Source organism: Bos mutus, chromosome 14 (genome assembly GCF_027580195.1).
Source record: "Bos mutus isolate GX-2022 chromosome 14, NWIPB_WYAK_1.1, whole genome shotgun sequence".
NCBI lineage: Eukaryota > Metazoa > Chordata > Mammalia > Artiodactyla > Bovidae > Bos > Bos mutus.
Genome location: NC_091630.1, coordinates 3,711,330 through 4,697,613, shown reverse-complemented (window position 1 = coordinate 4,697,613; position 986,284 = coordinate 3,711,330). Strand labels below are relative to the sequence as shown.

Sequence of the window (986,284 nt, the reverse complement as noted above, 5' to 3'; positions counted from 1 at the left end):
TGTGCTGGTTGCGTGTTACATGTGTGGCATGCGCACAAATACACATAAGGAATAGTATATATATTAGGAATAGGACATCAAGTATTTTGCGCTGGTTGTGTGTTACATGTGCGGCATGCGTACAAATACACAGAAGGAATAGTATATGTATTAGGAATAGGACATCAAGTATTTTGTGCTGGTTGTGTGTTACATATGCGGCATGCGTACAAATACACATAAGGAATATGTATATGTATTAGGAATAATCTAGTTGAAAGAGAAAGTTGCTTTTAATGTCAATCATTTGCCAAATATGCATACTTTATTTATTCTTTTTTGGTCGCAGTTGCAGGTGGATTTTTCTGTACATTTCCTCCTGTTGAAATATATTCATTAATGTCATCAGTAGGTGAAACATTTAGTAGTAACTGTAAAAAGCAGGTTATCTTGTTGAAATATGTAGACCCCAAATTAAAATGCACAAAAGGCAAATAAAACAGAAGTCCACTGAGGATAAAAAGAATAACGTAGATATGGTACATCTGAGGAGCCTTGATGATGGGTGTCAAAACCAAGAACAAAGACATGGCCATGGTTCCAAACACAAACGGCAAACGTGCCTGAGAACAAACATAAGCTTGTATTAGAGTGGCCTTGGAGTGGGGTCGCAAAGGGTCGGACACGACTGAGCGACTGAGCTGAACTGGAAGTTATTACAAATAACAGCGTAAAATATTTTATATACAGACATTTGTTTAATATGGAGGAAGTTGGTTTCATTGATAAAAAAAATATTTACCTACCAGGTCTTCCTTAGTTTTATATAAGAGAAAACAGTCTGTTGGGAATCTCCTTAGAGTGTGAAACAGCAGAAGTGAAAGCCTTTTCCTAATAATGTCAACACTTTGCTCTCCCTTTGATCTTTTTCATAAGTCCATGCCACTTGTCCATTCAGCTCTCTTTATCTATTTTGGCTGTGTGGGTCTTCCTCGCTGCGTGCAGGATTTTTCTGGTTCTGGCGAATAGGGGCTGCTCTCTCGTTGCAGTGTGTGGGCTTCTTATTGTGGAGACTTCTCTGCTTGCAGGGCACTGGCTCTAAGACACACAGGTTTCAGGCAGTTTGGCACACAGGCTCAGTGGCACAGCTCGTGGGCTCCAGCACACAGGCTTAGTGGCCTTGTGATATATGGAATCTTCCTGGACCAGGTATCGAACCTGTGTCCTCTGCATTGGCAGACAGATTCTTAACTACTGGACCACCAGGGAAGACCCATTCAGGTCTCTTGAATAACGACCCTCGGAAACATTCCATACTACTACCATAAAGCATTTTTTTCAGTATAAATTTTTTTCTTTTTATTTTCAAGCAATATCAAAATTAATATTTTTTGTACCTCAATCTAATATTATTCATAATGATGTAATACACAACCTATATATAACCTAATATGACATACTTTATTTTTTGGGGCTCCAAAATCACTGCAGATGGTGAAATTAAAAGACGCTTGCTCCCTAGAAGGAAAGTTATGACCAACCTAGACAGCATATTAAAAAGTAGAGACATCACTTTGCCAACAAAGGTCCATCTAATCAAAGCTATGGTTTTTCTAGTAGTCATGTATGGATGTGAGAGTTGGACTATAAAGAAAGCTGAGTACCGAAGAACTGATGCTTTTGAACAGTGGTGTTGAAGAAGACTCTTGAGAGTCCCTTGGACTGCAAGGAGATCCAACCAGTCCATCCTAAAGGAAATCATCCTGAATATACATTGGAAGGACTGATGCTGAAGCTGAAACTCCAATACTTTGGCCACCTGATGGGAAGAACTGACTCACTGGCAAAGACCTTGATGCTGGGAAAGATCAGGAGAAGGAAAGGAGAAGGGGATGACAGAGGATAAGATGGTTGGAATGCATCACCAACTCAATGAGTTTGAGTAACTCATGACGTGAGTTTGAGTAAACTCTGGGAGTTGGTGATGGACAGGGAGACCTGGCGTTCTGCAGTCCATGGGGTCGCAAAGAGTTGGACAGGACTGAGTGACTGAACTGAACTGAACCTATATATAATTCCTTTGGGGAATGTTTTTATCATAAAAGGACCACAGGGTTGGATTCATTTTCTCTGATCTTCACTTTTCCCTTAATATGGATCTTAACAGTGTATATCTTTCAAATTTGTGTGTCTTAATTTGGATAATTAAAGAATACACATGCACGTTTATATATAATTAAATATATACATGCACATTTATATATAATTAAAGAGTAGTAATTGCAAAAGTAAAATGCTTGGTTAAATGCTGTTGATCCTTGCCTATAACTGTATTTTGTGTAACTCTTCTCTCTCCTATTAGACCGAGAAGTTATTGATGCATTATTAATGGGCAGTTTATCCATCTATCTTTTAAGTGTTTAGACTAGTGTTTTTTACATAGTAGTTCCTTAGTAGTTGCTTCAGTATTTATTGGATCATTAAGTGACTCAGATGCAAGATTATCATTATCTTTCCTTTTTTTCAATTTTGAAATGTGGATTTCTGGTCCTCATCCTAAGCATTAGAATTCTCAGGGGTGATGTCTAGGAAACTGAATTTATACAAGAAACTCGAAAGGTATACTTTTTTCACAGTAGACTTTAAAAATCTTAGTTATTAAACTCTGTTGGTTTTCCTTTTTCACCTTCTAGTCGACCCTGCACCTTTGTGTACTGCTGAGGTATTTCTGTGGGTATTCTGGTGCATCCTTTTACCTTATACAAGGTCCGTAATAAAAGAGGCCCCTTGATTTATTTAGAATATGATGCACTGATAAAACAGTGATCATTTGAAACATACCCCCATTAAAAATGACTTATAGGCCTAACAATAAAAGGTGATATAGTAAGACATGCATGCCGTAAGCCTTTTAACTGACTAAGTGACTAACCACTAACTTAGCTTCTAGCAGCCTACATGGAAAGGGAAGCACGATCTTACAGTCTAAGTACTGAAGCTGAGCAGGACCCTGTGGGACTCCTCGGTACAAAAGCCTTTCTGTGTCCCCCATTTCTTGTTTGTAGGAAACAGGCTTCATTCGGCCTCCATGACCTTTCCTGAGTTCCAAAGCACAGTTCAAACAGTCGATAGTCAGAGAGGAGCGGGGATGCAGAGAAAAGGGAGAAGCGGTCGGAACGTGGGAGTGGGGGCCCAGCTTCCCCTCAAGGGATATGCCTAGCAATATCTTTGAGCTCTTCTGCAGAACTAAGAGTTGGACACGATTGAGCGACTTCACTTTCACTTTTCACCTTCATGCATTGGAGAAGGAAATGGCAAACCACTCAGTGTTCTTGCCTGGAGAATCCCAGGGACGGGGGAGCCTGGTGGGCTGCCAGCTATGGGGTCGCACAGAGTCGGACAGGACTGAAGCGACTTAGCAGCAGCAGAACTAAAACCACAACCAGATGGAAGACTTTTAACTGCTTGATGAAGCATTCTTCACTCCAGAGAGAGGGTCTTAGAGAGAAAGTCATCACGAAACCCCCAGATGTCAGAGGATATTTGGATTGAAGGAAGGCAGGCCCTGCAGGCCCCCTGACCCTTATCAGCAACCCTGTCCCTCCACTATAAGACTCCTCACAGCTCTCCTGACGTCAGGTTGGGGCACAGTCTTGAGGGCATTAGCCCACTGTGGCCCCCGTTGCTTAGCAAAGCAATACAGCTGTTCTTTTCTACTTCATCCAAACTCTCTCCAAGATTCTGTTTGATACCAGTGTGTACAGGCTGATTTTTGGTAAAGAAAACTAAATAATCTGCCTAGAAACACAAGTATTTTTGATATAAATATTAGAAATAATTTTCTTTGGTGGGTCTAACACAGTAGCATAATGTAAAAATAAACCATTTAAACTCTTTGCAGTAAGTATAGGAATGAGTTGCTGGAGGTTGTTTGGTTAAACAGAATATTGGGTACATCCACAATATAGATGGATGGGTTATAGTAGACAATTAGAAGAAAAAAGTTTTCCATAAGCTTATATGAAACATTTCAGATGCAGTTAAGGTAGACAGAGGTTTCAGTGGTTGAGGAATCAACAGAGTACTTATCTCTCAGTCAATCTTTGATAGATACTTTTGACTCTGAGGTGAGATTTTATTCATGTTGATGTATGGCAAAACCAATACAATATTGTAAAGTAATTAGCCTCCAATTAAAATAAATTTAAATTAAAAAAAAAAGATGAATGAGTTTGCAACTATACTACATCACAAATACCTGAAGTGTAGCTCTTCCGTATTGACCATTAAAGCTAGAGACTTATACATTGATACACATTTACATTGATAAGCCTGAAAAGCCCTAGGCAAGCCTACAAGTTAATCTAAGGTAGTACCATTAACAGGACACTCAAATAATCATTGGCCCTGGACACTGGTCAGTCTCATACACTGAGACTGAGTACAGACCTTATGCATTCCACATATGGTTCTTCTTGACTCAAATTTCACTAGTTGTAATATAATAGAATATCCTAAATATAAAATCTATTCTCAAACGTTCCTAAAATGGGGTCACAGTGGGTTAAAAAGATTTTTTACATAGATATAAGAAAAAAGTATTAAAAGTACAAAATGCTCTTTAAAAAGATATAGGATTTTTTTTTTTTTTTCTTGGTTTGACTTACCTTGTAAGGTCTGGATAGGTTGGGCTCCTGGAATCTCAGTTTAAGCAAGCCCATCATCATTAGCCCAAGTTGAATCCAGTCTGTGAATCCCACATAATTTATTAAAAGGATTAAGTCCGAGGGAATAATTAAGATGGAGGCAAAGATGAGCATCTGAATCACAGCTGCAACTGGACAAGAGTGAATATTCAAAGTTGAGAGGATCAAAGGTAGCTGACCCTCCTGGCTTGCCATACACCACAACCTTGATGTTGAAAATACAGTACAGTTGAGGGAGCTAACTATTGCGGAAGAAACACCAAGGGAAATGGCCCACTGCAAGGAAGGGATTACTCTATCCATCCAAGAGACTGCAACAGCATCTGTAAAAGAGTAGAGAAGCCATTAATTACGCAACTGATGTAATATTTATACTGCATGGTATTTTTAATTAGCTTAGAAAGTATTAAATTATAATTGTAGCAAAGACAAAGGGCTGGTGTAAGTAGCAGGTTGAAACTGACAAAGTTTTCTAAAAATCACGAATGAGTCTTGGATTTTGTCAAACACATTTTACGACTCTTAATATAATCTGATTTTTGTCTGTTATCATTTTAATATAGTAAAATATTAATTGCTTTTGGGATGCTGAACCAACCAATGATAAAGCTCACTTGTTCATCATGTATGCTCCTTTTTATGTGTTGCTGGACTCAGTTGACCAGTGTTTTTGAGAACTGTGTTACACTGTAGTTCACGGAACAATACACGTTGTATGCAACATGTGTATGTAATTTCTTTCTTTGTGTAAAGAATTTTTCTGGCTTTGGTACCATAGAAATACTGGTTTCATAAAATAAGTTTGGATGTGTCCCCTCTTCCAATTTCTGGAAGAGTTTGTTTAGGAGTGGTATTATTTCTTTCTTAAATGTTTGATGCAATTCATCAGTGAAGCTACTAGGGCCTGGGATTTGACTTGTGGGAAGATTTTAGATTTTTAACTCATTTTTTAAAAAATATAGATCTATTCAGATATTTTTATGTCTTCTGGAGGCAGTTCTGTTAACTCAAGAGTAATAAAAAGTACTCCGTGGCACACAGCACTCTCTTTTCCATGGGCTCTCCCCTTCTCCTCAGCCTCTGGTTGAGGAGAAAGATGACTAGGGGTTGACTGAGGTCTCCCTACCCCGAAGGCTATACCCATCCAAGTAGGCTGGGGAGCTTCATGACGGTTCTTAGATATGGGTTCCCAAGTCATCAACAAGCCCGGGACTGTGGAATGAAAGGTCGATTCAGCTAAGGGGATCTGGGTTGAACTCACAGTGCAGAAGGGAAGCCCTCTACCCACAAAAGTTCCTTTGTGAATAAAGCCCTTTGGGTCCACTCAAAGTGTTATAGTTTCACGGCTTCCACTGTTGGCTATTTGTTGGTATTGATATTTTAGGTAGAGGTGTGTGTAGAGAGTATAATGGGACACGTGAGTTCCTTCGAAACCCCTTTCCTTTCTCCCTCCTTGTGCCGTTCAGAAAATAATGTTGAATCTCAGTGGGAGAAAGAGCACAGACCTGATGGAAAACTTTAAGGCAGCGATGGTGGTGGTAAAAGATGCAATATCTCAATCTAACTATGATGTGACCAGAGACAAAAGCCACTGGGAGCTGGAGGTTTACAGGGGATTGTTACTAAGTGACCATGTGTCCTCTAGCCCCAGCTGTGGTTGTTCCAGACACTGGGACTGTAATGGAGACACTGTATACATTGATGCCAGTTGATATCCTGTCTCAAACATTGCCAGCACCTCTTTTCTGTTCACTTGCCCCTGAAGACCAAGACTAATTCACATTCATGTGGCAAGGCCTTCAATAGGCTTTCACAGTACCCCACTAGGATTCCTAAACTCCCCTGCTCTTTGCCCCCAGCTGGACTTCAGGATTTTTCAAGAGTGTCTCTGCCATCCAAGATCCAAAATTTATACTATATTGTTCATGATCAGTTAGTTGACAAGTTTAAAGCCTCAGTCTAGAAACATCTGAATTTGTATTATTACACTTTACCAACAGGCTGATCAACCCCAATAAAATTTAGGGTACTGCTTGCCAAGTAAGTTTTCTTGGAAACATGTGGCTAAATTTGCAACACGTAGTCCCTCTGGTAGTAAAAAAAAAAAAAAACTGTCTACGGACCCCTACTACTAAAAGAAGACTCAGCACCGTATGAATTCTTCGTGTGTTATAGTTAGCATGTGTCTCACTTGGGATTCTACTTAGTCTTCCATATCAGCTAATTCACAGATCAATGTCCTTTAACTGGAGGATCAGATCAGTGGACTGTACTGAAAGCTGTCCAGTGAGCACACTTTCTACCAGTGGGGATCCACAATCATAATTACTGCTTTGACTTAGAAGTTTCTGTGACTGATGATGGTCTTCTGCATTGCAGGCAGATTCTTTACCGTCTGAGCCACGAGGGAAGCCCCTTTTCTATTGCATTTCCTGGCAAAGAGAGGTACCTTATAGCTGGAGGCGGCCTCCTTGATAACAACTATCATTTAAATTCCTCTTGAAAAAATAATACTAGCTTAGCAAGTAGCACTGGGATATTGTAAAACTGAACACCTGACTTATGGAGGCCTTATGACTTTCCAGCCTGATAGTCTCATTTTGGGATGAATCAAATTGAATTCAACTATTGAAAAGGTATAAAGAGCCCCCAAAATCTTATCAGGTGGAAATGGTGTATTCAAGAACACAGCTAGCCTGGCCCAGTGGCTTCTTGGTTTTGCATGAACAAGTGCAAATTACATCCCAGTTTGCTGACTGAAGCAGGGTTGCTGGTTCAGCAGGGCCCTCTGTTCACAAGGGTCCCTGTAAATATCTGGCCATGGGCCACTGACGGTTTAGCTAAGCTGAAGCCCTGTGGTGCCCGCCAGGCTGCTACAGCTGTGAGCCTCAGCACCAGCTATGCAGAATGGAAAATAGACAGGATATTCTACTCAGGAACTGGAGATCAAAATCAGATTATTCAGTCAGCAGCCTTGATTGCTTTCTATAGTTTATGGCCCCGGAGAGGGGTGTCTTTAGTCTGCCAGCCTGTGGTTTTCCAAGTGACAGACCAAACCCCCAGGCCATCAACAATAGTTCATGTCATTAGAAATACAAGCGTGGTTCATCAAGAGGGGAATTGGCCAGAGCTATGAGAATGGGCTTAAGTTCTGTCCATGGAGCCCATTCTCTGATGAGAATAATTAGAATAAAACTGCTGATCGATACTGAACTATTCAGATTGCCGTGACAATGTCCGAATCCATCATCTTTCTAGACATGGTAACACACTGACTATCATATACTGGACAGAAGAAAAAGGACTCCGTATTTTTGCTACAGAGGCTAACACGAAATGTTACACTGTGACTTCTGCCAAGATTTGACCATTCGTTCACAGTGAAGGAGGCCACTTGCACAAGATATTGTCCCTGCTCACTTCCGGCAAATTGACTACATTGACTTTTGACTCTCTCTTGGGACGACAGCTAATAGTTGTTGGAACTTTTCCAGGTTGCAGCATTGCTGTTCCAATTTGGTCAGCCCTCTGCGGCCACACCACTGTGGCCCTTGAAACTCATCTGTGTTATGTGTTTGGCCATTCACAATGTGACAGCTGTACATCACAAAAGCACATCAATGTGCTGAAGGCAAAGGTATTCAGTGTATCTTTCATATACACCATTTGAATGCGTCTGATTCTGTTTAATGTTGGATGGCTTCCTCAAAAATCAACCCAGAAATATTTCTGACTCTACCTCTCTCACATCCTTCTGGTCCACACACCTTGGTCAGGTAGTTTGGTCACTGAATAAACCCTAGGGAGTGATCTTCCCTGGTGGCTCAGACAGTAAAGAATCTACCTGCAATGCAAGAGACCCGGGTTCCATCCCTGAGTTGGGAAGATCCCTGGAGAAGGAAATGGCAACCCACTCCAGTATTCTTGCCTGGTGAATCCTGTGGACAGAGGAGCCTGGTGGGCTACAGTTTGTGGGGTTGCAAAGAGTCGGACATGACCAAGTGACTAACACTTTCGCTCTCAGAGAGTGATCACCTACTCTTGGCTGCTTCCTGAGTGATGGTGAGGGAGAATAGCATAGGTAGTTATATATTCCTATTTTGAAAACTCAGGAGGCTTTCCTGATTATTGCTGGATTTTATGCTTCTTATTTTCCTCACACAGCAACCCCAACCTACCTGGTTGGTTTAGCCTCTGGGCAGCAATATGACCATAAAGAAGCCAAGAGGATTCAAAATCCATTTGGTTCACACGCCTGGGTTCTCTTTTTTGACTGGTGTGGTCATAGATTATAAAGATAATAACCACTTGACTGAGTTCACTCTTTGCTAAGTGCTCTTACAGTGGTAATTGTGGCTTTCTAGAAGGGAATATTTAGACTGAAAAATATGGGGATGGAAGGACAACAGTGATCTTTTGTCTTTTAGAGCCATTCCTGGGACCTGTCTTCTGAAGGAAGACTTATAAAAGATTTGGATTCCCTAAGCTTGAGGATCTTCTGCTGTTATGTGGAGATATCACTTGGCCTTCCTTGCTTTGTCTTTTGGGAATCAGGGTTTGGGGAACAGCATAAATGACATTCTAGCTACTGCTATTATATGAAAAATAAATTGCCTTTGTCTCCATCGCCAGCATCCATGAAACTGTGCCCAACTACCTTACGAGGGGGTTAAATCTCAAGCTTTTCATAGTTGTTGAGAGTCTTGTGATTTCTTCCTTGACCCACTGGTTATTTAGAAGTCTGTTGTTTAATTTTCAAATATGTGAGGTTTCTCAAGTTACATTCTGTTGTTGCTTTCTATTGTGCATCTATTGCTGTTGAAGGAAGTGTTTTGTATGATAGAAATATTAAATTTTTTGAGACTTGTTTTATATCCTGAAATTATGTCTATCCTAGGGAAAGTCCCATAAGTGCTTGAATAAATATATATTCTGCTTCTGTTTGGTGGAGCATTCTATAAATGTCAATTAGATCAGTTTGATTGATAGTGGTGTGCAGATCTTCTATATCCTTATTGATTTTCTATCTAGTTATTGAGTGATATACTGACATCTGCAACTATAGTTGCTGAATTGTCTATTTCTCCTTTTAGTTACATTAGTATGGCTTCATGTATTCTGGGGCTGTGTTTTTAGAGGTGTATGCATTTATAATTGTTATATCTTCTTCATGCATTGATCATTTTATTAATATCATTACAAAATACCTTTCTTTGTCTCTAGTAATCTTTTAGTCTTTAAGTTATTTTGTCTTAATAATATTACTATTCTAGTTTTCTTACAGTTAATGTTTGCATGATAAACTTTTCCATTCTTTTACTTTGTACTTGATTGTGTTTTGAATCTAAAGTGTGTCTCATATAGACAGCATATAGTTGGGTTGATAATTTTATTCAGTATGACAACCTCTGCCTTTTATTGTTGTGTTTGTATATTCTCATTTAACATTACTGATATTGTCGTATTTACTATGTCACTTTGCTATTTGTTTTTTTATGTCTTATGTATTTTTGTTCTTTTGTTCTTCTATTTTATTGTTTATTTTTATTTTATTTATTGTTATATTTTATCATTTATTTCTTGTTTATTTTATCTATTTATTGTTAAGTAGATTTTTTTTTTCTATACCATATGGCCTTTGGGATCTTAGTCCCTTAACCAGGAATCTAACCTGGGTCCTGGCAGGAAAAGTGCCTAACCACTGGACTGCTAGGGAATTCCCTAAAGAGATATTCTTAATGTGCCATTTAATTCCTCTGTTGATTTGTTCAGTTATTTTCTTAGTAGTTGTTCTGGTAATTACAGAATCCACCTTTAATCCAAATCAATTTTCAGTTACTTTCAGTTAAAATATGACAACTTTGCTACTATGGCTCATTTCCTTCTCTTTTTTCTTTGTGCTATTACTGTCATATATTTATATTTATATGTTTAATAAACCCTACATTTAAGTTTCAGAGTTATTATCTAAAATAATCTAAGATATTTTTAAAGAATTCAAAAAATGTGTGTATACACCTATGGAGTCTTTTATATTTATCCATATATTTAATATTTCTGGTTCTTTTTCTTCCTTCCCTTTGATCCAAGTTACTTTCTTTCAGTCTGAAGAATTTCCTTCAGTAAGTCTTCTAGCAATGAATTCTTTCAGTTTTTGTTAGAGTACCTTCACATACATTTTCACATTCATTATTACTACTAATACGTGAAATGAATCAATAATATACATTCATTTTACTTTTTACATTTTTTAAAAATTGCAGTATTAGTTGACTCGGAATATTGTGTTACTTTTTTGATGTACAGCAAAGCAATTCAATTATATATATATATATTTTCCAGATTCTTTTCCATTATAGGTTATTATAAGATATTGAATATCGTTCCCTAAGCTATATAGTAAATCCTTGTTGTTTATCTATTTTATGTGTAGTGGTATTTGTTAACACCATACTCCTAATTTATTCCTTCCCCCTTTCCCCTTTGGTAACCATAATTTTGTTTTCTATGCCCATGAGTTTGTTATCTGTTTTGTAAAATAAATTCATTTGTGTGGTTTTTTAGATTCCACAAATAAGTGATATCATATAATATTTGTCTTTCTGTGTCTGACTAACTTTACTCAGTATGATAATCTCACATCCATTCATGTTACTGCAAATGGCAATATTTCATTCTACTTTATGGCTGTGAGTGTCTATCTGGGGCTTCTCAGGTGGCACAGTGGTAAAAAATCTGCCTGCCAGTGCAGGAGACACAGGAGACACGAGTTAGATCCCTGGGTTGAGAAGATCCCCTGGTGTAAGAAATGGCTGTATCCTTGCCTAGAAAATTCCATGGACAGAGGAACCTGGGGGGCTACAGTCCATGGATTCACAGAGTCAGACTTGACTGAGCACACACACACAGTATTTATCTATCTATTTACTGCATCTTCTCTATCCATTCATCTGTTGATGGACACCTAGGTTGCATGCATGATACTCTAAGTAGTGTCATTTTGGAGTTGAGATAACTGGGGAGCATCAAGCTTGGATGTAGGATAAACCTTATTTTTCTTTTCAATGAAAGCGTATTACTGATTTTCTTTTATTTTTCTGATAACTGAAAGTGTGAAGTTTAACAAATATTTATTTCATTAATATATTCATATAGATATTTAAGTTCAATTGAAAATTGAGCTTCTTTCAATTTGTCTATTTTTAGAGCAAAAATCAGTTTCTGCACTATAAGTAATTTTTTAAAATCTGAAAAAATCTGAATAGTTTTTATGATAAACTGAAATTCTGTCTCTTATATATATATATATATATATATATATATATATATATATATATGGAGAAGGCAGTGGCAACCCACTCCAGTACTCTTGCCTGGAAAATCCCATGGACAGAGGAGCCTGGTGGGCTGCCGTCTATGGGGTCGCACAGAGTCGGACACGACTGAAGCGACTTAGCAGCAGCATATATATATACATATATGGAAGGATTCATGTCCACTTCACTAATAGGAAAATTTAGGTACTCAAGCTCTGTATAGATTTGGGGGATATGTCTGAAGACAAAGTGTATGAGTTATATTTCCTGGAGGCAAATGCTGACCCAGAGCACCCACCTGCTCCTTATGAAGTATATCTCAAGAGGCTTTGATAAGTAGTCTCATATTTTCTATTCTACTCTGTCCATTGTGTTCTGCCTTTTTTTCCTTTTATATTTCTTAGTGTTTTCCATATTTTTGGCTGCTAGACCTTACCCTTTACTATATGCTCTAAAGAAATTGCTTGACCTTTTGAACGTCTACCTTTAAATAAATAGGTAAGTAAATAACCCAGACATGAACCAAATTAGCCTAATTCTCTTGAAATGTGCAAAAAGACCCACTGTATACTCAAAACTCCCTTTATTCAGGACAATGAAACAGAGTGTCTTCCTTCTGGCTCCGTGCAACCATACCTGAGGACATGATTTCCTTTGGGGTCAGGACGGATAGGTAGGAAACATTAACCAGTAAGTAGATCAGGGCCACGAGGGTAAGTGCAGTGACCACACATTTGGGGATGTTCTCACTAGGGCTTTTCAACTCTCCTGCAAAAAAAAAAAGTGCCACTCAGAAAAAATGACTAATCAGATCATCTTTGGAAGTAGCTTCATTATAACATACAACAACTAAAAGAAACAGACATGACTACACACAGCAAGAGTTGAATGCTTACTTACCAAGTTTAGACAAAGTATTAACTTTAGCAGCAATGGAATTTTGCTGAACTCTGGGTTTTACTCTTGTATCTTTGATGTGCCCAACATAAGCTTTTTGGATAAGAGGACAACTCAGAAAACCTGGATTCTAGGCCAGGAGGACTGGAGCAAATATTCCCTTACCATACGGCCAACACTATAGAAGTACACGTTTGTGTTAATGAAGTGTTGGAATAGCTCCTCTGTTAATCTGGTCACCACAGTCTAGGACATTAGGGTAGATTCTCCTGCTCTTTTCACTCCTTGGGTTAAGTTTCTAGACTAGCTAAATCTTAGATTAAACTTGACTGTATATTGCCAACACCAGTTTGACACAGATGTTTAACTACTTGGAAAATTTTTAACTTACAGTATGCAACTCCCTCAAAATAATTCACATGTATTAAAAAGAAAAATTTAAAGAACATAAAGATTTAGAGAAAAAAAGCTCAGGTACATATTTATCTAAACCTTGAGATGGAGAAAGACTTTTCAAGTATGGAGATAATGAAAAGTTAAAAGATAGTTTAATACTTGTAGGTATTAAACTTCTAGTGTTTAAGACTGAAATTTTTAAAACTTATGAACAAAATGAAAAAAAAAAAAAAGCCAAACAACAGGGACTTCACTGGTGGTCCAATGGTTAAGAACCCACCCGGAAATGCAGGAGACAGGGGTTTGATCCTTGCCAGGGAGCTAAGATCCCACATGCTGCAGGGCAACCAGTCCACACGCTTTAGCCACTGAGCCCGCATGCCCAGCTAGAGCGCCCATGCACCACAAAAGACCCTGCAGGCCGCAACTAACACTTGACAGACAGGTTAATGACAGCAAACTAAGAAAGCCATTTACCTGTCTTACAAGGAGGAAATTGGTCATTAACATTTGCAAAACTCTGCCCTCTCACTGGAGAAGGCAATCGCACCCCACTCCAGTACTCTTGCCTGGAAAATCCCACAGACAGAGGAGCCTGGTAGGCTGCAGTCCATGGGGTCGCTGGGAGTTGAACACGACTGAGCGACTTCACTTTCACTTTTCACTTTCATGCATTGGAGAAGGAAGTGGCACCCCACTCCAGTGTTCTTGCCTGGAGAATCCCAGGGATGGGGGAGCCTGGTGGGCTGCCAACTATGGGGTCCCACAGAGTCGCACACGATTGAAGCGACTTAGCAGCAGCAGCAGCCCTCTCACTAGACATTGAAGAAAAAATGAGTTCTGAAGTTTTATTTTCACAACTTTAAGTGACTAAAGAATGAAAAAGGTTTGATGACTTCAGGTGCCATCATTTTAATTCACACTAATAGACATTTGTAAAGCTTTTCTGGGCTGCAATTTGATAATATTTCTTAAGACATTTCTAAATATTTATGTGGTTCACTTAGTAATTTTACTAAGATTTTTCAAGACTTTTTTCCTAACAAAACAATGAGAGATCCACAAAGGTTTATATAAAAGGATGCTGATTGGAACAATAACTATACAATTTCAAAGTGAAAAACTAGAAAAAATTCTGGTATCCAACAATGGGAGATGCTTGAAAAATGGTCAAATTGCATATGATAAAATGTTGTGTATTCATTTAAAAGCATTTATATTTAATAATATTTATGAATTCTCACTATGTGCTTTAAGTAGAACAAATGATGAGTATATGTACAAGTGTGACCTGCATGTGTGTACATATGAGATAACTGGTAATCTTCATTTTAGTTTATATTTTCTAAATTTTAATTTTTCTCTGATGAGCTTCTGCTATTAAAATATTTGTTCAGTAAAAAAAGTTGTTGAGTCCTTAAGCTGTATTAGTTCTACACTTACTTGTTTTAATTTGTAAACACCCAGAAAATATTTTGCTTTCCAAAGCTAGAAAACCACATTTGTAGAGAGTTTAGTGCATTTCCACCCACCTGATAGAAGAGAGACACACATTATAGAGAAATAATGTGTTTCTTAGAATTAAGCTGATTAACCCTTGTATGTTTATAGCCTGGTGGAGCTCTTTATAATTTAAAAAAGTAATTTTACCTGCTATTCGGACAAGGACTCCCCAACCAGAATATGCAAACAATCCTTGTAAGAAGGCTTCTGCAATCTGTGAAGCATCCGGAACGTCAGCATCGAAAGCTTTCTCAAACCTGGCCAGGTTCTCTCTTCTTCCTCTCACCAACAGCACGATTCCAGTTACAGAGATGAAGCCGAGAACTGTCATTTTGACAGCCGTACTGACAGTCTGAAACCATGTCACCTCCTTCACTCCCCGAGCATTCAGGATTCCCAAGCACCACAAGATAGCCAATGCCAAACATTTCTTTGGCATCTCAGGAACAAAACACCCAGGATAGAAAGGCTGCGTAATGTAGCCCGCCAGCATCAAGCTGCGGGCAGCAATTCCTGCGGGAGTACTGAATAGATTGATCCAAAGGTAGAAGAAAGCAACAAAGGGCCCAAGAGACCTTTTGAGGAAATAATACTGTGCTCCGCTTCTAGGGAAGGTGGTCCCCAGCTCCGCGTGACTCAGGGCAGCCAGCATAGACACCACGGCACAAGCAGCCCAAATGCTTAGGGACACCCCCACGTTGAGTGAAGAGTATTTTAACACCCCTTTAGGAGCGATAAATATTCCCGCACCTATGATGATACTGAATAAAAAAATTGTCCCATGGAAATATCCTATTACCCGCCGTAGCTGAGTGCTTTCTCCCACCTTCATTTTCTCAAGTCTGACACTTAATGTCCAAAGCTAACATAAATTCACTGTTTCCTCTGTGACACTTGTGATCTTACAGTTAAATGCTTTGGTTCCCTCCTCTTCTCTTCCTCAAATAGACTTCCTCACAGCCCTTAGCATAATAGTAAAAAAAAAAAGTTAACTTGTAAAGTTAATTAAACTAAAGTTTATGAGATCTTAAAATTAGGGTTAAAATGTTTTACTGTTAAACATTTAAAAAGTTAAACACAATTAAACAAGTTAGACACAGCTAATTGGGAATAAGAGATAAAAACTTCCCAGTCAGGTTTTTTCTATGGATATGTAACCACATTCATTTTGATCCTTAAACAAGTAATTCTTTAAAACTTTGTACTGTAAGGAAGATTGCAAAGAATGACAAAAATACAAGGTCTGAATCATAAGTTTGCCCCTTGTTAGCAGATCTTGTTTGAATCACACACACACACCTGCCACTTACTAGAAAATCCACATCACTTGTTTTTTTTTGAAAAATGGGACTGATAATCCTTATCTTATTTTTTCTTTAATAGAATTAAATAAGGTAATTTACTGATGAAGCAAATTCTAGCACAGAGCTCCTAGTACTATACCTAACATAGTTTGCATGTGTGCGCACGTGCGTATGACCCTTGGACTGCTGCCCACAAGCTCCTCCATCCACGGGATTGTCCAGGAAAGAGTACTGGAGTGGGTTGCCATTTCCTCCTTCAGGGGATCTTCCTGACCCAGGGATCGAACCCACATCTTCTGCATCTCCTCCATGGGCAGGCTTATTTTTTTTACCACTGAGCCACCTGGGAAGCCCCACCTAACATAATTTAGGGATCCATAAAGTTAGTTTTATCATTTCGTTATTTTCAGTTCAGTTCAGTTCAGTTCAGTCCCTCAGTCATTTCCAACCAACTCTTTGTGACCCCATGGACAGCAGCACGCCAGGCGTCCCTGTCTATCACCAACTCCCAGAGTTTACCCAAACTCACATCTGTTGAGTCAGTGATGCCATCCAACCATCTCATCCTCTGTTGTCCCCTTCTCTTCCTGCCCTCAATCTTTCCCAGCATCAGGGTCTTTTCAAATGAGTCAGCTCTTTGCATCGGGTGGCCAAAGTATTGGAGTTTCAGCTTAAATATCCGTCCTTCCAAATAATATTCAAGACTGATTTTCCTTAGGATGGACTGGCTGGATCTCCTTGCAGTCCAAGGGACTCTCAAGAGTCTTCTCCAACACCACAGTTCAAAAGCATCCATTCTTCAATGCTCAGCTTTCTTTATAGACTCTCACATCCATACATAACCACTGGAATAACCATAGCCTTGACTAGACGGACCTTTGTTGGCAAAGTAATGCCTCTGCTTTTTAATATGCTATCTAGGTTGATCATGACTTTCCTTCCAAGGAGTAAAGCGACTTGTAATTTCATGGCGGCAGTCACCATCTGCAGTGATTTCGGAGCCCCCCAAAATAAAGTCTGTCACTGTTTCCACTGTCTCCCCATCTATTTGCCATGAAATGATGGGACCAGATGCCATGATCTTAGTTTTCTGAATGTTGAGCTTTAAGCCAAAATTTTTCACTCTCCTCCTTCACTTTCATCAAGAGGCTCTTTAGTTCTTCTTCAGTTTTTGCATAAGGGTGGTGTCATCTGCATATCTGAGGTTATTGATATTTCTCCCAGCAATCTTGATTCCAGCTTGTGTTTCATCTAGCCCAACTTTCTCATGATGTACTCTGTATATAAGTTAAATAAGCAGGGTGACAATATACAGCCTTGACAAACTCCTTTTCCTATTTGGAACCAGTCTGTTGTTCCATGTCCAGTTCTAACTGTTGCTTCCTGACCTGCATACAGATTTCTCAAGAGGCAGGTCAGGTGGTCTGGTATTCCCATCTCTCTAAGAATTTTCCAGAGTTTATTGTGATCCACACAGTCAAAGGTTTTGGCATAGTCAATAAAACAGAAATAGATGGTTTTCTGGAACTCTCCTGGTTTTTCAATGATCTAGCGGATGTTAGCAATTTGATCTCTGGTTCCTCTGCCTTTTCTAAAACTAGCTTGAGCATCAGGAAGTTCACGGTTCACGTATTGCTGAAGCCTGGCTTGGAGAATTTTGAGCATTCTTTTACTAGCCTGTGAGATGAGTGCAGTTGTGTGGTAGTTTGAGCATTTTTTGGCATTGCCTTTCTTTGGGATTGGAATGAAAACTGACCTTTTCCAGTCCTTTGACAACTGTTGTGTTTTCCAAATTTGCTGGCATATTGAGTGCAGCACTTTCACAGCATCATCTTTTAGGATTTGAAATAGCTCAGCTGGAATTCCATTACTTCCACTAGTTTTGTTCATAGTGAACAAGGTCCACTTGACTTCACATTCCACGATGTCTGGCTCTAGGTCAGTGATCACACCATCGTGATTATCTGGGTCATGAAGATCTTTTTTGTACAGTTCTTCTGTGTATTCTTGCCACCTCTTCTTAAGATCTTCTGCTTCTGTTAGGTCCATACCATTTCTGTCCTTTATCGACCCCATCTTTGCATGAAATGTTCCCTTGGTATTTCTAATTTTCTTGAAGAGATCTCTAGTCTTTCCCATTCTGTTGTTTTCCTCTATTTCTTTGCATTGATCACTGAGGAAGGCTTTCTTATCTCTCCTTGCTATTCTTTGGAACTCTGCATTCAGATGCTTATATCTTTCCTTTTCTCCTTTGCTTTTCACTTCTTTTCTTTTCGCAGCTATTTGTAAGGCCTCCCCAGACAGCCATTTTGCTTTTTTGCATTTCTTTTCCATGGGGATGGTCTTGATCCCTGTCTCCTGTACAATGTCATGAACCTCCGTCCATAGTTCATCAGGCACTCTATCAGATCTAGTCCCTTAAATCTGTTTCTCACTTCCATGTATAATCATAAGGGATTTGATTTAGGTCATAGCTGAAGGGACTAGTGGTTTTCCCCACTTTCTTCAAGGTAAGACTGAATTTGGCAATAAGGAGTTCATGATCTGAGCCACAGTCAGCTCCCACTCTTGCTTTTGCTGACTGTATAGAGTTTCTCCATCTTTAGCTGCAAAGAATAGGATCAATCTGATTTTGGTGTTGACCATCTAGGGATGTACATGTGTAGAGTCTTCTCTTGTGTTGTTGGAAGAGGGTGTTTGCTATAACCAGAGCACTCTCTTGGCAAAACTCTATTAGCCTTTGTCCTGCTTCATTCTGTACTCCAAGGTCAAATTTGCCTGTTACTCCAGGTGTTTCTTGACTTCCTACTTTTGCATTCCAGTCCCCTATGATGAAAAGGACATCTTTTTTGGGTGCTAGTTCTAAAAGGTCTTATAGGTCTTCATAGAACCCTTCAGCTTCAGCTTCTTCAGTTTTAGTAGTCAGGGCATACATAGACTTGGATTATGGTGATATTGAATGGTTTGCCTTGGAAATGAACAGAGATCATTCTGTCATTTTTGAGATTGCATCCAAGTACTGCATTTCAGATTCTTTCATTGACTATGATGGCTACTCCATTTCTTCTAAGGGATTCTTACCCACAGTAGTGGATATAATGGTCGTCTAAGTTAAATTCTCCCATTCCAGTCCACTTTAGTTCGCTGATTCCTAAAATGTCGACATTCACTCTTGCCATCTCTGGTTTGACCACTTCCAACTTGCCTTGATTCATGGACCTAACATTTCAGGTTCCTGTGCAATATTGCTCTTTGCAGCATCAGACTTTGTGTCCATCACCAGTCACATCCACAACTGGGTGTTGTTTTTACTTTGGCTACACCTCGTCATTCTTTCTGGAGTTATTTCTCCACTGATATCCAGAAGCATATTGGGCACCCACTGACCTGGGGAGTTCAGTTTTCAGTGTCCTATCTTTTTGCCTTTTCATATGGCATTCTCAAGGGAAGAATGCTGAAGTGGTTTGCCATTCCCTTCTCCAGTGGACCACGTTTTGTCAGAACTCTCCACCATGATCCGTCCGTCTTGGTGGCCCTACACAGCATGGCTCATAGTTTCATTGAGTTAGACAAGGCTGTGCTCCCTGTGAATGGAATGGTTAGTTTCCTGTAATGATGGTTTTCAGTCTATCTGCAAGAGTCTAATGGAGAAGAATAAGAGGATTATGGAAGCTTCCTGATGGGAGAGACTGAAGGGGAAACTGGGTCTTGTTCTGATGGGCGGGGCCATGCTCAGTAAATCTTTAATCCAATTTTCTGTTGATGGATGGGGCTGTGTTCCCTCCCTGCTATTTACCTGGGGCCAAACTATGGTGGAGGTAATGAAGATAATGGTGAGCTCCTTCAAAAGATCCCATGAATGTACTGCTATTCTCAGTGCCCCCAACCCTGCAGCAGGCCACCACCGACCCACGCCTCTGCTGGAGACCCCTGGACACTCACAGCAAGCCCGGGACAGTCTCCTGTGGGGTCACTACTTCTTTCTCCAGGTTCTGGCACACAAAGTTCTGTTGTGCCCTCCAAGAGTCTATTTCCCAGTCCTGTGTAAGTTCTGGCAGCCTCTATGGTGGGGTTAGTAGCGACCTCCTCCAAGAGGGCTTATGCCACACCCGGGTCTGCTGCACCCAGAGCCCCTGTCCCTGCAGCAGTCCACCGCCAACCCGCACCTCCTCAGGAGACACTCAGATACAGTTCTGGCTCAGTCTCTGTGGGGTCCATGGGTCCTGGTGAGCACAAGGTATGTTTGAGCCCTCTGAGTGTCTCTGGTGGGAATGGGGTTTGATTCTAAATGTGATCTTGCCCCTCCTACCATCTTGCCAAGGCTTCTCCTTTGCCCTTGGACGTGGGGTAGCTCCTCACAGCTGCTCCAGTGCCTACCATCTTACTGGGGTTTCTCTGACCTTGGATGTGGGGCATCTCTCATGGCTGCTCGCTGTTCCAGCACCATGTAGCCACCAAAATAATTGGTTATTTTAATTATCACTATCTGCATTATATACAGAGTTCTTCAGCTTCTTTAAGGTCTTTTATTTTTAATTTTACTTTTTATTATTTTTATGTAAGGTCTTAAAAAATTTTTTGTAGTTACTTGCAAATTAGACTTCACTTTTGACAAACAGCTCACTTTGTACACATATTTAGGGTTTTACATTTTCCTGGTCAACACTGTAGTGGGGGCATGATTACTCTTTTAGCATTATTAATTTTTCTATGTTTTCAGCTAGTCTGACTTAGGGCACACTCTACTGAGCATCTGCTTTTTGCCCGGTCCTGCATGAATCAGTGCATGTACAGGAGTGACTGAGACATGGTCTGGATCCTGTTCACCAGTTTACTCTGGCACCTGGCCCAGCTCAGGTTACACAGTATGTCTCAGTAAATCTCTTTTGACAATTCTTATCCTCCAGAAGCTACTGTTTAGAGAAGATGTGTATAAATTCAGTTCAGTTCAGTTCAGTTCAGTTGCTCAGTCGTGTCCGACTCTTTGCGACCCCATAAATTGCCCCTCCTACCATCTTACCAAGGCTTTTCCTTTGCCCTTGGATGTGGGGTAGCTCCTCAAAGCTGCTCCAGTGCCTACTATCTTACTGGGGTCGCTCTGACCTTGGATGTGGGGCACGCCAGGCCTCCCTGTCCATCACCAACTCCCGGAGTTCACTCAAACTCACGTCCATCGAGTCGGTGATGCAGACTTTTTAATACTGTTTATGAGCTTCAGTGTGATAATATTAATAGCTAACATTTGTCTGGCACCTGCTGTGTGTCCAGAACTTATATTAAAAACTTATATTAATTCTTTAAGTCAAATCGACAACCTGTGATATAGTACAGATAGATAAGGAAATTAAGGAATAATAAGTAATTTGCCAAGATTACCTAACTATTCACTTTAATTAATTAATTTAATGTACTTTACACGTTTTAAATATATATTTATGATTTTACTGAAAAAGAAATCCATAAAGCCACAAGGAACCAAGAAACAACTTGCAGTATCGAGTCAGACTCACAGCTCTGAGCACACTATCAGCCTCCCTCTCCTTCTCTCACAAGTGGCACAATTACAATGGCTTGTCAGCGTAGGTTATTGCAACTGGATAAATAGACTTTAATTCAAGTCTTGGCTGTAGAACAATATTCTGAAGCTCACTAGGCATATTATGACATCCTGTCCTATCACTTTATGGTAAATAGATGGGGAAAAAGTGGAAACAGTGACAGATTTTACTTTCTCAGGTTTTAAATTCACTGCAGATGGTGACTGCAGCCACAGAATTAAAAGATGCTTGCTCCTTGGAAGAAAAGCTATGACAAAACTTGCCAGCATATTAAAAAGCAGAGACATCACTTTGCCAACAAAGGTCCGTCTAGTACAAGCTATGGTTTTTCCAGTTGCTATGTATGGATATGAGAGGGTTGGACCATAAGAAGGCTGAGCATCGAAGAATTGATGCTTTTGAATTGTAGTGCTGGAGAAGATTCTTGAGACTCCCTTGGACAGCAAGGAGATCAAACCAGTCAATCCTAAAGAAAATCAACTCTGGATATTCATTGGAAGGACTAATACTGAAGCTGAAGTGCCAATACTCTGGCCCACTGATGTGAAGAGCTGACTCATGGGAAAAGATCTGATGCTGGAAAAGACTGAAGGCAGGAGGAGAAGGGGGCCACAAAGGATGAGATGGTTGGATGGAATCATCGACTCAATGGACGTGAGTTTAAGCAAACTCCAGGAGATAATGAAGGGCAGGGAAGCCTGGCGTGCTGCAGTCCACGAGGTTGCAAAGGGTTGGATGTGACTTGGTGACTGAACAGCAAAAGACATATTTCTACAGTTACAAGCAAAACTCATTGGGAATAGTCTATAATTTTTGTAGCTTAAGAACAGTCACAGACCAATGGAACAGAATAGAGAAATAAATGCATGCGTCTATAGTCAACTAGTATTTGACACAGAAGTCAAGAATACTCAGTGAGGTAGGGATAGTCTCTTCAATCAATGGTGTTGGAAAAATAGGATATTTACATGCAAAATTAGATACCTATCTTATACCGTGAGGCATGCATGCTCACAATAATTAAACTCAAAACGGGATCAAAGATCAAAACATAACAGTTTGTAGTGTAAAACTCCTGAAAGAAAAGAGAAAATAAGATGCTCAAATTGGTCTTATCAAAGATTTTTTTGGATATCACACCAAAAGTGTGAGCAACAAATGCAAAAATAAACAAGTAGGACTACATCAAACGAAAAAGATTCTGCACAGCAAGAGAAGCAGCAAGCAAAATGAAACAGCATGGGATATCTGCAAACCATTTATCTGATAAGGGTTCATATCTAATATATAAGGAACTCATTTATATAGCTCAATAGCAAAAAAAGAGTCTAATTAAAAGCTGGCAGAGGACTTAAAAGTAGCTAACAGGTACATGAAAAGATGCTGATTGCTTTTTTTGTAGCTGTTTACTTGTAACTCTCAGAGAAGGCGATGGCACCCCACTCCAGTACTCTTGCCTGGAAAATCCCATGGACGGAGGAGCCTGGTGGGCTGCAGTCCATAGGTCGCTAAGAGTCGGACACGACTGAGTGACTTCCCTTTCACTTTTCACTTTCCTGCATCAGAGAAGGAAATGGCAACCCACTCCAGCGTTCTTGCCTGGAGAATCCCAGGGATGGGGGAGCCTGGTGGGAGGCTGTCTATGGGGTCGCACAGAGTCAGACACGACTGAGGCGACTCGGCAGCAGCAGCAGCAGCACTTGTAACTCTGGGCTTCCCAGGCGGCACAGTGGTAATAAATCCACTTATCAATGCAGGTGATGCGGGAGATGTGAATTTGATCCCTGGATTAGGAAGATCTCCTGGAGGAGGAAATGGTAACCTGCTCCAGTATTTTTGCCTGAAAAGTCCCATGGGCAGAGGAGCCTGGTGGGTTGTGGTCCACGGGGTGTGCAAAGAGTTGGACACGACTGAGCACACACACACGCACTCGTAACTCTCCCCTTGTCTCTGTGCTTTTAATTCCTAAGATAGTTATTTGATTTTGGTGTTTATGTTTGACTGTGCTTGTGAATAACTTTTACAAACATCCTGATTGCACTAGCTTTTCCGTGTTAACAATAAACTAGGTTTTTGGAATATTTGTCATATTGAAAACACAGGATCTTTGTTCTGGCTGACTGTGTAACCTTAGAAATTTCCTTTGATTTCAATGGATTTGTTTCTGTCATTTATAAGTTAATGAAGCAGGACTTCATCTATAACTCTCAAACTGAAATACTCATTGCTCAAATAACTATGTGACAGAGAGTAGATGAAGCCATGGGACCAATGTCATTCAAATTCCACAAAGTACATTTTTTTCAGAAAATTTTTGAAGCATTTATTTAAGCATTCTAAATTTATTTTGCAACACTTACTTCAAGCATGCATATATTATGGTGCAGAAAGTGAAATTAACATGATTTTGAAGATAAAAATATCTTCAAAAGTATCATAGTCATCCCACTGAGATGGAATGGACCCCATACTCTGCCATCCAAAATTTGGTTCAGATATCAAAACCTACGATATTTCTTGTTTTTAATTGACATGTAATTGAAACATAACAGATGTTAGTTTTAGGTGTACAGCAGTATTGTGGTGAAATGATCACCACAGTCAGTTTGGTTCACATCCATCGCCACATATAGTTACAAATTTTTCTTGTGACAAGAACTTTTAGGACCTGTTCTCTTAGCAACGTTCAAACAGGCTGTCCCCATGGCTTACTTAGAGGTGGAAGCTTGTAATGCATTTTGACCACCTTCATCTATTTCACCCAGCTCCCGTCAGTCTGTTCTCTGGCAAACACCAATCTGTCCTCTATACTTAAGAGTCTTTCTATTTGTTTAAGTGACATCATACGGTATTTGTCTTTCTCTGTCTGATTTATTTCACTTAGCGTAATGTCCTCAAGATCCATCCATATCATGGCAACTGGCAAGATTTCTTGCTTTTTCACGGGTGAATGATGTCTTAATGTATAAATTTAATCTCCATATATGGTGAGTAGGACACGACTGAGAGACTTTCAAAAAAAAAAAATATGTGGGTTTACTTCTGAGCACTCGACTCTGTTCCATTGATCTGTCTGTTTTTATGCCAATACCTTATTGGCCATTATAGTAATAACTTTGTAATATAGTTTGAAATTAGGAACCATGATGCCTCCAGCTTTGTTCTTCTTTTTGTCAAGATTGCCTTGGCTCCTTGGGGTCTTCTGTGGTTCCATGCAAATTTTAGACTTGTTTGTAAATTGTATGGACATTTTAACAATATTGATTTTTCCAGGCCATGAGTATGGAATCTCTTTCCATCAATCTATTGTCTGGCAAACCCCTATCTGCCCTCTGCATTTATGAGTTCGTTTCTCTGCTTCTAGCTTTCCACTTAACTTAGGCCTTTTTCAGTTGTCTTCACCAGTGTCTTCAGGAGACTGTCGCTGAGAGTGCTCACGAGTCTTCTCCAGACTCCTTTCTTCCTGCACCTGAGCACATGAGCCCTTAAAGAAATGAAGTGGACACTGCTATTCCCATATACACTGAAATCACGTACTGAAGCTTCAGAAAATCAAAACTTCTCAGGACTGCAAAACCACCAAACAAAATCCTTTCTGAGGAGATCCACCGTGGAACAGAAGGGGTGGAAAGGCCAGGTTATACGCTCTTCCGGCTCTGACGTTCTGCAGGCACCTCATGCTGCTGAGACAGCATGCGGGTCGGAAGGTAGAGAGCAGAGCCCTGTGCTCCACTTCCAGAAGGCTGTCCTGTCTCCACAGGACTAAGAGCAGACGCGCCTGAACACACAGCCTGAACAGCTGCGACGATTCTCTCCCTGAGGGAGAAGTATTTCAGTGTCTCTGGGAGACAGAAAGGTTCCCACATCTGAAATCCTTGATTCCTGAAACAAAAAATCCATTCCCTTTAGAAGCTTGGTGGTTTCTATTTTGCACTTTTAACAGTTTTCAAAAAGTCATTGGTCATGATCATTTTTCCCCCTATTTGTCTCTCAAAAGATCTCACATAACTATTTGAAGAGAAATAAGCAAGCTTGTTTTTTTAACCATTTTGTCATAAAATTTTATTTTGGTTAATTATCATGCCTTTTAGATAATTTAACATATAAAAAAAACAGGCGATCTTGGCTCTGGAACTATTTTTTAAAAATTAATTATTGATGAGATCTTGTATAAATTACTTGTCTGTGTGGGGACTTGGTTTCCTCACCTGTAAAATGTGAGAATTAGACAACTGTAAATCTGTCTGGGCTTTAGCAACATTAATCTTACAAAACATGTACTTTTACTTAGGTTTTTCTGTTTTTCAGAAATACTGTGGTTAATGTGTTTTTAAAATTGTAGGTCATGTTAAATGGTGAACACAAGAAATACAACCGAGGTGAAAAGGACAGTGCTGGTGTTTAATGTTTAACATGAAACAAATATTGGATTTAAACTTTTACCAACATTATGCTTGGTAGACTTTAAGAACTTTTTATACTTAAAAAAATATTGTAAAATCAGATTTTAGGCTAAGTAATGCTAATTTTTTTTTCTTCCACGTTTCAGAGACGGACTGATTACAAGGATCCAGTCCTGTGTGAGAGATTTAAAAAATCTGTGCACAGAATATCAATTAGTAAAATTAGAAGAAATAATGAAGTTAAAAATCATTTTGCTGCAATCATCATAATAATTGATTCAAACAAGAATGCTCAATGGCTGTTAAAATTTGAGTGAAAACTTGATAAAAATCTTTAAACAGTTCCAAAGACTTTCCCCAGAAATTATTTACTAATATTAATGGAAAAACTAGTAGCTGCATTGGAGAAAATGGAGGAATTCTATCTTAGACAAGTTTTCAAAAGTAACTAACCTAAGCAGTAATGGAACAATGTACAGCCAGTGGTTATTCCTGCTAAAGTGCATAAACTGAATCTATCCACAGAGGAACTTCAGAGAAATCTAAATTAAGGAACACTAAAAAATGTTAATGTCATAAAATAATGTACAGCCAGTGGTTATTCCTGCTAAAAGGTATGAACTAAATCTATCCACAGAGAAACTTCAGAGAAATCTAAATTAAGGAACACTAAAAAAATGTTATTGTCATGAAATAGTAAAAATATTAGCAAACTGAATTCAACAATATATTAAAAAGGTCATACACCATGATCAAATGGGATGCAAAGATGTTTCAATATCTGCAAAGCAATCAATGTGACATATCATATTGACAAAACATAAGATAAAAATCACATGACCATTTCAACAGGTGCAAAAACCATCAACATTCATTCATGATTAAAATCTCATCAGAGTTGGTAGAGGGAACAGATTTTTTGCATCTATATGTGATACAAATATTGACCTATAATTTTCTTCTCTTTGTAGCATCTTTGTCTGGCTTTAGTATTAGAGTACTGTGGCCTTGTATAGTGAATTTGGGAGTTTCTCTCCTTTTCAACTTTTTTTTGGGAAAAGTTTGAGAAGGATAGCTATTCAGTCTTCCTTATATGTTGGGTAGAATTCCCCTGTGAAGCCTTCCAGTATTGGACTTTTGTTTACTGGGAGTTTTTTGATTACTAATTCAACTTCATAACTGGTGATTGGCCTGCTCAGATTGTCCATTTCTACTTGATTCAGTCTTGAAAGATCGTGTGTTTCTAGAAATTTATCCATTTCTTCTAGGTTGTCCAATTTGTTGGCATTTAGCTATAAATAGTGTTCTTGGAGAAGGCAATGGCAACCCACTCCAGTGTTCTTGCCTGGAGAATCCCAGGCAGGGGGGAGTCTGGTGGGCTGCCGTCTCTGGGGTCGCACAGAGTCGGACATGACTGAAGCGACTTAGCAGCAGCAGCAGCAGCAGCAGCGTTCTTTTGTGATTTTTAGTATCTCTGTGATAGCAGTTATAATTTCTCCTCTTCATTTCTTACTTTATTTTTGTCCTCTTTTATATTAATGAACCTGACTAAAGGCTTATCAGTTTTTAAAATTAAAAAATTTGTCCTTGTCATTGATCTTTTCTATTCTTTTTAAATCTTTATTTATTTCCTCTTTAGTCTTTATTATGTCCTTCTTTCTTTTGACTTCGGGCTTTGCTTGTATTTTTTCTAGTTCTATTAGATGGTATGTTAGGTTGTTTATTTGAAGGGTTTTTTTTTGTTTATTGTAAAAGGCTTATATCTCTATAATATTCCTTCCGGTAACTTCCTTTGCTGTGTTCCTGAAAGCTTTATCTGTCTCAAGTTATTTTCTGATTTCTTCTTTAATTTTTTTCATCAACCAACTGGTTTGTTAGCAGAATGTTTAGTCTCCACATGTTTTTTTTTCCTGTAAATAATTTCTAGTTTCACAGCACTGTGGTGGAGAAAGTGCCTGGTATAATCTCTAACCTCTTAAATTTGATGATACTTGTTCTGTGGACGACCACATGATCTGTGCTGGAGAATGTTACATGTGCACTGAAAAGAATGTGTACTGTACTGTTTTAAGTGGAATGTACTGCAATCACTTATCAACTTCAGTTGGTTTAATACATCACTTAAGAGTACTGTTTCCTTATTGAATTTCTGCCTGGATGATTTGTCGGTTGACAAGTGGGGTGTTAAGTTCTCGTACTATTATTGGATTATTGCCAATTTCTTTCCTTATGTTTGTTTATATTTGCTTCATATTTTTAGGTGCTCATATTTTAGGTGCTTTGATCACTGGGTTGGGACAATCCCTTGGAGAAGGAAATGGCAACCCACTCCAGTATTCTTGCCTGGAAAATCTCATGGACAGAGGGACCTGGTGGGCTACTGCCATGGGGTCACAAAGAGTTGGGCATGACTTAGTGACCAAACAACAATAGCAACAATTTTATGTGCATATATGTTAACAAATGTTATATCCTCTTCTTGTGTTGACTCTTTCATCATTATGCAGTGCCTTCCTTTGTTTTTTGTTGTAGTCTTTGTCTTCTATGATACCGCTACTTCAACTTTCTTTTAGTTTCCGTTTGTCTGGCATATGTCTTTCCATCTCCTCACTTTCAATCTGTGTGTGTCTAGTTCTGAAATGAGTCTTGTAGGCAACAAATAAATAGGTCTTATTTTTTAAATCTAATCTGTCACCCTGTGACTTTTGCTTGAAACATGCAGTCCATGGGCACTTCTGGTGATTATTGATAATTTGTACTTACTGTCATTTTGTTACTTGTTTTATGGCTGTGTTCATAGTTCTTCTTTGTTCTTTTCTTCTTTTAGCTTCTTCCCTTGTGATCTGGTGATTTGCCCTAGTGATATGCTTGTGTTCTCTCCTCCCTAGTTTATATAGCTGTCATAGGTTTTTGATGTGGTTACCATGAGGTGTATATACTTTATATGCTTATAGGTTGGCGGCTTTAAACTGGTAGTCATTAAATTTCAAACACATTCTAAAGATCTACCTTTTTACTTCTGTGTCCTCTCCACATTTTGTATTTTTGTTTTTATATTTTACATCTCCATGTCTATCCCTTAACTATTTATTGTGGTTATAGTTGATTTTACAACCCCAGTTTTAAGTCTTTGTGCCAGCTTATTTTAGTGGTTGCCCCATAGACTTTTCTATATATTTGCCTTACTAGTGGGATTTTTCCTTTCCTATAAATCTATCCTTTTGTAGCCTTATCTTTTACACTTAATGAGAAACTTCTAACACTTTTTGTAATTTTGGTGTAGTATCGATGAGCTCCTTTAGTTTTTGCTTGTCTGAGAAGCTCTCTTTATCTCTTTTCTAATTCTGAATGATAATCTTGTGGCTAGAGTGTCCTAGGTTTTAGGGTTTTTTTTCCTTTCAGCTCTTTAAATATATTATGCCGCTCCTTTCTGTCCTGCAAAATATCTGCAGAAAAATCAGCTGATAGCCTTACGGGGGCTCCTTTGTATGTAACCCTTTGTTCTCTTTTGAAGCCTTAAAAATTCTCTAACTTTTGCCATTTTAATTGTGGTATGTCTTCTTGTGGATATCTTTGAATTTATCTTGTTTGGGACTCTCTTTGATTTCCCTACTTGGAAATCTGTTTCCTTCTTCCACTTTGGGAAGTTTTCAGTCATAATTTCATCAAATATATTTTTGACCCTTTCCTCTTCTCCTTTTGGGACTCTTACCATGCAAATGTTAGTATACTTGATGTTGCACCATACGACTTTCAAACTATTCACAGTAAAAAATGTTTTTGCTGGTCTGACTGGGTGATTTTCATTATTCTGTATTCCAGATTGCTTTTGCCTTCTTGACCACCTAGTCTGTTTTTAATTTTTTATTTTAATTCAGTCATTGTCTTTTTAAGTTCTGGTTCTTTTTATGTTTTCTAGTTCCTTGTTAACATTATCACCGTGTTCATCTATTCTTTCCCAGCTGTTAGCTGTATTATCACTATAGCTTTGAACTGTTTATCTGGCAAATGATTTATGTTTCTTTAGAGTTATTTTAGGACTTCGCTGTAGCTCAAATGGTAAAGAATCTGCCTGCAATGCAGGAGACCAGGGTTCAATCCCTGGGTTGGGAAATTCCTCTGGAGAAGGGAATGGCTAACCACTCCAGTATTCTTGCCTAGAGAATTCCATGGACAGAGCAATTCTGTCCTAGTGGGCTACAGTCTGTGGGGTTGCAAAGAGTCAGACATGACTGAGCGACTCACACACATAACAGGGTTATTTTCTAGGATTCTCTTCTTTTTCTCTTCTGAAATTATTCTTCTGTCTTTTTATTTTGTTTATCTCTCGCTGTCTCTGTGCAATGAGATGAAATGGTTACCTCCCCCTGTCATGGGGGAGGTTGTGTCATTGTGTGGGAGCATCCCCAGGCAGTCTTTATGTGCCCAGTGGCTTTGACGGAATAGCTGGATCTAAAGTGGGAATGCATTTCTTCTTTCCCTGGGGTGTGCTGGCATCTACCGCCTTGCTGGGAGGTGGGCTAGGGATGGAGGGACTCGAGCCGGAGTCAGGTGTGAGTTGGGGCTTCTCTGCTGAGTGACCATCACTGCTCCATATTGGGAGTGGGGGTGGGCACGTGGTCCTGACCGTACACCCTGAGGGTAAGGTCCTGAGCTGGTTACTTTCCTTCTCATTTGCCCACTGTCCTCAGCACTGGCACTTCTGTCTGGTGGAAAACAGTGCTGGAGCAAGAGGGCTGGGCAGGCGCCATGCAGGCTGTGGGAGGTGCTCCAGGAGTCACGGAAGGTCTGGCCAGAGCCCCAGCTAGCCTTCAGTCTGCGTCCGCAGCGCTCTCCCTGGGGTAAACAAGTCCACACGTGTGTGCTCTCCACTGGAGGAGTCTTGCTTTCCTGCTGTTGCTCAGTCGCTCGGTCGTGTCTTTGCGACCCCATGAACCGCAGCACGCCAGGTTTCCCTCTCCTTCACCATCTCCTGGAGATTACCCGAACTCGTGTCAGTGACGCCATCCAGCCATCTCATCCTCTGTTGCCCACTTCTCCTCCCGCCCTCAATCTTTCCCAGCATTAGGGGCTTTTCTAATAGTTGAGCTATATTTTATATTCACAACAAGAACTAATTAATACAGGTTGCTATTGCTACGCTAGACATAAACCAATATTCATGTAAAACCGTAAACTGTATTCTTACTGGTGGTTCAATGCTTTCTTTTCCAATTGTGAGTTTTGGTGCTGGAAACAGGCAAAAGGGAGGTAAAAAATTATTTTTACAGACTCTTAGGACATTTTAAACACATTTTAAATTATATTAGCAATTGCTAATATAATTTTCTGAGATGTCTGACAATACTTTAAAATGTTAAATTTCCTTTATTAAGATTGGGGTTACTCCTATGCTGCTCCTGCTTAGATTTGAGTGTGATAATGTTTTCAGTTCACAAGTGTAGGGGTCAGGGAGGGGAAGAGAGAGACTGAGATTGATTTGGGGTGCTCTGTATTCTGTCCTGATGATTTTCAGGTCAGCTAAGGTAACTTCATTTTCCTGATGTCAGACCCCGATATGCAGCTTGACTCCTCACGTTGCAGAGAAGGTCCTCAAGCCCGTGATACCCCCTTCTTCTCTGTCCTCTGGGAGGGGCGTGGGTCCTGATTTTGCCTCCCTTCCCACCCGATTCTATTGAGATCTTTCTTCACAGCTTTGGCTGTGAAAGATTCTGCCGGTCTCCAGTTTGCCTTCAGTGAGAGTTGTTCCACGTGGATAGGTATTTCTGATGAGTTCCTAAGATGATGTGACCTTGATGCCCTCCTATTTGGCCATCTTAATCATCTAAAAGTTACTTCCTGAGCTCATCTCCATGTATCTAAATGATGTAATTGATTGTTATTTTTTTCAATTCAGATATTCAAATATTTAGCTAAAGAAATTTAGCTCTCTTCTATGCCCCCACCACACCCACTGTTTTCCCTCTTCCTATCTTCTCAATGCAGTTATATCACAATTGATTAAGTCAATATTTAGCTTTTACATTATTATTGCTTTTTATATATAATTGCCAGCTGGGCACTTATTATTTTAATATTTTTTCTTGTATTTAAAATTTTTTCTCTACCTATGACTAATTCATTCCCGAATATTCTGGAAGAACTATAATATTCTTTCTATATATTCAAACAGCAGATTTTACATATATATATATATACTTCTTGGAGTTCTGAGACTTCCCTTCCTGACCATCCTGGAAATTTGCTTTATTTCTTCCCTTTCTTGGATATTCTGCATGCTGGATACCATACTTTCACTTTTCTTTTTCTTTTTTTGGTTTATACTCTGCTGGAGTATACATCCTATAGGACTTTCTTGAGAAGGGTTTACTATATCTTTAATTTTTGAGATGTTCTTAGGTTTTTCTTCTTACTGGCCTCACCTACTATTTTCCATAGCTTTTGTTGTTGTTTGGTTGCTAAGTCAGGTCTGACCCTTTGCAATGCCATGAATAGCATGCCAGGGTTCCTTGTCCTTCACTGTCTCCCGGAGTTTGCTCAAACTCATGTCCATTGAGTTGGTGATGCCATCCAACCATCTCATCCTCTGTCGTCCCCTTCTCCTCCTGCCTTCAATCTTTCCCAGCATCAGGGTCTTTTCCAAAGAGTTGGCTCTTCACAATAGGTGGCCAAAATGTTGGAGTTTTAGCTTCAGCGCCAGTACTTCCAGTGAATATTCAGAGTTGATTTCTTTTAGGATTGACTGGTTTGGTCTCCTTGCAATCCAACGGACTCTCAAGAGTCTTCTCCAGCACCGCAACTTGAAAGCATCAGTTCTTCGGCACTCAGCCTTCTTTGTGGTCCAGCTCTCACATCCATACATGGCTACTGGAAGAACCACAGCTTCGATACAGATCTTTGTTGGCAAAGTGATGTCTCTGCTTTCTAATACACTGTCTAAGTTTGTCATAGCTTTTCTTCCAAGGAACAAGCATCTTTTAATTTCATAGTTGCAATTACCATCCACAGTGGTTTTGGAGCCCAAGAAAATAAAGTCTTTCACTGTTTCCACTTTTCCCCCATCTTTTTGCCATGAGCTGATGGGACTGGATGCCATGAGCTTAATTTTTTGAATGTTGAGTTTTAAGCCAGCTTTTTCACTCTTTCTTTTTCACCCTCATCAAGAGTCTCTTTAGTTCCTTTTCTCCTTCTGCCATTAGAGTGTATCATCTACATATCTGAGGTTGTTTATATTTCTCTGGGAAATCTTGATTTCAGCTTGTGATTCATCCAGGATGGCACTTTTGCGAATAAGTTGGCTTTCTCTAGTGGTGGTGTAAAATACCATCCATTCTTTTTTTCTAAGTTCCAAAATATTATTACATCTATCTGATGATTCCTAACTTCTTCTCTTTATCTATATAAATTATGCATATTTTATTCATTTCCTAATGTTTTAATTTTCAGGAAGGAGCAGATAATAGCATATTTGTTCTAATATATCACATTAGCCAAAGATCTTTCATCAAATTTTTAGTTACCAGAATTCTAGAATGACTGATACCGTGTCTATATTGAAGGGCAGAGGAAACTCAGGAGGAAAAAAAAAATTATTCAAGCGGCCAGTTGATGTCTTAAATTGCTATTGCCAAATGGATATTATGTATTCCTCACTACTAAGAATATATATATATATATATATTTTTGCCTTATTTTACTTTTAGCTTCACTAAACAAAATGGACACTAGATGGCCCTATAAAAGCACAAATATTCAGAGATTTCATTTAGTTCAAGAATTTGAAGACATCGTAAAATCTTTTATAACAAAAGAAAAATTAAAAAATAAAACAATTTTTTTTTTAGTTATAAGAAAGTGAGTTAAAAACCACTGTGAGCCATTAAGGAATGAATTCAGAAATTTGTGAATTTTCCAAGTGCACTTTGTTATCAATAAATTATTAAGTATCTACCAAATGCCAGTTACTATGAGAAATGCTGTGGCTGTGTGGATAAGCTAAATAGATGTGGTCTCTTCTACATGGAATTTCCTGGCAACAAGAATTCAGAAGCAAAATGAATAACTGAAAATGATATATTGAACAGTTTCAAATAAGTAAAGCTTTGTGAAAAGATATAAGGTGCTATTGGAATACATAGGGGATACCTAGTGTAGCCTGGGTCAAGGAAGTCTCTCTGAGGAAGAGAGGCCCAAGCTGAAGTCTGCAGGATGAGCAGACTGCTGTAGCAGCTGGCTGGAAAGACTCGGTCTCCAGGCTGAGCAATGGCATAACCAAGGCCTCAGTGACATGAGAGAGAATGTGGAACTGAGAGAAGGCCAAGCTGCCACCTCAGGAACAGAAGTTGGGGGGCAGGGTAGTGGGACGAGATGAGGCTGGTGAGTTCCACGGGGGTCAAGTCAGGGAGAGTCTTGGGTTTTAATCCTGAGGCAGGTAGCTATGCAGTGTTTGAAGCATAGCACTTCAGTTCAGTTCAGTGCAGTTCAGTAGCTCAGTCGTGCAGACTCTTTGAGACCTCATGGACTGCAGCACGCCAGGCCTCCCTGTCCATCACCAACTCCCGGCGTTTACTCAGACCCATGTCCATCGAGTCGGTGATGCCATCCAACCATCTCATCCTCTGTTGTTCCCTTCTCCTCCTGCCCTCAATCTTTCCCATTACCAGGGTCTTTTCAAATGAGTCAGCTCTTCGCATCAGGTGGCCAAAGTATTGGAGTTTCAGCTTCAGCATCCGTCCTTCCAATGAATATTCAGGGACTGATCTCCTTTAGGATGGACTGGTTGGATCTCCTTGCAGTCCAAGGGACTCTCAAGAGTCTTCCCCAACACCACAGTTCAAAAGCATCAGTTCTTTGATGCTCAGCTTTCTTTATAATCCAACTCTCACATCCATACATGACTATTTGGAAAACCATAGCCTCAACTAGACGGACCTATGTTGACAAAGGAATGTCTCTGCTTTGTAATATGTTGTCTAGGTTGGTCATAACTTTCCTTCCAAGGAGTAAAGCGTCTTTTAATTTCATGGCTGCAGTCACCATCTGCAGTGATTTTGGAGCCCCCCAAATAGTCTGCCACTGTTTCCACTGTTTCCCCATCTATTTGCCATGAAGTGATGGAACTGGATGCCATGAGCTTAGCTTTCTGAATGCTGAGCTTTAAGTCAACTTTTTCACTTTCCTCTTTCACTTTCATCAAGAGGCTCTTTAGTTCTTTGTTTTCTGCCGTAAGAGTGGTGTCATCTGCATATCTGAGGTAATTGATATTTCTCCTGGCTGTCTTAATTAGATTTTGTAGTTTTCAGCTTTTCTTGTTTTTCAAACCATTTAATAATTATCACCAAAGGATACTTGGAATTAGGGTATAGGAGCAGTGGCTTTGAGGGTCTAACTTAGAATCTGGCTAGAGACATAGAAGTTCCCAAAATGAAATAATCAAAGGAAACTTTGGAAGAGGAATATGTATAAATGTATGAATATATATAGTAGGTACAAATAACTATGAATGTATGAATACATAATGTATGGATACGTGTGATATATATATGTGTGTGTGTATATACATATATATATATATATCACCAAATCTAAATGCTCATAGTCAGTGTGACCTATATTATGATTATTTTATTTTTTCTGATAGTATTTTATCTTAAATTGACATTTGGTTTTGATTACATCATGAAATGTGAAGGGATTGAGAAAGAGTTAAAATGGCATCTCTTATATTATGGAAATTTATCTCTTATATTATGGAAATATATCTCTTATATTATGGAAATATATCTCTTATATTATGGAAATATATCTCTTATATTCTGGAAATACATCTCTTATATTCTGGAAATACATCTCATATCATGGAAATACATCTCTTATATCATGGAAATACATCTCTTATATTATGGAAATACATCTCTTATATCATGGAAATACATCTCTTATATTATGGAAAACAGGATAGTATTCTCTGCTGTGTGTCTGCACTCATGTAGCCATTACCTTTTGAGCCTTTATTTGGTCTAATTGAACAACCAAACCAGTAGGAACACATTATAGAATTTATAGAACATATTATAGAAGTTTTGGAGTTAGAAATGATCTTAGTGATCATATTTTCTTTTGTGGGTTTCACACTGTTTTATGGAATCTTGAATACTTCCTTTCAGTTATCTCAGAGTTCCCTGGGAAGCAGATGACGGTTCAAGCTGGCAATTCTCTGCTTCCTTTTCTTCCTTTTACCTGGAGAAACACTGCTTATCTGGTGAGCTTTGGTGAAATGTTGTCTCTGAAGAGAGTTTTCTGCTGTTGCAAAGATGGAAAAACACTGATTTTGTCCACATGTGAATTTTCATGGGTGGTCACTGAGAACAATGGTTGTTAAAGGCTTTTTCCAGGTCCTAGTGGAATAAATAGATGTCTTGCCCCCAGACATATAGTCTAAGCCACTCACTAATTCCATCCACTACACAGCTATGCTGGTTTCTAAATGAATTTATGTGAATTGTTTTAATGAGAAAGCCCAACCATTTCAATAAGAAACAGAATTCCCAGAGAAAACTGGAATTAAGAGTTACACAAAGGGTCCATGAGAGAAAAAGAAAATATTGTACTAGCCTGTGATAAAATAGTTTCTTGTTTAAATTGTACTGCTTTGTTCAGGTCCATGTTTAAATATAATGATGGTCACCACAGTCCCTTAGAAGTAAATAAATATCTAATGTTTTTTCTGACTCTTTTTAAAGAAGAATTTAGAAAGACACTACACGGAAAGTGGGAGAAAAGGCCTAGCAAAATATTTTTCAGTTAAGAAGTGGCAAAATAATTACTTACATTAATTATGACAGAAAATTTGATATTTAAATAGGGCCATAATTTTTCTTTGGAGTAGAATATTTAATCTTTTGTTACAAAAGTAGTACATAAACACCTTCTAGCTGTAAAAACGTCAAACATTGAAGCAAGGTCTTTAATAATTAATTGGAATTAATTTGAATAATGAATTTAATAATTAATTTGGTTGAAGACCAATCCATGAATAAGAGGTAGGCCCAGAGGTGGGAGGACATCCCAGGGAGTGGAAATACACATGTAAAACAGAGACGTAGATGGCATCGGGTACTTGGGAAACACGAGTTAGTCGTTGGATGCCCATGGTACACAGGATATTATGGGAAGCGATGGGGGATGAGATTGCAAAGAAGCTGACTCAAGGTTTGTCTGCTACGTTTAGAAGCTTAGCTTTCTCTCTCTTGGGCAGAGTAATAACTTGATTGGATTTGTACTAGAAAGATCATTTTGGGAATGGTCTTAAGTAGCAGGGGACTGAAGGCCAGGAATCTCAAGGGATTTTATCGGCATAGTCTATTTTAAGTCTCACAAATGTAAAGTCTTGTTATTTCCACTTTCTTAAAAACATTTTTTGGGGTAAAATTGGCTTAAAGCATTCAGATAAGCTCCATGTGCACAGCATCGTACTTTCTGTCCGTACTCCGCTGGGCTCACCACGTGTTTAATTTCCGTCTGTCACCATGTAATCACCCCTCTTTAGCCATTTATGTTCCCCTCTGGTAACTGCTTTTCTGTCCTCTGTATCTACGTGTTTCTTTTTTCTTTGGTTTCTTGTTTGTTTTTATATTCCACATATGAACAAAGTCATATGGCATTTGCCTTTCTCCATCTGACTGAATTCACTTAGCATAATACTGTCAAGCTTCATCCATGTTATTGCAAAGGACAAGGTTTCATCATTTTTTATAGCTGAGTAGTATATGTTTTGTTTGTTTGTTTGTTTTTATGCTGCAAAAGCTTTATTGTTTCCATTTGGTCCAAGGCTTGAGAGAGGGCTCCAGGGTGTTAAGAAGCTGCCTAGTGGCTGCAGAGAGGGGCTTCAGGCAGCCCTGATGTGAGGTGGGCTCTTCAACGGCCACTGGTCTCCAGTTTTTTACATATATGTGTGTGTATGTATCTATGTATAGATATGTAGATTTCTATCTATATATTTATATCTATCTATAGATATACAGATGGGCACTTCGGTTGTCTCCGTATTTGGCTATCGTAACTAATGGTTCAATGAACATCAGGTGCATATATATATATATATCTGAATTAGTGTTTTTCTATTTTTCAGATAAATACTCAAAAGTGGAATAGCTGGATCATATGGTAATTCTAGTTTTAATTTGTTGAAGAATCTTCATACTGCTTTCTGTAGTGGTTACATCAATTTGCCTTCCCACCAACAGTGCACAAGTATTCCCTTTCATCTCATCTTTTTTAACACTATTTCTTGACTTTTAGATAATAGTCGTTTTGAAGATTGTGAGGTGATCTCTCATTGTGGTTTTGCTTTTATTTTCCCTGATAATTAGTGATGTTGAACTTTAATTTTCATGTGCTTACTGTCCATCTGTATGTCTTTGGGAAAATGCCTATTCAGAATATCTGCCCATTTTTTAAATCAAATTGTTTGGGGTTTCTTGTTGTTGCTGTCGAGTTGTATGAGTTCTTTATATATTTTGGATATTAACCCTTTATTAGATATGACTTGCAAATATTTTCTACCATTTGGTAGGTTGTCTTTTTATTTTGTTCATGGTTTTCTTTGCTTTGCAGGAACTTTTTAGTTAGTTGAAGGGTCATATGTTTGTTTTTGCCTTTGTCTCCCTTACCTAAGGAGACAGATCCAGAAAGATATTACTAAGACTGATGTCAAAGCCTACTTCCTGAGTTTCCTTCTAGAGGTTTTATGATTTCAGGCCTTACAGTCAAGGCTTCAATTCATTTTTAGTTGATTTTTGTTTATGGTATAAGATAGGAGTTTAGTTTCTTTCTTTCTTTCATTTTTTTCTTCCTTCTTTTTTGCATGTGGTTATCCAGTTTTCCCAGCATCATTTATTGAAGAACTATCCTTTCTCCAATGTATGTTCTTCACTACTTTGTCATAAATTAATTGTCCATGTATGTGTGGATTTGTTTCAGTCTTGTTCCATTGATCTGTATGTCTGTTTATCTGTCCGTACACTGCTGTCTTGAATACCATAGCTTTGCAGTATAGTTTGAGATCAGGGACTATGATACTTCAGCTTTGTTCTTTTTCCTCAGAATTACTTTGGCTATTTGGGTTATTTTTTGGTTCCATACAAATTTTTTAAAAACACTTTTTTCTGCCTCTGTGAACACTGTCTTTGGGATTTTGAGAAAGATTACACTGAATCTGTAGGTTTCTTTAGGTAATAAGGACATTTTAACAATACTAGGTCTTCCAATACATGAACTCAGGATATTTCTCCATTTGTTTGCATCATCTTCAGTTTCTCTCAACAATGTCTTATAGTTTTCAGTGTACAGATCTTTTATCGCCTTGGTTAAATTTGTTCCTAGATATTTTTTTCTTGTTGCAATTGTAAATGAGATTATTTTTCTTAATTTCTCTTGCAGTTAGTTCGTTATTAGCACATAGAAAGGGAGCAGATTTTGTATACTGATTTTGTACCCTGAAACTTTACTGTATTCATTTATTATCTCTAATAATTTTTTTGTGGAGTCTTTAGGGTTATATACATGCATACATATATATGCATAGATAAAAAATCATGTCATCTGTGAATGACACTTACTCTGTTTCCAGTATGAATGCTTTTCTATTTCTTTCTATTGCTTAATTGCTCTGGCTAGGATTTTCAATATTGCATTGACTAAGAGTGGTAAAAGTGAGCACCCTTGTCTTTTCTTGCTCTTAGAGGGATAGCTTTCAGCACTTCACCATTGAGTGTGCTGTTAGCTCTGGGTTTGTTCTGTACGTCTTTTATTATGATAATGTAAGTTCCATCTCTATCATTTTATTGAGAGTTTTTATCATACATTTGTTTATCGTTTTTTTGTGTCAAATGCTATTTCTGCATCTATTGAGATGATCACATGATTTGTACTCTTTGTTTTGTTAATGTGGAGTATCACATTAATTGATTTATGGATACTGACCCATCCTTGTATCCCTGGAATAAATTCCACTTGATCATGGTGTGTCAACCTTTTAATGCACAGTTGTATTTGCTTTGCTAATATTTTGTTGAAGATTTTTGCATTTATGTTCATCAGATATGTTGTCATGTAATTTTCATTTTTTGTGTGTTGTCTTTGGTTTTGTTATTGGGTTTTGGTACTATTGGCCTCATGAAATGAGTTAGGAAGTGTTCTCACCTTGTCCATTGTTTTGGGAGAATTTGGGATGGATGGGTATTAAATCTTTGAAAGTTTGTTAGAATGCACCTGTGAAGCCATCTAGTAGTGGACTTTTGTGTTTTTGATAGCCTTTGCTGTCTTAATCTCCTTATGAACAACTGTTCTACTTAGATTTTCTATTTCTTCAGGTTTTAGTCTTGGAAGTTTGCGTGATTCTAAGAATTTATCTATTTTCTCCTAGGTTGTCCAATTTGTTGACATACAGCTTTTCATAGTAATTTCTTTTAATCCTTTGTGTTTCTGTGGTATTGGTAGTAATTTCTTCTCTTTCATGTTAGGTTTTACTTATCTGAGTCTTACCTCTTATTCTTAGGGAGTCTAGCTAAAGGTTTGCAATTTTGTATACCTATGCAAAGAATCAGCTCTTAGTTTCATTGATCTTTTGTATTGTTGTTCTAGTCTCTATTTCATTGATTTCTGCTCTGATCTTTATTATTTCCTTTTTCCTACTGACTTTGGGCTTCCTTTATTCATCTTTTTCTAGTTCCCTTAATAGCTCAACTGGTAAAGAATCTGCCTGCAGTGCAGGAGACTCTAGTTTGATTCCTGGGTTGGAAAGATCCCCTGGAGAAGGGATAGGCTACCCACTCCAGTATTCTTGGGCTTCCCTGGTGGCTCAGATGGTAAAGAATCCACCTGCAATGTGGGAGACCTGGTTTCAATTCCTGAGTTGGGGAGATCCCCTGGAGGAGGGCATGGCAACCCACTCCAGTGCTCTTGCCTGGAGAATCCCATGGACAGAGGAGGCTGGCAGGCTATGGTCCATGGGGTCACAAAGAATTGGACATGACTAAGAAGGCAATGGCACCCCACTCCAGTACTCTTGCCGGGAAAAATCCCACGGGCGGAGGAGCCTGGTAGGCTGCAGTCCATGGGGTTGCTGAGGGTCAGACATGACTGAGCAACTTCACTTTCCCTTTTCACTTTCATACATTGGAGAAGGAAATGGCAACCCACTCCAGTGTTCTTGCCTGGAGAACTGCAGGGACAGGGGAGCCTGGTGGGCTGCCGTCTATGGGGTCGCACAGAGTTGGACACGACTGAAGCGACTTAGCAGCAGCAGCAGCAAGCACAACACAGCACAGGTATAAGTTTAAATTATTTATTTGGGATTTTTCTTGTATTTCTTGTCTGCTTCCCTTTTAGTACTACTTTTGCTGCATGTCATAGGTTTTGGTATGTAATATTTTCATTTATACTGTGTTCAGATTTTTTTGTTGTTGTTTTCTTCTTTGATTTCTTCATGGAACCAATAGTTGTTCAATACCATGCTGTTTAGTTTTAGATGTCTGTGATATTTCCAGCTTTTTTTTTTTTTTTAGTTGATTTCTAAGTTAATACCCTCATGGTCAGAAAAGATGCTTATGTGATTTCAGTCTTCTTAAGCTTCTTGAGACCTTTTTTTTGGTGCCCAGCACACAGTGTGTTCTTGAGAATGTTTCACATGCCCTTGAAAAGAATGTGTGTTCTGCTGCATTTTGATGAGTTGTCCTGTATAAATTTATTAAGTGCATCTGATATAATGTTTCCTTTAAGGCTGAGGTTATTATGTTGTCATTCTGTCTGGATGATTTATTCACTGATGGAAGGCAGGTTGTTAAAGACTTCTACTACTACTATGTTGCTGTCAGTTTCTCCCTTTAGGTTTGCTAATAATTTCTTAATATATTTTGATTCTCCTATATTCATTTATATTAATAGTTGATGACCTGTCCCTTTATCATTAGTACTGTCCATATTTGTCTCTTGTTCCTTTTTGGCTTGTTGTCTATTTTGTCTGAAATAAGTATGGCTATACTAGCTTTCTTTGAGAGCCATTTGTTTGGAGTATTATTTTCCATCTCTTTGCTTTAAAGCTCACGTTTACCTTTAGGGCTGAGATGAATCTCCTGTAGGCAGCATGTAGTTGGGTTTTGTTTTTAAATCCATCTGGAAACTCTGTGTCTTTTGATTGGTAATTCAGTCCCTTTGCACTTACGGTGTGTGTGTGTGTGCTCAGTTGCTTCAGTCCTGTCTGACTCTTCGTGACCGCGTGGACTGTAGCCCCCCAGCCTCCATGTCCATGGGATTCTCCAGGCAAGAATACTGGAGAGGGTTGCCATGCCCTCCTCCAGGGGATCTTCCTGATTCAGGGATTGAACCCACATCCCCTGCCTCTCCTCCACTGCAGGTGGGCTCTTTACCCACTGAGCCACCTGGGAGCCCTTACACTTAGGTGATTATTGACAAGTGAGAGCTCACTATTGCCGTTTTATGTTTTGTTTTCTGGTTGCTCTATATCTCAGTTGTTTCTTTTTTCCTGTGTTTCTATTACTTAATTTGATGGTTTTCTATGAAGTTTTCTGTTTCCTTTAAAAAGAAGTTTGTGTCTTATCTATATTTATATTTTGTTGTTACCATGAAGTTTATATCAAACATCTCATAGATAAGATAGTAATTTTCTGCTGAAAGCATCTTACCTTCACTTGCCTCTCTCTTCCTCTTTTATGATTTTGTTGACTCAAATGACCCTTTTCTATATTGCTAACTGTTCCTTCAACCTTTATGCTATGGTTGTTTAACAACTATTCTGATGCAGAGTTGCAACTTGATGATTTTTGCCTGTTTGCTATCCTACTCAAAATTCTGTGTACTCTTGTCTTTTGTTTCAGGTAGAAAAGTTCCTTTTAACATTTCTTGTAAAGCAGATCTGGTGGTGATAAACTCCCTCAGCTTCTGTCTGGGAAAGCCTTTATTTGTCTTGCATACCTGAATGATAACTCTGCTGAGTACAACACTCTTGGCTGAGAGTTTTTCATCTATCAACACTTTGAGAATGTCACTCCACTCTCTCCCGGCCTGTAGAGTCTCTTCTGAGAATTCTGCTTCTAGCCTAATGGAGGTTCTTTTGTAGGTTACTGTTCTTTTTTTTCCTGCCTACTTTTCATTTTTTTGTTGTTGACTCTTTACAGTTTTAATATAACATGTCTTGGAGAAGATCTTTTTGTGTTGAGATAATTGTGTTCTCAGCTTCATGGAGTTGTATATCCAGTTCCTTCCCCGGGCTTGGGAAGTTCTCAGCTATTATTTCTTTAAAGAAACTCCCTGTTCCCTTCTCTCTCCTCTCTTTCTGGGATACCCATTGTCTTATGCTGCTCTTCCTAACTGAGTCAAATATTTCTAGTGGAATTTCTTTATTTTTTAAAGCTCTCAATTCTCTCACCTTTTCTACATGTATTATTTGTAGATTTCTATCTTACAACTTTCTAATTCTCTCTTGTATATTCTGCTCTATCTCCAGTGCTTTCTAATGCATTCTATATCTTGATTATCAAGTTCTTCAGCTCCAGAATTTCTGTTTGGTTCCTTTTTTGCATTCTAATCTCTCCGGTAGAATATTTATTTAACTCAGTAATTTTATTTCTGAGCTCATTGAACTGCCTTTCTGAGTGTTCTTATCACTCCTGAGTTTCTTCATGATAGTGTTTTGTATTCTTTATCAGTCATAGTCACAATATTCCGTGACTTTAAGTTTGGTTTCTAGAAAAACATTTTTTTTTTTCATGGTGCTTGATGAGTTCTTCCAATGCCAGTGCATCTGAAGTATTAACAGCAGATACCTCTCTTCTTTAGGTAAATTTTAAAAAATTTGATTCTAACAATTTTACAGGTTAGTAAGTAGAAGTCTTTCTTTGTTTTTCAGTAGATGGCGTCACACAGCAGAGGTTTTGTCTTACCTGAGCTGCTTCCGGCTGTATTTGGGGATTAACAGAGGGGCTGCTGGTGTCCTTGTTCCTGCGGTGCCTCCGGGGTCACTGTGCTCTCCTGCTGCTTGGCTGTGCCGGGTCTCACCCTCTGGGATACTGCGAGGGCAGGTGTTTCTGTTGCATTTAAAGCTGCCTGGGTCAAGCCCTCCACTGCCGTCTTGGGGGAAGGAGAGAGTAACACCAAAGCTGCAGTTGCCTCGGCGGCGTGTAGGGCCATGGGCTGTGTAGGTGTGTCCGCTGCAGCCGTGGGGACCGGGTCTGTGACTGTCTCTGTGGCTGGAGGGATAGGGTCATACTCTCCTTCTGCTGCCTGGCTCCCCTTGACTGTGGGACCTGCTGTGGCTGGAGACCAGAGCCGTGCGCACAGCCTCCTGGGCTGGGGCAGAACAGGGGTCGGACTCCAAACTGTTAAGCCCAGGGCTTTGCTCCAGCCTAACTGGCATCCCAGTGGGGAAACTGTTAGCCATTAGGGAAGAAACGTGGAAGGCGCTGAAGGCAGGGCAGTGAGCATAAAGCAACCAAGGATCAGTTAAGGACTCATAGTTACTGACTTACATGGAAGAGCAGTTCAGAGAGTTTGGGGACCAGAAATGAGAAGACTTGGTTCTCATTCCATCTCTGGTCTGAACTGGGTGGGGGACTGTGGGAGGTCGCTGGAGCATTCTGTCCTTTCATCTCTTTCGCCGCAGAGTGAAGAGGTTGGTCTAGCTAGTGTCTAAGGTCATTCCTGACCTTAGAAATCGTCATCCATACTACTGTGGGAAGGTATGTTTGGGGAGTGTCACGGAGCACATGAAGCTATTCATTATTTCCATTTCAATTTAAGATGTGATGAATGTCTTTTCTCTGTTTCTTTGGCATCAAATATGTGATTTTAATATAGGACATAACCATAATTGTAGTTGCTCACGGGGGTGATGTTGTAAGTGTTTAATAACCACTTTGGCATAGGCACTAGCATCGTATAAGCACCAGAAGTGTAAACAGGTAGAAAGGTCATCTGGTGCACGCCAGCCAAGTGCCAGTTCTGATTGCTTGCAGGTTTAACTCTCCTTTAGACTGTGAGTCAAGGTTAGGAACTGTGTCTCTCTAACTTTGGATCCCAAGTTCTGATGCTCACCTCAGAGTAGGTGCTCAACCTGTATTTGTTAGGTGAACAAATAGTTTTCAATGTCTCCTTAGTGTCTCACAGGTTCACGTGCTCAGTGAAGGTAGCCATGTTGCATGAGCTTGTAATGAAAGAAAAGGATGCCCCCAAAGTCCTGCTTTCAGAGGACAGCTGACAACCCTGGGGGCAAGAGTCTCAGAAATATTCAAGATACTGGGCACTCATTAATTTCCAAAGATATTTTATTTCTTCCTTATAGAGTCAATTATATCATAAAACTTGAACTACATACATTTCGTTTTTTTTTTTTTTTCAACAAAAAAGTATTTCAAGGGCAAAAAACTCATTACTTCTTCAAACTTACTTTATAAGCTGTGACATTTTTCAGTTACAAAAAAAAAAAAAGCCAATATAGGTTTAAGTCTTATCAGCATCTCAGGGCTGTCCTTTCTTAATCTCTTCCTGACAGTTTGTCCTTTCCCTTATTATCTAATCATGTTACCATGTGATTGTGAGCTTTCCATGGGACCAGGATGGCTGAGTCATCATTTTGAATTTATCTTGGAAGCAGCTACTGGAAGAAATAAAAACCTTGGCCAACAATTGTTGGTTAAAATTTTTCTTCCTGTATCATGAATTATACAATCTCCAGTCCCCTTGTCTCCAGACTACCATAACCACAGCAACAGTGCCTGGATCAGAACTGGTAGAACAATTATATTAAAAGCACGGAGCTCCAAAAAGATGTTTAGAAAATGTACATCTTCAAAGCTGTAATGACTTCACTTGTAATGACCTGCTTTTTCTCCTTTTCTTGTCTCTTTTTTTCTTTCCCATGGAATAGATCACTTCGTCCATTTCTCCTTTGTAGTACAATGTTTAGATTTCCTCTAATATAAACACTTGTTAATTTCCCCACAGGATTTGAATGTCCTCCAGTAGAACGTGTTAGGATCTGTTACAGATTTCTTTTCAAATAGATTTGGTTCTTCCATATTTTGAATTAATGCCATGTGTGTGAGTTAAAGCATGATGATGGATGTGAGACATGTGAAATGGAAGTATCCAGAGATGGCATGAAGACTATGGACTCTGCAACCGGAGTTCAAACTCTGGCTCTGCCCTGCTTTCCTCCTTTACGGGATGTACATGCTTGAGAAAGTTACTTTATCTGAGACTTGGTGTTCCGATATTTAAAGGGGGGGTAGTAATGATACCTAGCCTGAGTCCTTGGTAGCTCAGAGGTAAAGAATCTGCCTGCCAATGCCTGCCAAGGCAGAAGACGTGAGTTTGATCCTTGAGTCGGGAAGATCCTGGAGAAGGAGATGGCAACCCACTCCAGTATTCTTGCCTGGAAAATCCCAGGGACACGGCTACAGTCCAAGGGGTCACAATGAGTCAGCCACGACTTAGCTACTAAACAACAACAACAAGAACAGCAACAGCAACAATGATATCTAGGTTATAGAGGTCTTATAGCGCACTTAGCATCAGATCAGATCAGATCAGATCAGTTGCTCAGTCGTGTCCAACTCTTTGCGACCCCATGAATCGCAGCACACCAGGCCTCCCTGTCCATCACCAACTCCCGGAGTTCACTCAGACTCACGTCCATCGAGTCAGTGATGCCATCCAGCCATCTCATCTTCTGTCATCCCCTTCTCCTCTTGCCCCCAACCCCTCCCAGTATCAGAGTCTTTTCCAATGAGTCAACTCTTTGCAGGAGGTGGCCAAAGTATTGGCGTTTCAGCTTTAGCATCATTCCTTCCAAAGAAATCCCAGGGCTGATCTCCTTCAGAATGGACTGGTTGGATCTCCTTGCAGTCCAAGGGACTCTCAAGAGTCTTCTCCAACACCACAGTTAAAAAGCATCAATTCTTCAGCGCTCAGCCTTCTTCACAGTCCAACTCTCACATCCATACATGACCACAGGAAAAACCATAGCCTTGACTAGACAACTTTTGTTGGCAAAGTAATGTCTCTGCTTTTGAATATGCTATCTATGTTGGTCATAACTTTCCTTCCAAGGAGTAAGCGTCTTTTAATTTCATGGCTGCAGTCCCCATCTGCAGTGATTTTGGAGCCCAGAAAAATAAAGTCTGACACTGTTTCCACTGTTTCCCCATCTATTTCCCATGAAGTGATGGGACCGGATGCCATGATCTTTAGCATAGGGTTTGGAATACAGTAAGCTCAAATAAATGTTGCTTGAGAAGTAAACATATAATGGAACTATAAAGCTCATATAGATACATATTAGATATAATATTTTTCGCATGACTCAGCAAAAAATCATGGTTAGCTGGTTCAAAATTCATTTTTAAAATGAATTTTATTCCTTGACATCGATTGATTAATTCATTCTTGCCTTTTTAAAACTTATGCACAGTATATTGTGAATACTAATGTAACCCCAGTGGTCATATTTGGCTGTTACCTCCCTCTAGCCATTGGGCATTAGAGCTGACCTTCCTTTACTACTTAGATAGTCATGGTTTAAATCCTTCTTGCCATGATGAGCTACCCAGTATCTTTTCCAAGAAAACGTTTCTATATTCCTCTCTTGCTTCTACTTATACTTGTTCAGCTATCAGGTATATTCACATACTGTCCTCTATTTACAATGTTTTCTCTTTCCTCAGCAGCTCCCCTGGTGGCTCAGATGGTAAAGTGTCTGCCTGCAGTGTGGGAGACCTGGGTTCCATCCCTGGATCAGGAAGATCCCCTGGAGAAGGGAATGGCTACCCACTCCAGTATTTTTGCCTGTAGAATCCCCGGGACGGAGAAGCCTGGTGGGCTACAGTCCATGCGGTCGCAAGAGTAGGATACGACTGAGCGACTTCACTTTCTCTTCCCTCAAGTCAACCCCAAATGGTCAGGGTCCTCAAAACACTTGATTTCCTCAAGACAGCACTCACAGAAAGCACCTGTGTGAGTTAGACTGTTTGTTTCCTGAAGGGTTTCCTAATCCGGGGATCGTGTTTCAGATGATCCAAAACGGAATATTTCATATTTTCCTCCTAAGTGTCCCTCTTCCTCCCACCGCAGGGAGCTTCGTTCCTGAATCTTCTGTCCTCATGCCTTGGGCTGCCCTCCTCTCTCCAAAGGCTGCCTACCTAGGAACCTCCGTCTCCCGCATCCTCCAGAGCTCGCTGTTTCTCCAAGTCTATCATGTGGAACCATTCAGTCCTTGGTACCTTTGTCTGAGTTCACTGTGGCCTTTGTCCCCAGGGCTTTATTTTTCTAAACAAACTTTTTTCCCTCAAGAGGAAATCTGTTGCCAGCTTTAAAAATAATATTCCCTCGCCACCCTTACCTCAGAGATGAATAAGCTGGAACTCTTCTCGTTGCCAGAATTTATTCTCAACTGTGTGATACCTTAAAATCATGCATCAGTTCATGTCAGTCCTCTGCCCACAACTCTCCCTGGCTTCCCAGCTCACTTGGAGCAAGAGTTGAGGTCTCTGCAGGGAGACAGGTCTCTGCAGGGAGACAGGTCCCTGCCTGTCCCTATCTCTGCTTCCACTTCGCCCCACTCTCCTCTCATGTTTTCCCAACAGCAGTGGCTTCTTTGTTGTTCCTTGAACCCCAAATCGACAAGCCACGTATTCACCAAACGTGTGTCCTCCTTAGGGCCTTTCTACTTGCTGTTCCTTTCATCTGGAAAGCTGACCCCTAGAAAACTCTCTGAGAGAGAAGCAGTCATCTGTGTAAAGGCATAAAGGAGTAAGGTAATTTTAGAAACCATAGACTTTTAATAAGGCCCAACCATAAGTTCTGCATGTGCGTGTAAGGCAGCAATGCTCCAAGTATTGGCCACGAACCTGGTGCCCTCTTGCCGATTTGAGCATAAACTCATGGAGCTTCAGCATCCCTCAGTCACACGAGCGCCTTCCAAAGGCCTGGGGAGGCCTTATCAATGTGCTTAGAAGGTTGTATGTTTGCATAAAAGTTGCCAAAGTATTTTAGCTGCATTTGGTTAAAATGATGACCCCTTTTCATCCTGACTCCCCTTTGTTGGATCTCCCAGGTTGGGTGGTGGTGAAAGTTCACAGGGAATTTAGATCTGGCCCCAAGGAAGAGGAGTTGGGTGTGCCTTTTATGTGAGTAAAGTGAAATAAGCTTATGTGGTTCACAGTCATTTCTATTTACAGCTAAGTTTTTGTTCACTGTCTGAGTGACTTCCAGGAATGCTACAATCCACAGTAGTAGTTAACTGAATAGCAATGCATGAAACTCTAAGGCCAGGAGTCATGCTGTGCTATGAACCGGTCCTCTGGTGCTCAACATCAGAGGTAGAAAGGTAGAGAGGAAGAAAAAAATGAGAAATCATCAGAGCCAGAAATTAACTGGCAAAAATTATTCAAAATCTTTCAGCTCATACATAGAAGAAACTGACGTTTTCCCACATTTGAAAATAGTCATAAGAGTTTATGTGCATTACCTACAATAAGCTGAAACAAATCCCCTAAACTGCACTGCACTGCACTCCTGCATGTGCGTGTGTGTGCGTGTGTGTTAGTCGTTTAGTCGTGTCCGACTCTGCGACCCCATGGACGGCAGCCCGCCAGGCTCCTCCGTCACTGGAATTCTCCAAGCATGAATCCTGGAGTGGGTTGCCACGCCCTTCTCCACGCCCTTCTCCACGCCCTCTGCTTTCTCTTTTACTGTTCATGCTGTTTCACTGCCGAGCGCAAGCCTGTGCAGCTGAGCGCCTCTAATGAATGACATTACAGATTCCTGTCCTCTGATGTGACGTGAGACAGTTTATCCCTGCAGCTCAGGCTTCTATTCATCCATCTTCGATGAACTCCTATCAAGTTTCCCCATCAAATTATTCTGAAAATTTTCTCTTAATCTCAACAAAATACTAACCAGCACCCACCCGACATCAACAGCACTCAATTGACACACGGTTACGATTACCAACCATCCCCGCTTGCCTGGGTCTCCCACAAAGCAGAACGCCCAGCGCTAAAAAATCGGAAAAATTCTTGGAAAACTGTGACAACTTGATCATCCTGTGTACTTTTGTCTTCTTTATCAAGAATGAGAACCTAAGTGACAGCTTCTGGGACTTTATCTTTTCTCTGCCATAAAATTAACCTTTGTTTCTCCAGTCTACTGATAATGTATTCCTACTTGAGGCAAAAAATATTTCTCCTTCTTTACAAACATGGTCCCTACCCCTGTGTCCTGACGCTGGCCCTTTTTTTCCTAATGTTGTCAATCGGTGTCTCTTTTTCTGCCACTTAAATGCTTCCCTTTCCACTCTCTTCTCTCTTATAGACACACGACTTCCCTTGACATTTTCCCTCTTAAGCTATGCTTCCATTTCTTTCCCTCCTACGATAGAATTCTTGAAAGTAGGCCAAGAACTCTGACTGAAAGCTCTCATTGTGCCTTCTCTTGCTTTCGTTCTCAACATTTCACCAAAACTGTTCTTTTAAGATCAGTAACAACCACCAAGTGGTTCAACGAATAGTCTTTTATCCTTTCACTCCTTTGGAGTCTCCGATGCATTTTCCTTGTTGATTTTCCTCCTTGCAATGCTTTTCTGACTCGGTGTCTTTACACTGCCCACCCTGATGCTCCTTTCAGTTTTTTGACTATTTTTCTGTTTCTTCTACTGACTTATTTTTCTTTTCCCATCCCCTAAAAGTTAGTGTTCTTTGGTGTCTTGCCCATAATCTTCTCTTTCTATATTCCACTAGTTGGCCACTTAATCTATTTCTGTGAGTTTAACAACACTTCCCTGGTGGCTCAGACAGTAAAGCATCTGTCTACAATGCGGGAGATCCGGGTTCAATCCCTGGGTCAGGAAAATCTCCTGGAGAAGGAAATGGCAACCCATTCCAGTATTCTTGCCTGGAAAATCCCATGGATGGAGAAGCCTTGTGGGCTACAGTCCATGGGCTCGCAGAGTCGGACACGACAGAGCGACTTCACTTTCACTTTTCACTTTAACAATTATTTTAAAATTGGTTACAAGTCCTGCATCTTTATATCCAGACCTGGAGACTGAAACTTTTTGTCCTAGATATACCTTATGGATATCTTTAACCAGAAATCCTTCTGAACTCTAATCTTAGCATGAAATCAACCTAAGTTTAGCATATTTTCTTCCCCATCCTTGCTACCTCTCACAGAAGAGAAGTCCTCTTCCTGAGTTCTCTGCTGCTTTCAATATTAGTACACTTGTTTTTATGGTTATCTGTACTTAAAATTCAAAACTGCATTTCTCCAGCCAGCCTAAGGATTTAACCAATCATCAAACTTCATGTAGTCTCTTGTATCTGTGTTCCTTCTTTGTATTTTTATTTAAATTGAGGTGTCATTGATGTACAATATTAAGTAAGTTCTGGAGAAGGAAATGGCAACCTACTTGCCTGGAAAATCCCATGGACTGAGGAGCCTGGTAGGCTACAGTCCATGGGGTCAGATGCACAATATAGTGATTCACAAATTTATACTTCATTTATTATAGCTCATTTATATTATAGTTCTTATAATATACAGGCTATATGCCCCATTTTGTACAATATATCTTTGTAGCTTATTTTATCCCTAATAGTTTGTACCTCTTAAGCCCCCATAGGAAGCCCCAGTAACTCAAAAGGTAAAGAATCCACTTACAATGCAGGAGACACAGGAGACACAGGTTTGATCACTGGGTCAGGAAGACCTCCTGGTGAAGGAATTGGCAACCCACTCCAGTATTCTTGCCTGGAGAATCCCATGGACAGAGGAGCCTGGTGGGCTACAGTCCATAGAGTCACAAAGAGTCGGACATGACTGAAGTGACTTAGCATGCATCAAGCATAAATATATGTATACATACATAAAAAGTGGTATTAACAAAGACACAGAAGTCTTTACATGGAATAACTTTATTTCCATTACTAGATGATGTGAGTATTTGATATCTGAACCCACACTTTATCATTTAGAGAGTACTTATGCAGTTCTTACATTAGCTTATGTTGAATTTTGCAGCCCCAATAGGAAGATAGGCCCCATGTCTCATAAGGCTAATCTTGTATCTCCCATAACTCCTACTGTGTAGGCCTCAGCTCAGGAAACCTCCAGTGACTTTTCTTTGACAGCAGGTGAACAAGCTTGCCAAGAGGAGAGTAAAACCATCACCGTGGGGCCTGTGTGCCTGCCCGATCACATTCTTCACTGACATTTCTGGTTTCACTGTCTCGTTGACTCGTTATAAATATCTTTATCGTGCAGTTAGCATCTGCAGGTAGGTGGGATCACAGTTTCCTCTGCTTACAAAGCTATTTGTGATCCGATAAATGCAGATTTAGGTGACTCATTTATAAGTGTCCTTCTGGAGAAACTGTATCAAGGGTGCAGCTCATGATTTAATGAATTGACTCAAATCATCCTCTTCCTACACCTCACTGACTTTTATGACTCCTATGGCTAGCTGTCTTTATTTTTCTCATTTGAGTATATCTGATGGGAGCAGTCTATTTTCCCCCAAATTTCTATGTAATCCTGTTAAAAATGTTCTGTATTTGTTCAATTATACTGAACTTTTAAGAGAAGAAGCAATGCAAAAATTAACCAAGAATCAGAAGACTGAGACACTGGTTTCCGGTGTTGGCTCTTTAAATAGAAAGGGGTATCTAGACACATATCCTCACAGCTCAGCCTTCATCCCAAAATGACAGTTTTGAAGATTTAGACTCTATTACTTGGTAACTACTGAATTTTTAGTTGGAACCATTTCTGAAGAAATATTTTTTGCCAAACTCCCACAAAGAGTCATTGCTAAGATGCTGCTAAGAGAAAACAGCTGAAATGTGTCTAATTTATAATTTATTAATTATAACCAGCTGCAGGGAAGGGAAAGTAGCTACTAGATGGTAGGATGAAAGAATGAATTTTTAGAAAGTAAAAAAAGGGGAATATCCTCTAGATAGAGGGGTGACTGGGTAATTGACCCTGAGCTGGAAAAGAGAGTTTTAACAATAACATAAAGTGTTCTTGAAAAAGAAGATCAAAGTTCTCTTTGAGGACTTTTAGTCAACTAAACAATCAGGTGGAGCTGTAATAGTTTTTCTATCCAATCAAGAAACTAAACAATTTAGTGGCATTACATTTATTGGCTAACAGAAGGCAGATAGATCTAGAGGCAGTGTGGATCCCCAGGAATACGTCTCAGATCTTTAGATCAAAGGTCTCATCACTGCTTCAGATAAAGATAATGACTTCTCTTCCACCATCCCCCTATAAGGAGCCTTTGCTTCTTTTTTTTTTTTAAGGTGTTTGAAATATAACTGTATTCAGACTAAACAAAAAAAAAAAAAATGGGGGATGGCAGTAACAAAGAAGATTCCACTTCTCAGTATTGTCATGTTACTATTCATTGTTGTTCAGTTGCTCAGTTGTGTCCAACTCTCTGAGACCACATGGACTGCAGCATGCCAGACTTCCCTGTCCTTCACTGTCTCCCGGAGTTTGCTCAGACTTATGTCCATTGAGTTGGTGATGCCATCCAACCATCTCATCCTCTGTCATCCCCTTCTCCTCCTGCCTTCAATCTTTCCCAGCATCAGGGTCTTTTTCCCAGTGAGTCAGCTCTTTGCATCAGGTGGCCAAAGCATTGGAGTCTCAGCTTCAGCATCAATCCTTCCAATGTATATTCAGGACTGATTTCCTTTAGGATTGACTGGTTGGATCTCCTTCCAGTCCAAGGGACTGTCAAGAGTCTTCTCCAGTACCACAGTTTGAAAGCATGAATTCTTTGGCCCTCAGCCTTATTTATGGTACAACTGTCACATCTGTACATGACCACTGGAAAAACCATAGCTTTGACTAGGTGACCCTTTGTTGGCAAAGGAATGTCTCTACTTTTTAATATGCTGTCTGGGTTGGTCATAGCTTTTCTTCCAAGGAGTAAGCATCTTTTCATTTTATGGCTGCAGTCACCATCTGCAGTGATTTTGGAGCCCAAGAAAATAAAGTCTGTCACCATTCCCATTGTTTCCCATATTTCCCATGAAGTGATGGGACCAGATGCCATAAGCTATGTTTTTCTGAATTTTGAGTTTTAAGCCAGCTCTTTCACTCTCCTCTTTCACCTTCATTGAGAGGCTCCTTAGTTCCTCTTCACTTTCTGCCATTAGGAAGGTGCCACCTACATATCTGAGGTTACCGATATTTCTCTTGATTCTAGCTTGTGCTTCATCCAGCCCAGTGTTTCTCATGATGTATTCTGCATATAAGTTAAATAAGCAGAGTGACAATGTACAGCCTTGATGTACTTCTTTCTCAACTTTGAACCATTCTGTTGTTCCATCTCCAGTTCTAACTGTTGCTTCTTGACCTGCATACAGGCTTCTCTGGAGCCAGACAAGGTGGTCTGTTATTCCCATCTGTTTAAAAATTTTCCACAGTTTGTTGTGATCCACACAGTCAAAGGCTTTGGCATAGTCAGTAAAGCAGAAGTAGAGGCAATGGCACCCCACTCCAGTACTCTTGCCTGGAAAATCCCATGGATGGAGGAGCCTGGAAGGCTGCAGTCCATGGGGTCGCTGAGGGCCGGACACGACTGAGCGACTTCACTTTCACTTTTCACTTTCATGCATTGGAGAAGGAAATGGCAACCCACTCCAGTGTTCTTGCCTGGAGAATCCCAGGGATGGGGGAGCCTGGTGGGCTGCTGTCTATGGGGTCATACAGAGTCGGACACGACTGAAGTGACTTAGCAGCAGCAGATGCTTTTCTGAAATTCTCTTGCCTTTTCAATGATCCAGTGGTTATTGGCAATTTGATCTCTGGTTCCTCTGCCTTTTCTAAATCCAGCTTGTACATCTGGAAGTTCTCAGTTCATGTATTCTTGAGCCTAGATTGAAGGATTTTGAGCATTACCTTGCTAGTGTGAGATGAGTGCAATCGTGCGGTAGTTTGAGCATTCTTTGGCATTGCCTTTCTTTGGGATTAGAATGAAAACTGACCTTTTCCAGTCCTGTGGCCATTGCTGAGTTTTCCAGATTTTCTGGCGTGTTCTGTGCAGCACTTCCACAGCATCATCTTTCAGGATTTGAAATAGCTCAGCTGGAATTCTGTCACCTACACCACCTTTGTTGATAGTGGTGCTTCCTAAGGTCCCCTTGACTTCAACTTCACATTCCAGGCTGTCTGGCTCTAGGTGAGTGATCACACCATCGTGATTATCTGGGTCGTGAAGATCTGTTTTGTACAGTTCTTCTGTGTATTCTTGCCACCTCTTCTTAATATCTTCTGCTTCTGTTAGGTCCATACCATTTCTGTCCTTTATTGTGCCCATCTTTGCACAAAATATTCCTTTGGTATCTTCAACTTTCTTGAAGAGATCTCTAGGCTTTTCCATTCTTTTATTTTCCTCTATTTCTTTGCAGTGTTCACCTAAGATGGCTTTCTTAATCTCTCCTTGCTGTTCTTTGGAACTCTGCATTGCAATGCGTATCTTTCCTTTTCTCCTTTGCCTTTCACTTTTCTTCTTTTCTCAGCTATTTGTAAGCTCTCCTCTGACAACCATTTTGCCTTGTTGCATTGCTTTTTCTTGGGGATGGTCTTGATCCCTGCCTTCTGTACAATGTCACGAACCTCTGTCAATTGTTCTTCAGGCACTCTGTCTATCAGATTGAATCCCTTGAATCTATTTGTCACTTCCCCTGTATAATTGTAAGGGATTTGATTTAGGTCATACCTGAATGGATGAGTGGTTTTTCTTACTTTCTTCAATTTAACTATAGCAGTTTTATATTTGAAACTGAAGGAGGAAGCAATGATGTTCCAAAACACCTAAATATGCAGGTCCGAAAAGTGAAGGCATTTGTTTAACCTCCACATTCACTCTGAAGCCCACCTGCCTCCTTCAGCATCCAGAGATCAAACACACGTTCTGCTTCACTGTATAGAAAAGTCGGAAACACACTGCACTGCTGACATCACAGGACAGCTGCCTACAGAGCGAGACTTCTGACGCGGGGCCCCAGCCTCACTTTCTCACAGGGCGCCCTCTCCCTCTGGGAGAGGAGTGGTCTGGGCAGCCTCTAGGTCATGCTGCTACCGCGCTGCTCAGCCTGGGTCTGCGACCACCTCTGGCGGGGCAAGAGCAGGCTCGGCAGCAGACTCCAAGTCAGAGTCTCTGGTCAGCCCTCCAGCACGCCAGAGCAGGCTCTTCAGAGGTGTCGTTACTTTCGGCACAAATGCCACACTACTGAAGATTCTTCTTTTGGTGGAAGACAGTTGACTTGCCTTAACCTTTACGTCCTTAATATCCACTTTGTTCCCACACAACACAATAGGGATGGTCTCACACACGGGTCTTAGATCTCTGTGCTGGTTAGGCACGTTCCTGTAAGTCACTCTCGAGGTTACCTCAAACATTATAATGACACACTGAGCTTGGACATAACACCCAATTTCTCCTGACCAGCTGAATCCCATACATTGAACTTAATAGGCCCCCTGTTGGTGTGGAGCTCAAGGAGGATATTCCTCAATACCCAAAGGAGCTACACACATCTCAGATTCACCCATCAGATGACATTTCGTGAATGTCGTTTTCCCAGCACTATCATCATGAACCAGATTGGAACAGAACCTGGGGTTCTCCTTGGGCAGCCTTCATGGCGTTACTTCCAGTAGCATCTCCGTGCCTGTCCTACTGAGAGTTGGAAAGATAGAGGATGCACTATTTTTTTTCCTATTATTTTTTCTGAACTGGTGGCCATGAGACCTGAGAGCCTGATCCATTGCTTATTTCACGTCTTGCCTTTTGGTTTCAGTTCTCATTGGCAGGACCACCTACCCAGTGGGCATCTATAGGATCCTAACTGACCTGCAGTCTTGCGTGGACAGTCAGTTTCCTGACAGGCACAGTCCATACTATTAAAAATTCAGTCATGTCCATCTGCATCTGTTTGGAAGCAGAAAACTCCCTTTACCGGGTTACTGGGAAGACACCTGTCACAGTCTACAATCAATAAATTCCAAACCTTGTTCTAAGCAGCACATACATGGTGGCTCAGATGGTAAAGTGTCTGCCTTCAACGTGGGAGACCTGGGTTCAATCCCTCGGTCAGGAAGATCCCCTGGAGAAGGAAATGGCAACGCACTCCAGTACTCTTTCCTAGAAAATTCCATGGGTGGAGGAGCTTGGTGGGCTACAGTCCATGGGGTGGCAAGCAGTTGGACATGCCTGAGCAACTTCACTTTCTTTTCTTGTTGGAAATGTGGGACTTCTTTGTACATCTGATTATAGACAGCCTATAAAGTGCCAGTCTTTTTCACATGCATCTTGCATATTTCTCACAGTAACTTTGAAAGTAGATATTGCTATGCCCATTTGACAAAGAAGAAATTGAATTTCAAAGACCTTAAGGTGTCAGAGTTGAGAGGTAATGGAAGGTGCCAACCATATTCAAACCCAGCTTGATTAATTCTTTCCACTACACTGCTGAGCCGGCATGGCTCTGAATGGGTCAATTAGTTTTGTGTGGTTTTTCCATAATTATAATACAAATTGTAATATTTGCCTTATAGGATTGTTGTTCACTTAATGAAATGTATTTATTATGGGCTACAACTTATAAGGCTAAAGTTCCGATACAATCCAAAAGATAGAACTGAAAGGTCAAGTACTTGGCCTATAGAATGACTTTTTAATAACAACCACTTCGTGCCTCTGTGACATTTATGTATCAGGCATTTTGCAAACTTATAAACTGTCAACATGCCTGATGAACAAACCGCACTCTCACCCCCCGTCCACACCATCTACTGTGAAGGGAGCACGTCTATTTTATTCTCTAGTTTTCTGGAAGAATCACTTAATTTCTGATTCTGACAAACAGCGTGAAACTACTCAAATAACTGTCTCTAAAATGGTAATTTTTATATTCATGGCACTTTTTGAGTATTACTGACATATTCTTATGCGATGACTTGGATTGACAATGCAGAAAAACTATTTTTTCTCTTGATTTGCTCTTTGTGGTAGACTAGGTTCTAAATGAACATGTTTACTTGAGCGTTGAAAGGTACTGTTGAAATGATGTGAGAAAAATCCCATTTTAAGAACTATGTTACCAGATTACTCTAAATTTCTCCCAATGTGTTAATAAAATGCAGAGCCAGAGCTAGGCATTTTTGTGCTAGAGGCAGTTTTTCTCCAGGGGGTTTTCTTTTCCTCTGCTTTGCTTACAGACTGTCAAATCACGGAGTTTTCTTTGGAATCCTTTTGATGCAGCCATTGTTTGTTGCTTATCCATGAACAAGCAGGTAAACTGGCCATCTATTTTGCTTATGAGATCTTAATTTTTTAATCATATTAGCTAATAATTGATATAAGCAGGCACTCTGCTAGGCATTAGCATGTAACATCATAACCCCATGAGGCAGGTGCTATTGTTAACCTCACTTTATAGAAAAGGAATCTAAGAATCAGAGATGTTGAGGACTTGCCCAATTTCACACAGCTAGAAAGCAGTGGAGATTGAATTTGATCCAGGCTATTCCATGGTCCCAGGTCCAGTGTCTTAATCTCCCTTGTCTGCTGTTACCTCTAGGGCTGTGAAGCACCCCCTGTATTTCTCACAGAGCTATTGGACACACGTCTGTCTTCCTGAGACTTGCAAGGATAATTTTAAAAGAGTGTTTATAATACCTCTTACATTTATGCTTGAAAGTAATGACACTATTCACTTAGTTTCTCTGTCTGAACAATCTGAAAGAGGTTTTAGTATCAGAATTAATTAAGGTTTTTACAAATATTTTGTTTGAGCTTTTACCACTGTGTTTTTGGCCTGAGTGCTTTGTGTTTATGAATAATCTCTTGTAGGTTGGTCTATGACTCACTGAATAGAAAAACACAGTTATCAAATTGAAGACTAATACTAAGGGCATAAAACTTGAGTCATTTTAGATCTGTCTCTCTCTTTTTGGTTCCAATCAAAAGCTTAGAAATTTTTAGCTGTTTCTGTAAGAATATTTGTATTGCAAGAAGAGTGAATGAGCTGTTAAATAAAATGTGAAGGCAGAAGTCAGTAACCTTGAGTTGTCATCTGAATTTTCCTTTTGATCTACTAAGTGGTTTAGAATAACTTTTCTTTGCTGATTTTATTCACACTTAAACTTTTTTGATTATCTAGGTCATGAAAATATTTTTTGTACAGTTCTGTGTATTCTTGCAACCTCTTCTTATCAATATGTATGGTCCTATTATCATTTTCCTAATTACTTTGGATGTATTTTCCGTAAGACTTTTCCTTCTCTTGTGTTTTCTGCCTAGAGAAATTCCTTTAGCATTTGTTGTAAAGTTGGTTTAGCAGTGCTCTTAACTTTTATTTTTCTGTAAAACTTTCAATTTCTCCATCAAATCTGAATGAGGGTCTTGCTGGGTGGAGTAGTCTTGGTCATAGCTTCTTCCCTTTTATCACTTTAAGTATATTGTGCCATTTCCTTCTGGTTTGTAGAGTTTCTATTGAGAAATCAGCTGATAACCTTATGGGAGTCCTCTTGTATATTATTCGTTGTTTTCCCTTGTTGCTTTTAATATTTTATCATTGTCTTTAATTTTGATTACTGTGTGTCTTGTTGTATTCCGTCTTAGGTTTATCTTGCCTGGGACTATCTGCACTTCCTGGACTTGGTTGACTAATTTCTTTTCCATGTTAGGGAAGTCTTCAGCTATTTTCCCTTCAAATATTTTCTCAGGTCCTTTCTCCCTCTCTTCTCCTTCTTGTACCCTTATAATGGGAATGTTGGTGCTTTTAACTTTGTCCCAGAAGTCTCTTAGACTGTCTCCATTTCTTCTCATTCTTTTTCTATATCCTATTTGTGACAGTGATTCCACCATTCTGTTTTCTAGGTCACTTATTTGTTCTTCTGCATCAGTTATTCTGTTATTGATCCCCTTCTAGTGTATTGTTCATCTCTGTTCTTTAGTTCTTCTAGGTATTTGGTAAACATTTCTTTCATCTTCTTTCTTTTTCTGAGGTCCTGGATCATTTTCACTATCATTATTCTGACTTCTTTTTCTGGAAGGTTTCCTATCTCCACTTAATTTAGTTGTTTTTCTGGGGTTTTATTTTGCTCCTTCATCTGGGAAATAATCCTATGCCTTTTCATTTTGATCGGCTTTCTGTGACTGTGGTTTTCTTTCTGGACTTTAGTTCTGGACTTTCTTGTGGGACTGTAGTTCTTCTTGCTTCTTCTGTCTGCCCTCTGGTGGGTGAGGCTTAAGGGCTTGTGCAAGCTTCCTGATGGAAGGGACTGGAGGTGAGCAAAACTGAGTCTCTCTGGTGCATAGCGCTCAGAAAAATTTTAATCCGATTGTCTGCTGATAGATGGGGCTGCACTCCCTCCCTGTTAGTTGTTTAGCCTGGGGCAACCCAGCCGTGTGGTCTACACACTCTATGGTAAAACTAATGGTAACCTACAAGGGGGCTTATGCCAGGGGCAGCTCCCAGAACTGCTGCTGCCATTGCCTGCATTTCTGTGGTGAACCTCTGCTAACTCACGACTCCTTAGGAGACCCTCCAACACTCACAAATAAGTCTGGGTCAGTCTCCTATGGGGTCACTGCTCCTTTCTTCTGGTTCCTGGTGCTCACAAAGTATTGTTTGTGCCCTCTAGGAGTGGAGTGTCTGTTTCCTCCAGTTTCATGAAAGTCTTACAGTCCAGTCCCACTGGTCTTCAAAGTCAGATTCCCTGGGGATTCCTAGTCCCTTGCTGGATCCCAAGGCTGCTGTGGGGTTCAGACCTTCATAATAGTGGGAGAACTTCTTTGGTATTATTGTTCTGTAGTTTGTGGGTTGCCCACCCAGTGGATATGGGATTTGACTTTAACATACACCCCTCATACCATCTCAGTGAAGCTCTTCATTTGTCTTTGGACATGGAGCATCTTTCTTTGGTATGTTCCAGCATCTTCCTGCCGATGATTGTTCAACATCTAGTTGTGATTTTGGTGCTCTCACAGGAGAAGATGAGCAAAGACTCTCACAGGAGTCCTACTCTTTCATCTTGAACCGATGTGCTACAATTATCTGTCTTAGAGGAATGAAGAGTCTTCACATTAACACAGAATCTTATATTGGGCCTAAGAATTTTCCAGGTGGATAGAAAGGCCAATATAATACCACTTATTTTTTTTATAAAAAATGGAAAGCTTATGTTCTTTAGGACTATTTCACATGGACAGTATGTATACTGCATTATGGACCTAATACCCAATATAATCCAAATATTACTAATTGTAATGAATAAGTGATTTAATTCCAAATGAAATTAAATTTTAAACAGAGATGCTATTTTTTCTTAGCTTAGGCTATCACATTCTTCGTAATTTGTTAAAAATATTACAGATCTTGTCTTAGGGAAGATTCACCAAAAAATTGTGGCATTGTTTTTAGGGGCATGAATTTAAGAAATGTTAATTGGGAAACTCCTTGAGTGGTCCTAGAAAATCCACTTAGAACGTTTCTTTCAGAGTTTATTTTTGAGAATCAGGATGATATTTGTGTTTTAACCTACATTGCTGACATAGAAATCAAGATATGAACTATGTTTGAGTAGCTTTTCTCTTTGGACAGAAGACCATGGAAAAGACACACAGAATGCACACCCACCTGTCCACATTCTACCACTGTCACCTAACCACAGGGAGAGAGAGGGGGGAGAGACAGAGGGAGAGAGATTAATAACAGAAACCAAAAACAAAATCCTTGAAAGTGAAAACTCACATCTATAGGGTCTGGACTGGCATTCTGTTTAAGACTTTTCTTTTCTTAGTGCTCACGTTAAGATTTCTTTGATTGTGAGGAATAGACTTCTAAATGTATAACTTCATAGACTCTCCAAACTTACCTGAGTTGGAGAAAAATGATATTTTTATAATTCCAAAAAATAAAAGACTGCTGAAAGGATGAGCACTTGCTGTCATTACATTCATTTAAATGAGGTGCCACAGACTTTGAAAGTGATTCTGAAAGGGAAATAGAAGGAGCTTGAACAATGAAAGTGTTACAGGATTATGTATGGTGAGCTGACAACATCATTCACTTTTCATTGTGCATTTATATTTCACCTTATTTCCAAAAGGTTGAGAAAGGCTAACACTTACTTGGAAAAATACATGTTTGATATTTTAAAAAAGACAGTCATATAACCTTATTATACTATTACCACACTTACAGTAAAAGAATTTTTACCACTCTACATTAAGATAAATGCAAAACATTTTTCAACATGTCATTTCCCCCCCCTTTTTGGTGTGTGTATGGATTTATGAAAGAAGCGTTAACTGGTACTGTACATGATGCTGTTTTAAATACTTTTGGGGGTGGAGATAGAGGAAGCAATTTTTTTTAAATTTAATTGCTTTCATCTAATCCAAAGTGATACATACATAGAAACATCACATGTGAAAATCAGAGAATAGTCTCTTTGTTAATATACTGTTTACCATAGTTTTGCTAATAAAATTACTAGCAAGAAAACCCTTTAAAAGAATCATATTTGACTTTGGTTATGACTCAAAGATGTTCTGTCTGGAAATTCAGGGACTATGTGTTTTTGTGAAAGAAATTATGTAGCCCCTATTTAGCAGCACTGAGTTTCTTACTTTTCTGTAATCAGTGAATGGAAAGCAGTGATTAATGAGCTTCTTGGCTTGCTCTTTGTCTCACTTGTGACACATTTTGCCAAGTGCTTCAGCCTTCCTAAGCTCAATTACCAACTCAGTTATTAAGAGTTTAAATTTCTGTGAATCCTTCAAAGTAATTGTGGTAAATAGGAGTCGTAAATCTCTGTCATTTTCTTAATAAGAAATGTATATTCATTGACCAGCATTGATAAGACACTAGTCTTTATTTATTTATTATTACTTTTTTTGGGGGGGGCGTCAAATGGCTTCTCTCCTACTTTATTAGATGCTCAGCATCATTTTACAATTATCATTATTTTTCTTTTTACTTTACAATATTGTATTGGTTTTGCCTTACACCAACATGAATCCACCATGGGTGTACATATGTTCCCCATCCTGAATCCCCCTCCCACCTCCCTCCCCGTACCATCCCTCTGGGTCATCCCAGTGCACCAGCCCCAAGCATCCTGTATCCTGCATCAAACTTGGACTGGTGATTCATTTCTTATATGATATTATACATGTTTCAATGCCATTCTCCCAAATCATCCCACCCTCTCCATCTCCCACAGAGTCCAAAGTAGTCTCTATTTAGATACTCTTCAAATTTTTAAGAAATTTAGGTTCTTCAAAATCTTGGGTGTATATGTGGTCAGAAAACTCATTTTTAAGTTTTTATTATGCTTCCTAACTTACCTTTATGACCTTGGATCATGTTTCTCAAAATCTTTGTTGTGTCTCAGTTTCATTACTTTAAAAATGGAAAAGATAATAGTGGCAATGACCTCACAGGCTTGGGATTATAAAAATGCTTTGTAAATAAAAGTCACAGTGAGTTGTTACTTGTATTATTGTGGACTGATGAAAGGAACCGTGGTGTGCCACCATCTTCATCACAATGTCACCAGTAGGAAGACAGGAAATTCCACATGGTCCACCCTACTTTGTCTGTTTCTAAATGAACTGATCAGGTATTCCCACCACAAGAACTGCAAATATTGTAAACAACATAAAAGTGTGCAGAATACGAGAGGCCACTTGATGTGGTGCAGTGAATATAGAGCGTGGGTCCTGGCTCTGCCACTTGTACTGTGACCTCAGGAAAATCATGTGGCTGAGCCGAGCCTCTGCTCCCTCATCTGCAAATGAGATGAATAAATAGACATCCTATATGATTGATATGAAGACTGAAAACAGTCAACCGAGTCAAGTGCCTCGCACAGTGCACATGCTTCCCTAATGCTGAGTGTGTGCATGTGTGCTCAGCCGTGTCCAACTCTTTGCAACCCTATGGATTCTAGCCTGCCATGCTCCTCTGTCCACGGGGTTTTCCAGTCAAGAATACTGGAATGGATTCCTCTACTGCTCAGTTCAGTTCAGTCCAGTCACTCAGTCATGTCCAACTCTTTGCCACCCCATGAATTGCAGCACGCCAGGCCTCCCTGTCCATCACAAACTCCTGGAGTTCATTCAGACTCACGTCCATTGAGTCGGTGATGCCATCCAGCCATCTCATCCTCTGTTGTCCCCTTCTCCTCCTGCCCCCAATCCCTCCCAGCATCAGAGTCTTTTCTAGTGAGTCAACTCTTCACATGAGGTGGCCAAAGTACTAGAGTTTCAGCTTTAGCATCATTCCTTCCAAAGAAATCCCAGGGCTGATCTCCTTCAGAATGGACTGGTTGGATCTCCCTGCAGTCCAAGGGACTCTCAAGAGTCTTCTCCAACACCACAGTTCAAAAGCATCAATTCTTCAGTGCTCAGTCTTCTTCACAGTCCAACTCTCACATCCATACATGACCACTGGAAAAACCATAGCCTTGACTAGACAAACCTTTGTTGGCAAAGTAATGTCTCTGCTTTTGAATATGCTATCTAGGTTGGTCATAAGTTTCCTTCCAAGGAGTAAGTGTCTTTTAATTTCATGGCTGCAGTCACCATCTGTAGTGATTTTGGAGCCCCCCAAAATAAAGTCTGACACTGTTTCCACCGATTCCCCATCTATTTGCCATGAAATGATGGGACTGGATGCCATGATCTTTGTTTTCTGAATGTTGAGCTTTAAGCCAACTTTTTCACTCTCCTCTTTCACCTTCATCAAGAGGCTTTTTAGTTCCTCTTCACTTTCTGCGCTAAGGGTGGTGTCATCTGCATATCTGAGGTTATTGATATTTCTCCTGGCAATCTTGATTCCAGCTTGTGTTTCTTCCAGCCCAGCATTTCTCATGATGTACTACTCTGCATATAAGTTAAATAAGCAGGGTGACAATATACAGCCTTGACACACTCCTTTTCCTATTTGGAACCAGTCTGTTGTTCCATGTCCAGTTCTAACTGTTGCTTCCTGACCTGCATACAAATTTCTCAAGAGGCAGGTCAGGTGGTCTGGTATTCCTATCTCTTTCAGAATTTTCCACAGTTTATTGTGATTCACACAGTCAAAGGCTTTGGCATAGTCAATAAAACAGAAATAGATGCTTTTCTGGAACTCTCTTGCTTTTTCCATGATCCAGCGGATGTTGGCAATTTGGTCTCTGGTTCCTCTGCCTTTTCTAAAACCAGCTTGAACATCTGGAAGGTCATGCTTGATGTATTGCTGAAGCCTGGCTTGGAGAATTTTGAGCATTACTTTACTAGCGTGTGAGATGAGTGCAATTGTGTGGTAGTTTGAGCATTCTTTGGCATTGCCTTTCTTTGGGATTGGAATGAAAACGGACCTTTTCCAGTCCTGTGGCCACTGCTGAGGTTTCCAAATTTGCTGGCATATTGAGTGCAGCACTTTCACAGCATCATCTTTCAGGATTTGAAATAGCTCAACTGCAATTCCATCACCTCCACAAGCTTTGTTTGTAATGATGCTTTCTAAGGCCCACTTGACTTCACATTACAGGATATCTGGCTCTAGGTGAGTGATCACACCATCGTGATTATCTGGGTTGTGAAGATCTTTTTTGTACAGTTCTTCTGTGTATTCTTGCCACCTCTTCTTAATATCTTCTGCTTCTGTTAGGTCTATACCATTTCTGTCCTTTATCGAGCCCATCTTTCCATGAAATGTTCCCTTGGTATCTCTAATTTTCTTGAAGAGATCTCTACTCTTTCCCATTCTGTTGTTTTCCTCTATTTCTTTGCATTGATTGCTGAAGAAGGCTTTCTTATTTCTTCTTGCTATTCTTTGGAACTCTGCATTCAGATGTTTATATCTTTCCTTTTCTCCTTTGCTTTTCGCTTCTCTTCTTTTCACAGCTATTTGTAAGGCCTCCTCAGACAGCCATTTTGCTTTTTTGCATTTTTTTTCCATGGGGATGGTCTTGATCCCTGTCTCCTGTACAATGTCACTAACCTCAGTCCATAGTTCATCAGGCATTCTATCTATCAGATCTAGTCCCTGAAATCTATTTCTCACTTCCACTGTATAATGATAAGGGATTTGATTTAGGTCATACCTGAATGGTCTAGTGGTTTTCCCTACTTTCTTCAATTTCAGTCTGAATTTGGCAATAAGGAGTTCATGATCTGAGCCACAGTCAGCTCCTGGTCTTGTTTTTTGTTGACTGTATAGAACTTCTCCATCTTTGGCTGCAAAGAATATCATCAGTCTGATTTCGGTGTTGACCATCTGGTGATGTCCATGTGTAGAGTCTTCTCTTGTGTTGTTGGAAGAGGGTATTTGCTATGACCAATGCATTTTCTTGGCAAAACTCTACTGCTACCGGCTGCCAATTAGCTATTTCTCTTTCTTTTCCTTTCCTCTACCCTAGATCCTGGAGAAGGAAATGGCAATCCAGTCCAGTATTCTTGCCTGGAGAACTCCGTGGACAGAGGTGCCTGGCAGGCTACAGTCCATGGGGTTGCAAGTCAGATATGACTAATTGACTAAACCACGACCACCCTGACTTCTGTTCTCAAGCCATGTGATCAAGCACATGTCACTTAAATTGTTAGTCCCCATCTATAAAATGAGGGATTTGGATAATTGATTACAAAATCCCTTTACATTTCTTGCATCTGGTGGCTCCAGAAATGAGTGATGTCCTGCTGTGACAAGACTTGCCCAAATCTGCCCTTGAGATGCTGGTGATGACTGGGCCAGCTGTGGATGTGAACAGATGAAGCTGTGCTGGGGTTCCCAGGAATCTGGAGGCCAACCATAAAGAAAGCCAGAGAGTCCTGTTAAGGAAAAGCACAAACCGTTAGAGACACATTCCTTCTACTTTGTATTGGGATTTGGTCACCACTTCTTTGCAGAAGACACATAAATTATGGATATAACTGCCACAAGGTAGCCTACTAAATCAGGAAAGTCCTGTGGAATGCCCTTTCTGCCTCTGCCTGCAGTGTGAGGGGTCAGAGTTCTACCTGCCCAATTTGCCCAGGCTTTCCTAGGTAAGTTGCTGTCTTTTCAATTTATCATCTAGTATGACTCTCCAGATCAACAAATTCTCAGTCCTCTGAGTTCATTTGGATGCCTGGTGCTGAGTACTTGTTAGGAATGGACAACAATGGTTACTTCCTCCAATGTGATAGACTTTATCCAAAGTGAAACAGATTTGAACAAGCATAGTGTGTGCTTCTGAACAGCCACACAGACCTCCTGGAGGGCAGCTGCATGGTGATAGAAGCTCCATGTTCTTAACAGTGACAAACGACGTCATTAGAAAATGGTGGAGTCTGTGGGTGTCTCCAATGATTTTCCATCTCTTTCTCTTGGTTCAACATTCCTGATCTTTTAAATTTAAATTTACTTGCCTTGGACTTGCCCACTGGCCATTTGATTGATGGAGTATACAATGACATAAAAAATCCCACAAAACATCTAAGGACAGATATTACCCACAGATAATTCTTCTGGAAAATCAATAGACTATCCTAATCTGTAATACCATTCTTACACCCAAATGAGCTGGGCCTTTGCCCTGCTCTGGTTCTTCATTATTTGTGACATTCTCCACAGTCAGAGAGTCCACGGGTCCAAACTGGATATACCTACGCAGTTTTTGCAGCATCATCCTGTTTAGACCATGGGGTCCAACTGGACATACCTATCGGCTTCCCTGGTGGCTCAGTAGGTAAAGAATCTGCCTGCAGTGTGGGAGAGCTGTGTTCGATCCCTGGGGTGGGAAGATGTCCTGGAGAAGGAAATGGCAACCCACTCCAGGATTTTTGCCTGGAGAATTCCATGGAGAGAGGAGCCTGGTGGACTACAGTCCACGGGGTCACAGAGAGTCTGACACGACTGAGTGACTAATACTAACACTCTGCAGTTTTTGCAGCATCAATCCATTTAGACCATGTTCTGAATATGCAGGACACCAGAATTCCACTCCTCAAAAGCATTATACTTAGCAGAGTCTGAATGAGTCCCCTGATTTGACATCTGGCAAGACTAATGACAGACTAGTCCAAATGGAGAGGAGCATCAGTGGTTGACCCAAGGGGTGGCTAAAGAGTGGCTGCTTGTGCCGGAGGGATGCAGGTACAGCCTGAATGTGTAGGCTGGAATAGACGTTCCTATGGCATGAGAATCTTCACGCCAGGTACAGTGGATTTGGGGTGCGAGGAACAGGGGTCAAAGTGGGCACTGATGTGGAAATGGCTTGTCCTAGACTGCTACATTCCTGAGTGGCAGTCTGAGAAATCTAAGAGCTGCAAAGGGAGGAGGATATAACATTTTATTGAAGAGTTTTTTGGCTTGATTTATAACTTTAAATATTTAGACATGTTCCATGTGACTCCCCTGGTGGCTCAGCATGTAAAGAATCCGCCTGCCATGTGGGAGACCTGGGTTTGATCCCTGGGTTGGGAAGATCCCCTGGAGAAGGGAGAGGCTACCCACTCCAGTATTCTGGCCTGGAGAATTCCATGGACTGTATAGTCCAGGAGGCTGCAAAGAGTCGGACACGACTGAGCAACTTTCATTTCACTTCACTTCATGTGACTCTGTGTTACTCTTGTTCCAAGCTTCCCAAATATCAGGGGATTTTCTTGGTTCTATTTAGAAATTCGGAGAAGGCAATGGCACCCCACTCCAGTACTCTTGCCTGGAAAATCCCATGGATGGAGGAGCCTGGTGGGCTGCAGTCCATGGGGTTGCTAAGAGTCGGACACGAGTGAGCGACTTCACTTTCACTTTTCACTTTCATGCATTGGAGAAGGAAACGGCAACCCACTCCAGTGTTCTTGCCTGGAGAATCCCAGGGACGGGGGAGCCTGGTAGGCTACCGTCTATGGGGTCACACAGAGTCGGACACGACTGAAGTGACTTAGCATAGCATAGCATAGCATTTAGAAATTCATCCTTGAAGTCCAAATAGAAACATGATTCTCCCAACTTTCTTGGCCTTCTCAAACACTATTTCTGTTTCTTACTTGAAAAGATAAATGAAACCCTAAAGTTGATTTCACAAGTGTTCATTTGCCATTTTCTGATTATTACCCTTGACTTCAAAGGATTTATCTGATGGACCCTAGGAAGGAAATGCATAGTAACACAGGTTATCTATCAGGCTACTTAGAAAAATTGCAATTCTGACAGTTCTCAGTTCTTAGACTTGGGGTAATGTTGACAGTACCTCCTACCCTCAACTTTAGTATTAATGCTTGCAGAGCTGGTGAAACTGGCAGGGGTTTAGTTCACAGGCCTGAATTTTAAACATTCGGGGGTTTGACACAACAGTTTTCCTGATATTAGGCCCCACAAAAAAGGAAATAAAAAGAAAAAAAAAAACTGTGGTTAAATCACAAAGAAGGGGTACTACTGACTACTTTCAAAAAGTTGTTGCAATGTGATTAATTTTTATAAAATGTATTGGAAAAATTTGCTAGTTAATTGTATTGCTTTCCAGAGTGGGAACATCTCTTTCATAAGCTCATTATTCTGGAGTCTTGCACATCAATGCTCATGATCCCCTAGGTACAATAATAGCAAAGCTTATTTACATCTACCTCTCATTTGAAGTTATTAAAATGATAAATATTAATAGCTGCAACTTGGAATCTGTCTCTACTTTAATACCAAGGTGATAGTATAATTCAGAACTTCATGGCTCATCTAAACAGTCTTGTTTGCTATTTAAATGTTCTAAGCTTCATTTTCATGATGATGGTCATTAACAGGGAAGCTACATTCTTCACATTGGAGCTGCATTTGTAACTGAGTCCATTTTTATTAAGGAAATCAAGGAGAGACAAGAATTGTAGTTGCTTTTATGTTCTAGAAATTATTTAGGTTTTAGCAACTACAGAGGGACTACCACTACTCTGAATCTGGATGTTTTCTCTTTTCTTATTATACGTAGGATTGCTTATTTTTATAGTTTGTTGATCTTTCAATCTAGGAGGAAAAATTATCTCATTATTTTCCCTTCAGAAACAACAATAATTAGTAGATTTTAAGATGATCAATCAATAACCTTTCATAAATGATTATTAAAAATTCTGCTGCACTGAATTTTCTGTGTTCACCTAATATTACCTAGGGGATAATTTTGTGCCTATGTGTCCATTACTTTTTTTTTTTCTTTTTTAAAACATCATGGAATGAGTCATTTGTTAGACAAAAGACTGTGTTGTCTAAAAACTCTTGTGTGAGGAGAGATCAAAGTGATTGCTGTTATACTATACTGTTCCAAAGCCTCTCTACCCACCTGCAAGACAGGCTACCAACTCAAATCTTCAAATAGTTAAAAAAAGATAGTGAATGTTACCTAATGGTATGACAATAGTAAAAGCTGAGCAAAATGTTAATAATTATCACTGCAACTTCTTTACTGCTAAACAGAATAAGGAGCAACTACTACTACCTAATTTTTCTAAGATAAAAATGTGGAATAAAGCATAGTAAAATGAGAAATCGTGTTGACAATAGGCAGCAAAAAGGATGATCATTTTTTTCTAAATCTGACAGCTCACATATTCCTGGTGTGTGAGCTACTCATGCTTTGCCTGAGAATAGAATTTACAGAGTTAGAATAATATGGAAGGAGAATGAAAAATCCCTCAGAAGTCTAATTTCACATGGAAGATGCGGTGCATACTCCTGAGACTGTGGTTCCCCTGGGACAGCTTCCGTGATGCTCTCTAAGATGGACAGAGCTGAGTCGATAGCCTGTTCCAGAAAGACAAGGGGGGTCCCCAGATTTGGATCATGTTGCTCATTCTACCCCACTGCTTACTACAGGCAGCAAGAGCAGAAGGTCATCACTGCAGCTTCACCCGGGGTTGTCAGCTATCGTCAGCATTTATTTTCTTAGAGAAAAATGCTGTCCAATAATGTAAATACATTTAAGTGTACTGTTAAGACAGTCAACATTTAATAGTAAGAAATCTAATATAATATCATATATGAAACGAATCGCCAGTCCAGCTTCAATGCAGGATACAGGATGCTTGGGGCTGGTGCACTGGGATGACCCAGAGGGATGGTACGGGGAGAGGGGTGGAAGGGGGGTTCAGTATGGGGAGCACGTGTACACCCATGGCAGATTCATGTTGATGTATGGCAAAACCAATACAATATTGTAATTAGCCTCCAATTAAAATGAATACATTTGTTTTTAAAAATCTAATAAATCAAGGGCGTCTTCAAAATAATATGATTTAATATCAATTAATGGGGTTGAAATTATAATTTGTTCCCTATAATACTTACTATAGTTTGACCAAAAAAGAAAATGAAAACGACATACCTTGACGAATGTTTCCGGCATAAATCACGTCCCTGGTTTTCACTTACTATGTGGTCTACATCAGAGTGTTACTTTTGATGGACCTACAGGATACATTTCATAAAGGGTAAGGGACAAAGAAATAAGAATAATTTCACTGGCAGAGTGAGCTCCTCCTGCTGCCTTATTTTATTTTTTGAGACCCAGGAAACTTAACAGATTATCAGAAGTGGATTAGCATTTAGATACACAAGCAAACACAAAGCCTTTGGCTTTTCTCCAGTTTTTACCCCTTGGTGTCGTCTGGGAAACAGGTTGGCCTCACTTCTGACACAGGGAAATGGAGGCACGGAGGAAGTGTCAGTGACAGAAGGGAGATGTCTGATGCAATCACAAACACCAGAGTGACGCCAAACTTTCCAGCTTTCTGGGCTCAATATTATTTTAATAACCGATAAAATAATTGTCTGCTTATTTTGAATTTTATCACAGGAAACTTAGAATCCTCTTGTGATTGGTGGGACTTTCAAGGGTTTGATTTGGGTCATTGCATGTTCTGATTGTTGCCTGTAAGCCTGCTGTTTCAACTCTTCCTGCCAAGTCCCCTAGGCTTTTTCTGAACATTTAGGTATAATTTCTCCATACTACTCTAGCTCTTTCTTGTCTACTTCTACTCAAAATAGCAAAGAGATTCTTCTCATAATGCTTCAGGTCCAGGGACCTACCTTTCACTTACCAGGTGGAAAACTGAATCTTCATATAGTTTTTGCATAGACAGCAATTATGATATTGTGTTTCAACCTGGATGTTGTCTATCACAATCAAAAATCTTATAAATACATGTTTTTCTAAACACTTAACTGTTTGAGCTCAAGACCTCCTTATACTCTTGAAACACTGAGGGACCTAAAGAGTTTTCCTTTATGTGGGTTATATATGGTTTGTTAGTCACTCAGTCATGTCCAACTCTGTGCAACCCCATGGACTGTAGCCAGCCAGGCTCCTCTCTCCATGGAATTCTTCAGGCCAGAATACTGGAGTGGGTTGCCAGGCCCTTCTCCAGGAGATCTTCCTGACCCAGGGATGAAGTTGTGTCTTTTGCATTGCAGGCAGATTCTTTACCATCTTAGTCACCAGAGAAGCTTTATGTGGGTTGTATCTCCTGATATTTATCCTACCAGGAATTAAGAGAAATGTTAAAACTATTTATATATTAATAATTCACTAAAATAACAATATCATCTCACATGCTAGTAAAGTAATGCTGAAAATTCTCCAAGCCAGGCTTCAGCAATACATGAACCATGAACTTCCTGATGTTCAAGCTGGTTTTAGAAAAGGCAGAGGAACCAGAGATCAAATTGCCAACATCTGCTGGATCATGGGAAAAGCACAAGAGTTCCAGAAAAACATCTATTTCTGCTTTATTGACTATGCCAAAGCCTTTGACCGTGTGGATCACAATAAACTGTGGAAAATTCTGAAAGAGGTGGGAATACCAGACGACCTGACCTGCCTCTTGAGAAATCTGTATGCAGGTCAGGAAGCAACAGCTAGAACTGGACATGGAACAACAGACTGGTTCCAAATAGGAAAAGGAGTACGTCAAGGCTGTATATTGTCACCCTGCTTATTTAACTTCTATGCAGAGTATATCATGAGAAACGCTGGACTGGAAGAAACACAAACTGGAATCAAAATTGCTGGGAGAAATATCAATAACCTCAGATATGCAGATGACACCACCCTTATGGCAGAAAGTGAAGAGGAACTGAAGAGCCTGTTGATGAAAGTGAAAGAGGAGAGTGAAAAAGTTGGCTTAAAGCTCCACATTCAGAAAATGAAGATCATGGCATCCGGTCCCATCACTTCATGGCAAATAGATGGGGAAACAGTGGAAACAGTGTCAGACTTTATTTTTTTGGGCTCCAAAATCACGGCAGATGGTGACTGCAGCCATGAGATTAAAAGACGCTTATTCCTTGGAAGGAAAGTTATGACCAACCTAGACAGCATATTGAAAAGCAGAGACATTACATTGCCAACAAAGGTTTGTCTAGTCAAGGCTATGGTTTTTCTTGTGGTCATGTATGGATGTGAGAGTTGGACTGTGAAGAAGACTGAGCGATGAAGAATTGATGCTTTTGAACTGTGGTGTTGGAGAAGACTCTTGAGAGTCCCTTGGACTGCAAGGAGATCCAACCAGTCCATTCTGAAGGAGATCAGCCCTGGGATTTCTTTGGAAGGAATGATGCTAAAGCTGAAACTCCAGTACTTCGGCAACCTCATGTGAAGAGTTGACTCATTGGAAAAGACTCTGATGCTGGGAGAGATTGGGGGCAGGAGGAGAAGGGGATGACAGAGGATGAGATGGCTGGATGGCATCACCGACTCGATGGACGTGAGTGTGGGTGAAGTCCGGGAGTTGGTGATGGACAGGGAGGCCTGGCGTGCTGTGATTCATGGGGTTGCAAAGAGTCAGACATGACTGAGCGACTGAACTGAAAATAACAATAATATACTCATGCAGTTAACTTTTTATGAAACATAACCATGCTTTCCAAAACAAAAAATTCCTGAGAATGATAACCTGGTACATTTTCACAAGTGTTTTATCTATTTTTTATGGCTTGTACATTTTTATTTTATTTTTTAAACTTTTAAATTTGCATCGGCATATAGCTGACTAACAATGTTGTGACGGTTTCAGGTGAACAGTGAAGGGACTTAGCCATACGTGTGCATGCATCCATGCTTCCCCAGACTCCCCTCCCATCCAGGCTCCACATAACACTGAGCAGAGTTCCATGTGCTATACAGTAGGTCCCTCCAGGTTGTCTGTTTTAAATATACCAGTGTGACCACATCCATCCCAAACTCCCTAACTATCCCTACCCCTCATCCCTCCCCTGGGCAACCGTAAGTTTGTTCTCTAACTCTGTGACTTTCTGTTTTGTAAGTTCGTTTGTATCATTTCTTTTTAGATTCCACACATAAGGGATGTCATATGATATTTATACTTCTCAGTCTGACTTACTTCACTCAGTACCACACTCTCTAAGTCCATCCATATTGCTGAAAATGACATTCTTTCTTTCTTTTAATGACTGATATTTATGTACCACATCTCTTTATCCATCCCTCTGTCGATGGACATTTAGGTTGTTCCGTGTCTTGGCTACTGTAAACATCTGCAATGAACACTGGGGCGTATGTGTCCTTCTAGATCATGTTTTTCTCTAGATACATGCCCAGGACTGGGACTGCAGGGTCATATGGTAACTCTTTGGGCTTCCCTGATGGCACACGTGGTCAAGAACCCTCCTGCCAATGCAGGAGATGCAAGAGATGCAGGTGTGATCCCTGGTTAAGGAAGATCCCCTGGAGTAGGAAATGGAAACCCACTCCATTATTCTTGCTTGGAGGAAACCTTGGACAGAGCAGCCTGGTGGGCTACAGTCTAGGGGCTGCACAGAGTTGGACATGACTCAAGCAACTCAGTGCAGCACGCATGGTAGCTCTGTTTTTAGTTTATTAAGGAGCCTCCATACGGCTCTCCACAGCACGAGTGTACATTCCCACCAACAGTGTAGACAGGTACCTTTCTCACCACACCCTGTCCAGTATTTATTGTTTGTGGATTTTTGATGATAGTCATTTGACTGATGTGAAGTGATAGCTCATTGTAGTCTTGATTTGCATTTCTCTAATTAGTGGCATTGAATATCATTTCATGTGCCTCTTGGCCATCTGTATATCTTCTCTGGAGCAAAGTCTATTTAAAAGCCTTCTTCCCATGTTTTGTCTGGGTTGTTTGCTTTGATGGTGTTAGACTTTATGAGCTGTTTGTAATTTTGGAGACTAATCCTTTGTTGGTCACACGATTTGCAAATATTCTCCCCCAATCTGTGGGTTTTCTTTCATTGTGTTTATTATTTCCTAATAGAATGCAATGGATTCACATTTCTGCTTCTGCATGGAAGATGTTACGGTACAGTGTCTTGGTTGAGTATATGAAGTAAATCTGGATGAAGTTTATGGAGAACAGGTAATATTCAGAGAAGTATATGAAAAAATTCTTTGGAAGGCATACAGTCGGTTCTGCAATAATGACATGCATGCATTCCTAAAAAGCTCAGGAAAAAATTACCTGAAAAGGAGGTTGGGAATGGATATAGCACTTCAAAATTTCTTAGTGAGATACAAAGAACTAGATAGGAATTTAGTTTTAAAATGGATAGGAAAATTAAAAGTTAAAAAAAACAAAGAAAGAAACCCACACAACAGGAACAACAACAACAAAACCAGGCTGGCATCTAGTAAAATGGTAGTACAGTTTTACTCATTAAATATAACAAATGAGTAGATACTATAATATCCCACAGTACCTGGGGAAAGACCGATAGTTTGTCCAGGTCTGGCACCCTGGCCAGGCTGCCTACCTGCTCCCAGGTCTACCACGCTAAGAGCAAAAGGAAGAAAACAAGAGAGACAGAAAAATGAGAGAAGAGAGATCAAGTAAGAAAGGAGAACACAGGCGCAGGAAAAGCACAAGGTGGACAGAGAGGAAATGGGGAAGACTAACGAGGGGAGAGGGTGGGGCCCGTGTCCTTAGCAGCCGGAAGGGTTGCACCTCGTGGATTTCTGTGCAGCGGTGGTAGGAGGGCGGTGGGGAATCTAATGGAACACTGGGACATCGGACGTGCGTAGGTGCATCTCGATATTCTTGTGAGACACGTGCGTGGGTTTTATGCATTCCTACACGGCTCATTGCAGCTGGCTGCAGTTTTCTGCGTCCATCCAGTGATGATTGTAGGAATAAATTCCAATGTTCAAAACAAGTATTAAAGTAGAACTTTTTTTGTAACTTTTGCAGACAATTGTATTTTGATGTACCAAAATTCAACAAGTTGTAGGTTCTTAAAAGTAAATTGCAATGAGGAATCTAAAACAATATTAATGAGATTTTTTTCCTCTTACAAAGTCACATGATTTTAGAATATTTTTCGGTCATTTGGTGAATATTGGTTCACTTAATTATGCAGATCTTCCAAATGGTGATACATTTCATTGTGCAGTATTTTTAAAGTTACTTTGTTGATACCACATTACTTATTAAACTCATAAGAAAAGTTTCTGGAGAGCCACATTGTAGCAGATTGTTTCCCTAAATTCTCAGTATTTAAAAAACTAGTTATTTTCCTATTTCATCGAAGACATCTTAAGTGAAACTGGCTCTTTCCTTTTCTTTTTTGACTGAGGGTGTGTGGATGTGGAGGTGAAGAAAGCAAGGCGTGCTCGTATAGTTTGATGCTACTGCCTTGATTCAGACTAAGACAGCAGCGTTTTCACCCACTGGTTTTTGTACTTTCAGAGTGCAAATGTCAGTAAAATGAAAAAGATAAAAAATGTCTAAGTAGTTTTATGAAACAATTTAACCTTACAGATTCCCTGAAAATTTCTCAGTTTGCTGTTAATAGCTTGAGAGCTGTTCTGTACCGAAGTGTCTAGCGCATCCGACCTTTACCTTTTATCATATAGAATATTGGACTAAGCTCTGAAATTGCAGCATTTCTTAAATAGCCTTAAATAGCCATAAAATTCTTAGAGTGAGTTCTAGGTCAGCTCTTTTCAATGAACTGTCTTGAAAAGTGGAATGGAGGATAATAGAATACCTTTTCGTCCCATTAAAAAATATAGTTCTAGGATTTAAAAAGCCACATATGAAAAATGTTTCACATACATATTTTTTGTTTCATCTGAACATTGAATTTTAATGGCCTATATAAAGCATTTTATTACACTGAGGGATTTTATCTGTTAATGTTGACATTTTAGAATGTCAGTGGGCTCATGGTCTAAGAAAGAGGGTCCTGAATGGTGTTTTGAAAGATCACTTTCTCACCCTCACCCCAGGACCATTGGTAATAAGGACAATGGACTTCCCGGGAAATACCGTATTGAGGCTGGAAAAAGTAAGAGAAATAAGTCTAGGAATTCTTTCTCTTAGGAAGAAGAAAGACATACAAAAGGAAAACTTTTTAATAATTTTCATTCTCTGTTAATTGGTGCATAATTAGAAATTAGGAGACCCGATAACCCCAATCCCGTTTAATTCCAGCCAGCGTTTGATACTGGGAAGGGCGGATTGTCTCAGTTTGTCACAGAGGTTTCTGCACGTCTTTGTCGAGAACCTGGGGGAAAAAAACAAAAACACGTGACTTATGTTTGCAATCATGTAATCCGGAGATCAGCCCTGGGATTTCTTTGGAAGGAATGATGCTGAGGCTGAAACTCCAGTCCTTTGGCCACCTGATGCGAAGAGTTGACTCATTGGAAAAGACTCTGATGCTGGGAGGGATTGGGGGCAGGAGGAGAAGGGGATGACAGAGGATGAGATGGCTGGATGCATCACCGACTCCATGGATGTGAATTTGAGTGAACTCTGGGAGTTGGTGATGGACAGGGAGGCCTGGCGTGCTGCGATTCATGGGGTCGCAAAGAGTCGGACACGACTGAGCGACTGAACAGAAATGAACTGAACTGAACGAATCCATGTATTTTCCCCACTTATACATGATCCTGTTAGTGAAGTTTTCTCTACAGTCTTAGTTGATAAATTTCTGTTTCTTCTTTACACTGCCTACTAAAGAATTGGGAAAGAAATATATGTTTGAAGCATATAATGTTGCTTGAAACCACATAGAACTGTTTATATATGAATTATTAGCAAGAGAAATTTCCAGTTAGAAATTAAAAAAGCAGTAGATAGGGTTAGGTTTAGAAACACACACCCATGCACCAGAAAAAAAATCTCACAAATAGTAGTGGTATAAACAAGACAGCAATTTCCTTCTTTCATAAGCTAAGCCTGAACGTTGATAGTTCAGGAATGGTTCAGATTTTCCTCTGTGCGTCAGGCATCCTAGTTTCTATGTTTCTGCTCTGTATCTCAGTAGTCATTCCTCAGTTTCCTTGGGGGATTCATTCTGGGACCCCCTACAGATACCAAAATCTGTGGGTGCTCAAGTCTCTTACTTAAAATGGTGCAATATTTGCCTATAACCTACACATATCCTCTCATATACTTTAAACCACCTCTAGGTTACTTAGAATACTTAATATTTAATAAAATGTAAATGCTCTATAAATAGTTGCCAGCCTGTGCAACATTCAAGCTTTGTTTTTTAAAAATGTCTTAATTAAAAATACATATATTAAATCCCAAGTTGGTTGAATTTGTGACTGTAGAGCTCCTGGATACAGAAGGCTGCTGGGGCTCTAGATATCATGTCTACATTGCAGGCAAGCAATAAGAATAAGAGGTTCTTATTATCTTGAGGTTATCTCCTTACTTTTTGGAGACCCACATAACATTTTTGCTAACAACTCATTGGCCCACATTTAGTCACATGGTTTAGTCACAGAGCTGTGAGGGAAGTTGGAATAAGTTATTTTTTAGTTTGACAAATGGATATCTGGGATAAAATTAAAGAACTATGTCTCTGCCACAAAAACGCTCACTGATTTTTTCAAAGGTTTTGTTTTTCTTGCTTTCACTTAATTTTTATGTAAAATTTCTAACACTTGCAAAATAGTGTATAAACTCTCTTACACGTATTATTAAATCATGGCCAGTGTTTTTCATCTATATTAGCACTGTCTTCCTTTCTCCTGGTTTTTATTCTTTATTTTATAACTGAGGTGAAATTCACATAGCATAAATTAACCATTTTAAAGTGAACAGTTCAGTAGCATTTAGGGGGTATTTACAATGGTGTGCAATTACTTTGCTACCCACATAGTGATTATCCACTGAGCAGTAGCTTCCGTTTCCCCACTCCTCTCAGACCACAGCAACCACCAGCGTGTCTTCTGTCTCTTGGGTAGTTTTTTTGTCTCTGTTGTTCTTATTTTTTGTTTTTTCTCCAATTCTTTTATTTTTCCTATTTTTAAACTGAAGTATGGTTGTTATTCAATATTAGTTTCAGGTGTACAAGAGAGTGGTTCAATATTTTTACAGATTATAGTTGATTTAAAGTAATTATAACATATTGGTTATATTCTCTGTGCTGTACATTATATCCTTGTATCTTATTTATGTTATAGTTAGTAGCTTGTACTTTTTAATCCTCTACACCTATCTTGACCTTTCCCATATCTCTCTCCCCACATGTAACTAGTAGTTAGCTCTCTATATCTCTGAGTCTGTTATGGTTTTCTTATATTCACTTGTTTGTTTTATTTTTTAGACTCACATATAAGAGAAAATGGTATTTGCCTTTTTCTGTCTGACATTTTATTAAGCATAATACCTTCCACATCCATCCATGTAGTAAATGACAAAATTTCATTCTTTTTTATGCCTGAGTATTATTCTATTATGTATACACCGCATCTTCATCCTTCATTTCTTGATGGACACTTAGATTACTTGCATGTGTTGGCTATTGTAAATAATGCTCCTATGAACACGGGTGCATATGTTTTTTCTATTTAGTGTGTTTTTTTCCTTAGAAATATATCCAGCAGTGAAATTGCAGATTATGTGGCAGTTTTATATTTAAGAATAGGCGCTTCACTGTTTCTTATAGCATCTGTACCAACTTACATTCCACCAGCAGTGTCCTGGAGCTCCATTTTCTCTGCATCCTCAGTAACATTTGTTTTTTCCTGACTTCTTCACAGTAGCCATTCTGACAAGTGTGAGGCTGTACCTCACGGTAGTTCTGATTTACATTTCCCGGATGATTAATGATGTTGAGCATATTTTCATGTGCCCGTTGGCCGTCAGTATGTTTTCTTTGGAAAAGCGTCTATTTGGGTCTTCTGCCCGTTTTTACAACGGGTTGTTTGCCTTTTTCTGGTACTGAGCTGCATAAGCTGCTTATACTTTGGATGCGTGCATGAATGCTGTTGCTTCAGTTGTGTCCTACTTTTTGCTGTTCTGTGGACAGTAGCCTGCCAAGCTCCTCTGTCCATGGGATTCTCCAGGCAAGAATACTGGAGTGAGCTGTCATGCCTTCCTCCAGGGGATTTTCCCAACGCAAGGATCGAAACCGTGTCTCCTGTGTCTTCTGCATTGCAGACCGATTCTTTACTGCCAAGCCACTGGGGAAGCCCTATGTTTTGGATATTAAGACTTTATCAGACATCATTTGCAAATATTTCCTCCTGTTCACTAGGTTGTTCTTTCATTTTATTGACAGTTTAACTTGCAGTGCAAAGCTTTTAATTGTCTCCCATTTCTTTATTTTGCTTTTTTTTTCTCCCTTTCCTGGAGGCAGATGCAGAAAATTATTGCTAAGACTTATGTCAAAGAGTGTGCTGCCTGTGTTTCCTTCTGTGAGTTTTATGGTTTTTAGTCTTACCTTTTGAGTCTTAATCCATTTTGAGTTTATTTTTATATGTGGCGAGAGAAAATGGCCTAATATCATTCTTTCAGACTTAATCGCTGAGCTTTCCCAGCACCACTTATTAAAGAGCCTACTATTTTCCCATTGCATATTTTTATTGAAGATTAATTAACCACGGGCATGTGGGTTTATTTATTTATGGGCTCACTATTCTGTCCCATTGATTTATGTATCTGTTTTTGTGCCCTTCCATACTGTTTTGATTACTGTAACTTTGTAGCATAGTCTGAAGTCAGAGAGCATAGTACTCCGGTTTTGCTCTTTATTTTCCTCAGGATTGCTTTTGCTATTTGAGGTCTTTAGTGATTTCATGTAAATTTTGGGATTTATTTGTTCTAGTTCTGTGAAAAATGTCGTGAAGATTTTGACAGGAATTACATTAAATCTGTACACTTCTTTGGATAGTATGGACAGTTTAGCAATATTAATTACTCCAGTTGATGAACACGGTATATCTTTCCATTTAGATATATGTATTACCTTCAGTTTTCTTCATCAGAATTGTATCGCTTTCAGAGTATAGGTCTTTAACCTCCTTAATTAAGTTTATTCCTAGGCACTTTATTCTTTTTTTGTGTGATTTTAAGGAGAATTGTTTTCTTTCTTTCTCTTTTGATGGTCCATTGTTAGTATACCAAAGCAACAGATTTTAGGGTATTAATTGTATATGCTGCATATGTACTTAATTCACGTACAGTTCTAATATTTTTCTCGTGGAGATTTTAGAGTTTTGTATATTGCTTTCCTGATGGCTCAGTGGTAAAGAATTCATCTGCAATGGTAGAGACACAGGTTCGGTCCCTGAGTCAGGAAGATCCCCTGGAGAAGGAAATGACAACCCACTCCAGTACTCTTGCCTGGAGAATCCCATGGACAGAGGACCCTGGTGGGCTGCAGTCCATGGGGTCACAAGAGTTGGATCAGATCAGATCAGATCAGTCGCTCAGTCGTGTCCGACTCTTTGCGACCCCATGAATCGTAGCACGCCAGGCCTCCCTGTCCATCACCAACTCCCGGAGTTCACTCAGACTCACGTCCATCGAGTAAGTGATGCCATCCAGCTATCTCATCCTCTGTCGTCCCCTTCTCCTCCTGCCCCCAGTCCCTCCCAGCATCAGAGTCTTTTCCAATGAGTCAACTCTTTGCATGAGGTGGCCAAAGTACTGGACTTTCAGCTTTAGCATCATTCCTTCCAAAGAAATCCCAGGGCTGATCTCCTTCAGAATGGACTGGTTGGATCTCTTTGCAGTCCAAGGGACTCTCAAGAGTCTTCTCCAACACCACAGTTCAAAAGCATCAATTCTTTGGCGCTCAGCCTTCTTCACAGTCCAACTCTCACATCCATACATGACCACAGGAAAAACCATAGCCTTGACTAGATGAACCTTTGTTGGCAAAGTAATGTCTCTGCTTTTGAATATGCTATCTAGGTTGGTCATAACTTTCCTTTCAAGGAGCAAGCGTCTTTTAATTTCATGGCTGCAGTCACCATCTGCAGTGATTTTGGACCCCCAAAAATAAAGTCTGACACTGTTTCCACTGTTTCCCCATCTATTTCCCATGAAGTGATGGGACCGGATGCCATGATCTTCGTTTTCTGAATGTTGAGCTTTAAGCCAACTTTTTCACTCTCCTCTTTCGCTTTCATCAAGAGGCTTTTGAGTTCCTCTTCAGGTTCTGCCTATGACTTAGCAACTAAATCGCCATCATATTTAGTAACGTTTCATCTGCAAATAGTGACACTTTTGGATGCCTTTCCAGTTTGGATGCCTTTTATTCTTTCCCTTGTCTGATTGTTATGGCTAGGACTTTCAGTATTATCTTTTTTAAAAAATATGTTTATTTTTGGCCGTGCTGGGGCTTTGTTGCTCTGCACAGGCTTCTTCTAGCTGTGGCGAGCAGGGGTTGCTGCCCTGTTTGGTGCACGGGCTTCTCATCGCAGTGGGCTCCCTTGTAGAGCACAGGCTCTAGACACAGGGGCTTCAGTAGTTGCCACGTGTGGGCTCAGTCATTGTGGCGCCTAGGCTTAGTTGCTCCATGCCATGTGGAATCTTTCTGGAACAGGGATTGAAGCCCTGTTGCATGCATTGCAACCTGATTGCTATCCACTGTATCACCAGGGAAGTCCCCAATGCTATCTTAAACAGAAATGGCCAGAGTGGGCATCCTTATTTTATTCCTGACATTAGAAGAAAACCTTTCAGTTTTCACCATTGAGTATGATGTTAACTGTGCGTTTGTCATAAATAACCTTATTTATGTTGAGTTATATTCCCTCTATAACAACTTTGATGAAAGTTTTTATTGGAAATAAATGTTGAATTTTGTCAAATGATTTTTTTGTGTCTCTTGAGACAGTCATGTGATTTTTATTCTTCATTTTGTTTTGTTTCTTTTTTCCTATGTTTGTTTTTTAAACTGTTTTACTTTTATTTTTAATATTTTGAAGTAAAATTGATTTACAATATTACATTAGTCTCAGGTGTACAGTATAGTGATTCAGTATTTTTACAGATTATACTCCATTAAAAGTAGTTACAAGATAATTGTTGTATTTCCCTGTACTGTATATCCTTATTATTTATTCGTTTTTTGAGGAATCTCCATACTATTTTCTATAGTTGCTGCACCAATATACATTCCTATGAACAGTGTATAGAGTTCAGTTTTTTAACATTCTTTGCCAACATTTGTTATCTGTAGGCTTTTTGAGGATAAGCATTCTGATGGTTTTAATCTGTGGTTTTAATATGCATTTCTCTAATAATTAGTGATGTTGATCATCTTTTCATGTGCCTGCTAGCCATTTGTATGTCTGTGAAAAAATTTGTCTTTTATATTTCTTTGGAAAACCCATTTCTTTTAACTGGGTTGCTTGCTTCTTTGATATTGAGTTGTATGAGCTGTTTATGTATTTTGGATACTCGCCTTTTGTTGGACACATCATCTGCAAATGCGTCCTCCCGTTTTGCAGCTTATCCGAGTGCTGAGTGGGAGTAAACCACATGTGTGGATGCTCTGCTAGGTTGGAGTCTGGGCTTCTCACAGCCCTCAGCAGCTCCACTGGCTTTCAAACCAGCTGAGGGAACTCGCGTTTTTGGTTTTGGAGCCTAGGGCTGGGGTGCCAAACGTGGCTGGAATTCCTTCCCTACCCCGGGAGGGTCCCTGAGCCTGCCAGGAGTGAGGGTCCTGACCAAACTGATTTTCCTCCCTTCCTACCAGTGTCAGTGCTGATCTTTTTTTTTTTTCTTTCTTTTCTTTTTAAATAGCCTTTGTTGTAGAAGAGACTTTCTGCCAGTCTCCAGATTTTCTGTGAGAATTTTCACTATTTTCAGTGACAGTTCTCCATATGTAGTTGCATTTTTGATGTGTTCGTTCAGCATTCTCTTAGTTAGCTACCTTGATTGTATTTGGAATGGTCTTATTATCTTTCATTAACAATCTGGTGATTTTACTTCATGGCCATCAAGACACAGGGGAATATCATTAATCTTATTTTTTTTAATATTCCAATAGCTTTTTATATGTACTCAAAAATTAATTGAAAGCTAAGATACAAGCATTTCAATTTATTTGAGACAATTCCTTACTTTTAGGTTACTTTCTTTACTTTGTAATAAAAGCTTTATTTCAGACCTTCAAAAAATCTGGATGAAGGTAATATTTTCTTTGAATACCTCTGAAACTATAAAAGTAACTACCTTTGGGTATTCTCTCTTGATTACTTATGGAGATTACTTTTTTAAACTGTTTGTTTTATAATTATTAATCTGTGCTTGGAATATTTTATGTTCTTGGTAACTAGATTGATTTTCAATAAAGTAAGTAAAACATAGATTCCTAAGTAAAATCCAGGAGAAAGATTTTCACTTAATATCAATTACATATTATTGAGGATTTGATATAAGTTCTTTTGATATAATATCTCATTTCACTAATAATGGAAATAGTATATACTAATCTTGAAAATAATTACATTTAGCACTATAGATCATATTCAACTGCAAATACACTTGAAATTCAACTAACTTGATAAACAGTCATAGCTTAAACGTACACAGTTCCTTATCCATTACCATATTTTTTCCTCCTAACTACCTCAAGTAGTAGGCAAAATCATATTATCATAAAATCTAAGCTAAAAAATTTACACTTTATGGTAAGAAGCAGTTGGAAGGGTCTGGGGTTTCTTAGTGGGGTTGGACATGGGCAGTAGTGTTAAGAGTATTTGTGTGCACGTAAAGATGCAAACACAGGACACAGTTTCAGAAAAAACTTATTTTATTTTTCTTTTATTTATTCTTATTTATGTTTCTTTTTATTGCATAATGCCAGAGCCAGCCGGCAAAGTCGATCAGGTCCCGAGAACGTGCACGGCGGGGCTAAGAAAGAAACTAAAGCAAGAGACTACAAAGATGGGGTCGAGAGGTTCAGACACGTCACCACGAAGGGACGCAGTCTGACACCAACTTTATTCAACATCTCATATTTATACAGAAAAGCGTGAGAGAGACAAAACAGTTGACATTTTTTCTTGGTTAGCCTATACATCTTACAAACAGTCACAAGAAATCTTGAGAGCATGGGAATGGCTCCCTGTTATTATTTCTTACACCAGATAACATTTCTCTGTGCATGAGAAGTTTGCACAGAACTCCAGGTGCCTGCAGTAAATAAGCGCCTAATCTCTGGGGTGGCGGGACAGAGAGCTATGTTTGCAAGCAAACCCTCAAGGACTGAGGCAGCTCCCAGAGCTGTGTCCTTCGGACAAAGGACCCCGTTCTCACGGGCAGCTCCCCGCAGCATAACAAACTTATGTAAGATGTAACAATATTCATATACAAAGTGTGTGGGTGTTGACGGCTGTCCAACATGCTCAGTTTTTAATGTGTGGAAAGGGAGTTTGCCTGGCAGGACCATGAACTACAAGCACCTTCTTCTACCAGAGAATGCAGGAACAGGAACTGTTACCAAGTCCAAACTCTGAGTTCTTGCTGCCTGACAGGCCAATAAATCTAGAGACAAATTGTTAAGGCAAGGAATGGCAACTTTATTTGGAAATCCAGCAGCTGAGAAGATGGTGGACTAGTGTCCCTGAAAACCATCTTACCTGAGTTAGAATTCAAGCTTCTTTTATACTCAAAGGGGAGGGGATGTGGATGGATGGTTGTTACAGACTTCTGGGTGCAGCAATCCTTTGTTCTTGTAGCTATCCAGCAGGTTTGGTCACCATGTCCCTATTAACCTCTGACAAGACAATTGCTATGTTCTGTTCTACAACTTTTTATCTCTATATGAATGGAAGGGTGTTATACCTTTAAGGTAAGATTCCTGAGGATGGACTCTCATGTATACTTCAGGCTGTAGGCAACACTCTCACAGAGGTGCATAGGCAGCATGACTAAGCACAGGCAACAAAGCACAGAGGTTGGTGCTAAAGAAATAGATCCAGTATGGAGTCCGATCTGTTCTTTGTTACAGAAGGACTAGACTAGAGATGGCCAGAAGGAGCATGGACGTGTTATTGCTGGGAGTACATACAACAAGTATCTGCAGAGCTAGGTAAATATGCAATGGATTACTGTGTAGGTCTGGGATGGGGGTCCAGCGTGCTTGTTTGAAAAGCTGCAGAAATGAACTATGACGGAAATTAAAGCTCAGACTGGAGTAGTAGCATTTGTGGCATGTCTGGGAGCCATTGTCAGATTTGGGGAGCAAAAGCAGTTATCTAAAATCCAAGGCATGAAGGAGAACTTTTTTTTTTTTTTTTAAAGACAATGATTAATTTATTGGTTCTTTCTATCACAGTAATAAGTCTACCAGTTTGTAAGCACAGGACTGGTTAAGATACGAGGAAGAAGGTGAATTATTAGTCTGTGGGTTTTGCAAAAATGCAGTGGTTAGAAACGGACAGTGTATGAGTGGTGTGTCTCAAAAATGTAGACAAGATCTTTAGGAACATTTATCATGAGTGATCGGACCCCAGCCTCTCAAAGGATTCAGAATCTAATGCCTTAATTTTGGGAGGAAAGAAATGGGAAGAGTAAATAAGAAAATCTACAGTCAATATTTAACATGAGAAGGGGCAAAAGATATTAGCAGACAATTGACAGAAAAAAAAAAATCATGGCAAAAAAATCATAAGAAAAGATGTCCACACTTTGGATAATAGCAAAAATAACATTAGTAAGCAAGATAACTTTTAAAACTATTAAGTTGGCCAAAATTTTAAAGGTAATAAAGTTTACATTACCTTCCTATGGATACTGTACCAATTTATCACAAATTGGGTGACTTAAACCAACATAAATAAAGTCAAGGTGTCAGCTGAGCTGGTTCCTCCTGAAAGCTCAGAGGACAATTTGTTTCTAGCCCTTTCTGGCTTCTGGAGGCCATCTGCATTTCCTGGTCCATGACTGTTTCCTTGGATCACCACTGTGTCTTGTTTTCACCATGATATCAAATTCTTCTACACTAAATCACTCTTACAAAGACATTTGTGACTATATTGAGTGCACATCCAGGTAATCCAGAATAGTTTCCTTAAGATCCTTACTTTAATCACATCTGCAAAATCCATCTTGCCATATGTATGGATATTCTGAACCCCAAATCCTCTGTGTATGTGTGTGTGTGTGTGCGATTTCCCCACATCACCAACAAGGAACTATTGCATACCAGCTGCAGTATGCGCGGTACGTGCTGTCTCAGTCATGTCCGACTCTTTGCCACCCCGAGGACTGTAGCCCACCAGGCTCTTCTGTCCATGAAATTTCCCAGGCAAGAATACTGGAGTAGGGTGCCATTTCCTTCTCCAGGGGATCTTTCCTACCTATGGATTGAACCCATTTCTCTGGCATCTCTTGCATTGGCAGACAGATTCTTCACCACCAGCTCCACCCGGGAAAACCTTAGAATCTTGCTATGTGCTTGAGCAGATATATTTCCAACTTTTGAGTGAAGCTCTTCCATGTAAATGGCAGGAAATTGATTTTTTAAAATCTAAAGATCCAAACGTATATGCAGGTCAGGAAGCAATGGTTAGAACTGAACATGGAACAACAGACTGGTTCCAAATAGGAAAAGGAGTACATCAAGGCTGTATATTGTCACCCTGCTTATTTAACTTCTATGCAGAGTACATCATGAGAAATGCTGGGCTGGAAGAAGCACAGACTGGAATCATGATTGCCGGGAGAAATATCAATAACCTCAGATATGCAGATGACACCACCCTTATGGCAGAAAGTGAAGAGGAACTAAAAAGCCTGTTGATGAAGGTGAAAGAGGAGAGTGAAAAAGTTGGCTTAAAGCTCAACATTCAGAAAACGAAGATCACAGCATCTGGTTCCATCACTTCATGGCAGATAGGTGGCGAAACAGTGGAAATAGTGTCAGACTTTATTTTTTGGAGCTCCAAAATCACTGCAGATGGTGATTGCAGCCATGAAATTAAAAGACGTTTACTCCTCGGAAGGAAAGTTATGACCAACCTAGATAGCATATTGAAAAGCAGAGATATTACTTTGCCAGCAAAAGTCCGTCTAGTCAAGGCTATGTTCTTTCCAGTGGTTATATATGGATGCAAGAGTTGGACTGTGAAGAAAGCTGAGTGCTGAAGACTTGATACGTTTGAACTGTGGTGTTGGAGAAGACTCTTGAGAGTCCCTTGGACTGCAAGGAGATCCAACCAGTCCATCCTAAAGGAGATCAGTCCTGGGTGTTCATTGGAAGGACTGATGCTGGGGCTGAACCTCCAGTACTTTGGCCACCTGATGTGAATAGTTGACTCATTGAAAAAGACTCTGATGCTGGCAGGGATTGGGGGCAGGAGGAAAAGGGGACGACAGAGGATGAGATGGCTGGATGGCATCACCGACTCGATGGACATGAGTTTGAGTGAACTCCGGGAGTTGGTGAAGGACAGGGAGGCCTGGCATGCTGCAATCATGGGGTTGCAAAGAGTTGGACACGACTGAGTGACTGAACTAAACTGAAAGATCCAAACCACCCACCTTCTTTTCTGTGGGGAACACACTGTAGTGTATATAAGAGTTGAAACATAATATCGTACACATGAAAATTATATAACATTATAAACCAATGTTACCTCAAACTTTTTAAAAAAGAATATGGTTGAATTGTAGCAATATAATTTAAAAAAAACCCATTTCCCACCACTTATGTGGGGGAGCTTCATGCAAATGTTGGGAACACATCTGCTCAAGCGTAAGACAAGATTCTAAATGCACTGCCTTCCTCACTCTATAAACTCCACAATGTGGTGCAAATACAGGTAAATACTGTGAAGAATTTTTCTTTCTCTTGGATAACCCAGCTGGCCTAAAGCTGGGATATGGTCTTTGTGTGGGCAATTGCTTTCACTGCATCCTCATCCCAGGAGTGCAGCCCTTCCATAACATGAAGGCACCACAACCCAACTTCCCCTGACCCCCACTAGCCTCGAAGCTCTTAAGAACGCTGCTCAGGTATTCAATCACTTTTTCTGGAATTAGCTACTTCCTAGGTTGGGAAGATGCCCTGGAGAAAGAAATGGCAACCCACTCCAGTACTCTTGCCTGGAAAATCCCATGGATGGAGGAGCCTGGTAGGCTGCAGTCCGTGGGGTCACAAAGACTCGGACACGAGTGAGCAACGTCCCTTCACTTTAAGGGTAGAATATTCCAAACTCTCTTCTCTGAGTTTCTGTCCTGTCCTGGATCTTGACTCAGTGATTCTTCACTAATAACATATCTTAAACATTTATCATATCCTGATCACTTTTATATCATCACCAGGTGATCATTTGTAAGACTAGACTCCAAGAGTTTGACTTCAAAAGAGATGTACTATTGCATTTTTACGAGCTTGTTTTGTTAGAACATGGGGCTAGATCACACACTTGGGACTGGCAGAAGTGTGGTTTCTTCTGGGAATGATAGCCACTTTAGTTTTCAATCATTCTTGGAAGAAGTCAGGATAATGTACAGGAGATGGGTCTTAGGCTGAAGTGAAGAGTCACTTTGCTCTGATAAACAGAGTGTTGCTAGTCATGTTGGTGAAAAAAGTAAGCTGCTCCGAGTCACGAAAAGTAGGTCAACGTTGAGGAAGCTAGTCACCTGGTAAGGAAAATAGGATAGATCTGGGCTTCTGCGGAAGTTGTAAGCTGGTTCTTGTATTTGCTTCCTTTTTTATATCTTTAGCAACATATCATTAAATGCAACAATCTAACGTCAGTTGTCCCGTGGGTAATTTTGGATTCATCCATCATTGAAAGGACTGATGCTGAAGCTGAAGTTCCAATACTTTGGACACTTGATGAGAAGAGCTGACTCATTGGAAAAGACCCTGGTGCTGGGCAAGATTGAAGGCGGGAGGAGAAGGGGACAACAGAGGATGAGATGGTTGGATGGCATCACCCACTCAATGGACATGAGTTTGAGTAAACTCCAGGAGTTGGCGATGGACAGGGAGGCCTGGTGTGCTGCAGTCCATGGGGTCACAAAGAGTTGGACATGACTTAGTGACTGAAAAACAATAACATTACATTATGATAGAAAGAAAGGAAGGAAGGAAGGAAGAAATGTCTTGGTTACTGTAAATAATTCTGCTATGAATATTGGGGTGCATATATCTTTTTGTTTTCTTTGAGAAATGCAAGTGGAATTGCTAGATGATATAACAGCTCTATTTTTAGTTTTTTGAGATGCCTCCATAATGTATTTCATAGTGGCTGTATCAATTTAAATTCCCACCAACATTGCACAAGGATTCACTTTTCATCACACCCTCACCAACAATGGTTATTTCTTGTTTTTTTGATGATAACCATTCTGACAGGTGTGAAATGATATTTCATTTGATTTGCATTTCTCTGATGGTTAGTCATGCTGAGCATCTTTTTGTGTGCCTGCTGGCCATCTTTGAAAAATTGTCTATTTCAGACTTTTTACATTTTAAATTGATTGCTTGTGTCATTGATATTGAGTTGAATGGGCTCTTTATCTATTTTGGATATTAACCCCTTATTAGGTACGTCATTTGGAAATAGTGTCATTCAGTAGGTTACCTTTTCCTATAGTTGATGATATCCTTTGTTGTGCAAAAGCTTTTTTGTTTGATTAGGTCCTATTTGCTTTTTTTGTTTTGTTTTTACTTTTGATTCCCTTACCTGAGGAGATAGATCCAAAAACATATAACTCAAACCAATGTCAAAGAGTATACCATCCATGTTTTTTCCTAAGAGTTTTACTGTTTCACATGTGACAGCTGTCTTTAATCCATTTTGAATTTTGTTTTTGTATATAGTATGAGAAAATGGTCTAGTTTCATGCTGTTACGCGTAGCTGTTCAGTTTTCACAACGCTGCTTACTGAAGAGACTTTCCCATTGTATATTCTTGTCTCCTTTTTTTTGTAGCTTAATTAACCATAAGTGAGTGGGTTTACCTCTTGGCTCTTTATTCCATTTCATTCCTTTGGTTTGTGACAAGTCAGACATAGGAAAGGGGATGTGAACTCAAACACTGCCCATTTCCCCGCTGGCCACCTCACAGAAAAGTAAAGATTTAGGAGGGGTTGAGAGTGTTCATGATATGAGGCCACTGAACGGGTGTGGGGAGTCGAGGGGGCCTTGGGGTGCAGAGGAGGAGTGATAGGAAGGGGAGCAGGTTGGAGGGGAGCAGGTTGGAGGGGAGCAGGTTGGAGGGGAGCATGGGAGAGGCTGAAGGAGAGGTGGTGGAGGACCTCGGCGTCAGGTCTGGGGAAATTTGGAGAAGCACGTGTGATGAGTCTTGTGATTTTAAATGAGATTGTTTGTTTTAGGTGTACAGCATAGTGATTCAGTATTTTTGCAGATTATATTTCATTAAAATATAATGAATTTTGCAGATTATATTTCATTTGGACTGTGAAGAAGGCTGAGTGCCGAAGAATTGATGCTTTTGAACTGTGGTGTTGGAGAAGACTCTTGAGAGTCCCTTGGACTGCAAAGAGATCCAACCAGTCCATCCTAAAGGAAATCAGTCCTGGAATTTCTTTGGAAGGAATGATGCTAAAGCCACCTCATGCGACGAGTTGACTCATTGGAAAAGACTCTGATGCTGGGAGGGATTGTGGGCAGGAGGAGAAGGGGACGACAGAGGATGAGATGGCTGGATGGCATCACTGACTCGATGGACGTGAGTCTGAGTGAACTCCGGGAGTTGGTGATGGACAGGGAGGCCTGGCGTGCTGCTATTCATGGGGTCACAAAGAGTCGGACATGACTGAGCGATTGATCTGATCTGATTTCATTAAAGGTTATTACAAGATAGTAGATATATTTCCTTGTGAGTGAGTGTGTTAGTCACTCTGTGGTGTCTGACTCTTTGCCACCCCATGGACTGTAGCCTACCAGGCTCCTCTGTCCATGGGATTCTCCAGGCAGGAATGCCGCAGTGGGTAGCCTTTCCCTTCTGCACGGGCTCTTCTGAACCTGGGCCTCGTGCATTGCAGGCACATTTTTTACCATCCAAGCCACCAGGGAAGCCCATATTTCCCTGGCTGTACAGTGAATCCTTGTTGCTTATCTATTTTATATGTAATAGTTTGTTAATCGCATATCCCTAAGTTGTCCTTCCCCCTTCCAGCTCCCCTTTGGTAACGACAAGTTTATTTTCTATATCTGTGAGTCTGTTTTTGGTTTGTGTATACATTCCCTTATACTGTTTTTTAGATTCCGCACATGAGTGATATCACATGGTGTTTGCCTTTGTCTGTCTGACTTATTTCTCGAAGCACATTTTTAAGTCCATCCACACTGCTCTGAATGGCAGTATTTCTTTCTTTTTAGACTTTGTATTATTCCATTGTGTCTATGTCTGTTTTCTGTCTATTTATCTATCGATCTATCACCTCTTCTTAAAACAACTGTCTGTGGGCACTTGGGTTGCTTTTATGTCTTGACTATTGAAAGTAGTGCTTCTATGAACATTGACATGCATGTATGTTTCTCAAGTTACAGTTCTCATTTTCTCTGTGTATATACTTTGGAGTGAAATCGCTGGATCATATGGGAATTCCATTTTTAGTTTTAGAAGAAACCTCCATACTCTTTTCCATAGTGATTGCATCAATTTATATTCCCACCAAAACTGTACAAAGGTTCCCTTTTCTCCACATCCTCTCTAATATTTGTTATTTTTTTAGACTTTTTGAGGACGGCCATTCTGACAGGACTTAGTCAATACCTCATTATGGTTTTGATTTGTATTTCTTTAATAATTAGCAACTTTGAGCATCCTTTGATGTACTTATTAATTATCTGTATATCATCTTTGGAACCCTACATGGATCACAGCCCTGTCATGGGGCCTGGGTAACTCAGTGAAGCTGTGAGCCATGCCTTGCAGGGCCACCCAAGATGGACAGGTCATACTGGAGACTTCTTACAAAATGTGGTCTACTGGAGGAGGGGGTGGCTGGAAAAGGTCAGTTTTCATTCCAATCCCAAAGAAGGGCAATGTCAAAGAATGTTCAAACTACAGGACGATTATGCTCATTTCACATGCTACTAAGGTGATGCTCAAAATCTTTCAAGCTAGGCTTCAGCACTGTGTGAACTGAGAATTACCAGATGTACAAGCTGGGTTTAGAAAAGGCAGAGGAACTAGAGACAAAATTGCCAACATTCATTAGATTTTAGAGAAAGCAAAGAAATTCCAGAAAAACTTCTGCCTCATTGATTGTGCTAAAGCCTGTGGGTGGATCACAGCAAGCTGCGGAAAGTTCTTACAGAGATAAGAATACTAGACCACCTTATCTGCCTCCTGAGAAACCTGTATGCGAGCCAAGAAGCAAGAGTTAGAACCTGACAGGGAAAAACTGACTGGTTCAAAATTGGGAAAGGAGTATGACAAGACTGTATCTTGTCACCCTGCTTATTTAACTTATATGGAGGGTACATCATGTGATATGCTGGGCTGGATGAATCAAAGCTGGAATCAAGATTTCTGGGAGAAATATCAACCTCGGATATGCAGATGATATTACTCTAAGGGCAGAAAGTGAAGAGGAGCTAAAGAGCCTCTTGATGAGGGTGAAAGAGGAGAGTGAAAAAGCTGGCTTAAAACTCAAGGATCAAAAAGCAAAGATTATGGCATCTGGTCCCATCCATCACTTCTTGCCAAATAGAAGGGGAAAAAGTAGAAGCAGTGACAGATTTCATTTTCTTGGGCTCCAAAATCCTGTGGACGTTGACTGCAGTCATGAAATTAAATGACGCTTGCTCCTTGGAAAGAAAGCTATGACAAACCTAGACAGTGTATTAAAAAGCAAAGACATCACTTTGCTGACAGTATCTGTACAGTCAAAGCTATGGTTTTTCCAGTAGTCATGTATAGATGTGAGTGTCATATATATCAACATGTGTGTGTATTTTTTAAGCCATGAGTCATTTAAGTTTGAACACCTTCTAAAAGCTCTACAGTTTGTACTCCCTTGACGTGTTTCATATTTCTAATTAAATATTTTAGATATTTTCTTTTATTCTTTAACTGCTTAGAGTTAAAAAAGAAAGTTGATTATACTTGATTTTATGACCTTGGTCTTTTAACCTTCATACTAGCTTTTTAAGAGTTTGAGTCCCTGCGTTTACTATAGATGTACCTTTACAGTAAGTGTTAAAAATATATTTTCTTATTTCTTGTTATGAATTTTTCTTTTTGACTAAAATATTGCCCTTTAATATTTCTTGCAAGGCTAGTTTATTGCTAATAAACTCTTTTTAGTTTCTGCTTATCTGAGAAACTCTTGATCTATCCTTTTCCTGAATAACTTTGCAGTCTGAAGTATTCATGCTTGGAGGATTTTTGGCTCCCAACACTTTACATAGTATCATTTCATTTTATTCTGGCATGCAAAGGTTCTGCTAAAAATCAGGTACTAGCCTTATGGGAGTTCCCTTGTATATGGTTCTTGGCTTTTATTGTGCTTCCTTTAACAGTTTCTCTTTAACTTTCATCAATTTCATTATGATATATCTTGGAGCGGTCACTTTAGGTTCCTCCTGTTTGGGGCTCTCTTTGTGTCTTGGATTTGGATTCTGTTTCCTTCTCCAGGTTGGGGAAGTTTTCAGTCATTATTTTGTCAAATACATTTTCTGCTCTTTTCTCTCTTTCCCTTCTCTTTCTGGGACCCCTATAATATTAATGTTAATGCACTTGATGTTGCTTCAAGTGTCTCTTGAAGTCTCTTTGCTTTTTAAAATTCCTTCTCTTTTTGCTGGCTTGGCTTATTTTCACTGTTCTTCCTTTCAGGCCACTTACGCACGCGTCTCTGCCACCCAGTCTGCTGTTGGCTCCCCGTGGTGCACTTTTCATTTCAGTGTTGTGTTCTTCAGCTCTAGACTTTTTTATATCGTCTAATTCTTTGTTGAAGTTCTCACGGTTTTCATCTATTCTTTTCCTGAGTTTGGTGAGCATTTTTATGACCATTGCTTTGAGTTCTTTATCTGATAAATTACTTATCTTCATTTCATTAGAACTATTTTTCTGGGATTTTTATCTTGTTTTTTCATTTGGAACATATGCCTCTGTTTTTGTATTTTGTTTGCTTTTCTGTGTTGGTCTCTATGAATTAGTGAAATGGTTACCTGTCTCTGTCTTAAAGGTATCTTTATTTAAATTAATCTGTTTTTTTATTGAAGGATAATTGCTTTACAGAATTTTGCTGTTTTCTATCAAACCTCAACATGAATCAGCCAAAGGTATTCCCCTCCCTTTTGAAACATCAAAGCAACCTAGATGTCCATTGACAAATGAATGGATAAAGAAGCTGTGGTATATATACACAATGGAATATTATCCAGCCATAAAAAGGAACACATTTGAGTCAATTCTAATGAGGTGGATGAACCTAGAACCTATTATACAGAGTGAAGTGAGTCAGAAAGAGAAAGATAAATACCATATTCTAACACATATATATGGAATCTAGAAAAATGGTACTGAAGAATTTATTTGCAGGGCAGCAATGAGAAACAGACATAGAGAATAGACTTATGGACATGGGAGAGGCGAGGAGAGGGTGAGATGTATGGAGAGAGTAACATGGAAACTCACATTACCATATGTAAAACAGATAGGCCACGGGAATTTGCTGCATGACTCGGGGAACTCAAACAGGGGCTCTGCATCACCTAGAGGGGTGGGGTGGGGAGGGGGATGGGAAAGGCATGTCTTTATGTGGAGCACCCCCATGCAGACTGTGTCTCAAATGGATTTGGTGGGAAGCCAAAATAGTTCCACTTTGGAGCCAAATCTGTCATGAACCAAAGTTTTTCCTGGGGCATGCCAAGCCTGCCGCTTTGGTAGACATGTGTGGAGCCAGGGTCAGGAGCAAGCCGGGGCTTCTCCTGGGACATGACGAAGTTGCCTCTTTGGCAGGCAGAGGCTGGAGCAGAGCTTGATGTGGGCTGAGGGATGTGCTAGAGTGGTCTTGGAAGGATTGGTAGAGCACCAGGCTCTGCTCAGTGTGCTGCCTCTGTGCGGGACTCGAAGCAAATAAGTTTAAGAGTGGAGCCTCGGTTTCCTACAGCTCTGTGGGCCCTGTAAGGGGATTTGTCCAGCATGGGGCTCAGACTCCTCACTTCCTGTGGAAACGCTCTGAGTTTCTAATTTCCCCTTCGACTTTTGGGTTGCTCATCAGCGCTGCGGGTCCTGCCTTTCTGCTCCTTTTAAGCATCTTGATGCAATGTTCCCTTTATGCCCTTAATTGAGGAGAGCTCCTCTGCTTGCCTTTTGGCTGTTTTCAGAGAGCTCCTCTCTCTGTTGTTGCACTTCTGGTGGGTCTGTGTGAAGAGGTGAGCTCGCAGTTTTCCTACTCTTAGTCTCCTCTCTTCAAATATTTATACAGTCTTATTTCTTCTTCATCCCCATAAGAAATGTAAACAAACAAACAAACAAAAAAAACAACACTAATCCAGGGGACCTCAGTGGGTACAGCTGTTTCTATCCCAAGGGACGTTTGGAAATGTCTGAAGAATTCTCAGTTGTCACAGTTGCTGAGAGGGAGTGGGAAGATTGCCACTAGAATCTAGTGAGTAGAAGTCAAGGATGCTGTTAATATCTTAGAATGCACAGGGCAGCCCCATACAACCAAGAATAACCTGTTCCAAAATGTCAGTATTACTGCTGCTGAGAAACCCTAAACTATAATCCAAGAGAGATTTGAGTATCAGTTTCAGCTCCAGACTACTTAAGTAGTTCACTATGTTTATTGAAAAAAATCCTAAAATTTGAGAGAATAAGTGATTTCAGAAGCTAAAATTTAGAAAATCAGACTCAGAAGACATTTTCAGCATCTTGGTAAACCAGAGGCACTCAGAATTTTGAAGTGTCATTTTCTCTGTAATGCTTGGCTGACTTTGTTTCCAAGCTGGTTTACCAGGACTCCATTCATTTGCTCAATATGAAGCCAGCAGTTTATGTCAGCTGATTATTTTTCCAAAGCCAATTCTTTAGAGGAAGGGGATCCACTCATATCAATTGTCAGATAGCTGGAGCCATGTCTAACTTTTCAGCAGTGATAGCCCATCATCTTCTGAGTGATACTCAAGTATCAGACATGTTCTAGTGAGGTTGGATAATATATATATTTTAATCTTCCAGATGATTTCAGTGATAAAGTGTTAGAACAATGGTCGCTTTGGGAAACTGAGTCTCTTTCGGGTTGTGTTTCTCAGCGCGTGTGTTGGGGGAAGGTGTGCTGTGGGGTCACTGTCACACTTCCAGTCCACATGCATTTCACCAGCCTTTCTGTCACCACATACAGTCACCTTGAGAGCAGGGCTTATATTGTGAATGTCCAGTTTATGAACAAGAATGCAAAATAAGAACATTATTTTGCACAGGACAAGTTATATTTTATAGTATTATAAGAGTTTTTAAAACTTTTATGTTTTGGGAATGCAAATCAGCTACCATTTCCTTTTAACACAAGAAACTAACTCATTTAGCAAAGTTGGCCAATTTCCTTTGTATGGCTCAAGCAGAGTGTATTCTTCTCTTGGAAGGCTCTAATGACCTAATCTGATAAATTGCAGTGATAGCAAGATTCTCATCTAAGATACTTTATTTATGCTAATAAAGGATTTCTATTTTACATTTCATCTAAAATTTAAAGGCTTTTTTCCTCACTTGTGTTTTGATAGAACAATGTCATTTATTCCAGATTTCTTACTTATGAAAATAGCGATATTGTAGATTATTATTCTTGGAATTGGAAATACAGATAGGCAAGTCATAAAAATAGCAAAGCATTTATTTCAGAAAATATGCTGAATACAGTAATTGGCCACTAAAAAGATAAAGTTACAATTAAGGCTTTTTCCAAGAAATGAGAACCTGAGGATTTTATAATGAGATCATTTCTTTTAATATCTGGCAGGCTTCATTTTCACAAATTCTAATTTAATATACATATGGGTTATTTCATTCTAGGTTCTTTTATTTCTACTACCTAGGGGACTATAGTTTTCTTTCATCTATGAAAGAGACCGTATAATATCCTGATAAATTCAATATACTCTTTATATTATGGTGTTAGCCATGCAGAAAAAGACATAAATATCTTCTCTCTAAAAGGAGACATTGTATTATAATTAGATCATTAACTGTGGTGAGTTGGTCATATTTACAGGAGAAAAAAAAGTCTATTTTTTCTTTTTTTGTCATGCAGGCTTGGTTTATATCTAGACAAAAGAAACTGAACTTTGTAACATTTTTCTGACCATCTTGGTGAGAAATTTAGTTCTCCTCAGTTTTCTTGTTGTCTTGTACTCCTATTTAATTCCAGTCAATAAATATTAAATAGTTGTCTGTATGTCACTGTTATGGGAGGCCATGTACTTTATTCATGGTGCATTTTCCACCATGAATTACCTCATGTTTGAGAGCAGAGCTGATGTAGAAGGCATTCATGTACTGTTTTTTCCCTTAGCATTATTTTCTTCTTCTATAAAAGTACATTTTATAGTGATAAGATACAATTGGTAAAAGCAACTTGAAGGATAAAACCATGCTCTGGATCCTTAACAAAGTATTTATATTCAGGTTCAGCTTGCCTGGCATGCTGCAGTCCATGGGGTCGCAAAGAGTCGGACATGACTGAGAGACTGAACTGAACTGAACTCAGCTCATTCAGAACACCATGATTCTGGAGGGCAGAGCATCCTTACTGCCTTTTCCTCAATATGCTGTTATTTCTTCAAATGAAGGAAAGCCTGTCCTTTTAAGTTTGAAATGTCCTGGCTTCACTGTCAGCAGACTCTGCACTTGGCAGATGATACCTAACACGGCTTGGTTTACATGTTAATGAGAAACTAAGGCTTGTCAAGTGGTTTTTATCTCAACTGTAATGCACCTGTGTGCATTTATTTTGTAATAAAAATACGATTTAAAAGATTAGTTTTTTTTCTTTTTTTTCATATTGAGCTCCATGAGCTGTTTGTATACTTTGGAGATTAATTTTAGTCCATTGCTTCATTTGCAAATATTTTCTCCCGTGCTGAGGGTTGTCTTTTTGTCTTGTTTATGGTTTCTTTTGTTGTGCAAAAACTTTTACATTTTAATTGGTTCCCATTTGTTTATTATTATTTTTTTAACTTCTTATTTTGCATTGGAGTATAGCCAATTAATAATGCAATGGTTTCAGGTGAATAGTGAAGGGACTCAGCCCTGCATATACTTGTATCCACGCTCCCCCAAACCCCCTCCCATCCAGGCTGCCACATAACACTGAGCAGAGTTCCATGTGCTATATATACAGTAACTCCTTGTTGGTTATCCATTTTAAACATAGAGAAAGTATACACGCCATCCCAAACTCCCTAACTGTCCCTCCCGCCTGTCCTTCCACTTGGAAGCCATAAGTCTGTTCCCTAAGCCTGTGAGTCTGTTTCTGTTTTCTAAGTAATTTCATTTGTACCATTGCTCTCCAGCTTCCACACATAAGGGATAGGGAGTCATACCACGTTCCTGCTTCTCTGCCTGACTTCTCTCAGCATGACAATCTCTAGGTTCATCCATGTTGCTGAAAAAGACATTATTTCATTCTTTTTAATGGCTGAGTAATATTCCTTTGCATATATGTACTACATCTTCTTTATCCATCCCTCTGTTGATAGACATTTAGGGTGCTTCCTTGTCTTGGCTATTGTAAACAGAGTTGCAATGAACACTGGGGTGCATGCATCTTTTTGGATCATGTTTTTTTCAGGGTATATGCCCAGGAGTGGGATTGCAGGGTCATATGGTATTTCTATTTTTAATTTTTTAAGGAACACCCATACTATTTCCTGTAGTAGATGTACCAATTTTTACATCCCACCAACAGTGTAGAAGGGTTCCCTCTCTCCATAGAGTCAGTTCCTAGGCAGGTTGATAGGAGGTCAGGGGTCCCAGAGGGGGAGAAAGGGGTCTGGGGCTCTCAAGGAGGAGATGCAGGTCTGGAATTCTCAAGGAGGAGGAAAGGACAAATGGCTTTTTTCTACATTCCTTTGTAAGGATTATATAACAATGTAACCTGCTTGAGGACAGTTTCTCCTTCTTGAAAAACCTTCTGGCTAATCCTGTTATCTTAAAATGTATATTATGGGAGTGGGTCTGGTAAAATCTTGACAAAATTGAGACTTTTTTTGATTTATTGTAATAATTAATTTAAAAAAGTATACAGCTCCCTTGCTAAGACTAGTAAGTGGGTACTCTCTGCCCCCTTCTGATGTCTGTGTCAGAACCTTTCTCTGTCCCTCATTCACTTTAATAAAACTCTGCTACACAAAAGCTCTTGAGTGATCAAGCCTGGTCCCTGGTCCCAAAGCAAAATCTTCTTCTTTGGAGATCATGAATCCACCATCATTTGCCGTTAGCTATCAATATATCATTTATGTTTTTAAAAATACTTTTTCTATGTAACAAATGACCCTCAAAACTTACTTTAAAACCACAGATATTTTTATGTCATGGAGTTTCTGAGGGTCAGCAGTCCAAAGGTGGCTTTTCTGGGTGATTTAAACTTTTCTCCACACCCTCTCCAGCATTTATTGTTTGTAGACTTTTTGACGATGGCCATTCTGACTGGAGTGAAGTGGTATCTCGTAGTTTTGATTTGCATTTCTCTAATAATGAGTGATGCTGAGCATCTTTTCATGTGTTTGTTAGCCATCTGTATGTCTTCTTTGGAGGAATGTCTGTTTAGGTATTTTCCCCACTTTTTGATTGGGTTGTTTGTTTTTCTGATATTGAGCTGTATGAGCTGCTTGTATACTTTGGAAATTAATTCTTTGTCAGTTGTTTCCTTTGTCCTGAGGAAACCAAAACTGAGAAAGACACATGTACCTCAATGTTCATTGCAGCACAATTTACACTAGCTAGAACACGGAAGCAACCTAGATGTCTATTGACAGATGAATGGATAAAGAAGCTGTGGTACATATACATAATGGAATATTACTCAGTCACAAAAAGGAATGCATTTGAGTCAGTTCTAATGAGGTGGATGAACCTAGAGCCTGTTATACAGAGTGAAGTAAGTCAGAAAGAGAAAGATAAATATTGCATACCAGTGCATATATATGGAATCTAGAAAGATGGTACTGATGAATTTATTTTCAGGGCAGCAGTGGAGAAACAGACATAGAGAGCAGACCTAAGGACATGGGAGAGGGGAGGTGGAGAGGGTGAGATGTATGGAGAGTGTAACAGGGAAACTTACATACCATATGTAAGATAGATAGCCAAAGGGAATTTGCTGTATGGGAACTCAAACAGGGGCTCTGTGACAACCTAGAGGGATGGGAGGGGGAGGGAGATCAAAGGGAGGTTTGGGAGGGAGGAGACATGGGTGTACCTCTGGCTGATTTGTGATGTTTGACAGGAAACCACAAAATTCTGTAAAGCAAATACACTTTAATTAAAAAAAAATAAAGTGGCAAAAATAAAAAAAAAAGAATAAGCCAAATGGCAATTTTAATATTATGGTTAAGCCTTTGCTAGATCATGTAATTAATTAGGTACATTTTCTAATTTCTACATAAAGGCAAGTCAAAGTAACGCTCAACTTTCTGTCACTGCAGAACACGGACTTCCTTCCATTTCCAATCATGTCTTCCTCAAGTCCCTTCAACTTTCACCAGCAGCCTCTTCAAAGTATAGACTTCTACTCACAGCCTACTCAAAGCACTCTAGACTTTCACTAACCATCTCCTTTAAGTCTTTCCAGATTTTCCCTCTGCGAGGTTCCTGAGCCACACACATTTGTCTGCTATATGAGCTAGGAAAGCTATGGCAAGCCTAGACAGTGTACTGAAAAGCAAAGACATCCCTTTGGTGACAAAAGTCTGTACAGTCAAAGCTATGGTTTTTCCAGTAGTCATGTATGGATGTGAGAGTTGGACCATAATGAAAGTCAAAGTGAAAGTGAAGTCGCTCAATCGTGTCCAACTCTTTGTGACCCCGTGGACTGTAGCCCACCAGGCTCCTCTGTCCGTGGGATCCTCCAGGCAAGAATACTGGAGTGGGTTGCCATTTCCTTCTCCAGGGGATCTTCCCGACCCAGGGATCGAGCCCAGGTCTCCTGCATTGCAGGCAGACGCTTTAACCTCTGAGCCACCAGGGAAGCTGAGCACCAAAGAACTGTTGCTTTTGAATTGTGGTGCTGGAGAAGACTCTTGAGAGTTCCTTGCACTGCAAGGAGATCCAACCAGTCAATCCTAAAGGAAAACCAACCTTGAATATTTATTGAAAGACTGATGCTAAAGCTGAAGCTCCAATCCTTTGTCTACCTGATGCGAAGAGCCAACTTATAGGAAAAGTCCCTGGTGCTGGGAAAGATTGAAGGCTAAAGGAGAAGGGGGCAGCAGAGGATAAGATGGTTAGATAGTATCACTGACTCAATGGACATGAACTTGAGCAAACTCTGGGAGATGGTGATGGACAGGGAAGCCTGGCGTGCTGCAGTCCCTGGGGTCGCAGAGTCAGACACAACTGAGCTACTGAGCAACAACTTTGAGAGCACTCGACTTAATAGTTGTGGATACTTGTAATTGCTGTCTACTGCTATGTAACAAATTACCCAAAAGTTAGTAACTTCAAACAACAAAATTTTGTTATCCACGTAGCTTTTAAATCCATGAGTGAATTAACTCGATTCTGTGTTGAGTGCTATTTTGAGGTTACACTCAGCATGTTGGCTAGGGCTGAAGTCATCTGAAGGCTTGACCAGGTTGAAACTTCTGATTCAAAGATGGCTTACTTACAGGGCTGTTGGCAGGAAGCCTTAACGGCTGGCTGGCTTTTGACAGTAGGCTTATTTCCTTATCACATGGACCTTTCCACAGGGCTGTCTGAGTATCCTCATGACATGGCAGTGGTTTTCCAAGAGTGAGTGAGAAAAGAGAGAAAGAGAAAGGCATGGTTTTCTTTTTTTTTATGACCTACTCTCCGAAGTCACATATCATCACTTCTGCTTTTTGGGTTTTGTTTTCTTTTTCTAGGGATTCACTAAGTCCAGATCTCACCCAGTAGGAAGAGTCAGGCCTCTTAAAAAGAGGGATATCAAAGATTTTGTGGGTATTTTTTGAAAACACCAATCCCCAATTTTGTTTTAATGTTAGACCTCTAGTTAAATAAATCCACTGCTCACCATCAGCTATTTTAATGAAGTTTCTCCAGTTATTTATTGGTTGAGTGGAGATTTCTTGTAGGAAATTCTTCAAGAAGAACACATGGGTACAATATTCCTCTGTTCTGCATTTTCCAAATTATTTTGGTACTTAAGTTCATCTAGGCTAGATGAAAATGTAATGTGTACACTCATTGCTTTGAGTATCTAGTAGATATTGTGTGACTATTCCTGGAGTTCAATGTGCTTATGTGTGCAAGATAATTTTCTTTCTAAGTAGCTTTTTTTTTTTTCATCAGAGTTAACATTATTGTCATTTTACCACATCATTTACCATGTATCTGCTTGTAGTGTATATACACCATTTTTAATTCCTGAAAATTTCTTGAATTTTGAATTATGATTTTAGATGTGTATGTGTGTGCTCAGTTGTGTGTGACTCTTTTTTTTTCCCCAACACCTTTTATCAGTTTTATTTTTAAAAACAGGTGAATCCACTTTTTACATCATTGCACTTCAGCAATTACACAAAACACAAGTACATGCATCTACCAATTATGCACCGTGTGAGAACCCTGCTGGGTGTGAAAATCTACACTCAATCAATGAAAAACACAGTGTCAACCTCAAAGAAAAACTAGTTGCATAGAATACCATGCTTTAACATTTCAAGATCATTGAAAACAAAAGGTAAATTATAAAAGATTGCCTTAACTCAATGTACAATTAGGTTTTAACACATCAGTGCAAAAGGATTTAGGAATTTACATGATTTAACAAAAGAAAAAATAATAATTTTAAAAGCAATCATACATATATACTGTAATTCATTATATCCATTCAGTGAATTGTTCCAGCTTCTTATCAAAGTCATGTTAAGCCCTTAAAATTATAGATTTCAGTTTATATTACTCATCTTTATGTACCAGAACTGAACAGTTTCCTCATCTGACAACATACAATAAGGAATGAGTATCAGCAGCTTAAAAATGCTTACGTTGAGATCTTTAATTCATTTTGAGTTTATTTTTGTGTATGGTGTTAGAAAGTGTTCTAGTTTCATTCTTCTACAAGTGATTGACCAGTTTTCCCAGCACCACTTGTTAAAGAGATTGTCATTAATCCATTGTATATTCTTGCCTCCTTTGTCAAAGATAAGGTGTCCATATGTCCATGGATTTATCTCTGGGCTTTCTATTTTGTTCCATTGATCAATATTTCTGTCTTTGTGCCAGTACCATACTGTCTTGATAACTGTGGCTTTGTAATAGAGCCTGAAGTCAGGTAGGTTGATTCCTCCAGTTCCATTCTTCTTTCTCAAGATAGCTTTGGCTATTCGAGGTTTTTTGTATTTCCATACAAATTGTGAAATTATTTGTTCTAGCTTTGTGAAGAATACCGTTGGTAGCTTGATAGGGATTGCATTGAATCTATAAATTGCTTTGGGTAGTATACTCATTTTCACTATATTGATTCTTCCAATCCATGAACATGGTATATTTCTCCATCTATTAGTGTCCTCTTTGATTTCTTTCACCAGTGTTTTATAGTTTTCTATATATAGGTCTTTAGTTTCTTTAGGTAGATATATTCCTAAGTATTTTATTCTTTCCATTGCAATGGTCAATGGAATTGTTTCCTTAATTGTGTGTGACTCTTTGAGACCCCATGGGTAGCCTGGCAGACTCCTCCTCTGTCCATGGAATTTTCCAGGCAAGAATACTGGAATGGGTTGCCATTTCCTCCTCATGGTTTTAGATACTTGTATTTAATTGTTTTAGATTTCCTCTTCAGAGAAAAATACACATATACATATATATGATTTTGTAAGTTGAATTATACCCTCCCCACCAAGAAAGCTATGCTGAGGTCCAAACCCCGAGTACCATAGAATATGAACTTACAGGGAAATAAGGTCAGGGCAGATGTAATTATTTAAGATAAGGTCTTGCTAAAGTACAGTGGGTCCCTAATCAAATATGACTGATTTTTTTTTTATAAGAAGACAGCAGTGTGAAGACAGAGACACACTCAGAGAATGCCATTTCTTTCAAGTCAATTAAGATTGGGATTGGAGTTTAACACAGCTAAAAGCTGCTGCTGCTGCTAAGTCGCTTCAGTCGTGTCTGACTCTGTGCGACCCCATAGATGGCAGCCTACCGGGCTCCCCCATCCCTGGGATTCTCCAGGCAAGAACACTGGAGTGGGTTGCCATTTCCTTCTCCAGTGCACGAAAGTGAAAAGTGAAAGTGAAGTCGCTCAGTCGTGTCCAACTCCTAGAGACCCCATGGACTGCAGCCTTCCAGGCTCCTCCGTCCATGGGATTTTCCAGGCAAAAGTACTGGAATGGGTTGCCACTGCCTTCTCTGCAGCTAAAAGCTAAGGAAAAGCTAAGATTACATGCAAATTGCTAGGAGCTAGGAAGAAGCAAGGAAGGATTCCCCAAAAGATTTCAGAAGAAGTGCAGCCCTAATGACCCCCTGGTTTTGCACTTCTGGTTTCCAGAACTAAGAGACCGGAAGTTCTGTTGTTATGAGCCACGCAGTCTGTAGTTTTGGTCTCACCACCCGAGGAAGCTGATGCAACAATCTTCGTATGACTTTTATTTATATCATTTTTGTCTCTAATTCCTTTTATCTTTATTTCTGGTCATTTTTCTCCTTTCAAAGATTCTTTCCACTGCTGTGTCGAGAGCACTTTATTTAGTATAGAGTGCTTTTTTGCAGTCAGAATTGCTCTGATTTTTAAAATCTGTTTTAATGGGATCATACTCTCAACTGTTTCTATTCTTCTTTTTCATTTGCTAGCAGGTGATACCTCTAAACAGCACTGCATCAGCTTACCAAAGTGTGTCCCTGTCTCTTCCCAAGGTAGTCTTTCTGGAACCCTTCCTTCTAAGTCCCTTTAGCAGTGTTAACAAGCCTCAGACATACCTTCAGAAATTGTATTTTATCAGCATGGAGATCTCTTCCTTGGGGTATTCGCCCTGGTTGGTCCTACTTACCACTTCTGCAGAGACTTTCCCACACAACTTTGTACATTTCCTGCCAGGCTCCCCCAGCTGCTCTAAGCTGGTGGAACTCTTCCTCCTGGTAACACAGTGAGTAGTGGTTATGAGCATTTTTTCATTTGGAAGTCTATTTATATGATAGGCTGTAATTTGGGATCTAACTTAAAAGTTGAAGTGAAGCAACAACACTAGGCTTCCTGTCTTAAAGGGTCTGTATCCTTTCGTGTCCTGGCACAGAGAAAACGGCTTCCCTGGTTTCTTAAAAGCTGGGGTCACTGATGCTATGACAGTTCTTTAATTTTATGAAGTTGGAGTGGACTCCACTTCTGCTTTATCAATTCACAGATTTTTGAAAGTCATAGTGGAATTTATATTTTCTGCATACAATGTACATTCAGTTCAGATCAGTTCAGTTGCTCAGTCGTGTCCGACTCTTTGTCACCCCATGAATCGCAGCATGCCAGGCCTCCCTGTCCATCACCAACTCCCGGAGTTCACTCAGACTCACATCCATCGAGTCGGTGATGCCATCCAGCCATCTCATCCTCTCGTCCCCTTCTCCTCCTGCCCCCAGTCCCTCCCAGCATCAGAGTCTTTTCCAATGAGTCAACTCTTCGCATGAGGTGGCCAAAGTACTGGACTTTCAGCTTTAGCATCATTCCTTCCAAAGAAATCCCAGGGCTGATCGCCTTCAGAATGGACTGGCTGGATCTCCTTGCAGTCCAAGGGACTCTCAAGAGTCTTCTCCAACACCACAGTTCAAAAGCATCAATTCTTCGGTGCTCAGCCTTCTTCACAGTCCAACTCTCACATCCATACATGACCACAGGAAAAACCATAGCCTTGACTAGACGGACCTTTGTTGGCAAAGTAATGTCTTTGCTTTTCAATATGCTATCTAGGTTGGTCATAACTTTTCTTCCAAGGAGTAAGCATCTTTTAATTACATGGCTGCAGTCACCATCGATGTACATAGGTATGGATTAAAATAAGGGCTTCCCTGGTGGCTCAGATGGTAAAGAATCTGCCTGCAATGCGGGAGACCTGGGTTCAATCCCGGGGTTGGGAAGATCCCATGGAGGAGGGTATGGCAACTCACTCCAGTACTCTTGCCTGGAGAATCCCCATGGACAGAGGAGCCTGGCGGGCTGCAGGCAGTGGGGTCACAAAGAGTCGGACACAACTGAGCGGGTAACACACACGGCACAAGATGGGCAGCTTCTCCAGCCTCCGTTTTCCTTATTTACAAAATGCTTCCAATATTGGTAATTTTGCAATAGCTCTTAGTTCTATATTTGCTTATTTATGTGAGTACAATATTTTTAGCCTAGAGCCTAGTATATTTTAGGCATTCAAAATTGGTATGTGTTATTATTCAAAATAATATGAATATTACAGTCAGTGAGTCAATTCTGTACAAGCTAATTTGGCTTATTAGCCATTTTAGCATTATAAAACTGACTTCAATCACAAAGCTCTTCTGAAGTCCTGGAATACATCCTCCTAAAGGAAACAGAGGTGATTAAAAAACCCTGGTTAGAGAAAGATACTTGCAAATTCGTTTTCTCACCTAGCTTAGAGTGACACATGCTAATACATTTTAAACTCTTGACTCTTTTAAAGCCTTGGATTAAAATGAAAATAATTGGCTTGGGAACTGCATCGTCTGTCCATTTCAGGGGAGATTACAGCACATCCTGCTCTGGAGTCAAGTGCCTTTAAAACAAACATGTACCCGGGTACTTTGTTCATTTTCTGCTTGGAAAGTAATGTTATTTCCTTCACATCAAGTGTCTAAGGACTTCATTTAATTCTTTTATGGGAGTTCAAAGCTCATAAAGAGAACTGATGGTGTGGAAGACTGGACCTTTTTATTCTGTGGTAAACAGAGACACGCTGACTTGCTATCTGGGTTTTATGCGACTATTCCGGTGTTGTCACATTTGTTTAAACTGTAATGAGGCCGTGGTTCCCAAACCTGGCTGGCCATTAGCACCACCTGAGGATCTGTTTAGACAGACATATCCCTATCTCCTACATCTACGGAAACATCGTCTATCTATTAGAAAGTTCCTCCGAAGCTTGGTGAAAACTGAATTCGAGATGTTTCTGACTAGCCTGTATTTCGCCAGACTTAGGTAATAAGGCGGAACGTGGGTTATGCAGTTAGAACTCTTTGAAGAACAGCATCAGCCTCACCTGGGAGCTTGCTAGAAATGCAGAACCCAAACCTTTACTTAGACATGCTGTATAAAACATATATTTTAGCACAATCCCTAAGTGATTAGTATGCATACAAAAAAATTTTAAAAGCACCGACATTGACCTTTCTTTGATAATGGTTTCCCTGGTGGCTCAGTGCTAAAGAATCCACTTGCCAGTGCTGGAGACGTGGGGTCAATCGTTGGGTTGGAAGATCTCCCGGAGAAGGAAATGGCAACCCACTCCATATTCTTGCCTGGGATATTCCATGGACAGAGGAGTCTGCTGGGATACAGTCCGTCGGGTTGCAAGAGTCCGACACAGCTGACCAACTAAACAGCAACAGACTTTTCATAGAATAGATTTGGACCATTTTATCCAAAAATTGAACATAAAAATTTCATGTGCCAACCAAACAGAAAAGGGAAAATATTGTAGGTTACTATATGTACAACATCAAGTTTTTATTGTAATTATAACCAACCTAGTTCATTGTCTAGTCTGAAATTAGAAACGGGTTCATATACTGCCACTCATTATTTCTGTGCTGCTTATAAAGATATGTAGTTGGGAAGCTGGAGCCCTAAGTTTGAATTGTACATTATTCTTGCTTTACTGACATATGAAGTTTGTAATGGAAGCAGGTACAACTGCAGAAAAGCAAAACCTAGAAGTGAAAGGCTTGTCCTTCCCTTCTTGAGGAAAATCATTTTCCAGTGTATTACACTGTATTTGGTGAAAAGATTATTAATTTTTCCTGAGTGTGCTCAGTCGCTCCGTTGTGTCTGACTCTTTGCAACCCCATGGACTGTAGCCTGCCAAGCTCCTAGGTCTGGGATTCTCCAGGCAAGAATACTGGAGTGGGTTGTCATGCCTTCCTCCAGGGGATCTTCCTGACCCAGGGATTAAGCCTGCGTCTCTTGCATCTCCTGCATTGCCAAGAGCACCACCTGGAAAGTCTCCTTTGGAAGCCCAGAAGTGGGATTGCTGGATCATATCATAGTTCTATATTTACTACCTTAAGGAAATCAGCTGGTAAAGAATCCTCCTGCAATGAGTTAGGAAGATCCCCGTAGAAGGGAAAGGCTACCTACTCCGGTATTCTGGCCTGGAGAATTTCATGGACTGTATACTCCATGGGGTCACAAAGAGGCGGACATGACTGAGTGACTTTCACTTTTACTTTTTCCAGGAAACGCCATACTGTTCTCACTGTGGCTGTACCAGTTTACACTCCCTCTAATAGTGTGCTCTGCATCTTTGCCAGTATTTATCTCCTGCCCTTTTGATGACAGCCATTCTAACAGGTGTGAGGTGATACTTCATTGTGATTTTGACTTGTATTTCCTGATGATTAGTGATGTTGAGCACCTTCTCATATACCTGTTGGCCACTTGTATGTCTGATTCAGAAAAATGTCTATTCATGCCCTAACTGGTTTGTTTTTTGCTTTGTGTGGTAGGAGTTCCTTGCATTTTTTTATGTTAACCTCTTATTAGATATGCAGTTTGCAACTATTTTCTCTCATTCCATAATCTGCCTTTTCATTTTGTTGGTAGTCTCCTTCATGAGCAGAAACAATTTAGACTGATCTACTCTTATTTGTTTATATTGTACAGGAGGCAGTGATCAAGACCATTCCAAGAAAAATAAATGTAAAAAGGCAAAATGATTGTCTGATGAGGCCTCAGAAATAGCTGGGAAAAGAAGAGAGGTTAAAGGCAAAGGAGAAAAGGAAAGATACACCCATTTGAATGCAGAGTTCCAGAGAATAGCAAGGAGAGATACGAAAGCTTTCCTCAGTGATCAATATGAAGAAATAGAGACTTATATTTAGTCCTGCTATAATAAATGTTTGGAGGAATACTAACATTTTTGCAATAAATTGAAAATATTTTAACACGACTATTTTCAGTAGTAACACATACTTGGATGCACAGATTATGATGTGCTTGTTTAAAAAAATCCATTTCATTTTCACAGTGTAAGCACAACAAGTTTGTTACGGGACCTGAATTTGGAAAATAGCTACCATAGTTCAGACATTAATATCATTTGGGAGAATTCATTTTCTGTCATTAAATCAATGATCTGAACTCTTCAGTATCTCTGTGTTTAGGTTATAAACTTAATAATGTAGTGGATGGTTGCCCATTCTCAAAAAATAGTATTTTCAAAGGAATTTGATAACATCTTACTAATTCTAGTTTATGACTTTTTATAATATACTATTTAATAGAATGATTATGAAATGATTAATGATTCGTTAACTATTTCCTACACTTGCCTCATCAGAATAACTGGGAGATTTGAAGTTCTAAAAGCAAGTCTCTTAAACAAATTATTTGCTAGATTTAAGCAAAGGAAATACAAAAAAAAAGGCAGCATGTATTCTACCTGTCAGAAATATAAATAAATCTTATCAGCTTGGTTGGGATTATAAAACACATTTTCTCCTTCTCAGGCAGAAACACACATAAGAGAACGACTTGTACAGTTCACAATGATGGACGCTTGTCTTTTAATCTGGAAATGATTAGTACCGAATGACATCTCATAAATATAAATGAAAGAGCAAACAAATGAGTGAGTGAAGAAATAATGGGATAAAAAACTTTGCATATCTTCTAAGTGTTTAAATCATATTTATTCTGAATTTCTGAACATTATTTTTAATAAAGTATTGAAACACCATGGCACCTTGGCACAAACTCCTTTTTTAAAGTATGTGCTCACACTAAGCTGGACTCGGCCCTTGAAATGCCACGAACCCTGTGTTTACTCTAGCCTTCCCAAATTCCTTTTCCTCTCTATAAATACGTTCTTTTTCCCTTGCCATGCAGGAACTTGAACGTGATTCAGTTTTCTTAAAAAAATATATATATATATATATATATATCTGGTAGCCTGTTTATTCTGGTTAGTATTTTTGTAGCATTTGTAGGGAGCAAAGAAGATCTGCAGACTCTGGGACCAGTGAGCAAACAGGTGTGGGACCCACTGTTGCTCACTGTTTTTCTCATTGACCCTGGAGTTTGAAAGTGCGTCTTTCTCCTGGACCTGAGTTCATGCCTTCTTTGTGTTTGAAGCATTCCAGGTTTTTTTTTTTTTTTCTCCTTTAATTACTAAGGAAAATATATTGGTGAAGCTTTCCAGGTTTCATCTGAGATTGATTTTAAGTTTTCACTCTTCTGGCTGAAGGCTTGTTCTATACGCAAGCACTAACGTGGTACTTTAATCTGATTTTGAGATCTGACCGCTTCTACTACTACTAAGTCGCTTCAGTGGTGTCCGACTCTGTGCGACCCCACGTGACCCCACATACGGCAGCCCACCAGGCTCTGCTGTCCCTGGGATTCTCCAGGCAAGAACACTGGAGTGGGGTGCCATTTCTTTCTCCAGGGGATCTTCCTGACTTGGGGACTGAACCTGGGTCTCCTGCATTGCAGGCGGACTCTTCACTCTCTGACCCATGAGGGTGAAGCTATGTGAAAATACCTGCAGCCCGTATCTTTGGAAACTGGGCTTTTTCACTGAAAAAGCTCTGAAAAAGTGAAAAAGCCCAGTGCGGGTGTTTCAGCCTTTAGCCTATTCTGTGTTGGGTTTTCAGCCTTTAGCTTATTCTGTTGGAAGAGGCTATATTCTGGGAAATCAGCTAAGAAAGCCTTTGACCTGGCTCCTAGGGGACCAACTGTTTTTTAAAAATCAGCTAGTATTTAAGTTTGCAAGTGGTTTAAATTGAGCTGTATGAGCTGTCTAAAAATTGATTTTTTACTCTATAAAAAAACAAAAATCCTCTGAGAAATGGGGTCTCAGTTATCTAAGTATTTTGAAGGTGTCTCCCCTATGGGGTGTCCAGCTGATTTTATATTTAAGAATTGAAAGCCCTCCTTTTGGGTATTTCTAACTAAACTAAGTGACCTGACCAAAGACAGTTTAGAATGCTGATAATCATTGTGGGGAACTTTTGAAATCCCCAAGATTAATTTTCCAAAAACCCAAAATTGGACTATCAGTTCACTTCAGTTCAGTCACTCAGTTGTGTCCGACTCTTTGTGACCCCATGAATTGCAGCATGCCAGCCCTCCCTATCCATCACTAACTCCTGGAGGAGTTCACTCAGAAAAAAGTCCATCGAGTCAGTGATGCCATCCAGCCATCTCATCCTCTGTCCTCCCCTTCTCCTCCTGCCCCCAATCCCTCCCAGCATCAGAGTCTTTTCCAATGAGTCAACTCTTCACATGAGGTGGCCAAAGTACTGGAGTTTCAGCTTTAGCATCATTCCTTCCAAAGAAATCCCAGGGCTGATCTCCTTCAGAATGGACTGGTTGGATCTCCTTGCAGTCCAAGGGACTCTCAAGAGTCTTCTCCAACACCACAGTTCAAAAGCATCAATTCTTTGGCACTCAGCCTTCTTCACAGTCCAACTCTCACATCCATACATGACCACAGGAAAAACCATAGCCTTGACTAGACGGACCTTTGTTGGCAAAGTAATGTCTCTGCTTTTCAATATGCTATCTAGGTTGGTCATAACTTTCCTTCCAAGGAGTAAGCATCCTTTAATTTCATGGCTGCAGTCACCATCTGCAGTGATTTTGGAGCTACAAAAATAAAGTCTGACACTGTTTCCACTGTTTCCCCATCTATTTCCCAGAAGTGATGGGACCGGATGCCATGATCTTCGTTATCTGAATGTTGAGTTTTAAGTCAACAATTGGACTATAACTGCTCAAAAATGTCCAGAACTTGATGGAATGCTTATTTCGATTGGTATTTTGAGTCCTCTCGATGTCATCAGGAGTCTAAACTTGCTTCTCTGCAAAATAAAATTTTAAGTTTAACCAAGATAAAAGAGGAAGGAAAGAGGAAATGGCTCCCGAAACTTCCAGCTCTTCCCCCTTGGACCTGTGCGCACAGCAATCTTTCTCCTTTCTCTTACACTGCCTATACCTCCCCCAAGCTCTCAGCTTCCCCACACTGGTCTCTCATTCAAGTTGCCTTTTTTGGTTGAAATTCTCCCCACATCTTTTCCTACTGAACTTATCAGAACATATCTCTTAAAACGTAGCTTTCTGAGGACCTCGAAGCTAAGTCCTTACTTTCTTACACGCCCTGACTAATGCTTAACTGTGAGCCATAGGCAAAGGTTTTTTCAAAGTTATCAAATGTTCTCACAGATTTGCTGACGAGTCTAACATCGTCATTCAGATTTATCAGCCTGGTTTTTCTGACTTACATCAGCTAGCTTGTACACTTGTTGGTAAGACCAGGTGTAGCACTGGATGAAAATCACTGATTCGATTAAACCTTATAAGTTTTCTGGAATAAAAACTGGGAGATCATTCAGTTAACTTATATGATCAGGCTTCCGCAATCACTAGATTTTTGCTCAGGTCCTTTGAGAGACACACACCATATCCTCCTGAGATTTTCTGCCCACTCATTTATTAGGCCAAGGGACGTCTCAGAAAAGTACCATGCTGGAATTTCTTCCTCACAGGGAGGAACAACTCTAGTATTTGACAGTAGTCATGCAGGTCAGGAAGCAACAGTTAGAACTGAACATGGAACAACAGACTGGTTCCAACTATGAAAAGGAGTACGTCAAGGCTATATATTGTCACCCTGTTTATTTAACTTATATGCAGAGTACATCATGAGAAACGCTGGACTGGAAGAAACACAAGCTGGAATCAAGATTGCCAGGAGACATATCAATAAGCTCATATATGCAGATGACACCACCCTTATGGCAGAAAGTGAAGAGGAACTCAAAAGCCTCCTGATGAAAGTGAAAGTGGAGAGTGAAAAAGTTGGCTTAAAGCTCAACATTCAGAAAATGAAGATCATGGCATCCGGTCCCATCACTTCATGGGAAATAGATGTGGAAACAGTGGAAACAGTGACTTACTTTATTTTTCTGGGCTCCAAAATAACTACAGATGGTGACTGCAGCCATGAAATTAAAAGACGCTTACTCCTTGGAAGGAAAGTTATGACCAACCTAGATAGCATATTGAAAAGCAGAGACATTACTTTGCCAACAAAGGTTTGTCTAGTCAAGGCTATGGTTTTTCCTGTGGTCATGTATGGATGTGAGAGTTGGACTGTGAAGAAGGCTGAGTGCCAAAGAATTGATGCTTTTGAACTGTGGTGTTGGAGAAGACTCTTGAGAGTCCCTTGGACTGCAAGGAGATCCAACCAGTCCATTCTGAAGGAGATCAGCCCTGGGATTTCTTTGGAAGGAATGATGCTAAAGCTGAAACTCCAGTACTTTGGCCACCTCATGTGAAGAGTTGACTCATTGGAAAAGACTCTGATGCTGGGAGGGATTGGGGGCAGGAGGAGAAGGGGAGGACAGAGGATGAGATGGCTGGATGGCATCACTGACTTGATGGACGTGAGTCTGAGTGAACTCTGGGAGTTGGTGATGGATAGGGAGGCCTGGCATGCTGCAATTCATGGGGTCGAAAAGAGTCGGACATGACTGAGCGACTGAACTGAACTGATAGTTATTTTCTAATTAGCATCTTGTCTCTGAGTAAACATCTAGAATTGGTTTGCTAGATCTATTCATTTTTGAGGAAACTTCATAATGTTTTTCATTTACATTCTCACCAACAGTGCAAGAGAGTTCCCTTTTCTCTACATCCTTGCTCATAGCTCAGTTGGTAAAGAATGTACCTGCAATGCAGGAGACCTGGATTCGATTGGGAAAGACTGGGTTGGGAAGATCCCTTGGAGAAGGGAAAGGCTATCCACTCCAGTATTCTGGCCTGGAGAATTCCATGGACTATACAGGCCATGGGATCATAAAGAGTCTGACATGACTGAGCGACTTTCACTTGCCAATACTTGTTATTTTTGTCTTTTTGATAATAGTCACCATCATAAGTATGAGTGATTGCACACTGTAGTTTTTATGTGCATTTCCCTGATGAATTGTGATAGTTATTATGTTTTCATGTATCTGTTGGCCATCTGTATGTCTTCCTTGGTAAAGGTTCAGGTCCTCTGCCTATTTTTTAATAAACTTGTTTGTTTTTTCATATTGAATTTTGTGAGTTATTTATACTTTTATATATACATTTTAGATGCATGTATGCTTGCTAAGTTGCTTCAGTCTTGTCCAACTCTTTATGACCCTATGGACTGCAGCCCTCCAGGCTCCTCGGTCCATGGCATTCTCCAGGCCAGAATGCTGGAGCGGGTAGCCTTTCCCTTCTCCAGGGGATCTTCCCAACCCAGGGATTGAACCCAGGTCTCCTGCATTGCAGGTGGATTCTTTACCAGCTGAGCCACAAGGGAAGCCCCCACCGAGGGTTCAAACGCACATCTCTTACGTGTCTCCCTCATTGGCAGACAGGTTCTTTACCACTAGCACCACCTGGGAAACTTACATTTGTATATTAACCTCTTATTAGATATTTACTTGCAAACATCTTCTCCCATCCAGTTGTTTGCCTTTTCATATTGTTGATGATTTTCTTTCTTGTTCAGAAGTCTTTCAGTTTAATGCAGTTCCGTTTGTTTATTTTCACTTTTGATGCCCTTATGTGAGGTGATAGATACAAAAAGAAACTCGATGACTGATAGCAAAGAGCATATTCCCTGTGCTTTCTTCTGGGAGTTTTATGGGTTCAGGTCTGATGTTTATGTCTTTAATCCCCTTTGGATTTATCTTTATATGTGGTGTGAGAAAGTGGCCTAGTTTCATTCTTTTGAACATACCTGTCCATTTTTTCCAACATCATTTATGAATGAAGAGACTGTCTTCTCTCCACCGTATATTCTCTGCTCCTTTGGCATAAATGAATTGACCACATAGACTTGAGTTTATTTATGGGCTCTCTATTCTTTTACACTGATCTATTCTTTTCCATGGATCTATGTCTGTTTTTTTGCTGATACCATATAGTTTTGATTACTGTCGCTTTGTAGTATAGTTTGAAATCAGGGAGTATGGTATCTCCAGCTTTGTTTTTCTTCCCTAAGATTGTTTTTATTTCTTGTCATTTAAACTATAAGCTCAATTAATCTGTAAGCTCCAAACACTATTGTATTTCCAGATCCAAAATACGGCCTTACATTGCAGTGGATTTTTAATGACAATATTCATGAAAGCTGGTAGTTTTGTCCATCATCTTGCTCAGATATTATTTCTTCAGCTATTTTCATCTGGTTTTCATCGGCTGGCTACCATAGACCCTGAAACACTTGTGTTTCTTGTTCATCAACTCCTCTATGGAGGCCAACATTACCTCCCTGGACTTTACCACTTTTCACCACTGCCCTGAGCAAAACTGCAATTAATAGAAGATTGAAGCATCAAGCGATTTAACAATATGTCCCTCAGGGAATCACCAACTGTGGCTAAGACCTTGCCAGAGGTGGTACATAGAGGCAGGGAGGAGCAGATACAATGGTGACAGGGCAGTATGGTTGGTCAGATTCTGTGTTTGATTCCCACTTCAAATTTATGTCATTTTCATTTTATATTCAGCCAGTATACTTAGTTTTAATTGGGCAAAATAGAAGGTAAGCTACTAGGTATTAAAATACCCTAAGGAATTGTTAAGAGACAATTCTCGTGGGTCTCTTTTGCTTATAAATGTTTTGCAAACAGAGGCACTGGCAGCCTGTGTTCTAGACCATCTTTGCAAGAATGTTTTTAGAGTGAACAGCCTTGGAAGATAGATGTAGTGTCTCTTTCCAAAGAAAAGGTGAACTTTTATACTGTCCAGTATGAAAAAGATGGCTCCTCAGAGGACAAAAGTAGGTTTCCTTGCCGCTCTGATTAGAGATTTTAGTTGCCTAAACTTCGGATCCCTCAGCTGTGACAGAAGCCGAGTGTATAGACGGCATCCACCACGGCCTCAGCTGATCACCAGCACTTGGGACAAAGGGAACTGGCAAGCCTAGATATGGAGATCACATTGCATGTCGTGGCATAAGTGGAAGTGAAAGTCGTGTCCGACTCTTTATGACCACATGGACTGTAGCCTGCCAGGGTCCTCTGTCCATGGAATTCCCCAGGCCAGAATACTGGAGTGGGTGGTTCCCTTCTCCCGGAGAAGGCAATGGCACCCCACTCCAGTATGCTTGCCTGGAAAATCCCATAGATGGAGGAGCCTGGTGGGCTGCAGTCCATGGGGTTTTGAAGAGTCGGAGACTACTGAGCAACTTGACTTTCACTTTTCACTTTCATGCATTGGAGAAGGAAATGGCAATCCACTCCAATGTTCTTGCCTGGAGAATCCCAGGGAAGGTGGTGGGCTGCTGTCTATGGGGTTACACAGAGTTGGACACAACTGAAGCGACTTAGCAGCAGCAGCAGCAGCAGCAGTTCCTTCTCAAGGACATCTTCCCAACCCAAGGATTGAACCCAGGTCTCCTGCACTGCAGGTGGATTCCTTACTGTCTGAGCCACCAGGGAGGCCTGGTGGCATAAATAATATAGGCTTTTGTGTCTTGACCCAGAAGCCTTGTGTCTTTTTCAGCATCAATAAAGTAATAACAGGTCAACTTATTCATGTAAAACTTGAAACCTTTCACAGTTCTCACTTTGTCATTCCCTCCAAAAGCTTCTTAATAAATTCTGTTTTTATTACTATAATTATAATTTTTCACTTTCAAAGTGTGCTTTGAAGAGAGAATCTTTTAAAATGCAAAGTCTTTTGACCTCCTTACTGCTGAAATTAAGAAATAACATTAAATTTACTGTGAGTTATTAATATTAATAACCTGATGTACATTGATAACCACTTGAGCTAGTGAAGCAGGTATCAATGGCTTATTAATATTCAAAACCTCTAGGCTAATATAGTGATATAAATGATTCTATTTCTTCTGTTTCATTTTGCAATCATCCAAGATACAGTCGTGGCTTAGCTGGTAAAGAATCTGCCTGCAACGTGGGAGACCTGGGTTCCATCCCTGAGTTGGGAAGAGTCCCTGGAGAAGGGAATGGTTACCTATTCCAGTATTCTAGCCTGGAAAATTCCATGGACCATACAGTCCATGGGGTTGCAAAGAGTTGTACACGACTGAATGACTTTTACTGTTAGCTTCCCTGATAGCTCAGTTGGTATAGAATCTACCTGCAATGCAAGAGAGCCTGGTTTGATTTCTGGGTCTGGAAGATCCACTGGAGAAGGGATAGACTACCTACTCCAGTGTTCTTGGGCTTCCCTTGTGGCTCACTTGGTAAAGAATCTGCCTGCAATGTGGGAGACCTGGGTTCCACCCCTGAGTTGGGGAGACCCTCTGGAGAAGAGAACGACCCACTCCAATATTCTGGCCTAAATTCCATGGACCTTGTAGTACATGGTGCTGCAAAGTGTCGACATGACTAAACGACTTTCACTTTCAAGATACAGTAGATGATTCTGAGTCTAGTTAGTGATTTAAAAGGAGTGATTTATTTTATGTTTGTATGGCATTGTTCCCCCTATTGAATTGTTCAATTTTCTTTGTTTACTCATTCCAGAATATTTCTATAACTCTATTTCAGATACATTTGCTTTTATATTATTTAAGGTAAAAGCGGGCATTTAATTTATTGAGGCATGTATCAATTCTATGTAGGCCTGTCAACAGAAAGTAGTTTTTAAAAATTGATGTTTACAGGTAAGAAAATAGCTATGTGAGTAAAGGATTTTCAGATACAAGATAATTTATTCATTGTCATATACAGTCTTTATTTCCTTGTTTTGTTTTGGAATAAATATCTAACCCCAATCTTAAGTATGATATTAATTAGTAAAATTAATAATATAGGAATACACCAGTGAATCTGTGGATAGAAATGAAAGCAAATTAATGGCAAACATCATACAGTGTTTTCTATCTACCAGATTTGCTAAACACTGGAGGAAATTGAGCTATAGAAAGCTCAAACAACTCGCTTAATGTTACACAACTAGGTGAAGGCCAAAGGAGTTCTGATCCTGGGGTCTATATTTTTACCTACCTCACTATGTTGTCATTCTTAAATTTCATTCTATTTCCCTGGTGGCTCAGAAGGTAAAGAATCTGCCTGCAATGCAGGAGACCTGGGTTTGATACCTGGGTTGGGAAAATACCCTGGAGAAAAGAATGGCAACCCATTCCAGTATTCTTGCCTGGAGAATTAGATGGGCAGAGAAGCCCGGCAGCTACAGTCCATGGGATCACAGATTTGGACATGACTGAGCAACTAACACTTTTTCACACAAGAAACAAAATTCCAATCTGTTTATAGCCTTCTTTCATCCCACTGTAAATTATCATTTTTTTAATTGATCATAATCTACTTCCCCTTCCTCAAAAAAACTGTATTTTCCTTTAATTACACAGTGTTACATAGATAAACACAAAACTGCACAGGGTATAGTCATCTAAGACTTTAATAAAGAATATTGGCATAGCAGGAGAAAGACGACACATAAATACCAGAAAGGTGTGAAACATCTAGGCACAGCTCATAGGGCTCTTAGGTTCTTTATTTTTTCCACAAAATATGCTTCTTCTTCAGATTGCAAACTACCAAGAGAGTGCAAAATACCTTGGTCTTAAGGGAGTCAAATCACAATTTGATGGGGGTCTTTTAACAAGCTGCTGGTCACTTTGCTAAAAGCCACACCACATGACTGATGAAATCAGGTGCAAACTATTAATATATTTCTATAATATATGAAAATCTTTAATAGTTTCTATTGATATGTATTCAGATTCAGTAATCTTTTCTACCATGCTTAACCTGTTGTTAATTCCATTCAGTGTACTTTTTTTTTTAATCTCAGATAATGTATTTTTTCATTTTTAGAAGTTTGACTTGGGAGTTTAAAAATATCTTCCATGTCTCTACTTAGCACATGCAAATTTCTTCTAGCTTCTTGAACATAAGGAATGCTGTTATGATATCTTTGTTCATTATCTCTGTTATCTGTATCATTTTTGGTTTAGTTTCATTTGATTCATTTTTCTCCTCATTATGGGCCATGCCTTCCGTATTTTCCATGTCTGATGATTTTTGATTCAATGCCAGAAAGCATGTTGATCTTTGAGTCTTCGTTTAATTTTTAGCAGGTGGTACCAGAGCCACATTTAGCCTGGGGATAATTTTTCCCCACTCCTGAAGCAAGATCCCTTTGACTTCTATAATTTATATCCCGTTAATTATGAAGTTTCCCACTGTAACCGTTGGGTATTGACACTGTTTCAAGTGCTACGAGACCCCCGGGCACTATTCTTCTTTGGGGATGGTTATTCTTCAAACTCAGGTAGTTTCCACATATGCAAGTGCTCACTAGCACTCAACTCAGTCCTTAAGGAAGAATCTCGAATGGCTTCTGCAGCTGTCTCTCTGTGCAGCTCTTGCCTCTTCACACACGGCCCAGTACCACGTCTTCAATTCATGTACACTAACCTAGGGTTTTGCCTAAGCTGCTTTTCTCTGCCATCACCTAGAAACTTATCTCCAGACAGTAAACTGGGGAAATTTTAGGACTCACCTTATTTATTTCCTAAATCTCAGGACACCGTTTTTTATTTAACTATGTCAAAAGCTATTGTCTCATATATCTTGTTAGGTTTTTAGTTCCAGTCCCTGTGACTCCATTTTGACTGGGAGGGAGCAGAAGTCTATTCATTTTCAATAAACAGTGTAGACAAGCTAATAAAGAATGCCTCGGGGATTTGTAGATTTTAAATAGCACATTTTAATCACCAGCTATGACAATTTTTTTCTTTCTTGACCAAGGGTCAGTCCCATGGCTCCTGGCTTCCCCGGAAACAAGCATAGAAGTACCACAGAGACCAAATGCAAATTATCCTTATTCTTTCATAGGTCCCTGGAAATGCCACTGCTGCCGACCTCCATGTTTTCTGGATGCTTGCCGTGGTCTCCTTTTCTGCCTGGCGAGTGCTAGCTAACTGTCTCAAGCCAAACTGAACCTGCACTACCATAATACTTCATTCATTATTGTACTGTTACATTTATCACATGGTATTATAATTGTGTGTGTATATATCTATCTCCCTATGAGATCATAGGATCCCTGCAGGGAGAGATTATGTCTCTATAGCCTCAGTGTCTGATCTTCTTGGGGTTTCATAATAACACATTGACTGAATTAATGAATAAAATGAGTGAATATTTGAATATAAATTATTTTAACCAATAACAGCAAAGCATATTTGGAAATTAATAATAGAACTGTAACAAAGTATTTTAAAGTTGTTGCCTAAACTTGTTCTCAAAATAGCTGAATTGCATGGAAGAATAATTTTATTCCTTTTAATTATTCAATTTCTCACTGAATCATTTTATCGTTTCAAGAAACATAGCTTAAAATAACTCTTTAAGTACTTTATATCTCAGAGACTGGATTAGTTGAATCCTGTCATGACTTTACTTAAAATCTTGTATACTAACAGGACCAGTTAGATATTACTATCATAGCTTTTGTAGTTAAAAGACCATATGTGACTCAGATGGTAAAGAATCCACCTTCAATGCAGGAGACCTGGGTTTGATCCCTGGGTTGGGAAGATCCCCTGGAGGAGGGCATGGCAACCCACTCCCATATTCTTGGCTGGAGAATCCTCATGCACAGAGGAGCCTGGCGGGCTACAGTCCATGAACTTGCAAAGAGTCGGACAGGACTGAGTGACTCAGTTCAGTTCAGTTCAGTTCAGTCGCTCAGTCGTGTCCGACTCTCTGCGACCCCATGAATCGCAGCACGCCAGGCCTCCCTCTCCATCACCAACTCCTGGAGATCACTCAGAATCACGTCCATCGAGTCAGTGATGCCATCCAGCCATCTCATCCTCTGTCGTCCCCTTCTCCTCCTGCCCCCAATCTCTCCCAGCATCAGAGTCTTTTCCAATGAGTCAACTCTTCGCATGAGGTGGCCAAAGTACTGGAGGTTCAGCTTTAGCATCATTCCTTCCAAAGAAATCCCAGGGCTGATCTTCAGAATGGACTGGTTGGATCTCCTTGCAGTCCAAGGGACTCTCAAGAGTCTTCTGCAACACCACAGTTCAAAAGCATCGATTCTTTGGCACTCAGCCTTCTTCACAGTCCAACTCTCACATCCATACATGACCACAGGAAAAACCATAGCCTTGACTAGACAAACCTTTGTTGGCAAAGTAATGTCTCTGCTTTTGAATATGTTATCTAGATTGGTCATAACTTTCCTTCCAAGGAGTAAGTGTCTTTTAATTTCATGGCTGCAGTCAACATCTGCAGTGATTTTGGAGCCCCAAAAAATAAAGTCTGACACGGTTTCCACTGTTTGCTCATCTATTTCCCATGAAGTGATGGGACCTGATGCCATGATCTTTGTTTTCTGATTTTTGAGCTTTAAGCCAACTTTTTCACTCTCCACTTTCACTTTCATCAAGAGGCTTTTGAGTTCCTCTTCACTTTCTGCCATAAGGGTGGTGTCATCTGCATATCTGAGGTTATTGATATTTCTCCCAGCAGTCTTGATTCCAGCTTGTGTTTCTTCCAGTCCAGCGTTTCTCATGATGTACTCTGCATAGAAGTTAAATAAACAGGATGACAATATACAGTCTTCACGTACTCCTTTTCCTATTTGGAACCGGTCTGTTGTTCCATGTCCAGTTCTAACTGTTGCTTCCTGACCTGCATACAGATTTCTCAAGAGGCAGGTCAGGTGGTCTGGTATTCCCATCTCTTTCAGAATTTTCCACAGTTTATTGTGATCCACACAGTCGAAGGCTTTGACATAGTCAATAAAGCAGAAATAGATGTTTTTCTGGAACTCTCTTGCTTTTTCCATGATCCAGCCGATGTTGGCAATTTGATCTCTGGTTCCTCTGCCTTTCCTAAAACCAGCTTGAACATCAGGAAGTTCATGGTTCACATATTGCTGAAGCCTGGCTTGGAGAATTTTGAGCATTACTTTACTAGCATGTGAGATGAGTGCAATTGTGCGGTAGTTTGAGCATTCTTTGGCATTGCCTTTCTTTGGGATTGGAATGGAAACTGACCTTTTCCAGTCCTGTGGCCACTACTGAGATTTCCAAATTTGCTGGCATATTGAGTGCAGCACTTTCACAGCATCATCTTTCAGGATTTGAAATAGCTCAACTGGAATTCCATCACCTCCACTAGCTTTCTTCGTAGCGATGCTTTCTAAGGCCCATTTGACTTCATATTCCAGGATGTCTGGCTCTAGGTCAGTGATCACACCATCGTGATTATCTGGGTCATGAAGATCTTTTTTGTATAGTTCTTCTGTGTATTCTTGCCACCTCTTATTAATATCTTCTGCTTCTGTTAGGTCCATACCATCTCTGTCCTTTATCAAGCCCATTTTTGCATGAAATGTCCCCTTGGTATCTCTAATTTTCTTGAAGAGATCCCTAGTCTTTCCCATTCTGTTGTTTTCCTCTATTTCTTTGCATTGATCGCTGAAGAAGGCTTTCTTATCTCTTCTTGCTATTCTTTGGAACTCTGCATTCAGATGCTTATATCTTTCCTTTTCTCCTTTGCTTTTCACTTCTCTTCTTTTCACAGCTATTTGTAAGTCCTCCCCAGACAGCCGTTTTGCTTCTTTGCATTTCTTTTCCATGGGGATGGTCTTGATCCCTGTCTCCTGTACAATGTCACGAACCTCATCCGGGAGGAACAACCCCACGCTCGAGGCCAGGGGCAGCGGCTGGGAGGACCAACCCCACGACAAAGGAGCTGTGGCTGCCCAGGCACAGGAGGGCCTAGAGGAGCTATCCCATGTTGAAGGTCAGGAAGGGCTGCGGTGAGGAGATACCCCTCCTCCAAGGTAAGGAGCAGTGGCTGCGCTTTGCTGGAGCAGCCGTGAAGAGATACTCCATGTCCAAGGTAAGAGAAACCCAAGTAAGATGGTAGGTGTTGCAAGAGGGCATCAGAAGGCAGACACACTGAAACCATACTCATGGAAAACTAGTCAGTCTAATCACACTAGGACCACAGCCTTGTCTAACTCAATGAAACTAAGCCATGCCCGTGGGGCAACCCAAGATGGGCGGGTCATGGTGGAGAGATTTGACAGAATGTGGTCCTCTGGAGAAGGGAATGGCAAACCACTTCAGTATTCTTGCCTTGAGAACCCCATGAACAGTATGAAAAGGCAAAATGATAGGATACTGAAAGAGGAACTCCCCAGGTCGATAAGTGCCCAATATGCTACTGGAGATCAGTGGAAAAATAACTCCAGAAAGAATGAAGGGATGGAGCCAAAGCAAAAACAATACCCAGCTGTGGATGTGACTGGTGATAGAAGTAAGGTCCGATGCTGTAAAGAGCAATATTGCATAGGAACCTGGAATGTCAGGTCCATGAATCAAGGCAAATTGGAAGTGGTCAAACAAGAGATGGCAAGAGTGAATGTCAACATTCTAGGAATCAGCGAACTGAAATGGACTGGAATGGGTGAATTTAACTCAGATGACCATTATATCTACTACTGTGGGCAGGAATCCCTCAAAAGAAATGGAGTAGCCATTATGGTCAACAAAAGAGTCCAAAATGCAGTGCTTGGATGCAATCTCAAAAACGACAGAAAGATCTCTGTCAGAATGATTTCCAAAGCAAACCATTCAATATCACAGTAATCCAAGTCTATGCCCCAACGAGTAACTCTGAAGAAGCTGAAGTTGAAAGGTTCTGTGAAGACCTTCAAGACCTTTTAGAACTAACACCCCAAAAAGATGTCCTTTTCATTATAGGGACTGGAATGTGAAAGTAGGAAGTCAAGAAACACCTGGAGTAACAGGCAAATTTGGCCGTGGAATATGGAATGAAGCAGGGCAAAGACTAATAGAGTTTTGCCAAGGAAATGCACTGGTCATAACAAACACCCTCTTTCAACAACACAAGAGAAGACTCTATACATGGACAGCACCAGATGGTCAACACCAAAATCAGATTGATTATATTCTTTGCAGCCAAAGATGGAGAAGCTCTATACAGTCAGCAAAAACAAGACCAGGAGCTGACAGTGGCTCAGACCATGAACTCATTGCCAAATTCAGACTTAAATTGAAGAAAGTAGGGAAAACCACTAGACCATTCAGGTATGACCTAAATCAAACCCCTTATGATTATACAGTGGAAATGAGAAATAGATTTAAGAGCCTAGATCTGATAGAGTGCCTGAGGGACTAAGCACAACGTATATCTCAAAGATGAAAATGTAGGATTTTCTTTTATAACTGAACATGTTTTTGTTCACTTATTCCTGAGCTGCAGAAAATTAATTTTTTACTCTTACATGCTAAGTTTAACCCAGAAGTTCTTTGGCTATATTTGCTCATGCTGCTGCTGCCAAGTCATTTCAGTCGTGTCCGACTCTGTGCGACCCCATAGACAGCAGCCCACCAGGCTCCCCTGTCCCTGGGATTCTCCAGGCAAGAACACTGGAGTGGGTTGCCATTTCCTTCTCCAATGCATGAAAGTGAAAAGTGAAAGTGAAATCCCTCAGTCTTGTTGGCTATATTTAGATGTTACTATTTCAGTTGGTTGATTCTACACACATCAGCTGGGATTCCTCTGGCATTCTCTTCCTCTGAGTTGTTCACAAGCCAAGAAGAAGGTACACAGATAAGCTTCAGGTCAATTAGCGGCGTGCCCAGCCATTGGACTTCTTGCTGCTCGCTCTGTGTGAGTCCCAGGTCCGCAGTTCCCTATGTGAGGAAATCAGTAAGATGGCGCCGGTCGGGCTCTGTCACCCACGCGCTCACGCCCTCCTGCCCCATGTTCTGCAGACCGTGACTCTGCACGGTTATGCGCCAGTGGAGACCACACAGAGCACTGTGCATGTGTGTCACGAGGTGCGTGCTTGGCCGTGGTCTTCCTTTTGAGGCACACCTGTATGGGCTTCACCACCATAGCTCTGGCTCCGGCCTCACCGGCGTCACCTTGGAGCGACCCCATGGTTATGTTGTCTGAGGTAATATTATGGCTGCTGCTACGGCTGCTGCGTCAGCCAGGAGAGAATGAACGTGTCTGCAGGCCCTCCGGCTCCTCGTGTCTTCTTCCAGCCTCTTAGCTCACGCCTTGCCTACCCTGGGTTCAGCAAAAAGTGCGAATGCAAGACAGTTGGCGTCCTCAACGGGATCAGCAACACACCACGGTTTTAACATGGCCGTATTCGATGCGGGCTGTATCCGTGACCAGCTGTCTTCGGTGGCTTCTGGATCAGCATTTCCCCCCAAATATATGTTGACCCAATGTCTATAGCTTGTGCTGAGGCTGTTGTTATAAGGGAAAATAGAACATTTTGTGTGATGAGACTGTTATTAATCCACCGAAAATGAGCACTTCACATGTATTCTTTTGCTTCCCAGGTAGAGCCTACTCCTCACTCAGAGACTCACACGCTGCATGTATTTGATTCATCTGCCTAAACATGGAATCTTCAAAGGAGTTACAAGGCATTTTACCTCAGTGTTCTCTAACACTTGCTAAAACTATCCTTCAGGAATCCTGGGCGGTAACCAAAATGAATTGAACATTATTTAACTGAGACATTCTGAAGCTTCCCAGGGTGTGAGGTCTTCTGTAATAAATTTGAAGTTGTCAAGAGTGAGGATTCAGATTGCTTCATATCCTTTTTGGCTACTCTTTTGCTGTAAGTAGCAGCTAGATTTCTTTCCTGACAGATTTATTTCAGGTTATCAAACATTTATGTCCTTGGCTCTTCTACTCTTCAGGCATAGAAAGGGAAGCTTTTATTCTAGAAGTCAAATTGGAAAAAGTCATTCTTATTTATTTTATTTTTGCTTGAGGCTATAACTTGAATTCTGGTTTGAATTACTTTGTAGTATTCTTCTATTAGGTAGGGATCTACATTCAACAGGTGGTCAATAAATGCTCTATTTAAATTACATATAAAAAATAAAAATGACAATTCAATTGGCACATGAGAAAGAAAATTTAATATTTCACAGTCACCCTAACTTTTGTAAAGGGCCAGTTTTGTTGATTATATAGTGAAACGAAACTCTAATCTAGTTCATTGTATAGATGATAAATGAGCTTTACTGATGACATTAATAAGATAATAAAATCTAGAGTGTGGCGCAATTTAATGACAGAAACATTTTTCATAATTACAGTAGTGAAATTATTGATAGATTTTTGATAACCATGTTTTATTCATTAAGTATGAGTACGAGCGGTTTAAATCTGGTGTGAAAGGCAGTCTTCACAGCATCTAAAATGAAGCCATATGTATAGGTTGTGCTTAAACTAGATAAAAGGGAAGAGAATGAGAATGGAGTCCTAGTAAGAGGGTTGAAACAGCATTCTGGGACTTGCTGACTTGCTAGACATCAGTGAGTCCACCGTCAACCCAACCAGGATATAATAATTGATCCTTGGGAGCCAGCTCTGTGCAGTGTTCCCTTTGGTGATTCATGTCTGGCTGGAGTGGGTACCTCATCCTTCAGAGTAGCTCACCCTTGCCACTATTCAGTATAAGCACAAAAGGATCACTCAGTATTTACTCTTTAGTTCATGCTTCTGTCAACCTCCCTAGATTGTGAATTCTTAAAAAATGATTTTGTTTTACAATCCTTTGTGTCTGCAGGATGTTCTCTATAAACATTGAATGAGAGCAAATGAGTAAACAATTATAAATAGTGCCCACCTTCATTCCTAATAAATAGGGTGTATATAAATGTTTATGTACATGCAGAGATTTATTAAATATAAATGAGAAGGGGGAATAAGAGCATTAGCAGCTCCCAGAAAAGGCAGAGCTTTTCTAGCCAGAATAGTGTATAAATTACAATGGATATTATACAAATATTTAAAATGCAACTGGCCCTTGAACAGCACAGACTTGGAATATGGAAGTCCACTTATACCTGAATTTTTTTCAGTAGTAAATACTGCAGTCCTCCAGGACCTGTGGTCAGTTGGATCTGTGGAGGAACTGTATATTTGGATGACAGTAAGTGATATGACGGAGAAGGCAATGGCACCCCACTCCAGTACTCTTGCCTGGAAAATCCCATGGATGGAGGAGCCTCCTAGGCTCCAGTCCATGGGGTCGCTAAGAGTCGGGCACGACTGAGCGACTTCACTTTCACTTTTCACTTTCAGGCATTGGAGAAGGAAATGGCAACCCACTCCAGTGTTCTTGCCTGGAGAATCCCAGGGACAGAGGAGCCTAGTGGGCTGCCCTCATGGGGTCTCACAGAGTCGGACACGACTGAGGCGACTTTTTTGACTGCTTGAAGGGTTGGCAGCCCTAACACCAGACTTGCTCAAGAGTCAACTATGTTTGTTTAATTTTAATGAAATGAGAGACTGAAGTGTGTTTGTTTTTGCTAAAAACATTTTACTTCCCCAATGACTCAGTGGTAACCTCCCTGTAATGTGTCTCCTAAGACACAAGGGATGCAGATTTGATTTCTGGGTTGGGAAGATCCCCTGGAAGAGGAAATGGCAACCCACTCTAGTATTCTTACCTGAAAAATCCCATGCACAGAGGAGCTTGGTGGGCTATAGTCTAAAAGGTTGCAAAAGTTGAACATGACTGAACACACACACACATACAGGAAAGTAGGGACAGAGAAGCCCAGAAATGTAAATTGATTCTAAATAATTCTGGATGTCAAATGCTGGATTGAGTATTTTGGGGAATGCCAAGTCATTCATGTTTTAAAGAGTAATGTAATTTTGTTTTTTTAAACAAGGAAAGTAATGTGACCATATTTGTGCATTAGAGAGATTTAGAAAGTAAGACGGAGAAGGCAATGGCACCCCACTCCAGTACTCTTGCCTGGAAAATCCCACGGATGGAGGATCCTGGTGGGTGGCAGTCCATGGGGTCGCTAAGAGTCGGGCACGACTGAGCGACTTCACTTTCACTTTTCACTTTCATGCATTGGAGAAGGAAATGGCAACCCACTCCAGTGTTCTTGCCTGGAGAATCCCAGGGACAGGGGAGCCTGATTGGGCTGCCGTCTATGGGGTCGCACAGAGTCGGACACGACTGAAGTGACTTAGCAGCAGCAGCAGAAAGTAAGAATATATATTCTATTTAAAGATGAATGTTGAAGATTAATGAATTGAAAATATACTGAAATGATAAGTTTTTTTTTTTTTTTTTTTTTAAATGACAGACTAACTTTCACTGCATTGCCAGTTACAGCAAGGTGAAAGAGAAAGTATCAAAATGAAAAAAGGTCAGTAAAAATGCATTTGGTTTCTGAGAGTTTCTGATAGTAGTTTTGACACTTTTTAAAAGATAAAGCCTTTTATATTAACTACAATGAACTAATCTCATTTGACTTGCTTTGAAGCCTACAGTTGTCAGGAAGGAATTTAATGCATTAGAAAAATAATTCAGGAAGGCTAAAGAGAAGGCTAGTTTTCTACACAGACTTTTTTCTATTTATCTATAAAGAAAAGGTGCTTTCAGCCTTAAAGCCTAACAAACAAAATCATCAAAAAGTTAATAATACTTTCTCCCAAGCGTAAGGGTAAAACTAGAATTTTGAATATATCTAAAAATAACATAAACAGAACACAATGCATAAAGGCAAATTATGACTCCAGAGAGGATTTTTACATCAAAGTTTCTTTCACTGGAACAGAAAATTGACAGCAAAGCTGAACTTGGATGCTCTTTTTGTCTGTTTGTTTGGGGGTAAACAGAGAGAACTGAAGTTGAGAGATGAATAAGTAGCCCTGAATGGGGCTGTTCTTTCTAAACTTTAAAAATGGTTGGTTTTGCTGTTCAGTAGCTAAGTTTTGTCTGAGTTTTTGAGATCCCATGGACTGCAGCACACCAGGCTTCCCTATCCTCCACTATCTCCCAGTTTGCTCAGATTCGCGTCCATTGAGTTGGTAATACTGTCTAACCATCACGTCCTCCGCAGCCCCTTTCTTATTTTGCCTTCAGTCGTTACCAGCATCAGGGTCTTTTCTGGTTTGATCAATTCTTTGGTGCTTAGCCTTCTTAATGGTCCAACTCTCACATCTGTACATGATTACTAGAAAAATCATAGCTTTGACTATACAGATTTTTGTCAGCAAAGCGGTATCTCTGTTTTTTAATATACTGTCTAGGTTTGTCATAGCTTTCCTTCCAAGGAGCAAGCGTCTTTTAATTTCATGGCTGCAGTCACCATCTGCAGTGATTTTGGCTCAAAAATCACTGTATAGCATGTAATGCTATACCCCAAGAAGCCAGAAGACTGTGAAATTCATGGATGGCTTCACTCAAAAGGCTTTCAGTTTCAACTTGAAAAGGAGCTAACTAAACATTGATTATTGGGTCATGGGACAGGGTTGTGGACGGGATATATGTAGAAGACATATTTTGAAAAATTTCAGTTTAGCTGGCATTTCATTAATGTCCAAAACAGACAAGCAAAGAATATCTTTCACTGGGCTAGTTTTGCCTGCAGACTAGATGCTCCAGGAGGTGTATAACCTGTTAGATGCCTGTGTCAGGCTAATAACTTTGGGCATTTTCTAATAGATGATCATTAAAAATTTCTTTGACACAATTGCTTGTGTGTGTGTTGTGTACATGTGTTGATGTGAAGGTGAAAGGTAGAAGAATGGAGAAGGATATCTGGAGGTTGATCCCTCATTTAAATATCCCATGAACCAAAAAGATCGGAATTAGTAAGGTTCCATCTATTCCTTCTTTATTATTGGCCTTCTTTGAGCAAAGGGGAAGTCATAGTCATCCTTCTAAATGCTTATAGTTCTTTTTTCAAGAAATGTCTTGGTAAATAAAATTGTTTCCTTCTTCTATTTCTAATAACTCAATTTAGCGCATTTTATGGATTTTTGCCTTGACTTCTTTCACTCCTTAATTCCGCCCTGATTTCCAGCGAATAAGGTCTTTTTCTGCTCAGCTTTTACCCTGAGTGTTGAATGGTATCCGGAGGGAATTTAACAAGGAACTGAGGGCTGAGATTTGAGTTTCTAAGATAGATTATCCAAAAGTGGGTGTGAACTGACGGGTAAGTAGTTCACTGCTATCTATAAAATTGTTAGACACGGTTCACCCATGCCCCTAATTCTGAGGAGGGCTTCATTTACAGAATGTAGAAATATTTGTAACAACTTGTAACAAGCTGTTGAAATCTGCTGATTCTTTTTTCTGATAGATCTCTTTCCCCGGTTGCACTGATATTGTAAAATGACCATTTGTAGGTTCAGTACAAAGGTTTTTGGTTCAGGGAAATCAACATGTACTACGATTATATGTGGTAGTGATATTGTAGGTGCATTTCTCTATTTCAACAGTGACTGCATTAAGTCTGGAGATTGCTTTGGGTAGTATGGACATTTTGTAGAAAGCAATGGCACCCCACTCCAGTACTCTTGCCTGGAAAATCCCATGGATGGAGAATCCTAGAAGGCTGCAGTCCATGGGGTCGCTGAGGGTCGGACATGACTGAGCGACTTCACTCAGTGGAGTCAACCCACTCCAGTGTTCTTGCCTGGGGAATCCCAGGGACGGGGGAGCCTGGTGGGCTGCTGTCTATGGGGTTGCACAGAATCGGACACAACTGAAGTGACTCAGCAGCAGCAGTATGGACATTTTAACAATTAATTCTTCTAATCAAGAGTATGGGATATCTTTCCATTGTGAATCACCTTCGATTTCCTTATCAATATTTTATCATTTTCAGCATATAGGTCTTTCACCTCCTATATATTTTATATTTTTTGGGTTAAAAAATGTTTTGAAAGTTGATTTATAATACTGTATGCTTTCAGATATACAACATAGTTATTCAATATTTTTATGGATTATGCTCCATTTGAAACTGTTAAATATTGGCTGTATTCCCTGTGTTATGCGATATGTACTTGCAGCCTGTTTATTTTATATATAATACGTTGTGCCTCTTAATCCCCTAACTTATCTTGCCTCTTTCCTAACTCTCTGTCCACAGATGACCCCTCATTTATTCTCTGTATCTGTGAGACTATTTCTGTTTTATTATGTTCAGTTGAAATTTTTACTTTTCAGATTTCACATATAAGTGTTAATATACAATATTTGCCTTTTTCTGCCTGACTTATTTCATGGAGAAAAATACCTTCCAGCTTTATTCATGTTGTTGCAAATGGCACATTTTGTTCCTTTTCATGGCTGAGTTTTTTTTTTTTTAAATCCATTTGGCTGTTGATGAAGTATTAAGTGTCTTCCATGTCTTGGTTATTGTAAATAATGCTGCAATAAACATTGGTGTGCATATATAATTTTGAATTAGTAGTTCTGTTTTTTTTTTTTTTTTCCAGATATATACCCAAGACTGGAGTTGTTGATCTGATAGAGTGTCTGAAGAACTATGGACAGAGGTTTGTGACACGGTACAGGAGGCAGTGATCAAGTCCATCCCCAAGAAAAATAAATGCAAAAAGGCAAAATGGTTGTTTGAAGAGGCCTTACAAATAGCTGATAAAAGAAGAGAGCTAAAGGCAAAGGAGAAAAAGAAAGATATACCCATTTGAATACAGATTTCCAAAGAATAGCAAGGAGAGAAAAGAAAGCCTTCCTCAGTGATCAATGCAAAGAAGTAGAGCAAAACAACAGAATGGGAAAGACTGGAGATCTCTTCAAGAAAATTAGAGATACCAAAGGAACATTTCATGCAAAATGGGCACAATAAAGGACAGAAATGGTATGGATCTAAACAGAAGCAGAAGACATTAAGAAGAAAGTGGCAAGAATACACAGAAGAAGTGTACAAAAAAGATCTTCATGACCCAGATAATCACAATGGTGTGATCACTCACCTAGAGCCAGACATCCTGGAATGCGAAGTCAAGTGGGCCTTAGGAAGTCACTATGAACAAAGCTAGTGGAAGCGATGAAATTCCAGCTGAGCTATTTCAACTCCTAAAAGATGATGCTGCGAAAGTACTGCATTCAATATGCTAGCAAATTTGGAAAATGCAGCAGTGTTCGCCGGACTGGAAAAGGTCAGTTTTCATTCCATTCCCCAAAAAAGGCAATGCCAAAGAATGCTCAAAGTACCGCACAATGGCACTCATCTCACACTGTAGTAAAGTAATACTCAAAATTCTCCAAGTTAGGCTTCACCAGTACATGAGCTGAGAACTTGTAGATGTTTAAGCTGGATTGAGAAAAGGCAGAGGAACCAGAGATCAAATTGCCAACATCCATTGGATCATAGAAGAAGCAAGAGAATTCTAGAAAAACATCTACTTCTTCTTCATTGATTATGCTAAAGCCTTTGTCTGTGTGGATCACAATAAACTGTGGAAAATTCTTCAAGAGATGAGACTACCAGACCAACTTACCTGCCTCCTGAGAAACCCATATGCAGGTCAAGAAGCAGCAGTTAGAGCTGGACATGAAACAACAGATTGGTTCCAAACTGGGAAAGGAGTATGTCAAGGCTGTGTATTGTCACATTGCTTATTTAACTTATATGCTGAGTACATCATAAGAAATGCTGGGCTGGATGAAGCACAAGCTGGAATCAAGATTGCCGGGAGAAATATCAATAACCTCAGATATGCAGATGACACCCCCCTTATGGCAGAAAGTGAAGAAGAACTAAAGAGCCTCTTGATGAAAGTGAAAGAGGAGAGTGAAAAAGCTGGCTTAAAGCTCAACATTCAGAAAACTAAGATTATGGCATGACTTCATTTCAAATAGATGGGGAAACAATGGAAGCAGTGAGAGACTTTATTTTCTTGAACTTCAAAATCACTGCAGGTGGTGACTGCAGCCAGGAAAATAAAAGATGCTTACTCCTTGGAAGAAAAGCTATGACCATCTTAGACAGCATATTAAAAATCAGAGAGATTACTTTGCCAACAAAGGTCTGAACAGTCAAAGCTATGGTTTTTCCAGTAGTCATGTATGGATGTGAGAGTTGGACCATAAAGAAAGCTGAGTGCTGAAGAATTGATGTTTTTGAACTGTGATGCTGGAGAAGACTCTTGAGAGTCCCTTGAACTGCAAGGAGATCAAACCAGTCAATCCTAAATTAAATCAATCCTGAATATTCATTGGAAGGACTGATGCTTAGAAGAAATGGAGTAGCTGTCAGAGTCAACAAAAGAGTATGAAATGCAGTACTTGGATGAAGTCTCAAAAACGACAGAATGATCAAGGCAAACCATTCAATATCACGGTAACCCAAGTCTATGCCCAGACCAGTAATGCTGAAGAAGCTGAAGTTGAATGGTTCTATGAAGACCTACAATACCTTGTAGAACCCCCAAAAGATGTCTTTTCATTATAGGGGACTGGAATGCAAAAGTAGGAAGTCAAGAAACACCTGGAGTAACAGGCAAATTTGGCCTTGGAATACGGAATGAAGCAGGGCAAAGACTAATAGAGTTTTGCCAAGAAAATGCACTGGTCATAGCAAACACCCTCTTCCAACAACACAAGAGAAGACTCTACACATGGCCATCATGAGATGGTCAACACCAAAATCAGACTGATTATATTCTTTGCAGCCAAAGATGGAGAAGCTCTATACAGTCAGCAAAAACAAGACTGGGAGCTTCAGTTGTCGCAGAGCGCTTCTGCCAGTCCTCGGGTTGTTTTCAGTTCTATTTATTCCCTGTGATGACGCCCTCTTGATGTGTTTATGCAGGGAGATGAACTCGGGGCCATCCTCCCCTGCCGTCTTGATCCCCCTCCCTGTTTCTGCCTGTCTTTAATTCTAAACTTGTTACCATGTCATTAGAAATTCTACATAATCAGAATGGTTGCACAATTTGCCAATGTTCTTGAAACATATTGAGATATATTATCAAATCCCTTTCCAGAAAGTTTGCCAGTTAATACTCCCACTAGCATTTTATGGGCGTACTTACATATGTGAATTTTAGAGTTTGACCCCCACTGTTTCCTAATCAAAACTGAATATTATATATGTTTTAATATCTGCTATTTTTATAGCTGTTAAACAGTATATCAATGCTACTTTAATTTGCAATCTTATGTTTATTAGCTATTTAGTCATAGCAGAATTTCAATTGTGTTTGGATCAGTCAGAAGAAATGAAATACACATAATGCTATAAAGCCCCAGTCTGGATAAAGATGCAAAATTTATCAGAAAAGATATGGCTACACAGAGCAGAAGCAGATGAAATGTATATCCATGCAACTTTCTTATTGTTCTCACGCCCTGTGGGGCTGGCAACTTTTCCAAAGGTGAAAAAGAAGCAGAATTATCACTTCACCAGTTTCTGTTATATTCAGCAGCACATCACCAGTGCTAAAGAATAATCCTGACAACTCTCCTATAAGGTTATGTAGACAACTAAGTCATCCTAGCTCCCGAGCCAAGCATGTTAGTAGGAAGACCATGTCCAGTTCCGGGAGCCAGGGCTCAGGTGACCGCCCTGTCTCCAGCTAGCTGGGATTCAAGGCTGTCAGGTTTTGCAAATTGTTTGTGCCATTTGCCAAGATATCTGGTGATGTGCTTGAAGTCTCTCATGAGTTTAATCTTTTCCTAAAATTGGATATTCATCTTAAATGTTGAAAGCTTCTTACAGTTTATTTGTTTGATAATGTTGACTTACAAACATTCCATTTTTTTTTTTTTTTTGGTGATAAAATCTTTTCCCTACTGAGTTCTTACTGTTTTTATGCGTAGAAAGTTCTTCTGTATCCAGAGAAGGGATAGTGTTAGTTGAGAGCTTAAAGTGTTTTTAAAGTTCGATTAAAAATACTAACTTCAAATGTAAATGTTTAATTTATTATAATAAGCAGTGTAAGGATTGGCATTAAATTTAAATATATTTTAAGTACCTAATCAACTGCCCCAGATTTATGTATTAATTATTGTATCATTTTTATTTATATAATAAATACTTTTATCAAATATTAATGGGGTCTTTCCAGGGTGATCTAGTCTATTTAATAATCTGCTGCCATTTTTTAAGTTCTTACCTACTTTTTGTCTTTGATTTCTTAACATTCTGGTTTAATTGTTGTTGTAATGGGATACCAAGTTCTCCATCCTTGGAATTCTTTATTATTAATATTTTGTTATATATTTTATTTATAATGGTCAAAAGGTGGAATTTAAAATAAACAAGATTTCCATTAAAACCCAGATTTCACTGGTGCTGTCTCTGGTTTTACGCTATTGCAAGGCACTGAGCTAGATGCTGAATGTTGAGCAAACAGACCCACAAGAACCCATTCTTCTCAAGAGCTATAGTTTAGTCAGGAAGACAAGCAGTAAAAACATCAACAAGCATGTAAATTACAAATCATGAAATGCCACAAAACAAACCATCAAGATGCTTTGATAAAGAGTAATGGAGTCAGGGCAAAGGATGGGGCAGACTACCTCAGGATGGTGTCAACCCTTAGCTGGTAATGAAGAGGTGGAGGGTCAGCCATCTGGACACGAGACTAGCAAAGGTGAGAGGCTGAAGTATAAGAGACTCCGGTTTGTTGAAGAAAGAGAAGAGGCAGGGAAGGGCTTGGCTCTTTGGAGCCTCGCGGGGAATGGCAAGGGCTTTGGGTTTACTCTAATGGATTTAAGAAAATATTTAGGCTAATTGAAATAATGTTTAGGCTAATACTGAGGCTAATTGAGAAAATATTTAGGTTTTGAAATAGAGGTGTAACAATTTACACTGAAATTTTAAAAAGATGACTTTTAGACTGGATCTGTCAGTTCAGTTCAGTCGCTCAGTCGTGTCTGGCTCTTTGTCATGCCATGGACTACAGCGCTATAGGTGGTGTGGAAACAAGGAGCTAATTTGGGGAGTGATTTTTGGAATATTAGATGGAATTGAGAAAAGTAAAAGGACCCAGGGTATATTTGCGGATAGAAGCAACAAAATGCAGTGGGAGACTGGAGACAAGTAAGAGAGAAGAAATCTAGATGACTCCTCGATTTCCGATTTAATGGTGAGTAAATGGGCTACTCTGATGGCTTAGCAGTAAAGAATCCACCTGCAATGCAAAAGACATAGTTTTAATCCCTGAGTCAGGAAGATCCCCTGGAGGTGGAAATGGCAACTCAATCCAGTATTTTTGCCTGGAAAATCCCATGGGCAGAGGAGCCTGCTGGGCTACAGTCCATAGGGTCACAAAGAGTCAGACACCACTAAGCACGTTCACGGTGAGTAGATAGGGGTAACCATTAACAGAGATGGATTCTCTAGAGTAGGATCCATTTTGGGTGGAAGATCAAGAGCTGAGTTTGACATGTTTCTGGGACATCTAAGTGAAACTGTCCAATGAAAAGTTGGCTGTAGAAAATGAGAGGCCAGGATAATAAGTAAACTTCTGGGATTTATCAGCATATAAAATGGCATGAAAGCAAAGGAGTAGACAAGATCTTTGAGACTTAGGGAAAAGTTTATATTGAATTACTGTACAAGGGATTGATTTATTTAAAACTTACCAGCTGGTGGTACCTTTTATCTATTCATATATTTGTATCTTTTATTTTATGAATAAAATTTTGTGGTATGCACTACATAGCTCTGTGCATTTCTTATTGGGTTTATTCCTAAGTATTTTAAGTGGGTACTTTAACATTATAAAAACAATTATTATTCATTAGATTTTCCACAGTTGTTATTTGTATAATATAAAGCTATATTCACCTTTACTTTTTTAAATATTGAAAAAATTAACTCATAATTAAGCCTAATAGTGTTTTTTTCTTACTTTCCTGGGTCTTGAGGTTGACAATCACATCCTATGCAATCAAAAGATGCTCTCATCTTTCTAGTTGTCACTATTAATTTCTCTTTATTGCTTTACTGCACTAACTTGCTGGAGAAGGCAATGGCACCCCACTCCAGTACTCTTGCCTGGAAAACCCCATGGACGGAGGAGCCTGGTGGGCTGCAGTCCATGGGGTCACTGAGAGTCGGACACAACTGAGCGACTTCACTTTCACTTTTCACTTTCATGCATTGGAGAAGGAAATGGCAACTCACTCCAGTGTTCTTGCCTGGAGAATCCCAGGGACGGGGGAGCCTGGTGGGCTGCCGTCTATGGGGTCGCACAGAGTCGGACACGACTGAGGCAACTTAGCAGCAGCGGCAGCAGCAGCAGCAGCACTAACTTGCTCATCTAGAACAAGTTAGAAATATTAAGTAGAGGGTATTCTTGTATTAACGTAAGTTCAACTGTGACATCTGTTATGGGTATGAAGTGTAATGTTATTTTATGATTCTTGTAAGGGTGCATGTTTGCAATGGTTGTTGTTTAGTCACCAAGCATGTTCTGCTCTTTTGCAACCCCATGGACCTTCCAGGCTTCTCTGTCCATGGGATTTCCCAGGCAAGAATACTGGAATGGGTTACCATCTCCTTCTCCAGTAGATATTCCCAACTCAGGGGTCTAACCTGCATCTCCTGCATTGCAGGTAGATTCTTTCCCACTGAATCACCAGGGAAATGTTTGCATGGTTGCGCATGCACAAGTATGCACCTACGTATGAGGTACGTGGGAGTTTTTGTCATGAAGTCCTAGTTAATCACAGAGAATCTTTTACATCTTGTTGCATTTTTTGCTTATATTTTGCTTAATTTCAGTTATGTCTATATTAGAGAGCTATTTATATCTGACTTTGGGGTGTTACTTTTTGATCAAGATTTTATGTGATAGTCATACTGTCTTCATAAAATGAATTTGGTAGACTAAGTCGTTTTATGTATCTTAAAATGGATTTCATGGCAGGGAAATGAACTGTTCTTTGAATATTCAGGAAGAGCTGGTGATACTTGTGAAACCACTGAACTTACAGTTCTTTTGAAGATTTATTTCTTCATTTTTAACTTTTTAGTGTTATTTTTCTTATGACTCTTCTAAGCAACACATCGCAGATGTGGCTAGCCCAATATTGGTTGTTTTTACCACTCAGTAGGGTGACTAAGCAGAGGAACCAGAGATCAAATTGCCAACATCCGCTGGATCATCGAAAAAGAAAGAGAGTTCCAGAAAAACATCTATTTCTGCTTTATTGACTATGCCAAAGCCTTTGACTGTGTGGATCACAATAAACTGTGGAAAATTCTGAAAGAGATGGAAATACCAGACCACCTGATCTGCCTCTTGAGAAATTTGTATGCAGATCAGGAAGCAACAGTTAGAACTGGACATGGAACAACAGACTGGTTCCAAATAGGAAAAGGAGTACGTCAAGGCTGTATATCGTCACCCTGTTTATTTAACTTCTATGCAGAGTACATCATGAGAAATGCTGGACTGGAAGAAACACAAGCTGGAATCAAGATTGCCGGGAGAAATATCAATAACCTCAGATATGCAGATGATACCACCCCTATGGCAGAAAGTGAAGAGGAACTAAAAAGCCTCTTGATGAAGGTGAAAGTGGAGAGTGAAAAACTTGGCTTAAAGCTCAACATTCAGAAAACGAAGATCATGGCATCTGGTCCCATCACTTCATGGGAAATAGATGGGGAGACAGTGGAAACAGTGTCAGACTATTTTTTGGGGCTCCAAAATCACTGCAGATGGTGACTGCAGCCATGAAATTAAAAGACGCTTAGTCCTTGGAAGGAAAGTTATGACCAACCTAGACAGCATATTCAAAAGCAGAGACATTACTTTGCCAACAAAGGTTCGTCTAGTCAAGGCTATGGTTTTTCCTGTGGTCATGTATGGATGTGAGAGTTGGACTGTGAAGAAGGCTGAGTGCCAAAGAATTGATGCTTTTGAACTGTGGTGTTGGAGAAGACTCTTGAGAGACCCTTGGACTGCAAGGAGATCCAACCAGTCCGTTCTGAAGGAGATCAGCCCTGGGATTTCTTTGGAAGGAATGATGCTAGAGCTGAAACTCCAGTACTTTGGCCACCTCATGCGAAGAGTTGACTCATTGGAAAGGACTCTGATGCTGGGAGGGATTGGGGGCAAGAGAAGGGGATGACAGAGGATGAGATGGCTGGATGGCATCACTGACTCAATGGACGTGAGTCTGAGTGAACTCCAGGAGTTGGTGATGGACAGGGAGGCCTGGCGTGCTGTGATTCATGGGGTTGCAAAGAGTCGGACACGACTGAGCGACTGATCTGATCTGAGGGTGACTAAGTGGTTTCATTTATTATTCTAAATGGTGTTTTCTCATTCTGTATTTCAGCGTGAAAAATAAAGCTCTGCTTCAGGCTCAAGTGCCTGCCTGCCTCCCTCTGTCCCCTCCTTCCCTCCCACCGTCCTCTCCCACCTTCCTTTCTCTTCTGGGGTGCAGACTGTGTCATGCTCGATTTTGTCATTTTTGAGAATTTATACTCTGTTTCTCATTCTGTTAATGGTTGCTTTTATATAAAATATAGACTTGACAACTGCGATTTTAAATTTCACCAAGGTTGAGGGTTTCATCTCTTTTATTCACTGATGCATTCTAAGAACCTAGGAGAGAGTCTGACACTCTCAATGCACAGTCATTTGTTAAATGAATGGGTCTGAGGCATCAACATATTTCCTGCTCTTGTCCTCTCCTAATGAACTGCTCTAACTCAATCTGGAATTATTAACCGGGTTGTTGTTTAGCAGCGATTATATTTACATAAAATTATGTTTTTTATGTTTTTGTTCATTATTTTTATATTTCATTTTATAAATATCATAAGTTATGTATGTGCAATTCTCTATGATTTATTGAACTGAGTGATTATCATTAGGTATTCGTATTATAAATGTCTCTCACAATGTTGTTTTTAGTTTTTGAAATCATATAGTATAATACTTTCAGGTAAATTTTTCTGTAATTTTTTTAGGAACTTAATGTGAATGATATGTGTTCTGAGTCTATAGATATCTGAAATATTTCACTGGTGCCTTAACACATTAAGTGCAGGTTTGTTGGTAGCATTTTGAACATAAAAGGTTTCTTCTCAGAACTTCAATTTTCCGTGTTTTGGAATGACTGAGAACTTTCTAGGTTTTTTCTTTATGATGTTGAATTTTCTTTTAAAATTGACATTTCTGAGAATATGGAAAGCCTTTTCAGTCTTTCCAAATTTTCTTCAATGGTGTCTGATTTTCACAACTTTTGTTTTGATCTGTTTTCTTCTTGAGGATCACCTGTGATGTTTATGTTGGATCTTCTTTCTCTGCCCTCAGGGTTTTTTGATTTTTTAATTTATTTTCAATTGAAGGATTCCGTCAGCATTTAATGTCATCTTTTTATATGTTCACCTCTTCACTTTTACTCTGTACTCTTTGGAAGTCTCTTAAATTTTCCCTACAAAACAATTATTTGGTTTGATGAAGCAAGAAGTTTGCTGTTGTTTATTTTGTTCTGGGGATTCTTGTATTTTCATTAAAAATTACTGTGTTTATATCAGTTATTTTAAAAATGCATCTGTGGTCACATTTTATTACATTTTCATTATCTTATACCTTAAAAACAGAACAATTGTTTTAAAAACTTTCTCCTGTTTTATGAAAAAGGTACTTTTAGAAATTTGATCAATCTCTGCATTTTGGCTGAAACATCCCCTCTTCTTTACAATGCAGCTTGTTTTAGAAATATTTTGTGTTGATTCTCTTTGCTCACACGCCCATCTGTGAATGCAGGGTTGAGTCTCCTGTTTGTAGTCACAGGGCGGGTGGGGGATTTCTTGACTGGCTCTCACTGCTCGCATGAAGGTCACTTCCTTGCCCAAGATTCAGGCTTCGACGGCAGGTTACTTGCCATAGTCTCTGGCAATTTGCAATACACAGAAAGACTTTGACTAGTTTGGTTTGTTCTGAGATTAACAGATATTTTCTCCTATTTTAACTATTTTGCTCTCTGCCATAATAGAGCAAAAAAGGGAGCTCTTTATTGACATATATTATTTAAAAACAAAACCCTAAGAACTTTTTCCTCTAATATTCACTACTTCTAATTAACTTCTTTTTTTTTTTTTTAAACTAACTACAATAATTATTTGGGATTTTTGTCCAGCTGTATTTAACAGAAAACACAACTGTAAGTTATTTGAAATAAGAAACATATTTTTTAACTCACATAGTAAGTCTAGTGGCAGTGTGGATCCAGGTCTTTTCATTTAGTGGCTCAAAGACATTATAAAATCCCAGGTAGTTTCCTTTTTTTTTTCCTCTGCTATTTTTAATATGTTGGCTACTTTTTTCATCATTGAGAGGTGGCTGTAGGAATCCCAGACCTCACATTCTCACACAGCTTGGTTTGCAAGCAAGAACAAAGAACCCAACTCTGTCCTCTGTCTTCTGAGGAGCAGACATCCTTTCTGAAGGGAGATCCAGCAGGAAGCCCCTCATATCTTGTTAGAAAGAAGTGTGCTGTATGCTTCTTCCTAAATAATAACTTGTCAGGGAGATACATTTCTATAACTGGCTTATGCCAGTGGTTCGCAGCCCTTGTTCAGCTGCTAAGTCACGTCCGACTCTTTGCGACCATGGACTGCAGCACATCAGCCTTGCCTGTCCTTCACCATTTCAGGATCTTGATTCAAAGAAGGGGTGGCTGACAGGCTGTCATTTTTATGCTGTTCAGCTACTCCCGATTTTGTGTGCTGGGCAGTTAAGTGTCTCCACAGCTGTGGAAAAGAAGGAGCTAATGAGCATGCAGGCATGTTACCACTGTGACTGACTTGGAAGAGAGTTTCTTTGTATGTGGTAAATAGCTTCGTTTTCTTCAATATTTGAGGAATCAGGGTAGAAAGCTGTGGTGAATCTAAGCTTTGCGCTTTATACTTTGGAGCACCTATGCTTCTCTGTTTCAGCAGGTTGAACAAAGTTAAATTAAAAAACGCATGTCCATCCACTTCCATTGGAGCTGTAAGGAACAGGACTTGGGCAGAGAGTGCTCTTTTTAATTTGCAATGTTGTTTTAAACTCTTTTTTTTTAATTCTATCTTTATTCAGCTAGTTTCCAATATTATTCCAATTTAATTAGTTTTTGTTGTTTAATTATTCCAATTTAATTAGTTGTTGTTTGTTTAATTGCCCAAGTAATTTATGTACAGACAGGGTTGAGAACCACTGACCTAAGCCAGTTATATAAATCTCTCTCTCTCTCTCTCTCTTACAAGTTGTTATTTAGGAAGGAGCACATAACGCAAATCTTTCCATCAAGATATGAGGGGATACCTGCTTGATCTCCCTTCAGAAAGGTATGCCTGCTCCTCGAAAGACAGGGTTGAAGGTTGGAAGAATGTTGGTATTTTCTTATTCACTAGACTAGGTGCCCTGAGCAAAGAGATTCTGTGTCACCCCTGCATGCCCACCATCAAGTACACATATGGGAGACAGTAAGGGCTCAACACAGATTTGCTGAACAAGTGAACAGGCTTCTCTGCTCTGAGCAGACCAGTCTAATCACAGGCCAGACTCACAGATACCTGTTTATCAACATAGAGGGACCTGCGGGTTCTTTACTTCTCTAGAGTCTATTCTGGACTTGGTAGCCCAAGTGGTTCTTTTAAGTTGGATCCTGTAATTCCTGCGCTCAAAATCTCCCCGTCCAGTGCCGCTAATACATCCAGGGAGCTCGGAATCGCGTTTAAGGCTCTGCGACCCGAAACCACGGCTTTTGTGTGGCCTCATCTACTTTCCTGTCCCACGTTTCACTCTAAGCCAGCTGCACCGCCCTCCTTGCTTTTCCTGAACACACTGAGTACATCCATGCTTCAGGGGGTTTCCACCCCGCACCTCCTGCTCAGGACACTTTGCCGGAAATGGCCCACGGTCCGCCCCTTCTCGGACTCCGGGTCCTTGCCCAGCGCCACCGCAGGGAGCCTTCCCTGTGAGCCTATGTAGACCCCCATGGAGAACCTCTCCAGGTTTTCATTCCTTCCCAGCTTGTCTAGCCTGTTATCATGACTGCCCGCAGTACTGGACACTGGCTTGTTAATTGGCCTGTTGTGTGTCATTCCCCTTAAGAATGAAGCTTTTCAAGGACAGGACTCTTCAGTGTTCAGTGTTTATAGCCGGACCCTATTGTTAGGAATAGCGCTTAGCACAGAGTTGGTACCCAATTAAAAGCTGACCGATTAAATGATCTGCGTTCTTGACTTGGAAACTGGAGCTAACCAGAGCTCTCCTGCAGCTTTTCTGTGCATTCGTGATAAGGCATATAAAGGTATTAATATAGTTCTCAGAACATAGTAGCTGCTTAACAAATTATAGCTTTAGCTTTTTTTTTTTTTTTTACAGTAAGGTAGAAACTCAGAACATACCCTCTTTCATTTAATTCCATGGACATTTATGGAGAAATGACTAGTTAAGTAAAAGGCGTCATTTGTACAGGATACAAAGAGAAGACAGTCCTTATTATTAGAGATGCAACAGATAAATACGGGGCTATGCTACATGCTCGGGCACCCCAAACTCTTGCATGAACCATGTTTAGGCTCCTAGTGTGGTTCTAAATACCTCAAAGGCTGATGGGAAGTCTTTTCATTAACAAATGAGAAATACATTTATAAGTTCCTCTCTGCAAGAATGGCTTAGAACATTAGAGTAGCGCATAGCTCTTTCTTTAAGTTTTAGTCTTTAGAGTCTGAACGTCTCTAGAAAAGGCAGATCACAAGCTTACAGATTTCTGACTGATTCAAGGTTCCAAATTTCTACCTTTTATGTGCTGTTCATATCACCATATCTCTATATCGTCAGTATGTATATTTCTATGTACTTATATATAAATGTTTTGAAATAAATCCACACCTTTATCATTCCAAGGTATTTTAAGCCTGCAAAAGGATAGAGAAAGTGAAATGAACACCAATGTGTATGTGTGTTTTTACTCAGTCATGTCTGACTCTTTACAACTTCATAGGCTGTAGTGCGCCAGGCTCCTCTGTCCATGGGATTTTCCAGGCAAGAATGCTGGAGTGGGTTGCCATTTCTACCCCAGCAGATATTCCTGCATCTCTTGCATCTCCGGCTTTGGTGGGTGGATTCTTTATCACTGTGCCTGATCTATCTTTGATTCAAACATTTTTCCTAATACATTAAAAAATGTTACAGATGCTATTAAATACCCTTATTTTATTCTCCATTCTTATTCTTTTTTAAAAAAACGAATTTATTTAATTGGAGACTAATTACTTTACAAAGAGCACTACAATATTGTAAAGTAGTTAGCTTCCCTTCTTTTTCTTAACAGAGATAACCCTGAACTTGTTTTTCTCATTACTATAGGGTTTTTGAAATTTTTTTAAAATTTTTCAATTGGAAGATAATTGATTTAAAATGTTGTTGTGGTTTCTGCCGAACAACAATACAAATCAGTTACAATCACATGCACATGTTGCCTCCCCCTTGAGCCCCCCTCTCCCTTCCCACCCCTCCCCTCCAGGTCTTCACAGAGCAGTAGGCGGGGCTCCCTGTTATACAGAGCTGCCCACCAGTGATCTGTTTTACACATGATAGTGTGTATGTGCCAACTACTTTCTCAATCTGCCCTTCCCCCGTACTATAGAATTTTTTTGCTTTGTTTCGGAACTACTAAATCCTAGGTACAGTTTCATTCATATTCACTTTAAAGCAAAAGAAAATAGAAAATCTCATTTAAAACTCCGGATGTCTGCCTCCTCTGGAAACATCAGGAAAACGGGTGAATCCAGGTCTGCATTTCTGAATTAGACAGCCACTGGGTCTCCTCATCTTCATGGCTGCTTGAAGGTCTGCTGACTTACTTCAGGCCTGATTCCTGCGTTTGTATTTCCTATCAGGCCTCTGCAGGCATTTGCTCTTGTGATTCCTGTTTTCTGAACTTCAATCCATTTAAAGTAGTTTCTTCTCACCTTCTGTTTCACTTCTATCATTTTTATGTGTATTTCTGCTTGAAAACTATTCTTGTGTTGAAGCAGGTGGATGCAAACTTGGAATTTCCCCTTTCCGTTATCACCAGTGCCCAGTCTACCTAACTCCCGGGCAGTGGGGCTGTGGCCCCATATGTTTTCTTGACTGCATTGAGAAACGCCACTTTTCTTTTCCATGAGACTGACGTTATCTGAGTTAGGAGTCCACACTCCTCTCCTTATTAAAACCTTCCTTGTTAACTGAACCTTCAGGGATCATAATCCCTCATAATCTATATTTTGTTGATCTGGTGTATATTTTGTTCCATCCTTGTCATCAAAGGAAATTCCTAAGCCAGGAATGGGTAGTGAATAAAGAAGAAGACCCATGGTTTTATATTTCAAAGCCTGTGTGGAGAAAATCAATTCCAACAACAAAGAATTATTTCATACATTTGAATTATTCATTTTACTTTGGGAGCAGTTAATGAATATCTGAGAAAGTGTACCATCCTTAATTTATAATAATAAATTATATAGATGCTACACTGTTTATTGACTACTATGAGGACAGACAAATGGTAAATTTGGGAAAATATACACATGAGTATTTTCCTAGCAGACAGTACCTGCAACAGTCCCTTTCTGGAGCATCAGATTATGCCAGGCAAACACATCTGCTTGGCAGCAAACTATGAAATCACTTTGTTGATTTTATTCTCTTACAGAAGTGTGTTGTTCTTAGTCGCTCAGTCATGTCCAACTCTTTGTGACCCCATGGACTGTAGCCCACCAGGCTCCTCTCTCCATGGAATTCTCCAGGCAAGAATACTGGAGTGAGTAGCTATGCCCTCCTCCAGGGGACCTTCTCAACCCAGGGATTGAACCCAGGTCTCCTGTATTGCAGGCAGATTCTTTACTGTCTGAGCCACCAGGAAAGCCCATTACAGAAGCATACACAGGCTCTTTGCAGCTTCAGAATTAAAACACAACAATGATAAAATCTCCAATACTCCATTACGGTTAAAACCAGTATACTACATTGTGGCTTTCACATTTCCTTAAAAAGGAAACGTATTCCTGATCCAGCCTCTAGGTTGTAGTGGGCAAATTGTTAAACACTTTAAATAGGAAAATGCAATATATTTATTTTCTTTAATAACAGAGTTCCTTTTGTTCTTCAAAATTTGTTTTTTTTTTTAATATTCTTTGTTGGATGAAATTGTGTAAGATTGTATTAGTTTACAATTAAAAGACAGAGAAAGAGGATTACACACCTTAGTGAAATTAAAGTAGAAAAATAAAAGAAAACCCACAAAGATGATTTTAGATGCTCAACTTCTTTGAAAAAAGTGGCCTTAAGCCTATAAGTGAGGTTATAGGTTGCATGTTTTCTATCTGCTCTTTGATGATGAGCTGACAATCATTTAGTAGCAGAATTTTAGTTGGGCAGAACATAAATACCTATATTCAAGCAGTTTTTCCTTCTATCCTGAAATACTGTCTCAAAATTCTGTATTTGGATTAAAAATATGCTTTCTAGAAATATAAACCATACTGTTCCTTCAGTCATGGTTGAGGGCCCTCTGACTTTCTATTACATACCAAATTAATGTGCTCCAGAATATGTCATCCCATATAACATGTAGGCATATAGAACATGTAATCTGCATATTAATAAGGTTATGCTGCTTTCATTATTGCACTGATTTTGTGACATTACAAATGACTTAAAAATTCAAACTGAGTATTAAAACTAAATGCACCCCAAAAGAAAGATACACACCAACTTTGTTTTAAAAGAAGCAGTATTTATTAAGAAATTATACACTTAATTCTCCTAGTCTGTGAAGATGGTTTCTTCCATTTCCACAGGACAAGACACCAGCTAAGGGCATTTGGAAAACACTTGCAACGCCAGGGAATGGAGAATCCTTAGTAATAGGAGATGGAATGAAGTGATGTATGCACTAATTTGAACTTTTGGATCCAAAGGCAGAACAATCTTCCTTGCCAATCTAGTTCTCATCTGTATTGGCATTAAAATCCATCCATGGGATCTCCTACCCAGACTGAAATATTGGGTATTAATTGGATCATTTCAGTTCAGTTAAGCAGAGGATGCTCAATTTAATTACAGGTCAAACCAACAATCCTTTAACTATTGAATCACATCTGAAATATCTGCATTCTTTATTAATAAAAATGGTGCTTATTGAGGGCAGAAATACAATTTTTCAAGTATTTTATCATTATGATCTGAAGTCCTTTAAACTATAAGTTAAAAATAAATTATAAAAACTAGCATACAATGTATCTTTTCTTACATGACATTGTTGGAAATAAGTTTTAAGTTTATAATTGCAATATCACCTGACTTTTATATATGATCAACAGTAAAACATGCTAATCATAAAAATAGCTTTTACAAATATACATTTGTATACAGTGTCTCCCTTACCATTCATAAATGTCCTTCACATTTTAAGACTTTTAAGACTTAAAAAAAAAAAATAATTAGCAAAGGGAAGAACACATTTACAATCTAAACCATAAAAACCTGACAATTATACAGCTTAGAACATAGAAGAAATGGAATTTCTAAAATTGAACAATACTGTCCATTTTATTAATTTGGGTTTTTATAAACTGAACCGAAGATGCTGTTATCCTGTAGGAAACCTCCTTTCACATTTCTGGGGGTTTTCACAGTTTCTCTTTTCTGCTTTGATGGCGTCATTCATTACTTGAAATCACTTTATCTGTAGAAACTGAGAAAGAAAAATTATTTAAAATACAGAAATTTTTATTTCATTGCTGATAGCATGCAAAGATATATAAGTTAGATTTTAAGGCTTAATGAGGCAAAAGACAAAAGGAGTCTTAGATCTCTAGGATAAATACTTCTGAGAAGCTTTAAGTTCTCAGATCCTTTGTTGTACACAACACTAAAATTATTTATGTTTATAGCATGAAATGATTTTTTTTTTTAATCCAGTTGATTTACTGATTGAGACCAACAATTATTTTTCAATTATTTGTCACGGTCAGAAGAGAACCACAAGTAGATCTAGGCTAAGAGGTCTGAGCTGCTCAGGACCCCTTATTGCCCCTAAAGAGTGAACATGGAGTATTTTTCACCTGGAAAAGGCTTTTAAGAGCGCATTCCTAAGCCTCATATTCTTAGGATTGGAGAAAAAATCAATGCAGGGATCTGATCTGAGTTACGCAATGTTGGTTACAAAAGAAGGAATCTAGAGGCAGGAAGGACAGTGAAAGAGTCGGGGTGCAACCATGAGCTAGGAAACCATTTAAGAGTGAAAAATTCAATTGGCTGAAGAACTGAATTGAGAAATCGAATATGAATATGGAGATAAAATAATGCAAGACTATTTAGACTAGTGGAGAGGGCAATTATTTATTCTACAATCCTATCAAGTTTGAGGTCTTTCTGTTCAGGTAAAATATATAACTAAACCCACTATCCATCAACTTCAAAGATTTTTTTGGTGTTAGATGGGAAACCTATGTCTTAGAGTCAAAGACAAGCAAATCAATTAGGATGGGAGTTGCTGTTGAGAGGAACATCATACATCTGTTATCAATATACCTAGCAGCGCTCCTGGTTATCAATCCCAGGGGAGAACTCCAAACTTTTTGTCTTGGTATTGTGGTATCAAGGTTGTCAAGCAAAACCTGATGTGATCAAGCTTTGGATGGGATGACCCTTTACAGCTCTAACCGTGTGGTCCCTACAGTTAGCACGTCTCCCGGAGAGTGGATGGAGGGCAAATTATCTACGTGTATCCCCGCTGCTGCCTGAAAATGACCCGGAGCCCGCCCTCATGGAGTCTGAAGTGCTAGAAAATAGATGCGTGTCCGAGGACCACTGCTTTACACCTTTAAGCAGAACAAAGGAACACTTATTTAACTTAAAGCCAGAAAAGTATTGGGTTGGCCAAAAAGTTCATTCATTCATCCCCCGCTGTAAGCTGGCTCTAGTTGCCTTTCATTGCCTTTAACTTCATTGAAAACAATTTTGTTAGACTGTATTGTGACAGCTGGGATATCATTGTGCATTAAAAAAAAAACTGTATCAAAACTGGTGAATTTTTTGTGTAGCCATTTTAATATTGAAGATGAAAAAATAAAGCAGCATTTCTGGCATATTATCCTTTATTATTGCAAGAATGTTAAAAATGCAACTGAAATGCAAGAAAAAACTTGTGCAGTGTATAGAGACGGTTCTGTGACTGATCAAACCATGTCAAAAGTGGTTTGTGACATCTTGTGCTAGAGATTTCTTGCTGGACGATGCTCTAAGGTCAAGGAGACCAGTTGAAGCTGACAGCGATCAAATCGAGACATTCATTGAGAACTATCAAAGTTACACCACAGTGGAGATAGCCAGCATACTCAAAGTATCGCTGAAAAGCATTTGCATCAGCTTTGTATGTTAATCACTTTGATGTTTGGGTTTCACATAAGTTAAGCAAAAAAACCCTTTTTGACAGAATTTCCATATATGATTCTCTATTGAAACGTAACGAAAATGTTCCATTTTTGAAACTAATTGTGGCAAGTGATGAAAAGTGGATACTGTACAATAATGTGGAATGGAAGAGATCATGGGACAAGCCAAGTGAACCACCACCAACCACACCAAAGGCAGGTTTTCATCCAAAGAAGGTAATGTTGTGAATATGGTGGAATTGGAAAGGAGTCCTCTATTTTGAGCTCCTTCCAGAAAGCCAATTAATTCCAACAAGTACACTCCCAATTAGACCAACTGAGAACATCACTCCATGAAAAGCATCTGGAATTAGTCAACAGAAAATGCATACTCCTCCATCAGGATATCGCAAGACCACATGTTTCTTTGATGACCAGGGAAAAACCCTTACAGCTTGGCTTGGAAGTTCTGATTCATTTGCTGTATCAAGCAGACATGGCATCTTTGGATGTCCATTTATTTTGGTCTTTGCAAAATTCTCTTAAAGGAAAAACAATTTCAATTATCTGGAAGATGATTCTTTGCTCAAAAAGATAAGTTTGAGGAAGATTTTGGAATTATGAAGTCGGCTGAAAAATGGCAGAAGGTAATGGAACAAAACAAAGTTCTAGATGAAAATGAAAAATGTGTCTCTTATTTTTACTTAAAAAACCAAAGGAATTTTTTGGCCAGTCCAATATTTCCGTACAAAGCTGTGAGGCTCACAAAAGCTTTGTGGGCTCTTTACTTCTCAGTAAGAAAATGTTGCAGACCAAAGCCCTATCTCGTGAGGCTGAGTGAGGGCTGGCTGGGCACGCACACAGGCTGCTTTTCCGGTAGTTACTGACACCTACGAGTGGCCGGAGAACCCGGGAACTTGACCTTCTACTAAAGTTTTGAGGCCTGTGATACAGAGATTATGAAAAAGACTGAAAAAGCAGTTGAGGTGGTGAGAATGGCCCTGGACATCAGCAGCTTTATGTCACGTGTCCAGTCAAGCTCCCAGGCTGAAAGGAACTCAGGGAGCCTGGAAGGTATTTTCTCTTCTTTCGTGGGCATGTGCCTTTCACACTCAAGAGCAGATGTGCGTCTCAAAGACTTTAGTTAACTGGATGTCATCTTCCTTAGTGAGGACATTCCTTTTAGTTCTAAGAAGACTTAGAGTTGAATATGTTTACAGGAACAGAAATCATAGTATGTTATAATTTTTTTGTGTTATATTTTTGTGCTAAGAAAATGTGGTCTCCATATTATTTTGTGGTCTCCATTATATTATGTGGTCTCCATAATATTTTTGTGTTATGAAGTCTGTGAACATTTGGTACTGTAAACATGTGTTATTTAAAGTAATTTAGTCTATTAATGTGACAGCCATATGACTTTGTCTTAGAATTTGCAGTTAAAAATTGAGACTTAATATTTCAGTTTTGTGATCTGTCTTATATCCATATCTTATATTCAAGTGTGATACTGGACAGTCTAAGAAAAATTTAGGACATCATATATTTAACTTATTAGATTTTAAGAATTATTTAATTCTCAGAAAGATTTTATTTGTTAAACCAGACAATTAAAGTACTTAAAAACATGATAAACAATATGTTAAATTTACAAGTGTCATTTACAACATTTAATTAATCAGGGACAATCATTTTTCAAAGAATTCTTAGAAGTACTTTGTAAAATTTGCTCTACTTATAATCCTAATAATTAATGCCTAACCATTTTCATTTTAAAGCTTTCATAAATTAAACAACTAAAAATAACAAAATATATACCCTTAATAATCTTTTCTCCAGTCAAAGCATAGAAAAAACTTATATCACCAGGAAAGAAACTGCATGGGTTAGGCTTAAGTGCATTTTAATGTTTTGACATTCTCTCTCTCTCTGCTTCTTTCCCTTAGTCCCACTTTCTTTTTCTTCTTATCTTCTTCCTCACACAATATACATTATATCCTTACTGATAAAATATATATGTATTTTAAAAAATTAAGACATCATTCTACATGTTCTTTATGTAGTTCCAGGCTGTGTGCATTTACATGAAAAGAGACAATGAAATCTTGAACTTAAGGATCAAACTCAATGTGCTACTTTTTGTGTGGTGTAAAGACATTTTGTACATTTCTTATGTACATGTATCAAAAATTATCCCTTATAAATGTGGAATGAATACCTTAATAAATAAATTTAAACTTAGCCTATAGAAGGATAAAAGTGAAAAGTGAAAGCTGCTCAGTCCTCTCCGACTCTTTGAGACCACATGGATTATACAGTCCATGGAATTCTCCAGGCCAGAATAGGAGGGGGTAGCCTTTCCTTTCTCCAGGGGATCTTCCCTGACCCAGGGATGGAACCTAGGTCTCCTGCATTGCAGGCGGATTCTTTAGCAGCTGAGCCCCAAGGGAAGCCCCAGAATACTGGAGTGGGTAGCCTATCCCTTCTCCAGTGGATCTTCCTGACCCAGGAATCGAACTGGGGTTTCCTGCATTGCAGGCAGATTCTTTTACAACTGAGCTATGGCTGACTTGCAAGCTTAAGGCATTGTGGTTTGGGGGTTTTGACGGATGATTTCTGTGTGCATGAGGCTATATGCTTGCACTGCACTCTTTCCTCCAAGACCTCCATTGACCACTTCATTATTACAGATGGAAGTTGCTTAAAATCGCTGCAGTAGCTGTGTATGCAAAGTTTACTAATCGTGCTTCTTCAGGTTAAGTGATGGCAGATTACATGAAGTGGGTGTTATTAACCATATGGATACAAGGCATGAATATAATTCTCCTTATCTAAACCAACAGCAAAATATATTCACCCTGCTTCCCATAGAACTGTAGTCTGAGAAAAGACTAGTTGTTTGCTTCTAAAGACACGGGAGAAAGGGAGCAACTATGATATTCTTGCGGCCTTTTTCTCAAAAATGACTGTCACTTAAAGAGCTGATTTGTTTAGTATAATGTGAAACTAATTGTGCTTTCCTTCTGTTGAATAGTGGATAATTTATCTACTGGCTGTATAGGAGCTTGGATGCTTTTAAAATAAATTCTCCTGATGATGAATGCTTTTTCAACTCTTAGTGTCTCCTATTTCTGAAAAACAAGAAAAACAGCCACTCATGCGGGCTTAGTTTGTATTGAACCAAGCAATTTACTTCTATTCGACAAAGTTGAAAAGGAGAGTATTAATCTACAGGGAAAGCACATTTAATTTTGAACCTCATGAATTAATATATTTGAAATAAAATAAGTACAGCAATATATTGCATAAATACACCTTATTTAAAACTCTACCACAAAAACATACTTTAAAGAAATAGTCTTTCATTCATGTCAGAAATCTTTTTTGAATTGAGATTATAATAAATAAATATAGATAATCTGTATTTCTATAAAAGCAAAAAAGTTAAAAGAAAATGTGAGTAATGGAAGCTATGTAACATTTTATGGAAAAGCAGTTCTCATGAGCAGGAATAATCTATATTTTTGTCACCACTAATCGTGTTTACTGAGTAATTATTCAACTATCCACTTTTTATAAGCAATGTGAATACATCTGGCTTTTACAAATCCCTTATTACAACTGGGATCCAATTCAATCCAAATTTCTAAATAATATAAACAGAATCCCAGCAGTGATTGTTTATTATAAATCAAAAGTTACCTTTGATTGATAAACTCTGGGGCCAAAATTGCATTGTACTTCAAAGTGAAAGAACCACAGCAGAAGATCCACAATCATATGAAAACCAAGAGGGCAGTAACTCACTGCTGCGTCTACAAATGAACGCAGCTGCTCTACTATGTGAGTCTTAGAGGCTGACAGCCTCTAATCCTGGTGACCGGGGCTGAGTAGGATAATTAAATAGTAAACTCAGAAATCCCACTAGGGGATTAAAGGCAGAAAGGGAGTCTGAAGGGAGCTTGAGAGATGTTACAAGCTGGTACAGTTATTCTGGTGGGAGTTCTGCTTCAGTTGTCTAACTACCGGCAAGCATTTAAGTTGGGTGCAACAGATGACCGACCTATAGCTCACACTAACTCCAGTGATTCTCGGTAAGTCAGGACTCCGCTGGCCAACCGTCTTCTGGCTGCGCTACCTGGTCACTCTTACGGCTTCTTTCCTGTCTCCATCCCATTTCCTTCCTCCTTACTTGTTTTTACCTCCAATTCCTAACAGTTCAGCTTTATAATCCACACTCATTATTCTGTCCATATTCCCATATCTTTATCTTATGCTCCATCTGTCTTTCAACATTCATCAAATAAGTATGACCATGAGACAAAACCCTAGCTGTTTATATTACAGTGGTTCACAAATATCCAGATCCTTAGGCTTTATTTCATGCCAAATGGAAAGATGAAAAGAGTAGCAAAATCAATCATTTTCTATAAAATCATTGGATTTATTACAAAGGTAATGCTCAGATGTTTGATGTCCTCTCTTACAAAATGAAGAAAAATAGAAAGCAATATTATAAAACCATCAGAAAAGGAAAAAGAAAACAAGATTAATGTTAATTTAAATTTACCAAATCCAAATAACTTGTGTTCTTACAAATATTATAAAGTGACTGCCAAACTTATGACATTCATATTTTAGTTTATGACACTGATGGCATAGGTAAAATATAGTTTTTGATATTGAGCTGAAAATACTGTGCTAATGTAAAATGACAATTAAAAATGCCATTTTCTTTATGGATATTTGGTTTGGGACATGGCTTACTGTATGTGATTTCTAAAAAACTCTCTTCAGAGTTAAATGCATCATTTTGTATCTAATTGCTGCTGTCTCTAACAAATACATTAGCGCAGTAATGGTTTTTACATCTAGACACACAGATCATTTGTGTTTCTAGAGTCCACGTCATTTAATTGAAATCACAAATAATGTTCAAATAAGAGGCAGATATCATCTTCTTTTGGATTCATTAGTTCATTGTTTACCACAGTAAACAATTTGTTTAGTGTGATAGGATGCAACATTATCAGGAGCCATACAGTTCTTCTCGATGGTCACCCCAGAAGCATTAGTGAACCAGAGTAACGGAACGGTTAAGAAGTGACTCGTGAGTGGAGGAGGACCTGGCCTGACTCCCCAGCCAAGGCAGGAGGGCTTTCCCTGGTAGCCACTGCTGGCGGGCACAGAGCTCTTCACCTCACAGTGTCCTGCTCCATTTGCGGGTGAGAGTGGGGAGAAGAGAACTCGCCTCTTTGAGTCTCAATCTGCTAGTTGGCTGCGCTATCTACTGAGACAAAACCTAGAGAGTGTGGTAAGATCAGACAGCCAGACCGAATTTGAGAGGTAGAGAGGTACCAGGAGGATCCCATCCATGGGACAGAAATTCAAGGTCATTTCTCCAAAACAGTAAGAGAGAGGAAGGCAGAGACCAGCTCTGCGGGGAGTGGACTGGTATTAGACAAAACAATAGGGCAGGAATCTGTTTTGATTCACTTATTCATTTCTATGTGTGGACCCCATTTGTTCCCAGGAAGAAAGTATGATCCAGTTGTTAGAGTAAACTTGGAGCAATGAATACGCTTACAGTAAGAAAAACAAGAATGTCTTACAATCTGTGGCATCTGAATTACTTATCCAAGACTCCCTTAATTTGTCCCAAGCAAGTTGATTGTGTTTGGGCTATTCTTAGTATCTGGGACTGGGTTAAGATGGGCATGGACAACAATCAATATAATAAATTTTGTGTATATAGTGTGTAAAAGTTCATAGACCACTTTAAGTATGTTCCCGTTTGATTTTAATTACAAACCACTGGGCAAGAATCATCCTCATGTTAGTCACTTATCCTTGGATCCGACAGTGAGTGTCTTGACTAAATCAAACCCGCAGTGCTTTATTTGGGAGTGGTGCTTTCAGTAGCGTCCTATCCTGCCTAGCTGTGAGCAGGACAGTGGGAGTCAGGCGTGTGCATGCTCAGTCGTGTCTGACTCTCTGGGACCCCGTGGACTGCAGCCCGCCAAGCTCCTCTGTACGTGGGATCTTCCAGGCAAGAAAACTGGAGTGCCTTGCAGTTTCCTCGTCCAGGGATCTTCCCAACCCAGGGATCGAACCCAATCTGCATTGCAGGCAGATTCAGACTGGGCACGATATTAATTTTAGCAGAGGTGATCTCAACTGGGATATGAAAATACACTGGTGTTCTGATGGTGAGTCGGGTAAAAGAGACGGGATTACTGAGAAAGTACTAGGATTCGTATACAGCCTACCTTTCTCTGTTTGGATTTTTTTAAAGTTCTGCCTTGGATTAATTCAAATCATTTAAATTAAAATCTTACTTTAGGCATCTGTCTAAAGGAGACCTTTTATGTTGTAAAAATACATTTGATTAAAAAAAAAGAATGTTTAACTGCAGAGTAAAATTATCTAATGTGGATTACAAGTTTTATTTAAAATGTCTCTGTAAAAATTTAATTAAATACTGAAAAATAATTGCTGAATTATATGATTTACCAGAGCTTGAATGTTCTGTTACACAAAGTAACACATTAATATTTCTCTTAATTCTTTCAAAACTGTCCTCTGATACTTTCTGAAGATAATTATGATTGTGTTTTGGGCTCACTGACAATCATATTTGAGTAGCTGAATTGATAAATCATAGTAATCTTATTTGGCCCATAACTTGTATTTGATCATCCACTGATTTCTGATTTCTCATGCTAATTACATAGTGTCTAACAACCATTAGTTACTCCCAATGCTGGTAAAAGATAATGATAATTTTAGGATAATACTCCAAATTGCTTAATTCCAATGCTAGAAGCCAAAAGCTGATTAATGCTAAGATTATTATGAACTTTGAAATTTTACACATTTTATTGCTTTCTACGGTTCTTTGAGTAACTGCTTTTGGCACACAAGAAGAAATATTTTAAAAATTATTTTATATATAACTTAAATGTGATTTAGAATTGATTGGTTTAGAGGTTGAAATTTAAAAGCCCTTGACAATAACATAGTTAATTCACAACCATTCCGAATAGCTAGGGAAAGGTTTTCATGGTTACTTAACAATTTTCATTTAATTTAATTAAATTTACTGTATATACTTGTCAAATAATTAGAACATAATAAAATATCTTCAATTTTAAAATTGAGCAAAATTAATCTGAGAGAGCAAGTGAAATAGTAATGTAAAAGAAATAATTATACTATTATTTTATTAATAAAGTGTTTTTATCAATATTTGAGAAATTCAGTTAATTAAAAAATCTTAAGGTTTAAAGCTTTGGAACACTGTGAAAATACTCTTGGCACTCAAATTATGCTGGATCTAATACAAGCCTGAATAATTCAGAGAGATCTCAGAGTCCTTGCCTGAGGAGACTGGACTTTGTCTCATAGGACAAATTTATATCACACTGCCTACTCGTGCCTTTTTGAAATAGGTTTTGGATACCAGCTCACTTACCTCTGTTTTCTTTTTAATACTATCAGAGAATGTAGAATTTAGAAATAGTATCAATTATAGGATCATTCTGGTATGGGTCAAGATAAATAAGAGCTTGGAGCATTTTAATTCAATAAATTGATGAAATAAGATAAGCTGAGTTCTGGAAGAGTTCTGTAAACAAATGTGTCCCCAATTTTTATTGGAAATGATTTTTTCCTTTATAATTAGATTCCTCTAAGAAATCACACTTTATGGACCTGAACAGAAGGCAGTATCATCATCTGTTCATCGGCTTTGACTTTGGAAACCTAGGAAAGACTCATGACCACTAAACTGTGCTGTGTTAAAGAGGAAGGGCATTGCGTCTGCCTGGCTCTCTGTAATTATCACCTATACCTGGTGTTTATTGCTGAGTCATCCCTCTGTGCTATTACCTGGCACATGAATGCAATATCTCCTACAACTGCTATGTACATGTGAAACTATAAATGATTTCTATAGCATTTCACAAATGCACAAATCTTAATGGAGAGAAGTCTGAGGAAATAAGGAAAGAAAGTCACCTACCCGGGCTCTTACTGAAAGGGGTAAAATAAATCCAGTCCAGAATCGCACTGTGGCCCTTGTTTGAAGGCCAAACTGAAATAAATACGTGGTTTGGAATAAACATCAAAGAATAGGTGGCTCATGTCTGAGTGTAGGCAACAATGTGCTCTCCGCACAAAACATCCTCTAAAAATGCATGTTCTTGTGTCTACCTATGGCGGAGTCATGTTGATACTAATATTGTAAAGTTAAAAAATAAAATAAAAGAAATCTTAAAAAAAAGAAAAAAAAAAAAAAAGTGTGTTCTCAATGGAAGGTGCTGGGAAAACAATGGCTCAGATGAAGTTTCAGACAGAATGTCCCCAATGACTTGCTGGTTTCTTCAGGCCTCAGAAGCTGCCTTTTGTCTAGTGGGGTTTTGGTAGATGAGTACTCGGAAGCCAATAGAGAAGGCGTTTATGACACTATTCTGCAGATTCTCTATTTTTATGCTAACAATGTAGGCAAATAAAAGAATACAGGAAATTGGCTTCTGAGTCACAAAGAAGAATTACAAATATTTACTTATTTGTACATAACCTTAAAACATTTTAAATAAATAAACTTTATTTAAGAGGGTCATAGATAATGGTATTTTGTAATTGGACTTCTGTATCATTTTTTATTTTTATAGCACTATCAATGGCTACATAACTATAAGGTGATAAAGCTACCCATTATTAACTATTTTAGTATAATCATTTCATTGGCTAAACCCATTGAGTTGTGAAAAGAAGTAACTAATTTTATCTGAGGAAAATATTCCATAAGAAAATACTATATCTCATATAGGAAAGACATCAATTTTATGGTGAACATCTTCAACCTAATTTATTTTCCTGCTGGGCTGGATGAAGCTCAGGCTGGAATCAAGATTGCTGGGAGAAATATCAATAACCTCAGGTTCGCAGATGACACCACCCTTATGGCAGAAAGTGAAGAAGAACTAAAGAGCCTCTTCATGAAGGTGAAAGAGGAGAGTTGAAAAAGCTGGCCTAAAACTCAGCATTTAAATAACTAAGACCATGGCATTCAGTCTCATCATTTCACAGCAAATAGATGGAAAAAAACTGGAAACAGTGACAGACTTTATTTTATTGGGCTCCAAAACCACTGTGAATGGTGACTGCATTCACAAAACTAAAAGATGTTTACTCCTTGGAAGAAAAGCTATGACAAACTTAGTGTATTAAAAAGCAGAGATATCACTTTGCCGACAAAGGTCCTCATAGTCAAAGCTATGGTTTTTCCAGTAGTCATGTATGGATGCGAGCGTTGGACCATAAAGAAGGCTAGGCATTGAAGAACTGACGTGTTCAAACTGTGGTGCTGAGAAGACTCTTGAGAGTTCCTTGGACTGCGAGGAGATCAAACCATTCAATCCTAAAGGAAATCAACCCTAAATATTAATTGGAAGAACTGGTGCTGAAGCTAAAGCTCCAATACTTGGACCTGATGCGAAGAGTCAAATCATTGGAAAAGACTCTGATGCTGGGAAAGACTGAGGGCAGGAGAATGGGGCGACAGAGGATGAGATGGTTGGATGGCATCACTGACTCAATGGACATGAGTCTGAACAAGCTCCGGGAGATGGTGAAGGACGGGGAAGCCCGGCGTGCTGCAGTCCATGAAGTAGCAAAGAGTCCGACGTGACTGAGCACTGAAGAATTTACTTTCAGAAATAGTTACTTGATTTAGAGATAGTTCAAGGAAAAATGTCCTTGCTTAGCATTAGTATTTACAGAGCTCAAATGTGGCCTCAATGATTAGAAAATGAAATTAAGCTTAAATTTTAAGGCTATTTAAAATTCTGGATAAAATTTGAGATTGACTTCATAGTTATTACTTTTTATACAAATACCATGATAATTTAAGCTTTTTCAATTCATACTAACATTTTTCTTATAGTAAAAGTTAAGAAAAAAATTTTAAAAGAGATGACATTGAATGCTTTTTATAGGAACAAAAATTGCAAATTTTGAGCACACAGAAAATCCAGAGGAATGAGATGCATCAAGGTATTTAAATGAGAAGGTATGCATGTGATTAAAAAGTATCAAATTCTGTAAAATTTGGCATACTCTCCTACTGTGAGCTAACAAGTCAATTTGCATGTAAAATTTCTGCCAATTTCAAGGAGAAAACTACAAGGCAGATGACTGTAGGAGGGTGATGGCCAATCAGAGTGTCATTCAGTCATCCTCACATCAAGCATGGAGTGCAGGGCGGCACGGCTGAGCTCCCTGTTCTCAGAGCGGAAAGCAAAGGGCAGCAGGTGCCCAAGACGCTGTTAGGTGGGAAGGTGCATTCGAGACATTGACTCGCATCATGAGAAAATTGTCCCGCTCTGTGTTCTTACAGTTCTGATTGCATTAAAGAGAAAGTTTCTGCTCACGCTTATTCTGATATCTCTCTACTACTGTCTACATTTTTTTGTCTTTGTTTTCAGTGAGAGAGGGGAGGGGGTGAGAGAGAAAAACAGGAATGCAAGATTTTTCAACATATGAAAACAACAAACTAAATTTAAAAAGTCATGTCTTTTCATTGTATTTATTTAAAAGATATTCCTTACTTATGAAAAGGATTATATGGTTTTCCATTTACTGAGCTGAACTAAAGTTTAGTTTTAAAGATATGTTTATTTTACATTAAAAAGATAAGTCAATTTAATTTTAAAATTAAGTTAAATTGTCATCAAGGATCATAAAGGTACAGCACCGATTAAAATTAATAACATCTGTGAACACTAGTCTGTGAAAGTATCTACGGTCACTGGAATCTTACAGACGTTTATTGAATTTTGAGTCTGCCTTTATTATCAGGATGACCTTAGGGAAGTTACTCTCTAAAACCAGTTACTTATAAAATGCCTATTCCCCAACATTATTTTAGGCAATAAATGAAATGACATATATTGAAAAACTCATTATTATTCCTGGAAGGAAATGAAAATGGAAAAAGTAGTTTCCTTTTCCTCTTTTATTTTTTGACTTGGAATGAAATAAAAATCTCTCTCTGTGTGCATGTGTGTCTCTGAGTATGTATATATTGTACCACACATTTTCAGTTTTCTGCCTCAGTAAGATAAGCTATTTTTCCACATTTTTGAAATAATTAAGCCCCCAAAGATTCCACACCTTATCCAATTCACAGAGCTTTAAATGGCAGCAGCTATAGATGTTATTTCCAGTAGACCATGGGTTAGCAAAGTGTGCTTTTAGGAAATGTTACTGCACATTATTAATATGTATTCCTAAAAATGTGGCAAGGTATCCAGAATACTTATCAGGTTCTAGCTGATAAGCATTCTTATCAGTCCTCCGAAGGCCTGAACTTTCATTTCATCCCAGGCTACCCTGAAGCTTGTCATTTTTCCATATTCAGAGCAAGCCGAGAGACCGTGGAGTTTCGTGAGGGGAGACTCTGAGACAGAGCAGGGCTGATGGTGTGGACTGGTTTGCTCTTGCCAGGGTTTTAAGCACGGGGAACAGCGAGACACAGGCCCCTACTGCTTCGTAATAAAGGCACACGGTGTGGGGGTGAGGGGTTGGGTTGTGGAGGGGGAATGTGAAGTGAAGATGCCCTTTGCAATTCAAATGCTGCCTGGGTATAAACTTCATATCATCACAGGCAAATAGATTTAGGAATTCACTTCCAGAATATGGGGCAAGGAGTGTAAAAGGTCGGCACCATTTAGACAATTAATTTCTTTTCCACTGGGACCCTGTCAGTTGAGCTATGAATCAAATTGAAAAAAACCTTTTTTCCCCTTTCTTTCAATTTCTGATCTAATGAAAAGCTTTCACACCTTTTCTCATTTCTTCTGTCACAGATTATTAGATTCAGTGTAGCCTGAAAAGGTGTAACATTAGTTCCATCAGAAATACTGCTGCTAATGACTCTCTTAGCTTACTCAAGCACAAGTTTTTGGCTCTGATATTTATCAAATGATCAGTCATTTAACTACTTTTAAAATTTTTGTTCTGAAGTTTTTTAAGTTTATTACACTCAATATTTTGAAAACTAGCAATAAAAAGTCAGTAGAGTCCTATGTTTATAATACTTGGTAATAGATCAACTATATTTGGAACATTAAAATTCAAAACTTAAAAAAAAAAGCACTAGTCATTTTGTGGGTAAAATTCTTAGGCCAATAAATTCAACAACCTTTGTATAAGACAATGGGAGGTTATATCTACAATTAACTGTCTCTTTCTGGAAATGTTTATTAACCCATCCAATAGACAAGTGTTGGAACATCATCATGTGTAATTTGAATATACTTTAAAACTGTGGATGAATGAATTGCCTGATGTACCTAAGAAATAGTTTCTGATATTTCCAGATAGAATATTACTTGTGAATAACATTTTAGATTTAGAATAAAGAAAACATAACTGAAGTTTTCAGTGTTTTATAGATTTGATATTATAGAAAAAGAAATTATTACTAATATACACATCTAGAAGAATAAAATGATAATTAAAAAAATTTAGTATCAATAGCATTAGTGCCAGAAGAATGAAGGAATATATTAGTATTGTGCCAGGGATCCAACATTCATTATTTAACAGGATGAAATGAATTACTTCCATGGACATCTTTGAATATAAAATAGGTAGGAAAGGTTTAAGACATTAATTTTCACCTGGCTGTTAACCAAACGCAGTGAACACGTTCACATGCACTTCAGTGCCTGGAGTCTTTACTGACACACAATTGTCCATCTGAAAACAGTAAGCAGTGAAAAGGCACAGAGAATTTAATAGAATTTGCATTGATATGCCATGGTGCACACAGGATGCTTTAGATACCAGGACTATGTCTAGTTAAAATTTTATGACTCTAAAATGATATTTCCATGGTTACAGGGTATTTAAAAAAGGCCCCTTTACAAGATGCAATTTGTATTCTCTATGTTTCCCCTAAACTGAAAGTAATTCTAGTTAAAATGATCCTTTAAAAGTCAAATGAAGCAAATCTACACTTACTAGGCAATCGGTGAGTTATTTATTTCTCATGAGTGACTGACAGAAAAAATGGAAGCATTTTAACAAACATATAGTAAGCTTTGTTGAGCATACTCAGTAAGCACATGAGTTCACACATTTCAAAATTATGTTATTGAAATAAAAGCATCAATTTTAATAATCAATAAAATTATTAATAAAATAATAAAATTCATTCTTTTGATTCTCTTATGCTTTATATCATTTCCTCAAACTATTTTTATTTCTTAAAGATTAGTGAAAGTCATTCAGTCACATCTGGCTCTTTGTGACCCCATGGACTATACAGTCCATGGAATTTTCCAGGCCAGAATACTGGAGTGGGTAGCCTTTCCCTTCTCCAGGGGATCTTCCCAACCCAAGGGTTGAACCCAGGTCTCCTACATTGTAAGTGGTTTCTTTACCAGCTGAGCTACCAGGGAAGACCAAGAATACTGGAGTGGGTAACCTATCCCTTCTCCAGTGGATCTTCCTGACCCAGGAATCAAACTGGGGTTTTCTGCATTGCAAGCAGATTCTTTAGCAACTGAACTATCAGGGAAGCCCTTTATTTCTTAAAAATACTATATATTTGTTTCAACAGTATCTTATAATTTACAGAAAAAGATCTTTTGCCTCCTTAGGTAGGTTTAAGATGCTGATGAAAGAAACTGAAGATAACACAAACAGATGGAAAGATATAACAGGCTCTCGGATTGTTACATGAACAAGTATCAGTCATTTAAATATTGTTAAAATGACCATACTATTCAAGGCAATCTATAGATTAAATGTATTCTTATGAAAATACCAATGGCATTTTGCACAGAACTAGAACAAACAATTTTAAAATTCATATGAAAGTACAAAGGACTCCAAATAGACAAAGTAATACTGAGAAAGAAGAGCTGGAGAAGTCATGTTCCTTGACTTCAGACTATACTTTAAAGTTACAGCAATCAAAACAGTATGGCACTAGCACAAAAACAGATGCATAGATCAGTGGGACAGAAGACAGTCCAGAAACAAACCCACGCACTTATGGGCAATTAATCTATGGGAAAGCAGGCAAGAACACACAGTGGAGGAAAGACAACCTCTTCAATAAGCGGTGCTGAGAAAACTGGACAGTTACATGTAACAGAATGAAATTAGAATATTCTCTTACAACACATACAAAAATAAACTCAAAACGAATTAAAGACCTAAATATAAGACTCAATACTATAAAGCTCCTACAGGAAAACATAGGCAGAAGACTCTATGACATAAATCGCAGCAATATGTTTTTGGATCTGTCTCCTAAAATAAAGGAAATAAAAGCAAAAATAAACAAATGGAACCTAATTAAACATAAAACCTTTTGCACAGCAAAGAAATCCACTGACAGAACTAAAAGACAGCCTACTGAAGGGGAGAAAATATTTGCAAACGATATGATTAATAAGGGATTAATATTCAACCCATATAAACAGCCTGTTCAACTCAGCATCAAAACCAAATAATTCAATTAAAAAATGAGCAGAAGAACTAACATTTTTTCTAAAGAGGAAATGCAGAAGTGCCAACAGGCACACGAAAAGATACTCAACATCACTAATTATCAGAGAAAGGCAAATAAAGCCACAATGAGATGTCACCTCACACCTTTTAGAAAGGCTGTCATCAAAAAGAACATTAAGAAGTGTTGGTGCGGATGTGAAGCAAAGGAACTCGTGCACACTGCTGGTGGGAATGAAAATTGGTGCAGTCACTATGTAAGGCAGTATGAAGGTTCCTCAAAAAACTAAAAGCAGAACTAGCATATGACCTAGCAATTCTACTCCTGCTCATATATCTGAAAAACACCAAAGACACTAGATTGAAAAGAAGCATGCACCCCAGTGTTCACAGAAGCATTATTTATGATTGCCAAGATATGGAAGCAACCTCAGTGCCCATCAAAAGATCACGGATAAAGAAGATGCGACATATATGTATTTAAGAATGCTGCTCAGCCATGTCGCCATCTTTGGAGGGTATTCGTGCTGTGCGCCTGCTGAGGTACTCAATCGTGTCTGACTTTCTGCTACCCCATGGACTGTAGCCCGCCAGGCTTCTCTCTCCATGGAAGTGTCCAAGCAAGAATACTGGAGGTGGGTGGCCATTTCCTTCTCCAGGAAATCTTCCTGACCCAGATGTCTCTTGCATCTCCTGCATTGGCATGTCGATTCTTAACCACTGCGTGACCTGAGAAGGTGCTATGCTAAGTGAAATAAGTCAGATAGAGAAAGAAAAATACTGTGTGATATCACTCATATGTAGAATCTAAAAAATACAGCAAACTGTTACCAGTGAGGGGAAGGGTGATACAGGGGTAGTGGGGAGACACAAATTATTTGGCATATGATAAGATTAATGCAAAGTGAACAGACTTGAGGACACAACAGGGGAAGATAGGGTGGGGCAAACTGAGAGAGTAGCATTCAAACATGTACATTGCTGCTGCTGCTAAGTCACTTCAGTCGTCTCCGACTTGTGTGACCCCATAGACGGCAGCCCATCAGGCGCCCCTGTGCCTGGGATTCTCCAGGCAAGAACAGCTGGAGTGGGTTGCCATTTCCTTCTCCAGTGCATGAAAGTGGAAGTGAAGTCATTCAGTTGTGTCTGACTCTGAGCGACCCCATGGACTGTAGCCCACTAGCTCCTCCATCCATAGCATTTTCCAGGCAAGAGTACTGGAGTGGATTGCCATTGCCTTCTCTGAAACATATACATTACCACATGTAAAACAGAGAGCCAGTGGGAATTTGATATATGATGAAGGGAGGTCAACCTGGAGCTCTGTGACAACCTAGAGGGGTGAGATGGGGTGGGGGGTGGAAGGGAGGTTCAAGAGAGAGGGGACATATGTATGCCCATGGCTGATATGTTGATGTATAGCAGAAACCAACAGAGCATTGTAAAGAAATTATCCTCCAATTAGAAAAAAAAAGATAGGCTCAGTGATGTACTGTACATAAGGAATGCAGCCTATATGGTAGAATAACTGTAAAAGGAAAGCAGCACTTTAAAATTGTATAAAAATTTTAAAAAATTAAAAAAAATTACCAAATTTTAGTAGCTTTAAATATCACATATTTTTCAGTACTAGTTTCATTAAAGGTAAAATTTAGGTGATTACTGGTGGCTAACAGAATTCACTTTGTACTTATACTTCTATTCACCTTTCACAGGCCCTCTATCTAAAGTATCTATCATATTCATTTTCTTCAGAGAATTCCAAGTAGACCTTTTAATTTGGAAGTTAAAATTTAAATAATGAAGGAGTGCTTAACAATGAACACTCAAGTAACCACTAATTGAATACTCTAGTGATTGTATTAATTTTATGGAGTAGGTTCAGATTGAAGAATATGTTTTAGAATATGTCTCTAACTAGAATGTTAGCCTCATTCTATATAACATCAGGTATGCAGATGACACTGCCCTAATGGCAGAAAGCAAAGAGGAACTGAAGAGCCTCTTGATGAAGGTGAAAGCAGACAGTGAAAAAGCTGGCTTAAAACGAAACATTCAAAACGCCAAGATCATGGCATCCAGTCACTTCATGGCAAATGGATGGGGAAACAGTAACAGACTTTGTTTTCTTGGGCTCCAAAATCACTGCAGATGGTAACTGCAGCCAAGAAATTAAAAGACTCTTGCTCCTTGGAAGAAAAGACAACCTAGACAGTATATTAAACAGCAAAGACATTACTTTGCTAACAAAGGTCCATCTAGTCAAAGCTGTGGTTTTTCCAGTAGTCATGTATGGATGTGAGAGTTGAAGTATAAAGAAAGCTGAGCACCGAAGAATTGATGCTTTTGAACTGTGGTGTTGGAGAAGACTCTTGAGAGTCCCTTGGACTGCAAGGAGATCCAACCAGTCCATTCTGAAGGAGATCAGCCCTGGGATTTCTTTGGAGGGACTCAGGCTGAGGCTGAAGCCCCAGTACTTTGGCCACCTGATGCGAAGAACTGACTTATTAAGAAAAGACCCTGATGCTGGGAAAGATTGAAGGTGGGAGGAGAAGGGGACGACAGAGGATGAGACGGTTGTGTTAGGTAGTTAGAAGAGGAAAAAGGAGTCCAAAATAGCAGTGGCTAAAAGACAAAGGAAATAGAACAAAAAAATAGAACAAAGGAAGGTCCAAGGACTGGAGTGAGAACCTCACGTGAAAGAAACAGCCCTCCTACCTAGCTCAGTTTATAGAGGGTAGGCTCAGAGGGAGGAGAAAAACATATAAAAAGAGGAGCCAAGATTGAGCCTCTGTCTTCTCTGCTCGTTTTTTTTGGGTCAGCCCACCCTCATGCTTCGAGGATGTATTTTTCTTTGCTTGCCAGATAAAACTGAGCTGTAACCGAGCTGTAACACTGGTTTGCCACTTCAAATTTTAGCTGTGGCAAGACAGAACCAAAGAAATTACACACTCCCCCAACACCTGGATGGCATCACTGACTCAATGGACATGAGTTTGAGCATTTCTGGGAGATGGTCAAGGACAGGGAGGCCTGGCGTGCTGTGGTCCATGGGGTCGCAAAGAGTCAGACACGACTGAGTGACTGAGCAACTCCAGGACTCTTGCCTGGAAAATCCATGGACGGAAGAGCCTGGTGGGCTGTAGTCCATGGGGTCGCTAGGAGTCGGACACGACTGAGCGACTTCACTTTCACTTTTCACTTTCATGCATTGGAGAAGGAAATGGCAAACCACTCCAGTGTTCTTGCCTGGAGAATCCCAGGGATGGGGAGGCCTGGTGGGCTGCCGTCTGTGGGGTCGCACAGAGTTGGACATGACTGAAGTGACTTAGCAGCAGCAGCAGCAGTAGCAGCAGAATATAGGGCTTCCCCAGTGGCCCAGTGGTAAAGAATCTGCTTGCAATGCAGGAGACACAGGAGGCACAGGTTTGATTCCTGGGTCAGAAAGATCTCCTGGAGGAGGAAGTGGCAACCTACTTCAGTATTCTTGCCTGAGAAATCCCAAGGACAGAGGAGCCTGGTGAGAAATCCCATGGACAGAGGAGCTTGATGGGCTACAGTCCACAGGGTTGCAAAGAGTTGAATACAACTGAGTGACTGAGCTTGAGCAGCAATTAACCAGAATGTAAACTTCCACTCAGCTACCTCCCCAAAGAGGTTTTTTCCTTCTTATTCACTTTCTTTTACCAGTGCTTAAAGTAGTGCCTGTGTATAATAATCATCTAATAAGTATTTGCTAGCTTTCTGAATTAAGATGGCATGAATGGGAGAACATATATCTACGCTCAACTGTTTATGTTTCATAAAGTTCAGTGTCACTGAGGACCCTCTTTTCAATAGCTTTCGCCCTTTGGGATTTGGGAATAATTTATAGGAAGAGAAAGATAATTTTACCTCTTCAAATCTTATAAGAATTTATTGACTTAATGTTTGGCTAGACATCATGAGAACAACAGCATGGGTTTTATCCTTTTGACATAAAAACAGGCATTATGAGCAGACCACACAGAAGGGCTCCTTTAAGAATCCTATGTTACCAATATGAGTGTGTAGAATCTTACTCATCCTTAATGGAATAATGGTTGTCTCCCAGTTAGTCAGAATAGGATGCTTCTTTTCCATAGATAAAACTTCATTGTGTGTGTCTATTTGATTATTTGGACTGGAGTCTCTGCATTCAGATTGAAGACAGCTACTATAGCCCCTGTGCCTAGAGCCTGTGCTCGGCAACGAGAAACCACCACCACGATGAGAAGCCCTTGGGCCATGACTAGAGAGTCGTCCTCGTTCGCTGCAGCTAGAGAAAGGCCCACGCAGCAAAGACCCAGCACAGACAAAAATTAATAAATAAAACTTACGAATAAATAAAAAGGACGAAGGAACCAAATTCCCCTCACCACTTTTCTTAGAGTGTCTGTTTGGAGGTCAAGTGAATCTGGATCCTTCTTGCAACTTTTGACACAGGAATAAATCTCAACAGGAGTTAACCCTACTCTCGAATGTTTACAGCGTAGAGACATCTCCAAAATCATGGGCCAAATAACCTCTGAAAGTGAAACTGTTAGTCACTCAGTCGTGTCTGACTCTTTTGCTATCCCGTGGACTACAGTTCCCCAGGGTCCTATGTCCATGGGATTCTGCAGGCAAGAATCCTGGAGTGGGTTGCCATTTCCTTCTCCAGGGGATCTTCCCCATCCAGAGGTCAAACCCAGGTCTCCTGCACTGCAGGCAGATTCTTTACTGTCTGAGTAACCAGGGAAGCCTACATAATAATGTTGAATTTTACTTGAGCCCTGTGATCCTAAGAAACAGTGATGGTCAAGAATCCTGCCTCCCACCCCGACGCCCCCATGCCCCTGCCGGCCACTGTTTCACCCTCTGTGTTTTGGGAAATGTTTCCTGCAAAGAACCACTATGATTCTGGCAAGATCACTGATGTTTCCTTGTTTACCTATGACACAGCTAGACACAGAGGAATTCTTATTCTTGAACCCATAAATGACTAGCTAACCTGTTTTATCCTTGTTGATCAGTAATAACAAAATTCTCATTAACCAAACTTTGGATAAACTTCTCCCTTCCGGGACACTGAACTTTGGCCCAACATCAACCTGAGCCAATATACAGTCCCTCCGAAAGAATCCCTCCCGGAAAACCGGCTGCTCCCATTATTGCCATTCACCCCATTTCCTAACATTCAGTTCTTTCTAGTCTTGTTTACTCTCTCTATTAAAAGAAAAACCCGTTTGGCCTGACTGGAGATACTCACAGATCTTATGTTCAAGGCTATCAGAATAGTTCCATCTTTCCTTGCAATGATTCTTTCAAATAAATCATCTCCTAACCTTAACTCTTAACTTAGTACAGTCTATATACAGTGCAATTTTTCTTTGACATTAACTTTGTGGTCACTTTGGTGCTTGCATGCATGCAAATGTGTGAAAGTTTACTCAAGAAATTGCGCTTTCTCTTCTGTGTTGGTAGCCTAGGGTCTTTTTGTTGCCAGAATTGCTTTATTTCTCCAACAACTCTCATAACTAGCCTTTGGACATTTGTCAGCATTAGTACCTCAGATTGCTCCATTTCCCTCCAGCACATTACAGCGTTACTAGAAAAGCAGTGCTTTTCCCATCTTTTTGTACACTTAAGACTTATTTTTGGACTGCCTCTCATTTCTAAAGGACTTCAGTACCATTCACTTCATCTTTTGTTTCTCTCCTCACAGAAGCTCTGGGATTGTGAAAATATCTTATTTTGTTTGAGTCTATACTCTAGATTTATTATTCTGCCTCTTCACATTAGTAGAGAGACTAGATTTATTATTCTGCCTCTTAACATTCGTAGAGAGACCGTTTGGAAATTGTCTGCCTACCACAATACTTTTAACATCTCAAAATTCTTTAACTTTAGAGACCACATTGCCTTCCAGCTGAGGTTGGAATCATAACATCTAGTATACTTATCTGGGCATACTTTAGTTTTGAATTCTCTGAAATTTATTTTCTTATGAACTTGTAATTTTTTGTTTTTTTGTATACTTTGGGGACTTAAAAATTGCAGATGGGGGAACTTAGTTTCTCTTTGTTTTAAAGCTTGGTGTTCTAGCTTTCCTAACTAAGTTTCAAATTTAACCAAACGTCAAGGCTGTATATTGTCACCCTGCTCATTTAACTTATATGCAGAGTACATCATGAGAAACGCGGGGATGGAAGAAGCACGAGCCGGAATCAAGATTTCTGGGAGAAATATCAATAACCTCAGATATGCAGATGACACCACCCTTATGGCAGAAAGTGAAGAGGAACTGAAAAGCCTCTTGATGAAAGTGAAAGAGGAGAGTGAAAAAGTTGGCTTAAAGTTCAACATTCAGAAAACTAAGATCATGGCATCTGGTCCCATCACTTCATGGGAAATAGATGGGGAAACAGTGGAAACAGTGAAAGACTTTATTTTTGGGGGCTCCAAAATCACTGCAGATGGTGATTGCAGCCAGGAAATTAAAAGTCGCTTACTCCTTGGAAGGAAAGTTATGACCAACCTAGATAGCATATTCAAAACCAGAGACATTACTTTGCCAACAAAGGTCTGTCTAGTCAAGGCTATGGTTTTTCCAGTGGTCATGTATGGATGTGAGAGTTGGACTGTGAAGAAAGCAGAGCACCGAAGAATTGATGCTTTTGACCTGTGGTGTTGGAGAAGACTCTTGAGAGTCCCTTGGACTGCAAGGAGATCCAACCAGTCCATTCTAAAGGAGATCAGCCCTGGGTGTTCTTTGGAAGGAATGATGCTAAAGCTGAAACTCCAGTACTTTGGCCACCTCATGCGAAGAGTTGACTCATTGGAAAAGACTCTGATGCTGGGAGGGATTGTGGGCAGGAGGAGAAGGGGACGACAGAGGATGAGATGGCTGGATGGCATCACTGACTCAATGGAGGTGAGTCTGAGTGAACTCCAGGGGTTGGTGATGGACAGGGAGGCCTGGCGTGCTGTGATTCATGGGGTCGCAAAAAGAGTCGGACACGACTGAGAGACTGAACTTAACTGAACTGAACTAAATTTGGGTTACTTAAATTTGCATTTTTATCCCTCACGGGCGGTAATAGTACAAAATCACAGAAAACCAACACAACAGAGTGAACACTGCCGTGCTGACTGTGATGTGTGGTTTTAAGCCTCCTGCTGTCGTTCCTCCTCAGTGCCTCGACAGTGCAGGTTGCTGCCTGAACGACCTAGTGTGTAAGTTATAATGAAAACTATTTGTTCCTCTGCTTTGTATAATATTGCTCTAAATCACAGAGGGCACCACACACATGTTATTTAGAACACAAAACAATAAAATGTACTTAAAAATGATAAGAGCACTCCCAGTTTGAGGTAGTCTGAAGATATGTTTCTCTCTTTCTTTAAGAAATATTCATTAACATTAACACGTGCTAAGCACCACACTAAGGAACGACACCAAAGAAAACAGGCCCTGAGAAATTCACAAATCAGTAAGCCAGAAAGAAAGGAAATCGCTAATCACAATAAAGCAAGTAAAGTGTGAGAAAGCACATACAGTGGGGTCTAAGAAAGAAGCAAACCCAGTGGTGTCCAGAACAGGCTGGGCACCTTGTGCAGGGATGGAGTCACGACATGCAACACAGGTCTTAAAGAGACAGCATGTGTTGACCAGTCAGATGGAAAAAAGAGTGGGGAAGGATATTCAAGGAGGGAGGGACAGTGTATACCCAGAAGTGTGATATAATGCGTCAGATTTTGTCAAGTAATCCAGCATCCCTCTATTCCACCCACCTCACTCACCCCTATACCCTGCCAGATGATCAAGGCTGCGTTATGCATGAGAAATCCAAAACCAGAAGAAACCATCCAGCCTGCAAGGGGTGGAAATGGACATTTTAAAAAAGTAGTAGCAGCAATGAAGTGAGTGTCTGAATAAGGTTCTGCACAGGTTACGGAGGACTCAATTAACTCTGCGAGTATCAGGAAGGTTTCTAGAGGGTATGGCATTAGGAATTTATTTTTATTGAAATAAAAATGGATTTTCACCAGAACAAGGAAGAGAATGCCATTTCAGGAAAGTCAGTCTCCACTCCTAACTTACATTTCAGGCAACTTCTATTTACATGAAGGCAATCACACACTACTCTTTTGTACAAGGTCTCTTTCACTAAGCATAATGTTTCTAAAATGTGCCCACATTGTTTCACTTCTCAATAGTTTGCTCTCTTTTATTACTAAGTAGTGTCCATTGTGTGAATAGACCCCACTTTATATATCCATTGTCCTACTGATGAATTGTTTCTAGTTTTGGGATACTATGAGTAGAACTGCTAAAAGGTTCTTATTCAAGTACTTCCTAGACAAATAGTTTCATTTCTTTTGAATGCTTAGGAGTTGAACTGCTGCCTCAGTTATGTCTAGTTTTATAAGAAATTCCCAGACATTCTAATATTCTAGATACATTGCATCGAATCTGCCTAAGCACTTTGGACAGTTTCAGCACTCTGCATCTTTGCCAACATGCCAGCATTTGATCCTACCAGTCAATTTTGGCCACTCTGGGGGAGGGTGTTTCATGTTACTTTATTGTTGGCTTAATTTTTATTTTCACAAATACTAATGGTTTCGAGTGAATTCTTACATGTCTCTGTCTTCTTTGGTTAAGAGCCTTTTCATCTTTCTTCATGTACTGTGTGGTCTATCTCATGGGTCCTCAACCCTGGCTACACATTTAACCATCTCTGGACTTTTGCTTGGGCCCCACCCCCCAAGTTTAATCTGATTTAATTGTTACAGCCTGAGCCCCCTGTCACTGGGATTTATAAAAAGGTACTCTTGGTAATTCTATGTGCACCTGGATTTGTAAACTCTGTTGTAGTCCAGTGATTTTCAAACTATAAGTAACAGAGTCACCTAGAGGGCTTGTTAACACACAGACTGCTGGGCTTCACCCCAGAGTGTCTGATTCAGGGAGTCTGAGTTAGAGTCTGAGAATATGCTTTTCTGGGAATCTGCCTTTCTGAAATGTTTCCACATGATATGGTGCTGCGGGTCCTGGGATGACGCACTGAGAACCACATCCCAATAGACACTAACGTCAAGCCTTTCCTCTTGGCATTTTCTGTTGGTAATGCCACCTAAGCCTTTGTTTTCCTTGTATAAGCTTTTTCTTTAAGAACCAAACCCCAAATATGTCTCAACCTTGGCGAAGTCTGTCCAGATTCATTTGCTCTGTCATTTCACTTCCCACACACTACTGTCCTGATGCATGGGATAACTGCATTTGTCACACTGTTTTGTTAATATCTGTTTATTTTTTCTGGTTACAGAACGTTCCTCTCCTACCCAGTGAGCGCCCTATGGAATCAGAAGCCACTGTGCTGTGTTCTTTGACTCTTCAGCAGCTAACAATATCTGGTACATTACTGAGTTTCCATTATTTCATTGAAAAATTTCTTGGTTCTTTTAATGAATGAGTGGCTGGATGACCACAGAAAATGTGATATATAAGGCTTCTCACATGTTTGATTTCTTCAAAGCCACAACTGACCATCTTTTAAATTAAATTGGTGGCCAGATCACATTAGCCAGAGAACAAATCTATAACAACAAAAACTAAAATAAAAGCCATATGTCACTGTAGGCTACAGTTAGCATTATCTTTTTTTTTTTTAAGTCATTAAAGGACTTGAAAAGGAATTCTTTTGAATTGAATAAGCCAGCAAGTACAAAATCAAAGAAAAATTTTACAAGATGAAAACAAAGTATAATTCTCAGAATATTACATTTGTTTCCTGAAGGCTTTCTTATCAAATAAGAAGTGCTTTCAAACAAATTTGACTCTCTATAGACTTTAAAGACGCAAACTTCCATATGAAAGAGTATATTGCTAGAAATTCTGTAATATTTTATTGAAAGCTTCATTTGCAGAATGAGATGGCAACTATAATATTAATAATGATAATAGCTGCAACTCACATCTTAAATTACGTTGGAGACTTTGTTAAGTGCACTTCATGAATTAATCCTTCAGTTCTGTCCAGTTCAGTTCAGAACTTACTAGAGCTTTATGTTGTTCAGTTGCTAAGTCCAATGTGACTCTTTGAGACCCCATGGACTGCAGCACAACAGGCTTCCCTGTCCATCATCTCCCTGACTTTGCTCAAACTCATGTCCATAGAGTCGGTGATGTCATCCAACCATCTCATCCTCTATCATCCCCTTCTCCTCCCACCTTCAATCTTTCCCAGCATGAGGGTCTTTTCTAATGAGTCAGTTCTTTGCATCAAGTGGCCAAAGTATTGGAACTTCAGCTTCAGCATCAGTCCTTCCAATGGATATTCAGGGTTGAATTCCTTTAGGATGGACTGGTTTGCTCTCCTTGTCGTATTTTGTTCAGTCATGTCTGACTCTTAGCAACAGCATGGACTGCAACACACAAGGCTCCCCATTCTTCACCAACTCCCAGAGCTTGCTCAAACTCAAGTCCATTGAGCCGGTGATGCCATCCTACCATCCCATCGTCTGTCGCCCCCTTCTCCTCCTGCCCTTATGAGGGGGTGTTATTATTCAACTTTCATAGGTAACAGTGAAAAGAAGTTAAAAAAAAACTTAAATAATGTATTGAAGGCCTATTCAAGCCTATTTCCATGGAGAGTTGCCAGGTAAATTACAGGAAGCCCAGTTGAATTTGAATTTCAGATAAATCATACTTCTTTTGTTACAAGTATATCTCATGGAATATTGGGAACATGATAATATTAGAAAACTATTCATTGTTTATCTGAAATGAAAAATTAACTGGTATCCTATGTTTTTATTTGCTCAATCTGGACAGCCTACTTCTATCTCACTCCAGAAAAATTTCCATTAGACCGCTAGGTTACATGCACCTTAATTCTCTCTTGCTGCTGCTGCTGCTAAGTCGCTTCAGACCCCATAGAGGGCAGCGCACCAGGCTCCCATGTCCTTGGGATTCTCCAGGCAAGAACACTGGAGTGGGTTGCCATTTCCTTCTCCAAAGCATGAAAGTGAAAAGTGAAAGTGAAGTCGCTCAGTCGTGTCTGACTCTTAGCGACCCCATGGACTGCAGCCCACCAGGCTCCTCTGTCCATGGGATTTTCCAGGCAAGAGTACTGGAGTGGGGTGCCATTGCCTTCTCCTTACGTACAGGTAATTCTTGATTTACTTACATGAAATTGTGGCATAAACTTCAAACATTTAACACAGTCTCAAGAACCCTGTACAAGGTGGATTCCATTTTGCGGATCTCCAGGATCAGGGGCACCCCACATGCACTGTGGGGCAGGAGCTGGGCCAGGTGTGAGTCTGGGGTGAGTGTGCCTGCTTCAGGCTGAGTGGGGAGAGCTCAGAGCAGACCAGAGAGGGAATGGGGGCAGACGGTGCGGGGTGTGGGGATCTCTGTGGGGATCTCCGGTTCTCTTTTGAGGAGGTGGATGGCTAGCAGAGAGTTTAAACAGAATGACCCGGCTTAAGTTTCAACAGGACCAAACTGACTGAGAGGGACGAGGGTGGAAGGGGAGGAGCAGGGAGCCACAGCAATCATTCAGGCAGCAGCTCAAGAGGCTGCTCTCCACGAACTCTCGGCCCTCAAAGATTTTACAGGCTCAGGCTTCAAGCTCTGGGTGGTAACGTCTAACGTGGAGCGGGAGAGAGGGCTACCGATCTCCCAGTTTTAGTCTTGAGTCTGGTGCGGCTTCACGCGGAGGCCTGAGGGGATCCGGATCCAGGCGCGCCGTGCGGGTGTCGCATCGTTGGTGCGGACGAGGCAGCCCTACTGGCAGAGAGCGATAGATATTCTGTCACAAAGGCAGCAGCAGGGCTGCCGCAAGACTGTGCTCTCAGGGGCGGGCAGGTGAGGGGCGGGCGGCAGGGGACGCGCTCCCGCACAGGGCCGGGATCCTCCCGGGCTCCCGGAAACAACCGGAGAGGCTGGCGGGGGACGGCGAGGTCCTGCAGCCCTGCGAGGGTTCCTATGATGCTCTAGACTTCTATTGTTAACTTAACCGGGATCTAATTTACACCTAGATAGGCCTGGAAGCATTCAAGGTAACAAGATTAAATGGATGAAGTTAAACACACGTGCAAAATACAAATGCCCTACAACGAAACTTCAAGCACGTGGCAAACTTTTCACAGAGAGCTCTGGGCTACGAAAGACACAGATAACCAGCTTGTCCAAAGTCATGAAGATCTGAACTGCTTCTGTCAGCCTGAAGACAGAGTTCAGATTTAACAACCCAGCCATCTAGCCTTCGGGGGAAAATGAAAGTTTACCCTAATGGTCTAAGCAGAGTTCTTCAGCTAAAATAAAAATGATTGAAATCAAAGCAAAGTGAAGAAGTGAAGTGAAGTCACTCAGTCGTGTCTGACTCTTTGCCACCCCATAGACGGTAACCTACCAGGCTCCTGTGTCCATGGGATTCTCCAGGCAAGAACACTAGAGTGGGTTGCCATTACCTTCTCCTTGATTGAAATCAAGGGAGATGCCAAACAAACTAGTGTGAGATTGACTCTGAGGAACATTTATTACAGAAAGGGCAGAGGAAGAGGCTGGATTCCAAGGTGGGACGCCAGAGCAGAAATGTCAGCCTGCTGCTGCTGCTGCTAAGTCACTTCAGTCGTGTCTGACTCTGTGCGACCCCATAGACCGAAGCCTACCAGGCTCCCCCATCCCTGGGATTCTCCAGGCAAGAACACTGGAGTGGGTTGCCATTTCCTTCTCCAATGCATGAAAGTGAAAAGTGAAAGTGAAGTCGCTCAGTCGTGTCTGACTCTTAGCGACCCCATGGACTGCAGCCTACCAGGCTCCTCTGTCCATGGGATTTTCCAGGCGAGAGTACTGGAGTGGGGTGCCATTGCCTTCTCTGAAATGTCAGCCTAGCACACCCTTTTCTGCTGATCAAAGGCTTAGCCATAGCCTATTTCCCCTGAGCAGTGCTGGTCACGGAGCTGTCATGGCCCCGGCCCTTTGTACCTCAGAAGCAGGGCATGCATGCTGTACGCATGCACCAGGACTGGTCATCCCTGACTGCTTCCAAACTATGGGTGGAAACTTTCTTTCTGTCCTTATTATCTGTGGCAGGAGGATTGGGAAGACAGCCTACGATGGCATGCCAGAGGTCGAGATGAAGGTCTTGAATACAGACTCAAAGCAAAAGGCTGAGTAAACACTTTCTTGCTCCCTTGTGATACATACCACTAACTCACTCACTTAGCACCACCTTTGGGAACGTGCCTCCCAAATTCCTGTTTGTCCTCCAGCTAGTGTTTAGTCCAAATGACAATATTAAAAAGAGACTGCAGCATGAGGATATGGGGGAGCGTTCAGGTGACGGATTTAATTAGGAAAGAAACAGAAAGCTTCAAAAAGAAGGAAATGTTTTCAGTCCACTTCATAAAGACCAAGAATATTGATTAAATGCTTTATGCATTGCAGTTTTTCAATGGTATATCAGAATGCTTGCTTTGAGTTCTCTTCAATTACAGCACAGGATTTGCGGTCCACACCTTCCCAAGTGTGCACAGAAATTCAATAGCTTGTAAGCCCAGGTGACTCACTGCTTAGTTGAATATTTTGTTAAATGCTGAAAGATGTACTCTAATGTAGTACTCAACTTGCATACCTAAGTATGAGACTCGCCAGCTAGGTAATTCTACTGTGGATTCTTACTAGATTTGCCTGATTTGACTACATGTACTCAGCAGAAGTAATTACAAGTAGAATTCAAAAAAGCTCAAATTCTCTAATGCATTTAAATGTTTGCACTGTCTACAGTTTCCTTTGGGATTTGATGTCACTCTGTCATTTCAAACCTCAGATTGATAAAAAGACAGATTTCTGAACTCTTCCCCAGATAATCTATATTAGCATTTTAAGAAGCACCTTAGGCCTTTGGATATAAGTCGACCAAAAACTTTGCTTTGGAAAACACTCATCAGACTCTCAATGTCTCCTGAATGAAGTTGACAGTTTGTGATGTCCTTGGATGTGCACAGTCACCTTTCTCATTCATCTTTTCTCATGCATCTGGGGAGATTTCATTTGCCCTTTTAAATTAACAGCACAAATCAACTCTGAATATTCATTGGGAGGACTGATGCTGAAGCTGAAACTCCAATACTTTGGCTACCTGATGCGAAGAACTGACTAATTGGAAAAGACCCTGATGCTGGGAAAGACTGAAGGCGAGAGAAGGGGATGACAGAGGATGAGATGGTTGGATGGCATCACCGACTCAATGGACATGAGTTTGAGCAAGATCCAGGAGATAGTGAAGGACAGGGAAGCCTGGGGTGCTGCAGTCCATGGGGTGGCAAAGAGTTGGATACAACTTAGCGACTGAACAACAAAGCCCTCACTTCTCTATAGAATTTCCATTTCGCCACAGATTACTACTTTATGGATTATGTCATTTTATATGAACGGGGATATGGAAAAAGTAAAAGAGTTTGAAAGGCAAATATTTTATTTGTGAAGTTTTTAGTAGTTTTACAAAAAAATCTACTTTGCTATCTGTCTATCCATCCGTGCTCCCACCCCCCACATAATATGAAACACCTAATGTATTTTGGACATTAAATATACTTTCCGTAAAATGATCTGAAAACAATGAAGGGTGATTTGAATATTCTTGTGCATGTTAGCAGGTGCTCTTCCTTAACTTAGCATCCTTTGAGGTAAATTTCTAATATCTCTTCTGCCAGGAGCCTTCATTGACTTCCCAGGTATGTGTGATTCCCCAGTTGTAAATTGCATCTTTCATATGGGTCTTATCATGATATACTGCTTAGTATGTTTTTCTTATAGCCTTTATCCTCAGTTAATTCACTGCCTTCTTAAGGGGAAAAAATATGATTTCCATCACTATTCCCATAGCAAAAATCTCATTAGTGGTCAATCAATAAATATTTGCTAGTGGGTTTATTCAGAAATGAGTATGGTAGCAGTTTGATAATTGTATGTACAATGTGTAGATCTAGAGTTCAATTTAAAACATATTCAAACCTTAACTTACAGGCACTAATGAAATATATGGGCATAGATGATTGTAGGGTCACAGATTTTTAGCCTTGGCTGACTTCTCATAAATTACCAAGTCCAAGTCTACTACTTTTACATAAGGAAATAAGTCTTCTCTAGGCACTAAGCTACTGGAGTAGAACCATTGACTTAAATATTTCATTTTATAGAAAAGCAATAATTTTAGCTATCTGCACAGCTTTTATAGCACCTGGTTCACACACAACAGGCCCCTAAATGTAGACTGAATGGATTGCTTAGTGGAAATGGAACCCACTAACTGGATATTTAGATCTAGACTATGCATAGAGCTTAGTGTTCACGCCGTCAGCTTTTCACAAGCTCTGCAAGGGGTGCCACCACTTATGGCTACTCCTCTAACACATTTTGCTGGATCTCCCTTGTTTATTGTACAAGATACAAGTCTTATTTCCCATTCATTTTAGATTTTCTCTGAGCAGCTGCCTAAGCACATGGATACCAGCTCTTCTTTTTAGTTACAACTGTAGGCACTAAAAACCTAATTATTGATAGACTATATTCTTGCTGAATCTGTAATCATATCTGCCCTTCAAAAAGAGAAGATATATGTCTTTCCTTTCTAGGAACCAAGGATGACTCAGATCATGTGGTCAGGAAAAGAGAGAACAGTAGAACAAGGAATTTTCTCTTGGCCAGTTCCTAGGAGTGACTCTGCAGTCTCCATTTACACCACAGGGACTGAATTTACTCACGCTCACTCATTATTTTACAAGGCTTAGGAACAAAAGGAGATACTGGAGATAGTGTCCTTACCTCCCATTAGCTAAGTCCCCCAGTTATAAAGCAGAGGTTGAGGGAGAAAGAACCTGAGAACCTCCAGCAGCAAGAGTTCTAATCAGTTACTTCCTGTGCGTTTTAGAGCATAAACCGAACACCATGGTTTGCTTTGTTCCGCTGGCTTCATGCTAAACCCTTGACCTTCAGAAACAGTGTTCCTGGAACACAGATTCACTCAGAGGAAAGATCAAACAGAACTGATTTTAGAAATTTTCAATCTAACTTTGCTATTTGCAAATAAGAAAGTTGAGAGAGAAGTTACAATGAAGGTGAATCGACTGGATCAGACAGTGACAGGTCTGGGACTAGAATGGGCCTTGCTATCTTTTTCACGACAGCTGGCATTTTCTGTCTTCCTCTTACTCCTAGCTAATACTTGGAGTGATCTCATGCACATGTAGATGAGCCGTCTTGCATCCGAGCCCCTCGCTTTCCTGAATTCTTCCTGATTCAGGGACTTTTCCTCTGATCCCACTTCCATCAGCCCTGCCCATGGATTTTCTCATTATCTGTCAACACCTCTGAATTCTCTCACTCTCTGAGGACAGCCATCACTTTTCTCTTATTTATTTCCTCTTCTTTCCTCTTGTCCTTCCCACTATAGGGGCTTCTATTCACTCTATGCCTCTGTTTTCTTCTTCTTAGTCCCCTCTTCTGTTCCCTGACTTCCCTGCTCAGGTTCAATTCCATGATTTCCACTCTTTTTTGCTTACGTCCTCGACTCTATTTATTGGTTGTGTTTGATTTATTTGACAATCCAACTGATAAAATCTGATGGAGAGAACCTCACAGCTATGCTGGCTGATGCCTCCGTAACAGCGGTTCTCAAAGAGCTCCCCAGACTGTCAGCAGCAGCACGATGTGGGAACCTGTTAGAAATGTGAAGTCTCAGACACACTCTGCGGCGGCTGCGACCGGCGCACTAGGCGCGACGGCGGCTGCGACCGGCGCACTAGGCGCGGCCAAGAGGAGCTACCCCATGTCTGAGGTCAGGGGCAGAAGCCGGGAGGACCCCATGCCCGAAGAGCGGCGGCCAAGAGGAGTTACCCCACTTCCGAGGTCAGGGGCAGCGGCCGAGAGTGCCAGGCTGCAACGGAGCAGGAACAGCAGAGAAGAGCTACCCAAGTCTGAGGTAAGGGGCGGCGGCCAGGAGGAGCTACCCCACGCCCTCACACCTGAGGCCAGGGGCGGTGGCCAGGAGGACCAACCCCACGACAAAGGAGCGGTGGCTGCCCAGGCACAGGAGGGCCTAGAGGTGCTATCCCACGTTGAAGGTCAGGAAGGGCGGCGGTGAGGAGATACCCCTCGTCCAAGGTAAGGAGAAGTGGCTGCACTTTGCTGGTGCAGCTGTGAAGAGATACCCCATGTCCAAGGTAAGAAAAACCCAAGTAAGATGGTAGGTATTGCAAGAGGGCATCAGAGAGCAAACACACTGAAACCATACTCACAGAAAACTAGTCAATCTAATCACACTAGGACCACAGCCTTGTCTAACTCAATGAAACTAAGCCATGCCCGTGGGGCAACCCAAGACGGGCAGGTCATGGTGGAGAGATCTGACAGAATGTGGTCCACTGGAGAAGGGAATGGCAAACCACTTCAGTATTCTTGCCTTGAGAACCCCATAAACAGTATGAAAAGGCAAAATGATAGGATACTGAAAGAGGAACTCCCCAGGTCAGTAGGTGCCCAATATGCTCTGGAGATCAGTGGAGGAATAACTCCAGAAAGAATGAAGGGATGGAGCCAAAGCAAAAACAATACTCAGCTGTGGATGTGACTGGTGATAGAAGTAAGGTCCGATGCTGTAAAGAGCAATATTGCATAGGAACCTGGAATGTCAGGTCCATGAATCAAGGCAAATTGGAAGTGGTCAGACAAGAGATGGCAAGAGTGAATGTCAACATTCTAGGAATCATTGAACTGAAATGGACTGGAATGGGTGAATTTAACTCAGATGACCATTATATCTACTACTGCAGGCAGGAATCCCTCAGAAGAAATGGAGTAGCCATCATGGTCAACAAAAGAGTCCAAAATGCAGTACTTGGATGCAATCTCAAAAATGACAGAGTGATCTCTGTTCGTTTCCAAGGCAAACCATTCAATATCACAGTAATCCAAGTCTATGCCCCAACCAGTAACGCTGAAGAAGCTGAAGTTGAACGGTTCTATGAAGACCTACAAGACCTTTTAGAACTAACACCCCCAAAAGATGTCCTTTTCATTATAGGGGACTGGAATGCAAAAGTAGGAAGTCAAGAAACACCTGGAGTAACAGGCAAATTTGGCCTTGGAATATGGAATGAAGCAGGGCAAAGGCTAACAGAGTTTTGCCAAGGGAACACACTGGTCATAGCAAACACCCTCTTTCAACAACACAAGAGAAGACTCTACACATGGACATCACCAGATGGTCAACACCGAAATCAGATTGATTATGTTCTTTGCAGCCAAAGATGGAGAAGCTCTATACAGTCAACAAAAACAAGACTGGGAGCTGACTGTGGCTCAGATCATGAACTCCTTATTACCAAATTCAGACTTAAATTGAAGAAAGTAGGGAAAACCACTAGACCATTCAAGTATGACCTAAATCAAATCCCTTATGATTATACAGTGTAAGTGAGAAATAGATTTAAGGGCCTAGATCTGATAGATAGACTGCCTGATGAACTATGGAATGAGGTTCGTGACATTGTACAGGAGATAGGGATCAAGACCATCCTCATGGAAAAGAAATGCAAAAAAGCAAAATGGCTATCTGGGGAGGCCTTACAAATAGCTTTGAAAAGAAGAGAAGTGAAAAGCAAAGGAGAAAAGGAAAAATATAAGCATCTGAATGCAGAGTTCCAAACAATAGCAAGAAGAGATAAGAAAGCCTTCTTCAGCGATCAATGCAAAGAAATAGAGGAAAACAACAGAATGGGAAAGACTAGGGATCTCTTCAAGAAAATCAGAGATACCAAAGGAACATTTCATGCAAAGATGGGCTCGATAAAGGACAGAAATGGTATGGACCTAACAGAAGCAGAAGATATTAAGAAGAGATGGCAAGAATACACAGAAGAACTGTACAAAAAAGATCTTCACGACCCAGATAATCACGATGGTGTGATCACTGACCTAGAGCCAGACATCCTGGAATGTGAAGTCAAGTGGGCCTTAGAAGCATCACTAAGAACAAAGCTAGTGGAGGTGATGGAATTCCAGTGGACCTATTCCAAATCCTGAAAGATAATGCTGTGAAAGTGCTGCACTCAATATGCCAGCAAATTTGGAAACCTCAGCAGTGGCCACAGGGCTGGAAAAGGTCAGTTTTCATTCCAATCCCAAAGAAAGGCAATGTCAAAAATGCTCAAACTACTGCACAATTGCACTCATCTTACATGCTAGTAAAGTAATGCTCACAAATCTCCAAGCTAGGCTTCAGCAATACGTGAACCGTGAACTTCCTGATGTTCAAGCTGGTTTTAGGAAAGGCAGAGGAACCAGAGATCAAATTGCCAACATCCGCTGGATCATGGGAAAAGCAAGAGAGTTCCAGAAAAACATCTATTTCTGCTTTATTGACTATGCCAAAGCCTTTGACTGTGTGGATCACAATAAACTGTGGAAAATTCTGAAAGAGATGGGAATACCAGACCACCTGATCTGCCTCTTGAGAAATTTGTATGCAGGTCAGGAAGCAACAGTTAGAACTGGACATGGAACAACAGACTGGTTCCAAATAGGAAAAGGAGTACGTCAAGGCTGTATATTGTTACGCTGCTTATTTAACTTCTATGCAGAGTACATCATGAGAAACGCTGTACTGGAAGAAGCACAAGCTGGAATCAAGATTGCCGGGAGAAATATCAATCACCTCATATATGCAGATGACACCACCCTTATGGCAGAAAGTGAAGAGGAACTCAAAAGCCTCTTGATGAAAGTGAAAGTGGAGAGTGAAAAAGTTGGCTTAAAGCTCAACATTCAGAAAATGAAGATCATGGCTTCCGGTCCCATCACTTCATGGGAAATAGATGGGGAAACAGTGGAAACAGTGTCAGACTTTATTTTGGGGGGCTCCAAAATCACTGCAGATGGTGACTGCAGCCATGAAATTAAAAGACGCTTACTCCTTGGAAGGAAAGTTATGACCAACCTAGATAGCATATTCAAAAGCAGAGACATTACGTTGCCAACAAAGGTTCGTCTAGTCAAGGCTATGGTTTTTCCTGTGGTGTATGGATGTGAGAGTTGGACTGTGAAGAAGGCTGAGCGCCAAAGAATTGATGCTTTTGAACTGTGGTGTTGGAGAAGACTCTTGAGAGTCCCTTGGACTGCAAGGAGATCCAACCAGTCCATTCTGAAGGAGATCAGCCCTGGGATTTCTTTGGAAGGAATGATGCTAAAGCTGAAACTCCAGTCCTTTGGCCACCTCATGTGAAGAGTTGACTCATTGGAAAAGACTCTGATGCTGGGAGGGATTGGGGGCAGGAGGAGAAGGGGACGACAGAGGATGAGATGGCTGGATGGCATCACTGACTCTATGGACTTGGGTCTGGGTGAACTCCGGGAGTTGGTGATGGACAGGGAGGTCTGGCGTGCTGCGATTCATGGGGTCACAAAGAGTCAGACATGACTGAACGACTGAACTGAACTGAACTGAACAGAGACACTCAGCATACTCATCAGAGATGCTTGGAATGGGACACTGCAATCTGCATTTTTAACTATCTGGAATGGGAGTTAACAAGCTCCAGGTACTTCTGATCCACCTTAAAGTTTGCAGAATTAGAGGAGTACTCTAATTCTTGGTCTTTAACCTCAGCTAGCTATGAACATTAACCATCAATCTTTATATATTTTCAAATTAGTGGTCTTCTATGCTTTTCATATTAGCTTCTTCAAATCTTCTCAATTCTCCTCAAACCTGTGATAATGCCCATCTCTCCTCACTCCATGGAAACAGTGACAGGCCTTATTTTCTTGGTCTCCAAGATCACTGTGGATGGTGGCTGCAGCCACAAAATTCAAAGATGCTTGCTCCTTGAACGAAAAGCTATGGCCAACCTAGACAGCATATTAATAAGCAGAGACATCACTTTGCCAACAAAATTCCATATAGTCAAAGCTATGTTTTTTGCAGTAGTCATGTACGGATGTGAGAGTTGGACCATAAGGAAGCCTGAGCACCAAATAATTGATCCTTTTAAATTGTGTGCTAGAGAAGACTCTTGAGAGTCTCTTGGACAGCGAAGAGATCAAACCAGTCAATCCTAAAAGAACTGAACCCTGAATATTCATTAGAAGGACTGAAGCTGAAGCTGAAGCTCCAATACTTTGGCCACCTGATGTGAAGAGCCGACTCATTTGAAAAGACCCTGATGCTGGGAAAGATTGAGATCAGGAGGAGAAGGGGACAAAAGAGAATGAAGTGATTGAATGTCATCACTGACTCAATGGATATGAGTTTGAGCACAGTCAGGGAGATAGTGAAGGTCAGGGAAGCAGTCCATGGGATCACAGAGTTGGATACAATTTAGCGACTGAACAACTCACGCTTCAGAGATTATCACTTTCTGACTTCTAATTTGTGCTTGAACTCCTTTAAGGACCTGCCACCACATCCTCAGACTTAATACAGTTTGTTGCAATGAAACAGTGTTCCTCTTTATGTCGAAGGTTCCTAGACTTCTTTCCTATCAGCACCAGGGAGTTTCTCCATTTTTCTCACCATGTTCTCTGTCTCTCTTGGCCTCTTCCACCCGACTTCATCATAATTTAAATTCACACACTTGGGGATTTTGATTTGAAATATGATAAAAAGCATTATAAAAAGTAGATGTTTAAGCAAAGGAGCAGCATTGTCTGGGTTACAGTTTAAAATGACTTTTATCCTTCTTGTGCAGAGAATGGATTGCATGGGCTAAAGCAAAAAGATCAGTTTAGCTGTACTGGAGATGTAACTAGCTTTGGGCTACGATTTGGAGGTAGAATTAATGGGGATAGGTGGAACAAATCAAAAGTAATCTCAGTCTTTTTGGTTTTTAACAGCTGTGTGGATGATGATGCTATGTATGAGAATGAGGAATACTGGAAAGGAATAAGATGGCTGGAAAAATCAAGAATGTTTCTGGCATGTTAAGTTTCAACTGCTTATCGAACAGCTCTGAGGAGATAGGCATCTACTCGAGTCTAGAATTCCAGGAAGAGATAAGAAGTAGAAAGTTAGATTTAGAAATCTCTTGCCTATAAATAGTACTTAAAGCTCTGGTATTTGATGAAGTTACATTGGTAAAGTGTGTAGAGAGAGAAGGTGACCCACGACAAAGCCCAGGGCGACTTCAGTATTTAAAGTGGGGATGTGGAGGCAAAGTTTCTAGTACAGCTGGGTAAGAATGAGCATTTGGTATTCTGAGAAATTCTCCTAAACAGTTTCTAGCCAAATTCCACTGAGGGGTAAATTAAAATAAGAACAGAGAGGCAACCATTAGTAATGACATCATGGAAGCGTCCTGAGACCTCAACAAGAGCAGTCACGCTGAGACAGTGACAACAAAAGTCGGACTGGAATGGGCTGAGGAGCTTGTGTTGGTGGATTAAAGTCCTGCCTGAGGAGCAGCAGAGACACTCGTCAGCCTTTCATTCTAGTCCCTGCTCAATGGATTCCAGAAATCCAAACAGTCTAAAAACAGGTACTTAAACCCTTCAAACTGAGGCAGACTTTTGTAGAAATAAGAATAGTTGTTAAAGGCTCTTATCTCAAAAGCTTAAATAAAGGTACCATGCAGTTTAAACAGATTTGGAATGTTAAAAAATCAATACAGAATTCCACAGATGAAACAAGGACAGGGTAGTTACCATGCTAAAACAACAACCACAGCAAAATTACCTCAGTAACAGTGGGTATTCAAACAGATGGGAATCTGGTATTACCGAGGATTAAGTCAAGTTTAATATAAGCAGTCCATATATATTTGAGAGTTGGCAGCACACACACACACACACACACACACACACATACACATTTGCCTTCTCATCATTTGTATTAGTCAGTCCCCTTAAAGATAGCATATTTAATTTCATGGCTGATAAAATATGAGAAATAGCATCCTCATCAGCATATATTTACCAATATTACCAGCATGTATTTCCCTGGTGTGTTTATACAGGAAAGAACATCTGGAAATGAGCAGTACAGTTATACAACATTGGGGAAATAAAACATGTAAAGAATCAGGTCTTAAATCTACAGCTCATAAGAGCTGGTCGTCAAGCAGCACAGACACGGGATGATAAACTGGCCTCACGCTGAAGGGCAACCGTAGTGAGCAGAGTGCACAGGGCTGCTGACCATGTAACCAATACAGTCGTCATCAGTGAGTGACACTGCTAACTGGGAGGAGGGCCATGTGTCTTGCAGTAGATGACTTTTATTGCCAGGATCTCATACCCACGTGCAGCTCATGCGTAATGGCTCAAACGCAAGATTCCTGTTGTGATGAAGCACTTGAGAAGGAGAATTTTTCATCTGAGACTGCGAATATATAATTCTAACCTATAATGTTCTTGTTCATTCATTTGTTCCCTCATATTTTAAATTAGCAAAAGTATATTGAGCACTTATTATGTGCAGAGCACTGTCCATGTGTGCCTTAAGCATGCGCACAGGAGGAAGAAATAAGCCCCGGAGAATTCACCTCTGCTTTACAACGAACCGGTTGCGGACATGCCGGGACTGTTCCCTACCAGCTCGTGAGCCCCGTCCTCGTCGAAGTCCTCCTCCACGCCATCGGTCAGCTCCTCCCCGTCGGCGTCGGGCGCTCCCTCTACAGGCTCCTCCGCGGAGTGGTCCGCATTCTCTGACACACACTCATCCTGGATCAGCTCTAGACTCGCTTCCAGCTGCTTCTTCTGAGCTTCTGGAGGAGGGGGAGAAAGCAAACGACTGCTACCTTGGGGTGCTCACAAGCCACTGGATAAACCATGAAAAAGCAGACTAGGAATGGGCAAACACCGTACTATGAAGGGTGTGAGGAAGACAAAGTCATGCTAAGGTCAAATTAATTCAGTTGTGTAAATTATGTTCATATACAGGCATGTGTTTACAGGTAATCATGTGTTACAGAATTAGCGAAGTTTGGGGAATCCAGAGGGTCTGTGTATACAAAGAAACAAAGATTTACATAAACAGATTAATCTTTCTGGCTATATCAGAACGTTTCCTCTGAGGAGAAAATACAGCAAGAAAAAAAGGGGGAAATCAGATAAAAGTAGAACTTGTTCACTCAAGGAAGGAGGACGAGGAAAGCTCATTGATAAGTTCAAATCCAAGTGAAAAAGACAAAAATTCACTGAGGAAAAAAGTGCAAAAACAGGTATGTTGACTGTCAGACAGCACGTCCATGTGACCAATCCTTTGATATTTTATTCTAAATTTTGTTGGGAGATGTGATTAACTGCAATGGTTAAAATTCTGGGGTTGGAGGGCCAGGTTCAAGAGCTTCATCACTTACCAGCTTTGGGATTCTTAAATGATTAACCCTCCTTATGCCTCCATTTTCTCACCCACACAATGGGGATAGATACCACTTCAAGTAGTGAATCCAGGTGCTTAGTGATTTGCAAATAATAAGTGCTCAACAAATGAAGCTACATTCTACATGAATAGAACTCTTTCTAATACCAGGGTGTGCGCATTCCATTAACAGAAATTTGCCCAAGTTGGGAATTATGCAGACAACAAAATAATTATTTTCCCTAGTGGCTGGTTTTCATCTTTTGTGAAAATATCAAGAAGGATTGAGTATTGAATAAATGAGATCATTCTTAGGTACTTCCTTCTCTTATTCCCATGTGTACATAACTATCCCTAAAGCTGGGTGCTTTTCACTCATTTTGGCTATTATTATTTGATCATATGGTTACCCAAATATTTGGTTTGAGTTTTAAAAGATGTTACATTTTGAGTGGGCTTATATTTTATAGCAGTAAGGATAGTTTATAGGGCCAAAATATTTTGGGGGTATTCATTCCTGGACTCTTTCATAATATGGGTTAAAAAAGAAATAAACATTGTCATATACATTGTGACTCAGAACAAATCTTTGCAAATATGTAAATCAATAAATGGATAAACATTTTGTACAAATAAGCAGAGATCTTCTTCTATAAATAATTTAAAATTGCAATAATAGTTACTTATGAAATACAGGTGTAATGTCAAGGAGATACCGTGGGTTCAGTTCGACCATTGCAAAAAAGTAAATATCAAAATAATGCGAGTCACATGAACTGTTTGGTTCTCAGTACATATAAAAGCTATGTTTACACTATAGTCTATTAAGGTGACAACAGCAGTATGTCTAAAAACAATGTACATACCTTAATTAAAAAATACTTTGTGGCTGAAAAATCGTATTCATCATCTGAACCTTCAGTGAGTCATAATCATTTTGCTGGTGGAGGATTTAAATATTTCAAGAAACACCAAGATGAGACACAAAGACATGAAGTAAGCAAATGCTGTAGGAAAAATGGTGATGATGCCTCTAAATGAGTTCTTGCATTTTACATCTTCAAGTAATAAAGTTTATGTATTGAAAAGAAGACAGAAGCGTTGTGCCCTGGCCCTGCTGCCCAGGACAGACTACTAGTTCCAGCTTAGTTATTCACCAGTGAATTATACACAGAGGATTGAGTCTGTTTTAGCTACTTGGTCAGGCCATACAAACATATTAAGCTGACCTTTCCTCAAGTACAAAAAAGCTTTCAAAATAATATGTAGATTATGAGGATTAATGAAGTTTATTTTTGGGAAGTGTTTTGCAGACTATGGAAGATAACATAAATGTGTATTGTTACATATAAAAAGGTATACATCTCATTGCGAATGTGTTAAGACAACAATAACAAAACCAACAAGTCTGAAACAAGAAGGCTGATAAGACCAGAGAATAACAGTGAAAAAACCTGTGGGACTGAGGTTATTCAGAAGAAAAGAGCTGACTGATTAAACTAAGGCTAAAAATAATTAGTAGAGGCATTTTAAAATGACAACACTTAGGCACTTTCTCTTCACATTTACTTTACATGTATAGATGCGGACTATATATTATTCCTTGATAGATTTTTAAAATCAATTTGTTAGCTTCAGATTTTTCTGTGTAACAATATGATGATGTAAACTCTGCTTTGAAAGCTATACATTTTATCTTCATTTGCATATCTGAATGTTCTGATGGAAGCAAGAGGCATAAATTCTCCCCTTTTCTCTGACATCTAAATAAATTTTACATAGAAAGTCCTATGATCACTACAAAGTGGTTACTGTTAGAGCTAACCAAGGTTTTTTTTTAAAATCTAGAAAATTATTTATTTTATTTACAAATAGGGAAATAGGTTAAAGAAAAAAAAGTTTAATCTAGAGAAAATAACCTAAATATCTGGATTAAAAGAAAGGTAAATTAGGCAAGAGATACAACCAAAACCACAGTGAACTTAACTGTTACTGAAAATTGCGAGATTTTACTCATCTCATCTCTCTTCACATATCATTGCTTTCTGCAGTTCCAGACCTTTAACTGAGGCTGACCAAGCTACACACATGTGACTAGTACCCGCTGAGAAAAAACTGTGATGAAAAACAGAGTTACCGTATAATCCACTCCTGATTATACATATAATCCCACTCCTGAACATATAGCCAGAAAAGATGGAAACTCTAATTGGAAATGACACTTGCACCCCAATGCTCACAGCAGCATTACTTTCAATAACCAAGACATGAAAGCAACCTAAGTGTCCATCAACAAATGATGGATAAAGAAGATATGTCACACACACACACACACACACACAAAATGCAATACACTTGACCATAAAAAGAATGAAATAATGCCTCTTGCAGCACCATGGATGGACCTAGAGATTATCCGACTAAGTGCTGAAAGTTGATAAAGAAAGACAAATGTCATACGATGTCACTTATATTTGAAATCGAAGAACAGTACAGAGGAACTTATGTATTGGGTTAGACAAGAAGTTTGCTCAGGTTTTCCAGTAACATCTTATGGAAAAACCTGAACTTTTTGTCCAGCCCAATACAAATAGAGAAACAAACTCACAGAAAAATCTGTGGTCTCCAGAAGGGAGGGGAGGGGAGGAATAAATCAGGACTAGGGGATTAGCAGATATAAGTTGTCATATTTAAAACAGATAAACAACCAGGATTTACTGTATAGCACAGAGGACTATATTCAATATCTTGCAATAACCTATAATGGAAAAGAATAGAAAAAAAAGTATGAATCATTTTGCTATAGACTTGGAGATAACACAATATGAAAATAAACTATATTTTAAATTAAAAAAAAAGCTAGGATGGGCAGACTAGAGAGAGCACAGAAAAGCTGTGCTCCGGCATTAATCGTGTCATATGCTCTACTCTGCGGCGTCTACATCACGATCCCTTGGGGGGCACGTGGATTCGCTACTCTGGTCCGATCTTCTACTCTTTCTCCTGAGTTTGTACTTATCACTTGATGCCCTTCCTTCTAGCCACTGTGGGTCACTACGATGCTTGTTCAAATGCTCCGGCTCTCAAATCCTGGTGTTGGCATTTTAAGACCAAAAAAAAAAAAAGAAAGAAAATGAAGGTTTGGCATTGGATAACTAGTATTTTATTAAAAAATGTTCCCAACCTTACAACTTTTCCAAGTGCCAAACTTTCTTATTTTAAATCATTGTGTTTATTCTTTTGTTATCATACATAAATGGGCTTCTGGTTAAAATTCACATTCTATTGGAAATTCATTTAATCTGGCATCTCTCTTTCTTCTCTAATGATATCAGAAATACTTGTTCTTTAAAAATCGCCACTTTTTGATATTGAAAGTTTATATATATATATAGTTCCCCGCCGACTCTAGAAAATCTGTCACAGAATCTATGCAGGACCAGATCTAGGAGCTGTGTAATTCTCATTTGGCTTTACATAACAATATGATTCAGTTATCTTTGGAATCCAAGCTGACTTTCCTGATCTTCTTAGCTGAATACAATCCCTTCTCCTTTGATTAACCAAAGCTTGGATCGAATAGCTCCCCTGTCTTCCTCTCCTTTTCTCATTAGTGTTTAAGCTTCCTTGAAACTTGAGCTATTGCTTCAAAAGGTCATTGTCACACTCTAAGCGGATAATAAAGATATTGATCTTTTGTTAAGTGAAAAATGCAATACAAGTCAGTTATCAAGAAATATTTTGATGTGCTCTGTACCCCTCACTGAATGCCTCATACACAGAAGAGAGAAGGTATTAGAGAGAATATAGGATTTGAGATCCACACTTTTGCTCATTACTAGTTCTAGTAATTGTAATTTTCTTTTCTGAAAGATGAGCATAAAAATAACATCTTTCAGAGGGTTTCAGTGTACTCAACTGAGGAGAAAGAATTGAATATGTTTTTAAAGGCTACACAAACATGCTACCTTAGGAGGTTCCAAATAATTATTGAGTTGAATCTGTATGGATTGCTTAATGGCTATAGATAAATTTTCCATGGCAAAATAATTCATCACTACTGATCATTAAGAATTATATATTACAAAGACAATTTTGGCTTTGACATGGTCCCTTAATTTCTGTTTAGACAGACGTTTTAAGTTACTCTGTTTTGTGTATTAATATGGAATATATGTGTAACTCCTCTGATGACCTATTTCAAAGGCAATTGTGCATTAATATAGCATATTCCAAAAAACCCTATAACATCCTCATTCATCCACTCATTAATTTGAAAGCTAAATGAACAGGAGATATTATCTGAGTTGAGAAAAAAGGCTTACTTGATTCATAGGAGTTTAACAGACATATAATCAATATGTGTTTAGTAATGTGGTCATCACAGATTTTTGTCATTATCACTGGAAAATGTTATAATCACTAAATGGTGATAGGTTTCATGAAAAAACACACACACACACATGAAAGCTTATCTTGTTTATTAAACTGTTGGTTCACAATAAGCAGTTTTGATCCAGTTACTATATTGCTAAAATAGAAAGAAAGCAACTTGTTTTTTTTTTTTGGAATAATTATCTAATTTTACTTCTACTAGAAATGAGTAGCTTAGTAGTAGTTGTAGGTTTTTAGTTTATTCTTAATGTCATAGCAGTCTATTTATCTGCAATTCTTTTTCTACTTATTTTTACTTTTTATTGTGATCGTATGTGTGTGCGCACATGTGTGCATTTATAACTCTACTACTGAAGTTTCTTTGGGTCAGAAACATTTTTATAGACTTTTTAACTCAGAGCCATATGTGCAAATTAAATATTTGTTGAATATATTCCTGAATTTTTAAGGAGCTAAAAAATGAAAATAAATGTTTGGGCATCAAATTCTTTTCACAGAGTCAAAGCGATTTTTGAATTTGGCACCATGGTAGCAACAATATAAATTCAGCAAGAAACTAAAAGAAACCTCCTTGCCACATTCTACACAAGAGCCCCACACCGCTAAGGCAAAGTCAACTGCAGAGTGAGAGAGAGTCTCAGAGAAAAGTTGTTCACGGTTATTCTGACAGGTCTTGAGGAGAAAAATAATCTGTGAAGACTTCAGGTGTAGGTCGGAGGCAGGCTGCCTTTGAACACTGGTGTCCTCGCTGACTTTTCAAGTCAGAGTGAGTGTGACCACAACATTTCTTTTGGGAGAACAGTGAGTTAGTTTTAGATTTTTAAAAAGAATATGTCAGGAGCCAACAAGTTCATAGCTTGTGCCTAAAAAGTATCTCTAATATTATATAAACTATGAATTCCAACAGATAAATGTTCATTTTGGCTGCAAGTTAGTGGGCGCTTACAAAGTGCTGACTATGGGACATTCATTACCCTTAGGCACTGAAGCGTCCTGAAGGGCAGGCTTATTTCCCATTTTCCAGAGGGAGAAAGTGAGGCGTGTAGATGTTCGGGAGGGTGGCTACAATGAGCTGGAATTCCCATCACAGGTTGTCTGACTCCACAGCCTGGGTTGTTTCCTAACATAGCTCAAGAAAAAGGCCTAATTTAACACACCGGGTGAGTGCTGAATCAGAAGCCAGACAATTTTTTTTAGGCTTAAATTTTTTTAATTTTAAAATCTTTTATTGAAGTATAATTGGTTTGCAATACTGTTAATTACTGCTGTCCGGCAAAGTGATTCAGTTACACACATGTAACACAAATGTGTGTCTGTATACACTCACAGGCTTTTTAAAGAAGCATTCTTTTCTATTAGGGTTTATCATGGGCTATTGAATGTCGCTCCTGGGGCGGCAGGGACTACTGCAATGAAGCAGAAGCCTGTTTCTTGGTCCTGTATATAAAAACTGACATTTGCTGGCCCCACCCTCCCAGCTCACCCTCCCCCAGCCCCAGTTCCCTTGGCAAGCACAAGTCTGCTCTTTATGTCTCTGAGTCTGTTCCATAGACAGGTTCCTTTGGGTCATATTTTAGATTCCACATACAAGTGATACCATCTGTTGTTATCTTTCTTTTTCTGACTTACCTCACTCAATACGATAATCTCTAGTTGCATCCATGTTGCTGCAAATGACATTATTTGGTTGTTTTTGTGGCTGAGTAGTATTCCATTGTGGATATATATATATACACCACATCTTTTTTATCCCTTCATCTGTCCATGGACGTGCAAGTTGTTTCCATATATTGGCTATTGTGAATAGTGTGTCTATAAACATGTGGGTGCATATATCATTTGGATTATAGTTTTGTCCAGATATATGCCGAAGAGTGGGATTGCTGGCTCGTGTGTTAATTCCGTTTTTAGTTTTCTGAGGAACATCTATGCTGTTTTCCACAGTGGCCGAACCAACTTATGTTCCTACCAACAGAGTAGGAGGGAGGAACCAGGTAATTTTAAATTCAAGAATGAAGAAGTCTGCTTAGGGATACATGTTCAAACTAAGCAGTGGCTATCAAAGGAAAAGACGTGCAAGTGACAGGTAAATACTCTGCTTAAGGAAAAATGCCTCAGGCTCTAAGAAGCCTTCAAAGGAAAGAACTTGATACTAAATTTCAATCCTCATACTCAAATGCTTTTCCTGTACATCTCATTCTATTTCAACACATATATATGATCTAGAAAACAAGTTAGAATGGTTGGGATTTATGTTAGAAGCATTTTTATTAAATTCAGTTTGCTGTAGAGCTATTATCATTAATATAACTCTGAAAATTGGTTGAGTTGGCAATTAAGTTTTTTGAAATGCTGGCTTAATTGCTAGCTAATTGCTAGCTGAATTGTACTTAGCAGATGGTTGGAAAGGATGTTGACATAAAACAGTCACATTACTCATCAGAGTCAGCTAGTATCCTGAAACCATTGTTTTTGCATTGGAAATATAAACTATATTTTAAAAAAATTCTGCAACACCTGTATATAATATGAATTTAACTCAATTATTCCAGTAAATGTCAATTAGAAAGATGTACATTTTATGACTGGCATTACTAATAATGACATAAATGAGCATTAGGGAAGCTATTCAAGAAGAATGCTTTTAGATTAAAATATTAGTTACATCAGTACATTCTGGGACAAAATGACCTCAAAGTGTTCACAAGAAGCACCCTTGGTAGTAGAGGTAACCAAAAATTCAATAAAATCATTAAAAAATTACTGAGATACTGTGTTTGTTTAAATCCCACTAATTTTAAGGAACAGATATTATTTTACTCATTTTATACATTTTATAAAGACCTTTCCAAATTTTCTGCAGCTAGTAAGTCCTGGAAATAAGTTTTTTGTAGGATGTGAACCTAGCTCTGTTAATTTCAGAGACTGGGCCCTTGGATGTTTTAGCAGTATAAATCTATGTGTCCCATGGAAGATGAATTAGGGAGGAAACAAACTAGAATTGGAGAGAACAGGTAAAAGTTCTTAAAAAAATAAGAAAAGGGCAACAGAGCATATGAGTGGGCTTGGGTATTAGCAGTACCATTGGAAAAAAGGACAGAAACCGCATAGACTTAATAGAAGCAGAAGACATTAAGAAGAGGTGGTATAAATGCATGGAAGAACTATACGAAACAGACCTTCATACCCAGATAACCACGATGGTGTGATCACTCACCTAGAGCCAGACATTCTGGAGTGCAAAATCAAGGGGGCCTTAGGAAGCAACACTACGAACAAAGCTAGTGGAGGTGATGGAATTCCAGCTGAGCTATTTCTAATCCTAAAAGATGATGCTGTGAAAGTGCTACACTCAATATGCCAGCAAATTTGGAAAACTCAGCAGTGGCCACAGGACTGGAAAAGGTCAGTTTTCATTCTAATCCCAAAGAAAAGCAATGCCAAAGAATGTTCAAGCTACTGCACAATTGCACTCATCTCACACACTAACAAAGTAGTGCTCAAAATTCTCCAAGCCAGGCTTCAACAGTACGTGAACTGAGAACTTCCATATGTTCAAGCTGGATTTAGAAAAGGCAGAGGAACCAGAGGTTAAATTGTCAACATTCACTGGATCATAGAAAAAGCCAGAGAATTCCAGAAAAAGTTCCTGGGAAAGCAATAGAAACAGTTACAGACTTAATTTTCTTGGGCTCCAAAATCACTGCAGATGGTGACTGCAGCCATGAAATTAAAAGATGCTTGCTCCTTGGAAGAAAAGTTATGACCAACCTAGATAGCATATTAAAAAGCAGAGACATTACTTGGCTGACAAAGGTTTGTATAGTCAAAGCTATGGTTTTTCCAGTAGTCATGTATGGATGTGAGAGTTGGAACCTAAAGAAAGCTGGGCACTGAAGAATTGATGCTTCTGAACTGTGGTGTAGGATAAGACTCTTGAGAGTCCGTTGGACTGCAAGGAGATCCAACCAGTCCATCCTAAAGGAAATCATTACTGAATATTCACTGGAAGGACTGATGTTGAAGCTGAAACTCCAATACTTTGGCCACCTGATGTGAAGAGCCGACTCATTAGAAAAGACCCTGATGCTGGGAAGATTGAAGGCAGGAGGAGAAGGGGACGACAGAGGATGAGATGGTTGGATGGCATCAATGGCTCAATAGACAAGAGTTTAAGCCAGCTCCAGGAGATGGTGAAGGACAGGGAAGCCTGGCGTGCTCCAGTCCATGGGGTCACAGAGAGTCAGACACAACTCCCTGAACGAGTGAACAGCAATCAGAAAATAGAAGGTGTTGAGTAAAAGGATGCCAAAGGTCAGATTTTGCAACGCTAGTCATAGTAGGGTCAGAAGATGATGTTGAGGTCGGCAGTGTGGATGACAGGATTTGTTACGTGGTGATGTGACAGAAGTCGGACATGGAAAGAAGTGTGTATTTAGAGGAGAAAGAGGTCCGCTCTGAAAGGCTATGACTACGCTATTACAAAGAAAACCTTGCTGTTAGCCTCGGCATAACTGCTCTTTGACAGCCTTCATTCTATGGTCCTGACTTCCTTTTTCTTAGAGCGTTTACTTTAGAATCCTTGCAACTGCAGATTCTTTCTATGCTTCTTTGAAGTGTACATATTTTTACAAATCTGGCATGTCTTCTCAAGACCTGGAGGCCCTCCCTTTGAAATTTAATCATTAGAAAAAGATGGGACGACTCCTGTCTCCCGGTCTCCGTGGACCAACAGGAGCCTGACTTCCATAGGCACAGTCAGCAAACACAGGTGGCCTCATCTTATTGATCAACCTCCCTACTAATATCCTCCAATACATTTTCATCATCGCACTCTTGCATTTAAAAACCTTCCTGCCTTTTGTTTTAGTAGAGTTGAATTCAATTTCTATCCCCTATTGCAATAGTCTTTTTTTTTTTTTTTGAAATTGCAATATTTTGACCCTGACCACAGCAGTCTTGAGTGAAGTCTTCCTTGTCATTTTTAACACGTGTCCAGTGACACTTATCTGATGGATGTCACAGGATCTCTCCAAGAAGTAGTTGGGAAAGCTCTGATCCATTTGCTAAAGACAACTCAATCTCATTCCTGTCACCCTGTAAATTGGGCTTCTTGAAAACAACTTTTGTAGTTAAATATTTCCATAAGATTTGTTAAGAAAAATAGCAAGTCCCACTTGCTTCACCATTCCAAGCTCTTTAAGGGCTTTGCATTTGCGTAACTAATCTGTTAAAAACTTGGTTTTGTTTCCCAAACAGGATGTTTCTATCGCTACTTCTTGATTAGTTTTATTCATTGTCTACTGACATCACCCTTGGGAAACTGGAGACTCAGTTCTCTGTCTACAAGTTCCCACTTCCCATCTCCTTAGAGAGCTATATTGTAAATTAGATTAGATCAATTTTCAGTTTTTACATAAATTTAACTATGTAAATACTTTGGGAAGCTAAGCTGTTAGTATATAATGAGTACTTTTTTCTTTCTCAAACAGTATTTTACTTTCTTTGGAGGTAAAAGAAACACCCATTTCCTTTGGGTGTTTGTGTGTTGTTAACTTAATTCTCTACGTACTTCTATGCCTCTTTGATTTGTACAAATGCTTATGTAAACTTACTGCTCCTCAGCCACATGTGTAAGTCTCATCTCAATGAACTCACTTCCCCACCTATTAGCCACCGGACCCATTTCATCTTCTTGACAAAGTCTCTCCTGGAACTTCTGAACTGGTCTCTCTGGACTCAGTTATTTCCAGGTCTCTTTCTTAACTCGTATGCTAGAATCTTCCTCACCATCATCCTCAGGATTCCCTTTGCCTTTGGATTCCCTGCTTTGGGAAAGTCATGTGTTTCCCTTTTGGAGTCTAACTCCTTGCTTTGGGAATTAGGTATAGAACTACAGCCTGCAAATACTTCTCTCAGAATTTTTAGGGCCTGTTTTCATTGCCTTCTAGCTTTTAGTGTGGCTGCTGAAAACCCCATTGGCATTCTGACTCCTGTTTCTTTACATAAAACACTTTCTGTCTCTTGTCCTCGATGTCTCTCTGGGAGCTTATAGGATCTTATCTTTGGCCCGGTGTTCTAAAATGTCACCGTTTCCTGCTTTGATGTGCATCAGTTACAGGCACTCAGGGCATCCTTTCAATCTTGTTGACTATGTTCTTCAGTTTTGGTTAACTTTTTCCCTGAAAAACTTTTTTTGGATGATCCTTCTCCCCTTTCTTTCTGAAACCCTGTTTTTCAGATATTCATCTAGTAATTTCCATACCCTTCCCTTCCTATTTTCCATCTGTAGTTTCTTTTGTATTGTCTGGGAGAATTTCCTCAATTTTGTCTTTCAATTCTGCATTATTTATTTGTGCTATCATATGTTAATTTCTAAAACCACTTTTATCTGCCTTTTAAATACTGAGTTTTAATCTTGTGCTTTTATTTCGTGAACATAATATCTTCTCTTTCTCTCTGAGGGTATTAATCAACGGTTCACTGTTTTATTTTGAAGTTTTATTCTTCCTGCTCAATCTGCTTCCTCCAGTTTTTTCGTTCTTTTTCTCTTCTTTTTTGGTATTTGGTTTTAACGTTAAATGCTTTCTGCCATCTGGTGAACCCTGTCTGCTCATATTAACAGTATTAAAATATGGATGGGCAGTTTTGTAAGAATAACGGGATCTTGTTTCTAAAGGGTGATACTGTTTCCTTGGCTTGTACCCATGCCAATGTCTTTAAATATTTTTTCTTAAGTTGCTCATATTCCCAATTAAAACCTCTTCCAGTGGCCTACCAGTAGTCTGGCAGCCGAAGGGGAAAAGAATTCTTGGAATTTCTATGCTGCTGCTGCTAAGTCACTTCAATCGTGTCCACCTCTGTGCGACCCCACAGACGGCAGCCCACCAGGCTCCCCCGTCCCTGGGATTCTGCAGGCAAGAACACTGGAGTGGGTTGCCATTTCCTCCTCCAATGCATGAAAGTGAAAAGTGAAAGTGAAGTCGGTCAGTCATGTCTGACTCTAGCGACCCCATGTACTGCAGTCTACCAGGCTCCTCTGTCCATGGGATTTTCCAGGCAAGAGTACTGGAGTGGGGTGCCATTGCCTTCTTCTGGAATTTCTATAGTAACTGTAAATTTCTGCTTTTCTCCGTTAAAAACTGCCTTCAAATTTGTTAGTTGTCTATTACATCTGAAATGTGTTGTTTTCACTTTCCTAGAGGAAACTTCTTAGGGCTTCTAGTGGACCAGGAAGAGTTGGGAATGGTGACATAGAAATCTGTTTCCTAAGAGACTTTTAGCCATTTATACCCTCTTTTCCATAGGAATATGATAGCTTTGATTCTGAGCCTTTCGGGAGTTCTGTGGTTAAAACTGGACTCATTTCTAGAATGTGTTAAGTCAGGCAGAGTTCTCCTTCAGCTTTCCAGCTTCTAAAATTTTGTTCTCATTCTCTTTTATGTCTAAGAATTTTCTTTTTTAAAACCTAGACATTATTTTAATGCAGTATCAGGAGGGAGCAGAGTTTAATTCACGTGTGCAGTTCAACATCTGTAACCAGACACAATACCAATCTAATCCAAAGTCTAAGTGATAGCAGTTAGGTATTCAGAACAGAACTAGCAGTCACATTATAGGCTGCAGCAGCAGATTATATCTGGAGAACCATTTTCCATTCTGAGTACCACAGTCTGCAGTTAATAAACTACAGAATACCCAGAGAAGAGGGATGACAGTGGTTCAAGATCCAAAACTAATGTACAGGAGAAGTAGCTGAAAAAATTACTGATATTTATCCAGAGTCGACAAAGCTCCATCTAGTCAAAGCTATGGTTTTTCCAGTAGTCATGTATGGATGTGAGAGTTGGACCATAAAGAAAGCTGAGCACCAAAGAATTGATGCTTTTGAACTGTGGTGTTGGAGAAGACTCTTGAGAGTCCCTTGGATTGCAAGCAGATCCAACCAGTCCATCCTAAAGGATATCAGTCCTGAATATTCATTGGAAGGATTGATGCTGAAGCTGAAACTCCAGACTTTGGCCACCTGATGCAAAACGCTGACTAATTAGAAAAGACCCTGATGCTGGGAAAGACTGAAGGCAGGAGGAGAAGGGGACGACAGAAGATGAGATGGTTGATGGCATCGCCGACTTGATGTACATGAGTCTGAACAAGCTCCAGGGGTTGGTGATAGACAGGGAAGCCTGACATGCTACAGTCCATGGGGTCACAAAGAGTCGGACATGACTGAGCAATTGAACTAAACTGATCTAGAGAATAGAAGGCTTCAAAGATTCTTTGACCAAAATTTGAATGCAACTAAGTTGAGCGTCTATGGCCACTTATATTGACTTCTTATTCAGAAGTTTTGGAAGGGTTACAATACTATAATTCTTTTATGTATTTAATTGGCTATTACATTCTATTCTATTACAAGAAATTAGACATTCAGCTTAGTTTCAGAGGCCATAAAAGGATACATAAACCAAATGCAAACAAAGTCTATTTCAGCTCAGTATAAGGAGCACTGATGCATAAATATGTGGTATATGTTTGTAATATTCTAATTTTTGGACATTATTTTTTTTTAATCTCTATTTTTTACAAAATATATGCAGTTCAGTTGCTCAGTCATGTCTGACTCCTTGTGACCCCACGGACTGTAGCATGTCAGGCTTTCTTGTCCATCACCAATTTCCAGAGCTTGCTCAAACTCATATCCATTGAGTCAGTGATGCCATCCAACCATCTCATCCTCTGTTGTCCCCTTCTCTTCCTGCCTTCAATCTTTCCCATAATCAGGGTCTTTTCAAATGAGTCAGCTCTTCACATCAGGTGGCCAAAGTATTGGAGTTTCAGCTTCAACATCAGTCCTTCCAATGAACACCCAGAACTGATCTCCTTTAGGATGGACTGGTTAGATCTCCTTGCAGTCCAAGGGACTTTCAAGAGTCTTCTCCAACACCACAATTCAAAAGCATCAATTCTTCAGCACTCAGCTTTCTTTATAGACCAGCTCTCACACACATACATGACTACTAGAAAAACCATAGCTTTGACTAGATGGACTTTTTTTGGCAAAGCAATGTCTCTGCTTTGTAATATACTGTCTAGGTTGGTCATAGCTTTTCTTCCAAGGAGCAAGCATCTTTTAATTTCATGGCTGCAGTCACCAACTGCAGTGATTTTGGAGCCCAAGAAAATTAAGTCTGTCACTGTTTTCATTGTTTCTCCATCTGTTTGCCATGGAGTGATGGGACTGGATGCCATGATCTTAATTTTTTGAATGCTGAGCTTTAGGCCAGCTTTTTCACTCTCCTCTTTCACTTTCATCAAGAGGCTCTTTAGTTCGTCTTCACTTTGTGCCATAACGGTGGTGTTCAACTGTGTATCTGAGGTTATTGATATTTCTCCCAGCAATCTTGATTCCAGCTTGTGCTTCATCCAGCACAGCATTTCTCATGATGTATTCTGCATATAAGTTAAATGAGCAGGGTGACAATATACAGCCTTGACGTACTCCTTTCCCAATTTGGAACCAGTTTGTTGTTCTATGTCCAGGTCTAACTGTTGCTTCTTGACGTGCATACTGATGTCTTAGGAAGCAGGTAAAGCGGTCTGGTATTCCTATCTCTAAGAATTGTCCTCAGTTTATTGTGATCCACATAGTCAAATGCTTTAGAGCACTCAATGAAACAGAAATAGATGTTTTTCTGGAACTCTCCTGCTTTTTCTGTGATCCAACGGATGTTGGTAATTTGATCTCTGGTTCCTCTGCCTTTCCTAAATTCAGCTTGAACATCTGGAAGTTCACAGTTCACGTACTGTTTGTTGAAGCCTGGCTTGGAGAATTTTGAGCCATTACTTTACTGGCGTGTGAGATGAGTGCAATTGTGTGGTAGTTTGAGCATTCTTTGGCATTGCCTTTCTTTGGGATTGGAATGAAAACTGACCTTTTCCAGTCCTATGGCCACTGTTGAACTTTCCAGATTTGCTGGCATATTAAGTGTAGCACTTTCACAGCATCATCGTTTAGAATTGAAATAGTCTGGCTCTAGGTGAGTGATCACACCATCGTGATTATCTGGGTCATGAAGGTCTTTTTTGTACAGTTTTTCTGTGTATTCTTGCCACCTCTTCTTAATATCTTCTGCTTCTGTTAGGAACCTACAATTTCTGTCCTTTATCGAGCCCATCTTTGCATGAAACATCCCCTTGGTATCTCTAATTTTCTTGAAGAGATCTCTGGTCTTTCCCATTCTATTGTTTTCCTCTATCTCTCTGCACTGATCACCGAGGAAGGCTTTCTTATCTCTCCTTGCTATTCTTTGGAACTCTGTACTCAAATGGGTATATCTTTCATTTCTCCTTTGTCTTTAGCCTCTCCTTTTCTCAGCTATTTGTAAGGCCTCCTCAGACAGCCATTTTGCCTTTTTGTATATACCAAACATACTGGCAGGATGAATTTATCCTGTGGGACTGAAGTGTGACCTCTCTAATGGTCAGGTCTAATGGGTAGGATAGGTTAGCTATTTTCACTGGAATTGTCCAAGTGAGTCTGACAGGTCACACATGAGGCCTGCCACTGAGAATAAAGTTGAATTAAAGAATGCCTAATTGCCTTTTCATATCAGAGAGTCTTTGCAGGGAATTTGTTTTTTTAAAAAGAGTTCACTGTCCATTGTATGATATCGTCTTTAGTTTTATTTCTTTTTCCTTTTTACCTTTTATGGTCATTTTGCATCACTGTGTAAACCACACATAAATTGTGCTCTTCGTATGTGTCAATTTATGATTCTCTTTTAAAAGGATCATCTAAGAAGGACAATTGGAGGTAAACTGATATGTTATTTGTTGTTTATAATAATCCATAGTCACCATATTCCAAAGCAATGTTATTTGAATTATTCAAGTGGGAAAAAATAACACTTGCAGAGTGGATTCATATTAATCATGATTTTAAAGCTAGAACATATGTTTGAGGCCATAATCCCTTCCACTAGTTTTCATTTGAGGGGCCTGAGACCTAGAGAAGTTAAATGACTTGCTAAGTCATGCCTCGTGCACAGCACACAGTGTTTGAAGATTTAGAAAAATTAGTGAAAACATGACCTTGTTCTGAGGAAGTTCATATCTCAAAGGAAGAGACAAGATACTATGCAAACATCTATTAGCAGCAATTTAACACATAAAAAAATCCAAAATGATGTCATTATAACCTCATTACAATTACTCCTGATAGCTTAGGATTTCATACAAAAAAGAAAAAAATGATCCTATGACATTTGAACTCAGGACAAGTTCCACGCTGTGTGGCTTTATCCTGCTTGTAACCCTCCATCTCTTTGCTGTCACTATCCTATGCTGGACATTTTTGTCATCAGATGGACTAAGTTGGAAATGAGAGGTCTATAAAAGAGCAATAGTGAAGAGTGAATGTTAACTACTGAAAAACTGGCCTGCAACCAAATGAACAATAAAATGAGTATCCCCTTAAATTCAATAAGGAGGTATCGGGCACTTAAAAAGATTTAAAATATTTCTCTCCACTTTCTACCATGTAGTACAGACACCGTGCAACCCTGATTTCTTTTCATAAAGAAAATTTAGAAAGTGATCGTCTTAACTCCATAAATATGAATATTGTTCAGGAGACAATTACTGAGAGAATGAAATGACAAATTAAATAATTCCATTTTCTTCCTACATGTTCAAGTAGGAAAGACATAAATATCAAAGGCTTAAGCCCATCATTTTAAAGATAACTGCCTTGTGACTGGGAAAGTCGAAAAACATACAAAAATAAGGTGACAGCCTTTCATGAAAAGAAAATGCAAGCTTTGAATTTTAGTGGCATGTTTATAGATGATCTTCTAAGAAGATATGTGGAAGGCATTTTTCATTGCAGGAAACTGGAAGTTATAATATGATGGAATAAGGATCACATTTTTCTCTTTGAGGTGATTTATATTTAAATGAGTTCTCCATAATCCTTTAAACTGAAGTGCAAATTGGTTATCAAAGTCCTTTGCTGTAAGGGTTGTTTTACATAATAACTAATTTCACAGAAGTTCCTCAAAGGGAAACATTGATTCAGGCAACATCACAGGATATTTGAGTTCTGGCAACAGTTTAGATTAGTGCCATAGACAGCGCATAAAAAACTTTCTGAAATCTAAATTTCTCCATTAAGAAGTATAGGCAGCATATCTTTTCTCAATGGAAAATGTGACTGAAATTTGTAATAAAAATGATCTTATTTTGTCTATTATTTATCTATCATCTCTCCTCCACACCAACTCAGTAAAAGTTAATGAGAATCTAGGTATATGGCTTTTGATTTAAAAAGCTGGTGTCATGGAAGTCGTAGGAAGTATTTGTCTATATATGCTTACATTCCTATGGACACTAAATGGCTCCAATTGTGAAGCATTTATTCTGGGCTAGTAAGTAACTTACATTTGCCACTTGACTCACTTCTCACAAGGTCAGGTAGCCACTGCTGTTCTCATTTGGTAAACGAGAAAACGGAGGCTAGGTGGCGTGTGAGGATTTGAACCACAGGGCACGTCTCTCATCCACTGGGCTCGACACCCCCTCAACACCAGCTTCGTTTCTGAACCCCGTGTCACTCATCACCGGAAGGTCACTGCTGGTCCCCTGCCCAGTGACCCGGGCAACAGACAGGCTGGATCTCATCATCGGTTGCTACCCAGGGAGCCTCACTGCAGGCAGACCCTGAGCGGAACCTGAGGCTGATACCTCAGAGGAGGCACTGCTTTCCCTCGCCAGAGCTGGCTTTGAGACTCTAGGTCTGTCACGAACCATTCATGTGGTCATGGAAAAGTCAGTTTACTTCCTTGGGCCTTCCTTTTCTCATCTGCAAAATGAGAAAGCTGGATTTGACGAGCAGGTTTCAAAACTGTCTTGCTTAATTTTGAAAAGTGAAGCTCTTTCAGCCAGGGAAATCTTATGATGAATTTCAACATATAAAATAGACACAGGTGGAGCCACATTATTTGGAGAAAGGGCCGGGTTTGGAGGAGTCATGAGTTCCTCCATCTCCCAGGTCTCCTTTCAGCCCTCAGCTCATTTTCAAGGAGCTTCTGAGACATCAAAGACCCAGCAGAATGCAATTTGCAATTTACGCACTAGCTCTTCTCTAAGTTTATGCCAGTTCTGTTTAAAATGCATAATTTTACAACTCTCGGTTGCTGTAAAAAAGGGTATTAGACCAGGGAACTCAAATTGGCACTCTGTAACTAGCTAGAGGGGTGGGATGGGGTGGGAGGGAGGTTCCAGATGGAGGGGACACATGTGTACCTGTGGCTGATTCATGTTAATGTGTGGCAAAGCCAACACAATATTGTAAAGCAATTATCCTCCAATTACAAATAAATAAATAAATAAAGAGTATTAGCATGGAACTAGGGTCAGGGCCGATATTTCAAAGAGAGGACATTAAGCTAAAGAATTAAGTCAAATGAAATGGCCTTGGGTGGCCAGGCATATCATTGATACTGACATCCTGAAACTGAGTTCTGAAGTTTTGTGGAGTTGCAGCAGTTCAAGAGTGGGACTTTACAATCATGGCTTCTGAAATCTGTTCAATTTTGCTGCAGTTAATTTAATGAAATATGAATATAAGCTTAGCCCTGATAGAAACATTTATTGATATATTTTCTTAAAGGTCACTTGATATTGAGATATAAACCTTTAATATAATCCAACTGTTACTTATTAGCATCAAAATACTTTTCCTTTTCCTCTTTTAAAAAATATGAATTTTAGGCAGCTTGGCTCATCTTCTTTAAAAAGTAAAAAATCAGATTCCATCATCGCAGTTCTAAGTTTAAAGATGATGTTTGTGTATCTGTGCTAAACGCTGTTAGACTCAGCCAGTGTGCCCGAACCTGCTCTGTCTTGGTGACTGACAGGGTGTGAGTGGTTTGATTCCAACATGTCTGCGGCCACAGCTCTTTTTCACTTACCAGCCTCCGCCTTCTGCTGCTTCTCAATCTTCTCCAGGCGCCCTAGCAAGGAGTCAATTTTAGTTTTGATCTGGGTTAATTCTTTCTTGATTGTCTGTAACTCATCTGATTTCACTGGAAAGGGGAGAAGGGAAAGAATGCAATAGAATGTCAAATGCACCGTGACCCGATTAGAATGTAACCCACAGACACCCTACATTTCCTCAACACTCTGTCACATCCCACAGGATACCTTTCAGTCTTATCTGTTTCTCATTGCTTCCAGGGACCCTGGAATACTGGATGACTTTGACAACTACAAGCAGTGATTCTCAGCATTTGACACTGAATCTTTTCACCGAAGGTTATGCAGTGGGACAGAAGAACATAGAAATGTTTTTTGCAATAACTAAATGATACTGAATTCAGTTTTGGCAAATGGTAGGGTAAGTCTCTTCTATCAGATGGATTCAGATTGAGAAATGGTTAAATCATGACAGGTATGTTAATACTGCTTTGAGGAACTATGTTGCAATATGTTTCAGCGGTCAGTTTTAATCCAGTTCCCTGATGACGTATGAAATCAGGGCATAACATTTATCCTCTAGAGAAAAATCTTTAATGCTAGAGAACTCTCTCCAACTTGCTGGACTTTTGCTACCTTCTTTTATTAAAAATTGCAGCAGTGGGTTGAACATGCCTCTTTTTAAGCCCTGCGGCTGGAAGGAAAGGAAATTCACTGAAGTTCCCACTGATATTTTCTACAGTAGTGGTTCCTCTTCGAGGTTTTGTGTGTTTAGTGGGACTAACTAAAAAATGGGATTAACACAAGATTGACTATTTTTAATTTTGCCAAGTAAGGATGTTAAAAATAACAACAAACATTCTACTATCAATGATAATAACAATTATTTTATAAAGTGATAGACTTAAGAAAAGGTCAGTTTCCTATTTAAGGACACTTGTTTCAATGAAAAATGCTTATGTTTATGAAAAATTCACTGCCTTGTTCTTATTTTCTCATTTCTCTGAGAACTACTGGAAACTCTGTCATGAACCCTCAGTAATAAGATCAAAGATTTTTAAAACTATAACTCTAGAAGAGCTATACTTGTCTATGAGCTTTCATTAAGTGAGTTTTTGGGTACCCATGCCTCAAGTGGAGAGCTGTGCCTCAATATCTGGTGTGAGGATTTTGATGTCAGTCTACTATCCATCTCTTTCACTTTTCCTTTCAAGTTTATAATAATCTTGGTTGGATATTCCTGAAGAAATTGAGTGTTTGAGTCTTTAGTCTTCCTGAATTTTTGTAAGTAATAAAAAACTGAATGCAACATATGTTTGCTTGAAATAGAGCTATCTGTCAACTAAGGCATATCATATAAGCCGTATGATAAAGTAGGCATCAATATATGTTAATTGCTCACCAGACTTTCTCCAATATAAACATGAAAAAACATTTTCTATTATAAAATAAGAAAATTTCCATAACAAGCAAATTTTTATTTATGATATAAAGTAGTTTGCAAAATAAAAACTGCAAGAATAAGTGACCCCATAGAGAGTTTCTATTATGAAGAACCAGATTGAAAGGAGAACACAGTTTAAAATAGAGAATTACTCCTACATCAATTATTTCCAAGACATCAAAGTGCCATTGTTGAATCTCAACTAAATTTGAAAATCATCATCTGTCATAATTGCAAATTGACTCTGCTTTGAAGAATGATTTTAATTTCCTTTGATGGAAGCATGTCATGTAGTTTTACTTAAATCTATCAAACGTGATAGAAACTATTTTGTCTTAAAACATTAGATGTTGGGCTAAGAGAAATAGGACTGTGGCTGGAGATTAATAGAATATATATTTTCAGTAAGTGGGGTCACTCCTCAGCCCAGAAATGAGGTTGACTATCTCCTTAAAAAAGACATAAACAAATAAATCACTAATATCCTACTTAATAGAATGTCTTTTAAGATTGGAGTGATATTACTACAAAATTTGGGATTACTTAGTCAAGGCGATTCAAGCTTAGATAAAACTAACAATGTAACCTGTCTTCTCCTCCCTGTTCCTACCAGGGAATTCTGAATCAGCCTTCAGCCCTGTGCAAATGGCCCAGCTCCACTCTTGGGATGGTGAGCAGCAGATGCTCGTTACAGTCCTGCAAATTAGGGCCTAGACAATCTTGGCTGCTTCTTCAGCAATTGGGAAAGCTGTTGGCTTCGTGCCCTTCAGGGCTCTTCTCAGGAGAAGGCTGCCCAATCACCTAGCCTGCAGTCCTGGAGCTTCCTCTTTCAGTAGGGTTATCTGTAGGTGGGGTCTGGGTCTGGGCTGCTGTATCTGGTTTCCACATGATGCTCCTGAGACAAGCCATCTCTGTGTCCAATATGCCTTTGTCTGTAATCTTTTCTGCCTTGTTGTACTTTGGGAGGTGGGGCTCTTGTTAAGAATGTTTCTACTGAACCTGGGATTAAGCTCCTGCTTGTTTTTACTTACTCTGCCAAAATAGATGTATATTTTACCACTATAGATTCCCAAACCTAGAGTTTTAAAAATTTTGCAACTTAGATGTCGGACATTTTTTGAAAACTTAAAGTCAGTTCAGAATTGAGGACAGTCTTAGGTGTAAAGCATCCCTGTCCATTTTCCTTTCTTTTCTTTTTACACCTTTCTTTTCCTATCCATTTCCACTAAACTCTTAATTGGGTTTCTGCTTTTAGTTCACACCGCCTCTTAAATAGTGAATGCAAAGTCATATATATAAAAGCCATAAGTCCTCCTTATTGAAAACTTCCAGAATGTCCCGATTCCTATAGAAAAAAGACCAAAAGCACAAAGAAAGCTGAGCCCCAAGGAATTGATGCTTTTGAACTGTGGTGTTAGAGAAGACTCTTGAGAGTCCCTTGGACTGCAAGGAGATCCAACCAGTCCATTCTGAAGGACATCAGCCCTGGGGTTTCTTTGGAAGGACTGATGCTAAAGCTGAAACTCCAATACTTTGGCCATCTCATGCAAAGAGTTGACTCATTGGAAAAGACCCTGATGCTGAGAGGGATTGGGGGCAGGAGGAGAAGGGGACGACAGAGGATGAGATGGTTGGATGACATCACCAACTCAATGAACATGAGTCTGAGTAAACTCCACGAGTTGGCGATGGACAGGGAGGCCTGGCGTGCCATGGTTCACGGGGTTGCAAAGAGTCAGACATGACTGAGCAACTGAACTGAACTGAACACATGCACCATTCTTCAAACTGGTCTTCAGGGTCTGCTCTAAAGTATATTTCCAGGTATATAGTCCATTGTTTATCAAAGCAACGTCATTTGAACAGGATAACTTAATGCTTGACCTAATAGTGTGTGCAACCAGATAGACTGATTTGCATCTATGTTTATTGGAGAGTCACTTGTAATTACTAAGATTCAGGTTCCTTATCTTTAACTTCCACCCTTTACCCTAAAGACTTGTTATAAGAATTTAATGAAACAATGTACATAAAGCACTTAGCATCATGACCAGAATATCATCAAGCGAAATACATGACAGAAGCAGAAAATACCATTACTATTATTTACATACCTTTTCCAGCAAAGAGTTTTTCTTTTCTCTATTATGTCTATCTGCTTTTTGGAGCTTAGTTTTAATCTTACCTCCCCTATTAATTCTTCTTAGTTCAGCCCACTGGAAGGTGGATTTCTCATCTGCAATCTATTTAACAGCATTTCACATTTACTGCTAGACACCATATGCTTGTTGGGTTTTCCTTTATATATCTACTTTTCCTATTAAATTGTAAGCTTTTTGAGAATGAAGATCTAATTAGGCATTGAAGAATTTGAGGGGTCATGCTTTTCTGTGTTTAATAAGCTCCTTCTCTTCTTATGAAAAGTTCCTTGGACTTCCTTGGTAGCTCACATGGTAAAGAATCTGCCTGCAGTGTGGGAAGGTTGCATCCTGGGTTAGGAAGGTTCCCTGGAGGAGGGAATGGCAACTGACTCCAGTGTTCTTGCCTGGAGAATCCCATGGATAGAGGAGCCTGCTGGGCTATAGTCCATGGGGTCACAAAGAGTCAGACATGACTGAGTGACTAACACTTTCACTTTCTTTCTCCTCTTACTGACTAATGAGACTTCAGATGCTTACTATGAGGTCGTGTGCTTTAGTGTCTGTCCCCCTTAATTAAAAAATGACATCAACAGATTTAAGAAGGGATCCTGTATCAGACTGGTACCTAATGACAATTTTTGTTTTCTATTATATAACATCCATGGAAAAGTATTTAGATTTTGGTTTAAGTTATTCAGATCTTTCATGACACAACATTTCAAAGAGAAGAAATTTTGGAGTCTGAAGCAAGGCATATTAATGGATTTACCCTTCCTAGGTTCTCTACAGCCAAACTCTTTGAATGAAGAGAGAACATCCAATTCCTTCCTTCCACTTTCTTTCCTCTCTGTCCCTACCTCTAGTTCCTTCCTTCCTGCCTGCCTTCATCTTTTTGCATTCTTAATAGAACTTGACTGCTAACTGCTAAGTCGCTTCAGTTGTGTCTGACTCTGCATGACCCCATAGACGGCAGCCTACCAGGCTCCCCCGTCCCTGGGATTCTCCAGGCAAGAACACTGGAGTGGGTTGCCATTTCCTTCTCCAATGCATGAAAGTGAAAAGTGAAAGTGAAGTTGCTTAGTCGTGTCCGACTCTTAGTGACCCCACAGACTACAGCCCACCAGGCTCCTCCATCCATGGGATTTTCCAGGCAAGAGTACTGGAGTGGGGTGCCGTTGCCTTCTCTTTAATAGAACTTAGTTCAGTGTATTAAACACAGTTGTTGTTCAGTTTCCCAGTTGTTTGTGACCCCATGGACTGCAGCGTGCCAGGCCTCTCCGTCCCTCACCATCTCCCAAAGTTTGCCCAAGTTCACGTCCATTGTGTCAGTGATGCCATCTCATCCTCTGATATCTTCTTCTTCTGTCCTCAATCTTTCCCAGTATCAGAGACTTTTCCAATAAGTTGGCTGTTCACATCAGATGACCAAAATACTGGAGCTTCAGCTTCAGCATCAGTCCTTCCATTGAGTATTCAGAGTTGATTTCCGTTAGGATTGACTGGTTTGATCTCCTTGCTGTCCAGGGGACTTTCAGAAGCCTTCTCCAGCACCACAGTTTGAAGTCATCAGTTCTTTGGCATCCTGCCTGCCTTCTTTATGGTCCAGCTCTCACAACTGTACTCGACCAGTGGGAAGACCATAGACTTGACTATACGAATCTTTGTCGGGAGAGTAATGTCTCTGCTTTTCAACATACTGTCTAGGTTTGTTACAGCTTTCCTGCCAAGAAGCAATCATCTTCTGATTTCATGGCTGCAGTCACTGTCCACTGTGAGTTTAAAGCCCAAGAAGAGGAAATCTGTTACTGCTTCTACATTTTCCCCCTCTACTTGCCATGAAGTAATGGGGCTGGATGCCATAATTTTAGTTTTCTTAATATTTAGCTTTAAGCCAGCTCTTTCACTTTCTTCCTTCACCCTCATCCAGACGCTCTTTAGCTCCTCTTCACTTTCTGCCATTAGAGTGGTATCATCTGCATATGTGAGGTTGTTGTTGTTTCCCCCGCCTAGCTGGATTCCAGCTTGTAATTCCAGCCCGGCATTTCTCATGATGTGCTCAGCGTATGCGTTAAACACACAGGGTGGCAGTAGACAGCCCTGCCATACTCCTTTCTCAGTCTTGAACCAATCGGTTGTTCCATACAGGGTTCTAACTGTTGCTTCTTGACCCGCATACAGGTTTCTCAGAAGACAGGTAAGATGGTCTGGTATTTCCATCTCTTTTAGAGCTTTCCACAGTTTGTCATGATCCACACAGTCAAAGGCTTTACCGTAGTCAATGAAACAGAGTTGAATGCTTTTCTGGAATTCCCTAGCTATCTCTATGATCCAGTGAATGTTGGCAATTTGATCTCTGGTTCCTCTTTCTTTTCTAAACTGAGCCTGGACATCTGGATGTTCTCATCTGCACAATGCTGAAGCCTAGCATGCAAAATTTTAAGCATGACATTACTAGCCTGGGAGATGAGTGCAATTGTCTGATGGTTAGCACATTCATTAGTACTATCCTTCTTGTGAATTGGGATGAGGATTGATTTTTTCCAGACCTGTGGCCACTGTTGGGTCCTCCAGGTTTGCTGACATATTGAATGCAGCATCTTGATGGCATCATCCTTTAGGATTCTGAATAGCTCTACTGGAATTCCATTGCATCTACTGGGTTTATTAACAGCTGTGCTTCCTAAGGCCCACTTGATTTCACTTTCCAGAATGTCTGGCTCTGGGTGACTGATCACACCATTGTAGTAATCTAGTTCATTAGGATCTTTTTTTGTTTGTTTTTTACAATTCTTCTGTGTATTCTTTCCATCTCTTCTTGATCTCTTCAGCATCTATAGGTCTCTTTCTTGTGCCCATCTTTGGGTTAAATGTTCCTTCGATATCTATTTTCCTGAAGCCATCTCTAGTCTTTCCCCTTCTGCTGTTTTCCTCGAGTTTTATGCACCGTTCACTGAAGAAGGCCTTCTTGTCTCTCCTCACTGTTCTCTGGAATTCTGCATTTAGTTGGAAATACCTGTCCCTTTCTCCCTTGCTTTTTGCTTCTCTTTTTTCTTCATCTATTTGTAAAGCCTCCTCAGATAACCACTTTGACTTCTTGCTTTTCTTTTTCTTTAGAATGGTTTTGTTCACTGCCTTCTGTGCAATATTATGACCTCTATCCATAGTCCTCAGGCACACTGTTTGCTAGGCCTGAGCCCTTAAATCTATTCATGACCTTCACAGCATATTCAGAGGGGATTTTATTTAAGTCATACCTGGCTGGCCTCGTGATTTTCCCCATTTCCTTTACTTTAAGCCTGAATTTGGCTATGAGCAGCTGATGATCTGAGCTACAGTCAGAATTAGCAAATACCACAAAATCTGTAGGCATGCTTATGTATTACAGATATGGCCACTTCATGCCAACTTCAAATAGACCAACAAAGTTTATTAAAAGCTTTGTGTAAGTCCTGGCAATACTTTTGGATTGACTGTCTAATGGGGGATAGACAGGCAGACAGGCAGTGCAAAAAAAAAAAAAAACCAATCATGAAAATATGCCTTTTCTCCATCAGAAGCACTGTGATGAAGGAATATGATACTAACCCATGACTTGGGCAAGACTCTTTTCCCAGTCCCACCTCTGTACTCTGACTGCATAATCTTCATCGTTAAAGATGGGTTGTGGAGGATATAACACCACGAGTTATTTTTATAGAGAGTAGCAGATACCATGAGTCAGGAGTATTTCTTTTACTAAGAATAATATTTTAAATCAACTTGTTGTTATGCAATTGTTCCCTAATACAGACAAGCTGGAAGCTTGGGAAGGTTAGATCTGAGTCTCTGGAGAAGGAAGTGGAAAGCCACTTCCGTTTTCTCACCTGGGAAATCCCGTGGACAGAGGAGCCTGGCAGGCTATAGTCCACGGAATCGCAAAAGAGTCAGACGGGACTTGGAGACTAAACAACAATAACAACGGAGTAGAATTCTAAAGATGTAGGTCTTGGCCAACCACAGCGTGCACAGAAAAGGCAAAACACAAGAAGCCAAAAGAACACTGATGACACAGTCTATGAATATTTGAGAACGTGCTTTGTGCAAGGGTGACTTGAAGGGCAAATTTGTAATCTAAAATGGAATGACGTTCATGGAAACAGCTATGCAGTTAAGCAGAAGCCTTAAGTATCCTAATTAGGAAGACGAACAACCGGTTTGGCTTTAGAGGACAGATGCCTCCTTTGTGCCACAGGAGGGTCCAAACCTGTTTCACAAGAATGGCATTCCCCGGGTTGGATTTGAAAGACAGGTAATTCTGTGAATCACACTAATTTGTCTATAAGAGGTAGATAATGTGTTGGTAACACATTTCTTGTGATAAAGGAAAGGACTTCCACGTGGAGGTACATGAACCTAAGTCCAGAAACATTTACGTGTTCAATTAAGCCAGGAGAAGAGTAGCTGAGAACTGGGAATGGCAGAACCAGGAATGGGAGACCAGATTTGCCTGGAGAACTACAGTGAGGAGCTTGGATCCTCACCTGCTCAATGAGAGTAATTTTGACTTTTGAGTGAGGAAGTGACAAAGCATTTAGTTTAGAATAATCTTGCAGTTGGTCATGCAATTAATGAGATTGGGGAAGAATACAGAGTCAGGAAAATTAATCAGTAAGAGACTATTAGAGTAGTCAAGGATTTGCTTATGAGGCCCAGACCTAGGAAAAGAACAGAAGAGGAAGAAACAGAGGCTAGAAATGTTAAATTTTACTGACTAGACCTAATGCTCACAAACTTTTATAATCCCACTCTGGAACAATTTGCTCAGTCGTGTCCAACTCTTGTGACCCCATGGACTGTAAGCTACCAGGCTTCTCTGTCTATGGGATTTTCCAGGCAAGAGTACTGGAGTGGGTTGCCACTTCCTTCTCCAACTTTCTTTCTTATTCTTTCTGGAACAATTATGACTTTTGTGGTGCTGTTAGTGGAGCACGATGAAAACACATAAATTCTACAGTAGAGCCGTATGCCCTAACGACTACTGCCAAAGAAGCTGAAGTCGAATGGTTCTCAAAGACCTAACCACTAGTGCCAAAGAAGCTGAAGTCGAATGGTTCTCAAAGACCTAACCACTAGTGCCAAAGAAGCTGAAGTCGAATGGTTCTCAAAGACCTAACCACTAGTGCCAAAGAAGCTGAAGTCGAATGGTTCTCAAAGACCCAACCACTAGTGCCAAAGAAGCTGAAGTCGAATGGTTCTCAAAGACCTAACCGCTAGTGCCAAAGAAGCTGAAAGACCTCGAATGTGGTTCTCAAAGACCTAACCACTAGTGCCAAAGAAGCTGAAGTCGAATGGTTCTCAAAGACCTAACCACTAGTGCCAAAGAAGCTGAAGTCGAATGGTTCTCAAAGACCTAACCACTAGTGCCAAAGAAGCTGAAGTCGAATGGTTCTCAAAGACCTAACCACTAGTGCCAAAGAAGCTGAAGTCGAATGGTTCTCAAAGACCTAACCACTAGTGCCAAAGAAGCTGAAGTCGAATGGTTCTCAAAGACCTAACCACTAGTGCCAAAGAAGCTGAAGTCGAATGGTTCTCAAAGACCTAACCACTAGTGCCAAAGAAGCTGAAGTCGAATGGTTCTCAAAGACCTAACCACTAGTGCCAAAGAAGCTGAAGTCGAATGGTTCTCAAAGACCTAACCACTAGTGCCAAAGAAGCTGAAGTCGAATGGTTCTCAAAGACCTAACCACTAGTGCCAAAGAAGCTGAAGTCGAATGGTTCTCAAAGACCTAACCACTAGTGCCAAAGAAGCTGAAGTCGAATGGTTCTCAAAGACCTAACCACTAGTGCCAAAGAAGCTGAAGTCGAATGGTTCTCAAAGACCTAACCACTAGTGCCAAAGAAGCTGAAGTCGAATGGTTCTCAAAGACCTAACCACTAGTGCCAAAGAAGCTGAAGTCGAATGGTTCTCAAAGACCTAACCACTAGTGCCAAAGAAGCTGAAGTCGAATGGTTCTCAAAGACCTAACCACTAGTGCCAAAGAAGCTGAAGTCGAATGGTTCTCAAAGACCTAACCACTAGTGCCAAAGAAGCTGAAGTCGAATGGTTCTCAAAGACCTAACCACTAGTGCCAAAGAAGCTGAAGTCGAATGGTTCTCAAAGACCTAACCACTAGTGCCAAAGAAGCTGAAGTCGAATGGTTCTCAAAGACCTAACCACTAGTGCCAAAGAAGCTGAAGTCGAATGGTTCTCAAAGACCTAACCACTAGTGCCAAAGAAGCTGAAGTCGAATGGTTCTCAAAGACCTAACCACTAGTGCCAAAGAAGCTGAAGTCGAATGGTTCTCAAAGACCTAACCACTAGTGCCAAAGAAGCTGAAGTCGAATGGTTCTCAAAGACCTAACCACTAGTGCCAAAGAAGCTGAAGTCGAATGGTTCTCAAAGACCTAACCACTAGTGCCAAAGAAGCTGAAGTCGAATGGTTCTCAAAGACCTAACCACTAGTGCCAAAGAAGCTGAAGTCGAATGGTTCTCAAAGACCTAACCACTAGTGCCAAAGAAGCTGAAGTCGAATGGTTCTCAAAGACCTAACCACTAGTGCCAAAGAAGCTGAAGTCGAATGGTTCTCAAAGACCTAACCACTAGTGCCAAAGAAGCTGAAGTCGAATGGTTCTCAAAGACCTAACCACTAGTGCCAAAGAAGCTGAAGTCGAATGGTTCTCAAAGACCTAACCACTAGTGCCAAAGAAGCTGAAGTCGAATGGTTCTCAAAGACCTAACCACTAGTGCCAAAGAAGCTGAAGTCGAATGGTTCTCAAAGACCTAACCACTAGTGCCAAAGAAGCTGAAGTCGAATGGTTCTCAAAGACCTAACCACTAGTGCCAAAGAAGCTGAAGTCGAATGGTTCTCAAAGACCTAACCACTAGTGCCAAAGAAGCTGAAGTCGAATGGTTCTCAAAGACCTAACCACTAGTGCCAAAGAAGCTGAAGTCGAATGGTTCTCAAAGACCTAACCACTAGTGCCAAAGAAGCTGAAGTCGAATGGTTCTCAAAGACCTAACCACTAGTGCCAAAGAAGCTGAAGTCGAATGGTTCTCAAAGACCTAACCACTAGTGCCAAAGAAGCTGAAGTCGAATGGTTCTCAAAGACCTAACCACTAGTGCCAAAGAAGCTGAAGTCGAATGGTTCTCAAAGACCTAACCACTAGTGCCAAAGAAGCTGAAGTCGAATGGTTCTCAAAGACCTAACCACTAGTGCCAAAGAAGCTGAAGTCGAATGGTTCTCAAAGACCTAACCACTAGTGCCAAAGAAGCTGAAGTCGAATGGTTCTCAAAGACCTAACCACTAGTGCCAAAGAAGCTGAAGTCGAATGGTTCTCAAAGACCTAACCACTAGTGCCAAAGAAGCTGAAGTCGAATGGTTCTCAAAGACCTAACCACTAGTGCCAAAGAAGCTGAAGTCGAATGGTTCTCAAAGACCTAACCACTAGTGCCAAAGAAGCTGAAGTCGAATGGTTCTCAAAGACCTAACCACTAGTGCCAAAGAAGCTGAAGTCGAATGGTTCTCAAAGACCTAACCACTAGTGCCAAAGAAGCTGAAGTCGAATGGTTCTCAAAGACCTAACCACTAGTGCCAAAGAAGCTGAAGTCGAATGGTTCTCAAAGACCTAACCACTAGTGCCAAAGAAGCTGAAGTCGAATGGTTCTCAAAGACCTAACCACTAGTGCCAAAGAAGCTGAAGTCGAATGGTTCTCAAAGACCTAACCACTAGTGCCAAAGAAGCTGAAGTCGAATGGTTCTCAAAGACCTAACCACTAGTGCCAAAGAAGCTGAAGTCGAATGGTTCTCAAAGACCTAACCACTAGTGCCAAAGAAGCTGAAGTCGAATGGTTCTCAAAGACCTAACCACTAGTGCCAAAGAAGCTGAAGTCGAATGGTTCTCAAAGACCTAACCACTAGTGCCAAAGAAGCTGAAGTCGAATGGTTCTCAAAGACCTAACCACTAGTGCCAAAGAAGCTGAAGTCGAATGGTTCTCAAAGACCTAACCACTAGTGCCAAAGAAGCTGAAGTCGAATGGTTCTCAAAGACCTAACCACTAGTGCCAAAGAAGCTGAAGTCGAATGGTTCTCAAAGACCTAACCACTAGTGCCAAAGAAGCTGAAGTCGAATGGTTCTCAAAGACCTAACCACTAGTGCCAAAGAAGCTGAAGTCGAATGGTTCTCAAAGACCTAACCACTAGTGCCAAAGAAGCTGAAGTCGAATGGTTCTCAAAGACCTAACCACTAGTGCCAAAGAAGCTGAAGTCGAATGGTTCTCAAAGACCTAACCACTAGTGCCAAAGAAGCTGAAGTCGAATGGTTCTCAAAGACCTAACCACTAGTGCCAAAGAAGCTGAAGTCGAATGGTTCTCAAAGACCTAACCACTAGTGCCAAAGAAGCTGAAGTCGAATGGTTCTCAAAGACCTAACCACTAGTGCCAAAGAAGCTGAAGTCGAATGGTTCTCAAAGACCTAACCACTAGTGCCAAAGAAGCTGAAGTCGAATGGTTCTCAAAGACCTAACCACTAGTGCCAAAGAAGCTGAAGTCGAATGGTTCTCAAAGACCTAACCACTAGTGCCAAAGAAGCTGAAGTCGAATGGTTCTCAAAGACCTAACCACTAGTGCCAAAGAAGCTGAAGTCGAATGGTTCTCAAAGACCTAACCACTAGTGCCAAAGAAGCTGAAGTCGAATGGTTCTCAAAGACCTAACCACTAGTGCCAAAGAAGCTGAAGTCGAATGGTTCTCAAAGACCTAACCACTAGTGCCAAAGAAGCTGAAGTCGAATGGTTCTCAAAGACCTAACCACTAGTGCCAAAGAAGCTGAAGTCGAATGGTTCTCAAAGACCTAACCACTAGTGCCAAAGAAGCTGAAGTCGAATGGTTCTCAAAGACCTAACCACTAGTGCCAAAGAAGCTGAAGTCGAATGGTTCTCAAAGACCTAACCACTAGTGCCAAAGAAGCTGAAGTCGAATGGTTCTCAAAGACCTAACCACTAGTGCCAAAGAAGCTGAAGTCGAATGGTTCTCAAAGACCTAACCACTAGTGCCAAAGAAGCTGAAGTCGAATGGTTCTCAAAGACCTAACCACTAGTGCCAAAGAAGCTGAAGTCGAATGGTTCTCAAAGACCTAACCACTAGTGCCAAAGAAGCTGAAGTCGAATGGTTCTCAAAGACCTAACCACTAGTGCCAAAGAAGCTGAAGTCGAATGGTTCTCAAAGACCTAACCACTAGTGCCAAAGAAGCTGAAGTCGAATGGTTCTCAAAGACCTAACCACTAGTGCCAAAGAAGCTGAAGTCGAATGGTTCTCAAAGACCTAACCACTAGTGCCAAAGAAGCTGAAGTCGAATGGTTCTCAAAGACCTAACCACTAGTGCCAAAGAAGCTGAAGTCGAATGGTTCTCAAAGACCTAACCACTAGTGCCAAAGAAGCTGAAGTCGAATGGTTCTCAAAGACCTAACCACTAGTGCCAAAGAAGCTGAAGTCGAATGGTTCTCAAAGACCTAACCACTAGTGCCAAAGAAGCTGAAGTCGAATGGTTCTCAAAGACCTAACCACTAGTGCCAAAGAAGCTGAAGTCGAATGGTTCTCAAAGACCTAACCACTAGTGCCAAAGAAGCTGAAGTCGAATGGTTCTCAAAGACCTAACCACTAGTGCCAAAGAAGCTGAAGTCGAATGGTTCTCAAAGACCTAACCACTAGTGCCAAAGAAGCTGAAGTCGAATGGTTCTCAAAGACCTAACCACTAGTGCCAAAGAACGAATGGTTCTCAAAGACCCAACCACTAGTGCCAAAGAAGCTGAAGTCGAATGGTTCTCAAAGACCCAACCACTAGTGCCAAAGAAGCTGAAGTCGAATGGTTCTCAAAGACCTAACCACTAGTGCCAAAGAAGCTGAAGTCGAATGGTTCTCAAAGACCTAACCGCTAGTGCCAAAGAAGCTGAAGTCGAATGGTTCTCAAAGACCTGCAAGGCCTTCTAGAATTTACACCACCAAAGATGTCCTTTTCATCACAGGGGACCGGAATGCAAAAGTAGGAAGTCAAGAGATTCCTGGAGTAACAGGCAAGTTTGGCCTTGGATTTCAAAATGAAGCAGGGCAAAAGCTAACAGAGTTTTATCAAGAGAACGCACCAGTCATAGCAATGCCCTGTTCCAACAACACAAGAGACAACTCTCCACACGGACATCACCAGGTGGTCAACACTGAAATCAGACTGACTGTTTTCTTTGCAGCTGAAGATGGAGAAGCTCTATACAGGCAGCAAAAACAAGACTGGAAGCTGACTGTGGCTCAGAGTTTGAACTCCTTATTGAAAATTTATACTTAAATTGAAGAGAGTAGAGAAAACCACTGGACCATTTAGATATGACCCAAATCATATCCTTTACGATTATACAGTGGAAGTGACAAACAGATTCAAGGGACTAGATCTGATAGACAGAGTGCCCGAAGAACTATGGACGGAGGTTTGTGACTTTATACAGGTGGGGATGATCAAAACCATCTCCCAAAAAAGAAATGCAAAAAGGTGAAATGGCTGTCTGAGGAGGCCTTACAGACAGCTGAGAAAAGAGGAGAAGTGAAAGTAAAGGAGAAAAGGAAAGATATACCCATATGAACTCAGCATCCCAAAGAACAGTAAGGAGATAAGAAAGGCTTCCTAAGTGAACAAGTCAAACAAACAGAGGAAAACAATAGAATGGAAAGACTTGAGATCTCTTCAAGAAAATTAGAGATACCAAAGGAAAATTTCATTCAAAGATGGGCACAATAAAGGACAGAAATGGTATGGACCTAATAGAAGCAGAAGATATTAAGAAGAGGTGGCAAGAATACAAGAAGAACTATACAGAAAACATCTTCATGACCTGGATAACCATGATGGTGTGATCACTCACCTAGAGCCAGACAAAGCTAGTGGAGGTGATGGAATTCCAGTTGAGCTATTTCAAATCCTAAAAGATGATGCTGTGAAAGTGTTGCACTCAATATGCCAGCAAACTTGGAAAACTCAGCAGTGTCCACAGAATTGGAAAAGGTCAGTTTTCACTCCAATGCTAAAGAAGGGCAAAGCCAAAGAACTACCACATAATTAAATTCATTTCAGGTCAGCAAAGTAATGCTCAAAATTCTGCAAGCTGGGCTTCAACAGTACATGAACCAAGAATTTGCACATGTTCAAGCTGGTTTTAGGAAAGGCAGAGGAACCAAAAATCAAACTGCCAACATCCATTGGATCATAGAAAAAGCAAGAGAATTTCAGAAAAAAACATCTACTTCAGCTTCATTGAGTACGCTAAAGCCTTTAACTGTGGATGACAACAAACTGTGGAAAATTCTTAGAGATGGGAATACCAGACCACCTGACCTGCCTCCTGAGAAACCTGCATGCAGGTCAAGAAGCAACAGTTAGAACTGGACATGGAACAACACATTGGTTCCAAATTGGGAAAGGAGTACGTCAAGGCTGTATACTGTCACCCTGCTTATTTAACTTATATGCAGAGTACATCATGAGAAACGCTGGACTAGAAGAAGCACAAGCTGGAATCAAGATTGCTGGCAGAAATAGCAATAACCTCAGATATGCAGATGACACCACCTTAGAAAGTAAAGAAGCACTAAAGAGCCTCTTGATGAAAGTGAAAGAGAAAAGTAAAAAAGTTGGCTTAAAACTCAACTTTCAAATGAAGATCATGGCATCCGGTCTCATCACTTCATGGCAAATAGATGGGGAAACAATGGAAACACTGACAGACTTTATTTTCTTGGGCTCCAAAATCACTGCAGATTACTGCAGCCATGAACTTAAGACACTTGCTCCTTGGAAGAAAAACAATGACAAACCTAGACAGCGTATTAGAAATCAGAGACATTACTTTGCTTACAAAGGTCTGTATAGTCAGAGCTACGGTTTTTCCAGTAGTCATGTATGGATGCGAGAGTGGACCATAAAGAAGGCTGAACACCGAAGAATTGATGCTTTTGAACTGTGATGCTGGAGAAGACTCTTGACAGTCTCATGTACAGCAAGGAGATCAAACCAGTCCATCCTAAAGAAATCAATCCCGAGTTAGAAGAACTGATGCTGAAGCTCCAATACTTTGGCCACCTGAAGTAAAGAGCTGTCTCATTAGAAAAGACCCTGATGCTGAAAGATTGAAGGCAGGAGGAGAAGGGGACGACAGAGGATGAGATGGCTGGATGGCATCACTGCTGCAATGGACATGAGTTCGAGCAAGCTCCGGGAGTTGGTGATGGACAGGGAGGCCTGCGTGCTGCAGTCCATGGCGTCGCAAAGAGTCGGACACGACTGAGCGATGGAACGAGGACAACAACAGTAGAACTGAGAAAACCATTTCAAATGCTCAAAGCCTATGTTGATATAAAGATTTTATCTAACATTTTATTTTCTTTCTTTTCTGCCTGCATTTTAAAATCTGGTTATGTTAAATGAGCCACATTAAAGCCTAGCGGAAAAGCCAAGCACAGATGCTTACAAATGTATTTATTTATTTTAAGCACACAGTAACGGTTTTGGTTTGGCTGCTGTGTATCTAAATATCAGGTGGGGATTTTAGTAAGGACTTATTACTCTGTTTATATAAAGTGCTCATCAGTGTCCAGACTGTGAAGCCATGTGTGTCTGAGAAATTCAATGTGTTTACCAGGATGAGCCAAGTAAAAAATATCCAAGAAGCTGATTATCAAAAGGTAAAGAGCTGAAGTGTATGCTGAGATCTCTGAATTTAGCTTATGTTTTATACGCACATAACCCTGTGTTATGTGAGGAATTCTGCATCCACCTCAAATTCTATATATGACCGTTCTAGCCCCAGTGCCATCCGCAGTGTGAGTCTATTTAGACACGGGGCAGTTAAGGAGGTAATCGAGTTAAAAGGAGGTCACGGGACCAGGAGGCCCTAATCCCATATGACTAGAACCCTAGTAAGTACACATACAGAAGGCCGAAGACGTGGAGACTCAGGGAGAAGACGGCCACCAGCATGCCAAGGAGAGGCGGTACCCAGACGCTTCCCTCAGGCCCTTCGAAGGAACCAGCATGACCGACACCCGGGTCTCCACTCCCAGCCTCCTGAACGCTGAGGAAATGGCTTCCTGTTCTCTAAGCCGCCCAGTGTGCGGTGCTTTGTTACAGCAGCCTCGGCACGTGAACACAACCATCACATACGGTTCTTAAACTCCTAATATCATTTTGATCAGACAGCATCTTTCTGAGAGTCTTTCCCCTCAGCCCTGGATAAAATTTCAATCCTTCAACATTCTCCACAGTGTTTCACTCTCTTGTTAACCATTCTTTATCTTTTGTTTTGGTTAATCATAATAACTTATGATAATGGCTTCTTAACTGACACTGCTAGTGATACATCTTCGCTTTGGACGGTAATAACAACATTATTATTACTAAGGCTTATAATTAAGACTTCCTCATGGGGGACACTATTCTAAGAGCTCTGCACGGGTTAACTCATTTAATCCTCACACAAACTTTATGGAAGCGGTGAGGAGATTACCATTCCCAGGTTATAGGCGAGGAAACTAAGGCACAGCAAACCAAGAGCCTTCCCCCGAGGCACACAGCTCGCAAACGGCTGAGCCACGGCTGGGAGCCACGGCTGGATTCAAGTTACAGCAGTTTCGTGCCCCACCCTCTTCCCAGCTGCACTCTGCTGTGCCAGTACCACCAACAGAGACAGTAAACCCCCGATCACTCGCTGTTTAACGAGACCCGCCTGAGAACGTTATGTGCATCAGTCATTTAATTCCCACGACAAAGTGTTATATATAAAGTATTATTATTTCCATTTTACAGATAGAAAATAAATACAGGCACACACAGATTCAAGGATTTCCTCACAGCCACAGTATTAGTGTGTTGTGCAATGCGAATTCCATCCCAGACAATCTGAGAATAAAGCCTTTGCTCTTCTCAACTCAGGGAAATGGAAGTTTCTTGTACTTTCTTTCCAAACTCACCTATCCTTCTAGACTCAATTCAGTATTCTCAATACTATTGAGACTTCTCTAACCCTGCTGGCCAAATATTTGAAAGCGTAATAAATACCTTGGCCAAAATAATGGATGGAAAGGGATATTTAGTGATACTTTGCTGGATATTAACATTTGTTTCTCTGATTGATGCTTCAACTCTATACTAAAATCATATGGATTTGGGGGGAAAAACCAACGCAATACTAACCTAGTGTTGAGGATAAGTTCTCAACTACTACTTCTTAAATTTAATTGAACTGCCTTTAATTGCCCTTTAGGTGCTTCAAGGATCTTATGTAACTGAAAACTGCACCAACAGAACTCCAAAGGCATAAAAACTTATTGGGATTTCTCTTGCTAGACCCTAGGATTTAAATTAATTACTTAAAGAGATTTATTTAATATTATATTTTTTTCAGAAGGCTGATTTTTTTTCTACTAAGAACATCTGCCAAAGCTCATAGATGTTTATGTCTTCTCTTTTATAAAGTGTTTATTAGCAACATTACATCTTTATTTTATGATCCCATGATGTGGAACGGGACAAGCTGGTTATAGTTTTAGCTCAAGTTGATTTGAAAAAGGACAGAAATACCTAGTGGAGATATAATTTTTTAAAAGAGCAATCCATTTAAAAAGCTTATCAGTGTTCAACCTTGGCAAATTACAGCACTAATATATTTTCTTTATATAGTTTTTCTCCTCAGTAGAATTAAACATTATTACAAATTCTGAAATAAGAAATGACAAATTGCCTAAGCTATAACATTAATTTCTTCCTCTAAACTTACCAAGTCATTTAGTACTGGGAAATAGCTATTAATAAAAGAGCAAAATATATACCTCAGTAAATAGTCATTCACTTAAGCCAATATTAACATAGTGTATTTCACACTTCACTGAAGTTTTTCATGTGTGATTTGAATTTGAAAATTATTGTTCCCACAGACCAGGCTAATTGTAAAAGTACTATCAAATAATTAATATTTGTATTCACTCACTTCCATATATAATACAGTCTGCTAATATACTTTTAGAGAGAATATGCAATTGTGAGTCTAGTTAATCTTGCCAATTAATTATATACAAATCTCATTTAGATTCATGTTTCACTATAATAACACTAAACTACAGTTTTTGCGAATTGAGTCTTTAAATATATAGAACTGTATGAAACATGCACAGAATTGATCAGTCTGTTGCCTTTAAATATTAATAATTTTATTTAAATTATCATATTTGAGAATTAATACATCTATAATAAATTTCAAATAATTATTTTACTCAAAGGTCTTTACAGAAAGCTAGTTTGAATTATGTTCTCAAGTAGCTGACTTTGGCAATTTGTGTTTCTGCAAACGTCCTTTCATTGCTGATTTATTCCAATGCAAGAAAAAAGTCATTAGATTTTTCAATACTTGGGTATTTCTGAGAGATAGAAACACGCTATGCCTGGATGACTCTACCCCAAAAATATAATATTAAATTAAATAATAAAGTAAAATACACTGTGGCTGCCATGGAAATGGGAGGCACATCCACATGCACCTATAAGACCTCATATCCTTTGAAAAAAGGCATGAGATTGCAGCATGTGCACATGCAGGGGCAAGGAAAGACGCTAAGTTTATAGATGTTCAGGAAAGGGCTAACTTGCCTCTCCTGGGAGACTGGAAAGAATGTTAACGTTCCCTGAGCGTGTTGGGCAAGAAGAGAGGAGTCCATTATAAATTCTCTTAGAGTGATGAGGACTATGCCTAACACCTTGCAACGTACACTGGGAGAGTCTGAGAGTCCCATTGACACTAAAGGTATTCCCTGTGGGAAGAGGCACTGTTGAGTGCACAGTTAGCTCAGTGTATACTTGGAAGGAAAGTTATGACCAACTTAGATAGCATATTCAAAAGCAGAGACATTACTTTGCCAACAAAGGTCCGTCTAGTCAAGGCTATGGTTTTTCCATTGGTCATGTATGGATGTGAGAGTTGGACTGTGAAGAAAGCTGAATGCCGAAGAATTGATGCTTTTGAACTGGGGTGCTGGAGAAGATTCTTGCTAGTCCCTTGGACTGCAAAGAGATCCAACCAGTCCATCCTAAAGGAGATCAGTCCTGGGTGTTCATTAGAAGGACTGAAGCTAAAGCTGAAACTCCAATACTTTGGCCACCTCATGTGAAGAGTTGACTCATTGGAAAAGACTCTGATGCTGGGAGGGACTGGGGGTAGGAGGAGAAGGGGACAGCAGAGGATGAGATGGCTGGATGGCATCACTGACTTGATGCACATAAGTTTGGGTGAACTCTGGGAGTTGGTGATGGACAGGGAGGCCTGGCGTGCTGCCATTCATGGGGTCGCAAAGAGTGGGACACGACTGAGCGAATGAACTGAACTGAACTGATTCTGGTGAGCAAAGAAGTCTTCTCATATGTCATAAAAGAGGCCCAAGATAGCTACTAGTCAAGGTGACTAGAAATCACATTGACTTTTAGTTCCTCATTTTCTGAGGGACCAAAGTAGCTTGAGGTGCACAGTGTCAGGGAATTATACAAGAAAGCAAGTGACTCATGGAGCAGGTTTTTGCAAGAGAGTGAAAATCTCTCTGTCATGTCCAACTCTTTGTGACCCCATGGACTATACAGTTCATGGAATTCTTCAGCCCAGAATACTGGAGTGGGTGGCCTTTCCCTTCTGCAGGGGATCTTCCCAACCTAGGCATCGAACCCAGGTCTCCCATGTTGCAGGTGGATTCTTTACCAGCTGAGTCACAAGGAAAGCCCAAGAATACTGGAGTGGGTCGCCTATCCCTTCTCCAGTGGATCTTCCTGACCCAGGAATAGAACTGGGGTCTGTTGCATTGAAGGCGGATTCTTTACCAACTGAGCTATCAGGGAAGCCCTGTTTTGCAAGAGAGAGATGAGGCAAATAACTGGAGGAGATGGATACTGAAGAAGCAAAATCAGTGATAGAAAATGTTGATAAAAGTGCCATGGCCTCAGCTCTTAATCAGGCTTCTCAGGTGGAGTCATGGTAAAGAATCCACCTGCCACTGCAGGAGATGCAAGAGACACGGGTTTGATCCCTGGGTCAGGAAGGTCCCCTAGAGTAGAAAATGGCAACCTGCTCCAGTATTTGTCCAGTATCTTGCCTGAAAATTCCATGTCAGAGGAGCCTAGTGGGCTACAGTCAGACAGCAGGAGCAACTTTTAAACAGGAGCAAAGTAAAATAAGAATTTCTAGAACTAAAAACTTGATTTTTGAATAAAAAAGTGTTATTACTAAAACTGCTAAAAAGCAAATTTAGGAGAGCAAAGGTTGAAAGAAGCTATCACAAAATAAAGAGTAAAAATAGAAACAAGCAAACAAAAAAGAATGATAAGGACACAGGGGACTGAAGTTAGAGCCCATATATGCAAATATATATCAAAAGGAAAAGAGACAGGAAGAAATTTTCCATTGATGACACATGATAAAGACGAGATTGTTTGTGGAATAAAAATCATAACAAGCAATTCCAAAATTTGTATGGAACCACAAAATGGGACTTTATCACTAAAGCAATTTTAAGAAAGAAGAACAAGGCTGGAAAAAGCATAACGCTCCCTGATTTCAAACTATACTGCAAACGTATAAATAATCAAAACAGAATAGCATTGGCACAACAACAGACATGTGGGTCAGCAAACAAAATAGAGAGCCCAGAAAACCAGCAACCCATCCGTAAGTGGTCGATTAATTTATGACAAACGAGCAAAAAATGTACAACGGGGAAAGAATAGCCTCCTCAAAACATGGTGTTGGGAACTCTGGACAACTACACGTGAAAAATGAAACTGGGCCACTATTTTATACCACACCCCAAAATTAACTAAATGGATTAAAGACTTGCATGCCAAACTTAAAACCATAAGCCTCCCAGAAGAACATGTAGGCAGTGACCTCCACGACACAGGTCCAGGCAATGATATTTTGAATATGACACCAAAAGCAAAAGCAACAAAAGAAAAATAAGCAAATGATTATATCAAACATCAAAGCTTCTGTACAGCCAAAAACAAAAACCACCACCACCACCAAAATAAAAGGGCAACCTAATAAGTGGGAGAAAATAATTACAAATCATATCTGATAAGAGGCCAATATGCTAAATATGCAAAGAACTCATACAGCTCAATAGCCGAAAAAAAAAGTCTGATTAAAATATGGGCAGAGGGTTTGAACAGACATTTTCCCAAAGAAGACATACAGATGGCTGACAGGTACAGGAAAAGATGCTCAACATCACTAATCATCAGGAAAATGCAAATCAAAACCCCTGTGAAAAACCACAGCCTGCGAGGAACTGACACTGATGCTAACTTTATGTTCATTTCTTATGCTTGTCCCTCATGACAAAGATCTCTTTGGAAGAGGCCTGCTAGTTAAACCTAGTGCTTCCTTGGTGGCCCAGACGGTTAAGAATCCACCTGCAATGTGGGAGACCTGGGTTTGGTCTCTGGGCTGAGAAGATCCCCTGGAGGAGGGCGTGGCAACCCATTCCAGTATTCTTGCCTGGAGAATCCCCATGGATAGAGGTGCGTGGGGGGCTTCAGTCCATGGGGTCACAAAGAGTCGGACACGACTGAGAGACTAAGCACAGTTAAGCCTAATATTTAAACTTCTTTTCTTTGTTCTCTGTTTCTAATTTTTACACATTTCTGCTCTCTGTGTAATAGGTTAGTATATGTCATCTCCATTAAATTCATAGATTTTATTTATGTGCTTTGGGTAGTTTCATTTAATGTAAGAACTGCACTTTTATTTTTACCGTTTTTTCTTTACACTATAATTGTGAGGTGTAACATTATTACAGGGAGTTGTTTAATATATATATTTAGAATTTAACAAACATTACTAAAAGCAATGCCTCTGAATCTGCCACTGAAGGAGATACAAAGAATGCTGGCAGGTCTGGAGAAAGAAGAAGGGCACTGGAAGAATCAATGGTCCTGACTTCAGACTATACTACAAAGCTGTAGTCAGCAAGACAGTATGGTACTGGCACAAAAACCAGAAATACAGACCAATGGAGCAAGATAGAAAGCCCAGAGGCAGACACACACACCTGTAGGCACCTTATCTTTGATAAAGGAGGCAAGAGTATACAATGAGAAAAGGCAGTCTCTTCAATACTTGGTGCTGAGAAAACTGGACAGTTGTGTGTAAAAGAATACATTAGAACACTTCCTAACAAAAAATAAACTCAAAATGGATTAAAGAACTAATTGTAAGACCAGAAACTATAAAGCTCTTAGAGGAAAACATAGGCAGAACACTTTGACATAAATCACAGCAAGATCTCTATGACCCACCTCCTAGAGTAATGGAAATAAAAACAAAAATAAATGGTACCTAAATAAACATAAAAGCTTTTGCACAGCAAAGGAAACCATAAATAAGATGAAAAGACTACCCTCAGGATGGGAGAAAATAATTACAAATGAAGCAACTGGCAAAGGATTAATCTCCAAAATATACAAGCAGCACACGCAGCTCAATATCAGATAAAAAAAAACCAAAACAAACCCAATCAAAGAATGGGCAGAAGACCTAAACAGACATTTCCCCAAAGAAGACATACAGACGGCCAATAAGCACATAAAAAGTGCTCAACGTCACTCATTATCAGGAAATGCAAATCAAAACTATAATGAGGTGTCACCTCAAAGCAGTCAGAGTGGCCACCATCAAAAACATCTACAAACAACAGATGCTGGAGAGGGTGTGGAGAAAAGGGAACCCTCTTGCACTGTTGGTGGGAATGTAAATTGATACAGCCACTATGGAGAACAGTATAGAGATTCCTTAAAAAACTAGGAATAAAACTACCACATGACCCAGCAATCCCACTATTGAGCATATACCCTTTGCTATGTTTAGTCACGTCTGACTCTTTGGGATCCCATGGGCTATAGCCCACCAGGCTCCTCTGTCCCTGAGAATTCTCCAGGCAAGAATACTGAAGTGTGTTGTCAGGCCCTCCTCCAGGGGGTCTTCCCAACTCAGGGATTCAACTCAGGTCTCCCTCATTGCAGGTGGATTCTTTACCATCTAAGCCACCAGGAAAACCCAAGAATACTGGAGTGGGTAGCTTATCATGTCTCCAGGGGAACTTCCCAACCCAGGAATTGAACCAGAGAGTCCTGCACTGCAGGTAGATTCTTTACCAGCTGAGCTACCTAGGAAGCCCTGAATAGCCTGAGAAAACCATAATTCAAAAAGACAGATGTACCCTTATGCTCACTGCCGCACTACTCACAGTAGCTGGGACACAGAAGCAACCCGGATGTCTGTTGACGGATGAATGGATAAAGTTGTGGTACATACATACAATGGAATATTACTCAGCCATGAAAAGGAGTGCATTTGAGTCAGTTCTGGTGAGGTGGATGAGGGTAGTGCCTGTTGTTATACAGAGTGCAGTAAGTCAGAAAGAGAAAAACAAATATCAAACATTAATGCACATGCATGAAATCAAGAAAAATGGTACTGGGTACTGAGGATCCTATTTGCAGGGCAGGAATAGAGATGCAACATAAAGAACAGACTTGTGGACACAGTGGGGGCTGGAGAGGGTGGGAGGAACTGAGGGAGTGGCACTGAAAAATATACATGTGCCGTATGCAAAACATAGCTCGTGGGGAGTTGCTGTACAACACAGGGAGCTCAACCAGGTGCTCTGTGACACCCTAGAGGGGTGGGGCGTGGTGGGGGTTGGAGGAAGGTTCAAGAGGGAGGGACACAGGTGGTTTGGGAGCGATGAAGTACAAGCTTTCTAAAATTCATGTCTTTGATGCAAGTTAGAATAGGTATTATTTGATTTTAGGAGAGAAATAGATAAAATAGTTTTATCTATAAAAGTTTAATATATTATTATAGTCACTAATGAAAAAGAGGGATGTAGTAGAATATCCAAATTAAGACTGTAATGAAGGAAGAGACAGAATTAAAAGCAAATTCATTAAACAAGCATAAGGAAAGGAAGAAAAGAGGAAACGATAATTTAAATTGGAGTTAGGATGGACGAAATATAAACTAATCTAGCAGGCTAGTGAGTAAAACATACGTAAAATAATTAAATTTCCCTGTAAAAAACAAAGACTTCCATATTGCTTTCAAAAACAAGGTCCACATATATGTTATTTTAGGAAAAAATTTATGCAAAAACAAAGTGATAGTGGCGTTGATTAAAATGTTCTCTCAAAAGATAAGTCCTAATCCCAGTACCTGTAAATGTTACCTATTGGAAAATACATCTTTGTAGATGTAATTACAATGAGGTTATTGAGTGAGTCCTAGTCCAACATGACTAACGTCTTCATAAGAAAAGGAGAAGACACATAGACACAAAGACACAGGAGAAAAGCGCGTGTGATGATGGAGGCGGAGACTGGTCAGTAAACCCAGGCATGCCAAGGATTGCAGCATTCCAGAAGCTAGGAGAAAAGCATGGAACAGACTGTCCAGAAGACATGTGATGATGGAGGTGGAGACTGGTCAGTAAACCCAGGCATGCCAAGGATTGCAGCATTCCAGAAGCTAGGAGAAAGGCATGGAACAGACTGTCCAGAAGACAGTCTCAGACTGTCCGTGGAACTTCCAGAAAGAGAGAAGAGCTCTGGGACACCTTGATCTCAGACGTTCAAACTCTAAATATTTGTTGTTAAACCCTCAGTTTGTCATAATTTATCACATGTGCCCTGGGAAACTAATGACAGAGAAAGGTGGAAAATAAAAGGTAGACTAGGGAAGTGCAAACCAAAAGAGAGTCTTATCAGTAAAGGACCAAGCAACGTATCAAAAAGAGCAAAATTCTAGGGTACGGATAGAAAATGAAGTATTACATAAATGTGAAAGTTACAATTCTCCAAGAAGTTTTAGAGAAGAAGTACTAAAAAGGGCACAGACATAAGATCCTATACTCTAGAAACAGATGCTCTAGAATCAGGCTGTAGTTCCAGGCTCTGTTATTAAATAGCTCTGTGACTTTAGGGATATTACTTAACTTTTCTACGCTTATAAAATGGGAATGATAATAATATTTCAGTTATTGGCAGTTATGAGAAACAAATGAATTAATATATTTAATTTACATGTGAAAATGTATGTATTAATAATGTGTTTAAAACAATAGCTACCATAGAACAAACATCAAAAAAATGTTAGCTATTATTTAACTATTATGTAAAACACCATATAAATACTAGCCAAGCAACAAGGAATATAAAATAAAACCTCAAGAAAAGAAGAACTTTATAAGGTCACTAATTGGTAGAGAATTTTAAATAATTACTTTCAGAATTTCACTTATCAACTTGCCACAAAAGAACAAAGTCTACAGAGTATCGGATGATACAACCAAGATAAAAGACACACACAGTATTATACCAAAGGCAGAAAATAGATCCTATTTCCCACTCACAAAATCTATTATGAAACCAAGATAAATTCTAAGGTACTCAAAAAGATCTTATAATTCACATTCTCTCTCCATGACCCAAGAGGATTAGAAATCAAAAATAAAAGGCCAGAAACAACTTAACTATTTGAAGATCAAGCTATTTACATAAAAATAACTCCTGGAAACTACCACTCTTCTCCGCATCACTGAGGTTTATAGCAGTCAACTGGTTGAGTCGTACAAAGCTGTACTCACCCGAGAATGACCAGAAACCACTGGTTCTAAACCAGGGTGGTTACATCTCCTTAAGGAAAATTTAGAAATGCATAAGCACACATACAGTTATTAAAAAGCCTGAAGAGTGCTGCTGGCCCTGAAGGTTGGAAAGTCAGGGATGCTGAATGTTCTGCAAAGCTTGGAATATTCTTTCACAGCGTAGAACTGCCATGGCCAAAACATCAATACTACTCCCATTGCTAAACAGCATTCTAAAAACGACTCCAGGGCAAAGCATCCACAGATGCTCAAGATATTTCTATTTAAAATTAACTTAATACTACTATGGTAAAAAAAAAAAGTCTTCTATAAACATAGCAGACAATTCAATGCTCAATTTTCCACAGCAAGAACAAAATTCAAGAACTTTCTTTGTTTTTGAAAACACACAGCATGTAAGACTGTTTAGAGATTGTTGCAGAAACTCATTTTCTTTTATTACTAAGACTCAAAAAGGGAATTCACAGTTTTATACCCGTAGAAGAATTAGACAAATGGATGAGTCAGTACATGGGGAAATAAATGTAAATCTATGTAATTTGCTATTTAGTTTAGATTAGCTAATTTAAATTCTGAGTGCACCAAACTTAGTTAACAGAAGCATCATGCTGAGGGTAACTATTTTTCACACTTCTTCATATAAAAGCAAAGTATCTCAACGGTGTTTTTTCTTAGTATTTCTGATGGTGCTAAGGTACAAGGCAATGTTCTAGAGTAGACAGCATATACAGGGATGAGAATGAAGGAATATGGGTTTAGTGTTGGCTCTACCATCTACTAACAATGTAACATTCTCTGTGCTTCAGTTCAGCTCAGTCCCTCAGTCATGTCCAACTCTTTGCGCCCCCATGGACTGCAGCACGCCAGGCCTCCCTGTCCATCACCATCTCCCAGAGCTTGCTCAAACTCATGTCCATCAAGTCGGTGATGCCATCCAACCATCGCATCCTCTGTCATCCCCTTCTCCTCCTGCCTTCAACCTTTCCCAGCATCGGGGTGTTATCCAAAGAGTCAGTTCTTTGCTTGATGATTTAGCTTCTCTGTGCTTACCCATCAGTAAACTTAGGATAAAGGATTTGCTTCACTTGTCTTGAAGGACAGATTTAAAGTAACTAGAAACCCCCCATGGGGCCTAACAGGCTGCACTGGGACTTGCCTTGGCTCTACCTTATCCCCACCACATTTCCTCTTCACTCCTGGCCCTGGTTTCCTTGTTCCAGGGTAAGGTCTCTGCACCGACCCTTCTCTCTGCCCAGACGCTCTGCCACCGACAGCTTCATGCACACACTCCCTCCCCTGCCTCCATGGGGTCTCTGCTCACACAGCACCTTGTCAGAGAGGCAGCCACACTCCATGCCATGAAACACAGCTCTCCTCTTTCTCTGTCGCTTTATTCTACTTTATTCTTTGACATAGTGATAATCTACCATGTTAAAACCTCAGATTTTACCTTGCTTGCTATTGTCTCTTTGTAGGCTGTAACCTCAAGAAATGCAAGAAAAACTGCTATCTCTACCTTAGAAATAATATTCTCATAACAAATTATATTTTTCTGGATCTGTCCATATAATAACTTAACAATGTGTTTCGTTGGGAGGTTTGTAGCTCTAGTTTTTATTAATTCATGTGAGATTATGTCAATATTATTTTTTATGACATTACATATGGTTTCAGACACCATTCTCCTGATTTAGAATAGTATGGAAAGTTAGTTACCCTTTTAGCCTTTCTACCATTCCCCTCTTAGTTACCCCAGGGCTCAAATATTCAAAGCATGCACTGATTTTGCATTCTGCTTCTCTGAAAAGATACTCTATGACTCTTTCTGGAAGTGAAATTTGTTTCTTCACCAAAAGCAGCAAGACTTGGACGTGTCACAAGCTAGGTGGGTCAGAGCTATTCTTCGCTCTAATAAAACACCTTCCTGATCGCTTCCAGGTTTGCGTTAGTCATGTTGGTGTCTGTCTCCACCACACTACTCCACTGCAGTAGAGTGGAAAGCAGAGACCGTTTCTTATCCATTTGATATTTCGCTCATACATCGTACATAGCAACCCTGCCATAATTCTAGATTAATTTACTGAGTACAGACATTCATGCAATAGTCCACACCCCCACCCTTCTTTACGGGGAAGCGAAGAAGATTACTTACATTTCGAGCCCGACGAAGAAGAGCCGCTGACCGTAGACCTCGATCCTCCTTTCATGGAGAAAACTCCTTTTCCCCTGCGCGTGGTCGTCACTGCCGCTCGGGGCCGCTTCAGCGGGATGACCGCGCGGGGCGGCGGAGGCACACGGCCGTGGTAATCAAACAACCTTCACGAAACACAAACGCGGCTGAGAGCTCTGGCTCACACCTGCGCGTTCTACCAAACGTCTGAGATGATTAAGAGAATGGCCTTGAAAAAATGTCAACACGTTTTTTTAATACTGTAATCAGGAAGATTCATTTTCACTAAAGGAATGGGATGCTAGTATAGTCTATGCTTTCTGAACATTAAAATCTGACTCTTCATATGAACTCACTTTTATAAAGGCATGAAAGAACAAAGAATTTTGCAATATGTTGGAGTTATTCTGACCTTCATTCCCAAGTATATTTCTTTGCTTGATTTAACAGATTTATCCTTCTTAGGAACAGAAATCTTCCTTTTCCACATCAGATACTTAGTAAGACATTAGTTTGAAAGGAGGAAAAGATCATGCAGAATCAGGGACAGAGCAAAGAAAATTGGTATATAATCAGAAAATATCTCAGAAGGCGGGAAAAAATAGAAGTATGACTAGTTTAAAGAGGGCAGCTGTGAGAGAAAAATCAACATGGTTCCTTCCCTCTCACTAAGGACTTTCTTAAGTAATGAAAACTTTTTCTGACTAGAAAAAAGGGAGCTGAACTTGGATGAAAGGCTGGTAGCATGAGCACAAAACTTTGTTGACTAAAGAACTGATAGAAAATGTTTATCAGGATGATATTTTATTTTTCTGACCATTTGGTAGATGTGGAAATTGAGACTAGAGATGTTTGTAGTTAGCTATTAAAAATTTCTCTAACGAAGAATACCAATAAAACGCTGAAGCTTCTGCTTAAAAGTGAAAAATGATACGCACTATAACCAATGCATTTGCATTAGACAATGAAAGGGATAAAGTATGAGTATTTACATATTTATAAAAATATGTAATTAATATATTCAAAGTCTCATACTGCATACACACAACAAATTTTTGTGTGATTAAGCACATTTGAGCAGCATAAAAGGACCAGAGGGAAAAATTATATATACATATATATATACTCATTTATTTTTAAAACTATTTGCCACTGAGGCAGAGGTATTATTGCATTGTCTACTATAAATAAAATAGCATTATTGAATTAAAATGATGGTTATTATATATTTTATTATGACACTATTATATGGATTCTCAAAGTTGGTTTAAAACAGTCAATAGAAAATCTAATGTGAAAGACAGAAATGAGAAAATGAAAACAGCTTTAAATTTTAAAATATTTAAAACCTTCTATAATTGGTTATTTCATAAAATTACATCTCATTTGTATATACCAATGGGAATGTGATAATCTCTTTTTGGAAAATAGTATATGAAAGATAATGATTAAGATAGGCTGGTTTCCAAGTATTCATTCAGAAACACTGAATACTATGACACTAGAGGGAAGAAAAGTCGGATGTACACAAACCACATTTGAAGCAGACCTTGGTACTAAGAATGTCTTTTATATTAGAGAGCTAACAGATCCAAAAACAATGATTTGGGAACATGCTAGGAAATACTAAGAGATGTCTGGAAAGGAAAAGAAATGAAAGGAGACAGAGTTCAAGAGAGGGGTCATCCTCTGCGCATAAGCAAAGTCCATTAGAGCCGAGGAGCTGCCAGCAAAGAACAGGTCACGGATGCCCACACATTAGAGCTGACTTCAAAGGGTACAGGACGATGAGGCCGAAAGGCGCCGTGGACCATTTTCATACCACTAGGGGGCTCGAAAATCAGAAGGGTCAACTAAGCCTGCCCCTCATTTCAGTCACAAAACAGGACCTACATTATTTATTTATACGTTGAATTCACAGAGCAACCTAAGTCAGTGAACCACAACACAAAAGGCGCTTCTCGTGAGCTACCGCCCGCAAAGTTACCGAAAGAGCAGAAACGTGACAACTGACCCATCTCCTCCAGGGTGGAAGTGGCTGCTGGAGACGAAAGGGAAGCTCTTGTGGAGGAATCATTTCCCCAGGACGTCAAAATGCCATTTAGCAGGTTCATGAAATAAACTAATCTACACACTGAGTTAAGAAACTCTCTAAAGCACAACTGAAATATAAAATGGTGTAACAGTGCTATACTGGATGTCAGGTCAGGTGAAGACATCATACTCACTACTACTTTAATGATGGTGCAATTCAATAATGTTTTAGAACTGCACTGTTCATCAATAGTTCTGTTGTTTCCCCCCAGACAAGGATTACAAAACTTCCAGTGTTGGTCAGGTATGATCTCATGCCGAAAAAACAGAGCTGCATTTGTTCACTATATTTGTGACACATTTTTAGCATAGGATGTACATTTTAGTAAAGCAGTATATGTTGTGTTCTTTGTTGTAAGTTCCTATAGGGAGAGGTCCTTGTTTTCTGAATATTTGGATGTGTTACTTCAAAGAAAGATGACTCCTTTCCCGTTACAGAATCAGGTAAGGTTTTGTCAATTCATTCTGTCTCTCTGTTGGGAAGATATGCAGCATTAGAACTTGATTTTGATAAAAGTGATATTGTAACACACAGACAAAGCTAAAAGGGCACTTCATATGAGAGCATGATTTTAAATTTTAATGGAGCTGGAAGTTTGTTACTTTTCGCTGGGCAAAGTTGAGCTTACCGGAAACCAAGAGGAGGAAGACTGGGAGTTGTTTTCAAGCATGAAAACATATTAATAACAAGATAAGGATGGGAAGCAAGGCCGTTCTCTAGGACTGCAAGATGTAGCAGTTCTTCTAAATACAGAAGGAAGTAGGTGAAAGGCAGCCTATGAAGGAGACACAAACATTGGCTTTCTCATCAGAATCCTGTCCTCAGCAAATCAGAGAAAATAGTCCAAGAGAAATTTCCATCTGATAGAATTCAATGGAATTCAAATCTCCAAGGTCACTTGAAAACTTTAAATTCTTTCCTTCTTGATTTTTTGTCCTTCCACTCTCAGAATTGTATTCCCTTTCCTTTCCTTTAATGGCCCTTCATTTTCCCTAATACTATTAGAATACTGTTTTTCCCATTATGTTTACAGGTCAAACAAATAATGATTTAAAGTCAAACACATAATTCTCTTTTCTCTAAGGCCTATTTTAAAACAAAAACTTTAAAAGACCTACTCTCAAGCAATAAATAAAGCAAATGTCAGATTTTAATAAAAACAGCAGGTTGAGGAAGTTTGAAGGTCTGTTTTATTTAATAAACATTTCTACTTTTCATGGGACCATTTTCTGTTTGGAATTTTGTTTGCTTTAATAATATCTGAGATGTGTCATTTCATTATCAAACAAAAGCTGAAAAGTGGTAAGCAATTTTAATATTGATTTATTGATAAAAAATAGACACAGCTTGTGTCTATAAAAAATAAGGATATTCTTTTTAACAGTTGCTTTTTGGACAAAGACAATTTAATGGCACATTGATGTACAAAATTAATATAATTTTGAATTCTTGTTTTTACTAAAAGCCTTTTATTATTAAACTTCAACAATAAAAAAGCAACATTTTAATGCATTTTCAGAAAATATATATGGAAAAAATAACCTCCTATCTCTTACCCTAAAACAATTACTGTCATTTTCTAATCTTTTTTCTACAAGAATTCGTATTTTTTTTACATAACTGAAAACATAATGTATCCTGGCTAATTCTCTTTGGTTTATATTAAAAACATTTCCCACGTTTGCTAAATGGTCTTTCTAATATTTATTTTTAGCTCATTAGGTAAAAAATCCACCTGCAATGCAGGAGACCCCAGTTCAATTCCTTGGTAGGGAAGATCTGCTGGAGAAGGGATAGGCTACCCACTCCATTATTCTTGGGCTTCCCTTGTGGTTCAGCTGGTAAAGAATCCACCTGCAATGCAGTGAGACCTGGGTTCGATCCCTGGGCTAGGAAGATCCCCCTGGAGCAGAGAAATGCTATTCCACTCCAGTATTCTGGCCTGGAGAATCCCATGGACTGTATAGCCCATGGGGTTGCAAAGAGTTGGACGTGACTGAGTGAACTTCACTCATTCACAACGTTTAAGTTTTGTGGTGCATTTTCACAAGTAGATATACCACAGTCTAATAAATCATTACTTGATTGCTGGACTTTTAATTTGATGCCCATTTTTCACTGTCATTGAAGGGACTGATGTTGAAGCTGAAACTCCAATACTTTGGCCACCTGATGTGGAGAGCTGACTCATTTGAAAAGACCCTGATGCTGGGAAAGACTGAGGGCAGAAGGAGAAGGGGCGACAGAGGATGAGATGGTTGGATGGCATCACCAACTCAATGGACATGAGTTTGGGTGGACTCTGGGAGTTGGTGATGGACAGGGAGGCCTGGCGTGCTGCAGTTCATGGGGTTGCAGAGTCAGACACGACTGAGCGACTAACTGAACTGAACTTTAACTGTCAACCAATGTGATTTTAAAATTCACGAAAAAAATTGAAAATGTAATATTTGTGTATTATTTTGTCACTGAACACTAGATTATCATTTAGATAAATAATAACTTAAAAATCAGTAATTATCTGTTTTCTTCTAAATTTCCCACATAAAAATACTTTTTCATTTTCCTTACTTACGAACCCAAATTTACAGTCACTATGGGATTAAGTGCTAACCAAAAAGTGTAGTCTGGACTTTGGGTTAAACAACTGGCCTTCCCAGAACCAAAATTTGACCACCTATTCAGGGCCATGTTCTCCCTGGACGCTTTTAGCAGATAAATGAAGATCAATAACTCTAGGATCGGCGATCTCTGGCTGTGTCTTCATTCAACCTTGTTGAATGACAAGAAGGGTTTCTGTCTTCAGCTTATTTGACTTCTGATAAACAGAATCTATAAAACCAAACTAAGATGCCATTCATTTTTTAAAAAGGCTATATTTGAAATCCACATGAATGATTCTAGCCTATTAGAATATCTGCTTTCTGTACTGTTTGAACTACTTGGAATTCATAAAATCTGTTTGTAATTTCTACCTTTTGACTTCAAATAAGCTTTTGGTTACAGCTGAATCCAAAAAATGCTTTTTATAGGCACACTTCACTTGAGACCAGTAAATGAGTAATTCTTATTTCTGTTTTTTTGTCACTAAACTTTTCCATGATTTTCCGTGAAGCCACCCTTGCCAACAGCCCACCCCCTGCCAGCAAGCCCCATCCCTGGTCTTGTACAAATGCTTCTTGAACATGCTTTTAAAGCATTGACTGTGGATCATCAATGATCTATTTTAGCAATATCTTGACCTTAATCTAATCTTTATATTTTGTACAATTTTGGTATCTTGTTAAAAAGTGAATGGATTCAGGTAGCAATTGTGAGGTTATTAATCAATAAACTGATTCTATTTAATTCTTATAATTCTGTAACATGTGTATTGTTAAGCCATTTTGCCCATGAAGGAAACTTGTGGGAAACGGATGAGATAACCCTCCCACCCCCAAGTTTAACCAGTCAACACACATGCGTTGAGACCTGCAACTTGTCTTCTAACTCCGAATCACATCCTTCGTCAACCGTGCCATGCTAAGCCTTCCAAGTGTTTTAAGTGGAATCCCATTTTACCAGATGGTAATTTAAATTTGCATAGTGAAACAGACGTTGCTTCTTGCTAATATGTTTTTCCAATATTCATGAATATATACTGTGCTCCATAATCAATGATCTGAGACAAGTACAACGTGACTTAGAGTTGTTTTTCATTAACTGCAACTCTCGTAGCTTCTCCTATGTTAATTTACTCAATGTCAAAATGGATCCAGAACTGAGCAATGCCCCATTTTGAATCACTGGTATGTATGTGTATACACACACACACACACACACACATATATATATTTAAGGTCAGGAAGCTCTGACATTGCTTCTTCTTCTTTTTTTTTTTCTATCAATAGAAGTTTGCTCATTACTGGAGGTGATAAATGCCTCAGTGCCTTTCCTGGTACTATTGAAGAGAGGTTTCATTAAACCTGCTGATATCTCAGAAACTGAAAACATTCCTTGGGGGTATTCCGAATTTTAGCTATACTTCTCCTTTTACTTTACTTGGGATAGTACAAATATTTATGTTTCATTTTAATAACATGTAATGTCCTTCATTTAGAGTCATAGTTGGCCTTTGAAAGAAAACGCCATTGAATGCTGTAAATTGGGCAGTTTTTTTTGTACAGCTTAGAATAATCTCGCAAGTCTATTATTAGTGATACTCTTCCCTGGTTGCTCAGACAGGAAAGACTCTCCCTGCAATGTGAGAGACCCAGGTTTGATCCCTGGATTAGGAGGACCCCCTGGAGAAGGGAATGGCTACCTACTCCAGTATTATTGCCTGGAAAATTCCACTGCCAGAGGAGCCTGGAGGGCTACAGTCCATGGGGTCACAATGAGTCGGACACAACTGCATGACTATCACTTCACTTTCACTTCATGATTCCCAAAACCATGGAGAGACACTAAATTAGTTTTTGGAAAAGTTGCTGCTGCTGCTGCTAAGTCGCTTCAGTCATGTCCGACTGTGCGACCCCATAGACGGTAGCCCACCAGGCTCCCCTGTCCCTGGGATTCTCCAGGCAAGAACACTGGAGTGGGTTGCCATTTCCTTCTCCAATGCATGAAAGTGAAAAAATAAAATGAAGTCGCTTAGTCGTGTCCGACTCCTAGCGACCCCATGGACTGCAGCCCACCAGGCCCCTCCGTCCATGGGATTTTCCAGGCAAGAGTACTGGAGTGGGGTGCCATTGCCTTCTCCGTTGGAAAAGTTACTGTTGGATAAATGTATTGAAACATTCACATTAAGATGGAACTTTGTGTAGAGAAGTTTTCTAAGCTAAAACAATGCAAGAGTTGAAACTCGCCCATTATATGAGAATTCCCAAGCCTGGCAGAAATAGGCTAACAATAGGATGTAAATGAATGTCAGTTACTGAGACATTACCTCTCAGCTTCATGAGAGGCATTTAGTAACAGCTGGAGTTGAGACTCGGTAAGCCACACTTCTGCCGGGGCCAGCTGGCTCCTTTCTAGGCTCAGCCAGTTAAGGGCTTGAGAAGGAGACTAAGATTGGAACAGGAAGAGAGGACTTGACGCTTTCTGTTTTGCTTCCTGGTTTTGTTTTGGCTTCTTGTTTTTTCAGCATTACTGCAGCCTTGTTTCTTCACCCTGACAGCAGCAATGCATTCCAGAAGTGGCAGCTGAATCCAGTTTGAAAACTTTTGCAACATTTGCAGAACAGTCTCCACACTTCCTCAGAGGGCATCAGGTGGCACTGCTTCTTTAGAGGTCTGGGTTCCAGCCCTGTGGGATTCTCCGGGTTCAGATACAGTAGCAGCAACTAAGCAGAACTTCCTACTCTCACTGTGAGCTCTGGAAGCCCCCTTTTCTAGAGTGATATCTGATAATCCTTCCTTTTCCTGTTTTCCAACCCCACAGGTGGTAGAGACAGAGGTAGTTTGCTGGCTCCATCATATCACTGTGGGCTTTGTGTTGTTGTTTATTTGTTTTTGCCTTTTTTAGTTCCTTAATACATAGAAAGTTCTTACAAGCAATTCTCCTTGTTCAGCATAACTGTATGATGTCTGTTTTCCTGACAGAAAACCAAGCAGCGTGGAGTGAATGGAAATAGCTGAGTGTTGATAAGAGTGTTCAGCTGCAACTGGAATGCTCTAGGGGGCAGGAGGAGGGAAAACAATACAAAAAGAATGATCCAGAGGTGTCACAATGGACTTACTATGAAAGGACAGCTGACCAATCAGTGTATTCCTCAGTCACAGGGACATTGCTACTTGAATATCAGTATAAGGAACATATTCTCTGTCACTATTAATGGTTACTGTCAGCTACCAGCAGCTAACATTGATTAAGTACAAAAAACACACCAGGCACAATGCAAGTCATAAAAATGCTACTTCATTGAATCCTCAGAACAGTATTATGGGGTAGACATTAATTTCATGTTCACTTCATCAATGAGACAAGTTTTTGTGGCGTTAAATAAATTGCCCACGCTTGTGCCGTTAGTAAAAAGAGCAAAAAGTTAACGATAAACACAAGCAGAATGTAACTAAGGAGGGATTACTGTGGATAAAACTGTTAGCACTGGCCTGTTAGGCTATTTCTCTTGTCCAGCCTCTCCACTCTTGTCCCTTCCTGGGGAATCTAGGTTCACAGGGAACTCCTGACTGTGTCTACTACGGCAGATGCTTCTCTCTCTGTTAGCCAAATGCAGAAGATGGGAAATTAACTAATGAGAGCACAGGCTGCTCAGACAGTCTGTTAGCAGCACACCCATACTCATCTCTGTACACCTACAAACCAAACAGGTTTTATATAAGAGAAGCAAATGATTTCGGAAATTATTCAGAGTTAGCTTTTTGTGTGAGATGGAGAACCATCTGAAAGCTTCAGGCTCTGTAATTACTTGCTGATTAAGGCTCTTGTTTGTTTGCTTGTAAAATATATTTATTTATCATCTACCTACATATGTATCTTACGATTTTTTTAGCTGTAATATATACACAGTAAAACGCAAATATTGGGCTAGTGGTAAGTTGCTTCAGTTGATGTTTGACTTTTTGTGACCCTGTGGAGTGTAGCCTGTGAGGCTCCTCTGCCAATGGAATTCCCCAGGCAAGAATACTGGAGTGAGTTGTCATGCCCTCCTCCAGGGGATCTTCCCCACCCAGGGATTGAACCCACATCTCTTATGTCTCCTGCACTGGCAAGCAGGCTATTTACCACGAGTGCTGCCTGGGTCGCTGAGAAAACTGTAAACCTGACCCAAAGTTTACAGGTTGATTACCAGAACTGGGGTCTCCTACCATCTACTCCATTTTAAGTAGAAATTCTTTAAATGTGCAAGGAAGTCACATGATAGAAAATATTTAAGTGATAACAATGTGAAAACAGTTTCATATTGACAGTCTAAAAGACAATGTATATTAGTTGGTAACTTTATTCATAGCAATGAAGACAGTGTTCTGTATCCTGAAACACAGAAGAGTATCAGAAAATGTTTTGAAATTGTCAAAAGCTGAAATATTCAAATAATTGAAAGACTAGTTAAATGTTATCTTTTTTTTTCAGTAAATGGGATTATTTTAATGCTGCCAGATCTTTACATCATTGTTAGGATGGGTTGTTACAAGCTATTAAATATTTAAAATTAAATATTATATTTTACATAAATTTTAAAACTTATTTGAGAAAGTCATCCTTAAAAATTTATATTTGGTCATAAAAGGATGACTAGAGAAGTCACTTGCTTAGCTTTGAACACAGTGGTGCTAAAGGTATGGCTGTGGATTTGATTTTGTGTAGATAAGGCTGTTTCCTTTTATGTAAAACCATAGGCCAATATTGCTCCCGTTCTGTTGTGTGTATCTGCACAGTTGGTTATTGAATATAAATGGAAACCTAGTTTATGATTGTAGTGCTGCCACTAATTAACTACGTGACCTTGGAGAAAGCAAAATGTCTCTAAATCTAAGGAAATGAATTAATAACAAAAGCTGAGTTTCCAGTATGCGTGAGACTTAATGATAGTGCCTGAGGATACAATAAGCAGAGCTGAGCATCTTTCCTGCCCTCTGGGAGGAAGGAAAGCAAGCAGAAATAAACCAAATATTGTTACTGCAGAGAGAAATCTAGCAATATAAACGAGGAGCAGTACTGTGAAGGAACAGTAACAGGTGCAGAGAGGGAAACAGAACCTCATTCAGTCTGAGAGAGGAGTCCACGCTGAGACCTGAAGAATGGAGTCCTTAACTAGACGGTGGAGAGAGGCAGGAGCAGAAGTGCGCAGAGGAAGGTCCCCAGACAGGAAGGAACACGGAGATCTCCTGGGGCTGGGAGAGGACCCGTGCGGCTGAGCAAAAAGGAGACCCTTACGAGGGATTATGTAGTTTCTTCCCTACATAAAATGTTCTGTTTTTCAAGCTTTGCATTTTTATGCCTTGGCATATTTGTTTGTTTGTTTGAATAGAATTTTAAACAATATTTACTTTGTTTTTGTATGTGTGTGTATGGTCCATTGACCTAGCACAGATAATTCTTGTTTCGCATATCTCTACTATCAGAATTTCATTTGCCAATCCTAAGTTAAATGACACCAATGCCCCCAACAGAAAAAGTCAAATTTCAGTTTTACCACATATATTAACTGTGAGTAATTTCATAAAGTCCAAGCTTTGCTACTGGTTTTTCAGTCCACAAATCTCTACCTAATTAACAGACGTTCCTGACGATCAGGTCACCTCTTTCAAAGTCTGTCAGGGATTTGTCATTGTGTATTTGTTAGTTCACACACAGATCTTTTGCTTCCTGGTGATGAGTCCATGTGGGATTTTGTAAGAATGGGTAATCAAAAGAGGGAATTGGTATAGCAGAGAACCGAGGAGTGAAACTGGGAGTAAAATTAAAATTAAATGTAAATGGAATTATAGGAGAAATAGCTGTTTGTAAGGATGTGGACACTCTTCCACTCAAGAGACTCTAGAGATGGAGACAGAGGAATTTAGTAAAATAAAACATACTGACATAAATGAGGTAAGTGGTTGTGATGTGCTGAAAAGGGAAGAAGATGTCCCAGAGGAAGTGAAATTGGCAAAGAAAAGGAATCATCTTGAGGAAATCTTAGAGGTAGTTCACAACACTGATAAAATGTCAAAGCTGACCCAGTATTAGTAGCATAACAATTCACTGAGGGGTAGAAGAGGTGCTTGCCTCATATCATAATAAAAGAAGAAGGCTAGTACTAGTCAAATTACTTTTGATAAGTCATTTTTACAAGAAAAAAGTACATTAACTCTTAGTATTTTTACATTAAAATGTTCCAATTTTAAATTAGTATACTAAATAACCGTTTCACTGTATTTTCCTATATGTATGCATGAGGAATTTCTATATATGTATGTATATATGCATATATACATTTATAACATAGAGTTTTTAATGTTTTGACAAAAATTTTTTAAAGGTCACGGACAACCCTATTTCTCCTATTGACTATTAACGTCACTCTGCGCGGTTTCCTTTCCGGTCCCACACTACCGTGCAGAGCGAGACATGTCCGCAATTTTTACTGAATGTGCGTGTTGTGTGGAAGTAGATGTATTTTAGAAGGTTGGACTCATTGTCTGAATTTATAAATCTCTCAGTCTTGAAGAATTCCAAGTCAAGAATTCCAATTTCAAGATCTGGAAAATAATATTGGTTAATAAATCTTTAAAATATCATCCAAATATCAGAAACCAAATTTTAGGCTTAAGCACCACCAAAGTCTAAAAGCCCAAGATCTTCTATACTGTAGTAGGTACAATCACAAGATGAAAATCTGTCCATCTTATATTTAATTGAAACTTACTTTTTTACTGTAAAATATCATTTAATCAATAATATCTGTGAATGAAAGGTACAGAAGAGTTAAAAGATAATTTAAATCAAAGGGAAACAAGGATGAGAAATTTACATACCGATTGTAGAAATCATCTCTGTAGTAGTCATAGTCAAAGACATAACCACTGAGGAGGGAAACAAGAAATTAGTTGTTGACATCACAGTAATTTTGGTATTAATCTATAATGTAAGTGTAATAAATTTATATTACTTTTGCATATTTATTTTCCAATGCAATTATGTATTCAAAGGACTTTACAAGATAGTGTCCGGTTAGATATACTGCCATGTCAAACTCTTATTATATGTTTGATAATGTAAACACTGATAATGGATTGAGTTGGTTTGGAATGAAGATGAGAACAGGTAGCCAAATTAATTTTTTAAATACTTTTAATACTTGTAGAACCATTTGTTCCCAGACAATATATAATATAGCTATTCCTTCTTCCTGAGGTATGTATAATGAGGCTAAATAAACAATAAACAAATGGTATATAAATAATATAAATGGAAAAGTTTAATGTAAGTAAATACAAAATGGTTTCCTCAGAAATTCAGCATATTCTTGTTATTCTAAAAACTTGCTCTTCAGTACTCGATGCAGAGAAAAATGAACAAAAAAGAAACTTTGAGACTTACCAACAATACCAATATTGTAGGGCACTTACAGAAGAGTTAATAAGCACATTTCAAGGGTAAGATTATTACTAAGCTCCTTAAATGAATGTATAATAAAAATTTCCCCATCCACTTATATAAATTTTAGAGTTTACAAAACACTTTATATGCATTATTACTTTTTATTAATAATTTTAAGCTCTCAAAACAGCTGTATTGGTTTTTATAACTGGAAAAAATTAAAAGTGCAAGGGACCTCAGTGGCTAGCTCAAATTTTATATCTTGTAAGTGACAGGGCTGAGACTGGAGGAAAAGACTTCTGAATCCATATCTGGAGCTGTTTTTCATCACCATGCAGCCCTCTGCAGCCTGGAAGAAATTTAATCTTATGCTAAATAGAATATTGGTATTACAGGGGAGTAATTTTTAATATTCATTTATTTTACTGTTATAAAATATGCATAACTAAATTTACATTTCTAATCACTTTAAGTCAATTTCAAATGTCAAAATTCAATGGCAATGTTGAGCAATTAACCATTTCCAAAAATTTTTTATCATTTCAAACAGAAACTCTGTGCCCATTAGACAATATTTCTTCATTCCCTTGCTCCCTTGGTCCTTCCCCAAGCCTCAGTGACTGCTATTCTACTTACTATAGTTGTGAATTTGTCTTCTCTAGATACTGCATATGAGTAGAATCATATATTGTTTGTCCTTTCTTGCTTGGCTTATTTTACCTGGAGTAATTCTTCAAGTCTTACCTATGTTCTAGCACATATCATAATTTCAATCCCTTTTTAATGCCTGAATAATTCTCCACTCGTGTGTGTGTGAATTTTTGTTTATCTGTTCATTTGTTGATAGAATCTGAATTGTTTCCATCTTCTGGCTGTTGTGAATAATCCCATTACGAACTTTGGTGAGCAAACATTTTTGAGGGGGCTCCTACTTTCACCCCTTTTGAGTATATGCCTAACAGTAGAATTGCTGAGTCATGGGGTAATTTTGTATCTAACCACCATACAACAGGCAAGTAATTTTATATTCCCTAAATATCAATTTAATGGTCCTTTATAACTTCTTTTGTTAAGAAAATTGAAAGAACATATTGAGGAGGGCTTGTCATTCATGGTTTTCAGTATAGATTACGTATTTGTCCTCACACTCATTATGTACAGGGCAGGGGTACTGACCCAGCACAATTGGCTTATCAGATAGGGCTGGTTCCTGTCCAACACAGCCTGACTGAACACACTGAGTTTGAACCCACGTTCTGGAATGTAAAGTGGAGACCTACTTCATGTGAATGTCTAGATGGAAGATTGAGCATTGTCTAACCAGAGCAATACTGCTGTTTATCTACCTCTGCAAGCCAAAGAAGACAAGGAGACCACTGCCAAAGCAGTAAGAACAAAAGTCCCTACTTTAGTCCCACAGTTGAAGATTGCTAAAGTTATAAAGATTTGTGCTTTAGTTGATATTACTGGTGTATGGATGTGACAGTTGGACTGTGAAGAAAGCTGAGCGCTGAAGAATTGATGCTTTTGAACTGTGGTGTTGGAGAAAACTCTTGAGAGTCCCTTGGACTGCAAGGAGATCCAACCAGTCCATTCTGAAGGAGATCAGCCCTGGGATTTCTTTGGAAGGAATGATGCTAAAGCTGAAACTCCAGTACTTTGGCCATCTCATGCGAAGAGTTGACTCATTGGAAAAGAGTCTGATGCTGGGAGCGATTGGGGGCAGGAGGAGAAGGGGACGACAGAGGATGAGATGGCTGGATGGCATCACTGACTCGATGGACGTGAGTCTAAGTGAACTCCGGGAGTTGGTAATGGACAGGGAGGCCTGGCGTGCTGTGATTCACGGGGTCGCAAAGAGTTGGACATGACTGAGCGACTGAACTGACTGACTGACTGGTGTTAGACTCAACTATGGCTTTGAGTCAAGGGATTTTAAAGATAACCTATTGGCTATCATCAAATTCAAGGGATAAATTTCACCTCGAAACTTTCCTGATATAGCAGTGCATATAATTTTCATTGTGAAGAGATATGATGGCACCTTAGCCAAAAGTTTTTTAAAATCTCGAGTGAAGTTATGCTACTTTCTTACATATTTGTCATAAGTAATCACTGTTGTCTCTTAGGTTTGATTATTTTCAAGACCATGTTGGTAGATCTCCACAACCTACTGATCTTACAACTGAAAGTCTGTGTTCTTTGACCGACACTTCACCGTGTCCTTGGCCTCCAGTCCCAGCTAGCCACCATTTTACTGTTTCTATTAGTTTGGCTTTTTCAGATTCCACATACAGGTGATAGCACGTAGGATTTGTCTCTCTCTGACTCATTTCACTTAGCATAATGCTCTCAAGGTCCGCCATCTTTCATAAATGAAGAGATTTCCTTCTTTGTCATGCTGAATAATATTTCATTATATATACATACCACATCTTTATCCATTCAGTTAATGACACACAGCTTAAAAGTGATAGTGATGTGTGGTGATGGACCTGTTAACTAACTCTATGGTGGTAATCATTTTGTGGTATGTGTGTCAAATTATTATCTTGTATACCTTAAACTTGCACAATGTTTTATGTCAATTGTACCTCAAAAAGCTGGGGAAGAAGAATACTTTGGTTGAATACAAATATATGTGTAATAGCATTCATGTTTGGATAACACAGAAGAGTTTCTTACCAGTCAAAGCAGAGGAAAAGGAAAAGACAAAGCAGTATATTATTTGAAGAGTTTTGTTTAGTTTATGAAGAATGGTAGCTGAGGGGGAAACATTCTAGTTATGGAAACAATATTCTCAGTGCCTTTCCATACATAAGCTGTTTTAGCCTTAACAGTAACCTATAAGATGTAGAACGTTCTTCCAATTTTATAGGACCCTGAGGCCTAGAGATATTAAATACCCTAAATAACACAGATAAGTATTCTAACACAGATAAGTATTCTAGGATTCTAGCACAGTCATTCATATACTCATTTACCAAAATGTGATTAAGGACCTATGGTTAGGAACTATATTAGGCACTTAGGTTTAGAAGTGAAATAGTTACTTTTTTTGCTCACAAATCTCAGTCTAGTGGTGATTCTACGCAGAGTACATCATGAGAAACGCTGGGCTGGAGGAAGCACAAGCTGGAATCAAGATTGCCAGGAGAAATATCAATAGTCTCAGATATGCAGATGACACCACCCTTATGGCAGAAAGTGAAGAAGAACTAAAGAGCCTCTTGATGAAAGTGAAAGAGGAGAGTGAAAAAGTTGGTTTAAAGTTCAACATTCAGAAAACTAAGATCATGGCATCTGGTCCCATCACTTCATGGCAAACAGATGGGGAAACAGTGGAAACAGTGTCAGACTTAATTTTTCTGGGTTCCCAAATCACTGCAGATGGTGATCACAGCCATGAAATTAAAAGACGCTTACTCCTTGGAAGGAAAGTTACCTAGACAGCATATTAAAAGCAGAGACATTACTTTGCCAACAAAGGTCCATCTAGTCAAGGCTATGGTTTTTCCAGTGATCATGTATGGATGTGAGAGTTGGACTATAAAGAAAGCTGAGCACCGAAGAAGTGATGCTTTTGAACTGTGGTGTTAGAGAAGACTCTTGAGAGTTCCTTGGACTGCAAGGAGATCCAACCAGTCCATCCTAAAGGAGATCAGTCCTGGGTGTTCATTGGAAGGACTGATGCTGAAGCTGAAACTCCAATCCTTTGGCCACCTGATGTGAAGAGCTGACTCATTTGTAAAGATCCTGATGCTGGGAAAGACTGAGGGCAGGAGGAGAAGGAGACGACAGAGGATGAGATGGTTGGATGGCATCACCGACTCAATGGACATGGGTCTGGGTGAACTCCGGGAGTTGGTGATGGACAGGGAGGCCTGGCGTGCTGCGGTTCATGGGATCACAAAGAGTAGGACATGACTGAGTGACTGACCTGAACTGAACTGAAGTGGTGATTAAGATGGTTCTTGATATCTTGTCCATCTTGACTAAACTATTGGCAGATTTCTTCCTGAACATGGGCCTCTGACCTCTCTTTTATTAGAGTATTTACTTTAGAACTCTCTGTAAATTGTAGTTGTAAGTTCTCTGCCACTCACATGTGTAAATGATCTGCCAGTCTCATGCCTTGTCTTTCTTAAGGACCTGGGAACTGTCTTTGAAATTAAATTATACCAGTCATGCTAATGATAATGATTATATAATGTTGAGAAGTTATTTACTTGAATAGATAAAGTTGATATTAACTTAAGTATCATACATGGTGATAGACATTTTAGATGCTTTTAATAGCTATTGTTTGATGGGACAATAGTTTTCACACAGTGAAAATTATTTTCTGATGTGACTGAATAGAGAGAATATGTAGGTAAATTGTTTCATCTTTTATTCTGAAACTTTTAAAAAATATTATATTAGAGTAGAGTAAGATGAAAATATGACATGTTACTAATATGGATGAGAGTGATGATTCTACTCATAATTCTAATACCTTTAAGAAATACCTCAATAATTTACCAGCCTTCAGGAAATTGAAGAGTGCATGAGAGAAAAATGCTCATTTTTATTTTTCTCATTTGATGCTTAAATTATCTTGTCCAATCTGCTTATTTTTTGCTCAATTCTGACTGGTGAGGCATATTTGCAAGGACAAGTTATAGCTAAGCAGCCTAAATTGTTTGATCTCCAAGTTGCACTTTCTGCCATCATAAAGTCAATTTCACCTGTCAAGTTAAAAATGAAATACAGTGTACAAACAGCTCTGTGTAATCTTGACAAGGCTGCTTTTGCCTTAATGGTTTGGACTTTTGCAAAAGTGCCATGGCCGTAGTTGGTTCAGGGCCTAAGCTGTAAAATCAAGCTGGGTTTCCAAGGAAGAGGAAGAGATTCAAGGAGATGAAAAGAGATTAGCACAGAGCAAGTCTGATCTGTGCCTGCCAAGTGCTTTCCTCAGGATTCCTCCTGCTCTCAATTCTTTTTTGTCTTTTGTTTTCTCTCACAGACTCTCCCTCATAAAATCCCTTCTTTTTTTCTTTTTGTGTGAACCTCTATTTGAAATTAGCTGTCAAAAAGTGACATATCCAGGAGTCATATCCAGCACTGTAAGTATCTTATGTATCCTAGAACTGTGGTCCCAGGAAAAACTGATCTTTTACATTAGAAAAGATCCTCTTTCCCTGATACAAGCCAAGAGTTATGCTCATGAGTTAATCTATTTTGGCTTTCTTTCTTTTTTTTTTGTAAATTATTTAATTGGAGGCAAATTACTTTACAATACTGCAGTGGTTTTTGCCATACATTCACACGAATCAGTCACAGGTGTACATGTGTTCCCCATCCTGAACTGCCTCCCACCTCCCTCCATCCCATCCCTCAGGGTCATCCCAGTGCACCAGCCCTGAGCACCCCTATCTCATGCATAGAACCTGGACTGGTGATCTGTTTCACATATTTTGGTTTTTAGACGAGGAACTTTTGCAACTTTCATTGTGGTAGTTTTGTGTGACAATCTGGTTCTTAGGCCATTGAAATAAAAATGAGAATAAAAGAGATGTTTAGGGCACTGTCCAGGAGGAAGTTAATTCCAGTGATTGAAAATGTTTTTGTCATTTGGGAGTACGGTCAGTGACAAAGGGAAAGTACTTGACTTTCTAGAAAAGTGAAACAATAGCTTTGAATTTAATACAGTTTATATTTGAAATTTACAATATTGTACACATTTACAACACTTATTCTACTTTTCAATGTACCTTTATTCTATTTGCTCAGATCCCTAGAAATTTAATGGGAAATAAGAAATTGGTAAAATGATTGTTGAGAGTTGCACACTCACACTCTTTCTTTCATTATTGGAGGGTAAATGAGATCTAGTAACTTTCCTGGAATTTCACTGAAACTGTTTCATTTATAGAAGAAGAAATCACACTTCATTGGGTTTTGCAATATATGTGGTCCATTTTATATAACCCTTTTGAATTCATAAAGCCAGTTTCATATGAGTAGACTAATACACAGAAGTACTTTTTTATTTTTTATCATAGAATGTTATTAAAATGTACTCAAGAATATTAATAAATTTCTTAGCACAAGGAGGGAGCATTTTAATTGTTTATTAGCAGACATCCTACAAATAATGATTGAAGCCTTCTCAATTACTATATCTGGATCTATAAATTAAATCAAATTACTGAAATTTATTTTAAATATAATATTGGGAGTTGTGAATAATGATATCATATCAGCAGAGCATGGCTTCTAACTTCAAGGAATATCAAAGTTTAAGGGATAGGTAAATACACAGATGATCATAATTCAAAGTCAAATTTGACAAATGTTAAAATAAAAATTAAAACTACTATGAGGGCGTATGGGCAGAAGAAATAGGATGTGGTTGGGACAAGGACTCAGACAAGGTTTCATAAGAGAGATGATGTTTTAATTAGTCCTTGAAAAAGGATACAGGTATTTGACACGTGAATGTTAGAAGGTAGTCCTTCTAGATGGCGAGATTTAGTGGTAGAAAATGTGGAACAAGTATGGAAACAACAGTTTATGATGTTATTCCCTCTTTATCACAGCTGTTCTTCAGATACCTACAGAGTTGTGAATGCAAAAGTTATAATACTGGACAGCTGAATTTCCAGAGTAAATTTCCCTATGGTTGAGGTTCCCAGTAAATCAAAAGTTTCCTCAGAGAAAATACAGGATTCTACTTCTAACTTACAAAATCTGATGTGGGTTTCTGACTGTCATAGTATATACAGTTGAACAGACTTATAAATTTTGCTAAGATAATATGTGGACAAAAATCTATTTTCATTAAGGAGTACAAATAAATGTGTATATTTACTTTGGAGTGTGTGTGTGTGTGTGTGTGTGTGAAAATGCAAAAACAATGGCATAAGCTATGAAGTCTACACTGCCTTGGCAAAACACTCAGATTGACTACCAAGGATTTTGGAATGGAGAAGGAGGCTGGCAGGGATCCAAGGATTATGGCACATTCATAGAACTTCTGGCTAACTGACCTGACAGCTTAGAAAGGTGAAGTGACTAGGAAGTTCAAAGATTAAAACAATCCAGTCAGCTCATTTAAGAGTTCTGGTCTCTTAGTTGTGAGTCAAACTTACGGTCTCACACATTTAAAGGATGATTACTTATTGAAGGATTGTGTGAAGAGTAAATTCTAGGAACAAGAAAGAGGAGGAAAAAAAGAAAAATACCTTTCTCTCTCTTGCTGGGTTAACACAGGAATTCTGATTTCAGAAGTGTCATCTTAAATGGGGTATGATTCTTACCCTTATTTATGCTGTGTTCCCATAGGAAGGATGTTCACAGATGTAGTTCCAAAATTGTGTTTACACAATTCTTTTTTTTTTTTTTACAGAATATGAAAAATAAACAAAAGAGAACAGCAACGATCCCTCCAATGACTCCCCACGGTCTCCAGGCAATGGTCAGACTCATACTTTCAGCGCTCTCCACATGCAGCTCCTTCTTCTGACATTCTTTAACAATTCCTTTAATTACTCTTTTATTCACTCAGACTTTCCCAGTACCTACTCTCTGGGTGGAAAAAACAGCTCCTTGCTCTCACACACAGGTATTCTTGTATCTCTCCACAATCTTCTGCATTAGCCCAACTGGCAGCTCAACAGAAATTTCCTGTAATGGGACTCTGCTCAAACTCTCCATTTGTCAACACATGTGTCTTCTTTTTGTTGAATATGTATCCATACTTAGGGCCTAACTCAAGCCCTATCTCTTTCTCAATTAAAAAGTTTGTAGACTTAGGCTAAATTCCACTTACTGTGCTATTGTTTGATTACAGTTTTTTGTATTTACATCTGACTCATGCTCCAGTACTCTTGCCTGGAAAATCCCATGGACGGAGGAGCCTGGTGGGCTGCAACCCATGGGGTCGCTAAGAGTCAGACACAACTGAGTGACTTCACTTTCACTTTCATGCACTGGAGAAGGAAATGGCAACCCACTCCAGTGTTCTTGCCTGGAGAATCCCAGGGACAGGGGAGCCTGGTGGGCTGCTGTCTGTGGGGTCGCACAGAGTCAGACATGACTGAAGCGACTTAGCAGCAGCAGCAGCATGCTTGTTAGTTCTCTTCTTTTCTTGTCATAGAGCTAATCTAATATATAGATTTGTCTTAGACTTTCACAAACCAATCTATTTCATTTATCATTCCTGTCTTCCATCTTTGAACTTAATCTAATTTGTCTGATTTTCTTGACACTGAAGCTTTCAGAGTAAAATATTCTAGGATGACTCTTGTCAAAATCCTGTAGCACATTATGCATCTTTTTGTCTTAGGTGAATTTATTCACAAATGTGTGGACTATATTCTTACAGCTTCTTATGCATGCTTCAGTCTTATATTGTAATTGACAATACATGACTCTATCTCACAAGATTGTGAGCTTTGAAAACACAAGGCATTTTTTTTTTCCCCCCCCTTTTTAATTGGAGGAAAATCAGCTTATAACGTTGTTTTGGTTTCTGCTGTACAACGATGTGAATCAGTCATAACTGATTCACATATATACATACATATATATCATATATATCATACATGATATGCATATACATGTACATATATGTCATACATATATATCATCTCCCTCTTGACACCGGGTGTTTGTAGCACCCAGTAGATATTTTTTTTCAATTGAATATTAGATTTATGTGGAACTTTTCACTACAATATTTATTTTTATTGTTCTTTTTAAGGAAATCAAATGTCTGTATTAGAATTTTAGAGACCTGAAGATTGATATTAGAACATACAGATCATTACAGTTAGGTTGGACCATGTCGGGTCAGAACTTTTTTGCCAATAAGAATCAATTTTTTGCCTCTTAGCTCTGAATCTACCTCCTTTTTGCTCTTGCTTCGTGATAATGGAGCTGAATCTTGTAAACACGTTTCCTTTGATAGCTGGCACCACCACTGAGCGACTGAGCATACATGCACCTTGTTAGAGGTTGTTAGTAGAGTCTTTATGGAGGAAAACGGAAAGGCACTGAAGAGTAAGGGGCTTCTTTTTCCAAATTCCCATGTGTTTTCTTCCTTGCTTTTCTGGCACAGCTGTTCACACCACACAGGACACCCACTACAGCTCACTGGCACCCCAGAAAGAGGGTGCCTACCCATTATCCGCAGTCCATCAATTCTTCAACAAACCTCTCTGACATGCAGAGGGCTGAGGACACCTCTCTCCAAATAAGATGTGCATCTTAGCCTAGGAGAAAGAGGGTCTTCTAGGATGTTCCTTCCTTAGATACTCTTCTTCAGCCACAGAGATATGAATCATTCCCTACGTTTTCTCCTCTCATGTTGCTTTTCAGTCTCTTTCATCCTTATGTAGTTAGCCATACTTTGCTAGTTAATAATCATTTATATTGGCGGAAAGATTGGCAGTAAAATTAGAAATGAAAAAGAAGATACAAAAGACACCATAGAAATACAAAGGATCATAAAAGACTAATACAAACAACTATATGGCAATTAAATGGACAACCTAGAAGAAATGAGCAGATTCTTAGAAGGGCACAACCTACCAAGACTGACCAGGAATAAACAGAAAATATGAAGAGACCAATCAGAAGTACTGAAATTGAAACAGTCATTAAAAACCTTCCAACAAATCAAAGTTCAGCAACAGACAACTTCACAAATTCTGTCAAACATTTAGAGAAGAGTTAACACCTATCCTTCTGATAGTCTTCCAAAAAATTGTGGAGGAACTCTCCTAAATTCATTTTATGAGGCCAGCATCATGCTGATAACAAAATCAAACAAAGATACTTCAAAAAAAAAAAAAAAAGATATTATAGGCCAATATCACTAATGAACATAACACAAAAATTCTCAACAAAACATGAGCAAGCCTAATCTAACAACACATTAAAAGGATCATACACCATGATCAGTGGGATTTATACTAGGGATGCAGTGTCCTTCAATATCTGCAGATCAATCAGCATGGTATACCACATTAACAAACTAAAGAATAAAAACCATATGATCATCTCAATAAATGCAGAAAAAGCATTTGACAAATTTCAACACACTTTAATGATAATAAAAAAGCTTCTGAAATTGAGCATAGAGGGCACTTATCTCAACATAATAAAGATCATCTATGATTCCCTGATGGCTCAGATGGTAAAGAGTCTGCCTGCAATGTGGGAGACCCAGGTTTGATCCCTGGGTTGGGAAGATCCCTTGGAGAAGGAAATGGCAACCCACTTCAGTATTCTTGCCTGGAAAATCCCATGGATGGAGGAACCTGGCAGGCTACAGCCCATGGGGTTGCAAAGAGTCAGACGTGACTGAGTGATTTCACTTTCTTTCTTTTATGAGAAACTTACAGCTAATATCATTCTTAATGGTGAAAAGTTGAAAGCATTTTCTCTAAGATCAGGAGTAAAACAAGGATGTCCATTTTTATTTAACATAGTTTATGAAGTCCTAGCTGCAACAATCAGAGAAGCAAAAGAAATAAAAGGAATCAAAATTGGAAAACAAAGTAAAACTGTCACTCTTTGCAGAAGACATGACACTATACATAGAAGGTCATGAAAATACTACCAGAAAACTACTAGAGCTCATTAGTGAATTTAGTAAAGTTGCAGGATACAAAGTTAATACACATAAATCTCCATATTCCTATACACTAATAAGGAAAAAGCAGAAAGAGAAATTAAGGAAACAATCTCATTTACCATTGCATCAAAAAAGAATAAAATACCTAGGAATAAACCTACCTAATGAGGCAAATGGAACAACAGACTGGTTCCAAGTAGGAAAAGGAGTATGTCAAGGCTGTATACTGTCACCCTGCTTATTTAACTTATATGCAGAGTACATCATGAGAAACGCTGGGCTAGAAGAAGCACAAGCTGGAATCAAGACTGCCAGGAGAAATATCAATAACCTCAGATATGCAGATGACACCACCCTTATGGCAGAAAGTGAAGAGGAACGAAAAAGCCTCTTGATGAAGGTGAAAGAGGAGAGTGAAAAAGTTGGCTTAAAACTCAACATTCAGAAAATGAAGATCATGGCATCTGGTCCCATCACTTCATGGGAAATAGATGGGGAAACAGTGGAAACAGTGTCAGACTTTATTTTTTTGGGCTCCAAAATCACTGCAGATGGTGACTGCAGCCATGAAATTAAAGGATGCTTACTCCTTGGAAGGAAAGTTATGACCAACCTAGATATCATATTGAAAAGCAGAGACAGTACTTTGCCAACAAAGGTCCGTCTAGTCAAGGCTATGGTTTTTCCAGTGGTCATGTATGGATGTGAGAGTTGGACTGTGAAGAAAGCTGAGTGCCAAATAATTGATGCTTTTGAACTGAGGTGTTGGAGAAGGCTCTTGAGAGTCCCTTGGACTACAAGGAGATCCAACCAGTCCATTCTAAAGGAGGTCAATCCTGGGTGTTCTTTGGAAGGACTGATGCTAAAGCTGAAACTCCAATACTTTGGCCACCTCATGCGAAGAGTTGACTCATTGGAAAAGACTCTGATGCTGGGAGGAATTGGGGGCAGGAGGAGAAGGGGACAACAGAGGATGAGATGGCTGGATGGCATCACCGACTCGATGGACATGAGTTTGAGTGAACTCTGGGAGTTGCTGATGGACAGGGAGGCCTGGTGTGCTGTGATTCATGGGGTCACAAAGAGTCGGACACGACTGAGTGACTGAACTGAACTGAACTGAACTGAATGAGGCAAAAGACCTGTAGTCAAAAAACTATTAGATACTGATGAAAGAAATCAAAGATGACACAAAGAGATGGAAAAGTGTACTATGTTCTTGGTTTGGAAGAATCAACATTGTGAAAATGACCATATTACACAAAGCAATCTAGAGAGTCAATGCAATATCTATCAAACTATCAATAGCATATTTCACAGAACAAGAACAAAACAAATTTAAAATGTGTATGGAAACACAAAAGACCCTGAATAGCCAAAGCAATTCTGAGAAAGAAAAATGGACCTGGAGGAGTCAGGATCCCTGACTTCAGACTATACCATAAAGCTATAGCACTCAAAATGGTATTTTTATTGTGCTGGAAGAAAATACAGAAATATAGATCAATGGGACATTTATCATTTTATTGTGCTGGCACTGGCACAAAATACAGTAGTCATAACAGTGTGGTTCTGGAACAAAATACAGAAAGATAGATCAATGGGACAGGAGAGAAAGTCCAGAGATAAACTCATAGACTTGTGGTCACCTAAAGTACGACAAAAAGCAAGAATATACAATGGAGAAAAGAGTATCTCTTCACCAAGTGGTGCTGGGACAAATGGACCCTCCACATAAAAGAATGACTTTGGAACATTCTCTAACATCATACACAAAAACTAAACTCAAAATGGATGAAAGACCCACATTTAAGATCAGACACTATAAAACTACTAGAGGAAAACATAGGCAGAAAACTCTCTGACATAAATCACAGCAAGATCTTTTTTGATTCATCTCCTAGAGTAATGGAAATAAAAGCAAAAGTAATCAAATGGGACCTAACTGAATTAAAGAGCTTTTCACAGCAAAGGAAAACATACACAAAATGAAAAGGCAACCCATAGAATGGGAGAAAATACATGCAAATGAAGCAACTGAAAAGGAATTAACCTTCAAACTATGCAAACAGCTCATGCTGTTCTATGTTAAAGATATAAACAACCCAACTGAAAAGTTGGCAGAAGATCTAAGCATTTCACCAAAGAAGACATCAGTTCAGTTCAGTCGCTCAGTCGTGTCCGACTCTGCAATCCCATGAATTGCAGCACGCCAGGCCTCCCTGTCCATCATCAACTCCCGGAGTTCACTCAAACTCATGTCCATTGAGTTGGTGATGCCATCCAGCCATCTCATCCTCTGTTGTCCCCTTCTCCTCCTGCCCCCAATCCTTCCCAGCATCAGAGTCTTATAGATGGCCAAAAAGCACATGAAAAGATACTCAACATCACTAATTATCAGAGAAATGCAAATAAAAACTACAATGAGGTATTGCCTCATACTGGTCAGAATGGTCATCATCAAAAAGTCTACAAATGATAAATGCAGGAAAGGGTATGGAGAAAAGGGAACCCTTCTATACTGCTGATGGGAAAGTAAATTGGTAAAACCACTATGGAGAACAGTATGGAAATTCCTTAGAAAAACTCAAAATATAATTACTATATGAGCCAGAAATCTCACTCCTGGCCATACGCCCATAGAAAACCACAATTCAAAGAGATATATACACCACAATGTTCACTGCATCAGTGTTTACATTATCCAGGATATGGGAGCAACCTAAATATCCATCAACAGAGATGATATATACAATGGAACATTACTCAGCCATAAAAAAGAATGAAATAATGCTATTTGAAGCAATGTGCATGGACCTAGAGACTATCATACTAAGTGAAGTAAGTCATACAGAGTAAGACAAATATTATATGATATGATTCATGTGTGGAATCTAATTAAAAATGATAAAAATGAACTTAGTTATGGAAGAGAAACAGACTCATAGATTTAACCTATGACTACCAAAGGGGAAACATGCTGGGGGAGGGATACATTAGGAGACTGGGATTAACATGCACAGAGGAGCCTGGAGGGCTACAGTCCATGGAGTCACAGAGTCAAACGTGACTGGGCGACTAACACTTTCACTTTCACTACCATATATAAAATAGATAACTAGCAAGGACCTACTGTAAGCACAGGAAACTTTATTCAGCATTCTGTAATAAACTATATGGGTAAGAAATATGAAAAATAATACACACACACACACACACATTAGGTTACTCATAGTACCTAATACAATGTAATTGCTATGTAATAATTCCCAGCCTATAACAAGTTCAAGTTTTGCTTTTAGGGTCTTTCTGGAATAAAACTGCAATACATTTGAGTAAGTACATGTTTTAGCATTTTAGCTATTCAAAAACCATGTATATTCCCATTTCGCTATTTACACTCAGAAAGTGAAAATGGTAGCCGCTCAGCCACGTCCAACTCTCTGCAACCCCGTGGACTGTAACCAGCCAGGCTCCTCTGTCCATGGACTTCTCCAGGCAAGATTACTGGAGTGGGTTGCCGTGCCCTCCTCCAGGGGAATCTTCCTGACCCAAGGATCAAGCCTGCGTCTCTTACGTCTCCTGCATTGGCAGGCATGCTCTTCACCACCAGTGCCACTTGGGAAACCCTCACTTTGCTGTACACCTGAAATTAACACATTATAAATCAACAAAACTCCAACAGAATTAAACAAGACAGTGACACATGTGATATACAGCCAAAGGGTACACATCCTTTATTTCTAAGTGACCCTTTTTTCATAGCTTGTACAGTTGATATTTTTATTATTACTATTATTTAATTTACTGAATTATAATGATTCTTGTAAACTGTTTTCCTTCAAGGGTAAATATATCAACTGCACATGTTCCCCATGGTATAAACGAACATTAAAATATTTGGGAGTGATGTCAAATGGGAAGAATAGCAATAATAATAATATCATCAATGATAATGTTTACTGAATGATCATTTAATTGTCTTAAAAATCCTCTTAGTATTAATATTATCCTCATTTCATAAATGGGAGAATCAAGGCATCAGTACAACCAATTAAAGTCCAGAGCATAAGTCACCTTGTCTATCAGTTCAGTTCAATTCAGTTCAGTCTCTCAGTCGTGTCTGACTCTTTAAGACCCTGTGGACGCAGCACGCCAGGCCTCCCTGTCCATCACCAACTCCTGGAGTTTACTCAAACTCATGCCCATTGAGTTGGTGATGCCACTCAGTCATGTCATCCTCTGTCGGCCCCTTCTTCCACCTTCAATCTTTCTCAGCATCAGGGTCTTTTCCAGTAAGTCAGCTCTTAACATCAGGTGGCCAAAGTATTGGAGTTTCAGCTTCAACATCAGTCCTTCCAATGAACATTCAGGACTGATCTCCTTTAGGATGGATTGGTTGGATCTCCTTGCAGTCCAAGGGACTCTCAAGAGTCTTCTCCAACACCACAGTTCAAAAGTATCAATTCTTCAGCGCTCAGTTTTCTTTATAGCTTAACTCTCACATCCATACATGACTACTGGAAAAACCATAGCCTTGACTAGACAGACCTTAGTTGGCAAAGTAACTTCTTTGCTTTTTACATGCTGTCTAGGTTGGTCATAACTTTCCTTCCAAGGAGTAAGCATCTTTTAATTTCATGGCTGCAGTCACCATCTGCAGTGATTTTGGAGTTCAAGAAAATTAAGTCTGACACTGTTTCCACTGTTTGCCCATCTATTTGCCATGAAGTGATGGGACCGGATGCCATAATCTTTCTGAATGTTGAGTTTTAAGCCAACTTTTTCACTTTCCTCTTTCAACTTCATCAAGAGGCTCTTTAGTTCTTCACTTTCTGCCATAAGGGTGGTGTCATCTGCATATCTGAGGTTATTGATATTTCTCCCGGCAATCTTGATTCCAGCTTGTGCTTCATCCAGCCTGGCATTTCTTTCACATGATGTACCCTACATATAAGTTAAATAAGCAGGGTGACAATATAGAGCCTTGATGTACTGCTTTCCCAATTTGAAACCAGTCCCTGTTGCTTCTTGACCTGCATACAGGTTTCTCAAGAGATAAGTCAGATGTTCTGGAATTCCCATCTCTTTAAGAGCTTTCCACAAATCTCTTAAAGAGCTTTTTGTTATGATCCATACAGTTAAAGACTTGAGAGTAGTCAATGAAACAGAGGTATCTATAGGAATAGTAATTATACATTTTCAGAGTTTTTGTTGGTTTGGTTAGTTTACTTTTACACTCTATATATTTCCTCTATTTCTGTGGAGTTCTGATTTTCTCTGGGGTGTCTTTTGTTTCATGTTAGAATAATTTTTCAAATATATGGTGATCCTTTCTTGGCCATAATTCAGAGCAAGGCACTCAAAACCTGACAAGTAGCTCTTTGTGTGTGTAAATGCATGTGTGTGTGTGCACATATGTGTGTGTGCATACGCATGTCTTACCAACTGCTAGTGTCATTAGACTGTGATGGGCCAGTGTCCTAGGAATTTATTAGGACTGTAAAGTGTCAGTGTCTCCAGGTCTTTTGGAATAGTCAGTTTCCTTAGTGAGGATAAACTGCTAGGTCTTAAACAAAAATTAGTCTTATCCTAGTATAATGGTGAAAAATAATGGTATTTTGGGTTTACCTTAATTGTTCCATAGGCCATTAAAATAGTGGCAGAAATTTTTTTCCTCAATTTTGAAGCTAGGAAACAGGTTGGAGTGTTAGCAGTTAATGTGATTTCTGGCACACAGTAAACATCTCACATATCCCATCATTCCTTCTAATGTAAAATCTGGTTTGAAGCAAAGGGAATAGTTGAGGACTAGACAATAAGACATAAGCTCCTTTGGAAGAGCACATATAAATTTTACAAATGAGGAATCTGAAAGACTAAGCAGAAAGGGAAAAAGGAGATAAAGCAGAGGTGGAGGCAGAAAATGTGGAGAACTGGGAGGAGAGAGAGGAAGAGTAATGCCTTACATTGCACATATTTGCTTAGCTCATTTTATATTCTTTATTTTTTGTTGGAATACAGTTGCTTTACAATGTTTTGTTAGTTTCTGCTATACAGCACACTGAATCAGCTATATATATATATATATATGCTATGCTAAGTCACTTCAGTCGTGTCAGACTCTGTGCGACCCCATAGACAGCAGCCCACCAGGCTCCCCCGTCCCTGGGATTCTCCAGGCAAGAACACTGGAGTGGGCTGCCATTTCCTTCTCCAATGCATGAAAATGAAAAGTGAAAGTGAAGTCGCTCAGTTGTGTCCGACTCTTAGCGACCCCATGGATTGCAGCCTAACAGGCTCCTCTCTGTCCATGGGATTTTCTAGGCAAGAGTACTGGAGTGGGGTGCCATATTGCCTCAAAAAGAATAAAAAAATATCTAGGGATATACCTTCTCAAGGAGGCAAAAGACCTATACTCAGAAAACTCTATGACGATGATGAAAGAAATCAAAGATAACACAAACACCAGGAGAGATATACCATGTTCTTGGTGGGATCATGTTTGCTCTGCATCTATTAATGTGATCATATAGTTTTGATTGATTTCCATATATTGAACAACCCCTGCATCCTTGTGATAAGTCCCACTTGATCATGATGTTTGATATTTTTAATGTGTTGTTAGATCCTCAACAAGATATCAACCAAATCTAACAACAACCTTCATTATGTGGAGGTAGGTTCCCTCTATCCTCATTTCCTGGAGAGCTTTCATCATAAATCAGTGTTGAAATTTGTCAAATGCTTTCTCTGAATCTACTGATGTAATCATATAGTTTTCATTCTTAAGCTTGTTAATATGGTGTATCACATTAGGAAATGTCAACCCACTCTAGTAGTCTTGCCTGGAGAATCCCATGGACATAGGAGCCTGGCAGGCTACAGTCCATGGGATTGCAAAGAGTCAGATATGACTAAAGTGACTTACCACATCACATTGATTGATTTGCATATGTTGAAGAATCCTTGCATCCCTGTGATAAATCCCACTTGATCATGGCATATGGTCATCAGTAATACAGGCCTGTAATAATCTTTTTTTTTTTTTTTTTTTGATATCCTTGTCTGGTTCCAGGTGTTGATGGCTTCATAGAATGAACTAGGAAGTCTTCCTCCATCTACAATTTTTTGGAAGAGTTTGAGAAGGATATGTGTTAGCCCTTTTCTAAATGTTGGATAGAATGTCCCTATGAACCCATCTGGTCCTGGATTTTTGTTTGTTGGACATTTTTAAATCACTGTTTCGATTTCAGAACTTGTGGTTGATCTGTTCTTATTTTCTGTTTATTCCTGGTCAGTCTTGGTAGGTTGTACCCTTCTGACAATTTGTTCATTTCTTCTAGGTTGTTCATTTAATTGGCATATAATTGTTTGCAGTAGTCTCTTATGATCCTTTGTATTTCTGTGGTGTCAATCATATCTTCTCCTTTTTCATTTCTGATTTTATTGATTTGAGTCCTCTTCCTTTTTCTTGATGAGTCTAGCTAAAGGTTTATCAATTTTGCTTATTTTCTTAAAGGGCCAGCTTTCAGTTTCATTGATCTTTACTATTGTTTTCTTCATTTCTATTTCATTTATTTCTGCTTTGATCTTTATGATTTCTCTCCTCTTATTGACTTTGGGTTTTGTTTGTTCTTCCTCCAGTTGCTTTACATTGAAGGTTAGGTTACTTATTTGAGATTTTTTTGTTTGTTTCTTGAAGTAAGATTGTATTGCTATAAACTTCCCTCTTAGAACTCCATCTGCCACATCCCATAGGTTGTGGATTGTCATGTTTTCATTGTTATTTGTTTTTAGGTATTTTTTTGCCTCCACTTTGATTTCTTCAGTGATCCATTGGTTATATAATAGCATATTGTTTAGCCTCCATGTTTTTGAATTTTTTTTTTTTTTTGCCTTGTAATTGACATCTAATCTGATAGTAGTGTGATTGGAAAAGATGCTTGATAAGAATTTAATTTTCTCAAATTTACCAAAGCTTTTCAATTTTGACCCAAGATGTAATCTATCCTGGAGAATGTTCCATGTGCACTTAAGAAGAAAGTATTCTGTAGCTTTCTGATGGTATGCCCCATAAATATCAATTAAGTCTGTTTGGTGTAATGGGTCATTAAAGGCTTGTATTTCCTTATTAATTTTCTCTCTGGATGACCTATCTATTGATATAACTAGAGTGTTGAAGTCCCTTCCTATTATTGTGTTACTGCTGGTGTTCCCTTTTATGACTGTTAGTGATTGCCTTTGTATTGAGGAGCTCTCGGTTCAGTTCAGTCACTCAGTTGCGTCCAACTCTCTGTTGGACTGCAGTACGCCAGGCCTCCTGGTCGATCACTAACTCCTGGAGCTTGCTCAAACTCATGTCCATTGGGTCGGTGATGCCATCCAACTATCTCATCTTCTGTCATCCCCTTCTCCTCTCGCCTTCAATCTTTCCCAACATCAGGGTCTTTTCCAATGAGTCAGTTCTTCACGTCAGGTGGCCAAAGCATTGGAGTTTCAGCTTCAGCATGAGGAGTTCCTATGTTAAGTTTATAAATATTTACAAATGTTATCTTCTTGGATAAATTCCATCATCAATATACAGTGTCTTTCCTTGACTCTTGTAATATTCTTTATATTAAAGTCTATTTTATCTGATATGAGTGTTGCTACTCCAGCTTTCTTTTGATTTCCATTTGCACGTGTATTGTTTCTATTTCCTCACTTTTCAGTCTGATTTCCTTGTATATTATCTTTACTTTTCCATTGCTGCTTTTAATATTTTTCATTGTATTTAATTTTTTTCAGCTTGATCCATATGTGTCTTGATGTGTTTCTCTTCAAAATTATTCTCAATGGGATTCTCTGTGCTTCCTGAACTTGGTTGACTAGTTCCTTTCCCATGTTAAAGAAGTTTTTAACTATAAGATTTTCAAATATTTTTCTCAGACACTTTCTCTTTTTCTTCTTCTTCTGGGACCCCTATAACTCAAATGTTGGTGCATTTACTGCTATCCCATTGGTCTCTGGGACTGTCTTCATTTCTTTTCATTCTTATTCTGCTTCATGGCAGTTATTTCCACCATTCTATCTTCCAGAATCTTCCACCATTCTCTGCCTCAGTTACTCTGCTATTGATTCCTTCTAGTGTATTTTTTTCAACTATTGTATTATTTATTACTATTTGCTTTTTCTTTATTTCTTCTAGATGCTTATTAAACATTTCTTGTTTCTTCTCCATCTGGGCCTCCATTCTATTTCCAAGGTCTTGAATCATTTGTATTATCCTTACTCTGAATTCTTTTTAAGGTAGACTGCCTATTTCCTCTTCCTTTATTTTGTCTTGTGAATTATTGCCTTGCTCCTTTGTCTGAAAAATATTTATCTGTCATCTCATTGTGTCTAACTCACTGTTTTTGACCTTCTTCCCCCACACTGCAGGGCTGTAGTTCCTCCTGCTTCTGGTGTCTGCCTCCTGGCAGGTGAATTTAGTCCACGGGCCTGTGTATACTTCCTCCTGGGAGGGACTAGTGCCTGCACTCTGAGTGAAGCTGGGTCTTGCCCTTCTGATGAGCAGGGCTGGGTTAGGTGGTGTGTTTTGGGGTGGGTTTATGGGCTTACTAGGACTTCAGGCAGCCTGTCTGCTGATGGCTGGGGCAGTGTCACAGTGCTCCTGTATTCTTGGTTGGTTGGCATGAGACTCCAGCACTGGAGCCCACAGGCATTTGGGTGTTACCAGGTCAAGATGATTCCATCTTGATACCATGGACAAATATTTCCTGGGTGGGGGAGGGGGGGTGGGGGGCGGGGAGGCAGGGCAATTCTCTGCAGGTCCAGATCCTGGACTTGGTACTCCCACCCTGGATACTGTGACCAACTCTTGGCCTAGGAGCCAAGACACTGCAAGTATTGCAGCATGGCAAAAAAAAAAAAAAGTAAGAAAACAGATAAACAAAACTCAAACCAAAGAGCAAAAACAAACAAGCAGTAATAACAACAAAAAACAAAGAATGCAGAAAACAAGAGAACAAACAAAAGAACTCTGAAATGAAAACAAACTAAAAAACAAAACTAACAGGGAAAGAAAGCAAACTAAAAAAGGTAAACATAAAGAAAATACACAAAAATTATTTTAAAAAGATCAAAACAAAACAAAGAATAATAAGAAAAAACAACAAAAAGTTAATGTAGAAAAATAAAAAAATATATTATTTTTAAAAGAAGAAATATATTAAATAATAAAATACAACCCCCACCACAACAGAACAAAATGAAACAAACAAAAATAAGAGTAATAATAATATTTTCCTGGGGCCTCCGCCATCAGTGTCCCTGCCCCCTCAGTGGACCACAGCCAACCCCCACCTCCCAGGAGGCACTCCAGTACCTCTAGGTAGGCCCCTGGGTCTGTGGGTGCAACTCAGCCTCTGACCTAGCCCAACTCCCATGTGTACATGCTCCCAAAGTCCACTGCTGCTAAAATTAGATGAATCTCAGCTGTGGAAGCGTTTGTTGTCCATTCAGATACTCTTCAGATGCAGGATTTACCAAGCTTATGTGAAAGTGAAAATGAAGTTGCTCAGTCGTGTCCGACTCTTTGCAACCCCATGGACTGTAGCCTACCAGGCTTCTCTGTCCATGGGATTTTCCAGGCAAGGGTACTGGAGTGGGTTGCTATTTCCTTCTCCAGGGGATCTTCCTGACCCAGGAATCGAACCCAGGTTTCCTGCATTGCAGGCAGACGCTTTACCCTCTGAGCCACCAGAAAAGCTGATAGTGGGTATTTAATCTGTGGCTTCCCTTGTGGCTCAGATGGTAAACAATCTGCCTGTAATGGAGGAGACCCAGGTTTGATCCCTGGGCTGGGAAGATCCCCTGGAGAAGGGAATGGCAACTGACTCTAGTATTCTTGCCTGGAATATTCCATGGATGGAAGAGACTGGTGGGCTACAGTTCATGGGGGTCTCAAAGAGTCAGACACGACTGAGTGACTACGGCTTCTGCAGTTCTGCCATCTGTGGATTGTGTGTCTGAAGGAAAGACCGCCATTCCTCTTCCTTAGTCACACAGCCCTTGGGCCTCAACTTTGATTTCGGGTCCAGCTCTGCGTGTGGACCCCCCTGGGTGTCTGTCCCCTGCCCCGGTGAGAAAGAGTGAAAGCAGCAGCTGATGGGGGCACACTTACTCGCTCAGGCTAGGAGGAATAAGGCAGCCACAGCTGGGGTCTGTGTGAAGTGCCCGCAGTGGCAGCGACGGACCGGAAGTTGCAACAGACTGCGGCGCACTCTTTCCGGTGCGAATCCCTCCCACGATCCTGGAGGCTGTGTGGACTGAGGAGGCCTTGGCCTGAGGTGCGGGTGAGCTTGCTCAGACCGGGGCCTCTCCCGGTGTCTGTGAAGGCAGGGGGCTGCAGGAAGGGAAGGCGTTGCAGTGGTGAGCCTGACCCTTCGACCGTGGCACCTTGCTTCTAGGGCGTCCTGGGCTTCTTCAGAGAACTTTCCTGGTTGGGGAGCTTCTTCCTGCCGTCCCGTCAGGTTACCTCTTCACAGCCGACAGCTGTCCTCTCGCTGGGTCTGCTCTCCAAACCCCACGTCTCAGGGCTCAGTCCCCCTCTGCGCCAAGAGACACACAACTCAGCCTGGGGCCTGCAGGACCGCAGCGCTGACCCCGCGTGTAGTTCTTCCTTTGCCCTGCCCTCCGCAGACCAGCTGCTGCGTTCCCCTCTGACCCCCTGGAGCTCCTGTTCTGCTCCAGCTGGTTTCCCTGCAGAGGGGCTTTTCCAAGTGTAGGGATTTCTTTTCACCTTCAGCTACCTGTCGAGGTTGATGGTCCCTTCCAATTTTTTCTTTTTTTCCTTTCTTCTGTCTAACCCGGTTGTGTGGGGATTTTCTTGTGCCTTTAGGTGTCTCAGGTCTTCCTTCTGCTAGTGTTCAGCTGCTGATCTGTGAGAACTCTTCTGTTTGTAGATGTACTCTTGATGTACTTGTGAGTAGAAGCAAATTCTGTTTCCTCCTATTTTACCCTATTTTATCTTCTTTAGATTAGAGTTACCAAGCAATGTATGACATTAAAGATATCAGCTCATTTGCTTTATCCTCTTTATTAAATAACATCCTTGAACTAAAGGCTTAGTCTTAGCCAAGGCTTCTTAACTTATTGTGTTGAGGGAGTAGGTCTTTAATTTTAAAATTACCAATCCATCACAAATTGATGATTTCAGAAAATACAAAATCGAACAATTAGAGGTCACAGCAGTATCAAAAATGCTATAAAAGTTTCTAAATGCTTACTCCTCTTCTTTTGTACCTTAATTAGCCATACACTGGTCAAAAACAATTCATGGATTGGCATTGTTTTGCTGAGATGATGGTGAGGAACACTCGTCTAGTCTACCTTTTTATCTTGCTTTGCACCTGGCAAGATGGCTTTAACAGGATTTTACACCGCATAAATTTCATCCAAGTATAACTGATTTGATATTCAGAACTAAGGATAAAAATCTTGGAAATGAAGTCTTGATTATAATGAAATGATATCATAGCAAACATCCACTTCTTGTTTTTAATGTTCGCTTTGAAAGTTTAAATGTTAAGCAGTTAACACTGCTCAACAATATTGTGAACTGCAGAATATTTTCATACTAGATATTTAAATCTAAATAATCTGTCACCATCCTTCACTTGTCATTGTCAAAAATAAATGTCTAAACATTTTACAAAATTCTCCAGCAATGGTAATTTGGTGTGATCTTTGCAATATGGAAGGAAAGCTCAATATTCAGTCATGACAGTAGGAAACTATTCCTGTGTAGTGCCTGGTTTAGAACAGCAGCTGACATTGTTATCACATAATATTTTGCACACATTCTTACAGTGCCCTTCAAATAATGAATTGATGCACTTATTGGAATTGAATGGCTGTTCATTATACAAAGGGCAGAGATGCTATAAAATCCCTTCTCACCAGCTTCAAACCAAAACCTGATGACTAAAGAAAATTAGGATTAAGATGCTCCAATTTATGGGGCAGACCCTTAATCTGTGACCTGGTGGGCTTACACAGAAAGTTGGAGAATTTAGACTGCCATGGGCCTACTGAGATTAATGTGGATAATCAAGGGCCTATGGTCAAGGAACACAATTTTAAAATAACTTCTCTAGAGACCCTCACTTTTTAAAAAAGGTTTTCAAAATTGTTACTATCCAGTTGGGCTATAACCCATACTTCATTGAAATACCTCCTGCATGTTATGATAATTTAGCCAGTTTCTGAGAAAAATGTCTCATCAAGTATTTCATCTTTTATATGCTTTTTATTGAAGCGAAAGAGAGGTTATTGTCAAGGTTTGCCTACCACTGAGTCAAACTACAGGCACCATTATATCATCTTGAAGTTGAACATGGTCTGCAGGTTGTAAACACTGAGTTTTAAATGTGACCTAGTAAAAACTACACAAAAGAAATAATAAGGTTTTAAAAACATAAAATATTTGGGAGTTGGCTTTTCATTTTAAAATTACACCTTAGTTAGCATGCCAAAATATAGCTGTTCAGTGTGTTTCTTTTTTTTTTCCTGATAAGCTTTAGAAGTACAAGAAATGCCAGGCTTTTGCTAACATTACAGTTCAGTTCAGTTGCTCAGTCATGTCCGAAACTTTGCGACCACATGGACTGCAGCACACAAGGCCTATCTGTGTATCACCAACTTCTGGAGTTTGCTCAAACTCATGTCCATTGAGTCGGTGACGCCATCCAACCATCTCATCCTCTGTCATCCCCTTCTCCTCCTGCCTTCAATCTTTCCCAGCATCAGGGTCTTTTCAAATGAGTCAGTTCTTCACATCAGGTGGCCAAAATATTGGAGTTTCAGCTTTAGCATCAGTCCTTCCAATGAATGTTTAGCACTGATTTCCTTTAGGATGGACTGGTTGAATCTCCTTGCAGTCCAAGGGACTCTCAAGAGTCTTCTCTCCAACACTACAGTTCAAAAGCATCAATTCTTCGGCTCTCAGCTTTCTTTATAGTCCAACTCTCACATCCATACATGACTACTAGAAAAACCACAGCTTTAACAAGATGGACCTTTGTTGGCAAAGTAATGTCTCTGCTTTTTAATATGCTGTCTAGATTAGTCATAGACAGCATATTAAAGAAATGCTGGAGCTTTTCTTCCAAGGAGCAAGCTTCTTTTAATTTCATGGCTTCAGTCACCATCTGCAGTGATTCTGGAGCCCCCAAAAATAAAGTCAGCCACGGTTGCCACTGTTTCCCCATCTATTTGCCATGAAGTGATGGAACCCAATGCCATGATCTTCGTTTTCTGAATGTTGAACTTTAAGCCAACTTTTCCACTCTCCTCTTTCACTTTCATCAAGAGGCTCTTTAGTTCTTCACTTTCTGGCATAAGGGTGGTGTCATCTGCATTTCAGAGGTTATTCATATTTCTCCTGGAGCTCTTGATTCCAGCTTGTGCTTCATCCAGTCCAGCATTTCTCATGATGTATTCTGCATATAAATGAAATAAGCAGAGTGATAATATACAGCCTTGACGTACTCCTTTTCCTATTTGGAACCAGTCTGTTGTTCCATGTCCAGTTCTAACCATTGCTTCCTGACCTGCATACAGATTTGTCAGGAGATAAGTCAGGTGGTCTGGTATTCCCATTTCTTTCAGAATTTTCCACAGTTTGTTGTGATCCACACTGTCAAAGGCTTTGGCATAATCAATAAATCAGAAATAGATGTTTTTCTGGAAATCTCTTGCTTTTTCCATGATTCAGCGGATGTTGGCAATTTGATCTCTGGTTCCTCTGCCTTTGCTAAATCCAGCTTGAACATCTGGAAGTCCACTGTTCACGTATTGTTGAAGCCTGGCTCGGAGAATTTTGAGTATTACTTTGCTAGTGTGTGAGATTAGTGCAATTGTGCAGTAGTTTGAGCATTCTTTGGCATTGCCTTTCTTTGGGATTGGAATGAAACTGACCTTTTCTAGTCCTGTGGCCACTGCTGAGTTTTCCAAATTTGCTGGCATATTGAGTGCAGCACTTTCATAGCATCATCTCTTAGGATTTGAAATAGCTCACTGGAATTCCATCCCCTCCACTAGCTTTGTTTGTAGTGATGTTTCCTAAGGCCTACTTGACTTCACATTCCAGGATGTCTGGCTCTAGGTGACTGATCACACCATCATGATTATCTGGGTCATGATGATCTTTTTTGTATAGTTCTTCTGTGTATTCTTGCTACCTCTTCTTAATATCTTTTGCTTCTATTAGGTCCACACCATTTCTGTCCTTTATTTTGCCCATTTTTGCATGAAAACTTCCCTTGGTCTCTCTACTTTTCTTGAAGATATCACTAGTCTTTCCCACTTTATTGTTTTCTTCTATTTCTTTGCATCGATCACTGAGGAAGGCTTTCTTATCTCTTACGCTAATATTTGGCCACTATTGATTATGCTGTGATAACTGATTTGTTCTGCAGAGTTAAGCAGGAAACCTTTTGAATCAAAAAGTATTCTGTGTTTTGAAAATGTCATTGAAAATGTTTAAAAGGTCACAACTTTGAGATTGAAGAAATAAAGATCAGTAATTCTTGGCTGGATGAACAGGATTTAATTGGAAAGTGAGGCTTTGAAACTTTTGCCAGCACTTTTATAATGCAAATCTGGGATTTGTAATGTCTCTGAAAGCAATAAATAACTTTTTATGTATTTTTCTGAATAATTAAGGGTATTATTTAGGCCTTCACGATGATGCAAATGAATATGAAACTCAGAAGAGAGCATGAAGTGTTAGTATGCGTGAAACTGGCAGCTGTTTAAAAAAAGCCTAAGCTGGATTCCATTCCAATGGCTACCGATACGCCGTATGTCTTTATGGACATTACATCATTTTTCCTTCTGTTTTCTTGTATTGAAAGAATTATAGTATCTATAGTAGCTACATGAGAGTTAGTAACGATTCAATGAGCAACAAAAAATAAAAGCTAATCAATACCTTGAGCCCTCTATGGAAAATATTTACTGCTAGGGAATTATTTAGATAATCAAGTATGATTCAACTAGAAAGCCAGATTTAGGTATATTTTATGGAGCTAAAAAAAAAAGCAAGAATTTATTCTCTTCAAATAAGCTTAACTACTTTTCTTTCCTTTGAGCTGGGTTGATTTCAGATGAATGAAAGCAAAGCACTTTATTTTGCATACTTACTTCTAGTGAGTGATTGTGTTCAGGACAGAGTCCATAAGCACATAAGACTACGATTTTATTTCAAATTGGATATTTCTACATATGACACCTAAATTATCTGAGCCACCATTTCTATTTTATTCATAAATACATTCAGTAAACATATCTATCATCAATCAGATTATATGCTTACCCTTTCCAATGCGGCTTCACATTTTAAAAACGAATTCCTCACAAACAGTATCAGTGGCAATGTGGAAACAGTGGTGGTTGTGTGAGTTAACACACCTGTCACAGCCTTAATCGTTTTGATTCCATAATATCACTCGAGATTAGTTCTTCTCGTTGTGGAATTTTATGCATGCCAAGTGTAGCAATTTATTTTCTTATATATATGTATTTGATGTCCATAAATTTGCTTGGATAAGTTAGAATTGTGTGATAAAGACATGATTTTAAATCCTCCACAGATTTTGTCGTCTCATTAGATTTGCCTTTTAAAAATAATTAAATGGTGAAAATTGTAATGGCTGAGAGTTCAGATGGTGCAGTTAGATTGGTCAATATTATTTTTACAATTTTAACAACACTTATGCTAAACAGTCATGTAGCCTATATGATACCAGATTTGTTGCTGGGTTGAATGGACTTAATGACTGAACAGGTGCTTTTTTTTTTCCTACATGTATTTATATCAAATGATAAATTAATTTTAAATGACAATTATGATCAAAGATCTCATCCAAATTTTGGAGAGAGGCTCTATATGATATATAATGACAACAATTTCAAAATAAATCTGATATGAATTGTGACATTTGGCTTAATGTGACACTTTATTATATGAACAAATTAGATGGTAGTGAAAGTGCTGATAGCACTCTTCTGAAATATCATCAGCTATAAAGTCCTGCACCACTGCTTTCTTTATAAGCAGAACTTAAATAAATCTATTTAATGATCCTATGTATTTTCTTCCCTCCAAGTAACACTATATTCCTGCCTGCTATAATCTGCAATTACTTCCTTTTCCCCAAGGAGAACATTTCACTGAAGCAGTAAAAGCTGTTTGAGTCATAATCAGCCTCTCTGCTTCCTAAGACATTTTTTAAATTGTAAGAATTGAGGAAGACTCTGATGACTGTACTGTTTTTTTAGTATTGAAGCATAATGATTGCTTCTTAAAAGTGTGTCCTGGAACCCATTCAAGACACCACTGTCAAAATATATACATACATGATTGATTATCCAATTTATTGGTGATATTGTGTATGCTATCATAGTGCAGTTTAAATGATTTTGACAAGTACAGAAGAGTGTCATCGACAAGTGCAGAAACAAATGATGGGTTTAAGTGTTCGAATGTTTTTACAGCATTTTACTGAGTGGCAGGTTGATAAATTAAAATTACAGTTGTAGCATCAGGCCTGAAAGCACAACTGCTTTAGATTACAAAAATAGCACTGTGGAAACTTTGTGTACTCTCTAGAGAAGTAGCCTGGAGGACCTTGGAAAAAATGAAACAAGTGCAGTTGCTAAAAGAATCATTAATTTTGTGGTAGCACAGTGTCTAAAAATTTTTTTTAAATAAATTTTTAGAAGAGGAAAATTGACTTTATCCCCTTATCCCTTTTTCCCTGGAGACCTAGAGAAAATTGGATCCACACCATCAAAAGATAGGTTTTGAATTGGCCATTAGTGATCCCATGATGTCTGATGGGTGTATTTAAAGCTTAGAGGCAGTTTCTTGTTAACTCTTCCTTAGTTTCAGTGTTACACCTGGATTTTAGCCTGTCATTCTGTCACCACATCCCACCCAATTCAGTTGAACTTCCCTAAGATATCACTCAATCACTCACTGATTCTGATACTATTAAAGAAAATAATATTTCATCGGGCATTTCTTTTCCATCCTTTTTTTTTTCTTTGAGATTTGATTGTTTTTAACAAATGAAAATTGCATACATTTAAGGTATACAACATGATGTTTTGAAATTACGTACACATTATGAAGGGCTTCCCATATGGCCCTAGTGGTAAAGAACCCACCTGTCAATGAAGAGACATTAGAGATGTGGGTTCGATCCCTGGGTTGGGAAGATCCCTTGGAGGAGGGAATGGCAACCCACTCCAGTATTCTTGCCTGGAGAATCCCATGGACAGAGGAACCGTGGTGTTGGAGAGGAAACTTGAGAGTCCCTTGGACTGCAAGGAGATCCAACCATTCAATCCTAAAGGAAATCAGTCCTGACTATTCATTGGACGGACTGATGCTGAAGCTGAAACTTCAATACTTTGGCCACCTGATGCAAAGAGCTGACTCTGGAAAAGACCCTGATGCTGGGAAAGATTGAAGGCAGAGGAGAAGGGGACGACAGAGGATGAGGTGGTTGGATGGCATCACCAACTCAATGGACATGAGTTTGAGTAAGCTCCAGGAGTTGGTGAAGGACAGGGAAGCCTGGTGTGCTCAGTCCCTGGGGTCACAAAGAGTCAGACATGACTGAGCGACTGAACTGAACCGAACTGAATCCTAACAGGTGAAAGTGATGTCATTCTGCTCAAGTTCTGATTCTTTTCAAGTCATGCCTGAGCTACTGCAACAGTGTTCTACACGGCTCTGTTACAACCTCACTTTGGAGACCATTCTTCAGTTAAAAGCAAAACAGACAAACAAATACACATAACAACAATTCAAAGTGAAAAGTGAAGGTGAAAGTCTCCCAGTCGTGTCCAACTCTTGGCGACCCCATGGAATAGTCCATGGAATTCTCCAGGTCAGAATACTGAAGTGGTTAGCCTTTCACTTCTCCAGGGAAACATCCCAACCCAAGGATCGAAGCCAGGTCTCCCTCATTGTTTTACCAGCTGAGCCACCAGGGAAGGCCACAATAATTCAATGACTCTACTAAACCCACAGAAGGTAAAGAAAGTTCTTTGCATTAGTATAATTTCTCTGCAAACAACCACTAATTTAACCCGCCAATCTTAATCTCTCCTCTCTTTTCATGAACCTTCAAGTTTGCTGGACTGGGGTGCCTGATGTGCTCGGTGCAGTCAGTTCTCCCTGCTGCCAATTTTTCCTTCCAGTTCCTTCTTCTGGGGACACTATTCTTATTACTTCTCCATTGAATTCTTAGTTCACATGGAGGATAGACTCAAGTTCTACTTTTTGTTTTAAAAATTCTCTGGACAATTTGGCTAATTTCTTTAATGTCTCAATTCCTAGATCAAACATTTTAATCCCTAAGTGACTGACCAACACCAATCATTTTACAGTAGTCTATGATTCTCTTGTTTACTTTTTGAAGCTCTTTTATAATTATCCCTACGGTGGTATTGCTTTCCTATTTTCATGCTCTTATTGGAGTTTTAAATACTGTACTTGTTATTTTATATAAATGTAAGCACATTCCAAAATTGTGTCCTGTCTTCATGCTATTTTTTTCTTGTCTATCTTCCTCAAAGATCTCCAAGGTAAAGTCCCTGTTCACGACTGTGCTGATTTCACTCTCTTCGGAGCTTCTTCTCCAAGAATTCAATTCCATTACCACTTTTCTAGAATATTCAGGCCTTTGGATTTAATTAGCTGGAATTTCTGCCATTTGGAAGAACTCACTTCTTTAGGAAAGATTTATAATATAATTTAGTTGTTGCACAAAGTGTTAATGACAAATGATATCTATTTTCTGTTTACTATATGTCAGATACTGTTCTAAGTACTTTGCAATATTATCTCATTCACAACAGCCCTAATAGTTAGTTATTATCTCAAGGGAGAAAATGGAGGTTCAGAGGACTTAAATTGCCCAAGGCATCTAGCTGGGAAATGACAGAATGGAATTTAAATCAAGGAAATCAATGGCAGAATTTAGTCTCTTAAAACAGGCAGCTATGGTATAATAATGTAAAGCACCAGTAAACACAAAGTTTCAAACAAAACATGGATAGAAGTAAACTAATGTAAATCTTTGACCTAATAAGAATGTCAAAGTGTAATAACATCTGTATAACACCAGCAGAAGTACACTGAAGCTCCAAATTCAGTTCCAGGACTGCAAAGAAAAGGGGAAAATATTCCCCAAGGAAAATTATTTGACAAAATGTAGGTGTTGGCAATTATATGAGGAATACTGTTAGCTGCAGAGTCCAGAGCTTCAGTTAAGTCCAGAGCTTTGCTCTTTTGACAGTGTAAGCTCCTTCTCAGCTGGACTTAGTAGAATAGGTCAGGGACTTGTCAGGGTTGTGGGAACTCCAGGCTTGGCTGGGGCATGATCGACTCACTGTTAAAGCCAGTGCTTTAACAGATAAATATAATAATTTTGATAATTTTATCCTTGATGTTTTTTGAATCTCTCTCAGCCAAGCCTGAGAGACAACACATTCTGAGCTATATTAATAAAAAATTTTAAATTCTTCTGAGTTAATTAAATTATTCTAATACAATGAAAAAGCCTGAAAAAAAAAAATTTACCCATGCAGTAAATAGCCATCCTCCTAATACAGCTGCTGCTGCTGCTGCTGCTGCTGCTAAGTCAATTCAGTCGTGTCCAACTCTGTGCGACCCCATAGACGGAAGCCCACCAGGCTCCCCCGTCCCTGGGACTCTCCAGGCAAGAACACTGGAGTGGGTTGCCATTTCCTTCTCCAATGCATGAAAGTGAAAAGTGAAAGTGAAGTCGCTCAGTCGTGTCCGACTCTTAATGACCCCATGGACTGCAGCCTTCCAGGCTCCTCTCTGTCCATGGGATTTTCCAGGCAAGAGTACTGGAGTGGGGTGCCATCGCCTTCTCCATCTAATAAAGCTACTTAGAGGAAAATTCATCAACCGAAATTTGGTATGATTCAAAATTTCGATTCTAAAATACAACTCATGAAAAGTTTTCTTTGAAGAAGGTTAACTTCATGCTAAAGAGATAAGAAGAAACAGTTCACATGGGAATTTTCACTTAGTGCCTCGAGTGTACTTTCAAGTGGCTCAGTGTCTGCAAACTGTCGACACAGCTCTTGAAGGGAATTCATGCATCGTCTTGACATGTCCTTTTACTCTATGAATCTCAAATGTCAAGTGAACAGGAGTTGCCTTTCCCCTCATCTCTTTCTTCATTAAAAAGGTGTAAAACTTTTCTAAGGCAAGACGTTTTAAACTAAGATTTATATCTTAGACTTTTAATTGGGACCATCACCGGGTTCTTACTCACTTTGCTGAACGCAAACTTGGCGTCTGTTCTCTCTCAGTTGATTTCCAAAATCAGAATCTAACTGATGCCACATACAAGAAAACATTTGCCAGAAGAGTTTTCTAAATCACTCTAAAATGTAATGTTTTGAGGATCAACAGACTATGAGCCATCTAGCACTTTTTAGCACTCAAGCTAAGCTTTGTTCTAAATACAGTTGATTTTTCTTTTTTACTATTGAGAGGTGAGTGAGATAGGAAAATACTTGAATTTTTGAATCTATTATTTAAATTTATCATATTTATAATAAAATGTATTCTATGTGATATATTTTAATCAGTTTACATATGTAATGCATGTCACATATAAACTATATATTAAATATAGTATTTAATAATATTTTAAATATAAAACATTTTATTTTCCTATAACAAAATATTTATTAAATACCCCAACCCTAGGTCTAGGACAACATTGGAACGAGCTTTATGCCCCTGAGCATAGGTGCTGTGCTCCCTGTGAACCATGGTGACCTCCATGGCACATCTTCTGGTGTCTTTACATCTACCCTGGTCTCTGGTGGACAACTCTAGATCAATGTGTCCACCTCCGCCATACACATCCAAGACAGGAAGAGACCCATGGGAAGCTGTGTGAAGACTGTCTGGAGAGATTCCACCGACCTTAAATGTCTGCACGAACAACCTGTGACCATTTGTACAGACAGGACGAGGGAGGCTGCAAACCATGTGGACGGTGGCTGCAGGCCTGGCTGGTACCAGAACCGCCTACATAGCTTTGGAAAATACTGCACCTACTGCCCTCTCTGGAGAAGGCAATGGCACCCCACTCCAGTACTCTTGCCTGGAAAATCCCATGGGTGGAGGAGACTGGTGGGCTGCAGTCCATGGGGTCGCGAAGAGTTGGGCACGACTGAGTGACTTCACTTTCACTTTTCACTTTCATGCGCTGGAGAAGGAAATGGCAACCCACTCCAGTGTTCTTGCCTGGAGGATCTCAGGGACAGGGGAGCCTGGTGGGCTGCCGTCTCTGGGGTCGCACAGAGTCAGACACGACTGATGCAATTTAGCATTGACCTCCCTGAATTAACAGACTCAGACTCTGGGATGAGCCTTCATGTCTCACTCTAGACTCAAGTTTATTTTAATGTTTCCTAATGATATTATTTTACTAATATTTCACTGGTGCATATGAAAGTTCCTCTCATATCACCACACAGTTGAAGGTCTAAGATCTGAAATTTCATTTAACTTCCTTTCATCATTCCCTAACCTTCTTCCATAAGCAAATATTTCCTTGTGTTATAACTTTCTGTGACAAATTTTTCCACTGGAATCTTTAGCTTGAATTTATGTTTGTAATATTTAAATTTTTTATTCATAATTACTGTAGCACATTTATCAAAGGAGGAATTTTGCTCCCTAATTTACATTAAGAGATGCACGTTAAAGTTTTATCAATATTTTTCCATTAAAAATTTAAATAATAACTATTAGTGTTCATCATTGAAATATGAAACAGAATATCTACACTCATGCTTATTCCATTTACAATTTTTATGTCAGAAAACCAACAAGGCTGTTTATTTAACTTATATTCAGAGCACATCATGTGAAATGCCAGGCTGGATGAGTTATAAGGTAGAATCAAGTTTGCAGGGAGAAATATCATCAACCTCAGATATGCAGATGATACCACTCTAGCGACAGAAAGCAAAGAGGAACTAAAGAGCCTCTTGATGAGGGTAAAGAGGAGAGTGAAAAACCTGGCTTAAAACTCAGTATTAAAAAGGCAAAGATCATAGCATCCTGTCCCATTACTTCATGGCAAATAGAAGAGGAAAATGTGGAAGCAGTGACGAATTTCCTCTTCTTGGGCTCTAAACTCACTGAAGATGGTGACTGCTGCCATGACATTAGACGATGATTGCTTCTTGGAAAAAAAGCTATGAGAAACCTAGAGAGTATAGTATTAAGAAGTAAAGACATTGCTTTGGAGAGAAATATAGTCAAAGCTATGGTCTTTCCAATAGTCATGTACAGATAACAAGAGTTGGACCATAAAGAATGCAGAGCATCAAAGAATTGATGCGTTCGAATTGTGGTGCTGGAGAAGACTCTTGAGAGTCCCTTGGACAGCAACGAGATTAAACCAGTTCATCCTAAAGGAAATCAATCCTGAATACTCATTGGAAGGACTCATGCTGAAGCTCTAATACTTTGGCCACCTGATACAAAGAACCAACTCCCTGGAAAAGACCCTGATGCTGGGAAAGACTGAGGGCAGAAGAAGAAGAGGGCAACAAAGGATGAGATGGCTGGATGGCATTCACTGATTCAATGGACATCAGTCAGTTCAGTCACTCAGTCATGTCCAACTCTTTGTGACCCCATGGACTGCAGCACACCGGGCCTCCCTGTCCATCACCAGTTCTCAGAACTTGTGCAAACTCATGTCCATCAAGTCAGTGATGCCATCCAACCATCTCATCCTCTGTCATCCCCTTCTCCTCCTGCCTTCAATCTTTCCCAGCATCAGGGTCTTTTCCAATAAGTCAGTTCTTCGCATCAGGTGGCCAAAATATTGGAATTTCATGAACTAGGGCAAACTCCAGGAGATGGTAAGGGACTCCAGGCAGGCCTGGAGTACTACAGTCCATGGGGTTACAGAGATTCAGACAGGACTTGGCGTCTAAACAACAGCAACATAAAAAGTTCCTTTGGTTTCTACATGTAAGTCAAGGGATAATCTGTAAAAGTAGAGGTTTATTCTCTGAGCTATTTCAGAGCTCTCTCATTGAGAGCTGTCAACAGTGATAAGAACAATGCTAAATCCTTGATCTAAATTTTCTGTTTTGATCTCCATTTCACAAATTAGGAATCTGAGGCTTGGGAGTTTACGTAACTGCAGAAACCAATAAAATAAGTTTATAAATGTCACAGCCTATGAAGGCAAAAGAAAATCCTATACATACTTCTGTACATAAATACATAAAAGTGCTTTCAGACTCTGTCAGGCAATGGACTGAAACATGCAATATTTAGTACTGATTTATTCATTAATATAAGTTTTACTGACTATAGAATTAAAATGAATGTGAGTAAGGTGTACAGGGCTCTAGAAAAACTCAATCGTGTATACTCACATGTCAACTGATACCACAGACAATACATCAGATTATTCGTTCCCTTTGCCAAGGGACTGGATTAATTCAGTCACAAATTTGAATCATGGTTCTCATAGTAGATTGCCTGTTGCCTAGTAGGCTCAAAAGTGTCCATTATGTTCATCATACCTCTTACTGAACAGGGTAAGGAGTGAGATTCATATATACTTTTGAATGGTCTTATTTAAAATCATTTTCTTGGAGGGGAATGGAGATATTTCACTATAAATCAAAATAGCCAGTCAGCAGGACTATTTGGGCTACTTGTTTCACCCCACTTTATTTTAAGACATATCTAAGGAAAGCAATATATTCTTGCTGCCACACTGGTTTTCCCATTTTGAGTAGTATTTGCTGAGTAATAGATCATTCTTTTCGGGAAACTTTTTCTCAGTCCTCTCATACCAAGTTCTAAACTTCTGAGACGTTTAAAACAAAGATTACTCAGGTTTTGCCCTTGTAAAATAGAAGTTTGCAATAAATGGGTTTTTGTCTCAAGTAGTCAAGAGAACGGGAAATGCGGCCAAACAACTGTGTCAAGTGAGGCGTGAAGAAAAGTGATTTCAGCCTCCGGACTTGAGGGTGGGACGCACATGAATTCAAAATTAAAAAGATCACTTTAGGCTTAAAGGTTTTTAACAATGGGAGCTGATGATGAATGAAGGAAGAAGCATGGTCTAACGATTTTGGGGGCCAGTCCAACTTGACCTTTCATTTTTCATGAAGTCCTCCAGTAAGGGCCTCTACTCCGTTTTCCTCTCCCAGAAGCCCCAGCAATTACTATGATTCTTCTGATTCAAATGGCCTCCTGAAATGCTTTTAGGAGGACTAGAAGGACAGAGGGAAGCGTGTTCAGTGAGTGTGAGAAATATTCAACGGCTGCGAACAAAGTAATGAAAGAAATCCAATGCCGTCATTGAAAAATGTGATGCCATCCCATGTTTCTGGCCTTGGCTGCTGACATGTGATTTTTTTTTTCCCCTCTTCAAATAACAGCATGATTTCTTCTGAAGTAGACGTCACATCTTCCAATGTTTTCTGATATTTTTAAAACATCCACCCTAATGCTGCAAAAGTCCTTTAGTAAGACATTTTGGTATGTTAGTGAAAGATTACATGGTAGATCAGTGAAAACATTTTTGCAGAGTCTCAATTAGCTAAACACCTAAAAACAGTACATGTGTATTCTTGTCAACGGTATATTATTTTTGGAACACGTTCTGTGACTCAGAATGATACTATCAGAGAGGGCAAGCGTTAGTCTTACTTAATCTGCTCCAGGGTTCCTCAGCTTTGTGTTTAAAGAAGCAGTCAGTGTAAGCAGTGGCGAAATAAAAGTGAAATGACAGACGGGAAAAGATAAAGATTTTGGAGACAGATTTAGAGGAAAGGGGGAAGAAACACTGACTGGGGTAGATGAAATCCAACAGTACAAAAATGAGCAGAGTGATTAGGAAGAGTGAGCTGTGGTTCAGAGGGATTTTTAAAACCATCAAACCATACCTTCATCTGATGAGATAATCACTGTGAACGTTTTTTTAGCTCTTATAGAGGATACAGGATCTCATATACACTGGTTAGTTAAATTTCTGAGACCACAAAACAGTGGTCTCAAGGAGCATTTTAGTTGTCTTTTAAAGGTAAATAGCCACATTACTGAGGAAACGATGCATCGGTGGCAGGTTATGACCTTGAATATGGGGTTTGATGACTGAAAACATTATCTCAGAAGACCTTGTTAATTTGAATTAAAGATGTTAGAGAACTGAGATTTTGAAAATTTAGACATATACTCACCCAACTGACAGGAAAGGCTCCTTTGATTCAAGTCTATGAAAAAAACATGAAAAACTTATTTTAATATAACAATTTTCTATTTTACATGAATGATAGAATTTTGAAAATTTTTCTTTTACTTGAATGACAGAATTATTATACTTGTTTGGAGGAAAATGCACAATTTCTTTCCATTAAAACACTGTAAATAATATATTAAGACCTAATCTAGACTAATTCAAATTCTATCTGGATTAATGCAGAAGCTAAATAAGATGAGAGAGACATGGAATGGAAATGTAGCATTTAAATAATACATTAAGATAATATTGTTAGTCTAACTCTGATTTGTACTTTCTACATTTACTTATTTCCTTTTTTAATAGTAATTTGTGGAAGTTTTAATACATCTGTTGATGGTTATGTAGTAGTGAAGCAATTTGTAATGCATTTGGTTAAATATAGACTGAATAATTTGTTTCCAGTGATGAAGAGAGAAGCAGCATACTGTTCCTGGTCATTTATTAGAAGCAACCCCAGTTAGGGCTGGAGGAGAGAAATTAGGGACTCCTGCCTCCTCTGTGTTTCTTAAGAGCCGGTTGTTTTTGTGCTTCCTAACACATTGAAGGAGAATTATAATCCCGAAGCTTCCAGCTACTTGTGGCATCTTGTGCAAGCCGATTAAAAACCTTCTGGGGCTTGCTTTTTCCACTATAATACAGGCTAGGATTTGCTCTTAGCTAATTTTATGATTTCATAAATTAACTATTTGTGAAAGGTAAATGAATCAGGAAAGGATCTACTTCTAAATATTTCCTAATAATAGCTATGGAGACCAGCTACTGGGTGTATACTGACCACTTCATTTTCATGTAAGCTTTTCAACTTATAATTATGGGGTAAATATAGGCAAATATTGAGGACATTTTAATCTAAACCCCAGTGTTTAAAATTTTTGAGAAACTTTCATCTTTTAAACTATTTTATTCATAAATAGTTATAGGAAAATGGCAAGAAATTTAATTCTGCACTAAAAATTCACTGATCACCAGATGATTGTATTTTGACATGGACAGCTAAAGGGACTATTTTAGAATTAAGCCAAATATCTTTACTTTTCTACAAGTCTAAACAATGAAGACAATAATATCATTTTGGTCTCTATTTCATTCTGTATATATAAAAATGGCTTATTAGAAATATTCCTTGTCTGCTTACTGGATGAGCTCACATGGCTCTCTGCCTAAAGCCTTGCTGCTTGGTGAACAGTATTATAGCAGGAAGGGACTCTTTTAGGGAGCAGGCACCCTAGGGTCCCTTTGAGCAGCAACACTTAGGAAAGAAACAGAGAAAATCAATTGCTGGTGTTGAGTTGGAGACATATATTTATGAAACTTTTTCCCTTACTGAATTCCAATATTATTAAGACTTCCACGTAAGTTATTGGTCATATTATATGCTTGTTTTCCCCATATATTTATGGTATGGATAGGCAAACAGATCTAAGAGAAAAACATTGAGGATAAACAATGAAATATGTTTGTTTGTTTTATAAGACATGACCACTGACAAATGATCAAAAGAAATTACCTTGAAGAAATAAGGGGGATTCTATATTATGTGATTCAGGAGACTGTTTACTTATTTGCAAATCATCACGATATCACTGCTCCCTTATTTTTCCATCTAATAATACTTGAGAAATAGCCAACATGTGGGTATTAATAGAAGCCCTCCTTCCCGTGTTTGCCAATGATTCAACCTAATGTCAATCAGACTTCACTTTAAGTGTGTTATTTGCATGTGTAAGGTACTCGACCTTACAGAAAAACATCTACTTCTGCTTTATTGACGATGCCAAAGCCTTTGACTGTGTGGGTCACAATAAACTGCAGAAAATTCTGAAAGAAATGGGAATACCAGACCACCTAACCTGCCTCTTGAGAAATCTGTATGTAGGTCAGGAAGCAACAGTTAGAACTGGACATGGAACAACAGACTGGTTCAAAGACTGGGAAAGAAGTACGTCAAGGCTGTATATTGTCACCCTGCTTATTTAACTTACATGCAGAGTACATCATGAGAAACGCTGGGCTGGATGAAGCACAAGCTGGAATCAAGATTGCTGGGAGAAATATGAATAACCTCAGATAATGCAGATGACACCACCCTTATGGCAGAAAGTGAAGAGGAACTAAAGAGCCTCTTGATGAAAGTGAAAGAGGAGAATGAAAAAGTTGTCTTAAAGCTCAACATTCAGAAAACAAAGATCATGGCATCTCGTCCCATCACTTCATGGCAAATAGATGAGGTAACAGTAGAAACAGCAGCAGACTTTATTTTTTTGGGGTTCCCAAATCACTGCAGATGGTGACTGAAGCCATGAAATTAAAAGACGCTTACTCCTTGGAAAGTTATGTCCAACCTGGTGGCTCAGATGGTAAAGCGTCTGCCTGCAATGCGGGAGACCCGGGTTCATTCCCTGGGTCGGGAAGATCCCCTGGAGAAGGAAATGGCAACCCACTCCAGTACTCATGCCAGGAAAATTCCATGGATGGAGAAGCCTGGTGGACTACAGTCCATGGGGTCGCAAAGAGTCAGACATGACTGACCGACTTTACTTCACTACTCCTTGGAAAGTTATGTCCTACCTAGATAACATATTAAAAAGCAGAGACATTACTTTGCCAACAAAGATCCGCCTAGTCAAGTCTATGTTTTTCCAGTGGTCATGTATGGATGTGAGAGTTGGACTGTGAAGAAGGCTGAGCACCGAAGAATTGATGCTTTTGAACTGTGGTGTTGGAGAAGACTCTTGAGAGTCCCTTGGATTGCAAGGAGATCCAACCAGTCCATTCTGAAGGAGATCAGCCCTGGGATTTCTTTGGAAGGAATGATGCTGAAGCTGAAACTCCAGTACTTTGGCCACCTCATGCGAAGAGTCGACTCATTGGAAAAGACTCTGATGCTGGGAGGGATTGGGGGCAGGAGGAGAAGGGGACGACAGAGGATGAGATGGTTCGATGGCATCACCGACTCAATGGACATGGGTTTGGGTGGACTCTGGGAGTTGGTGATGGACAGGGAGGCCTGGCGTGCTGCAGTCCATGTGGAAGCAGAGTCAGACACGACTGAGTGACTGAACTGAACTGAAGGTGCTCGGGTCCTGTCTCGTCTTTCTTCATTCCCCACGGCCTCAGCTGGCCCCATGCCCCTCAGTGCTGTGTGCTTCTTAGCACTGAGCAATGCAGAGAGAGTGTGGAAACACTGACTGTCTGACTGCTCTTTCCCTCTCCACGTCTCAGTTAGCAATGTTCAGTGGGTTTTCCTTTTATGTGCCTCTTATGTCTCTCATCACTCAGTTCCCAGGCTCATTCTCCTCCCCTATCCCAGCCTGGCTGGTCTCTCCACATGGAAACTCTTTGTTCAGAGCTGCTCTAGCTTGGTGCACTTGACTTGCACTAAGCTTCCTTCCATGCTGCTGCCCACCCCACTTGTTTAGGGGCTGCACTGTCATTTTCCTTACAGGCGTCCTGTGCATGTTAGTCACTCAGTTGTGTCTGACTCTCTTGCGACCCCATGGACTGTAACCCGCCAGGCTCCTCTGTCCATGGGGTTCTCCAGGCAAGAACACTGGAGTGGGTTGCCATTAACAGAAGCAAGACCCACCACTTGCCTTTCCCTGTGTGATAACTAAAATGCCGAATTCAGAATGTGTTTAAAATAATTATTGATTGATTTCCCCCCTTTTTTTCCCTGAAGGTTTCATATAAATAGCTGGTGGATTGGAGCATATAAGGTACATATGTTGCCCCCTGACCCCAATGGTTAACATGGTTAGTCTTACTAGTTAGTTACCTTCTTCCACTTTCACCACATCACTCACCACTTCAACTATCTCCTTCCAAGTTCTCAACCGAAGATCTCAGAAGAGAATCCAAAGTTTTCAAAATGATGCTGCACAGCATTCTGACTGATGTGCTATAAACCAAGGGTGTACAAATCCTGCTTACCACTTGGTTTTACACAGCCCACAAGCTAAGGGGTTTTTTAAGTTTAATGGTTGGAAATAGCAAAAGAAGAATATTTTGTGAACTTTTGAAAATTCATATGAAATTCCAGTTTCAGTGTCCATAAATAAAGTTCATTGGTACACAGTCATGCTCATTCATTCATATATTGTTTAAGGAGGTTTTGTACTATAATAGTAAGTTGAGAGTAGTTGCAACAGGGTCTATATCTTAAAATATTTAATATATGATCTTTACAGAAAAAAAGCTGCCATTAGATGAAAAATGATACAGTTGGAAGGAACTGGAAACAACTCAAATGTGGCACTCTTTATTTTGATACAGACTTCAAAGTTCAAAATAATTTGCATTTCTTCTCTATAATACCAAGTCAGTCTCTGAGCCTAGTGAAAGAATAATTCTAAAATACAAATTTCATGTTACCACCTTTCTTGATAATGTTACTAACCATAGAAAGATGCCCAGACTTTCGAGCTTGCCATTTAAAACCTCTTCACAAACACGCCCCATATCAACTTTTCTTGTTTTTTTTTAAATCATTTCTCTTGCCAACCATATTATTCCAAGAGATTTGTCTATTTATAGCCCAAACAAATCTGGTTTAGCCCTGTTTTGGTGTAATTTCTGCTCCTATACTGGAATACTGTTTTCCCCTTCCTTTCTCTATCATGCTCTATTTATCTTTTGAGTTTATCTAATTTAAAAAGCCAGTCCTGACACCTTTATCTTCCAGGGACCATCCTGTCTTAGGCTTCTATTACTTATTATCTCTATCACTATGTCCTAGTCTCAGGACATTAATCCTGGTTAATAGGCTACCTGAGAGTTTCATTAAGACTGGTAAGAACATTAAACTTGTGTTTCTGCTTGGATAAGAAGCTCCTGACACTCTGTGCTAAGCCTTCCAATGGGCTCATGGGGGACGTACTTGGTGATGCTATCAGCTGAGCAGAAAGGCAAGATTGTTGCCCAGTAGTCACTATTAAGTCATGAAGACAAGGTACCAGGACTCCCAAGCATTTCCAGTGGTGACGGGGAACAGGAAATCTTAGTGGGGAGCACCACCAGGAAATCCTCTCATGTCTTATCCTCAAGATGATCACACACAGCAGAGGAAAGGGACAGTTGATCCACACTGGATCCTGCTGTGTTTTGTGACCAACTATCCAATCCTTGCTCATTATGTGAAGTCAGCTTTTCTCACCTTGAGATGATTCAGAGAGCCTTACATTGTTCTCATTAATTTTATAGCAAACATCATAATCAACTCAAGGGGCTGTAATGAAGAATACAGAAAAGCTAGCACAGTTCCTGGCAGAGAGGGGATCTTGCCAGCCACGACTGTCCCAAAGACAGATATTAATAGTTAACTCTAAGGGATGAAACTGCCTTGAATCTATAAATAGCTCATTTTTTGCAATTTTAGTTCTGAAAAGTGGAAAAATGTAAAAAAAAAAAACTGTTAAGAGAAATACACCTTTGGAGAAAATTGTTTATCAATTTTACCCTTAGCAACAGGTGATTATGTTGTGATATGCCCAGAGAGAACTTTTCTGAGCTTTTTTTGTAAGATAATTGTTTTGCGAAGAAGAAGATTGATTTTATCTTTCCTGGGATTTTCTTTGAACATGAAGTAGGTCGTGCATTTGGTAATACTTTATTCAGGACTCCCTAGAATTAGGAGTAGAATAAGATAAATAAATGATAGCCTTCAGAAAAATAAGAGCCAGTAGAGAATAAAATGGAATGAGAAATGAAGATCAATGTTTGGGGCTAGAGGATTTATAATACTTTGTATTTAACAACAATAAAAAAACTAAGCTGTCTTTACTAAGGGCCAAGATTACTCAAAATGCTTTATAAACATTGGCTTCTTTTTGCATCACGATGCCTCTGAAGTAGATCTTATTTTGCAGAGGAGGAAACTGATACCCAGTGATGCTAACTGTCTTGCACAAGGTCACAGAGATGAAGAGGGGTTGAACTTGGATTTGAATTTGGGCGTCTGACTCCGGAGCTCCCGTGGTCATGTCTTGCCTGGTGTGCTGCCTGGCACCAGTCTCCTGGTTCTGTCGGCTTTGCTTTATTTGTACGTGTGCCTTCTGGCACCGCCACGTTCCCTCTCTTTATACATTCAGTTCTCTACTGAGAAACCTTGTCTGATTTCAGCTGTCTCCAAATGATGGATATTCATAAACTTATGTCTGCAGCACCATGCTATTTGTTGATGCGTGGCTGTATCCACCCACTATACATCTCCAGCTGCAGATGCCTTTAACTTCACATGTTTCAAGTGAAACTCACCTTCTTCTCTCCCTTTGCTCCACTTTACCCGTAACTCAGTGTCATAACCGACCTCCCAGATATTCAGACTAGAAAGGTTGGAATCTTTGTCCTTAACTCCTTTCCAGCAACACTCACTTTCAGTAGATTCTCCTAGTTCTGCTCTTATTTCTAAAAGTCCTCTTCATTCTGTTTTTCCCTGTCAGTTATTATCACAGTTCTAGTGATCATCAACTTTTAGGTGGGCTAATAAAATAATGTCCTCAGTGACCGCCCCCCCTTATTCTGTATTTCTTTGGAATAGCTGTATCTACTGGCGAAACTATCTGTCTACAATACAAGTGCGATCATGTAATTCCTTTCATTGCAAATACCTGAGTGCTTCTGGGAACCATTCCTTTATAAGGCACCATAGGGTGCTTAGGAGTGCTTCATAACTGTTCCCATAGCCCCCTGTAACACTTAATCGTGATGTATTACAAACTGTAGGTATATTTTCCAAGCTCCTCATTAAGACTGTCTTAGTAAATGATTTGGTCAAATGAATTTTCTGTGCCTGGCTCCTTGACCCCTACTTCCATTATTTGCCTACAGAATAAAGTCCCAATTCTTTAGTATAACCTAAAGTTCATTCGCAGTCTGGTTCTAGGATGCCTCCCCTGCCTTTGTCTGCTACCACTTCAGATTCTGTATTCCAGCCACGCTGAGCCAACAGCACTGTTGGGCGGCATCTTCTTCCTCAAATCCATGTGCTTTGGCATTTACTGGGTTTTTGCAGAAATGACTTCAACTACATTGGTTCTTGAAGTAGGATTATAAGGATTGGCTCTTGGAGGAGGTTTATAAAATTAGTAATCTTTTATGAAACTAAAGAGACATAAATATGATCCATTACTATATTTATATGATCTTGTAGTTAAAATTTTGAAGCAACAGCAATTCTTTACTACTATTTAATCTATCCTCTCTAGCAATGATAACCCACACCTGACCGACATTTCAGATGGATGAACCAAAGGATGCAATTTGCATAATCAGACTGCCAGACTCTAGTCCTGACTCTGCCACCTTCAGATTGTGTGATCTTGAAAAAGTAAGGTGCTTTTCTTTGTGCCTCAATGATCTCATCTGCAAAATGGAGGTAATAATAAATCTAACTCTTAATGGATGTTGAGATAATTAGATAAGTAACTAAATACAGCACTTACAGGGAGCCCAGGTTTGGGAATAAATTGTTGTAGCAGTTATATATGTTGGGCTATGTTGGTGAGATATGCTGGAGGCAATAGATGAAAATGCAGGCCTGGAACTCATCTGAGGAAATAGATTTAAGCGTCATGTCATCAATACAGAGTTAGTATGTGACATCATAGGAGATAATGAGGGTCCCCAGAGGGAGTGTGTAGAATGGGAAAAAAGGGTTCGGGGAGAATATTTGGGATCACTAGCAGGCTTCCAGAGGTCAATGCAGAGTTCAGAAGAGGGCAGGAGAACTGTGGCCATTGGCACCATCTGTAACTGGCATGACTCCCAACACAGAGCTGATGGCCCACCGCGTGGGCTGAGGGAGCAAATCTGTTCCTGGATCTCTCACCAGCCTTCAGTCAGTTCTGTGGGATAGGAGTAAATTAAAAAAGGGAAGGTTTCTCTCTTGAAGTAGCCCACATGTGCTAAGCTATGAAAGGAGGAGAAATGGAGGAGGATTTCATTCTTAAATATAGATCAGAGTCTATTTATAGGTCAAAGCTAGTACTAAAATCTAGTGACATTTGACATATAATTTTTAATGAATGAATGAATTACTCTATTAAAGGGATGAAAGGCTTTTATTTCATTGCATACTTTTTTTTTCTTAAAAAAAGACTGATCTTCCTCTACATTTCAAATAGTGTTTTAAAGACAAACATGGGTGCAAAGGTTTTATGTAGAGAATGGTGTGCTTGATTCCTATCTGTTCCATCATTTTCTCCACAAGCCCCGGGAGAGAGTAATAATGATCACCAGAGGCAGAGCTAACGATGTGCCAGAACCTACGCTGGGCTCTCTGACACATTTAACTTTGACAAGAGCGGATGAGAAAATTGAAGTTCAGAAATGTTAACTAATTTGCTCAAACTCACACAGAAATTTTATAGAGGCTGACTTCAGTTGCAGGCCTGTCTCCCACATCTGTATCTGAGCCTCTGCTCCATTGTCTAAGAAATGGGAGAGGACACAGTAAACGCTCTGCTGGCTAGACCTCTGGTCTCTCTGGCCCCATACGGGACACAGAGCGGGCCAGGCCACTGCGGGTTAATATTTGTTAACCAACTGTTCCTTACTTATGGAATAATTTGATATGTTATTTTATAAATAGCTTAATTACCTTCTGAAGGATTATAGGAATCTTATTTTGATACTTAAAATTTAGTCTACATTTCATCCCCCCTCATGGATCACAGCCTGATAGTGAAGGGGCTTGGATAATTCAATGAAGCTATGACGCTATGAGGCATGCCATGCAGGGCCACCCACGAAGGATGGGTCATAGTGAAGGGTTCTGACTAATCATGGTCCACTGGAGGAGGAAATGGCAACTCACTCCAGTATTCTTGCCAGGAGAACCCCATGAACATCTTTATGTTCTATAGTCAGAAGTTGTCTAATATGCTTCTGGGGAAGAGTGGAGGGCAATTACTAATAGCTACAGAAACAATGAAGCGACTGGGCCAAAGCAGAAATGATGCTCAGTTGAGGATGAGTCTAGTCGTGAAAGTAAAGACCGGTTCTGTAAAGAACAATATTGCATAGGAACTTGGACCGTCAAGTCTATGAATCAAGGTAAATTGGGCATAATCAATCAAGAGATGGCAAGGTTGAACTTTGACATCTTAGGAATCAGTGAACTGAAATGGACAGGAATGGGTGAATTTAATTCAGATGACCATTATATCTACTGCTGTGGGCAAGAAGCCCTTAGAAGAAATGAAGTAGCCCTCACAGTCAACAAAAGAGTCTGAAATGCAGTACTTGGGTGCAACCTCATAAATGACAGAATGATCTCAGTTCATTTCCAAGGCACATCATTCAACATCACAGAAATCCAAGTCTATATCCCAACTACTGATGCCAAAGAAGCTAAAGTTGACTGGTTCTATGAAGACCTACAAAACCTTCCAGAACCAACACCAAAAAAAGGTGTCCTTTTCCTCACAGGGGACTGAAATGCAAAAGTAGGAAGATTAGAGGTAGCTGGAGTAGCAGGCAAGTTTGGCCTTGGAGCACAAAATGAAGAAGGCCAAAGGTAACAGAGTTTTCTCAAGAGAGCATGCTGGTCATAGCAAACACCCTCTTCCAACAATATAAGAGAAAAATCTACACATGGACATCACCAGATGATCAATACTGAAATCAGACTGATTATGTTCTTTGCAGTCAAAGATGAAGAAACTCTATACAGTCAGCAAAAACAAGATCTGAAGCTGACTGTGGCTCAGGTAATGAGCTCAGTATTGAAAAATTCAGGCTTAAACTGAAGAAAGTAGGGAAAACCACTAGACCTTTCAGATATGACCTAAATCAAATCTATTATGATTATACAGTGGAAGTAATGAATGGATTCAAGGGATTAGATATGGTAGACAGAGCACCTGAAGAACTATGGATGGAAGCTCATGACACTGTGTAGGAGGCAGTGACCAAAACCATTCCAAAGAGAAAGAAATGCAAGAAGGCAAAGTAGCTGTCTGAGGAGGCCTTACAAAGAGCTGAGGAAAGGAAAGAAGTGAAAAGCAAGGGAGAAGGGGAAAGACATACCCAACTGAATGCAGAATTCCAAGGAATACCAAGGAGAGATAGGAAAGCTTTCTTAAATGGACAATACAAAGAAATAGAGGAAAACAATAGAATGGGAAAGACTAGAGAGCTCTTCAAGAAAATTGGAGATATCAAGGGAACATTTCATGCCAAGATGGGCACAATAAAGGGCAGAAATGCTAAAAGTCTTAACAGAAACAGAAGGGATTAAGAAGAGGTGACAGGAATACACAGAAGAATTATATTAAAAAGGTCTTAATGCTCCAGGAATCATGATGGCGTGGTCATTCGCCTAAAGCAAGCCATCCTGGAGTGTGAAGTCAAGTGGGCCTTAGGAAGCATTACTACAAACAAAGCCAGTAGAGGTGATGGAATTCTGGCTGAGCTGTTTAAAATCCTAAAAAATGATGCTGTGAAAGTGCTGCGCTCAATATGTCAGCAAATTTGGAAAACTCAGCAGTGGGCACAGGACTGGAAAAGGTCAGTTTTCATTCCAATACCAAAGAGAGACAAAGCCAAAGAATATTTAAACTGCCATACAGTTGCACTCATTTCACATGTTAGCAAGGTAACTGAACAAAATCCTTCAAGCAAGGCTTTGATAGTATATGAACCGAGAACTTCCAGATGTACAAGCTGGGTTTCAAAGAGTCAGAGGAACCAGAGGTCAGGTTACCAACATTTTTAGATCATGGAGACAGCAAGAGAATTTCAGAAAAAAACATCTACTTCTGCTTCATTGACTACACTAAAGCCTTTGACTGTGTGGATCACAACAGACTGTGGAAAAGAGACGGGAGAACCAGACCATCTGACTTGTCTCCTGAGAAACATGTATGCAGGTCAAGAAGTAACAGAACTGGACATGGAAAAACTGACTGGGAAAAGGAGTATGGCAAGGCTGTATATTGGCTCCTTGCTTATTTTATTTCTATGCAGAGTATATTATGCAAAAATGCCAGGCTGGATCAATCACAAGTTGGAATCAAGAGTGCTGGGAGAAATATCAACAACCTCAGATATACAGATGATACCACTCTAATGGCAGAAAGTGAAGAGGAACTGAAAAGCCTCTTCATGAAGGTGAAAGAGATATGATAATGGCATCCAGTCCCATCACTTCATGGCAAATAGAAGGGGAAACAGTGGAAGCAGTTACAGATTTTATTTTCTTGGGCTCCAAAATCACTGCAGACAGTGACTGTAGCCATGAAATTAAAAGATGCTTGCCCCTTGGAAGGAAAGCAATGACAAACCCAGTTGGTGTATTAAAAAACAAAAACGTATTGCAGACAGAGGTCCGTCTAACAAGGCTATGGTTTTTCCAGTAGTCAGGTATAGATGTGAGATTTGGACCAATTAGAAGGCTGAGCACCAAAAAACTGATGCTTTCAAATTGTGCTGTTGGAGAAGACTCTTGAGAGTCCCTTGGACTGCAAGGATATCAAACCAGTCAATCCTAAAGGAAATCACTTTCAATATTCATCGGAGGTACTGATGCTGAAGCTGAAGCTCCAAAACTTTGGCCACTTAATGCAAAAAGTCAAAAGACCTGATGATAGGAATGTTTGCAGGCAAGAGGAGAAGGGGGTGGCAGAGGATGAGATGGTTAGATAGCATCACCGAATCAATGGACATGAATTTGAGCAAACTCTAGGAGTTAGTGGAGGAGCCTGGTATGTTGCAGTCTATGGGGTTATAAAGATTCAGGCACAGCTTAGCAACTGAACAGTTACAACTCCATTTCATCATTAGTCATTTGTAATATGAACACATCCACATGAATTTTCATCATTCTAAGATCCTCTTGCTTACTCTCCAGGCCAGAATCCTGGAGTGAGTAGCCTTTCCCTTCTCCAGGGGATCTTCCCAACCCAGGGATTGAACCCAAGTCTCCCGCATTGCGGGTGGATTCTTTACCAGCTGAGCCACCAGGGAAGCCCAAGAATGCTGGAGTGGGTAGCCTGTCTCTTTTCCAGCAGATCTTCCCAACCCAGGAACTGAACCAGGGTCTCCTGCATTGCAGGCGGATTCTTTACCAACTGAGGTATCGAATTCACCTCACAGCTGTAGTGAGCCAGGCTCCTCTGATCCTCTGGTGGAATTTGCCTACAATGGATTCCTTTTCTCTGGGAGTTTAAAAACAAAAAAAAAGCTTTCCTTCTTATTTCTTGTGATACTTTTTTTCAAGGGCTTTCACGCCCAGTTGAAATCTCTGCTTAGGGCTCTCAGTCTCCTTGGCACATTCTATTCACAGTCACCACCATCTGTGTGGCTGACCCCAGGGACAAGCTGATGGATGGCTGTGGTGTCAACCAAGAATCTCAGGGGCAGCTTTGACACTCACAGTGATGACTTTTGCCACGTTGGAAATTGAGTCTGCAGGGCTCATCTCCCTTGGACAGGCATAATGTGCTTTCCTAGCTGTACCGAGAGGCTTGAGCCACGGCAAGAGGGATGGAGGTCAAGAATGGAGAGGAATCTCCTGGTAAGAAAGGCCATCAACCATTGGCAGGTTCCCCTGGGAGACTTGAAGTGCTTTCTCCAACAGTCCTGCAATGTTTAGCAAAGTGTCCAAACACTGCTCTGCTCTGATTCCAGAATCAACCTCGTCACCCCTCACATTGCAGGGGAAGGCACGCAACTCTGGATGTTTCTAGTGAAATAAGAAAAATGATTTTCTGAGATGAGAGACCTTCAAACTCCCTTATTTTCTCATTGGAAGATTTGCTCCTCTCAGTTCCAACCCTACGTAGTGAAGGGAAGTTAAATTCAAGAAAAGCTCGCAAGTGGTTGCTCAGCTGTCTCTTTCCATTGTCTTATTTAGCTACTTGCTAACAGCTGTTAAATCCTGCAGAGAAACTGTGCAACGGCCCAGAGCACAGACAGGAAGGCAGGTAATCAGTCACAGAGCCACTCAGCTTCCCATCTCAATCCTCAGTCCCGCGCTTTGCAGAATTCTAACGTCATTATCTTTTTTTCCTTTATTTTAAGTGAACCTATCAGAGCCAGTACACTTCGGTGCAGTCTTCTGATCGCCAGTCATAATGAGTTGTTCAGAGTGTGAATGGTGCTAAATGACGTGACACGTGGGTTTGCGGGGCTGCCGCAGTCGGCCGAGATGCGTGTCCTCTTTTGTCCTCACAAGTCTCTCCTGCCCACACACAGCCCCTCCGCCTTCCTCCGGCCTCCGCTGCTCAGCTGTGCCCCACATTCTCACACCCATTTTGGTCCCAGGTACAACCTCAGCCCTCTCCTCCGCTCTCTCTTCATAAAACACATGAGGCTTCTTCAGCCCAAGTTGCAGCTAATGTCCGATCCAGGCTTGGAACAGCTCATGTTTACGTGTGCGGCTTAACTCAGCCCCTGCTCTTCCCAGTAACACACTTGTCCAACTGATAGTCTCCTGGCTGAGTTCTTGTCTTGGAAGACTTGGGTTCTTTCAGACACAGTTTCTCAACCAGCTGGTTTAAAAAAAAAAAATTCTGGCTCTTAGTATCAGACTTTAATGAACTCTGTGGTCACAACTGGCACACATCTGTGCCATGTGGTCACAACTGGTTACAACTGTGATGCGAATTATCTACCTGGGCTACTCAGTATTACCTCTTCCTGGACTGTGTTCAAAATTCCACCCGGCTAGTGAGGCTGTGTTTCAGGGCAAGGATCCGTGTTAGTGTTCTTCTAACTCTACCACTGTGGCTGTCTCACAAGATCATGGCCTTATGGTTCTAGGTTCCAGCCCCTCCTGGGTTGCTCCCTTTGCAGGATCTGACCATGACCCCAGACCTGATGGATACAGTTTTGTTAAAGATTCCAACACTCCCCAGAATGCTGAGTCCACTGGTGAGTTATTAGTTAACACGACCTTTGGAGAGCACTGACCCAGGTGACTACTTCTTCCTGAAAACATTTTCTTCTCTGGGTTTCATACCACTTGGTGTAACCACCTTCTTGGTTGTTTCTTTCAAGTCTCCTTTGCTTGTTCTTGACTTCAAATATTAGTGTGCTTTAGAGCCAGGTCCTTGGAATTCTCCTCCTCCCATCTTTAATTACACTTTTGGTGTTTGTTTCCATCCAGCCTCACGGCTTCGAGTACCATCTACATACTGATGACTCATAGATGTGGATACCCAGTCCAGCCCTCTACCTGAACTCCAGATGGGATATTGAACTATTTACTTGACATCTTCAGTTGGATGTCTAAAAGATATCTCAACTTTAGTATGTCTAAAAGCCGCACTCCTGATCTCTACCACCTACCTTGGCATTCTCTGACCTCTGCTCTGAGTATTTCTTACCTCATTTAATTGCAACTTCACATGTTAGGATCTCAGTCCAAAAATCTTGAAAACATCTATAATAGATAGTCTGACCATCATAAGTTCTTTCCATCCACCCATCAAGAGATGAAATCTATACCCCTCAACTTGTATATGGACTAGCTTTGTGACTTGCTTCAGTGAACCGAATACTTGACAGATGTGACATTGTGCGGCTTCCAACCTGGATTTTACAAGGATAGGCAGCATCTTCTTCCTTCCTGAACTCAGTCTCTAAGTGAAACTCTGATTACCTTCAGCCCACAGTGGGCTGAGCTCTTCACATGGAAAGACCGTGTGGAACAAGATGCTCAGCCAGCCCAGTGGTTTGTTCTAGGCCGCTCCAGTTGAGGTACCAGATATGTCAGTGAAGAAGCCTTCTTGGACACCACACAGAGCAGAAGCACTCAATTGAACCCAACTTAGAGTCCTGGGTATGACAAATAATACATTTTTTAAGCTAGTAAATTTTCCATAGCAGTGGGTAATAATATCCTTGGCTCTGTACCTTCCCTAGCAGTTCACATTCAATCTGTCAGTAAGTCTATTGGCTCTACTTTCAAAATATAACCATAGCATAACTACGGGTTTCATCTCAGATGCTACCGTTTTATCTGAGTCTCCATAATCTCTTGCCTGTTTTCCCATGTTCCTCCCTGACCTTTCATAACCTATTCCCAGCACAAAGCTAAGATGATCCTTTAAAACTGAAGTCCTGTTATGGTACTACTTTGCTTAAAACCTTCCAAAGACCTTCCATTTCACTCAGAGTAAAAGCCAAATAATTGCAATGGTCTATAATGTTTTAAGGGCTTCCTTGACAGCTCAGTTGGTAAAGAATCCGTCTGCAATGCAGGAGACCTTGGTTCAATTCCTGGGTCAGAAAGATTCCCTGGAGAGGGGATAGGCTACCCACTCCAGTATTCTTGGGCTTCCCTTGTGCCTCAGATTAAAGAATCCGCCTGCAATGCGGGAGGCCTGGGTTTGATCCCTGGGTTGGGAAGATCCCCTGGAGAAGGGAAAGGCTACCCACTCCAGTATTCTGGTTGGAGAATTCCATGGACTGTATAGTCCATGGGGTCGCAAAGAGTCGAACACGACTGAGCAACTTTCACTTCACTTTCATAAGGCTTTACATGACTTGGTGTGCCCATTAAATCTCTACCATTTGCTTGGAGGAAATCTGCCTCCTTGCTTTCTCTCAAACACATGGACATGCTTCTGCTTTAGGGCCTTTGTGCTGCTGATCCCTCTGCCTAGGATGCTTTTCTTCCAGGTAAATCCTCACCTGCTCATCACCTCCTTCAAGTCTTTGCTCAAATGTTACCTTCCCAGCTATGTCTTCATGGAAAACCTTATTTCAAATCGCAACACTTCTCCCCTTTCTACTCCTTTATCCCTCTTTCCTTGCTTTGCATTTTCTTTCATACCTCCTACCTTCTAACTTATGGTTAATTTAATTGTTTAGTTTTGTTTATCATCACTTACGTCACGCTGGAAGGCAAGGACAGGGATAAGAAGCCTAATTGGTTAACAGCTGGTGCTCTCAATTCCCAGAACCAAGTTCAGCCAGTGTATAATAATGATTTCATGAATGATTGTATCAGTGAACCTGTATTTTCTTCTCTTCCACCAGATCCGTTAAGAGTCTCTAATATGGGCTGAATTTGGTCAATCCCTGAGCTAGCCCTGTTTACAGAGGCTTAGAGATAAGTTGTTCTTCCAGGTTGGAGTCTGTGTGAGCCATTTAAAATTGCTGGGATCAGAGATCCTTCTCCAGGTCTCCATTATTCTGCCGTATACTCTTGAGACTGACCCCCATGTAAAATTCCTATTTCATCCTTTATCTCTAACCCCCGCCCCTCTGTCTCTATCAGTTTGAGTTGTCTCTAGCATTTGGTTTCTCTTTTGGCTCCTAATAGGTTCTAGCTCTTAGTAAGTTTCTCTTTTGGCTCCTAATAGGTTTGGCTTTACTGACTATGCCAAAACCTTTGACTGTGTGGATCACAATAAACTGTGGAAAATTCTGAAAGAAATGGGAATACCAGACCATCTGACCTGCCTCTTGAGAAACCTATATGCAGGTCAGGAAGCAACAGTTAGAACTGGACATGGAATAACAGACTGGTTCCAAATAGGAAGAGGAGTATGTCAAGGCTGTATATTGTCACCCTGCTTATTTAACTCCTATGCAGAGTACATCATGAGAAACGCTGGGCTGGAAGAAGCACAAGCTGGAATCAAGATTGCCAGGAGAAATATGAATAACCTCAGGTACGCAGATGACACCACCCTTATGGCAGAAAGTGAAGAGGAACTAGAGAGCCTCTTGATGAAAGTGAAAGTGGAGAGTGAAAAAGTTGGCTTAAAGATCAACATTCACAAAAACGAAGATCATGGCACCTGGTCCCATCACTTTATGGGAAACAGATGGGGAAACAGTCGAAACAGTGTCAGATTTTATGTTTTTGGGCTCCAAAATCACTGCAGATGGTGATTGTAGCCATGAAATTAAAAGATGCTTACTCCTTGGAAGGAAAGTTATGACCAACCTAGATAGCATATTAAAAGCAGAGAGGCTAGTCAAGGCTATGGTTTTTCCAGTGGTCATGTATTGATGTGAGAGTTGGACTGTGAAGAAAGCTGAGCGCTGAAGAATTGATGTTTTTGAACTGTGGTGTTGGGGAAGGCTTTTGAGAGTCTCTTGGACTGCAAGGAGATCCAACCGGTCCATTCTAAAGATCAGCCCTGGGATTTCTTTGGAAGGAATGATGCTAAAGCTGAAACTCCAGTACTTTGGCCACCTCATGCGAAGAGTTGACTCATTAGAAAAGACTCTGATGCTGGGAGGGATTGGAGGCAGGAGGAGAAGGGGACGACAGAGGATGAGATGGCTGGATGGCATCACTGACTCGATGGATGTGAGTCTGAGTGAACTCCAGGAGTTGGTGATGGACAGGGAGGCCTGGCGTGCTGCGATTCATGGGGTCGCAAAGTGTTGGACATGACTGAGCGACTGATCTGATATGATCTGAGGTTCCAGTGGTGCCATCTCAAGATCCCTCGTGGAAAGAAGCTGAGTGGGCTGCCCTGCCACCTTCTCATCCTTTTTCGGTCAGTATCCCAGGACTGGGACTTTGTTCTGGAACAGGATCTATGGTCAGTGCTCACAGCTTGGGTACTGGAAGACAATTCTCTCTGGCCAGGCCGAGTATAGAATGTCTGTCTGATAACTGCCTGCCCACATTATTCTCATCTATACACAAAGCCATTCTTTCTTGAGTTTTATTTCTTCAGCATTATACTTAAAAAATAATATACCTGGTTTTTCAGTTAAAAATGAATGCCTGGTATTACTTATTTCTTTCATACTATCTTTATGGGTTTTTTCATGCCACACTTCAACTTTTTTTACACTCGATTTAGTTCTTATTTTAAAATATTGGTTGTGTGATATTTCTTTTCTCAACCCTCTAAACGTGAGCTGTGCTATATTGAGCTTAGCTAATAAGGAGTAAAACAAATAAGAAAAACAAAGTCTTCAGCAAATCAAGAAATTAGACATTCCAATTCTACTTAAGTTCTTCTAGAAATGCCTTCACCCTGATATTGTGGATAGTTTTAGTAAGGGACCTCTAACAGTTGCTAGGCAATCCAACTCAAAATGCTGTTTTACACACGATCGTCCATATTTTCCTTCTGCTTCCTTTTCAAAAATAGCTGTTGGTTGGAGTATTATTTTCCTAAAACGATGTCTAACACGTGTTGACCCTCTCCAGACTCATTGTGACTGGCTGTCCTGCAGTGATAGGTTTTCTCTGTGCAGAGTCAGGAACGCAGAGCCTCTGCCCTCTCTCTCTGCAGTGATAGGTTTTCTCTGTGCAGAATCAGGAGCGCAGAGCGTCTGCCCTCTCTCTCTGCTGTGATAGGTTTTCTCTGTGCAGAGTCAGGAGCGCAGAGCGTCTGCCCTCTCTCTCTGCCGTGATAGGTTTTCTCTGTGCAGAGTCAGGAGCGCAGAGCCTCTGCCCTCTCTCTCTGCCGTGGGCCGTACGCTGTGCACTGAGGCTGTCACCTGCGCTTTATTTGGAACTACTCGGTTGCTCTTTGCAGCTCGCTGCACGGTGCCCTTTCCAAGCAGCAGCAACAGCAGTGGGGGCAAAGTGGCTGAGACACAGCGTTCAGTGCAACGGGCCGGTTAGTGTCAGACAGTCACCGCTTGCCTCCTTACTGGCTCACTAATTTGCAGTCAGAACTGCCCTCCCGTGCATCCCTGATTAGCGATTTTATTGCACCACTTGAAGGGCTCATAAATTTTTACTTTTTTGTTTTTGAAGATCGGATGACTTCAGCTTCATCCCTGCCTATACCCTACTCCTCTCTGCACTGTGAGCTCCTGACCCTGCGTTTAGCCCCGGCAGGGACCCCTTCTCCACGTGGGGCTGCTGGCCTGAGCTGAACTGTAAGACAAATGTTAATGATGTTGCCCTTTTAGAAAATTAACTTTTCTAACAACCACAGTGACTGAGAGTCTGGCTTTAAAGATGAAAGGCCATATGTGTTGAACTGGTTTCACATAGCACTGAGTACAAAAGTCCTCATGCTTACTTGCTTGCATGCTTTTGTGCTTATCATTCACTGCTGGTAAAGTCTGCTTTTAAAATCTCTCTCTCTCTTTGGTTATAAAACTCTCATTAAAGATATTTGCATTAGGTATTAAAGTTGCAATAAAAATACTATCCATATTCTCACTGTCCAAAGACAATTACAGTTAATATTTTGATCTCTATTTTTTCTCTTCATATATTTGTTTCATTTGTAATTTTGTTTTTCTGTGCCTATAATCCATACTGTTTATATAATTAAATGCTATTATATATGCTGTCTCTCTATTTTTTTTAATTCAACTCTCACATCTCTTCCCTTGTTACTTGAATACCTTGTAAGCATTCTATCTAGTGGATGTGTCATATAATTACTGCATAATACTTGGGTTGAATCAGATTATTCAGTAGTATAAATACAACCACAAAGAACATCTTGGGAATAATTTCACTTTTTTATGTTTTCAGATGTTTGGGATTATTCACTTAGACATACCTCTGGAAATGGAGTTACTAAATCAAAAGATACGAATATTTTAAGATACTGGATAGAGTATGAAGGAATAAAAGCATAAACCTGCTAATGAAGAACCTATGCCTTACTTTACTCTCTGGCTTGGAAAGTAAACAGCAAGATCCCAGAATGTTACAAATGGGAATAAATTAAGAAATCAGTACTGATAGTGAATACACTCCATCTTGTGACCAAGCCAGGGCAGTGTCTTTTAGAAGAAAAAATCCAAAAGCACGTTCTACTCTGGCAGAGAGCACCTCCCTGATGACTGCTGGTGCTCTAACTCTCGATATCTCATCATGCAAAGCATGAAAACACAGAGTGAGACACGGAGAATACATCACACAAAGGCAATGGCACCTGAGTTCTGTTTCTCAGGAGGCTTTTGTTCAACAGAAAACCTTGTTTTTACAAATGAAAGAAAACAACTGTTTCATGACGTGCGGGAGATTCTAAAGCACAGTGAAATCGCCAGCTGGAAGAAGAGAGCTGTGCGTCTTCCTCACAGCGGCCAGTCCCGGGATGGGGTGACATTTCGGCCCTCCCTCCCACGCTACATCTATCACCCCTTCCCACTTCTCCCAGTTCCAGAAGAGGAGGTCAGAGGCCCCCGTGTGACGATCATAACATCCAGGCGCGGTCGCTTCTCTTTCCATCTCTGGGGCTGGGCAGCCCACTCTAGCTTTCACCTCCTCCCATCAGGCAGCCGTGTGACTGATCTGAACAGTGCTGGTCTGCAGATCTAGCCATCTTGGGACACCACTCTTCTTGAGTTTCATGTGGTCGTTACAGGATAGTAAATTGCTTTGGGAGAAGCAGAAAGGAAGACTGTGTGGCTTGTTGCACTGCCATTTATCCTTGATTTTTGTTGAGAGACTTGATGAGAAAACTCCCATTAGTCTAAAAATAGTGTGTGTGTGTTGCATAACTATTACTGAGGGTTGTATCTGTTATGCTGTTTAGATGATTTCATGTGCAGTAGTAATCCTCTCAGAAAAGAGAGTTAGGGAAAAAAATCAATTTCTTGTCACGGATTGGAGGACTCTCTTTAATAGATGATTAATAGATTATCATGCATTCCGTTTTGGGTTGACTGCAGGGAATCTCATAGCTAAATCTGATGCCCACTTTCAATATCTTATTATTGTACACATCTTCTAAGTACAATTTTCCTGATCCTATCCACCCGCCGCAACACTCCCAACTTCTACCTCGTTCTTGGCTTTTACTTCTTAAAATTGATTGTATGATTTTTGCTTCCTTTGATTTTATCATAAGTTGCCTCAAATCAAACGAATACAACCATAGTCTTTCAAAAAGTTTTAAAGATGAATTTTCTGCATCAAGGAACTGTACTATTCAGCTTCTTTGTACCAGTACCATGTTTTTTTCTATAAGCAAGAATTTATTCATGGATATTTATGCATTAAGAACATAACAGAAGACTGCAAATAGGTCATCCTTTAACCTAGCAGAGAATTGCCTGCAGCAGAACTATTTTAATGGGTATTGTGTCAGCATTTCTTTAAACATTTTACATTAAAAGGTTTATAAATTATATTTGCTTCATGTTGAAATATGAGCTATATACTATAAGTAAGCATAATCGCTTATTTTTAAGTCTCCTCTTTAGGCAGTTAAAGGAAATGTTAACCTGTTTAGTTAACTGTGAATTTTAGCAACATTATCATAGCTCACAGCTCATTTTAAATAGCTTCTTAAAATACTTTATTATAGAACTTTTAAAAAAATTATCATAATAATGAGAATAGCTAAGATACGGACAACATCTATCAGAGTTCCAGGCTCTTTAAACACATATTATCTTTCAGAAAACTTTTCCTCTTCCTTTATGAAGCTGAAAATACTAAAGAATAAGAGCTCCACTTTGAATTACTGGTGATTTTAGTTTAGTTGAATTACTGGTGATTTTGCCCTGCCAGTTTTAGGATCCAGGCCACCTAAAAACTCTCTTCATCAAACACGTGCACAATTTTGAAGCAACCACAAAGTAAGTGTTTGGAACCTATTCTGGCTCAAAAGCATTTTATGTTTGCTTGGGAAGCGTGAACTAAAGAGAAGTCGCCCTCAGTTACCCAGATACATGGATGTTCAGCTTTGAGTTTTAGAAGCAGACACTGTTTGGTGCATAGTTTCTCTCGTGGGTATTGGCAACTGCACTTTTCCGTGATAGTAAGTTGGTTGCCCAGGGAAAATTGGATTAGAAGCAAGAAGAAAAGAGAGAGAGTGATTTGAGAGATAATGACTTCTACACAGCCCTGGCGACAACTTGCTTTCAGACTGAAGCTTATAGGCATATCAAGGCTGGGCCTGTATCCATTTCAAGACAGGATGCATTAGTATAGGGGGTAGGAATACATTTCCCTGTTCTCCGTACAGTCCATTTAAAAGCCCCAGAGCCCATTTCTGAGGGGGTTCATCAAACTCGGCAGGTGAAATAGACGCCTTTACCAGTGTAAAGTGGAGAAGGCAATGGCACCCCACTCCAGTACTCTTGCCTGGAAAATCCCATGGATGGAGGAGCCTGGTGGGCTGCAGTCCATGGGGTCGCGAAGAGTCAGACACGACTGAGCGACTTCACTTTCACTTTTCACTTCCATGCATTGGAGAAGGAAATGGCAACCCACTCCAGTGTTCTCGCCTGGAGAGTCCCAGGGATGGGGGTAGCCTGGTGGGCTGCCGTCTCTGGGGTCGCACAGAGTCGGACATGACTGAAGCGACTTAGCAGCAGCAACCAGTGTAAATGGGGACACTGACGCTGGAAGGACTGAGCTTCTGAAAGTGAATGTGGATTATCTTCGACCTTATACAAGAAGATGTAAAACAAATGATCAATAGCTAACTGGTAAACATCTTTTTAGTACACAGAGCAAATCAATACAGTGGAGATACCGAGACGCTTTTGCTTCACATTGATTTTGGGGGCTTAGCATTAGCTGAAATTAGCTTCTATTGCTTTCCTTTCTATTGTTAAGGTTCTGCGGGACATTGTGGATCCCCGAGGGTCCCTCTTTGCTGTGATGTGCCAGAGTCACTGTGAGGAACGGCAGTAGAACTCAATAAGTCAAGTGGGAAACAAGTCACCACAGATACTCTGCTGCAGAGTCACCTTGCTTGGCCCACACTTTGAAAGATTTTGATCATTGATTTTCCTTTAGTAACCTGCATTCATGGCGTTCACCTCTAACTTTGGTGATCGTGAGATGGTGATACTATAGGTTACTCTGTGACCATCTTAAGGACTCTTGTTGGCATTTGAAGTGGCAATCTTGATTTCCATGGTCATCTCTGTGGGGTGGGAAGGTTGCTATGAAAAACAAGTTTATAATAGCAACAAAGCCATATTTAGGAATGATCCTTAATAATATCCATGCGATGAGTGGAATGACACTTGATGCCTTACGTGTCTTACTGAGCTGTGCTCCTTGTGACCCAGAGAGCTTCCTCTGGGTGTTAAAACCTGTGCTCTTCAGCTTTGATAAATAATATCTTTGTTCTCTAGTTGTCAGCTTTACTCACATCAGAAGGGAAAGGTCTGTCTCCTTTACAAGCAGATGCAAAACCATCATACAGTTTTTCTCATTTAGCAATTGTTTAGCAGTAATTGGAACTTGGCATGCTGGGAAACTCACTTCCTGGGGGAGAGTGATTATTTCAGAGCACCATGGATACTTTGTAATGTGCATAGCACATGTGAAGCAGCAATTTATGAAAAGTGACAACATTCTTCCTAGAGAATGGATTTGCTATTCATCATTAGGACTAGCTCTAATATTTATGGAGTGTTCGCAAATGATTAATTACATTTCATTTACAAATAGCCTCATTTTTATTATAAGTGTTATTTTAATGAATTGTCTGTCTATGAATTCATGGGCAAGAATGAAATAATTTTATTTTTTACTTCTTTTCCCCAATCCCAGACCTGAACTTGGAGAAGGAAATGGCAACCCACTCCAGTATTCTTGCCTGGAGAATCCCAGGGACACTGGAGCCTGGTGGGCTGCCGTCTATGGGGTTGCACAGAGTCGGACATGACCGACGTGACTTAGTAGCAGCAGCAGCAGACCTGAACTTTCTGCTGCTCATCATGCCTTTCTTATTGCTTTAGTAGAATCAAGTGATCACCCCCCATTCCCCCCAGTTGCCTAAGCTAGAAACCTGGGACATATCTGTAACTCACACTCATCCTAACACCCCATTTCCAGTCACTCGTCATTTTCAAATGGCTCCTTGTTGCCGGCAGAATAAGAGCCAGATTCCTTTGTCTGATCAGCAGTCATAGAGGGATGACTGAGCCGCCACGGCCTGGTGATCCAAGAGGTGTATCCCGGTTCTTGGCACGAGATGCCGTCTTCATCTCTGTGACTGTCCCCACGTGTTCTCCGCCTGGCGTGCCTGTCCTCAAGTCCTTTGTCTGTGGAGTGAGCGCCTGCTTCCTCAGAAGTTGGCCTAATTGTCAACCAGGCTTTTCACTTCCTGTCCACCAGGCAGAACCTGTAATTCTCCCATGTATTTCCTCATAGACTGTATGTGTCCTTCATGTATGCTCCTTATGTATGGGTGTATCTAACTTATATAGATGATATTAATATACTGAAGCCTTACTGTGCTTTTGAAGAGTAGCATCTCTGTGTACCGTGATATTCTAGCACGAGTGATATGCTCAGTGAAGGTTGGCTAAACTGAGAATCCTGGTAGAAGTAACAAATCCAAGCAATGCATTCATGAATATTCCATTGTAAATACTACTTTGTGGTTGATGACGCACATAAAATGGACAGAAGTGAAGAAAAAAAAAATCTAATGGCAGATCACTGACATCCCCAGTAGAGGAAATAGACATAGAGACACAGTAGTTTAGGGCACAAAGATAAATCAGAGGTTACTCATAACCATAAAGATGGTTTCCTTTTATTTCATTATGCCTTCTCCTTGCCCTGCGGCCTTTGCATTTTCTGGATCATTTGTCCAGAAGAGCAGCTACCTCAGTGCCTAGACCATAGTAGACACAGAATGAATATGTCTTGTATGAAAGAATGAATGAACAAATGTAATTATTCTAGCTCTTTCATTTTACAGATGAGGAAAGAGACCCGAAGATGCAAAGAGTAGCAAAGTAGAAACCACCCTTTTTCAAGCTGCTACTATATTCCCTCCAATGAACTGTGCTTTCATCTCAATTATTCCATTTTATATTATTAAGAAAAATGGTACAGCTATTACGTTAGGTAAAGAACTTGAAACGCAAAACCTGTGCCCTATGAGAACACAGATCAGTGGCAACTCTTGTTCTCATGCTAAGTAGAGTCTACAGGCTTTCCTTTGTCACCTGCTGGCAAGATATTCATGGAACAGAAACATAATTGATTATTGGTTTTGGTGGGCAGAAATCTCTGTGCTTCAGAATTTGTATTGTTTATGTGGTAGTAGGTAAATAAACACAGGGAGTTGTGATCAAGGGACAAGATCTTTAGACTCGAAGGCTGAAAACCAGAGTTCAGTTCCTAATCTTGTTACCTTTCTTCGGGAAAATCCTTTATTGTCTTGGAAACTTAGTTTTTTCATCTATGGAGCAAGGCACATAATACCAACTTGGTCGTGTTCTGCGGTGAACTGATGAATAATGACTGTGAAATCACGGTTGGTCTGCATAAAGTAAGGTATTATTATTATTAAGCTTATGTAAGAATGGGGGCATGTGAATAAAAAGGATTTCTGAACTGCATGTTCACGGTCTTTTGTTCCCTCTGTTCTCGTTTTTCTTGCAATTTCAGAACGTCTCAGCCTTCTTTTGTGTAAATAGATGAAACTAGGATAAATAAGCATTTCCCCTCTAATGTTTTGTATACAAAGTATCAGATTTAAATAAACTTCTGCTTCTAAGTCTTCTGCATTCACAATTCAACATAACTTAGAGAAATAACAGTTAAAAAGACATTTGTTTCTTGTCATAAGCTTCTATTCTCAAAAGAAAACAGAAACACTCCAAGAACAGGGAAAATGCGAAATTAACATCGTTGCACAGACAGTGGAAGTTCTTTGATGAGAAGAAAAGCCATTGGCAGCTTTTTCTGATAATAATTGAAATTATGACATTTCAAAAATTCTGCATTAGCTGCAAGTCTATGCATACATTTAAAAATCTATCTGATTACAAATTATTTGCACTTCTCGGTTTCTTAAACATTGTCCTTTACCTCTAACAAGGTACAGAAAGCATCATTTGGCATTTGTTGATGACTCCATCTCTGAGTTTTAATATCAATACTGCTTTATGGCCAATTACCAACATTTGATAAGTCCTGTAGCTTTCTCTTTTTATATAAAAATGTTTATTAAATTAAATAAAAGGACATGGCCAAAATGAAAAAGCAATTATGATATATTTCCAGTGTGTCTTTTCAGATTGCTGATTGTCATACCTTAGAGAACCCTGGGGCATTAGGTGTGAAAAAGACCTTAGAACTCATCTAGTTCTGACCCTTTTACTTTATAGTCCGAGAAACGAAGCTGTGAGTGGCTGAAAAGGAGATAGGCTAATTTTCAGAGAACAAAGGCAAGAACACAGCTCCAAGCTATCTTTTGAGGGCTCTTCATGCTACAGTATATCAGAATATAATCGATTTTGATATGCATAACTCAATTCTCTTTTATTCAAATGATATCAGGAGAAAGGGGCCTCGCTCACCACTTACATTAGTTCTTTGGATGTGGACCCTGACAGAATGAAGATACGTATCTGGGACAGGGCCATATAAATTGCATGATAGCCGATCTCAACAGCGTGGAACAATTGGCTGAGTCTAACCAAAGGGGATTTAACAGAGATGCAGAGTCAGCACCTAGATTACAAAAGGCAATGGCAAAAGTACATGAAGTGGGATATATAGCTTAGCAGCGGAACACTTTTTTTTTTTTTTTTCCCCAAAAGTGGCTGTTTTTAAAGAATCAAAATTTCTATGAGTTTAATCTTGACATCTTCTCCAAATCAGTTGAATTTTACTTAACCAAACAGAAGTCTATATGGAACGATACAGTCTAGTCTAAGTAAGTGTGTTCTACTCCATCCATCTGAAATTGAGACTATAAGCAATGACCCTAAATCGGGGCATGTAGAGGAGAAAGACTGGAATGTTAAACTGACTCAGATTCAAGTATATTAGGAAAGATTAAAGGAATTAGTTAATATCTCTCTAGAAAAGAGAAGGATTTTACTTGTTTTTTCGAGGAAATAGAGGTAAAAGAAACACATTCTTTGTAACAAAGAGGCTGCATGATCTGCTGGAAAGAAGTCAGGGCATGGCATCAGAAAGCACGAGCTTGATAGTTGGCGCCATCATTTACCAACTTGATGGACATGGGTTTGAGCAAGCTCCAGGAGTTGGTGATGGACAGGGAGGCCTGACGTGCTGCAGTCCATGGGGTTGCAAAGAGTCACACATGACTGAGTGACTGAACTGAACCAAACCATTATTTACCAGTAGCGTGACCTAGGGAAGATTTCTAAGAAATGGCATATCAGGTTCTTGATCTGCAAGATGAGAGTAGCAACATCTACACTGCAGAATTGCTGTGAAAATTAAATAATATATATAAAATATGTGCAGTACATGACATGCACTAGTGAGCAAATGTTAGCCTTCTACCACTTGTTAGGTAGAGTCATGAGAGACTTTTATTAGATTTTACTAGAGGAATATCTTATAGATATTAGGCGTGAAAAGGACCTTAGAACTCATCTAGTTCTGACCCTTTTACTTTATAGTCCGAGAAACGAAGCTGTGAGTGGCTGAAAAGGAGATAGGCTAATTTTCAGAGAACAAAGGCAAGAACACAGCTCCAAGCTATCTTTTGAGGGCTCTTAAGGGTTGCTTAAGTGAAAATGAAAAGGTTAGGCCAGATCCCTACCAATGCTCCTTGATATAGCTATACCACCAACATTTTGCTGTACTTTATGCCAATAAGGATTTCTCTTCAGAATATTTGATTCTTTATAGGTTATATTCTCTTTTAAAACTGTAAGAATTTTTACTACCACAATTCATAAAATAAACCACTTTGGCATTCCTGCCTTGAGAATCCCAGGAACAGTATGAAAGGCAAAGAGATATGACAATGAAAGAGGAACACCCCAGATCCATAGGTGCCCAGTATGCTACTGGAGAAGAGCGTAGAAATAGCTCCAAAAGGAATGAAGAGGCTGAGTCAAACCAGAAAAGACATCCAGTTGTGGATGTATCTGGTGGTGAAAGTAGAATCTGATGCTGTAAAGAACAATACTGCATAGACATCTGGAATGTTAGGTCCATGAATCAAGGTAAATTGGAAGTGATCAAACGGGAGATGGCAAGAGTAAACACTGACATCTTAGGAATCAATGAACTAAAAAGGACAAGAAAGGGCAAATTTAATTCAGATGACCATTGTATCTACTATTGTGGGCAAAAATCCCTTAGAAGAAATGGAGTAGCCCTCAGTGTCAGCAAAAGAGTCTGAAATGCAGTACTTGGGTGTGGTCTCAAAAACGACAGAATGAATTCTGTTTGTTTCCAAAGAAAACCATTCAATATGACAGCAATCCAAGTCTGTGCCCCAACCACTAATGCCAAATAAGCTGAAGTTGAATCGTTCTATGAAGACCTACAATACCTTCTAGAACTAACACCAAAAAAAAAAAAAAAAAGATGTCCTTTTTGTCATAGGGAACAAGAATGCAAAAGTAGGAAGTTAAGAGATACCTGGAGTAACAGGCCAGTTTGGCCTTGGAGTACAGAATGAAGCAGGGCAAAGGCTACCAGAGTTTTGCCAAGAGAACGCACTGGTCATAGCAAACACCCACTTCCAACAACACAACACGCGACTCTAGACATGGACATCACCAGATGGTCAACACCGAAATCAGATTGATTATTTTCTTTGAAGCTGAAGATGGAGAAGCTCTATACAGTCAGCAAAAACAAGACTGGGAGCTGACTGCAGGTAAGATCATGAACTCCTTATTGCAAAATTCTGACTTAAATTGAAGTAGGGAAAACCACTAGACCATTCAGGTAGGACCTAAATCAAATCCTTAATGATTATACAGTGGAAGTGACAAATAGATTCAAGAGATTAGATCTGATAGAGTGCCTGAATGATTCATGGATGTTCATAACATTATACAGGAAGCAGTGATCCAAACCATCTCCAAGAAAAAGGCAAAATGGTTGTATGAGGAGGCCTTACAAATAGCTGAGAAAAGAGACGTGAAAGGTGAAGGAGAAAAGGAGAGAGATACCCATCTGAATGCAGAGTTGCAAAGAATAGCAAGGAGAGATGAGAAAGCCTTCCTAAGTGAATAATGCAAAGAAATGGAGGAAAAAAATTGAATGGGAAAGACTAGAGATCTCTTCAAGAAAATGAGAGATATCAAGGGAACATTTGATGCAACTGCTGCTGCTACTGCTAAGTTGCTTCAGTCGTGTCTGACTCTGTGTGACCCTACAGACGGCAGCCCACCAGGCTCCCCCGTCCCTGGGATTCTCCAGGCAAGAACACTGGAATGGGTTGCCATTTCCTTCTCCAATGCATGAAAGTGAAAAGTGAAAGTGAAGTCGCTCAGTCAGGTGCCGGGAGCCGGTGAGGCATTCCACTCGTGACAAAGGTCATGAGGAAGGAGGCTCAGCATATGCAAAGGCGGGATCGAGCCTCAGGAGTCCCCCTGGATATTCTAGAGCATCTACCCCCAAAAAACCAGAGTCTGCCTACTTTATTGCTTTGTGCTCTCACCTCTGACTTTACTGGGGGCTGTCCCCCACCACCATCTCGCTCTCTCTGTCAAAGAGTTAACTTACAGCTCCAATTAATAAAGTTCCTGGGCAATTAGTGTTCAAATCCAAACCCCTCAGATAGCTCTCTAACTCGCCTGACAAGTTTACCCGGACTCCTACAGCTATGCATACAATTGTTTACAGTCTCCCAGCCTCGAGAGGCACGGGAAGCTTAAGATATTCAAATAGCTTAGAGCCTCTCAGAGAGTAAGAAACTGTCAGAATAAAACTAGTATAAGATTTCATTGATGAGCCAATGTTTGTTGCCAAGTTTTCACATCCCCTGAATTGTATCCTTGAATGTGTATTAATTAATAGTTGGTATGTAGAAAAATAAGTAGTGGCCTTGGTGTTAGTAACTTTAGACCCTTAAGGTAATAAATTCTTTCCTTTGTTGTAAACCCATTACACATCCGCCCTATAGGAATGCAATTTTATCTTCGAAAGATGGCGCCAAACCTTAAAATAATTACTCTTAGAGAAAATAAGTCTTTGTTGATAAGTCTTTGTCAAGAGTCATAAATTGTTAATAGGCCTTCTGGCCAGAAGATGATGTAAATCACCTAAACCATTTGTATACGATAAATTTGCAGGAAAGAAACCCTGGTTTTTGATAAGGATCAAAAACTGCTGACTTTGCATCCCCTATTATCCTCTATGTGTAACTTAGGGTATAAAAGCCCCTGTTGAAAATAAAGCTACGGGCCTTGCTCACCAGAGCTTGGTCTCCCCGTGTCATTCTTTCTTTTCACATTCTGGCTAAAGTCTCCATCTGGAGTGCGGAGGTCCTCTGCGACCATTTATTTGCCTGGGCTTCTAAGACCCACTCGAGAAGGTGTCTAAGGTGGGGCACCTTCGGCTATTCGAGAGGGCGCCTGCGGCCTCCGTGGTCAGAGCTAACCTGGTGTCACGGGTTATATTGATTTTCCACATAAACCAAGCTACTCAGCCTCTTTTCTTCACTGAATTTTCCCACTGAGCTATCCTCATTCTATTACTCTTTATATCTTGAATTAACATTTGAATAGGTCGCCGACGCTGTCTCCCCTTCGAATACCCTGGATCAGCCGGGGCTGAACCTCGGCAGTCGTGTCCGACCCTTAGTGACCCCATGGACTGCAGCCTACCAGGCTCCTCTGTCCATGGGATTTTCTAGGCAAGAGTACTGGAGTGGAGTGCCATTGCCTTCTCCCATTTGATGCAAAGATGGGCTCAATAAAGGACAGAAATGGTATGGACCTAACAGAAGCAGAAGATATTAAGAAGAGGTGGCAAGAATACACAGAGGAACTGTAGAAAAAAGATCTTCACGACCCCGATAATCACGATGATGGTATGATCACTCACCTAGAGCCAGACATCCTGGAATGTGAAGTCAAGTGGGATTACTATGAACAAAGGTAGTGGAGGTGATGGAATTCCAGCTGAGGCATTTCAAATACCAATAGATGATGCTGTTAATACGTTCCATTCATCATGCCATCAAATTGGGAAAACTCAGCAGTGGCCACAGGACTGGAAAAGGTCAGTTTTCATTCCAGTCTCTGCCGGGAGCCAGCATGAGGAACTCCGCGCGTGGCAAAGGTCATGAGGAAGGAGGCTCGGCATACGCAAAGGTGGGATCGAGCCTTAGGAGTCCCCCTGGAAATTCTTGAGCATCTACCCCCAAAACCAGAGTCTGCCTACTTTACTGCTTTGTGCTCTCATCTACACTTCTGACTTTACAGGGGCTGTCCCCCACCACCTCTCTCTGAAAAAGAGTTAACTTACAGCTCCAGTTGATAAAGTTCCTGGGCGTGACAAGAATGTTTCAACCTACAAACTCCTCTGAAGGTTATTCCGGCCACATGTAATTGTTCACAGCCTCCCAACCGTGAGAGGCATGAGATGTTCTAAACTGTCTAAATACAGATTCCTTTGATCAGTTAAAAGATTGATTAGAAATTATATTGCTGAAGGGTTTTTCTCTTGTTGGGCCAATGTTTGCTGCTAAGGCTCCATATCCCTTACCTACTGTGTCCCTGGCAGTGTATTGATTAATATAATTGGTGTATAGGAATGTAAGTAGTACCTTTAATGTTTGTAACCTTGGACCCTTGAGTTAATTCTTTTTCTTGTTATAGCCCACCACACCTTTGCCCTATAGGAACGCAATTTTATCTAATGCTTTTGGAGGGTGGCGCCTGACTTTAGAATAATCACCTTTAGAGAAAAATAAGTTTCCTGAAGAAAGGATCTTGAAATGTTAACAGCCCTCTTGGCCAGAAGATGATGTAATTCACCTAAACTTTTGCATATGATAAGTTTGCAGGAAGAAAGCCTGGCTTACTGCTAACTCTACCCCTTCCCCCATTATCCTCTATGCACAACTTAAGGTATAAAAACTACTTTGGAAAATAAAGTGCGGGCCTTGTTCAATGAAACTTGGTCTCCCCATGTTGTTATTTCTCTCACCTTCTGGCTGAATTCCCACTTTGAGCGTGGAGGCTCGTCAAGCCTACTAATTTTGCCTGGGTTTCTAAGATCTGACGGGGGAGGCCTTAGTGTCTCCTCTCCTTCGGGAGAACGGGAGGACACCTGCGGCCTACATAGGTAACGTAAATTCCTTGCTTTGGAATTTTATTAGCTTTCCACGTAAACCAAGTTATTCAGCCTCTTTTCTCCACTGAATTTTCTCACTGAGCTATCCTTATTTGATCACTCTTTATATCTTTAATTCTATCGTATCCTGATCACCAAAGCGATCTCCCCTTTGAATTCCCTGGATCCACCGGGGCTGGACCCCAGTAAATCTCAAAGAAGGACAATGCCAAAGAATGTTTAAACTACCACACAACTGCACTCATGTCTTATGCTAGTGAAGTAATGCTCAAAATCCTCCAAGCTAGGCTTTAACAGTACGTGAACTGAGAACTTCCAGATGTACAAATTATATTTAGAAAAGGCAGAGGAATCAGAGATCAAATTGCCACCATTTGTTGGATCATAGAAAAAGCAAGAGAATTCCAGGAAAACATATACTTCTGCTTCATTGACTCTGCCAAAGCCCCTTTGACTGTGTGGATCACAACAAACTGGCAAATTCTTCAAGAGATGGGTATACCAGCCCACCTGACCTGCCTCCTGAGAAATCTGTATGCAGTTCAAGAAGAAACAGTTAGAAATGGACATGGAACAACAAATTTCCAAACTGGGAAAGGAGTACATTAAGGCTGTATATTGTCACCCTGCTTATTTAACTTATACGCAGAGTACATCATGGGAAATGATGGGCTGGATGAAGCACAAGTTGGAATCAAGATTCTCAGGAGAAATATCAATAACCTTATGGCAGAAAGTGAAGAGGAACTAAGGAGCCTCTTGATGAAGCCAGCTTTTTCATCTCCTCTTTCACTTTTAAAATCCAGTATTCAAAAAGCTAAGATCATGGCATCCAGTCCCATCACTTCATAGCAAATAGATGGGGAAAAAATGGAAACACTGACAGACTTTATTTCTTTGGTCCCCAGAATCACTGCAGAGGGTGACTGCAGCCATGAAATTAAAAGACGCTTACTCCTAGAGAGGAAAGCTATGATAAACTTAGACAGCATATTAAAAAGCAGAGACATCACTTTGCCAACAAAGGTCCATCTAGTCAAAGCTATGGTTTTTCCAGTAGTCACGTACCCATGGTGAGAGTTGGACCATAAAGAAGTCTGAGCACCAAAGAACTGATGCTTTTGAACTGTAGTGTTGGAGAAGACTCTTGAGAGTCCCTTGGACTGCAAGGAGATCCAACCAGTCCATCCTAAAAGAGATCAGTCCTGAATGTTCATTGGAAGGACTGATGCTGAAGCTGAAACTCTGATAGTTTGGCCACCTGATGTGAAGAACTGACTTATTTGAAAAGAGCCTGATGCTGGGAAAGATTTAAGGTGGGAGGAGAAGGGGACGACAGAGGATGAGATGAGATGTTTGGATGGCATCACAAGAATTTCAGAAAACTCTGGGAGATAGTGAAGGACAGGCAAGCCTGGCATGCTGCAGTCCATGGGGTCACAATGAGTGGGACATGACTGAGTGACTGAACAACAAAATCATAAAATAGTACTTGCGTACTCACCTGTAAAGCGCAGAAATGGGCCTCTTATTTCCAGGTTTTGGTCTGTATGGTTTTGGTTCTCCTGCCATATTGATATCTGAAAACATAAAATAGCACTGATTAAGAAAGTATTAAACCATTTGTGAAAATAAATCTTGAAGTTGCATTATCTTTTTTTTTTTTTTTTTGTCTGTAAAATGTTATATGACATTCATTTATTCCTAAGTGTTTTCTGAGCACCTACTCTAGGCCAGGCTCTGTTTGAGGTATTTCATGTACCAAATGTATTAGATCCATGCCCTTGTGGGACTTGTCTTCTATGGGGAGGGAGGGCATAGATAGTTAACCACAAACATAACAAATAGGAAAATGATGTAACATATCAGAAGGTGCAAAGTACAATGAAAATAGCAAATATTGGACAAGGTAGAGGGATCAGGAATGCTCACTAAAACTGGAAAGGGAAAGAGGGAGAATGATTGTAAAGCAAGTATACTCCCATAAAAATTAATTTAAATAAAAGAAAGAGGCAGAATGAGATGTCCTACTGACTTGCAGTTTTGCCTGGAATGTCTCTGTATAGACGTTTTCATAGAATGAAGGTTTGTTCAGAGAGGAATTGTTACATTTCCTTTGGTAATATCTTCTCCATGGAAGCAGAGAAGAAGTGTTAGAAGGGTGGAATTATAGAGCAGACAAGGTTTACTGAGGGAACAGCAAGATGCATTCGGTAACTGGCATGTTCAATTACAGAGTTCTGGAGTGATCTGAGGAAAAGACAGCACACCGCTTGCTTTCAAGAACTAAAACTATAACAGAGTCTCTAAGATAAGATGAGAAGATGCCTAAATTAAGTACATGACAAGAGAGCATTTGCATCAATTACCAACCTTAATATTTTTAAAAAATGTGTAAAACTGTTATGGTAAAGGGTGGTAAAGGTTTGAGAAGTGATATAAACTGTTATATTTAATAAAGTTAACATTTCCAGAGGATGATAAAAAAAGAAAATCTAAAGGAAGTGAACTTTAAGAAAAGCTTTGGAAGAAGTGAGGGGCATTATTTTGACAGAAAAGAAAGGCAAAGTTCTATTTCTCATAAGTGAAAAACGAAAGTGTTAGTCACTCAGGTTGTGTCTGACTCTGCAACCCCATGAACTGTAGCCCACCAGGCTCCCCCGTCCTGGGATTCTCCAGGCAAGAATACTGGAGTGGGTTTCCATTCCCTTCTCCAGGGGATCTTCCTGACCCAGGGATTAGACTCAGGTGTCCTGCATTGCATACAGGGGGCTACATACACTGTCTGGGATGGTTGGACCACCCATCAGTAAAAGCAACCAAAATGTCTAGATGGAAAATAATGGATCTCTTTTAAAGTAGCTGACACTGGTGTATAGATGATTCACAACACTGTGTTGGCTTCTGCTGTCTAATGAAATGACAGTTATGCGTATACCTCTCTCCACTGCTCGTTTAGGCTGCATTTCCATATAGGCCATTACAGAGTATTCAGCGAGTTCCTGTGCTGTACAGTAGGTCCTTGTTGTTATTGATTTTATATATAGTAGTGTGTAGATGTCAATCCCAGTCTCTCAGTTTGTCTGCCCTCTTCCCCCTCGGTACCCACAAATTTGCTTTCTAAACATCTGTGATGCTATTTCTGTTTTGTAAATAGGTTCATTTGTACACATTTTTTAGATTCCACATATAAATGATTTCATATGATATTCATCTTTCTCAGTCTGACTTACTTCACTCAGTATGACAATCTCCAATTCTAATCATGTTGCTTCAAATAGCATAATGTTATCTCTTTTAAAAAACACATTGGGCTAACATCAAAGTAAGGCATTCACAGAAGCCTACATCTGAGTGGGCGTGGCAAGCCAATGGAGATGGAACACTGAGCCTGGCTTGGTCTTGAAGACGTCTGCTGAAACCAGAACTTGAGCTTTTGTTCTCACATCCTTTGGAATCTGAGGGGACAGGAGGCAGGGCCCACACTGAAGGATAGGAAATGCATGCGCATCTAATTCAACAGCCATATGTGGGGAAATCCTTAACTAGGAAGAGAAGGAAGCCTCTTCCACCTGCCAAAGAATATCAATATACAATCCACAGTAAACACCATACTTAATAGTGGGTCAGTGGGCACATTTTCTTTAAGATCAAGGGATTTACAAAGTCTTTTACTACCACCATCTCTATATAACACTGTACTGGATATTGTAGACAGTGAAGTAAGACAGGAAAACAATATCAGAAATGGGAAAGAAGAAATTAAGCTGTCATAATTGCTGATAACATGTGGGTCCACAAAAAAACTCTGAAGCATCCACAGATTACTACAATTAAAAGAGTCTTTACAAGTTTCTTGTATTCAAGGCCAATACACAAAATTCAGCTGCATGTTCCTACACGCCAATATACAAAATTCAGCTGCATGCTCCCTACACGCCAATACATATTTAAACATACGTATTTAAATATACAAAATTCAGCTGCATGCTCCCTACACGCCAATACATATTTAAACATACGATTTTAAAGGATGCCACTTGTGTAACATATAAGTACCAAGGGATAAATACATTATAAAATTTGAAAGATGTTTATGAAGAAAACTATAACTCTGTATTGGGAGATTTTACAGTTATTTTACATAAAAAGAGAATTTGGAAGGCTTGATAAATAAATTTATCAATTCTCCTCAAGTTGATATATTGATTCTACATGTTCACAATAAAATCCCCAAATACTCTTTTCATGTCTATGGGGCATTTGACAGGCTGATTCTAAAATTTATATGATAGAGCAAAACATCAAAGTATCCATAATATACTTGAAAACAAAAGCTGGCAAATTTGCCTTATCAGGATTTATTTTAAAGCTGTAATAATGAAGAGAGCAGTTTTGATACAAAAAGAGAAAACAAACCAATGTAACAGACTAGAGACCCCACAAACTAACTTACAAATAGATGAAATACTTAAATTATGATAGAGCCCGTTCAGCTGACAAGTGAGTAAAAGATAGACTTTTGATGCTGTAACAATTGGTTATTGGTTGTTATTGTTTATTTTTGGTTACTGGTTATTGTAGCAAGGAAATATATGAAATTGGACCTCTAAGTAAAATAATTAAAATCTATTAAAATCTGTTAAAAATAGATTACTTATTAGATTAAAAACCTAAATGTAAGAGGCAAAATATAAAACTTTTAGGAGGAAATACAGCAGAATATCTTTATGAGATCAGAGTATAGAAGGATAATCTTAAACCAGACATAAAAAGCACTAGCCTTAAAACATAGGAATGATAAATTCTACTACGATAAAAATCAAGTGCTTCTGCCCATCCAAGTCACATTAAAAATGAAGAGTCACAAATTAGATAAAGAAATCCTTGATGAAAGATTTGTTTCAGGAATATATAAAGCATTCAAGTAATAGGAAAAAGAGACAAACCACCAAATAGAAAATTGGGAAAATTAGTTAAGGCACTTTACAGAAGAGGAAATATGAATGCTGAATAAACACATGAAAATAGTCTCAACCTCAGTAGAAGTGGTAAATGCAAGCGAAACCACAATGACATATAACTGGTACCCACTGGATTTACAATAGTTTACAAAGTCTGACAATATCAAAAGTTGATGAGGCTTTGGAGCAAGTCAAACTTGTATACATTGTGACTATAAGCATAAATTAGTGAAACTATTTTAGAAAATAATTTAGTGGTTTATAATACACATAAAATGCTAAGTCCTGTGACCCAGGAGGCATGCACCTACAGAAACTCTTGGATGTGTGTGTCTTGTAAGAGTGTTTATTGCAGTATAGTAAAAAATTCATAGAAAAACACAAATACTCATTGGCAGATAACTGGATAAAAGCATTTTGTGATATATTTACACATAAGCATACTACAAAGCAGGAAAGAGTAGGGGGGTAGAGAGAGAGAAACACAGAGCTATTGGCTACAACGCTGATGTACTGAAGAATCAGGAACAACACTGAGCAAAAGATGATATCCTGGAGGAACAGTGACAGACTGAATCCTTTTATGTTAATGAAAATACAAATTTAAACAGTACACTGCATGGGAATGAAAATACGCATAATAAAACTAAGAAAAGCAAGCAGAAATGAGCAAATGAGCTCAGGATGAAGGTTGCCTCTAAACGGGTAGATGAGGATATGGGACTTGTGAAGGATATCTAAAGGACTTCAAAGTTAATCATAATGTGCTATTTCTTAAACTGGATAGAGGAAGTAAGTTTATAATATAGCATCACACTGTATAACTTAAATCTGTTATAAATTTTATTTTGAATATAAGTTTTATATAAATATTTAATTGTCTTCATATATTTATATTTAATGTGTATCCAAATTTTTAATTTGTATAATAATTAATACAAAATTATAAAAGAAAATGATAACAAAGGTGGTAAGGTGTGTGTCGATAAATATTCAGGTCAGGGCAGTGGGTTTTGGTGAATAAGGATTTCAGGAGAGATGGCGAGTGGGTAAATAGAAGAAAAGAGCTGTTGGGAGGATGGATTACTGGATGGGAGAAGATTATTAGAGCCTCCAGTTAGAAATTTTCATCTGATTTGAGTGGGAAATAACTTTGGATTCTGAGTAAAAAACAGTCCTGAGAATGAATTAGGAAGACACTGACTCTTATATAATTTGGAATAAGGCCCAACAACGATCTAGGCTGTCTAAGCCTTCACATACGACAGAGTTGGAACAAAAAAGTGAGTGAAACAAATGAAGATTTGTTATTTTTATAAGCTCCGTAATGATGGTAGAGGTACATATCCAGGAAATATCATTAGACACACTATTGTATTTCTATCTTAGAATTCTTTACTTTTGAACTGAAACAAACAAACAAACAAAAAAACCATTCTCATAAGTAAATAAAAAAAAGAGAGAGAGACTTGAGACTATCAAAACAAGTATTGTAACATCCGTTTTAAAAATCATCTGTAGCTAGTGGCTCTGAGTTTGATGGTGGATCCATACAGTGGGGGAGCTTCCCTGGTGGCTCAGACAGTAAAGATTCTGCCTGCCAAGGCAGGAGACCCGGCTCGATCCCTGGGTAAGGAATATCCCCTGGAGAAGGGACTGGCTCCCCACTCCAGACTCTTGCCAAGAGAATTCCATGGACAAAGTAGCCTGGTGGGCTACAGTCCATGGGGTTGCAAAGAGTCAGACACGACTGCATGACTAACACTAACTACATCCGATGGAGTGCTTCCCTGACGGCTCAGTAGCAAAGAATCCGCCTGCCAGTGCAGGAGACGCAGCTTCCATCCCTGTGTTGGGAAGATCCACTGGAGAAGGAGATGGCCACCTACTCTATTATTCTTGCCTGGAAAATCTCAGGGACGGGAGAACCTGGGAGGCTACAGCTCATGGGAGACAGCCTGCCAGGCTCTTCTGTTCGTGGGATTTCCCAGGCAAAAATATTGGAGAGGTTTGCCATTTCCTACTCCAGGGGATCTTCCCAACCTAGGAATTGAACCTGCCACTGCTACTTTGGCAGGCAGACTCTTTACCACTAGTCCACCCGGGAAGCCCCAACATACAAGGGAAGATGTTTTATGAAAGGTTGTCACACAGCAATTTCAGACAGCAGGTGCAAAGAATCTTTTTTTCTTAGAGACACTGGATAAAGTCTGAACACTGAATAGTGTTCAAATGCATCATTTTCCTTTGAATGTTTATAAATGTATGGTTAAATATGGAAATTTATGTATGTTACATGGCTATAGTAAAGATCATCCATGTCCTGGCGTTAGTGGACAGGGATGCGTGTGAGAGGGGCTGGATGTAGACAGGGGAGCAGGAACAGTGGGCGTGAGCTCAGGAAATCAAGGAACATAAAGCATGGCCAGGGTCTGGATGAGTGAGTGTTTCCTTTGTGTTTAGCTTTATTGATACAAGATTTCATTGTGTTTTTGGAACAACCCATCTTATTTGGAAGGCAAAGTTCAGGTTCGTCTATCTCAAAAGCTGCTGGCCTTGAAGAAAGCCTCCAGACAGTGTAAATAGCCTCTCGACCCTGAACTTTGTGGTCAGCTGCAGAGAGACCTCCCAAGACTTCTTTCCCTGATTGTGCGGGGCTGTACAACTCACCCACAGGAGGGACCAGAGGAAGAATGACCAAGGTCCAATTTTCTGCCACTCTCACAAGACATGAACTTTGGAACAAAAGGTTGAGATACAAAAAATAAAGTGGCGTTTCTTAAATTCCCGAGTTTGCAAAGATTCTCAGTAAATACCAACATTAAAAAATCTTACATTACCCTCAAAAAAGAATGTAGATTTCATCATCGCAACAAATGCTTTTGAAATGGGTCAAAAAAAATCCTAGTTAAATTCCTACTTGTTATGCAAAAGTACATATTGAGGTACTTATATACCAAGGTGATGGACTGTATTATCGGAGAATTAAAATCATATTCTCGTAGAGGGCGTTGATAAAACTAGACAAGCACTATGCAACAGAAGTCTCCTGAAGAGTTTCTGCTTGGGTTTGAGACAGGCTGAGACCTGGGCCCTTTGTGGCCATGCTGCAGTGTTGGCATCTAGACAAATGTCTCCTCAAGCAACAAATTACAGAAATTATAAGGGGCTAAAAATAACTGCAGAAAGTGAAGAAGAACTAAAGAGTCTCTTGATGAAAGTGAAAGAGGAGAGTGAAAAAGTTGGCTTAAAGCTCAGCATTCAGAAAACTAAGATCATGGCATCAGTCCCATCACTTCACAGCAGATAGATGGGGAAACAGTGGAAACAGTGGCTGACTTTATTTTTCTGTGCTCCAAAATCACTGCAGATGGTGATTGCAACCATGATTTTAAAAGATGTTTACTCCTTGGAAGGAAACCTAGACAGCATATTAGAAAGCAGAGACATTACTTTGCCAACAAAGGTCAGTCTAGTCAAGGCTATGGTTTTTCCAGTGGTCATGTATGGCTGTGAGAGTTGGACTGTGAAGAAAGCTGAGCACTGAAGAATTGATGCTTTTGAACTGTGGTGTTGGAGAAGACTCTTGAGAGTCCCTTGGACTTCAAGGAGATCCAACCAATCCATCCTGAAGGAAATCAGTCCTGAGTGTTCATTGGAAGGACTGATATTGAAGCTGAAACTCCAAATACTTTGGCCACCTGATGCTAAGAGCTGACTCACTAGAAAAGATCCTGATTCTGGGAAAGATTGACGGCAGGAGGAGAAGGGGATGACAGAGGATGAATGGCATCACCAACTTGATGAACATGAGTTTGAGTGAACTCCGGGAGTTGGTGATGGACAGGGAGGCCTGGCATGCTGCAGTCCATGGGGTCGCCAAGAGTTGGACACGACTGAGCGACTAAACTGAACTGAAAAATAACTGCATGCCTGCACAGTTGAGGCAAATTCTGGACAAAAAGATACAAGAAGACCAACAAAGCCCAAAACCAGTTTTGAAGAGTAGGGAGCAAAAGCTGGGGGTCAGAAGCAAAAGCAGAGTGCTGCACAGGATCTCTGTACAAACACCACCGAAGGAGTGGACAACCCGCCTAAGCCACCCCTCCAGCCCAACCTCTGAACACACTCCTACCCTCACCCAGTAGAGGAAGCAACTTGCATCCCCTGAGCAAGCAGGCAGGGAAGCAACAAGAGAAGCTGTTCATTGTTTTTCTCTGCCTCCTGCTGGATGATGGGCCCAATAAAGCTTTGCCAGAATTGCTCGTCTGGTCTCTGATCGATTTGTATTGATTAAAGAGGTCAAGAGCACTGGTCAGTAACAAGTTCACCATATATCACACCTGTGTAGAGACAAGCCCCGCCCCACCTCCAACCCTGTCCAGGTGTAAAGACAGTGCAGCTAAACGGAGTTAAAGCTTTATCTCTGCCTGGAACTTCCCTGGTGACTCAGATGGTAAAGAAACCACCTGTGATTCAGAAGACCTGGGTTCGAGTCCTGGGCTGGGAAGATCCCCTGGAGAAGGTAATGGCTATCCGTGCCAGTGTTCTTGCCTGGAGAACTACATGGGCAGAGGAGCCAGGTGAGCTACAGTCCATGGGGTCACAAAGAGTTGGACATCACTGAGCGACTATCGCTTTCTTTTAGGAGATGACTGGAGATTGCAGACCTCTACATGGAGGGAGAAGAGGCATTTGCACTTTGTCATATGACATTATGAACCTTGGTAAGAACCAATTATGAAGCTGATTGAATAGATCCTATGTCTACTTTGAAGTTTTAATATTTCAAATGAGCATGAAAAAATGTGAAAAAATTCAAATGAACTCTAAAATGATCCTTCTACTATTAAATTTCAGATTCAAACAGTTGAAACATATCCCACTGGGTTGCTAACTATGTCTTTTCATAGTAAATTGCTTGAAGTATATTAAGGGTTCCAAAATCTAATCAATTTTCTTCTTTATTTTTAAACTAAATAAATGAAGCTAATACCATGAGAGAAATATGGTATAAAGTCACAAAACTGAAAAAAGTCAATAAGCTGAGCCTATTCTGGTTTGAGGTAAATAAGATGAGGCAAATGGGAGACCGGTACCATTCCGAAGCATCACCCCTGAAAAGGATATCCAACACACGCAAATATATTTATTTGGCCAATTCTTGTTAGGGTACTACTAAAGACGAGAGTAAAAGCTTTCAATAATTTGATGCTTTGGACTCTTGGGAAGATACCTCCAATTCTGCACCCAAACAGATGTGACTCTTCTTTGCACTCCCCGTTTTACTTCATTACATCCTTCTCCCAGAACTGACTGCTGAGTGTTTGTCCCTCTGACTTTGGACTTCTAAAGGGTAGTCGCAGCTCAGCTTCGCAGGCTCTTCAGTGTCCTGAACAGAGCTGTTGGTGTCGTATGTGCTCTAGGAGTCCACTGGTTAACCAAACTCATACAAGCCACAGGCTGTGTTCTTGCATCGGTCGTGATGTGTCCAGCCAAACACGCTTTGTCAGAGCACTTCCTAAAGTGGTATTTATCTAAACAGTGTTTTGGAAGGTGTTAATAAGTATGTTGCCAAATAAACAAGTCATGGTAAAGTAAATTTGGTAAAAATGTGATAATATTTCTCTTTCTCAGATATTTGTGATGCATATTAAAGGAAAAAGATTCTGGAAGCAAGAAACATCCCATGGTGTTTAACTCAAATGCATATGAGAGAGAGAGAGAGAAGTTTTTGGACAGCACACTTGTTAACATCCAACAGAACAGAATGCCTCTGAACATTGGTTTATGAGATACCCTGAAATATATGCAAAAATATTTCCCATTTATTTATTTGCTGTGTTTTCAATTTAGAATATCCCTTTTGGAAAGATAATTTAACATTTTGAATTACACTAGTACAATAAACAAATACTCATTACTTATCCCTGCCAACAGTGAACCCTGATGGCATCTGTTACTTCTAGAGAAATTCATGCTTGATATTGAAGTGACCTCTAACTGATAATAAGGCACCCACATTATCAAGGTGTTTTTGTTTGTTTTTTGTTTTTTTTGTAGATGAGGAAAAATGAAAAGAGATATTTTTCTAAAGAAATTAATTAAAAGTAGCGTCTTTACTCTTGGGATTGTTTTGTGTTTGTTTCTTTCCTCAGGTTTAAATAAAAGTTTAAATAATTCATCCATGGCATATAGACTGCCAGGAAAAGTCATTCAGAGTCTTTTATTGTTCACATTTGGAAGATTTAGGGATTCATTACCGTTCCATTGAATAAAAATTCAGGAGGTAAAGAAAATAGTCTGTTATGTTTGACAAATGAATGCATAAAACCATTCCTCACCCTAGTATAAACACTATACCATTAAAAAGTGCCTTTGCAGTTATTATTAGTTTAGAGCCTCAGCCCATCCTGTGAAATAAGCAGAGCAGGGGGTCTTTATTTCTGTGTCATGTATATAGATGTTTGAGATATCGAGAAATTAAATGGCTTTCCTAATAATATCGTTAGCTCATTTTACTCTCGTCTTTATTATTGAACATGGCACAGGTGCCAGGCACTGAACCAGTAAGAGAGGGGGTACCCTGCCCCTGCCCCACGAGAGATGGCTGAGCGTTGGGCACTGCACCAGATTCATGTTCTAGAATTTTCTGTACTATCGCATTGCTCTTAACCAGACTTTGGATGCCATATTTCTTAGCCGCTTAAACCTGGTTTGACTGTGGAAAGACCTGTAAAATAATACATTCTGAATCCCCAGGAGCTGTGGCATCACTGAGGAAAATGTATGATAAAAGAATGCTGCAGGGAGATCTGGCTGGCAGCAATGGGGAAACAAACTTGACTTTCAACTGAGCTGCTTGACGTGTCTTGGCCAGGCAGGCTTACAACCCTACAGTGTGATGGAGCTGCCCCAAAGGGCTTTTGGTTTAGTTGCGAAGTCGTGTCCGACACTTGCGCCCCATGGACTGTAACCCACCAGGCTCCTCTGTTCATGGGATTCTCCAGGCATGAACACTGGAGTGGGTAGCCTATCCCTTCTCCAGGGGATCTTCCAGACCCAGGAATCAAGCCTGGGTCTCCTGCATCGCAGGCAGATTCCTTACCAAAGTGCTTTTACTCCGAGAGAAAAATGCACCAGATTTGCAGAGGTAAACGTATGTTCTAAAATATGACCATTTGAAGCATTTTAAGCCTAAATCTGAGAGTGGAACCAATTCCGCACAAAAGTAAATGGCTTTCTAATCTTGTTGTTTTTCCCTTCACAGATTCAAAGCTAGTTTTCATACTTGATGTATATCCTTAATAGCATGTTAAAATATTCTCTGTTATGGGAATGAAACTGTAGTCTAATTTTACCAGGCAGTCACTGAATTGTGACCATTTTAATGAGCCTTTGGATCTAGTTTCATAAATTGGCTCTGACGCAGCTCTATGGTACGCCGGCCTCTGTCACTAGAATGCTAATGCAAAGATCACTGGTTGGCCAGATTCCCATTTGTTACCAGAAAACACCCTGACACTCCCAGGCCCCATCTGCAAGGACAAATGAAAATGGAAACTTGAACTTATTACTAATTAACTGGTAAATCTGATCATTGTATGCCTTATTCAGATTCAAACTGCTTTTAACCCCAATAGAAACTAAAGTAAGAAAAAAAAAAAAAGCAGGCATATATGCTGCTGCTGCTGCTAAGTCACTTCAGTCGTGTCCGACTCTGTGCCACCCCATAGGCAGCAGCCCACCAGGCTCCCCCATCCCTGGGATTCTCCAGGCAAGAACACTGGAGTGGGTTGCCATTTCCTTCTCCAATGCACGAAAGTGAAAAGTGAAAGTGAAGTCACTTAGTCGTGTCTGATTCTTAGCGACCCCATGGACTGCAGCCTACCAGGCTCCTCCGTCCATGGGATTTTCCAGGTAAGAGTGGGGTGCCATTGCCTCCTTCGAGGCATATATACTTGGATGCTTATTTTTATTTACGTCTATTACTTCCAGTGTTTATATTATGAAGAAAATAGAGATGCTACAAATCATCCATTTTCATTTATCAAATAATTATTGAACGTACAGAACGTGCCAGGAACTGCGCTAAGGATTTGGTAAACAGATATAAATATTGTCTTTGTTCCCAATTTTAATTGACAAAATACTTCTATAGGTGTTGAGGGAAATAATATCAGTAATAATTATTAGTGGAAAACAGTCTCAATTCTTACACATATCAATTTTTACATTGATATGTGTAAATATATTAGCCCAAATATTTTCATAGGTACTGTCTTTTTACCATTCATAGAGTCCTTTTCCTGGCATATTTTTTTTAATAAGTTAAAACTTCTCCAACATGTTTAATGTCCTTTTGACTGTTCCAGCAAATGTAGATGCCATCCAACCACAAGCATTCTCAATTCTTTTCATTCTGGTATAAAATACAACTATCTAATTATAAATAGAAGCCCCATCAAAAGGCTTTTAGACAAGTTGAGTTATTTCAAAACATTGTCATAGAAAAATCAAAATTAAATCATGTACATCTTTATAACATTCATTGTTGATCTACTCCAGTCCTTTGCTTCTGTAAGAATTTGTCTTCTCATTTGTAAGATTTTCTTTTAATATGGAAATTCTTTAAAAACTCAAAATTTGAATTTTCCAATTCCAATTCCAACTCCATTCAATTCCAATGAGAGGTTTCCAATTACTTTTGAGCAAAATGTAATCAACATTAAAAGGATTTGCAAAGTAGTTCTTCAAAAGCTCAAAAATTTCTAAAATTCAACTGATGATAGGTGGCAAAGGGAGACCAGATGGTAACACACTCACATTGCCTTTTTAGTCCAAAGTAAAATTCATCAGAAAAATTTCGTGGTGTGGTTTTCTGACTATATAAACATAGTTCAGTTTACTTCAGTCACACAGCCATGTCTGACTCTTTGTGACCCCATGGACTGCAGCACGCCAGGCCTCACTGTCCATCACCAACTCCCGGAGTTCACTCAAACTCATGTCCACTGAGTTGGTGATGCCATCTAACCGTCACATCCTCTGTCGTCCCCTTCTCCTCCCGCCCTCAATCTTTCCCAACATCAGGGTCTTTCCCACTGAGTCAGTTCTTTGCATGGGTGGCCAAAGGATTGGAGTTTCAGGTTCAGCAACAGTGCTTCCAATGAACATTCAAGACTGATCTCCTTTATGATTGACTGGCTTGATCCCCTTGCAGGCCAAGGGAATCGCAAGATTCCCAACACCACAGTTCAAAGGCATTAATTCTTCGGCGCTCAGCCTTCTTCACAGTCCAACTCTCACATCCATACATGACCACTGGAAAAACCATAGCTTTGACTAGACAGACCTTTGTTGGCAAAGTAATGTCTCTGCTTTTGAATATGCTGTCTAGGTTGGTCATAACTTTTCTTCCAAGGAGCAAGCGTCTTTTAATTTCATGGCTGCAGTCACCATCTGCAGTGATTTTGGAGCCCCCCAAAATAAAGTCTCTCAGTTTTTCCATTGTTTCCCCGTCTGCCATTAAGTGATGGGACTGGATGCCATGATCTTAGTTGTCTGAATGTTGAGCTTTAAGCCAGCTCTTTCACTCTCCTCTTTCATTTTCATCAAGAGGCTCTTTCGTTCTTCTTTGCTTTCTGCCATAAGGGTGGTGTCATCTGCATATCTGAGGTTATTGATATTTCTCCCAGCAATCTTGATTCTAGTTTGTGTTTCATCCAGCCTGGCATTTTGCATGATGTACTCTGCGTATAAGTTAAATAAGCAGTGTGATAGTATACAACTTTGATGTACTTCTTTCCCAATTTTGAACCAGTCTGTTGTTCCATGTCCAGTTCTAACCATTGCTTCTTGACCTGCATACAGATTTCTCAGGAGGCAGGTAAGGTGGTCTGGTATTCCCATCTCTTGAAGAATTTTTCACAGTTTGTTGTGATCCACAGAGTCAAAGGCTTTGGCATAGTCAATAAAGCAGAAATAGATATTTTTCTGGAACTCTCTTGCTTTTTCAATGATCCAACAGGTGTTGGCAATTCGATCTCTGGTTTCTCTGCCTTTTATAAACCTAGCTTGAACATCTGGAGCTTCATGGTTTACGTATTGTTGAAGCCTGGCTTGGAGAATTTTGAGCATTACTAGCAAGTGAGATGAGTGCAATTGTGCAGTAGTTTGAGCATTCTTTAGCATTACCCTTCTTTGGGATTGGAATGAAAACTAACCTTTTCCAGTCTTGTGGCCACTGCTGAGATTTCCAAATTAGCTGGCATAATGAGTGCAGCCCTCTTACAGCATCATCTTCTAGGATTTGAAATAGTTCAACTGGAATTCCATCACCTCCACTAGCTCTGTTTGTAGTGATGCTTCCTAAGGCCCACTTGACTTTGCATTCCAGAACTGGGCTTCCCTTGTTTCTCAGCTGGTAAAGAATCTGCCTGCAATGCGGAGACCTGGGTTTGATCCTTGAGTTGGGATTTTTCCCTGGAGAAGTGAAAGGCTACCCACTCCAGTGTTCTGGCCTGGAGAATCCCATGGACTGTATAGTCCATGAGGTTGCAAAGAGTTGGACACGACTGAGAGACTTTCACTTAATAAACATAAAATATTTATAAAATGTGATACAGCTCAGTTTGTATAAATCAGTAGAAATCACATGATTGCATTTGTTTAATGTAATTATGTGTTGTTTATGTAACATAACCAACTCCAAATGTATTTTAATTTGCATGTCTCCTAAATTACTAAGGTCATTATTTTTTACCACCATTCTGTATTCCACTCAAAGTTGTATTCAAAGTATCACTACAAAGGTCACATTATTTTATCTTCAATGCTGAATTTTTAAAGTAAATTTAAACCATCATTCACATATAATGTCAGCAATTTCACAGTAATCATTTAGTAATCAAGAATAAGGGTTTTTGTTTTACATATATGTATCTATTATTATAAATTTTTATTGATTTTCTTTCTTTTTTTAAAGATTTTCTTTCCTTTTCATTCTAAACTTTTGATTTTGTATTGGAATATAGCTGATTAACAATGTTGAGATAGTTTGAAGTGGACAGCAAAGGGACTTAGGCATATATGTATATGTATGTGTATATACATACATATATATGTGTGTGTGTGTGTGTGTGTGTCTATTCTCCCCCAAATAGTCATGTATAGATGTGAGAGTTGGACCATAAAAAAGGCTGAGCACCAAAGAATTGATGCTTTCGAACTGTGGTGCTGGAGAAGACTCTTGAGATTCCCTTGGACTGCAAGGAGATCTAACCAGTCAATCCTAAAGGAAATCAACTCTGAATACTCATTGGAAGGGCTGATGTTAAAGCTGACTCATTGGAAAAGACCCTGATGCTGGGAAAGATTGAGGGGAAGAGGAGAAGGGGGCGACAGAGGATGAGATGGCTGGATGGCATCACCAACTCAGTGGACAAGAGTTTGAGCAGACTCAGGGATACAATGAAGGACAGGGAAGCCTGGCATGCTTAGTTCACAGGGTTTCAAAGAGTCAGAGATGACTTAGCAACTGAACAATTCTCCCCCAAACTCTCCTCCCATCCAAGCTGCCACATAACCTTTAGCAGAGTTTCCAGTGCTATAGCATAGGTACTCATTGGTCATCCATTCCAAATATAACTATAAGGGTTTTGGTTTTAAAATAAGTATCTAATGCACATAAGTAAATTAACTTATGGCCTTATAAAAGTTATGAATAAAATAATTAACTATTGTTATTTAAGCCTTTAGACATTATTATGGCTGGAAATCGCTCATAGGATGAGAATCCAGGATGATATGTGGATCCTCAAAAAAAGAAATTTATTTTTCCCACCAGAACTGGTGAACAGGCTTGGCCCGGTCTCAAGCCCATTCATAGTAACCCCTGCTCCACCAGATCTGGTGGCCGTGCTCACCCAGGCCTGGAACAGCTTTACTGCAGTCCCCATACCACTGATCCTGGAAGGTGTGTGCATGTCACACAAAGAATCCCACTCAACTCCTAGCATTTCTGGGCCCTATGAGGCTGAAACACAGACAGATCTTGGCACCAAAGCACTCCACAGACAGACCACAACACACTCCTAGTCTTCCAGTGACTGCTCCTTCAAGACTGGCAGAGACAGCAGTTTCATCTTATACACAGAAACAAGCAAAGAATCAGGCAACGTGAGGATTCAGAGAAATATATTTTGAATGAAAGAACAAGAAAACACTTTAGAAAAAGACGTTAATAAAATGGAGATAAGCATCTACTTGATAAAGAGGTTAACGTAATGGTCATAAAGATAATGAATTCAGATAAAGAATGAAAAACATGGCAACATTTTCAACAAAGAGATAGAAAATATAAGAAAGGTCTGAAGTGTTGGGACTTAAGAATATGATAGCTAAACTGAAAAATACACTAGGGAGAGTCAACAGCTGACTGGATGAAGCAGCAGAATGAATCATTGGCTTGGAAGACAAACCAATGAAAATCATCCAGACAGAGCAGCAGAAAGAAAAAAAAATTAAAAAGTTAAAATTCTTTAAGGAAACTGAGAAACATTAAGTGGAATACATTCTCATTATAGGGTTCTCATGAAAAAAACAGGAAGAGAAGTGGCAGCGAATGTATTTGAAGAAATAATAACAAAATTTCCCCAACCTGAGGAAAAATGTAGATATTCAGGTGCAGGAAGCCCAAAACATCCCAGATAGAATGAACCCAAAGAAATCCACACAAAGAAGAACTGCAATTAAAATAGGAAGAGTTGAAGAAACATCAAAAATATAAAACGTGATGGGGGGGTAGTAAAAATGTAAACATTTAAAATGTGTTTAAATTTAAGTTGCTATCAGTTTAAAACAGGAGCAATATGTGAGCCTCACAGTAACCACAAACAGAAACTCATAGTAAATACACAAAAGAAAATGAGAAAGGAATCTAAACAGAACAAGGAAGAAAGCCACCAAGCCACAAGAGAGGAGAGACAGGGAAGAAGAAAGAAACAGGAGCAACTAGAAAAACAGACGTCTTTACCATCTGAGCCACCAGGGAAGCAAACAGACATCAAATGTAAACAAAATGTCAGGGACTATTTTAAACGTAAATGGACTACATTCTCCAATCAAAAGATAGAGTGGTTAGGTGAAGAAAAAAAGGAAAAAGAAAAAAAAAAAAAAAAAGACTGACACAAGACTCATCTATATGCTTTTTATAAGAGATTCACTTCCAAAGTAAGGACATACAGAATGAAAGTAAAGGGATGCAGAAGCTATTCCACTCAAATGGAAAGGAAAAGAATGCCGGTGTAGCTATGCTCATATCAGACAAACAGACGCTAAGACAAACACAGCAATAAAGAACAAAGAAGAGCATCATATTACTGATAAAGGAGAAATCCAGTAATAAAATATAACATTTATAAATACATATGCACCCACCACAAGAGCACTCAGATATACAAAACACATATTAATGGACATAAAGGGAGAAATTGACAGCAATGCAATGAAAGCAGGGTCTTTAATACCCCACTTACATCAATGGATAGATCAAGCAGATAGAAGATAAATAAGGAAACACAGACCTTGGATGACACACTAAACCAGATTGACTTAATAGATACAATCAGAACATTCTGAACTGGAAAAGGTGCAAGTACGTGGAGATTAAAATATATGCTATGGAATAATCAATGGGTTATCAAAAATCAAAGAAAAAATAGAGAATACATAGAGACAATGCAAGCATAAAACATCCAAAATCTATGACATGGAGCATAAGTGGTTCTAAGACAAAAATTCATTGCAGTTCAAGTCTGTCTCAATAAAGCAGAGAAATCTGAAACAATATAACTCTCTCCTAAAGAAATTAGAAAAAGGAAAAGAACAAGGCCTAAAGTCAGTAGAAAGAAAGAAATAGTAAAGGCTAAAGTGAATCAGATGACTTCACTAGTGAATTCTATCAAAAATTGAAAGATTTAAAACCTATACTTTTCAAACTCTTCCAAAGGATTGAAGACGGAAGGGCCTCATTTTATGAGGCCAGCGTTACTCTAATATCAAACCTGGACAACATCACTACAGAAATGTCTTTAATGAACATAGATGCAAAAATTTTCAACAAAATATTAGCAAACTGAATTCAAAAACACATTAAAAGGGTCATAAATCATAATCAACAGGGATTTATTCCAAAGATACAAAGAGCATTCAACATCCCCAAATTAATCAATGTGATACACCATATTAACCAGACAAAAGATAAAAGAAATATTATCATCCCAACAGATGTAGGAAAACCATTTGACAAAATTCAACATTTATGATAAAAGTTCTCAACAAAGTGAGTATAAAGGGAATGAATCTCAAGATAATGAAGACTATGCATAATAAACCCACAGTTAACATCATAATTGTGAAAAGCCGAAAACTTTTTCTCTAAGATCAGGAACAAGGCAAGGACACCCCCTTGTTACTTTTATTCAACATTGTATAGGAAGTCCTAGCCAAGAAAAGTAAATGAGAAGCATCCAAATCAAAAAGAAGCAAAACCATCACCATCTGCAGATAACATTATACTTTATGTAGAGAACCTTAAAGACTGTCAAAAGAGCTGCTACAACCCTAAAGACTCCACCAAAAAGAAAACCCTGTTATAACTAATAAGGACTTCGCTGGTGGCTCAGATGGTAGAGAATCTGCCTGCAATGCAGGAGACCTAGGTTCGATTCCTGGGTTGGGAAGATCCCTTGGAGAAGGGAAAGGCTACCCACTCCAGTACTCTTATCTGGAGAATTCCATGGACAGAGGAGCCTGGCAGGCTACAGTCCATGGGGTTTCAAAGAGTCAGACATGACTTGAATGACTAACACTTTCATTTCACTTTTCAGAACTAATAAATGAATTCAGTAAAGTTGTGGAATACAAAATCAACCTAAAAATCAGTGGCATTTCTATACACTAATAAGAAACTGTCAGAAAGTGAAATCAAGAAAGCAATATCATTTACGATTGCATCAGAAATAATAAAATAGCTGGTAATTCGGTTAAATAGGTAGGTGAAAGACCTATATTTTGAAACCTGTAAGACACTAATGGGGAAAATTAAAGAAAGTGCACATAAAGGAAAGGTATTCTGTGCTAATGGATGGGAAAAATTGATATTGCAAAAATATCCATGTTACCTAAAGTAATCTACAGATTCAATGCCATCCATTTTAAGAGTCCAATGGCATTTTTCACAGAACTAGAATAATTCTAAAACTTGCATAGAACCACAAAAGAGTCTGAGTAGGCAAAACAATATTAAGAAAAAAGAAAAAAAGCCGGAAGTACCATGTTCCCTGATTTTAAAGTACACTACAAAGCTACAGTAATGGTATCATAATAAAAACAAACACACAGATCAATGGATTGGAAATGAGATCCCAGAAATAAACTCACGATATACAGAAAACCAGTTTAGGACAAAGGATCAGAAACATGCATGCGCTGGAGAAAGGACAGTCTCTTCAGAAACTGGAATTTGGAAAATCGGGCAGCCGAAAGCAAAAGAATAAAACCGGACCACTCTCTCAACACTACATAAAAACAATAACTCCAACTGAGTTAAAACCTTGAATGTTGAGATCTGATGAAAACTTAGGGGCTTACCCTTGTGACCCCAAGGTTAGCCATGTTTTTGTGGATCTGATTCCAAAGGCAAGGGTAAGAAAAGCAAAAACAGACAAACGGGTCTACATCAAAAGAACAGTGAAGGAAAGCGCCATCAAAATTAAAAGGCAACCTACTAAATGGGAGAAGATGTCTGCTAACCACATATCTGACAAGAGGTTAATATCCAAAATATATAAAGAAGTCATGCAACTTAATAATAAAAAACAAACAAACAACAGGTTAAAAATGGGCAGAGGATCTGAATAGACATTTTTCAAAAGAAGGCATACAGATTGTCAACAGATACATGAAAATACGTTCATTATTACTAATTATTAGAGAAATGCAAATCAAAACCACAGGTGTGAGATATCACCTCACACATATTAGAATGGCTATCATCAAAAAGATAGGGAATAAGTGGTGGAGAGGATGTGGAGAAAAGGAAACGACAAGACAATGTTGGTGGAAATGTGAATCGATGCAGCCACTGTGAAAAACATGTGAGAATCCTCCAAAGGTTAAGAACACATCCACCATGCGATCCAGCTATTCTACTTCTAGGTATTTATCCAAAGAATAAAAAAGAAAAACTTTAATTTGAAAAGATATATGTTCACAGAAGCTTTATTTATAATAGCCAAGCTATGAAGTGTCCATTGATGTATGAATAGATACAGAAGATGTTTGTGTGTGTACACAGTGGAATACTTCTCAGCCATAAAAAAGAATGAAATCTTGACATTTTTAACAACATGAGTAGACTTGATGGTGTTATATTAAGTGAATTAAATTGAAAAGGTGAAAGGCAAAAATTATATGATTTCACTCCCAGAGCCTGAAAAAAGTGAACAAACAAAGCAATATAAAACACAAACTCCCAGACATAGACACAGATTAGTGGTTACTGGACTGGGAAGGGGACTGGAGGAGGCAGAATGGCTGAAGGGAGTCCGGTGCATGGAGAAGGGTGGTGACTAGGCTTTGGTGACAAACGGTTTATAAGGAACACACACATCTCATCATAGCATTGAACACCTGAAACTTACATAGTGTATATACCAACTTTATCTTAAAACAGAATGAATCAAAATTATTTTAAGGGCTCCCCTGGTTGCTCAGTTGGTAAAGAATCTGCCTGTAGTACTGGAGACCTGGGTTCAATCCCTGGGTCTGGAAGATCCCCTGGAGAAGGAAATGGAAACTCACTCCAATATTCTTGCCTGGAGAATCCTATGGACAGAGGAGCCTGGTGAGCTACAGTCAATGGAGTCACAAGAGTTGGACATGACTTAGAGACTAAACCACCACCAAAATTATTTTAGGGGAGGGAGATGGGAGAGATGATCTACTGGGAGGTTTACCTATGGCTGATTTATGTTGATATTTGGTAGAAGCCAACACAATCCTGTAAAGCAATTATCCTTCAATTGAAAAATTATTTAAAAAATAAAAAAAATCATTTTGATATATAACTGACATATAACATTACAGTAGTCTCAGGTGTACAATATAATCATTTGATATATGCATATATTGCAAAAGTACCATCACAATAAGTTTAATTAACATCTATCACCAGTTCAGTCCAGTCGCTCAGTCGTGTCTGACTCTGAGACCCCATGAATTGTAGCACGCCAGGCCTCCCTGTCCATCACCAACTCCCGGAGTTAACTCAGACTCACCTCCATTGAGTCAGTGATGCCATCCAGCCATCTCATCCTCTGTCGACCCCTTCTCCTCCTGCCCCCAATCCCTCCCAGCATCAGAGTCTTTTCAGATGAGTCAGCTCTTCACATCAGGTGGCCAAAGTACTGGAGTTTCAGCTTTAGCATCATTCCTTCCAAAGAAATCCCAGGGCTGATCTCCTTCAGAATGGACTGGTTGGATCTCCTTGCAGTCCAAGGGACTCTCAAGTCTTCTCTAACACCACAGTTCAAAAGCATCAATTCTTCGGCACCCAGCTTTCTTTACAGTCCAACTCTCACATCCATACATGAGCACAGGAAAAACCATAGCCTTGACTAGACGAACCTTTGTTGGCAAAGTAATGTCTCTGCTTTTGAATATGCTATCTAGGTTGGTCATAACTTTTCTTCCAAGGAGTAAGCATCTTTTAATTTCATGGCTGCAATCACCATCTGCAGTGATTTTGGAGCCCATAAAAATAAAGTCTGACGCTGTTTGCACTGTTTCCCCATCTGTTTCCCATGAAGTGATGGGACCAGATGCCAGGATCTTAGTTTTCTGAATGTTGAGCTTTAAGCCAACTTATTCACTCTCCTCTTTCACTCTCATCAAGAGGCTTTTTAGTTCCTCTTCACTTTCTGCCATAAGGGTGGTGTACATCTGCTGTACATTATATTCCCGTGTCTTATTTATATTATAATGGCTCAGACAGTAAAGCATCTGTCTACAATGTGGGAGACCCGGGTTCGATCCCTGGGTCAGGAAAATCCCCTGGAGAAGGCAATGGCACCCCACTCCAGTACTCTTGCCTGGAAAATCCCATGGACAGAGGAGCCTGGTGGGCTACAGTCCATGGGGTCGCTAAAAGTCAGACACAACTGAGCAACTTCCCTTTCACTTTTCACTTTCATGCATTGGAGAAGGCAATGGCACCCTACTCCAGCACTCTTGCCTGGAGAATCCCATGGACAGAGGAGCCTGGTGGGCTGCAGTCCACGGGGTCGCTAGAGTCGGACACGACTGGGCGACTTCACTTTGACTTTCACCGTCTTCACCTATTTCACCCACCCCCCACCACACCAACCCCGCTCTGCAACTCTGACAACCACCAATCTGTTATCTGTATCAATGATACAGAGATCTATGAGCATAATGCCGTCAAAGCACACCCATGTTGTCACAAATGGCAAAATTTCCTTCCCTGTTTTTTTATCCATTCACTCACTGACGGACACAAAGTTTGTTTCACACTAAGTTAGTTGGATTCTTAGCAACTATAAAAATGCTGCATGAAGTAAGCTTGCAGATATCTTTTCACTTTAACATTTTTATTTCCTTGGATACATATCCAGAAGTGGAATTGCTGGGTCATATGATAGTTCCTAGTTTTAATTTTTTCCTCAAAAGGAATTCTTGATGTATAGGTTAGGCACTTGTCTCAGGGGCTCAGAATTACAAATAATTGGTGGAATGTCTAGAATTTGGCTTTAAATAAACACTGCTTATTAGTGACTTAGGGGCACTAAAGGAAAAATTTAATGTCACAGACATGTAGTGGGGTTAATAGTAACCATTTAATAAAAATATATTAGATTTTGGAGAATAGACAAGACTAAATAATGTTTCTGAATTATAAACGAACCTGCACAATACCTATGCAATGTTCTATACTGTTTTCACCATTTTACAGGTAATTAAATTTTAGGCAAGAGAGAAAAATAGCTTGCATAAGACTATTCAGGTAATGTTCTTGCAAAATCCACATTTAAATTAGATTCTTTCTGAATCCAAAGGTACAGTCTTCAAACTATACCCCAATTATCTGTTCCTGCTTTACGGGTAGAAATTTTATGCTATTGTTCTTGGCAATCGCAAAACCTTGAGAAAAAGAAAGGAAGAGATGTTTATCTCCACTGGATATTGAATGACCAGTGCAGGCGGCTTGTTGCATGAGTTATTAGGGTCTGATGAAGATCTTTAACGGACAGGACCTTGAGTGCATGCATTTGTGAAGGAGACAGATTCTAGGGACTTTATATGATAGTGATTGATTGTGATTGATTACTGTGGTAGCTTAAAATTCCACGTATGTCCATGTCCACAAACTCTTTCAAACATGTAGTAAGCTGAATAATCATCCCCCAAAGACATGAATGCCCTGAGTTCCAGAACCTGGGACTATGTTACAATACAGAGCAAAGGGTAACTACGGTGACTTTGAAATAGGGAGATTAGCCTATTTTATCTGGGTGGACACAGTGTAATAACAATGATCCTTAAATACGGAAAAAGTAGGAAGGTCAAAATGACCCAGGGTGAGAAGGAATCAGTCCGCTATTTTTGGAAGAAGGGGCCCATGAGCAAAGGGGCGTGGGAAGCCTTTAGAAGCTTAAAAGACAAGAAGAGTCTTCCTAAGCGCCCCAGAAAGGAACACGCCCAGCTGACACCTTTGCTTTTACCCAGTGAGACCTGGGCTGGATTTTTGACCTACAGAACTCTTAGATAAGAAATTCATATTGTTTTAATTCTCTAAATTTATGGTCCAGGCGTGCTTAGGAGATAATGCAGGTTCAGTTCCAGACTTTCACAATAAAGTGAGTCACGTGAACTTCTGGGTTCCCCAGTGCATACAAAATTTATGCTCAGCTGGTAAAGAATATGCCCACCAATGCAAGAGACACAAGAGACACAGGTTCAATCCCTGGGACAGGAAGATCCCGTGAAGAAGGAAATAGCAACTCACTCCAGTTTTCTTGCCTGGAAAATTCCATGGAGGGAGGAGCCTGGTGGGTGTCCATGGGGGTTGCAAGGAGTTGGACTCAACTGAGTGTGTGTGTGCGTGCACACACACACACACACACAGTATAGTTTAGTAAGTGAGCAATAGCTGTACATTGCATCTAAAATGTACATTCCTTAATTCAAAAATACTTTATCATTAAAAATTGCTAACCACATTTGAGCCTTCAGGGAGTAGTAATGTTTTTACTTGGCTTGATAGTGCTGACTGCTGACTGATCAGGGTGGTGGTTGGTGAAGGGTGGAGTGGCTGAGGCAATTTCTTAAGAGAACAATGAAGTTTGCTGCCTTGACTGACTCTTCCTGTAGCATGCAATGCTGTTCAGTAGCGTTTTACCCATGGTAGAACTTCTTTCAAAACGAGTCCGTCCTCTCGAATCTTGTTGCTGCTTCATCAGGTTTTGGTGATATTCTATATCCTTTACTGTCATGTCAGCAATTTCCACAGCGTCTTTATCAGAGGCAGATTCCATTTCAAGAAACCACCTTCTTTGTTCATCCATAAGAAGCAATTCTTCATCATTAAAACTTTATCATGAACTTGCAGCACTTCAGTCACATGTTCAGAACCTACTCCTAATTCCAGTTCTCTTGGTAGTTACACATCTGCAGGCACTTCCTTCACTGAAGTCTTGAATCTCTCCAGGTCATCCTTGAAAGCTGGCATTAACTTTTTCAAACTCCCTGTTAATATTGAGATTTGACCTCCTCCTGTGAATCAGGAATGTTCTTAATGGCATCTAGAATGATAAATTTTTTCCACAAAATTTTCAATTGACTTGAAAATTGGAAAATTTACTTGATATATCCCCAGAGATATCAGGGAAATCACTATCTATGGCAGCAATAGCTTTAAAAAATATATTTCTTAAATAATAAGACTCAGAATTCAAAATTACTCCTTGATCCATGGACGGCAGAATGGATGTTGGGTTAGCAAGCATGAAAACATGAATCTCATAGTACATCTCCATCAGAGCTCTTGAGTGACCAGGTGCATTGTCAATGAGTAGTAATCGTTTGAAAGAAATCTTTTTTTTTTTTTTCTGAGGAGTAGGTCTCAACAGTGTGTTTAAAATATTTGGTAAATCACATTGTAAACATATGTGCTGTCATGCAGGCTTTGTTGTTCCATTTACAGACCACAGACAGAGTAGACTGAGCAAAATTCTTAAGATGCCCAGGATTTTTGGAATAGTATATGAGCTTTGGCTTCAACTTAAAGTAGCCAGCTGCATTAGCCGCTGACAAGAGGGTCAGCTTGTCCTCTGAAGCTTTGAAGTCAGGCATTGATGTCAGCTCTTGCTATGAAAGTCCTAAATGACTTCTTCCAATAGGAGTCTGTTTTATCTATATTGAAAATCTGCTGTTGTGTGTGGCCACTTTCATTAAGTGTCTTAGCTAGAGCTTCTGGATATCTTGCTGCAACTTTTACTTGATCACGTGCTGCTTCACCTTGTGCTTTGATATTACGGAAATGACTTCTCTCCTTAAACTTCATGAACCAATCTCTGCTAATATCAAACTTTTTTTTTTTTCTGCAGCTTCCTCACCTCTCTCAGGCTTCACAGAATTGACGAAAGTTAAAGCCTAGCTTTAGGTTAGGTTTTGATTTAAGGGAATATTGCGGCTGATTGATCATCTGTTTGGACCACGAAGATGCTCTCCTTATCAGCAACAATGCTGCTTTGCTTTCTTACCATTTGTGTGTTCACTGGAGCAGCACTTTTAATTTCCGTCAAGAATGTCCCCTTTACATACGAGACTTGGCTAACTGTTTAATGTGAGAGGCCTAGCTTTCAGCCTTCGACATGCCTTCCTCACTAGCTTAATCATTTCTAGCTTTTGATTTAAACTGAGAGACATGTGATTCTTCCTTTCACTTGAACACTCAGAGACCATTATAGGGTTATTAACTGACTTAATTTTAATATCGTTGTGTCTCAGGGAATAGGGAGGCCTGACGAGAAGTGGAGAGAGGGGTAAACAGCTGGTCGGTGAAGCAGTTAAAATGTCCACAATGACTAATTAGATTTGTCATCTTATATGGGCACAGTTCCTGGTAACTCCAAATAGGTACAATACTGATATCAAAGATCACTGATCATATAGAGCCAGAACAAATATAATAATAATGAAAACGTTAGAAGTATTATAAGACTACCAAAATGTGACATACACACACAGTGAGCAAATGCTGTTGGAAAAGTGGCTCTGATGGACTTGCTTGATGCAGGATTGCCACAAACCTTCAATTTGCTAAAAAAAAAAAAAAAAATGCACTATCTGCAAAGTGCAATAAAGTGAAGTATGCCTATCATTTGTTAAAGCAGCAATATAAATGTAAAATAATACTCTTTTCTTCAACAAGTAGAGTGTAATTCACCTCTGTGTGAATGTGGGCTGGACTTACATCTAATGAGTAGAATGTGAGACCCACTTCTAATAAACAGAACTTAGCAGGAGACGAATGGGCTTCCCTGGTGGCTCAGCTGGTAAAGAATCTGCCTGCAATGTGGGAGAACTTGTTCGATCACTGGGTTGGGAAGATCCCCTGGAGAAGGGAACTGCTATCCCCTCCGGTATTCTGACCTGGAGAATTCAATGGACTGTATGCTGAGCGACTCATTTTCACTTTCACAGCAGAAAATGGAATATTACTTCCTAGATTAGGTTTTAAAAAGATGGCGCCTCCCATCTCGGGTACACTCACTTTTTCTTGGATTTCTTCTGCATTTCCCAGGAACCTGGCTGCACGTCATCAGTCACTCTGTGAAAAAGCCGCATGGTGCAGAGCTAAGCACCCTCAGCAGCCACCTGAATGAACCAGGAAGAATGTCTTCCCCGGTCAAACCCTAAGATGACTGTAGCCCCAGGTGACACCTGGACGGAAGCCTTGTGAGAGACTCTAATTCAGAACCACCCAGGTAAGCTGCTCTAACCTCTTTTCCCACAGAAATCATGAAATAGTCAGTGCTTGTTATTTTAGATTGAGGCTTTATGATAGCTTGTTATGTAGTTATAGATACTAATGGTGGTGGTGGTTTAGCCGCTGAGTTGCATCTGACTATTGCGACCCCATGGACTGTGTAGCCCGCCCATCTTCTCTGACCATGAGATTCTCCAGGCAAAAATACGGGAGTGGGTTGCCATTTCTTTTTTCAGTAGATAATTAATACAGTTTCTCTAATGTTCTTTTTTCCCCTAATCTTCTTATTTACCTGCCAAAAGAGGAAACAAGTAGAAAAGAAAAGAAAATGCAACTTAGGTGAATATTTCTCCTTTTCTACAAATAAAGTGATGTGAATGTGCTTATTTCATTGGTAAGTTATAAGAAAAACATGATATTTTAAATGTAACAATGTATACATACAAAAGCTTACATTTCTATTAGTGTAATTTATTCAGCTTTTATTCAGATTATCCAGGCAAGAGTACTGGAGTGGGTTGCCATTTCCTTCTCCAGCAGATCTTCCCAACCCAGGGATTGAACCCAGGTCTCCCACATTGTAGGCAGACGCTTTACCATTTGAGCCACCAGGGAAGTCCTATTCAGATTATAAATGGAATTAAAACACCAATATTTGAATAAAATTTCTCAAAACACAGTTTTACTAAAAATACAATCATCCATTTTTACACATATTTTAATGGATCAGAGCTGTCAAAACTACTGTGATAAACTAAGGCAATTAACCTCTGATTTTTTCCTCTATTCTTTCTTCTCTTGTATTTTGCTTTTCCCTTGAAGTCTATACTTAATAGAACAAAGCACGTCATAAACTGAGATTAATTAATGGGCTTTTCTAAATTTCTATATAGAAATATTCTGTAGGCTGTAATTTATAAAGTTTAATGATTTCCAGCCAAAAATATATATGCATATATACATCAGTTAAAGAAAATAGACATTAACTTCATGATACTCCTAAGTTGAATTTCAAATTGAATATGATTATTCAAACAGAGCCTCTTTTTTTCCTATTATAAGTGTAATTCGTCTCAACTAGCGAAATATATGTACTATTATCCACACTACACTTATCACATGAGATGGAGCCAACTTCTCTCCATCCTCTTTTTTAATTTGACTAACATTCAGATCACAAACTCAGCACTCATAATTTCTTTTAAATGGAAATGTTATTTAATCAAATCCACTGCTCTTGTATTGTTAAAATATAATTCCCCAAATTCAGTTTAAATATTGACTTATATGTTAATCAGCTCATGTTCAAATATAAAGGAGATGCACAAACTGCACACTGGGGATTTGTCTGCATGAGTTTAATGAATTTCCCTAATTAAATGCTGCAGTAGGGAAAATCATTATGTTATATAAATCAGTATCTGTTATTGATTACTCTGTGAAATCAGCATTAGTTTTACCTTTTGAAACTAACTCCTAAGGACATTTCTAGTGGATAAAGATTATATAGACAGCCAAGCTTCTCTGTCCATGGGATCTGCCAGGCAAGAATGCTGGAGTGAGTTGCCATTTCCTTCTCCAGGGGATCATCCCCACCTAGAGATCAAACCCTCATTTCCTGCACTGGCAGGCAGATTTTCACTGCTAAGCCACCAGGGAAGCCCAGTGTACTCTACCGCTACAGTAATATTTGATATTAGATCTGATCTGAGCTTAATTTATAGCTACATATTCATGTTATCACAAATATTTATATTCTACTAACATTCAGTTCAGTTCAGTCACTCAGTCATGTCCAACTCTTTGCGATCCCATGAACTGCAGCCTGCCAGGCCTCCCTGTCCATCACCCGCTCCTGGAGTTTACTCAAACTCACGTCCATTGAGTCGGTGATACCATCCAACCATCTCATCCTCTGTCGTCCCCTTCTCCTCCTGCCTTCAATCTTTCCCAGCATCAGAATCTTTTCCAATGAGTCAGCTCTTCACATCAGGTGGCCAAAGTACTGGAGTTTCAGCTTCAGCATCAGTCCTTCCAATGAATATTCAGGACTGATTTCCTTCAGGATGGATTGGTTGGATCTCCTTGCAGTCCAAGGGACTCTCAAGAGTCTTCTCCAACACCACAGTTCAAAAGCATCAATTCTTCGGTGCTCAGCCTTCTTCACAGTCCAACTCTCACATGCATACATGACCACAGGAAAAACCATAGCCTTGACTAGACGGACCTCTGTTGGCAAAATAATGTCTCTGCTTTTGAATATGCTATCTAGATTGGTCATAACTTTCCTTCCAAGAAGCAAGCGTCTTTTAATTTCATGGCTGCAATTACCATCTGCAGTGATTTTGGAGCCCAGAAAAATAAAGTCAGCCACTGTTTCCACTGTTTCCCCATCTATCTGCCATGAAGTGATGGGACCGGATGCCATGATCTTCATTTTCTGAATGTTGAGCTTTAAGCCAACTTTTTCACTCTCCACCTTCACTTTCATCAAGAGGCTTTTGAGTTCCTGTTCACTTTCTGCCATAAGGGTGGTGTCATCTGCATATCTGAGGTCATTGATATTTCTTCCAGCAATCTTGATTCCAGCTTGTGCTTCATCTAGCCCAGCTTTTCTCATGATGTACTCTGCATATAAGTTAAATAAGCAGGGTACTAATACTCAGTAACAAAAAGTTAGCTCCACATCTCTACATAGAAGATGTGGAGTTCTATTTCTCAGAAGTAATTTTTCTCCTTATTTTAAATTTTCTTTGTTAGTGAATCAACATATATGTTTTTACTGCTAAATTTAAGAGGAGGACAAGGTATAGTACCACAGAAAATTTCAAATAAGAATGGTAGAGTTCGTGGTTGTTGTCCCTAAATCAAGTAAGAAATTGATAAATGAGAAAAATAATTTGTGTATATTTTAAAAAGGGAAAAGTAATCGTGATTTTATTCACAAGGTAATCAAAATGTGCTTCCATTAAGTAAAGGAAAATGTGCTCATCTACAAATCAATTAGTTCTGCTAACAAAAAGTAGAATAGCTTTTGTATTATGCCTTTGCCCTGCATATAAAGCTTGGCTAATAAATCATGGCCAGCAATATGAATATTAATATGTGAATATAATTAATTATACACAACCGCGTCCCTCCTCAGAGTGGAGCTCCACTATCAGCGGGAGATGCTGTATAAATTATTTTGCTAACAAGGCAGTTGTTGGGAAGAGAGTCACCTTGTGAGTGGGTTCCTAAAATATACACAAAAATAAAATGACAGTAAACCATCAGTATTTTATCTTAGAAATGCAACAATTCAATGCTGGCAAAGCCAACATTTTCAGTTGTAGGTGTGGTTTGTGAAGACGATGTAACTGTTACTAGAGTGTGTTAGCGTGTTTAAACGTCTATCTGTAGGAAAGAATAAGGAACTACCACCGCAGGACTGTTATGGCCCATCCGTGATTTTACGGAAGCCACTCAGGTATTTTGTGTGCTACCCCCATAACCTTTCCCTTCACTTAAGTGCTGCTACTAATAAATTTGTACCACCCATACTTCTCATTTACCTCTCTGTTTTGCTTTACTGTTTCTTTTCTTGTTTACTTAGAAGTTAGGCATCTGAAGTGTCTGCAACATTTTATCACTTCATATTTCAACATTCCTGCTGTTTTTGGTGGGGAGAAGGTTGTAGATGCCATATGGGTAATAAAATCCATGGTATGTTGGTATAGATAATGTATGTCCCTTATACTTTATGGGTATATAATTAAAATTCAAAAAGCTGTAGGGTACCTTTGTTTGTTGGTGGCAATAAATTATAAATTGCTTCTATAAATCTTTTTGGAGATACTCAGGTTAACATAGCTCACATGATTTAGGACTCTGACTTCTGTACTTTTAACTTCTAGGTGCTGTCAGGCGTCAAGGGGGCTTCCCGGGTGGCTCAGCAGTAAAGGAAGCTGATGCCCGCCTGTGCAGGAGATGCAGAAGAAGCCAGTTCGATCACTGGGTTGGGAAGACGCCCTGGATGAGGAAATGGCAACCTATCCCAGTATTCTCACTTGGAGAATCCCATGGATAGACTAGCCTGGAGGGTTACAGTCCATTGGGTCACAAAAAGTCAGACATAACTGAGCCACCGAGCACGCACACACACACACATGCACAAGTGTTAAGACCATTCAGTAAAAGGTTGATTTTTTTTTTTTACAGTATGCCACATTTTACCTTTCTTCTAACCGCTGTCAAGCCATAAAACATTTGCAATAATGATTAAATTAAGTAGATTACAAATTTAGTGACAATATTATATAATTAACATCTTGAATTTCTACTGTGGCCGTATAATTCTATTATTACGTTTGCATTAGTATGTAAAATACGTGCATTTGAATATTGTAAAGCAACATAAGATAGGTAATTTCCTATTTCGTAAAGAGGCAGCTTTATAAAGACACAGCAGTCATACACATACAAAGTCAACCATGTTGAGAAATCTACAAATTCAGTAAAAACAACATTTCACCAGTTCTAACTAGAAAATCTTTAAACGTTTCAATTTTGCCTTTGCAAAACTGAAATAAAGTCCACTTTATTCATGGTTATAGCATTTGTTAGATGCGTGGGCATATTGAAACAGTACAAAAGAAGCCTCAATAATCGTTGAGATTTAAAGTACCTGCTATACATCGGCGTCCTTGAAGCCTTAAGAAGGTTGTTCTGTTGACAGCATGCTGCTCATGTGTGCAGCTGTGACAGAAAAGACTGATATGGGGTCAAAAATGATTTTCAACATCCCTTCAAAAAACTGTTACTTGGTTTAGGGAACGTAGCATCTGTCTGCAGGAGATATGACCGCTTCTTTGGCCACACCGGAATTGTATTCTGACTCATCCCCTCTCTCATAGCTTTAGAGCATACACAGGACATTTCCCCATGTTTCAGTAGTTCCTTTAAATTGTAGATATGCACTCTCCGTTATCTTGACAGTTGAACCTCAAGGTCCCATGGTGCCTAAGTATCATTATATTTGTAGCTGATCATAGCACCAGGCTCAGGAGCAAGACTGCTTGGAATCAAATTCTAGTTTTGATACTCACTAGACTGGAAATGAGAAAATTATCTAACCTGATGCCTCAAAAAAAAAAAAATTCTACTACCTCAAAATGCTTAGGGGAGTATTTATGTGAAAGAGTACATGAAAAACTTTTAGAGAGAGGTTGGCATATCATGATATGACAGTCAATGGTTAGCTGTTGTGGTGGTGATTTTTATTTCAATTCTTATTCTTCTTCTTATTATCATCCACCTCCTATGCCTATTGTTGTTCTTCAGTCGCTCAGTTGTCCAACTCCATGCAACCCCAAAGACTGCAGCACACCAGGCCTCCCTGTCCATCACCAACTCCTGGAGCTTGCTCAAACTCATGTCCATTGAGTCTGTGATGCCATCTAACCATCTCATCCTCTGTCGTCCCCCTCTCCTCCCACTTTCAATCTTTCTCAGCATCAGGGTCTTTTCCAATGAGTTGGCTCTTCACATCAGGTGGCCAAAGTATTGGACTTTCAGCTTCAGCATCAGTTCTTCTAATGAATATTCAGGATTGATTTCCTTTACGATTGACTGGCTTGTCTCCCTGCAGTCCAAGGGACTTCAAGAGTCTTCCCCAACACCACAGTTCAAAAGCATCAATTCTTTGTCATTCAGCTTTCTTTATGGTCCAACTTTCACATACATACATGACTACTGGAAAAACCAGAGCTTTGACTAGGCAGAACTTTGTTTGCAAAGTAATGTCTCTTATTTTTAATACACTGTGTAGGTTAGTCATAGCTTTACTTCTAAGGAGCAAGCGTCTTTTAATTTCATGGCTACAGTCACAATCTATAGTGATTTAGTAGCCCAAGAAAATAAAGTCTGTCACTGTATCCATTGTTTCCCCATCTATTTGCCATGAAGTGATGGAACCAGATGCCATGATCTTCATTTTCTGAGTGCTGAGCTTTAAGCCAGCTTTTCCACTCTTCTCTTTCAAATTCATCAAGAGACTCTTTAGTTCCTCTTTACTTTCTGCCATAGGGTGGTGTCATCTGTGTATCTGAGGTTACTGATATTTTTCCCGGCAATGTTGATTCCAGCTAGTGCTTTATTCAGCCCAGCATTTCGCATGATGTACTCTGCATATAAGTTAAATAAGCAGGGTGACAATATACAGCCGGATGTACTCCTTTCCCAAATTGTAACCAGTCTGTTGTTTCATGTCTGGCTTTAACTGTTGCTTCTTGACCTGCATACAGGTTTCTCAGGAGGCAGGTAAGATGGTCTGGTATTCTCATCTCTTGAAGAATTTTCCATAGTTTGTTGTGATCCACACAAAAGCTTTAGCATAGTCAATGAAGCAGAAGTAGATATTTTTCTGGAATTTTCTTGCTTTTTCTATGATCTAACAGATGCTGGTAATTTGAACTCTGGTTCCTCTGTCTTTTCTAAATCCAGCTTGAACATCTCGAAATTCTTGGTTCACATACGGTTGAAGTCTGACTTCTAGAATTTTGAGCATTATTTTGCTAGTATGTGAAATGAGTGCAATTGTGTGGTAATTTGAACATTCTTTGGCCTTGCCTTTCTTAAGGATCGGAATGAAATTGACCTTTTCCTGTCCTGTGGCCATTGCTGAGTTTTCCAAATTTGCTGGCATATTGAATGCAGCACTTTCACAGCATCATCTCTTAGGATTTGAAATAGCTCAGCTGGAATTCTATCACCTCCACTAGCTTTGTTCATAGTGATGCTTCCTAAGGCCCACTTGACTTTGCATTCCAGGATGTCTGGCTCTAGGTGAGTGATCACACCATCATGGTTATCTGGGTCATTAAGATTTTCTTTGTACAGTTCTCTGTGTATTCTGGCCACCCCTTCTTAATATCTTCTGCCTCTGCTAGATCCATACCATTTCTGTCCTTTATTGTGCCCATATTTGCATGAAATACCCTTGGTATCTCTAATTTTCTTGAGGATATCTCTAATATTTCCCATTCTATTTTTTCCCTTTATTTCTTTGCATTGTTCACTTAGGAAGGCTTTCTCACTCTCCTTGCTATTCTTTGTAACTCTGAATTCAGATAGATATATCTTACCTTTTCTCCTTTACCTTTTGCTTCTATTTTTCTCAGTTGTTTGTAAGGCCTCCTCAGACAACCATTTTGCCTTTTTTGCATTCCTTTTTCTTGGGGATTATTTTGATCACCACCTCTAGTACAATGCCACATACCTCTGTCCTTAGTTCTTCAGGCACTCTGTCTGTAAGATCTAATCCCATGTATCCATTTCTCACTTCCACTGTACAATCATAAGGGATTGGATTTAGGTCATACCTGAGTGGTCTATTAGTTTTCCCTACTTTCTTCAGTTTAAGTCTGAATTTAGCAATAAGGAGCTCATTATCTGAGCCACAGTCAGCTCCCAGTCTTTTTTTGCTGACTCTATAGAGCTTCTCCATCTTCAGCTGCAAAGAATATAATCAATCTGATTTCAGTGTTGATCATCTTGTGATGTCTATGTGTAGAGTCCTCTCTTGTGTTACTGGAAGAGGGTGTTTGGTATGACCAATGTGTTCTCTTGGCAAAACTCTGTTAGCCTTGGCCCTGCTTCATTCTGTACTCCAAGGCCAAATTTTCCTGTTACCCCAGGTGTTTCATGACTTCCTACTTTTGCATTCCAGTCCCCTATGATGAAAAGGACATCTTTTTTTTGGGTGTCAGTTCCAGAAGGTCTTGTAGGTATTCATAGAACCATTCAGCTTCTTCAGCGTTACTGGTAGGGGCATAGATTTGGATTACTGTGATATTGAATGGTTTGCCTTGGAAATGAACAGAGATCATTGTGCCGTTTTTGAGATTGCATCCAAGTACTGTATTTTGGACTCTTTTGTTGACTATGATGGCTACTCCATTTCTTCTAAGGGATTCCTGCCCACAGGAGTAGATATAACGGTCATCTGAGTTAAATTCATCCATTCCAGTTCGTTTTAGCTCATTGATTCCTAAATGTCAATGTTCACTCTTGCCATCTCCTGTTTAACCACTTCCAATTTGCCATGATTCATGGACCTAACATTCCAGGTTCCTATGCAATATTGGTCTTTGCAGCATCAGACTTTACTTCCATCACCAGTCACATCCACAGCTGGGTGTTGTTTTGCTTTGGCTCCATCTCTTCCTTCTTTCTGGAGTTATTTCTCCATTCTTCTCCAGTAGCATATTGGGCACCTAACTTGTGGAGTTCATCTTTCAGTGTCATAACTTTTCCCTTTGCATACTGATCATGGGGTTCTCAAAGCAAGAATCCTGAAGTGGTTTGCCATTCCCTTCTCCAGTGGACCACATTCTGTTGGAACTCTCCACCATGACCCGTGCATCCTGGGTGACCTTACACCGCATGGCTCATAGTTTCATTGAGATAGACAACTTTGTGATACATGTGATCAATTTGATTAGTTTTCTGTGATTGTAGTTTTCATTCTGTCTGCCCTCGGATGGATGAGGATAACAGGCTTGTGGAAGCTTCCTGGTGGGAGTGGGTAAAACTGGGTCTTGCACTGGTAGACAGAGCCATGCTCAGTTCCGTCGCTCAGTCATGTCCGACTCTTTGTGACCCTGTGGACCGCAGCACACCAGGCCTCCCTGTCCATCACCAACTCCCGGAGCTTGCTCAAACTCATGTCCACTGAGTTGGTGATGCCACCCAACTACCTCATCTTCTGTTGTCCCTTTTTCCTCCCATCTTCAATCTTTCCCAGAGTCAGGTTCTTTTCCAGTGAGTCAGTTCTTCGCATCAGGTGGCCAAAATATTGGAGTTTCAGCTTCAGCATCAGTCCTTCCAATGCATATTCAGGACTGATTTCCTTTGGGATTGACTGGTTTGATCTCCTTGCAATCCAAGGGACTCTCAAGAGTCTTCTCCAACACCACAGGGCCATGCTCAATAAGTCTTTAATATAATTTTCTTCTGATGGGTGGGGCTGTGTTTCCTACCTGTAGCATGGCCTGAGGCCAAACTATGGTAGCTGTAATCGTATTAATGGTGACCTCCTTCAAAAGCACTGACGCCAGCATGCTTCAGCTCCCAGGACTGTTGCAGTTAGTGCCGCTGACCCTCAGCAGGCCACTGTCAGCCCACACCTCCACCAAAGACTCCCAGAGAGTCACAGGCAATATGGCTCAGTCTCTTGTGGGGTCACTGCTCCTTTCACTGGGTCCTGGTGCACTTAGCTGTGCCCTGCAAGAGTCTGTTTCCCTGGGGGTTCTCAGTGCTTTTGCTGGATCCCCAGGTTGGGAAATCTTTGTGGGCCCTAGAACCTTTGCAACAGTGCAAGAACGTCTTTGATACAATTGTTCTCCAGTTTGGGGGTTGTCTGCTCTGTGGCTCTGTAGTAGGGATAACAGCGCCTCCTCCAGGAGGACCTAGGCCACACGCTGTACCCCCAGGGCCCCGTGGCAGGTCACTGGGACCCATACCTCTGCAGGAGACACTCAAACACTCAAAGACAGTCTGGCTCAGTCTCTTGTGGGGGTTGCTGCTCCTTTCCCTCAGTCCTGGGCACACAAGGTTTTGTTTGAGCCCTCCGATTGTCTCTGGCAGGTCTGAGATTTGATTTAAAACATGATTGTGTTCCTCCTACCATCTTGTTAGGGCTTCTCCTTTGCCCTTGGATGCAGGGTATCTCTTTTTTTATGGGGTCCAACATTCTCCTGTTGATGGTTGTTCAGCAGCTAGCTATGATTTTGGTGTAGAAAAATCGTAGAGAATATGAGCACATCCTTCTACTCCACCATCTTATACGTGGGTTGTATAATAATGGCTATTGGGTGATGTTATCCATAACTTCTCTTTCCTCCTTATCTTTCTGAACTTTATTTAATAAAAGAGGAGGTGTTGTGGTGGGTAGAGTTGCCTAGTCGGAATGTGCAGTACTTATGACCCATCTCTTCCTTTCTTCTTCACATTGAGAAAGGTGAGAGTGGTACCCAACTTGAGTACACCTCTAAAGATTTCAAGAAAATCACTCATAAAATGCAATGATTTTAACATGAAAGGACTACTGATAGCTTTGTCATTGGATTTTTACCTAATCACTTAGCCTATCTACCTTTCTGGAGCTACCTGCAAAGGAAAAGGGGAACTTGGGAGAAGGTAAGTTGGGACAGCCTACTCATTGGAAAAAGACCCTGATGCTGGTAAAGACTGAGGGCAAGAGGAGAAGGGGAAACAGAGGATAAGATGGTTGGTTGGCATCACCGACTCACTGGACATGAGTTTGAGCAAACTCTGGGAGCTAGTGAAGGATAGGGAGACCTGATGCACTGCAGTTCATAGGGTCACAAAGAGTCAGACACGACTCAGTGTCTGAACAGCAACAAGAAAGTTGGGATGGTAGATTAGCAGGGGGCAAGGATCACCATTTTGATTTCATAATCAGGATTCTATTCTGTCACTAACAAGTATGAGTTATCCATGGATGGTAATTGTAGACTTGCCTGAAATGGCCTCAACCTGGGGACAACAAGTTGCACATGTCAGAACTTGTTGGAGTGATCCCACTAATTGGATATCAGACTGATACCTGGACTCTCCAGAGACCGAAGTCCTTGCCAAAGGAGCCTGTTTAGGCCATCAGATCAGATCAGATCAGATCAGTCGCTCAGTCATGTCTGACTCTTTGCGACCCCATGAATCGAAGCATGCCAGGCCTCCCTGTCCATCACCAACCCCTGGAGTTCACTGAGACTCACTTCCATCGAGTTGGTGATGCCATCCAGCCATCTCATCCTCTGTCGTCCCCTTCTCCTCTTGCCCCCAATCCCTCCCAGCATCAGAGTCTTTTCCAATGAGTCAACTCTTCCCATGAGGTGGCCAAAGTACTGGAGTTTCAGCTTTAGCATCATTCTTTCCAAGGAATACCCAGGGCTGATGTCCTTCCGAATGGACTGGTTGGATCTCCTTGCAGTCCAAGGGACTCTCAAGAGTCTTCTCCAACACCACAGTTCAAAAGCATCAATTCTTCGGTGCTCAGCCTTCTTCACAATCCAACTCTCACATCCATACATGACCACAGGAAAAACCATAGCCTTGACTAGATGAACCTTTGTTGGCAAAGTAATGTCTCTGCTTTTGAATATGCTATCTAGGTTGACTGGTTTAAAATTCAGTTTAGCTATCATTTCTCCAGGGCAATTTTTCCTGGACTCCTTGGTAAAGTTCCTTTCTCCATGCAGTTCAAGGGTACATCTTTCACAGTATATAGAATATATTTATTGGTGACTTTCCCTAAAATACAGTGCCTAACAGTTTCTCAGCACATAATAAGTGTTTAAAAATGGCTTGCAAGATAAATGAACACAGGACTCAAAAGAAGGATAATTAGAAGTTGTGCTCTAGACAAAGTGATATGACCACAAGTCTGTAGGAAAGTGTTAGCAGCAAATGCATCATAAAGTGGGATCAGTTAAGACATTATTAAAATGATGTGGATGAAAAATTATAAAAAGGCCATAAACAGTGTTAGTGTTTGGGGTTAGAACACTGCAAAAAGTTAGTAATATTTATTTTCTTCCAACTCCCATTATGTGTCACAGAAGGATTCTCATATCTAGACTTTATATTTCTTTGAACATTTGGCATATAATTTTCTTTCAACTTCACTACCTCACTTAACTAGTTATTGGACAGTGGGGAGGTTAACTTATCATTCAGTTCAATTCCCAGAACAATGCCACTGCCATTATGGAGAATTTTCTCTTCAGAAAGTATTTAAAACAGAAATGATCAAGTTAATTGCAGAGAACAGATGTTAGGGCAAGTGAAGATTGCCAAGGAAAATAGTAAGGAGACAAAGGACATAAAAGATATAACAGAAAATGGCAGAAAATGCCTGCTCATTGATACTTTGTATTGTACGAAAACCTACATCAAAATATAATCAATAGGTTAAAGAGTAATGGCTTGTATTCATAATGGTATTTGGGAAACTTTGGTATGATTACACAGTTCTAGACTATTTAACAAATATTAGGGCTTCCCTGGTGGCTCAGACAGTAAAGATCTGCCTGCAATGCAGGAGACCCGTGTTTGATCCCTGGCTCAGGAAGATCCCCTGGAGAAGGGAATGGCAACCCACTCCAGTACTCTTGCCTGGAGAATCCCATGGACAGAGGAGACTGGCAGGCTATAGTCCATGGGGTTGCACAGAGTTGAACACAACTGAGCATGCATACACGTATAAACGGATATTAAACATTTGCATTCAACCAGTCAGCAGACTCCAGACTCTGGTCAAAGGGCCAAACACTGGCATCATTTGAAGTCAGGATGCAAAGTCAGTGTATTTGAAGTGATCCATTCATGTAGAATGCTAACACAAGGAAGCGATGCTTTACTGTAAGTTTTATATATATATATATATATAGCTACAGTAGCTATTGGCTTCAAAATCTTTCCAGACAATATACCACTTCCTTTGTTTTTTATGTCACTGAAAGAGTTTCAGGTATAGAAACTTGAGGCAGAATTATAATAGATCATCTTTCTCTCAGTGATTTTCAAAGATTAGATACAAGAGTCAGGCTAGCGGTAGATCTTATCATTTTTCATTTGAGCTGCTTCTCTCCTAACTTACTCATCTTCCATCCATATTATCCACATACTCTTCAAGCTTGTACTGTGATGACTGAAAGGTGCATATTTTATTTGACATTTGGGTAAACTGTGCTTAACATTCCACTCCAGATCTACTATTTCTACCTGCAAAGATACAGTTGAGCTAATAAACTTTCTGTTGACTTATGGCCAAGAGTTAGAGGGAAAAAAAAAATAAGAATTCAGAATCCTCTCAAGCAGTGAGAAGATTAGATGAATTCCTTTAACAAGTGCTGGAAGCTACCTGCCACTTTCCGTCAGTTCAGTTCAGTTCAGTCGCTCAGTCGTGTCCGACTCTTTGCGACCCCGTGAATCGCAGCACGCCAGGCCTCCCTGTCCACTGCCAACTCCCGGAGTTCACTCAGACTCATGTCCATCGAGTCGGTGATGCCATCCAGCCATCTCATCCTCTGTCGTCCCCTTCTCTCCCTGCCCCCAATCCCTCCCAGCATCAGTCTTTTCCAATGAGTCAACTCTTCTCATGATGTGGCCAAAGTACTGGAGTTTCACTTTAGTGGGTTACAAAATTGTACTTCCCCATCCAATGAGCTGAAAACAGACTCAAGAGACCATAATAAAGTGTAAAAGAAAAGTGATTCACTAAGGTCCAAAACAAACTCTCAGCTGAAATATGTGGACGTGTCCTTTATTTGTGACCAAGCATACGGAATTAACTCCAAGAAAAATGTCAAGGCATTTACCTGCACCTTGCTTAGAACCTGAGAGAATACATAGGGCCCAGTGTTTTCCTTTGGGGCGCAAATACATGAAAAAGAGACACATGTCTATATGATGATCTTGGATTCTGAGTACAGTGGAAACTCTATTCTCCTCCCTAAGTATCTTTAAACTCTGAAAAGATGAAAAAGATAAGTAGAGAAAAGGCAAATTAAATTAAGTCATTATTATAATTTTTCTGTGAACTTTTTAAATATTTAGTGTAATCTGTTAAACTTTGTTACTTAAGCTACTTGAAATAATAATTATAGCTTAATATTTATCTACTTGGAAAAAGAGTGCATGCTATATTTATATCTTCCCTTTTAGGCATTTAAAATATTGAGAGAACCAGATGTACCAAAGTTATATATTTAGTTTCATGAATGTTTAAGACATTATAATTGTTTGTAAATTGGATTAGTTTTATAGAGAAATTCAATTTCTTAGAAAAGAATTAACTTAAATTTCAAAGAATATATTAAGAATAAGCACTTATTTTTATTTTAATACAATTACTAAAAGTATAAGCATAACTTAAAGTTATATAAGACTAATGAACCTAAATCTTAAGAAAATTAAGACTTGAATGTGTAATTTAATAAATTAAAATTAACTTAAATAAAAATTAACTTAAATAAGCAAAATGAACATACTTAAATAAATTTTACTTACTTAAATATCTATATATTTAACATTATACATGTGTATATAACATTACACATGAAGTATCTGAGACATGGACATGCGGGTTCAATCCCTGGATAAGGAAGATCCCCTGGAGGAGGAAATGGCAACTCACTCCAGTGTTCTTGCCTGAGAAAAAATCCCAAAACAGAGGAGCCTGGCGGGCTACAGTCCATGGGGTCTCAAAAGAATCAGACACAACTGAGCCACTAAACAACAATATTAAATTGTAGCCCATTATTTGGTTTTTAAGTAAATCCAATTAGTTATTTTGAAGGACCATAAAAGCCTTTGACTGTGTGGAAAACAGCAAACTGTGAAAAATTCTTAAAGAGATGGGAATACCAGACCACTTTATCTGTCTCCTGAGAAATCTGTAGGCAGGTTAAGAAGCAACAGATGTGGACATTTAAAAATGATCTTATTCAAAATTAGAAAAGGAGTATGTCCAAGCTGTATATTGTCACCTGCTGGAATCAAGATTTCTGGAGAAATATCAACAACCTCAGACATGCAGATGATGCCACTCTAATGCTCAAAAGCAAAGAGGAACTAAAGCACCAATTGATGAAGGCGAAAGAGAAGAGTGAAAACGCTGGCTTAAAACTCAACATTCAAATAACTAAGATTATGGCATCTGGTCCCATCACTTCATGGTAAATAGAAGGGGAAAAAGTAGAAACAGTGACAGATTTTATTTTCTTGGGCTCCAAAATCACTGCAGATGGTGACTGCAGCCATGAAACTAAAAGACTTGCTCCTTGGAAGAAAAGCTATGACAAACCTAGACAGCATATTAAAAGCAGAGACACTGTTGACAAAGGTCCATTTGGTCAAAGCTATGGTTTTTCCAGTAGTTAGGTACAGATGTGAAATCTGGACCATAAAGAAGGCTGAGGCTGAAGAACTGATGCTTTTGAATTGTGTTGCTGGAGAAGACTCTTGTGAGTCCCTTGAACTGCAAGGAGAACAAACTAGTCCATCCTAAAGGAAATTAGCCCTGAATATTCATTGGAAGAACTGGTGCTGCAGCTGAAGCTCCAATCCTTGGGCCACCTGATTTGAAGAACTGACTCACTGGAAAAGACCCTGATGCTGGGAAAGATTGAGGGCAGGAGGAGAAGGAGGTGACAGAGGATGAGATGGTTGGATGGCATCACTGACTCAACAGATGGAGTTTGAGGAAAGTCTGGGAGATAATGAAGGACAGGGAAGTCTGGCAAGCTGCAGTCTACGGAGTTGCAAAGAGTTAGACGTGACTTAGTGACTGAACAATTATTTTTCAATGTTTGACATTCAGGTAAATTGCCAGATTTCTCTGTATTCTTTCAGTTTTATGCATGGAGCTAGTTTCTTATTGAGCTAGCTTGGGGAGTACTAGGCCATTTCAATGCAACTTCTTATCAGGTTATAAATATAATTTATTTTTCTCCCTACAAAATGCCTTCCAAGAGTTGTGTTTGGTGGCATAGTCCAATAAAATTAAAAGGCCACAAGACTCCAATTTATGGACCATGACTGATCCCCCAATTGTCTCTTCATTATATACTCTGCCTTATCTATGTTCTGATGAAGAAATTGCTATGCCCTTTCTGAAGTTAAAAACTTACTCTTTGCCAAATTGTCTGAGAATTTTAAAAAATATGATTTTTTTCAAAGGACTCAAAGCATGATTAGAGTTTCACATTCTACATGTTTTTAAATAGATTTTTTTCCTGCCTATGTCAATCTAAGATCGTGGCATCCGGTCCCATCACTTCATGGGAAATAGATGGGGAAACAGTGGAAACGGTGGCTGACTTTATTTTTTGGGGGCTCCAAAATCACTGCAGATGGTGATTGCAGCCATGAAATTAAAAGACACTTACTCCTTGGAAGGAAAGTTGTGGCCAACCTAGACAGCATATTAAAAAGCAGAGATATTACTTTGTCAACAAAGGTTTGCCTAGTCAAAGCTATGGTTTTTCCAGTGGTTATGTATGGGTATGAGAGTTGGACTATAAAGAAAACTGAGCACCGAAGAATTGATGCTTTTGAACTGTGGTGTTGGAGAAGACTCTTGAGAGTCCTGTGGACTGCAAGGAGGTCCAACCAGTCCATCCTAAAGGAGATCAGCCCTGGGTGTTCCTTGGAAGGACTGATGCTGAAGCTGAGACTCCAATACTTTGGCCACCTGATGCAAAGAGATGACTCATTGGAAAAGACCCTGATGCTGGGAAAGATTGAGGGCAGGAGGAGAAGGGGATGACAGAGGATGAGATGGCTGGATGGCATCACTGACTCGATGGACATGAGTTTGGGTGGACTCCGGGAGTTGGTGATGGACAGGGAGCCCTGGCATGCTGCAGTCCATGGGGTTGCAAAGAGTTGGACATGACTGAGTGACTGAACTGAACTGATGTCAGTCTAAATAGGTTATATACTTGTGACAGAACTAATATTTGTTGAAAAAATTTTCATTATTATGTCATATTTTTTTTTTGGGGGGGTGACTTTCTCCTATCCTGTGGGAGGTGGTAAGGGTCTACTGCCTTGGATTCAAATTGTTATCACAGAATGAAAAGAAAAAAACAAAACAAAACATTGGTTTTTTTTTTTAGGAAAAAAAAACCCCAAAACTTTCAAATGTTGATATCCAGAGGGGGATTGTTTGATTCGGAAACTAGAAAACAATCTTGAAATCCAGGCTTTGTTGAGAGATAAAAGAATTTCTATTCCTTTACTCTTCCTTAGTAAATATCAAGAGACTCCCTGTAGACCCAACCTTAGGTTCTTCCATCGCCTAAAGAAGTTGGTGCTTCAACTAATCTGCCTGAACCATGAGGCTAGTTGCCTCAGGAAGAAACATAACATATAAGAGAAGTCCAAGCCAAAAACTATAGAGATGGAAATCGAACACTTTTAACTGCAAGGGATATAGGAATAGGAATAGATGTAGGAGGTAGGCAGTGCGACCTATACATCAAAAATGCAGTGACTGGATGGAAGGAAAAGACAACATTATAGGCTTTCTTGCCAGTTTTTGTGTGGGATTCTGAAGGACAGTTTCCAGACTGACATAACTTGCCTAAATAAGATATACCTCATGAGTGTACAATTCTATATGCTACCTGTGAAGTGGGAGCCTCAGGAAGAAAACTGAATAGCTGCAGACAAATGGAGAAGCCACGCTTTCTTTTGAGAGTGACCTTGAGACACCAGCTTACCCAAGAGAGCCACTTCTGTTACAATCAGATCAGATCAGATCAGTCGCTCAGTCATGTCTGACTCTTTGTGACCCCATGAATCGAAGCATGCCAGGCTTCCCTGTCCATCACCAACTCCCAGAGTTCACTGAGACTCACTTCCATCGAGTCAGTGATGTCATCCAGCCATCTTATCCTCTGTTGTCCCCTTCTCCTCCTGCCCCCAATCCCTCCCAGCATCAGAGTCTTTTCCAATGAGTCAACTCTTCCCATGAGGTGGCCAAAGTACTGGACTTTCAGCTTTAGCATCATTCCTTCCAAGGAACACCCAGGGCTGATCTCCTTCCGAATGGACTGGTTGGATCTCCTTGCAGTCCAAGGGACTCTCAAGAGTCTTCTCCAACACCACAGTTCAAAAGCATCAATTCTTCAGTGCTCAGCCTTCTTCACAGTCCAACTCTCACATCCATACATGACCACAGGAAAAACCATAACCTTGACTAGATGAACCTTTGTTGGCAAAGTAATGTCTCTGCTTTTCAATATGCTATCTAGGTTGATCATAACTTTCCTTCCAAGGAGTAAGTGTCTTTTAATTTCATGGCTGCAGTCACCATCTGCAGTGATTTTGGAGCCCCACAAAATAAAGTCTGACACTGTTTCCACTGTTTCCCCATCTATTTCCCATGAAGTGATGGGACCGGATGCCATGATCTTCGTTTTCTGAATGTTGAGCTTTAAGCCAACTTTTTCACTCTCCACTTTCACTTTCATCAAGAGGCTTTTTAGTTCCTCTTCACTTTCTGCCATAAGGGTGGTGTCATCTGCATATCTGAGGTTATTGATATTTCTCCCGGCAATCTTGATTCCAGTTTGTGTTTCTTCCAGTCCAGCGTTTCTCATGATGTACTCTGCATATAAGTTAAATAAATAGGGTGACAATATACAGCCTTGACGAACTCCTTTTCCTATTTGGAACCAGTCTGTTGTTCCATGTCCAGTTCTAACTGTTGCTTCCTGACCTGCATACAAATTTCTCAAGAGGCAGATCAGGTGATCTAGTATTCCCATCTCTGTTACAATAGGTGCCCACAAACACCAGACTCTGCCATGCTGCTCAATAGAAACCACGGAGTTTATGGGGAAACGTGGGTCGTTGTTCAGCACTCAAGCACTCCATCAGTGATACATTACAAAAAAAGAAAGGATCCTAATAAAAACATTAGCAGTTTTACACATGCTAAGCTATTGAGAAATACATAGACATTGCAATAAATATAGCACTTGATCTCAAAAAAATCCCTGACACTTGCTTGTGGAAAGGTTGTGACTTATGAGTCGAGGTGAATTGGTGGAAGGCGGCGGGAGGGCGGGGTGACCTGAAATCGCAGGGGAGCCCGGAGCAGCGGGTATGTAAGGACTAAGGTGCTGAAATCGCAGGGGAGCCTGGAGCAGCGGGTATGGGAGGACTCAGGTGCTGAAATCGCAGGGGAGCCTGGAGCAGCGGGTATGGGAGGACTAAGGTGCTGAAATCGCAGGGGAGCCCGAAGCAGCAGGTATGGGAGGACTCAGGTGCTGAAATCGCAGGGGAGCCTGGAGCAGCGGGTATGGGAGGACTCAGGTGCTGAAATCGCAGGGGAGCCCGGAGCAGCGGGTATGGGAGGACTCAGGTGCTGAAATCGCAGGGGAGCCTGGAGCAGCGGGTATGGGAGGACTCAGGTGCCTGGTGCGTTTAGCTGCAGGTGTTGAGGGTGTGTTTCTGTGTATATGTTTGGGGGTAGCGGCTGTGTGCTCATCCTTGGCTAGGTTCAACTGGGTGAATGTTTTACGCTCATTTAATCTTTCTCCTAGATAAATTTATAGACGCAAAGAGATAATTCCTGTTATGCTTACTCTTTAGTAGATTAATTACTTTGGAACAGATTCACAGTTTCAGAATAACTGCCTGCACTTCAAGGGTGAATATCATCATCTGTTCTTCATCATCTCCAGTGTAGGTGAAATGGTTTAAAACAGAAGCACCATTCTGATACCAGTCCCAGATCTCTGCTTCTCTAAACAAAATGATTCCCTCTAATTTTAGTATCACTAAAACAGAAGGCAATTTGGGGCCTTCTATGAGGGATCCTACCTTATGAAATCTTGAACGACCTTGACCTTTCGTGAGTAGATTAAGTTGGTGATTTTCAAAATGTGGTTCACAAAAAAAACAGCCGACCCCTACACAGGCTGCGTTGTGTTTTAAATGAGACCACACGACTAAATGGGATCTAGTTTCTTCCCAAAGAGGCCAAGCAGTCGGTGCTCTGAGCCTGCTGGGGTAGGTTTAGATTTCTTGTCTCTTTTAAGGGTGTGACTTCCTGCTTTACTTTGTTGGGACCCAGAGAGACAAAGGTAAGGGCAAGAGAATGCCTGGCTCAGTCCAGCAGCACTTTTAGGCAAACCGGAGCAATGCTGGGTGTGCGGGTGGGCCTCACAGTGGGGCGCCCATGCCTCCCTTTACCCCTCCAGCCAGAGCCAGTGGCGTCTGTGGGTCGGGGGCGTTTCCGGGAGCTTTGAGCTTAGCATTAAGGATATTGCTGAGTAAGCAGTAACTAATGGACGATTTGCTTTTTATTCCATCCCTTTCATAATTCTCCAATATTTCCTCCTTATTTCCTTTTTTTTTTTTAAGTTGTGATAAAATATAACATAAATCACTGTTTTAACCATTTTTAGGAGCACAGTTCACTGGTGTTAACTCTGCTGTGTGATCATTACCACATCCATCCCTGGGACTGTCTTGTCTTCCCAAAATGAAACCTTGCTTACTCATTAAACAGCAACTTCTCACTTCCCTGTGCCCCCAAACCCTGACACCCACCATTCTGTTTTCTCTTACTGAGTCTGACCACTCTAGCTACCTTGCATAAGTGGAATCAAACAACATTTGTCCAGTTTGATTCATTTAGTGTAACGTCTTCAAGGTTCATTCAAGTAGTAACATGTGTCAAAATTTATTTCCTTTTAAGACTGAATAATATTCCTCTCTGACTTTCTTTTGATGTTGACCAAAAGTGAAGAGTTGACTCATTGGAAAAGACTCTGATGCTGGGAGGGATTGGGGGCAGGAGGAGAAGGGGACGACAGAGGATGAGATGGCTGGATGGCATCACTGACTCGATGGACGTGAGCCTGGGTGAACTCCAGGAGTTGGTGATGGACAGGGAGGCCCGGCGTGCTGCGATTCATGGGGTCGCAGAGAGTCAGACACGACTGAGCAACTGAACTGAACTGAACTGAACTGAAAAAAAGTCTAAGCGTTTATTTCTAGACCTTCTATGTCTTGGCCTTTTTTGTGGCAGTGCTGAGGATAGTGCGACCAGATGTTCATGGTTGACACCATAGGCTTGAAAATATTGTTACTCCTCAGGCTTTTCTTCTTCAGACTGAATAATTCGAGCTTTTAAAACAGTGAGTCCTATCCAGTAACTCTCCAGCTAGGAATAAAATTGGTGACTGAAATGCTGAAACCATTCTCTTAGATCAATCTGTTTTAAAATATGGAGCACAACTTGACCATGTTTCCACAAGAGGGACGTTCAGCTTGGTGAGGGCAAGACAAGCAAGAGAGCTAGGTGGCATTTCCTGGGGCAGTACCTCCTATTTTCTGATACTCATTGTGGCTGAACTGTTTCAGATGAAGGAGTGAAGAGTCACACTCAAATGCAATGTGACCTTTGAAGCAGAGGAAAGAGCAAAGAGTAGAAAACTTCTCCATTGAGCTGTATCCCATGTCAGGGAATCACTACCTTATTTTAGAAGGCTGTCCTTTTAAAGCTTTGAAATGCTTTCTATAGAAATGATTACATTAATCCTGCAGTCAATTTGTCTGAAGTGAGCAAGTGTTACAGCTGTCAAAAGTGATACAAAAATAATTAAGTACATTTCTAAAACTAGTAGATAGTGTGACTGTAATTTATTTTCTTGGGATTGCCAGGAAATAGCAGGAGAGAAATAACTCTATCAGGTACCAGGCAAGGGAGAGATAAATTGAATAATGCCAAACTTAATGTTATTCAATGATCTCACTTGGTCAATAAGTAGCTTTAATTTCTGCTTTCAATTATTTTTCCCCTAGGAGCATACAAAATTTAGGACAACTATCTATTCTCTCCTGATTTAAACTATAAGTGCCCAAGTCAGACTGATGGATAATCTAATCCGATTGCTGAAGGACAGGCTGATTCTCTGTAACACTTCGCCAGGACCAACGTGTAATGTATTATCCTAGGAAAGGTATTGTTTTCCTTTGGGGGATGTTCCATTATATCTGCCTTTCCTTGCTTTAAATGCTTGATGCACTTCAAAATCATTGACCTGAAGGAATTGATGTCTACCTCTCTCAATTTTCTGTAGATCTTTCTTATGCCTGGAGTCACAGTTATGACACGTGTAACTGAAGCAGACAGCTGATAAAACTTGAAACAGGAAGTAACAGTTATCTGGGTGTATCCCCCCTCTCTTCTTCTTTTGCATAGAGTCAACTTTTGGGGATTGATATTTTTTTGAACAAATATTCTTGTTCTAATTAACGTCCTGGACTTTACTATTGTTTTCATGAATTGATCAGTTACCCCTTGCTTGTAATTGTATACTATCTGCTGAGGAAATTTTTTTCAGGAATACTAAAATTGCATGATGGAGAAGGAAATGGCAACCCACTCCAGTATTCTTGCCTGGAGAATTCCATGGACTGAGGAGCCCGGCGGGCTACATTCCATGGGGTCGCAAAGAGTCAGACACAACTGAGTGATTAACACACAAACACAAAATTGCATGATAGTTCAAATTATCACAAAAAATTTTTTAAAGTACTGTTTTATCAGAACACAAACTCCTTTGTTGGCAGAAACTTTTGCTATTATATATAAAATGCTAACCAATTGTCTGTGAAGGTATTTGATGTTATACTGGATATTTATCCATTAAATTCATAAGGCTATAGTCCAATGCCTGCCTAGAGCCTTGCCAGGGTTTTTCTACCTAAACTCGTAATAGACAAGGTTATCAAGGACATTTGAACCTTTAAAAATTAATCCTGATTTGACTATCAACCTCTCATTTATAAGTTTTCATCTTTTCTTTGTCTTTACATCCACTCCATTCTGCACCCAACCTCAGACAAGAGGGGGAAGCTAAATTAAAAAAATACAGCCTTGGAAATAAATTGCCAGTCTAATTTCCAAACCTTGGATAATATTGGTTCACATTTTTAATCAGCTACCAACTTAAAGAATATGTAGTACAGACAATGGTGAAAATTTAAAAATCTCATTAAACTAAGCAAGGTTCTTACAGGAAGGCTTGTATATGTGCTATTTATGTCTGTCTGTCTGTTGGAATTGTTCAGTTGCGAAGTCACGTCTGACTCTTTGCAATCCCATGGACTGCATCACGCCAGACTACCCAGCCCTTCACTATCTCCAGGAGTTTGCTCAAACTCATGTCCATTGAGTCGGTGATGCCATCCAACTGTCTCATCCTCTGTAACCCCTTTCTCCTCCTGCCTTCAATCTTTCCCAGAATCAGGGTCTTTTCCAATGAGTTGGCTCTTTGCATCAGGGGACCAAAGTATTGGAGCTTCAGCTTCAGCATCAGTCCTTCCAATGAAAATCAGGGTTGATTTCCTTTAGGATCAACAGGATCTCCTTGCAGTACAAGGGATTCTCAAGACTTTTCTCCAGCAACACATTTTGAAGCATCAATTCTTTGGTGCTCAGCCTTCTTTATGGTCCAATTCTCACATCTGTACATGACTACTGGAAAAATCATGGCTTTGACTAAAAGACCTTTGTTGCAAAGTAATATCTCTGCTTTTTAATATGCTGTCTAGGTTTGTCATGGCTTTTCTTTCAAGAAGAGAGTCTTTTAATTTTGTGGCTGCAGTCACCATCGTCAGTGATTTTGGAGCCCAAGAAAGTAAAAGCTGTCACTACTTCTATTTTTCCCCTTCTATTTGCCATGAAGTTAAAGGACCAGATGCCATGATCTTAGTTTTTTGAATGTGGAGTTTTAAGCCAGCTTTTTCACTCTCCTTTTTCACCTTCATTAAGAGGCTCTTTAGTTCCTCTTCACTTTCTGCCACTAGAGTGGCATCATCTGCATAACTGAGGCTGCTGAAATTTGTCCCAGCAGCCTTAATTCCATCCTATGACTCATCCAGACTGGAATTTTGCATGATGTACTCTGCATAGAAGTTATATAAGCAGGGTGACAATATATAGACAATATATAGCCTTTCCCAATTTGGTACCAATCCATTGTTCCATGTCTGGTTGTAACTGCTGCCTCTTGATATGCATACAGGTTTCTCAGGAGGCAGGTAAGGTGGTCTGGTATTCTCATCTCTTGAAGAATTTTCCACAGTTTGTTGTGATCCACACAGTCAAAAGCTTTCACATAGTCAATGAAGCAGGAGTAGATGTTTTTCTGGAATTCCCTTTATTTTTCTATAATCCAATAGATGTTGGCAGTTTGATCTCTGGTTCCTCTGACTTTTTCTAAATCCAGCTTGTACATCTGGAAGTTCTCAATTCAAGTGCCATTGAAGCCTGGCTGGAAGGATTTTGAGCATGACCTTGATAGTATATGAAATGAGTCCAATTCTGTGGTAGTTTGAACATTCTTTGGCATTTCCTTTCTTTTGAATTGGAATGAAAACTGACTTTTTCCAGTCTATATGCATGCCATGGCACAAATTCTTTCTTTTCAAAGTGACATTGTCTTCTGTAAATTACCTAGACTTTCTGCACATCACTTTCCAGGAACAGACAGCAGTGGTAGAGTGATGGATCGTGAGCCTGGAAGAGACTTCCCCAAAGGCTAACTGCGCTGCCGTCCTCATCTTTCCACTCTCTGCATGAGACACTGTGTTCCTTCTCCTCAGGGTTTCTGCCCGAGTCTCATCTAGAGCAAGACAGTGAAGCAGTACAGCCTTAGGGCGGGGTCAGACCCCTTTAACCCCTCCTCCGAGTCCACGTGGGGGACTGGCTTGATAAACCACAACTCCTTTTCTGATGGCTCTCTAGTTCAAGACATGTACCCTCCCTCTTTCCTTCTTTCTCTCTCATCTTCCTTTTTTATGTTTCTTGCAAGACTCTTCAGGCCTCGGAAGACATAACCTATTAATGTGCAACTATAATATTAACACAAATAGGGGTCATCTGGCAGTTTGGTTACATTAGGAGCATAATCCTGTCATCATATTTGCATTTCCCGGTATTTTGTCGCCACTGAAGCCTCCTGTTAAGACTAGGATAGCTTTCAATTACTGAATGCTTTTGGCAGAATAACACAGAAACTTCTCAGCCACTTGTTGGAGCAATCAACCTTATGCCGTATATAATGTAAACCTCTGGACTTATACTGCAAGTTCAGAAATTGTTAATGTGCTTTGGGCATCTCAGTGCATCCTTAAATCTTTTCTTTAAATTACAGACTCCCTTTTTTGAATAAATCATACTCTGTTATATAATTTCTCTGTCACTGGTTGCTTTTACTCTACAACCAGTGAGAGAAAACTTTGTTCCTCTTTTTTTTTCTCTCCTGAATTTTAACAGTAACACCCAGGACTTTAGTCTTTTTGTCTTTTTCCTCAGCAATTCATCCTACTTAGAGAAACTAACTCTTCAAGTTTCAAAGCTATCTTCCCATGGATGACTCCAGATCTCTCAAAATCTTTTCACTTCATTTTTGAAGTCGTCTGTTTCCAGAGGAAAACGATATATAGCTAACATGTAACATAGAAACCTAAACTGCTGATCTTCCTTTCCTAAGGAAATCTGTTCCATCGGCTCTTTCCTACGTGTGAACAGTGTTGCCTTTCTCCAATTTTTTTCATACCACTAGACCACGATTCTCAGTTATTCTTTGGCTTTGTTTATTCACCACATTCACCATAGAACTAAGCCCTCATGATGCGATGATTCTTTTCAACTGCTCTAGCTACTCCCCTCAAACAAACCCATCAAACACATTCACCTGGGCGAATGCTTGGCTCTCTTGTTCTGTTCATTTTACACATGTTTATTTAATTTTTTATATAATTTCATTTTGTTGTTGTTGTTGTTAAGGTGTCTTAGTTATTTTTGACTCTTTTATATTGAGGTTTCACTTAAAGAGTCCCATTAAATCATACTCAATAGCTCTCAGCTGCATTTTTCCAAAGTGATCTTTCACTGTTACTAAAAATGATTCATCTGCTTCCTTCAACTGAACCATGTTCATCCATCCTCTAGATGTGTTGCTAACTGTTTCCTTCATAATTTTGCTCAAATATTTTTTCTACATGAAATGTATTTTCACTTTTTCCTGATCAATAATTTTCATTATTTTCCTCAAGACACCGAGCATAGCATTTCTCTTTGAAAAATTTGAGCTCATAGCTCTTTGTGTCTATACTTCTCATTTCCTTGGCTTTTACCCAGTTGTTTATTTGGGGAGATCATGGAGGAGACTTGACTACCAGTTTGGCTCATAAGCAGGACCCAGGCAGTTGGAGACTCCTCTTCCCCTACCTGTCCTTGGCATGCGTGTCCTTATTTCACTCCTTATTCCCAGACGCTGCCCCAAGGACACAGCTTGAGATGTTACTGGGATGATGAGCCAACATGGGCAGTACAGGTGACTGAACCCACTGAGGTCTTCTATATAAACTTCTAAGATTCTGGTTAGTAGGTGCAGAAATCTACTTGTCTTGTGGCTGCCCAAGACAAGTCTCACAAGTAAGTTCCCTTGCTTATTAAAACTGCCACACGCCAGTCACACTTCTGGGCATATATCTGGAGAAGACTATAATTTTAAAATATACATGCACCTCAGTGTTCATCACAGCTCTATTTACAATAGTCAAGACCTGGAAGCAACCTAAACATCCGTGGACAGATGAAATGGATAGAGAAGATGTGGTGTGTGTGTGTGTGTGCGTGCGCGCGTGCGTGTGTAGTGGAATATTACTCAGCCATAAAAAAGAATGAAACAATGCCATTTGCAGCAACATAGGCCCAGACATGATCTAAGTGAAGTAAGCCAGATAGAGAAAGACAATTGTGTAACACTTATATGCGGAATCTAAAGAAGGTTACAAATGAACTTATAAATCAAACAGAAATAGACCCAGAGACATAGAAAGCAAACCCGCGGTTACCAAAAGGGAAAGTGGGGGGGGATATATTAGAAGCTTGGGATTAACATATGCATACTCATATATGAAATAGATAACAAAACGAGACCTACTGTATACGTCAAAGAAACATACTGAATATCGTGCAATAATTTATACGGGAAAAATCTGAAAAAAATAGATATATATGTGTGTCTACCTGGATCAATTGGCTGTACACTTGAAACTAACACAGGTAAATCAACTTTACTCCAATTAAAACACAAAAACAACAAAAGTACCTGCCACCTTCCAAACTGGAGTGGTGAGTGTTTTCCTTAGGTTTCTCCTTGCCCTCCTCGTAAGGAGATGGAGGTTTCAGGTTAAGCCAGGAGGCTCCTGAGATTGTGGACCAACAGTTCATTTACATTGTTCTATTTCCATGTTTCTATCTGATCTCAAGCTTTTCTAGTTTCTTTTGTACTAAAGTGTTTAATTCAACTGGTTAACTGATAACGGAGAGAGTTCTCTTTCAAGTGATAATACAACGTGAAGCACTTGATAATTGTCTGTGAATCAACAGAGGCACTTGATAATTGTTTATGAACCTAAAAGAGAAAACCATAGCCTCAGCCTGAACACTTTTAATCTAAATTTAGTCATACTAATGAGCTTAATTTTCAATGAGAACTATGGAAGAAGCAATATACAAATTTAAACATTCAGAGTAAAAACTGTATCTTAAAAATGGGTAAATACATTAATTAGCTTTATAATCTACATTATTTATGGTTTTGCTGGTAATTCCAATGTCACCTTCAAAAAGCAATACGTTTTTATATGTTAAAAATGGTTCTTATTTAATGAGCCATTTATCTCTTAATCAGCTTCATACTGAATGGTTAGTTTACGAATAAATGTTTAATTTTACAATTAAGCTTCATCAGTTAAGAAAATAATCAACCTTAAATCGCCAAACAATTGCAAAGTTTAAACCCTTATAAATAGGTTTGGAAAGTTACTGTTTAAACGATTCTATTAAGCTTCACTACATTTATTGTAACATTACAGTTATTTCAAAAACCATAAGCCCCAAAATATCAAGACATTCAAAGATGTGGTTCAGAGTATACTAAAGTATGTTTAGTTACTACAGAGTAATATTTTGTTATCTATGATGCTCACATTAGTAACTATATATATGTATATGCCATGCTCGAGATGTAGCTGCAAAGGTGATTTTTGTTTATATTTTCCCAGAGGATTTTGCTATTTAGGGAGAAGGTTAAAAAATACAAAGTAACAAAGGGTATTAAAAATATCTGTATGAGTTTTGCTGACAATGAGGCAAATCCAGGTTTTAAGAGTCTCTATAAGATCTAACCTCACATGTTGCTAACAGTCCTGCAATGACTCCTCATGGATTTTAGGAGAGCATTTAAACCTTTAGTTTGGCACATGAGTAAATCATAGCTTGGCTCTAGTCTCGTCTTAACCATATCTCTTAAGGACTTCCTGATGCTGTTCTTCCATTTTCTCCACCCGCAATGTTAACTTCTTTTGAATTCCTGCTTTTCAAACTCAACTCAAGTTGCACCTCCTCCACCTTCCCTAAATTACACCATCTGATTTGAATGGTGTTCCTCTGGCTCCCATGGGAATCTCTGATTCCCTTTATCATAGTACTTACTAAAATTATTGATTTGTTTACTTGAATATCTGGCTGCAATTTCATCAAGGGAAGGAACATATATAATTTGATCACATGTCAATACCTAGCTCAACGTCTGACATACAGTTAGTAACCAGTATATTTTTAATGAAAAAACATGATGGATTTTCATTACCTGATCTGAAAACATCTAATTATCCTGGAATTATGCTTACACATGAGGAGAAATATCAGTAACCTCAGATATGCAGATGACACCACCCTTATGGCAGAAAGTGAAGAAGAACTAAAGAACCTCTTGATGAAAGTGAAAGAGGAGAGTGAAAAAGTTGACTTAAAGCTCAACATTCCCATTACTTGATGGCAAATAGATGAAGAAACAGTGGAAACAGTGGCAGACTTTATATTTGGGGGCTCCAAAATCACTGCAGGTAGTGACTGCAGCCATGAAATTAAAGGACACTTACTCCTTGGAAGGAAAGTTATGATCAACCTAGACACCTTATTAAAAAGCAGAGACATTACTTTGTCAACAAAGGTCCATCTTAGTCAAGGCTATGGTTTTTCCAGTGGTCATGTATGGATGTGAGAGATGGACTATAAAGAAAGCTGAGCACCGAAGAATTGATGCTTTTGGACTGTGGTGTTGGAGAAGACCCTTGAGAGTCCCTTGGACAGCAAGGAGATCAAACCAGTCAATCCTAAAGGAAATCAATCCTGAATATTCATTGGAAGGCTGATGCTGAAGCTGAAGCTCCAATACTTTGGCCACCTGATGCGAAGAACTGACTCATTGGAAAAGACCCTGATGCTGGGAAAGATTGAAGGCAGGGGAAAAGGGGATGACAGAGGACGAGATGTTTGGATGTCATCACTGACTCAATGGACATGAGTTTGAGCAAGCTCTGGGAGATGGTGGAGGACAGGGAAGCCTGTCATGCTGCAGTCCGTGGGGTTGCAAAGAGTTGGACATGACTGTGTGACTGAACAACAATACAAAAAATTCATTGTTTTAGTCAATTACAATATTTTTAAATGAGAAAAAATATTTTGCTCTAAAAACAATTTCATTTAGTAAATTAGTTTTCAGAGATTTAAATTGAGTGATGATAGGCACAACAGAAATAGAAAATGAATTAACAGCAAGATATTCAAGGATAAGCAGAAATAAATCTGACTGCCCACTTGCTGATTCAAATAGACTGTGTAGAATTTGTATATTGCAATCTCTGTGCATAAATCATGCAGTTCATACACATAAAGCAAGACTCATTTTCAACAGTATCCCCAAGTATAATGATTGTGTGCCTTTTCAAACAGAAAGCATACTCTGTAAGTAGGTCAACACTCACATTTATTTTTCAGCAACAGCAAACACTGTTCTGCCTTTTTAATAGCCTCATTAACCTCATTTGAACATTTAATCCAGAGGCTGATTGCGTGTATGTGTATGTGCTAAGTCACTTCGGTTGTGTGTGACTCTTTGTGACCCCATGGACTGTAGCCCACCAGGCTCCTCTGTCCATGGGATTCTGTAGGCAAGAACACTGGAGCGGGTTGCCATGCCCTCCTCCAAGGGGATCTTCTGTACCAAGGGACTGAACCCCTTGGTATGTCTCTTACTTCTCGTGCATGGGCAGGGGGGTTCTTTACCACTAGCGCCACCTGAGAAGGTCCATCCAGACGCAGATGGCACATTTGTGCTGCAAATCTCTCCCATCTCTGGACTTCACTGACTCCGACAGGACTGGTGTTGCAGTGCTGACTACCATTCATCCAGGGCTCACTGTGGCCCGTGCACAGGGCTAAGGCTTTTGAGGAAACTTTCCTGTTTCCTAAACAACCATATGATGTAAATCCTACTTACACAGATGAGCAACCAGGCTAGTGAGGCGGGAAAGCATTCTAACTTTGGCCCACTTGATTCCAAGCAAAGGGCTTCTTTGTTCATCTAAGCGTAGTTGATTTACAAAGTCATGTTAGTTCCAGGGGTACAGCACAGAGATTTGGTTGTACACATGTATTTATATTCTTTTCAGAGTCTTTTCCTTTGTAGGTTATTACAAACTGTTGAGTACAGCTCCCTGTGCTATGCAGTAGGTGCTTGCTGGTTACCTATTTTATATATAGAAGGGTATATGCTAATCCCCTTCTCCTCAGTTATCCCTCCCCCACCACTTCGCTCCGGTGACCGTACGTTCGTTTCCTATAAAGCTTAGACTACATAAATGCCGCTATATTGTTTCCCCGTTCCCTCCATCGTCGGGACTAACTTCATCTTCCTGTTTCCGGTACTAGCACGAACATAAAGTACTTCTTCATTCCGTGTACTCACATAAAGCGCCGTGCTCTGAAGTTCACAATGATGGGCAGATCGGGGATAAAACCATGCAGTGTCGGAATGAAAAGAAATCCTACAGTTTTAGGTTAGTTTAATTTTTTAATTTGGTAATATGAGGACATTTATATTTTGTACACGTGAATGAGAAAGCATATCTTGGGGATCTGAAACTAGCGATGTGTGGATGCCAGTTGACAATGCGTCTCCTGCATTGGCAGGTGGATTCTTAACACTGAGCCACCAGGGAAGCTCTTTTCACTCTAAACCTGTGTCCTATTTGTTCATTTAAACACTTCATAATCTCCATGTACCTGATAGCAGTAAATATTAGCATATCAAAAAGGTACCATGATAGTATTGTGGGTCACAGATTTGATTTTTCATTGGAGAATGACCAGTGAAATGACTTTCCCCAAACTAATATGTGACTCAGAGCCCCAAAATGATCAGGATAAAAAGCATATTGATTTTCAAAGTAAGTATTTAAAATTATGATTATAAAAATAGTCTTGTCAAACAGACGCACAGACATAGAGAACAGAGTTGTGGCAAGGGAGGGACGGAGTAGGGACAGCCTGCGAGCTTGGCATTAGCAGAGGGAACTACTGGAGGAACAGCAAGTTCTTACCGTGTAGCACAGGGAACTATGTTTAATATCCCACAACAAATCATAATAGAAAAGAACATGAACAAGCGTATCTGTAACATATCTGAGCCACTTTGCTCTACAGAAGAAGTTGACACATTGCAAATCAACTATACTTCAATAAATTTTTTTAAAAAATTAAAAAATAGTCTTGTCAAGTAAGCTATAAGTACATCCTTTTTAGACAATGCTAAAAAATTAAAAAGTATTTTTATTTAATTTATATGAAAAGACATTTTCCCTCCAATTAATATTAATGTTGTCCTTTGAGATCTCTGATGTCTGATATTTTTACAGTATAATAATAGCATTTTTTGAGTACCATATATATATGTTAAGAGTTTTGCATGAATAACCTTACTCATTGGATTGTATACTATCCCTTTTCCTCTAGTAGGGAAAGAAAAGTTTCTGGAATTTGAGAAAATTATCCAAGGCCTTGCATTTAGTAAATGGAGGAGTTAGTTTATAAACACAGATGGGGCTATTAATCACTCATGGTTCAGTTGAACAAATATTTACTAAACACCTACTTTGTCTTGGTGTAGGTTCTAGGTATAAAACAATGAACACAACATGTGATTTCTTTTTCGGGTGCTTCTAGACAAATGGAAGGGACAGATAGTAAACAAAGAACACATTTGTGAATCCATATGTCCCAACAGGGGTGAGGGTTACAGAAAAGCAGGAGAGCTTGTGTGTGCATGCTCAGTTGCTCCGTCATGTCCAACTCTTTGTGACTTAATGGACTGCGGCCCTCCAGGCCCCTCTGCCCGTGGACTTTCCCAGGCGATACTGGAGTGGATTGCCATTTCCTCCTCCAGGGGGTCTTCCTGACCCAGGGATCGAACTTGCGTCTCTCAAGTCTCCTGCATTGGCAGGCGGATTCTTTACCCCTTCACCATCTGTGAAGCTCTATAGAGAGCTTGAGAGCCCCATAAAAGGGAGACCTTCTTAATATGGGAGTTAAAGGAAGATTCATTTGACCTGAGGTTTCAAGGACACGAAATGTGTGTTACATAAAGAAAACGTGGGAGTGAGGATTTAAGAATGGTTTATGAAAGAGAACATCACGAATGGAGTCCCAGCTCGCTGAAGGATGGGAAATGATGGCAGGGTGGCTGAGATGACAGAGCGACATGGAATGTAGGCAGAAGGTACAGGGGTGGTCCTGCCAGCCTGGGTGTGACCGTGTCGGTGGTTGAAGGACTTCAGTCTTGTACTAAGGGCAGTAGGAAGCCATTAAGATGTTTTGTATCAGTATTTTATTTTTATTTTGGGGAGCTAAATGTGAAGATTAGATTTGAGTTTTTACATCACCCTGGCTAGAGTATAAAAAATAAACTGCAGCATGGAGCTAACAGATGTGGGAGGCACCACTTTAGAAGGTTATTGCAGTAGCCCAGATACAAGACGTTTAATGCTTGCTCGGTAGGTGTGAAGATGGGAGAAGTGGATGGACTACAGGACGATTTAAGAGATACAGTCAGTGAGGTTCAGGGATGGAGTCAAGATGGAGGATAAAGGAAAAAGAGACTCAAGGATGATTACCAGATAAATTGCTTGCATAATCATTATGCATGCTGCTTCTCTTTATTCTGAAATAGAGGGAGGTTTTTAAAGCAGAAAATCCCACCCTATGCTTTCAGGTAAAATGCTTCTCTGAGCTTTATCCTTGAAAGAAGGTTACCAAACCCATCCTGCTCACTTCAGAGTCACTGGAAGGTCAAGGGATCCTGAGCTCTGCCCCCTAGTTCTGTCTCCTCTGTTGCAGGCTCTGTGGCCCCGGCAAGGGAGGTTTTCCCAGCCATCATTTCCCCCATACAAATCGGAGATAATGCTATCTGACTGTATAAAGTGTCATAAAAAGCAAATAAACGTTCCATGTAGCCTTCTTGTTTAGTGTGTTTCTTGTCAAATGGGATTTTTCAGGGAGTAAATTCTCCTGTTCCTCCTTTTCACTTTTTCTTCTCCTCCACCCGTTTCTCCTGTATCTTCTCCTCTTGTATCTCCATTTCTCCCCTTCCTCCTCCACCCACCCACCGTAGTTAGCATTTTTCTCTTTCTCCTCCTCCCATCTCTTCTTACTCATTAACATATTCATTCACCTCAACCTGACTTTTCCTTCCCTTTGTGTATTAGCCCTTTTATTTCCATTCCCGTTACCCCCAGCGACTACGGGACTTCCTTCCTTCATCCCTCTCCTAAGATGAACTGTGTCACTGCTTCTGGACTTGCCACCTCCAAATCATGTGATAGCCCACCCCCCACCCCCGTCAGATTAGTCTTCCTAAACTTTTTACCACGTCTCATTATGCTGCTCGGAACCTTTTGTAGCTTTTCATTGATGAGGATTTATTTAGATCTTTGGAGTCAGAAGGGGTTGCTTTGTTGTGTTTTTTGGTTTGATTTTTGGCTCAGGCACTCACCCGTTTAGAGGGAACTACCGTGTGTCTCTAGGGCTTGACTCCTCTTCCAAAAATGGAGACACTGACTCCTTATGGGCTTGTTCTGAGGATCACTGAGATAATGCATTCAGATGCTTGGAATCATGCCTCATACATGTCAGGAGATATTTAATAGTTGATGTCATTATCAGAATGCATGAATGTCACACTTCCAAAGTAAACCGTTGGAGATCTTCCAATCCAATGTCTATTCATACTTAAATCTCATAACTCCCTTTCCAGCAGAATTGTTCAAGAGGACTTCCATCTTGGGGATAAACTTAACCCCTCTTTATTCTCTAAACCACGAACTTCCACATCTCCATTTCTGTTTCATTGTATAACCTCCTCCCTACTTCCAATCACCAATAGTCTACCTGCCCTTCAAATTTTAAATATCATAGCAGGAATAATCTTATCTTCTCAAGATGACAAGTGAATTTTGAGAACAGTTTATGTTGTATTTGTATAAACTTCTTTACTACCTTATTTACAGCCCCTAGTATAGCTTATTATCAAATAAACATTTGCTAAATATGTGAATGAATTTAATGTTTTTATCACTTAAAATATCCATATATAATTTATGGGCATTTTATATGATATTGCATATTTTGTTTCCAACATGGATTTAAGCCAATTTATGTTTTATAAATATTGCTGTTAAAAATGGCATATGCTGTTTCTGTCTTTTGAAAGTCTAAATAGAGTTTAAATCATATTATGTTAATGATTATCCTTTAGTTATAGCCCACAAAAGCCAAGTAAACTGCTAGGTGGTAACTAAAACATCTCTTTCGGACTTTCTCTAATTTTCTGAAAATTATCTGCAAGGAAGATATTACATATGACTACACTCCCAGAAAAAAGTTATGTAAATGTAATCTGGATCAATTATGTTGCCTCTTAGCAGGTTTGTCTATTATGAAGCTATTCAAAATGATAGTTATTTAAGGCTTCTTGATTTTATACATTCAACTTGCTCTAAGGTCATTTTAAATATCTGAATTCATTTTATAGTTTTGTTCTCTTAAAATTTTGTGAAGTAGTAATAATTTATTGTTTTATATCCAATGAACATACAAAGCTACTTGCTTGGAAAGTAATTATTTTCATAATCTTCATCTAAAATTTAAAGGAGACCAATGATTTCTAACCAGATTCCTCAATGTTATTAAATTGTTTGCTACTCCTGTATGCATCCAGAAAAAAAAAAAACATAAAATGTATTTATGCAGGTTGTTTACAACTAGATTAAGCTTTTCATCATTTCCAGTGTTTATGAGTAGAGTATATAGAAATCTGTATCATTCATTATGAGATTCGTGTATCTGGGTTCTGGCAGTTTTATTCTCTCTCACAGTAACTCATATTTCTAAATTGAAGGACTCATAGACGTATACTACATGATGTTCACACTCAACTAGAACATGGGGAATGTAAAAATTATTATTAAAGGAACGGAAAATCACGTTTTTTTAAAGAAACATCGTTTTTTAAAGCGTGAACAGATGTGTTTTCTACTAAAGGACACTACAACACTTTTTGATTAAAGCATGCATTAAACTAATTAATCTATTTTAGTAGTCCATTCTAATCTTATCAAACTTCTTATTTAATGCTATCCTTTTTCCTTGGTAAACTGACTAGATTGATTGGATTCATTGTTCAAAATAATTAACTATCATTATCACAAATCAAATTTCTATAGCAATGGGGAAAGAAACCAGTGTGGCCTATACCCTTTCTTGGTTGGGTTTTTGTCATGACAATATATCCTCATATATAATTTAATGACCCTGGCAATTAAGTTATATCTAGAAAGAAAAAAAAACTGTAATTAAGCCACTTCTCAAAAGAAGAAAGTAACATTTTGACACATATGCATTTGAATAACACTGGTGCTCAGATGATTAAAAAAAATAATACTGGTTTAGGAAGATCTTAAGCAGAGGGAAATTTAAAGAATATTCATTAAATACATACAATTAAAGTATATACAATGATTTTACCTGCTATTAAATTCATACCATGATAAATAGCAGGTTGATTGCACATCATGGAAAAGAATGAATGAAGCTATGCTCATAATTAATATGTGATTGCAAAATAGAATATTCTTAAAACTCATAATACTATTCCTATTATGAAAATAATACTGAAGTGTTCCATTGGGGGAGATTAATTAGGCATTGTGAAAAATACAGAGTACTTCTACTTAGAGCTTGATTATGGACTATGGATTTGACAGTTATCTGGTGAAGTTCCAAACACAAATTTCAGGAAATGAGGGACTTGCCTATAAAATATCAAACAGTGTAATGTGCATAGTGTAGGGGGGAGATGATGAAGTAAGACCCAGAGGAATAGTTGAGAATTTTGGTAATCACCTAGTCAAAATACAGAGGAGGATTTTTTTTTTTTTTTTTTGGACTTGGTTATATAATGATTTGGTAAGTAACAGGGCAGAGGCTAGAACAAGTTGCTTTAGAAGTCTTCAGTCAAAGCCTGTGGCTCTGGGCCAGAAAAGACAGAAAAGATGGATTGTAAATGAATGTCAAAGATGATACTTTTTAAGTTTGCCAGAAATTGGAGCAGTAGGTCAAGAGTCTTGGACATTGTTCTTATACCACAGATAAACAAATGGCTAACTGAATATCTATAATAAAGGTTCCTAGCACTCTAAAGAGGGGAACAAATTATGATGAAATATCCTTAATTCAGATGTGAAACCTGTCTTTATATCGTTACTGAAATACAGACACTGACGTTTTCACATTATTAATTTGGAATAATTATTAGATTGCCAACCATGAAGAGGAGTTGAGGTTTAAAACTTTGTAATCTTGCACATGTAAAAACCTGCCAAGAGGGACTTCTCTGGTGGTGCAGTGGTAAAGAATCTGTCTTCCAATGAAGGGAACACAGTTTTAATCCCTTGTCAGGAACTAAGATCCCACATGCCAAGAGCAAACTAATCCTGCAGGCTGCGAGCTACCAAGCCCAGGCACTAGAGAGAAGCCATGTGCCATAGTGAAGATTCTATGTGCTACAGCTAAGGCCTGACACAGCCAAAAACAAATAAATATTTTTAAAACCGCAAAGAATATTATGGCTGCCTCAGGAACAATTTCGTTAGAAGGTAAATATGTGTGTTAGTTTATGTTACTGAATGTAATCATGTAAGTTAAAAAATACAATAAAAGTGAAAGTGAAGTCACCCAGTCGTGTCCGACTCTTTGCGACCCTGTGGACTATCGCCCACCAGGTTCCTCTGTCCATGGGATTCTCCAGGCAGGAACACTGGAGTGGGTTGCCATTTCCTTCTCCAGTGGATCTTGCTGACCCAAGGATTGAACCCAGGTCTCCCGCATTGGGAGACGCTTTACCCTCTGATCCAGCAGGAAAAGATAAAACTAAAGTCAAAGACTTAACTATATTAGTGAATTCACTCATCTGGAGAAGGAAATGGCAACCCACTCCAGTATTCTAGCCTGGAGAATCCCATGGCCAGAGGAGCTTGGTGGGCTGCAGTCCACGGGTCCTCCCATGAGCAGGGTACAGAGTCAGGTAAAGTACAAGATACAAAGGTTAAAAATAAACCTAGACCTGTGCAAAGAAACAGATAGAACGTGCAGTATGGTGCGTACTTCACTAGATACTATGAAGGGTAGTGGAAGAGCATGGAGAACATGTCGTGTAGCAGAATGGTGAACTTAGAAGAGGTGGCTGTACCTAGGAAGACAGACGATTGTAATGACAAAAAGAGCTGCTTGACAGCTGGAGATCCTCTGGAGAAGGGCATGACAACCCACCCCAGTATTCTAGCCTGGAGAATCCCATGGCCAGAGATGAGCTGTAGTCCACCGGGTCGCAAAGAGTCAGACACAACTCAGCCACTAACACTTTCACTTTTTTCTTTCTTTCATTTGAATATAAGAAAAGAACATTATCACATGTATTTCTATTCAACTTTAGCTTTTCAGTAACAATGTTATTTTTAATGCAATAACTAGAGCTGAATAAACCCCTAATCCCCTACTTATTGGTCACAATAAATGCTGATGAGTAATGGAATAAATCCGTTTCTCTTCTGTGAAATTGAAGACATTAGCAGAAATAACTTTGCAGTCTTTTTGCTTGGTTCTATGTCATTGTTTTGGAAGGAATGATGCTAAAGCTGAAACTCCAGTACTTTGGCCACCTCATGGGAAGAGTTGACTCATTGGAAAAGACTCTGATGCTGGGAGGGACTGGGGGCAGGAGGAGAAGGGGACGACAGAGGATGAGATGGCTGGATGGCATCACTGACTTGATGGACGTGAGTCTGAGTGAACTCTGGGAGTTGGTGATGGACAGGGAGGCCTGGCGTGCTGCGATTCATGGGGTCTCAAAGAGTCGGACACGACTGAGCGACTGAACTGAACTGAACTGATGTCATTGTTGGGTAACATTTATAAAAACTGGAGCATGAATCAAATGAAAGTCCTGGCAATTCTGTCCAACCAGACCCGCCTATGGAGCACTGTGATTGCGTGTGGTGAACACGGTAACTTTAGGCTCAAACTGGAAGAAAATCAGTATTCTGTCATCTACACTGCTAACGGAGGTGTAAGATGTGGTTATTAAAAAGACTGTAATCCTAACTAGATAAAATTGGAAATTTCACTACTAATTTTACTTAAAGCAGGACCTGAATACATCCCAATTCTTCCTCAGTGAAACAAATCTTAGATTCTTTCATGATCAGCAAAGTAAATTTTCTTAGAGAAATTTAGTCATGCTCCTCTGAAGCCTTAAAGGAACAGATAATAGAATATTAGTTTAGTGTCCTTCAAAATATCTAAAATTTAACTTATGCCTGCTAAAATGAAAGACTATAATGAAAAATACTATTTGAAATTAACCTCACATCCTTCTGTGAAGCAAGCCTTTCTGGAAATCATACATGTTTGTATTCCGTGAAATCCCAAGTGAACACACTTGACACTCGACCAAAAAGAAGGCTGCTGCTGCTAAGTACCAAGTCGCTTCAGTCGTGTCCGACTCTGTGCGGCCCCATAGACGGCAGCCCACCAGGCTCCGCTGTCCCTGGGATTCTCCAGGCAAGAACACTGGGGAGGTTGCCATTCCTTCTCCAATGCATGAAAGTGAAAAGTGAAAGTGAAGTCGCTCAGTCGTGTCCGACTCTCAGCGACCCCATGGACTGCAGCCCACCAGGCTCCTCCGTCCATGGGGTTTTCCAGGCAAGAGTACTGGAGGGGGGTGCCATTGCCTTCTCCAAAAAAGAAGGTTAAGGTGGTTGAATTTTAAGTTTACTGCCTTTATAAGGCAAAATAAAAACAAATAATTATTTATTCGAACAGAGGTGTACTCCATTTTGTATATGAAGATGTCACAAGCAATGTGGCACAAATATTATATATATATAAAAGTATATGAAGGAGACATTGCAGTTCTGATGGCTGTGTTTTGGCCCTAGCCTGGTCTGTCTTCCTCATTTCATCCGTGTTATCTTGCAAGGAGGTCATTCTTTGAAGGATGGCTGGGCAGGGTGACTACATGGTCCCTGATCCAGTAAAGGGGTTAAGCCATCTAGGCCATAGGAAGCTCAAATCTGTGACCTTGGAGCCTTTAGCTTGGTGTTTTAACCAACTCAGGTAAGACATTTGAAATACATTTATCAAGCACATAATATTTTACTTTCTTTATTGAGTTCCTTATTGCTCCTCTAACAATTTTATCCTTTTTTCAATTACCAAGTCCAGAAAGTAAAATGACTTGTCAGTAAAAATTCTTAAAAATCTCAATTATACTTAAAAAATAAAAAAAACATGTAGCATGCAGATCTTTTCAGGGTCTCTGCGCTACTCTAATAGCTTCTTTTCAGCTGTTCCATTCTAAGCATTTATGTCAGAAATTTGCCAATTCTGAGAAAAAATTTTGTGCTCTAACCATTCAGGTCAATTTAATGTGCAGTATTCATTATTGACACGGATTGTACATCCACATATTTGAAACATTGAAAGCCCTTGAGAGAGCTTTTACCTGCAATAACTTTAAGTGCTTTGGAAATGAGGTCACTTTTAGTTACAATTCAAGAATTTCTAGTTGATATCACTACTGAATAGTGAAAATAATAGAAAGGACATTGAAAGAAAAGAAGAAAAACGTAGGCAGTGAAATGACTTTATCTGATCATTCTAATTATATCCCAAAGTTGAAAAGTGACATCACCACTTAGTAACACAGATGTATTATGTATGACATGAAGTCTCAACTTTCATAGATTCAGCCAGTAGGTCCTGGACTTGGTTCGAGTTACTCTTTCTAGTCTGTCTCTGTGATGCTGAGGTCTGAAAAAAATCAGCCACTGAGTTACTGCTGAGATTAATAGCTACAAATCTGTGGAGAAACAAACAATTTGTTCTTCTAACTGATGCAAAATTGATTTAACAAATAATGAAACCTAGAAATAGAGCCAACCCTGGATAGGGGAAAAAACTGAGAATGCAGAGAAGCAAGTTTTAATTCTGAAAGTGTTATCAGCTTTAAGTCTTCAATTCTTGTAATGATCCAAAAATCTGGAAACTTTAACTAGAAATTAGCCCAATGATTGGAGAAAGCAATGGCAACCCACTCCAGTACTCTTGCCTGGAAAATCCCATGGACGGAAGAGCCTGGTGGGCTGAAGTCCATGGGGTCGCTAAGAGTCGGACACGACTGAGCGACTTCCCTTTCAATTTTCACTTTCATGCATTGGAGAAGGAAATGGCAACCCACTCCAGTGTTCTTGCCTGGAGAATCCCAGAGCCTGGCAGGCTGACCTCTATGGGGTCGCATGGAGTCAGACACGACTGAAGTGACTTAGCAGCAGCAGCAGCAGCAGCCCAATGATTAGTGCAACAGAAGTCCTTGGGAGAAAGCTATTATTTCACATCACTTTAAAAGTGTGCCTTTAATTTTGGGTAAGCAATATTAAATTACCCAAGACATAATGTAACTGGTTTTAGATTCCTCTTAATACATCTTCTTTTAATTCCTGTTAGGTATATTAGAGTTGTTGATAGAGAAAAACAACTCTAAAAGCTGAGGCTCTAAAGGACTTAGTACATGAACATCATCCACAGATATTTTTAAATATAAAAAGGAAGAGATATTTCATCGATAGACTATCACAGTGATTTTTTGGAGGGGGGATAACTGTAGTTTCTATTTTGTGAAGGAGGTGCATAAGTAAAGCAATCTATTCCTTTAATCCTTCAACATCTATTGATTGAGGGTCTCCCAATGCCAGACCACGCTGGGATGTAGCAGTGAAGAAAGGGGTCTAGTCTCTGTCCTCAGGGGCCATAGTTAAATGATTGGATACATTATAATTTACACACAGGCACACATTAGTACACAGGAATACATATAAATGTCAACTCCACTAGTCATGCGGAGCTTAGAGAAATTAATGAGCAGGAGGTGATTGTCTAAACTGGCCCCTTCTCTACAACAGCTACGCCACAAAGTTGAGAGGGACAAGTGATAGGAAGACTTTAATACCGATGTAGACATTCACTCAGAATAACTGAAAGGTGCAGCCCACAGAATTCTAGTTGATAACACAGAGCGATGATGCTTGCCTGTCAACTGAAATGACCTCTAGACCTACATGGGTGTTAAGGAAACTTGGCAGTTCAAGTTTATTTACATTAGAACAAGTAAAAGTATAGTGAAGTGTAAACATTGTCCACTACACCAGAAAGTCTCCAAGAACCAAGAATTGTTTGGCATCATATTCTAAGTATCAGTCTGTACCCAGTGACTGAAATCTTAGTCAAGAAATGATACACATGAACTTATTTAAAGAACAGAAATAGAGTCAAAAATGTAAAAAAAATAAACCAACTTAGAGTTACCAGAAGCAAAGGAGGGGAGAAAAGAGCTGGGAGGTTGGGGCTGATATATACACACGGTGTGTGTGTGCTCACTTGTGTCTGACTCTTTGCAACCCCGTGAACTGCAGCCTGCCAGGCTCCTCTGTCCATGGTATTTTCCAGGCAAGAATGCGGGAGTAGGTTGCCATTTCCTCCTCCAGGGGATCTTCCCAACCCAGGGATCCAACCTGTGTCTCTTGCATCTCCTGCATTGGCAGGCAGATTCTTTACCACTGCATCACCTGGGAAGCACATATACACCCTACTATGTGACTGCAGCCATGAGATTAAAAGGCGCTTACTCCTTGGAAGGAAAGTTATGACCAACCTAGATAGCATGTTCAAAAGCAGAGACATTACTTTGCCAACAAAGGTTCGTCTAGTCAAGGCTATGGTTTTTCCTGTGCTCATGTATGGATGTGAGAGTTGGACTGTGAAGAAGGCTGAGCGCCAAAGAATGGATGCTTTTGAAGTGTGGTGTGTTGGAGAAGACTCTTGAGAGTCCCTTGGACTGCAAGGAGATCCAACCAGTCCATTCTGCAGGAGATCAGCCCTGGGATTTCTTTGGAAGGAATGATGCTAAAGCTGAAACTCCAGTCCTTTGGCCACGTCATGCGAAGAGTTGACTCATTGGAAAAGACTCTGATGCTGGGAGGGATTGGGGGCAGGAGGAGAAGGGGACGACAGAGGATGAGATGGCTGGATGGCATCACTGACTCGATGGACGTGAGTCTGAGTGAACTCCGGGAGTTAGTGATGGACAGGGAGGCCTGGCGTGCTGCGGTTCATGGGGTCCCAAAGAGTCGGACACTACTGAGCGACTGATCTGATCTGATATATATAAATGCTCTGGTGGCTCAGACGGTAAAGTGTCTGCCTATAATGCTTATCATGTGGGAGACCCGGGTTCAATCCCTGGGTTGGGAAGATCTCCTGGAGAAGGAAATGGCAACCCACTCTAGTATTCTTGCCTGGAAAACCCCATGGATGGTGGAACCTAGTAGGCTACAGTCCATGGGATCACAAAGAGTCAGACATGACTGAGCTACTTCAGTTTCTATATATAAAATAGATAACTAATAAGACTTACTGTATAGCATATGTACTATATTCAATGCTCTATAATGACATATATGGAAAAATAATTTTAAAAGAGCGGATATGTGTATATGTATAACTTTTTTGGACCCCATGGACTGTAGCACATTAGGCTCCTCTGTCCTCCACTATGTCCTGGAGTATGCTCAAATTTCCATGGAGTTGGTGTTGCTATCTAACCATCTCATTCTATGCAGCCCCCTTCTCCTTTTGCCTTCAATCATTCGCCATCAACTATACTCCAATACATTTTTTAAAATTACAAAAAAATCTCCAAAGATTAGTGGGATCTAGTCATCATTACAACATACTTTATATATTTCCAGGCTTTTAATTTTCCTGGTCCCAAAATAAAGTTATATTGTCATAACGATGTGACTATATTGAATTACAATATTTAGAGCATGCTTTTGGGGAAATAATACTACATTAGATACTTCTTTACAACCAGTCCCTAGGTTAACTCTGATATATGTTAACAATGTGGGCAACTTACTGAGGATTTTGGGCTCTAAGCCACCTGATCCTTTGATGTTCAGATAAACAAGGCAAGATTTACTTAATTGGGCTTAAAGTATATGGGAAATTACTACAACTGTTGATTTAAGTACTGTCAGTGGTAATCTAGGAGAAATAGTATTACTTATGTTGACTCAAAAAAAATAGGCATAACCTAAGAGTTGGGAGTTTTTATTCCGTGGGAATGTTAGGACTTGAGTCTGGGAGGCAGTATCCCAGGTGACTTCAAGAGAGCTGACTCCAAGGAGGTGGGGGAGAAGCCGGGCTATATACAAGTTTGCAGCAAAGGGGCAGGTAATCTGAATATCAAAAGATTCCTGTTAATTCAGAAAACCCAGGTCTCTCAGGTAAAGAGATTTGGTGATCTTCTCTGTGTGGGAAGGGGCAAGTGTCTGGGGTTACTGAAATCCTTTCTTTCATATCTGCGTGGGGCCAATCCTGCTTTCTTAACTGCTCACAACTTAATTCCCTGTTTACCATCAGAGACGCCAGGAGTGGTGGACGGCCGCCCCTCAGAGCCCCCAGCTCCTCAGCTGACGTAGCTGGTGGCCTCAGAATAGCTGGCTTTATTTCACTTGGACTCAGGAATTTTTATTTGGAAAAGGCTTGTTTACAGGTAGAGAGTAGGGCAGAAACCTTTCATTTCACACTTATGTCTAATGGCTTCCCCAACTAAGTACATTAGATGACTGTTTCCATCAGACAAAAACAACTTATAAGCATCTCTAACCTGAGAGATTACTAGTTAACTTAGTAAGTTTCCAATTTCCAAAGCCCCATTTCCATAGACTCAAGAAAATCACAGCAGCAGCCGTATCTATGATCTTCATGACACAATTTCTTATATCTTGTTCTTGCGCTGGCTTATTAACTTCTCCCTTAAATATTCAAGTAACCAAGAACATTTTTTAAAGAATTTTAAGTGACTTGTTTTTCTCTCAATTTCAAATAAATTTTTCATGTCCATTCAAATAGCCTCCTCCCTCCAAATCAAGCTTGGGTTCTGGAGAACTGGCACGGTGAATCATCTGAAGATGTTTTATGTCTAAATGGTGAATAAACAAGCAAATCCTAGAAACCTTCACGGAGCATCACTGCTTCAGCCTCTTTGGAAGCTGTAGCCATTAATCACATCTGAGTGTACTATCTTTGTTAGAAATGATCATTGGAAAGAGGCTACTTTCACATAAAAAGTTCTCTGAGGACAAATTCAGTGCTGAGAAACATTTTGTGACCACTTTTAAAATCCCAGTGTCCATTTTCCCCTTGCTGCCTTAGCAAAGCCAAAGTGAAAAAGTAAATGAATTTTTCCTTTCACTCCAAATAAAAATAACTGTTTTCTGATTTTTTCTATGTGAATTTCTATTTAATTCTGAACTAATCTCTCATTAATTACTGACACTATAAATTAAGTGGAATTAAATCCTCCAGGGCGTCTGTATCTTTACAGGTGTAGTGTATTTTTGATATTGTATTTAGGTTATGTTTGATATCATATAAAATAAAACACCAAAAATATTATAACCCAAAAGTACAGGTAAAGGTTAAGTTATGACTATACGCTGTTGTCATATAGTTTATTTTAAAATACACTTGAGTTGAAAGACACTGTTCAATTATGGAAGCAAAAAGGTATAAAGTAGCCAGACACCTACATGCACCCAGCAGAGGTGACTTCAAAGTCAAAATTCCCATTGCCTGTGGAGACTATTAAGAAGACAGATACTAGCAATTTAAAGAACAATGTGTGTTTATTTAAGGAAATACATCCAGCTGTTCCTCTAAGGCATTTTCAAGTTCACCGAGGGTCAAAAGAATCATATAATATAAAAATATACTTTCCGATGATAAGCAGCCTAAGGCATGAAACATTGCAAAAATATATGCCACAGTCTCTATAAGGAGTTCAAGGAAATAGATATGGATTTTATCTTTATTTTAAAATACAAATGAAGTTATAGAGATAATATAGCGTCAATGTAAGAGACCATTAAAACTTTGAATCAACTTGAATACATATATAATGTAGCTCTGTATAAGTAAAGGTGTCTGAAATGCCATAGTCAGAATGAGAGTACAATTCAGTAAATACTGCCAAGAAAATCAATAACTGCAAAAAGGAAAATGAATCAAAAGGTTATGCCAAACAATTTAGGTGTTCTAAAACAAGAAGAGTGTAAGGACTCTCAGTGAATTACTCAATCACGGTAAAGCACTTTGCTTTTTTAAGTCCTGAAATCTTTAATCTGTTTGCAGAAAAGATAGCACGCAAAGTAAATTCATTCATATGTGAACATTTCATTGAATATATACCTATGTAAAACTTTTCCTCAGGATATTTTTTTTTTCTGTTTTTATATGACTCAAAGAATAGGGATATTGATCAAACACTATATTTTGCCTTTTTAAAGTTAATTTCTTAGTTTCCTCAGGGGACATATAAGCTTATTCTTTCACTTTAGTCAATAGGTATTTTAATTTAACTTTGGGCATACAATTTCCTAAAGATTAGATATCAAAATTATAAATAACATTTTGAAAGTGCAATAAAAATCAAAAGTGCCATGGATTACTATATTATTGCTTTTATATGTTCAATTATTGTTCTATTACATAAATTACATTAGCCAGAAGTACCAAAATGCTTAAAACAATACTTGGCCTATAGCAAGAATTTAATAAATGTCTAATGTTATTTTTATTGTTTTTGGTGTTATTTTTAATTCATTTACAGAAGTCCTATTTTTCATTTCGATGAAAGCAAAGTTCTAACATTAAAATCATGTAAAACTAGAAATCAAATTTTTAAAATAAACATTTTAAGTTTGGTGGAAGAATGGCAAAAATTTCGATACTGTTCGAAGCCCAGTAGGATGTTTCACTTGCAAAAGAAAGGTCGTCTTAATTAACCTCTGTTGACAAGGCTGAATACACTTTCTTTGGGGAAGGTTAAATTTACTTACCATAAAGAACAACAATGAATACACAGTTTTACCTAATTCTACTCTTTTAGCATATGAAATACTCATCCTTAGCTTAGGGCTTCCCTGGTAGCTCAGTTGGTATAGAACCTGCCTGCCATGCAGGAGACTGGGGTTCGATCCCTGGGTTGGGAAGATCCTCTTGAGAAGGAAATGGCAAACCACTCAAGTGTACTTGCCTGGAAAATCCCATGGACAGAGGAGCCTGGTGGGCTGCAGTCCATGGGGTCACAAAGATTCGGGCACGACTGAGCAACTAACACCTTCATGCTTAGCTAGAAATGTCCTTGACCTTTATAATGTCAGCTTGCGTTGATGTTTTCGCTATCTGGCCCCATCTATTTTGGGCCAACTTCTGTCATAGCTGGTATTTGCATTTAACAATGTGAAACTGCTGTTTTTTTACTTACCAAAAATGACAATTTAAAATGGCTCAACCAAATGCATAGAGTGTCCAAAAAACATAATTATACTAGATTATGGTTTTTAAGAAAGTTGCTTTCCAAGTGGGACAAAGACTACTTCCTATATTTTTCCACTATCCATCAATGCTTTTGAATGGTCATCTTTTCATATAATCATGTAAAACACTCCTGCATTCATGACAATATGTTCAAAAGGTGTGTTGATATCCAGTTTAACAGTAATCTTATTGTGCTAAGAGCCTAGTTGCCACATGTGTATCTTCTGTGCTCAATAAATACAAATCTACAGCATAATTTCTAACTATAACAGTCTTTGAGAGAGAAATGCCATTTGTAGAGAACATTTACCTGAACATCTTGAGGCAGAGGCGATGCCATGGGTTTTATGCAGGTCTAGATAAAAATGCAGCACAGATTGTTAGACTAGAGAACCTAAGAGAACAGGTGATATATGAGAGACACATTGTTTTCTGAATGTAGATCAGCTAAAAGAAAATGTACAAATGCTCACAAAGTGACCTTTACTTTTGCAGAGCATTGTTAGATTGAAAAATACATGGAGTAGATTGACAGAGAGAGAAATGAGTAAGTATTCCCAGAGACAGAATCAGTTGCAGGCTGGAGCCTGTAACAGCCAAGCAGATGATTAAGGTATGCAGGGCAGACCAACATGCATTTCCATATAAGGTCAATGTGTATCAAGAGTCTCATCACTCAGCCTTTGTACATCTCCGCTCCCAAACTGGAGACTATGGTCCCATTGAGCATGCTCAGTCAGATCATCCTGATTCTATCCATGCAGACATGATTCCAAGGAGGAATGTATAAGTCACAAATTATCAGTTCATACCAGTCATAGAATTCATATTAAGAACTTGAGAGAAAAAAAGATTTGAGGAATTTCAGATGTCAAAGCAGAATTCCCAATAAGCATCAATAACAGAAAAATCAAGGATTGAATTTAATAGCGTACTCCAGAGAGTACTGTGATCTTGTGTCTTTCTGCCCAAGCCTTAAGAAGTCTAATAGCAATTCTATCAAACTATAAACTTATTTTTTCTCATAACAAGATTTTTAAAGAAAGTGTTAACATACCAAGAATATAAGGGTATTTATAAGAAGATAAATCAGAAAATATTCTTGTTCAAATAATGTCTTTCTGACCTCTGGATGACCACTGTTTGACTGTCATTCAATTAATGATTGGATACCTTGCCTAGTATAAAGTGGAATGAAATTAGAGCATTCTCACAATTGTCATTTTAATCAAAGCATTGCATGAGTCAGTTAAAAGTTAATAAATATACTTCATATCTCAATTTAATTATACATAGAATATACCATTCCATTTAATTCTATGACTTGGTCTACCCAGTCAGTGCTCCCAATGCTTTTTATTTCAAAATTTTTTTTTCAAAGTATAATTTATTTACAATGGAGTGTTAGTTTCAGGTATACAGCAAAGTGCTTCAGTTAAATATATATATATATATATATATATATATTCTTTGAGATTAGTTTTGATTATAGGTTATTATAAGATATTGAATATAGTTCCCTGGGCTATACAATAGGCCATGCTGTGCTGTGCTTAGTCATATCCAACTCTTTTTGACCCCATGGACTGTAGCCCACAAGGCTCCTCTGTCCATGGGATTCTCCAGGCAAAACACTGGAGTGGGTTGCCATTCCCTTCTCCAGGGGATCCTCCTGACCCAGGAATCAAACTGGGGCCTCCTGCACTGCAGGCGAATCCTTTACCAGCTGAGCTACCAGGGAAGCCTACAGTGGGCCATGGCTGTTCATCTGTTTTATATACAGTAGTGTGTATCTGTTAATCTCAGTCTCACGTCTTTTCATTAACTCCACTTATTGCCTCCTTTGTGGCCCTCCAATATCCCAAGTACCCTAGGCACCTTGCACATGCTATTTCTTCCTGAACTATCCAGGAATAGAGCAAATGGCAGAAAAGGAGTTTTGGAAGATGGGGTGGGAAATAGGAGGCTCCCTGATGGCTCAGGCAGGAAAGAATCCGTCTGCAATGTAGGAGGCCCAGGTTCAATCCCTGGGTTGGGAAGCTCCCCTGGAGAAGGGGATGGCCACCCACTCCAGTGTTCTTGCCTGGAAAACCCCATAGACAGAGGAGCCTGGAGGGCTATAGGACGTGACTGAGAGGCTCTCACTTTTCAGTGGGGTAGTCAGGAAAAGCCAATGGGATTAAGGTGACACTGGATCAGACACCCAAGGGAAATGAAGGAGCAAACCCTGCTTCCTGGATGGCAGAGATGCTTTCTATACATGAAGATGCAAGTGAGGCCTCCCATCAACAGGAAGAGACACACAGACGAGCAAGCACCTGATGAATTTGGGGATAATGACGTAGCCCAATAAAGGCTAGAATATAGTTTACCAGGAAGGCAGTGAGCTGTGAGTGACAATGACGTCAGTGTCTGTGTTATAAGGTTATGGTTGTGCTTCATCTTCTAGTTCAGCAACTCCCAGTATTTGAGAATATGAAAACACCTTCTGAAACATTGAAACCCGAGATCCCTGTGTATGGTTGTCTTTCTTAAATATAAAATACATGGCATTAAAAGCCGTTAAAAATTTAGTACAGCCTTTTAAATACATTAGTTTTCATTAGAACCAAAAAAATGTGGGCATGTGGGTATATATGTATGTGTATACAATATACATATACATGTTTTTATCATTACACGGGCAGTGATTGATAATCCGTATGGATACTAGAGTCTCTCACAGTAAAACCACGGTCACATGGACAGGAAGCCCACGAGACAAAGCCACAGCATAGGGGATGAGAATTTACACCTGTCTTTCGGTAGGAAGCTTACATGAGAGGCCTATGTTGTGAAAGACTGAGGATTAGAGAGGAAAGACACCATGGAAAACATCTCTGCACCGTCTGCTGAAGTTAGAGAAGAAGAAATTGCAACCCACAGAGATAACAGGTATCGGCTGAGATTGTGAGCCGAGAACTATAACTAGGATTCAGATTCCTGAAGTGATCTCATCACCTATTTCCATAATACAATGGATAAGATCCCCCAAACATATCATTAGCAATCAAAAACCTGTTCCTAGTTAGTAAAACAAAACGCTATACACTTAAAATTCAATGTACACAGGTCTGTCTTCCATGGTACAAGGATTGTAATATTTTTCAAATTCTATATCTAATATCATATGGATCCCACTATAGTTTTTCTCTTAAGTCTCTATTTCAAAAACATATTCATCTTTAAGAATGTATCTCTACATCTCTTCTAAAAACCAAAAATTATTTTCTCAAGGTCATCTGGAATTTCAGCAAAGGAGAATACAGGTGTACCTTATTTTATGCATAATAAAGATTTTTGAAAATTAAACATAAGCCACATACTTCAGTAAACGGATTGATTCAATATGTATAAAAATTCAATATTTAAATGCTAAAAGAAAAATTTATACTGGTGATGATTACCGCCCCACCCTAATTTGTACAAACAGGCTTATATATGTTAAGAGTTCCTTAAAGTGGTTTCTACCTGCTTGGCTCTCACAAAATACATCTCTGACACAGGAGAATGTTTTTAATACCACTTGAAAAATCCTGTATCTAATTAAAAGTCCTCATGCAGTTATGCACAGGTAAGATCTGCCATCTGAATGAACACTGAAGCAGTTTCCTTTTCTAAAACAATTGCTCCATTTTGATGGAGCAAGGAAAGGGAGACTCTTCCCTCTCTCTCCTCCTTTTCTACCGGGAATTATAAATAACCAATCTAGACATGATTAAGGAGTGGGTTTCACAGTCCCCCATGGATTTCTAAGGACTTGGTGCAGTGTATACTTTAAAATGTCTTTTCTAGGATTTTCACTCTCCTGCTTCTTTTCAAACCCCTGGCATAATCTTCTGCACTTTCCTATTTCTCCTCTCGGAGCTTCTAAAAGAAAGTTGCATTATTTTTACTAAAGGACATTATATTAGATTGCTGGGGAATGAGGACATTAGAAACTTTACTTATGTAATGTTCCAATTCAAAAAAAATCATAAGAACACTTTCTTTCCCACATTGGAATTTGATAAGTGTGCAATTATTGCTTTAATTGGATTACAATTGCCTCTAGGTTAGTTTATGTTCTTCACATGATCAAAAACACATAAAAGACATGATTTAAAATGGAAATGCACTGTATTTTGGTGATAGGATAATTCAGATATTTTCAGATAGCAAATAATTGCATTACATTCCACTTTGGCAAGTGTTATTAGTATAAGAAACAACTTCATTTAAGGATTCTATTTGCTTTTATTGCTAAGCTTCCTATATACTTTCTTATATTCTTGCTCTCCAATATTTTATATGGTTAGAATATAGAAAGTTAATTCAATGTAATACAGCTAACTGATACAATTAAACATAAGTAACACATTAGTTTTTTTTTTTTTAAACTAAACCATTCAGTACATCCTACTCTTCTAACTTGTCTCATGTAATTCACAATTTCTTCCTGCTGCTTAATCGCAGACTTCAGCAAGCACATTTTAGGAGGAGAGATTCAGTATGATTTTTCTGTGAATCTTTTATTTGTCATGGGCATTAAGGCAACGATTACTCACATGGAAAGAAATGAGGGGGTGTAGAAAAGATACAGGAGTAAAGGTGCGAGATGGTTTTCAAGTACATGCACAATTTAGATTCATTCTTGTGGGAGGGAATCACAAGGGAATTAATCAGCAATATATTTGTAGATTTTGCACCAATCACTTCTATAAGAAAAAAAGTAGCAAATTATTGCCTGTTGTTTCTCAATCACAAGAAAGAAATAGTATCAAAAGGCAATCAGCCATAGAAAATCAGACTGGAAGTCCTATCCCTCAGAGCCTTTTGTGCTGCGTAAAACTTTGAGCAAGAGAAATGTCAGTGCTCATACCTTAAATTAAAAATGAGCAAAAAAAAAAATCACTCAAAAGATCACGTCTATCATAGTTTGGTTTTTTGATGGAGTGATTAATGTTAATAGTATTCCTATATTTTAAAATACTTGATAATGTAAAGGTATCATAGGGATCATGAAAAGTGCCGACTTGGGCTGTAGAACAAGTTGTAGTCACCTGTCTAAGATGGCAAATAGAGTCAGTGACAGGGCACAGTGGGCTCACCACGGTGATAATTACTTCAGGCAACACAGGAGAGCAAGGCATCCAGAGTTGGGCTCCCTGGAGACAGATGTGCCTGGAGAGCTTTCCATGACAGGCATGTTGCTTTACCATAAAACACAGCTTTACTGTAGGACTTCTGATTTTTAGCCGCATCCTAAAGGCTTTCAGTCCCATAATCATCTTTGTTCTGGACTTTAGGCCAGGGTGATGGTGCTGCTCTTTTCCCGTCAGAATCAGCCCCTTTAGGTTAGATTACAGATGACTCCTTTTAACCCTTGGAAACGGTGCCTGTAGTGAATTATGTTACAAACATGCTCTGGACCAAGAAGTTTGGCAATGAAGATCCTGTTACATATTCAGCTTGCCATTCACAATTAATTCTCTCCCCTCCATTCAGAACTGTTTTGTTTCCCCTGAGAGTTATGACTGAAACTGAATGAATAAATGGAAGTTTTTTTTTTTTTTTTTTTTTTAAGGAGGGAGAGAGAGAGAGAAAGAGGGAGAGAGAACTGTCCAGTTACCATGCCTGTATGAAGGATGCTGAGCTAGACTGAAATTGCATTTGATCTGTTTCTCTGTTGATTTTGTAAACCTTTCCAAAGGTTTCCATAGTAACAAGTGAATCAGTCCGATTCCCCCCAACATCTTTCAAGCATGTAACAGGGATAAAGATGAAGGTTAGGGTGAAAAAAGCTACAATATCTTTTCTACTCCCAGGATATATCTGAAGTCATGATTAGTCTTTTAAGAAATCGAGTATGTTTCTCCCACCACAGCCATATGAAAAAGTTGGTTCTGAATTTACTTACATCTCTGATGTCTGCGTTTGCTCCTGTACATGGTCATTCTGAAAAAAAAATCCGACTTTCTAAGAAGTAATTGCTTTGACCACGGAGACAAAGAGACGGGTTGTGCTCCTGCTTTGCAGTAAGACTGTTGCTCACTGACAGAAGGTAACCAGCAGTCACACAGGGAAAGCCAGGGTAATACCATTCTCATAAAATTACAGGGGAGACGCTACAGCCTGTAACTACTCTCTCTAATGCAAATCTTCTAGAGCAAACTGTAGTTCCTTCACCTCCCCCAACCGGTATCAGTTAAGTTCTCTAATAAAATCTCTGCTGCTAAAGTGCTGTGCTCGAAGCAGTGTTGGATTAAGAAAGGATTCATATATTTAGCAAGAATAGTAAACCTCAAAAATCTAAATGTGAAATATAAGAACCTCTGTTTGATATTCACAGAAATTAAAAACCATCCTGCGGGTTCCCATGTCTTTCAGCCACTCTGGAATGTTTAGATTTGCCTTTTACTCTGAAACGACTAAGTTCTTTCCCTCTCTGAGCTCCCAAAGCACTTTGTGGGTTCAATAATTAAAGCCATTATCACTTTTAGTTTTGTCTAATTCTCCAACCAGACTGTTTCTCGGGCAAAGCAGGAATTGCATGTTTCCACATTATACCCTCAGGCCTAGTGCAGACCACACACCATGGCCTCAGGTTTGGGGAGTGCCTTACTCTGGGCTCCACGCTTGGTCCCCTCCAGAAAGAAGCCTGCCATGAAGCTCCCTCCTGCCCTCACCCTGCCACCTCGGGTGAGTCCGCAAACCTCTATTTTCACAGCATGCTTTCACAGTGTCTTGGGCACATCCTTATCTGAACAGCGTCATCTCGACTGAGGAAGCTTTGTCTCTGTATGTGTGGCTCTCTCCCCTCTGACAGCTGTGCCTGGCGCCCAGCTGAAGCCCAGGGCCTACCCCCCTCTCAACTCCTGCACAGGAATGTCTGACTTCAAACCGCCTTCACATGCTCGTTGGGGTGTCTGCAGTGCAGTTTTTACTTAAAATACAGAAGAATTTACACTAGTAAAGACTTTCTGTGTGCTATGACTCGACTATGCAGAAACCTTCATCTTCCAGCCAAAACCAGGAAACAACTTCAACGGACAAAATTCTTTTTTAGTGTTAGCGAACTCAAGCTGCTTATTAATAGGAGGAGGGATCACTCCCACAACTCTCCACAATAGGACTCTTTCAGTGTCATTAATACTTTGTATGTAAGTAATTGCTACAGTTTGTACTCCCAGATACCAAGAACAGCATTTTAAGTTTTTAGAGGAATTCTTCTCTAGTTCCCTTGATTTCAGACTAAGAAACTGCACTATTTAGTAAGACTCCGTCAAAGACCACGGTGGGTATTTCTTAACAATAATTTCTTAACAATACTGATACACAGTCAGTATCTGTATTTATCTACATAAAATGTGAAACCCTAGGAGGATTTGCCTTGGGTTTTCCATAATAGTGAGATAAAAATATTTCAAAAAGAAGGCCTTTTCTGAATGACATATAACCCACCTTATGGTCCACAACCTTACTTGCTTAATTTTTCTCCAGTAGCACTTGTGACCACCCGACACGATCTTTATTCACTTGCTTATTTCCCTCCTGTCTGTCTCTGTCTATGGAACATAAGCTTCCAGAAGATGGAGCTTTCTTCTCTACAGAGATGCATCGCCAGACAGTATATCAGTGCTGGGCATAAAGTAGGCTCTCGGTAAACATTTGCTGAATAAATGACTTTTATGAGCAAACTTAAATTACAAAAACAGTATGATCACAGATTATTTTTTGATAAATTAGTACAATAGCCAATTTCATACTTATTGACTAGAATTACTTTTTTACTTAATGCAAGTACTTGTCATTTCACATCTATCTTTTGGTCTCAGATTGGTCTGAAGAAATTCACTGATTTAGATGAAATTGTTTATATACCGAGATGTGTGTGTGTGTGTGTGTGTGTGTTGTGTGTTCGTCACTCAATCATGTCTGACTCTTTAAGGCCCTATGGACTGTATTCCACCAGGCTCCTCTGTCCATGGGATTCTCCGGGCAAGAACACTGGAGCGGGTTGCCATTCCCTTCTCCGTGGGATCTTCCTGACCCAGGGATTGAACCTGCGTCTCCTGCATCACAGGCATATTCTTTACAATCTGGGCCACCAGGGAAGAGATGTGAAGATATATTTTTTAAAGTATTTTAAAATAAGCAACGTCACAACCAATAAGCAATTGGTTGTCCTTTATTAAACCAATAAGTTCTCCTTTATAAAAATTGCTCATTCCATAAGACCAATGAACATAAAACCTATCATCATGAAACAAAATTAAAACAGGGTTTGTCTGAGATTTATGGTGTATATATTTTTGATATGAAATACCATGTCATTACTGATTATTAGGCAGAAATAGTCTAGTTACATAATGGCACAAATGCTATTAATTTTAATAATATTTCATTGTACAATCAAATCTATAGTTTTTCTTTATGTCATTTTAAATTCATTATCGATAATTAACATCCACCTGAACACTCTTTTCAAGGCTCATGTAGCAATGTAATTAACTTCATTCACATATGCAACAATCCTTTCATTCACCTACACAATAATTAACTTCATTCACATATGCATCACACACACAAGAATCCTTCATCCAGCCTCATTCATCATCACACGTGCACACAGATACATGTTAAAGCAAACATCCTGACTCATGATTGTCAATATTTGACACCTCTTGTACCAAAGTTGACTTTCTTAGGTTCTACATAGGGTTTTTCATCCCATCAAGTCCTTTCTACATTACTTTTCTCACCTCAGGGTATATGGAGCATCTACTCCTAAATCTTATATCTGGGGCCAGTGGCTTAAATCCTGTTTTAAAGCACAAAACGTGGATCTCAGATATACATGATTAGGTAAGGCCACACTGATGAGTCCCACGATGCAGTCCAGGTAGGAAGACAAGAAAGAGAAGGAGCAGGGGCTGGGGAGAAGAGGCACTTCACTAAAAGCAGAACCAGAACCTGGAAACTTTCAGCCAGGAGAATGGAGCGGAAGGATGCAGACACAATGGGACAATAGATCATTAAAGAGAGGACCTGTGTGGGCGTATCCCTCTTTTTTCCCACCCTCTTTAAAAATCCAGATTGAATAGAGGTGTTTTGACTTCAAAATCAGCTTTATGCCTGTCATGGACAGAGGTCAAAGCTCACTTGCTTTATAAAACATCTCCCCGCCTACTCCCTGCGATATGACTTCCTGTAACGGGGTCAATCTCTTTACTTTGTGCTTAAACATAAATTCAATGAATGTTGATTAATGAGGGAGGATGAGTTCCCGTCTACAATCAAATGATTATATCAACAGTTTTCCTTTGTGGATGGTAGGAATCAATTTGAAATAAAAGTACCTGGCAAAGAGAAGGATATATCTTTTAACAGCGAGTGAATAACACATACTGAAAGGAAAGGAAGAGAAAGAAAGAGAAAGAGGAAAAGAGGGAAGAAGCAAGCCTCTGTGTGGGTGAGTCTGTGTGTGTGTCTGTGTGTGTGCCTCTGTGCGTGTGTCTGTGTGTGTATGAGTCTGTGTGTCTGTGTGTGTGTGTCTGTGTGTGTGTCTGTGTGTGTGTCTTTGTGTGTGTGTCTCTGTGTGTGTGTGTGAATGAAAGAGAGAACTACTGTGTGCTGTGTGTGGAGCACTAGGCTAGTGATGTACTGTGTCACTAATCTTCACTAGACTCCTGTTCCCTCGGTATCCTTAACTCTGATTTAGAAATAAGTAGGCAATGGCACCCCACTCCAGTACTCTTGCCTGGAAAATCCCACGGATGGAGGAGCCTGGAAGGCTGCAGTCCATGGGATCGCTAAGAGTCGGACACGACTGAGCAACTTCACTTTCGCTTTTCACTTTCATGCACTGGAGAAGGAAATGGCAACCCACTCCAGCGTTCTTGCCTGGAGAATCCCAGGGACGGGACAGCCTGGTGGGCTGCCGCCTCTGGGGTCACACAAAGTCGGACACGATTGAAGCGACTTAGCAGCAGCAGCAGCAGACTTTAACCAAACGAGGACAAGGACAGGTAACATTCAGGGACACTGCACGACTCACACAGTCGTGCTGAGAACATGTAACCAAGAACTAAACCTAAATGATTTTAGGACTGAATGAGGGGCGCTGCACGGGGCAGTGGCTGGAGACGACTTACTAAAAGGGCCACCATAATGTCAGAGGTAATGTCCTGAAATCAACAAAATGACCTTTGCTGGAGCCCGTCACAGGGAGTGAACACTGTGTGGTCTAATAAGAGCTAACACTCACTTAGGGAGTTCACATCAGGTGCTAGGCTCTTTCCCACAAGTTTTATATGCCTTACTCCGTGCATCCTGAAAACAGTTCTATGATGGACTTATTATCGTTGTTATCATCATCTTCACATTATTTATTATTACCGTCATCATCATTTTACATTTCAGTAAAGTGAGGCTGAGCGCAAAAGCGTTCCAACTGAAGTCTCCCAGAGAACAAGAGGCCGTGCCCTGCTTTGAAGTGGCTGGTATATCTCCAGAGCCGGTTCACTAGAACACGCAGTGTGAGGCTAAAGGGACACTTTCAGTAGCTAGTTAGGCGGTGGTGGACGAGGACTCACAAGGGACGTGTTTCCATAACGACGAGCGGTGTCACACTACGCTCTAAGCCGGGTGGCTGTAATGAACTGCACTTCTGGCTTCTGGCAGGGACAGCCACGTTCAGACGCACAGCAGACCACTCGGACAGGACAAGTCTGCTCATCTCTGCGGCAGTCGTGGCTCCCCTTTGTCAGACGGGCATCTCCCCACCTCTTCTCCCCAGGCCCAGTCTTCACCCTTTCCTCCAAATAAAACACCAGAAGGACATTTAAAGAATATAAAGAGTATCGAATTATTAGAATGCCCAGAGTTCTAACATTCTTATCTGGTTTTCTGGATAAAACTTTTAAGAATTTTACCAGGACATCACATGCAGCCCAAATAGAAACATTTCATTTGAATTGCATGACACTTATATTTCAGATAAATACTTGTATTACTGACAAAGGTCCATCTAGTCAAAGTTATGGTTTTTCCAGTGGTCATGTTTGGATGTGAGAGGTGGACCATAAAGAAAGCTGAGCGCAGAAAAATTGATGCTTTTGAACTGTGGTGTTGGAGAAGACTCTTGAGAGTGCCTTGGACTGCAAGGAGATCCAACCAGTCCATCATAAAGGAAATCAGTCCTGGGTGTTCATTGGAAGGACTGATTGTTGGAGCTGAAAGTCCAATACTTTGACCACCTGATGCGAAGAACTGACTCATTGGAAAAGACCCTGATGCTGGGAAAGATTGAAGGTGGGAGGAGAAGGGGACAACAGAGGATGAGATGGTTGGATGGCATCACCAACTCAATGGAAATGAATTTGACCAAGGCCCAGGAATTGGTGATGGATAGGGAGGCCTGGTGTGATGGACAGGGAGGCCTGGTGTGCTGCAGTCCATGGGGTCGCCAAGAGTCAGACATGACTGAGCGACTGAACTGAACTATATTTCAGAGTATTACTAGGATAATAAAATGTTGAAACTGAAAAAGTGTAATGAAGTTATGCTGCCCAAATCCCTCATTTATAGATATCTGGTCCATCACAGACAGCTCTGTGGTGAAGGATGGAAAATGGAAGGTGGCCGTGAGGATGACCTCAAGCCTTGAGATGCCGTTACTTCCATCAGTGACTTCAGCCAGTCCCTCAGAGTGAGCCCACAGCTCCCCACTCTGAACGCAATGGTTCTGAAACTACATCCTTAAGTGATGTATGTGATAGCTCAGCTCTCCTTTGGTCTGTTTTCCTCCAGATTGGACAGAGAGCTAAGCTCTCTCCTACGACCTTCTTATCCCTCAGTAGCTGGTGTTCAGACATGGGCATTCTTGGTCCTTCCCCAGCCACCAGGCCAGCTGGCCCCATGGGAGCTCTGCTGCCTTTCCTCTCAGAAACTCTGTTTTCTTTTTTAAAATTTATGTTACTGGGGAATATTTGATTTATAATGCGATAGTTTCTGCTGTAGAGCAGTGATTCAGTTATACAAATATTCTGTTTCACAGTCTTTCCCATCACGGCTTTTACAGGATATTGAAGAGAGTTCCCTGTGCTATGCAGTAGGGTTTTGTTATCTGTTGATTTTATACATAAGACTTTGCACGGGCTGATCTCAAACGCCCAATCCAACCCTCCCTCTCAAATCCTCCTTGGCAACCACGAATCACTTCCCTAGATCTGTGAGTCTGTTTCTGTTTCATGGGTAAGTTCAGTTACGTTATATTTTAGTTTCCATGAAAGCTATTTTCTTTACTGAACCATCTCCTTGCTAGTGCGGTGCCTATACATTTTTGACAGAAGTCCTTTCCTCGGGTTCTTTCAGGGATAGCATCCAATAATTTTCTTCCCCAGCACAATCACCAATCCCTCTTTTTAACAGTTTAAGAAAATCTATCTGCATTTTCTGTACATGTCTACACTAAATGATTTTCTGTCTTGCCTAATACCTCTGAAACTGTACCCATGGCTATTTGTCCAGAGTCAAGTGCTCTCCTGTAAGTGGATAATTTGAAAATAGTTATTAATTAAAATACTGAGTGGCTAGCATATAAAAAAAATCTTTTCATTTTACCTAGCACCTCATATTACTAATATATTTGTCATTGTTCTTTTTAAATCAGAAGAAACATAAAACTTCTTAATGTTTGATGCAATTTTGGTTCAAATGAAGGAAAAACTTTCCTGAATGATACTTCTTCATACTTGACCGTTGTTGAAAGTGAAACAATGAACAAACAACTCAGTTTTGTGTTCCTCATTTTGGTTCATTAAACATTGTTAGGTAGCTGGAAAAGACTTTTCAAAGATTTTTGTAAACTATAATTGGATTTTATTATTAAGTCTTCATTTATTTCTTTGGACTTCCTCCAATTTCTTATGCTCTGATATCAGACAAGTCTTTGAAATCATTAATTTTTTGAAACATTTAATACTTAGGAGTATTAAATACAGTTAAAATATGTCTCCTTTATAACTCACATTAGAAATGACTTTATTTTCACTGCATCTCTTGAGTGGTAATTGTTTTTGAACATTTTCACATTTGCTTGCTACTCTTTCTTTGTGTGGTTTCCATTGCATATTATCTCAGTTTTCACCTTTCCTTTTAGCTGAAATTTGATTATTCAGACTTAGTTCTATCTTCATTGACTTATTTGCCCATTTTTATTTGGGTACATTTGCATCATCTCAAGGATAATGACATTCTATCTTTTTAATCACATGCTTTTGTTGTTGTTCAGCCACTCAGTCATGTCCAACTTATTGCAACCCCATGGACTGCAGCACACCAGGCTTTCCTGTCCTTTACTGACTCCCAGAGTTTGCTCAAACTCATGTCCACTGAGTTGATGATACCATTCAACCATGTGGATGGGGCCAAATACCGAATGGTTACTAAAAAACAAACAAACAAACAAAAATGTTTAAAGAAGACTAAAACATATATTTCTGCTTTATTGACTATGCCAAAGCCTTTGATTGTGTGGATCACAATAAACTGTGGAAAATTCTGAAAGAGATGGGAATACCAGACCACCTGACCGGCCTCTTGAGAAATCTGTATGCAGGTCAGGAAGCAACAGTTAGAACTGGACATGGAAAAACAGACTGGTTCCAAATAGGAAAAGGAATATGTCAAGGCTGTATATTGTCACCCTGCTTATTTAACTTATATACAGAGTACATCATGAGAAATGCTGGACTGGAAGAAACACAAGCTGGAATCAAGATTGCCGGGAGAAATATCAATAACCTCAGATATGCAGATGATACCACCCCTATGGCAGAAAGTGAAGAGGAACTAAAAAGCCTCTTGATGAAGGTGAAAGAGAGAGTGGAAAAGTTGGCTTAAAGCTCAACATTCAGAAAACGAAGATCATGGCGTCTGGTTCCATCACCTCATGGGAAATAGATGGGGAAACAGTGTCAGACTTTATTTTTTTGGGCTCCAAAATCACTGCAGATGGTGACTGCAGCCATCAAATTAAAAGACGCTTACTGCGTATTCAAAAGCAGAGACATTATTTTGCCAACGAAGGTCCGTCTAGTCAAGGCTATGGTTTTTCCAGTGGTCATGTATGGATGTGAGAGTTGGACTGTGAAGAAAGCTGAGCACTGAAGAATTGATGCTTTTGAACTGTGGTGTTGATGAGGACTCTTGAGAGTCCCTTGGACTGCAAGGAGATCCAACCTGTCTATTCTAAAGGAGATTAGTCCTGGGTGTTCTTTGGAAGGAATGATGCTAAAGCTGAAACTCCAATACTTTGGCCACCTCATGCGAAGAGTTGACTCTTTGGAAAAGACTCTGATGCTGGGAGGGATTGGGGGCAGGAGGAGAAGGGGACGACAGAGGATGAGATGGCTGGATGGCATCACCAACTCGATGGACATGAGTCTGAGTGAACTCTGGGAGTTGGTGATGGACAGGGAGGCCTGGTGTGCTGCAATTCATGGAATCGCAAAGTGTCGGACACAACTGAGCGACTGAACTGAACTGAAAACATATATTTAAATAAACCTTGACTTTCTCAGAATATGAAGTGAATTATTTATATCTGTGTAAATAGTTTACCTCACTTCAACATATCTTAATAAATGCTGTTAACAAATTACCCAAGAAAGATGGAATAATCTTGCTGCTGCTGCTGCTACTGCGTCTAATAATCCTAGACCTAAATAAACCATCTCTTTGAGATCATAGGCGCTTCCCTGATGGCTCAGTGGGTAAAGAATCTGCTGCAATGCAGGAGACTCAGGAGATGTGGGTTTGATCCCTGGGTCAGGAAAATGCCCCGGAGAAGAAAATGGCAACCCACTCCAGCATTTTGCCTGAAAAAAATCCCATGGACAAAGGAGCCTGGCGGGCTACAGTCTATGGGGTTGCAAAGAGTTGGACACAACTGAGCGACTAACACTTTCACTTTCACTTTGAGATCATAGCCACATAAAAGGCACTATCCTATGACAAGTTACCTCACAGACACGGGAACATAGTAATATAATTCACTGGAGGTGGGCATGATGTGGGAGAATTGCTGTGCCATGTTCCTGGGAGGTGTTTTATTTATGAAAAACACGTGCTCAGCGGTTCCCTGTTCTGTCTCAGAAACACCATATCCACTGGGTCCTAAGATGGAGGGACACTAAGGCAGCTTTACAAGGCACAGTGATGAGAAAGCATCGCATCCCTCAAGTCATAATGGTTTCTGTGATTATGAAAATGATGCATAGAATTTCACATATACTCTTATCTCTCTATACTTTCTATCTCTTTATCCACCTACCTATCTTAAAAACCAGTTGTGAGTTGTAGAACTACCTAGCAGAAGAGCTTCCGGGGTGCTTGGAGTATGTCATACTCCAGTGGCTGGAATGGAACTGGAGAGGATGCTTTAAAAGGCGGAGAAGATGCAGGCCAGAGTGGTGACCACCACGCGGCACTCAGGTCAGCGGAAGACAAGACGAAGTAAGCTCCACAGAGAAATGAAGTGCGAGAAGTCCTGTTGCCCCAACTATGGATTTCTCAGGGCCCTGCCTTCCTCTTTTTCTGGCTGATTCTTTCTCTGTTAGCTCCTTTCATCAAACATCTGGTCTTGTGTTTCTTGTCTATCATCTTTCCTTCTTGCTGTCTCTTGTCTCTATAAAACTACACTTCATTGTAAAGACGTATAGTGGAGTAAACTGAGGTTAATTACCTCGAATTCTTATTGGTATTAGGCAAGGAAGAAGCACATGATGACAAAGAAGGCTGACCCATGAGATTTATCACTTTACTGTTTGATTCATTGTATTGACTGCTTTAAATGGCATACCATATTATGATTAGGATCAAATACTACAATTTCACATCACCATCTCTAGAGTCCACCAATATTAGTCTCATAACATAAGCAATGTAAATACACACGAGATAGTTCAGTTAAGAACTGTTCACTAATTGTAAAAATTGAATGGAATCATATAAACAATTATTAAGTGCTTCCTTTGTTTCAGAACACAGTTCAGCATTTTATTTCAATTTGAATTGCTGGGCTTATGGCTATTATTTTATAAAATACCCTTATGCTACTTTATCTAACCTTAAAACAGCTGTGTGAGGATGGAGTTGTCACCTCATTTTACAGCTAAGGGAATGGAGGTTCAGGGGTCAAGTTCACAGAGCTGGCAAGAAGTGGAGCTGGAATTTGAATCCAAGCTGGGGCTGCAAAAGTCATGCCAGTCCATGATACTGCTGCCTTACACACTGAACAAGCAAATGTTAGACAATAAAAGCAAACTCAGAAAACAGCAGATAACGGAAAACACTGTCTAGGATTTTACTTCTGTTTGAATTGCTAGGGGTTACTGCAATTGTTTCAGAAAATAAACCTGATTTTAATGTGTGATACAATGGGAAAATAAATTTGATATATAGAATTTCAGTATAGAATTCATGCTGATACTCACCCATCCTAGTTACTCCAAATAAAGGATTCTAGAGATGCATATATGAGAATTCTGAAGATATTCGTATAATGGCAGTATAGGAACTAACCAATACATATGATATATTTGTATTAACCTAACGTCTAGTGCCGGGAGGACCAACCACCTGTCCAAGGAGCCGTGCGCGGGCGCAGGAGGGCCTAGAGGAGCTATCCCATGTGGAAGGTCAGGAAGGGTGGTGGTGAGGAGATGCCCCTCATCCAAGGTAAGGAGCAGTGGCTGTGCTTTGCTGGAGCAGCCGTGAAGAGATACCCCACACCCAAGGTAAGAGAAACCCAAGTAAGATGGTAGGTGTTGCAAGAGGGCATCAGAGGGCAAACACACTGAAACCATACTCACAGAAAACTAGTCAATCTAATCACACTAGGACCACAGTCTTGTCTAACTCAAGGAAACTAAGCCATGCCCGTGGGGCAACCCAAGATGGGTGGGTCATGGTGGAGAGATCTGACAGAATGTGGTCCACTGGAGAAGGGAATGGCAAACCACTTCAGGATTCTTTCCTTGAGAACCCCATGAACAGTATGAAAAGGCAAAATGATAGGATACTGAAAGAGGAACTCCCCAGGTCAGTAGGTGCCCAATATGTTACTGGCGATCAGTGGAGAAATAACTCCAGAAAGAACGAAGGGATGGAGCCAAAGCAAAAACAATACCCAGCTGTGGATGTGACTGGTGATAGAAGCAAGGTCCGATGCTGTAAAGAGCAATATTGCACAAGAACCTGGAATGTCAGGTCCATGAATTGGAAGTGGTCAAACAAGAGATGGCAAGAGTGAATGTCGACATTCTAGGAATCAGCGAACTCAAATGGACTGGAATGGGTGAATTTAACTCAGATGACCATTATATCTACTACTGCGGGCAGGAATCCCTCAAAAGAAATGGAGTAGCCATCATGGTCAACAAAAGAGTCCGAAATGCAGTACTTGGATGCAATCTCAAAAATGACAGAATGATCTCTGTTCATTTCCAAGGCAAACCATTCAATATCACAGTAATCCAAGTCTATGCCCCAACCAGTAATGCTGAAGAAGCTGAAGTTGAACGGTTCTATGAAGACCTACAAGACCTTTTAGAACTAATACCCAAAAAAGATGTCCTTTTCATTATAGGGGACTGGAACGCAAAAGTAGGAAGTCAATAAACACCTGGAGTAACAGGCAAATTTGGCCTTGGAATACGGAATGAAGCAGGGAAAAAACTAATAGAGTTTTGCCAAGAAAATGCACTGGTACATAGCAAACACCCTCTTCCAACAACACAAGAGAAGACTCTACACATGGACATCACCAGATGGTCAACACCGAAATCAGATTGATTATGTTCTTTGCAGCCAAAGATGGAGAAGCTCTATACAGTCAGCAAAAACAAGACCGGGAGCTGACTGTGGCTCAGATCATGAACTCTTTATTACCAAATTCAGACTTAAATTGAAGAAAGTAGGGAAAACCACTAGACCATTCAGGTAGGACCTAAATCAAATCCCTTATGATTATACAGTGGAAGTGAGAAATAGATTTAAGGGCCTAGATCTGATAGATAGAGTGCCTGATGAACTATGGAATGAGGTTCGTGACATTGTACAGGAGACAGGGATCAAGACCATCCCCATGGAAAAGAAATGCAAAAAAGCAAAATGGCTGTCTGGGGAGGCCTTACAAATAGCTGTGAAAAGAAGAGAAGTGAAAAGCAAAGGAGAAAAGGAAAGATATAAACATCTGAATGCAGAGTTCCAAAGAATAGCAAGAAGAGATAAGAGCCTTCCTCAGCGATCAATGCAAAGAAATAGAGGAAAACAACAGAATGGGAAAGACTAGAGATCTCTTCAAGAAAATCAGAGATAACAAAGAAACGTTTCATGCAAAGAAGGGCTCGATAAAGGACAGAAATGATATGGACCTAACAGAAGCAGAAGATCTTAAGAAGAGGTGGCAAGAATACACAGAAGAACTGTACAAAAAAGATCTTCATGACCTAGATAATCACGATGGTGTGATCACTGACCTAGAGCCAGACATCCTGGAATGTGAAGTCAAGCGGACCTTAGAAAGCATCACTACAAACAAAGCTATTGGAGGTGATGGAATTCCAGTTGAGCTATTCCAAATCCTGAAAGATGATGCTGTTAAAGTGCTGTACTCAATATGCACTTTCAGTCTCAATATGCCAGCAAATTTGGAAAACTCAGCAGTGGCCACAGGACTGGAAAAGGTCAGTTTTCATTCCAATCCCAAAGAAAGGCAATGCCAAAGAATGCTCAAACTATTGCACAATTGCACTCATTTCACACGCTAGTAAAGTAATGCTCACAATTCTCCAAGCCAGGCTTCAGCAATATGTGAACCGTGAACTTCTTGATGTTCAAGCTGGTTTTAGAAAATGCAGAGGAACCAGAAATCAAATTGCCAACATCCACTGGGTCATGGAAAAAGCAAGAGAGTTCCAGAAAAACATCTAGTTCTGCTTTATTGACTATGCCAAAGCCTTTGACTGTGTGGATCACAATAAACTGTGGAAAATTCTGAAAGAGATGGGAATACCAGACCACCTGATCTGCCTCTTGAGAAATCTGTATGCAGGTCAGGAAGCAACAGTTAGAACTGGACATGGAACAACAGACTGCTTCCAAATAGGAAAAGGAGTTCGTCAAGGCTATATATTGTCACCCTGTTTATTTAACTTATACGCAGAGTACATCATGAGAAACGCTGGGCTGGAAGAAGCACAAGCTGGAATCAAGATTGCTGTGAGAAATATCAATAACCTCAGAGATGCAGATGACACCACCCTTATGGCAGAAAGTGAAGAGGAACTAAAAAGCCTCTTGATGAAGGTGAAAGTGGAGAGTGAAAAAGTTGGCTTAAAGCTCAACATTCAGAAAACGAAGATCATGGCATCCGGTCCCATCACTTCACGGGAAATAGATGGGGAAACAGTGGAAACAGTGTCAGACTTATTTTTTGGGACTCCAAAATCACTGCAGATGGTGACTGCAGCCATGAAATTAAAAGACGCTTACCCCTAGGAAGGAAAGCTATGACCAACCTAGATAGCATATTGAAAAGCAGAGACATTACTTTGCCAACAAAGGTCTGTCTAGTCAAGGCTATGGTTTTTCCTGTGGTCATGTATGGATGTGAGAGTTGGACTGTGAAGAAAGCTGAGTGCCAAAGAATTGATGCTTTTGAACTGTGGTGTTGGAGAAGATTCTTGAAAGTCCCTTGGACTGCAAGGAGATCCAACCAGTCCATTTTGAAGGAGATCAGCCCTGGGATTTCTTTGGAGGGAATGACGCTAAAGCTGAAACTCCAGTACTTTGGCCACCTCATGCGAAGAGTTGACTCATTGGAAAAGACTCTGATGCTGGGAGGGATTGGGGGCAGGAGGAGAAGGGGACGACAGAGGATGAGATGGCTGGATGGCATCACTGACTCAATGGACGTGAGTCTCAGTGAACTCCAGGAGTTAGTGATGGACAGGGAGGCCTGGCGTGCTGCAATTATTGGAGTCGCAAAGAGCTGGACACAACTGAACGGCTGATCTGATCTGATCTGATCTAGTACCAGAGAAGGCAATGGCACCCCACTCCAGTACTCTTGCCTGGAGAATCCCATGGTGGAGGATCCTGATAGGCTGCAGTCCATGGGGTCTCTAGGAGTCGGACACGACTGAGCGACTTCACTTTCACTTTTCACTTTCATGCGCTGGAGAAGGAAATGGCAACCCACTCCAGTGTTCTTGCCTGGAGAATCCCAGGGACGGGGGAGCCTGGTGGGCTGCCGTCTATGGGCTCACACGGAGTCGGACACGACTGCAGCGACTTAGCAGCAGCAGTAGCAGCAAGGTCTAGTACAGGGGCTTCCCTGGAGGCTCTGGCTTCCTGGGTGGCACTGGTGATAAAGAATCTGCCTGCCAATGCAGGGGATGCAAGAGACGCAAGTTTGATCTGTGGGTCAGGAAGGTCCCCTGGAGTAGGAAATGGCAACCTGCTCAACTATTTTCTCCTGGGAAAGGGGTCGCAAAGATTTGGACATGAATGATCACGAATGCATGAAACCCTACTATGGACTTTTAAAATATTCTTCAGGAAAATGAATTAAGCAATTCAGAATGACCCAGAAAAAGTTTTCAACTAAAAATGGATAAAATTAGGTCAAAAAGTTAAGTACGCATACACACAAAATATTGAAAACATTAGGCTAGACATTACAATAATTTTCATTGTTTAAAATATAATATTTTAAATAGGCAAAGAAACTAGGTATGTGATTATGGACTTTTAAAACATATTAGCAAAAACAAATTTCTATTTATGGATCACATTCAGCACATTTTGGTTTCTAACGATAATATCAAAATTGTTACTTCAAAATGTCTAAGCGTTTCCAATGTAAAATGTGCATAAAGTATCTTAAATATATACTAATAGAATTCATTTCAGCCTGTCTATAAAGCAGTATACACAGCAGTCCTGTTCTCCTAATTTCTTTCCTGTTCATATTTAGTTATAATTATCACATTGATGAGCTACTTCAGCCTGCTGAGTTGAATAGATTGAATTTTCAGGTATAATTTAGCATTACATAGCCCAAGGGTATTTCAGGAATCCAACTCCAACCCTCATTTTGTGTGTATTTGTGTCTGCTAAAGGGCTCAGAGCCACCTGGATAGTCTTTGACCTCGCATGTGTGTTCAAAGACAACTATTTCAATAAACTCTGCATTTGCCATTACCAGCACAGCAGTATGTGAAGAGTAAATATGTAAATGAAATTCTCTTTTCTCCTACTGTCATAAAAACCATTTTTAGATGTTTACTTAAATGGGTTTAGATATAGAAACAGGAGCTATAGATGCAAAAAAAGAGTCTCCACTTGTTTCCCAAACTGTCTCCTTTAGCTCCGTGAACGCTATATTGCATGCTGTCTTTAAATTATACCTCAAAAGCTTTAGAAAGCCCACCTGAATTGTGCAATACAAGTCATTAAGAGGCTCACAAAAAATGAAGACAAATACAGAGTGTGTAAAGTGATTATTCAATTTCAAAAACCTTTGGTTCCTAACTTCTAAGACCAACTAGGGAAATGATTGTAAGAAAATAGTATAGTGGAGAAGGAAGGGGGATTTCAGCTTGTAACTACCTGGATTTGTTGTTATCGTTCAGTCTCTAAGTCACATCCGACTCTGTGACCCCACGGACTGCAGCACACCAGACTCCTTCACTATATCCCGGAGTTTGCTCAAACTCACGTCCACTGAGCTGCTGATTCCACTCAACCATCTCATCCTCTGCTGTCCCCTTCTCCTCCTGCCCTCAATCCTTCCCAGCATCAGGTCTTTTCCAATGAGTTGGCTCTCCACATCAGGTGGCCAAAGGATTGGAGCTTCAGCTTCAGCATCAGTCCTTCCAATGAATATTCAGAATTAATTTCCTTTAGGATTGACTGTTTTGATCTCCTTGCAGTCCAAGGGACTCTCAAGAGTATTCTCCAGCATCACAGTTCAAAAGCATCAGTTTTTCAGCGCTCAGCCTTTTTTATGGTTCAACTCTCACATCCATATGTGACTACTGGGAAAACCATAGTTTTGACTATAGAGACCTTTGTTGGCAGAATGATGTCTCTGTTTTTTAATAAGCTGTCTAGGTTTGTCATAGCTTTTCTTCCAAGGAGCAAGCATCTTTTAATTTTGTGGCTGCAATTACTGTCTGCAGTGATTTTGGAGCCAAAGAAAATAAAATCTGCTACTGTTTCCACTTTTTCTCCATCTATTTGACATGAAATGATGGAGCCAGATGCCATAATCTTAGTTTTTTGAATGTTGAGATTTATGCCAGCCTTTTCACTCTCCTCTTTCACCCTCATCAAGAGACTCTTTAGTTGCTGTTCGCTTTCTGCCACTAGAGTGGTATCTGCATATCTGAGTTTGTTGGTATTTCTCCAGACAATCTTGATTCTACCCCGTGATTCATCCAGCCCAGCATTTCACATGAAGAACTGATGCTGAAGTCCAATACTTTGGCCAACTGATGTGAAGAACTGACTCCTTGGAAAAGACTCTGATGATGGGAAAGATTGAAGGCAGGAGGAGAAGGGGACAACAGAGAATGAGATATTGGATGGCATCACCATGAGTTTGAGTAAACTCTGGGAGTTGGTGATGGACAGGGAGGCCTGGTGTGCTGCAATCCACAGGGTCGCAAAGAGTCGGACAGGACTGAGCGACTCAACTGAACTGAACTCTGCATAGAAGTTGAATAAGCGGGGTGACAATATCCAGCCTCGACGTACTCCTTTCCCAATTTTGAACCAGCCTGTTGTAACACGTCAGGTTCTCACTGCTGCTTCTTGACCTGCATACAGATTTCTCAGGAGGCAGGTAAGGTGGCCTGGTATTTCCATCTCTAAGAATTTTCCACAATTTGTTGTGATCCACACAGTCAAAGGCTTTAGCATAGTCAGTGAAGAAGATGTGGATGTTTTTATGGTTAATTTTATACAGAAAAACTACTTTGATAAAATGAAAAGAAATTATGTTTTGCTTTTTCTGTTTTCTGGAGGAGCTGTACAAGTTTCTGATAGCATAACTACCCACGTTCCCACCTGGATCAGGTTATCCTGATTCTTTATTATTTTAATATTAAGCCTTTTTTTTTTTTGAAAGGCAGAAGTCATCATTAATTTATTGTTTACATGGTGGTTAAGGACACAAATACAGTGGTCATACAAAAGCACAGTTCAGGGACTGGCCACTGACACACAGGTTGATACAGACATTCCAACTATGCTTCCGGCAAGTCAGGGTGGGGAGTTCAATACGGGGGGACGGGGGCACACAACTGTCCACGGCCACACTGCTGAGGACTCAGGGTTGGAGTCCACTTCTAAAATGCCATCTGGCGACTTCAGGTGAAACCTGGATGCAGAGCATCAGCGGCCGCAGCTGGTCACAGCCCTCCAGCAGGGGGACGCCCACCTCTGAGGAAGGCACTGGGCCATGATGAAAGCCCCCAGCTCACCCCGCCAGCCCGAGATCCTTCTACACTCCCAGAGACACAGCCCCACCTGGCCAAGTGTCCACACCCCGAAACTCTTACCGAGGAGCCAGCTCAGGATTCAGAAAGGAGCAACCAGCTGCATTCTGCGCCATCAACAGCAGTCAGGGCATCCTGGCAGCAGCGTCCCTGTGCTGGGACTTTGGGGGCAGGAAGGGGAAATACGGACATGGACACCTCTTGGGTCCCTAGCTTCCTACCAGGGCCTGTTTCTAAGCAGAACACACTGCAGGGCAATGATGGGGAGAAATGTGAAAGTACCTGTGAACACGCATATTGCACCTCACTTCCAGAGACAGAGGCTCCTGTCTACTGGCCGCCACCACCACCTGGGACCTCTGTTCAGTTCAGTCGCCCAGTCATGTCCGACTCTTTGCTGTTCCTGCTACTGCAAAGTGAGGTAGAGTGTCTCAAGAACCCACCTGGAGCCTGGCTGCCCCGGAGGGTCTTTCTGGGGAGACTCGGCCCTGCTCTGCCTCTTGGCCTCTGTGGGGTCACTGCATCCCAGGGAAGGTCACAAAAGCGCGTGATCGAAATTCACTCTCCTGGACATCAGGTCATCAGAGTCACCTGCTTCTTGGCACTTCAGAGTGGATTCCCTTGGGTCCGCTGGCCTTTCTGGGCATTTTGCCCAGATATTAATTTAGTTTAATATCCAGATATGCATCTCCATAGACATTAAATTAACTTGTTTTCTTCCATATACCTACTATATGCACTTTGTGCACTTTGGAGCTCTGAGCAAAAGCAGATGTGATTGTTTACGCAGCTTTTATTTTAGTGTGGAATATAGATATGAACTGAGTAATAAGTTGAGTGATAGGAAAGAATATATTCCATAGGTTCAGAATAGGTATTCTGAAAGTAGATGTGCAGTCAGTCCTATTCAGAATGTATAAAAAAAATAGTCTTTGACAGTAATTAGGTCCACTCTGTCTCCTCTGAGGTTACATGGAGGAGTGCCATGGACGATGGGCTGAAAGAGCAGTCATGGGTGATCGTAAAGTGTTAGTGAGAGAATTACTGAGATGAGTGGAAAGCTTCTAGGAAACACATGTGTTGATATAGAAAGTCAGTGATTATATACCACTGGTATTCAACAGATAGTGTTGATAAAAGTTATTGTTTCCAGTTGTCATCATATTCCACATAATTGTTCATTAGTCAAATTAAGACAATAGTAGTTAATAGAATTCTATTCCTCATTACTCCATCCCACAAAAACTTAAGTGTATCCTTGGATAAGATACAAAAGGCAGAGGAAGACAGTAAAATGGTTATGATCTTAAACTTTTATTTACTAATAGATAGTAGGGGAGTCTAAAGGCTTTAAAAGTTATGTTTTAATGAAGATATGTGTCTGTATCAAAGAGAATAAATGTATCCGGAACCCTGACATTCTAAACGCTACTTCTAGTTTTGCAAAAGTGGCAGTGAGTGGTGATAGAAATTTGTGTAATAAGTCAGTAAGTATCCGATAAGAGCTCATTCCATACAGATCATTGGACAAGATATTTTGGGAAATTTCAACGGAAGTAGAAGACATAATATCTGTCCCAGAGGACATCGCAGAAACGTAAGCCAAGATACATGTATGTGAGTTGGTGACCATCACATGAATGGGTTAGTGGCAGCTGCCTACATACACTGAAACAGATGAAACAAAGAAACTGCCGAAAAGTATGTGCAAAGACCTGACATGTTACTAAGAACTAGTGACTAATACATATAAATGTAGAAAATGGTGATAAGAAAAGTTTATGAAAAGAACACCAAATCAAGGCATTTCTGCTTAATCTTCATTCTACTTGATATTAATTAATCAATACTTGAAAATATTATTTTTTTCTTGAAAACTCCACTTCTTGGCATATATGCCATTGTTGTTTCTTGTTTTCTTTACCAGAAAAAATTTTAATATGAATATTAATTAATTTTTAATATTCAATGTATTAATGTTTATAGATCCAACTATGCAGAATTACAGATTCAACTTCTATATTTGCTAAAAGTGCTTTCAAGCTCAAGATTCTGAGCCAGACTGACTTGGTTTATTTGAATACCAGTTCTGCCGCTCACCAGCTCTGTGATCTTGGGCGAGTTGCTTTGTATATACATATCAGTTTCTTCATCTGCAAAAGTTTCCTCATCTATCGGATCTGCACATTATTATTTATAATTAATATAGTTAGAAGAATTAAGCACGTTAATAAATAAAAAATGTTTAGAACAGTGACCAGCCTAATAGGTATTACTGCTAAATATATTCATGTAGATGTTCAAAAGTCATATCGAATCCAACATGGTGCAAAAAAAACCAGGGTGCTTCTCTTTCATTGTTTCTTGACAGATTACAACATACCATAAAGTTATAACACTATGATCTACTATGTCTATCTTATTTGCTACTATATCCCTGACATCCCACTCAGTATCTGAGATATACTAGTTGCTCCACAGTTATTTATTTATAAATTAGTATATTGGTTTTCTATTTTTGCTGCAAAAATTACCACAAATTTTCTGACTTAAAATAGCACAAATTTATTCTCATAATTTGGAAAGTCAGAAATTGAAAATAAGGTGTTAGCTAGGCTATGGGGTCGCACAGAGTCGGACACAACTGAAGTGACTTAGCAGCAGCAGGCTATAATTTTTCTGAAGAATTTAGAAGAGACTCTGTTCTTTTTTTCCCAATTTCTAGAGGTCTATCTTCCTTGGCTCATGCCCCATTTGTCCACCTTAAAAATTCATCATTCCAGTCACTTATTCCATCACCATATTTCCTTCTTGCTTTGACCCTCTCACCTCTCTCTTATAAAGATTCTTACATTTGTATTGGCCCACTCAGATAATTCCAGTAGTTTAAGATCCTTAATTTATTCATACCTGCCAAATCCATCTGTCAAATATGGTAACATACACACAAATTCCGGAGCCTGGGATGTGGACATATTAGGAAAGCTGTTATTCTTTTCACTTCAGTCTTCCTTCTAGCTCCCCCAAAATTATGTCTATCCCATGTACAGCATGCGTCCTATGAGGTCTCAGACCATTACATCATCCACTTAAAGCTCAAAATTTCATTTTATCTCATCGATTCAAAAATCCAAAATCCAACTGGGAAACTTTCATCATGATTCAAGGCCTGGGAAGAACCCTACGTGTTTCTCGGTTCTTCCCTTGAGGACCAGAACTCAACCCTCTGGGTCCTTGGTTTTTTCTTCTGAGCCTGAAGCTCCACCCTCAGAGACGTTCTGATTCCTTCTTGAAGGTAGCAAACATTTGCAATAGAGAAATTGTATCATACTGTTTCCTTTTCGCAAAGGAAAGTATTTCCAAATACCGCAGAATTTGGGGAGCTCAGTGGCCTTTGTTTATTTTGTCCTTTCTCTGTCCCTTCGGTTCGAGCTGGCAGCATCTCTACCTGTATAAGGCCCTTAAGAACCTTGTGGATCTCCCATGAAGGGTATGGGGTCTGACTCCATCAGACAAGATCATCCACGGTTCTCTTGTGGATAATTCTACCTCTATTTCTGGATTCTGCTGAGATAACTGAGAGAGTCCATGAGACACATGCTAATTATCTCTTCAAAGAGCTCTCTGTGTGACTGAATACACAGACTATACTTATCCTCTCAAAGCACTAGCAAAAAATTGTGCAGTCATATACTTTGCAATATCTTCAGAACAAGCATTCCTGGCTGTGAACTTTATTATTATTTATTTTAGCACCTTTTGCAGTCTCAATAGACTGGGCATTTCCCACATCAACAAATCCTGGTTCCTTTTGGCTTAACAGTACTTTCTTGAACTTATCTCTTTCTTTTTGCATTTTATTACAAACAGCAAAAAGATATTAGGTCATACCTTCAATTTATTACTTGAAAATTTTCTCAGCTAAATATCCAAGCTCATAACTTACCACATGGCTATATTATATGTTCACATAACAATTCATCTGCTCTCCACAAAACTGCAGAACACAGCTAAGCTTTATACCATTATATGAAAAGGATCCACTTTCCTCCTGTTTTCAATAACATATTCCTCTTTTCCTTTAGAGTCCTCACCAGCATTCCTCAGTTCAGATTTAATGTCATGTTTCTACCAATGTTCTGCTTAATGAGTTAAGTGTTCTCCAGGACAATATAGATTTTCTCTATCATGCTACCCACTTCCTTTTGAGTCCTGTCTAGCAACAACTTTAACATCCATATCCTTAACAACAATTTGTTTAATGCAATCTAGGATTTTTATCATGCTCAAAATTTCTTCCAGCCTCTAGTCATTACAATACCCAATTCGAAAGCCACTGCCAAGTGTTTAGGTATTTGTTACAACTACACCCCACTTCTAGGTACCAAAATCTTTTATTAGTTTCATTTTGTGGCTGTAGCATATTGTCATAATAACAGTGGCTTAAAACAACCAAATCTTATCAAGTCTGGAGGTGGAAGATCTAAAACTGTAGGCAGAGTTGCATTCCATCTAGATGCTTCAGGGTAGAATCTGCAGAATCCATTTCCTTGCCATTTCCTGCTTCTAGAGGCTGCTGGCATTTCTTGATTTATGGCCTTTTCCTCTATCTTCAAAAGGGCAGATCATACTGTAGGTCTTATAAGAGCACTTCTGATTATAAGGCCAATCCAGATAACAGAGGGTAATCTCTTCCCATCTCAAGATCTTTAATTTAACCACATTTTTGAAGTCTTGTTTACCATTTAAGTTCATGTATTCACGGGTTCTGGGGACAAGGACGTGGATATTCTAAGAACACTATTCTGTCTTCCACATTGAGTGAGTGGTATACCGTACTTAAGCTATTTTTTTACTCATATTCTAAGGCTCCTTCTCTTATAACTAGTCATGTGATTACTAATCTCCCAACATACCCCATTTATACTATTACCACCTTTTCCCACTCAAATCTTTCCACTAGTAATGGAGAAGTCTCTCAGCTCCAATCTTTCAGTTGGCCAATCTAGCTATCACGTTGCTTCCAGGATGTTTCCTCACCCCCTCCCATTTTGGTGCCTTGTTTAAGTGGCTTCCAAATAACTGGAGAATACCGTCTAAGATTCTTGGCATGACATTTACGATCTGCCATAATCAAGACTCATCAACTTTTCTTTCATATTCTTAGCTTCCTCCATCTTTCATAAAATAGGCAGAGTACATGGATTTAGGTTGTTTCATAAACTTAACTGTCAATTAGTAATATTTTCAGTATGTCTATTTTCTGAAAGGTTCTCCCTTCTACCTTAGTTAATTCAAAGAGAACATCTGTTTTGAAGCTTTCTTCAAATACCCTCATCCGGGTATTTGCTTTTCCTTTTTTTATGTCAACATAATTAATTATTTACAGTATTGATCACAATCTACTATAATAGACTATAGTGGGATTTGTTTTATAATTAAATGTAAATATTTCTGTCTGCTTCTTCCAAAAAGCCCAAACTAATACCTCTGTATGCAATATTCATGTGAGCAAAATTTGTATTGAAAGATAATATACACACAGAGAAGTGAACACAGAATACGTGAGGAGTTTGGTACATTTTGACAAAATGAGCACACTGTGTAACTTAGCATTCACATCGAGAAATTCTCTCCATCCTGTGCTTTCCCAGTGACCTCTTCCCAAAGTAACCACCATGCCAACTAATAATACCACGAATTATTTGTGCTTTCAAATTGCTTACAAATGGAATCATACCCTCTACCCACTCCAGTATTCTTGGGCTTCCCTGTGGCTCAGCTGGTAAAGAATCTGCCCACAGTGCGGGAGACCTGAGTTCGATCCCTGGGTCAGGAAGATCCTCTGGAGAAGGGAACAGCTCCCCACTCCAGTATTCTGGCCTGGAGAATTCCATGGACTGTACAGTCCATGGGGTCGCAAAGAGTCGGACACGACTGAGGGACTTTCACTTTCACTCCATATGCTTGGCTTCTTGTGCCCAAAATTATGTTTGGGATATTTAAACATGTTGGTGGGTGCCATATATTCTATCGATTGTCATTAGTATTGTAGTGGTTGATTGTATCAATTAAAACAACTTTTTTTGTCCATCCTACTATCGATGGACTTTTAGGTACTTTCAGTTTGGGGTTTTTAGAATTAACTGTATTATGAATATATTTGAATGAGTCTTTTGGTAAATATGTATATTGTTTAAGGGGCATATATTTATATGTAGGAATAGAATTACTAATTCATAAGGTAATGCACAATCAGGTGTTAATAGATATGCCTAAAAAGTTGCTTTAATTATTGTAGCTTTATAATGTTTTCCAAAGTGCTTATACTAATTTACATTCCTACCAGATATGCATGGCAGTTCAAGATGTTCCAAATCTTTGCTAACATTTGTCAGTACATTTATTTTAATCACTTTGGTGGCTATGTACTGGGATATCACTATACTTTTAATTTGCATTTCCCTGGTGATTAAGTGAGTTTGAAAACCATTACATTTTGTTCATTGGCATATCTTCTTTTTTAAAATGCTATTTCAAGCTGTTCTTCATTTCTCTGTTGAGTTTTCAGTGTTTTTTCCTTGAATTTGATTTGTAGGAATTGTTTACAAATTCTGGATGACAGTCCTTTGTATATACATATATATACAGAAAGGTAGAGCATTCAAAAGAAGTGATGGAGTGGAAAAATATAGCCCAAGCTTTCTCATGTTCATAGATGCAGAAATCTACACCAGAGCAAAATATTAGCAAATCATATGTGGTGATCCATAGAAAAGAGGGCATATCATGATCATATTGAGTTTGTTTTAGAAATGCAAGTCTGATACAGCACTTAAAATCAATCAAATATTTCAGAATAAATGAGAAAAAATCGTACAGCAGTAGGAAAAAAATACATCAAATTTCTTCTGCACTGTGGTTTGCTTCTCACTCTCCAAAGAGAAGTTCTAATTTTAAATAAGATCCAAATTTTCAATTCTTTCCTGTTGTAGTTATTATGTCTGTTATTCTTAAGAAATCTTTGTGCCCATCACGATAATGAAAATATGCTATTATGGTTACTTATATATGTTTTATTATTTTCATCTTTTGATCTGTAATTATTTATTGTATGGTGTGAGGTAGGGCATCGAGATTTAGAGCTTTTATTTAATGGAGATCCAATTTATTGCACATCATTTAAACAGACTATTATTTTCCTACTGAAATGTAGAGTTACCTTTGTTATGAACTAATTGACTATATATGGGTAAATCCACTTCTGGAGTTTATATGCTCATTTCCTCTAGTCTGTTGATTTATCCTTGTACCACACACATGGTCTCAGCTACTGTAACTTTATAATGAGTTTAGATATCTAATGGTATATGCCTACCAATTTTTTTTTTGTTTCGTTTCATGAGTGTTTAATATTCTTAGTCCTTTGTATTTCCATATTGAATTTTAGCATAAGATTATCAGTCTTTATTTAAAAATTTTGGGGGTTTTGATTAAGTTTGCATTGAATCTAAGGATTAATTTGTTTAGAAATGATATCTTAATAGCAAGTATTCAAATCCATGAACAGGTCTTGAAAGTTTCAGTCCACATGTTCAATTAGATTTGTTCTGAAATACTGGGATTTTTAAGAAAAATTTAAATACTGTATTTAAAATTGCCTTTTCATGTTTGCTGCCTTTGATGGTATAGACAAAAAATGTTGAATTTGTACACTGACCTTCTGGAATTGCTAAACTAGTTGATTGTAACAGTCTATATTGTTTTAATTTCTTATATATCAATCACATTATCTGTAAATAAGGATAGTTTTTATTCCTTTCTACAAAGGCTATGACCTCCAGTGTAACGCTAAATATTAATGGTGAGAGTGGGCATTCTTTTGTAACTTTGATTTCAGGGCAAAAAGTTTCAATAATTACCAGCAAGTATGATTTAACTCTTTTTTACATATATTTTTATTTTCAGAAACACCTAAGCACATTAAAGACATTTTCCTTTATTTCCAAGAGTTTCCTTAAAATCATGATTAAATGTTGAGTTTTGTCAAATGTTTTATGCATCTACTGATGTATGTGATTTTTTCTGTTATTCTGAAATATTTTTATTGATTTGTAAATGTTACACCAGACTTGCTTTCTACAACAAACTCAATGCAATCAATGCTATTGATTATCAACATTATTGATCAATGTTAAATGTTATGTTTCCTGTGGATTACTGCATTTGACTTACTCTTGTTTAGATTTTTGCACTTACGCACATAGAAAAGTCAGACTGGAGTTTCCCACTCCACTGAGTTTAGCATTGCTTCTTTTGCACAAGCTTGCTTTCTGTGGGGGTACCCCTTCCCTGCCTTTCTTTCAGGAGAGATGGAGCCATTCTCTTCTGTGGTTTCCGCAGTTCCTAGAGCATTCTTCTGTGATAGGCCTGGCCATTGCCACACCAGACTCAGGAGAAACAGAATGCCAGTGTTTGCAGCTAGGAGGTATACCACTGATCTTTCTTAAATCAAATGGGATGGTGATTCCTCCCTTAGGAACACAATCAGATAATAATTCGGAGATTTTACTCTTCATCTTTGATCCTTACTGTACCTTTTCTTTGGGCTTCCCTGGTAGCTCAGTCGGTAAAGAGTAGGCCTGCAATGCAGGAGACCTGGGTTCAATTCCTGGGTCGGAAGATCCCCTGGTGGAGGAACCCACTCCAGTATTTTTTCCTGGAGAATCCCACGAGCCTGGCAGGCTACTGTCCATAGGGTCGCAAGAGTCGGACACAACTGAGCGACTAAGCACGCAGCACACAATGTCTGTTCTGAATCTACTCTCACCCCAGCTATGCAGTGATGAAAATAAACTGCTCTTATTAAAACGCGCAATTTAATTTTCCTCTGGCAACAGACTCAGAAACCTAAAAAATAATCTGTACTTTCAACTAGCCAGAGACAGCTAGAATGTCCCAGATTCTATGTCAGAGAGATGTGTAGACAAAGATAACCCTCCTTGTAATGCGAACGCCATACTTCACACGTGACAGGAACCAACGTCCCTTTGGCTCTCCTCAGTAGTGGTTCATCAGCAGCATATTTATCATTTCTAGATCGTTTATAAAGTTATCCTGACAAACAATACAAAATGCACCGCAATAAAATTGAAGAAAGTAATTTTAACTTTTAGGTTTAATAAATACCAGCCATGTGGAAATTCTCCAAACAGTGCTTTAACTTGCCTGTGAAAATGTTATAAGAGTAAAATGCTTACAGATGCTAGATTTCTTTTCCTTTTAACCTCAAAAATCACTTTTACAAGGACAAGAATTCTGGCAATCACACTAAAGTGGTTATTTTTTCTTTTTTTTGCCTGCAGATTCACATTTCTATGACTTAGTTTCATTGATAAACTTATAGAAATATATGAACTAGCATCAGATCAGATCAGATCAGATCAGTCGCTCAGTCGTGTCCGACTCTGCGACCCCATGAATCGCAGCACGCCAGGCCTCCCTGTCCATCACCAACTCCCGGAGTTCACCAGACTCACATCCATCGAGTCAGTGATGCCATCCAGCCATCTCATCCTCTCGTCCCCTTCTCCTCCTGCCCCCGGTCCCTCCCAGCATCAGAGTCTTTTCCAATGAGTCAACTCTTCTCATGAGGTGGCCAAAGTACTGGAGTTTCAGCTTTAGCATCATTCCTTCCAAAGAAATCCCAGGGCTGATCTCATTCAGAATGGACTGGTTGGATCTCCTTGCAGTCCAAGGGACTCTCAAGAGTCTTCTCCAGCACCACAGTTCAAAAGCATCAATTCTTCGGTGCTCAGCCTTCTTCACAGTCCAACTCTCACATCCATACATGACCACTGGAAAAACCATAGCCTTGACTAGACGGACCTTTGTTGGCATAGGCTGTGTCAAAAAACTGGGTGATCACACTCCAGCTCCCGAGACTTTATCATCCACTTCTCTTCATTTTCCTGCCTTAAGTAGTTAATATTTGGTCATAAAACTGAAAGATTGATGCTCTCCTTTATATTATTTGTAGATGATTATGAAAGTAATTTTAAGCTGTAAGTGTTCTTTGACATTTTACACTAGTAATCTCTAATTTACTTTATTTGCATATTATCAATGGACACACCTTTGACTGTATCTGTCCATTATCATTTTGCTGCCTAACATCCTTGAATGATAAGACTCCAAAGTGTGCGCATGCTCAGTCGTGTCTCACTCTTTATGACCTCGTGGACTGTAGCCCACCAGGCTCCTCTGTTCATGGAATTTTCTAGGCAAGAATACTGGAGTGGGTTTCCATTTCCTCCTCCAGGGGATCTTCCTGACCCAAGGATTGAATCCATGTCTCTTGTGTCTCCTGCACTGAGCAGGCTGATTCTTTACCAACTATACCAACTGGGAAGCCCTAGGACTCCAAATAAATTTGATACTGATGAACAAGACATATTATTTAAAACATACAGCTAACTTACCCACAGTTGTTTTATGTTACAAATATTCATCCAAAGTTAAACAAAAAGAGAAAGAAAACAGTGAAGAATAGAGAAATAGCCTATTAATCTATGGTGTTTGGAGAAAAGAGCTAAATAAAGTGAATATTTAGACTTCTCATTAATCCATTATAATCTTTTACTTTGATTTATCCCAATAAACAATAGTAAAATTAACTGATACTAAGTTTATTAAGCCATACTATTTCTAGCTGCAAAATATCTAAAGTAAAGTGAATTAAGTGAAATCAGCAAAAGGTCTGGAGAAGGAAACAGCAGCCCACTCCAGTATTCTTGCCTAGAGAATCCCAGGGACGGCGGAGCCTGGTGGGTTGCCGTCTGTGGGGTCGCACAGAGTCGGACATGACTGAAGCGACTTAGCAGCAGCAGCAGCAAAAGGTCAGGAAGGGTCAAGGGAAAAAATAAAGAATCTGCATAGCAGTTCTTAGATAATAAGAGTCACTACAGTAACTGTCTCTGAGATTTGAGTAAAATAAGCATCCTCAAAATGTGCTGGGAAAAAAAAAAATGTGCTGGGAGAGTTAATGAATACCCAGAACATTAAAGTACTAAAGATTTTTTGTGGATAATAAAAGAAATATTTAGAACATTTCATAAACCAATTCAGAGCACCCTGAAGGGGACAGTGTACTACACAGCTTGAATAGGTTCGATGATCTTGCTGATAATGTGATGTTTTTTTCATTGCTACAATACTCATTTCTTAAGTGACTGCTTCATCTAAAAAGATATTTACCAGTATGAAGTAGTAAGTTATGGAGAAACTTAGATTCCAGTCTAATCTTCAAAGGATTAGACTCTAAAACAAATTTGATCATCCATGTGGAAAAACAAGGACCATGTCTATCAGGAAATCAATTAACACAATCATTTGAGTGAATGAAATAATATTGTTGTATTTTGTTGAAGTATTTCTTCTCATTCAGCGTACTTCCTTCAAAAGTGTTGTTAAAATATATCCGTGATACTCAGTGCAGGAGGGAGCATTGGAAGTCTTACAATGTAAGAATTGAAATGAAATAGAATCATATACCACTGTATTATGCATATGGCAGGCATTTAATAAGTGATTGTTAATTAATGTAATGAATCCATGTAATATGAGCACATCTTCTGTCTTATTAACTTGTAATAGACTTTGAATTGTGGTGTTGGAGAGGATTCCTGAGAGTCTTGGACTTCAAGGAGATCCAATCAGTCCATCCTAAAGGAGATCAATCCTGAATATTCATTGGAAGGACTGATGCTGAAGCTGAAACTCCAATACTTTGGCCACCTGATGTGAAGAACTGACTCATTAGAAAAGACCTTGATGCTGGGCAAGATTGAAGGCAGGAGGAGAAGGGGATGACAGAGGATGAGATGGTTGGATGGCATCACCGACTCGATGGACATGAGTTTGAGCAAGCTCCGGGAGTTGGTGATGGACAGGGAGGCCTGGCATGCTGCAGTCCATGGGGTTGCGAAGAGTCGGGCACGACTGAGTGACTGGACTGAACTGAATAGACTAAATAAATTAAACCCCTGGGAGCAATATTTATTTAACTGAATTAGAAACTCTAACAGTAATTTTAGTCACTACATTTGCAATATTTGAGAATACAGATAAAATAAAAACATGATTATCCCTGGATTAGAATTCATAAAGTTGCAATTTTACTCATTATAAGTATTTAAATGGAATTAATTTTACTCATTCCAAGAATGTAAATCCCCCTTAATTTAGGACCTGGAAGGACTGTCTGTGATATTTGACGCCGAGGCAAAGCCAGCTCAGTTGTTAAGATGAAGGCATTTGAAATGTGCACAAAGTTGTCATATTACCTGGTGAATTACACAGAAAAAAAAAAAAAAACCACACACACACATGAGATGCTTTTGAGATATCAAGTGAAGGCAAATAATTTCCCCCAATATTACAAACAATAACAAATCAAGTGTTAGAAATGAAGGCAAATTAGGAACAGTTACTATGAGGAAAAAAGAATTTTCAAAACAATAAAAAATATGTATAAGGGATTAAGATAAGAGAATCACACATTGAGAAATTTGCCAAAGGTGGAATTCCCTTTCACACCTGGCCCCCTGAGCATGCACACTGTTCTTTTCGCCTAGCTCTCGTCCCTCTTTCCTGCTGGTTCACACGTTTTCACGTCACCACCTTTAGGGCGATTTTCCCATCTGCTTCAGGCTCAATTACACTCAGTTCTGCTCTGATGCTTATTTTGAAAACATGAATTTGTTCCAGAACAATTGATAGAAGGGAACGATTTGAGCTTGCTTATGTGTGATTTCCTCAGTGAGAAACAGGGAGTGAATACAAAAATGGCGTTGGCTGAACTTCAGCTGAGTAGAAACACATAAAATGCGCCGTACACACCCCTCAGACATGCTGCCAGCTCACTGCACGCGTTAGCCACGTCCATCTGCGTGAGCTACAACCTTCCCTCTGATTTCAGCTCTCCATTCCTTCTGTCCCTCACAAAAATGCACAGCTACAACTCTTCCAGTGGCAAATACAAACGTCAGGTTTTAAGGTAAAAGTAGCCTATATGTTGTGTTATTTATATATTTGATAGCAATCCACTTTGACAAACAGTTCAGTTCAGTCGCTCAGTCGTGTCCGACTCTTTGCGACTCCAGGAATCACAGCACGCCAGGCCTCCCTGTCCATCACCAACTCCCGGAGTTCACTCAAACTCATGTCCATCGAGTTGGTGATGCCATCCAGCCATCTCATCCTCTGTCGTCCCCTTCTCCTCCTGCCCCCAATTCCTCCCAGCATCAGAGTCTATTGTTGCCTGGAAAATCCCATGGACAGAGGAACCTGCACAGTTCATGAAGTTTTGCAGAATCAGACAGGACTGAGCAACACACACACACACACACACACATATATATATATATATATATATCACAGTTATATATTGGTATCAATATATTAATATATATAATAGCAGAGGATGAAATGATTGGATAGCATCACTGATTCAATGGACAGAAACTTGGGTAAACTCTGGGAAATAGTGAGGGAGAGGGAAGGTTGGCAAGCTGCAGTCCATGGGGTTGCAGAGTCAGACACGACTTAGCAACTAACAACAGCAATATATATAAACGGTGCTATACTTTTATTAGATTCCTATCAATGTAAAACCTGTGTCACTAATGAAATGTTTTAACGTTATGCTCCAACCCAGATCTTCTTAGTCCTGTATTTTTTTTTTAATTGCACATTTCTCATAGTGTGGTGATCTTTAGAAAAGCATATGCTGTATTATAGAGAACTGACTGTACGTTCATTAGTCGCTTCCTCTTCTGTAATCCAGTCGTACTTAGCATACGGGGTTGCATTTCTTTGTATACTTATCTATTTCTTTCACCAGAATATGCAGAGAATCAGGGACTTGAAGCAAGCTGTTCAGAGTCACTATGTACCCAGGAGGGTGGGTGAAGGACCGCAGTGGAAATAATGGGTGGGTACTGGGTGATGTGTGACGTGCAGGAGGGAAACCAGGATAAAGGCTGAGCAGCAGCCTCACTGGTGTCTTGGAGTTGCTGGATGACAATGAAGATGGAAAACGTGGACTGCCTTTTGTCCCACAGCTCCAAACATCAATTGCCAAAACCCACTGATTTCATCTCGTAACTGCTCTTTTACTCCTCTACGTGAAGGCTTCATTATCCTACCCCCTTACTACGATGACAACCATTTGCTCTCCTGTTAACATAATGTTTGCATCCTCCCCAAATTCCTGTGTTGAAGTCTTAACCCCAAAAGTGATGTGATTTGAAGATGGGGCCTTTAGGAGGTAATTAAAGTGAGAAGAGGTCATGAGGGTACAGTCCTCGTGATGGCGTTAGTGTCCTCAGAAGAAGACATACCGTAGAGCTGTCTCTCCCCTTCTCCCTCTCTGTTCAAGCACAAAGAAGCAATCATGTGAGCACACAGCTACATAATGGTGACCTAAAAGCCAAGGGAAGAAGCCTCAGAATGAAACCCTCCTTACAGCAACTTGATCTTGGACTTACCAACCTTCAGAAATGTGAAAAAAATACATTTCTATTGTTTAAGCTGCCTGAATATGAACGTGAAAGTCACTCAGTCGTGTCCGACTCTTTGCGACCTGATGGATTATACAGCCCATGGAATTCTCCAGGCCAGAATACTGGAGTGGGTAGCTTTTCCCTTCTCCAGGGGATCTTCCCAACCCAGGGATAGAACCCAGGTTTCCTGCATTGCAGGTGGATTCTTTACCAGCTGAGCCACAAGGGAAGCCCAAGAATACTAGAATGGGTAGGCTTTCCCTTCTCCAGGGGATCTTCCCAACCCAAGGATTGAACCCAGATCTCCCACATTGCAGGTGGATTCTTTACCAACTGAGTTATCATGGAAGCCTAGTCTATGATAATTAAGCTGCCTAGTCTATGGTAATTTATTTCTGCAGCTAATATATCCCCATAAATGCAAACTCTACTTTGAAATATATGTAAGATATGTATATAAGCAATGAAGAACTTTTGAAACTCTTGATTGGTTTCTCAAAGCTATAGGATAAAGTTTAAATATCTTTGGCTGTCACACCAGTTCCTGATTTTAACTCTACATACCCTCCCAGCCTTACCGCTCATCAGTCTAACTTCTCAATACCAAAATCTCAGTAGCTCCCTTAGTACATAGTGCTTTCCCATTAATACTTTTGTTTATACAAATTTCTGTTTAGAATGTCATCTTTCTTGGCCTTTGTGTGAAAATCTTCTAATTTATCATTTAACATTTGGCTCTGTCCTCAACTCCTCCAGAAAACTTTGCTAAGGGCTAGTCTATTCTTCCATAATAACTCCCATAGCATATCTTTATCATTGCTTCAAAGACATTTATTTCAATATTTGATTATAAGTTCTTTGAGGACAGTGGTCACTTCTCTTATTTTAATTTTTCCATATTACCGGATGTATAGCGGATACTCCATAAATATGTATCAAACAAACAAACAGATGTGCCCAGCACAGAGACTTGGCAGAATGTCATGTTCTCAATAAATGGCAGTTGTTACCAATACTTATGTTATGCTCTTGTGCTCAATCAGCATTAGCTTTCTTTGGGAAATGTGAAAATAAGAAAGAGACTTGAGAAACAACATTATGTTGAAGTAGATTCAAATAATTTTTCTGACCTTTTGCAGCCTCTTGAAAAAATTTTTATCACACATTTATTGTTGTCTGTGTTAGAAAATGCTGCAGGAGGTTCTTCGAATAATAGGTAATCCACAAAGCTGAAAATTCAGCTCTAATAATCAGTTGTTGTTCATTCTCATATAGATAATGTTTTTTAAAAAAGTGAAAAAAGTAAAATATTCCTGTATAACTTACAATATAGGTGGAATTTGAAATTTGGATCTAATTTTTTTTCAGTTGACTCATAATTTGAGAGAAAAGTAATATCACTTCACTTTGAAACACACATCCTGAAAAGTCTATAGCTCCAGCAATCCAAAGAAGTTCAACCTCCTATAAAGAGTGAAAGAAAAAGTGGTTTTATTTTCCATTTGGGCTATATGTATTTATTTCTTTAAAAATGCTGTCTGAAGTGGGTAAAGGGAAAGTCGTTCAAGCTAATAATTTAGACGAGGAGCACAAGCACTGAAGGTACATCGAAAATGTCATAAAAAAGTCATCTCATGTGGGAGCCAGTTTAGCAGTTGCTCTAAGAAGTTTTCCTGAGAAAACTGCTTTAACTGAGAAAGTAGTTGAAGTAATTGCATCTTTTATTTTCTTTTATTGCACAAGATATCAATAAATACTGCTGGTCTTAAGCATTTTCCATTCAGAAGCAATCTTCGTTCTTTTCCATTTCCAGGTTTATTACCAGTTTAAATTGTTAGATAGAGTATGTTGTAGGTACATTTTTCTGATTCAGAAAGTCTCTGAAAAACACATTTTGTTGTGATCATTAAGGAATAGGCAAATTATTTATTCTTAATATTACAATATTACATTTAAAATAGGTAATCTATTCTTATTCCCATTTACCATACTTTCTTTTTATTTCTTTTTAAAGGTATAAGAAGAATCGTGGCCAGGTTTTAATTGTTCACATCATCTCCAATCTGTATTTAGTACTGTCTGAAAACAGCTGAACCGTGTTACTCCCCCTGTATTTTACCTGTTTACTATCTTACTTGGCAATGACAAACCAAGGTCAAATTTCATTTCATCCAGGACTTGGACAGTTGGAAGAAAACAAGCTAAGTCTCTAAGGCTTAATTCAAATGGTCCCGCTTTGATTAAATTTTTCTGCGCCTTCTTTCCTTTAATTCCCAGTTTATTTCTCCAAAGTGTACGTAATGAAGCTTAAGCAACAGAAAACATTTTTAGAAGATTATAAACTCTTCGTTCATTCTATTCATTCTGGTGTTCCTCATTAATGCTGAACACAGAAGGCCCTTGATAATCATTTGGTTGGTCATAACTATGGCATGACTTGCTATTATTTAGCTGAGTGGAATCCATAACATTTTTAAAGGATTGGGTGGGGATCTTAAATTGTCATCTGCTCTTACATATAACACACTGAAATCCATAGAGACAGATTTGGACAGCTCATGGCTTACAGTTTTACAGGAAACTGTAAGATCAGTTTTCTCTCCTGACTAAATGCTATTTGAGACATGGGATTTTGGAGCACATTAAGAATATTAGGCCATGGTTTTGATCGCAGCATCTTCCTAAAAAATCCACATGTAGAAGTATCATGTCTGCAATCAAGCTTCGTATTAATACATTTACATGCAAGTCACAAACTAAGGTCTATTTCTGCCATATGGACAGCTACAAAATCTCACAGATTATTTGAAGAAAGGAATAAACTGCACTTTTAATATAATCATAGGATAAGCAATCCTAATTTAACACTTTTATTTCTAGATCAGCTATTCCTTCACTTTGGGATTTCATGAATCAGACTATATCTCCAAGAGGGAAAACTTCTTTCAAGTAAAGACATTAAAAAATCGTATATCCCATGATCATCATTTCATTAAGAAAAGATAACCCAATATCTGTAAGTTATTATTAAAAGACATGCAGTGTAGCATCTATGGAAAATGGAGGACTAGAAAATACAGACTTTTATGTGTCTGTATCATGAAGGAAGCTGACAAAGAAAAAAAGTTGGTCTTCCAGAAGAAAAGATATGTTTGAATTTGATAATATTTATGTTTGAGGCATGAATACCATCAGATATCTTTCCCTAAATTAAATATCATCTTCTAAAATTTCAGTTAGTAATTTAGTTTTGAAAATATTTCCCAAGTTTTGGATGGCAGTTTTGTACTTTTGAAGCGAATTTTAAACTATTAGTTGGGGAATCAGGCAATTACCTACAGTTCCCCTATGATCTGTATTTAAAGAGTATTTTGTAAGGTTTTATTTAAGATAAATTAGGTAAAAACATTAGTGGAAAAACAATTGAACTGGTAAATTGGTTATGCTTATATACATTTTTGAAAAAAGAAATTCCTTGAACTGATCTCTGACACATATTATACAAAGTTACATTTAATAAACATATCTAAGAAAGTCCTGCTGATGGGTAGGGCTGTGCTTCCTCCCCGTTGGTTGCTTGGCCTGAGGCGGTCCGGTCCTGGAGTCCACAGGCTTGATGGCAGGGCAGAAGGCTGGCTTCAAAAGGACTTAGGCCAACAGACACTCCAGGACTGCCGCTCGCCAATGCCTCCATCCCCACGGCAGGCTGCTGTCAACCCAAGGCTCTTCAAGGGACCCTCAAACACTCCCAGGGAGGTCGGCCTCAGTCTCTTGGGGGGTCACTGCTCTTTCCCCTGCTTCCTGGTGGGCACACGGTTTTGTTGGTGCCCTCTAAGAGTCTGTGTTTCCCTCAGTCTCGTGGAAGTTCTGTATCAAATCTTGCTGTCCTTTAAAGTCAGATTCACCGGGGATTCCCTGTGCCTTTGCTGGATCACCAGGTTGAGCAGTCTAACGTGGGGCCTAGATCTTTGCAATAGTGTGGAAACTTCGTTGGGATTGTTGATTTACTAATCAGGGCCCTGCCCACCAGAGGAAGACCCAGTTTTCCCCACAGCCAGGGCCTCCCATCTGGAAGCTCGCACAGACCTTTGATCCTCATCCATCAGAGGGCAGACAGGAGAAATAAGAGCTATAATTGAACAGCCTCCACAGAGAAAAACATAATCACAAAGGCTAACCAAAATGATCACAGGGATCACAGCCTTGTGTAACTCAGTGAAGGTATGAACCATGCTGTGTAGGGTCACCCAAAATGAACAGGTCATGGTGGAGAGTTCTGAAAAAACGCAGTCCACAGAGAAGGGAATGGCAAACCAAATCAGTATTCTTGCCTTGAGAACCCCTTGAACAGTATGAAAAAGCAAAAAGATAGGACACTGAAAGATGAACTCCCCAGGTCAGTAGGTGTCCAATATGCTACTAGGGAAGAGCAGAGAAATAGCTCCAGAAAGAAAGAAATGGCTGGGCCAAAGTGAAAACAAGGCTCAGTTGTGGACGTGCCTAGTGGTCGAAGTAAAGTCCAATGCTGTAAAGACAACATCTCGTAGGAACCTGGACTGTTAGGTCCACGAATCAAGGCAAACTGGACATGGTCAAGCAGGGGATATCAAGAGGAAACATTGACATGTTAGGAATCAGTGAACTGAAATGGACTGGAATGGGCACATTTAACTTAGATAACCATTATATCTACTACCATAGGCAAGAACCCTTTAGAAGAAATGGAGTAGCCTTCATAGTCAACAAAAGAGTTCAAATGCAGTACTTGGGTGCAATCACAAAAACAACAGAATGATCTTGGTTTATTTCCACAGCAAATCATTCAATATCACAGTAATCCAAGTCTATGCCCCAACCATTAATGCCAAAGAAGAGGAAGTTCAATGGTTCTATGAAGATCTACAAGACCTTCTAGAACTAACACCAAAAATCATGTTCTTTTCATGATAGGGGACTGGAATGCAAAAGCAGGAAGTCAAGAGATACCTGGAGTAACAAGTAAGTTTGGCTTTGCAGTACAAAATGAAGCAGGACAAAGGCTAACAGAGCTTTTTCCAAGAGAATGTACTGGTCACAGCAAGCATTCTCTCCCAGCAACACAGGACACACCTCTACACATGGACATCACCAAATGGTCAATACTGAAATCTGACTGATTATATACTTTGCAGCCGCAGATGGAGAAGCTCTATACAGTCCGCAATGACCAGGAGCTGACTGTGGCTCAGATCATGAGCACCTTATTGCAAAATTCAGGCTTAAATCTAAGAAATTAGGGAAAACCACTAGGCCATTCAGGTATGACCTAAGTCAAATCCCATATGATTATACAGTGGCAATAACAAGTATATTCAAGGGATTAGATCTGGTAGACAGAGTGCCTGAAGAACTATGGGCAGAGGCTCATAACATTGTACAAGAGGCTGTAACCAAAACCATCCACAAGAAACAGAGATGCAACAAGGCAAATGGTTGTCTAAGGAGGCCTTACAAATAGCTGAGAAGAGAGAAAAGTGAAAGGCAGAGGAGAAGAGAAAAGAAAGATGTACCCAGTTGAACACAGAGTTCCAGAGAAAAGCAAGGAGAGATAAGAAAGCAATCTGAAGAGAAATGATGCAAAGCAATAGAGGAAAACAGTAGAACATTAGAAAGTCTGCTGCTGCTACTAAGTCACTTCAGTCGTGTCCGACTCTGTGCGACCCCAAAGACGGCAGCCCACCAGGCTCCCCCATCCTTGGGATTCTTCAGGCAAGAACACTGGAGTGGGTTGCCATTTCCTTCTCCAATGCATGAAAGTGAAAAGTGAAAGTGAAGTCGCTCAGTCGTGTCCGACTATTAGCGACTCCATGGACTGCAGCCTACCAGGCTCTGCCATCCATGGGATTTTCCAGGCAAAGTACTGGAGTGGGGTGCCAGAGATCTCTTTAAGAAAATTGGAGATACCAAGGGAACATTTCATGCACAGATGGACACAATAAAGGACAGAAACTGCAAGGACCTAACAGAATCAGGAGAGATTAAGAAGAGGTGGCAAGAATACACAGAACTATATTAAAAAGGGTCTTAATGACCCAGAAAACCACAATGTTGTGGTCACTCACGCAGAGCCAGATATCCTGTAGTGTAAAGTCAAGTGGGCCTTAGGAAGAATTACTATGAACAAAGCTACTGGGGGTGATGAAATTCCAGCTGAGCTATTTAAAATCCTGAAAGATGATGCTGTTAAAGTGCTGCACTCAGAAAAGTGAAAGTGTCAGTCACGCAGTTGTGCCCAGCTCTTTGCGACCCCATGGAGTGTAGCCTGCCAGGCTCCTCTGTCTATGGGATTCTCCAGGCAAGAATACTGGAGTGGGTAGCCATTTATTTCTCCATGGGATTTTCCTGATCCAGGGATCAAACTCAGGTCTCCTGCATTGCAGGCAGATTATTATCTGAGCCCCCAGGGAAGCTCATGCTGCACTCATTACACCAGCAAACTTAGAAAACTCAGAAGTAGACACAGGACTGGAAAAGGTCAGTTTTCATTTCAATCCCAAAGAAAGGCAGTGCCAAAGAATGCTGAAACTACGGAGGTATTGTGCTCATTCCACATGGTAGCAACGTAATGCTCAAAATCTTTCAAGCTAGGCTTCAACACTATGCAATCTGAGAGGCACAAACTGGATTTAGAAAAGGGAGAGGAACCAGAGATCATATTGCCAACATCCGTTGGATCACAGAAAAAGCAAGGGAATTCCAGAAAAGCATTTACTTCTGCTTCACTGACTATGACTATGGATCACAACAAACTGGAAAATTCTTAAAGACATGGGAACATCAGACCACCTTATCTGCTTCCTAAGAAATCTGTATGCAGATAAAGAAGCAACAGTTAGAACCAGACATGGAACAATGGAGTGGTTCAAAATTGGGAAAGGAGTACATCAAGACTTATTGGCACCCTGCTTATTTAACTTACATGCAGAGTACATCATGTAAAATGCTGGGCTGGATGAATCAAAAGCTGGAATTAATATTGCCATAAGAAATATCAGCAACCTGAAATATGCAGATGATACCACCCTCATAGCAGAAGGTGAAGAGGAACTAAAGAGTCTCTTTATGAAGATGAAAAAGAAGAGTAAAAAGGTTGGCTTAAAATTCAACACTCAGAAAACTAAGATCATGGCATCCAGTCTTATTACTTCATGGCAAATAGATAGGGAAACAATGGAAAGAGTGGAAGACTTTATTTTCTTGGGCTCCAAAATCACTGCAGATTATAACTGCAGCCATGAAATTAAAAGACAGTTGCTCCTTGTAAGAAACCTATGACAAATCTAGACAGCATATTAAAATGCAGAGAAATCATTTTGCTGACAAAGGTCCATATAGCCAAAGTGAAGTGAAGTGAAGTCGCTCAGTCGTGTCTGACTCTTTGCGACCCCATAGACTGTATCCTACCAGGCTCCTCTGTCCATGGGATTTTCCAGGCAATAGTACTGGAGTGGATTGCCATTTCCTTCTCCAGGGGATCTTCCCAACCCAGGGCTTGAACCCAGGTCTCCCACATTGTAGACAGATGCTTTACCATCTGAGCCACCAGGGAAGTCCATATATAGCCAAAGGATGGTTTTTTCAGTAGTCATGGACAGACGTGAAAGTTGGACTGTAAAGAAGGGTGAGCGCCAAAGAACTGATGTTTTCTAACTGGGGCACTGGGAAGACTCCTGAGAGTCAAATGTTTTCTAAAAGGGGCACTGGGAAAGACTCCTGAGAGTCAAGATGTTTTCTAACTGGGGCACTGGGAAGACTCCTGAGAGTCAAGATGTTTTCTAACTGGGGCACTGGGAAAGACTCCTGAGAGTCCCTTGACTGTAAGGAGACCCAACCAGTCAATCCTAATTGAAACAACCTTGAATATTCATTGGAAGGACTGATGTTAAAGCTGAAGCTCCAATACTCTGGCCACTTGATGCTAAGAGTAGATTCATTGGAAAAGACCTTGATGCTGGGAAAGATTGAGGGCAGGAGGAGAAGGGGGTGACAGAGGATGAGATGGTTGGATGGCATCACTGACTTAATGAACATATGTTTGAGCAAACTCTGGGAGATGCTGCAGGACAGGGAAGCCTGGCATGCTACATCCATAGGGTCACAAATATTTGGACATGACTTAGCGACTGAACTACAACAGCAAACAAATTTCATGGGAAAATACAAGTAATTTTCAATTGATATATTTGGTAACCTTTCAGAATAATGTATTTATCAAACAATTTGGAACTGGCAGTACAGAAAATCTTGTTAATTACGGTTTTTATGTTTGAAAAATGCTTTATTTTAGTTCTTTAAGCATATTTATATTTTAAGAACTCTAAGCAACTTAATAGATAAAATTGAATTTTGTCTTTTTTTCTGTTGCACCAAAAACATTGGTATATGCCCTCTTATAATCGAATTTAATGTAAAAGTAAGTAAGATCAAATCTAAGGACCACGTTTAAATTAACCTCTGTTTCCTTTGAAGGCATTACTCTAAAATATTCTGTAAGGTTGTACTTCTTGTGTTACTTAGTAAGCAAGAATGGACCACACTAATACGCATATGAGAGTTGTTTTGTACACTGGATTTTTATTGAGTGTCTAGTATATGCTAAAATATGCTAAAGCATAAAGAAAATTATCCTGTCTACCAGGATTATTCAGTCTTGAAGATATAAGAAAAACTACCTTTTTGATACTTAAAAGTCTTGTATGATCATCCTGACTATACATATGGGTCTGTGCAAGAAGAGGCCAGAGGATCCCCCGAGAGGAGCTGACATCAGGAGTGATGCTGAAGAGTGTGATGAACAGAGAGAGCGGGCAGGGAGCAGGAAGTCCAGGCCTAACCTGATCCTCCTGAAGCCTGCAGAATCTAGCAGTGCCCACCTTTCTCTGGGCCTCGGGGCAATCACCTGAAAAATGAGAGAGTGAAACTCAACCTACCGTCTCTTCCAATTCTGAAAATTCAGTAACTCTTTTTTTTTAAACCATAGTCAAGTTAGTAAAGCAAAATCTTTGCAAATTTGTCCAACACAATTAGAAGAACACATTTTTAGAAATCAGAACTTCCTGGTGAGAGGAGCTGAGATTATTGTGAGATTGTTAAAATTCTCACATTTTTGGCAATCATCTCACAAAGAAAGATAAGTAATCCATGATGTTCCTTTCCCAAAGTGTCTTCTAAAGGAATGGTACAGTGAGCCATTGTTAATAGGTTTATAAGCATTGTGGACAAAACGCACTGAAGGCTTGGCAGAAAGAGTTACGAGTAATTCCTTATACAGGAAAAGAATAAAGGCAAAACATATCTTTGAAGTTATTTAGGTGTCTTCTCAGGGGAAAAAAGTTAGAACTGATCCTGAGCAGAAAGTTCATAACCAGGATCCCAGCAGCAGGAGGAAATCAGGGCAATAGATGGAAGAAGATGGGTTTTCTTTTCTGTCCGTGTGAAATAGTTAGAGAAGATATCTTAGAGTGAAAAAAGTTAAACCCTCCTGCGGAGGAACAAGCTTTCAAGAATTTTGATGTCAAATAAGCAAGAGTCAGCTTCAACTACTTGGGGGTGTTTTGAGACTAAATTAAGGAAGATGAGTATAAGAAAAGAGAAGAAGTCCTGGGCATCATTTTTGAGGCACACTATTAGATGTGAGCTGCTCTATTTACCAAGATGTATTGAGAAGTGAAATATTTACTTAAAGTTAGTTTGATGAAAATGAAAAGAGATCCAACCAGTCCATCCTAAAGGAGATCAGTCCTGGGTGTTCACTGGAAGAACTGATGTTGAGGCTGAAACTCCAGTACTTTGGCCACCTGATGCAAAGAGCTGACTCATTTGAAAAGCCCCTGATGCTGGGAAGGATTGAAGGCGGGAAAAGGGGACAGAGGATGAGATTGTTGGATAGTGTCACCAACTCAACGGACATGAATTTGAGCAAGCTCCAGGAGTTGGTGATGGGCAGAGAGGCCTGGTGTGCTGCGGTCCATGGGGTCGCAAAGAGTCGGACACGACTGAGTGACTCAGCACACAGCACAACCTAACATACTGCCGTTGCTGTTTATTTGCTAAGTCGTGTTTGACTCTTGTGACTCCATGGACTGTAGCCCACCAGGCTCATCCTATCCATGGGATTTTCCAGGCAAGGACATAGGAGTGGGTTGCCATTTCTTTCTCCAGGAGATCTTTCCAACCCAGGGATCAAATCTGCAACTCCTGAACTGGCAGGCAGATTCTTTTCCATTGAGCCACCCAGGACGCCCTAATCTAATGTATAGAAGCAGGGTAAAAGACACAGCTCCGCCAGTGATAGAAGTATGCCCTTCACTTGAGGCCCGAACGGTAAGAGGTGAACTGTCACACTTCACTGAAGAGGCCTTATGACTCCTTAACATGTGCTCTGGACAGAGTTGATCATAAACATGCTCAGACTCACAAACACACTCACACGAGGGTTCTGAAGTGGGACTCCACACATGGCCCTGCCCGAGCACAGAGACTCTTCATGATCAGTTATAACGTCAACATGTAGCAAAAATGGGCAAACGTGACGTTGCCTTTGGTAAAAAATATTGAGTCAAAGAATGAACAGCAGACACAAGTGAGATAGGACAGGTTAGAGGTGTCGTGATGAAACTCACACTAGGTTATTTCAAGTTTATATCACCTGCTAGCTATAACTTACCTCTATATTGTAACAGATCCAAGGGCAGGACCACATTTATTTTTCTGTTTCTTGAACATAGCAAGTTACAATGAACAGTGACTTCAGAGTTGAAAGGGTAGCTGATATGTGTGTTTGCAGTATAAAGTACCTCTGCGGACATCTGGGTACTATGCTGAGAAGACGATTCTGGGCAGAGAGAATGTGAATGAATAAATATGATCATTCATTCATGTAAGTGATTAAATAAATGAATGAGGTGTTGAGCAAGTCAATTAACCCCAATTCTGCTAAATAACTCACTTATTAGTGAATCTCTATGATTCTTGCCTCGTTGACCTGTTTACAGCGCTTGACTTTTTTAGTTCCTTAATATTTGGTTGTTTTCGAGCTTTGACTACCCTGGGATGGTCTCACTGCATTATCAACTGAATAATACCAGTCATCAAAACAAAATTATTTTGCCATCTTTTTTTTTTAGTTACTATTTTTTGGTTGTGCTGGCTCTTAGTTGCAGCATGCAGGATCAAATTCCATGATCAGGGATTGAACCTCGACCCCTGCATTGGTAATGTGGAGTCTTAGCCACTGGACAGCCAAGAGAGTCCCTTTTTGTCTTCTTTAAATCCCGCCCCCCATATGCATTCACCAAGATGACTGCTCTGTCTCTACAGTGTCTTAGCAATCTGCTTCTCTCTTTACTTCTCACAGCAATGCCTATGTTCAGATAGTATCTTTTAAGGGATCCCCTGCCTTAACAAACTAACCCAAGTGTCTCAGCACAATAGTCAAACTTCCGCTGAGGCTGTCTATGTGATAACCATGTGGATCAGCCACCCCTTGGAAATTCCTAGTTTTTACTCCTGATGTCCCAGTTGTTTTAAATAATATCTTACACTCTATTCTCCATCTCCTGTTCGTACCCCCAAAACCAAAGTATTACTCCTTTCCAGACCTTTACTCAAAACCATCTTCCTAAAAAAACAACAACAACAAAAATCTTCATTCTCGAATGCTTGTCTCTTTCGCTCGAGGAGAATTCATCACTTCTCACTTCCTTCTCTGGGTTCCCACAGTAGCATTTAGCACCATTTAAGTGAGCTGAAGGATGAGGCAAAGTAAAGTTTTAATCACGTTTTATCCCCTAACCTTAACATAGTGAGTCTTCAGTCATCATTTTCTGCTCATCATCAAACCCTGACAGGTACACAGCTCCATGACATGTAACAGTAGTCCTCTATAAGACTTGAACCAGAACCAGATCCATCTTTAGATTTAACTTGCAGTTTATAGGAAATACAGGGCAGTTTATAGGAAATACAGGGCAGTGGAAACAAATATTTAAAAAATTAGAAGATTAAAGTTAAAACTACCATGGGACAAGTTGCCCATTTCTTCTCCCACAAATGAATTAAGTGGAAAAACAGAAAAGATAGAGGGAGACCTCTTCCCTCTGTTTCAGTAGAGCCACTCCACTTCCTCACTTTCACCTGGATAACCAAAATTTATCTTACAACTCAGCACTTATCATTAGGATTTGTAATCAGATTTTTCACTTGTCTTTCCCAGTAGACAGAACAAGCTCAGTGTTTAACTAATTTTATTTTACTAGCAACTACCAGAATGTCCAGCATCCGGTGCATAACAAGTGCTCAATAAATTTTTGCAGAATAAATAAGTGACTAAATTCCAAGCACCATCTAATTCCCACTTCTCCTATCTTTACAACTCATTTTTCCTCTTATCAGATCTGAGAGTAGAGTAAACAACGGAAGGCAAAAAAGCTTTGCCTCTGACCTCAGAAAAAGGCTTGCAAAACTTTGTTTATCAGTGTTCTAAGCATTTGCTACATGTTAGTATTATCTGGAAAAAATTTAAAAACACCTATCAGATCAGATCAGATCAGATCAGTTGCTCAGTCATGTCCGACTCTTTGCGACCCCATGAATTGCAGCACGCCAGGCCTCCCTGTCCATCACCAATTCCTGGAGTTCACTCAGACTCACGTCCATCGAGTCAAGTTGGTCCCAACTCCAGAGATTCTGATTGATTTCATTTTGGCTGGAACCGAGGTATATTATTTTTTAAATCTCGAGGAGATACACTTGTGGGGTTGGATGAAGAACTCTAACTGTTTTTAATATCTTTCCACCCTACTTTGGGCCTTCCATGGTGGCTCAGATGGTAAAGCGACTGCCTGTAATGCGGGAGACCTTGATTCAGTCTCTGAGTTGGAAAGATCCCCTGGAGAAGGAAATGGCAACCCATTCCAGTACTCTTGCCTGGAAAATTCCATGGATGGAGGAGCCTGGTAGGTTACAGTCCATGGGGTCAGAAGAGTCAAACACGACTGAGCAACTTCACTTACCCTACCTTGTCTTCCAAACTTTAACCTCCTGTAAGTACAGCCTTCATCGTTATACTCGGATCCTGATTCAGAGCCTGGTTTGCAGCGTTAACGTGCTAACCGTATAACGGTGTTTGCCCGTATGCATCTTCTTCCATCTCTTGTTCGTGTGAATGTATATGAAAACTCTTTTTCAAGACAGTGCCCTCATTTTGGTGTTCCTGATACAGGCCATGAAGTCAACACGGGTTTTTCATAGCAATGCAAAATACATTATGCTGCTTGGATATTTGTGTTAGAGCTACTTCCTAACGCAAGGGTAGAGTCAACCATGGCTAACAGAATCAAAGTTCTGCTATCTTTGTTTTAAATGTATCGCATACAGATCCAGGAATCTATCAATGCACATGCCATAAAGTGGCTGCTGGTTCTCAATGTGCCAAGAACAAATATGTGTGTTCCAGAAAATACTAGATTAAGCAGAAACTGGCCCAGTATTGCTTCCATTACTTGTTGCCAGATGGTTCCTTTCAGCATGATTTCTCCATCTGATGATATGAGAAAGCTGCAAAATAACTTACATCAGATGGTTTAGTCAAGACTATTTTTTGTTTATTTTTTATTATGGAAAGTTTCAAACATATACAGAAGTCAAACGACTAGTGTAATGAATATATGCACCCATCATCCAGTTTAATAATTGTCAGTTCAAAAGAACTTTGTTTTATTTACTATCCAATTTCAGGTTATTTGGAACCAAATCTAGACATTATATCATGTTTTTCATTAAATATCTCAGCATAACTAAAGGTTAAGTTTTATTTAAACAAAAACACAAAGCAATCACCACATCTATAAACCTTAACAATAATTTCTTAATATCATCAAAAATCCAATTAGCAGTCAAATTTCTTTGTCTCAAAGATATATTTCTTTTTGCATGGTTCAAATATAGATCCAAATTAGATTCATGAATTAATAATTGAGCTAAAATGTATGTTAGTGTGATTGTAGCATAGAGTGCAAGAAGTTTTCAGAAGCAAGGTAGGAAATAAAAATATATTCCTATCAGGAAAGCATGATAAGTTAACATGAAGGAGTTTGGCATTATCATGAAAACAAGAGAAGCCTTTGAATTATTTTAAGGATTTGAAGTGAAGTAAGTGAAAGTTGCTCAGTCGTGTCCGAATCTTTGCAATCCCATGAACTGTACAATCCATGGAATTCTCCAGGCCAGAATACTGGAGTGGGTAGCCTTCCATGGGGTCGCTGAGGGTCAGACACGACTGAGCGACTTCACTTTCACTTTTCACTTTCATGAATTGGAGAAGGAAATGGCAACCCACTCCAGTGTTCTTGCCTGGAGAACCCCAGGGACGGGGGAGCCTGGTGGGCTGCCGTCTATGGGGTCGCACAGAGTTGGACACGACTGAAGCGACTTAGCAGCAGCAGCAGCATCCTTTCCCTTCTCCAGGGGATCTTCACAACCCAGGGATTGAACCCAGGTTTTCTGCATTGCAGGTGGATTCTTTACCAGCTGAGCCACAAGGGAAGCCCAAGTGTTTAAAGATGTGCATATATTTTAAAGTAGAAGAAATTGAGTAAAGTTAAGGGAGCTGGAAAAAAGGTTGTGTGTTGAATCACGGGTTTCAGAGCCTGCAAACTTCTGGACTGACTTTAAACTTTCTATGAGAATGGAACTTGCAGGTCTTGTAAGATCATGAGGAAAGCAACTTTCCAATTTGGATAACTGTCATTAGTACGGGTCCATGAGGAGAGGACAAAATAAAAATGCTAATATGCTAATAAAAATGTTAACATAGATATGAATATGACAAAATAAAGACGCTACTATGACAAAATAAAAATGTTAATATGAAGAGCTGCTTCAACTCAAGGGAAAGAGAAAAAGCACTCTGCAGAATTTCTACTAGATTGGCCAGGCAGGTTTACCTGGGAAGAAATGGAGCAAAATCAAATGAGCATACAATCAGGTAAAGTCCCCTGTTGTTTCTAAAAAAACATGCACAATAAAAGATAAATATATAAAAATAATTATTGCTATAAACAAAAGGCTTGCCTATAACAAAATAACTCAGAGTCTAGAAATTAAATCTTGATACAAAGAAAAAGAATGGAGATATTATTATAATAGTAAAAGTTATGTTTGACTTGAAGGTCAAATCACTAAAAAGACAAGATTGTATATATTTATAGTTCAAAATAAAAATTTTTCATTCAACATGTATAAAGCAAAAATGGAAACAGAATACTTGGAGAATGAAGTAGATATAAAAAAGTGGGTGACTTGATTTTTTTAATCTATGGCTCATCAAGTAGCGTAAAATGGTAAGAATTTATAGACTATAGGTTTAAAATATAATTCATATGTAAGGCATTTTAGCTGTGTAAGATTATATTGAATGCTATATACCCTGAAAACAGAAAATACACTTTCTTTCAAATTCTCTTGGATATATATTCAAAATTTACTACATTTTAGGCTCCAATTATTCTTTAGGGAATTCCACAATTTATGAATTATATATACCTAGATTTCTAGTGACAATTTCAAATAAAAATATGGAATATAATGAAAGCAAAAACAAAATTATAGAATGTCTTAATATAATGATTTGCTGCTGTTGTTCAGTCACTCACTCATGTCCAGCTCTTTATAACCCCGTGGATTGCAGTACACCAGGATTCCCTGTCCTTCACTATCTCCTGCAGTTTGTTCAAACTCATTAAAAAACACCAAAAAACAATACCTATAATACAAGTCACATAGGCCACTACTGAAAAATTTATAGTCTTAAATACATATCAAAATCAGAAAATATAAATTGAATTAATTAGCTAACTAAAAAAACTAAAAATAAATGAAATAAATCTAAAGAAACAGATGAGAAAATCTAAGAAATACAGAAACTAACAACATTGCTGTTGTTCAGCTGCTCCGTTGTGTCAGACTCTTTGCAACCCCGTGGACTGCAGCACGCCAGGCTTCCCTGTCCCTCACCAACACCCGGAGCTTGCTCAAACTCATGTCCACTGAGTCGGTGATGCCATCCAACCATCTCATCTTCTGTCGTCCCCTTCTCTTCCTGTCCTGAATCTTTCCCAGCATCAGGGTCTTTTCAAATGAGTCAGTTCTTTGCATCAGGTGGCCAAAGTATTGGAGTTTCAGTTTCAGCGTCAGTCCTTCCAATGAATAATCAGGACTGATTTCCTTTAGGATGGACTGGTTGGATTTCCTTGCTGTCCAAAGGATTCTCAAGAGTCTTCTCCAACACCACTGTTCAAAAGTATCATTTCTTCAGCACTCAGCTTTCTTTATACTCCAACTCTCACATCCATACATGACTACTGGAAAAACCATAGCTCTGACTAGACAGACCTTTACTGGCAGAGTGATGTCTCTGCTTTTTAATATGTTGTGTAGGTTTGTCATAGCTTTCCTTCCAAGGAGTAAGCGTCTTTTAATTTCATGACTACGGTCACCATCTGCAGTGATTTTGGAGCCCAAGAATATAAAGTCTGTCACTGTTTCCATTATTTCCCCACCTATTTGCCCTGAAGTGATCGGACCAGATGCCATGATCTTAGTTTTCTGAATGTAGAGTTTTAAGCCAACTTTTTCACTCTCCTCTTTCACTTTCATCAAGAGGCTCTTTAGTTCTTCCCTTTCTGCCATAAGGGTGGTGTCATCTGCATATCTGAAATTGTTGATATTTCTCCAGAAATCTTGATTCCAGCTTGTGCTTCATCCAGCACAGCATTTCACATGATGTACCCTACATGTAAGTTAAATAAGCAGGGTGACAATATACAGCCTTGACGTACTCCTTTCCCAATTTTGAACCAGTCTGTTGTTCCATGTCTGCTTCTAACTGTTGCTTCTTGATCTGCATACAGATTTCTCAGGAGGCAGGTAAGGTGGTCTGGTATTCCCATCTCTTTCAGAATTTTCCACAGTTTATTGTGATCCACACAGTCAAAGATTTTAGCATAGTCAATGAAGCAGAAGTAGATATTTTTCTGGAATGCTCTTGCTTTTTCCATGATCCAGCGGATGTTGGCAATTTGATCTCTGGTTCCTCTGCCTTTTCTAAAACCAGCTTGAAAATCAGGAAGTTCATGGTTGACATATTGCTGAAGCCTGGCTTGGAGAATTTTGAGCATTACTTTACTAGTGTGTGAGATGAGTGCAATTGTGCGGTAGTTTGAGCATTCTTTGGCATTGCCTTTCTTTGGGATTGGAATGAAAATGGACCATTTCCAGTCCTGTGGCCACTGCTGAGTTCTCCAAATTTGCTGGCATATTGAGTGCAGCACTTTCACAGCATCATCTTTCAGGATTTGGAATAGCTCAACTGGAATTCCATCACCTCCACTAGCTTTGTTCATAGCGATGCTTTCTAAGGCCCACTTGACTTCACATTCCAGGATGTCTGGCTCTAGGTCAGTGATCACATCATTGTAATTATCTGGGTCGTGAAGATCTTTTTTGTACAGTTCTTCTGTGTATTCTTGCCACCTCTTCTTAAGATCTTCTGCTTCAGTTAGGTCCATACCATTTCTGTCCTTTATCAAGCCCATCTTTGCATGAAATATTCCCTTGGTATCTCTAATTTTCTTGAAGAGATCTCTAGTCTTTCCCATTCTGTTGTTTTCCTCTATTTCTTTGCATTGATCGCTGAGGAAGGCTTTCTTATCTCTCCTTGCTATTCTTTGGAACTCTGCATTCAGATGCTTATATCTTTCCTTTTCTCCTTTGCTTTTCACTTCTCTTCTTTTCACAGCTATTTGTAAGGCCTCCCCAGACAGCCATTTTGCTTTTTTGCATTTCTTTTCCATGGGGATGGTCTTGATCCCTGTCTCCTGTACAATGTCACGAACGTCAGTCCTTAGTTCATCAAGCATTCTATCTATTAGATCTAGGCCCTTAAATCTATTTCTCACTTCTACTGTATAATCATAAGGGATTTTATTTAGGTCATACCTGAATGGTCTAGTGGTTTTCCCTACTTTCTTCAATTTAAATATGAATTTAGTAATAAGGAGTTCATGATCTGAGCCACAGTCAGCTCCTGGTCTTGTTTTTGTTGACTGTATAGAGCTTCTCCATCTTTGGCTGCAAAGAACATAATCAACCTGATTTCAGTGTTGACCATCTGGTGATGTCCACGTGTAGAGTCTTCTCTTGTGTTGTTGGAAGAGGGTGTTTGCTATGACCAGTGCATTTTCTTGGCAAAATTAGTCTATTAGTCTATTACTCTTTGCCCTGCTTCATTTTGTATTCCAAGGCCAAATTTGCCTGTTACTCCAGGTGTTTCTTGACTTCCTACTTTTGCATTCCAGTCTCCTATAATGAAAAGGACATCTTTTTTGGGTATTAGTTCTAAAAGGTCTTGTAGGTCTTCATAGAACCGTTCAACTTCAGCTTCTTCAGCGTTACTGGTTGGGGCATAGACTTGGATTACTGTGATATTGAATGGTTTGCCTTGAAACGAACAGAGATCATTCTGTCATTTTTGAGATTGCATCCAAGTACTGCATTTCGGACTCTTTTGTTGACCATGATGGCTACTCCCTTTCTTCTGAGGGATTCCTGCCCACAGTAGTAGATATAATGGTCATCTGAGTTAAATTCACCCATTCCAGTCCATTTCAGTTCGCTGATTCCTAGAACGTCGACATTCACTCTTGCCATCTCTTGTTTGACCACTTCCAATATGCCTTGATTCATGGACCTGACACTCCAGGATCCTGTGCAATATTGCTCTTTACAGCATCGGACCTTGCTTCTATCACCAGTCACATCCACAGCTGGGCATTGTTTTTGCTTTGGCTCCATCCCTTCATTCTTTCTGGAGTTATTCCTCCACTGATCTCCAGTAGCATATTGGGCACCTACTGACCTGGGGAGTTCCTCTTTCAGTATCCTATCATTTTGCCTTTTCATACTGTTCATGGGTTTCTCAAGGCAAGAATATTGAGGTGGTTTGCCATTCCCTTCTCCAGTGGACCACATTCTGTCAGACCTCTCCACCATGACCTGCCCATCCTCCTAATGACATTAGGAAGGTGAAAATACAGTACAGCTAATATACAAATCCAACAGGTGGTTCTTTGAAAGAAATATTAAAATAGACAAACTTTTATTAAGCAAACTAAGAGTCAAATGGACAAATCACAAAGTTAGAAAAATAATTGGAAAAATAAAGAAAATATTAAAATAATTCTCAATTTTCAAATCTATGTTCATAGTTATCCATGAGTTATCTTTATTTATACTAAACACTAATCAGTTCAGTTCAGTTCAGTCCTTCAGTCATGTTCGACTCTTTGCGACCCCATGAATCGCAGCACGCCAGGCCTCCCTGTCCATCACCAACTCCCGGAGTTCACCCAGACTCATGTCCATCAAGTCAGTGATGCCATCCAGCCATCTCATCCTCTGTTGTCACTCTCCTGCCCCCAATCCTTCCCGGCATCAGAGTCTTTTCCAAGGAGTCAACTCTTCGCATGAGATGGCCAAAGTACTGGAGTTTCAGCTTAAGCATCATTCCTTCCAAAGAAATCTCAAGGCCGATCTCCTTCAGAATGGACTGGTTGGATCTCCTTGCAGTCCAAGGGACTCTCAAGAGTCTTCTCCAACACCACAGTTCAGAAGCATCAATTCTTCGGCACTCAGCCTTCTTCACAGTCCAACTTTCACATCCATAAATGACCACTGGAAAAACCATGGCCTTGACTAGACGGATCTTTGTTGGGAAAGTAATGTCTCTGCTTTTTAATATTGTATCTAGGTTGGTCATAACTTCTCTTCCAAGGAGTAAGCGTCTTTTAATTTCATGGCTGCAGTCACAATCTGCAGTGATTTTGGAGCCCCCAAAAATAAAGTCTGACACTGTTTCCACTGTTTCCCCATCTATTTCCCATGAAGTGATGGGACCAGATGCCATGATCTTCATTTTCTGAATGTTGAGTTTTAAGCCAACTTTTTCACTCTCCTCTTTCACCTTCATCAAGAGGCTTTTGAGTTCCTCTTCACTTTCTGCCATAAGGGTGGTGTCATCTGCATATCTGAGGTTATTGATATTTCTCCCGGCAATCTTGATTCCAGCTTGTGCTTCTTCCAGCCCAGCGTTTCTCATGATGTAAATTACCACACAATTGCACTCATCTCACACGCTAATAAAGTAATGCTCAAAATTGTCCAAGCCAGGCTTCAGCAATATGTGAACCATGAACTTCCTGATGTTCAAGCTGGTTTTAGAAAAGGCAGAGGAACCAGAGACCAAATTGCCAACATCTGCTGGATCATGGAAAAAGCAAGAGAGTTCCAGAAAAACATCTACTTCTGCTTTATTGACTATGCCAAAGTCTTTGACTGTGTGGATCACAATAAACTGTGGAAAATTCTGAAAGAGATGGGAATACCAGACCACCTGACCTGCCTCTTGAGAAATTTGCATGCAGGTCAGGAGGCAACAGTTAGAACTGAATATGGAACAACAGACTGGTTCCAAATAGGAAAAGGAGTATGTCAAGGCTGTATATTGTCACCCTGCTTATTTAACTTATATGCAGAGTACATCATGAGAAACTAAACACTAACGGATCAACTATAATAGAGGAAGTTAAGAAATTGGTAAAATGTTGTGCTGATATGATTTCATAGGTGCAACCAATCAAACATCAATGGAATATATATTTTTTACTATTATTTAAACCGATTCAAAGTTCATTAAGACTAGAAAAAAAATTTTAACTTCAAAACTCTTTAAAACATTCCATATATCATTGGACTGAAACCTGATAAAGATATAGTCACAAAACAAATAAAACTATGGCCTGATCACATTTATGATCAATTCAGTTCAGTCGATTAGTCGTGTCCAACTCCTTGTGACCCCATGAACCACAGTGATGCAAAAATTGCATACTATAACCCCAAGTGAATAAATGTCCTATATACTTTATTCTCAGATAGGCAAACAACATTGGAAAGGTGGTGATTCTTCCACATTAATTTGAAAATTCAATATAGTATACTCTTCCCCCAAAAAGCAAACAAATAATAAAATTCCAAACATCATTTTGGGAGACTTGAAATGTGATCCAGAAAGAATAAACATCTAAGAACAGATATAATTGGGGTTGAATAGGGAAGAGAGGTAGAAATAAAATAAATATTGAAAGGAAACAGCCATATCAGATGTTAGAAAATATAAACCCATCATAAAGCTGGGTTTGGTAGTTGGTACTAGTATTTATATGTATATATGTATTTATCAGTTCAGTTCAGTTCAGTTCAGTCGCTCAGTCATATCTGACTCTTTGCAACTGCAGGGACTGCAGCAGGCCAGGCCTCCCTCTCCATCACCAACTCCCGGAGTTCACCCAAACCCATGTCCATTGAGTCGGTGATGCCATCCAACCATCTCATCCTCTGTCGTCCCCTTCTCCTCCTGTCCTCAATCTTTCCCAGCATCAGGGTCTTTTCAAATGAGTCAGCTTTTTGCATCAGGTGGCCAAAGTATTGGAGTTTCAGCTTTAGCATCAGTCCTTCCAAAGAACACCCAAGACTGATTTCCTTTAGGATGGACTGGTTGGACCTCCTTACAGTACAAGGCACTCTCAAGAGTCTTCTCCAACACCACAGTTCAAAAGCATCAATTCTTTGGCACTCAGCTTTCTTTATAGTCCAACTCTCACATCCCTACATGACCACTGGAAAAACCATAACCTTGACTGGATGGACCTTTGTTGGCCATATATATGTGTGTGTGCATATATATATATATATAAAATATATATAATATATAAATATATATTTATTTATATATATTTATATAAAATATATTTGTATTTATTCATATATATTTATATTTATATAAAATATATTTATACATTATATAATTATATATATAAATATATATATATATATATATATATATATAGGAGAAGGCAATGGCACCCCACAGTACTCTTGCTTGGAAAATCCCATGGACGGAGGAGCCTTTTAGGCTGCAGTACATGGGGTCGCTAAGAGTCAGACACAACTGAGCGACTTCTCTTTCACTTTTCACTTTCATGCATTGGAGAAGGAAATGGCAACCCACTCCAGTGTTCTTGTCTGGAGAATCCCAGGGACGGGGGAGCCTGGTGGGCTGCCGTCTATGGGGTCGTTCAGTTAGTGACTTAACTAAGTCACTAAGTCACAACTGAAGTGACTTAGCATAGCATATATATATATTTATATGTATACATACATATATGTGTGTATATATATATATATATACATTTTATATATACACATGTTGTTGTTTAGTTTCTAAGTCATGTCCAACTCCTTTGCAACCCCGTGGACTCTACCCTGGACAGGCTCTACCCTCTACCCCATGGACAGGCTCCCCTGTCCATGGGGTTTTCCATGTAAGAATACTGGAGTGGGTTGCCATTTCCTTTTCTAGGGGATCTTTCTGACCCAGGCATCAAACTCAACCCCCGTGTCCTGCATTGGCAGATGGATCCTTTGTACTGAGTCACCAGGGAAACCTATATATACATGTATGTATACATATATATGAAACGCTAAAGATACTCCAGAAATTGCTTCAAGATAACTAATATTATGAAGTGCCATTTCATATCAGTAGGTAAATATGTTTTATTGAAAGTAGTGACATTGAGACAACTAAACTGACACAGAAAAAATACCTTATTTCTTAATCTAAAATATTTTCAAGTGGGTCACGGTCTTAATGATAAAAATATAAATATAATCACAACATTTCTAGAAGAACATTTTCTAAGAAACTTGTTTACGAAAGAGCTTCTGGGACTTCCTTGGTGGCCCAGTGATTTAGATGCTATGCTACCACTGCAGGGGGCTTGGGTGCGATTCCTGGTTGGGGAACTAAGATCTCACATGCTGCACAGCAAGGCCCAAAAATTTTAAATAGAAGAAGAAAAAAAGAACCTCCTAGGAAGTACACAGAGAAAGAAACATTTTAAAGTTTGATTTATTTGACTGCATATCAGTACTATTTAGACTACAAAGCTTTTTCTAGATATGATTTTAAAAGTAAAAATTTTTAAATGGTCACGATGCAAGTAAAAATTTAAAATGATAATACATTTACTTTATCATAGAAAATGTTTTGCAAATAAGTAAAAAAATCTAATACTTAAGTATATAATAACAAATATTAATATGTGCATCACAGGAAAAGCTTATGCATATGAACTAATTTCATTTATAGTTAAGGAAATGCACATCAATCAACAAGAATATATATTTTATCCACCACATTAATGAATGTAACAAGTTTTATAAGACACATTTTAAACATGGGGCAGATGATGAAACAGGCATGCTCATACACCATTTGTGTGAGGAGATATGGATTCAACATCTTTGGAAAACCTGCACTGTGTCTACAGTTCCCTATTGGGCACTAGTTAAATAAACAATGAAATATTTATTCACTAGAATACTATTGCAAACAAATAAGCTAATAAGGAAAAACACTCACTGTAACATAATAAGATGCAGAACAACAAGACTGATCCTAGTTATCTAAAAAGTCCAGAGAAACTTTTTAGAAATATACAACAGAAATCTTTCAAAATTTAAAAATATTTTGTATATATAAATACTTAGGAATAGAAATAGTGTGGAAACTTATAAGTAAGCAGCCATTCTCTGCCTCAGTTCCCTCTACTTATATTATTATCCTGCGAGTATTTAACTTTCAACAGCTCTAAAACATCCTCCAGCTAGGTTCTTATATTTCTCTCAATAATATGATTCCTGCTCTCACGTTACAAGATAGCTTATTTACACTATCATTATTATTTTCCCGTGTCATTCCTTGAAATATAATCACATCACTGTTTTCATTTCACTACTGGTAACCATGCAAATTTGAATAATTTACTTAAACCTCCACTTCTTGTCCCATTAACATACTTGATATTTACTTTCCCTCTTTGCCTTGTAACTCTGCTCTTTCTGTCTATACTTTCTACTCCCAAACACCAATTCTCTATTATTTTAAATTTTGATTATTGGTGTGAAGAACAAATGCATTTTGGTTCATTACTATCAGTCTTCTGAACTTAAGCAGGTTGAATATAAAATCAAAGAAATAAATGATGTTGAGGCTATTACGGCTCCGTAAAGACAAATGGTGATTATATCGACTTCCTGAAAAATTTTACCTTGACTGTCTCCCTCCTGCTCGTCCACTGTCACAGATTTTAAAATAGTCCTCTTTTCCTTTTCTATTTTTTCCCTTGCCTGTGTCATTGTCTAGCTTTTCTGATGTCTCAAGCATATTATGACACTACTTAGCTCCCCTTTAAGGAAGAACCTGCCTCAGCAGTTGAAAATTCTGCCAGCAAGCTGCCTTTTCTCAGCTGACAGTCCTCGCCAGATTGCCTCACATGCAGAGAGCTGCACTGACCATACACCAAGGACACATACTTGAGGGTGGCTCTCAGAAGACAGCTGATCCAGGCAGGGGGATAAAAGCACTCCCATTTTGGGCCCAATGGAGAGCAACTCGGACAGACAGTATTCACTCCAGAGCTTTCCTGGGATTGCCTGACGCTGTCGAAGCCGCATCACAGGTCCACTTCTCCCTCCGCCCAATCCTGTTTCCTCTCTGCTGCTGCTGCTGCTAAGTCACTTAAGTCGTGTCCGACTCTGTGTGACCCCATAGATGGCAGCCCACCAGGCTGCTCTTTGCCTGGGATTCTCCAGGCAAGAATACTGGAGTGGGTTGCCATTTCCTTTCTTGATCCCTATTACAGTCAATCCCTGGTACTAATTTCATCCCAGAGTCTGCTTCCTGGAGAACCCAATTGCAACCATGCTGTTCTGGTGTGACTAGCACTTTGCTCAGTGACCTGGAGATAGGCCAATGAACAGAACGCTGCTGCTGCTGCTGCTAAGTCACTTCAGTCGTGTCCGACTCTATGCGACCCCATAGATGGCAGCCCACTAGGCTTCCCCATCCCTGGGATTCTCCAGGCAAGAACACTGGAGTGGGTTGCCATTTCCTTCTCCAATGCATGCAAGTGAAAAGTGAAAGTGAAGTCGCTCAGTTGTGCCCGACTCTTAGCGACCTCATGGACTGGAGCCTACTAGGCTCCTCCGTCCATGGGATTTTCCAGGCAAGAGTACTGGAGTGGGGTGCCATTGCCTTCTCCAACAGAACGCCGGTAGAGTCTAAAACTACTCAGTCAGTTCAGTCGCTCAGTCGTGTCCGACTCTTTGCGACCCCATGGACTGCAGCACGCCAGGCTTCCCTGTCTATCACCAACTCCCGGAGTTTACTCAAACTCATGTCCACTGAGTCAGTGATGCCATCCAGCCAAAAACTACTAGTACTAAAGAAATATCCCCCAGGTGTCCTTTCTCAGCCATCCCACTTGTGGTAAACTGTCCTCACTGGGGGCAAGTCAGAGTCCATCCAGCAAGACTTCCCTTCATCCTTTCTCTAGTGGGGCACACTTACCTCTTGAGGGATCCCATATCCAGCTGCCAACTGAGACATAAAGCCAGAAGGAGAACCCGGTTAAACACAAGTCCAAGATTCAGTCTTCTCTCTCCCTCTCTCATTCTCTCCTTCCCTCTCTTTCTTCCCCCAACTCCTCTCCTGATGCCACCCCTTGCCTGCATCAGAAGAGTCCTGGACAGAGAAGGTCTGTCATCAGTTTTCTGTTTGTCGTAATTTGAGCAGCTGTAACTTTTGTTACCACAGACTGGATGCCTTGTATACAAGAGAAATGTATCCCCTACACCTCTGGAGGCTGAAAGTCTGAGATCAGATTGCCAGCATGGTCGTCCTGGTGAGAACCCTTTGCAGATTTCTGACTTTTCATTGTATCCTCACATGGTGGGAACAGGGCAAAGGAATTCTCTGGGATCCATTTTCTAGGAGCACGAATCCCATGCCTGAGAATGGAGCCCTCAGGATGCAATCATCTTTTAAAGGCTCCACTTCCTAATACTATCACATTGGGTTTAGGATTCAGCAGATAAATTTCGAGGAAACACATTCAATCCATAACACTATTTATTTCACGCTTCCTTATTTATGTCTTTTTATAACTCTTAGAGCCACACAGAAAAATTTCATCTTCCAGCAGACAGGCCATCAGCTCTGAGGGGTCATTTCTTCTCTTGGGCTATTGACTAATCCAACATCTTGTAATACAATGTCCAAACCTTTTCCTATGTGGTCATCAGTACCAGTGACTCTGTATTTGGCACACTTCCTGCTGTTTCTGAAACTTTGTGGCTTATCCATGGTTTCACATGTATACATTTTCATAATAATAGTGAGAAGGAAAAAGGATGAAAATATCTGCTTTTACAAAGAAATGTTATCCATACTTTAAAAATAGATATGAACTTAAAAGGGAGAATAGCACCCTATGTTAAATGAAGGACACTCTTTCCTTCTAAGATACTCTTCTCCGCTGCACAGTCTCATCTGGAATTTGATGCAGGGTCTCCTGAACTTCTTTTCTTCCTTCTTGATTTGTTCCCCCATTTATAGGAAAGACACCCTGGAGTGACCCCTTGGCTCCCCCTTACAGTGTTGCTTCACTTTGGGACATTCTCTCTTCTGTTTCCTCATTTGACTTTCTTCCATCAAAATTGGTCTCCTTGGAATTGTTGAAGGTATTTGTTTGCAGATGAGCACCATTCTGTTCTTTTAAAACTGGCTAGTGTACATTGTTTTAAATCCTTTTATTAATATAGTATCATGAGGGAAAAGGCATCAATACGAATGCTCTCTGTCAGCTAGAAGTCTTCCAGGAAACTTGGATGACGTTCATCTGGCAATAAGACTGGGATTCTAGGAAGGAAGGGACACTTTCCTTGGATTGCAATTATTTTGAGCTATTGGAAGTTTTTACTATGAAAGCATATTCATTTGTTTTTCAATAAAAGAAAACTAATTTGAAAAATGGACAAACATTTATAAAACAATTACTATGTACCAGGCATTGCTCTGGACAGTTTTTGAGGGTACAAGAGATTGAAGACAATCCAACACCAATTAAACAATTTGAAAAAGAAATTATCACTAAAGCAGCACAGCAATTTCTGGGTTTGTCGCTATGTGGTGAGTCTGTTGAAGCCTATAGATTTTTGGTATGCTTTATAAAAGTACGATGAAAGCAATCTTTATAGTGTCAGCAGCTGAAATTCCTTTCACTTGCATAAAGTGATCACTGAAACAATTTTTAGCATCATGTAAAATCTGAATCAGCATCTTAAAGTGAGCTCATTCTGCCATGTAGAAGATTTTTCCACTGTCTTATGTGTTTGAGAATGATATTAGCTATAAAATTATAATCAAAGTCAAGTAAAATGAAAGAAAAAACCTCCCAAGCTACTTTAGATATTTAATGGGAGAACAGACAATTGATTAACCTCATATGGCTCCTTAAACTTAATGCATTTTAAGACATAATGAGTTTTACTCATTTTGTATGCATTTAAGGGATATTTACAAATATATAGGTAATGCTTCCTTCAATTTTCACAATTTCTCTAATTTCTAGGAAATCCATACTCAATTTTGGGTAAGTTCATATATTTACATTCAGTTTTCAAATACAAGGGAACTCCAAGGGCTGGTGAAGAAAATAAAAGGCACTAACACTTTTTGAATGTTTACTGCTACCAAGCATTGTGAAACTAGTTTAGGACTCTGTTTTTTTGTTTTTGTTTTTTTTAAACTACAATATCAGAATAGTAATATTTCATCTTGACCTCTGGAGCAATATTAAACACACCAACATTCACATTATCCCTATAATGTGAATTCACATTATAGGGATATAATATGAATAATTATAATTTCCCTATCTCAGGAGAAGAGAAAGAGTAAGGGTCCGAGAAAATATTTGAGTATATTAAATCTGAAAAAATTCCCTAACATAAGAAAGGAAGCATTCACTCAAGTTCAGGAAGCAGAGTCCCATATAGGATGAATTCAAAGAGGAATATGCCAACACATGTATTAAACAAACTGACAAAAATTAAAGACAAAGAAAACATATCAAAAGCTAATGACCTATAAGGTCATCAGCTGATTTTTCAGCAGAAACCCTCCAGACCAGAAGGGAGTGGTGAGATATATTTCAAGTTATAAAAGGGAAAAGTCTACCATTAAGAATACTCTACCCAGCAAAACTGTCATTCAGATTTGAGAGAGAAATAAAAAACTTTACAGTCAAGTGGAACCTAGGAGAATTCAGCACCACTAAACCAGTGGAGAAGGAAATGGCAACCCACTCCAGTATTCTTGCTTAGAGAATCCCAGGAACAGAGGAGCCTGGTGGGCTGCTGTCTACGGGGTCACATAGAGTTGGACACGACTGAAGCGACTTAGCATGCATGTACGCATGCATTGGAGTAGGAAATGGCAACCCACTCCAGTATTCTTGCCTGGAGAATCCCAGGGACAGAGGAGCCTGGTGGGGTTCCGTCTATGGGGTTGCACAGAGTCAAACATGACTGATGCGACTTAGCAGCAGTAGCAGCAGCAGCAAACCAGCTTTACAACAAATGCTAAAGGAATTTCTTTAGGTGAGAAAGAGAACAGCAATTTAAAACAACCTTATACATTTATAGACTGCTAAATCAAAATTGTTGAATGGCATCACAGACTCAATGGACACGGGTTTGGGTGGACTCCGGGAGTTGGTGATAGACAGGGAGGCCTGGCATGCTGCGGTGCATGGGGTCACAAAGAGTTGGACATGACTGAGCGACTGAACTGAACTGAACTGAAATCAAAATCTCATGGGAACAGCAAAGTCAAAAACTACGATAAATACACACACAAAAAGGAAAAAGCAACCTAAATGCAACACTAAAGATGGTTATCAAAACATAAGAGAACAAAACAGCAAAGGGAGAAAAAAGACCTACAAAAATAGACCCAAAGCAATTAAGAAAATGGCAATAAGAACATTAATATTGATGCCACGGCTTCCTCCAGGGTATCTTCCCAAGTCAGGGATTGAACCCAGGTATCCTGCATTGCTTGCAGATTCTTTACCATCTGAGCCACCAGGGAAGCCCATTCATATTGATAATTACCTTAAATGTAAATGGATTAGATGTTCCAAACAAGAGACACAGACTGGCTGACTGGATACAAAAATAAGACCCATGTATATGCTGTCTACAAAAGACTCACTTCAGACCTAGGGACACATGCAGACCGAAAGGGGCGGAACTGAAAAAAGTATTCCATGCAAATGGAAATCAAAAGAAAGCTGGAATAGCAATATTCATATCAGACAAAATAGACTTTAAAGATTGTTACAAGAAACAAGGAAGGCCACTACACAATGATAAATGATCAATCCAAGAAGACATAAAAATTGTAAATATTTATGCATCCAGCATAGGAGCACCGCAATATAGATGGTAAATAAATAAAACGATAAAAGGGAGAATCCTCAGCAATAGTGGGGGACTTTAACACCCCACTTACACCAATGGACAGATGATCAAGACAGAAAATTAATGAGGAAGCACAAGTCTTAATTGACTCATAAGCCACATAGACTTAATTGATACTTATAAGACATTCCATCTGAAAGCAGCAGAATACACTTTCTTTCCAAGTGCACATGGAACATTCTCCAGGGATAAATCACATCTTGGGTCACAAATCTAACTTTGGTAAGTTTAAGAAAATTGAAATTGTTTCAAACATAATTTTTTCTGACTGAGACACTATGAGATTAGAAATCAATTAGAGGTAAAAAAGCTGTAAAAAGTACAAACATATGGGGACCAAACAATGTATTATTAAACAACCAATGGATCATTGAATAAATCAAGAGAAAATACAAAAGTACCTAGAGAAAAATGACAACAAAAACACAATTATTCAAAACCTATGGGATGCAACAAAAGCAATTCTAAGAGGAACATTTAGGGCAATACAATGTTACCTCAGGAAGCAAGAAAAAACTCAAGTTAACAGTGTAAACTTACACCTAAAGCAATTAGAGAAAGAACAAACAAAACCTGAAATTAGTAGAAGGAAAGAAATCATAAGTGTCAGAGCACCAATAAACACAGTAGAGACAAAGAAAATAACAAAGCTCATACAAACTAAAATTGGTTCTTTAAGATTAACAAAATTGATAAACCTTTAGCCAGACTCCTCAAGACCAAAAGGGAGAGGATTCAAATCAATAAAAATAGAAATGTAAAAGAAGTTATGACTGACACCTCAGAAATACAAAATATCATGAAAGACTACTACAAGCAACTATATGACCAGAAAATGAATAACCTAGAAGAAGGGGACAAATTCTTAGAAAGGTAAAACCTTCCAAGACTGAACCAGGAACAACTAGAGGGTATGAGAAGACCAGTCACAAGTATAGAAGTTGAAACTGTGATTAAAAACCTTCCAACAAACAGAAGTCCAGGACCAGATGGTTTCACAGGTGAATTCTAGCAAACATTTAATGAAGAGTTAACACCTGCCCTTCTCTACCTCTTCTAAAAAATTGCAGGAGGAATACTCTCAAGCTCATTATGAGACCACCATCACCCTGGTACCAAAATCAGACAAAGAAATCATGAAAAAATAAAAATTACAGTTCTACATCACTGATGAACATAGATGCAAAAATTATCAACAGAGTACTAGCAAACAGAATTCAACAACACATTAAAAGGATCATATACCATGATCAAGAAGGATTTATCCCAAGGATGCAAGAATTTTTAAATATACACAAATCAACCAATGTGATACACCATATTAAAAAACTGAAGAATAAAAACCATATGATAATCTCAAAAGATGCATAAAAAGCTTTTGACAAAATTCAACACGCATTTATGATAAAAACTCTCCAGAAAGTGGGCATACAGGGAATATACCTCAATGCAATTTAAGACTACATATGACAAACTGACAGCAAACATCACTCACAATAGTGAAAATCTGAAAGCATTTCATCTAGGATCAGGAACAAGATAAGGATGTCTACTCTCACCACTATTATTTGACATAGTTTTGGAAGTCATACTCACAGCAATCAGAGAAAAAAAAGAAGTAAGAAAGGATCCAAGTTGCAAAAGAAAAAATAAAGTTGTCACTATTTGCAGATGACATGATACTATACATAGGAAGCCCTAAAGACACTTCCAGAAAACTACTAGAGCTCCTCAATGGATTTGTAAAGTATCAGGATACAAAATAAATACACAGAAATCTTTTTCATCCCTATACACTGACACTGAAAGATCAGAAAGAGAAATTAAGGAAACGATTTCATTTACCATCGAATCAAAAAGAATAAAATACCTAGGAATAAACCTACCTATGGAGAGATATACCATGTTTTTGGATTGGAAAAACCAGTATTGTGAAAATGATTGCACTACCCAAAGGAAACTACAAATTCAATAAAGTTCCTGTAAATTATCAATGACAGTTTTCACAGAATTCAAGAAAGAAATTTTACAATTAGTATGGAAACACAAAAGACCCCAAATAGCTAAAATAATCTTGAGGAAGAACAGAATTGGAGGAAACCGGCTCCTGACATCAGACTATACTATAAAGCTACAGTCACCAAAGCAGTATGGCACTGGTACACAAACAGAAATAGAGATAAATGTAACAGGATAGAAAGACCAGAAATTAACCCCAACACCTATGGTCACCTAATCTACAGCAAAGGAGGCAAGACTATACAACAGAGATAAAACAGTCATTTCAGTCATTCGAGCTGGGAAGTCTGGACAGCTAAATGTGTAAAGGTTGAAGTTGAAACGTTCTCTAACACCATACCAAAAAAAAAAAAACAAAAACAAAAACACTTCAAAAAGGATCAAAGACCTAAGTGTAAGGCTGGCCACTATAAAACTCATATAAAACTCTGGAAACATAGCCAGAATACTCTCTGACCTAAATTACAGCAATATCTATTTTGATCCACCTCCTAGAGTAATGAAAATAAAAACAAAAATAAACAAATGGTACCTAGTTATACTTTAAAAAGTTTTGCATCAGAAAGGAAACCATAAACAATACAAAAAGACAACCCATAGAATGGAAGAAAATATTTGCAAATGAAGCAACTGATGAGGGATTAATCTCTAAAATAAATAGCTCATGCAGCTCTCTGTCAGTAATACAGTCCTCCCCCCCAAAAACGTGGGCAGAAAGTCTAAAGAGACATTTCTTCAAGGAAGTCATACAGATAGCCAAAAAGAACTTAAAAAGATGCTCAACATCACTAATTATCAGAGAAATACAGATTAAAACTACAATGAGGTATCACGTCACACTATTCAAAATGGCCATCCTAAAAAAGTTTATAAACAATAAAGGCTGGAGAGGGTGTGGAGAAAAGAGAACCCTCCTGCACTTTTGGTGGGAATGTAAATTGCTACAGCCACTATGGAGACCAGTATGAGACTCCTTAAAAAACTAAAAATTGAGCTACCGTATAACCTAGCAATCCCACTCCTGGGTATTTATCTGGAGAAAACCATAATTCAAAATGATACATGCATTCCCATTGCTTATTGTGGAACTATTTCCAACAGTTAGGACATGGAAGCACCTAAATGTCCATCATCAGAGGAACAGATGAAGAAGATACTGTACATGTATACAATGGAATATTCAGTTGAGTTCAGTTGAGTTCAGTCGCTCAGTCGTGTCCGACTCTTTGCAACCCCATGAATCGCAGCACGCCAGGCCTCCCTGTCCATCACCAACTCCCGGAGTTCGCCCAAACCCACGTCCATCAAGTCGGTGATCCCATGCAGCCATCTCATCCTCTGTCGTCCCCTTCTCCTCCTGCCCCCAATCCCTCCCAGCATCAGAGTCTTTTCCAATGAGTCAACTCTTCACATGAGGTGGCCAAAGTACTGGAGTTTCAGCTTTAGCATCGTTCCTTCCAAATAACCCCATTACTCAGCCATAAAAAAGAATGAAATTATTCCACTGCAGCAACATGGATGAAGTTAGGCAGACAGAGGAGGATAAATATCACTTATATGTTGAATAAAAAAAAAGCTACAAATGAGCCTATTTACACAACAGAAATTGAATCACAAACCACAGATGTAGAAAACTTCTGGTTACCAAGGTGGGAGGGAAGTGGAGGGATAAACTGGAAAACTGAGAGTGACGTATACGCACTGTGCTGTGCTTAGTCGCTCAGTCACGTCCGACTCTTTGTGACCTCATGGACTGCAGCCCGCTGGGCTCCTCTGTGCATAGGATTCTCCAGGCAAGAATATTGGAGAGGGTTGCCATGCCCTCCTCCAGGGGATCTTCCCAACCCAGGAATTGAACCAGGGTCTCCTGCATTGTAGGGGATTCTTTACCAGCTGAGCTACCAGGGAAGCCCCCAATACCCACTATTATATATAAAATAAATAAATAATAAAAACCTATGGTACAGCACAGGAAATTCTATTCAATACTCTGTAATGACCTATGTGGGAATAGAACCTAAAAAAAGAGTACATATATGAGTAACTAATTCACATTGCTGCACGCAGAAATTCAGACACAATTGTAAATCAACTGTGCTCCAATAAAAAATTAATTAAAAAATATAACCTTGTAAATTTCAAATGATGACTGGGTTTGCCTAGCATGTAGTCAGTAGTCAGTCTGTGATGTTATTTTTCTTTATTGTCCCATCTTCATGAGTTAATCTAAATGAGATTGGTCATGTTACTTTGAATGGAAAAAGCTATTTCAAGGGAACAAGTGTTTTTCACGGTTGCCCATAGAATCACTGATTAATATTTGCCTATCAAATGGGAACCTCAGTAATATCAGAAAGAAAGCTCTCTTGGGCCCTTGAGAATCAGCTCTTCAATATGGTGTAACTACAAGGAAATGAGGCTGGATTCACAATCCAAGAAAGAACATCAGTCTTAAACTTTGTGTTCAATCACACTGCAAAAGTGTCCCATTGCAATAGGAAAGACAAAACAACAAACAAGCAAACAAAAAAACGACTGACTGGTCGATAACTATAAGAAAGAGTCATATTATTTAATTTCATATCCATCATGTAGCATTATTGTGAGTTTTGGTACTACGTATGCACAAAAGGGAGAAGGCAATGGCACTCCACTCCAGTACTCTTGCCTGGAAAATCCCATGGACGGAGGAGCCTGGTGGGCTGCAGTCCATGGGATCGCTAGAGTCGGACACAACTGAGCGACTTCACTTTCACTTTTCACTTTCATGCACTGGAGAAGGAAATGGCAACCCACTCCAGTGTTCTTGCCTGGAGAATCCCAGGGACGGGAAGCCTGGTGGGCTGCCATCTATGGGGTCGCACAGACTCGGACACGACTGAAGCGACTTAGCAGCAGCAGCAGCATGCACAAAAGATGTAACCAGTGTTGGTTCTCAGAGATGGCTAATATCCGAGTAACCAAAGGACGCTGCCGTTCCCATGAATCACCACGTTAATCTCTGAAACATGCTTCCAACAAGAGTGTCAGAGCATTCATCTCTAAGCTGAAATTCAGCATATTCAGGATCTATGTCTTTATTCTTTTCGTCAGCAAACATTTATTGAAGACCTACAATATGTCAGACATTATGTTATATATTGCAAGAATATTAGTGAAAGAAATAGACACTAAAAAACAAAGCAAAGCAAAATAAAAACCTGTTCTCAATGGGGTAGCATTTTGTGTGTTAGTCGCTCAGTCGTGTCCGACTCTTTGCGACCCATGGACTGCAGCCCACCAGGCTCCTCTCTCCGATTCTCCAGGCAAGAACACTAGGGCGGGTTGCCATGCCCCCCTCCATTTTAGAGCGGTGGGTAAAGAGTCAGAAATATGTAAACGATACAGTATGTTAGAAAACACAAGTGTGCCGAGAAGAGTCAAACAACGAAAAAATAAGGTGTGTGGAGAATGAGGGGAGTGCTGTTTTCGTTCAGGTAAACAGGTTTGCATTAGAAGATGACTTTGAGCAAAGATCTGATGGAGAAGAAGCAAGCAACGAGAACCTCAAAAGGAAAAAAAATTCCAAGTACAGGGAATTCCAACCTCCAAGGCTCCAGGGGTCATTCAAAAACTGACCAGATGCTCAGCTCGTCTGCATCTACATATAGATAATTATTTTGATGATAATACTTTTATGAAAACATAACCTATTTTGTTGTAAGTCACTTAGAAAAATAGTGGTGGGGAATTACTATAAAAGCACTTGAAGAAGAGCACCCTTTATTAGTAAATTTTAGTCAGGGACAGATTCTTTCTACAAATTGTGTTTGCAGCATGCAAGTTTCTAATACCAATCCCTAGTACTCAGCCCCATGTTTCATATCTTTTTTTTTTTTTTTTTTAGTGTTAGGCTACCTGGTGTACACACTGATACTCATGCAAATATCTGTTAGACACTAACTTGAATAGCTGCTTGGATTCTCTTTTTAAATTTTGTACAGCTCTTAAGTAGAAACCACATTTCTAGCTTTCCCGTGAATTGATTCTGTGTCTGAATCTTGATTAAGTACTTCTGGGTTCTTAGTGTGATCTAGAGTGACCGTTCAGTTTATCGTCTAAAGTAGGACACTTTGGTGGAGGACAAATGGTGAACTGGAAGGACATAAATCAGAACTGTCCCAGACAAGCAGACCATATGGGCCCTGGAGACAGATCGAACAAGAGTCCTGAAGTTATCAATGTGCCTAGAATTGAAAAACGGCCTTTCCTCTTATGGACGCTACCCAGGCTGTGTTAGACCCATAATATGGAGTTAGGAGACCTAACTTTGTTGCTTAGGAGAATTTATTCAGGTGAAAACGCAAACATGTCCAGGACAGAACCATTTTAAAGAATCAGATGGAAGCAGAAATGGGAAGTCTGAAAGAATTATATTCGATTACTATAGAAATTATTGAAAGGGGATTACTATAAGTCTCCTGGGCTAAGTTTAAGGCCCTACTCGGAGAAGGCAATGGCACCCCACTCCAGTACTCTTGCCTGGAAAATCCCATGGACGGAGGAGCTTGGTGAGCTGCAGTCCATGGGGTCACTAGGAGTCGGACACGACTGAGTGACTTCACTTTCACTTTTCATTTTCATGCATTGGAGAAGGCAATGGCACCCCACTCCAGTGTTCTTGCCTGGAAAATCCCATGGACTGAGGAGCCTGGTAGGCTGCAGTCCATGGGGTCTCAAAGAGTCAGACACGACTGAAGCGACTTAGCAGCAGCAGTGTAGAACTATAACTACTTAGTGAGGATCAAAGTAGCCAGTAGTGTTTATGAGTGTACTCTGGCATGAATAATACTGCAGTCCTTATTTCTTTAGCTTGAATCATAATAATGGAAGTGATGGAATCATGAAACATGGTATCCATAGTCTTAATGTCAGAATAATGAGCGTCATGATAGAGAAACAATTTTTAAGTTTTTCGGTATCAGATTGATTGACTTAAATGGGGAGTTATGATAACAAAAGTCTCTTTGGTAGAAGAGATTGACAATTTCCCCTCCTCTTAAAATTATAGTCCGATGCCACATCTAGTGTTGAAACACATTTGCCACCAAATCGCTTCGCACTTCTGATTCCTACTGGGAGTCCTCATGGGACATTCTGTGCTCTTGAGATTTAACAACACATCCCATTTTCATGTCAAACACAAATCTGACTGTACTGGCCAAAGATTCTAAGATGCTTTCTATAAAAGATATTAAAATATTCTCATTTTCTGAAATTCAAGATATTCAGACTCCTGCTACTCTTTCCAATGTCAATCAGTTTTTCTTCCCCAGCCTTTATTCACAGAATTTGACCTTCTTAATAATTATCTTGGAGAAGGTGATGGCATCCCACTCCAGTACTCTTGCCTGGAAAATCCCATGGACAGAGGAGCCTGGTAGGCTGTAGTCCATGGGGTCGAGAAGAGTCGGACATGACTGAGCGACTTCACTTTCACTTTTCACTTTCATGCATTGGAGAGGGAAATGGCAACCCACTCCAGTGTTCTTGCCTGGAGAATCCCAGGGTCCGGGGGCCTGGTGGGCTGCTGTCTATGGGGTCGCACAGAGTCGGACATGACTGAAATGACTTAGCAGCAGCAGTAGCAATAATTATCTATTTTGCTCCCCAAATTTACTTCAATGATTATCTTTATTTCTTCATTTCTACTAGACTGTATATTTCTATTTTTTAAAAAAAATTCGTATAATATGCAAAGCTTTATGGAATTATGGTAATTTTCAATAGTTATCTTAACTTTTGACAATTTTCATAATCTGTAATATATTTCAAATGACAAATCTACAGATTCTGTTGCTTAATTTTGACACTTCAAACTCAGATGAAATAACTTCAAACCCTTTTTATTACACAGACAACATTTGCTCCTATCTCTAAACTTAAATACTGCCAAAACTTGGAGTTAGAAGTACATTCTGGGGTTCATTAAATTTTATTATGTCTTAATGTGATATATATTTTTATCATTCCTTGTACTCTGAAATAAGTTGTCGAATATTGTGGTTCTACGCATGTTACTAATAGTGTTACAAACATGAATTAATTAATAACAACATTTATACCATGTTCTCCATATGCTGCCTGGCACTATTCTAAGAGAACTTAATGGTTTTAAAAATTCATATATTCCATATTATAACAAAGTTTTGGATAAAACATGGGTAATCAGTATGTATACCTAAGAGAAGATTAAATATTATTAAGACAATGTTTTATAAAAATAATACAGAAGGTGGGAGGTCTTGAAAACAAAATATCACTATGTGAGATTTTAATTCAAACAATATTTGCTGAATGAATGAAACTATGTAATGTCATCATGATCAAAAGCCTGGTGGGTGGGTACGACATAGGGCCTTCCTTTCACCCAGCAGAACGCACTTCAGTGAGAAATAATTTGGTGAGAAAACCTCCAGAGATAGGTGGAGAGCATCATCATGTATTCCATGCATAATTTGTGTTAAACTGTTCCAGCATTATTAAAATATATACATGTGTGTGTATACAAACACACACATACATATTCATAGTTCAATACATTGAATATATATTCAAGTCATGTGTGTAATATTTTTACTAAAATGCGGAAGTTGTTTAATTATGATTATGAAACATTAGAGTTAACTTTTTCCTTTCTAACTCATGTGAAATTTCTGAATTTAAATAGTTATTGAACAGATTTATAAGCATCCACTCCATGTACTACGTGAATCTAACAAAGTTCTAGATTTTTCTTATGTTAGTGAAAGTGAAGTAGCTCAGTTGTGTCCGACTCTTTGTGACCCTGTGGACTGTAGCCCACCAGGCTCTTCCTTCCATGGGATTCTCCAGGCAAGAATACTGGAGTGGGTTGCCATTTCCTTCTCCAGGTTTCTTATGTTAACAATTCTTCAAATAGTTACAATCCCAGCAAACACTTATTTTGGCCTTACAGTGAGAAGCAACTCTCTGGCACCATCTGTTGGCTGAATTGGTTAATTTTTTTGTATCAAGACATATGCAAATTAGTACTGAATGAATGAAACATCATCTTTCTTTCTTATTTTTTGTTACTGATGAGCAGCCTGAGCCATCGACGCTGACAGTCGTTGATGCCATCAGAAATGCCGGTAAATGTATGCTGCGCCCTTGGAATCCAAGGTTGCCTTCTAATCACGAATGAAAACTTGCTTTAATGTGGTCTGCAGGGGCCCATCTCCACAGGTGACATTCATGCTGAAATGTCTAATCAGAGGCCAAGATAATCTTTACCGGCATGAACTGGCTCTCTTGTGTGTCTTTTTTTTTTTCCTTTAAAGCACTTAAACCCTGCTGGCAAACCGCTGACACCACCCTCTGTGGTGCTGAGTTTGAGCCTGGGCGTCAGAAGGACAACTGTGTAGAAAGCATTGGTTAGGTGTCGTTACTCAGCTATTTCCTTTAGCAGAAATGATTCAGTTTAATCCTAACCCAAATTAGGGATGAGGAAACTAAGGGCAGAGAGATTAAACATCTTGCCCCTCGAGTCCCAGGTAGTCCATTAAAATGTCACTTCTTCCAGTAAGCACTTCTCCAGCAACTGTGCTGGAAGTTTTGAACACCAGACCCCTCACATTTCTTATTCCTTCCATTGTTTAGTAATTACCACTATAGCACGCATTGCATGTATCTTGCTTCCTGTCTGTCTCCCTCCACAGAATGTGAATTGCATGATACTAGGAATTTTAACTGTTTTCTATCATGACTGTCATCTCAGCCCCAAAACAGTCCCTGGCACAGAGCAGATGATCAGTAAACATTTGTTAATTAAATGAGTAAATTAATGAATGCCCACTTGATGGTAAAGCTAGGATATGAATCCGTGCTTCTTTACATGGTCTTTCTGCTGCCACAAGCTATGATCCTTTCACCCTGCTCACAACACCACTATGGCCAGTGTCTCATTAACTTAAGCCATTCAAGAGTTTTACTTTTCAACTCCTCTGAATTAATCAGAAAAAGGACACACCTCAAGTGAACACTCATTTCTCCAGGATTTAATGTATTCCTGGCGAGTAGCTTCCATGTACCAGGCACACAGTAGGAATGCTGTCTCTCATGTGCCTGAGCAAATACCTGCATGCTTGACACTTCTCTGCAGGGCCTTCCTGAAGATGCAGAGGCGGCCGCAGACCAGCATTCAGCTGATAGACCACGGCGAGGAAGGACAGTCAGGACGCCCTGGCTTCTTTTGTTTGACGGAAGATCGTGGGTCTTCTCTCTGACCTTCTGTATTTACAGCGCTCACTGCCCTGTGCTTTAATGATCAGCTTATAATTGTACCCATCCTTGTAACCCCATGCATTCGTTTCTTTGAGTTTGCTTCCTGACTCTCAGAAGCAAGTAAAGTGGTTACTTGACTATATAGTGTTGAATCAGTTCAGTTCAGTTCAGTTCAGTCGCTCAGTCGTGTCCGATTCTTTGTGACCCCATGAATTGCAGCACGCCAGGCCTCCCTGTCCATCACCAACTCCCAGAGTTCATTCGAGTCAGTGATGCCATCCAGCCATCTCATCCTCTGTCGTCCCCTTCTCCTCCTGCCCCCAATCCCTCCCAGCATCAGAGTCTTTTCCAATGAGTCAACTCTTCACATGAGGTGGCCAAAGTACTGGAGTTTCAGCTTTAGCATCATTCCTTCCAAAGAAATCCCAGGGCTGATCTCCTTCAGAATGGACTGGTTGGATCTCCTTGCAGTCCAAAGGACTCTCAAGAGTCTTCTCCAACACCACAGTTCAAAAGCATCAATTCTTCGGCGCTCAGCCTTCTTCACAGTCCAACTCTCACATCCATACATGACCACTGGAAAAACCATAGCCTTGACTAGACGGACCTTTGTTGGCAAAGTAATGTCTCTGCTTTTGAATATGCTATCTAGGTTGGTCATAACTTTCCTTCCAAGGAGTAAGCATCTTTTAATTTCATGGCTGCAGTCACCATCTGCAGTGATTTTGGAGCCCAGAAAAATAAAGTCTGACGCTGTTTCCACTGCTTAAAAGGAGTACACTTGTTAAAAAGGCTTCTTCAGGCTTTCTTTTTGGATACTCCCAGTGCTCCTGATGAGAAAACATGTATCTAACAAACTGGAAGACAACACAAAAGGGAAATCAGACTTGCCTATCTTTTTCAATAAACCCAGTAATGAACTAAGATATTTGAAATGTACAAAGATATTTGAAATGTACAAAGAAATTTAAGACACAGAAGAGAGACAATACAATCTCCGCTAGGTTATTTTAAAGAAATCCATGTCTTACCCCAGTTTATTTCCAGTAAAAGTGCTATGGAATTTATCTCTTTGTGGTTAAAAGGGAAGGACATATCCCTTTGCTAAGGAAGTGGAGTCACATGAGAACGAGATAACAGCCTCGTGTCATTTATCCGGGATTGACAGCAAGAGAGAAATACAGAGATAGGAAAAGGCAGCTAGAAGAAAGGACTTAACCTTTCTCTAAGAGTTCAATAGATTTTTATAGAGATAATGTACTTATACTTGTGCAGAGAGATGATTCTATAAACCAGATCAGCTAAAATTCCATGGGCTGCTTAACTGTGCCCAATTTCTTCATCTTTCAAATAGAATTGACAATATACCTAGTTTAGGATTGTTTTGCAGAATTAATGATTGAATATACATAATGGACTTACGATAGTTCCTAGCACATAATAGGCACTACATAACATCAGTATTACAGGTTTTGTTATTTCATTGTTTCCTCTTTGCTTCTAATAAATCTTTGGTTTATTGTCTTAGCTGCTATATTTACTATATTTTTAAAAGACTTACAAAGGTACGAGATAAAGGATTGTCTATTTGTCTGAATAGCATGTTAAAAGGGTTCAATTATTTCCTAGAACTGTGTGCAGGGATGGCAGGGGAAATGTCTAGCTGACTCAGGGGAAGGGCAAAGACCAAAGATAAATTGGGTCCCCAATCATATTTCCACACCAGAACATTATTGTACCAATCCAAAAATTGAAGAGTCTGGGTTATAGCTTTAATTTGGGTGAACTTCATAAAATTCTTCGTGAAGAGCATATTGTGCAAGGAACACAGGTTGCAGACAGATTTGAATATCAGCTCCACCAGCTGTAAACCTCAGACCAGTTAATTCGGCCCATGCAGTGCCCGACATCTCCTTACCCCTCTGACCTCCCACCGGACTCTTTCCCCACAGCTACAGCCGCGGCCGCATCACATCAGTTCCAGCCCTCTCCGCCTCCCATTTACTTCCTCAAACATCGCAGACAGGAGCAAAGGTTGTGCAAAAGCTGCATATTTGGAGTCCTTGAGGAAGAAAAGTAAAACCTTGGAACAGAACTAACATTTACAACTATAATCCAAGACAACTTTCCATAAAATAATCTTAAATCAGTATATCAAAAGGGCCAAACGCTTATCAGAAAAAACTGAACTACAACAAGCAACTCCAAAATATATCTGATTAAAACTATTAGACCTTAAAGAAAATTAACATTCTCAGGACCCCCAAAGATGACAAAGGCATGAAAAGTAAACAGGCAATCAGACTTCTCAAAAATGAAATACAAATCAATGCAACATGAAGAAGCATTTCCAGAAATTAAAAAAAAAAAAAAAAACCCTGACATGAGCTTTTTCAAGTGTATAAAATAATAGAAAATCAGGTTTTTGGAAATTTTATTTTTTAATTAAAATATAGTTGATTTACAATATTGTGTTAATTTTCTATTACATAGTAAAGCGATTCAGTTACACACACATATATATTTACATTCTTTTATATTGCTTTCTATTATGGTTTATCAGAGTATACTGAATATAGCTCCCTGTGCTCTACAGTAAGACCTTGGTATCCACCCATTCCATATATACTAGTTTGCAGCTGGTAACCCCAAACTTCCATCCCATCTCTCCCCGACACCCCTTCCATGGCAATCACATGTCTGTTCTCTATGCCTGTGTGTCTGTTTCTGCTTTGTAGATAAATTCATTTGCATCATATTTTAGACTCCACTAATAAATGATATCATATGTTAGAAATCAGTTTTGAATGTGCAAAATCTCAAAGAACACATGCACCTTTCTAAAGGAATCCACTAGAGGATGAGCTTTTCCCAGTCAAAAGATAAGAGGAGAAACTCTGATAAAGGGATGTGAACTTGGGCAAACTCCAGGAGATGGTGAGGGACAGGGAAGCCTGGCATGCTGCAGGCCACGGGATCGCAAAGAGACAGACATGACTTGGCGACTGAACAACAGCAACAAAAACAACAAAAATTCTAATTTTTAATTATAAAACTAAGAATTGTAGAAGGATATGCAAATACAATATACTCTGATGAGTAAAATAATGAAACAAAGAAAAAGTGAGGAGATAAGAAAGTAGGATTAGTTCATTAACTATTGCATCTATATTGGGTTGGAGTTAAATTTAAAAACTAACAGAAGAGATGTAAACGTTTAGAAGAGAGAGTAAAGTAAAGGAGAATTAAATCACTGCAAACAGGTGGCATTAATGGTAAAGAACCTGACTGCAAACGCAGAAGATGTGAGAGACCTGGGTGTGATCCCTGGGTCAGGAAGATCCCCTGGAGGAGGGCATGGCAACCCACTCCAGTATTCTTGCCTGGAGAATCCCATGGACAGAGGAGCCTGGTGGGCTATGGTCCATGGGGTCGCAAAGAGTCAGACACAAATGAAGTGACTTAGCATCCACACAAAAGTATAATAACATAGTAATAACTAGAACAAAGATAGAAACCTTTATGTGTTGCTGCTGCTGCTAAGTCGCTTCAGTCATGTCCGACTCTTTGCTACCTCATGGACTGCAGCCCACCAGGCTCCCCTGTCCCTGGAACTCTTCAGGCAAGAACACTGGAGTGGGGTGCCATTCCATTCCAAAGGGATCTTCTGGACCCAGGGATCGAACCTGGGTCTCCTGCATTGCAGGCAGATTTTTTGCTGTCTGAGCCAGCAGAGAAGCCTGACAGGTAAATAGGAGATTCAATACAGAAACAGAAAGAGGATAATAAGCATAATTCTGCTGCTGCTGCTGTTAAGTCGCTTCAGTCGTGTCCGACTCTGTGTGACCCCATAGATGGCAGCCCGCCAGGCTCCCCCGTCCCTGGGATTCTCCAGGCAAGAATACTGGAGTGGGCTGCCACTCCAGTGTATGTGTGTATATATATATATATATTTTTATATAATAAATAGCAAAATATAATATAAAATTTATATAAAAATACAGTATAAAGTACCAAAGTATAGTATAAAAATTTAAAGAAATGATATTAACAACAAAGAGGATATACAAAAATAGAGTGAAAATAGAGTAAAAGACTGGAAAAGGTCAGTTTTCATTCCAAGAAAGGCAATGCCAAAGAATGCTCAAACTACCGCACAATTGCACTCATCTCACACACTAGTAAAGTAATGCTCAAAATTCTCCAAGCCATGCTTCAGCAATACGTGAACCATGAACTTCCTGATGTTCAAGCTGGTTTTAGAAAAGGCAGAGGAACCAGAGATCAAATTGCCAACATCGCCTGGATCATTGAAAAAGCAAGAGAGTTCCAGAAAAATATCTATTTCTGTTTTATTGACTATGCCAAAGCCTTTGACTGTATGGATCACAATAAACTGTGGAAAATTCTGAAAGAGATGGGAATACCAGACCACCTGACCTGCCTCTTGAGAAATCTGTATGCAGGTCAGGAAGCAACAGTTAGAACTGGACATGGAACAACAGACTGCTTCCAAATAGGAAAAGGAGTATGTCAAGGTTGTATATTGTCACCCTGCTTATTTAACTTCTATGCAGAGCACATCATGAGAAACGCTGGGCTGGAATAAGCACAAGCTGGAATCAAGATTGCCAGGAGAAATATCAATAACCTCAGATATGCAGATGACACCACCCTTATGGCAGAAAGTGAAGAGGAACTAAAAAGCCTCTTGATGAAAGTGAAAGAGGAGAGTGAAAAAGTTGGCTTAAAGCTCAACATTCAGAAAACGAAGATCATGGCATCTGGTCCCATCACTTCATGGGAAATAGATGGGGAAACAGTGGAAACAGTGTCAGACTTTATTTTTGGGGGCTCCAAAATCACTACAGATGGTGACTGCAGCCATGAAATTAAAAGACGCTTAGTCCTTGGAAGGAAAGTTATGACCAACCTAGATAGCATATTCAAAAGCAGAGACATTACTTTGCTAACAAAGGTCTGTCTAGTCAAGGTTATGGTTTTTCCACTGGTCATGTATGGATGTGAGAGTTGGACTGTGAAGAAGGCTGAGCGCCGAAGAACTGATGCTTTTGAACTGTTGTGTTGGAGAAGACTCTTGAGAGTCCCTTGGACTGCAAGGAGATCCAACCAGTCCATTCTGAAGGAGATCAGCCCTGGGATTTCTTTGGAAGGAATGATGCTAAAGCTGAAACTCCAGTACTTTGGCCACCTCATGTGAAGAGTTGACTCATTGGAAAAGACTCTGATGCTGGGAGGGATTGGGGGCAGGAGGAGAAGGGGACGACAGAGGATGAGATGGCTGGATGGCATCACTGACTCGATGGACGTGAGTCTGGGAGTTGGTGATGAACAGGGAGGCCTGGCGTGCTGCGATTCATGGGGTCACAAAGAGTCGGACACGACTGAGCGACTGAACTGAACTGATGATAACAATACACATGGTAATTATAAGATAGTATGACAGAACTGAGACCCAACATATTAGTAATATAATAAATGTCATTAGGTATGCTCATTTAATGAAAAAACAGATTTCAATTGGCTCATAAAGCAGAATCAGTCCCTACCCTGTTACAAGAGATACCTGAAACACAGTGATTCAAGCCCTGAAAACCAAAGAAACAGGCACAGTTTACTAGACGAGATGAAGCGTAAGAGCGCAGAGACCACAGTCCTGATGTCAGATGCGGCAGAATTTAAACCAAAAGCTTTAACGGAGGGAAGCGTGACTCTTTACTGTCCCAGACTCCCTGTCGTCACTCCAGCAGTCGGATCCTCCTCACTGCTCCACCCGTTCTGTTTTATTTTTTATTTTCTAAAGAACGTATCCACTTCTAACATATAGTTTACCTCATTTATTGTGTCTGGTAATAAGTGAGTGAATTTGTTGTCAGCACGCCAGCCCATGAGGGCACGTGTTTCACCTGCTTTTGAATGGGTGTGCACCGACTTTCTAGAATGTTGGGGTGGGCTGTTTTCAGAGCTCCCTCTCTGGTCTCCTGGCTTGTCTGGCCCCTAGCTCTTGGAGGTTCAGGGTGGGTGGGGAGGGGGCGGCAGTGCCTGTAGGACCCCCAGGTCCATGCCTGCTTCTCTCTTCCCACTGCCCCCCAGCTGACCAAGAGGGACCCTCTCTGCCAGCTGGGCACAGGGCCACCACGCCCAGGGTGGGAGGCCTATCAGAGGCACAGCCACGGCCAGATGGAGGGCATGGCTTGCTCACCTTCCCTATTTGGGTGAAATGAAAACAAGTCTCTGGGGTCAAAAAAAAAAAACAAAAAACAAAACTGCTCAGTAAATATCAGTTAAGTGAATGAATAAATAAACTTTATCTGTTTTCTCACCTGTGATGTGAAAACAAGAGAAAATGCAATACAATCTTTAGCAAAGGCTCACTTGACTTCTGGATGCCTTTAATAATAATAATACTAATAGTAATGATAGTAAACATTTCAAATCTAGCTCCTTATGTCCTTAAACACCCTGGAATATTGTTTTGAAAAACCAAAATCATCCTAAAGGAAACAAAAACTAATTGAAGGAGTCTGATCTGCTTGTTGGTATTTGGATGAGACGGCTGAAATCTGGTCTTCCAGCTTTCTCTACACCATCTTCTTCATCGACAGAAACACTTTTCTATTGAGTAGCAGTAAAATTTAATGCAGGAATAAACATATTTTAATTCAACAGAATTTAATTACTATGGTACACATCATACTCCAATTCCTGCCTTCAATATCCACCCATCACAAACTCACTGAATGAATCAACATGCAAGAAAACACAAGTGGTAAGCAACCACAAGATATATGAGCTACAGATATTAAGACATACGGTTCTTTTTTAGCCTTGATTTTCTTCCCTTTCCCCATTTTCATCGTGTATAAGTCTAACGAAAAGGAAATATTGAAAAGCATTTTAGGGTGTTTAGGTGTACCTTTAGGACCATCTGTAATGTGAATTATCGATAGCTATAATAACATCAAGTGAAGTAACAACTTGTGTGTCTCACATGCGTGTAGAATCATAAACTCATAGAATTTTGGAACATGAAGTATAGTAAACTTTGATACTATCATTAAACATAGCTCTATTATATACAGCTCTACGTATACATAGCTCTATGTGTATTTTCTGAAAAGTGAAGCAGTTTGACTGCATTCTTATTTTAATTTTCATATGTGACCCTAAACTCAAGCTTCACAAAGATAAAGACACGCAACAGCACAATAGTTAGAAGTCAAATAAAGAGCCCTTCTGGTTGGCAAAATGGAGAAAAGTAAGCTGTGAAGGTGTTTTTTTCTGCAGGGAATGCAAGATATTATCTTATTCTTAAATAGATTTGAAGATGTACTTTAATACTGCTAAGTATTTTCTTCTCACAGTCTAAAAAAATCAATGTCACTGTGAGTGAGATTTTCTTCCGGCTGTGGAAGGCTTTCTTGGTTAAAAAGAAAACAGTCTAAAAAGTAAGTATGGAATAGCCCTGTTTGTCAACAAGAAAAACGCTATAAAAGAATCTGTGCCTGTGGGGACTCTCCTGGTGATCTAGTGGTGAAGACTGTGTGCTTTCGATGCAGGGGGCACAGGTTTGATTCCTGGTCTGGAAACTAAGATCCCAGATGAAACATTTGGGTGCTGATGAAAGGAAAAAAATAAAAAGGCAAAGTGCTAATCTTGTGGGAATGTGTTCCACACAGGCTGGCCAGTGGGACAGAGGGCATGGCAACTTGATCCTGCTACAGGTCACCCAGCTGATGGAAGCAACACGTCACAGGGGAGAGCTCCTACTGGAGGTTTCTTCTGGATTCCTTTACTCCTATAAATGAAATGTGTATAGCTCTTAACTTGTCCCACTTACAAGTCTCACAGGAAGTGTTCTTCCCTAATAATAAAGAGAGTTGCTTCAGCTTAACCAAGTACAGAGAGAGAAGCATATGTTTCCAACTTTGAATTTATATCCTCCAAAAGGGAAGCACTGATAAGGGTCATGATTCCACATTTTAGGAGTGCAATGCAGAAATTTTATAGCAAATATAAGAATAATAACTTCAAAGAGTGATGTTAGAAAGGAAGGTGGCTTTATCTGAATGTGTACAAAATTAAATTCTGGTAAAACAACCAGATTTCTGGTAAGAAAAGAATTCAGAAGCTCTAAAGAAAGTGTATAGTGCTACTAGACTCTCAAATGAGCTCTTGATGGAAAAGCATACTTTACATTACAGAAAGAGATCAAGACACGGAGTGAATTAGGGCGGGAGGGCTGAAAAATAAATGGTGCCTGAAACACAAGCTGGAATCAAGAGTGCCGGGAGAAATATCAATAACCTCAGATATGCAGATGACACCACCCTTATGGCAGAAAGTGAAGAGGAACTCAAAAGCCTCTTGATGAAAGTGAAAGAGGAGAGTGAAAAAGTTGGCTTAAAGCTCAACATTCAGAAAACGAAGATCATGGCATCCGGTCCCATCACTTCATGGCAAATAGATGGGGAAACAGTGGAAACAGTGGCTGACTTTATTTTTCTGGGCTCCAAAATCACTGCAGATGGTGACTGCAGCCATGAAATTAAAAGATACTTACTCCTTGGAAGGAAAGTTATGACCAACCTAGATAGCATATTCAAAAGCAGAGACATTACTTTGCCAACAAAGGTTCGTCTAGTCAAGGCTATGGTTTTTCCTGTGGTCATGTATGGATGTGAGAGTTGGACTGTGAAGAAGGCTGAGCACCGAAGAATTGATGATTTTGACCTGTGGTGTTGGAGAAGACTCTTGAGAGTCCCTTGGACTGCAAGGAGATCCAACCAGTTCATTCTGAATGAGATCAGCCCTGGGGTTTCTTTGGAAGGAATGCTGCTAAAGCTGAAACTCCAATACTTTGGTCACCTCATGCGAAGAGTTGACTCATCGGAAAAGACTCTGATGCTGGGGGGGATTGGGGGCAGGAGGAGAAGGGGATGACAGAGGATGAGGTGGCTGGATGGCATCACTGACTCGATGGACATGAGTCTGGGTGAACTCCAGGAGTTGGTGATGGACAGGAAGGCCTGGCGTGCTGTGATTCATGGGGTCGCAAAGAGTCGGACACGACTGAGCGACTGAACTGAACTGAACTGAACTGAAGGCCTCGAGTTAGGAATAAGCAGAGTTCACGAGCCAAAGTGGTCTTTGTTATTCTCAGAATGAGAAAACCAAAGGTTCCCTAAATCCATATATTGGGTCAAAAAGACCCAATAAAGTTGTTTGTTAAGAGTGAGAAATCTTAATCCTTCAGTTTCCTCATCTCTAGAACAAAAGAGTGATGGTAAAAGGCCCTGGAATTTTTTGAGTATGTGTGTCCCTGGCAGCATAAGAACAGCTGCATGTGGACTACGATCCCTTCTAGACCTTTCAGTGCTTTCAGCGACGTTTTATTTGATCTACTAGAACTAAAGGACGGAGAAGGCAATGGCACCCCACTCCAGTACTCTTGCCTGGAAAACCCCATGGACCGAGGAGCCTGGTGGGCTGCAGTCTATGGGGTTGCTGAGGGTCAGAAACACTGAGCGACTTCACTTCCCCTTCTCACTTTCATGCATTGGAGAAGGAAATGGCAACCCACTCCAGTGTTCTTGCCTGGAGAATCCCAGGGATGGGGGAGCCTGGTGGGCTGCCGTCTATGGGGTCGCACAGAGTCGGACACGACTGAAGTGACTTAGCTTAGCTTAGAACTAAAGAAACAATGACCCCCAGATTATTCATATCCAAGGACAAGGTGACATAATTTCACTTTATATGGAAAGAATGACAGGTTTTTATGACTTTTGTTTAAATCTCTAGACAGCGTATACCTGCAGAAAAGCTGGCTATAAAATCATGTCAGGAGACCTGGAATTTATACAATAAAAGAGATAATTATTCTACTGTGTTTGAAAGACTATACCCAACAATGTTGTAGAAGAGGTCACTGTGCCCAGTTAGAATATCTTGATAAATTTATCTAGGAAGACAAAAGGCTTGAAAATTTTGTCATAAAAGGAATAGCTCTTCTGTAAAAGGCAGTACTTACAGAACATGGCAGTTGCTACAAAAGTTGGAAAGGGTGTAAAATAAAAGATAACTGGACTTATTCCATCTTCTCCCAACGTAGCAGAGCAATTAAAATGTATTTCACTTTTTGTCTTAAGTACAGGTTATAATATGATAGCCTTCCTAATAGAATCATTGTAAGAATCAAATGAGAAAACATGCAGAGAATACTTAGCACATTAATTAACTCACTGTGAATGTTCAACAAGCACCGCCCTTAGTAACTAGGATGTACCCTTCATAATGGCAAGAATCAGGAATCACGACTACCTTTGCATACCCGTATATCACCATCATCTGGCAGATAGCAGGTCCCCCTAATCACATGGTGAATATATAGCTGTGGACTTTCTGGGCTCAAAAACAGAACTTGGAGTGTGACTTCCAGAGTAAAAGGCTTCAGTTCAAAAAACGAAAGTGGAGCCAACGTAGTGGAACAAAGTGGTTTATCGCTTTCCCAGCACTTGCACGTCAGAGGACACGTTCATGAGAACTGGAGAGGCTGTCCGTTCCCCATGCTGACCTCCCCCGGCTGCTGGTGTTCTCGGTCACTCACTGCATAGTCGTTTTCCCTCTGACCTCGCTGACCATTCCTTCTGCTTCTTTCCTGAACCTTCTCCACTGTTCAAACTTCAACCCTAGAGCATTCGCTGTCTTCACACTCTATGCACTCTATCTGGTGATGTGTGTATCTAATTCCGTGGTGTCAACTGTAATTTGTATGCTGATGACGTCAAATCCTTGAAATGATTAGCTCAACTGTCTAATCGGCTATTAATTAAACACTGCAATTTCAGTTTGACCACAGCTAATCTAAAGTCAGTATCTCCTATGTTCTTCCCTGGTGACTCCGATGGTGAAGAATCTGTCTGCAATTCGGGAGAGGTGGCTTCTATCCCTTGGTTGGGAAGATCCCCTAGAGAAGGGAATGGCAACCCACTCCAGTACTCTTGCCTGGAGAATCCCATGGACAGAGGAGCCTGGCGGGCTACACTCCCTGGGGTTGCAGAGTCGGACACCACCAAGCGAACAGTGCTAAATTCTTCCAGGAAGCCAGATATATGATAGTTCTCTCCTCATTTCACGTCACAATATCAATCCCAAGCTCAACAAATGATACAATCTAAAATTAGATACTTCAGACTATGCCTGAGAACTAACTGCTCTTCTCACTGTTCTTGTTGAATGCATAGCCAAGTTAATCTATCATCCATCCAACTGATGTTTAAATCAACATGAGTCTTGACTAGCTGGATTTCCTCAATATATGGACTATGTCTTTTAATTACCTGTGAGACATTATTTAGGAAAATTTTATCCACTATTGAAAAAGTCCTTTTAAATAGTTGCAGAATACTTGTTTTGGTAAAGATAGCTTACAAACATGTGAGTCTGTTCTCAGCTTGGATGCATTGCTATGACCATCAGGGCCTGTGTAAGCCCCTGGGGTTCATTGTCTGCAGCCCCTAATGGTTTACAGCCGTTTGTTACGATGAGTGCATTCATCTCCGCTGATGCTGAATCATTTTATAGCTTCAAATTGCTGTTTGTTGGAGGCATGCTTATCCTTGGTGATAAACACTTTATTTTTACTCCGTAGGAACCCTTCACAATCTATTGACGTAAGTAGAGTTGGGTGCTCTCCCACTAAAAGGTCCAGTTTGCCATTCTTATAATATATTCTGTATCATTCCTCACCACTGACACTCTATAATGCTGTCACTGAGTATGCTCCAAGCGGTTCCCTTCCATCCCTGATTATAGTCTACGGTACTCGGACTTAGGACTTAACAATTGCCAGTGGAAACCAGGTAACTAGTATATGAATCCCTTAGTTTAATTTTATATATATATACATAGTTAAGTCTGTGCACTCTGATCTGAGCACTGAGAAACCCACAGAGTAAGCTATAGGCTTTAGGAGAATTGTATTCATTAGTATTTAGAAGCATCTCCCCCTACCCCCTGCCTTTTTAAAAAATTTTAGATCTACACCTGTGTTCTTGATAGCAGAGTCTACCAGAAATGTGACAACTGGACAAGTCAAATCCTTAGCATAAAGCACACACTGTTATCACTTACTATTATGGATGTTTTATACTCCCTCAGTGACTTGCAAATAGAAACAGCTAGAAAATTTTGTGGTAAACAAATAAATGTATTGAGTACACAAGGCTGTGTTACAAGCAGCAGAGAACATAGAACTGAATACATGCATATTTTGGTCTAATGGGGCAGACGGATATTTCATAAATAGCTGCAAAAGTTGAACATAATAGATACTATGGGAATGGCAGACAAGGACAGATTTATTCGAATTGCAATATCTGAAAAGACTTCAAGGAAGACAGAACGGTTCAGCTGGGTTTTCACTAATGCGTATGTCTTTGAACAGCAGGTATGAAGGCAAGGGAAGGCTTTGCTGGTCAAAAACATGAAGGAAAGAAGCGTAAGTGAGGAGGAGGCATCTAAGGGCAGCACACACACTGCATGAATGGAGCATCCTGTTTGCGTGCGCGCTCATTTCAGTTTGGAACTCGCGCACAAAGAATAATCTTATAAAATTCTGTTCTAGTCTAAGGTAAAAATTAATCTGGTTGAATCTTAATCTCATCTGTAATCCTTACAACTATGAAGACAACTACTAATTAATGAGGATTTTGTTTGTGCTTAGTTCATTCAACATATCGTTTGTTTGTTAGTTAACCCTTCTTAATGTACAAACATATAATTCCATTTTGAAGACAGGTTTCAAATAGCTGAGTAACTTGCCCCAAATGAAAACAATTGCAAGTTGCAGAAGTATTCATTCCTAGGTTTGACTGATGGAGGAGCCTGGCAGGCTACAGTCCTTGGGGTTGCAAAGAGCCAGACATGACTGAGCAACTTCACTTTCTTTTTCTTTCTCTTAACTTAAAAAGGAATAACGTGTTTATCAAAAGGAATTATAATCAGGACTTTATTTTATAAAGTTTCTGTATTTCAGTTGAATACCAAATCCATCTTAAAATTCTATTTTTATTGAAACAGCTATCTTTTGATATCTCAGATTGTGCGGATCAAAAGAAAAAAAAAAGACAGTGGATACCCAATTTCCACTTTATTTACTTGATATCGCAAGTAGTTATCTCTTACCATCCATGATGTGTTTGGGCGTCATCAGTTTGTGATCGTATCTAGCCGTAAATTTCATTACTGAGAAACAGGGTATTTTAAAGTAATACAGTTTATAGCGTTATCTCTGGAAAAATGCAATAAATGGAGATATACTCAAGAACAAGTCTTCAGAATTCTAACAACCACAGGCAATATTAGGGGGTGTGTGTGTGCTAAGTCACTTCAGTCATGTCTGAATTTTGGAAAAATGTTCAATTCTGTCAGCTGTAGTAAACAAACTCATTTATCCCAAGTCTAAATCTGTGGCTAACTCTCCAATTTTATGGCCAGTAAAAGTAGTCAATTGCAGTTACTATCATAAACATTTGTGAGATAGATATTTAAACTAAACTGCATTCATTCTGGTCAGAAATGTGATATACACAGCATAAAGTCGTTATAGAGATGTGCTCTGAAAGTAGTGTGCAGTGAGAATTCAATATTGCTGAGATAAAAACACTGCATATTCCTCTGGGGAAAGCTCTACTTCATTTCCTATTCAAAATAATGCTTGTTTGGAGATATACCAATGGCTTTCCACAAAACTATCTTCCAGACAGTCTCCGTGCAGTACTTTACAGAATAATAGCATTTAAAGAATTGCTTTCAGCAAGACTAAATCAAGGTCACTACTACACTGGAATATATTAAATGTTCAGACAGAAAGATACTGAAAAGAGTAGAAGACACATGTCTATGTGTGTATGTATGTGCATGATGCATGCATGCAAATAGACATACATGTAGCATGTGTATGTATATATGTGCACATGGATCTTACTGTATTTTCAATAATTAAAAAAGAGGACTTTGCTTAAATTCAGAGATGCTGCAAAGGCATTTATCGAGCTTATCTATCCATTAATGCATCAGAAAAGGAAATGAAGCATGGGCTTGTTAGTAGTCACATGCTGTCCTCTCGTGATCACCACTTTTTTTCTAGAATGTTCCTAAAACAAGTGCATGCTTTCCAGAATTGTACCGGGAATTATTCTCAACTTCATCCGTCTGTTGTTTATGTAATATTTTTTACTGTGGTAAGAACACTTAACATGAGATCTACCCTTTCCAGAAAATTTTAAGTGTCCAATATCATGCTAACTACAAACCCAAGGTAGAAAATTAGCTCTCTAGGAACTTAATCATCATGTACAACTGAAACTTCATCCCACTGAGCAGCAATTCACAGTCCCCCTTCCCCTTGCTCCTGGCAGCCACCACTGAACTTGGTTTATGTGTCTGACTACTTCAGATTCCTCATCCAAGTGGAATCATGTAATCTTTGTCTTTCTATGTCTGACTTACCTCACTTAGCATAATGTCCTCCAAGCTCATCCAGACTGCCACATACGGCAAGACTTTTTTTTTTTTTATAAGGTTGAGTAATGTTTCATTGTATTAACTTTTTCTTTATCCATTCATCTGCTGATGGACATTAAACTTATTCCTACAGCTTGAATCTTGTGAGTGAATGTGCCAATGAACACAGGATTGCAAATATCTTTTTGAGATCAGATTTCAATTATTTTGGATAAATACCCAGGAATGAGATTGCTGGATCATATAACAGCTCTGTTTGTAATTTTTCTAGGAACCTCCATACTATTTTTTACAATGGCTGGATCATTTTACATTGCCACCATCGGTGTACAAGGACTCCGACTTCTCCATTTCCTCACGGACACTTGCTAACTTTTGTTTGATAAAGCCATCCTGACAGGTGTGTGAGGTGATACTTCACTGTGGTTTTGATTTGTATTTTCCTGGTGATTAGTGTTGCTAAGGATCTTTTCATGTGCCTGTTGGCTACTTGTGTCCTTTGGAAAATGGCTATTCAGTTTCTCTGCCCATTTTTAAATTAATTAATTCTTTTTTTCTTTGCTACTGAGTTAAAGGAATTCCTTAACTGTCTTCTATACTAGTGCCTTATCAGATCTCTTATTTGCAAATGTTTTCTCAGTTCAGTTGAATGAGACGTTGTCTTTTCTCTGTTGATTTTCACTCTTTTGATTCTCGCTTCTTTTGCAGGTACACCTCTTTTAGTTTGATGCAGTCCTTATTATTTATTTTTACTGCTGTTGCCTGTGCTCTTGGTGTCATATCCAAGACATAATTGCCAAGATCAAAGTTACGAAGTTTTTTTTATGCTTTCTTCCAGGGATTTTGTAGATTTAGGTGGTATGTTTAAGTCTTTAATTCACTGTGGGTTCATTTTTTTTGTATAAGATTAGAGTCCAAATTCCCCTTCTTTTTTGTATGCAGATAGAAAGTTCTCCCAACACTATTTGTTGAAGAATCTATTCTTCCTCCATTGTCTGTTCTTGGCATGCGTGTTGAAGAGTAACTGACTGCATATGCATGGTTTTACTTCTGGATTCTCTATTCTGTATCTGTCTACATGCTTGTCTTCCTGCTAGCTTCATTTTTATGTATTTACAACAATCTATCTAGAAAGAGAAACTAAGAAAGCAAACATTTTTACTACAGTCTCAAAATAATAAAATACACAGGCATAAACTTAACCAAGGGAGTGAAAGAACTATACACTGAAAACTATAAAACACTGATTAAAGAAATTACAGAGACACAAACAAATGGAAAGACATATCACGTTTATATGTTGGAACAATTAACATTGTTAATATGTCCATACTGTCCAGTATGATCTATAGATTCAATGAGATGTTATAAAAATCCCAAATGGACAGAAATATAAACAGTTTTAAAACACACTTGGAACTACGAAAGTCTGCAAATAGCCAAAACAATCTCTAGAAAGAAGAACCAAGCTAGAACTATCACCATTTCTTCTTTCAAAATATATTATTAAGCTATAGTATAAAGCAGTACACAATACATTTTAATTTTAGCTCTTGGTAATTATGTTTTATTCACCTAATACTATCCAAAGTTCCCTGACTTTTACAAAATCAAATTTCATGATCAAGCTTTTCTTCTTGTATTATAGGATTTAATCCCTTGGAAATGCAGATGGATTTATTAAAATGTTTATCTTTATCTGAAATTCTGAGCAATTTATGCTGTCCTCCAGATATTTCCTGAAGCAACAGCCATTGAATTATGCACGGAAATACAGTTATTACCACTCTTACTAAAAATACTTTCCAGTTTAGCCATGCCAAAAAAAAAAGTTCTGATCTTTAGTTTTCTCAACATCAAATTCTTGCAGTTCCTAATTTGAAGTTGAGCTTTATTGAGGAAAAACGTGGAAGAAAAAGGGAAACTGCATCAGTCATTTTCCCCATGTTTAACATCTAACAAAGTGATAATACACACGCCAATGCTTGGAAGAATTATCTGACTTATTCATTCCTTTCATATGCACGCTCAGCCATGTCTGACTCTTTGCGACCCCATGGACTGTAGCTTTCCAGGATTCTCTGTTCATGCAATTCTCTAGGTAAGAATACTGGAGTGGATTGCCATTCCTTTCTCCAGAGGAAGTTCCGGACCCAGGGATTGAATCTGGGTCTCCTGTATCGCAGGCAGATTCTTTACCACCTGAGCTATCAGGAAAGCCCTTTCTGACCCATAAAAGTTTCCAAAATTCCCTTTAAACCCATGTGTATTCTGAGCAATCAAGTTTACTCACCATAGTTCTTTCTGTTTGAGCATAGGTCTTTTTCATCTTAAAAGCAAACTTTTTTTTTTTTTACGAAAGCCAATATTTTATTGAAAATGAAGTTCAAACAATTCATAATCTAAGCATTTACTGCATTTGTTCAAAGACTCGGCTTCAGGGAAAGAATAGTCCACTTCATTGTGGAGGTTTTGCTAAAGCTTTATGGCCATGCTGCTGGTCTTTATTTTCCCCTCTCTACTGGGTTTTTCAAAGTGTATTATAAAGATAAGCCTCATGTTGGGCAAAGTTAATATGCCACAAAATGAGAACTGTGGTCAGAGAAATCAGCAATTAGGCTTAGAGCAGAATAATCTGTATGCTACTGGGGAAGAGTGGAGAAAAATTACTATTAGCTCCAGTAGGAATGAAGTGGCTGGGTCAAAGAGGGAATGACGCTTAGCTGTGGCTGTTCCTAGTGGTGATAGTCAGCCCAGTGCTGCAAAGAACAATATTGCATGGGAGCCTGGAATGAATTAAGGTAAACCGGACGTGGTCAAGCAGGAGATGGCAAGATTGAGCATCATCATTTTAGGAATCAGTCAACTAAAATAGCCGAGAATGGGTGAATTTAACTCAGATGACCATTATATCTACTACTGTGGGCAAGAATCCCTTAGAAAAATGGAGTAAAAGAGTCTGAAATGCAGTACTTGGGTGCAATCTCAAAAACAACAGAATAATTTTCATTCATTTCCAAAGTAAGCATTTCAACATCACAGTAATCTAAGTCTATGCCCCAACCACTGATGTTTAAAAAGCTAAAGTTGACCAGTTCTACAAAGACGGACAACACCTAGAACTAACACCAAAAAATACAGATGTCCTTTTCATCATAGGGGATTGGAATGCAAAAGTAAGAAATCAAGAGATGCCTGGAATGACAGGCAAGTTTGGTCTTGAAGTACAAAATGAAGCAGGGCAAAGGCTAACACAGAGTTTTGTCAAGAGTGTTCCTTTTCCAACAACCCAAGAAATGTCTTTACACATGGACATCACCAGTTGGTCTGAAATTACCTCGATCATGTTCTTTGTAGTCAAAGATGAAGAAGCTTTATACAGCCAGTAAAAGCAAGATCTGGAGCTGACTCACTGGAAAAGACTCTGATGCTGGGAAAGACTGAAGGCAGGAGGAGAAGGGGGCGACAGAGGATGAGATGGTTGGATATCATCACTGACTGAATGGACATGAGTTTGAGCAAGCTCTGGGAGACCGTGAGGGACAGGGAAGCCTGGTGTGCTGCAGTCTGTGGGGTTGCAAAGAGTCGGACATGCCTGAGTGATTGAACAACAATAGCTATTTTTACCAAAATATTAATGCTGAAAATTCTCATGTCCTTTGTCTTCACTGATACTTCAATTTGAGACTGTGAATTCTCTTGCAAAAGGCTTCTATTCTTTCTGTTCCGCCTCTCAATCTACCCTGATTCTCACTTGTTTTTTAAGGCTCAATGATCCTCATTGACGCTGGCTCAGTGATCAGCACTCTATCCCAACACTTCCATCAATAATATTTCATGATCCTGCTTGTCATTTTCCATGGTCATTTCTTCAGAATTTAACTACCATGTCAGCTGGTAAGCAACACATTTACTCAATATTAACAAACCACCTACTGTTTAGGATTTACTTTAATTTTTAAAAATTTTCCTGTAGTGAGTGAGCAAAAACAAGTTGGTTTATCTCCAAAGATGCTTATATTGTAATAAAGGATGAAGACAAATGTGCACAAATGAAGAAGCAATGGAAAGAAAACAGACAACATCTAATGGAGATTTAGTGGGACAAGCTAGTAAGGAAGGTTTTCTCAGGTGTTATTACTCAATTTGTAACTTGAAAGATGAGAAAAGACATGAGAAATGAATCCTAATACATCCTGTGCTGAAAAGAAATACCTAATATGTTAAGAAGATGCCTCAAGCCTGGTGGCTGCAGAAGAGGGAAAAGCGACTCTAAATACCGGAGGAGAGGTAAGCGCCAGTCAAACCAGACCAGGTAGGTTAGCAGAATTTTATTCTATATTCAAAAATAATTCACTGAAGTGTTTTGCACAATGAGTAACGCCATGCTTATTTATAAGATTACTTTGAGGCTCTAGAGAATGGATTGAATGAAGGAAAAGAAAGAAAAATACGACAAGGATTAGAAGGTTAATACCATAGTCTGGGTGGGACATGGTGGTCTGTTTCAGCTGATGGCAATAGGAATAGAAAGAAATAGGAGTAAATTAAGCTGGGTACTTGATTTGGAATATGTTGCATAAAGTCTGCTTATGTGTTGGCATTGGGGACATTAGAGGAGAAGGGGAACAGACTCAGGCATCAGCTTCCTGACTTGCACAAGCAAGGGAATGGACGATCATGCCATTCATTGCAGTGGGCTAGCGGAAAACATCAAGAATTCAACTTTAGCTACAAGGCATGAGCTTAGAGAAGAGGTCTGACCTAGAGAAATAAGTCTGGAGTTTATCAGAATATGGAGTCAGAAGTGAAGGAAATAGGGGAAAAAAAAAAAAACTGATAAAGACTTGCCAGTAACACAGCCAGAAACCTGGAAGCACAGAGCACCCCAGGAAGAGAGGCACATGTAGAGCTGAGAGACCCGGAGCACTGGGAGCTGCCCCCGGGTTCCGAGCCCGGCCACTGCCGAAGAGCTCAGGAAGATGACTTTCTGGAGAGGACTGGGAGGAAATTCAGGTGATAGCGAGATTCAGAACGAGTGTATTAGCACTAAAGCTTCCTCCAAACAATGTCCTGATACAAAGACATTGCCATAGGCAGGAATTTCAGAGACCCTGGTTCTGAACAGAGAATTGGAAAAGTATCACAGTTGAAAAGGGAATCGTTCCAAAAGAACGATTGGAAAAATAGGATTCTGAACTGGGGAGAGGAATGCTAAATGTTAAGATTTTAGAAGTTTTTTTTTTTTTTTTTTAGGTCATTCAGTTCAGTTCAGTCACTCAGTCGTGTCTGACTCTTTGTGACCCCCTGAACTGCAGCACGCCAGGCTTCCCTGTCCATCACCAACTCCTGGAGTTCACTCAAACTCATGTCCATCGAGTTGGTGACGCCATCCAGCCATCTCATCCTCTGTCGTCCCCTTTTCCTCCTGCCCCTAATGCCTCCCAGCATCAGGGTCTTTTCCAATGAGTCAACTCTTCGCATGAGGTGGCCAAAGTATTGGAGTTTCAGCTTTAGCATCTGTCCTTCCAACGAACTCCCAGGACTGATCTCCTTTAGAATGGACTGGTTAGATCTCCTTGCAGTCCAAGGGACTCTCAAGAGTCTTCTCCAACACCACAGTTCAAAAGCATCAATTCTTCGGCACTGATTAGGTCATTTAGCCCAGTCCAAAAATGACATGAACCATGCCCTTTTATGGTTGCAATAATTTAAAGCTACCTAGCATGTCAAATTAAAGATAGGCTGTTAAAGAACAGAAGCATACCGAAGATGGTATAAATATTTAAGATGGAGGGAAGTAATGGTACCAATTTTACTTTTTCCGGAATCCATCAGGGCTTTAAATTTTCTTTGAAATAGAGATTTGATTGGTCCTTCAGCATTACGTGAAATAAAGCCCGTGAACACACAGTAAACTGCAAGCTTCTCCATCAACACCAGATATTTGGTGGTGTGCAGTTCAGTTCAGTTCAGTTGCTCAGTCATGTCCGACTCTGCGACCCCATGGACCGCAGCACGTCAGGCCTCCCTGTCCATCACTACCTCCCATCGAGTTGGTGATGGCATCCAAACATCTCATGGTGGTGTTACTCTTTCTAAATTATCTAAATCATTATCTAGATATTTGATTAATAACTACTCTAAAACATTATTAATCAAAGATCAAAGACAGATAATCTCTGGTAATACATGCTAAATCTGGCAGAAACAGACATACAATGGAATGTAATTTGATGACACACTTCTGTACAAGTACTCAGTGGTTTTTAATAACTGTAAGACTTGGTTCAGGCTGTTAGGGATATTAAATGGAAGTCCTCTGTTCAGGCTTCAGGGAAAAGCAGGCACACAGGCTTCTGACCTGCCGGGAACTTGCCTGATGGCTTGCTTGCTGTGAGAGCAAGACAAGGAGCACCACAGATAAGAAAGGAGGCAGGTCTTGAAAGTGTTGAGTCCCTAGAGGGGGTCTGGCCAACTGAAACTAGGGCTTAACAACACTCCAAGATTTGCAAGACAAAGCAAACAGCATTGTAAGAAAGATTAACGTAAAACCAGAGCAGCAGTTTGTGAGCAAACTGATGATCCTTTCAGTTTAAGGCCTGAGATTGTAAGTGGGAACCCTCAAACTACAAAGATGGGCAAAATAAAATACAAAATGGTATGGGCACAACAGAAGTAGAAGATACTAAAGAGGTGGCAAGAATACAGAGAAGAACTCTACAAAAAATATCTTCAAGACCCAGTTCACCATGATGGTGTGATCACTCACCTAGAGCCAGACATCCTGGAATACAAGTCAAGTGGGCCTTAGAAAGCATCACTATGAACAAAGCTAGTGGAGGTGATGGAATTCCAGTTGAGCTATTTCAAATCCTAAAAGATGATGCTGTGAAAGTGTTGCATTCAATACATCAGCAAATTTGGAAGACTCAGCAGTGGCCACAGGACTGGAAAAGGTCAGTTTTCATTCCAATCCCAAAGAAAGGCAATGCCAAAGATCGCTCAAACTACTGCATAATTGCACTCATCTCACACGCTCATTAAGCAATGCTCAAAATTCTCCAAGCCAGGCTTCAACAGTACGTGAACTGTGAACTTCCAGATGTTCAGGCTGCATTTAGACAAGGCAGAGGAATCAGAGATCGAACTGACAACATCCATTGGATCATCAAAAAAGCAAGAGAGTTTCAGAAAAACATCTACTTCTGCTTCTTTGACTACACTAAAGCCTTTGACTGTGTGGATCACAACAAACTGTGGAAAATTCTTAAAGGGATGGGAATACCAGACTACCTAACCTACCCCCTGAGAAACCTGTATGCAGGTCAAGAAGCAACAGAAAGAACCAGACATGGATCAATGGACTGATTCCAAATTAGAAAAGGAGTTCGTCAAGGCTGTATATTGTCACCCTGCTTATTTAACTTATATGCAGAGTTCATCATGAGAAATGCTGGGATAGAAGAAGCACAAGCTGGAATCAAGATTGCCGGGAGAAATATCAATAACCTCAGATATGCAGATGACACCACACTTACGGCAGAAAGTGAAGAGGAACTAAAGAGCTTCTTGATGAAAGTGAAAGAGGAGCATGAAAAAGCTGGCTTAAAGCTCAACATTCAAAAAATTAAGGTCATGGCATCTGGCCCCATCACTTCATGATGAATAGATGGGAAAATAATGGAAACAATGACAGATTTTATTTTCCTGGGTTCCAAAATCACTGCAGATGGTGACTGTAGTCACAAAATTAAAAAATGCTTGCTCCTTGGAAGAAAAGCTATGACCAACCTAGACAACATATTAAAAAGCAGAGACATTACTTTGTCAACAATGGTCTGTCTAGTCAAGGCTATGGTTTTTCCAGTGGTCATGCGTGGATGTCAGAGTTGGACTGTGAAGAAGGCTGAGCACCAAAGAATTGATGCTTTTGAACTGTGGTGTTGGAGAAGACTCTTGAGAGTCCCTTGGACTGCAAGGAGATCCAAGCAGCCCATTCTGAATGAGATCAGCCCTGGGGTTTCTTTGGAAGGAATGCTGCTAAAGCTGAAACTCCAGTGCTTTGGCCACCTCATGGGAAGAGTTGACTCATTGGAAAAGACCCTGATGCTGGGAGGGATTGGGGGCAGGAGGAGAAGGGGACGACAGAGGATGAGATGGCTGGATGGCATCACCGACTCGATGGACGTGAGTCTGGGTGAACTCCGGGAGTTGGTGATGGACAGGGAGGCCTGGCGTGCTGCGATTCATGGGGTCGCAGAGTCAGACACGATGGAGGGACTGAACAACAGCAACTGAAGCTGCAATCCTGAAGTCCCACCAGTGGGACAGACACACTCCAGTGACCTTTTTCCAGCTGGGATTCCAGATTGCTCTTATACAGGACTTCCCAGTGCTGTTTGAGTCTGCCAGTCACTCAAAACCCAATTTGGAGATGTATGCACTGGTATTCCCCTTTACTGTTCTATTTCTCTTTCCATTTAATGATTTCTTATTGAAAATAAGATAGATAACTCTTTATTAAATATTGGAATTATTTATTTGTGTATAAGGAGTGTTTTTGTTGTTGTTGTTAACAGATCCTTCTAACCTGAGATGAAAGTTGAAACTTTTGGTGAAACGTTGACAAAATTTGCATTCAATCAATCTCAATGAAATAGCATTCTTTTCTGAAGTGGTTGTATATTTATGTTTTTTTTTTCAGTGTCTCTTCTAAGAATTATTAAAATCAATGTTCCTGAGCTGATTTTTTTCAGCCACCTGAAATTTCATCTGAAACAGTCTGTGGCTGGTTGTGAACTTAATTAATTAATTCCCTTGTCAAAAGGAACCTAAAATTTTCAGAGGAATATTCTGGTAAGTTTAAACGTCATTTATTACATCTAGTATTTACCTGCATGGATTTTCTTCAAAATTCAGTTCAGTTCAGTTCAGTCGCTCAGTCGTGTCCGACTCTTTGCGACCCCATGAATCGCAGCACGCCAGGCCTCCCTGTCCATCACCAACTCCCGGAGTTCACCCAGACTCACGTCCATCGAGTCAGTGATGCCATCCAGCCATCTCATCCTCTGTCGTCCCCTTCTCTTGCCCCCAATCCCTCCCAGCATCAGGTCTTTTCCAATGAGTCAACTCTTCGCATGAGGTGGCCAAACTACTGGAATTTCAGCTTTAGCATCGTTCCTTCCAAATTAGTATGAGGAAAAATGGAGAAAGGGCTCCATCGTGTGGTTAAAGCTGAGTAATACAACGGCAGTAGAGTGGCAGTGACTTTTCTATACGGTACTCTATTTCGATATTCAGAATCTTACTTACAAACCGTTTAGAGCGTAAAGCAGGCAGAGCGAACCGAGCACAGACGCGTGAACCGCGGCCCAGGGTCCCGCCTGGAATCCGGGGGCTCAGGGTCAGGGTGCTCACATTCCCCTGTGTTCTGCCCGGGGGTCCTCGCTCGGACTTGCGTGGGTGCAAGTCGCTCAGTCGTGTCCGACTCTGCGACCCCACGGACTGTAGCCCCCCAGGCTCCTCTCTCCATGGGATTCTCCAGGCAACATCACTGGAGCGGGCTGCATGCCCTCCTCCAGGGCGTCTTCCCACCCGGGAGTGAAGCCCAAGTCTCCAGCGTGTCCAGAACCAGCGGGCGGGTTCTTGACCATGAGCGCCCCCTGGGCAGCTGTCCTCTAACTGAGTGAACTGCAAACCATCCTTCCAGGAGTTTGTAATTCCTGATCCCATGTGCCCACCTTGCGCCCTCTGCTTAATGCACCCAGTTGAAAACTCCCTCCCCACACTTCCCCGAGAGAACTTTTATGAAGGTCAGTGACGATCTCAATATTAAGAGAATACAAACTCAATTCTGCTGCTGTTGGCGGTTTACCACCGGAAAAAGTGAAAAGGGTGTTTTGCAAAATACTAATTGGGAGATGTATTAATTTCACAAACGCATCTGTTCTAATCACTACACTTCCCATACATAACAAGCAATGCCTTTTAAAACTGAATATGGTAGTCGTTATTTCATGTGGTGAATTCGATCAAGCTATTGTTTCATGCTTTTGAACTAATAATTTAACTCATCAATTCTTTACCTAAGGCACAATCTGGTCCTATTGAAATTTTAAACAATAAAATAACAAATACAACTGCATGTCATAACTGAGGAACAGAACTGATCTAATATTTGAAAATGGAATGAAACTAAGAACAAGTTCTTCATACAGGGACACATGCAAATTTCTGTTAGGCCCATCACTATTATTATTATTATTTGTTACTAAGAACTTTGTATACTGCAATCATGATTAATTTTTAGTTAGCCACACATCTTGTATTTTGAGCACATGTGATGTGTACAAAGGCTTCAAAAGAGATAGTCACTCAAAATTTTACAAGACTATCTCATAAAACCATGAAATCTATCTAATTCTCACTTTATACAAGACTTCAGATCCATCATCTAATAGTTTATCCCCACAGAGGTAACAACTTGGGATTTTTACTCCAAATCTTACGCCTTGAAATAAGAATGGGTCTGTTTTTCAAACCCCAAAATACTTTTTCTCGCTTTATTTCTCCTTATATACTACATAAGCTTTTCATGATCCACAGGACTTTATGTTGGCAGAGTTTACACACTGCGTAGATGCTTGGATCCTTCTTATAGGATAGTAAGGAAACCAGGGGTTTATTTTATGAGCTTTAAAGGACTTTTCTAGAAAAATTATACCAGTGCCCATGAGATTCTGTGGAGCGCATGGCCTGTCTTCTCACCCAGGCACACTAGCCCTCAGGGAATTCTTTCTCTTCCAACATTTGTGGCTGCTGTTTTTCTGGGAAATTCTGACCACCTCTGTAAAAACCTGCCTGAAGTTCAATGGCTCCAATTAGGTTATAAAGATTGTTCAGTGCCTGGGATATGGTCTGGCCAGTAAATGATGAATGTTCATGTCTGAGACTGAATTCTGAGTTGGAAGAAAATCACTCTTCAGATTTATCTGACATTATCAATAAAGCAAAGACTTCTATATTTTCCCTAGAATAAACTTTGAAGAAGGATTTCATGCTGAAATACAACTCAGGACTAGCTTTTCGCTTGCATCTGTCTAGGTTATTACCACCCACTGCTGTCTCCGCTTTGAGGCATCAAACCCATCTGTCCTCTCATGTTTATCGAAGCACAGGTCCAATTCTCACTCATCACTACCTCTGCCTTGAATGGTTCCCTCCACAGTTCCATTATGGACATAGCATCAGTTTTCTGTGGCTTCTCCTGATTCATTTCATACATTCAAGATTTTAACTCAAATATTTAAACTATCTACATTATTAAAATAATTATACAGATACAGTTTCATGAATAATAAGTGCTATGTCTAGAGAAGCCTGTGTTAAAGGTTAAATTAGCTTCACAAAAGAGGGACCTAAAAATAATGCCTGAATTAACACACCCTAGATTTAGGAATCCTCATAAGGTTGACATCACACACATTCAAAATAGTCACTTTTCAGAGGGTGGGTTGAAATGTAGAATCCACCCTTTACAGTCTGTCTTAGCATCCTTGAGGTTATTGCCACCCATAGTGTAAATTAATACAACAAATGCTGGACTGCACTGACGTTGTTTTTGTTCTTAATGAAGGCTCTGTAGTCAAGTTCTCATGGAACCTATTGACTTAGATGTAGTCGATTGTTTAACGCTGACTAATCGAACTTGATTTGACTCTGCAAAACTTTTGTTGAGAGACTCGGTGGTTGAAATTCTTTTATGAATGAGATAGCACATAACCTCATGCCAACACTGACTGCATGTTCTGTGCAAAAGCCCAAACTAAGCACTAAGACGCTGCCTGGTTTTCCTTTTTTTAAAAAAAAAGTTTCATAATTTTTAACATGATAGCGGAAAAAGAAGGCTAGCTGCTGAAAGCTGATATAGTTGGGAAATAAGATTTAATAGGAGAGAAAGATTCCATCACTCTTCCTTGAAACTAGTTAAATTAGGTGAACTAAACTCAATTTAGTAAAAAGAGTATAGCAAAAGAGTGATAAGGCATTCCAGAAAAATTTCCGTAGAATATCACAAAGCATCTTAAAGTGGAACATTATGAGATGGTTCTACTTAAAAGGAAATGTGCCTAGGTTTACTTATTAAATATTTTTGAAATACCTATTAGCCATTGGTACTGTAAAAAAATATGATGAAAATATAAAAAGAAAATATGATGGCACACAAGGAAATAAGTGGCTTCTGCTTACATAGTCTAATTTTACAGTAATTTATGCTATCATTCCCCAAGGGCAGGGATCAGGAAGATGTTTTCCTGAAGTCACGAAATGCCATATGCAACATAGACGAAGCATCCTCCTCACCATGCAAAATATGCACGTGTTTTCAAAAGAATACACTGAAAAAAGGGAAGAAACATTTGACTGTGGTACCAGCATTTTATCAGCTAGCACACTCGTTTTACAGACCTCTGTAGAAACAAAGGAGTTGAATTCAATGACATCCAGGGTCCCTTCCAACCTCAAACATCGAAGGATCTGCAAAGTGTCCCGAGGGCAAGTTAAGCAACCTATTCTAGAGGAAATGTGAAGAGCTAGGCCCAGAGTCCACTGGAGAGACAGGGAGATGTAGGTTGATTATACCCTTATAATTTCAGCACGGAATCCTGGCACAGAGGGAATGACTTCTCTCCTGTTCTTGAAAGATCAACGCTGACACCAACATTGCAACCTACACTGCACGAACTACTAATCCCACTCATAATAGGGACAACAAAACTTACTCAGTCCTTACTAAAGACTAAGCAGGCAGAGAGATGGTGCTTTAAATTTGTTGATATTTGAAAATTAATCTTAACAAACAGTATTGCTCATATCAATTCTATGACATAGCTACTATTTTTATAATTTCAAAATGTAATTTAATAAAATATTAAGGAAAACATCATACCAGGATTTCAAGTTGAATCCCAAACAGGGGAATTGGTAAAAAGCTAGTATATGCCATGCCTAACTACACATGTCCCATCACTTCATGGGAAATGGATGGGGAAACAGTGGAAACAGTGTCAGACTTTATTTTTTGGGCTCCAAAATCACTGCAGATGGTGACTGCAGCCATGAAATTAAAAGATGCTTACTCCTTGGAAGGAAAGTTATGACCAACCTAGATAGCATATTGAAAAGCAGAGACATTACTTTGCCAACAAAGGTCCATCTAGTCAAGGCTATGGTTTTTCCAGTGGTCATGTATGGATGTGAGAGTTGGACTGTGAAGAAAGCTGAGTGCTGAAGAATTGATGCTTTTGAACTGTGGTGTTGGAGAAGACTCTTGAGAGTCCTCTGGACTGCAAGGAGATCCAACCAGTCCATCCTAAAGGAGATCAGTCCTGGGTGTTCATTGGAAGGACTGATGGTGAAGCTGAAACTCCAGGACTTTGGCCACCTCATGAGAAGAGTTGACTCATTGGAAAAGACTCTGATGCTGGGAGGGATTGGGGGCAGGAGGAAAAGGGGTCGACAGAGGATGAGATGGCTGGATAGCATCACCAACTCGATAGACATGAGTCTGAGTGAACTCCGGGAGTTGGTGATGGACAGGGAGGCCTGACGTGCTGCGATTCATGGGGTCGCAAAGAGTTGGACACGACTGAGCGACTGAACTGAACTGAGCTGCACATAAAAGAATGCCTCTGGGGAAGTTCCTATTATAGGATCTCATTTCCAGACAAGGACATGAAGGCTTACCGGCTTAATCTCGGGTGGCTCAGCTGGTAAAGAATCTGCCTGCAATGCAGGATACCCCAGTTCAATTCCTGGGTAGGGAAGATCCCCTGGAGGAGGGCATGGCAACCCATTCCAGTATCCTTGCCTGGAGAATCCCATGGACAGAGGATACTTTGTCACAGAGTCAGACGCAACTGAGCGACTAAGCACAGCACAGCACAGAGCTTATAAACTGTAGAGTTCTAATTTGAAAGGGCAGACACTGTGTCTCAAAATACTGTATGATGAAGCCCAAAGATGAAAGGTAGCTTGTCGGCCTCAAATTCTGTAACTTTTGACGTAGGAGTGGAAAAGTTTCTATATGGAATTTCTCAAGCATTACGAAGTAAATTATTTTGAGTAAAAGCTGCAGAGAAAATTTTGATTTTAAGAAATAATTCACAGTTCAGTTCAGTTCTGTTCGTTAGCTCAGTTGTGTCCGACTCTCTGCAACCCCATGGACTGCAGCATGCCAGGCCTCCCTGTCCATCACCAACTCCCGGAGTTTACTCAAACTCATGTCCATTGAGTCAGTGATGGCATCCAACCATCTCATCCTCTGTTGTCCCCTTCTCCTCCTGCCCTCAATCTTTCCCAGCATCAGGGTCTTTTCAAATGAGTCAGTTCTTTGCATCAGGTGGTCAAAGTATTGGAGTTTCAGCTTTAGTATCAGTCCTTCCAACGAACATCCAGGACTGATCTTCTTTAGGATGGACTGGTTGGATCTCCTTGCAGTCCAAGGGACTCTCAAGAGTCTTCTCCAGCACCACAGTTCAAAAGCATCAGTTCTTCAGTGCTCAGCTTTCTTTACAGTCCAGCTCTCACATCCATACATGACCACTGGCAAAACCATAGCTTTGAATAGACGGACCTTTGTTGGCAAAGTAATGTCTCTGCGTTTTAATATGCTGTCTAAGTTGGTCATAACTTTTCTTTCAAAGATCAAGTGTAATACAGTGTAAATTAGGAAAATATTTGAGAGATTGCAAAATATTTGAGAGATTGCAAAATATTTGAGAGATTATCATCCTTTAAATTGATCCTTTTGATCATCCTATTGATCCTTTAATTAAGTAAGGCAGAGTAATTTTTCACAGTGTAAAATGAAGTAAGTGGTGCTCAGAAAAGTTAAAAAAAAAAAAACTTCTGAAGATCTCAAAAGAATCTACATTAGACTGAGTGACTTCTATGTGCCAAGCACAATAGGAACCTAACCTTGAGAAATTCTCATGTCAGGAGAAGCACGGGAATGAGTTCTTTCTAATGTAGAGTTAAACTTAAAGGAGAAATTATCAGAGAGATTACTGATATCCTAGGACAGCCCAGCATTTACACAAAGCACTAGCTATCCGTGGACAAGAGAGATAGCCTACGTCATGGTGACCCCACAGTCCTCGCTGTGTGGTTGGCTGGTTCTGTGACACTGTGACCTGCACAGCAGCCCTAAGAAAACCTGAACTTGAGTTATGCTTTGCCGTTTTCAGATGTGATTAACCAGAGGCTCCACATGCATTTTGCACTGTTGCTGCTGCTTACTCAGTCATGTCTGACTCTGAGACCCCATGGACTGTGGCTCCCCAGGCTCCTCTATCCATGGGATTCTCCAGGCAAGAATGCTGGACTCTCTTGCCATTTCCTTCTCCAGGGGAATCTTCCCAAACCAGGAATCGAACCCATGTCTCCTGCCTTTACCCACTGAGCCATCGTAGCCAGCTCTGACCAGAAGCACTGGCATCATTTGAGAGGGTTTTAGAAATACGGCCTCGCAGGCTGCACTCAGATCTTCCGGGTCAGAAGCTGCGCCACTCACAGGATCCCCGGGTGGCAGGTGAGCACGTTAGCTTTGACGAGCACTGACGCACTGAGGCCAGGATGGGTCTGTGTCTTCACTTTGCTGACTACCTTGTGAGTTTGGGCAGATCACATAACTTCTCTAAGTCCCAGAATCTTCACTTGCAAGATGTGGAAAAGAGCAGTTACTAAATTAAATATCGCAGCATGATCCTTAGCATGGTGACGCGCACGGGAAGAGTTGGTCAATGTTAGCTCCGTGTTACCATGGTTATTACGTTATGGCCTCACTATGTATTTATAAAGCTATATAAATGGCTTTGCTGCTTCCGCAGTTATTGGCAAAGATATTCAGGGGCTTAAAGCTTTGCCTAACTCCTTCTCAAATGCATTACTTTATTTTAATGGATTCCTGTGTGTGAAGTCACTTCAGTGGTGTCCGACTCTTGGCGACCTATGGACCAAAGCTTTAGGGCCAGCCAGGCTCCTCTGTCCCTGGGATCCTCCAGGCGAGAATACTGGAGTGGGTTGCTATTTCCTCCTCCAGGGGATCTTCCCAACCCAGGAATTAAAGCCATCTCTCTTGTGTCTCCTGCATTGCCAAGCGGATTCTTTACCACTGAGCCACTCTTAAGAGTCAGTGTCTTGCATTTGGCAAGTAAGTATTCAGTACATTCTAACTATTGTTTTCAGGATTATTATTAAAAGTCAGGAAAATGTCATGTGAGCTTTCTGCCAAAATTTTATGATTATATTTAGAATCAATTATTTCTTGAAAGGATGAATACATGGTAAAACATCTTTAGGGCTATATATTTTTAAAGAAGTGAACCTTTTATGTTTCTACTCTTTGCAACGAAACTTACTGTGCTAACATTTATTTTTTTAAAGGATTCATTCTTAGGTCTTAGGAAAACAGAGACTCAGTTTTCTGATTGTAATTCTATAAAACAAGCATAACTCTTTCCATTTAAATTCTTTGACATTGAAATTCTGTGTTTACCTATATATTTTATATTTTCCAGCATTTGATTTACTTAATCAAAGTAGCACATAAACCCCTAATCTTTTCAAGAGCGTTTGCACTCCTTGAACTTGGATCGTAAGTAAACACTCTGCAGCCACCTTCAAAGGAAGGAGTGAACACAATCCATTCTGCACAGTGCATTTTACTACCATAACTAAATTATATTTACTGGAAAATATAAGCAGTTTACATGCAGTGACAATTTTTTCTTTGCACGGTGTCACTATGGGTTCATTTTAAACTTACATTAGCAATGCTGTTCTAAGCACATTGAACAAAGTTGTCATATTCTTTTTATCCCTTGTTTACTCAGAGCACATTTAAATGATTTTGGTAATTTTACATCTTACACCGAACCACACAAAACAGCCCTCCCAAAGTAACACAGCGATGTACATTTTTCAAAATTCTCATACTGCTGTAACCAAAAGCAAAGAAAATGTGATGCCTCAAATAAAAGAATCATATGCTCTCCGAAAAGAATATTGAAGCTTACTGATTTTTATTGTGTCTTGTTCTGGAGCACAGCAACAGGCTGGGTCTGTTTTCTTTCTCATAGTTACTTCCCAAAGCAGGTAACGGCTGCTTACTGGCTTTACAAAATGCATCAGAGGTCTTGTTCTGGCTCAGAGAGAAGCACCATATGCACTGCTAGCAAAGCGTGCAACGTGAGATTCTGTCACAGGCACTGCGCTTTTCTGCTGTGCTCTTGCGACATCTGCCTTCTGGAAATGGATATGACCAGGTATTCATGGCTTGAGTTACACACCGAAAACCGCAGGAGCCACTTTTGATGCTGTTTTTGTAATAAATAACTTTTTTTTTTTTTTTAGGTCTCACAGATGACACCAGAGCCAGAGATCCTAAATAAAAATAAATTTATTTGACCATGAGAAACAAAACTTCTCTAGATAGAAAACTTCTGTATGGGAAGCAGACAAACCACAATCCAAGAGAAAAAGTTCAGCCTATATTAGAAAACAGGTTAATAGCATTACTAAGAAAGAGATCTGATTAGTAAGACAAATATAGAAGTAAACATTACCAAAAAAAAGGAATAGTGAATTCGTAAGAAAACAAAGACAAATAATCAAAAACATAGGAAAAAATTGAAGCTCAAAAAAAGAGAAGCCCATATTTTATCCATCAAAACAATAACGCTCTGTGTTATGGGGTTGTGCACCCACCACAGCTGTGGCTGTAATCGTAAAATTTCTAAACTATTCTCAAGATCACAACATATCTCTAGGATAGAGGAAATACGGATCAATGAACTATGATGAAAAGAAAGCAGATGGGAAATATTTCTAAAAACAGAAATGTGATATGTAAATGCCTAACAGAAGGCTTGGCCACATAATTATTGCATTAATGAAACATGCTACATATAATGATCATATAATCGATCATTCATTTAACTTACACATATTTATTGAGTGCCTACTGTGAATTGGGCTTCTCTTGTGTCTCAGATGGTAAAGAATCCGCCTGCAATGCAAGAGACCCGGGTTCGATCCTGGGGTCGAGAAGATCCCCTGGAGAAGGAAAAGGCAGCCCACTCCAGCATTCTTGCCTGGGCAATGCCGTGGACAGAGGAGCCTGGCGGGATACAGTCCATGGGGTCACAAAAGAGTTGGACATGACTTAACAGCTAACACGACTGTGAGTCAGGCATTAAGCAAGGGATAATGTGATGAAAATAGCCAGGTAAAATCCCAACTTTCATATGTGCTTGTGAGTGTTTACACACACACACACACACACACACATGAACACATAAACAGAGAGACCTCTTCATGTCTACCTGAGTCTATGCCCAACACCCAATGGTCATGGTTATAGGAGCTCTGGATAAGGGGGGGGCATAGACAGTGCTTGCTAAAACTCTCCTGGTTTTAAAAATCAAGGTACTGCATCCTGGGAACTCCCTCAGGCCCAGGAAAACTGGGATATTGTCACCCTTTGAAGAAAAAGTGTTAGCAAAATAGAAAATATTAGCAGTATATCACTGCTAATTTTTATAAAAATAATTACCTTACCTCTTTGATATATATAATAACTTCTAGGATGTTAATGACCTTCTCTATGCATTAACCCATGAGTCACTTACTGGAAAACCCTACTGAATAAGATAATTACAAAAAGCACCCAATGGCCTAGTCATAGAACACCACTTCTAGATTTTTTCAAGGTAAGATAAACCATGGTAAAATAACACTGTGGATGTGGACGTTGAGATCTGAATGCCTGAGAGAAACAGCACGCCAGGAGCAGCAATACACCCAGTGCTGGGATCTTAGTTTCTAAAGTCCTTCTCCATTGAGCAAAATCATGAGCTCCCTGGAGAATGGCTGATTCTGGGACTGGGACGGAGGGTAGACAACACGAGCCTGGAATATCCTGTAGCATCAGAGAGTAAGAAAGTCCTGCAGCACACACACTCAAACACTGAAGAGGCTATGTCAGAAAGCACAGGGCCCAACCGAAAGCGCTCCGAATGGTCAAAGCTGGAGCAGCGTGAGCAAAAAGGTACTGTTCAATTCAGTTGCTCAGTCGTATCTGACTCTTTGCGACCCCATGGACCGCGGCACGCCAGGCTTCCCTGTCCGTCACCAACTCCCTGAGCCTACTCAAACTCACGTCCATTGAGTTGGTGATGCCATCCAACCACTGAACTGTAGCTATAACTATACAGTTATGTATATGCATACATGTGTGTGTGCTAAGTCGCTTCAGTCGTGTCTGACTCTTTGCGACCCTATGAACTATAGCCCTCCAGGCTCCTCTGTTCAAAGGAATCTCCAGGCAAGAATCCTGGAGTGGGTTGCTGTACTGTCCTCCAGGGGAATTTTCCCAACCCAGGATCAACTTGTGTTTTTTATGTCGCCGGCAGTAGCAGGAGGATTCTTTACCACTAGCACCACCTGGGAAGCCTCATATTTGTGTGTACATGTATGTGTGATATATGTATGTGTGATATATGTATGTGTGATATATGTATTTATATATGCATATCCGTGACTTCATGGTGATATAAATAGTTGAGTAAGTTTATAAATATATGAGAAAAATTCCAAATAAATTATGTAACGTGCTGCGCTGTGCTGAGCCACTTCAGTGGTGTCTGACCCTGTGACCCTCTAGACTGTAGCCCACCAGGCTCCTCTGTCCAAGAGATTCTCCCGGCAAGAATTCTGGAATGGGCTGTCATTTCCTCCTCCAGGGGATCTTCTCAACCCAGGCATCCGACCCAGGTCTCCCACATTGCAAGCGAATTCTTTACCATTTGAGCCACCTGTATATAAATTATATTTCCTTAAAACTGGTCTATCACCAAAGTTTCAACCTTTCAGCATAAATTACTTTTATGGTTTTTAGTGAGGTAATTACTTAGTCATATAGTCATTAGCAAAGTGTGTATTTAAATAGGAATTAAACAGTCTTAGGAGGCCTATTTCTTTTTGATATAAAATGGATTTTGTTTTTTATTAAAAAAACCTTGAAAATAAACATATGTTCATACTCTCTGGTAAATGAAATTTTAGGAGCAGGGATAGATTTCATGTTAATTATAAAATAGCATCATATGAAGGTTTCAAAGTTGTATGTGTTAGGGAAAAAGGAAAGAAAATATATACATTGAGAAGATAATTATATTGAGAATAACTATATTCTTAATCATACTCTTCTCAACACTTCCATAAATAATCATATTGTTAGAGCACTAAATGGTTTCTAAAGGCCTGTGTTTGCCTCAGTTTACTCTAACGGTAACTGTATCAGAGAGGCAGAGCGAAAAGCTCACACCCCATCTTATGTTTCAGAAACAAGAGAAACGTGGTTGGATGGCCCACTCAGCCCGTGACCCACCCAGCACCACACCCAGGCTTGCTAACCTGCCAGGGTCCTTCCTCCACTGCTGAGTGATTATTTGCTGAGTCAAACTTTGTTAATTTTCTCTAACCTGGAACATGAGATGTATTCCTGCAATTTAAAATCCATTTTAGGGTCTGAATTCATATTTAATGCCTCTCCAACCAAGATTACTTTTATAAATGTTCCTAAATTTAGTATTGAATGGCTGCAAATTCTATCTATACTTTGGCCGGAGAGGGTCACAGGGAATGAAGCAATCGACCAGTAAAAACTAATACAAATCGCTTCTTTTTCACCTTCTACTGCTTTTTCAGGAGGAAGGAGAGGGAAGGAAAGACAAGCAGAAGAAAACAAGAAGGGACGGGAAGCAACAAAAAGCGAGAGAGAGAAATGCTGTTTTAATTTTATTAAAATTAAAAAAATTAAACATTATGGAACAACTAAAGTCTAGCAATCACCTATACAACAACTTATATTTATCATCTTGATTCACAACACATGCACGCACACACACACACCCAACCACACACACAAATATACCACTTCTAGAAGGACAGCATTACTTTCTCAGTGAACATTGACATTTTTCACTGAAATGGAATGCTGAGAAGTCATTCATGCAGGAGCAGAATTAGAACTCAATTCTATGACTCTGTGTCTTACCTGTGTACCACAGAGCTTTTTGCTCCATAGAATGACCTTAAGCATGTTTATTTATAGCATATTACTCTTTAATGACTAGACATTTTATACTCCTCTTGCAAAAAAAAAAAAAAGAAATCCATTATCACAAGACAACGTCTATTAACTATGAAAATCCCCAGGGCCATGAATAAAGGTCCCTAGAACAGCAACATCAGGTTGGATAAACATTTGGAAACCTACACCTGTCACATCTGAGTTATGTGCGTGCAGGGGAAAGATCCTCCGCTTCTGTATAGAAACACTTAAAATACACAGCTATCTTTAAAGGAGCATCAAAGTAAATAATATTCAATGAAGTGATTCAGGACGCCACGCTATTTTCTGTATACACAGAATGATATTCGGCTCTAGAGCTATGTTCTTGCGCTTTTAAGTAAAATAACATAAAATACGCCTTCAGTCTTTCTCAGTCCCAAGATTTCAGACACAAGTGCAACCACCCACTAAATGCAGAGCAAGGTCACGAGTGCTTTCAGCCTGTTCCTGCTCAAACAATGGAGGGACAGATAATTTGCTGACAATGATATATATTCTATCAATGACTGAAGAAACGGCTCAATTCTGTCCTTCAGGTCTACTAGAGAAAACTTCATGAAAAAGGAAGGATGTCAGCAGTGCTTTTTAAAAAGAAGGTGTTTGCTGTGTGTGTGAGGGTGCAGGGGCGTCCCAGGAACAGGGATGCACCCGGAGCAAGTGGGGGAGTCAGGCGTCAGAGAGCATCGCGGAAGCCTGTGCTCTTGACAAGAGAACACGCTGGGGCAGAGCTGGGAGGGAGTTAGGGCCACGGGAATGGACGCCAGTGCGAGGCACGCTTGAACGAGCTTGTGCGTAAGAGCATGAGTGCCTGCTAAGTCACTTCAGTTGTGTTTGACTCTTTGTGACCCCACGGACTGCAGCCCCGGGCTCCTCTGTCCATGGGAGTCTCCAGGCAAGAACACTGGAGTGGGTTGCCATGTCCTCTTCCAGGGGATCTTCCGGACCCAGGGATGGAAATCTGCCTGTCTTGTCTCTTGCCCTGGCAGGCAGATTCTTCACCACTAGCACCACCTCACCTGCAGACAAATTCATTTGCCCCTGGTCCCTGGTAGGTCTGACCTGGCAGGGATGGCGTTTCAATAGGAAGACCGCCCTCAACAGGCCCCAGGCTCAATATCACAGTCCCATCACTTACAGAAGGTCAGTATTCGGGGTAGTGTTCTTCACTCCGGAGTAAGGGATGTGTTCGGATACTGCGGCAGGAGCTCATGCTGGCTGGACCCACAGCACAGGGAGAAAGCATGATGGACCTCCAGGGGGCCTGAGCATCTGCAGGGCTCGTTCCAAGCACCGCAGAGTCTAGGGCTAGGAACGGCTCCCACGCACTGGAGGCCGCTGCGGCTGCTGACAGGGACCCCCGCCCCTGAGCAACCGGACAGGGCCGAGCCTGCAGGCTGGGAGCCCTGCCCGCAGCTGAGAGCCTCCGCGGAGGTTGGAGACTGGTGGGGATGAGCAGTGGGTCCCCCGCGGGCGGTGGAGACGGGGCTCTGGGCCGTCGGCCCACACAGGCTTGGAGACCGCGGACACGACAGCGAAGGCTGGGGTGACGGCGCTTACTGCGAAAGGCCGGCAAAAGGCTGAATGTCAGTTTTGGCGGACTGCTTACAGCAGTGCTGAGGCTCTAGTAAGCCATTTTAATCTCCGTAAAGTCACAGGATCGATGCTCTTTTAATTGGAGCGCAAATATACCCCTGCTTTATATTGTGCACTAACAGGGAAACGCTAATGAGACATATTTAGTTGAAAGATAATAAAAAAAAAAAAAGATAATGGTCTTTTTTTTTCTTTTTTTAAATGCTTAAATGAAGCTTGTGAGTTAAGACTTTCTCCGCATTTCACATTAAAGAAAAAAAAAACATAAAAATACTTTGGCTGAAAAGTTAAATGCTTTCCAAATCAATCTCTGACACTTCTTTGATTTACTTTATAATTTTTTTTTCTTAAATCATCTTTTCAGGGATAATGAAAGGATTTTAGGAAGGTATGCTATGCTAAGTCGCTTCAGTCGTGTCCGACTCGGTGCGACCCCATAGGCAGCAGCCCACCAGGCTCCGCTGTCCCTGGGATTCTCCAGGCAAGAACACTGGAGTGGGTTGCCATTTTCAGGGATAATGAAAGGATTTTAGGAAGATAATGTGTGTACAAATAGAGTGAGGAAACCAGTATGTGAAAATAGTTGAAAAACACCACGTCTTTACCACAAGGTGGCACCAAGGGGCTTTTCAAAGACAGCCTTCCTGCCTGCACATCTGTTGCATTCCCTGGTCGCCTTCATCCGTCACACGTAACAACTAAAAGCTACAGAGCATTCTTCATCCCCTGAAAGGGAGCAGGAAGCCTGGCAGTGCAGTTCTCTCGGTAGCGAATCCCAGATGAGACACGTCGATGAATTTCAAATTGATCTGAGGTTAAGGTAAGGAATAAGAAAACAACCCTATCAAAATGTCCCACAATTTCAGAAACAATAAACGTCTTAAAGAATGTGTGGCTGTTCTTCCTATATGTTCAATATATTTGTGGAAATAGTCTAAATGCCTTGCATAAATTATGCAAATTAAGAGTTTGTGGGAATTACTGCCGAGAACCACAGTGCGCTCTGCTGGCACAAGCAGGGAAACGCGATGATGTTTTTGGCCCTCGGAGTGCAGACGGTCCTCGGTGTATTTCTCATCAATCTCACGTGGACGTGGAGGGCACTCAGACCCACCTTATTCCATGGGTTAGCATGTGCCCCCTTGTGTAGGCAGCGGAGGTTGAAGATAAAAGTTAAGATCAACAAAAAAGGAAGCCAAACGAAGATCCTGTGTTGACAGACGATAAGCCCCATGTTATTTAGAATATTTTCCCAATGCTCACAGCTTACAGGCAGCCAAAATAAAATATTTCCAGTGAGTAAGACATGGAAATTTATAATTTATCATTAGAGGTTTGAATAGATTAGTCTAAAGCCGTGCTCTTCAGTAAAGGGCCCTGATTTTAAAAGAGAAAAATATTCATCTTATTTCGAATTGATCTGAGAAAACTTGTTGAGAAGGAAAAGCTAGGCTTTGGCTTTCTCACTCAAGTTGCTGGTCCATACAGGCCCTGCTCTCATAAAAAGTAGGCCAATGAGTAGAAAATACCAAATAGGGACGAGTGCTATTTACAAAATAGGAAGGAAAGAAAAAAAAAAAAAACTGAGAAAGAAGGTCTAGAGCAAGAATACTGAGATTTCTCTTAAACGAGACTCTGGGAAAGCACTTCTCAAGAAGTGTTATTTTAGCAGACTTGAGTAAACTGACTGACGCTGAGCTACACAGATACTAGATTTAATCAAACCAAAACCACAGGGACATACCTGTAGCCTACGGTGCAAATGTCCGTGTTTGTTACAGAAAGTGTTACTTATAAGGGTAGCACTTGCTTTTCAGCCAGCCAGGTTAGGGTCTCATCCGAGCTCTTTTACTTATTCAGGTACCAAATTGGGGGAGGTACCTGGCCTCTTTCTCCTTTGTTCTTTTGCTCTAGAGTGGAGAGAATGATAACCCTCTCTGCATCTTGTTCTGTGAAGCCCAGTGAAATTTCAAACCTAATTCAGAGTCCTTTCTTTCTTCCCCTCTTCTCTTTTTCCTGATTCTTAAAATATTTTCTCAGATATCACACGGTAGCAATACTACAATGGTACAATTCTTTATTCATGCATTCCTTTATCCAATAAGCATTCATTAGGTTCTAATTATACACTAGGTTCTCTGCTAGCTACTGTTGATTTAAAGATGAATAAATCCCAGCATAAGCCTATAAAGAGTTTAGTCTAAGGGGAGAAACAAGGATGTAATTATACTGGAATGTGATCATTACTATCAGAGTTATTCACAGTGTAAATGAGAAGATAGAAAGGGATACCTAACTCTTGTTCCCTAGAGGAATTTGAAAAAAAAAAAAAAAAAGACCAGAATTGAACCTGACAAAGGTAAAAGAAGGAAGTCTTTTAGGTAGTACTAATTAAAATAATAGTAACAAGAACAATAATGTCATTGCAATTATAAAAGCACGCATAAAGAAGAGATACTAGAGAGAATGTCATTTTGGAGGGAGATTAGACATAGTTTTTTGTTTTGGCTCCATCCCTTCATTCTTTCTAGAGTTATTTCTCCACTGATCTCCAGTAGCATATTGGGCACCTACCGACCTTGGGAGTTCCTCTTTCAGTATCCTATCATTTTGCCTTTTCATACTGTTCATGGGGTTCTCAAGGCAAGAATACTGAAGTGGTTTGCCATTCCCTTCTCCAGTGGACCACATTCTGTCAGACCTCTCCACCATGACCCGCCTGTCTTGGGTGGCCCCACAGGGCATGGCTTAGTTTCATTGAGTTAGACAAGGCTGTGGTCTGTGTGATTAGATTGACTGGATGCAACGGACCTCGTAGAAGCATGGCCAAGAGGAGCCACCCCACGCCTGAGGTCAGGGGAGTCAGGCGAGAGGAGCAACTCCACATGGGAGGTCAGGGGCGGCGGGGTAACAGGCAAATTTGGCCTTGGAATACAGAATGAAGCAGGGCAAAGGCTAATAGAGTTTTGCCAAGAGAATGCACTGGTCATAGCAAACACCCTCTTCCAAAAACACAAGAGAAGACTCTACACATGAACATCACCAGATGGTCAACACCAAAATCAGATTGATTATATTCTTTGCAGCCAAAGATGGAGAAGCTCTATACAGTCAGCAAAAACAAGACTGGGAGCTGACTGTGGCTCAGATCATGAACTCCTTATTGCCAAATTCAGACTTAAATTGAAGACAGTAGGGAAAACCACTAGACCATTCAGGTATGAACTTAAATCAAATCCCTTATGATTATACAGTGGAAGTGAGAAACAGATTTAAGGGACTAGTTCTGATAGCTAGAGTGCCTGATGAACTCTGGACTGAGGTTCATGACATTGTACAGGAGACAGGGATCAAGACCATCCCCATGGAAAAGAAATGCAAAAAAGCAACATGGCTGTCTGGGGAGGCCTTACAAATAGCTGTGAAAAGAAGAGAAGTGAAAAGCAAAGGAGAAAAGGAAAGATATAAGTATCTGAATGCAGAGTTCCGAAGAATAGCAAGGAGAGATAAGAAAGCCTTCCTCAGTGATCAATGCAAAGAAATAGAGGAAAACAACAGAATGGGAAAGACTATAGATCTCTTCAAGAAAATTAGAGATACCAAGGGAATATTTCATGCAAAGATGGGCTCGATAAAGGACAGAAATGGTATGGACCTAACAGAAGCAGAAGATATTAAGAAGAGGTGGCAAGAATACACAGAAGAACTGTACAAAAAAGATCTTCATGACCCAGATAATCACGATGGTATGGTCACTCACCTAGAGCCAGACATCCTGGAATGTGAAGTCAACTGGGCCTTAGAAAGCATCACTACAAACAAAGCTAGTGGAGATGATGGAATTCCAGTTGAGCTATTTCAAATCCTGAAAGATGATGCTGTGAAAGTGCTACACTCAATATGCCAGCAAATTTGGGAAACTCAGCAGTGGCCACAGCAATGGAAAAGATCAGTTTTCATTCCAATCCCAAAGAAAGGCAATGCCAAAGAATGCTCAAACTACCGCACAATTGCACTCATCTCACGTGCTAGTAAAGGAATGCTCAAAATTCTCCAAGCCAGGCTTCAGCAATACGTGAAGCATAAAGTTCCAGATGTTCAAGCTGGTTTTAGAAAAGGCAGAGGAACCAGAGATCAAATTGCCAACATCCACTGGATCATGGAAAAAAGCAAGAGAGCTCCAGAAAAAACATCTATTTCTGCTTTACTGACTATGCCAAAGCCTTTGACTGTGTGGATCACAATAAACTGTGGAAAATTCTGAAAGAGATGGGAATACCAGAACACCTGACCTGCCTCTTGAGAAACCTGTATGCAAGTCAGGAAGCAACAGTTAGAACTGGACATGGAACAACAGACTGGTTCCAAATAGGAAAAGGAGTATGTCAGGGTTGTATATTGTCACCCTGCTTATTAACTTCTATGCAGAGCACATCATGAGAAATGCTGGGCTGGAATAAGCACAAGCTGGAATCAAGATTGCGGGGAGGAATATCAATAACCTCAGATATGCAGATGACACCACCCTTACGGCAAAAAGTGAAGAACAACTAAAAAGCCTCTTGATGAAAGTGAAAGAGGAGAGTGAAAAAGTTGGCTTAAAGCTCAACATTCAGAAAACGAAGATCATGGCATCTGGTCCCATCACTTCATGGGAAATAGATGGGGAAACAGTGGAAACAGTGTCAGATTTTATTTTGGGGGCTCCAAAATCACTGCAGATGGTGATTGCAGCCATGAAATTAAAAGACGCTTACTCCTTGGAAGGAAAGTTATGGCCTACCTAGTTAGTTAGTTAAGTTGTTCAGTCGTGTCCGACTCTTTGAGACCCCATGGACTGTAGCCCACCAGGCTCCTCCGTCCATGGGATTCTCCAGGCAAGAATACTGGAGTGGGTTGCCATTTCCTTCTCCAGGGGATCTTCCTGACCCAGGGATAGAACCCAGGTCTCCCGCATTAGAGGCAGACGCTTTAACCTTGACCAACCTAGTTAGTTAGTTAACCTGGATAGTATATTGAAAAGCAGAGACATTACTTTGTCAACAAAGGTCTGTGTAGTCAAGGCTATGGTTTTTCCAGTGGTCATGTATGGATGTGAAAGTTGGACTGTGAAGAAAGCTGAGTGCCAAAGAATTGATGCTTTTGAACTGTGGTGTTGGAGAAGACTCTTGAGAGTCCCTTGGACTACAAGGACATCCAATCAGTCCATTCTAAAGGAGATCAGTCCTGGGTTTTCATTGGAAGGACTGATGTTGAAGCTGAAACTCCAATACTTTGGCCACCTCATGCGAAGAGTTGACTTATTTGAAAAGACTCTGATGCTGAGAAAGATTGAAGGTGGGAGGAGAAGGGGACTACAAAGGATGAGATGGTTGGATGGCATCACCGACTCAATGGACATGGGTTTGGATGAACTCCAGGAGTTGCTGATGGACAGGGAGGCCTGGCCTGCTGTGATTCATGGGGTCACAAAAAAGAGTGGGATACGACTGATGGACTGAACTGAACTGAGACATAATTTTAATATCTTTCTCACTGCTTATTCTTCTCCATCATAGGCCTTCTGACAATTTTCCAGCCTCTACCTTTTTGACACATTTAATAATTCCTGATCCTCATGCTTAGGATATCATTACTTTCAACACTTCATGTAGCTGAGTCCTTCTCATCCTTTAAGTCTTAACTTCAAGGCTGTATTTCAGTGTGACCTTTTCAGATCATCCATTATAAACTATTGTCCCCGTCATTGTTTTCAATGATAGAAATCTATTTTATTTTACTCATCACAAGTTGATCTCCTGTCGTTGACTTTTAAAACTGTCTGCTTCCCTTACTCAACAGTAAGCACAGTGGAGGTCAGGAGAAGTCTTCAACTCCAGCAGTTAGCCTGGTTCTCACACACATCACGTGCTCAATAACTGCTTCTTTAGTGGATAAACGGACGTGAGTACAGGGGCAGGACAGCTAGAGAACAGGTCACATAACCACGCAAAGGTCAGGAAGCGCCATGCTGGAAGCATGCAACTAAGTCCTAAAAGCTCTGGAAAATCCTGGAAGGATCTTAGTGAACGCATGGAACCAATGCCTGTTTCAGTACAGAAAATCGTTTGGGAGAAAACGCAGGGGAACTGATTGAAGTCAGGACAGGCTTAATTCAGGGAGATCTATCAAGAGCCTGCTGCAGGAATTCAGGTGCTGAATGCTGCGAGAGTGTAGGCTACGTGAGCAGCTCTAAGGCTGGCCCGCCTAGATTCATGGCTTATCACAAACGGACAGAGGTTGGTGCGTGACTAGAAAAGAGAATGCAGAGAAATCTAAAAGGACTTAGGCTCCCGACTTGGACAACTGAGACGATAACACAACGTTTGTGTGTGAAGATGAGAGCCAGGTGTTGAGTGGTTTGAGCTTAAAGTGCTTCGGGATGTGTGTTGGTCTGGAGTGCAGGTGAGAGGTCTAGGATCCGGACTGGAGAGTCTGATGCATATGATGTCTGGAGCAGGGTGCTTTAACGGCGAGGGCGCATGGCTACTCGGCAGACAGCCGGGGGTGGATGAACTCACGGAGGGCCTCTGTGGTGAGGATATTGGGAAGAAAGGGGCACGGAGTGACATCAGCTTCGGGCCGATCCAACATCCGTCGTTTTTGTCCCCCGCCCCGGCCTGCCCCAACAACAGCGACATTTAGGCGTCCGTCCGCAAAGTGTCTGGGCTAGGCTGTGAGATACAGCAACTGCCCAGGGGCCCAGGATGAGTCTCACAGCCCAGGTGCTGAGCACACAAACCCCGGTGCTGGCTGCGGGTCCTACGGGGCCCCTCCGGGCTGCATCTGGAGGCTCAGCGTGTCCGCCCATCCCCACGGCCCAGCGCGCCTCCGCCGAAGTCCCCGTTTGCAGAGGAGTTCCAGTGCCCACTGGGCCCCCAAAGGCAGCTTAGGTGCACTGGGGAGGGTAAGGGGAGCGGCTTGGCTGTGCCCGCAGCGCGCTGCCCTCGCCCCGCACTGCTCAGGCGGCCGGCTGAGGACCAGGCTCAGCCCTCGGTCTGTCCCGAGGCGGCGGGGGCCGGCTTCCACCCCCGCGGCCGCGGGAGACGCTGCCCCCGCGGCTGTTCCCGCCCGCCTCCTCCCGAGTGCGGGGTCGGGAGCCGCGGGCCTGCGCCCGGAAGGCTGGGGAGAGGCAGGCAGAGCCCTCAGAGGGCCTGAGGGGCGGGGAAGCCGCTGACTGAGCCGCAGACTCCGCCAGGGGGCCCGCCTGGGTGCCCCGGGGACACCTGGGCTGCAGAGCCCACAGCCCGCCGGGGGCGCCCCCGCGGGCACGCGGCTCACGGGCACCCACCCCCAACCAGGGGCGAGCTCCCCGGACACTCCCCACAGTGGGGACAGGAGAGAGCTTGGCACGTGGCTAGTGAGCACCCTGGCGCTGTAGTGCCACCTTTCAGAGAAACGAAAGGATGGCTGCTCTCACCCAGCCTGGAACACGTCAGGATGAGAAAAGACACGCCAGCTTAGGAACTCTGCCACAAGAAGAGCAAGACCACAGAGGGAGCACCACAGGAGGTCAGAGAGCCTCAGGCACCCGTCAGCCGGCTGTGAGAAGGCCTGTCTCTCCACAGGCAGTGAGGACCTCATGAGAAAGACGGCCGGTGCAAAACTTCAAAGACCATAACAAAATCAAGAAACTATGACATCAGCAAAAAAAAAAGTCACACTAATTTTTTGGTAACCTATCCCAACCACACGGAGACTTATGATCCCCCTGACAAAGAATTCAAGATAATAGTTTTTTAAGGAAACCCATTGAGCAACAAGACGACACTGAAAAGCAATTTAATGAGATTAGAAAAGTGACCCATGAACACAATGAGAATGCTAGCAGAGATGGAAATTATAAGAAAATCATAAAGAAATTCTGGAGCAGAAGAACACAATGAATGAAGTAAAAAAATAAAATAGAGAGCACCAGCATATGAAAAGAACAGAAGAAAAAGACTTGTGGATTAGAAGACATGGCCCTTTTAAATCACACAGAGGAGAAAAAAGAAAAGAATTAAAGAGAGTGAAGAAAGTCTATGTGATCTAGGGGATACCTTCAAAAGAATCAATTTGCAAATAATTGCAGTTCCCAGCAGGAGAAGAGTCGGGGAAGGAGGCAAAAAGCTTATTTAAAGAAATAATGGCTTAATACTTCCCAAACATATGGGAAAATTTGGAAATCCCTATAGCATATGGTGTTCAGAACATTGGATAATCACATAATACAGAAGAATGAAATTGGGCCCCTTTTTTACACTACTCACGAAAGTAACTCAAAATGTATTAAAGTCTTAAACATTAGACTTGAAACCATAAAACCCTTTGAAGAAGAGACAGGGAGAAAGCTCCTTAACAATAGTCTTAGGAGATTGTTAATTTTTGGAGATGACACCAAAAACACAAGAACAAAAGCAAAAGTTCTTAAGTGGAACTATGTCACACCAAAACGCTTTTGCACAATAAAATAATCAACAAAATGAAAAAGCAACCAACAGAATGGGAGACTACATGTGAAAATCCTATATCTGATAAAGGGTTAATATGCAAAATATATAAAGAACACATAGAACTCAATAGCAAAAACAGAAACAACCCAATCAATATTAGAGGAGCTAGACTTTTGTTTTTCCAAGGAAGACACAGAAAAGGCCAACAAGTATATGAAAAAATGCTCATCTTTAGTCATCCGAGAAATGCAACTGAAAACCATAATGAGATATCACCTCACATCTGTCGGAACAGCTGTAGTCAAAAAGACGAGAGACAGTGGGTGCTGGTAAGAATGTGGTGAAAGAGAACCTCTGTGAACTGTTGGTGAGAATGTAAGTGGCACAGCCGTTATGGAAAAAGTAAGGAGTTCTCTAGGATGTTAAGAAAGGGAAGTAACTTATGATCCAGCAAACCCATTTCCAGTTATATATCCAGAAGAAATGAAATCACGACATGGAAGAGATATTCGTTATCCATGTTTCTTGCAACATCAGACACAGTAGTCAAGATGTGGAAAATAACCTCATGCCCACGAATGGATATGTGGACAAAGAAAATATGGCCTATATATATGCCATACTGGCATATACAAAAATATGAAATTGGCGTATGAAAATACGGCACATATATATGAAATGAAAAATGAGGGACTCCTCAGTTTGCAACAGCACTGATGAACCTCAAGAACATCATGCTACGTGAAATAGGTCAGACAGAGAAAGAAAAATGCTGTATGATGTCCCTTGTATGTGGAATCTTAGAAAGCAAAGCTCATGGTAACAGTAGAGCGGTTGTGGTTGCCACGAGCTGGGGGAAATGGGGCCTTGCTGGTCAGAGGGTACAAACTTTCAGTTACAAGATAAATAAATTCTTGAGATCTAAAGGATAGTGTGAAGAATATAATTAATAATGCTGTATTTTATACTTACAAGTTGCTAACAGAGTCAACCGTAAACATTTTCATCACAAAGAAGAAATGATAATTATGTGAGGTCATATAATCATTTTGCAATATATAAATGTATAAAATCATACTCTTTGAACTTAAGGTTACATATCATTTATATCTCAATAAACCTGGGGGGGGGGCGGAAAGACTAGAACTTCGAGGAATAGTGGGAATAGGACAGAGACAGGAAGTGAAAGAATCTACAGAAGAAACATATTATAGCTCACCAGACGGTTATCCTGACACCAAGAATAAGTAAAGCTATGAAAATCATGAAAGCAAAAACGTCCAAAGGGAAGAAGGTAATAGCATTATAGCATCAATGTGCGTGCGTGCTCAGTCACTTCAGTCCTTTTGACTCTTTGTGACCCCAGGGACTGTATAGCCTTCCAGGCTCCTCTGTCCATGGGCTTCTCAGGCAAGAATACTGGAGTGGGTTGCCAAGCCCTCCTCCAGGGGATCTTCCCGACCCAGGGATCAAACCCCTGTCTCTTGTGTCTCTTGCACTGCAGGTGGAATCTTTACTCAGTGAACCACCTTAGGTTAAAGGTGGATTTTGTTACTTAAATTTGTTCAGCTGCAAATATCAGAAAACCTGCTTTACAATGGTTTCAAGCAGTAGGGCATTCTTTTTCTTACGAAACAATAGTGTGGAGGAGGGCAGCTACTAGAAATGCTCATCAACTCCATAGACCAAGGTCTGTAGAATCTCTTGCATTTTTTTCCCACATTGCAAGATGTTGGCAGCAACTCTAGCCATTGAACCTACGTTTAAGGCAGGAAGACAGGGTAGGGCAAAGAGAAGCGATATCAGCCTCATCTGATGTACTTAAGAACTCATCAGCAGACTTTGGGCAGGATCTGTTCCAAGGTCATTATTTCAGGAAAGCTGGTAAAAAGGGATCTTTCCTTTTTATGCCATTTCTAACGGAGGTCTGCCAGGGCACTGAGCACACTGCTGGCTTCCTCTCCTCTGTCTTCTCTTTCTCTAGGCATTTTTGCTTATTGCTAAATATCTTAGGCTAAGAGAGGCTCCACTCCTGATGACCTGTGGGACATGAGGCCACAGACCCGTGTCTTCAGTTTTCACCCTTGTAAACTGAAGATCACTTGTCATAAGATTAAATTATTAAATGCAATAATATATATCATACTTTAGTGGAGTAAAAATATATAATACTAAGATACGTGTTATCAATATTAATTTTGTCCTAACTGTATATATAAATTGTATCTATATTTCTCTCTGACTGCATCTTAGCTCTGCTGTTTGGGGACCTTCTTGAGAGAAGGAAGCACATCTTAGGTATCTCTGCACATCTAGGATTTCTATAACCTTGCTTTATGCTTCATAGGAACTCACTGTTTCCTGAACCTCTTGCTGAGTTTAATTAATTCCTGATGGTAACTAACAGCACAATAATACAAACTGTTGAGCAGAAATACACAAAATCTTAAACCTAATGCCTTTCCCAATATACACAGACATTTTGACAGGCTCTTGTTGATGTTTATTTCTATTGATGGTGCCATTTTTTTCAGGATGGTGGAATCGAGTTCCTTCTAACAATGGGACTTTGCATTAAACGAAAAACAAATCACTATAACAACAACTTTTTCCAGCTCCTTCTTCCTTCTCCTTAGTCAAATCCAAATCATCTTGGCTTAGGGTTCCCTCACCAGATGTGCTGTGCATGGAGCCCTAGGGCCTGCAAATTCAGACTGGCTGATCTGCACGGAAAGCAAAGGTCAGTGAGGAGCAACCTCCGGGAAACACATTTTGCCTCAAATACCAACCTCTCTTTACCTATTAACGTCTTAAAGAGAAGACCTTTCTATCCAGTGAGCGAAAGAAAGTGCGTGCGCTCAGCAGGCAAACAACACAGAGTGGATGGCCACAAGATAAACTGCAGAAGTCAAGCTGGGAGTACACTCTAACATAAACCAAAAACGTAGGAAAACAGCTCACGATCAGTCTGTGACTTGTCTGTACAGAAAAGAACGAACACTTCAGCTCATCCCCGGGAGAGGTGTTATTATTTTATATGCTTTAAGAAAGCAGTTAGGTAGGGAGTTTGGGACTGACAAGGACACAATGGAATATCTAAAACGGATGACCAACAAGGATCTTCGGTATAGTTCAGGGAATGTTTGTAAACAACCTAAAAGGGAAAAGTATTTGAAAAAGAATAGATACATGTCTGTGCATAACTGGATCATTTTGCTGTACACCTAAAACCAACACAGCATTACTTAGTCAACTATACTCCAATATAAAATAAAAAAGTTAAAGAAAAGATTATACTTGGTGAACTGAGGATGATCCCAACTTAAGGGTCCAAGAAAAGTTTAAGATTGAAAGTGAAAGTGAAAGTGAAATCGTTCAGTCCTGTCCAACTCTTTGGGACCCCATGGACTGTAGCCCACCAGGTTCCTCCATCCATGGGATTTCCCAGGGAAGAATACTGGAGTGGGTCACCATTTCCTTTTCCAGGAGATTTTCCCGACCCAGGGATCGAACCCGGGTCTCCAGCATTGCAGGCAGACGCTTTACTGTCTGAGCCACCAGGGAATCCCAATATAAGATTACATCGGCTATTTTGCTTTTAGTGAAAAAACAAAACAAAATAATAAAACCAATATAAAGGCAAAAAATAACAAGTTTTCAAATTAAAAGTTCAGGATTGAATAAGTCAAACAATGAGTGAAAACCCACCAGTGTCTGCGCTTAGGATATTACCCATCAATTTGGCAAAGAGCGGCAGTGTAAAAATTACATTCAAAACAGAACATGATCCTATCCTCAGATTAGATCAGGGGAAGAGAATGAATATTTGATCCTCTTAAACCTCAGTAAAGTACCTGCCTGCCAGTGCAAGGGACCTAAAAGATGTGAGTTCAATTCCTGGGTTGGGAAGATCCCCTGGAGAAGGATATGGCAACCCACTCCAGTACTCTTGCCTGGAGAATACCATGGACAGAAGAGCCTGGCAGGCTACAGTCTGTAGGGCCCCACAGAGTCAGACACCACTGAAGCGATTTAGCGAGCACTGAAACCCTGAACAAATTTCTCATATTACTCTGCAATAACAAAAGTAGAGTGTCCTTTTCTGGAACAATTAGCTTGAAGGAAAATAACTTTTTTTAAATATCAGAAACAAAGCTTCCCTTGTTTAAAACACACACATCCCTTTCCATATAATTGAATAAATCAAAATGCTCTTTTAAAGGGAGGGGATAAAAGGAATGAATGATAAAACACTTAAAACACTAGATTTTTTTCCCCCTAGAAATATCAAAGAAAGTAATTCCTTTTCCTATGTCGATAATTTCAAGTAAATTTTAGCCATAGTAAGTTCACTAGATAAATACTGTCTTAAATTTTTAAAATAACATTTCACTACTATTTAAATAGTGATATATTTACCGTGGTTATTTTATTAACTCCTGTGGGAGGAAGCAGCTTATTTTGCTATACAGTTTGTTTATGTGCAAAATATAAACAAAATATCATCTAGAAATTTAATGCCACCATACTAAATCTTTTCTTCTAGCCAAGATTGCATACATAAAATATTTCAGCTACATGAGGTTTTAATTTTCTCTATTTATAACCAGTACATTTATGACATTTTTAATGGTCAATGATACATGTTAATAAGGGATAACGGCAAGCTTAGTTGTTTAAATATTTATTAAATGTGTTATCCAGCCCTATGATAGAAATTTATTTTTGCATGTAAAAAAGTAGCTTAAGTGTATATATTTTTGCTGCAATATTCCCAAACTGAAAATCATATTTTTGGTAATGACATCTAAAAATTAAATGTTTGGAAATAATTTTATGTTATTAATGCATTTGTGTGACAGAATGATTTTTTTTATAATTATGCAAAAAGTTCTCTTTCAGACTTAAGTTATTGCTAATTAACTCATGTGCCAGATATTTTAAATTATTCAACAAATACTACTTGAGCCAATATTAAGTGAAAGACATTGTGATATTCACTGGAGATAGAAAAATAAACAGTACTCTTTTTCAGCTAGTGAAGTAACATCCAGAGCTTGCTCTTTAGACAGGATAAGTCAATGCCCATAAAATAATGTAACATGTGGGACATGAGATGTCAGGGAGGACACATCGCTCTGGAGGGAAGTCTTGGTAGCTCCCTGGAGGAGATGGCCTCGGTACTGCTAAAGGAAGGAGAAACAGGAAGCTTCCAAAGGGAGGAATGGGGCATCCCAGGAAGAAAAGCGCAGGGCCCCAGGCAGAGGTGGGCTGAACCACGCAGAGCCCTGCTGACCACGGGAGGCTGGTTTGTCCTGTAGGTGACGAAGCATCAGAAAAAGACTTTGAGCAGAGGAATCACGGGGTCATCTCTGTGCTTCAGAGCAGGGCTGGGCAGACTCTCGCTGTGAAGGGCCAGTAAGTATTTCAGACTTCATGGATCCTACGGTCCCTATTGAAACTACTCACATCTACAGTTGAAAGTGCAAAAACACCCGCAGGCAATAACTTAAAGACGTGTGGCCCTGTTCCATCAAGCTTTAGTTATGGATACAGAAATCTGAACTTAATATGATTTTCATATCAAGAATATATGAATATTACTTCATATATTACTTCACAGTGATAGAGAGTTCTGAGGAGTCAGGGAGAGTGGGGCTGGATCAGGGCAAACAGCGATAGCCTTAGAGAGTTCTGAGAAACTTAAAAGCCACAGCGATGAAGCTCACTGGATGGACTAACTAAGCCATATTTCATTACTTTGGAAAGACTTGCCTGTCCTCTCTGCTTTTACATTTATGAACATACTTCACTGCTCTGAACACCTTGTGTTAGTTCAAATTTTCTTATTTCAGAGAAGCTAGCTTTTAAAATTGGAGAAGGCAATGGCACTCCACTCCAGTACTCTTGCCTGGAAAATCCCATGGACAGAGGAGCCTGGTAGGCTGCAGTCCATGAGGTCGCTAAGAGTCGGACACGACTGAGCAACTTCCCTTTCACTTTTCACTTTCACGCGTTGGAGAAGGAAATGGCAACCCACTCCAGTGTTCTTGCCTGGAGAATCCCAGGGATGGGGGAGCCTGGTGGCTGCTGTCTATGGGGTCGCACAGAGTTGGACACAACTGAAGCGACTTAGCAGCAGCAGCAACAGCTTTTAAAATGGTTCATTTTCCTATTGAAGCTTATATATAGTTTATTGAATCTGTAGCCTCTTGGATTTTTGTTTGTTAATTTGTTTTCTGTTATTTATTTTATATTACCTTAAGCTTGCATGTCACTTCTTTAAGGAACAGGGAGAATCTGCCAATCTCTTCCTTTCTGCTCCATTGATCAATACAAATTCCTCTAGTTGCCAGATACAAGTCACTGGGTTTTTAGTAGAATCTGTGAGTCTGCCTTCATAGAAACTTTAAGCAAGTCCTTGACCCATACAGAAGGTCAGTGTTAGCAAAGATATGTGTCTTACGAAACAAAATGAAACCTGTGAAGAAATAGTTTGGTAATTGGAAAACAAATTTATTAAAAAAAAAAAAACCTATAAGTGATTTTTATTGTCACTATCATCTGAACATCAAAAACTAAAAATCTTATAAAATGTTCTTATCTGAACACAGTGTATTAGTTGGAAATAAAGAAAAGTACATGAATGGAAATCAACTATTTTTTTTAAACTCCCAGTTGGGATTTCTGTTGCTGGACAACAAATGTAACTTTGAACACTGCAAGAGGCCTGGGAGGTGCCAAGCACATTGATGTGTGTCTACGCTGGATTAACTACCGGATCTTCCTAACTCCCCCGGAGAGCCCAGCTGAGCTCGTGCTGGTCATTGCTGAAGACCTGGAAGAAGGAAGCTAAGGCAAGAGCATATCAAGGAAAATCAATGAAAGAAAAACATAAAAGGCTTGCAAACCCAGGGAGTCCTGTCTTCTGTATACCCTGACGTGGATAATTAAGAATTTTTGAAGGGAGTTGGCACGAGAAAAAATTCGTCTCTAGGAATCAGAAAGCAGGCTGGAAAGAAAACTAGAGACAGGAGAAGTAAACTGACTTTTGTTTCTGTAATTGGGTTGCCTTCATTGTAACCCTTGTTCCCACCAGACGGTCCCCAGCAGGAAAAATAACAATAAAGCAGTTAAGGCCACGGATGTTTAGGTTAGAGTCAGGCCTCTGTATCTGTGGGGTGTGCATCTTCAGATTACTAACCTGGATAGAAAATATTTGAGAAAAAGAATGCAAGAAAGTTCCCAAAAGCAAAACTTGAATTTGCTGTACCCTGACAACTATTTCATAGCATTGATCGCATTGGGTATTATAGGAAGAGCTTCCTTGGTGGCTCAGTGGTAAAGAATCCGTCTACAATGCAGGAGTCACAGGAGACACAGGTTCAATCCCTGGGTCGGGAAGATCCCTTGGAGGAGGGCACAGCAACCCACTCCAGTATTATTGCCTGGAGAACCCCATGGACAGAGGAGCCTGGTGGGCTACCGTCCATAGGGACGCAGAGTCAGACATGACTGGAGTGACTTAGCACACACGTAAGTAATCTAGACATGATGCAAAGTATACTGCAGTGTGTGCATAGGGTATACGCAAATACTACACCGTTTTGCATAACAGGCTTGAGCATCCATGGCTTCTGGTATCCCTGGGGGGTCCTGGACCCAATCCCCTGAGGAAATATAGGAGTGAAAGTACATAAATTGCCAACAGGCATAGCTTAACAAAAACAGATGAGGATGTAGGTGTTCTCTGCTGAGTAAGACTGTTTTTTCTAACCCTGGAAAACTGATGGCACCTTCCCAAACCCTCTTGGGAATTTAGAACCAGGTGTCAGAGGAGGATTCAAAATGAGATTTTGCCAGAAAGGAGAGAGAGATAGCTTTAGAATCCCTGTAGTCATTGAGGGAGAAAAAAAAAAAAAAAACTATTGAAAGAGCTAAAATATGGAGCAAATAAAATGCAGTAAGTTATATGAATACAAAGCAACACAAAACTGCCAATAGCAATAATGACAATAAATGGACAATGTAACAAAATAGTGGCTTCCCTTGTGGCTCAGCTGGTAAAGAATCCGCCTGCAATGTGGGAGACCTGGGTTCCGAAGGTTGGGAAGGTTGGGAAGATCCCCTGGAGAAGGGAAAGGTTTTGTAGACCTGTTTGAAAATGTCAGTGTATTTGATGAGCCATAATACCCTGAGTTTTCTTGTCTTTACACTGGGGCCAAGTAAACAAGATGGTGACTTAGATGTTGCAAATTTTAGAGCTGTGTTATCTTTTGGTCCATTTTATAGTAAACTAATAAGATGTCTAAGAAATGCTTAGCTGAGCAAATTCTCTTGTCCCATCTAAGGAACATGTATGTCACTTGAAGTGTGGTAACTGGATGGAGAGAGGGACACGTTTGGGAAGCAGGTGTTGGAGTTTCTGTAAAACTCTGTAAAACCGTGGAACATTCTTAAAGAGGTAGGAATACCAGACCACCTTACCTGACTCCTGAGAAACCTGTATGCAGGTCAAGAATCAACGCTTAGAACTGGACATGGAACAACAGACTGGTTCCAAATAGGGATAGGAGTACGTCAAGACTGTATATGGTCACCTTGATTATTTAACTTATATGCAGAGTACATCATGAGAAACACTGGGCTGGATGAAGCAGAAGCTGGAATCGAGATTGCTGGGAGAAATATCAATAACTTCAGATATGCAGATGACACCACCCTTATGGCAGAAAGCAAAGAGGAACTAAAGAGCCTCTTGATGAAAGTGAAAGAGGAGAGTGAAAAAGTTGGCTTAAAGCTCAGCATTCAGAAAACTAAGATCATGGCATCCAGTCCCTCCACTTGATAGCAAATAGATGGGGAAACAGTGGAAACAGTGTCAGACTTTATTTTTCTGGGCTCCAAAATCACTGCAGATGGTGATTGCAGCCATGAAATTAAAAGACGCTTACTCCTTGGAAGGAAAGTTATGACCAACCTAGATAGCATATTCAAAAGCAGAGACATTACTTTGCCAACAAAGGTTCATCTAGTCAAGACTATGGTTTTTCCAGTGGTCATGTATGGATGTGAGAGTTGGACTGTGAAGAAAGCTGAGCGCTGAAGAATTGATGCTTTTGAAGTGGATTTTGGAGAAGACTCTTGAGAGTCCCTTGGACTGCAAGGAGATCCAACCAGTCCATTCTGAAGGAGATCAGTCCTGGATGTTCATTGGAAGGACTGATGCTGAAGCTGAAACTCCAATACTTTGGCCACCTCATGAAAACAGTTGACTCATTGGAAAAGACCCTGATGCTGGGAGAGATTGGGGGCAGGAGGAGAAGGGGATGACAAAGGATGAGATGGTTGGATGGCATCACTGACTCAATGGACATGAGTTTGGGTAAACTCCGGGAGTTGGTGATGGACAGGGAGGCCTGGAGTGCTGCAGTCCATGGGGTCGCAAAGAGTCAGACATGATTGAGCGACTGAACTGAACTGAACTCTGTTCCCTGGAAAGATTAACCTCACTGAAGTTCATGCCTGATCAGTTTTCATGAAGTGTTTTTTTTTTATTTTTTGGACATGCACCTCTTAAACATCAGGCTCACGGCACAAACCCTTCAACCCTTTTTGCTCTGATTTCTTGCACTCTAAAAAAAAAAACTTTTCTGACTTCAATTTCACTCCCTATGATTTTCTACAGAGGGAAATGCTTTTGCCAGAAGATGGAATTTTTCTGTGGCCCTTGGTGGTTATATTTCATATTTTATTGCCACTATCTATAGAGTGGCTGCATTTTAGAAGTCACGACTACAGATATTTTGTCTAACATGCAAATTTATGGAAGCACGTTGCCCAAACGAAAGGGCTACTGGAAATTAAGAAACTTACCCAGAGATGCGAAACTTCAAGCACAGCTGCCAGGGTTAAACCTAGTTCTGCTGGACTCCAAACCTGCATGCTTGCTACTCCAGCAAACGGTCTCCTTATAAATCAGTTTTCGAGTGCTCTGTGAGCTGCTTAGATTGAGATAGTCACTCTGTGTCCATTTCATTCTGGGCACCAAACTCTGTAGACCCAGGCAAATCGCATCCCAACAATTCCTCCTAATGAGTCAAGAGGCAAGTTGTATAGCTGCTTGTTCAAGGACATTTTCAACTGTTCATAAATATGGCTCAGTAGTTCATTAACTTATTCTCATAATTTGATGCATGAAAGTTATCATTGAGGAATTATTATTTTTACTGGAGTTTTTTCTTCTTTTTTTAGAATCACCAGTGTGCACTGAGCCCTAGCAGCTCCGTCATAATACCCCCTTCTACTGCTCCTCAGGTCATTATTCATGTAGCTTGTGTGTGGGGAGGTTATTATAAACAAAGTTAGTTAGCCCTAATGTCCCTCTTATAGCACTGACTCAGACTTGTCAATGATGTAAAATATCACTGGAGAAGATTTCTTGCTTGCCCACTCTCTCTCTCTTTAAAAGCAACCATGCTCTAAAAATTCAAGGTTAATAAAAGTGTGACTGGACGATCAATTTTCTAAATGGAGGTGGTTCATTCAAGCTGAAACCCCAACTTGATAGACTTCTCTGGTTTAAATATTCCATTTAATGAAATGAATCAGTTTTATTTGAAGATGTGGATGCAGGATCAATAGGTTGGAATCATTTAAGTTAAAAGAACCTCAGGACTGTCAACCTGAAAATGTCTCCTCTCCTCTGTTAGCCAAAAGCACATTCGGTTTTAACTGAAGTAAAGATTGTGGAGACAAGAGGAATAATGATTTGTGCTATGATAATAAAACATGTTCTCTATTTAAAAAGATAGGCTGACTGTGGTTTGCCCATGTTTTAAAAGTATAATGCATCAATTATTTTCTCCCCAGTGCTATTTATAATAATTTATTCTGAAAATTGAAATTATTTATAACTAACTATATTCAGTATTACATATAGATATATAATATAGTATTGATAATAAAGTAAATCTTTGAAAAGTTTTCACTGTGGACCAAAACAGGAAGAATTTTTTGTCTTACGACGAGTAATTTAATAATTTAGATGTTTTAGGATGCCATTAAATGCCCACCCTGGGACGCTTCTCTCTTTAGGGCCTCCCTGGAGGCTCAAACAGTAAAGAATTTGCCTGTAATGCAGGAGACCTGGATTCAATTCCTGGCTTGGGAAGATCCCCCTCAGAAGGGAATGGCTACCCACTCCAGTATTCTTGCCTGGACAATTACATGGACAGAGGAGCCTGGCGGAGTATAGTCAGTGAGGTCACAAAGAGTAGGACACGACTGAGCGACTAACAAATGCACCGTAACATGGTTATATTGCCTAAGATATCCTATTCTGTCTAATTTTTTGCAGACTGTACCATGATTCTTTTCATTTCTGACAAAAGTTTAAATTATTAAATAAGAATAAATAGTTCAGAGACATTACTGGTTTTTAGGCATGGGAGTTGAATGATAGATTATATTGAAAGTGGGCTGGAAAATTAGAAAGTGCAAGTGAAGTCGCTCAGTCCTGTCTGACTCTTTGTGACCCATGGACTGTAGCCCACCAAGCTCCATCCATGGGATTCTCCGGGCAAGAATACTGGAGTGGGTTGCCATTTCCTTCTCCAGGGGATCTTCCCGACCCAGGGATCGAACCCAGGTCTCCCACATTGCAGGCAGACGCTTTAACCTCTGTGCCACCAGGGAAGCTCCAATATATAAGCCACATATATAAACTGCATGAGGATTGCAGCAGAGATATTGATGCAAAAGAATCTAAGTGGAAAATGTTGAGGTATGTAAGAAAACATGGTGGGAATTGATGTAGAAAGAGCTACAAGAGGCATTAAAATGGGCACAAACGCTACCATGATGAGACAGAATAGTGAGTCATGAGGTATATAGTCAAGTGGGAGGTAAATTTAAGCAAGCAGATGGGAAGGACCTAAGAAAGACTGGTGTATGCCTGGGTATCTAGGAAAAAGAAGAAGGACCAGAGCTAAACTGAGGCAGCTATGACGGTAGATGTTCACCTTGCAAAGGAAAAATTATACCTCAAGCAAAAGAAATATATGCAGTATTCCCCTAGGCCTAAGGCAAATAATCCCTAAGCTATTCTCACCTCTGATTTAAGTGAATCAGCTTGAGGACAAAAACAAACAAACAAACAAACAAACAATCTATGAAATTACAAATAGTCTGTATGTACAGAGATTTATACTGGGTACATAAATTCAAAAGTACTTATGTACCTAAAGCTTTCCTTCTAACATTTCTATCACTTCTGCTCTCTTAAAAGGCACACTGTCGTTCAGTCACGTCGCTCAGTTGTGTCCAGCTCTTTGCGACCCCATAGACTGCAGCATGCCATGCCTCCCTGTCCATCACCAATTCCCGGAGCTTTCTCAAACTCATGTCCATTGAGTTGATGATGCCATCCAACCATCTCGTCCTCTGCTGTCCCCTTCTCCTCTCGCTTTCAATCTATCCCAGCATCAGGGTTTTTTCAAATGAGTCAGCTTTTCACACCAGGTGGCCAAAGTATTGGTGTTTCAGCTTCAGCATCAGTCCTTCCAATGAATATCCAGGACTGATTTCCTTTAGGATGGACTGGTTGGATCTCCTTGCAGTCCAAGGGACTTGCAAGAGTCTTCTCCAACATCGCAGTTCAAAAGCATCAATTCTTTGGTGCTCAGCCTTCTTCACAGTCCAACTCTCACATCCATACATGACCACTGGAAAAACCATAGCTTTGACTATACAGACATTTTTGGCAAAATAATGTCTTTACTTCTGTTTTTCAATATGCTGTCTAGGTTCATAGATTTTCTTTCAAGGAGCAAGCATCCTTTAATTTCACGGCTAAGTTAAAAGGCACATAGCTACATATTATTTAATATACTATATCCACATGCTGTCTCATATGATTGCATATACGAGGGTAGATGCAAAAAAGAATATGTGCATTTACTAGATTAAAAATCAGCTGATAAGCTGCTAGGGAGATTTTTCAGAAGTTCTGCCCAAGTTGAGATCTTGTTGTTTAGTATCAGCTAGATTTTCTTTTTCAAGATTCTCAAATAGAGATTGGAGATACGTGTAGAAAGTTTATCAACTGATAGATTGGAAGCCAAGAGTCTTTAAGATAGAGTAAATAATATGAAACATCTAAAAGCTTGAGTTGCATAAACTGAGTAATTAGAAGTTATGAGTAGCAGAATCAAGAGGTAGAGAAGATCAGATATACAGGGAAGAGTTTAAATTAGGTTATAGGTAAGATATTCAAGCTGGTTTTAGAAAAGGCAGAGGAACCAGAGATCAAATTGCCAACATCCGCTGGATTGTGGGAAAAGCAAGAGAGTTCCAGAAAAACATCTATTTCTGCTTTATTGACTATGCCAAAGCCTTTGACTGTGTGGATCACAATAAACTGTGGAAAATTCTGAAAGAGATAGGAATACCAGACACCTGACCTGCCTCTTGAGAAACCTATATGCAGGTCAGGAAGCAACAGTTAGAACTGGACATAACTGAACAGTTAGAACTAGAACAACAGACTGGTTCTAAATAGGAAAAGGGATATGTCAAGGCTATATATTGTCACCCTGCTTATTTAACTTATACTCAGAGTACATCGTGAGAAACGCTGGGCTGGAAGAAGCATAAGCTAGAATCAAGATTGCCGGGAGAAATATCAATAACCTCAGAGATGCAGATGACACCACCCTTATGGCAGAAAGTGAAGAGGAACTAAAAAGCCTCTTGATGAAAGTGAAAGAGGAGAGTGAAAAAGTTGGCTTAAAGCCCAACATTCAGAAAACTAAGATCATGGCATCTAGTCCCATCACTTCATGGCAAATAGATGGGGAATCGGTGGAAACAGTGTCAGACTTTATTTTTCTGGGCTCCAAAATCACTGCAGATGGTGATTGCAGCCATGAAATTAAAAGACGCTTACTCCTTGGAAGGAAAGTTATGACCAACCTAGATAGCATATTCAAAAACAGAGACATTACTTTGCCAACAAAGGTCTGTCTAGTCAAGGCTATGGTTTTTCCACTGGTCATGTATGGATGTGAGAAGAAGGCGGTGAAGAGGGCTGAGCACTGAAGAATTGATGCTTTTGAACTGTGGTGTTGGAGAAGACTCTTGAGAGTCCCTTGGACTGCAAGGAGATCCAACCTGCTGCTAAGTCACTTCAGTGGCGTCCGACTCTGTGCGACCCCATAGATGGCAGCCCACCAGGCTCCGTCGTCCCTGGGATTCTCCAGGCAAGAGTAATGGAGTGGGTTGCCATTTCCTTCTCCAATGCATGGAAGTGAAAAGTGAAAGTGAAGTCGCTCAGTCGTGTCCGAATCTTAGCGACCCCATGGACTGCAGCCCACCAGGCTCCTCCATCCGTGGGATTTTCCAGGCAAGAGTACTAGAGTGGGGTGCCATTGCCTTCTCTGGAGATCCAACCAGTCCATTCTAAATGAGATCAGTCCCGGGTGTTCATTGGAAGGACTGATGCTAAAGCTGAAACTCCAGTACTTTGGCCACCTCATGCGAAGAGTTGACTCATTGAAAAAGACCCTGATGCTGGGAGGGATTGGGGGCAGGAGGAGAAGGGGACGGCAGAGGATGAGATGGCTGGATGGCATCACTGACTCGATGGACATGGGTTTAGGTAAACTCTGGGAGTTGGTGATAGACAGGGAGGCCTGGCTTGCTGCAATTCATGGGGTCGCAAGGAATTGGACACGACTGAGCGACTGAACTGAACTGAACTGAACTGAAACTAAGACCTACAGAAGCAGAAAAAAAAAAAAAGAATTTGAGCCTCTACTTCAAATCATATACAAAAATCAACTCAAGTGGAGCAAAAGATAAATGTAAGAGCTAAAATTATAAAACTATTAGAAGAAAACATAGATGCAAATCTTCATTATCCTGGATTAAGATCAATCTTCTTGATCATTTAGATATGACACTTTAAGTACAAGCAACCAAAAAAAAATACAGAAATTGGACTTCATCAAAATTAAAAAAAAAAAAAAACTTGTGTTTGAAAAAGATAGTCTAGGAAGTGAAAAAAAATAAAACACCAAAAAAACTGCAGAATAAGGGATAATTCTTATAAATCATATGTTTGATAAAATAAATATTTTTCCAAAGAAGATATACAAATAGCTACTAAGTGCATTAGAAGATGCTCAACATCATTAGATAGCCAAGAGGAAAATTCAAATTAAAATAATAGATACCGCTTCACATCCACAAGGATGGCTATAATCATAGGCACAGAAGAGTGTTGGCCTGGGAGAGGAGCAGTCAAACACGTTTACAATGCTGGTGGGGATGTAAAATGGTAACACTTTGGAAAACAGTACTGCAGTTCCTCCAAAGGTTAAACATAAAGTTACCATATGACTCAGCAATTCCACTCCTAAGTGTATACTCAAGAAAAAAGAAAGCCAATGTGCACACAAATGTTCACAGCAACATTATGACTCAGCAATTCCACTCCTAAGTGTATACCCAAGAAAAAAGAAAGCCAATGTGCACACAAATGTTCACAGCAACTTTATTCATAATAGGCAAAGAGGAGAAAAATCCAAATTTACATCAACTGACAAATGAATACACAAAATGTAGTATATCCACATGGCACTTCAAGAATGAATCTTGAAAATATTAGGCTACAGGAAAGAAGCCAGTCACAAAAGACCTCGTTCTGTATGACTTCAGTTATAAGAAGTGTCCAGAATAGGCAGATACATAAAGACAGAAAGTAGACTAGTCATTGGCTTAGGCTCGGGTGGAGAGGGAAGTGGAAGGGGTGGTGTTAAAGGGCATGAGGTCTCCTTTTCTGGGTGACGAAAATGTTCTAAAATGGACTCTGGTAATCATACAACCTTGTGATTATACTAAAAATCCATTAACTTTTATTTATTTATTTATTTTTTCTAATTTTATTTTATTTTTAAACTTTACATAATTGTATTAGTTTTTGCCAAATATCAAAATGAATCCGCCACAGGTATACATGTGTTCCCCATCCTGAACCCTCCTCCCTCCTCCCTCCCCATACCATCCCTCTGGGCCGTCCCAGTGCACCAGCCCCAAGCATCCAGCATCGTGCATCGAACCTGGACTGGCAACTCGTTTCCTACATGATATTTTACATGTTTCAATGCCACTCTCCCAAATCTTCCCACCCTCTCCCTCTCCCACAGAGTCCATAAGACTGTTCTATACATCAGTGTCTCTTTTGCTGTCTCGTACACTGGGTTATTGTTACCATCTTTCTAAATTCCATATATATGCGTTAGTATACTGTATTGGTGTTTTTCCTTCTGGCTTACTTCACTCTGTATAATAGGCTCCAGTTTCATCCACCTCATTAGAACTGATTCAAATGTATTCTTTTTAATGGCTGAGTAATACTCCATTGTGTATATGTACCACAGCTTTCTTATCCATTCATCTGCTGATGGACATCTAGGTTGTTTCCATGTCCTGGCTATTATAAACAGTGCTGTGATGAACATTGGGGTACACGTGTCTCTTTCCCTTCTGGTTTTAAATTAATGGATTGTATATATATGAAACAGCTTAACAAGCTGTTATCAAAAAGATAGACTCTATCAGTTTACTAATAATTTTTCAAGGTCCATAAATTATAGTGACATATCTTTTGCTGTTCCCTTGTATTCTAGCTGTGTCACAGGTAACTATCTGCCCGTTTCCACATTTTCCATTGCATGAATCACCCTTGTTAGTATATAATGCAAGTTTGGCTCTTCTATATGAATTCAGAAAATGCTGACAGGCGAGTTCACATGAAGATGTTTTCGATTTCACAGTCCCCACTGTCTTAAGTGTGTGCTATGAAGCTAAGGGATTATGAGGAAGATCTTTAATAAGAATTAAAAGGAAAAGTCCCTGAATCTAATCAGCAGAAACCATTCTGTGCTTGGGCGTTTAGAATGAGTGCCATGTAGAAAAATCCCATAGGTTTATCTGGGGGAGGTCTTGGTTCAAATAGAGACTTTCTTATTTTTAGGCAATTTCAAAATTTTACCTAAGAAAAACCAGTGTGTCAATATGTATTATAAGCATCTTCTTGCAATTTTTTTTTCACAAATTAAACTTTAGAATTCATAGAAGGAGGTGAAGAGACTAGCCTAAGTTTTAATATTCATACTGTCATAACTGCATAACAATTGCATAATCAGGTGTCTAGATCACAAGCTTAATGATCTTCCTATTCAAACCTATCAGTTTATTTAAAACGGTTATTTTGTGTGTCTGTCATATATACTGTGTCCAATTGTTTTCCTAATATAGAACTGATATACTAGTGCACAGAGATATAAGGCCCCAAAACACCCAATAGTGTTTGTTAGTATAGCTAAAGCTACAATTTCAAGTGGTGTCTGTCTTCGTTTTTCTAGTGCTGGAATTACAAACCCTGACTCAACTGTGCTTGTCAGACGCTGAATTGTAAGCATATATTTTTGAATGAGTAGTTGTGTTTGATATAATAAACACATATGTATCTGATATGAATAGGTAAGTTGGAGTCCTAGCCCCTAGTACCTGTGGATGTGACCAGATATGGAAAGAGGATTTTTGCAGATGTAATCAGTTTAAAATGAGCTCATTAGGGTGAGCCCTAATCCAATACGACTAAAGAAATTGTAAGTGGCAGAGAGACACAAGGAGAATGCCGGTGACAGAGAGACGGACGCGCCTACACACCCAGGAAGGCCACGGAGTTTTGGTCAGCCCCAGAAGCTCAGAAGGAACCAACTCTTAACAGCTTAATTTCAGACTTCTAACTTCCAGAACCTAGAGAAAGTAAATTTCTTCTGTTTGAAGCCACCCAATTTGGTATTTTGTTACAGTCGCCCTTGGAAACTAACACAGTGCCCAAAGGTGACTCATCTGACATACCAAGTAAATCTACTGCGACCTCAGCTTTCTTTCAAGGAACCCTGTTCACCTCAGGAACCCTGAGATTTATAGGATCACAGTGCTTTTTTTTTTTTTTTTTTAACTATGGTACTAAATATCTCACAGGAAAAAGTCTTTTTATTGCAATATTGTAACTTATGTCAACATTCTGAAAGTAATAAATTAACAAAACAATGGATGTTTGTTCCCTGTATGCTACTTCTGTGCTAGGCATAGAATTTATTTAAAATGCACAGAGAATTTATTTATATATCATGGTAAAGGACATATATTTTTAGAAGTAGATATATTCTACAACCTCATCTAATTCTACAACCTCATCTGTAACAATCAACTGATTCTGAGATGAGGAAAAATATTTCTTTCTTTGGAGAATAATACAGGGAATGTTAACAGAGGAGCTGGTTCATTGCAAATAATACTTTTTAGGTCATAATTTTAAAGTATTCTGTTCAGTTCATTCTCATTTGGGCTGGATATAAGTGACTGCAAGAGATCTTGTGTGCTGTTCTTGGCATGTTCTGGACTTGATATGCTCAGTGTACAGGACTCAAGGAGGGCACCCTCGTGATGACATACTAAGAGATGCTGGTTGTTCGAAGAGTCAGGCAATCTACAGTTTAACAGAGGAGACAAAGATGACACACTACAATACAAGGTCATGACTGTTATAATGAGTGTTTACAAAGCACTGCTAGCTTAGAGAGAACACTTCAACTAACCATGTCTAGGCGATTTCAGGAGAACCTCAAGGAGGCAGGAGCATTCTGCAAGGTTCATGAGGGAGGAAGTGCCTTGCCCACATCCTATTAGGAGAGCGGTGGGCTAGCTTATTTCTGTTATAACACTGAACTGCTGAGACAGAAGATTCTCTCAAGGAAATCTGTCTGGAGGAGAAAAGCCCTATAGCTATTCAAATGAACTCCATACATTTCACCTTGGAAGACCACAGAAGACCCTTTGGAAAAGCCAAACCAGCATTTCTATGAGAAAAAAATATGTAAGATTTATAGAAATATTTTAAGTGACATTAAATTATTCACTTAAGAGATATTAGGTTGATTTAATTTTTTTTTTTTTTACTTTTTAGAAACTGAAATATAGTTGATTTACAAAGGTGCATTTCAGGTGTACAATAAAGTGATTCATTTATACATACACACATATAAATATACATTCTTTTTTTACATTATCTTTCATTATAGGTTATTGCGAGATATTAATATAGTACTCTGTGCTACACAGTATGTCCTTGTTGGTGATCTATTCATATAAAAGAGTGTATACATTTTAATCACAAACTCCTAATTTACCCCTCTTCCTTCTCCTCCCCTTTGGTAACCATATAGTTTTCCACATCTGTGAAATTTTTAGACCAAAAGAGAAAAGTCAAGTGTTCAACTTCGTGCTGTTTCAGCATGTATTTCTTCAGGGGCAGAGACGGTGGCATTTTCTGTGCCTTAGTGTTGTATCAACGACTAACACATAATCCTTTAGCTACCTGCAGTCCAGAGAAAAAGAAGGCTATCTCAGATATACCAACAATGATCTAAATGATATACCAACAAGTCCTAAACCTGTAACTACATTGGTAGACAAAAGAAAACCCATTTGGACTTCTGCATAGTACAGCGGCCATGAGGTCTCTAACCAGTTATTTATATGTATGTCTGTGATTTGCTGTTGCTGTTTAGACACTCAGTCGTGTCCGAATCTTTGCATTCCCATGGACCATAGCCTGCTGGGCTCCTCTGGGTTTCCCCTCCATGGTTCATGTCATGGGGTTCTCCGGACAAGAATACTGGAGTGAGTTGCCATGCCCCCCTCCAGGGGATCTTCCTGACCCAGGAACTGACCCTGCGTCTTGTATGTAATCTGCACTGGCAGCTGGGTTCTTAACCTCTAGTGCCACCGGGGAAGCCCTCTGTGTATGCCTGTCCCCTCTTAAAAATTAAAACATCTACAGATACAACTTCGAAGAAAGTGGGTCATTTTTTCTGCAAATAGGCAACTGTTAAGTCAGACAGTAAAGAATCCGCCTGCAAGGCGGGAGACCCAGGTTTGATCCTTGGATTGGGAAGATCCCCTGGAGAAGGAAACGGCAACCCAAGCCAGTATTCTTGCCTGGAAAATTCCAGGGACAGAGAAGCCTGGTGGCGTACAGTCCAAAGAGTTGGATACGACTCAGAGACTAACACGCTTTCACTCTGCTTAGTCCCGTAAAAGATATTAGAGACCTTGCTTTACTGATATTTTTCATGCTGAATAAATTTTTAAACTTTAAAAAAAAATTAAACTACTTTTAAATATCTAAGGTAGCATCAGATAATATCTAGACTTTGGGAGACAACTGAGTTGTCTAACAACACTGTGTCAATTGGCCTTTACAAACGTAAGGCTCATTCTGCATGTCAAGAGCTGTTCTCAGTGAAAACCGGCCTTACATCCCGGAACTTGAATTCTGTTGGACACTTACGGCTTCTGTCATGCCCTGTCCATCCTTCTTTTTAATCCTAATCTGGGAGTATTCACGTTGTGGAATCCACAGCATGCTCAATCCACCCTGATTTCTGCCTTGGTTCCTCTTTCCCTTGCTCCCTGTCTCTCTCTTGTCCTTATCAATGATTTGGTTATCAAAGGGGAACCAGAGCTAGAAAAGGAGCAAGGCTATGGATGAAAAACCCTCATGTGTCACGTCTGACTGTTAGATGTCTATCGTGATGGTGTGGAGTATGTGATCACACATTTGTATTCTAGTCCCTAGGCCCTACATACTCAGGCAGTGGATAAAAACAAACGAACAGAAATTGTTCTAAAAAGATAATAAAAGCAAGGAGAGCCACATGCAATAGTAAGTGAGGAACCTTAGGTAAAAAACCCAACACACTTAGAGCTGGAAATGCCTTAGGGATCATATAGTCTGGTCTTATTTTTAGAGATAAAGAAAGTGAGACCCAGACAAGCTGAAACAATATAGCTGAATATGTGCAAAGGATTGTGCTCAGTCCTTTACATATATATTTGATATGCAAGACCCTAGTCTGATAGGAACGGTCACTATTCAACAGGAGGAGCCTGAGGATTCAGTTGGTGATTAAGGAGACGGTGAAGGCAGCAGAGTTGAGGGTAGAGTGGAGAGCCCACCCAGCTCTCTTTGCCGCCTGTGCTCAGAATCACTTTGTCAAACAGAAAGGATAAGTGTCTCTGGGACCTCAGTCTAACCTTTAGAGACACTGTCTTCTCTTTGAAAACAAATAAGATAGGCATTTCATTATTCACCTGCTAAAGTAAAAGAATAAGATCCAAACAGGAACATTTTAAAGTTTACTGTAAGAACATAATGTGTAAAAGTACATGTCTAAAGTCAATGCTTTTAATGCAGTTTTAGAGTCTAAGTGCATTCTATCTACCCAGGAAGCAAGTCTCAGGGACTTTCAAAGAGCCTGCTAGCTAAAAATGCACCTATTAAATGTGACAATGCTAATCTATTAGCGGATGGTATCCTTATCCTTGTACATAAATCAGACAGTGATGAAAGCAGAAATGACAAATAATAAAGAAAATGATATTCAGTTCATTTTATAATTATTGAAACAGTTTATGAAAATTGTGATTTTTATTCTTTGTCTTCAAAAACTCAGTCTGCTCAGTTCAACTATAAGCTGTGGAGTACTTCCTCTGTTCCAGGTACTATTGTGAGAAAGTTTATATCTCATTATAATCATCTACTTGATTTCGTATGCATTAATTATCCTTGTTCAATACTATTCAAAGGCTCCCATTCAATTAAGTACTTCATAAATAGCAGCTGACGTTCATGATGAGAACAGATCCCATGAAATTAAAATTAGTAATAATTTATAGCAAAAAGTTGCACAGAATTTAAAGAAATTTAAAACGTACATTCCAGGCATCCTAAATAGACATAGCTGTATAATTTACAAACCTTGCCTATCTACCGAAGGAAAAAAAAAGAAAGCAAAGAGAATGAAGGCTTTGGTTATTTCTGAATAGAGTGAACACTGTTATTTTGGCAAGGGAACTTGTTATCTCTCAAACTTTTAAAGTAAAAAAGGATCTTGTTCCTGTATATTTTCATGATAATATCTACTGTCATCTTCTTATCTCTTTAAATGGAATTGCTGGTCTCTGAAGTATGAAAACCAACCAAGTTACAGAAATGTTTATAGAGGACCTGGCTATTGTGCTTTTACAGGTCAATTTTTAAGTGTCCTATCCTGGTTAGGGCCACCATCTCCCCAAAATGACACACTAGCTGCTCACGCGTGTGGCCAGTGAAATAAGAGCTAAAGTACAGACTAACAAAGTTTCAAAAGTAATATCTGAACCACAAGGAAGAAGCAAACTATTGTGAAGATAAAATCAGAGGTGTTCTAGCAATAAAAATAGGTACAGCTATCATGCATCCATAGCTAGCCACTGCTCTCTGTACAAATTATTGTTTTTAAGTTTAAATTTATTTAAACTTAAATTTAAACTTATTTTACTTTAGTTTCAAAAGTAACATCTGAACCACAAGGAAGAAACAAACTATTGTGAAGATAAAATCAGAGGTGTTCTAGCAATAAAAATAGGTACAGCTATCATGCGTCTGTAGCTAGCCACTGCTCTCTGCACAAATTATTGTTTTTAAGTTTAAATTTATTTAATTGGAAGATAATTGCTTAACAATGTTGTGTTGGTTTCTGGCATATATTGACGTGAATCAGCCATCGGTATACATGTGTCCCCTCCTTCTTAAACCTCTCTTCCACCTCATCCCACCCTGCTAGGTTACCAAAGAACACCGGATTTAAGCTCCCTGCATCATACAGAAAATTTCCGCTATCTAATTTTACGTATGGTGATGTGATGTGATCCCTCCATCCATCCCACCCTCTCCTTTACCCGCTGCGCCCACACATCTGTTCTCTCCGAGTCTCCACTGCTGCGCTGCAGACAGGTCCCTCAGCATCATCTTTCCAGATGCCATATATATGCACTAATATATGACATTTGCATTTCTCTTTCTGACTTACTTCACTCTGTATAATAATCTCTAGGCTCATCCACCTTATTAGATCTGAGTCAGACGTGTGCTAATTATTTATCTAAAGGCAAGTTTCCCAGTCTTGAGGCCACTTCTAGCACAATGAATTTATGAAATTCACGCTCCATGGTTTCTTACTCCTTCCCCGTCATTACTGCAAAGCGCTGCATCCAAGGCTGGATCAGACACTTCTCTGTTCACAACGCAGAAACATTTTATGAGTTTGAGACAGTTCTTCACGAGTCTCTCGCATTTGCGGATGTCTTGTGAGAAGCACCAACTAAACTTTCTTTGAACTAGCTTTTCATCCAAATGTAGTCAAATAACAAACAGCCTAGGAAGACAAAGATACGATCTCCCCCCTGGAGCAGAGGGAAAACATGATTACTATCCATTATAACACGTTTGGTGTTTTAAAGCTCAAATTTATTTTCCCCAATGCAGCCCACTGGGTCCATGCATTGCCATCTTCTCCCATATGCATTCCCATATGCATCTTCTCCCATATGCATTACGGAGGCACATATGCTGATGATCGTGTTCTTTGCTGTACTGTAATAAATTCCTCTGTCTCTAACCCAGGAATCTTGGGTCCTCTGTTAACATTCTCTGACCCAAGAATCTTGGATGTGCGGTCAGCATCTATAAAACCGATAGAGCTAACCTCTTAGCATGTACGTTGGGTGCATATTTTCTCAAGCTCATAGTTCTTGAGAGCTCTCTCTCATGAAAATGGTATTTTAATACTACGCTGAGTATTTCTCTTATATGTTGTTCAGGAAAGCACTATGATATATTAAGTTTATAATATACCCAATACTTATGGTGTGCTTTTATGTTCAAGGCTTCTCAACCTCCTTTAGGACATAAGATTACAAATAAAATGCAGTGGACAGGGAGGCCTGGCGTGCTGCGATTCACAGGGTCACAAAGAGTCGGACACGACTGAGCGACTGAACTGAACTGAACTAGTCTTATGCAGGGCTTCCCGGGTGGTGCTGGTGGTAAAGAACCCAGCAGCCAAAGCAGGAGACGTAAGAGAGGTGGGTTCGATCCCTGGGTTGGGAAGATCCCCTGGAGGAGGGCATGGGAACCCAGTCCACCATTCTGGCCTGGAGAATCCTATGGACAGAGGAGCCTGGTGGGTTACCGTCCGTAGGGTTACAGAGTCAAACACAACTGCAGCGACTTAGCACTGTGTAAGAAAAAAATCTAGCATGAAACCAGGCACTTACATAAGTAGCCACGGTTTAGTAAGACAGAATATAAATGCCAGTGAGAGAGCTGATGGGTTACATAAGTGAACAATACAATCCAGGAATCTTAAAATCAAAGAAACCTCACAAGTGACATAATCATGTCTTCCAGATTTGATCGCAGAAATGCTTTTTATATAATCAGACGTCCTGACATAGTTGTACAGTCATTGCTTGGAAATGTCCAGTGACACTAGAGACAAAGCACTCCCCATCTTGCAACGCAGTCATTTCCACTTCTGATATCTGGCTGCTAACACGTTATTTCTTGAATTTAAAACTGCCTAAAGATTAAACCCCATAGTTTCACCTGCCTACAGCTCTAATCCTTCCACAAGAGTGTCCTTCTTGCGTGATGTTCTCACTCTTAACTGGGCTTATTCAGCAGTTCATTTGTCAACATATGTCTCCATATACTACATTCACACAAATGATCACTAACACCCAAACACATATGTTTCCATTTCTCCCGTTAAATTTCATCTCACAGATTTTGACTTTAAATTCCAGATGGTTGAAATAATTCTGAGTCTTGATTTTGTTTTATATCCATAGCAAGGTGACAACATAATTTGATGGTCAGATATGCTGTGGAAATTACTAAATGAGTTTAACAATTATATTCTGAACCAATGATTATGCACAAACTTTATGTTAGTTACCTATGGAAATTTAACAAGGACTGGAAATCGAAATCACAAGTGCAAAACTTTGGGTCATTATTGCTTGAACTTCCTGTGATATTTTCCCTTGCTATTTTTAGGAGGAGGATAAATTAATTATCTGACTTGTCTCTAAAGAAATGAATTAGGAAGATTATGTGCTCCAAAACAGACAGGACAGAGGAATTAAACCACACAGGGTTCAGTGTTATTAGTGATAATATATGGCCATTGGAGCTAAAGAGCTCTCATATGTCCTCTTCATTTCTCTAAGTAATTAGGTCCTCTCATTGGAACACAATCAATTCATCATGTCCAATGTACAGATAATATGATGACTGATGTCTTGGCCACCAGCTACATGACATGGAGACATTATATATGACTTTTTAAATAATTTTACAAAACCAAATGTCTGAATTTATTTCACACTCCTATGCTCCTTTTCCCCTTTCGGCATTCTTATTGTACTTCTCCTAAAGTGTGACACAGACGGTTAATCTAAGTTGCCACGAGCCCCCTTGCTCTGACGGTGTTAGATACGGTCAGCAGAATATGATTAATATAATAACTGGGCTTTGAGCTATGAATTAGGGTGACAGAACACAATATTAGCTATTTTAAAGCATTTTCCTGATAAAAGTCTGATGTTTTAAAATATGTATTTTCACAATGGATTACACTATCATCTCATTAGCTATTATCCTATAAATTACATATCTGTATAGGAAATATATGCTACTTCCTAGATGGTTACATCGGTAACCTCATCTGAAGTTAGTAAATTTATATTATTTTAACGATGAATACTTAACTTGATAATTCAACATAAAGTCAGTTTCAAGGAAATTAAGCATAATGTCTGAAACTGGCATATTAGGTAAGCAGAGTCTAATAGGAAACGATTCAGTAAAGAAGCTTTAAAAATAAAGAAAATAAAGTCTTTAAAAATAAAGACGAGAAAAACTCAAGCCTATGTGCTCAATGTGCTCTTTGGGGCATCCTTGGAGCTCTAGAATATATCTCATGTGATGGCTTTACAGTCACTATCATTAATTTTAAAAAAATCCTGTTATCAAGTGATGGGGGAAAGGACAAAAACAAAAACTCTTATTTATTAAGCGCCCCAGTCCTAAATACATCTGAAATTCACCCTGACAGCCAGTTAAACCTTCTTCTCCCCTCTTCATTTGGGTCCGAAGTGTGCTTCTCGAGGAAGCCGCGGGGAAGGCAGCGCGGCTCAGTCATCGGCTGTCCTGGCACCTGCATCTCCTGCGTTTTCCAAGGTCAGAGCACGTGAAGGGGAATTTCAGGCAGACACGTGGACGTCTCAGCTCCCCGGCAGGTCTCATCCAGCTAACAGGCTGACCATACCAGGCCCTCCACTGCGGATGTCTGCAAATAAGAGCTTTTTGGGAGGCAGACTTGTGATTCCCTAGAGGCATCCTCAGGGACACTGCCCTACACCTCACTGCTCACGCAGACTTCTGCACCATGCCTTGGTGAGTCGGGGGCTCTCACACTTCTCCCACCAAAGCTTCTTTCTGCTTTCTCAGTGGCCGCCGTGGTTTGATAATCGCTCGGGCCCCTTGGTCCGCATTAAACTCATACCTTCTACACACTCTGGACATGCAGAAACAGAGACCTCCTTATTCATTCCTTCGTGTAAACCATAACTTTCCACAGCTTGAAAAATCTGAGGCGTGACACTCTGGTACTCTTCTCCATGTTCATGGACATTCCTTAATTTATTGACCTAAAGCAAGTTCTCTGAAGAGTCATTTTGCTAAATGCGCATGTGAGTTCTACCCATTCCTTCAGCAGCACCTCACCAGCTGAGAAGAGCGAAGTAGTGAGCCACGACTCTGTGAAGTAGTTCCTTTGGCTTAGAGAGGCAGTCGCGTTCCCCACTCCTGTGTGTGTGTGTGTGCGTGTGTGTGCACGTGTGCACATGCGTGTGTATGTGTGTGTGTGTGTGTGTGCGCATGTGTGTGTGCGCGTGTGTAGGAATGACATGGGTGCAGAAGGGAAGTAGGCACGTGGGATGACATTTCAGTCTCTCGTGAGGCTGACAGCTCTACTCCCCGGGCTTTGGGCCACCATCCTGTTGAATTGCTGGCCTTCTCGTCTATGGGTTGAAGGAGACCTAAAACTGCTGAGCACCCCTGCCTACTCAGGTGTAATGAATGCGCCTTTCCGTTCTAAGCAGATTGTGGACTAGCATCAGTTGTTCTCAGTTTTGGGGTTTCAACAATAATCTGAGGTATCTAGAATTTTCCATTCAACTGGTTCTTAATTTACATATGGATGCTTCATTCAAGTATATATACTTATGCTTAATTTAAAATTTCAGCTAATAAAATAGTATATTATGTCTATTGCAATATTTTGTCTGGAAAATACTTAATTTTAGTTCCTAATCATAAAATATTTCTTAGTCAAATAAGTTTGGAAGTGCTGCATTCTATAACCTTTCTGGGCGATGAAAAGCTCTAAAAAGCGTTATAGAAAAAATGTACTTATTTTTTTTTAAGCAGCATAACTTTTCTGCATGAACTGCTCTTCTATCTTGTGGAATGAGTATCTTAGGAACACAGTTTATGGAACAGATATTTTAAAAATAACATTTAAAGCTAACATACAGCTTTCTGAAATTCAATGCAATAGTTCTAAAGCGGGAATGGATTGTAGGTTAACACCATTTACCAATGCCTTAAGAAGTGAGTGATTCTCTAGGACTTAAGTCTCTTGCAGTTCCATCTCAATAAACTTGTAGCCTCATGTAGGTCTAGAAATTAACACAAAATAGAGTTTGACACTATAACATTTAGTCGAAAAGGCTGTATCTCAATGTTGCCATCATAAGGAGTGAATAAAATGACCACTTTTAATACATGTTTATTTCATAACCTTTCGTTCTACAAATAGATGAATGGCAGCGCCAAGAAAACAGCCTTGAATTTTCCAGGGCTATGTCTGTAGCTTTTGCTCCTCAAGAGTTAGTACTGCTACCTGAAGCCTGTGCTGAGGTCGCTGACTATTGTATATAATGATACATATGTGAAGACTTGACTCATTGGAAAAGACCCTGATGCTGGGAGGGATTGGGGGCAGGAGGAGAAGGGGACGACAGAGGATGAGATGGCTGGATGGCATCACCGACTTGATGGACGTGAGTCTCAGTGAACTCCGGGAGTTGGTGATGGACAGAGAGGCCTGGCGTGCTGCGATTCATGGGGTTGCAGAGTCCGACACGACTGAACGACTGAACTGAACTGAACTGAATTGTAAACATTCATTTTTCAGGCTTGGACACATATGTTGCTTTTTAACCAAAGTGAATCAAATGAGTCATATGATTGTTGTGAAATGTCATGGGCATCACAAACATACACCATATGGCACTCTGACACTGGGCTTCTCTGGGGGCGCGTGGTAAAGAATCTGCCTCCCCGTGCGGAGACGCAAGAGACGCGGGTTCAGTCCTTGCGTCAGTAAGATTCCCTGCAGTAGGAAGTGGCAACCCACTCCAGTATTTTTGCCTGGAAAATTCCATGGACAGAGCAGCCTGGTGGGCTACAATCTGTGGGGTTGCAAAGAATCAGACACAACTGAGTGTGCACACATTTGCACGTGGGTGTGTTCAAATACACACTAGAATTACTGAGTCAAAGTGTAAGAAAATGTACATCTCCTGTAAGTACAGAGTATTATCAGGTCAAGAGACATATTTTTAAATAGTAAGAATAGTATTAAATTTACCTTTAGCCCTAAAAGCATATAGAAATCTTCTTTGTGTTTTTTTCAAACAATGCTAGTATTATTTTCTAGCTTAATTTTATAGTATTAGCTTGATACTGAGAATTTAAATATTATTTATCATTCTTCTATGGATAATATCTATTAATAATTCAAACCATAGGTTCATTATACATCCATAAGTAGATGAAATGAAGGAAGGCTTCCTAACCTTCTAAGTGCTTGGATCTGGGAGCTTTATAAAGGAGTCATTAAGTAGACAGAGTTTTGGCCTCGTGTGTGGCCAGCCTGAATCCAAATCTCTACTCTGAGACTTTGGACAAGTTAATCACAACTATCCCTAAATTGCAGTTTTCTCACATGGAAATGGAAATGCAATGCCTCTTACGGTTCTTCTGAAGCTTAACTTTGGCTAGTCCGTGATAATGCTTAACAAGGCCCCCTCTTGGAATACAGGAAGACTTATAGAAGGCAAGTTTCCTAAGGGACTCTTAGATTAACTTTCCACCCTGACCCATCTCCGCATTTAGCACCCTGAGCTGCAAGTGTCTGCTTACTCCAATGTACCTTGCATGACAGGCAAATTGAAGAGAGAGACCATCTCTTGTGTCTCCTTTGTCTTCAATACATTTGACAAATAAGTTAATGTATAAATAAAATGTATTTACTGAATTAACTCAAATGCCTGCTATATTTAGATATATGCTGCCTACTTCCATTGTCATTTTAAAGTATACTTAAACGAAGTGTAAGACAGTCATCCAAGAAACATTTTCTGTGGATATGGAAAACAATCATTGTTAAGCATATATCTATCTATCTATATATATACACACAACTGTATTTTGCTCATTAAGAAAACTTAGGTCTATCTACTTCCAGTAAGAATCAATGCATATTATTATCACTACTATGAATCAATAACATCCACTATTAATGTTGACAATTATACTCATTGATAAACATTTACTTAGCTCATGCAGTGACTTTAGAATGTGCATAGCACCAAATTAGACTTTTCCCAGAGAGCTTCAATTCCAAATTAGACAGGGAGACGGGACACAAACACAGAGAATGAAGGTTAATGCATGCAGGAAAAAAGTGAGTGACATCACGGCACATACATCAATGCCTGATGCTTAAGAGGAAAGCGAGATTCTAAACTGCTTAACACAAGTCAATGCGGTTATCGAAAATACCCCTAACAACCACAAGACTTAAGCACACATTCTGGGTGAAGGTTGACTTAAATGTCTCAAGTCAAAGAAGGACCCCAGATATATTGCTCATTAAACAATCAGTGAGGCAGAAACAAGGGTCGCATTTCCCTAGATGCTAGTAACATGACATACAACAGAGCTGCTCTAGGAAATTCCATTCACAAAACATAAACAAAACCAAAAAACTTTTAGTGGAAGTGAAAAACCATCCGTTTAGCAGTTTCTTCATGATCCTAAGAAAATATTAGAAGGTGGAAAAGAGGTGTGTTTTAGTGGATCTGTTACCCCTGTGTGATACTTTATTTTTTTCTCAACTCACAATCTCAGCTCTTTAACATACCCGTCATCAAATTTCTTTTGCTTCTGTGTATCTCAGGTGATTACAAAATAATATTACTTGATGGAAAAAGAAACTTGAAATAAAATACATGTAAATATTAATAATTTTTTCAGAGAATAAGAAAAAAATAATCAGAGTATTAATCCTTATTAAATGTAATCCATTTAGTCCTTGTTGCTGTTCAATCAGCAGCCGTGTCTGATTCTTTTTGACCCCGTGGACTGCAGCACTCCAGGCCTCCCTGTCCATCACCACCTCCTGGAGTGTGCCCAGTTCATGACTACTGCATCAGTGATGCCATGCAGCCATCTCACTTCATCCTTTAATCCCTAACGGTGTATGAAAGTGAAAGTGAAGTCGCTCAGTCGTGTCCAACTCTTTGCAACCCCATGGACTGTAGCCCACCAGGCTCCTCTATCCATGGAATTTTCTAGGCAAGCATACTGGAGTGGGTTGCCATTTCCTTCACCAGGGGATCTTCCCAACCTAGGGATCGAACCCGGATGTCCCACGTTTGTGGGCAGACACTTTACTGTCTGAGCTACCAGGGAATCTTGTGGCTGTGTAGTAAAGAGCAAGAGTAAAGATGTATAGTAAAGAGCAAATCCCTGACGGTGTTTAAGAAAGGTATGAAATTATGGAAATATGCTGTATTTGTTTGCATAAGCTTTCTGTATATATTCCTCCATATAATCTGTTCTGATATCATCCAATTCTTTTCCAGTTAAAAATATCCTCAGATGTGTGGCTACCCAAAACTTTGTGATCATGGGTTATATGCATGCTCTAAACTTTCCCAGGTGAATTAAATGTGGCTAATAACTTCACTATTTTTTAAGCCTCTGTTTTCTAAACTTTTCAATAATAACTTCCATCCTTGTTGCAAGGATTTAATGATGCAATATATTTTAGGTTGTCATATGTCATATGTCATGATGGTAGGGTTTTTATTGTTGACTAAGTTTATAATTATGCAGAGATGTTTCCTTCACTCTTCCGGAAATTTAAAACAATCTAAAGACCATCTTAAGGTCTGAAAGTAGATAGGAAGAAAGTTTAATGTATATAGACATGGTTTTCATCAATTAAATTTATTACCCGTATTCTGGAATTCAACATTTAATTTAGAAAAACTTCAAACTTAACAATCTGGACCTATTCTTACCCTAACTAGCCACAAGACTGATTTTAATAAGTTCACATGTGAACTAAAGATCGAAAAGTCTATAAAGTTATTTCATTTCACAGAAAGAGCATTGTTATTTATCAGAAGATCAAGAAAATACTGGGCCAGTTTTTACTGGAAAAATAAAACACTAAACAAGGAAATGAAAGACCAAATCAGTGTTATTGATTTGTTATTAAGACAGCTCAACGTCTTTTAGTATGCAGATAGATGGGAGTCAGGAAGAGAGTCAAGAATGTCATTGATTACTTAGGAACAAAGGAAATTTAAATTAGTATTTCATAACATCCCAAACTCTATATAGATTTTAGTCTATAAAATTGTATATTTAATATTGCTTGTTATAAGGAGACACAAATCTATGTGTAGTTTATGAAATCAAGGGAACACATGTATACCTGTGGTGGATTCATTTTGATATTTGGCAAAACTAATACAATTTGTAAAGTTTAAAAATAAAATAAAATTAAAAAAAAAAAGAACATTTGTAGGTAAATGACCTCATATTTGGGCTTCCCCTTGGCTCAGCGGTAAAAAAATCTGTCTGCAATGCAGGAGTCCCCAGAGTTGTGTGTTTCCCTTGGAAGAGGAAATGGCAGCCCACTCCAGTATTCTTGCCCGGAAAATCCCATAGACAGAGGAGCCTGGTGGGCTACAATCCATAGCATGGCAAAGAGTCAGACACGACTGGAGTGACTTAGCACAGCCCTCATATTTGCTAAATCATACCAACCATTATATCCCAAACCAGCCCAGAAGCAATAAAATCATTTAATTTGTTAGCAACTGAGAGAAGACTATAACGTGGGTGTCCTAACTCTCATCTTAGCGATGTTTTTACTGAGTAACTTCACCTACATTTTAAAACGGTTTTCTTATCATTATATGTAAACCTTAAATAGGAGGGTAAAAACAGTGTTTCAGAAAATATTGTGCATTTGTAGTAATATCAGTCAAATGGGTCGTGTAGAAAAATGACACAGCCTTTAACAACTTAAGGAGGACGCCCGGCTCTTTTTCAAGTCACATTGTAAAGCGGGTGAGAGCTGCAGCTAACTCGCCAGCCCAGTGTACTGTTTTCAAAAAGATGTGATTCTTTATGGATTTATATCTGTTTCTGTTCAGGAAATAAAAGTAAAATTTGAACAAACATCCAAGTTATATTTGCTGTAACAGTAGTTATTTTTGTAATTCAATAACTCTTCAATGTTTATTGATAAAATTAACCAGCTTTAAACTCTATTAGTCATGATTGGACAATGAAGTTACGGTTGAACATATACAAAGAGCAATTCTTAGCCACTTAGGAAGTACTGGATACACCGAAATATATAGAATGGGAAACCACAATGAAATATTGTTTGGAGCTCTTTTAATATTCTACAGAAGCATAAGAATCAGTCATGTGAGAAGACACCTAATTATCCTAATTTTATTTAATTATAAATGTTTTCAATGCTCTGTATTATTAAGATCAATCTGGAAATTTACTTTGATTAGTCTTAGACTATGTCAAGGACACAAATGTATTATATGATAATATATATCATAATTAAACTGCTCCAGACTTGCCCCTATACTGATTAGAGTAGATAACTACCTCTTCCTCTGAATTGTTGATTAAAAGTTCTTCCTCCGTGGAGTAATCTATAGAGAAATTTGTTGGAGTTAAAACTTCTGGACAAATTTTCATAAAATATTTTGCTTACTGTGTACCAGATATTATAATGAGCATTTATATGAATTATTCCTAAAATCCTATAAAAGTGACTATTATTATCATCCTTGTACAAAGGGGAAAAAGAGGCTTAGAGAACTCAAGCAATTTAATGAAGGCAAAACCCATAGAAGGCAGTGGAGCTGGAACTGAAACAAAGATTTATCATTATGGTCATAGCTCTCCAGGACACTTAAAGCTAACAGTTACTGAGTATATAGAGCGTGCCAAGCCTCTGCAGAATGGTTACCGTGTGATCAGGTAAGGCAATCCTCACAAGTCCATAAATTATGTGTGCAGTAAGGTGGCATTGTATCAGGCTCTGGGCGTGCAGAAATGAGATCTCCTTTGAAATCTCTGAACACAGTCATTATCTGGAGTTACAATAAATGCAGACTGAGGGGGACTCAAAGAGCACACACGACTGTGGGCATGGGGAAGCAACGTTTTCAGAAGGAAAAATTATGCAACGACTGTAAAATATGTTCTAAATTCTCTGACACACGAATGGAGAGCTGAGGTCCATGTCACCTCTTTTTGAATATGGACTGAACCTCAATGACCAGCACCTAATCAATCCACAGGAGTGAAAATGCCACGGTGGGTGTTACGCCAGTGCACCTTGGGCCTTAGCTGGAACGCTTACACTCACGGCCCTGAGCCTCGCGGGGAATGTCCCGCCACCTCGGGGCGCCACGCTGTCAGAGGCCGGGCCACGCGGCAGCTCACGTCTCCCGCTGCTCCCAGATTAGACACCCGGTGAGTGTGAGTGAGCTCCGGGAGACGGCGATGGACAGGGAGGCCTGGCGTGCTGTGATTCATGGGGTCGCAGAGAGTCGGACACGACTGAGCGACTGAGCTGAACTGAACTTAGAATATAAAATACACCTAGCATTAATTAATATCTCATTTATGACTGTTAAGGATATAGTGAATGAATACAGGTAAATTATCTAAATCAGTGAGATTGGTTATGGTATGTAGTGACTAGACACATGTGGCTATTGATCAAATTGAGAAATGTTGTAAGTAGAAAATACACATCAGAGTTTGAAAACTTACTATGAAAAATGATGTAAAAATCTCATTAATAATATTATATTGCTGAACCACTTAAGAAATATTTTGGACATTATCTCAGTAGTTTCTATATTGACTGTGTGTGCATGCGCTACATGGCTTCGGTCGTGTCTGACTCTGTGCGACCCCGTGGACTGCAGCTCTCCAGGCTCCTCTGTCCATGGGATTCTCCAGGCAAAGATACCGGAGTGGGTTGCCATTTCCTCCTCCAGGGCATCTTCCCGACCCAGGGCTTGAACCCGTTTCTCTTACGTCTCCTGCACTGGCAGGCGGGCTCTTTACCACCAGTGCCACCTGGGAAGCCCAGGGTGAAATATATGTCGGAATAATATTTTGAATAGTAGATTAAATAAAATATACTGCAAATTAATTCCTTCTGTTTCTTTTTCTCATTCCTAGAAAATTTTAAATTTAACTGTGTTTCATATTGTATGTCTATTGGACAGAACTGGATAACCATAATTCTTTCTTGAAAACTTATTAGCTACTTAACTAATAAAAAAGTGGAACAGAATCTAATTAATAAATCTCATCTTGTCACAGTTTTCTTCAATTCCAAAAAGCAAGAAGACTGGTTTTAATTTATCTAATGACTTCTATAAACCAACTCATTAATATATGAATTTTAATTGTCTCTCATTTCAAAATAAGGGGGGAAGAGTTAGTATAAGAAACACACAGCTAATGGTGTTACATTAGATGCTGAGTTTCATTAAAGCAAGAATGTTTTATTTACTGTTTTCTTGTACTATTTAAATTCTGATTGTTTTAAAATATTTTCTTTATTTTTACATGGAAATACCATGAATCAAGCTTTTCACATTTTATTTTCTTATTAACTTTAAATTTATTTTCTCTACTCTCTGCCATTTTATCAATGTCATTTATTTATATTTTCCTAGATTTTCACCTCCCTTAAAGCAGAAACCAGCATAATAAAAATGTAATAAATACATAAAATGATCTTTAAGCAGGATCTCACTATACTGTTGAAAAGGAGGAATTTATACTATCATTTTTTTAAGTAAAGAGATTGAAAGCTTGATTTTACGAAAACTGCGGACGTTTCTCTTTTGAATGGTGAGATAACCGTGCAGGCACAAAGCCGTATACATTCTAGGCTTTGTCCCGCTAATCAAACCCCACAGGTGCTCTAAGTGCAGCCCGGCTTTTTTCCAGCGAGCAGTCTCCCTTCACCGCCCGCCTCTCCCTGCCACTCTTCATTCCAGACGTCACTCGACCTGCCAGGCTGCGAGAGAGCTGCACCGGCTCCAACGTAAAAGCCTGACATTTAGCCTTTCCTCCTCAGCTTCAGTCAATCAACTGCTCGGACTCTGTGGATGTACCTTGCAAAACAGGGGGAGAGTGCCAGCCCGACTAAAAGCCGTGAGACTGACGGGTTCCTTCCCCGGGGAAGGGTGTAATTGCACCGCCGGCGGCCTGCTTGTCTGATGGCCTTCCCGCCCTGCGCCCTGCTCAGGAGGACCGGGCGCGTCAGATAGCAGCTGTGTGCAGCAGCCGGTGTCAGCCCCGGGGAGACACCTGCCAGCTTCTTCCTACAGTCACCAGTTCAGCGAGCAGGAAGACATCAGGGTGCGGGGATGCCATGAAAAGCAGGGGATGCTGCGGGCTGGAAAGCAGCCTGGCCCCGAGTTCTGCCAACCACCGTGTCACTCTCTTCTGGGTCCGCGCAAGATGCTCACGGGGGTTTAGAGCTTCTGTTAAAAGTTCAAATGTTTTCGGAGCCAAGTGGGCAAAATATTAGTGGAAAGGCCAGATATTATTATTATTGCTAACAGCATCATTGCTATGGTCGCTGGTTTTATTATACGTCAGATATAGCTTCAAGCAATATCTATATACATTCACTCAACTGTCACAAAAGTGATATAAGGTACAATGTAATTCTTCTCATTTTCAGTTCAGTTCAGTCACTCAGTCGTGTCCGACTCTTTGCCACCCCATGAATCGCAGCACGTCAGGCCTCCCTGTCCATCACCAACTCCTGGAGTCCACCCAAACCAATGTCCGTTGAGTTGGTGATGCCATCCAACCATCTCATCCTCTGTTGTCCCCTTCTCCTCCTGCCCTCAATCTTTCCCAGCATCAGGGTCTTTTCAAATGAGTCAGCTCTTTGCATCAGGTGGCCAAAGTATTGGAGTTTCAGCTTTAGTATGAGTCCTTCCAATGAATACCCAGGACTGATCTCCTTTAGGATGGACTGGTAGGATCTCCTTGCAGTCCAAGGGACTCTCAAGAGTCTTCTCCAACACCACAGTTCAAAAACATCAATTCTTCGGCGCTCAGCTTTCTTTATAGTCCAACTCTCACATCCATACATGACCACTGGGAAAACCATAGCCTTGACTAGACGAACCTTTGTTGGCAAAGTAATGTCTCTGCTTTTTAATATGCTGTCTAGGTTGGTCATAACTTTCCTTCCAAGGAGTAAGCATCTTTTAATTTCATGGCTGCAATCACCATCTGCAGTGATTTTGGAGCCCAGAAAAATAAAGTCTGACACTGTTTCCACTGTGTCTATTTGCCATGAAGTGATGGGACCGGATGCCATGATCTTCGTTTTCTGAATGTTGAGCTTTAAGCCAACTTTTTCACTCTCCACTTTTACTTTCATCAAGAGGCTCTTTAGTTATTCTTCATTTTCTGCCATAGAGGCCTGGAGCAGTGTTGTGAAGGTCACACACTGTAACCAAGTGTGGGATTCAGTCTTGAACTTGCTGCGTCTGGAGCCTGCCATCTTAATCTCAAGCTACCCTGATACCCAGAGTAGTGGCATCTGTGTCAACCCAAAAAAACAGACGTGTTGTCTGAAGACATTCACTTTTGGGGCAAAAATACCCAAACTGCCATTCAGTTTAGCAACTGATTTATCTGCAATCCCAGACAAAATAAACATTGGCACAATTTTCCTGAATTCTGGTCATGTGTTTTCATGCAATCCAAAATTAAATAGAAATATCTAACTGTGAAACAGTTTGATTTGTAACAATCCAACTGCATGCTTTAAGAAGCCTTTCCTATACTTTTATTCCTTAATATTTGGAAGGAAAATTATGACCAATCCAGACAGCATAGTAAAAAGCAGAGACATTACTTTGCTAACAGAAGTCCATCTAGTCAAGGCTATGGTTTTTTCAGTAGTCATGTATGGATGTAAGAGTTGGATAATAAAGAAAGCTGAGTGCCAAAGAATTGATGCTTTTAAACTGTGGTATTAGACAAGACTCTTGAGAGTCCCTTGGACTGCAAGGAGATCCAACCTGTCCATCCTAAAGGAAATCAGTCCTGAGTGTTCACTGGAAGGACTGATGTTGAAGCTGAAACTCCAATACTTTGGCCACCTGATGTGAAGAGCTGAGTCAGTGGAAAAGATCCTAATGCTGGGAAAGATTGAAGGCGGGAGGAGAAGGGGATAACAGATAATGAGATGGTTGGATGACATCACCGACTCGATGGACACAAGTTTGAGTAAACTCCAGGAGTTGGCGATGGACAGGGAGGCCTGGCGTGTCCATGGAGTTGCAAAGAGTCGGACACGACTGAGAGACTGAACTGAACTGATTCCTTAATATTTAAGTTCACTGCTTGTTTTCGTTTTTTAATAGCGGAACTATTTTTTAATTTATTTTATTGAAGTGTAGTTGATTTATAATGTGTTTTTTTATTTTTTATTGGGGTATAGAGGATTAACAAACAATGTTGTGATATTTTCAGGTGAACAGCATTTATTTATATTTCTACAGTAGAGAAGAAACTAACATTAAAAACTTCACACTGCATATAAAAGAAAGGTGTTCATTTTCACAGTTTAAAATATAGAGTTACTGTCTTTTTTTTCTCAGTAACAAGTAAGTGGTTGGAGAAAGTGTACACTGCTCAGTGTTATAGGCCAGCCTGGATTGGAGGAGGGTTTGGGGCAGAATGGATGTATGTGTATGTGTGGCTGAGTCCCTTTGCTGTTCACCTGGAACTATCACAGCATTGTTTATCAGCTATATTCCAATACAAAATTAAAAAAATTTAAAGCTGAAAAACAAACAACACAAAAGAAGATATACACTGGTTATCCCATTTGGTAGATAATTTCATGATCAAATAAATGACTGATAATTTCCTCTTTAATATTAACTACTAGACAAACTATTATAAAGTATTCTTTTTGTTTTACAGTTAAGGTGGGATGTGCTATAATAAACACCTGCTTCACATCCAGTACTGCAATTTCTAGACTGTAGGGTAATCAAAGTTGGGACTGTCTCTAATTGCTGTCTCAAAACTAACCATCAAATTTAGGTGATTGACATGGCTTCTGTTAATTTTCAAATACAGACTCTTGGCTATACAATAACAGAATTCTCTCTCATTACCTTGACCTGATTAAGGAAAAGAAGGGAGCATGCAAGCCTGTATTCATTATGGCACACCACTTCTCACTGATGAGCCTGTGCGTCAGGAATGAGCTTTTGCTATGTCAGCAAGATAAGCCCCACAAGAACGATCCTTTATTGACTGAACTGTCCCTCTCAGTCTTGTGAGGGAGACCATTTCCATGCTGCACTAGACAATTATTGACCAGCACAAATGCCTAAAAATGTAAAGCAAATTGTTTCATGGACAAAACTGTTCTCAAACTACTAAAGCAAAACAATTGTCCTCTCCTAGGATTTTATGGAAGGAGGCAAGTCTTTCAAACTATCTTTAGTTACCCTTTTAGGATTTTTTAAAAATCAGCTTTCCCTACTTTATATAAAATATCTCAGATATAATATTTTATGTTAATATTTATTATAGACAAACAATAGACACACACATTTAGTTTTGACTTGTAGACCAGCAACAGACATACGTCAGATTTTAATGGGAGAGTAAATGAGAGACTCAGCAACACTGAACTAAATAGAAAGATTTTAAATTTCTGCTGCAGAATAAAAAAGTAATGTTATTATAAGTCACAGTCAATTTTTTTTCCATTTTAATTCACAAACCTGAGGCTGGAGACTTACATCCTCATCGTAACAAAATGAAAGCAAAATTGCATTGTAATTATTGTGACATGGGGTGAAGACAGTCAGAATTTTCTTCATCCCAGGGACTTTTACCTTATATGCCACATAAACAACAGTTGCCCAATTAGGGACACAAAAGAAAAGAATATGATGAGGATTCTTAAACAATTTTGTATGATGACAGAAGAATGGAGACATACCCAAACAGGTAGCTTTATGTATGGCTTAAAAATGCAAGGTAAAGCATTATTGACTCCCACTTTCAGCCATGACAGAATTACTAAAATCATCTTGCCCCATTGCCATAAATCTAAAAAATACATATAAAGCAAACACGTTCAGACTCTGAACAGCAGACAGCACAAGACTGAAAAAAACAGAGAAACAGGAAACATGTGAAATGAATCCTGTGATAACAGCCCCAGCGTCTTGCCAGGAGGCTTTTCCCAGATCAAGGTGCTGGAGAGGAAGGTAGAAAGAGGGTGGAGATAAGCAGATACAGCGGACTTTCTCAGTTGAGGGGGCAGATAAATGTTTGGTAAAACTGAAGCAGCCGGAATATCTAGGGTAAAGGGCTGAAGAATGGGGAGCAATGAGGACATGAGGGTCAGGGGTCTGCATGGTGGTCTGCCTGAGACTGTTCCATATTCTAATGGGCGTATAGCGGTCTCTCTCGAACTCTATATATTAATCAATAAATTGATTTATTAAAGCATTTATTTATTTAGTAGTTAAAGTATTTTATTTATTATTTAAATAGAAGAGGGAAGGCATGAGCAGTGAAATGAGTTGAAATAATGGGTCTTAATTTGGTCAATACCGGTGTATAGATACTCTCCAAAGAATCAACAAAATGCATGTGTGTGTATGTGTGTGTGCAATTTTAAGACACAGGCTCACACAACTGCAGGAGCAGGCACATCCAGAATCAACAGGGCAGTCCATAAGGCAGCAAACTCAGGCAGAAGTCGGTGTTACAGTCTTGAGTGCACAATGTGTAGGTCAAGTTGAAGTGTCAGAAAGGATTTCTATGTTATGCTTTTCAATCAGGATTACTTCTTCTCCAGGAAACCTCAGTGTGTAAGGCTTTTAACTTAATGGATGAGGTCCATCAATTTTATCAAGGGTACTATCTTTTACACGAAAGGCAAATAAGCGTAAAAGTTCCCCACATCTACACCTGTCTTCAGAACCACATCTAGACTAGTGTCTGATCATATGACTAGACACTATAGCCTGGTCAGTTTGACAACATTTAATAATCGCAAACAGTAAACATTTCTGGACATCCAGCTCTGCAACTGGTCCCGCTCATGACTGGGGTTGGACATCTCAGGGCCTTAGCGGTAAAGACCTCACCTGCCACCACAGGAGACGTGGGTTTGATCCCTGGGTCTGGAAGATCCCCTGGAGAAGGAAATGGCAAGCCACTCCAATATTCTTGCCTGGAAAACCGCATGGACAGAGGGGCCTGGCGGGCTATAGTCCACGGAGTTACAAAGAATCAGACACAACTGAGCGACTAAAGAACAAAAGGCTGATTAACAATCTTTGTGTTTTTTTTTTGTTTGTTTTCCTTTTTGAATCATTCTTATCTTCTTATTTAATCCAAAAGCCATCTATTTCTCTTTAAGTGTTTACTAAAAACTCCCTTCTCACAAGTAAATCCATTTAACATTGATTTTTTTCCCTCTAAGTCTTTTTTGTACAGCATGCCTTTTATAAAGTTTTCTTCTGCTTATAACCTATTTCTGCTCATGAGTATGACTTTATTTTTATTTACTTGATTGTAAATTAAGCAGGGCAAAGTCTATATAATCAATCTTTTAAAATCTTTCTGTAAACCTAACTTACTAAAAATGAAATCTCCACATGTTTCCATAATATGTAAAAGAGTTGATTTAATAAGATTGAGAGACAAGACAGGCTGTGATTTGCTATCAGAAACCTTTGTTATCCTCAAAGCAATTTATCTTTGTACCACGTAGACAAATAATATGAGTTTTGAAAGGGGGAGGTTAAAGCAAAGTATTACAGCATTAAACTGATTCGAAAAGATGTTACTCACTCTTTACTTTACTCGTTACTTACAAGAGCAAGTAAGCTTCTCAATGCTCTTTAAAATTTTTTAACTACTGGTTTTGATTTGCTTCAAAAGTCCTATCGTTTGTACTGACATAATTTTTTTTTCTTTTTTTTTAAATTTTATATTGTTTTTAAACTTTACATAATTGTATTAGTTTTGCCAAATATCGAAATGAATCCACCACAGGTATACATGTGTTCCCCATCCTGAATCCTCCTCCCTCCTCCCTCCCCATACCATCCCTCTGGGTCGTCCCAGTGCACCAGCCCCAAGCATCCAGTATCATGTATCGAACCTGGACTGGCGACTCGTTTCTTACATGATATTTTACATGTTTCAATGTCATTCTCCCGAATCTTCCCACCCTCTCCCTCTCCCACAGAGTCCATAAGACTGTTCTATACATCAGTGTCTCTTTTGCTGTCTCGTACACAGGGTTATTGTTACCATCTTTCTAAATTCCATATATATGCATTAGTATACTGTATTGGTGTTTTTTCCTTCTGGCTTACTTCACTCTGTATAATAGGCTCCAGTTTCATCCACCTCATTAGAACTGATTCAAATGTATTCTTTTTAATGGCTGAGTAATACTCCATTGTGTATATGTACCACAGCTGTCTTATCCATTCATCTGCTGATGGACATCTAGGTTGCTTCCATGTCCTGGCTATTATAAACAGTGCTGCGATGAACATTGGGGTACATGTGTCTCTTTCCCTTCTGGTTTCCTCAGTGTGTATGCCCAGCAGTGGGATTGCTGGATCATAAGGCAGTTCTATTTCCAGTTTTTTTAAGGAATCTCCCACACTGTTCTCCATAGTGGCTGTACTAGTTTGCATTCCCACCAACAGTGTAAGAGAGTTCCCTTTTCTCCACACTCTCTCCAGCATTTATTGCTTGTAGACTTTTGGGTCACAGCCATTCTGACTGGTGTGATATGGTACCTCATAGTGGTTTTGATTTGCATTTCTCTGATAATGAGTGATGTTGAGCATCTTTTCATGTGTTTGTTAGCCATCTGTATGTCTTCTTTGGAGAAATGTCTATTTAGTTCTTTGGCCCATTTTTTGATTGGGTCATTTATTTTTCTGGAGTTGAGCTGTAGGAGTTGCTTATATATTTTTGAGATTAGTTGTTTGTGTACTGACAAAATTATTAAAGAAAGCCCTCTTTCACTCTCAAATGAATCCTTATTCAGAGAATGTATTATATGATCACTCAAGTAGGAAGACATGCCAATATTCAGGCCTTAAATACTTGTCATGACAAAGGGTTAATTTTGATGCATCAGAATTCCATTAAAAACATAGCTGTCTACCATTCCTCAGTCTTATTCCCTTTACCCCAGTAAATCTGGGGCAGGACTTGGACCTTTAAAATTTAACATGTTTGAAACAATCCAAATTTTGAGAACCACTAATTTCTAGATTCCAATACACTTTCAATTATTACACCTAGTGCAAATCCCAATTTACATTTCTTTGTGCAGAAAACATCACGCTTTACTACCGCAGGTCATTTGAGGGATCCTTACGGCTTAAGTTGTTATTTTTTTCCTTTTATATTCTGCATCCCAGAAAGACCTCAAAAAGCCTCTGAAACTATACCATTAGTATTCTTTGTCCTCGAGAAGCCATGAGGGAAAATGACGGCAAGAAATGATGTAGGCTGATAATTTAAATGACTCAAAGATGCGATTCGGTCCACATTCAATCAAAATGATGAATAGGAAGAAGTTGTTCCAGAATATAGGAGAAGTTTAAAAAGAAACTGTCAAAGAAGATAATTATATTCAAATGTATAATTTGAATATAATCAGTCTGGAACACAGTCTGGAAAACCTAATATAATCACAGACTAAAGAATATTCTGGTTGTACAAAACAGTGTAACCCCAGAAAACGAGGCATAGAGCATTTCAATAATTTAAATAACTTCCCTTGATATAATAATTGGTTTTAGAAAACTGCCTGTCTCATTTCAGCTTTTTAAAAATACTACATTACCCAGTAAAGTTTGGATTATATACTCTCAGGATTAGCTGTCTGACTCTATTTGTTTATTAACTTAGATAATTGAACCATAAATGTCTGTGACATCTGAAAAAAATCACGGATATGATGTCTCATTTAGTTACATTACTTTTGAACAGACATTCACAAGGTCGATATGCATTTGTAGAGCATAAGCAAAATAACTAAGCAAAGCAAATAATAAATGCAGTTTATACACATATATTCAGTAAACATAAATGCAGTTCTATAATAAATACATATAAATCAAAGAGAAAAGCAAACAGCTCTGGCATATATAAAGGAGGAAGTAATCATTTGTTGTGCCATAGCTTTCTAAAGTCTTTAATCACTTCGTCTATAATTGTTTCTAAGTCAGAAACACATCCCCCTTGCTTTGATTGCTTTTTTTAATAGTCTCCATACTTACTCCACCGATTTTTGTATACTGTGAATTTATTTGGGTGTTTGTAATTTTTTATCCAATGTAGCACTGTATCATCAGGATATAGCTTTTCAATTCTCTTGTTGCAGAAGGACTTCTCTTAAAAAGGCAAAGAGTAAAGGCTATAGCATGAGAAAGCACGGAATGTTCTTTGCAATTCAAATCATCGTTCTTTTTTCTAAAGACATTCAAATGGCCTACAGTCTAATGGCTGATATGAAAAAACACACACCATCATACATCCATTATGGATGGATACTAGTAGCCAAATGACTGAAATCCTCCTTGACCTAATTCAAATGAATTGGTTTTGTGTTCAATGTATGAAGGCACAAGGCAGTCAATCCTTTTCATTTTCAGTTACTGGGGGGAAGAATGGGATAAAGAAATGAAGAGAACTAACAATTTTGTGCTGTTCTGTCCATTGCGTTTAATTTTTTTTTTAATTTATTGCAATATAAGTGAAATATCATGATATTTCACTTCAGGTGCGTAATTAACTGCTTTAATATTTGTATATATTGCAAAATGATCACCACAATAAACCCAGTTAAGATGGGTCACTATACAGAGCTACAATTTTTTTTTTATGATGAGAAATTTGAATCCTCTTTCCTATCTACTTTCAAATATGAAATCCAGTATCATTAACTATAATCACCAGCCTGTACATCACATCCCCAGGACTTAGTCATTTCATAACTGGTAATTTATATAGGGCATTAACCTTTTGACCCCTTCACTCATTTGCCAGTTCCTAACTCCTGCCTCCATCTTGGGTGGCCCCACACAGCATGGCTTAGTTTCACTGAGTTAGACAAAGCTGTGGTCCATGTGATCAGATTGGCTAGTTTTCTGTGATTGTGGTTTCAGTCTGTCTGCCCTCTGATGCCCTCTCTCAGCACCTACCGTCCTGGTGGAGAGGTCTGACAGAATGTGGTCCACTGGAGAAGGGAATGTCAAACCACTTCAGTATTCTTGCCTTGAGAACCCCATGAACAGTATGAAAAGGCAAAAAGATAGGACACTGAAAGATGAACTCCCCAGGTTGGTAGGTACCTAATATGCTACTGGAGATCAGTGGAGAAATAACTCCTGAAAGAGTTATTTCTTTCTGGAGTTATAAAAACAACACCCAGTTGTGGATGTGACTGGTGATAGAAGTAAGGTCCGATGCTGTAAAGAGCAATACTGCATAGGAACCTGGAATGTCAGGTCCATGAATCAAGGCAAATTGGAAGTGGTCAAATTCCACTTTGGAATGGAGATGACAAGAGTAAACATCGACATTCTCGGAATCAGCGAACTTAAATGGACTGGAATGGGTGAATTTAACTCAGATGACCATTATATCTACTACTGTGGGCAGGAATCCCTCAGAAGAAATGGAGTAGCCATCATGGTCAACAAAAGAGTTCGAAATTCAGTACTTGGATCCAATCTCCGAAACAACAGAATGATCTCTGTTCATTTCCAAGGCAAACCTTTCGATATCACGGTAATCCCAGTCTATGCCCTGACCAGTAATGCTGAAGAAGCTGAAGTTGGACAGTTCTATGAAGACCTACAAGACCCTTTAGAACTAACACCCAAAAAAGATGTCCTTTTCATTATAGGGGACTGGAATGTAAAAGTAGGAAGTCAAGAAGCACCTGGAGTAACAGGCAAATTTGGCCTTGGAATATGGAATGAAGCAGGGCAAAGGCTAATACAGTTTTGCCAAGAGAACGCACTGGTCATAGAAAACACCCTCTTACAACAACACAAGAGAAGACTCTATACATGGACATCACTAGATGGTCAATACCAAAATCAGATTGATTTTATTCTTTACAGCCAAAGATGGAGAAGCCCTATACAGTCAGCAAATACAAGACCAGGGGCTGACTGTGGCTCATATCATGAACTGCTTATTGCCAAATTCACACTTAAATTGAAGAAAGGAGGGAAAACCACTAGACCATTCAGGTATGACCTAAATCAAATCCCTTATGACTATACAGTGGAAGTGAGAAATAAATTTAATGGACTAGATCTGATAGAGTGCCTGATGAACTATGGAATGAGGTTCGTGACATTGTACAGGAGACAGGGATCAAGACCATGCCCAAGAAAAAGAAATGCAAAAAAGCAAAGTGGCTGTCTGAGGAGGCCTTACAAATAGCTGGGAAAAGAATAGAAGTGAAAAGCAGGGGAGAAAAGGAAAAATATACCCATTTGAATGCAGAGTTTCAAAGAATAGAGAGATAAGAAGGCCTTTCTCAGTGATCAATGCAAAGAAATAGAGGAAAACAGAATGGGAAAGACTAGAGATCTCTTCAAGAAAATTAGAGATACCAGGGGAACATTTCATGGAAAGATGGGCTCGATAAAGGACAGAAATGGTATGGACCTAACTGAAGCAGAAGATATTAAGAAGAGGTTGAAAGAATACAAAGAAGAACTGTACAAAAAAGATCTTCATGACCCAGATAATCACGATGGTGTGATCACTGACCTAGAGCCAGATATCCTGGAATGTGAAGTCAAGTGGGCCTTAGGGGCCCTCATCACTATGAACAAAGCTAGTGGAGGTGATGGAATTCCAGTTGAGCTATTCCAAATCCTGAAAGATGATGCTCTGAAAGTGCTGCACTCAGTATGCCTACAAATTTGGAAAACTCAGCAGTGGCCACAGGACTGGAAAAGGTCAGTTTTCATTCCAATCCCAAAGAAAGGCAATGCCAAAGAATGCTCAAACTACCATACAATTTCTCTCATTTCACACGCTAGTAAAGTAATGCTCAAAATTCTCCAAGCCAGGCTTCAGCAATACATGAACCGTGAACTTCCAGGTGTTCAAGCTGGTTTTAGAAAAGACAGAGGAACCAGAGATCAAATTGCCAACATCTGCTGGATCATCAAAAAAGCAAGAGAGTTCCAGAAAAATATCTAATTCTTCTTTATTGATTATGCCAAAGCCTTTGACTGTGTGGATCACAATAAACTGCGGAAAATTCTGAAAGAGATGGGAATACCAGATCACCTAACCTGCCTCTTGAGAAATCTGTATGCAGGTCAGGAGGAAATAGTTAGAACTGGACATGGAACAACAGACTGGTTCCAAATAGGAAAAGGAGTATGTCAAAGCTATATATTGTCACCCTGCTTATTTAACTTATGTGCAGAGTACATCATGAGAAACGCTAGGCAGGAAGAAGCACAAGCTGGAATCAAGATGGCTGGGAAAAACATTAATAACCTCAGATATGCAGATGACACCACCCTTATGGCAGAAAGTGAAGATGAACTAAAGAGCTTCTTGATGAAAGTGAAAGGGGAGAGTGAAAAAGTTGGCTTAAAGCTTAACATTCAGAAAACTAAGATCATGGCATCTGGTCCCATCACTTCCTGGCAAATAGATGGGAAATCGGTGGAAACAGTGTCAGACTATTTTTTTTGGCTCCAAAATCACTTCAGATGGTGATTACAGCCATGAAATTAAAAGATGCTTACTCCTTGGCAGGAAAGTTATGACCAACCTAGATAGCATATTGAAAAGCAGAGACATTACTTTGTCAACAAAGGTCCATCTAGTCAAGGTTATGGTTTTTCCAGTAGTCATGTATGGATGTGAGAGTTGGACTATAAAGAAAGCTAAGCGCCGAAGAATTGATGCTTTTGAACTGTGGTGTTGGAGAAGACTCTTGAGAGTCCCTGGGACTGCACAGAGATCTAACCAGTCCATTATAAGGGAGATCAGTCCTGCGTGTGCATTGGAAGGACTGATGCTGAAGCTGAAACTCCAATATTTTGGCCACCTGATGGGAAGAGCTGACTCATTTGAAAAGAGCCTGATGCTGGGAAAGATCGAGGGCAGAACAAGAAGGGGACGACAGAGGATGAGATGGTTGGCTGGCATCACCGATGAGTTTGGGAAAACTTTGGGAGCTGGAGATGGACAGGGTGGCCTGGCATGCTGCGGTTCATGGGGTCTCAGAGTTGGACACGACTGAGCGACTGAACTGCACTGAAATGCATGTGTGCATGCTCAGTTGCTCAGTCATGTCCAACTCTTACAATGGACTGTAGCCAACCAGTCTTTTCTGTTCATGGAATTTTCCAGGCAAGGGAGTGGGTTGCCACTTCCTACCCCAGGGAATCTTCTTGACCCAGGGATTGAACGCGTGTCTCTCGTATTGACAGGCAGATTCTTGACCACTGCACCGCCTGGAAAGGCCTACTACTACTGCCATGGTGTCCAGTAACTTTTCATCAGTGAACCAAGTAATCTTTCAGTCATCTTCAGCTGCAGAGCTAATTCATAAGAACAGACTCTCCAGCAGGTCCATCCTTATCTATGACTCAGCCAGACTTCATTTTTTATTCCACTCTTCATGATTGAATCTATTCTCACCCATTCTTCAGATTTCTGTTGATATATATTTACAAAGATTTGCAATTCTTTTGCTCTTTAAGCTATTTTCTCTGAGGTAGTATTACATATCTGTCCCTCTTGGAATATTTTATTCCAATTACGAGTACAGTAGCAAGAGGAAGTAGTGGGTTTTGCAGCCTGGATTCCTTTTTCAGATGTTCATCCAAAGTGAGGCTGTCACAAGGTTTCAAACAAAAGAAAATCAGCATCCTCAGATACTGGAGGGAAAGCTACTTCCACTGGGATGGGCGTCTCAAAGTGATCTGGGGGCTCAAGATTGGCAATTTCATCTATATTGAACAACAGAAGTTCACTTTCCAAGATTCGGGGTCTCATTCTTTATCAGTAAATGCTCTGAGTCACACGAGAGATTTGCTGAGACTGTTAATTCAACTGGAATTGTAATACAACCATCCACACAACTACATTTTGTGTTTCACTTTCGGCTACATCAACCCTGTAGCTACCAGAAATAAGAGTTTTGTTTAGGACTACTACGGAAGCTCTCTAATTCTCAGATAGTTATTTGAACTCTTTAGAAACTAGCTTGAGTATAGTAAAACTAAATGGTACTGAAATGCTAATATAATCTAAAGTAAATATTTGCTAACTGAATACTAGTATTTTATAAATACTAATTTATATAAATTAAAAGCTACAGAAATTGAAAATCTTAACTTTGGCAAGATATGTCATAAATTTTCCTGTGCTAGTCCAATAGGCAATATTACAGAAGTATGGTTAGATAAACAGCTTGGTAAATTTATGTCTTTGAAATTCTGCACTCAGTATTAGATAATTATCTTATTTTATCATCATCCACCTAGGTCATTTATATAGCTCTGAAGAGTTTGTCTAAGATATCATTTTATAGCGCCCCATTCATTAGTCAAGTTCCTAGCTGGCGCAGTGGTAAAAGAATCTGCCTGCCAATGCTGGAGACACAAAAATGTGGGTTTGATCCCTGGGTCAGGAAGATCCCCTGGAGTAGGAAATGGCAACCTGCTCCAGTATTCTTGCCTAGAAAATTTCATAGACCAAGGAGCTTGGGGGTTTACAGTCCATGGGGTTTCAGAGTCGGACACAACTGAATATATACACACACATTCACGAGTCACTGAAAGATAGATAATAGAAGTCTGCGAGTGGTTGCTAATATATTAGAAAATAAAATTTTTAAAAATTAAAACAATTTCCTAATAGGAAATTATGAAGCACAGTTAATAAAATGAATGCTAACAGTGATAGATATAATGCCTTTGTATTACATTGAGATAAATAAATTGCATGAACACATCATGAAAGAGCATTTTCCTAAATAGTATTTTATATGAACAAGATTTTAATATTTTTTGATTGAAAAATCATTACAATGTAAAATAAAACATTGCTAAGTAAGACACCCATTAAATCTGGGTCATATTTGCATAGATATGGTAAAGTATAGCTTAAGAGATTTGGACCTAGGAAAACTTTCTCATGTTCAGACAATAATTGAATAAGTCTGTATACAATTAAAATCCCAATTGTTCACAAAAGTTACCAACATTTGGGTAGGAACTGGGTAAGGATAAGCACATAAATAAAAACACTAGAAACCATCCATGGGAAGAATCTAGAAAGGATTTGGACTATTTAGCACAGAGAAAATATGACTTTCATAGGATAATGATAGCAGTGGTTAAATATCTGAATGGATGTTATATGGATAAAGGTTTAAGCTTCTCTACAGATACAGATGGAGACTTTGGGATACTGGGACATATTTATTGTCCCATATTAGGACAATATTAAACATTAGAAAAATGCAGACTTAAATTTAATCCAAAAAATTTAATCCAAAATATATTTTGCAACAGTATTAATAACTCTTGAAAGCATACAAGAGAAGGCAAATTATCATTTGTAACAGATAATATCCAGGGGCATTTCTACACTGACTATGACATTGAGCAAGGGATAGCTAATGTCACCCTATGTCCTAGGATTCATTATTCTGAGTACATACAAGCATCTACCAAAAGGAGATGTATATCAAGAGATAATAGAGAGAGGCAGGGCTATTTAACTTAAATTTTTGTATCAATTTTTTCATCGATTATATTGATCTTTAGGCTGGAATTGACCAAACAAACATGGTTAGAAAAATTACATCTGAGAGAAGTAAGAAAACATAATATCCAGCCACCTGAAATAGTTTATATAAATACATCTTTTGTATAGACATATATCGTCAGTTCTTCTATGGAAATTTTCAAATATGCTTTCACATAAGTGTAAAAATCTAGGAAATCCTGAATTAATACTGAAATTTTTTAACTATTAAAATTATGGTCCTCGAAAAAAAAAAAAAAAACATTTGGCAAAACCTGGAGCAACAGACTGGTTCCAGATTGGGAAAGGAGTACATCAAGGCTGTATATTGTCACCCTGCTTATTTAACTTATATGCAGAGTACATCATGAGAAACTCTGGGCTGGGTGAAGCACAAGCTGGAATCAAGATTGCTGGGAGAAATATCAATAACCTCAGATATGCAGATGACACCACCCTTATGGCAGAAAGTGAAGAAGAGCTAAAAAGCCTCTTGATGAAAGTGAAAGAGAAGAGTGAAAAATTTGGCTTAAAACTCAACATTCAGAAAACCAAGATCATGGCATCTGGTCCCATCACTTCATGGCATATAGATGGAGAAATAGTGGAAACAGTGACAGACTTTATTTTTCTGGGCTCCAAAATCACTGCAGTTGGTGACTGCAGCCATAAATTAAAAGACGCTTGCTCCTTAGAAGAAAAGTTATGGCCAACCTAGACAGCATATTAAAAAGCAGACACATTACTTTGCCAACAATGGTCCTTCTGGTCAAAGCTATAGTTTTTCCAGTAGTCATGTATGGATGTGAGATTCGGACTATAAAGAAAGCTGAGCACCAAAGAATTGATGCTTTTGAATGTGGTGTTGGAGAAGACTTTTGAGAGTCCCTTGGACTGCCAGGAGATCCAACCAGCTCATCCTAAAGGAAATCAGTCCTGAATATTCATTGGAAGGACTGATGCTGAAGCTGAAACTCCAATACTTTGGCCACCTGATGCGAAGAGCTGACTCATTTGAAAAGACCCTGATGCTGTGAAAGATTGAAGGTGGGAGGAGAAGGGGACGACAGAGGATGAGATGGTTGGATGGCATCACCGACTCGATGGAAATGAGTTTGAGTAAACTCCGGGAGTTGGTGATGGATAGGGAGGCCTGGTGTGCTGCAGTCCCTGGGGACACGACTGAGCGACTGAACTGAACTGAACCATAAAGTATATCTGCCAAACATATATAGAATCTTATTGTTAAAATAAGCAACAGATTCATAATACCATAAACTTTTAAGGTTAAATAACAAAGAAACATTCCTTTAAAACATTATCTTTAGCCACAGTTTAAGGAAAAGTTTTATTTCTAGTGAAGCAATTTCCTGCACATAAAAACAACAGAGAAAAGATCTAAGTTCACTGCAACATATTGACTTCTGGGAATTCACACACACACAAAAGGGAAGAGTTCCCCAATTTAATCACTCTATTTCTGCTTATACTAAAGACTCTAAATCTGTCCCAAACTTCTGGTGTTTCTAAGATAAAGCACAGAGCTTTCCCTGAAGTCCCCTTGGTACCCAAAATTACATCTCTGCAGAAAATGGTTCAAAGAGTCACACGAAATATAAAGAGAGCCACCTATCCATGTGCTTAACTATTTAAAAAATATCAAATCAAAGAACACATAATGTATATATGATATACATTAATCATATATAACCATGTTCTGTATCTGATATCAGTTTCCATGAGATTAGAATTGTATTTCATATTTTTAGGTACTTGAATTCCATAGTAATTTTGTGGGCTTGCTCGGTGCAATTGCTATGATAATTATGGTAACCATGGAGTAAGAACAAGATTTTCTCTCTCTTTTTTTTTAATCAACTCTGCTGCTGCTGCTGCTAAGTCACTTCAGTCGTGTCCGACTCTGTGTGATCCCACAGACAGCAGCCTACCAGGCTCCCCCGTCCCTGGGATTCTCCAGGCAAGAATACTGGAGTGGGTTGCCATTTCCTTCTCCAATGCATGAAAGTGAAAAGCCAAAGTGAAGTCCCTCAGTCGTGTCTGACCGTCAGCGACCCCATGGACTGCAGCCTTCCAGGCTCCTCCGTCCATGGGATTTTCCAGGCAAGAATACTGGAGTGGCGTGCCATCGCCTTCTCCGTTTAATCAACTCTATTGCATCCTAATCCTCAGCTGCAACCCTGTGGTTGTGTGATTTAAGGTAAGTTTATGGATAAATAGATACATTCACCATTCTTAGCTTTTCTCCAACAGAGGTATCTCTTCCTGTTTCTCTTTTTGAAGATATGCAACCCCTAGACTAGCCTAAACTAGGCTAGATTTAACATGTTATGACCCCGACACAGTCCTGCTGAAGAAACTGCCTATTTTGAGACGTGGAGAAGTGGGGTGGTGGGAGGCAGAAAGGGACTCAGAAATGAGGACACAGGTTGACTCAGATTGCCCAGGGCTGTGTGCAGTTAAAACATTATCCCCATTTTACAGATGACAAAATTGAGACTTAGATAAAGAAATTGTCATCATGTATAGCTATATCGTATTGGCATGCTTACTCTTTACGTTCTGAAATATATTTGAGTTTGAGTGAAATATAATCTCTTGACTAGTCAGGTTAAACTTCAGACATACATTTACATTGTTAAACCGCACAGAACAACAAGCTATCATTTGAAAAAAATTTAAACAAGCTCATGAAGTTTGGGATCATTTCAGATGCTCAAAGTGAACTTTCAGACATGCATTCAAAGATTCCAACCATAAATATGAGCAATTATCCCTTGCAGATAAGTCATCTGATAACTTCCCCTTCTAAAAAAAGGCTATTTTTGATATTTTTTTTCATGTTAATTATGACTGATAAAAATAACTTGCTCCTACTCCAGAATCTGGACAGTAAGGAACTTCAGATTTCCACATGTTGCTGAAAAATATAAAAACAGTATCTATCAGGAGTTCACTTTTATGATTCTAAAGATATAAAGTGACTATTATGTCATTAAATATTAAACGGCATTGACAGTAAAACTGATGCTAAACATTAGCCTCCACTGTCAACTCTGAAAAAATCTAAGTAATTCTAACAACACTCTGACTCTTAGCATTAAATCTTTCTATATTCTACTTCTGTCCTACTCAGGATAACTGAATTTTTAACCATGGCCTCTTTCAGAGGGGCTGGTCTGATGACTGTTATCTGTCTAGTTCCGTTTCCTTTTGCATTCGGGAGAGGTTTGTTCTCCACTTCCACAATTGCAGTCAACCACGTGTTTCTCTATCGCATGAAAATAAAACAGAAGCTGTATCCGTCCTGTCCTCCCCGGCTGGGTTACTCCCCCACCTCCGTCTTCTCGCTTCCCTTGCAGTTTGATGCCTTTTGCTTCGGCTCTTCACTGCCCGCCCCCGCTTCCTACAGTAGAATGCGTTCCCTCCACTGAGTGCCCTCCTCTGCCACCTTGGCTCTACTGAGATGGTCTAAAAATCTTAATCCCAAGCAATTATTAGGTTTTTCTCTAAGCACAGTTCTTCTATTACAAAAATCTTTATTTTATTACAAATTCCTAGTCACTTGAACACTCTTCATGAGGGTTCATACACACGCGTGCACGTGCACACACGGGACTCTGCAAGCCTCACTGCTTGCTGCTGCCTCCTTACCAAGCCTCCTACTCCTTTCTTGAGGTTTCTGTTTCGATTCATTAAGAGTACTTTTAACAAAGTGATCTTAGGAGCATTTTTGACAGAGAATAAAATGAATATAATCCCTGAGTCCTTGTGCTCTTGCAAGTTTTTTTTTTTTTTTTTTCCTGACAGATGAATGGTGTTTTGGCTGGGTATGTATTTCTTCGGTGGTACACTTTCTCCTTCAGTAGTCATCTGTCAAATTTATTCTATTGTCTTCAAGCTTATAGTGCTGTAAATGAGAAGTCTGATAATAGACTATTCTGTTATTCTTATTTTTGCATGAAAACTTGCATTTTTTTTTCTTTTTTAGGCCTAGATTTTGAGAATTTTAGCAAGATATGTCTAAGTAATTTCTTTTGTAATCAAGCTTTCCCATAGCCCTTTCAATATGTCCTCTCAGGAAAATGCTTCTCTATTATATTTTACTTATTGATTTTCCTCCATCTCTAACTTTTTCTTTATAATTCCTATAAAACACTACTTTGAAATGCTTTATCTCATTTCAATCTTTTCCTTCATGGTTTCTACCTTTTTTGCATTTTGGCTATACATTTTTAAATATTTCTTATTCTAGATATTCTAGGATAATAATAAAATTCTCAGCAGTAAACCCTCCTCTTCTTTAATTCACTTATTTAATTTTTAGAGTCAAATGTTTCTGTCATCACAGTGTAAATTCTTATGCAATAGATTCCCTTGGCTGCTTTTGTTTTCGTTTTTGTTTGGTGAAAGTAATGGTCTGTCTCCTCCAATTTGTACTTCCTCCCTAGCAGATGTCTATGATGATTATTTTCCTCAATTTTCTTCTGTATAATGTCTCAGTGTGCTCAGGGACATTTTATTGTTATTCTTGTTTTTTTCTGTTTGTTTGTTTTCTCATGAACCTATTTTCTTATGAGAATCAGGTCAAGATGCTATAGAATTTTATGCAGAAGCAATCTTATGTAGAATCTTTTATTCTATAGGTCTTTGATATACCAGGGGGGAAGCAACCAGTCTTCAACTGAAGGCATCAGGCCGTATCTCTATTCCCAGATGTCCTTGCTGTCAAGGCCAGTATTGTGTAGTTGATCTGTTTCAAAAGAAGACAGCTACACTCAGTACTACCACCAAAGCCATTCACCTGTTTCAAAGGAATCACCAAATACGTACTCTTAGAACTGTGCATGTACAAGTGACTGCAATTCATTTCCAAAAACTAAACTTCACTGTAGGCCAAGTGAGTTTCAAGTATTCTGACCTCATAGCCCATGAACTCTGTGCCATAGAACTATAGGCTCCTACACTACATCTATGGTAATTAAATCCTATCCTCAGGGCCTCTCTGCTTGGTTTCTGATCAATCTTTGCTCATCTCAGGAGATTAACATGCTTCTTCCAACTTTCATGTGTGCAAAAAGGTAAAAAAAAAAAAAAAAAAACCTAGAAATTTTATTAAAATACAGGTTCTGATTCAGTAGCTCTCCATTTGGGCTCCAACGTCTCCCAGGTAAGGTAGGCATTTCTGGGTCTGCAGACCACACTTTGTATAAGAAGGAGGTAGTTGATGTAGTTAGTAGTAATTTGTACAGAAAAAAGTGGCAACTAAGTCTATTCTTATTTCCATATTCCTAAACTTCCTTTAAGTGCCCTGTCTGCGGGTGCCCTTAGGTGCAGGGTATGGAGATACCCCTGGGTCAGGAGTCCAGCTCAATGAATGAATGATGCGAAGTGCTAAAGCTGAACGCCGTTTGTTTCATTTTCGAGAACCTCTTCCTATGAAATTCCTGTTATACTCATTTGCCAGCTTGCTGGAGTCCCTAGTTCCAACAGGTTGGAATTCATTTTTTCATAACATTTTGATATTATTCTTGGCTTCTTTGACTCCAATCACCACTCCAGTTCCAGGTCCTGACCTTGAATAACTGGCACAATCTGCTCTGATGGTTTGGGCCATGGCCTGATACAGAAATATAAGTAGATACAGTAGAATTGCTGGGGACACTCAAGTAAGACAATTGGCATGGACGCCTCAAGTGTTTATGTATTTGCTTATTTAAATAAGTGCCATTAAATCAAATAATTACCTGATAAAGTAATCAATATTTATGCTCTAAATATTGCTGTATACCAAAGCCTGTAGGGATCCTTATATTCTAGAAAAAATGGTTGCTTGATTCATTCATTCAAAAAACATATATCGAAAATCTATTATGTGCCAAAGACCCTGCGAAGTGATTGTGATTTAAAAGTAAACAAGGCAGTTATTGCAAGCAATCCTGAATGGTCATCACTGGTTAGAGAGACTTACAAATGGGCTTTAGGAGGTTAAGGAACCTCATTAGATTATATAATCTGTGTAGGAACTGAATTTGGTTCAAGATCATGTAAAAAAATAATTTCATAATTCTGCTTGTCTTTAAATGATTTGTGGATTATATCAATGTAAATGTATTCATATAAACATTAAAGTGGTGAATTTTTAGTGTAGAAAGTGAAAGTGAAAGTTGCTCAGTGGTGTCTGACTCATGGCAGCCCCATATAGTCCCTGGAATTCTCCAGGCCAGAATACTGGAGTGGGTACCCTTTCCCTCCTCCAGGGGATCTTCCCAACCAGGGATCAAACCCAGTTCTCCCACATTGCAGGCAGATTCTTTACCAGCTGAGCCATAAGGAAAGCCCAAGAATACTGGAGTGGGTAGTCTATCCCTTCTCCAGCAGATCTTGCCCACCCAGGAATCGAATTGTCGTCTCTTGCATTACAGGTGGATTCTCTACCAAATGAGCTATCAGGTAAGCCTATTTTTTTTTTCCAGTGTTGTGTTCATATATGAAGACATGGATAACTTCTGCTTCTAGATTTTTGATACCATTAAAAATGGAGGGCATCGATGTTATGGCAGAATTAACCACCTGAAGGCAGAAAGGACTGTGCAAGCTCTAACTGTGATGGACAACTGCAGTTCACTCTCCATATGCAAATTATACTGTAATGAGGAAAATCATAGGCAAATAAAAAGTTATCAATCAGGGATGGGTTCATATGATACCTGGTAAGCTCCCCTCTGGTGAAAGGAATTGGGCAGATATGGGTGGGGAATCGGAGAAGAGACCTTAGGGGAAGGGCTTAGAGAGTAAACAGGAGGTGCTGGAGAGGACTGGAGCTGCAGGGCAGCCTGATACGCACCTGGGCTCTGTGCACGAGGCTTAGAGGACACAGACCAGGTGTGTCGGGATGCCCTCCAGAGTTCTGACTTCTTGCACTGCCGCACTGTTGGACACTTCTGCTACGAAATGTGGCAGCTCATTCCTTTTGCACATTTTCTGAGTTGGTATGATTATGGACTACTGAGCCAGGATAGAATTTTTTAATTAAATAATTAATCATAATTCGAGGCTAATTACTTTAGAATATTGTGGTGGTTTTTGATGTACTATGACATGAATCCGCCATGGGTGTACATGTGTCCCCCATCCTGAACCCCCCTCCCACCTCCCTCCCCATCCCATCCCTCAGGGTCATCCCAGTGTACCGGCTTTGAGTGCCCTGTTTCATGCATCAAACCTGGACTGGTCACCTGTTTCACATATGATAATATACATGTTTCAATGCTATTCTCTCAAATCATCCCACCCTCGCCTTCTCCCACAGAGTCCAAAAGTCTGTTCTTTACATCTGTGTCTCTTTTGCTGTCTCACACATAGGGTCATCATTACCATCTTTCTAAATTCCATATATATGCGTCAGTATACTATATTGGTGTTTTTCTTTCTGACTTACTTCACTCTGTATAATAGGCTCCAGTTTCACCTACCTCATTAGAACTGACTCAAATGTGTTCTTTTTAATGGCTGAGTAATATTCCATTGTGTATACGTACCACAGCTTTCTTATCCATTCTTGTGCTGATGGACTTCTATGCCAGGATGTAATTTTTATTGCTTTCCCTAGCTTTTGTTACTGAGAGTCAAGTCCATTTGGGGTTGGGTCATAATATGTAAATTAGAATAATTAGTATATGCCATCTTTGAGCTTACAGTCTATACTGTAAACATGTGAATCATTCCCAGCTCTAAAGGATGGCAAGAGTACATAGAAACCTGTGTCAGGAAAACTATATGCAAAGTCACTGTGCTTCACGGATTATGGGGAATTTTTATACTGTATAATTATATTTCTAATTATCAAACAATAGAAGACAATTAAAAAGTAGGACTGCTGCTGCTGCTAAGTCGCTTCAGTCGTGTCCGACTCTGTGTGACCCCATAGACGGCAGCCCACCAGGTTTCCCCGTCCCTGAGATTCTCCAGGCAAGAACACTGGAGTGGGTTGCCATTTCCTTCTCCAATGCATGAAAGTGAAAAGTGGAAGTGAAGTCGCTCAGTCATGTCCAACCCTCAGCAACCTCATGGACTGCAGCCTTCCAGGCTCCTCCGTCCATGGGATTTTCCAGGCAAGAGTACTAGAGTGGGGTGCCATTGCCTTCTCCGAAAAGTAGGACTACTAGGTCAAAATACAAACAAAACTAAGGAAATGATTGTAACCAGTCTTCTAGAGGGTTTTTACTGAAAGTTAAATAACAAGATGCATCAGCTTTCTATAATTGCCCAACTGATCAAAACCCAGACAAGGGTCACTCAGATGGAATTCTTCCAGAATGTCTCTGTAAGAAAAGCAGCCCAGTGAACTGAACACCGATGTAGAAACAGATAATATCGCTTGAGTGCTAGTTATGCACCAGTGCTTGATTCACTGTTTTACATGAACATGGCAGGCATTTTTTAGATTAACTATTTTGCAGACCGATAGAAAGAGACTTGAAAGCACATATTTCCATCACACAAGTGGCCAGTGGCGTGATCAGAATTCAAATCCAAAAGTGTTCGGCTACTGAGTTTGGACGTTTATTCACTCCTATGTCTGTGAATTTTCCAGGCAAGAATACTGGAGTAGGCTGCCACTGCCTACTACTCCAAGGGATCTTCATGACCTGGGGCTTGAACCCTGTGTCTCTCGTGTCTCCTGCATTGGTAGGCGGAGTCTTTACCACCGGCGCCACCTGGGAAGCCCTAACATAAGCAGGACAGATAAGTGAACCCTTGGACGTTAAGCTGAACTACAGCTTCTGAAGCTTGGCGTGGCTGTGAAGCCCTGCAAGGTGACAGCAGATAAAACTACCCTCCATGCTGGAAACAGAGAAAGACTGCTGAGTTCAATCTGAAAGGCGTAGTTGAAAACAGTTCAGAGACACAGGCTCCAGCCATACTTCAAAATACGTGGATGACCTTAACCAAAGCAGTTCCTTTAACCATCAGGTTTGCAAAGAGAAACACAGAATGTTTATATGCTTGCCAATTTTGTTTTCTTTCTTCTTCCGGAGCCTTTGCCTAGACATTATTCTTTAGAATTCTTTATGTATTCACATATACTTAGTTCCAATTTAAAAAGTAGATTAACTGACATGCTTTATCTTTGGTATTTTTGATGAGAGGTTTTTTTTTTTTATGAGAGTTTTTCATAGCCTTTTTAGGGAAGAAAACCATTGCTACAACTAGTAATCACAATTATGAAACTGAAATAGTGATTGTGATGGATCCTTAATAAAAATATCATTATATTTTATGCTATGGTTTTTCCAGTGGTCATGTATGGCTGTGAGAGTTGGACTATAAAAAAGCTGAGTGCCAAAGAACTGATGCTTTTGAACTGTGGTGTTGGAGAAGACTCTTGAGAGTCCCTTGGACTGCAAGGAGATCCAACCCGTCCATCCTAAAGAAGATCAGTCCTGGGTGTTCATTGGAAGGACTGATACTAAAGCTGAAACTCCAATACTTTGGCCACCTGATGGGAAGAGCTGACTCATTTGAAAAGACCCTGATGCTGGGAAAGATTGAGGGCAGGAGGAGAAGGGGACGACAGAGGATGAGATGGTTGGATGGCATCATCGACTTGATGGACGTGTGTCTGAGTGAACTCCGGGAGTTGGTGATGGACAGGGATGCCTGGCGTGCTGCGGTTCATGGGGTCACAAAGAGTGAGACACGACTGAGTGACTGAACTGAACGGTACTTCTACTTCTGTTGCGTTGTTCCTTCAGAAGTTTCTAGGTGTCTATAGAATTATCCGTGGCATTAGACAGCTTTGATCTTTTGCTGCTATTAGAATTATTAATAGTTGTAGTTGTATAGCATCCGTTTCTCCTTCTTTGGGTAATTCTTCTTTTGAGAATTTGTCTCCTCTCCTATAGTTTGCAGCCCAGGCAAGCCTTATGCAAGCTGTATTGCCCTTCTCTAGCCAAGAGGTAGCTGGATAACCCGAGCCTGGCATTTGCACCCTCTCCTTACAATTTGAATCATACGTAAGAACAAAAACTGAAAATGTGCCCCCATGAGTCTAGGAAGCACTCATCCTTTTTCCTAGAGTCACTTGGGATTTATTGTTCTCCACGTCTGGTTCTCTAATCTTCTGCTGGATGCTATAAGCTCTTGCATAGTCTTTCAATAAATTCTGTTTTTGCTTACACCAGCCAGAGTTAGCATCTATCTCTGGGAATTTAAAAAACCGGAAGGCACTGCTTGGGCGTGCATGACTCTTGCCGTGCAACACTCTCATGATGCCCCTGCAGCTCCCTTGGAACTTGCCCCCTGACCCCACTGTCTCGAGCATCCTCCCTTTCCTCCCATCTCTCACTCATTCACAGCTGACCTGTGTTAGTTTCCTGCTCTCACTCGATCTTGTCTACTTTAAAAACTTGACCACAGACTGCTCATATCCTAAGAAGTCTAACTTTCCCAACATGTGCCCCATATATTCTGAAATAAGTTCTCACTGTCATTAACAGTAATATTTATCAGCCAGACCTTAGCCTTGTTACTCTTTATTTGGTAATCATATACTAATCTTCCCCATCCTACTAAACCATTTCTAACGCTCTCATGATTATTCGAAGTAATAGTTCAATATAGTAAGTTAAAATCATGATAATCTTCCCCATTCTACTAAACCATTTCTAACGCTCTCATGATTATTCAAAGTAATGGTTCAATATAGTAAGTTAAAATCATGATCATCTACATGAAATGAATCAGCATGAAATAAAAATTTAAGTTCATCAAAGATAAATATTTTTCAAACTGTCCAGAGGGTTATATAGCAAAGACTATATTAATGACTTAAAAAAATTTTTTTAAAAGCAAAGAACAAAGGAGTCTTATTTCTGCTTTTTTAGAATATCCTTAGATGTATTTTGTAGTTGCAGTGGAGATTAAATAAAAGTCTAGTTTGTTTCTAAGAAAATTCTGCTCCTACTTCCATAAATACAGTTATTTCTCTATGTCATCACACTGTGCATTTTTATGATTTCAAAATAAGTCTTGCATTAAATACTTATAAATTTGCTATAAAAATACTTCCTAATCAAAATTCTAATATGAAGACAAAAATATCATTTTATCATCTTTTCTTCCCAAATAAAGAGCAAATATCACTCAATAATTTCAACAGAAATGTTACAGAAAGAACCATATGAATGAATGTAAAGTACTATTTTGAGCTTAAGGGAACAAACAAACAATGAGTTTTCAGAAAAAAAATATAATTACATGAAAATGTGATTAACGTTTAATGTGCTGTTGGATTATTTATAGCATAACGTTACTGTTGGTTGCTACTGTGTTCTGTCACAGTCTCAGGACAGTTGAAGCTGCAGAGGGCAAAGGCTAGTGACCTTCTTCAGAAGAAAGAGAACTGATGTGTTTCAGTTGCCGCTGAACTCAACGCGTGGTGCCAAGGACAAAATCAGAAAGTGCTAAAAGCAATTACAGAGGACAGTCCTCACTGAAATTTACAGCACATGTTGAAAAACTACAGCCATACTGCCTAATTATCTCTGTAGGGGAACTTTCATCTCCGGCGACCAGAAATTTTAAATTCAAATTTTAGTATATATAGGTCAACATAAACCCTGAAAGAGAAAAAAAAAAGAAAACTGATAATTGCAAAACTGGGAAATAAATTAAGCCCACAGAAGTGATTTCAGCTAACAGAAATGGTACAGAAGTGAGTGCTGCTAACAGAAATAGCAACTATCATTCCAAACCAAATTTTTAAAAGACATTCTTTAATGTAATACAAGAAATAGTCTAATCTTCTAAAAAAGAAAGTCTGTAAGTGACAGTTCAGAAATAGTGACTCCTCACCTCTTAAAGGCCAGTTTTGCAGAGTTGAATCTTTTCACCAAGAAACTACAGCCTCAGATGGATCATAAATGTCAGTTGAAGAGAAAGAGTTTGATGCATTTTTTTCAATGGAAAAAGGTTTTTATCATTCAGAATCAAAGGGAATTTGGCCAGGAACACAGGTGCATTGGCTGGATCAGTTTCAAGGAAGAAATTTCTGTGCATGAAATTTCTGAATCTAATATTACTTTGAGGAACAAATAAACATTTGAGTTGTTGAGGAACTCAACATTTGAGTTTAAAATGATCACACCAAGAAACTGGGCCACTTTACTCCCAAAATACGCAGATATTCCAGTGAACAGCCTACATATTCCAGGAAGAGGAGGGCTGTTCAAGGAACTCTCACGCACTGAGATTTCCGGGGTGCTGGGTTATATAGTTGGGAGAACTACAGGGCATCTAATGGGCACCTTGTTGTACAGGAAAACATCTGAAAACGCCAATCTGGGTTGATGAGTGCAACATCTGAGTGCATAAGGAGCCAAGGAAAGCAGCAGTTAAGGATGGACTGAGTTTAGGACTCATAATTCCTTCTTCACCTTGGATGCTTGTCAACAGTCTCAAAACCCGGCATAAAGAGGCTAGTGTCTGTGAATGAAGCTTTTCACTGCTGTTGTTACATCAAACAACAATTGCCTTTAAAGGATTCTAAATGTTGTCAGTAGAGATTACTGGACTTCAAACAAAAAAATACTTTCATATCGCATTATGTTAGCTGCAAATATAGCTATCATATGTCACATGAAATTAAAATCGGGCTCTTTCAGGAGCAGGTTTTGTCACAACCATTTCCCAAACTTCCTTGCAGTAGAGTAGATTATGAACTCAAGACTTCCAATCTCATTCTCTCTAAATATTCATTCACCCAACACAGATTTTCTATCCCGTGCCCTGCTGAGTAGGATAATTTTTTATAAAGCAAAATCATTTGTGAATCTTAACTGCAAACTTCATAGTTTGCTCTCTTTGTAAGTTTAAGAATGGACATACTATATATATATTCCCTTGGAGAAGGAAATGGCAACGCAGTCCAGTACTCTTGCCTGGAAAATCCCACGGACAGAGGAGCCTGTAGCTTACGGTCCATGGGGTTACAAAGAGTCGGACACGACTGAGCAATATACATATATGTGTATATATATATACTTGGAGAATAGGATTTCTTTAATGAGTAGAAAGCTATAAAGAGAAAAACAAAATTCTTGCAAACCTCAGTGTTGTTAGATTCTATTTATGACACTACTTAAAAATAGATAAACATGAAACTAAGTATAAACCATGTATATCAATATATAAATTAGGTATAGAATTAACAGCTAAACTAAACATATAAAATTAAGCTCACACAAATTAAAAAGAAAGCCATAATATCAATAAACTCAAATTATCAATATAAATTTATCGTGGTGGATAAGGTTGTGTCACAGACTAAATTGTAGCTGACACAATGAACACATAACTTAGCTGTGCGATGCAGGTTTTCCGGATTTCTGCTTTGTGGAAAACCCCAGGGCGATGTGCTTAATGACAGCATTATATGGCTTTTCTTGTTAACCTATTGCATCATCTTCCTTCGGGCAGTGTGACTTGAAGTCATAACTTTCTTCTTCACTCAAATGTACCAGTGGCCTATTACATTAGCCTTTGTTCTCTTCCTGTTAGTCCAGGAAATCATAGCTGTGACATTTGGTGTCCACTCTATTGCAAACACATACTTTTGTAAGTTTCTAGCACCAAAATGGAGAAGGCAATGGCACCCCACTCCAGTACTCTTGCCTGGAAAATACCATGGGCAGAGGAGCCTGGTAGGCTGCAGTCCATAGGGTCGCTAAGAGTCAGACACGACTGAGCGACTTCACGTTCACTTTTCACTTTCATGCATTGGAGAAGGAAATGGCAACCCACTCCAGTGTTCTTGCCTGGAGAATCCCAGGGACGAGGGAGCCTGGTGGGCTGCCGTCTATGGGGTCACACAGAGTTGGACACGACTGAAGCGACTTAGCAGCAGCAGCAGCAGCACCAAAATTGTGCAGGATACACATTTAAAAGATGGTCATTCATATACTTCAGATTATGGTGCATCATTCTCACCCACAAACCATGATACATATATTAGAATGTTTAAAGAGAAAGTGTCAGCTCCAATAATATATTTTCTTATGCCAGCTTGTGTTATAAAGTGATCACAGTGATATAAAGGAAGTCGCGATATTCCTCTTAGCCTTCGGCCTGTGCCTCTTTTACCTCTGCTTTTAGGCTTCCATCCTTTCCTCCCTATCCAGTGAATACTGATTACTCAGGATCCACCCCAGATCTATCCAACCAGGGAGAAAATCACTTTGATGAACACACGGACCGGAGAGCACTGCTGTCGTAATGAGCAAACACTCCCAGGATTATTTATAGGACAGCATCTATGCAGAGAAACCACCCTTACACAGAACGAACGATTTCTGTCCCCTACCATTGTAAGGATATGTATTGTAAGGATATGTATTTTTAGAGAAGGATATGTATTTTTAGAGAAGCCCTTTCTTGGTATCAGGTAAACAAAACTATGCTGGCAAACTGTATCCTGTCTATGTCAACAGAATTAGATTAAATTTAACCAGTGCTATCTACACCGGGCTTCCCAGATGGCACAGTGAGAAAGAATCCTCCTGCCAGTGAAGGAGACACAAGAGACAAGGGTTCGATCCCCTGGGTTGGGAAGATGCTCTGGAGCAGCAAATGGCAGCCCACTCCAGTATTCTGCCTAGAAAATTCCAAGGACAGAGGAGCCTGGCAGGCTACAGTCCAGGCTGTCACAAAGAGTCGGATACAACTAAATACAGCACACACACATCTACACAGGATGAATATATTTTTCTAGAACAACTTCCTGTTTTCTATAAAAATTAAAAGAGGACTGTGACAAGTTAGGTTTTCTACTGTAAAATGCAACCAATGGTCAATTTAGATTGATTTGGATTATTTCATTGGAGAAAGGCATGGTGACCCACTCCAGTTTTCTTAGACAGAGGAGCCTGGTGGGCTACAGTCCACAGAATTGCAAAGAGTTAAGACACAACTGAAACAGCTTAGCAGAGTATCTCATAGATGCTTGGTAAATGAATTATTCAGGTTTCTCTAAGTTAGGCTGAAGATCCACTACACCCAAAACACCAGTGACTTTAATACTTATCTCCCGTTCAAATCATATGGGTCTGTGCATCAGACTGTGGTCCGTGCGGTCAGTGTTCAGATCCGTGCCACTGAATTCTCAGAGACTCAGGCTAAAGCAGTGCCCCTGACATAGTCATGCTGTTAAACTTTCAATGGTCAGAAACAGAAGTGGCAAGACTGAACAACACCAGTAAAGGAAGTTGCTTCTTAGAAGTAACACATTTCACGTCCATTCATCTTATTAGTCCCAAAATGAGTTTCATCAGCAGGATGAATAAATATTCTGCCTACAAGGAGTCACTGCAAGAGTCTGGGAGAAGTCCAAAACTGAGCCCAATGTTACAAAACTTACCACTCTAAATAATGTGTTAGGAATCTGATTAAGCAATATAGCCAATTTTCTTATCTTTTACAAATTCCTCATGGTGGCTAGGAGCTCAGTCTTCCAAGTCAAATAGCCTTGATATGAGTCCAACTCTGATACTCATTAGCTGTTTGGAGAAAATTGTCTCTGCCTCCATTTTCTCATCTAAAAAATTAATAATAACTGTCTCACAGCTTTATTTTCAGTATTAAATGAGGTAGTGTAAAAAATCTTAAATATCCTTTTAGAACATGTAAGCTACTTTGTATATTAATATGCTTTCCACTGCTCCCTCATCCATCATCTCTACATCATATATCACTTTAATTCTGAAAAGTACAGGCAATGTGCAATTTAAATAGTCATTTTTAATACTATTTTGCATGAATCACTCTTGTCCTGAATGAAATAAAATGACCTTATTTTGTTTTTATCATTTGTCACATTGTTCCTACAAATGTATATAAGTGCAATCAATCTTCTAAGAGAGTACAAAAATTCCATTAAAAAAATACTCTGGAGAAGTAAGTCCAAGTGAGCATCAGGTCATTTTAAGTTCTGACATTCTTTTTAACGTTCATGACTTTTTACAAAAGCAAATTATCCAAAACAGTGAAAATTTTATACACCGCCCTGTTCTTTCTGGTGTAAATTGTTGTCGATCAGTCCTAAGTCATGTCTGACTCTCTGGATCCCACGGATGGCAGGACGCCAGGCTCCTCTGTCCGCCACTATCCGTGGCAGTTTGCTCAGATTCATGTCCGTTGGCTCGGTGATGCTATTTAAACATCTCATCTTTTACCATCCCCCTCTTTTATTTTTTAATAATTTTATTTATTTGTTATCTATTTTGGCTGTGCCGGGCCTTTGTGGCTGCACTGACCATTCTCCAGCTGCAGAGAACGGGGGCTGCTCTCTCGCCGAGGTGTGCAGGCTTCTCATCTCGTGGCTTCTCTTATGGCGGAGGGCAGGCTCTAGGTGGCACAGACTTCATGAGTTCTGGAGTTCTGGCACTTGGGCTCAGTACTTGGGGCTCCCAGACTCTAGAGCGCAGGCTCAATAGCTATGGCGCACAGACTTAGTTATTCCAAGGCATGTGGGATCTTCCCCGACCAGGGATCGAACCTGCGTCTTCTGCATTGGCAGGAGGATTCTTTACCGCTAAGCCACTGGGGAAGCTCCCTTCTCCTTTTGCCTTCAATCGTTTCCAGTATCTAGTGCAAGTATCTACATGCTATATTTATTTCACACTAAACTCTTAGCCAGTAGCTTCACGGTTATGTATCACTGTCAGAATTTCTAAATGACGACACATTATCAGCCTACGATGATCTTCATACACTTAGGAAATGTTCTATATGTGGAGCATGGGGCTGTTTCCAAAAGATGGGAGGTCAGATTTTAGAAGCTAAATCTATTTCCAAAAAAAGAGAAAGCTTCAGTGAACTAAATAAAACCTTGGAACATATTAAATGAAAATTTCTAACCAAAACCTTAGCATTACATCAACTCATTCAAGTGTTCATTGGTTAGGAAAATGGTTCTTGGAGTAGAGTTACACCGTTTATGAAAAGAGAAGGGAGCAATCTCCTGCAGTGAGTCTGTGGCATGGGACAGCCTAATGAGGGTTTCCAGGGCCAATCAGGAGCCCAAAGAATGCCAACAGGTTACCTGCCAGCCACTGGGAATGTGTTGGGATATGTAGCAGCAATTTGGCCCCACAGCCATGGAGATCACAATTTAGATAAGGAAGGAACCGTTATATAATTGTGGGGGAGTAAACACGTTACACAAAGTTAGGAGCTAGAGATAGCATATGAGGCCCCCCCAAAAAAGAAGACTCAAAATTATCCTCGAAAAATTCCTTAAATGGACCAAACATGTAAGACTCATTCTGAAGGCTGATACTTTGCCATACTCCTTATTTTTTGGAAGAAATAATTTATAAAAAATTCTATATTAGACCTAAAGAATGCTTTAGACATTTAACTTTTACTCACTTGGATTTATCTAGGATTGCTTATCTTAGGGAACCAGATGTAGCCCTTGCGAATGTTGCAAAGGAAGTAGTGAAATGAGGCTGGAGGTGACTGACATTTGGTTTGTGATTTAAAAAAATGGAATATATTGTGGGCAAAAGGGTTTTTCTGAGGCAGGAGAATAAGACTCCCAAGAAGTACCAGTCATTGAAGAAAACAATAGGTCAGAGGGTGGAAGGATTATTGGAACAACATGCCTAGAATCTCTTTAGCATTTTTTGATCGATACCAACATTTACTGGAATATAATTTGGCAAGTTTTATATTTTTGCTTTGTTCAACTGTGTTTATTTATAAGTGTTCCTTGCAAAGACAGAAAAACCTGTGAATTTGCAATAGAAACCTGTGTGCGAGCTAAGCTGCTCCAGTCATCTCTGACTCTACTCCTCTGTCCATGGGATTTTCCAGGCAAGAACACTGGAGCAGGCTGCCATCTCCTCCCTCAGGAGATCTTCCCACCTCAGGGACCACATCACGTCTTTTATGTCTCCTGCACTGGCAGGTGGGCTCTTTACTACTAGCACCACCTGGGAAACCCACCGGACAGCAATTAAATTACTTTGCTAGTTTGGCTTCAAAAGATACAAACTCATATTTTTTTTTTAGATTAAAAAAATGACGGGGTATAGTTGATTGACAATGTTGTGTTGTTTCAAACATACGGGAAAGTGAATCGGTTATGCTGATTTGTCAGTTTTGCACATATCCACCATGTTTTTAGATTCTATTCCCATATAGACCATTACAGAGTATTGAATAGAGGTCTCAGTGCTACACGGAAGGTTCTTACTAATATCTCTTTTATATAGAGTAGTGCGTATATGTCAGTCCCATCTTCCAATGCATCTGTCCCTCCTTAACACCCTTGATAACCAAGTTTGTTTTCCACATCTCTGTGACTATTTCTGTTTTGTAAATTAGTACATTTGCACACTTTTTTTTAGGATTCCACATATAAGCAGTATCAGATAGCATTTCTCTTTCTGTGTCTTATATAGATTGTCAAGATACTCTGAAATAAGTCAGACGCACTCACATTTGACTGAACTCATTCTGATGGAAAAGCAAAACACAATGAATTGCCAGAAATTTCAATAAATTGTCACATTTATTACATTTTCAGTTTCTTAAATGTGTGATAGTCTAATTAACTTAAAGTGAAATATACTGAGATGATTTCAGCTAATGATAAAACATTGTTGCCTACAAACATGAATAAATGTCTTCCAGCCATGATTGGTTAACTTTGCAAGGAATTTTGTTATTATAAAACTACTATTACCTCACAATAATCAAGTTTCCAAAAGAAACCTATTAAACTTCAATTCAGTAAGAGAATTAAAGGAATATGAGAAAATAAAACTCCATTAAGAATGTGATTATGTCACATTAATTCTTTGTTCTAAAGGCTTTCAGAGGTCAATTTAGCATTCTAAATTATCTTAAAATAGTTATGTGTATGGAAAGATGATTCATCTCAGCAAATGTTTGTACAATAGCTACTTGTTCTGTCTCCACCACTTCATATCAGTGGGCTAATGTAAATACCTACTAACAGGGACACACGTGTAAATGGGAAACAGGCAGCAAAGGCCAAGAACATTCATTCTCCTAAAGGTCCACTGTCACCTCTAGCTTGATTTTACTTGGGTTTATGACCTGATTTTCATTAAATTCCCATTCATATTTTTTCCAGGCATAGAGGCCAGGAAGTTACTGATTTTCATGGTGTTCTGCATACCTCCAGAAAAGGTTACTCTAGTTCTTTTTAGAGGTTACTAAATAATTTACAAGGGACTCTTACAGGAACACTTCTAATGTTCCATGTTACTATTTTTGCCTTGAAACTGTTTGAGGTACAGAGCTCAGCCCCCTAAACTTGCCTCACTCAAGGGGTGATGCAAGGCTCCTAGGTGAAATCTGCAAAAAATAACTTGCTCAGTCCCAGAATATAGTATTGGCCTCGCCTCCATGCTTGGGAACAAGGAGTGGGGTTGTTTCCTTAGCAAATTTTGATTTGATTGTGTATTCACTGTATATGAATGTGAAATGGTTCAAAATATGCAGATTTTGACATGTAATTATTTTGAATGATAGCATAAGATTGCTTTCTTCCTCATACAGATCATTTACGTGTGTCTGTGTGAGTCTCTGTATGTGTGCGTGTCTGTCTATGTCTGCATGTGGACTTTTTCCTCTCTAATGCCTTTTGACTTTCAGTCCAGCATCTTAAACTCCTTTATTGAATAGCCGCCTCTCTGTTATCATTCTGTTTCATGTCGAAGACTCTTTAAATATAATAACTTTATTTCAACAGTTACTTCTTATATGTAATGATTTGATGGAAGTATTTTAAATGCAAGGCTGGTAAATTGATAGAATTAATAGGAGCGCTCCGCTCCATGAAGCTATATATCGAGACAGCGGCAGTTGGAATATGAAGAACAAAGTGGGTCTCATCAGGAAGCCAAAGTCAAAACAAAGATCCAAAATCACAGCACCAGTTTTAAACAACAGCATGATTATAAACCCGGCTATATCAGGGAAGGACAGCACATAATCTGAACAGGATTGTTTGTTTTTGCTTATAAGTACGATTCTTCTCATCAGAAAGTTGGGCTAATTTGCTTTATCCCGTAAGCACAAGACGTGTATATGGATGAGACCATATAGGCAGACAGACACACAACAATGACCCCACTGTGACAGTTACCATCGCTATATCCCCATTTTCCCAAGCAAATACACATCTCACTAAAATTCACATGACGGATAAAACAAACACCTATATATGTCCTAAATTTAATTGGAAGTATAGCTATCTTATTATTACTTTCACACAACTTTTCTGAAACCACATTGCTCCAAGTTCACCACAACTTTGGAGTTATTTTCAAATTTGTTTTCTCTCTTTTTTTTTTTTTTTCATTTTCCGTATCTGATAACCAAGTCATGAAATTTCCTCCCCTAAAAGTTTCTGACAGAGTTACTCCTACTTTATTCATCACAATACTTTGGAACTTATCAAAATGTACTGAAATTATATATATATATATTCCTGTCATTCTGTAGCCTCCAGGAAAATGTGAAGATCTGTAGAACCAGGGCAATGTTTTATTCCCTTTGCGGTAGGCATTCAAAGCAGAGTTGAGGATGAATGATTAAATGAATCCCCTTCTTTTAGTTACTATTTTGGTCCTACCATGTAAGAAATGACAGGGATCTATTTCCACAAATATTTATTCAGCACCATTCACTAGCCTAGGAAATGGGGATACAACCCTGAACAACTTAATGTGGACCTCTGTCCCCAAAAGTACTTATCTTTTGTAATTATTTTTCCTTGCTCTCCAATGTAGGCAGTCACTGCCTTTACGTACCTCAGCATACCATCCGCTTAAGAATTTTCTTTTCCTTACAGCTTTTTGTAAAGTTACTCCTCTTAACAGGAATGTGGTTACCTACATCTCTACCAAGTCATTAATGACAACGTTTCAACCGAAAAGTCACCTTGTAGAAAAGAAAGCTTTACCTAATTACTCCTATCACAACTTCCTTTCTTCTCACACCACGTTCACCTAGAAAGTATATATAAAATAATCTTCATTCTATGAACTATAGGTAGATCTGGACTCGAAAGATTCTGAGGTATGAGCTGTGTCATATATTACTCTCATTTTCAAACCAGAAGCAAAATGCTCATCAACAAACCGTTTTTTAAAAAGCTTGTTTACTGAAAATATAAAAAGTTATATTGTGAAAAGCGCTTGATGTTTCTGGTATAATTATTTAAAAAGGCCAATTTTGTGGACCATTTGTATGTTTGCCCTAGAGTTTATCTAGAATATATCTAAATTTGAATAAAAAAGAACCCAGGAAATTATAACAAATACAGTAAATTTAACTTTAAAACTAGAAGATTTGCCATGTTCTCTTGTTAATGCCTCCTGGGTTTGCATCTAAATGTCTATAGCTTTGAAAATTCTTCTTGTACTTAATTTTCCTTGATGTTTTTTAATGTTAGGTTATATTTATAACATGAGTAATAGTTATAGAACAAAGATTCAATTGCCATGGAGTAATTATTTTCTTAACTTGAAAAATAATTTGTTTCTATGTTTCTTATGATATTTTTAGCTAGTAAACAGTTTTTAAAATTCACTAAGACATTTGGAAAGTCTATTTTTTTATTGTAAATCTTTATTTTCAATAGTAGAGAAATTTTCAGAATATAGCATTTGTAGAAATTCCGTTTATAGCTTTTATATTCTGAAATAATGAGACTATCTTATGAGTTTCTGAAGGACTACAATATTTTTGCTATAATATAAACTTCCTTTTGCTTTGGCAAACTAAGGTAGAAAGCTGTATAATAAAAAGTATATCTTTTTAGAAATGAATAAGCATTATTTTAACTAAATCTCCATGGGCAGATTTTCAATTCACTCAGTGACTAAGTGGTTAAGCAAGGAATGCCATAATACAATTTGAAGTCTAAATACACTCTGAATATCATGGAAGAAACATAAAGCAAATAATTTTGTTCACGTATTTTGATTAAACTTTAATTGCTGTGTTTATCAAGGCTGTTCAATTTTTAGAAAATATCTCTGTTATTTCCCCTAGTACTTCTCTGGACTCTTTAAAGAGATGAAACAAAATAACTGCCAACCCAGTTTTTATAACTTGTGAAAGCAACCTTCTCCGTGTAGATTACTAGGGACAGGTGGTGCTGGGAGCGTGGATTCTAACACAGCAACTCAGATGGTTGCGGTACCAATCCAAATATGACATATGCAACAAATATCAGTGAGGAGGCTGAAAAGTTCAGCTCCCAGCTAGGAATGTTCTTGGTTTTTCAGGTCTCAGCATATGCAACGGCAAGGCTTGACCCGGCAGGCCTCATGGAGGAAAGCTGCACTCCCCGCACCAGGAGTGCTGCAGAGCCAGTGCATGGCGGTCTCTGAGCGGAGCTGCAGAGCTGTCGAGCACCCAGGGTGCCCCCCCCAGCCACGCTCTTCTGCATTACTAGCCCAGGGACCTCTGTTCTAAACTCTTCGTGTGGAGCCTTTCCAAGATATTTTCCTCGGAGTCTCTGCCAAGACCTACTAGCTGCGGGAGGCAGGAAACCCTGAAGACGCTCTTTCCCACTCTGACTCAATACTCAGGACTTTGCCACACCAAGCCCTGCTCGTTGCTCTTCCCTTTAGCGTCACATTCATAAAACGGCAGGATCCATATGTTCACGTCTCCTTCAGCAATGAGAAGACAGAGATGACCCTGTATCTCTTCCCATCTACCTGACCCTCAACCAGTGTGGCAACCCTTGGGGAAAAAGCAAACAGGGAGGATTTGGCCCTTTCCTCAGTTTAACATCTTCCTTATAACCTTTCATCACAGTAAATGATGAAAGGCTTGGCCATTATTTTCACTTTGGCTTCTTGTTTTAATCAGCTACTCTGATATCTGGCAGCTCGGCTTTCCCCAGCTCAGCTGATCCTGACAAAAGTATGCCCACGAACCTCCAAGGGTTAGAAAGTGCATGGAAGAAAATTATCACCTGTGAAAAGACCTAAATGCAATCACTGTATCTGTGTGGGAGAAAGAGGAGTGAAAATAACTGGTCCAGCATACCAGCAGTTACTCCCTGCAAACGTAACAGGCTGTATGGAAACAGCAGGCAAAACCTTAAGACGGCTTCTATGATACAATTTGTTGAAAAGAGGGGTCTTTTTGTTCCAGAGAAGCTTTGACCTTTAAACTCTTAACCAACAACTAGCAACGCTATTCCAAGTAAAATCTCTCCCCAAAACTGAACAAAAATATTCTAAATTTAACAGAAAGGCTGCAAAAGGGGAAAATGAAGAAAATTAAAACTCCAGGTAAAACTGAATAAAGGAACCCAGGAAAGAGATCTCAAGTTGTAAGATGACATATTTTAAAGTCACGTGTGAAAACAAGGTATGAATTTTAAAGTTGTGAAACTACAGAACCTATTCTGACCTCTCTTCTGAAAACATTAGATAATGAATTTAATTTTAAAATTGTAAGCAAATACAACTGATACACAAGTATCAAAATAAGTTTTAAGAGAAAATAAAGTAAGGAAGATAAAAAATACTCATATAGGCAATAAAAGTACACCAGAAATGCAGGAAAAGAACAAAATTATACCTTATGATTTTTAAATTAGTTTAAAAATTTAAAGAAAGTGTAGAAGCTTACAAATCAACTACACTAATTAAAATAAGAAAATCTCTGAAATAAAGTGAGTGGAGGGGACTTCCCTGGTGGCCCAGTGGTTAAGATTCTGTGCTTCCACCGCAGGGGGCACAGGCTGGATCCTTAACTAACACCCTGCATATTCTGTGGTGTAGCCAAAAAAAAAAAAAAAATTGAATGGAAGATATTTGTAAATACATAACAGAACCTGGAAGTTCTGGAAATAATAGAAAAATATTTTCTCAAAGAACATCTAGCACATTGAACAAAGAAACACGTCAGATGTCTTAGGAGAAATAGGGACAGAAAGGAGGCAAATTTTAAAAATAAAAATTAAGTGAAGAAAAAAGAGAAAAAGAGTTTGAGACAAGTTATATATATAGAAGACAGCAAAAAACCTCAAATGAGGTAACAACTATAAATTATAATTAAAGAATGCTTTCCTAAAATCAAACTTTAAAATATATACTAAAAGAACACATTGCATGCCTGAGAATATTGACGAAAATAGCCAACACGAACAGTCTAAACAAAGTGTCTTTCAAAACATACTTTAAAAATCCTTAATCCACAGTTTTAAAATTCCTTCAAAAATATCAAGTCACTTATAATGGCAAGAAAATCATTTATCATAGCCCTACAGCAAAGCTTTATAGCGGAAAATCATCCAGAAATGTATTTAAGAATCAAGGAAAGCAACAGATACACACTACATGAATAAAATAGATAAGCAGTGATGATTTACTGTAGAGCTCAGGGAATTATATTTAATAACCTATAATGAGAAAGAATCCCAAAGAGAACACACACGCATGAATCACAAGTGATTTGTTTGTATCTATCAAAATATTGTAAATCAACTATACTACAATTAAAAAAAAAAGAATCAAGTAAAGCAAAAGTAAGACGTGGATTCCATATCAATTCAAATTGACTTTCAAAAATAAAGACTAGAACTTTGAGGAAAAATGCAAAAACTCAGGGACTATTATTTTCATGAGCCTTCCTGAGGAATCTGCTTAAATCAGGCTTAAGACAAAACCATTAAGTATTTGTGGTGAGCATTTAAAATACACAACACAATCAGTAAGATAGTTGTTATTGCAGTATATTAAATTATAAAAAATAATACTAGAGACTTCACTTCTTGAAGTTAATATGGAATCCTCACAAGAATATTCACCAAAGCGTGGCTCCATCTTAGACTATAAAGAAAATCTCAGTAAGGCAAGAAATGAATTTTAAAAGATAGTATTCTTAGAGGTAAAAGAAAAATGCTATTAAGTAACTGGGATCAAAATGTAGATAAAAATAAAATTACAGAATTAAAAAAATAAGAATGAAAGCATAAGATATCAAATGCCACAAGTAACGCTAATAATCAATATCAATTACAAAATCAACATCAATAATAAAAGCGGCACATTCAGAAATCTAGAAAAGAAAAATTATTAAGCATATTGAAGATGAAAACAGAACACATAAAATAATAAATTGATTATTTATTGGAAGTATTTTTTTTAAAGTTCAACAAAATAGAGAACCATTGTAATGAAAATTAAATGTGTGGGGAGAGGTAAGATATCACAAATATTATTGAAGATATAAACAAGGTAATTTAAGCACCTAAACACAGATTGTTATCCAGGAGTATTCTACCAAATCTTTAAATGATCAGATAACCACAAACCTACTTAACATACACCTGGCATAGAAAAAGAAGGAAAACTTCCAAACTAACTCATATAATGAAGAGACTATAATATTATTGTCAAAATCTGACAAAAATTTCTTCAAAAAATAAACCAATCAAATTCACTTTAAAAATCAAGGTAAAATCCTAAATTCTAAAATGTATCTAACAGAATATAGTAGCACAGTAACAAACACACTCTGGTCAAGTGAGGCTAATTCTAGTAACGCAAGGATGGTTGATCATCTCCACAGATGGTAAAATAAAGTCTGATGAAATTCAGTACACAGGCACATTAAAATCCCCCCTCACACACACACATACACACACACCAACAGAAACACACAGGTCAAAGAAAGACAAAGTCACAAAAAAGATGAATCCCTAGGTTCACACCAATATACATTATAATTAAAATGGCAAAAAAGAAAGATAGAGATTCTTAAAAGCAGTAAGAGAAAGCAACTATTTGCATAGAAGAGAACTCCCTAAGGCTATTAGCAGACTTCTCCACAGAAACTTTGCAGGCAAGAAAGGGGTTACACAATATATTAAAGGGTGCCAAAATGAAAAATGAGAAAGCAAACACACAAAAATGACAAACAAGAATAATCTACATGGTGAAGTTATCATTCAGAATTGAAAGAAAGAAAAACAAGAATTGAAGGAGAAATAATGAATTTTACAGACACGTAAAAGCTAAAAAAAAAATTATTAACATTAAATCGGCATTACAGGGAACATTAAAGGGACACCTTTAAGCAGAAAAGAAACAGCTACAACTAGAAATTTAAAAAAAGAAAAAAAAATCTCACCAGTAGAGGCAAATAGTAAAGCTACTGGTTCAGCCATATGTATACCTAGTAATAAAGGTAAAAGCCAAAAGGAGCAAATCATCTACAACTAAAATAAGCAGTTAAAGGAGACACAAGATAAAAATATAGAAAATATGAAACATTGTAGGAAAAGTAAACATTTAGGACTTTTCCGTCTAGTCAAGGCTATGGTTTTTCCAGTGGTCATGTATGGATGTGAGAGTCGGACTGTGAAGAAGGCTGAGCGCCGAAAAACTGATGCTTTTGAACTGTGGTGTTGGAGAAGACTCTTGAGAGTCCCTTGGACTGCAAGGAGATCCAGCCAGTCCATCTTAAAGGAGATCAGCCCTGGGATTTCTTTGGAAGGAATGATGCTAAAGCTGAAACTCCAGTACTTTGGCCACCTGATGTGAAGAGTTTACTCATTGGAAAAGACTCTGATGCTGGGAGGGATTGGGGGCAGGAGGAGAAGGGGACGGCAGAGGATGAGATGGCTGGATGCATCACTGATTCGATGGACGTGAGTCTGAGTGAACTCCGGGAGTTGGTGATGGACAGGGAGGCCTGGCGTGCTGCGATTCATGGGGTCCTGAAGAGTCAGACACGACTGAGCGACTGAACTGAACTTATATGCATTTAAAATTAAGAGATAATCAACTTAAAATAGATATATGTAACTCATTATATACAAACTTCAAAGTAACCACAACTGAAAATCTATGATAGATACACAAAAAATACAGAGAAATAAATCCAAATATAATACTAAAGACAGTTACTACAGAGGAAGTGAGCAAAAGAGAACAACTACAAATGAGAACAATTAACAAGATGGCAATAAGGATATATGTATCAATAATTACTTTAAATGTAAGTAGAAAAGAGGCTCAAATAAAGGACATAGGGTGGCTGCTTGAATAAAAAAGTAAGACCCATGTATAACCTGCATACGAGAGACTCATTTTAGATCTAAAGACAGTCACAGGCTGAAAGTGAACTGATGGAAAAAGATTCCATGTAAGTGGAAACAAAAAGAAGGTTTTAGAAGCAGTACTTATGTCAGACAAATTAGATTTTACAACAAAGACTGTAACAAGAGATAAAGAACATTACACAATGTTAAAGGGAACAATTCCACAAGAAAACAGAACACTTGCAAACATATATGCACCCAACATAGGAGCACTTAATACATAAAGCCAACATTAACAAATATAAAAGGAGAAATTAACAGAGTTGCAATAGTAGTAGGGAACTTGAACACCCTGCTTACATCAATCAACAGATCATCTAGACAGGAAATCAACATGGAGACACTGGCCTTGAACAGAGCATTAGTTCAGATGAACTTACCAGATGTATAAAGAACATTCCATCCAAAAAGGAAGAACAGATATTCCATTTGAATTTATATGAAACATTCTCCAAGAAAGATCACAGGCCAGACTACAAAACAAGTCTCAATAAATTTGACCAGACTAAAATCATGTTATGTACCTTTTATGACCACAAGGTAAGTGAATTCAGAAGACATGTGAATATATCAATATGTGTGCCAGTGATGAACTTTCCTGGTGGCTCAAACAGTAAAGAATCCACCTGTGATGCAGGAGCCTCAGCTTCATCCCTGGGTGGGAGATCCCCTGGGGAAGGGAATGGCAACCCACTCCAGTATTCTTGCCAGGATAATCCCATGGACAGAGGAGCCTGGGAGGCTACAGTCCATGGGGTGACTAACTCCTAATGAACAATTAGGAGATGGAATATCTAAAAGGATGACATTTACATTAATACCAATGCTATTTACAGTGCAGTATCTATAGAACAAACGTAACTCTATACATACAGTGATACTAAATACAATTCTATGTCTAATTACATATACGCTGCTGCTGGTGCTAAGTCGCTTCAGTCGTGTCTGACTCTGTGCGACCCCATAGATGGCAACCCACCAGGCTCCCCCGTCCCTGGGATTCTCCAGGCAAGAACACTGGAGTGGGTTGCCATTTCCTCCTCCAATGCATGAAAGTGAAAAGTGAAAGTGAAGTCGCTCAGTTGTGCCCAACTCTTAGCGACCCCATGGACTGCAGCCCACCAGGCTCCTCCGTCCATGGGATTTTCCAGGCAAGAGTACTGGAGTGGGGTGCCATTGCCTTCTCCAATTACATATATAATATACTCTATATTATATACAAGTATTTACATATTTGTTCTATATTCAGATTGACATTTCAGGGCAGTATGGAAAGAATAAAGTCTTCAGAAATGTAATTAGCTGAATATTTGGGAATAAATAAGTGAATATGTTCACTGACAGGCAACATAAAAAAAAATTCAATTCCAAACGTACAGTGATAAGGTCTAAATGTAAATGGTAAAATTAAGAGAGTCTCCTCGGAAGGAAACGTGGAGAATGCATTCACGAGAGTTGAGTAAACAGACACTTCTTGGACAGAACAAAAAGAGCAGGAGCCGTAATGAACATGAGTCCTTCTGGGGGACTCAGAGCCCATGCTCTGCTCATACATGACTAAGAACGCAGGCATGTAAGTTCGTGAATAGGCTCAACGCCTCCAGAAAGCTCAAATTAAAGACCTGGGCTCCAACCTTCTAAATTCAGTGTTAGGAAGGGTTCAAAATCATTAAACGATAGGACTTAATCAGACGTCTGAAAGTGAAAGTGTTAGTCACTCAGTCGTGTCTGACTCTTTGTGACCCCTTGGACTGCAGTCCACCAGGCTCCTCTGTCCATGGAATTTCTTCACTGACAGGCAACATAAAAAAAAAAAATTCAATTCCAAATGTACAGTGATAAGGCCTAAATATAAATGGTAACATTTAAAAGTCTCCTTGGAAGGAAACCTGGAGAATGCATTCATGAGAGTTGAGTGAACAGATGTTTCTTGGACAGAACAAAAAGAGCAGGTGCAATATACAAGCAAGAATACTGGCCTGGGTAACCATTCCCTTCTCCAGGGATCTTCCGGGCCCAGAGATCGAGCCTGGGCCTCACCAGGGAAGCCTAATAGGATGTCTAGTCTTTCACTTTCCTTTGTTTTTTATAGCACTTTGTGTATCCTGGGTGATATTTTAAGCATTTTACGTATGCTGCTGCTGCTAAGTCGTTTCAGTCGTGTCCAACTCTATGCGACCCGATATAAGGCAGCCCACCAGGCTCCCCTGTCCCTGGGATTCTCCAGGTGAGAACACTGGAGTGGGTTGCTATTTCCTTCTCCAATGCATGCAAGTGAGAAGTGAAAGTGAAGTCACTCAGTCGTGTCCAACCCTCAGCGGCCCCGTGGACCACAGCCTACCAGGCTCCTCCGTCCATGGGATTTTCCAGGCAAGAGTACTGGAGTGCGGTGCCATTGCCTATGGAAGCATTAATTTTGAAAACAAATCAGTGAGGTGGACTTTCTTAAGATTATCTCTATTTTACAGACAAGGAACCAACACTAAGACCTTTAGTAACTTGCCCCAAATTATCCAACTGGTCTGTGGAAAGCTAGAATTCCAACCCAGGAGGCCTGAAGCCAGAACCTGTGCTCTTAATCACTATCCTTCACAAACAACGGAAAGATTAATTTCAATTTCTGTGTTTTAATTTCAATTCATTTAAATTCAGAATTGCAGTATCTATACTTTTTCAAGAGTTAATGCTCTAATATTTAGTACCTATTTTAGATACTTCTCAGCTATTTAAATTGAAATCTACATTTCCCCAAAGACCTTCTCCAACAGTTTCAAAATATTGCAATCCTTTCAAAAACTTCCCGTAATACTTCACGTGCATTACAGTATGATTTACCGTTATAGTTTCTACCTTCTATTGTGTCTATGTCACACCTGTATATTTGACTCCACAGTGGCCCCAATTAACTTATAACACTTAATTTTTTATGGTACTTGATATGCATATGACAAGCTTTATCTTGTATTTGCCATCTTCTTTTGCAGACTATTTTATATGTACATAGTTTACTACACAGTATATTTTCTAAGGGCAGTCTACTTTACTTTCTGAGGGCATTATTTTATGTTATATGTTACTTTATGTTACTTCACTTTATTTGGGTGTGGCATTGTGTTTCTGTTTCCATGTTCCTTTCGTGCTTCATATGGGCCGACTAGACTCTAACAATTATACAAATCCTGGGGAAAGAATAAATGCTTTTATTAGAACGGTACTTTGAGATGAATTCCCAAGTGACTTTCAGACATTTTGTTAAGATTAAAGGATAACAAGGTATTTTATTTTATCTATTAGTGTGTCTAGGTTTGTTCTAGGGATCTTTCTAACTGTTGCTTTGGAGACGGCAATGGCACCCCACTCCAGTACTCTTGCCTGGAAAATCCCATGGACGGAGGAGCCTGGTAGGCTGCAGTCCATGGGGTCACTAAGAGTCAGACACGACTGAGCGACTGAGTGACTGAGCGACTGAGCGACTTCACTTTCCACTTTCATCCATTGGAGAAGAAAATGGCAACCCACTCCAGTGTTCTTGCCTGGAGAATCCCAGGGACGGCAGAGCCTGGTGGGCTGCCATCTATGGGTCGCACAGAGTCGGACACGACTGAAGCGACTTAGCAGCAGCAGCAACTGTTGCTTAGGAGTTTACAGTAAGAATATTAAATGAAAAATTGCTCAGGAACAGTATCTAGCACTGCTTTAACTAATCTAGGTTCAGTGATTGAGTCAAATACACAATTTTAGAAGTGGAAAAGATAAAGAAGTGATCCAGTGGTTAAGAGTCTGCCTGCCAGCGCAGGGGACATGGGTTTGATCCCTGGTTCTCGAAGGTTCCACATGCTGCTGGGCAGCCAGACCTGTGCACCACAGCTCCTGAGCCTGCGCTCTGGAGCCCGTGAGCTGAAACCACTGAGCCCACGTGCTGTGGCTCTTCAGGCCTACGTGCTCTAGAGCCTGTGCTTTGCAAGAGAAGCCACCGCAATGAGAAGGCCGCGCGCGCCAACTAGAGTAGCCCGCCGTGTGCAGCAATGGAGACACAGCGCAGTCAAAGCAAAAAGGAAATATAAAGAAAAGCCCCCAGGCTTTCTGCCATATGTGGGGGCATGTGTCTCCCGGGCTGACATCGTTAACTCTGCAATTCAATTTATTCTGGGATTTTGCTAATTAGCATTTGTTTAGAGAGCATGAAATATTGTAGTTCTGTTTACTGAAAACCTGAAAAGTCTTTTGTGCTGCAGTCTACAGAGTATTGTTTTTAATAGTTATTATCTGAGAACAGTGAATGATGAAGATGAAGATGGAAGGAGGAAGAGGAGGAAGACTTCTTAAACAATTACCAGATGTCATATGTATAGTTCAGATAGTAGAATTAAGAATAACCTACAATAGTCTTGAAAAATACTAGAAAGAAATTCTAAGACTTCTGTCTTCATGAAACGATGCTCTCTATAACATTTAGCATGCTATAAGATTTGCTGTTTGTAAAATGGAGTTAATTAAAGTAACAATCTAGAATCCATGACAAATGTTGGAAAGATAAGGTTTTTAAATGTAACAAAGCGAATCCTGAATTTCTTTGAGAATTTCGGTGAGTGCAAATAATGTAGAGCTGATAATGTTCTTACTAAATCCTACTATTGTAAAATAGTAGCACATTTCTGTCAATTACAGAAAAGATAAAAGTGACATATTGAATACCACCCAATAAGTATTTCACTTGTGCATAACATTCAAGAGCCTTCACCGCATTGTGAATAAAATTTTGAAAACAAATATAATGGTCATCTAAATACAACATTTTGTAACTGGCGACCATTTTGTATATCTGGATAATATAAAATTGTTGGAAAATTGGTTGCTTAAAATATAGAGATGTATTGGACATCAGGGGAGAAAGAATGGTGGAGAGGTAAGTAGGTTCAAAGATTCACTAATAATTCAATGTTCATATTCTTATTGCAGCTAATGTTCAAATTAACTGAAAGATTAGCATATAATTTATATCTTGGGAAATAAAAACTCTGTAAAACTATCAAGTTGATAATGTCTGTTAATAATACACTCTTTAGATACTGAGGCAGGCAAAAACTAATTTCTTATCAGTAAAAATTGCAATAGGTTTATATAATGATGCCTTACTAAAAAAGGCTCCTTATTACCAGCAGTACTCTGGAAGTTTTCTACAAGATTTTCATGACTTAGAAGCCCCTACAAGGATTGTGCATGTCTCAAGGCATTCTGCAACGGTCTAGCTTATCCAAAATAATCATCAGCACTCATCATTTTGGCTGAGGTTATCTGACTGTCTGTCCTCACTGTATGTTCGGACATCACATCTGATTTGTAGCTGAAGGCACAGGAAGGAGAATAACTCTCACCAAAATGGAGGAGGGCAGACGCAGTGGGAGAGCCGATGTATTTGTTAGAGAAAGCACCACCTAGGGATGCTGCACTTCTAATCTCTTTGCTTAACAAGCTTTTAGAGCTACCATTGAATCACATATATTTGAGCATCTGAGCAGTCTCAACACTCAATATTTTTCACTTGCCACTTTTATAAGGCTTGTTCGTCACAATTTCTAGTGGTGATCCGAAATGCTTGAATGGAAAGATTGAATGAAAGAAATCACATCTCTGCAAGGTACTATACTAAAGATGCGAAGAGAAAGAGAGCTTTTAAAACTGTTTAAATCAATAAACATATGAACCTGTCAACTGTACAGATGGATTAATTTGTTTCTGGTCTTCATGTTTTTAAGGATTAAAACAAACTGGCGATACAAGTGGTAAGCTATGGCCATAAACACCCTATAATAGTTTCTCTGAAATGCACCTACTGAGTGTTCTTTTTCTGGACAAACAGAAAAGATGTGTCAATATTATAAATGATGTTATTGCTAAAATAATGGCAAGCACCATGTGTTTTCACATAGGTTATCTTATTTGAAACCATTAAAACTTTTCTAAATGAATGGAGTTTCTTTTGCTATGATTGCTTTAAAAGAGCGCTAGAAAGGCAATGGCACCCACTCCAGTCCTCTTGCCTGGAGAATCCCACGGACGGAGGAGCCTGCTGGGCTGCAGTCCACCGGGTCGCTAAGAGCCGGGCACGACTGAGCGACTTCACTTTCACTTTTCACTTTCATGCATTGGAGAAGGCAATGGCACCCCACTCCAGTCCTCTTGCCTGGAGAATCCCACGGACGGAGGAGCCTGCTGGGCTGCAGTCCACGGGGTCGCTAAGAGCCGGGCACGACTGAGCGACTTAGCAGCAGCTTAGCATCACTGACTGTAAGCAGCAGTGGTTCTGCCCCTCAGAGGACTTTTTCATGATCACCACTGGGAGTGGGTACCGCTAGTGTCAGTAGGTAGAAGTCAGGGCTGCTTCTAAACAGTCTACGGTGCACAGAGCAAGCCCTCGAAACAAGGACCCCAAACTTAAACAGTACCAAGGTTAGGAAATATTGCTCTAAAGATGTCTATGGCCATATACAGTCCACCAGAGATTTCAAAGTGCAGACACCATGTTACTTAATGACAGATAACCATAACAACAAAGAATAAAAATGAAATCCTCAGTAAATAGCATGTACAGTGGCACTAAATCTGAGCATAATCTTCATTTCCAGCAGACCTCACCCTAGCTGATGTCCTGGCTGGTACAGACCATTAATAATTCTTTCACAAATGAAGGAAGAAGTGAATGAATATTTCAACAGTACAAGGAAATAATATGCATATTAAATAATATATTACATAACTAAAATGTAACAGCAACTTAAATGATAGTTAACAAATATAAGATATTCTTTTGAAGCCAATCTTCATTAGAGTGAATACAATCTCATAAATATTTCTATATAATTAGATTCAATAATATATCTTGCAAGATCCTGTACAGCCTGGCATCAATCTAATCTCTCTTTAGTCTTATGAGACTATTCTTCACCCACAGGCCTTTATTCACCTCTGCCTGAATTAGGACTCCAGATATAATGCTTCAGCCATGGAGAATTACCTCTCCATATCCACCCATCCTTCCAATTATGATTCTAAGTATCTGCTTTTATAGAGTCATCTCTCATCACACTTGCAATCACCTGAATTAATTTCTTATTCTCAGCAGTTACTGACTCTACTCTTATGGACCATCTATGCCATCTATTCAAAATCTGCCCAGAATGATGCAGCAAAAAAAATAAATAAATAAAAAAACCCACAAACAAACAAAAACAGAATAGGGAGGATTTTTCACAGCACTAGAATGATTTCAGAGGCTGAAATCACCATGTACACATTTTTATCACAAGGTTTGTACCATATGCAAGTAAGGTTCTAAGCCCTTCACAAATATATGAGTTGTGTATTACACACTGGACTGAACACTATTATTTCCACTTTACAGATTAGGAAATGGATTCTGAATGAATACCTGCTTCAAGTTACTTTACCAGATGCGGCAAAGCATCTGCCCACTAAAGCTTTGCTGGTTGTTGAGGGGAGTGGCAGCCCGTGTGCGTCAAGCTGCACGCCTGCTAAGCTGCTTCAGTCGTGTCCAACTCTTTGAGATGCGATGGACTGTAGCCCACCAGGCTCCTTGTCCATGGGATTCTCCAGCAGGAGCACTCGAGTGGGTTGCCATGCCCTCCTCCAGGGGATCGTCCCGACCCAGGGATGGAACCTGCATCTCTTACATCTCTTACATGGCAGGCAGGTTCTTCACCACGAGCGCCGCCTGGGGAGCCCCTAGCATCAGGTTCGGGCAATGAGACAGGAGCAGTCAGATGAGCACTATTTAGGGGAGTGAAATGCAAAGCTGCCAGGGCACCGCCCTCTTTTCCCACTCGTCCCTGGTTTGACATCTTTCTGGATCCATGGTAGTTATGGGGATCAGGAGATGCCAAAATATTCCATTTTGGCATATTTATTATTATATTATTTAGAATTAGAGTTACTTGCTGCTGCTGCTGCTAAGTCACTTCAGTCGTGTCTGACTCTGTGCGACCCCATAGACGGCAGCCCACCAGGCTCCCCCGTCCCTGGGATTCTCCAGGCAAGAACACTGGAGTGGGTTGCCATTTCCTCCTCCAATGCATGAAAGTGAAAAGTGAAAGTGAAGTCGCTTAGTCGTGTCCGACTCTTAGCGACCCCACGGACTGCAGCCCACCAGGCTCCTCCATCCATGGGATTTTCCAGGCAAAAGTACTGGAGTGGGGTGCCATTGCCTTCTCCCAGAGTTACTTGAGAGACAGCCAATGCAAGAAGGACACTCTGACCCTTTTTTGTCCCCCTGAAATCAATAAATAAAACTCTCATGGAAAAGGTACTCACTCTCTCTGCACCACGAGTTAGAGAGACATCCTTACTACCAGAGATCAGGAATTTTGAGGCTGTGAAGACTGTATAAACAAACTTCGTTACTTCTTAAATAATTCACTACCCCAAGGCCAAACCACTTCACCTTGTCAACTCTTCACAAATTTATTGTTTCTTTGTCTAAAAGCTATAAAAGCTGCCTGCTTTGGTCACTTCTTTGAGTTTAGTATTTCTGATAAGCTCCTGTACATACAAAGCAAATTTGTTTTTCTCCAGTTACTCTCTCTTACATCAATTTAATAATTAGATCTTCTAGCGAACCTTGACGAGAAGAAAGAAAAGTTTCATCTTCCTTACAGTATCCACTAACCACAAAATGTAAGAACAGCCTACAGCCTGGACCCTGTATTAAAGAGGGACAGAGCTCTCATCCTCACCCATCTCCTCCTTAGCACATTGATTGTGTTTTATGTGAGAAAGGAATAACTTTCTACTGTGTTAACTATTAAAATGTTGGGGATTGTCTGGCACTGAGGCTACTATACTTTAACTAAAATACTGTACAACAACTGTCCTATAAGAAATAACAAGCTAGTTGACAAATCTACTTTCAGCAAAGGTGCAATAGATAATAAAGACCACGCCTTCAGGGTGCCTGGTGTAAGCCTGGGATCACAGCACAATCATTGATAGCATCCCTTCTCACTCTCAGAAGCATCCTGGTTTGGATGATACAATGTGCAGTAGCTCTAATGATATATTCAGATAAAAAAAATTGCTGGCAGGAATGAAGAGTGGGGTTTCTCTGGTGGCTCAGTGGTAAAGAATCTCCTTGCCTATGCAAGAGATGTGGGTTCGAACCCTGGTCCAGGAGGATCCCGGGTGTGGTGGAGCAGCTAAGCCCAGGTGCAACAGTGGTTGAGCCTGTGCTCTGGAGCCCAGGAACCACAGCTCCTGAGGCTGAGCTCCTCACCAAGGAAGCCTCCGCAATCAGGAGCACACGCACCCGACTAGAGGGCAGCTCTCGCTCTCTGCATCTAGAGGAAGCCCGCGCAGCAGCTAAGACCCAGCACAGCCAAGCAGAGATAAATAAATAATCTTTTCTTGGAGAAAGAATAAATAGTGAAAATAATTAGAATGAGATTATGTGAGTTTTACATCCAGCAGCAGACAGCATCTGTGTGTTAAGAGGCAAGTTTCTTTCTCTGAACTTCAGTTTCTAGCCAGCAGAATATACATGACTATTCATATTACATCCCTCTCAGCACTGTTGTGAGAATCAACTAAGATAATCCGTGCTGGCGAAGCTTTGACAGTGATGAGGTACTGTGACAATACCTAGCCACTGCTACTGCTGCTAAGTCGCTTCAGTCGTGTCTGACCCCGTGCGACCCCATAGACGGCGGCCCACCAGGCTCCCCCGTCCCTGGGATTCTCCAGGCAAGAACACTGGAGTGGGTTGTCATTTCCTTCTCCAACGCGTGAAAGTGAAAAGTGAAAGTGAAGTCGCTCAGTCGTGTCCGACTCTTAGCGACCCCATGGACTGCAGCCCACCAGGCTCCCCCGTCCCTGGGATTTTCCAGGCAAGAGCACTGGAGTGGGGTGCTGTTGCCTTCTCCGTGAGCCACTAATGACAGTAAAAAAGCTACTAATGGGTGCCATTTTAAGGACTGGAAAGGAAGCATTCCATGAATGAAATCTCTCTCTAAACCCACATATCATTTACTACAACATTTGGACAAAACATGTATATGTTGCTATTTGATGCTTATTAAAGACTGGGCTATTTTTAGAAAAATAAAGTCAGGACTACTGAATAGCTTGGGCTTCCCAGGTGGCATTAGTGGTAAAGAACCTGCCTGCCAAGGCAGGAGACGTAAATAAGATGCAGGTTCGATCCCTGGGTCCAAAAGATGCCCTGGAGGAGGACGTGGCAACAGAGTCTGGTATCCTTGGCTGGAGACTCCCCACGCACAGAGGAGCCTGGCAGGCTACAGTCCATAGAGTCGCAAAGAGTCGGACATGGCTGAAGCCGCTTGGCATGCATTGCATCGCTGTTTCTGGGTGTCTGACTTTGAGAGACTGAATCCCCCCTCAAGGGGGCCACAGAGCCTTCTCTTTACACCAACCCCATTATAATTACTTCCTTCCTTGGGAACGTGCAACCGCCCCTTTTTCTTTCTCTGCCTTCTCTTCCTCCTCTTTCTCCTTCTTTCCCTGTCTTTCTTTTTCTGTTACACTTTTCAATGGGGGTAAAAGGCCCTTTGGGACTTCTCTAATGGCTCAGTGGTAAAGAATCCACCTGCAGTGCAGGAGGTGCAGGAGAGGTGGGTTGGATCCCTGGGTCAGGAAGATCCCCTGGAGGAAGGCACACCCAGTACTCTTGCCTGGAGAATCCTGTGGACGGAGGAGCCTGGTGGGCTGCAGTCCATGGGGTCCAGAGAGTCGGACACGACTGAAGCAACTGGGCACAAAAGGGCCTGTAGTGAAACCCACCTGTTCCTATAAATGTTCATTCATTCGCCCAGAACACATGGAGCATTTATCATGAAAGTGTCAGCACACGCCAAGGTGCCAGAAAGATGCATATAAACATGCGTCGTCCATGTTCTCAAGGAACGGACCTGTGGGGAGAAGGAACAGGCACCAATCGCAAAATAGTCAGTATAAAAATAGAACTGAAAAGAGATATGCACTAGAAAGGGATGCCAGTAGTTTTGAGATATCAAAGTAGGTTTCTTTAAACATTTGACCTGAGATCTGAAGGACAAACAGCCACTGAAGGGAGTGCTAAAGTGGAGAAGTGAGGTGGGATGGCGGGGAGCTTGGTAAGGAAGCATATTCCACAAGCTCAGACAGCGTGTGCAAAAGTCCTGGTGACGGAGAGAAGACGACTTGTTCAAAGAACAAGCTGACTTCGATGGAGCACCGAGAGAGGCTGAGAGGGCAATGTGGTAAGTCCACAGATGGGCAGAAAACAAATCTCAGGGAAAGTTGAAGGCCACAGGCAGGGTTTCAGTCTCTTTTCTGAGCACAATGAGGAACCACAGATAATTTTTTATCAAAGGGTGATATGGTTAAATTTGTCTTTTGAAAAGATCTCTCCGAATGCAAAATAGTGGCTGAGAATAAAAGCACTTTTGAAAGCCATTACTCATAGGACATGCGTGGGGTATTACCAGCATGGAGCAATACTGGTGTATTACCAGCATTTGTTTCCTTACTGCTTTGTCCATATTCAGGATTGTTCTCCAATATCTCTTCTTATCAACTCATTTTCCATCACTTCTCTCATGGTCCGGATTAAAATTATTCACCATATTTACTTTAAAATTAGCAATCCTTTTTCATGCACTTTCTTTGAATTCCTTAAGCAATTTCAGGAGATTTATAGTGTAAATGCAAATTAATCTAATTATCTATTTTATGTTCTTTCTTTTAAGCTAGACTTTGAACCTCAACAACAGGAACCTGTATACAGGTGTCATAGCAAAATGGTTTCGACCGATAAATGATTTTTTTAGTGTTGGATTTCTCCTACTATTAATAACTGACTTCCTAAGTTCGTAAATTGTGCTCCTGCAACCATCATGAGTGAAATTATCTAAAAATACAGACATTACAAATGTTTATTTATAGGCTGTCTGTAATCAAGCCAACTGTAATCAGTGCAAATTGGAACTGATCTAGACTTAGTCCCAACCTCTGCATGATATTTCGGTACAAGATGACACTTTATGTGTGACCTCTCATATAAAAATTGTCAGTATTAGACATTTCAAATGTTTATTTCATCTCTCACATAATGTGTTTGAGAAAAAGTAGTTCCACTGGCTAAATTTGGATTAAAAATATAATAAATATTTCTAACATTAACAAAACCTAGAATTCAATTTCAACGAAGTACTAAGAGGATTCTCTTTTAAATTTTTAAATTTAAATTATGTTAAATAACCAAATTGAAATGCATTTTTGTAAAGAGCTGTGCATTATAAAAATTATGTTTTTTAACAAAACATATTCAGAATAACTTCACAGTTAGATTCTGATTTTCTAAAATCCCCAAGTACTGTGGATGAAATGCAATTAATTGTTCTTTTCCACAGTTCAGAAATCATTCATTACATATCAAAGGCAGGACACCAGGGATAAAAAAAGGGCATCACTTTTTCAACTGTAGCACAAAAGATGTGTTAAAGAACTGAAGATGTATACGCCAAGAAAATTAAATTTTTCCCACATTTCTTCCTTATCATACCCACAAGGCATGCTGTGGGTACTAGGAAGGCAGCAGTACACAAAATCCATCTCTCCACCCAGTTTATTTATTTAAAATCCTTTAGGGGAGGAGCCAAGATGGCGGAGGAGTAGGACAGGGAGAACACTTTCTCCCCCACAAATTCATCAAAAGAGCATTTAAACGTCGAGTAAATTCCACAAAACAACTTCTGAATGCCGGCAGAGGACATCAGGCACCCAGAAAAGCAATCCAACTCTTCGAAAGGAGGTAGGAAAAAATATAAAAGACAAAAAAAGAGACAAAAGAGGGAGGGACGGAGCTCCGTCCCGGGAAGGGAGTCTTAAAAAGAGAGAAGTTTCCAAACACCAGGAAACCTTCTCACTGCCGAATCTGTGCCGAGCTTTGGAAGCACAGAGGGCAACATAACAGGAAGAAAAAAAATAAATAAACAATTAAAACTCAAGATTGCGAGTCCTACGGTAACTCCCCAGTGGAGAAGCAGCGCAGACGCCTGCAGGCGCCATTAACAAGCGGGGCTGGGCAGGGAGAGCGGCGCTGGCTGCATCGCTTAGAGTAAGAATCTGGCCTGAATACCCTGAGCACTATCTGAGCGAAATAATTTGGGCTAACAAACCAGACTGTGGGATATCTACTACGCGAAAAGCCAGCCCCAACCTAAGACCGCCAGGCCACGCACGAACAAAGAATTGAACAGAGATAGCCGGCTGCAGACCTTCCTCCGGTGATAGGCAGCCAGAGCAGGAAGGGGGCAATCGCAGCCCCAGAGAGACATTATCTATAAAACTGTAAGCAGGCTTTTTGCTAACTAAAACTTCTTGGGGTCTGGACGGTTAACATCTGCCTAAGAAGGTGCGCCGGTTTTGCGCCCAGATAACCGAGTGGCGGGGAGGCGATAAGTCGCAGCATTGGCGCTCGCCAAACACCTCATCACTTGAGCTGCTCGGACCTGGGAAGAGCACAATACTCAGGCCCAACTGAGTCTGCGCCTCTGAGGACTATCCGAGTGCCTGAACCTGAGCGGCTTGGACCTGGGAGGTACATGCAACCCAGGGCCAGCCTCGGACTGTTCCCGGCGGAACAACCTAGAGCCCGAGCAGTGTGGGCAGAGAGGCTACACGCGCAGTGAGCGGGGGCAGACCCAGTGTGGCTGAGGCACTGCGAGCGCACGCCAGTGTTATTTGCTTGCAGCATCCCTCCCTCCCTCCCCACAGCGACTGAACAAAGAGAAGAAATACAGTTCCACCCATCAGAACACTGACACAAGCTTCCCTAACCAGGAAACCTTGACAAGCCACCTGTACAAACCCACACACAGTGAGGAATAGCCACAATAAAGAGAACTCCACAAACTGCCAGAATACAGAAAGGACACCCCATACTCAGCAATTTAAACAAGATGAAGAGACAGAGGAATAGCCAGCAGATAAAGGAACAGGATAAATGCCCACCAAACCAAACAAAAGAGGAAGAGATAGGAATCTACCTGATAAAGAATTCGAATAATGATAGTGAAATTGATCCAAAATCTAGAAATTAAAATGGAATCACAGATAAATAGCTTGAGACAAGGATTGAGAAGATGCAAGAAAGGTTTAACAAGGACCTAGAAGAAATAAAAAAAGAGTCAATATACAATGAATAATGCAATAAATGAAATTAAAAACACTCTGGAGGCAAATAAATAGTAGAATAACAGAGGCAGAAGATAGGATTAGTGAATTAGAAGATAGAATGGTAGAAATAAATGAATCAGAGAGAATAAAAGAAAAACAAATTAAAAGAAATGAGGACAATCTCAGAGACCTCCAGGATAATATTAAACGCTACAACATTCGAATCATAGGGGTCCCAGAAGAAGAAGACAAAAAGAAAGACCATGAGAAAATACTTGAGGAGATAATAGTTGAAAACTTCCCTAAACTGGGGAAGGAAATAATCACCCAAGTCCAAGAAACCCAGAGAATCCCAAACAGGATAAACCCAAGGCGAAACACCCCAAGACACATATTACTCAAATTAACAAAGATCAAACACAAAGAACAAATATTAAAAGCAGCAAGGGAAAAACAACAAATAACACACAAGGGAATTCCCATAAGGATAACAGCTGATCTTTCAATAGAAACTCTTCAAGCCAGGAGGGAATGGCAAGACATACTTAAAATGATGAAAGAAAATAACCTACAGCCCAGATTATTGTACCCAGCAAGGATTTCATTCAAGTATGAAGGAGAAATCAAAAGCTTCTCAGATAAGCAAAAGCTGAGAGAATTCTGTACCACCAAACCAGCTCTACAACAAATACTAAAGGATATTCTCTAGACAGGAAACACAAAAATGGTGTATAAATTCGAACCCCAAACAATAAAGTAAATGGCAACGGGATCATACTTATCAGTAATTACCTTAAACGTAAATGGGTTGAATGCCCAAACCAAAAGACAAAGACTGGCTGAATGGATACAAAAACAAGACCCCTACATATGTTGTCTACAGGAGACCCACCTCAAAACAGGGGACACATACAGACTGAAAGTGAAGGGCTGGAAAAAGATTTTCCATGCAAATAGGGACCAAAAGAAAGCAGGAGTAGCAATACTCATATCAGATAAAATAGACTTTAAAACAAAGGCTGTGAAAAGAGACAAAGAAGGTCACTACATAATGATCAAAGGATCAATCCAAGAAGAAGATATAACAATTATAAATATATATGCACCCAACACGGGAGCACCGCAGTATGTAAGACAAATGCTAACAAGTATGAAAGGAGAAATTAACAATAACACAATAATAGTGGGAGACTTTAATACCCCACTCACACCTATGGATAGATCAACTAAACAGAAAAAATTAACAAGGAAACACAAACTTTAAACGATACAATAGACCAGTTAGACCTAATTGATATCTATAGGACATTTCATCCCAAAACAATGAATTTCACCTTTTTCTCAAGCGCACATGGAACCTTCTCCAGGATAGATCACATCCTGGGCCATAAAGCTAGCCTTGGTAAATTCAAAAAATAGAAATCATTCCAAGCATCTTTTCTGACCACAATGCAGTAAGATTAGATCTCAATTACAGGAGAAAACTATTAAAAATTCCAACATATGGAGGCTGAACAACACCCTGCTGAATAACCAACAAATCACAGAAGAAATCAAAAAGAAATCAAAATTTGCATAGAAACGAATGAAAATGAAAACACAACAACCCAAAACCTGTGGGACACAGTAAAAGCAGTCCTAAGGGGAAAGTTCATAGCAATACAGGCACACCTCAAGAAACAAGAAAAAAGTCAAATAAATAACCTAACTCTACACCTCAAACAACTAGAAAAGGAAGAAATGAAGAACCCCAGGGTTAGTAGAAGGAAAGAAATCTTAAAAATTAGAGCAGAAATAAATGCAAAAGAAACAAAAGAGACCATAGCAAAATCAACAAAGCCAAAAGCTGGTTCTTTGAAAGGATAAATAAAATTGACAAACCATTAGCCAGACTCATCAAGAAACAAAGGAGAAAAATCAAATCAATAAAATTAGAAATGACAGTGGAGAGATCACAACAGACAATATAGAAATACAAAGGATCATAAGAGACTATTATCAACAATTATATGCCAATAAAATGGACAACGAGGAAGAAATGGACAAATTCTTAGAAAAGTACAACTTTCCAAAACTCGACCAGGAAGAAATAGAAAACCTTAACAGACCCATCACAAGCATGGAAATTGAAACTGTAATCAAAAATCTTCCAGCAAACAAAAGCCCAGGTCCAGACGGCTTCACAGCTGAATTCTACCAAAAATTTAGAGAAGAGCTAACACCTATCCTGCTCAAACTCTTCCAGAAAATTGCAGAGGAAGGTAAACTTCCAAACTCATTCTATGAGGCCACCATCACCCTAATACCAAAACCTGACAAAGATCCCACAAAAAAAGAAAAACTATAGGCCAATATCACTGATGAACATAGATGCAAAAATCCTAAACAAAATTCTAGCAATCAGAATCCAACAACACATTAAAAAGATCATACACCATGACCAAGTGGGCTTTATCCCAGGGATGCAAGGATTCTTCAATATCCACAAATCAATCAATGTAATACACCACATTAACAAATTGAAAAACAAAACCATATGATTATCTCAATAGATGCAGAGAAAGCCTTTGACAAAATTCAACACCCATTTATGATAAAAAAACTCCAGAAAGCAGGAATAGAAGGAACATACCTCAACATAATAAAAGCTATATATGACAAACCCACAGCAAACATTATCCTTAATGGTGAAAATTGAAAGCATTTCTCTAAAGTCAGGAACAAAACAAGGGTGCCCACTTTCACCATTACTATTCAACATAGTTTTGGAAGTTTTGGCCACAGCAATCAGAGCAGAAAAAGAAATAAAAGGAATCCAAATTGGAAAAGAAGAAGTAAAACTCTCACTATTTGCAGATGACATGATCCTCTACATAGAAAACCCTAAAGACTCCACCAGAAAATTACTAGAACTAATCAATGATTATAGTAAAGTTGCAGGATATAAAATGAACACACAGAAATCCCTTGCATTCCTATACACTAATAATGAGAAAACAGAAAGAGAAATTAAGGAAACAATTCCATTCACCATTGCAACGAAGAGAATAAATACTTAGGAATATATCTACCTAAAGAAACTAAAGACCTATATATAGAAAAAAACTATAAAACACTGGTGAAAGAAATCAAAGAGGACACTAATAGATGGAGAAATATACCATGTTCATGGATTGGAAGAATCAATATAGTGAAAATGAGTATACTACCCAAAGCAATTTATAGATTCAATGCAATCCCTATCAAGCTACCAACAGTATTCTTCACAGAGCTAGAACAAATAATTTCACAATTTGTATGGAAATACAAAAACCTCGAATAGCCAAAGCGATCTTGAGAAAGAAAATGGAACTGGAGGAATCAACCTACCTGACTTCAGGCTCTACTACAAAGCCACAGTTATCAAGACAGTATGGTACTGGCACAAAGACAGAAATATAGATCAATGGAACAAAATAGAAAGCCCAGAGATAAATCCACGCACATATGGACACCTTATCTTTGACAAAGGAGGCAAGAATATACAGTGGATTAAAGACAATCTTTTAACAAGTGGTGCTGGGAAATCTGGTCAACCACTTGTAAAAGAATGAAACTAGAACACTTTCTAACACCATATACAAAAATAAACTCAAAATGGATTAAAGATCTCAACATAAGACCAGAAACTATAAAACTCCTAGAGGAGAACATAGGCAAAAACACTCTCTGACATACATCACAGTAGGATCCTCTATGACCCACCTCCCAGAATATTGGAAATAAAAGCAAAAATAAACAAATGGGACCTAATTAAACTTAAAAGCTTCTGCACATCAAAGGAAACTATTAGCAAGGTGAAAAGACAGCCTTCAGAATGGGAGAAAATAATAGCAAATGAAGAAACCGACAAACAACTAATCTCAAAAATATACAAGCAACTCCTACAGCTCAACTCCAGAAAAATAAATGACCCAATCAAAAAATGGGCCAAAGATCTAAATAGACATTTCTCCAAAGAAGACATACAGATGGCTAACAAACACTTGAAAAGATGTTCAACATCACTCTTATCAGAGAAATGCAAATCAAAACCACTATGAGGTACCACTTCACACCAGTCAGAATGGCTGCATCCAAAAGTCTACAAATAATAAATGCTGGAGAGGGTGTGGAGAAAAGGGAACCCTCTTACACTGTTGGTGGAATGCAAATTAGTACAGCCACTATGGAGAACAGTGTGAGATTCCTTAAAAACTGGAAATAGAACTGCCTTATGATCCAGCAATCCCACTGCTGGGCATACACACTGAGGAAACCAGAAGGGAAAGAGACACGTGTACCCCAATGTTCATCGCAGCACTGTTTATAATAGCCAGGACATGGAAGCAACCTAGATGTCCATCAGCAGATGAATGGATAAGAAAGCTGTGGTACATATACACAATGGAGTATTACTCAGCCATTAAAAAGAATACATTTGAATCAGTTCTAATGAGGTGGATGAAACTGGAGACTATTATACAGAGTGAAGTAAGCCAGAAGGAAAAACATAAATACAGTATACTAACGCATGTATATGGAATTTAGAAAGATGGTAACGATAACCCTGTGTACGAGACAGCAAAAGAGACACTGATGTATAGAACAGTCTTATGGACTCTGTGGGAGAGGGTGGGAAGATTTGGGAGAATGTCATTGAAACATGTGAAATGTCATGTATGAAACGAGATGCCAGTCCAGGTTCAGTGCACGATGCTGGATGCTTGGGGCTGGTGCGCTGGGAAGGCCCAGGGGGATGGTATGGGGAGGTTGGGAGGGAGGAGGGTTCAGGATGGGGAGCATGTGATTTTTTTTTTAAAAAATAAATCAAAGAAAAAAAAAATAATTAGACAAAGGAAAAAAAATAAAAATAAAATAAAATCCTTTAATGTGTTCAAATAGGGAGAAGGCAATGGCACCCCACTCCAGTACTCTTGCCTGGAAAATCCCGTGGGCAGAGGAGCCTGGTAGGCTGCAGTCCATGGGGTCGCTAAGAGTCAGGCACGACTGAGCGACTTCACTTTCACTTTTCACTTTCATGCACTGGAGAAGGAAATGGCAACCCACTCCAGTGTTCTTGCCTGGAGAATGCCAGGGACAGAGGAGCCTAGTGGGCTGCTGTCTATGGGGTCGCACAGGGTCAGACACGACTGAAGCGACGCAGCAGCAGCAGCAGCAATGTGTTCAAATATCACTTCTCCAAGCAAAGGATAAAGGGCATTTATCAGGTAAATTTTTTCAGAAGGTCAACTGTGCCCTGGGAATAAGAAGAGATCTCAATGGAGAAAAGAAGAGAGGATCATTCTGAAATATGTCACAGACTGTGGTCACAGCTGGCACGATGCCACGTGCCACACAAGTTTGAATGAGTGAAGTGTGAACTGAAAACAAAGGCATAAACTTTAAGTAGCACAGGAGAGGGGAGAAGGCACCCTAGTAAACACGTCAAATTCACAGTCAGGTTTGGGGCATGACTTGATCACAGATTTAAAAAAGAATGGAGACATTCAGTGCAGTTTGAGGAAATAGATATTGTTCTTTGTTTTTTGTTTAATCATTCTGGAGTAACACATATATAGGCGTCTAATCAGAAGGGAAACATATCACCTTAATTACTAGTTTATGTGCTATAAGCCTTTAAGGGAAACGACTTCAGCAAACAAACTATGTATTCTATAAAATAGTCCTTGGGCTCATTATCATGTTGGTAAAATGGCTAGACCATGGAACTAATTCAAGGTGTCTTCTCATAAGTTATGGTATAAATTTTAGGAATGTTGTCAGCATAGTATGAATAAAAAATCCAAGAGAGAAAAGTTAATCAAAACATTAGACTGTGACCTACTTTCAAAATTCAAATTAGAGTTCCAATATTTTGAGCTCTAATTTCTGAGCTCCCTTAGTACTCTGTGCACTATAATTTTTTGGTAGAATCCAGCAATTTAAAAAATAATTTCTCATTTTATGTGAATTTGAGAAGAATGTAAAATATATACTTGCTTAAAATTTCAAATGAGAATTTGATGATAATTTCATGGTTAAAAGATGTTTTCACCAGAAGATACAGAATATTTTATAATACAGGTATATGGAGTTCTGGTTCTTAACTGTTCAGGTATACTAATGTAGTCAAGTGAGTGAAATCATCTTGACTGGGTCTGCAGTGACTGACTGGCACTTGGTTGAAAGATATTTATGTCAGTGGTTTTATCAAAGACAGACACTGAAATTTGGCAAGTTGGATGAAGTTTTCTCTGCTACTCAGCTGAGCAAATGACTTTGAGTATAGAAGACAATGACATGAAAATAAACTCCAGCTTTGAAGATAATAGGCTCAAGCTCTCCTAAATGAGATTTTTAAATATTAGAATAAATAAGAATACTTGTACACATGGCCTTGGAGGTTTGGAAATCATTAGTACTGATAGTATAATGGAACTTACATAAGGATCAATCGCTAAGAAAGCAGTCATCAATACAGGAAGTTTAGGAAGGGCACTGTAACTGCCATTTAGAATTGGGAGAGCAAAGAGCTGTGCAAAAGCAGTTCAGATGGAGATTTTCAGAAGGCTGATTATAACTCTTCTAGTTATTTGGACTCAAAGATTTCTCCACATATCCATCTTCAGCCAACACTCTTCTCATGCTATATACTTCCCCAGGGTGAGCTTATCCATCTCCATAGTGTTAACACTGTGTTGATGACACACATTTTTTACTTTTAGTCTAAATCTCTCTTCTTAGTTTGAACTTGCAAGATTCTATGAGATACATACACCTGGATATCCTGAAGTACATCAATCTCAATACATCTATTCAATTCTGAACTCACTGTCCTATGAAAAAATCTTTATTCCTTTGGAAATCATTCTCCACCATCCTCGTGATCCACAAGGCAATTCAACAGAGAACTCAACCAGAAATATGGGAATCATTCTTGATTCTTCTTTCTTTCTGGCTCACCCATTTTTGAGAACTAGCCATTAAGTCTTATTGATTCTACATCATTTTCCTAATTTTTCCCTCTTCATTTCTATAATTTGAAACCTGGACTCTTTTAGTAGTCTCCCAACACATGTCCTTGTTTCTAGCTTTATATCACATTAATTAATCCATCAAACTGCTAATGGATTATTCTTTCAATAAAAAATTTTCAACAACTTAAAACATTTCAGTGTCTCCTTACTTGCAGACACAAAATGGCTGTTAATATTTTCCACTTGATAAAAGCTAGGTTTCATCACATGCATAATCAATTCTCAGTTTAAGGGTATACCTATAATTCCATAGAACTATGAGAACTCACATTAAGATGTTTAATTTTTTTTCTGATACTACTGAAGTTTAATTTCTAAATTGCATTATAAAAAATTTAAGCACACGGTGATGTGAAGATTGTTTCTACTTAGAAGTTACTTGAATACACACTGAGATAAGATAATATAGGAAAAGTACTAGCCCAGTGCATGCCTTAATAGTAATTTTCTTCTCATTATAAATAAAAAGAAAAATATTTATACAGGTTGAGGTACATGAAGTTAATTATCAATTTTATGTGACGGGGTCTATTATTTGATCCATAATCAATTCACTTGAAATTAAGAGCTTATAAGGTTTAGTAGGAGCTGCAAATCATAAACAATCTCATTGAGAGTCTAAAATTTCAAGAAGCAAGTGATTTGACCTACACCTAAGTATCCCCCTGTCACCAAAAACAAAATATATAAAGCCAGAAGTGGGTATACCTCCTGGAAAGCTAAGTATTTTCTTCAGGACCAGCTGTCCTATAAGGAACATCTGGAAGACAAGCCTTTGCCTGAGTCTCTAGCAATATGGTTTAAGACCAGGTCGGTATACTGAAACATGAGTCCTGAAAAGCAAAAGTTATGAAGCTATAAAACACCTACTTTGTATGAAAAGGCATTCTGATTAGACACAAGGAATGAGAGACTAGATTTCAATTACAGTAAAGGAATGAAGTCTTTTACTTGGATTGAGGCAGAAAGGGTGATTAAGACTGATTAAGTCATGTGCTGAGATTAAATGGAGGACACATCTGAGACAGAATTCCAGAATGACTGAAAAGGGAAAACTGGCCTCTTATCAGAAGCATGGCTTAATTCTGTGGCTCTCAAAGCACAGTGATTTGGCGTCATCATTCTCCCCCCTTGGGTAAGTAAGGCGCTAAATGTTTAGTGTGGCTATTGCCTCTTCGCCACTGCATTTTTCTCTGATAAAGGCTGGTGATGGGTGTTTGGACCAAGGATAGGTGGCCCCAAAGGATGCCTCATTGGCATATGGATTATTTTGAAATAAAGTGCAGTTGATGCAAGAGGGACGCTGAACCACTTCTCTGTCTCTCTAAAGTCAGGAAATAAATCTCTCTCATGTGAAAGGTGCCCTCCCTACACTTGGGGGAAGAAGGACAGCCTTATTTGCAGAGACAGGGAATTCGGGCAGAAAAACCTGTGTGAAAGCAGCTCTTCTCACTTCTTTACTAATGTACTACCCAAGCTCAAACTTTGTTTAAATTCCTTACTAATTAAGTCCCAAAGCCTGTTTCTTTGTCCCACCAATTCTTTGCAAATTTATTGTTTTATTTATTTCTGTCTAAAAATGTATAAAAGCTGCCTGCTTTGGCCATTTCTCAGGCAATTCTGTGAGACCTCCATGTGACTGAATTACAATTTGTTTCTTTTTCTGCTGTTAATCTGAGCTGTGTCGATTTTATTATTAGCCCACTCACAAGAACTCAAGATGGGTAGAGGGGGGAAATGGCCCCCTCTCCAACGTAGGAAAAGGGACTCTGGGAGATTAGCTTTTAACTGACTTTATATTGGCAATTATTTTTTTTAATTAGTAATTAAATGCATTTCTACAAATATGTACTAGTTTTATAATAATCATGATACAGGTAATAAATGGTTATTTCTCTGATACTTGGCTCAGATGTGGCCCTGAAGTAGAGATTTCAATTTAGAAGGTAAGGCATAATTGGTCAAAAAATTCCAATATCAAGGTAAAGGAGCAGAATGGTGACATTGAAAACAAAGGACAAACATAGAAACTTACCACTATATTTTGGAAGGCTTTATTTTTCTTTAAAATACAGAAAAGTTAATTGGAGAAATATAAATAAAACTATATTCCTATACGGTAATGGTATTCTGAGGTTTTATTGCAAGCACTTACATAAAACTTCTTTTATCCCCTCAAAACTGATACCTAAGATTTTACTCTCACTATATTGAATTCCACACCTTCTCCCAAAATTTTTATAATTAAATTATATACCTTTAATGCAACATTCTTTACACTCAGCTTGCTTTGTCTATGCATTTTTATCTTGTTTCTTTTATATGCACCTTCATCTTTACATTGGTGGACATGTTAGAAGTAACATCATAAATTAAAATCTGTAATTGCAGGGAGTTCCCTGGTGGCCTAGTGGTTAGGATTCTGAGCTTTCACTTCTTAGCCTGTTTGCAGTCCCAGGCAGGAGTACTGAGATCATGCAAGCCTCACGGCATGGACACAAAATATCAAAAAAATGTAATTCCAGATACATGAGGGCCATGAAAAAAAATAAAAAGTATAATAATCCAATAGACAATGCAGGTAAGAGGGCAGAAGACTATTTTATTTTAGATAAGTCGGTCAGAAAACCCTTTCAGAGAAAGTAGAACTTGAGAATGGCATACAATAAAACAGGGAAAAATAATTAGAAAGACCTGTCTTCTGAGCAGAGGGAACAGTAAATCCAAAGCCTCTGAGGCAGGAACAGTTTTTGAATGTCTGAGGTATATCTATCAAGACAGCCAGTGACACTGAAGTGGTACAAGGCAGAGAGAAGGCGTTGAAGAGGTGGTAGCATCATAGCCATGGCAGAGAATAGAAACTTTATTCTGGGAGCAATGTCAATGTATTAGAGATGGAAGAGAAATTAATGGCGTAATCTCACTTATGTTTTTAAACGGGTATTCTTGCAGGAGTGGAAAGAGACAGACCAATTAAGGGGTTATTTCAGGAGTCCCCCTGAGATAATGGTGGCCTGTATAAGATGGCTATTGGTATAGATTTAAAAGTCGATTGGTTTTGGGATATACTAATGGTGAGAAACGTGACGATGGATTATATTCGGAGTGTGAGGGGAAGAGAAGAATCAAGGTTGACACTCAGGATTTCATTTGAAAACTGGATAAATGAAGCTTCCACTTACTACAGTGGAGAAGTGTGAGGGTGGAGACAGTTGTGATGTGAAAAATCAGGAGTACTGCTATGTGCTCTAGGCATATGAAGCCAACATGCTTGTTGGATATCCAAAAGAAGACAATGTATAATCAGTTTAATGCAAGAGTCTGAACATGACAAGAGATATAAATTAGAGAATCACTGAGGTATTAATTCTACTTTTTACTTAAGTAGAAAAAAGATTGTCTAATTTTTTATTTTTATCTGCATACTTACTACAAAACATTTTCTCCTAAGAATTTTCTTTTTACTTCAGACTGTATGCTCCTTTCTTTGAAGAAAGAGTTATATTATTTTCTGGATATGAGACATAAATCTGATTACTGCACATGACTGAAAAGGCATGATGGACAAGAGAAGAAAGGGTAGTTTATACTCCTTTTCCAGTTCTCAGGATTTACTTCTTTTTGTTATTTTCTATCCCTTCTCCTCCCAAAATAAAAACAATAAGTGAGGGAAATACATTAGCCTCTCAGAATAAGTACTATAAGTATAAAAATTAATTATTATGATTCTTTTGCTTCACATAGTATTTCCTGGAAGATAAGACATTAATCAAGTCAAACAAAGTTAAATGTGATGCATATCTTTCACTTGCCTATTAAGCCTGGTGGTGGTACTAAGTATTACAAATCAACCTTCATCTCAAACTTATAACTTGTAGAGAAAATGAGACACTTATAATTAGTATAATATGAGAACAAGAAAACAATATCAGTTATAAATGTAAGGGCGCTCTAACTGGTTAAGGAATAAATACCGTGGTAGTACTGGCTTTTCAACAACAACGTTATGTCCAAGTGTGCTTGGAGAGTAGAACTCTAACGTGAAGCCACAGTCAGCAGGACTTACCAAGTGGTTGGCCTGCAATGATCCTGGCGTTTTCTCCAGCCACTGCCGCTCTTGCGTGGCGCTCACTCATGTACTGTACAAATGCATAGCCTTTGTGAACTGAGCAGCCAACTATTTTTCCATACTTTGAGAAAATAGCTTCAATGTCAACTTTCTTGACGATGGCTGTATTCAGGTTGCCAATGAAAACACGAGAGTTGATGGACTTAGGGTCATTCTTATTGGTGACGTTGCTGGTCTGTGTTTTGCCAGTCATGGTTGGCTCAGCTTGTTTCAATCCTTAAACAAAAGAAAGACCAAAAGCAAAATAATTAGATTGAATGGATACCCCTGGCTTTCAGCAAGTTTTCAGTAGTTCAGTAGTTACCAGGTAACCTCAAATCCCCAGGTACTATTAATTTTATTGAGAAGAAAATTTGGTAATATAAAAGATGAATATTGCATTGCAAAATGAAGTAGAAAAATAATTGTAATTATCTAGCATACAGTTACAAATACATCCCTGATTAATTTATCTAAAATTCAGGCCTACTGTGTCTAGAAGTATTTCATAACCAAGTTTGAGAAACAAGCCACATTTTCTATTACTGAAAAAGAAAATCCAATATGACTATGGTCCGATGATGGAATATGGTACTGTAATTTATTGTTGAAACCCTGCATTTTTATTTCTACATTTTCTATAATAGGTAGACATATTGGCTGTTTCATTACCCAAATCCTTCTATTGGAAATTAACAATTCATTTCAATAAATAGTGTAGAAGAGAAAAAAGGTATTAAAAATAAAATTTAATTAGAAAATTTAACATAAAAAACATAATTTTGACGGTAAATTATTTAACCAGAATTAGTTCTGTATATTCTCTTTAGCAGAGCCAACATCAGAAGTCATTTAAAAAGAAACAGCGTGTATAGTTAGTTTTCATCAATGATCAACAAATAGTAGAGACTGGGTATCTGTGTGGAAACATCCATTCTCAACCTCATTTTTAATTCATTTAACTGTCAGCTCATATGTTGCCTAAGGACTGCTAGTATTTCTAAAAACTGCTTTCTGAGGTTGGCAGAGTATTTAATTGTGCTTAATTAAACTTAATGAAACTTTTATTTCCAAGTACTCCAGCACTTACAATTTATTTTTTTAAGCTTTTGAAAATTCATCCATTCATCCAACAATATGTATTAAGCATGATATATATATATATATATTTTTTTTTTTTTTTTTTTGGACAGATCTCATCTTCTAAAGTGCCAAAAAATTTAAAGAACTAGTATGGTGAAAATAAAATTTCAGCAAGGATATAATCTCTAATATTGATGATCAATGTTGAATACTAGCTAATGGATAAATTTTATCAGCAACATTATATTTCTGTACAAATAATCTCTTTTACAATGTTACAGCTATAAAATAATTAACAAGTGCATTTTATTTTAAAAAATACTTAAAAATGGCATTTCTAAATTGAGCACTAAAGATGTGGAAATTTTAAAGGCAACTCACTACCTGTTTAAACTAGCTAATTCTAAAATCAAGAGCAACTGTGTATCATAAAATGTTTCAAATTAGGTTATTAATTATGAATTCTTAGATTACTAAAATTTTACTAAGTATTGGACACATTATATATATATATATCTGCTTATAATGAAGGTTGACTTCATAAACAGAAATTCACATAAAAATTAAAAGTATGGCATCAGTAAAAACAGGGACTATATTGTTGCCTTGTTTTATCTTAGCTACATTTAGAGTTTCCTTTAAGAATTTCTCAAGGTTAGGGCTGAAGGAAAGGAAAGCTGATAGTTTTTTTTTCCCTTAGTTTTGCAATTGGAGCTATTGCATGAGTGAGTGAGTGTGTGTGCCTGCTCAGTCATGTCTGACTCTTTTGTGAGCCCGTGGACTTTAGCCCACCAGGCTGCTCTGCCCATGGAATTTTCCAGGTAAGAATACTGGAGTGGGTTGCCATTTCCTTCTTCAGGGGATCTACCCAGATTAGGCATCAAACTGGTGTCTCTTGTGTCTCCTGCATTGGCAGGTGGGTTCTTTACCAACTGAGCCACCAGGGAAGCCCATGCCTCAAGCTAATGCTCTGAGAATCAATTCAAACAAAAAATAATTAAGGTGTACACATGTATTTTAAACATTCAGCTTCTTCATATAATTTAGTAGATTTTAAACACACTGAGGAGAAAAAATAAGCTAAATATCCCGTTTGTGGCTCCAGAACGTATTAAGGATTATTTTTCTTACAACTCTAAGTCAACATCAGTAATGCTAAACATAGAAGTAATATTATTACTTTTTGCTCTTATATGATGTATATTTTTAGAAACACCATAAAATTACTTTCAAGAGTTAATGATTCTTATAGCTGATGTTTTCTTTCTTGGGCAGGAATAAATTGGTCAAAATGCAAACACAAGAATTGTTAAATTAAGTTGTAAACATGGCTTACAGATCCCAGTGGTCTGTCTTTGACAGTAAGCCTGGGTCAAATTTAAAATGGGGGCACAGTCGCACTCTGAATTTTCACTGTGTCAACATGCTTTCTCTGAGACCATCCTTATACTTTATGCAGCTGACTCTCATAACTGTAAGTCCAAGCTGCCATTTTATAATTCCATTTAATGACTTCTGATCACCTTAAATCTGTATGTATTTAATCTCTCACAAGAAGACTGACTTGCCAGTTTCTATCAGGTTTTAACAACAGGTTTTTGTCATTGTGCTGTACACTATCAACATCCTCTGTAAAATTAAGTTTTAACATGATGTAATATTCAGCTTGTGATTCTGTTACATGAATCTTCATCAGCTGAAGACTTCCACTTTCAGCCCTGATGGATTAACAAGGGTTAAAGTAACTCTCTGACTCAAACAATTGAAAAATAAGGCTCATGTACATGAAACAAAGGGTTTTTTCTGACATAAAGCCACAGGCAGTGTCAAACTATGGTATCTGAGCAAAACAAACAGAAAATAAAGCAAGTTCTAGGATAGCCTTAGATTTTTGTCTGGAAAGTATATTTCATGTCTAAAGTTGGTCTCTGTGTGTGTGTGCATGTGTGTGTGTGTGTGAGTGTGTGTGTGTGTGAGGTGTGTGCACACACGTGTGAGTGTGTGAGTGTGTGTGTGCATGTGAGTGTGTGTGTCTGAGTGTGTAAGTGTGTGTGTGTGAGCGTGTGAGTGCGTGCATGTGTGCGTGCAAGTGTGAGTGTGTGTGAGTGTGTGCGCGTGTGCACATGTGTGTGTGAGGTGTGTGCACACAGTGTGTCTGTGTGCGTGCGTGCATGTGTGTCTGTGTGTGTTAGTGTGCGTGTGTGTGCGTGCAAGTGTGAGTGTGTGTGCATGTGTGTGAGAGTGTGTGTGTGAGTGTGTGTGCGCACACATGTGTGTGTGAGTGTGTGTGCGCATGTGAGGGCATGCATGTATATCACTGAAAGCAGACAGCGGCCTTACTGAATTTAAGTGGTAGATCAGTGTTTAAGGCAGGAAACTGTGAGGCAGATTTCTAGAGAGAAGAGAGCTACACAAAGAAGCAATCCCACAACTGTCTTACAGATCCCTTGAATCTATGCTGATTCCCAGGATACGCATGCAGTGGGTGAATTTCTATGAGGCGGGTTAAAAAGTTACTGGAAAGCTGTGAGCTGAATGCCTCCCAGAACCACAAAAGGCTGTGAATCATTCAGCTCCTACCAGCAGCAGTGGAAAGTCCAAATAGACATCTTGAAGCATTAAATTTAGACATCCGAAGGGTCGGGACTTAGTAATGGGGATAAACAGTTCTTGCAGCCCAACTCAAGGACCACCCCAACACAATTTAAAAACAGCTCTCACGATGATCAAGCTAAACCAAAAGCAACTGTCTATGAGAGCAAAGCATAATATTCCTTTTTGAAAACTAGAACCCAGACACTAAGGAATAAAACACAAAATCTTTAAAATCTAATTAAAACCTCCTAGATATCCAAAGATCAGAAAACATGACGGATAATCAGGAAAGAAGTTAAAGATATAAAAATAATCAAGTGGATCATATAAAGACAAAACCTATAATATCCAAAATCAAAAATTATACTTGATAGACGTTATACCTTAAGAGACTCTAGAACAGATTTGTGAATTTGAAGTTGTAGAAAAAGTGAATATCCAAAATGTATCAAAGAGATTAAACACTGGGACTTCCCTGGTGGCTCAGTGGTAAAGAATCCTCCTGCCAAAGCAGGAGACATGGGTTTGATCCCTGGTCGGGGAAGATCCCACATGCCATGGAGCCAGTGAGTCTGTGCGCCACAGCTAATGAGTCTGTTTCGTAGAGCCTGGGGGCCATAACTACCGGGGCCACGTGCGGCAGCTACAGAGTCCCCACGCTCTAGAGCCGGCTCTCCGAAAAAGAGACCATTGCAGTGAGAAACCCCGGCACCGCACCTAGAGAGGAGCCCCCGATCACAGCAACCAGAGAAAGGCCTGTGCAGCAGCAAAGGCCCAGCAGAGCCAAAAATAAACAAATAAGTAAATATTTTTTTAAAAAAAGATTAAACACCAGAAAATAAATAGAGACTCAACGAATCATACAATAGTATCAATTATTTAACAGACATATATCTAGAGTCCTGGAGAAACAGAAATATTAAAATATTGGCCAAAAACCTACAAGATTTTATAAAATTACATGATCCCATAGATTCCAGAATTTCACTGAATCCTAAGCAGGATAAACAGAAACAAAACCACACCCAGACACATCATAATCCAGCTACAGAAAACCAGTGATAAAGAGGAAAACCAAGGAGTTCTCAGGAACTGGAAAATGCCTACATTCTAAAGAGGGGGGGAGGGAATAAAGGACAACAGTCAAAGTAATGTTATAACTTCAAAAAAATTGATAGGTTAAAATGAACTAAAATGTATTTAGTTGAAAGTACAACTAAACCCAAAATTTGTCTCTTTATTTTTAAGTTGAAGTTTGAATGGAGTTAGTGGTAAGTGTCACAGAGAAGGCAATGGCAACCCACTCCAGCGTTCTTGCCTGGAGAATCCCAGGGACGGGGGAGGCTGGTGGGCTGCCGTCTATGGGGTCGCACAGAGTCGGACACGACTGAAGCGACTTAGCAGCAGCAGCAGTGTTAAGTGTCTATGAAAACTGTAAAGCTCCACTGCCTACAGAACCTTCTGTAGTGATGCAAGAACTCCACATCTGCACCATCCAAAACGGTAGTCAGTGTCCGCAGGTGACTTTTCAGGACTTAAAATGTCGCTTCTGAGCTTAAGGTACTAAGGTTTTAATTTTACTCAAATAAAATTAAAGTAAAATTTAATGGTTTTCTCTACCCAAAAGGCTAACAAATCTCTGGTCTTTCAAAAACATAAGGTGAATATAAATAAGAAAAAAATTAGCTATTTGTGTATTTTGTGGTATGATATTGGTGCCAGAAACTTATGAAAAGTTATGGTCTTAGAAATATTTTAGAAGAAAAACAAAAAGTCAAATAGCTACCACATGAGGACTAATTTAAGAGTAGGATTTTCATTCTGGAAATATAAACTGAGTTGGTGACTGTTCTGTAAAATCTTAAAGAACATGTTTAGAAAAAGATGTTTATTTGTATTTGAAAGATATTTCTACTCTCTAATCTAAAATATATACATTAATTATGAATTAAAGGCAATGTTAAAATGTACCTAAGAGAAAATATTTTTGGAACAGGCAAAATTAACAGGTCAGTAAACTATACCCTTCTTTTCATTTTATGGTCCTGAATTTACAATCTAAATTTTAGATTCATTCAGACACTCATGAGAAATACCCAGGTATTCAAAAAAGTCAGCCAACAATATTAACACACACTGTATTCAAGAACCTGAAAAGAGATTAAAGGGATCCAAAAATGAGTTTATAAAACCAAATTATACCATAAAATTCATCATCTGCTGAAATTTAAACCTAGTACTCAAAAAAAAATCATAAAAAATAAAGTAAAACCTGGCAAATGCTGTAAGATATAAAACTAACGTTGTGATATATGAAAAAAAAGAGCATATGAAGAGCAAAGATAACTTCTTGAAGCAAATGATATAGGAATTAACCATTAAATGATATTCAGAATTCACTGGGCATCTTTTTAACTTCTCAGTATTTACAGAAAGATGTTTTTCAAATACTTTAACTCACATACACATTCTTGATTTTTTCATAAAATGCGTTGCTATAAATTACTTCGATTTATAATTAGAAAAACAACTGAAATGAAATAAACTAATGTATTTAAGTATCTCTTCCTGGACAAAATAAACCAAAAGAAAGTCAGAATTTATTCTTTAGAAAACCATCCCCAATTCAGAAGTATATAACTTATATCCACCTGCGCAGTGACAATTCTTCAATAGATCTTATAAATAAATGCTATTTTGTGAAAATAGGACAATCACCAGTATATCTGGTGATACCTCTACCATTCTTAAAGACAAATGTCACAATTACAATTAAGATTCAATTCTTAAACCTCGAACTGCTCCCTACTTTGAAATAAATCAGAGCAACTTTTCAAAAGTAAAGATTTTTAGGGGATATGTGCAATGTAGGAAAAAAATATAACTCCAACCTGAAAAGATACTTATTGTTAAAACTTTGATGTATTTTTCATTTCTTTCTAGCCTTTAATAAAAATTGTAAATTACAAAAAAAAGTCATCATAATTTACTTGCAAATACTTTACATCCAAGTGCCATTACTTATTACTGCAATACCCATTTTATTGTGTTATTAAATAACCTTAGGGGGTTTAACAAATAGTTGCATGGTAATAAAGTTATAGCATAATACTCTTCATTCTCTTCATGAATATTAAGCTTGTTTCCAATTTTTCAGATCGCAAAAAATCTCAGATGGACATTTTGGCAAATTCTGGGTAAAAAAAAAAGATAAAAAAGATGTTTTTAAAGTTGTTTAATTATCAATGTTCAGCTATTCTCCAGAAATACTTCACACTGCTCCTCTCTCCCAGCAGTGGCTATTTTAGGACCTCAAAGCGGTTTTGTTAGCACCGAGTTCTCTGTCCCATGAACAGGGAGTCCGAACACACTGAACCATCCATGTCTGGAGCAGAGAAAGGTTTACTGCAGGGCCGTGCGAGGAGATGCGGGCTGCCCTGAAGGCCCCAGCCCCCTAAAACGATTCCAAAGTGTTTTTATTTTTTTTTAATTTTATTTTATTTTTAAACTTTATATAATTGTATTAGTTTTGCCAAATATCAAAATGAATCCATCACAAGTATACATGTGCTCCCCATCCTGAACCCTCCTCCCTCCTCCCTCCCCATACCATCCCTCTGGGTCGTCCCAGTGCACTAGCCCCAAGCATCCAGTATCCTGCATTGAACCTGGACTGGCCAAAATGTTTTTAAAAGCCAGCTGAGGGAGGCGGTCACAGGGCATGTGGTCCCTCAGGCACAATTCTCTGATTGGCTGATGGTGAGGAAACAGGATGGGGTCACAGGGAATAACATTATCAGTCCTTCCGCTCCAGGAGGCCTGATGCTAGATGCTCGAGGTCAGCAAGTAGTAAACGCTTTCTGTCTGGTGAGAGGTTTTCATATCTGTTTTCCTATGTTTCGTATCATATCTGTTTTCATATCATAAGGGCTTCCCTGGTGGCTCAGATGGTAAAGAATCTGTCTACAGTGTGGGAGACCCAGGTTCAATTTCTGCGTTGGGAAGATCCCCTGGAGAAGGGAAAAGCTACCCACTCCAGTATTCTGGCCTGGAGAATTCCACAGACTGTAGTCCATGGGGCACAAAGAGTCGGACACGACTGAGCGACCTTCACACTTGCATATCTGTAAAGATAACTCAGTGAAGTGAAATCGCTCAAGTCATGTCCGACTCTTTGCGACCCCATGAACTGCAGCCCACCAGGCTCCTCTATCCATGGGATTCTCCAGGCAGGAATACTGGAGTGGGTTGCCATTTCCTTCTCCAGATAACTCAGTAATATGCCTCAAACAGCTCTCTAGGCACTGAAGAGAGGAATCAGAGCAGAGGATTTGGGAAGGCCTGTCCAGGGGAAGCCCATGGGGTCCTGCTCTGTGATAGTTTGATGCCTGCTAGCTCCTCCCCACGTATTTGAGTCTGACTCTGCAGGCTGTAGGGGAGGAGTGGGCAGACCATGAGCTAAGTGAGAGAGGGATAATCTGATCTCTGCAATGAAGGAAAGGAAGTTTGTCTAAGAGCTTAGCTAGACAGGCCAATAATAGAAGCAGCAAAATTCTCCTGGTCTCGGGGAACATGAATTAATATTTGGAGCTTACCAGGCACATCATCAAAGTCCTCAGTATTAAAAAATGTAATAAAATTTATTCTGATTTCATTTGTTAAATGCATACTTTATTAAGTCCACATATTGTGTTTTAAAATATTGGTGAATAGCATGTGTTCAATGTTTATTAAAATTTTTAATTGTTAAAACAGAAATTAAAAATTACATATTAAAATATTTGATAAGATAGAAAGCCCTTCTATCTTAATATTGCAATTGAATTGCAACAGCTATGAAAGACATTCAGGAAAAAAATGAATTTTCTACTTATACAGATCTTGAAAGCATATTGCTTATATTCACAGCAAATTATTTTTTATAACTTTCTTAAACTATGCTCCTCAGAAATTGAGTGTAATATTGTGGCATTAGTACCATATAAGAAACTAGAAACCCAGTTTTCATTTCCTTTTATAACTACTAATCTGTATGTAAAAATATTTAAAAATATAAAATAGGTTTCTTTTAATAAGGACTCACTAATAATAAATATGATATGATAAATTTCATAAAATGGATTAATATGAGATACTATTGAAAGAAAAGTATTTTAAAATGACAATATGATATAGCAAGGTTTAAAATGAGACAATTAATTCAATAGCTTGAGGCAGAATATAAATATTTAATAAAATTGTGTAAAATTGAAAAATTACTATACATAAATAAGAATGGCATTAATTTTGTAAATCAGTATTAGCTAATATAGCTTCATAGCAATGAGTATATTTGATTAGATTCATTAACTACTAAGAAATAAACATTTTTCATTTTAGAGTTCAAGTAGTTGACTTGAGAGCAAAAATAAATATATACTTATAAATAAGGTAACAATTATAGTTATAAAGAGTTAATGATTTTTATTGATTATTATGACTATAAAGTTAGAAAGCAATGAATATTGGTAAGACAACATTTCAAACTTAGTTAAGAATTTGGAATATTAATCAATTTTGTGTTATGCACACATGTGTGCTAAGTCCCTTAGTCATGTCCAACTCTTTTGCGACCCCATGGCCTGTAGCCCACCAGGCTCCTCTGTGTATGGGCTTCTCTAGGTAACATTACTGGAGTGGGTTGCCACGCCTTCCTCCAGGGGATCTTCCCAACCCAGGGGTTGAGCCCGAATCTGTTATGTCTCCTGCACTGGCAGGAATGTTTGGTAAATTTGGTCAACAGAGGCATGAGAAGTGTTAAACCATCTACTGGGAAACATTTAATGAGTTGCTGCAGATCTAATCATTACTGAGCAGAGGGTTACATCTCTAAGAGACTGACCATCACCTAGGTTTGTGTGAGGTCAGACAGATCCATGTGGAAATCATGACCAATCCAACAGAACACTGGCTGGGCAGGGCCAAGCATTAAACATAAAGTAGGGAACAAATGGGGCTTCCCTGATAGCTCAGTTGGCAAAGAATCCGCCTGCAATGCAGGAGACCCTGGTTCGATTCCTGGGTCAGAAAGATCCCCTGGAAAAGGGATAGACCACCTACTCCAGTATTCTTGTGCTTCCCTTGTGGCTCAGCTGGTAAAGAATCCACCCGCAACACAGGAGACCTGGGTTCCATCCCTGGGTGGCGAAGATCCCCTGGAGAAGGGAAAGGCTACCCACTCCAGTATTCTGGCTTGGAGAATTCCAGGGACTGTATAGTCCATGGGGTCACAAAGAGTCGGACACGACTGAGTGACTTTTACTTTCAGGAAACAGATAATGAGTGTAACTTTTTTTTTTGCTCACACATTAGTCATCCTGGAGTGCTATTAATAGAACAAATGACCATAGGCTGGGTGGCTGAAACAGCACACGTTTGTTTCTCACGGTTCTGAAGCCTGGAAGTCCAAGATCAAGGTGTCAACTCATTCATTTCCTGGCAATATCTCTCTTCCTGGCTTTCAGATGCCACCTTCTCCTGTCCTCATGTGGTGGAGAGAGCACGCTGGCCTTTCTTCCTCTTCTTATAAGGTGCTGATCCCACCATGGGACTCCTATTTCATGACCTCATCTAAACCTCATTACTTCCCAAAGGCTCTTCCTCCCAACATCACACTGGAGGGTAAGACTTCAATGCATGAGTTTTGGAGGGGATATGGTTTAGTTCTTACATGCTCACATCACCCAAGGTTAAGAACCTATTTGTGTTTGGAACTTTCTGGAATTCCAGCAAACTTCCTCTGAATCACTAGAGATGTTGTAATTGATGTTGTGTCTATTCTATCAGGGATCATGTAAACATTGTCTATTTATCTCATCACTATATTCAATGTAAAATATTCCAGTGAAATATATATATAAATAAGAAAAACTAGCTATCAACTTTAAATTAAAATCAAAAGATTCAAAGAGATAAAAGTTATATGGTATTTGAGTTACTGTATAAATAAAAAATATGCACTTAATACACTTATGAGTCCTTAGATACACTTATACTCATATCCTGCAGAATATGAACAAGTTGATATAATTCTAGGAGAAAGTGAAAGTCACTCAGTCATGTCCAACTCTTTTTGACCCCATGGACTATACAGTCTCTGGAATTCTCCAGGCCAGAATACTGGAGTGGGTAGCCCTTCCCTTCTCCAGGGGATCTTCCCAACCCAGGGATCGAGCCCTTGTCTCCCTCATTGCAGGGGGATTCTTTATCAGCTGAGCCTTTACTACAGATGATAGTCTATTCTGCAAAACAGAGCTGTTAGTCATACAAACTGTCTAGGATAATGACTGTAATTCTGCTTCCAGGATAACTTTCCACTGGTCGACATGACCTAGGCAGAAGATTGTTTTGAGTTATACATGGAAGTCAAATCAACAATAATTAGATGCTTTCTACTTGACTGGCCAGAATAGTTCAATCAGATTTTGTACCCGCTTGAGACATAAGGGTTTTGCGAAAGGAAATGATTAAGAAACAAGCTTCCTCTGAACTACCGAAGATGCTGAAATTGGTGCTCTGTCTGTATTATCAGGGATCATGAGCCCAGGACAGACACAGTCTCAGGGCACTAACTGCTGTTTGAACTATTATCTGTCAGAGAGCCATGGACCACAAGACCCAGTACCTCAGTTTGTGACTAGTTAACCACACCTGTGTAGAAACCAAGACCTATTTGAAAAGACCCCTTAGGGGACTGGTATCATGCAGTCAGAATAAAGTACAGAACAAGTATTCAGGACCACTTCATTATTTGTCACACACCTCCGTTTTTAAAAATGTCTGTTAACAAATATTGCTAAAGGGGGTCCATTTAGGAAGTTCTGAATTTGGAAAGATGGCTTATAAATTATCAAACCTATCTCAAAAGCAGTTTTACAACAATACTGTATATTTAACAAGCATTTCCCTGGTGGCTCACACTGTAAAGAATCCGCCTGCAATGCTGGAGACCTGGGTTCGATCCCTGGGTTGGGAAGATCCCCTGGAGAAGGGAACTCATTCCAGTATTCTGGCCTGGAGAAGTCCATGCACAGAGGAGCCTGGCAGGCTGTAGTCCATGGGGTCTCAAGGAGTTAGACACGACAGAGAGACTTTCACTAATAAACACAGGGCACTTACTATATACCTGCTCTTGGTTTAAGTGCTTACAAAATATTCATTCACATACAGTAGTAAGGAGAGGGTGCTACTCTTTACCCTCATTTTCTCTGAGATCTTGAGTGTTTCCAGAGAAGAGTTCCAAGTTACTTAAGGAAGACGCCAAACACTATAGTGGCCAAGGGTTCTTTACCGAGAAGCCTCTTCACCACCGCAACTACTCACCTTATGCGGAAGCAGGAGTAACCACAAACTGCCAGGAGTAACCACAAACTGCCAAGACTTCATCTGCAGTTTATATTAAACACTGTGTTAAGAGTGACAGGGGACACGTCCTTTGAGAATGCCAGGATTATTTTGATATTTTTTTTCTCAGAATATATAAGACCCATCTGTTTACCAACTCCAACTTTGTATTTGCCTTCTACGAGTCACAAGGAGCCCATGGGCACAAAGAGATGGACACGACTGGGCAGCTGAACAACAGCAACGTGAATCACACAGGGAGGCCTCGTGGCTCAGATGGCAAAGAATCTGCCTGCAGTGCAGGAGACCTGGGCTCTATGCTTGGTGGGGAAGACACCCCGGAGGGGGAAAGCCCACTCGCGCGAGTCACAGAGGAGAGCATGGCATAGCATAGTTCCCTTACTCAAGTCTAATAAGGAAAATACGGCAATTCAAAGGAAAAGCATTGTGACCTTCATCTGCATGACGCATGATATGAAGCCAGCAGTGGAGAAATACTAAGAGGATTATTCTTGTGCGTTCACGGAAATAAAATTCTGCTCTACCCCTATGTGCCTCCACTGAATAAAGCATCCTTTTTCCATTTTAAGACTCTCAGGTCAGTTAAGGCTAAATTGCAGGAGGTAAACACTGTCATGCCCAAAGGAGAAATTCACTCGCTCCTACTTAACAGGTCCATCCCACTCTTGTCTTCTTTGTTCAAACTGTCAATCATGACAGTTTCCGCAAGAGTTAGATCCAAACCACTGAGTGATTTCAGGTAGGCTACCAGACTGCCCGCAGAGATGAACAATTTTCAGTCATTATTGATGTGGCTTTGGAAGACTGGCCCTAGAGTAAAAGGTCTTAAATCCCACAACCCATCCCCTAAAATTTCTGTACTCTCTTAAAATATGAATAAAATGCCCTACTATAAGTGCAATGGTGAATTTCCCTCCACAAACATGAATGTTTTGGGGTTGTATCAAGTAGCAATAAAAATAATATAGTGAAAAAGCCTACTGTATGTCTAGATCAGATAAAATTGTTGTTTACAAATTCCTTAAAATCAACAGCTATGAAGGCAGATGCAGTGTTATTCATGACAGCATCTCACAATCCATATGTCACAAAAAAAACCAAAAACAAATTGGTTCCAGAACATACTTTCCCTTTGGTGGAATAAATCCCAGCCCTGTATATATAATTTTCTATCATGACAAACAAGACATCACAATTCTCCCCTCGCCTTAACTATGTAATGCAGAATCTCCACAAAACATTAGAAAATCCCAGGGGATGTAGAAATCAAAAATTATGGATGCTCTTTTTGGAGTGAAATATATAAAGTTATTATTAATGATCACACATTCATAAGCTTAGTAAAACTTAACATTTGTTAACATTTTACTTCAGAAATAGTTGTTAGGGAGGATAGACTCTAGGTAAGATAACTATGCTGCTTAAGTGTCCTAAGTCACTTGTATTCACCGTATATAATAAGGAAGTACAAGCCTGACTCCATATGAGGTCTGTTTCTTTTACTTCAACCATCATATTATATTGCTTTTGCTACAAGTTAATCACTAAAATTTGGCTTAAAACTCAACATTCAGAAAACTAAGATCATGGCATCTGGTCCCATCACTTCATGGCAAATAGATGAGGAAACAATGGAAACAGTGACAGACTATTTTGGGGGCTCCATAATCACCACAGATGGTGACTGCAGCCATGAAATGAAAAGACGCTTGCTCCTTGGAAGAAACGTTATAACCAACCTAGACAGCATATTAAAAAGCAGAGACATTATTTTGCCAACAAAGGTCCGTCTAGTCAAAGCTATGGTTTTTCCAGTAGTCATGTATGGATGTGAGAGTTGGACTGTGAAGAAGGCTGAGCGCCGAAGAATTGATGCTTTTGAACTGTGGTGTTGGAGAAGACTCTTAAGAGTCCCTTGGACTGCAAGGAGATCCAACCAGTCCATTCTAAAGGAGATCAGTCCTGAATATTCACTGGAATGACTGATGCTGAAGCTGAAACTCCAATACTTTGGCCACTTGATGCGGGGAACTGACTCATTGGAAAAGACCCTTATGCTGGGAAAGACTGAAGGCAGGAGAAGGGGATGACAGAGGATGAGATGGTTGGATGGCATCACAGACTGGATGGACATGAGTTTGAGCAAGCTCTGGGAGTAGGTGATGGACAGGGAGGCCTGGCGTGTTGCAGTCCATGTGGCCGCAAAGAGTCAGACAGTGACTGAACTGAATCACTAAATGGATGTTATCTGTAGTTTAAAGTTTACATATTGGCCCATCTCTGCGAACCTCGCCTCCCATGCCTGAACTGTATGCTAACATACTTGCATTCAGCTCACAAGAAATATTCTGACCAGACCTGTCTATGCATGGCTGCCAGAAAGAAGAAATTAACACATCCAAAACCAAGAAATACTTGCAACAACTAATGCCTTTATTATTTTATTGCCTCACTTCCTTCTTTTTTGTATAAAAGAACAGCATCCACACCTGGGCAAGATGTTTCTTTGGGACAGTAGCCTACCATCTTCTCGCCCTGCTGGCTTTCTGAATTAGGTCCCTACTCCTTCCCCAGCAGTTTGTCTCTTTATTTACTGACCTCTTGTGTGGCAGGCAGTATAAGCTCGAACATGGCAGATAACATGGGCTAGGTTGTAATATCAGCATAACTAGTACAACTCGTCACACTTGAGGAGTGAACCTACCTCTTAAAGAATGCTGTTACTAGGGTTATACAAACCAGGCTTCCAGTCTTAACTCTGCTTCCTTGTGGATGAGTAACTTTGAGCAGTTATTTAACCTCCAATGCTCATTTCCTATCCGAAATTTAGAAATAACAATACCAACCACTGATATGACTCTTAAGATATTTGGCAAAACTAATACAATATTTTAAAGTTCAAAAATAAAATAAAATTAAAAAAAATAAAATAGAAAAAGAGACTTAGGCGTAGTAAAACACTGAATGCAACATTTGCCACATAGGAATTGATTAAAAGATGTTAGCTGAGTTATTATTCCGAATATACAGATAGGTTAGAAACTCATGCCCTGGACTATTTTTTTTCAGTGAATATAGTATTTATCCATTTTCAGGTACATAGAGTAGAGTCAAGGATAATTTACACCTCCCCTTTGAATGTTTCCAGACTATCAGACAATGTTCTGGTAATCTGATGACTTCTCTGAGGCTGGATTTGAACTCTGGTTTCTAATGCTCTACACCAAGTGTTTCCCAAAGTGCTTTTGTAGGGCACTCTAGAGATATGGCACAGCTCCAGGTAATATTGCATCTGAGATCATTGCAATATTAAAGTCAGCACATTGTTCTCAAAAGGCTGTCTTGTGAATCAACATACTGGAGGTGTTTCACAGCCTTGGTTGATATTTATCATGTATTCTTGAGCAGTTGTGATTGGACAGGTATCTTGCCTTTGGTATTATGACCTAGCCCTTAAACATCTCTGGCATATACACGAGGATCTGGTGCTATAAAAGTTCTGGTGTTTTGGTCTGTACATACACTTTCAGAAATGACTTTCATGTTTTATGTATCTTCTCCTTGAGTCCTTGATTTTGCAAGCAAAGTCTGCAAAAGCCTGCAGAGGAACCACAATGACTATGCGGATCCAGTTTTCATCTGAGGTGTCATTTCATGTACTCAAGTAATAGCGTTGATCAGGGCTCTTTTTGAACATATATATTGGAAATTTCTCCTACAAATCTGAGATGCTGTATGAAAGTGAAAGTATTAGTTGCTTAGTCATGTCCGACTCTTTGCTACCCTATGGACTGTAGCCGCCAGGCTCCTCTGTCCATGGGATTCTCCAGGCAAGAATACTGGAGTGGTTTGCCATTTCCTTCTCCAGGGGATCTCCCCAAGCCAGGGATCAAACCCACATCTTTTATGTCCCCTGAATTGGTAGATGGGTTCTTTACCACTAGCCCCACCTGGGAAGCCCATACGATATATTCTACACACACACACACACACACACACACACACATATATACACAGAATTTTCAACTGAAAATTTATTCCATATGTAAATGTCCTACGCATTCGAAGTTTGATTACTGTCCTTTTGGCATTAGCTAAGCATCTAAATCAAATAGAAGAGCCTAGATAAATTAAATACATATGTAAACTAGATTGAAATACACAATATGGCAGGGATTATCATACTTTTGGAGAGAAAAAGCACAATTCTGAGAATCAGAGGTATGTAAGAAATGTTTTAGATTATTATTGTTAGTGATATGTTTTTAAACATCTTCACAATTTTTGTGAACAGCCTTGAAAGGAATATGTACTCAGTCTGGATTAAGGGACATGCAATTCTATATTTGGAATAGATCTCATTATTTTAAAATGGTGTGTAAACACATTCCTCTCTATGAAAACACTTTTAACATCCACAATACACAATAGATTCAAACAGGAAAGAAGCTCTATTAAAAAAAAAAAATTGGCTGGAGACTGGTTCCCTCCATTGTATAAAGAAAAAGCCTGCATTTTACTAAAGTATATTTGGAAGTAATAGCTATCCCTATGTAGCTATTGTTTAGATGATAACTGTAGTTTATTCGGTAAAATAAAATTGAATGTCACTTAGGGTCATAAACACAAGCAGTAAGGCCCACAACTTTGCAAAGATTTGTACAGAGAAACATAGATATTGTAATACATGAGTGGATTTTATGGGCTTGAGAATCCAGAAGCCAGAAAGGCTTTTAAAAGACTGCTGATACTTTCTTACCTCCTGCACATCCATCGGGCGCTCACTGTAGTGTTATCTGACTATCTCTGACTTCTGTAACACACTCCACATGTAACAGCCACTTCTAGAGGACCATCTGCTAGAACTCTAGGGGCCCTCCAGAGGACACCCTCATCTATAATAATGCAAGCATATTCAAAACCCTGTGTATTTTCTGGGGTAGCCCACATCTGTAGACTGCAATCCACATACAACACGAAGGCTGCTTAAAATTTGGATAAAGGCTCATCATACCTATTCTTAGAGTCAGAAAAGTGATGTCCACTGTTAACCTTTAAAAACACTGGAGATCGAACAAAATCAGTCAGAAGATCTTACCACACCATGAGTGCTTGTGTTAGTGCTTATGACACGGCAATGGCAGTAAAGGATGCTGCGATTTTAGACGCAGTGTTGTATTTCCTTAGTTTGTAAAGCTGAAGTTAAGCCAGGAGACGTAGATGGGTGTGACACGTTGGTGTCTCTGATCTTCAAAGAAGGAGTTTTATTAGAGGTGTGCATGTGTGTTCTATGTCACTTCAGTTGTGTCCGACTCTGTATAACCCTATGGACTGTAGCCCACCAGGCTCCTCTGTCCATGGAATTCTCCAGGCAAGAATACTTGAGTGGGTTGCTACACCTTCCTCCAGGGGCTCTTACCCACCCAGGGATCGAACCCATGTCTCATATGTCTCCTGTATCGGCAGGCGGGTTCTTTAACACTAGTACCATCTGGGAAGCCCAGTATGCTTTCATCAATATTAATTTTCTTCCATATTTTACACTTTATGAAACAACTAATTTAATCTATTATGTGATTATCAATAAGAAAGTTAATTTAGAATACATGCATCATTAAAAAAAAAAAACTATTGAAACCTTGTCTAAATGTAACAAGTCACTTCCTGATTTTAAACATCAGAGAAGGATGCTCAAGAAATTGTTCAAGATCGTGAGTCTGTGCATTGTGGACTACAGACCTCAGTGAGTCAGTAGTTATATTCCCCATAGATGTTCACCACTTGTTAAACACTCTCCTCTGGCTGGTAAGTCTCTATACTAATAAGGTATTGATATAAGGACTGAAAGTCAGTGGAAAATGAATCCTTATTACCTTCAGTTATTATGCACATTTTAAACACTTAAAAAAGTAACACTTCAACAATATTAGCGCTTACATATGTCTTGTTTGTCCATGTAGATAGAGAGAATACAGAGAAGGGGCACCATTGAAGTTGGGTGTGTTGGTCATAAGTAATGACCTCTAAGCAGAGAAATGAGACAAACCAACAAAAAACTAAGACATGGGACAAAAGCTTTTTGGTGACTGAAAATTAAGAAGGGAGGGGAAAAAAAAAATAGCAACCAAGGGGGAACAAAAAAACAAACAGAACCAAATGAACTATCGAGGATTTAGCTAGATTTCCTCCTGTCGGTCTCCGTGGAGTTACTAACAGCTGCCGTTTGGTGGCCCCAACGTGTGTCAGAGACGGTCCCAGGCAGTCAGTAAACTGCTCCGAAGTTGAAAAGGCATAGCAAGCCAGCAGTACTGCTCCCATGTCACTGATCAACCACATGAGGCACACAAAGGCGAACTTGTCTGAAGTGGCCCAACTACGAAACGGTGGAATCCGAATTCAGAGCCGTGTGGGCCTCGCCGCAGCGCCTTACGTCATCACGGCTCCTGCAGCAGCACGGCTCACGCGGACATGTCAGTACTGGGGCACTGATAAGTAGGCAGAGCAGCTCAAATGCACGCAATCCCTTCTTATCCTCAGAAGATCCCTCCCTTAAAGAGGGTTTTGGAGTACTAGCATGTACGTGCACGCTCAGTTGCTCCGTTGTGTAGGTCCCCGTGAACTACAGCCAGGCTCCTCTTTCCCTGGAATTTTCCAGAATACTGGAGTGGGTGGTCATTTCTTAATCCAGGGGATTTTACCAACCCAGGGATCAAACCCACATCTCCTGCATTTCTTACGTTGTCAGGTGGATTCTTTACCCACCTCGGAAGGTATGGCATCAACACTGCTGCTGCTGCTGCTAAGTCTCTTCAGTCGCGTCGGACTCTGTGCAACCCCATAGACGGCAGCCCACCAGGCTCCCCAGTCCCTGGGATTCTCCAGGCAAGAACACTGGAGTGGGTTGCCATTGCCTTCTCCAATGCATGAAAGTGAAAATTGAAAGTGAAGTCACTCAGTCGTGTCTGACTCTTAGCGACCCCATGGACTGTGGCCCACCAGGCTCCTCCATCCATGGGATTTTCCAGGCAAGAGTACTGGAGTGGGGTGCCATTGCTTTCTCCGGCATCAACACTACTGACATGTATATCAAAAGAAGTGTCCATCCATGCAGATAAACCCCTACCTCTTTAAACTGTAGCATAAAATACATTGTTTTTAGAAACTTCTCTTTCTCCAAACAAATGCCTATTGCAATGTAATATATATGCGTAATCAACATGCTATTTATGTTTTATTTTTGTTCTAAAAAATTTTGGCAAACAAATGTGTACTTAGAAAAATGATTTTATGTTCTAAAATTTTTAGCAAGCAAATGTGTAACTAGAAGAATATTTTTAGAATCCAAAATTTATTTATCAACCAGAATCACATTCATGTTTATCTAACATGTTTATGGATACTTATCCTTCTTTTAACTGATTCTAAGATTTTATTAAACATGTCTTATTTCAGTTCAGTCGCTCAGTCATGTCCCACTCTTTGCGACCCCATGAACCACAGCATGCCAGGCCTCCCTGTCCATCACCAACCCCCAGAGTTCACTCAAACTCATATCCATTGAGTCGGTGATGACATCTAACCATCTCATCCTCTTATCCTCCTACCTTCAATCTTTCCCAACATCAGGGTCTTTTCAAATGCATTTGTATAATGCATCATCAACTGGGTACAAAAGGAGTAACAGTAGCTTAAGAAACATAATCTAAAGCAAATGCAGAACTTCTTTGCATTTTTGGTTTCCTCTGAGTACAAAGGCTCATATTTTTTATTAGCTAAAACTCAAAATTTAATCACAAAAACTTTGAAAAATCCAGTTTAAAAATATTACAGATAATTTGTGCAGTACTTGGCATATTGTCAGTTCAGTTCAGTCGCTCATTCGTGTCTGACTCTTTGCGACCCCATGAATCGCAGCACGCCAGGCCTCCCTGTCCATCACCAACTCCCAGAGTTCACTCAGACTCATGTCCATCGAGTCAGTGGTGCCATCCAGCCATCTCATCCTCTGTCATCCCCTTCTCCTCCTGCCCCTAATCCCTCCCAGCATCAGAGTCTTTTCCAATGAGTCAACTCTTCGAATGAGGTGGCCAAAGTACTGGAGTTTCAGCTTTAGCATCATTCCTTCCAAAGAAATCCCAGGGCTGACCTCTTTCAGAATGGACTGGTTGGATCTCTTTGCAGCCCAGGGGACTCTCTAGAGTCTTCTCCAACACCACATTTCAAAAGCATCAGCCTTCTTCACAGTCCAACTCTCACATCCATACATGACCACTGGAAAAACCATAGGCTTGACTAGACGGACCTTAGTTGGCAAAGTAATGTCTCTGCTTTTGAATATGCTATCTAGGGATTCTTATAATCCCTTATGATTATACAGTGGAAGTGAGAAATAGATTTAAGGGCCTAGATCTGATAGATAGAGTGCCTGATGAACTATGGACGGAGGTTCGTGACACTGTACAGGAGACAGGGATCAAGACCATCCCCATGGAAAAGAAATGCAAAAAAGCCAAGTGGCTGTCTGGGGAGGCCTTACAAATAGCTGTGAAAAGAAGAGAAGTGAAAAGCAAAGGAGAAAAGGAGAGATATAAGCATCTGAATGCAGAGTTCCAAAGAATAGCAAGAAGAGATAAGAAAGCCTTCCTCAGTGATCAATGCAAAGAAATAGAGGAAAACAACAGAATGGGAAAGACTAGAGATCTCTTCAAGAAAATTAGAGATACCAAGGGAACATTTTATGCAAAGATGGGGTCGATAAAGGACAGAAATGGTATGGACCTAACAGAAGCAGAAGATATTAAGAAGAGATGGCAAGAATACACAGAAGAACTGTACAAAAAAGACCTTCACGACCCAGATAATCACAATGGTGTGATCACTGACCTAGAGCCAGACATCCTGGAATGTGAAGTCAAGTGGGCCTTAGAAAGCATCACTATGAACAAAGCTAGTGGAGGTGATGGAATTCCAGTTGAGCTATTTCAAATCCTGAAACATGATGCTGTGAAAGTGCTGCACTCAATATGCCAGCAAATTGGGAAAACTCAGCGGTGGCCACAGGACTGGAAAAGGTCAGTTTTCATTCCAATCCCAAAGAAAGGCAATGCCAAAGAATGGCATATTGTACTAATTAATAAATGTTAATGATCAGCATATGTGTCACACTACATCTCCCTTCAATTTTTTATTTAAATGAAACAAAATGCTTAATTATTATTATCTCATTGATTCTTAAACTTTGTGAAATATATGGGACTTGTAACTCTGGTGCTGCTACATGAGAGCCAACTAAGGTTCAAATATCCAGTGATATTGATCATATAGCTACAGAGTTGAGTACTCGGGGCCAGTTAAACACCTAACTGAGCGTTTACGTTGTACAACAGTCCTTCTGTTGTGATGCGTTTCAGTATAAACACTAGACTAAGTCATTCCTTGCAACTTCAGTGGGGGTCTCAGGCACTCGTTTACCTTGTTCACAGATCTGAGGATCTTGTTTCTCCTCAAGGTGTGCAAACCTGAACATCCCGTTGTAGGAGAATTCCATTCTGACGGATAATAGGCTTTAAAAGCAGTGTTTCTGAAGTTCTATAAGATCTTTTCTATGGGCCTACCATACCTTCCTTTAATTTTTTTCTCTGAATCATTTCACTTTACAGTGATGGTGACAAGAGTGTGTAGACTCTAACACATCATGTTAGTAAGCGTTTATTCAAATTCTTTGATACAGAGTCTCGGAAATACCAGTCATCAATGTACTATCAGGTATCAACTCTGAAATACGTCCTTAATTTCCCTCCTTTAAAAAGGATTAGCTTTGTATCCCAGGCCTTCCAGGGGAAAACCCTACCATTCTCTTTTGGCTAACAGTGAAGTAGACTGTTATCTGGGACTTAATAATTACGGTGTGAACAAACAAACCCAAGGAAATGCCTTGTAATTGTCTATGCCAGGGTCCAAAGTCATTGGCTAGAACTCACCTCTACGAACACAGGGCAAGGCTTTCTCTGTGCCATACATGCCCTGCCACTGGAGGGAAAAATAAACCTCTGTTAGCTGTGAAGTCACTGGGGCTCATCTCCTGGGTCACGGAGCAACAAAGGGGCAATGAAAAGCCCTATGTGTTTAATGAGACTTGACCATCCATCCTTGATGGCAAATTAATACGCTTTGTACACGGGCAGACCTTTGTGTGTCCCCCTAATTGCAGGACGCTGACCAGGTGCCACAGCCTGCGTCTCAGACCGGAAAACTACTCGCTTATCCCGCCGAGCCACAGTCTCTACATACTGCTTTCCTGAGGACCCACGTTTGAAGAATTCATAATTAGATTTCAGTGTCTGATAATTAAATAATTAATTAGAGTAAAAATGGGTCACGCATGGACCAATGATGCCCGTGTCTCATGAACTGAGATTTAATTTAATTCAGTGCACTTGAGGTTAGTAAGACTGATTTCTAAATAATTATATTTCTAGATTTAATGGATAAATAGCTTTTGGGGACACTAGTTTAGGAATTCTAGAACATTTCTGTTTTTTTTTAAGAAAAAAGAGATGGAGCAGAGAAAGTGTAGAGGAGAAAGAGTGAAGAACAATACCAGCACCACGATCATTAATTTACCAGGTCAATGGAAAGAAGGAAAAAAAAAACAGTTCTACTGTATGTTTCAGATACTTTTTTCAAAGAACGTGGTTTCTAAATAAATGCCAGTTACATAATAGCTTTTCTCTGATTATGTAAGTACATACAATTTTTGGTTACATTGAGCTTTGCCTTGTGACAGATTTTGGATATGAAGACATATTTCCTTTGTTACCTTCAGAAAAAAACAAAATATCAGATATCATGAAAGTTTAAAGAGCAGATTGACTTAGGTTGAAAGGATTCAATCTAAAAATGATATTTCAACAAGGTAAATTTTTACTTGTATTCTACCTCAACTAAACTATTTAAAAGTCACAAATAGTATGCGTATCTCATGCGTGTAGATTTATTTTGTGTGCATTTATCTTTTTTTGGGGGGGGCGCAAATACAAAGTAACTGGAAACTAGTCTACTGTGACTAAATCTATTATTTAACCTAAATTTCAAGAACATTTTTAATTCAAATTAGATTTAGAAAAGCTACTTAACATCCTTGTCATAAGAAAAATCACTGTTTCATTTAGCATAACTAAATATATTCCCAAATCTGAAAAAATCCAACAACCTCATACTTCACAAAATATTTTGATTACTAGTGCTTTAGAAAATGATAATGTGAATTATAAACATGTCTTCCCGTGTAGCATAATGGTAAAGAATCCACTTGCCACTGCAAGAGACACAAGAGATGCGGGTTTCATCCCTGGGTCGGGAAGATCCCCTGGAACAGGGCATGGCAACCATTCCAGTATTCTTGCCTGGAAAATTCCAAGGACAGAGGAGCCTGGCGGGTCACAAAGAGTTGGACAGACTGAGCATGCACGCATATATATAATAACTAATGAGACAGATAACGTTTGGAAAACTCCAGTTTACTGTGAATCAAGTTATGGACATGGAGGCAATAACGGAACTAAAAGCACTAAATCTGGAGTCAGAGGGCCTCGGTTCAGACGCAGCACGGCTTCCTCTCACTTGTATGTCTTTGGGGAAGGTATTTACCTTCCTTCACCTTTGTTTACTCTTTCTGTAAAACTGGAATAATGATACCACTTTTCTCATAAACCCGGAAAGGAGGTGCAGGCAATTATTACCACCCCTGGGCACACAGTCAACACTCAGGAGATTAGAGACAGCAGATGATCCAGCTGGAACAGAGTTGGTCATAACAGGAAAGGAACAACGATGCCGGGAAACAGATCAGAAGTTGCAGAGAACAGGCTCATCTAACGTCATGGTCAATTTAATCAATGTTAACTTTGTCACCACTCTAACTTAAATAGGAATCGTGGAGTTCCATATCACAATACACTAACAAATATAAAGAAGACACACAAAACAGAAAAACAAACACATAATGGTAATTACACATGAGCGAAAATGGCAAAATAAAATAGGTACCATATATTCAGTGATTCCCATGCATAATGTATTGTTGCCAACATTTTTATGAACCTTGCCTTTTAAACCTTACTACCAAGCAACTATTGTTGAAATTTTAATGAATTTCCCTTATGGTTTCTATTTATTCTATTTCAAGCTTAACACTTAAAAGTATTTCTAATCTCATGCAATTTAGATTTGTTTCATATAATATTAAATCATCCAAAATTCTCCACTCCTTCTCTTCTTTGACTAGCTACATTTGAAACAATACAGCTTCACTTGGTGTGTGTGTATGTGGGCATGTGTCTGTCCTGCGTATGCTATAACTCACCTAACACATCTGAGTGTCATATTACACACATTATTTGCAACTTGTTTATGTTACTTCCCAATACAATATGGACATCTTTTCAGGTCAGTACAAATGTCAGGTCAGTGATTCATTCTTTTCAAATCTTGCATACTATTTTCTACAACAAATTAAATGTTAACATATCTTGTTTAACCAGTCCCTTATATAATTACCAGGCAAACACTTCTTGATTTTTGCCATATAAATAAATAATTTAAAAATATTTGATGCTTGTAAGTGCTACTGCCTACAGGGTCATGAAGAGTTGGGCACAACTGAAGCGACTTAGCACTCATATATGCATGCTTACTATATCGGCATTTTTGTTTATGTAGGAAAATTATCAAAAGTGATTACTGAGCAAAATTATATTTGTATTTTATTAGATATGATGATAATAACTTCCACATTTATTATTTATAGTAACTCACAGTTCTAAAAACATTTGAGGTTTGAGGGTGCCAGTTCTTCTAGTCCCACAAAAGCATTGATTATTAAAAGTTTCCTTTTTACCAATGTGAAGGGTGAAATGGATAGCTCATTGTTATTTCCCTTCACATTTCTGTACTAATAGATTGTTAGCATCATTTCCTATATTTATTATGCATATGCTTTGCCTTCCTTTGAATTGCTTGCTAAGGCTATTTGTCTATTTCTTTTCAAAAATATTTATTTACTTATATAATATTTTGATGGTTTTTTGCCATACATCAACTATTTCTTTAAACCAAATTAGTTTTGTTTTTCTTATAATTTTTAGTTGCTCTTTGCACAAGAACCATAGTAGTTCTTTATTTTATTTAAGTATCTTCTAGGATTTTCTTTGTATCTTGGTTCTATGGTGACTTTCATCAGCAAGGTATTTTTATTCCTATGAAATCAGATAATACATTAATTTTTCTTTAAGCCATTTGGATTTCATGTCTCCATTAATATACAGTCCTCTATCTTTTTAAAATGTTACTAATTAGCCTTTTAATACTTGAATAATTAATCTTCACTAAATTTTACAGTCTTCTGGTTTGTTTTCATTACTTTTTTAGGGATAGAATTTGCCCTCTTGCATTTCAAAAGAAATGGTTGTTTCAGGAGGTTGTCTGAGGGGCTTTACAAATAGCTGAGAAAAGAAGAGAAGAGAAAGGAAAAAGTGAAAGTGAACTCTCTCAGTCATGTCCGACTCTTTGTGACCCCATGGACGGTATTGCCATTTCCTTCCCCAAGAAAGGGAGAGATATACCCAACTGAATGCAGAGATCCAAGGAGAGAATACCAACGAGAGATAAGAAGGCCTTCTTAAATGAACAATTCAAAGAAATAGGGAAAACAATAAAATGAGAAACACTAGATCTCTTCAAGAAAATTGGAGAAACCAAGGGAACATTTCATGCAAAGACGGGCTCAATAAAGGACAGAAATGGTATGGACCTAACAGAAGCAGCAAAGATTAAGAATAGGTGGCAAGAATACACAGAAGAGCTATAGAAAAAATGTCTTAATGACCCCAATAATCACAATGGTGTGATCACTCACCTAGAGTCAAACACCCTGGCGTGTGAAGCCAAGTGGGCCTTAGGAAGCATCACTACAAGCAGAGCTAGTAGAGGTGACAGAATTCCAGGTGAGCTCTTTAAATCCTAAAAGATGATGCTACTAAAGTGCTGTGCTCAGTATGCCAGTAAATTTGAAAAACTTAGCAGTGGCCACAGAACTGAAAAAGATCACTTTTTATTCCCATCCCAAAGAAAGGCAGTGTCAAAGAATGTTCAAACCATTGTACAATTGTGCTCATCTTGTATGCTAGCAAGGTTATGCTCAAAATTCTTCAAGCTAGGCTTCAGCAGTATGTGAACTGAGAACTTCCAGATGTAAAGGCTGGGTTTAGAAAAGGCAGAACTTGAGATCAAATTGCCAACATTTGTTTGATCACAGGGAAAACAAGGGAATTCCAGAAAGACATCTACTTCCACTTCATTGACTATACTAAAGCCTTTGACTGTGTGGATCACAACAAACTGTGGACAATTCTTAAAGACATGGGAGTACCAGACCACCTTACCTATCTCCTGAGAAACCTGTGTGTGAGTGAAGAAGTAACAGAACCAGACATTGAACAATAGACTGGTTCCAAATAGGAAAAGGAGTACATCAAGGCTGTATATTGTCATCCTGCTTATTTAAATTATATGTAGAGTACATCATGCAAAATTCTGGGCTGGATGAAGCACAAGCTGGAATCAAGATTGCCAAGAGAAATATCAATAACCTCAGATATTCAGATGATACCACTCTAATGGCAGAAAGTGAAAAAGAACTAAAGAGCCTCTCAAAGAAGGTGAAAGAGGAGCAGGAAAAAGCTGGCTTAAAACTCAACATTCAGAAAACTAAGATTATGACATCTGGTCCCATCACTTCCTGGCAAATAGAAGGGGAAAAAGAAGAAGCAGTGACAGATTTTATTTTCTTGGGCTCCAAAGCACTGCAGATGGTGACTGCAGCCATGAAATTAAAAAAACAAAACAAAACAAAACAAAACACTAGCTCCTTAGAAGGAGAGCTATGAGAAACCTAGACAGTATATTAAAAAGCAGAGACATTGCTTGTCGACATAGGTGTGTATAGTCAAAGCTATGTATGGATGTGAGTATTGGACCATAAAGAAGGCTGACCACTGAAGAACTGATACATTCAAACTGTGGTGCTGGAGAAGACTCCTGAAAAGCCCCTTGGAAAGCAAAGAGATCAAAGCAGTCGGTCCTAAATGATATCAACTCTGAATACTCACTGGAAGGACTGATGCTGAAGCTGAAGCTCCAATACTTTGGCCCCCTGGCTCATTGGAAAAGACCTTGATGCTGGGAAAGATTGAAGACAAAAGGAGGAGGGTGGGGCAGAGGATGAGATGGTTAGATAGCATCTCTGACTCAAAGGACATAAATCTGAGCAAATTCCGGGAGATAGTGAAGGACAGGGGAGCCTGGAATGTTGCAGTCATGGTGTCACACAAAGTCAGAGACGACTTCACACGAATACTAACAACAGAATTGTAGAACTGACCTTTTATAGATGGATGGCGCAATATATCAATATTATTTATTAACTATACAATTTTTCTGTATGGGCAGACTTAACATGAAAATACCCTTCCTAAAATTTAATCTGTATGTTTAATTCAGATTCCATCAAAGGCACATTTTTTTTTAATTGGTTGATACTTCCAGTGCCATGCTGAATAGAAGCAGTCATGGGAAATATACTTGAATTTATTTTTTAATCATTGAGGGAAGAACTGTAAGTCTTCATAGCAACAAATGAGGCCTCTTTATATAAATTCTCACAATAATTAAATACTTTCCATATTTTCTGTATTGCAATGCCACTGTTTCTCATTTTGGTATTCGATTTTTTTTTCTCTCGACTTCATTCTTCAAAATAAACTCTAAATCACTTTTCCAGTTCTTTAAAAGAGTGGATTTTTTTAAACATGTTTCAAATCATCATATTGTACATCTTAAAGGGACTTACACTATGTTAAATGTCAATGAAATCTCAAGAAAGCAGAGAAAAGTATCAACACCAGACATCATTTTGAAGATGAGAACTTGAAGCTCTTCCCTCAATGGTTAAAAAAAAAACCAAGTATATTTCCCATGACTACATCTATTCAGCGTGGCACGGAGGTATCAACCAAAAAAAATTAAAAAGATGTCTTTGTTGGAATTTGAATTAAATACACAAATTAAATTTTAGGAAGGGTATTTCAGTGTTAAGTCTGACTATACAGCAACATTTTCAATCATTTTTAGGGCAATTTTGGTCAAGGAACGTATGGGACTTAGACCCTCATTTAATTCTTCCCCGCCTACTAAAAGCCAATTATTCCAACGCCACATAGTAAACAAACATTTGGCTAGCCAATGGTTGCAATACATTTCTGTAGGATATGACACAGTCTTATACACATCAGGATTACTCTAAGTATTGTGTGTACAGATGTATATTATGTGAACATCTAATAATGCTGCTCTTACTACACTTGTTTCAAATAGTACATAGAGATGTAACTACCTTTAGAAATGAACTTTCGATTAATACGCCACTTCCTAAACTGCCTTTTAAAAAGATTGGCATTTGTTCGGATTACTGTACAAACCATAAATTAATTTGAAAAGAATCTATATCTTACAATAGTCAATCCTGCCTTCTAGAAACACGGCTGGTGTATTCTCATTTACTTAAAGTTTCATTTACTTAATTTATTTTCATTTACTTAAAGTTTTAAATTCTGGGTACAATTCTAATTTTTTAAATACTGATCAACAGGCTCCAGTCCTGGAAGTACAAAAGAACCTCGTAAGGAGTTCCTAAAAAATGCACCTGGAAGCCATCCCCAAAGATTTGGATTTTATGAGACTGAGAGAGAGCCAGAAATGCTGACTTAAAAATAGACATAGATTAATAAATCAATATAATCTAACTTTCTTGAACACTGATGTTTATTATAGTGATGTTTTTTGGTTTATATAAATGGTTTTTATGTGATCTGCAGGAAATGATAATTTCATTTATGTTTGTCTTATTGCATTGACTTACAGAGTAATATTAAATAGGACGTTTTTTGATGATTTTAATTGTAATATCACAAACTTTCACAGTTTTATAAAGAATTATGTTGGCAAGTAAATTGTCTGTAAATGTGTATATAAGATGTGATGTATTATTTCTGGCATTCTAAAATATCTATGAAGAAAGTTAAATTGGATGTGCAAATGACATTTGAAGAGTAAACAGTATGTATTTTAAATGTTACTTAATTTTGAAAAGCAAAATAAACAACAATTTATATGACTGCATCATTTTAAGGAGTCCTAGAAAACAGTATATTAAAATTGGAATACTGGCTTAGAACTTATCTCCTTGTTAACTGCAGTATTTTGTAAAAACAGTAAATTTCTATACACACACAAAGCAAATTTGATGACTACAATGAATATTCCACATGTAATGGCACTATAGATGATGACTTATATGTTACATTCAAGGTTATTAAATGAACTTCAGTACTAAAATAAATGACCTGATCAAGTTTGACAGCCAGAATTGAAGATTATTGTTTAATATCATCTTGTCATTCCAAATAATTATAATATATGTGAGGAAGGTTGAAAATTCTCAACTTAGTCCTGTCAACAACATTAATTATTTGACAGAACTAATTATTTTGAGAAAAAAAATCTGCTCAGCGAGGATAGAAATCACAATTTTACATGCAAACCGAGCTCCCAGGCCACTCTGTCAGAACCCCCAGCATCACATTTAATTTTCATTAGTGAGGCCAGTCATTATTTTAATATGATTACAAAGTGTTGTAAAATGTTCTTTTTTATGAAAAGCAATTAATTTTCATTTAGTAATATTTTGGATGCCAAGTATTTAGAAGTGACTCCTCAGAAGGCAGTTTTCCTACAAATACCTGAATTAATCCCCAAATCAGTACTGGATTGAAGAAAAGGACAAACCAAGAAAAGCATGAAGACCAGGATTTTAATTGCCATCATTAACGCCACATTAATTTTGAATATTTCCACTCATATCAGGACATCAATAACAAAAAGAACTTTTCTAGTTCTAGCACTACAGGAAAAGGCATTAAATAGCAGCACTTACAAATAGTTACTTAAAGAAACTATATATACCTATCTATACATGAATGAAATAAGCATGTGTAAATGCTTTTTTCGTCAGATTTGATTACATACTGATTATAGATGTTATAAGTTATTCAGCCTTGATTATCAGTAAAGTTTACCAGATGGCATGAAGTAAAAGGCCAGAAAAAGGTTGCCAAATAAACACTGCAGCTCTGAACATCACTGAAAAGCAACCACTTGTAATAGTTGGAAAATTGCATTTAAAAAAGCATATTTCAGCTTTATAGTTAGTGTTCCATATATGATGTTAAATTTATACTGCTTCAGATTATATTGGCTATAGAAAATAATTTACAAATCAGCTTGTCTATAAACTCTCAAACAAGAGAACAGGTTTTTGCTCAAGAAATGCCAGTGAGTTTAATGACCCTTCAATTAAGTATCCAAAGTTAGATCTCCTCGCTGAGAAGGTAAGGAAGCACCATGATTTTTTTCTTGATTGACTCTACCTTGCCTGAGAGTTCCCTAAATTAAACTGTAAAAGCATAAGACACAACAGGTCTCCACCGTCTGTGATCGGTGCTTAAAAAAACACAACTGCTTAGGTGGTTGAAAGGTAGTGAAATAGGTAAATAAAATTTAAATAAAATAACTGTCAATTGACTGATGAACAGATAAAGAAGATGTGAGATGTATGTATCTCACAATTCACTAACAATACACACACACATATATAAACATATATGTGATATACATGTAGGGAATGACAGAGGATGAGATGCTTGGATGGCATCACTGACCTGATGGAGATGACTTTGAGCAAGCTTCAGGAGTTGGTGATGGACAGGGAAGCTTGGTGTGCTGCAGTTCGTGGGGTCGCAAAGAGTCAGACATGACTGAGCGACTGAACTGAACTGAAATGAACTGAACTGAATTGTGTCCGACTCTTTGCGACCCCACAGACTGCAGCACGCCAGGGCTCCCTGTCCATCACCAACTCCCGGAGTTTACCCAAACTCAAGTCCATTAGAGTTGGTGATGCCATCCAACCATCTCATCCTCTCTTGTCCCCTTCTCCTCCTGCCCTCAATCTTTCCCAGCATCAGGGTCTTTCCAAATGAGTCAGCTCTTTGCATCAGGCCAAAGTATTGGAGTTCCAGCTTCAACATCAGTCCCTCCAATGAACACCCAGCACTGATCTCCTTTAGGAAGGACTGGTTGGATCTCCTAGCCATCCAAGGGACTCTCAAGAGTCTTCTCTAACACCACAGTTCAAAAGCATCAATTCTTTGGCACTCAGCTTTCTTTATAGTCCAACTTTCACATCCATACGTGACCACTGGAAAAACCATAGCCTTGACTAGACGGACCTTTGTTGGCAAAGTAATGTCTCTGCTTTTAATATGCTGTCTACATGCACAGTGCAATATTACTCAGCCATAAAAATAATGAAATAATGCCATTTGCAGCAACATGGACCTAGAGATTATCATACCAAATGAAGTAAGCCAGACGAAGAAAAATATCATAGTATATTGATCGTTTATATGTGGAATGTTAAAAAAGGATACAAATGAACTTATTTATAAAACAGAAATCGACTCACAGAAATAGAAAACAAATTTATGGTTACAAAGGGGAGGGAGGAGAGAGATAAATTAAGAGTTTGGGATTAACAGCTATACACTGGTATATATAAATAGATAACCAATATAGACCTACTTACAGCACAGGGAACTTTACTGAATATCTTGGAATAAACTATATTGGAAGAGAACATAAAAATTATATATATAACTTTACACCTGAAACTAACACATCGTAAAGTAACTATATTTTAACAGAAGTTTAAAAATGATTCTCAGATCTAATTAATGATTTCCAATGTTTCTCATTTTGGTTTTTTCATCTTTACAGAAGTAATATGGACAAGTAAAAATTATATATATTTAAGGTGTGCAAGTTGATTTTTAACATATGTAAACATTGTGAAATGATCTCACTTACATAAAGAATCTTAAATAGTCAAATTCATAAGAGCAGAGAGTGAAATTGTTATCTTCAGTGCTGGAGGGAGGGGGAAAGGGAGAGATGTTTTCCGAATAGTACAAAGTTTCAGTGCTATATAAGTCCCAGGGACCCAAGAAGAGGTGATGCTGCAGTGAACACCAATGTGCGTATATACTCGAAATTTGCTAAAAGGGTAGATAAGCATCCTTGTGAGGATGTGCGCTTGGTGGTGGAGAATGATAAAGCTGTGATGTGGTGCATATGTCATGCTAGCGCATGATTATGGTGAACATTTTGTTTCTTTAAAGCTTGCTAAGATTTGCTAAGACTTAATATTTCCTCCTATTTTCCCCAAATCAGTATTTTATTGATAACAAGGAAGACCATGAGCTTGAAAAGCAATTTTAAAAATTCATTATAAGCTCTTCCGCCACAATATAAGCTACTGAAGAAAGATGGTTGCATATTCTCAGTATTGTATTTCTACTTTTTATTCACAAGACTATTTCAATAGTAAATACTTAATAAAGTTTTGCCTAATGAAACATGTCTTAAGGCAGCATAGAAAGAGAAAAGTATCAGCAAAAAATCTTTTATATCCTGAATAAACAGGAGTTCTCCAGTCATAGCTAGGTGAAAGCAAAAAATAAGCTATGAATATAATTATCATGCTGGATATTATTTGGACTTGCTCCTTATGGAATCATAAAATGTCTTTCCTATCATCTCAGGAAAGAAAGCATTTTAACTTAATATGTTGAAAAGTATGTAATCATTATCCTGTTCTTCCTAAAAGAATATATTAGAAAAAAGCCGTTTCACTGGGATATGAATAAGAACAAAACATATACAGAGCTCTATGCAAGCTTTGAAGATTGAACTTAAATGTCTATCAATTCAAGTATCTCCTACATCCCTCACTAGAGGTTAAAAGTCCTGTTAATGGGCAGCTTCAGTACTAGGAAGGTTAGAAGTACATACTTCCATCAAGCATTGAGTGCTTTATTCAAGGTACCATGTTAAAAAATCCTAAAAGACATCCACTAGTAGTTGCAATGAGGCTTTTTAGTCAAAGTAGGTAATTAATGGAATTATGAATAATGGTTATTATTCAATTCAATCACAGAAAATGACACTGAATATAAAAAGAAGGACTTGATATCGCTCAATAAAGTGGTTAGAATTTCGAAGAGCTAATCATATAATGGAAATAATACCCTAGGGTGATGATGCTCAGTCTAGGGTGATGATGCTCAGTCTACAAAATGCAAACTCAAGAGAGTTTATTCGTTTGGAGCATGAAACTCTTTTATGAATTTCCAGTGTACAAACCTGGGTATTATACTAGCTTCTACAGGGCACGTGATAATCATGTTGCTCTCCATGATTAATAATTACAGCAAAGCTACATTGGCTTCCACAAAATAGGAATGGGATAGTTTCTTTACTGCTGCTGCTAAGTCACTTCAGTCGTGTCCGACTCTGTGTGACCCCATAGACGGCAGCCCACCAGGCTCCCCCGTCCCTGGGATTCTCCAGGCAAGAGCACTGCAGTGGGCTGCCATTTCCTTCTGCAGTTTCTTTACTACACAAAAATAAGAGCAAACTTAAAAGTGATTCATTTCTTCTGAAGTTCATTTCCTCTTTTTTTATTATTATTACTTAGATGAAAGAAAACATTGTTAATAATGTACACACTGTTTTTTCCTGTGTATACAGTCTTAAGTGTTTAGTATATCATGAAAGGGGAGAAAGTTAACTTTCTTCCCCAAAGGTCGCTCTTTCCATTCTGCACATATGTACACATTAGGAAGCAGGAGTTAATTAGGTACATTGATTTTGTGTCATCTAATAAACCGCAGTGCCCGGCAGGTGTGGTCACCATGCGTCAAAGGTGATAATCCATACTTTGCTCTCTGTCTTAGCGAACTCGGTCAGCAGGCTGACTCAGGCAGTAGGCCGATTCAAGAGGGTCTACAAGCTCCCTTTCTCTAGTTCCTTCTCCACACACATGTATGAATACAGATCCCGAGGACATGCTTCTACACCATGCCGCAGTGCTGACCAGTTCTCTACCCACTGTCAGATGGCAGTAGGACCCCAAGAGCTGGATGAAGGTTTTAAGGGATAGTAAGGGGTCCCTTACTAGACCGCTACTAGATCACAAGTCCAAGTGGTGTCATGACCCAGTTTTTCCAGAGTTTGAATTAGAATATTAAGTGTTCCAGCAGCTATTAAGGCACATTTGGGTTCTTATCAATTGTTCTTTATGTATTTAGCCTCACTGGGAATTTCAGTAAGAAGGAGAGGAAGATTTCCATTTTTTTTGTTTTGTTTTGTTTTTGATTTAAAGGCCATAATACCATGGGAAAAACATCAAAAGTGTCCTAACATTATACTGATTACTTATAATGAACACGAAAACATGGGAGAACGTTGAAGACAAACCGCAATTACATTTCTCTGGATCTGACTGACTGCGGTTTGATGTGTTCTGGGAAAGTTAAGTCAGGGCTTAACTATATGTACTAACTGCATACACATATATTTGTCTAACTATACATATGTATGTGTGTGTGTGTATGTATCTATAGTTTAGTTAAGCAATAGTTATCTACATACACAAACACATATAAATATAGTTAGATACACAGAGATATATTTAGATAAGTATTCCCAGATACATATATAGGAATGATAGTTATGCCTTGAAAGGGTCTGAGTATACACTCAGTAGCTTCCTTTGCTTGGTCAGAGAACTGTGCCAATGAAGGCATGGTTACGAGTAGACGTTACTACAGAGGTAAGCCTCCGAGCACACTTGAAGGGCACTAACCTGGAAACCCGTCACAGGGCCCTTGCAGGGAACCTACAGCATTCCAAATGCACTTCTCCAACCCAAACCTGAGCACCTAGCGACGGTGCCCACAGGTGTGCACACTTGGGACCGTGACCATCTCTGGTGTCCCGTATGTAAACGGTCCTTCCTCACATGGAAAAGAGGCTGGGGTCTAAACGGCCCATAACACTATGATTAAACTTCAAATTACAAACTATAAAGAATCATAAATTCAGAGTAGTCTTCCTTTGTGCTGACATTAGTATTCTTGCCTGGAGACTCCCACGGACAGAGGAGCCTGGCCGACTGCAGCCCGTGGGGTCGAAAGGTCGGGCGCGACTGAGGCTGAGTGCAGCGCAGCGACCAGCGGACGGCGGCTTCCTCATCCTTGCTTCTTCCGAGGAGCCGCCCTGTGCGTTCACTTCTAATCATACTGTGAAAAGGAGCCCAAAGCCAGAGAGAAGAGAAAACCCAAAACTGTTTAATTTTCAGGTTGTAAAAGGTAAGACAAGGAAAGGTGAGTACCCACCAAAAGTTTTCAGAGTAGAGATAAATAGAAATGAAAGGCCCATAAGAGAGTGAAAACAACTTTTGAATACCATGTGCCCTATACAAATAAATTAGTTACCTGTTCCTATGCCAGGTAAAAATGGGAAATTATGAAATTTCATGGTTTCATATCAAGTTCTATTTCTTTAAAAGATCACTGTCTAATGGATAGTTTTTAAATATTAAAGAATAATAAGCACTAAAAACAGAAAATAAAAAATTAAGAGTTTCAAATAAGCCATCACAAACTCAGTATGACACTTTTTAAATTGATGTCTCAAAATTGCTTACATCTCTCTGACACTGCACTAGCTATTGTGAAAAGGAGAATCCATGTACCACTGTAGGCACATCTAAGGGCGTATAAAGTATTCACCATTTGGTAATTTGCAGGTGATTTTTTTTAATAGAAAATTTTTTCCCAAGGAAGAGCTAAAGTGAAGATCTTAGTCTTTATTGTGTATATCAAAGATTAATGGATGTTTTGTCTGCTCCAGTTGGTGTTCTGGTATGGAAAATATGCAATACTGGGATGCTTCTGAGAGTTTATACTCTATTAAAGGGCAAATACAACCATAAATACAAATATAACTATGACACAAAAAACCATTATGTGTGATGCCTTGTCAAAGATGTATTCATTCACTTTATAATGTATACCCATTTGTATTATGGATATTCATAGTAGGTAAAAACACAGTCTTCTATGGTATCCAGTATACTCTAGGAAGCTTGAGGCATTTTAATGGTTAGTTAAAGAGAAAGGTTTTCAACAGACTAAAAAAACATGAATAGCTTCATAGAATATTCAGTTTGATGAGTGCACTAAATACATATAAAAAGCAGTTTGGAGACCTGCTGAAAAGACAAATTAAGGTCAGACTGTAGAGATTCTGAACGCTAAGCGAAGACGTTTAAATGTAATTAGAGAGCAAAGAGGATTTATTGAAGCATTTGTTTCCTTGTGTTTGGACCAGAGATATAAAATAGTTATCTAAATATTTGCAAAAAATAGTTTGTAATCAAATCTCTTTCAAAAGCTCTGCTTTAACTTATACTATTGAATTATATAAATGACTTTCTTAAGAGTAATTGCTTCTAAGAGCAGGAATTATTGTACTGGGTTTGGGACAGAAGTGATTTTGATTATATATCATTTATTTTTTTAAACCATGGGTCTGAATTATCTTCACATTGAATTTAAATAGAAGAAACAGAAAAGAAGTGGAAAAAAATCCTCATTACATTATGCAATATATTTGAAACTTTCATTCTCTCAAATAAAGTTTTGTTATTGTCAACTGGCAATGTACCAAATAACTTAGTTATGTATAAATCTAAGTTAAATATTGATTCTATAATTATTGTATGACTTCTAAGAAAAAGTCATAGAAGTATGACTTTTGTATGAAAAATTTTGCCTTTAAAAGTAGGATAGCACAAATTGCCATTCACCTATTAATTTCCATAATATTACCAAAAAGTACAATGACAAGTATCCAGGGAGTAAGAATAAAGGGCGGGATCTAATGCACCAACAGAAACATAAAACTAGAAAGGAATCTGTAAGAGTTATAAGGCTACTTGCTGCTTAATATGGGAATTGATTCTGTAGCATCAATGAAAAATCATTTTCAGAAAATTATGAACAGTTCTTCAGTTCAGTTCTGTCGCTCAGTCATGTCTGACTCTTCACAACCCCATGAATCACAGGACGCCAGGCCTCCCTGCTGCTGCTGCTGCTAAGTCGCTTCAGTCGTGACCGACTCTGTGCGACCCCATAGACGGCAGCCCACCAGGCTCTGCCATCCCTGGGATTCTCCAGGCAAGAGTACTGGAGTGGCAGTTGCCACTGCCTTCTCCAATGCGTGACAGCGAAAAGTGAAAGTGAAGTCGCTCAGTCGTGTCTGACTCTTAGCGACCCCATGGACTGCAGCCTACCAGGCTCCTCCATTCATGGGATTTTCCAGGCAAGAGTACTGGCGTGGGTTGCCATTGCCTGTCCATCACCAACTCCCGGAGTTCACTCAGACTCACGTCCATTGAGTCAGTGATGCCATCCAGCCATCTCATCCTCTGTCGTCCCCTTCTCCTCCTGCCCCCAATCCCTCCCAGCATCAGAGTCTTTTCCAATGAGTCAACTCTCCGCATGAGGTGGCCAAAGTACTGCACTTTCAGCTTCAGCATCATTCCTTCCAAAGAAATCCCAGGGCTGATCTCCTTTAGAATGGACTGGTTGGATTTCCTTGCAGTCCAAGGGACTCTCAAGAGTCTTCTCCAACACCACAGTTCAAAAGCATCAATTCTTTGGCACTCAGCCTTCTTCACAGTCCAACTCTCACATCCATACATGACCACAGGAAAAACCATAGCCTTGACTAGATGGACCTTTGTTGGCAAAGTAATGTCTCTGCTTTTGAATATGCTATCTAGGTTGGTCATAACTTTCCTTCCAAGGAGTAAGCGTCTTTTAATTTCATGGCTGCAGTCACCATCTGCAGTGATTTTGGAGCCCAGAAAAATAAAGTCTGACACTGTTTCCACTATTTCCCATCCATTTCCCATGAAGTGATGGGACTGGATGCCATGATCTTCGTTTTCTGAATGTTGAGCTTTAAGCCAACTGTTTCACTCTCCACCTTCACTTTCATCAAGAGGCTTTTGAGTTCCTCTTCACTTTCTGCCATAAGGGTGGTGTCATCTGCATATCTGAGGTTATTGATATTTCTCCCGGCAATCTTGATTCCAGCTTGTGCTTCTTCCAGTCCAGCGTTTCTCATGATGTACTCTGCATATAAGTTAAATAAGCAGGGTGATAATATACAGCCTTGACGTACTCCTTTTCCTATTTGGAACCAGTCTTTTGTTCCATGTCCAGTTCTAACTGTTGCTTCCTGAGCTGCATACAGATTTCTCAAGAGGCAGGTCAGGTGGTCTGGTATGTCCATCTCTTTCAGAATTTTCCACAGTTTATTGTGATCCACACAGTCAAAGGCTTTGGCATAGTCAATAAAGCAGAAATAGATGTTTTTCTGGAACTCTCTTGCTTTTTCCACGATCCAGCAGATGTTGGCAATTTGGTCTCTGGTTCCTCTGCCTTTTCTAAAACCAGCTTGAGCATCAGGAAGTTCACGGTTCACGTATTGCTGAAGCCTGGCTTGGAGAATTTTGAGCATTCCTTTACTAGCGTGTGAGATGAGTGCAACTGTGCGGTAGTTTGAGCATTCTTTGGCATTGCCTTTCATTGGGATTGGAATGAAAACTGACCTTTTCCAGTCCTGTGGCCACTGCTGAGGTTTCCCAATTTGATGGCATATTGAGTGCAGCACTTTCACAACATCATGTTTCACAATTTGAAATAGCTCAACTGGAATTCCATCGCCTCCACTAGCTTTGTTCATAGTGATGCTTTCTAAGGCCCACTTGACTTCACATTCCAGGATGTCTGGCTCTAGGTCAGTGATCACACCATCGTGATTATCTGGGTCATGAAGATCTTTTTTGTACAGTTCTTCTGTGTATTCTTGCCACCTCTTCTTAATATCTTCTGCTTCTGTTAGGTGCATACCATTTCTGTCTTTTATTGAGCCCATCTTTGCATAAAATGTCCCCTTCATATCCTAATTTTCTTGAAGAGATCTCTAGTCTTTCCCATTCTGTTGTTCTCCTCTATTTCTTTGCATTGGTTGCTGAGGAAGGCTTTCTTATCTCTTCTTGCTATTAGAATAGTCAAAATCCAGAACACTGACATCACCACATGCTGGTGAGGGTATGGAACACCAGGCATTCTCATTTACTGCTGGTGAGGGTGCCAGTGCTGCCGTCATTATGGAAGGTAGTTCGGTGGCGTCTTACAAGCTAAACGTTGTTGGTGTTCAGTCACTCAGTCATGTCTGACTCTCTGTGACCTCATGGACTGTAGTGTGTAAGGCTCCTCTGTCCTCCACTATCTCCCAGAGTTTGCTCAAATTTATGTCTACTGAGTCAGCACTGCCACCTACCCATCCCATAGTAACTGCCCTCCACTTCTCCCCAGTAGCATATTGGATGCCTTCTGGTCTGAGGGGCTCATCTTCCGGTGTCATATTGTTTTGCCTTCATACTATGCATGGGGTTCTCTAAGCAAGGATACTTCAGGGAGTTTCCCTTTCCTCCTCCCGTGGGCCTCGCTTTGTCAGAACTCTTCACTGTGACCCGTCAGTCTTGGGTGGCCCTGCATGGCATGGCTCATAGCTTCACTGAGTCACACAAGGCCGTTTGTCATGACAACGTTGTGATCTCTGAAGAGGAAAACTAAACACGCTCTTACTGTATCCAGCCATCATTCTCCTTGATATTTACCCAAAGGAGTTAAATATCTATATCCTCACAAAACCTTTCATCTGGATATTTATAGCAGTTTCACTCATAACTGCCAATCTTAGGAGGCACTAATATCTTTTAGTAGGAAAGTGGTAATAAACTCTAGTACATCCAGATGATGAAATATTATTCAACATTAAAAAGAAACGTGCTATTCAAGTTATGAAAAGACATGGAGAAACCATAAATACATATTATTAAGTGAAAGAGGTGACTCATAGGAAAAGATCCCGATGCTCAGAAAGACTGAGGGCAGGAGGAGAAGGGAGCGACAGAGGATGAGATGGTTGGATGGCATCACCGACTCAATAGACATGAGTTTGAGCAAATTCTGGGAGATGGTGAAGAGCAGGGAAGCCTGGTGTGCTGCAGTCCATGGGTTTGCAAAGAGTTGGACACAACTTAGCAACAATGAGTGGAAGAAGTCATTCTAAAAAAGCTACATCCAACTATATGATAATCTAGAGATGGCAAAACTATAGATACAATAAACACTAAATAACCGGCCCCAGTTATTAGGGGCTGGGAAGATGGGGAATAGACTGAGGACTGAGGATTTGTAGGGCAGCAGTAATATTCTCTATGATACTAAACTGATAGCTTACCGACATAGCTTATTATTCCACACCCATAGAATGCACACCACCAAGAGCGAGCCAGCTATGGATCTGGGTAATTTCAATGCAAGAATGCAGGTTCACCAATGGTAACAAGTTGTTTGGGGGCTAGGGAATATGGAAAATTTCTCTTTCTCTCAGTTCTTTTGTGAATCTAAAACTTCTCTAAAATCATCAGTAAGGGTCTGTAAGATTGATTTAAATAATAGGTTAACTACTTATTTTATGACATTCAAATTCATTTTCAAAAAATATTACTTGGTAGTAGAAAGATTTCTCCTGGAGCTTTCATCTTTAATTTTTGTTAAAGCATTAAGAAACAGAGCCTGGTGGGCTGCAGTCCATGGGGTCGAGAAGAGTCGGACACGACTGAGCGACTTTACTTTCACTTTTCACTTTCATGCATTGGAGAAGGAAATGGCAACCCACTCCAGTGTTCTTGCCTGGAGAATCCCAGGGACGGGGGAGCCTGGTGGGCTGCCGTCTATGGGGTCGCACAGAGTCGGACACGACTGACGCGACTTAGCAGCAGCAGCAGCAGCCCTACGCCACAGATTGAATCTAACAAACTCTCCTGAGAGACTTAGTTTGGCACGCACAGAAGGGCTGGCTCTGTCTGTGGGAGGAGGATTTGCACTCTGCCAGGTACAGGGAGAGAGAATGGCTTGTCTGTGGACCACACTGAAGCAGCATGGTGGTGAAGTGAAGATTCCACTCTCCCTGGTCCCTGGGCTGGGCTGGAGCATTCTAGATGCATTGTCGTGATAGCCTAGGGGTATGGTGGCCCTGAACTGGAGCCGTGCACACCCGACGAGGCCAGGCCAGGCAGCTCGCTCCTCGAAAGGAGCACCTACTAAGTCTCCCTGGCTTAGTAAGACCTGCTTTGAAAGCTATCCAAGTGGGCTGACTTCTGTCTTATCCCTGCGTCTGAAACGTGGTCTTGAGACCATAAAGAATTGGGATCCAAGAGTCTTCTCAATGCAGGATAGAGAGCTTCAGAGTTGATACATAGCCAGCCAGCAGAAGACACTGTTGCTCCTCACTTCTGCTGGTTTGTTTTCTCTTGAGACATCCCACTAACGTGACCTGCTCCAAGCTTCACCAAAGACATGAGAAGATAAAAGAGAGTAACGAAGCACCTCAGATCTCAGATCGAGGGAAAAGTGGGGGGAAATAGTACTAGAATAGATGGCTCCTAGGGCTTCCCTGGTGGCCCCGATGGTAAAGAATCTGCCTGCAATGGGGGAGACCCAGGTTTGATCCCTGGGTCAGGAAGATCCCCTGGAGAAGGCAATGGCAACACCCTCCAGTATTCTTGCCTGGAGAATCCCATGGACAGAGGAGCCTGGTGGGCTACAGTCCATGGGGTCACAAAGAGTCAGATTCAACTGAGTGACTTTTACTTTCACTTCGCTTTGGCAGTGATATAACTGCGCAACCAGAAAGAGGATTCCTGAACAGGGAAATGAAGGAAAGGAGAAAGGGAGGAAAGAAGGTGGAAAAGAGGAAAGAAAGGAGGAAAGACAAACTGTTTCTATAATTTTCCTTTCCAGAATGTCATATGGTTGGCATCCTGCAGTATGTAACCATCTCACATTGGTTTCTGTCACTTAGAATCATGCATTTAAGCTTCACCCCTATCTTTTCATGGAAAAAAGAAAGGAGAAAGAAAAGAAAGAAGAAAAAGGAACCCCCTAATGAGAAATTCAGCCTAAAGACTTAAGAACATCAGGAACTAAAAGACAAAATATTGTTCACTCCTGAAAAGCAAAATATATTTTGAAACAGAGAGAAAACATTCAAAAAGATAAAAATATCCATGGAAATATAATAACGAGGAGGTTATTACAAAACTGGGAGAAAGAAAATGCAAACGCAAGTCATAGTAGAGGGAAAAATATTAACTCATGAAGAAGCTGCTGCTGCTGCTGCTGCTAAGTCACTTCAGTTGTGTCTGACTCTGTGCGACCCCATGGACGGCAGCCCACCAGGCTCTTCCGTCCCTGGGATTCTCCAGGCAAGAACACTGGAGTGGTTGCCATTTCCTCCTCCAGTGCATGCGTGCATGCTAAGTCGCTTCAGTTGTGTCTGACTCTGTGCGACCCCATGGACAGCAGCCCACCAGGCTCCTCCATCCACAGAATTCTACAGGCAAGAATACTGGAGAAGCAACAGAAATTAAAAAAATAATAATACAAAAGTTCCCTAGTTTAAAGGAAGATTTAATTCTGCATCACAAAAAGGCTAATTCCACCCAGAATTTTTTAAAAATACACATATATATAGCCACATAAAGTGTCAGAGGAAATTTTATGACTTCTAGACAAAGAAAATTACAGGGAAATAGATAAAATAAGATTTTCTTACTTATATCCTAGGAAACTAGAAAAACAACACAGAAAACAGTATAAAGGCTTCTAAATTATAGATTAATATACAACATAATTAACTACGGTTATCTGAGTTGAAGACATGTAATGTTAGAGAGTATAAAGAAAAGGGGCAAAAGAAAAGAGAATCATACTTTTAAAACTATTTTTAAAAATCACCCCTGATGAAGATACTGTGTATCATATAATTCTATTTCCCTCAACTCTATATGTAAGGATACTTATAGAGAAAGTAGTATGAAAATACTTAGCAAAAAGAGGTTTTTGTAATGGAACTTCAGATTTTTTTTCATTTTCTTACCCATGCTTTTATTCATTCTTAAAAATTATTGTCATGCATTACTTATATTATCAGAGGAGAGGAAATGATAAATCTATTCTTGTTTTGGGGGAAAAAAAGTTCTTCCAAGTTTTGACTCCTCCCAGAGGTCTTCAAATCTGTTTACAAAATTCCACAATGTAAATGAAATTCTTCCTCTATATGAAGGATGTCTAAAAATATGAATGAATATTTGAAGTGTATATGAAGGTAAATTTAAATCATTTTGAATGATCCCTCCAGAATTCTTCTATCTGTGCTTTAGAAATCCTTGCTTCCTTCCCAGAGAATTTCTACCACCAACTGCCATTCTTAAAATTGAAGTATTCCCTCTGAGTTTTCCCTCAGCATAAATTGAGCTCAAATCTTTTTCTTCCTGGAAAGCCTTCCTGGAGACATCCATTTCCTTCCCATAATAAATATGTATTCTCTTCTCACACTGTCGTCTAGCCCCAGTCTTCCTTTTCTTCTCCCTCCTGCAGTCAAATGTCTCAACAGATTTATTTGTCTCAATGGCTCATGTTCTTACTTGACAGTTCCAGCCTTCATTGTCTAGAGGTAACTTTCAAACACCAACACGCGGAAGCTGCTTGGCTCCAGGAACCTTTCTGGGCAACACTGGGAGGCAGATGTTAAACCTTATTTTAGAAACAGGAAGCTATATATAGTCCATTTATTTCCAAGGTGGGCCCAGAATTACCCTGGAAATGATCTTTATAGGAGTCAACTAACTGCCTCTGAGCAATGCAAATGTCTGGCAAGTAATCACCTTTCAGAGAACAGGAGTTGGGGGCAATTTGACCTTCCAGTCTAACCCTTCAGCAGCCAGTGTTCTTTGGTAATAAGAAGTGAATGTGAAAGAGGAAAGAGATCAATTAAAAGAGTCCAGGGAGCCTCCTGGGAAGAAACGGAGCGAAATACAGAGGTTCAGCTCAGGGCCCAGAGAAGACTGGAATTTTATGTTTAGGAGCAGTTTGTAGCAATGAAACAGGGGCAACAATAAGAACCAGGCATGTGTGAAAATGGGAATCTCTTGGGTACTGACTGGGGTCCAAACTACGGGTATGTATTTTAGACTAGGAAACCTCAAACCCACTGCAATTCTGGATTGACGAGGCCTCTAAAAGCTGGCTCAATTGGTAAAGAATCCACCTGCAATGCGGGAGACCTGGGTTCAACCCCTAGGTTGGAAAGATCCCCTGGAGGAGGACATAACAACCCACTCCAGTATTCTTGCTTGGAGAATCCCCATGGACAGAGGAGCCTGGTGGGCTGCAGTCCATGGGGTCACAAAAAGTTGGACATGACTGAGTGACTAAGGACATGTTTTTTTAGACTATGAAACCTCAAATCCACTGCAATTCTGGATTGACGAGGCCTCTGAAAGTTAATATTAAGCCCTTTGCTAAACCCTATAGGTGATAACTCATGCAGTTAATTGGACAAGCACAGCATTCAATCATATTTGTACCACCAAACTTGTGAAGCAAGTCATACAACTTAAGCTGAAGGGGGAAAAATCACATTTGTTATGATCTTTCCCAAATATGAAGTGATTATACCATGAAAATAACTGTCTCTATAAAGTGAAGTTATAAATTATCTCATGATAAATATTTCCTGTTACTCTACCTTGCCCAGATGCTAACACTTCAATCATTCTTTCTCTGTAATGCTATTTTGGTTCCAATATTAATGCAAAAGCAGAGTTAATGTTTCATCATCTCACTCTGTGGAAACATGGAAACAAACATCTTTCCTCTGCTGAGTTCACAGCCCTGTTACAAACACTCGCGTCAGTAACATTTTCCTCTGATAGTAAATCCTTACTGCATACATCTTTGCCAAAGTAGATCAATTTTATTTGCTTTTCTGTTTCTCATTAACAGAGTTCAATAAATAAATTAATTATAAAGTAAACTTTAACACCTAATTTGTTCACAAATGTAATAGAAAAGGTGTTCACAGCCTTCTTATAAATGGGCAGAGAGTATACATTTTAGGCTTTGCAGGCCATTTGGTATCTATTTCAAATACTCAATTCTGCCACTGTAGCTTAAAGCAGTCATCAGTTCAGTTCAGTCGCTCAGTCGTGTCCGACTCTTTGCAACCCCATGAATCGCAGCACGCCAGGCCTCCCTGTTCATCACCAACTCCTGGAGTTCACTCAAACTCATGTCCATCGAGTCGGTGATGCCATCCAGCCATTTCATCCTCTGCCGTCCCCTTCTCCTCCTGCCCTCAATCCCTCCCAGCACCAGGGTCTTTTCCAATGAGTCAACTCTTCTCATGAGGTGGCCAAAGTATTGGAGTTTCAGCTTCAGCATCAGTCCTTCCAATGAACACCCAGGACTGATCTCCTTTAGGATGGACTGGTTGGATCTCTCTGCGGTCATAGACAAATGTAAATGAATGAGCATGACTACGTTTCAATAAAACTTGTGGTAGACAAGATCTGACCTCTGGACCATAATTTATTGACCTCTGCCCTATATTAAAAAATTGGGTAATAATTTCGTACATAAAAGAATTTTTCCTTAATTTATTAACCAACCACCAGTTCCAAAGTGTGTTTATTGTATATCAAAGATTCAGCCCAAGTGAAGCAGAACTTGATTTCTGCAAATGTATCTAAATAAGTTCATTAAAGTATATTTACCTAATTTAACTCATTATTGTCATCCTATAATCCATTAGCTTACCAAGGGTGGGCAGTGGGAACAATACACCAGCGTGCAGGCAATTTTAACTAGTATCAGTGAAAAAAAATCCTTTCCCTAAAAAATGTTATTGATCAGCCTAAAATCTACACAGTTGTTTTCGTTATTTTAAAATTTTAATGCTTTATTCATAAGTTTCAAATTGTTCCGTTTTTATTGTTTATCTTTAAAAAGAAAAAAAAAAACACATTCTACATGGACATTAATTCAGGCAACTTTGTTAAACAGGTTCTGAGACATGCATGAGTATTTCTTTCAAGAGTAAATTTGTGACATTCTGGATCATTTGAACTCACTTTTGGCACAATCCGTATTTCTAACCCCTGTGCTGCTGCATATCCCTGCACTTAAACAGCAGGCTAGGTATAAACAAGAATGATACGGTGACTATACGCAGGGAGAAACCGAACATGAGGTACTTCATCCCCGTCATTTGATGTAATTACTTGCTGTTTTATGTATTTATAAATTTTCTGGAGTTTATTGTGAAATGGAAATGTTTTTGCAACTAATTTAGCCTTGTATTAAGAATATGCCTCCAGGCTTGTGTATATCTTCTGCTTCCTGTGGAAAAGTTTTTTAAAATCAAAGCTAATAGAAGGATTCTTCAACCAGCTATAAGCATAGATAGAACACCAAATCTACTTATACTGTCTATTAAACATGAAGAGACAAGAAGAGTAATTTGGACAAAGTCATTAAAAAGTTGCAGAAGTAAAAGCTTGAAAACAAAATGTTAGCATTTATTTTTGTGACTAATTAAAAGATAGGTAGGTTTTTCCTTTATTTTCCAAAAAATGTATTAATATAATTTGCCCACTAAGGACTATTACTGAACACTTGTTTTATTTTTAATTTTTATTTATGTTTACTAGTGTGTGTGTGTATATATACACACACACACAAAGTTCAATAAAACAAAAATTTGACTGTAATCTTTTCTGGCTGTTATGATTACTTGCTTCATTTCATAATTATTATAGAATAAATATATTTTGTCTAGAGGAGGGGAGTCTTAAACAAGAATCCTCTACGAGTGTTAACTGTAGCAGGCACAGAGTTAAGGGGCAGATCATGTGGGCCCTAAAAGCCGCTGCCAGAATTTTGACCCTTAGAGAAAAATAAGCTCCAGGCCCATCCATGTTGCTGCAACTGGCATTATTTCATTACTTTTCATGGCTGATTAATATTCCATTATATATATATATATGTGTGTGTGTGTGTGTATACCACATCTTCCTTATCTACTCATCTGCCAATGGACCTGGAGATTATCATACTAAGTGAAATAAGTCAGAAAGAGAAAAACAAATATGATATATCACTTATATGCAGAATCTAAAAAAAAAAAATGATGCAAACAAACTTATTTACAAAACAGAAACAGGATTCCCAGGCAGCCTAGTGGTAAAGAATCTTCCTGCCAATTCAGGAGATGAAGAGATGTGGGTTTGATCGCTGGGTTGGGAAAACTCCCTGGAATAGGAAATGACAACCCATTCCAGTACTCTTACTTGGAAAATTCCATGGACAGAGGAGCCTGGCGGGCTACAGCCTGTGGGGTCGCAAAGAGTCGAGTACAACTGAGCAACTGAGCACGCATGCACAGAACGGAGCCGGACAACAGCCTCAGACGTGGAGAACAAGCTCGGGCGCTGGGGAAGGCGGGTAGGGCAGACTGGGAGTTTGGGACTGATGTTAACACACGATTATATTTAAAATAGATGATCAACTAGGACCTACTGTACAGCACAAGGAATTCTGTTCAGTGTTCTGTAATAACCTAAATGGGAAAAGAATTTGAAAAAAAAATACATGTATTCACTTATAACTGAATTATTTTGCTATACACCTAAAACTAACACATTGTTAACAAACTATGGCCCAATATAAAATAAAATAAAAATTAAAAGTTTGCATATGTATATATTTTTTAAATTACAAGAGTGACATAACTCACATTGTAAAATAATCAAACTGGCAGCTTTCTTCAGAACACAGTGCAATGGATTATAGGAGTGTAAGCATAGAAACAAGAAGACTGATCAGGAGACTACTGCAAAAATAACAGATAACGTAGTAGATAATAGTGGGAACTATGAAGTTGTGAGAGCAGGCTTCATTCTGGATATATTTCGACAGTTAAACACATTTTGCTTCCTGGACAATTCTGAATCTGAGATGAGAGGAAAAACATAACTCAAGAAGAACTCCAAGTTGTTTTTTTTTTTTTTTTGTTTGTTTTTTTACTTTTTGTGCTGAATAATTGTAAAAATGGGCTTCCCAGGTGGCTCAGTGGTAAAGAATTTGCCTGTCAATACAGGAGATATAGGTTTGATATCTGGGTTGGGAAGATTCCCGAAGAGGGAAATGGCAACCCACTCCAGTATTCCTGCCAGGAAAATCCCATGTGCAGAGGAGCCTGGTAGGCTACAGTCCATGGGGTTACAAAGAGTCAGACATGACTTAGAAATTAAACAAGAACAACAACTATAAAAATAGAACTGTTATCAACTGACATGAAGGCTGCAAAGGAGATAGGCTTGGTGAGAAGATTAGGAATGCAAATTTGGTTGTGTTGAGTACAGGATGTCTATTTGCTCCTCAAGTGGTGATGTCAAGTAAGTAGTCAAATATATGAGTTTGTAGTATGGGCAAGGAGTGCAATCTTGTTCAGAGCCATGGACTGCATATCCTTCTCTATCCTAGCAACAATCACATTTCCCTATCCAACCGGCTAGTTGTGACTGTGGTAAGGTGATTGTCACTAGGATAGAGAAGGATATGAAATCCACGGCACTGAACAAGATTACCAAACAACCGTGTATACGGAACCAAAGAGGGAACACTTAATTACTCCAGCATTAGAGGTTTAGAAGAAAAGTATCAATCAGCAAAGTTGCTTGAGCAGGCTAACCCAAGAGGAAGAACACATCCATATGATATACATGAAGCCAATTTAAAAGCCTTTGCAAGAATAAGATAATGCCTGAAAGCAAAAAAAAAGAAAAGTGCAGGGTTTGGCAAACAATATGCACTCAATAAAACTAAATTGCTCAGTTCAGTTCAGTCACTCAGTCATGTCCGACTCTTTGTGACCCCATGAATTGCAGCATGCCAGGCCTCCCTGTCCATCACCAACTCCCAGAGTTCACTCAGACTCACGTCCATGGAGTCGGTGATGCCATCCAGCCATCTCATCCTCTGTCGTCCCCTTCTCCTCTTGCCCCCAATCCCTCCCAGCATCAGAGTCTTTTCCAATGAGTCAACTCTTCACACGAGGTGGCCAAAGTACTGGAGTTTCAGCTTTAGCATCATTCCTTCCGAAGAAATCCCAGGGCTGATCTCCTTTAGAATGGACTGGTTGGATCTCCTTGCAGTCCAAGGCACTCTCAAGAGTCTTCTCCAACACCACAGTTCAAAAGCATCAATTCTCTGGTGCTCAGCTTTCTTCACAGTCCAACTCTCACATCCATAGATGACTACAGGAAAAACCATAGCCTTGACTAGAGGAACCTTTGTTGGCAAAGTAATATCTCTGCTTTTGAATATGCTATCTAGGTTCGTCATAACTTTCCTTTCAAGGAGTAAGCGTCTTTTAATTTAATGGCTGCAATCTCCATCTGAAGTGATTTTGGAGCCCAAAAGAATAAAGTCTGACACTGTTTCCCCATCTATTTCCCATGAAGTGATGGGACTAGATGCCATGATCTTCGTTTTCTGAATGTTGAGCTTTAAGCCAACTTTTTCACTCTCCACTTTCACTTTCATCAAGAGGCTTTTGAGTTCCTCTTCACTTTCTGCCATAAGAGTGGTGTCATCTGCATATCTGAGGTTATTGATATTCCTCCCGGCAATCTTGATTCCAGCTTGTGTTTCTTCCAGCCCAGCGTTTCTCATGATGTACTCTGCATATAAGTTAAATAAGCAGGGTGACAATATACAGCCTTGATGTACTCCTTTTCCTATTTGGAACCATGTCCAGTTCTATTGTTCCATGTCCAGTTCTAACTGTTGTTTTCTGACCTGCATACAAATTTCTCAAGAGGCAGATCAGGTGGTCTGGTATTCCCATCTCTTTCAGAATTTTCCACAGTTTATTGTGATCCACAGAGTCAAAGGCTTTGGCATAGTCAATAAAGCAGAAATAGATGTTTTTCTGGAACTCTCTTGCTTTTTCGATGATCCAGCGGATGTTGGCAATTTGGTCTCTGGTTCCTCTGCCTTTTCAAAAACCAGCTTGAACATCAGGAAGTTCACGGTTCACATATTGCTGAAGCCTGGCTTGGAGAATTTTGAGCATTACTTTATTAGCGTGTGAGATGAGTACAATTGTTAGTTTTAATTATAATAAGTATAATTTGTGATATACTTAAATTGATTGATCTGTATCTAATTCACAGGTCAGTGGAAAAAAAACTAGTTCAGAAACTAGTTCACAGCTTAATTGGAGCTTACAGGGCTCCCAAAATGAAACTCACACATCACTTTAATGTTGATAATTAGATTGTAATTGGTTTTGTGATTCTGTTCATATTTAATGAATAAGTACATTTGGAACTTTACTGTTGCAGAATGAAATAAATATTACGGATTTGAAATAACGTAGTACAAAATTTGAGTCAGCAGTACAGACAGGTAAGCTATTTCTTTCCTTTGGAAGTGTTCTGTTCATTACTCATGTTTAAGAGAATTGGCCCTAGACTGCAGTTCTTCTAGACTGCTCATCATTCTCTGTACACACCCTGACATTTCACACCTCCCTGCCTTTGCTTTATGTTCTTTTCCCTGCCTGGATCCTTTCACTTGATAAGTTCTTTCCCCTCTGAATAGCACATCCAGAGTGATTAACTCCCTCTTTGGTTATCCTATGGCATTATAAATACATCTACATCACGCTGCAGTGATAATTTACTAGTTTTTATTCCATTTAATTTCTTACATATTTATTTTACCTTCTAAAACTCTAAGAAAATTGAAATTTTGTCTGCCCTTGGTGCAACTTTCTTAGCATCTAGCTTTATTTCTGGTAGTGGAGGCACTCAATATTCGTTAAATGAACGAGTTTATTGAATGACCCAGTTTTTTTCTTGATTTTCAAGGTGGTATCTATGCCAAGAAAACCTGTAGACTTAACAAAAGATTTTCCAGAAAGAGAATCTGTATTAAACATATGCCAGTTTAAAAGTGCAACTTAATTTCAGAAATATTAAATGGAAAAGTTATTTACATGTATGGATTGATGTAATTCAGTAGTGTCTATCTAAAAGGAGATCTAAACATTTTTACAGGAACAGAAGGTACATAAGTAGATAAAGGAAATAAGACGTGAAGCATTTTACAGTATAACTATATTCTGTCTTAGAAAATGACATTGCTTAAAAAATGGCTTTCAATTTAATTCAGTCTGTTTTGCCTCTTAATAGCTTTGCAAAAATATGATAATTCTATCTCTCTGTTCTTGATAATAACTGCCTTCCCCATTAATCATCTCATCCTTTCATCAATTATCACATTTACCACCCTTGAGTTGATGATGTCCTTGCTTGGTTGCATGCAGGTGGAATTAAGCTTGAGGACAAAGGTACATCATTGAAATGATTTACAATCATTTGTGTTATTATTAAACAGAGAACAGAGGACTATTAAGGGGTTGTTAAAATGTTCAGAGTATCAGCATCCTAAGAAAGTTATTAATCAGTTACAGCCTCGTAGCCTGATTGACCCCAAGCACTCAGAGGTGTTCAGTGACTTCACAGGGTCGACATTGCAGCAGCAACTAATACTCTCCAACTCAAGGAGAAGATGAAGAGGGAAAAAACAAGTACCAGTTCTAGTATCTGAAAACATGATGGCTCATCTCCAGAGGAAAAATGCTAAGCTCTGCCTTTTCAGAGTATTAGCAAAGCACCATAGCATGTTACGAGCTTGCTCAGTTGCGTCTGACTCTTTGCCACCTCACGGACTGCAGCCTGCCAGGCCCCTCTGCTCATGAGATTGTCCCACCAGAAGTACTGCAGGGGGCTGCTGTTTCCTCCTGCAGGAGATCTTCTGAGGACCCAAGGGTCCAATCCAAGCAATTGGCTCCTGTACTGTAGGTGGATTCTTTACAGCTGAGCCACCAGGGAGGTTCTGTCATGTTACACAGGTATGCAGATTAGAAGAATATAATTTCACGTTTAGACATAAAACTGAGATTTTCCATTAGAAATTTGAACAAACAATTTTAATTTTACTTTAAATGTTAAATCTCCATGAATGCTGCATTTCATGTTGATTTTACTCTCATTCTCTGCTTTGTGTATTGTCAAGATCATTTAAGTGTATGCTGTACAGCAAAGAATCACAAAAGTGTAAATATGGAGCTTGATTGAGACAGAATATAGAAAAAAAATTTCAAATATAGCTCTTATATTGAGTGTCTTAGCAATCTAGGGATAAAATCAAAAGTGCTATTTTTACTGTGTCTGCTTAGGATTTTATTTATCAATAGTGAATCGGTGACCTACAAGGGTGTCACTATTTCTCACGAAAGTGCAAATATCATTACACTTATGCCATCACACACCAAATTATTTGGTTATAATGCAATTCTTTTAATGATGGGTGCATTAGTGGAGATCATCTGGTATCTATAAGAGCAGGAAATGAAACACACAGCTCCCTATAGCAACTGTTAAAAGCAAGTACCACTGTGAACACTGTTGAATAATATTCCTTGTCGCACACACATCCTTGTAGTGCATGTCTGTGTTCTGTTGGTCTTTATTCAAGAACATTTTTAGCAACTTAAGGGTAGGTAATTGCAGATGGAAGGAGGTTTTGAGATTGCTATACGTTGAATTGGATTTAAGACTAGCTAAATTCTTGCAGAAGTGTACGGTTAAATAGCTCAATCATTTAACAGAAAAAATGAACAAATAAACAAAGCTATTCTTTGAGTGTAAAAAAGCACACAAAAAAATTCAGAAACAAAATAAAATTAGTGTTTTAAGTATTCATTCTAACCAAACCAGCAAGGTAGCTTTATTACAGACCATAAGATTAAAAACAAAAATAATTTTGTTACATAGGATATATTTTAAAATGCTACATAATATGGGATACTATTTTTATCCATATTTGGAAAATTTAAAAAGAAGAACTAAGATGCTATTCCTCTGTTTTCAATAATGTGGTTCTACCAATTTTTTATGTATTCTTTTATTTATTCTGTTTTTAAGTACTAAAGTAAAGCATAAGCATATATTAACTGAAGGAAACCCACTACTAAATATATTTATCAATTTTATTAACATGGTTTTGCATGTAAGTTTCTAAAACAATATTAGAATGCAGTTTATTTTTAAATTTTCAATTTTTTATTCCTTTTAAAAGCTAGTTGTTATAAAATTAGCACTTAAATATTCAATTTTATGAAGCCTACCAACTGGGCACATTTGTACAGTACTGCCCAAACAAGCTGTGGTGCATTTCTATGACCCCAGGGTATTTTCTTGTCCTTTTCTTTCTTTTAATGGAAACCAACAAGGGACTAGATTGTGACCGATATCTGGGTTCTCAGGAGAAGTATGTGCTTCTTTCAGGGGGTGTGTCCTAAAACAACCAAGAAAAACTAGACTCTGGTCCTTATTTTTGCTGTGATGTCTATATTGTAGCCAGTTGTACATATGTGTCTACTCTGTACAGGGAATAACAAAGCAATCTTTGCCGTTTTGAATCAAAGGAACAATTTTATTTAATGGATCTATTTTGTGGATAACATATGTAGAGCAAAGATTTTAAGTCCTAGATTCAAACTTCACCACGGGAGCTAATGCTGAGGAATTATAATGTTTAAAAAATGTAAAACAAAAATTATCTAGGGATATATAATTGTATTAGCTTAAAATTTAAACATTAATAAATTGAACTAAAACAGCAGTGCCAAATTCTGGTTCTTAAAATTCTTCTTTAAAAAATTCAGCAGACTTGCAATTAGAACCTGAAATTTCAAGAATGTACTAATTCCAACCTAACTTGAGAATCACTGGAAATTTGGGTCAATCAAGCAAGGGAGGTGTCAAGAAGGCAGAGTAGAAAGATCCTAAATTCACCTCCGTAGGGCACACCTAAATTATAGCTATTTACAGAAAAACTGTATCCCTGGTTTGGGAAGATCCCCTGGAGAAGGAAATGGCAACCCACTCCAGGATTCTCGCCTGGAGAATCCCATGGACAGAGGAGCCTGGCGGGCTACAGTCGATGGGGTCGCAAAGAGTTGGACACGGCTGAAGTGACTTAGCAGACAGACTGAGCAGCTATTAATAAGCAATGCTGGGAGACCAGCAGAAAAGACATTCCACAATCCACAGTTGAAAGTGGGAACAACAAGGCGGGGAAGGGGCAGAGATGCAGCAGAGTTAAGAGCCAGGCATAAGGAGGGGAGGGAGCAAGTTGCAGAGGTTCTCCCCTGGGAGCACGGAGACAGAGCGCTAAGCTGGGGTCCGAGACTGGGAGAAGTGAGTCCCCAGGACTTTCGGCTTTGAAGGCCAGGAGGACTTACTTTAGGGAAAGCCAGAGGGCTGTGGGAAATAGACTCGACACCTAAAGGATGCACACAAAACCTCACACACTCCGTTGTAGTTGTCGTTAGTCACTCAGTCCTGCCTGGTTCTTTGCAGCCCCATGGACTGTTGCCCGCCAGGCTCCCCTGTCCATGGGATTCTCAGGCAAGAACGCTGAAGTGGGTTGCCCTTTGAGAACTAGGGAAGAAGCAGCAATTTTGAAAAGATCCTGGCTCAGATCCATGTGCTGATCTTTGAAAGCCTTTTGGAGAGGCAGGCAAGAAGTGGCGCTCACCCTGGGACATAAGACACTGGCATCAGCCCACTCTGAGTGCTCGCTTACCGTTAGGTCACTGGAGCTGACAAGCACCATTTTGGAATCCTCCTTCTCCCTTATTACCCTGGGGACCTGGCCATGCCCAGAAGTTGGCACTGGGTCACATCAGGCCAAGCAACTAGGCAGGAGGGGACCCAGCCCCATGCACCAGCAGGGCAGCTGCCTGAGGACTCCTGACCACACAGCCATCCTAGCAATTGACCCCTATACTAAAGGTCTTATGACTCACCCTGCACACCAGTGTGCCAACTAGTAGCCCCCAGGACTCTCAAAGCCCTGCCACCAGGGACCCCAGGACCAGGCTGTACCTACAGGGGGACTGGCCATCACTCCAGCACCATCCTCACTCACCTGCAGTCACATTCACAAGGGCCCTCCCTGGGCCCTGGCCTCACCCACTAACACGGAGATGCCAGTTCCAGAATGCCCACTGTCCTTCATCCAGACACCCTGGGACCAGGTTCTGTACGCCACAGCGCTGGCACTAGTCCGAGGACCCTTGGGCCCTGGCCCCGGTCACCAGCAGGCCAGCCTCAGCTTCAAGGCAACTTGAACCCCTCAGTCAGCTTCCCCAGGATCCAGTCCCATTTGCCAGCAGGCCGGCATGCGCTTTGGACCCTTCGGGTAGCTCAGCCAGCAGTGTCAGGAACTGGCCCCACCTGCCACCAGGTCAAAAACAGACCCGGGTCCCAGAGCCCCAGAGTCTCCAACCCCAGATCCCAACTTCTCCAACCAGTGGGCCAGGCATCCTCCCTGCAAAGGCTTTGCAGAAAGTCGCCTTGTGACCCAAGCTTGCCTACCAGGCACCAGTAGCCTCTACACAAGAGACAGCTGGCAATGAACTAGGCCAGGGGTCAGCCACGCCTCCCAGACTGCTCACAGGTATTAGTTTTGCCAGAAGAGAAAGACCTATGCAGTGTACATAGGGGGCATTCTCAGAGCACAGACTTCTGGTCACCAGACCGGAGACCCATAAGATGTTTCCTACAAAAGGCTACTTCCCCAAAGTTTGGCAACAAAACCAACTTACCAAGGTGGAACACAGAAAGAAAAACAGCAAATTAGGGAAAATGAGGCATCAAAGTCACATGTTCCAAACAAATACCTGGAAGATAAAACCACAGAAGAACTAAGGGAAGTAGAGATAAATGATCTACCTGATAAGGAGTTCAAGTTAATGGTGTTAAAGATGTTCAAAGAACTCAAGATAAATTGGATGAATAGAGTTGAGAAGTTAAAAGTTTTTAACAAAGAGTTAAACAACAAATTAGATCAGAGGGACTTAGACCGACAGAGAGGCAAAGCAAACATTCCATTCAAAGTAGCAGAATGTATATTCTTTTCAAGCGCACATGGAACATTCTTCGGATAGATCACATGCTAAGCTACAAAGCAAGTTCCAGTGAATTTAAGAAGTTTGAAATCATATCAAACTTATTTTCTAATGAAAATGCTATGAGTCTAGTAATAAACTGCAGGCAAGCATTCCAAAATAAAGAAACACCAACACTCTCACGAAGGCTAAATAATTTGCTACACTATTATCAATGAATTACTTAAGAAATAAAAAAAAATACCTGGAGACTAATAAAAATAATTATTTTTTATTTAAATTTAAGTTTTTGGAAGTCGCTGACTTTAGTTTTTATTATTTATTTTATTTAAACTAAACATAAAACAATTTACCAGTGTCTTGTCTATTCATTATCAAATCATACTATCCAGTCTCCAGCAATCATCATTTTAACTTCTAATCCCAAATAGTAGTTTAACTTTTCTATGTCCTCATACAAATGAAATGCAACATAAGCTATCATCTGTCTGGCGTCTTACGTTTTGCAAAATGTCTATAAGATTTATCCATGTGTTAGCTGTTCCTCTCCTTTTTATTGCTGAGTATGAACATATTACTATGTTTAAGATCCACTCAAGTATTTTACCCATTTTCTTACAGATGAACATGTGTATTGATTTCAGGTTTTGCTGATTATAAATACTGTGCTCCAGGATTTCTGTGAGCACAAGTGAAAATATATTTTTGATAAAATTCAAGATAGGAAGAGAACTTAGTCTGATAAAGGGCATCTTGGAAAAGTTCTACAGTAAATACCTTACACAATCATGAGATACAAACTTAGTTCCTTTAGGAGAAGGAACCAGGAAAAAATGTCTCCTATTACTGCTTTATTTCAATGCTGGGATTTCTAGCCAGCGCAATACTCCAAGAAAAAGAAATGAGAGGCATAAAATTGGAAAGGAAGAATGGTCAATGTCCTTAACAACATCATTGTTTGTGGAAAATATCCTTACAAATGTTACAAAAAATCTAGAAGATCAATACCTCAATTTTGTAACACTGTAGGATGTAGTCAATATACAAAAAGAATTTTTATTTGTATATAATCTAGTGAACATTTGGAAAATGAGACTTAGAAAAATATAATTTATGATAACCATAAATCGTTTTAAGCAATGTCATTAAGATATAATATACCAAAAGGCTGTACATATTTAATGTATATAACTGAGTTTGGAGACAAAAGTAGTAAATAAGGAGAACAGGAGGAAACCTTTAAATGTGATGAATGTTTACAGCACAAATAATCCCTTAAAAACGACTGTTCTCACATTCTGGTTTTCCTTTATATCCTGCCCTGGCCAAGACTTCTTCACCTCCTTCCACTAGCACACTGTATCCCCTTTCTCCTCTTATTATAATAACTAGCTATGGTAACAAAGTATGTATTGTGTAGCTAATACATTCAGAGATCTGTAAACTCAGAAGATACTAAGCATTATATTAATATAAAAACATTAAAGGGATAGTCAATTATTTGCTTCATTTTAAAACTTTCCATGGACCACTTTTACCAGCTCTTTTCTTTAGAAGGCCAGCACCCTCAGCTACAGAGCGAACTGATTACAACCAAGATTATTAAATGGACCTTGGGCACACCTTCGTGCCTCTGCTTTACTGCTCAGAATCAGTCATCTGCAGGGATAAAAAAAGTCATTTCCACTATCACAGGTCCTTCTACTTTCTACCTGGAACTCCAGAAAATGACTTCTCTTTCCACCCAGTAGGAACGACAACACTACTTTGAACCCTACTCTTTTGCTGCACGTCTTTATTTTCTTCTCTCCATCTCCTCTTTGGCTTACTTGTCTACCCTGTCCAGAATTCTCTGTGTATCTCACTGCAGAGTAGTTAGCTTTTAAGCAATCTGTTTTCCCTACTCTATCCAATTTAGGCTGCACAGAGAAGTCTTTAATTACAAAGCTAAAGGCACTCAATAAGATGCCTTGCTAGAAAAGACGGTTGTCTTCCTAAGGGAATCCTATAGACAGCTCTTAAACTAAGCATTTTTCCCCTCAGTGAGTCAAGATCATTAGAAGCCCAAACGTACAGTCAAACGCAAGATCACTAACCCACTTTAGTTTGCTTTTGATAATAAAGATGAGTCACAGTCATGAGTCACAATTAAAGTGTATTTTCTACCTTATAGTCTCATTATTCATCATAATGTTCCAAATGTGGAATATATATTAGATGAACATCTCTTAAAGGCTTTGACTAATATTTTTTATATTCACTTTTAAATATAATTAATAACCAAAGCCTATTTATTTGACAACAGTAGGCGCAAGGAAGGATTCAAGATTGGGCCCCACTGGTCTACTAGTTTATTATGTGTTAGAGGATTTAAAAAGGAAAATAATTAATTATATCAAGCAGGGCATAACTTAAGCTCTTAGTAAATACCTGGGAATTAATTGATATCAGTTCCTTTGGAAACAAAATTAGTTTCCAGTATTCTCTATCTATCTTTCTCTTTCCAGTAAGAGTAGTCTATGATGTTATTATGGATAAAAATCAATTTGCCTAGATCAGTTCTGAACGCAAAACCTCAGGATGTAATTTCCAACTTCAGTCAAAATAGACTGTGACAACTGCTGGACATTAAAATATGCTCTGATGATCAGAAGTGGTTAACGTTTCCAAATTCTCAGCAGATTAAGTAATGCACTCTGGGAAGATTGACTCAAATGAAAAACAGTTGGACTTTAATTAAGAGACTACTGTGTATCAACATGGCTAGAATTGCAGGGCATTATGCTAAGTGAAATAAGTCAGGGAAAGAAAAATACTCTGTGATATCATTACACATGGAATCTAAAATTACACAACACTCACAGATAAAGAGTTGGACTCATCTGAGAGCCTTTCACCTTCACAGAGAACAAACTAGAGGTGACCAGTGGGGACAGGTGCGGGGGGCGATACAGGGCTGAAAGTCAGAGGTGGGAAATCTGAGGTACAAAATAAGCTGCAAGGATGTGGTGTACAACATGGGGTATATAGCCAACATTTTATATTAACTATAATTGGAGTAATCTTTAAAAATTACGAATCACACAATACTGTACACATGTAACATATACTATTAGACAGAAGCTATACTTCAATTTTTAAAACAAGGATACCTTAGGACTACAATAAAGTGTGTGTGTGTGTGTGTGTGTGTGTGTTAGTCACTCAGTCGCGTCCGACTCTTTGTGACCCCATGGACTGTTATCTGCCAGGCTCCTCTGTCCGTGGAATTCTCCAGGCAAGAGTACTGGAGCGGGGTGCCATTTCCTTCTCCATAGGATTATGATAAAAGTTGTTTCTAGTGTTTAGGAACCAGACAAGGAAGGAGGCAGCAATAGTACAAGTAGTAGCCAAGTGAGCTGTGAAGTGCACTTCCTGCTGCGCTACAAATCTCCTCTCCCATAAGAATAATCATTCTTTTAGGATATAAGAATATACTGACTAACAATATACCAACGTTTTCAGAACAAGGCCCCACACTGTCAGTGACTGACTAATTTGAAGATATGAATTAAAATAATCTGAAAATAACTACTCATTGTTTCCAAGGTGAAACTGATCCGTAGTTTTGGAATGCCACACTATTTGAATGCTAAACACAGGTTCCAGTCATTTTTGGGGAAAAATCTTGCACTGTTTTTGTGGCTAATAAAATGATTGACCCAAACGTTCCTTGGTGCTTATTCTATGCTGCCCACCTTCACTTACAGTATTTATGGGGGAGGCAGGAGAGACTGATTTCTGTATCGAAATCAGGAGCTTTGTATTAAGCATCCAACTGTCATGTTGTATGTCTGCATAATGATGATAAACAGTCAGGGTCTTCGGGAAAATGAAGCACACTGAATGAAGGGTAATTCAGGAGATTTTAATAAAGGAATTGTCTACAAAATGTGTGAGATTGAGGGGAATGTACAAGAGGTATGGGAGTCCTGCGTGTAGCATCTGAATGGATAAAGCAAGGTGGTGATACAGAGCCTGAGGAGGACACCTCTGGAGAGAAACGATGAGAGAGAGACAGACGGAACGACTGCTCACATGTTAGTGCGTGGAAGCTGAGACTGGGGCAAACAAGATGCATGATCATCCTACTTCCAGAGGTCATTAAATAACACCTAGAGCTTCTTCAAATGCTGAGAAGCAGCTTACATCCCCAAATATTCTGATTCAATTTATTTAGGGTAGGGTGAGACATCTGTAATTTTTAAGGCCAAAATAGATGATTCTGCTATATAGACAGTATTGATACACTGCTTAGTATTTTGCTTATGTAAAAAGTGATTATCATAGAAATACGGACATTGTAGTTATTTTCATGTAGACATAGACCACATTTTCTTTTCTGTCTCCTATACCCTTCAGTGGCTTCCCATCTTCAGAACATGTCATAATGCTTTGTATTTATTTATTTATCTTTTTGTCTTTCCTCCATTTGGCAGTAAACTTTTACCTCTCTAACCTGGATACATTTGTGGCTCTGTGTGTGTGTGTGTTTGTGTGTGTGTGTGTGTGAGTGTGTGTGTGTGAGTAAGTGTGTGTTCAATCATCTCTGACTCTTTTTGACCTCATTGACCATAATCTGCTGGGCTCCTCTGTTCAAGGGATTTTCCAGGCAAGAATACTGGAATGGGTTGCTATTTCCTTCTCCATTTATGATCTTTTAGTAGGCTAAATCAGTAATATTCTGAACAAAGGTAGAGAGAGTTTTTGTTAAGGCATGAGTAAAAGGCACAAGTAAGTGACAGCTGTATCAACATACATTAAAATGTTGGATTTTAAAACTATTCTAATTCACATTAACTCATACTCTGTATCACACTTTTACTGATAATTTCACACTGAGAATTCATGCTTGAAAGAAATAGGAACAGAACTTTAAAGTAAGAAAAATTAAAATGTTATTTGAGCAGTTAAATTTTAAAAACTGTTTCATTTATTCAACAATTATTTAGTTGGAGACATAACCAAAATTAATGAAAACTATTCCTCACTATGAAAACAAAGGAGGTTCCATTCTGATACTCTCATACTTTACTTGTTGGGTCTGATGTAATTATTGTTTAAGTCTATTTGACAGGAATCATATCTTTCCTCTGAATCCTGAAGGGAGTTAAAGATATCACTGGTAGTCATTTTATGACAAATAATGCTAAAATGCTATTGTTTCTGCTCTGAGAATCAAGATGAAATGTTAAAAGTCACTTTCTATGAAGCTATAATCCAATTCTTTTGTCTGAAGTGCAAGTTTCAAAAACTGCTGAGTATTTTTACCTTTGCATAAAGTGATTATGAAAGGGAACTGGGACTCACATTGAATTTCAACAAATAGAGAGAATGCTGGTGGTGAGAAAGACACAGGGCTGGATGCTAAAGAAGAAACTCGAACATCCAACACTTACAACATGCGGAATAACATTTAGACAAAGATGTAAAGAAGTGCAAAGCCATCTGTGAGTTAGGTCAAAATGACCAGTGCAGCTTAGTGGGATAATAAGATCAGAATGATTTGAGCTTTAATCTAGAGAATAAAGTAAGGATGAAACTTGTATTATACTTTATAAAGGGATAAGTGAATCAAACAGAAACAAAGAAAGTGGCATACTGTGACCCCACATTTTCTTTCACAACGTTTTTGCCCTGTGTGGAGAGTCCAGAAGTATTCCCTGTGTTCCTATTGTTCTATGCTCTCTCTCTGATTCACCTCACCTTCTAAAACTGTGCCTTAATTACCACATACAAATCGAATGCTACAGGTGTATTTATACCTGAGTGCCAGGTACAGTTGGAGAAGGAAATGGAAACCCACTCCAGTGTTCTTGCCTGGAAAATCCCATGGATGGAGGAGCCTGGTAGGTTGCAGTCCATGGGGTCGCTAAGAGCTGGACACAACTTCACTTTCATTTTTCCCTTTCATGCATTGGAGAGGGAAATGGCACCCCACTCCAGTGTTCTTGACTGGAGAATCCCAGGGACGGGGGAGCCTGGTGGGCTGCCATCTATGTCGCAGAGTTGGACACGACTGAAGTGACTTAGCAGCAGCAGCCAGGTATAGTTACTGCAGTTATTTACAGAGCCTCTTCAAAATAAAAACATTCACAATTTTTTTTTTTTTTTTTGATTTTATTTTATTTTTAAACTTTACAATATTGTATTAGTTTTGCCAAATATGCTGTAGCCTTTCTGCAGCATTTTAGAGCTCCAACTGTTCCCAGATTAGGGAGACACAAGCCTGGGAGAGGGTAGGAAAGGTATTTGCTCTGGTTCCATGGATATCTTTATAAAAAGAGTAAATGTATTTAAGAAATGTAGCAATGAGGTGGAAAAGATACTCCTGTGATAGACATGGGTTGGAAGAGATAGTCAGTATGAGCCAAGGACCTTCAGGTATGAAGAGGAATAAGACAAATCTTTAGAGATTATCAGTGAGCAAACCTCTGTTAGTTAACCTCAAAGGATAATGATGAGTTGAAGAAAAACCATTTTGATAAGATTTTTCTTTTCTAAAAAAAGATGAAGGATACTTCAATTTTCTTGATTTTGATCATTTTAGAAAGCAAGACCAATTTTCCACAGAGTTAAGGTGTTGGGTATGGAAGTAGAAGCTTGAGTCATGTTTTGATATTTAATAGGTTGTTTGTGGAACATGAAAGTTTTATCCAGAGGTGATTCTATGTTAGCTTTCCTTTGATATAAATAATCAATTGGATATATGAAATAGGATTACATTCATCTCTCATTTTAATGAAGTGACTCAGACAGGGAAGCATCTGCCTGCAAGACAGGAGACCTGGGTTCCATCCCTGGGTCAGGAAGATCCCCTGGAGAAGGGAATGGCAACGTACTCCAGTAGCCTTGCCTGGAGAATCTCATGGACAGAGGAGCCTGGCGGGGTCCATGGTGTCTCAGAGAGTCAGACACGACTGAGTGACTAACACTTTCACCTTTCATTTTCACCTCACGGTTTACTGAGCATAGCCTCTGACCTCACCATCTTGCAGACAGGCTCCTCTGCAACTACATTCCTCATCTTAATGGTGATTTTCCATATGGAGCCCACGGCCACCTCTATCTCAGATTATAAGGTACAGAAGAGGCAGGAGCTGTGTTCATTTTCAGTCACCATTTTATCCATGACACATGATAATAATAACTCAAATATTTGTTGAATGACTGCTTGCTATTAGTATAGTCCTTTGGACCTCTTAACTGCTTTATGCTTCACCTCATATCATTTAGTAATCTTAAAGCTAAATTGAAAAATTTCCTGTACTGTCATTCCTTTGACTAAATAATATTTTTAATTATCATGCATTCAACCAAAATATGCTAATTTAATATGTTTTCTCAAACGTGTTCATTAGTGCAACAGACTTGATCCACTCCAAAGTGACAAGATAGGACAACTGCAAAAATAAAACAGCAGTCATACTGCCAATAATTTCTTTAGCCATTAGGTGCCAAAAACATCTTCTTTATTAGAAGCCTCTTTTAACACTGTCTAATGAATCAGCTAGCAACTTTTCGCAATCCACATGAAAGAAACTACAGTCCCCACTCTTTAGTATATATCTAAACCTATTTTTCTATTTTTCTGGTCCTTCACGAAGCTAGGGCTGTTTGCCCTCAGAAATTTTGCAGTAGAGATTTTCCCCATCCATCCAAACTTGTTTTATACATTTTAAAATACCTTTAGAAAGGAGCTTACGTTCGTGATTTTTCTGTTTGGTTATTTCAAAGAAATAGCAGAGTACAGAGTACACTCACCACACAAAACTTAATCAAAGATACTTCTAAAAGCATAAAAGTTTCCTCAGCAAGAGCGCTTCCAGGAAGTACGTGTACAGGGATGGCTCTTTACAATGCCAGACAACGGGAGTCTTCATCCTCAGGACAAAGTCAAGTTAAAGCCTGAGAAATTACTACATTCTGTAACTGCAAATGTATCTCCTACATGGTGACCCACGAAGCTCGAAACTCCATTGGAGGAACTTATTCCACTTACACAACACTTTTAAGAGCTAGAAAATTCACTGAAGCGCCATGCAATTTGCTCATGAACTTACCCTTCTCCCATTTCCTGGTTATAACCATATTTTATAACTAATTAACACACATTTCCAGCCAGGAAAAATAATTAGAAATTTACTTTACCTGAACAGTTACTAACTTTTATTAAAAAGATTTTTTTTAACTCAACCATTTCCAGAGATTTCCAAAATTTGGGGCAAATGAAAATAAGACCTTTTACAGAAACAAGCATGAAACTACTAAAGTGGAAATTATGTTATTAACATTTTGTATTCAGCTAATCGAGCCTTTCTACTCTGAAATAACCTTCAGTCAACAGTGCATTTCACTGGTAGCCTCCTTTTCTTTCCCATGTTAAATTCTGTAGCAATGATGGTGCCAGCAGTGGTGAAACTGACAAGAAATCAATTATTGAAACAGCAAATAAACTCAATTTATATTTCATCCTTTACCTTACGATGACAAGAATCTCATGGGTTACTTAATAAATCAGAAAGGTCAATTCCATTAATTAGAAGGCACTTTAACAGAAACAAGAATTTCATATCAATAAACCATATTCCATTTTATTAATATTCTTTGAGGCAGGGATTTTTACAAATAGATTTTATGCATAACAGTCCTAATAATATCTATAATAACAATAGCAATAACACAGAGTACTTCATATAGAACTTATTTGCATGATATGCAGGTTTCATAGCCAGACCAGGGTAATAAATGTAGCATAAATAATCACAGCTCAATACCTATAAATGTATGGAAATTTTCATTTCTTGAATTGACACTGTCTTTATCTAACAGGTTGGAATGTTAAGATTTTCTCAACTTAAAGTGATTTCTAGTAACTAATGAAAACTCAAAGCACATTGTTAAAATAAGAAATGTACATAAAATATACAACAATGTGAGATACACAGAATAATGCATATTATATTTAAAATACTTTATCATATGAGGATTATTTTTAAAAGCAAAAAAAAAAGATCAAATAAATCAGATTTCATTCTTTAAAGCATCCAAAGTTTGAAAAATAATTAATAAAGGAGATCTATTAATAAAAGTAATAAGTAAATCTGAATATTTTGCACTAAATGTTAATTGCATAAATTTACATTAAATTTTTCATTTGTCTCTTGGTAAAAGTATTTTAAAGGCTATTAAATATTTTCAAGATGATAATGACGCTAGTAAGAGCCTATAAAGTCTAACATATCCCTTCTAAACAGAGTTGTGTATTCTAACATTATTTACCTAACTGGATTATCTGCTCAATCTAAAATGTTTCCTTTGACATTCCTTTGTTTTTAAATATATAATTTAAATTAAGGACTTCTTAAGAATTTGTTGTACAAATATTCTATTACATATGAGAGTTTAATTCTTAAAAAAATCTGAATAAGTCAGTTGAAAAGATGAAAAGGAGGCAAAATAAACCATATATTAGTACATAAATGAATCAAAGAACCTCTCCCTGCCTCAAAGATATGTTCAGGAATGTAAAGGACTACAATAAATTCATTTAAAGCTTTCTAACTTGTTCACGTTTTCTTTGTTTTTGTCTGACAGAATTTTAAAGCTGTGGGCTACCAAGGTCAAGGATTTGGTCTCACAGTTGCCATAAGAAGAGTGTTATGGCACAATTTCAAAGAGAATCCATTAAAATAAATCTCTGTAAGGGAGTAAGTCAGTAGGTAATCCACAAAGAACAGTTTTCAGAAGAAAATAATATTTTTGGAGTTGTTAGAACAAAGGAGAGCTTTCAGAAAAGTAAAAATAAATAAGTCAAATGGTATTTTTCCTCCTCCTTAAATCTCTAAATAGTATCCAGTTTGATTTCACTAAAAGATATGAACTCATCCAGTGTTTTCCAGGTTTGAGTGCACACTCTGCACAAAGATCTCATTTGCATTCATAGCCGTCTGTGATCTGATCCAACTATATTTCCAATCTCATGTCCCCAGTCCTTCTTTATGAACTTGATGTGTTCCAATCACACCACTGGGACTAGGTTCCCAGTACTAACACATTGCTTGTTGCTTGACCGCTGGTTCTATAGTTTTCTTTGCCCAGAATTCTCTCTCTGCTTGTCCCAAAGTGTTTCTTCCTCTCAATTTAAAGTTTTACCCAGTCTCTCAGAGAGAATCAATAGTGCCACAATTTTGAATTCCCTTAGGACTCTTCATCTTTCTTCTGCCACCCAAAAGCTTTCTGTAATAGGAAAGAAAAAAAATCGGACTCCATATAGATCTACTGCTTTCCCTGTGCTTACCGTGCTGGCTCTGTGTCTTAAAGACTGTTATCTACAGCCTGAAATACACAGGACAGCCTATTCTCAAAGCTCTGACCTTTAAAAGTCCATTCATATAGATATTAAAAGGTTGCAGAACAGAGATTAACACTTGTCTTGGTGGAGGTTCACAGGTACATCATGACCTGACCAACATGGACAGCTACAAACACAAAGGATTCCAACACCAAGAAGTTTGCCAGAACGATCACGCCCCTCCCTCACTTGGCCTCAACTGTTTTGCTGAAGTCTTTCAGGGAGCTTGGGATTCCTGGCGTATGTGCCACCTGTCTCCTTGCATGGTCATGCAATAAACCTTTCTCTGCCCCTATCCCCACATTTTGCTTTCTTTGGCGTCACAGTGAGTAGAGCACACTTGTGTTTGGTAACATTTTACTTCCATATATTATAGAAATTCACATATTTATCTTCCTTGAAAGAGGAAAGGAGAGGTTGAACACTTTCTACGTACAGATATGTATAGCCAGGGACACAGTAGATTCTAATAAATGATAAATGAATGAATGAGTGGTGAATGTCATATCAAAGAATGAATTGAAAAACAAAAAGTTTTTACAAGTTGTACATCAGTGCATGGCTACTGGACTAGCAGCAGATGAAAAAATAGCCAATCCGAGATAATTATTAGGATATTTTATATAAAATGATAAATATTAAAGTACTCATTGTGAATAGGTCATAAGTGCATTTTAACTGAGAAGTTTGTCATGTAATAGACAACCTCTGAGCCCCTAATCTGAATGCAGAGTTCCAAAGAGTAGCAAGGAGAGATGAGAAAGCCTTCCTCAGCAATCAATGTAAAGAAATAGAGGAAAACAACAGAATGGGAAAGACTAGAGATCTCTTCAAGAAAATTAGAGATACCAAGGGAATATTTCATGCAAAGATGGGCTCGATAAAGGACAGAAATGGTATGGACCTAACAGAAGCAGAAGATATTAAGAAGAGGTGGCAAGAATACACAGAAGAATTGTACAAAAAAGATCTTCATGATCAAGATAATCATGATGGTGTGATCACTCACCTAAAGCCAGACATCCTGGAATGTGAAGTCAAGTGGGCCTTAGAAAGCATCACTATGAACAAAGCTAGTGGAGGTCATGGAATTCCAGTTGAACTATTTCAAATCCTGAAAGATTATGCTGTGAAAGTGCTGCAATCAATATGCCAGCAAATTTGGAAAACAAAGCAGTGGCCACAGGACTGGAAAAGGTCAGTTTCCATTCCAATCCCCAAAAAAGGCAATGCCAAAGAATGTTCAAACTACCACACAACTGCCCTCATCTCACACGCTAGTAAAGGAATGCTCAAAATTCTCCAAGCCAGGCTTCAGCAATATGTGAACCATGAGCTTCCTGATGTTCAAGCTGGTTTAGAAAAGGCAGAGGAACCAGAGACCAAATTGCCAACATCTGCTGGATCATCGAAAAAGCAAGAGAGTTCCAGAAAAACATCTATTTCTGCTTTATTGACTATGCCAAAGCCTTTGACTGTGTGGATAACAATAAACTCTGGAAAATTCTGAAAGAGATGGACATACCAGACCACCTGACCTGCCTCTTGAGAAACGTATATGCAGGTCAGGAAGCAACAGTTAGAACTGGACGTGGAACCACAGACTGGTTCCAAATAGGAAAAGAGTATGTCAAGGCTGTATATTGTCACCCTGCTTATTTAACTTCTATGCAGAATACATCATGAGAAACTCTGGGCTGGAGGAAGCACAAGCTGGAATCAAGATTGCTGGGAGAAATATCAATAACCTCAGATATGCAGATGACACCACCCTTATGGCAGAAAGTGAAGAGGAACTAAAAAGCCTCTTGATGAGAGTGAAAGAGGAGAGTGAAAAAGTTGGCTTAAAGCTCAACATTCAGAAAACGAAGATCATGGCATCTGGTCCCATCACTTCATGGGAAATAGATGGAGAAACAGTGGAAACAGTGTCAGACTTTATTTTTGGGGGCTCCCAATTCCCTGAAGATGGTGATTGCAGCCATGAAATTAAAAGACGCTTACTCCTTGGAAGGAAAGTTATGTCCAACCAAGATAGCATATTCAAAAGCAGAGATATTACTTTGCCAGCAAGGTCTGTCTAGTCAAGGCTATGGTTTTTCCTGTGGTCATGTATGGATGTGAGAGTTGCACTGTGAAGAAAGCTGAGCGCCGAAGAATTGATGCTTTTGAACTGTGGTGTTGGAGAAGACTCTTGAGAGTGCCTTGGACTGCAAGGAGATCCAACCAGTCCATTCTGAAGGAGATCAGTCCTGGGTGTTCACTGGAAGGACTGATGTTGAAGCTGAAACTCCAATACTTTGGCCACCTCATGTGAAGAGTTGACTCATTGGAATAGATCCTGATCCTGGGAGGGATTGGGGGCAGGAGGAGAAGGAGATGACAGAGGATGAGATGGCTGGATGGCATCACTGACTCAATGGACATAAGTTTGAGTGAACTGTGGGAGTTGGTGATAGATAGGGAGGCCTGGCATACTGCGATTCATGGGGTCGCAAAGAGTCGGACACGACTGAGCGACTGAACTGAACTCAACTGAGCCCCTAATTTCTATGTGTAAATCACTGTCCAAAGTATTGTAATTCAATATAGTGCCAAGATTACTGGATTTATTTCACTTATATAATAAACAATCCTCTATGTTTTATGAGCCAACTAAATGTCCCAAGAACTTTACCAATATAATTCATTTCTTCCTCATAAAATTCCTTGAGAAAGGTTAGTACTCTCATTTTATAGATTCAGAACTGATGCTCACTTGGTCAGGAGATTTGCTCAAAGTCATCGTGAGGATACATAGTCTATACTGTATCTTTCAAGTGTGGTGTGCTCTGCAAAGTGCTTTTGGCTGTATGATAATTCTGTATGTATTAATTTATGGTAATGTGACATTTGAGAGACTGGGAATCTTTTAATCCTGTTGTCTTCTGTCTACATTAAAAAGCCTCAAATCAAAAACTTTATTTTAAAAATCCATTATTTCCATTTAGAGCAATAATGTGGAAATACACGAATTCAATGTATTTCCCACTAGGTGTGGTATAATTTGATTTTCTAAGACCATTTTGAGGAGACATCTACTTCTGATACCAGGTCTGTGTACTGATTCCAGTCTTAGCAATCTCAAAGCCAAGAAGCAACATCCAATGTTATATAAAGGTGACCTGCTGAACGGGACACGGACATGGTCTTCATGAGACATCAGCAGAGTCTGACTTGCGGAAGTATCAACGAGAGTAATGTGGCATCTGCATCTCAGGGAGAGGGAGCTCCTGCTTAAATAATTGTGATTAACAACCAAAGCTCTGTATGCTCACAAGCCAAGTTTGATTGTAATTCGTTTGTGTAATCATCCCTCCAACCTATAATTACACACATAGCCAATGAATTAGGAACAAACAAAACAAAAAAAAGGAAATGGAATAACTTTCAGATCTAAAGAGGCAGGCTCTGGAACACAAGCTGGCATGCCGCCGGCACGCACTGCTGTAAGAGCGACTCCACAGGATCATTCAGAGTCGCTGGGAACAATAAATGCACTCACATGTGATGCACCCCGCCCCGTGCCGGCAGGCCACGATGTCTGTAAAGCAGCAAATTGCCCACAAGATTTCATGTTGCTAGTAAAATCTGAAGTGTGCAATTACTTTAATTTTATACCTGTCTTGTTCAGCTCAGAAAAGCTTTTTTTGGCAACTAGAAAAAAGAATCCTACACAGTCAGTCATACCTTGGCCTTCAGCCTCACATGTTTCAAGAAAGCCACCTCCTGTTTTTAATTTCATTTCAAACTACATGACTAAAAACATCACCAAGTTATATTTTCTGAAAACTATGCCCTTGGGAATTCAATTTTCATCTGAAAGAAAGATATATATATATATATATATATATATATATATATATATTTCAAATGATGGTACAGGGCTTAGGAGAACTATTAAATTGCCATTGTTTTATTTTATGGTAAAAGGTGTATTACATATTTTTATTCAATTCAGTAACTTAACAAGAAAAATTCATAAAAGCAATACTTTCTATTCTTTTTCTCAAAATATTTTAATTGGATTTCGATACAATTAAGGACACCTTTTCTTCATATATCAACAAAGAGGAACAAAGTATAATAAATATGGTAGCATGGGTAAGTGTCAAAGAATATTATCAAAGGTGAAGAAAGCCACATTTGGTATGATTCCACTTATAGGACATTCTGGAAAAGGCAAAACCATTAGGACACATAGAATATTAGTGGCTGCTAAGGTGGAACACCGGAGAAGGCAATGGCGACCCACTCCGGTACTCTTGCCTGGAGAATCCCAGGGACGGGGGAGCCTGGTGGGCTGCACCATGGGGTCGCTGAGTCGGACACGACTGAGCAACTTCACTTTCACTTTTCACTTTCATGCATTGGAGAAGAAACTGGCAAACCACTCCAGCATTCTTGCCTGGAGAATCCCAGGGACGTGGGAGCCTGGTGGGCTGCCATCTATGGGGTCGCACAGAGTCGGACATGACTGAAGTGACTCAGCAGCAGCAGCAGCAAGGTGTACTACAAAGAGGCTTCTGGGAATATGTAGTCAACAAAGCGGAAGTAGATGTTTCTCTGGAATTCCCTTGCTTTTTCTATGATGTAGTGGATGTTAGTAATTTGATCATTAGTTCCCCTGTCCTTTTTAAACCTCATTTACACATTCAGAAGTTCTCAGTTCATGTACCGCTGAAGTCTAGCTTGAAGGATTTTGAGCATAACCATACCAGCATGAGAAATGAGTGCATATTTCCCAAAGCTCACTAGAAGACAGATGGGGCAAGTATTGCTATCTTCACTATTTCACAGAGAAATACTTGGTGCTCAAAAAATTTAAATTACTCACTTGAGAACAGCTAGTATATATATCAGAAACAAGCTTAAGTTGGGTCTTCCAATGTCAAATCCAGCATTTTTCCTATTATAGTATGTTGCCTCTTCAGATAATTTTAATACTTGATTCAATTAAAATTAATCCCCAACTCCTAAATTCACTCAAGGCATCTCATAGTGAGATTTTCCATATTTAAAAACAATATTGGACATTACCACCAGGCAAACGCTAACTTCATAGTGAATTTAATATAATGGTGTATGATGACATTTTGGCTGCAAACACATCAAAGATTTAAGTCTTGCTTCATAGAGATTTCATTCAGGTCACAGAAAATAAATAGACGCACTGCACTCTACCAGACAGATGACTTCTAGAGCAGGATATCTATCTGAGTCAATAATGTTTTGAGAGGAACACAGACAAATGAAATTTCATTCTGATTAAGGTACATCACTGTCACATTAGTTTGAAAGAACAGGAAAGTGTTAAATTGAAAGACAGAAAGAGGGGCATTCTAACATCTGTCAAAATCTGCATAAAAGAGGATATCAGTGTTTGTATATTGCTCAAGAGAGCTAGACCAAAATCTTATTTTTAGGTTCAGTATAGTTTTTAGTTCAGTATCTGATATACAGTGAGTGTGAAATGTATTTTGAATGAATGAATGAATTACAACTTGGGTTATCCAACCAGTGATGAGTTGCTTTATTAAGTCATCACCTACCCATTAATAAGGACTTGATGATAAGGTGCAGGGATGCTATGAAAGACATTACTCCATTAGACAAGGGGTTGGTAAAAAGATGGAAGGCTTCTTCTAAAGGTATAGTATTCTGGGGAGAAAACTTGAGGTACAGAGTAGAAACGAACTTGAATCCCTGCAATTTGTGCATGGAAATAGAAAGTCAGTGGATAAAATTGAAAAGAAAAAAAAAAACTTTTTCTGATGAAAGCTTTTCAACAAATGATGTTGGAACAACTATGCATCCACATACAAGAATGTGAATGGAGGCACAGACCTTTCATTCTTCACAACAATTACTCAAAATGGATTATACACCTAAATGTAAAATGCAAAAATATAAAACTCCTAGAAGATAGCATAGTTGAAAATCTCAGTGCCCTAACATTTAGTGATGATTTTCTAGATATAAAACCATTTTAATCTCTGAAAGAAAAAATAAACTAGACTTCATTATAATAAAAATGTAGACTGTATGAAAGACTCTGTTTAGGGAATGGAACAAGTCTCCAACCGAGAGAAAATGTTCACAAAATATACATCTGAGGAAGAACTGGTAACCAAAATAGACAAGGAACATTTATAATTCAACAATATGAAAAACAACACAGCTAAACGTGGGCTAAACATCTGAACAATCACCTCACTGATAAATAAATAAACAGACAAAAAGTAAGAACATGAAACCATGCTCAACGTCACATGTTAACAGAGGATTGCAGATTAAAACAATAGCTATTACTACACAGCTATTAGGACTGTTAAAATCCGAAACACTGGCAGCACCAAATGCTAGCAAGGAAGCAGGATCAGCAGGAACTTTCATTCATTGCTGACAGGGATAGGAAATGGTATTGTAATTTGTGCAAATGCAATACTTGGCCAGTGAAAACAGTCTATATAATAACATAATAGTGGATACTTGTCATTATACATTTGTCAGAACTCACGTACAACATAGGATGAAGCCTAAGGTAAACTATGAACTTTAATAAATTGCAATGCATCAATATTGGTTCATTAATTATAATACATGTGCCACTATAAATACAAGATGTTAACAACAGTGGTGATGAGGAGGAAAGGATAAAAGCTAACATAATTTCAGAGCTTCTGCACAACAAAGGAAACTATAAGCAAGGTGAAAAGACAGCCTTCAGAATGGGAGAAAATAATAGCAAATGAAGCGACTGACAAACAACTAATCTCAAAAATACACAAGCAACTCCTACAGCTCAATTCCAGAAAAATAAACGACCCAATCAAAAAATGGGCCAAAAACTAAACAGACATTTCTCCAAAGAAGACATACAGATGGCTAACAAACAGATGAAAAGATGCTCAACATCACTCATTATCAGAGAAATGCAAATCAAAACCACTATGAGGTACCATTTCACGCCAGTCAGAATGGCTGCGATCCAAAAGTCTACAAGCAATAAATGCTGGAGAGGGTGTGGATGAAAGGGAACCCTCTTACACTGTTGGTGGGAATGCAAACTAGTACAGCCACTATGGAGAACAGTGTGGAGATTCCTTAAAAAACTGGAAATAGAACTGCCTTATGACCTAGCTATCCCACTGCTGAGCATACACACCAAGGAAACCAGAATTGAAAGAGACACGTGTACCCCAATGTTCATCTCAGCACTGTTTATAATAGCCAGGACATGGAAGCAACCTAGATGTCCATCAGCAGATGAATGGATAAGAAAGCAGTGGTACATATACACAATGGAGTATTACTCAGCCATTAAAAAGAATACATTTGAATCAGTTCTAATGAGGTGGATGAAACTGGAGCCTATTATACAAAGTGAAGTAAGCCAGAAAGAAAAACACCAATACAGTATATTAACGCATATATATGGAATTTAGAAAGATGCTAATGATAACCCTGTATGTGAGACAGCAAAAGATACACAGATGTACAGAACAGTCTTTTGGACTCTGTCGGAGAGGGAGAGGGTGGGATGATATGGGAGAATGGCATTGAAACATGTATAATATCATATAAGGAAAGAATTGCCAGTCCAGTTTCAATGCAGGATACAGGATGCTTGTGGCTGGTGCACTGGGACGACCCAGAGGGATGGTACAGGGAGGGAGGTGGGAGTGGGGTTCAGGATGGGGAACACGTGTATGCCCGTGGCAGACTCATGTTGATGTATGGCAAAACCAATACAATATTGTAAAATAAAAAAAAAAAAAACATTCACAATTTAAAAAAAAAGAATTTGCAAAAGTTTCTATTACAACTCAAAGAATATTTCAAAGAATCGAATTGTAATTATAATGGATACATTAAATATAAATTTTTTAAAATAATTATTCTGTCCTATGAATGAGTCTAATATCTCTTTCGTCTCTTTCATGACTACACATTTAATAGCCTTGTAAATTAGCAAATGAAAAAATACTGTGGTATTTCAGATTTTACTTTACAGTTTTACTAAAATTCTTACCTTCTGCCTGAAACCAAAATTTTGCAGAGGTTGGACTTTTAAGATATGCTCCTCTGAATGTTTAATGTAAGTTATTTCTTTATTGTCAATTATGTCAAAGATATAAAACAAAATAGCCATTCATTTCAGTTATGAGTTATGAGGGCCTTCTAAAAATCTATATTATTATTCATTAGATTTTTCTTGGAGACTTATTCTTGCAACTTTTTCTTAATTTATATCAGTGAATATACTTTATTTATGATAACAGATAAAAGTTCTTCACAGGTATATCTGTCACACAAGACTGATCTTCTATTCAAATGAAAGATGTAATAGAAGAATCACACTTATCTCTATTAAATTTTACTGTAATCTGAAATATCATTTCCACATTTGAAAGGATGGAGTTTCAGGAATTATTGAAAAGTATTTTCTAAAATGACTTTCCAATTTACCCAAATGTACACAATGTATATGCATTGAGATATATACACGATTGTTCTTTAACGAAAAGTAGAGACTAAATATTGCTTGAAATGCAATCCTACCACTTGCTATATCACACTGATACTTTGGGGGTACTTTCTTATCTTACTATGCCTGCTATATGTAGCTTTATCTTTTGAATTTTCTCTACTGTGTCCCCAAGATAATTATTTTGAATGTATTTACAAATCACTAAAATAAAAATTTACAATAACTTTTATGTTTAGATTTATTATATAACTTGGGTTTTAAAAATTTCCAAATAGTAATACATTTTTATGATTCAAAATAATAATATGCAGCCATTAAAAATGGAGTTTTTGAAGAGTAGTTAAAGATATTAGAAAATTCTTGGAATTTGATGTAAGAATTATAATTACGATTATGTATATAATATCTATCCAGATATAAAAATATCAACATATCAAGCATTAAAATTATTGGAAGGAAATATATCAAATATAACTGATTTTGGGGGGCACTGGGAAAAAAAATTCACAGAATGAAAAAGATCTATAATAAAATAGCTATGAGAGTTTTTCCAATTCTGTTTTCCTCACCCTTCAAAATCTCTTCTCATCGGTGACTAAACTCCCCTGAAACTGATTTGTACACATATACATATGTATGTAAATACATGTATGACTTTTCCCTTTCAATGTAAGATGGCATTATACCACATACTCTGTTCTGAAAATGTTTTTTACTTTTTCAATTAACAATGTATCTTGGAGAACATTTCACATTAGGAAAGAGTTTTCAAATTAAATTTTTATAGCTTCATGCTGCTAAGTCCCTTCAGTCATGTCCGACTCTGTGAGACCCCATAGACGGCAGCCCACCAGGCTCCTCGGTCCCTGGGATTCTCCAGGCAAGAACACTGGAGTGGGTTGCCATTTCCGTCTCCAATGCATGCAAGTGAAAAGTCAAAGTGAAGCCGCTCAGTCGTGTCCGATTCTTAGTGACCCCATGGACTGCAGCCCACCAGGCTCCTCTGTCCATGGGATTTTCCAGGCAAGAGTACTAATATCCCATTAAATGGATGTACCAGGGAGTTCCCTACTTTACTCTTGCCAACGATGCAGTTACAAACTGCCTTGTTCATTTTGCATATATATAAATTTATCTCTAGGGCAAATTTGTAGAAGTGGAATTCCTGATTGAATGAGATTTGCATTTAAATTTGATGGACAAGACTGAATTGCTTCCATAAAGGCTCCACCAATTAATACCTCCACAGATATTTTGTTTGTCATAATTCATTTAAACCCTTCTCTGTTATTGCAGGATCCCTGGGTCAGGGAAAATCCTCTGGAGGAGGAAATGGTAACCCACTCCACTATTCTTTCCTGGGGAATCCCATGGACAGAAGCACCAGGCGGACTATAGTCCACGGAGTCCCAAGGAGTTGGACATGACTGAGGTATCGAACGTGCACGCACACACACTCGCTTTTTTGTAATAATTTGGTATTATTTACAAAGCTCTAGTGAATATCTTAGGTTATTAATAATCTTTGTGCCATCTTGAATTATTTCCTGACAAATAATCATAGAGATAATAATGATAGGATCCTTTAAGATTGTTTAATACATTTTGACTTCATTCTCTTACAAAACTACATCATTGTTTCTGAAAGTTTTTAAGGTGAATCTCTCGAACTTTCCCAGAATCCCTCCACCTTTAAAACTGTAAACTCCAATGCTCTACACTTTGAACATGATCATATGCTCTTTCAAGATTCTCATACCCTTGTGTTTTCTAAACATGATCTAGACTGCTGCTGCTGCTGCTAAGTCGCTTCAGTCGTGTCCAACTCTGTGCAACCCCATAGACGGCAGCCCACCAGGCTCCCCATCCCTGGGGTTCTCCAGGCAAGAACACTGGAGTGGGTTGCCATTTCCTTCTCCAATGCAGGAAAGTGAAAAGTGAAAGTGAAGTTGCTCAGTCGAGTCCGACTCTTAGCGACCCCATGGACTAGTAAGCACCAATTTCTAATTTGTTGCTCCATCCTGTCTTCACTCTCTTCTATATCTAGTCAAGACTCTGCAGCTTATCACTTTGGCTGCCTTCCCATATCCTTAACCTCTGTTCCTGTTTCTTACGTTTTTTAAAGCCCAAATCTCAAATCAACCTAAACTCAGATGTCTGTGCCTTAGGGACTTAGCTGCAGTGTTTCCTGGCCTTTCTTGGATGTGAACCAGTGCCATGACAGACTGAAAGGAGAGACTGACAGTGTGTATTGGTCACGTCTTACAACTTCGCACATCAGTTCTCTGCCCCGTTTCCCCACAGATGATACTGTTAAGTCTTCAGCACAGTCCATAAACAGGCTACTCCGCATTCCTCATCTTCACTCTCAGGGGACGACTTCAGCAATTTACTCCTAGAGAAAATAGAGGCTATCCAAAGAGAAACACTCTCCTTTCTCTCCAGACTCCCTCTCCTCTTTGATTATCAACATCTTTGGCTGAAGAAAAAAGGATTAAGACTGACACTGGCACTTCTGCTTCAGTTCAGTTCAGTCACTCAGTCGTGTGCGACTCTTTGCAACCCCATGGACCACAGCACACCAGGCCTCCCTGTCCATCACCAACTCCTGGAGCTTGCTCAAACTCATGTCCATTGAGTCGGTGATGCCATCCAACCGTCTCATCCTCTGTCGTCCCCTTCTCCTCCTACCTTCAATCTCTCCTAGCATCAGGGTATTTTCCAAGGAGCCACTCCTGCTTAACTTCTTTCAATAACTCCCCATTGCCTTTAAGATAAACTCCCTAACATCACCTAAACAGTCCTTATGGATTTGAACGCTTCCTGCCTCCTCACTTTTATGTCTCCACTTCCATGTACAGCTTAAACTTCCTCACAATTCCCTAATCTGCCATGTTTGCCCTAATCTCTTACCTGTTGAAATGTATTTCACTTTCCTTACTATTTCATAGTTATGCCTCCTACTTTTTCAAGACTCAACCCAAATGCGACATTTTCTAGAAAAATCTAGACCCCCCCCCTTGGTTTTGGTCAGATGTCACTTCTAGATGGTCTCAAGGTCAATTTGTAGACTTTAATTATAGCATTTATCATATCATATACAATTATCTATTATGTATATCAATTGCATTAGATGTACATACAGAGTAGAAACTAAATAAAGTGTTATAAAGTATTTATACATAAATTGACTTAGATTTGTTACTTAACTTCTATCCTTTTTTACACTTAACTACTAACTTATGAGTATCTAATGCCAGATGCTTTTATTTAAAAATAAAATCAAATTAATTGATCATTATGGTTTTGTTTCCATGAGAAAATTATATTCTTGTGCTTTCTCACTTAATCGAAAAAAAGTATGTACTTCATTTGGAGTAGAGAGTGATCAAATAAAAATCACCCACTTATAATAGCTTTATAAAGATCCATTTATAAATATATATTTTCTGATTTTATATTTTAAGGCCATAATAAAATCTTTAAAAATTTTTTCAAATTAACTAAAATTCTCTTTATGTGCTATTTCATTCTTTTTATCAGTTATAAACTTAAGGTAACATGATAAATACTAGTAGGTTCCAACCTAGATCTATCTTTTCCTTTTACATGTTTTTGAAATATATTTTATGTTGAATTTTTCTCATTCGTTTCTGTGTATGTTTTTAATTAAGAAGAGAGAAAGGCAAGATAATGGATTAGCTCTATACTAGGAGAAAGCATGTAACAGTGTCATGTGAGGAAAATTTCGAAAAGAGAAATGAATTCCTGTCCCAAGACTCAAGACTTGATATAACCAACACTGTTATGTCATGTCATGTCATATATAATATTGTAACATTACAACAATTTTAGATACAGTATGAAACTTTAAACAATGTTCTTTAAAATGATTGGTGGAGAGATTTAATTTTGAGCCATGTCTGGAAATTTAGAATTGTGCTTCTGTGATGTCATGGTTTTACCTATATGGAAATTTCTACAACTATCTATACTTGACCTGGATATGAGGATTCAAGACTACATGTCAATCATATTTGACATTAGTTATATCATTTAAATAGCAAAGAATCAACTGCTGTGTTTAAGGAACTAGTAAAGAAAAGTGCAGTTGAAGTTGATTATTTCAACATTATTTCCTGACAATTAAGCTGAAGTTAAGCAAGATATTGATTTATTTGACTGCAAGAATAAATTTTTGCACAGATGCCTAAGGTCTTTTATACTGTAAACTCTTCAGAAGTCTAAAAATACTTATTGAGGATCTGCTCTATGCCAGACACTATCCTTGGCAGTAGGGCTAAAAGCATAAATAAGATAGAGCTTGATATCTTGTGGATATCATCATATAAATCAGAAGACAGTTAACTACATATAAGGTGGTAATTGGTCATAATATAAGAAAGCCAAAAGAGTTGTAGAAACACCAAGGGAAGGAAATATAACTTTTTCTGACCTAATATTCAGTTCAAAAGGGTGAGTAATTCAAGTTCATTTCTTCAAGATGAATGAAAAGGAGAGAAGCATCTGGAAAGAACAATTAGGCTTAAAAAGAGCACAAATTTAGGTAATTTTAGCTACTATTTATTGTTTTCTAAATCCAGGCACTGTGGTACAAGCCTTATCTAACAATAATATTACTCATTTCATTAGGAAGGTGAGATCCATAGGTAGATATCTCAGAAGCTAGAAAGAGTTAAGTAATTTCTGAGGAACAGCACAAATATACTCATCAATCATATTTGCAACAGTAAAAATCTGAACAAAGCATTAAATCTTCTTTGTTAGTCATCACCTGTAATTCCAAATATAATCCTTTGGTCACCATTAGTAATTATTTCCACCAATGCTTTAAAAGACTATCCTGATACACTCAAAGCTCTCTTTCAGAGGATTTACTTTAAAATATTTTTTTTCTTAAAAGATTGCATAATTAGTAAATTTTTGAAGAATTATCATTATTGTACTTTAGTATAACATTATGTTTGTTATCAATATAAGAAGGAGTAGAATTAAAGGTGAAACAGAAAGACATTAATAATAAGCAAGAGCTCAGTGACTCCCATATCTAGGGTAGTGAAATAGACAAGGCAAAAAATATAACAGAATGCATTAAATATACACAAGCCACAAAGTTTTATAAATCTAAAATGGTGCCATGCAACAGCACAATTATAAAGTGATTCTCTTCCTTGGAAGGAATGTTCTAACATGGCAACACTGCAGTATGCCCCTTTTCTATAATGCTGCAAAACGACATGTTATAGTAAAGAGCCGCAAGACATTTTGTAAAAAGTGAAATGGCCTACTAGACTATGGTCAAATCAGGAAAGGAAAATGCTGTCAATAAACACAAAAATGAAAGCCACTCCTGCCATCAAAGAGCATTTAAAAATTTTAAAGTATATTCAAGTTTTTATATTATCCATGGCCAGGTTTAGAAAAGTGCCTGTGACAATGACACCTTGTAATATCCCTTATCTGCTCTAAGAGTCATTGCTACATAATTCAGGGATGGGGGAAAACAGCTTTTATTGTTTTTTATTCATGCAAAGCAAATATAACTTCCAAACTCTATATTCCACTTATTCTTCAGAATGACAGTTGGAAAGGAAACTAAGATGCTGAGAAGTGTTAAAGTTGTGCTTGGTTATGAACAGAGAATAAAATTTTTTAAAAAATTAGATGAGCATTTTCATTGTCAGTGAAAAATAACATAGAGATATTTAATTTTAGATTAGGCTTTTTATTTTCTGATAGTTTTATAAACTGTGTATTGCAGAGAAATGTTTTTATTTTCTGATAGCTTTATAAACTTGGTGAATTGCAGAGAAATGTATAGATGCAAACAAACTCCTAAAATTGAGCAGCTATGGAGAGCAATTATGATAATTCACTACAAAATGTACTTTAATATCTTTCTCAGAGTCAAATGTCTACCTGATAGAAGACAAATTTTTAAGCTTTTCTGAAAATTGTCATTGCACTTATTCTAAAATGAAGTAATATAGAACAAGCGTTCCTGGGACACAATGTTAACAAAATGCAAAATGCTAGAAAACATTTTGCTTTTATGAGTCTCAGTCACCTGTAGTCAGTGTGTATTTATTCATTTGTATATTCCCAGTGCATGCCTCAGGGTAGGGATGCAATAAATATTTATTGAATTAATGACGAGATTGAGGTTAATAAATACTTTGAGCAGGCATACGAGCAATAAATCATTCATCATTCTCTTGGGAACAAGGTCAATCATCCAGTACTTTCAAAGATATATCAGGCAAGGAAAAGGAGATATTCAGGAGAGTGTGCTCTGCAGCAGAGGCCTAGGGTCGTTATCACAATTATCGTGATTATTCTATTATAGCAACTACTGCACCACTTACTAGCTGTCTGACCTCAGAAAAGCGGCTTAATCTCTATCTTAGTGTTCTCTGCCTTCCTCTTTGGTATAAGACAGACAGCAAGATCAGATGAATGTTGTACTAAATGAGTTAATAACTGTGAAGTGCTTAGAATGGCTGTAAGATTGGAGCTTGAAAGGTCATCCATTAATGTACTGCAAAATGTTTGAGAACTTGTGGTCCAACATCTGCTGTGCACTAGTGAGTAACCTCTTGCACAGCTTGTCTCCAAAAGCCAAAGTGGGGCAGAGACAAAGGTATTTTAGAGTTGTGTACACTGTACTCAAAGCCGAGCCAAACAGACTGAAAAACGCCAGAAGGTAGACTTGAGCTGAATTCTAAAAGATAAGTAAGGGCTAAAGAGTTATCAGATAAAACTGAGATTGGATTTAGGGTTCTAGGCAGAAAAAACTAGCAAAGATGAAAACAGTTGGGAACTGAGAGGCTACTAGAAAGATTTTAAGCCATCAGACTAGGAAAATGACCATGGGTAAGGTTTTGTGTAAAATGTTTGGAGAACACGTGTGTCTCTATGACCTCAAGTACAATGACTAAACAGATGCGAAAATGGATATGCAAGCTGACATGCAGATGATTTCAGTCCAGTTAACTTAAAGTTCCTAAAAGCAAGAGACTGAAGAACTGAAATTATTTACTAATGTTTAGGAAAACAAGTAAATATAAAGAAGCTCTTGATATTTGATTATCGTAGATTTTTGAGATTGATTTTGTGTTCTATCAGGTTTAGGTTAAACCTATTTTTTGATATTTAAGTCCTGAATGACATAATTCTTTGAAACTAAGAACATGGTCCAGAGTCCTATAAAATTATATATTTTCTCTACAAATACAAACATCAGTGATTTGGGGTACTTATTTGAACAAAGGCTAGTACTTTTGGAAGACAGCTAAATCACAGATTTATCCTACTGTATTTGAACTTGTTTTCCCTACTCTAATTAAAAACCTCTTCTCTCATAATAAACTTTTTTTTTTTTCTTGTTGGAGGAAAATAATCCCACTTTTCTGGTTTTGTATTCCACAGTGAATGCCTTATCTTTTATACCAGACTCAAGGTATGCCGGTCCTGAAGCCTTGAGATATTTCAATAAGAAAAAAAGGTTAAGGGGAAGAAAGCACAGTCTGTTTTGAAGCGCCAGCTGAACAATCAGGGGAGAGAGATTAACACCCAGAGACTTGCTTACATAATAGACCTCTGCTTCAGAACTGTTCGCCAGTCAGCGCTCCCAAACGCTGTGCTCTGCTTGGTTCATTTCTGTCCCCCCGGGCATGGCACTGCATTTTACATTATACCGCGTGCGTGCGTCCCAATTCAACCCATATAAAAAACCTTGTTGCAGATTACATGAAATTTTTTATGCATTGATTTAATTTCTGAAGCTGTGAAAAGTATCCTAGTTCCTAGCACAGAGCAAAACTTTCTGTACACAATATAGCAGCTGGCTTTTATTCATTCACAAGACAAAGATTTTCTCCCACGTGCCTGGCACTGTGCTGGAAACGGAGATTCAGAAATAAACCAGACACAGTTTGTTCTCCCCCAAAGCTGTGACTTTATTACAGAAGAGAATTATGAGATTAAAAAAGGTACTGAACAAAGAATGGTAAGGGCGAGCTTCCCGAAGGATTAAATGTATGAATCGGTTCTTAAATTAGATGACAGAGACTAGGACAAGTGAGACAGAGCGCAGAGAGTTGCCACCAAAGATCCCAGCAATGCACATGACCAGGTCAGCCAAGTGACTTCTAGCCGCAGACCTCCACATTGTGGTTTTAATGCCGGTGTCCATCAGGGAGGGCTCCCCTGTGGAAGACCCAAGTTGATCCCTGGGTTGGGAAGATCCCCTGGAGAAGGGGATGGCAACCCACTCCAGTATTCTTGACTGGAGAATTCCATGGACAGAAGAGCCTGGCAGGCTACAGTCCATGAGATCGCAAAGAGAGAAGGATGTTATATTGAACACGAATCAGGCTGATCTGAGACATAAGGTTCTTTAGCAACTGAAGGAAAATGCCCTCCTTCCAAATTATCCCTGACTCCACTTACCTGGTAGAGCTTTCACATGGTCTATGAAGTTCACGAGATTATGTAACAGTAGTTTGTATGTATTTGTGCAGTTTTCTTGGAAGAATTCAAAAGCTCACACCAGAGTTTCAAAATCGTGTGCCCTACCTTCCCAAACAAACACAGTTTCTCTATGTCTAACTGTCTATCTACACGATGCGAGCTACCGCTGCCCCCACCCTGCATCTGTGGAATGACTCTGGTTTGGAAAGGTATTCTGTCCATTTCTGTTGTTCAGTCACTAAGCTGTGTCTGACTGTTTGCAACCCCGGGCTGCAGCACGCCAGGCTTCCCTGTCCATCACTGTCTCCCAGAGTTTGCTCAGATTCATTTCCATTGAGTTGGTGATGTTGTCTAACCATCTCTTGCTCTGCTTCCCTCTTCTTTTGCCTTCAATCTTCCCCAGCATCAGGGTCTCTTCCAATGAATCGGCTCTTTGCATCAAGTGGCCAAAACATTGGAGCGTCAGCTTCAGTATTAGTCCTTCCAATGAATATTGAGGGTTGATTTGCTTTAGGATTGACTGCTTTGATCTCCTTGGAGTCTGAAGGACTCACAAGAGTCTTCTCCAGCTGTCTGCCTTACCTGAAAGAGGCTCTGCCCCCTTCTTGCTGGTACCCCCTGTGGGACACTCACATTACACTATATTCATTTCGTTCTTGGTGGAAGTATCCAGTCTACCTTGAAATCAGAGGTGTGCTACTTCTGATACTGGAATTCTGGAGCTGCAGGAGGTCCTCTATTGTATCTAATCCTGCTGCTGCTGCTGCTGCTGCTACTAAGTCGCTTCAGTTGTGTCTGACTCTGTGTGACTCCATGGACTGCAGCCTACCAGGCTCCTCCATCCACGGAATTTTCCAGGCAAGAGTACTTACTGGAGTGGGGTGCCATTGCCTTCTCCATCTAATCCTAGCCAAGCCTTTATACCAGACTGTAACTTCTGCTAGCCTTTTAAGTTTGAGACTGAGTTAGCCTACTCCTGTGTTTGGCAAATAATATACATACATATATACATACATACATAAAATGGTACAAAATTTTGCAAATATAGAAAGGCAAAGTTTCATTTTCTCTTAAGGCTCTTAACTGTTTTCTTTATGTCTGCTTATATCGATATGCTCCCAAAGTATGCAATATCTTTAAAAACCTGTGAAACTTGTTTGAAATAACATTAACGAAACTGATGATGTTGACACTGTGACCCTGAATAAGGACAATGTCAGCATCAGTCTGAGACAATTGTTCAAGGCTAAATTAATAGTCCTTTCCTTTCACTGGGTCAGATTAGCACTTTGAGTCTATTTCTCTGATTGCCGTCTCTCGCTTTGACTGTAAATTATGTGTGTTCATTTATGTCTCTTGTTAGATTTTAAACTCATTGCAGGCATGGAGTCTGGCTTGTTCCTGTTTACATTCCTGTTTGTATTCTTGGCATGTGGCTCACTAAGCGTAACCAAACAAATAAATAACGTGTTTGCTAAAACATTGCTTCCTCATCAGTCATTATGTCCACGCTCACTCACTCTCCTTCATCCCCTTGCTTTCAGAGATATCATGTCTAAAGTGACTATACACGAATCTATACGGACTATTAAGCACCTCTAAAGGCTGAACTTGGAAAAAGCCAAGAGTTCCAATCGTATTCTATGTGTACAAACACATATACATCCACACATGTATTTGTGAGGGTGTGAGTATAAAAATATTGCTTATTCATATAAAATTATTTGATGCAACATAACACCATTTACCATGCGTAAAAAGTTCTTAGCTCTTAAACTATCAAATTCTATGTCAAGCTAATTAATTCTTTAGAAGCACTGATGAGACGCAGTAGGAAATACTGCACTGAAACCATTTAAACAGTGTACTCAAATAAGATAAAACTGACCACTCAAATAAAATTTATAAGATCAGGAAATGAACTGATTTTTCCTCTGAGGAATAATGTTCAAAAATATCTTAATTATAGGTAATACACATATATGGAAATGTAAAGAACATTTTCCTTTTTCTTAGATGTTTTTATCTCATGATCTATTATATTTTGCATTTAGAAAATTAAAGGTCAAGGAAGAAGTGTAAAGAATACATTAAAAGTTCAGCACCAAATAAAATAATGTTTTGTGAACAATGCATTTTTGAAAATTGTGATGATATTTCTTCAACTCTTGAAAAAATTTTGAGCTGGCTAAGACTTATAACCCATGATTTAGTATTTTCCTTCTAAAGAGTTTTATAAACAATTCAATTAACAATATAATATATCAATATTGATAACCAATGCTTTCTCTATTTTTTTTTACCAGTGGGAGGAGAATCAAAACACTATTATAATATAGACTAAAATGTAATATATTACTGGGCTTTATAATTTGGCAGAGATCTATACGTACATTTTGTGCCTAACATAACTGACACGTATACATTTTCTAACAGCTGTGTTCTATTTTAGATTATCTACAATTAGAACTGAAGTAAGTAAAGAATGAGCTACACATGTGAACACAGTTGACTGGCTTCAGACCCTAGTGACATACCGTTCTGTCGGCTCTCTAGTTAGCAACTTAGGGGAAAAAAAGCATCAACAACCACTGTCATCCTGATCAAAGTTGGGAAGGTCAAGATGATGCTTTGATGGTTAGACAGACTGCCTTATGGATAAGAGATGTTTTTAAAGCCATCTTGAGCAAAAGGGAAGAGTTGCACACTGCCCTATCTGTGCGGAGCCATTTATTAAATGGGTCAAGGAACACATGTTTCAAGTTAGACTGTTGGCAATAAAGGGCATAGATTCAGTCTGTAATAAACACCAGCCTGATGTTCACTGAAATAACACTGCCAGGACTGCCCTTTAGAACATTGATCCCTCACTGGTAAATATCAGGTACAAGAACAACAGAGAAAGTACAAACCTTGGGGCTTTTGAATTGTATTACAGCTAAAAGCAAAGAGCCCAGTAGAAAGCAAAGAGGAGAAGCAAGCAGTGCCAGATATTCTTAATTTTGAGAGGTTAGATTAAAAAGTCTTAGCCATAAGGCACATGTGTCTGGGGCATTGTGAACTAATATTCAGAACACTCGTTTTGATATAGTGGGGATGGCAAAACCAAATGCTTAATAAGATTTTAAAAATTTGTTATTCTAAGATGTTGCTCCCTCTCATTGTGAAAATTACCCAGTCTTAATTACACTGATTTTAAGTCACAACTTTTCTATCAGCTACTCAGAATTCAGGCCCTCATCCAAAATCTAAGTAAGGTGTATTATAAGTCAGTAATTTACAATATTATTCAACAGTTTGCAAATGTGTCCACTATGTACACAAATAAAGAAAATAAACATATAACTAACTTGAAACTGTCATGTGAATTTAACTTATCCATGCTGCCTTTGGGCCAAAAACCTGACATTATTTTGGAGTCAGAATTTTTTAGCTCATCACTGGAACACCAGGGCACTCCTGCAGATGTAGATTTTTAGCAATACCTGAATTTGGGAAACAATCTATAAGTTGATGGGAATGTTGAACTAAAACTAGGTGTTTATGAATAGTGATAATATATTTTAAGACAATGACCATTACCCCCACTACAATACCCATCAGTGTAGGTTCAGTATTGGAGGACTCCAGGTGGGTTTAAGAAGGAACCAGTCCAAGACCAAAATGCACCCAGAGTGACTCAGCTCTACTTTCTTTGGCTAGAATTAATTACATTACTCAAACGAGAATCGAGGACGATATTAGAGCCTCCCTATCTAGTTCTCTCCTCGTCTGTGTGCGACACCAGACTCGGGTGGCAGTGGGGCACAGCTGTCTGCTCCTCCTTGGTTTTGAGAGAAGATGCCCAGGCATGAACAGAACCCATGCCTGTAACACAAATTCATAAAATGCGAAGCACGTGCATGTGAAGTTGCTCTAGTCATGTCTTACTCGTTACGACCCCATGGACTGTAGCCCTCCAGGCTCCTCTGTCCATGGGATTCTTCTGGCAAGAATACTGGAGTGGGTTGCCATGCCCTCCTCCAGGGGATCTTCCCAACCCAGGAATCGAACCTGAGTCTCTTACGTCTCCTGTGTTGCATGTGGGCTCTTTACCACTAGCGCCACCTGGGAAGTCCTATAAAAAGGAGAAGGTGAATTATCAAAAGTTCAGTGTCTTTGGGCCATAAAATTTGGCAGCAGTTAAATTAAGTGACTTATAGACTCTTCTAAAATATTTCACCCCTTTTGTCCACAAAATTGGGACAACTAAGCAGAATGAAACAGGACTCAATAAGATGTTATTTTCCTTCAGTTTAAAGTTAAATAAAATTCCATAAAGTGTCTAACTTTTGCATGAAATACATGTGGGAAAAAATGCAAGGATTTTCGCTCTTTTATAGGCTTTCAAGAAAGCAATTTAAAATTGAATAAAAAAGAAAGATATTATCTGAACTGTAGGTATTGTGAAAGTTGTGCTTCAAAAATTAAAATACTAGTTTGCGCAGCAGCCATAAATTACTAAACTAATTATCTAGTAGCAGGCATAACTGAATCATTCAAAGGGGTAATTAGCAATCAGACATAATGAGTACTGCTACTATTTCTTGTCATACTGTATTTAGCTCCCATGCAGGCTGGAGGAACTGAATTATTTCCTATCCTTCTCAGAGGGCATTACTGCTATATTGAGTGCATCAGCCCATATTATTACTCCCAGTAGTTTAATTCTTCACTGGACTGCACATTTCTGATTTCCCCTGTCAAAAGTTTCCCAGTCCTCCCAGATCCTTTAAAAGCAGTCATTTCCCTAGTAATCATTCTTTAATGTATATGTAAACTGCCTCAGAACCAAACGATGTATTTTTCCTTATTAGTTTTACTGAATTCTGACCCCGTCCCTTAGGCGGTATCATTTTAAACAGCATTTTTGGAGTAACGGCAAAGGTTTTAATACATGCTTAAATTAAAATACTTCTAGAACTTTTCATATATATTTTAAACAGATATCCGAATGATGCTATAACTCATCCATTCATTCATTTTTTCCTACTAAACACCTTCTACAAATTCAGACATGAGTCTGTGTCCTGGGTCATGAAAATGAGGAAGATATGGTCCCTCCATCAAGGATCACAGTCTACTCTAGGTAGACAGGTACTTAAATTTTTGCAGTAGAATGTGGGAAAAGCAATAATGAGGCCGTTACCTGAGCAGCTGAATGTATTAACACCCTGCCATACACCACTTCCCCTTACTGCCTCCACATATTAGGAGCAAACTCAAAAGACTGGATGGAAGAATAAAATTAATAATGCAAATCAATTATGGGAGAGAGGATAGCTTTGAGAAAAAATAAAACTTTAATTAAGTCCATTGTTTTATTCAGTTGAGATTTATTAAACACCCATGATATGAAAATGCGCTGCCTCTGAACCTTAGCTTCAAACGACTAACATTCTGAGTTACGATTCAGAAACTCTCAGGCAGCCTGGTCTGGGAAGCTCTGCACACGGACATTGAAGAATTAAAAGCAGCAAATCCCTCTCTCAGCCGCTAGTTTAGCCAAAGAACTCTTGGGGACATTTATGGTGGAAGAGAGACTACAGCTATAAAGGAAAGGCTTTTGAGTAATGGGAAAGAGCTTTGCAGGCCGCACTCAAATAGGATCATAAGCTTTTTTTCTCCCCCGAATCCATCAAGGAACACCGCATCCCTTCTCTCGCTGGTGCTGACGGTGCTAAGGTGCCTCAGAGCCCCCTGCTTCTGCCTTTGGTGAGGACGCACCTCGTCCTGTCCTGCTGTGTCCTGAATGTCAGCAGCGATTTAAAAAGATAAAAAGGTACAGCTACGTACAGACAGACATGTTTTAGGCGAGGCAAAGTTCTGTTCTTTAAGGATTTACTTTTTAATCTCTTGAGAGGAGATCATTCTGCAATTAGCATAGAAGCTGAAACTAAGAAGAAAATCAGACAGTCCACAGGCCCTGTACTCTGAGCTTAATACCTTGGTTCCATTATTTGGATGGGACTGGATCTCCTATTTGCTCTATACTTTCATAGCATCACTATACATGGGGATAAACACCGCCCTTATAGCACTTGATATTCTGAATTTCTTTGGGGAGAATGTAAAGCAGAGAGCCTCTTGATGAACGTGAAAGAGGAGAGTGAAAACGTTGGCTTAAAACTCAACATTCAGAAAACTAAGATCATGGGATTCAGTCCAAACACAGCATGGCAAGTAGATGGGGAAACGATGGAAACACTGAGAGACTTTATTTTTCTGGGCTCCAAACTAACGCAGATGGTGACTGCAGCCATGAAATTAAAGACGCTTGCTCCTTGAAAGAAAGTTTATGACCAACCTAGAAAGCATATTAAAAAGCAGAGAAATTACTTTGCCAACAAAGGTCTGTCTAGTCAAAGCTATGGTTTTTCCAGTAGTAATGGATGGATGTGAGAGTTGGACTATAAAGAAAGCTGAGCACCAAAGAATTGACGCTTTTGAACTGTGGTGTTGGAGAAGACTCTTGAGAGTCCCTTGGACTGCAAGGAGATCCAACTAGTCCATCCTAAAGGAGATCAGTACTGGATGTTCATGGGAAGGACTGATGTTGGAGCTGAAACTCCAATACTTTGGCCACCTGATGTGAAGAGCTGACTCATTTGAAAAGATCCTGATGCTGGGAAAGACTGAGGGCGGGAGAAGGGGATGACAGAGGATGAGATGGTTGGGTGGCGTCACGGACTCGATGGACATGGGTTTGGGTGAACTCCAGGAGATGGTGATGGACAGGGAAGCCTGGCGTGCTGTGGTTCATGGGGTCGCAAAGAGTTGGACATAACTGAGAAACTGAACTGAACTGAACTGAAAGCAGAGAGAAGGAGAAAGGAACTCTTATGACCCCAGCATCCATTCTGCATCAAGTATCACACAGAGTTTTAAATGTGAAACTCATATATCCTTTAACCTGAAAGAGATTCTTAGTCCCTGTTTTGAGCATGATGGTTGCTCCTTTAATCTTCATTTTGGGCTTTTCTTTCTTTATTACCTACCTAGGGTCAAGGATTCCCCAATTCAGAGTCACAGACGAGATTTTCCCCCATCCTGTACAAAATGTTTGAAATCTGATGTTACACTTACAGCACTTCCTAGTTGGAGCAAAATTTCTTTTTATTTTTTAATACCAAAAACATTTTGTATTGGGGTACATTTTGTATTGGGGTACAGCCAATTAACAATGCTGTGATAATTTTAGGTGAACAGTGAAGGGACCTAGCCTTATTTATTTCAAAACTCACTTATTTTAAAATACCCATTATATGATATATAATGCTTTAGGTGTGGTTATTTAAATAAGTGTATTATTAACATTAAAAAAAAAAACAGTCACAGAGGAAATACTCTGACATTATTTCTCTGTTGCAGAAAAACAAAAGAAGACACGTTTCTACCAATAGCTTGTCAAGACAGCACAAATTCTAGACTGTGAATAATCCTGTATGAAATCTTGTATGCTGTTCATCATCCATCTTCATAAACTGTGCACTTTGGGGCAGGAGGAGAAGGGGACGACAGAGGATGAGATGGCTGGATGGCATCACTGAGTCAATGGACGTGAGTCTCAGTGAACTCTGGGAGTTGGTGTTGGACAGGGAGGCCTGGCGTGCTGCGATTCATGGGGTCACAAAGAGTCGGACACGACTGAGCGACTGATCTGATCTGATCTGGAGACCGAGAAACTGAACTGAGGCAAAAAATTCACCTTTTCAGAATTTACATTTTTAACAAGTCATCAAATGGAAATTGTCCATGAATTGTTCATCAATTCAGACATGTCAACAACCAAACAAGGAAACCTCTAAACTCTGCCTACCACAAACACACACACATCTGCTCACACACACACACACTCATACACAGGCACAGGAACACGAGTCATATAATGCTTAGGATAAGAAACTAGGTCTGTGTGAATGGATGGTAGGGTGGTTGGACTGGACAGCGGTTGCTAAGAAATGGAAGGTTCTTCCTCCCACCTATGTAGCCGCTCCTAGCAATTTATCTCTTTTGATAACTGCAAGAAAAATGATGTCGACTCTGGTCACTTATATATAAACTCATATACTAAGCCATATGCAAGTCCTCTTAGTTCGAGAGCTGCCAGGCAGAGTGAGGCTCACACGGTTGTTTATGTACAGTATTTTGTATGCGTGTTCTCCCACTGTCCACTGCATAATGTACATTATAATGTATTCCTTGCCTTCAAATCCATGTTTCTCAGGAGAATCTTAAAATAGTATTCAACACATAGAAGGCAAAAAATGGATGTCTCTGTAGAGAATAGACTTATGGACTTGGAGAGAGGGAGGAGAGGGTGGGATGTATGGAGAGAGTAACATGGAAACTTCCATTACCATATGTAAATAGATAGCCAACGGGAATTTGCTGTATGGCTCAGGAAACCCAAACAGGGGCTCTGTATCACCTAGAGGGGTGAGATGGGGAAGGAGCTGGGAGGGAGGTTCAAGAGGGAGGGGATATATGTGTACCTATGGCTGATTCATGTTGAGGTTTGACAGAAAACAACAAAATTTTGTAAAGCAATTATCCTTCAATTAAAAAATAAATAAATTAAGAAAGATAAAAACAAACAAAAAATAGATGTCTTTGAATAAACAAAAATACACATGCATTTGTAGTTCTGGCTGTCCACACCAAGATATTCATGTCCATCTGATTTGTTCATATATCTCTGAAGGATCAGAAACAGGTCCCTGTCCTGAGCTTCCCACAAAAGGTTTTTATCTGGTACCAAATTTTTTAACGCAAAAGGAAACTAATTACTGCATTGGAGCCATTCAGTAAATGTTTTAGCTTAAACTAGGAGTAGATGAATGACTGTGTTAAATACCCAGCTACCCATTGCTGTGGCTCGTTTTAGCTGATCTCAGATGAATCAGTGCTTAGACAAAGTACAGGGAAAAAAAGGAAGAATTGGTCTATGAGCCACGACTGTGCATAATCCGAGATGTGTAGCCCCGAAGTCAAGGAAATCAAGGGCAAGGCAAGCAGTCCACACAGGTGTCACTGAAAAAGGAGAACGTGTACGAGTATGACACCAAGGATGTAGGGGTCCAGACAAGGTGGTTCAGAAGTGAAGTGATGCCTGAGCAGGGGAAACCTGAGATCCCTAGAGACGTCTGTGCTCAACCCGAGGAACTGCTGGTGACACAGAGGTTCCTGGGGCAAAAGGCAGCACGAGGGACACCAGCTGGTGGTGGGCGCCAGGCCCTGGGATGCCATTTCAGAACACAAACTCAGAGGCCTCCTGGAGCCTTGCGAGTGCCATAGATGAATCAGGCTGTGGGAAGAGAAAAAACAGTAGACTGACAGAACTTGCGGTGGAAAGCAAGCCCATGCCCTGGATTTAAGCTTTTGAAATTGATGGGCTATATACAACCTATAGTTTATGACTCCAGCACAACGCTGGGCCATCTCTGAATTACAGATTTTAAAACAGAAAAAGAACTACATTGGTGGGAGAGTAAAATCCGAGTCCCTGTTCTCATACCACCTATCAGTATGGCAATGCCAAAATGGTTTAGCCATCACAGAATTTAAAATGTAAAACATGGACTCTAGCTTGTTTGTGATTAGCCACGGGGGAATGGCCCTTCCGTGGCACCACTGTCAGCTCCAGAACAGCGTGTTCGTCTCGGGCTGTTGTTTGACAGCCCTCACTCGAGTCTTTACACTCACAAGCTGCCAGAGTCCCTGTTCTATGACCCCATGGACAGTGCCTCTATGCTTAATACACAAGTGAATCATGGAAATATGCTATTTCCCACAGATGTGTTCCTGTAGAAAATAAGTTGAAAAGCACTGATTTGGTTTAATTATTATACAGGTGAGAAAATACACATTTCAAGAAGGAAAATGACTTGCCTAAGGTTAGGCAAGTAGTTCATAACAGGGCCAAGATTAAATCTAGTTATTTTATTTCACAGCCTGGTACTGAAATGATCTTGAAAGACCCTTCAGAGCTGGGTCTATAAAATTAACCATTAAGCAATTTTTTTCCCCCGCTACATTCTCACATGCAAACACACAGGCATAGACACATAACATATATTCTTTCCTTTTAAAAATAGCTGTAGTTTTAATTCTTGTTAGGCTTTCTCATTATGGACGTTCTTAATAGTTCGCAGTGCACACTGCTTCCTTGGGCAATGTAGAAACAATAAGTGTGGACAGATTGCAGAGCAAAACGAACAGAAATCCCATACATTATGGGAAATACAAGCACATCTGTCACATGGGAATATTCAAAATATAAAGTAAATAGTAGGCATACCTGGGAGTGCCAATCAGCCAAAATATTACAAGGATTAATTTAATTTCTCCAAAAAGTTTTCAAAAAATCTAATATTGCTACATACAAAATGCAAAAGAGGAAAACATTTTTCCTCTACAGCCTATTACTGATTTTTATTTTGCTTTAAAATCCCGATCTGCTGTTAATGAGTATAAAACTTAAAATAATCAATTAATTATAGTTAATTTGCCTACCATTAATGTAAGTTTTTTTTCACTTGTTTGTTTTCTGGCTTTTAATGTTGTTCTAAAGTCTATAGTCAGTTTAATTAATAGCTGCATTTTCTATCTAGCATTTTTTTATAATTTTGATTTTAAATCTCTTATTTCCAAATATAATGTACATTAGGAAAAGAGACAGAACTTATACAGCTCATTAAAATAATTGCAAATCAAAAGCATATAACAACTACTTGGTTAGAACTCCAAAACCCCTCTCTTGCCTCCACCTATCCTCACCAAGGAAACAATCTTCTGAATTTGATTATAATAGTATCATAGCTTTTCTTTAATTTTACTATCTAAGTATGTGTACCTCCCGAAAATTATTGTTTAATTTTGTCTTGTTTTTGAAATTACATCAATAGAACTGTACTACTATAAAAAAAAAAATGCAATGCAAAAGAAGGCAAATTTGTTCTTTCCTCTTTTCCTTGGTATTTTCAACATAACTTTTAATATATTAAAATATATACACATTTTAATACAAATCAGAATCTAATATTGGTCTCTTTTGCAAAAACATGGAAGAATTAATTAACAAAGAAGATTATACTATTAAGTTATAAAATAATTTTATATATAATATTATTAGAAAACAATTAAAGGACATAGATGACTGATTTAGTTGGGCACAGAAAAATGTTAAAAATAACTTATTTTGTCACAAGAGGGAGCCCATGTTTTTCAACTAATTCAAACACACTGCAAATAAATAAAATGAAGGTAATTTGATCCTGATCAAATACAAAGTTTTAAATATTATAGTATAACCTATTATTGATAAGAAGATATAAATTAATATTAAATATCAGCAGACATCTCCCTTTCATTTGACTTTATCTGGTTAAAAGATGAGGGAAAAATTTTTAATGTTTTATTTCCTGAACAGAACTGGAAGATGATATGCTCTTCTTGATATGCAAGAAGCAAATGAAACATGTAAAACACTTTTAATAGAAAAATTAAAAAGTCAAATACACTGCTCAAATGTATAGTGCTCTGAAGAAAAAAGTCAAGACTATCTCCTGTTTCATAATTATATACTATCCTTCTAAATGAACTTAAATCTTTCTAGAACAGCCATTGGATGAATATCTAACAAAAGGAAAAATACTGATTGTAAGTCATATATTTTCCTGAAAAATATGTAACTACTATGAAACTAAGTTTCCCACACCTATAACAGAAGGATGTTTAGCTATCATTCAGCAGAGTTAGGAGAGTTAATGAGATAATCTAAAAACATGTGGAGCTGACACTTGGTAATTCTTAATAAAAAGTCGTCTCCTAGACAGGTGGGATGGGGAGGGAAGTTTAAAAGGGAGAGGACATATGAATGCCAGTGGCTGATTCATGTTGATATTTGGCAGAAAACAACAAAATTCTGTTGAAACATTTATTCTTCAATTAAAATAAATAACTAAATAAAATCAGGGGAAAAAAGGTAGCTTCCTTCCCCTTTTGAGTAAGCATTATAGAAATTTCCCTGGCAATAAATATTTTTAAGTCCATTTCATAAATGTAAACTCCTTCCTAATAGCTACTTCCCCTTTTACTTACTTTAAACACCTATTCTTCCCTTCCTGGTCTACATTTCTCAAAAGAGTAGCATACGCTGCCCATGATGATTCTTTGTCTACCAAAAATCCTCGGATTAATTTCCCAGCAAATTCAAAGTCTTTATTTCACTGGCTATTTTGGAAGCATATGATGCTTCTTTCTTCTAAACTTGTTCCTCTTCTCTGATCATTTCTTCCATTTCTTCCTTTTTTTATTTTTCGTATAGTTGATTAATAATGTATTAATTTCAGGTGTACAGGAGAGTGATTCAGTGATACATATGTGCTGTGCTCATATGTATGTTTCGTATAGTTGATTAATAATGTATTAATTTCAGGTGTACAGGAGAGTGATTCAGTGATACATATGTGCTGTGCTCAGTCGTGTCTGACTCTCTGTGACCCCATGGACTGTAGCCCACCAGGCTCCTCTGTCCTTGGGATTCTCCAGCCAAGAATACGGAGTGGGTTGCCATGCTCTCCCCTGGGGGATCTTCCCCATCCTGGGATCGAACCCAGGTGCCTGCATTGCAGGCAAATTCTTTACTCTCTGAGCCATCAGGGAGCTTTCAAATTCTTTTCCCATTTAGGTCATTACAGAGTATGGAACAGAATTCCTTGTTCTATTCAGTAGATCCTTATTGATTTTTTTTAAAAACAGCACTCTGTACATGCCAATCCCAAACTCCCGTCTATCCTTCCCCCACTCTTAGCTCCTGGTAACAGTAAGTTTGCTCTCTAAGTCTGTGAGACTGTGTCTTTTTGGTAAATAACTTCATTTGTGCCATTATTTTTTAGATCGCACATATAAGCAAGCATGTGATATCTGTCTTTCTCTGTCTTCACACCGTATGATAATCCCCAACTCCATCCATATTCCTGCAAATGGCATTATTTCGTTCTTTAATGGCTGGGTAATATTCCACTGTGAAGATCCACCACTTCTGCTTCTCTATACGCCCTTCTCTCATTACCTGTCATGCCCAGGGTTCAACATGGGCTCTTTGTCCATTTTATCCAACTCTCCGGAAGTCTTACCTTCTTTCATGGTTTCACTACAACCTCTGGGATGGTATCACAGGTAGACAGATGGATCTGCTGCTGAACACTCTCCTGAGAGTCTCCTCACCTAGACAGCGGCGTCTGACTGGGAGCGCACGCAAAGTGTTTTGGCTGGCTCTTATACTGTTGGCCCGTGCAACGTTTTGTTTTGTATTTTTATCACTTATCCACAAAAACAAAAATAAAACACGAGATTCCACCACTCTAGCTTTCCCTGAAAAATGGGGGAAAAAATGAAAATACGGGGGCTTCATCCATCCGCAGTGAGGCAGAGCTATGTAATACGATTGCTTAGGTGTGGCGTGGTTTCCTCAATTCATTAGCATCCTCGCGGTACATCACTTTACTGGCACTGGAGATTCTTATTCATCATTAAGTTTGTGTTGATTTATTTACTAGGACATAAACAAAAGGATAGTGATGCATTTTTTCTACCCAAGCCAATATCAAAAAATGGGAAAATTAAAGTTAAAAAAAAGGGCTGCACACTTCAAGAAAGAGTCAAAGAAAATGTTCTGCAGCGAAAGAATTAACTTAAGAAATTGTGACAGAATTACACCTGCTGCCTTCCTCAGAGTGTGCCTGTTCCCAGAGGCACTGAGATTGTGATCACAGCACATGACCCAAGTACCCACTCTGTGCCAGCAGGAACCAAGGGCTCCGTAGGCAAAAACGAAGTAAACAAACAGGAAACTCACATTCCCAGTCCACGCTCTCACCACAAGGCAACCAGCCAGGCTCGCTGGTGGATTAGACAGAAACGCCAGGCTGTGAGAGATGAATTACCACATATTAATTGAAAATAAAAATATCCAGGACATAGTAGCTATTCTCCTTGTCTTCATTTTGGGCTTTTTAACCTAACTAGTGTCAGTGAGTCCCTAATTTCGAGTCACAGAGGTGCAACACCCTGAAGATATTTTATAATTGCAGAAAACATCTCCAGTGGTGCTTTGTTAGGTGCCATTTACTTCCTGTGTGATGTCTGTCAGTTAACCTCCCTGAGCATGAGTTTCTCTTCTGTGAAGTAGGGCGTTTAGACATGCGTCTCATAAAAATTGTGGGTACAATTCACCAGCCCATGTAGTAATGTGATAATGGCAGGTGGACCTTAGTTAACACTAAGCACTTAACAGTGTGTCCACGATCTTCTCATCTTCACAGGCATTGATAGAATCAGCTCTCACAACAGCCTTGTAAGGTTTGTCTGTATCCCCTCCTCCGTTTACAGATCAGAAAACCGATGGGTAGAGGGACAGATGCAGAGCAGAGCACTGTCAGAGCCAGAGGTGGAAGCCAGGCATATTGACTGCACAAACCAGAGCAAGATACTTGCCCCACATAACATGCTGGCTCCCTCTCGGTAAATGGGAGATAAATAGACAGAAGTCTCTAGCATGCTATGAAAACTCTTTCATGACCAAATCCTGGTTGTTTTCTGTTATTCACTGTCTTAATCCTTACAGTCAATGAAGCAGAAGTGCATGTTTTTCTGAAAAAAAAAATACTTCTGCTTCATTGACTATGCTAAAGCCTTTGACTGTGCAGCTCACAACAAACTGTGGAAAATTATTACAGAGACGGGAATACCAGACCACCTTACCTGCCTCCTGCGAAACCTGTATGCAGGTCAAGAAGCAATAGTTAGAACCGGACATGGAACAATGGACTGGTTCAAAATTGGGAAAGGAGTACATCAAGGCTGTATATTGTCAACCTGTTTATTTAACTTACATGCAGAGTACATCATGCAAAATGCTGGACAGGATGAAGCACAAGCTGGAAGCAAGATTGTCAGGAGAAATATCAACAACATTAGATACGCAGGTAACACCACCCTTGTGGCCAAAAGCAAACACGAACTTGATGAAGGTGAAAGAGGAGAGTGAAAAAGTTGGCTTAAAACTCAACATTCATAAAACTAAGATTACGGCATCTGGTCCCATCAATTCATGGCATATAGATGGGGAAAATTTTATTATTTTGGGCTCCAAAATCACTGCAGATGGTGACTGCAGCCATGAAATTAAAAACAAACAAACAAACAACAACAAAAAAACCGCTTGCTCCTTTGAAGAAAAGCTATGTCAAACCTAGACAGCATATTAAGCAGCAGAGATATTACTTTTCCAACAAAGGTCCGTCTAGTCAAAGCTATAGTTTTTTCATGTATGGATGTGAGAGCTGGACCATAAAGAAGGCTGAGCACCAAAGAATTGATGGTTTTGAACTATGGTGTTGGAGAAGACTCTTGAGAGTCCCTTGGACTGCAAGGAGATCCAACCAGTCCATCCTAAAGGAGATCAGTCCTGGATAGTCATTGAAAGAACTAATGCTGAAGCTGAAACACCAATACTTTGGTCACCTGATGCGAAGAGCTGACTCATTGGAAAAGACCCTGATGCTGGGAAAGATTGAGGGCAGGAGGAGAAGGGAACGACAGAGGACGAGATGGTTGGATGGCATCACCGACTTGATGGACATGAGTTTGAGTGAACTTCGGGAGTTGGTAATGGACAGGGAGGCCTGGCATGCTGCAATTCATGGGCTTGCAAAGAGTCAGACAGGACTGAGTGAACTGAACTGAACTGATGGAAACTTCATCCCAAATTTGAGTTAAGCACCTTGAGGTAGGAAGGAGATATTACTCACTTGTGTGCCTTAAAATTTTTTATAGTTCTTGATATGTAGAAGGCAAGCAAAAACGGTCATCATATGATGAATGAGGGAATGAACAAATAATAAAAACACTATAAAGGTTTTAATACTGAGGAAAATAGATTCTATATGCAACTTTTAAATTTGAAGCATTTAATTAGAATCAAATTGAAAGTGCTAAAATAAACTGATCCTAATTTAAAAATGGAGCATCCATAAAATATTTTGTTACCACTTAAATTTAGCTGTATCATCACAATGATATATATTTATAGTCTTTTTCATATTTATACACAAATGAGTATGGCAAGAAAATTTAAAGTTCATAAGAGTTTGTAAAATAGAAGCACTTCATAACTATTAGACACAATCCTGATAGAAATAATGCCCCAAATGTCAGGCAGTTAAAACTCTCATTTATTTCTGGTGAGAATGCAAAATGGCAAACTCTCAATAGGTGATGGATAAGCAAACTGTGACATCCACACAATGGAATACTACCCAGCATTCAAAGGAACGGATTACTGATACGTGGAACAGAGTGGACGAGCGTCCATTGCTAAGTGAAAAAAGAAGCAAGACTTTAAAAAGACTATATACAGTACGTTTATATTCATAATGACACTCTTGCAAAGGTAAAACTATAGGGACAGAAAACTGATTTCTCTTTGGCAGGGACAGGAGAATACAGCAGATTAACCGTAAGAGTACAGTGAGTCGCCTACACATGAACCTTCAAGTTGCAAATTTTCAGAGACGTGAACATGGAGCTTACTAATGAACACCTGATGGAAGTGGAGGCCCAGAGAAAGGACAAAGAGAGACAAGAGGAAGAGTAACTGAAGACGAAGAGGTTCACGACGCAGGAGACGGCAAGGGGATCTGAGGAGGCGCTGTTAGCTCTAGAGGCACAGGACCCAGAGGCAGAAGGCACGGGAAGGCTGCAGGAGCTGCTCAGAATGCAATCCGGGGCTGCTATGTCATCTGTGTTCAGGAAAATACAGCTACCACCCAGACGTCACTGGATCACTTCTGTAAGTGCTTAGATAGAATTGAATCCGGCAAAAAAAAAAAAAAAAAACAGAACTTGTGCCGTTAACATCAGGCACGAGTGAAATTGCAGCTCGCCCTCCATCTCCTGTCGCTGGTGAAACTTCAGCTCCACCGTCTCCCACCCCTTTCCTTCCTCCAGTCGGTAAACTCTTCTAGAGGGTTCGCTCGGCGCCCGCCCCCGTGTGCCGGCTGCTGCACTGTCCGACCGTATTTTTCAGGACTGCACTTACTGTCCCATAAGATTGAAACAGTTTTCTTTATTTTTTGTTTTATATGTCTTATTTGTGTGGAAATTCTTGCAAACACATTACAATGCAGTAGTATATAGCTGGTTGTGCTTGTTGGTGCCTAGGGTAACTTTTTGGATGGACAAACATGCTCTCAAAATGGAACTCATTCGTAGCTTGGGAAATTGCTGTGGCTTCATTCCTGCGTGCTTGCCACGTAGGTACCATTATCTTATTCATCCCCTCCAATACAACCCTATACAAAGCAGAAACCATCTTTTATCTCCTCTGAGAAGACAATGAATTTTTTTTTTTTAAAAAATCAGAATTTGAACTCAGGTTTTATTTTTAACCATTTTTCTATTCTGTCTCAGAGTTTTTAGGGCCATGTCAAAATTTTATTCATAGATACCATAAAAGGGATGACTTTTACCCTTAACAAATATATACTTTTTCAGTCCTTTAAGAAAGCTTGCATTCAAAATCCTAATAAATACCACTAGTGTTGGTCAATAAATATTCCAAATTATTACCTTCCTAAAACTCTAATATGGAAAGTCATTTGCATATGAAATGCTCTAAGTTTTTTCTTTCTCATAATATTTCATGATAAGTTCCTACATTCTGCCTTAATTATAATGATTTAAAAATATAAAGTAACATAACATGGAGATATTATGAGTTAATAATCACTCTAAAATGTACTGTTTTACAATTTGTTTCTAATAATAACTATAAATACACACATCATCATGTATTATGTTACTTTAAATAATTTGAAGTTAAAAGTAAAGGGTATTGGTATGCACATATGAAGGATTATCAAGTATAAATCCAGCATAGCAAATCAACTGATTTTTTTAAATGCAAAGAAACTAACATTTTCAAAAACATTTAAGTATAACCATAAGAATCTGACATGTTATTAATTTTGACTGAAGAAGATATTAATACTTGTATAATTATATGTGCTTTAATTATTAAAATTAGGATCACACACACACACACACGTGCATGCTCTCTGTGTGTGCTCAGTCACTTCAATCATGTCTAACTCTCTGTGACCCCATGGAGTATAGCCAGCCAGTCTCCTCTGTCCCTGGGATTCTTCAGGTAAGAATACTGCTGTGGGTTGCCATTTTCCACTCCAGGGGATCTTCCCAACCCAGGGATTGAACTGGCATCTCCTGCATTGCGGGCAGATTCTTTACTCTGTGAGCCATCAGGGAATCACAGACACACTCATATATAGGAACAAAATATCAGTCACAATTAATCTAGTCTCCATAATAAAGAAAGAAAAGACCATATCAAAAAACTCATATCATGCAAAACTCCTTCTATTATGCATACATAGGCCTGAAATTAGCATTTGATCTAATCTAGTTGGCAACTTCTAGATACACCCTCTACACCATATGAAATAAGAGCGTCTCTACAAGGATAGTAGAGAGAACACATCAGAAGCAAGGGAGCAAACTGGAATAAAAATTACTCCTATTAGTCTGCTGGTAGGAGATAATTAATCCACCATGGCTGTGCTTCCAGAGAAGGAACATCCTCTCTCTCCAATCCTGAGTCTCCTATGAAAGACAGCCGGAAGGGCATGATCTGGGGGAAAACTGTGCTGAAAAGAGTAGGAGAGACTCAATTCTGACCTTAAAACCCAGTGCGCTGCCTCGTCTAAGGAGTGAAAGAAAAGGCAGTTCTAGAAGTAAGTGAGGGCGAGCGGGCTTCAGGGAAGACAGGCTGGCCTCTACCTCTTTTTGAGCACGGGAGTGGTTGCTTTGAACATCTGATTCCCGGAGAAAAGGAAGCGATAGGATCTATGATGTTTTCAGATACAAATGACAAAATCTAAGTAAAGCACCTCACATGACCCAATCTTGTTATATAGCGGGTACATATAAAGTAGTTGTCAAGGTTGTATATTGTCAGCCTGCTTATTTAACTTATATGCAGAGTACATCATGCAAAATGCTGGGCTGGATGAAGCACAAGCTGGAATCAAGATTGCCAGGAGAAATACCAGTAACCTCAGATATGCAGATGACATCACCCTTATGGCAGAAAGTGAAGGACAACTAAAAAGACTCTTAATGAAAGTGAAAGAGGAGAGTGAAAAAGTTGGCTTAAAACTCAATATTCAAAAAACTAAGATCATGGCATCTGGTCCCATCACTTCATGGCAAATAGATGAGGAAACAGTGGAAACTGGCAGACTTTATTTTCTTGGGCTCCAAAATCACTGCAGATGCTGACTGCAGCCATGAAATTAAAAGATGTTTGCTCCTTCAAAGAAAAGCTATGACAAACCTAGGCAGCATATTAAAAAGCAGAGACATTACTTTGCCTACAAAGATCTGTCCAGTCAAAGCTATGGTTTTTCCAGTAGTCATGTATGGATGTGAGAATTGGACCATAAAGAAAATTGAGCACCAAAAAACTGATGCTTTTGAATTTTGGTGCTGGAAAAGACTCTTGAGAGTCCCTTGGACTGCAAGATCAAACCAGTCAATCCTAAAGGAAATCAGTCCTGATTATTCATTGGAAGGACTGATGTTGAAGCTGAAACTCCAATACTTTGGCCACCTGATGTGAAGAACTAACTCATTGGAAAAGACTCTGATGCTGGGAAAAGTTGAAGGCAGGAGGAGAAGGGGACGACAGAGGATGAGATGGTTGGATGGCATCACCGACTCAATGGACATGGGTTTGGGTAAACTCCGGGAGTTGGTGATGGACAGGGAGGCCTGGCGTCCTGCAGTCCACGGGGTTGCAAAGAGTTGGACATGACTGAGCGACTGAACTGAGCTGATGCAGTCACTGTACATGTGTGCTCAGTCCTATCTGGCTCTGTATGACCCCATGTACTGTGGCCCACCAGGGTCCTCTGTCCAAGGGATTTTCCAGGCAAGAGTACTGGAGTGGGTAGTCAGTTTCTCCTCCAGGGGATCTTCCTGACCCAAGGATTGAACTGTGGCTCCTGCATTGGCAGGAAGATTCTTTACCACTGTGCCACCTAGGAAACCCATAAAGTAACTGTAGCATATGCTTAATTTCATTACATTAATGTATGCTTCTGGAGTCAAATTAAAAGCCCCTGTTTTCTCTTATTCTGTGAATATTCTGCAAACCACAAATTATTACTCAATGTTCTTCTTTTCGGGACATTCCTGAATGAGAGTCAATATACTTGGCACCATAAATTTGCACTTTGAGAAAAAATTTTCATCCAAGATTTGTAACATCTCTACCAATAACAGTGACAATGTTATGTCTATACTAGATGTTTTTTAGAAAAGAGAATCACATCTCTTCTCACATACAGAAATAAATTTGAGTTACATAAAACTATAAATTGTAATATCTGTGTCGGCTACTAAGCTCTGGTACAGAGTGAAATAACCACAGATTCCTAGAATCACAGAATCCGACACATCAAAGAATGTAAAAGCTTCCTTTTTTTCCACACTAGCTATTTTCCTTACTCTTCAAAGTTTCTCAGACTGAAACATTACATCCTTTAAAAGACTAATGTCATTTTATTCCATCTAAAACCAATGGGTGCAAGTGATTAGGTCATGTTATATTTTTTAGAATAGTTGTATTAGTATTTTCAGAATATTAATGAAATTAATAAATATTCATTATTTTCTAGAGATATTATTACTTGAAATATTAGAGAAAAAACTATACAAAATCAAAACATATATCGCCATTTTGAGCAGGTATTTTAACAAAATAAATATCAACAAAAATGAAATCTCAAACTAAATACACTTATTTTTCTTACCTGAAGAAAATTACCAGGTTGAGAAACAATTCTATTACTATTGAACATTGATGCTTGTTTAAGGCAATGGCACCCCACTCCAGTACTCTTGCCTGGAGAATCCCACGGATGGAGGAGCCTGGTGGGCTACAGTCCATGGGGTCGCAAAGAGTCAGACACGAATGAGCGACTTGACTTCACTTGACTTCAAATCCTTTAAGGTAAAATAACTAGCCATATGGATTCTATATTCCAATATTTCTCAGGGCTTTAAAAAGCTAGTTTAGTCCTCGGCTAAAAATCCATACACACGAGTTATTTCATACCTTCTATTTTGGGCCAAACTGTGTTTCTCCAAAAATTCAAATGTTAAAGTCCTAACCCCCAGGACTTCAGAGGGTGAGTGCACTTGGGGATGAGGTCTTTAAAGAGGCCTTTAAGTTAAGATGAGGACAGTAAGGAGCACCCTGGTCCAGCGTGATTGGTGTCTTAGCAGTAAGAAGAGGAAGTTAGGACACAGGCCTGTGCAGAGAAGAGCATGCGGAAGCACAAGAGAAGACAGCCCATCTACAAGCCAAGGAGAGACGCCTCAGAGAAGCCAGCTCGGCCGCGTGTTGGTCTGAGCGCCCTCCTGCCCTGTGAGGCACAGCTTTACGGGTTTTAGGCTGCACGGCCGCTGGTCCTCTTGCTATGCCAGCCCTCCCACCACACTAGTAGGCCTTTCTGCACCGTTTCCCTTGAGAATAAGAGACACCATGGAGGTGGACAATGGTGGCTCTCACTTACAAACTTCTGATGTGAATATCACTGATTGTAAAAATAGTTCTTGAATTTGAAAAAAAAATTGAAAAAAATTATACCCCATGCGTAAACATCATTCTGTTTTAGGTGTTATGTTTTTTAAAACAGTACAAAATAAAATCCCTGTTCTCTAAGATTTTACAATTGAAATACAGGGGAAAAAAAAAACACGTATGAAATAAAAATAAATACTGCACAGTCATACAGATGCCCATCTGAGTGACATAAATTTTAAGTGCTGTGAGTATTATGAATGGCAATTTCTAGGTGCGTTTGATACTAGGGTGCAGAGAAAGAAAAACCTATGTTTACAGACATATATATCTGTCTCCTGATGGAGTACACAAGAATTTCAAGGTTTGCAGATTTTTAACTTTAGAAAATGATATACAGGAAGAAGTTTTTCTTACAAGATTGCCATAAGCACAGATTCCCATACCACTAACCTATAAAAAGATAGGGATAAACATGGATGGAGTGATTATCATACCTAACACATTGCTTACAGTCATATATATATAATTTTATATACATATCAGATACATATTATATATTTCCCGCATTATTTTCCTAGACGTCCTATAAAGAAGATCACAAGTTAACAATCTAGGTGGCTTAACACATCAGAAATTTATTTTCTCACGTCCTGTAGGCTGGAGGCCCCAAACAATATGTCAGCAGAGCCATTTTCCCTCTGACGCTCTGGGTAGTCCTCGTCTCTTTCTGGATTCTGAAGTTGGCCTAAAATCCTTTCTGCTCCTTTGTCGGGAGCTGCATAATTCTATCTCCGCACCCGTCTTCACACGGCATTTTCTTTTGTATGTTCGCATCATCTTCTTATAAGAATAGAAATCAGGCTGGATTAGGGACTCACTCTATTCCAGTAAGACCTCATCGTAACCAATTACGTCTGCAGCGACCTGTTCCCCAAATAAGGTCCCATTCTAAGGTCCTGGGGGTCAGGATGGTAGCGTATTATTTCAGGAGACACAATTTCAAGCACGACTACAGAGGCAGATGGAGAGATGGAGGATAGATGGCGGGCATATTTGTTAGAGAAATTTACTGTGTTGTAGGTGGGGGGCGTCAGCACGCTAAACTGACCACGTACATCGTACGTTGATCTATGGAGTAAAAGCGTCTGGCTTCCAATGCCGTGTAGTCGCCCCCATGTGTTAAGTGGAAGTGGCCTGCGCAGACATACCTTACAAGGCTGCTGTGAGGATAAATGTACTCATGCCTGTAAATATAAGAGTGTGGACACAGTGCTAAGCACTAACTATGCTAGCTGCCATCACCACACTCCTACGTCGGTTGCTTAATTCTCCCTGCAATTATTATGAGATGGATGCTAACGTCCTACTTTACTGAAAAGAAACTCATGCTCAAGGAGGTAAACTCACAAGCCTAACATCACAGAGAAGGTAAATGTGACATCATGAAACCCAGCGGAGTGACTCAGGAGCGGACACGGTGTCTGCAATTACACGCTGCTTTGATGCTGTGGCAGGCACTGTCCCATCTCATTGAGAAATACACGAAATTAACCCCAGGTATAAAAGAAACATGCTACAGGAACATTTTCCTCACTGCCATAATCTGAAAGTTAGTAAGTAATTCACATATTTTTGCTTATTATATAGTATGAATCTATCTAGTAAGGAAATTTTAAATAATGCTCACAATATTAAAAACAAAGCTATTATTCATAATTTTATTTAAAAAATACATTTGTGTCTTGTGATGCATGATTTTATAAATAGCTCTTTATATAATTACACTATTTTATGTATTTTTACAAAACTACCTTGATTTTTATACCCTAAGAACTTTATAAAAAAATTAAAAAGCACAAGTGTATTATTCGGGAGAAAGAAAAAATTGTATTTGAATTTTCGCTTCAAGTGAGTAACTCTTTAATGCTGGTAATTTAGGCACTTAAACCCTGACCTGGAATGACAGTTCACAGATAAAACATGAAGCTTCTAATTTCTAAAATGTCCTCCCTGAAAATCCTTTCATGAAATAATTTCAAATTTTACACTAGAGTAAGCCACTGACACTGGTTTTCTCACAGTGGTTCTTACTGTCTCTATAAAGCTGAGTCTCAGGTGGAGAATAAGAATGTTTTTCTAGTCTCTGCACATTACCACTTTGTAAGTGACTTTCTTTCCTCACTTTGAACAAAAAGAAGAGTACATTTGCATTTGAACTTAACAACAGAGTATAGAAATAAAAAGGATCTCCAAAAAGCAGTGAATATTCCCCAAAGACAAAACTGTCTTCAAATTTAACTAATGCTTAAAATATACAACAGGATGATAAAAGGGGAAAAAAAAAACATGCTTTTGAGGCAGGCAGAAGTGGATTGAAATCCAAGCTACGGACATCTCTGAAAAATTTTCAACAGTATCTGGATTTCCATTTTTTCACTGTAAAAGCAAGAAAAGGTTATTGTGAAGAACATACTAAATATAGAACTCAGGTAACTAGCAGATTGTCTAACACAGAGCACGCACTCAACAAATGTTCCTACTGCGGCAAATCTAACAAAGGAAAGTGAAAATCTAAGTTGCATAATCTCCATAAAAAAATGGGACAATTTGTTTAGCAAACTCTCTGTAGAAGTCCATGCTGTGCCTTTTGTTGTTTCCTCCCTCTTCTTTTAGAGCAAAATGCTAAAATTTGGGGGCAGGAATGATAACGGCTTCCCTGATAGCTCAGCTGGTAAAGAATTCGCCTGCAATGTGGGAGACCTGGGTTTGATCCCTGGGTTAGGAAGATCCCCTGGAGAAGGGAAGGGCTACCCACTCCAGTATTCTGGCCTGGAGAATTCCATGGACTGTATAGTCTGTGGGGTCGCAAAGAGTCGGACACGACTGAGCGACTTCCACTTCCAACACATTTAGGTTATCTGAAGGTAAGAGTTTTGCCCACGTCCGTGCCATCCATACAGTGATCATGGGTATTGTTGAAAAGAGAGTAGTAAACTCTATTTGCCTAGTAAATGCAACATTTTATTTAAAATTGCTGATACGAAACTTAACTGGAGATTTAAGAGGCTAATACCTAGATTTTCCCCATTTCTATCATCTAATCTCTCCCCCAACACCTGCCCCGACCTCTAAATAATTTGGAAATGTTTCCTCTGTGCCTGCTACTCTATTTAATGAAAGTTCAGGACCTAGCGGTCTTCTAACATGTTAAGAAAAGCAATTCAACTGCCTCAGCAGTAAACATGTGAAACAAACTAAAAATAGATGTATACCTGTCTACATCTATTTTTCATGCAGAAGTATAATGTAGCCTTTGGAGGAAAAATGTTGGTTTTCTTCCCTTAAAAACACTTAAAAGGGTTCATTTATTTCAGTTCTTATTTAAGATATTGGTCCAAAATACACTGGAACTTTATTCAACAATGGAATAAAGATCAAAACCACAGCTACAATATCAGCTTTTTAAACTTGTCAAATCTCAACAGCACTAAACCAATTCTTCATTGTTCCTTATGTTATTCTTATTTTGTAAGTACTCAAACAGCCTGTGCAATTCTTCACTGCTTCTTTTCTGCAATGATTTCCTTTTCAATGATTTAAGCAGACTATTCTCAAAAGCAATGCTCAGAAATCCAATTACCATTCCAACACCAGGCTTTTGTAAGCCCAGAGCATTAAACCATAGAATATGCTTCTTCTTGCCCCTTCCTTACCCTCTCACTCAGACACTCTGCCTTCCCTATCAAAAGGGGTTTGGGTTTTGTTTCGCTTTGCTTGGCTTTCTTTGGATAAGGAAAAGTGAACATAAATTTTGTTAAAACAAACATATGGAAAAAAAAAACTATAAATCTTTCACATGAAAATAAATCCAGGGAAATATATAAAAGAAAAACTGAACAACAGGCAATTTCTCCCTTAAAATAGTTTGTCAATTCTATCTTGAAAGTGGTTTACGAATTATAATTTGAAACATTTTAGTAGACATAACCAACAGCTAATTGCCTTCCTATTCAATGTCTTGTTTGGCAGATAAACTAGGAGAAGGTCTTATGGTAGTTATAGCAGGTAACTTCCCGCTTCTATATGTTACCTTTGTGAGTTCATTCATCTCATGAATATATTATATGTGTGTGTCTGTGTATGTCTGTGCATGTGAGCATGTATTGTGAACAAATAAAAAAGGATAGAAATTGATAGAGATATTAGAGCAGATTTTCTAACTTAATTTCTGAATGCAATAAGCGAAGACATTGACAAAGGGTCAAGGAAAGAAAGAGGTCTTTAACTGGATTAAGGCTGACTGAATCCATTTAGAACAAGAGCTCTGTGTTTAAGTTTTGTTTAACCATGAGCCATTTCAGATTAGCTGTATTCTAAAAAAGACAAAAGAAAGTAAATCATTTAAACTCTAAATCTGAAATGAAACCAATTTTTCACAGTCCATGTTAGAATGAAGCCAAGATACACACAGGACTCCTTAGAAGTGATGGAAATTTTATGAACACAGAATCAAGAGCTCTTATGATCAATGACCATCTGGCCACCTGAATGTTTTTTTAGTCCAACATTAGCTTTGAGAAATAAAAATATCCTTTATAAATAAAATTATAAATAATACATTAATTTTATATATTCTACAGAACTCATTTTAAAAATAATTTCAATATAAGCAAAGTATATTGAATAATTTTATATGTATGTATGTATGTATACACACATGTATACATACAAAGCATGGAGAAAGAACACGAGAAGACAAGTAATACCTAAGCACCACATATTTAAGAGCAGATAGCAGAAAACGATAGTAAAAAATGGACTTTGAAGAGTGTGTTGTTTCATGTAAATTTGTTTGGACATCATTATGTAGGTCAATGTTTTCTCAAAATGTGATTTTTGGAGCAGCAGCAATAGAGAAACACAGCATGTTTAATTAAAATGCAGATTGCTGGGCAAGCTCAGAATCTAAAATCTCTAGGATGCAGTCCAGAAATCATCATTTTCCCAAGCCCCCCAAGAGCTTCTGTGGAAGTCTAAATTTGAGAGTCACTCCCAGATAAAGTGCAATAAGAACTTATCAATTTCTTTCTCCAAAGAAGACTCTGAAGAGAGTGTCCAAAGGACTGGAGGTGCTGAGGCAGAGGCTGGACACCTGGTTGACCTGCTATTCCAACTGCTGAGGCAAACTGTTGTCTACATCATCTTGTTAAAACGCTCCTCCCATGTATGCTGTTAGGGAAATTGAAATGGAGGTAGTCTTGTTTAGGCTTCAGAAGTAGGGGGACAAGACCCTGACCCCCTGCTGACCTTGCCTGGATCCTCCTGGGCTACATGTCTGCTGGTAAACACACCAATTGTTACCAGCAAGTCAACCAGCACTTTAGATAACAGAGGAGTGGGTTTGCAATCTCTTAAGTCCCTGGGGGTCTAGGCAACCCCTTCTCCATCCTCCTCTGGGCCTAAGGAAATGTTCTGACTCACAAGGGGAACAGACAGCCTTGTAAAAAGAAAAACCAGAGCTGCATTTCTGCTTACAAACTGATGATGATATCAACCTGCATTATAAGCAGAAGCCCCCAAAGCTGCAGTTTGAAGTCTCATCCAGGGTGTCGGGGTGGGGGTGGGGGGTGGGGGGTAGTGGCCACATCTCCCGGGTCGGACCCTTTCCCAAATGGACTCCACATGGCTGTTAATATGAGGGGCTTCCCAGTTCTGATCAAATCTGGGTGTAGGTGGTTGACCCAATTTGGTGAGTATACGCTGTTACTTCTCTCTATTGTTTCTATTTCCTTCCTTTTAGTAAGTGTATCATGAAATTAAATCAGATAATCTTCCATAAAGAATTGAAATTATTTGTGTGTAATGAGTGGTTTCTTTTGTTAACAAATCCTTCCAACCTAAAACAAAAATAAAACATACACATTTGCTCTTTTCCATTTTGAATAACTGGAGGCAAATTCCTCTTTGTTTTTATCTTAGTAATGGGGCTTCCCTGGTAAAATGGGACTGCAAAATTAGTAAAACAGCCCTGGATTTATATTTATGTGTGTGTGTGTGTATATATATATATTCCAAAGTATAAAGAAATTCAGGGTAACAGTACATCTTTTTACTTATCTTTGGCTGAAAAGATATTCGTGTCCAACTCTTTGCGACCCCATGGACTATACAGTCCATGGAATTCTCCAGGCCAAATACTGGCGTAGGTAGCCTTTCCCTTCTCCAGAGGATCTTCCCAACCCAGGTATCGAACCTGGGTCTCCCGCGTTGCAGGCAGATTCTTTACCAGCTGAGCCACCAGTGAGTATGTCTTATTTCTCAGTTTCATCACCTCAAGTGCTGCTGCCCAGATGCTGCAGTGGTAGCAACCAAACCCATATTTACTTTGCACCTCAAGTTGTCAATTATTGACGCTATTCTCCAAGCACCACACACACACACACAATTTTGTTTCCTATCAACTGATGCTGCAGTTGGAGCCCACAATTAGGCTGATCAAGTTTCCAGTGGAGCCAGTATAGAACATCTACTTTGATAATTAGCTGGAGAGAAAAGTGTTGAATTGCTGTTTTGCAAAATCAGACAAGAAGCTGTTGAAGAATACGTACGAGTTAAGATAATTTGTATTAGCAATTCTAGCAGGCACCTCAGTATAGGACTAGACAAGAAAGTCCTTAGATTAACGCAGGTAGGAAGGATGATGCTACAGGTAGAACGGGACAAAAAGAGTTGAAAAGCTGGAGAGAGAGCGAGTTCCAGACAGAGCAACAAAAGCCAAACCAGAAGTGATGACACGCTAAGTTTCCTGGGGCAGAATTCATGAGCACTGATACTGAAGGGACCAAGGAGGTTTGGGTGCTCTACTCATGGCATAAATTATGAACGTGAAAATAAGCCATGAAGCAAAGACCTGCACAAATCTACAAGAGGGTCACAGGAAAAAATAAAACACAGCGTGGCTAGAGAGCTATCAGCTACAGAAAAGCGGAGGCTGGACAAAACAAGAAACAAAAAAAGCCTAGAAAGCAGAAATATGAATTGAGATGCTCATAACATCTCCCTGACATCCTTATGTTTCCACATAACTGGAGAGAAAACAGCGGCCCACAGAGGCAGCTGCAGAGGAAATGACACCTTAAGGAAAGAACTAGGGAGTTTGTGGCTCAAGAGAGTGCTGGAAATCCCAGGGAGACCTCGAGACAATGCAGGGGAGGGCCACTTAAGATCTAAAGGAGGTTCCAGGCGATATGGTGGGAAAAGCTCAAAGGTGTTAGCACTATGAGGGCGGTGAGGAGATCAACAGGCGAGAGGCTGGTTTCTGGAAGGGGACAGAGAGTGAACTACATTCACTGAATTTAAGGATCTTAATGGAACTACATTAAAACTAGAAGACTAAATTCAGAGTCCCACTTACCTTCAAGTGAACGTAAGCTTTAGTTAAGTACTAAATTTGGAGTTTTTAGACTCTTGCATTCAAGCAAGGAAATGATTCATTTCTATTGGGGAAGGGAGTCTGGGGTCAGATCTTCCTCTCCTGACTATTTCTATTCAGACAGCAGTTCTGGATAACATGCAAATTAACTTACCATTAAACATTTATAATACTAGCTAACATTTATTGAGTGCCTAATATATGCCAAGGACTGTGCTGTACATTCCATATGGATTATATCATTTTATTCCCAACAGAAGATGATAAGGCTTTATTATTACCTCCATTTAACAGATGAGGAAACAGATACACACTGAGCCTAAATAATGTGCTCAGAGTCCCATAATCAGTAAGTGACAGAGTTAGAATTCAAATCCAGCCATTTGCCTCACAGTCCTGACTTTAAACGCCACGTCGCATGGCGTGCATGAGGATGCATGGGCGCAGTGCTTGAGCACCTCTGTGTGGTGTGAGGACACCCAGAGTAGATGCTACTGTCCTCCTCAAGTGTGTGTGCTCGGGCACTTTAACTGGAATATAAAGAGGCCAGCAATTACTCTACGCCAGGAAAACCAGGCGATGCATTACAGAGTCAATTTCTAATCCCACATTTCCTTTAGGTCATTTGATCATCCTCTGTTCAGCCACTTAAGGAGAAAGAAGACCTTTATGCCTTCAAGAAGGTGCTTTTACTCTTAAAAAAAAAAAAGAGATGAGGGACAGAATAGAAAGGCAAAATTCTTGACTTTTGATTTCCACGAGCTTATGCGCTGAGACAAGCAATAAATTAAAAAAAAAAAAAAAAAACACTTGGGATTTTAATATTTTCCCAGCTGAGAGCTACTAGGTGTTCTCTGGAATAGGGGCGAAAAGAGAGAACTGGGCTGGAACAAGATCAGTGTCAATATGAAGTGTATCTCTGGGACAGGCCTTTGTCTTGCCTGTTTTCTCTACCCTGAGATAACATCAGGATACAAGCATGGGGTGACCGCATAGGGAGGACCCCTTCCCAAATTGGTATCTGAAGGTAGGTAGTAATCTCATACCATGTAATGAGAGTAAGAAAAAAAAAATGACTATAGTCCCAACAATAAGGACCATGAAAAAACTCAGTCCACCAAGGAAAGCATGCCACAGAAGAAAATAGACACAGGAGGGCTAAGGGTCTCCATCTGATTTTGTAATACCATTTCTGCCCCTTGAATTTTGTTGCAACCCAAAAGAAAATTACTGTCACTATCAAAAGAAAATAGTCCATGTTTTACATGGACTATGTTCCCAGCATTTTTCCACCATCTACTGAATACTGCAGATTCCAATTTGGACTTTCCATTTTCCACCCTGCCTTGTCAAAATGGTTCATGGAGCTTTGGACATAAAGAGTCTGCAAGAATAGATTTTTCACTTCACACATATGTTTGGAACACAAAGAAATGGACTCTACTCTCCAGGAACACGTCTAAAAATACTCTTTTCCTTTCCTAGTTGGTGCATATAGTACAGCTGCTCCTATGCTGTCTCAAAAACCTCCTCAGATTCATTGCTTCCTCATCCCCCTTCACTATTCTGTACTCATTTCTTAGCATTCAGTCAGACACAGTGTAGATATTCAGTAAATATTCAAATATTTCTTTGAAATAAGAAAATGAAGCAAGGGAGGGAAAAAGCTTAAATACTGATTGGTTGGTTTATTGCTCTATGGCAAGAACTTGTGTAAACTATATAAAACATCTAAGAAAGCTGTGTTTTCCTAGGGTATGAATTTAAAAAATTCCTTTCTCTGTAACTTGGTACAAGAATTGACTTAAAAAGTACTGGCTTTCATTTTAAATAGAGTGATCATAAAAAGTATCATCCAAGCTAGAACACACTTAGTAAAAGGTCACTAATAATAATTAAGTCTGGAAAAGCACACACTAGGACTGTTACAACAGGGCCAACTAGGAAAACAATTATCCTAGTTTTCAATGACCTTCAGCAAAACAAACTCACTCACTCAATATGTCGCTTGTACAAGGATAAGAGTGATGCTATACAATACAACGATATCTGTAGCCTTTCTTTTATCTCTAAATGATCCTTAATCATGTACTTTTGTTGGCATTGAAGAAGTCTGATGACTGATGTTGGTATCCAAGAGTAACAGATGTGTTAAAGGTTGAATACTTCATAAATGAATAAGAAAGAAGCATGCTAATAACAGAGGATAAGTGCATTTCCTATAAAAAATATACATAAAAATTGTATACACCCAAGGGATACACATAATTAAATAATTAAGTGGTATTGCCATGACAACTCAGCCATTTATTTTTGTTATCTATACAGGAATATCAGTTTTTATCTCTAGACGTGGTCTGCACATTCGGACACAGTGCCTCTAGGACTCAGAGGAGTTTAGCAATTCAGTTAGAATTGCAGAACAGGCTGGTGGATCCAGGCAAGGAAACTGTTCACCGAGTTTGTGTTTAAACTGAAAATGAGAGTATCAGGTGGCCTAATTCTAACTTCAATTCTGCTAGTAAGAAATTACTTGTGTTCTTATATTCTTTCTGGAAAATTAAATGCATGAAATATTTTCAGTCTTGACAGGCCATCACAATCATAATCACTATAGATATAAAAATTAGGAATGCCTAGGACCCACTCTACCCACTCCAGTGCTGTTGCCTGGAGAATCTCAGGGCCGGGGGAGGCTGGTGGGCTGCCGTCTATGGGGTCGCACAGAGCTGGACATGACTGAAGCGACTTAGCAGCAGCAGCAACAGGGTATAGGTCTAATCTTGTTTAAAGAGCTCCAGATGGTTACCATATACATTCAGGGATAGGAACCAATACAATACTGGGATGCGACTAGAACACAGAATCACTGCAATCACCTCTCTTATTCCAGATTTTCTAAGCCATATAATTGGAGAAGGCAATGGCACCCCACTCCGGTACTCTTGCCTGGAAAATCCCATGGATGGAGGAGCCTGGTGGGCTGCAGTCCATGGGGTCGATAAGAGTTGGGCACGACTGAGCGACTTCACTTTCCCTTTTCACTTTCATGCATTGGAGAAGGAAATGGCAACCCACTCCACTGTTCTTGCCTGGAGAATCCCAGGGACGGCGGAGCCTGGTGGGCTGCCATCTACGGGGTCGCACAGAGTCGGACACGACTGAAGCAACTTAACGTGGACCTCTAAAGCACCCCCCAGAACAATATTTTTCTTTAATTATTTTGAGTGAAAATAAAGTATAAATACCATTAAGCCATAAAAATGCAAAGAAAGAAAGAAAAATCACTTCTTTTCAGATATTCAGACATCACCGGTAGTGATAAAATGGCACCCAAACTTTATTAAATTTTAATAATGATGTAAATTTTGGTAGTTGAATCCTAAATAAATCTGTACATCAACTACATTCACAATCATTTATCTTGGATGCTACAAAATCACAGTGGAAAGTACAAAATCATAGGAATAGCAGACACTCTAAGGTTTGTGTCCATCAGTTACACTTGGTCTACTTCTCTATTTGCTTTCCTTCTCCTACCATTAAACACACTAAAGATATTTAGTCATTTGAAATATTGACATAAGTAAACTTTATAAACCACAGTGACATATAAGAGAGGCTATTTTCAGCAAACCTTTCCTGGGAAAATCACATTAATGTACTCTGAATAAAATAAAAGAAAGACCATCAGAAATAGACCAAAACTGGATAAAAACAGAAAAATGTTAATGTTTCTTTACTACAATGAATAACCATTGATGTAGAATTTATATTAACAGAGGTAAATATAAGTTTTAAGAAAATTATGAGATTATGGGAAAATGAATCTCATAGGGGACCAAGGGGGAGGAGCATGACAAAACCTCTTTGTAACACACTGTAGTTAAGTATATTCTTTTACAAATTCATACTAAGATTTCTTTACCTAAAAAAAGATTTGAGATTACATTGAATATAATAAAAATTCTGAAATACCAAAACGAGATTTCAATAAGTAGAAAACCCCAACATATTTGCCAAACAAAGGAAACTAAGATTAGAAATAATAATATATTCCAGTCAGCAAAATCTAAGCCACATTCTTAGCGATGAAAGATTCCGATCATGACTTAAAATGGAAAACAAGAAACTGATCTTCTTGATTACATTAGTAACTCCCTATAATAACATTCATTCTATATGCAAATTATTTGTGAAATGAAGATTATCTATTCAATTCATATAAAACCTTATGCATTTCTCCTTCATTTTGAGCAAAGCATGAAATAGACATTATAACAATTTGCACTTTTATGCATGTTCTAATTGAAGATCAACTGTGTTTGACAACTTTAAATGTAAGGCTTTCTACAAGGAATACATTCCAGAGAATCATGAAAAAATAAGACAAAGTGAGATAAATTCTCCTTTTTCACATGCAAAGCATACACGGAAAGATGCTGGAAGTCCAACTAAGTTAAACTGCTCACCCAAAAACATTTCTAAATATATAGAATTTGGGTGTCAGTATAGTTATGTCTGACATGAAGAGGGGATTTTTTTAAATACATAATGAGCAGTCAGAATAATGCCTACATTTCACCCTAACATCTATATAATTCTTTAAATTAATGAAAATTACACAAGGTAGCCCCTGGAGTAGGAAATGGCAATGCACTCCAGTATTCTTGCCTGGAAAACTCCAAGGACAGAGGAGCCTGGTGGGCTATGGCACGTGGGGTTGCAAAGGGTACACACGATATAACAAAACCTGAGAAATGGACAACTTTAAAAATATTGAAAATAACCTAAAAATGGATAAGGAAGCTGTGGTACATATACACAAGGGAGTATTACTCAGCCATTAAAAAGAATACATTTGAATCAGTTCTAATGAGGTGGATGAAACTGGAGCCTATTATACAGAGTGAATTAAGCCAGAAAGAAAAACACCAATACAGTATACTAACACATATATATGGAATTTAGAAAGATGGTAACAATAACTCTGTATATGAGACAGCAAAAGAGACACTGATGTATAGAACAGTCTTTTGGACTCTATGGGAGAGGGAGAGGGGGGGATGATTTGGGAGAATGGCATTGAAACAGGTATAATATCATATATGAAACGAGTCACCAGTCCAGGTTCGATGCACGATACTGGATGCTTGGGGCTGGTGCACTGGGACGACCCAGAGGGATGGTACAGGGAGGGAGGAGGGAGGAGGGTTCAGGATGGGGAACACGTGTATACCTGTGGCGGATTCATGTTGATATATGGCAAAACCAATACAATATTGTAAAGTTAAAAAATAAAATAAAAGAAAATATATGAATATTTTTAAATTCCCAAGACTTGCTGTTAGCGGTCTTAACATGACAGTTTCATTGGAGACTTCTACTTTTGATAGTGGATTTTGAATACAGAAATCTCAGTACTTTACACATTATTATTTATGTAACTAATACCTATGATCAGCACCACACTGACCAAGCAGCAGTGAGGAAGGGATTATAGTAAATGTCTCTTTAGCAAGACCTTCATTAACCCTTTTGCTTTTCCTCTGTTTCATCCCTCCCTTTGGATTTCTCTCTCTGCTTTCCTTTTCATGAACGTGCTGTCCATCCTCTGAAGTCTGCTGGGTTTTGCTTTCATAACCTCTTGGTATATGAGTGTGAAGTCGCTCAGTCGTGTCCAACTCTTTGTGACCCCACGACTATAGCCCACCAGGCTCCTCCATCCATGGAATTTTTTAGGCAAGAGTACTGGAGTGGGTTGCCATTTCCTTCTCCAGGGGATCTTTCCCACCCAGGTATTGAACCTGGGTCTCCCGCATTGCAGGCAGACGCTTTACCACCTGAGCCACCATGGAAGCTCGTTAAGTTCACCAATTATGAAAGCACATTGGAATTCTGGAGCAAAATGTTTTTACCTTATACTGTATGCTGCCCCCTGAGCCCAATTTCTTGTACTATTAACTGTTAGAGAATTGCAGTTACCTGGGCCCTTAATAACAAAGTTTTTCCTGTGTGTCGAAACCTATTTTCTCTCTAAGGAGCCAAGAAGATATCTGCTTAATTGCTTTTAGCATAAAAGTTATTTCAGAGAGATTGCAGATTACTCTTATCATTAATATAAAGGCTGGAAAAAAAGGGAAAAAAAGCCTGTTATTAGGAGGTTATTAAAGAAGTAAAACTGGGACCTTACTATCCCAATTACTAATATCATCTTACAATGTAAAAGCCTTTGGGATCTGCAATTCACTTGTGATATATATGAAAACCACAGTAAAATCTCTCTAGACTGAAAGCACCCTGCTTTCCTTAACAAGGGACAGTCTTGGATCCCTCTGAGAAGAATCTAAGTGAACATCAGGTAAACAAGACAGATGATGCTTTGGGCCTCTATTGCATTCAGAAAACCAAACAGTACCTCATCAAAACAAAATAAAATGAAATGAAATTCAAGTGAGCACCTCCTCACCTTAGGGCCTCACACTCGATCCACGGTCAATCAGGCCCCTCAATGCACGGATGCTTTGCTCACTAGCTCTTAATAGAGTTTGCAGTTTTGTACTTTTGTATTTATTTAATTAATTTTTGTTACTCTTTAGAAGGAATATACTTTAAATTGTCTTACATTCTAAAGTCATAGTGATTAAAGTTTCAACATATTTGCTGAAATAATGAATGCTGAACACCGTGAGAACAGTCATAGCTAACATTGTTGAGTGTTCAGCACTTGCAGGCTGTTCTAAGCACCACACATATACTAATATTCGCCCTCCTCTTCACTGCCCTGGCCATAGACTCTCTTATAACCAACCCATCTTGATCAGTGAGGAAACAGGCAAATTTAAGTGTCTGGATATTCATCCTGTGACAAAGGGGAAATCTGAGTCTAGAGAGTCTGACTTCCATCCCTTGCTTCTAACCACTATTTTATGCAGTTATTACAGTTGGAAATGTATCTTGTTTAGAAAGGTAAGTATTTTTACTGAAAAAAACAAAAGGAAAAAAACCCACAGGTTTTAAACAAGTAATCCATTGTTGAACCTTTCCCCACTATTTCATATGGAAAAAATAAATAATAGTTATCATTATTACATGCCTGGCATGACGCTAAGCATTTTACATGAATCACCTCATTTAATCCTCAAGATGGTGAGGGTTCTGCTTGCCAAAGTACCTTGAAGACAGACAGTGGTAGAAAATGTCAAACTAAACTGCTTGTTCTAAAGAGCAAAACCAGGAAAAACCTTCAGCCATCTCCGTTTAAATTAAGGAACTTGAGATCACCGGGTTTAGAGGGAATAGAAAGAATGTGGTGAAACTGATGACAAATATTGGAAAAGCCACTGAAAGGATAACAAAATTAACTTGTTGAAAATTTAAAAAGAGAGAGAGAGAGAGAAATACCAGCTGAGAGGTAACCTGAAGTGCCATAGGTAGCGGCCCCAGGCAGCAGGCTCTTCCGCATTCCCTAATCGCGTTCTGCGATTCAGGCCGGCCGCGGAAGGCGCAGGTGTTGGACTAAGGGTCCTCAGTGATGCGAGGGTGCGAAAAAGTCAAGCATAAAAAGTTTGGCTCGCTCATTCTGAAAACAGCACACATTTTTTGGGGGAAAAAAAACAACAACAACACTGTCCTAGTTATTGCCAAATTCCCATCCATATGGCATTTATTTCATTTTCAAGCAATTTCTGGGGCGGGGGGGACATGTTATCTTAGTTTCTAAATCTAGAATAAGAGTATTTATTAACACTGAGTGCTTCTGAAAAAAATCTCTTACTTTCAGAAAAACAGCCATAACTTACTTAAATGAGATTCATCCTAGAGTTTATTTCCTTTCTCGCTTTGTATGTATAACATAAGCTTGGAATTCAAGCAGAAAATAATTGCATTTCCTTTCTCTGGTTTAATATACACTTTAAAATTCCAACTTAAATACTTCAGTAATATTTTCTTTAAGCATTAAGATGAAAACAATAAAATAAACACACTTTAATCAAACTTAGAAAATGGCTCTTATTAAATCATTTTTTTTTTAACTTAATCTCTAAAATGCTAGGGACTTCCCTGGTTCTCAGACGGTTAAACATCTGCCTACAACGCAGGAAACCCAGGTTCGATCCCTGGGTTGGGAAGATCCCCTGGAGCAGGAAATGGCAACCACCTCCAGTACTCTTGCCTGGAAAATTAAATGGACAGAGGAGCCTGGTAGGCTATAGTCCATGGGGTCGCAAAGAGTAGGACGCTACTGAACAACTTCACTTCACTTCACTTCACTTCACTTCATAAAATGCTCAAAAAGTTAACATAGTATCACTGTGGTAGGTTAACAGAGTCATTCTCTATTAGAGTTTGGCCTTAACAATTAATTAAAAACTGGATATTATAAATAGCAATTTCTTTTTATTTTCACTGGTGTATCATTCACAAGTTCACAACTTGTGAACTTGTTTATTAAAAGAAATAAACCAAAAATAACAGGGCAATGAGATAAGGGATTTATTTTGTTGAAAGGACATAATACAATGACTAGAATTTATTTACTGTGTGCTTAATATATGACAGAACATTCTTTTGTTATTATAAACTATAGTATTTACTTATTCAAATAAGATTATGCAGTCATTATAAATCCCATTTGATAGATGAGAACACTGAGTGGTTAAGAAACTTGCCCATATTTCAAAAGCTAGGGTTATTGGCATCAGCAAAGGAACTCAGTTAGGCTGGTTGTAGAGTACAGATTCTTAACATTACTTAATATTGTAGAAAAAAGAGAAAGCTTAAATATATGCTAATTGGAGGCAAATTTATAGAGAGTATTTTTTGCTGACATATGAAAGACAAAGAATAATATAGTAATTTCAGTAATTTTAGTTATTTCTAAAAACACCAAAGATGTATTCTGCTCTTATGTTTACTGAAGGCCATATTAATGAAGATTCTATGGCTTGGCCATTTCTTGGTTCAGCTCCGAGTCTGTCAAGGAGAGACAGGCCATTTGTTCTACAACATAGAATCATTAGGATATAAAAATGGTAGTCTGGGCCATAAGATGAAAATATATACATATATAATAAACTTACACAAAACATACATCATTCTTAGTAGGTTTAGAAGAAATGAATATGTGTTCTAAACGAATGAATACAGATACCTGTCATGAATGTGCAGGATTTAATTCTAGCCTTTAGAATCTCAGCTGAAGTTAACATTGTTTTAGAGGGTAATGTCCTTAGGTCCTATTTATAGATGTGCAGTGAATGATGGGAAAATTGTCATATTAATCCCTCCTTATTAAAGAATGTCATCAACTTCAATGAGATATGTTAATCTATAGAAAATATTGTTTATTCACCCTCAGATTTCTCAGTCTATAACATAAGATTATGTTAAATGAAGTCTGTGAAAGCTTTTCTCTAAGATTGGACCAATCATAATCTGGAATCCTAAGACAGTGTGGCCCAAAGTCGTGACTTTTGCTCCAGTTCCTCATCACTGTCTCATTTTTACCTGTTTTCTGGGATAATTACTAAAGATACTCCTTTACTTCTCAATGGTGTCCAGTTTAGCCAATAAATTATTCACATTAAAAAGAATCAGAAATAGTGATAATTTTAACCTATATATCCTAGAGAACCTAGTATAATATTTAACTATTTTTAATATATAATGAACAAAAATAACATCACAGATGGGTAAAGAGAACTCAACAAGATATAAAAATATATATTTAATGTTGTTTCAAATGCTAAGATATTTTATATTAAAGTTAGTTTATGCAACATTATGTGTGATCTAGTAAGGGGTGGGCATGGCTTCTAACCCTGGTCATCTCATTCAGGGAAGTCAAGCATTTTCCCCCCATAATATAATCAAGACAAATTTATCTGACTCCTTGTCCCAAGTGAGGACGTCTATGGTTAATTACATCACACTGCTGTGCATTCAAAGGTAATATTTTTCTAAACATTAATAGAAAAGTATAATGCAAAATGTTCTTGTCTGGAGAATCCCAGGGATGGGGGAGCCTCGTGGGCTGCCGTCTATGGGGTCACACAGAATCGGACACAACTGAAGCGACTTAGCAGCAGCAGCAGCATAATGCAAGATCAATAATTTCTCTTGTTATTTTAAATTTTAATCCTACATACAATGTAGAGTTGCTAGAAATAATTAGCAAAGAATGATATAAGGCATCCAGCTAAATTTAAGATTCAGGTAAACACTAAATATATTTTTAGTAAAAGCATGTCCCTAGTACAGCATGTTTGGAGAAGGAAATGGCAACCCACTCCAGTATTCTTGCCTGGAGAATCCTGTGGACAGAGGAGCCTGGTGGGCTGCTGTCCATGGGGTCACACAGAGTCGGATACGACTGAAGTGACTTAGCATGCATGCGTGCATTGGAGAAGGAAATGGCAACCCACTCCAGTGTTCTTGCCTGGAGAATCCCAGGGACAGAGGAGCCTGGTGGGCTGCCGTCTATGGGGTCACACAGAGTTAGACACGACTGAGGTGACTTAGCAACAGCAGCAGCAATACAGCCTGTTATTATATTTTTTAAATCTAGAAACCCTACCTGCATGACATTCTTACTCCTAGACTTCTTAACTGATAGGTTTAAGCACTTTGAAAAGCACCATGGTAGTCAGAAGGGCCTGCATATCTTGCCTCTGCCATGTCCTGGTGTTGTGTCCTTAGGTGATAATATATAACTGAGGGTGCTAAGGAACGGATGCTTTTAACTGTAGTGTTGGAGAAGACTCTTGAGTGTATCTTGAATAGCAAGATCAAACCAGTCAATCCTAAAGAAAATCAACCCTGAATATCCATTGGAAGGACTGATGCTGAAGCTGAAGCTCCAATACTTTGGCCACCTGATGCAAAAAGCCCACTGATTGGAAGAGACCCTGATGCTGGGAAAGACTAAGGGCAAGAGGAGAAGGGGATGACAGAAGATGAGATGGTTGGATGGCAATACTGACTCAACGGACATGCGTTTTAGCAAACTCAAGGAGACAGTGAAGGACAAGGGAGGCCTGGCGTGCTGCAGTTTATAGGGTTGAAAAGAGTTGGACGTGACTTAGCAACTACAAAACAACAACAAATGATTCAGAATTCACATGTAAAATGTAACAACATTGGTTTCTTTTTTTTTTTTTTAAACTTTACATAATTGTATTAGTTTTGCCAAATATCAAAATGAATCCACCACAGGTATACATGTGTTCCCCATCCTGAACCCTCCTCCCTCCTCCCTCCCCCTCCCCCCACCCATCCCTCTGGGTCGTCCCAGTGCACTAGCCCCAAGCATCCAGTATCGTGCATCGAACCTGGACTGGCATCTCGTTTCATACATGATATTTTACATGTTTCAATGAGAGCTATTGTGATGAGTAAATGAGCTGATTAGCCTAGTAGAAAGTATGCAACTGATCAGTATGAGCTACATTTTAATTATTCTTATGAATAAAAATGTACCAAATAGTTTAGTCGTTTCTCTAGAATGGGTTTTAAGAAACTGATAGCCACTCACTAAAGTCCACAGTCTCCTCTTCATTGTGGATATTCAGCTGGGTTGTATTTCCCAGGGTTCTCTTGACCTGGAAATGTGGCACCACACTGCTGAGTTCCAGACAGGAAGAGGAAGTATCGTGTGGCCTTTCCAGGTCAGTCCCACAAAATTTCATCTGGAGTGATCCTGTGGGCTTTCTGCCCATTAAACTAGCAGCAGTGGAGAACCTTTCTTATACTTATCAGGTCAACACTGTGAGCCCTGGACTATCAACTCAGACTCACACTCACACACACACACGCGCACACACACACACTCATAGATCTGATTCAACGTCAAACTTTATTGATCATCTCCATGATACCAGAAGGCAAGGCAAAGCAGAGGAATGTTTAGGACCACTTTAGGATTCGTTCTTGCCCAGATTGAACATGAATGTCTAAGAGATAAATACAGTCATCCCTAACACAACAGAGATTTTCTTCATGAAGCATCACCATTTGATACTTCATTTTTATGTCCTTTATATGACAATTTCCAGGGATTTATGTGTCATAAATTTGCACATAATTTTAGTCTAACCAGGAACATTCCAATAGATGAAACACAAAACCAACAAACAAAAAACCTCTCCAGATGGTAAATATCACCAGTGTTTTTATAGGAGGCCTGTCGTTAGTCAGCTTGCTTACAAAAAGATTTGATTTGTTCACCTTTCCTTCTTTTGGAGGATCCCCAAATGAGGCAGATCATGCATTACAAACCTACTTCAAATTCTTTCCTTTCAAAAAGCCAGGTGGTAAATGCAGAATCTTCAACCTGCTTGGGCTCCGAAATAACTAAACACGGTAGAGCTGCACAGATAATGTTAACTAACCCCACGCCATCAGAATGGACAAGAATGAACTTTCCATCACTTTGTGCCATTATACATATTTAGATCTATTAGTGGGAGAAGGCAATGGCACCCCACTCCAGTACTGTTGCCTGGAAAATCCCATGGACAGAGGAGCTTGGTGGGCTGCAGTCCATGGGGTTGCTAAGAGTCAGATAGACTGAGTGACTTCACTTCCACTTTTCACTTCCACGCATTGGAGAAGGAAATGGCAACCCATGCCAGTGTTCTTGCCTGGAGAATCCCAGGGACGGGGGAGCCTGGTGGGCTGCCGTCTATGGGGTCGCACAGAGTTGGACACGACTGAAGCGACTTAGCAGCAGCAGCAGCAGCAGTGCAGCAGATGACTTAGCTCATATATATAACATGGGCTTCCCAAGTGGCTCAGCAGTAAAGAATCTGCCTGCGATGCAGGAGATGCTGTTTCAATCCCTGTGTGAGGAAGATGCCCTGGAGGAGAGCATGGCAACTCACTCCCGTATTCTCACCAGGGAACTCTCACGGACAGAGGAGGCTGGGAGGCTACGGTCCACGGGGCCACAAAGGGTCAGATATGACTGAAGGGACTGAGTACACATGCATATGTATAATATGTATATTAAAGTTATACCATTGCAGGTATAATTAAAATGATAAATATACTGAAAATTTTTTTATCTTTAAATAAGAAAATATTTCATACCCTTTCTATTCCTAGATTATTAGGCTAACCAAGAAATTCCAGATGTACAAGCTGGGTTTAGAAAAGCCAGAGGAACTAGAGATCAAATTGCCAACATTGATCAGATTATGGAAAAGCAAGGGATTTCAGAAAAAAATGTCTGCTTTATTGACTACTGTAAAGCCTTTGACAGTGTGGATCACAACAAACTGGAAAATTCTTAAAGAGGTGGGCATACCAGACCACCTTACCTGTCTCCTGAAAAACCTGTATGAGAGTCAAGAAGCAACAATTAGAATTAGACATGGAACAATGGAATGGTTCACAACTGGGAAAGAAGTATGATGAGACTATATATTGTCACCCTGCTTATTTAATTTCTATGCAGAGTATATCATGTGAAATGCTGGACTGGATGAATCATAAGGTGGAATCAATATTGCCAGGAGAAATATCAACAACCTCACATATGTAGATGACACCACTAAATGCGGGGAGCTGCCCGTGAGAATGGGGTCCTTTGTCCGAAGGACATAGCTCTGGGAGCTGCCTCAGTCCTTGAGGGTTTGCTTGCAAACATAGCTCTCTGTCCCGCCACCCCAGAGATTAGGCGCTTATTTACTGCAGACACCTGGAGTTCTGTGCAAACTTCTCACGCACAGAAAAATGTTATCTGGTGTAAGAAATAATAACAGGGTGCCATTCCCATGCTCTCAAGATTTCTTGTGACTGTTTGTAAGATGTATAGGTCAACCAAGAAAAAGTTAACTGTCTTGTCTTTCTCACGCTTTTCTGTATAAATATAAGATGCTGAATAAAGTTGGTGTCAGACTGCGTCCCTTCGTGGAGATGTGTCTGAACCTCTCGACCCCATCTTTGTTGTAGTCTCTTGCTTTAGTTTCTTTCTTAGCCCCGCCGTGCACGTTCTGGGGACCTGATCGACTTTGCCGGCTGGCACCGGCAACTAAAGACAGAAAGTAAAGAGAAACTAAAGAGCCTCGATGATGGTGAGAGAAGAGAGTGAAAAAGTTGGCCTGGAACTCAACATTCAAAAAACTAAGATCATGGAATCTGGTTCCATCACTTCATGGCAATTTGACAGTGAAATAGTGGAAGCAGTGGCACATTCTATCTTCTTGGGCTCCAAGATCACTGCAGATGGTGACTGCAGATGTGGGATTAAGAGATGCCTGCTCCTTGGAAGAAAAGCTATGGTCAACCTAGACATAGTAGTAAAAAATGAGACATCACTTTGCCAACAAATGTCCATGTAGTCAAAGCTATGTTTTTTCCAGTAGTCATGTACAGATGTGAGAGTTGGACCACAGAGAAGGCTAAGCACTGAAGAATGGACACTTTTGAACTGTGGTGTTGGAGAAGACTCTTGAGAGTCCCTTGGACTGCAAGCAGATCCAACCAGTCCAAACCTAAAGGAAATCAACCCTGAATATTCACTGGAAGGACTGAGGCTGAAGCTGAAGCTCCAGTACTTTGGCCACCTGTTGGGAAGAGCTGACTCATTGGAAAGGACCCTGATGCTGGGAAAGATTGATGGTAACAAGAGCAGGGGACAGCAGAGGAAGAGATGGTTAGACAGCATCGCTGACTCAATGGACATGGATTTGAACAAACTCTGGGAGATAGTGATGGACAGAGGAGCCTTGTGTGCTTAAGGCCACGGGGTTGCAAAGAGTAGGACCTGACTTAGCGACTGAACCAGAAGAATAAATAGCGCTTAGGAGTAATCTCTGGAGACAGCATTGTATTTATGTTCTAGTCTTGCCACTTCTCTTGGACAGTTTACAATCAGGAAAAAGCCTCAATTTTTCATCTATATAATAAAAAATTATTGTACTCCTTAATAAGGTTGCTGTGAGAACTGAGATGATGTTGTGTCTAGTTCTGAGTACTTGATCAATATTTACAGCTAATAATATCATTGTTGTTATGCTGATGAAAGATCTATCAACATGCTTTATTAATAGAATCAGCTTTCCAAAGTGAAGCAGTTTCAAACATTTATAATTTAAAATTTCATTTTCCAGTAAAAGTTAATTCAGTTAGTTTTCTCCAGCTTGTCTGTCTGAAGACAGAACACCGCCAGCAGGCACAGTCCTTTGTGACAGAGATTCAGCAAAGTTTATTTTAAAAAGAGGTGCAGAAAAAATTCATGGGAAACTGAACCTGCTCAGTCTTGAGTCAAGATATTTTCATTATGTCTGCGAATTATTTGCTCTAACACTGCTTGCCACTGTTGATCATTGTTGAACCTAGGTTATAGGTATATGTGTTCCCTTCAATCATGGTCTCTAATTTTGTATGCTTGAAATTTACCATAATATAAATTAGAAAAATATAAGACTCTTCTCGGCTTTTTAACTAATATTCAACTCTGAAATCATTGGCCATCATGCAGAAGGCAGGAACCTGTGTAGGGGCACATATCCCACCATCAGTGATGCCCACTAACAAGAACAGAAGCCACTAAAGGATTTACCACTCAGTGAAAGTGTACACAGAGACATATAAATACACCACAGAAATCAAGTTCTAAAAGCAACCTGATGCCCGTGTCTGAAAAAAAGAACATTAAAGGATCATACAGGCGAGTATTAGTACTTATCACTTGTAAGTCAGGCTTTTGTGTGTCATTTTTAGGCCTGATTTCACCCTCAAACCAAACCTATGCTATTTGTGCTATGATGACCCCCATTTCACAGAAAGGGAAATGGAGGGCTATCTGGTCATCTGGGTTCTCTGGGGCCTTAAGATCTTTTTGTAGAGTTCTTCTGTGTATTCTTGCCACCTCTTCAAAATAGATTAGTATATTCAAAAAAATAATTCTATTCTCTTATTAAAACTTTAATGTCAAAGTCATCTTTCATACTACAATTCAAAGGGCATGTTAATCTTTCTGAAATGACTTTAAAATCTGAATGAGCACATAGTTTCCACATGCAAGTCTTGAAAACCATGTTAGCAGGAGGGAATTTCACCACCAGCATCCAGCAGGAGTCAGCACTTCTTGCTTCTTAAAGTCAAAATCGTCAAGCTGAAGGATAGCATTAACTCCTTTATTCACTACTGGGCCGATGTATTTGATCTTGTTTCAGTCAACTAGTAGGTAGTTGAGGAAATACTTTTTATTTTTTAAGAGAAGTCATGACGATAACTTTATTTCTATAGAGCAAAAATCTTTATTACCATTACGTAGTCTGCATATTGAATTTTAAGTCATGGATTCAAGATACAACAAACAGCAAAGGATATTAAAGAACAGACTTCATTTAATTCCTGAAGTGAAAGTAACAGAAATGCACAACGTAAGGTGAGTTCTCAGGTTCTTCACTTCAGGTAACATGTTTAATATGCCTTTGTGGCTGAGAACAAGGCATTATTTCATTATTTATCACTGAATTCTCTGTAGGATTTCAATTTGATATAAATAAAACAAAACAAAAGCCAACTCCCTTGACCATTTACAAGGTTCTTTGCCAAACCTGACGTAGAAAGAAGAAATGGAACAGGGAGTGACATTATTCTCCACCTGCCTGTGCCTTTGGAGATTATTCACACTTGCATTCAAGAGAGAGGTTACACAAGGGCCATTAAAGAAGAGAAAGATCTTTGAGCATTAAGTGGGAGGTTTACAAGTGACTTCATCAAAGAGATGAGATCTGAGCTGAGCCTTAAAAAAACAAACAAGCAGGATTTGGACAGGGTAACTAAAAGATGTGCTCAGAGAAAGCATGAGCAAAGCAAGAAAGGAAAGTTCCAATCAGAAAAAGAATAAGTTTCACTTCAGTGATTTTCAAACTTCAAGGAAATGACTCATGATATTTCGCATAAGAAGTACGAATCATCTTTTTCATGAAAGTATTTCCCAACCTGTTTGACCACATTCAATTTACCTTGATTCATCACACAGAGTCGGACACGACTGAAGTGACTTAGCAGCAGCAGTAGCATGGACCAAGCATTCCAGGTTCCTATGCAATATCGTTCTTTACAGCATTGGACTTTCCTTTCACCAGCAGGCACATCCACAGCTGGGCGTCATTTTCACTTTGACTCACCTCTTCATTCTTTCTGAAGCTATTTCTCTGCTCTTCCTAGTAGCATAGTGGATACCTACCAAACTGGAGGGGCTTATCTTTCAAGGTCATATCTTTTTGCTTATTCAGACTGTTCATGGGGTTCTCATGGCAAGAATGCTGAAGTGTTTTGCCATTCCCTTCTCCAGTGGGCCACATTTTATCTGAACTCTTTACCATGACCTGTCTGTCTTGGATGGCCCTGCATGGAATGGCTCATACTCTCATCAAGTTACACAAGGCCGTGATCCGTGTGCTCATAGTCTTTGAACTGTGTGGATCATGACAAACGGTGGAAAATTCTTCAAGAGATGCGAACACCAGACCACCTCACATGCTTCCTGAGAATCCTGTATGCAGGTCCAGATGCAACAGTTAGAATCAGACGTGGAACAACTAACTGGTTCAAAATTGGGAAAGGAGTACGTCAAGGCTGTATATTGCCACCCTGCTTATTTAACTTATATGCAGAGTACATCATGTGAAATGACAGGCTGGATGAATAACAAGCTGGGATCAAGACAGCCAGAAGTCACATCAACAACCTCAGATATGCAGATGACACCACCTTAATAGCAGAATGAAAGTGAAAGAGGAGCATGAAAAAGCTGGCTCAAAATTCAACATTCAGAAAACCAGTATCATGGCATCCTGTCCCAGCACTTCATGGCAAATAGATGAGGAAACAATGCAAACAGTTACAGAGTTATTTTCCTGGGCTCAAAAATCACTGCAGACACTAACTGCAGTCACAAAATTGAAAGATGCCTGCCCATGGGAAGAAAAGCTATGACAAACTTAGCATATGAAAAAGCAGAGACATCACTTTGCTGACAAAACGGCTGCATAATTAAACCTGTGGTTTTTCTAGTAGTCATGGACCCACGGGAGAGCTGGACCATAAAGAAGGCTGAGCACCAAGGAATTGATGCTTTTGAACTTCGGTGTTGGAGAAGACTCTTGTAAGTCTCTTGGACTGCAAGGAGATCCAGCCAGTCAATCCTAAAGGAAATCAGTCCTGCATATTCACTGGAAGGACTGATGCTGAGCTGAAGCTCCAATACTTTGGCCACCTGATGCAAAGAGCTGACTCATTGGAAAAGAACCTGATGCTGGGAAATATGGAGGGCAGGAGGAAAAGGGGACAACAGAGGATGAGATGGTTGGACGGCATCATCAGTTCAATGGTCATGAGTTTGAGCAAGCTCCAGGAAACAGTGAAGGATAAGGAAGCCTGGCGTGCTGCATTCCATGGAGTCACAAAGAGTTGGACACAACTGAGCGACTGAACAACAACATTTTCCCGTCTACTGTAGGATGTTAAACGATATCCCTGGCCTCTGGCTACTAAACAGGTTCCCTCCATTATTTTACTTATGGAGAAACAGAAAACTCTCCATACATTTTCAGATGCCTCCTAGTGGTCAGCTGCTCCCACATCCAGCACTGAGTCAAGGATTCAGTGAAATGTATTTTTAGAAATAGAAAGTAATGCAATATGGGATGATTTGGGAGAATGGCATTGAAACATGTATAATATCATATAAGAAACAAATCGCCAGTCCATGTTCAATGCAGGATACAGGATGCTTGGGGCTGGTGCACTGGGATGACCCAGAGGGGTGGTACGGGGAGGGAGGTGGGAGGGGAGTTCAGGATGGGGAACACGTGTACACCTGGCGGATTCATGTTGATGTACGGCAAAACCAATACAATATTGTAAAGTAATAAGCCTCCAATTAAAATAAATAAATTTAAATTTAAAAAAATTAAAAAAAAATGTGAAAAAAGGAAGTAATACAATAGAGGGAATACATTAAGTGCATCATAGCAGAAATATTTACCAAGAAATGAGGATATTGCCACAAATGGCTGCTGACCTGTTGGATTTTAGAGCTCATAGGGACCCAATCAAGCACAGTGTCAGTGACTTTCAAATTTCATATTTTATTATCACAGCCAGTGAAAAAATTTTACAAACCACACACTAAGCAATATAGCAATTAAATCCCAGAAGATTTAAATAACTCATGAAATTAAGGATTTCTGCTGTAAATAAAATGAAGAGTTATTGGAGATTTTTGAGAAGGGAGAACTTAACTAAATGTATCTAATTTACATTGTGCTAATTCAGAAGATTGTGCTAATTCAGAAGAAAATATATCTTCTCCTTAAATAATCAAACAAATAGCAAATGTTTTCCTATCCTTTTTTGTTAGTTTAAAACTAGGCAATGAAGGTCCCTTAAACGGATTTCCATACCTAATGAAACTAATGGTACCTGCAGAGATTTTTCATAGCTTTTTCTTGGATAATTTGAGTACTTTGCTATCTTAACATTTTTATGTGCAAAATTTACATACAGTTCACCCCTCATCCCTCAAAAATGATCCATGTCTACTTTCTACCATGGCTGGGAAGTGCAGGCTTCAGTCACGTCAGACTCTTTGTGACCCTATAGACCACAACCTGCCAGGCTCCTCTTCCATGGGATTCTCCAGGCAAGAATAATGGAGTGGGTTGCTGTGCCCTCCACCAGGGGATTTTCCCAACTCAGGGAAAATTTCACATGATATAAGTTAAATAAGCAGGTTGACAAAATACAGCCTTGGTGTACTCCTTTCCCGATTTGGAGCCAGTCTGTTGCTCCATGTCCAGTTCTAACTGTTGCTTCTTGACCTCCATACAGATTTCTCAGAAGCCAGGTAAGGTGGTTTGGTATTCCATCTCTTGAAGAATTTTCCACAGTATGTTGTGATCCACACAATCAAAGACTTTGGTATAGTCAATAAAGGAGAAGTAGATGTTTTTCTGGAATTCTCTTGGTTTTTCTATGGATGTTGACAATTTGATCTCTGGTTCCTCTGCCTTTTCTAAAACCAGCTTGAACATCTGGAAGTTCATGGTTCATGAACAGTTCATGGAACTGTTGAAGCCTGGCTTGGAGAATTTTGAGCATTACTTCACTAGTATGTGAGATGAGTATAATTGTGTGGTAGTTTGAACATTCTTTGGCATTGCCTTTCTTTGGGATTGTGATGAAAACTGACCTTTTCCAGTCCTGTGGCCACTGATAAGTTTTCCAAATTTGTTGGCATATTGAGTGCAGAACTTTAACAGCACCACCTTTTAGGATTTGAAATAGCTCAACTGGAAAGCTGAATGCAATCCACAAATATGGACTGGTTGCCCAGTGTGTAGTTCAAATATAAATGCATTTAATTTATAATCAGTTTGCTACAGTCTCCACCATTCCATAGTACATTTTACTTGCAACTTCATAAATCTGTGTTCTACATGTTTGAATTTTCAATTACTGGCAGAGTATTTAAGAGCATGGACTTTGATGTCAGAGAAGATGATTCAAGACTACTGCTCTGGAAGCTACTTTTAGCTGTAAGATTGGAAAAGCCAGTGCATTAAGCTAGACAAGGCATGTGAAGTATCTAGCACATGCTCTAGCATATAGTAATTAATAAATGTTAGTTCTCATTATTCTTTAGTAAATGAAACCCCTGCTGCTAATGACATCGTGTTAGAGCAGAGAACATGAGTAAAATGCTTTGCCTAAAAGCAGTAGCACCTGGGCATAATTTCACGAACATAATTTTTATGAGACTGCTTTAATGGGAACTGACATTAGGGAAGTGAATTTTAGTAAATGACAGAAGTATAATAAGATTTCCTTGGATTGGTTTTTAAATGTGCTACATTGCACCAAAACAATTCTGACCATTAGTTCTAAAGCAATGTAGTTTTCAGCCATGTGTTTCATACATCATGTTTTTAGGTATGTAACACCATGAGCTGAGTGTTTACAAAATTAAAATTAAGGCAGAGAATGCAAGGAGGAGATGCCTACTGTGAAAGAAAAATCCACGCTTATCTTGAGTTTTATAAAAATGAGATGTTTCTTAGGTCCTCTTAGCTTTCACATTATTTTCTGAAAGAAAAACTCAAAACTTATAACCTCCATTTTATCCAAGAGAACACATGCAGGCTAAAATTGTTGTTCAGTATATAATACCTGGAAAATAATAGAGATTAATAATGCATTGGCAAGGTTAAATAAAAAAGGGAAACTTTAGCTTGTAAAAATCAAAAAATGTTCTGTTAACTGAGATGTGGATTAGAATGTTCAAAGTGCTTGGGGACTGTGCACTCTGTAAAGGCTGATTTATACTTCAGACATCATAATGCCTACCTACTTCAGAATGACAAATAGCACCAAGCTGAAGTCGCAACAGCAGCCCCAGAGTGCTCACGGCAATGCCTTCCATCTCAATAGCTGAGCCTGTGCCATTCTGTACACTTAAAATTCTGAGCATTTAACACTTCTTGTTGCATCTAAATCCAGATACAAAAACCTTCAAATCAAACTATTTACCTCAACTGGAATCTTCCTTGAATAATTCATAAGAAGGGAGAAAGATGGCAGTGAAGAAAGCCAAAGAGAGTTTTAATGAACTCTGGAGTTTCAAAAATAATGGCACAGAAACTATTACAGCTTTTCCTCTCACCCAGTAAAAAAAAGACTATCCATCTCTCTGACACTGAATACATCCAGAAAACAGGAAGAGCAGGATAGGGTTCAGTTCTCTGCTTGTCTGAGACTGATATCCAAACAGCACCGCTCAGATTATTTACCGGGAGAGGTTGTTTTTTGAGTGTGTAACAATTGAGGAAGCATCTGAGATATTCACATTCAAACGCTTTATTCTCATGTTGCTCTCTAAAATTCAAGGGGTATCTGCAGATTCTGTTAAACAAAAACTGGGACAATCAAGGCCTTCTCAGGTGGCGCTAGTGGTAAAGAACCTGCCTGTCAACGCAGGAGACATAAGATGCGAGAGATGTGGATTCGATCCCCGGGTCAGGAAGATCCCCTGAAGGAGGGCACGGCACCCCACTCCAGTACTCTTGCCTGGAGAAATCCACGGACAGAGGAGCCTTACAGGCTACAGTCCATGGGGTCACAGAGTCGGACAGGACTGGGCAGCTAACACAGGCGCACTTGACCATCAAGAAACCCAACGGCCCTGGCCCAGGTCCCACCAGTGCCTGCTTTTGTGCTGCTTTGAAGACTTAGTTGTCAAGATGGGAAGAGTTAGAAGCTACCTACCTATGTTTCTCTGGAAATAATAAAAAGGTTCTCCATTCTGATGGACTAGGGGCTTCCCCGGTGGTTCAGATGGTAAATAATCTGACTGCAATGCAGGAGACTCAGGTTCGATCCCTGGGTCAGGAAGATCCCTTGGAGAAGGACATGGCAACCCACTCTGTTGTCTGGAGAATCCTACGGACAGAGGAGCCTGGCAGGCTACAGTCCACGGGGTCACAAAGAGTCAGACACGACTGAGGGACTATCACTTTCACATTTTACGAGATAAGCGTCTCTGCAGTGATTGACCTGGTGAATGAATTTAGGATTCTAATTAAATTAGCAAAATAGAGGCCTTGACAGTGTTATTACGTGTAAATGTGTATTTGTTTCCTATTGCTGCTGTAACAAATTATCACAAACTTAGTGGCTGAAACAATACACATTTATTCTCTACAGCTTAGCAATGCAGAAGTCCCAAATGAGACTTACGGAGCTAAAATTAAAATATGAGGTAGCCGATTCCTTCTGGAGGCTCCCATAACCTCTTTGCCTGCCTTGTCCTGCTCCTCAAGGCGGCCCTCGTTCCTTGGCCTGAGCCCCTTCCTCTGCTTTCAAAGCATGTCCCTCCAGTCTCTATTTCTTCATGACATCTTCAGTCCTTGATGGTCTTTTCCTTGATCTCTTGTAAAGATGCTATGAATACACCAGTCTCAGCTAGATCATCCAGGATATCTTCCTATCTCAGGATCCTTAATCTCATCAGCCAAGTCCCTCTGCCACGGAAGGCAACATTTTCTCAGGAGGTAGGGACTAGGAGGTGAACATTTTAGGGAGCCATTATTCTTTCTACAACATGGCTGAACTAAGCTAATGTTTAAAGGAAGTTTTATTATTCATTTTTGGCTGCAGTGGGTCTTGTGTTCTGTGCACAAGGCCCTCTCTAGCTGTGGGGAGCAGGGGCCCCTCTCCAGCTGAGGCTTCTCTGGGGCGGCTTCTCTTGTTGCAGAGCACAGGCTCTCAGGGGCTGCAGGCTCAGCAATTTTGGCTCAGTCGTCCTGGGGCATGTGGAATCTTCCCGAACCATGGATCAAACACGTGTCCCCTGCGTTGGCAGGGGGACTGTTAACCGCTGGATCACCAGGGAAGCCCGTAAGGTAATCATTTAATGGAAATGTATTTACACATTAGGTATTAGGTCCCCTGTGTATTCATTGCAAATAAAACTAGAAGAAAATCTCAGTAATTGTAACGTGACTATTTTTTTCAAAGTAATATTTTCTAAAGCCATATTTCACAAAACTTTATAAAGCTTACTGATAAGCTTTTAAATATATAAATGTATGAGTTGCTCCTCTCTGTTAATTAAGAGTAACCAGACATTTCAAATACAGATAAGACTAAAATATCTGTGTCAAAGCCATTTTCATTAATTATTTCCTTTTAATATGTCTTGTCATTCCCTTGTGCTTTGCAAGTGCTTAGATACCTAGAACTTAAAACATAAAGTTTTTTTTAATGTTTATTAAAATGAATGAGTGAATGAAACTGTTTCAGATAGCTAAATGTTACAATCTAGTCAAAGCTATGGTTTTTCTAGTAGTCATGTATGGATGTGAGAGCTGGACTATAAAGAAAGCTGAGCGCCGAAGGATTGATGCTTTTGAACTGTGGTGTTGGAGAAGACTCTTGAGAGTCCCTTGGCCTGCAAGGAGATCCAACCAGTCCATCGTAAAGATCAGTCCTGAATATTCATTGAAAGCACTGAGGCTGAAGTTGAAACTCCAATACTTTGGCTGCTGATTCGAAGAACTGACTGATTGGAAAAGACCCTGATGCTGGGAAAGATTGAAGGCAGGAGGAGAAGGGGAAGGCAGGAGGAGAAGGGAACGACAGAGGTTGAGATGGCTGGATGGCATCACTGACTCAATGGACGTGAGTTAGGGTAAACTCCAGGGGTTGGTGATGGGCAGGGAGGCCTGGCGTGCTGCAGTCCATGGGGTTGCAAAGAATCGGACACGCCTGAGCGACTGAACTGACTGAACTGAAATGTTAAAAGACAAAACTTTACTTTTACCTTTCCACATTTTTAAAGCAAGGTAGAATTACTGTGTGAAATAGTGAATTCAAATCTGATGGTCAGTCAACTTTTAAGAACCATATAAGTGTTTTTGTCAGACAAGCCTTATTTCAAATACACATTAGTATATTTTAAAGAAGTCCTTAATAAGACAAGTCAGTCTTACAATGGAAACATTTTCAATTAAAAATGATCCACAAATATTCTCATTTCATTTCAGAAACATCCTGATCTAGGATCTACTCTAGATCCATGACAAGTTCAACATGTTTCTAACAACCTGCTGAATTTGCGAGAACAGTTAATATACTTTTGCTATAATTCATATCAAAGCCATGAGATAAATATTTAATTGATAAATAACTGATGTGCAACAAAACAATGAATTAAATAAAGTTAATATATTTAATACTTTAAAAATATATTTCCTTTAAAATTGTTTACAAAAATCAACTTCCAAATTAATATATGATCATGTCAGGGATTAGAAGCTTATCTAAAAAGGAAGATCATTTTAACAATCTGTAAATTAAAATTAGTTGACTTAAATTTATATCTCTGGAAAATATAAGTGAAGTAGTTCCTCACAGGTATATTTAATTCCTAACTACTGCACGCTTCATATTTCTCATTCTAGATTTTTTTTTAACCAAAGACAAGACCTTTATTTCACTATCAATCTCAAAAAGGAAAGAGAACTCATTTATGTAAAATAGTTTACCCTCATACTAATATCCATTACCTCAGGATCCCATGTGCATACTAAGTTTTGTTGATGTTTTAAAAAATGTTGGTGATAATGTAAATATTTGCAATATGTTAAATGTATTCAGTAGAAAAATGATAAATGCTATTGATTTGAATTCCTATTGTAACTTGAAGGAAAAGGCAAATGCTGACAGTAAATTACTTCATTTACATTTTACACTGAAGATTTGTGAAACTAATTATAATGGCACTTCTTTTTACAAAAGAAAACAAACATAAATATCTGATTACAGAAACCCTCAAATATTTTCAATTCAAAATTCCAAGTTACTGAAAACAACCATACTGCATAATACACTAGGAAAACACGTGGAAATTAATTTCACAATATTTTATTCTATGTTTTAATTGAAAATGGGAAAGCGGGAACTGGGTATTGGGGTAGTATCAGCAGTGGAAATAGAGCGTCTTAAACATTGCAATAAAGATAGGAACAAAGAACACACAAAGCTTAAATCTGTATTATGCACATACGTATGTTTAAATAAATCAGAGACATTTTAAAAACTATTAAATAAAGCACTATCTCAATAAAAAATGGGCATATGATAAATGTCAGAAAGAATATGCATTAAACGTGGATTGTGGTTGTCTATGGGTTATATTGAATTTTTATTTTCTTCTTTATATCTTGAGTGTCTGCAAAATGTTTTTCCAGGAACATGTATTATTTTAGCAAGCAGAACTAAACAATATTGATCTTTCTGTTAAAAATATATTTCATGTTTAATTTATGAGACAAACTAAAGATGAACTTAGTTTCACTATATTTTCTAAAGAGCAAAAACAGAAAACGCTATGCCTGACTTTTTTTAAACAGTAGTTTCTATTTGTGTGTGAACTTATAAGAACTATTCACTTGGTTAAAAAAAAAAATTAAAGCTACTTTTATGCTTTTGTGGATATCCTCTGCACAAAATTGTGAATTATCAAGAAAGAGTATTTTATTGAGTCATGAAAATCCATGGTCAAAAACATTTATAGCATCATATTTATACTGGGTTAAGATTTCATCATAGCATATGGATAAACACTGCATATTTATAACTCTAAGAAAAAAATCTGACCAAGCTGTTAAATGCTTATTTTAAAAATAAGCATTGAATGAAATATTTTATTCAAAAAATAAGAAATATCTCTTTCTTTGTAGAAAGGAATAAATTACAGTTCAACCTCAGAACTTGCTTTTAGACTTGTATTAATATTGAGCAATAACAGAAATGGGATTTTTCACTGTATGTATCCTGAGTATATTATTGCCCAATCATCAGACTCATGTTAAATGAAACAGATAAAAGAATCACGACATATCAAATTGCATGGCTGCACTTCATTTTCAGTTTGTTTCATGCCTATTTTCATGAATCTGTATTTTAGTGAGGAGGTAAGTATTAATAGCCACCATTAGATCATTTGTAAACTACTATCATCTCCAAGAATCATCTTCATGAATATCACTGTACTAGTCAAAATCGAATTACTTAAAATTGTTCTATGATGATAGGCTGTCCATCCATCAGTAATAATCCTTCCTTTCTTCCTTCCTTCCTCTCTTTTTTTCATAAATAATTATTTGTTTTGCATGGATTAAAATATACCTGAAAATTTTTTTTTGGTTTTGTACAACAATTTACAGATGGAATATAATCTAACAAACATGTTGAGAAGAGAGTGACTCACAAGCTGAAATCGTGCTGTACAAGGAACATTTACAGGAACATTCCAAGGAGACCTGGAACGTGCAAGGGAGGGGGAAAAACGGAGCCAACACATATGCTGTCTTCTGACGTAATTTAAAGGCAGGGCTAACGCTTGAAAGTGAATCTGACTTGATTAGTAAGTCCCATCTTTTCAACTAAGTTTAACAGGAGGAAATTTCAGAGAGCTAGATTTCAGGTAAGGAGTAAGATTTGTACCCAGATTAAAATAAATAATAATATTCATTGAATGCTTACTATTTGCCAGGCACCATGCTAAAGCTTTACATTTATTGCTGTGTTTAATTTTCAAGGAAAGTTTATCGGGTATTGGGGAACTGATACTTAAAGAGTTTAATAAATTCCCAGACAGATGGCTAGTAAGTGGTAGAACCAGAAGTTAAATAAAGAGTCTGATTAGAAGGCCCCCACTTACATTCTCTATTCTGTAATATGAAAAAGAATTAAAGCACTTGCTGATGCTTTTCTGATGGATTAAGCCTGGGTAGTTAGTTGAATCAATTAGGTTTCCTGTGGTAAGCAGCTTTTAAGATGCTTTCCAATGATCCCCTGCTTCCTGGTATTGATATCTTTGTTAATTCCTTTCTCTTGAGTATTTTGTTTCTAACCAAGATTATATGGCAATGCTGAAGGGACATGACTCTCTGTTGATGTTGCTGTTGTTCAGTCAACAAGTCCTGTCTGACTTTGCAGCCCCATGTCCTGCAGCATGCCCGTCTCCCCCGTCTTTCACTGTCTCCCAAGTGTGCTCAAGTTCATGTCCATTGAGTTAGTGATGCTATCTATCTCATCCTCTGTCATCCCCTTCTCCTCCTGCCTTCAGTCTTTCCCACCATCAGGGTCTTTTCCAATGAGTCCGTCCTTCGCATCAGGTGGCTAAAGTATTGGAGCTTCAGCTTCAGCATCAGTCCTTCCAATGAACATTCAGGGTTGATTTCCTTCAGGAGGGACTGGCTTGATCTCCTTGCCATCCAGGGGACTCTAAGCACCACAATTTTAAAGCATCAATTCTTCAGCTCTCAGCCTTCTTTATGGTGCAACTTTCACAATCATTAAATTACTACTGGAAAAACCCATAGCTTTTTTCCAGTTACCACCTTTGTTCAATTATAAAAATTATAACTTCATTTCTCTAGTCAATTCTCTCCATTGCCTTCTCAGTCTGTGCCCTTTAAGGAGGGGGTTGTATTGGACGAGGCCTTTAGCCAAGTTACTGAGAGCAGCTTCTAGTCAACAGCCAGCAAGGAACTGAGGCCCTAGGTGCAAAGGAACTCAAGGTACTGAATTTCACCAACAAACACATTCGTGAGCTTACACGCAGATCCTTTACCAGCTGAGCCTTCAGATGAGAGGTCCCAGGCCTGGCTGGCATCTCAACCGCAGCCTTGTAAGACATCTCGAAATAGAAGGCAAGCAGTGCTTGGATTTCTGATTCACAGAAACTGTGAGATGATACATGTGCATCCTCTGAAGCCACTAAATGTTGGAGATAATTGGTTACACAGCAGTAGACACCTAATACACCTTCCCGAGGCAAGGACCTTACGCAGCTTCATGTATCCAGCACTGTCCCAGTTCCCGAAACACAGACGGAAGCTATGAATGTCAACTGACTCAGTGGAGAGCAAACAAAAGAAGCAAAGATTAAACTAAATGATCTTCAGGATAATTTGAAACGTAAGAGTCTATTTTTATTACATGGAGAACATCATTGAAATAGACTCTTCATGATGGCCCAATATACTTTGTCAGAATAAAAGATTATACACGTGAAAGAGCCTAAACTCAATAACATTTTTTTTCTCCCCTGCTACCCCAGGTTTATTGAAATATCACGTAGATACCAAAGATTCACCCACAAGTATGCTGTTTGATAAATTTTTGAAGTGAGAAATAGTCATGTCACCATTATCACCATCAAGATACAAAGCATTTCCAACTCCTGGAAAAGTTCTGTGTCCCCCTGCATTCAATCCCCCTTCCTGACTCCTTCTGGCAACTACTTACTGATGGGTTTAGGGTTTTACATTGTCTAGAATCTCATACACAGAAATGTTTTCAAATGTTTCGTGTGTGTTGCAAATGCACTAGGTGTAAAGATATCAGACCCTATAAGTCAGCTGTAGCTGAATTTAATACTTTTGTTTTTCTTTCATAATTTCATATGTAAATCTCTTCCATAAATTCTCTTTACAAATGGATAATATTATCTATAAGAAAGAGACTATTTCCAACTGCATTTTTACTAATTGATCTTTAATAAATTAATCTGACCAAGAGAAGAGTTTCTAAAATTCCTCAAAGATCATTGGGATATATCCAGAATTTTCCCCTCTGAACATTGAGAGAAAAATTAAGCTATTCTGCAGTGCCCATTTATCAGCATTTTTTAATTTAACAACTGAAAGAATGTTGAGGTTACAGTGAAGCAGGAAAGGATTTTACATTTAGAGTTAGAATTCTCTAGATTTTGCTACAACTTGGCTCTTTTGAATTGGTTCTTGCTGATTAAATTTTCCACTCTGACACAATCAGGCTGCTTTTGAACAACCGGTCTTTCTCCTAGTGGCATGTAAGAGACATGCAGTCACCTAATAAAAATGCTCAAGACATTTCCCTGAATGTAAGAGCTGATGATGTACGGATGAACCGCAGTCAACACAAGTCCACAGTAGTCAGCGTTTGCAAGGACTGGCTGCACCGGGAGACTTGGAATCCCCGCAGTCTTTCACTTAACACGTATTTACTGAATTCTGCAAGTGAGCAGGGTACCAAATTTGCTGTATCAGATGTTTCTTCACTTAACTGGGAGAAAATCACTAATAGTTACTAATAGTTTCAGCACCAAGGCAGGAGTCAATTAAGTTGGAAAAAGCCTTGATATGCCTACAGCATCAGAGCTCCATTTTACGCAGGAAGTATCTAAATAAATCCCAAAGAGTGCCACTGATGTGTGTCTCTCAGGTTGTAGACACCCTTTGGTCATGACTTCTGGTTGAACAATTGCATTCAGAGATAAACAGGGCAGTGAACAGAACAGTCCGTTTGGGATCAGACTAACCTGGGTGCAAATTGGGTTTTGACTTTCACGAAATAAGTTTAGAAGCCATAGGAAAAATAACCTAACTTCTAGAGACACAGTTTCGTCGGATGTAAATGAGTGCTTTATATATATAACAAGACGCGAAGCAGGGCTTTTCCTGTTACTTCAAACACTTCAGCTAAAGCCTAAAATGAGAACAATAAGAGAAAGGATCCTAAAGAACAGCTGCTAGGCACCCCTCCTAGGGTTTCTAATCAAGCAATGAAACTGGCTACAAACCTAGCCCTTCATCCGGATTATCAAATGCAGGAATTTTGAATGCATGGGGAGAGAAAGCCTTTAAGGCAACGAGACATTATCCAAGGGAGGGGTTTAGGCTTATCCCCTCCCCTGCACACACTTAGGCGAGAGGGCCAGCTCCAAGGGATCTAAAAAACTGAGTGGGTCACTTTCAACCCTGGAGACCAGTGTCTCAATTCTGACCACAGGCTTGCTGAGCAGAAATGTGCCGGCCAGTTTCTGCATGAGAAATCAGAACTGCAGTTCCTCATCACAGTTTCTTGATGAGAAGACCTTGGACCAAGCTGACTTGTGGCCCCTGGAGTTTGGGGAAACATTTGAACATCAAGATGACTGTCCCTTTCCCTCCTGGAGAATTTAGAAAGCAGAATGCTTGCTGGAAGACAGTAAAGCAGACCTGCATTCCATGACTGGGCAGGACAGGAATGCCTGCATCTCCTATAGGCTCAGCGCATCTCTCAGAAAGTAAGCAGATATCCTTATGGGCTCCTACAGAACAGAGCTTCCTGCCAAAGTAAGAGCAGGAGGTTAGAGGATTGATTACTCTGTGCTGGAGTTGGGTGATAGTTAAAACGCATATGCCCGTTGTCTGAGAGCTGAGGTCCCAAATAGTGGGGTATGGGAGAGATAGAAAGGCTCCAAAGAGCCTACCACAAGGCTGCTAGCTCCTGTCAGTAACAGAGTTACCTATCACTGAGACTAGAAAAACCCAGTCAATTAAACAATTGTTCTAAAATGCAGGGCTAGAGCTAGTGGTAGGCTTGAACAGAGACGATGCGAGACATTTTGAATTTTATTTGAATTAAGGACAGCTTGGAAATTTTAATAACACAATAAATTCCAGTTGTGGAAATTAAATTGTGTTTATAAGCAACGGTTTGAAAAACTCTGGCCTCTGCCTAACATAGTACCAGATCTCAGGTTCAGAATGTGTGATAACATGGCTGCAGAAAAAAAAAAAAAAAATTAAAGGGGCTTGCTGCTTATATTGGCTTTGAGTCCAGATCAGTGAACAAAATCGTTACTTAAGGATTATAGATAATACATGTTAAATGCCTTCCATAGTATCTGGCACACAGAAAATGAGTTTAATAAATATGAGTTATTGTTAGTTTTATTACCATGTCTCTGGCACTGTTACTTTACTTACATATATTGCCTCTAATCCCCCCAATAAATCTACAAGGCAGCTATTATTATATTTATTTTACAGATTAAGAGAAAGAGGAAACAAAAGTGAAAGAGGCGGTCTTTATCATGAGAAGCTTAATCTAAGGGAAGCAGAGCAGTCCATTAACAGCACTAATGGCTCAGACAGAGACAGTACAAGGCGTCTTCGGAAGCCAACTAAGACTACACTTCGGCTTCCCCAAAGGATCTGGCCAAAAAAATTAGAGTTAATTATCCAGGCAAAAAGCAGGGACAAAATTTCTAAATGCTAGGCTCTACAAGAGGTGCAGGAAGGGACGTAGCTAGAGGGGAACAGAGCCGCAGGAGGGAGTGATGTCAGGAAAGACCCGAAACTCCGCTTGCTTGTTTACCCAGAATACAGTGCGGAAGCAAGAGAGAATTTAAGTGAGGAAGTGGTCACTGCCCCGCGGGGATCTCTACACAGAACCTCGAAGTTGGTGTTACAGCCTGAGAGTCCCTAGTTGCTGAATCAGCCTGATCTGTGAGCTTTCCTGACCTCCCAGTATCCTCATCTGTGCTGCTGCTGCTGCTAAGTCGCTTCAGTCGTGTCCGACTCTGTGCGACCCCATAGACGGCAGCCCACCAGGCTCCCCCGTCCCTGGGATTCTCCAGGCAAGAACACTGGAGTGGGTTGCCATTTCCTTCTCCAATGCATGAAAGGGAGAAGTGAAAGTGAAGTCGCTCAGTCTGTTCGAAGTCGCTCAGTCGTGTCTGACTCTTGGCGACCCCATGGACTGCAGCCCACCAGGCTCCTCCATCCATGGGATTCTCCAGGCAAGAGTACTGGAGTGGGGTGCCATTGCCTTCTCCGATCCTCATCTGTAAACATCTGTAAAGCCGCTTAGTGTCCTCATCTTTATACGGAGTAAAGATAACACCGTGGAGTTATCATGGAGCTCTACTGAAATGGAGCTCTACTGAAATGCTAGATTATAAAGTGCTACAAAAATCTGACACGATGAGCTCAAACACTGAAAATGCCAGTCAGTTCTCCCCGATGTTTTTCACAATGAACAATTACTTTGATTACCACCGATTAAATTTCCCCTCTGCATTTTAATACATGATGGACGTTCAACAAATTTTTAAAAACTCATTCTTTGTACTCGTCCTAAAACATTCAGCTGGATTCTTAACATTTGTATTTCTACTGTAAGTTCTAACAAAGGCAAACAAGAAAAATATGGCAGGAAAGTCCAGATGGCTAAGAGCAAAAGCTAAAGACGGACGCTTCACTTGAAGGTCTCAGAGTAGCAACAGTAATTACAGGTTTGGAGCTTGTGGCAATCATAGCAAATTCTCAAGTGCTGGGTTTCTCTTTCCTCTATAAATCTGTGGTGACTCGGTGACCTAATCCAAGTATCAGAAGACAGCCAACTCTGACAGATGCCCTCTTCCCTAAGTGGATGTTTGCATTTCTTTGAATAAGTGCCAGGAAAAAGGAGGGAGAGAGTTCAAGTTATCAGGGTGGAATATAATGAGGGCGTCTTGTGAGCAGCAGAAGGATGTAGAGGGTAGAAGATAGCATCTCTTCCTGGAATCAGTCCCTCCCTATGGTCACTTAGAAGCATGGTGAGATCGACTAACAAACTTAGATCAGAAGAGAGAACGGTCAAGGTCAGGGCCAGCCACTGGTCAGCTTCCTGGGTGCAGTGTGTGGGATGTCTGAGAACTACCTAACACCCCGACATCTCAGGCACCTCTCCTGGGTGCAGCTAGGAAAGTCGCAAGGCAGAGCACCACGGGCTTCACAAACTTAGGACCTGCTTATCAGGCTCTGATACAGAGAGCCAGCCTCGAGAAAGGTCCTAGGAAGAATCTAGGGAAGAGGTGCCCAGGAACAATGATACAAGCTATGCAGTGGTGCGCATAGGAGTAAAGAGTGTGCAAGGAATAAAGACATGAGTGGGCCAGAACCCAGGAACAGTGGGCCTATTCCTCCCAGAACCTGGGAAGAACTCCTTCAGAACCGAGGACTGAGGGTAAATGGATGGGGAATCAGAGTCCCTGCCCTTTTCATTCTAAAATGATCTTTAGATGAAGGAAGAATAATACCCAAGGTTCATTTTATTATAACTTTTCTCTCATAAGATTAGATGGTCTTTAAGGACTTTTAAAAAAATAACAGTACATATCTAAAATTTGTCTTATCTAAAAATACATTTATATACCTCTTAGAAGTTAAGTTTAACTTTTTGCATTTACTATTCCAATCAGCAATGCTTTTATTCCTTAATAAAAGTATTTTGGAAAGTAAAAGTAGTCCAGTATTACAACAATTAGATTTGCTAATTTTTTCCAAAACTGGCAACTTCAGCATATGTAAATGTAGCATTTGATTACCCATATGCTTGTAAAATGCTCTAATATATACTGTATATCTAGAGAATTTGAATGAACTGTTTACTTTCCTGGATTTGGCGGGGGATAGAAGGAGATGGGAATTATAAAACTTGCACTTACCCAAGTAATTGTGCCACAATTGTCATTGTTATGTCAATGTCCCAAACAAATGTTGTAAGCATTGGAGCAGTAGGTGGTGCTGGTCGTAAGCCAATGCAGGAGATAAAAGAGACATGGGTTCGATCCCTGGGTCAGGAAGATCCCCTGGAGGAGGGTATGGCAACCCTGCCTGGAGAATCCCATGGACAGAGCAGCCTGGTGGGCTACAGTCCGTAGGGTGGCAAAGAGTCGGACACAACTGAAGTGACTTAGCACGCACATACAGCAGGTGAGAGAGACTTAAGAAAACTTAGAACTTTCTTTGACACATAGCTTTTGGGTTTGGTTGGAACCAAGCCCCAATTCCAGTCTGCTTTAAATGATGGGTCTGACGGTGCTGTGTTTTCACAACACCTTCGTTGTCCGGTTTGATTTCTAGGACAGACTGGCACCACTGGGTAGGCCCCATGGATGGTGTTTGTTCTACAACCCTGACTCACAGGGAGGCAAAAGGTTAGGTGAGGAGAAAGGAGGAGGGGATGGACAGTTACATTTTTATATGATACTTTACCTGCTGAAATCATTTCACTGCATCCATGTAATAGGGGAAAAGGAAGCTATAAAATGAAAGAGATGGGGAAAAACTCTCAGAAGTATAATGGTCCTTGAAATGTGTATTAGTCTTCATCCAGAGTTCAAAGAATATCTATTATAGAAACAATATTATGCTTTCATGAAAATGCATTTGTCGTTGATTAAAATAGAGTCCTATGATAAAAATCTGTGGGACATGCTCTGCAGGACTTAGAAGAGTGACGAGTGACGTGACAGATGAAAACTGAGAATTGTTTCGGGTTCACATAGAGGGCACTGTATAATCGTAATGATGATAGCTTGCATTTGTAAGGGATTTTAGTTTTCAAAGTGCTTTCATACCCATCATCTCTTCTGATCCTTGCAACAACCCCATGAGCTAGGTAGGGCAAGAAGTATCATCTACATTTTAAAGAAAGAGAAACTTTATGTCTCTCTCAAATAAGTAATTTTGTATTTAAAATGATTATATAATGTTTCACTCTTCTTGATATCTATGCTAGCCTGCTTAAACACTCATTTATAAGAATACATTTTAAAAATGAGAGTTACTGAAAACCCAGTAAAATTTGTAAGTAAAATTTATAAGGTGGAAATGTTCTAGGAGAAAGAGGCACAATTAAAGAGAATGAAATTGTGTGAATGTATATGCCAGTAGGTGGACCTGGGAAGTTATTTTGCATAATAGGATTTAAGTAGTTTCCTTATTTGGGGGGATATTACCATGTAACTTCTGGCTACCATCTCAAAATTTCATGTTAAAAACTAACCCTTATCTCTCAATTGTCTAATCCCTAACCATAGAACCCCAATTTACATCTTTACCCAAGTTAGACAGCATGGTTTAGTTTGCTCACCTCTTTTTTATTGACTGTCCGAAATTAATCACCCTCACCTTTCTCTTTAATCCCTGCTGTGTCCACCTAAATTCCAGATCTTCCCTCACTCAATTTCACACTGTACTTGAGTTTATCTGATTTACAACTTACCTTAGCTCCTGCAATAGGAGGTGATTCTTTTCTTCACAAACATTCATTAGATCCCTATATATATATATATTTTTCTCTCTCTCTCTCTCTTTAAGGTAAAGAATACTTCACTTGCCTTTCAGAATTCTTTTTTTGTGAACATAGAAATGCTATCCAACTTCCAGCCACTCTATTCCCTCTTTTAATGAGTCCTGGGTCCTCTTGCCCTTCCAGTGCTCTATGATTTTTCCTTCCTGAAGTCTTCAAAGTCTTACTCCGTCATGCAGAAACCAAAGTTCCCCTCTTTCTTGCACATAGCTCTTCTCCACACCTTCTCCTTTGCTATCACTTCCGTGACTCTGCTTCTCTTTGGAAGGCCTTCATTAATGAATACCTACATGATTTATACATTGTGAAATTCAAGCAGTATCTTAATTATATAATGTCTTATACTAATCCATATTCATTAATCTGTACCTTCAGTTATGCTGAAAGCCTCTGACAGGAGGCAACATGTTTTAATATTTTTCTGACACCCTCAGGCACCAAGCAGTGATGAAAATCTAGGGGTGGCTCATTTTTAATTAATAACTATATTCAAAAGCACAGAAACAAAAGTCTGAAAATAAATGCATTCACTCACGCTAACCATGCATTATGTTAAGTGCTGAGAATATCATGTCAAGTCAGAAAGACCAGCTGCCGCCCTCACTGAGCTCGCGCTCTCCTGCCATGGAGAGACCCAATAAACAGCCTCCATGGGATGCTGCCTGCCCAACGTCAAGTAAAGTCAAGAAGGAAAATAGGAGAGAAGAGTTAACCACTACTTATTACAAAGAAGTTCACAAACGAAGCAACACCTTTTGGCTTTATGACGCTTAGATGGTTGACGCGTATTGCCATTTTCCATTTGGCAGCACAGGGAACATAGATGGTTCTACATTACATGAAGCAGGAAGATCAGTGAAACGCTTGGCATTTCAAGTTGGCAGCTAGAGGGGAGATGATCTATAATTCAATAGCATATATTTTTATATTCATCAAACACTCTATGTTTAACATCATTTATTTTTTTAATAAAAATGAATAATTAAAATTACCCAAACAAGCATATAATAACCTAGCCTGAAGAACTTTAAAATTTTGGTTCTTCACTAACAGAACAGATAAACTATGTTAATTTCAGTTAATTCTTTAAATTTTTACAGTAATATTGAATTTAACTTGCAAATGTTTGATAATCTAAGGTATCATCGAATAATCTGGTTAGCTGATTGATTTTCTTTATGCTTCAGTATGTATTATGTATAGATTTTTATAGACTTAATTAACCATGTTTAACCAAGGGAAAAATGAAAGCCAACCTTAAGAAAAACTATTTCTAAAGAGATATGTTAGTTATATTGCAATTAAAAAAAAACTTTACTGCAGTAATTTTTTATCACAGAGTGGATTTTATGTTGAGAAAGAACATATATTTCATTCCCATCCCAAATGTATTTTAACCAGCAGATGTTCACTTTTTGACATTCTCATATACGGTATGTCCAATTATTACAGAGACAAAAAAGAAGAGTGAAAACATCTCTAATGCAAAAAAATAAATTTTTGATGATATTAATTTGATCATAAATTTATTTATAATTTAGAGATATTAAAAACCACATTAGACAAATTACATTTCCAATCATAAGTGAAACTTATGTAATCAACAGACCAAAAATGTTTCAAAAGATGCTTTTAGTTTTCTTCTTACATAAAAAGTCATTAATACTTAGAAGGGAAAAGAGCAAGCTACCTACATAATGATCTGGTATATAGAAAGAAAATAAAAGAAAAACAGCACCACAGAAAGTAGTGAAGAAAACTGTATCAAGAAGATAGCAGGCCATGTTAGACGCATCAAGACAATTAAAATGAGAGATGAGTGCTTAGTCGCTCAGTCACGTCCGAATCTTTGTGACCGCATGGGCTGTAGCCCGCCAGGCTCTTCTGCCCATGGGATTCTCCAGGCATGAAATACTGGGCCTTCCTCCAGGGGATCTTCCCGACCCAGGGACAAACCCAGGTCTCTCTCATTGCAGACAGATTCTTTACCATCTGAGCCACCAGGGAAGCCTCAAAACGAAGGATAAAAACAGGTCAATTAACTTATTAATTAGGTCACAGATTAACTTGGCTTCCCTGGTGGCTTAAACCATAAAGAGTCTGCCTGCAATATATGAGACCTGGGTTTGATCCCTGGGTCAGGAAGATCCCCTGGAGAGGGAAATGGCTACCCACTCCAGTATTCTTGCCTGGAGAACCCCATGGACAGAGGAGCCTGGTGGGCTACAGCCCATGCGGTCGCAAGGAGTCGGACAGGACTGAGCAACTAACACACACAAACTTGGTATAGTTTGGGGACAGTGAGGGTGGGGGCGCTGAGGTCCTCAGCACCAAGCCCCTTCTGCTTGTACATGTACTGGCGGCTTGCTTTGTTTGACCTACACTCTAAATGAGTAAAAGGAACAAGCTAGCCTCTTTTTCTTCCCATGTGATCTAAGTTTATCTTCCATTTTCTGGTCCTCATTCACAGAGGCAGGAAGCCTCATGGTCTAGTGAACTCAGGTGGAAAGATTACCTTCTCCATAACATGAAAGTAATTCTCCAGTGACGGTCCCACACGGGTGGTTGTTGATGCAGACCTATGGCAACTGGGGACCAGAGATTACCAAGGGAAAAGATGCATTGGTTTATGTAGCTCAGAAATATCATGCTTCTTAAATATTCTTCTACAGGAAGAAATTACAGGGATCAATAACGGATTGGGTGTGAAGACTGAAGAAGTCTGTGAAACAGACATTATGCATCCCATTTCACAAATAAACAGACTGAGGCTTTAGAAGAATTAAGTTACCTGCAGAGGATCAAACAGGTGCAAAGACAGAACTCTAACCAAAGTGCATATTCTTTCTACTAATAAATTATCTAATCTTTCAAGAAATATATAGACACCAGCATTAAAATTTCTTATGATAGGGAGATGGATAAAACACAATTCGCTAAATATCCTATGAAATCTGGTCAGTCATGAAAACTCTCAATAGAAACCTCCCAGCATTAATCAACCAGTATTAAGACAAAATAAGCAATATTTTCACTGAGACTGGAGGACAGTACAGTTCAGATGAAAATCTTTCAATGCAGTGCACAGCTGGCACCTGTGAAATTTTTTAAATTGTCATTAAATTTATTGCAAGTTGTCTTTATTACTAAAGCTGATAACAGTAATATATATATAAATACACTGTCAGAGTAATATGAATTCTAAGAAGTATTCCTCTTTTATTGACAAGTACTTGCATGTATGTACTAACAACTCTTGACCTCGCCATATGTGAGTGAAAGTTGTGCAATCAATCAAAGTGACATAAAGCACTGTTTTTAAACCAAAGAAAAACACTTTAATCTGGTCCTAATTTGGTCACCACTGTTATTATTGATAATTACTACAATTAAATCATCATTAACTAATCCATCAGAGGAGTACAAAAATTGTTAAGTATCTTCCCAATGCGTCCCAGAGTGAGAGTTCCCATGGAGGCAATTACAATTTTGTTGTTTTGAATGCACTGTTCAAATGTAAATTTCCCTGTTTCAGACTGAAGCCTGATCTAAATGAGAAAGTGATTTGGGACCTATCCACAGAGTCTGAGAGAGCAGGCAGCAACAAGAGCAGAACAGGTACTGAGAGAACGGGCAGCTTCCAAGGGCAAAACTGCATTTGAAACCCAAGTTCACAGACGACCAGAAGTTCAATGTATGCTGCTAAGTCACTTCCGTCGTGTCCGACTCTGTGTGACCCCATAGATGGCAGCCCACCAGGCTCTGCCGTCCCTGGGATTCTCCAGGCAAGAACACTGGAGTGGGGTGCCGTTTCCTTCTCCAATGCATGAAAGTGAAAAATGAAAGTGAAGTCGCTTAGTCGTGTCCGACTCTTAGCAACCCCATGCACTGCAGCCCACCAGGCTCCTCCGTCCATGGGATTTTCCAGGCAAGAGCACTGGAGTGGGGTGCCATTGCCTTCTCCAGTTCAATGTATAAGGGACAACAAGAGAAATCTAGAACTAGAACGCCTGACCTGTTATCTGGTGAGCACTCAAAAATTAGGAAAATTTGTGAGTTTACCTGAAGCAATAACCTATAATGCCACATTATCATATGCCATATTACAGCAAACTCAAAGCAAGGTAAGGACTTTTACTTTCTTCTGGAGAGCAGAGAAAAGAACCAAATGAGGTGTCTCAAGGACAGAAGTTGCCATCTCATCATGGCAGTTGGTGAAATCTTGTGGGAACCACATAATAATCATCACTCTAGATTCTGCTTTGTATTCCAAAAAGCCATCGTTTATGAGTAAAGCATTTCCCCCATTTTACAAGTAAATAACTCAGCCACAACTATAGTGAGATTTTTATGAAGCTCAATTCTCCAGACTCACCGTTTTTTTTTCTTAGAAGGATGCTGGCTTCTATGCAATTAAATTGTAAATATACACATATCTTCTTAAATATCTATGAAGATATGAAATATTATAATTCCCTCAAAGGGAATTTTCACAAAATTGTTATGTGAAAATCCACACTTAACTATCACTGTTTAAGGATAATTAAGAGCAGTACACAGTTCATCTTTCCAAGCAGGAAATTCTCAAAGTAATGTGTTCTAGAAAGAGACCACTCTATTAAACACTACTTCAAAAGCACCATGTGGGCAGCATCATTCAGCCAATAATCTTACTGCTTTGCTAAATTCTTTAAATAAGGCATGGGAAAATCTTCACTCACCATTCTCACATTTTATTATTTCTTCTTCAAGAGGGTATACACTGACAACTTAGTAATACTGGTAATCTTAATTTACAGTAGACCTTTGGACTATGTGGGGTTGGGGCACCATTACCCTACCATCAGTTGAAAATCTAAATATAATTTACACTCAGCCCTCAATATCTGTGGTTCTGTATCTGTAGATTCAATCAACAGCACATCTGTAGTACTGTTACGTATTCAGTGAGAAAGATCCATGTTTAAGTGGACATGCACAGTTCAAACCAATGTTTCTCAACAGCCAACTGCATCTTGAAACTTTGGGGAGTTCTGGTCTAAGCATAAGAGCAGTCAACACTGGTTTCAAGGATTTGGAATTTTGACTGTGCCTGGAGAGTCAAAGTTTAAACTCACAACTGTTTCACACGAAAATCATCCTATTTCCTGGTTCCTAGGTTGTGGGCTGTATCTGAGGAAGGGATAGATAAAACACAAGAATATTTCAAAAACTGTTAGTATGGAAAAGGATCATCTCCCACGTTCAAGAAAACTGAAACAAAACCTCTCCCTGGAGACGTAAGTTTCCATACCTACTGCAGAACAGACGGGTACAAATTTCCTACCGCCTCAGACCGTGGAAAGTGGTATTAACTTCAAAGAATAAAGTTTGGTGGGAAAACAGCTGCCCTAAGTAATGTCTCCTCAAAACATTAAGGCTATTTTTCCAAAGCAATCCCTGCAGCTTCCCTTAATAACCCATTACATCTATAACTAGGCATGCATGCATGCTAAGTCCCTTCAATCCTGTCCGACTCTTTCCAACGCTATGGACTATACCCCTAGCCCCCAGGCTCCTCTGCCCATGGAATTCTCCAGGCAAGAATACTGAAGTGGGTTGCCATGCTCTCCTCCAGGGGATCTTCCCAATCCAGGGATTACACACAGACTATAAAGAAAGGTGAGTGCCAAAGAATTGATGCTTTTGAACTGTGGTGTTGGAGAAGACTCTTGAGAGTCTCTTGGACTGCAAGGAGATCCAACTAGTCCATTGTAAAGGAGATCAGTTCTGGGTGTTCATTGGAAGGACTGATGCTGAAACTGAAACTCCAATACTTTGGCCACCTCATGCAAAGACTTGACTCATTGGAAAAGACCCTCATGCTGGGAGGGATTGGGGGCAGGAGGAGGAGGGGATGATACAGGATGAGATGGCTGGATGGCATCACTGACTCAATGGACATGAGTTTGAGTGAAGTCTGGGAGTTGGTGATGGACAGGGAGGCCTGGCATGCTGCAGTCCATGGAGTCACAAAGAGTCAGACATGACGGAGAGACTGAACTGAACTGTTGCATTTCAACGTGTCCCAAACTTGCTTGTTTGTGGAACTCACGGCACTTGATTCAGACTCCTAGAGCACTTAAAATAAACTGTACATTTATCTCATACCACTTATGATACTTAAAATATGGAGTCTAGAATCCCCTGATGTATTGTTTTTCACAAATGATCCAAGATTTGGACAATATACCTGTGTTTAGTCTATGAGGACCAACTTCAATTTTATTCACTTGATTTACTTCTTAATCCCAAAATTCTTTTACATTATTTTTACATATTTTTCCATTTGAAAATTAAACTTTTTTTTTTTTTCATTTTAGTGGCTGTTTTTCAGCTTTGCTATATATATTTTTTCACATCTGAGGCCTAAGTTTGAAATCAGCACTGAATATTCATTGGAAGAACTGATGCTGAAGCTGAAGCTCCACTACTCTGGGCACTTGATGGGAGGAACTGACTCATTGGAAAAGACCCTGATGCTGGGAAAGACTCCAGGCAGGAAAAGAAGAGGGTGACAGAGGATGAGATGATTAGGTGGTATCACCAGCTCAATGGACATGAATTTGAGGAAACTCCTGGAGCTAGTGGAGGACAGGGAAGCCTGGTGTGCTGCAGTCCCTGGGGTTACAAAACACTGGACATGACTGAGCTACTGAACAACAACAACAAATGCTATAGTATTCTAGACCAGATAAATTGACTTGCCTGAATCCTTCTCCCCATTATACAGCTCTATTCTTAGCCAAGGTTAGAGATATTGAATGGCAGAATACAGCTGGCCTCCAAAGTCAGAAATAAACATGAACTTTAATCAGAAAGATAGGAAGATGCTCTCGATGAATAAGAAATAAAGAAATTCATGAACATCAAAGTAAAATGAATCTGCAGTGAGTTCTGTTACAACATTGGCCCATTTCTTCACTAATCTGGTTACTCTGTTGTATGCAAGTTGGAGTAATTAAATTTCTTTAATTCCAGTCATTTGAGGCTCAAGCTTGACAACTTAACAAATACTCTGCTTAATTAACAAGAGAAGTGAAATGAAGTGAAAGTCGCTCAGACATTTCTGACTCTTTGTGACCCCATGGACTGTATCCATGGAATTCTCCAGCCCCGAATACTGGAGTGGGTAGCCTTTCCCTTCTCCAGGGGATCTTCCCAACCCAGGGATCAAACTCAGGTCTCCTGCATTGCAGGCAGATTCTTTACCAGCTGAGCCACTAGGGAAGCCCAAGAATACTGGACTGGTTAGCCTATCCCTTCTCCAGGGGATCTTCCCGACCCAGGAATATAACAGGGTCTCCTGCATTGCAGGCGGATTCTTTACCAACTGAGCTACCAGAGAGGTCCAATTAACAAGAGAGGTCGTACTTTATATGTGCTAGCCCCCCTGTGACCTGGGTTTCTGCCTTTGTCTCTGTCATAGGCCTCACTACATGCTAGTAATTGCCTCTGATGCGCAGACCTAAGCAGTAACCTTCTAGCCATATGCACATTGCCTGCTTCCAAAACATTATCTTACATTTGTTGACAATAAAACTTACACACAATTTTATGTTCTTCACAAATATTTCTGGCATACCTGGAAACCCTCAGTATTACCTGCCAATTACAAACACACTCTTGTCAGATCTTTGGTAAAATTGTAAAATGCGACTATTTCCAGTACCAAGCTTTAGTTCACAGTTTTTCCAAGCAAAGAAGCACCTGTTTTATCCCTTGTTTCCTGCCTGTAAGTCGATTCTCTATCCATGACAAAATAAGCCATCCTACAGTGACTTAAATCTTAAATGGTCTTTAGTGTGTAGCCTTTACAAAGGGCTTCTTAAAGCTGCAGACACATTAGGCATGGTACATTTTCCCTGTAAACATATTTAGTTTTTTCCTCAAAGAATTCTAGAAGCTTTGCCTTTCTGAACCTGTTACCTTCTTCCTTCTATTCTGCTTGTTTAATTCCACCAGGTTGCAAGATGAGAACATGAAAATCACTAGTCTTTTTTTGAAGATGGCTGTCACATTGCTTCATCAACCAAGATTTTGGTACATTAATCAGAGTATTGGATATGTTTTCACCAAAGACTTTATATTCACTCTTACATATTTTAAGTCCTGTGTTGAATGACATTATCTTTATAAATTATTTATATCTACTTCAACAAATTAACTTGAATGTTCATTAGTATGTGTTAGAATATTAACAAACTGATTAAAAATGATTAGAAATGGAAGTCTTTCTTAAAGCATGTGGCATATCCTTGCCTACCACCATGGCACTATTAATACCCCTAATACCCCTGCCTGTGTTCAATTTTCCCAAGAAGGTGATCAAGTAATTCTCTCTATAGCTTCCTGTTACCAGCTTTAGTGTGTTCTGTAAAAGAGCTTCAGGTCTTTTCATCTGTGAGGCTCAAACTTCCACTGAATTATGCATAAAATGCCTAGTTAAATCCTTCGTTCAAGAGGTGGTTTTTTTGTTTTGTTTTTTTGTTTTTAAATATCACTGTGTGCTGTCTTCCAGACTGCAAGCAGTAAATTTATGGTAAGCTATAATTCTAAACTTTAAGAAGCTCACAATAGTAAAGAATCATACGGTTGAGATCTGGCTCAGAGTGGAAACTGGGACAGTTTGTATCCACTGATATCTGGGTATCATACACGGGTTGCAGTCAAGATTCCGGGTGGAAAAAATAGAAAATGACCCTGTATATCTCGAGCCGAAAGAACCTTAATGGATAGATGACGGGTGGTTCATAGAGTCGATGGGCATGAGGGCACTTTAGGCTTGAAAATCTTCAGAAACCAAAGGAAACCTGGTAGTTAGAAAAACACCCAAGATGACTTCACAGACTGTTGCTCAGCTGCGCTGGCTCCTTCGCTCTCACACTACTACCCTACACAGGCTGCTGTTGCTGCTGCTACTTGCAAAATAGATCCGATACTATTCTTGTTCATAAATATATATAATTTTTATTTACTTTTGATCCTATTTATTTTTGATACTATCCTGATATATATATATATATATAATTTTTAGTTTATTTGCTTTTTAGTATTTATTTATTTGTGGCTATGCTGGGTCTTCTTGCTGCCGGCCGGTGCTCTCCAGTTGCGGTGCGTGGGACCCCCCCCTTGCGGCGGCCTCACTTGCAGAGCGCGGTCTGTAGGGCGCACGCGCCTCAGTAGTTGCGCACGTGGACTCAGGGTGGTGACTCCCAGCCCCAGCGCGCAGGCTCAGTAGTTCCGGCCACTGGCTTAGTTGCTCCGTGGCATACGATTCCCGGATCACGGATGGAACCCATGTCTCCTGCACTGGCAGGCAGATTCTTTACCACTGAACAACCAAGGCAACCCTGTGGTTCTCAATGACACATCCAGACTGAGCACACACGAGGAGGGTGCTTATGACCCAGTGAGAGTCATCCAAGGTCCTCCCCTCCTCTGCCAGGGTTCTGGGAAGGCCGGTGCCTGGTCTTTCTTCTCCCCGGGCGGTAGAGAACAGTCAGGGATGTTCACCAAAAAATGGGCCCAGGGACTTTTGTTTGATGTTGTGAGTTTGTGAAGGAGTATGGGACTTCCTCCATTAGCAATTAAGAGGTACGTCTCCACTGTTCCGCCTCTTTTATTGTATTTTGAAATCTCTAGCACTGTGTATACAGAAATTACTTCAGTTGCTGCCAACCACTTTAAATACTTTTTTTTTTTTTAAATCATTTTGGTTTTTATGTTTTAAATTCAGGTAGAATACTTCTCTGGCCAGGCTATGCTATCGCTAATCAGAGCTGTTAAGTGTCTTATAAGCTGGTGGCATGCAGGGTCATTCTTATCTTCCTGAATCCTATCTTACTGAATTCTCACTGTGTTTCCTGAGCTCATCAAAATTAAAATTTACCAACTTAACTTATTTTTCAAAAACACGGCCCATGAAGGCAAACATCTTCAAAGAGTTCACCTTTATGAACAGTTTTCCAAATTGCTGACTGATCTAAAGCTTTTCTCATCTCTATTTTTTTATCCAAAATGTGTTTAATGGGATGGTTTCCCATTCATCTTGATTCAGGGTGTTTTTCATGCTGTTTCTACCTGAATAAACATTCTTCTGTAAGTTTTGCTTTTCCTCTTGCAGGCTGGCAGAGGACAGCAAAGCCGCCAACACAAAACGGCTGTGCGTGGCTAAAGGCACTGGTGATTTTCCAGCACCCCGGGCACTTCATATTCCTGAAGCGGGAATCGGGGCTCTGCACCAGGTGCTTCTTCTTGAGTCTCCTCTGCTCCTGGAGCGGGATGAAGGACATCCTCTGCGAGAGGCATGTTCTCATGGAGAGGCCATCATCCCAGAAAGCCTAATAATTATTATTTTTTAATTTTATCAATCAGTGTTTCAGAAAGTAGCCTCCTAAGGACTTTGAATTTGAGTGTCTAGTAAGTTCACTTAAATAAGATGTCAAAAGTTTCCTCTATAAACATATGAATGACTGTGTGTGTGCTCAGTCGTATCCGACTCTTTGTGACCCCATGGACCATAGCCCGTCAGGCTCCTCCGTCCATGGAATTTTCCAGGCATGAATACTGGAGCGGGTTGCCATTTTCTTCTTCAGATATAAATGATTACTATAAATTTATTTTCTATTTTTTCCTGAATTTAAACTCCAGAGATCTTACATTGCTCTCTTTTCACTACAGTTTCTGTCACAATTACAATGAATATAATACAGAAACATACGAAGGAAATAATAAATTATGAAGAATTTTGTCTGGAATTTTGTTTTTTGGTTTGTTCATTTGTTGGAAAGAAAGAGTCAGGGGTACTGCTGCTGCGTCACTTCAGTCATGTCCGACTCTGTGTGACCCCAGAGAAGGCAGCCCACGAGGCTCCCCCGTCCCTGGGATTCTAAATGCTACTAAGTGTCATTAAACATTTCCACTAAAAAATCTCTAAACATGTGACTCCTAGGATATTGTCTGCAGATACGTTTCATGGTGAAGAAGAAAGTGGTGTCAAGGCTTGTGGTCACAAATTTGTTTAACTAGGTGATATTAAATACATTATCGTGGTTAGTCCAGCTCCTGGCACATAGTAAACTGAATAAAGAGGAACTGCAAAGATTTAACAGAGGAAGAGAAGAAGTAGAGACAGAGATTCTGGGATACTTTTAGGAAACTAAACATAATGCAAAGTCAGTGGGCTTCTGGGAGGAGGCATACAAGAGACGGGTTATGAAGAAAAGGGGTGTCACAGCAATCCTGCTTCTGGGAGGAGGCACACAAGAGATGGATTATGAAGAAAGGGGGTATCACAGCAGTCCTCCTTCTCAGCATCACAGACCAGGGTGTGTTTGCCTCATAATTCACGCTTTCAGTACTACCATTCTTTGAGGATATTTTACCCAGAAATAACAATAGTCATCTCATTAGTGAAAGACTCATTTCCTCCCTTGTCTCTGAAACAAAGCATTTAAGTAACCGCTGATAATCTAAGACTTTGTTTGATAACCTCTGATAAATCTGATAAGCTACTGGCCACAGAGCCAGACTCACCTCCTAATTCCCAGGAAGTGAATAAAAGCCTGGCCTCCGGCTGCCAGGCTTCTGCAAGTTTGCTCCTTCACAGTGTCAAAATATTTCTCATCACTTGCCCACTGGTAGTTTGTGTGACCATTCAAGTTCTAATACGGGGAGCTAACCGCCCATATGTAGCAGTATTCAAGATTCTACATTGATAATCACCTGCCTCCCCCCTACTGTTTCGAAACTCAAAACTTTCATTGGTTTCCTTTGTTTCCACTTCCTTTGTCCCTTACCACTGTAAAACACCAATTTTACTGAACAAATCATGTTTTCCCATTTACACAATTGATGGTCGATATACACTAAAACACCAAACACCACTTTATGCGTGTATAGGTGTGTATGGGTGGAGGTGAGGTGTGTGTATACCTTCCCATATTACTATTGTTCTAAGTACTCTGCCAATACCTTTCATTTATATGAAAATAATAACTTCTTATTCTTAACAATCTATTTCGGCAGTAGATTCAGAATATTATGCAACTCGTCTTTGTCTTATTTACCCAAATTTTTACACATAACCAAGTTATGCTGCCCTGGTGGCTCAGTTGGAGACAATCTGCCTGTAATACAGGGAACCCAGGTTCAGTTCCTGGGTTGGGAAGATCCTCTGGAGAAGGGAATGACCACCCACTCCAGTATTCTTGCCTGGAATTCCATGGACAGAGGAGCCTGGTGGGCTATTGTCCATGGGATCACAAAGAGTCAGACAAAACCAAATAAAAACAGATTAAGTAGGGAGAAGGCAATGGCACCCCACTCCAGTACTCTTGCCTGGTAAATCCCATGGACGGAGGAGCCTGGTGGGCTGCAGTCCAGGCGTCGAGAAGAGTCGGGCACGACTGAGCGACTTCCCTTCACTTTTCACTTTCATGCATTGGAGAAGGAAATGGCAACCCACTCCAGTGTTCTTGCCTGGAGAATCCCAGGGACGGGGGAGCCCGGTGGGCTGCCATCTCTGGGGTCGCACAGAGTTGGACATGACTGAAGTGACTTAGCAGCAGCAGCAGCAGCTATACATAGTGAAATTGAATACTCATTGTCTTTTAAACTTAATTCTTCAATACCCATTGGGAGAAATGAGTTATTCCTCCTAGCAAAAGAATATAAACGCATATACTTAGAAATAAAATGATGACAAAGACCAATATTATTCGAAACTTGCAGGTTTTGTAAAGCATCACTGTTGGAATGGTGTCCCATTGCTGTTAATGAAATTTGAAATTGATGGAATCAGAATGAAGAAAGGCCAAACAAGGCTCCCTGCTGAAATTGTAGCTTGTGTTGAATGTTCAGTATCTGAATGTCTCTAATCCTTCTGTTTTGAAACTGTGCCACCTAAATGATGTTCTATTTTAATCTATTACATTAATTGATTGAATGCTTAAATAGCTTTCTTTGGGAAGAAAAGGATTCATTAGAATTTTTTAATGGTTTGCTATAGGCTAATCTATTTTAATAGGAGAGCACTTTCCTATAACTACTTAAGCTAAAGCATTATGTGAGAGATTAATATTTTCTACTCACTAGTATCATTTGTTTTCTTTGTTCTTTTACAATATGAAGCCCAGCTAGCTGATTTGCAGTGTTAGGAGGTCCAAAATAAATATACTCTTAAGGAAATCTAAAATAACATGCTGGAGTGAAGGCAAAACTAGTGAGTAAAAGAGAATGAAGTTCTCCTGCAATTGTTCCAACAACCTACTCTCCCACTGACCTTTCCCAGTTCCGGTCATCTATCATTAACTCTTGATCAGAAGACCTCTAGGAAATGACTGAAGAACAGAAACCACCCAGAACCCAGAACTCTCATCAGAAGTCTTTACTGACAGAAAACAGGCACACAGTCCCCGAGACAGGCTGCTTTCAATCTCTTTTCCTTTGACCTACACCGATTACTTATTTTCCCAGGAAAAAAAAAAAAGTCTGCCCTGCCCATCGCAATTGTTCAGCTTGATTCCGGTTCTCCAGTCTAGACTTTACTGGATTCCAAGAGGACGCTGTGGGTGCTGCTCATTAACGCATGTGCTGTCCTTCCCAGCAGTGGAGCCACTGACTCTTTCTGGACAACAGGCTGTGCACGTAAGTGGTGTGCGTCACTCCTGACGCAAGCGCGTCAGAAATGGAAGTGGTGTGCGTCACTCCTGACGCAAGCAGGTCAGAGACGGAAGTGGTGTGCGTCACTCCTGACGCAAGCAGGTCAGAGCTTGAGCTTCATGCCTCAGTCCTCTCCTCCTTTCCACGGTGACTGAGAGACCACCTTCCCCACAAGCTACAAGTAAAAGATGGTGGAACCTCTGTCAGCTTGGCCCGCGAGAGAGCATGTGAGGCAGAGCTTTCTTCAAACAGACTTAGAGGAACTGTCAATAAGAAACAAATTTTTGTTGTGTTAAGCAAGGGAGATTTCAGGGTTAAGTTGCTGCCGCAGCATTCTCTATGAGTAAACATGCTTTCCATTTAGAGACAAAGTATTAGTGGGCACCTGGGTTGTTCTGAGACTTCCCTGGTGGCTAAGGCGGTGAAGAGTCTGCCCCCAATTCAGGAGACCCAAGTTCGATCCCTGAGTTGGGAAGATCCCCTGGAGAAGGGAATGGCAACTCACGCCGGGATTCTTGCCTGGAGAATCCCATGGACGGAGGACTCCTGGCGGCCTACAGTCCATGGAGTGGTGAAGAGTTGGACACGACTGAGCGACTTCACTTTCACTTTTATTTTGGAGTTTCTCCGCAGGATTCTTAAGACAGGTGGAGAGGCTTAAATTTCAAAATAAATATCTGTGACTCAAAAAAGATTTCTCATTGTTGGTTAAGGCTCTTTCAGATGAAAATAATTGAAACCTGGTTCACACTATTACAGGTAAATGAATATACACTGATCGTCGAATCCAGGGGACTCACAAAACTCCTGGGAATGTGAGGGTTGCAGATGGGACGCTTCAGGAACCAGAATCACGGACTGCAGCGCGGACTGGATGCCCTCCAATTCTCACCCCCGCGCCTCTCCAGCGGCTCCCTTCATTTACCCTCTGCGGCCAAGCTGTTCCCACAGGCCAAAAACAGCTCTTGATGGCTCTCAAACCTCTGCCGCCAGCGAGAAAGTGACAGATGGACTGGGCCTTTTTGCAGTAAGTTAAAAATGCCAACGAAAAATATGATTGTCATAGCTGGAGTCAAATGTGGTCCAGGTGGACCAAGCAACTGTGTCCAGCTAGGGAGGTGGTCTGTAGACACCATTAAACTTCAGTGCAAAACATCTAGGTAGATTAGAAAAGCAAACCCAAAAGCTGTTTTCAAAAAGAGGGAGTTTCTGGGCAAACAAAATACGAACAAGTTCAATATCTATTATGATATAGATAAAATCTAAAAATCTCTTAGAACTAAAGGTTTTGTTTTATAAACATTTGATCCCATTTGATGGCAAAACTTGACTTCATCCCAACTAATTTGGCAGGCTAGGCATGAGCCTGATTCGAGGCTAACACAGTTTTTTGTTTTTTTTTTTTAATCGAGGTTTTATTTTCTAAGTGTACTTATTCTGCATTTTTTCATTTTTAAATACCATTTTGATATTTTAAGTGTAATACATGCACATGGCAAACATTCAACTGCAGAGTTTATTTGTGCACAGTAAATACACCTTAATATAGAAATATTTGAATGTAGAAATAATTGTAGAGTGTTTGATTATGGGTTGCCACCCAAATTCTTCTGGGGCTGTTATATAAAGCAGAGTATAAGCATTATATTACTTTGCAGAGTATAAGTTCCATAACACGCTCCTAAAGGTTTCAGAGAGGAGACTGTGTATCAGGAATTATTATAGTACAAATATAAATATCCACAAAATGTTACTGTAATTTTAGAATAGAGATCTATCTTCCTATATCTATAATTCTCTTTCTGAGAGAGTGAGAGAGCACATATCCAAATAGATATATGGATATTTGTGTTTCTTGCACATTTAACTTTCCATTTTCACATACACATTTTTAACAGGAGAGTTAAATATATCAAGAAATATCAGTTCAAAACAACTTCTGCACACAGTATTAGATTATAACTTGCTGAAGTAAGGAGTGGTGATGGAATCACACAGATTCAGAGATGAGAGTGATTTTAGAAATCATTTAGGATACTCCCTCATTGTCATATGATATGAGAAAACTGAGGAGAGAGAAAAAGTGACTTTCTAAGCACAAAGAGTTGGTGATGGTGTGGTTATATAATTTTTTTTTCAAATTTTTAAATTTAAACAATGAGACACAGCTTTCTTAGCATTCTAGCCCACTGTGTGATTTGAGTCCTTTCAGATTTACTTATTTGCTCACATATCTTAGCTAAATTATGATCAAAAGGATAGGGAAAACTTATAAAAATACATACAGAAGTAGTCTTGGATGAAAGGTGGTATAAAAGTATTATTTCTTATCAGAAGAAGAGCCTGTTATGTCTTGTAACAAAATTTGTGAAACTCAAAATATTCTGAAAAATATTTGAGTACTGAGAGTACTATGAAGAAGGCTGAGCACTGAAGAATTGATGCTTTTGAACTGTGGTGTTGGAGAAGACTCTTGAGAGTCCCTTGGACTGCAAGGAGATCCAACCAGTTCATTCTGAATGAGATCAGCCCTGGGATTTCTTTGGAAGGAATGATGCTAAAGCTGAAACTCCAGTACTTTGGCCACTTCATGCGAAGAGTTGACTCATTGGAAAAGACTCTGATGCTGGAAGGGATTGGGGGCAGGAGGAGAAGGGGACAACAGAGGATGAGATGGCTGGATGGCATCACTGACTCGATGGACGTGAGTCTCAGTGAACTCCAGGAGTTGGTGATGGACAGGGAGGCCTGGCGTGCTGCAATTCATGGGGTTGCAAAGAGTCGGACACGACTGAGCATCTGATCTGATGCTGATTCTAACCTTTGAACTTGTTAAGGCATATGAAAAAAATGTATTTTTTTCTGACAGATGTAAACTATATTGAAAGTTATGAAAAATTATGAAACATACAGTGGTATATTATATGAGGTACATTTCTCTTAAATCACTATATAGCTGGCTTTATTTTCAAAAGAGTTTCTAAAAAGTGTTTTTCTCTAAACTCCACAGTGTGGCTTGCCTCACTTTCTGTTGTAAATAACCTGAGAAATTGCTGTGTTTTGTCACAGTCTATTTCCTGCTACTCCCCAGATCCCTCACCCTGTCCACCATTCTTGTGAAAGTTTGCCTTAAGAGTAATAATATCTAGCTGATATTATGGTGTTCATGGAGGCGGTGAATCGCTATCATCATTTGTCAACTAACCTCCAAGTCACCCATCTCTGTATCGCGGGTTAGTGACAGTGTGAACATTTTCCTCACCAGCACGCCATCATTTCACCCCCGCTGACTCAGATCTTCAGTGGTTGTTGTGTTTGTTCAGTGTGTTTGCGTTATCTTTCCAAGTGAACCTAAACCCTGTGCTGCTTTAAGGGAGATAGTATAGATTTCCCAGTCTTTATTCGATAGGTTTGAAAATTATCTCCAGAGAAGTCAAATTATATGCCTTCTTGGATCACACAGCTTTCTAATGGTTTTAGTACTCATTGGCTATTCTGATACATGTAAATTTCACATTTTACATACATATAATTCATAAACTCTAACTTTCTATAGCTTCCAGTTGGAAGTAGGGTCTTCCAACTCCCACAGCAGAACCAGAAAATTCCAGTTACTTGCTCTCTCTGGCTACCGGCATCACAGTATAAACATGTGACTCAGGTCAGCCACTAGAAGACATTATCTGGGACTAATGTCTTCCCTTGGAAGAATTCAGCTCAATTGCTCAGTCGTGTCTGACTCTTTGTGACTTCATGGACTGCAGCATGCCAGGTTTCTCTGTCCATCACCAGCTTCCGGACCTTGCTCAAACTCATCAAGTTGGTGATGCCATCCAACCTAATTGGAAGAATTCGAGGCAGGTTAAAAGTCAACTTCCTGGGTGGCACCAACGGTAAAGAACCTGCCTGCCAATTCAGGAGATATAAGAAACACTGATTCCATCCTTGGGTCGGGAAGATCCCCTGGAGGAGGGCATGGCAACCCACTCCAGTATTCTTGCCTGGAGAATCCCATGGACAGAGGAGCCTGGAGGGCTACAGTCCATGGGGTCATAAGGAGTGGGAGCCAACTGAAGCGACTCAGCAGGCACACAAAAACCAATGCCGACTGCAGCCGCAGTGCACCGCCCACGAGTTGCGTCTGTGCCCGTAGCGTCATCGGGGTCCAGTGTCAGCATAGAATCTCCCCGCCTCTATTCCAACAGCATGGTTTCACCAAATAGATGCCTTAGGTTCCTAATAATGTCTAAATCCGTGGTGTAATTCTCTGAGCTGACCACTTCCTTCCAAAAAACCATCTTTCATGTTTAAAACCAGTATTTGTTTTCTGTTGTTTAAACCAAAAACTCTGATGAATGTCAGTATTGAGTTAACACACAAGCTCACTGACCCTTAAAGGTTTATTCTTTTTCCATCATATAAACGTCACTGCTTTCATGAAATAAATTTACTTTAATTTCCTAGGAACTATCAGTAGTACCTTCTGCTGCCAATAATTTCTTTTTAATTGTTCAATTTTTTATCCTTTTATTCATGGTATAAATTGGGTTATAATTACTAACATCAATTATTTATATAAATAGCTTATAGACTGTAGGCAAAGTATTGACTTTTGTGGCCAACATTAGTTTTGCAACACTGTAAATCTGTTTCATCCTATAGATAAAGACTGATTTATAGGTCATTAAGGCAATCTGAAAAAGAAAAACAAGCAGTGTCTAGCTGAGAATGAGAAAAACATTGGATGAATATGAGAGAAATATTTGTGTCTTAAATATGCAATGGTGGAATATTATGTAAAGTATAAAATACATCAGACATGTGTATCTCACAACTCCAAAACAGCTATGCATTTTAATATTATAACTGACTAGTAGATAGGTTACCATTAAAAGGAAGACTAGTTAATAAAGGGTAGAAATCATTCATTTATTCACTTACTTATTCATTCATTTATCTGTTTATCAGCAAACAGTTCTAAAGGCACCAACCTTATGTGCCAGCTGTCATAGCTGGTTTATTATCTATGAAAGTTTCATAATGCCTCTCACTGCCAGAAGAGGCTCGTGCACTGGAATGCATGGGAAGGACATAGAAAGAAACCTAAAATAATTCAAAACCATTTATTTGGAACTGAAAATAAGATTTTCTCTATATTTCTGTATCTCATATATGGTAAACTTTGCTAAATCATATGTTAATTTCTCTTAAAATGCATTCAATTAATTTTCTGATGTAACGCTTTAACAATATTTAAAAAAACTTAACCTGAACAACTAGAAAAAAATTATAAACTGAAGAACAAGTGTAGAACATATATTACTAATAAGTGTTGTTTGCAAAATTCTAAAAATGCAAAGCACTTTTATAAGCTAGCATTTATGAAACCTAATATGTATCATAAGATACAGAACTTTTTACTAACAAATATCATTTATTTTTCTTATTTCAGCATCACTTAGCCTTTTAGTAACTTAATTTAATCATAACAGTAGACGGAAGTTTATTCAATACCAAATTACAGTCACAGTTTTAATGTTATTAAACTCCTAATATTATTAGTTGGGGGAAGAATAAGCCAACCTTAGGTATTAATACATTCTTATTTTCTTCCAACTTATAAAAATAAGTTGCAATAAAGGGCTTTTTCAATAGGTTATATGCTACTTCATTAACTATTAAAATACTTTTATTTCAGCTTCCATTACAGGGTTATTGTCACAGCTGTTTGATATTTGTAATATGAACATCATTTTTTGGTCATGGTATAATCCACAATACTGGATTATTTCCTATAAGTCACACCGAGTGAAACTTATGACCCTAGTAATAAAAGAACTTTTTATATGTAAATGGTAACATTTGCCATTTTCTGGGAAGCGATGGCAGGTAGCATGCAGAGGTCCCAGCTCCGACTACACCGGGCGTGGGCAGGGGCGATGACACACGCTTGTCACTCGGTCTCTCCCTCTCAAACTCTCACTCGTACTTCTCCCTCCCAGCCCTCCTCTTCCACTCCCCTCATTTGAAAGGCTTTAGGTGGCTCAATGGTAAAGAATTCACCCACCAGCGTAGGAGACGCAGGTTCAACCCCTGGGTCGGGAAGATTCCCTGGAGAAGGAAATGGCAACCCACTCCAGTATCCTTGCCTGGGAAATCCCGTGGACAGAGGAGCCTGGCAGGCTGCAGTCCATGGGGTCACAGAGGAGTCAGACACGACTTATCTACTAAAGGACAAGGACAACTGCTGCTCTAGTTCTAGCACTCAACCCTCACCCTCCTCTTTGGTCTCATGTTTGTGTTGTACATCTGGCCTAGAGGGCACGTGAGTTTGAGAGCTGAGAGTTACTGCATAACAAGACTAAATAAAAATTGTAAGACAGTATAAAGGATGGAAGGGCTTCCCAGGTGACTGAGGGGAAAGAATTCACCTGCCAATGTAGGAGGCACATGTTCAATCCCTGGGTTGGGAAGACTTCCTGGAGAAGGAAATGGCAACCCAATCCAGTATTCCCACTTGGGAAATTCCATGGACAGAGGAGCCTGGAGAGCTATGGTTCATGGGATGGCAACGAGTCAGACGTGACTGAGCATGCATGCATGAAAGACGGAAGAAAAGTTATACAAGACTCTCTTCTTGCCTTTAAGGAGCCAAGAATCCATTAGTTAAAAACAAACAATTACTACTTGGAATACACAACAGGGGTCCTCATCTTTATTCCACACAGATACACCCAATGGAAGACGCACATCTCCACCAGCATTGGTGATTTCTGTGTGTGACTACAGCGATAGCAGGGTGAGTTCTCTTCCTCTAAATCAAAATCGATACCTAAACTCTCAGTATGTTGGGAGGTGAAGAAACAGAAGCAGAAGTGAGAAGTTAGAAAAAGCTCCACATGTGATTCTTGGGTGCCTCCCCTTCGTCACCTGTCTAGACTTCCCAACCCCTCCTCCACCTCCTACTGGGAATGCCAGGTGCAGACAGGGTTAAATGGAACCACACTGCAGGAGCTGGCTATGAGGACAGCTATACCAAAAGCCCTCCCTCTCTCAAGGGTGGTTTTGCCCTGTGCCGACCTAGTAGGGCTGAAAATGGAATCTCCCAGAAGTCTCTTTCCTGGGTGGCATTGGGTTAGGTTGGTAATACAGGAATACGCATGATGTATGGAAGGCGGGATAAAGCATCACTCCTTATTCTCAGGAGGCCTGCTCAGGGCCTGGGGAGGCACTGCCTTTCACTCACTTGGGGGCTGATCTGATGGCTCATTATGAGTACAGAAAAGCAGCCAAACAGGCAGTTCATCCAAAATCGCCCTTCGTGCATCCTCTTCTGCTCCTGGGCGTCCTGAGTGAGGCGCATCTTCAGGTCCCTGGAGAAGCCACCGGATTCTTCAGCAGATGACCAATTGACACATTGAGCTTAGATGTAGCAACAGATGGAAGTGGCTTCTGGATTGTCCAAATAGCTTGGAGTTTGTCCTTGTGGGTTCCAGCTTGCCCTTGCTCTATCTCTGTTACATCCAGCTGCCCAGCTGACTCATGATGACGTCATGCCCAAAACCACACGCCCATCTGCAGTAGCCACTTTCCACAGGCCTTCCACAGAACTTCTTCACCAGGCATTCGTGTTTTTTTCTGACTCCTCAACCACCCTTTTCAGATCTTTATTTCCCCAGAGCTTTTTACACTAATTCCAATAAAAAATGAAACTCTTATTTACTCATGGTGAACATGCATTTCCTACTCAAACGCTAACAGAATTTCTTATATATATATATATATAATTTCATATGTATGAAAACCTTTAGCAGCACCTCAATTCCTGTGAGATTGGCTAAAGTGCTGTTAACCAAAGAGGAAGAAGTTCCCCTGGAGAGAATAATTACAGACACAGGACTTGTTGAGAGGTCTGAAACCATTAGGATCCCTGTAAGAAGAGATACCCAGCTCTTGCAGTTCCTCTCTGTACTTGACTTAAAAGCTTGGTGCCTCCTCTCTAGAGTGAGTACTATGGTCATACTTTGATACCAGTGATCTGTATCTTAAAGGAAGTGTAACCATCTCCTGGTTGTATCCTCTGCCTCCAGCAGTCTGTGTCTATTCAAGAATTATTGAGCAGATGAATGAAGTCATAATGCAGTGAATGAATGAATGCTGAAAGCACTTTCCACCCACTGAAACTTCAATGTAATAATGTTCATTGAATCTCTACTGCATTATAATTGCACAGTGATTGTTCAATTTTAAATACAGTAACCTGGACGATAAGAATTACTATTGGAATTTTACAGATGATGAAACAGAGATAAGTATCTTGCTCAGAATCACACAGCCAATATGTGAGCCTAAACCTGGGTTTGTCTCAACCCAAAGCAAGGACTTTCTGCAATGTCACGCTGTCTATCAAAAGGACTTTCTCACTCCAAGAGACAATTGCCTCGAGTAGACAATTTTATCTTGACTTCCTCACCCACTCATGTCCCTGGAGAGTGTTCTCTTTCCAGGGTCAGTTCTTATTTTTCTTTGTTTATTTGGTCAGCTATTCTCAAACACAGTTTTCTGCAGATTCAAAATGCCATCTGTCTCCAGACTTTGATTCTTGCTTCTCCCAAATTTTGCCTTGTGAGTATGACTCAGCCTGACCTGCTTCTGTTTTCCATTTTAAACTTGGCTAAGAATTACATCAACAGATTAAAAAAAAAAAAAAAAAACTAGTCACTGGCTTTTTGGGTGAGTTGTGGCTCTGGATTTCCTCTTTGATGTACCAGATGTGCGACTAGAATCACTGCAGCTCTGAAGCAGCCACACCATCCTCCATGGCAGAAAGCTCAGCTCCTGTCCCAGTTTCCTACCCATCGGGCTCTTCCAGTGCTTCCCGAGTGGGTATCTTGGGCCACTTCCCAGCTGCCCGCTTCTCTGTGGCTCTGACCCAAGTACCCACAGCCACAGGCTTGAATATCGGCTGGAATACCAAGCTTGTGTCAGTCTGATGGAACAATTTCACACAAAATGAGGAGTGGGGCTTATGTGTAAAACTCTGCCACTCGGATTAAAGGCACAGATCATTATTTCGCATGTATTCTCAAGTCATAGTAATACAATTTTCTCTCAACTTAGTAGCATAATAAGAATATGAGATTTTCCAAGAATAGTGTTTACATTAGGATTCAAGTAATTTCCTTCTTATGAAAGGAAAGGAAATGCTAATCCACTTCAAGAAACACTGCTTCTCAAAATGGCAAAACACTAGCATTTTGTGTTTTTCAGGTTTTAATTTTTTTTAATTTCTTGAATTTGAAAAGTTGTTGAACGTTAGGTAATATTTTGGCCCTGATTCACTGTTAGAAATAGCAGTCTGGAAACCTGACTCCCTGAAGAACACAGTGAGAATTATCCAATTTTATTGTCCTCTACAGATTCATAGAATTGTTGGTGTGAAAAAACCACGGCAATGAATCTAATTCATCCTCACACTCAATGCCTACCAGCATATCACATACCTCCCTAGAGAGACTGAAATCCATTCTATTTTTAAAGATTTCCAAAAATCCCATAACCTCACTCAATAAATCCTTTCAATGTGCAATTACTTTCCACACCAGGAAACATTTCTTTATATCTAACTAAAATCACATTTTCTATAGTATCTTCGTGTCCTCTGCTTCCTCTTGTCCTGTTTGTAGTCAAGAGTGGATGCTTTCTTTAATATATATATGTGTGTATATATATACACACACATATATCACTTTGCTGTACACCTAAAATTAACACAATATTGTCAATCAACTATACTTAAATAAAAATAATGGGTGCTTTCTGTTTTGCCTTATTTATTGGCCTTCAATCTCCATTGGAATGAATAACTCATTTAAACTTTCTCGAACATTTCAGTGTCTCTTTCACTAGAGTGTTTCTGAATATTTCAATATCTTTTTCAAGTAGGTAGTTTTTAATGTTAATACCAGAGATCAAATTGCCAACATCCTCTGGATCATGGGAAAAGGAAGAGAGTTCCAGAAAAACATCTATTTATGCTTTATTGACTATGCCAAAGCCTTTGACTGTGTGGATCACAATAAACTGTGGAAAATTCTTCAAGAGATGGGAATACCACACCACCTGACCTGCCTCTTGAGAAACCTATGGGCAGGTCAGGAAGCAAAAGTTAGAACTGGACATGGAACAACAGACTGGTTCCAAATAGGAAAAGGAGTACGTCAAGGCTGTATATTGTCACCCTGCTTATTTAACTTCTATGCAGAGTACATCATGAGAAACGCTGGGCTGGAAGAAGCACAAGATGGAATCAAGATTGCCAGGATAAATATTAATAACCTCAGATATGCAGATGACACTACCCTTATGGCAGAAAGTGAAGAGGAACTCAAAAGCCTCTTGATGAAAGTGAAAGTGGAGAGGGAAAAAGTTGGTTTAAAGCTCAACATTCAGAAAACAAAGATCATGGCATCTGGTCCCATCACTTCATGGGAAATAGATGGGGAAACAGTGGAAACAGTGTCAGACATTATTTTTGGGGGCTCTAAAATCACTGCAGATGGTGATTGCAGCCATGAAATTAAAAGACACTTACTCCTTGGAAGGAAAGTTATGATCAACCTAGATAGCATATTGAAAAGCAGAGACATTACTTTGCCAACAAAGGTCCATCTAGTCAAGGCTATGGTTTTTATGGATGTGAGAGTTGGACTGTGAAGAAAGCTGAGTGCTGAATAATTGATGCTTTTGAACTGTGGTGTTGGAGAAGACTCTTGAGAGTGCCTTGGACTGCAAGGAGATCCATCCAGTCCATTCTAAAGGAGATCAGCCCTGGGATTTCTTTGGAAGGACTGATGCTAAAGCTGAAACTCCAATACTTTGGCCACCTCATGCGAAGAGTTGACTCACTGGAAAAGATTCTGATGCTGGGAGGGATTGGGGGCAGGAGGAGAAGGGGACAACAGAGGATGAAATGGCTGGATGGCATCACTGACTCGATGGACGTGAGTTTGGGTGAACTCCGGGAGTTGGTTATGGACAGGGAGGCCTGGCGTGCTGCGATTCATGAGGTGGCAAAGAGTCGGACACGACTGAGCGACTGAACTGAAGTGAACTGAACAGAACAATGTCTTACAATAGTCACAAGAAATATTGGATGAATACAAATGTTCACATTTGTCATTGAACTGAAGTGCTTACCTAGGATGGTCTAAGAAAATATTTCTTAATAGTTGAGAAGAGTATGGGTTTCCAAATTCTACATTAACTGCAACAAGTAAACCCTAACATGGTCAAAGAGTATTCAAACAACACTCCTGTGCTCCACAGCAAGAGATGAACACACACTATTTTTAATTGTATTTCATTTTCATTAATTTAAGTTTAATGAGCCATACATAACTAATAACTACTGGACTGCACAGGGCCTGTCTAGTAAATACAACTCTAAAATTATATTTAGAAATTTTATTTGGAAATTATTAAATTTTAGAAAAGGGACTTTATTTCTATTTTAATCTCAGAGTATACCTACTACAGGATTGAATTCAGATTCTCAAAGTGTCTGTTTTTTTCTAAACAAACTGGGGAAAATCTATTTTTTATTTTATTATACAGTATTTTCAAAGTGATTAGATAAAATATGAAATATTTTTCTAACTAAAAAATATGACTAAATTTAAAACTAAATATAAAATAGTTATCATTAAAGATGCCTCTATTTTAAACTAAAAGAAACAATTCCTGAAGAGAGTTAAGAACCTTAAAGATTTAAATATTAAGTTCATGTATAAAATAAGCATTTTGTAAGCAGAATAAATGCTTTCTTTATTTACCTAAATAAATTTATCTTTACATCTACAAGTGATTCATTTCTAATCCAGTAGATAATTCAACTCTTCCTTCTATTCACTTCACAAGGATATATGGTTAATTTAACAAATGTAGTTTTGCTGATTCAGTAGAAACCTACAAGACAACAGCATTAAGCTATGGAAATTTCTGTCTGGATTTGTTTAAAACCATGCCTCAAAAATAATTTAAGGATTTTTACCTTATAATTCAGAGTTTCTCACTGCCACCCTCTTCCTCTAGGAAATAAAATAAGTTATATACTATAAAATAGTGAGTAAAATAATGTTTATTTTAATACATATTTAATAAAATTGATTAACTTGGTTTAATAATGTGTGTATATATGCATATATTCATCCACCTATAGATACATAAATAGATAACTAGATACACATAAGTCTTTTTTCATTACCAAGTTCTATCTCTAGTATCTGCATATTTTTTTGGCCAGCAATTTAATCTTCTAGTCTTTGGCCACCTCATAATTGAACTACTTCATCAATTTTTCATCCATTCTGGATCCCTCTAACCTTGCTCTTATCCAATAAGATACCATAAATCTATTTCATACTGAACTCTTCTAACACTACCCTCTTACCTAAAGCAGCATCTCTGGAAGATTTTGACATTTTTTTCATCTGAATCTATGACATTAAATCATCCATCTCCTTATTCTCTCAACATTCATATTTCTAACCATTTTATATTCTTCATTAACATACTTTTATCAGGGCAGCTAAGTCATTCTACCTCCATAGCCAGTTCAAGACTGCCTTATTTTCTCCCTATTTTCTTAGCCCTCAACATCATATCATTATTCTCACTGTCACATATTCATCATTTCCTTCAAGACCCTGAAAAAAAAAATGCTCATCGCTTGCTAATCCATCATTCACTAACCTCTTCCTCATGTATGTATGTTAGTCGCTCAGTTGTGTCTGATCTCTTTGCAGTCAGCCCACCAGGCTCCTATGACCATGGAATTCTCCAGGCAAGAATACTGGAGTGGGCTGCCATTCTCTTCTCCAGGGAATCTTCCCAAGGGATGGAACCCGGTCTCCCATATTGCAGACAGATTCTTTACTGTCTGAGCCACCAGGGAAGCAATTTCTTCCTTAATCTTTTCTAATCAGTCCTGCTTTAGAGTTTCCTGATCTCAAACCTCATAGCAATAAGTTACACAATTTCACATATTAATTGAGGCAGTAGTCTTTATTATTTTCCAAAACATACATTTACACTCACAGACACACATAATTTTGTCTTCCTGCCTAAACACTGTGATTCTGGAGTGTTCTCAAAATTCCACTGTAAAGTCCTGTAACCAAAGTCCAGGACCAGATGGCTTCCCATCTGAGGTAAATTCCATCAAACATTTAGAGAGGAGCTAATACCTATCCTTCTCAAGCTCTTCCAAAAAACTGCAGAGGGAAGAACACAGATGCAAAAATCATAAACAAAATACTTACAAACAGAATCCAACAGCACATTAAAAGGATCACATGGTTTTTCCAGTAGTCATGTATGGATGTGAGAGTTGGACTATAAAGAAAGCTAAGCACAGAATAACTGATGCTTTTGAACTGTGGTGTTGGAGAAGACTCTTGAGAGTCCTTGGACTGTTGGACTGCAAGGAGATCCAACCAGTCCATTCTGAAGGAGATCAGCCCTGGGATTTCTTTGGAAGGAATGATGCTAAAGCTGAAACTCCAGTACTTTGGCCACCTCATGCGAAGAGTTGACTCATTGGAAAAGACTCTGATGCTGGGAGGGATTGGGGGTAGGAGGAGAAGGGGACGACAGAGGATGAGATGGCTGGATGGCATCACCGACTCAATAGACATGGGTTTGGGTGGACTCCGGGAGTCAGTGATGGACAGGGAGGCCTGGCGTGCTGCGGTTCATGGGGTCACATAGAGTCCGACACGACTGAGCGACTGAACTGAACTGACACCATCATCAAGTGGGATTTATTCTAGAGATGCAAGGATTCTTCAGTATACACAAAGCAATCAATGTGATATACCATATTAATAAAGTAAAGAATGAAAGCCATATAATCATCTCAGTAGATAACAGAAAAAAGCTTTTAACAAAATTGAACACCCATTTATGATAAAAACTCCCCAGAAAATATGGATAGAGGGAACACAACAAAATAAAGGCCATATACCACAAACCCATAGCAAACATCATTCTCAATGGTAAAAAACTGAAAGCATTTCCCCCAAGTTCAGGAACAAGAAAAAGACGTCCATTTTTACCACTTTTATTCAACATAGTTTTGGGATTGAGAAATTAAAAAACCAATGCCTTTACTAAGAAATTGCAAATGACAGAATTCCCTAGCTATCTAGTGGTTAAGACCCCATGCTTCCAGTAAGGGTATGGGTCCCATTCCCTCTCGGGGAACTGCCATCCCACATGCCACATGACGTGACCAATTTTTTTTTTTTATTCCAAGTAGAAAACAATAAAATATGACTCCTCAAATTTAAATTCATTTTTCAACATCTATTTCTATTTGTTACTTGAAATTGTTTGATTAGTGAAATAATTCTAATTTACCTTAAATGCAATTTTAATGGCTCTATAAATATCAATGGATTTTTCTAAATTATTTTTTTATTTAAAAACTGTTTTCTTATTGGGCTATCCATGCAGATGGAGAACCAGATTGCAAAGAAAAATTCTTATTTCCTTCATGTAGCAGAAGAAAAAACTCAATCATTTAAGTTTTAATGAAATTAACCTTTATTATACTAATTAAATTTCTTTTTGTTTCTCAATTCATCATTTTCAACTTAACTGCTTTTAAGTTTTGATTTTTAATGAGCAAATACCCTTCAGCAAAAAATGTTTTGCAAGTTAGATTACAGTGAATAATAAGAAAAAAAATAGTTGAAGTCTGGCTAGTTTGGTACAGGATGAGAAACTGTATGAACTAATAAGTTAAAAGAAAACATCGTAAAGTGATGAAATTTTTTTCTAGAGATTCAAAACTATAAGTTAGGTATTTCACTGCAAGTCTTGAGAACATGGATTAAAGGTTGTTTTCAGTGGATACATTTCCCCAGTGCCTAAGGTATTGAGCAAGATTTTGCAAGGAAACTTTAATCTTACAATTAGTGTTACCCTGGACAGAATTAATCAGATCCCTGAGGGCTAGACACATAATGAGAATTAATGCAGGGTAACCTTTAATTCAGGTTTATGGTGAATGTCTGTCATAGCTATTGGCAGTATGTGGGAATATATGAGATGCCACTCAAAATCAGGAAAATCAATCTTTCTTCGCCTTCAGTTGCTCTCACATTTCTGCTCTGATCTACAGTGTGCCAATCACACTTTTTTCCCCCTGGAAATTTGCTTGTCACAAAGATCAGAGGCACTATTGGCATAGACGGGCCCGTGTGTGTGTGTGTTGGGAGGGGTCGGTTCCTGGGAGGGCCTCGCTGCAACACGAGGGAAAAAGCACACACGGACGAACCGTTCTCCATTCCACACTCTTCAACGTGCCTCCAGGATCGGACTTAGCATGTGGTTAGTTTGTGTGTGTGTGTGTGTGTGTGTGTTTTTAAATTCACCGATGCTACCAAGACTTGTGCAAGAGTTTGCAAAATGGTTGATAGCAATAGCACGCATTCTGTTTGTGACAGCAATGCAGCATGCACGTGCCAGTCTCATCAGCAGTGCTGTGCTGTGGGATTCTACAGATTGCTGCAAACAGTATTTACCCTACAGTGGCAAGCATCCAACTACCTCATTTTGAATCTTGCCTAAACATTTATGCATCCTTTTTTCTATTTTATGACAAATGGAGCATGATATATATATTTTTCTTATGAGGTATACAGGTAGATTATATTGTTCATGAATTTCATTCCAAATTCCTAACAGGGAGTTTGGTGTCTAACCTGATTGTGAACCACTGTTCTAAGCCAACGGTGATGATCCCTTCCTCTTTTGCTAAGCACTCACCATTATTTGCAGCAAGGGGAGGCCAAGGCCAGGGAATGCTATAAAGAAGCCTTCTGGTGGTCTTAGAGGAAAGATTTGCTTCCTGCTTATTCTAAAAGGGGAAAGAATGAGAGGCGGTCTTGTCAATCTTGACTCTTCATCCTTGTGCCTTCAGTGAGAACATGACTGCACTGGGACAAAACGTGGCAACAAGCTTGGAATAAAAGGGCAAATGCCACGGAACCATCAGACCTCCTTGGAACTACTTTTGATATATTGGGGTAGAGGAGTTTACATGGTTTAGATGACTGTTACTCAGATTTTACAGAGCCTAAATCAGTTGTACCTGGTGCATAACTGAATTGAGTATCTTGCCTTCAAACCTAGTTATCACCCACTGTTTTAAACACCACTTACCCAGCCGTTAATGCCAACAACCTTAGAGTTACGTTTATCGCTATCCATCACCCGCATCTAAGCAGTCTTAAGCGCTGTGGATCTGACCTCATAGCTATGTGAAGTCCACTTACGTTTTCACTGTCCTCTTTCAACGTCCTAAGCCAGCATGACCACCACGTTCTAGCTGCATGTTCTGTTACCGCCTCCTAATTGACCTCAATGGTCTCCCTCAACCCCTACAGTCTAGCCATGACAGACTTACCTTTTTAAAATATAAATTTAGTCATATTAGTTCTCTCATAGAAAGAATCTTCCTCTTACTGCAGAACAAATTCCCAAAAACTTTAACCAGGTACATACCATGAATCCTGCAGTCTACACATTAGCTAAGCTATTCCCCCTGCTTGAAAAACTATTCTTCCCAGTGGTCTCTACCACCCCACCACTCCACACATACACTCACTTTGCATCGCTAATTCATAGTCACTTTCAGGTAAAGTCAGTTCAAAATATCACGTCCTTGTAAAAGCCTTTCAAGTCCATATATTCAATCAGGAGTTACTCATTCTCATGAAGACGAGGCAACGTGAAAGTAGTTCATATGACAGACTGATCGCTGCAGGCCTGCTGCCCTGCAGAGTCCTTGCTGGAGACTAAGTGACCAGATGATGCCGGGAGAATGATGGGACAATGAACCGTTCGGTCTGCTCATTTGGATTCTGGACACAGCAAACAATTTTCCTGGGATAAAATGTGGCTCTCTCCTTAGATCCTCAGGGAGGAAATGAACTAGGCATTTCAAACAGAGACCTCTCCTCTTAAAAGCTGCACTTGCCCATATAAATTAATCAGAGTCTGGAAGGCTGCAGCCCATAGGGTTGCACAGAGGTGGATACAACTGAAGTGACTTAGCACGCATGCTCGCATTTTGATTTTACACATGGGTCTCGTGTAATTGTGATTCGTGTGAGATAAAAGTGCTCTTCGATAATCACAAAAATCAGATTCACTACAGTGCTGAGAGATGGTATATTTAGCCAAGTAAATCCAACTTGTAAGCCCCTATTGATGTGGCTTTCCCAAAGGACTATTTCCCCAAATTAAATTAAAATCTTAAATTCTTACTCTGATAAGGAGAAAAATACCAAAACACAAACACCACAAGCTTTCTGCCATCCATCCCTCCCAAGAGGGGCTCTTCCATCCCTCCGCTTGGCTCTGAAATCTCTTGTACTGATTTAGGAGCCAATGCAGAGAAAAACTAGAAGACCTCTTGAAAGGCTAAAATGAGGTACATAAGAGAGAATTGCATGCCACAGAAAATGTAAAGTTAAGAGGCTCAAACTGGTATGAGAAAGGCCTGGAGCTAAAGCCGGAATTCTGAAAAAGAGACTGAGGGGACGTGAGCTAGCATGGCCGTAGAGAGGTGTCTGGACGAATCTGACACTGAGAAAGAGGAGGAAAATGATTCTTAGGAAGTTTGCTTCACGGCATACGGCGTACAATCCTACCCCACTGCGCATTAAAAACACTGAGTAAAAATTCTAAGAGCTGTCTGGAGTTAGTGTTATATTTTATTTTAAAGGAGATCAAACCTTAGGGCAGGCATGTAGGATTACCAAGTTTGCCGAATACATTTAGTAAATTGCCTTCCACAAACTTGAAACTTCTAACAAACCGTCTTCAGCTAGGATGGCATTCCCCAAGCTGAATCAAAGGAAAAATCATTATTATATATTGAATAAAATTATAATCCTTAACACAGCTTCTAAAAATTTATTTGGGAAACCACCAGGAAATGTCTTTTAAAGAGTCAAATGAAATTAAAAAGATTAGAGAAGAAATAAATGAAGTAGAATGGCAAGAGAAAAGACTAATGAAACTAAGAACTATATTTTTAAGATAAACAACAGACCTTTAGCTAAACCTACCAAGAAAAAAACAAGGAAAATGCAAAGAAACAACTAGAAATGAAAGATGAGACATTACAACTGATACCACACACAAATACAAAGGATCATCAGGGGCCACTATGAATAATTAAATGCCAAAAAAAAAATATGACCAATCTAGAAGAAATGGATAAATTCCTTGACGCATACAGCCTCACAAGTCTGAATTCTGAAGAAATAAAAAATCTAAACAGATCAACTACTAATAAAGACATTGAATCAGTAATCAAAAATCTCCCAACAAAGAAAAGTCCATAATTAGATGTCCTCATTGATGAGTTCTCCTAAAAATTTAAAGAATTTAATTTCAATCCTGGGATATCCCTAGTGGTCCAGTGGTTAAAAATCCTTCTTGCAACGCAGGGGACACAAGTTCAATCCCTGGCTAGGGAACTAAGATCCCATATGCCACGTGACAACTGAGCCCACATGCCTCAACCACAGAGGCCTCATGCTCTGGAGACTGCAAGCCATGGCATAATGGTAATGGTCCCACATAACACAGTGGAGGTTCTATGTGCTGCAACTAAGATCTGATGCAGTCAAATAAATAAATATGAAAAAAATACCAATCCTTATCAAATACTTCCAAAAAATCCAAAGAGAAAGAAATGCTTCCAAACTCATTTTATGAAACCAAAATTGACCTGATAACAAGGCAAGACGTGGACACTAGAGGGAAAATAAATGTATAGGCCAATATTCCTGATGAACATACTCTTTAACAAATATTATCAAATCAAATGCAACAATGTTAGAAAGATCATATACCATGATTAAGGGATGCAAAGAATGTTCAACATCCACAAATCAATTAATGTGATATACTGAATTAACAAAATGAAGGACAAAAATCATACAATCATTTCAAAAGATGTAAAAATGCATTTTACAAAACTGAACACCAATTTATGAAAAACACTTTCAGAAAAATAACTGTAAAGACAACATACCTCAACAACACCAAGGTCATATGTTACAAGGTCACAGTTAACATCATTCTCAATGATGAGAAGTTGAAAACTTTTCTTACAAGATCAGAAACAAGACAATGATGCCTGCTTTTACCACATTCACTTTCACTGTCCTTTCCTTCCAATTTGGATGGCTTTCTTTTTTTTTTTTTCCTAACTAGAACTTCCAGTACTGCTGGGTCAGTGTCTGCACATGACCTGATCTTAAATACAAAAAACATTAAAGACTCCATTAAAGGTCTGTTAGAACAGATGATTTAAGTCAATTTCAGGATACAAAATCAACAAAAATCAGTTGTGTTCTTGCACAACAATAAGTAACTATCAGAAAGAGAAATTATGAAAATAGTCCCATTTATAAATGCATCAAGATGAATTAAACACTTAGGAATAAATTTAACCAAGGAAGAGAAAGATCTGAACGCTGAAAATTATAAGACATTGATGAACTCAATACAAATTGACACAAATAAATGGAAAGATATTCCATGTTCATGGATGAGAGGAATTAATATTGTTAAGATGTTCATATGACCCAAAGTGATCTACAATTCAGGGCAATCCTTATCAAAATCCAACGTCATTTTCACACTAATAGGAAAAGCAATCCTAAAATTTGTATGGAACCACAATCACCACCAACAAAACCCAGAGAGCCAAAGAAATCTTAAAAAGAAGGACTAAAGCTGGAGGCATCACACTTGCCAATTTCAAACTATAATACAATGCCACAGTAATCAAACCACTGTGGTCCTGGCATAAAAACAAAAATAGCTCAATGGAGCAAAATGCAGATACAAGAACTAAGCTCATACATATATAGTCAATTAGTTTATGACAAAGGAGCCAAGAATACACAATGGAGAAGGACTGTCTCATATATGATGTTGGGAAAACTGGACAGTCACATGAAAAAGAATAAAAATGATTTTCAACCTATACCATACACAAAAATCAACTTAAAATCATTTAAAAATTTAAACATAAGACATGAAATAGTAAAATTTATAAAAGAAAACATAGAAGTTAAGTTCCTTGACATTGGTCTTGGCAACAATTTTTTTGGAATTGACGCCATAAACAAAGGCAACAGATATGAAAATAAACAAGTGGAACTATATCAAACTAAAAAGCTTCTACACAGCAAAATAAACCTTTGACAAATGAAAAGACAACCAGTGTGAAGGGAGAAAATATCTGTAAATTATATATCCCATAAGTGGTTAATATCCAAAATTGACAAGGAATTCATACAACTGAATAGTAAAAAACGATAACAAACCAGTTTTAAAATGGGCATAGAGTCTAAATAGACATTTTTCCAAAGAAGACATAGCAGTGATCAGCAGACATAGGACAAAGTGCTCAATATCACTAATCACGTAGGAACGGCAAATCAAAACCACGATAAGATGGCATCTCATACCTGTTATGACATCCATTATCAAAAAGACAAGAGATAACAAATGCTGCAAAGAATGTGGAGAAAGTGAAGACTTTGTATATTGTTGGTGGGAGCATTAACTAATATAGTCACTATTAGAAAACTGTATGGAGGTCTCTCAATAAATTAAAAATAGAACTGCCATGTGATCCAACAATCTCACCTCTGGGTATATACCTAAAGGAAATGAAATCATTATCTGGAAGAGATGTACATATTCCCATGCTCACAGCAACATGACTCACAATAGGCAGGGCATGGAAATAGGTGTCTCTTGACAGGTAAATGAATAAAGAAAATGTGAGAGACAGGTAGGGAGATAGGGAGGGAGGTAGACAGATATCAACAAGTAGATATTCAACCTTAAGAATGAAGGAAATCCTGTCATTTGCAATAGACTGGATGAATCTGGAGGGCGTTATGCTAAATGAAAACATAAGCCAGACAAAAAGAGAAGAACGGTGTGCAGTATCATTAACATGTGGAATATTAACAGTCAGACTCAGAGAAACATTATAGAGAAGCACCTGCTGGGGACAGAGGTGGAGGATACAGGGAAAGTCAGCGAAAGGGCGCACAAGTTCAGTTACAAGACAGATCGCACCTGAGGATCTCATGCATGGCTCGGTGACTATAGTAATTGATAACACAGTTTTGTATAACTGGGATTTGCTAAGAAAGGAGAACTTGAGTATTCTGAGCAAAGAAAAGGAAAAAATGTCACAGTGGATATCTTAACTCGGGGAAATCCTTTCACGATGTGTATGTACAATACGTGAAATCACCACATTGTGCACTTTAAATTTCACACAATTTTGCCAATTACCCCTCAGTAAAGCCTGAAAAAAAAAAATCCTGATTAAAAAAAGGGCCCTATGAAAAAATATTTTAATGAGAATTGCCCAGGCATGCAAACAGAGGTCTATACAAATAGCACTTTTTCACGGTTAGCAATTGGCAATAACTCCAGACTCTCAAAAACTATCCTAGAATATTTAATAACAAATCCATGTGTTTGAAAACTGAAAACTTCTTACATAAAGTAATTATTTTGTAATATAATAACTTTCAAAGAGGAACAAAGGTACTTTCTGACACTATCAAATCTGAGTGAAAATATTGATATTTCATTTTAGAAGATCTTATTGAAAAATTTACTCAGCCACTGTTAGCACTACCGAGAGAAGAACTCCTAGTTCTTTAACAAATTCTCACAAATCTTTTCAAGTGGTTGAAACTTTTTCCAAAAGTGAGAAATTCAGTAGACGTTCAATCCCGTGTGTGTGCCAAGTCATTTCAGTCACGTCCAGCCTTTTGAGACCCTATGACTGTAGCCCACCAGGCTCGTCTGTCGATGGCATTCTCCAGGTAAAAATATCAGAGTGGGTTGCCATGCCCTCCTCCAAGGGATCTTCCCGATTCCGGGGCTGGGACCCACATCTCTCGCTTACATCTCCTGCACTGGCAGCTGGGTTCTTTACCAACAGTACCACCTGGGAAGCCTGTTCAGTCTCATACCTTGTAACATTTATCTGTGCCATATGACCAAAGAACGAATCTTACTTCCTGAGTGACTCATTTGACTAATTGCAAATTTGCATTTCTAAAAGTAGAAATTTGATGAAAGTTCAAGCTACTGGGAAATTACAAATATCATCCCAGCTGGAATCTATTTGCTGTAAGTTTATATGCTTATCATTGAGAAAAATGTAAAAGAAGGGGTGCATTGGGAATACTGCCATGGTGGATGTTTACAAGAGATACAAAACTTAAGTAAACACAAGTCCTGTCCTATAGGGGCATAAAGCCTAGATGGAACATGTACACATATTATCAAGACTGTGTGTTAAAGAACTCACTGGAGTAGTGACGGCAGTAAAAACCTCTGTATGAAGGCCCAGAATCTCTTCTTTATATTCTAGTATTTTCCTGCTTTGAAAGAGTCTGCACGGCCATATGGGCATACACACCGAGGAAACCAGATTTGAAAGAGACACGTGTACCCCAATGTTCATCACAGCACTGTTTATAATAGCCAGGACATGGAAGCAACCTAGATGTCCATCAGCAGATGAATGGATGAGAAAGCTGTGGTACATATACACAATGGAGTATTACTCAGCCATTAAAAAGAATACATTTGAATCAATTCTAATGAGGTGGATGAAACTGGAGCCTATTATACAGAGTGAAGTAAGCCAGAAAGAAAAACACCAATACAGCATATTAACACATATATATGGAATTTATAAAGATGGTAACGATAACCCTGTATGCGAGACAGCAAAAGAGACACAGATGTATAGAACAGTCTTTTGGACTCTGTGGGAGGGGGGGGGATGATTTGGGAGAATGGCATTTAAACATGTATAATATCATATGTGAAATGAATCACCAGTCCAGGTTCAATGCATGATACGGGATGCTCGGGGCTGGTGCACTGGGACGACCCAGAGGGATGGGATGGGGAGGGAGGTGGGTGGAGGGTTCAGGACGGGGAACATGTGTACACCTGTGGCTGATTCATGTCAATGTATGGCAAAACCAATACAATAGTGTAAAGTTAAAAAAATAAATAAATAAAAGGAAGAGTCTGCAATTCTTTTGTAGAGTAGAGAAGCCATAGGTTTTGCAGTCAGAGCTCAATGGTCAAATGACAGTTGCTCAAATGGGCAGTGTAGGAGAACAACTTAGCCCACTAAGCCTGTATTTCCTTATTTGCAGAACGGAAATGATAAAACCTAATCCACAGGGCTGGGATGAGGAATAACTGGGCACCAAATGACAGCAGATCATTTGTCGCACAGTTTACACTCAGTGGGTATGAGATCCCTTTCCATTTCCCTGGCAGTCTTTCTAAATGCACCTTATTTCCACGCATCATCTGATTACCTAGTCTCAAGCATCAGCTAGTCCTGTGGCTCTGGGTAAGGTATTTAAACTGTCTGATCCTCAGCTTCCTCTTTTATAAAATGGGAATCAAAGTGGTACCCACTCACAAGCATCACAAAAGTATGTCAATTTGCCTTTTAAATATCCGAATTTTATTTGAGGTCTCTCTATTGGGATTTTTTGGGAGAGAGGGGGACTTCCCTAGTGGCTTAGTCAGTGAAGAATCCACCAGCAATTCAGGAGACCCAGGTTCAATCCCTGGGTCGGGAAGATCCCCTGGAGAAGGAAATGGCAACCCACTCCAGTATTCTTCCCTGGAGAATCCCATGAACAGAGGAGCCTGGCAGGCTACAGGTCACCAGATCACAAGAGTCACACATGACTAAACCACCAACCACCACTGGAATTTTTAAAGATTTATTTCTATTCAGTATTTATAATGTCTGTATCTCCTGTTGATTTGTTTTCATTATTCAATTCTTATTCTTCATTAATTCTGGTGCAGTATCTATAAATTAAGGGAATATAATAAAAAACAGCAACCTTTTTAAGGAGTTTCAGCTTTTCAAAGGTTCTGCATTACTGAAGAATGTCACCCAAGGAAGAACCAGGTGAAATTAAAAACAAGGAGGATCTTTTCCTCTGAACTTAGCACAGGGGGATTTGTATTACTGGCCCTGGAAAAGCAAATTAAAGGAAAAAGAACATTTTCTAGTATCTCCAAAAACAAAGAAAGAATTAAATTGTAAAGATATTGGTGGATAAAACTTTCTTAATTGAGGCGCTCTTGTAATCAACTTACTTTAAGGGCAAGAGAACAATCTCTGCAGCTCCCTCTCACTGCAGGGTTGAAAGTCAGGCTTACAGGTAAATTGTGTTTGCCTGTGTGCTCAGCTGCGTTTAACTCTTTGGGACACTATAGACTGTAGCCCGCCAGGACCCTCTGTCCATGGGATTTTCCAGGCAAGAGCAGTGGGGCGGGCCGCCATGCCTTCCTCCAGTGGGTCGTTTCAACCCAGGGATCGAAGCCACATCTTCTGCAGCTCCTGCATGGGAGGCAGATTCTTTACTATGGAGCCACCCAGGAAGCCACCATGGAGGGATCTATCTCAATATAAATAATAACAGTTATTGCAGGCTGTGAAATTAACTTCTCTATATCACTTGGCAAACTCTCCCTCCTACCCCATTCCGTCTCTATAAACTTAAATTCTTTTCTTTCCTAAGTAAACTGAAAATGCAACCAATGTATTAGAATGCCAAAATGTTTATTATTACGACTAGATGAGCACAATATGTATTTCAAGATACTCCGCAATATCAAGCAGCTTATACGCCCTCCTAGTAAAGCTGTGGGGCAACTGATAGCAGAAATGGAAACAAAATTTACCAATCTTACAGAACTAACTGCGACAAAAAGAAGACACTGCCAACGGAACATGTTCAGATTGATAACGAGCATAGTCCGAAGTCGGGCTGTATTCAAGAACAGCCAGGTGGCCACACCCTAGAGATATTGTAGATGTAAGCCAGTTATCCACTGGTCAGAAATGTAGTAGAGGGAAATTCAAGTCATCCCTGAGAGGTGGTAAGGTCCCTCTGTTTCATGGGATTCTGTAACGCTAAGTACAAAGTGCTGCAGAGTTAACCACCTTTTAAAATGGATGCCCCAATACAAAATACACATTCAAAGTAAACCACAATAAGAAACAGCCTAAGAAAAAAACATGAGACTATAAGTACTCAATATCATGATCACTTTCCGTAAAGGAATATAGGACAATAAATTCAGATTTCAAGTATCCTCTCAGGTATGGATCAGTTTAGAACATTCAAAAAAAAAAACCTACTTAATTAGATCCAAGATGACAGTAAATAACTATTCATCCCTGAACTGGCTTTAATTGGGTATCATAAACAAGCAGTTCACCTACAGTAATATTGTATGATATTTAATGTTCAAAGGAAGAGTAACTCAGGACAAAACAAAAGGCAATAAATCATCATCATTTTTTCATAGCTTGTTTTGCTATTGACAACATGATTTCAAAAACCCATGCTACAGCACAACCCCCAGCTCCAGGAGGCCCCTCCCAACCCAAGGTGGTCCCAGGTCCTAAAAGCCTGAGGTCATTTTCTCCTCCAAAATAACTCCATTTTGCTGCTGAACAAAGATAGCTGAAAAAGCTTCTCTGAGCAGAGAAAATAACTCTTCGATCCATCCCTCTCCTTCAATTGGTGCTCCAGTCCTCTCCGCTAATTACAGCATTTTAGTCACCACAAAGCCCTTGTCCCTGTTGGCTGTGGCTACTCTCCTCTGGAGAGTTTATCTGTGTTTTCCTTATTTGGCCGTATTGTCCCAGTAATAATAAGGAGGGGCCGCCCGTCATTGTAAATGGTGTAGCACTCTGATTAATGCGCCTTCGTCAATTGTACCAGTGCCCTGACCCTAGAGCAATGCACTCATGACCTGTTCATCATCTGTTTTTACTTATTATTTGCTTGTTTGCGTATTGGCTCATTTCATCGTGGGGACCCCAGGCAGACCAGTATAATACTGGGTAAGCCAAGGACAGGATAGATTTCCAAAGAACGTTATAAACACAAGAAAAATAAAATGTAAAACTTGAATTTATGGGTAATATTAGGAAACAATTCCTTCATTTTAGAAAAAGCTTTGCACACAGCACTCGATTGCAATTGCTTCTGCATAGTTCTGTACGGCAAATGTTATTAATGTATTATTAAATGTTATTAAAGTTGCATTTGGGGGCCTGTAAATTGGTCAGCTGGAGGAGATATTTAGGAGTGAAAAGTACACAGAGGTAATTAAGTTACAGGGCTAGCCAACTATGCTGGATGTTAGTCACAAATGGGGTTGCACACTGCCTACTGAAAAGCCCTTTTGGTGCTTGAACAAATTTTCAAAATATGACTTTCTCCATTTCCATTCAAAGCACAAACTGAAATACCCAAATTCCCTTAAATTGAGATGGAGGTGTGCTATCCACGCTACAGAATCAGTTGCAGAAACAGACAAATTGCATTCGGCTGGGAATAATGTGAGGAAGAAGCTTCTAATTCTGTTGGAGGTGTGGGGGGTTTTCAGTAGCCTCTGGCTATTCCTGGTGAAAGCATCAGGGGCAATAATGACCCAAATGATGCAAGGTCAAGTTCCTGGCTCAGAGGTAACCTCACTGGGATGGTAGGCATTCCTCCATGCTATTGCATAGTAGTCGCAGGGCTAACGCTCCTGTACACGCATGTTAGCTTAGCTCCTGATGACACAGCCTCAAGCCTGGTTTTCCAGGACTCCCACCAATTCTGTGAGCTATCAAGTCCCTTATAATGAATACCTTTGCTATTTAAAGCCTGTATCCACTGATTGCAATTAAGAACGATCACTGCTACTAACTAGATACAAGATTGCATTGCAGGGAGAAAAAAAAATATGAAGGCAGACTCAAGATCTAAAGCTCAGATAACTACACATGATTGACCGGCTGTGCAAGGGTGTCCAATCTGCCCCAAAGGGTGCAGCAACAGATGTTCTGGGGGCTTATGGTACCCCAAATTAAGTCAGAGACCAATGTGAGTTTGGATCTCAGCTCTTCTACTTGTTCAGTTTTTTAAACTGCATCACATAATGTTATTGTGAGAACTGGATATAATCTATGTAAAGTGCTTAGCACAGCTGTCCATATAGGTTGTTGTTACGGATGACAAAGGGGCAACAGCTGAGTCTTTTGGGGTGACTCACCTAATTTGTAGACCTAGCCCAGGACAGAGGCAGGTGTAAGTGCTAAATGGGGTATCAGGAATCTTAACCAAACAAAATGGGTTTTACTCCTGGTTCCAGGTATGGTCTGAAAATATGACAAAACTTAAAAAGACAAACCCAGGAGAAGTCAGAAAATATGATATCTCTGTGGTTACCTCCTGGATATGGGGGTGCCAAGATACTACTGTCAGAGACAACGACCCCAAGGCATAAGGCAGGAAATCGACAGCAGTGATGTCAGGCTGTTCTTCCCTGGCAGCACATGTCAGCGTTGCCTGAAGATCTGGACAAAGCTCAGCCTGAAGGTGGGGCAACTTTAACCACAGGTGAGTATACCGGGAATGTCAGACTCACCACTAATCTCATGTTAATTTCACACACACACACTCACACGCCATAAACCTTCTATCATAGACCTGGAATCTGTAAACAAGTTAGCTCTCAATAAATATTTGTGGGACTGGATTAAACATAAATTAAATGCTTCTGAGAAGCTGCTGGAACATGGTTTTCTTGTTATTTTGAACTCCAGAAAAATTGTCAAGGTCGGTAAAGCAGTAATAGTTCCTGGTGGTTTAATTGCCTTGGCGATGTGCAATGGTTTGCTCACTACCATCCATACACTTCTCTACATTACATGGACAACCGACTGAGTAAAATAACCCGCTTTGTAAAGTGACGTTCATGGCAATCTAGCTGCAAAACCACCTGAGAGGAATGGATGTCAGTGGGACATTCAATGAACTCTTGCAAGGTTGACTGAAATGAAGCAACAGTAAACAGAGGACACGAGGAAAAACTGCATGCAAACCAATTTCAAGTTCAGTTGTCACTTCAAACAACAAACCAACCTCTGGAAAAGTCACAGCATTTGACCAGATGGCCCAGCACAGAGGTATCAAAGGTAAAATCTTGACTCAAACGTGATTTTGGCAACAGAGCCTGAGAGCAAAGCTGCAGAACCTAACCCTCTACAGAGAAGCTAGAGTCACCAGTTCCAGTCAAAGCTAAGCAACACAAATGATTAGAGGATTAAAATATTTGGATGCAGTTTATGCATATTTGATTTTTTTTTTTTCTTAGAAAACAGGCAGTAGAGGACTAGACCGTTGCCTGGAACCAAGATGAACCTCTGAGCAAAAAGTCGTTGCAGGGAAAATATGAAGGACAGGGCAAACGATACTGATGAGCCCATCTGCAGAGCAGGAACAGGCATGCAGATGCAGAGAAGGCCTTGGGAACACGATGGGGACAGGAGAGAATGGGATGGGCTGAGAGAGGAGCATTGACGTGCACACTGCTGTGTGTTCATTACAGGGCTAGTGGGGCATTGCCGTAGAGCAAGGGAGCTCAGCCTGGTGCTCTGGGGGGGTGGGAGACTCACGAGGGAGAAGACGTATGTATACACATGGCTGATTCACAGCAGAAACCAACACCGCACCCTAAGGCAGTTATCCTCCATTACAAATTGAAATGAACTAAATAGGAAGAGATTTTAACCAACCGACAAGAGACAGAACGTTCACCTTAGAGAGGATATGGCGGAGGATTAGGCAGGTTCCTCTGAAGCCCAGAATCACAGATGAAGTAGCAACACACAGACAGCAAGGTCATCAATGGTTAAGGGAGGAAGGAGAGAGGTTAGGTATACCAGAGACGTGATATGGATGGGGTGGCAGAGAATGGCCAAGCACAGGATCTGCAAAGAAAGATACGAAAATGGAAAAGAAATGGGAAGGACTGCAAAGAGACTGAGAGCTTAGACTTCTTAATAATAAAAAGATGGAGAAGCTAAAAAATACTGCACTAGTAAACATACTTACTGTGAATATTTCATAAATATAAATTCGGTATTATTAGAAATGTTACTTGTGTATACTTTTATGTATTCTGACATGTTTGCTTTCAAGCTAGGGCCTGTATTCATTTTCAAGTCTCCAATAAAATCAATATTTTGGCATAAAAATTCCAGGCCTGAAAGAAACATTAGAAAATGTCATTTATCAATTTCTTCTGCAATGAGAATAACCATTCATTCATTCATGCAATTCATATTTATTAAGTCCCTACTATAAATACAAACATACTCTCTGGGTAAACAGAACCCATTTTAAAAAACAAAAATCAACATGTAGGAATAAAACTATGTTTGAAGAAAAACTAGCCTGTCAGTCAATCATTAACACTATTAATAGAAGCATTTGAAGTTAACAATCTTCTGAACTTGGCAAATCAAGTCAGAGCATGGATGTCAACTTGTTTCAATACTAATTTATATAATGTTAAACAATTAAGCCATGCTGTGTTTCATTCCTCATTATTATTACTGTCGTACTGTATTCCTTATTATTATTGCACTGTTTTATTCACTATTATTATTGCCCATTGAGTAAGTGCCACAGGGCTGGACACCTTGCCAAGGGCCAGGCCTGCAAAGGAGATAAAATTGTGCACTTGTTACAAATTTCAGTTCAGGGTGAAAGCATCCACACAGGAAAATCACTGCATTCAGAGTAATTACGGAGAAGCAAAATAAAAGAAATTCATAGAAGGTACAGGGTGTTTCCAAATAACTAAAAGCAATGCAGGTTGGAGGGCTGAAAGGAGGACTCCCGCAGGGGGAGCACTGGTAGAGCTTATTCCCAGCAGCAGGCAGCCTGGAAAACTGCTGCCCCCACACTCAGCCCTGAGCGGCCCCGCGCCGGGCCTCGGAGTCGCAGTTATTGGGGACATCCCCACTGACCTCTGAGAGACCCCCCAAGAACAGGACTGGGTCCTTCTGGGCCATTGGTACTTAACCCCGCCATGGAGCTCAGGGCCTGGCTCGTCGGTGCTTGATTTCCACTCCTGGATAAGTGAAGGAACGAGTCCCGTATTCTAGAATACGGAACCAGAAAGAAGAGCAAAGAGAAGCGGGGCTGGAGAGGGTTTTAAAAGAGGGTGTTGATCACGTTCGAAAGAAGTTTAGACTTTACTTCCCTGGAGAAGGAAATGGCAACCCACTCCAGTCCTCTTGCCTGGAGAATCCCATGGATGGAGGAACCTGGTGGGCTGCAGTCCACAGGGTCGCAAGGAGTCGGGCATGACTGAACAACTTCACTTTTCACTTTCAAAGGTAATATTTCAACCAATGAAATTCATTTATTGCTTAGGGAAGACATGAGAAGACCCATGTATATTCAAAAGATGCTATTGGGTAAGTGTAACACCTTTTCGTAAATACGATAGAATTCTGTTTACCTTTTTAAAGATGTTTTTCCAAACTGCCTTTATGAGAAGAGGCTGACATTTCCTAATGCAAAGCACTTGAGTACCGCGGAGCTAACAGGCTCTGGGAACATCTTCCTAGGTGACATTAAAAGGAAGCCTTAGTTGTTGGCTGTACCTAGCCTAGTACATCACAAGACTGTATTCTCTTTGCCTCCCAAATAATTTTAACAGTAAGTATAAAAGGCAAGTGTTAATGCTGGTTAAACTAGAACCAGATGGATGCCATAATCTTACCCATTCCCTGCTGAAGTCATTTTATTCACTTGTGTCAGTGCCCAAAGGGTGTCTAAGGGTATTATCCTACTTTACATAAAAAACAAGACAGCAAAGGAAAACTGTAGAATTTGAAAGTATGGTAAACAGTATTTCCTATGAAAAACAATACAATTTTCTAACTGTAATGTAGCAAAACATGGTTTTTTTTTAATTAAATGTCAGAAAGACAAGCATTTCTTAATAAGTTAATTCGTAATATATACTTAATTGTATATTTCTCTGTGAGATCACACACTGCAATGCCAGAAAAGATAAATCAAGGAAATCAGTTCCTTTTCAAGTTCCCTCTCACTGTGGCAAATGATTTATTATGAAAATGAAATTCCTATTACACAAAATAACATTCTAAGAAGTACTAAACATTTTAAGAAGTACTAGTCATTTTAATGTGAAATTGGACACACTGGGGATTTTTCTAAGCATGATCAGTAAAGCAATTGCTGTACCTCTGGAGATTCCACAGAACAATGATACATTTTATATATGTAATTTCTGTTTTATTTTTGTGAAAACATATGAGATAATGGTTAGTCATCTGTTTATTTGCAGTTTTTTTTTAGAGAGGGAGAATTAACAAAAGGAATAACTTTAAATCAGAGTTCAGTTCAGTCACTCAGTCACGTCCAATTCTTTGCGACCCCATGAATTACTTAACTCATTTCTTCTTTTAAATATTTCAATTATAATCTACAAGACTGCTTATTCTGTTTGGTCTTCCAGTTTTTCAATTTTGTATTATTTACATGATTCTTTGCTGAGCTAGGTAAAAAGGGATCAATGTCAGGATTGATAAATGTACTTTATTTGCTTTTCAAAGTGTGAGGAGGATGTATCCGATATTCTGAGTGAGCACAGCAATGCTTATCTGCATTGCTGAAGCTCTGCAGAAGTCCCATAAATTGTAAATAACTGACAGAACTAATATTTCACACCACTGTGAATATAACTTGGTAATAGTCTAAAGCTATTGACAGTAAATATCCTTTGTGACTTTCTGTGGGAGGATTTTCCCATGAATTTTCATTAAGAGGTAACTTACAGAACTAAATCTTTAAAATACACCCCTTTGATAGAAATTATTCTTTAATGCTGGGATCAGGGGTTGTCAATTTCTGTTCCACTCTGAATTTAGAGTGACGTAATTCTTTACCTCTCTGATGTCTACCAAATAATCAATGCTTGAGCATTTTATATCACTTTTTAGGGTTTCTTTGCATTTGAGAGATTTGCATACTTCCATTGTGGCTCTTGTTTCAAATTCCAAACTGTAGAAAAGCTGGGGGCCAGACCGGGATTCTGTTTATCTGATAGACATTATACACAGTGATTACAGTCAGGAGGAAACACCAGCTTCAGTAGACTTTTCCACGCAGGTCATTTCTTTTTTCTGTAATATATTGATAGGCCACAGGAAGCCAAAGCAAAGCACTTGACTCAACAAAATATGACTCAGGCACGCAGAAGCGACATGAGACGAATCTGCATGACCTTGGCTAGCTGAGTCCCACTGTCCCACATCAAGGATTATTTGGCAAATGAAGCTTAGGTCAAGTGTTTATCTATTCAGTAAGCAATTATGGAAACCCTTGGCTTATCCACTTGGAAATAAACACCTACTTCACTGATTTCTTTAGATAATGGAAACTCACAACTTAAAGACCCAAGCTTTTGGTTTCATTTTCATTTTCTATGAAATTCATTAGGTATTTCTCTGTTATCTCCATGCTGAGGCATTCACAACGATTAACGTTTGTAGGCCTGGCTGTTCTCATGCTAAATGACTTGGGATGACCCTGCTTTTTGAGTTTATGTGTGTGTATGTGTGCTCAGTCGTGTCTGACTCTCTGTGACCCCATAAACTATAGCCTTCCAGGCGCCTCTGCCCATGGAATTTTCCAGGCAAGAATACTGGAGTGGGTCGCCATTTCCTGCTCCAGGGGATCTTTAAACTGTTCTGTATCCTCACTCACTGTCAAAGTATTGTTAACAATTTTTACTATTGTGAATTTAACTGACTTTATGATAGGCTTTTCTTCTTTACTTCCTTTTAAAAGCATTCCTTAGCAATGGTTTCTTGAGTAGGTTTGGTTCTCCTTGAAGATAAAGTATATCAATTTTAGTGTGTGTGCATGTTTATATTACACTTCACTGGTCAGTGCTGTTTGCTTATAATATTTTTTTTCTTATCTCTATAATGATAATGATAACATTTACTCTTTACCATGTGCCATGTTCTGTGTTGGGCTTTCCTGGTGGCTCAGGTGGTAAAGAACCCACCTGCAATGTGGGCTGCCTGGGTTTGATCCCTGGGTTAAGAAGATCCCCTAGAGGAGGGCATGGCAACCCATTCCAGTATTCTAACCTGGAGAATCCTCATGGACAGAGGAGCCTGGCGGGCTAGTCCATGGAGTGCAAAGAGTCAGACACGACTAAGCACAGCAGAGCATATTCTGTGTTAATCACTTTACGTATGTAACATAACTAAATCATCATTACAGTTCTGTAAGGTATGACCTATTATTGCCTACTACATTCTACACATAGGAAGACTGAAAAAGACGTTAAATGAATTTTCCAGATTCCCACTGAAGTTAATGTTAAGAAGTGGAGTTCAATAACCAAAGGCTGTTTGACTTCAAAGACTCTAACTTCAACAACTTCCAAATAATTGATATTGGTTATTATCAAATAGTGAATTGAATAGTGACTTCAAGAAGAATCAAGCATATCTAAACAATGGTTTTCTTTCCTACTGAATCACATTGACATAAGATGCTTATAGGTATATAAATGCAAAACTGATTCTTTATAGATAAGCAGCAATAAAAGCAGAGACATTACTTTGCCAACAAAGGTCCGTCTAGTCAAGGCTATGGTTTTTCCAGTAGTCATGCATGGATGTGAGAGTTAGACTGTAAAGAAAGCTGAGCGCCGAAGAATTGATGCTTTTGAACTGTGGTGTTGGAGAAGATTCTTGAGAGTCCCTTGGACTGCAAGGAGGTCCAACCAGTCCATCCTAAAGGAGATCAGTCCTGAATATTCACTGGAAGGACTGATGCTGAAGTTGAAACTGCAATACTTTGGCCACCTGATGCAAAGAACTGATTCACTGGAAAAGACCCTGATGCTGGGAAAGACTGAAGGCTGGAGGAGAAGGGGACGGCACTGATTCAATGGACACAAGTCTGAGTAAGCTCCAGGAGTTGGTGATGAACAGGGAAGCCTGACATGCTGCGGTCCATGGGGTCGCAAAGATTTGGACATGACTGAGCGACTGAACTGAACTGAACTGATATTTTATAATGGAGTATTGATGACTAACAATGTTGGATTAGTTTCAGGTGTACAACAAAGTGATTCAGTTTACAAAACAAACAGCAATTTAAAAATGAAAATATTAAGCACTTACTAATCAGCAGGTGTTAAGGAACTGCATGTCTACTAACCTCATTTTTGACTCAGGCAACAATTATCTCAAATTTAAAGTCAAGGAAAGTGGGCTCAAAGAGCTAGAATTTGAACTCAGAATTTCTACACGCTAACCAAGCTAAGAGGAAAGTTAATGTGGTTATCTAATAATCAAAATCATGCCACATAAGTATACCTGAAAGACCGGTGATGTTTAGTCTAGAAAAGGCAAAGCTTAACACAGACATGATGCCTGTCTCATAAAGCGAAGGAGTGACTTCATGAAGACATCTGATTTGCATTACAGCTTTCTGCCAGCAGGGCCGGAAGGGCCAAAGGAAATTTCAGCTAATGGAAAGTTTCCTTGTCATTTCCCTGTGCTGATGGAGGCATTTTCTAGTCCATCGAGGTTACAGCCTTTTGGTGGTCCTAAGTTGCTGTTGGTCTACTCCACGGAGTTCCCCCTCAGCTCTGAGTTAACCCCAGCCTCAGACCACATCTGACCTGGTCTGAGTTTTGGGGTTCTTTTGGTATGTGGTGCTCTTTGACTTTCATGGTTTTTGAGGACATCCCTTAATTGTTTGTGAACTCTTGTATGCCTGTACACAAGATACTACATTTTATTTACACTGTCTGGAAGTGATTTCAGGTTACCAATTTTCACCTATTTTCCAGAAGCATCAAAATGAAATTCCTTGGAAAACCCATCATGTTCTACAAGAGCAGAACTTCCCTGGTGGCTCAGATGGTAAAGCACCTGCCTACAATGCGGGAGAGACCTGGGTTCGATTCCTGGGTCAGCAAGATCCTCTGGAGAAGGCAATGGCACCCCACTCCAGTACTCTTGCCCGGAAAATCCCATGGACAGAGGAGCATGATAGGGTACAGTCCACGGGGTCGCAAAGAGTCGGACAAGACTGAGCGCCTTCAATTCCACTTTCTACAAGATTACTAAGTCTCATCATTATTTCTCTTCTTGAAATTCTAAATTGTTATCCCTGGAAGATTGCCTGAAGATATAGATGAGTAGCAGTGAAGCGATCTGTTAGTCAGCACTGGATTTCTTTTTTCACAGTAATACTACATAGAATCCCAGAGTATAAAACAGATCAGAAGGCGTTGATTCGAAAGCCTGGCGGCAGCTGCACAATAAGTTTCATCTCCACTCAAAGTTTACAGTAATGTTCTTATTTTAATAGAAATCTTAAATGTTTCTCCGGAGAATGACTTGGGTTAATATTGCTAATAACACTCAATCAGCCCCAACGTGGTTTAGTCATTCTGGCATCACAGCTAATTTCAGCCTTTTAGATATATTAAAATGTACCTCTTGATTAATTGATCTTAACATCTTTAGTTCTCTTTGGATAATTCTTATTCTGTGTGCTTTCATGTTCCTACTGCAGTTAGATTAATTTCTTTCTATCACTTAGGAAATTAGAACTATATACTAAAGTACAAGTGTCAGCTTGGCGTTCTCTCTCTGTTATGAGCATTCATCTCTGTGTAACTTCCCTCACCTCTAAAATGGGATAGTGTGTAAACTTCCCATTTCATGGAATTATTAAGAATATGGGTGTTGTAAAAATATTCTTTAAAGTTTTATAAAAGTTGGACGAATATAAGGTATCTTTTGTTTTCTAAAAAGAATTTATATTAAAACCAGAAAGCCAAACATTTCATATCAAAGCAATTTAAACAATCTCTGATTTCTTGCTGCACTCATTTATTAGTTTGGCCAATGTGTAGGTTCACGTTTTGCTTTCGAGTGGACGTGAACGGTGAAAAGCGTCTAATGGGTGGCATGTACTCTGGTGCACAGAACAACGCTGGGGATGAGCAAGTACCTAGAGCATGTGAGGCTCCTTTTATATTATCTGTCCTTGGAGGAAAAGCTGATGGTGAAACAGAGAGAGAGAGAAAATAAGAAGCTCTGTGTGCTCCAAAGGTGAGTTGAGCATCTTTTCCCAGTTTTACAAGGTGTATCACGTGCCTGTTTACAAGAGTAAGGAGACTGTCAGTTTGATGAAGTACGACTCACAACTCATTAGTGTTGAACACAGAAGAAGTATTCCACATCAAAGATGACTGCTGAAATATTCACAATTACCAGCTGCTCAGAAACCATTTTATACGGATAAAAAACATGTCACATTTAATTTATCAGATGCTTTCTACTGTCATACTTTTCTTTCATTCAGTGTACTGAAAAGTTATAAAAACAACTTCAGTCTCACTGTAACCATGTATAGACATTCAGAATAACACAAATCCATTATCTACCACAATATAATTGTATCTACATGGATGAATAATCTTCTACAGCTTCTTTGCACTCAATTCTGAATTAAGTATTCCTTTAAAGATATTTGAATACACAACATTCAGTACCTCTATTAGAAAACTACCATTTCAATATAAAGGAAAAAAACCACATTCATTCCTGAAGCTATATTCCTTGAATGAGCTGGTGTGATTAGCTCCATTTCTAGAGTGACTACAACGGGAAACACCATCAGAAAAATAATGCTGTATTAATTTTCTAACAACATCGAAATGAACCAAATAAGCACTCAAATACTTGTGAAAATGAAATAGCAATAGTTTAGCTTTCCACTCTGTATAATTCTGTGATGTAGGTTTCGAATAAAAATGTTGCCATCAAATTAAACCTTTGCAAAGATGATCAGACATCACACACAGTCAACTGCAATGACCTACTACCAACTCTACCTTGGAAAGCCCAAGACTAAGCAGACTAAAATAATCACGCACACACATGGCTCGCACAGAATGATTATCCCCAAATAAAAATAAATGACCAAGCCAATAATAATCCACGTGTGGGTTTCAGTCTTGCATTTAATTCACTGCAAATAGCGCAGTGTTCAGGCGAGTGTCTGAGGACAGCCTTGCTCTCCTAGGCTCTGCTAAGTGCGCAGTGAGCATCATCTCCCAACACCACATGCCATCGGCTCGGTCCCACCATGGCCTCTGAATGGTGGCCCTCCCTTTCTGCTATTAGTGTCAGTGGCAGCTACGGTTACGGCTCTACTTAAACTGTCATCAGAAGCTGTTTCAAACCATGAAAAAAAATGAGGCCTCTTTTTCTCAGAGTACGTCATCTAAAGAAATTTGAAACATTCCTAATATTACAGATTTGTCTGATTTTTAAATAATCCCCCAATCACTCTAAAGGGATCTACTAGAACATTTAACTCTTTATATACTTAAAAAGCATCCTATCCTGTCCTTAATGCATATAGAAACTTAGAATGAAGTTCTTCCCTGATATGAAATAAAATATTACTATCTATCCTTCCAATAAATTTATTCATATTTTTCCTGTTGCAAAAATAATTTTTCTCATGCCGGGCTATAATTGAAGGGAAAAGTGAAGAAATTCATGGAAATGGAAGGCAAATAAAATAAGCCTGAATTGTATCTATAGACAAAACTTGAATCTTAGAGTTTTGCACATTTTCTCGAGGTGGACAATGATATTAGCTTCAATGGATATAGTGGTCATTGCAAGTGAAAAGCAGGGTGCACAGCATTAAAACAAAAACGCTACTCAGAAGAAATATAACTGTTCCTAGAATTGAACACTGAGAGAAAATTCCCTGTAGTCCATAAAGAGAAGTCACTGTACTGTAGAGAGCAGTGTAACCAAACAAGCTTGAAAAATACACAAAGTTCCCAGGATGGTCTTGGACTCGCAGTAGATGACATAGTATAATTTTCCATGTTTAAATCAGTTCCATATTGAGAAACATCCTTTGAATGTTGACCACTATTCTGGAGTGGCACATTTGAAAGCCATTCATTCTAGTTCTTAATATTCATTAACTTATCTATTGAGCAAGTGTCCGAGAATCCACTATTTGCCTAATAGTTTCAGGCTTGGAGAAATACCAGTAAAGAAGATAAACAACATCTCAGGTTTCCTGTGGTTTTTATTCTAGTTGAGAAGGGCAGAAAGAGAGTTGGCATAAGTATACATAGAGAGGAAATAGATAATACAAGATTAAAGGAATAATTGAACATAATAATTTTAGATCTGTAATATGGAATAAGATAGCCACTAATTAAAGCTGGCCATTGAGCACTTGAAATATGCCTAGTATGACTGAAAAACTGAACTATTAATTTCATCTGGTTTTAACAGATTTAAAAGTTATGGGAGCACCGCAGTATGTAAGACAAATCCTAACAAGTAATATCATAAAAAAACAAGAAAGGCTGTAAAAGTGTTCCAGATTAAAAGAGACTTTATCAACATGACAATGAAATGCAATATCTGATCCTGGACTAGATCTTGTACTAGAAGGAAAAAGTGCTAAAAAGGACACTGAGGGTCAGTTAACAGTATTAGAATACAGACAGTAGATTTAATAAAAGTATTTTATCCATGTTAAATTACTGAAGTTGACAACTGTACTATTACAGTTATTAACCGAATATCCCTATTCTTAGGAAATTCAGAAATATGTACTGAAGTATGTGGGATACTTCATGGGAAAAAAACCATGATATCTGCAAAAAAAAAAAAAAAAACACATGCCTTTTGAGCATCAGCTGGAAAACAAATTTTACTGAACTGAGAAACAAAGATTTGGGGTCAGTCTGGTTAGAGCGAGTTCTGTGAGGCCCTCAGTCTAGGGATGTGTCTCTGCGGGAGCAGGGCTCCCTGGGTCATCCCTCCTCCATATACTTGCTGCCTCCTTAACCCAGAAGGTGCCGAGCGCCTGCTGCGTCCAGGCACGAGGCGACCCTGGGACCAGACCGGTCAGTGAGTGAAGCAGGCAGACCCCTGTCTGTATTCCAGGCGTGGACTGAAGATGCGTAGGGGTGAGCGTGGAAGAGTGTGTCGGGGCAGGTGGCACCGAGCAGGGCTGAAGGGCAGGATGTCAGCCCAGCTTGGAGAGGTGCAGAGGCCCTCGGGCAGGAGCTAGTCATTAATAGAAGTGTCCAGAGCTAGTTTATTTTGGAGCTAAACTCATAGATTCCATGTCTTCATAAGCTAATGTAGGTGAAATCTCATATTTTAAAGTTTTCATTGTTAAAAATTATATTTTAGAAATGGATTGTGTTATCCTTTAATTTATATTCATAGGCAATCTAAGTAGATTGCATGAAGCAGTAGAATACAAAATGCTCACATTTTTATAAATAATGTAAGTGTGGGAGTTATCATAAAAAAAAAAAAAAAAAATTACGTGGCTGGCTGGTAGTTACTATATAGCCAGCATGGTTCTGGATAGCGCCAAGCGTGATGAAAACCTAAAACATGGCGAAGGGAGATATAGGGCAAGTAGATTATATATGAGCTTAATTTTTAATAATATTAAGAAATGTTATTCAAACACTTGGTATATGATGACCCAGAAAAAGGGACAAATAAATGCAAAAGCTACGAAGCAGAGTGCTTGAATACAGAGACAAAGGAGTGTGAGAGCTGGAAACAAGGACCAAGTGACTAAAAGCCTAATGGCAAAGGCAACCGTGGCAGAATGAGGCTTCAGAGGACAAGTTATCATCGCATATTTGTAATACTGGATTTAGCAGTAAAACTAAGAGGTTCTCTCCAAGAAAACCAGAATTATCTGCGTTCTATACTGATTGCAATCCCCTGAAGCCCATAACAGATTCCTGTCCAAACAGACAGGGCTAAGTGAAATTTGGAAAGCATCATAAAAAGATGTTCTTTGGGGCTTTCTTAACAAGTAAAATGCTTCTGATTAGAGGTAGAAAACTCATGTTTTGAGCCTATCTCCTTATGAGAAATAATATATTTTCTATATTCTTAAGTTAGGTCTGTAATTTTGAGGGTAAGAACGGTTGACTCTCAAAAGTGGGGAAAAAAAGAAAAACACTCTGAACCTAATAACGGTAAATACAGGGAAGGACAGGGATTGACATGACTGAGCGGCACTTGGAGTGTGTTAGAGACAGGACATTTCTCAGGGCTCTTTATTAGCTTCATCGCCAACTGTGCTATGTGGAAGGGGAATAACACGCCAGCTTGTAGTACAGATTTCAAGGCAGTTACTTTGGGATGTAAACTAGAGGAAAACACTTTTCCTTAGTCAACCAGAATCGGGAAACCATAGTCCCATTCACTAAATTCATACCTCAAGTGATTATGGCAGATTCTCATCACCAAAACTATGGGTTCGCCCTGTGCTCCCTAAATGATGTATTATGTTTCAATGTAGCAAGACAATGCCATCTTGATGGTAGACTTTTCTTTTAATGAAAGTTCACCATCTTCTGAATGTAATCACTTCTGATTTTTTTTTTATGTGTGAGTTTTCTAAACTGACCAAGACTTATTACATATGCCATTTGTTCCTGACTCAATACATTTAATGAATCAGAAATTAGAGGGGTTAAGTCCACATTTTGTGGACACAGATAAACACTGTTCCTTTGTTTTGTCTTTAAAAACTCACTGAAGTGAGACAAGACGGGAACTTCTTTCTCAAGACAAGTGAGTTTCATTTGTTTTATTTTGTTACTAAGTTCCTTGGGTAGACAAAGCTGAACCCTTTCATTCCACAAATCAAGCTAGATTGGAGGACAGTTACTCCAAGTTAAAGTGGCAGTGAAAGGTCCATGTTTTACTGGGACCATGGTATCAGCAAAAGGACCATAGAGAGTAAAAAGGAGATAATTAAAATGTATTCTATGATGTTGGCACCCAGGTTGAAAACACTGTAAAAGCTGCTTCTACATTTATCCCATATGTTCAGTTCAGTTCAGTTGCTCAGTCGTGTCCGACTCTTTGCGACCCCATGAATCGCAGCACTCCAGGCCTCCCTGTCCATCACCATCTCCCGAAGTTCACTCAAACTCAACGTCCATCGAGTATGTGATGCCATCCAGCCATCTCATCCTCTGTCGTCCCCTTCTCCTCCTGCCCCAATCCCTCCCAGCATCAGAGTCTTTTCCAATGAGTCAACTCTTCGCATGAGATGGCCAAAGTACTGGAGTTTCAGCTTTAGCATCATTCCTACATGTTACCGTTAATCAATGTCAGATTATTTAAATATAAATCTAAAAAGAAACTTTATACTGTGATTATTGCCTTAAATGCTAGAAGAATTACCTAAAAATAATTCTCTTGCCTCAAAATGTCAATGCCCTCTCCGTACTGAGAGTCAATGCAGAGATAATTAATACTGCAAAAGTATGGATAGCATAAGTCAAAGATTGCCCATGTACAAGCAGATGCCCAAGAAAACAGTATGGAAGTTAAAAAGTACAATGTAGGTGTCAAAATGAAAGCATATTCAGCTTGACAGGCACCAAATTCAATCAGGAAATGAAATTTCCCCCATATGAATATCAGAGAGCATATTAGCAGCTCGATTGAGACAGACAAAAATAAAGCCACAAAATTCTGCTTTCCTTCTGCCAAGTTTTTGATGATCAAATATATAAATGATTTTAAATATTGATTCTGGTGAGCTAAATGGGCCAAAATCTATTTTTTTTAAAGGATAAAGTATGGACTTATAAAGCTAGCCTTTTTGTAAAATTCTTAAAAAAATGCAATCGAGGTGAATTTGTTGTTGCTCAGTTACTCAGTTGTGCCTGACTCTTTGCGACCCCATGGACTGCAGCACACCAGGCTTCCTGTTCACCATCTCTCGGAGCTTGCTCAAACTGTCATCCATTGAGTCAGTGATGCCATCCAACCATCTTGTCCTCTGTTGTCCCCTTCCCCTCCTGCCTTCAATCTTTCCCAACATCAGGATCTTTTTTAAAGAAGTCAGCTCTTCACATCAGGTGGCCAAATTATCAGAGCTTCAGTTTCAGCATCAGTCCTTCCAATGAATATTCAGGTTTGATGTCCTTCAGGATCGACTGGTTTGATCTCCTTGCCATCTGAGGGACTCTCAAGAGTCTTCTCCAACACGACAGTGAATTGAGGTGAATACTCTAGGGGATTATCTGTATCTGAAAACTTTCAGCCATTGACTTTTCCAAAGATAGCTATCGAGACTCCAATTCCCACAGAAGCCATTTGACTCAGTTCTATAAAGTCAAGGTCATCAGACCCAAACTGCAACATGTCATAACTTTTTTCTAGAAATGAAGGTGTCTGCAAGCTTTCTAGACCAATCTACCTATTGGGGAGGAGATCATTGTTGACCCAGCCAGGTAAGGAGATAAGGAAAATCTCCATGGACTACTATTAAAGAAACGGGGGTAGACAGTGAGTGGCCATTTCAAAGTCAAGTTAGAAGACTTTATGGTTCTCCTGATGGTCCTCAGTTTCAGTTCAGTCGCTCAGTCGCTCTTTGCGACCCCATTGACTGCAGCACGCCAGGCCTCCCTGTCCATCCTCCCGGAGCCCACCCAAACTCATGTCCATTGAGTCGGTGATGCCATCCAGCCATCTCATCCTTTATCATCCCCTTCTCCACCTGCCCTCAATCTTTCCCAGCATCAGGGTCTTTTCAAGTGAGTCAGTTCTTCACGTCAAGTGGCCAAATTATTAGAGTTTCAGTTTCAACATCAGTCCTTCCAATGAACAGCCAGGACTGAACTGCTTTAGGATGGACTGGTTGGATCTCCTTGCAGTCCAAGGGACTCTCAAGAGTCTTCTCCAACACCATGGTTCAAAATATTAATGGTTCTTAATATTTTTCTATTTTAGTTATTATTAAGATGTATGTATTATTTTCCCTATTAGTCTGGGAACTTTCTAAAGATAAACTCTGCTTTTAATTCATGTTAATAGTATCCATCATGCCTTAAACAGGTGTTTCAATTATAAGAAGAACATTAATATTAAAAGACACCTCTGGCTCTCTACTTTTATATGTCATTTCACTGATACTCATGAAAGACTGATCAAACAACTGAAAAAAATGTAGTTAGCTGTCCCATATTAGCACATAAAAGTAAGGTATGAATTATCTATTTAAAAGTGTAAATTCAGAAGGAAGGGAAAATGGAGTTATTAATCGCTGGGCACGAAGTTTCAGTAAGGTAAGGTAAATAAGCTCAGATATCTGCTGTAAAACATAATATCTATAGTCAACAATAATGTATTGTTCTCTTAAACTCTATTAAAAGGACAGATCTCCTATTAAGTGTTTGGACCACAATTTTTAAAAAGGTATTAATTCATAGTTAGGCTTTAGATAATTTTACTGGCAATGAAAAAAAATGAAAACCAAAAGAAGTAAGTAGTACACAATTAACCACAAGTAAATGGAGTCTAGAGCAGCTATGATTATGCTTCCATAAAATATTTTAAGAGTTTTTCTGTCTTTCTCTCCTTTTCTGGAAACTTTGTTCCTTAGCTCAGGAAGGTAGTACAGTCTGTTTTTATGCTTAAGTGGTGTGAAATAAAAGAACCACTGATATATTTTTAGAGAAAACACCCAGGGACCTTCTATAAGATTTAATTGTCTAGGTTTACTTCTGGATCTTAGCTTAGTTTCCAGGTCACCCTTCCTTCCCTCTGACTCATCTCTGAATCCAAAGAATGGGCTCTGGGGACACATCTTGGCTGCCATTATCCAGGCGTACTTGTATCAGAGTCCTTCTCAGCTCTTAGATCCTCTTATGAAAGTCACTAGGAAGACACTAGCAGCCAGCAATAACAGGGAAGTAGGCAAAAGTTTAAAATCATAAACTCAGAGACATTTGAAAGGTGAAAATCCTTAAATACCTGAATATTATATCGATATTCTTCGCAAAAAATAAAGTCAAGATGGCTCTTTAGTAACTTGCTCCTTCATTGATAATTTGGTTACTAGTTTTTTGTGTCTGATATTTTTTAATAGGATCAAACCTTGTATAATCCTTCTGTTTTCATTTCTCATGCTTGTGAATGTCTTCTCCTCTCCTTTGCCTTTGTCTTTTTTTTTTTTTTTTTTTGAATCAGACTATCTAAAAATAATGGGCACTGGATCAAACCTTGTATAATGCTTTCATTTCCCTTTCTCCGGCTGTAGACCCTTTCCCTTCCCAGATGCCTCCTGTATTTTCTTGAGACTCTGACCCTGAAAGCACTAAAAGAAAAGTATATGACAGGCAACCAGACCCGTAAGGCTCAGAAAAAGTGAGATGACACTTCAAGATGACATTTTAACAAAATGCCCTTCTGTTTTACACATGAAAGTCACTGTCTTTTCTTTATAAGGAAAGACATTATTTGAGAAAGCCACATTGGCTACAGCACCAAGAGAAGCTAAAATCCTGTAAGACATGGAAAGTAGAAGACCTACAAAAAGGAGATTCAAGAACTGCCAAATGTTGCAGGCGGGGCTATTACATGAACAGTTAAACAGCTTTCACTGTTTTATGAACTTCATAACACAAACATGTAATTTCCCATGATTCATATAATACAGCCTATACCTATTCACCATAATGTTTTGTATAACTTTAAGGAATCATTATGATTTGCAAGACTATAATCATGACGGAATCATCCAGAAAAGATGGAAGCTATGCACTTGTTTACAGAATATTATGCTTCACAAGTCAGGGCATGTATAATATTTATTCCCACACTGTCATTGATATAAGAAAATAAGACAATGATAAACTGGTTGACTTTTTTCTGCATAGCTTAGTAATAGCAAAATGCACTTCACTGACAAAGATTTTGGGGAAAAGTTAATGTGCACAGGCTTTTCAGGTAAGGTTTTCTTATTCACAAGGCCTTTCTTCATCTCTGCCATGGACTCTGACTATAAGCACAATTATTGACTTCAGTATGCATAATGAAGACAGAGCTTTCTGGGAATTTCTGAGGATGCTTGAAGAAATATGTGGAGTCCAATTTCACAGAGTCTATAATCTATCAAAAATAGCTGCTACTTTAAAAGGTAAATTTGGGTTTTTTTCGGACAGAGGAGGCTGGTGTGCTAAAGTCCACAGCCTCACAGAATCGGACACTAATGAAGCAACTTAGCATGTGTGCACACGTCCAGATGATATGAGGAGGATTATAAGAATTTAATGCTGGGACGCCAGAGCCACACATATCCTAACTGTACAGGATAAGATGAACACTCGTCATTCTGGAACTTCAGACACATGTGCTCTGGCTACTGCTATAATGGTAAAGATCACAGATAGTTGTTATAAGTGAAATATCCCTGAAATTACAATGATGAATATTATGGTGACTAGCTACTTGAATTATTTCCTAAAGTATTATTTATACAAGATCAGTTTCTGCAGAGATGTTTTGATGAGCATAAATATCATCCTACACATCCGGATGTTACAATGTCTTATGCACATTTTCAGTAAATGGAATAAATCTGCACAACTCCTCCTGTTTCTCGAGTGCTGCTGCTGCTAAGTCACTTCAGTCGTGTCCAACTCTTTGTGACCCTATGAACTGTTCCATGATTCTCGAGGTAAGAGTACTGGAGTGGGTTGCCATTTCCTTCTCCAGAGGATCTTCCTGACCCAGGGATGGAACCTGTGTCTCTTACATCTGCAGTGGCAGGTGGGTTCTTTACGACTAGCGCCACCTGGGAAACCCATAGAGAAAGTATAATAAATTCCGCCAAAAAAAAAAAAAAAAAATCTAGCTTAAAATATCAGTGTCTCTTCATCATTTTTAAGATAAAATGCCGTCCATTGTGCATAGCATACAGTGCCCTCCTGGGTCTTCTCACCAGACTCAACTCATAAATCCTTCCCAGATGTATATAACAGTTCAGTTTACAAAAAACCCTCAAAACTGCCAGTGTATCTGTACCTCTGCACACTCTATTTTCCTTGCAATAAATGTTCAAATTCTTGGTTACTACTCACTGTATTGATTTCATGACTCATGACTTGGTCAACAATGACAATTTGAAAAAAGAAAAAAAGAATGACTGAGGGGGAGTATGAGAAAGGAAGTGAGAGGTAGAACTTTGTGAAATCCAGAATTTAACTGCTAGGCTGGGGAAGATGAACCTTCCAAGACAGGCAAAATCCAGATACTCAGAGGCAAATATAGGTATACTGTGAAGGAAGCAAAGGGAAGAGTATTTGGAAGAGAAAGAAACTGTTGTTTTACTCATCACTTACAATATGCACGCGTGCATGCTAAGTTGCTTCGGTCGTGTCCGACTCTTTTCGACCCTATAGACTGTCAACTCACCAGGCTCCTCTGTCCACGAGATTCTCCAGGCAAGAATGCTGGAATGGAATGCCATGCCCTCCGCCAGGGGATCTTCCCTACCCAGGGATCGAACCTGCATCTCTTATGTCTCCTGCAGGGGTGGGCGGGTTCTTTTACCCCGGTGCCACCTGGGAAGCCCCGCTTACAGCACAGGGGCTGCTTAATAACCATCTGATGAGGGCACCATACAGTATTCTGCCATTTCTCAGTGGATGATGACTTTGGATGTTTCTAGTTCTTAGGACCAATAAACCTGTCACATGAGCCATATTATGCATGCATCTTTATGTCCTTGCACTACTATTTCCTTAGCATTTATTTCTATAAAATTATCAAAATGGGGATGTAAATAACATGACATTAAAATGTAGTATATATAGCCAAACGGTCTTCCAGAAAGACTGAAAACTGTCTGTTGTAAACAGAAGATTAAAGTGTTTATGTTTTTATGGACCCAAACTACTGAACCTAATACTTCTTACTCATCTTTATAATCAGATAAGTAGAAATATTAGTATTTCATCATGCTTTTAATTCGCATTTCTGTTATCCCAGTAAGGTTTTGCATTTTTTCACATATTTATTACCCATTTGCATTGACAAATTTAATATCCATATTTTTGCTAAATTTTTGGTATCAGTTTTATTTATGATTTTTAAGTTCTTTATGTATTCATGATAATATATTATTTTTCTCATTTACCAGTTTGTGCTTTTAAAATGTCTTGAAGGGCTTCATCCAATGTGCTTTCCAATGCAGAAGAGACTTCCTAAAAACAGAAAGTCCAACGTCTGCATCTAAAGGCATCAAATCACTCTATATGCTCAGTGTACAAAGCAAAGTGGAATTCCACAACATGGCTGCCATTTAAAATCCAGGAAACTCATGGTAAATTCAATTTTTATGAGGATAAAGAAGTTCTAATAGAATCTGCTTATTTAATGGCAGGTAACAGTGATTTTGGAGAAGGTAATGGCACCCCACTCCGGCACTCTTGCCTGGAAAATCCCATGGATGGAGGAGCCTGGTCGGCTGCAGTCCATGAGGTCGCTAAGAGTCAGACACGACTGAGTGACTTCACTTTCACTTTTCACTTTCACGCACTGGAGAAGGAAATGGCAACCCACTCCAGTGTTCTTGCCTGGAGAATCCCAGGGACGGGGGAGCCTGGTGGGCTGCCGTCTATGGGGTCGCACAGAGTCGGACATGACTGAAGCGACTCGGCAGCAGCAGCAGCAACAGTGATTTATATTGCGTTAGTAAAAGAAAATACTTTTATTACAACAAACAGAAAAATCACACAATGAACATTAACCTTAAAACTCTATGAAAAAAAAGGCAATAAATGAAGTGAACAAAAGTGCAGAAGTTCATGGCTTAAGGCATTACCTTTCAAGTACACATCTGCCAAGGCAAGGCTTTTGTATATACAAATACCACACTCCAAAGTGACTGCTGTTGACAGGTGAGATTTACGCTCACGAAGGACAAAGGTAGCGCAGCAGGTGGTGATTATTTGAAGTATGATGTCTGTCAGATTAGTGTAGGCTTAATGAATGATGTTCATTGTGCATTAGCACCGTACGACAACTTCATGAAGAGTTCTTTAAAAGCTTCACATTGAAGAAAACCTGAGGTTGCTTGGTTTTGAAAGAAGTCACTCTGAAAACTGACAAGCTTCTCAGTCTAATGAGAGGGTGAGTTCACCCTGAGGCTCCCTGCAGTTGTTCGTGCGCATCGTGGCCCACGACTGCTTTGCTGTAAGAGCACCCATTGTGCCGTGTGACAATTCCCGATAACTGACCCCACTGTGAAAGTGCTAAAGGAAGACAAACTAAAGTATTAATTAAAATAGCAACCAAAGCCCATCAGCTCTTTCAGTGTTAAGTTTTGGACCTTTTAAAGCAAACTCTAATATCTTTTTGGCAAACTCTATAATCCTTTCTGAATTACTTTTCCCAGTGGCATTAAACAAACTATTTATAGTACATGCTCTTCTGATTCTTTTTTATTCTACTCTCAAAACATAATCTAACAATAAAACAAAAACAAAGCAAAACAAAAGTTATTATATCAGGATATCCCAATTAAGTTGCTATTCCATACTCTCTTGAAAGAGCTCCCCAATTTATGGACTTCTACTGCTTTAAAAGCTCCAAAGAGGAATCCTTTTATTCTGATATGTATTCTGATACACTTCACTACCTAGAATGTCTTAGCCCATTCTTCACCTGGAAAATTCTAATTAAACTAAAATTCATTCACTAATACCTAATCTTCTCTAGAGGTTTCTCACCCCTCCCCTATAAACTGCATTAATGACCCCAGTCCTATGACAAATATAGACAGAATATTATAAAGCAGAGACTTCACTTTGCTGACAAAGATCCATCTAGTCAAAGCTATGATTTTTCCAGGAGTCATGGACAGATATGACAGTTGGACTGTAAAGAAAGCTGAGTGCCAAAGAATTGATATTTTAGAATTGTAATGCTGGAGAAGACTTTTGAGAATCCCTTGGATAACAAGGAAATCAAACCAGTCAATTCTAAAGGAAATCAACACTGACTGTTCATTGGAAGGACTGATGCTGAACTCAAGCTGCAATGCGTTGGCCACGTGATGTGAAGAACGGACTGATTTGAAAAGGCCCTGATGCTGTGAAAGATTGCAGGTGGGAGGAGAAGGGGACAACAGAGGATGAGGTGATTGGATGGCATCATCTACTCAATGGAGATGAGTTTGAGCAACTTCCAGGAGATATTAAAGGACAGGGAAACCTAGCCTGCTGCAGCCCATGGAGTTGCAAAATCAGACACAATTTAGTGACTAAACAACAATTCTGAAGTTGACACTGTATCTTACTCCTGTCCTCCGCCTCTCCTTATCACAAGGATTAGCTTAAAACCTCCAGGGTAAAGATCATATTCCATTCATTTATAATTACCAGGATCTAGCTTATGATCTAGCAATGCCAAAGGATGCTCAAACTACCACACAACTGCACTCATCTCACACGATAGTAAAGACATGCTCAAAATTCTCCAAGCCAGGCTCCAATAATACAGGAACTGTGAAATTCTAGACATTCAAACTGATTTTAGAAAAGGCAGAGGAATCAGAGATCAAATTCCCAGCATACACTGGATCATCGAAAAAGCAAGAGAGTTCCAGAAAAACATCTAGATCTGCTTTATTGACTATGCCAAAGCCTTTGACTTTGAAATTCTTCAAGAGATGAGAATACCACACCACCTAACCTGCCTCTTGAGAAACCTGTATGCAGGTCAGGAAGCAACAGTTAGAACTGGACATGGAACAACAGACTGGTTCCAAATAGGAAAAGGAGTACGTCAAGGCTGCATATTGTCACCCTGCTTATTTAACTTATATGAAGAGTACATCATGAGAAATGCTTGGCTGGAAGAAGTACAAGCTGGAATCAAGATTGCCAGGAGAAATATTAATAACCTCAGATACACAGATGACACTACCCTTATGGCAGAAAGGGAAGAAGAACTAAAGAGCCTCTTGATGAAAGTGAAGGAGAGTGAAAAAGTTGGCTTAAAGCTCAACATTCAGAAAACAAAGATTATTGCATCCGGTCCCATCACTTCATGGCAAATAGATGGAGAAACAGTGAAAACAGTGGTAGACTTTATTTTCTTGGGCTCGAAAAATCACTGCAAATGGTGACTGCAGCCATGAAATAAAAAGATGCTTTCTCCTTGGAATAAAAGTTATGACCAACCTAGACACTATATTAAAAAGCAGAGACATTACTTTGCCAACAAAGGTCCATCTAGGCAAGGCTATGGTTTTCCAGTAATCATGTATGGAGGTGAGAGTTGGACTATAAAGAAAGCTGAGAGCCGAAGAGTTGATGCTTTTGAACTGTGGTGTTGGAGAAGACTCTTGAGAGTCCCTTGGACTCCAAGGAAATCCAACTAGTCCATCCTAAAGGAAATCGGTCCTGAATGTTCATTGGAAGTACTGATGTTGAAGCTGAAACTCCAATACTTTGGTCACCTGATGCAAAGAGCTGACTCATTGGAAAAGACCCTGATGCTGGGAAAGATTGAAGGCAGGAGGAGAAGGGCATGACAGAGGATGAGATGGTTGGATGGCATCACTGACTCGACGGACATGAGTTTGAGTAAACTCTGGGAGTTGGTAATGGACAGGGAGGCCTGGCAGGCTATAGTCCATGGGGTCGCAAAGAGTGGGACACGACTGAGCACCTGAACTGAACTGAGCTTATGATGAGAGCTCAAAAAAGGTTGTTTCTGAAGTAAGATCAGAAAAGTCTTACTTACGGAAGGTAGAGACTGCTAGTTGCCTCTCAACAACCATTAACATCCTTAGTAGAAGAGTTTGTATTTTAAACAAGCTTATGATGGAGAGGGAGGCCTGGAGTGCTGCGATTCATGGGGTCACAAAGAGTCGGACACGACTGAGCAACTGAACTGAACTGAACTGACGGCTGCCTTAAAAAAAAAAAAAAAAGAAGACATTTTACTTTAAATGCAGCAGATATATTTGAAAATGACCATATTTAAAGCCTCCCTGGCAACCAGTTTTATCTAGTGGGATTAGCACAGAACTAATGTATGCAAATTCAAGGTCTTGCCCTTAAAGGGAAAAGATGTACTTTTATGTGAGAAAAAACTTATGTTTTAAAATCACTCTCATTTCAGTATCTATCATACACTGATTACATTTTCATCTTAATTATATAAAAACATAATTATAATTTTTATAATCATAAATTATTAAAAATTGATACACAATGTCAATATTCTGATCTTAAAACATGTTGCTATAGAATATGAAAATATTTAGGTACTAAGTGGGTACAAATTTTTTAAATACCTAATTATTGCTAATTATTATAATTTTATTATATTGCTAATTATAATATTATTTTTAAATAAAATTAACTAAATGTTTAAGGCATAAACTAGAGGATTAAAATTTTCAACTGTCTATTGCAGCAATTATTTGGCTTGGGATAGGAAAAGTTAAGGAATTGGTTAAGTGTAAAGAGAAAACAGTCTAATTTTATCTCTTAGAAAAGGAATGAACAGCTCAATTAGGACAGTAAGTGGCTATTAGCAGAGAAGTAATCAGAAAGGCTAGAATCTGATACAGTTTATAAAGGACCATGAGATTATCTTAAACAGCATATCAAGGATTACAGTCATAAAGAGAGTTTTCACTGAAATCCAGGTCTTGTAATCTATACAGTCATATATGGTACTATAATATATGCGATCATATATGTATATTAAATTGTAAATATGAAATAAACTTAGTAGTTTGTAATAAGTGTTATTTATTGTTTTTAAATAACACATAACAAAATGTTTTTACTCTTGATTTTTCCCCAAGAGACACAAACCAAAAGTTACCTGCTATCCATAAAGAATGGTGGGAGGCCAAGAAGCAGGCCATCTTGAGATACTAACTGGGAAACTTTAAAACAAATTATCTTCACGTCCAGCAGAGGAATAGAGGTGGATAAATGAAGAAGAATATAGAACAGGGTTAAATTCACATTCAGATCTGTCAGTTCAGTTGGTTACTTGTCAGCTTGAAGGTGGAGTACTTCTGAAGGGTGATGATTTTCAAGCCTTGGTATAACCACTGGTGGCTGAAGTAAAGGCCTGTCAGATGCCAGGGAAGCTGAGGAGATCAGGAAACTATGAGTTCAGGATATCTCATCAGTTATGAAGTCATTGCAGAGGCTGTCAGAGAACAGTATAATTACAGGAACTTATCCAGGAAAGGGGAAATCTAAAAGTCAGTGAATAACACTGACTAGGACATTAAGATTGCAATATAAAAGAATCACTTGCTCATTAAAAATACATGTAGCTTGATGACAATGAAATGATGAAGGTGGTATTCAAGGGTGAGTGGTGAGGTGCTCTTTCCCCATAACAGAGGCTCTTAGACATGAACTTGGTCTCCACTGAACATTCTACAGAGGCGTGGGCGAAGGAAGAAATGGCACGCTTTCTCCACTAGTACAACAATCCTTATGTTACAAGGGGAAAGGTAACTTAAAATCTGGGCATAGAGGAATTATTTACATAGTTTTATGGAAGCTTCCTAGAATTTTTAAGAGTACCAGAGCAAGTAACAGTTCAGTAGGTAAAAAGCCTGCATGATATATTTAGGACCATGTCCTGAGAGCGTGATGGTACAGGTCATGTGGGAGGCACACGTCAGTGACAGACTTATGAATTTATTCAGAATCCCAGCTGGGCAATTAAGGGCTACAACCAATTTCTTCAAGTGAGAAGCCATGCAGGAATCAATATTCAAGCATTCCTGAAGTAGGAAGAAAGCAAGACGCAAGAAAGCGTGAATAGCTCTATGATAGTCCAACTAAGCCTAGTGAAAACAAGAGCATCACACCAGTTACCAAGAGTTAATCTTAAGCCAAATCCTTCCTGACACGCGTGTGTGTGTGTCTGGTCGTTCAGTGATGTCAGACTCTTTGCGGGCCCATACAATGTATTCCACCCAGTTCCTCTGTCCCTGGAATGTTTCAGGCAAGAATACTGGAGTGGGTTGCCATTTGCTACTCCAGGGGATCTTCCCTACACAGGGATGGAACCCGCATCTCTTGCAGATTCTCTACCGCTGCTGCCACCAGAGAAGCCTCACTGATAAGACTTGAAAGATTTCAAAAGGAATACAGCCCTCACAATGAAACTGCACAGATTTGGTTCTTAATATACTGAGAAAACTTAATGAAGGTAACTTTAAATGAGGAAACTGAGTCATGGAGTAATTAAGAAAGGTCAGTAGGAAATGGCCCTAAACTATATCACCAGTCGAAGTTCATCTTGTTTGAAGTACAGACTGTGAATGGTGTTATCCGCAGTCACAGGCAGGCAAGCAGGCAGGAAGGAAGTAAGGAGGGAGAGAAGGGAGGAAGGAGAAAGGGAGGAAGGGAGAGAAAGAGGGAAATCAGCCATGGATCAATTAAAAAACTTGATTGATTCAACAGTAAAACAACCAAGATATTCAATAGTCAAATAGTCAAATAACCAATTGACTTAGTTGAATAGTGCAAATCACCAATACACGAATCTTAAAACAGCTAGTGAAATAGAGACCCTTTAATTCTTCAAAATATCTGTTCAGTAGATAACGTCTCATCATTCACAACCCACACACGATCACAAACACAGACACACATGATCACAGACAGACACAGACGTCAGGATGCACTGCAGCACAGCTCTGTGGTTGCAAATATTCTATTAAGCACGTTATGTGATTCAATTATGCAACACAGCTATATGAAAAATAGCTAAAAAGATGATTACGTAACTGCTGTAGTGACATTCCAAGCTCTTTTAACACATTCTAGTATTCCAACCCTGTGATTACCAGAATAATTAGCACTGAGTCATGCCGGAGCACTCATCTGCTTTAAGACGGCAGGTTTAAAATTTTAACTGACAAAACACTTGCTTGATGATGAATGATGGAAATCAGAACACAAGAGAAACTTCCCTTCCTAGTAAGTCACTATGAGTGGTCATGTAGGCAGTCCTTGCTTTTCTTAATTTGGTTTATTTGAAGATATTTAATTTAGAACTACATTTCAAGTGCCTTTACCCACTACTGTACTGGTCTACCAACTGAACACTGCACTGAATTGCAGAGGAAAGCAGACTTCTTTTTGGAAGAGCTCAGCCCTAGGCTAAGAAATGGAATGACTTTCTGTTTGTTAAGGGACATATATGGAGATCAAAGGAAGCGTGATTCAAAGATCCAAAGACGGTTTTTTTCAGAAACCTGGGTCATCTAAAATCCTCTATCAAACGATTTTAAATTTAAAGGAACAAGAAAATGGAAGTGCTTTTTATAGCTAGCTTGTTAGATTTAGGCCAAATTTATGACACAACAGAGTTATTTTATTTATGTGCTATCTGAATGCCATACTGCCTTCCTTTGTAAGAAATAGATTTAATTTTCTATGCAATATATTTATCATACATTTATGAGCTTTTCCTAAAACCTGAGGCATGTTTTACTATTTTAAACAATTATGAAGGACTACAACTCCTCTAACATTCATTAAAACAATTTCTATTTGCAAATCCCAAGTTGTAAGAAACAGAGATGAGTCAGTTATGACCCTTGCCCTTAAGAATCATGTCAAGTACTGCAGTCCATCTTTGCTTGGTGGAATATATATGATAATTTAGGAGGAAAAAATATGGTCTCCTCATTGTAACCATCTCCTCTAGCTTCTACACCAGTCGTGGTCCCATAACCCAAGGATAGTTGATACTTCCAAATTCTATTTGCAGACCAAGTCACTAACTTTACTATAATAATAGCCTTTTCACTCATTTAAATCACATTAAGTGATGGAGGCAGTGTAGTTTATTCAAGCATCGCGACAGCTCTAAATTGATCCGCAGAGTAAAACAAGCCTTATAGAAAGGGGGAGGAAGGTCTGAGATCCAACAGGGAACTGGAGTTCAAGAGTCGGGAAACTGATTAGGGAAAGGACCCGGGAAAACAGGAGGAACAGTGCCAGGAATCGGTCAGCCTGTACAACGCTTACCGATGAATGAAGCCCACTAGATGTCAGGCATCCGGCTCAGCTTCATAAAAGACAGTCTTAACACCGGATTTATAGCATCAGAAAAGTCAGGTTCCGGTGAAGGCAGGGTTTCTGTCTGAGCCTTGGCTCTGTCACTGGCAAGCTGCTACACTTCTCTGTACTCCCTTTTCCCTGATAAACTTCCTCCTTCTGATGTCTGCTTTGTCTGAATTAAAAGAGGCACATCAGGTCTCTTTTGAGCAGGGTATATTTTCCTCCATTCCTTTACATCTAGGTCTGTGTTTTGAAGCCTTTTCAGCTAAAATCACCACATAACTATACTAGAGCCCTGTTAGCATGGTGGTAATATGCAGAGAAGGGGGAGAGTTCTGTAATCTTATGATTAAACTCCAGTCACGTCTGACTCTGTGTGACTCTATGGATTGTAGCCTGCCAGGCTTCTCTGTCCATGGGATTCTCCAGGCAAGAATATAGGAGTGGGTTGCCATGCCCTCCTCCAGGGGATCTTCCTGACCCAGGGATCAAAACCACGTCTCTTGCATCTCCTGCATTGGCAAGTGAGTTCTTTACCACTAGCACCACCTAGGAAGGTTCTGTAAATATATATATATACACACGTATATGCATATTCAGTGTATGTACTATATGTGTATATAATTGTGTATGTGTTATATATGCATTACCTACTACATATATGTGTGTATATACATGTACATGTAGCATTACATACTACATATATGTGTGTATATACATGTACATGTATTGTAAAGTTGACCCTTGAACAACAAACATTTGAAATGCATGGGCCTACTTATACCCGGATTGTTTTCAATAAATATGTATTACAGTACCACACAATCGTAGTTGGCTGAATCCAGCAGATTTAGAGGACTGACTATAAAATTATAGGAGAATTTTCTCCTGCAGGAGACAGAACTGATGCCCCGAAGCCTTGCATTATTCGAAGGTCAACTGCAATTACATATTGAACACAACTTTATTACAGTGATATAGACAGAGAGTGGGAAAGAGGTTTGTTTGTTTTGTCTGTGTGTATATACACCGGTATACACGCATATGTATACATATACACATCAGTTCAGTTCAGTCGCTCAGTCGCGTCCGACTCTTAGCGACCCCATGAGTCGCAGCACGCCAGGCCTCCCTGTCCATCACCATCTCCCAGAGTTCACTCAGACTCACGTCCATCGAGTCGGTGATGCCATCCAGCCATCTCATATATATATATACATACACACACACACACACACACACACACACACATATATGCACATATAGGCCATACATGTGTAGGTATATGTGCTATACATACATACATGGAGAGAGAGAGAAGAGTGGATAGGGAATTGACAACTTGAATAGCTAAGGAAAATTTCAAGCTTAGAAAGTCCCTGATGCTAGAAAATATCAAGGGCAGAAGGAGAAGAGGGAGTCGGAGGATGAGATGGCTGGACAGCATCACGGATGCAATGGACATGAACTTGGGCAAACTCTGGGAGATGGTGAGGGACAGGGAGGCCTGGCTTGCCACAGTCCATGGGGTTGAAAGAGTCGGACACGACTGAGCGACTGAACAACAACAGAATGCCCACTGTGTACCTACTTATAGTTCATATCAGTCTACATAAGAGAACACGCATCATCATTTGGCATTATGCCCTTCATAATAAACCTAAGCAAATATACAGAATCTAAATCTCATATCATTATTCTGACTTTGATAGTTATATGTGCTTTCCTATAAAGTAATTACTATTGCAAAAATTCAGAAATTTTACTATAATTGTTGGGATGTGAATACAGATAAAGCACTTACCTAGGTTACATTTTTAAAAAAGAAAACGTATTTAAAGACTTATGCACAACGGACACCATTCCTGTATTTTAAGTATATTGCAAGAATCTTACATATATATTTAAAATAATTTGGAGAACAAGAAAGAGAATAAAACTGGTTACATTTTGAATTCTACTTTCACAAAATTCCTTAGAGAATTTGTACGGTTTGAAAAACAATTCTTCTGTGACTAACACCATTCAAAAGATACATTTCCTTTGGAAGTTGAACAGGAACACATTCTAATATATTTAAGTGATGAAAGGATGAAAAAAAAGTGTGTTTCTTCGCTTCAAATAGCTTCATCTCTCCTAAGCTTTTTCTATGCACCAATGACTCAAAAACTGCTAATAAAAGCTTTACTTACCTTTGGAAAATATCGAAGCTTTCTAAAAGACCTGTCTCCTAGCTATGAATAAAGGAATGGGAAGTTTAAAAGACGACCAGCAAAGCACTCTGAGCATGTCACTTGGTATCTGCAGTAAGCTTAAGAAGAACCTAAGGAAGTCCCCCCCATGTCTTGCTATCACAGAAAACGAGAAGAAATTTTGGTCCCTCTCCTCAGAAGGAGGGAAGGTTATGCATTTGGTCAACTATTCACAATATAAATGCAGTTCAGATTCTATTACAAGTATTCAAACTACCTTTAGACCAAGGGTCTGAAGTATTAAAATTACCTCTGACCCATTGGAAAATCAAACATTTCTAAGAAAAACTTTACCATCTAAACTCACTATGAAGATGAAGTACCAGGAAGAAAGTTCTCTTAGCATCGAGAAGTTATTTCCAGCTGACTTAAAACAATCTTAGCATCAAGAATAAATATAACCATTTCTTTAAGTAGAATCGATCTACTGATTCTGTGGGCCGAGAGGGGAGATGGACCTCCTTCAAGATGCCCACCTGAACACTGTGTTCCAGCACCCACTTCAGGTGTATACTAGTCTGAGACTGAGTCACACAGGGAAACGTGCACATTTCAAATTCCCTTAAGAAAATGCTCTTGGTGGAGCATCAGTGCAGAGTGTATTAAGCACTTCAATTCACTTAACTCTGTTAACGGCCATTCCTAAGCAAAATGGTCTTATCCATATCAAAACCAACACGTGTTGCAGGCCACTCGATTCTGCACCAAGAAAACCTGTAAGAATTAGATCAGGAGAAAAGTGACAAATCACCTTTCATTGATTTAACTTAAAATACATTAGAATTTTATACACAATGAAATGAAAGCACTAGTTTCATAGAATCTCACTCTGTGTCCATGTTATAAACATTATTGTAACAAAACCTAGAATTGGCCTGTACTCCACTCTGTCTTCATCGCCCCCATTCTGCCATTCAGTTGCTGAGTATTTATGGACACATTTCTTTTTATGTGCCTGACAACGTACCAGACAGTAAAATTCTAATCCCAAATAAAAATATTTGATCTTCCTGAGCAAATGGCCAGGAAAACAGTAAAAAAAAAAAAAGTATGCAAAACAAGAAAAAATTTATTTATAAATGTTACCATGGCTACAAAAAAGCAGGGCCACACAATCGAAGTTTTCCACACTTAACGAAGTCAGTGGACGTTTTCAAAGGATGTGACGAATGATGTGACTGAAAAATGAACAGGGCCAAAGGGAATGACGGTGCAAATGCTGGGTTGGTCAGAAAGCTTGTTCGAGTAAGATGTTATGGAAAAAGCTTGAAGAACTCTTTGGCCAACTGCATAACACGGCCAAATGTCCAGTGACTTGGTGGAAGAAGGGCAGTGAAAGAAAACATGTACAGCTGGAGTCCAGGGAGCTGAGAGCACAAACTCGGGTGCTGCAGGCGCAGACAACGAGGCCACACATTCAGCTCACGGTAAGGCTGCAGGTCCTCGTGCTGAGGATAACAGAACACATCTCCGTGGGGACAGGGTGGCGGACCAGGTGTCAACAGGGCCCAGGCTCAAGGGAACGTAGCCCTTGCAGATGCTGCAGAGCCACGTGCTGAGTTTAATGCTCTGCTGTTGCCTTTTTATTAAGCTTTATCGGAGAAGGCAATGGCACCCCACTCCAGTACTCTTGCCTGGAAAATCCCATGGACAGAGGAGCCTGGTAGGCTGCAGTCCATGGGGTCACACAGAGTCGGACACGACTGAGTGACTTCACTTTCACTTTTCACTTTCCTGAATTGGAGAAGGAAATGGCAACCACTCCAGTGTTCTTGCCTGGAGAATCCCAGGGACGGGGGAGCCTGGTGGGCTGCCGTCTATGGGGTCACACAGAGTCGGCCACGACTGAAGCGACTTAGCATTAAGCTTTATATTAAACCTTTAATACATTTTTGAAAACAAAACCTTCATTTTGCACTTGGCCTCACAAATGATGTAGCCAATCCGATTGGAGGGGGTCAACAGGGGATGGAGACAGACAGGTTTTATGATATTTAAGTTGTCTACAAAAGAAATAACAGTAAAACTAAGCTGGAGATGGAAGGAAATGATATTGAAGAGGAAAAAAAGGGTGATAAATATTTAATCATTGAAATGACAATTACATGAAATAATACAGAACAAAAAGAAAGAAAGAAAGAGAAGGAAGGGAAGAAACAAAATCAGAAGCATAACACAGCCAGCTCCCGTGAACCTTAGCGTGAGCTTTTCCAACTGTGCCAAGACAGCAAGCACAGCTTTGATCCTGACACTTTACTCCTCAAAAGTTTTTAATACTACCGCAGATATTAGCGGTTACCGACACCAAACCTAGGCCTTTTTCCATTCCTCCTTGGTCCCAGAGGCCTGATTTTGTTCTGTTGAAACCCCTCTTCAGTAAGACAATTGGGAGAAAAACCGTTCCCTCTGCTGGCTATTGGTTTAGAAACAGGGACTGTTCTGACTGATATGGTGTGATGAGAAATGTGCTTGAGAGCGTCTGAAAATACCTCCCCATTGCTAAAGAAACACATCCAGTCTTTCCTCCCCATCTTCTCCACTTGACCTTACCATGCAACCCAGAATCAGTGCAGCCCTCTTGACATGGTGAGGAAATAGACTCCAAGCTCAGCAAGATACCCAAACCCCACTTTCAGTGGCTGAGTTACAGAGCCTTTGAGCACTTACTTCAGCAATTCTAATATGCAATCATAAAATTCGTTTTATTTAACCCTGTACTAGATTTAATATCCTTGAGGTCAGAGGCTGTTTTGTTCATCTTTGCTTTGCCCTAAGCATCTAATGCAGTGTTTTCAATCTTATAACTGTATCTCATGTTATGAAAGATGAGTTAATTTATGAGCCAAGGATTGCGTGTAGCTAAAATATCCCAAAATAATATTTGGTACTGATTTACATGGACTCCACCCCTGCTGTTCTCACTATATTCCGTTTAACATGGGACCATTATCTTGAGTAACAAGTATCTTTGCTTCTACAAATCATAAAGTTGAGCTTTGGAGTGCTTTTGAGAATACCTAACCTAATTAAATATTATTAAATTTTAATTAACATGTGCTATTCAAAATTAATCTGATCTATAACTAAAACTGTGCCTAGCAAATGATCACACACACACACAAATAAATGCAGCTGTCTAGTAATCTCAAATTATGTTGTGTTTAAAAAAGGGTTGAATATATTATTTTCTCTGCTGAAATAGGAAGCCTCATATCTGGACTTATTTTTAATGTGGTCAGTATAGAGACCGATAAAGGTTCTAGATGTAAAAAAGGGTTCAGTTCAGTTGCTCAGTCGTGTCCGACTCTTTGCAACCCCAAGGACCACAGCACGCCAGGCCTCCCTATCCATCACCAACTCCCAGGGTTTGCTCAAACTCAGGTCCATTGAGTCAGTGATGCCATCCAACCACCTCATTCTCTGTCGTCCCCTTCTCCTCCCGCCTTCAATCTTTCCCAGCATCAGGGTCTTTTCCAATGAGTTGGTTCTTCGCATCAGGTGGCCAAGGTATTGAAAGTAAAAAAGGGTAGTGTCTTAAATTTCAAATTATTGAGAGCTGCTGAGTTTAAATCATTGAATTTATGGGTGCAGGATGAGAATAAACATTTGCATGTGCTGAAATAAACATAAGTAGATCCACCAGGGAAACAACTACAATTAAATTCAACAATGTTTAAGCCAACGGTAGACAGGACATTGGACAGAAGAATACATCCGTTATGATTTAGCTTTTACTCTAACTGTACTTAACAGAATGCCTGGAGGAGGGCATGGTGACCCACTGCACTGCGCTTGCCTGGAGAAACCTATGGCCAGAGGAGCCTGGCGGGCTGCAGTCCATGGGGTCGCAAAGGGTCAGACACGCCTGCAGTGACTTAGCATGTATGCATGCACTTAACAGAATGCACATGTAATTGATAACAATCACCTTTCCTAACTTTATATCTAATTTTCTGTATCAATTAACAAAACATGTTAATACAAATGTTAATACTAACTTGACAAAACTTATAGAAATTAAATAATTTATCTTTCTCAATTTTGAGCATGATATACACAAATAGTTTTGGAGAAAAGTCTAATGAATGATTCTGAGCACATGACATATGATTACAGAAAGGAACACCAGTAGTAGTATTCTATATCTTTCTTAAGCAGAATTTCTGTAAATTGCAAATGTAAATTGCAAACCAGGCATTCAGATAGTTATATCAGAGATGCTGAAGAGTAAACTGATTAACAAGAGAAGTTCCAGTAATTTCTGGGAAATCAAACTAAAGATTGGCTTTGATACATTATGATAGAAACTTGAGTAAAAAAACTTTCTACAAATGTCTGATTACCTGGACTTCTAAGTTAGCAAAGTGGAAGACACAGATATTACATACATCAGTACTCACATGCGTGTGCCATTCCCAAACTGAAAATAATATTTTTATAAAGCATTAGATTCTTTGCTTTTTAGTCAAGGAATTTTACTAAACATGATCAGTTATGCTAAAAGCTAAATCTTATTTCAATTTTTAATGAACTATTATCAAAGCAACCTATAATTTTCATTAAATTTAGAACTTCAAGGAGATATTATATACAATTCTAATATGTATGTACCTACAGAAAAAAAAATTGCGAGGCAGTGGGGTAGCGGAATGTAGGCAATTTCTCACTCAAATATTCAGAATTGTCTATATGCAGCTAGTGACTATCCTGCACTCTTGGGTTACATTCCATAAATAGGCTACAAGAAGCTTCATTGTACTTTAATATGCAAAGCCTAGTTAACCAGACTTAGATTATTAAGAAATTGGTCGGCTAATTCAACATCTTTGATCAATGTGTAGATTCCCCGGAAATTAATAATCTTCTTTATTCAACCTAAGATAAGGCAGAATGACATGGTTCAAAATTCAAGAGGTACCAAAAAGGCAGTCAGTGAAAGTCTCCCAACATGCAATTCTCTCTCAGACCTGAAAGTTCTCTTCCTCCAAGATGCAAGTTTTATCAGCCTCCTCTTTATAAAGTTAGGTACATACTGTGCACATTCAACAAACATGTTTGACTATTCTTTGCATGTCTTTGGTACAAATAGTTGTGTACAAGTGATATAAAATTAGTGGACATACTATTGGCATATCATCTAATATGACTGAGTGATTACCACACATCAGTACCTGAGTTTTCCTCAGGGCTGTTTTAAGGGGCGCATTATTCTATAGGGTAGACCACAAACAGCTGAAACGCTGTTCTCATATGACATGTAAATATGGAAATACATTGGAAACGTTTAAGATGGGTTGTTGTATAGTATGTGATTTATTTTTTTATTTTATTGTTGTTTTCAATGTTTTATTATCACAGAAAATATTAACTGAACACATTTTAGCCCACATCCCCTTATACATATGAGAATATATCTATTGGGAAATTCTCAGATATGTGCAATAATTTCAGTAACAACTGCCAACTTGCTTTCCAAGTTGGATGATATAATCTGCCTCTTGGAAGCCACACACCAGAGAGGGATTTTGAAGGAATTTGATATGTTTAAGAGCTATTTATTTCTGTGAATTGGTACCTCATATCTTTAGCCTATTTTTCTAATGAATTGTTCATTTTTTTCTCGGCTTCCCAGGTGGCGCTAGTGATAAAGAACCTGCCTGCCACTGCAGAAGACATCTTTCTCTTAGGAACTTATATTCACTCTTTATGTATCTTAGAAAAACATGTATCACAGCCTATCACTTTCATCATTGCATTTTATCATGTTTTGTTTATGGTACTGTGTCCGCGGAATATTTCTGAAGTGTTCATGTATTTTTTTAATTGGGTTTGAGTTGTTTTGTATCATGTTTTAAAAAATCTTGCACATATATGCATGTATACACACATTTATATGCTGCATATACATATATATGTACATGTAATGATTTTTCTCCCAAAATTTTACTCGTATTTTTCTTTTACTTATATATGTATTCTCTGCTTAATTTGGAATGTTGTGGGTTTAAGATAGTACAATAATTTTCTTTCTTTCTTTCTTCTTTTTGCCCAATATCATTTATTGTATAATCCACCCAATTTGAATGTCACTTTGATCTTATCATAAATTCCTGCCTGTGTGCTATTTCTGTTTTTATTTCGTTTTAGTTTTATTGTTCCAGCAGTCCCTCTGTGTTTATGTACAGTATCACACTTCTCAGATAATCACGGTTTTATAAAAATCTCAATTTCTGGTAAGGCTAGTTTCTCCTCATTAATCTTTACATTCTGATTATTTTTTCTTTTTAGCTATTTCTTCACATTTTATTGTTTAGAAATAATGCCAACACTTCAGTTCAGTTCAGTCTCTCAGTTGTGTCTGACTCTTTTCGATCCTATGGACTGCAACACGCCAGGCCTCCCTGTCCATTGCCAACTCCCGGAGTTTACTCAAACTCATGTCCATTGAGTCGGATATGCCATCCAGCTATCTCATCCTCTGTCATCCCATTCTCCTCTTGCCTTCAATCTTTCCCAAAATCAGGGTATTTTCAAATCAGTCAGTTCTTCATATCAGGTGGCCAAAGGATTGGAGTTTCAGCTTCAGCATCAGTCCTTCCAATGAATATTCAGGGCTGACTTCCTTTAGGATGGACTGGTTGGATCTCCTTGCAGTCCAAGGGACTCTCAAGAGTCTTCTTCAACACCACAGTTCAAAAGCATCAATTCTTTGGTGCTCAGCTTTCTTTATAGTGCAACTCTCACATCTATACATGACGACTGGAAAAACCATAGCTTTGACTATAGTGGCCTTTGTAGGCAAAGTAATGTCTCTGCTTTTTAATACACTGTCCCGGTTGGTCATAACTTTTCTTCCAAGGAGCAAGCATCTTTTAATTTCATGGCTGCAGTCACCATCTGCAGTGATTTTAGAGCCCAGAAAAATAAAGTCTGTCACTGTTTCCACTGTTTCCCCAACTATTTGCCATGAAGTGATAGGATCTTCGTTTTGTGAATGCTGAGCTTTAAGCCAACTTTTTCACTCTCCTATTTCACTTTCATCAAGAAGCTCTTTAGTACTTCTTTGCTTTCTGCCATAAGGGTGGTGTTATCTGCATATCTGAGGTTATTGATATTTCTCCTGGCAGTCTTGATTCCAGCTTTTGCTTCTTCTAGCCCAGCATTTCTCATGATGCACTCTGCATATAAGTTAAATAAGCAGGGTGACAATATTCAGCCTTGATGTAATCCTTTCCTTATTTGGAACCAATCTGTTGTTCCATGTCCAGTTCTAACTGTTGCTTCCCGATCTGCATACAGATTTCTCAAGAGGCAGGTCAGGTGGTCTGGTATTCCCATCTCTTTCAGAATTTTCCATAGTTTGTTGTGGTCCACATAGGCAAAGGCTTTGGCACAGTCAATAAAGCAGAACTAGATTTTTTTTTTTCTAGAACTCTCTTGCTTTTTCGATGATCCAACAGATGTTGGCAATTTGATCTCTGGTTCCTCTGCCTTTTCTCAATCCATCTTGAACATCTGGAAGTTCATGGTTCATGTACTGTTGAAGCCTGGGTTGGATAATTTTGAGTATAACTTTACTAGCGTTTGAGAAGAGTGCAATTGTGCGGTAATTTGAGCATTCTTTGGCATTGCCTTTCTTTGGGATTGGAGTGAAAACTGTCTATATTAATGTTGCTGACTTTTCTTAAATCCATTGTTTTCATAAACTAGATACTTAGCATATTTAAGTTCTTTTTTGTTTTATCCTAATATAAATCTTAGGTATGTGAATATATCTCTTGAGTTTTGCCTTCACCCCAAAAATTTAGATATTAATAGTAATAATTTCTATTTTATTAATTGTCTAGGGTTTCTAAAAAATTTTAAGATTACTTTTTCAAATAGAAGTTTGTTATCAATCATTTTTTTATTATTTTAATCAGTAACTTTTTAATGTTGTGATTAGTTTCTTGTTTTGATGAGTTTCATTAGAGAATGCTTTCTGAATTACTTCTACTTGGACTGATTGATTGAAACTGTCTTTACAACCTAAGATGTTATCAGTTCCTACGATGAAGGTACATTTGATCTTTTTAGATTATAGTAGTATAGAAATATTAATATAATGTACTTACTAACTACATTATTTAACTCTTCCATGCTTTAGTTTATCATTCACTGGGACAGGCAAATTCAGATCAGTTCAGTCGCTCAGTCATGTCTGACTCTTTGCAACCCCACAGACTGCAGCATGCCAGGCCTCCCTGTCCATCACCAACTCCCACAGTCTACCCAAATTCGTGTCCATTGAGTTGGTGATGCCATCTAACCATTTCATCCTCTGTCCTCCCCTTCTCTTCCTGTCTTCAATCTTTCCCTGAATCATGGTCTTTTCAAATAAGTCAGTTCTTCACATCAGGTGGCCAATTACTGTTTGCTAGTAATGTGATTCTGTTCTATTTGGTTCTATCTCATGGTTTCTGCTCTTTCTGGAGGTCTTTCCTTTTACAGGTTGCTTGTATGGATTTAAGCTATATTGTTTGTATACAAAATTATTGTAATTGCTCTATTTTCATTGTATTCAGATCAGATCAGTCGCTCAGTCATGTCCGACTCTTTGCGACCCCGTGAATTGCAGCATGCCAGGCCTCCCTGTCCATTACCAATTCCCGGAGTTCACTCAGACTCACGTCCATCAAGTTAGTGATGCCATCCAGCCATCTCATCCTCTGTTGTCCCCTTCTCCTCTTGCCCCCAATCCCTCCCAGCATCAGAGTCGTTTCCAGTGAGTCAACTCTTCGCATGAGGTGGCCAAAGTACTGGAGTTTCAGCTTTAGCATCATTCCTTCCAAAGAAATCCCAGGGCTGTTCTCCTTCAGAATGGACTGGTTGGATCTCCTTATAGTCCAAGGGACTCTCAAGAGTCTTCTCCAACACCACAGTTCAAAAGCATCAATTCTTCAGTGCTCAGCTTTCTTCACAGTCCAACTCTCACATCCATACATGACCACAGGATTCATTGTATTATGTATACTTTACATTATGATTGTGTTTCAATTAGCAGTTATTGTCCTTAATCAACATTTTGCAATTTAACAGTCACAATCTTTGATAGCTGTTTATTAGCATTTGTTTTGTCTTTGCCCACATTTTTATTGTCAAGCTTATATTATCCATCATTGTTTAGTCACTAAGTTGTGTCTGACTCTTTGCAATCCATGGGCTACAGCACACAGGCTTTCCTGTCCTTCACTGTCTCTCAGAGTTTGTTCACAATCAAGTTTGTCCACTGAGTTGGTGATGCCATCCAACCATCTCATCCTCTGTTGCCCCTTCTCCTCCTGCCCTCAATCTTTCCAAGCATCAGGGTCTTTTCCAATGAGTTAGCTCTTCACATCAATTGGCCAAAAATTGTAGCTTCAGCATCAGTCCTTTCAATGAATATTCAGGACTGATTTCCTTTAGGATTGACTGGTTTGATCTCCTTGCTAGCCAAGAGACTCTCAAGAGTCTTCTCCAGCACCACAGCTCAAAACCATCAGTTCCTTGGGGCTCAGCCTTCTTTATGGCCCAACTCTCATATCTGTACGTGACTCCCAAAAAAAAAAAACAACAACGCATAGCTTTGATTATATGGACCTTAATTGGCAAGTGATGTCTCTGCTTTTTAATACACTGTCTAGGTTTGTCATAGCTTTTCTTCCAAGGAGCAGAAAGTGAAAGTCACTCAGTTGTGCCTGATTCTTTGCCACTCCACAGACTGTACAGTCCATGAATTCTCCAGGCCAGAATACTGGAGTGGGTGGTAGCCTTTCCTTTCTCCAGGGTATCTTCCCAACCCAGGGATCGAACCCAGGACTCTCACATTGCAGAAGGATTCTTTGCCAGCTGAGCCACAAGGGAAGCCCAAGAATACTGGAGTGGGTAGCCTATCCCTTCTCCAGGGGATCTTCTCGACCCAGGAATCCAACCTGGGTCTCCTGCATTGCAGGTGGACTCTTTACCAGCTGAGATATAAGCGCCTTTTAATTTCATGGCTGCAGTCACAGTCCGATGTGATTTTGGAGCCCAAGAAAAGAAACTCTGTCACTGTTTCCATTGTTTCCCCATCTATGTACCCTGAAGTGATGGGACTGCATGCCATGATCTTTGTTTTTCGGATGTTGAGTTTTAAGCCAGCTTTTTCACTCTCCTCTTTCACCCTCATTAAGAGGCTCTTTAGCTCCTCTTGGCTTTCTGCCATTAGAGTGGTTCTTCAGCTGAATACCTGAGGTTATTGACGTTTCTCCCTGTCATCTTGATTCCAGCTTGTGATTCATCCAGCCCAGCATTTCCCATGATGTACTACTCTGCATACAAGTTAAATAAGCAGGGTGACGATATACAGCCTTGACGTACTCTTTTCCCAATTTTGAACCAGTCCGTAGTTTCATGTCTGGTTCTAAATGTTGCTTCTTGAGGTGCATACAGGTTTCTCAAGAAGCAGGTAAAGTGATCTAGTATTCCCATCTCTTTAAGAACTTTCTACAATTTGTTTAGATCCAGACAGTCAAAAGCTTTAGCGTGGTCATTGAAGCAGAATTATATATTTTTCTAGAATTCCCTTAATCAATCATTAAGAATCAATGTATTATGGAAATATATGTTGTTTAAAGGACAAAATTGAGCTTTGATTTGTGATTGAATATTATTTTCATTTTAATAAGTATAATTAAACCCATACTTATTTATATCACAAATATTTATCTTGGTTCTGACCGTTCATTTTAATATATTCTGTCTGTTTTAATATATGCATTTTTTCCCACTTAACATCTCTAAAATTGGGCTGGAATATTAAAATCCATGAAGTAATACACCCTTCAGCCTCCTACTGTTGCTTTTGGGTAGAGGTTGTTCCAGCTTCACCGCCAGGCACACACAAACTATCTGAGAAGTATCCTACGTTCCCCCTCTTTCTGGTGGCGTGGCTGGACATCCACAGCCAGCAAACCATTTAAGGATCATCTGACCGTTACCTGAAACCTTCTGCTGACCACTCTAGGAAGAGACCTAGAAAGTGCCAGGATCCATCAAATCAAAGGCATGTAAAAACCTGGGATGGAGGCTGTTTTAGATTTCTCAAAGACTTCACCTGTAATAATAACAAGTTCCTTGTCTTTCCATGTATCCTATGAACTCTTGTTTCTCTCTGTTTGGTACTTGGTCATAGATGGATAAGATTTTTAAATTTCCAACAAAATTTTTCTCTACTATGTGGCTACAGATTTTTAGTACCTACTTTTTTGTGTTTTCTGACTTCTGTGTTTGTTTCCTTTCTGTCTTTTTTTTTTTTAAGAAGCTTTTACAGACACTTTGCTGGTTCCTTTTGATTACTCATTCTTTCAGTCTCTGAGTTTTTCCTTGCTGATCTATTTATACGTTGTTTGCATTTAGGAGGAATTAGAATTAAGTCCCAAGATGAGTGGGATTTTCTTCCTCTTAAATAGAGTTTGGGGTTGAGGCTCAATAAACCTTTATTTATTGATAGCTAATCGAAACTGGCAACTCCAGGACTTCCTTAATTCCCCTGCTATGGAGACAGACTTGTCCTAAAAATACATTTTAGGTGTATAGTCTTCATTTATCTTCACCCTCTGTGGGAAACCATCTACATTTCAGGAAGTTCCTGATTCAGACAAAGCACCCCACTCTAAGTTCTTCAAATAAAGGACCTGGTCTTTTGTCTCAGAATGTGCCCTCAGAGAAGTGAATCTGACTGGCTTTCTGAGACACGCACTGGGAGGGTTCCCACTCCTCTCTCTTCCTAATTCTCTCCACGGGTCGGGCAACCTTTCTAATTTACTGTCTCCAAAAATATAATTAGAAGTTTGTTTTCTCTTCTGCTCCTGGCCTTGAACAATTTTCAGAAGGAGAAAAAGGAAATGTGTGTTCTTAATGTCATATCATTTTTAATTCATATCACCTTAATCAATACAAATTACTTAAAAAATACATGGCTATGTATTTTTAAAAATTTGGCTCTGAAGAGTGAAAATATATAAACTAGAATTTAGAAGGAAAGATAGACTTTCTACTTTTTATTTTTACTTTTCTACTTTTTTATTTTTATTTTCTACTTTTTATTTTTCTGATCAAAGACCCACTGTATGTATTTTCCTAGGTTTTAAAGCAAAGACCACTGTCCGGGGCGTTTAGAAATTGACCAATCACATTAGAGGCCAGGGTGAAATATACCCCTAAGAGGCTGAATCAAAAGGAAGGAAGAAAGGCAAGCCTACTCTTCAAGCAAATGCACAGACGAATTCTTGAAAAGCAGGCTCTGTGTTACTCCGAATTCAGAGAAAGACCCTTTCCTCTGTAATGAACACAAAGCGTCACGGCAGCTGCTAGCATGCGCCCCCATTTACCGTTGCCTTGCGGCTTCTGCAGGACGGAGGTGAGTCGGCTTTGCCCATGTAGATACTGTAATAGAAGATGTCACTCTTCCCACATCCACCCAAGATGGAAGGCTCTCAAAGGCTTTCGAATTGTTAATTCCATGCCCCACGAGGTACACACTAAGAATGGAAAATGTTCCCCCCGGGGAACTTGCGGCGTCTCTCCCCAGTTATCTTGCTCCTGATCTTAGCATCAGGATACAGAACTGTGGTCACTGAACTTCCTCCCCAGAGGATAAGTATTCTGCTTTTGTCGAACAAGTCTCCTAGAGTTACGGGAAGGCTTTGTCCTTCATTTTTGTCCAAGGTCCTTAATCCTCAAAGTCTCTGTGCTGAGTGTCCATGTCCAATGTCCTCCCCTATCTAACAGGGGTAGTTCCTCCAGCTGAACTGAAGCGAGGGGGCCAGTCTTGCCTCAGCCAGTCAATGGCCATGGACTGTCCCCCTCGAGGAGAGGTAACCTTGGCCAGGCAATTCCTAAAGTTGAAGGGAGGGACCCCTGGTACTCCAGGCAGCCGGGGAAGGGTAAACCGGCCCTGAGGAGGGTGAAGGAGGAGCTCCACTGAATCCCTACGGCACTAAAGCTTGACCAGAGCTTGTTGGGAGATGATAATCTAAAAACACTTAGCCTGGTAGACAGGATTCCAGCATCAACCTACCTAGCAGACCCACCCAAAATCTAGGTTTGAAAACCATATTTTTCTTTTTACGTACCATTTACAAAATGTCCTAAAAACTCATCACAGCCAAAATATTTGCTGAAGAAATCCTCTCTGAGCATAGTCATAGACATCTAAGGTTTATTCTGAAAATTTTTGGAATAATTTTTGCCATTGAAAAGGGTTACTCGTTTTTTGCAATCTCTTTGCCTTAAGGTCCTGGAACTACTTGTTCTTCTCCTGTTTTCTTCCCCTAAGGACTGTAGAATGCCTGCATTTATTTCACAGTGATATTTTACTTTACCTTCAGCGTCTCAATCCAAGTCATCCCACTGGTGTTGACTCTTCAGTAAAGGAGGCTATGTCACCTCCTGGGATAAATGGTGACTGTTACACTCAATTACCAGCCCGTGTGGTTTCCTTACCGATAATGGAGGAACGGTAAGAACGGGATGAGAAAGTGAAATATAAGCTTTTTAGCAAGTAAATATGACAAACGACACATTACGAATCCAATCTATACTCTTTCTAAAGCATCCATAAATAACAAGAAAACAAACAACTACAATTCACGGAATTTGGAAAACACACGTTCTTTTTATTTGTTTCCTTGTCATGCAGTTTCTGTTCCCTTTCTTCACATTTCACACAATAAAAACTATATAGATTTTTTTCTAATTGCCTCATATATATCCCACTAAATTAAAGCTTGTTCATACTTTCTAAATAACTATGTGCTTTTCATCTCCCTCCATTCCCGAACATATTGTTTTTTATTTTATGTAAATGAGCATCTGTTGCTGAATAAATATCAGCTGAATGACTTGATGAATTATTAAAGGAAGGAATCAGTGACAGCTAGAGGTACATACAAGTCTTTTAGTACTCCACGGTAAGAATTTTTAAATGAAAACAATTTACCCTGAAACAAAAAGCTCTCTTGATTCAGTTTTCACATGAGCAAATATTATATGCTAAATAAATACTGGTTATTTATGAAAGGATGCTTTCATGCTTGGATGAAAGGATGAATAAATGAGTGGCATTTTTTTTTTACTCAATAGTTCATGTATCTCGTAAACTTTAAGCTTAAAACAGAAAAGCTAATGCTATCTTCTAGTTTTATCATCTCAATTTCTCACTCTGTTAGGTTCAAGTAGTTTTCACAAATCAGCTCTGTAACTTTTGTTTCCAAACATCACATGAAAAATAATTTTAATAAGAAAATAATGTAACTTGCCAACAAAAGCTTTTATCATTAGTACATAAAATTTCCAAGATCCGAAACCATTTGGGTTTACCGTAAGTCAAGTCGGCATCTAGAATTCTCTGGAATCAATGTGCTTATCTAAAAGTACATGCACAACATCAACATTCTGCTTTCATCGCTGCACAACCCCATTTATTCTGACCCAACGTTAAAAACTATAATAATACAAAACGTAAAACAGCCATCCTTCTATCAGAATGTACAATTATGTTTAAGAAGCAAAATAATTCTATAACTTTTTAAAAAAAGTAAAAAATTAGAAATCACTCCTTTTTAAAAGAGCATAACTATTTGTGGGACTTCATTTCACATAAAACAAAGAATATGATTAAAAACTTCCAGTGGTTTTAAACTGTTTAGAAAAAGTATTTTCAAAAGAAGTAACTGAAGTTAAAGGATTGCTAGGTAAAATATCTCAATAATATCACATTAACAGGTGACCAGAAATGCAAAATTGATACAGACTTTAAAATACCACTTTACAACATGGAAAAGACATGGTGAATTTTATGTTTTATCAATAAATTTCTAATAAAAAGAAAAGACTGTGCTTCAAATATAGGCCATAGAAATATGCATATACTTCTGCTAACCTATGTTTCAGATGGAAACTGAACTATCCATACAATCAGAGATGTGTACGTATGATATCTTTCTCCAAGCAAAGGACCAAAAAAGAAAATATTGTTATTCTGAAGAAGACAATGAAAATATTCAATTGTAACCACATTACTCATGATTATTATGTTAAAACCATGGAATTTCTGCAGTTACTAAGCTTTAGCTTCAGGTCACACATTTCTGTTTTAAATTTCTTAGCATGGTTTAATGAAAGACACCTAAATACCTACATCTCCCCCTGATTAGCTATCTTGGAAAACTAATTAAGTAATCAATAAACAGAACAAGTATAAGTCAATAAGACTTCTGATAAGCAGGCATGATCTTAAACCTACAACAACACAGTTGTTAGCAATTATAGGGGAAGCTATATCTTAAACTTCATTAAAACACACTTGTAAAGCTATTAAATGTTATCTGAAAATGGTTTCTGTATTGTTTATAATGTGGCTCTTCATTACTAAGCTTTAACTCAGTCTATTTTTAAACACAGTAAATAATGATAGCACATTTTACCCAACTTAAGGTAATTTGCGGAGAAGGCAATGGCACCCCACTCCAGTACTCTTGCCTGGAAAATCCCATGGATGGAGGAGCCTGATGGGCTGCAGTCCATGGGGTCGCAAAGAGTCAGACACAACTGAGCGACTTCACTTTCACTTTTCACTTTCATGCATTGGAGAAGGAAATGGCAATCCACTCCAGTGTTCTTGCCTGGAGAATCCCAGGGACGGGGGAGCCTGGTGGGCTGCCGTCTATGGGGTCGCACAGAGTCGGACACGACTGAAGTGACTTAGCAGCAGCAAGGTAATTTGAATGACAACTACGTATTGTCCCTTTCATTTATTCATTCACTGAGCTAACACTCATTTCTTATATTTCTAATATGTGCCAGGTGTTGTGTTATTACTAAGACAGAAACATCAATATGTCACCTTATTGACCATCAGTCAGATTACAGTTTAGTGGAAGAGACAGACACACATAGAGAATAATTTAATTTATCATAATAAGTGGAAATGTACCCTGAATGCTCCCTAACCTCAGCAAAATGTTGGTAAAAACAAAATCATATTAGCATTCAAATTCAGTGTCTCTGGTTCATAGACTCCCATCTACAAAACTGTAGGACTTAAGATGCTCCATCTCAAAGACTCTCAAATTATTTCTGGGAGTGCCTCCAGTGTCCAGTATAAATTCTTCACTGGTCATTTCCCATTACTCTGCCCCAGCATCCTTGTGAATGCTCATCGCCTCAGAGGACTCTGGAGGACTCCCTTCAGCAGTGGATCTCCTGCCAGTGCTCTTTATAGAACAGCGGCCCTCCCTCTGGTACCGTCTCATTTTCCAAAAGCTGTTCACACCTAAGCATCCAAACAGGTCGACTTCACTCCTCCTTGTGCCAGAGCCGGAGTCTATTTTGCACAGGGACGCTAAGAGCACTGCTAGCCCAGACTCTGGCCACACAGTGCCACCTGTGTAGTGAGCCTCTGACCCCTGTGTTAGTCCCTTGTGGGAAAAAAAAAAAAAATGTACATCTTACTCGTATTTACAGCTCTCCTTTTTTTTTTTCCTAAGGGTTCGACCTGGTCACCAGAGTGGCGTCAAGAAACTGAGACCATGGCTCTCCATCCTCCCTGACATTCCCCAGGAGAAACTGGACAGAATACCCTCCTTCCAGAATTCTTAAATCCACTCCATTCATATAAAAATCAGTCCGTGCATATTAATGCCCTGGGGCTCCTCCAGAGCCTACAATCATTTGGTTACACAAAGCCACTGAGTTCCCTGCCTTAATGCCTAGTGTGTCCATATACTCCACTGCTTAAGCTTTACGTGTTACACTAATCATGTAAATGATAATGCCCATTATTTGATTTATAATTAAACCCCCTCTAGATGCCACTGCCCCTCCCTAAAACCACGTCATGTTTTAAAATTCTGCATAGATATTTTTATAAGAATGCAAAGCTATGTATTATATTTTTTTCTGCCTACATATACTTTTAAATGCCTTTCCACTGATCTTATATAACCAAAGAGGACCATCTAGGGCTTTCCTGGGACAGACCCTGCGACCCACCACCACGTCTTCTGACTGCTTCTTTTTTTTTTTTTCTAACTGCTTCCTATAGGGAGAAAATCCAGAGCTTCCCAGGCCTCCCTGAGTCATGGAAACCTGGCTCAAGAATTACTGACGGAAAGGCTGTGAACATGTAGTGAGAAAACAGCATCTGGGCCAGGAGAATGGGTCACACTGTCAACAGTAAAGCGGCCATACATCAGTCACAGAGTCTCCAGGTCCTCTCTGAAGCATCTAGATAACGATATCTGATGCACATGTCCAGAGCTGTTTTACAGATGCTAAAACCCCCACCAAACAGGAAGTAAATGACACGATGGCCATGGGCACAAGACTCTTGAATCTACTGAAGTCTGAGGATGGATAATACTAACCCCTGCGATACCAAGCTGTCCTTCACCAACCAAGCAGAGGACTGTGCACGACCTGGCCACACACGCTGTGAGTCCCTTCCCTCAACTTGCCTTTTAAAGTGCTTTCCTGTAACTCAGCTGGGAGTCTGAGTTTTTTGAGCATCAGCTGCCGGCATTCCTTCTTTGGTACCTACAGTCAACGCTGCACTTCCCTTCACAACCTGGTGTCAATAGATTGGCTTTACTTTGTGCAGGGGAGTGGAGCCATGTCAGGCTTCTTACAGGATACTCCAACTTTCATTAAAGAAACTTTTAGATATACATTTTGGTATGGCAAGTGCAATGGATAAAATATTAGACTCTGATCCACTCTTAGGAAGGAATACAACAATTTACCATGGCAAAGAAAATATGTTCACTCCATATCATAAAATATATGATAAGAAGAGGTAGACAAGTACTATTCAAACTAAAATTAATGTTATTTTAAAAAATAAAATAATTCTCAATGTTTCTAATTTTAATGCTTTTTATATAACATTATGATTTAAATTACAGTATGCTAAATAAATATTAGTTTTATAAATTTTTTAAATTTACTTATACATTTATACTTTAGAGTAAGAGAGTTTTCGACATTCTGACAAGAATGCAAAGGTCATAGAGCAATCATAATTTTGCACAATGATTATCAAAATTATTTTGTGTAGTTTCAGCTTGCACAGTCGTTTTTATGGTCTCACACTCCCACTTTTGCCAACAAAGGTCCACATAGTCAAAGCTATGGTTTTTCCAGTAGTCATGTGAGAGTTGGGGCATAAAGAAGATTGAGCACCAACGTACTGATGCTTTTGAACTGTGGTGTTGGAGAAGACTCTCAAGAGTCCCTTGGACTGCAAGGAGATCCAATCAGTCCATTAAAGGGAATCACCCCTGAATATTCATTGGAAGAACTGATGCTGAAGCTGAAGCTCTCATACTCTAGCCATCTGACGTGAAGAACGGACTCATGTGAAAAGACCCTGATGCTGGGAAAGATTGAGGGTGGGAGGAGAAGGGGACGACAGAGGATGAGATGGCTGGATGTATCACCGGCTCATTGGACATGAGTTTGGGTAAACTCCGGGAGTTGGTGATGGAAAGAGGCCTGGTGTGCTGCAGTCCATGGGGTTGCAGAGTCAAACACAACTTAAAAACAGAGCCACATTCCCCTACAAAGTAAGAAATATCTGTACTCTCTTAATTCTTAACTTACAGCACATCAACCCCCAGTTTCCCATTTTCTTCCATGACCAATTCAACTACTTAGGCCTCCCAGCACATGTTACTCCACAGAAGTAACAATGCCAATGTTTCTAAGTCTCTTTAAGAAACAGATGGAAGTGAAATAAGGAGCTGATCCATCGTTACATATTCATTCAGTTGTGCAATAGTAAGTGGGTGTCCCTATCAAAAGCTCATTACCTGATTTGATTGACTGATTTTTTTTTTTTTAAGCTAGAGAAACTACTCATTACTTTAGATTTATGAAGAACCAAGCTTGGAACAGGTTTAATTTTTACTACTTTTTTTAGTGGTTTACCTTTCAGTCAAATAAATGCAAGAGAGGAATGTCTCTTGGACCATTTTTTTGACTCAGTATGCCACATTTTTACATGCAGAGCTCTGGAAGCTGGATGGAATAATTAACATAAGGAGCCTGGGGCCTTTTCAAGGGAATGGGAAGATGACTGCAGAGAACAGGATACAATGTCACAGCCCCAGGAAATATGTATCCTGGGATATACGTGTGGGATTAAAACCATTGTTCACTAAGATAAGACTCTGGTTGCTTGGGACTCTTTTGGCTTTGAACTCTCTGATCTGAGTTTATTATTAGGGAAATTTTCATGCCTTGAATAACTGCTACCTCTGCAGGCAACCTTTCAGCCAGTAGTAGACGCCACATTATAGTTTTGAGGATAATATAGCTTCAAGTTACTTGAAAGACACATACAGTCAAAAAAAAAGGGCATGTCTGTCATGCAGATAAAACTGAACACAAGAGTTCAGGATGGGGAACACATGTATACCTGTGGCGGATTCATTTTGATATTTGGCAAAACTAATACAATTATGTAAAGTTTAAAAATAAAATAAAATTAAAATGTGAAAAAAAAAAAAATCTACTTTCCAGACACTCCGGAGCCTCCCACTCCTCCGCGACTGAGGACGACACCTATCTTGCAGCTACTCACCAGAGCGAACAGTGCTTCCCACCGCCCTGTCAGCTCTGAGTCTCCTGGGACCAGCAGAAGTATGATGTCACCATGCTCCAGACACACAAACTTCACTAACGGATTTTGTTCACAGAAAGTGTCCTTTGTATCATCAGCAGGACCAGACAAGATGAAGTGCTGAATGACGCAAGGTTTCTCAGACCCATACCGGAAACCTCTGAATGGATTAAACAGCATTTGCAGAGAATATCTCTCTACAGTGATTCCCTGGTGGCTCAGAGGGTAAAGAGTGCCTGCAATGCGGGAGACCTGAGATCAATCCCTGGGTCGGGAAGATCTCTCCCCAGGAGAAGGAAATGCCAACCCACTCCAGTATTCTTGCTTGGAGAATTCCATGGATGGAGGAGCCTGGCGGGCTACAGTCCGTGGGGTTGCAAAGAGCTGGACACAACCGAGCGACTTCCCCTTCACTGTCTTTCACAATGGAACATAGGGTACAACTCTGAAGAAATGCTTTGTGGAAACAGGACGATGAAATGAACAGGACTATTCCATCTATTATGCAACCTTCAACATAGGACGAGGGCATCTACAGGACGCAAAGAGGAGATGGTCCGTTTGAAGAGAGAGAACTAAAGCTACCCATTGTCACCCTGCACACGGAGAGCCAACACCACACCTCGCTGTACTTTTTAACAAAATTCTCAGCAGACTCTTTAACTCCCCCACAACAAAGCACTGTCGAAGCTTTGTGAGGTGGCATTCTCCCCGATTCAGACAAGCGATAAACTCGGCTTTGTCTTATCAGCAGGTTCTGGTTGGTGATGGCCGGGGAGTGCCAGCCCACAGTCACATTAGCAAGCGGCCCAGAGGGGTCAGGACTTGGGTCAGTGACTGCCAGCTTCACTGATTTCTGGCCTCACTGCAAATTCAGGCCCGACCAGAAAGGGTCAAATACTCTCTCCAACCAGCCATAAAAGCTGTCCTCCAATCAGGACCATCTGCTTCCCGCTTCCCATGTCAACATCCTCAGAGAAATATGAACACCTTCCCAGACTGCTTTACTCTAAGCTTCCCCACTCCCTTCTGCCCCTGAGCCTCTGCCCAATACAATGATGGGGGCTGCCTCCACTCTAATGACCAGCTCAGACTAAATGGCCTCTGTTTTCCCCACTTCAGTAGTCCTCCTTGTTTTCTACAGGAGTTGGGTTTTGACCACAGAATTTCAAAAATATCAGAGAAGCTTTTAGAAGGAATGATCTGGCAGCATACGCTTCAGAACTACTAATATTTTAGCCAAGTTTCTAATAGAAAGTGACAAACTCCCTGCCCGTCCGGTAGTTTAAAAGTTAGTTTAGCTCTGGATACTACTAATTTCCTTACATGAAATCAGGGTACAAAAAGCAAGCATTTCTGAACAACATAATCTAGTTCACATATAAAGTTCACCATCAAATCCTGCCTATTTAAAAAAAAAAAAGTTTTCTACTTTACTTCTCTCGTTTTTCATTCTTTAGTTCAATACCTGGTTATCTAATCACAATTCACTTTTATTTTCTTCAGCACCACTTACAATAATGCTAAACTCTCAATTTACTACCTTTAAATCCTTCTTAAATGTCAGTGATACTTTCCAGGTATCTATTTTTTCAAAAGGAATCAAAATAAGTTAAAAAGTAGACTACAGAGGCCTTTATTATTTTTTTTCTTATAGAGAGTGGAGAAGGAAAAAATATCCTGCAATTTCTTAGGCCAGGAAGAAAGAAAATCTACAACGTGCCTGCAGAGACAGGCATGTAATTTTTCTCCAGGGTGGATGACTACTCAGAAAAATCACGTTTCAGGTTGCTTTTGGTATAAAGAGTCAGAGCTTTCTGCAAACAAGAAAAGTGGAGAACTAAATTTCAAACATAATAAAATGTGGAGAAACTAGGAAGAAGGAAAATAGTGGGGAAGGTTTCAGTCGTCGAAGGGTGGGAACTGTGAACCTAAGCACGTGTCACAAGCAGTGAGGACGCGGATGTCCACTGACCAATGACAGCCTGGGGGAAATCTCAAGAGTGGGAATACCTCGGACTGTTAATAATATGCTAAGGATCAATTTGTTAGTTTTCCATACTGTACAACCCAAACTGCCTTTTTATTTTCCTAACATTTTATTTACTTATTTGGCTGCCCCTGGTCTTAGTTAGTAAACTTCCCTGTTGGCTCAGACGGTAAAGCGTCTGCCTATAAGGCGGGTCTTAGTTATGGCATAAGGGGTCTTTAGCTGCAGTACGTGGGGTCTAGTTTCCTGACCAGGAATCGAACCCAGGCTCCTGTGTTGGGAGCACAGAGTCTTAGCCACTGGACCAGAGGGAAGTCCCCCAGACTGGTTTTAGAAAAACTGTGCTACATTCAAGGGCTCTGTGATCATGAGTAATTTGAAGAACCAAAGAAAAGAGATGTATTTATATCAACCGAGAGTGTACAAAGATGTCAGAAGACTGAGACTGTAAAGGAAATGTGAAATCAGACCAAGAGGTGGGTGGAAGAAATGCAGATCCCAAGTATTTGTGTGGGGAAGTGATGACTGTTTTTATAATAATTGGGATGGAAACTTAGCTAACTTGTACTTACATGTTAAAGGAAGAATGAAGGCCAGAGAATTTGGGAACTCCAGGCAACACATGGTTCTGTAACTATAGCCATGTAAGAGCTAATCACTGGTGAGTAAAGACTCACAATTAGCGGTTGCTTTTTCTTTGTTTCTCTCTCTCTCTCTCTTTTTTTTTTTTCACAAATGACCCTTATTGGTGAGTTTGTTGGTATTGATAATGATTTATCTGGCTTGCACTGTAAGTCTAGAAGTAGTTCTTTTTCAATTCCTCTTTCTACTTTCCCCACTATCATATTAAGCAAAACGCAATATGCTGCTGCTGCTGCCGCTAAGTTGCTTCAGTCGTGTCCGACTCTGTGCGACCCCAGAGACGCCAGCCCACCAGGCTCCCCTGTCCCTGGGATTCTCCAGGCAAGAACACTGGAGTGGGGTGCCATTGCCTTCTCCAATGCATGAAAGTGAAAAGGGAAAGTGAAGTTGCTCAGTCGTGTCTTGACTCTTAGCGACCCCATGGACTGCAGCCTACCAGGCTCCTTCGTCCATGGGATTTTCCAGGCAAGAGTACTGGAGTGGGGTGCCATTGCCTTCTCCGAAAATGCAATATAGAAGTAATTAAAAAAAAATATTAGCATTCTAATATGCAAAGCACCCAAGCGTGATGAGGACAGGGAGGACTGAATGAAAAGCTATTTCCTGAGGGTTTGAGGTCAGGTTTTAAACTGGGTTTTCTCAGTTAACAATCCCATGTTAGTAGGAAAAATCAGAGAGACTCAAATTTCAAATCAATGCTATGCTAAGAATAGAATAGCATCCGTTTGTAAACTTGTAACCTGGTGTTCCAGGATAGATGTGTTTGAAGATTATGTATGTACACATATACATGCATTTAACATAAATATGTTCACATACATATATTTTCATATATATACAAATTCCATATGTGTATATTCCACATATATATCCTATATATACAGCTAATATATATTCTTAACATATTCACTATAGAATATATATATTCCCTGTATGTGTGGATTACATATACAATTATATCTTTATTTTAATTACTTTCTTGGAATTGAGCCATGAGGAATTTGAAGTAATATCTTTTCTTATCTAACAGCTCATTAGAGAAAGCATAATTGATTATCATGCAGCTTCATTGAGATTCTACAAAAATATAATGCGATTTTACTGATTATGAATTGAGATAGAAATTGTCATTTTTTTCAAAGGCAAGCCCTTCCCATTCAAATGATAAGCCCTCTTGAAACTAGATGCCAATTATATTTACAATAATTTCCATAATTAACATACATCGCATGATATTTAACTAGCTTTGTTAGTTTTCTCAATCAGCAATAAAGTCATGTTATTAACAAGTCAATAAAATGTCAGCTTTAGTTCCTAGGCAATGATTTAAAATAATTATTTTTATAATTAATATTTTTTTTAGGACAAAAATATGTGATGTTTGGATATCCATAATATTTATGAAAATTTATATATTACATTAAAAATCTATTAATGCTTGCTCATTTATTCCACATACCTTCTAAGACCAGTTTAAATGTCCCTTATTTTCCAAACTTCTATATATTTCTGCTGAGCAAGAACTTATTGAATGCCTACTATGGTCAGGTCCATGGTAAATTCTGAGAAGATTAAATGTAAACAGTGTTCTCACAGATCTTTTTTTAAGTGAGACTAGCCCTGCCTCAGGGCTTGGCAGTCAGAAGACATGTAATGAACTTAAGTTACCCTCCCTCACCCCTCCCGAATTTCACCCCTTTGTTCAAGTCTGTAGTTAAATACACAGCATTGAAACTGCGTGTTTTATGACTGTTCTGTCTAGAATGAGCGTGTAGGGTTTCATATCAGTATTTCAAACCCAACGAACATACACCGTCTGTGTCAGAACAGGCAATCGCCTCATTAATTATTTGAAAGGCAACAGGAGGATAAAATTAACAGACAAAGAAAAGAAAGACCTGGAAGGAGAATTACATTTCAATGCGCTACTTCTCTCCAGTGATTTATGACTCCTTCTGAGAAAAACTGAAGCTTTCAGAATTTAATGAACGCGTAGGAATGGGGACGCTTTTAAAAAGACCAAGTGTGCAAACAAGAGGTGACGGTGGACGTGTTACAACCAAGAGCATTTAATGTAACAAGCGGAAACATTTAAGATACACACCGGGTGTGCTGAGGTGTGGCGGCGGGGCGGGGGTGGGCAGTCAGAGAAGAAAGGTTTTCTTTCTTTAGTCAGAGGTTTGACTCTTATTTAATGTTTCCTGTAAAATACTTATCCTCTCCTTTACTCCCTCCAATGAGCAGTGAGTGTCTTCTATGCAACAGAAACGTCAATGTCTAATATTTCACTAAAGCTAAGACACAGCAATTCCTTCTGCCTGAAGCCCAAATGAAGAAAATACCTTCGAACTAGACATATTCTCTTACTGCAGCTGCTCTTATTCAAAACCAAGGAATTCACTCACAACCAGGTTTGAAATGTATAGGGAAAAACAAATACCTGGATTTGCAGTTAAGTCTTGATACGTTTTACTGATTTTTCTCCCATTTGTGAACTGTTAAGCAGAGTGACACTGCGGTTTTGTTTTGAAAACAATATAAACAGTTTAAGAGAAAAAAGAAAACTTGAAGAAGTGACAATTGCCAACAGAGGAATTGCAAATGGACAATAAATACATGTTTTAAAGTTCATTCTCACTGGTAATTAGAAGTATGATATTCATTCTGCAGTTAAAAATTGGTCAAAATACAAATACCGTTTGATATCACTTTGTGTATAATCTAAAATATGAAAACAAATGAACTTATCTAGAAAACAGAAGCAGACTCCCTGACATAGGGACAGACCTGTGGTTACCAAGACGGAGGTGGAGTGGGGCGGCACGGACAGGGAGCTCGGGATTCACAAAGGCAAACCATTTACGCACAAGGACGACGGAATCATTTTGCTGAACTCCAGAAACTAGCACAACACTTAAATCAACTATACTTCAATAAGATAAAGTTGTAAAACATACACTGTTCAAAATAAAAGCTGAAAATAGCCCCTTGTTCTTTGGAAGGAATGGTGCTAAAGCTGAAACTCCAGTACTTTGGCCACCTCATGTGAAGAGTTGACTCACTGGAAACAACCCTGATGCTGGCAGGGATTGGGGGCAGGAGGAGAAGGGGACGACAGAGGATGAGATGGCTGGATGGCATCACCAACTTGATGGACGTGAGTCTGAGTGAACTCTGGGAGTTGGTGATGGACAGGGAGGCCTGGCGTGCTGCGATTCATGGGGTTGCAAAGAGTCGGACACGACTGAGTGACTGAACTGAACTGAACCACACCCATATTGGCACTCAAATAGGAAAATGGAACCCCTCATGCCCTAATGGTGACAACACAAATTAAAACAGAACATTCCGATATTCTGACAGTGATTTTCTACTATGATTCAAATTATGAAAGCATTCTTGCACTCGCCATGCAATTCACAGCTCTTGCTTAAGAATTAACGTTATGAGATGTCCATTGATGAAGATAACCTTGACTAAACTTTAGTCAGAAATCTTTCTGACTCTAGGCTCTAACTTCCCTTTTCTTGGAGTGTTTACTTTAGAAAAGTTGGAATTGCAAAATCTCTGTCCTTTGAGGTATAAATCTATTTTAGAAGCCTCTTGCTACTTTTCAGTTCAGTTCAGTCGCTCAGTCGTGTCCTACTCTTTTCGACCCCATAAATCGCAGCACCCCAGGCCTCCCTGTCCATCACCAACTCCCGGAGTTCACTCAAACTCATGTCCATCGAGTCGGTGATGCCATCCAGCCATCTCATCCTCTGTCGTCCCCTTCTCCTCCTGCCCCCAATTCCTCCCAGCATCAGAGTCGTTTCCAGTGAGTCAACTCTTCACATGAGGTGGCCAAAGTACTGGAGTTTCAGCTTTAGCATCATGCCTTCCAAAGAAATCCCAGGGCTGATCTCCTTCAGAATGGACTGGTTGGATCTCCTTGCAGTCCAGGGGACTCTCAAGAGTCTTCTCCAACACCACAGTTCAAAAGCATCAATTCTTCGGTGCTCAGCCTTCTTCACAGTCCAACTCTCACATCCATACATGACCACAGGAAAAACCATAGCCTTGACGAGACGTGCCTTTGTTGCTACTTGAAGTCCCAGCGAAATCTTTCTCAAGGGCCTGGGAGCCGTTGTTAGAAATGTGACACCAGAGGAGACAGCACCCCTATCTCCCGCGTCCGTGAGAGGGGGAGAGTCTAACTCCCGCCTACGCTTTGCTGCAAATTATAGAACTACCTCCTGACACAAAGGTGAAAGAAAATTTGCTTTTCCTTTGAGTAAAAACGTTTAGCAAATGCAGATGGCCTCTAGTCTCCCTCTCACCCCAGCATTTAAAAGTCCTCTTGCCCTTCACTTCTTAAAAGAGTTGATTTCAGTTCTGGTCTCTCTCCAGTTCAACTCCTGGGTCAGGAAGATCCAGTGGAGAAGGGATGGGCTACCCACTCCTGTATTCTTGGGCTTCCCTGGTGGCTCAGCTGGCAAAGAATCTGCCTGCAATGTGGGAGACCTGGGTTTGATCCCTGGATTGGGAAGATTCCCCGGAGAAGGGAAAGATTACCCACTCCATATTCTGGTCTGGGGAATTCGATGGACCGTATAGTCCATGGGGCCACAAAGAGTCAGACACGACTGAGTGACTTTCACACCCTCTCTCCACTACTGTGATAACTTTAAATAAAGTCTGCCTTTCCTGTTTAAGTTTGTGCAGTGCAATTTTTAGTTTGGAAGCATAAAAAGGTATATGCAACTGTATTTATGTGTGATTTTTGATAGCAAAAAGAAAAATATTACATGTTCAGTGATAAAAATTCCTTAAATTATAAGAATTATGAAAAAAATAAAATACATCAGAGGAATTTTTTTTTTCTTTTTACAAATCTCTACACACAGATTTTTAAGTAGAACTCTGTAGGGAAGTGAAGTATAAAATTATACTGCTGCCTCTGCTGCTGCTAAGTCGCTTCAGTTGTGTCCGATTCTGTGCGACCCCGTAGACGGCAGCCCACCAGGCTCCCCCATCCCTGGGATTCTCCAGGCAAGAACACTGGAGTGGGTTGCCATTTCCTTCTCCAATGCATGAAAGTGAAAAGTGAAAGTGAAGTTGCTCAGTCATGCTTGACTCTTAGCGAGCCCATGGACTGCAGCCCACCAGACTCCTCCGTCCATGGGATTTTCCAGGCAAGAGTACTGGAGTGGGGTGCCACTGCCTTCTCCATAAAATTAAACTACCATGCACTTATTCCCATTCTTTGGATCAGCTGGCTAATCACTGTTTCAAACAGGGCAATACAAGGCAATACTGACCCAGGGTTACAACCTGGGTCTCCTGCCTTGGAGGCAGATTCTTTCCTGTCTGAGCCACCAAGGAAGGCCAACAGAACAATAATACACAACTAAAATGCAAAATGAACACCAAGTGGCATTATAAATCTTCCGTATCTGCAGAATTTCATGCAGTTGATGATTGTGAAGTTCTTAACTATTTGTGTAGCAAATGAACCGCTTGAAAATTGAGGTCCTATCAGGTTGGAACAGATAGCAGCTGAAGAAGAGAAAATCAGCAATGATGATATGACAGACGCCTTCAATGATTTGAATACTGTAGGATTAAGAGATACCGTGGCACGGTGGTCTTCAAGCTTGGCTGTGGGTTGGAGCCAGCTTGGGGGATAATAAAAACTACTGGTGCCGGGGGTGTGGCCTGAGGGTTGAAACCTATTTAAAGGCCCCAGATGTTTCTAATATGCAAAAATATTACAGAACCACCACTGTAACCGACAGTCTTGGTGCTCTGCGTGCGTCCCTCCACATCAGCTCACTGTCTGCACGTACGCGCTGTCCTGACTTCCAACCTGAGATTCAGCCTGGGGGCTTTCTCTGCCCACTGGAGCTGCATTAATTTCCTCACTCCTTTTATTTCAGAAAACCAGCCGTCCTTGCTTTGCATAGTTCTATGGTAACTGAGATTTGATGGTAACACGACTTGATCTTAGTAATCACAAAACTGGGCCAAGCGAGGGTTGCCCGCATGTCTGCCATCACAAGAAGCCCAGGCTCCAAGGTCGTGGTTCAGCCCCAACAAAAACCTTTTACAGCTTTCCACATCCCCCGATGGACACCACCCACCACTCTCCAATTCTGAAGTCGCTAGATTTTTCCAGAATTCAGGTTTGATTATCAGCAAACTTCTTTACCCACAAACATTCTTCTCTGGATATTTTAATCATCCTTACTCTAATGAACTCCTGTCTGTCCCTGAGAACAATGCTTCTCTCACAGCCCTTTAAATCAAGGTGGCTGTTTTCTCTCCCACAATCCTTGAAACAATAGCTTTTCCTGCTAGCCACTATCAGTTCAGGTCCCTCCATGCTTCCTAAAATCTCCTGTTGTGAAATCAGATACGACCTATAACCCCTCATCATTTTACTAATCTACCAACCACCTTGTCAACTGCCCTCCTTCCTGCAGGACGTCAGCTCATGGTTTCTGTCACTCTCTCCAGCTCTGACTCATAATTGCTGGTGAGTTCAGTGATCTTTGCAATAAACTGGGGCCATAATCTCTTGACCTCTTCTTTCCCATGAAGCAATCCCCACCCTATCTCTTCCACTCCCACCCCATCTTCGCTTTTTTATTTATCCAGGTTAAATTGTTGACCCATCATAAAATGATAACTTTTTGTATATACACCCAACTCCTCAGCATCCTTAACACTCCTTAAGCGATCTCTTGCCCCACTGTACTCACACAGCAAATATCAGACTTGCATACATTTATCTCTCCCCATACTCTGCTTCTGCTTGCACATAATCAAACATAGACGGAGAAAAAGATAAAACTGTGCCTAACGGCAACCCCACCTTTTCAGTTATGCAAATCAAAGGTATTTAGGTTATGCTTGACTTCACTCTTTCTCTCATAAATTCAAATCTTAGCAAATCCTGTCAGTTAAACCATCCAAGTATACATGATAGCTTGCCACCATTTCAATTCTACCATGGTATAAACCACCCTTGATTCTCACTGTTACTATTGCAATAGCCTCTTCAGTGGTCTCCCTTGTTTCCATCAGCTCAGCATGCATAGGTATCTTTTTAAAATTGACGAGGTATCCTTTCAAAATCATGTTACTCTCCTACTCGAAACTCTCCAGAAGCTTCTATCATCACTCGGTGAAAAGGGCTTCACCATCGCACCCAGTCGCCTCTATTTCTCTGGCTCGGTTTTCTGTGAGTGTTCTCTCTTACTCTTCATCAGGCACACAGACCTCCCTGCCATTTCTCTCACACGTGAGACACACTTTCACCCCAGGGCCTCTGCACTTCTGTTTCCTGAATGAGAATCATTTCCCCTAGATCCATATAACTCTCATCTCCTTCAGGGCTTTATCAAAAGTCATCTTCTCCATCACTACCTAATTGCAAATTGTAACCTCTCCATCCCAACACTGCTGACCTCCCTTCCACGCTCCATGGCATTTGTAACCATTCATCACACCATATAATTTATTTTTGTTTATTCATTATCTATTTTCCTTTGGTAGGCTTGTCCTTGGATTTAGTCCCTGCATCTTGAAAATGTGGTATAAAGTGTAGATCTTAGTAACATTTTTTGCCATCTAACAATTAGCTCCTTATGCATTATTAATGCTAACTCTTAAATCACAGAACATATTATCTAATCTTTGGAACAGTTATACTTAAATGACTTTTTAAATTTTTGAACTCATGTAAAGATATTTTTTAACTGTGTTTTTTAAGTGTACCATTGTAAGTCTGATTGAAGTTCCTAGATCCTCAATGGTATAAGACAGCAATATCTGAAATTTGAAGAATATCCAAAATCTCATGGAGGGTGAATTAATGTGTTGAAATGGAAAATGAACTTACTAAGTTTTGCTTTCCAGCATCACATACAAGTATATTTTTCTCCTCTCATTTCTCCTTCCCTCTTTTTCTCTTCAACTCTCCATTCCTTTGTACTTCACTTTTTTTTCCCCCCAGAGAAGTGAATTCACTTGAATATTTCAGTTTAAATACAGACACTCAGCCAGGCTTTGTGTTGAAAATACTCCTAGCATTAGAAGTGACACTAATTTTAGGGTTCCAAATTACAGTATCTTTCACTGCAATTAATATAATTCAAAGTGAATGTTTTAAGATAATGGGGAAAATCACTAGTTAGAAAGAAAGACTTTGGCCCTAACCATTTTTTTGCCGTTATTGGATATGAAGGGTCTCTTCCAAATGAGTTTTAACCTGTGCCTCTTCATCTAATGACTTCATAGGCTCCTTTAATCCAAATATCTCCCGGAAAGGCCAGCCTGACTATGATAACATTAAATACTGTTAATCATCTACAAACTCTCTGCACTGAAAATTTTTTAATACTTCTGCAAAGCTCTCCTTCAACAATTCTATTATGAAATAGCAAAAATATCTAAACAACAAAAAATAAAGCCTGAAAGCTATATAACTGGTCCTTAAATATTTCTAAGTGATGTATTTAAGAATCTAAACATTTCATTATTTAACTGGAAATGCCCTGGCTTGTTTAACAAAACACCAGTGTCACTGTTATAAGAGAATAAAAATGAGTTTTATATAGCCAAACATTATACGTTTCTTTAATGCTAAACCACAGATGGCTTTAGAGGCTAAACAACAATAGTTGAAACAGAGCAATTTTCTGCATTACTGCTTGACTTTCTGAGAATAACTAACGTTTTACATAATGGAAAATTGGAAGAAAATAGTATTACTAAATTAGATATTTTCACACCTGGCAATCTGAGGAAGGAAAGACTTTATGCCTATCATTTTAAAAAATTGCATCTCATTGCAATATTTTCTTTAGCCACATTTTATTCCAGAACAGGAATAATTCTCTGAAGCCTACTTTGGCAAATATTTCCATCTGTTTGTTGTTTAATCTTTTATTTACCCTTTAAAACAAAACTACAGTGTGTTTGATAAAATGATAACCTATTGTAATTGATTTTTAATATGCTGTCCTGTAATCTCTTTCTTAACTGGTCTAGAAATAATATTCTGTTTAATAAATAGAATCAATACCTCTTACTATTCCATTAGAATATTTCTTCATTTCTAACCAGGAGAATTCTTTGGCATCATGTATACTCCAAGTTTCCATCTCAGAAGAAATTTTGAGTCTTTCATATATGCCACCCTCTGCCCCCTTGTCTTAGGGAAGCCCAGAAGCCTTGCTGATAATAAGAGTAACAAATCTATAAGGGATGCTTATAGCACCCAACTAACTGTGGCCCAAATCATAAGAATATTATTTGATTAATAAAATGATGTCTGGCTCCAAGTTTCATTCACTGGTCATACAAGGACCTAAATCCTTTTAACCAATTGCAACATCATGTTGGGATTTCTACTTCAGTTTACTTATATGATGATCATCACAAGATGGATTCTGCCTCTCCAGGATCATGTTCCCATACTGTAATCCCAGGAACAAAGTAGCAGTGGAGAAAAAATGGAATGGTTGTTTTCATTAGAGGAGGAGGAAACATGGATGCACAAACATGATTTCTGCTCCAGCAATTTGACCCAAGTCAAGAGGAAAAGCAGCAGGTCAGCGACGTCCATGGAAAACGCCCAGCAGCAGGCTCAGGTTAACTCCTCATTCTCCACTCAAAAATTGTGCATTATCCTAATTTGCTGGCACAAATTCTTTCTGAATCCTTTCTGCAAACTTGTTTTAAGAACCTAGGCCACTAAAAACCGGGAAGAGAAGCGTCTAACTTCTATGCCAACCAGGACTAAAGCAGATAATTCACTTAGTCAAATGCTTTACTCTATTTGTCAAGTTCAAATGGTTCTCTGGGCTCACCTGACTTTTGAAAATTTAAAAAAACAAAAGAATTCTGTTAATTCCCCATTCTGTGTTTGGTCCAGCCCTTAAAGTCTGGGTGACACACGCATGGTGACTTGATTTTGCCAACCTCACATATTTTATTTATTTTTCTTGCTTGGATGTCTGCTCCTCTGCCATTAAAACAGCATTCTCCTTTGGTTACTACCAATGGCTCAAGAAAAATGGCAAAACAAATATATAAAATGTCCTTGCAAACTGTGGTGGAGTGTCTGTGCAGCTGAAGGAAGAACATTAGGGTTAGGAGCCATTCCCACTCCCCACCCACGGCTGCCTTTCTGTGCCCAGCAGGCCAAAACGTTCAGAGCTTGCAAAGGATGGCAACAGAGGGTAAGGAGAAGGGGGAAAATCAACTCTGTTTCATATACTCACTAATTCATCCAAATATGCTTCTATAATTATTACCTGCCAGCCATATTACTGGAGAAGGCAATGGCACCCCACTCCAGTACTCTTGCCTGGAAAATCCCATGGACGGAGGAGCCTGGTAGGCTGCAGTCCATGGGGTCGAGAAGAGTCGGACACGACTGAGCGACTTCACTTTCCCTTTTCACTTTCATGCATTGGAGAAGGAAATGGCAACCCACTCCAGTGTTCTTGCCTGGAGAATCCCAGGGACGGGGGAGCCTGGTGGGCTGCCGTCTCTGGGGTCTCACAGAGTCGGACACGACTGAAGCGACTTGGCGGCAGCAGCAGCAGCATACTCCTAAGCACTGGGCATATACTACAGAACAGAGTGGTAGGGTCCCTGGTCGTGTAGAACCTTTAATCTAGTGAGAAAGTGAGCCTGCAACCAACAAAGATCCATAACCAACATTTTCTTCAGTCCTATAAATGTGCATATACACTATGTAGCACATGTAGTAATTACGGGCAAACTGGATTAAGGAAGCAACGTGGAGGCAATTCCCAGGGGAGTAAGGTCTCTCCAGGAATGTACTTCTTAAGGACTGAAGGACCGAGGAGGACAGACCCATGAAGGGTAAGAGGAGGAAGGCATTTCCAAGGAGAAGAAACATCTTGAGAGAGCAAAGAACGTGGTCTGTCCAGAGAAGTGAAGGGATACCTCCAAGGCCAAAGGAAGTGGTTCAGAGAGAAGAGTGGAATTAAGATGAAATAAAAAGGTAGGCAGGGGATAGATCATGATGTAATTTAGAATCAGGGTTTAGTTCAAGTAAAATGGGAAATCACTGGAGGCTTTCAAATGAGGGTAGGAGGACAGGGTAAAATCATTATATGAGAGTAAGTGGATATTATTATTATAAAATTGTGTTATATATAATACATAGTATGATTATGACTATTATTAACATATGTATATATATGAATTTATACATATAATGTATAAATACATATAAATGTAATATATGTTTATATGTTATGCATATATATGCATAATGTATTAATATACATTGATATCAGTTCAGTTGAGTAACTCAGTCATGTCTGACTCTTTGCAACCCCATAGACTGCAGCACACCAGGCCTCCCTGTCCTTCACCAACTCCCTGAGTTTACTCAAACTCATGTCCATCGAGTTGGTGATGCCATCCAACCATCTCATCCTCTGTCGTCCCCTTCTCCTCCTGCCTTCAATCTTTCCCAGCATCAGGGTCTTTTCCAATGAGTCAGCTCTTCACATCAGGTGGCCAAAGTATTGGAGTTTCAGCTTCAACATCAGTCCTTCCAATGAACACCCAGGACTGATCTCCTTTAGAATTGACTGGTTGGATCTCCTTGCAGTCCAAGGGACTCTCATGAGTCTTCTCCAACACCACAGTTCAAAAGCATCAATTCTTTGGCACTCAGCTTTCTTTATAGTTCAACTCTCACATCCATACATGACCAGTGGAAAAACCATAGCTTTGACTAGACAGACATCTGTTGACAAAGTAACGTCTCTGCTTTAATGTACTGTCTAAGTTGGTCATAATTTTTCTTCCAAGGAGCAAGCATCTTGTAATTTCATGGCTGCAGTCACCATGTGCAGTAATTTTGGAGCCCCCAAAAATAAAGTCTGTCACTGTTTCCAATGTTTCCCCGTCTATTTGCCATAAAGTGATGGGACTGGATGCCATGATCTTAGTTTTCTGAATGTTGAGCTTTAAGCCAACTTTTTCACTCTCCACTTTCACTTTCATCAAGAAGCTCTTTAGTTCTTCTTCATTTTCTGCCACAAGGGTGGTGTCATCTGCATATCTGAGGTTATTGATACTTCTCCCAGCAATCTTGATTCCAGCTTGTGCTTCATCCAGCCCCGCGTTTCTCATGATGTACTCTGCATATAAGTTAAATAAGCAGGGTGACAATATACAGCCTTGATGTACTCCTTTTCCTATTTGGAACCAGTCTGTTGTTCCATGTCCAGTTCTAACTGTTGCTTCTTGACCTGCATACAGATTTCTAAGGAGGCAGGTCAGGTGGTCTGGTATTCTCATCTCATATATATATGTATATACATATATGTATAATATCTCATTACCTTTTAGTGCTTTCAGGTGGCTAGATTAAAGAAAAAAATTTAGGGTAGAACTTTAGGATAGACTAGTTTCTGTTGAACTTTCTAAAAACTCTTTGATAATTCATATGCTAGAGTTTGAAGAAGATGGTAGCAGAATAAAGTATATAGCAAATGTCAAGGGAGTGAAGTTAAACAGTAGTATCGACTCAAAGAAGAACATTTGAGGTAGTTACATTTGGCATTCTTTTTTTCATTCATGTGTTTTAAAAACCTACATTTTTTAGACATTTTTGAAAAAAAAAATACTCAAGTGTGGGGATAGAACTATTCCTTCCCACTTGTCTCTCCAAGAGAAGATGATATTTAAGACAGACGGAGCAACATTAATATGATGAATCCACACTGGACAAAATTAAATAAAATTGCCTTTGTTCATATATCTAGAAATTCTCCAGTAGTACTTAGGACATTCCAGTGTCCTGGCTGCTTTTAAGAAACTGTTCCACTTAGATCTCCTACCACAAGCTGGGTCTTCAATCCAGAGCAACGCTTAGAAAAAGGAAGCCAGGACTCAGGCCTAAGAAACTTCCCCTTCTGAGCAGCTTAGCCCCCATTTCAAGTCTATTGAAAGCTGCATGGCTACCAGTGCAATTCTCACTCATGCTGCCTCCACCCAGCTGATAACACACATCCCCCCAGTGCCAGGGAAGTGTGGAAACACGGCTCACAGCAGCCCAGCGCGCGAACACTGGAAAGTGAACTCAAGTGACAAAATCAATCTGATTGCGCTCTCACATTTGTACATCATGGGGTCACAACAAATGTATTATCTCCTCCCAAAAGAGATTTGTTTTCACACAGCTTAACCACTTATGGGAGGGAACACACCATTTCCCCCAAAGAACTTTATGAATCTACTAATATGACCTAGTGTGTGCATGTGTGTGTGTGTGTGCATGCGTGTGTGTGTGTGTGCGCATATGTGCGTGTGTGTAGATAGATAGACAGATACGGACTTCCCAGGTGGTCCTAGTAATAAAGAACCTGACTGCCAATGCAGGAGACATAAGAGACACCTGTTTGATCCCTGGATCATGAAGATCCCCTGGAGAAGGAAATGGCCACCCACTCCAGTATTCTCGCCTGGAGAATCCCATGGACAGAGGAGCCTGGAGGGCTACAGGAAACAGATACTCCCCTGAGGACTACAGAAATACAGCCCAGCCAACACCGTGGCCTCAGACATTTGATCTCCAGAACGGTAAGAAAATGAATGTATCTTGCTTTAAGTTAAAAATAGAAAAAGGAAATTACTACACTTAATTTTCATTTTCTTCATAGCACTTGCCTTCACCTGATTGCCTTGTTTCTAAATTGTACTTTTTTTACCAAAATTTTCACCAAATTTGAATATAAAATTCCTAATGTAGGCACAGAGCTTATCTATGTTGTTGGCTGCCAAACCCCAGCACTAGAAATAATGTCCTGTACATAGTGCCTGCTACATAAGTGCTGAAGAAGTAAACAGGAGAGGTAACAGACGCAAAAAGATATGGAAATGCACACTAAACTTTGTTCCTCTGACAACTGTGTGCTTTCTTCACTGTTACGTCAGCGTTGTTTACTTCTTGGAGGAAAAATTGATGAGGGTAAACATGTTTTTGTATAAAATTACAATGCAGTAAGTGTAATTGCTTTCCTGAAAAGCCTAAAATTCACTGGGGTGCACATATTAAATCATTTTATTTGTTCTCTAATTTCTAATCTATTCTTCTCTGCCCTGCTGCTGCTGCTAAGTCGCTTCAGTCGTGTCCGACTCTGTGCAACCCCATAGATGGCAGCCCACGAGACTCCCCTGTCCCTGGGATTCTCCAGGCAAGAACGCTGGAGTGGGTTGCCATTTCCTTCTCCAATGCATGAAAGTGAAAAGTGAAAGTGAAGTCGCTCAGTCGTGTCCCAACTCTTCTCGACCCCATGGACTGCAGCCCACCAGGCTCCTCCGTCCATGGGATTTTCCAGGCAAGAGTACTGGAGTGGGGTGCCATTGCCCTAAAGTATGTTTAAATTTAGCCCGATTTAAACTTTAAACACCATCACTAAGATTCATGTCTTCCTCATCCTCAGTGATTTCTCCTTAAAGTCCTTTCCATCCCACTGTGGTCTGCTTATCATGACACAGGGCTGAGTCAACAGGATGACTTACAACAGGCAAGCCTGGATCAGATGCCTTTTAGTAACTTTCAAGATGCATGCTTAAACTCTACTACTTCAATAGTTTCTCAGGTTACATAACTGAAAAATGGAGAAGACAGCTTTCTTACCATAAAAAGAAGTCAAGATTCAAAAAGCACAAATTATAAGAAAGAGCTTTTCAAACTGCAGAGTGCTGTGGAGGCAAGAGTCTAGAAGAAGAGGGAAGAGAAATCACGTGTTCTAAGCCATGCTATGGTCCACAAATACACCTGGAAACGATTCACAGCATTTAACCTTCCCAAGTGCAACTGAGTGCGGGAGCTTGGGGCTCAAAGACAGTGAGAAGAAACCACGTCCATATTCATGCTGGCTGATAAGTGTCGGAGCCGGGATTCAAAGTCTGTCTCCAAAGCTCAACTTCTTTCCAAAGCCTTAAAAGTTATTAACAAATAAGCAGAAAACAAGCAGCTTATTGTCAATGGGTTCTTTTTACTTCAAAGGTTATGTCTCATACACAAACCATATATATATATGGCACAGTGAAATGTTTAGGTTTTAAGAGCATATGCATAATAATGAAAGCAATATGATTTCTCATATCCCACTGAGTGCAGGCTACTGAGCTTGAGTTGAAAGATATCATATTGTTTTTAAAAATGAGTTTGTGCAAGTAAGCTTCATTTCTTCCTTAAAGAACCAAAATACAAAGAGTGTCTCAAGGCCATCGACTCCTAGTTAGCTCACGTCAGGCATGACATCCATGAAGAACTCACTAAGAAATTAGAAAAATGGATCAGATGGGCTACTGCATCTTTCCAAAGGCTACCTCTGAGAAAGAAATAATGTTCCATTGATTTTGGAAATGTAAGTTATTTGTATAAGAATTCTAAATGTAACACTGGTATCCAATTCATCTGCATCTGCCCTTCCCGATGCAGTTACAAGGTAGTGTGTTAGCAGGTGAAGTACTTTGATTGGATGACACAACATACTCAACAAATAGCAGGCTAAATCTTCAAAAATATGAGAGGCTGAGAGATGGAAAGGTGATTGTTTCAAACTTTCCTAGCATCCTTTCCTCCCTTTGAAAACTGTTCCTCTTTCTACTCTATCTTGTTTTCCAGTGTAATCCTGGAGCACGGAGACAGTGTTTCTTTAATATTTTTAATAGAACTCTATAAAAAATATACACAGCGTATTAGGTGTAAAGGCTAAAGAAGTTGATTTATAGCTTACATGTCTGCGTATCACACCACCTGCTGGGTTGTAGCTCATCGGCACAAGAGAAATACCAGCCCCAAGTCGTGTTCGTTACAGGGTCTTGATCCCGGGACACAGATAACTGGCCCCAGGGCGGACACCTGACCGAATCCTGCACTGTCAGAGAACGTCTTGGGGATTTTCCACTCTGAGGGTCAAGATCTCTGCAGCGGATCCTTGAGGACTGTCTCTCTCAGGCCACATGGTGAAGACCTACTGTAGGACGAGATAGGGCAGAGTCTGGACAAAGCTCTAGACTCTCATGCAGCTTTGCTTTTTAACCTTCTTTTCAGTAATATAGGAATCTTTCTGTAAAATCTCAACTTCTTCTGGGCTCGTACAAATTGGATTTCCATGAGCCATAGACAAAGAATTTCTGAATCATACAAAAACATCAAGACCAAAGGAACAGTCCCTCATGGCATCAACATTTTTATGAATGTCAGCGGTAAGGCTAAAAACAAAAAGTTTTCAATTTACTTTAGTGTTCAAAACAGAAATCGTAGATACAAACACCTGTGCTTGCAGTCTTACGGTGTGTGTGCAGAGTTGTGTGCGACTCTTTAAAACTTTATGGATTGTAGCCCGCCAGGCTCCTCGGTCCAGCGATTTCCCAGGCAAGAATAGCGGACTGGGTTGCCATTTCCTTCTCCGGGGGACCTTCCCAACCCAGGGACAGAGCACACGTCTCCTGCGTCTTCTGCACTGGCAGGTGGATTCGTTACCACCAGCGCCACGTGGGACGCCAGTTTCACTTTGGAGAATGAAAAGTCTATTCTTCCTTCTGAGCTACTTCTCTAAATATTACCCAAGAGTGAGTAAACTTAGTTTCAAGATATTACGTTCAGATTATGCAGAGTACTAATTACAGAATATGCAGCTAGGTCTCTGAATTTAACCAACAGAGGACATCAGTGTATCTTCCCTCTCAATTATTAGATTTTAATAATACTCAGATAGCAAAGCAAAATAATAATAGTAAATAAAATATCATAAAAACAAGTTATTATGGAGGAAAAAGTAAAGGCCTTTTACTCAGATTTGTAACATTTATTAAGTTTACTTAAGCACACAGGCGCACCACCGCCACACTATTATCACATTTAAGTAGGAAGATTTTTAAAATCTCAACAAAATGTCATTACTGACATTGGATTCTGAACCTGGATTTTGAAGGCCTCAGAGCAGCTCGAAAATGTACTTTGGAAATTAAGTAATCAAAAGGCAAGCATTAGTTTTACAATGAGGAAGAAGACAAGGATACAGAGCCTGTGGACACGGGAGACGCAAAAGTCGCCTCTTTCATGCTTACATGTTCCTAGTTTTTATTTTTCTCTCTTTAAATGTGTAAATAGCCTTTTATTCACAATGGCTTTGCCATCTAGTATTGTTAAATATAGAATAACAAATACTAAAACAAATTACATTTTTCTTTTCATTTTTCCTATATTTTCCTTCTCCCCCAAATTTCTGGCACACAAATGGATAAGAGAAGAATAATCTTTGGGCTTTCAAGCTTGTTTTAGCTGAGCTCTAGTCGAACCTAGTTTTCTGCCTAAAAATAAACAAACAGTGACAGTTCACATGGAGAGGCATGATGTTTATTGTATTTAATAATCCTGCGTCTCTCATTCCCCCACCAAATAGAACATATCTCTTCTCTCCTTTCTTATTTTTTATACAGTCTGATTTTTGCTCTGCAATTCAATGTTTCTTTGCAGGAAATATATTTCATCCTTGATGACATCTCAAACAAAGTTGGCAGCTGAAGTGAGGTTTCCCCTTAAATCTACAAACCAAAATGTGACTGTCACCCTGGAAGATGACTAGCATCCCTGTCCCCTGGTATTCAGGCCGCTGTGTAATCTTATCCCCTTGAGTGGATACTTAACGATTCGTTTCTACTGGATACAGCGTGGCAGAGGTGACGCGATTGACTCGAGATTAGTAATAAAACAACTGGCTTCTACTCGGATGCTGTCTTGCTCCCTTGCTCGGGGGGAAGCCAGCTGCCACGGCGTGAACTGCCCCTTGGACAGGCTCATGTGCCAAGTGCGTGGCCTGCAGCCAGAGAGGACCCGGGACCTGCCAAGGGTCACACGTGACTGAGCCTGGGAGAGCATGCTTTCAGAAGGGCCTTGAGATGACTGGACCACAGCCTTGGGAGTGGCCCTGAGTCAGAGGCCACCAGATGCCAGATTCCCGAGCTAGAGGCAGAGATAATAAATGTTTGATGCTTTAAGGTGCTTCCTCTGACTGTGTAGTAACACATAGCTAACACAAAAAGCAATAAATTTGCCCTCAAACTGTGAAAACTTATGATTGACAAATTCATTTTCAGTGCTGAAAAATGCAAATCCACCCAGCCAAAGTGAATAATTGCTTGACTGAAAGACATCAATCTAGCAAAAGTATATAATTATTTTTATATCTCTACCTCCATATCTGTACCTACATATTTATATCATGTCACCTATCTGAGAGGGCTGACTGGCCACAGAAAAGGCCATCCCTGCTGCAAAACAGAGTGAACAGGCTATTGTATCCTGATTAACGACACTAGCTCTGCCTGTTTTATCAAGCAGTTTTCTGATGTACCTTGAAAGGCATTCATACAGGGTGAAATCTCTGCTTCTGTTATTCCCCAAAATATTTCAGTGCGTTTTCATCATGATTTATAAATGAAATTTCATTTCACTTACCACGAAGTTCTGTCTAAAGTAGTAAATAAACTAGTTATATGGACACTACTGTTCTGGCCCGTGTGACAATGGTGTTTCTCATTTTTTCTGATAAAATGTTTTCTATCATAGTAAATTGACCAAGTTAATGAAAATCATTCTGAAATCTCACAGGTAATGGCTTCCTAGTCTTCTCTTCAGATGGATGCTTTTACAAACTTCAGTCTCTTTCTTTTAAATAAACATATACACACTCACATTTATGTATATAATTTTTCTGCTAATAATAGAAAGTCATCTTAAAATCTTATTTTGAGGGTAGCCTGATAATTATTAACAGCGCCAATGAGTTAATCCAGTACCAGAAAATTCACTCATCTTAAACGCACACGTCAGTTTGAACACATTTATACAGCTGAGCAGCAATCACCACAATACAGCATTGGAATACAATGCTTGGAATCCCTCTGAATTGCTTTGTGCTCATTTACAGTCAATCGCCACTCCCGTTCAGCCTCAAGCTGCCAAGGGTCTACTTTCTGTCTCTACAGCTTGGTTTTTCCTAGACTTCAGTATAAGTGAAGTGAAATAACAGGTAGGGTTTCCCAGGTGGCGTAGTAGTAAACAATCTACCTGCCAATTCAGGAGACGCAAAGGACATGGATTTGATCCCTGGGTCAGGAAAATCCCATAGAGGCGGAAATGAAATCAGTTCCAGTACTCTTGCCTGGAAAATTCCATGGACAGAGGGGCCTGGTGGGCTGCAATCCATGGGGTTGCAAAGAGTCAGACAGGACTGAGTGTGCACACACACACACACACACATAATATAACATGGAGTCTCTCATGGCTGGCTGCTTTTACTCAGCAAAATATTTTTGAGATCCATTCATGTTTTCTCATGTATCAGTAGTCCATTCCATTTATCACTAAATCTTATGCCAATATTTACCCAAAAAGGTTGAAAACTTCTTTTAGAAGTTTCGTAATTCTATTTTTTACATTTACATCTCTTAGAAACTATTCTGAATGGGATTCTTACTGCTTTTTATGTTATTTCTGGGTTATTTCTAGCTTGACATGTCTGTCTGTGTGTGTATAATGTGTGTGTACTCTGTGACCTACTTGAAATAAGATTAAAAAAAAAACTGTTTCACAAGCATAACAAAGACAAAATCAAAGGCATCTATTTTCATAAGGTGAGGTCATTAGCAAATATGGACTTCTTAAAATATAAAAATATGTAGTTTTCAAAAATTGATTAAGAAAAGCTGTAATGAAAGAAAGAAGAGCTAACGTCCCCAACCACCATACAGTCATTAAATAATGACTAAAGGCAATAAGCTCCCGCTGACTCCATCTGTATTCACAACAGGAGACCTACATCCCCACATTTGTCAATCAGTCCCACTAAGACTTGTGCTGAATAATGCAGTTGCTTACTAAAGCATTCACTGTGTCATGGCGTAAGTGGCCACGAGTCCATAAATTTCAAATTAATTAGTTTTTAATTTATCTGTATTCACCAATACACTTCTACTCTTACTACGTAGTAGAGACATTCTTTCTCATATTAATTATAATCTCTACAGTGTAAAATACGGGAGCTTGAAAGCACTAAAACCTTTAGAGAAAAAATGGGTTACAAACTCACAGTGGTCACCTGAAACGCAGCAACACCAGCAGTGTATTACATCTGTAACGCTAGCAACACCACTGTTTACACTCACCACTAATCATTCAGTACTCTTTCCTTTTCTGGCCTTATTATATGCAATAGGAGGAGTGTCAGAGTGACTTTTTAAACTGTCTTTAATTTGCCTGTATATGCTAACAGGTTACTACATAACATGCAAGTCTTCTCCTACCCGCTTCGCTATTAATACGCTTCCTTTGCTTAGAAGAACTTAGAAGCCAAAGAAAGCAGGAAACGTTCATTCAGATGTGAGATGGAAAGGACCCATCCAGTCCTCCTTACTGGAGAAGGCTGCAGCACGTGAAGGCGTCCTTGGGACTCAGTGGTAAGGAAGCTGCCTGCCAATGCAGGAGATGTGGGTTCAGTCCCTAAGCTGGGAAGATCCCTTGGAGGAGGAAATGGCAACTTACTCCAGTGTTCTCGCCTGGGAAGTCCCTTGGACAGAGGAGTCTGGTGGGCCCCAGTCCATAGGGTCCCAAAGGAGTCAGACACTACTTAACTGCTAAACAACAGACAGCACACGACAGTCAGCAATACTTGGTTATGGACATCGCCTGGGTGAAATGGACTGAGCAGAACAATTATGCTGGCAGACAGGAAAAGTCCTAAGACGGCTTTTCTGCATTTTCACTCCAAATTAACACTGAAAGTAGTGGCTAAACCAGCCCAGAGAGAATGGTTGTCTGAGGAGGCCTAACAAATACCTGAGAAAAGAAAAGAAGCTAAAGGCAAAGGAGAAAGGGAAATATATATCTATCTGGATGCAGATTTCCAAAGAATAGCAAGGAAAGGTAAGAAAGCCTTCCTCAGTGATCAATGCAAAGACACAGGTGAAACAATAGAATGGGAAAGACTAGCGATCTCTTAAAGAAAATTAGAGATACCAAGGGAACATTTCATGCAAAGATTACAATAAAAGACAGAAATGGTATGGACCTAACAGAAGCAGAAGATATTAAGAAGAGGTGGCAAGATACAGAAGAACTGCACAAAAAAGGTTCTGATGACCAGGATAACCACGATGGTGTGGTCACTCACCTAGAGCCACACGTCCTGGAGTGTGAAGTCAAGTGCGCCTTAGGAAGTCTTACCATGAACAAAGACAGCAGAGGTGATGGAATTCCAACTGAGCTATTCAAAATCCTAAAAGACAAAGTGCTGCATTTAATATGTCAGTAAAATTGGGAAACTCAGCAGTGGCCACAGGACTGGAAAAGGTCAGTTTTCATTCCAGTCCCAAAGAAGGGCAATGCCAAAGAATGTTCAAACTACCATTAAATTTTGCTCATTTCACGTTAGTGAGGTAATGCTCAAAATCCTTTAAGCTAGACTTCAACAGATTTAGAAAAGAAAAAGGAACCAGAGATCAAATTGCCAACATCTGCTGGATCATAGAAAAAGCAAGAGAATTCCAGAAAAACATCTACTTCCATACTACACCAAATTCTGTGACTGTGTGGATCACAGCAAACAGCAAAATCTTTCAGGAATATTCTGAGATGAGAATACAAGAACACCTGACCTGCCTCCTGAGAAATCTGTATGCAGGTCAAGAAGCAACAGTTAGAACTGGGCATGGAACAACAGACTGGCTTCAAATCGGGAAAGGAGTACATCAAGGCTGTATATTGTCACCCTGCTTATTTAACTTATATACAGAGTACATCAGAGAAATGCCAGGCTGGATGAAGCTCAAGCTGGAATCAAAATTGCCGGGAGAAATATTAACAACCTCAGATATGCAGATGATATTACTCTAATGGCATAAAGCAAAGAGGAACTAAAGAGCCTCTTAATAATGGTGAAAAGGGAAAGTGAAAAAGCTGGCTTAAAGCTCAACATCCAAAAAACTAAGATCATAGCATCCGGTCCCATAACTTCATGGCAAACAGATGGGGGAAAAATGGAAAGAGTGGCAGATTTTATTTTCTTTGGCTCCAAAGTCACTGCAGATAGTGACTGCAGCCATGAAATTTTAAAAGACACTTGCTCCTTGGAAGAAAAGCTATTACCAGCCTAGACAGCATATTAAAAAGCAGAGATATCAATTTTCTGACAAAGGTCCGTATATTCAAAGCTATGGTTTTTCCAGTAGTCATGTACAGATGTAAAATTTGGACCATAAAGAAGGCTGGCACTGAAGAACTGATGTTTTTGAACCGTGGTGCTAGACAAGATGCTTGAGAGTCCCTGGGACAGTAAGCGTTCAAATCAGTCAATCCTAAAGGATATCAACCCTGAATATTCACTGGAAGGACTGATGCTGAAGGGGAAGCTCCAATACTTCAGGCACCTGATGCAAAGAGTTGACTCTTTGGAAAAGACCCTGATGCTGGGAAAGACTGAGAGCAGGAGGAGAAGGGGAAAACAGAGGATGAGGTGGCTGGATGGCATCACCGACTCAGTGGACGAGTTTGCACAAACTCCAGGAGACAGTGAAGGCCAGGGAAGGTCATGCTGCAGTCCATGGGGTCAGAGTCAGACGTGACTGAGGGACTAAATGTCAACAATCACTGTAATAATTTTAGCTTTTCTTAATTTGTAAAGTGGATATACCTATGGTTTACTGAAACAAACAAGAAAGGAAATAAACTGCAAAGTAATACAATAAATCACAGAAAATGCATTGTTATTACGATTTCTTTTATTCTATGATTCTATTTTACTTTAGGCCAAGTTTATCTCCAAAAATTTCCTGAAAAAACTAGTTTTTGAACCTACACTTTATACATTGGATTGTAAATTGCTTTTTCTGCACCAACTCAATAGAGGTGTGTCTAAATTTAAGATATTAGTATTTTCATCCTCCCCCAAAATGTCATATTTACTAACAGTCTCCCTTCCCCCTTAGCCTGAGTCCCCAGAGACTTCTTATCTACTTTCTCTCTCCATGAATTTGCAGGTTCTGTATGTTTCACATAAGTGGGCTCATACCATGTGCGTCTTGGGCCTCCTTCGCTTAGTATGATTTCAAGGTTCATCCATGTTGCAGCATGTATTATTAGTACTTCGCTCCTTTTTTAAACTTTAAATGGCATTCCATTATATGGCTTCTCACGTGTTATTTATCTGCTCATCAGCTGGTGGATATGTGAGTCACGCCACCTTCAGCTACTAGGAACAATGCTGCTGTGCACACTGATGAACAAGTTTTTGCATCAACATGTTGTCAACTCCTATGTGTATATACCTAGAGCTGGAAATGCAGGTCTTACGGTTAACTCCACATGTTTAGCATTTTGAGGAACTGCCAAATGGTCTTCCAGAATTGATGCATCATTTTACAGGCCCACCAAGACTTACTGCTTTCAGTACTTTTGATTATAGCTACCGTAGTGGGTTTTGGGAGGTTGGCTTGCGTTTCTCTAACGGCTAATGGTTTTGAACAACTTTTCACACGATTATCGTCCATTCATCTATCCCCTTTGGTGAAATGTCTCATTTCATCCCTTACTCATTTTTAAATTGGCTTCTTTGTCTTTTTATTTGGAGTTGTAAGAAAGTTTTTGTGAGTACCATTTCCTTTGCACTCAAGTACAATCCAGTGGCTCCTTCAGTCAAAATCTCTTGGATAGCATTAATAGGCTTTTTGTCCAAAAATGTGTCTTTTTTCATATTTACCTTTTCTCTCTCTTCTGATGATGGTCTGCTATCCCTGGGCTGTGGAAACATCCCCATAAAGAGGTTTTGTGTTTGCTTTTGCTGGTCACAGGAGGTTTCTGGGGTTTTACATTTTGATCTCCACACCCTGCCTGGTGTTAAATCACCCTCCACACTCACACACAGCCCAGCTGGGGACTGGACTCTCCCAAAAGAATCATGATTTTTTCCCACTCATACCCTGAAGAAATCCTGAGACGTGACCTTCTGAGCTTCCTTGGTCAGAGTTTTTTTAACCTCCTTTCACTGGAGGGAGGATGGAAGGGGGAAGCCTTTGGAGGAGTCTAAGCTTGAGGTTCTTACCTCGTGTGAGCCTGGGCCACATCTCCCATTCCCCTCCAGACTCTGAGCTGATGTGTGTGTGATGTGCGTGCTCGGCCACTGCAGTCGTGTCTGACTCGTTGTGACTTTACAGACTGTAGCCCGCCAGGCTCCTCTGTCCATGGGATTCTCCAGGCAAGAATACTGGAGTGGGTTGCCATGCCTCCTCCAGGAGATCTTCCTGAACCAGGTATTGAACCCGTGTCTCCTGCATCTCCTGCATTGCAAGCAGACTCTTCAGCTGAGCCACTGGGGAAGCCCTATGGAACTGATATCCCCTGAGAACAAGTATAAGTGTGGTGCCCATGGGTTACCACATCACTTCTTCCACATGTGACACATTTTACACTGGACTGCAGATTGCTCTTAAGAGTGATGCCACTCATGGAGGTGATTATGACTTGTAAATGTACGGGTATGGCTGAAACAGGCAGAATAATAATCTTTGAAACAGCCTCCCTAAGATAAATGAAATGTTTCCATCAGTTCATGACTGCAGCTATTTGAAGAGCCCCTCACTATACTGGACTAGAGCCCAATATCCTGAAGCATTTGCTAAAAAAAGATGTACCCTACTTCTGATAGCTTCATATCATCTAGGATTAGCCCTGCCACCATTCACAGCTGCCACAAGCTGTTTAAGTTATTCTCAGGGATCCATACAGAAGTTTTCCCTCAATTTTCAGTTGAAACCATTCTGCATATTATCCATTTTTTTTATGTTATCCATTTTTTAATGACCTGAAAAACGAGGCAGTTCTGAGACCAGTAAACATTGATAATCTTGGCAATAAGCCTTTGGAAAATAAAATCTAGAATAGAGTAGCCTAGTCCCCTGATACTAAAGCTGGTATAGACAAAATTCTTGAAATTCCCTCTACTCTAACTTCTACTGCAGTGATGGAGATTATGCAAACCCTGGTGGAAAACAGCTCTCAATCACTGACCCTAAACTCTGAATTATTGTGGCCCAATCAGGTAAGGTATTCTGTATCCAGGGCAAAGGCATCAGTGAACATTCGAGGAGCAAGCACGTTATGTTTTTAGATACAGCTTCCAGGGATTGCGAACAGATCCTTTTAAGTGGCATTCTAGAGAAGAGAAAAAGAATGTCTGTAGTCAAGATGCGGGTATGCATAACAGTGCTCTGCTCACAGCAAATGCTTAGCAAATATTATTTTAATGGAAGCTCTTGGGGACACCTCTAGAGGCACAACGGAAAATAAGCAGCAGTGGCTTCTCTCCAGGACGTGGCGATTTAGCTATCAAGCTGTGACAAAAGTAGACAATGAAACTACAATATACAATTTAAAAAAGAGTAAAAGCCCATGCGTAAGAGGCATCAGCCACTCTGGGGTTAATCAGCAATGGATCCTTTAGGTACTGCAGGGGTGCAGAATTTAGGACATTGTAGGTAACACAGCTAAAAGGGATTTAGAATTGGAACTGGGAGTCTTGAAGGATCCTTGGGAACGTAATCAGAGCCCCAAAATGCACAGATTACATTAGATTACATGAAACAATTCTTTCTTGTGTGAAAGATGCAAAGAACAGATTATGATTGTTCTCCTCTATCAAGACTGCCAAGCAAGATCGTTCTGCCCTTTCCTGTAAGATTCCTGCAGATTTGCTCTCAGAGTGAATAATGAGCGCATCTGCTGCTTAAGGCCCGGTGTTTACACTCTTTCTCGGAGAAGTCCCTGCATGCTGATGAGGCAGAGAGGCATCCCTTTGTTTCTCACACCAATGGAAAGGATTGGCATTTACCTACTGAGGTTGTAATTTGATTTCTCCGGGAGCTCTCAATCTCTGTCCCAGGGAAAGTAATGAAAAGCAAAGGGTCAAAGCAACTTCTTGCCACAGGACTAGCCTGGTCTGTCTGACCCAGCTTTGAAGTCTAAGACAGCTTCATATTTGCAGACCCCCACCTTTAGGACCAAAGATGAAAGTGATATTGGAAAAAATCCTACTATAACCTGACACTGCCATTTGATAGGCAGCAAAGGAAATATAAATCTCACTGGTCTTGTTCTCTCGGAGCTCTGAAGTCTCCCTCTCATTGTTATTAAGATAACAGCACCACAATCTATTCCAGAAGCTCAGTATTCCCCAGCTGGAAAGACAGGAAACAAGAGAGGACTAGGGTCTGAATAGACAAAGTGTGTCAGGGACTGCGCTGAAGGTGAGAAGGATGACAGGCGAAAAATCGCAATGGCAAAGAACCAAGAGGTGTATTTAGGGGGTCTGCAGTGAGCCAACTTGGCTGGTGAAGATGATTTCTGTAGAAATATAATGGGATGTGAGGCATGATAAATGGACGTAGAAACTAGGCTGTGGAGTAGCTTAAAAGCTATACTACAGAGGAGCCCATAAATGTCAGGGAACCATTTAAAGTTTTTGACTCGGGCAGCAACAAGATCAAAAGGAGTTTTAAAAGATTATTGTGGAGCTATCTCTAGGTAAGACTAGATGGAAGGGATGGGAGAGAAGAGGCTCATGTAGTTGGTGAGTCAAGACATGATCAGGCTAGGATTATAAATGGAGAAAGCAGAAAGAGGGTGGAACGTGAGAACCAGAACTGCTCAAAGACTGCAATGTCTGGTCCTGATAAAAAATAACAAGTGAGTGGGGACAAGGTTTGAGCGGCAGATTTCAAGGCTGAATAACAGCACAAAGGTAGTGCCCGTTAAAATGGCTCAGAGTTACTAGCAGCTGCTGGAACCATGCACACCCGGAGCAAATAGACCACCGAGGTCCTCAAACTTGAGACAGTGTGCAGCAGAGAGAAGATAGGACTGCTCCTCCTTTCGTACCGCTTCCCTCTAGATCCTCCAGGGTTACCTCCCAGTCCCAGGGCCCATGCCCTTAATCACATCTACAAAGTCCTTCCATTTATAAAATACCATTCGCAGGTTCTGAAGATAAGCATATAGACAAGTTGAAGGTGCCTTTTATTCTGCCTACCTCAAACACCTAAATGGGAAAGCCTGTGGAGAAAGCTGTTGTCCTTTGGAAAGAGCAAAGAGAAAGCAAAGACCAGGCTTTACAAACACATCCAGCTCAGGAGAGTAGATGTGCTCCTATAATCTCCCCAGTCTAGGACCCAGCCCTTTCTAGCCTTTAAAACTCAGCAGCGGTCCAATCTCCTTTAAAATCTTTTCCAAAGCAACTGAGCTCATATTATTTCATGCTTTTCCATGAGCATTTAAACTCATGAGCAATGCCATAGTTTGTTTGTTTTTTTCCTACATTAAATTAATTCATTCAATTATCCGTTCATTCAACAATACTTACTGAGTTTTCTCAAAGGAAATCCTGAAGGTGTAATTGTTACAAGTATGCGTATACAGCACTGTCGACTTCAAGGAGTTCATGCATTTTAGGATCATAGTTTGTCTCTTCAGCTAAAATGCTGGCTTCGTGAAGGAAGACTCACATTTCTGCTGCTTTAGCAGAATGCTAAGCCAAGGCTTAAACATTAAATACATGAATAAGTAAGTACAAAAAGTAAAAAAAAAATCAATCTTCAATATCAAAGCAACATATTAACCTTTGGTCAACAACTACAGCCATTTAAGCATAAACCAGTGATTTAAATCGCATTCAGAATGGAAGAATTGGCATGATTTACTATCCATCATCTCATTTTGAAAGTATCTTGTCAGCCCATGAGTACATAAGATTAGCAGAACCATATATTCCTTAATATTACAGTTCTTGCTGTCCTATAAATAAATAGACTTACTCCTATCAACAGAAAGTTTCCTGTCAAATTACTGCAAGAATGACTGACAACTGGCCTATGCTTATGAAGAATACACTGAAAACTGTGAGTTAAGTCAATAGATTAGTCACAAGTATTTTAATATTAAAATAGGAGGCCAATATTGAATTAAAATTTGTAAGACCAAAATTTCACACTTTTTCCTGACTAACAATCGCTCATCTTTAAAGCAGCCTGTGTTTCATCAATATACAGCTGGAGACACCAAACTTAGGTCAATAGTACAGTGTACGTGTGTTACTGAGGAATTAAAATGACATATAGACAGATAATTTTTAAAATGACTTGACCACGACTCTCAGCCAGAGGCATATTGTACACTGTGACCAACTGCATAGAAACATATAAAACCAAAACAGGACTTACACCAAACATCGACTTCTTCCTGCACGCCTGTGTACCCTGCCCTTTTCTCCTCTAATCCAGTGTACTCAGTTCTAGTCCACCCTTCTAAAAATGCTGAATTTAGCTTAAAGTTAATGTCATCAACCATGAATAGATGACCAATAGGCTGGAAAACTATTGTTCCAGAACATTCTACACAATTCATCTAAAAATTTTGGAATTTTTTTCTCAATTCGAAATATATGTAGAAAATAATTCATAGGAGTTATTTTACAGAACAGGATAAGACAATTTGCTAAATTACGCTTAAATTCTGTATCTTTCACTATGCAAAGAGTTATGCTGCTGCTCTGTTTTAGTCATTCACTCATGTCTGACTCTTTGCAACCTCATAGACTGTAGCCCACAAGGCTCTTCTGTCTATGGGGTTTTCTAGACAAGACTATTGGAGTGGGTTGCCATTTCCTTCTCCAGGGGATCGTCCCAAACCAGGGATCGAACCCACCCTTGTCTTCTGTTTGGAAGTCAGATTCTTTACCACTGAGCCACCTGGGAAGCCCACTGGGAGTTATAAAATCCAGTAATTAGAGTTCGTCCACTTTCTGTTGGCAAGAAATGCTTAAAAAACAGATTCAGACTTTGTTCCATATTTACTATTTGATGTCACCAGAAAAAGAAACTATAAACATTTTGATAAACACATTGAAAGACAGTCTGCTTTCAGTTTAGTATTTGTAAATATTCTTAGCTCATAAGTAAACTGGAAATGTTATTTTGAGTCTCCAGTGTGAATCAGAACAAACATTCTTATGCATATAAAAGCTGCAATAAAAGAGTGCACTATATTTTTCCACTAGTGAAAAAACACGGTTTCCAGAATGAAATGTTAAACCAGAAGGCTAGGCTTGAAACACTGAAATTAATAACATCTACAAACAGAAACCTTATCAAAAACTTCTGACCTGGAACCATAACTCCTACAGCCATCAGTATCACACAAATTTCTATCAACAGAGAAGGGCTGACTGTTCCTACGAAAATATTCTAAGTATGTACTGATGAGAAAACTATTTGAAAAAAACAAACAGGTTCAAGATGAGTAAACGTTGAGACAAAATTTCCTGTCAAGTGGTTTATAATGTTAAGTCTATTGTCAAGCAATTAGTTTATGAACATATATGGATTTTATTTTTAAATGTACAAAAATGTGAATTGATGTAATGAACTTCCAAAAAAGCAATCTATACATCTTAAAACCACTAAGATAGCTATTTTAATGCAGTATCATAAATAAAGCAATAAACATGTTGAAAATGAAATTTTCAAGCATCAATGCCTAGAAAATGAAAAATTCAGATAGAATTAATGAAGACCTGTCCAAACATTTTGGACTAATATTATGGAGCCATATGTTCCTATTGCAAAAGAGCATATGGAGAAATGGAACTTTTATTGTATATTGATCAATAAATTATAAATGAAAGCAAGTGTGACTCAGGATTTTGCTGTGATAACTTATAAGCAAATTAGATATGTATTGAAGAATTTGATTTAAAAATTCTTTATTCTATCTGAAAAATGATTTATTCTATCTGAATAAAATTCAGTAACCAATCAAAGACAAATACATAATGAAGGAGTATTTGGAAACAATTTTCTATACATCCATAAAAGTTGGTTGGAATGATCATATTTAAATATAATTAAAGAAGCACAAACAGTTTAAAAATCAATAACAGAATTAAAATTAAAAATTGATGACAGAAACTTGCAATACCAAAATTATCATCTGCTATATTTTAGAAAGTATTTATATCACCTCAAAATTACAACAATAACTAAACAGATAAGAAAGGCATAATCGTAACTACAGAATTAATGGCAACCTGGTTTACTCTAAGAAAATTAGGGTTGTTAGACTTTTTAATCAGGATGGAGAGAAGCATCATTCATGTAACTTTTAGACGACTATTTCTACTATCTTGACAAAGCAGCGATGTAATCCCAGAGCTCACGTCTTCCTTCTTGCACGTCACGATTTTCCTGGTTGGCCAGTGTAATAAGCTGCATACACCTACGGCCACCAACAAAGGGCAGCAAGGCTCTGCCTTACCCCTTCACTCATTCAGAAGTGCTCCTACCGTTAATCTGAGCTGGCCTCGTGAGTTACTCTCATCAACGCAGCGTGGCTGATAATAAACGTGAAGTCACATCCTCGGACATTAGAGTCAGGCCTGAATAGGACTGGCAGCTGCCACTCCTCCCTTAGAAGGCTCAGACCCCCATGCCATGAGACACCCAGATAGCCGTGTAGGCAGGCCACCCGGAGGAGAGCTAACTTGGGGCTCTGGCTGAAATCAGAGTCTTCAGAGTCCTACGACCAGATGAAAGTAGCTTCACGACTGCTGACAGCTAAGACCAGAGAGAAAGAGTGAATGCAAAGGGTCATGAGGAAAAGAGAGCTGCTGTTGTGTCACACCAGCTTCTGTGTGGTTTGTTACCCAGGGGCAGGTAACCAAAACGGTCAGTTTACTTCCTTATATGATTCTCAACCTTATTGCAGGAAATATCTAATGTTAAGTGTGATCCTTCATGTATAACCGCCAGAGTAGGAATACAGACAGGACACAATAAAATAAAACGCATAAAGGGTACTTGCTGCAATCCAAATGAACCCCTCTCTGATTCTAGCCTTGCCAGGGTGTGAGCTGAAGCCAGGTACTGCTGTCAAATGTGGCCACTGGCCTGTGGCAGCCCTGAGTCCACTCTCAGGGGTCCTGATGGGAAATTCAGGGCGCATCACGCTCACACGGAGAGACATCTGTCACACACCCAGACTTCCGAAACACGGGATACGCTATCACAGCCTCCTCTTAGGCACTGATTTATATTTATATATATACATATATATGTGTATATATATATATATATATGCTTTTCTCTTGTCCTTGCTGCTCAGAACAATAAAAAGCACAATTACTAAAAGTAGCATGAAAAAGACAAGTACTGGCATGATCATTTTTTTAAAAAATTAGGCAGGCATAAAAGCATAAACAAAGAAAAATATATTTCTTAATGAATGTATAAATGAGTATGTAATACTCCGAATGTCCAAATCGGATCATTTCAGATGTTTTTATCTATTAAAGAATGTTAAACGACCGTGAGGGAGATGATATTCTGGTCTCAAATTTCATGCTGACGGAGTATCCCTGTTCAAGTCGCTTAACATCTTTATGCCTCATTTTACTGAACCATTAGAATGAGAATCCCTGCCCCTACATACATCACAGGAAATTTGTTCAAATAAATGAGATAATATATATGAAAGTACTTTTGAGGACTACCCAAGAGGGTAGTTAATGACACATGAGAAAAATGTAAGGCATAGAATACAGGAGCTGGAGGGGGATTTAGAGGTCAAGCTAAGCAACATCTCTTCTGCATTATCATTCACCTTGGGCTTCGCCTACATTGTAACTGCAGGTCATTTCATTTTCAGACAGCTCTAATTGCTAGTAATGAACTTAAATAATCTGTGTCCTTGTCACTTCTGCCCTTTGGCCCTATTTCTTTCCTACGGCACAACGAGAACATTTCTACCTCCAGTGTGGTTCAGTACAAAAGCACACCATCAAAAACTGAACTGGTATTTGAACTACAGATATCAATAACACGGGACACTAAGACGAGGTCTGTGCTCTCCCAGTCATCCAGGCCAGTGGGAAGAGGTGCATGTGGGGAGTGCTGAAACTCTAAGGATGGGGCAGGAACACAGAAAGAAAATAAAAGAAGCACCAGATCCACTTGGGATCTTCAGGCAGGTTTTCACAGAGAATGCATCTCTAGAATTGAGTCTTGACAGGTAATTATAAGAATAAGTTAGTGCAGAAATACTGGAAAAAAAAAAAGATTTGTGAAAAAGCATAAACAGTAACAACCATTCAGTCATTTACATGTAGCTGATATGTCCCCTCTAATTTCTTAAACAGTGTTTACATTAACATCATGGTACATAATTTGCAGATCCACCCACCACCCAGGCAAACCGGCATGATCTTCTGAATGTGCTACAGATTGAAGAATAAGGAAGAAGAGGAAAGACACAATAGCCCAAGTCACAGATTCTGAAATAGAGACTCTCTAGTTGATACCGCCCAAGATAACAACTTGTTTGGGTGGGAGTAGGGAGGGCGAGAAGGAGAGGTACACAGAAACCATAGCTTATGTGCAAAAAATAAAATAAAAGAAATCTAGTCCATTTTCAAACTGAGCCTTTTAAAAGCCTGGCTTTCCTATTCTGTCTGCAGAGCTGTATTTACCATTTCAACCTCAATGTAAAATTTAATATTTATTCCTCTAAATTGCCATTTTGTTTTCAGACACTGATTCCAGTCAAATGAAAATAACTGAATCGGACTCAATTCTTCAAGTACTCCGACCATCCATTTCATATCTGAAATTCTGAAATGCCCACCCTCTAAATCACTAAAAAAATGATTTAAAAAATGAAGGGCGGAAGAGGTCCATAAGGAAATCCTACTGCCACGGCGCTCCCCTTCACTGCAAACCTGTGGGTGTGTGTCTAACTCAGTGCCCACTCTTCCAGCTCCAAAGAAGCTGACGATTCTAAAACTGACGTTTAAAGTCACTAGCTCTCCTAAGTTCCAGTACTCTATGTCCAGTTATCTTCCAGAATTTTCACACAGATACTCCACAAGGACTCTAGACCCAATGTTTCAAGATGTCTAGTTATTTCCATGTGTCCTCCAGACCTGCTTCCCCCTACTAGCTTAAAATACCTTAAAACAAATACTTCATCCCACTTAAAATTTTTACTGGGAAACCAAGCCAATGCAAATTCAGGAAATGTACCTGTCCAGTTAGGTAAGCTTATAGAATCAGAGAAACGATGCTTTGAGTATGACGTGAGTCTACGGTCTACTGCATTGGAGTCAATCGCAGTCAGCCAACAATGGACCACAAACCAAGCATGATGTAATTTCTGACCTGGTACCGGAAGGCATATGTTAGTATCACCATGATGATGATGAAAATTTATACCACCAAAAGATTTGCCTGCTATGAACTTTAGCATTTTATGGCCATACACAGCATTTTGCAGTCCCATTAAATAATTAAGTGGGTCTTCATTTCTTCCAAGTGTCATTGCTCTGACTATGACCCTTCAACTCCAGGCATAGCCTTTGGTAATTGGAATTTAAGTAGGCAAAAACAATGAAATCCTGCATAAATTTTCCACTATAATTCTAAGATTCAACAATCTGTGACCTAATGCTCCATAAAGTAATTCAGGCTGAAAATGGGGGCTCTATCAACCACCTGAGTGTTTTCCAATTACCTGTACTGGCCACACTGTTCTCAGTCTTTTTACCAGCAAGTTTTCTTTATCAAGAATAAAAATTTGTAAAAGATTAAACCTTTTAAAATCTTTAATTTCTAAAAGTTTACAATCAGAATCAACAACCATTTAATAAACACCTACTTGTTCAGGTATTATATCATTTATGCCTCAAAAGAATCATAAAATAGATAGTACTTGATAGGTCCAGGCTGAATGCTGATGAACTGATGCCTTTGAACTGTGGTGTTGGAGAAGACTCCTGAGAGTCCCTTGGACTGCAAGGAGATCCAACCAGTCCATCCTAAAGGAAATCAACCCTGAATTTTCACAGGAAGGACTGATGCTGAAGCTCCAATACTTTGACCACGTGATGCAAAGAGCCGATTCCCTGGAAAAGACCCTGATACTGGGAAAGACTGAGGGCAGGAGGAGAAGGGGACGACAGAGGATGAGATGGTTAGATGGCATCATTGAGTCAAAGGACATAAGTTTGAGGAAACTCTGAGAGATGGTGAAGGAAAGGAAGGCCTGCGTGGCACAGTCCATGTGGTCACAAGGAGTCGGACATAACTTAGGGAACGGACAACAGCAGAAGAAAATAGGTAAGGTTATGACTCGGGACAGAAAGAAAGTGAAGTCGCTCAGTCGTGTCCAACTCTTTGTGACCCCGTGGACTGTAGCCCACCAGGCTCCTCTGTCTAGGGGATTCTCCAGGCAAGAACACTGGAGTGGGTTGCCATTCCCTTCTCCAAGGGATCTTCCTGACCCGGAATCGAACCCGGGTCTCCCGCACTGCAGGCAGACTCTACCATCTGAGCCACCAGGGGATCCCTGGGGAGAGATGCCTGGTTCAGTTCCTAGCCTTAGACATTATCTGCTTTGATAAACTACTACTACCTCAATGTTCTGTTATGACTGCTGTGGTATCTACTTCCTGGAGTGGTCTGAGAATTAAATAAGTTATTCATACAAAGCCCTTAGAATAAGAAAAGTAAATTGTGACACAGAGAGGTTAAATCATTTGTTGAAAGTTACATAGTCAATAAGTAGAACTTCCCTGATTCTGATAACTTTCTGTTACTCAATTCCAGTTCCCTTTCTCCACCACGGCTGCATGAAGATTCCATTTTCTTAGAAAAAATAAATAAATAAAAGATGTAGACAAGATAGGGATATTAAGTAGGGCCAAGGTTACTCTAAAGGTCCTAGGATAACCTTCAAAAGTTGTTTATGTCAGAGGATATCTTTTAATGTAAGTCACTTCTACTTATTACACAGGAAAACTTTTACCCACTATTTAAGACACCCTGACTTAGTGAAAACTGATGTATCAAAACATAAGTTTCTGCTGGCAAATAAAAAATCCTTTTCAGAAACTGGAAATGTTCTTCTTTGTGAAAAACATATGTCTGGGCTGGCGGGGGAGGGAAGAAAAAAAAAAAACTCGCTTATACTTTTGCATGTAACTCCACTCAAATGTCTAAGATATTTGAGACTTGTAAATATTAAGGCTAAAAACTAGAACAGAATGTGGCACCCTGGAACACCTGACAGATGTTGGCAAACAAGTCACCTCAGAGATAATTACACCCTTCACAAGGATTCAGACATGCCCTTTGCAGCTCTGGCCTTTGATGGACCTGTGCAATTGTGGCAAATTGCTTCTTTTGCCTTGACACTGGCTATTCCATGATATTCAATCCATGTCTCTCAACATAGTTTTAAATGAAACCTTACCATAATGATAATAATTTTGTTAAGTGGTATCCTTACTTAGGCTTCTGGTTACTAAAGGGGAAAAAAACCTTCCAATTTAGTCTACGGTGAAATTATATGGAAATCTCATTTATTCATCTATTTCCATAAAATTGGTTCTGAAAAATTTAAATAAACTTCCTGAAAAAAGAAAAAAAAGAACTCTATGTGAGTGCATTTAAGCACATACACAGTCATTTCAGATTGTACAGTTACAATTATATTTTTATGATTTCATTTTAAGAAATAGGTTATTGAGTGTCTCCTGTTAGGCAACATTCTATGGATAGAAATTTAAATAAGGAAAATTTTCTCTATAAATATGTTAAACTCCTGAGTCTGGACCTCAAAGGTGTCTACCCAACAGTCCTAGCAAAATTCTCCAGAATAATTAGCACTAACCTACATCAATGTCCTGGAGCATCAGGTAAACCTCTCAAATTTTCAAGTACATCCTGACCTTACACACTTCATGTATTATTTCTTCTAAAACAATTTTTTTTTCATATACTTCTCTCAATGCTTTCTAAGTTCAAAGTACCTTTTAACATTAACTCAAATAATTCTTACATGATCTCCACCAACCAGAAATAGTTCTTTTCCAACACTTTTAAATCACCTTTATATGACGTCTCAAGCTTTGCAGCCTAATAATTTACTAAATTTAGTACAAAATGTACTAAAGAGTTTGGCAACTCTTTAGTACTATAGGGAAATTCTGTGAAGGCAGAGTCTGTATCTAAAGTTGTATGTCTTATACATTCTGGTAGATTACATATAAAAGCTATTCATCAAGTACATTTTGAATTAAACTTTAAAAATAATTACAATTTTCAGCATGAGCATGCACCATTCTGTGATACAAAACTGACATACCTATACACTCTCATTTAACACACACACTTTAGAATTCCCAAAGTACAGATATTCTGGAACTCAGAATACATTTTCAAAAGTCGAAAACAGTTGGAGCCCTCAGGAAGAGTACTTAGGCTAGACCCAGTTAAATGAAGATTTATCCACCTCTCTCATTGAAGGCTATTGCACTGATCACAGGGCTGAAGAACCTACAGACCCTTCCTTGGCTTCTTGTTCCGGTTGTGCCCTCAACAAGTGAAAGGATAACCACCTCCACCAGGAAGGGGACTTCTGCTCTACCAATTCAAATGCTAATCTAGGAACACTCTCACAGACACACCCAGAAAAAATGTCTACATGTATCTAGGCATCTCTTACTCCAAGAAAGCTGATACATGAAATTAACAATCAGTTCAGTTCAGTCACTCAGTCTTGTCCAACTCTTTGCAACTCCATGGACTGCAGCATGCCTAGTTTCTCTGTCAAACATGAACTTCCAGAACTTGCTCAAACTCATGTCCTTCGCATCAGTGATGCCATCAACCATCTCATCCTCTGTTGTCCCCTTCTCCTCCTGCCTTCAATCTTTCCCAGCATCAGGGTCTTTTCTAATGAATCAGCTCTTCTCATTAGGTGGCCGAAGTACTGGAGTTTCAGCTTCAGCCATCAGTCCTTCCAGCGAATATTCAGGACTGATTTCCTTTAGAATTGACTGGTTGGATCTCCTTGCAGTCCAAGGGACTCTCAAGAGTCTTCTCCAACACCACAGTTCAAAAGCATCAATTCTTTGTCTCTCAGCTTTCTATATGGTCCAACTTTCACATCCATACATGGCTACTAGAAAAACAATAGCTTTGACTATATGGAACTTTTTTAATATGCTGTCTAGGTTGGTCACAGCTTTTCTGCCAAGGAGCAAGCGTCTTTTAACTGCACGGCTGCGGAAACTATCTGCAGTGATTTTGCAGTCACTGTTTCCCCGACTATTTGCCATGAAGTGATGAGACCTGATGCCATGATCTTCGTTTTTTTGAATACTGAGTTTTGAGACAGATTTTTTACTCTTCTCTTTCACTTTCACCAAGAGGCTCTTCAGTTCCTCTTCTCTTTCTGCCATAAGGGTGGTGTCATCTGCATATCTGAGGTTATTGGTATTTTTCCTGGCAATCTTGATTCCAGTTGATGCTTCAACCAGCCCAGCATTTTGCCTGATGTAGTCGGTATATAAGTTAAATAAGCAGGGTGACAATATACAGCCTTGACGTACTCCTTTTCCTATTTGGAACCAGTCTGTTGTTCCATGTCCAGTTCTAACTGTTGCTTCCTGACCTGCATACAGGTTTCTCAAGAGGCAGGTCAGGTTGTCTGGTATTCCCGTCACTAAGAATTTTCCACAGTGTGTTTTGATTGAGACAGTCAAAGACTTTAGCATAGTCAATGAAGCAGAAGTTGATGTTTTTCTGGAATTCTCTTGCTTTTTCTATGATCCAACAGATGTTGGCAATTTGATCTTTGGTTCCACTTCCTTTTCTAAATCCAGCTTGAACATCTGGAAGTTCTCAGTTCAAGTATTGTTGAAGCCTAGCTTGGAGAATTTTGAGCATTACTTTGCTAGTGTGTAGATGAGTGCAACTGTGTGGTAGTTGGAACATTCTTTGATATTAAATTTTTTGAGACTGGAATGAAAACTGACCTTTTCCGGTCCATGTCCATCTCTTTGTGACCCCATGGACTGTACCCCACCAAGCTCCTCTGTCCATGGAATTCTCCAGGCAAGAATGTTGGAATGGGTTGCCATTTCCTTCTCCCGGGTATCTTCCCCACCTGAACACAGAACCTGGGTTTCCTGCATTGAAGGCAGATTCTTTAACTTCTGAGGCACCAGAGAAGCTCCAAAATTCAAAGTAGTGTCAAGTAAATAATATTACTATTGTAAGAATTATTTTATTTTGTACCAGGAGACTAACTACTTGACAACAAAAGTAAGTAATAATCTAAAATTCAACATCAATATACTAGCACCTTAAATTCCTGTAACCTGACATAATACCTCACAGAGAGTTGATTATTTGATCTGGCCAGCAGAGCTTCTGAGATCGAGTCTAATGTCTGCATTCCAGAACCTCAATGACGCAAATGCATTCTATTTTGTTGTTTATCTTTTTCCTAGCACTGTTGAGATATAATTAATATATAACATTGTATAAGTTTAAGGTATACAATGTGATGATTTGATATATGTATTTATGCACAGGCTGGAAAATGATTACCACAATAACACAGTTAACGCAGCCATTATCTCACCTGTGTGTTTGTGTGTCTCTGTGGTAAGAACATTAAGATCTACTCTGTTAGCAAGTTTTCAAGTACATCAGCCACCCCACTGTACATTAGATCTGCAGAATTTATTCATCTGATGGCTGCAAATTTGGAAAAGGCACTTTCACTTTTCACTTTCATGCATGGCAACCCACTGCAGTGTTCTTGCCTGGAGAATCCCAGGGACGGTGGAGCCTGGTGGGCTGCCGTCTATGGGGTCAGAGTCAGACACGACTGAAGCGACTTAGCAGCAGCTGGAACTTTGTACCATTTGACCAACATCTACCCATTTCCTCCACCTCCAGCCCTTGGCAACAACCTAACTACTCTGTTTCTATGAGTTCCTCTCTTTTAGATTCCACATATAAATGAGATCATACAGCATCTGTCCTTCTCTGCCTGGCTTATTTCACTTAGTCAAGGTTCATACATGTTGTTCCAAATGGCAGGATATGTTTCTTTCTTAAGGCTGAGTAACATCTCTTTGTGTGTATATATATACCACATTGCATTTATCTATTCATCTGTAGCTGCTGCGGCTGCTGCTAAGTCGCGTCAGTCGTGTCCGACTCTGTGCGACCCCATGGACTGCAGCCCACCAGGCTCTGCCGTCCCTGGGATTCTCCAGGCAAGAACACTGGAGTGGGTTGCCATTTCTTTCTCCAATGCATGAAAGTGAAAAGTGAAAGTGAAGTCGTTCAGTCGTGTCCGACTCTTCGCGACCCCATGGACTGCAGCCCACCAGGCTCCTCCGTCCACGGGATTTTCCAGGCAAGAGTACTGGAGTGGGGTGCCATTGCCTTCATCTGTAGAGACAGGTTATTTCCGTATCTTGGCTATTGTGAGTAATGCTGCAATGACCATGGGGATGCAGATAGCTCTTCAAGATCATGATTTCATTTCCTCTGAACATACACCCAGAAGTGAGACTTCTGGATGGCCTCAGTGACAAGCCCCCTTTTACCTTGTTGAGGAAGCTTCATATGGAATTCCCGGAGTGCTGCAGACATTTCCATCCACACCAACACTATATAAGGGAGAATCCACCACTGAAACGCTACCTGCCTCAGTTTTCAGTTGTACAGACAGACTACCATCTTCCTCAACTACATTTTTACAAGAATATGGTGAGATAAAAAAAAGGCCCGCTAGGTAAAAATGGCTTGTAAACCTCACCTAGAGATTCTTTTTCTGTCATATTGCGTGCAGGGAACACTCTTTCAACATTATTCTCTTACAGAACTTAAAAAAGAATTTAATGCTGGAGAATAAGAGGCAAATAGGTTTTCAGAGAAAATACAAAACTCATCTGACATGCTTGAGAAGAGGTAGACAACGGAGACAGTTTTCCAAAGTATGACTTTAGAATGGTTACTTTCTAACATATCAAGGTTGGGAGAAATTGAGTTGCTTACAAGTCTATCTTCTACTCATTAGACCCTACTTTGCTTTTAACTTGCTGATAAATCTGTAGTAAAAGTCTCTGAGTACATGGCAGACTCTGCTTTTAGAAATCACCTTTTATACTAAAGAAAATCAGTATTGACTATAGTATTAGACTTTTAATGATTTTTTTCCAGCAATTCAGCAGTGTGTGTATGTTATTTGATTCCTTTTTTCTAAACAAAATTCCCATAATTCTGTATTAATTAAGATCCGGAGCACATTTTGTCCATTACAATATAAAAATGACCATTATTTCATGAGGTAATAGAAAAAGGACACTTAAAATTGGAATACAATATCACCACACTAAATCTGAACGTAAATTAAGTAGATTTTGTATGAAACACGAAGCCAGGACACACCTGAAATTCTGCTTTGTCATCAACTGCTCACATGCTTATGTGGAGCTGGAGTTCACACAGAATTTCTTTCGTTTTTTTTTAAATAAGTTAGTGTTTTTTATTTTTTTTCTGTGTTATGAAAGAAGAAAATAATTTTATTAACTCAATTATACAGAGAAAATATTTGGTAAAACTCATTTTTTTAATTTTATTTTATTTTTAACCTTTACAATATTGTATTGGTTCTGCCATATATCAAAATGAATCCGCCACAGGCATACATGTGTTCCCCATCCTGAACCCTCCTCCCTCCTCCCTCCCCATACCATCCCTCTGGGTCGTCCCAGTGCACCAGCCCCAAGTATCCAGTATCGTGCATCGAATCTGGACTGGCAACTCAAATTCTAGAACAAGGTGTTAACTGCTATTTGGCTGTCATGATATTAAAATTTTTGATTTCTAGAAACCCTGCTTCCCTGAGGCTAAAAAGGTATATGTATGTAAGTGGATTCTCCACTTCCTTTTTCTATATTATCTTAGCTATTTAGTGAAGTAAGAAATTGGACTTTATAATAAACCAATTTAAAATAAGACTAAAACCAGAAATCCTATATTCATTTTTTATAAACTTTGGACTAATTTTCGAAACATTTTCCTTACGGTCAAAAAATTGAGTGTTTCATATATTTCCCATTAATGTCTTATTAGTAGTTCAAATATGTATGTATAAAGAAGAAACTTTAAATAGAGGTAGTATTATTTTTCATATTTTCTCTCTGGGAAATTTTTCAAGACTTAAAATCTTCTTCTAAATGTAGTATGTGTGTGTGTGTGTGTGTGTGTGTTAGTCACTCAGTCAAATCCAACTCTGCAATCCCATGAACTCTAGCCCTGCAGGCTCCTCTGTGCATGGAATTTTCCAGGCAAGAACACTGGAGTGGGTTGTCATTTCCTTCTCCAGGGGATTTTCTCGACCCAGGGATTGAACCCAGGTCTCCTGCACTGCAGGCAAATTCTTTACCGTCTGAGCCACCAGTATAGTGGAGTGAAAAAGACATTCTCTAACACATCAAGAAATCTGAGTTCAGTCCTGGCTTTGAAACAAACTGGCAGCATCCTTTGATTTTCTAGAACTCAGGTAAAGTTATTATAAGACACAGAGTGAATATCCTCAATTCTTTTCTGTTTTAAGACTACAAGATTCCACTTTCATCTTTTTCACTTCCTCTAGTGTTTGTCTTTAAAAAAAAAAAAAAGAACTGTAAAAATGAAGTTAAAAGTTTTACTTACTATCTCAGAAATGTGTTGATAAATAAATATATTTTAATAGCTTATTGATAAAATGTAAGTTGCTGGAGAATCTCAAAGTAAAAAATTTAAATGAGATTTGTACTGTGATTACTCCCCATTGATGTGAATCTCAAACAGATGAGGAATAACCATTGATGTGGTCTCTTCCAATGCATCTGTTTAATTGCAAAATTTAGAGAATTCTAGTGTCAAGTAACTATACCTGGCTAACTATAGTAAATTTCACACAGTGGGAGAAAGGAAGAACAGAGTAACTGTATAACATAATTTCTCAACTTCCAGGTACTCTTTTAATTTCTTACCTCAATTTGGTAATACCTTTTTTAACAAAAAATATCATTTTCTTCATTTTCCTATTCAGCTGTTTCAATACTGGCTGCACAGTTCACTGTTGTTCATGATGCTGTCCTTTTAATCACAATGAATACCTACTTTTGTTCAAGAAATAGCTCTTCCATGAGTATGAAATAAACAGGTATATTTTAAAAAAGCATGAATATAAAGTGATATTTATTTTTACTTTCTCTTTTTTCAATTCCCTCTCTCTATTGATTCTGAACTCAAAATCTGCAATAACATCAGGACAAATAGCAAGAGAGAGGGTTGAGAGAATTTTTTTTTTTTCCCATCTGCAACATCATGATGCAAATCTACAACCAGGAGAGAAAATTCTGGAGGTGAACACAAGATGACTAAGAACTATAGAAAGACGGGCTCTATTCACAGCAAGAGAGGATCGAATGTTGTTATTCTGGGGAAACTATATTGGAATAATCTTTAATGATGTCTGAATTCTGACAACCAGGAGATCCTAGGTGTATTAAGAGGGATAAATCAGGCATTATCCCCCGGGGAAAGCATGGCATTGTTTGTCTGTCAGCACATTATTTGGTCCAGGCTTGATACATTTGCTGAGGAGGGCCATTACAGACTAATCTTTACTTTTAATTACTCCCATGAGCCTCTGAATCATTCCTCAAGCTCTAAGCCTCGACCTGGCCAATTTCTTTATGAGTATTCTGAAGAGATGTCTTGTGCCAGCCTGATGTGCCCGACCTAATGTGTCCCAGCCAGATATTTCACTATCTAGCATATTAATTACCCACTCCAGTGTTCTTGCCTGGAGAATCCAAGGGACGGGAAGCCTGGTGGGCTGCCGTCTATGGGGTCGCACAGGGCAGCATATTAATTAGTGATCGTACTTTTTTTTCCTCATAAGCACATAGAGGCATCCCTTAAGCAAATTAAGGAATAAAACCACATGAAACTTATTGGTGATTATTATTATTATTATTGATACCGATGTAATTTATTAGTTCAGTAACATTAGTATTTTGGAACGTTTCACTTAAAACAGAGCCTTTATAAAATATATTCAGTTGACATAATACTTAGAGGGACTGCTCCTACTCGGTTATCTTTTAAGACTTATAAATTAATGCAAAGGAAGGGTGTCTGGGTGTCCATGTTTATTTTATCTGCCTAACTGAAGAGTCTGGCGGCTCTTTCCACTGTTATCCCTGCCTAAACAGCAGAACTGTGAGCAGATGGTGAGCTGGTTCACATCATTTAGACATGTCTGGATTATTACACTTGAAGGGATGTTTTATTATAGGTTCTTGGAAAATAATAGAAGAAATTCTTTTTAGAAAAGAATTGAGGAACAGACTTTACAATAACTAAAACTAAACCACAGGCTTCCCGGGTGGTGCTAGTGTTAAAGAATCCACCTGCCAGTGCAAGAGACACAAGAGACACAGGTTTGATCCCTGGCTCAGGAATATCCCTTGGAGGAGGAAATGACAACCCACTTCCATATTCTTGTCTGGGAAATCTCATGAACAGAGAAGCCTGGTGGGCTATGGTCCACGGGGTCACAAAGCATCAGACATGACTGAGCAACTGGGCACAGATGCACAAAACTAAAGCACATTTTACAATTGGCTAATAACCAATGCCTTCATTCTATTATGTATTACAATCTTCTAGGTCTGGACCAAGTATTTCACTCAATTATGTCATTAAATCATTGTACAAAGTTGCAGGAATAAACTTCAAACAGACCTAAATCTCTGACTTGCTAAGAGACACAGGTTTTCTAACCTTAAGAAAAATGCAGTAAGACTCTGGGGAGTATTAGTTACATGCACCTAAGGAACAATCATAAATATTGCAACACGTCAAAAGTGGCTAAGGTTATCACATAAAAACGGCAAAATAAACATCAAGAAAGACCAGTCACATTGACAGCCTTCTGGTCAGTTGAATGCTGGGGCACTTCTGACAAACTTGAGGGTCTGGGACGTTTCTTCCTGCAATGGGGGAAAGGTGGAAAGTCTCCTGCTCTGTACAACCACTGCCACCCAGTCAGTTCAATTCAGTCACTCAGTCGTGTCCAACTTTTTGCAACCCCATGGACTGCGGCAGACCAGGCCTCCCTGTCCATCATCAACCCCTGGAGTTTATTCAAACTCATGTCCATTGAGTCAGTGATGCCATCCAACCATCTCATCCTCTGTGGTCCCCTTCTCCTTCTGCCTTCAATCTTTCCCAGCATCAGGGTCTTTTCCAAGGAGTCAGTTCTGCTCATCAGGTGGCCAAAGGACTGGAGTTAGAGCTTCAATATCAGTCCTTTCAGTGAATATTCAGGACTGATTTCCATTAGGATGGACTGGTTGAATCTGCTTGCAGTCCAAGGGACTCTCAAGAGTCTTCTCCAACATCACCTTTCAAAAGCTTCAATTCTTCAGAGCTCAGCTTTCTATATGGTCCAACTCTCACATCCATACATGACTACTGTAAGAACCTTTGACTAGACGGATTTTTGTTGCCAAAGTAATGTCTCTGATTTTTAATATGCTGTCTAGGTTGGTCATAACTTTTCTTCCAAGCAGCAAGCATCTTTTCATTTCATGGCTGCAGTCACAATCTGCAGTGATTTTGGAGCCCAAAATAATAAAGTCTGACACTGTTTCCACTGTTTCCCCATCTATTTGCCATGAAGTGATGGGACTGGATGCCATGATCTTCGTTTTCTGAATGTTGAGTTTTAAGCCAACTTTTTCACTCGAGGCTCTTTAGTTCTTCTTTGCTTTCTGCCATAAGGGTGGTGTCATCTGCATATCTGAGGTTATTGATATTTCTCCCAGCAATCTGGATTCCAGCTTGTGCTTCTTCCAATCCAGCATTTCTCATGATGTACTCTGCATATAAGTTAAATAAACAGGGTGACAATATACAGCCTTGACGTACTCCTTTCCTGATTTCAAACAAGTCTGTTGTTCCATGTCCAGTTCTAATTGTTGCTTCCTGACCTGCATACAGATTTCTCAAAAGGCAGGTTGGGTGGTCTGGTATTCCAATCTCTTTAAGAATTTTCTACAGTTTGTTGTGGTCCACACAGTCAAAGGCTTTGGCATAGTCAATAAAGCAGAAGTAGATGGTTTTCTGGAACTCTTGCTTTTTCGATGATCCAATGGATGATGGCAATTTGATCTCTGGTTCCTCTGCCTTTTCTCAATCCAGCTTAAACATCTGGAAGTTCATGGTTCATGTACTGTTAAAGCCTGTCTTAGAGAATTCTGAGCATTACTTTACTAGCCTGTGAGATGAGTGCAATTGTGTGGTAGTTTGAACATTTTTTGGCATTGCCTTTCTTTGGGATTGGAATAAAAACTTACCTTTTCAGTCCTGTGGCCACTGCTGAGTTTTCCAAATTTGCTGGCATATTGAGTGCAGCACTTTCACAGCATCATCTTTTAGGATTTGAAATTGCTCAATTGGAATGCCATCACCTCCACTAGCTTTGTTAGTAGTGATACTTCCTAAGGCCCACTTGACTTCGCATTCCAGGATGTCTGGCTCTAGGTGAGTGATCACACCATCGTGATTATCTGGGTGGTGAAGATCTTTTTTGTACAGTTCTTTTCTGTATGCATGCCTCCTCTTGTTAATGTCTTCTGCTTCTATTAGGTCCATACCATTTCTATCCTTTATTGTGCTCACCTTGGCATGAAATGATCCCTTGGTATCTCTTATTTTCTCTAGTCTTTCCCTTTCTATTGTTTCCCTCTATTTCTTTGCATTGACCACTAAAAAAGGCTTTCTTATCTCTCCTTGCTATTCTTTGGTGTTCTGCATTTAAACTGGTGCATCTTTCCTTTTCTCCTTCACCTGCAGCTTCTCCTCTTTTCACAGCTGTTTGTAGGGCCTCAGACACCCATTTGGCCCTTTGCATTTCTGTTTCTTGGGGATGGTCTTGATCACTGTCTCCTGTACAGTGTCATGAACCTCCCTCAGTTGTTCTTCAGGTACTCTCTCTATCATATCTAGTCCCTTAAATCTATTTCTCATTTCCACTGATAATTTTAAGGGATTTGATTTAGGTCATAACTGCATGGGTCTAGTGGTTTTCCCTACTTTCCTCAATTTAAGTCTGAATTTGGCAATAAGGAGTTCATGATCTGAGCCACAGTCAGCTCCCATTCTTGTTTTTGCTAACTATATAGAGCTTCTCCATCTTTGGCTGCAAAGAATAAAATCGATCTGATTTTGGCATTGACCATCTGGTGATGTCCATGTGTAGAGTCTTCTCTTGTGTTGTTTGAAGACGGTGTTTGCTACGACCAGTGCATTCTCTTGGCAAAACTCTACTAGCCTTTGCCCTGCTTCATTTTGTAGTCTAAGGCCAAATTTGCCTGTTACTCCAGGTAGCTTTGACTTCCTACTTTTGAGTTCCAAATTCAGATATTTTGCCTATGCTGTCTTTCCACATATTACCATCACTACCCTGACAATATCCCAATAATATAAAAAGGCTATCTGTTTGCAACATATTTTAAAGTTTAGGGACCTGGAGTTCAGCTTTCCTAGTTTATGTAGTTATGAACTAGTGCATACCTACTAGTCCATATAGCTAGTTAGTGGTGGAGCTAAAATCTGGACACAGTTAGGCTTGCTCCAGAGCCTATATTGTCAGCCTTCATGCTGTCAAAGGGCCAAATACAACTGACGATACATAAAGATTAATGCTGCTGGATGATGTCTCTCTTCTAGAAGCATTGGTGAATTATTCTACTCAGTCACATTAAAAGCATCCTTCCACATTTCTCTCCCAAGGCCAGCTCTTTAGTGTCTGCCACCAACATACATCACCTGGACTGTGGCCATAGCCTCCTGGAGGTCCATCCTGGTGTACATCTCCTCACCACCGACCAGTTAGTTCTCCAAGCAGATGCCAAGTTCAGCTTTTAGACCCTGCACAGCTGTCCAAGCCCATCTTAGACCCCTTTTCCACGTCAGCGTTCCCCCAGCCCCCTGCAGCCTTCCGTCATTTTCTGAGTCTGCTAAGGTCTCTCCCATCATCCCTTCTATGACAGTCCCTGCTTTCTTTCCCTGGCAGTCTCTTAGTTAGCTTTGGTTCTCTGCTTCAATATCACTTCCTCAGAGAAACTTTTCTGTTCTCCTCATCTCCTTTAGTTCTCCCTGAAAATCTCTTTCAATGCCCTCTGTCTATTTCTTTCAGAGTATTTTCATGAATTGCAATCATATATTTTTTTGGCTTCTCTCAATAACTTGCAAGTTTCTTGATGGTAAAGACTATACATTCTGTTGACTACTGTAATCTTTGGTTTAGGATAAGGCCTGGCACAAAGTAAGTGCTTATCTGATGAAAGAAAAAAATGCAAGAAGGGAAAGGAGGGCAGAAGGGATGGAGAGAAGGAAGGAAGGAAGGGCAGGTAAGAGTGGGAAGGGGCGGGAGGTGCTCGCTTTCAAGCTGGTTCTATGCACCTCCAGTGGCACTGGCCATCTCTTGTGGGTACAAACTGGTCCTTGCCAGTTAGGTTCAGGGCACTTGACCTTCATCAGTTTTTCACTGGCAAACTGAGTCAATGCTTGTCACTCTTTCAGGGAGCACTTCTCTCCTCAGGCCACTACTCTGGTCCATCTTACTTCAGCTTTTGAACGCCTGTGCCTGGCAGGAGAGTATTCAGGTTGTGATTCCTCCATGCTCGCTTGCCTGTGAAGCTCTTTGCATTTGCTTTCAAAGCTGCACTTTCTCTTTGTCAATTAAGATTCCTCCCAGTCTGTGCTTTAATTATTATCAGTTCTGCTGTGGGGTGAGGGTAAAGCTGCTTCCCTACAATCTTTATTCATTGATCTTCAGTCCACATCCTGGAGCAGTGTAAGCTCCTTCCCCGCCGCCCTACAGCACTCCACATCACTTAAGCATGGCATCATGCATGGTCCTGAGTCTATCCTTCTCTGGCAAAACATTTATTTTAATTGTATTAAATGTTCTTGTGAAAATATGACATCCAAAACTACTGAAGAATCTTAGATGTGATAAGTCATATGCATATGCCCAAACAGCTAACGACAATAACAACAATAAGACAACAATAGGAGATTTCCTCAGTATTGCATTTGCTCCCTTTGAACATTTTCTATTTGAAGCTTTTTCTGAATCAAAGCCCCCAAGCAGAATATGCCGGATTGCTTTCAGGCCACCAATATAAGAAGTTTAAATTCCTTTTTATTTATTCAGTTCAGTCACTCGGCTGTGTCTGACTCTGCAACCCCATGGACTGCAGCACGCCAGGGCTCCCTGTCCATCACCAACTCCCGGGGTTTACTCAAACTCATGTCCATTGAGTCGGTGATGCCATCCAACCATCTCATCCTCTGTTGTTCCCTTCTCCTCCCGCCTTCAATCTTTCCCAGCATGAGGGTTTTTTCCCAATGAGTCAGTTCTTCACATCAGGTGGCCAAAGAATTGGAGTTTCAGCTTCAGCATCAGTCCTTCCAATGAATATTCAGGATATTCAGGACTGATTTCCTTTAGGATAGATTGGTTGGATCTCCTTGCTGTCCAAGGGACTCTAAAGAGTGTTCTCCAACACCATATTTATTACACTTACATAAAATTATTTTTTTATAATTCAGTTATTTCTAACAAACACTGTGTCAGGAGTTGCTGATTGTTTTCAGTATCCATCTGCTTCTTCCTTACATTGAGACCAGCCTCTCAGCAGGTCTTGTGTGTTTCTGCACATCTTAGAAGCCCAGACACACTGACCATCCTTTGCTCCAGATTCCCTTTCCAAGAATGTGTGTCAGCAAATAACACTGTGAGGCAGACATAGTGTCTCCCTCTGAAGCAAAGGTAGATTCGCCGCTGACAACTATATTAATAAAGATAGTGCTGCCTTCCAGTACAAAGCTGAAGCTAGTTTCCTTGCAACCCCTTGGAAAGTCTGAGGTTTCGGAAGCTTCCACAGCTGTGATGTATATTCTCTATGTGTCCAGCATCCACCTAAATCACCTCCCCCCCCCCGACCCTGCCCTCCATGGGGGTTAAGGACAGTGTAACAATGGGAACATGAGAACCATGCTGGCTGCTGTGCTCTGAGTTGGTCTTTTGCCTCTAACTATGGGAGTCTTGTATCCTCTGCTGGCATCTGAGATGCTGAGAACACACTGATAACAGCCTCAGGACTTTCACAGTTCTCCACAAACTACCAAGAATTTCAAATAACATTGAGCATCCATGTTCACGTAGTAGTGTAGGAGACTATTGATGATTCCTGCCCCCAACCTCTGATTGCTCCAGCCCACCCCAGATAACACAATGCAGAGACTAGCCAGAGCTTCTGGGCTGTCTGCGTTCATGATGTGTGCCATCATGAATGATCATAAGTGTTTTAAGCCAATAGGTTGTCAGGGAATTGAGTTAGCCGCAAAAACAACTAAGACGTGGGAGTGAGGTGCTGCCCTGCCAAAAACCTATAAATATTTCAGCACACTTGAGCCTATGTGGTGGGCAGAAGTTGGGAACGTTCTGGGGAAAACAATCTGTTAGAGGAAGCCTGATGGCCTTCAGGATGACTTAAAGGAAAGTAAAAGATGATACTGACACCTGGAAGAAAGATACCTCTGCCCTGTGGGACAATTCCAGCTACTCAACGCTGTTCGGAAAATCTGTCTATGTACTTGGATAAACATAAAATGGAAAAATAATGCAATGGTGTATAACCTCATATATACAGTTAGCTTGGTTGATAAAATTATGTTAAGTGCAAAATATGAAGAGAATGTTAAACAGTTGTCCTTAATGTCGAAAAGTTTGGAATCCTCTCTTTTCATGTTCCTTTATTCTTCTTGAGATCCAGTGGGAAAAGTATAAGCTTTTCCGTCTAGCTTCATTTAACCTTAGTTGAATGTTGATGCCTTTATTTGTTAAATAAGATAACTTCACAGGCTTCCTAGGAAGTTTATTATTAAAAAAAAAAACACAGCAATAATAATACAATTGCTTCTATTTCATTGTGGCAGATTGAACAGATATGATCATCTCCTGTCCTTCCCCCCAGATCATTACCATGGCAACAGAGAACAAAATTTTATAAAACTACATGGACAAAGAACAAGAAAGAGGGGAACACCCATGTAAACTGATAGAAAGTTCTTAGAAGAATGACAACTGATTTGAAATTTTGTGTTCTAGTTCTGTGAAAAATGCCATTGGTAGTTCAACAGGGATCGCATTGAATCTATAGATTGTTTTGGATAGCATTGGAGAAGGGAATGGCAACCCACTCCAGTATTCTTGCCTGGAGACTTCCATGGACATAGGACCCACGCAACCTACAATCCATGGGATTGCAAAGAGTCAGACATGACTTGAGTAGCATAGTCATTTTCACAATATTGATTCTTCCAACCTAAGAATACGGTATATCTCTCCATTTGTTTGTGTCATCTTTGATTTCTTTCATCAGGGTCTTAATAGTTTTCTGCATACAGTTTTTTGTCTCTTTAAGTAGGTTTATTCCTAGGTATTTTTGTTGTTGTTGCAATTATGAATGAGATTGCTTCAGTAATTTCTCTTTCTGATTTTCATTGTTAATGTATAGGAATGCAAGAGATTTCTGTGTATTAATTTTATATCTTGGGTTCTACTATATTCATGATAGTAATTTTCTGGCGGCATCTTTAGGGTTTTCTATGTATACTATCATATCATCTGTAAACAGTGAGAGTTTTACTTCTTTTCCAAACACAAAAGACCCCAAACAGCCAAAGAAATCTTGAGAAAGAAAAACAGACATGGAGGAATCAACCTTTCTGACATCAGATCAGATCAGATCAGTCGCTCAGTCGTGTCTGACTCTTTGCCACCCCATAAATCGCAGCACGCCAGGCCTCCCTGTCCATCACCAACTCCCGGAGTTCACTCAGACTCACATCCATCGAGTCAGTGATGCCATCCAGCCATCTCATCCTCTGTCATCCCCTTCTCCTCCTGCCCCCAATCCCTCCCAGCATCAGAGTCTTTTCCAATGAGTCAACTCTTCGCATGAGGTGGCCAAAGTACTGGAGTTTCAGCTTTAGCATCAGTCCTTCCAAAGAAATCCCAGGGCTGATGTCCTTCAGAATGGACTGCTTGGATCTCCTTGCAGTCCAAGGGACTCTCAAGAGTCTTCTCCAGCACTACAGTTCAAAAGCATCAATTCTTCGGCACTCAGCCTTCTTCACAGTCCAACTCTCACATCCATACATAACCACAGGAAAAACCATAGCCTTGACTAGACGGACCTTTGTTGGCAAAGTAATGTCTCTGCTTTTGAATATGCTATCTAGGTTGGTCATAACTTTCCTTCCAAGGAGTAAGCGTCTTTTAATTTCAGGGCTGCAGTCACCATCTGCAGTGATTTTGGAGCCCAGAAAAATAAAGTCTGGCACTGTTTCCACTGTTTCCCCATCTATTTCCCATGAAGTGATGGGACCAGATGCTATGATCTTCGTTTTCTGAATGTTGAGCTTTAAGCCAACTTTTTCACTCTCCACTTTCACTTTCATCAAGAGGCTTTTGAGTTCCTCTTCACTTTCTGCCATAAGGGTGGTGTCATCTGCATATCTGAGGTTATTGATATTTCTCCCAGCAATCTTGATTCCAGCTTGTGTTTCTTCCAGTCCAGCATTTCTCATGATGTATTCTGCATAGAAGTTAAATAAACAGGGTGACAATATACAGCCTTACGTACTCCTTTTCCTATTTGGAACCAGTCTGTTGTTCCATTTCCAGTTCTAACTGTTGCTTCCTGACCTGCATACAAATTTCTCAAGAGGCAGATCAGGTGGTCTGGTATTCCCATCTCTTTCAGAATTTTCCAGTTTATTGTGATCCACACAGTCAAAGGCTTTGGCATAGTCAATAAAGCAGAAATAGATGTTTTGACTATTCTACAAAGCTACAGTCATCAGGACAGTATGGTACTGGCACAAAAACAGCAATATAGGCCAATGAAACAAGATAGAAAGCCCAGAGATAAACCCACACACCTATGGGCACCTTATCTGTGACACAGGAGGCAAGAATACACAAGGGAGAAAAGACAGCCTCTTCAATAAGTGGTTCTGGGGAAACTGGGCAGCTACATGTAAAAGCATGAAACTAGAACACTTCCTAACATCATGCACAAAAAGCAAACTCCAAATGGAATAAAGACTGAAATGCAAGGTCAGAAACTATAAAGCTCTTAGAGGAAAACACTGCAGTGCACGCTTTGACATGCATCACGTCAAGATCCTCTTTGAACTATCGCCCAGAGTAATGGAAATACAAACAAAAATAAACAAATGGGACCCAAGTAAACTTAAAAGCTTTTGTACAGCAAAGGAAACAAGCAAGATTAAAAGATAACCCTCACTCAGAAGGGGAGAATATAACTGCAAACAAAATAACTGACAAAGGATTAATCTCCAAAATATACAGGTGGCTCAATACCAGAAAAACAAACAGCTCAATCCAAAAATGGGTGGAAGATCCAAACAGACATTTCTCCAAAGGAGATATATAAATGGTTAATAAACACATTAAAAGATGTTCAACATCACTAATGATTCAGTTCAGTTCAGTTCAGTCGCTCAGTTGTGTCCGACTGTTTGCAACTCCATGAATTGCAGCACGCCAGGCCTCCCTGTCCATCACCAACTCCCAGATTTCACAGAAACTCATGTCCATCGAGTCGGTGATGCCATCCAGCCATCTCATCCTCTGTCGTCCCCTTCTCCTCCTGCCCCCAATCCCTCCCAGCATCAGGGTCTTTTCCAATGAGTCAGCTCTTTGCATGAGGTGGCCTAAGTATTGGAGTTTCAGCTTCAGCATCAGTCCTTCCAAAGAACACCAAAGACTGATCTCCTTTAGAATGGACTGGTTGGATCTCCTTGCAGTCCAAGGGACTCTCAAGAGTCTTCTTCAACACCATAGTTCAAAAGCATCAATTCTTCAATGCTCAACTTTCTTTATAGTCCAACTCTCACTTCCATACATGACCACTGGAAAAACCATAGCCTTGACTAGATGGACCTTTGTTGGCAAAATAATGTCTCTGCTTTTTAACATGCTGTCTAGGTTGGTGATAACTTTCTTTCTAAGGAGTAAGCATCTTTTAATTTCATGGCTGTAGTCACCCTCTGCAGTGATATAAGGCACTGTCACGTGTAAAACAGACAGCTGGTGAGACGTTACCATAAGACACAGGAAGCCCAGCCCGGCGTCCCGTGATGACCTGGAGGGCTGGGATGGAGGGAGGGAAGGGAGAGACAGGAGACATGTACCATTATGGCTGATTCTCGTTGCTGTATGGCAGAAATCCAATGCAACATTGTAAAGCAATTTTCCTCTAGTCAAAAATAAAAAAAATTAAAAAAAATAAAAGATTGCCAAGGGAACTTGCAGCACCGAGGCAGTCTGACTTTAAGGAGAATCAGCCAAAAGAGGGGTGCAGACACATGTCCCCCCAGATCCCTGGACTCAGAAGGCAGGCCTCCGACCCAGCGGCCAGAGGGGGACACCCTCATGGTGCTGCACCAGGACTGACAATCCAGAAAGGTAGTGTCTCCTAAGAGACAAACGATGAGAGACCCTGGAGGGCAGCACATTCACCATAGTAAAGGGAAGAGTACGTCAAATTAACTCATGAAGCAAAATGAGGAGGCAGGGGGACTGCAACTGAGTCTATATATTTAACTATGGGACACTTAGCTCTTTTCTTTTTCTCTCTCTGAGCTTCCAGAACTTGAGTACAGAGGCACATACCTCCCAGATGGAAAACTTGAGCATTCCACTCTGGAAAATCTGAGGAACTTCAAAGAAACACGCTATGGAGACTGATACTGGGAAGATCTCAACAGACAGTTCAGCCCAGACCTTGGGTCACCCTCTAGGCAACTCAGCTGTCCCGCCCCCCACGTCACGCCCTCTTAACGGTCCAAGCCCACCCCAAGCACACAGAGCCTCAGGGCCTATTCTTAAATATCAGCATAAGCAGGGGTCATGAGACATTCGAGGAAGCGCCCAACACAGAAAGAGAGAGACCCACAAAAACACGCAGAAAAATAAAACCAAGAGGAAACAGAGACCACGAAAGCAAAGAAGAAACGGCCAGGAAATAAGAGCAAGCACACTCGCAGCAGCTGAGCTTACTAAGAGCTGCCAGGAAGCAATCAGGGGCGGCATTCGTGTGTGTGCTCGTGCACAGACGCGCGGTGGTGTGCGCACGCGCATGTCTGTTTAACAGAAAGTGTGTTTGACCACTGTTAGAGAAAAATCAACAGATCATGTCCTTGTATACACTTTCTGTGTGCACGTGCAGCATCCTGTATTATTTTAATGTATGCAGGTAAATAGTAAAAGAAATACTTAACAGAACGATTGAAACTGCTTTTCTTTTAATGAAGAGAGGTGGAGGGTAGGGTCTATATCTGCTGTTTTCTTTAGAAGCCTGCTACTACTGTTTTATTTTTAAGCTCTGTGCCTCTATTGCTTTAATTAAAAATACATATTTGTAAAACATAACACGCTGCTCCTAGAATATAGCTGGTTCTCCAATTTGAGCCTCTGTAGTTCACCCCTTCTGCTGTTTGCTGTTAAGACAGAAAGTCTGTAGCTTAGCTGGAAAGAGTTTAAATGTTTCAGAGTCAACGTTCCCATAAATGGCTAACGCACACCGGTCTTGCCATGAGAACACAGTTAGCCACGTTGTGAAGCAGAGTTCAGACAGTTCTCTCCTCTCAGAGACTACAGCCCTGGCTGTCTGTTCTGCTCATGTGGCGGTGAGTCCTACTGGCATTTGTGGCATTTCTTGCATTAGCTTGAAGAACGAAACGTCCCTACAAGAATGCATATTACTAAAGACACTTTGAAACAGTGTTGCACTTAGTAGCCGCTCAATAAATGCCTGTTGATTGTAATCGATTATAGGAAAGAGGCCAGGATTTTCGATATTATAGATCTCAGGAAGTCAGGAGGTCACAATCAGCAACACCTTCACCAACACCAATCAGAATTTTGGAACACAGTTTCTAACACATCAAATCAGAGCTGAGGAGAATCCTAGATAGAGTAATTTTACGGAAAACTCCAAACTTTCACATGATTTAATTTCTAAATAAAGATAACTAATCAAGAGTATAATTTTTACTTTATTTTATACTTGTATAAATCAGCTAAATTCACAGGTTAGGGACTTTTTTTGTCTCAATTCTGGTTTAGGAAACACGTAATTTTTAAACAGTCTGCTTACAATCATATTAACAAACACTGGTAAATCATTTTAGAAAACAGTCATGCTGACTAATGATTCTTCAACAATGAACTAAAATAATACTTTTCAAAAAAATAATAAATAAAAAAATAATAATACTTTTCTGGTTTTCAACTACTGCTTTTTCAGTGTAAAATCCATTTTGAAGAAAATGTACTAAGCATGATGCAGTTTTTTGGCACGTGTGCCACAGTCAGACTGCCTTAGTGTGAATCTTGGCAGCCATCATCTGAGGGATCTTGAATAAATTATTAACCTCACTGTACCTCACTCACTTCATCTGTAAAATGGGCATATACTACCATGAGGACTCAATAAGCTGACACATGCCAAGGCTTTAAGCACTTCCAGGCACATTATAAACACAATGTAGGTATTTTAAAATGTATATATATATATATATATCTGAGTAAAGTTTTCTGCAGATAGGGTTAGTCTTTTTTGCAGACAGTGTTAGTCACTCAAGTCGTGTCTGACTCTTTGCAATCCCATGGACTGTAGCCCGCCAGACTCCTCTGTCCATGGGATTCCCCAGACAAGAAGACTGGAGTGGGTTGCTATTTTCTTCTCCAGGGGATCTTGTTGACCCAGGGACTGGATCCAGGTCTCCTGCATTTTAGGCTGGTTCTTTACCATCTGAACCACTCGCGAAGCATACTCTTATTTCTGCAGATAAGCATATTCTGATTTGATTATGAAGTATTTACTGTGCTGATGGAACTAGAAAATGCCCCCATGGTTCAGTGCATGAAGGGAATCAATTACAGTTATCAGAGTATCAGAATATGTTCTACTTGAGGTGGTCATGAATGAATAATCAGCTGTATAAATGTTTGGTTGGTGAGAATCTGTTCTGTTCCCGATCATAAAAACATCTTAATTTTTATTTATTTGTTTACTGATGTGGACCATTTTTAAAGCCTTTATTTGTTACAACAGTGCTTCTGTTTTATGTTCCGGTGTTTTGTGCAGGAGGCATGCAGGCTCTTAGCCCCCTGACCAGGGATCAAACCTACACCCCCTGCATTGGAAGGTCAAGTCCTAACCACTGGTCCACCAGGGAAGACCCATTTTAATTTTTTTGAATTTTTATTTATGTATGCATTTGACTGTGTCGGGTTTTCAACAGCTAGTGGGGCACGGGGGATCTTTCCTTGTGCAGCATGGCCTCCCTAGTCATGGCGTGTGGACTCCAGAGCAGACAGACTCAGCAGTTGCTGCCGGCAGGCTGAATTACCCCTTGGCATGTGGGCTCTTTGTTCCCTGACCAGGGATTGAGCCTACGTCCCCTGCACTGCAAGCCTGCATTCTTAACCACCGGGCCACCAGGGAAGTCCTCCACCTTAATTTGTAAACAGGCATTTCCCATTAATTTTGGAAACATAAAGCTAAAATTCAGGGGACAAACCCCAACAATGTGACTGAGTAGCTCCATGCTGTTTTTAATGTATGCAGGTAAACACCCAGTACGCTGATCCCCAGTAGCTGTAAGAGAGGAAGTTGCTACTACTACCTGTGGCCGGGCAGCCTGGGGTCTGCCTCAAGATGCCTTTACCTCGGAACAGCCAGGGTAAGGCCCGTGGTTCACGCGTGGCCTCCAATCCTGCATGCATCCTAGGAAATGCATCCTATGATACAGATGGTCATAAAATTAGACCATGCGGAATTCACTGTATTTTCGACTAGAGAGCCAGAATTAACAGACTGCGAAGCCGCAGCTATGGCTGCGCCTTCTGCTTCCAGGTTGCCGTCACCCCACATCCCCTGGGAACGTGCTGGCCCCCCTGGGCCCAGAGTGGGAAGCTCCGGGTTCCGTCTCCTCCTCACACCTGTCACCGCAGGCTTCCCCACTCCCCGTCCTCCGCACGGCCTCCCTGCTGAGATCAGTCAACACCCCTCTCTGATCCCATTCCTTGCATTCATACGGATTTCATGATGTCATAAAAAGAAAAGTTATCCTCTACTAAACACGGGAGGATATAAGGCAAGAAGCAGCGGGCTGATGGGTGCTCTCATCAGGGAACAAGCACTACCTGTGAGCAAAGGATGCACAAAGCACCGCGACGGTTCTGGGGATGGAAACACAAACACGGAAGGACGGAGTCTGCCTTCAAGAAACTGGCCATCACTGAAGAAATATAGATAAATCGGTGCAGATATACGTATCTATGTATACAAAACACATATCTGTAAATGTGAGGCAAGGCGACAGCACAGTGTCTCTGGTGGGACGCACAGGATTAACCTCTGGGAATCGCCACAGAGAGATTATATAAATATTCCCCAAGTTTTCTTTCACTAATGAATGTCAAACTGTCTGAAAAAAACACGCACCTTCTCTTTTGATAGCATTTAGGCAATAGCACCCCACTCCAGTACTCTTGCCTGGAGAATCCCATGGACAGAGGAGCCTGGTAGGCTGCAGTCCATGGGGTCGCTGAGGGTTGGACACGACTGAGCGACTTCACTTTCACTTTTCACTTTCACGCATTGGAGAAGGAAATGGCAACCCACTCCAGTGGTCTTGCCTGGAGAATCCCAGGGACGGGGGAGCCTGGTGGGCTGCCGTCTATGGGGTCACACAGAGTCGGACACAACTTAAGTGACTTAGCAGCAGCAGCAACAGCAGCTTCATGAAGGAGAAAGGGTGGATCATACTTCAAAATACGTTCATCTTGCTAACTGCTGCACAAGCAATTTTAGATTAACGGATCAATTAACTTTGTGATGAAATTAATGTCTTCGTGGGCTTCCCTGGTGACTCAGTGGTACAGAATCTTCCTGCTGATGCTGGAGACACAGTGGTACAGAATCTTCCTGCTGATGCTGGAGACACAGGTTCGATCCCTGAGCCGGGAAGATCCCACAGGCTGCAGAGCAGCTAAGCCCATGCACCATGGTTACTGAGCCTGTGCTCTGGAGCCTGGAAACTGCAACTGCTGAGCCCAGGAGCCTAGCCTCTGCAGCAGGACCAGCTCCCACAAGGAGAAGCCCATGCCCTCAGAGAAGAGTAGGCCTGCTCTCTGCAAACAGAGAAAAGCCCACACACCAACAACATCCCAGCACAGCCAAAAATAAAATCAAATAAGTAAAACGATGTTAAAAATTAATATCTTTGTACCAGTTCATATTTTAACACCTATTTTCCAAATACTTTTATGTTTCTTTTTCTTATATTTCCTGATTTTACCAACTCTTGCTTCATCTCCTTCAGGTTTCTGTCCATTCATATTCTGCGTTTTCGAATTTCCAATTTGCAATGCTCTTTCACATATGCAAATACTGACTTAATGATATGCATGGCATGTTACATTTTCTTCGGCTCTGCGGATGGTCTCTGGGAAGTGTAACCATCTGATAAAAATATTCAGTCTTACCTTTTGTTTTCTTTTTATAGTAATGTAGTTGGATACTGTCTGATGTTTTCTGTTCATTTTAAATTATCTTGGGATTTTGTGCATCAGCAAGAAAATGGTTCTATCCAGGAGTGAAAGATTTGAACTTTTTTGGTGTTATTGTTCAAGAGTGCCTTCTTTTTGGGGGTAATAAGTGTATTTTCTTATATTAAGTATAATACATTTTATTATAATGTGTTTTCAATTATTTTAAAAGTGTGTTTTTTAAATTAACTATTAGGCAGAAAGAGGATGGTGCATTGTATGAGTTCATGATATTCCTTCTCCCTCTCTAATACCCTTAATTTCTACCATCTGCTTCTTTCTTCTCCTTCACCTCACAGCCCCGAAGGGTTCCTCCTCCTTTCGTTTCCCCCTTAGGCAAGCCTCCGCTATATTTCTCATATTCTCTGCTAGCCTGTGCTATTATCCTCCAGGTGCCTGACCTGTTCCCAGACAAGACCTTATCTGTATTTGCCACCAGAGAAATCCTCACAACTCATCTGTTCACTGCTCAGTCTCCACCTGATTCTTCCTTCCAGCATGGGCTTTGGAACTGGCTGTAAAGATTCCATATAACTTACTTCCCATTTAGAACTATATTGAAGCCTGAAATTCTTTTTCTCCTAGTTACTGTAGGAATAAGTTAAAAGCAATCTTATTTGCTCTCCTTGTTGATTTCAATATTTTTTTTGGTGGGCGGGGAGGTGGGTAGGATGTTTGGAGAGACCAAATTTAAAAAGCCATCCTTAACCTGAAGTAATCTAGGTGGTTTATCATTTAAGAACCACACAGATTTATTCACTAATTAGGAGATAATTAAATAGATTACATTATATCATACTATTTCCAAGAAACATGTGGAGTAACACGCAAATGTGGCCTTGGAATATGGAATGAAGCAGGGCAAAGGCTAATAGAGTTTTTGCCAAGAGAACACACTGGTCATAGCAAACACTCTCTTCCAACAACACAAGAGAAGACTCTACACACGGACATCATGAGATGGTCAACACTGAAATCAGATTGATTATGTTCTTTGCAGCCAAAGATGGAGAAGCTCTATACAGTCAACAAAAACAAGACCAGGAGCTGACTGTGGCTCAGATCATGAACTCCTTACTGCCAAATTTAGACTTAAATTGAAGAAAGTAGGGAAAACCACTAGACCATTCAGGTATGACCAAAATCAAATCCCTTATGATTATACAGTGGAAGTGAGAAGTAGATTTAAGGGACTAGATTTGACAGAGTGCCTGATGAACTATGGATGGAGGTTTGTGACATTGTACAGGAGACAGGGATCAAGACCATCCCCATGGAAAAGAAATGCAAAAAAGCAAAATGGCTATCTGGGGAGACCTTACAAATAACTGTGAAAAGAAGAGAAGTGAAAAGGAAAGGAGAAAAGGAAAGATATAAGCATCTGAATGCAGAGTTCCAAAGAATAGCAAGAAGAGATAAGAAAGTCTTCCTCAGCAATCAATGCAAAGAAATAGAAGAAAACAACAGAATGGGAAAGACTAGAGATCACTTCAAGAAAATTAGAGATACCAAGGGAACATTTCATGCAAAGATGGGCTCGATAAAGGACAGAAATTGTATGGACCTAACAGAAGCAGAAGATATTAAGAAGAGGTGGCAAGAATACACAGAAGAACTGTACAAAAAGATCTTCATGACCCAGATAATCACGATGGTGTGATCACTGACCTAGAGCCAGACATCCTGGAATGTGAAGTCAAGTGGGCCTTAGAAAGCCATCACTATGAACAAAGCTAGTGGAGGTGATGGAATTCCAGTTGAGCTATTCCAAATCCTGAAGGATGATGCTGTGAAAGTGCTGCACTCAATATGCCAGCAAATTTGGAAAACTCAGCAGTGGCCACAGGACTGGAAAAGGTCAGTTTTCATTCCAATCCCAAAGAAAGGCAATGCCAAAGAATGCTCAAACTATCAGACAATTGCACTCATTTCAAACGTTAGTAAAGTAATGCTCAAAATTCTCCAAGCCAGGCTTCAGCAGTATGTGAACCATGAACTTCCTGATGTTCAAGCTGATTTTAGAAAAGGCAAAGGAACCAGAGATCAAATTGCCAACATCCGCTGGATCAAGGAAAAAGCAAGAGAGTTCCAGAAAAACATCTATTTCTGCTTTATTGACTATGCCAAAGCCTTTGACAGTGTGGATCACAATAAACTGTGGAAAATTCTGAAAGAGATGGGAATACCAGACCACCTGACCTGCCTCTTGAGAAACCTATATGCACGTCGGGAAGCAACAGTTAGAAGTGGACATGGAACAACAGACTGGTTCCAAATAGGAAAAGGAGTATGTCAAGGCTGCGTATTGTCACCCTGCTTATTTAACTTATATGCAGAATACATCATGAGAAACGCTGGGCTGGATGAAGCACAAGCTGGAATCAAGATTGCCAGGAGAAATATCAATAACCTCAGATATGCAGATGACATCACCCTTATGGCAGAAAGTGAAGAGAAACTAAAAAGCCTCTTGATGAAAGTGAAAGAGGAGAGTGTGAAAAAGTTGGCCTAAAGCTCAACATTCAGAAAACTAAGATCATGGCATCTGGTCCCATCACTTCATGAGAAATAGATGGGGAAACAGTGGAAACAGTGTCAGACTTTATTATTTTGGGCTCCAAAATCACTGCAGATGGTGACTGCAGCCTTGAAATTAAAAGACACTTACTCCTTGGAAGGAAAGTTATGACCAACCTAGATACCATATTCAAAAGCAGAGACATTACTTTGCCAACAAAGGTCTTTCCAGTCAAGGCTATTGTTTTTCCAGTGGTCATATATGGATGTGAGAGTTGGACTATGAAGAAAGCTGAGCACCAAAGAATTGATGCTTTTGAACTGCGGTGTTGGATAAGAATCTTGAGAGTCCCTTGGACTGCAAGGAGATCCAACCAGTCCATTCTAAAGGAGATCAGTCCTGGGTGTTCATTGGAAGGACTGATGCTAAAGCTGAAACTCCAATACTTTGGCCACCTCATATGATGAGTTGACTAATTGGAAAAGACTCTGATGCTGGGAGGGATTGGGGGCAGGAGGAGAAGGGGATGACAGAGGATGAGATGGCTGGATGGCATCACCGACTCGACGGACGTGAGTCTGAGTGAACCCAGGGAGTTGGTGATGGACAGGGAAGCCTGGCGTGCTGTAATTCAGGGGGTCACAAAGAGTCAGACACAACTAAGCAACTGAACTGAACTGATTTATTTCAGTGTAATAAAAGTTTTATTAAAGCACATGTCATCCCCAATTATTTTGTCATCTTGTCTTCATATCTCAAGCTTGGAACCACTGTCTTTTTCTTTCTTCTTTTTTTTTTCACTTTATTATGTCTTAGTATTTTGACATGGTCAAGTGTTATCATTGTGTTTACTGAATGAAATTATTGTTTGCAAAAGCATACTGACCGATCAGAAAGCAGACTCTTTGCAACATCTGTATCTGGTGTACGCAAGGCAGTCTTTTGTGGAAAAGTTATCCAGTGGGCCCTGCCCACATCTCTTTCCCTTTTGGCACAGACATGGTGCTTTACTTTAATTAGAGAGAGAAGTGAAAAGCTGATCAGCTGAATTAGGCCAGAATCACTATACTCCAGAACAAGTATCAATTATGAGCAGGCCCTAACTCTATTCAAATACTCACCCTGAATGGAAAAAAAAGAACAGCAACAACAACAACCAGGAAGAAACCTCCCTAACGGGGAGGGTCACTCAGCAAAGACTGTGCATCAGTAACTCTCGATCACTGCTCATTTGATGGGGAAAAATTCATTCTCACTCAATTCCCTATAGATCCTTAGCATGAACTTTGATAACTGTAAGTCATTTGTTTTCATTGTTCCTTTTTCATCCTGAACAACTTTGTTTTGTTGGATAGATATGAAATCAAACACTTATTCATAAATATATGACTAAAACAAGCATCACAGCTCACATCCTCCCTAATATACCGTGTGTACATGTACTTGTGTATACACATGTATAATGTATTACATGTGTTGCATGTAATGTACATGTACTTGTGTATACACACACTGCAAAATGTGTTACTCAGGTTGATTACATTGGATGCGTATGTTACAATTAATTATCTGGATAAACTAAGAAATTCAGCCATCTAAGCAGGTTTAAATAAGTGGAATCATGTTGGTTATATCTTAGAAATTCACAAGATGTAGTATTTCATGTCAGTCTAGTTTTATCCAATTTGAATCGGTAATACAGTCCTTACAAAAAGCCCTAAGAATTACCAGCTTCTGTGTCAGGACCCAGCACCGTTCTTGTGGTCAGATGTTAACACTGGGGCTTTCATTCCTGGAGTCCTTTGATAGTGAAATCCTGCTGGACATTCTGAGCTTACTTTCCAGCTATCAGAACTTCAGGTCGTCTTCAACTTACAGCAACAAAAATTAGTTTCATACCAATTTGGAGGGGCAGACTGAAATTTAGAACTGCAGTTTCCTGACTGCCTTTCCAGGAGATACAACTGGCTATAATTGGTGGTTTAGTCACTAAGTCAGGTCCTAGGCTTGAAACCCCACAGACAGAGGAGCCCTCCAGGCTCCTCTGTCTGTGGGATTTTCCAGGCAAGAATGGTGGAGCGGGTTGCTATTTCTTTCTCCAGGGGATCTTCCTGACCCAGGGACTGAACTCAAAAAATCAAATCAGGTCTCCCACGTTGCAGATGGTCTCCTGCATTGCAGGCAGATTCTTTGCCGACTGAGCCACCAGAGAAGGCAACTGGTAAGCAGCAACAATTAAGGCAGGTTAAGGGTTTTAACGATCCCCCCACCAGATGGCTCCCAAAGAACGAACTGTATGCGCTGACCACAGGCAGAGAGGGTGAGCGGATGCATTATCGAGGGCACCTGCTCTCCATACAAAGTCTCAAGGCTCTATTTCTGGCACAGAAAACCCACAAGACACTAAGGAACGGTAAACAAGTCAGAAGACTAAACTGTTTTCCTTAAAGGGTTTAGCTTTCCTCAAGGAACTTCATGGATCCTTTATTTGTTAAATAAAGAACTTTCTGATACCTAAAATGTAGTATCCTGTACTTTACATCATCTTTGCAGTTTTTTTTTTCTAAATCAAATGTTTAGTTTCAAAACGTTAGCCTTTTCATTCATAAATTTAGAAGTATACAACAATCTCCAATGCAAGATCTCTAACACCCTGTGCAGAAATACTCCTTTATCAAATTCCATAAAACCATTTTTTTTAAATGAAAACAGTAAATACTACTTACTGTTATGCCTGCTTGTTTTCCATGGAGGCGGAAGGAAAAGAAGCCCCTCTACTACAAAGATGATTCTTAATCATTTGCATAACCTCAAGGGGCTTCCCAGGTGTAGCTAGTGTTAAAGAAACCGCCAGCCAATGCAGGAGACAGAGACTCGAGTGGGATCCCTGGGTCAGGAAGATCCCCTGGAGTAGAAAATGGCAGCACACTCCAGTATTCTTCCCTGGAAAACCCATGGGCAGAGGAGCCTGGCGGGCTACAGTTCACGGGGTGGTAAAGAGCCAGACACGAGTGAGCAACTGAACACACATACACAAGCTAAAACCCCTGGAGAAGAAAACGGCAATCCACTCCAGTGTTCCTGCCTGCAATATCCCACGGACAGAGGAGCCTGATGGATTACAGTCCATGGGGTTGCAGAGAGTCAGATATTACTGAGCAGCTAAGCACCCACGCATGCAAGCTAAAGCAGACATATGGCACGGTGAGTAATCAACACTTGAAAAATTATAAAAAAGGATTTTCAAGAACATTTGCTCACATTTTATATAGATTATGTAATGTATTACTTTTCTCTCACATATCTTTTATCGTTCATCCCCAGAATTCTGCTTCAGTAGTCAAGCAGTTAGCATCCTTACGGAGGTGGAGAAGTTACAGAGCAGTCACCAGGCTGCCAGGGCAAGGAGACAACACACAGTCGAATCAGTCTAAGGGAATGGCCGTTTTGGCGTTCACACTCTTATAGTTTACATGCCTAGTGTATCAATATCTTGCAAACATTACAAAATATTCTTCTGATCATCACAATTTCAAGTGGTCCTTAAATTACAGTGACACAGTTAAACACAGACTAAGAAGGACAGTCCAAAATTCAGAACTAGAGTCGTCCGTGACTATGGTTCAGGACCCAAACTGTCAATCTGAGGTAGATGTGTAAATCAACTGAAGTCATGAGACATTTGTTTAGCACATCTCTGAGAAAGTACGTAAAACAAAGATCATGAAAAGAGACTCAGAAAGCCAAAATGATAGCTCTTATGTGAATTAAGTCCAAAGATGTATCCATGAACTAGGTAACTAAGAAGGTCTCCCAGATTTTGAGGGGACTTCAGTAAATAATCAATAGTGAAATATACTCTCTCAGTAAATAATCAATAGTGAAATATACTCTCTGGAATGCAAAAGTAGGAAATCAAGAGATATCTGGAGTAACAGGCAAGTTTAGCCTTGGAGTACAAAATAAAGCAGGGCAACGGCAAACAGAGTTTTGCCAAGAGAGTGCATTGGTCATAGCAAACACCCTTTCTAACAACACAAGACAAGACCCTACAGATGGACATCACAACATCAGTTCAGTTCAGTTCAGTCACTCAGTCGTGTCCAACTCTTTGCGACCCCCTGAATCACAGCATTCCAGGTCTCCCTGTCCATCACCAACTCCCAGAGTTCACTCAAACTCATGTCCATCGAGTCAGTGATGCCATCCAGCCATCTCATCCTCTGTCATCCCCTTCTCCTCCTGCCCCAAATCCCTCCCAGCATCAGAGTCTTTTCCAATGAGTCAACTCTTCACACGAGGTGGCCAAAATACTGGAGTTTCAGCTTTAGCATCATTCCTTCCAAAGAACACCCAGGACTGATCTCCTTTAGAATGGACTGGTTGGATCTCCCTGAAGTCTAAGGGACTCTCAAGAGTCTTCTCCAACACCACAGTTCAAAAGCATCAATTCTTTGGCGCTCAGCTTTCTTCACAGTCCAACTCTCACATCCACACATGACTACTGGAAAAACCATAGCCTTGACTAGACGGACATTTGTTGGCAAAGTAATGTCTCTGCTTTTGAATATGCTATCTAGGTTGGTCATAACTTTCCTTCCAAGGAGTAAGCGTCTTTTAATTTCATGGCTGCAGTCACCATCTGCAGTGATTTTGGAGCCCATAAAAATAAAGTCTGACACTGTTTCCACTGTTTCCCATCTATTTCCCATGAAGTGATGGGACCTGATGCCATGATCTTCGTTTTCTGAATGTTGAGCTTTAAGCCAACTTTTTCACTCTCCTCTTTCACTTTCATCAAGAGGCCTTTGAGTTCCTCTTCACTTTCTGCCATAAGGGTGGTGTCATCTACATATCTGAGGTTATTGATATTTTTCCCGGCAATCTTGATTCCAGCTTGTGCTTCTTCCAGCCCAGCCTTTCTCATGATGTACTCTGCATAGAAGTTAAATAAGCAGGGTGACAATACACAGCCTTGACATACTCCTTTTCCTATTTGGAACCAGTCTGTTGTTCCATGTCCAGTTCTAACTGTTGCTTCCTCACCACATGGTCAATATCAAAATCAGAGTGATTATATTCTTTGCAGCCAAAGGTGGAGAAGAAGCTCTATGTGGTCAACAACAACAAAACAAGACCAGGAGCTGACTGTGGCTCAGATCATGAACTCCTTATTGCAAAAATCAGACTTAAATTGAAGCAAGTTGGGAAAACCACTAGCCCATTCAGGTATGACCTAAACCAAATTCTTTACGACTATACAGTGCAATTGACAAATAGATCCAGAGGAACAGATCTGATACACAGAGTGCCTGATGAACTACTGATGGAGGTTTGTGACGTTATACAGGAGACAGGGACCAAAACCATCCCCAAGAAAAAGAAATGCAAAAAGGCAAAATGGCTGTCTGAGGAGGCCTTACAAAGAGCTGAGAAAAGAAGAGAAGCAAAAGGCAAAGGAGAAAAGGAAAGACACACTGATCTGAATGCAGAGTTCCAAAGAACAGCAAGGAGAAATAAGAAAGCCTTCCTCAGTGATCAATGTAAAGAAATAGAGGAAAACAACAGAATAGGAAAGACTAGAGATCTCTTCAAGAAAATTAGAGATACCAAGGGAACATTTCATGCAAAGATGGGCTCAGTTAATGACAGAAATGGACCTAACAGAAGCAGAAGAGATTAAAAAGAGGTGGCAAGAATACACCGAAGAACTGTACAGAAAAGGGTCTTAAAGACCTGGAAAACCCTGATGGAGTGGTCAGCTAATAAACTCATAGAAACAGACTAGAACGGTAGTTACTCAGGAACTACTGAGGGTGGAGGGGTGGGGTATTAGGGGAGATATTTTGGTCAAAGGACACAGGCTTTCAGTTAGAAGATGAGTAAGTTCTTGTATGTATGCAGGAGTTCCAGTTAATAATGCTGTATCATATACTTGAAAGCTGCTAGCAGCAGCCTAGGGTGTGCTCAGCTGTGTCCAACTCTGTGACCCCATGGATCATAGCCGACGAGGCTCTTCCGTCCATGGAATTCCTCCAGGCAAGAGTACTGGAGTGGGTCTCCATTTCCTCCTCCAGACAATCTTCCTGTCCCGGGGATTGAACCCATGTCTCTTGCGTCTCCTGCACTGGCAGGTGGATTCTTTACCACTAGAGTCATCTGGGAAGCCCAGATCTTAAACACTCACACCACAAAAAAATGATAACTGTGATGCAATACAGGTGTCAGCCAATGCTATGGTTATGGTCGTTTTGTAATATGCAAGTGTATCAAAGCAACACAAGCTTATTCAATTGAATTTCAATTGCATCTCAATTGAAATTCAATTATATCTCAATACTCAACTGAGAATATTGAGAAATTCAATTATGTCTCAATATTTCAATTATATCTCAATAAAGTTGGAAGAAATAAATAAAAACACATCTGACAAATCAATAATAAAGGAAGATGAATGCTTTAATAGAGGTAAATGGGCAAGGGCCCAAAGAGAAAATTTACAAACTGAAAAACACAATATGCTGCAAATTTTTTAAAAGGTGACAGAAAGGAACAGACATTCCAGTGAAGGCAAATCACTCAAATGTGGCAGCTCTTTCGAGATAGAAAAGGAAAGCTTAAGGAGGTTAAAGAATTTTCCCAAAGCCATCCATCCTGATCAGTTATGAAAGAGATATTTACATCTGTTAAATATGTTAAACCAATCCCTCTCTCTTATCATTACAGATCAAACATTTAATCTCCATATCATACTGTATCTTGGTCATCAGGTATAAAAGCCTAGGAATCAGGTGATTTCTGTTGGAGATATGAGACAGAAACATGTCATTTCATCATACTGAACAGAAAAAAAATGATAGAAGTTATATGCGATAGTGTTCTTAAAAGCAAGAGTCCTTTTTTCAGTCGAATCAAAAGACAAATGGACAAATGGTAGAACCTGCCAAAACTAAGAAACGGCCAAGCAAAAAGGACTAATTGGAAATGACTAGGCTCTTGAGAGCATATGAGCAATTTAACTGTGGAATTTTTCCAAAATCCCCTAATGCACTGAAAATTAGGGAAGTCATCTAGCTTTCCTTTGTGTTTCTGTTTGTACTAGAGTGAGGTACAAAAAAATAAATATGTAAAAAAGCTGCCAAAAAACAGGAAAGAAAAGCGAGGTAATCAAAGGTGCAGCAGGATATTTTAGACAAATGAGATGGGAAAGTCAAGTGTGCATCAGTGGAACAATAGCTGCCCAGCTAAAAGTTTCACTGTCAACATCAAAAGCACGAAAAGCAAAAAAGCCACTCTCCAGCAGGTGATGAAGAGTAGCTTAAAGAGTCTGAGCTGTATCAGGACATTTCCAGCAGTGTTTTAGCCGTGGCGTTAGAACAAAGACAAAGAGAGGGAAGGAAGCACCAATTGGAAAGTTAGTGCATCATCCAGGCACTCAAGAGCCCAAAGTATGAGGATGTCGGTTCAAGTGGAATAAAAAGAACATGGAGGGGAGAATTAATAGGACTCGGTAAGCAGCGAGGGTGACCGCAACAAAGGAAGGGAAACAGCACAGAGAACGTCAGCGTCTGACACGGACACATAGAGAATGGAGGCGGCGTATCAGCAACACGGGAGCGGTGCCCGTCCTCCTCCTCTCCCTCAGAATTGCAAAAACTAAACTACGAATTCTGACTCTGCTCAGCTCCTAAGCCACAGACAACAAAAGCTGGAGTCAGAGGCTTTGAGCCACTTAGCTGCTAGGTTTGGAACCCGCCCATGCTAGTATTGTAGACGAAGGCCTGCCACAGGAATAAACACATCTCCTTCAAACCAGAGTTCTCCCTATAAGATGGAAGCCTGCATTTTTCCTCTATTAAATGTGTCGTAAATAAAAATCCGAATACGGGAACAAAAGAAATTATCCAAAACCTAATTGCCAGAATATATCTAAATCAAGGGATCTTCCATGTCCACAAATATCAATCTGCTTTGCCACTTTCAAATGGCTATATTTTTAAATTACATAGCTTTTAACTAATTCCTTCTTGATAGGAATTAAAGTTGTTTCAAATGTTTTGACTTTACCCATAAACTGATAACTGTTAAAATACTTTTGTTGAACACCACTTTTATTAACTTGTATGATTATCTCTCTGGGTGCATTACTTGATGTGTCTACCTATCTATATACATATTATATGACTAAATATATACAGTTTTAAACATTTTCATACATATTATCAAAATGAAATCCAAAAGTACATCATTTTACACACCCACCAACAGTATATTCAAATGTCCATTTTCACTCAGAAAAACACTGAATATTGTTAGCTGAAAAAATAATTTTCAATGGATAGCCTAAAATGACCTCTCACTGCCTTTTGGCATTTATTAGATTAGTATAAAATATGAATATATTTGCATATTTATTGGCCAATTAACCACTCCTATCTCACATGTTGAAAACAACTTTTACTTTTTTTTTCAACTTGTACATATTATTTTTACAGTAGAAAAACTTTATATTTTATACAGCTAAAGGTATCTCTTCTCTTTGAATCTTTGTCCTTTGTATCACTTACTAAAAAGAAACCCTTTACATTTCAAGCCACCTAAATTTTGAGTTAATACTTCTATTGTTTCAATGTACAATTAAATGTACAATGTACAATTAAATGGTAAAGAATCTGCCTGCAATGCAGGAGACCAGGGTTCAATCCCTGGGTCGGGAAGATACCCTGGAGAAGGGAATGGCTACCTGCTCCCGTATTCTGGCCTGGAGAATTCCACGGACAGAGGAGCCATGCAGTCACAAAGAGTCAGACATGACGAAAAGAAAGACACTTTACAGTTAAATGTCTCATGCATTTGAAATTCATAGTGAAATAAGGAGTGAAGTACTCACCAGACTTTTTTTCCCTAAATAACTACCTTCTATCAAAGCCTCTTTTGTAGTAGCTGCCTTTTTATGATTGTCTGAAATGTCAGCCTTAATCATACACTAAATACCGTGAACTTCCTGATGTTCAAGCTGGTTTTAGAAAATGCAGAGGAACCAGAGATCAAATTGCCAACATCCGCTGGATCATGGAAAAAGCAAGAGAGTTCCAGAAAAACATCTATTTCTGCTTTATTGACTATGCCAAAGCCTTTGACTGTGTGGATCACAATAAACTGTGGAAAATTCTGAAAGAGATGGGAATACCAGACCACGTGACCTGCCTCTTGAGAAACCTATATGCATGTCAGGAAGCAACAGTTAGAACTGGACATGGAACAACAGACTGGTTCCAAATAGGAAAAGGAGTCCGTCAAGGCTGTATATTGTCACCCTGGTTATTTAACTTCTATGCAGAGTACATCATGAGAAATGCTGGACTGGAAGAAACACAAGCTGAAATCAAGATTGCCGGGAGAAATATCAATAACCTCAGATATGCAGATGACACCACCCTTATGGCATAAAGTGAAGAGAAACTCAAAAGCCTCTTGATGAAAGTGAAAGTGGAGAGTGAAAAAGTTGGCTTAAAGCTCAAAATTCAGAAAACGAAGATCATGGCATCCGGCCCCATCACTTCATGGGAAATAGATGGGGAAACAGTGGAAACAGTGCCAGACTTTGTTTTTCTGGGCTCCAAAATCACTGCAGATGGTGACTGCAGCCCTGAAATCAAAAGACGCTTACTCCTTGGAAGGAAAGTTATGACCAACCTAGATACCATATTCAAAAGCAGAGACATTACTTTGCCAACAAAGTTTCGTCTAGTCAAGGCTATGGTTTTTCCTGTGGTCATGTATGGATGTAACAGTTGGACTGTGAAGAAGGCTGAGCACTGAAGAATTGATGCTTTTGAAATGTGGTGTTGGAGAAGACTCTTGAGAGTCCCTTGGACTGCAAGGAGATCCAACCAGTCCATTCTGAAGGAGATCAGCCCTGGGATTTCTTTGGAAGGACTGATGCTAAAGCTGAAACTCCAGTACTTTGGCCACCTCATGCAAAGAGTTGACTTATTGGAAAAGACTCTGATGCTGGGAGGGATTGGGGGCAGGAGGAGAAGGGGATGACAGAGGATGAGATGGCTGGATGGCATCACTGACTCGATGGACGTGAGTCTCAGTGAACTCCAGGGAAGCCAAGAGGTTGGTAATCCTTCCCCCTGGTGTAAACTTCTTCCGTGGCACTGCACAGGATGTCCAGAGTGATCACAGAAAAATGTGACTATTTCTTCTATCCTATAAAATCATCAATAGCATCACAAGAACTGTGGGATATATTATAACCTCCTTCTATTTGGACTTCCTAATTGGGCTTCACTGATAGCTCAGTGAAGGGATAGGCTACCCACTCCAGAATTCTTGAGCTCCCCTTGTGGCTTAGCTGGTAAAGAATCTACCTGCAATGCAGGAGACCTGGGTTCGATCCCTGGGTTGGGAAGATCCCCTGGAGAAGAGAAAGGCTACCCACTCCAGTATTCTGGTATGGAGAATTCCAGGGACCGTATAGTCCATGGGGTTGCAAAGAGTCAGACACGATTGAGTGACTTTCACTTTTCTAATTGACATAAGTTAATTATGATATGTACGCGCCTTTTCCTCTAGTCTTACATCTTGCTTCAGTCAATCTGAAAATCATACATTTCTACACACCATGTCATGGTCCCTTATTTATTCCCAAATTTGGGTGACCCTTCCCCTCCTTCATCCATCCAACACTTCCCATCTGTCTTAGCACAAGTATCATTTCTTACACAAAGTCTTTCCTTTAAAATACAAGGAAGGAAGAATATGCTCTATTTGGTGTTCTTGCTATGTTCAATGTCTTTATGCTTTTCTCCTATAGCATTTGGAAGATTCCATTGCAATTACTTGTTTAAACATCTTCTCTTCCCGGAGAAGCCTGAAAGGGCCAAAGCCATTCTTTTTTTTCTCCCAATTTTATTGGAGTACAGTTTCTACACAACGCTGTGGTAGTTTCTGCTGTAGAGCAAAGTGAATCAGCTAGATGGCTACATATATCCCCTCTTTTCTGGATTTCCTTCCCATTTAGGTCACCACAGAGCACCGAGTAGGGTTCCCTGTGGTATAGTAAGTTCTCATAGCTATCCATTCTATACAGAGTAGTATGTGTATGTCAACCCCAGCATGTATCCTGGCATCACTCGGATCTGAAAGGACCCTCTGTATGATGGTGGCAGTGGTTTAGTCCGACACTCAGTCGTGTCCACTCCTGCAATCCCACGACCGTAGCCCACCAGGCTCCGCTGTCCATGGTATTTCCCAGGCAAGAATACTGGAATGGTTTGCCATTTCCTTCTCCAGGGAATCCTCCCGACCCTGGGATGGAAACCCAGGTCTGCAATGCAGGCAGTCTTTACTGACTGAGCCACCAGGGCGACCTGCTGCTGCTATATGGAGGCCCACTAAATAGATGTAGACTGAACAAATGTAGTTTAACATGGAAGTTAAAAGCAATGCTTTGGAATCAGAAAGGCTTGGACTTAAGTATCACCTCTGCTATTTAACGGTTGTTTGAGTAATTTCCTTTTCTTCATAAGATCCCATTTCCTCATCTGTGAAATGCAAATGGTAAAAAAGAAACTTGTAAGCATTATTAGAATTACAGGGCTTCCCTGGTGGCTCTGCTGGTAAAGAATCTGCCTGCAGTGCAGGAGACCTGGATTCGATCCCTGGGTTGAGAAGATCCCGTGGAGAAGGGAATGACTACCAGGATTCTGGCCTGGAGAATTCTATGGGCAGTCCATGGGGAGTCCATGGGGCTGTAGAGAGTCAGACACGACTGAGCAGATTTCACTTTCACTTCCAATGTAAAAAAAGGACTTGGTAGAGCGTTAGGCATAAAATACCTGCCAATAGTGGTAGCCATTTGTAGTAAAATAACTTGTACTGAGTTGAGTCCATAGTAATAACCATTTCTTTCCTTGGTGGCTCAGTGGTAAAGAACTTGCTTGCCAATGCAGGAGACAGACATGGGTTCAATCCCTTGGTCGGAAAGATCTGGAGAAGGAAATGGCACCCCACTCCAGCGTTCTTGCCTGGAGAGTCCCATGGACAGAGGAGCCCAGTGGCTGCCGTCTATGGGGTCACACAGAATCGGACACAACTGAAGTGACTTAGCAGCAGCAACATGAAAATTGAAAGAAAAAAACCCCATTTCTTCATGGTTTTTAAAAATCTCTCTAAGGAGACTAACTAGAGAATAATTTACTATACAACTAATTTATATAAACTTATATAAATACATAAGTTTTTAAATACTACAATTTTCTTTTGTTCACATTATTCATAGGATAATTTACGAAATTCACAAATATAACTACATTTAAAGAAACTCAAGTGCTGTTTATACATGCTATTATTTATTACTTTCCTCACCCAAATTAATGGATTAGTGTCATTTTCACAAACTGTTCAGTAATACTGAACAATGTTATGGGGTGGTAACTCTTCATGTATAAATTATCTCATAAATTTTATGTTATTTAATTACATTATGAACAAAAATGCAAACTTCCTTAATTAAATCAGCACCATCAAAAATTTATGAACTATTATATATATTTTTAAAAACAGAAATTTGTATTTGGCAAAACTAATACAATTATGTATAGTTTAAAAATAAAATAAAATTTAAAAAAAATTTGAAAAAAACATAATAAATAAAAATAAATAAAAATAGAAATTTGAATAAATTTCTTTATCATTATGTAGTCTGCTGGCACTAATGGAGATTTACAATGAACCCTGTATCTATGGACTCTATTAGATTAAATTTTACTTAGTGAAGTATAAATTCTTTGTCCTTTATGTCTGTCTACTTTTCTAACTCATTAGGGGTGGGATACAGTAAAGGGTGTATAATAAAAGGGACAATTAGCAACTGTGCACTTCATTTATGTCACACTTAAGTTCTGCTATTTTATTAAATCGGCAGAGTTTTATTACCCTGTATCACATAATCAGATTTTCTTAACATAAGGAGGAATTCATTGCAAGTCAGGGATCTCGGGTTCTAGCTCCAGGTGCGCCACGACAAGAACACCTGACCTCAGGTGTCACTTCACTTGTATTTTCATCTGTAAAATGAGAATGTCCGACAGGAAATACCTGTAAGTTATTCTTACTCACAGCATCTCTTTCTTCTATAAGATCCATTCTCTTTTTTTGGCTCTGAAGTCTCTATTTATTCTCCAGTTACTCAGATTATAACCCTGAGTCATTTTAACATGAAGTGAGAGATACGAGCAGCTACATAAATGATGATGATAAAAATGAGAAAAGGTGTATGGGTTAAATTAGCATCGACTGATCTTGGAGTCAGTGAGTCTCAGTTACATGCCAAACAAGAAGTTAATATTATGGAATGAATCGTTCCAAATTCTCTCGTGGCTGAAGCCGTACAAGAGGAACTTGGTCACTGCCTGTTTCACGTGGGTTTCCCCTCTGCACTGGAGACCCGCCGGTCCTCTGCTGCGCACCCCTCATGCTGAAACTGCTCATTCTTCAGGGTCCAGGTCAAGTCCCACTACCTCGATGAGACCATCCTTGGTTTCCTTACGAAGACACAGGGCAGGGCCACTCACATGCACTTCCATTATGACTCTGAACACGTCCTCTTTTCTCTTCAAAGGCAAAGAATTACATTTCAGGTTATTTTGCCTATCAAAGAGATTGGAAGTATACCCCGTTTTATATAATCTGCCCCAAATATGGCTCAATCATTGAAAGATTTTCTGAACATATCAATATTTTTATAAACGAAAACTGAGTGAATGAATAGCATGAAATCAAACTGAAGAAAGATCTGGGATCTGAGTATTAAGGGCCATTTAAAGAAGAGAGTAGATGATGTTTAAGTCACAGCATGGGGGTGCCCCATATGTTCTTACATATGCTGTGTGTGTGTGCATGCCTACGAAATAAAACTTTGATGACTCATTCACATTTAATACAGCAAATGATATAAGAGAGTACAGGTACCTCCTCTGTTTCAAAACTCTGAAGTTTTTCTTAGAAATACTGATGCTATTACCATTTCCAACTCTACACAAAAATTACAGGATTTGTCATTTCATACTCTTGCTGCCCAGTGTTAGTCTTATTCTCAAGAGTCTAGTGTTAACCCAGCCATCCAGAGGTCAAGTGTACTTGCTCAGCAGTGCTACCGAGATCCCTCTATGTCGGTAATTTTGAATGTGCTCTCGTACACTTGAATACTCGGGAGTGCTCCACCCCCAGGACTGGGGTGTAAGCCCTTTAGCTGGTCTCCCTTGCTCTGGCCCCTCCATCTCACAGCCCTCCCCACCTTCATCCTCTCACACTATGCTATTTTCTCTGGCTGGAACGTGAACTACCTCAATCATATTTGGGGGTTAACCTGCATTCATTCTTCATGTCTCAGATGAAATAACACTTTCAGGACACATTGAACACTCAAAATGAAAGAGCATTTCTTCAGTTCACGCCCTTACCGTTCTACACTCTGCCTACTGAAGCACTGATCTCACTATATAAGGGTATTTGTTTAGGAGTCTGTGTCCTCTGTTTAAATACATATTCTTGGTGGACCAGAAGGGTAACTTTTAATTTGCAGTGATAGGGACAAAATAGTCCCTTGAGTGATATTTGATAAACAGATACCTAACTGTCACATATGACAGTAATAATTTTAAAAGTCCAAGAAGAAAAATTGCTTTCTAAATCACTATTGCAATAATGAAAACAATTTCTAAGGCTTGCTGCATGGTGCCTGATGACCCATAGCTATTGTAGCCATAATTCTTATCAAGTTTCCATCATTCCTTCACAGGAATAGGGGAGTCAGGAGGAATAGCTGTCAGGGGAAAATGTCATCACAGAGTGTGACTCATATGACAGGGGTCACTCAGATGAAAATATTAAAAAACAACATTTTTACATGAATTTATAAATTTTAATTGTAGAGAAGATTATATAACTTCTGTTTGTTAAGTACAGATTAAATTCTTATTTTCTGGTTACACCTACAAATAACTATTGAATTCCTGCTCAGTGCAACTCTGCATGAGACTGAGCTGGCAAAAATTAGACACAAAGTTTTTAGAATGATAGCACCTAGAACAGCAGCTTCAAATGTTTTTATTTTTCTTAATCACAATTCTTTCAAGAAATACATTTTTTTCTTGAGCCCTACTAAAGAAAGATAGGGCTTCCCAAGAACCTGCCTGCCAATGCAGGAGATGTAAGAGACACGGGTTCCAATCCTTGGGTTGGGAAGATCCCCTGGAGGAGGGCACAGCCACCCACTCCAGTATTCTTGCCTGGAGAATCCCCATAGACAGAGGAGCCTGGTGGGCTACAGTCCATGGGGTTGCACAGAGTCGGATATGACTGAGCGACTTAGCATGCAAAGAAAGAAAACATAAATGCAATGCTTCCTAGGAGGCTCAGTGGGTACAGAATCCACCTGCAATGCAGAAGATGCAGGAATTGGGAGTTCAACCCCTGGGTTGGGAGATCCCCTGGAGAGGAGCATCGCCACCCACTCCAGTATTCTTGCCTGGAGGCAGAAGATCCTGGCGGGCTATAGTCCACAGGCTTGCAAAGAGTTGGACACGACTGAAACAACTGAGCATCCATGCACTCAACATAAGTATATACAAACACATAAATGAATCAAGTTTAATGAAGCAATATCCAAACTAGTACATGCAGTGAAAGCGTTAGTCACTCAGTCATGTCTGACTGCAGCCCCATGCGCTGTAGCCCGCCCGGGTACTCTATCCATGGAATTCTCCAGGCAAGAATACTGGAGTGGGTAGCCATTCCCTTCTCGAGGGGATCTTCCCAACCTAGGGATCAAACCCAGGTCTCCCGCATTGCAGACAGATTCTTTACCATCTAAGCCACCAGGGAAGTACATGCAAGGTAACCTACTTTCCAAAAACTCTCTGCAAACGTGCATCAATTTTCATACTTTCTTAACAGACTTCTGAATGATAATTTCTCCCAAACTTAAAACTGCAAGTACAGCAATTTTATGTTTCTTTTAGTTACATTCTTTGCATTTCGACTGTTGCATTGAGTAATAGCTGCTTTAAATGAGCAATACAAATAAGTTGAAATAATAAGGATAGATGAAGGTGTGAATGATAAGTTTAAGTACTCAACAAATTTATAAATAAAATATCAAGCACTAACCTGATAAGCATTTGAAATTTGTGAAGTGATATAAGACCTAACTTGAAGAAATGCAACACCTCTTTGATCTAAATAAACAGGTAGTCATGCTCACCCCCTTGATATATTAGTATCAAAATTGTAATTTTGATATCCTGCTACCTATAGTGATCAGCTCTCCTACTCTTACTAAAAACTCACTAAAAAACCTATTCTTATTATTTCTCCGTCATCCATTCTCTCAAAAACATATTGGATCTGCACATGTGTCAGGCACAGGGCCTCAGGATAAACACACAGTGGATAAAACGAGAGGCCTGGCGTCTGTGCTCATGGAGTATTCACTCTACAGAGGCCAACTGGTGTCAGCCAAGTAGACGGCAGCTGGCAGCTCAGACGGTAAAGAATCTGCCTGCGATGCAGGAGACCTGGGTTCCATCCCTGGCTCTCAGCAACTCACTCAGACACAACTGAGCAACGAACACACACACACAAGTAGACACGCAGCCTGTGCTACAGAGGACACGCTGTGCTACGAAGCCCGTGTGCAGGGAGCTGTGAGGGGGAAATCGGGAGCGGGAGAGGCCACGCAAGGCTGAGACCACAGAAACCCTCTCTGAGTAGGTGCAATACAACCCGAGACCTCAAAAATCAGAAGAAATCAGTCACGCACAAAGCTAAGAGCAAAATTCCCATGCAGAGAACTGGCCAAGACTTTCTGGACAGAAATAACACTCCCTTGTGGAACCGAGAAAGACTGTGGCTGCAACATAATCAACAAGAGGGAACAAGACAAGGTTGGAGAGATAAGCAGGAAGGAAAGGAGGCAGGGCCTTGTAAATCACTGCAAGGAGGCCGGACTTCGTTCCAAGCGTAAGGAAAGGCCGCTGAAGGGCTAAGGCAACTCGTGGAGTGATCTGATTTACATTTTTGAAAGATCACCTCTAACTGCTGTGTTGAGAATGGATTGGGAAGTGTAAACATGAAAGTCCAGAAATGATGCAACTTGGCCTGGGGCAATGGGAGATAGGAAAAAAAGGTGGAAACATTCAAGACCCATTTTGTAAGAGAATCTATAAGAAGACTCGCTCGGGATTAGGAAGAAGGGGCAAAGCAAAGAGCAGAATCAAGATTGTGTCACACCATCTGTCTTGAGCAACTGGGTGGGTGTTGGTGCTATCAACTGAGATAGAAACTTCCAGAGGAAGGCAGATTCTCCCAGAACTTGGGTGGGTTCCAGGACGGGGTTAGAAGAAGGTGCACAAACTGCGTGCTACCTGCCACCTGTGCAGAAAGAATGCCATCCCTTAGCTCGCTCTTGATTCTCTAACTGTGACTATTCCAAATCGCTGCCACTGTCCTTGCCCACAATGCCCTGCTATCTTTGAGCGGTACCGAAGAGGCAAGTGCTTTCCCTGACCTTTATCTCATTCTGGGTGATCACTCTTGAGCTGGTCAGAAGAGACAGGGGAAAAGAGCCTCTCTGCATCTTGCCAGCATAACCACAGAGCACTTTCCACGTGTAAAACTATACATGTGGAAAGAGAAGGGGAGGAAAGAAGGGGATGGGGCAGAGAAAGAGGGGGAAAGAGAGACAGAGAAAGAGATCGAGAAGATGCCTCCATCCTATGTGACCCCCAAATTCTCACTTTGAGTTTGAAGATACCACATGCTTTTACTGGATAAACATTCCAAGGTGGCAGGTAGGGGATGCTATGGTAATAGCTCCTCTGATCCTCTGGTGCTTATTTGGGTTCTTATAAGGCTCTCTTTTCAGGGGTTTACTGGATCCAGTTACATGTGTCACAGACACTCACACAGCCTCAGTGCACAACCACAGACCTGGACATTTTATAGCATTCGTTCCCCCGTCCCTTCCCCGCTTTCAGTTACTTTAGATGCTACTTGGTCATCAGTGGCATATGAACCCTTAAGGAACTTCGTACATCAGGGGCCAGATTACTATTGGCCAAAGAGATTTAATATATCCTTCCAGTGAGGTTTTACAAGCCCATAAAATACTTTTATGCATAAATTTCCATGGTACAGGAGGACATGTGCTTTTTCATTTCCCAAATCGAGACAGAGGAAATTGTTCTCCACGTTCTCCACTCAGATTTAAGCATCACCCACAATTTCATGGACAGAGGAGCCTGGAGGGCTACAGTCCATGAGAGCACAAAGATCTGGACACAACTGAGATACAAGCAAGCACATCTTAAGGAAACCCTCACAGGATCCTCTGATCAATAAATCAGACCTGATCAATAAATCCATGCCTCCCTATATTTGCTTTCATTATGGCACTCAACACCCTGCACTGTAATTCAGGATCCAGGTTATATATTTATTTCTGTACCTAGCTAATACACAAGCATTGCTAAATACACATCGTTGGATAAATTAACACAGAGGATGGAAGATGGTAGGTGTTCAATAATGTGGACTTTTACTGATTTATACGGGGAAATTTCAATTTATGCTTGAAAGAGACTTTTTACTTAAGTATTACAAGCATAATAATTACTTCTGCATATTATTTATGTTTTCTAATAAACTATTTCAGAACATAAGTAATCTCAAGTAGTGTTAGTCACTCAGTCATGTCCAACTCTTTGTGACCCCGGGGACTGTAGACCCATCAGGCTTCTCTGTCCATGGGATTTCCCAGCAAGAATACTGGAGTGGGCTGCCACTTCCTCCTCCAGGGGATAAGTAATCTCAAATGGACCTCAGAAAACTCTTATAGGAACTGATATCTATGTACCAATTACACAGGTGATTGCCATGCCATGCTGTCTCTTCAGTCGTGTCCGACTCTTTGTGATCCTATGTAGCCTGTAGCCCCAGAGGCCTCTCTGTCCGTGGGATTCTCCAGGAAAGAGTACTGGAGTGGGTTGCCATTCCATCCTCCAGGGGATCTTCCCCACCCAGGGATCAAACTCACCTCTCTCGTCTCCTGCACTGGCAGGTGGGTTGTTGACCACTAGCACCATCTGGGAAGTGCACGCAGGTGGTTAAGTAATGCATATTTTATTTGCCTAATATGATGGCCCAGTATCCATCTACTCCAAAATATTTAAAATAGTCATATTCTATTTAAACACAAAAACGAGTAGTTAAAATAAATCATAATTATAAAAAAAAATTAGTGTTCCTGGTGGCTCAGCTGGTTAAAAAAAAAAAAAGAGAGAAAGAAAAGGAAAAAAAGAGGTTTGTTCCTTGGATCAGGAAGATCCCCTGGAGAAGGGAAAGGCAACCCACTCCAGTGTTCTTGCCTGGAGAATCCCATGGACGGAGGATGGATGGCCACAGTCCGTGGGGTGGCAAAGAGTCAGACACAACTGAGCAACTCACACTCACTTTTTCATAAAACCCAGCAACTGTCAGCTTTGTGTTAAAAACAAACAAGAAAACAAGATTGGCAGACTCTAGGAAGATGGTCTGCACCAGAATCCAAAGAGTATAGACAATTCCGCTGCAGCTGCACTCCGGTTAACCTACATCCAAGTGTGTGAATACAGAAACATGAGAAATGTGTTTTTCTCATTTTAATTTTAGATGTTCTTTTATGTCATGAGAAGATTGGGAAAAACACATTTCTATCACCTGGACTTGTGATATCTAATACCAAACAGATATGATTTATTTAGCATTACTTTGAACACTTTATAATACCTTATTTAATACAAGATAGTGGTTTACCATACTTTCTGTTAAATTCTTCAAACAATTAAAAATACTGTCATCATTCCATTATACGTGGATGCAGCCCAGGTTTAGAGAAGAAAAGTAAGATTTCACTGTTAATAACCAATACACTAAGTATCTAAACCCAAGACTCCCCAAGTTCACACACTGCTGACTTCTCTGAATCAAATTCTCCCCCTTGTTTCCTCCATTCCTGTGAATTGCTGACTAATAGCTACTTGTCCCTCTATGAATGTGAAAATAATTACTTGCAGTTCTGTTTCTTTTTTGTATATTATGTATATATTCTACTCTCTATGTTCATATAAGACTAATTTATTTTTTAAATGTTGTTTATGGTGGTACCAAAACCTCCCAATGGAACTAATTAATGAATATTCCCCACTGCATTGTAATATGCAAAGTAATAAATGCATTCTCAGATTAATAGCTGAGGCAAAGCTAAGGTGGTTAATGAATCTCAAAGCCTATTTACTCCAAGGCGATCGTGATTATTGTTCTTTTACAGTCAACCATAGCATTAGGAGAAAATGCAGGATAAATACATTCCACCTCACCTAAAAGTGTTCAAGATGGTGTTGTGTAAAGGGTTCAGCAAGATACAAGCTAATATCATGATATATTTAGTAGTCTATTTTAAATGATTTATAGTTCATTCAGATTTAGTAAGACAGTGCACTTTAGATGAATAAAGTGAATACATTTGAGATACATTTTAATGAAGTATAGGAAAAAAATAGTTATTTAATAATGTACTTCTAATCATTTATGTGAAAATTCTATTTAATTTTTCCAGACTGTGGTTTATAGAAATTGTTCTTCATGTTTGGTTTAATTTCATGAAAATCACTGCAAAAGAAACTCAAAATGAGTGGCTAGTTTCATCACCTGAGGGAAATAAAATATTGGTTAATACGGAAATTGTTTCAAATAGCTATTATGTATGCATAAAATTTATGTTCTTAAGTAAAAATCATGAGGTATTTGGAAGTGGATTGTTTTTATTTTTTTTATTATTATTTACCAAATCTTCAAGAAAAATAAAAACAGCCAACTCTCTATCAATCATTTCTGGGATAAACATTTCCCAAAAGATAGCGTTACAAAAATGTATCTGCTTTCCAGCTGTCGATTCATCAGGTACAAAAAATACCGCATTTTGCCATATGCAGAAATACTGTCTTTGATTCACAATAAAATCATACATATTATATCAAGTCAAATCAGCCCAAAATGCCTTACACTTATATAGATAACAAACTGAATGACTGAACATATTACTACGGAACAAACAGGTTTCTGCTTGTATATTCTGCTTGTAATTCCGCTGTAATAGTAGCGGCATTAATCTCTTAAAGTAGTAATACAATATTTTAAAGAGATGATAATACAGTAGATAACCACATAATCAGATAATCTATCCATTGTCTAATCACACTTATCTACCTTGTTAGGAACACCTGGATGACACATATCACACAGGAAAATATATATCCAAACTTTGCAGAGTACCCTAGTCAGACATTCATTTCCACGACTGGGTTAGGAATATCAATGCAACGAAAAACATCGAATTGTTACTGCCGTCACAGCAAAAAAAAAAAAAAAAAAGGACTCCTTTTTTGTTGTTCTACACCATCTAGGCACAGGAAGAAATCCTAACTAACTTCAGGATTCCTCTTTGCATGCCCACGTGCATCTTCTGTTGTCAGCATCTCTTAGGATGAAGGGGAGAGCAGTAGCCTGGTGCTCATGTTATATTTCTTACCTACTCTCTGCGTGAGACCCACCTAAAGCTAATCATTTTCAATGTTAGAATTTCTTTTTATTTCTTTGGTTCACATATGCTGTGCTACACCGTACATCTTAATTTACTTCCCTTGAGGAAAATGTGCTTACTTTCCCCACTTTGTTAAGAAAAAAAGAAAAAGAAAAATCACAGAGGTGTTCTATTCATTTTAAGTTGCACTTAACACAAAGCGTGAGTGAAAAATGCACACTGATAATTATATTAAAAAAAAAAACAACAACAACAGAAAACCCACAAACTACACAGTCTCAACTTTCCTTGCCTATAGTTTTTAATTTATGTTCACTGTAAGGAACTCCAGGCCTCAATCTGACCTCACACGATCTAAGGGTGCACCGTGTTACAGGTTCCAGGGTAACTGGAAAATGTCACTGAACCGTGATTCAAATGTGGGAAAGGCATACCGTTAGCCTGTTGAAGAGTTTAAAGAGAAGACCTTCATTCGCTGTTGTGGATCCTACGTCATCCACACCCTTTCTATTTATTGCTCATCCACGCATTCATTTGTGAAAAAGTCATTTAACACCAACCATGTGCTCGGCACAATACAACAAATTTGAGTGTTTATCATATGCCCTGGAGGCTCAGAAGCCATGTGGTAGGTACAGAAGAGCAATAAATTGTTGAGATAGGCTTCCTCAGAGCTGTGCACAGTTCGTAGGAGCCAAGAGGAAGGGAACCTACGTCAGACCTACACTGGGAGCATTCTTCAGAGGTAGTGGAAGAGGGAGAGTGAAAGTCGCTCAGTCCTGTCCGACTCTGCAACCGCATGGACTACACCATCCGTGGAATTCTCCAGGCCAGAATACTGGAGGGGGTAGCCTATCCCTTCTCCAAGGGATCTTCCCAACCCAGGGATCGAACCCAGATTTCCCACACTGCATTGGATTCTTTACCAGCTGAGCCACCAGGGAAGCCCAAGAATACTGGAGTGGGTAGCCTATCCTTTCTCCAGCAGATCTTCCTGACCCAGGAATCAAACCGGGGTTAAACCTGCAATGCAGGCAGATTCTTACCAACTGAGCTATCAGGGAAGCCTTCAGAGGGAGCAAAATGTCCCTAAATTCTAACATGTGAGGTGTGAAGGTCTACCCTGATATCAATCTGCAGTATTGCAAAAGGCTGTTGCACCAGAGGATTTTTGTAATAAAATTATTGCCCTATTTTATAACATTTTAGGCACATATTCTTCACCGCTTAACATCTCTGAAAGTCATATCATACAACTGAGAGCATGGCATTGTTTAATGGACAGCATTTTTCCCTTATCAGTGCATACAATAAAGATACTTCTGACAGTCACAGGTGGCATAAGGTTGAGAATACCAGGAAGACATCATTCTGCGAAATATTAGGTGGGCAATATATCTACTGGGATAACATAACTAGCTGCTCTCCATTTATAAAGAGCTACACGTCCCTCTCCACAAAGACTTAAACACCATCATCATCACTGCTATCAACTTGGAAAGTGGCTTGAATAAATTCTCAATAACTACACTGACCACTTACGAGAAATGGCTGTGACTTGCCCATACTGTTCATAAATGGTGAAATAAAATGTTTCAAAATCTCTCTTCTAAGGAGTCTAATTTTTTCCAGAAAATATGTTAATACAGTGCTTATCCTATTGGATCAGTGCAGAGAACCAGCTTATAAAAGATCCCACTAGTTTTATTCTCAACCATTATTTTGCAGCCTGATTATGCAGAGCATTTCAAAACAGGCATGTTTATGAAACATCAAATAGTGAGAGAAAAACTATTTCCAAGAATGATCTCCTATAAAATCTTCCCGAGCATTCCGTTTTTCAAGTGGATCTGAGAATTCCTACTATTACACGGTCCAAGTTGTACAAATCTGAAAAGAAAACACATGTAAGACCAAGATATGAATGGTTTAAAACTGTATATTCTCAATTTTAACTCATAATGATTTCCTTCTCATTATTGCTGATCTAGGCCTAAGTGTCAGCCTCCAGTTCTTTAACATTATATAATCTGTCATCTTCTTTTGATAATTTTTTAGTATTGTACACATACACCCTGAAGAATAACTTTTTTCAAACATTATTTAATATTTAGTATATTTTAAATACTTTAAGACATTTTCAAAATTGATTTTTAACATGCATTTCCTAAACAACTTTTATTTTGGAAATTGTAATAGTCTTTATTGTAATAGAAAACAGTGACCTTAAAAGGCATGGTAGTTTTAAAAACTAAACTCACACAGTAAATTAAAATGCAAAATGTGCTTGTCTGGACCGATTATTCACAGAGAAACAAGGACACCCTAAGTGGATCACACTTCTGAAAGAGCTTACCTGCAGAAGGTGAGATTTACATATTAATGACACAGAGAGTTTGCACAAGCTCAGAGGCTAAGCAGTGTTCAGTGATGAGCATGCTTCTATTAAACAGGACTCTGAGGCACCACAACCCTTTCTGCTACTATTATAGACATTAATCTACTAGCACCAAAATATGTAAGCTCGTTCCATTTTATTTCAGGACAATAACATAGAAAACTGGTTATAAGATCCATCTGATCTGATGCGCCATCTCTATGTAGAAAGTGAATTAGCTTATATGGATTAGTGAATAGGAGAATGATATTAGTATAATGCGAAAATCAACTGGTTTATACCTGCAATGCCCAGTCTGGTCGCCACTGGTTACTTGAAGGGATTGAATGTACATAAGTTAAAATTAAATGTGAGGTGGATGAAACTGGAGCCTATTATACAGAGTGAAGTAAGCCAGAAGGAAAAACACCAATACAGTATACTAATGCATATATATGGAATTTAGAAAGATGGTAACAATAACCCGGTGTACGAGACAGCAAAAGAGACACTGATGTATAGAACAGTCTTATGGACTCTGTGGGAGAGGGAGAGGGTGGGAAGATTTGGGAGAATAGCATTGAAACATGTATAATATCATGTATGAAACGAGTTGCCAGTCCAGGTTCGATGCACGATACTGGATGCTTGGGGCTAGTGCACTGGGAAGACCCAGAGGGATGGTATGGGGAGGGAGGAGGGAGGAGGATTCAGGATGGGGAACACATGTATACCTGTGGCGGATTCATTTTGATATTTGGCAAAACTAATACAATTATGTAAAGTTTAAAAATAAAATAAAATTAAAAAAAAAAAGAAATTCAGTTTCTCAACACAGTTCAGTTCAGTTGCTCATACAGTAATCACATCTACAGTGTTCTTTAGCCATGCGCGGCTACTGGACCGAACAATCATTCATATTGTTGCTACTGTACAGCGTTTCCCTCGTCACATAAATAGGGGGAGCTCTCATGCTCCATCACGCATCCTCAATGACTCCAAACAGGAAAAGACAGCAGGCCTACATCTCCAACAGGACGGAGTTGCCTACTCTACTAACCCCCAGGAAGAACAAAATTTTATCTGCCAATGACAGCCCAGCCAGAGACTGTAGTAACCCAACCAATGAGAAGTCTCCGTACTTCCTTCAATGGACTCTGGATATTAAAGCAAAATGAAGTCGCTCAGTCGTGTCCGACTCTTTGCGACCCCATGGACTGTAGCCTACCAGGCTCCTCCGTCCATGTGATTTTCAGGCAAGAATACTGCAGTGGGTTGCCATTTCCTTCTCCAGGGGATCTTCCTAACCCAGGGATCGAACCTGGGTCTCCCACATTGCAGGCAGACGCTTTACCATCTGAGCCACCTGGGAAGCCCTTTGGATATTAGAGTGCCCCCAAATACCCGCTTTTTCCTAAAAAAGTAAGCTCCCCTTCCTTGTTCTCTGGATTGCCTGTGGTCCTTCATAGTTCTAATATCCTTAATTGCAATTCCTCTGGCTATTCCTGAATAAACTGACTCTTGGCTGTTTTACTATTCAAGTTGACAAGAGCACCAGTTTATACCTATTATTGGGGTTCCCTGGTGGCTCAGTGGTAATGAATCCACCTGCCAATGCAGGAGACAAGGGTTCGATCCCTGAGTCACGAAGATTCCCTGGAGAAGTAAATAGCAACCTAGTCCAATAATTTTGCCTGGGAAATCCCATGGACAGAGGATCCTGGGAGGGGGTGTACAGTCCATAGGGTCACAAAGAGTGGGACACGACTTAGCAACTAGATCATACTTACTATTTGCCCAAGAAGTTAAGGATCTATGCCACCAAGTAGAAGTGAACACAAAGTTCACTTGCAGAGCTTCAAGCAACAGGAATTCTGTAATGTATCATGCCTCCTTTATCCTCTTGATTCAGATGCTGTGCTGTGGTTAGTCACTCAGTCATATCTGACTCTTTAAGATCCCATGGACTGTAGCCCGCCAGGCTCCTCTGTCCATGGGATTCTCCAGGCAAGAATACTGGAGTCAGTTGCCATGCCCTCCTCCAGGGGATCTTCCCAAGCCAGGGATCAAACCTAGGTCTCCCACATCGCAGGCAGATTCTTTACTGTCTGAGTCACCAGGGAAGCCCAAGAATACTGGAGTGGGTAGCCTACCCCTTCTCCAGGGAATCTTCCCGACCCAGGAATCGAATCAGGGTCTCCTGCATTGCAGGTGAATTCTTTACCAGCTGAGCTACCAGGGAAGCTCTTGACTCAGACACTCAGTCTTAATGTGCTTACTGCATGCTTCTTCCTGACCTTTGTGCTCTTCACTCATCTTCATAACTTCACAGCTCTATCCCTTCCTATCCCTGCATCCTTCCAGTTGCCACCTCCATCAATTTTAAGGTTAATTTTTACATCTGTTCTATTACTTCATTTATTGGGAACAACATTTCTTTTTAACAGTGCTGAGATCTCTATTAAAACAGTGCTATTTTTCTTCATGACCTGGTTATATAGACTTTGAGTGATTAAAAAACCTAGGTCCATTTCCCCCATAAGCCTTATAAATTTTGGTGCATGATTTAGCAAAATGTTTGATTTTTCTCAGAAATACATATATGTGTGTTGAACATGTAAGGCCCACTTTCATGTGGACCAGAGCGATAACTACACCCAAGCTAATATCTTAATAGAGAGGATGCTTTTAACATGCCTTATCGGTAAGTGTAAATGCAAGGCATTTACAGAAGCAATCATTTACTTTCAAATATTTTACTGAGACTATAAATTCTGACTTCATGAATAATCTTTGTGAGTATATGTCTTTATATGTATAAATGTATAAAATATGTACATTTTCTCATACAGTAGCTGGTAGAGTTTCTTCTAAGAAGTGGATACAGTGAAAAGAAGAGAGATTTTAATTTTGGTTTATACCTTTTGTATCATTTATTTGTGTGTTTGTACCACATGCATAGTTACTCAAATGAATCATTTTTTAAAATGTTCTTTAAAGATCCTTTGTCCATGTTCCTCACTGCAATCTTGGGAATGGATGAGGAAATTTTTATCAGACTCAGTAGGTAAAAATTACTCTGTTATTTTGCTATAAAGGTACCTAAACATTAACTCTCGGATTCTGCTTCCTGGCAAACCCAAAACAAACCACTAGTGAGGTAACTGTGGCCCCACAGACCACCTTCTGAGTATCTCTGAGTTAATCATACCACACAGATTTTTCCTGGAAAGAGAATTAACATACAATTCAACAAAAATGTCTCAAAAGATCCTTGTCTCAAATAATTCTGATCACAGATATAGATGGATGGATAGATAGATGTATGCTCAGTCATATATGACTTTTTGTGACCCCATGGGTTATAGGCAGCCAGGCTCCTCTGTCCATGGAATTTTCCAGCAAGAATACCGGAGTGGGTTGCCCTTCCTTCTCCAGGGGATCTTCCAGACCTAGGAACTGAACCCACGTCTCCTGTGTCTCCTGCATTGGCAAGCAATTCTCTACACTGAGCCACCAGGGAAGCCCCAAATATATATATATATACACAAATATACATATATAAGTTTATATTTGTATATATAAAATATGTATATATATGTATATGTATATACATATATACACTTATGTTATTGTATATATATACACACATATACTGGAGAAGGTGATAGCACCCCACTCCAGTACTCTTGCCTAGAAAATCCCATGGACAGAGGAGCCTGGTAGGCTGCAGTCCATGGGGTCGCTGAGGATCGGACACGACTTCACTTTCATGCATTGGAGAAGGGAATGGCAACCCACTCCAATGTTCTTGCCTGGAGAATCCCAGGGACGGGGGAGCCTGGTGGGCTGCTGTCTATGGGGTCACATAGAGTCGGACACGACTGAAGCGACTTAGCAGCATACACATATACATGTACATATATACATATATGTTGTTATAACTATTATATGACATGTTAATTAAATTACTTCTTTCACAATATTTGAAAATTTTAACAGGCTGCTGAAAAGACAAGATAAATTTTTTTGAGTATTTTAGAAATATTCAGTTAAGGTAATGCCAAAGAATGCTCAAACTACCAAACAATTGCACTCATCTCACACGCTAGTAAAGTAATGCTCACAATTCTCCAGACCAGGCTTCAGCAATACGTGAACGGTGAACTTCCAGATGTTCAAGCTGGATTTAGAAAAGGCGGAGGAACCAGAGATCAAATTGCCAACATCCGCTGGGTCATCGAAAAAGCAAGGGAGTTCCAGAAAAACATCTATTTCTGCTTTATTGACTATGCCAAAGCCTTTGACTGTGTGGATCACAATAAACTGTGGAAAATTCTGAAAGAGATGGGAGTACCAGACCACCTGACATGCCTCTTGAGAAACCTGTATGCAGGTCAGGAAGCAACAGTTAGAACTGGACATGGAATAACAGATTGGTTCCAAATAGGAAAAGGAGTACATCAAGGCTGTATATTTAACAGCTTATTTAACTTATATGCAAAGTACATCATGAGAAATGCTGAGCTGGAGGAAGCACAAGCTGGAATCAAGATTGCTGGGAGAAATATCAATAACCTCAGATATACAGATGACACCACCCTTATGGCAGAAAGTGAAAAAGAACTAAAGAGCCTCTTTATGAAAGTGAAAAAAGGGTGAAAAAGTTGGCTTAAAGCTCAACATTCAGAAAACTAAGACCATGGCATCCGGTCCCACCACTTCATGGCAAATAGATGGGGAAACAGTGGAAACAGTACTGAGTTTATTTTTCTGGGCTCCAAAATCACTGCAGATGGTGACTGCAGCCATGAAATTACAAGATGCTTACTCCTTGGAAAGAACGTTATGGCCAACCTAGACAGCGTATTAAAAAGCAGAAACATCAATTTGCCAACAAAGGTCTGTCTAGTCAAGGCTATGGTTTTTCCAGTGGTCATGTATGGATGTGAGAGTTGGACTATAAAGAAAGCTGAGCATCGAAGAATTGATGCTTTTGAACTGTGGTGTTAGAAAAGACTCTTGAGAGTCCCTTGGACTGCAAGGAGATCCAACCAGTCCATCCTAAAGGAGATCAGTCCTGGGTGTTCATTGGAGGCACTGATGTTGAAGCTGAAACTCCAATCCTTTGGCCACCTGATGCAGAGAGCTGACTCATTTGAAAAGACCCCGATGCTGGGAAAGATTGAGGGCAGGAGGAGAAGGGGACGACAGAGGATGAGATGGTTGGATGGCATCACCAACACAATGGACATGGGTTTGGGTGGACTCCGGGAGTTGGTGATGGACAGGGAAGCCTGGCGTGCTGTGGTTCATGGGATCACAAAGAGTCAGACACAACTGAGAGACTGAACTGAACTGAACAGTTAAATAGGCTTTTTTGGTAAATATGTGATTGCATTGATATCAAATATGAAGATGTATGCAAATACATTACCTACTTAATTTATATAAACTTGATAAGGCACAAACACATATTACCTCTTAATCTATAAAAATTCTGCAAACAAAAGACAGTTTGAACTTATTAACATACCAGAACTCTACTGCCTATTATATACATATGAAATAACATAAATCTCTTTCGTGCAACTTATCAATTTTCATTTTTCAAAGTTGATTTATAAACTGTCTGATTACCTTGCCTGATCTTTTCCACCCAAGGGTACAACTGAAATATGGCCTAATTTAGCATATTCTGTATATAATAGACCTAAAGTATTAGGTACAAGTTATGACAATTGATAACAATAATGAACCACAGCCATAGCTAATTAAATTAGTTAAAGACAAAGAAAATTGAAGTAGTGTTAATAATGCGGGGGGTGGCGGAAAGGGAATGTTAACATTGACAATTTTTTATTTTTATTAAACTGCTGAACTTTTTTCATTCAACTTCCAAAAATACCAGTGAAAGAGGCATACTTTTGTTTACATGGAAATCCTTCTTACCCTAACAACATATGCAGAGGACACTCATGGTACATACTTTGACAGTTATTTTGCACGTAACTCCATATAATATATTAATTGTGAATATTCAAATACATACTCTGAGGACAGGATCCAAATACAAATATGCAATTACTATACTCCTTATAGTGTAATAATGGCAAACATATTAAAATCATGTCATGGATTTGTTTTGAAAATGACAAGGATGGATTTATGAGAGCTGATTTTTAATTTGCATCTTGCTTCAGTGTTTTAAGTGATTGCTTTTATCTTGAATCAGAAACACACACACATAATTTCCTTTTGAGGAAAACATAATCTACTTATCCCAAATAAAATAAATTTAAGAATAATGGGGATCTCTTATGTAAAATTTGATGCAGTGTTTCAAAATAATAATCATTTTAAACAAAATAACTTTGTCTTACATACAAAAATCTATTTTCCCTCAGTAAGAGAGTTACCCACTATGTCTCTATTCTTAGAAAAACCCAGAAAGTAAGGAGAAAAAAGCAGGATAATTCTTGAGGCATAGCATAAAGAACAATGTCTAGAGGCTAAAAGAAATGTACTTTGTTTGGTAGACTGAAATAAATGGAAATTGTTTTCTTATTAATTACTATTGAAATGCCATTTCTGTTACATACATAAATCTTCTCATAAAGTCTTCATGATAAAAATTGCCAACACAAGTGTGTCTCAAAATATGAAAAGGCAGTTGAAAAAAAAGAATGATTAAGAGAATAATGATCTTTTTCAAGTATAGTTCACAGAGAATACTGTTTAGTGAGATACTGAAATTATGTCTTGCTTTTCAAAAGGAACTGCTGTATCCGCACAGTTCTCAGCTTTCCATTATCCCCACCCTGCTACCTGCCCTCCACACAGTTCTCAGCTCTCCATTATCCCCACCCTGCTACCTGCCCTCCACACAGTTCTCAGCTCTCCATTATCCCCACCATGCTACCTGTCCTCCACCTGCAGCTCCCCAGACACGATCTGAAAATTCGGTTCCTGCAGCCTGTGAAGCTATGCCATCATGACTGGATGATGCAACAGCCTTTGCTTCTTCAGAGATCAAACGTGTGTTCTCCTTCTATGCCTCAGATTCACTTGCCGGGGGTTTTGTGCTACTCTTTACACATCTACGTGATTAACCTCCTCATTAATGGGTTTAGAAAACACCACCTGTCCCCAAAACACAAAGGAATGATGAGGATCACATCAATTTACTTGTTAAAAATAGTTTTCAAAAAATAAAATGTAAAGAAACAAAAGACGGTGATGTCACGATGGCCAGACAGATGGCTACAATAGCATTTTTCATGTTTAAAAACAATAAATGTGAAATATATAAAACTTATACATTTTTGGCCAGGAAACAACACTAATTCCCAGAAAACATAATTTTCACTCAAAATTTAGAGTTATTAATCTCTGTACTAGTATCCTCGTGGAAATTAAATCTGCATTTTATATTCAGAACTGCATTTACATCCACATGAAGTTTTCTGTAAGACAGAATTCACAATGGTTAAGAACACAAGAGTCTTAGGGTGATGGATATGACTATTACCTTGAGTGTGGTGACCATTTCACAGCCTGTATGTTTATGAAAACATCAAGTTATATACCCAAAACATAAAGTTATATACCTAGAACATACACAATTTTTATATGTCAATTGTATCTCCATAACATTGCCATAATCTATAGAAGAACAAAAACAACCAACAAACAGAATCTGGAATAAAACTGCCTGAGCAGCAATCCTGGCTTTGCCCGTCTGCGACCTGGGCTTACCTTCCCTGTGCTTGAATTTCCTCAATGCTTACTGTGATTACTAAAGATATTAATGCATGACGTATGCTAGAATATTGCTTGGAAAGTAAAAACTAGTCAAGTACTGAAAAAGCTTTTGAGAATGTTGTTAGCATTATTAAACTACTATCTGCATAGATTTCCCCCTACAGATGGTTCTCCAGATCCATGAATTCTGTTTTCTATATCCTTACTATATTTTCCTGGGCTGACTATAAACATTTATACACAGCCATATCAAATCATAACACATCTTGATGTCAGCCAACACAGCAGTTTCCTGAATTTCATAGAATTCATCACCATTCATCAGCATATCATTTTGGATCAAGGTACAGGCAGTTAGTGGATTAACCCAGCAGCCAACCTCAAACATAGAATACAGACTTTCTCATTGCTTACAGTGGGGAAACCATGCATGCTAATCACTGACATTGTAATCTAATCACCAGATGATAAAAACATCATGGGAGGAAGAAAAATCTCAGAGCTGGATCTAATTACATCACTATTCAGTAGCTTGATGGAGGAGACGGGCGAGTTGCTGCAGTCATTCACACAACCAAACACTCAGCAGACCATTTTAGGCCCCAGTCCAAGCTGGGACTGGAGAGCCAGGGGCTGCACATTTCAAACCGAGATGAGCTGTTAGAGAATTAACTAAGGAACTCTGGGGAATCTGATTCTTAGGATATTTGAGTAACAGCAAGTGTAAAGTGGAGGTTATGATGATAAAACAGTGTTCTTCACAAGAAAGCTGTCAGGTATGAAGTCACACACATATTTTCAAATCTCTGCTCTGCTACTTGCTAACTGACATAGGGCAAGTGACCCAAATTTTCAGTTCCATAATCTATAAAATGGGGATCATAAGGCATCTACCTCTCAGGGATTGTGTCAATTCTAAAGACAACAACTACAGAATACTTGGCACATGGATGGTATTCAGGAATGGGTGCTGATCTTCGCTGGTCATCATGAAATTATCAGATGCATTAAGGAGGAAACCAACATTTAAGCATCATACCCAGCTGCATTATCACTTGCTGGAATTATATGAACAACATGGAGATTGCATTAGTCATTGTATATCGTTGCCCACCATACCTGACGTAGGCGAAGTTGATTATGATGCTGGTGCTAACAATTCAACTCATGGAAACAGTGAAATGAATAATCTGTGTACGTGTGCCTCTCACATAAGCATGATCAGTACAGAGTCTGATTAAAAAAGAACTAAGGCTGTGAAAACAAAACTATAAAACCGTTGAGCCAATCACAAAATAAACTTTCAGAGACCCAGAGCCTTACAGCTTGGATTCTGCCAAAGAGGAAAACAAAATACAACACCATACATTACAAGCATCTCTCCACTTTCTGCACTGGTAGAGGGAATGACCCAGAAGGGCAGATGATGTGCACTTAATTTCTGCTTGGATTTTGTATATATTTTGCTTACATCATAGTAGGCTTCTTGTGTTTTCTGGAGGCAAATGGGATAGATTTTTAATGGATGACCCATTAATTGAGAAAAAAGCAGTTCATTCTGGCACTAATTATATAGAGGCCTACTACAGGAATCTATTGTGAGAAATCTATAATGTATTGAATACCAGTTATCAAAATGTTAAAGATAAGACTCAAAGGCTTTGTTGTTATTGCTCAGTTGCTAAATCATGTCCGACTCTTTGCAGCCCCACGAACTGCAGCACGCCAGGCTTCCATGTTCTTCACCATCTCCTGGAGTTTGCTCAAACTCATGTCCATTGACTCAATGATGCCAACCAACCATTTCATCCTCTGTTATGCCCTTCTCCTCCTGCCTTCAGTCTTTCCCAGCATCAGGGACTTATCCAATGAGTCAGTTCTTCACATCAGGTGGCCAGAGTACTGGAGTTTCAGCTTCAGCATCAGTCCTTCCAATGAATATTCAGGACTGATCTCCTTTAGGATGGACTGGTTGGATCTCTTTGCAGTCCAAGGACTCTCAAGAGTCTTCTCCAACACCACAGTTTGAAGGCATCAATTCATCTGCACTCAGCCTTTATGGTTCAACTCTCACATCCATATGTGACTACTGGAAAAACCATAGCTTTAACCATACAGACCTTTGTTGGCAAAGGATGGCTCTGCTTTTTAATACACTGTCTAGGTTTATCAGCTGTCAATGCAGAGAATCTATGAAAGTAATTTTTAAATTTTGAAAAATAATTAAGAAGATATATATACACGTCTAAGTATATGACAAAGCTTGTACTGTTCTGAGACTACAAAGCTAGACAGCATATAAAGAAGTGAGATTCATTTTTATTATAACACAGCAGAATATGCACCCTGGTGTCTGTATTGTCAATCCAAAGTTGTCAGCTTCACAGATACACACTTATTCGAATGAGGTTGTCATACTCCTCTTTAATAAGTGCCTTTGTATAGGTGTTGCCATAGGAGAAAAGTAGCTGCCTTATTTCACCATCACACAATATAAATTGTCAACTGAAAGTAAGATGACAATACAAAGAAGGAGCATATTGTACAAATAATGATACTTTCCTATTCAGAAATAGTCACTGTATTGGAACACATACATACATGTGCATATACACACGTACAGATGCATGCATTCTCACACACACACACACACACACACACATACTTGGGGGGTACAAAGGTCAAAGAACAGCACACCAGGATGCTGAACCTACTTTGTAATATTTTTTATTTACCTGATGGGATTATAGCACTGGTTAAAACCCCAAAGCACCTTAAAATAAAAACAGGGAAGTTCTAATACAGAGATTTCCAAGTTCCAGTCTAAATCTCCAGGGATCTGAGTTTCAAGGCCACAGTCAGAGCACAGAGCATTTTTTTCAACTCCCAGATGCTTCTAAACTGGATGTAAGGCCACTGAGTTAAAAGACAGAAGCCACCCTTGATTAAAAACATTATCGTGTGCTGGTTCAGTTTATGAAAGTTCATGCCCACAGCAGCCATCAGACGCAGACGTTACTCTCCCCATTTTCCAGACGACAAAAGGAAGCTTTTGAGATTAGGATGCAAAGCCTGTATGTGAGCCCGGATCTGTCTGATTCGAAAGATGTGCTCTGCACAATATACCAGATGTAAACCAAAAAGCTTTCATGGAATTTACATCTGGGGCCACAAAGTGGCCAGTGAAAGGAGACTCACAAAGAACCAGCGGTAATGCTCTGTTCAGTCAGCAGCAGCGTTGTTTTGAAAACGGCATGGGAATCTGTGGGACGTCAGCAAGTATCCCAAAGACAATACCTCTTGAAAAAATAACCTCCCTGGTATATCTGATACGGAGAGCTTTCTGAGGCGAAGGAGCATATTTGCAGTATTTGTTGGTTATCTCTTTTTTTAACATTTTATTTATTTCCATTTTGTGTGTGTGTATGCAACAGGCTTCTCTAATTCAAAATTAAAACAGAACACTGCATAACACCCAAAGGGATGGGAACTTCGTGTAGTCAAGAGAATCTTCCAACATTTTAAATGGCCTCCTTCCTTCTTTTATACCTCTTTACCCCAGGGTAGCTAGATGCAGAATGCTGGATACAAAAGACTCATCATTAGATAGAGCTGCTCCTCTCAGGTAGCCATGCTACTAGAGAATCCTCTTGGGTCACAAAGGGGTGGTTTCACCTTATTTGTGATCCCTGATTTAAAACTTCCTCATGTTTTATGGACCCCAATGTTCACTCAGCACTGTTTATAATTGCCAGGACATGGAAGCAACCTAGGCGTCCACTGGCAGACGAATGGATAAGGAGGCTGTGGTACATTTACATAGTGGCATAGTACTCAACTATAAAAAGGAATGCATCTGAGTCGATTCTATTGAGGTGGATGAAACCGGAACATCTTATACAGAGTGAAGTAAGTCAGAAAGAGAAACACAGACTATATATTAATGCATATATATGGAATTTAGAAAGACAGGAACGACGATACCATATTCAGGGCAACAACGACACATATAAAAACAGGCTTTTGGACTCCATGGGAGAAGGCGAGGGTGGGATGATTTGAGAGAGCAGCACTGAAACATGTGTATTACCATACGTGAAACAGAGGACCAGTGCAGTTCGATGCACGAAGCAGGGAAGCCAAAGCTGGCGCACTGGGACAACCCAGGGGGATGGGGTGGGGAGGGAGCTGGGAGGGGGTTCAGGATGGGGGGCACATGTACACACCTGTGGTGATTCATGTAGATGGATGGCAAAACACACCGCAGTATCACAGTAATGTAATTATCCTCTAATTAAAATAAACTGATTTTTTTTAAAAAGGAAAAAATTCCTTATGCTTTGAAATGGCACATTTAACTAAGAAATAATGTAACTGAATAACACTAAATGTTCATTTTTGTCCATCACTCCAATAATTAGAATGGGCAAAGGGATTTAAAGCCATTTTCTACAGATGGGGAAACCGAGGCTCAGTCAAAGAAAGTGTCATGTGAGTGCAGATGCCCAAGCAGATGCCAGGGCAGGAAGTACCGCACATCTGCAGGCTCTTTCCAAGGCTCTCCCTGCTTGAGGAGCTGAGAGCTCTCCTTCTGGAAAGTGCACGCTCCTCCTGAAGGGATTAAGAACCATCACAACCACAACTCCCCTAAGAAATGGTTTAGGATTAACTGATTAGGATTAATCCTTACCAGGATTCCCTGATGGCTCAGTTTCTAAAGAATCCACCCACAATGACCTGGGTTTGATCCCAGGGTTGGGAAGACCCCCTGGAGGAGGGAATGGCTACACACTCTGGCATTCCGGCCTGAAGAACCGAATCTGCTGATGCCTTGATCTTGAACTTGTAGCTTCTGGAATTGTGAGAAAATGAATTTCTATGGTTCAGGCCACTAGTCTGAGTATTTTGTTATGGCAGCCCTAATAAACTAGTCTAATACTCATCATTTATTTGCTGGATTAAAACTTGTAATGTGTTATTTCTTTCTCTTTCTCTGACCACAATTTTTAAGGTCGGCTTACAAAACTAAATGTCTTGAAATTATGGATTTCTCTTTGTTCTTTCTATTGCTAACTTGGTGTTTCAGAAAAGTCCTGCTATTTCTAGCCCCGAGAGTCCCTAGCAAAGATTTACCAAATCTAGGTTACTTGTTCCTTGAAGTAATGAGCTGCAGTGAAAGTCAAATAATGAAAAGATAAAAGATCCAGGTAAAAGAGCAGCAGTGGTTTCTCCTTTTAATACCTTGCATACGTGTGGAGGGGACTGTGCAATATTCTCGGGTTACAATGTTTTTAGAATCCTCTCCAATCCTCATTTAAACAGACCAACCCTTAATTTCTAAACAAGAAAGGGCTTCATGTAGTTGATTTCAAACATATAGCCCTCCTCATTCTGATTTATCTTACCCTTAGATACTAGAGACAAGAGCTATAATGGGGTGGGGAGTAAAACTTATAGACTGTTGTAACTTCAGCTGGCTTGAACCAAGGTAGCAACTATTCAATAACGGTATATTGAGAGCATTATCTGAGATGGATGGCTTTGAGGATATGCTAAATGGTCAACACAGATTTTGCTTGTTAGAAAAAATAATCAACATCAGATGTGCTATGGACTGGATGTTTATGTCCCCTTAAAATCCATATGGTGAAACCCTAGCCCCACTGTGAGAGTACTAGGGTGCTAGGCTTGGGGAAGTGATTATCATGGGGGTGTGAGCTAGGCTTGGGGAAGTGTGAGCTAGGCTTGGGGAAGTGATTATCACGGGGGTGTGAGCTAGGCTTGGGGAAGTGTGAGCTAGGCTTGGGGAAGTGATTATCACGGGGGTGTGAGCTAGGCTTGGGGAAGTGTGAGCTAGGCTTGGGGAAGTGATTATCACAGGGGGCCCTTAGGAACGCCATCACTGCCCCTGTAGAACTGACCTCAGAAATCTCCCTCACCTCTTTCATCATGTGGGGTAAAAACATGAAGACTGATGTCTATGAACAAGAAAGCCTCATCAGAAAAGAATCTGCCAGGAGCTTGATCTTAGACTTTCCAGACTCCAGAACTATGAGAAATACATTTCAGTTATTAATCAGTCATCTGGTCTGTGGTATAATTATAGCAACCCAAACACGTAAGACAAAGGGTCGTATTGGGAAATAATCAAATCCTAGGCGATGTGGCGTATATTATGAGAAACAATGAGCCTCAGAAACCTATGTGCTTGTTTTCCCAGTCCACGGGAAAAATTTAAATAGCTATTATGCATTCATTTTTAAACCTAGTAATAGTGAATACTCTTTTTGCTTGCTAAAATTATGTTTTCAGAGTAAATTATTTTTGGAAATGATTTTGGAAATACCCACATAATCTTTGTGAAGAAATATGAGACAGCCATTGAACATATGGCATGCACAAAAAAGATACGTTTAAGAATTACCAAATATTATAAAAAAGCAAAACGTCACTCTGGTACGGTGAGAACATATTATAGTGAGATAACATTTTTGTACAAGAAAATAACAAACAGATAATTCAAGTAAAATTGATATCGATCAGGGTTATGTAAAATAAACAGGTAGAAGCTGTAGGCAGTAATAATACACAGCGTTACAATGAAGGTTTATATACATTCAACAAGAACCAACTGCATCCAAATATAATCTCTGTGAGAAAAAATATCTTCAGACAATCACATGATATTATTTATATATTTTATCAGTATTATTCTAGATATTTTAATCTGAACAGAAAGACAACTATTTTTTTGTGCTCCCCTTTGCTTTTAATTTTTTCTGAGCTGGGGTATGCCTATCAATAGATGATTCTGGTATTTTCTCAGATCATTTGAGCAAACTCCTGAGAATCAGTCTCTATATATTTTGCCTTTTTATTCAAAATATTAAATTATACAAATAATTCAATATGATTTGACTGCAATGATTATGAAATGCTAGGCAATTTACTTGCAATGCTATAAGTTTCTGGAGGAGGGCATGGCAACCCACTCCAGTGTTCTTGCCTGGAAAATCCCCATGGATATAGGAGCCTGGCGAGCTACAGTCCATGAGGTCACATAGAGTTGGACAAGACTGAAGCAACTTAGCACACAGCTAAAAGTTTAAACAGCCAGAAACACTGTAAGTGGATATACCCACACATGTTTATTTACTTAAATCATACAGTAATTCTAAGAATGTTTATTGGATCTACAAACACTGGAGCAGCTACTCTTATAGGAGTTAGAGATGCTGAGGCATAGTTCAGTTCAGTTCACTGGCTCAGTCGTGTCCGACTCTTTGCAACCCCATGAATCGCAGCACGCCAGGCCTCCCTGTCCATCACCAACTCCCGGAGTTCACTCAGACTCACGTCCATCGAGTCAGTGATGCCATCCAGCCATCTCATCCTCTGTCATCCCCTTATTCCTCCTGCCCCCAATCCCTCCCAGCATCAGAGTCTTTTCCAATGAGTCAACTCTTCGCATGAGGTGGCCAAAGTATTGGAGTTTCAGCTTTAGCATCATTCCTTCCAAAGAAATCCCAGGGCTGATCTCCTTCAGAATGGACTGGTTGGATCTCTTTGCAGTCCAAGGACATAGGACAATGCTAATAAATAATAGGATATTTATTATGCATAAGAGTAACTCTGGAGAAGGAAATGGCTACACACTCCAGTATTCTTGTCTGGAGAATACCATGAACCGAGGAGCCTGGTGGGCTACAGTCCATGGGGTTGCAATGACTAACACACATATTAGTAACTAACAGTGTCAACTGACAAGTATTGATGAATGAATGAGTGAATGTGAATCAGTGAATGACTGAATTTAGTCTTTATGTTTAAGAAGCTTATAATCTAGAAAGGACTAAAAATGCATGCAGATGACACCATCCTTATGGCAGAAAGTGAAGAGGAATTCAAAAGCCTCTTGATGAAAGTGAAAGTGGAGAGTGAAAAAGTTGGCTTAAAGCTCAACATTCAGAAAACAAAGATCATGGCATCCGGTCCCACCACTTCATGGGAAATAGATGGGGAAACAGTGGAAACAGTGTCAGACTTTATTTTTCTGGGCTCCAAAATCACTACAGATGATGACTGCAGCCATGAAATTAAAAGACGCTTACTCCTTGGAAGGAAAGTTATGACCAACCTAGATAGCATATTCAAAAGCAGAGACATTACTTTGTCAACAAAGGTTCATCTAGTCAAGGCTATGGTTTTTCCAGTGGTCATGTATGGATGTGAAAGTTGGACTGTGAAGAAGGCTGAGAGCGGAAGAATTGATGCTTTTGAACTGTGGTGTTGGAGAAGACTCTTGAGAGTCCCTTGGACTGCAAGGAGATCCAACCAGTCCATTCTGAAGGAGATCAGCCCTGGGATTTCTTTGGAAGGAATGATGCTAAAGCTGAAACTCCAATACTTTGGCCACCTCATTCGAAGAGTTGACTCATTGGAAAAGACTTTGATGCTGGGAGGGATTGGAGGCAGGAGGAGAAGGGGACGACAGAGGATGAGATGGCTGGATGGCATCACTGACTCGATGGACGTGAGTCTGAGTGAACTCCGGGAGTTGGTGATGGACAGGGAGGCCTGGTGTGCTGCGATTCATGGGGTCGCAAAGAGTCGGACACGACTGAGCAACTATCTGACCTGATCTGATCTGACAATGTGCTAAATAAGTTTTGTACCAGTGTTTCTGAAGCCAACTTGTGGTGAATGACCTTTTTTTTTTTCTTTATTCCCAACCAATAGCAAAGCAGTATTTTATAAGATACAATAAAAAAAAATACTTGAAAAAATAAGGAACAATAAAAAGAGACATACAATGAGACATAAAATTATTCTGTAAAATTGATAGGAAGTTTCAATTTCCTGTGCCCAGCTAGCAACCTACAGGCTTCAGACTATATTTTGAGCGGCACAATTTTTGACTATTGTACTCAACAATGTGATAGGAAAATATCCTAGTTAACCCATAAGTAAATGAAAGAAAAGCATTTGAAGACTTCAATTAAAATTAGTTTAGGATAATCTTCGGAGAAAATTATCATTTTCATCTTGTACTTTCCAGAACTCTATTGTGATTCACACAACAGACAAAAATATTAATCAAGCAATAAATAACAGGACACCACACGGCCGCGGTTCTTTTCCGCTGACCCTGCTCGAATTGGCAGCTCTGTGGGATTCAAGAGGAGACAAACAGCTTCTCTCTAGAAAACAATTCAAGGCATCAGGCACTGCCCTGATGGCAGCTAAAAAGCCCACTCCCCTCAGCAATGAGTTGATGCCATAGGTGTCCTTCTCATTCCCATTCACTTCCTTTTGAAAATAACTAACATTTCTTTACTGTGTTGTTGGAAATAATTTACAACTTCAAAAAGTACTGATGTCTCTACTCTTTTCCCATGTAATAGTATTTTTAAGTTAATATGTTTCAAGTACTTCTTACCTGTGAATGATATATTCCTAACAATTGCTATTATTTGTGCTTAATAAGCCACTATAGTACTCAAAACGTACCTTATACATATATATGTGGTGAAAATATTAAGAAACCAGTGGCGTTTCCCTGGCGGCACAGTGCTGAAGAATCTGCCTGCCGGGCAGGAGACCAGGTTTGATCCCCGTGTCAGGAAGGCCCCCTGGAGAAGGAAACAGCAATCTACCCCAGTGTTGTTGCCTGGGAAATCTCAGGGACAGAGGAACCTGGCGGGATACAGTCCATGGTATCCCAAGAGTCAAACACAACTCAGTGACAAAGAAAACAACACAGCATTTTAAATTTTAAATTCTAAAATGTTTGGCAATTTCTAAACATTAAGTGTTCAAAAGGTCTTTGCCTATGCAAAAAAAAAAAACAAACACTTTTTTTTCAAAATGCAATTACATAGCCTATTTCCTGGTGGTTAGGTTTTAGAGTTATCATCTACGGTTTGTAAAAATTGCTCCTGAAGAATACCTTTGATAGACCTTATACCACTTACACATTAATTTATGTTTTTTTTAATCTCATCTGTAACTAAGTTCAACCCAGTCAGTTTTATCTACCAATGCTGGATAAGGAAACAAACTCCTTGAATGAACACGAGACGAAAGACTAGGCTTGTGTTTTCACCAAAAGTATAACCAAAAATATATGAATTCATATAAATCAAAAGTATACAATCCAAAAAAAAAAGTATACAATCCTACAACCCTGAAGTAAACACAAAAAGAGAGAAATATGGAAATACACATTCTTTAACAATCAAAAGAAAAAGTAAAAATAACCAACTAAAATATTCACAGTGGAGTATGGTAAGGTACTTTACTACAATGAAATACTATATAACCATTAAACTTAGGCTGCAAATAATAGTAATGACAGTGTACTTACAGTATATGGTTAAGTGGAGAAAAGTTTTCGCTATAAATAATTGTATGGATTATACATATAAACATTTATGAGATTATTATATATAAACTACATAAATATATAATGTATCATATAATTACAAGTATATATTATAAGTTATATCATTAATTATTTAAACAAAACCTGAAAGGGTATATACCAAATAATATAAATAAGGAGGCAAATGTAATTTTGAACCTTCTCTCTAGAATGTGATTAACATTTCAACATCAACACTATTATAAGAACAGTGTTTCCTTTAAGATGTTTTGAGCATTTTTTATTTAAATTTTATTTTTAAAAGTTATATATTTATAATATGTACATCAATTTACTTATTTGGAGAAAAATCATCTAGTAGAGCATAAAATTTAAAAGTTGAATTTTAAGAATGAATATTCTATTCATATTGGTTGGATTGGAGAAGGCAATGGCACCCCACTCCAGTATTCTTGCCTGGAAGATCCCATGGACAGAGGAGCCTGGTGGGCTGCAGTCCACCGGGTCGCTAAGAGTCCACGACTGAGCGACTTCACTTTCACTTTTTGCTTTCATGGATTGGAGAAGGAAATGGCAACCCACTCCAGTGTTCTTGCCTGGAGAATCCCAGGTATGGCAGAGCCTGGTGGGCTGCCATCTATGGGGTCACACAGAGTTGGACACGACTGAAGCGACTTAGCAGCAGCAGCATATTGGTTGGATTGCATCACCAACTCAATGGACATGAGTTTGAGCAAGCTCTGGGAGTTGGTGATGGACAGGGAGGCCTGGCATGCTGCAGTCCATGGGGTCGCAAAGAGTTGGACATGACTGAGCAACTGAACTGAACTGAACTGAACATTCTATATCAAACTGCTCACTCCTAATATTAAAAGAAATTACAAGGCCACACAGCTTATTTTCATTTGTAACAAATCCAAAGTTATCCTTTCTCCCAGTATGTTATAACGTATCTGAGATTATCAAATTTTGGTACCTGATAGATACATTAAACTGCTTCTTGTTAGATCAAGAGGAACTAAGGAATATTCCCCTAATTGAAGATCTGATAGTGAGACCCATAACGCATACTAGATGAATAAAGATACTAAATTCACAAGAGTATTTTTTATATGAAGGAAAAAAATATCATGTGTTCATTAATACTGTGAAATTAATGAGTTTGTACTTTTCTGAACCAAAACCACAGCGTATTCAGTCAAAAATTCAGAACCCAAGATCTGGCATTAATACGCTTTGAGTATTTCCAATTCCTTTCATGGATATCAAAAACAGGAAGTCCACCTCACAGTAAAACAAAGAAATTTAATATCAGGCATCTTTTAGAAACAAAGAGACATGGTATCCAATAGATGGGAAAAAAAATAATGAGAACTACTCCCCAAATTTGATTCCATATGGCAACGAGATATCTAATAGCATTTTGTAAAGATGTTTATAATCACACAGTCCTTTCCCCAACTTCTTACACGCACTCACAGGCATATCCGCCCTCGCTTACACAAGGACACTCCTTGAAAGACTTAAAAGGGAAATACCTGCTTCACTCTGAAACAATGAGAGATAATAAATAAAAATCCAATGCTCATACTTCAAACATGATAATTTCAAACTATTGGTGACTCACAAGTCACCGGTTTAGTATCTTTTAACCAAAGATACTAAATCACTTTAAAGCTCGGAGTCAAAACAAATTGCTTAATATTATACAAGCTAGAGGTGCTTCAATTAATGTACCATTTCACATAGAGTCAACAAACCTGGTTTGACTTTATTCATTGAATTAAGAAACCTATTTTGTGAGTGCAATTAGAAAAAGTAAGCCTCTTATTTAATATAAGAATAAGATACCATTTTAACCATTTTATCCCAGAATTTTATTTTTACTTCTTATGGAATTTGTTCGCACTGAAAGCAAGCTCCTGCACTGAAAGCTCCATTCTCCTACATTATGGCGTATCTGATGACACTCACAATAAATAAAAGTAAATTTTCAGGAAATACTTATTGGATAGAAATTGATGTTCTTTGCCAACTGACCATATTTTAGGATCACCTTTTAGTAAAAATGAACTTCAACATGTTTTGGTTCAGCTTCATAATAAAATGTGATAGCTAAAATTGAGACAATCAGAGAGTATTTTAAACTATGTCCTGACTAATCTCTGGTGAGGAGCAAGATGCCAAAAAGAATTCAAAACCATGACATCGCCCTGAGATCTTCTGACCTCTCTCGATCTGAGTGACCCTATGGGGTAGCCCCTCACACACGTGACCCCTCCACACTTTAACCTTGGCTAGGTCTGTGCTGTAAGTGTCAAACACAAACCGGATTTCAAAAACTTAGCCGAATAAATGGAGTCTACTTAAAAAGTAATTGCATACTGATCACTCATTGAAATGATAATTTCTGATAGGCTGAGTTCAATAAAATATATTATGAAAATTAGCTTCATTTGTTCATCTGTACTTTCTCAATGTCCTTTTTAAAATGCAAAATTACGTCTGGAGGCCTGCTTCTGTGGCTTGCGCTGTATTTTCCCTGGACAGTGCTGATCTGGAGAGTGCTTGTCACTGCTATTAACCAGCCTTTTCCTCTCTCCCCTCTTCCCTCTTCTACTCTTTCATTTCTTCTGCTTTATTTTTCTTTTCTAGAACCGCAACAATGTCAGGAGAGAGGTCAGGAATAGGGAGGGAAGATATCGCAATTCTGAAAAAAAAAAAAAAAGACTGCAAACATGATGGAAAGAGCTCAGAAATTAAACAAACTATTCTAATGTTGTTGGTTCACTAAATTATTAATAAAGCTATATTGTTGTCCATATGAAAGAGAAAAAAGCATAGGCATTTCTGAACTCATTTTACAGTTTTTATTGTATTTGAGAATCCAATAAGATATTTTTATTTGAAATTTTGAATAATCTCAACGTATTCCAACACAAAATTCATTTCCCCAAACAATGGGCTGTATTTCAGGGCCTAATATGTGTATAAATACAAAGTTTCACATATTAATTTCTTCTGGCATCTACTTCTCCTCAAAAACCCATGATCCCTGTCATCTCCCAATTCTCTTTCCAGATGGCCCTCTCTAAACCTTTCTGTTGCTTCTCATCTCTTCCTGCTACACATTACCCCTGAACACACCCATATATTCCTGACTTTGGATAGCAATATCAATAAAGTGCTGTCAAATCTCCCAACCCAAGGACCTTGCCAAGTCACTGAGAAGAGAGGGGCACTCCATTCCAAAATTTGCAAGTGTCTTAATGACCTAAATAACCATAACTAATCACAGCTACTCTTCTGAATTCTAATCATTCATGCATTGTCAGTTTTTACATGTGCCATTTCCTTCTCTGAGTAGATGGTCAGTTCATGAGGGTAAGTCCAACGTTTGGTCTTGTAAACCTCTTTAGTCTCTTAAAACACAATGACTTAGATACGGTAGATTTCCGGTGAGCATTGGTTAAATGAATGGGCAAGTATCAAAATCTCACTAATTATGCCTAGAGCGAAACACTACATGGAACTCTGAGAAGACAAGAATCAGAACGTATATAGCAGCACAGTTCTAGCCAAAAGCACTGTGTGCTTTTAAACCTTCCATACACAGGGAGCTGGTGTGTGTCTATGACGAAATGTCAAGGATCTATCCATGTACACATCAAAGTATCTCTTTTCCTGCATATTTTAAATAAGGCACGGGGGTGTAACTCAAATTGTTCTTTGCGACCTCATGGACTGTAGCCCACCAGGGCTCCTCTGTCCATGGAAGTCTCCATGCAAGAATACTGGAGTGTGCCGTCAAGTTTTGGAGCCAAAAAAGTCTGGGGTTTCAGGTCTCTATTCAGCAATGTGACAGCTCTGAGACATCTGACAAGACACTTGTCTGATCCTCAGTTTCCTCCCCATATTGCTATCTAGGATAATGATAAATTCCTCCAGGGTGTTACAAAGATGAGGCACAATAGGACTAAGCATTCAGCCATCAGTCTGGGCCAGGAGGGATGATCTAACAATGGAACTGAGGCAGTAGCAGCTGCAGCAACTGACCTGGCAATAGCAACAGCCACAGTCTACCTACCTGCTAACTGGACTCCTCATTAAAAACAGTAAAGTGTGAACTGGGCTCAGAAGTATAACAACAGGCAGACACTATGTAATGTTCTTTTCAACAGGAATCATTTGCTGCTTTGTTTAGAAAGTACTGAACTGTAGTAGCCTGTATTTATTTCTCTGGTTTTGATCAGGTACATCCTTGTAACACTGAACTTTTGGTTGCGGTACCCATTTTTTATGCAACCATCTTTTGGTTGCAGAATTTATTCTGTATTATCTAAAAATCTAATCAAACGCAAACAAGACAAACACACACACACGCACACACAATTTATCTACATCTCTCCTCAAAATGTTCCAAAAGACTAAAATCTCAGCAATCACAAAAGAAAACAAAAATTCCTTTATGGTATCATTTGATCATAAACCTCCAGGAACGTCACTGATCCTTTTAGCACATGTTTCAGTCTTCCTTTTCACTTTCTTCCCTGTCATCCCCTTAGGAATTTTTTAAAAGTGTTAAAAATTACCCCTTCAACACTCAGCTTCTTCTCACAACACTTCTCAACTTCTCAACCTCAGCAGCATCTGCCTCAGTTAACTGCAAGCCTTCCAAAACTGTGAAACACGTTCACTCCATTTGACTCTGCTCCACTTTCACAATCTGGAAATACAACATTCTCCTCTGACCAAAACCATCCATCCTCACACCTCTTTCATCCTGTTAGAACCAGTGAACCTACCACTCTTGCTTTAGACCTTGCCCTCCAGGCTTTCTAATCCTCTCTGTTCCTAGTCTCCTCAGCTCCCTCCCCAGCCAGGTTTATGATCACTCTGACTTGAAATACGCACTACACCTAGAAAGCACAGCTCTTTGCTCTGCATCGTGCAGGCCTTGCTAATATTCTTAAGGAAAACTTCACTGTTTGCTTGACCCATTCAGATTACATTTTCTATTGCCAGAGAGAGTGATGCAATTGTGTCAACTAGGAACAACAAATTGTTAATTTTGCCAAGTTCCTCCCCATGGCTGTAGAGTCTTTTTCGGACCTTCTGAATATTCTCTGCTACATTCCCTAAATTCTTACCCTCATGCTAGTTAATTTCAACCTACCACCTTGAGAATATCTGAGGAAACTAATCATCAGATGGTAAGCTCCCTGGGGACAGGGCCCTTAGCTAGTCTTATTTACCACTGAGTCTCCATGCTCCAGGACAGGGCTGAATAAACAATGCATTTAGCTAACTAACGAACTGATCCAATTCCCTTCCTTCTTCCAAGATGTGACCAGTCTTCCTGTGCTACCACCGATCATACCAACCTTCTTAGAACATCTTGAAATTTACCCCTGAAAATTATTTCCACCTCCACAATACCTCTATCTCTTCTAGCTAAGGAGATGCCATTCTGAAAGCAATTAATATACATGCATATTTCCTTTATTAGAGCTTAAAAATACATCCTTTGTCCAACAACATTGTTGTTGTTCAGTCACCAAGTCATATCCGACCCTTCACGACCCCATGGACTACAGCACGCCAAGCACACACACCAACAATATTACTCCCTTGAATAATATTTCATTTCCACAACTGATCCTGAACTAAATTTCTTCTTGTCTCATATCTTCAAAGGCCCCAAGGGACATGAAATTTTACAGATCTGGATTTCTGCTTCTATTTAACCCTAATATGCACATTTTTTTCTCAATGGCAACTAACAGACTTTCAACACTTTTACTGAAAATATTCAGTCTGAAAAAATAATACAATAAAACCTACATAGTCAGTTTCTGGATTCAAAAATTATTAACAAATGATGTTTTACACACACACACACACACACACACGCACACATATGCATTTTACCATGACTCATGAAATTAGGCCACAGACATCATGGCATTTATTCCTAAGTCATTCAGTATGCATCTCCTAATATCATTTATTAGCTAGCCCATGAGCAAATTTTCCCTGTTCAACCCAATTTTGATCTTCTGTGAAGTGAAAGCCGCTTAGTCATGTCCAACTCTTTGCAACCCCATGGACTACACAGTCCATGGAATTCTCCAGGCCAGAATACTGGAGTGGGTAGCCTTTCCCTTCTCCAGTGGATCTTTCCAACCCAGGGATTGAACCCAGGTCTCCTGCATTACAGGAGGATTCTTTACCAGCTGAGCCACAAGGCAAGCCCAAGAATACTAGAGTGGGTAGCCTATCCCTTCTCCAGGGGATCTTCCTGACCCAGGAATCAAACCAGGGTCTCCTGCATTGCAGGCGGATTCTTTACTTGATCTTTTGCAGCCTTATGTAAAAAAAAAAAAAAAATCAAATAAATCTCCAAAAACTGTATTTGGTTGTCTTTAGTCTCTTTTAGTCTAAAAACTCTCCCCACAACGGCAATGTCTTTTGAAGAGACTAGGCCACTGTCTGGTATCTTCCATAAAAAGTACTATACCCTGTGAATATGTATGTTTCCTCATTCAGTTTAACAGGTTCTACTTTCTCTATATTTTTCTGTAAATGAGAAACTAAGTCTAAACAGGTTTTCTATTCTGTTCAGTCACTCAGTTGTGTCCAACTCTTTATAACCCCATGGACTGCAGCACACCAGGCCTCCCTGTCCTTCACCATCTCCCGGAGCTTGCTCAAACTCATGTCCATCGAGTTGGTGCTCATACTCTGTCTAGACAGGTTTTAGATTCATCTCAAACATTCCATCAACAACATCTCACAAATGACAATGAAGACTTCAGACTGCATCCCTCCGAGGCTCATGGCATCGGGCTGTCTGTTAGCTATGCCAGGTTTGATCACACAGCTGCTTAAGAAGGCAGATGTCAGATAAAATTAAGAAGTAATGCTTGGACTTCCCTCGTGGTTCAGTGTTAAAAAATCCACCTGCAAATGCAGGGGACATGGGTTCGATCCCTGCTCCAGAAGTATCCCATATGCCACAGAGCAACTAAGTCCATGCACTACAGCTAGTGAAGCCTGCGGGCTCTCCAGCCCAAACTCTGCATCAAGAGGAGCCTCTATAATGAGAAGCCCAGAAACTCACAAAAGAGGAGCCCCTGCTCTCTGCAACTAGAGAAAGCCCACGTGTTGCAAGGAAGATCCTGAGAACAAAAAATTAATAAATAAGTAAAATACTCTTTAAAACAGTAATCTTGAGTACAAAGAGAACACATTATTCCTCAAAATATTTGTAACTAATGGTTTTAGCACCTGTTGATGATTCTTGCCTGAATCATTTATTTCACTGAGAGTTATAAACAGTAATTTTCTCATTCTACCATTTGCTAGATGTACTAACTTACGTATTTTGTAAAGAAGAGCTGTCTTTCATCAACTACACAAGAGTTCCTCCTAAAAAGCAGGCTAACCATTTATTTCAATTTAATTATTGTCAGAATCATTTATTATTATTTTTTAATTTGGACTATCACAATGGACTCATGGACTTTCTTCAATGTTGTACTGTCTGTTACAGTCATTCTTGTTGGAGGAGACCACTGAGGGCATTAATTATTGTCAGAATTGCTTTTTATTAATTTTTTTTAACTTATACTATGACAACAGACTCATGGACTTTCTTCAATTTTGTATTATCTGTTACAGTCACTCTTGTTGCGGGAGCTCACCGAGAGCATGTGACCACTGGATGACCCTACAGTGGGACCCAAACAGTCAGAGGCTTCCTGTCCCCTCTGCTGTCCTTGGGATGTATATTCAGCCCCTTCAGGCCTCAGTCTTGAGAGCCATGTGTTGTTGAGAATATCCTGACTGAAGGAGAGGTGACTGAACCCCATGAAGGCTTCTCTACAGGGATCCCCCACTTTACTTTTACTAAAGATCTTTATTAGTACCTATTTTCACAAACTGAAACAAATCCAAAGAGGATTTTCATTTTATGCACAAAAGCAAGACGTGAAAACAGCGCTCGTTATTTTCCATCAAGGCTTTACAGAGGCAGAACAGACCAGAGCAGAGAGGGGCTCCATCGAGCTCCTTCCCCGGGAACCGCACTCGGCATTCAGCAGTAAGCCTCTCTACCTTCACTTGTGCCTAAGAGCATCTGTGCTTTATATCAACTTATTTTGTGCAGCTGTTAGCAAGATGTGTCCTAGGGTGATTGCTTCTTCACTTTACACCATTCCGTTTACAAAAGGTTCCATGGCCATTCAGAGAGTGGGGGAGACCTGAACAAACTTTTAAGCTCCTGGTAGGTAGATGCAGAAATGGACTTGCCTTGCAGCTGCCAAAGACACGCCTTGCACCTAAGTTATCCTGATGGTTAAAACTTCCACCCACCAAGAGGGAGTGGTCTACTGCTTTCCACAGCCTCTCTTTGCCCTCCCGGTCCAGGGGCCAATTTCTAATTTTGCCTGACATCACAGCTTGCCAGGTGGCTCAGACGGCAAAGAATCTGACTGCAATGCAGAACCCAGGTTTGATCCTTGAGTCAGGAAGATCCCCTGGAGAAGGGAATGGCAACTCACTCCACTATTCTTGCCTGCAGAATCCCACGGACAGAGGAGCTTGGCGGGTCATAGTCCATGGGTTGTAAAGAGTCAGACAGGACTGAGCAACTCACATATTTTGGGAACCAACAACCACTGATGCTCAAATTTATCTGAATTTGGCAACTGAGAGGCCCTTCAGGCTAGCTCCTGGTAACCATTCTAATTAACACTATAGGCTTACACAACCTTATTTGTTTGCGGGCACTTCCTCACTTCCCAGAACAATGAGAGAAGTTGGGCTCATCTGGTACTTCTTCTGCCTAGACTTAGAATCGGCCAAGTTTCCAGAGAGTTTGGGCCCCTTGAATGGGAAACGGTGTTTAGAAGCCATGATTTGTGCACTGGATGTGTTCACTGCTTCTGGACACACTGCTTGGAAGTCTCTTAAGGAGCCAGCTAGTAAACCTGCTTAAAAGGCATGTGTGGTGTATTTCAATATCTGACAGCCTAGACCCCTCTTTACCTTTCTTTTCCTGACCTATCCTAGTTACTCCCGCTTTTTAAAAACTTCTTCTGTATGTAATTTAAAATTAATTTACCTAGTTGCAGAAAACCTTCTTACTGATCTTCCTGTTTAGTCATGTTACATTTTCAAATGCACACACAGACATACACACACTAAGAATGTGACACATACAATCTTGGGAACTGACCTGATGTGGTATGTCACACCACACCTGGAACCATGGAAAGCTTTCTCACTTAAGTCTAATATGCCTCATTCATTGAGTTTCTTCTTAAAAGTAATGGATTTTAATCACAGGATCAAGGGTCTTTTTCGCAGGTATCACCTTCCTTCAAGCCTACACAGCATTTGCCTTGCTGAACAACACATACACCCACACCCACCCCCCCACACCCCCCCACACACTCCTAAGCTTCAGTGGCTATCCTCCTTATTCTCTTTGTCTGCCCTTAAGCAGATTCCTTTACATCCACTCAGGAAAACACAGGTGTTTCCCAAATGTTTGCCTCCTAAAATGTTAATGTCAGTAATCTTGTAACATCTTTTTCTAGCTTTCAGTATACTTTCCTGCTCTGGATCTGAATTTCAATTGCACATCAGTCATTTTATCCAGGTTAATACTGGAACTTCATATCAGTGATGCGTCCAAAACTGAACCATTCTCCCACCCCCAGGCAAATCAGGCTCCCTTCTAGATATCCTTATTTTCTCCTGGCTTGTTTCATACTCCAGGCTTTCAAGGTATCCAGATTCTAAAACTCAAAAGCAGCTTTTGATAGTTTCCCCATCTTGGCCTCCAACCAGTGTAGACGTGTCGATTGATCATCGACTTTGAAATCCATTTCATGGTGTTCATTCACACTGCCCCACTATACTTTATGTTTCCCATTTTCTACTGAAAAACATTCACTTTTCTCAAGCTCCAAGGAGATTGTTTAATAACTGAATCCTTTTTCACACATCCGAAGAGGCAATTAAAAACAGCATCCTAAAATAACATCTTGCAGTGTTATGTTATTAACAAACAGATAAAGTGAGCTTGAAAAATGTCACACTCAAATGTGTGTCACAGTGCAATTCTGAGCTGGAGATGATGCTGAGCGTGAGATGTCGGTAGACAGAAGAGACACCTATATTTATAGACTGGCTGTGTTATGAAGGAAGTGGCTCTTCAGTTTGCCTTGTGTAAAAGAATCCTCTTCCACATCACACCACAAACACTTCAAGAGGTGAGACTCCACTTGGGGCTAAATATTTGTAGAGTGCTTTGCCCACAACCTCGGCAAAAGCACTGTGGACACAGGGCCACCTATTCGGTCCTGACCACAGGGCATGAGTGCCTTCCACAAATGTCCATGGACTGGGTCTCTTCAAAATCCCCACGATCCTGTTGACCCGCGTGATGCCTGGTCACTTGAAGACCCTTTCAGCACCAGTAAGAGTCTTCCTGTAAATGGTGCCATTTTCTGGGATTGCTGGCTGCAGCACTCAGTAGTGAAAACGTGCCAAAATACAACCACCTAAGATAACGGACCAAGAACGCACACACCGCGGTTGTTGCGCATTGAGTGAAAGAAACGGACAAAGAGAATTCCGTCTTCTCAAGTGGAGCATTCCTGTACAGAAGGAGGGCCACGGGTGTTAATTCAGACACTCCTGCCATGTGTCCCTTTACTCCCTATGGAGACGTGAGCAAATTACATCTCTCCAAGCCTCAGTTTCCCCCAAAATATAAAACAATGATGCTATCACCTACTCATGGAAAGGAAGGGCACCTCAGGACGTGTTAGTCCTACTTTTCTTTCCCTTTCCTCTTGATTTAATGAAAAATAGCCTTTCCCTACTCCAGCCTGTTAAGTTTCCAAAGTGACTCAAAAATATGTTGCTCCTGTTATAATTTAGCATATGGCTATCAAAATGTGTATAAATATTTTGTCTAAATACATGGATGATGTAGGAACACAATTAATTTCCACTGTTAAAATTTAGACAAAATATTCAACTACTTTATTCTAAGCAAAGTAGAGAAATAGATGTGTCAGATGTGATTTTATGAGACATACTGATGCAAATAAAACCTCCAGTTTTTCTTAAGTATGAAGGTACATAAGATGCATTTCGCTGCATCTTTCAGAAAATCTGGGTAGGGTCCCCATGATTTCTGCTATAATTCTCTTCTCCATTTAGATTTCTACATGGCCCAAGAAATAAATCTTGCAGTACTGACCCCAGCTTCACAGGCTCCAAAGACAGTCCAGAAGACATTTATCCTGAATTAACTGAAGTTCTCCTACTAACCCTCTCTGTCTAGGAATGGAAAGAAAAAGGCAATCAATAACTCTGTGTTTGCCAGAATGAAGTCCCAGAATAACTGAATCATCAGTGAAAGACTTTTAATTTTATGGGAGAATTAGAGAAGCACAAAATCCATTTCCCACAATGTCAGTGAGTCTAACAAAACAAACAATGAATGCCCCCCAATATTTTCTTGAAAATCTAAAAAGCTTCAGGAAGAAGCAAGACTACTAAAAGCAGGGGTTAGATGTACATAGTCTACCTGCCAAATTTTAATAATAAAAAGAAGAGTGGCGACTGGCATTTTTATAAGACTTGCTAAATATGTAACTAATTTTTGGTACTTTCAAAAGTCAAATTATTACTTACATTTTCTTCAATAATTCTTGTCCTCAAAATCACGTCGCAGTAAAGCTAACCGTCCTTGCTGTCACTAATACGAAAATTCGTTGCCCCACTATAAGTGAGACTTATGAAAACGTCATACTGAACCATGAAAATGGGATTTTAAAGGTATTTGTGCATGTCACTAGAAGTAGCAAATAATAAGAAAATAATAACAACAACCTCAGACCAGTAAGGAATTTTTTTAATTAGATTTTAATTTATTTCCAGAGCCCCATAGACACCTTGAAGAATACACTTTATCATTACCTTGGTTTTTTATACACAAAATAGAATTTTCTTAGTGACAATGTGATAAAAGAAAAACAGCTGTATTTCTTTTAAGGCACCGCTAATTACATTTAAAAAATATAATGTTCAAAAGTCAGAGAGGAGAAAAAATTAAATTGCAAGTAAATATTTCCTTTTTAGCACGCAAACGATTCTGAACATCGACTTCACTTCTCTTCTGCTTCCAGTGTAGTCTGACTTGATGTGATGCACTGCGTAATTAGTTGCTTACAGTATTAGTAAACAGTAAGCAAAGCATGACTGCACTCCTACTCCAGTCAAATGCTTTCCGATATAGGGAGCTTCTCCACACTCTTCTCACTAGCTTCTTTTTTAAAAAGCTGCTTTAAAACTGTTCTAGTAAAGAAGCAGTTATCCATATAGCACGTGGTTGTTCTAGCTAGGAAAATATATTTTTTTGTATATCAGATGTAGTGCATTATTTTTGTATCCCCTTATTTTCACCTTCTAATGGCATCATCAGTTTGCACAAGTTTGGTAACTCTTTTAACCACTAACCTTTCATTACAATTAGAAAAAATAAACTATGTTTTTTTTAAAGCAATATATCTATTGTAGTTAAGAGTGCCTTTATAAATATGTGTTTGAAACCTTTCCCCCTTATATACCAGCATCACCATGTAGCTGCTTCATCCACACCAAGAAAAAAATTAGTGTGCTCCTTGCTAGCTTATAATCATGTAGGAAAAAATATGAAATGATTAAATGTCTATTTTTTATGATTAAAATTTCTTCATTTAAAAATTCTTGGACAGACCACACACTCAAGACAGAACTCTGACTAGGGTTTTCTTTCTCTACAATGTTCAAGAGTGGGACATACAATATAAAGTTAATGCAGTAATCCTGGATTTTCAAAATGTCCAAATTTTGGCATCCCCTAGAAAAGTTCTAGCAAATGTAGAAGGCGGCTTTAAATGTGTGATTTATTTATTTGTCACATTCAGGTAATAAAATAAAGTCAGTTAGTGGTCCCGCAGCCACTTTAAATTTATGTGTCTTCTTTCCCTCATCCTCTACCTTCATTCCAAACCCTCTCTCTTGCAGCCAAATATTTATTTTGCTGTCAGTAAGCAGTTAAAAGTAATCTGCATGATTAAGCTGATCAGAATCAAAGTGGGTTGCTTGCTGAATTTAAGAACATTATTTTTCCATGAGAAACCAGTAGGCGGTGCTAAATCTTGGAAGCCATATTCAAAGATTTTAAACCAACACACAGAGTTGTAGAATCCCCAGCATAATTTATGGAGGAGGAGATTTCAAATTTTCAATATAATAGAAATTTAACATAAGTATGTAGTATAATGAACAAGCAATATTTAATGAAAACCTAATACGACTAAAGGCTCTTAGCATGATTTTTACAAAATTCAAAGCACAACTACTGTATCTGTTCCCACTTGAAACCTTATGAATATCTTCCATCCCATCAGGGTTTCAATCTCATTTGGAAATATCACACATTGCAGTCTGCGTTCTGTACCAGCCTTAAGACAGTTATCCCACCTTAGGGCAGCAAGTGATCCTCATAATGAAAATTATGGTTTGATACTCAAGCTTTGTTTCTCATTCACTGTTTCTCTCTTCTAAAGGAACTAGATGACGTACAGTACATACAACCTACAAAGAAATGTTATACACATGCATTGTCTTGCATTTTTACATAAATGAGCATTTCTACTTACATAATACTTTATTATGATGAAAGTGATTTAAAAAACCGAATGTTCCAAGTGGCATTTTAAATGATTTGCTCCCTGTTTAAACCACATGAAAGACTATATTTTAGTAGTATGCTTACCACAACCAAAAAAATAAAAACTTAAAGCTTTATTACATAATACTTGTGTCAAATCTTAGAACTATGCCTTTCAGAGTACCAAGCCTGGAGGTCCACACACAGGACTTAAAGTATCTTCCTTATATAAATGCAACAGGACTTTCTTAACAGAGAAAAGCTACCCTACATACAAGAGTAACACACATTGATTGCTACATTCAAAGATCTCTGAAATGGGACAATGCATTGTGAATTTAAAAAATACATAGCTTTCTAGACATTACGATAATTTTTAACCTGCTACAGATAAATGACTTGTCCTCCTCCGTTACCACAAAGAGTAAAGAAACACAGTCATAAAACTTCATTCCACAAACTGAGCTTAGAGACTTAAATATTTGTTTGAAAAAAGCCATAGCATATGTCATTAACATGTTTATTATGGGCTCTGGATTTAGTTTTTATGCCTATAGATAACCTAGAAGAAAACCTAATCTGAGAAGTAAATTATTCCACTCGCCTTTATATTTATTTTAATAGAATCCAAGCTCTACACTCCAGAATCAAATCATTTAAATAATGACCTCCAGACTTTAAGATTTAAAGTATAACACAAAATTTGTTTGGACAGCAAGTTTTCCAACAGATTCTGTCACTGTGTTAAGTACAGAGAAAGCTTTTTATTAGCAACCGTGGTGCATCTCCAAGAAGTAGTACCAGATTACCCCGGGAACCGAACACGACGATCATAAAACATAAACTCCATAGAACACATTCAACACTGAGTTCTGTGCTCTGCCACCAACACAACGGACTCTATCACCACCATCACAAATCCCAAGCCCTGTCCTGTGCCGGGCTCTCAGGGGAAACCCTTTGCGACCACCATCAGGTGGTTAAAAAGAGGGACAATACATTGTCCCTTTACCACTCCTCCTATGGGTGTAGCCTCATTCATGCAAACTGGCGCTTTCATCCTCAACATGAAACCCAACTGACCATCACGGAAAGTAGCGATCTCCTCCACCTTGGAAGACGCCAGGCACTTAAACCCAGAGCAACAAACACCACGGGGAAAGAAAAGCTCCAAAGACACCACCGCGGAAGAAAGCAAACGGGCAAAACAGGCAGGGGAAAACCGAGTGCGTTGTTGACTCAAGGCAGAGGAGCAGCGGGCGCCGCGCCATCGGGAGCCACCGCCGGGATGTGGAGAGGTCGGGGCCCGGGCCCTCGGCCAGAAGCCGGCGCCTCCGGAGGACGCGGCACGGCCGCTGCTGCCCGCGGTCTCCCGGGCGCCTCCGGCCCGGTCCGCGCCCGAGCCCCGCGCTCCTGCGGCTCCCCAAGTGGCCCTCGGAGAACTTACCCGGCCGCCCGGCGCCGCCCGGGGCGCAGACGCCTCCCGCCGACCGAGGGGCGGCGTTTCACGCTCATTCAGAAGCAGCCCAGGCCGGGCACGGACCCGGGCTTCCCCCGGCTCCCGGCGCGGCTTCCCCACCGCGGGCTCGGACGCTGCCCGGGGCCGCGAGCGCGCACACGCGCGCACACACACATACACACACACACACGTTTCTTTGCCAGGACCAGAGTTGCCATTGCAAACCCGGGAAACGCCTCCAAAGGGACCAAGTACCTGCTCTGTGCGAGCTGCTCAGCTGTTCACTTCATCTTCCGTTGACAAGGAAACCAAACCGCACTTCATTTTTTTTTTCCCAGAAAAACCTTCCACTGCCATCATTTGAAAATGGATTTACAGGGAGGGGAGAGGGAGGAAGAAGGGATAATATAGATATAGATATCAGGATATCTTTCATAAAATGATCTTGGGTTTTTGTTTTTTTTAAAAAAAGGCAGATGTGCAAAAGTCACACTTAATTTAAAGGAGGAAAAAAAAGTATTTGCTTAAAAATAATCCCAGGAACCAGCTGCAAGAAAAGTTTCATGTTATCAATGGATATCAAAAACAAGTAGGGGGAAAAAAAAAAAAAAACGAATTTGTTCTCCCCGGCTTCCAAAAAAGAGCACACACACACAAAAAATAAATAAGAAAATTCATGTCTTTGCTCAGTGGTTTGTATTCGTATAGCAAAACCACAAACTTGTAAACACTGCCGCAAGATCCCACCTATACAAAAATCTTATCAGAAAAATAGTATGCAAAAAAAAGAGTTAGAAACATGCTTTTTTTATTTTTACAAAGGGGGAAAAAAAACAGGCACCATACTTCATATCGCTTTTTCCTTCAAACCAGTTGCACGTTTTGCTGGACTTGGGAGTCGCTCCTCGCGGGCACGGTCGCCGCGGACTCCCAGACGCAGCGCCTCGTCTACAGAACCGTCGCATGCTAGAAAAACTTGGATTCAGGAAAAGGCTCAAAACCATGCTCCTCCAGCTTTCCCAAATGCAAACAATAATCAAAGAAGTGGAGAAAAAAAAGAAGAAGAAGAAGAAGAAAAAACAAAAACACAAAAACAAAGGGGGGGCAAAAATAAAAATAAAAAAAAAAAAGAAGAAGAAGAAGAGGACAAGAATGCCACTGAGAAGGTACTCACCGAGCGGGAGTAAAATGTTGGAATAAAAATGAGATTTAGGATAAAATACAGTATGGCGGTGGAAGAAGGACTGAAGCGCGTGTTTCTCTGTCTCTGCCTCGGGCACTGACACGTGACTCGGAGCCGGGCTGACTCGCAGGCACGGCCGGGGGGGACCCGGGCTGCCAAGTGGGGGGGCCCGCCGAGCCCCACTCCGGCGGCGGCGGCGGCGGCGGCGGCTGGGAGCGCGGAGCCCGGAGCCCGCGAGCGGCAGCTCCCGGCGAGGCGGCTCCGCTGTGAGCCCGGACGAGCAGGTGCCGCTCACGCGGGCGCTAGGCACACGCACACGCACACGCAGGGCGGGCGAGAGGGGGCGCAGCGCGGGGCCGGCCGCGGCTAGCAAGGCCCGGGCACCGCCGCCCACGGCGGGGAGCGCGCGCCCTGGGGCAGCTGGGGGTCGCCGATCGCACGCCCGGGAGGAAGCCACCAACTTGCCGCCCACCTCCAACTTGTTGTCGCTCGCCACTTCCCCTGTTCGCCTCTGTTTTCCACACCAGGGTGGTCACCTGCGGAGAGATGCCAACCCTCTCTCTCCAGAAGTTTCACTGTGAACGCGCGATCGAACGCACCCACTGCGCCCTCCCCGCACCCCCCGATTTCTCGCCCGATCCCTCCCCAGCTGCCCTCGCCTCTGCGGTTCCCCACCCGCCCCCCGGATCTGCGCGCCCCCCTCGCGGATCTCGGGGAGCCTGGCTCGGCGCGCTACCGGGGGGCGTTGTCAGGGGCCTGGACTGCCAGCAGCGCGCAGGGCATCTCTCCGACCCGGCACACCGGCAGTTGGAAAGACAAAACGAAATCTCCGCGTTAGGCAGCCGGGTCCCGCGCTTCTTCCCGCGGGCGGGGGTCCCGATCGTCCGTTGGCTCGGGGACCGGGCATGGTCGGCCTCGTCGCGCGCGCGCGCGCCTCCCGGCGCCCGGGGGAGGTCCTGCCCGGCGATAGAGGCCCGGGCCCGACTCCTGCCCAAGTTGCGGGCCGGAGCTGGAAGTCCCAGGGGCGGCGCGGGGGACAGCGGAGAGCCCGGGTCACGGGTCCCCGGGAAGTGGGGGGGTCTCGGCGGAGAGAGGACCGGGAGGCGGCGGCGCACCCCGCCGGAGCCCAGGTGACAGAGCCATGGATCGTGAAGGTGAGGGCGACGCGGGGATTTCTCCACCTGCTCCTGGCTTTAGGAAGCCGGTCGCCTGAACAAAGATCCCATCGGCCAATCGCTGGATGCACTGAGCATCTGCTCTTGCTGCCTGTTCAAGAATCAGTTTTCTGAGCACTGGAAGACATCTATTTTTTTTTTCTTCGTATTTGTGCACTAGTAATATCATGTCCGTCCCCCGTGCTGCTTTGGATCTGGGTTGTGTGGCATTAATTGGCACTGCTCTGTTTGAGAAGGAGCAATTAACACACTAATGCAGTTCACAGATTGCCGCCCCTGATCTATATCTCCGTGTTTCCGGTGTTGACTGTTAAGATAACACGCCTCCATCGAAGATAATCTAACCTGGACAGTTCTGAAAATTAAGTACACATCTAGAACAAAAAATATTCCTCAAGCATTCTGGTTCAGAATTCATTGGCCAAATGAAGTATGAATCCACAATTTCAATAAAAGAAACAAAATAACCATTAAGATATCATTAAATATTGATTTTGATAAGTTGCCAACTCTACCCCCACTTATTATCCCTACTTTAAAGTGAGAGTTGCTGATTAGAAATACTGACTGAGAAAGATGAATCCTTCAAAGTGGACCTGGTAATTTTGGAAGCCCTGTTAAGTTATATTCAGAAATGGCAGGATTTTAAGCTGGATTGTATAGAACAAACACTGTGCTTTTCACTTGCAAAATACCTTGGGCTTCTTTAAAAAAATAAATAAATAAGATCTCTCCAAATGTTGTCTTTTTCTTCTCTGAGTCATGAATTAGTTCTTTTCTGCCATTAAGCCCTTAGTTTGCTAAATTTTCCTCCCATTTCAAAAAATACCTGATTCTAATAATTTAATAAGAAAACATTCTTTTAATACACATTTTTCAGTGTTCAAATGTGAGAAACTCCACTTTAAAAATGAGTTTTGAACCCTTAAACTAGGTTGGGCAGTGCCTAGGTTTTAGAAAGTTATTCAAGAAGAACTTTGAAAAACAAGCTGTTTAGAATTACACTGCAGTAATGGCCGTCAGCCAATCACAGTGATTGTCAGACTTTTATTATTCAATAAAATGACTCCCCTTTATGTTAAATGCAGTTCTGCTGAAGAAAAAGCAAGACATCAATATCCTCTCTGCTTTTTTCCATTTACTTATGTAATTACAGTAAGGTGCTCAAAATATTCCACTTATTTCCAGCATGCCATTTTCTTTTTTTAAGTTGCATCATCAAAAATAAACAAACTTAGACCAAGGGAACTAGTATTCACTGAACAAAGCCTCTCATTTAGTTCTTCCTCCTGCTGCATGACATTGATACTGTTATACTCATTTTACAGATTAGGAAAATAAAGTCAGAGGAAGTAAGAAATTTGTCAAGCATTCCATTGTTAGTATTATAGGTGGAACTGGACCAAACTTTTATCTAGTTTTCCAGGTAGAATAAAATATTTCCAAAAAATACAAGGAAGTATTTTTAGAATAAAATACTAAATATTTTCAAATACTGCTGCTGATGCCAGTTAATAAAGATATGCTATTCTAAATTAAGTAAGTAGATCTAAAATAAATATGTGGGAACTGATTTGGCTATATTATTGCCCACATATTTTCATTCACTTTTCTGATTTCATAAGACAGATGGAGAAGGAAATAAATCTTCAAAAGCAGAGATGAAGGGGTTAAGTTTTTTGTTTAGCATAAATCTGTACAAGCAAATGTGGTCATGTATATCCTGGTCACATCTTCAGGAGTTAATGAAAGAAACTTCTTAAAGCAAAGTTGCAATTATGAACTGTGACCTTTTATTAATATATCTATTCTGAACCAAGTTATGAAAGAATCATAATTGAAAAGTATACTATAAAGTATACAAAGTTTGCAATAAGACAAACAAATGATGATTAAGAAAAATCTATTTTGAAGTCTATGCTACATAATCTCAATGTTTTTCCCATTAGAAAATATTGAAATACATGAATCATATGTGCACACATATATTTGACAAATGAATATATACTTAAAAATTATGTGCTACAATATCTTGGATTCAGTGTACAGTTTTACATCCAGGGCCCTCAAGTCATTTGCTTCTGTTTTGCTTGACAATTTTTTCACAACAGTGATTTTAATTTTTCATTCATTTTACTTTTTTCCCATTATATGTGCAATATCTGCCTATCAACATACTTCCCTTATGCTTCTCTTTCAAGTTTAGATGGTCTCTTTTACTTTTTCCCAAACTTCTACTGGAGGAACTGCAAATGCCAAAACTTGTCAAATACTTTTGGTCAAAGTCGTTAAAAGATATGAAAATAAATAGTAACAATACAAGATGGCATGAGTGAAATAAGGAAGAAAGAACTATCAAAGTTTCTGTATAATTTAATATTTAAAAGATATTTTATTCTTCACATATTTTGTAGAATTCAAAAAATCAGATATGTAGAATGAAATACATATAAAATTCTCTATAATGTGTGTACACTCATAATTATTTCCATATAAATTTAATAAAATGCCTATATTTCTAAGACGATTAAAACACATTAATGTGACTACTAATACTCTCATTTTGAATGTGTTTATTTTGTATTAACTAGATTGAGTGTAGTTCTGTGATAAAGTGACCTCAAGTGGGTACGCAAAAAAGCCCTGATGAGTTTCCTGATAAACACACTTTAGACACAGAGAGGAAACAGAGCGGTAGATGACATGTTCAGTGTTCTGCACCATTTATTATTATTCATCGATTGCTAATGTGTCAATCATCCATTCTAAAGAGGGTATAAATTATGTCAGTTTTTAAATTTAGAAGCCACAGGTTTATCCACGGTATCTCTTTATATTCCAAGAGTTAAAGATGAAAACGTGACAATCCTAGAGTCAGAAACGGGCCTCTGAATAGATCAAAAATATTGTCGGTTTTAAAACATTCTCTTCTGCATTAACATAATATAAAGTAATAGAGAGCCTGAAAAGGACAAACAAGGAGAAATCATGCAAAACAAAGCAAAACACAAGTGAAAAATATCAGAAAAGGAAAATACGTGCTATTTAATAACTGCTTGCTATGTTTTAGCTGCTTGACAAATGTACTGTCATAAAATCTTCATAATTAGAAACTCAGATTCTAAGACTCTGCTCAGGGACACAGGAATGAAAAAAAAAATGTTTAAAAAGGAACAGAAGAGCTTTCCTATCTAGTGAGAGAGCTAAAGGCCCCGCAGTGGGGAAATAGCTTTAATGACACAGCACCTTCACTACAGCTAAGAAACTCAGAAAACGATAGTGGGTGGAGGGCGCTAGTGGAGGAGAATGAATTCTGGGCAGAAAGAAGGGCGGGAGGGATGGAGGAAAGGAAGAAGGGAACAAGGGCGGAGGAGAGGAGGAGGGAGGAAGAGAAGGTGTGGGACCAGGAGCGGCCGGCTGGTGGAACTGGAAAATCTTCCCCCAGAGACACAACGTGAGGAACGTAAGACTAGTGCACGCGGTGGACAGACTTGGGTCACGCGGAGGAGGCCTGAAAGACGGGTGACCGAAAGCGCGTTAGAGAAACACTGCAAACTTTGCAACATGTTTCTTTGGTGAAGCTGAATGTTGCCTGAAAACTCCAGAAAACAATCTTGCTGAGGTTAACAAAACTGTATAGCCGCAGAAGTAACATTTTTTTAAGAGAGAGAACACCAGAAAGAGTTGTCTTCGTTTGTGTTCAAAGATCAAGAAATTGATTTATCCTATGACCCAGACTGGCAACAGAAGTCAGTATGGTTTCACTGGGAAAACAGTTCTGCCTAAGGAGAAGAATCCTGAAGATGCATGAGGAAAAATGTGCATTTTACTGCGTCCACAAAGATCTCAAATTGACAAGTATGAAATAACTCCTTTATTTCATACATATAGCAACTGCTATAGTTGCATAGTTAAAGGTATGATTCTCCCATTGATTTTTTTAAATCTTTGTTTACTTGTATGTTTTAAAACATAGGGCTTAGAGATGATCTGCTTTTAAGTATCAGTATTAATTTAATTAAACTCTCAACTTTTTTTTTTCCTTTAAGGTAAGGGTTATTCATTTGCTGTTTGTCTAAGGATTATAGCATTCAAGAGATGAATGCCTAAGATTAGTTTCCTATTATTAACCAACTCCTGTCAAGAGGCACTTTTAATTTCCATGAAATTTAGTTATTTCTATTAATATAAAGCTTACATTTTAAAACAAAATTTTTCTAGAAATGAGATTGGGTTTTCACAAGCCAGGTAAGTACAGTAAAATCATTTTATGCTGATAAATTCTATAACCATATACACTGTAAGCCTCTTCCTCCAGAATTGGGCCCTTAAATAATCAATATTCGCTCATGTACATGTTTTGTACTAACAAATGTGTGAATAGGCCTTTGGTTAAAAAATGGTTACAGAAGATAATTAAATCTCAGTTGTGACATGTGTAGCTTTGTATTTTCCAAATTCCCATTGTGGTCGCATTGAAATAATAAAGAGGTTGTTTTTATGTAAATGTTATGTTTTATATTCTTAATTTCCTCTGATATTCTCTATTCTCTTTTGTCTATCTCAGAACTCTTCTATCTTCCTATATATATTCATTGTGTATGTGTGGAAGGGGTAGGACATGGCAATGCAATAATTCCTTGACCTTTACTTTTACTTAATTAATAGAAATCTTTGGTAGTACTAGCTAATGTGCTAGTAGACATTTGGCTAAAAAAGATTTTAGGGAACAGTCAATTATGCATGATATGTATATGTCTGTATTCCCCAGATTCCTTTTTTCCCCCTGCACATAGCTCCCTCCTCAGTGTGGAGAGGGGTCAAACTTGTTAAGATCTAAAAAGATACAGCCTTTGGCTGTTT

General features: G+C 39.6%; 2 protein-coding genes and 1 pseudogene across 6 annotated transcripts; all 3 read right to left on the bottom strand.

Annotated features, from left to right (window-relative positions):
• Window positions 1-943: 943 nt before the first annotated feature.
• LOC106701509 (solute carrier family 7 member 13) lies at window positions 944-15,629 on the bottom strand. The gene is made up of 4 exons (XM_070382863.1): window positions 14,945-15,629; window positions 12,638-12,769; window positions 4,647-5,008; window positions 944-1,075 (listed from the first exon to the last, which is right to left on the bottom strand). The coding sequence occupies exons 1-4, from the start codon at window positions 15,627-15,629 to the stop codon at window positions 944-946; spliced, it is 1,311 nt and encodes a 436-aa protein (XP_070238964.1).
• A 40,538-nt stretch (window positions 15,630-56,167) lies between these two features.
• LOC102275188 (GTP-binding nuclear protein Ran-like) lies at window positions 56,168-56,551 on the bottom strand (annotated as a pseudogene).
• Window positions 56,552-148,312: 91,761 nt separating this feature from the next.
• On the bottom strand, window positions 148,313-980,503 carry RALYL (RALY RNA binding protein like). Of its 5 annotated transcripts, none has more exons than XM_070382900.1 (9): window positions 980,238-980,503; window positions 618,944-619,222; window positions 319,277-319,352; window positions 285,814-285,846; window positions 248,288-248,335; window positions 236,714-236,877; window positions 208,223-208,336; window positions 189,037-189,258; window positions 148,313-149,273 (listed from the first exon to the last, which is right to left on the bottom strand). In XM_070382900.1, exons 2-8 carry the CDS (start codon window positions 619,197-619,199, stop codon window positions 189,044-189,046), a joined length of 906 nt encoding a protein of 301 aa, XP_070239001.1. In that variant the 5' UTR covers window positions 619,200-619,222; window positions 980,238-980,503; the 3' UTR covers window positions 148,313-149,273; window positions 189,037-189,043. The 5 variants fall into 5 exon arrangements, with proteins under 5 accessions (XP_070239001.1, XP_070238996.1, XP_070238997.1 ...); XM_070382895.1 differs by lacking the exon at window positions 980,238-980,503 and adding an exon at window positions 979,052-979,190; XM_070382896.1 differs by lacking the exon at window positions 980,238-980,503 and adding an exon at window positions 979,052-979,190 and having other exon boundaries at window positions 189,086-189,258.
• Window positions 980,504-986,284: the final 5,781 nt, after the last annotated feature.

What these genes read in the sequence shown, in the direction of transcription:
- LOC106701509 (XM_070382863.1), bottom strand. Translation starts at nt 15,629, where the DNA reads ATGAAGGTGGGAGAAAGCACTCAGCTACGGCGGGTAATAGGATATTTC. An exon ending in AGTCCTTGTCCGAATAGCAG is followed by an intron (nt 12,770 to 14,944) that starts GTAAAATTACTT and finishes TTTTTTTTGCAG; the next exon opens with GAGAGTTGAAAAGCCCTAGT. An exon ending in AAAGGAAATCATGTCCTCAG is followed by an intron (nt 5,009 to 12,637) that starts GTATGGTTGCAC and finishes ACTCTTTTACAG; the next exon opens with ATGCTGTTGCAGTCTCTTGG.
- RALYL (XM_070382900.1), bottom strand. Translation starts at nt 619,199, where the DNA reads ATGACTGGCAAAACACAGACCAGCAACGTCACCAATAAGAATGACCCT. An exon ending in GAGCCTTTCCTGTCAGTTGG is followed by an intron (nt 248,336 to 285,813) that starts GTGAGTATATGT and finishes TTCCCTCCTCAG; the next exon opens with TGGTTATGTCTTTGACTATG. An exon ending in AGAGATGATTTCTACAATCG is followed by an intron (nt 236,878 to 248,287) that starts GTATGTAAATTT and finishes TGTTTCGTGAAG; the next exon opens with GTTGTTTGATTACCACGGCC.